Source organism: Rhinolophus ferrumequinum, chromosome 19 (assembly GCF_004115265.2).
Source record: "Rhinolophus ferrumequinum isolate MPI-CBG mRhiFer1 chromosome 19, mRhiFer1_v1.p, whole genome shotgun sequence".
NCBI lineage: Eukaryota > Metazoa > Chordata > Mammalia > Chiroptera > Rhinolophidae > Rhinolophus > Rhinolophus ferrumequinum.
Window position 1 is genome coordinate 13,016,620 of NC_046302.1, and position 1,109,927 is coordinate 14,126,546.

At 37.6% G+C, this 1,109,927-nt stretch overlaps 4 protein-coding genes and 4 pseudogenes across 14 annotated transcripts; 2 read left to right on the top strand and 6 right to left on the bottom strand.

Moving 5' to 3' along the window:
* The first annotated feature begins 30,758 nt into the window (after positions 1-30,758).
* Positions 30,759-884,327, top strand: DLGAP1 (DLG associated protein 1). Of its 10 annotated transcripts, none has more exons than XM_033087117.1 (14): positions 30,759-31,103; positions 159,948-160,108; positions 344,936-345,043; positions 586,494-587,522; positions 652,712-652,926; positions 722,092-722,269; positions 727,564-727,804; positions 787,124-787,153; positions 826,989-827,278; positions 832,242-832,333; positions 857,798-858,219; positions 873,083-873,174; positions 878,059-878,211; positions 880,963-884,320. In XM_033087117.1, exons 4-14 carry the CDS (start codon positions 586,566-586,568, stop codon positions 881,170-881,172), a joined length of 2,880 nt encoding a protein of 959 aa, XP_032943008.1. In that variant the 5' UTR covers positions 30,759-31,103; positions 159,948-160,108; positions 344,936-345,043; positions 586,494-586,565; the 3' UTR covers positions 881,173-884,320. The 10 variants fall into 10 exon arrangements, with proteins under 10 accessions (XP_032943008.1, XP_032943006.1, XP_032943007.1 ...); XM_033087115.1 differs by having other exon boundaries at positions 30,760-31,103; positions 826,905-827,278; XM_033087116.1 differs by lacking the exon at positions 787,124-787,153 and having other exon boundaries at positions 30,761-31,103; positions 826,905-827,278.
* On the bottom strand, positions 101,059-101,434 carry LOC117038695 (ubiquitin-like; annotated as a pseudogene).
* On the top strand, positions 569,084-569,356 carry LOC117011651 (40S ribosomal protein S27-like; annotated as a pseudogene).
* LOC117011650 (uncharacterized) lies at positions 798,789-819,134 on the bottom strand (annotated as a pseudogene).
* A 30,363-nt stretch (positions 884,328-914,690) lies between the features above and the next one.
* Positions 914,691-923,336, bottom strand: TGIF1 (TGFB induced factor homeobox 1). Its single transcript, XM_033087935.1, has 5 exons — positions 923,037-923,336; positions 922,609-922,817; positions 922,168-922,493; positions 916,513-916,739; positions 914,691-915,740 (listed from the first exon to the last, which is right to left on the bottom strand). Exons 3-5 carry the CDS (start codon positions 922,181-922,183, stop codon positions 915,165-915,167), a joined length of 819 nt encoding a protein of 272 aa, XP_032943826.1. The 5' UTR covers positions 922,184-922,493; positions 922,609-922,817; positions 923,037-923,336; the 3' UTR covers positions 914,691-915,164.
* Positions 923,337-946,457: 23,121 nt separating this feature from the next.
* On the bottom strand, positions 946,458-946,741 carry LOC117038696 (V-type proton ATPase subunit G 1-like; annotated as a pseudogene).
* A 116,510-nt stretch (positions 946,742-1,063,251) lies between these two features.
* Positions 1,063,252-1,077,769, bottom strand: LOC117011797 (myosin regulatory light chain 12B). Its single transcript, XM_033087490.1, has 4 exons — positions 1,077,617-1,077,769; positions 1,068,225-1,068,423; positions 1,065,212-1,065,373; positions 1,063,252-1,063,747 (listed from the first exon to the last, which is right to left on the bottom strand). Exons 2-4 carry the CDS (start codon positions 1,068,406-1,068,408, stop codon positions 1,063,575-1,063,577), a joined length of 519 nt encoding a protein of 172 aa, XP_032943381.1. The 5' UTR covers positions 1,068,409-1,068,423; positions 1,077,617-1,077,769; the 3' UTR covers positions 1,063,252-1,063,574.
* A 3,616-nt stretch (positions 1,077,770-1,081,385) lies between these two features.
* Positions 1,081,386-1,090,301, bottom strand: LOC117011867 (myosin regulatory light polypeptide 9). Of its 2 annotated transcripts, none has more exons than XM_033087605.1 (4): positions 1,090,146-1,090,301; positions 1,085,021-1,085,219; positions 1,084,377-1,084,538; positions 1,081,386-1,081,881 (listed from the first exon to the last, which is right to left on the bottom strand). In XM_033087605.1, exons 2-4 carry the CDS (start codon positions 1,085,202-1,085,204, stop codon positions 1,081,709-1,081,711), a joined length of 519 nt encoding a protein of 172 aa, XP_032943496.1. In that variant the 5' UTR covers positions 1,085,205-1,085,219; positions 1,090,146-1,090,301; the 3' UTR covers positions 1,081,386-1,081,708. The 2 variants fall into 2 exon arrangements, with proteins under 2 accessions (XP_032943496.1, XP_032943495.1); XM_033087604.1 differs by lacking the exon at positions 1,090,146-1,090,301 and adding an exon at positions 1,086,253-1,086,372.
* Positions 1,090,302-1,109,927: the final 19,626 nt, after the last annotated feature.

Consider the following 1,109,927-nt stretch of genomic DNA (forward strand, 5'->3'; position numbering starts at 1 on the left):
AACATTGAATTGAATTCAAAAGATTAAACAGTAGCATTGATGTGGTACCCCAAATCTGTTAAATTTTACTTGAGTTCCTATAATGGTGGAATATGTGCCAGAAAAGTAGGAAGCATGTGCCGAGACCTTAGAATAAAATATGAAGCTTCTCCGTATCTTTAGATATGCAATTAGAAGAAAGAGTTTGAAAGTGTTGAGGATCTGATGTCAGAGTAGGAACCTCATCAAATGCATTTACCAAATATTAGCTTGACATTCATGGAGATATATATATATATATATATATATATATATATATATATATATATATATATATATATATATATATATATAACTTGATAATAATAATTCCCATTATTTCATGTAATTTCAGTTGTGGAGTATTAGAAAACCCAAATAAACTACTAACTTGTCATTCACTCCTTTTAATAGATAGGGAACTCAGTTGTAAAGTACAGACCCAAGGTGAGCTACTGGAATACAAAGAGGTCTGATGGGGTGGGAACCACAATGGAGATACATATGACCTTCCTCGTGTGAAAAAAGAGACCTTCTAAAACAGGGAAGGGGTATGAGGACTCCTTTTGCAAAAGAAAGAACTAGGAGGTTGGATTCCAAGCCAGCTGCCTACGTGTTTAAAGACACAGAACTCAGGCAGACTTCGATCAATCACAGAGCAGATTCTCCAAAGACTAGAGATGCCATTAGGACCATCCCTGTAGTTAAGCCCACAGGAAAAACAAAAACAAAACCAACCAAACAAACAAAAAGCACAGGTTGCACTTTATATGAATTAAAGACAAGACTGCCCCTATTCTTACATCTTACTGAAGTTAAACTTACCGTTGTTTTTCTATCCTTTTTTCTCCCCATACCAATGAATTTCCCGTGGAAGCAGAAAACACATATAAACCTTAGCCCAGGGGGTAGAAGGGGTCTCTCTTACATTAGTGATTAGAGACTTCCAGTCTGTCTGAGAGATGGCCCTATTTTTCTTACTTACTCTCTGCTAAATAAACTTACTTTTACTTTAAACTCTATATGGCTCACATTTGAATTCTTTCCTACGTGAAGCCAAGAACGCTTTTATCCTGTAACACTAGGGAGACAATAAGAAAAAAGCAAGAGTGAAGGTCTCTAGATAGCGATCCAAGTAATAACCTAGCCTAGAGGAAAGAGAAAGTCATCTCCTATAGCACAACAAGGAATAGTACATAAGTGCTTAGAGTCAACTAGTGCTTTCAATGACAGGCTGGTATAGGAGGGTCAGGATTTGTAAACAGGGCCTGGGTCTGAGCATGTATGAGAAAGAATCTAAGCCGAAATGCATAAAAATAAACTTAGAAAATGAAACACATTGCAATTAAGTATTGAAAAGCAAGTCTGATTTGTACTTAAAATTTGTGTTTTTTGTTTTGTTTTGGCTGCTTGCTGTGATGGAGCATATTAAGCTATTTATAGATAATAGTATAAATTATAGCTATCTGTGCTTTTAAATTAATAAAGACACTTTTATTAAATCAAAAGCAACTAATAAAATTGTTTGCAATGCAAAATAAATCATGACTCAATCATAGGAGACAGCACTTCAATGGTTCCATCAATTACATGTGGTGATCTTAAGAGACAATTTGGCTATTCACGCTTAAATAAACTTAGATAAATACTCCCATGTAGGCACTGTTTGCCTCAGGAGATTACAAAACAAAGAGAACATAGAATATACAAATTAAGGAATTTAAGGATTTGGGATCATTTGAGTTTCTAAAATAATTATTAACAACAATATACTCAATGGCAATAACTGTTTCTAAGAAAAGCCTGTGCTGCCTGTAGTAAGAGCTCACATGTTCACTAAGGAGGAGAGGGAAGGTCAAGATACAATGACTCTATCAATTTCCCTGTTTTCTGTTATGAAGTAAAATTTATCACCTATTCTATTGAACAGTTGTTAATACAGTATTAAGGGAATACACTTTTTTTCTGTGCAATAGTTATTTAGTAGCATTTATGGAGTGCAAACTATGTGCCATGTACAATTCTATCATCTTATGCTACCGTGTTTCCCTGAAAATAAGACCTAGTCAGACCATCAGATCTAATGTGTCTTTTGGAGCAAAAATTAATATAAGACCTGGTCTTATTTTAATATAGCATAAGGCTAGGTCTTATGTAATATAATGTAATATAAGACCAGGTATAATATAATATAATATAATATAATATAATATAATATAATATAATATAATATAACATATACCGGATCAACTGCAGCAGTGGGGAATCGAGAGGAGAGCTTGCTTTGGTAAAAAATGGCTTAGTTCCTTATAAGTGTTTATTCACATGAACTGTGAGGAAAATTTGCCTGTAGAGCCTGACCTAGCCACAAAACCACAGACCTTATCAAAGTCTTTGAAAGGTACAGAATCACAGAGACTGTTTAATGTAAAGGAATGGGTAAAGATGAAGAAAATTGCTCATTTATATAGTAATGGCAAGCATTGTTCAGATTTCCTTGTTTACTCTGCACAGCAGCGCCACTGGGGACAATTTTCCGCAAGTCTGTGGTGGTAGTCTAAATAACATTAAAATACAGGATAGTCAAAAGTAAGCTTTTCTTACCCTTACCGTGCAGGTCTCTTCTCTCACATTTTCAGTCTTGGTCAATGACAACACCATCTACCTCACCACAGAACCCAGTAATTTTGAGGTTAACACAGATTGTCCTCAAACTTTAACTTCCCATTGTCATAAAACTGTCCATATGGTTGAGTAGAACTCTTGAACATCCCAATCATCCATCCCTTTGCTCAACCACCAATATGGACCAATTTGCTCCAACATCCCTTTGCTCAACCACCAATTATCTTCCCAGTCTGGACCATGGTTTCCTGACTAACCTTCCAACCTCTAGGTTTGATCTCCTTCAAAGTGTCTGAGTTTCAAAGATTACCAAAGTAATCTTATAAAATTATTAACCCTCTCATTACTGTCTTGCTTAAAATGCACCATAGTTCCTCAACACCTGTATAAGTGTTGAGTAACACCTGTGTAAGTAAAGTGTAAGTGTCTAAACCCCTTAGCAATCATTTCCGGACTTTCTTAATCAGACTCCTAATAGCTCCAGTTATATTTCTCACTTCTTCCTTATGCTCCAACAATATTAAATGACTTACCTTTTCCTGTACGTATTAGGTTGTACACTACTGGGACTCTTCTCTACCAGGACTTCTCTCACTCTTCATATTTGCTGTGCTATGTCTTATTCACCATACATTGTCGATTCAAATGTGTCCTTCTCTGTAGGCCCCTGTCTGCCTCAGGAGAAAAATATTCATTTTCTTTTTTGTCCTTCTTCTCTACCTTGTACATCCCTTTGTTATATCACATAACATACTATTTTATTTTTTTATGATTGCTTCTTTCTACTATAATACCGGGATTTAAAACACTCTTCTTCATGTATTAAGTTCCTAATATATGTTTATGGAATTAAACATTGCCTTGGAGATCGCAAGAGAATAAACGGGTATCACGTACAGATGAAATGCAGGAAATTATGAAAGAATGCAGTGTGTCCTGGGAAATGAGGTAAGTTTTGTATAAGCATATGATCATATGTAGTGGGAACTGGTAGTGTTTGATGGGGTAAGATTGTAAAAGAACTTATATGACAAATGTAAGAGGCTCTTAAAATAATTTATAAAATGAGAGCCTGACCTTAGCAGTGGCAGATTGAAGGTGATTTCATCAGCATTTCTGAGGACAAAAATAGTGCCCATATTAGATGTATGGATTAAAGGAGGGAGAATAGTAGAACATAACTGTGGTTACAGCTTGAGAAACTGGGTAGATAATGACATCATTGTTTGAGATAAATCATGAATGAATGATATACAGGAGGCTGACCAAAATTTAGTAGACATTGTTTCTCTGGAAAAGATTTCAGATATTGGAAGGATATAGAACATGGCTATTATTTGAAGACAGATGAAGTTTGAGTATGTTGAAACTTACCATCACTGAGATAATTTCAATTTAGGATTTGACAACTTCCACACAAAGATTGGGGTAAATTCTCTTTACACCAGAAGGAATTTTGAAGAGGAGTAGCATATGGCCACCTCTGCCCTAATATCACTCTGCTTCGCCTTGTTGAAAAACATCAAAATAAACAAAATGTGATCTCAAAGACAGCTAAAAAAAGAAAAGGAAAAAAAAAAACCAAAACATATTGCTTCTTTGTGTACATCTTCAGAGCACCTGGAAAACAGTGAGAACTTTACTGTTGGGCCAAGGCTTGTGTTTAATAAGAGAAATAATGAAAGTACCATGTTTTTGTGAATACATATAGGAAACACTTGGAACAGAGCCCTTGTTACTAGTGATTTAAAGGTTATAGCACCAAACAAGATCATGAAAATTCAAGTGCCAAGCAAGTGCCTTTATTTGTGTTAAAGTCCAATCTGATAAGTTAATTCTGAATAATATTATGCGGATAAGGGTACAACTGTGTCTTCATGTTGTCACTTGTCCAGAAAGTTTCCTCACTGAGATCGTTAAAAAACTATGTTTTTGACAAATTTTGGCTCACTTTCAAGCATTCTAAGACAAAAGCAATAATGTTTAAACTATCATAAAAGGATAGATCTCAATTCAAGACAAGGAGTAAATAACCATTAACATGTGACATAATTATATATTTAAAAAAAGACCTCTTTATCTTACAGGAATGTTGTAGTTCTTGGGTATAACTTTGTTTTATGCACAGTACAGTTAATCTTTCATAAGCATTTGCTGACAACTCTATTAGGCACTGAAAATACAACAGGAAGAAGTCTGTCTTCTGGACTAACTGCTCCTGTGCTTTCGACAACTCTTTCTTACATAATATGAATTCCAGTTCCTGTATCATTCTGCTTGTCCCGCTCTGGACATATTCCAGTTTCTTGCCAGTCAACTTCAAATATAATTAACAGATTGAATTTTAACTCTTCAGCCATCGGCTGAGGAATGCTGTAAACACTAGAAGGCTCAGTTTCCCAGATCAAAGAACAATTATGTCTGCTAATGAAACTGTATCTTATGTAAAATTTTTAGGTAGGCATGCCTACTTTTGATTCACACTGAGCTTTATTAAGCTTGTATTTTTTTTTGCATAAAATGGCATAAAATTTTCCACATCTACTTGATTATATGATCTTTTTGAAATGTATGGGGAAATGTTCTAGTAAGAGGCCATAACATCTATCCCTACTAAGTTTCATGTTGTTTTTGCTCATTACCTAAGCATGACAGGGTCGTTATAAGTAGCTATTTGCTCTTCTAGTGTCAGGCATTTCCTAGGAGTATTGTGGCATTGGCAGATTTAAGTAGCTTGGCCTCTTGATTCAATCCAGTGACAAAATTGTAAAAAGGACACAGGAGAGCCTTGTGCTATGCCACTATTAATTTTCTGATCGTCATCCTCAGTAACTGACAAATTGCATTAATTGACGTCTTGGAATAAAATTGTTCAAATAAATATGATTTCAACTAATTGGGCTATAATACGGTGTTCACTTTTCAGTCTTGTGCACAGGGCATGAAGGATGTATCACATGCATTTCCAAAAATCAAGATACAGTCCCAGTATTGACTCCCCGTCTAGTCAATAATTCTAACTTGTTACAAGTTAGCCTATGAAAATTTATTCCTTATGCAGGTATATTTGCTTATACTGAAGACCAGTTTCTTTGTTTAAGTACTTTTCATAGTACTTTGAAAAATTTTGCTGGGATTAGTATGAAATTTGGCAATATTTAATATCAACTTTTTCTTCATCTCCTTTTGAAAAATATTATGGTGACTTGGTACATCTAAAGTCATAAGTCACCTAATACTTTCTCTTTATCCACAATTTTAAAAAAGAAGATTATTAACAATATTTCTTCACTTGTACCTGCAATTTTGTTCAATATATTTTACTTTTATACATTTTAAGTACCTAAGGCTATCTTAGTATATCTCACCTTTATCGGGTTTCACATCTCACTTAATATAGTTTTAAAACTTTTCTATATTGCAGAACTTTCTCTTTTATTAAAAAAAATCAGTAATATTAAAAAGGACATTGAAAATAAGTTAAGTAGTTTGGTAGCATTATGCAATCTGCCTAAATGATTGTGCTTAGGCCCTTTGCTCGTATTTCAATTTGTTTTACACAGTTGTATGTTTTTTTCCTTAAATTAAAATCATAAGAATGGAGGCTAGACCATCTTTTCATAGACATTCTTGGTTCTATGCTTCTCTTTTCAACATTAGAAATTGTGATTTTCAAAATCTGAGTTCGACAGACATGCCTCCCCTTTGAAACTCATTTTGATTTTTTTAGAAGCTTTGCTTTTTCTGTCAATTCAGAATATTTTGTGATTGTATTAATTTTAGAATGTTTCATCCCTGTTGAATATTATACCATTTAAGAGTGTCTCACTATTAAAGCATATCTATTTTTCTATGTATTTTGGAAGTGAGGGAGTCCTGCTTGATTATACTCAATGTCTTTCTTATCATTATATTTCCATATGTAATTTTTAATTAATGCATTCGAATTTTTGTTTACTGTTTCCCTTTCTTATCAAAGTAACCTATGAAAACGGTAATAATTAATAGTATTAAGTAATTTATAATATTTCATTTCATTCCTCGTCATCTTCAATCCTGCTACTGGCAAACAAGCATATTTAGTAGTTCTTTATAGTGATTCTTCTGGTGGTTATACCTGTAACTCATAATAATATACAGATATTTCTTGATTTATCAAACAAAATTGTTATTGTCCTGTGAATCATTAAGAATTAGATCATTTCAAATATCCCCATGTATGGGGTGGCCAGTTAGCTCAGTTGGTTAGAGCGTGGTGCTGTTAATGACAGAGTTGCCGGTTAGATCCCTACATGGGCCACTGTGAGCTGCGCCCTCCACAACTAGATTGAAACAACTGCTTGACTTGGAGCTGATATGTTTCCTCGAAAAATACACTTTAAAAAGTAAATAAAAGTTTAAAAATAATCCCCATGTAGCCACCTCATAATGTTCTTATGCTCCTAATCATATTATTACTTTAGTTGTCATTACTTGATTTTGTGACTTTATTTTATTTTATTTTATTTTTTTTATTAGTTTCAGGTGTACAAAGCAATGTTACAGTTAGACATTTAAATCCCTCATAAAGTGATAACCCACCCCCCCAAGCTACTACCCTTCTGACAACTTAAATATAGCTGTTATAATACCATCAACTATCTTCCTTATGTTGTACTCCACATCCCGTGACTGTGTATATCTATATATTGACTTATAGTTGACATTCAATATTTTTCTATTTCAGCTTCAGGCGTATAGCGCATTGGTGAGGCACCTACAGTTTATGAAGTGATCCCCCTGATAAATCCCATGCCCATCTGGCACTTTACATGATCTTTACAACATTGTTGATTATATTTCCTATACTATATTAATTACCAATTTGTACTTCTTAATGCCTTCACCTTTTTCACCCTGCACCCAGCCCCATTCCCATCTATCACTCTAATTGATCTAGTACCCTATTTGGCACCATAACTAGTTATTACAATATTATTGACTATATTCCTTATGCTATACCCTACATCCCCATGACTACTTTATAACAAACAATTTGTACTTCTTAATCATTTCCCCTTTCACCCATCCTTAAATCCTTTTCCATCTTAAAGAAGTCACTCTACTAGTTTCGTGCTGATGAACTCCTTCAGCTTTTGTCTGAGAAGCTCCTTATCTGTCCTTCAATTCTAAATGATAGCTTTGCTGGGTAGAGTAATCTTGGTTGTATGTCATTGCTTTTCATCACTTGGAACATTTCCTGTCACTCCCTTCTTGCCTGCAAAGTTTCTGTTGAGAAATCAGCTGCCAACCTTATGGGGGCTCCCTTATAGGTAACTAACTGCTTTTCTCTAGCTGCTTTTAAGACTATTTCTTTGTCTTTAACTTTGGCGTTTTAATTATGATGTGTGTTGGTATTGGCCTCTTTGAGTTTACCTTGTTTCGGACTCTCTGTGCTTTCTGGGCTTATATGTCTATTTCCTTCACCAGGTTAGGGAAGTTTTCTGTCATTACTTTTTCAAATAGGTTTTCAATTCCTTACTTTCTCTCTTCTTCTGGTACCCCTATAATGTGAATGTTGATACGCTTGATATTGTCTCAGAGGCACCTTAAACTCTCCTCAATTTTTTTGGATTCTTTTTTTCTTTTTGCTATTCTGGTTGGGTGTTTTCTTCTACCTTATCTTCTACATCGCTGGTTGGATCCTCTGCTTCATCTAATCTACTGTTGATTCCCTGTACTATATTCTTCATTTCCATTTCTGACTGGTTTTTCTTCACGGTTTCCATCTCCATTTTTATGCTTCCTATCTCTCTATTGAAGTTCTCCCTGAGATCATTGAGCATTCTTATAACCAGTGTTTGGAACTCTGTGTCTGATAGATTGCTCATCTCAATTTTGCTTAGTTCTATTCTTTTATTTGGGACATGTTTCTTTGTTTCCCCATTTTGGCTCCCTTCCTGTGTTTGTTTATATGTATTAGGGAGGCTACTAAGTCTTCCAATCTTAGTAGAGTGGCCTTATATTGTAGGTGTTCTGTTGGGTTCAGTGGTACAGTCTTTCGGGTCACCTGAGCCACACACTCCAAGTGTGTCCCTTGTGTGGGTTGTGTGTATCCTCCTCTTGTAGTTGAGCCTCAGTTAATAATTGCACATCAATAGGAGGGACTGACCCTTGGTTGGGCTCACTGGTTGTGAGGACTGGCCTTGACTACAGTGGAAGAGTTGTGCAGGGGCTGATCCTACAGAGGAGGATCTGCCTCAGCAGGACTCTGGTGCCTGCCCAATCCTCCCCTTGGGTTGTCATACTTGGAGGCAGCTGGGTAATGCTCCAGCTTGTTTTGAAGCTGGCTACTGGGGGCACCAGCCCCAGGACCACCTTGGAGGTGATCTGCTGTAGGTCAAGTTCAACCACAACCCGGGGCCACCTGGGAGGAGCCACAAAGAAAGCTGCAGATGGCTGCCACCCATATTATGTGCTTGGTAGCACCTTGAGAGGCCAAGCCATGAACCAGGGCTGGCTGCTGCTAGTGCTTAGGGCTGCTCAGCCAGAGGTACAGGACACAGTCAAGCCAGATGCTACTTGTCTGGGTTCTGTGAACCTCTGAGCAACCCTAGGAAAGTCTGAAGCTTGAGCCAAAGCTCTCTGCACAAAAAAGCCCCTGGAAGAGGCCCGGGTGTGCCAGAAAATTGGATGGGGCAAGGTCTTGAATCACCAATGTGAGGGGAACTAACGGTGGAGATTCAGAAATGGTGGCCAACTGTGTTTGCACACCGGGAAGGGGGAGGGCTTAACAAAGAAACAATGGCCTCCACTAGCACCCCAGTCCAGTTGAAAGCTGCCTCTCCAGTCCCCGTCCCAAGCCAGACAACTCAGTTCCCCACCATATGTCCCCACCACCATTTCAGCTGCTGCACCAACACTGGAGCTCAGAGTGAGTGATTCTGTTGGTGGGTAAGTCTGCGCACAGTCCCTTTAAGAGGAGTGCATGGAAGTGCAGCTGCACTCAGTCTCACTCAGTCATGATCATCGCTGGTTTTCATAACCAGAAATTATGGGGACGTCTCTCCCTGGCACTGGAACCCTGGACTGCGGTAGGGCTGGGACCTCTCACTCCTCTGGGGGATGGGGAACTCCCACAGCCAAAATATCCCTTCCGATCTTTAATGGTCACACATGGGTGTGGGACCAGCTCATTCTGTGTCTCTGCCCCTCCTACCAGTCTGGAGATGGCATCTTCTGTGTGTCCTTAGTTGAAAGGCTTCGGCTTGATTTTAAGCAATTCTCAATAATGGTTATTTTGTAGATTAGTTGTAATTTTGATGTGCTTGTGACAGAAGGTAACCACAGCGTTTACCTACTGTGCCATCTTGGTTGTCTTTGTAACTTTAAATAGAATTATCTGTAGATATTGATATATCAACTTCAGACAGTCTCTGCTTCAGTTGAAGATATTAGCTCTCTAATTTTTCCTCCTCATCTTCACATTTCCCCTATAAATTCTGTCAGATATTGCTTTATCTTACAATTGCAATACTGATAACATTTTGTGTTCTTTTGTATAATAAAACATTGTATAAGCTGATTCTTGAAACTCTGTAAATCGCATTTACATGATTACAGCTGTATAACTAACTACTGCTCAAGGAAGAACATTCTCGCCTAGGACACCATTTTAATCTTTTCATGTCCAATGTTACATACCCTGGACCATTTGAGAAGAATTTTGCTTAAATCCCAATCAAACAAATTGCACTTTTTGTATACTTCTTCAATTGCCTGAAATCATGCCTTATTTTATTTTGTTTCATAAGTTAACCATGGCTTTGTAGTATGATTCTTTATTTTTCCTAGAATATCTCCTTTTTCCTACATTTTCCTGGCTGAGATAATAAATATGCATTCCTCAACATAAGAATCTCCAGCTCCCTATTTATTTCATCTATTAATTGGTATTTGTTCCATTCATTTTAAATACTACTTCCTAAAATCTACTTCTTAGATTTTATTGAATTTAAAATCTGATTTGAACCAGTTATTTGTAGTCTTACTATAAACACATTGTTCCACTATTTTTTTCATTGCATTCTTAACTCAGTTACACTGTTTCTCTTTCTTAACTTTTCCCTTGTTTTGCTGGAGTACAGCTGTAGTGCAGGGGATCCTGCCGACTTCGCCATGTGTCATGCGGGGCGGCCTGCAGGGTCTCAGCTCCCCACATAAGAACGCAGGACATGGTGAGGCCAAAAAGGAACACCCAGGGAGCCATAAGTAGGGGAGTCATACCACTATATTCTCACTGGCGGCTGGGTTGGAGACACAGGAAGCAGGAGCCACACAATTCTCAACCCTCACTGCTCCACTTGCTAGCTCAGCCACCAACTTCTTGCTAGCACCCATTTTTTTTGCTAGCGTAGCCATGGCAGTTATATTCATGGCTAATGGCTCACTGGTTACAGCTGATGGCCAACTAGCCACAGCTGATGGCCATTTGATCACAGTCGATGGCCATTTACTACCTGAGCCAGCACCTTTCCATGTGAGGCCGAGAGCCTGGAAACTGCTTTTTGGGGCTCTGTCCCCACAACAGCCTTAGAAATTTGTTGAGAAAAGTTACATCAAAAGTGAACAGTCTTCATTTCTACAAGAATTACATTGTGTTTTTTTGCACCCACATTTGAGTAACAGTTTGATCAGGTACAGACTTATAGGCTGTTTATAAATCTACTGTCAGTGGGATTTTACTTATTTTGTAGGTTTTATGTTCTCTCTCTTTAGGTTGTAGGATATGTATTTTTTCTTAGTGTTATGAGATTTCACAGGGATTTATATATGTGTGGATTTTTTAGGAACCCATCTTTCTATACATTCTATGGATCCTTCTTATTTTGTTTGTATTATTTTTAACCAAACCAAATAAAATAGTTTATGGTGTTTTTTATCTTTCTCTTCACTGTTTGTGGTGTTGTCCTTTTAATGTTAACACAATAGAATTTATTTTGGAGTAGGAGTTTTGACAAAAGTGTAAACAGGACAAACAAGATACAAAATTGTTCCATTGTCCCCAAACATTCCCTGTGCTGACTTTATGCTCTCATCTTCTCTCCCTATCCTCAACACTTGGCAAACCTCTGTGTTTTCAGAAGTTCTGCTTAACAGTATATATATATATATATATATATATATATATATATATATATATATATATATATATATACATACAGCATTTGTCAGCCTATTTTAAAATGTCAAGTGATACTTTGTTATACTTTTTGAAAGAGCATTTTTTTAAATGTTTAATTTCCCTACCTTCATCCCCAAAAAAGGGGATAAAAAGAAAAGAAAGATAGTCTGCCAAAATAACTTAAACTCATTGTTACAATGACCAAATACACTCAGGTTCATTGAACTAAGACCAGACATTCCAGAGGTGGAATGTTTTGTCAGAAATGGGTTTCCCTCGGATTTGTGTTTTGTTTCAGTCCTATCAGGATCATGTCAGGAGTGAAAACCTCTTCAAAAGTCTCTTTTCTTCATTGTACTCTTCTAATCCTCCATTTTTTATTTCTGTACATTTTCCTGTTACTGATGTAAAAAGCAAACGAATAGAATGTTTTGCTGGATTTTATGTGAAAGGAAACAAGCCCTAAAGGATGTTGCTTCTTAAAATTTTGATTTCTTGCTTCTTTTGTTACTACTTTCAATGGCATCTCATTTTTCTTTTTTTTTTACCATCCCTCATTCTTGACTAAAACACTTCAGTGCCACCCCATTGTGAGCTACATCGATGCTAAATGCATCTTGCTCAAGGAGGTTTTCCTTACACAGTGCTGAGTGCGTGTATGTGTGTAACAGAGACAGCACTTTCGCACCTCCATAACTTGACCCTCTTGTTTCCCAGAGGTTGTGAAAAGAGTTCGGCACTGCACTGCTAAGCAAAGCCAAAGGTGTTGCATTGTGAAATAAAACTTGAAGAGCTGAGTTTTGGGACATAAAATATTCGCACTTCTACCTGAAATCTTTTTCCAAATGCCTGTACATTATTGGAATGCTAACACAGAAGAATTAAATTTTCTAAGGTAGTTTTTGCCACCACCTTATTATTCTTAATTTGGATGTTATCAATCAGGAAAACAAAGAAGAAGAAAAGAATAGAAAAAAAAGGAATTGACTAAAATTTCAGGAGGGTTTATTTTAATTTAAGACTTGCAAAGAGCATAAATCTATGCTACTAGTTCCAGACTTGTTTGGAATAAATAGGTGGCTAAGATTCCAAAACTAAATAATTGAGGGGTAAGGAAAGCAGTCTGTAAGAGGTGGGATACTCTTTTAATGTGTGATGCACTTTAGTTCATTTGTCTTTTTAAGCAGAATCTTCTTCATGGGGAAAAATTCTTCCATTTATCACAGGACTAATTAAATGAAAATTATCAAATTTCTCGTAAATTAGCAGCATTTATGTAGAGCTTACTTCATACAGATTATCATCCCAGCACTCAGAACAAGGCATCACTATTAAATTTAATTACTCCTTCTTGCCAAAGCAATGCTTCTATAGGTTTTGCATATATGTTATGTCTTGTATTATATTAGCTGTTCCTACTTCTCATTCTCTTACTAGGTGCAAATTCCTTGTGGGCAAACATTAAGTCTAACATCTCTATGTTACCCCCTCAGCATCTATGACAATGCTTTCTACACACAGGATGCTCAAAGAATGCTTGCTAAAATGAAATGTTGGTGGACTAATAGTCTGGTCTCCCATGTGGGGTTCGGATGGGGATCATGACTACAGTTGAGAGACAAGTTTAGTAATTGACTAATTGGTCATTCTATAAATATTTATTTTGCACCTACTATGTGCCAGCACTCTTTAAGATACTAGGGATATACTTACAAAGAAGACATACATCACGTATCATAGATCAGTGCCCTCATGGAGTTTACACTTGACTGCAGGCCCAAGATTAGATTGCCCTACTTCTGGCACTGCATCTGGTGTGACACTGCCAGGGGTAGTTATGCTCCTCCCAATTACATCCTGGATTCCTGATTATTAAAACCGCGATAAGGATTCCAATTCATATTTGGTTGCTGACAGATGTGAAAATAAGAGTATCTGATAATATGATCTCTACTCCCTAATAAAACAAAGACCCAGAAATTTTCATAACTACCTCACTTTTTCTGGTGTCAGTTTTGTCCCAAGATTTGCTGATTTTGCTTATCCCACTAACATACACAACAGAGTTAGAAGCCATGTAGGAAGACCTGACCACTCAGTAGAGGCAGTACAGTCTAGAGGAAAAGACTTTAGAGCCTTTTGAAAGGGCCCTAGAGACTAGGAATCTGGGTTCAAGTCTTGGCCACAATAGATAATACTATACTGTATATGCGGCCTGATGCAAGTGACTTAGCTTTTCTGAGCTTTGCTTTTCTCAATTGTGCTTAGAAAACATAGAAGTTTACAAATAAAAATTAATTATGAACATTGTGGAATAATAATAGTCTAAATTTGAGCATTGAGGAATCATTATCCAAAAGCTTGGTACCAGCTCAAATCAGGCCATAAGAAAAGTCACCCATCTGACTGCACTGACGTATGGAGCAGTTTCTTGAGAAGCTAGTGGACTAGACTTGTATAAAAGATTAATTATTTCACTGACTAATTATTTCACTGGAAGGAGGCCCTTCCAACGCCCTATGGTTGTCATAACCATATTGCTGAAATACTGCCACTTAACTGAACAGCAAGAATAATGAATTAGCAATCTGTTTTAGCTTGGATTATCCAGTAAGCAGAGATAAAAACAAGAACTTCAGTGCTGGTAATTTGTTTGGGAGGTTGACACAATGTGCAGGAGTGATGAACTACAGAGATTAAGAAAGAGAAAGGAAAAAAATATACATATTTATGTTCATTATCAAGATGAACACGGTGTACAATAAAACCTTACTTCTGCCAGGACAAAGATTATCTCCCAGAATAATCCATTAAAGAACAGGAAGAAAGAGCTCCCATCATCATTGATCAAGGATTGCCTCAGGGTGTTAACTCCCCCTATGTTTCCAAGATTCTTATGATGGGATAAGTATGATGAACAAGTGTCCGTGGATATCTGGTAACTTTGGAGAACCATTGAGGCAGAATGCAAAGATGTGCATTCCATGCTTAATACAAGATGCTGCCAAGAAAAAGTCAATCATCCTGGATTCCTGATTGGATTCCTGGATTCCTACATGGAACTCTCCACCTCAGCTCCGGTTGGAATCAAAGTTATGACCAAGAGGGTGTAAGTTGGAGTACTGGATGCAACTCCTATAAGATTAGAACAGAACAAGAAGTTTCTGAGGAAAAAAAACCAACCAACCAACCAACAAACAAACAAACAGGACTGTGGGACAACCTGGCACATAAAAACATATATGTGCCTCCTTGGAGGTTTTAAGGCCTTATTTAAGATATAAAACACCAACTAAATTGGCTGCTTATATTAGTTCTTTGGGTTTAAATATTTCACTTCCTTGAAATTAAAAAATATAGATATTTAAAATTTGTATGTAAGCCTAGTTGACTTCATTGATAAATTTTACCATATACTTAACAGAAAAAATATCAATTCTACACAAAATTCCAGAAAATGGAAACTCAACTCAGGCTATGAGGCTGGCATTACTCTGATATCATAACCAGAAAAGACATCCAAGAAAAGAGTATTCAAAACCTATATGCCTCATAAATATAAATGAACAAAATTTTAGCAAATTGAATTCAGAAATATTGTAAAAAGATCATAAATCATGACCATATCAAGTTTATCACTGGAAATTAGGCTTGGTTTAACGTTACAAAATCAGTGTAATTCACCATTAACAGACTAAAGTGAGGGGAAAAAATGTGAACACTTCAATAGATTCAGAAAAAAATATCTGACAAAATACAACCATTACTGATAAAAGCTCTGAGCAAGATAGCAATTGAAGAAATCTTCCTCAACCTGCTAAAAGGCGGCTATGTAAACACTATACTTAACATCATAATCAATGACAAAAGAATGAATATTTTCCTGATAAATTCAGGAACACATAAAGGATTTCTGCTTTCACCACTTCTGTTCAATATTGTACTGGAGTTTCTAGCGAGGGACATGAGGCAAAAAATAAAATAATAAAATACAAATAAAAGTAAAATGCATCAAGATTGTAGAAGTAATAAAACATTATGTATTTACAGATGACAGCATTGTCTATTTAGAAAATTTTATGAAATGTACAAAAACTACTAAAACTAATAAATGAGTTTAGCGACTTTGCAGGATAGAAGATTAATTAATATACAAATATCAACTGTATTTCCATACACTTTCAGTGAACAATTAGAAGTTGAATTCAAGAGTTTAATTTATAAAAGCATCAAAATATGAAATTCTTCAGGTAAAACTTAAAATAGGTGTCAAAATTTATATGCTGAAAGCTACAAAACATTGCTGAGAGAAATGAAGACCTAAATAAGGAGAAATATGTGATGTCATTTCTCCCCATGTTGGTCTTTAGATTCAAAGTGATTTCAGTTGAAATCCCAAAAGTTCTCTGTTTTTTTTTTCTTTTTAGAAATTGGCACTCTGATCCTAAAATTCACACGGAAATGCAAAAACCAAGAATAGCAGATTATCTTTGAAAAAATGAACAGAGCTGTATTTACGCAACATGACTTTATGATTTATTATAGAGTCATGGCAACCTAGACAGTGTGGTATTGGAATAAAGATGGACACATAGATCAATGTAACCTAATACAGAGTCCAGAAAAATGCTCACACATATAGTCAATTAACTTTTGAAAAAGTTGCAAATGTAATTAGGTGGAGAGAGGAAGGATTATCTTTTCAACAAATGGTGCCAAAACAATTGCATATGTATATGAAAAAAGTAAACTTTGATTCTCCTCGGTATTTATCCTATAGAAATAAAAACTTATATGCATACAAAAACTAGCACATAAATGTTTATGAAAGCTAATTTTGTAATAGCCCAAAACTGGGGGGAAATCTATCTACATGTGAATGGATTAAAAAAGTTGTGATATATACATGCAATGGAAAACTACTCAGCAATAAAAAGGAATGAATTGTCAGTATCAATACACACAACAACATGCATGACTCTCGGATACTACGTTGAGTGAGATAAGCCACAGAGAAAAAAGTGAATGCTATATGATTTCATTTCTACAAAATTTTGTAAAATAATCTATGGTGACAGGAGACAGAATGGAGTTTGCAGCGAAAAAGCAGTTTGGCGAAGGGTGGGAGGGAGATAAAGAGACAGAGGAAAATTTTGGAGGGGATGCATGTGTTCATTATCTTGATTGTGGTGATTGCTTCATGGCTTCACATATATATGTAACACACACACACACACACACACACACACACTAGAATTAATCAAATTGTGCAATTTAACACATGCAGTTTATTGTATATCAATTATATTTCAACAAATCTAATACAACTGCATAGTTCTCTGCCATCTTAAACACTGTATATAAATAAAATTTCCTTTTTCCTTCCTGACTGAGTAATTATTGAGTATATTAACCACACTTTAGGCCATAGCATACAGGTAATGTCACTATCTCTAATTAGGCACATTTACGCACACAAATGGCCCTGAGTTTCTATAGTTTGTGAAATTTTATTTCAGCTTTTTATAGTTTATTGGTTGTCAGTTATTTAAAATATAAAATTTTTGTCTTGATTTATTATTTTGAATTTGTTATAGAAATGAACACTTATGATTTAGTTGTTAATAGTCAACCAAAGGTTATATGAATATGTGTTGTGAAAATACAGTCCTTGAGACCAATAAACTCAACTTCAAATTCTGACTGCCACTTACTGGCTGTGGATCCCAGGAGTTATTTAACTCAAGTATCAGTTTCCCCATCATGGAATGGGACTGTTTTTAGATAATTCACAGGTTTGGTTGGGAGAATAGATAAAATACTGTATATGCAATGTCTACCAGAGCTAGTGTTAACTCATCTAATACAGTGAAGAAAGGGGTAAAAAATTTGGGGAGTGTCTACTGTGTGGCAGCTTGAAAGGTGCCTGGGACATACAAGGAGGAACTAAGTTGTCAGCTTCAGGGTGAGGGCTGAAAAAGCAGCTTTCTCCAGGACAGAGGAGCTGGCAGCATCCATCATTTCTTTGTTGAGCCCTCCCCCTCCTGGTGTGTAGACACAGGCAGCCACTATATCTAAATCTCCATTAACCTGGCTAGCACCATTCATTCACCTGCCCTGGTGATTCTGAAACCATGCCCCACACAACTTTCAGGCACACCCAAGCTGCTTTCAGTGGCTTTTATGTACAAATGGCTAACCTTGGCTAATGCTCAAGACTTTCCTAAAATCTTTCAAAGATTCACAAAACCCAAACAAAAGCATCTGGCTTAGGAGTGCTCTGTACCTTTGGCTAAGCAGCCCTAACTGTCACTAGCAACAGCTTGCCTTGGTTTACCCCGACCTCTTGACATACTTCCAAGCACAGTGTGGGTAGTGGCCATCTGCGGTTTGATTGGTGGCTCATTTCAGGTTTTCCTGGGTAGAGCACAGGCAGCTGTTAAACTTGGCCAGGAGCCCCAGGGCTGGCGTGCCCAGTGGTCAGCTTTGAATTGAGATGGACCATCACTGGGCCACTCTAAGAATGACACACCCAAAGGGCAGACCACGCAGGCACTAGTGCCCTGCCAAAGTGAATCCTGCTCTGTAGGGTCAGCCCTGCACCACAATTCCTCCACTATAGTCATGGCCAGTCCTCACAACCAATGACCCTGAGGGTCAATCCCTCCCATTGATTTGCAAACAGCAGCCAAGGCTCAACTACATTAGGAGGGCACACACACCAAAAGAAGGGACATACCTGGAGCACACAGCTCTGATGACCAAGGAGACTGTGCCACTGAGCTGCACAGAACACCTACTACATAATGGCATTTTACTAAGATGGGGAGACATAGCTACCCTACCTAATACATAGAAACAACCCCAAGGAGGCAAAGTGGGGAGACAAAGAAACATGTCCTAAATAAAAGAACAGAACAAAGCTCCAGAAAAAGAGCTAAACAAAATGGAGACAAGTAATCTACCAGACTCAGAGTTCAAAACACTTTTATAAAGATGCTCAGTGATCTCCGGGAGAACTTCAACAGATAGACAGGAAACATAGAAATGGAGATAGAAAATATATTAAAAAAAAAATTCAGAAATTAGAAATACAAGAACTGAAATGAAGAATACATCACAGGGAATCAGTAATAGATTAAGTAAAGCAAAGGATTCAATCAGCAATTTAGAAAATAAGGTAGAAGGACACCCCCAATCAGAACAGCAAAAAGAAAAATGAATCAAAAAAACAAAAAAACAAAATGAGACAGTTTAAGGGGCCTTTAGGACAACTTGAAGAGTGCAAATATTCATGACATAGGGGTACCAGAACGAGAAGAGAGAGAGCAAGAAATTAAAAGCCTACTTGAAGAAATATTGACGAAAAACTTCCTTAACCTGGTGAAGGAAATGGATATTCAAGCCCATGAAGCACTAAGAGTCCCAAACAAGATGAACACAAAGAGGCCCACACCAAGACATATCATAATTAAAATGCCAAAAGTTAAACACAAAGAGAGAATCTTAAAAGCAGCAAGAGGAAAGCAGTTAATTACCTATAAAGGATCTCCCATAAGACTGTCAGATGATTTCTCAATAGAAACTTTGCAGGCCAGAAAGGATTGGCATAAAATATTCAAAGTGATGAAAAGCAAGGACCTACAACCAAGATTACTCTGACCAGCAAAGTCAACGTTTAGAATTGAAGGACAGATGAAGATCTTCCCATACAAAAAAAGAAAAAAAGAAAAAAAAATTTAAAGGAGCTCCTCACCACCAAACCAGTATTACAAAGAATCTTAGAGGGACTTCTTTAAGATGGGGGGGGAAATAAATAAATAAAAAAAAAACATGAATAATAAAATGGCAATAACTATATATCTGTCAATAATAACTTTAAATGTAAATGGATTAAATGCTCCAATTAAAATATAGGGTGGCTGAATGGATAAGAAAACAAGACCCTTACATATGCTGCCTACAAGAGACCCACTTCAGATTGAAAGATACACAGAGACTGATAGTAAAGGGATGGGAAAAGATATTTCATGAAAATTGAAACAAACAAACAAACAAAAATCTGGAGTAGCAATATTTACACCAGACAAAATGGACTTAAAACAGAAGGTATAAGAAAGACAAAGACATAGTCATGTTACTTCTGGTTATTTATCCAAAGAAACACAAAATGCTACATTGAGGGACATGTGCTTCCATATGTTCATTGCGGCATTATTTACAGTGGCCAAGATATGAAGGAAACCTGGATATCCATCAAAGGATGAATGGATAAAGAAGAGGTGGTGCATATATACATTTGAATATTACTTAGCCATAAAAAAAAAATAAATCTTCCCATCTGCAACCACATGGATGGACCTGGAGGATACTGTGCTGAGTGTAGTAAGTCAGACAGAGAAAGACAAATGTCATGTGATTTCAGTTATAGTAAGTGATTTCACTTATAATAAGTGAAATCTAAAAGGACAAAATAAACAAATAAAACAGAAAGAAACTCGTAGATACAGAGAACATTTTGATGATTGCCATATGGTAGCAGTTTTAGAGTGGGTGAAAAACGGGAAGGGATTAGGGTATCGCATAAGGAATATAGTCAATAATACTGTAGTGACTATGTATGGTGTCAAACTATGTATGGTACCACATTTCTTGTGGTGATAGATGGGAGGCAGCTTGAGAGGCAGGGTGAAAAAGGTGAAGGATTAAAAAAATACAAATTGATAGTTAGAAAATAGTCATGGGGATGTAAAGTAAAGCATAGGGAATATCGTCAATAATATGGTAATAACTGTAGTGCCAGGTATGTACCAGAATGGTCAGGGGGATCACTTCTTAAATTATATAAATGTCTAATCATTATGCATGTAACATCAGTTGCATAGGGAATATTGTCAATAATATTGTGATAGTGTTGTACAGTGTCAGATGGCTGCTGGACTTTTCGTGGTGATCACTTCTTTAGATACATACACTTCGAATAATTCTGTTTTATATCTGAAACTAACATAATATTGTATGTTAGCTATATTTTAATAAAAATATTTAAAAAATAAAATAAAATACTCATAGAACTCTTTTTTCAACTTTATTAAGGTATAACTGAAAAATGAAATTATAATGTATTTAAAGTGTACAACATGATAATTTTATATACTTATACATTGTGCAAGGATCCCATTATTGGTAAATTAACTCATCAATCACCTCACGTATTTATCTTTCCTTTCTTTTTCTTTTGGTGAGAACATTTTACTCCTTTAGCACATTTTAATAATACAGTACGATGTTGTCAACTACAGTCATCATGTTTTACATTAGATCCCCAGATATTATTCATTGTATAACTGAAAGTTTATACAGTTATACAGTTGGTAAGTATCCTCTTACCAACCTCTGTCTATTTCCCTCATTCCCCAACACCTGGCAACAACTTTTCTACTCTGTTTCTCTTTCTATGAGTTTGACTTTTTTTTTTTTTTCACATTCCACATATGAGTGATAATAAGCAGTATTTGCCCTTCTCGGTCTGGCTTGTTTTACTTAGCATAATTCCCTTCAGGTTTATCTGTGTTGTTGCAAATGGTAGGGTTTCCTTCTTTAAGGCTGAATAATATTCCATTGTGTGTGTGTGTGTGTGTGTGTGTGTGTGTGTGTGTGTGTGTGTGTGTGTATAATTTTCAGTCATGCAAAGGTGGACATTTAGGTTGTTTCTATACCTTGGCTATTGTGAAAAATGCTGCAATCAGCCTGGCCCAAGCTCCTTCTTTGTTCTTAGTGGCTCCCAGTGGTCAAAGATGTACGAAGACCTGTCAGCACCTGGATGCAGGCTAATTGGAAGCTGGACCCTTAGGCAGCAGATGGGAAAGTATGTAGTTACATTCCTGAGAGAGAGAAACTGGGAGATGGGCATATTTGCCTGTTCCCTCTGTACTGGGCCTGGGTGTATAGCCTGGTTGGGGGAGGGCTCCTGCACTTGTTAGCAAGTATTTCTTTGTGGACTTGTGAATGCAGGCCCCATTTTCTGTTAGGGTCAAGAGATCTGGGGCCCTTCACTGGGTGGCAGATGAAAAATCTAAGGCCACAGATATGTATACAAATTCCTTCCTGGGAGATACTTACGCCTTGATATTATTGGAGCCAACTGGAGGAAGGAGGTGAGAGAGTTGTTCTCCAGAATCCCTGGTCTCTGGGGAGATCACGGCCACTCCCTAGTATCTGCTAAATTAGAAGTCTGACCCTCAGGCAGCAGTTTTCAAAATATACAGGTGAACATCTTTCAGGGAAAGACACTGGGGAGAGGGGGTAGGGAGATACGCCAGGTGAGTGCTTATTCCCATTAAGAATTATTTCTTTGTTTGCTCGAGTCTTGTGTATCTCATGGACACTAGCCCCTTAGCTTTCAGAGCTATGTGTTTTGGGAGCCCTCCCTCCAGCATGTGTCTTAAAAGTTAGGGTGCTAGATGTGGGGTCTCAAGCTGTCTCTCCTCAGGGAGAAGCTTGAGTTGGGATTCCCTCCGGATTATCTGGCTCTGGGCTGCGGTGGGGTTTAATGCTAGAGGGTGTCTTAGCCTTTCCTAACCATTTTGATGTGAGCATTTTCTCATTCTTCCAGTGTGTAGGAATCACTCGACTTGTTTCTAGATCTCTTTCAGAGGGAATTGCTCCATGTGTACATTCAGAAGAAGGGGAATTGCTGTACATTCAGAAGAAGGGGAATCAGGAACCTCCCAAATCACCATCTAGGTTGACTCAATCTGTTATTGACTGCTTCAGGAGCCTCCATACTGTTTTCCATGGTGGTTGTACCAACCGTGTAAAAGGGATCCCTTTTCTCCACGTTCTCACCAACATTTGTTATCTTTTGTCTTTCTTGTAATATACTTCCTAGCAGGTTCTTTGACCATTTTTAAATTGGGTTATTTGTGTTTTTTGTGGGTTTTTTTTTTTTTTTTTTTTGCTATTGAGTTGTATATTTCTGATATTAACCCATTAACAAATGTGTGATTTGCAAATTTTTCTCCCATTCTATAGGTTGCCTTTTCATTTGTTGATGGTTTCTTTTGCGGTGTAGTAATTTTTTTATTTTGATGTAGTCTTACTTGTTTATTTTTGCTTTTGTTCTTTCGCTTTTGTTGTTAAATCCAAAACATAATTTCCAAGACCAATGTCAAAGAACTGGTCCACTATGTTTTCTTCCAAAAGTTTTTTAGTGTCATTTCTTACATTCATATCTTTAAACTATTTTGAGTTGATTTTTGTGTATGGTGTAAGATAGTGGTCCAGAATCATTGTTTTGCATGTGGCTGTCCAGTTTTCCCAACACCACTTATTGATGAGACTTTCCTTCCCCATTGACTATTCTTGGCTCCTTTGTTGTAAATTAATTGACCATGTATACATGAATTTATTTCTGGGCTCTCCATTTATTCCCATTGGTCTATGTGTCTGTTTTTATGCCAGTACCATACTTCTTGATTTTGTAATGTAGTGAGAAATCAGGAAGTGTGATGACTCTAGCTTTGTTCTTTCTCAACATTGTTTTGGCTTCAAGGTCTTTTGTGGTTCCACACAAAGTTTAGAATTGTTTTTTCCTATTTCTGGGGAAAATGCCATTGGAATTTTTATAGAGATTGCATTGAATATGTAGATTTTTGGGGTGTTGTATGGACATTTTTACAATACTAATTATTTTAACCCATGAGTACAGTTTTTCTTTTCATTTATTTGTGTCTTCTTCAATTTCTTTTATCAATGTCTTATAGTTCTCAGTATACAGATCTCTCACCTCCTTGGTTAAACTTATTCCTAAGTATTTTATTCTTTTTGATGCTATTGTATATGGAATTGTTTTAAAAGGAATTCTTAAATACAAAAGTTCTAGACAAAAATAATCTGGATTATATCTTTTCTCAAAATGTGTACAATAGTATACTAATTAAGTTTTTTTAGTTATCAAGATATTCTGATTCTTTCTCCGACTTTTACTATAATGCTGATGTATAGTTGGTCCAGGTGCCTGTACTATATCAGCCGTCCCTAGTACATGTGTGAACATATGTTCTTTTTTTACATTTATTGTTCTTGTATTTGTTCAAATTTATTTTAAACCATAAATTGTTCTTTCTAACATGTTAAAATTATTTTAGTAATTTTTTAAATCCAATATGTGAAAAGTTATGCCACTCAAATAAATTATTTTGATAATTTAATGAATACAGAATCAGATTGTGAAGGGCTTTGCATGTCATACCTAAGGTTTTGTTTTTATCTTGAAAACAAGGAGGTTGTACTGAAAAATGTAAAGCAGTAGAGTAAAATAGATAGCTTATTGTTTTAGGAATTTGATAAAGCTTGGTGACTAGATATAGTGGCTAGATATAAAACAGAAGGAAAAGTCTCAGAATGACATCTATATTCCTGTCTTTAGTATCTGAATATATGGTGGAATGGATCAGTAGTGGGAAGACTGTGTGGAAAAGTGCTAATGCTGGATGGAAGATGGCCCATTTGGTTTGTTTTAAATTTATTAAACCTGGTGAGTGATTGAGTTTGTGATATCTATACATTTCTTGCAGATGGAGATGTTACATGTATAGAAATGCTGGCTTGAAATTCAGCATTGAACAATCCTATCCCCTAAAATTTTCTCATTCTTTAGTTTCCATGGAACCGCTGTTTTCCTATCATTTCTTTCCTGAGTTTCCTCCCACTTCTAATGTTGGGCTCTCCCTCCTTCCCCAATAGGTATTGTATAGGCTCCCCTCGGTCCTGTCCGAGGCTCTTTTCTCATTATAATCACTGTCCTCAGCTACCATCTTGGGGGCATGATGATTGTAATTTAATAGAGGTAGTAGGAAAACTGGGGGCAGGTGACTAGAAGAAAAATTCAGAGACAGTAAAGTAATTGAAGTTTATAGTAGAAAATTTTAAAAATCAGTTAGTAATCCAAAGCATAAAATTCTAATTAGAGATCAAGGAAATAGAACTTCAAAGGATCTTTTTGTTGGGAAAATTAGACCACCTTTATCAGAACAAAGCCAGATTGCAATGCACAGGACTCATACCATATTGCCGTGGATGAAAAAGTAAATGGGGGTATGTTAAAGGTGACAAGAGGAGGAGACAGCATACATAGATTAATGTATAAACAAAATGACAGGGTATAAAAGAAGTGTTGAAACAGAAGCTAAATCAATTTTATTCCAGCATTTATATCTTTAATAAAAAATGTTAAATAAAACATAAAGCAAAAATTTTCCTGGAAAAAGCATTTGAGGATAACAAGACCATTTCATTTCACTGGATTGGCTATTAAAAAGAAAAACTAGACATGATGTCTTCTTTTGTCATATATATATATATATATATATATATATATATATATATATATATTTGTTTAGCATGAAAAATAATTTTTTTAAATTTATTAAACCTGGTGAATGATGGGTTGTAAATTTTGGCTACAGGTTATTTATATCACACATAGTCTTCTACTAAATTATATTAAGATATATACTGACATCACAAAATATTCTCTAAATAGTTCAGGTTAACTCAGTCCCACAAATGTGTATTGATTTTCTATTTAGAGTAATTACTATGCTCGTAGTACGGCCAAATTGGATAGCTACAGTCTCAAAAATACCCAGATAACCCCAAATTTTTAATATAACGTGGTAAGGACTAAGATAATTAGTAGTAGGTGTGATGAACACTGCAACACTTAATCCAACCTAATGATTCATGCATGAGAAATACTGAAGCAAGCCTTGAAGCAGAAATAAATATTAACCTGTATAAAAAAGCAGAGAGAGGGCATTCAAGACAGAGAGAATAGTATGAAAAACTTACAGATACATGTATTCCACAGCATGTTATATGAATGGCATTGTAAGCAGCAGTCTGATGTACTCAAGTGTAATGTGTAAATCATGAGAGCAAAGGCTGAAGAGAGAGATAAAAGCAAATTTATGAAAAGACTTGTAGGTCATGATAAGGAGCTAAACTTTATAACTTTATAAGGAGCTAAACTGTAGGGAAAACACTAGATTAACATGATCGGGGTTGAATTTTTAGACCATTCTTGCTGCTACGAAGAAGAGGCAAGATTGATGGAAAGGAAAGAAGTTAGGAGGATAGTAACCCAGAGGTGAGATGATGAAAAAGCTTGACGGGGATATATAATAGAAATGGAAATATAAGAAGGTTTTAAGATCAATTCAGATGATAAGAAAATCAACGGTGTTTGGTGATGGATTAGAGTGATTGGTGAATGCAGAAGTCTAGGATAACTCACAGGATTCCGGCATTGGTGACTTTGTAGATGATAGTGCCATGAATCCATACAGTAAAACAGGAAAAGGAGTACATTCAAATGGAGGGAAAGGGCAGAAAATGATGAGTTTAACTTGTAGCTATTAAGTTTGGGGTAGCAGTGAAAGTTCCAAGTGGATTTGTCCAAGTAAGTCTTTGGATTCACAAATAAGTAACCTAGCTGAGAGGTCAAGGCTGAAGATATAGGTATGGGATCACCATTTAAATGTTATGTAAAACCATAAGAAAGAATGAGAATGCTTTGTTAATGCAAAAGAAACGCATGTCTTTCACACTTACCATTAACTTTTTCCTTTCCGTTCTTTCTTCTTTCACAACTATACTTCATTTTAATGGGATTTTACTTGTTTAACGATGTTGTGGTTTCAGAGGAATGGTACCATTTTTATTTAACTAGAAAAATAAAAACTCACGAATAGGAATCCTATCTCCATGGTTTCCAATTTCCTGTTTTTACCAACATATTACTGACTTAGCCTCATTTGAGCTATCTTCTCCGGAAGTAGATATACAGTACTTTGCTGTGTATAATGTGCTCCCGTGTATAATGCACACCCACGTTTTTGGCCCAAACTTTCACAGAAAAAAAATCTTTCATTTTAATTTTTTAATTTAAATTTTTATTTGTTTACATTTAAGTATTGTTTTCTGTATTAGAAAGGAATTTTAGCATTTACTTTTCAACATATTATGGTACAATAAATTTTATGTAACAAATAATTACAAAACACAAAAACAGATACAATATACCAGAAATTTTATGTACCCGTAACAAATCTACAATATTTACGCATCATAGAATGCCAAGAACTCTTCATCGTTGCAACTTCGTTGTAAGTTCAACAAAGCCGATTATCGTATTCCAAGGTATTATTTTGCGTATGGATATCGTTATTGATTTCTAGAGTTACACTTTTAACTCATAAGCATAAATAAGAGAATTAAAAACATTTATATAAATACGGAATTAGTACTACTCAGGTATAATGTGCATCCTTATTTTTCCTTCACAAATTTGGGCAAAGTGTGCATTATATACTGCAAAATATGGTACCTGTTTTTGTTTCCTCTATACTCAGGGCTATCATGACACACACCTGCTACCAACAGTGTGTTCCCAAGAGTTAGCTAAGATGTCTGTTAGTTTCCTATAGCTGCTGTTGCTAATTACTAGAAACATGGTGGCTTAAAGCAACGTGAATTTATTATCTTACAGTCTGGAGATCAGAAGTTTGAAATCAGTTTAACTGAATTAAAATCAAGATGTTAACAGACTGGCATTCTTTCTGAAGACTCTAGGGGAGAATCTTTCTACCTTTCTGAGCTTCTAAAGACAATTTGTAGTCCTTTGTTCATGGCTGCATTCCTCCATCTTCAAAATGCAATACTGTACTGTACACCTGAAGCTGAAGTTGAACAATAATAAATGTCAACTATAATTTTATATATATAATATATATTTTATAATATATATATATATATATATATATATATATATATATTTTACAAGAAGCGAAGTACAGCATTAGGAATAGAGACAGTGGAGATGTAATGGCTGTGTGTGATGTCAGAGGGGTAGTGGATGGAAGAAGGGGGGTTGTCACTGTGTGAGGGATATAAATGATAAATGTCTAACTATTACATTCTTTTGTGCCCCTGAAACTAATTAAAAAAAATGCATCAGGCCAACCTTTGCTTCAATCATCCCGTTTTCCTTCTGCCTTTGACATCAGGAAGATGGGGTAACTCAGGATAACATGCCCATCCCAAGATCCTTAACTTAATCACACTTGCAAATTGTCCTGTAACGTAACATTCACTTGTTCAGGGATTAGGACATGGACATCTTTCCAGGTCTATTATTCAGCTATTACACACTGTCTCTGACTAGAAATGAACACAGCGGCTAGCCCTGGCTTATAGTAGTAGTTACAGTCACTATGCTTTGTATAAATAAGGTAACTGGCCACATATACTGAGGGTGCCAAAAAAATATATACACATTTTAAGAAAGGAAAAATCTGTATTAAAATTACACTGATGGTAACCACTTTGAGCACCTCTTATAATTGCAGAAGTCAATCATGATTTATATTCATCTTTTGTTATCAGTATATATTGAGTATTACAATTTTAATACAGTTTTTCCTTTCTTAAAATGTGTATACATTGTTTTGGCACTCTCAGTATATTTAAACAGCTTTCCTTAACTAAAAACAAGCACATGTATAATAACTACAAAAAAGTGCTATCAGTTTTACTTGCACAACATCACTGTTTATTTCCAAATAACTCTAATTATAATGTAAATTTCATAGCCAGTCAATGTAACAGACATTTATTCTTTTTTTTTTTTTTTTTTTTTTTAAAGCATCAAATTCTCCTTCCTCTCAGCTCCTTGAACTTGTTTTGAGAAATTACCTATCTTCAATCATGTGTACTTTTAGAAGGGTGATAAATCCAGATGCCTGCCTTCCATTCTGAAAGTTAAAAAACCAAATGTTTCCTCTCTCTATGCTGGTACAGTTTGAAGTTTGGCCAGTCAAATGCTCTACCCTATGACGAATCTTGACCTAGTAACATGAGGTTAGGAGTTAACAGTTGGCATTTTTTCATGTTGACTAAGGAGCACCAAACTAAACTATTTCTGTCTTGCGAGCTCCCTAGCCCTCTTGTATTACCTCAAATCCTGTTTCCAAGACTGCTTTCCAGCCTGCCTTTCAATTATGAATGCTTTCAATATCTCACCAATAAATTACTTCCTCTTAAGTTCACTAGATTTGTTTTCTGTCACAGTCAGAAAACCCTAATAATAATAGTGTTATGTAGACATTATTGATGCTGGGTTAAGTCTACCATAAGAATTTTGTATGAAAATTTACTTTTTGCTTCAAGTAATTTTATTTACCTAAGTCACATAATTTAAGACTTGACAATTATATTAGTCTTCTTATTTATGTGACCTCATTAAAAATTCTATGGATTAAACATTTACAAATCTAGAAAGGCAAGGTAGTTGCTTTTTCTAGATTATAAAACATTTTTCCTATATCAGTACTTTGTCTTTTCATAGAATGTTATTAGAAGCCTAAGTGCCCCTACATAGTCATTCTTGAATTAGCTGTACTGTACACCTGAAGCTGAAGTTGAACAATAATGAATGTCAACTATAATTTTATATATATATATGTGTATATATATATATATATATATATATATATATATATATATTAGAGTTTTGTTAAAGCACTGGTGATGGTGGTACTACAATGCTGAGGATTTACCTCCGTTTCTTTGAGTGTCTAGTGGTTTAAAGATTTTCTCTTCAATGGAAAATCACTCAGTGAAATTGCGGAAAAGTGATTATTTATGAGTCATATTTATATGGAAACTGTTTTTCACTTCCCTGCATTTTTAGAACTGTTTTCTTTAAAAAAGATATTCTATTAATATTTATAATTAGATATCACACAAAGCAGATGCTAAATCTTATGCTATAACTTTATGGGTACAATTATATAAAGAAGATTATATACTCCTTGGCATGATATTCTCTCTGGAAGCTGTAGCACAAAGGACATTCTCCATGAAGATGCCCATTCTTTTTTGAGTAGAAGGAAACAGGAAGATGGTGATTAACCATGATTATTACCATCCAGAACATTAGTACTTAAGTGGGTAGAGAAGGAGCTCAATGGATACTTGCTTTTTTCTCTTTGACCCATATCTCAGTTCACCTATCCATGTTATTTATCTCTGTTGTTACTTTGAAGCCATATGAATTCTTCCGATTTTAGGAGTACTTAGAGGTGAGGACCTCAGCCTATGTGAATGAGACTTGCTTCCAAATGCACGTGGAGTGGATTGTGGGGATTTTACTGAGGTCAGAGGACAGGAGAAAAAGGGGTTCGCTTTTCTGATTACCTTTCGGCTACACCAAGAGAAACCGCTGGAACATATACAGTGTAATCAAATCCACACAGACTTCCAAGACCTGTCGTTATATAGATGGGGAAACGGAGGCTCTGAGGAATAACTGAAAGTAATGGCACGGGGTTTGAATGTCGGTCCTTGTGAGTCTAGACTCTTTCCACTACCCTGTTTCCTCTGTAGCGTTTACTTCTTCAAACATTTTACTAGGGACCCTGATGATGGAGAGGAGAGAACAGCAAACCCTCCACCCGGCAACATCATCTCCTGTGATAGAAAGTGTTATGAGTTCCTAGTCCCCTCCCTTGAAAAGGCAAGGTTCGGAAGAGCTGCTGGCAAGAGGGTAGGGGAAGGTCTAATTCTCTTGAGACGCTGCGCAAGGGAAAGGATGTGGCACGCCCACTAACGGGTGGCCGCCTCTCGGTTCCTTACCAGGGATGTGGGGCTTTCCTCTCTGATCGGTGTGAGAGAACTTGCCACCACGAAGGCTGAGCGGGCAGAGCCCACAGGCCAGGAGCACGGTCGGGGAGACGCCGGCGCCTCCCGGCGGCCTCGGCGCACGTGCCTGAGCTGGGGCCAGGGGTAGTGGCCTCGCCGTAGTAGCTGGGGCGGGTGGGAGCCGTTGGCTCCGGGCCGCGGCCGCCGCCCACCCGCCGGCTCCCGTGGTTGGGCGGAGGAAGCGCGGGACTCCTCCTCCCCACCGTATTAACATGCACCCAGAGGCGGGTGACCAGCTCAGCTTCGCCGCCCCAGCCCGCCGCGTCCCGGCACTCAGCCTCGGCGCCAGAGGGGAGCGCAGCGCTCCGGGCGCCGCAATCCGGGGGACACGGCCTCTTCCACACCTCCGGCGAATCGGCAGCATCCGCGGCGGGAGCGGCCGCAACCACCTCGGCTCTTCTCCCGAGTCCTTGCCCTCACCGCGCTGAGAGCTTGTCCTGACCGCGAGAACACCCTTTCGTCCTCCCTCGGAGACTCGTGGGACCGACGGACCGACGCAGGGACCAAGGGCCGGACTGCGGGTAGCGGCAAGGTAACGCCGCGCTGCGCGGTGGGGTTGGGGCGTGCGCGCGTGGCATCGGCCACTGGAGTCCCGGCCGCTGCCACCGCCGCGGTCGCGGCGGGCTAGGTGTCTCTTGCCCGCCGCTTGGTCGCCGCTTCTCTAGTCAGCGGAGGGACTAGAGGCTGGGCTCTTGGCCGCGGGCCCGTGCAACCCCTTCTCCCTCGCCTTCCGCCGCCTGGGGCGCACTCCCGGGCGCGGCCCCCTGAGAACCCCGGGAACCCCGGGGCGGCGCGCCCCTCTTCGGGCGTGCGGTTCTTTCTTCTCTTCCTGGGGGCACAGGAAGGGATGGATTTCTAATTGTTACAGGGTCCTGGAAGGGAGAGAGGTTAACACCAGTCTGGATCATCTCCACTGACAAAATTCATTTCACCCCCGACCCCAACCCCTGACGCGCCTTGCAGGGTTAGAGGGGACTGACTGCTCACTGCAGGGGATTTCTCCACCAACTCCTGGGTCTTTTCCAAAGCAAGTTGCTGCACTTGCTTTTTAGGTGACATTTTGGCATTGGTTGCGGAGACCCTCCTCCGTGTGTGTGTGTGCGCGCGCGCGCTCCGTAAGAGAAAAAGGCAGAGAAACAGAGGCACAAAGAGAAACAGAGGCACAGTGAGAGATGGGAGATACAAGAAGAGAGACATACACACAGAGGACGGGGTCCAAGGGGGAGGTCACTGGAAAGTTGCCCCCGCCCGCAGCCGAGGCCAATTCCTGGCGAATCGCGTGGCTAGCGATGAGACCCGATATTCAAGGACTTGCATGAGCAGGACTGGAGCCTAGACCAAACAGGGATATCTCCTTGGGGCTGGGAAAGATAACAAATTGCACTTTCATTGAAGGGCATCTGCAGCTGCGGGAGGGACCTTCGCAGGGCCTCGCGGGGATGAAGACCCTGCATTCAGGACTCGGGCTGCTGCGCTCTTCTCGCAAGGCGAGCTGAGCTGTCCTTGCTTCGCTGGAAGGCTCCAGGGGGCCGTGGGAAAAGGCGGCCCGGCTCTCGGGTGCCCAAGACACGGAGTGCCTGTGCCTGAGCGCCGCTCCCGCCCCCAGCTCCCGGGCTCGCCTCTCTCCTGGCTTGTAACGCTGTGGAATTTTCTGTTTGAGAAGCGGAATGCGTGCGGAGGGAAAGGGCTGGAGGTGGCGAGACAGCCAGGACAGGGACGCCAGTGGGTGAGATGCTATTTCTTTTATGGACTCAGGCGAGACCTTACACTCCTGTCACAGTGAGCCTGGCTGCGGTTCGTGAGAAATCAATGCTCCCTGTCTTCCCTGGCACAACACGTGAAGTGATGGAATTACAAGATGAAAGACATATAATGAAAGTAACAAAGACAGATCTTTAGCTTTGAGAGTTCACGAATGGCTCTGTAAAGTGCTGATGGAGCAATATGAGTTGTAGTCAGATCCTGGGATGAGGAATGTTTAGAACTAGGAAAGCAATTTTCGGACCGAAAGCAAACATCTTGTAAATTATTTTTACCAGGAAGGAGCTAACAGCGTTTTGACTGTTATTTACAGCAGAGTTTCAGTTTGAGGAAACAACTTTCACTGACCTATCTAATTTTGCGTATATTGCAATAGTCTCCATTCCAACTTGAATGGAAATTACTTGAAGGCAAGATATAAGTACTTTAATTTATCCAGTGCCATAAAGGATAACGTTTTCTTTGCTTAAATTTGTAAAAAAGAAATTCAGAGCCATATTGAATATATCAATGCAAAATGTAGGAAATTTAAATGTTTAGGTTGTAAAAGTTACTCTTGCTTCAGAAAAATTCATATTCCGTCACAAAATAGGAAAGTTCATAGAAATCTGGTGTATTATTAGCCTTGTTATTAATTTCCTTAAGATGTATTAGTTCAGTTTAAAATTGCTGTAGGGAAGTCACTGCCTTGAAATATTTCTAGTTCCAGATCTAAAATTCTATGAGTATTAGAAAAAAGTCAACTCATTTAAGAGAAAGTATTAGTTACTTTGTATGAGAAAAACCTTGAATGTGTTTGCAAATACAGGATGTTTAAAAAATTTTACATCTATTTCTCTATATATTTCTATTGTAAGATTAGTTTCCAAATAAAATATTTTATCTCAAAAATTATAGGCAATATAAATATTGGCAAATGGATCAGGTTAACAGAGTCTTTAAAAACAATATGAAGTAATTTTCTGACAAAACTCTTCAAATCATACAAGAACAATTGTGCTTTTGGGGGGAATATTGAGTACATGAATTTTCCTTATGGGAAATTTTCATGGTTTAGCATCTTTAATTTCTCCTTCAATATAAACGTTGTCCTGCCAAGACAAAAACCTTGATAAAGTATATCAGTGATCATTGAAATCAAGACTTTTCTCTCAAAATATTATGGAGCTTATATAGAGAAATTGTCCAAATCTAAATGCTGTTCTACTTTCTAAATCCTTCTAAGCTTAAGTGTCTTATTGAATCATACTTGGAAATACAAATTGCATGTATTTTGATTGGACTTGATTATATGGAACCTTTGTTCCATATAGCCACCTAGATTGATTATTTTTTTAAATATAAAATTAAAACTGGGCAGAGGGGAACTGAAGTTTTGCTAACTACTCACTTAGAGATATGTAGCATAGTAGTAGTTTCAGCTACAACTTGAAACATGTGCCACATTCTTTGAATAGCAATTTCTGGAAACAAAGAATTAAGCGTTCTGATTTTGATTTTTATATTTAAAATACAGAAAAAATAGTAAAATGCTATCTAAATGTAATCTAATTTTTATAGTGACGTTTCTATGATAGACTCAAATTCATATTATGGTGTCTTCTTGGTCATTCCCATAAATTGTTCCACCGTTTATCAGTGCAACTCTGTTCTATGAAGAAGGATTTGTTTCCTTTTAAGAAGCATTCAATTGGAAGACTTTCATGAAGATTTAATCTCTATAGAAACCATGCTTGCCTCTTCTTGCTTAATTTAAGGAAATGATATATTTGTAAGTTCTTTTGTTTCTTTTTTCTTGTCATAAGTATTTTCCCTGGCTAAAGGAGCACCGTTAAAGCAGGAAGGCTGAAAGGACTTTTGAAAAATCTAAACACTTTTTTTCCAATCCTCACCTCCCACACTTACAATCTATTCCTTATGTCTGTGGTATGTTGCTCTCTTTGTACATTTTTATTTTAAAGAAGAAGAATCACAAGACCATTTTCTAGCATTCTCAAAATCTTTATGCTGATGAGACACTTGAAGGTTCAAAAGAACCCCAAGTCTTGGGTTGTCTCATTTATTTCCAGAAGATCTAAAGGGCTTGTAATTCGCCATTTAAAAAACAGAACAAAACAAAACAAACAAATAAAAAACAATAACTTCAGTGGCCCCCCAGTTTTATTTTATTTTTTATCCTGGGGAATTTGCAGACTGAGTCTTGTTATTGCCCTATTCTCCAGACGTGTAGTCTATCAGGAATTGTCAAAGATGTTGTTCCTAGAATGATCAAATATTTTTCTACAACAAAGGAGGATTTAGAACTAATCTTCAGTCATTCACTTTAATTTATTAAAACATTCACTGACGACTCATTGTATGAGATACCAGGTACCAGTTTCTTTTAACACATATCTATTTGGCTTATGCAAAATATACGTTTGAGATATATATCTATCTATATCTATATCTATATCTATATCTATATCTATATCTATATCTATATCTGTCTATCTATATATTTTTTTCCTCTCTCTGTACAAACACACACACACACACACACACACACACACACACACACACACACTACCTTTTTTGTAACCCTGAAACACTTAAACCTGCAGAGCAAAACATGTGGTTCAGAACAGGAAAAATGGGATGGAGCTATAAGAAGGTTAAAAAGGTGAATGACTTCCCTTTGAGGACTTTCTTCCTTACTCTGATTGCACAGAGGTTGGCATTGTATATGAGATGTGCTGAGCCATCAATTTTACATCCTTCACTCTATTAGATGGTAGGGACCAGACAACCGGTGGACAAGTTGAGGAACTAGAGATTTTCTCTGCCTTTATTGACTTAAGATTTCTCCTGGTTGGTGGTTATTTTCTCCTTTCTGTAGGAGTTGATGATTACTAGGTAACAAGTAACATCCCACTTCAGAAGACCAGCTCACACACAGAAAGCCCTCTGGATATATAGCCACAGATCTTTGGCCCAGATTCTTGGGTCTTTTCTTGGGTAGATAAGAACCAACATAGCTGGGCTATGATTGCCCCACTTGGGGTTGTTGTGAAGTATTAGGTTGGTGCAAAAGTAATTGCGGTTTTTGCATTTTAATTTTTTTTTTTAACCTTTTAAGCAACAATTACATTTGCACCAACCTAATAACTAGCTGTCAATGTTCTGGATCTGCTGGGAAGATGTAAACCCACTATACTCCTGGTAATTGTGCAAAACGAAACTGTTCATTTTCATATTCCCTTATCACAGTTTGCTCATCTGCTGTCATTGACAATTTTTATATCTCCTCTCAACACTTTCTTATCAGATTTGTAAGCAACATAACAAAAGTAAGCATGAAGAGTGATTTGGCAGTGTATTAACTGCCCAACCCTGCCAGGTTTTCTTAGTATTCAGCATAGGTCTTATTGAAGCTGTGGATAAGCAACTAGGAGAGGAGGATTTGTGCTGGGACTTGCTTATCTCCCTAGTTTGTGCATCCCAGCCTGCACCTCGAGGGCTCAAAGACATTTGAATGGCTCCCACAGGAGGCTTTTGGGAAGGTCTCTCTCTCTGGGCGCATATCCAGCACTGCTGCTTTTCTCCGTGACATGTTTTTGGCTAATTTGAAAACATCTGCTAGAGTAACTTCCCTTTTAATTCTAGTACTGGAGAATGGTTATGAGTATATGATAGGAGAACAGGCATTAATCCTCACTCTGACCTCATGATTATAACCTTTCCTAGGAGACCCTTTCTTTCTCGGTTTCAATTTCAGTGGAAATGCAGTGGAAGTCTATTTCTGGACTAGAAATTTCCCTGCTAGATATTACTGAGATTTCTTTACAAAAAACATGCTGCGGTTTCAGAGGAAAATGGTATTGTGATCTCAGACTTTGCAAACAACTATTCTTTGATATGATTCATCACACTATTCTAGCAAAAAGACAAGGCACGGTCACTGCCTTTGAAGCCTTTTTCCTAGACATTAACCCATAAGGCAAAGGAACCTTTTTCATTCTATCAAATAAGGATGAATTTTTCCATTTAGAGCTCAGAAGAGGCAGCAGGGAAACCTTGGAGTGGTAACATATTTAGAAGTTTATTCTCTGAGCCCTGGCCTAGGCAATTCAGATGAGACTCACTTGACTCTATAGCTTCTATGAAGCTGGATAAGCTGTTTTTCCTCTGCTCTCCTTGGAACACTGTTTCTTACATTATTTCCTCTTTCCTGAACCTCAGCTGAAAAGTCATTTCGTCAGTAAAGCCTGCCAGTTGAATGCAGTTTTAGTACTCTATACTTTTTTTAGTGATCCTTTTACAGTAAGTAATGAATTGACTTTTGTGATTATCCAATTGACTGCCTTCCCAACTGAACTGTTCATTCCATGAAATCAAGAACTAAGTATAACATGTTCACCAAATATCACCGATGCCTGGCACAGCACCTGGTACTTAATAAGTGGTCAGCAAACATTGGTTGAGAGAATGAATGAAAAAACAAATGAGTGAATGGCCTGACTGTAAGGACCATAACTCTGAGAGTAGTATGTGATTTTTGCATGCCCCCCTTGCAGTCTCACACTCTACATTCTTTGGTCTTAAGCATACTCTGATAATATCTGGTAGACACAGGGCTGAAATAAAATAAGGATAAAAAAATCAAAAAAAGACTTCCTTTTGTCCTTTCCTTTTTCTCCTCCTTCTTACTCAAAGTAAACATATTAATAGCTTAGCCACCCCACTTGCCTGTATGTATATTGAATTTATCCCCATCTTTCAGGGCTTAGCACAGCTCTTTTCCCACCCTTTACCCCATAGGATTTAGCATTCCTTCCTGTGCCTCCTTTGAATCTGATTCATATTTATATCTTGGTTTTGTATTTCATTTTGTGTTTATGTGCCTGTCTACTTCCATGAAACCATAACCTCAAGGGATAACAGAGATAGTGGCTAGAATAGGGTTTGCATATGGAAGCATTACAACTGTTCATTGAGGATTGAAAGATCACAGGGATAAGAGACAAATGTAGTGGGATACAGAGAAGTGGTTACAACCGACTTTCATGCTTGAGGCTGACTTCCATATAGGTACTTAGAATCTATGTGGGGTGGCTCTCATTCATAGGGCATATTGGAACCTATCATTTAAAATTATATGGAATCATAGCCTTCTAGGTATTTTCTTAAATTTTTTTATACAAGTTTCTGTCCAAGCATATAGCACATTCTATCCTATTCTGTGTTTCTGAGATGCTTAAATGATATGGTGAAGTCGGTCATTTTTGTAGATACGCTAACCTGCCACTTGCCATGCTGCTTTAGATGCCAGATCTACTGTTCGGCCTTAAATGACCTGTGAGGAAAGGTAAAACGCAACATGGATAGAGCCCATGTTTTTACAAACTATGATGAATACAAGTTTCTTTAGATCTGCCTTTCTTTAATTGACAATTTAACATATTCTGCTTTAAGTATGCTAAGGGATCTAGAAGATAGATGTTAGATATTTGGTATGTATGTAGCCTTTTCAAGTATCAGCAAACAAACAAAAATTATAATATCTCCAGTGTAGTCTGTAGTGTGGAGAGTACCGAAGTGCAAAATATTGTTCAAATCCTTGGTAGCTTAAAATCTAATACAAATGATACAATTAAGATGTAATCTTAAGAAGTAATTTGTAAAATGTGTTACAAAATAAAACTAAGTGCTCAAATACCTAGGACAAATCATACTTTTCTTGGGCTTTTATGGAGGGGCAGAGCTCAACAAAGAATGACATTATTGTGGAATGCTTTCTAAAGAGGAAGGTCTAGAGCTGGACTTGCATTATTGAGTATGAGTTAAATGGAAGAAGGGTTAGCTTTTAAGATAAGGCAAAACAATGTTTACAAAGATATGGAGATGCAAACCAACTTGGCATATTCTTGGTTCAGGGACATGGTTTTCTGCTGTAGCTCCTCCGGTGCATTATAATTAGATCTGGAGATGAATTTAATTGAGAAGGATGAAGATACACTCTGGAGGGTTTACTCACTATGCAATAATGTTTAGAGTGGATAGGAGCATTGAAGAGTTTTGAATAGATGGTGACATGAAGAAGTGGCCTCTTGGATTCATGGAAGTAGATCAGTCTACTACTAGATTGGGACAGAGAGAAGCATTAGGAGGCCGTTGCACTGATTGAGGCATAAATGATGAGAACAAGGCCTAGGGAAATAGGAATGGGAGAAAAGAAGACATGAAATATTTTGACAAATTTTCAAGTAATATTTGACTCTTGCCTTTCTCTTTTACTCTGTATTTATGTCACAAACTATTTTGCAATTTTTATTAATTAAAAATTATTGGGAAATAGTAATACCAAAAACTAAATAATATTATATAAAACCTATGTATCCACCCCAAAGATTATGAAATAAGTAATTGCCCATACTGTTAATTGCACATACAAGCATGGCTCCGCTCAGGAGTGCCTACTCTGTATACTGAATTTTGTGTGTATCATTCCCATGTATGTGTTTGTACCTAAGCAATATAGTCTCATTTTGCTTTTTACTGTTTTTAAGCTATATAAACAGTGACGTGCTCTTTGTAGTCTTCTTCACCTTATTTAATTGATTAGTATTTTCTTCATATATGTAGATTTAATTTATTCATTTTTACTGTGATATTGTAATCCATTGAATCATATATTATAATTAATGTCTCAATCTTCTGTTGATGGACATTTAGGATATTTCCTAGCAAGGCTGCTGTAAACATTCACGTGTACCTCTCCTTGTGCTAACAAAGAGGAGCCTTTCCTTAGGACATCTACTTAGGAGTGGAATTGTAGGAGGGAGGGATTTGTGTGTTAACATTTAGCAGATAATGCCAAATTACCAAAAAGGGTTGTGCCTATTGATACTCCTACCAGCAGTCAATAAGAGCGCCTTTTGTTCCATATTCTTGCCAACTCTTGGTGATAAAATTTTATTTTTTGCCAGTTGTATGGATATGAAGTGATATCCTTGTAGTTTTAATGTGTTGTTCCCTAAGTGCTAGTAACGTTGACCATTTTTTCCTTTCTTGATTAATATTCAGGTTTCTGTGGAATGCTTATTTATACATGTCCGCTCTCCTACTGCTTAAAAAAAAAAATCATTGATTTGTCAGAGCTATTTATATATTCTATATACTAGAGGTTTTCTCTAATATGCATTTTAAAAATGATCTTCTCCCAACTGGTGACTTGTCTTTTCATTTTTATGATGTCTTTTGGTGAAAAGGTTATTTTTAAAATTTAAAAATAGATGCATTAAATTTTTTTTTGTTATTGATGTATATGTGCAATTAGACATATATTGTAAAAGATGCATTTTTGATTCTTCTCTTTGTGGTACAGATAAGATAGCTTGCTTAAGAAATTATTTCCAGTTCTGAAGTGATCCTTTCATATTTCATAAACTATCAAAGTTTTATTTTCACATATAGTTCTTCAACACTTTTTTTTTAAATTAAAGTTTATTGGGGTGACAATGAAGACTTTCTTATTGATGGTTATTTTATAAAGCCTTTAATTACATTCCAAATATGAGCAAAACACATATTAATAATTTCTTTCGGTCTTGATTTCTTTCACATTCAGTTAGAATTTGTAGCAATTGTAGTCTGTGAATTCTGCTGTAGCCACTCCACCTCAAGTCTTCACCATTTTATGCCTGAAATACACAAAAGGCATTTAATGGAACTTTTTGCCTCCCTGGTCACCTTCTGATTAAACTTGCATCTACATTTACTTTTCTAAAACACTGTCAAAGTCATTTTGAGACTCCTCCAATGTTGTCCTTGAGGCCATGAGGGCAGCAATCACATCCATTTTTATTCCCCTGGATCCCCCAGATCCAAGCACATACCTGGACCTTGGTTGGCTTTCAGACACGTGTGTGATTGGGACATAAGCATGAAGGCACAGATGGCTCCTTTTGTTGTCCAGCTCCATTTTGTAATTAGTCCCTTACATCAAACCTCTCCTCCAAAACAGCCTCTGCTTGTTAGGACTGTGCTATTCTGGCCCTTCTTTTTTCTTCCTTTGTTTCTTTTCTCTTCATGTATTTAAATTCTATGTCTTTGAATTGCTAACAGCAGATTCTCAGGGGCTAGGACAAGAAGAGTCAGGGATTTCCCCTCCCCTTCATGTCCTTCCATACAGTTTGAGTGTTTTATCATGAGCAAGGATTTCTTTTAAAAAAAATTGTTTCAAAGCCTTCTCTATCTTTCAAGGCCCAGTCAAATCTCACCTCTCACTTGAAGATTTTATGACTACTCTAGCCCAGGGTAAACTCTCCTCTGAATTCCAGTTGCCTTTTTCTGGGTCATTTACTTTATGGTTCACATTTTAAACATTTTATGTGAGTAATCCTAGATTTTAAGCTCCTTTAACTGATGAATTGGCTTATGTGCTTTTGTATCTCTCCTAAGCCAAACCCCAGTAGCCAGCAGAGTGGTTTTTCAATGGGTGGCAGCTGCTTTCTTGATGATTGGTAATTAGTTATTGAAGATGGCGTAGACTGAATGGAGATTTGGAGTGTGAACACATTGGGAATTGTGACTTTAGTAGAACGTATAAGAGTTTGGGATAAGGAGCTAATTGGTAGCGAGAAAAATGGAGCTTTATTTTGGTTATGTTGATTTTTGAGATGATAGTGGACATGGCCCATCAGCAACTTGGGAAACAATAAACCTAAGTTTTATGAAATGATAAAATTTGAAGTTTGATTAGGACATTATCTGCTGTAAGGTGGTTTGTAGATTCATGATACTGTCAGCTGTTTGTTTCTGTGCTCCAGATAAGAATGTTATCCACCCACGCCACCCCCACCCCATCCTGATTCTGCTATCCTGAGTCACTTTGCTAGATTACTTTGGGCAAGTTAGTTAATTATTTGAGCCCAGTTTTCTCATCTGAAAAAGGAAGATAATTAAAATTACATATCAGAGTGTTTGAAAGGATTAAATGAGCCAAGCTATGAAAAATATCCAGTTCATTGGTGGTCTCAAGGTCGGCAATTAATAAATGCTATTATTCACAATATATTTTATCTGTAAGAACTAATCTGTGAACTATGTTTTACATCAATGTAGTATCAAGTAAAAAATGTAAAAACTACTTGTCTAGTCATGAAATATTTTTCTTCTCCTATTGAAAATTCCTTGATCTTATTTCATTTTTCTTTATTATATGGTAACAGTGACAGCAGTTCACCAAATAAGTTCAATATTAGTTAGTATTTATTGAGCACGTTGGTCTTTGGGCTTTTGCAAGATACAACTTTCATTATTGCCTGTAGGCTCCATGGTCTGCATTTAAAGGGAAAGAAGCCCACAGTTCCTACAGCCCAGTCCTGACTGACATGGTACCATATACTGTGAGGAGACTACAAAAGAAATCAAAGTCATGTCCTTCTCCTCAAGCAATATTTAATTGTGAAACAATTAATGCATCTAAAACAACATTAAAAATGTAAATTTTAATTTACTCTCATCGGAATGCATATTTATTAAGGCAGGATGGGATATGGAAAAAATCCAGTGGGTAACCAGGAAGAGGCAGTTATGCTTGATCCTAATGGAGGAACATCTAATGGTCATGGTGAGCCCAGAGTTAGTTGTAAGGTGGCAGGTGGAGCATGGGAGAGTTCTGACTGCTCCACCTTCTCTGCTCTGTGCGGCTTATCTTCTGCCTCCGAGTCATGTGTTTTCGGTTAGCTCACAGCTTGTTTCTTAGAAAGCATCGAGTAGCTACAAACCAATACAAAACAGAATGAGAACTTTATTGATTGATTAGGTGGGAAAATTCCATGAGAACTTTATTGATTGATTAGGTGGGAAAATTCCATCCGTTTTGCATTCAAGGAACAGTTTCTGGGCAGTTATATCCAGATTATTTGGGTTTTGTATCTGTAATAGTAACACAGCATTTCATATGTTGTGATTTAGGTTTAAAACCCAATAGAACCAAATAGAAAATAGTTTTTCTCATGTCTTTATTCTTTCAGGAATTCCTTTTGTGTAGAAATATTAGCACACATAAAATGGGTTGCGCTGCTTCAAAGAGAACGGATGAAACTCAGATTTCACTATTGGGAGTACTAGTTTACAGATAAATTGTATTCCAAAGATGTGCTTATAAATTGAATATTTTTGGACATCAAACAGAATTATTACATAGAGATTGTGTTATTCTATGGTGGCTGGCTTCTAAAGTTGAGTTTCTCAAGTCTTTTTGATCCATTTTCTACGAGTAAAATAGTACTACTCTAATGAAAACCTTATCAATCTAAAATTCAGGACCCTATACCTATGACAAAAAAGTAGTCGTGAATTGTGATTAGGAATATACCTCACCCCTTCTGCCACAGAATTAGCACCCCCCTGGTTCTGCCAGTGGTTGGGTGCTAGACAATACTTGGAGCAGCTGCCACCCCAAAGGTATGGTTTCCCTTGATCCAGGACCAGACCCTGATGAGGGGATGAGGGAGCTGAAAGATCCTACTTGAAGACTGATAATTGTTAAATATCTACATTTATATAAACTACTTCTCTTTATTTGAATTTGAAGGAAGGTAGGAAAGTCTAATATAGCTCAATTGTCCATATTGTGTCCTGCACTGAGAACCGGGATGTGTGTTTGTGTGTAAGTTAGATGTCAGTAAGTTAGGAATGACAGGTGCCACTATATTCCTTTATACTGACATCCGTTTTGCCACATATTTTTTTCTATGCATTTCAGGTCCTGAAGATGCCATTATTGGGCGATGGGAATTACCAATTCATTCATTCATTTATGTGTGCATTCATCAACCAACAACAATTTATTGACTAACAAGTGTATGCCAGACACTATTCTAGGTGCTTTGAAGTCAGTCCTGACCAAGGACAAAAGAGAAAAGGCATGCCCTTGTGGAGTTTACATTCAAATGGCAGAAAACAGATAATTAAAAATAAACACAATACTTCTTATTTTAGAATTTTAGAAAAGAATAACGGTTATGAAAAGCAAACAAACAGAAAAAAGAACCAGATGAGAGGGATTATTGAAGCATTGTTCTTAGATAAATTTCTGGCATAGAAGAAAAAAAGCTTATTTACTTTATTTTATTTTAATTGTATATTTTTTAATTCAGACCTTCACTTGGAATGTTCTAGCTTTAGGATTTGACAAAGTTCTAGGAGAGGTGTCGGATTACTTTCACTGCTGTGTTATTCTTTTATCCTTTCTGTTTTAACAGCAGTCTATATATTCCTTACATATAGTATCTACCATATTGCATTGTAGCTAGTTGTGTTTTTTTTTTTTAAATCTCCCACTAGATTATAAACTGTAACATAAGGCATGTTTCTTAACAAATTTATATCCTTGTAATAATAATTCTAGTAATAATCATAGTGATTATATATCAAATTGAATACTTTCTATGCACTAAACCCTATGTAGAAAATGATAATCATTCTTTACAGAATATATTCTCAGACCAGAGAACTGCATTGGGTGGAGCTGATGATTGAACAGAGAGGTCTGTTATCACTAGGTTCTGTACTCCCTTGGGACCTAACCCAGTGCCTGGCATTTGGTTGGCATCCAAGAAATGTAGAATGAAATGGAAATCAAGTAAACTGTGATATCGCAAAACTGATTACTCTTAGAAATGTGTCTCCAGTTGCCTGCAAGATATACCCTCTTGTTTTATTAAATTGTCTCACTTCACAGCTAACTGGCCCAGGAGGTGGTTATTTGGAAATTCTTGAAGTGACACGTCCTTTATTTTTCTTTAATTCCTTCCTCCTGTTTCCATATATCTCATAGGTGGAAAACACAATAGAAATAGAATTACTTCTGCTGAAATCACAGCCTTCTAGTTTGAAGGTGAAGTTGCTTTGTTCTGTAATGCCTGTTGTATTAAGGAATCTCCATAGTTTAGTTTTTTTTTTGTTTTTTTTTTAGTTTTACCTTGATTTTTACTAGTGCCTGCTTCAGTGGGTTCTTTCAGGATGCAGGCATTTTGATGGTAGTAAGAACCAAGCACAGAAATAGGTTTTGTTTGGCTTACCTTCTGCTTTCCACTTGCCTCTTCCATTTGTCAGAGAAGTTTTGTGTGACAGAGGTGAGTCTCTGTGGCAGCTTCTGGGGGTGTGGCCATCTGCTTGCTCTGAAGAAAATCAGTCCCTTCTTTCCAGGAAAGGATCCATAGGCTGCAAGAGAAACTTCAGCTCTCTGCTTCCCATTGAGCAATCTATCCGAAAGGAGAAATGAGCACATCCCTCAAAGACAAAGGAAGCACAAACACAGATGAGTCTGCAATAAGGATACAAGTTAGGGAACACAATTAGCAAACCAGGCACACCTTTTGCAAGGATCAGATAGGGACTTTAATGGCAAGGGGGAAAAGAAGATATTAGATCATCCTCCTAATTTATCCTTGAAAGAATGTGCTCATTGCCGCTTAGGATTCTTTGTAATTCAGCTTGCAGGAATTAAAAACTTCAATCTGTTCAATAAATGTTGATACATCAACATTGTTATATCCTTAAGAGAAAGATGATTCAACTGGCCTATAAAATGCTAGCATGCCACTACATATTTTTTTAACATTGATTTTTAAGAAAAAGGTAAATGACTCTATAAGCATCCCTGCCTCAGATAAGTAATATTGGCACAGGATGTTTGGTTCATGTAAATTAACATAAAGAAATGAAGGTGGATACATGTAAAACTGATAGAATAGTGAGTGTACTTTATAAAGTCCTTGCTGTCCTTGTTGTGTCACAGACAACAAATGCATTTTGTAAGTGAAATATCTTAAATCTTTCTTCCTGTGTTTCCATAAAGATTATCTCTAATGCTTTTGTTTTGTTGAATTGCTTTCCATTCCTGACCCAAAATAAATATAACTGTTTAATTGACATAATACATAAACTTAGTGAAAGTTCTAGACTGGTCCTTGTAAATTTGTGTACTAATAGTAATGTATTAATCTGTTAAAAAAAGGCAATATTATGGGCAAAGACTTGGCCATTTTCAATCTACAAGTCTCCTACATTGAAATTCAAATTAAATTTACTTATGTTATACATGGCCTTACAATTAATTTGTATAAACATGTATGGAATATATGTGAGTCAAAACGTTTTATTGGAAATTCTATAACTGAAATTGAGTAGTTCACATCACATAGTCATATATGGTTAGTTATAAAATGTAAGGATAACTAATATTTTCTAAGATATTTTGTTCGATCTGCCTGAGTTTTCCCCCCTCCTTACTCTCAACTCCTTTTCACATGACTGTTGATTTTTCTCATTAGTGCCACTCTGGACCACCATTTGTAAAGCAGTTTAACCTTTCCCCATTGTTCTCTTTCTCAGCACCCTGTTTAGCATAGAACTTCTTAAAAATATGTATCAAATACTGCTTCTTAATATTTGTCCAAATAATAAAAGTAAAGTAACAAAATACTCACTAATTTAAAATTCTGACTTGTAATAACAACAAGGCTTGTTTGAATATAAAGTTTAAATAATTCTTAGTTGAGGAAGTTCTGTTTAAAGCTTTCATTTTAAGTTTCAATTCTATGAATATTCCAGCTCCTAATAAGTGCTTGGAACCTTATCTGTGGAAATGGCATCATCCATCCCCATTTCAGTGAACTCACAGGCTAGTGAGAAAGAAGGACAGGATAAGATTCAACCTATTGGGGGTAGCAGGATTATGAGGTGTTACAGGGTGCTGTGGTAGGACTGAGCAGGGTGACACAACTCAGCAGGTGATTGTTGGAGGGTGTCTCAGAGGTGGGGATCAGTGATGTCAAAGGAATATCAAAGATGGGGAGGAAGTGTGCATCTTTGAGTCCATTCATATGAATCACCTCCTCTTTATGCTGCCAACAACAGTGCTCTGTGGCATATAATAAGCACCCCTCTCATGGTCGCTGTTTACCCATGTGTCAATTGACAGGGATGACAGTGTCGTTTTGAGGTTCCCTTAAATACGAATACTCTGTGAGCTGTAATTTCAGATGAGAGTGTGTTTCACGGAGGTTTCAGTGAAATATGAAATCCCCACTGAAGTTGAATGACTTTACAAACTGTAGGAGTATAATAATGAGCTAGGGAACAGCAATTAAATTTTGAAAAACTGGGAAGTCTGTGAAGAAAGATTGGGCATGCTTTCTGTAAACTAGGTAAATAGTAAGTGTAACAAAGGAAGATGGAGATAAACTGCGTTTCTTGGGGGGACTGTAGGATACACTCTTGGAGAAGATGACTGATGAAAGTAATGATGGAAAAAATGAAAGGAGAAAATGGAGGTAACGGGGTGGGATTAGGGATAAGTGATTGATCATTGGGAGAAAGCATGAGCGATTTTAGTTTCCTTGAGTAAGAAGCTTGGGAATAAAAAGTGTCTAAGAGGGATTTGTAGAAGTTTTCTATGCCATATATTAGGTAAAAATTCTATAGAAAATCTACATTATTTTTCAAAATTTTAAACATCATAACTTTTTAAATCTATCAGCAGACAGAGTCAGGCTTCAAGTCATCACAACTACCAGGGGTGCCAAAAAAACGTATACACATGACTTATATTCGTCTTTTGTTATCAGTATATGTTGAGTATTAAAATTTTAACTGTATTGTTTTTGCCTTTCTTAAAATGTATATATATTTTTGGCACCCTTCAAATATATATTTAAATATATATATGATAAATAAAGTTGATGAACACTTTTAAGGATGATGGGCTGAAACGTGATAGCCAAAATGATTTTCTAAGGACTTAAAATAATGTAGGACCTATTGGATGATAAAATCAGGCTGGTATTTCAAAAACATTTATTGATCCTTTCTTTGCCATGTACTATGTTTGATACTGGGGGACAAAGGTACCAGGTCATGGAGAGTCCAACATATAAGCAAAATTTGGCAATGTGTTGTAATAAGTGTGCATGAGATACTGCCAGTACCTGAAGGAGGTGGTATGTAAATCTTCCAAAGGAAGCCGTGGAAGCTCTTAAGTTGTTTTTCCAAAGGGGACAGCCCATTATTTTCATGACAAAAATTAGCCCTAGAAAAAAGAAATAAATATTTTTAACACATATTTACTAGACAAGAAAGAGAAATTGGTAAACAAAATCAAGATCATACTAGCATAATATATTACATTAGTTATTATTAATTGATCAATTATTTAGTAATTCTGAAAAATATGAAACAGGTCAAAAACATTATTCCTGCATTGAAGTGTCTCACTTGGCTAGTACGTTGCAAGGGACTTGATTATTTTCCCTGTCTCTAACGTTGCGTTAAAAATCACTGTCAATATTTCAGTCAGGTGGTAGTCTTCATAAAATTTCAGAAATGAGCCAGCCATTTGTTCTGTCATTCCTCAGTAACTTTATTGGATTTTCTTCTTGGCTACTTTATCGTTGTTTGGGAAAAATTGTTTTTTTCCCCCCTAAGTCCTGGCAGCATAAATGGAGAAAATCAAAGTCTTCCTTCCATTGTCAGAGATCTTTCCTTTGTTTCCTAAAGGTAAAGTGAGATTTCTATGATGGTTTATTAATTATTGATGTTGTTACCTAAATCCTTTATTGGCATAGGTGGGACTTGGATTGAGCAGGAACTGTAAGTAAAGTGCTTTAGTAAAACATAACCACTGTTAGACCCCGTGGGTTTAAAGACAGAAGCCAGCTCCCCTTCAGAAAGATACCTTACTGAATCCAAATAAAGAACTAATTTGTCATCATTTAACTTTACTATGTGTATCAGCAATTCTCAACCATGACTAGATATTGGAATCATCTAGGGAACTTAAAAGGTATATGATCTCACGTCTCTAGACCTCTGCAGTCTCCATCTCTAGAGCAGATTCAGGTCTGAGCATTTCTAAAACTTGTCACATGATTCTATGTCACATGATTCTAGGGCACATCTAGGGATAAGAACGGATGACCCATAGCAGTGCTTCTCAAAGTCTGGTCTCAGCATTGCATTATCTGGGAACTTGGCAGAAATGTAAATGCTTTGGCCCAATTCAGACTTAATTGAATTAGAAGCTCTGAAGGTGGGGCCCCGGAGTTATTGTTTTCATAGAACCATTGGCCATTAGGTTCCTACTTCCAGCCAGGTATTTATTGTCTCTGCCTGCAGTTCCCAGGTAATTGTGCTTGGAAATTGGCTTTTTTCATAAAGAAAAAACCTAAAAGATCAGTGCTTGAAACAAGGGATCATTACTAGCATGTTCCTCACATGGCCATGTTTGTCTACTTTCCAGATCACTTTTCTGGGAACTTTCCACCCTACCTACTTCCAGAAATGTTTCTTTGAGCATCTGACCTTCCCCTTGCTACCAAAATGCATATTTTGAGCTTTTTTGCTGATCGCTCTGACCACCCTTCTGTATTCTAGTGGCTTCTAACCACCTAACTCATCTAATTTGTATCTCTCTGTGTGGGTACTTGGTTTTCAGCCCCTGAACATTCGTAGCCTTTCCTCAACTTTCCTGGTCCCACCTCCTGTGTGACCTGCTGCTGCCGTGTTTTGGGTACTCTGCAGTTTAATCTTTTTGTGTGTTGGCAGAGGGAAACGAAAGAAAGAATTTAGAAATTAGGCAGCTTTCATCTCTCCAGAATTACACTTTTGTAGAATGATTTTATTACTGTGATTAAAGAGTTATGAGTTTGTAGAACATCTGGAGCAATTGCATTAAAATATACCAAAACTCTTTCCAAAGTTAAATTATAGATGCAGTTAAATCATGGTAATTTTACGTCAGCATCCTCTCTCTATTGGTGTGGGGATTGAGAGATGATTGAATGATGCTACCACTTCTGTTACCATTTTAATTTAGCCATTTCAGTTTCACCTTTCTTTTACCTTGTACATTGTTTTCTGGGATTGCAGAAGTTATCTTTCCTGTCTCCTATTCCATATCTTTTCATTTTACCATAATACATTTTCATTATTCAGAATTTATGCCGGTATTTTTATGTGACTGTATTTTCTGTTTCATGAACGTTTTGCTTCTACTGCTCAAACCGAAACCTGAGGCAATTTCTGAGGTAGCTTTCAAGTGAGTAGCCTTCACTTTTACTTTCTCACAGCCACTCATAAATTTTACTAACTGCCTACGTTTATTCTCCATATTCTCTAACTGCCTACACCTTATTCTCTCAAGTAAACTTCCCTTTCACAACCTAGGAACCTCCAGCCTACCTGATACCTTCACCATGTCTTTTTTTTCTGCTAATCCTCCTTTCCTGCTCATTTTATGTTCCCTTTCAGCCCCTCCAAACTATTCTCTGAAGTTATATTAAGTAAATAATTTTGAAATATATTCATTAGGCAAGTTTTCAAATTAAATCATTTGATTTCTAGCCCTCCATGACTTAGAAGATAAAGTTTCAACTTTGTTGTGTGGCATTTAGGGTCTCTTAGGACCAGATCAAGTGTTCATTTCCATCCTTAACTCTTAACACTTCTCTATATCATGTAGTTTTATGCTTCATGCCACCTTATTTGTCATTTCTACACAACACCATGTTTTATCATGTTTTTCTCTATGTCTTGCCTCTGTTGTTACTGTGCTTTGGGATGTCCTTGCTTCCTTTTTCTGCATGGCAGACCTCTCAACGATGTGGACAGCTCAAGGCTTCCCCAGTTTCTGCTGGAAGATTTATATGCCACTTCCTCTAGGTTCCAGCAGTATCTCATGGGCACTTATTACAACATATGTAAACCTTGGCCACCATGCTGGTCTCTCTGTGACCTGATTGAGAAGAGCTAGATTCTTGCAGGGCCAATAAAAAGCATTCATCCCCCAGAAAAGCTGAGAGTTGGGAATACTACAGGATACTGTTGGAACAAATGGGAAGTATATGGGACCTGAGGTGGGCAGAGGCCCAGCACTGTGAGGAAAGGAAAGATAGTGATGTGCAGATTATTTCTGTAATCTGGACAGATTCAAGGATAAAGAGGGTTTAGGGAAAATGTTAAAAAAAAAAAAAAAAGAGAGAGCTCAAAAAACAAAGCTAGAGAAAGGAAAAGTTAGTTTATCAGTTATCTTGTTTTGCTTAACCAATCAGTATAAAATTCAGTGATACAACACAACCATTTTATGATGCTTGCAGATTCCGTGGGCTAAGGATTCAGACATGGCAAAACATTTATGGTGAAGAGACCTATATAGATGAGTGTCTATGATATAAAGCAGCAGATGAAAATGCTATTGTATAGAAACATAATGCATTAGGAGTGATTAACAGGTTTTAATTCATAAAATAGACAATAAGATGGAAGAGACTTTCTGAAAGACATACCATTTGGGTTGGGCTTTGAAGAAGTTTCATAGCTGAGCTCTAATTCAAGTGCTGAGTGAGTAAGCAAAAGGGCTAAACATGTTTACATCACAGTGATTAATTTGTGATGGCTGGAACATAGGGTGTGTGGCAAGATGCAGATCACAGAGAAACTTTGGGTCATAAACTAAAGAGTTTGATTTTATTTATTATGCATCAAAGAATCATTGTTGTTTTTTTTTGTTTGTTTTTTAAAGCAGAATACTGTCTAGAAAGCATCCAGATTTTGATCCTGGCTTATTCTGGATATGACTGAAGAAGGAATAGATGAGAGTCAAGTAGATGTGTATAGGGGTTAATATCCCCAAATTTTTAACAGGTAAAATGCTTTTTTTGATGATATTATGAAATAAATGGTCAAAGTGATGAAGAGTATCATTGCTCTCCACCTTCAGTTATCGTTCAGAATAGGTGCTTACTTGATTGTGACAGGAAGTAAGTTCCTTAAGGGCTACCATATTTATAGTGGCTAGAACAGTGTCTAGTATATTCATAAATATTAGTTAACAAATGAATTAGGAATTTTTGTATGTTTCCATCAGTGTATGTATCCATTTCCATTTAATCTCTTCAAGCTATTCCTGGAAGAACCAGATGGTTTTTATGTTTGGTTTTGGTAACCGATTTCAACAAGCTATTTAAAACTTTATGTTAACAGTTGGTTATTAGGTAAAAAATAGCTCCCAAGAGCAAACTTAAATTGGTACAATTATACTATGCTGGAACAGAAATTATACTATGCTGGCTCCCAGAGAGCTTTCGTCCATTTCTGGCACCTTATTACAGATGAATATATTGACGCCTAGGAAAGTTAAATGACTTAGCCACAGTTATCCAACTAGTATATGCTGAAGCCATGATTAGGAGTAGTCTTCTAATATGCAGTGCAGTCTTATTTCCATTGTATAATGCTGCATGCCACTTTTATTTTAAAGTCAAATCTTAGCTTGAACTTTATGAGAAAACAAAAATTTCCATCTGGCTCTGCTAAATTCCCAGAGGGAGAAGCCACCTCCTGTGGCTGCTGAAAAATTTAAATCTTAGGGTGCCAGAACTTAGGAAAGGGGAGGAAATTAAATGTGTGGTATAGTTAAATAACTTGGTGTTTAAAAAGACAATTAGACACTTGTACCTTTGATTAACTTCTTGTGGGCTTATTTTCGAGAATTGAATTCAGGTAGACTGGACTTTGTCTAAGATAGAAGTTTCAGAGATTTATAGAATTATATTTTCTAGAAAAGACTTAAGAGATTGCAATCTAAGAACTGTATTTTCAGGTTGCAAAAAGAAGATCCCCAGAGAGATTAAGTAACATGTCCAAGGTCACGAAACTATTAATGACTGGATCAGAACTGGAAACCAGAACTCTTAATTTGGGAGAAGTGAATATTGCTTTTCAGGTATAAAAGGAACACCCTTAAAGAAAATATTTGGGTTTAAGGTGATACATTTTTTAAATATTTTAACTTTTTGGTGTCCATTTATGATATGAAACACAACAAATACTACAAATATGCCATCCATCTTCGGAGAGAGCTTCATCACCAGCCACAAAATGCTCCAAGCTCTCTCAACGTCCTAACTGCAGTCCCCTTTCATCCTCTGCAATGAACTATTTTCTGGATGTTTACTTTATTGTTATTCTTTCTGTGTTCTTTATTCTTTTACTATTACATGCATCATACTTAAGCATTACTATTTTCTTAAATTTTGCTTGCTTTTGAACTTTATCAAAATGGCAGCAAAATGTTTGTATTCTTCTACAACTAGCTTGTTTCATTTAACAATATTCTTTGAAGATCCACCCAGGCTGATGTACTCAGAGTATATACTTTCAGTGTGGCACAAATTCCAGTTTATGACTATTCCACACTCATTCCTCCAGCATTTTTGTATATTTGGTATGGTTGATGGTCGCTTTTGTGTGTTTTTGCTATTACCCGCCTAGCTGCCACAAACATTCTTACACGTCTCATGGTAAGTATGTGTAACAGACTAGGCTGTGCAATATGCCAGCTTTTCAAGACAATGCCCAGCTAACCGTTTTGCAAAGTGGCTGTGCCAATTTTGGCTCCCACAAGTGGTAAATAAGAGTCCTCAATGTTCTGAATCCTTGCCAACACTGTGTCACCAGTCTTCTTAATTTTTGCCAATCTGGTGAGTGGATATTAACATTCAAAGTTTCTTTTTATTGTGATCTTGGGTCTAATATTTTTCTGTAAGAAATACATGTACAATGTTACAAGAGAATGCAAAATTAAGACATTTTATAAATATTCACTTTAGACAAAATAATTAAGAAAAATACAACACATTTACATGAAGAAAGCCTATAATGTTTTTGTGAGAGGGGAGATGATATTTTTGCACCTTCAGAGTGATGGATCTTGATATATTCAGCAATAACACCTTCATGTTCGTTAATATTTAATGATAATCTTGAATTAATTAAATGAATTTCAATTTATTCATAGTTATTCACTTTATCATGCTGTTTTAACTCATCCTGAACTAGAATATAATAAGATGTGAACTACCATGTTTCCCCAAAATAAGACCTAGCTGGACAATCAACTCTAATGCGTCTTTTGGTACAAAAATTAATATAAGACCCGGTCTTATTTTACTATAAGACCGGGTCTTATATAATATAAGTCTTATATTAATTTAAGTCTTATATTAATTTAGGTTTTATATTAATTTTTGCTCCAAAAGATGCATTATAGTTGATTATCCGGCTAGGTCTTGTTTTTGGGGAAACAGGATATCTCTCTCTCTCTCTCTATCTATAACATGTATATGTATATACTATATATACATTACATATATGTACATATATGTAATGTATATATTACATATGTATGTAAATGACTGAGGATAAAATAATATATTGACCTAAATAGATTACGTTACAGATTTTATAGAAATAATAACTGTAACTCTTAGGGCTGTTTTGAGATTTTTCACAATTTAATCTTTTTAAAACTCTTTTCGATCCTTGGTTGAAAAGTGCTTATTGTATGATATTTAATGATTCTAATGATGAAACAGGCTTTTCTGGCTCATGTTGTAGGTTGTTTTCTGCCCCAGTGGGATCTGGTATGGTAACACCAACTTTCTATTTTAATGTGATGGTGAAATGGTGGAATCCATAGTACCCACTTCCAACCTCCACTGAATCAAATAAGCGCAGTTTTGCTATAATAGCTTGCTACCAAATAGATGAATAAACTCAGAGAAGTGAAACATCTTTTAGTAAAGATCCAGTAAGTGCCCAAAGTTAAATGAGATTTAATAAATATCTCCCTCTATGATCACAGATCTGCACAGGTTAGACAGAAAAGATCACCTTTGTATTATGAAGTTACTTGTAATGAGACACTGAACACTGATGTAACATGGTCGCTTCATGCATTGCAATTGCCATAAGGATTCTGGATGATCACGGTCACATTTCAATGATCAGAGGGACAGAGTGAGGTGACCATGTTTATTTTAGGATCTCGTAAGAGCTCAGCATTTCCTCTATAATGTACAATTCAAACCTGTGACCATCCCAGGGTTTCTAAAACAATGGATGACAGAAACAAATGGCTTTTCTATCTGGAGCTAGGCTGAACAGTCATAGGAACTCTTTATTCCCATCCACCCTTCCTACTCTCTTTAGGTGGGGTGGGTTCCACCCCTTGATGGTAACAAGGGACACAGTTTAAATTTCAAGCTGTGAAAATGCCAGAAGCCATGCCAATTTAACAAATATTTTCAAAAGAATAAGCTCTACTAATCCTAGGTTCCTTCATTGCATAATGAGGCCCAGTAAACACTGACTCAGTGTGGATTCCCAAACACCTATCTTACTTACCTTGGCAGATTTGCATAATTCAAGAAGATCTGGAGCTGACAAATTCAGGATAGTCAAGGGTGTCCCTTGAGATTCCATGCTTTGTTTATTGCATAACTCCCCTCCCAGCTCCACTTCCAACCTTCCCCGAAGGTTGGGTATCTAACCCATCTGCTTATTGTTCTGTCCCCATTTATTCTTCACTTCCTCTGCATGTGGCTTTGCTTGATATGATATCACTAGCATGGGAAAGCAGTCTCTCTGCTCCATTTGGTTAATTAATCTCCGACTGTGTCTGTGGCTCACCTTGTTCTTATGTTTACAAGATTATAAAATCTCTGAAACTTTCCATTCTTAATTTTCCTGCATCTTCATATATAGAACCAAGCAAACTATAATTTGCAAAATTCACTACATTAATGCATTCTATTTCTACCAATTCAAAATCTATCATCTCCAATATTAATCTCATCATCGTATCTTCCACAAATCTTAACCAACTGTCATGTACTTCTAACTTAACCTAATACATTTCCTCTTTCATTACAATGTATCTTCCCTGATTATTGCTGCTCAGTATACCCAATCACATTTTATTGATTTTACATGATTTCGGATCTTATTGAGATGATAATACATATATAAGAGGAAAATATAACAATTGAATAATATATAGAATTTCCTGATATTTTGTTTTGTCCTAGACAGATGATAGTTTGCTATGTGTGTTATGTGAATTATCATTTAATTCTTACAATAACTCTATGATGTAGTAATATTATTATCCCCATTTTACAAATATGGAAACTGAGGTACAGAATTGTCCATGGTCACACAGGAAACAACTTGTGGAACCAAATGAAGCAATCACAGGAAGTCTGGCTCTAATCCCAGCATTCTTCCTCACTAGTCTCTATTTTTTATTAATATTATACATGTTTCATCCTCCATAAATCCTTTCTGAACAAGACAGGTCTTTGAAATAAATAAATATGTTCCTTGGTCTAAGAGTAGACAGCAAGTAGTACAAGAATTCAAAAGCAGAAGCAATCACAGTATTTATATTTTAAAAGGGACTTTCTGGACTTTAACTCAAAGGCATGAATAGGACAGGACTTTCAAATGCCTTATCAAGACCACTTGGGTATAGATTTTTGTTTTTAAATAATTGGTTTATTTTTCAATTACAGTTGACATATAATATTATGTTAGTTTCAGGTATACAACATAGTGATTAGACATTTATATAACTCAGGAGGTGATCACTCCAATAAATCTAGTACTCATCTGACACCATACATAATTATTACAATATTATTGACTATATTCCTTGTGCTGTACTTTACATTTCCATGACTATTTTTTAACCACAAATTTTTACTTTGGCAACCCCTTCCTTTTTTTCACCCATCCTCCCAAGTCACCTCCCATCTGGCAACCCTCAAAATGCTCCCTGTATCTATGAGTTTGTTTCTGTCTTTTTTGTTTGTTTATTTTGTTTTACATATAAGTGAAATCATACAGAATTTGCCTTTCTCTGTCTAATTTACTCCACTCAGCATAATATTATACCTTCTAGGTCTATCCCTGTTGTTGTTGATGGCAAGATTTAATTTTTATGTCTGAGTTATATTCCATTGTGTGTGTATGTATTAATCTCTTCTTCACCCATTCATCCATTGATGGACTGCCAGGTTGCCTCCATGTCTTGGCTATTGTAAATAATGCTGCAGTGAACATAAATTCACATGTCTCTTCAAAGTAGTGATTTTGGTTTCTTCAGATAAATACCCAGTAGTGGGATTGCTGGGTCCTTCTTTGTCTCATTATATAGCCTTTGGTTTAAAATTCATTTTGCCTGGTGTAAGTATTGCTACTCCAGCTTTCTTTTTCCATTTCCATTTTCATGAAATATCTTTTTCCCATCCATTTACTTGCAGTTTGGGTGTGTCTCTTATAGCATATGTAGGGACCTTGTTTTCTTATCTATTCAGCTATCCTATGTCTTTTGATTGGAGCATTTAATCTATTTATATTTAAAGTAATTTTTGATAGGTATGTAATTATTGCCCTTTTATTATTCCTATTTTGATTTTTGTTTTTCATCTTAAAGAAGTCCTAAGATTCTTTGTAACAGTGACTTGGTGGTGATGAACTCTTAGTTTTGTTTTTTGTTTTTTTGCCCCCAAGGAGCTGTTTATCTGTCCTTGGATTCTAAATGATAACTTTCCTGGTAGAGTAATCTTGGTTGTAGGTTCATGCTTTTCATCACTGAATATTTCATGCCAGTTCCTTCTGTCCTGAAAAGTTTCTATTGAGAAATCAGCTGACAGTCTTATGACAGCTGTCTTGCAAGGTAATTAACTGCTTTTACCTTGCTGCTTTCCAGATTCTCTCTTTGTCTTTAACCTTTGGCATTTTAATTATGATGTGGTTTGCTGTGCTCCTCTTCAGATTTATCTTGTTTGAGACTCTGCACTTCCTGGGCTTGTACATCTATTTCATTCACCAGGTTAGGGAAGTTTTCTCTTATTATTTCTTCAAAAAGTTTTTCAATTCCTTGCTCTCTCTTTTCACCTTCTGCTGTCCCTATGGTGAGAATATTATTACCATCGATGTTGTCCTAGGGGTCGCTTAAGCTAGCCTCATTTAAAAAAAATTTTTTTTGGCTATTCTGATTTGGTGTTTCCTTTTATCTTATTTTCTAAATTGCTGATTTGATCCTTTGCTTCATCTAATATACTCTTGGTTCTCTCCAATGTATTCTTTATTTCAGTTATTGTATTCTTAATTTTTGACTAGTTATTTTTTATGTTTTCTATCTCCGTTTTTATGTTTCCTATGTCTTTGTAGAAGTTCTCCCTGAGATCACTGAGCATCCTTATAACTGGTGTGTTGAATTCTGTATCTGGTAGTTACCTTGTCTTCATTTTGCTTAGTTCTTTTTCTGGAATTTTGTTCTATTCTTTTATTTGGGACATGATTCTTTGTCTTCCCATCTTGACTGCCTCTCTGTGTTTATTTCTATGTATTAGGTAGAGCTGCTATGTCTCTTGGTCTTAGTAGAGTGGCCTTATGTAGTAAGTGTCTTGTGGGGCTCAGTGGATCAGTCTCCGTGGTCACCTGAGTGGTGCTGCAGGTATGTCCCTTTTGTGGGTTGTGTGTGCCCTCCTGTTGTAGTTGAGCCTTGGTTGCTATTTGCACATCAGTGGGATTGACCTTTGGGCTGATTGGTTGGGAGGACTGCTTGTGACAACCTGGAGGAACTGTTCTGTGAGGGCTGACCCTACAGAGAATGATTTGCTTTAGCAGGGCTCTGGTGCCTGCCCAGTCTGCCATTGGAGTGTGTCATCTGCAGAGGCAGTTCAGTGGTATGCCAATTCAGTCTGAAGCATGGTTGGCCTGGGGACTACTTGGAGGGGCCATGTTCTAGGCCAAGTTTAGCTGCTGCCTGTGCCCTGCCAGAGACTACCTAGACTAAGCTATAAAGCAATCCGTACATGGCCACTACCCACATTGGGCTTGGAGGTGCCTGGGAGAGGCTCTGCTAAGAATCAAGTCTGGCTGCTATAAGCACCAAGCTTGGGCTTACTTAGCAAGAGGTACGGGACATGCTGAGGCTAGATGCTGCTTGTTTAGTGTTTGTGGATCTTTGAGAGATTTAGGAAAGTCTGCAGCATGAGCCAAGATAGGCCATTTGTATGGAAAAGCTACTGGAAGAGTCTTGGGTGGGCCCACAAGTTGGGTGGGCAGGGTCTCAGGGAATCACCAGCATGGGATGGATGGTGTTAGCTAGACTGATGCAGATTCAGTTATGGTGTCCACCTAAGTCTGCATGCTGGGAAGAGAGAAGGCTCAACAAAGGAACAATGGCTTCCATCAGCATTGCTGTCTGGGAGAAAGCTGTCCCTCCAGCCCTCACCCTGGAGCCAGATAATTCAGTTCCTCCCTATATCTCCTTGGCACCTTTTGAGCTGCTGCCCCAGCACTGGGGTGAGCCTGCCAGTGAGTAAGTCTGTGCAGGGGTCCTTTAAGAAGAGTGCCTGGGACTCTAGCTGCTCTCATCTCACTAAGCCACAATGTTGCTCGTTTTCACAGCCAGTAGTTGTGGGGACTTCTTTTCCTGGCACTGGCATCCTAGGCTGGAGAGCCTGGTGTAGGGCTAGGACCCCTCCTTCCTCCAGGAACAGGGGACTTCCATAGCCAAGATATCTCTCCCGATTTTTACCTGCCACTCGCAAGTATGGGACCAGCCCATTCCTGTCTCTGCTCCTCCTACTAATCTCTAGTTGGCTTCTTCTATATGTCCTTAGTCATAGGATTTCTGTTCAGCTGCACTTCAGGTGATTCTCAATGATGGTTGTTCTGCAGTTTAGTTGTAATTTTGATGTGGTCATGAGAGGACACAAACACAACATTTACCTACTTTGTCATCTTGACCAGAAGTCTGGGGCGAGATTTTTTTAAGTAGAGGACATCTACTTTTACAATGACCTCAAATCAGGCTATATGGATTTTCTACTTGCATTGAGTGTGGATATGGGGGTTAGGGTAGTGGGAGGACCTGAAAGGATTGGCAGTTTTTGTACACATGGAAAGTCAGTTGTGTTGTAACATGACTAATACAACCATCACACAGGCACCCCAGTCTATTGAGAACTTTTATCTTATACTCGTAGATGATTCGTATATAAGTGTTCAGAGTGCTGTAACTTCGTTTTGCTATTGCTTTTATGTGGAAGTGAATATGATCTTACCCATTTTGCAGGAAAATACTGGGCCAGTGTAAACTACTAGGCAATTGGATATTAGAGGAGGTAATAAAATTTTTTTTTTATGATGTAGGGTTCCTGCCCTCCGGGAATTTACTATCACATTAGAGAGAAAAGACTGGGGCCACCAAATTCCTTAGAGAAAACAAAAACTTTATACCAGGTTTTTTGAAGTAACTATAAAAACATTATAATACGGTGGTGTTATGGTGTTTGACAATGGAGAGAGGTAAGGAGTAGGATTATCCACTTTCTTTTCAACCTCCCCAGTGTATCCTATTGTTTAGGTTCCATGAAGGTAGCGGTCCTGTCTATCTTCCTCACTGCAATATCCTCAGCATAATGCCTAGCCTGTAGCAGAAGTTCAGTAAATTTTGAATTAAAAAAGCACTCTGGGCTGAAAATGTAGGGCAAGAGTTTTTTGCATGCCCAAAAGTAATGTCCAGAAAATTGACTAAACTTTGTGTCTTTATCCTTGGTACAGGTTCAATTCTTTTTGCAGAGGTGTTTTTAGTGTGCCTTTTCACAGTGGCTGTGCCACTGAGCCAATTCCTGGAAAGTGGAGCTGATACCTTTCTTCACCTTAACATCAACAGTAGGAGCCTGAGCTTAAATCTGGCACAGAAAGCATGAGCGTGGTTAGTCACTGATGTCCAACTTCAGTACTGGTGGCCAAATATTCAGCAGTCAGTTTTACAATTGGATTTAAAAAATAATGTAGAGTATATTATTTTGCTCAAATATGAATTAACTCTTTTGTTAACTCTTGTAGTGATGATGTGTGGAACCATTTGTTTTTTTAACTTAATACTTTTGCTAGCTTTGAAGTATTTTCCTAGATGTTGAGGCTGAAGAAATAGCTACAAAAAAGTAAATAAAATGGAAATCAAATTTTAGCCCACCAAACAATATGTAGTTATGTTTCATTTCCCTTGATATATGCACAGTTTGGTATGTACTAGGTATTACATAGCTGTTGGAGTGAATGGGTAGATGATATAATTATACTGTAGATTTAAAAGGAGTTTCTTCTAGTAGAATAAACAATGGCAATAAATGTTAGATTCATGCTGCTAGGGAAATCTAGCAATAAATTGGTTTTGGAAAAGTAAGTGAAGAATAAGGTGCAAATTTAGTAGTCAATTGCATTACCTGTTGTAATTGCACTTTCCTTCCAAAAAAAAGAAAGGAAGGAAGGAAGGAAGGAAGGAAGGAAGGAAGGAAGGAAGGAAGGAAGGAAGGAAGGAAAGAAGGAAGGAAGGAAGGTAGGACAACAAAGCCTTTTAAGAAATAAATTCTTAAGCAAAAATACTGCCTTCTTTTTTTGCAGTTTGAGATTAATAACTTTGCACTTTCAGATATGCCATGAATTAAATCAGAATCCCACAGAGAACAGTATGTTCAATATTTGGTCACAGTTTGAAGACATTCCCACATGGTTTTAAAGAAAAATTAATTTTAAGCGAATGCAGTATAAATGACTAATTTTATTCTTGATGTTATTAAAGGTCCATTTATCTCAATGGCTGTGGTGACCTTGTATTATATTTATATCAAATGTACATGATCTTAAATTTATATTAAAAAATTGCATCATAATAAAAATGGAACCATGTCATAACAACCAGAAACAGGAGAGATGAATTCTGAAAAATGTTTGTTAAGCTTTCTCTGAAATGAAATGAGGAATTTAGGACCTGAGATATGGGACCCAGCATGTTATCAACTCTCTTACTTATCTGTTATCAACTCTCTTACTTATCTGGAGTCAAGTAAAATTAGAAAGGAGAAGTTTGATTAGGTACTCTTCCGATCCGCATAGATCCTAGTGCATCCTTTAAAGACTCTCTATCAACCTCCACCGAATGCCTAGTAAATTCATGTGGCTTTAAATTCTCTGGTCTCTTGTTCCCCATGCTGTGATAAGATCTTTTCTGGCCACCACCCATTTATCTATTGTCTTAGGTCTTCAGAATCCCAAGGGTATATCACCCTTCCTGGGACATCTATAAATGTTGTTCTGAAGTAGGCAACCTTTTAAGAATTTTCTCAACTGACAGAATTGAAACAGCTTTTTCATGATTAACTTCTGTATTAAAAGAGGCTCACTTAGCGAGCACTGAATTTTCTCAATGACAGAGATGTGAATGAGCATGTCTACCCTAGTTTTCTATCAGGCGTTAGAATAACCTAGCAAATTCTATTGATATAAAACGAATTTTGAAAAGTTTCTTTTTGATTATTTATGATATCAACAAAAATGAATCATTTACTATACTTTGTTGTAAAAAGTTGATAATTCCAACCTATAATAATAATTTAGGAAATCTGTTCCTGTAGCTTGATGTGAAAGGCCATGTACTTAGTAGGCAAAAAGATAGTCATAGTGAATTAAAAAAACAAACAAACAAAAAACAACCAAGTCACTGTCATGGTTGTTAAATATAAGTGAACTACTTCTCACCTTAATGTTAATGCAAATGTTCTGCTAGTGAATACTGCACAATTTGTATTATTCATTTTATGAAGAGCTACACAAAGTTTTCCATAAAGCTCTAAGAGGACATTTTTCGATTAATCCATTTTCCAGATGAGGAAGCAAACACTAGTGGAAATGAGTATTTATTGGTTTTGGGAGAATTAGTGGATCACATTTAATGATAGCAAGAGAGTATTTTCATGATATTTTTTAGGTTAACCTATAAAGTATACTCTGTACTAGTAGTATATAAAATGTCATTCTTTTACATGTTAAATATAAGTCAAAATAAATCTTGAAAGATGCATTTGTGGGCAACAATATCACTAATCATGATGCTTAATAAGATTAGAGCCTCTTCCAGAAACAATTAAATTTCATAATTCATGCGTATAATTTGTTTGTAGCTATAATTCATTCGCAGTCTAATTTACCAGGCAAACATATACATAAATGGCTTTTAAATGGCTCAGAGAGTATATTTACAGGTATAGGCTAACTTTTTCTTAAGTAGTGAATGTCTTTTACACCCAGGAATAGAAGTTTTATTCTCATTTATTATATAAATAGATACTAGATTAATATTTTTACTTAAGTGGTTCAAATTTCTTTTACACTGGGATTTTCTAATATTTAGAAAACATATTTGGTTTTTCTCCAAATTCACTTCTATATATTTCTATATAGTTTGCTTTTTTAAGCATTAAAATGTCTGAAATTTTAAGAAGGATTATAAACATATTGTGAAGAAGAGTTAATATGTCTGGCATATTAATTCACTCTTCATTTATTTAAAATTATAAGTAAGCTCACTGAATAAAAATTCAAAATTACAGCTAAAAATGAATTAATAAAATTCCAGTGACCCTAATCTTAATGTTTGTATAGTCAACTTATTCAGATTCTTTTAAATGTACCCTTTTTACTAAAATATGATTGTATTATTCATATTATATTTAACCTTTTCACTTGATGATATTGTGAATCCTTTTACATGTTATAAACATGGAATTATATTACTTATTTGATAGCTATACATGTCATGGTATGAATCATATATATGTATATATATGTACACACACTCACACATACACACACATACACACACACACACAATTTAATCCCATTTAACCCCATTTTAGTGTAGATCCAGGTTTTTTTTCCAAATATTACTTGCACATTCATAGGTGAATCAAATTTCTTTTTGGAAAGTTCTAATTTATTAAAGGGATTATGCATATTTTCAACACTTCTTTTTTTACTTTGCAAATTGTCTTCTGAAGAGATCATGCTAGTTTAACTTTTGTTAACAGTGTATGAATATCCTTTCCCTGTTATTTGCTAACAGTGGGTCTTATTATTTTAAATTTTTGACAGACTGCTTATAGTAGACTGAATGATGCCCCTGAAAAAATATGTCCACGTCCTTATGCCAGAATCTGTCAATAGCAGCTAATATGGCAAAAGAGTGAACATGACCTTATAATGCCATCATAGGATTAAGTTAATGATATTGAGAAGAGGAGTTTATCCTAAATTATTTATGTGGGCCCCAAATGCAATCACATGTATCCTTATAGGAAAGAGGCAGAGGGAGTTTTGAGATGGATATATAGGAGAAGGTAATGTGAAGACAGAGCAGAAAGATGTGGCCCACAGGCCACAGAATTCTAGCAGCCTTCAGAAACTGGAAAAAGGCAAGGAGTAAATGTTTTTGTAGAGCCTACAGAGAGAATGTGGCCCTTTTGACACCTTGATTTTAGACTTCTGGCCCACAGAACTTTTAGAGAATAATTTTCTGTTGTTTTAAGCCATCAAGTTTATGATAATTTGCTACGGCAGCCTCAGAAAATGAATACAGTGCTATCTAGAAATCACTATTTATGAAGAAATATATTTATAAGTTTGAAGGGAAGATTTCCAAATGAAATTTTCAAAATCATCAATACCTAGTCGAGTACTCACTTTATCTTTAATATCCATTTATAATTCTTTTTCTCTTATTGCCTCAGTTGTCTTCAGCGGGCCCCAGAGCCTTGGGTCCTCACCTTGTTGGCTCTGTCCTCACCTAAGTTCTCCCTCAGAAAGCCTCATCCATTCAGTTACTAATATGAATTCCATACCCGAGACTTAAGTCTAAACACAAAGTCTAACATCTCACTGTTGAGCTGAAGACACTAGACAGTTGCTTTCTAGATAGTTTATTAGCATCCCATAACTGTTGCTAAACTCCATATCTTGCTCCACCTTCTTATTATCTACCATGGTGATTCTTACCTCCCTCTACTTGGATGTTTAAGCCAGAATCATGCATCTTGTTTATCACCTCCACATGGCACTCTTGATGAGCAATCCTTAATATCTCTTCTCCACTCCATCTGGAATACAAATGAGGTACCATTAAGTATCATACTTGTAATAGTTGCTATCTTATTCCATGTACCCATCCCCTCTCCCCAACCATTTATTAAACATCCTAAATAGTGCAGCCAGAGGCAGCTTTCTAACTAAAACTGACTGTATCATCTTGTTACAAAATCAAACCTAAACTCTTAGGAATGACAAGAGAGGTCTTTGGATCCCTTGTTCCTGCCTACATGCCTACCTTCCATTCTGTCTTTGGAGAACTGTGTTCTCATAATTTGAACTAATTCTAGTTTCCCAATTTGCATGTACTCTTACAATGTCCTGCTTTGCTGAAACAATTCTCCCCATGGAATGGCTCCTTTAACTTATATAACTACTAGTTCTTTAAATCTTAATGAGAGGTCTACTATATCTGAGAAACTTGCTTAATTCTCCCTGTTATATAAGCAGCATTTCCCTGTGGGCCCAGTTTTATATAGAGTAGTAATTTTTATAAATCTGTTTGTCTCCAATTAGCCTGTGAAATTCTTGAGGATAAGGATTGTTTGCCATCTTTATCTCCCGTCCCTACCAAAATGTCTACCAATTATTAGAAATTAACAAATTAGCTGATATTTTTTAAGTACTGAATTTGTGCTAGGCATTGTGCTGTGGGTTCTACATAATCATGTTTAATTCTTTCAACACCCCAGGAAGTAAAAATTATTAGGCTGGTGCAAAAGTAATTGCGGTTTAAGAGGTTAAAAATAATTGCAAAACCGCAATTACTTTTGCACCAATCTAATACTTTTACCTTCATTTTTTAGGTGAGGAATTTGATCCACTGAGAAGTTAAATCAAAGTGCCTAAGGATGCACATTTAGTATAAAGTGGGTCCGTATTTGAATGCTGGCAGTCTGATTTCAGAGTCATTTCTCTAATATAATCCTTTTAGTACCACAAGTTTTCTTCTGAACATTGTTTTAGCTGTATCCCACAAATTTTGGTTTGTTGTATTTTCATTTTCTTTCAGTTCAAGATATTTTTAGTATTTACTTGATGTTTCCTATTTAGTTTACAGTTTATGCATATATTTTATATTACTTTTATTATTTTAAAATTTGATCAGTTTGTCATAAGCCAGAATATAGCTTTTGTTGGTGAATGTTTCTTGTGAAATTGAAAAGATTGTGTATTCTGCTGTTGTTAGGAGTGTTCTATAAATGTAAATGTAACTTACATCAAGTAGGTTGGTAGCACTGTTCAGGGATTCTATAATCTTACTGATTTACTGTGTACTTGTTCTGTCACTTAGAGAAAAGTGAAGTCTCCAGCTATAATTATGGACCTGTATAGTTTTCCCTTTAGTGCTATGAGCTTTTGCTTCATGTATTTTGAAGTTCTGTTGTAAAGTGCTTGTACATTTAGGATTATGTGTTTTTTGAGAATTGACCCATTTATCATGACATAAAGTTCATCTTTACCACTATTAATATTTCTTTTTCTGAAGTCTATTTTATATGCTATTAATATAGCTACTTCATTCTTTGTTTTGGTTAGTGTTTACATAGTTTGTCTTTTTGTATCCTTTTAATTTTAACTTATCTGTATCTTTGTATTTAAAGTGTGTTTCTTGTGGACAGCATAGATTTAGATCTTGATTTTTTTTCACCATCTATGTTAGCTGTTTTCTGTTTGTTCCACCTGTTTGTTCTTTTTTATTGTACTCTCATATAAGCAGAGCATTTGTTACAATTCCATTTTATCTCTTTGTTAACTTATTATGTATTCATTTGTGTTAATTTTTTAGTGTTTCTTTATGATTTGTAATATGCATCTTTAATTCATTAGAGCCTGCCTTCAAATATTACTATATATCACTTCTTGCATGTCACATAAGGTAATGTAAGGATCTTATAACATTGTATTCTCAATTCCGCCCTCTCATCTTTTGTGATATTGTTTTTTTATAAGTTTTACTTATACATATGCTATAAACACACAATATGTTGCTACTATTTTTGCTTTAGACAGTCAATTATATTTTAGATCAGTTAAAAATAAGGGGAAAAAATAATTTATTTTACAGTCACTGATTCCATTTTCAGCACTCTTCATTTCTTTGTGTAAATCCAAATTTCTGCTTGCTCTTATTTCCCTTCTACCTGAAGAACTTCATTTACCATTTTTTTTTTGTATGGTAGATTCACTGGCAATGAATTATTTCAGTTTTTCTCTGTCTGTAAAAGTCTTTACGTTTTCATTTTTGAAAAATATTTTCACTGGGTATAGAATTCTAGGTTGACCTTTTTTTTCTTTCAGCACTCCATTGTCTTCTAGCTACAATAAGTCCACTGTAATGGGTCTGTCTTTGGTTTTGGAAAATTCCTGGCTATTATTTCTTCAAATATTTTCTCTGCCCTGTTCCCCCTCTTCTCCTTTTTGTATTCCAGCTACATATACGCGATGTGATCAAAATATATGGTGAATGTTTAAATTAAAAAAAAAATACGGTAAAAGACACATCACCATTAATCCCTCTCAAAATACTTCCTCTCCCTTCAAACACATTTATCCCATTGTTCTTGCTACTTTCTGAAATAGTTCTGGAAGTCCTCTTTCATGAGTGTCTTTAGTTGCACTCTTGTGGCTACCTCGATGTCCTGAATCATGTTGACTTTGAGGAAGAGCCAGAAGTTGCACGGTGCCAGTCGCATGGTGAATAAGGTGGATAAGAACACACTATAATGTTTTTATTTGACAGAAATTGTCATATACCAGAAGCGATGTGTGATGCAGAGCATTGTCATGATGGAGGATGATTTATGGCACACTTTAAAACACACCTCTCAACCTTAGCTCACATCCAACTCACTGCACCAAACAAATTGAAACTTGTCACACACTGTTACTAAGGTTTGACATGACACTTCCCGTGTTGAAGATCCCTGCCTTTCTGTTGGATTGTACTCAGCAGCAGCATTCAATGTATTTTGTGATCACAACAGAAAGGCTCTGTGTCATACATTGCTTCTAGTATGGCAATTTCTGTCAAATAAAAACATTATAGTGTGTCCTCATTCACCTTATGCACTGGATCTGGCACTGTGATACTTCTGGCTCTTCTCCAAAGTCAAAATGACCATGAAATGACCATGAAAGATAAATGCTTTGATTCTATTCAGGACATCAAGGCAGCCATGATAGCACAACCAAAGACATTTACAAAAGAGGACTTCCAGAACTAATTCAGAAAGTGGCAAGAATGATGGGATAAGTGTGTTTGAAGTGAGGGGGATTAATGGCAATGTGTCTTTTACTGTAATATATATTTTTTAATTTAAACATTCACTGTATTTTTTGATCACACCTCGTATGTTAGACCATGTGATATTGTCCCATCACTTTTGGATATTCTTGTATTTTGCTTTTTAAACACATTTTTCTTTCTGTATTTCAGTGTGAGTAGTTTCTTTTGGTGTATTTTCAAGTTCTTGATTCTTTCTTTGTGCTGAGTCTCCTACTAAACCTGTTGAAAGCATTCTTTATCTATATTACTGTGGACTTTTAAAATTCTAACATTTTCATTTGGTTGTTTCTTATAGTTTTCATCTTTTCTGGTGAACTTTCTGATATGATCTTTCATGTTATTCTCCTTTTCCATTAAATCCTTTAATACATTAGTCATGATTTTATAAAATTCCCTATCAGAGAGTTTCACTGTTGTGTTATAGTTGATTTTAGCTCTGCTGATTGCTTTGTCCATTGGGAGCATGTTGTTTTTTTTCTTACCTTTTCATATGCCTTGTGATTTGTTGTTGTTGTTGAAAATTGAATACCTCGTGTAGTTCAATAGAGACTGAGGTAAACAGTTTTTATGTTTAGAAATGGGCAAGCCTTTCCTTTTTCCTAGCTCTTTAGTTCAAGGGTTTGGGTAAATCTAGTTAGGAGTGGGGTTAGACTTGAAGTTTGTTGTCACCTTTGTGAACCTCAATGATAGTAATAGGCTTCCAAGTCCTATAGTGACACGTTATGTTTAGTATTAGGGCTGGGTTATCAGAGGTGTTTTGTTTTCCCTCACTCTCTGCTTCTTTCAGATTTAGATTTTTGTCTTTCCATGGAACCTCACATTGGGTCTCCTCCACACTTTTGTTCCTTTTCTGAGCAGTGTTTTCTGTTTTGTTACTTGTTACTTGAGCTGGGGTAGCATGGCAGCAAGACATGGTGGTGGTATGTTTTCTGCTGTTGTCATTAGCCTCACTATGAGGCAGATACTGTCACCCTGGGTATTCAAGGTGATGGCTTTTTAGTTCTCCTGTTCCTTCTTCACCTGTAATTCTGAGCCCAGCATTTATCCTTTCCACTCCCTCAAGAATAGCTTATAAGTTGTTTTGTTTTTGTTTCCTTTCCATAGCTGCAATGGGTTCTCTCCAGTGCTCAATGGTGGTGGTGTTAGTTTCCCTTCTCCCAGTAGATTCAGGCTTTCATTCTGTAGGGGAGAGGGGGAGAGACTCCAGGTGGAGTTCTGTGCCCCTCCAGTGGCAGTTGTTATTCCCTTTCTCCAGCTATGCATCACAAGGGACACTTTACTTAAACATTTCCAAACTTTTCTATAATTACCTGGTGGAATCTGTAGAGATTCCAACCTGAAGATAGTGTGGACTCCTCAGATTTCTGTGACTTCTAGGGTCTTCTAAACATCTTACCACTTCACCCCTGGCCTCCACTAGTTTGTCACCACCTTAACTGAACTCTTTTTACTGGTGTCTGGTGGTGTCTATCCAAGTAAGCCAATGCTCACATTATCTCTTGCTGCAGTCAGCTGTCTCTCCTTAGATGTGGAGTTAATTGTTTGCCCCACAAACTCAACTCTCTGGTGGGGACAAAACAACTCATGAATTTTCGATTTGTTCAGCGTTTCATTATAAGTGTGGGAGCAATCTCTTCCTAGCTTTCCATATCCCTGAGTGGAAATTGGAAATCCTCAGAGGTCTGATTTTTAACTAAATCATACACTAAGGCAGCATTTACCAAACCTTTTAGTTTCAGGATCCCTTTACACAAAATCCATTGAATACCCCAAAGATCTTTTGTTTGTGCATGTTATATATATTGGCATTTACTATATTGAGATATTTTAAAATAATTTATTAATTCATTTAAAAATAATAATAAATGCATTACATATTAACATAACTTTTTGTTAAAAGTGTTTTATAGAATAAAATATATTTTGTGATAAATATTTTATTGATTGTTATAATTTTCCAAACCTATTTACTGTCAGGTTTAAGAGACAATGCAGCTATAGTCTTATATCTCCTTTCTGTATTCATTGAGTTGTAATGTCACATCATATAACCTCTGGAAAATTCCATTGTAAATTCATGAGAGAAAGAGAGTGAAAAGAGGAAATTATGCTTTGGTATTATTACAAAAACAGTTTTGATTTGCAGACCCTCCGAACAAGATGAGGTTTATCTCCTTCAGTGGGTATAGGACAACTTCAATAAGGAATAAATGAAACTGTACCCCTGACTTCAGGCATTACCGAACATGTTTAATACTTTTTAAAAGTTCACATTGTATGTTGTTCTATAAATATCTTATGGTAAAAGTCTTATTTGAACTAGAAAATGGTTGATATCTACATGTAATTATTTGTCATGAATGAAAGTATTTCAAAGTACAGAATTTATTATTATTAAAATGTGCTTATGTTGATATTCCCTTTTAATGTAGCATAACTCAAATTAGCAGCCTGTTGGCAGTCTGACCTTGCTATTGCTCATCTATGGAATTTGAAATTGTTATAAGTTATCCACAAAGGTCACAATTGCTAGAACAACTGAAAAATAATGACAGAATAGACAATATTACAGAATGAAGTGCGAACATTTGCTTTGTTCTTTCTTAAAGGCCACTGCGTCTTTGAAGAATTCATAATGTTAATATGTCACTACACATTTAAGTTCTGAAGCACATATATATTCTAGCCAGGATGCTTGCCAAGATACTATTGCCAGAATTGAAATACTGTAATGCGCTTATTAAACACCATGAACATAATGAATAGGGTTGCCGGTTTATAGTTTACTGTGAAACCTCAAAGCAATTAAAAGAGAAGGAGAGAGAGAACTGACAAGTTCTGTAAAAACTCAAATGAAATCAGTTCTCACCATTCACCAATATATTTCATAATGCAAAAATTCATGATATAAATAGGCTGCTTTTTTGAACTCCTAAGTGTGTTAGGCTCTTTCCTGACCTTATTTCTAGACTTCACAATTACCCTCTGAGGCAGGTGACACTCCCATTTTATAGATGAAAAAACTGAGGTTCAGAGAGGTCAGAAACTTAGCCTAAGACCCAAAGTTAGTCAGTGACTAACTTTGAGCCTGTATCAGCTAAAGTACAAAATCTCTACATATCAGTGGCATTCCTCCAAGCTTATTTTTGCAACAGTAGAGAAAAGGTAAACCAAATTTATAGTAAAATATTAATATTTATTCTTAGAAACTAGTTATTAATTCTTTGTTAAAAAGCATTGTGATCTAATGAACTTTTTAAATCTTTAAATTGATTCATTGCATACATGTTTTCTGACTTTAAAATTTTTAATTTTTGAATCTTATTTTACAATTCAAGTAATAAAATACATTTTAATATTATAAACAGTAATTTTTTGCAGCTTATATTTTATAAAACATTTTCATATTATTACATTTTTAAAGTCAATTCCATGACCTACATTGTGACAAACTAATAGGGAAATTTGTCTAGAACATAATACTGTGATCTAAATGATGGATTCCATTTCCATACAATTTTTATCTCATCCATCATAAACATTAATTGATAATATATCATTACAACTCTGTGCTAAGTACTAAGGTTTATAGGTACTTGATGAGACTATAAGACATAATACTTGATTTACAAGCTCTAGCAAAATTTTTCATAGACTAAAGATCGTTCCTCTAATATTAGCAGTCATTATCTAAGTATAGTGTCTTTGGCCATAAGCGGAAAAGGAATGGGAAATAAATATTTCAATTGACTCAACAGTCTAAGCACAATGCTCTTTTACATAGTATCACAGAAAATCCTGTAGAGTGAGCATCATCTTTAATTTGTAGATGAAGAACTATAGATTCAGAAGAGAAACAACTGGTGCAAATCGACACAGCCTTAATTGACAAAGTCAGAATTCACATATGAGAATATAAAAATGTATATCCCATGTTCATTTGACAATATGAAGATACCACTGACACTCACTTTGCTAAAAGACTGTATTGTCTTTACATTACTTATTACTATTCTTGTAACAGAGAAAACATATGTCATGTTAAAAATGATTATTTATATACTTAACATCATGTACATGTAACTCTTCTATGTACTACAAATCTAAACAATCAGGTAACTTATTTACTCTTTATGAGTAAAACAAAACAAACTATCTCATCTTTAGTTTGAAAAGCAATTTCCGGGAAAAGTCCTAAAAATAGTTTAAATTTACTTTAGTCTTTTCATGAAAAGGAACCGTAATAGTTAACATGTTATTGCATATTTTCTATATTCTATCTTAGCATTATCCTATGTTCTTTAAATGGATTATTTTATTTAATAATCACAATAATTAAATTTGGTACTATTTTTCAATAATATTAGAGATTGAAGAAATATGATTAACAGATTTGAAAACCTGACCTGCGTCACATGGTTCGTATACATAAGTCTAGCACTGAAGACAGAATGCCAGATTCAGAGCCTAAGGATGAAGGGCGACAATTCATATTCATATTGATGATCTTGTGTCACCTCAAAAGTGAAATCATTTCTGAATGGCCAGGAAAGATTCTGAAATGTGGATTTCTATAACATTTTTTTAAAGTACACAATATATAAATATAAGGTCTGACAATTGAGTTCCCGAACTCATCCTAGAAAAAGTGCTACATCCCTCATTGCTGAATATAACTACAGTCACCAAGAAGTACTCCTCTTGGGAAGCTATGCACCAACTCCAGCACCTAATCCACAATTTTGCAATTTTGGAACTCTTTTTCTGGAATGGCCATCAGAGTTGTCATTACCATTGATGTCCTGAATGTGATCAAAATGTCTTCCTTTCAAGATTTCCTTTATCTTCAGGTAAAGAAAGAAGTCATTGGGGCCAGATCAGGTGAGTAGGGAGAGTGTTACAATACAGTTATTTGTTTAGTGGCTAAAAACTCCCTCACATGCAGTGCTGTGTGAGCTGGTGCAATGTCGTGATGCAAGAGCCATGCATTGTTGGCAAAAAGTTCAAGTCACCTAACTTTTTCATGCAGCCTGTTCAGTACATCCAAATAATAAACTTGGTTAACTGTTTGTCTATTTGATATAAATTCGTAATGAGTAATTCCTCTGGTATCAAACAAGATTAGCAACATTGTTTTGACTCTTGATTTGGACTGACAGAACGTTTTTTGATCATGGAAAATTGGCTGACTTTCATTGTGCACTTTGATGCTTTGTTTCAGGGTCGTATTTGTACACCCATGTTTCATCACCAGTGATAACACGACCCAAAACATCGTCTTGCCTCTCCAAAAGGTCTTGGCAAACTTCAACTCTCCTTTGCTTTTGTTAATCGGTGAGCTGCTTCAGGACCATTTTTGCACATACCTTTCTTATGCCAAGATTTTCAGTTAAGATTTTCCTGACTGTTTCTCTATTGATGTTTACTTGGGCTGCTATGCTTCTCATAGTCAGCCAATGATTTTGATGCACAATTCAATGAATTTTTGCAATGATTTCGTCAGTTATGCTTGTTACTGGCCGCCCTGACCTCTTTTATTCAGTGACATGTTCTCTTCCCTCAGAAAAATGTTTAATCTATTTCTGCACTGCCGTTTTCTTCATGGCATTATCCTCATAAACTTGGACTAACATATCCCTGATTTCACTTCCACTCTTGCCAAGTTTAACAAGAAATTTATTGTTTGTTTATTGCTCTAATTCAAGCTCAGACATTCTTGCGATGGCACACAAAAACATGCAACAATAATGAATGCCACTCAACAAGACACCACTACATGTTGACACAAATACAGCTGTGAGACACTGATATACCAAGGTTATGAAATCTTACTGAGCTGTCTGTACAGTGCCGCCAATGTAAGCGCACGGTGGCAAGTTCATGAACTTAATTGTCAGGCATTGCATTGTCAACTTAAGCCAATTCCACAGGGAACTGGATGAATGGCCTAGATGGGCAGGGCGGTGGGGTAGGTCCTTCAGCCCCGGTCTTGATCATCTTAATCTTGGAGGGAGGATTGTTGAGGTTCACTTAGCATCTATATAGAGGTTCACTTGTTTCGTTTAGTCTCATGGGGAAAAGTTCCTCCAGGATTTTGGCTGGTCTGTTTTCCTGGAAAAACTTGCAAGAGAGGACTGAGTGGGATAAAATAAAACCTGTGCTTCAGTGGCTGGTCTCTAGGCCACAACTGATACTCATCATCTCCTTCCTCTCCTACTAATCCCAGGATTCCCTCACACTCTGAACCTCTGCTTGTCTAGACGGATTAGCAGATAGAGTGATCCAGATCGTCATCTCTAGAGGGTCTGAGTTCTTGAACACCATGCCTTCCTCAGGCTGCTGCACATGTGCATTTATCATCACAATTGGTTCGGAGGATATCAAAAGTGCCCCTGAGAATTACCTGAGTGCCAAACATGTCCTCACTGCCCTCTTGTGAAACATCAACCTTATCTCCTCCTGATGATCAGAATCAAATATTCCTGCTGGAATTGTGATTTCTTTCCATGCCTGCTGGTCTCTTGGTATAAGATGCTCAGAGTGACTGTGTGGCAGCTATAGCTTAAAGTTTAATTTCCCCCTTGATGTGTCCCCATTGGAAGTGTTTCCCCTCTCGGAACCAGATTTACACCTTCAGATCCTAGAGTGTTTAGTACAGGAAGCACAAATTTCCCAAATTGGTCATTGGGAGAAATGATAAGTGAACCACTCTTATATCCACCCCTAGGTTCCTAAACAATCATCATGATTTAGGATGTGTATTGCATCCTAGAAATATGGTGCCCCATGCTGGCAAAGTCTCATACTCAAGCTGGAATTTCAGTTGCAAATTCAAAAGGCCATTTTATCCTTTGTCAGGCTACCGGCTTTTGGGTGGTGACACTGTCCTGGCACCATTGTACTACCACTTTCGAGGTCAAGGAGGGTTGGCTGATCTCAGCTGACCATTTGTTTGCTGGTTGTGTCTGCCTCTTTTGTGATGGCTGTTCTCTGGTAGGCTCTAACATAGGATAACAAGCTCTTTAAGTTGTTCACACTTCATGCCCACGCCCATAGGTCTTTCCAGGTCGTTCTTCTCCAGACCTCCTTTTTCCTAAACTTCCAATCATTCTTCTTCTGGGCATCTGAACAACCGGGCAAGTCATGTACCATTGCCTATAATTTTGTTTAGTGTATCCAACAGTCCTTGACGAGTCTAAATATTCATTCCCCTGTCCCTAATTTTGGGTACCTGAGTAAATGGCTGTAGGCCCCTTTTGGGGAAGGACTGTGGGAATCATTAATATACATACTTGTCATGGATTTCTGGGTCTTTCTTTATGAGAACCCAGCTTTTCCTTTAGTTAATGGGCCTGGTGTCAAAATAAACTGGCTCAGGTCCAGAAATTAGGCAAGGGGTCATAAATTTTTATTGAGACAGCTCTTCTCAACTTTACAATCACCTACCTTTGAGTTGTTTTGATCATATGATTGAATAGTATACTTCTTGACTCCCTATCTTCCATAAAAAATGCTCAGTTTCATTAAATATCTCCATTACCTTGTATGTGTCAGCAATCCCTGATTGCTATTTTGACTGCCATTCTTGATCATTGTATTTACTATTGCTGTCAGGAACATTGGTCTGTAACAGCATCTTTTATGATCAGCCCTGGCCTAGGATGACGGCACCATTGGGTATGTCAGTATTCCTTGAGCCTATCTAACTAGCACATTTCTTAAAACTCTGGTTATCTGTGTGTCCTCCAGGACCTCCCATAGAATGTGGTCACCTGGTAGGTATTCTGGCCTTAGTAGATCCTGGCATATATACTCTATCATGCCCACTTCTCTGTACTTTTTGATCTTTTTTTCTTTTGTCTACCAGTGTGTGGACCATTGCTTCCACCAAATTTCCCAAGAGTTGTCTTAGCAGCATGTTAGCTCTGTCTTCTGGGGTCATTAGCAGGGAGTAACATCCTGTATCATAAGTGATTGTTCCCATATCAGTAAACTGTCCCTTATTAAACTTTATATTCCTCCCTACTCATTTCAAGACTCTCAGGATCCAACCTGAACCCATTCTCTCAGCTCTGGTTATGCACGTTGGTTAGGTCCCACAGCTCCTTCATTATATGGACTCCCTTAGTGGTCCCAGCATTTATCCAGCCAGGTTGTGTTGTGACTTGACCTAGTAATTTTTCTGGCAGCCTAAAGGGGAAATGGACCTTATCCCCAAGATGAAACTTGTTTTGCAAAGCAGAGACTTTGGCATGTCTTTATACAGATATTGGTGTCAGTCTTAGAGAAGTGAAGTGGACCCCTTTGTTAGAGGAGGTTCAGGGCAATCAGTGGTAAAACATTTTTAAGTGCATTGACTGAGATGTTCATATCTCAAGTCTCAGGGTCCCTCTCTTTCCCAAAAAGGGACCTGACATTGACACGGCAGATTCACTGGGCCTGACTGAGAAGTCAAATTCCCCCCTTATGTTTAATCCCAGAGACTCTTTATCAGCCTTTTCTGTTCTCTGACTGCAGGAACTGAGAGTCTGTCTATATTACCAAAAAGGCTGTGTAGTTAGTCTTGCAAGATGAGGATATTCTCCAATTCTCCCTGTATAAGCATGTCATTTCAAGACATGGAGCTTGTTTCTGCTCTCCTTGAATCTGGGATAGATTTGGGACTTGCTGTGACTAAGAATGTGGCACAAGTGATGGTTGTTTCTGGACTTCTTAGCCCACTAGAGAACTGGTAACTTTCTCTTTCTCCTCTTGGAAACTTGGGCTATGAGGAGCCAAAGATACATGGACAAGTCAGCTAAAGGGCAACCGAGGTTCCCCAGTCGAAATCCTAAGCTGATGTCCTAGGCAAGAACCTGAGTCCAATGCAAGCCATATGAGTGAACCGTATTTCATGTTGTTCCAGAACATCGGGCCTTCAGATGACGCCAGGTAACATCACCTGGAGAAGGAAAGCTGCCCTGCTAAGCCCAGTCCACCCACAGATCATAAGAGATAATAAATTGGTCTTTATTTTAAACCACTGAGTTTGAGGTAGTTTACTATGCAGCAATGGAGAACAGAAACAGTCTCCTGATCTTCACATTTTGCCATAAATTGGTGGCCTCAGTTGTTCATTGTCTGTCTTTAGTGTACCCTCAGCAAGGGCCATCTGATCCTATTGCCCTAAAGATTACTACTTCCCCCAAACCTTTCAGCCACAATATTGTACTCTCCAGTGTATTCTCTTCCACCATTAAAAGTTTTAATAATTGTACTATCATCATATCCCAGGGGCTATCATTTCTCTACTGATGATGGATCCTCATTGTTAGATCTCAGTTGGGTGTCGTTACACTATTTCTGGTACCAAACCTTCTAGCTTGAGTCCACCAGGAAATATTCTGAAACTCAGAGATTTGCATGAAGAAAGTTTATTGGGAAACCCTTTTGTGAATGGGCTCAATATTTATAAGGGAATGAGAGAAGCATGTTAGGCAGAGGAAAAGTTTGAACTACAATGCAGTGGCACCAAAGGCCTCAAACCCACGGGTGTTCTAGAGGAAGTACAGCCCTTTGTGTCCCATATTGAAGCAACACAATGGTGTCAGGCCCACATGAACCATTCATTGGATGAGGGTTGCTCCCTGTAGCAGAGGAACTTAGGCATGAGCATTTGTTCCCTTTCAGCATGTTAATTTTATGTCTCTTGATTCATTCAAAATGACATAAATCTATAGTTATTATATTTTCTACATTTGATATAATATTCTTTGATAGAGGTAGGAAGACCAAAAAGTTATTATTTTTCAATATGAGATGCATCTGTGATGTGCCTAACTTCATAGATTTCATACTGTGGTTAACTACCTTCCACACATGAAGTTTTTCTAAAGATTTTAACCTATTTGTTATGAGAAAACTATGGAGACTGAAAAGGAAGGACACAAATAAAAATTTAACCATAGTCTAAGGTGTCATAATTTTTTTAAGTGAATACTTTCAGCAACTGCCTTTTCTAACCTAACATTTTATTTTGGTTATTTTCCTTGTCATTAAAACAAACCCTACATCATCACTTGAGTTATTTTTTTTATATTCCATGGATGTATACATAATTTATTTAAGTAACTTACTGCTGGACATTTGGATTGTTTTCATTCTTTGGCTTTTATAAATAATGCTAAGTATATACAATAAATAGGGCTTTACATACTAGTTTGATTTGTTTACTAAGTTTAAATTCTAGTAGAAATTTCTAGGGTAGGTTAAAGAGTTTTGCTAGATATTGTCAAATTACCTCAAGAAATATTTGGTAATGCCTTACTTCTGTTGTTTAGTATACAATTTTCTTCCACTTTTGCTGATGTAGTATTAATGTTGAATCATCTTTGTCAATTTGATAAATGGATAATATATGTTATTGCTTTAATTTTTATTCCTTGTTGGGTAGTGAGATTAAATACTTTTACATACTTTAATTGGACATTTTATTATTTCTTTTGCACATTGTCTTTTCCCATTTTTAATTGGTGTGTTTATTTTATGTCAGTTACTACCAACTATAAACCTTTTGCTATTCTATATACCAATATGTCCCATATGCCATATTCTATATGTCAATGTCACATTTATATCTAACCATTACTTTTCAACTCTTATTATAATTTTGATAAATTATTTTTTTTGTTTATGGTTGGTGTTTGCCCTTATGCTTATAAAGACCTTTCAAACCCTCCATTTTCCCTCTGATTTAGACATCAAATTGGATGTATCAGCCATAGTGGACGGCTTACTGTTTTAGTTCTGTGCTATTCTGTGGTATTTGCTATGCCTGGCATAGCACTCCTCCCTCACACATACAAATACAAGAACCACTAAAACTACTACGAAGAATAGGCACCTGACAAACACCAGCCCTTTTGTCAAGACTTTGATCAAGGATAATCTTTTTTTGGACCCTTTCCTGAATCTCTTCCCTTCCTCCCCTCTGTAAAAGTGATTGTTCTTTTTCTCATCATTCCCTCTACCACCCCCTAAGTGGCCATTGTATCTTCTCCAAAACTTTAAGGCCACAACTTGATTACAGGTTTGTATGCTCTTACTGAACAGCAAGTGCTTTGGACAAAAAATTATATTATGTTCATCTCTATACCCCCAGCAGTGTAGGATAGTTACACAACAGATGTCTGTTGAGTACCTGTTGGGTATACTTTCAGATACACAGTTGAGTGAAATGGTTTGCCCAGGCTTGGAGAGTAACTAAGAAGCATAACCAAGCCTACTCCCAATGCTGTATTCTTTTGACTGCAGTGTGTTAAGCTCTTCTACTTGTGAGGGAACCAGGACCAATAAGGGATATCTTTTGTGCAGACAATCCAGAAAGTTCAGGTCCAAATTCCCTCTTTTTCTTACCTAGTTTTCATCCAGCTAGAACTTATTTCATTCACTTGTGTAAAGATGACATCTTTTTCTCCTCCAAGGGAAAAATTTGAGCAGTCAAATAATACTTTGGGGTGGTTTTATGGAAGACTTTTCCATTTTCTTTAGAATAAAAAGTCCTCCCACTCCCAGTTTTCTTATTTCTTACTGCAAATGTTACCTTTTTTTCCCCCTCTTAACTAAATTGTGTTTTGCTCATTATTTCTTGGTTGGTAAAATTTGTATTGCTAAAGTGGGATTCAACTTAACGGTTAGTGTTTTGTGGCTAGAATTGCATGGGATAAGCCACCTTCTTACATAAAGTAAATGGATTTCATGGTTCAGCAACTAATACAAAACTAATTTAATGTGACAGGAAAGCACAAGTTTGAAGTAAAGATCCAGATGATTGTAAAATTGTCAACTTCTTTTGAGTTGGAAGAGACCACAGAAATTGCTATTTTGTCATCAAATCATTCAAGTCTATGTTTATACATCTTTTGACTAACCTGTCTCCATTTGCATTTTCTCATAAGAGCATTAATTTTATAGTTCTAGTTATTATAAGATTCTTCCTATTTCAAGTTTTATTGTCTCCCTTATCTCTCCATATAATGTCTATGTGTTGGGCAGCTACTAACTCCTTTCTTACTTGGACTGTCACAGTACTCTTCTAACTTTCCTGCTTGTTCCCATTCTAATTCACCCTGTGCCATAACCACTCTCAATCCATATTCCACACTAATTGTAATATGCTTAGGGATGCAAAAGGACATCTGTTTACCACTGCCTCTCTTCCCACCTGGTGAGAAATACCTGCTACTTTCTGCTAAGGTGACCTTAGACATTTACTGAACCTCTGCTAGTGTCACTATTCTGAGTTATAAAAGATGATAGTACCTCTCCTACCTTACAGAGTGGTTTCACAGGTTGAAGGATATGTGCAAAAGGCACTACTACAATTACATAAGGTTTTATGCTAAATGGGACAAAGTCCCAGAGCTCTAAATCTCCTCTGTGGAACTATCACAAGAAATATCTAATCCTATCCAACATAGTCTCCTGAATTTTAAAGCCCCGTTTGTGTGTGTAAGTTCTCTCCCTATCAAGTCTCTCGCTTTAAACTAAACCTCTGCAGCCTGTTCACTGCCTCTATGCATGTGCTAGATATCAATACTCCTATTTTCTCTTGTTTCTGCTCCTTGAGAGCAGTGTATATCTGTTCAGTTTTCTATTTTCTCCAGGTCTTAGTACAGTGCCTTTCACAGGAAAAACCTCAGAAGGTGGTTGTTCTCATTTTCTCAACACTCTGGCACCTTCTTTTGAGGCCAGTTTATTCTTTAAAGCTAGTTTTGGTTCCTGGTGAGTGACACCGTTGGTCCTGGTGCTGGAAGTGAATTCACTGGACCCAGTCTGAGACAAAGTCTTGTAAACACACAAGATAAGCCAATTAGGTGAAAAAACGGTGGAAGCCACTTTGTATTAGATGTGAGAGTAAGAAAGGTCAATTGTGGCAAGAATGGGAAGCTATTATGTCCTCCTCCCGCCATCTATTTTTTTGTTATATTTTAAATTCTCAAATGGCAACTAATTTTCTGAGAAAGAGAGATTAGCACTTAGAAAAAATATTTATTTATTTATTTATTTATTTATTTATTTATTTATTTATTTATTTATTTTTGAATAGTACCTGACATGGTGTGGGACTTAAGGAACTAGGGGATTTTCTCCCTCTCTTCCCCTCACAGTTTATGGTGAGTTTCTATGTGGTGTCCAGATTACAAAAAGTATCAAAGAATAATGTGCTGCTAAAACAGTGCTGCTAAATCTATCATATGTGTTGTCTACCAGTGGGAAGGAGACTGGGATGCTGCCCTGTGATTTACATCCCGTCGAGGAATAGCTATGACATTAACAACCCTGCTTTGCTATAGCTCCATTCTTGGTACTGATGTACCAAGTTTCTTGGTACTGATGTAAATCCAGTTTCAAGTCGTAGTCAATAATCAAATGGAAACTCCCTTTTCTTTTTCAATCACTAATTGCACCAAGCACTGAAAGTCACTTATGAATATGAACATTTTTCCAACTGTGTGTAACTGAATATGCTTAATCTTAAGTAGATCTCTGATATTCTTGTTCCTTTTCTATACAGTGCAGGTACCATTCTCCATCATGGTTATTCTCCAGTTCAGCGATTTGCTAGGATATAGTTGCTAGGATAATAACTAGTAGGCCATAGTTGTTTCTATTTTTAGTTTTCATTTCAAGGTCATTGGGAGGCATAGGAAAAGTCTTCTTCTTCTTCTTCTTTTTTTTTTTTTTAGTTATACTGTAGATGCCCTATATAATTAGCCCCTGTAAACCATGGGGGGATGTTTCATTCTTCTAGTGAACCTTCTATGACTTTGCTATGTTGTTTGCCATTCTCTTCTGTGTTGTCCATATATTATTGCATCATCTGATTTAATAGGATTTGATATTTATATTGATATTTTCCTTTAAAAAATGTGAAAAAGAGAGATATTTGACAAAATAATGTAAAAAAAGAAAATATAGAGCCAATTCCAACTCACTAGATTTATTTTAACCTTAAAGTTTTTTCCCAGTAGTTTATGTGAAAGTAAATTGCTGTTCATCTATGTTATATTACACGTACTATAGTTCATAGTATTTATACTTAGATTATGTACCTTGAGTGTTACCTGTGACAGATACACATATATTTTTATTGCATAAGTTTTATTCTAACTTCATCCTCCTTGTCACATTTTCTTACTGTATCACAGAGCAGTGGGCATGGGCTCAATAAATGCAACTCATTTAAGTAATTGTTCGGAAGGAAGACTGGCTTCATAGGGAATAAAAGTCAAAATGTATTTCAAACTAAACTAGAACTGAATTTTGAGTTATTTAATACTAGTAAATAAGACTTCATTTGCTCACATTTCTTAATTCATATCATTAAGTGTCATCTATTCTTTCCAACTAAAGTGCTCATGTGTTTGTAGAAAGAAGGAACTGTTGGATGAAGAAGACTTTCATCACAACCTCCACACCTTTTCCTCTCTCTTCCCTCTAGAATCCTGACTTTGGTGTTTGTCATAAAGCCTCCCTTATCCAACATTGGCCATCTTTGGGATCTCTATAGGCCTTTACTCTGAGACCATTTAGCAGAGGAGGAGTTTTGGCTGGGCTTGGGACACAAAGGTTGATGACTGACTGGGTAGTGTGGGAAGGAGCAGCCAGGATTGAGCAAGTGGGAAAAATAGGCTGCATAAGGGAGTCAGAGAGAGAAAAGAGCAAGACACAAAAATTTCCCCTAGAATATAAAATCTATCCTGCAAATAATCCATGGACTCTCAACTAGAGTTTGGCAAGAAAAAAGAAGGAGAGAAAGAAAGGAGGGAGGGAGAGAGGGAAGGCTGGCTAGTTCCATTCCAAGAGACAGTCTCAGCCTTTTCAGTACATTTTCAAAAATTTGTATGAATATGAGAACAAGGTTCCTTATTTTTAAATGTAACAAAACATTGATTTGCATAATTGAAACATTTCTTAAATTAGAATTTGGCACAAATATCGACTTAATCAGGGGAAAGTTTATCATCAGAATTTTTATATCTTAAAGTATGCATGATGAAATATTACCTATCATTTAAAAAATTGTTTTCCTAAGGAGAATTTTCAGCCAAAGACATCGCTTTTTTGTTTTTTTTTCTTTGACAACATGGACAGCATTAAACATGTTGACTGTAAACAAAAAGTCTGGTATTTCTCAAAGATAAACAAGCAAACAAACAAAATGGTTTGGGGTGGGGGGAGATGAGTGAAATCCTAAATGTGCAACCATGGTGAGCCACATGCAAGTTTGTTAGAACAAAGGAGAGAAGATTATTTTATTGTGGGGAAGAGGAAGTTAGGAGGGCTGTTATAAACAAAGAGTTCTTCTTGTAGGTCCACGAGATTGATGTAGGGCATGAGAGCTCCTCCTACAGGCTTTCCCGATTCTTATCTTGGTTACGGTCTTTATTCATGTTTTTACCAACATCATTATAATACTGAGTTTGAAAGATGGAGATAATTTAATAATTAGAGTTATTATCTTGGTTAAATTATATTATATTCTCTGAATTTTAAAAATTCAGCCTGTATGTTCCAGGTATATTGTAGTTGATCATAGAGAAATGCCTGTTTTGACTGAACTTAAGTACTTCGTTTATAGGCCAAGTAAACATATGCTTTTAATCCACATTAGCGACTGACTACTCATGTATAATGGAGACTTTTAAACAGCAATAGGGTTTATAATTAAAAAGTAAGTTATGATGTATCAACTTAAAATCATGCTGACATTTCCAAATCAGGACTAAGAGTACCTAATGTTAATTTCTTTAGGAAATAAGCCTTTAGTTTGCAATATTATTAAGAAAAAAAAGAGAAAAACAAATAGTAAGGATTCCTTTAAATCTGATACTACCTAGGGCCAGGTTCTACCATAACTAATGTATTGAGCCATTACCTTTTGCAATATGATATTAAGTGAGGATTTCAAAGTATGTAGTTTTGTTGGAGATAAGATCATCTATACATCCACACAATCTGTAAGCTTTGATCTGTAAGCTTTCCAAATAATTACTTTGTGGTGAGGGGAGGATAGAGCAAGAAAGGGAGGGAGTGAGGAGGAGGAGAAGGATGGGGGGGGGAAGAGAGAGAGAGAGGAGGGAGAGAGAGAGAGAGAGAGAGAGAGAGAGAGAGAGAGAGAGAGAGAGATTGAATGAGAGAGAGATTTTAATGGGACTTGTGGTGAGAACAACACACCAGACCCCATTTGCTATTTGTTACAGACTTCATTAAGGGGTGCAGCAGTCCTTTTGACTTTCTTGTTTTTCCTTTCCCTAATATTGCTTGTGGAATTTTGCCTATGGAAAACCTACTTATAACAGAATTATTACATAGAAAATGTGAGTAGGAGTAAAGTGAAAAGTGAATATAAATTACAACATATGAAAGACATACCTGACAGGAATACACAGAAAAGGGCTTCAGGTATTTAAGGATAAACCTTCCTAGGCAAGTATAAATTGAAAATAATTATAATTACTGTTATTTGTTTTAGACAGATTAATCCTTTTACAGAGTAACTTTATCAGTTCAGTGCTTTTTAAATAATAACAAATCAATACTCTACGGTGGTAAAGTCTTAATGTCAGAAAACTTGGCTTCGAAATCTGATTCTGATATTCATGGGCCATGTGACCTTGGAAATGTCATTTTAATACAACTGAATCTTTGTCATTTGTAAAATAGAATGAACCATGCTTGCCCTTCTTGCCTCCTATAGTTTTCTTGGAAAGCAAATGTGATAAACATCATTTGTTATTTTGAAAATGACTATTTTAATGTATGGGGTTATTATGATTTTAGTTCCTAATATTAAAAATATAAATGGAAATACCTATTTCTGATTAACCTATGTGAAAATAATCAATGTAAAATCAATTTACTCAAATTTAGTGGATTTAATAAAACATTGTAATAATATAGCTGTGAGTTCAACTATGATCTCTCGTACATCTTCGTGTCCTAAAGGAATATTAAACTTTGTGTCTCTTATCATAGCTAGATAAAATGAAGTTATTGTCCCTCAGCTATTGCTACCGTGTGTCCCCGAAACTAAGACCTAGCTGAACAATCAGCTGTAATGCATCTTTTGCAGCAAAAATTAATGTAAGACCCAGTACTATATTATATTATATTATTATATTTGTCATGCAAGGTGTCAGGCTGGGTCTCAGCTCCCGCTCCCCACATAAGAATGCAGGACATGGTGAGACCAAAAAGGAACACCCACGGAGCCATAGATAGGGGAGTCATACCACGATAGTCTCGCTGGCGGCTAGGTTGGAGACACAGGAAGCAGGAGCCACACTATCTGCAACCTGCTGTCCACTTCTCTGCCACCTGCAACCCGCACTCCGCCGTGCTAACTGCAGTCCACGCTTGCCAACCACCATCTTCTTGCTAGTCCCCATTTTCTGCTAGCGTAGCCACAGCAATTATATTAGTGGCCAATGGTTCACTGGTTACAACTGACGGCCAATTAGCCACAGCTGATGGCCATCTAATCACAGTTGATGGCCATTTACTACCTGAGGCAGCACCTTTTCACGTGAGGCCGAGAGCTTGGAAACTGCACTCTGGGGCTCTGTCCCCACAATATTAAAGACCAGGTCTTATATTATAGTAAAACAAGACCGGGTCTTATATTAATTTTTGCTCCAAAAGATGCGTTAGAGCTGATGGTCTGGCTAGGTTTTATTTTTGGGGAAATACGGTACATGGGACAAAAAAACTGTTCTCTAAAAGCTTCATTCAATAGCTACTGCTATTAGGCTGTGTACGTCTATCGTTCCTTTCTTTCAAGGAGTCCTGGGTACGTTGTTCTCTCTTGTCTGCTCCTCAGAGTGAGGCTGAAAATCACCTGGGAGCTTATTAAAATACCAAATTCCTAGGCCCTTTCGTTGGTGTGGTTTTGGGATTTTGCTTTTTGAATATGACCTCCGGGTGCTACTGATGCACACTAATGATTATGTATCACGTTTCTCGGTCACTTACAGGCATACCTTATTTTATTGCACTTCACTTTATTGCACTCCACAGGTGTTAACGTTTTTACAAATTGAAGGCAAGACACTCCACCAGCAAAAAGATTTATCACTCCCTTTACAGCGATACTTTATTATGGTGGTCTAGAACTGAACTCGTGGTATCTCTGAGGTAAATACTGTGTCTGACAAATCAGTAAGTGTAATTCTTCTAAATTTTATAAAAGGAGAACTAAGGAGAAAAGAGACTATCACGGCTACTATAGTGATTAGGACTTTTTACCAGACGTTGTGACTTTTGTGCTTTATCCAGGATAAGAAGCATTATTTCTGCAAAAAATAACCAGGGCCTGTGAATGTTAACTGAGAAATTACATTAACCATTTTGGCAAAGGAGTTTTGTATTGCCAACTGTAATAGGCATTGGTTTTGCTCAACATACAGCTGATATAAATGATTGAAACTTTTCTTTTATTCCAACCATTGACCATTTGGGAATACTTCCACTGAAATCAGTAACAATATATAACTTAATTTCCTGCTTTTAACGTGATTTACTGAACCTGATATTATTCTAGATATCCTGATAATGTCTAGACTTCAAAATAACTGAGAAGATTTTGCCGTTTTAAATACCCACGATGAGTTAGCATGTGATACATGATAGAAGAGAGGACATCAAGGGCTTTCACAAATGGCAAACTTTGGGAGACAGACGTACAGTGAGGTGTGGGGGAAAAGGAAATCTTCAAAGCTTTGAAGTTCATTGTTCTAAAGCAATAGTTGTTACAATTGTTTTTCTCTCACCATAAGGATAAGGACACATTGGGACTTGTCAAAAATGCAAATTTTCAGGCTCCACCCCAGACTGATGGAATCAGAAACTCTGGGAGTGGGCCCAGCAATCTGTGCATTAGCAAACCATCCAGGCGCTTCTTATGTAGGCTTAAATTTAAGAACCACTGCTGTAAAGCAGAGTGTGTGAGCCTGGAGATTCAGTTCACCTGGGAGTCTTTCAGTATTCCTAACCTCAAACAGCTTCTGCTAGTCCTACATGAAGCAGCCCACATGAAAGTACGCATGGATGGAAGAACCAACCTGACTACTTACTTCTATTGATCTATTATAGACCAGAGCCTCTCTGGCCCAGCCTTCTCAAAAGCACTGCCGGTCATCATCCGCCACTAGCAGATGTCATAGCAGCAGGTTAGAAAGTGCTGCCTGTATTTTCTTTCTCTGTTCAGAACAACAGCAGGAGAATTGTCCTTTATGGAACACATAGGACAAAACTTGAATGTTTTTACAGAATAATCCAGGTCAGCTTTTCTCTAGCTAAAATCAACCTGCTCAGCCACTTATTAACATATATATTTTAAAACTTTTATTTATTTATTTTGACATTCAGTATTATTTTGTATTACTTTCAGGTGTACAGCACAGTGGTTAGACATTTATACAATTTAAGAAGTTATCCCCCTGACTAGTCTAGTATGCATCTGACACCATCAATAGCTATTACCATATTACTGACTATATTTTCTATGCTTTATTTTACATTCCCCATGACTATGTTGTAACTACCAATTTGTACTTCTTAATCCCTTCCCCCTTTTCACCCACCCCAACCCCTTCCTGTCTACCAACCCTCAAAATGTTCTCTGAATCTACGAGTCTGTTTCTGTTTCATTTGTTTGTTAATTTAAGTTCATGTAAGTGAACTCACATTGCATCTGTCTTTCTCTGTCTGATACACCACTCAGCACAATACCGTCCAGATCCATCCATGCCACCACAGATGGCAAGATCCCACTCCCTTTCATAGACAAGTGATATTCCACTCTATATATGTACCACCTACTCTTTATCCATTCATCTATCGACAGACACCCAGGCTGCTTTCACATCGTGGCCAATGTTTCAATGAACACATGGGTGTACACCTCCCCTTGAAGTAGCATTTTGGATTTCTTCAGATAAATACCCATAAGTGAGATTACTGGGTCCTTCTTTGTCTCTTGTTATATCCTTTGTTTTAAAGTCTATTTTGTCTGGCATAAGTATTGCTATGCCAGCTGTTTTTGTTGTTGTTTATTTCCATTTTCATGTAATATCTTTTTCCCATCCCTTTACTTTCAGAGTACGTGTGTCTTTAGATCTCAAGTGAATCTCTTGTAGGGATTTTGTTTTCTTATCCATTCAACAACCTTATCTTTGGATTGAAACATTTAATCCACTTACATTTAAAGTAATTGTCCATAGATATGTGGTTTTGCTATTTTATTCATATTTTTTATTGTTCTTTTGTTTTTATCTTAAGTCCCTCTAAGATTCCTGGTAATGCTGGTTTGGTGGTGATGAATTCCTTTAGGATTTTCTTGTCTGGGAAGCTCTTTATCTGTCCTTTGACTCTAAAAAAAATTGCTTTGCTGGGTAGAGTAATCTTGGTTGTGGGTCCTTGTTTTTTTTTTTTTTATCACTTTGAATATTTCATGCAAATAAATCCCCTCTGCCTGCAATGATTTTGTTGAGAAATTGGCTGACAGTGTTATGGGAGTTCCCTTGTAGGTAACTGCTTTTCTCTTGCTGCTTCTAAGATTCTCTCTTTGTCTTTAACCTTTGGCATTTTAATTATGATGTGTCTTGGTGTGGGCCTCTTTGGGTTCATTCTGTTTGGAACTCTCTGCATTTCCTGAGCTATTATATCTATTTTCTCCATCAGGATAGGGAAGTTTTCTGTCATTATTTATTCAAATATGTTTTCAGTTCCTTGCTCTCTCTCTTCTCCTACTGGAACCCCAATGATGTAAATGTTGGTATACTTGGTGTTGTCCCAGAGGCCCCTTAAACTGTCCTCATTTTTTTGGATTCCTTTTTCTTTTTGCTGTTCTGATTGGGTGTTTTCTGCTACCTTATCTTCTAAATCACTGATCTGAATTCAGCTTTATCGAATTTGTTGATTCCTTCTAATGTTTTTTTCATTTAAGTTGTTGTATTCTTTATTTCTGACTGGTTCTTTTTTATGTTTTCTAGCTTCATTTTTATGTTTCTTATCTCATTGTTGTAGTTTTCCCTGAGGTCATTGTGCATTCTTATAACCATTGTTTGGAACTCTGCATCTGGTTGATTGCTTGTCTTAATTTTGCTTATTTCTTTTTCTGGTGCTGTGTTCTGTTCTTTCATTTGGGACATATGTGTTTGTCTCCCCAGTTTGGCTGCCTCCGTGCTTTTGTTTCTGTGTGTTTTGTAGGGCCTGCTATACCTCCTGGGTTTAGTAGAGTGGCCTTGTGTATTTGTCCTGTGCTGCCCAGTGGCACAGTCTTTCTGGTCACCTCAGCTGGGTACTCTAGGTGTGTCCCTTTTGTGGGTTGTGTGTGCCCTCCTGTTGTAGTTGGGCCTTCGTTGCTGTTTACCCATCAGTTGGAGGGATTGACCCTCAGGCTTATTGGTTTTGAGGACTGGCCATGACTACAGTGGAAGAACTGTGGTGCAAGGGCTGGCCCTACAGAGCAGGATTTCTTTTACTAGGGCTCTGGGTCCTGCCCAGTCTGCTCTTTGGGTTGATTTTCCTTGGTGGCAGCCAAGTGATGCTCTGGCTTGATCCAAAGGTTGCCATCGGTGGCGTGCCAGCCCTGGGGCCTCCTGAGAAGGGACCCACTGCAGGCCAAGTTCAGCCTGCAAACTGTGTTCTGCCCAGGGCCACCTGGCATGAACCACAAAGCAACCTGAAGATGGCTGATGCCTGCCCTGGGCTTGGATGGCCTCAAAAACCCAGGCTGGCTGCCACTTGTACTGGGATTAGGGCTGCTCAGCTGAAGGTATAGAGGGACATGCTGAAGCCAGATGCTGCTTGTTTGGGTTTGGTGAACCTTTGAGAGATTTTAGGAAAGTTCACAGTGTGAGCCAACACAGGTTGTTTGTAAGGAATAGCCACTGGAAGTGGCTTAGGTAGGCCCTCATGTTATGTGGGGCAGGATCTCAGGGAATCATGAGGTCGGGGCAAATCATAGATGTTAGCCAGGTTAATGGAGACTCAGATATGGGTTACCTAAGTCTGCAAACTGGAAAGGGGGAGGACTCAACAAAGAAACAATGACTTTCACCTGCTCCTCCAGCCCTCTCCCTGAGACCAGACAACTCAGTTCCTCTCCATATATCCCTGACACTTTTCAAGTTGCTGTCCCAGCTCTGGAACTCAGAGTGAGTGAGACAGTCAGCTAGTAAGTCTGTGTGTGACCCTTTAAGAGGAGCGCCTCGGACTGCAGCTGCTCTTGTTTCACTCAGCCACCATCTCCACTGGTTTTCACAACCAGAAGTTATGGGACTTCTCTTCCTGGCACTGGAAACTTGGGCTGGGGAGTCTGGTGTGGGGCTGGAACTACTTGCTTCTCTGGCGGGGGACCTCTGCAGATGAGATATCCCTCACAATTTTTAATGGTTACACAAGGGTGTGGGACCAGCCCGTTCTGTGTCTCTGCCCCTCCTAGCAGTCTAAAGGTGGCTTCTTCTCTGTGTCCTTAGTTGTAGGGCTTTGGTTCAGCTAGACTTCAGGCAATTATCAATGATGGTTGTTCTGTAGTTTGGTTGTAATTTTGATGTCCACTTATTAACATCTTGTCAAAATCTTTGATGGTCTACTCTAGTCCCAAACCTCACACCTGCATCTTTCTTGGCTGCCTGTGTGTATGGGGCAGTTCCTCAATTTGTGGGCATCCCAGTGCCTTTACATAGTAATGGCTTTTGTAATGATGTAATGTTCTCAGGGCAATTCTGAGAATCCACATAGGTCTGTCAATTACCTTTGCGAACTCATCCTAGAAAAAATGCTACATACCTCATGGCTCAATATCACTATGGTCCCCTTCAAAGTACTCCCATTTGGGAGCTATGCACTAATGCCAGCACCTACTCCACCCTTCAAAGCAATTCTGGAACTCTTTTTCTGGAATAGCCATCAGAGCCAGTTGCTGTATTATCCTTGATGTTCTGAATGTCATCAAAATGTCTTCCTTTCAATATTCCCTTTACCTTCGGGTAAAGAAAGAAGTAATTGGGGTCCATATCAGGTGAGTAGGAAGGGTGTTCCAATACAGTTATTTGTTTGCTGGCTAAAAGCTCCCTCACAGACAGTACCATGGTGAGCTGGTGCGTTGTCGTGATACAAGAGCCATAAATTGTTGGCAAAAAGTTCATATCGTTTTCATCTAACTTTTTCATGCAGCCTTTTCAGCACATCCAAATAGTAAACTTAGTTAACTGTTTGTCCAGTTGGTACAAATTCATAATGAATAATCCCTCTGATATCAGAAAAGGTTAGCAACATGGTTTTAACTCTGGGTTTGGACTGACGAAACTTTTTTTGATCGTTGAGAATTGTCCGACTTTCATTGGGTACTTTGATTCTTTGTTTCAAGGTCATATTGGTACACCCATGTTTCATCACCAGTAATGGCCCAAAACATCATCTTGCCTCTCCAAAAGGTCTTGGCAAACTTCAACTCTCCTTTGCTTTTTTTCATCGGTGAGCTCCTTTGGGCCCATTTTTTGCACACATCTTTCTCATGCTAAGATTTTCAGTTAAGATTTTCCTAATTGTTTCTCTATCAGTGTTGGTCTGCTATGCTTCTGACAGTTAGCCAACAATTTTGACACACAATTTGATGAATTTTTGCGATGTTTTTGCCAGTTCATTACTGGCCATCCTGACCTCTTTTCATCAGTGACATGTTCTCTCCCATCAGAAAAACACTTAATCCATGTGTTCACTGTTATTTTCTTCATGGCATTATCCCCATAAACTTGTACTAACATATCCCTGATTTCACTTCCAGTCTTGCCAAATTTAACAAGACATTTATTGTTTGTTCATTGCTCTAATTCAAGCTCAGACATTCTCGCGATGGCACATAAAAACATGCAACAACAACAATGAATGCCACTCATTAAGACATCGCCACATGTCAACATGAACACAGATGTGGGACACTGATATACCAAAGTTATGAAACCTTACTGAGGTGTTTGTACAATGCTGCCAATGTAAGCCCCTGTGGCAAGTTTGCAAACATAATTGACAGACTTTGAATCTAGTTTTTTTCCCAAATCAAGTTGCTACTTAGTATACTTAGGCTGTATTTACACACAAAGTTATGCATGGGAGAATATAAGGTAAGTCTTGGGAGATACAGGGCACTTACAAAATAGGTACCTTACCTGCACACACTTGAAGGTTTCTTTCCTTTTTTTTATTTCCCCCACTTTTCAGTAGCTGGCTCTTTCTGTGCTGCTTCTCTACCTGCTTCTCTTAATAAAGCCTGTCTCTACACCTGTAATTTGAAAGAAAAAAAAATTAAGCATCACATACATTGGTATTAATTGTGCTTAGTCAGAGATCTGGTTTTACTCCCAACAGCTGCAACAAAGGATTTCCGAGAAAAGATAGGAGAAAACTTTTCTAAACATCATAGAATAGATGATGTTTCATCATAGAATAGAGGGGCGAGGGGGAAGCAAAACATTCCACATCAATTACTATGTTAATATTTTTGTTTCTCTACATATTCACTGTTTGGACAAATAGTTTTCTGAACCTCAGTTTCATCACCTGTAAAATGAGATAATAATACTCATTATTTTTTTTACAGGGTTTTGTGTGCTAGATATAATTAACATAAGGTGAATGCACACAATTAGATGCTTAAAAACTGGCAGCTATTATTTGTTACACCTGTTATTTTTAGGATTTCTTGTTGGTAGTAGAAGATTAGTTTTATTTGCAATGTAGAAAAGATAAGGTGTCTTTAAAAATAGAACTATATCCTTTATTTTTAAAAATTTGACACAGAAATGAGTTATTGAAAAGATGTTTTGAAATTACCTTCCGTAAAGGTCTTTAAAATGGGTCACATTTTATCTGGAATAGCCTGACTTGTCTTAGATGACTAAACTCTAAAAATTCTTCCCTATTTTGAAATTTTAGTGACTTATCTCTGTCCTACTGGACACACAGAAAATTGATTTTAATTCACAGAGATGAAAGCAAAGGGATAACAGTTGCTCTCCATTTATCAATTTCCAGTATCTGTGAAGTGCTTCCTATATTTATCTCTTAGTAACAGCAATAATGCTTTCAGCCTCCTTCCCCATAATCATCTTCCCTCGGTTTCAACACATTTTCTGTAATATCTATTAAGTTAATAGACATTTCAGGCCTGCTAGACTCAGAGTTGGTAAATAATTTGTCCAGGATAGAGAGGGGCCAATTCCAGGTTAGTATATCCACTAAACGTAAATGCAATTTCCCTTTTACTATATTTGATTTCAACTTCTAAAATTATTGGGAGAATTGAAAAGTAATAGTTCTAATAAAAATTGCTTTATTAAAGTCTTTTTCTGTATTACTGCAGAAAAAGAGAGGAGACCGTGATACAAGAGATATATATTTGGTCTTTATCCCCTTTATGGCATAGAGCTCCTAAAACTCTGGACATTTCCTCAGTGATGAGAGCATTAAGGTGTCTTTTGTTACATTAATGAGGTGACATTTGGAAAGCAACAAAGGATGGGGCTGGTTGCCAGTGGAACCAACCATGTGATTGGATGGTTGGAACTTTCAGTCCTACCTTCTGACCTCAACGAATTGGAGATCGAGTCAGTAACCAATGGCCAGTGATTTAATCAATCATGCCTATGACATGAAGCCTCCATAAAACCCCCAAAATGATGGCTTTGGAGAACTTCTGGGTTGGTGAACACATGGAGATTCTGGAAGAGTGGCATGCTCAGAGAGAGCATGGAAGCTCTGAGCACCTTCACCATACTTGCTCTATGCATCTCTTTTATCTGGCTGTTCCTGAGTTATATTCCTTGTAATGAATGGGTAATCTAGTAGGTAAAATATTTCTCTGAGTTCTGTGAGTAGCTCTAGCAAATTAATCTAAGCTGAGGAGGGGATGTAGTAACCTCTGATCGATCTATAGCTGATAAGTCAAAAGCACAGATGACAACCTGGACCTGTCATTGGCTTCTGAAGGGGTGGGGACAGCCTTGTAGGACTGAGCCCTTTACTTGTGGGATCTGAAGCTATCTTCAGGTAGATAGTGTCAGAATTAAGTTGAATTGTAGAATACCCATCTGGTGTTGGACAAATGCTTGGTGTGGGGGAAAACACACACACACACACACACACACACACACACACACACACTAGAATTGGGGAGTAGAATCTTAGGAACAAATCAAAATGTGCAGGAATTCACACTGGATGTTGCCTACTATTAAAAAATAAAATTCAACTGAGTGAATTTAAAGGATCTTATTAGCTTTATATTCAAGCATTCGTGAGTTGGGTAGCATCCAATCTAGCAGACAGAAAGGAGCTCCAAAGAGCTATGGAAAATTAAAGACTTTTATAGGCAAAAGGGAATGAGAAAAAGGAAGTTGTGCTGGGCAAAAAGGTGGGTAGGTTATTACAAGGTTACTTTCCTTTAGGGGATGACACGGGTCTATCAGACAGATTAACTAGTGCTGATCAGGTGATTCCTGATTGACTGGTTTAAAATTCCATTTTTGGGAGAGCCAGCAACTATAATTAAGTTGTCTTGGTTTGGTGATGTGGAACTTAGCATAAGCAACCTTATTTTGGGCCTATTGTCTTGTTTTCAGCACTGCTCGATAAATATGTTTAAAATGCTTAAGCATAGGCTGTTATTGTTTTTCATGCTTTCTTCACATGAGTATGCCTTGTCTCCCAATATGATTTTATATGCCCCGTGCTTCTGACTGCATGTAAGAATTTATAATATTTGTTGTTTAATTTAATATTAGCTGTATGTTGATATTTCTAATATATATATGTATGATGGCAGAAACAACATATCTGAATATATACGCCATAACTAATATGATGCCATATGCTCCATTGTCTTTTTAGAATTCCTTAAGAAGTCATTAAATCTTAAAAATAAAAGCACTCACTAAATTAGAATAAAATTGGTGAATGATCTGTAAAACAGCTTTATTCACTCATAAACGCTGCTTAATAGACAGGTGAATAGGTTCTAAAAAATAATAGAATTAAGAATATCTTTACTGCTGGCTGATTAAAATTTAAATACCACTGGCTCCTAGGATGTGGCAAGACTGAGCTACAAAATTACCAGTTTATTCTCATGTATCTTAAAATTTTATTAACTAGAAATGTGATTATGGATGAAATTTACTAATTTTTGCTCTAATGATTCCACATTTGTGAGTTTTACCCCACTGAAAACTGTAGGACTTATGACTGGGCTACTTATTTAAAAAAAAAGGACTTGCTACATCTTAAGTTTAATCAAGAACAGTTAACATGTTTGAGAAAAAAATAATTGGTGACTTTAACATATATCCTTACAACATACAAATGGATGTTGATAATTTCAAGTTAATGATATCTGTTCAAAGAAGGTGAACATAGAATCTGAAAAGTTCTTTGATATAAGTAAAATGTGACTCCTAAGTACATGGAAGTAATAAATCAAAATTTTAAAATGTTATGTAGACTTTAGTAATTTAAAATGGTCATTTTTAACCAATCAACAAAACGAAAAGACAACCTACTGAATGGTAGAAGATATTCTCAAATGATACATCTGATAAAGGGTTAACATCCAAAATGTATGAAGAACTCATCTAAATTAACACCCCCCAAAAATTAAACAATCCAATGAAAAAATGGACAGAGGACCTGAATAGATATTTTTTCCAAGAGGACATCCAGATGGCCAACAGGCACAGGAAAAGATGCTCAACATCACTAATCATCAGGGAAATGCAAATTAAAGCACAATGAGATACCACCTCACACATGTCAGAATGTCTATTAATAAACAACAAATAAGTGCTGGTGAGGATATGGAGAAAAGGGAACCCTTGTACATTGTTGGTGGGGCTGTAAATTAGTTCAGCTACTACATAAAACAGTATGGAGATTCCTCAAAAAATTAAAAATAGAGCTGCCATAGGATTCAGTAATTGCACTTCTGGGTATTTATCGAAAGAAAACAAAAACACTATTTTAATAGATATCTGCACCCCACTGTTCATTGGTGCATTACTAGTAATAGCCAAGATATGGAAACAACCTAGATGAATGGACCTAATAGATGAATGGACAAAGAAGATGTGGTGTATATATACGAAGACTGACAATTAAGTTCGTGAACTCATCCTAGAAAAAGTTTTACATACCTCATTGCTTAATATCATTATGGTCACCTTTAAAGTACACACTGGGGAAGCTACACACTGATGCCAGTGCCAAGTCCACCCTTCAAAGCAATTTTGGAACTCTTTTTCTGGAATGGCCATCAGAGCTGTCATTATATTACCTTTGATGTCCTGAATACCATCGAAATGTCTTCCTTTCAATATTTCCTGTTTCTTTGGATAAAGAAAAGAGTCATTGGGGGGCAGATCAGGTGAGTAGGAAGGCATTCCAATACAGTTATTTGTTTACTGGCTAAAAACTCCCTCACAGACAGTGCCATGTGAGCAGGTGCATTGTTGCGATGCAAGAGCCATGAATTGTCAAAAAGTACAGGTCGTTTTCATTTAACCTTTTCAGGCAGCCTTTTCAGCACTTCCAAATAGTAAACTTGGTTAACTGTTTGTCCAGTTGGTACAAATTCATAATGAATGACCCCTTTGATATCAAAAAAGGTTAGCAACATCGTTGTAAGAGGGTCACAAACTTAATTGTCATACCTCGTATGTGTATATACAATGGAATATTATGCTGTAATATAAAAGAATGAAATCTTGGCATTTGTTATAACATGGATGGACCTAGAGGGTATTATGCTGAGTGAAATAAGTCAGACAGAGAAAGACAAATACCATATGTTCTCACTTATATGTGGAATCTAAAAAAAATAAATAAATGTATGAACAAAACAAAACAGAAACAGACCCATAGATATAGAAAACAAGCTGATGGTTGCTAAAGGGGAGGGATGGGATGGGAATAAAAAGTAAAATGATCTTTCTTAGAATTAATACCCACTGTGACCCTTACATCAAATAATTTCAATGAACTAAAATCAGCCTTTTGAAATCAAACTAAGGAAATACAGTCTTCTAATGAAATGGTTACTGAGGAATGTACTACTAATAATGGTTACAACCACTTGTTATACTTATTATCCACTAGATACTATGCTAAAAGACTTTAAGTGATTTATTTCCTTCTCAAAATTACCCTATGGTGGAATACTTTACCATACACATTTGACACAGAGGCTGGGAGAATTAAATGACCTGACTTGGTCATACAGCTAGTAAGTAGCAATGAGATCCAAACTCAGCTGTGTCTGGCTCCAGAGCCCATGTTATTATCGTTCAGCTCTAACTTAAGTCCATGACAGCTTTCCCCCATTATTTTCAGTTATTTCCTCACTTTGAAACATTGCACTGATGATATTCTAGGTAGCTCAGGGAGAAAATCAGTGAAAATTATGCATTGTAGGTGTCAGAAACCATGAGCAAAATGTGGCTAGGACCCCTTAATTCAGTCAACCACAAACCCTGCCCTCCTGCCCATTAGCCGTCTTCACCTATCTAAGGAGATTTACTCCTCCTTCTGATTTACATGGCAGGAAAAATGTAGGGAGCTTTTCTTTGTTGCTCTTCCCATTGGACCTCTTTTGGCAACCCCAAGCCCCAGCATGAGTCCCTATCTTCCCAAGTGAACCAACCAGATTGTTCGGGAAAGGAGAAATACTTAGCTTTCTTTCAGAGACACCCAATATCAACGCTACTGTCCATATACTTTGCTATATGGAAAACCACCTTGTTCTTTCATTCCTGGTAAAGGCTTTTGCTTACTATTTCTTGGACCTGAGAGTAGCAGAAGAATATAGTTACTGAGAATAACTCAGTATCATTTAATTTTGCTATTTTGGAGAAATTCTGTCTCAATCATGAAGGACAGTTATTCTGCAGACTTCTTCTATCCCTGCCCTTAGAGTAGTGACGGAAATCCCTGGTGGGTTTCCTGGTGGTCTTCCTCTTTCACAAAGGGAGGATAATGGACCTTGAGCTGCATTGTGTGTATTTCTTTGTAGAGCAGACTTTGGATGTGGAAGCTTTATCAGTTTGCTCTCTTCTTTTCTTTACTCTTTTTCCTCATATTTGGAATCAAGTGTTAAATTATTATTTCCTCTTACCCAGCAATAGAGGCAAAAATCACCTAGAAGAGACTAACCCAGATTCTTTTACATGTATACAATCAATTACATATGGTCTCTTCTTACCTGAAACCTGTGGGGCGGGATTTCTGTTAGTATACCTAAGTTAAACTCAGGATAGCTCCTACCATATCTGTTTCAGGATGCATGTTTCTTGAGTAGAAAAAATAGATCCTGAGTCTCCTTCAGTCTCTCTCACTTTTCCAATGGTCTAGGGTCTGAGTGCAAGTGACCTTGAATTTATCTTTATCCTGGGATTTAGAAACATTATGTTAATTCCAGCTCATACTTTCAATGTTTGTTGGCGACATGCAGGGAGTCACGTGGGGTTGCATCTGGGGTCTCTAGTCCTTCTCCCTGTATAAGAACGCAGGCTTTGGCGAGGCCAAAAAGGATCACCCATGGAGCCATAGATAGGGGAGTCATTACCACTATAGTCTCACTGGCGGCTGGGTTGGAGACACAGGAAGCAAGAACCACATCATATGCAACTCGCCGTCCACTTCTCTGCCAACCAACCTTCCTTGCTAGCTGCAATCCGCTCTTGCTAGTTCAGCCATCATCGTCTTGCTAGCCCCCATATACTACTAGCGTATCCACGGCAGTTATATTAGTGGTCAGTGGCTCACGTGTTACAGCTGACGGCCAACTAGCCACAGATCATGGCCATACAATCACAGTTGATGGCCATTTACTACCTGAGCCAGCACCCTTTCTATGTGAGGCTGAGAGCCTGGAAACTGCTCTCTGGGGCTCTGTCCCCACAGTTGTGTTATTGACTACAAGTGCCATTATGTTCCTTTTTGGTGTTCAGGAGAGGCAATGGAGTGTCCTCTCTCTCCTACAAATTTGGAGTTTTTCTCAATGATTATTGACTTAAGCAGTTTCTGTTATAAACTCTTGTAGTACTAAAATATAATTAGGTGGTAAAAATGCCATGCAGCCATCAAAAAATGTATCTATCTACATTTATCAGAATAATTCACGTTTTCATCTTCCTTGTCTCCATCCCTACTCTTTAATTAATGGCAGATATTTATAGAGTAACCACTCTCTGCCCCGTAGATTTACTATGTTAAGAAATCATGAGCATCTGGTTGGAGATAATGCAGAGTTCTGTCACTTAGAAAAACATTAGAAACAATAATTTAAAAATTAAAACAAAATTTTAATTTTATTTTAACTTGGTACTCGATTTAAATAAGTTTATCTTGATTTCTTTTGATCCAGGAGACTAATACTTGCCTCCTTGTTACTGTTAGAGAGAATAACAGCAATATAAAAAGGAAAAAGATAAGATTAAATAAAAGTTAGTGCTCATTTGGAATTTTATTGTTTCCTCCTTTTTATTTTAAATGTCAATAGGGAAAATGTGAGCTTAGATAAGGGATTCTAGATGCATCATGGTATCTCTTTTACAACGTGTGTTTTTTGTTGGCACACTTCAAAGTTATACTTAAAACTCAAATGAAAATCAGAAACTGGAAAATTAACATTGGAATTTCTCTGTAAGTAAATAAGACTTTTTTTCTTTGACTCTATTTAATACTATTCTCTGACTATTCTGAGGAAGATTTTATTTCTACTGCTAACTCTTGGCATATTTAAGCATAGCTAAACCTAATGAAGATATTCCCCATGGGTAGCTCATGTTCACTTGCTCTAGCTGAACACTATTGTCAACAGATGAGAACTGAAGCCCACGTAAAGCAATTTATGAAATCCTTTAAGAGAAAAAAAATCTTATTTTTTTAAGAGAAAAGAAATCTTGAAATGTCACTATTGACATCAGAACCATATTAATTTCTCTGATCAACATCTTGGTTTCTAAAAACAGATTTTTTTCCCCACCTGCTTAAAATTATCTCATTTACTGGGAGAGGAATTTATATTACAAAGAAAGGGATATTTTAACAATAAAACTGAAGTTTTCATTTAGGAACCACATTTTCATGGATAATTAATTAAACTAATTATTTCAAAAACCATTTGAAGCCAGAGATTTGGGGGCTCTCCATTTTGGGGACTATTTTTCTTCAAATTCTTCTCCAAGAAAATCTTTCCATTTATAAGTGCATCTTTCTATGTTGTTGTTTTATTGTTTAGATCTTGTCATACTTACATTAAAGAAAGTTTTTTGTTTTTTTTTAAAAGTCAGTGAAATAGTGAATGGAGAAAAAGAAAAACTTTAAATTCTTATCATCTCAGGCGGTCAATAGCTCCTTGTTTCCTCCTGAGTAAAGAATAGTAGACATTTGGTAATTGATACTTACTAAAATTTCAACAATGTATTAGCAACAGCAACATCCACGTTGTAAATGGATGTTCCAGTAAATTGATACTTTTTGAGGGTTATGGGGCTCACAGTAGGCCTATTCTGTGGCTTTCTTCTTTCTATAATTTTTTTTTCATGTGCAGAAACTTTCTTGTCACATTACCATATTCAGCCATACAGGTACTTTTGTAATTATTTATTCAATAAATATTTATTGCATACCTTCTATGCACTGGTTGTACCAGGGGATAGAGATTCAAGGGTGAGTAAAACATTATGTTTACCCTTATAAAGTTCATAAGGAAGAGACAAACAAAAACAACAAAATACAGACAAAAATGTAATTGTAAATTGCATCAGTAAGTGAACAAACTGTGGACTGAGATAAAGAATAATGGGAAGGGTGTGCCAGTTTAAGTAGAAAGGTCAAGGAATGCCTCTTTAAGGAAATAGCATTTGAGATGGGATCTAAATGTTGATAAAGAATCAATTACATGAAAATTAGAGGTAGAGAACATTGCAGGTATGTGCCAATGTGTGAAAAGGCCCTTGAGTGGAAAGAGATTAGTACAGTGTTTCCCCGAAAATAAGACCGGATCTTAAATTAATTTTTGCTCCAAAAGACGCATTAGGGCATATTTTCAGTGGATGTCTTATTTTTTCATGTACAACAATCTACATTTATTCAGATACAGTCATGTCATCTTCTTCTGGAACTTCATCATAACGTACTAAATGCGTCTGTCTGGCTGACGATCTTAACTGGGGCTTATTTTTGGGGTAGGTCTTATTTTAGGGGAAACACGGTATGTTCATGAAATGGGGGGAAAACTGCTGTGGCATAAATGTAGTGAGAAAGGGTCATGAAGTAATATAGAAGAGTCCAGATCTACAAAGCAACAGGAGTCTAGGTATATAGTTTTCAAAGGTCACCATAAGAAGTTAGGATTTTAAGTGTAAAGGGCAATCAACAAAATTGTTTGTTTTTTACTGTTCCAGTCAATGAAAGGGAAACTTTATTAAGGCCCCAGGGCCAAGAGATTTGGGCAGGAAGCCACCCTGTGGGCCGAGGAGGTGGTGGAGGGGCCATATTTGACCTTCTACTTGGGGTGTAGTTTATTGGTGTGGCCACACTTCTTGCGGCAGTTGACAGCACGGGGATGCAGGCAAGTGTAACACTTGCGGCAGATCATCTTGTCGCAGTTGTACTTCTGAGTGAGCTGGTGGAGGGAAGGCTTGATGGTGCCGCCCCGCGTGCAGATGAAGCACCAAGTGCAGAGTGAACTCTTTCTGGATATTTTAGTCTGAGAGAGTGCGGCCATCGTCCAGCTGTTTGCTGGCAAAAGTCCGACGCTGCTGGTCAGGTGGGATGCCCTCCTTATCTTGGGTTTTAGCTTTGACATTCTCAATAGTATCACTGGGCTCCACCTCGAGTGTGATGGTCTTGCCTGTCAGGGTCTTCACAAAGATGTGCATCTCTGCGTCTGCTGGGGAGGCTGCTCCATTCTTGAAAAGAAAGAGCAACAAAAGTGTTTAAATATGCAAATGACAAATGTAATTTATGTCTTAAGATTGTTTCTATTACTTCAAGAAAACCTCAACTATGAAGTTTGACAATCACTTTGGGGTCTGATCTAAGTAGTAAAAGGTGATGCAAATCTGATTCAAGGTGGTAGCAGAGGGCTTATAGAAAAGTGAAAAGTTCCTTATGCATTTTGGGGATTGAGTAGACATGACTTGCTAATTGATTAGTTATGAGGAGAGAGGGAAGAAATGACAACATGTACGTTTCTGGTTGGTACAGTCGCTCGCTGGTGCCACATTCTGAGAGAAAGAAGCTTGGAGTCGGGAACAGATGGAGGTCAGGACTCTAGTGTTTTATTCTGGTCATTCTAAGATTAAAATATCCTTGAAACACCTAAGTTAAAATACCAAATAAGCAGTTTGAAATGTGAAGCGGGATCTCAGAAATGAGACCTGGCCTGGGGGTATATTAATAAATGTGGAAATCATAAAACATAAAGATGATATTTAAATCTATGGGCTTAAGTAAGATTATCTTATAGAGTTATTATAGAGAGATCAGTAGGTTATACACTTTCCTATCTTATATTGGCCTTTAAAATTTAAGCAGGCCTTTAAAATTTGATCAGCCAAGATAAGATATCTACCAGCATTCTCTTTTATTACTTGTCCTCAGGAAGGTATTTTGAAGTATATTACGACATGAGGGCTAATTCCTTTTCTACCTGGAACATCTGAAGCTTGGCTATAGTCTCAGAATAAATAAGACTCTAGTATACGGTCTATATTGAAGACCCCTAGTTTCTTGTTAACCTTTAGTGAGACAATTCTGATATATTTTCATGCTGTCTGATTTTAAGGATCCAATTAAGCAATAAGTGGAGGGATCATACAGCTTCCAAAGGGAATGTGTGTAAGTCTACTGGGGTGTGACCAGCTCTTTCAGCAACATACCATAATGCCTTTTGAAATAGGAGGTCTTTGTCAATGGATCTCAGGTTGTGCTACTTATCACTTGTCTGTAAATGGGTTTGGGACTGCCCATCTGGGTTGCTTATGGCAATTGCTGGCACCAGACGTCCTTTTGTATGACATGACTGAAGAGAGAACAGGCTCCATTTTCCTTGACCCGCAATTGCCAAACGAATAAATCCACTGATTAGTCTTTCCTGCTGAACCAGTAGTTCAGTTTCTCCCCTTAAGAGTTTCTAACACCAAACAAATACACAAACAACAAATTAGTAACAACGAATAAACCAACAATGTCAATCCCCTTTGCCATACAAAACTTTTTAAAATGTATTGTTAGTTTAGATAAAGAGGGACAGATATCTAAGCGACACGCAAATGTGGGATCAAGGCCAAACTGTTTCTCCATTTCAGTGAACTACTGTCTGGCAATATTGAGAAGCTCCTTTGGCCCCAGAGGGAAGTTCAGCTTGAGAACATCTGTTTCTGGGAGCATAGCCATGAGACAACATGAGAGCCAATATTTCTAATGAACAACTCTGAAGATAGCTACTCAGGGAAGGACCTGTTCATTTAGCTAGCAAGCCATAATTCAAAGGTGCTGCTGTAGGCCATTTGGGCGTTTATTCAGTTGCCTTCAAGCTAAGGGGCTCTTCATTAAATAGTGCCGTTGAAGTCATTGAAAATAGGTAACAGCCTGATATTGGTTGGGGCCAACATCACTTAGCATTCAAAGTTAAATAACCAATGACTCAACTCTAGAGATTGGTGTTAATTGGGTAATAAGACTTTTAATTGAGGAAGGGATTGAGACCCTAGTTGTGTAAGAAAGCCCACTCTGATTCAAATTAGCCAAAGGCACAATAATAATGAAGAAAGCATATCCTCAGCAACTGGACTCTGCCATTTTTCTTGAATGAAAGAAGAGTTGGGAAAGGAACTTAGTTAAATTTCCTGAGTTACAGAAGTCTCTTGCCCAGTGCTATTAAAAACAGGTGCCTGTATTTCAGAACGTGATCACAGGAGGAGCAATCTTCCCTAGGAAGTAACTTGTTTTGTGGCATAGACACATAAGCTATCGATTTATTGGGATAGGCTATATTTAGTTGCTGTAACAAATAATGTTGCTTATGATGAATGTCCATTTTGGAATAATTACAGTCCTGCATCCCAGCTTCTATCTTCCAGGATATGTGCAGACTTTTGGAGCTGACCCAGGGTATAGCACTTCCAGATACAGGTCAATGAAAAAAGAAAACATGGAGGAATCATGAGAGTGGTCTTAAAGATTTGTTGAAAAGGGGCATATACACCTGCACATCGCAGCTTTATTCTTTATTGGCGTAACTTGGAAACAACCAAGATGTCCTTCAGTAGGTGAGTGGATAAATAAATTGTGGTATATCCAGACAATTTAATAATATTCAGTGCTAAAAAGAAATGAGCTATCAAGTCATGAAAAGACATGGGAAATACTTAAATATTACTAAATGAAAGAAGCTATTCTGAAAAGGCTACATACTATATTAATCCAATTATATAACATCCTGTAGCTGCACGACTATGGAGACAGAAAAAAGATGAATGGTTGCCAGAGGTGAGAAGAAAGGGAGAGATGAATAAGTGGTGGATTGCAGGGGATTTTTAGGACAGTGAAACTATTCTATATGATATCATAATGGTGGATACATATCATTACATATCTGTCAAAACCCATAGAATGTACACCACCAAGTGTGAATCCTAATGTAAAGTATGGACTGGGTGATAATGATGTGTCAGTGTAGGTTCATCAGTTATAACCAATGGGCCACTGGTGGGCATGTTGATAATGGGGGTGCCTATATATGTGTATGGGGTGGAGGCATATGGGAAATCTTTGTACCTTCTCCTCAATTTTGCCATGAAATCAAAATTGCCCTAAAAATAAAGTTTATTAATTATATAAAAGGGTGGCATTCAACACTTTTCCTCATGATTCACTGGCCAACATGGTGTGGGGAAATATATTCCATCTATAAGGTATGGAATATACTTTAAAAAATATTTTAAAGAATAACACAACCCATTAGAACATTCCTCAAGGTCAGAAACTCCACCTGATTTAGCTGTACCACCATAGTAATGAATACAGTGCCTTATGTGTACATAGTATTCAAATAGTTTGGTAAAATTAATAATTTTGAAGAAGTATCTTACTAACATGAAGGGAACAGACTTCTAGATTTAATAATGAAGGCTACTAGTAGTATTTAAATTATCCACCATTAATTACAGGTTGTAGTAATTGATATATATCTTACTAGACATTCATTGTGTGCCACCAGCAGACTTATGACATATATAATATAATAATTAAGTTGATCTGAAGGCATATTAGAGATATGCATTCAAATTTCATATATTAGATGGTCTGGACTTGGTTATTTTAATAGCTTCCATTTTGATTATAAAAGATAGACATCCCAATGTGGTAATCTTGGATAATACATTAACATTAGAAAATAACAATCATTTAATTCAGCCAAGCGCAGGAAACCACTGTTAATCTGTTTTTGCTATCACCGTTCAGTTGATCTTTAAAAATTTGTAATCATGATAAATTACACATAACCATCTTAACCATTTTTAAGTGTACAGTTCAGAAGTGTTAAGTACATTCAATTGTGCAACCGATCTCCGGGAATTTTTCGTCTTGCAAAACTGATGCTCTATATACCCATTAAACAACAACTGCTCATTTTCCCCTCCCATGAGCCTCTGGTAACAACCATTCATTTTAAGTTTCTATGAATTAACTACTCCAGGTAACTCATATAAGTGGAATCACACAGTATTTATCCTTTTGTGACTGGCTTATTTCACTTAGCATAATGTCCTCAAGGGTTGTCCATCTTGTAGCATGTGTCAAAATTTCCTTCCTTTTTTAAGGCTAGATAATGTTACATTATATGCATATACCACATTTTGTTTATCCATTTATCTGTTGATGGACACTTGGGTTGCTTCCATCTTTTGGCTATTGTGAATAAAGCAGCTGTGAACATAGATGTACAAATATCTGAGACACTGCTTTGAATTCTTTGGATATATAACAAAAAGTGGAATTACTGAATCATATGGTAATTCTATTTTTAACTTTTTGAGGAACTGCCATACTGTTTCCCATAGTGGCTGCACCATTTTAGATTCCCACTACATTCTCGCCAATGCTTTTTTTTTTCTTTTCTTTTTATTGTAGCCATCCTGATAATTGGAAGTGATATCTCATTGTAGTTCAGTTGCTTTTTTGATATATTTTGAGATTTATTTTGATGAAGTAATTTAAAAATATTATGTTAAATATTGGTTAAGATGTCTTTGGCTACAAGGAATATATAACTTCCATTCAAATTCATTGAAACACAGAAGTTTGAGGTAAGTATTTTGGTGAAATCCCACATTATATTTTTGAGAATTTCTGCATTGGAAACCTTTCTTTAACTTATTTCACCCCAGATAATGAGAACAATCTATGGAGCTTGTAAAAGAGCGGAATGGATTGTAGAGTTTGGAACATCAGGATTCAAATCCCAGTTTTATCTCTTATAAACTGAATGGCCCACAGGTAAATTCATTGACTTTATTAAACCATAAAATATTACAATCTACTATTATCCAAAGATTTCACCAGCCAGTTATTTCTGGGATTAGTAAGTATTTTCATCCCTGTGTTCTGATTCAGGAGCCATTTCTGTGATATTTGCTAGCTGTCACTCTCCGCTATCTTCTCTGAAATAACCTGTTGTCTTCTTATAAGTTTTAATATTGTAATCATCACTATGTTTTTCCTGCTCCCAGGAATGAGTTGTCTTTGTCCTGTTTTCAAATCTGTCAACTCTCATGAAGAAAACATGATGTTTTGGGGGAACTCTAAGCTGTCTACCGTGTTTCCCCGAAAATAAGACCTAACAGGAAAATAAGCCCTAGCATGATTTTTCTGGATGACATCCCCTGAACATAAGCTCTAATATGTCTTTTGGAGCAAACCTTAATATAAGACCTGGTCTTATTTTCGGGGAAACACGGTAGTATGCTGTTATCATACAGAGATGAGAGTGAAGAAGAGATGAAGTAGGGGAGTGAAGTAAGAAAAGAACCAGGTGTCTCTTGTGCCAGTCTCATGAGATTTGATCTTTCCCTACAGGGATTGTGTGCCTAAGCGGGAAGTCTGGTGTAAACTTCATGGAGGATGTATTGGAGACCAGCTATAAACATCAGTAAAAGTTCAGAGATCTTTGCAATGTTCCAAGAGAAAAATGAGTTTCTGTAGTAGGGAAATAGCAATACTAAAGAGCGATAAAAATAATGGAATAGACAGGAAAAGGTAAAGTAAGATATGGAGAAGCAAATTCTAGAATGACTTTGAAGTTTCTGATTATGAGACAGTGAAGCTAATGACTGAGAAGGAGGAGAAGGTTCTGAGGGAAAGAAAATGGCTTCCATTTTGGACATGTATCCATGGAACATTCATTTGGAGATATATATTAGGTAGCTGGGTGTGCAGTTTTGGAGAGAAAGTTCTTGACCTGGAGATGTAGAACTCAGAGTTTTCAGTGAAAAGACAGTGCTTGGAAGTATGGGAAAGACTGAGCTTGCCTAAGTGATAGCATGTAATTCAGTAATAGAACCATCGTGTCAATAGCATTTCAGGGGTGAACAAAGGCAGAGAAGACAGTAAAGAAAAATAAGAAGGAGTAATGAGGTAATGAAACTATTGCAGGCAAGATGCCCAAATTTCTCTTAAGGAAGTCTTTATTAACTTCAGATATCACATTAGCAATGAAAAAGTTACTTTCCCCAACCTTCTTTAAATAATAACCCAAAACTTGTATGAATTTGACACTGTAATAAGAGGTATTTATGATCTAACTTAAATAATAAACTATCGCAAGGCAAGAAACAGACCTCACAAAAATTGACCCAGAAGAGTGACAGTGACAGATGGTAGAAAGAGCTTGAGAAAGTTGAAGACCTGAGTGCTAATTCAGATTTTTGCCACTGAATAGCTGTGTGATCTTGAATATCTAATTTAACCTATCAGGGACTCAGTTTTATCATCTGAAAATTATATATTCTGTATGTTTCCTTCTTGCTCTAAAATTTTATTACTTAAAGCAAAGTCATACATTTTGCTAATTCAGGGTTAGAGAAGCCTGCCCTAGAGCAAATGGTATTATGTTAAATTAATTTAAAATAAAGTACATTTATTTCTATTTATGAAATAAATTTCTATCACAATTACTTCCAATAACATTTTAAAATCATCATCTGGTCAATGATAATGACCTTGCTTTAATCATTATTAATAAAATTTTAAAAATATAGCTCTTGTGTTGTTTATTTTTATTCATGTATTTCTCTTATTTCCTGATTAGACTATTAAATTCTTTTTCACTCTCCAAAGAGTCTAATAAAATGCCTTGTAGACATGTTTGTAACAGAAGATCAATAAATGTCTTTTAACTGTATGATATCACCTATCTTTCCACTCAACCTTGCCCCATCATTTCTGTTCTACCCTTTTCATCCATTTCCATGTTTTGTTTTGTTTTAATTACTATTCCAGTGAGGATTTGAGGAGTTAGAACACTGCGGGTGTTCAATAAATTTTAAGAAAAACAGCATATTTCCCATTGTAACTTAAATCTTATTTTATTTACAAGACATTTAAATTAGGTAGTTTTACTCTTATTTATCTGTGAGTATTATAGAGGCAACACTTCTCTTTTACCACAAATACTCTTGCTCCACAGATTTTATATACTAATTACACCTATTATGCAGTTGTGATGCTTCACTATGTTTCTTTCTTTGCCTCATTTCCTTTGTTTTAAACTGGCATCTCATCTATTCTAAACATAGCCCTACTTTATGCTTATTTTCATTACTGCATTTCTAGGTCTTACAGTGTTGGTTTCCCAGATTGTCATCTTCTAAGGTCTCTGAAATAGTTACTGCCTGCTACTCCATTTCCTCACAAATGCTATGTGATCCTTCTTACTAATCCAAAGACCTCAAAAGACTCTTGCTCATATTTTCCCATTACCACCTGTTTTGACTCTTGACAGTTCTTTGACCTTGGGAAGGTCTATTGGCCTGTCCAGGCATGGCTAACTTAAAAATGTGTGATGACTGTAACTCTTGCTTCTACATATTGTAATGTAGCATTGACCATGATGAACTGTAGTTATATTTGGTAATTTTCATATCCATTGGGCTTTAAGCTCCTGATCATTTCCCAAAGGAGGTCGCAGCTATCATTATAACCACCCAGCAGCCCATCCCTGGTCACAAATGCACTTAAAATTTTTGAGTAAATGACCCTTAGCTTTAAGACACCTCATCAACCCACATCATTGCTTTTTATAAATCCTTGGGGCAGATTTTTAAAGTTGTGGTTAGTATCCTGTATATTTCTTTGTACTCTCCTATGCTTGGAAAGCTTTCATGGGATTTCCTCTAAAGAATTACAAAATTTCATATTCTCTACAGAAATTATTTGAACAACACTACAACATTATTGTCAATTTAGGGGCATGTTTATCCTAACTATTCTATAGTGCTTCACAATTAATATAGGATTATTCATAACTGGAGTGATAAAAGTAAAATGTGAAAATAAACCTACTTATCAGTTTATTATATATGTATATTTGTATATTTTTATTATATGTCTTGTTTTAGAAGTCTCGGGATGGCAAGAACCCTAAATATGTAGATTTCTTTTAGTGGAAGAGCTTGTCAATTGTATGATACCCTGTGGCTTTTTAAAGGTCCATATGCTAATTCCCACAGCACTTATTTTATTTATTTATATAATATGGTACATTATTCCTTGCAGCAACAGTCTGCCTCTCTCAGATGTGATCAGCAACAGAGGGGCTTTCTGATAATTTATGGACCAATGACAAAATTAATGTATTTCAATAATAATGTAACTGAAAAAGAATGAAAAATAAATATCTTCTTATACCATTTTGAGCCAGGTGTTTGGGAGTCTGAGGAAGTCATTTTAAGAGCTAAGTTATCCTGAATATGGTGGTTGTATACTACTTAATGACCTCAAATAATCAGAATAAGCTTCATTGTCTCAGCATTACTTTAACATTTTTTAAACTCAAAATGTGTGCTGCCTGATATCCTCTGGGAGTACGTATCAAAAAATGAAAGTGAAAAAAGAAAAGGGAAACCTAGTGGCCTAAAGGCTAGATCAAAGAAGTAATTGTTAGTGTCAGTAAGGCTGAGTTCTATTTCTGGCTCTTCGCTCCCTCCCTGGCTAGGGTACAAACTGCCTAAGCTTTCATTATTACTTATTTTATTGTATTGTATTGTTTTTTAAAGTGATTATTTCCATGGCAACGAGGTGCTGTTCCAGGCATCAGGGAGGCATGACAGTCACAGTGGAGTTGGGAATCAGCAAAGATAAAGGGAGAGGAGAGAAAAGCAATGGGGGTATGAAGAACTTTGAGGGCAAAGATGTGAGATGGACCTGACAAAGCACCAAAGATATTTTAATTTCAAATGTCAGTTAATGGAAATTTTTGGTTTGTTCTTCTTTACTAACTCAAGCAAATAGGGTAGGTGTTTAAGTTTTTCTAACAGTAAAAAACAAACAAACAAACAACAAAAAAACAATGACTGTTCTGAGATGCTACTGCTGGTACAATGATGTGGTCTAACCTCCAAACATCAGTAGGTAGTCTTTCTTGATTTGGCTATTATTATTATCTTTTTATGGATGTCCAAGTGATCAGTGGTGATAAGATATTTTTAGCTATCTCAGTATAAGTGGATATATAGAGAGTATTTGGTCTTGAGGCAGCCCTGATGTTAAAACAAACAAACAAACAAACAAACAAAAACCCCACTGTTGCTGTTAAGGTTCAACTTGTTTTCCAGAGATGAAGGAATAAAATTCTTTTGATGAACAAGACATGGTATATAAAAACTGATTAATCCCTGCCATTCCATTCTGTAATCAAGGTGGACTGCAGTAGTTCTATAGGAAAACAAAAATAGTTAACAGATCAGTCATAATAATAATAATAATCTCAATTTCTTGAGCACTTATTAAGCACTGCTCTAATCAATTTCAATACATTAACTTAGTAAGAGATTTTAAAAATAAATCATACTTAGTGTGTGCAATTGCCTTCACAAGGAAAATTTAGCTCTGAAAATATCCTCAGTGACTCCGTGAAACCTAGATAAAGCTGATATTATGTTGGTTAGATACTTTTCATTATTTGTCAAATACAATATTGAATCATGTATTTGATTCTGTCATTAGTAGTCACTTTAGAAGGAAGCCCCATTGCTATTGACCAAAGCTGTTTTGGGGGATGCAATTTGCTTTGTTGCTTGAGGAAATAATTTACCATTTTATGGCATTACCATACTGATTAGAAGCTGTTTTGACTTTTGCACATCTTATTAACAGAGTAAAAGGACATTTTACACTAATATTTTCCTGTTCACTAAGTTCCAGAGAACTGATCTAGAGTTACTTTATTTATTAGATGGAAGCCATTGAAAGGATCTCAGTTACTCTTATTCTCAAACTTGTGGATTAGATGTACAATAGTGGAGATTCAAATGGAACTGCAAGAATTTAGGGTCTTCCCTTCAGTATCATGATATATGGGTTTTATCCATTTGGTTACTGAAGAAGGCCACGTGGTCACATTACATGGCTTAAAAAAAGGAAGTATAATAATCAATTATATCTGAACACTTTGTATTCTACATAGCACAGTCCCAAAACAATTCCACTTGATCCTCATGAGTAAACATGCCTTTGAAGTATATATTTCTTTTGTTTTATGAATGGGGGGTGCTTAGTTTTATACAAATCCATACAAAGTTCATTTATTGACTAATCAGTGTAGAATTCAAGTCTCTTAACTCACGGTCTGGTGTTATTTGTAGCACAGCTTTCTCCCGTTGAACCAGAAAGAGATAGCTTACATCCTAATTTTATTAGGATTACATTTTCAAATTTAATTATATGAGGAAAAAGAAAATGAATGCTAATGAAAATCTCATTAATAAATTGAATCTTTTGAGTTCAAGCACATAATGTTTTACTTGGTAAAAATATACTTGCACAGTACTTGAATTTTAAAAGTCAAAACTCCAAAAGATGATCTTTCTTTTTTTAAAAGATTTTTATTAAAATATAGCTAACATACAATATTATATTAATTCCAAGTGTACATCATAGTTATTCCACAGTACCCACCTGGCACTATACAGAGTTATTACCATATTATTGATTATATTCCCTATACTAAAGAAGTGTTCACCATGCTAAGTCCAGCAACCATCTGACACCATACAATGCTATCACAACATTATTGGCTATATTTCCTATACAGTATATAACAGTCCGAAGACTTATTTGTTTGATACCTGGAAATTTGAACCTCTTATTCCCCTTTATCTTTTCCCCCTTTTAAAATTTTAAATTACAGTTGACATTCAATATTATTTTATATTAATTTCAGGTGGACAGCATAGTGGTTAGACATTTATATAATTTATGAAGTGATCTCCCTGACTATTACTCACTTGGCACTATATATAGTTATTACTATATTAGTGATTATATTCCCTATGCATTACTTTACATGCCCTTGACTAGGATGTAACAACAAATTTGTACTTCTTTATCCCTTCCTCTTTTTCACCCACTCCCGAATCCCCACCTCATCTGGCAACCATTAAAATATTCTCTGTATCTATGAGTTTGTTTCTGTTTCGTTTGGTTGTTTATTTTGTTTTTAAATTCCACTTATAAGTGAAATCATATGACATTTGTCTTTTGCTGTCTGACTTACTACATTCAGCATAGTACCCTCTAGGTCCATCCATGTTGTCACAGATTGTAAAATTTCATTCTTCTTTACGGCTGAGTAATATTCTATTGCATACGTATACCACTTCTTCTTTATTCATTCATTCATTCACTCATTCATTCATTCATTCAGGGACATCCAGATTGCCTTCATATCTTGGCTATTGTAAATAATGCAGGAATAAACATGTATGAGCATGTCCCCTCGAAGTACTGTTTTTGGTTTCTTTGGAAAAATATCCAGAAGTGGGATTACTAGGTCCTTCTTTGTCTCTTGTTATATAGTTTTTGTTTTAAAGTCCATTTTGTCTGGTATAAGTATTGCTACCCTAGCTTTTTGTTTGTTTGTTAGTTTGTTTATTTGTTTCCATTTCCATTAAATATTTTTTTCCATCCCTTTACTTTCAGTCTCTATGTCTTTCCATCATAAGTGAGTCTCTTTTATGCTGCATATGTAAGGTTCTTGTATTCTTATTCTTTCAGCCATGCCATCTTTTGACTGGGGCATTTAATCCATTTACATTGGAAGTAATTATTGATGGATATGTAGTTATTGCCATTTTATTATGCATATTTTTTTATTTCTTTTTCCTTTTTAAAGAAATCCCTTTAAGGTTCCTTGTAATACTGGTTTGGTGGTGATCAACTCCTTTAGCTTTTCCTTATCTGGGAAGCTCTCTATCTGTCCTTGGATTCCAAAGATTAGCTTTGCTGGGTAGAGTAATCTTGGTTGTAGGTCCTTGTTTTTCATCATTTTGAATATTTCCTGCCAATCCCTTCTGGCCTGCAAAGTTTCTGTTTCCTATCTCTTTGTTGAAGTTTTCCCTGAAATCACTGAGCACCCTTATAACCAGTGATTTGAACTTTGTGTCTGTTTCCATTTTGTTTAGTTCCTTTTCGGGAGCTTTGTCCTGTTCTTTTATTTGGGACATGTTTCTTTGTGGGCCAACTTCAGCTGTCTCCTGTTCCCAGCTTCCTGCCACTTGGCAGGAGCCATAAAACAATCCACAGATGGCCGCCACCTGCGCTGAGCTTTGAATGGGCTTGCAAGGCCAAGCTGCAAACCTAGGCTGGCTGCTGCTAATGCCGGGTTTAGGGCTTCTCAGCCAGAATTACCTGACCCTAGGAATGTCTGCAGCATGAGTCAAGGCAGAGGGTTTGTAGGAAAAAAAACACTGGACCTGGCTTGTCTGTGCCCCAAATTTGGAGGGGCAGGGTCTCAGAATCACCAGGGTGTGGTGAACAAATGGTGTTAGTCAGCTGGATAGAGAATCCAATATGGCAGCCACCAGCATGTGCACACTGGGTAGGGCTCAACCAAGGAACAATGGCTCCCACCAGCTCGTCTGTCTGGGAGAAAGATGTCCCTCCAGCCCTTGTCCTCAATCCAGGCAGCTCAGTTTCCCCCACATATCTGTGTCATCTCTCCAGCTGCTGCCCCAGCACCGAAGCTCAGGACCAGTGATTTCATCAGTGAGTAAGTCGTTCTGCAGTCCCTTTGAGAGGAGTGCCTGGGATTGCAGCCACTTTTGTCTCTCTCAATCACGATCTCTGCTGGTTTTCATAATCAGAAATTATGGGGACTTCTCTCCCTGGCACTGGAACCCTGGGCTGGGGAGCCTGGTGTGGCCCTGGGACCCCCTTGCTCCTTCATGGGGAATTTCCACAATGAAATATCCCTCCTAATTTTTAATGGTCACAGGAAAGTGTGGAACCAGTCCATTCCGCATCTCTGCCCCTTCTACCAATCTCAACGTGGCTTCTTCTGCCCGTCCTTAGTTGTAGGGCTTCAGTTCAGCATGATTTCAGGTGATTTTCAATGATGGTTGTTTTGTACTTTAGTTGTAATTTTGAAGTGGTCGTGAGAGAGGATAAGCCTAGCATTTACCTACTCCGCCATCTTGACCCCAAACCTCAAGATAATGACCTTTCAATTGGAACATTATTCCCCAGGTAATGTTTTGTTTGTACTTTTGTACTATCTGGATGGTGATGCTGTAATTCTTAGGACATTTAGCCTTTGTAAGAGTAAGTGAAGCTAATTAACCTCTGATTTCTTTGCTAAACTCTGTTAGTGGGCAGATCAATCATTTTATTTTATTAGGCAAAATAAAGACAGGAACCCTCTGTTAATTCTAAATACTGTTACTAAAATATAGCTAGGCCTTTGAATGTTATTTGGTTTCCAAGGTTTTTAGTTGCTCTAGCCTTGAAATAATTCAGTGTATTGCTGTCTAGTTTACATTGCTGAAATGTGTCAAATTTGTGTTTGATTTAAAGAACTTCAGAAGACCCCTTCAACAATCTTCATTAAATTTTGCTCTGTTTTAAGTACTCTGAAGTGAGAATTGTATACATGTGAGATAGCATAAACTATAAAACAATATAAAAAATGTTTCATATAGCCTTTTAAAAAATGAATTAGCATTCCTATTTTTGAGAGTTAGAAAGTAAATATATATATATATATATATATAAATTTATATATTATATATGTATGTTATTTATATGTTATCTATAATGAGGAGATATATATTGAAGTTTAGTGAGGTGGACTGGAAAATGCAATCCAGATGAATCTGACTGTAGAGCCTGGACTCAGTAATTACATTCCACTGTGTGAGATAGGAACAATTAGAAAGATATGTACAAGTCCCTGGAAATTTAGAGTAGGGAGAGACCAGCTTAATGTGAAGGAATCAAAAAAGATCTAATAACAATGGTGGTGCTTTAGTGGGACGTTAGAGAATAAATAGGATTTGAACATACAAATGCTAGTGTTAAAAATAACATCAGATCAATTAAAATTTTAATTAAGGTTTATTGTGCATAATGGAACAGTTCATGATTTGGGAGTCTTCAAACTGAAAGTGGAATGAAGCTGAAAACTGTAATGTTATAGGACAGCTTACAAAGCAAAAATGTGGAACTTATTTAACCTTTACAATGATTGGTGATAACAATGATGGCAGGGGATTGGTTAAAAGTGATTATCTTACACCATTTTAGGAAAATGAAGTTTTGTTCATGATTATTAGAGGCATTTACAAGAAATACCACTTCAGTTAAGTTTTGCTTGTGTTGCAGAACAAGCTAGATTAGATTTTGTTTACATGGCTTAATTGGTTTTGTATGTGTGAGGGATTCTCCAGCCAGGTCTCTTTTATTCTATTTTATTTTATTTTATTTTATTATTTTATTTTATTTATTTTGTATTAGTGAATGAAGAAGGTTAAATGCTAGAGAACTAGGAAATGGGAGACTCCTATCTAATTGGTTCTAACCTGTTGGAACATGAAATGAAAAGTAAGACAGAATGTTAGAAAGAATGTGAGAAACACATTATAGAAGACTTTAAGTATGAAATAATAAAAAGGCATAATAGTCCACTAATCTAGATACTTTCACTTTTCTCTATGAACTATTACTTTGGAATATTTGGAGAGAAAAATAAGATTCATCAAAAATGCCTGTGGACTATTTCAAGATATACTCCTTATAACTTCTAGCAATTGGATATCATTGTGATCATTTTTATGATATAATTGTATCTCTGAATATTTATCAGATTGGTCTTTCATTGTTTTATCTCTCTCTCTCTCTCTCTCTCTCTCTCTCTCTCTCTCTCTCTCTCTCTCTCTTTTCTATCACCTATCTATCTATCCATCTATATCTCTGAAAACAATTGTTGGTCCACTCTAATAGATGTAAGAACAGCCAAGGTCTCAAACTTCTAGGTCTTAGAGAACAGAAGCACATTGATTATTACATGGGAAAACTTTTCAGTAAACCATATATCAATCATTTTAAATAGTACCTGTAGAATGATAAAATGAATAGATTGTTGGTTAAAGCTACAAATGTTAAATTAGGGTGTCTCTCACACCTTACATCTATTTTAATTAGGTCAGTGGTGAGGGAAGTTGTATGTATGTAGCAGAGTAGAACTGAACTGGTAACTGCATCATTAAGTTGCCTTCTGGAATATAACTCAAGAGAGGCTGAGTCCTGATGCCAGAATAGTAGTGGATCAAAAACAAAAACATCTTATCAGTGTTGTGTCTGAACAGAAATGAGATTTGTAAGCTACTATACAAGCAATGAGTTGAGATCCTGGAAAATGTATTAATGGTCTGGCAAAGATTAAATGGGATAGAAAAATAGGAAGTCAGAGATTTGTAAAGATGAAGAGATAGTTCATGGGGGATATCTAGTAGGTTAGATTCTACTCTCAATGATTATCCTTTAACACTCAGCTTAGTGTGCCTACTGGGAGTGGGAGCAGGTCTGCAATATGATCAACCTGCACATGTATCTTTAGTAAATGAAAAGAGGGAGTGGTTTGGGCGAAGTAAGGGAAAGAAAGATGGAGAAGAAGATATGTTAATATATATCGGATTTTCTTTCTCCTGTGACTTTTTACCCTCCAATTTTATTCTATTGGTAGATTTATTTTCTCCAGTCAAGGGAAAATGCTTGTTTTCCTCTTGCATTTGTTGAATTGCCACCTTTTTAAAGGTTATTGTCATTTTGAAGGGGTAGTCATTTTATTATGTTTTAGTGGAAATTATAAGAATAATTTTCAAAATTTAACTATATTCCTTTTGTTTTCTAATGAATAATATTTGGGTAATTATCAAGGATTCTATATTTGTGATGCATTGTATTACCCATTAGATTACAACTTTTAATAGTCATGAATATAATTTTACTTAAGATTTTCATCTATCTCATTTATTCTATTCATGGAAGAATATTTGTGTATAAGTGATACAACACATCAACAATAATATTTTACTCACATTCTTTCTTTACATTGAGATTTCATCTGGGTTTTGAACATGACATTGGTGTTTGTCACATGTACTTAAACTAACTCTAGATGCTTAAGCAGTGTGTATAGGTTTATTCATATTTTCAAAATTGGCTCCCATTTTCTAGCATATAACATCTCTTTAGAGATACCTTCTTTCATTTAAATATTTTTTATTAGATTGCAGTGGTAGATTATATGCAATAATTACCTATTTCAGTTAAATTGACACTCAGTTATATTTTTGGAACATAGGCTTAACAACTTAGTCAACATATTTCTTGAATGCATACCGAGTTGATTTAAAGAATTTCAGGAGACCCCCTCAACAATCTTCATTAAATTCTGCTATGTAGAATCCCTCAACATAATGAAACTATTGAAGAAATAGAGCACTTTACCTCTGCCCTAAAGAAAGTCCCAAAGTCATTGCGTCACAGATGAAAGTTGCTCCCATTTAAGCTTAAATTGTGAGGCACAGACTGTGTGTACTATATTCACAGAAGGAATAATTGCTGTAAATTGAAATTCAAGAAAAAAGAAGAATAGCTGGGTCTTGAAAGATGAGTAGATTTGAAATTGATATAGGGACAGTCCAAGAAACATTTTTTATCAAGTATCTAAGATAAGACCCAGTCAAATTAACTTCACTAAAAAATGATTTTTATGGTTTGACCAACCATGCACATATGCATAAATCATATATTGTTTATATTTGTCTGTTTTTGTCTTTTTTAAAAAATTAAATTCATTGGGGTGACACTGGTTAATAAAATTATATAGGTTTCAAGTGTACAGTTCTATAATATATCATCTATATATTACAGTGTGTTCACCACCCAAAGTCAGTTCTCCTTCCATCACCATATATTTGACCCCCTTTACCCTCTTCTACCAACCCTCCCTCCTCTTACCCTCTGGTAACCACTAAACTGTTACCTGTGTCTATGAGTTTTTGTTTGTTTGTCTTGTTCATTTGTTGCTTTCAATTTTATATCCCACATATGAGTGAAGTCATATGGTTCTTGACTTTTTCTGTCTGATTTATTTCACTTAGCATGATAATCTCAAGATCCATGCATATTGTTGCAAATAGCAGTATTTTATCTTTTCTTATGACTGAGTAGTATTCCATTGTATATAAATACCACATCTTTTTTATCCATACATCTATAGAGAAAATATTTATTAAAAATTATGTTGGTATCCAGTAGGTCCAAAGAAAATGAAGAAATACTTGTTTTTCTCAGTGGAAGAACTAAAAAGCTCTTGGAAAGAAAACAGCTATGTCTGCCCCATCTCCTCCCCTTTTCTCCTTTTCACTCTTGTTCTCACTGACATTATTTCGTTCTTGTTCTCCTTCTGTCTAAGTGCCTGAAATCTTACTCTCTCTGTGTAATAATTAACACAAGTAGCCCCAATGGCTTCCATTGCTCTTGCATCTGTGTTGTTTTCCAGCTCCAAGAACAATTAATAATTGATTTAGTCTTGGAGCCTATGATGATCTTGATGAAATTCTTAAGAGAGAGGATCTGATTGATTAGATGATAAGTATGGGTGGACACTCAGTCCAATAAACTGTGGAGACACAGGAGAGGAGATTACATGCGGTGAATATGGAAGCAGAGACCCACTTTCTCTGGAGGAAAGTTATGGATGTGTAGTTGTCAAAGAATTCTCAGCAAGGGGGACGTTGGCTGAAGAGGCACCTCAAGTGCATCAAATTCAGAGATAAATAATAAGAATGGTATGGTATTTATGGAATTATGACACAACCAAGCTATTGAAAGGGAGGATTGGTGTTGGAGAAGAATAGGAAATAAATATGAAAAAGATGAGTTTAGATTAAGCTGCAAGTTAAAGTTCTTAAGTCTTACGTGCTTCCATATTGTGTAGGGTGCTGCCTCACCTCCTACTAAATTTATAAGCACATGGGGAGCTGGGTTTTGCTTTTTATTTAACTTTGGTTTTGTTTTTAATTATAATTCAGTCTGTAGATTCATAGAAAGTGACTTTGTCTTAAGGTATAAGACTAACTTACCAATACTATAGGATTACCTCTCCCTGCAATTTATAAAATATTCATTGTAAAATAATCAAATAATACAAAACTAAATGTGAAATATAAAATGAAAAATGTGAAAGTCTTACTACCTCTTTCCTGGCCTCCTGCTTGCACACTCTTCCCCATTCTCCTGTTTTTCCTATACATAACCATACTTACAAACTTTTTTTCAGATAGATAGATAGATAGATAGATTAATAGATAGATAGATAGATAGACTTAGTTTTTACATAAAGGAGATCATACTGGATGCATTGTTTTGTAACTTAGCCTTACATGTTTCATTTAACAATGCATCTCTAATATCTTTCTGAATCAGTATATGTGGCTTTATTTCACTATATTGACCTGCTACATATTAGTCCATATTGTGAATTTAATTTAGCTATCCTGTAAGTTCGTGCTCAATAAAAGTTAAGGAATTATACTTGATGCAATAATAAACATTCTCATGTACATTTTGTATATATGCAAATATACTTGCATATGATGGATTCCAGATTGTAGACTTTTTGAATCAAAGGATATGTGCTCTTTGAATTTTGATACAGCCAAGTTGCCTTCCACAAAGGCTGTACTAATTTACACTTCTACCAACAGTGTATTACCTGTTTTCTACTCCCTCGCTAGTTTTATTTTAAAAAAAATGTTTTCTTGGCATCCTTTCAAAATGAATCATGATTGTGTGTATATTACCTCAGTGGTATGGATTATATATTTTATTAGAAAGTAATAATGTATATGTCACAATATATGAGGTCTAGCAATAAAGTTCGTGAACTTGCCACTGTGCACTTAGCTTACATTGACAGCACTGTACAAACAGCTCAGTAAGGTTTCAGAACCTTCGTATATCAGTGTCTCACAGCTGTGTTCATGGCGACATATGGTGTCTTGCTGAGTGGTGTTCATTATTGTTGTTGCGTGATTTTGTGTGCCATCGCGAGACTGTCTGAGCTTGAATTAGAGCAACGAACAAACATTAAATTTCTTGTTAAACTTGGCAAGTGGAAGTGAAATCAGGGACATGTTAGTCCAAGTTTATGGGGATAATGCCATGAAGAAAACAGCAGTGTCCAAATGGATTAAACATTTTTCTGAGGGGAGAGAACATGTCACTGATGAAGAAAGGTCAGGATGGCCAGTAAAAAGCAGAACTGATGAAAACATTACAAAAATTTGTTGAATTGTGTCAAAATTGTCGGCTGATTGTGAGAAGCATAGCAGACCAAGTAAACATCGATAGAGAAACACTTAGAAAAATCTTAGCTAAAAATCTTGGTATGAGAAATGTGTGTGCAAAAATGGTCCTGAAGGAGTTCCTGCATCACAACAATGTACCAGCTCACACAGCACTGTTTCTGAGGGAGTTTTTAACCAGTAAACAAATAACTGTATTGGAACACCCTCCTACTCACCTAATCTGGCCCCCAATGACTTCTTATTTACCTGAAGTTAAAGGAAATATTGAAGGGAAGACATTTTGATGACATTCAGGACATCAGGGTAATACGAGACAACAGCTCTGAAAACCATTCCATAAAAAGAGTTCTGAAGTTTTTTGAAGGGTGTACTAGGCACTGGCATCAGTGCATAGCTTCCCAAAGGGAGTACTTCGAAGGTGACTGTAGTGATATTCAGCAATGAGCTAAGTAGCACTTTTTCTAGGACGAGTTCATGAACTTAATTGTCAGTCTTTGTAAGGACAATGTAGAAGAAGTTTTATGAGTGATTGAAGATGAAGTTAATTTTAAAATCCTAAGCAATGTAATCTCTTCTGTAGAACTGTTTATTCTGTTTATTCTTTAAGAGGATATGTTTATTACATCCAACTCATTGAAATAAAAATATACTCCATATTTTCTTCAAGAAGGAAAACATGGCCAACGACTAAAGGTTTTAGAGCTTTTATAAATACTTGACATTTTTCAAGCAATGTAATTGCATGAGAAGATTTAACTCAGAGTTTAGAAATAATTAATTTAGAGGAATATACCAGTTCTTTTCTATTCTGAACTCAATTATATTTTTGTAAAGATTAGAATGGTAGCAAATGCTATGCAGTTGCAAAAGAAAAAACACATTATTCACCTTATTCTCTTTGTTCGGATCTGGAGGGAGCACCATCCACAAATGCACCCACCTTGTCTGAACTCTGCCTGTGTGTGTCTGTGTGTATGCATGTAATAACTAAAAAATACCGGGAATAGCGCTCTGAACTCCTGAAAATGCATTGGTGCCATGACAATATCCAGACCTTTGAAGGGTCATTGTGTTGGGAAGGAAACATTGCCTCCCCTTGATTCACTTGACACAGTCAGAATTTAAGAAATCAGAAGGCTCTGAGCCCAAATAACCTAATGTATAAGTAAATCTAGAAAACCACTGTCAAGAAAATTATATTTTAAGTGTGCTCTGGATGGTTATGGATTAATCGTGTAGTGCCCTGATGCACAATGGCAAGTTCCAAAAACTTAAAATCCCCGGGCACTGTTTTGTGTCCAATAAGCACTTAATGAATCTATGAAATAAAATTTGTTGCACCTCTACCTAGTATTAAAGGAGAGAAATATAGCCAACTAAGAATTACTGATCAAGGGCTCAGAATCATTCTTCTAATAAGCCTGACTTTTTTTATAACACTGCCTTTTTAAGACTATAGACTATTTATTCTTCTGACTTACAAAGTTTCCCATTGATACTAATTATATCTTGGCTCAAACAAATATTTCCTAAATTGATTCCTTCATAAGAAATGGCCTAGAACACAGCCCTCACATCGGAACAGTAGAGATCCTGTCCAATGAAATTGTGGTAAAGATACACCACTTAGGTTTCCATTGAAATTCAAATAACCATTTATAACAGTGTAGGGCTGTATGACATAAAGCAGAAGGAGGAAGGACACAGAATTCAGCTATTTCTAACTGGATTTCAATAAGGGAATTGTGGTTTCGCATCATGGAAAATGTAATCAGATTGAAAACTCTCGAGATAGAAGAGAACAAGTTATGGAACTGGAGTATGTGCCAAAAGTAATCACTGGATATACCGAAAAATAATTTTAATAAGTTGTGTAGGAGAGCACAATAAAATTAACAGCTGGTTATTGCCTTGACACACATAAACTATTTGAAATAATGACATTATATATGCCAAGTGTTATTTATGCTTGTGATGGCTTCAGGTAGCTCTTTGAAATTTGCTATGATAAAATATGATTCAGTGTTTTCAATTGGTTTTCATACTCTTTTGAAAGGTTTTTTCTTATTTTAGAATCTACAGATTTTCCTTTTTATATTGATATATCAAATATAAATGTATTATACTTTAAAACCACCCATGTTTGCTAATTTTCCATTTATCAACATTTATTATGAGTTTAAACTGCTGAAAACAGTTTTTTATAGTTATAAACAGTTATATAGTTATATATTGGGCCTCATATATGGATAGTCTTAAATATTAACTGGAAGTAAAGACTTGCTGTTTAAAGAAAGCACTTAGTGTGGTAAATTCAATTCTCAGGTCATAGTTTAATCTAATCTAAAGAATTGTATCTGTTGCATCTTATTCCGCCTCGGCCTTTGCACAGGTACATATTGTGATTCCATTATGTACTAGTTGTGCTCAGCGCTAGGGGGAGATGATAAGTCAGGAGCCCCATCCTCATGGTGGATACAGACGAGTACGATGCCCAAGGCCTGTAGTAAAGAGAGTAGAATAACATTATCCCACTGCTTTTTTTTACTGTCATGTTGAATCAAATTGATCTTAGGGACTGTCATACGTAAAACAATAGTCTGAAAACCATTTGCTTTAGAAGAGCACAAGTTTGGTCTCAGGTTGGTTGGTCTCAGTTTTGAATGCCTAAATTTATTACAAATAAGACAAGCTTCATGAATTGTATATTATTGTGAAAGGGTGCTGAGCAAACAAAGAATATATGACTGATTTGGCTAATTAACGTCTGACTGAATTGCAGCTCAAAGTATCAACAAGTTTTAGATTTTTGGACTAATTTAATCCCCTTAATCCAAATGTTGCTGTATGACAATAGATCACCATTCTGTAACTTCTTTTGGTTTCTTATCAGCGTCTATTTACTAACATTTTTTTTTAAAAAAATGTGTTTGAAACTCTTGGATTAGTGGGAAGTGTTATGGTAAACTGATGGAATTATGCCTAGTAAAGCTGGGGCAAAGAAGAGCTCATAGCCACGGAGTGACCAAAGGCAATTTAATTTATGGATTTTCCCCCCAAAAATTATATCGATAAAATTTCTTTTTTGCAAGTTATGCATAAATTGTAGTTTGTTTGAAAAGAATTAACCCATATAAGTTACTAAAAGAGAAAAAATAGTGTGTTTATTTTTTCTGATCAATTTTTCTATTAACAATAGAATCTTATACGGCTTAACCAGGGGAATACATTCTGAAAATATCCCATTAGGTGATTTTGTCATTGTGTGAACATCATAAAGTGCACTTACACAAACCTAGACGCCCAGGCTACTACTCACCTAGCTTATGTGGCATAGCCTAATGGTCCTAGGCTACAAGCCTGTAGAGCATGTTACTGTATCAAAAAATACGAGATTAAATCAAGCACAAGGAAAAGGATGCAATCAAGAGACTTGGTAAACACGAGATGTATGAGGCTGCTGTTCATTTAACATGACATACTGTTATATAGCAAAATTTTTTGTAAGTAGAAAGAATACGCTATAAAATAACAATAAAGAACATTGTATAGTAAATACATAAACAGGTAACATTGTCCTTTATTATCATTATCAAGTATTATGTACCATACATATGAAGTGTGATCAAAAGATACTGTGAATGTTTAAATTAAAATAAAAACCAAAATATTACAGTAAAAGACACATTGCATTAATTCCCCTCAAAATGCTCCTCCTTGCTTCGAACACACTTATCATTCTGCCACTTTCTGAAGCAGTTCTGGAAGTCCTTTTTCGTGAGTTTTTACTTCATCTTCCATCATGACAATGCACCATGTCACACATTGTTTCTGGTAGAGCAATTTCTGTCAAATAAGAAGTGTGGTGTATCCTCATCCACCTTATTCACTGGATCTGACATGGTGCAACTTCTGCCTCTTCCCGAAAGTCAAAATGACCATGAACGGAAAACGTTTTGAATCAATTCAGGACATCAAGGCCGCCATGACAACACAACTAAAGACACTCACAAAAGAGGACTTGCGGAACTGCTTCAGAAAATGGCAAGAACGATGGGATAAGTGTGTGGGAAGGGGAATATTCTGGGGGGGGGGGCGTTAATGGCAATGTGTCTTTTACTGTAATAATTTTTTTAATTTAATCATTCACTGTATTTTTTTATCACACCTCGTAATTGTATGTGCTATACTTTTATATGACTGCAGTGCAGTAGTTTTGTTTAAACCAGCATCACCACGAACACGAGTAATGCATTGTGCTCTGATGTTATGATGGCTATTATGTCAGTAGGGTGATAGGAATTTTTCATCTACGTTTTAATCTTACATGCTCACCTCTGTTTATGTGGTCCATCATTGACTGAAATGTTGTTCTGCAGCATATGACTATATGTTGCGACCTGCACAACACAAGCAGTGGGAAGAAACGAGGGAGGCAGAGAGGGCTAGGTTAAGAAATAAAGACACAAACACTATATAGTAAGAAATCACAGAGGACCAAGGGACTCGCAGCCATAAGAGACTGGAGTCCTGAATTGGATCTCTCCTGAGTATTTATTGATTTTTTTCAAAAGGCATTACGTGACTCTGGGCAGGGTCTTTTACATCTCAAACACCGCTTAAGACAATCACCTTATCGCCAATACCCATTCATTGTGTCCCAAAGCAACCTAAGCAAACTGTCCCCAGGTGGTCGCTGGTGCTGTATGCTAAGCCTAGGGAGGAGCCGGTCTCTGTATTGCTTTCCCATGAGATAAACGAGGAGCCAGGAGGTTCCGCTCCACTATTGTTCCTTGCACATCAAGGTCTCTGCCGCATGAGCCATGAGTCAGCAACCTGTGATGGAACTTTAAGAGGAGAGCTTCCTCTAAGCCTTAGCAATATTCATGGGGGTCCCCGGGGTCCCCTCGGGCTTAAGTCATCCCTCCCTAGAGGAATCTTACTAGTCTTCGACAGCAGACCCTGCATACTGGGACCTAGATAAGAGACTTATTAACTCAACCCCCTAGGGCAAACAACCCTGCGACCCTCTTTCCTAAGGAAAGGCTAAAGGAGACAGACGACCAGGCTGCTATGTGACAACAACTATAGTTAAAAGTTGTCCATTTCCTTTTCTTTATTTCCAACCTAGTAGTTATATTTAAACTACAAATTTGCTTATCATCTATAATTATTTCTCATTAGACAGTATTTTTAACTCCCTAATATGATCAATGTTGAAATCGGTATATTTTCTATTCCTCATTTCTTAACTCTTTTTCCCACCACCTACTTATGCTTCTTAACATTTACATTTTTACTGGTAAATACGCATAAAGCTACCATTGTTTGATTTATCAGATTTAAATGATATATCCCCAAGCTCCAAAGGAAAGGAAATGAGAATCTTTAGACAACAACCCATTTTTTAACTCCTACTCTTTCCACTTTTGTGATAGTATTTGTATTATCTAATATAACCATAATCCTGCATTTGTTTTAGTCTCAATTCTACTGTTGAATAGATTCAATGCCCACTGCCAATCTTTGGCCATACTTTTCTCATTCATCTCTTGAATGGCTCTAGTAGTTTCAATAATAAGATCTCATGGAAAAAAAATATTACTATATATTTTTGCATATAAAACATGTTGGTATGTTACTTTTTACACACAAGCCATCTTGGCTAAGTATAAAATTCTGAACTGATATTTGTGTGTGTGTGTGTGTGTATGTGTGTGTGTGTGTGTGTGTGTGTTTAATGATTTTTGCAGGCATGTTCCATTTCTTCTAGATAGTGATCTCAAGTAGTCAGTGGCCAGCTTCATTGGGCTTTCCCTTATAAATAAGTCTTTTTGCCTGACTTCCCCAATACTCTTTTTAAAAGATTTTATTTGTATAGTCAAATCACTTTATTAGTTTATGTCTCAGGGTTGCCATTTCTGTGAGCAGTTTTTCTGAAAAATGGCATGCCCTTTGAATGTTTATTTTCCTTAAATTTTCCTTGAACTACAAACTGCATTGTTAAATATTTTCTGGCTCTTTTTATTATTATTTTTTAAGAACTCCAATTGTTGTCTACTTGTAATAATATATCTCAAACGGAATTATCCTTTTTTACAAACTTGCACCTTTTTACGTAAACTTATTCGATAATATAAATATGTTAAATCAAGTATTTACACTGACTTCTCTACTCCCCAGACTCGTAAGAAATGCAGATCTAGGGAGGATCGTTTGTTTGGATGGAGGGATGAAGGGAGACATATTGAAGGGGATAAAAAGCTAATAAATCATTCTACATAGGAAAAGAGTTAATAGAAAATTCTGAGTGTGTATGTTGGAGAGTTGAAAAGAAAAGGAAATTATACAAATGAGAAGAAGGGAGAGAGAGAAACCAATCACTCTGTGTGTATGTGCATGCATGTACACGTGTGTGTGTGTGTGTGTGTGTTGGTGCTGAGGCAGTGTTGGGCAAGGCTGGCCCTAGGGCTGGGTGATATGTGTAAGCAGGGAAGGCATGAGATGGCCTAGTTCCGTTTCACTCACACTTGGATTCCCTTTCTGACCAAAGGCAGAATCCTGGGCATCTCCTTGATTTTCCCCATTCCCTCACCGTGTTTTCTCACCTACATTGCCCCATGAACATGACCTCTGATTACCGTTGATTCTTCTTATCTGGCCTTTCCTGTTCATTACCACTGCTTATCTTCAGTGCCTGCCTTAGTCAGGCCTTCATCATTTCCCGTTAGATTATTACTACATTTTATTTCCTCTTCTCATATGATCAATTTTAACACTATTATTACAGTGATCTTGCCGAAATTCAAATGCACCTTTTTTCAGATTAAGTTTACTCAGTGGCTCCCTGCTATCTATACCAAAGAGAATAAAGCCCAAACTCCTTAGCATGGTATGTGACCGGACTCCGGGTTCTATTTTGACCATCTCCCACATATTCCCTATGCTTCAGCCATACACAATCACATGTGTTATTTTCATATTTCTTAAATTTGTTCTTTCCTTGATCAGTACTGTGGCCACGCAGCAGCCTACCCGTCTGTCTCCTTGTACCTGCCCCCAAAGAAAGGAGAGTCTGTGAGACAGATGCTTTGAGGGATTTTGCTTCACCTTTGTGTTTGCACCTTATGTCTCCCTGTTTGGCCCCCAAAAGATGGCTGGTCAGCCAATGACAAGTAAGATTCCCCACAGGGCGGTGGGGGGGGACACAACTCAAGCCAGGCGCAGTCGACTGGGGACCAACAGGAGAATCCACGGGGTTCATAGAGGTGGGCACAGCCCCCCACCTTCCCCAGGCTAAGTAGAGCCTCTGCCTCCGTGGCTGCATTCCTTCCCACAACCTGCAAGGGAAGAGATTCAATGATATGCTCTCCGTCTATTTATATGCATATAGGTTTTGTCCCTTGGGGAAGTACAAACATCCTGAGACTTCTGCTGCCTGCAGGCAAGGGTGATTGGCTTGAATCAGTTTCCTATTATGATGTGTGGGATTCACAGATCATGAGATTGACAAGCTTTATCTCCTTTACTTCCCCACCTAACTAATAAAAGCTAATGCATAGGCCAATAGTCCTTGAGGCTGCAGGTCCTTTGGCCCCTGCTTAACTCTATTCATGGCAACTGTCTTTTCTTAACCCTGCAACGCCCTCCTCGCTCCCCACAACCCTCGTCGCGCTGGACGTGACATGGACCTTTTCAAATGATGTTTCATTCTGCCTTTCCTTCACCATAGCCTCAATTCCTATTTCTTCAAGACTCAGCTTTAGCATGTTGGCACGCATACCCACCCCCCGCCCCCATCCACCACCAAGTACATCCAATCTGGGGTAGATGACAGTCTTCTAGTCCTATTTATGCCCTTCGTGTATCTCAGCATATGATATTTTGAACTCATTCCTTCAGCAAATTATCAGTACCATGGAATAATTCAACTGAACCATTTACAGGCTGGCTCTTCATGGCCAGCATCTTCCATAGTGCCAAGTAGTGACAGACAAATGGCAAATGCTTCTTGAATGAATGAAGTAGTGATTAATAAATGTTTGTATGTACTTATATGATATGTATGTTATGCCAATATTAATATTTATTAACTATTTCCTGTCTGATTGTGGATGCCTGTGACCTAGCAAGCCTAAGCTCTCCAAGAAATAAACCACATATTGTATTTCTGTTGACTATGTCCACCTCATCTCATAACATTTTCTGTTTATTTTTTAATTTTTTTTAGATTAAAGTTTATTGGGGTGATAATTGTTAGTAAAGTTACATAGATTTCAGGTGTACAATTCTGTATTACATCATCTATATATCATATTGTGTTTACCACCCAGAGTCAGTTCTCCTTCCATCACCATATATTTGATCCCCTTTACCCTCAGCTACCACGCCCTTTCCCCCTTCCCCTCTGGTAACCACTAAACTATTGTCTGTGTCTATGAGTTTTTTTCCTTCATTTGTTTGTCTTGTTCTTTTGTTATTTTCAGTTTTATATATCACATATCAGTGAAATCATATGGTTCTCAACTGTTTCTGTCCGAATATTTCACTTAGCATAATAATCTCAAGATCCATCCATGTTGTCACAACTGGTACTATTTCAACTGCATTCCTATATACTAACACTGAAATCTCAGAAAAATAAATTTAAAAAAATTCATTTTGCAGTTGCAACAAAGAATAAAATACCTAGGAATAAACTTAACCAAGGATGTGAAAGACCTATACACTAAAAACTGTAAGAAATTTTTAAAAGAAATTGGAAAAGACACAAAGAAATGGAAAGACATTCCATGTTCATGGATTAGAAGAATCAACATAGTTAAAATCGCCATATTTCCCAAAGCAATATACAGAATTAATGCAATCCCCATCAAAATCCTAATGGCATTTTTTAAAGAAATAGAACAAAAAAATCATCAGATTTATATGGAACCACAAAAGATCCCGAATAGCCAAAGCAATCCTAAGAAAAAAGAACAATGCTGAGGGTATCACATTCCCTGATTTCAGCTTGTACCAAAGGGCAACAATAATCAAAACAGTATGGTGTTGGCAGGAAAACAGACACACAGATCAATGGAATAAAATTGAGAACCCAGAATTAAACCCACATAAATACGGACAGATAATTTTTGACAAAGAAGCCAAAAACATACAATGGAGAAAAGATGGCCTCTTCAGTAAATGGTACTGGGAGAGCTGGAAAGCCACATACAAAAGAATGAAACTAGACTGCTATCTGTCACCATGTACCAAAGTTAACTCAAAATGGATCGAAGACCTAAACATAAGACTTGAAACAATAAACTGCATAGAAAAAAACATAGGTACTAAACTTATGGACCTTGGGTTCAAAGATCATTTTATGAATTTGACTCCAAACGCGACGGAAGTAAAAGCTAAAATAAATGAATGGCATATATCAAACTAAAAAGCTTCTGTACAGCAAAAGAAACCATTGACAAAATAAAGAGGCAACATTTTCTGTTTATTAAGTACCTTGAAATTGCATGACTGAGAACAGCAACCTGGTCGTCGTAATACATCTTTAGAGAGATGTATTATTTCAGGTTAAGAATTAACACTTGTTCCTGTGTTCTCCTTCATAATAAGAAATTAAAACAGCAGTGCCTTGACAAGAATTAGACCGTCAAGGTCATGGGGCAGTATGAAGTACAACACCGAGAGGGCTTGCTGAAAGGAGGACAGAAAAGGGATGATGTATTCAGAAAGCAGACTTTGCCTGCTTTGTCACTTTGCCTCAGGCTAATTCAAATACCAAAATATTTACTGTGTGAAAGCCTCATGCATTTGTCATCTTCCTGCTGTTTCTATTTCTAACTGACGTAGATGCCCGAAGCCCGATATTAATAGACAATGATTAAAGACTCAATAATTAAAACCAGAAGTTATATGGGTGATTTAAAAAAGCTTAGAGCAGTGATGAAATACAGTAGGAGAGCATAATGACATTTGAAGGCAGGTAGGGTTTGAGTCATCTCAGTCTCTGTGGGTTAAAGAGGGTTGTCTGTTTAAATCACAAATGCATGCCATGTGATCTGCCCTAAAATTATTATATGGATAAATGAAGAGAATGCAAGTTTTAAAGCCAAGGTGTTTAAATGCTGCATTTCTTAGTGTCATGCTTTTGTGCCGTAGAGGTAATGGAGTTTTCTTACACTTCTCTTTTCAACTGCCTCCTTCCCCCTACCCTGAATTTAGCCATATGCATTGTACTTAACAAAGCTTATTGCAGTTGCCTATTTACTTGTCTGTTTCCCATGCTAGATTATAAATTCCTTGAGAATATTGACAGTTTTTATCTACAGTTATATCTCTGCTACCTAGCAATGTACCTAATACAATACATTGGTTTTGAATTAATGAATGGAACAAATACTCTTTTCTACTGTTCATGCCAACTCTGAGGTTTCCTGAAACTTTGTTTCATTTTTGTGGAGTGTGTGCATGTGCACACTATATATTTTCTTATGCTGTTATTTATGGCCAAAAAAAGTATGCTAGGTTGACTATTGGGGAATAATGTGTTATTAAATAGAATTCGGTGATTACTTCAGATGGAAGATGGAAGGGGAGATGATTAGTGTTTCCATATATTTTTGTATTGTTTTATGTTTTATATATAAAACAATATATTGTTTTATATATTTTTGTATATGTTTTATGCTATCACAAACATGTCTTATTTTTGCAAAAGATAAAAAATACACATGCATGATAGACACACAACAGGAATTATGGAATAGAGACACAGAAAATGGGGATAAAAAATAAAAAGCTTGGACTTAGAGCCATCTTTTTTCCTGAATTCCATAGGATCACTAGCAACTCTACCATCCAGGTTCCTCTAGTGGAGATCAGAATCTGAGCTCAGGTTCATTTTTCTCTTGGAAGACATGAGACTGGAATTAGTTGTTGGTGCCATTACATCCTAAAGCAAGAATAGGTAGAGGAAAACTCAATGAGAAGTAACTCCATTTAAAAAATGGTGCTTTGCCATCTCATTCATTATTATAGTTTTAACTACTTGTGTACTGTTTTCAAATTTCTATTTTCATCCTGCCGTCTTTCATGAGCTCCAGGTCTCTATATGCAATAGATAAGTGAAGCTCTCCCCTTGAGTATTTTACAGAACTTTGTATTATTACGATGTTATTGTCTCCCTCCTACTTTTCCCTGTCCCCCAGATCTGTTTTTCTATTGAACCTTCTCTAACTCAGCTAAAATCTTTAGATCATTCTTCACTCTTCTTCTCCCTCCACATTCTAAATACTCAGTAGCTCCTGCTGATTTCACCTCCTAGTTTTTCAAACCTACCCCCTCCCTCTAGTCTTACCACCTTTGTTCTAAGACTTAAGTCCTTCCCTTCACCTTTTTCATCTGGACTAGTGTGCTGGTCTACTGATTCACTTTCTGGACTCCAATCATGCTTCCTGCATCCACTCCTGTAACAAAAATTGTTGCAACAATGCATTCATAACTATATCACTCCCTACTCAAGGCTGCTCCAGCTCGATCACCTGCCTGGTCCTTTGTGTGTCCATATCACTGAATGGCTTTAGTTTCATCGCCTAGAGCACTATTCTCCCTTTTTTCACTAAGGCAAGAGTTATACCAGACTTTATTTCCTCTAAGAATTCTTCCTTAATCCCATTTGCCAATCCCCCAATTCCATTCACACACCCCTATTCCCTTTCATTCTGAGCAAAATTCTAGTCCTCTTTATTCTTCAAAAGCCTGGGACTATCTATCTCTGTCAAACATTCACTGTGGAATCAAGGTGAGGCATTTTTTTTTCTGTTTCCTACATTGAAGCTGGTTGTTCAGTAGATATTTTAACATCATTGCAGAAAGAATAAAACAGTACCCTTAGATAGATATCATAATTCAGGGGTAGACAGACAATGTTAAATTATTTGAATTAGAAAAAAAAGAAATAAAAGTTATGGGTAACTAAGGAATTGGTTAATGATTCTAGTTCTTGATTGTAATTATAATCAGAAGATAAGACTGGGTACTCTTTGTCCACTAGAGATAAAGTAGAAGAACAAATTATTTGATTTTTCAGTGAAATACACACATGCATACAGGCCTGTATACATTTGTGTACACACATTATATATATAAAAATCAGGAAGAGTTATCCCAACTGAAGAGTACCTCTCAGATATAGGGAGAGGCAGTTCTATTTTTGGCTCTCCCATCAGATGATTTTGTGACCTTAGAGATCTGTCTTCCTTTATTTGAACCTGTTTCCTTCCCTTAGAAAAATAGCTATGTATCTCTGGTGCAGTGTAGGATGCTGGTCAGCTGTATTGCTTAAAACTGTAGTAGTGTTTAACCTACTTTAATCCACAGTCTCTACTTCATCAGTGTTTGCAATGGAGAAATAGAGGGAATATAGAGGGAATGGGGAAAATATCACTTGTTCCACCCTTCTCTCTCTCCCACTCCCTCTCTCTCTCCCTCTGCTTTTCCCTCTCTCTCCCCCATCTACAGAGAGAGAAGTATGAATTTTAATAATAATTAATGTTTTTTATTTCAAAAAACATTACATGGGGTAGTTACTAATAATTCCTCTATGAAAAACCTTTCAGAAAATTATACCACCTTTAAAGTTAAGAAAGCATTATAAGTCTTTGATTGTCAGGGGTCTCCAGAGAAACAGAACCAGTAGGATATAGAATAGATAGATAGATAGATAGATAGATAGATAGATAGATAGATAGATAGATAGATAGACAGATAGATATAGATAAATATATATATATATGTATATATGAATATAGATATAATCTACATCTAGCTATCCATAGATAGAATCCATATCTATCTATCTATCAAGTTGGTGCAAAAGTAATTACGGTTTAAAAGGTTAAAAAAATTGCAAAAACAGCAATTACTTTTGCATCAACCTAATATCTATCTATCTGATTTATTTTAATGATTTGCCTCATAATTATGGGGACTGGCAAGTCCAAAATCTGCTAGGCAGGACAGAATCTAGAGATGCAGGGAAGAGTTAAAGTTGCAGTTGAGTCGAAGACAGTATGTTGGCAGAATTCCCTCTTCCTGGGGGCAGAGATCAGTCTTTTTCTTGAGGCTTTCAACTGATTAGATGAGGCCCATCTACAGGATTGGAGGAGAATCTGTTTTTATGTTGATCTCATCTAAAAATACCTTGACAACAACATCCAGGCATATTTGTCCAAATATCTGGGTACTGTGGCCTAGCCAAGTTGATACATAAAATTATCCCTTACCATATCTAAACCATACAAATTAAATATCATTGGCCAAATTGGAATAGAAAATTGTAATGGGAAGGTGAGAAAGATTTATTAGAAAACTTTAAAATTTCAGAGCAAAAAATTTAACCAATGTGCTGCTTCTGATTAACTATCATTACAAGAGGCAGAGTACAGCATTGGGAGTGGAGACAGTGGAAATGGGATGGCTCGGTGCGATGTCGGAGAGATAGTCGATGGGGGGCAGGGGGTCCACAGTGTGAGGGATATAAATGATGAACGTCTAAGTATTACTTTGTCTTGTGCACCTGAAACTAATAATAAAAACAAACAAACAAACAAAAGAAAAACAAACAAAAAAAAACTATATCTTGGGTATAGTTTTAATGAGTATGTCTTAGGTATATCTTAAATTGTTTTTTGTTCTGAGAATTATGAATTTACTCCAGTGTAGTCATACCATATGTGTTTTGTTTTTTGTTTAAAAGATCACTAAAATGAGTACATTGCTTATGTCCTTTAAACAAATATATGTTGACAAAATAAGATTCATTATGTTTTTTAGCATTTTCAGTAAAATATGTAACCAATTAAATAATAAAGTAGTACCTTATTTAGTACATGTGCTGCCAAAGTGAGCACAAAAGTAGTCCCTTTTGTAAAAAAAACACAAGTTTCCTGGAGAAGCTAATTTACTTTTTTTGAGTGTTTCCTCCATCCCTATAAATCTTTTTTTGTTTTTTGTACAATATTTGGTAGAATTGCTAAATTTGTAAAGAAATAGGTGATTTAGCAGTACTTCTGAAAAAAGCAGATACATTTAATTAGGAAGTTTTGAAATTTTTATTGTAAAATATAGTTTACTTGGTAAAATGAAGTAAAAACAATTTAAAGAGGGCAAAATTAGGAATGTGATCATAATGGATATATTTTTTAATATAAGAATATTGAACCAAATCATTGACTGGTTTATTTTTTTTACATAGTTTTAAAAGCAGTATGTCAAGTAATTTTTCTGATATTATACTATGCCAGGTCCTCTAATGTATCTCCATTGCTATTTCTGAATAACTAACTATATTATGTGTTAGATGCAATTGGTGTTTAAAATTAGTTTGCCTGATGGTCTTGCAGCAATTCCTTGATTATTTAGGTCAGCAAAGAAAGTGCCAGTGTACTGGATCAGCACAGTTCTCATTGTTCTTGTTCAGCAGCTGCAGGCTAAGAACAGGACATAATTCTCCTCTCCCCCACTCACAGAGCAGTATACTCAATTATCACATAGAATTTACATATTATGAAAGTAAAGAGCAAAAAAATCAATTTTTTCCATGAGATTACTTGCTATCTGTCTATATGGTGTTTGATTTGTGTCATGAAAGATCAGAAACAATATTGACTTTGCGGATATAGCTTCTATAAATATGCATGGAAAGTATTTTGGTATTCTTAATATTATCTCATATTATGAGGTAGAAAGAGTTCACTTTTGTAAACCTAATCAATACGTTCTTACCTATCATGAGAATTTTAAAAAATAAGAGTGGCAGGGAAAGCCAAATAAATTATTTTGAAATATCTGTACAATTATCATCTACCCGAGTGTTTTCCAGCTTCTTTTCATCATTGCCCCTTTAACAGTCAATTTTTTTCCTATTTTTTCCTATTTTTTTCTATTTGCTGTGTTTTCCTATTCACATGAAACTTTAATACCTTGGATATACTGTACTGTATTTCTCTACTCTGGCCTTTGGAACATAAACCATAGTAATAACTAAGATTTTTCACTTCCTGCAAGAAACAATCCGCATGTAAGAATGCATGACTTCTTCTTTTCAGATCTTCTCCGTCAGATTTAAAAATAAATAGACGTATACTAAAGAGATTAAGATTTTTTTCCTCAGAAACCTAATTTTCCAAGAAAAATCCACTTCCCAGCCTCCTTAAACTGGTTTAATTTTTTCCCCTTTTTAATAGTTTGATTTAACATAGATTTATTTACAACTAAAAACATCTTAAAAGATTATTGATTATTTGGAACCCAGATAGACTTTTTGAAGGTTTCAGGATGATATAAATCCATTGTATATCAGAACTTTGGTCAATGGAATAAAGATCTAGAAGAGTTTTATTACTGAATGTGGCTCCTAGCTATATCAGATTAATATGTATGTAAATCATTTTGACAATATCTATATATATGCTTATAGGTCTTTGGCCAAAATTATCATGATTTGTTGAACTCTTAATAAAATTCCACTTGAAAAATCAGAGTATCATGCTAAAGAGGAGAGACAATATATACATATCTATACTGATATTATTAAAAATTCTATGACTAATTGCTAAGCTATCCACATATTTTACTGTTGGAATAGAGATGTACCTTTTTACTTAATATTACACATAAATTTTAATTTCAAAAACTAAGACAACAGCCAAATAGTTTATTTAAATATTTCATTTTTAATGGATAAAACTAGAAGAGGATGTTTTATTGACTATAAAATTATAAAGAGCAGAACTAAATAAATTTCTTTTTTATTTTTAAGTCTCTGCTCATACTCAGCACTGGATAGCTCAATTTAGTAACACGGAATTTCATTTATTTGTGGTAATTATACATATACATATGCATATTTTTCCACTGCCAATTAGGTTATTTGTATCTTGATAGCTTTATTAAGGCATAAATTACATACAATTAAGTTCATTCATTTTAGTTGTATAATTCAATGATTTTAAGTACATTTATATAGTACATCATTCCAATTCAGATTTGGGACATTTCCCATCACCTCAAAAAGGCCCTTTTAGGCTGTTTGCAGTCAATTCTTGTTCCCACTTCCAAGTCGCAGGCAACCACTAATCTGCTTTCTGTCTCTATAGATTTGCCTTTTCTGAGTTTTTCATAATAATGGAATCTCCTCTCTGGGTTTAGTGTGCTATTCTATTTCTTGATTTTTAAGGTGGAAGCTTAGGGTACATATTTGAGGTCCTTCTTTTCTAACACTGGTGAGCAAAGGTATAAATGTTCTTCTTAGCCTTGGTTTGCCTGCATCCTATAAATTTTGGTATGTTATACATTAGTTTTCATTCTGTTCAAAATATAGTCTAAGTTTCCTTTTTATTTCCTCTTTGACCCATAGGTTATTCAGAAGTGTTTTGTTTAACTTCCAAATACTTGGAAATTTCTTAGGTTTCTTTCTGTTGTGATCATAGAACACACTATATAATTGTTATCCTTTAAATGTATCAAGATTACTTTGTAATCTAGCATACAAGGTTTGACAATTACATTCGCAAACTTGCTACTGAGCACTTACATGGCAGCACTGTACAAACAGCTTGGTAAAGTTTCATAACCTTGGTATATCAGTGTCTCACAGCTGTGTTTGTGTCGTTGTGTGGCAGTGTCTTCCTGAGTGGTATTCATTATTGTTGTTGCGTGATTTTGTGGGCCACCGCGAGAATGTCTGACCTTGAATTAGAGCAACAAACAAACGTTAAATTTCTTGTTAAACTTGGCAAGACTGGAAGTGAAATCAGGAACATGTTAGTACAAGATTATGGGAATAATGCCATGAAGAAAACAACAGTGTACAAATAGATGAAACATTTTTCTGAGGGGAGAGAACATATCACTGATGAAGAGAGGTCGGGGTGGCCAGTAACCAGCAGAACTGATGAAAACATTGCAAAAATTTGTTGAATTTTGTGTCAAAATCTTTGGCTGACTGTCAGAAGCATAGCCAACCAAGTAAACATCAATAGAGAAACTGTTAGGAAAATCTTAACTGAAAATCTTAGCATGAGAAAGATATGTACAACAATGGTCCTGAAGCAGCTCACCGATGAACAAAAGCAAAGGAGAGTTGGAAGTTTGCCAAGATCTTTTGGTGAGGAAAGATGACGATTTAGGCTGTATTATCACAGTGATGAAACATGGGTGTACCAATGCGACCCTGAAACAAAGTATCAATGTGCAAATGAAAGTCAGCCAATTCTTAACGACCAAAAAATTCCGTCAGTCCAAATCAAGAGTCAAAACGATATTGCTAACCATTTTTTGTTATCAGAGGTATCATTCATTATGAATTTTTAACAATTGGACAAACTGTTAACAAAGTTTACTATTTGGGAGTGCTGAAAAGGCTGCATGAAAAAGTTAGATGAAAATGATCTGAACTTTTCACCAACAGTTTGTGGCTCTTGCATCATGACAATACACCAGCTCACACAGCACTGTCGGCAAGGGAATTTTTAGCCAGTAAACAAATAACTGTATTAGAACACCCTCCCTACTCACCTGATATGCCCCCCAATGACTTCTGACTTTACTCGAAGATAAAGGAAATACTGAAAGGAAGACAATTTGATGACATTCAGCACATCAAGGGTAATACAATGACAGTTCTGATGGCCATTCCAGAAAAAGAGTTCCAAAATTGCTTTGAAGGGTGGACTAGGTGCTGGAGTTGGTGCATACTGTGTTTCCCCAAAATAAGACCTACCCCAAAAATAAGCCCCAGTTAAGATCGTCAGACAGACGGACACATTTAGTACATTATGACGATGTTCCAGAAGAAGATTTCATGACTGTATTTGAATAAATGTAGATTTTTGTACATGAAAAAATAAGACATCTTCTGAAATATGACCTAATGCATCTTTTAGAGCAAAAATTAATGTAAGACCCGCTCTTATTTTCGGGAAAACACGGTAGGTTCCCAAGGGGAGTACTTCAAAGGTGATATTAGTGATATTCAGCAATGAGGTCTGTAGCACTTTTTTCTAGGAAGAATTCTCAAACTTAATTGGCAGACCTCGTGTAGTCTATTTTGGAACATATTCTATGTGAACTTGAAAATTACGTGTGTGTTGCAATTGTTAGGGGACGTATTCTATAAATGCCAGTTACTTCAAGTTCGTTGACATATTGTTCAAAGTCTTCTAAAGCTTGATTTTCTGTCTAGTTCTAGCAATCATTGAGAATGGGGTATTGAGGTTTCCAACTATTATCATCAAATTGTCTGTTTCTCATTTTGATTCTGTCAGTTTTTGGTTTGTGTACTTTGAAGCTCTGTCATTAGGTGTGTAAACATTTATAATTGTTATATACTCCTTTGTATTGACTCTTTCATCATTATGAAATGTTCCTCTTTGTCTCTAGTTAACAATTTTGTCTTAATATCTACTTGGTCTGATCTTAGTACAGCCACCCCAGCTCTTTAATGGTTACTATATGCATGTTATATGCATATCTATTGCCATCCTTTCACATTCATCCTCTTCATGCTTTGAATCTAAACTGTGTCTCTACTAGACAGCCTATAGTTCAATCTTGTTTGTGTTTTTTTTTTAATTCCAGCTGGACTCTATATATCTTTTGATCATAGTATTTAATTCAGTGGCATTTAATGTAATTATTCATATGGTTGAATTTATATCTTTTAATATTTCTTTTCTCTATGTCTCATGTATTTTATGTTCCTCTCTTCCTCTTATTCAATGCTACCTCTTGGGGTATTAAATAGATATTTTCTAGTGTGCCATATTAATTCCTTTGTTGGTTTCTTTACTACATTTTACTATTATTTTTCTCAGTGGTTGCTCTAGAAATTATAATATGCATCTTGATTTACCACAATCCACTTTAGGTTAATATTAATTTAATTCCAGTAACATTTAGAAATTATGCTGCAATGTACTTACAATAAAGAACTAAATACTGAAAGGCACAACAGCTTATATGAATCTTAAGAGTATTATGCTGAGTGAAAAAAGTTAATACCCAAACATTACATACTTTATGATTCCATTTATGTAACACTTGAAATAACAAAATTATACAGGTAGAGAACAGATTAGTGGTTACTAGGAGTTAGAGATAAGGGATGTGTGGCTCTCAAGGGGTAGCACAAAGGAGCCACATGGTTATGGGAAGTTCTGGATTTTGATTGTTCTGTTGGTTACACAAATCTACACATGTGCCTGTCAGTAACATATAATAAGTTATATATATATATATATATATATATATATATATATATATATATATATATTTACAGTGAATATTATTATATTACATTATACAATGACTGAATGTTATTCAATCTTAAAAAAGAAAGAAACCTTGTTATCTGTGACAACATGGATGACGCTGGAAGGCATTATGATAAGTGAAATAAGCTGGACACAGAAAGACAAATACTGTATGCTCTCACTTATACATGTAACCTAAAAAAAGTTGAACTCACAGAAGCAAAGAGTAGAAAAGTAGTTAACAAGGGCTAGGGGGTGGAAGAAGTGGGGAGATGTGGGTCAAAGGGTACAAACTTGCACTTGTAAGATGTATGTAAGTTCTGGGAATCTAGTGAATAGTATGGTGACCATAGTTGCTACTGTATTGTATACTTGGAAGTTGTGAAGAGAGTAGATCCTATGTGTTCTCATCACCACACACAAAAATGGGAACTATGTGAGATGATGAATGTGCTAACTAGCTTGAATGTGGTAATCATTTTATAATATATTCATATATCCAATCACCACATTGTACATCTTAAAAATACACAGTTGTCATTTGTCAATTATACCTCAGTAAAGCTGGCAAAACACCCAAACTTCTTACCTGAGGTCACTAGGATTGATCAGGTTCCTGCTTTTCCATCTTCATCTTCTGTAACTTTCCCTCCCATTCCCTATGCTGCAGACATACTGGCTTTATGACTTGTTTTCTCAAACATGTCACACTCGTCTCTGAAGGCCTTTTTTGCATCTTTTCCTTCTTTTAGAATAATTCTGCCTTCAGGACTTCCATGATGAGTTTGTTGTAATTTTTCATATTTGTGCTCAAATTGAATAATAACATGATCACCCAATTTAAAGGAAATTCTTCAGTCATTTGTCACCCTGTTGTCTTCACAGAACCAATTATTATCTGAAATTATATTGTTAACTTTTTTGTTGGCCTGTATTTTGTTTGTTTCCCTCCAACTCTAGAATATCAGCTTCATAGAAAAGGCATATTGCTTGTTTTATTTTTTTTGTATTTTATCCTGAGTATCTAGAAAATTGCCTGAATCTAGTAGGCCCTTTGTAAAAATTTGTTGAATGAACACATTATGCTTTCTGTTATTCTAGCTGATGCTTACAGAAGACAAATTTTTAATTAAAAACTCCAGTCCTGGGCCAGCACATATATAGATGATGTTTATAACATACCAACTCTCAAAGTATTGGCTAAATTTGAGTTCATGTTTCAGATGATATGGGATGAGAGAAAGCTAGAAGCATAGGTACATGCCTCCTACCATCTACATTTCTTAGTGCCCTGGGGTTATGGAATCCTGGACATAGAGAGCAGATGAGCCCTGCCCTCTGGAGCAGGGGCTCAGTTTCTTGTTCAGTGGAAGGTGCTGTGACTGTGATGTACTTGGCCATCTGACTGGCAGACATATGAGGTGATGTTTGCTGCTCTTGCAGACATTCAGTCATAGAGTAGAAGGGTTCTCTGTGGTTTTCTTAGAGTACATGCTACTCCAATACTCCAACTCTCATTTTACTTGGAAGTAGAGAATTACTTGCATAATTCTTGAGTAAATAATTCATTTGTACCACAGTTATGTATTGAGAGTCTTAACATGTTCCAGGCATGATTTAGACACTGGTAATTCAAAAGGAAATAATAAAAAAAAAAACAGACAAAAAACAAAAACTCTTATCCTATGAAGTTTGTTTTCTAGTGGGAATCCACACATAATAAAGAATAAATGGTATCTGTACCATTTATCCTATATATGATATATGTGTGTGTGTTTGTGTGTGTGTGTGTGTGTGTGTATCTCTCTCTCTCTCTCTCTCTCTCTCTCTCTATATATATATATATATATATATATATATATATATATATATGATATACCAGGGGTGCAAAAAATGTATACACATGACTTGTATTCGTGTTTTGTTATAGGTATATATTGAGTATTAAAATTTTAATAGTTTCTTCTTTTCTTAAAATGCATATACATTTTTTTGGCACTCTCTGTATATTATATATATATATATATATATATATATATATATATATATATATATGTATGTATAGCATATACGAAGTCTGACAATTAAGTTCGTGAACTTGCTGCAACAATGTTGCTAATCTTTTCTGATATTAGAGAGCTTATTTGTTATGAATTTTTAACAACTGGACAAACAGTTAATCAAGTTTACTATTTGGAAGTGCTGAAAAGGCTGCATGAAAAAGTTAAACGACCTGAACTTTTCACCAATAATTCATGGCTCTTGCATCACAACAATGCACCAGCTCACATGACACTGTCTGTGAGAGAGTTTTTAGCCAGTAAACAAATAACTATTGGAACACCCTCCTTACTCACCTGATCTGGCCCCAAAATGACTTCTTTCTTTTCCCAAAGATAAAGGAAATATTGAAAGAAAGACATTTTGATGACATTCAGGACATCAAGGGTAATACGATGACAGCTCTAATGGCCATTCCAGAAAAAGAGTTCCAAAATTGCTGTGAAGGGTGGGCTAGGTGCTGGCTTTGGTGCATAGCTTCCCAAGGGGGGTACATTGAAAGTGACCAAAGTGATATTCAGCAATGAGGTACATAGCACTTTTTCTAGGATAAGTTCATAAACTTAATTGTCAGATATATAGTCGTATATAGTATATCATTTATGATGGGGGTGGTGAATCCTATGCAGAATAGTAAGGTATAGAATAATTAGACTCTATCTTAGAAGGTGACATTTGAGTTCCTGAATTAGGAAGGGAGAGGGTTATCTTTGTAGGGGAACAAGAAATGGTGGCATGTACTTGGTATATTCTAGAAAGAGCAAGGAGGCCAGTGGACTAAACAGAACAAACAAATAGGATAATAGTAAGGTATGAGGTCCAGAAAATATAGGGTCTTTTGGGGCAGAGCAATATCATGATATAACTTAAGATTTAGAAATCACTTGGGTCTCTGCACTGGACCTATACTGTAGAGAGCAAGGCCAGAGTAGACAGGTAGAAAACTATTTCTAGAATCCATGCCAAGTATAATAATGGGCTAGATTAGGATGGTAATAGTGAAGGTGGTGTGAAGTGCTTAGATTCAGGATATATTTTGAAAGCAGAACCAACAGGATTTTCTGACTTGATAAATGAGAGAATGAGAGGAGAAAAATCATGACATCAATAGTTTGGCTTGTGTTACAAGAAATACAAAGTTGTCAGTTTAGGACATAGGAAAAGAATGGAATGGGCAGATTTGGTGGCTCATCAGGTGTTTAGTTTGGCACATGTAGAGTTTAAGTTGCCTCTTAGTTCTCTGCATTTGCAATGTAGCCATTTGCGTGGCTGTTGGATACAAACATGCCATTAAGGGAAGAGTTCTGGACTAGAGATATAAATTTGGGAGTTGTCAGTGGATAGACAGTTTTTAAACTGAGGAGACCGGGTAGGTTTACCAACAGAATGAGTAGACAGAGAAGAGAAGTCTCTGAGAAATAAAGAGGAAGCTCCAAATGAGACTGAGAAGGAGCCACTCATGAGAGAAAAGGAAAACTAGAAAAGTTGATGAAGTAAAGAGGGTACTAAGGACGAGTGTGATCACTTCTAGCAAAGGTGGTCATTGTGTCAGGAATGACAGATATGCAATGAAGATTAACAACAGACCTCTAGACTGAGGAACGTGGATGCCATTGGTGATCTTGACAAGAGCACTTTCAGTGGAGCTGGTGGAGGGATCAGAGCTGTGATTGGGGCCGATTTAAAACAGCTGTGTAGTAGGAGTGTTAGAGACAGCAAACATGTACAACCTTTGAGAAGATTTCTATAAAGGGACCAGAAGGGAAAACAGAGAGTAGTAGCTAGAAGAGTATGGAGGACTCAGAGAAGATTTCTCTTTCTTTTTGTAACTTTTTATTTTGAAACTATAGATTCACAGGAAATTGCAAAAATGTACAGGGAAGTCCTGTGTATCCTTAACCCAGTTTCCCTTCAGAGGTTATTAAGATTTTAGCAGTTATACATTCATTCATGTGTGTGTGTGTGTGTGTGTGTGTGTGTGTGTGTGTGTGTGTGTTTTATGCAATTTTATCACATGTGTAGATTTGTGTAATCACCAGAAGAAATCAAGATCCGTAAGTTTCCATAACGACGTGACTCCTACATGCTACCTCTTTACAGCCACGCATCCCTCATCCCTAACCCCTGGCAACAACTAAGCTGTTCTCTACCTGTATAATTTTGTTACTTTAAGAATGTTACATAAATGGAATCATAGAGTATATAGCCTTTGGGAACTGACTTTTTCACTCAACATAATTCTCTTAAGATTCATTCAAGCAGTATACCTGTCACTAGTTACCGTGTTTCCTTGAAAATAAGACCTAGCCATACCATCAGGTTTAATGCGTCTTTTGGAGCAAAAATTAATATAAAGTCTTATTTTACTATAACACCAGGTCTTATACTATAATAAATATAATATAATATAATATAATATAATATAATATAATATAATATAATATAATATAATACCTGGTCTTATTATACTATAAGACTGGGTCTAATATAATATAATACCAGGTCTTATATTAATTTTTGCTCCAAAAGATGCATTAGAGCTGATGGTCCGGCTAGGTCTTATTTTTGGGGTTCCTTTTTATTGCTGAATGGTATTCCATGGTATGCATATACCTAGTGAGGGATATCTGGACTGTTTCCAGTTTGGGGCTATTATGAAGAAAGTTGCTCTGAACAATTGTGTACAGGTTTTTATATGAACATAAGTTTTCATTTATCAGGGATAAATGCCCAAGAATGCAATTGCTGTATTGTATGTTATTTGCATGTTTAGTTGTATAAGATGCTACCAACATGTTTGCTAGAGTGGCTGTACAATTGCACATTCCCACCAGCAATGTATGAATGACCCAGGTTCTCCACATCCTGACCAGCATTTTGTGTTTTCACTCTTTTTTATTTTAGCCATTCTGATGTGTGCATAGGGAGAGATTTCTTTTTAAGACGGGATTAATTGCAGAAAAGTCGGAGCTTACCTGTACCCCCAGCTTGAGGATTGTTAAAACCCTGCCCATATTTTAAAATATTGAACAGCTGCTGTGACGTGTATATATAGATCTGATGTTTGTTTAAAAGAAGGTTGTGCTTAGTAGGTATGGAGATGTGGAGATCTTTTCAATCTGTGGTATGAAGGGCAGTGAGCTGTGCTTTTCACAGAGCCCTCCCGCCCCCCTACTGGTCGTCAGTAGGAGCAATAGCCAGTGCATATTTTTATTATGCCTCTGCTTGAAAGCTGATTCATCTGAGTCATACACACCTGGGTACTAAAACTACTCATCCCCTAGGGTGAAAATTGATGGCAGCAACCTAGGAATTATATCTTTGGGTTCTTGTATTGTTTTAATCTATAGATTTTATTTGTCAAAGGGACAGAGATTATTTAACTTCAAAGTGCCTACAAGTTGATACAAACTTAAAACTGACGAGCCCAATACTAAACTACAGGATTAAAAAAAAAAAAAAAAACCTTTGAAAAACAGAGTTTAGAAAAAAATATATAGTTCAATATATGTGCATTAATATATACAAAAGTAATATATATTATATATAAGTAATATATTGCGCATATTATTTTGTATATATTATATATTTAAATTTATGTTTAAAATATAGAGGTTCAGGTTTTCTGCATTTTTAGAGGTAAAATGCTTTTTATTCTTATTCTGCAAATAATGTTTCCTGTAATCTAAATTTGTTTACCATAAAAGACATTAACCGAAAGCAAAAGGCTGCAGAGAGTCTTTTATAATGAAGAGGAAACAATCTTGTGATGGAGAAAGCAAGATCTGAAAAGTGTCAATCCTGGCTGCAGCCTCGTGGGGACCGTGGGGACCGGAAGGAGGCTGTGCTGTGGTTGTTTTCCTCAGTGTGGGGCTCCCTCTTGAAGCTGCTTGTAATAACTTGACTGAACAGATGTTGCCATTTCAGGTCATTTGAATCATGTCAGCTGGGGAAGGGCGATCCACAATGTATCCTGACTTGCTGCCTCATGCGCAGCGGGATGCCGTTATTGAGTGTACCTATCCCCTGGGACCTACAGAGAAAGGAAGAACAAGATAAAACAAACAAAGCATGAGATAAGTAGCCCAGTATTCTGAAGGCAGAAAGTGAACAGTTCAATACCAGAAACTCCAGTGTGGTGATTTGTATTTTAAATGCTATAAACTCTTGACATAATAATTTAAAGCAGGCGAATTTTCTAAGAGCTAGACTGGTTACCCGAATGCTTGCTTTCTGGACACTGTACATGATGTATAGCTTTTCGACATTCGATTCTGCATGCCCAAAGACTCTTCAGAAGTTAATGAAGGAACATCTACAATATGATAATGATCATATCACAGAGGATGTTAGTGTTTAACCGCACCGAGGGCTCAAAAAGTCACAAGCAGTCCCTCTTCTCTAAGAATTTACAGCCACACATACAAAAGTAATGGAGAGTCACACACAGAGGATCACTGATAAACATTAAGTCAAATAAGAATAAAAGATTACACATTTCCATAAAAGACTGTTCATGACTGTTTTAAGGACAAAAGTCAAGAGTGTACAGAATTCTGGGTGGTGGTTATTGGAGGAGGGAAATGTTGGCTTTTCTTAATTCAAATGAAAAGTTCATGGAAAAGACAAGATGTATTAAGGTGTGTGGGGACAGAGCCCTCAAAAGCAGTTTCCAGGCTCTCGGCCTCACATGGAAAGGTGCTGGCTCAGGTAGTAAATGGCCATCAACTGTGATTGGATGGCCATCAGCTGTGGCTAGTTGGCCGTCAGCTGTAACCAGTGAGCCATTGGGCACTAATATAACTGCTGTGGCTACGCTAGCAGAAAATGGGGGCTAGCAAGAAGATGGGGGCTGAGCCTGTAAGCGGCACAGTGAGGGTTGAGAATTGTGTTGCTCCTGGTTTACTGTGTCTCCAACCCAGCCGCCAGTTTGAGTATAGTGGTGTGACTTCCCTACCCATGGCTCCGTGGGTGTTCCTTTTTGGCCTCACCATGTCCTGCGTTCTTGTGTGGGGAGTGGGAGCGGAGACCCCGCGGGACACCCCGCATGACAAGGTGTGTGGCTAAGTGGATAGGAGATTATGTGACTCCTAGGAGATGAAGGAAATTCCAGGCATCAGAGGCTACTTTATAAAACAAATAGGAATCACAGGACATTTATCTTTGTTTAGGTAAAGCCGCTAGTATCCTATGCATGTGTATCCCTCAGAGCAACTAGAACAGTGACTTACAATTAGCACATGCTAAGTAAATGACGTTAGCTTGATCAACAGGCCTTTCAAAAGGCTGAGGGGATGGCTTTTCAATCCATGGTACGAGAAAGCAGTAGTGATGAATGTACTAACTTTACATACATATGAGGAGTAATGTGTTGGGGGAAAGGAGAGTTTGGGGAGCATTTCGCTCTGAAGGCTGGGATTCTAGGCATGTATAATAAAATGTGTCTGTCATATTGCGATAGAATCTAGAAGCTGGATGCAATTCTTCCCTTTAGATTGCATGAGAGAACCATCAAAGTCAGGTAAGAAAGAAATCTGGCTAGAGATAGAGAGGTCTGGCCTTGTTTTGATGAAGTTGGCAAATACCGCTGAGAGATTAAATAAGGGGTTTGATGTTATTGCAAAAGTTGTGCAAACTTTTCTAGAAAAGCACTATGAATATTTTTCTTCAATGATGATCTTATTGTTGGCTACATTTTAGTACCTCACAGTTTTTTTTTTTAACAGATTTGTAAATTAAGTGTGAACACACAAATCTGTGAAATGTGATTCTTGTTATTGCTTATACCAGAAAGAAAAAAAATCACTTACATGTTTCAAATACTTGTATACCAAAATAAAGCCCTTACTAAAGAAGGGTACAAAGTTTTTAATCTTAACATAGTTCAAACAAAGCGTATAAAATAAAATAAATTTGAGCCTAGTATAGCCTAAACATGATTTAAATTAATAATTACATTTGTACATTGAATCTAGCTTATTCATGATGAAACTCTAATATTTTGATAAATGATTACTTATTCAGACCTATCTTTATTCAAAGGCATCAAAATAAACTGAAGCAGAAACACATGAATTTATGTATTGACTTTTTTCAGTTTATTTTCAAGAGCTATAGATTTAAAAATATCTTATTGTGCTGTGCATATATGTATATTTTAAAGTTAGAAAGAGAAGCCTATTAGGTAGCTTTTGAGTCAGAATGATATAAAATTTTAGCATGTGTAATTAAATTATTTATCTCAGAGCTCCTAAGAACTTACAAATGTGACTCTGGAATAAATAAGTATGGCTATTTTTGTAAATTCTTACAAACCAAAAAACTCCTCCCCAAATATGTCAGGCTTAATTTTCTGCTCTGTGGAGCACAGCTAGTAGAGTAGCAAAGCCCACTGACATTTTCCACAGTGTGAGTTGCCAGCCATTAGAAGCCTGTGGCAGCGCTTGAATCTACAGCAAACAAGCTAACAATTGGTTGAAGAAGGGATTATGTAATTCTTTAATATTCCTTTCTGTGGTGTTCACATCATTGTTGGAGAGAATCATAAAGGCAGAAGACTGTCTGCTAAGGTAGCATTTTCTTATAGCTTTGAGCTGATATAGTCTTTATGCTTTTCTGCAGGTTATTTTGGTTAATCTCTCCATCTTTTGCTAAATTTCTAAAGCAATGGACCATATTTGAGTATGCTCACTTCATTGTGTATTAGGGCCATGATTTTAGTGGTCATTGTTTTTGCAAAATGGCCTATATTAATTCCAAAGTCTCCTGGAGAGATTAATTAGTAAGATAATAACATGTCGCAATCTGGGTTCTAATAATAGTTAAGTAATTAGATCCAACTTACAAATGGAAACATTGGTAATGGCAGTAGGAAGAGTTAAATTCAGAGGAACTGAGAAACTATATTCTGTGACTTCAGTAGAACAAAAGTCAAAAGAGGACCTCTAAAGTATAATGGAAAAAATATTTGTATGTTAAGAAGCTCTATTTAAGTTCTAGGGGAAATATGATTATCCAAATGGTCCTATTACAGCTTCTCGTTTTTTCGTGGCTTTTTTTTTTTGCTGGATCTATAAATGTATATGCACAATAATGCTTCATTTACCTGATGAAAGTGTTGAACAGAAGGGTGATAAATAAGTAAATTTTCTAGGTAATTGGAACATATCCTAACTGCCAGATTTAACTTATTTTTTATTTTGCTTTTTAAAATTGAATGTATATGTATTTCCTGGCTTTTTCTTAAGAGACTGATCATAATTGAACTTTTTCTTTTTGTCTTTAAGGGTGTTACCCTATGGGATTTAGGAAAACAATATATTGATATCCAGCCATGTTCAAAACATTGTATTATAAGCCCTTTAGTTGGTATGATGGCTAAGAGAGATCCTGAAATCAAGCATTCTATTAGTAGAAATCAGTACTTGTGAGGGCTAGTACTCACATTTCACATGTTGACTATAGATTTAGTTATATTATAACTCCATGTGTCCCACAACAGAATGTGACATCCTTAAGGAAAGGGGTTGTTATACATGTACATATACATATACATATACATGCATCCTATTAGCAGATAACATTTTCTCCTATTTTTTGAGAAGAAAGAAACACTGAACAGATGGAATAATCAAGATTTATACTAAAAGCCAGAATATTATCTTTTCTTGTTCTACAAAGTAATAAACAGACAAGTAAAGCATCCATTTTCAGCAAAGGAGAATAAAAACAGTTCTTTTTCTTCTGTAATTTTATGGAAAAGTGTATTCTCAGATATTAATACTTGGTTTTAATTGCATCCTTTGGAAACTTGTCTGATAATGGAGCATGTTTAAACTATGAAACCGTGACAGAAGGGTTCATTCAAAAAATGTTTTTGCTTTTAATTTCCACTGAATTATGACCTACATACAGTAAAGTCCATAAATCTTAAGTGTAAAGATTGGTAAAATGATGGGTGAATACACCTGTATAACCCCCAATAATATAAAGATACAGAATATTATCACCAGCCCAAAGAACTCCTTTGTCATACCTCCTAATAACCCCTAACATAATCACTATAATGCACTTTTCTACTATAAATTATTGTTATCAGATTTTTAATCTGTATAAATGGAATGATATAATAACTATGCTCTCTTGATTTTTCTTTTTTACTCCCCTATTATCTCTGTGGGATTGATCCATGTTTTAGGCAACAATAGTTTGATCTTTATGTCTGTAGAACAATTTTATAAATACAGCATTATTTGTTCATCTCTTCTGTTACTGATGAGCATTTGCCTTCTTGCTGGGTTTCAGCTTTTATGAGTAAAACAACTATGAAGATTCTACTGCACATCTTTTGGTGCACATACATACTATTCCTTTGGTTATATACTTAGAAGTGGATTTATTGGTGAAAGGCTATCCATCTGTTCAGCTTTAGCCACACACTCTTCCAAAGTTATTGAACCAATTTACACTTGGGCCGGTCACATATGAATTCTGCTTTCACTAAATCTTTACCAACACTAGGAATTATTGGGTTTTGTGATTTTAGTTATTTTCCTAGAAGCTATCTTGTTCACCTTTCATGTTAGTCTATAATCCATCTGACATTATTTTAATATTTAATGTTTTGGATAGAGTGTGAGTAAGTAATCAAGATTTATTATTTTTTTTCACAAGTATTTTTCATTTATCAAGCATCCTTTGTTCAAAAGACCCAATTCATTGTTTCCCACTTTCATTGGGATGGCATCTTTGTTATAAATCAGGTGACAATATATGTGTGGATGTGCTTCTTGACTGTCTGTTTTACATGTTACTGTCATAAATTTTTTCTTAGACTTTTATTTACTGTAGAGATGCTCTCATTTTAATGTGGTAGTGCTAAATTTTATTTTTCTTGTTAATCAGTTTTATTAAGCATTTCTAGAAACAATTTTTGACATAGTTGGTTTTTTCCATTATATCTTCTTTCAACTCAGTTGGTTTTTGTACTCATTATTATTCATTCTTTTTGTCTATTATCTTTGAATTTAGTTTGCTCTTCTTTTTCTAGATGCTTTTAAAATGTTTTTAAACTTTCATTTTGAACTAAGTTGAATTACAAAACATTTATAAAAATATTACAGAGTTCCCGTAAACCCATCACCCATCTTCACTGAATGTCAGCATCTCACATAACTGTGGTACAGTTATAAAATCATGAAATTAATATTGAAAACGTCTATAAACCTTCTTTAAATTTTGCAAATTGTGTCACAAATGTTTTTCTTCTTCTTTTTTTTTCGTTTAGGATCAAATTCAGGATCATGTATTGCATTTAGTTTTGTTTTTCAGTTATTTCAAGCTATGTTTTATTTTTATTTTTCATTTTTTTAATATTTAAGTTTCAGGTGTACAAAACAACATAATGATTAGACACTTACACCCCTCACAAAGTGATAACCCCTCCCCCAACATGCTACCCTTCTGACATCATGTATAGCTGTTACAATACCATTGACTATATTCCCTATGCTGTGCTTTACATCGCATGCATTGCATTCAGTTTTCATGTCTCTTTATTTGCTTTCGATTTGGGGAACTTCCCTGGACTTTGTCCCTCTTCATGACCTTAATATTTGGAAAAGTGCTAGCCAGTTAATTTGCAGAATATCCCTCAATTTGAGTCTGTCTGATTTTTCTTCATGATATAATTCAGATTACTCATTTTTAGCAAGAATATCCTAGAAGTGAAGATGTGACCTCAGTGCATCATATTAGGAGGTTAGTGATGCCTCTCATTCCTGGTGATGTTAAGTTTGAACACTTGATAGAGGTGGAGTCTGAAACTGTTCCCCAGTATAATTTACATATTTCCTTTTGTAGTTAATAAATATCTTTCGGGGAGACAGTTTGAGACTGTGCAAATATCCTGTTTTCTCATAGACCTTTGCCTACTAATATTAGCCTCCATCAATGATTCTTGCTTCTGCAACAATTATTACTATGGTGTTCGTGAGATGGTGATTTTCTATTTGCATCATTCCCTCTGTATTTATTAATTGAATTCTACTGTAAGGAAGAACTTCATCCTTATTTATGCATTTAAATGCTGACTTGTAGTACAGAATCAAGGATATATATTTTATTCCATGAGATGAAATTAAATATTGTTATTTAGTTTGTTGTTCACTTTATCCTAGGTTTGGCCATTGGGCGCCCCTTCGGGCTAGCATCTCTGTCCTTTTGACATGCCATCACATTTTGAGCACTTGCTTACTTTCTGGCACAACAAGATCTTTGTGGGCTCATCTTGCTTCATTCCCTCATCATGCTTATCTCTGCCTCATTCCTGAAGTTGATGATTTCTACAAAGATTTTGGTTCATTTTATTGAAGAAGAGTATTTGGAAACCAATATCTGGATTTCAGGTGTGCTCATTGATCTTCTGCCATTGCTTTTAGGTCCTTTCTTACCTGACAGAACTAGGAGCTAGGACATATATGTATATATACAAACACACATACACAATCTACAACTGTTTTATATTTATTTGTGGATACACACACATACATAGACACAATCATGCATTCATATTGATATATCTGATTCCAGTCCAACATCACATTTCATTCCAGTCAAATCTCATTTATTACTAATAACTCCTCTTTTTAACATTGAGAAACCTCACTCTCATTATCATAAATATTTTTAATTATTTACTCAATCTGAAAATACATGTAAAGTAGTTTCACAACTGCAATTTCATACTTCTGTGGAAAACCATCTCTTTAACTAGAGTACTATATATGTGCAAAGTTCTTTTTGTCTTTAGCCTTCGAATACGCAATCAAAATACTGTTTCTGAAAGTTGCTTAGATCTATTCTTTCCCATTCCCTTCAGTGGTTATGTTATTTATTTGTAATGGAATGTATATGAAAACTATTAATTTCTGAATATTGGTTCATATTGTTTTGCCTTACTAAATTAGTTCATTATTTGAGGTAATATTTTTATCAATTCTTTAGCGTTTTCCAGATATCACGTCATCTATAAGTAGAAATTGTTTGACCTCTTCTTTACCAATTCTTATACCTTTAAGTGATTTATTTTGATACCCCTAATTGCATTTGGTAACACTTTCAGTACAACAGTGAACAATAATGGAGATACTGGGCATCCTCCCCCATTCCTTATCTGAGTAGAAATGCTTCTATTATTTTTCCATTAAGTAAGAAACTGGTTTTGAGATTGAGGAATATAAACATTTTCTTTTTTTTATGTTAAGAAAGTGTTTATCTCTCTTGTTTTCTTGAGTGTTTTTATAATGAATGAATGTTGAAATGTTGTTATAAATGGAGATTACTATATGGCATTTGATACTAACAGGTTTCCTAATACAAACCAACCTAGCATTTCTAGAATAAATCCCACTTGTTTGTATGCATTATTTTCTTAATATGATATTGTATTCTGTTTGAAGATAAATATATTATGGTACAATCATAGCATATAGCAGTAAGGAGAAACAAACAAACTGGACAAATGTTGCATACTCATACTGCTGAATGAAACAGGTGTCAAAAAATGCTTTGTTTTCTTTACTCACTAACTCTCAATACTTAACATTATATTAATACTACTATTCTGAGTACTTCAAGTATGTTGAGGTTTTCCCACAACAAGCAATTCTCAGATTCTCCAGATTCCAGCTGGGTGTCCTATAATTTTACTCAATTCTTATACTGTCTACCAGGAGATGGCATTAGCCCTTGGGTTAAGGGTTCAGTCCCACAAGACAGCCCTCCTCTCCTTCGGATGCCAATTACAAGTCTAGGTTTTTACCTGTGTTTCTGGCAAACAGTCTGTAAATTGAAGGTTCGCATGACCCCCTCTTTAGCTTTGATTAATTTGACAGGGTGGCTCAGAGAATTTAGCACAACAGGTTACTTACTAGATTATCACTTTATGACAAAGGATATTAAAAGATTTGAATGAATAGCCAGATGAGAGGTATGTAGGGCTAGATTCGGAAGGGTCCTGAGCCTAGAAGCTTCTGTCCACATGGAGGTTAGGGTATACCACCCTCCCAGCATGTGGATGGGTTCTTGTTTACCAGCCTGGACGCTCTCTGAACCCAGTCTTTTTGGGGTTTTATGGAGGCTTCATTACATAAGTGTTACTGATGAAATCATTGGCCATTGGTGATTGATTCAACTTCCAAGCCCTCTTCTCCCCCTGGGGGTCAGAGTATGGGGCTGAAAGTTCCAACTACTAATCAAGTGGATGGTACCCCTTGCAACCAGCCTCTATCCTTAGAGGCTTTCAGAAAGTCACCTCATTAACAAAAACTCAGATGTGATTGAAAGGGGCTTGTTATGAATAATAACACCTTCATCACTCTGGAGCTATATTTCACGTACTGGAGCTATTTAAGGATAAAAGAATAAATATTATAACAAAAGATTGTCTCATTGCTCTTATTGCTTAGGAAATTGGAAGAGTTTTAGGAACTCTGTGCCACGAACAAAAGGAAAACCAAATATATATTTCTTATTACTGTTAAAAAACAAAATTCAACTGAATAAATTTAAAAATCTAATTGGCTTTATTCATTCAGTGATTCATGAATCAGGCAGCATCCCATATGGTAAATAGAAAGGAGCTCCAAGGAGCTGTACAAAGTGGAATACTTTTATAGGCAGAAAGGAGGAGGGACTAAGAAAGCAAATTGTTTCAGGCAAGGTCATTTTCCTTAAGGGCAAGACGGGGTCTATCAGGCAGATTACTTCACTAGTGCTGACCAGGAAATTCCACACTGACTGATTAAGATTACATTCCTGGGAGAAACTGAAACTGTAATTAGGTTTGGTTTTAAGTCTCAGTGTGGTGACTTGGGCTTAGCACAAGTGACTCCATTTTGGACCTGATGTCTCTTTTTTAACATTATAAATCACAATATCACAGAGGACAGACCAAAAAATATTCAAACTGTATGATTCCATTTACATAAGTTTAATAAATAGGCAAAACTAGTATATGGCCTTATAAGTGAGGTTATTGTGACTCTATTGGATGCGGAGTAGACACTGGGAAGGGTAATGCTCTGTTTCTTAATCTGGGTACTGGTTTCCAGGGTGTGTTTAATTTAAAATATTCAGTATAGTGAATAATTATGATTTCTTATTTTCTGTATGTTATAGTACAATTAAATTTACTTAAAGGGAAATAGAGAGAGAGAAGAAGAGAAGGAGGGAGTAGGGAAAGAAGGAAGGAAGGGGGAAAAAGAAAAAAGAAGAAACTATAATGGAAAAATGAAATTTTATTCACAATAATTTTTATAATTCACTGGAATAATTTTCATGAGGAATATACATTACAAAGAAAGCTATAACATTTTAACTGAGAGATACGAAATAGACTTAAGACGTTGAATAGACATAATATGTTCTTAGATGGGAAAAGCAAATTTTATAAAGATGTATCTTCTTTCCAAATTCATGTTTGATAAACTTTCCAACTGAGCTTCTGTGGGATATTTTGGGAAATTGACAAAAATATTATAAAATTCATTCAGAAAAATAGATGTGTGAGTATAATGATGAAAATGTATTAAAAAACAGCAGGGATGGTTTATAGGTTAAGTGTCATATTGGATATTTAATGTAATTTAAGTCAGCAATAATTAAGAATGTTACATTAGCAAAAGTATAATATAATATTAGAACAAATTAATAACTTGAAATTTGAAATATAACAAATATATTCAAAAATGGATATATGATAAATATATTTAAGAATTTAATATATAACAAAAGATACTGTGTCACTGAGTACCATTTTGGAAGAAAAAATTCCTTATCCTTAGCTTCACACTGTATATGAATGTATTCTACATGGTTTAAATAGTTTTACATTGAAAAGCATTGTCTTAGTCTGACTGCTGTAACAAAATGCCGTGGGTGGCTTAAACAACAAGACATTTATGTGCCACAGTTCTGGAGGTTAGAAGTCTAAGATCAGGGTGCCAGCAGATTCAGGCCTTGGTGAGGGCCCTCCTCTTGGCTTGCAGATAGGTACCTTTCTGCTGTGTCCTCAGACATCTTGAGGGGAAGCTCTGGTTTCTCTTCTTATGAAGCACTAATTCTATCATGATCTTTCCAACTTTGTGACTTCATCTAAACCAGGGGTGTCCAAACTTTTTTCAACGTTTTCCACCAAGGGCCATATGCGGTAAAACACACAAACAGCTGGGCCACTCACTCGAGGTGAAGGACGTATTGCCTCACCTGGTTTATTTAAGTAAACTAAATATATTTTTGGAATTTGCTGCGGGCCAATTAACAATGGATTGTTAATGGATTGTTGGCGGGCGCAGTTTTCACACCCCTGATCTAAACCTAACTACAAGGCCCATCTCCAAATACCATCATATTGGGGATTAATGTTTTAACAAGAGTTTGGTAGGTGGGTGGGAGGGACACAATCCAGTCCCTAACAAACATGAATCACTAAAATTAGGGGGAAAAGAATACTAAACATTTATTAAATTTCCAGAAAAGGCATACTAATTACAAGTATTATCAGTCTTCAAAGAGTGATACATTTGACTTCAAAATATTTTAACAATTTGCATTGAAATTAATTCAATAAATATTTATAGCGTGCTCCCTCAGTGATAGGCAATGTGCCAGTATTGGGGACACAGCTGTGAATAAGGGAAACAGCACATGCCCCATGTTTTGCAGGAGAGAAAGTGGGGAGTAGGGTCACCTAGCATTCCTGAGGTGTCTGGGATAGCTTCCTGAAGTGACTTCTATGAGGTTTCCTGGAGAAAGAGCAGTTAGATAATCAGGTGTATATCAAAATTGCAGATGGACTGAAGAATTTCAGACAGAGAGAGCAGTGCCTTGCAAAGCTTTGAAGTAGGAAGTATAATAGGCTTTTAATGAGACTGTTCTCCTTGCCTTAACATTTTGCCTCCATACCTGAGAACAAGGGATAGTTAATGTTCCACGTATGAGTATATGTTAAAGACAAACATGCTTGCAGGACTGGCTGGAAGACAGTTGAATTGGTGTCATCTCCAGTTTAGATTGCTAGAAATTTGAAAGTTTTTTGAAGAGGATTTGTAGAAAGAGAAATTACTTTGGCTTTTCATTCTCTAAAGCTAAAACTTGGAGAAGTACTGAGAAAAGTGTCAGAGGTTGGGGATGTTGAATGAGTTATTCACGTAAGGAACAAAATTTATTCACTAAATGAACAATGAAGGATGCCCAGGATGGTGGTAGATGATAAGAATGGGTAAAATACAGAAGAGCTGAGAAGTATGAACTTCAGAGAGACTGGAGTTTCTGAAAGTTACCAATGTTGGAAATTATGGAATGTTTCTGACTCCTGAGAAGCTGCAATGAAAGAAGAGTCATCTCAGGAGAACATTTCAAGGGGTTCCAAATAATTCATTCCAACAGTTCCCAAGTGAATGGTGGGGGTAGGGGAAGAAAGGAGGGAAAGAGAACAGTGAAGGGAAGGAGCTAGGGTAGAAAAACAGGCCACTCCGGATTGATTGGGCTTTTAAAAGGGACTTCTTCCAGATGAACATGAACACAGAATTCCTAAGTCCCTCCCATAGGAGAGAAGTGGCAGCAGCCTGGGGCTGATGTTTGATAGTGACAAGCATGGAAGAGGCCAGGCAGGTTAGCATGATGAACAGGAATATTCCAATAGATTAAGTATAACTCTAACTAGGCAAAGGGTTCAAAAAGATAATTGAAGGAAGAGAAAACAAATATGATAACAAAAATAAGCAAACATGTTCATCATCATCACAAAAAGTAAGTTAAAATCAAAGCAAACTACAAAATTAATATTCTTTGTCTGTCAAATACCAAATATTTAAAAATATACAGAGGGTGCCACAAAAATGTATACACATTTTAAGAAAGGAAAAAACTGTATCAGTTGTAATACTGAACGTATACCAATAACAAAAAAATGAATACAAGTCACGTTTAACTTCTGCAATTACAAGAGGTGCTCAAAGGTGGTTACCATCAGCGTCTAGACACTTCTGATTACGATGAACTACTGCTTGAGCATAGATAACATCTCTTAAAATGTGTGTGTATATTTTTTGGCACCCCCAGTATTCCAACCAGTAACAGCAATGGTGTGAAACTGTTTGAAGTTCTCGGTCACTACTGGTACAAATACCACATACTAAGAAGACAGTCTATTGACAATATACATGCAGACTTTAAAAATGATATTAATATATTCTACTTCTGAGAGTGAAGCACATTTATTAAAAACTATGAGTTAAGAATGCAGATGCTGGAGTTAAATTGTCTGTATTCAAGTCATAGCTTTGTCACTTCTTACCTATGTGGACTTAAACAAGTCACTAAGGTTCCTTGTGCCTTGGTGTCCTTATCTGTAAAATGTGATTAATTATGGCACTTACCTTGTTAGGGTATTGGAAGGATTATTGTAAGTAGAGTAGTTAAAATAATATGTCTGTCAAACGGTAAGCACAATATAAGACTATGGTACTATTATTTTAGCTCCACAACTACTCATCTAAAATTTAAGGGTTTCAAAATTCAGACCTTTTTAGATTTAGGTAGTATGGGATATATAGGTTATATTATATATGCTTCCCGGTATGTTCTGGGGTAGGACCCTGTAATCAAACCCATTAATATTTCTAATGTGAATTTTAAGAGTTTTCATGTTGTGTCATAAATGATGATGATGAACGGCTTCGTATCAAGGCAGGTCAGATTCAGTCAGGTTTTCCTACCAGTTGAGACACAGGAATGTCCTCTCTTCAAGAGATTTTTTTGGAGTTTGGTATAGACAAAAGATATTAGAGATCTATATCCCATAAAAATAAAATATTAAAATTGAAAATTTTATTTTGAATGTATGTTACTGCATTATTTAATAAAGAAAATATTTACAAACTATTAAACCTTGAACTGTTTATGTTATATCTTAACATAAACAGGACACAGAATTGTGGTATATATCTAGAAAAAGTAACTAACCATACAAAAATAGTCTAAAGGAAAATATACCATAGTATTAGCAATGACTGATGATGTGGTGGAATTATGATTAAACATTTTTATTTTATACTTTTTGCAGATTTTTAATAAAGATAATTTTATAATGAAAAAACTATTTTTTTCATTAAATTGACTTTAGTACAGTCTTAATCTGTAAATTTGACTATAAGCAATTTGAAAAAGTTTTCTTTTTTGTAAGTTAACTTTTCATGGTGGTAAATGTCACTATAAATCAATCCTTCATGATAGAGAGGTAGACAGAGAAATTTATTTAAATATTGTTTTAATTTTTTTCATGTCCTGAACTTCACTGGCTAATTTCAGTCTCAGTCAATCCGTCTCCTAAAACTTGGTGTAAGTTATGTAGGTCAAGTTTATAAAAAATAGTATAGCGTTTTAACTTACATTAAGAGTAAATTTGATATATTTGCTATTATCCTATGGACTCCATCAAAATATGTCAAATCGCCCCTCAAATATGAAAGCGTTCAGAAGTAGCAAGGACTTTGAAAAGCAGATTGACATGGTTTAAGCCCCAACTCCCCTGCTTTCTTGTTGTCAACTTTGGTAAATTGCTAATCCCCTGAATCTCAATTTCCTTCCTTGTAAAACAGAAATAATAACATCTCATTTGAGGATTAAGTGAGATGATTTCCTTAAAGCACCAATCCAGTGCTTTATATTTATATATTGTTTACTCAATAAATGGACATTCTTTCTGTCTTCCTTCCTAGTTTTAACTGAGAACAGAAAAAAATGAGGGAAGAAATAAAATAACTAGTCTTCATTGAGCACTGCTAAAAGTACTTAACTTGTATTTAACCAATTACTTTTTTCAGTCCTCTGCAGAGGACCTACACAGCTTGTCCAAAAAGCAAGCTGTGTTCTGGCTGAGCAGTGATGTTAAGCTTGATCATCTGACCCAGAGCCCATCCTCTTGATGACTAGACTAGACTAGACTGCCTCTAAATTATGAGTTAAAAGATAAGAGTAAGGCTGCTATTCATGTAGTTTAACATGTATAAGTAATATTGAAAAAGTAACTATGAAGCTCTGTTAACAGACTTGCATTCCTTTTTTGTTCTGTATTTCAGCACATGGTGAAGGTGCTTTGGAGAGCCTTCCGTGATTACAACTCACATCTTTTCCTGGGACACTCTCTTGAAAGGATCAGCGGACATCCAATTTACTCAGATATAATCCCAGATTAATGGAGTTGTTGCAGAGAAGATTACGCTTATCTCACTAAGACTGGGTAAGAGTTTTAAAATACACTTACTGTTTTGTGAGTGATATTTTACATCATGACCTGTTCTGAATTATTTCTGCCTTGTTTTAAATCGGAAAGCTATATTAATTAAGTAGACACTTGGTGGAGGGCAGAAAAATAGATTACCACCAAATGGTGCATTGATTCATATGTTTGTTTGTTTTTTTTTATTAGCTAAGCATATGCTGATGTATTTGAAGATGTTTTTATTACTTAGGTAAAGTATAAGGAGTTAACATTTAGTGCAAGGGGAATTTAATGACAAGCATTCTTCTCTTAAAACATAACTGCAAGCAGTTTTATGAAACCTGTAATTGCTACCATCTATGTTGTTTCTACTGCTATAAAATCAATAACTGTAAAACAGAAAGGCTATCTCTTTGAAACTGATTATGATGAAAATATACCTATTATGATCATGTTTATGTCAATGTTTCCCTAACTGTGGGCTTCTCTTATCTGTATTTCTAGTGCATATAAGCTTACCTCTGCATCTTTTCCTCAACGCCAAAATTATCTGTTCCAATATACTAAATTGCCAGTCATTCCAGTTGAGGTTAATTAACAGAGTCTTGGAACTGGGTAAAGACAGTAACGTTGAATCAGATGGCAGAATAGGAGTAGTTACTGCAGGGAATAATACATAGATGGGGGAGATGAAGAAGATGAGCAAAGGTGATTCCGTCTCTTTGCAGTACACTCCAGTGACTGCCATGAGGACAGAAGCTAAAGAATGACAGTAGGTGTTTTTGCTATGACGTGAATTTGTCTTGGGTGGATAGATGTTGAGAAAAAAAGTCATCCAAGGTTTTTCTTCTCAAGCATACAAGTTATTCTGCATCTCAAATGCGTGAGTTTCAAGATGAGTTAGTACCTGTTAGACATAAATAGACATCAATAGGTATTCATGGCCTAGACCTCTTGGGATGCATATTCACCTACAATGTGTAACAACTTTTCAAGTATTTTATCACACTGCAGGGAAGGAATATCCCAAAAGTTTCTAGTGAGCAAAGCCTGATAAAGGGAAACAGGAAGGTTGAGGTTCTGTAAGTGCCCCTGATTACAGCACGGTGGTTGAGAACTTGCACTTGGGGAACAGATAGGTGTATCGGGTTTGATTCCTGACTCTGCCATTTTTTGGCCTGATTCCTGGGGCGGTAGTGAAAATTAAATGAGCTAGTTTATAAAGAGTGCTTGGTATTGAACCTGGCACAATAAATAAGTGTTCAATAAATGGGTGTTCTTATGTTAAACAATTGTGCAGACAATTATAAAGGCTTTTGTAGGTTCTCCAGTTCTTGATTTTAATTCTATTTTCTCCATGAAGACTTTAATATCTTACCTATAAACTGTCCTACTATGTTGAATTTTCCTTAATCTCACCTAGCCAATCATAGTTGGGAAGACACTATTATATTTTTCAAGATTAAATTTATTTTCAAATCTCATATGTATTATATTCCTGAAGGTCATTGATATTTTAAATTTCAATAATCTCATATCTGCCATTTTCTAGCATCTTAAAATTGTGTAAATTACCTAACTTTTTTCTAAATTTTCTCATCTTTGAACTGAGAACACAGAATAGGTATCTATGAGAATTTTTGTGAAGTATAAATAAGACACAGTATATAACACAGAAGTACACAATACATGTGAGCTATTACTAATATTACTACTGTTATTGTTGTAAATATTCTTCTTAAACAGATTCGTATCTCCTTCTGGTGTGATTGCTGATGTCAGTACACACACACAAACACACACACACACACACACACACACATATTTACTATACTATATACATTTTATTGTTTTATTTTATTTTCTTAATTTTATTAAATTGATTGGGGTGACATTGACTAATAAAATTATAAAGGTTTCAACTGTACAATCCTCAGTCTTTAATTTGTAGAACTTGAAGCAAAATGTTTAATATATTTCTTTGCTAAGAGACGTCTACTTAGGTGTATTGAAAATCTGACAGTATAATGAGATGTAGGGGTCATTGTCAGGCAAATAAAAATAAAGTGGGCACACAAATATCTTCCAAATTTTTATATTCAACCCAAAACTAAGTCTGTGTGAGAGAAAGATCACTGGACGGAAAGTCAGAAGACCATGTTGTAATTTAAGACCACTCAGTTTCTTGGCCTCTTGATATTTAATTTATTTTTCGTAAAAGCAAAAAAACAAAAACAGGAAAAAACACTTCACTGAGTTGTTGTGGGAATTCAATGAGATCATGTTTATGGAAATGTGCTTTTGAACTTTAAGGCTCTATGAAAATGATATATGTGAATGTTAGTATTACCAGTGGTGTAACATGGAAACTTTTATTATAAGTGTTTTAAGTGTTAAAGTTTTAACATCTTTTAATTATAGAATTCCAAAGTTAGGCATTTGCAGTGGACTTGACATCCCACTCACTACTATTTATTATGTCAAAGTATGTCTCCTTTCATTTAAAGGACAGTGATTTGTTTTTTTTTTTCATTGACATAACTTGTACATTCAAAGTAAATGGCAAACATGACTATAATTTTAGTGATTCTGATGAGGTCAAATTAAATTATGTATATTCTATAAAACAAATCGGAAACTAGAGTGAGCTCATAATTATGCACGATCAGGAAAGAGAATTTATAAGAGGCATCAGTTTGCTGTGTAAACTGTATTTCTTGACACCAACAGATAGTTTTCAGGTGTAGATGAAAACTTGATAAGATAAATGACTCGGTTAGTAATTTATAGAGGTAGCGTCAAAACCCAGTTTTCTCTGAGTCCAAAGTTAGGGCTATTTAAGATTTAACTATACCTTATAAAAGAAATCAGTAATCTGCAGTGTATCAAAACACTATTTTGTCCCCATCGGATGGGTTCCTGGTCTCAGTGCTGTTTAAACTACTTATTAAAGTACTGTATTAAAGTACTTATAATACATTGTCTTGAAGGAAATTTTTAATACATGAGCAAGAAAGATATTTTTGAGGCTCTGCTACCAATTTTAGGCTATTCACATGTAATAAATGACCCTTTTAATGTCCTGATCAGTACCTTGTTGGCCTATAAAAATGATTCATTGATGACGACATAGGGGAAATAGTCTACTTGCATAATCTGTATATTAAGATATAAGAAGTTCCCTGCTGTAAGTTTATTTAACATCTTATTAATTCAAATTTGACCTACTTATTATTTTGTGTTGTAAAGGATTACACTCATCAGTGTACCCTTTCATTGTGGGTGCCCGGAGAGAACCGTCTGTGATCTATTCATCTTGGTATCCTTGCTCCCAATCATAGTGTATGAAAAATAATAGGCACTCAATAAATATTTAGGAAATGAGTGATTGAAAGATAAAAATAATTAGTTACATGACCAGGGTCATGTAACAAGCCAGTGTTCTGGGAGATGTAAAAGTCTTATTTTTTTATTTCCCATCTACTGACACATTCTGTGACTCATTTATTTACTCAAGAAGTATTTTATTAGACATGTACTATGAGGTCAGCACTTCTCTGGATACTGGAGATATATTAATACGTGAAATTGACAAAAAAATTCCTACCTTTATGAACCTTACATTCTAGCTAATAAAGTGCACCTGGTCAGACTTTTAAATCCTTTATAAAATAACAACTTTTTTTCAGGAAACTACTTATGATCATAATTTAAAATAGATTGCCTTAACAATGGAAAATAAATTTAAAGTGTCACAAAATATTCAAAGGTCTATGAATTCAGACTGCTTGGAGTTTTTTAATGGATGCTAAAATAATATTAAGATTAAATCCATACTCAATATCTATTATCTTAAAAAAATCAACAGATAAAAACAGTGTTTTATTTCATAGTTTTCAATTGTTTTTAAATATGATGGTGTTTCAAATCCCACTAATGAATAAACACACACACAGAGAAGCAAGGGAAATGTTGAGACAATAGGAGAAAAAGAGGACCCATGGCAAAGGATTCTATGAAAGGAGCATTGTGACATACAGCATCTAAATAGATTTTCAGTTTAGTTATGAAAGGATAAATTAAAAAAATAATAATAGTAAGATGGCTCCAATATAAGAAAGAATAGCAGATTGACTGAAATATTCCAGTACTGTCAACAATGCTCTGTTATGTTTATGAGAAGATTATCACTTTACTTATGTATTTATTAATTTTTTGATTTGGAATGACTGATAACTCTCTTTATTAATCATAATTGACAATCAGATCCTGAAACACATCTCTCAGGTGTTAATATATAAATATCAATCATTGACCCAGCCGTTTAACATGACTCAGTCATTGACTCAGCCCCTTACTTGAGAAAAGAGAATATTAGATATCATAAGATCATATTGTTATAAGGAACAGAATCTCTGTCTAGGGAATTTACTGGGGTGGCAAATGAGGACGTATTATATGTAGGTATGCTGTAGGAATTCAGTCTGGCCTCCAGGTTGCCATTACTCTGTTTAGCTGATAGTATCTATGGGCCTCATGGCCTCTCCTCTTTTGTACTTTCTGTTCTTTTTACATCACCGCTATCTACCTTCAGACCTGCCCCTTCCATACTTGCTTGTGGCCAGTGCAGTGGCCCCAAAGAGAGTTTACATAGACTTGCCATATCAGCTCTCCAGAGCCAACAGAGTCCGTCTCTGTGGACCAGGTTGCATTTCTAGAGAGGATCTGATTGGTTCACCTTTATCAGTTATTCATTCAGAGTCCAATAAGCAGTAGATAGAAGAATGGGATTGTGTGGTACATATATAAGCTCCTTCTGTGCTAATGAGCACCAAAGGACCCAAGAATGAGGTGCGGGGACAGGAAGGCACCTTTGGCACCTGAATTGTAATAGGCATATCACAGTGTGCTAATAGTGATTATAGGCAGGTTGGAATTCATGGTATATTTTGGTGCTTCTTATGTAATAAATTGAAAGCTTACATTTTGATATATCAATTTGTGCACTAAGTAGCAATTGAAACCAACCTAGTCTTACATTTCCAAATTATAAAAATGTCAAACATGATTCATAGCATGTATTTAATATGCACACTTTAAAAGCCTGAATGTGATAGATTACTGATAGGATTTTAAATTTAAAAGTCCAGTGTAGTTCACACTTTTTCTAACACCATAGCATTTCAATTTTGTGACATCATTGATTGCCTCCTTTAAAATATATTTTCCACCAAAAATTTAGAATAGTTGGTTCCTGAAGACTTAAAACAGGATTTGGGGAATTTTACCTTTCTCTTCTTACATTCTCAGGTTTAGTGTGTCAACTTTGATGTCCAGGACTAGAATTAGCCACATTGCTCAGTAAAGGGACCTTATTTCCTTCTTATTTCCTTATGCGTCCTTCCTTTACCAGAGCCATATAAGACTCTAGGATTTCCCATTTCAGTCCCAATAGTCTGAATTTTCCAATTAACATATAAACCCAAGAATCCAAGCCCAGCTAAAACAAGTGGTATAGTGAAGTTTCTTTGTGTTTTGACTATTGAATTATATATTCAACAGTTTTTATTACTTTTATCATGCAAAGCATTGATTTCTTTGCTGGGGACTGAGCACCAATCTTGTTCTTTCTCTCCTGCAGTAGACAGTGTTGTGGGGGGTAGTGTGGAGTGAAAAAGAGCTTTCTTGTTCGATACACTTTTGTCATTTAGTAAAATATTTTTGCTCATTCTTTAGGATGAATTTAAAGCCAACCATGTAAGAATTGCTGCTTCTACTCTGGTTATTCTCACCCGTAAGAAATTTGTCCCTATTAGGGTAACTGTTTATCGCTCAGTTAACTGTTTCTTTTTTGATTTTGAAGAATTAACTATTCACTGTTTTATTGTATCTTCCTGTAGACATTTGGTATATAATGCATAAAGAGAGATTCTTTTCTTCCTTGAGGTATATAATATTGTATTAGTTTCAGGTGTACAACATAATGATTCAATATTAGTATGTATTGTGAAATGATCATCACAATAAGTCTAGTTAACATTTGTCACCATATATAGTTACTTTTTTTTCTTGTTATGAGAACTTTTAAGATCTACTCTCTTACCAACTTTTAAATATATAATACAGTATTATTAACTAGTCACCATGCTGATCATTACATCCCAGGATTTATTTGTCTTATGACTGGAAGTTTGTACTTTGGCACCCTTCACCCATTTCTCCCATCCCTCATCCCTCTCCTCTGGAACCACAAATCTGTTCAAGAGAGATTCTTGAACCAATTTGTTTGTAATAACATTAGAGTCTCAATACATCTATTGCATTGCCTAATATATAAATTCATGTTAATTTTTAATTATTGTTCAAAGTCAAATGTAAACAATACTGAACTTTTATAATTTATCATGTCTTCATTGTTCCTTTGATTTTTCCAAAAGACTTGGAGTACCAGTGGGATGTATCACAACTGCCATATTTCCTATAATTTGGATAAAGTCAAAACTCAAAAGAATATATTTTATTTAAAAGCATTTTTAGATAACATCCGAGCTCGGAGGGAGGTCGGTCTCCCTCTGAAACTGAGAAATAGCATTAGTGGTTGTAGCCTCTGTATTTCCAAATCTCTTTCCATCCTGCCCTAGGGTGATGGGAAACCTCTGCTTTCTCTTATATTATATTAGTTTAGAATTGATTCCTCTGTGGAATGCAATTTGAAGTTCACCTGAATGATTTAAGGCTGTGAAGACACATCTCTAAAATTTAGACTAAAACCTTTTTACAAACTTTTCTGCAAATTGAGGTCTAGGAGCTTCCAACCTTCATTAGAGCCAAAGGACTCATTTGCTCCAGATGGTAACAGAATGGTGCTTCTGCAGCAACAAAATCAGGTCCAGAAACCAATGGTATTTCACAGGTTTCATGTTACACAATCAAGAACTTGACTTATCATATTTATTTTGATCAGTGTGTATGCAAATAACATTAAAGTGCTAAAACAAAAAAATGATAATTTATATTTAAGTTGTCACAGAGACTAAGATATAAAATGAACTGAAGTGAGTCTTTTTTGTTTATCTGTTCAGTAATTTATTTATTTGGCTAGAAATTTATTTCGAGTGACTTTCATACATGGGAAGTAGCACTGGTATGAGGATTCAAAGGAAATGCTAATTGCTGTTGATTTTTTCAGTCTGAAATGTGGTCAGTTTTAAAAATGACCACAAACTCTTTCCCTTAGCACAGCTGAGAGGCCAGAAGGAACATGGGACTAGAATATAAAATCTTTGAATTTCAGTCAATTTGATGGAATGTATCAAATGATGTCATACCTCTACTGGATTACAAGTTCTATCTTCAACCCAGGCCATTTGAGGTGACAGCCCAGAAAAAAATATGAAATATTCTAATGTACCTGTCTCTTATAATGGTCCATTATACCAATAGTTTTAAGTCCAGATCAAAAGAAGAGTTGAATTGGGTTGATATATTTGTATGAGGCCTAGGAAATATAGTTTTGGAAATGCAAATATTTCTTGTTTTCACTAAATTAATATCTACTGTCATATAAATAAGTTTTTATTTTACTATGTTTACAAATTAGCAGTCAGAAGTTTATTTAAAAACTTGCTGTTACCTTTTTCTTAGCTCTTCTGTCTCACAATGTACAAAATATCATTCCTTTCTCCCTTTGAAATAATAAACCCATAATTTTGCTTTTCGATATAAGACGAGATTGTGCCAAATTGAGAGTTGTAACTAATTCTAATCATGGTGTATCCAATCAAAATTGTCATAATGTATCTTGTTAACAGTGTAAGAGCTAAAATTTCAATTAATACGCTTTTTATCTCTACTAAAGTCACAACATGCTATTTAACTCTTATTGTCCCTTCAGATCATGGTCAAAGACACCTTCCTCAAGAAAACTTATTTACAACTTCAGTCTATTTCATTACTGTGGGTTTTCATAGAGCTCTGCTCGCTTTATGGGACATTGTTCAATGAATATTTGCACTTTTATTGAATGACACGTCTTCTTCATTGAATTGTAAACTCCTTGAGAGCAAAGACTAAATATCTTCAGAATTACTGTTATATTTTCAGCATGGAGCTCAGTATCTGGAATCTAGTATGCATTAAACAAATATTTGTTGAAAGGATAAATTAATGAAAAGATAACGTTTTTGCATTCATAGATCTTAGCTTAAGTGCTAACAATGGAAAGTTCTGAGGTGAATTTATTCCAATTAGAGACAACAGCTGAAGTCCTAAGCAGAAAAGAGTTTCATACAATCAAGAAAAAGAACCACCAGGTAGAACAAAGCTTGTTTGTCCACAAGGAGTGATGGTTTAGAGAGAGAGTTAGGGCACAAATCATACAGGTCATTTTGAGATTTGGTCTAGGTGCCATGGGAGAGACCACATCATTGAAAGACGATGATAATACCATATATTGTAAGATCACTCTTGCTGCCATGCAGGAAATGAAGTGGAGGTAGGCAATAGTGGGAGCTTGGAGATAGGTCAGGAGCTCTAAAGTAGTGAAAATTTCAATTTCTGTTAAGTTCATGTTGTAGATATGGAGAAAAGTAGATGAATTTGTGATATTTTCTCAAGAATCATTAGGATGTGCTTGACAGATAAAAGAGGAATCCAGGTATTACCCAGGTTTCTGTCCTGAGCCAGCTGAATGCATGGTGTTCCATTCACTGACGCAGAGAAAGTCTATGGATGTGATGGGGGAATGCATTGGTGGAAGAGTGGAGAAAACACAATCCTGTGAAGCATTTAAGTGAGACATTAAAAGTGAAAAGATGGAAATCAGTCTACCAAGCAAACACTAATCAAAAGGAAGCTAGAATGCCTTTATTAATGTCAAAAAAGTAGATTTTAGAACAAGGAATAAATCCAGGGAAAATAGAGACATTTCATAATGATAAAGAGGTCAATTCATCAAGAAGATATAATGGTACTAAATATGTCTGCAGCTAATAACAGAGCCTCACATCACAAGAGGCAAAATTTGATAGAACTGAAAGGAGAAATACATAGGTCCACTCTCAATAACTGGTTAAACAGGTAGAGGAAATCAGTAATAGTGTAGAGGGCTTGAACAAAACTATCATTTTACATGACCTATTTGAGTATTTCACTCAACAACAGAGAATATACATCGAGAAAATTCATTAGGAGAGACCATATGCTGAACCATGAAACAAGTCTCAACAAATTAAAGAGGATTGAAATCATGCATAATATGGTCTCTGAACACAACGGAATTAAAGCAGAACTTAGTAAGAGAAGAGTATCTGGACATTTGGCAAATATTTGGAGATTAAATAAGACACCTATAAATAATCCATATGTCAAAGAAGAAACCACAAGGGAAATTAGAAAATATTTTGAACTGACTGAAAATGAAGTCACTACAGATCAAAAGTGATAACATGCAGCTAAGAAATAATTAGAGGGATTTTCTTGTATTAAAAAAATTAGAAAATCAGTATCAAATTGATGGTCTAAGCTACTACCTAAAGAAACTCTAACAAGATGAGAAAATTAAATGCAAAGCAAGCAGAAATTAAGGAAATAATAATCATAAATCAAGAACTCAATGAAACAGAAGTAGAAAAAAAAAGAAAACCGAAAGGCAGTTATTTGAAAAGATTAATAAAATTGACAAATTTTTAGCCAGCTTGATCAGAAAATGGAGAAGAAACAAATAAATAATATCAGGAAAAACAGATATTACTACAGATCTACAGACATGAAAGGATAGTAAGAGAATATTATGAGTACTTTAAGACAATATGACAGCTAAAATGAAATAGAAAATTTCCTTGAAAAGTAAACAAATTAAAGCTCTTTCAAGAAGAAATTGATAAATGAGGAAAAACCCAATATCTATTAAGGATTTGAATCCTTTGTTAAAATAATCTCCCTACAAGGAAATCTACTAACCCAGATGGCTTCACTGATAACTTCTATTAGACATTTAGGGAAGAAATATTTCCAATGCTATGGGAACTTTCAGAAAATAGGAAACAATGTAAAAATTCCAACCTTGTTTTATGAAGTCAGCTTTACCCTGCTATTAAAACCACACAAGGACATTACAAGAAAAGTACAGACTCTCAAAAATCCTTAATAGAATTTTAGTAATCATCCAGCGACATATAAAAAAGATAACACAGTATGACTAAGTGAGTTTCATTCCAAGGATGCAAGGTTTAATTCAACATTCAGAAGTCAGTGTAATTGGTCATATTAGCAGATTTAAAAATGTAGTATATGATTATCTCAGTAAATATGATGAAGTATTTAACAAAATTCGTAATAAAAACTCAGCAAATTGAAGGAAACTTGCTCAGGCTTGATAAAGGACATCTCCAGAAAGCTTGTAGTTAACATCAGATTTAACAATGAAAAATAATAAATATTTCTCCATAACATTAAAAACAAGGCATAGATGTCTACTCTCACTGCTTCTGTTCACCATTTTACTTGAAGTTCTTGACAATACAATAAAGCAAGAAAAAGAAAGTGCATACAGATTTAAAATGAAGAAGCCACGCAGTCTTAATCAGAGATGATGTGATAGGTCTGTGTAGAAAACATTTCAGAAAGTCCAAAAAAAATAAAAAACCTTTAGAACTAATATAAATGAGTTCAGCTAATTTGCATGATATACAAAAATCATTTGTATTTTTCTCTATGCTAATAATAATTGAAAAATGAAATGTAAAAAGCAACACAATATTTAATAGCACAAAAATATCACTTAGGAATTAATTTAACACAATATATTCAAGGTATGTAGGTTGAAAACTACAAAACATAACAGAGAAATTTTTAAAGAACTAAATAAAATGAGAGATATCCCCTGTTTATAGATTAGAAAACTAAGTATAAGGATTTTTTCATCTACAGTTTCAATGTAAATGAAAATCCCATAAAACATCTTACTAGACTTGCCATTTGATTCTATAATGCATATGAGATCTCACACACACACACACACACACACACACACACACACACACGGTGAGGAGTCAAAGCAATTTTAGAATAGAAGAAAAGTTGAAATTGCAGTACTTGATTTCAACTCTTATCATGAACCACATTAGTAGACGATATACTACATTAGCCAAGGCAGCGTGGTGTTCAAGTAAGAATATTTATAGAGATCAATGGAAAAAAATAAGAAGTCCATGAATACAGTGAATTGACTTTCAACAAATGAGCCAAAGTAATTTAATACAGAAAAGCTAGTTTTTTTCAACCAATGATGCTGGAACAATTGGATATCCACATGGAAAAAATATATAAAGAATCCTGTCATCTGCATAAAGTTACAGTTTAACTTTTTCATTCCCAAATTGGATGCCTTTTATTTATTTATTTTGCCTAATTGCTCTGGTTGGAGTTACAAAACTGTGTTGGATGATGGGGGTGAGAGAGGGTCTTTCTCCTGATCTTAGAGGAAAAGCTTTCAGTTTTTCACCATTACGTATGACATTAGCTGAGGGTTTATTGTGTATGGCCTTTATTATGTTGAGGTGCTTTCCTTCTATACCCGTTTTATTGAGTCTTTTAATTATAAAGCGATGATGTGTCTTGTCAGATGCTTTTGCTGCATCTATTGACAGAATCATATGATTTTTATCTTTTATTTTGTTTATGTGGTGTGTCACATTGATCCATTTGCATATGTGGAACCATCCTGGAGCTCCTGGAATGAACCCCACATGATTGTGATGTATAATCTTTTTAATGTAGTGTATTTAATTTACTACTTTGTTCAGAATTTTTGTATCTGTATTCATCAGAGGCATTGGCCTGTAGTGCGTGCGTGCGTGTGTGTGTGTGTGTGTGTGTGTGTGTTATTCTTTCCAGGTTTTGGTATCAGGGTAATACTGGCCTCATAAAATGAGTTAGGAAGTATTGCCTCTTCAATTTTTTGGAAGAGTTTGAGGAGGACAGGTAAATCATCTTTGAATGTTTGGTAGAATTCACTGGTGAAGCCATCTGGTACTAGATTGTTGCTTTTGGGGAGGTTTTGGATGATTGTTTCAATTTCCTTATTGTTGATTGGTCTATTTAGATTTCCTAGTTCTTCATGATTCAGTCTAGGAAGGCTATATATTTCTAAGAATGTGTCCATTTCTTCTAGGTTATATAGTCTAGGCATGTAGTCCTTCATAGTATTCTTGTGTGATCCTTTGTATTTCTGTTGTATCCATTGTAATTTCTCCTCTTTCATTTCTGATTTTGTTTATTTGTGTCTTTTTTCTTTTTTTCTTAGTGATTCTAGTCAGGGTTTTGCTAATTTCATTAATCTTTTCAAAGAATCAGATGCTTGTTGCATTAGTTTTTTCTGCTGTCTTTTTGTTCTCTATTTTATTCAATTCTACTCTAATTTTTTATTATTTCTTTCCTTCTGCTGACTTCAGGTTTTATTTGTTCTTTTTCTAGTTCTTTAAGATATAATGTTAGGTTGTATATTTTTCTTGTTTTTTTGAGATAGGCCTGTAATGATATAAATTTCCCTCTTAATACTGCTTTTGCTGCATCCCAATAATTTTGATATGATGTATTTTTATTCTCATTTATATCTATGTATCTGTTGATTTCTCTTTTTATATCTTCTTTGACCTAGTCAATTTTTAGTAACATGTTGTTTAATCTCCACCTATTTTTGGTTTTTCCCACTTTCTTTTTTCATTTTATCTCCAATTTCAAAGCATTGTGGTCAGCGAATATGCTTGGTATCATTTCAATCTTCTTAAATTTGCTGAAGCTAGTTTTATATCTGAACATTTACTCTATCCTTGGGAAAGTTCCATGCTAGAAAAGAATATATAGTCTGATGTTCTAGGATTGAAGGCCTCTGTGAATGTCAATTATGTCCATTTGGCCTAATGTGTCTTTTAAGGCTGATATTTCCTTATTGATTTTCTCTTTGGATGATCTATCCATAGTTGTCGATGGTATTTAGATCTCCTACTATAATTGTGTTTTTGTCAGTTTCTCCCTTTAGTAGTTGCTTTATATATTTTTGGTGCTCCCTGATTGGGAGAATATGTAAATGTTATGTCTTCTTCTTGTATTGTCCCCTTTATCATTACAAAATGTCCATCTTTGTCTCTTGTTACCTTTTTTCATGAAGTTTGTTTTGTCAGATATAACTATGGTTACACACACTTTTCCCTGGATACTATTTGCTTGGAGTATTGTTTTCCATCCTTTTACTTTGAGTCTGTACTCATATCTGTCCTTGTAGCTGAGATGTGTTCTTGGAGGCAGCATTTGGTTGGGTTTTGTTCTTTGATTCAGTCTGATACTCTGTGCCTTTTTATTGGTGAGTTCTGTCCATTTACATTTAGGGTGAATATTGATATATAAGGATTTTCTATAACCATTTTATCTTTAGTTTTCTGGTAGCTCAGTGTTTCCATTGTTTCTTTATCTTTGTAGTTCTGTCTGTTATTTTAGTTTGGTGGTATTGTATGACTTTTTTCCTCTGTTTTTCCTCTTTTTTTATGTTTTGCGTCTCAGTTCTCTTTTTTTTTTTTCCCCTCAGTGGTTACCATTAAGTTTGTGTAGAAGAAAGTTTGATACATATGTGGTATATAGTCCTTTTTCTTCAGCATATATCTTATCTTCATTCCCCTTTGCAAATTTAGACCTTTACTCCCTCCCCTTTTATGTTTTTGTTGTCACAAATTATCCCTCTTTGTATTGTAAGTTTATTTTTGAGTTGCACTGGCAAATTGTCCTCTTCTTCTCTTTTCCTTGTTTTATGTTATCTTCTTTACCCTTTATGTTATGTTTAAGTGTATTCTGTGTAGAGGTTGCCATTTCCTCCATCTGTCTTTGTGTTAGTAATCTTACTCATAGTTTTGTATCCTTTTGTCTTTTTGTTTCAGGTATTTCAGGTACTGAAAACCTCTTCAGTATTTCCTGTAATGCAAGCCTTGTGGTGAAAAATTCCCTCAGTTTCTGTACATCTGGAAAGGTCTTTATTCTTCCTTCATATTTAAAGCATAAATTTGCAGGATATATTATTCTTGGTTGGCCATTTCTCTCTTTTCAGTAGTTTGAATACTTGATTGTACTTCTTCCTACCTTGTAGAGTTTCTGCTGAAAAATCTGATGATAATATAACGGGATTTCCTTTTAGGTTACTGTCTTCCTTTCCATGGCTGTCTTGAGAATTCTTCCTTTATCATTAATTTTTGACACCTTCAGTAGTAGAATGTGCCTTGGAGAAGGAGGCCTGTTAAGATTGAGGTAATTAGGTATTCTGTTTGCTTCTTGGATTCGAGGATCTAGTTCTTTTCATTGGTTTGGGAAGTTCTTGTTGACTATTTGTTTGAATAGACTCTTTGTGCCCTTCTCCCTTTCTTATTCTGGTATGCCCATTATTCTTATATTGCTCTTTCTGATGGAGTCAGATAATTCTTTTAGAGTTCTTTCATTCCTTTTCGCTCTCAAGTTTCTCTTGTCTTTCTTCTGCTTCATTTCCAGATTTCTATCTTCGATGTCACTAATTCTTTCCCCGATCTGGTCAGCTCTATTTCATAAGCTCGCTATTTCATTCTTCATCTCTTTTATTGAGTTCTTCAGTTCCAGAATTTCTATTTGGTTATTTTTTTAAATTTCAATCTCTTTGGTAAAATATTCATTTTGTTAGTTGATTTTATTTCTTAGTTCATTTAACTGCCTGAGTTTTCTTGTATCTCATTGAGTTTTTTCAGAACTGCAATCTTGAGTTTCTGCACTTAAGTCATATATTTCCTTGTCTGTAAGATAATTTTCTGATTTTTTTTTTTTTTCTGAGCTGCCTTGTTACCTTGTTTATTCAATGCAATCAATGGATTATTTCTCCTCTGGGCATCTACTGGAGTGAGTTCTCCAGCAGATTGATATGAAGAGCTCTTTCTTTTTTCTTTTCTTTTTTCCTTCCAGTAGATAGCGCTCTGCAAAGGAACTGTCCCTCCAGTTCTCAGGGCTGTAAATATTCTGCTTTTTAATCTGACATTGCTACTTTTTTTTTTTTTTGCTGGGACTGGCTGCTATCACTGGGAGTGTGTGGGGGTGGTCAGCTCGGGGAGGGTACAGCTCAGGGAGGGTATGGGGAGGTGGCCAGGCTCTGTTGTTTTGTTTTCTGTCTGGCAGTGAGGGCTGGTAGAACACAGTTGTCACACTTCTGTGTTTGGTCTATGCCCCAGGTCTGCCCATCAATAGCTGGGTTCAGCTGTATTATATGCTGATTGCTCAGGCAGAATTGCTAGGACTACAGAGAATACATCTGCAATTTGATTCTTCTGCTCTCCCAGGACTGCGGTGAGCTCTGAGCACCATCCTACAGCCCCCATCTCTGCTCTTCTCCCTTCCTTCCTCCCGTTTGCTCCATTCACCCATCTTCAGATTTTTCAATGCGTGGATCTCTCAGGTGTGTTTGTATGTTGCACAGGGAATCCTTTGTTGAATTATAGCTGTTCAACTTGTTGAAACCTCAAGGGAAGAGTTCAAGGAGCACCCCTTACACCACCATATTGATGACCCACATGGGAAAAAACAAACCTGAACCATTACCCCACATCCTACACAAAAACTAACTCAATCTGACTTATAGACCTATAAAATACATATAGACCTATAATTTATAACATGTAGGAAAAAATGAAGGAAAATATCTTTGTGACTGGGTGAGGCAAAAAGTACTAGTCATACAGTGAAAAAAATTAATAATTGGATTTTTAAAATTTGAAAGATATTGCTTTTCACAGCACACTACTTATAAAATTTAAAGACAGTCCATAGACTGTGAGACTACATTTGTAAAATACGGATGATAAAAGAATTGTATCCGCTTTATATAAGAACTCTTATAACTTAATAATAAGACAAGCAACCTGATGTGTTTTTTGTTTTTGTTTGTTTGTTTGCTTTTTTAATGTGCAGGCTATTTGAATAGCTACTTCATCACGGAAAATACAAGAGTGGCAAATAAGCTCATGAGTGGAGCTCAGCAGCATTAGTAATTAGAGAAATTAAAATCACAGATGAAATCATTTCACACCCGCTGGGATGGCTAAAATGAAAAAAGACTGACAATAACAAATGCTGCTGTAATACAGAGCAACTGAAAAATATCTTAAATTACTGGTAGAAATATACAATGGTAGAACTGCTTTGGAAAACAGTTTCAAAGCTCAAGCAAAGCACTTTTTGTATGGTCCACCAACCTCATTGCTAGGTATCTCTCCAAGAGAAATGAACACACACATTTACACAAAGACTTGCCTTCAAATGTTCTTGGCACCTCAATTTATAATAGTGAAAAACTGAATATACCCCCAAGTGTCCATCAACTGGTGCATAGATAAACAAGTTGTAGAATATGGATACAATGGAATGCTATCAGCTTTTATAAAGGAACAGATCATTAATTCACACAACATGGATACATCTCAAAATCATTTTACAAAGTGAAGGAGGAAGCCAAACACAAAACAATGAATGATTCCTTTGATATGAAATTCTGGAAAAGGCAAAACTATAGTGACAGAAAAGAAACAGTGGTTTCCAGGAGCTGGAAGTGGGGTTAGAATATTGACTACCAAAAGGCACAAAGGAACTCTCTGGGATGCAAAAAATATTCTATATCCTGCTTGAAATGGTGTTTTTACAAGACCATATATTTCACAAATATTAATAAGTGGTATGTGTGCAATTGGTGAATTTTACTATATGTAGCTTATATTTCGATGAAGTACTTTATATATAAATTCTGTTGTTCTACAGAGACCATAAGCATGATCCATTATGTATACAATCTTGAGTAATTTCTAATTCTGTTACTGGTTCTCCAGATTGAATAAAAAATTCCAGAATTTAAAAACTCTGATTACTTAAAATTTGTGGAGAGAAAAATATTGGGCAAATAGAATTGTTTAAAACAACATTGGTCTGAATGCATAAAGAAAATATTCATAACAAATTGTTTCAAAATGTACGTTTAATTCCCTACCACCTCCTCATTTTGTTCTATGATATCCAGAGTCAAGGAATGTCTTCAGTGGTAAAATATAGAACTTACAACAGTTTCCAAATTTTCATTATTATTTTTAATTATTGAACTGAATCAGTTTAGTATTTTCCCCATATGACCTATTGGTCTGTTTTGGCTTTTCTTGGAGTGATCAAAACTATCTTTGGTGGCTGCATGGATACTATCCAGTTTGGAAATCATGAGTGTCCTTAGAGTTTGATTTTAAAGTGAAAATGGTCTGTGGGATGGGGGCTACTTTAAGTTGGAAGTTTTAGAGATAAACTCTCAAGTAGTATGAGAAATACCTTTGCTGTTTTTCCTTATAATAAAAGAGCAGTGCCAAACTGTCCCCAACCCCAGTCTTGGAGCTGCTAAGTAGTTTGCTGTAGTTTCTCTCCTTGTTAGTGACTGAATGCTTTCAACCATGAGCATGAAGCCCAGGTCACAGTGATACATTTTAATACTTATAATATGTAATTTTTCTTACAGCTAACACAGCTGGATCTTGTGAAAATTATTTCTACTAACTCATTTTATGTTACTATTAATCTCATATATTAATAAATTTGTAGTGAATATAAATGCTGACAATACTGAGGAATCCCAATTTTGCATGTTGAAAATCATGTTTTTGTTTTCTGTATCCAGTTGCATAATCCTCGAACTAAGAGATGAGACAAAGGCATTGATGACATTGCTTTTCAAAATATTTTTCTTTTATTAATGATGACATAGTTAATAACCATTTTGTTCAAGTGTATCTAGTGCTATTATTCAAAAATATCTATGTTTCCAATCTGAAATTCTGGAATTAAAATTGTTATAAAGCTTATTTTAATGTTAGTACCCAGAAATGTTTCATTAAATTTTATAATGCATAATATATACAAAGAGAGCAATAGTGTTTGGTGATTTTTCACTGTCTTTAATCAACATCTAAGAATAATGAGTTAGTCTTTTTCAAACATATTAGTTTTTTCATTGCGGTATTATTTATATGTATATAAAACTATAATTGGGAATTCTACCACAGATTTTTTTTTATAGCTTGTAAAGGGCAACTTTAATTCATATAAATAAGGGCAATAATGAATTAAAATTATAGTTTTTTATTGTGCTTATAGGATAGGGAATGGGGAGGAGGAGCTTGGCACATTGATCATGTAGTCCTGCATTTGACAGATCTCCTGTTGCCTTTATGTATTTGCCTCCTACTCAGTTTCCTAGTGCTTTGGCTAAGAAGAGAGTCAAAATGTACTGTGGGGGTGTGTTCAAGATGGTAAAGAGAATTATAACTCCTGACATTATAACAGAATATACCATTTATTGAGCTTTAATAAAAAATAAATATATTTAATTCAAACAGACCTTTAAAAAGTAGGTTTAATTAAGCACTTTGGCTTGAATGCATCTAGAAAGTAAGCAGAGTTCATCAAATAGACATCTTCTTCCATATTTGGAGTTGTTATGGTCAGTTTCCTTAGCTCCCAGCTAACTGACGCAGGCAGCTATAAAAGTGTGGGAGGAATAAACAGTAGAAATATGAGCAAGTTACAGTATCACACTCTGTCTTTCTGAGAACTGCCTACTTTCAAAGCATGCTGTGTTTAAAGGGAAAATCACCCCTTGCACCTTCCACTGTGCTCCCATAATATTTTTGAAAAGGATTCTTCAGGAATTTAATTGACACTTGATAATGAAATTCTTACAACAAAGTGTTAATGGCAAAGACAAAGCTGAAGGTAGAAGGGAGAGGAGACAAGTGATGGGTCAAGTTTTCTCTGAGAGTGTGAAAGCTGAGACCTGAGAGAAGGGGTAGACAGATTAGCCTCAGAATCAAAGAAAAGCCAAGACCTAAGTCAAGGAGTGGAAGGTGTTAAAAGTTCCTCCAAGTGCTGCTGGGTTCCATTTCTAAAGTTTAAATGTTATTTTCCTAATCAGATACTTTCAATGGTTACTTTCAATGGTCTAAAGTCTAAACCAGGTGGGGATTTAAGGACAGAAATGACCAATTAGTGTTATCTCTTACCAGCTTTTCCTTCTTCTCATTGTAATCCTGTCCCTTGAAATACTACATACGCAGTGCACCCAAGTAGATTTGAGACTTTTCGAGAGTATCTTTCCTAATCTTGTATTCCTATAAATGTCTGTCAAAATTTTCAGACCCAGTTGAAATGTTTCCACATTTTTATAATATTCTGTGGTAACTACCTATAAAAAGTAAAAATAATTTCTCCTTCTGGGACCTTCCTTCTGGTTTATTATTGCAGTTGCAGTAGAGCTTGTCTCATATACTAGTTTTATCTGTTTTGGTGCCCCAAGATGGACTGTGCACTACTTAGTCTTTTTAGTCCTCTCATTCTTAGCACCTGTTGTCATGTAGTATGATTAGATACCCATTAAAATGTTAAATTAATTGAATGTTTAATTTTGAATATGCAGAAGAAAATCATTTAAGACAATATGTCCATGTTTAGAAAAGCATTAAGGGCTATATAAAATACTATTGTTCTTTGCTGTTCCAGAGATGATTCATTTGTAACTTGTTAAATTTTTATGACAGAAGTAACTATTAGTAAGACAAGAAGATAATAGGAAGTTTGTAAAAAACAAGGAAAAAATACTCTTTGATATGCCTAGAGATGAAAAATTTTACATTATCTTAATCAAAAGCCCCACAGGATATTTTTATATTAATAATAAAACACAAGACACTTCATGACCTAAATATAAAAGATCACCTTCAGTGTAATGTACTTATTTAGGCAGGTAAATACACCGAGTATTTTTTTTTTTAAATTGAAATATGGTAGCTTAAAGTGGCCATTCTTAATGAACTTGCAAATTGGAAATGATATTTTTGAAAAATAATGACCTGGCTCTTGCCAGTTTACTTTGTCTCAAGGTGGAACTGCAACATCTTCTCCAGGAAAGCCTTTGTGAGTGTATTCTCCTGACACTCTCCCCAGACCAGTTCTCTCCTACATGAAAAGCAATTCCACATTGTGTAAGCGAAGACTTGCATTGCGAATTGGCTTAATGCATTGTTTTAGATTTCACCTGCTTTTGAATTGGGCTTTGATTTTAATATCATCTTACAACTTTCAGATTTCCTACTGTCTTTCACACAGTGCAGTTTTATGGTTCAACAGTTAATATTTTAATAATTCTTGTTCTCTATAAGGATTTGTAAAGTTTTCTGTGTCAAGCAGTAGAAATGCACTTAATTTTCCTTCAATTTAAGAATGGTAAAACCATAAGAGAAAAGTTGTTTTAATGATGTCTGGAATAAAAAGAATCCTGGGAAGTGTTGGAGTCATTTGCTATATCTGGATGCTATGATATGTCTATCTTTTTAACTAGGTCTTTCCTTTTTAGTGTCACCTTCTCATAAAAAGAGAAATATTCCTATTAAAAAGACAGCTTTAGTTCTTTTTGCCTATATTGGTCACTGTTCTATACATTCTGAACTGTAACAGCTGTTAAAATTTATGTTCAATCATTTTGTGGATCAAATTCTAATTATTCTTCAGCTCTCTGCCTTTCTTCTTTATCCCATATTTGTGCTTGAGAATCTGAAGGAAAACGAGAGATACTTTCATAGAAACAAAATCGTGGGTGAATAGGGAGTATGCAAGTCAATTTGGGGAGCTTGTTAACTTCTAGACGTTGTAATATCAGTGAATTCAGTGAAAGAATTATTCATGAAATAATGATTTTGAGTCCTGGAAAACATTTCCCTTCAATCCTTTACTCCCAACATCATGAGCGGAAAATAGAGCAAAAAATATACTCTCTTTATTGTCAGAATTTACAGGAAACTACATTGAGTAAATTGTCAAAAGTTGTTCCATGCCCTGATACCCTAAAATTTAAAATACTTTAACTTTTAAATTAAATTTAAATACTTTACTATATATCTGTTTTTTTCTATGTCATGTTATGATTGGTGATGGCTTGTCAAATGATATTAAAGCAGAGCAAACATGATAATAAGTCTAGCCCAGTGGGCACATCATATCATTTGCAAAAGATGGTAACAGATGAAGAATTGTATAAGCAGGTGAACATGTCAGTAATAGAGTTCCAATGAGTAATGAATAGGTGTCCCAACAGGTGTAGAGCAGAGCAGCAGCGAATCTAAGGTCACAGGTATGACTAGAACCGTGTGTATGAAGTAGGAAAGCATACAGATTTTATTTTTATCTCCCATACTTTTTCAAATTTTATATGGAAATAGTAAAACCTGGCTAGATTTCAAAATAGGCAAGTGACATCTCCACTTAGATTATCTCATGTCCAGGGTGTCTCTCAGTGTGGACTACACAGGAAGCCTGGGAGAAGGTCATGTGGTGAGATTGGCTGGGGTAAGAGAGGGTACCCTTCCCGGTAGAAAATGCAAAAAAAAAAAAAAAAAAAAAAAAAAAAACTTACTGAATTCCTAAAAGATGGGTGGCAATAACAGTCAAGGTCCCTGTCTGTAAATAAATTAGAGATCTCAGCATGGATATTGCATTGGTAAAAAAGTCAGGGATCTAGTGACTAAATTGTGGCACAGGGTAAACAACAGGTCTTAGATAAGGTTGATCCTTGTCTATGATTAAATAATCATAACTGGGGCGCAGACTAATGCCAGAACGCTATGCAAAGTGAAAGTGTTCAGCTCAAGTGCCATAAATCCTTCGTGACATAGCCAAGATGTGGCTGCAGCTGTGCAGACAGAGTATGTAGTAGCAGAGAACTGTAGCTGACACTCAGTCTTTGTTGTCTTCTGTGCTTGGAGACCCCTCTACTCATCCATGTTCCTCCAGAGCACAGTCTTGCAGGGGGAGAGAAGTGCGGTTTTCTGGGTTATCCTTGAATAAGACTGTGTCAGAATAGCAATTAAAGCTGGGTTGCTGCCCTGCCTGATTCCCATTTCCCCTTCTGCCTTGTAAAAGCACTTCACCTAGGAAGGGAGTAGAGACAAGAGTCACTTATTTGCTGTATTGTACACCTGTGCATAGTAAATAGAGCTTGTGGTATTTTCATATCTAATAGTCTAAATAGTATGTAGAAGGTATGACAATTAAGTTTGCAAACTTGCCACTGTGTGCTTACATTGGCAGTTATCAATTTCTTTATTTAGTCTTTCTGTAGCATGCTTTCTAGCCATTTTTAAGTGAAGTTCAATGTGATAACTATTTTTTTTCAATTTATTATAAGTAAATGCTGTCGTTTCAGGAGCCTGACTGCTTGTTGTCTTCTTGCTCTCACAGTTCCCAGGTGATTACCTGTCTTTGATCAGAGGAAAGCTTGTGAATTTCTATTTCGTATCTCAGACGTTCTTCTAAGCCAGAGTCCATTTGTATGAGAGAAACGACAAATATCTTGGGCTATTGAATTATCAGCCTAGTCCTTTACACTTCAGTATTCTCTAACACCACATTTAGGTGATTCTCCTTACAAGAGTAAGATTTTACAATTATGTTTAGGTAATAAAATTGGCACTTCCCTCATGTAGCTGCATGGCTGACTCCCTCTTTCTTCCAGTCTTTTTGCTAAGATAGCCCTTTCTCAATGATATCTACTTGAACCACCCTATGTAATGTTCCAACTTACCTGTCAACTCCCATTGCCCAGCACTTTCCATTAACGAACCCAGCTCAACTTTTTTATTTATTCTGTAGCACATGTCACCTTTTAACCTACGATAAAAGCTACTTATTGATTACATTGATTGTTTCTTATTTGTCTCATGATGCCAGAGCGTAAATTCCATGTGGCAGATGTTTTCTGTTTGTTTACTGATGTATGTATGCCAAGCACCATGGACACTGCAATCAACAAATATTTTCTGGATGATCGAATGTAACATATAGAAAACATCTCAAGCATTCAGTAGAAGAACATATGGGTCATTTTTAAATAGCATTTAGAAAGCTAGGAAGAAAGTGAAGTAAAGAACTGAAGTGAATATGGAAAAGCAAAGTTTAAATGAGTTTGTGGGTGCATGTACAGCATGCATGATTGTGCAGTTAATACCAAGATGTTACTATGGAGATTTAGTTAATAAATTGTTTTTATTTTCCCTATACAGATTTTCCAAAGGCATTATCATACTTTAAAAGCATTTGTATTTTAGCAAAGTTAGAAATGATAACAAAATTCTGTATGTTGGTATAGACTTTATTACATGAAATTATTAAGTATGAGATTAGTAATAAAAAGTGTTCAAATAAAACTGATAAATAAATCTAATACTAAAAATACTACAATTAAATTTAATAGTTTTTGTCAGGAATTTTATGATTCAACTCCATTTTTCAAAATTAAAATATCCTTACTTAGTGTAGTATAAACTTTGTGTAAGATGTGTAGGTTTAAACCAGGGGTGTCCAAAGTGCGGCCCGCGGGCAAACTGCTGCCCGTGATCCATTTTTTATTGGCCCGCAGCAAATTCCAAAAATATATTTAGTTTACTTAAATAAACCAGGTGAGGCAATACGTACTTCACCTCGAGTGAGTGGCCCGGCTGTTTGTGTGTTTTACCGCATATGGCCCTTGGTGAAAAACGTTGATAAAAGTTTGGACACCCCTGGTTTAAACAATGGACTCCAGAGTCAGTCTGTGCTCACATCCTGGATTTTCATCTTTTTAGTTGTGAGACACTGAACAAGTTTTAAAATACTTCTCAATTTTTTGGATGTAAATCACGTAAAACAGTTCCTTGAAAGTGTAAGTACTAAGAACTTTCTTATTAGTGAGCTATACCTTAGAAAAATTTTAATGAAATTATTGGCATTGGATCTAGAGGAAACCATATGTGTCATTCCACATGTAGAATTCAGCACCAGTAATGCACTGCTAAAAATGTTCAAGAAGAGAAAATTCTAAATGATACACTAATGGCCTATAATTTGTCATGTTGGAATCATAAAAATCTCAGGAAGAAAATAAACAGAACTTGACATTAATAAAACCCATAGACTATTCAAAAGGATTTGTTACAAAAATATATTAAAAGCCTCGTATTATTATTTCATAAATGTTGTATGTATATATTGTATTTAGTGTTAAAGATAGAAACTGCAAAGTCATCCCTGGCCTTTGGGCTTATTATCTAAATAAAGCAGACAGAAGTGAAACAGCTACTATTATTACCCAGTGGACACTCTAAAAAAGTGAGGCTGATGAGTAAATTAGGAGTTTATATGAATCAGAGGGTAAGAAGATTTTTCCTTTGTCAAAGTTTAGCTATAGGCAATAAAATGCTGAATAGTTCTGGTCAACTTACCACCCAGGAAAACTGATGCAGATTAATTTTGCCCAAAGGGAGAACACTTTCTTAACAAATAGGATGATGGGCCTAATACATTGGAATTGTACTTTGATTAATACCTAAGCTTTCTTTGTTTAATGCTGCAGAAAATTTTGAGTTGTTTTTCTCTTTGGACCTAGAATTAAAAGGGAGAATTGTTTCTATTCAAGCACAGAGTAAATGTGCATATATTGAGCTAAGTAAAGAACTTGAAAGAATTGAACTCGAGGGAATTACAGCAATGCACCGCATAATAACCTATCACTCAGTGAAGGGCTGCATATACGCTGGCCCCCTAAGATTATAATGGAGATGAAAAATTCCTATCACCTAGTGATGTCATAGCCATCATATCATAGCCCAATGCATTACTCATGTGTTTGTGGTGATGCTGGTGTACACAAACTGACTATGCTGCCAGTAATATAAAAGTATAGCACATGAAATTATGCACAGTACATATGATAATAATAATAATAAACAACTATGTTACTGGTTTATGCATTTGCTATACTGTATGTTTTATCGTTATTTTAGAGTATACTCTTTCTACTTATTAAAAAAAGTTTGTTATAAAACAGTATGCCCTGTTAGGTGGGCAGCAGCTTTATACAGCTCATGTTTACTGTGTCTCTTGAATGCTTCATTTTCTCTTGTGTTTGATTTAATCTCATGTTGTTTTGTACAGTAACATGCGGTATAGGCTTGTAGCCTAGGAGCAATGGGCTATACCATTTAGCTTAGGTGTGTAATAGGCTATACCATCTAGGTTTGCATAAGTATACCTAATGACGCATTTCTCAGAATTTATCCCCATCATTAAGCAGCACATAACTGTACTAAGATGGTCGGTAGGCACAGGATTGGGGGATTGCTTACATGAATAAAAAACTGGGACAGGGAGGTGCTATCTTATATTTGAGAGTGACTTGGGAAAGCATTGAAGTAAGAATGAATAAAACCTTTCCCTTTTGATATATGGAATATTATTTACTATTTAAATGATAAAGGAAAGGGTGACATTTTTGCTGCTTCTAGAAAAAGTTATCTTGTGTTTTTATCTGCCGAGTGTCTCATTACATGCCTGGCAACTAAACCAGGACACAAAGGGGAATCATATGGTTCCTGCCCTCAAAGAACTCACAGCCTAGGATAGGAAAGGATACTAAAAGAAAAGATATGCTATGGGAAACAAAATACTACAGATGTGCTCAAGGTATTAGGAAATCATATGAAAGGGACATGAAATCCAATTGGAGGAAAGGAGTTAAGTTAGGGAAAACATTGAAGAAGTAACAGGTGAACTAAAGAATTACATGGAAAACTTCCTTGGAAAGATGACAATCGAAACTTCATTGTTTATTTGTATTTTCAAAAACACCAATTTAACTACCCATACTTGCATTCGAACGTCTGACAATTAAGTTCACGATCTTGTTGCAATACTGTTACTATCCTTTTTTTCAATATCAAAGGGATTATTCATTATGAATTTGTACCAACTTGATTAACAGTTAACCAAGTTTACTACGTGGACGTGCTGAAAGGCTGCGTGGAAAAGTTAGATGACTTTAACTTTTCGCCAACAATTCATGGCTTTTTCATCACAACACACCAGCTCACACAGCACTGTCTGTGAGGGAGTTTTTAGCCAGTAAACAAATAACTGTATTGGAACACCCTCCCAACTCACCTGATCTGGCACCCAGTGACTTCTTTCTTTACCCAAAGATAAAGGAAATATTGAAAGGAAGACATTTTGATGACATTCAGGATATCAAGGGTAATAAGACGACACTCTGATGGCCATTCCAGAAAAAGTTCCAAAATTGCTTTGAAGGGTGGACTAGGCGCTGGCGTCGGTGCATAGCTTCCCAAGAGGAGTAGTGATATTCAGCAATGAGGTATGTAGCATTTTTTTCTAGGATGAGTTCACAAACTTAATTATCTGACCTCGTGTCCACACACACACACACACACACACACACACACACACACACACCCCACAAATACACACAATGGTGTTAAAAAGAGAATGAAACAAAAATGAAAATGTATAATTGAAAAAAAACAGCAGCCAAGGAAATTTGGACTATCTTCTGAATGATAACTATTATTTCCTACAGGAATAATTCTAAGCAAATCAAACCTTGTATAAGACTTCTTTTTAGTGAAGTGTCTCATAAGTGAGCAGAACCCAGCAATTCTAACAAGGATGGCAAAATACCTCAACTGAGGCTTTCTTATTTCTCCTGCCATTTAATTAAATTACAAAATATGGATAGATCACAAAATATTTAGGCCTAAGTGTAGCTTGGAGGAAAAAATAACCGACAAAACTTATTTCATGTCCAAGAAACCATTCAGACTATCTCAGAGAAAATACTCATGTCCTAGACTTTGAGAAGTGGTGTGAAGGGAAAGGAGCTAAACGTTATCATAGATTTTATTTTCAAAAAACCTATAAATAAATGAAGTCTTATTGCCCGCATCTTATAGATAAGAAAACTGATGTTTGGAAATGTTAAATAACTTGCCCTAGGTCACAATGTTACTGGGAAATGATGTTGAACCTTGGCTCTTCGTCTTCTTGAAGGAATAAATTCAATCAAGAGACAGAATTTTGTGCAGAACAAAACAGCAAGAAGTGGGTTGTTGAAGGGTGCTGACCCAAGAGAAGGAAGCAGCCTCACCTTACATTGCATGAAGGCTTTTATTTCCATGGGTAGAATTGCCTTCTCTTCTCCCTTCTATTATCTCTCTTCCCTGAGGTGCCTAGTCCTCTGGCATTTAGCAATGCATTTCTTTGATTTAGGGGCTTGGGTAAACACATTCCCTAGGTTTGCAGGCATGTGTAAACACATCCCCTTAGGAGTATGTGTAAGCCTGGAATCCTGCAGGGCAGCTTCAAGGAGAAGCTGCAGCAAGGGGCTTTCTAACGGGGGCTAAATTTCCCCTTTTTTCTCCTCATTTCTACCTATCTGCCTACCCTATCAACAACAGTAAGAAAGTTCTGGAATGAGAATTTTCCATTATTCCTAGGAAGCCAAAGATGTTGATTTTTCTGACACATCATGTTGCCCCCTTGGCTGTAATAATTACTTTCCCTTCCCCACTAATCTTGACATTGGGGTAAGGAAGAAAGAAGGGGCTAAACTGAAATTGTTTTATTTCTCTTTCTGTCTCAGTTCTATGATTAAAGTTTTGGAGAAGACTGTAGCTATCTTTTACCATGACGAGCTTAGTTCATTCAGACTCTTAACCTTTCAGATTTGACATACTCATCATGTGTACTCTTGTACCTTTTCAAATCTCATTAAAACTGCAAATCTCAGTGCAGATCCCCTTGTTCTCTCTTGCTTTTGAAATCTACCTCAGCATTTTAAAACTTTTCTGACCCACAAAAATCAGTACTGGCTTATATTCTTCCATATATTTAGTATTATTTCTGTGTGCACTACTTTAATTTCCCTGAGATTTAAAGGCCCAGTATACATGTATTATGCTGTAATTTTCTCCTTTAGATCCCAAAACACAAGGCTGAGCAAACTTGCATTGTCAATGAATACTGCTATCAAAAAGTGTACTGGTCACCGAGTCCTAAATGGAAAATGAAATCATATATGTTGTCATATCTTGGCTACTTACGTTGAAACTGGTCATTGTACAGATCTGTAGTTTATGGAATGTTTCCATATGCATTATTTTAGTTTACATTGCATTAAGCATACTTAAATGACAGTCTTTGTAATGATTGGAAGGCATTTACTTTTTAATTCACTTGCTAATCGATGAAGCATTTACAGTTGTTCTTCTGGCCTCTATATCGTTAACAGGGTTGGATTTCACATGTCTAACTGTTTAATAACTTACTTTAGCTTTGTTGGAGCTTATAAAAGGTGCAGTTCACTTTATTTGGTAGAGTGTGATAGCAGTTCCTTTGCCTGAGGCTTTGTGTTTTGTTAATTAGGTTGGCTGCCAGATTTTCACACAGAAATTGAAGTTGTCCCTTAGTATTTTCCTTCTTTTTTCTTTCCTTACTTGAGATTCAATAACAGATCTATTACAATTTGTACAAATTTAAACCTTTTAACTTATGAACAAACCTGATCTTATTTTTGTAATTCTTTTTCAGAAGGCTCAAGGGCAGGCCATGTATTAAGTTGGTGCAAAAGTAATTGCAATTTTTGCAATTGTTTTTGACCTTTTAAACCGCAGTGTCTTTTGCACCAATCTAATTTTTTATTGTTAATTTTTTGGAGAGGTTTTAAGATTTTCCTACACCTGAAAAAAAAAGAAAAAGATGTTTAAAGTTATACATATGGTACAAAAATAGATAGTTTACTCTTTATTTAGAGTTTTCTATTTTGATTTATCTTCCATACAATTGAAAACATCACGGGAGATAACTATTACAGCTTATAGTATGTGAATTACTATAAAAAGCAGCTGTTAGATACTGTACTTTTGATGATGATTTCATGTTTTTGGCATATTTACTTTTTATGTGTCTCCAAATAAATTTATATTTATTAAGAACTTAATAGAAATCAGCACACAGGTATAGAATACCTGTGTATACTACAGATGCTTAGTCAACACGCAATTTACATGTGGAACAAGGGCAACAGAGGTCAGCAAGGAGGAACTTGGGCTCAGGACAGGGCAGTCTGAGATCACATGTCCACTTGGCCACTTGTTAGGTGCATAATCTTCCTCAATTACTTAATGTCAGTAAACCTCAGTTTTCTCATGTATATACGTAAATAATAATAGCTCATTAATTTGTGCTAAGGTTCAAACAGGACGGCAGGGGTTTTAATATGTAATACAGGAACTGGCATAAAATAAACCCAGGAGTCTGCTATTCGTGTGCAGAGCAGCAACAGGCCAGAGTGCAGAGAGTATGAGCTCCGGAGCCTGGCTCTGCCATTCCTTATTTCTGTGGCGGGGCACATTACTTCTCTAAGTCTTAGTTTCCTTCTCTGTTAAAGAAGGTCATAATTTACTGAAGGATTGTAATATATAAATTTAAAAATTATGTAAAGTATCTAGAATACTGTGTGGTATTTAGTAGGATTTAAATGGTGGCTCTGTGAGTGCATATTGAATGAAGAAATATTTGCCAAATGAATGCATTGGTATATTTCAAAGTTAGAAATCAGAGACTGCATGTGAGAGGTTCTTGCAGAATGGAAAGTCTTTCCATTAAGTGACATGAAGGAGCAATTGGAGTTTGGATACCCCAGCAAAGGGGAAAAGAATCTTCTGGAATGTTTCAAACACTTGCATCTATTCATTCCACAACATGGAGACTCAAGTCTATTGGATTAATTTTGTCTTTAGGGATGCATTCTTTCCAGGACAACCTGAACACAGACAGTGCCGGTATTGTATAGCATGTTAACACATTCCGAAAGTATTTTGGTGCTCAAAGAAGGGCTCACTACATAAGAACTAAAATTTCCAACTTATTAATTTGGGTGGTTTTACTTATTAGCACCAAATAACTAATGGCTCTGTATTTGCATTTCTTGTGACTCAATTATGAAATCAGACTGTGTGCATTTTAAAGTTCAAGTTAATATGTTATTGCGAAGGCAAAACAAAAAACCTCAGTCATTCTGTAAAGAATTATATCATTTACCTATAACATAAGAACATAAATAATCTGCTTCTCTAGAGTAAAGAAGGTTAACAGACTTATAATTCTCATGAAACTTAGTACTTAGATAACTCACATCCTAGGTTTTAGAGTAACAAGTGTAATTTGAAACAAACGTTCCAAATCCCCAAAACTGCTGAGTGTGTTAGTTAACTAAATGAATAAAAGTATGTAGTTTAAAATTCCTAGCTTCTCTATCATTTCGGAAATTCATTACAAAAATACAATATTAAGCTATAATACCTTTTACATTTAATATTTAATTGTTTCAAAGCTATATAAAGAACTCATTTAAAGCCAAATAGTTTTACAAGGCTTCTGTTTGTCCCTCTTTCTCTCCCTTTTCCTTCCCCCTCTGTTGTTGTCATTGTCCTTTTTCTTTCTTGTCTTCTAACCCTTGAGTTACTGATTCAGTAGATTTGAGCCAAGGCCCAATAATTTGCTTCTTTACCAAGTTCCCAGGTGATGCTAATGCAGCTGGTCCAGGAACCCACTTTCAGGACCTCTGGTGTTAAATGTGACACTGGAAAAGCTCTCAGGTTACTGCGCTTGCAAGCTAACAAGTTAGCCTGTCAGTTGTATATACATACACTAATAGAAAAAATGAAACCCTAGGTTAGAGGCACAGATGATTTACTACTCACAGCAAAAGCAGCAGCCAGAGAACTATCTTTGCTCCAGCTGCTCACAAGGTAATGCTATAAAGCCAGATGTTTACCTGTACTTGCAGTAGCTTTGCATTGTAGGAAAGGAAAACCAACATTAAGAGACTCTAAGCTTTTATTGGCTGCTGGCACATCTGCGTACCCTCCACTAGGGTGAAGGGGGGAGGGGGAGAGGAGGCATGGGTGCTTTGTGTCCCAATCTCTCCAGTGCCCTCTATCCTAATGGAGACTCTACGTCTAACTTTTAAGGCCATACATTATACAAACATTCTTGCAGTACCCTTATTAGAAGACTCCTGATCATATGGAAATGTGAAAACAAACAAACAAAAGGGATAATAAAGGAACCAGAGATCATTGTTTCTCAACAATGGGGTAAAAAGTACATGTTAAAATGACAGCTATTTTGAATTTGTAATTAAATATCTTTTTCATTTTCTCTTCATGAATAAGTTTTAATAACAAGGATTCATTAATATTCCCATGCATATATTATACTTCAATATATTTTTTTTGGGGGGGGCATGGCATGCGGCTTCTTAGGCACTATTAAGCATAGATGCATTTCCTCCAGGTCACAAGGCTGCATAGGTAGAGAGAGGGGATCTTCACAATCAGATTCACCTGCATGGGAATCTCTCCTTTGTTACTTGTTAACATCTTTGATGCTAAACCTTACTTAATCCCTCTGAGCCCCAGTCTCCTCACTGGTGAAATTGGTATACTTTCCTTACTCTATTGTTAGGAGATAAAAATAATATTGATCTAATGCTTTGTATAGCACCAATTACATAAAAAATGTTCAAAAAATATAATTATAATTATTAGGTGTGCCACAGTCAGAGTCCCTTCCTAATTCAAACTAATGTACAGATTTACGTCATGCCCAATTTAGGTGAAGTACCATTGTCATTACCAGGAAAATAACTCCGTATGAGGTGCCATTTATGGAAAAGTGCTCCTAGGTGATTAATTAGAAGTTTAAATTATTCATTGTCTGAGCAGGAAAGAAGTAGTGCCAGGCTTAGGAGAGCTGCTTGGGCAGATACCACCTGTTCTACCAATTAGTTCACAGGTGATGGGAGAAGATAGAAAATATGGTTTCCAATGGTGATAGCCTGACATCACGAATGTGGTTCCAGGTGGTTATTTATTCTCTTGCAGCTGCAGTTGCCAACATCTAGAGGTAAAGAATTACTTGGGAGCGCAAAATGTTTCGTCCAACAGAGAATGTAGACATTACAGAGCTATTAATCAAGGCAGCCAAGCTGAAAGTGGTATTAAAGGCAGGATTTAGGAGAGAAGGAAACTGAAATTAAACTACACAATGATTCAAGATTGAAGAGAGATGAACTGACTGAATTATAGATTTTAGAAGTTCAACAAGTTGTACCAGAGAACATGTAACTCTGAGAATATGAGCATGAGTTTCATTTGCGTGTCTAGTTTTATTTGCTCATTGCTAGAATGTTTCTGAGGCTGGCCTTTCCTTTAATCTGCTCATTTGTCACCTCCTCTACATTTGTGTGTGCGTGTGTTTGTGTGTGTACTCCAGTTTTGAGCTGTGAGAGCTATAAAGGTGAGTGACACGATCTCTGTCCTCAGTGAATTTACAATTGAGTGGGAAGGTAATGCGTAAAATAATAATAAAACAAAGTCTAGTAAAACCAAGACAAGGAGAACTGGACCATAATGTGTGGCTACCTTCATAGAAGTTGGCTAGAGTGCTGCATATTTGCTAAGAGACTGGGTTATGAAGTGAGAATCTCAGTTTTCACTCTTTTTCTCTGATTAATCTTGGGCCTGTTATACTCCATTAAGCCTTTTTTCTCATTGCTAAAATTGTATAATACAATAAAGATGAAATGAGATGATGGATCGCTGGCCCATAGTAAGCACTCAATAAATACTGGCGCTTACTACTTTGATCATTAGTATCTTTAAACATAATTAATATGACCTTTTCTTAAGGAGTACAGGAGGAAGCCTCTCAGTAAACTGTATGATAGTAATAAGTAACATTTATTAAGCATAAACATGTGTTTCAGATACCTTGCTAAGCATGTTACACACCTTGATTTGATTTTTATGAACAGTCCTAAGAGCTAGGTACTTTTTCTACCTCCACTTTATAAATAATGAAGTAAAATATTACAGAGTTTATGTAATTTGCCTAAAGTCACATAGCTAGTAAGTGGTACAGCCATTCATCTATCCTTCCATTCATCCATCCATCCACCCATCCATCCATCCATCCATCCATCCTATTATTCTGTCCTCTCCCCTACACACTGCTAGGAAAATCAATATTCTATTTATCTTATTCATTCATTATCTCAACAATCATTTTCGAACTCTCCTACTAAGTGCATGATCTCTATCTGAAAACACAGTACAACACAACTTAACTAATCTTATTGAGACCCATCTAAGAATCAAGCACCAAGGCCACTATTATTCTACAGGGAACTCCAGACATATAAACACGTGACCAAAATGTGTATGGTGAGTGCTATCATCCAGGTGACCATGGATTCCTTTGGAACCACAGGGGCAGAAAAAGTAAAGAAACTGAAATGTTTTAATATCTGCACCATGCTGGATGCCACACATGCCTCATTTTGTCCATTCCTTACACCCCGCTCTGAAAAATCACAGAGGGCACGTGTGGTCTTCCCACTGAACCCGACTCTTTTCATGTGGAATCCGGAAGGCCATCAAGGAGGTTGGAATATTCAACTTGTGTCTAGAAGGATGAGTGGTAAACATCCAGGAAGGCATTTGAGCTGGGAATAAACCATATTTTGCCGTGTGTAATGGGCACTCATGTTTTTGGCCCAAACTTTCAGGGAAAAAACTTTTTAGTTTTAATTTTTTAATTCAAATTGTTATTTGTTTATATTTAAATGTTTGTTTTTTGTATTATAAAAAAATTTTAGAATTTATTTTTAACATATTATGGTACAAGAAATTTTATGTAACAAATAATTACGAAACACAAGAACAGATACAAGGTACAAGAAATTTTATATACTAGTAACAAATTTATGATATTTATGCATCATTGAAGGCCAAGAACTCTTCATGGCTACAAGTTTGTCATAAGTTCAACAAAAACGATTATCATATTCCAGGGTATTATTTTGCATACAGATATCGTTATTGATTTCGAAAGTTACACTTCTAACTCATAAGCATAAATAAAATAATTAAAAACATTTACATAAATATGGAATTAGTACTACCCATGTATAATGCATCTCCTTATTTTCCCCTCACAAATTTGGGCAAAAAAGTGCACATCATACATGGTAAAATATGGTAGCATAACAAATGTGGTCTGTCTGGGTGGAATCAGGTATTTTCAGAAGGATGTGCAGGAAGCGAGGTGGGGAAAGTTGTTTAGAGTCAACTGATAAATAGCTTTGAATATCATAACAAGGGGGGTTCTTAATTCACAAGTGAAAAACAAAGGCATGTCCCAAATGATGAAAATTTGGCTAAATTTAAACACTTGCAACTTACTCATTTATTTGCTTATAGTTTGGAATGGAAACAAACAGAATAGGGACAAAGAAATAGAAGATACCAAGTAAAGAAATAGACGACACCAAGACATATTTTTTTGGTGTACCCGAAAAATTGAATTATTCTGTAACTTGAGAGAGTGCTCCCATGCATCTGATTTATTTTGCATTTAGACAATTGATAGAACAAGGGTATAATTATATCATTTCTAAGTAATTGGTGACTTGCCCAAACAGTATTCCAAAAGTATATTAGGCCCTTTAATAACTTATATTTGACTGATCCTTGAAGATGGACTGTTAGTTTTATAGGTTCTCCCACTGTAATAAAAACACAAGTTTTCTGAAGTAAGTTTTCAGTCTGCTCTCTCCTAGGAATGTAAGACGTCTCCTAAATATGGATTAAATTAAGGAAATGAAGTAGAAACATATTATTTTAAAGTGCTCCATCGTAAAACCTTGAATTCTGTCTTTTGTAGCGTGTTGGGGTAGAGGTGAGCTGGGGAGGAAATAGGCTGCAGAAAACCGTTGAAAATGGTACATTCTGCATCATAGTTGTTAATGACTTTAAATACTATAAGTGTTTCTCTAAGCTAAAAGCTTTTTGTCATAAAGACATTGATTCTGTAGTCAAAAAAACCACACACAAACAACCTCCTTAACAAGTGCCAATGATCGTGTGTGTATGTGTGTGTGTATTATATATATGTCATATATATATGACATATATACATATTATATATGAATAATTATATATATGAATATGTGTGTATTATATATTATATATGAATAATTGTATATATGAATATGTGTGTGTATTATATATATATCATAGAATATATTATATATATATATATATGAATAAAAATAAGTCATAGTAATGACACATAGTCTAGAGAATTTGATATTCTGTGACCTAATTGTTTTGTCTTTGCGTATGGAAACCTCCAAGAGAACACTGCTTTTAAATGAGACTGTATTGTTTTGGAGTGTAGTGTAATCTGATTTTGCCAGAAGTTGTGTTCTTATTTTAATCTTTGTAACTGTGATCTCTATTAATGTCATTGAATGTGACATATAGACCAGATTTTACCTGTCCCTTCTCCTAGGAATTAGAAGAGCCTTTGGAGCCCAAGTTTACCATCCAATAACTGGCTCTATCACAGACATTTTCCAAAAGTATTTTAACAGGTAATGCTTTCTCTATTCCTGAATGACGTATCTGTAATAATATCGAGCTTCATTATTGGATCCAGTCCCTACATTTTTGTCCATTTGCTTCTATCATCTTTGTCTATGCAGAGAAGGAAGAAATTTCTGTGGTAGCTTCCAGACATTAGAATCATAATTACGTTTGTCCTTGACTCCGTCTCCTTTTTCCTGAGTTCCTTGGAATACTGTATGTATTGTAATCACAGCTTTATCTAATTAAGTAATAATATTAAAAATGTCAAAGATATCCCTTCCATAGGAACCCGTGAGTGGGCTGCAATGGATCTCTCTCCTACTATTGGTAATCCCTAGGAAAAAGAGGACAGAAATCAGCGGGTGCTAAAAGCACCGTGTACCTCTTTTACAAGGTTTTTGGTCCCATCTCACACCACTCCTCATCATCTTTCTAGCCTGTCTCTCCCTTCTGTGACTTCTATTTCCTAGTGGGTGAAAAAGATTGTCCTGGAAATTCTACCAGGTTAATTGGAAGAAAATGCAATATACAACTGTGAGTGTGTGTGTGTGTGTGTGTGTGTGTGTGTACTTAACCTTAAAGTCCATTCCTGGAAATATATTAATTTAAAAGACGTATAGAAAAATTATCCCAAAGACAAAATCAAAGAGCCATATTCAAAGTAGATATTTTTCTTCTAAATGTTTTCAATAATAAGAAATGGGTATTATATAGCATGGGTAAAAATAAATCATGGAAATATAATGTTATAAGACTATCTGACAACATGTGAAATGTTTATATGTTGCTACATAAAAAACTTGCTAGAATGCAGTCTAATGATCTGACTTAAATTATATATATTCAAACATTGAAAAGTTTCATGGCAGTGGCAATCACTGTACATTTTGATAATGGGTGATTATTTAGGTTTTTTGCTTTTATTTCTGTTTTCCAAAAACAACCATGCATTGTTTATATAATTACAATTTTAAATAAAAAATGAGAAAAATTAACAATTTTCATAAAATAGATGAGTTTCTCATTACTCTGGCACATTTTTATGGTTGCTAACTGCTTAATTAGGAGAATTCCATGTTACTTGTGATATTCAACTTTGAACATTGAGTTCATTAATGGCAGAAAATAGATGAAAATAACTATTTGTAATGTTTTCTATGAAAGCCATCTAACAGTGATTTCTATACCTTGCTGGGATTCTGGTAAAAATATTTATCAGTCACCTACTGAATCAGAATCTGTATGTGAGACTCTGAGAAATGTATTTTAAACAGTGCCTCAAGCAATTCTAATGTGCAGACTAAATATGGGAACTGCTAGCTTAGAGGCAGCTTTGATAAAATACTTTTCCTTTTTAATTTTATGTCATTACAATGTTTCTATTGTGTAATGCTCTTCCTTTAAGATCAATGCTTCATAATTTTCCTCGCATTTATAATTATCAATGTTCAGAAAATGTGTAAGTGCCTGTAGAGCTAGAACTTTATAAGCTTCATTTGCCAGGTGAAATTTTAATAAATTCAAACTTATTTACTATAATATAAGACCGGGTAATATAATATAATATAATATAATATAATATAATATAATATAATATAATATAATATAATATAAATGATATAATACCAGGTCTTATGTTAACTTTTGCTCCAAAAGACTCATTAGAGCTGATTGTCTGGCTCTTATTTTCGGGGAAACATGGTATATATATCTCACCTAATAACACCTGGAATTTGGAAAGCTACTTTTCAGTAGGTCATTGGGCTATTTGGTTGTGGAAAGTTCTACAATCAGTGTGCTTACATGACTATGCAATAGTCTCTCATAAAGACAATATCTACTGCATGACACCAAGCAGAAAAAGTCATAGCCTCCCAGGGTTACTCCTTCCTTGCACAAAACCAGAGAAATGCCAGCAGCTCTGTAGTTACTTGTACAAAGATCTTCCACTCCCTTTCTAATGAATCTTGGCAACCTCTCAGTCTGTGTTTCAGTTTCCATTTATGCTATCTGCCTGAACTGGACTGAGCAGAAAGTCCAGATGTCACCACCAATGCTATCAGGCATAATGTGAACAATCTAGCTTGATTCCTTGTATTTTCAAAGTCCAATGTCTTGGGCTAAGAGGAAATATTCATTTTAAAATGAAACCTAAATTCCTGTGTCTTCATATTCTACTACTTACTATGCCTTTGATTTTCAAAAAAAGATTAATAATTCACATCTGCATTTCAGTTTCTGTTGTCAAATGTTTATTTCTTATTAACAGAAATAAGAAATATCAAAACATTTTGACCACTTTGCAGGGCAATTTGTATTAAGGCTTTAAAAAGTACATCATAGATCAAAAGAGTTAATAGATAGACTACTAATGTGTGTTTTTTCCCTTTCCACTACTCATCATTTGATGTAAACACAATATTATAGGATAATAAACATTAACCATCAAAATCTGAGTGATCACTGATTGACAGCTCAAGTAGATGGCCTTCTGTTTGTTTTACTTTTCCTGAATTTTTTTGTTTCTTTTTATTGTTTTAATTTTCAGTTACAGTTGACATACAATATTCTATTAATTTCAAGTGTACAGCATAGTGATGAGATATTTATATACCTTATGAAGTGATCACCCTGATAAGTCTAGTACCCATCTGACAATATACATAGTCATTACCATGTTATTGACTATATTCCTTATGCTATGCTTTACATCGGTTTTCTTTCTTTCAAAAACTATTGAACAAAATATCTCCAACCCTACCACCACCCTTCTATCCCCATTGATAATCCCCATACTTGTAAAGCATGCTTTAACAGCTATGGAATCAACCTTGACCATCTGGGAATGCACATTGATGTTGGGCAGAATTAACAGTCATGGAATTTATGGAAAAATCTGTGATTTTCACAATATATTCAGCAGCAGTTTAATCACCTTTACTTTTTTGATTTCAAACAACTTGAGGCATTCTTTAGAAATTAGAAGACTGCCAAGCATACAATTTTGATATTGATCTTGGGCTATGCAAGCTTTTCCATTTTGTCACTTACTTTTCCTTACATGTTCTTGGTTATTGCTGCATACATAGGTAGAGAATTCTTCACATCTTTCTTTGCAGGATGTTGTAAGTTCATCACATTAAAAATGTCATCACACCCCTGCCACCACCACCACACAAACACACACAAGAGAGCAAATTCTTCAGTGTTCCTTATAGAGTGAGCAGCTTGCTCTCAGAGGCTCTGAAATAACAGGGCATTACTTTAATCATCTCCAAGAACACTTCGTACCTTAGGCTGAAAATTCATCTGTCGTTCTATGTCCCATCTCACATTATGCTCAGACAGTTCATGTACTTCTCATGTAAGATGTAAGAAATTTTACAGTAGCACCACATGAAAGCATGCACACCAAAAGTATCCATCAAGCTCAGAAAAAATTCCCCAAATTAAAAGATGAGCCTACCGCTCTTATTAATTTATCCCCCTCCCAAAAAAAACGGTAAGTTGAAAATGAAACTGGCTATGCAAATTAAATTCCAACAACACCAAAAGCTAACATTTCTTGTCTCCCAATTTTAGTCTGCTCAGTCTGAGGCAGATGGTAAATTGAGCAAAAAGTGGATCGATTTTAAGCCGTCTCCTAGTGCATTCTACATTTAAGAGATCTTAACACTAACACATTCACGTGTCTGTTTTTTTTCTTTTCCTCCAGAGCTATGGAACACATGAAATGATTCCAGTACCAGAGCCATCCACAAAATTTCAAAAACACAAGCAACTCCCCCAGACGTAGAGCAGTTATCCCAGGCAAATTCTTATAAACTGAAATAATACATAGTATTAGCTAGATCTGCCCTTCAGTTATCAATCATGAAGCAGAGTAGAGCTTGAGGGTTATTTGGAGGAAGGAACATTCCAGAAGCATGAAGGAAAAGCTAAAAGCTACTCTTGCTTCTGGCCTGTGCCGAGTACTCCTACTGTGCCAGTTCCTGGAGTCTATATCTTGTTAATTGAAACTTCTTTGTGAGAAATTTCCTATCAAAAGATTGAGATGCCAGCCCTCCCACATTCTTAGAGAAAATTCCCAATGCGTTGTGCTACTTGTTCTTACAGTGAAAATTTAACCTCCCCTGCCATATTGTAAAATTTAGGATTTCTCATGTTGTCACCCTTAGTCTCCTGACCTGACTCAATTTCCATCTTTGCCTTAATGTTTAGCTCATGCCTGTAAAATGTTTCCTCTGTTACTAGTACCCCAAGGTTACATCTGTATTGTGACAGCTTCCACTGCCTTCCTTAGCAGGATGGCCCTCTCTCTTAACATGGCCTTGAAACCTGTACTTCTCTCATATATGTTGGGATCAGATTCCCATATATCCATATGGCTCCTCGCTCAATTTTTATTAAAAACTTACCTCTTTTCCTTGCCAAATTATTTCAGCCCTTAACCCCAATACTTTATTTTTCTAACATTTTTTTATTAGTTTCAGATGCACAAAACAATGTAATAGACATTTATCATTTATATCCCTCACACCGTGACAAATCCCCTCCCCCCATCCACTATGCCTCTGACATCGCACACAACTGTTACATTTCCACTGTCTCTATTCCTGATGCTGTATTCCGCTTCTTGGAACCATATATACCATATATATATACATATATATATATATAGATAGATAGATAGATATAGATAGATATAGATATATATATAATTATACTTGGCATTCATTATTGTTCAGCTTCAGCTTCAGGTGTACAGCGCAGTGATCAGGCATCTACATCATCCCTGAGGTGGTCTCCCTAATGAGACAAGTGTCCATCAACACCAACTTTATATTGTCCTTTCCCACTTGTTTTCTTTAAAGATCCTCCCTAACAAAATTATTTCACTCATTTATCTTGCTTATTTTCTTACCCTTTCCCTAGAATGTAAGTCTAGTAAAGGTAGAGATTTCTGTCTGTGGGGACAGAATCAGGAGTGCAGTTTCCAGGCTCTCAGCCTCACATGGAAAGGTGCTGGCTCAGGTAGTAAATGGCCATCAACTGTGATTGGATGGCCATCAGCTGTGGCTAGTTGGCCGTCAGCTGTAACCAGTGAGCCATTGGCCACTAATATAACTGCTGTGGCTACACTAGCAGAAAATGGTGGCTAGCAAGAAGATGGTGGCTGAGCTAGCAAGAGCGGATTTCAGTTAGCAAGTGAGATTGGGTGGCAGAGAGAAGTGGACAGCAGGTTGCGGATAGTGTGGCTCCTGCTTCCTGTGTCTCCAACCCAGCCGCCAGCGAGAATATAGTGGTGTGACTCCCCTGTCTATGGCTCTGTGAGTGTTCCTTTTAGGCCTCACCATGCCCTGCGTTCTTATGTGGGGAGCGGGACCAGAGACCCCGCCTGACACCCTACCTGACAGTCAGTTTATTCCCTTCTGCACTATTACCATCATCAAGAGTGATGCTAACTTACCCTCTGTCGTGCGGGGCGGCCTGCGGGGTCTCTGGTCCCGCTCCCCACATAAGAACACAGGACATGGTGAGGCCAAAAAGGAACACCCACGGAGCCATAGGTAGGGGAGTCATACCACTACAGTCTCACTAGAGGCTGGATTCACACGACGTGTGACCTGTTGTCCACTTTTCTGCCAACCGACCAACTCCCACTCCTCAGTGTAGTCGCGGCACTTATATCAGTAGCCAATTGGCCAACCTGCCACAGCTGACGGCCATCTACTACCTGAGCCAGCACCTTTCCACATGAGGCCGAGAGCCTGGAAACTGCTCTCCGGGGCTTTGTCCCCACACTCCACCCCTACAGGGTCTCACCTCACAATCTACGTGACAAGCATCTTCCGCGAAGGTCCTTGTGCCATATTCGCCTACAGGCATCTATGGACGAAAAGAAACAGTAGTCTTAGGAACCAACAATGGCAAATCCCTTCCACCTGGGAGAATACATGCTAGCTTTTTGTCCTGGAAAGGAGGGTCGCTGCCACTGGCACCTTTCCTGGTTTGTGGTACCAGACCTTTATGGCAGTGCTTGGGGTCCCTTGCATAGTTTCAACATGTAACAGAACAGGGGACCCCATAATAGGCCATAGTGAGAGCACATAGGTTCCCCGCAAAATCATCGGGACCTCCGTATACTAGTCACTTGCGGTGGCCACTCAGCCACCCCCCCTGGCGTCACTTGCAAATCATGAGTCAAACCGGCTCCCCATGGGGCTATCAGGCCCAACCATCGACAGTGGGGGCTTTTGACCTGCCAGGGCCAAGTCCATTGCTGCCGTTCCCCTGCTTTCAAGCATGTGGGTGCTGGCAGCAAAATGTTTCCATTCCTGCCATAGTCTGGCTTTAACAGAGTCTCGCTGGTGGTAACTTGTAATTGAATGGGCGCGGCCGTTCGATGTAGCAGAGCTTCTACTGGTGCAGGCGCTCCCTTCGTGGTCTCTCATTCAGGATTCTCAGGACATCCCATAGATGCGAGGCCCAGTCACGTATCATGGGAGGGTGTTTTGATACTCGGAGACCTTGCTTCAAAAGGCCACTGTAGTGTTCAATCATGCCAGCTGCTTGTGGGTTATACGGGGTATTAACCAACCGTTGCACGTCCATCCTGGCAGCCCAGCGCTGCACTTCTTGCCCCGTAAAATGGGTACCCCTGTCACTTTCAATGATTTGGGGGTGCCCATAGAGGGCGCACAGCCATGTAAGAGCGACCACTGTATGCCGCTGATCTGCAGCGGGACAAGGCCAAGCAAACATCAACCCCATAGCAGTGTCCACTGCTGTAAGTGCGTATATCTCATTGCGGGCCTTAGGCAGGGGTCCAATGTAATCCACTTGCCAGCGAGTGAGGGGCACCCTCCCTCGCGTAATCTGCTGTGTCTCCCAGGGGAGCCTCCGCTTTTGGGGGTTGTCCTGGGCACAGACGGCACAATCATAGCAGGCATCTGCTATCTCCTGCCATTTCAAAGGCAGACCCCAGCGTCTGCTCACCTGCCACATGGTTCGGCTTCCAACGTGCTGCAATTTCCTATGCAGCCAATGGGCCACATCAGTGGCAGGAGCCCATTCTAGCCATTGGACCTGTGCTAGGGCATCTGCTTCATCATTACCTGGGGACACTAAGGCGGGAGTGGCCTCTGACATGCATTAGGGTCACCTCCTTTCTCTGCCCTAGGTCCCAGAGGTTCTGCCACAGGGCTTGAACCCATAGTGGACGGTGTCCTACCAACCAGTTTTGGTGTTTCCATGTAGGGAGCCACAACATTAGGCCCTGGAACACCACCCAGCTGTCAGTACAAATATCTAGGGGCCTGGGCTCGTGGCTGATTACCATCCACACAGCCCTGTAGCTCAGCCCACTGGCTACTCTGGCCCGTCCCAGTATCAAACCAAATGGTATCTGTTTTAGGCTGCACACCAATAGCTGTCCAAACAGCTGCAGCTCCTCAGCTAGAACCATCAGTACACCAGGCATCTTCAGGTACTGGGGGCTGTCTTTCTCTGTAGGGTGAGGGCTCCAAGTCCTCCCCTCTAGGCAGAGCGCTTGGCTCAGCCTGGGCTACAAGCTCCACAGGCCCCAGGACCTGCTGTAGCTCTGTGCTCAAAGGGCTTGAACTAAGGGTGCTACATTGCTCCAAGTAGGCACCCCACTTGGCGAGGGTGGTGGTCTGTGCCACCCCCGATTTGGTCCCTGGGTCCTGGGTCCATGTACGGACCCACTCCTGGACGGGATAGGTTGTTCGAACCAACACCCGTGCCGTTCCTGTGATGGCTTCTGTGGCCACTAGGGCTGCGTACACAGCAGCCAGCTATTTCTCTATTGGAGAGTAGCGGACTTCCGCTCCTTTCCATAATTGGGACCAAAATCCCACTGGCAACTGGAGACACTCCTGCCGCTGCCAGAAGCCCCAACCGTTCCCCTCTTGGGTTATGTGAACATCAAGTTCAAATGGGCAGCCGGGGTCCACTACTTGCAGAGCCTGTGCCTGCTGCACTGCCCGTTTTGTGGCAACGAAGCCTTGCTCTATAGCCTCTGTCCATTCCCATGAGGCCCCTTTTTTATCATGTTATACAAGGGCCTTGCCATTTGTGCTCAATGGGGTACAAACGCCCGCCAATATCCTAGCAGACCCAAATACGTCTGCAGTTGGGAGACCTTGGTTGGCTGGGGAAAGGCTTGTATTTTGTCAATAATCGCCTCAGGTATAACCTTTGTCTTACCTGACCACACAACACCCAAAAACTTGACGGATAAGCCAGGGCCTTGGAACTTTTCCTCCTCATTCACCGCCCAGCCACGTGACTTCAAGTGGCGGAGAAGAAAGGGAGCTGCTTGCTCTAAATCTGAAAGAGAATCTGATGTTAATAAAATATCATCGACATAATGAAACAAGGCCACAGAGGACGGGTGATACCACTGTGCCAAATCCTGGGCCACGAGCCCGTGGCAGATAGTGGGGCTGTGCAAGTATCGATGCGGAAGGACTTGAAAAGTCCACTGCCGCCCATCCCAAGTAAAAGCAAACTGCTTTTGACACTCGGGTGCAATGTTAATGGAGAAAAAAGCATTGGCTAAGCTACAAAATGATATGTTCCCAGGCAGACAGTCAGACAATCCATCAAATCGTGAATTGAAGGCACTGCAGCGTGCAAAGGTGGCATCACCTTATTTAACTCCCTATAGTCCACAGTCATTCGCCAGGTCCCATCTGGCTTCTTGACAGGCCATACTGGGGAGTTAAAGGGACTGTGCATTGGACTCACAATATGTGCCTTCTCCAATTCCAATATTATACGAGCAATCTTCTCCTGCCCGCCTGGCAAGCGGTACTGTCACACTGTAACACGCGCTGGAGCTGTGGCAACACTTGAGGAGGGTGGTGAGTATGCCCGCGTGTCACCGCTTTCACCACCCGGATCCGGAGACGGAACTCTCCTACCGACATCTGTAAGCTGAGGCCATGTAGCACGTCCACCCATAGAATATACACCGGAACGGGGGAGACATAAGCCTTGTAGGTACGAGGGGTAAGCCTTCCTATACCCAGTGGTAAGGAAACAGCTTTTATAGTCACAGTCTTTCCCCCGTAGCCATCAATGTAGATTGCTGGTCTGAGGACCAGTTCTGGGTTCCCATAAACAAGACTGCAGTCTGTGCCAGTGTCAACTAGGGCCAAAACCCTCTGCACATTAGAAGAAGACCAATGTATGGACAGTTCCACGTGGGGCCTCTGGTCCCCGCTCATCCCCTCTGATTGGGTACATTGGCCCCACCCCTAATCAAGCTGAAAGGAATCGGCTTCAAGCAGCTGCATGAAGTCCTGGAGGGACACGGGTCGAGCTTTCCCAGACTTCTCCTTTAGGCTTCTCCGGAATTGCTGTTCCGGACGCAACTGTTTCCAAAGTTCCAGCAGGAGTGCATGGGGTTGTCGGTCTATTTTCTCCTGATCGACCCCTGCTGCCACGAGATCATGCCACCTCTGTGCGCATTATTCTCTGAGGCCCGCGACCTCGCCCCTTTACTTTTGATTTGGGCTTCCAGGTCTCAACTGTGCAGACCTCCTGTCTTAACTTACTTCGCCTCCGGCTTTCAACATCTCCTAGGGTGGTCATGGCAGTTGTAACTTCGTGGATCCGTCACCCCACATAGGGTGTAAGAATGGCAACCAAGGATCCAAAAGTACTCACAGGTGCAGTATCCAAAACCAGATCTCTCGTGCTGGCTGTAAACAGCTTGTCATCTCATCCGGCCCCTGCATATTAGGGTTAAAATAGCATGTCTCATACCCATTTCATGGATGATTTAAGTTCCGTATATGACTGCCATTGACTCACAGTGTCTGGCAGTTCGCCAGCCTGTCCCCATACGGTGCGTACCACAGCAGTGAGCCACTCCATTAGAGAATGGTTGCCCTGGTTTTGGGCCAACCTATGGCAGTTCTGTAACCTTTGTCGCAGGGATGGATGCACTGTCACAAAGGCTAGCTTTTCCATCTCACCTGGGGAGTAGAGAATGTTGTCTGCCCCCTCATCCCATAAACATAATAGCCAAGCCGAGACTGGCTCTCCAGGGCGCTGTGGGTACCGCCTCCCCAGCTCCTGCAACTCAGAGGGAGTGTAAGGGGTGTAGGTTGTGAACTCAGTCACAGCTGGGTTGCCTGCAGCAACACCCCTGGGGCCCAAAGGTTGCTCACGTTTTACTCTTTGCTTCAAGATTGGCCGGCCTTGGGGTTGGGAGCTACATTGTCTCCACTCACTGCCTCTGTCTCAGAGTCTCCACTGTGGGGCCCCTCTTCTAACAGGCGGACAGGAGCTTCCAGTGCTTCCAACCAGGACACCTGGTCTGGCACCTGGGCCATTTCATTAAGCGCACTTTCCGTGTTGAGACTCAAGGCCGTGAAGAACATCCAGCCCACGCGGCCAGCTGTAGACTTCACCTCCTCTGGCAACCGCTCAGTCAGAGCCTGCAGGGCCCTCTCCACACTGGCCGGAGAGCGGTCCATGTCCTCCCATCCCTCCTTGGAGGTCCAACTCCTGAGAACAGTGGCCACCAGACACCACACACTGTGTGGGGGCCACACGTCCTCCTGCCCAGAGTCAAACTCCATTCCTACCTGGTCAGAATCCTGCTTGCCATGTCAGGTGTCTGAGTGAGTGGAGGCCTCCTTGTAAGATGTCCACAACCCTCGGAGCCTAGTTCCGCGGCACATCACCAACATGAAGGCAACGCCGTCCATGGCCAAGAGGGTGGTGTGCCAGCTGGAGGCTTGAGTCTCCCAGGCAGACCGCGCCTCCCGTTCTCGGTGTCACTCTTCATGGTCCTCCCGAAGCTGAGCTCTCACACGCACAAACTGCTCCACCATGCTTCCGTAGGTTTTGGCCAGCACCATACCCTGCTTATGAAACTGAACTTTTATATGTATAAACTGCTCCAGTACATTCCAGAGAGTTTCGGCCGACACCACACCCTGCTCGCTGCGCCATGTGTCGTGCGGGGTGGCCTGTGGGGTCTCTGCTCCCGCTCCCCACATAAGAACGCAGGATGTGGCTAGGCCAAAAAGGAACATCCACGGAGCCATAGGTAGGGGAGTCATACCAGTATGTTCTCACTGGAGGCTGGATTCACACGACGTGTGACCTGCTGTCCACTTTTCTGCCAACTGACCAACTCCCACTCCTCAGTGTAGTCGCGGCACTTATATCAGTAGCCAATTGGCCAACCGGCCGCAGCCGACAGCCATCTACTACCTGAGCCAGCACATTTCCACGTGAGGCCGAGAGCCTGGAAGCTGCTCTCTGGGGCTTTGGCCCCACACCCTCACTAAATATTTCTTGAATGAGTGACTGAGATGTAAATCCTCAATTCCTACTCTTTCTGTCTCTCCCCATCCCGGTAAGATCCGACAGCAGTTTTAGTTCGTGCCAAATGGAACTGAGCTCTTTTGCCTTGGAATTCTGGAAGTCCTGTCTCCAGGGTGGCTTTTTCCTAGGCCCCTTAGCTTTAGAGTCATCTCTGATGACTGAACTGAGTCATCCCCATTTGTGGGGATTGTTTTTCACGAATTGTGCCCTGAAGGACCTCAAACATTTTCATCCCTTAGCTTTGAACTGTCCAGGTTCTAAGTTCCTTTCGGCCATATTTCTACTTGTAGCAAGGGATCAGCCTCCTGTGTTCTCTTTCCTTTCAAACTGTCTCAGCTGGATTTGCTTCCTTGCTTTCAGGCTTATTTATTTGTTTGCTTTTATTACCAGCCACTTAATTTGGCCCGTCTCTCCTCTACCACACAACACAATTTTTCCTCGCAGTAATTTCTTTTTTCTGCCTTCTTGGCTTCTGGATCCTGAATGTTTTTTTGTCAACATTTTTGTCCAGATTCTATTTTTTGAAGTATCCCTTGGTAAAAGATATTTATGGTGTTTTGAGTTGGCCAAAGCATCATTTTGTTTTTCAAATCAATTTTGACCCCATTCCTCTTTCTGAATAGGGCGGTTTTACCATCAGTACTATTACCTGTAGGAAGAGCTGTCATTTATACTTCTGCTTCTAAGGGCAGAACCCTGCTTGGTTGGCCACATCTGATCTTTAATTGAAAATGACCTCCAGCCAAAGCATTTGAAACTGCCACCCATGTTCTCTTACTTGTTTTCTTTGGTGAGAGGCTCATCTTTATTTGTTCCCACATTTAGCCCTTAAACTTTATGTACTTAATACTGTTTGCCTATGAGGACTTTGTGTCCCAGCTTTCTAGGCTCAGACAAAGCCATATTTATTCTGCAGTTTTAATATGACTATATTCCGTTTTAAATTAAACTTATAAAACAGTTTGATTAGAAATAGTACTTTTTAGATTACGTGTCAATGTCATTGAATAAAATTTGTATAAGTTTGTGGATGACTTCCAGGCAAAGTCTGTTTACTAATTATGTCTTCATTATCACATTTAGTATATTTCAAAATATTATTTACCAAGCACTTCATCTTTTTACAACTTATTTTACAAACTCGACTGATGATGACACCTTTCATATTCTGCCATTTAAAGTTGCACACAAAGTTTCTTGAAAAAAAGGATGTATAGAGTGAAGCATCATGAAATTATTTTCCTCAGAGTTGGCAGTCCCTGTCAGTTATTGTTTTTATTTTTATATTTATTTTGCAGGGCCCTTTACCCATAGGTATCAACTAATATAGTTAGGCGGTAGTATTCATTCAGGAAGCCAAAATGAATCTAATCCTTCTGCTACATAATGTGTCTTAAAATATTTAAAGACACAAATATTTCCCTAAGTCTCCCATTTTACCTATTAAACATCCTCAGTTTCTTTGACTATCATTCATATTGAAAGATTTCAGGAGCATTCAATTTGGAAAGCATTTGAATACATCAACACTCCTTTTGAATAGTGACTCCCAGAGCTCAGCATTGTACATCAGATGGGGTCTGATTGGTACCTAGTCAAGTGAGGTGATCCCTTTTTTCATTCTGTTTACTTCAATTCTGCAACCTAATATTTTAGTAGTTTCTTTTGACAACCATGTATACAATACACCGATATTGAGCCCACAGTGCCACTTCCTTTTGCATATCCATTACTTTTGTAGTTTTCATATGACCCAATGTCAAAATAAGCTTTCCCCGTCTTATGGCTAAGGTTGACACTGTGAACAAATTCATTACTATTTTTGAAACTAAGTATTTTTAAATGATGTGACTGAGACGAAATAGTTAAGACATTTTATTATAGTGTACATCAATGTATGATATATTTTCTGAAATGCTGGCAATGCTGAACACACATCAGATATATTACTTTACTTGGGATGAAGATTGATAAGTTTGGTTAAAATGAATTTATGACTATGTATACACTATTTTCATTTTTATATGACTAATTTATGAGTATATGTTATCATCAGGTACCTTATGTATTCCAACACTATTCACAAAATCATTTTGTTTCACCATTAGAAAAATTCCATTATATTTACTCTTTTGTCAAAAACATCATAGATATTTATAGCAATTAGGAATGCTGTTCAAGTAGATTAATTAATAAAAGTTTTATGCATTTCTTATTGACACAAGTACTCATAACAAATAACAAAGTAGAATAACTTTTTAGAGTTTATTAAATAGACTACTTTTCTTATATTACAGGAGTTTTACTCAAAGAAAATCTCGGTGATATACAGAATCATAAAAATAGGAAGTATATATATATATATATATACACATACATATATACACATATATATACACACATATATATTTACATATATATTTACATTTATATTTATATTGTTTTTATTTGTATGTATATTGTAAATTTATTATTGTATATTGTATATTATTTGTATATTTATGTATATTATTTTAATTAATTAACTAATTAATATGTTGTGTATGTGTTTGTGTATATATTAAGAAGTGAGCTCAAACAAAAGTCAGTGTGCCATAATTGATAAAATCAATGAAAAAGCATATAAATGTCAGAAGAAAAATTAGCAATATTGCAACAAAATAATAACCTTAAAATGACAAATCAGTTTTATTCATTGTAATTGAATAGAAAATGGGCGAACTATGATATAATGACTTTTTTGTGGATAAATCAAATTTTTGGCTAAAAAACATTCACAAGTATACTTGATAATATTCATGATAGATGAAATAGGATCAATAAAATTTTCTGGCATGGTTAATGGAGCATATAAAATTAAATGAGAACCACAATACTGAGATAATATGCTTACATTTTATCAATCTTCAAATGGTCAAAAATTGTTTTTAATATTAGTAAATTTAATATGAAATAATAAGGTTTATCTGCTTTACAAGAAATATTTAGTTAAGAAAAAGGCAAATTTTTTACAGTTCTATTAATAATATTTAGAATGCAAAATATTTAAGTCATTTTTTAATTAAAGATATAGGCACTCAGGTGTTTGTTGAACTATAAGTAGACCAGATAATTTGTTTACCTACAGGTATGTTTGAATTTTACCCATCATGAACTTCACCACTAGGACCAAGGTTGAATCGATGTTTTAATTTTACGGCCAATAAAATCTATCCAATTAAAAAGGACCTTTGACTATTTACCTTAAATTTAATTTAAATAGTCACAACCTCTTCTGTCAACTAACCGTATTATGATAGACATTTGCAATATATACGTATATCAAATTATCACCTTTACACCTTAAACTTACATAACGTTATATGTCAAATAAATCTCAACAAAACTGGGAAATGATACATACATAAATACAGCTTCTTGTAATCACTGTAAAAAAAATACATTAATTGATGCATCTAAAAATGCTGAAGACAAAGGATGTTGATCAAATAAAAATTAGTGAATCCTAGTGCTACTTATGTTCTTAATCTAATGTTAAAACAAACAAACAAACAACAACAACCTTATGGATGTTCGAGGTATTCAATTTCATAATATATTTTCTTGAATATTACTAAGATTACTCTGTGAAGTGTTATTATTCCTATTTCACGGAAGAAGAAACAGAAAATTTACATGACCTCAGTATGGTTCTGAAAAGAACCATTAAGGACTTCAGTCTAGGTCTGCTGTTTCCTACTTCAGTGCTTGTCCTTCATATGACCACTGGCCCTTGTCTCCGTTACCCCATTACCATGGGCCACACCATCTTTGCCTTCACAAATGACTGCTTTCAAGTAGAATTCTAGCCTACTTGAGTCAGCAAACAGATAAAGTACACTAGTGTTTACAACTGCATCCAAGGTTAAGGACTACGGTTTTGTTTGTTTTGGGGAGGAGAGGCAATTAAATTTTTTCTTGCTGTCATTTGCTTCAGAGGACTATAGCACTCTTTCACATTATCATTGTGATTATAGAAGTACTGTATCAATGCAAACATAAGCATCTCATGTACATATGTAACCTATATAACATGCCATATTTTAAAAACTACAGATTTGCAATGAGATTGTTATTACCAAATCCTAAATAACAACAAAAGAATAATAAAGAATGAAAAGTAAAAACGGGGGCCTTTTTTTCCTACCCTAAGTCAATTAGAACATGTCCAAGAGTCCTAAAACTCAAAGCTTTCTCCCACTTGTGAGGTACCCTATGTTAAAGACTAATCAACAACAGGTTTGGAAGATAAAGAAGGTGGAGATTTTAAAGGAGTGGGCACAGAGTGAAGGCAGATGTTCTATTTCCAAAAACTGAAACTCCAAGAAGAATGTAATTTAATGCCAATATTATTGCTATTTGGGCAAATAAAAATTCAGACAACCAAAATACACAAAGCGAAAATGGAACATAGCTTTTTGCTACTCCTGCTGAGTATCTCTGGAGACTATCTGGGTTATATTTATATGTGATAATAATCCACAAAAAATAATTAACATTAAATAATCCAAAAAAGACAGTTATAGCAGTATAATTATAATTTTTTTTCATACAAAGCTAGTTCTGGAAAGAGTTCTCTTTAAGATGCAAAATATAGTCTGCGGTTCATATATTAATCTACTAGATTTCCGCATTCAAACACGCCTGGGTTCAAAGTAATCATGACATTCTAAAATTATCAGAATGAGGATTACAATTAAATAGTGCACAGTGGGTTACACACACACACACACACACACACACAAAATCACATCCACATAGACACACACATACATATTACCCATTTGTAGAATTAGGTTGTAAATAAAAATTTAAGAACTCTGTAAGGAAATTTTAAATTAAATAAAATTGTGTTATCCCATGTGTTTATTAAGATTCCTTCTGATAGAAGCTTCTGGCCTTACTGGATCATGAGGAGCTCCACTGCACACAATCCCCAGACATAGAGTGCCAATTTTTCACGTCCTCTATATAACCTGTATGTACAGGAAGATGATCACAAGACCATTATACTGGGAAGGGAAGGAAAAAACCTCCTACCATTCTGATGACAACATTTTATTTCAACTTTTTCTCTTTTTTTAAAATAAGCATGAACTAAAGTACTTAGAAATTTTATTTATGGGTTAGAAACTATTGGTCTAATTAGTCTCATTAGTCTCATTTAAGTCTAACAAAAAAATGAAATATAATGAGCCCGGAACCAATATTCACGCATATTTAACAAATAATTTAAGATGTGAGATGTGATAAAAAAAAATACAGTGACTGTTTAAATTTAAAAAAATATTACTACAGTAATTACTACACATTGCCATTAATCCCATACTAGAAGCAGTGTGTGACACAGACTCTTTCTGTTGTGATAAAAAAAATAATAATAATACGGTGAATGCTGCTGCCAAGTACAATCCAAAAGAAAAGCAGGGATCTTCAATATGGGAAGTGGTGCGTCGAACCTTAGTAACAGTGTGTGATAAGTTTCAACTTATTTGATGCAGTCAGTCGGGTGTGAACAATGGTTGAGAGAAGGTGTGTTTTAAAGTGTGCCATAAATCATCCTCCACCATGACAACACTTCATGTCATACATCACTTCTGGTATACGGCAATTTATGTCAAGTGAAAACATTACGATGTGTCCTCATCCACCTTATCACCGGATCTAGCACCATGCTACTTCTGGCTCTTCCCCAAAATCAAAATGATTCAGGACATTGAGGCAGCCACGACAGTACAACTAAAAACATGAGATAGGACTGCCAGGACTGCTTTAGAAAGTGGCAAGAACATGGGATAAGAGTGTTCAAAAGGAGGAGGAGTATTTTGAGGGGGAATAATGGCAATAAATTTTTTTACTTAAATATTCACCATATTGTTTGATCACACCTCATAGACATTACTGTAAATTTTACATACGTAATATATAATATATATAATACATATGCATATATAGTATATGTGTATATATAAAATTCCCCTGACCATCCATACAAAGGTCAGACAATTAAGTTCACGAACTCATCCTAGAAAAAGTGCTATATACCTCATTGCTGAATATCATACGGTCACCTTCAAAATACTCCCCTAGGGAAGCTATGCACTGACGCCAGTGCCTAGTCCACCCTTCAAAGCAATTTTGGAACTTTTTCTGGAATGGCCATCAGAGCTGTCATCTTATTATCTTTGATGTCCTGAATGTCATCAAAATGTCTTCCTTTCATTATTTCCTTTATCTTCGGGTAAAGAAAGAAGTCATTGGAGGCCAGAACAGATGAGTAGGGAGGGTGTTCCAATACAGTTATTTGTTTACTGGCTAAAACTCCCTTACAGACAGTGCCATGTGAGCTAGTGCATTGTTGTGATGCAAGTGCCATGACTTGTTGGCAAAAAGTTCAGGTCATTTTCCTCTAACTTTTTCACACAGCCTTTTCAGCACTTCCAAGTAGTAAACTTGGTTAAATGTTTGTCCAGTTGTTACAAATTCATAATGAATAATCCCTTCTATATCAAAACAGTTTAGTAACATCGTTGCAAGAAGTTCTCAAACTTAATTGTCAGAATATATATATATATATATATATATATATATATATATATATATATATATATATATATATAGTCAGATACAGAGAAACTCTATTTCTTATTTAAGCCTTTCTTATAGGACAAAGTTGTCACATAGAATTTAGAGTTCTAGATATTTATTACTTGAATTTCTCTGACCTTATAAAAATTAGAATTTGAAAATTACCTATTGATAGAATCACACTGTAAGACATATTGTATTTTTACCATGAAATACTCTGAACAATGGAAATATATAATTGTTTATTTTAGCTTGTCTATAGATAGAAACTCTGAAAAGATCCCAACTAATCAAAAGAGTTTGTAATTCCTTAGACTGTGGCCAAAATAATCTCACCATAACATAATTGTGATCATATCTCTCATGCCTCCCCACTTTCTACCTCCCTCCAAACAAAACCCCCCAAGTGTCAGTGGTTTTCCATTTATCTTGGATAATAGGTGAAGCTATCACACAGACCACAGGGTTTATCTGTTCATGTCTTCCTGCCCTCCTCCTACCCCACATACTTCTCTCATTTTGTTCCTGCTGCCTACAGGACATTTGCACAACACTCTTTCCTTGGAAAGTCTCTTTCCCTGGTTCTCTCCTACTTTTATTTCATATCTCAGTGCAAGAATATCTTTCTGATATTTGAGCAAAAGCTTTCCTAACCAATGAACTCTACCTCCAAATACTTTTGTTACTTTGTTATATATCCATAGGACTGTTTATTTCCTTCAGAAAACATATGTATCTCGATTTACAATTTATTATGGGTGAATGTTGGTTGATGTCCATTTTCCTCACTCAAAAATAAATTTCACAAGAATAGGGAACATATAAGTTTTTACACACAATGTAGTAATATGGTTAGCAAAATGGTTAATACATAGGAAGTGCTCAATAAGTATTTCTTTTGAGAATGAGCTAAGCTCTACTCTGGTCACTTAATGATATTCAAGAGAAAAGGAAAAAAAAAAACGGTTAAAATCCCTGCTTCTTTAGGATGCATGTTCCAGCAAGGGGAGGAGGACCAAAAATGCACATAATTAACAAGTAAATTATGCAATCTGTTATTAAATTACAACTACTATACAATATAGAAAATTTATATGAGTAAAGGGATCAAGAGTACCAGGGGCAAGGAGACATATGGTGGCAGGTTGAAATTTTAAATAGGATTTCTAATACATATATACCTCTTTGAGAAGGTGATATTTGAGCAAAAGCTTGGAGGAAGTGAGAAAATTCACTTCCTGTGTATATCTGAGCTTTCCTAGGTGAGGGAATACCCAGGGCACAAGCAGAAAAGCTCCTAGAACAGCAAAGTGTCCATTGTGACTGGAGTGGAGTGAGCAAGTGACCAGTAGTGGTTGAAGACATTAGAGAAATAAAGGGGACCAGATGCATTAATGGAAGTAACGAAAAGCATAAGATTTTGAAATGCATTTGGATATCATCTCATTATTATTAACCACAATTTATAATGCTGATTATAATTTGCTACCATATAGAGATAAGATTGTTACATATTTCTAGATTAACTCATGAAATGCCAAAGTTAGAAGTCAGCCCCATTTCTGGCAAATACTTGGGAAGAATTTTTTCTTAAATTTCAAAAGTACTGTTTATTTGCATCATACCAATGTGTACATCTTAAATGATCAATGGAGTCTAATTTATCTTGGAATATTCATGGTTAAGAACTGGTTTTATCTCATCGTTTTTATTTGTTATGTACTGAGAACTCTGTGTTTAAATACTCAATTGTAGTTGAGGTTTCCTCAGTCATAGCTGTTGGAATTATGATTTTATTGAATTGCAACAAAGTACCAGGTTCTATAATGAATTAAAAGAAAGAGTCTTGCATGGATGGATTGTCCATATCTACCTGAATCTTACAAAATTTCCTTTACATTTGAGTAAATATAGCCTAAGATTAATACAAAAGTCTGTAATGCAAATCATATTCCAGTGGAGAATCTGTTTTAAATTACGCATGTTTCAATTTATAAGACATTGAGTAAATTTTTGATTGTCCAAAGTGAAAGGGAAATGGGACATCTTCCAGGATAGACCATAAGCTAGGCCATAAAGCAAACCTCGATTATTATAAAAGGATAGAAATAATACAAAGTATGTTCTCTGATTCTAATGGAATAAAATTTGAAATCAAGAGCAATTAAAGATTTAGGAAACTCACAGATACATGGAAATTACTCAACACACTCCTAAATAACTAATATGCCAATGAAGAAATCAAAAGGGAAATCAGAAAATACTTTGAGATGAATGAAAATGCAGACATAACACACTAAAATTGATGTAGTGTGGATAAAGCATTGCTTAGATGGAAATTTATAGCTATAAATAGTAATTTAAGAAAGAATAAAGGGTTTAAATCAATAATCTAACTTTCCACTTTAAGACACTGGGAAAATAAAGAGCAAACTAAATCTAAAGCAATGAGAAGGAAGGAAATAAAGATTCAGGTAGAAATTGATAAATTAGAGAATGAAGAATCGATAGAGAAAAATCAATGAAAGGAAAAGCTGGTACTTTGAAAGATCAACAAAACTGACAAGACTATAACTAGACTGATCAAGAAAAATAGAGAGAAGACTCAGATTACTAAAATCAGAAATGAAAGTGAGATATTCTGCTGATTTTACAAAAATGAAAAGCATTATAAGAGAATACTATGAACAATTGTATGCCAACAAATTGGATGAGTTAGGATCCTTATTTTATATCATCTATATAATTAAAGTAGATTACAGTAAGAACTAAAACTATGAAACTTTTAGGAGAAAATCTTTATAACATTGGATTTGGCAAAGGATTCTTGGATATGACACCTAAAGCATGAAAAACCACCAAAAATAGGTAAATTAGATTTTATCAAAATTAAAAACCTTTGTGCTTCAATGGATACCATAAATTAAGTGAAAAGACAACTCAGAGAATGGGAAAATGTTTGCAATCATATACCTGATAAAAGACTCATATCTAGAATGTATGAAGAACTCTTACAACTCAGTAACAAAAAGACTACCCAACTGAAATTGGGCAAAAGATGTCTCCAAGGCAGGTAATACCTACAAATGGTCGATAAGCACATGAAAAGATGCTCAATATCATTAGTATCAGGGAAATGAAAATCAAAAGCACAGTGAGATGCTGCTAGGATGTCAGGTAAATAATAAGTCAGATAATAACAATTGTTAGCTAGGGTCAGGAGGAATCTAAACTCTCATAACTGCTGCTGGGAAAGTAAAATGGTGTATCTGCTCTGGAAACTAGTTTGACAGTTCCTCAAATGATTAAACATAGTGTTCCTATATGACCCAGCAATTCCACTCCGATTTATATTCTCAAAGGAAATGAAAACATATGTCCACAACCAAACTTGTGCACTTATGTTTATAGCAGCATTATTCCTAATAGACAAAAGATGAGAACAACTCAAATATCTGTCAGGTGACAAATGGATAAAGAAAAATGTATTACATTCATATAATGGGATATTATGTTTCCATAAAAAAGAATGAAGTGCCGCCACATGCTACAACACGGATGGACCTTGTAAACATTGTGCTAAATGAAATAAGCCAAACAAAAAAGACCACATATTGTATGATTCCATTCATATGAAATGTGCAGAATAAAGAAATCTATAGAGTCAGAAAATAGATTAATTGGTGTGAAGACTAGGGGCACAGACATGACAGGAGGATTGAGTGGGGAGGTGATGGCTAAAGGGTACAGGTATTCTTTTAGAAATGATAAAAGTTCTAAAATTGACTGGTGACAGTTGCACATACAATGCCAATGGATGGATTGAATAATATATGAATTATTTCATAAGCTGTTTTTTAAAATGGTGGGAAATAGGATTAGCATAGATAAATGGAATCAAATGAATAGCTACAAATCTTACTTTAAACAAACAACATATCTTCTCCTTTTTAATGTTATATTGGAGGCTACTAATACATTGATGTCTGAGTTTCATTCTTTATAAGAGAATCTAATAAACAGAATAAAAGAACAACACAAAGTCAGTAGATGGAGAAAGAAAGAGGAGGGGGTCTAAAAATCTCCATCAGTCCAGCGTAATTGTCAGTTATCTGTATACAGCTAGCATTGGCCTGGCTTCCTCTGACTATCCAGGGCCACGTGGTCTTGCAGAAGATATTCCCTGTAGTGACTCACCAAGAAAGATCACTGCTGCTGATCAGCTGAGTAATGCGAGGCCCATCGCAGTTCAACTGCATAAGTATGGGAGTGTTTGTTTTGGTAAGCTTCTTCTGCATTTTCACTTTTTTCTGATGGAATATATTTCTAGTAGTTGGTGGCATGAATTTGGGTGTAACCAAAAGGAAATATTCTATAGGAGATTTATTGTTTCAGAAGAAACTCCTCTTACAATCTGGGATCAGGCGCACCCTGAAGAAAAGTTTGTGTTCCATCCCACAATAGTGGACAATCTTTTCCTGCATAATGGTCAATCTATGGAAACTAAAATTGTTTATTGGCAGGACTTTTATTTATGCAGAGGGTGCCAAAACAATGTATAAACATTTTGAGAAAGGAAAAAAACTGTATTAAAATTGTGATACTCAATATATACCAATAACAAAAAATGAATACAAGTTGTGTATACATTTTTTTGGGCACCCCTGGTATTTTTTCAAAATTTCAAAGGGTAGAAATTGTGATCAGACTTACGTATAATTTTATTAAACACTAAAGGATTTATTTTTATGGGAAAAAAGATACCATAAATTATTACAACAGCATGCAAACATTGTAATGCTGTGCTTTTGAACATATGTCAGGTAATAACTGATGGTTCTGGGTGAAGTGTTGGAGGAATTTCTTGGTTCAGCCATTGGCCACTACTATAGCTGCTGTGGCTACACTGGCAGAAAAATGGCGCTAGCAAGAAGATGGTGGCTGAGCTAGCAAGCGACAGAGTGTGCGGATTGCAGAGAGGCGGATTGCAGCTAGCAAGTCAGGTTAGTTGGCAGAGAGAAGTGGACGGCAGGTTGCGGATAGTGTGGCTTCTGCTTCCTGAGTCTCCAACCCAGCCTCCAGCAAGACTATTGTGGTATGACTCCCCTACCTATGGCTCCATGGGTGTTCCTTTTTGGCCTCACCATGTCCTGCGTTCTTATGTGGGGAGCGGGACCAGAGACCCCGCCTGACACCCTGCATGACAGGGTTATAATTCAACCCACTACAAATGCTCTCTTTGGAGGAGAGTTAGTGTAAGCAAGAAATCCTTTTATATATATTGCATCTATGTCTCTTTGTCTCAAACCTGTCAGAGTCTAATCCTACCTTGGCCTGCTGACAGCAGAAGCATAGCCTTGAATTACTCAGCTTGGGGGCCTAGGGACTAAGTAGGATTGTTATTTGCCAGCTTTAACAATTTTAGGTGTTTTGTAGCTGAAATGACGTTGCAGGACATATAATGATACTTGATAGAAACATACAGCCTATGAGTGCTATGTTGCTCTGTATGTTTTACAGGGAGTTTGCCTCAAGGATGCTATTTTTTGAGGATATATATCTATCACATATTATAATATATTTTATACATAAAAATCTTTGCTGGCTTTAATCCAAGTAACACAAAAAAGTAGAATAAACTGAAATCACACCACACCTTATATTGTGACTTTTTGATGGATTCTTCTAAAGGGAAGAGGAAATCTTATATAAGTTTATAGGTAAGAAGAGTTTTTCAGAAGCAAGTTCAATGACAGAAGTAGGCAAAGATTTATGCAGTTCTAAGAAATGAGATAAATATATATTTATTATGCAATATTTTAATACTGTCAATATCATTTAATACTATTAATACTATTCACCTTAATATTATTCTACCTTCATAAACTTAGAATACACTCTGTGAAGATCATGAAAACATATTTAAAAAAACAAGAAACCATGAATTACATGTATTTTCAAGCGTTCATATATTTTTTGCTTTGCATAAAGCCATTTGATTTATCTTCTGGCACAGTTGTTGCTCATTCACCCAAATATTTGGGGGGTGGGTAGAGTTAGGTGCTAATGATAAATATTTTGTGCAATCCAATCTGCTTCCTCTGGGCTTTTCCAAATTATAAGTTAGGTGCTCTGATGTGGGGTGAAATCATAATTAGAAATTATAGCACGGGGAATGTCAGTATAATATGCTGAAGTACACATGGACTATGAATTTGGCAATTGCATCTAGTATTATTTTTCTCATTAATTCTGGAACCTCTACTTGGAAGAGTTGTTGAGTTACTATACTTGATGAAATGTCATCTCGGGATGTATTCTCTGTCTTTACATTTCTAGATGTTTTTCTTTTTCTTTCTTTTTATAAATTAAAGTTTATTGGGGTGATAATTGTTTGCAAAGTCACATAGGTTTCAGGTGTACAATTCTGTAATACATCATCCATATATCACATTGTGTGTTCACCACCCAGAGTCATTTCTCTTTCCATCACCATATGTCATGCAGGGTGTCAGGCAGGGTCTCTGGTCCCGCTCCCCACATAAGAATGCAGGACATAGTGAGGCCAAAAAGGAACTCCCACGGAGCCATAGGTAGGGGAGTCATACCACTATACTCTTGCTGGCGGCTGAGTTGGAGACACAGGAAACAGGAGCCACACAATTTTCAACCCTCACTGCGCCGCTTGCAGGCTCAGCCCCCATCTTCTTGCTAGCTCCCCCTTTGTGTCGTGTAGATTGTGAGGCGAGACCGTGTACGGGTGGAGTGTGGAGACAACCAGAAGTGCAGTTTCCAGGCTCTCAGCCTCATTTGGAAAAGTGCTGACTCAGGTAGTAAATGCCCATCAACTGTGATTGGATGGCCATCAGCTGTGGCTAGTTGGCCGTCAGCTGTAACCATTGAGCCATTGGCCACTAATATAACTGCCATGGGTATGCTAGCAGCAAATGGGGGCTGGCAAGAAGATGGTGGCTGAGCTAGCAAGCATGGATTGCAGTTAGCACGGCGGATTGCAGTTAGCAAGTGAGGTTGGTTGGCAGAGAGAAGTGGACGGCAGGTTGCGGATAGTGTGTCTGCTTCCTGTGTCTCCAACCCAGCCGCCAGTGAGAATATAGTGGTATGAATAACTATAGTGTATACCTGAAACTAATATATTATATATTAATATACAATATATTTTAGCTATATTTTATATTATATTAGCTATATTTTAATAAAAAGCTTCTAAAATAAAGAAAGAAAATTAAGGGCATTTAAAAAAATCTATAGCACAGAAAGGGAATCACTATTTTTCCTGTATAATAAAAGAAACATCTTTTATTTATAGCCTATCTATGGCTCCATGGATGTTCCTTTTTGGCTTCACCATATCCTGTGTTCTTATGTGGGAAGTGGGACCAGAGACCCCGCATGACATCCCTTCATGACAACCACATATCAGTGAAATCATATATGGTTCTCAACTTTTTCTGTCAGACTTATTTCTCTAGCTGTTTTTCTTATTTGGATCATTTGCAATGAACTGGATTGTATACTGGGCAGTCTCCTGGCCTGTTCATCAGGCAGAGCGATTCTTAGGGTTTGAGTGCATTCAGGGAGGATAGCAGTGCTTTAACTCATATTCAGGGACATCTTCTCACTATATGAAGCTTCTAGCCATCTTTCACTCATATCAATCTCTCTTTTTTTCTAAATAATCTAGATTTTGAATATGGGTATCTCATTTATCTAGAAGTCAAACTTCAACCAACGCATATTGTCATAAAAGGCAAAACATTGTTAAAGAATTGCAAGGGGAACATTGGTCACGGTGTTCACATGCTTTCCTTTGTAGGACATCCCAATGTTCTCACAACAGAGCCTACTGACCGTGAATTGTAAGCATCATCGAACGGACGTGATTTAACAAACATGATTACCTGATCTCTCAAGCTTTAAGGTGTTCTCAGTTTACATTAAGTCACTTCAGCATAATCAATGTTGGCATCATTAGATTAGAAACAGGAAGGGCAAAAGCAAAGGAAAATGGGTGGGTGATATTAGACAGTTAAAAATACTATAAAGTAATAATTGAGACCGAGGGATGATAAAAATCAGTACCCCAAAAACTTGCAAAACTCTGAGTTTATTTAGTGAAGGTGCCTAAATATGGAAAAGACAAGATAATGCAACCACAGACTTCTACAATGATAATATTGAACTGTCAAGAAAAGATTAAAGTATATTTACTATGTTTTCTTCAGGGCAAGGTATTATGTAATATTTATTAGAAAGACTTCCAGCAAAAGTTGTTAAATATTTATAATCATAGCATTGATAGACTAGATTACTATCATCTGGAGAATTATTGCATTTGTAATAATTGTTTCCAAAAGATAGCAAACAAATGATGTGTTTCTCTAAGATTGTCTTATTTCCTGTCAACTCATATATGTGAAATTGTGTCATATTATAAAAGGCATGATCACCATGGTAAAGTCTTTATAAGTGTTGTTCTAACTAGAGGTTTGTAACCATGTTTGCATATTAGAAATACCTGGAAATCTGGACAGTATTGGCCCCTGGGCCTCACCCCAGACCACTTAAATCAAATCTCTAGACCTTTATCTAGGTGTGAGGTCTTTGTAAAATATTCCCAAATGATTCTAATGTTCAGTCAGTTTGGAGAAACTCTGTTCCAAATGAACAAAAACATCCCTGTATCCCCAAAATGTTAGACACTTTTTAAATCAGGAATATCCCCAGTTTATAGATGGAGTTTTGAGTCAGTTGATCTTTGTACCTTCTGAAATGAGTCAGAAAGAGAGCTCACTCTGAAATCCTGGGACTGGGTTTTAGAAGATAATCCTTAGGGAAAGAAAAATTCCATTATGAAAACTGTTACTTCATAAATGTTAGAGTGATTGGATCAAACAATAAAAGGACATGGTAGATAAGGAATATTATTCACCATGAAAACTGTTTAAGGTGTAAGTCAACATCTGAGGACCACATCTGAGACATGCCCACACAAGATGCATTACTGTAGTTCTGCAGAAAATTGTTGGTGGAACATTAAGTTTACAAAGTAAGCTTATAAAAAAGCATGTGATTACTGAATAAAAAATCCAAATTTACTAAGCAATATTCATAGAACACTTGCCACAGGTTTTAGGAACTTAACTGGGGTCTGCAGTGAGGAGCAGAGAGAGTTAGGAGTTTCCATTTTCCAAATAAAATAAATAATCTAAAAGATGTTTCTTTTATTATACAGGAAAAATAGTGATTCCCTTTCTGTGCTATAGATTTTTTTAAATGCCCTTAATTTTCTTTCTTTATTTTAGAAGCTTTTTATTAAAATATAGCTAATATAATATAAAATATAGCTAAAATATATTGTATATTAATATATAATATATTAGTTTCAGGTATACACTATAGTTATTCAACATTTATATACCTAAAGAAGTGATCGCCATGATAAGTCCAGAAACCATTTGACATTGTACTGTGCTGTCACAATATTATTGACTATATTCCCTATTCTATACATTACATCTCCATGATTTATTTCTTTTATACCTGGAAATTTGAACCTCTTATTTCATTTCTCCTTTCCTCTAACTTTTTAAATTTTTCAATTACAATTGACATTCAGTATTATTTATATTAACTTCAGGTATACATCTTTTGGTTAGACATTTATGTAATTAAAGAAGTGATCCCCCTGACTAGTCTAGTACCCACCTGACACTATACATAGTTATTAACGTATTATTGAATAAATTGAATATATTCCTATGCTTTACATCTTCATGACTATTTTGGAACTACCAATTTGTACTTCTTAATCCCCTCATCTTTCCCACCTGCCCCCAGTTCCCCCGCCTTACCTATCACCATCTGGGAGAAAGCTGCCCTGCAAGCCTTTGCTCCAAACCCAGACAATTCAGTTCCTCCCCTTATGTCCCCAGTGACCCCTGAGCCTCTGCCCCAGTGCTGGAGCTCAGAGAGAGTGAGTCTGTCGGTGAGTAAGTCCATGTACAGACCCTTTAATAGGAGCGTGTGAGACTGCAACCACCCTTGCCTCACCCAGCCACAGTCTCTGCTAGTTTTTACAGCCAGAAGTTATGGGGACTTCTCTCCCTGGCACTGAAACCCTGGGCTGGGGAGCCTGGTGTGGGGCTGGGACCTCTCCTCCGGGAAGGATCTCCACATCTAGATATACTTCCCAATTTTTAATGGTCACATATGGGTAGACGACCAGCCTGTTCTGTGTCTCTGCCCCTTCTACCAGTCAGTCTCAAGGGGGCTTCTTCTGTGTCCTTAGTTGTATGATTTTGGTTCAGTTGAACTTCAGGCGATTTTCAAGTTGAAAGTTTTTCTGTAGTTTAGTTGCAATTTTGATTTGGTCCTGAGAGGAGGTAAGCATAGTGTTTACCTATTCTGCCTATCTTGACCGGAAATCCTAAATGCCCTTAATTTTAAATAAGAGCTCCTCTTAAGCAAAATATATATCAAATATTTAAAAATTATTAGTTTTATGTGATGAAACTATCAAAATACTACATTTTGGTATAATATTAATTTATCATGAAATTAATTTTATCATGAAAAATATTTCCTAAAGTTTTAAATTAATAGATCATTTGTTTTATATTAAATATTTTGTGTTGCTCCATTCTCAAAAGTGGTACCATTTGAGATATTGGGATATACATTGACACAAAGATCTGGAAGGAGTAAGCTTGCTGCCTGAGAACAGGATGTCTGTAGAACGCTAGCAGAATTTGCTTTGTATTTTACTTAAAACGGGATGCAGCTGTGAAGAGGAATAAAAATAAAATGAAGCCGTTGCAAAGTGGTTTACCTGAGAGGTGTCACATGTTAATGAATCTGTCGTGTATTTGTCATTCAGTAATATTTTGACCAGTGCACCTATGTGCCTCATCTGCAGAACTGATTTTCTCATTTAGTGAGATCTGGTTTCTCTAGTAAGAGAAATTTTGACTATTATGTCTGAAACTAAATTTTAACGCAGAGCTTCTGAGCAATTGAAATTATATTACTATAAAATGTGAAGGAACCTATCATGAATAGCATGAGTTTATATTTTAATCATTAGCTTGCTAAAGTGAGACAAACTGCAATAGGGAAGCCATTTCTAAAGAAGAACTACAACAATTTAAAATAGACAAAAGTTCAGGATAAAATTATTTCAGAAGTCAAGTTTTCCAACTAGTTCTCATCGTTAGATCTAACATTTTTTAGATAAATGTACATATTTGTAGAATGTCTATGATGTTCAATAAGACACTTTATCATTTGTCATTTTTCCTTCATAGTTGTAATAACAATTATAGACTATTGCAATGCTCCTTTCCAATGTTTTCCTTCCTTCCTTTCTTTCTTTCTTTCTTTCTTTCTTTCTTTCTTTCTTCTTTCTTTCTTTCTTTCTTTCTTTCTTTCTTTCTTTCTTTCTTCTTTCTTTCTTCTTTCTTCTTTCTCTCTCTCTCTCTCTCTCTCTCTCTCTCTCTCTCTCTCTCTCTCTCTCTCTCTTTCTTTCTTTTTTGTGCTTCTGGGTGAAAATAAAATAATATTCGAATATGAATGGCATTGTTATTTTATTTCTTAAAGGGAAATTATTTCTACTTTCAGAGTGAACATTATAGTCAATATTATGTGAAAAGTAAATAGACCTGTGGAAAGGTCAAGCTGGTATTTCTTGGTTAAAATTATTATATCTTACTGCAATCTGGCAGAAATTCAATTAATAGCAATAGATTTATTTTAAAAGATTTAATTTTATAACAGTTAATATTTGCTGCAGTTACTCTTATTTGCCAATTTCTAATAATTCATCAGTCTAATCTATGTGTTTTGGCATTACTGAAAACCTTGTTCAAATTATCTTCAAATAACTGCCAATCACAAAGAAGGAAAAAAGTTACATATAAAAAACAGCACTGAATGAAAGAACTCTTAAAAAAAACATTATTTATATCATTGACCTCATTCTTCACTGACCTCCTCTCTAATTGTGTATAATTTCTTAAAGTTAACATTGGAACAACCTAAAGTTTATTAAATACATTGATTTTAATCCATTAGTTTGCATATGTTTTCAGGGAAGAAGGAGACATGTGAAACCTACTATCTTTAAAATAAGAATGTGTATTTATGCAGTATTTCAAGTTTAATAGTTATTCCTTCTCAACATAATAGTTTTGATATTTAATATCTCAAACATTCTTATAGACACCTAACAATTCTGCCATATTTTGACACAAATGACCTAAATATAATTGTAATCACAGGACATTAGAACAGCTCTCACATACAACCCTTTCTTGTAAAACTGGAAAATAAAAGTCTAGTCTGTTATTATGAGGTCCGAAGGGAGGAGAGATGAACTGTGATCAATATGGCAAGAGTAGTAGGCTAAAACACCTCTTTCTGTCAAGTAAACATTTATAATTTTTGTCTGTCTATATTCTTAACTCCTTTTTTCCTTTATTCACCATTTGTCTTCCCTAGTATACTTTCTATTTAGGTACACTATAAATAAAATTATTTGAAAATGCTGTTGTTTATTCCTTCTTAAGTGTTCCAAAAATAACAATTAAATTGAAACTTTCATATTCCAATCATTCAAAAAAATTATAAGCTATCAAATGAATTATATTTTTTCTGGCTCTTCAGCTGTTATGAGTAAATTTTGTTCTGTCTCTGAAGAGCTCATCTACAGAAATGGAATGGACTGTCATCTGAGGTAGTAATCATCTTGTCAGAAGTGGAACAAGCATTTGTGATAGCCAGCCTCCAAGATGGCCTCCTTTGACCCTACCCCCTCCATCTCCTGTATTCACAACCTTGTGTGGTCCTGTCCCAAATTTTAGTAATTATGTGTGACCAATAGAATATGACAGAAATGTTAGTTTGTCACTTTCAAGATTAGACTATAAAAGACACCGCATCATTTATTTTGGGCACTCTCTCGTTCTGTTGTATCTCTCACTCTGGGGGAAGCCACCTGCCATATTTTGAGTAGCCCAGTGAAGAGACCTGCCTCTTGAGGAATTGATGCCTCCTGCCAACAGCCATATGAGTGAGTTTAGAAGTGGATCCTCATGCCCCAGTCTAGCCTTCAGATGACTGCATCCCCAGCTGACAGCTTAACTGAAATTTTATGAGAGATCCTGAGCTAAGCTGCTCTTAGATTTCTGAACCTCAGAAACTATATGACATAATGAATGTTTGTTATTTCATAGCTGCTAAGTTTCATAGTAATTTGTTATGCAGCTATTGATAAGTAGTAATACACCATCTGACAGTAATACTTCTTTTTTGATTACTAATATATTTTCCAACTCTAGTAGTTTGTTTAAAAAATGTAGGGGGGAGAAGTTTATAGTTAAACATTGTAAGCAGGCAATGTAACTGTAGAGTTTAGCTAAAGTAATTATATAGACAATGAAATATTTCCGAAGAGAAAGATAAATAACAAGTAATCTTTATAGTTTCCCAGTGATAGCCTATCCATTGCTGCTACAAATTAGAAGTTCCAAAGATTAGGAGAGCTAGTGTGCAGGTAACAAATAGTATTAGTCATAGTATTAAGACAACAGTTAACTGAAATAGCAGATTCATAAGATATATCTGTATATATTTACATTACAGTAATAGAAACAAATATTGATCTCCTAACTGTCTTACTAGGATAGATGAAAAGACATCGTAAAATGTTCCAAACCAATATATAAACATAAAAAGTCAAGCAAAAGTAAAAGATGAGGAGAATAGATGTAATAGGATAAACAAGTGGTGTTCAACTAATTCAGATATCAGGGAGTGAGCATATTAGTAAACTCATGCCTGAGATGAATGTATGGATATCAGACTTTCCCAGAATTCAAAGTTATATAAACATTACTATTGTTTGATTGTATTACCTAACAAGTTACTAAAGGTTATATGCTGGGGATGCAAAAAAAATATATACACATGACTTGTGTTCATCTTTTGTTATAGGTATATATTGAGTATTACAATTTTAGTATAGTTTTTTCCTTTCTTAAAATGTGTATACATTTTTTTTCGCATCCTCTGTATATATAGCTCACATGTTGATTTCAGAAGGCTTCATTTAAAACAATCACAAAGAGCTTATTTGCACAGAATATGGCTGATTCTTGATCACTGTTGTCATAAGACATGGATAGATGTGATCTCCTGAAATTCACCCAAATAATTCAGTTTTAACTTTCTCCCTACCAGGTTTACTGGAGGTGTGAAAAAAACAGCTGAAATAATCACATTTACTTTACTGTTCTCTTCTTAAAGCCTTCTAATGGAAATGCTCATGATCAGTAAAATAAAAAATAAAATAATCAGACAAATAAAGAAGCCAAGGACCTGTCTATAGTCAGCCTTAAAGAGTTATATGCTAACAGTTTAACAAGTTATACACACAGAAATTATTTAGCCCACTAGGTGTCCTCTAGTTCTCAGGATGAGCATTTGTACCCTAATTGCTGTTACATTGATTTTTCTATGCTCCCTAACTCCATATTCTCATTTTCTTTATCATCCAAGCAAGAAATTACATAGAATTCATTTATGCTTTATTTGTGGCAAATTCAAATTTACGTTCTGTCCCAAATTGAGGACTGTTTGTTGTATAGTTACTTACAGAGGTGAAGTGATGGAGGTTAGTGCTAATGGGGTAGTTGTATTCAATATAATTTATTTTGGAAAATCAGCTAAAAAAAAACTGGCTCCCTGGTCAAAATAATCTCTCATGTATTGTACAAATTTCAGATTCCATTAAATCATTGGAATTAATAATCCCATTTTAAAAAGCAAAATGTCACGGGAGAGTTCCACATACAGAGTAATTTAGTGTTAATTGTTTTAACAGATTGAGACCAGAAATCAGTCATTCTTTCAGAGTTTTAACTAAAGTGCGGAGAAGAGGAAGGGGATTCTGAGAGGTTCTAGGTTGGTATTTATTGCATAGCAAGAGGAACATTGGAAAGCAAGTGAAAAGCATGAAAGGAAGTTCCAGGTGAGATTGAAAGATTCCATAAATAAATTCTGCCTTCATGGTGGCAACTGGTGCACCTGAAAAAGCCCTGTTGTTTGCTGCCTTCCCACAGCTTCACGTTTGCCTCTGCTGGAGGTGAGCTTCCAGAACCAGTTGGAAAGACTAAGAACCACAGTTTCTATCAATTCTGCCCAAGATCCCCAAAGACTAACATTTTCATCCTGCATTTCCCTGTATGATTCTCGTCTTTCACTGCTAAACACTGAAGGAAAAAAGAGCAAGTGGAAGTAACAAATCATATCGGGATTTGGCTCAAGGCAGGGATTCTGAGAAGCTGGGTGGCAGACAGCCCGGGCAGACTGGGGAGAAGCAGGAACAAGGTTCAGGTAGGGTGCGGAGTTGATATGTAAATGCAGGTGGGGAATGAATCTTATGAACCAGTATTGCTACAATGGCAGTAATCTAGTTGCTAATAGGGAGACAAAGAAACTGGGCCCTCCTCCTCTCCCTGGATTGGATCTCCTTGTGGGAGCTGCACCTAGCACAGATATTTGATGGCTTAGAGGGAAATCTCAGTATGGAAATGAGGAAACAAACTATTGCCCTATTGGCCTGGAATGATTATAGCAAATGGAAATACTCCTCGCCTCTTCTTTTCCCTCTTTATTTTCAGTTCAATGTACAAGAATTTCCCTGGTTCCAGGAAACCTTAACGCTTTTTTTCCTTAAAAAGCAAGAACCTGCTGGGCAGACCTTGTGGATTTTTCATTTTATAATAGATTTTGCCTACTACGACCCTTGCCCCCTAGAATGTAATGTAACAAAGTACATATGACCCATTTTTATTTATAAGAAGCTGTGGGGAAATATCTTCGTGTGTTTTGCATAATGAAACACTCATTAGAAAATGACTATTTGCTTTCATTATGATATAATATGTCTTAGGCAGTTCTGCTATAACAGATTACCATAGACAGGAAGACTTATAAATAACACAAATTTATTTCTCACTGTTCTGGAGGCTGAGAAGTCTAAGATCAAGGAGCTGAGAGAATCGTCTGGTGAAAGCCTTCTTTCTGGTTCACAGTTGGTGGTCTTCTCGCTGTGTACTCAAGTGGTGGAAGGTGTAGGGAAGCTCTGTGGGATCTCCTTTATGAGAGCATTAACCCCTTTCATGATGGCTCCACTCTTATGACTTAATTACCTCCCAAAGGCCCCACTTCCCAAAATCATAACATTGAGGATTAGGTTTCAACACAGGAATTTTGGGGGGCACAAACCTTCAGCCTATAGTATAATAATTGATACAATAGTAACCAAACTTTTTAATGAATAGGGTGTTGTTCATTTTGAGGAAAAAATTTAATAAATCATGTATATTTCTTTATGTAATTTAATGTTTTATATTAATGACAGTCTAGTCAAAAGACAAAAAATTAAAAATATAAAATACAATGTACACCTTCCAAATTTGATAGCAACCCCCTTTTCATAGCATATGTTGAGATAAATCATAGTCAATCAAATGTGTATTCATTCATTCATTTGTTTTATAAATAAGTTCTGGACATCAGGTACCAAGATAAAATGAGCAAGACAGACATAGGGCCTGCCTTTATTGAGCTTAACTAGAAGTTAGATAGAATCTCTGCTTACCAGTTTACCTGATACCAAGGACAGAGTTATACGTGGATCACTTTAACTAAGGATATACTATAAAATATGCACAGGATGCTTCCGGATCATAGAGGAGGGACTTTGGATGGGATAGGAAAGTAGAAATTGAGAAGGGAGTCAATAAATGTTTTCTGCAGTGAATAAGTTCGATATGAGTTTTACAGATGAGGAGGCATTATCCCACACAAAGAAGGAAAGTAGAGGTGATGGCATTTTACAAAAAGGAATAGTAGTATCAAAGCATAGAGACCTCATGGTGTGTATCAGGACACTCTTAAGATGCTCCATAATTCAAGAATTAGAGTTAAAGTGGACGTAGATAACTGTGGCTGGAGAGGTGGGTGAAGTCAGATCACTGAAGGACATGAGGACTGTATGTGGTCACTTTATATGTGTGGGAGTCCAGGATCAAGGGAGACACAGAGTCATTCTTGGATAGCTATCTTGTTTTCCTGAATTTGGTTTCTTTTTGGGCTAAGCAGCTACTCCCTTTCTTCCTCACTCCCAATGACATGTTTTCAGTCCTGTTTCCATCATGCACATCCTCTGACTGCCTTCTAGATACCAATACCAATGGGGGTCCAAAAACTGAATTGAATATTTTAGTTATTTCCTGACAAAATCAAGGTATGAAGAGATTTGTGTTTTTCTTTGTACACTCTAATTCCATTAACACCATCTATTTGTGTTAATTCTTTGGTAAGCTATGTCATACTATTGATGCATTTAGTGTGAAGCCAATTAAAATGCTAGTCTTTTTTAGAAAGGCTACATTGGGCCAGCCTGGTGGCTCAGGGGGTTGGAGCACTGTGCTCCTAACCCCGAACGCCACTGGTTCGATTCCCACATGCCAGTGAGCTGCGCCCTCTACAGCTAAGACTGTGAACAACAGCTTTCCCTGGGGCTGCTGTGAGCAGCCGGAGGTTGGCGTGAGTTGCCATGTGCTGCCACCGGCTGCTGTGTGCTGCCGTGGGCTACTGTGTGCATTCCATGAGTGGCCAGTGACCGGAAGCCATTGTGAGTGCCCAGAAGCTGGTGAGAGCTGCCCTGAGCTGCTGTGAGTGGCCAGCCGACGACCAGCGACTGACCTCATCAGCCGGTGGGAGCACAAGACTCATAAAACCCCTATGGGCCAGGGAGCTGTGTCCCACCCATCTAGACTGAGAAACAAGGGCTTGAACTGGGGGGTGGGGAAGAAAAGAGGGGGAAGAAAGAATGGCTACATTGTAGCCAAGACTTTCCAATTCTTTTTAAATGTATTTTTATTTTATTTAACCTACGAGTATGTACAATTACATTTCTTTGCATTATTAAATTTCACCCAGTTCTTCATGCCTTATCATTACTTTTTAATGAGATAGTGGGAATGCAGATTTTTTTCTCTAGCGTAATCACAAATTTAACTTTTTGCCATTTACTTATCTGATAACCATGCTTTTGCATCCTAGGGCAAAGCAGCATAGATAATGTTTGTTTCTAAGAATTTAATGCTTTGTAAAAGGCATAAGAGTCTCACCTCTCCCCATATAAAGTATAGCTAATATTTATCTAGAAGTATGAGTATTAAATAACAAAAACAATTTAACTCTAGGAAATCTTCATTTATATTTAATATGTCTATGGATAACAAAATAAACGGAAACATGTCCCTAAAGAAGATAAGTTAATTTGTTTTCTGTTTCCGATAAAGGTAGAGGCACTATTAAATATTTAACCACAAAATAAATGTTTGTTTTCATCTTAAATGATCTTAAAATTGTATGTACTAGTTCTTTGAATTTCAAGATCACGTCCTCTTTATTATATAAAATTATTTTCATAAACTTGTTACATATAAAATATGTACCAATATTATAGACTGGCATCTGTAGAAAGTAACAGAGAATTTAACTCATAAAACAGAACAACAAAAGATAGCAGTAGACCTAATACAGAGAGATTCTTCTGATGGGCAGTAGATGTTTTGAATTTGGGAATGTCTATTTCACTAATCCCCTTGTGTTCTCTCTATAAGCGTGCAATAAACCCGTTGACAAAAGTTCACTCTTTAGATTATTTTTATTTTCATATTCTTATTTCTATCATTTATATTAACTATCAAGGCCCATTAACCTTGCTGCTAAATATTAGGTGTTACATTATATAATGATACATAGGTCATGTACCCAAACCAGTAAATCTCAAGGGGCTATTTAGATTTCTTTGGAATTTGGTTTATTTTTAGAGATTATTTTATTCCTCCTCCAGAGTGACACAGGCTCAGAAACTGAGCATCTTCCTGCCACAACTGAATATGTAATTTCAGTAAATTTTTCCAGATCAAAATCTCCTTTCCATCATTTATAGAGAGAATGTGGATAGACCTAATTAAAGAATAATTTGTTTCCTCTCACCCCAGAGTATCCAATTTGTGTATGATTTAGGCACAAGTCTGATTTACTGTCTTCTAAATGACTTTTATTTTAAATGAGGACTTTTAAGATCTACTCTCTTAAATGATTTTGGAACAGATATTGTAAGTGAAAACAGTAACTGATTATTTCTTTGGGTTTGTTCCATCTATATGCCCGAGTGTCCTCTCACCAATACCCCTGGTGCTTCCCTTCCTTCTCTCCCCTCTATTTCTCCTCTGCCTTTTCTAGTTCCAGTCTAATTCCTACCGCAGTGATTTGCTCCATACCCTCAGGAGAGTGAATGATTGCTGGGAGTGCAAGAATCCAGTTGTATCCAGGCATTCTCTGACACAAAAAATCATTGATGCCTGGCACATATGTATGAATAATATATTCACATGTATATAGTTGCTTTAGCAACTAATAAAATACAAAATTATGTAGTAGCATTGCTGAATTTGCTTGGCAGTATTTCTAACTTTGAAAGCTATTATAAGATCAATGTTTTATGAGATTAATACAATAAAAAAGGAGAGTAGAAGCAAGGTTAGAAGAAGTTTCTGTTTGGCTCCCATTGTTCCTAATACCACAAGATATCAAGATCACACAAGGTTTCAAAGACAAAGAAAAGCAAATGCCAAGGAAATCAATGTATCCTCCACACTTTTGTTTTGTTTGTTTTGTTTTTGTGTAATCATTTGTATTTTGGTACATGCACTAGAATAAAGGCAGGTGCTACTGTAATGAATTATCAGTTGGGAAAAAATTGAAATGAAATCAATTGCATTTTAATATTTTTTCCCTGGTCATTATCATGTTGGTTGCAATGTATTATACTTTAATATTATAGTATTTTCACTTTTCCCACTTAACTTTGCTGTTGTTTTTCTTCCCTTTGAATAGTAAAGGTAAAAATGATGTTTGATAAGTCTTACTGGATGTGGTGGAAATAGAATATAAATAAAATGTGCATTCAAATTAAATTATCTATCCTTCAAAATGGAAACTTTAGAAAGAGTATCAAGAAATGGTCTTGACTGTTGTTGCAACAGGGGCCTTTGTTTTGTGTCAATACATACGTGGCTCTTTTAGGAAACAATGTCAAGACTACTCTTACCCCTGAATTTGGGGTGATAACACAGATTGGGTGAGTGTCATGATTCTCCAAGCAAAACAACAACAACAACAGCAATAACAACAACAATAACAACAAAAGCCATGCTTTTGGCCGACAGATTTTGACATAGTTTGATTTTTATTTTTGAAAATTGATGTATAACTTCTGTCACATCCATACAGTGCTTAACAGGGAAATAGAAAAGAAATCGAAAATGAGTGGCCAATCCATAATTTGCTATCATTCCCTTTCATGTTGACGATGACATTCTTAAGGGTTACCAATTGCTTGTATTAGTTTATCTTTTGGAGGTAGAAAGCTAGCAGGTACCCCCAGTATGCAAAAATCCTGAAAGTAAATTAATCAGGGGAGAGTAACAGAACTTTGGTCTTAAACCAGAGTTTATAAAATTCTGGGAGACATTTATTGAGAGAAGTTAATGATTTATTAAATTTCTTTGATAAACATGGTTTTAAAACAAGTTCTTGTTAGCAAGTCTAAAATATAACAATTTCCATATTAAACAATAACTATTTAGCCAGATATTTCCAAGTAAGGTGTATATTATATACACATTAATGTATATTATAACAGCAAACTGTAGATTTAATAACCTAACAAGTTGGATTCAGGCTCTATTTTCCTAGCTAAAGAGGAATTCATCTGAGTTCCATCCTCCAGCCCCTAAATCAGATAATGGTCCATCTTGCCATGTTGATGCTTTAAGTATCCCTACATACCATTTTGACGTTTTGCTCAATATTTCTCTCATCTCATTTACAGATCACAACCCCTTTCTGCTTACCTTGACAGTTCAGTATGCTGCAGTTTCAAGGTTTTGAAAGTATAAACAACTAACCCCTTTCCTCTGCTTTCTGCAGACTTCTGTTCCCCTTTGAAGTGAGAATAAATGCATACATCATTAGAGTCCTTGACAGTATGTTATTTCTGCTCCTCTCAGCCAGAATCAATGCCAGCGTCACATTGTGGAAGCTCTGGCTCCTCTTCACATTTGCTCTGTACTGAGGAAAGGCCCGAGACATCACATTCCTACTCCCTTTTTAGTGGTCTCTATCCTTCCTCATGTCATGTCACATTTGTCTTTATAGCACATTCTGCTTTTCAAGGAGGATGCATTTTCAATGATTTCAATAGTTTCACAACTTAAGCTCTCTCAGGAGACTGAACGCTTAGTTATTAGTATAATCCAAAATATTTTTTCAAAGATTTTAGCATGAAAAACACTCTTACAATTATAAAATGAAAACTTTAGGTAATCATGATGCATGCATACACACACGCACACACGCACACACACATTTTTCCCCTAAGGATTTTAAGTTGAGTAAGTCTGAGTAAATTTTACAAAACACATTGGAGTAACATGAATTCTTTTTTTTTTTTTAACGTGAATTCTTAAGTAGCAGAACTTCTGTACAGAAGTATGATTTTTATTACTAGTGTTGTTTTTGACTAGATGTGCCGCAGAGCTGGCCAGAAAAACCATGCATCAAATGATTTCCTTGTAGTAATTCAGAAAGTCAGTGGTTCAACTTGGATTAACATCTCCATCCTTGTTTGTTGCCTTAAGTTGTCAGAGCAGACTGTGCTTTCTTCCAATCCTTGTTTTTACACATGAATATTAAATGATTGGGTGATGCACTCAAAATCTAATCTTTAATACTATGGCCAAAGAAACCAAGAATTATTGATACTGAATTTCTTAGGATTCATTGAAAATTTCTAGATTAAAAGGTCTATAGTATTTTACTGCAACTATGGTTGCCTTTGTATCTCTTTTTTCTTTTGCAAAAGTGAAAAAACATTAAGTTTATATTTAGTTTATTTATTAAGCTTATACGCTTATTTAGTTTATTATACTAAGCTTAATTTATATAAACTTCAATGAGGTTTTTTTATTTATTTTTTAATCAAAGTTTATTGACGTGACAATTGTTAGTAAAGTTTTATAAATTGTACACCTTGATTGATGTTTAAGTAGTAACACCTCGCAGCCCTTGCTTGAGACCCGATGCATGAGGAAATGATTTAAAGAAATAGCCCAGATTTCAGGATAGATCACTGCAGTAGAAAGATGCTGAGTTTCTTTGGTGGTGCTCCTTTTTTCCAGGCTTAAAATTGGCCCTTTGCTGAAAAGGGGAAAATAGTGCTCACTAATGAGTATAGTTTTTAAAAGAAAAAGAAAAAAAATGTTATGTGTGTAAGTAAGTAAAGGCAGTTTGAAAAAAAGGCAGTACAGAAGGTGAGAGAAAATATAATTTTTTTGGCAAGATAATGGAGAGGCAATATTTTGTTGAATAAAAGCATGAATTAAGGGCTCAGAATCTGCAGTTTAGGATGAATAAAAACATGTTTTCATGTTCCTTTGTCAACTCCCTTGTGTCCACCTTCACTTCCCACGTAGGTTCACGACATTGTGGCAAAAGGCAATCTAAAGAATAGATGAACTTAAATTTGTACTCTATTCCATAATGCATTGTCTAAATCCTTGTGCAGGGGTTTTAATCTGGCATGCCTGAAACTAATTCCTGCATTATTTCCCACTGCCCTAGTACCTCTTCTCTGCCTTGTCCAGATTGGTTTGATTTCTTCACTGGTCCACCATGCTAATTCTGTGCCTTGTTTATGATTTCTCCCTCTCCACCTTTTAGAGCTCTGCATGTCTTTCTAGATTCTGTTCAGAGAACTCTATTCTATTCCTCGCAGTTTAGCACCCAACTGCAGACTGTCTTGATCTATGCTTTTGTATGTTAATATTGTCTCTGCAAGTAAGCTGCTTCAGCTCATGTCTTACTCATTTGGTCATGGATTTCTACAGCTGTCAAAGAATCAAGTGCAAAGCATTCCTTGAATCAATGTGTTTCTGTGAGAATTAGGAAATAGAGTCAGAAAGGAAAAAAGTGTTTTCACTTCAAACCTTTCCCCAATTTTCATAAACTGAGACAGGTGAAGATGTGCATATTTATGTTAAATGTATGCTAAAATGTTTATGTTTTCTTTCTTATTGACCTCAGAAAGTGGTCTCATTGTTTCTGGAAAATAGAATAATGTGATAGAATTATTTTTGATTCTGGATGTGCTCCCAAATGCACAACAAGTTTACTAGAGTTAGAGTGATCTTGGATGAGGCAGAATTGAGTCTAACCAAACCTAGATACTAGACTGAGTCAGTTACCAACTGCTGGGTTTCTTAGTCTTAACATCTTGCTATCAATTTACTGCAACAAGCTGGGTGACCATGGGCATGATACTTAATTTTTCCGAGTATGAATGTCTTTAACTTCAAAGGAGTTTGGAGGAGTTGACCTAGCTCTAATCAATCTTTCAGCTTCAAAGTTTCAGTTTTCATTTAATTGTTGATAACTGGGATCATCAACAATAACACCTCTTTATACAAAACAGGGTACCTCTGGATCGTGGCACTTAGAACAATCATTTCTAGGAATTAGGATTCCAAATTCAAGGTCTAGAGAAGAAGGACCCTCTTGAAAAACATTTGCCCTGAACAGGACTTCTCTCTCTCCTATCAACAGTCCCTGCCTTATCTAGCACAGAGTGGGCATAATAAATGTGTTAATATTCTAAGTTATTATGCATCACAGGGTGTCTAGAGGTATGAGAAAGAGGAGCATGCAAGACAAAATATGAGATGTTATCTACCAAAGACTTATTTTTTACTTCTTGTAGCATAAAAATTTTAGAAAGGGAATGGAGGAAGGGAGAGGCTGGCACAGAGGTGGTAGACAGAGCTGAACCTGACAGCAAAGGGACGTAGAAACAACATGCAAAGTGCAAATACAAACTGTGGGAATTGTTGAAATTTAATTAAATTTCAAAGGAATTTAATCTTGTCTTTAGCAAAGTCTACCAGGATTTGGGTAGGTATTTTTGCTTATTCTAGTCCAAAGTTCTTAGTGTCTAAATTCTAAATTATGATTTCCTTAGAAATAACGATAATGTCTTGAGATAATAGCCCTAAGAAATAATTTCTATTTTGCTTGCAGTGTGTGACTGTTTCAGAATATCATTTTCCTTTTTCTCAACTGAAACTGTTGGGTAAATCACCATCCTGCTGCCTATCCTTTTGTAACTCTTCATAGCATCCTGGAAAAGGTTAGTTAGGGCTGGATGAATGGAGTTAACTTGCCACAAAATCCTAGTGCATAATGCGTTAACGTATTTCATAGGATTTTTCCTTTATGTGACTTTACTGAGTCAATGAATGGTCCTTTGTAACTTCCCAAGAAACAGAGCAAGTTCATGCTTATGCTGCCATATCACTGCATGTAGTTCATATTGCACAATTGCCTGCATTTACCTTCTCCCAGGGATTTCAAATGCTAGCCACCAGCACTCAGCTTGTTGATAATTGTTTTTTATCTTTAACCTATATGGTACTTTGAATCTGAAGATCAATCTCCAAATGTCTTGAAAGCATTCAGCTTTAAAAATTCTTGAAAGTAAGAAAAATGTGACTTTGTTTAAGAAGAAAAAGGTGGCTCGTGATTAGTGGCATGGCTGTTGTGATGTGTGAATTGGTTTCTGATGTTCAGCTCTGTGGCGATAAATAACAGAGACATCTGAGGCAATGTTCTCTTGTCTCATCATCAGCAAATGTTTTCTCTTCAATGGCTGCATCTGAAGTCTGCAAAAACCGTTATTCTTGGATTTCAAGGTAAATCTAACTGCATTGTTTTGTTCTGAATATTCAGCTTTCCCTTTCTTAGCTATTAGTTTAAAGGAAAAGCACAAATGTTTTAAAAGTCTATTGTTTCAAGATAGTTATAAGTGCTCTTTTGTGCAAAACAAGAGTCTAGAATACAGGGCTTCCTGAGAATATAGCCAATTTGTTTATTTCTTTTTTCTTTTCTGACTCTCTTCAATATAAGTGAGCACAAAATTTATTTTCAGTGGATACAATGAAGCTACTGCCAACCCCAACTTCAAATACTTTTCTTAGATCCATTCATCAATACTAACTAGGAGTTTTATTTAATTTCAGAAGAATATATACCCCTCCCCAAACTGATCTTGTGTCAGGTTCCTGTTTAGTTTAGAGTGGTCTAAATGAATAGTTATCATTTGCATATTCACAATCACAATCTCAGAATAACAAAAATGAGGGCAAAGCAGAATGAGAGCAACTGCAAGAATTCCACAGAATGCCTTCCTCTCTGTTCCCTGTGAGGGCATTGCCTCTCCAGTGACACAAATCGATGGGCAGACTCTCTGTAGGCCCCTCTGACTTGTGACAACTCAGTTAACTCCACGTGAGGACACACTCTTTTTGGTTCCGGTGCCTGGACGCTTATTAAACCGTTTCGTCCAGAACTCTATTGGCTCCTCTCCAGAGCTCAGGGAGAACCAGAGTGGTGCCTGGGACAGGGTAAATGGTCAGTCTTTGTGTGTTACCCAACCCTCTCAATACTACTAAAGTAAATGTCAGGGCTTGGAAAGAGGAACCATAGAAATGGTGAATGGTTTAGAAATAAATGGGTTCAAGTTATTTGTCCTAAAGACACATAAGCTATAAGTTATACCAATATTCTTTCTTCTACAACAGTAGCTTCCAATGTGTGTCCGGGATACTTCTAAAGTTCAAGATAGAGTGGGGTTCAAGGGAGCCCCACTTATATTTTCTTTTAGAGAGGCTCAGCTGCCATCAGTTTTAATATTGACTTCTGTGTCTGATTTTATTTGAACCAAAGGTTGTAAGGCTACCAAACACTTAGAAATTCTTTTTTGTTTCGTAAAGAAAAACGTGTGTGGCAAGAAAATATACTCTATTTTCACTATATTTTAAATGAAGCAAAGTATGCATGGGCATCTGCTTACTCATCTGTCAAGTGAGACATTGAATTCTTCGTTTCTTTCAACTCTAAGCAAATTCTGTAATTCTCCAAAGAAACTGTAGTATGGTGAATTGCCTCCTATTTTCATTACTGAAAAACATATTAGGGCAATGTTGGGAGCCCTGTTGTCCAACTTGACCACGACTTGCTGGACTCCCTCAGGACTCAGTTCTCCATGAGATCAAGATCTGGGACTCAGTGAAGTTAACAGAACTTCCAGCTATAAAAGTCATATAATTCCATGTCTGGAAAACTTTTTGAAAAGATAAGTAATTTATAAGATTTATATCTATGAGGATTTAAAGAGAAAGATAAACACCCATCTCTCTCCCTCTTTCAATGCATCAAGTGTATTTTCCTAGAGTCCCTGAGGGCCTTTTAGAGTCCCTTTTACTTTTGTTTCCAGCAAGTATTTAATGCTCTAACACTCCAGTTTAACTTGGTTTTCTGGGGCATTATAGATTTTTACTTGTGTAAATTCTACTTGGCATTTCTGTGATCTCCTCAATTAGAAATAAGATTTTTTTTTTGTGGTATTTTATTTGTGGTTTTGTGTGTTTTGGTGTTTTTTGTTTTTTCAGTGTTGAATATATTGGATACAGTAGCTGACTCAAACATACAGTCAAATGTTTTAAAACATTCTTGTTTAGAGTAGTTCAGCTCCACATGAACTGTCTACATGACAGAAGTGATGTATTTCTTACTGCACTTCATAGTGGAAAAGTTACATTGGACAGGTACAAAGACTCAGCTTTCCCCCGTATTTAAAGTAAAGCTTCACAATAAAAATCCTGCTTACGAATGACGGTGACAGGCATGGGAAGGTTCAATGCCACTAAATATGAACATTAAATTACAAGAACAAATGTTCCTGAGCTGAAAAACAAAAATTAGCCACTCAGTCATTTAATTAACAGGAAATATTAAACATTAGCAAAATACGCTTAAATGGTCATCTTCAAAACTGTTGGCATCAGGACTTTCTAGGTGTAGACAGTGTGATACCGCAGCGATGCATTTATTTTCTGTTAACGACTCAGGTAGGTGACAGCTATGATGAGTGTTGTGCCTAATAGCAGAAGTGAGCTCACCACACATTATAAATACCAAGGTAAATGTAATGATGACTTCTCCCATCCAAATACTTTGCCCTCTCAGATCACAGGGGCCTTCTGTTTCTTCTAAGGGATAATTTTTCTTTTGAAACATCTGTGGGCCAAAGGCAAAGAAGTACGTATATTGGAGTGGAAGGAAAAAGAGCATTTTCCCTTCAGACATCGGCCGTCTCTGCTCCTGCCACCAGTGAAATTTCAGAGGAACCTCTGCTAGGCTTGGAAGTACAAATTGCTTGGTGGAACCTCAAGCCTTTTCTCTATAAAGAAGCACAAAGAGGGGAAGTTACCTGCCCATGGACACATGGCTAAAGAATATGAGCTTAAAGTTGTAACTGTGGTCAGTGGACTAGAAGGATAGAGATAAGAAAAGTTTAAAAATGGCCTACAGATATGGGGAGACTGAGGTTGAGAAACAAATGTTGAAATCAGTCATTACTGAATGGCTACTGTTCTTACACAGAGTAAACGGGTTACGAGACTCCGTGTGCAAGCATATCTGGAACCAACATTCACTGTTATTTATTTTTGCCAGAACATCCAACCACATCCGGCCATTAACTTGATAGGCTCCTAAGTATTCCCAAGTAGGCAAGTGCACAGTTGGTCCTTTCACGTCTAGTCTCTTTTTCCTTATTTTACAAAATGAAATTCCATTCGTTATTCATTCGTTCCTTTATTCATTAATTCAAGAAGTATGCATTGAGCACTTACGATATGCCAGGCAGTGTTCTTTGCATTGGTAACAGAGTGCAAGCAAAATAGACGAAGACTTGTCCTCATGCAATGTATATAATAGAGAGTATGCGACAATGAACAAAGTAAGTTAATGCCAAGAGTGTGGGATACGGTGGTAGGTGCAATGGAGAGAAATAAAGCAGGGAGATGAGTGGAGTACCTGGGAACAAGATGCAGTTTTCAATAGAGGAGTGAAGGAAAAAAAACCTCACTGAGCAGGGTCAATTGGCATAAAGATGGGGAGTAGACATCTGGATGCTCCCGACAGAGACAGCACCTGGGGCTCTGAGGTAAGGGGTTGTCTGGCAAATTCGAGGAACTGCATGCAGACCAGTGAGCTGATGCAGCAGGGATGATGGACAAGGCTGAGACCAGATGAATAAAAACACTATGCAAAACTTGGAGTCCACTGTGATGACTTCGTCTTTCTCTGAAAGAGAAGGGATGCCACTTGATATGTTTTGAGAAAGGAGTAACATGATCTGACTTCTTTTTTTCTTTGAGGTATAATTGACATATAAGATTATATTCATTTCAGGTGTAATTGACTGGCTTTCTAAGAGGATCACTCTGGCTGTTGTTCTGAGAATACCCTGAAACGGAGAAATGAGGAGGTCATTTGCGAGGGTGAGAAGTATGATAGGCATGCAGGTAGAAATGACCAGGGACAGTGATGTAAGAGTCTGGAATGCAGGGGAGCTCTCCACTGATATTTCTAGCTCTCCTTGTTCTCCATTCATGGTAATGTGTCCAAGTGTCTCCCTTTTCCCCCTTTGAATAATTAAACATTCAGCAGCTTCTGTAAGAAAATGATATGAAAGACAGTTAATTAGAGAGCCATTCATGAGCCTGATATACTGGAAAATAATAGAGAAGAAAAGAAAGTTTACTTCAGGATAAAAAATAAATCCTTATGCAGTGAAATAGTCACAAATGTTGCTGACTCCAAGGAGTTAAGTGTCCTTATGGAAATGAAAATACGGTCTGAGCTCCTGCGTTACATTCTTAATTTCACTGTGAAGGCCATTGTTAATTGTTTCCTTTGAGTTTTAAAGTCAACCTTGATGTTCCTTTCTTCAGGTATTTTTTTCCCTACTAAACTGAGTAATGCAGTTACGTATATTGGAACCCAGGCCGTGCATGCGAGCCTGCAGCATGGGCCTGCGGCTGGGGCTCCTGAGTGCAGGGCCCGTGAGCCAGGAGTGCAGGTCTAACTCTGCCGTTCGATGGTGACTTTGATCAAAATCACTGCGGATTGTTCATCTCTCCATCTTCCAGTGCATGTTAATACCCAAGGAATTAAAGAGTTTTGCTATGTTTGTCCCTAGTATATTGAATTTTACATCTCAGTCTATTCCAAATCTTAGATAATCGGGATTTAAGTATATAGCAGAAACAAGACTGACAATTTAGGTTACACTCCCATTTCTATCATTTACTGACCTTTGAAAAGGCATTTAATACTCTCAACTGTAGTATCTTTATCTCTCAAACTTTTGCTGTGAAAGACATAGAGGATAATATTTCTAAGGATGCTTTTCACAGTAATGGGCATAGAAATGAGGTGGTATATCATAATCATTAAAACCACGAAAGCTGAGACTATGTGGGTTCAAATTTTGGTTCTGTTCCTTACTAGCAGATGAACTTGGCCAAGTTTCTTAACCTATGTGTGCTTCAGTTTGCCTCATCTGAAAATGGGACTGAGAGTATTATATCTCATTTAACAGGTGATTCTGAAGATTGACTTAATCCATAAAAAATGCTTATAATAGTGCCCAACACATGATTCACTCAGTAATGATTTATAATAAATATTACAACCATGACTTACCTGTAGTCCTCCATTGCTACTGCTATGTTTCTCTTCCTTTTCCTGCTTACACTACTCTGGGTGAAATTCTAAAAATCACAAAAGCTTCTTAGAGGCTACCAGAATCCCAAGACATTGTTTTGGACTAAGATACGCTGGGCTTCATAGCTTTGAAACAAGATACTATAATGAAAGAATTGCTCTCTCTCTCTATCCTCTCTATCTATCTCTCTCTCTCTCTCTCTATCTCTATCTCTCCCTTCCCTTCCCTCCATCTTCTCTCCCCTCTCTCCCTCCCAAGAAATAAAGGCAAATGCATTAACAATGTCACCAGGAATCAAAAAGAAACCTGACTAACTTGGAGCCCTTCGTTCCAAGTCAGTGAATAGCACATGGATGCTTATCGCCTATTGTGTAGGCTGCGATGATTCTTAGATAACCTTGGTTGTCTTTGTTACTTGTTTTTCATCCTGTGATAAACTAGAAGAATCTTGTTTCTGTACCCTTACGACTGAAGTCCTGACAGACAAGAAGTAGATGCGGTGCAGGCAAAGGGTGGGTAACAGTTGGCACTCACTGTGCTGGTAAGGATGGCTGACTCCTCACTGGAACGAGAGGTTGGTTGTAGCCTGTTTTGTTCTCTGCTGAATCCTCAACACCCCAGAAGTTTCTAGTACATAGTAGACATGCAATGAAGGAAAATGGGAGTTAAAGATATGGCAATGACCTAGATATTGCTTTAACATTTTATTGATGTCAACAGTTTCAAGCTCCCAGTGTTTAGGAAACATCTCCCACTTTAAAACTAGTTTTTGAAAAGCAAAACCACCCCCAAACAGAACACTGGTAATAGAGACATCTATGTCAGTGAGTAACATAGAAAGAGGGTAAAATAGTTTGAAATAATAGACATATAATTCTTATTTAAAATTAATTACATATTTTATAGAGTTACCTGTAGGTATACAAATGCTAACAATACAATCAGTTTATACTTCTTTGCCAAATCATCCAGTTTCATTGCATCCAAAACTGTTATATATCAATGCTTTGTCCTAGAAATTCTGAATAAAATTTGTTCGGCCTTCTAAATAATACCTGCCATGGCTTTTTTCTTTCCCTTTTTAATCATAGAAAGTGAAAAAAAAAAAAAACATTTAGAACATTTCCTTAGTATTGTTAAAAACAAAATTCAAATGAGTAAATTTTAAAGATCATATTGGCTTTATTCAATGATTCGTGGATCAGGCAGCCTCCAATTTTACAGATAAAAAGGAACCCTAGGAGTTACAAAATGAGAGTCTTTTATAGGCAGGAGGGAGCAGGAACAAGGAAGTTATAGCAGCAAAAAGTGAATTGGTTGTGGCAAAGTCACTTTCCTTTAGAAGATGGCAGGGGTCTATCAGGCAGATTAACCAGAGCTGATCACCTGATTCTTGATTGACTGGTTTAAGATTCCATTTCTGAGTGAGCAGAACTGTAATTAAGTCTCGGTTTGGTGATGTGGGGCTTAGAATAAGTGACTCCATTTTGGGCCTGTTGTCTTGTTTTATACAGTATCTATGTTCAGAACTCATAAAACCTAATTATGTTTATCACATTTTATAATTTTCTCATGCTTTACTCCTTCTGGGGAATATCAGATAAATATTCCCAAAATTCATTCTCTCTCTCTCTCTCTCTTTCCTCAATAACAAACTAATAAACTCTTTAGTAATAATTAAGACAACAATACATAGGAAGAGGGGGTTTTCTTTCTCATCAGCATGTGGTGCTAAAAATTGCAAGTTTTCAGTGTTAATGTTTTGTTAAAAACGTAAGTCCATCAAGTAAGTTTAAAGATCAAACTGGCTTTATCCAAGAATTAATGAATCAGGCAGCATCCATATAGCAGTTAGGAAGAATCTCTGAGGAGCTGTACAAAATGGAAGGTTTTTATAGCCAGAAGGGGGCAGGGAAAAGGAAGTTATACTAGCAAAAAGTGGATTGGTTCTGGGAATGTCACTTTAGGTGATGGTTGGGGGTCTGTGTGGCAGATTTCCTTATTCGTGCTGGCCAGGAAATTCCAGACGGACTGGTTAAGATTACATTCCTCAGAGAGGCTGAAACTGTAGTTAGCTTAGGTATTGCTGATGTGGAGCTTAGCACATGTGACTCCATTTTGGACTTGTTTCTTTTTCACAGTTTGACTATATATGTAAGGCATTAGATTTTTATGAAACATTCCCCTATTCCATGAGGATGGCTTAAGTGGATCCTTGCATATGAAAAACTAATGAATATGAGCCCTGTCCTCATTCTCTTTGCTTTCTTTTCAGCATGTGGGTGTGATCATGTTAAGTGAATAAAAGAGCATGTTCACATTTCATTAATAGAAATGCTCTCAAGCTCTCTAGAAATAGCAGCAAAATCAAATCTTACTTAAAAGGGAGGCCTAATACTCCCTGGCAAAGTGATACTGTCCATGCAGATTCTGGTGATGTGTCATTATTTCATGCTGTCAGGTCAATGAATTGCTCCGGGACTCTGTGTGTTATCTCTGGGCTGCTGTGATCTGGAGCTTGCTGCTTATTTAAAAATCTAGGCCTATCACTTATAAAGGAAAATAGCTTTGCTAGAATTAAGACTTTTAAGAGATTGGAATGTTTATTTTATTGCATTAAAGAAAAAAGCATAGCAATAAAACTGCTAAAACTGCAAGCTTTTTGTTGTTCTGAAATCCCTTACTTTACTCAAGAAATATGCTGGAAAATCTCTTTGTAACATCAGTTCCTAAAAGAGAACATATGTCTTTTGTGGGTTTTGGGTCACATTTGCAACTCATCAGAATGTATGTTTTTGTAATACTGATGGAAAAGAGGATATGCATAAAATCTTGGGGCATCAGTAGCAATTAATGTGGAAATATTTGAACTTTACAGAATTAATAGCCATAGCAATAGCTCTCATGAATGCTATATGTAAAGCATTGTCCTATAAGCTCATGTAGGAGCTTCTAAAATTTGAATATTGTGGTAATGTTCGGAATGATAGCAGTAGTCTTTAAAATAGTGGTAGACTGCAGCTTTCACTACTGCCACATTGAACAATATGCAATTGCTAATATTTGATCATTTTTAACCTATAAAGTGGTAATATTATATAATTTAACATTACTATACTTATAATAAGAATAAAGAACTGAATGTTTATTGAATTTTATAAACCATTCAGAAAATATATTACTGGACATTTGCTGCATTAGAAGAAAACTTCTATCAATATGGTATGCTATCACAGTGTACTTACTTGGCTAAGTCCCATTTGGTTACATGGGATTACAGTAGCTACCATTGAGATGCAGATATCTAGGATTTATGTTATGCCCTATCTCCTGTGAACTAAATGCAATTCTATCCTGTATTCTTTATCCTTTTAATATCCTTGTAATGGGGAGATTAAAACTTAGAAAGATTTTAAGTAACATGGTTTCTGAAGCAGTTTTTGAAATGTCCAAAACTGACTTTTAACTTTGACACGTGGGTCTGACTCCAGAACTCCCACTTAGCCACTACACCTCAGTGCACAAACCTCATAATGCATTGCCTAAGGGCAGCTTCATCGACAAAATTATCTCTGGGATTGGGCAGCTTGGAGGACAGGTGTGTTGGCACGTGTGCGTAAACTTTCCCCTTTCTCTGGTTTATTGACATAATGCCCGTGTGATCTGCAGCAGCTGAGCATCTCGCAGGCACATTGCATCACTGTATCTCTAGCCCCCATCGTGTGTACTTCATGCGTGATCACAGCAGCACCAGCTAAATAATTCACAGTGCTGCCACCTACCCTTCTCCCTTTGTTTGCCACCCTGGTATCCTAATGTCTCTGAGAAGAATTTTTGAATGAGCAGAATAACAAGAACTCTTTGTTTTGCCACTTCTTGAAGAATATCATGACTCTTGTCTGAAGTAGAAAGTTTATTTCTAAGTTTGTACTTCCAAGACCAGATCTACCCCAAACTCCCCTTTATGTCTGGGCACTTCTGTTCTCCTTTATTTCAGGTCTGTCTTGCAGAATGGTAGGTATACATGCTAGCCCATGTTGAAGCAATCATGTGCTGGAACAGGTAGTGTCCTTGTAAAGGTGATCCACAAGCAAAGTTAATTCTCATGGATTAAAAAAAAATAGAATACATAAACTATTTCAAGGTGAATCTTGATAAATTGTAATATCGAGAATACTCCTTTGGCTCCTAAAAACACTGGAGAGGAAGCTGTAATCTTCCTAAAACAATGAAATGGAGTGCATTTTATTGTTGTGAAAAGACTCATTCTACAAAAATATCAGAATCATGCAATAATAGGTAGAAGGCTGTAATAGATACATCTGACACCTGATGGTTTTCATGACAGAGGCAAGATAATGCATTAGTTGTCTAGAAATGCTAGATGACCATCCCAGAAAAATAACTGTCAAGGAGAAAATCCTAAGATAGTATCGCTGGCCACTCAATACACCAACAGAATCATTGCCTGGGCTTCTTTCCAAAATATTCAGGAGCCCACCAATGTGTAGCAATGCAGTGGCAGCCCATAATAACCATGGTGGTTTTTTTTGTTTGCTTGTTTGTTTTGCGTTTTTTGTTGTTGTTGTTGTTCTCTATGAATAGAATAAAGGGAGGAATGAGGCTCCATACATTTTTCATTAGATTCAGGTGTGCAGAACAATGTAACAGTTAGAGATTTACACCCCTCACAAAGTAATAACCCTCCCCCCAGTCTAATATCCCTCTGACATCGAATACAAGGTCTGACAATTAAGATCACAAACTCATCCTAGAAAAAGTGCTACATATCTCATTGCTGAATATCACTACGGTCACCTTTGAAGTACTACCCTTGGGAAGCTATGCACTGATGCCAACACCTAGTCCATTCTTCAAAGCAATTTTGGAACTCTTTTTCTGGAATGGCCATCAGAGCTGTTGTCATATTATGCCTGATGTCCTAAATATCATCAAAATGTCTTCCTTTCAGTATTTCCTTTATCTTGGGTAAAGAAAGAAGTCATTGGGGGCCAGATCAGGTGAGAAAGAAGGGTGTTCCAATACAATTATTTGTTGACTGGCTAAGAACTCCCTCACAGACAGTGCCATGTGAGCTAGGCATTGTCCTGATGCGAGAGCCATGATTTGTTGGCGAAAAGTTCAGGTCGTCTAATTTTTCACACAGCTTTTTCAGCACTTCCAAATAGTAAACTTGGCTAACTGTCCAGTTAGTGCAAATACATAATGAATAAACCCTCTGATGCCAAAAACAGTTAGCAACATTGGCACAACAAGTTCTCAAACTTAATTGTCAGACCTTGTATAGCTGTTACAATTCCATTGACTATAGTCCCTATGCTGTACTCCACATCCCATGACTCTCTCTCTCTCTCTCTTTCTCTCTCTCTCTCTCTCTCTCTCTCTCTCTCTCTCTCTCTCTATATATATATATATATATATATATATATATATATATATATATATATATATGCTTGACATTCCATATTATTCAGCTTCAGCTTCAGATATACAGCACACTGGTCAGGCGTCTACTCTGTGAAGTGGTCTCCCTAATAAGACAAGTGCCCATCTGACACCATATAAAATCTTTACATTATTGATTATATTTCCTAAACTGTCTTTCATCTCCTCATGGCAATATTGTTACTACTAATTTGTACTTTCTAACCCCTTTACCTTCTCCCCCATTCCTACTCCCCATCCATCTAGTAACCATCAATTTTTTTCCTTATATCTCTGAGTCTATTTCAGTTTTGTTTGTTCATTTATTCTGTTCTTTAGATTCCACATATAAGTGAGATCATATGGTATTTGTCTTTCTCTGTCTGACTTATTTCAATTAGCATAATATTCTCTAGGTATATCCATGTTGTTGCAAATGGTAAGACTTCATTCTTCTTTATGGCCAAGTAATACTCCATTGTATAAATGTACCACGGTTTCTTTATCCAGTTGTCTACCGATGGGCATTTTGGTTGTTTCCATGTCTTGGCTATTGTGATTTCAGCATAATAAATGCCATATATGATAAATCCACAGCTGACATCATACTCAAGGGGAAAAGCTAAAACCATTCCCCTTAAGGTAAGGAATAAGACAAGGTTGCCCACTTTCACCACTTTTGTTCAAGGTGGTTCTGGAAGTTCTAGTCACGACAATCAGACAATAAAAAGATATAAAAGGCATCCAAATTGGAATGGAGGAAGTAAAATGGTCATTATATGCACATGACATGATACTTCTGTAGAGAGACCCCAAAGACTCTCCCAAAATCTATTAAAACTGATAAGTGAATTTAGTAAAGTAGCAGGTTACAAAATTAATATTCAGAAATCAGTTGCATTGTATACACCAATAACATTATCAGAAGGAGAAATTAAGAAAATAATCCCATTTACAATTGCTTCAAAAACAATAAAATACTTAGGAATAAATTTAACTGAGGCCCATACTTTTTACTGGTAACATACCATACTTTACAGCCAGGGCTTTGGGATTTTGGATTTCTAGTGATTTCAGACTGGTGGAAAATTATTTCCTTTTCCTCATTTATCCATCAACAAAGATTTACCTTTTTGTAGGCACCATGTCTTTTCTATTGTATATTTCATAGGAAACTGTTCTTTTGAAGACTTGTGTTTTAAGTTGATGCAGTGTATTTTTGTCTAATTTTATCTATAGACTTTTGGTGAGATGTTATCATAATAACTTAATGGAAATGAAAGGCAGTATATGAAAATTTGTAGTCTGGTTCGTTTACCATTGCTGTAACCTAAGTGTGATTTCCAGGCAGTAGCATCAGGATCACCGGGGAACTTGTTAGAAATGAAAACTTGGGGGCCTAAACCCACTGAATTGGACGTCAGCAATCAGTATTTGAAGACCCACCATGTATCACAATCCTCTGGATGTTTACTCAGTCTCACAGGGCTGAGTCCCAGCCCCAGAAATCATGGCAGAAATAGCCAGTAACAGGGGAATTGGGGAATAGTGATGAAAGACATGATCTGGGGCCTGGTGACTTATTGCTTTGACTTTTTATAGACCAAAAATGAATTTCTCAAGGAAAGAGATGAAAAGTTCTTTTTTTTTTCATCTCTGGTTCTCAGCATCTCCATTAAAATGGGGAGCAAAGTGATAGTGAATGATGGACCCGTTAACAGTGAGATCAAAGGGCATGCACATCTTTCATTATATTTGGTATCCATCATCATTGAGCCAAAATGAATTTGTGTAAGTTCGCATGATTGCATGAAAACCATATGGGACTTATAGGAAGCCCATCAATTGCCAATCTTTTCAACAAGAACATAATGTGCCTTAAAATAGGTTGGAAAGTTTTGCCAATTTCTAATCAAATGCATTCTCTATTTCAGTGCTCTCAGCATCAGTTCACATCATAAAAGATAAAGTCATTTTTATGGATCATAACTGAAATTATCCAGAAGGCTCTGATTATGTGAATCATGTTAGAACACTAATGATTTTATTCTATTTGTTTCATTTTCATACTTATTCATATATAAAAAGAGAAAATTTATTACACAACTTAATCTTTTTCTTTAGGTTTTTCAATCTATTCTTATATAAGTTCTTTCATCAGAAAATCTGGTTATAGATTATTAGTGTGATACTGATTTTCTAGGAACATTGTATCACTTAAAGGGGTCATTTTCTGAGGATTCTACATCCTTTTCTTTTCAATTCTCATTGTTTTCCTAAGGCAATGCATTTATTTAAATTTTTCTCTGTATTAGTATATTTAAATTTAATAGTATTTATAGCAATTTTGAATACAGTAGTTTATTTGTAATAATATATAATAAAGTTATGGCACCATGGTGCTTAGTCTCACTGATAAAATATACCAAACTAGATTCTGATGCAGAAGTACATATGTATATATTGCCAGGGCTATAGTGGAAAAAATGGGTACCCATTTCTAACAATGTGAAAGCATTAAGCAGCAACCATTGCTAGCTAATTTGCTTTCAGTAGCCTGAAAAGGCAGTTACATATTTTGATTAGAATTAATCATGCTACTATAAATGGATAATCCCTCATTATCTTGTATCATCATGTTCTTTTTTACTGATTAAACCTTCTCAATAGTTACTGAATATGTTTTTTGAAGGAAGAATACCAAAAATGAAGAGTGAAAGAGGATATAATTACTCAAATTCTTACTGTATATTCACATAGTTGGAAAAAAAAAAAAAAAGCTTTGCCAATACTCAGAAGACTTTTCTGCTTCTATTTAATGAAAAGAAAACACAATTCATCTAAACATTGTCAGGAAGTTGTCAAATTGACTTAAATTAAAAAGTTAGATTTATTCTTTTATATGATCTCAATAACTTTAGATATCAGCCTCTTTTTTATACTTAGCAAGGGCATAATCCTGATCTTTGTCTATCAATTGAAAATAATTTGGTTTTGCTATTTAGACTTCAGTCATAATTTATGGAGGGTCTTCCAAGAACTTGCATAAATATCAATTCATTTAACTCATGATACTTTGAGGAAGATGGTATTCTCTTCTACATATGATGAAAAAGACTCAGAGAAAATCTACCTTCTACAAATAGAGGTGTGCCATAACTGAAATACTTTAAATGGTGTCATCTACAGATTGTTTTTGCAGGTAAGGAATCCTAATGAATTTTTCATTTTGCATATATAATAATATTATATCATAATATTTTTATTATAGCTTTACAACTCATAATAGCTCATTTGATGCTAGTCATAAAGTAATACAAAGTGATTTGTGTTAACATAAGTTAATTTAAGTGTAATAATTCATGGAACCATTTGTACATATTGAATTTCATCTACCCATAATTCAGACGATTGCTTCCTTTTTTTTTTTCCTCCACAAATGTTGTCAATTAGGGTCTCTTGCTGCAAACTGAAACTGACTCTATGTAACATAAGCATATCGGGAATTTATTAAAAGGATCTTGAGAAAATTAACAAGTTTGAAGGAAAGGCCACAGAGCCGGTCTCAATTAGAGCAGGAACTTGGACACTCCAGAGCTCTTAGTGGTAGGAGCAGTATGACTCCCCCAGAATCAAGGTATTAACTCGAACCATGCCTCAGTCTTTGGTTTCTCCACTCAAATCAAATCCCTAACAGAAAGAAGCTTGGTGGACCTCTCTAGCTTCTAGGACTTGTCATCCTCCCAAAATTATCCCCAGTGAAGAAGAGGAAATTACCAAAAGGAACTAAGTATGCTGTAGAGAAGGAGAATGGATATTAGCTGACAAACAATGGCAACAACAAGAGAGCAAATCTCTCTCAGTTTTGGGGAAACAGTAATAAATAACTTCCTTCTTACACTCCTGAGTTCAGTGGAGAGAGAGAGAGGAAAAAAAAGAAGGAGAGAGAGAGAGAGAGAGAGAGAGAGAGAGAGAGAGAGAGAGAGAGAGAGAAGAGACAGATCTCAGATGTGACACTGTCACTTCCTTAAGTCACAAAAAAGCTGACGGGAGAATGTGGTATTAGAATTACAGCCAATTGGGCTTGTCAGACTTCACCTCTTAGTGAAACAGACTCACACACACGGGCACTTGCATAACTGTGAACTCCAGGTCCCACAGGAGCTGCATGCTACATGGCAGCAGGCCAACCAGCATGGGCCTTTTCCCTGGCAGGCAAACCCAAAAGAAAGAAGTGACAGACACTGGTCTGAGCTTGCTCCTTTTTTCTCTCACATCACCCACTGAAATATCATCCCTTTTGATGTAGGGAGGAGTGAGTAAAAAGACCAGGGGTATTATTTGGAAGAAGTCTCTTCACAAAAACATGAGGTCAGAGAATTTGGGACCACCCACCAAAAAATGTCCATTACAGCTTTAATTTTTGTATCATAAAGGTAATTCTTGCACAGTGTAAATATCCCACCAATAAAGGTACAAATAACAAAATTAAACTTCCTCATGGTACTATCACTCCCCCAAAAAAACCACTGACATTTTGATTCTCATGCTTCTTTCATTCCAGACATTTATGTACATATGCACACCTACAAATCTTTAATATTTAACACACATACCTCTCACATACCCACACAAGAATTAATTCCTAACTATGCTTTTTGTATGGTTTTTTCAAGAGCATTTAGTAACAATATTTTACTATTATATTTTTTAAAGATGATGGTGTGAGTAGTTCTATATAGGAGAAGTCTACAGGGTTTCCAAGGATGATTACTGAGATGTTTTAAGAGGTGATACTTTTGTCGTTTAGAAGACTGAGAAAGGAACACTGCAAATGGGTGTAGCTACCAGTCACATTATGGCTATGCATTATGTTGACTCCATAACATCAGCATTTTCTATCTACTTACTTAGAACCGTTTCATCCAATTCCTCAACTTTACAGATGAAGAAACTAAAGATGAGGTTCAATGCATTCCATTCCATCATAATGTATAACTTTCAAAAAGTCAAGTAAAAAAAAACAAAACCTTGACATTGTAGAGGAAAGTTATAATCTAAAAGCATGTGTTATGAGCTAGATAATCCCCTTATATTACAACAATTCTTGTCACAATTATTATATCTATTGGATAACAATACTGAGGATTAGAGTTTCTCTACTCTGGTTCCAGGCTTTTTTTAAGCATTACATTGTATTGAAATTCACTACCACACAATACATTTCTGAATGTGAGAGAATAAAGGAGAGAAACATTGATTCCTGATTCCTCACTCATATCTGGAAGATGTACCTAGCTGCTTATAAGTCAAAAGTACTGATCATCACAATGCTTTATATTTATGGTATTATTTATCTTTATTGCAAATCAACAAAGCAAAGCATATAATCCTGTGAAGCTAAGAGATTAAGCAATTTCTTAGGGACCCACTACTAGAGAATGCAAGAGTTTGCTAGAGCCTATCCACTTTGCCAGCAGGTTACACTGGTAATGTGTTCAAGGGAGATGCTGGAACAAATTAATAATTATAGTATTAACTGAAAGAGTTCTCAGTATAGGAACTACAAATCTAGCCTATCCTACAGTTTACAAATGGGAGGAGAATGTTTCCCTTATTTGATAATTGATTGGTGAGCTCACGGTCAGCATTTCCTTCTTTCGTGCTTTGTCTATCCTACAACTGACTAAGCCACTCAGTAGCCACTGACTATGTCCTCTGGGACGTAGTGGATTTAGCATAGTTTTGACTTGTTCTATGCGGGGTAAATATGTCTGGGCCAGGAGGAGCAGTGGACATGATTTATTGAGTTTTCAAGTATAGAAAAACTGCTTATATGTTGGTCTCCCATGCTAACTTGTGCTACCAAAAACATTTCTTGGAATTCTCAATAAATGTTTGCTAAATAAAACTGAAAGGAAAAGAATAAAGGACTTATATGCAAATAATCACTTATTCAATATTCTAGCGATTGATAGGGACATAAGACATGTTTATAAATCAGCTAAAAAAAGATAATTGTGTAGATAGTATTATTTTTTTTATGTAATAGATGTCATCACCTGTCAAACAAATATCAATAGAAATACCTCAACATGGCAAAAAAGCAGCATTGCATTAAAATGTTAAGATAACTCATTTAAGGGGAAAAAACATATCACAATTTATTTGTAAAACTTAGAGGGTATGAGCTATAAAATGCAGTCTGGGAATCAGGAAATCATTTTTGAGTGGTCTTTGAAAACATTAGCTTAGGTGTAGTGCTGTGGCACATAAGCCAGCAAATTCCTGAGAATCATTTGGAAGAGATACAAAAAGACAAGTGAAAATATTATAACATTCTTATATCATTCCAAATTTCACCAACATATATACTCTGTGCAGTTTGCACACTATCCCTCCAAAACAGTTAATAAACTTGATGAAAATCCAGATAAGGGCTGTTTCAATGACTAACAGAATTATGGCACTTCTACTAAAAATAATTATAATAATTACATCCAACACTGCCTTAATGCTTACTGCATGCCAGTCCATGTGAGAGCTCCTTACATGTATTTACAGTTTGAATCCTTATAAAATCCTATGGGATACGTAATATCATTTTATCCCCATTTTACAGATAAGCTTACCAAATTTAGATGACTCGCCCAAGTTAGACAACTAGTAAGTGGCTGAGGCAAAATTTGAACCCAGGAAATCTGGCCCTAAAATTCATGTTCTTAACCATGACACTAAACAAGGAAATTGTGCATTCTGTTTTTGGAAGAGGAAGACAGAGAAAAAACATTATGGACATTTATAAAATGATAAATCACGCTGATAGACTTAAATTGGATTTGTCCTTCATTTATCAAAATACTGAAAATCGGCTGTATTTTCAGATGAATAAGAGAAAGCATTACTTTAGACAATGAAGGCAAAAACAAACAAACAAAAACTTTCATTTAACACATTATTCCAAATAATGCCAGAAATAAAAGATCAGCAGGCTCATAAAAGGCTTAGATAATTTCTGGATTCCATAACCAGAATAACTTCTATTTCACTGACAAACATTAACAATTTTCATGTGGTTGATGTGATATTGATCTCCTGTTAGTCTCATGATGTCACTCCTGCCCTCCTCTTCCTCACATTTGGGGGAGGGGAGAAATATACCAGACCTGGATGGTGTCAGTTACTTTCCCTTCACTCCCACCTCCTTTTATCACTTTTGTCATATTGATGCACCTTGAACCTTGCCAATACCTAAACAACTCCGTGTTTGAAAATTTTAATTGACAGTAAGCCATTCTTATATTAATCCTGTCCTTTATTCTTATTATTCCCCATCTTAAAACCTAATGGAGACTTCCTCCCATCACTCAAATTCTGTTCATTTTGCTGGTCTCTGTCTCTCCTGGATAATTTCATTTCCTACCTGATCAGTCAGTCATTTCATTAATATCTGCAGCTATGTCCTCAGTTCCTTTACCATATAGTCATTGAACTCTACGTGTCCTTAATCCAAACCTTAAATTCAAATAAATATTCCTTCTGCTTCTGCTTTAAAATAGCTAGAGAATGTCTAACAAATATAGTTCCTAATATTTGACAGGGAGATATTAACTACATGATAAACTATTCAATAAGTGCATGAGAAAACATCTTTTCTAATTGGCTGTCATGCATTTGTGATTTTTAACCTTGGATGATTCATTAATACCCATCAGCACACAGCACTCCGCTCACAGTTCTTTACAGTATCATGTGGGATTTGAGAAACTGATACTGGAGCCATATCCTTGGTCAACTTAACTTCTCTAAGCCTCAATTTCTGCATCTGTAAATGGGGGTAACAATAGTATCCATTGTACAGATCAATTTCATTTCTTCCTTACTGTGCTTCCTCAGTTTTCTTCATTGAATATATGCAATTTTGATTTTTAAAAGATGTTTGTAAAATGTATTTTTACATACATTTAATGGGAGTGTACTGTGTTTTGGACACCATGAGGACATCAGATGAATGTGTCAGGCTTCTGATTTCAAGGAAAGCTTCATCAAGTGGCAGAAGAAGATATGCTTCTAACAGGCTGGAAAATAGGCTTGAACAAGATAAGTGTTAGGACAAAAGTGTTTTGGGTGTACTCAGTAAAGGGAACAATACTGACCTGGGCAGAAGTCAGGACTGTTCACAAATGAGAATAGGCTCTAAAATTTTCTTTTTCATCCCCGCCCACACATACACAAAAAGAACAAGAAGAAGAAAAAAAGTGAAAATTAAGTTCTCTGGTCACCATGTGTTTCTGGTACTTCTTCAGTAAACATCTTAACTCTTCTTTTAGATTTATTTTTATGAATCAGTAAGAAAGGAGACAATGTCAATATCTATCCAAATTGTTATGAGTAGAAAGGGATGTGCTGAGAATAGAGACTGGAAATATTTCTCCCTCTTATATTATTACAAGTTATCAGAGCAGCACAAATTTTTTTCACCTACAATAATTCTTCTAAAAGAATATATATTTGCTAAATTATGATTTAAAGACATGCTATTGTTTTGATAATTTATAGAAGAAAAGGACTGGAAATATCAAATGTTTTCCAGTTGATATATTCTTTCAATCAATGTTAAAAACCAAAAGAAATATTTCAGAGGAAATTATTGTTCTCTGAAGGGAGGCTGGAAGACTTTATTATTTGGAAATTAAATTAGCTAGTGAATAACTAAGAACAAACTGAAAATTTGGAGCACTTAAACTAGGTGGCATTATCATTGTGTTGAATCACAAGTTTTGCTTCGTTATTGTCAAATGGAAATAGAAATTAAATTTAAGCAGAGCTTATTAAGAATTGTTAGTCTGAAGAGCACTTCATCAATTCTAAAGTATATATAAGTGTCAAGGCTAATTAAAATGGAACTTCAATGATGCTAATATAATTTGTGATCTTAAGAATCTAGGAATGTCTCCAGTATTTTGTAGAGATGTTTTGGTACCATTATTAGTACTCACTGGGGATCATCATAGTTGTGTCTAGTTGAACTTCCAACCAAGAAACTAAAAAACAGAGCAAAAGAAGACACTTTCCATATCTTGTGTAGGGAGAACACTTATTTTTTGGTGTAATTGTTTGTAGATATTTGGAATTCTTCTCTAATTAAATCAGGGGTGAAAACTGAGGTATTTAGGCATTGAAACCATGCTTTTACAATTTTTTTTGATATTGTATAGTTATGACAGGAGGAAGATATAATTTATGTGGATTCTGTCTACTCATATTAAAATAAATATAGGAATAAAGAAACAGTTACAGTTTACAATTAGTCAAGATAAAGTAGAAATACTTTAACAGATGCTCTATGGTTTTATCTATTTTCTATGGAAGCTTCTATATCCATTTGTGTATATACACAATGGACTACTATTCTGCCGTAAGAAAAGATGAAATAATGCCATTTGCAACAACATGGATGGATCTTGAGATTATTATGCTAAGTGAAATAGACAAAAAAAAGTAGAGAACCATATGATTTCACTGATATGTGGTATATAAAACTGAAAACAACATAGGAACAAGACAAATCAATAAAGAAACAAAAACTCATAGACACGGACAATAGTTTAGTGGTTACTAGAGGGTGCGGGGGCGGGTTGTAGATGCAGTAAAAGGGATCAAATATATGGTGATGGAAGGAAAACTGATTCTGGGTGGTGAACACACAATGTGATATATAGATGATGTATTACAGAACTGTACACCTGAAACCTATGTAAATTTACTAACAATTGTGACCCCAATAAATTTTAAATTTTTTAAAACATATCTTCTATCTGTAATAAAACGGGTTTTTAACCCTTGTAAATCTAAAATTATAGCAAGATAAAAATTTTTTAAATAACTAATTCATGAGAAGCTCTGTTTCTCATAATTTGTTACTCTGGTAGACAAACTCAAAGATGGTCCCGTATAATACTTACCATACTTGTGTAGGTTCCTTTCGTATTGAATCAGGACTGTCCTCTGTACTAGACAACTGAAAAAGGAATTAGTAATGTATAACTACATCAAATGCCATTCTAATCAAGCAGATAATACTACATATTATAGATAAGTATTGTACCTGTTTAATGTTACATAGAATGTTTTAGAACTTAAATCAGATCATCAACAATATAATTTGCTACAGAATTTGGAGTTTAATGCTTAATGAAATATATGCTGATGTTCAAGATAGTAAGAATTGGCCAGTGGAGGCCAATAAACTGAAGCATGATTAAATTAAAGTTTAAATATTAATATTTTTTATATTTGCTCCAACTTAAAACTACTACTATTTTCTTCCACAGTACTATGAATGAGATACATTGCTATTTTTTGAAGAATAAAACTTGGTTAAATTTAAGACTCTACATCTACTGGAGATCCAAACAAGGAAAACTAATAATAAATTCACACATCATCATTTAGTGGCTCTTTTTCTGTGTGACTGTTTTATATTTCTCAGCTTTTATTTTTTTCAGTGAACTATATCAGGAATTTATCCTTGACCTTTTCTTTGCGTTGAATTACTCTCTTAAAATCCAAAACCAGAAATTGCAAAATTTCTCACATTTGTTATATTGGAACTTTGTTTCCTATTGTAAATATCTGAATTTTAAAGTTGATAGTAAATTCCAGGCTCTTTAACTTATTTATTCAACAATGACCGTTATAACAACTTGTTTTATCAATTCTATTGCACTATTATCTTTATATCTGCAGTCTTAAAATGGAACCTGTATTAGGTAAACCAGCAGACTCCTTCAGGATGCTGATTTATTGCAGGAATATCATTATTGAGAAAACAAGACTAACCTTTAAAATTTCTCATTCTATATGTCCTTGACTATCAATTAGTATATTTATATCTCCTTTGTAATTATGAACACATTTAGCCACATTTAAAGTTGAAATGCTATCAGGTATGAAGATGTTTTCTAAGAAAGTTTAACCACATCTTAAGGAGTGAAAAATCAGATAATTTTGTGTGTGTGTGTGTAACGAATGTTGCATTCTTTTTTTTTCTTCATTTTTTAATTGGGAAGGGGAACAGGACTTTATTGGTGAATAGTGTGTATTTCCAGGACTTTTTCCAAGTCAAGTTGTTGTCCTTTCAATCTTAGTTGTGGAGGGCGCAGCTCAGCTCCAGGTCCAGTTGCCGTTGCTAGTTGCAGGGGGCGCAGCCCGCCATTCCTTGCGGAAGTCCAACCGGCAACCTTGTGGTTGAGAGTCCACTGGCCCACTTGTGGGAATCAAACCAGCAGCCTTCAGCGTTAGGAGCACGGAGCTCCAACGCCTGAGCCACTGGGCCGGCCCCGAATGTTGCATTCTTGATTAATGACATTGATGTACGTGTTGGGTGGCAGGAATTCTGGGAACAGTCTGGGTTTTATGCCCAATTTTTTTTCCCTTTGTGAAACTAATGTTTAAAATAATTAAGCCTAAGTATAACTAAAGGAATCCTTTATTTTAATAATACCTTATTCTAAAATTTTGAGCTAATTTCTTAATAAACTCCAAATATTTTGAAAAATATTTATAAATACCTACTATCAATAATGGGCACAATGGGTTAGATATTGTGAAAAAGTAGCCATATATTTGCATTTGCAGTGTTTATTGCCTATTCCCTGTTAAGTTGCATATTTTATGGGCATTTAATGTTCACTCCTTGTCTCCTAATATTCTCTTTCCAATTGGATATGGAGTCAACTCTTGAACCACATAGATTTGACCTGTGCAGGTCTACTCATACGTGTGGTTTTTTTCCAATAAATACGTATAATACTGAAAATGTATTTCCTTTATGATTTTCCTTAATAACATTTTCTCTAGCAATCACATTATTGCAAGAATACTGTATATAATAGACATCCATGCAAAATATGTGTTTATCTCCTGTTTACCTTATTGCTAAGGCTTCAGGAAAATGAACGTTATTAGTAGTTAAGTTTTAGAGTCAAAAGTTATACACAGATTTTTGACTGTGTAGAGGTTAGTGCCTCTAACTCCCATGTTGTCCAACGGTCACATCTATCAGGTATGGTTCAAAGACTTTCTGTGCTATTCATGATCCTGGCAGGAAATAACTTTGCACTCAAATGGTTTAGATGAAGAAATTTTTTTAAGAAAGAGTCCACTTGCAAAGCGGTTGGCAGGACTAAGGAAATAAATAAAGGATGTTGGAGGACCCAGAGAGTATCAACAGTAGGAACAAAATTATTTCCATTAAAAACTAAGAAGCAAGGGGATGAGCCCAGAGAAGTCTAGAGCACTAAAAGAGAGATCATCCAGTGAGAGCAATAGTCCTTAAAAGTTAAAATTGTTCCTGATAATTTTGCCAAAGCAGTAAAAACACAGGAGGAACTACCTCAATCACTCTTTGTCATCCTACCTGCTAATCTCCTGCAAAATCTAATCAGAAGCTAGCTAGTTTGACACTGTGTCCTTGAGATCATACACCTGGACCTCCAGAGCAGGGCAGAGAAATATGGAGAAGAGATCTTGGAGAAGGAATAATGGAGAAAAATTAGTATACCATCATTAGCGAATATATTACTGGTTAGAGGCATTCTAATTTCCTTAAGTCACACTTTAAAGGTACTCAAATATAAGGAAGGATTCATAGTAGTTTGAGATTTTCTTCAACTATTAATATAAACTGAAATATTTATAATGTTGCTGGTTATGATATTTGCTTCTTCTCAAAAGATAATATATCTGACAACAAATAAGCAATGCAAAGTACCTGATGGATAATCTTGAAATTAATTTTTATGTGTTGACCATATAATGAAAAAATCCCCAGTGGGTGGCTTCTTCAAGACTATGGACAGATTCCACACTGAACTTTTCAACAGCGTATTATGTTTTTTCCTATATCTCTAGCTAAAATTTCCCAAGTCGTCTTTGAATGATTGAAGCTATTATCTTACTGTTTACAGAAAGATGTTATGAGATTACAGCTAAAAATTTAGTTAAAATGATTAGGTTCTTTAGTGTAGACATTTTCCTTCATATGACAGATGATGATGCTCTTAAGACTAATTCTCTGTCCTTTGTATAATTTGGGAAGCGTGATGTTTTATGTTACAGAACCAGACGATGGAAAAAAGTGAGTCTTGTTACTACTACATCTTCAAGAAAATTTGCATTTCTGGCATGGAAATATACTAATTTGGAGTAGCTTTCAGAATTATAGTAATACCTTTACATACTAGTGACCTTCATTTGCTGTTACATAATCTTGAGATTTATTAAAATCGTTATAGGTAATGAAATTCCAGATGACCTCACTAATCACATTTTTCCGACTATGTCAACTAGATTATTTCCTTTAAAACAAAAACCACACCACTGAGGTTTTTTTTTGTTTGTTGTTTTTTTTTTGCACTTAGTACATTTTGTTCAGATGTCAGAAGGATCCACGAATACCTCAGAGAGCTACATAAAAGGCTAGAACTATTTTGGTGCAGAATTATAGACTAAGCCACTAAACTATAGGGTTTCAAAACATGGATCAGTTCTTAGAGTATTTCTACAATTTAGGAAATATGAGGAACAGTAAACTAGGCTAGTCTTACTCTCTAATGAATTATAAATTTTACTCCTCCATAAACATGTTTCATACTCTGTTGGACATAATAAAATGCATTATTGTATTTTTATCAAATATTTAAAAGAAAGCAATATTTATAAAACATCTGTAAGGTATAAAAAAAAAAATCCAATACTCTAAACATCTATGTAACCTACACACAATTTTAAAATCAAACAGTTTCCTGAATGTGTGTGCATCATTACCTTGATTTTCCTTTTGTTTATAGTCACTCCAATTTTGAACTGTCCTTTAATTATTTTTGTATATTTTAACTCCTCCAAATTAGGCCTTACGGTTTTATTCAGTAAATGTTTGTATGGATTTATTCACATATTTGCCACTTTCCTGTCCCTCATTATTCTTGCATCTCAGACTTCCATCTGGTGTCATTTTTCCTGCTGCCTAAAATATATCTTTTGGAATTCCCTATAGAAAGAAGCCACTGGCAATAGACAGTTTTCATTTTTTTAATTTATATGAAAAAGTCCTTACTTCTGTTTTGTTCTTGAACGGTATTTTCACTGATTTTACAATTCTAAGTTGATAGAGTTTTCTTGCAGCCCTAAGTATTAGGTTGGTGCAAAAGTGATTGCGGTTTTTGCAGTTGTTTTTAACTTTTTAAACCGCAATTACTTTCGCACCAACCTAATACTATATAATTCCACTAACTTCTGGCTTTCACTGTCAGTTTTGAGAAATCAGCTGTCTGACTATCATCAATCAAAATTACATCTTTATCTGCAGTTCCACATTGATATATGTAATTGTTAATTTTTTAAAATTTATCATGTTTGGAATTTTGGCACCTTTTCACAGGTACTTTAAAAGTCAAAAATAGGCATGGATTCTGTCTCATGAAGCTTATGAGGAAATGAGAGATAATGAAATAAACACCAGAAATAAACCTGAGGGCGAGGGTTATGCATTGTATTTGGGACATATTGGATATGAGGTGTCTTTAGGATATTTGGAGAAATAAAGTTGGCATTTTGATATATGCATGTCAGAAACTCAGAGAAGTTTTCACTGAAGATATAAGTTTGAACATCAGGTAAGTAAAGGAAGAAAATAAAATCATAGATTGAAAATTTTAGAAATGAGAAGAGATAAAATATTAGGATAGAGCCTTGAGAAGCTCCAGTATTTAATGGCCAAAGAAATGGGGAAGGAGGATTGAGAGGAAGCAATAAGATATTATGGGGAGATCTGGAATAGTCTGTATTAGCAGATTGCAATAAAATCTTTGAAAAGAGGATATTTCGAAATGGAGGGAACGACCAAATATTTGAAATGCTTTTTGGAGGGATCTTAGTTAAAATAGTACTGAAAAATAGCTACTTAACTTGCTGACACATAGAAATAAAGAGATAGCCCTGAAATCAGATTTAAGAGGGTTGAGCAGTAATGGGGAAGGAGAAAATGGAGGCATGAAGTCATATACAAGTTAATGTAGCTTAAAGTACAAGGCAGTAAAAAAATCACCTTAAGACTTCAATGGGCACACTATCACAAAGTTTGATTTTGTGCTCAAATTATGATCCATTGTCAGTTGACAAGCTCTGCTGATGTCCTGCATCATTCAAGACCAGGATGAAGTGCCAGCCATTATCTGAGATATTGTTGATCTTATAATGGAAGGAAAATGGAAAGTGGCAGGACCATGCAATTACTCTAATAGCTTCTTCTTTCACAAATATATCACTTTCACATATATTTCATTAGCTAAATAAATCCACATGGCAAACCTAATGTGAACAAGGAAAGGTTGGGGAGGGAATATTTTAATTAAATGTATAATCTATCATATATATAAGGAGCTGTTTTCATTTTCGTTGTAAATAAGGAGAAGGGGACATGAGAGAGAGGCCATATTAGTTGAGGCACTTTTTTAATGGAGATAATTGATAATGTTAATTATGATGGGAAAGAATCTAACTATAAGATAAATATTGAATATATTATAGTAAGGGTTGGTTGATATTTTGGAATTTCTAAGAAATAAGTTCCAAGTTATAAGGGGTGGCCCTGGCCCTAGATAGGAAGAACTTCTCCCTCACTAATGAAATAAGTTTTTTAAAAGGCGTCATCTAGATATATTTGTAGGTTTGTTAGAGGGTACTAGATAGAATTCTAATATAAATGATGGCTTCCCTTTGCTCTGTGAAGTAGAACACAAGAAATCTACTAAGACAATGGTGAACATTAAGGGACTTGTCCCAGGTCAAAGTAAGTAATTAAAGAAGATTTTGAAGCATTCCCTGTAGAAAATAGTAGAGAGAGTGGAACAAAAATATAGTCAAATTGCTACACAGTCCTGAGGACCAATTTGATTTTTCTGATTACAAATTTACAGTGTCACTATCTGCCCTGTTGTGATTTCTTCATCTGTATTTGCTCAGATGTAGGCAAAATAAAGCATGAGTTGTATTTTTCCACAATTGGGGTTTTGCCAGTTGGAAGTGAAGAAATAAAAAGTACAAAGATACTAAGTTCTTGATAAGAGTGTAGCTGAAATTTTGAACCTGAATTTTGAAGCTGAAAAAAGAATGAATTGAAGATAAGAAAGGTCTCATTTCCTGAGATGAAGATAGATCAATTTAGAGATTTTGATGAAGGAGAAGTGGAAGTCATTGACCACATAAGCTCAAATGAGAGGAATTACAGGTAGTGAATGGTTTTAGAATTAGGGATTTGGGGTTTGAGGAGCTTAGGCTGGTGACAATTGTTGGAATGTGAGTATGTAAGTGTAAGTGAGTGGATTAGGTGGCTTGGCAAACGTGATTGAAAGGTTGGATGGGGTATCTACTCGTGTGCTCAAGACGTTCATCGTCATAGAAAGCGAGACTATATGCTGGAGCCAACAGTTTTGATGAATAAACAGTGATCTGGTTATATGTATCTTCTGGTGTCAGGAAGAGAGAGATAGTAGCCTACCAAAATATCATGATTCTCAATGAATAGTTCTATTTCCCCAAGAGGCTAGAAGAAGTAATGGTAAATAGAAACAAAAAAAATAAGTCTAATCTTCAGAAAATGCATTTGACAAAATCCGACACCCATCCACGATAAAAACTATCAGCAAACTAGAAATATAAAGAACTTCAACATGATAAAGAACATCTATAAACACTCTACTGCTAATATTATATTTAATGGTGAGAAACTAGAAGCTTTCCCCCTAAGATCAGGAACAATCCAAGGATTTCCTATGTCACCACTCCTTTCCAGCATTGTGCTGGGAGTGCTGTTTAGTGCAATAAGACCAAATAGGAAATAAAGGGTATACAAATTGAGAAAGAGGAAATAATGCTCTCTCTTCACAGATGACATGATTGAACATATAGGAAATCAAAAAAGAATTGACAAAAACCCTAATAAGCAATTATAGCAAGGTTATAGGAAACAAAATTAATATAAAAAAGTCAGTTGGCATTTTTATATACCAGTAATGAACAACTGGAATCTGAAGCTAAAAATACAATAGCAGTACATTAGCACCAAAAAAATTAAAATACTTAGATATAAATCTAAAAAAAAATATGTATAGGCTCTGTATGATGAAAGCTATAAACTCTGATGAAAGATATGAAAGAGGATCTAAATACATTGATATGCCTTGTCTAGAGATAGGAAGAGTCAGTATTGTTAAGGTGTCAGTTCTTTCTAATTTGATCAATAGATTTGACACAATCCCAATAAAAACATCACAGAGTTTTTTTGTGGTTGTCAACAAACTGATTCTAAACTTTATACAGAAAGTCAAAAGACCCAGAATAGCAATACGATACTGACGAAGAATAAGGTCAAAGGACTGACAACTGATACTACTTTAAGACAATATAAAACCACAGTAATTATGACAACATGGTATTGCTGGAAGAATAGAAAAAAATAGATCAATGGAATAAAATGGAGAGCTCAGAAATAGACTTATACATTTATAATCAACTGATCTTTGCCAAAAGAGCAAAGGCAATTTGACGGAAAATGGATAGACTTCAATAAACGGTGCTAACACAATTAGGCATCCATATACAAAAATAATAATATTATACAGATCTTATACTTTTCACAAAAAATAAATCAAAAGGAATCATAGACCAAAATGTAAATCAAAACTATAAACCTTCTAGAAGATAACATAGGAGGAAAATCTAGGTGACCTTGGGTTGGATGATGAATTTTTAGATATAATACTCAAAGTGCCATCCATGAAAGAAAACATTAAGTTGGGCTTTATTAAAAACTTCTGCCCTGTGGAAGACACTGAGAGAATGAGAAAAAAAAGCCACATGTGGAGAGAAAATATTTGCAAAAGACATACTTGATAAAATACCCTTATCCAAAATATACAAACAACTTAAAACTCAGCAGTTAAAAAGCAAACAACCCAATTAAAGAATGAGCATAAGACTTGAACACATACATCATAGAAGAAGATATACAGATGGCAACTAATCATATGGAAATGTCATATATCCTTAGGGAAATGCAAATTTAAACAACAATAAGATACCACAACACTCCTATTAGAATGACCCAAATCCATAACACTGATAACAACAAATGCTGGTGAGGATGTGGAGCAACAGGAACAATCGTACATTGCTGGTGGGTACAGCCACTGTGAAGGACAGCTTGGCAGTTTTTTTACAAAACTAAACATATTCTTACTGATGATCCAGCAATTGTTTTCCTTGGTATTTACCCAAATGAGTAGAAAACCTGGACACAGATGTTTAGAGCAGCTTTATTTATAATTGCCAAACTTGAAGGCAACCAAGATGTCATTCAGTAGGTAAGTAGACAAATAAACTGTGATACATACAGACAGTAGATTACTATTCAGCTCTAAAATTAAATGAGTTATCAAGCCATGAAAAGACACGGATGAACCTTACGTGCATATTACTAAGTAAAAGAAGCCAATATAAAAAGTCTACAAACTGTGTAATTCCAATTATATGACATTCTGGAAAAGGCAAGACCATGGAAACAGTTAAAGGTCAGTGTTTGCCAGGGTTTCCTGCAGAGGGAGGGTTAATAAATGGAACACAGAGGATATTTAGGGTAGTGAAACAATTCTGTATAACAGTGTAATGGTGGGTGTATACCATTATACATTTGTTGGAACATGTAGAACTGAACAACACAAATAGTGAACCCTAATGTAAATTATGGACTTTATAACAATGTGCCAATATTGGTTCATTAATTATAACAAATGGACCAAATGCAGGATGTTAATAACAGGGGAAACTGGAGGGAGTGAGGAGGGGTCAGAAATTGCCATACACCAGAAGTGATCTATGACATGAAGCGTTCCCGTGATAGAGGATGATTTATGGCCTCTATCTTTAAACCACACCTTCTTTAAAACACACTTTCTCTCAATCATAGCTCACACCAAACTGACTGCACTGAACAAGTTGAAACTTGTATTAAAGTTTGACACGCCACTTCCTGTCTTTAAAATCTCTGCCTTTCTGTTGGATGGCACTTGGCCAGCAGCATTCACTGTATTTAATGATCACAACAGAAAAGCTCCATGTCACACATCATGTCTGGTATACAGCAATTTCTGTCAAATAAAAACATTACGGTGTGTCCTCATCCACCTTATTCATCGGATCTGGCACCGTGTGACTTTTGGCTTTTCCCCAAAGTAAAAATGATTCAGAACATTGAAGCAGCCACAACAGTGCAACTGAAGACATTCACGAAAGAGGACTTCCAGAACTGCTTCAGAAGGTGGCAGGAACAATGGGATAAATGTGTTTGAAGCAAGAAGGAGTATTTTGAGGGGAATTAATGGCAATGTGTCTTTTACTGTCATGAATTTTTTTAATTTAAACATTCACTGTATTTTTTTGATCACACCTCGTAAGGTACAACTTCTGGTGTTTGTTTGTATGTTTTGTTCTATTGGAGATCTTTCCCTAAATGAACCAGATAATTATTCATGTTCTCCAGAGTAGAAAATTGGCCTGATTAGACCAAGGTCAAAATGCAATTTACTGCCACTCTTAATTAATTCCAGTCCCCTCTCTAGATTAATAACTAATCAGCCATTTAGTGGTCAACATTTATGAGACTGTGGTTTGCAATTATATTAGAGAAGGTGCACTAATTTAATATTGGCTTTCGTGTCTAAAAAATAGAAAGGTATATAGGGCCTTTCTGTACTCATGGTAAACTGTAAATCAATGCTAAGATTATAACACGTTGCCTTCGGATTAGAAATGTATGTGTGTGCGCCCCTACCTCTGTTCCACCCCTAAAGCAGTGAGTTTCTTGTGGGCAGGAACTAGTTTGAGTTACCACTCTATCCTCTGTGTGCGTAGCAGTGTCTTGGACACAGACCTTCAATAAATTCTTGTTAAATGAATAGAAAAAAATGGGCCACCCTGTGAGTGAAATCAGAGCCACACATGGGGTTTTATACTGAACGTTTTCCCAAACAAAATAGTAAAAGAAAGTATAGGGAAACCCTGCCTCCTTGATCTGTATCTGTAGGTTCTAGTTTATAAGTAACTAGTGCTCATGTTCCTATCTCCATCTGCCTACTTATTGCTTTGTCAGTTTCTCTCACTTTCTTTTGAGTCTCTGCTATTTCTCTTTCTGTTGGTTCTTTAAATACTTTTTGTCTTCAAAAAAAAAAAAAAAGAAAAATCAAAGCACTCTTTTGACTCCTTATCCATCTTCATACTTTTTCATAGCCTTTATGACTGGGCTTCCAGTCTCCTCTTCATCTTCTGTGGCTACTATCCCTCATTCAGAGGCTCTCTGGCCTCCATGGAAACTTCTTTGGCCAAGGTCCCAGAAGACCCTTGAGTGCTAAATCAAGAGGTTTTCCTAGCTAGATTCCAAATCAACTGATGCCCTCTGCCATGTTCTTTGTCTTTACCTTTGGTTTCCGTGACACGTACACAACTCACTACTCTGATTCTCCTCATACTAATCATGGCTAATTTCTGATTTTCTTCTCAGAATTTTTATTACCTAAGTTCTTGGGAGACCAAGGCTTATTTTTGCCTTTGTCCTGTTACTCTCAGAAAGCATTCTCTGGGATGAGAAGATCCCCCATGGGTTTCTGTAGCTGTTAGACACTGTTGATGACTATTTCTATATAGCTCCCACTTAAAAATCTGCTCTGAGCTTCAAGAAGAGCCACTTCTATTGAAATTTCCCATGGACATGTCCAGTATAAAATGCCCCAAATGTATCTCATCATGTCCCTGAGATTAAACCTGCTGTTCTTCCCGTGTTTCACATCTCTTCAGAGGCACAAATTAAAATTGGGAATAATCATCCTCTCATTAACCCTCAAACTAGTGGATTTTACTCTCCTAATGTCTCCCCAGTGGATCTGCTTCTCTCCATTCTTCCCACTGATTCTGTGTTAGTTCAGGGGTGTGCCTGTCATCATTTCTTGCCTGAATTATTGCAGTGTCCTTCCAGGTGGTTCCCTCCAATGTAAATGCAAAGGTGATTGCATCACTTCGCCTCCTTCAAGCCCTTCAATAGTTTTCTAGTTGGCCTCAGTGTAAAGATGGAATCCTTCAGGATCGATGTTGTTGTCTTGGCCCCTTTTTACTCTGGAATCTGTTTCAAGGCAGGGCAGAGATTGTGCTTCATTAATCTTTATATCCTAAAAAATCTAATCTAGGGGCTTGTACTTAATTAATGCCCAAAACATATTTGCTCAATACATAAGCAAACAGATGAAAATATTAATAAGTGTTATCAGTATGCTTTAATACATAGGAGATAAAGTACCTTATAAGATAACAAATATAATTTATTTGCCACATTATTATCCATAGATTTCTTGTAACTTGGTTTCCCACACTTATGATAAATATGATGTGTTCATTTTAATAATGCTGAGTTACTGGGGGAAAGAATTTCCTAAAAAGATTTTTGAATGGTTAAAAATTAAATTATATTAAGTATGATTTCAGTGATAGGGTATTTTTATATTTATTAAATATTAATAATCAATAAAAATAATTTGTATATTATATGACTATTAACCAAAATATTTATATTGTTAATCATATTATTAAAAAACATATGACATACCCACTAAGTTATTTAATTTTCATAAAGGTACTATGATGTAGTATAATTACTATCCCTACTTTAAATAATTAAATCATCCAATTCCGTTCAATTACATTCCGGATTAATAGCAGAACAGGTCAGTTTGGCAGTTATTGACACAGATGATGTATTTTAAGGACTAAGTGGCTCTGACAGCATCCTGCAGTATAGCACGGCCATCTCAAAGTCATCCTGTTTGATGACATTTGGAGTTCAGTGCCCCTCGTCCTTCCTGTCAGAACCACTCATTAGGCACGAGCTGCCTGCCTTCTTGTCACAGAGTTAAGTGATTTCCAATTGGACCTGTGTATATTTTAATACGGCAGGGAAAATGTATTCCTATTGGGAATGTCTACTTTTGAAAAAGAAACAGTATATACAAAGTGTGGTAAATTAGTACATTTTAAAAAATGCATACAAAACACATATACGAGTATATGTATATTTTTAAATAGAGAACTGCTGAAAAATGAAAACATGCTTGTATTCTCTCCTTTACTCGGTGAATGAGCTTTGAAAGAATGATCAAAAAGGGAGAAAGGTAGGACATGAAGCTACAGTATAATCCAGACAGCCTCCTTAGTACAATGACTTATGTTGTCATCAAAATCTAGCGTCCCGTTACTCACCTGTAGGGATTCAGTCATTTTACATGATGACATATTGTTTTGTCCTTATCTCGAGAGAATGAAGGAAGATCTTGACCATGGTTTCTCTGTGCAAGCATATTGAGTAATTACTGATGTTTCTGGATAAAATGAAGGGAATTGAAATCACCAAACCTTTCAAATAGCGTGTGTGCCAACATATACCAGGGCTTTTGGGGACTGTCTAGGATATTCCACTGAGGAAACACTTAAAAGGCTAGAGGTCTTACTGACTTCTAACGAGACATCAACTCGTATCACCCTCTGCCATTTGCAATGAATAGGTCTAATGCCTCCCCGGTTTAAACTGAAGACCCACCAAAAAGGATGATTAAATAATCTCCTTTCATAACTCTGATGTTTAATAATGAAGAGTTAATGCATGCCTGGCTTGAGCCTATGATACTATAATGTTGGTCCATCTTTTTTCTTCTGTAGTTAGGAATTATAAAGAACAGATGTTTATTATTTTTTACAAGCAGCTTGTGATTAATGCTATTAATAATGTGCCCCTCGGTGTCAAACACCCTGCCATCTGTAGATCCACTGTCATCGCAGATGTAGAAAATCTGTGAGGTTTATTGTGCTTTTAGTTCACTAAACAAAGTGGCTGCATTGTACAGTGTGGTCCCATCTCACTTTTGTGCCTCACTGCTCAGGTGAAGTAGTGTCTACCTTTAATTTCAAAAGTGTGTTATTGTAAGTGAATTAAGATACATTATTCTTTTTGAATTTTATTCTCCCAAACTCTAGCCAACTCTTGTGCTTCTTTAGAATTGATGCCACGAACCCTGGTTTCAAGATCAAGAGACTGGAGCTGTAGTCCTAGTTCTGCCAGCAATGGCCTGTGCAGTGCTAACAAGTCTCTCCTGAGGTCAGTTTCCTTATGTGTAAATGAAAGAGTTGAGCTGGATGAGGCATTTTCTTTGCACAGCAGGATTGCCTGAAGAGCTTTTAATACATTCTTCAGCCACACCCAGACCCAGTGAATTCGAATCTTCTGGGCCTGGAATAGGAATCAGGAATATTCTAAATTTCCTCTGGTGCTCCTATGTAACTGTTCTATATCTAGGAGGCACTGATTTAGATAAACTTCATGCCCACTCTGGCTCTTCGATTTCATTTCTGTTCTCGAAGATGTTAGCACCTCTCTTTGTGTGCAAAGTTTTCCATTCCCCTGACCCATCTTCCTAAGTAGTATCATATGCATAGTAAATATTGAATCAGTCAAGGCAGTAAAAATCATGTTTAAAAGTTTCTTATACTTCAATCATTTTTTTCCCTTTCCTAGTCCAGCACATGTGAGGCATCAATGATAACTGTTGAGTCCAATATTTCAGTCAGTAGTGTCTACCTCAACAAAAAGATACTTAAGCCCCTCCATGAGCTGACTTCTGCTACATGTGCACCCTCATCTCCCCTCACACTCTGCTTTGAACTTGATGCTTCTAATTCTAATCACAGAGTCATTCTCCCACTCATTTACTCATTCCTTCCTCCATGAATACTTACCCAAGACATTTGAATTACCATATACTTGATAGGGAAATGAATTCAGTGGTGAACTCAACTGAAATGGTGCCAGCCCTCAGGGAGCTAACAGGCCCATAAAGGATACAGACAGATAATGAATTGACTTATATTTAGTTTTTTATAAATTTATTGGGGTGCCATTGTTTAATAAAGTTACGTAAGTTCCATCGAAGAGAGTAAAGGGGATCAAATATATGGAAGGAGATTTGACTTTGGGTAGCGATCACATAATGAATTGACTTTCAAATGTATGATGAGTGATAGAGGTCATGCCCTGGGAACACATGGGAGGAGTAATTAAACCAGTCTACATGGTTAGGATCAGTTTTCCAACGAAGTGAATTTTAAGCCCACACAGAACTGCTCAAGAGAATTTAATTAAGCTGAATGTAGTCACATTCAAGTCTGATGAAAAATCACCTATGAAGACTTAGGGAGAGAAGTTTTAATGGAGTAGAGCTGAAGTCAGATTGCAATAAATTACGGAAGATGTGGGAAGCCAGGAAGTATAGATATTGAATATTCTGTGTCCTTCCTTTTTCTTGAAATCTTCCCTTTCTGTTCCCTCCCCCAGGGAATTAATAAATCCTCTCATAACACCCAGAAATGCACAGGCTACATCATAGTGGCTGACTGCTATGTGTATATCTTCCCCCACTACTAAACTATGAGCTCTTTGAAGGCAAAGCCTATCTTACTCTTTGTATCTTCAACCTCTAATACAGTGCAGTACATATATTAAGCATGCAAATTGCTTTCCAGCTGAGCTGAACTCACATCTACCTCTGTCTACATCTTGGCATTCTCTTCCACCACTGCCCTTGTACAAACTACCATCTCACTTTTGATACGGCAGCATCTTCTTGTTCACCATCTTGACCCTAAACCTGTCCTCCTACACTCCATTCTTCACTTTTCACCCAAAATAAGTTCTTGAAGAGAAAAAACTAAATGAGTATACCATTTCTTGTGTAAACCCTTCAGAGGTTAAAGGACAGAAATGTCCAATGTGGCTTTTTTCCCTTCAAGATTTCCTTTCTGTACCTGGCTTCTGCATATTTTTTATATCATCATGTTTTCCATAGCAAGAAAAAGAATACCTACCCTCAAACTGCACTAAACAGTGAGAAAATGATTATTTCACAAGTAAAAGTGCAGAGGTACAATGGACTTTCAGCACAGTGCATCGCGGCTCCTGCTTCACTTCTTTCTCATGGTCTTGGCTCAGCTCTTCTCAATGTAATACTTCACTCGCAATCTGGTAGCAAAATGACTACAGCAATAGCTCCAACTGTTATTAGGTTTGTGCAAAAATAATTGCAGTTTTTGCAATTATTTTTAATCTTTTAAACTGCAATTACTTTTGCACCAACCTAATAAATTCCAACTTGATAATGTCCAGAAAGAAGAGAGACTTTAGTTCCTCTTGTGACTTCCTTAATAACATGGTGATTTTATCCCCAGGAACCCCTAGCAACTTAGTCTCATGCTCATCATCCAAGAATGAGAAAAGTGGAAGAGTTACCGTGATTGGCATGACTTAATTAGGATGTACCTGCTGGTCTGGGGCTGCAGTCATCTTCTTCTGAGCCACAAGGATGAGGGACAAATATGCAAATAGGGTTAGGGCTCTAATGACTACCAGATGTAGACAGTTGGTGTTTGGTTGGCAGCCAGTGGTGAGAATTGCCCTCAATGCTTTCCTGATCCTCCTCATACCACTCCCTCTCCCAGGAAAAAAACCCTCTCAGTAACCCAAATATCCCACTTCTGTCTGGACAATTCCTCCCTACTTCCTGCCCTCCTTCACTTGACTAACACCAGGCTCCTTGTGTCTACTTAGAAGTCACTTCTTACAGAACACTCTTTGGTCCTCTAAATTATACCATAACAACCTTAATAATTCCTATCATAGCACATCTCAAAATATATTGCAATCTCCTGTTCTCCTGTCTGTTCTGTTACATGTTTTATCTTCCAAGAGGAAGAGGACTATGTCTTTCCCTTCCACCATTTATGACACAGTAAGAAATCTCTAGCTATGAACCAGGAGACAGCCTTTACCAGAACATGACCGTGCTGGTTCCTTCATCTTATACTCCCCAGCCTACAGGACTTTCATCTTACAGTGGCTCAGGTGATCTGCAAATCCAACCTGTAATCATTTACCCTGATTCTGGATATATGGACCATGAATACTCAACAACAACTGGAACAATCTCCACATTAGTTCCATGATTCATGAAGCAACAGCCATTATTGACTTCATGGTAACTTATACTAATGATGTCATGCTGCAAAGACATATTGAGCTGGAAACAGCAAACTTCTTATACTGTGGGCTTGAAAATATGTGAACAATACATGAAAGTACTGGAAGGAAAAATAGATGAATCTATAATGATTTTAAGATTTCAACACTGTTCACTCAAAATTGATAGAAGTAGACAGGAAGGAAAGAAAAGACTTGAACAACATTAACAGCCAACTGTACCTGAGTTACATTTATGAAACACTTCACCAACTGAAGAATACATATTCTTTACAAAGGTGCATGTAACATTAAACAAAAGAAACCATTGCTAAACCATAAAACAAATCTCAATGAATATAAAATCATGCAGTGTTAAAGAAAGAGTGAAAAAAAATGACAAAAGAAAAGAAAAGCAGGTTTGGGAAATAAGGTTTAAAAAATGATGGACATTTGACATCAACTTGTATGAATACGTGTGATAAAAGTTTTATAAATAATCTGTTGTTCACTTCCACAAAAGCTACCATGATAAAAAACTAGGTTGAATTGCAAAAAAAGAGAATTTTTAAAACATAATTTAATTGCATTTGATGGGAAAGATGACTGACATAAACTTACAAACTTTATTTCCTTTTCTGACAACATTAGTGATGCCAAATTATAATATATTAAGTCATATTATAATATGCTGGGAAGCAGCTCACGCAATCACTTATAATCCTTGAATTGTATTATTTTAATTCACAGAAAATAGCTTTCCACAACTATAATATTTCCTTCAGTTATAAGTTTGTGATGGGTTAAGGCTGGGTTAGGGTGTAAGTAAAAGTCAGGTGGCAAAAATAATAATAATAATAATAATAATAATAATAATAATAATAAAAGATTGCTTCTAAAATGTCATCTTTGGCTAAGAATTCCACATCCATCATTAAGTTAACTACCCCATGGGGACCTCATCTCCCTCGTTTCTCGGAGGTACTTTTCATCCCAAATAGGAAATTCTTGAAATCATCAAATTCTCTGGGTATTTCTCCTTAGTTTCCATGAGAAAATATTAGACTAAGATTGTTGTGCAAGCTAATAATTTAAGAAGCAACTCTTAGGAGAATGGCTCAACTGACTGTGCCAAGAAATTTGCTGGAACACAGAATTAATATTGACAGTTTCATTTGCTTATCTATATATTTCAGTATTTCTGTTGACAGGAAAAAATAATTGGATGCCATTTGTTTATAAATTAAGGGACATGAAAATATTATTTTTTCTAGCTATATTCTATCTCTGCCAATATAATTAGTAGTATTGAGATTATAGTATATTACTTTAATAATGTTTATATTTAAAACATAGTATTTGATATGGTAATGGCCAGATATGTTGTTTCTACTTGACAAAGTATCTAGAGGTGGCCACTGAAGTTAGTCATCAATTGGATATTAATAATAATGGTTATTAAAATATAAATAACATTTTAAATGTACAAAACACAGGCTTGCGATCAAGATGGTAGAGTAGGTAAATTCTGTGCTTGCTTCCTCTCACAATCATATCAAAATTACAACTAAAATACATAACAACCATAATTGAGAATTGCCTGAAATCTAGCTGAACAGAAGTTCTAGAAGGATGTACAAAAGAAGCCACATCAAGAATGGTAGGAGATGCAGAAAAGGCTGGTCCCACACCTGTGTTTGGTAGTTAAAACTTGGGAGGTATATCTCAGCTTTGGATATCTTAGGAGTGAGGGGTCCTAGGCGCACACCAGGCTCTCCAGCCCAGAGGTCAGGTGCCAGGTAGAGAAGTCGCCATAACTTCTGGCTGTGAAAAGGAGCAGAGATTGTGGTTGAGTGAGACAGAGGATGGCTGGAGTTCCAGGAGTTCCACTTAAAGGGCCTGCACGTGGACTTACTCACTGAAGGACTCACTCGCTCTGAACTCCAGCACTGGAGCAATAGCTCCAAAGCTGTCAAGGACATACAGGGAGGAACTGAGTTGTCTGACTTCAAGATGAGGGCTGGAGAGGCAGCTTTCTCCCAGACACAACTGCTTACAGGTATCACTGTACCTTTGTTGAGACCTTGTCCCCATCCAGTGTGCAGACACACATGGGAACCATATCTATGTCTCCATAAACTTAGCTAACACTGTTCACCATGCCCTGGTGATTCTCTGATACTCCACACCCCCAGCCCCACAACTTGCAGGCCCATCCAAGCCACTTCCCATGGATTTTCCATACAAATGACCTGCCTTGGCTCATGCTGCAGACTTTCCTAAAATCTCTCAAAGTTCTCAAATCCCAAACAAGCAGCAGTTGGCCTTGGTGTGCCCCATACCTCTTGCTAAGCATTCCCAAGACTGACACTAGTGGCAGCCAGCCTCAGTACACATCTTAGCTTCTCCCAGGCCCCTCTCAGCCCAGCACAAGTGGCACCCATCTGAGATAATTTTGTAGCTCATACCAAGTGTCCCCAGGTAGGACACAGGCAGTAGCTGACCTTGGTCTGCAACAGAGCCACTCCCAAGAGGCCCCAAAACCAACAACCCAGTGGCCAGCTTCAGCCCATACCAGAGCACCACCCAATCACCTTCATAAATGATAAACCCAAAGGGCAGACTAGAGGGGCATCAGAGCCCTACTAAAGCAAATTCTGCTCTGTAGGGTAAGCCCCTGCACAACAGGTCCTCCACTGTAGTCATGGCCAGTCCTCACAAACAATCAGGCCCAAGGGTAAAACTTCCCGTTGATGTGAAAAGAGCAACCAAAGCTCAACAGGAGGAACCAAAGCTCAGTTGTCTGACAGGAGAGTACACATAACACACACAAGGGACACTCCCAGAGCAACTAGCTCAGGTGACCAAGGAGACTGCACCACTGGACCTGTGAGGACACCTACCACATAAGGCCACACTACTAAGACCAGGAGATATAGCAGCTCTACCTAATACATGGGCACAAATACAAGGAGAAAGTCAAAATGAGAAGACAAAGAAACATGTCCCAAATGAAAGAACTAAACAAAGCTCCAGAAAAAGTACTAAACAAAATGGAGACAAGCACCATACCAGGTACAGAGTTCTAAACACTGGTTATAAAAGGCTTGATGACCTTAGTGAGAACTTCAACAAAGAGATAGGAAACATAAAAATGGAGATATAAAACATAAAATGACCCAGTCAGAAGTGAAGAATACAATAACTGAAATAAAGAATACATTAGAGGAAATCAACAATAGATTAGGTGAGCAGAGGATCAAATCACTGATTTAGAAGATAAGATAGCAGAAAACACCCAAACAGAATAGCAAAAAGAAAAAAAGAATCCAAAAAAATAAGGATAGTTTAAGGGGCCTCTGGGAAAACATCAAGTGTACCAACATTCTCATCATAGGGATACCAGAAGGAGAAGAGAGAGAGCAAGGAATTAGAATCCTATTTGAAGAAATAATGATGGAAAACTTCCCTATCCTGGTGACGGAAATTGACATACAAGCCCAGGAAGCTCAGAGAGACCAAACAAGATGAATCCAATGAGGCCCACACCAAGACGCATTATAATTAAAATGCCAGAGGTTAAAGACAAAGAGAGAACCTTAAAAGCATCAAGAGAAAAGCAGTTAATTACCTACAAGGGGGCTCCCATAAGACTCTCAGCTGATTTCTCCATAGAAACTTTGCAGGCCAGAAAGGATTGGCACAAAAAAGTGATGGAAGCAAATACCTGCAATCAAGATTACTCTACCCAGCAAAGCTATGATTTAGAATCAAAGGACAGGTAATGTTCCAGACATGAAAAACATAAAGGAGTTCATCACCACCAAACTGTAATTACAAGGAACATTAGAGGGACTTCTTTAAAAAGAAGAAGAAAAAAAGAAAAGAAATGAATAATAAAATGGCAGTCATTACCTTTCTATCAGCAATTACTTTAAATGTAAATAGATTAAATGCTACAATCAAAAGACAGGGTGGCTGAATGGATAAGAAAACAGGTGCCTACAAGAACTTACTTCAGATGGAAAGACACACAGACTGAAATTAAAAGGATCGAGAAAGATATTTCATGAAAACAGAAATGAAAAAAAACAAAACAAAACAAAAATGCCAACTGGTGTTGCAATACTTATACCAGATAAAATAGATTCTAAAATGAAGCCTATAGCAAAAGTCAAAGAAGGACCCAGTAATCCCACTTCTGGGTATTTATCTGAAGAAACCCAAAACACTATTTTGAAAGAACCTGTGCATCCATATGTCAATTGCAGCATTATTTACAATAGCCAAGATATGGAGGTAACCTGGGTGTCCATCAATGGATGAATGGGTGAAGAAGAGGTGGTACATATATGCAATGGAATATTACTCAGCCAAAACTAATGAAATCTTGCCATCTGCAACATCATGGATGAACCTACAGAGTATTGTGCTGAGTGGAGTAAATCAAACAAAGACAAATGCCATATTATTTCACTTATATGTGTAATCTAAAGAACAATCTAAAGAAAACAGAAAAAAGTCATAGATACAGAGAACATTTTGATGGTTGCCAGATGGGAGGTATGTTGGGGGGATGGGTGAAAAGGGGATGGGATTAAGAAATACAAATTGATAGTTGCAAAGTAGTCATGGGATGTAAAGTATAGAATAAGGAACGTATTCAATAATATTGTAATAAGTATATATGGTGTCAGATGGGTACTAGATTTATTAGTGTGATCACTTTGAAAGTCATATAAATGTCTAATCACTATGTTATACACCTGAAACTAATGTAATATTACATGTCAACTGTAATTGAAAACTAAAAAACATTTTTAAAAATTTAGGTCACCAACCATTGCTTAAATATCAATACAAAATTATTTTAACAATTAAAAAAGTAATGTACAATGCACATTTATATTTGGCATCTCATGTGTATCAATTAAAATCTCTGGTTGCAGAGGTGGAAAAAAAAAGGAAAGGGACTATGTCTTTTTTATATATTATTATATTCACTCCACATAATATAGACCCTGGCACAAATTTGCACCGAATAAAATTTTGTATGATGAATTAACCTTTATAAATTATAGTTAAATTTCAAACAAATACGTGTTCAGTAATGTAGTATTCTGCTTTATAATGTATTTTTATACACAGTCTTTTTTCAAACAAAAAGATTTAAGTTTGATAAAATGTAGCCATCATATGTATATTTAAATATGAGGCATGCAATCTTTTTTAATGTCACTAAATTAAAACAGAGGAATTTTAATATCTGATGACTATATCAGTTTAAATTGCTCAAGTTGAAGATATATTTTTAAAAGGAGTACTTGGAAAAATTAATAAAGGGAGGTATGCATAGCGAATATTCAGGATTAAAATGGAAGTTTCTGACTTACACACACATGAGCAGGCTACTGTACTTTAAATGAAAATTATTTCCTTCTTGTCCTTTGGCAATAACTTTTGTTTGTTTTGGCTTTTTTGTATGGCTCCAGTTCTTTCTTTCTGGCAGCTCCTAAGTTGCCCTATAGTGATTCATCATTTCCATAACTCTGATCTCACCCTTTGGGCATCACAGCCAAAGGAGCCTCAGGTCTCCTGCCGTCTGCTGCTGATGGATGTGGGTGTACCACTATGCTTCTTAGGTGACCCCACCCTCAGCACCAGTCCATTGACTCTTACCCCTCCCTCTCTCCCCTTTCATGGAGGTAACAGCTTCTTTTGTGCCCCCTTGCAGCTTCCATTTTGGCTTCCATCTGAGTAGACAGCTGGATAGTTGGCTTGTTTTCACAGCTTTCTCTCCCTCTCTCTCTCTCTCTCTCTCTCTCTCTCTCTCTCTCTCTCTCTCTCTCTCTCTCTCTCTGTCTTTCTCTCTCTGTCTTTCTCCTTTCTCTTTCTCCTCATTGGTCCTGATGAAAGAGGGGAACATCTTGATTATGTTGGGTCTAAAGATTTTGGATATTAAAGTTTCTCCCCTCATTGTCCCATTCCTCCTAAATTTCAATAACATGCTATGTTATTGGCGGAATGGAATAGACCAATTCCACCTGTGGCTAAGACTCCAGCTTTAAATTTGTCAAGCTGAAGAAACACTTGGCTTCGCATTGGTTCAAAAAGTGTTTTAATGTGCGTAACAGGAAAACAAACTGCTGTTCCATATGCTATTTTCTATTATTTCATGCAAATTTATGGTATTTCAAGTACATCATGTCTCAAATTTGCTTTTATGAGTTGGCTTAAAACTTAGTTTGTAATGTTATTTTTTCCTATGGAAATTATATTCTATGTTCCAAACACGCAATGTTCAGGTGAAGTTCCAATCACATCCTGCAACTAAGGTGGAGACAGGAAATCATAATGGCAAAGATTTTAGGCCTTTTATCCTCTTTGATTATTGTATTGAGAATAAATAGAGCAGTTTTGATTTTTTTAATTTACTTGTGTAAAATTTTCTCTATGTAGCCGAACTTTCACTGAAAATTATGAAAATATTTTACAGATAAGGATCCTCAGAGTTAAGTAAAAGTCTGAAATGACTACGTGGTATCATCATTTAGAAAATGTAGCATGTTTATGCCTTCAAAACATAGTTATGATTTCTGGCAAATAAATAAATAAATAAATAAAATACCTCACAATTTGAGGTATCCATTCTATCTACAGATACCAATGATTTTTTTTTTTCAATTGAGAAAATAAGTAAAGTTTAAAAGACAGAACTAGGATTCAAACCGAGATAAATATATCCTTGGGTATATATAAACAAAAACAAAAATCTGGGATTTGCATCCAAAAAACAGGTAACATGATGGCAATTTGCCCTTTGGGGTTACCAGGACTAAAGTGTTCTGTATGGAGCCGTGTGGACCGAGAGTCAGGTTTGCTTTTCTTGGCCTTTCCCAAGGCTGGAGATGGTGCTCCCAAGCATTCCCAGATGCCATGACTTATATGGAGCCACACAAATAGCGAGCCAAGCTGCAGGTGGGCTCAGTGACTATCCCCAATGGATAATTCTTTTGAAACCTTTAGGACTTCGTTAAATGTTTTCTCCTCTAGTATCTGCATCCTTGCCTCCTTTTTTCTATGATTTCATAGCTTTCCTTCTGTGTGAGTCCTTCCTCCATTCCAGGGCACATCTACCACTTGTACTTCGATCCTATCAACTCTGGCCTTTTATGAGACCTCATCCTCTTCTGTATCTTCACCTTCTTGGTCTTTAATGTTTGTTTTATATGAACCTTTAAATATATAAAATTGACTCCACTACAAAGATATCCTATCTTACCTTCTCCATGTCTCACTCTATCATTAATCAGTTGTACTACATGCAGTCTGTGAATCTTGGTAAATCAACAAACAAATAAGAATGCCTTCCCGAGAAATAAGCAGGAAAATGATGGAGATGAATGAACGTGGCAGTAACCTGGGAGTTGGAATGTACTTATGTTTTCTTTGCAAAGTTGGAGGCTTACTCAATAGCTTAGAATAAAGAGGATGGGAAAGAGAACTGTGCGGGGATGGGTGTGGAGACATGGCATGAAGAAGTGAGCAGTAGAAATACTGAAACTTTCATTGCAGTACGAAAAAGACTTACCTGATAGTAGGCAAACCATCAAGTGCTGATGTGGACACTCTCCAACTTTGTGGATATTAAAGTCTGGAAGCCACAGTTTCTTCTGACCTAAGGGGTACCTCAGGTATGTAGGCATTCTTAGATCTTGGAATTAGAGTGGCACTGTAAAGCAGCCCCCACTTCCTAATATCTTCAGCCGTCATATATCCTTTGCACTGCTTATTTGCAGGTTTAGTAGTAAAATGAAGTGAAAAAAGCCTTAAACCTACTCTAAGTCATTATTTTTGCCAATTTGAACCTTGACTTTCTTGTTTAGCCTACTTTAAAAACTTTAGGAGTCCTGTGAAAGCTTAGAATGCTTGTTTCGGGTAATTGTGAAGGAGTTCATTGTAAAGGAAAAATGAAGGGAAATTTTTGAGGCCTGTTGACCCAAATCTCCTCTACGTCCCAGGCACCCAAAAAACAACAGGTCCAAAAAATAAACTAATCTCCACTCTCCAGACCACTATAATTTCCTGTAGTGTCTTCCAGTTACGACATCACCATCCTCCCAGTTATCTACCCTGGAAACTTAGCATCGTCCTCGCGGTCCTACCCCTTCAATTTTTTCTGAAATAGATAGCATCTCGCACTTTCCCCAGGTACACTTTTAGTTCAGCCGCTACACATTTTCCTTCTTCTTGGCCCTCTGCCTGCAGTCCCACCACCTCTAAGCTCATCCTTCACACTATATGAGTTACCTTTTTTAATCCAGCACAGTTTTAATCAGATCAGTCTCTTGCTTTTCATTAGCAATTTGATGTTGTCTCCTCATTTAAGGCAACACTGTCCAATAGTACTTTCAGTGATAAGAAAATATTCTGTACTTGTGCTGTCCAATATGGCAGCTGTTAGCCACATGTGGTTATTGAGCACTTGAAATGTGGTTAGGGCAACCGAGGAATTGAATTTTTAGTTGTATTTATTTTAAATTTAAATAGCCACTTGGGGCTATTGTATTGGACAGTGAGAGTCTAGAGGATAAAATCCCAAATCTTTGCCATGGTGTGTAAGATCCGTCACAAGCCAACCATAGCTTTCCCTTCTCCCTTCTCCTCTCTCATTCACAGGGTACTTATGCCATAGACTCAAACAGCTACTCTCCTCAGTACTCCAAAAGGATCTCACGTTCCAGCTTGTTATATGTGTGTGTTGGTTTGTGTGTGTTTTTGTCTGATACATCCTTTCTCTTCTTAGCCTCCTGTGAACACCTGTAAATCCTATAAGGCTATGCTCAAATGTGACTTCTGAAAAGAAGTCTTTTTCCTCCTCAGGCATCAGTCAGCTTCATTTTCAGGGCTCCCGTAACAACTTGCATGTTCTGCAGCAAAGTATTTAACATGCTGACTGGCAATTAGTGTCCTTATCTATTATCCTAAATCTCATTTTTCCCCTTAAGCAGTCAGTTAGAAAGCAAATTTCAAAATTATTACCTATGATAGATATCTAATATGTTCGGGAGAAAGAGTCAAGCTAAATTTCAAATGAATTTTGAAAGAGAATGATGAAAAATAAAGTGATAAGAGGATCACAGTTATCACCACTACATACTTCAATGCATCTAAGTCTTTTGAGGGAATTTAAGGGAAAGAGTTGACTTTGACCTTCATAGAACATCTAACATTATCCTTCACAATTCTAAACTGTATTCTTTTATATCTTACTTCATCTATATTTCAAATATGTTTCTGTTTGATCTCAAATTTCTAAACACTATTTAAGTGATAGATTTGCCATTGAGCACACCATATATATTTAAAGGTTAAGCAAGAGTAAAACACTTTGCCTGGATTTTCCGTTTTGAAATTGATGAGGGGAGGAAGAATATGTTTAAAGTGATGCACTGCAGTAGAAAAAAAAAAAAAAGAAATCCCGTCAGTTAAAACTGTTAGATACAGCCAGCTTTATAAATGTTTTATAATCATTGTAAAAATTCAAACTAAATTAATGATATTTTTGAAATTCCCAAGCAAAATGACTTCCTGCTCATTGAATTATCTTGGCAACATTTCCACCACTTGAGCTCACTGGAGTGTAAAGAGAAAAAGCATCCTTCTTGTCCTGATTTTATTGAAAGCAAAGCAATCTGCTATGATTTGAGGATGCTATTATTGCCATTTTTTAAAAAAATGGTTATTTAAAAGAGTCTGAGTCTTCGTACCTACTCAAACTATTCTAGTTTCATTGATACTATTATATACAGACAGTTGAAAGAATTACGATTATTAAGCAGAGTTGAATATTACAGAAAATGAATACATTAATGACTGGGTTTCTGTTACTTCCTAGTTTTACGGTTTTATAGTCAACTAGATTTAACATTATGGACTAAGAATGATTTGACAGTCAAATCTAGAAATAGTGATAATCCTAAGCATCTAGTTTTTGTGGGAATAGTATAAGAAAGAATTATGAGAAAGAGTTTACACATTAACCCAGCTACCTCCTCTTTTTTATGCCTTTCTGATCTTCTCAGACTGAGTGGGAAAATTCTCCTCCATTCTCCAAAGCACACTGTATAGACACACATTTATCACTGAATTTACTGGGTTTTATTGTAATTAGATGCCTGAATTTATGCATCTTCACTAGCCTGGACTTCTTAAAACCAAGTACCATGTCCTGTTAGTCATCGTCACATCCCCTGGAGCCCAACACATTGCCTTAAAATGAAGTAGGCGTTCAGTAAATGTTACTAGATGGGAGACGAGGAGGAAGAGAGGAAGGAGGGGATTATTTTCTGAGCAAAATGAAGGATGAGCATATTCTCATTAAATTTTATGAAACCTAAAAGCTTAAAAGCTCCTAAATTTTAGGAGACCTTGGAGTTTTACAGTGTCAAAGTAGAAGCTCAAATAAAAACTCATGGCAAAACAAAATTAATTTTCAAATTTTAAATGATAACTGCTTCTGTTATTAAAGATCTCAAAAATAGAACTACATTCTACCCGTTCCTCAAGTATATTCTCACAACAAATTGGGCCTTTGAAAATATTTAAGGATTATATCAAGGATGTATTTTTGCAACTAGGGAATATTTTATACCATATTTATGCTTTAAAGTAACACCTTTTTGTAAGAGTTTCATATTTTAATAGAGTGAGATAAAGACTAATTCAGGGAGAACATCTGCCTGTGTTCATTTGTGTCTCCTAGAATGCAACATGATTGAAATTATTGTTTCTATCCAATCATATTTTTTAACATACAGTGTTTATATTGGTATAATAGTTGCCATATGAAGTCAGGGGACAGACGTGGTTCTTCCCTGTTTGTATTGCTATGTCCTTCCATGTTTTACAGATATATGAACACTACATTCCAGGGCCTCCTCATCTAGGGGTTCATAATATATAATTCAATTATGTTCTCATCTGTTCAGTAATCTGACCCAGCATAACAGACTTGGCCACAATATCTTGACCCACCTCTGACTGACTGTACTGGTTATGTTTACTAGAAAATTTTGGTCTGATTTAGTGAATTTACATTTTGAGTTTGGAAATAGATACCCACAAAATTACCATTAATTGTTTAATTGCTAGTTTTAGAGATTAAAAGATATTTTTTAAAGGCTTTGCCTAATTTTGCATCTTGACAACTTTGTAGACAACTTTCTAAAGAAAACTAACCTTTCAGCTGTCATGTGTAACCTTTGTGCATTCAGGGACCGTGGGCCTGTCCGCCTGACCGGTGGTTACCCAGCCTCCACTGTGTTCTGCTCTTTCTTTTACCAGATTTCCCCCACTCCCCAAGCACTGTTCCAACAAGTTTCCTTTTTGTTGTATATCTCAAAGTCCAGTCGTCTTAAAAATCTAACTTCATTTTGCAAGTTCTAGCCAGATCAGGTGAGTAGGGAGGGTGTTCCAATACAGTTACCTGTTTACCAGCTAAAAACTCCCTCACAACAGTGCCATGTGAGCTCGTGCATTGTCATGATGCAAGAGCCATGAATTGTTGACAAAAAGTTCGTTTACATCTAACTTTCTCATGCAACCTTTTCAGCACATCCAAATGGTCAACTTGGTTAACTGTTTGTCCAGTTGGTGCAAATACATAATGAATAAACCCTCTGATACCAAAAAGGTTAGCAGCATTGGTGCAATAAGTTCGCGAACTTAATTGTCAGACCTCGTATCTTATAGCTCAAAAGGAATCAAGTGAAAGAATTTACAATTTAATAAAATGTTGGTAACTTGGCAAGGTAAAATATATTTAATAATTGTAATTTTGTGAGCATTATTCAGAAAATAAAATAGGAAAATATTTCATTTACAGTAGCAAATTAAATAAAATAGCTAGTAATCACTTTAATATGAATTACGTATCACCTATGTGAATAGGTGAAAAATCATAAGACAAGACATATTTCAAAAAAGAGAATGGCACATATTGTAGATATTTTAATTTCTACAATTTAACAGGTTTAATTGCAATCCTAATAAAAACTTCAAAACCATCTTTTTGCAAAACAACAAAATATTTCTAAATCTCTACTTTAAAATATTGCGAAGGAAATAAAACACATAAGAATGAGTAAGAGGGTCACAAGTGAGCATTGCAAGACATTTGTCTAACGATAATTAAAGTCATGTGTTGTTATCTTGAGAATAGACAGATGGATTAGTTGGCCCAGAAATAAACCCAAACATATCTAGAAATTTAATATATTACTAGAATGATCATAAATCTATGAGGAAGGAAAATTTATTCAACATACAGTATTAGAATAATTGATTAACAAAAATAGAGTGAACTCAGTGTAAACCCTCATCTCATACAATGCAGTAAAATAAATCCTTAAGAATTAAAAAGTTGTTTTTTTTTATAAGAGCATTTGAAGAAAACTCAATGTAATATTTATCAATTCTCTGAACGGTCAGAAAGAGAAACATCTATGCTTTAAAAAAATACAAGAAAAACAGATATATTTATACAACAGTTCTTCAACTTCTGATATCAAACATCTCCATATTAAAAATACATGTAACAGAATGTTGCATAATATATTTATTATGCAAAAAGATTATAACAATTGAGTGAAAAAACTAAAGTAACTCAATATACAAATGGACATAGGCATGGACAGTTAACTCACAAAACAGAAACCATGATGCTCAAACAAACATGTGGGAAATTATTCCACTTTATAATTAATCAAGGAAAGCAAGTTAGGTTTAATTCCTCATCTATTAAAACAATTTCCACAATAAAATATATGTTATCCTCACTAACTAGAGTACAGTGCAAATAGAATCTGTACATAGTACAGAAATAACTAAAACACTTATTCTACAAAAGCCATAATAAAATGTATACTCATTGATATCCTAAATCTGATTTCTTAAACTCTGTCTAAAGAAATATTTCAAAATACATGAATCTTATAGCTCTATATTGACAAATTTTGGAAACAGGGGAAATCACATTTAAAATGCAGTAATTCATTTAAGAAACTATTATGTAGCCATTAAAGATGGCAGTTAACAAAGGCAGGATACCACTCAAAAAATACTCAAAATCCAATTGTAACTAAACAGACACAAGTTACAAAATTGTATATGTGTACAATAACAGTGTAAAATATGGGTATAAAAAACTAGAAGGGTGATGAGAGTATTTTATAAAGTTGACAATTAAACATATATTGAAATAGAGGGCCTTGCAGAATGGAGTTACTTAGGTAATCAAACAATCACTAAGCTGCTGAATCTCCTATAAAGCTCGTGGACGAATGTTTTTCAACCACAATAAGACTTTTACATCCTCTTTACAACATTGAGGATGCTGACATTCTCAGGAGGCAGAATGTGGGGACAGAGCCCCAGAGAGCATTTTCCAGGCTCTCGGCCTCACATAGAAAGGTGCTGGCTCAGGTAGTAGATGGCCATCAGCTGTGACTATTTGGCCATCGGCTGTTACCGGTTAGCCATTAGCCACTGATATAACTGCCATGGCTAAGCTGGCAAAGGGTGGTGTAGTGGTGTGGCGTGGTGGTGTGGAGTCCTGGTGTGGCATGGCGTGCCGGAGTGTGGATTACGGATTGCAGAGAGGCAGATTGCAGCTAGCAAGTGAGGTTGGTTGGCAGAGACAAGTGGACGGTGGGTTGTGGATCGTGTGGCTCCTGCCTCCTGTGTCTCCAACCCAGCTGCCAGTGAGACTATAGTGGTATGACTCCCCTACCTATGGCTCCGTGGGTGTTCCTTTTTGGTCTCACCATATCCTGCGTTCCTATGTGGGGAGCGGGACCAGAGACCCCGCCTGTCACCCCGCATGACACAGAAATACCTCTGGGAATTAAACAAAATACCTTGCCTCCCCAGCTTTTCCACAGTCCTAAAGCTAATCTGTTAAGATTGTTTTCCCACACTTTTCCAAAAATGGCTTAATTCCTAAAAGAAAAACCAGAAATCAGAGACTCTCCATGCGTATGTGGTTTTAAGGCAATAGTTAAATGGAAGGTCATTTTCTCCTAATTCAGACATGCCAGATAATACATATTAGCAAAAATGACATATCCTGTTGGCATGATCAGGATTATTCATAATTCTCTTAATTCACCAAATGATACCAGTTTTAAAATATACCATATGTATGACTGCATCAGAAAATAATGTTTATAGTTAAAATATGACACGCCATTGATTGTAGGAAGCATCCTTATTTCATAAATATTAAAGTATTTTAAAAATGCAAATTAAAATTGATGAAAACAATGATGCTAACTTGCTTGCAATCACTCCTCCTTTACCCTAATCAGGAAAACATGTCTAAATACCAAAGAGAAGAGACAAGGATGCTTTCCTTCAGGGTGGGCAGAAGGCCGACCTCCCCAACGGCAGAAGATCTGGGCAGGATTATCAGTGCTTCTGTGCTGCTTCCCTGAGCAGCTTGCACACAGGCTCAGACTGCTTTTTCACTCTTTTCTGCTTTCACACTCACAAATGCCCTATCAGCATTCATTGCCGATGATAAGCAGCGTAGGCGTGGAGTGGGGCTCCCATCTAGAGCACCGCCCAAACGAGCTTCCGGCCATGCACCTGCTCCTGGGATGATGAGCACCTGAGGCAGAGTGTGCCTCTAGCTGATGTGCTGCCACTTAGCTACCTGTCTGTCCTCCCTCAGCAACACTTCTTTTCCACTTGAGCCACAAGATGCCGTGGTGTTTGCCCATCTCTCTAATGTAAGTGAGAATGGTATTGTTATAAGACTAATATTGAATGTATCTTCGTATTGAATTTATGTACATCATTGAAAAACTTCAGTAGGTAGCACATCATTAGATGTACAAGTACACCTATAAGGAGTTTGGGGAGAAAGCTGAATTGTAGCTTGAGGTTTATAAAATATTTCAGATACCATGAATATCATCCTATTTATGTTAAACTTCTGGCAAATTAGACCATGTGCAAGATGTAATTTTAAAACTCTACCAAATGGGAACCTTTTACTACATATAATATGGTAACTTGTGAGTCTAGCAATTTGCTGACATGCCTGGCCACTCTTTCATCCCATTAAATTTGATGGACTTCATTTTTGAGATTAGAGAGAGTTTATAATATTATCAATGACATTCCTGGTGTATTTTTAAAGGGTTAGTGAGGGTGACATCTGTCTGAGGCATTATTTAAATATGGATCATTCCAATATGTTCTCTAATGATATCTCCTCATTGTTATTAGAACAAGAAATATACATTGTCATGACAGTTGTGGGGACAGAAGCTTATTGCTTTCATTGATCAAACCCTTACTTGAGATCCTCTTGGGTTCTGGTTTCTTCCCTAGTGTAGGGTATATCTCAAAGAGGTCATGACCCTCTTTTAGGAATCTAAGAATTGGTTTCAGCACCTTTCTCTGCAAGGTTTTTCAGCTTCCCGTATATTGCGGCACTATGAAGGCTCTGGAAATTAGTGCTGGCTCCCTCCTCTTCGCAGCCAATATTTTCTCCCTACTTACTCTGCAATATTCAAAGGGTTTCAGCTGCCACCTGAATGGGAATGATTTCCAAATCTTTGCAACTTACCCTTTCTGAGAAGTTTCAGTCCTAGAAATTCTGCTGGAAGCTTGAACTCTGTGTGTCTAAAGTGGAACTCATCATTCTCCCTACACCTGTCCCTATTCTCTTTAGTATCTCATGTAAAACATTACTATCTTCTTGGTGATCCAGGCTAGAAACATTGGGAACTTCTTTAACTCCACCCCACCCCCACCCACCTCCACCCCCCCACCCCCCCAGACACACACACACACACACACACACACACACACACACACACTTAATTACAAATCCTATCTGTCTGGCCATGCTCTGCCACTTCACTATAGCCAGAATTATCTTGCTCAAATGCTGACTTGATCCTCACTGCCCTGGCACTGCCAGAGACTCACATCCAAACTAGAATTCTACCATTCTAGTCCATCTGTGTTTTGAAATCTACCTATTTCTGCAAAACTTCTGCCCTATCTCCTCCCAAAAACCTGTAATCCAATTTACTAACATGGCTGCCTTTTCTGACACGGCCTTTGCACTTGCCATCTCTGTGCCTTCTTCCGTGTTTGAATAGTTTTCCCAATTTGGAGAGCCTTGCTCTGGAAGGGCTGTTACATCTTCTGTTTCTTTTTTATCCCTAATTTTCCCTTAATATCTATTTGTGCCTCTTCTCTTTGTTAAAGGTCTTAAGATGTCTCACAAAAATGCAAGTATGTACAATACTATGAAATTATATAACATGGAAGTGATGAGAAAAATGAAATAAATGCATACACCTAGCACAAAACTAGAAATAAATTTAGTTTAAAAATAAAAGAATGACAGTAGATTTCATACACTTGCTAAGGCAGCTTCATCATTGGGATAGCCTTCACCTGTCCCTTGTGCTGCTTCTGGCTTTTAGTAGCTCCTCTATTATAGTCAATACATTTTACTGTGTCCGTAGTAATATGTCATTCTGTCTAGGCAGTCAATAAATGCATTGGAAGTAGAAGTTAAGTCATGTTTGTATTTGTGTTGACAGTGCTGCGTAGGCACTGCTCGCTCATGCAGGAAACATTGTGTTTTGATAAATGAGTTATACGTAAATAGTTCACAGATAAGATCCACATGGCAAGCAAGGTTTTGTGACATTTTTAATATTGGCGAGTAGTTAACATACAATAGCCTATGAGTTTCAGGTGTACAATAATTCAATATTTGTATACATTACAAAGTTATTCCCACAAAACCCTAATTATCATCTGTCACCATTCAGTTATTACAATATTATTGACTATATTGCCTATGCTATATATTACTCCCCATGATTTATTTAATTTATGCATATAACTGGAAGTTTGTTGTTTCTTTTCATTAAGTTGAGAGGAAAAACTTTCATTTTATTCCTTAAGCATAATATCCACAGAAGCTTTGCCTGAATCCAAATGAGGTGAATTTCCTTCCTTCTATTCTCTTTCAGACAATTATTCCATGGCCCTTTTCTAGTTTGTAGCAATTTATACACCGGCGTGAGTCCTTGATGTTTATCTCTTTTACTATAATGTCCATGAGAATGCACACCTGCCCATTCCTTTTCATGAAGATAACCCAGTGCCTCACTGGACACTTGATAGGCAGTGGTATTCAGTGATTAATAGTGAAGGACGCACTGAATAATGGCTCTGGTCCCAGGTTGATTTTTGATTCACCTCACCCCTCCTTGCTGCGCTAACACTAACACAAGTACCTGTGATCCACCCTGCCCACATGGCAGGAAATGAAAACGAACTCACCACCTATTATAGCAACAAAGATGCAAGCAGAGTGTGGGCTTTCTGTGTTCTGATTTTCTTCTTCCTAAGGTTTACCTTCTGTCTGCAAACTCCCTCATGTTTGACCATGTCATCTGCTATAGAGAATAGGATCATCTTTAAAAAAGCAGTCTTTTATGAAAAGCAATACAATCTGATATACTGATGATGACTTTAAAAAAGTTTTAATAGGTAGCACACAAATTTCACCTCTTGTCATTTTTAGAATATGCAAAGACAGTGAGGGCAACAAGCATAACACATTTGAAGCGTCCTCTACTTATGCTTATCAGTAGGTTTAGGAATGTGTAAAGATGCAGATTGTTTCTTCAAATGTCTTGTTTTTTCCTGGGGTTGTTTTTCATGAGGTAAAAAAGATTTTTACAGTCTCTTATGTTCAATGTCTCATGAATATTGCATACAATTGCTCAATTTAAGAGTCTTCAAGTGCACATGGACTACCTGTGATAAAACTTTGTACATCTCTATATGTACTATATTACTGTCTCTCTCAAAAAGTAATCATTAGTGATGGCAGTTGCAATTTTTTTTGGTATTTTTTCAATATTTTTCTTCAAATGATCTTTGTGAATTAAAATAAAATGCACCTATCGACTCTATTCAATAATAGGGCATATCCTAAATTGCAAAACTAGCCTGTAACTTTGAATTTTGTCAAATATAAAGACAGAGTTACTATTTAAAATAAATGTATGTAGAGTTTTTCCGTTGCTAGATTTTGACTCAAATATAATTCATAAATATAGAAAATATTAAATAAAATACTAGGACATGTTTTGAATGCATATATACAAAATATTAAAAGGAAGTTTTCCTTTATCGGTGTTCTAAATAATTTTAAGATTGCTTTGGCCTTGAATTTACTATTCCAATTTGATAAGGTTTTCCATGTGCAGCAAAACTAGTGGTTTAATGACTGAAGAATATATATCCTAATCCCATTATTACTGTATTTTTTACTAATATTAAGAGATATTTCAAAATGTCCATTTCCATCTTTGAATAACAGAGACTAAGAAAAATCTTTAAAACAACACCTGCTGAAAAATTGATATGCTCTACTTACATACTATTGTGTTAAATTTCCAGATTTTCATGCAAGCTTTTAGATCTGAATCACTGGAAATATTTTTTATTCCTGGAGGTGTTATTAACTTCACCTGGACTTTGAAAAGATATTTAAAACAAAAGTCAAGGAGCCAATGTAGAAGAGAATAAACAAAACACTGAATTTTAGCTTTGTTTCTCTTAATTTCCCTTCTGATGTTCATTCACTATTTCATTTATTTAACCAATATTTATAAAACGCTAACAAGAGTCATATGTTTCTCCAAATATCATCAAAACATCAATTTATAAAATCCTACAGGATATCATTGTTGTTATAATCATGTCTTTTTTTGAGCAAAAACCATAAAGCTGTTTCATTCTGTTTGTTGTTAAATTAATCTTTTCATAGATTTCAGGATTGAAATTGGTGTTAGTCCAGTGTTTGACCTTTTTTTCCAAGCTACTGTTTTTGGGCAGTTTCACAGAATCATAATGCTGGCTCCATTTTAATACGACTGAAATCTTCACTAAGTCTTTACATTTGAATGAGACAAATTGCAAAGGTGAATTATTAACTTGATTATTTTATTTTCGACCTAGTTTCAATAGTTTATGCATAATTTGGAAAATATAAAGAAAACATATTAAAAAATGAGATCAAAAATGAATTCTAGCCAGAGCTGGCTGTGTCCCAGTAGTGAAATCCAGGCCAGGCGTGCATCCAGCTTAGCCTCTTCTCTGCCACATGCTCTAGAGAAGCCACATTGTTACACCAGAGAGCAGGGAGACAGTTGAGTCCTGAGTACATTTCACAGGAGTATAACAATGTATTTGATAGCACTGTTTCTCAATTTGACTCAATGGCTGGCTCATCAGTAGAAGCCACAGCCTACACAAATGACACACATTAGAAATGGATAGTAGAACCTCAAAATGGTGGAGGTGAGCCTCTGGAAATCTCCCCTGGAATTTACAACAAATTGAACAACTATAACTCCATAAAGGACTCCCTGCACAGCAGACAGGTGGGATGAGAAGGCTGACTACTGAATTCACCTAAAGGTGGGCAAAGTGCGTGGGCAGGGGAAGAGGGAAGGGAGAAGTGCGGAAATGGGGCTGCATGGGCGCAGGACGCAGACCTAGTTCAGTGCTCCCAGCTCGCTGAATCCTGAAACTACTGCAGCTGCAGGAGAGGGAAGAACTTGGACTGGTAGGGCTCTGTTTATGACCCACAGGGCTGAGGAGATAGCATATGGCACGGAGGAGCCCAGTGCTCATTGCAGAGACCTCAGAGCAAAGACTGAGGGAAGAAGGCTGAAAACGGTGGTTTAAGCCCTCACTGCCCAGCAGAGAACTGAAGCCTTAGGTACTGAAACTAGCCACCCCCTCTCCACCCTCCCAGAGCTCGCCCTGCCCCCACCTGCCCAGTGCTAGAAGCGGAAGAGTAGCAGTGTCAGATCAAAAGAACAGAATATTTGTCTTCTGAGAACTATGGACCGCAAACACAGATTCGCAGCCCAACTAGTTCTGGCAAAGGGGATGGAGCTGTGGAAGCACGAGTGGCTGTGGTGATGGTCGCCACCATTGCTCTGGGCCACCTCTCAACCCACACTGCCCCTGTCCCCACCTATCTGGGTGGATCCCTGCAGGAGTAAACAGAACTGGTGAAACACACGGGCTCTGAATCTGGTGCAGGAAGAGCTTTAGAACTTCAAAAGCTCTCTGCATCCCCACACAGATGTGGCGCCCTATGACCCAGGCGAACTGTTAACAGAAGAGAAGCCCGCCTTCCAGGGAATTGCCCCCTTGTGTGAGAAGCTGGAATAGTGCAGAGAAAACATAACACTACAGTGTAAGAGAGGAAAAAAGGCTGCAATCAGAGTGAAAATAAAACATTCTACCAACAAGTACTGGGAAACAAAAGAAAGACTTCTTTCTATCAACCTGTTCCAGAACCCACTCCTATAGACGTCTAGGAAGAGAAATAATAAATCATTAATTGCCATGAATAACTAAGGCAACAAGACAGGTCAGAAAGAAAATGAAAACTCTCCAGAAAATGAACTTAAAGATATGGAAATATGTGATTTAAATGACAGAGAATTCAAGATTGCAGTTCTGAGAAAACTGAATGAGATGCAAGAAAACACAGAAAGGCAGTTTAATGAACTCAGAAACACAATCAAAGAACAACATGAACATTTTACCAAGAGATTTAAATTTTTAAAAAGAACCAAATAGAATTTGTGGAGATTAAGAACTCAACAGAAGAAATGAAGAATGAAATAGCCAGCTTAGGTAGTAGAGTTGACCAGATGGAGGAAAGAATCAGTGACATCGAAGATAGAAACCTGGAAATGACACGGATGGAAGAAGAAACAGACTTGAGACTTAAAAGAAATGAAAGAACTCTACAAGAACTTTCTGACTCCATCAGAAAGAGAAATATAAGAAAAATGGGCATACCAGAAGCAGAAGAAAGAGAGAAGGGAACAGAAAGTATATTCAAATAGTCAATGAGAACTTCCCAAACTTGTGGAAAGAACTACATCCTCAATTCCAAGAAGCAAATAGAATACCGAATTACCTCAACCCTAACAGGCCTTCTCCAAGGCACATTGTATTGAAGCTGTCTAAAATCAACTACAAAGAAAGAATCCTCAAGGCAGCCAGGGAAAAGAAGACAGTAACCTACAAAGGAAAGCCCATTAGATTAAAATCAGATTTTTCAGCAGAAACTCTACAAGCCAGGAGAGAGTGGAACCAAATATTCAAACTATTGAAAGAGAGAAATTATGAAACAAGAATAATATATCCAGCAAAGATATCCTTTACATATGAAGGAGGAATAAAGACCTTTCAGGAATACAGAAGTGGAGGGAATTTTCTAATACACTAATTGTACTAAAAGAAATACTAAAGGAGGCTATTTAACCACCATCAACAGGGACAATATGTGGCAACCAAAACATAAAAAGGGGGAGAGTAAGGCCTCAACCGGAATATGGGATGGAGAAAGTAAGCATGCTAAAGAAAATGGAATACTCTAAATATCAAACTTTTTTTTACATAAATTAATGGTAACCACTCAAAAAAAAAAAAAAAATCCAGAACTGAAATATTTAACACAATGAAAAAAGAAACAGAGGGAAAAATCATAGAATACCACCACACAGAAATAACAAACAACAACAAAAAGGCAAAGAAACAATGGAGACACAATCTTACCAGAAAACTAAAGATAGAATGATAGTAAATCCTCACATATCAATAATCACCCTAAATGTAAAAGGACTGAACTCACCAATAAAAAGGCACAGAGTAACAGATTGGATCAAAAAACTAAGCCCAACCATATGCTGTCTCCAAGAGATGCATCTCAGCTACAAGGACAAGCATAGACTCAAAGTGAAAGGGTGGAAATTGACACTCCAAGCAAATGGTATCCACAGAAAATCAGGTGTAGTCATACTGATATCAGATAAAACAGACTTCACGGTGAAAAAGACAACAAGAGACAAAAATGGACATTTCATGATGGTAAAGGGGAGTATACAACAAGAAGACATAACAGTCATCAAAATTTATGCCCCCAATCAGGGAGCACCAAAATATACCAAGGAACTACTAACAGAACGAAAGGGAGAAATTGACCAAAACGCAATTATACTAGGTACATCATTGACAGCTATGGATAGATCGTCCAAACAGAAAATAAATAATGAAATAGGAGCTCTAAATGACACATTAGATGAAATGGACATAATTGACATTTATAGAGCACTTCATCCTAAAACATCAGACTATATATTTTTTTCTAGTGTACATGGAACATTCTCAAGGATAGACCATATATTGGGACATAAAACATGGAACATTCCCAAGAATAGACCATATATTGGGACATAAAACTAGCCTCATAAAACTGAGAAGATTGAAATCACACCAAGTTTATTCTCTGATCACAAGGCTTTGAAGTTCGATATCAACTGCAAAAAGAAAGCAGGAAAAACCATAAATACATGGAGATTAAACAACATACTTTTAAAGAATGACCAGGTCAAAGAAGAAATTAGAGGAGCGATCAAAAGATACATAGAAACAAATGAGAATGAAAATACATCCTACCAAAATTTTGGGGATGCAGCGAAAGCAGTTTTAAGATGGAAATTTATATCATTACAGGCCTATCTCAAGAAACGAGAAAAATACCAAATAAATAACCTCACTTTACACCTTAAAGAACTAGAAAAAGAAGAACAAATGAAACCCAAGGTCAGCAGAAGAAAGGAAATAATAAAAATCAGAGCAGAACTAAATAAAATAGAGACCAAAAAGCTTATAAAAAAAATTAATGTGACAAAGAGCTGGTTCTTTGAAAAGATTAACAAAATTGACAAACCCTTGGCTAGACTCACTAAGATAAAAAGAGAGAAGACACTATTTAACAAAATCAGAAATGAAAAAGGGGAAGTTATGACGGACACCACAGAAATACAAAGGATCATCCAAGAATACTATGAAGGACTATATGCCACCAAATTCAATAACCTAGAAGAAATGGACAAGTTCTTAGAAACATATAGCCTTCCTAGGCTGACCATGAAGAACTGGAAAATCTAAACAGACCGATCACCAGTAACGAAATTGAAACAATCATCCAAAACCTTCCCCAAAACAAAAGTCCGGGACCAGATGGCTTCACTAGTGAATTCTACCAAAACTTCAAAGAGGATCTAATGCCAATACTACTCAAACTCTTCCAAAAAAATTGAAGGAGACAGTACTCCCTAACTCATTTTATGAGGCCAACGTTACCCTGATACCAAAACCTGGTGAGGACAACACAAATAAAGAAAACTACAGACCAATATCTCTGATGAATACAGATGCAAAAATCCTAAACCAAATTCTAGCAAATCGAATGCAACAATGCATTAAAAAGATTATTCATCAGGACCAAGTGGGGTTCATCCCAGGGACACAAATGGTTCAACATCCTCAAATCCATCAATGTGATACATCACATAAACAAAATAAAGGACAAAAATCATATGATTATATCAATTGATGCAGAAAAAGCATTTGACAAGATACAACATCCATTTATGATTAAAACACTTAATAAAATGGGTATAGAAGGGAAATACCTTAACATAATAAAGGCCATGTACGACAAACCCTCAGCTAATCTCATAATTAACGGTGAAAAACTGAAGCTCTTTGCTCTACGTTCAGGAACACAACAGGACTGTACTCTATCACCTCTGCTTTTCAACATAGTGTTGGAAGTCCTCTCCAGAGCAATCAGGCAAAAGAAAGAAATTAAAGACATCCAAATTGGGAATGAAGAAGTTAAACTGTCACTCTCTGCAGATGACATGACGCTATATATAGAAAACCCTAAAGACGCCACCAAGAAGCTATTAGAAACAATCAACAAATACAGTAAAGTTGCCGGCTACAAAATCAATGTACAAAAGTCCTTTGCATTCCTATATACTAACAATGAAATCTCAGAAAAAGAAATAAAACATTTCTTTTGCAATTGCAAAAAGAAATAAAAAATTCCTTTTGCAATTGCGGCAAAAATAATAAAATACCTAAGAATAAACTTAACCAAGGATGTGAAAGACTTATGTGCTGAAAACTACATGACATTTTTAAAAGAAGTTGAAGAAGACACAAAGAAATGGAAAGACATTTGTGCCCATGGATGGGAAAAATCAACATAGTTAAAATGGCTATATTACCCAAAGCAAAACACAGATTTAATGCAATACCCATTAAAATCCCAAAGCATTTTTTAGAGAAATACAACAAAAAATCATCAGATTTCTTTGGAACCACAAAAGATCCTGAATGGCCAAAGCAATCTTAAGAAAAAAGAACAATGCTGGAGATATCACACTCCCTGACTTCAGCTTGTACTACAGGTCTACAACACTCAAAACAGATGGTATCTGCAGAAAAACATATACATAGACCAATGGAATAGAATTGAAAACCCAGAAATAAAACCACATAAATAAAGACAGATAATTTTTGACAAAGAAACGAAAAACATACAATGGAGAAAAGACAGCCTCTTCAATAAATGGTGCTGGGAGAATTGGATAGCTACGTGCAAAAGAATGAAACTGGACTGCTATCTGTCACCATGTATCAAAATTAATTTAAAATAGATCAAAGACTTAAGCATAAAACTTGAAACAATAAACTGCGTAGAAGAAAACTTAGGTACTAAACTTATGGACCTTGGGTTCAAAGAGCATTTTATGAATTTGACTCCAAAGGCAAGGGAAGTAAAAGCTAAAATAAATGAATGGGACCATATCAAATTTAAAAGCTTCTGCACAGCAAAAGAAACCATCAACAAAATAAAGTGGCAACCAACTTAATGGGAGAAGATTTTTGCAAACAGTGCCTCCGATAAGGGGCTAATATCCAAAATATCAAGGAGATCATGCAACTGAACAACAAAAAAACAAACAACCCAATTGAAAAATGGGCAGAGGACCTGAGGAGACATTTCTCCAAAGAAGACATACAAATGGCAAATAGACATATGAAAGATGCTCAACATCACTAATCATCAGAGAAATGCAAATAAAAACCACAATAAGATATCACCTCACCCCAGTCAGAGTGGCTGTCATCAACAAGACAAATAGTAACAAATGTTGGAGAGGGTGTGGAGAAAAGGAACCTTCTTATACTGTTGGTGGGAATGCAGACTGGTGCAGCCGCTATGGATGGCAGTGTGGAGGTTCCTCAAAAAATTACGAATAGAATTACCACATGACCCAACAATCCCTCTCCTGGGTATCTACCCAAAAAATCTGAAAACAAGTATGCTCCAATGTTGCAGCTTTATTTACAGTGGCCAAGACACGGAAACAACCAAAATGTCCTTCGATAGATGAATGGATAAAGAAGTTGTGGTATATATACACAATGGAATACTATTCGGCGGTAAGAAAAAATGAAATAGGACCATTTGTGACAACATGGATGGATTTTGAGATTATAATGCTAAGCCAAATAAGTCAGACAGAAAAAGCAGAGAACCATATGATTTCACTGATATGTGGTATATGAACCAAAAACAACAAACGGACAAGACAAACAAATGAGAAACAAAAACTTATAGACACAGACAATAGTTTAGTGGTTATCAGAGGGAAAGGAGAGTAGGGAGTGGGAGTTGAGGGTAAGGGGGATCAAATATATGGTGATGGAAGGAGAACTGACTCTGGGTGGTGAACACACAATGTGATTTATAGATGATGTAATACAGATTTGTACACCTGAAATCTATGTAACTTTACTAACAATTGTCACTCCAATAAACTTTAATTAAAAAAAAAAGAAATGGATGGTGAACATCTATAAGGGGAGATATAAAAATCTACTAAAACATGTAGTTTTACATCACCCTTCAATGGTAAGCGATTAAACTGTCTTTTCTTGGAATTTCGATTATCAATCCCTGTCTTCAATGAGAAGTTGTTTACCATTTTCACCTCTTTTCTCACATGAAATCCATCAACTTCTGTCACCATTTTATCCAAACCATAGCCTGAATTCCACCCAAGCCTGTAAAACCCATGATTTGAGATCTGCCCACAGCTTTAACCTCATCTCTCAATCTGCAGCAGCCACACTGCCCTCAGGTGGATCCATTTTCCCACTTTAGGGAATACTCTCTTCATTTGCCTGGAATTGGTTTCTTCCACATTTTCACTTGGCAGCCTCCTCTTCGCTTCAATATTACTTCCTCTCTGAGGTACGTAACATTGTTATACAATCATAGAAATGGGAAAGAGGAATAGGTTCTACCTTTACAACGTTTGTTCCAGTTGTGTCTTTCTGACAGAATGCCTTAAGGATCAGTGTAGAGAGTAAAGTTCAGATTAGTTGGGGTTACGGGGTAAATATATTCCCATGATAGCTTTTGCTTTTAGGGATTAAATTACTTAAATCTATTCCTATACCACTTCTAAAAACTAACTGTTTGAGGGGAAGAACAAGTTGCAGTGGTTATCACATAAAATGCTTCTAATATTCCCATTCTTTCTTTGAAAAGTACACTGGTTTTCAAAGGACCACTCTGTTTTCTTATACTCAGTCAGTTGATTCATCAGGCACTTTAGAACAGAGTAGAATTTCAAACCAGAGTTTTTGGGTTTTACTTAACATTTTTCTCAGGATAATAGGAGACAGATTGTGAGAAATAGAATACCCCTCCCTCACATATAGGAAATGTTATAAATAATGGTGTTTTAATGGTCAGGGAAAAAAATGATGTCCCAAACTAAATGTATTATTGAAGTTTCTTTCCCCATTTAATTATGTTGTCTAAATTTGATTATCCCTTCCCCTCCTTCATTTATTTGCGTTGTACTGCTGTGTTGCTTTGTCTTTCTCTTGATGATGATTTGCAAGTATCACCAATACATGAAAGTTATTTATTGAGGAAATATGCACTGGATCCTGTACTAGGTGTGGGGGATACTTACAAAATTTTGTGCATCCATGGAGCTTACTTTCCATTGGAAGTAATACACAGCAAATGTGTAATTCTACAGATCACTGTATCATTGCACTTGGACAAATCCTCTGGGAGAAACACACAGCATAACTTATTAGACTATAATAGGTAACTGAATCTGCTCTGTGGAGCTTAGAATACACCTCCCTAAGGAATTTCCATGTTAGCCGAGTCCTAAAGAAGGAGAGACAGTTAACTACACTAGCAGGGGAAAAGCATCAACTTTGTGCTTGGAATTTTACAAAATGTTAAGCACAAATATGACACCATCAGAGTGCACTTAAGTGAAATCACTATGGCTACTCTGTGGAGAACAGATCAGAATGAAGGAGAATGGAAGGAGAGCTAGGAGGCTATTAAAGTTGCCCATGAAAGAGATAGTGGTAGCTTAGATAAGGTTAGAGTATTGAAGATGGAATGAGTAGATATATTTTTCAGTTATAATTAAGTTTTATGTAAGAACTACATAGAAATTGCAGAATTCTGATTAACAGTATATCTGTGATTTCACCATTTAGCATTCAGTTTATTTAAAGTAAAATTTATGTAAAGACTTCTCTGGTATGAATTGTTAGACTGAAAGAACATTTAGAAATATGCTTGGATTATTAGATCTCATAGAGTAATCCCAGGATTCATAATGAGATCATGAAATGTTTAGAAATAAATGTAAAACTAGGAAAAATGTCCTTTTCATCTGTCATCATGGCAAACATTTTCTTGTGCTAAATGTAACAAAACAATTGTTTAGAAGGGAAAAAAATACTGATTTCAGGTATGCATCCATGAAGAAAAAAGAAAAATTTGTAACTTTTGGTAAGAAGATATATATGAAATAGATTATTTCTAGATACCTCCTCTGTCTAAAATTAAGAGAATTAATAAAAAGATCCCTTTAAGCTCTTAGTTTCTTATTTAATATATTTCACATAAGATTAATATATTTCAAATGAAAACAAATATTCTCAAATAACTTTCTCTATTCCAAGTAATTGAATATTATTTCTGGAAAATAAATTTAAGACTCTAGTTGTATTTTAAAGAGAAGAAAAATTTGGTCCTTAGAAACTATGTGATAGCAGACTGACTTCTGTATATTTATTGATACTTAGAAATACCACATCGAACCATATCAGTGGGTCTATTTGTGAGAGTTATATATAATCCCAATATATTGAATAGATGTAGAATAATGACCCTATGTTTACACTGAGAGCTCTATCTTCTCTAAGTAAAGTAAGATTACAGTCTACCAAAACATAATGGGAGAAATAGTGGCTTTTGAAACAGTATATTTTAATGCAGTATTAACCAGTAAAGACCTAGGTATCTGGTCTCACAACATAATCATCTTCATCTCTATGTTAATGAATATAAATAATTATCCTGCCATTTAGTAATATTAGGATTGCTGTGGATTTTGTTCCCCCAGAGTATTGGTTCCAGTGCCTAATGTAGCTCTATAAACTGTGCAGAACCAAATTTGAGTCGTGATAAATATGAGCAATTAAAAAGTCTGTGTAAAGTGACTAAGCGTCTGAATTCATTTAATTATTTGAAATCCAATGTGGGAAAAGAAAAGGTTACTTTTCTCTTGAAGTTTATCCAGAATTATTTCAAACATTTGAGGATCTTTCTTCCTTCTGCAGTACAGATTTGCTTTGCGTAAATTAGTTCTATTAGCTTAAAAATAGACTCCTCGTAGAATATTATTAACTTCTCTGTGTGGGCATCAATGCACATTCTGTACCATCACTGTCTGAAACAAGATGAGAAAATACCCTCTGCTCTCTTTTATACTGTGAAAGCTTTCTGGAAAAATAAAATGAAAAGACTACTTATACCATATCTGATGTGAAGAAAAGCAATGTTTTCAGATCTTAGTAGGAGACTACGAGGCAGAATTAATTTATAGATATGAATAATACTTAGCATTATTGAAGAAATGATTCTGCATGAAACCCATGTCAAGATTATTCAATTGTCTTTCAAAGAAATCTACATGAAATTTACTTCCTCTTGGGTTCTAGAAGGAAGGTTGAAATCCATGAATCTTATCTTTCTGAAAGAAAGAGGACACGGACCACCCTCAAGTAGCCACATACTTTGAAAAGAATGATAATTTATAGAGATAAAGAAAGACAGTGAAAAGCTAAGAAAAGTGAAATAATAATGCAAAAGGTATTGGAGACTTCTGTTGATAATGTGGCTTTTACCTTGAAATTTTTTATTTCTCTAAACTGCCTACATTTAATAAACATATATGTGGAAATAATGTACAAGGGAATCTTCTCTTTGACCTGTCTATCCTCATATCATCTATGAAATCCTATATATCCCTGATATAGCTCTGATATATCCTTATATATCCCTCTTCTTTTTAAATATTTATTTCCTCAATTAGCCTTTCACATTAAATCAATTAAGAGTCATTAAATTTGGTGTTAGAATTAAGCTTGTCTATTTTTTAAAAAATTCAGTTGGGGAAAATCATTATGTGCAATAGGAACTGATGGCTTCCAGCACGATTTGTGTATTCAACTTTCGTGAATAATCAGGATGCCAAGAATTTGATTTAACGTACTTTTTAATATTTCTAAATAAATATTGTTTGTTCTTGTTTTCTTTTAGTCTACTTTGGCAGCTAATGTTTCTGTAACCAGCAGTCACTAGCCAGTGTGTGAAGTTGTAGAGATTTGTTTATAATTGATATTTCTAAGGAGCCCAACTGTGATCATCTTTATCTGAAAAGATCTTTCTTCCTTGTCCATAATCTTCTAAAATTGTTCTCTTGGAGGTGAATTCAGTGTTACCAACTATTGACAGGCAACTCCAAAGTAAGTTCAACAGTTTTTATTTCACTCAATTTAACCTGTCCATGGTCCAATATTTATAAAACCAGAATCATAATTGTAGGGACGGAGTCCCGGAGAGCAGTTTCCAGGCTCTCAACCTCACATGGAAAGGTACAGGCTTGGGTAGTAGATGGCCATCAACTGTAACTAGCTGGCCATCAGCTGTCACCAGTTAGCCATTAGCCACTAATATAACTGCCGTGGTTACTCTAGCAAGGGCGGATTGCGGCTAGCAAGTGCAGTTAGCAAGTGGATGGCGGATTGTGGATGGTATTGGTCCTGCTTCCTGTGTCTCGCCCGGCTGCTAGCGAGACTAGGGTGCAGGAAGACCCCTCATTGGGGTACTGGCGATGCTTGCTTTTGTATCTCAACCAGCCGCCATCTTGTATATAGTGGTATGACTCCCCTATCTATGGCTCCATTGTTGTTCTTTTTTGGCCTCACCATATCCTGCCTTCTTGTGTGGGGAGCGGGAGCTGAGTAACGGCATTAGTATAATCCAAAGATCTTTTATGGGCAGTGGTATGCTGGCAATGTTTAATAACCGGGTTTCAGAATAAAATTGTGCAACATTTGCCAGTTTTTGTGGTGTGTATACTTTCTCCATGGCCAACTTCAAGTTACCGGAAAGTGTTTGCAGTCCCCTTCTTTAGGAAGAAATGAGCAGTCTCCGCAGCCAATACTAACAGGCCCCAGCACAACCTCATGCATTTGCAAAGCAGGAGGCTTTGCAAATCCCTCCATCATATTCTCTTTCATTGGCTGCATTTAGCACTGTAGATGAGGATACACACTTTGCTACCAGTGTTTCTTCTAATGGAGGAAAACAACGCCTCTATTTTATAGTTCTAGGTACTGTTACTACTTTCTCAGTAAGAACTCCCCTAAGGTCTTTGCCTGGAGCAAACAGAACATTATCTACCCAAAGTATCAGCTATAAACATTTGTTTAGTAGAACAGCACATAAATTAGGCCCATGTGAGAAGTGAGAATGCCAAAACGCCAGACACTTAAAAAAGAAAGAAAAAATCCAAAGAGATTTTAGCCAGGGAGCAACACAATCAACTAAAGGTTGATTTTTGTCCAGATGTAGTAATAAAGAAAATGCAAAGTGGATCCCTGAAGTTCTATAAGAAGATCAAATAAAGGAGCTTTAGGTTTCTTTATATATATGAAAGTGTTTTCAACCAGGATGATAGTGCTTCTTCTCACTTACTGATGTATATTCTTGTAGCACAGGTAGCCATTGCTGAATTTCCTCCTTTATACTGTGATAGTATATTTTTCAACCAACTGTGAAATTAAAAAATTCTCCCTGTAGCAGTTGGATACAGTTTGTTAGTTTGTCTCTTATCAAAAACTGTTTAAATGGATCTCTGGTGGCATTTTAATGATAATTAAAAGCAGAATTCCAATGTTTTAGGAATGAAGACTATTTCTAGTTACTCCTTAACTCATCCTGTGTAACTCTGCCAAAAAACGAGTCCATCACATGAAATACACTGGAGTCCAATTCTTTCTATGGTCCTTAATTTTTCACTCCATTTATGAATAACCATGGTGAGAAAATGGATGTGATAAATGAGTCTCTACTTTAAAAAAAAAAAAAAAAGTAAAAACTCTTAGATATAAATCATCTTGTTAAGTCAGGTCAAATAGTCAAGAAAATGTGAGGCAATGTTATCTAACTTGGGCAGTAAGAGAATATTATTTCATTTTCACTCAAACACAACCCCTGTCCATCAACAGAGATTTTTGGTGATGGAACTGCTAAGCACCTGACTGATTAGTCTGTGTCTCCAGACTTTTCTTCTTTCCAGACCATACTAGACACTCTTGCGTGTGTCTTCCTAAAGCAGAACTTGGAACATTTAACTTCCCAGTAGTTCTTTGCTTCAGGCTAGTTCCTCCATTATTTCTTCCTGGTTAGAAGTGATTTCTCCTGCCTCTGAACACATCTAACTATGCTAAAAATTTCGTAGACCTTTACTGTCTACGAAAAAAATTATTATATATGACGGGGAGAGAGAGCGAGAGACGGAACATAAATGATAAAACAGAGATAAAATGTATTAATATTGATATTTTATCTATTGAATCTGGGTAAAAGGTATGTGAGTATGTTTTGTACTTTTCTTATTCTTGCAACTTTTTTTGTATTTAAATTTTATTTCCAAGTACATAGTTTTAAAAAAAAATTCAACATTTGATCTCAATCTATTGAACCTAATCATAATTCTCCTATAGGTGCCATCTGCTCCACTTAACACCAGATGATCCCGATAATTCATGTTATTGTGTTGGATTAAAAGATGGAAGTTGTGTACTTCCTGACAGAGCAACATAGGTGAAGAAGTCAAATATATGGAAATTTGGGAAACTGTAATGCCTCTGAGGTAGGGTGACCAATTCTCCCAGTTTCCTTAGTATAAAGGGATTTCACACACACAAAGCTTTCAGTGCTAAAAGTATGAAATCCCAGGCAAACTGGGATGAGTTGGTCACCCTACTTTGGGGTGGACCCTGAATCGATGAGTATAGCTGATGCCAAAACTGGTGTCTGGAGTGATGAGTCTTGAACAGAACCTTAAATTCCAAACAAAGGAATTTCAGCTTTATATTGAATACAATGAGAACTACAACAGAAGAGAGTTGTGTTATAGGAAATATTAGTTGTATTAAAGGGAGATTATCTTTGATATACACATGATTGTTCAGAGAGGGAGAGCAAGTCAAAGATCTGTGTTGCTCCATTTTTCAGATTCCCATTGCCTACTCAGTGAAGTACAAATACCTCAGCTAAGAATGAAAGCCTTATTTGTAAGAATTACTATGTCAAGGCTACATAATTGACTCTCCATCACGCCCAAACTTAACCTTGTGTTATTATGCCCAATTTACAGATATGGAAACTGAAGACTGGAGAGATTAAGTGCCTTCTCCAAGGGAGCTCAGCTGTGTGTGGCAGAATTAGAAATTACACCAATATCTTGTCTTTCTCTTCCAGGTTTATCAATTGCAACCTCAACATAGAAGGCTGTGTGCTAGTCACACAGCTTTTACCACTTCCTGGATGGCCACCAGCCTTTCCCCCTCACAGGCATGTCCTCCTCAGGCCCCACCTACCTAAACCCTACCCATCCTTTAATGATACTCTCTCCATGCAAATTTCCTGATAATAATCTATCTGGAAGTATTTCTCTTCTGAACACCTGGTATATATTTTTTGGTATCATTCATATAGCCATTTCCATTTGGACAGTTAATTGGAAAACAATATAATGGTTTAGAGAGTATGAATTGTGTTTTCAGACGAGTTCTAAATTCTGTATTTACTCCTGTGATAGGTGGTGTGTAATCTTGGTTTTTTATTACTTAGAAGCATATGATGATCATATTTTGTAATTTTTTTTCTATGGCATTTTTGGTCTTAAACATTAAAGAAACTGGAAGCTAGGTTTATGAGTGGGTTTCACATTTCCACAACAAAAATTATTCTACTATGCCATTTGAGCCTCAGTTTTCCCATATATAAAATAAATGGAATATTACATTATTTACAGGATTACTATAAAGATTAACGAAGTAAGTGTGTAAAAGATGACTTAACATAGTATCTGACCACCATCATCAATAAAATTTTAAAGGTATTAAAGGCAAAAAAGACATTTTGCATTTTTTTTCCTATTTTGGTTCTGAGTGCTATGTTTTAAAAATATAAGGCAATCAGTAAGTGTTTGCTTAATGAATAAAATAAGGGTTTTAAATAGAGTGGTGGCATTGGATTGGAAATGAAAGAATTTTCAGGAGGAATAAATGAAATTAATAAATAGTCAGATATGTGTTTTGTGCAGCTACTGGGAAAATAATTTTAAATGCCTAAAGTTTTCAGTCTAAGATTCATGTATGAAATGGAGGTGAGATAGAACTTTCATTAATTTTGATTCTATTATAGATAAAATTATGAAGCAAATGGAGCCACATAGGATAGGGTGAGGCTTCTAGAGGTGAGAACTTGGGCCTACATGTCAGTCTGGTCTGAAGTGCCAGTTATACCAGCCATGTGACTTTGAATAAATTACCCCATGCCTCCATTTCCTCTGTCATAGAATGATAACACTTCTGTAGTGATTGTGACAGTATCTGGTATGCAATAAAGTCAACAAGACCACCAATCACAAAAATAGTCAACTATTTTAATGCTAAAAGGAAATGATCTAGGAATTTTAACTTAAGCCACAACTATCTGTATATATCTGATCAAACAGGGAGAATTACAGCCTGGGAGCATCATCAGAGCCCATGCTAATGTGATGCAACGTCTGAGTATCAGGCCAGTCTACTCTTGGCTCTTCCAGATGTTGTGCCCCACCCTCAGATTTCCTAGATCCCTCAGAACATCTTCACCAAAACTAAAGGAAGAGCTGGTGTTCATGGGATTTGTTCCTTCCAAGATCTAGATCCTATTATGGATGGCTGCAGTGGCCTTTGATTCACAACAGGAACTCCTGCCTCAGACTCTCTTACATCTGGGAATGTCCAGTGATCAAATTTTTATGTGAAGGCAGATGGGTAGCTCAGTTGGTTAGAGTGCGAGCTCTGGGCAACAGGGCTGCCAGTTCGATTCCCACATGGGCCAGTGAGCTGCACCCTCTGCAACTAGAATGAAGTCAATGAGCTGCCACTGAGCTGCTGGGGGGCTCAGTTGGTTGGAGCATGGTCTCTCAACCACAAGGGTGCCAGTTCGACTCCCGCAAGGGATAGTGGGCTGCGCCCCCTGCAACTAACAATGGTGACTGGACCTGGAGCTGAACTGCATCCTCCACAACTAGGATTGAAAGGACAACAACTTGACTTGGGTAGAGCTGATGAGTCCTGGGAAAAACACACTACTATTCCCCAATAAAAAGTCCTGGAAATACACACTGTTCCCCAATAAAGTCCTGTTACCCTTCCCCAATAAGATCTTTTAAAAAAAAAAATTCTTATGTGAAATATGCCCAAATTATGTGCAAATGCTCAGCTCATAGCCTGACAGATCTAGTCCTGCAGATTTTAACTTGAATGAAATTTTAGAATATTTATTTTAATCAACATATTTCATGTTATATCCTCATAGTCTTCAAGTGCTGATGAAGTAAATTTGTATCTTCAGTAAACTTTTTTTTAAATGATTCTTTTAAAAAATAATGGAAAACTGTTTATTTTAGCAAAATAAAGAAAATATTGTTCTCTAACTTTTCAAGGAACATAACAGTTTGGCTGAGAATAACCTAGTAAGTTTTAGCTTCAAAGCACTTGACCTTGAGAGTTATCAAAGTGGCTTTCACACTGCACTGGAGAATTTACAGCTGTTAAGGAATAGTATTTATCGTGTTTCCCCGAAAATAAGACCTAGCCGGACCATCAACTCTAATGCGTCTTTTGGAGCAAATATTAATATAAGACCAGGTCTTATATTATACAAAACCCGGTCTTATAATAAAATAAGACCATGTCTTATGTTAATTTTTGCTCCAAAAGATGCATTAGAGCTGATGGTCCAGCTAGGTCTTATTTTCGGGGAAACACAGTAACACATACATTCACAGGTTTTTGTTTTTTTTTTGTTAAAGAAAATGTCATATTTGACTTTAACACGGATTACACTTTTTTCCAAGAATATTTCTTCTAATTTTTCTGTGGCAAAGCAGCTACCGTTGCTATGCCATCAGCTCTGTTGCTATGGGGGATGCCTGGAGTGTTTGCCAGACTAGGATTGGTTATTTCAGCACCCTTATGTTTAGCAATTGACATTTTTCTATGTTGAATCATCCTATTTTATCTTAATTCCATGAATAGGCTCAATACTGTTGATCAGCTTTGAAAGAACTAAAACTAGATAGAAAGGAATCCAACTATTTCTCTGCTTAGAAAACTGATTAAGAATTCAAGTGGTATGTGTAGGAGACATACATATACATGCACATGCAAGACTAAATGGTGATATATTTAGAAACTTGCCTGTGTACAAGACGTGTGATTCTTAAGTCATGAGACTCAGAGAAATAAAAAGGGACAAACTTTGGCATTGACGCAGTTATCCTGAACAAATTATTTCAAATTGAAGGTGACCACATCCTGTCAACTTCATTGACAACTGTCATAATTAAAATAATAACTGCTATTTGGGATTCATTCTCTGTAAATGCAGTTCTCTGCTTTTAAGAAGTTTGTGTCTTTGGTAAAGGTTCTCTACCATCGGATCAACTTTATAATGAACTGTCCTTACCTCTGTAATATGGTGACATTAATTGTGACATTATCACAATGATTTCCCCATTTCTTGAACTTCTTTATCTCAAGCGCCAAGAGAAATAACCTTTGAAAAACAAGGTCTAAGAGCTTCTGTACCCTGGTTGCTTAGTCACTAGTGTATTTAAAGAGGACAAGACTTGAATTTGTAATTTTTCCAAATATAAATTCACAAGTTGGTTTGTAAAAGGGATATAAGTAAGTTGGCTTAGTGCTGGGGAATCAAGCTTTTATTACTTAGAAGCATATAATGACCATATTTTGTGATTATTTTTTTCTATGACATTTTTGGTCTTAAACATTAAAGAACTTAGAAGCTAGGTTTATGAGTGGGTTTGACATTTCCACAACAAAAATTACTTTAGCAAATAACTGAATGATTTCCTGAAAGCATTTATTCTCAACTGTTAAGTGGATTTTTTATCTCAAATAATTCCCTTCCTCAAAATGCTTTCTGTATTTAACAATTAAAAAGTCTGCATGAATGTGGGTTGCAGAGAACACAATTTAACATTAATTTCAAGGAATTATTTGTATAGGTCTTCTCAGACTAATATCTATATATATCTATATATATATAGATATATAGGTACATAGATATATATTTAAATGTAAGTATAGTATTGTATTCCTGAATAAAAGGTAAGTTTTTTTTGCTTTCATTCTAGATAGAAAATGATAAGTGAAGAGTAGAGGACTTCAAAACATGAATAATTCCCACATACGATTCATGATGGTATAATATATATATAGTCGTATGCATATTTAAGTCTTACAGTTGTGGTGTATTTAGAAACAGAGCTCAGTGAAGGAATAAGAACAGAAGCATGCACTAATTGTTCTCACTCTGTGTCCTCATCTCCCCCTTCCACCCACCCCCACCCCCACCAAAAGTGAACAATGTAAAACCTGAATGAACACTAGTATTCTATTTCATGATTTGCAAAATACTTTGTTATTCTTTTTTGTGGACAATATTTGGGATGGCAGTAAGTAATGTTATTCTTATTTAACTCTTTAAATGCTTGTAGGTGGCTTGAAGAAATGAGATATGTAACATTGCAGAATAATACTTGCAAATTTTAAAAAAACAGGAGCAAGCAACTGGATTAATATCTTATTCCACAGGAATTTCAAACCTAACTATCTCACAGATGTGATCCCCATATCACTCATACAGACTCAGTCTTCGCACATACAAAACTCTCCTGACTGTCATCACTTTATTGTCTGTTTCTCAGTGCGCTTCTCAATGGTTAGGCCTGTACTTTATTTAAATTTGTATCTAAATGACTTCGATTAGTTATTGCTATATAGCTTAACGGATCTTTCCCCTCTGAGATTTGTTCCTTCTCCCATACTCTGTTCAACTGTTACCTAATGTCTCATGCCAGGCATTCTGGGGTGGGGGGGCATCCATGAGCCCTCCGTATCTTTTTTTATCTCATCTCCAACTGATCGTCTGTTCTGTTTTCAACTCCTTTAAATCCCTTCTTCATTTTTCGTGCCACTGCATTACTTTATGCCCTGACTCATTCTTGCTGAGACTATACAAGGAGCTTCCATGTAGACCCTATGTCCAGTCTCACTCTTCTCCAATAATTTTTATAAAACACAAATCAGACCTCGTATTCACCATGCTTATGTTCATGTCTAGTAGACATTTTAACTTAACATGTCCAAACCTAACACCTGAGCTTCCCTAACACCCAAAACTTTTTCAACCTCAGTCTTCTTCATCAAAGTAAATAGATCTCCATTATTCCCAATTCTAAGGCCCCAAACCTCGGAGTCTTTTTCAACTCATCTCTTTCATGCCCAACATTCAATCAAACAGCAAATCCCATTGGCTTTGCCTTAAAAACATATATAAAAACACATTTCCATTTCTTCCCACCTGCCCGCCCACCAGCCTACTCAAAGCCATCATCCCCTCACAGCCAAACCTCTGCACAGTCCCTGGCAGTCTGTCTTCACCTTTGCCTCCTGAGGTACCTTATTGGATTCTGACAGAGGAGATGTAAGGTGCAGTGAGTGGATTATTTTTCACATCTTACAGACAAGGACCTGATACACTAAGAGTTTGACTGTGAGTGATGGAGCAAAGACTTGCCCCAGGCTCTGATACCTCAGCCCCTGTTCTCCTTACCCAAGACAACCGAGTCTTGTAAAGGATTATGTGACTGGTTTACAATGACACATCTATAGAGGAAGAACAAGGACTAGAACTAGACTCAGTGCTCTGCCCATCCAAGTATTGCATCATTCATACAAGTAAAACATTAATGATGTATTTATTTTGACTAATAACATTTTAAAATAAAAATACACCTGGGAGTTCAGCAAATTGAGCTTTAGTTAATTCTATAGGGAAACATGAAATCTTCCATTGAGGGCTGAGATCAGATCATTGAGGGAACTGGAATATTTTTTAGACTATTCACAACAAATAGTACACGTTAATGATAACTGCAACAACAATAGATGCTTGTAATTTGCTGTATATATTTTGAGGTTATCTTCCTTGAGTATAGGTAATATATGGACATTTATAGCGTAAGATTCAAAGTAATTTATTTTTCTGATCACAAGGGTGGAACAGGTTGCGCTCTTTTCACGCTTAAATGAATGTGTCTTAAAAATTATTGTCCACATTAGGGAAATGCAAATCAAAACCACAGTGAGGTACCACTTAACACCCTTGAGTTGGCTGGTGTGTGTGTGTGAGTGTGTGTGAGTGTGCGTGTGTGTGTGTGTTGGTGAGGATGTGGAGAAATTGGAACTCTCGTGCATTGCTGGTGAGAATTTAAATTGTGCACTCACTATGGAAAGCAGTATGGAAGTTCCTCAAAAAGTTAAACATAGAATTACCATGTGATACACCAATTCCATCTCTGGTATAAACCCAAAAGAATTGAAAGCAGGGATTTAAACAGATATTTGTACACCCATGTTTACAGCAGCATACTCACAATAACCAAAAGGTGGAAGCAAACTTTTGATGAATGAATAAATTAAATGTGCTTATACAGCTTTATGAAATTCTGATACATGCTATAACATGGACTAACCTAGAAGACATGATAAATGAAAAGAAGCCAGACAAATATTATGTGTTTCCACTTGTATGAGTTATCTAAAATAGACAGATTCATAGAGACGGAAGTAAAATAGTGGTTACCAGGGTGGAGAAGAAGGACAAATATGAAGTTATGACTTAATAGGTATAGAATTTCTGTTTGGGATGATGAAAACATTCTGAAAATAAATAGTGGTGATGGTTGTACAACACTGTGAATGTACTCAATGCCAATGACATGCATACTTAAGAATTGTTGAAATGGTCATTTTGTTTTATATATTTTACCACAATAAAAGATATTATCCAAGAAAAAATTAAAATTTAAATCACAAACATAGAGTAAATTTATGATGAGTTTAGTACATACTATATTGGAAATATAAATTGTTCTATTGTTTTGTGTTATCATTCACGAATATTAGGATTTGCATTGGACCTTAAATTCAAACTAAGATTAATGGTTTTTTTAATTGAAAATGTTTTTGAGATAATTGTAGACTCACACGCAGTTTTAAGAATAATAGAGAGCATTTTCTCATGTCTATTGGCCATTTGTATGTCCTCTTTGGAGAAATGTCTCTTCAGGTCCTCTGCCCATTTTTTAATTGGATTGTTACATTTTTTGTTGTTGAGTTGTATGAGTTCCTTATATATTTTGGATATTAGCCCCTTATCGGACGCATTGTTTGCAAAAATCGTCTCCCATTCAGTTGGTTGCCTCTTTATTTTGTCAATGGTTTCTTTTGCTGTGCAGAAGCCTTTTAGATTGATATCATCCCATTGTTTTGTTTTAGCTTTTACTTTCCTTGCCTTTGGAGTAAAATTCATAAAATGATCTTTGTACCCAACGTTCATAGTTTAGTACCTATGTTTTTTTCTATGCAGTTTATTGTTTCAGGTCTTATGTTTAGGTCTTCGATCCAATTTTGAGTTAATTTTGGTACATGGTGACAGATAGCAGTCTAGTTTCATTCTTTTGCACATGGCTTTCCAATTCTCCCAGCACCATTTATTGAAGAGAATGTCTTTTCTCCATTGTATGTTTTATGCTTTTTTGTCAAAAATTATCTGTCCACATTTATGTGGGTTTATTTCTGGGTTCTAAATTCTATTCCATTGTTCTGCGTGTCTGTTTTTATGCCAATATCACACTGTTTTGATTATTGTTGCCCTGTGGTACAAGCTGAAGTTAGGGAGTGTGATACCTTCAGCATTGTTCTTTTTTCTTAGGATTGCTTTAGCTCTTCAGGGTCTTTTGTGGTTCTATACAAATCTGATGATTTTTTTGTTCTGTTTCTTTAAAAAATGCCGTTTGGATTTTGATGGGGATTGCATTAAATCTGTATATCACTTTGGGTAATATGGCCATTTTAACTATGCTGATTCTTCCAATCCATGTACATGGAATGTCTTTCTATTTCATTGTGTCGTCCTCAACTTCTTTTAAAAATGTCTAGACATGTGAAGAAATGCTCAACATCACTAATCATCAGAGAAATGCAAATAAAAACCACAATGAGATATCACCTCACCCCAGTCAGAATGGCTATCATCAACAAGACAAATAGTAACAAATGTTGGAGAGGCTGTGGAGAAAAAGGAACCCTCATACTCTGTTCATGAGAATGCAGATTGGTGCAGCCGTTGTGGAAAGCAGTGTGGAGGTTCCTCAAAACATTATGAATAGAATTACCATATGACCAGCAATCCCTCTCCTGGGTATCTACCCAAAAAAGCTGAAAACGTTTATCCATAAAGACGTGTGTGCTCCAATGTTCATTGCAGCTTTATTTACAGTGGCCAAGACATGGAAACAACCAAAGTGTCCTTCGATAGATGGATGGATAAAGAAGTTGTGGTATATATACACAATGGAATACTGCCATAAGAAAAAATGAAATAGGACAATTTGTGACAACATGGATGGATCTTGAGATTATAATGCTAACAAAATAAATCAGACAGAAAAAGTAGAGAAACATGTGATTTCACTGATATGTGGTATATAAAACTGAAAACAACAACAAAAAAATAAGACAAACAAATGAAGAAACAAAAACTCATAGACATAGACAATAGTTTAGTGGTTATCAGAGGGGAAGGGGGAAGTGGGGCTCTAGAAGAGGGTAAATGGGGTCAAATATATGGTGATGGAAGGAGAGCTGACTCTGGGTGGTAAACACATAATGTGAGATATAGATGATATATTACAGAATTGCACACCTGAAATCTATGTAACTTTACTAACAATTGTCACTCCAATAAACTTTAATAAAAAAAAAGAAAAGAAATAATAGAGAGATACTATGAATACTTTACCCAGTTTCCACCAATGGTAACATTTTGAAAAACTAGAGTATATCACAACCAGGATATTGACATTGATAAAATTCACCAATATTATTAAGATTTCGACGATTTTCCTTGTATTAATTTGTGGGTGTATATGTTTGTATACTTAGTTCTATATAATTTTATCACTTGTACTTAGGTTATGAATCTACCATCACAGTCAAGATACAGAACATTTCAGTCACCACAGGATCCCTCATGAGAACTTTTATAGACACACCCACTTCCCTCAGGTGCTATCTTCCACCCCACCCCCACCCCTACACTCTGGTAAGAACTAATCTGTTCTCTGTCTCAATTTTGACACTTTAAAAATGATATCATTTATAAATGATATGTAACTTTTTAAGATCTCCTTTTTCACTCATATAATGTCCTAGAGATTCATCCAAGCGGTTGCTTGTATTAATAGTTCACACTTTTTATTGCAGAGTACTATTCCATTGCATGTTTAGCTGTTCATCTCTTGAAAGACACCTGGTCTTTTTAAAGGTTTTGGCTATCATGAATAAAGCTGCTATAAATATACCCTGTTTCCCCTAAAATAAGACCTAACTGGGCAGTCAGCTCTAATGCGTCTTTTGGAGCAAAAATTAATGTAAGACCCATTCTTATATAAGACTCGGTTTAATATTATAGTAAAATAAGACCTGGTCTTACATTAATTTTTGCTCCAAAGATGCATTAGAGCTGATTGTCCAGCTACGTCTTATTTTCAGGGAAACACGGTATGTATGGGTTTTGTGTGAACATAAGTTTTCATTTTTCTATAATAAATGTGCAATTGCTGAGTCATATTGTAGTTTGCATATTTAGTATTATAAGAAACTGCTAGACTGTTTTCCAGAGTCTCTATGTCATTTTACCTTCCCACCAGCCAGAGGTGAATGATCCAATTTCTCTTCATCTTTATCAGCATTTGATGTTGTCACTATCACTTACGTTAACACTTCTCATTGTTGTATATTATTGTTATGATTGAATTTGCACTTCTCTGATGGCCAATGATATTCAAAATCTTTTTATGTATTTATTTGCCATCTGTATACTCTCTTTGGTGAAATATCTACTAAAGGCTTTTGCACAATTTCTATTTGATTTGAGTTTTTTATTGCTGTTGAATTTGAGAGTTCTTTATTCTAGATATAGTCCTCTGTTAGATAAGTGATATGCAAGGATTTTCTACTACTTTGTAGCTTTTCATCCTCTTCATATGAATGTTCACAGAGCAACAATTTTTAATTTTGATGAAGTAGGTTTATCAATTTTTTTCTATGAATGGTCTTCCATAGTGTGAATTCTAAAAACTGTTCAGTTGTATTTCCCAAAGATTTTTGGTTTTTTTCCTTAAAGTTTTATAGTTTTACATTTTATATTTGAATTCATAATCCATTCTGAGTTGTTTTGTATAAGGTGTGAGGTTTAGGTTGAGGTTGATTTTGTTTGCCTGTGGATATCTAATTGCTCAAACACTATTTGTTGACAGTTCATCCCTTCCTCCATTGAATTGTTTTCACACCTTTGTCAAAAACCTGTTGAGCATAATTGTGTGAGTCCATTTTGGGTTTCTCTATTCTATTCCATAGAATTATCTATACTTCTACCAGTAACAAACTGTCTTAACTGTAGCTATGTAGTAAGCCTTAATATGAGTAGATTGATTTCTCATTTTTATTCTTTGTCGTGGTGTTTTAAATTTTTTCCACACATTCATTGTTACTGTACAGAAATGTGATTGATTTCTGTATGTTGATGTTGTATCCTGCAGAATTGCTGAAATCTCTTATTAGTTCTAAAGATTTTGTTTTTATTTGTTTGGGGGGTTTTTGTTGTTGTTGTTTTTTTTTTTTAGATTCCTTGGGATCTCCTATATAGACAGTCATATGATCTTCAAATAGAGACATTTTATTTCTTCTTTTTCAATCTGTATGCTTTTTTGCTGCCTTAATGCAGTGGCTAAAACTTCTGGTATTATGTTGAATATAAATTGGTAAGAGCAGTCATCCTTGCCTTGTTTCTGATCTTAGGGAAAAGCAGATAGTATTCAAGCATGATATTTAAGTATGATGTTAGCTATAGTTTTTTTATACTGTTCTTTATCAAGCTGAGGTAATTTTTCTCTAGTCTTAATCTCCTGAGAGTTATTAACATAAATGTATGTTGAATTTCGTCAAATGGTCTTTTAGTGTAAATTGATATGATCATATGATATTTTCTTCTTTAGCTTTTTGGTAACTTGGATTGCATTGACTGATTTTAGTGTGTTGAACCAACATTGTGCCAGTTGGTCATGCTGTGTAATTCTGTTTATACATTGTTAAATTAAATTTACTACTACAATTGACCCTTGAACAACTAAGGGGTAAGGGGCCCCAACCCCCGCATAGTGGAAAATCCATGTATAACTTTTGATTCCCTAAAAATTTAAGTATCAATAGCCTACCGTTAGCGAGAAATCTTACCGATAATTTAGTCAATTAACACGTTTTGTATATGGGTTCTATACTGCATTCTTACAAAGTAAGCTAGACAAAAGAAAATCATAAGAAAAATTATGAATCATAAGAAAAATTAAGAAAATCATAAGGAAGAGAAAATACATACATATATTTTATACCTTCATGACTTTTTCTTTTTTTGATATTTTTTAGGCTACACAGTTCATCTGCCAGTTTTTTCAAATTGCCACAAATATGTAAAAATTTTCCAATATATTTATTGAAATAATTCATATATAAGTGGACCCATTCACTGATTTTTTTCTATTGCTGCCTTGGGTTTCTTTTGTTAATCCTTTTCTAGTTTCTTGTGGAACTTAAATTATTGATTTGAGACATTTTCTCATTTCTAGTGCAATAAATTTCTCTTTCAGCACTGCTTAAGCTGCACCCTACATATTTTGAGTTTCTTTTCCCTTCAGTCTATATTTTTTTAAATTTTTTCATTGAGACTTGCTCTTTGACAACTGGATTATTTAGAAGTCTATAGTTTAATATCTACTCATTTAGAAAAAAATTTGTTAGCTTTCTGTTACTCATTTCTAGTTTGAATCCATTATGGTTAGAGAACACATCATCTATAATTTCAATACTTGTAATTTTGTTGAGGTTTGTGTTATGGCCCAGGATCTGACCTATCTTGTTGAAGTTTCAGTGAGTGTTCAGTTAAAAAAATATACTCTGCTGTTTGGTGTAGTTCTGCATATGTCAATTAGATTCTGTTAGTTGATTGTGTTCAAATTTTCTCTATCTTTTCTGACTCTGTCTGGTGGTTCTATCAGTTTTTAAGTGGACAGTGTTGAAGTCCCAACTGTAATTGTGGATTTTTCTGTTTCTCCTTGCAGCTCTATCAGTTTCTGTTTTATGTATTTTGAGGTTCTGTTTGTTGCATACATATTTATGATTAGAATTATTATGTCTAACAGACTGATCCTTTTATCATTGATTGTATTTAGGCTATTTATACATAAGGTAATTATTGGAATGTTAGCATGTAAATTGCCCATTTCATTGTGTTTTTTGTTGTTATTTCCTCTGGTTTTGTTCTGTTTCTCTTTTCTTCCCTTTCTGTGCATTAGTTGAACAGTTTCTATGAGTCACTCTTGATTTCTTTATAATTTTTGTTGTAATAAAATATATATAACATAAAATTTACCACTTTAACCATTCTTAAGAGTGCATTGATGCACCACTTAACAACTATGGAGATATGTTCTGAGAAATGCATCATTAGGTGATGTTGTCTTTATATGAACATTATAGAGTGTACTTATACAAACCTAGGTGCTATAGCCTACCACACACACCTAGGCTATACGGTACAGCTTATTGCTACTGGAGTACAAGCCTGTACAGCATGTTACTGTGTAAAACAACATAAGATTGAATTAAGCACGAGAAAAAAATGATACAATCAAGAGACAGAATAAACGAGATGTACCAGGCTGCTACCACTGTAACATGGCATACTATTTTACAGCAAACATTTTTTTATAACTATAAAGAGTACACTCTAAAATAAAGATAAAAAGTATAGGATAGTAAATTCATAAACCAGTAAGGTAGTCATTTATTATCATTAACAAGTGCTATGTACTGTACATAATTGTATGTGCTATGCTTTTGTATGACTGGCAGCACGGTAGGTTTTTTCTCTTTTTTTTAAAGATATAGTTGACACACAGTAAGTTTGTTTACACCAGCATCACCATAAACCCGTGAGTAATGTATTGCACTACATCCTTACCTTGGCTACAATGTCACTAGGTGATACTAACTTTTCAGATCCATTATAGGTAATGTCATGGGACCACCATCATGTGTGCAGTCCATCATTGACCAAAACATTTTGCAGCGCATAATTGTATACTGTTCAGTAGCAGTAAATACATTTACATTGTTGTGCAACTGTCATCACTATCAGCTCCAGAACTTTTTCATCATCTCAAACTGAAACTCCATGTCCATTAAACACTAACTCCACAAACCCCTTTTCGCTCAGCCCCTAATAACCACTGTTCGGCTTTCTCTGTGATTTGCTTATACTAAGAACCTCATATAAGTGGAATCATGCAATATTTGTAATTTTGTGTCTGACTTATTTTACTTAACATAACATAATGTCTTCTAAGTTTACCGATGTTATAGCATGCATTAGAATTTTATAAGGCTGAATAATATTCAATTGTTTGCATAACACATTTTGTTTATTCATTGATCTATCAATGGACAGTTTGGTTGTTTCTACCTTTGGGCTATTCTGAGTAAGGCTGCTGTTAACATGAGTTTACAAATATCTGTTAGATATAGAGTATCTGCTTTTAATTCTTTTGGTTACATACCAGAAGTGGAATTGCTGTATTATATGGTAATTCTATGTTTAGTATTTCTAAGAACCACCATGCTGTTTTCCACAGCAGCTGCACCATTTTATTTTATTATTTTATTTTATTTTATTTTATTTTATTTTATTTTATTTCCAGCTTTGAGATAGTTGATATGTAATATTGCATAAATTTAAGGTATGCAATGTATTGATTTCACACAATATATAAATGTGTCACACAATATATAAGTGTGTCAAATCAATACATTGCATACTTTAAATTTATGCAATATTACATGTCAACTGGTGGCAAAATGATTACCACCATAGCCTTAGCTAACACCTCCAGCATGTTACAGTTACTGTGTGTGTGTGTGTGTGTGTGTGTGTGTGTGTGTGTGTGGTAAGAACATTTAAGATCTACTCTCTTGGCAACTTGAAAGTATATAACATACCAGGGGTGCCCAAAAAATGTAAACAAGTGGACATGTTGGTCAATGTTGCTCAAGCAGTAGTTCACCATAATCAGAAGTGTCTGAACACTGATGGTAACAACTTTGAGCTCCTCTTGTAATTGCAGAAGTCAAACATGACTTGTATTCATCTTTTGTCATCAGTACATATTGAGTATTATAATTTTTGTATAGTTTTCCTTTCTTAAAATGTGCATACATTTTTAACACCCTCTGTAGTATTAACTATAATAACCATGCTGTATGTTATATCCCCAGAACTAATTCATATTTCATTGATATTATTCAGCCATGAAAAAAAAGGAAATTCTGCCATTTGTGGCAATATGGATGGACCTTAAGGGTATTATGTGAAGTGAAATAAGTCAGACAGAGAAAGACAAATACTGTATAATGTCACTTATATGTGGAATCTAAAAAAAGCCGAACTCATAGATACAGAGAGTAGACCGGTTGTTACCAGGGGCTGGAGGTTGGAAAAAAAGGGAAGATGTTGGTCAAAGAGTAGAAACTTCCAGTTAGAAGATGAATAAGTTGTGAGGATCTAATGTACAGCATAGTGTATATATGTATACATATATAAATAACATGCCATTGGAAAAAATATATAACATCTTTATCCATTCATCCATTGATGGACACTTAGATTGTTTCCATATCTTGGGTATTATGAATAATACTGCAATGAACATGGGAGTGCATATATCTCTTCAAGATCCTTTCTGAATTTCCTTCGGATATATACCCAGGAGTAGAATTGCTGAGTCATAAGGTAGTTCTATTTTTAGTTTGGGGGGTACCTCATACTGTTTTCCATAGTGGCTGCACCAATTTACATTCCCATCAATGGTACACAAGGGTTTCCTCTTCCCCACATCCTCACCAACACTTATTTCTTGTCTTTTTGATGATTGACATTCTAAGAAGTGTGAGGCGATCACGTGGTTTTGATTTTCATTACCCTACTGATTAGTGATGTGAATCATTTTTTCATGCGCTAATTGACTGTATATATTCTGTGGATAACTGTCTATTCAAGTCCTTTGCCCATTTTTCAATTGAGTTATTTCTTCTTGTCATTGTTGAATTATAAGTGTTCTTTCTATGTTCTGGATATTAATCCCTTATCAGGTATATGATTTGAAATGTTTTCTCTACAGTGGTTTCGAGTGTATTTCATTTCATAGTTTTCATAGTGGTTACTCTGGGTATTCTAATATACATATGTGACTTATTACAGCCTATTGGTACCAACATTTTACCACCTGAATATATGGAAATTGTTTAGGTCCCTTACCTCCCACACATTTAGATGTCATTGTCTTCAATATCAGATTGCCTCTTTTTTCAATAATCAAATATTATTTATGGAGCTCATAATTAAATGGCTGTATTTCTGATTTTGTTTTTGTTTCTTTTTCCCTTATGCTCCAAGATTCTTTCTTTTATTATTTCCTTTCTGTTTAAAGAATTTTCTGTAGCCAGTCTTTAGAGTTAAGCTTGCCAGTGACAAATTCTTTTAATTTCCCTATGTATAAGAATGTCTTTATTTCCTCTTCATTTCTGAAGAATACTTTTGCTGAATATTGAATTTGCAGTTGGCAGTTTTCTCCTTTCGTCATTTGAAAACTATTTTGCCACTTTCTTCTGTATTCCACGGTTTCAAATGTGAAATCTGCTGTTACTCAAACTGGTGTTCTACAAAAATACTTGTTTCTCTTTGGCTACCTTCAAATATTTTCTTTATTTTTCACATCCAGACGTTTCATTATAATGTGTCTTGGTGTGTATTTCTTTGTTTTTTTTCTGTTTGGGATTTTCTCAGCTCCTTGAATCTGTAGATGTGTGTATTTTACCAGATTTGGGAAGTTTTCAGCCACTATTTCTTTGAATATTCTTTCAGGCCCACCCACTCTCTTTCTCCTCTCCTTTTGGGAATCCAGTGATATAAATGTAGGATATTTTGTTACTGACCTAAAGGCCCCTGAAATTTCTGTTTATTTTAAAAATATTATCTTTTCTCTGTTGTTCAAATTAAGTAAATTCAATTGATCTGTTCTCTGTCCTCTCTAGTCTTCTTTTGAGCCCATCCACCAAGTTTTCTTTTATTATTTCTGTATTGTTATATTTTTCAATTCTATAATTTCCATTTGGTTATTTTTTCATACCATATTTATTTGCTGAAATTTTCTATATTTCCATATGTTCCAAAAGAATACGTAATTGACTGTTGAAACAGTTATTTGATAGCTTTTTAAAATCTTTGTCAGGTAATTCAACCATCTGACTCATCTCATTCTTGGCATCAAGATTGTTCTTTCTCATGTAAATTGTGATGGGTTTTTTTTGTTTTTTTGGTGGGGTTTTTTTTGTATGACAGGTAGTTTTTTAATTGTATCCTGGACATTTTGTCTGTTAAGTTAGAAGACCTTTAGTCCTATTATATTGAAATATTTTATAAGTAGCTGTCAGTATAAATTTAATATGCAGGTCCTCTTCTACTTTTTTTGGGCCATGGTTCCAATGGCAGTTTATCTTTCAGTGCCTTTCCATTGTTATTTCCGTCTGGTTTTACTGAGGGTTTTTTTATTGGTCCCAGTTGGCACTACCTGAAGAAGCTGAATGAGCTTTTTCTGGCCATGCCACTGGATGCCTCTCCGTTAGGAAGGATTGTCTTAGATATGCAGGGATACAGAAGCTCTCTGGGCTGGGCCACTTTTTGTCAGGTATTAGAGTTTAATGAAGACAAACTTTAACAACAAAATTTGAAAAAAAAATATAAAAATGAGACAAATGTACTGAAAAAGGACACAGAAAAATGCTCATGACAAAATGAGTATCCATAGCATTTTCTAGAGATAGCCCTACACACTGAACCATCTATGATGGCAATAAAGAAAATAAAAAGAGGCTCCCTCCCTGTCTTTCAGTTCATTGTTTTTGCCTCAGGAGTAGACTGTACTATAAAAGTTAGCATTTTAACAGACAATTTATTGTGATGGCATTGACAATGGAAAAGTATGTGCACAATTTACTTCTATTGCCCAATGTAAACCATGAGGAAACCAAAGAAACTAAGTTACAACAAACTTCTTTTTTGGGGAACTCTACAATTTACAGTATGCTTTCACATAGATTGGCTAAACTTGTCATCTATAACATGTTTGCCTCACTGGGTCTTTTAAAGGCACAGTGAGGAATATATGAGATATGATCAAGAAATATGGTGAATGTTTAAATTAAAAAACAATTACTACAGTAAAAGACACATTGCCATTAATCCTCCTCAAAATACTCCCCCTCATTTTGAACACACTTATCTCATCGTTCTTGCAACTTTCTGAAACAGTTCTGGAAGTCCTGTTTTGTGAATGTCTTTAGTTGTGCTGCCTTGGCTGCCTCGATGTCCTGAATTGATTCAAAATGTTAACCTTTCATGGTCATTTTGACTTTGGGGAAGAGCCAGAAGTAGCACATTGCCAGATCCAGTAAACAAACTAGATGAGGACACACTGTAAAGTTTTTATTTGGCAGAAATTACCACATACCAGAAAGGATGTGTGACATAGGGCGTTGTCATGATCCATCATGATGATTTATGGCACACTTTAAAACACACCTTCCCTCAACCGTAGCTCACACCTGACTGACTGCACCAAACAAGTTGAAACTTGTCACACACTGTTACTAAGGTTCGACCTGCTGCCTCCCATACTGAAGATCCCTGCTTTTCTGTTGGATGGCACTCAGCAGCAGCATTCACCACATTTGTTGATCACCACAGAAAGGTTCTGTTTCACACATCACTTCTGATATAAGGCAATTTCTGTCAAATTAAAACATTACTCTGTGTTCTCATCTAACTTATTCACTGGGTTGCACTATGCAACTTGTGGCTGTTCCCCAAAATCAAAATGACCACGAAAGATAAATGTTTTGAATCGTTTCAGGACATCGAGGCAGCCATGACAGCGCAACTAAAGACACTCATGAAAGAGGACTTCCAGAACTGCTTCAAAAAGGGCAAGAATTATGGGATAAGTGTGTTTGAAGTGAGGGGGAGTACTTTGAAGGGGATTAATGGCAATATGTCTTTTACTGCAAAAAATTATTTTTAATTTAGACATTCACTGTATTTCTTGAGCAAGACTTGTAGGTATGAATAATAAAAGGTAGTTCAACTACAACTGCTAACTCACCCTTTAGATTTTTCTCCAATAGTTGTCATTCAGGATGTTTTTGTTTTTGTTGTTTTTAAATGTGAATTTTGGTGTATCTATCTCTCAAAAGTAGTGAATAAGAAATCCATAATAAATAAAAATATACGTTTGAATAGTGGGTATACATATATTAGAAGAGGTGTCTTCAATTTAGCATTTATGCAAGTTTGTGAGTGAAGATGGTTATGAATTTGTAACAATAAATTATATATTGGCTTATTATGTCTTCTCATGTGTTCCTGTTGATGGACTTTAGGTCAGGATGTTTCAGTGTTATCTTTCAATGGCAGAGTCTTCAGGAGACATGATATCAACCATATCTACTTGATGTACTTATTAGGTGGGTGAGTTAGACTGAAGCATTTACTGTCTTGGAAGATTCTAAAGCATAGTTTTCGATCACCTCAAACATAACTATATTTTTTTAAACTGTGGTTATTACAGATAATGGTGTGCATTGACATTGCAAAATATGGTAATTAAAGAATAGGCCTAGTATAGTTCTTTAAACACTGCTTTTGGTTTTCCATTATGAAATAGCTTTGGGGTGACTATTTCTATTCAGACTAAAAGCAAACGCAGCCAGCCTTTGTGACCAAGGGCTCAATTTCGTCACTTTATTATAATAATTATTGGCAAGTAGAAGAGATTGTATATTGACTTAGAGGCAAATTTACACTATATTATTGTTATTTCTCTGCTCCTGGTCAAATTGACATAAAATAAGGTATGCATAATTTTAAAAGACTTAAAATAGATCAATTTCAGAATATTTAACATGGGCTTTAAGATTTCAGTTTATTCAATTAAATATAGCACTAATTCTCAGCAGTTACAGAGAATGATTTTTAATTGTCGCAGAGTAAAAGGTAATTTTTTTTAAAATGAAAGTTTATTGGGGTGACAATTGTTAGTAAAGTTACATAGATTTCAGGTGTACAATTCTGTAATACATTATCCATATGTCCCATTGTGTGTTCGCCACCCAGAGTCAGTTCTCTTTCCATCACCATATATTAGACCCTGTTTACCCTCTTCTAGAGCCCTCCTACCCCTTACCCTCTGATAACCCCTAAACTGTTGTCTCTGTATAAGTTTTTGTTCCTTCATTTGTTTGTCTTTTGTTGTTTTCTGTTTTCTATACCACATATCAGTGAAATCATATGATTCTCTACTTTTTCTGTCTGACTTATTTGGCTTAGCATTATAATCTCAAGATCCATCCATATTGTCACAAATGGTACTATTTCATTTTTTCTTATGGCAGAATAGTATGATATTGTGTATATATACCACAATTTCTTTATCCATTCATCTATCGAAGAACATTTTGGTTGTTTCCATGTCTTGGCCACCAAAAATAAAGCTGCAATGTACATTGGAACACACGTGTCTTTATGGATAAATGTTTTCAGAATTTTGGGGTAGATACCCAGGAGAGGAATTGCTGGGTCATATGGTAATTCTATTCGTAATTTTTTGAGGAACCTCCACACTGCCTTCCATAGCTGCTGCACCAATCTGCATTCCCACCAACAGTGTATGAGGGTTCCTTTTTCTCCACAGCCTCTCCAACACTTGTCACTATTTGTCTTGTTGATGGTAGCCATTCTGACTGGGGTGAAGTGATATCTCATTGTGATTTTTATTTGCACTTCTCTGATGATTAGTGATGTTGAGCATTTTTTATATGTCTATTTGCCATTTATATGTCCTCTTTGAAGAAATGGCTCTTCAGATCCTCTGCCCATTTTTCAATTGGGTTGTTTGTTTTTTTGTTGTTGAGTTGTATGAATTCCTTATATATTTTGGATATTAGCCCCCTATCGGAGGTGCTGTTTGCAATAATCTTCTCCCATTCAGTTGCTTGTCTCTTTATTTTGTTGATGGTTTCTTTTGCTGTGCAAAAGCTTTTTATTTTGATGTAGTTCCATTCATTTATTTTAGCTTTTACTTCCCTTGCCTTTGGAGTCAAATTCATAAAATGCTCTTTGAACCCAAGGTCCATAAGTTTAGTACCTATGTTTTCTTCTATGCAGTTTATTGTTTCAAGTTTTATGCTTAAGTCTTTGATCCATTTTAAATTAATTTTGATACATGGTGACAGACAGCAGTCCAGTTTCATTCTTTTGCACGTGGCTTTCCAATTCTCCCAGCACCATTTATTGAAGAGGCTGTCTTTTCTCCATTGTATGTTTTATGCTTCTTTGTCAAAAATTATCTGTCCATATTTTTGTGGGCTTAATTCTGGGTTCTCAATTATATTCCATTGGTCTGTGTGTCTGTTTTTCTGCCAATACCATGTTGCTTTATTGTTGCCCTGTAGTACAAGCTAAAGTCAGGGAGTATGATACCTCCAGCATTGTTCTTTTATCTTAGGATTGCTTTGGCTATTCAGGGTCTTTTTTTGGTTCCATACAAATCTCATTATTTTTTGTTCTATTTCTTTAAATAAAAATTCCACTGGGATTTTGATGGGGATTGCATTAAAACTGTATATTGCTTTGAGTAATACAGCCATTTTAACTACGTTTATTCTTCCAAAACAGGAGCACGAAATGTCTTTCCATTTGTTTGTGTCTTCTTCAATTTCTTTTAAAAGTATCTTATAATTTTCAGCATATAGGTCTTTCACATCCCTGGTTAAGTTTACTCCTAAGTACTTTATTCTTTTTGCTGCAGTTACAAAAGGAATTGTTTTTTTGTTTTTTTCTTTTTCTGAGATTTCATTGTTAGTATGTAGGAATGCAAAGGATTTTTGTACATTGATTTTGTAGCTGGCAACTTTACTGTATTCATTTATTGTTTCTGGTAGCTTTTTGGTGGCGTCTTAAGGGTTTTCTATTATAGCATCATGTCATCTGCAAAGAGTGACAATTTAACTTCTTCATTCCCAATTTGGATGCCTTTCATTTCTTTCTCTTGCCTGATTGCTCTGGGGAGGACTTCTAACACTATGTTGAAAAGCTGAGGTGATGGGGGACAGCCCTGTCATGTTTCTGAACGTAGAGCAAAGGGGTTCAGTTTTTCACCATTAATTATGATATTAACTGAGGGTTTGTCATATATGGCCTTTACTATGTTAAGGTATTTTCCTTCTATACTTATTCTATTAAGTGCTTCAATCATAAAGGGATGTTGTATCTTGCCAAATGCATTTTCTGCATCAGTTGATACAATCATATGATTTTTGTCCTTTATTTTATTTATGTGATGTATCACATTGATGGATTTGCATATGTTGAACGATCCTTGTTACCCTGGGAGGATCCCCACCTAGTCGTGATGAATAATCTTTTTGGTGCATTGTTGCATTCGATTTGCTTGAATTTTTTTAGGATTTTTGCATCTGTATCCATTATACGTATTGGCCTGTAGTTTTCTTTTTTGTGCTATACTTACCAGGTTTTGGTATCAGGGTAATGTTGGCCTCATAAAATCAATTAGGGAGTACTGTCTCTTCTTCAAATTTTTGGAAGTGTTTGAGTAGGACAGGTATTAAATCCTCTTTGAAAGTTTGCTAGAATTCATTAGTGAAGCCTTCTGGTCCTGGACTTTTCCTTTTCGGAAGGTTTCAGATGACTGATTCAATTTCCTTACTGGTGATTGGTCTATTTAAGTTTTCCATTTCTTCGTGATTCAGCCTAGGAAGGCTATATATTTCTAAGAATTTGTCCATTTCTTCTAGGTTATTGAATTTGATGGCATATAGTCCTTCATAGTATTCTGGATAATCCTTTGTGTTTCTGTGGCATCCATGATAACTTCCCCTTTTCATTTCTGATTTTGTTTATTAGTGTCTTTTCTCTTTTGGTCTTAGTGAGTCTAGCCAAGGGTTTATCAATTTTATTAATCCTTTCAAAGAACCAGCTCTTTGTCACATTATTTTTTTCTATTGTCTTTTTGTTCTCTATTTCATTTAGTTCTGCTTTGATTTTTATTTCCTTTCTTCTGCTGACCTTGGGTTTCATTTGTTCTTCTTTTTCTAATTTTTTAAGGTGTAACATGAGGTTATTTATTTGGGATTTTTCTTGATTCTTGACATAGGCCTGCAATGATGTAAGTTTCCCTCTTAAAACTGCTTTCGCTGCATCCCAAAAATTTTGGTAGGATGTATTTTCATTCTCATTTGTTTCTATATATCTTTTGATCTCTCCTCTTATTTCTTCCTTGACCCAGTCATTCTTTAAAACTATGTTGTTTAATCTCCACATATTTGTGGTTTTTCCTGCTTTCTTTTTGCAGGTGATATCCAATTTCAAAGCCTTGTGATCAGAACATATGCTTGGTATGATTTCAATCTTCTTAAATTTGCTGAGGCTAGTTTTATGTCCCAATATATGGTCTATCCTTGAGAATGTTCCATGTACACTAGAAAAAAAAAAAATTTATAGTCTGATATTCTAGGATGAAGTGCTCTATAAATGTCAATTATGTCCATTTCATCTAATATGTCAATTATGGCTGCTATTTTTTTGTTTATTTTCTGCGATGATCTATTTACAGCTGTCAATGATGTATTTAGGTCCCCTACTATAATTGTGTTTTGGTCATTTTCTCCCTATAGTTCTGTTAGTAGTTGCATGGTATATTTTGATGCTCCCTGATTGGATAACAGCATAACATTGATGACTGTTATGTCTTCTTGTTGTATAGTCCCCTTTATCATCATGAAATGTCCAATCTTTGTCTCTTGTTACCTTTTTTATCCTGAAGTCTATTTAATGTAATATCATTATGGCTACACCTGATTTTCTCTAGATACCATTTGCTTGGAGTGTCAATTTCCATGCTTTCACTTTGAGTCTATGTTTGTCCTTGCAGCTGAGATGTGTCTCTTGGACGTAGGCTGTGGTTGGATTTAGTTTTTTGATCCAATCTGCTACTCTTTGTCTTTTTATTGGTGAGTTCAGTCCATTTACATTTAGGGTGATTATTGATATGTGAGGATTTCCTATCATTCTATCTTTGATTTTCTGGTAAGGCTGTGTCTCCATTGTTTCTTTGCCTTTTTGTTGTTCTCTGTTATTTCTGTGTGGTGGTATTCTATGATTTTTCCCTCTGTTTCTTTTTTCATTGTATTATATATTTCAGTTCTGGATTTTTTTTTTTTAGTGGTTAATATTAAGTTTACGTAAAAGAAATTTTCATATTTAGAATATTCTGTTTTCTTCAGCATACTTATTTTCTCCATTCCCGTATTCCAGTTCAGGCCTTTACTCTCTGCCCTTTTATGTTTTTTTGGTTGTCACAAATTACCCCTATTTATGCTGGTTGAACAGCCTCCTTCAGTATTTCTTATAGTGCAGGTCATGTATTCGAAAATTCCCTCAGCTTCTGTATGTCCGGAAAGGTCTGTATTCCTCCTTCATATCTAAAGGATATCTTTGCTGGATATACTATTCTTGGCTTATAATTTCTCTCTTTCATAAGTTTGAATATTTGATTCCACTCTCTCCTGGCTTGTAGAAGTTTGACTGAAAAATCTGATGATAATCTAATGGGCTTTCCTTTGTAGGTTACCATCTTCTTTTCCCTAGCTGCCTTGAGAATTCTTTCTTTGTCATTAATTTTTGATAGCTTCAATACAATGTGTCTTGTAGAAGGCCTGCTGGGATTGAGGTAATTAAGTGTTCTATTTGCTTCTTGGATTTGAGGATCCAGTTCTTTCCACAAGTTCAGGAAGTTCTCATCGACTATCTGTTTGAATATACTCTCTGTTCCCTTCTCTCTTTCTTCTCCTTCTGGTATGCCCATTGTTCTTATATTTCTCTTTCTGATGGAGTCAGAAAGTTCTTGTAGAGTTCTTTAATTTCTTTTAAGTCTCTTTCTTCTTCCATTCATGTCATTTCCAGATTTCTATCTTCAATGTCACTGATTCTCTCTGCCATCTGGTCAACTCTATGAACTAAGCTGGCTATTTCATTCTTCATTTCTTTTATTGAGTTCTTAATCTCCAGAAATTCTATTTGGTTCTTTTTAAAAATTTCAATCTCTGGTAAAATGTTCATGTTGTTCTTTGATTGTGTTTCTTGGCTCGTTAAACTGCCTGTCTGTTTTTTTGCATCTCTTTGACTTTTTTAAGAACTGCAATCTTGAATTCTCTGTCATTTAAGTCACATATTTCCATGTCTTTAAGTTCATTCTCTGGAGACTTTTCATCTTCTTTCTGAGCTGTCTTATAACCTTGGTTATTCATGGCAGTTAATGATTTATTATTTCTCTTCCTAGACATCTACATGAGTGGGTTCTAAAACAAGTTTATAGAAAGTGGTCTTTCTTTTATTTTCCAGTAGGTGTTTGTAGAATGTTTTATTTTCTCTCTGAATGCAGCCTTTTATCTCTCTTACACTGTAGTTTTATATTTTCTCTGCACTATTCCAGCTTCTCACACAATGGGGGGATTCCCTGGAAGGTGGGCTTCTCCTCTTTGAACAGGTCTCCTGGGTCACAGTGCACCACCACCGTGGAGGGATGTGGAGAGCTTCTGAAATTCCAAAGCTCTTCCTGCACCAGATTCAGAGCCCGTGTGTTACAGCAGCTCTGTTTACTCCTGCAGGGATCCACCCAGATAGGTGGAGACAGGGTCGGTGTGGGTTGTGAGAAGTGGCCCAGTGGCCCAGAGCAATGGCGGCGACCACCACCGTAGCCAGTCCTGCTTCCACGGTTCCCTCCCCTTTGCCGGAACTAGTTTGGGCTGCAAGTCCATGTCTGCAGACTACAGTTCTCAGAACTCCAAATATTCTGTTCTTTTGATCTGACACTACTACTGTTCCACTTCTAGCACTGGGCATGTGGGGGCGGGCGAGTTTGGGAGGGTAGGGAGGAGGAGATTACACTCAGTGCCTAAGGCTTCCATTCTCTACTCAGCAGTGAGGGCTTAAACCTCCGTTTTCAGCCTTCTTCCCTCAATCTTTGCTCCAAGGTCTCTGCCGTGAGCTTTAGGTTCAGTCGTGTTATATCCTGTCCCCTCAGCCCTGTGGGCCATAAGCAGAGCCCTAGCAGTCCAAGTTCTTCCCTCTCCCACAGCTTTGGTAGTTCCAGAATGCAGCGAACTCAGAGCATCAAGCTATGTCTGCATCCTGCACCCACAAAGCCCCGTCTCCGCACTTCCCCCTTCCCTCCTCCCTCGCTCGCACAATTTGCCCACATTTAGATGATTTCAGTAGTGCGCCTCTTAGTCTTGCCTGTCTGCTGCCCAGGGAGTCCTTTGTGGAGTTATAGTTGTTCAATCTGTTGTAAATTCCAGGGGAGATTTCAAGAGGCTCACCTCATGCCACCATTTTTTATGATCTCATCTAAAAGGTAAATTTAAAATGCTATGGAATTTGCTTAAAGAAGTTTAATTTGAGGGTAAAACACTCTTCTCTAATCTATGTGACTCATACATCATCCTTAAGATCCTTGAGCGCATGGACCTTCCTCCTCCATCTTTCCATTAGTACTACAAAATCCATACTACCCCTATTTATGTGTAATAAGTGGACTTTGATTATATGTACAAAATAGTAGGTATAATGATTAGCTTTTCTGTCTCTGAGACATTATATCTTTGGATCATCCGTATTTCAGGCCAGGGCTTCTTAAATACTTTTTTACCAGTGATCAAATTCAAAGTGATGAAATTCATATAACATTTTATCATTTAAAAGCTCAGCACATTCTATTAGTACAATGCCAGGTTGTAAAGCTCCACAAGGACAGAAATTTGTTTGTTTGTTTGTTTTCTTTATAACCCTAACCCTAGCACCTACAACAGTATCTGGCATATACCGTGTTTTCCTGAAAATAAGACCTAGCCAGACAATCAGTTCTAATGCTTCTTTTTTGAGCAAAAATTAATATGAGACCCAGTCTTATTTTACTATAAGATCTGGTCTTTATAATATAATATAATATAGTATAATACTGGGTCTTATATTAATTTTTGCTCCAAGAGATGAATTAGAGCTGATTGTCTGGCTAGGTCTTATTTTTGGGGAAACATGGTAGTAGCCACTCAATATCTGCTGAATGTATGAATACATTTTTTAAGACACTGTAGAAAAAGTAGACCATATAGGCTGCCTTTGTTGTATGGGATGCAGACCCCAGATTTCGTATAAAGAAATCTAATTAATATCCCAGCTCTGCTACTAATTTGCTGTGAGATCTCAGGTATGCCACCTAACCTCTCTGTGCCTTTCTTATCTATGAAACGAAGAAACTACTTTTGATGAATGATAAAGTCACGCCCATGTTTAAAAGTGTATAATTCACTGATTCGTGATTAGCAGCATGCATTTGGGAAGGAGCTAGCTGGAAACAAAGTCACAGTTTGTGGCCATGAAACCACTGTTGCCAACTGGCATGTTAAAGCTTGGAACTAAGACTTTGGTCTCTGGCTACTAAAAATCTGGCTCTAACAATTAAACTAATCACCAACTTAAAAGGGGAAACAGGTTTTAGTATACGTTGCATGGAAAATTGATTTTTAAGAATAAGGAAAGTTAAATCTGACACAGAAGAGTTAAGACGTAGCATAACAATAAAAATAACTAGATTTAAATCCTGGCTCCAAAATATTTTGAGACCTTGGGCCAAGTAATTTAATCTCTTTGTGCTTCAATTTTGGCACCTGTAAAATAGGTTAATGGTGATATCTAAATGAATAATTTATAAAGTTCCTGGGACATGGTAAACTTGAGCCTTATAGCCAGACTGATATAAAGAAATTTGATAGGTGCGTGAAAATGAATTCATAAAAATAAATCTGTGTATTTGGTTGGAGGCAAACACTGAAAAGTGTAATAGTGGGTGAGTGCATAGCTGAGACCAGACCGCCTAGATCTGTATTGTAGTACCTCCACTTACCAGCATTAATAATTTGGTCAGTTTGTTAACATTTCTGCGTCTCAGTCGTCTTATCTGTAAAATGGTGATAATAATAACAATCCATGTAATGTGCTTAGAACAATGCTTGTCATACAGTAAGCCCTCAATAAATGGAGCTGTTCTTATTATGTTTCATTAAGTACATTCAGAGGGGGAATAATTGAAAGTGATGTAGAAAGACTATTAGTCCAGTGAATGAGGAAAAAAACAATGGGAATTCAGTAGGACCAAATAGAATACAACAGTCTAGAGGTGATTGGTTTTTGTTTGTTTGTTTTTAAGAAAACTACTTGTAAATGTATTAAACTTTGAGATTTTAGGAAAGAAAGGCTGCGCCAATGCAAGACTTTGAGAGATCCCACTTAAGTCATTGACAATGAATATCACAGAGTCTCCAATTTAATAATCTTGGATGATGAACTTTCCTTTTAACCTAGAAAGCTGCCCCAGGGAAAACGCCTTTTAGTCTTCTGCCACATGGATTAAAAGATATTGCTAAACAGTGCTCTGAAAATTGTAAATAGATTGTCAGTCTTTTTTGTAACAGGGCAACAGCAGTAATAACACAATGAGTCATTACACACCTTCTGTTCACCAAGGAGTCCCAAACCATCTTGTCTATAGAGAAGTGAGTCAGTGTAGGCGACAGTACCTTATAATTTCAGCACAGAGAGTCTTTTAGTCAAATTCCTGAAGCTGCAAAATAGCCACAGACAGACTGAGATATAAGGACAGGATGGAAAGAACGCAGGTCATATAAACAAAGGCAATCAAATGGAGGCTAAGTTCCCAATTAGCACTACATATTTTGAAGCGCATTTTTTTTTCTTTTGGTGAGTTTTAAAGAAATATAAAATAAACCTATGTATTTCATTATTGTGAAGGCTTTTTCAGTTGATTAGAAACATTTTTTGGTTATGTCTGAGCACTCCTCATTTTCAAACAATCATGTGCAGCTCTTAAGAAATAGGCCACAACCCATTCTTTCAAGTGGATTGGGGTAGAAGGGCCTTCTTAGCAGAGAGTAATCCAAAGTTTCTTCCCTTAATATTATTGTTTCTTACATGTTAAGGTCATTTAGACTCAACAAGTGAGTTTTTAAAATATAAATCTCTCTCAAAAGTGTCAGGTATCTCCATTATTCACACTTTACAGTAAATTACTTTTATCACTGACTTTTCTCTCTTCTCCAACTGAGTATTTGACCTTGAAGGCAGTGGAGTCTGAAATGGAAGAGTAAAATTAAATTAAATTAAAAATCAAATTGAATAAAAAACAGAAGGACTTCGGAGGTGGGTTGGCTCAAATTAGGAACTTTGGTCAGATGTCCAAGGAGTTATTTGGGAAAGGAGAAGAAGACATTAGGACATGTGAGGAGAATAGAGACTAGATTATTTTAGTTTGCAATTATATTAGGATTTTCAGAAGTCGGTAGTCCATTTCTAAATTCCTATATACAGCACTTAAACTATAAGTTAATAATGCTTGAAGCACTTGCTAGAGTCTGTGCCAGTTCATTACCACAGGATGAAGGTTAATGAATACATCATTAGCAGGGCCCAGAGCACAATGAAAATGCAGACCACTTGTTCAAAAAGCAGAGCAAAAGTGTTGTTAAATATACTAAAGTATAAAACTGTTTTCTGTCTCCTGCCATATCTCTCTACTTATTAGTTGTGATTTTTAATTAAGGTACTTCTAAGCAAAGAAAAAAGCAAAAGTTTAAGTTATTAGCATGAATTTTACTATTCATCTTTATATTGTTCAATGTAAATATAAGTACATTTAAATTGTATGTATTGTCAAAATTATGAAATTTGTATTTAATAGATCATGCTTACGTATATCGTTTTTACCAGAACAGTGGAAACATGACACAAAATTTACTGCTTATATTTCACTTCTTGATACATGCGCATTCTACCAACACTCACTCCCTTTGGCTTACTGTTGAGTAAGGAAAGGTTGAATGAAAAGAACTATGGATTACCCTTTCTTTTTCTTTCAATGTCATCGTTTTCAGCATAACTGTGCTAATACAGGTGAAAAATTCAAGAAATAAAACATATGATAGGTGTAGAAACAGAAAAAAAAATTCCTTCTTCCCGCCTAGGTTCTTTGACTTGTCTAATAATTAAATTGACATAAGATGAATTAATGACAGAAATGCAAATTTAATTTCTTATGTATGGGAACTCTATAAAAATATGAGGCTCAAAGAAGTAACCAAAGCAGGAAGCTTTTATACCTTTTAAACAAGAAAACAATAAATTTGTGAAGAATTGGCAAAACAAAGGGATTTAGGTTTGGGGTAGTAAATTGGTGAAGAAGTAACAAGGCTTGTTTATACAGCCTTCTTAGCCTAAATTCCCTATCTTTGGTGATAAGGAAGGCTCTGCGCTCCTGGTACAGGGAGGATACCTTTCGTATGGTAGATTAATCTTCTTTCAGGGAGACTGTAGTGCAGGAGATCCTGCCAACTTCGCCATGTGTCATGCAGGGTGTCAGGCGGGGTCTGTGGGGTCTCTGCTCCCGCTCCCCACACAAGAACGCAGGACATGGTGAGGCCAAAAAGGCACACCCACGGAGTCATAGGTAGGGGAGTCACACCACTATACTCTCGCTGGCGGCTAGGTTGGAGACACAGGAACCAGGAGCAACACAATTCTCAGCCCTCACTGTGCCGCTTGCAGACTCAGCCACCATCTTCTTGCTAGCTCCCCCTTTTTCTTTTTTTAACTAGCCTAGCCATGGCAGTTATATTCATGGCTAATGGCTCACTGGTTACAGCTGACGGCCAACTAGCCACAGCTGCTGGCCATTTGATCACAGTCGATGGCCATTTACTACCTGAGCCAGCACCTTTCTATGTGAGGCCGAGAGCCTGAAAACTGCTTTTTGGGGCTCTGTCCCCACACTCCACCCTACAGGCTCTCGCCTCACAATCTACGTGACAAGCGTCTTCCGCGAGGGGCCCTGTGCGAGGAGCCTGGAGGTGAATGCTATTTCCTGGACACAGCCAAGCTCTCCGGTCACAGCCAGGGTTTCTCAGGGCACCACCAGTACTTCTGGGCACAGCCAGACTTCCTGGACTTCTTAGGGTACCACTAGTCTCCCTGGGCACACGAGGGCCTCTCAGGGCACTGCCACTCTCTCTGGACACAGCCAGACTTCCTGGACACAGCCAGGGCTCTCAGGGCACTGCCACTCTCTCTGGACACAGCCAGACTTCCTGGACACAGCCAGGGCTCTCAGGGCACTGCCACTCTCTCTGGGCCTCTCAGGGTACCGTGCTGGAACAACAGTGGCTCACAGTCAAGGTGCTTACATATTCTCGATGGCGGCCGGTCAAGACACAAAAGCAAACATCCGCCAGTTCCACTACATTGTGGTATGTTCCCAAACAAATAGTCAAGCTGTCCATTAAATTAGGGATGGAAGGCAATTCCCCATAGTCCATAGTCATTCGCCAGGGCTGTCCTGGGGGTGAGGGATGACCTTGACCTCACCCTCAGCTCCCACAGAGGACTCAGCAAGCCTTTCCTCCTGGGACTACAAGTCCTGCATCTGGGCTGCCTCAGCAAGCACTTCCCAGCCCACAGGGCCGCAAGGACCTTCGCTTTCTCCGGCCTCTGCTGGTTGGGGAACCATCCACGTCTTCTCACCCCTCCACGGGGTTCCAGCTCTCCGGCAGCTGCTCCTCCTGGTCTTCCTGCAACTGAGTGTTCATACGCACAAACTGCTCCACCGTCCTTTGGAGAGCTTTGGCCGACACCATACCCTGCTCGCTGCGCCATTTGTCGTGCAGGGAGGCCTGCGGGGTCTGTGGGGTCTCTGCTCTCGTTCCCCACACAAGAACGCAGGACATGGTGAGGCCAAAAAGGAACACCCACGGAGCCATAGGTAGGGGAGTCATACCATTATACTCTCACTGGCGGCTGGGTTGGAGACACAGGAACCAGGAGCAACACAATTCTCAGCCCTCACTGCTCCACTTGCAGACTCAGCCACCATCTTCTTGCTAGCTCCCCCTTTCTCTGCTAGTGTAGCCACGGCAGTTATATTCATGGCTAATGGCTCACTGGTTACAGCTGACGGCCAACTAGCCACAGCTGCTGGCCATTTGATCACAGTCGATGGCCATTTACTACCTGAGCCAGCACCTTTCTATGTGAGGCCGAGAGCCTGGAAAGTGCTTTTTGGGGCTCTGTCCCCACAGAGACTAAGGAGGGTCAGAGTGTCCTGCTTGTACCAGCTGTTTCTCAAGTCCTTTCAATTCAACATAATCAATATGGCAAAGTGGCATATTTTGGGGTGGCATATTCTGTTCCCCTTCATAGGGTCCCTTGGTCATCTGTGTTTCGTCGCACTATTACCTTGTGTTGCAAATTTCAAAACAAATTCTGGTTCCAATAGACAGCATGGCCTCTTGAGACTGTCAGCTTCCCCTCTTAGTCGTGGACATAAATACTTAACGTCACTCTCACATTGAGTCTCACGGAACTCCCAGGAATCATGGGACCACCAGAATTCACCATGGTGTGCACTCTATGCAGACGAGGCAGCAAGGGATATCTGCAGACATGCATGACGTATACCCACTGCTCCACTATCTCATTGCACTTCATCCACAAAGCACTGGGTCAAATGCAAAGTATTAAACAAAGCACAGGACCATTCTGAGCATGAGGCCTTGTGCAACTGCCCAACCCTGCCTTGAAGTTTCTTATACCCACATAAAGAGTTAATTAGTAAAGTAGTTTGCAAAGAAAGTGGAAACTGACTAGTTCTTTTGTTGTTGTTTTTGTTTTAATGTGATCTGATGCTGTCTCAGACATATGGAAAGTCATAGAATAAATGCAGACCTTGTTCTGAAATTCATTCTTACTCCAAGATCTGCAGGAGTGAGAAGACCAGGAAGCAGATAGATCGTTTAACTTTGTCTTCAAACAAAGGCAATGTCTTATGGACTATAAAATTTGAATAAGATTTTCAGATAAAACAAGAGATTTCAAAGAAATAATGCTTCTTATTAAGCAAAAGATGTAACTGAAAAAACTTAAGAGAAACTATTTGAGTGGGAAGACAATTATAGTGAGAGTTCGGAGGCGTAGGCTAGTCCTGGCTTTGCTGATTGGCTAATTGTGGCCTTAGACAAGCGACTTCATCACTCTAATCCTCATTAACCTCCTCTATAAAATAGATGGTTTCCAGTTTAAAATTTGTCGAAGAGGCTTTTATAACTCAAGAAACCCCTTTAAATGATATAATGGTAGGCTTTAAAGAATTCTTTAGAGAATTCACGGGGCTCCTCAGCGGTGCCTTCAAGCAAATATAGTTCCTCCACTGTACACTAGGAACTATGGTTTGAACAATCATCTTTCCCATTTTCTGCATCTTCTTTATCCTGAAGGACTATGAATCATTGCTGAAAATCCAGAGAGATTTGGGAAAAGTTGAATGACATTTTAGATCCATAAAATTCAGTTCTGTTTCATTTTTTCTTTAGATCATTTAGCTTGTGTGAAAACCAAAATTTACCTCACTACCTGAAAGTTCTATTTTATAATTTATTGAATGCTATTATTAATATTTTATCAGGGGATTATTTTTGCTATATTTTTAAAAGGACTGCCAAAATGTAAAGTATGACTTTTATTATTCTTGCAGAAAATTGATTTTTTTTAAACAGAAAGATAGACTCAATCTTATAATATAGTCAATAGAGAAATAAATATTTCAAGCAGGAAACAGAAGAGAATTAAAATTTGTTGCGTTCCTATTATGTATCAGGTACTCTGTTTACATATATCATTCTGTTTAACCCCTGCATAATCATCTGTGATAGGAGAAAATAAGAATATTACCAATTACCTATGCTAAGCCAGAAAGTCTCCTGGAAGCTTTTATTGCAAACTCCAGCCCAGACTTCTCTGCCACATTCTAGTATTGTATAATCCAACCACCTGCATGACAAGCCCACTTGGCACTATTAGCGCAAAATTAATATGGCCAAACTAAGCTCATCCTCTCTTCCCAAAAGCCTCCATTAGCCACAGCCTTTCTCATCTCAAGTGATGGCAGTGCACTCTTCCAGTTGCTTAGGCTAGAAAGCTTGGAGTCATCTTTGCCTCCTTCTTTTCTTGCCCTCTCCACCTAATCCATCAGACGATCCTTTTGAATCTTGCTTCAAAATAAGCCCAGCATGGATCTGCCCATTCATTCCTCACTAGCTCTACCTGAGTCTGAGCCAACATTGTCTGTCTCCAAGAAGATGAACTTTCTACCTGCCTCTATCCTGACCTCCTGTATGGTCTATTCCCAACCAGTAGCCAGGATGAGCCTGTTCATATATAAGCCATGTTAATTCTAAACTCAACCTCCTGTGATGGTCCCCATTTCACTCTTAGAGTAAAAGTTAAAAAGCTTTGAGCCACCCTTGATCCATCCTTCCCTTTACCTCCCACAACACCTTCCACTGCTCTCCAATTTTTTTCTTTTACTATTCTCCCCCTCCCTTACTTTACTCCATTCCCAACTTCCTGGCAATTCTAAGAGCAACTGGGCACACTCCCACCTTAAGGCATTAACCTTGGTGGTTCCCTCTGCCTGGAGCACCATTCTCTTGCATGTGACTAACCCCTCACATCTTTCAAGTTTGGGTCATACTTTTTCAGTCAGATCCCCTTAACACCCCGCATCCTCCAACCCATGCACTTCTGAGCCCTTTTAACTTGGTCTGTTTTTCTTAAAACTGTACTGTGTTTTACCTTCTAGAATACCCTATACTTTATTCCTTCACTGTGCTTATTGTTTACTTTCTGTTTATTCATCTTCACCAAAATGAAATTTTTACTGATTATTTCAAGTATCTACCATAATGCTAGGCATATGACAGTTGCTCAGTAAATCTTTGTGGGATGGTGAAATGAGTGAGTGAGTAAGTGAGTGAGTGAGTGAGTGAGTGAATGTTTCAATTTGTTCCTCATACTAACCTGACCAAGGCAAGCTTCCATTTCATAAATAAGAAAATTGAAACTCAAAGAGGCTAAGTTATTTTCACAAGTCAAAAGCCTTGTAAGTGGCAGAGTTGAGATTAAAAGACTTCTCTGATCAGAATGAACCTTTCCCACTTTATCACACTGCAAAACATGTCTCTATGAAAATATATATTCCATAAAGTGCAGTGCACTTATAGTTTCTATTTCCCTTTCCCCACACTCTCAGCCAATATTTTTAATGAACCTCTTAAAATACTGTAAAGGGACTGGCTTATAGAGAAACTCATATAAAATGAATGATGTGAGGTGTATTAGTTAGGACTCTGGTTCCAGAGTTATAGAAACAAACCAACTTGAGCTAGCTTAAGTCAAAAAATTAATTTAAAAATAAAGGATTTTAAAAAATTTTAAGTAGAACCTATCATAAGGATATATGAGCTCATGGAAACCACAGAAAAAAATAAAGAAGTGTGAGCAAGAATCACGTAAGTTTAGAGAGTTCTTGCTCTATCTTCCATATGTATCTCTTTCACTCTCTTTCCCCACAGTTTACCAGTGTTTGCTCCCTCTGCTTTTAAGGAACAAGATGACCAACCTCCAACTATAACTCTTTTACCCCAACAAGACTGCAATCTCCTAGTCCCAAATTATAAGCCCTCCTTAGGTGAAGTACCTCCGGATCCAATCAACAAAGGCCAGAAATGAGGATTCAATGACAAACAAACGATAGAGGACATCTTTGAATGTTGGAGGATTTGGAGTTCCGGTCAGATCCTAGAGAAAGGGGCTGAGCAGATACCACAAAAGTAGCTGACTTTTGAAGAACCCAGTGGAATGGTGGACAGCACACTATTGAATCAAACAGCTTAAGTTGAGATTTTTTATTTGGAGAGTGCTTTTCATTTGTTGATTGTTTTTGCCTTTCTTTTGTTTGTATTCTTTCTCAGATATAGGTGCTAAATATCAGTTACTTGGTGATAGAAAGGAGCAGGAGAAAAAGAAGGGACTCTTGGAGTAAGAAAAAGCAAAGCATTATTCCAGAGAATCAGGAATTCTGATTCTCATTTCAATTCTGTCACCAAAGGGCAAATGTCTTGGGCAAGTCAATTCCCTGGTCTCAGTTTCCTTATCTGTGTAATGAGATGATTAATCAAGAATCAGCAGGTTTCCAACCTGCTGAATCAGGAGAATGAACTGGGGAGAATTTTCAAGTGAAGATCACCCTGACTCTGCCCACAAATATTCTGATTTAATAGGTCTTGCATGAGATTCTATGACTCATATTTTTCAACAGCTTTCCAGACTATTGTGATGATCAACCATGTTTGGGAACCACTCGCTAGATGACATTTAAGACACCGCCCAGTATTTAAGATACTTTTTACATAATTATTTTCTAAGAAAGCACTCCAGTTGTAATAAAATTGATTTCTTATTGTATATCTGGGATTCTGTCTCAGAAATTGCATAATCTTTTTATTTTGTTTCTACATTCAGTTAAGAACACTGTCTAGCACAAAATAGATTCTTAAATATTTATGAAGGGATCAATGGACAGTTCTATATGTTTTAACAACTATCAGTTTTCTATTATCTCCTTGAGTAACCGATTCTTCTTCTATGTAGGGGAAAAATTACTCTTAGAGTTTGTCTGATTTAATGGAATATTGAGACTATTTAATGGAATAATCATATATAAAACCAGAGCTTATAATCATAATTATACCTAATAGCTTTTGATAATTGAATCTCATTTTTATCCTTTATAATATGGACAAATGACATATATGTGAAAATATTATAGTGCCAGCATGTTTCACGTGCTATGAGAATACTTGGTATTGTTCTTGCATTTTATCAACCACAGCATTCTGATACCTAGCCAGTCAGCTTTGCAGTCTCAAAATATTGCTCATACAAGTTCTTCATAGAATTGTATAAGCCCTGAACTTTTTGAATGTTCAGTCTTCTTTTGGGAAACAAATACACTGTTATAAGTTTCTAAAGGGACTGAACTTTGAGGCAGAGATTCTGGGATGTCGTTCTGCCCTTGTGTCTATTAGCTGAATAAAATTGGGCAAGCCATGTCACCTCTTCTGACCTGTAGCTCTTCTTCTGTAAGATTTCTACATTCATTCAGGCACTGTAATTCTTATAAATAATTAGAAGGTTAAAAAAATTACTCATACCAGTATTCTCAATTCTGAATACCATTGTATCTGTGCTTAATACTTAGATTTACTATTCTCATTCTCTTCTGACACTATTTTAAAATGTACTTAGGGCCACAGAAGTATTTTACTTAAAAGAAAAGAGAAGTAGAACTCTGTTAATTCCTAAACTTTCAACACTAGACTATTTTTGTGAACAACACAATTCCTTTTCTTTGTGACGTTTCAGAAAGGAAAGTCACATCTCAGCATAAAGCAAGTGATGTGATCAGAATTGGTAACCCTCTCATATGTCTGGGCCCAATTAGAAGCTCTATTTTATCACTTTTCTTGAGAAAGCATCATTGATAATAAAGGGGAATGGTTTGACTTAGGCAACAGCAAGTCCCTAGTAATGCACTTGGGAAGATTATGCCATGATTGGTGTCCTCCTTTGATGTCAGAACTACTCCAGAAAGAACAATATTTTTGACACCCTTTTTAGTCACAGCTGCTTAATTGTAGTATTGGTAAAAAACAAATAATGCACAAAAAGTAAATACAATAGTGTGTGTAATATATCTTACAAAAATCAAGTGATTGATACTTGCGTTTTATTGCTTTTTAAAGTGGATATAATTGCTAATCGTAGGAAAGTAGATTGTAGAATATCAAACCTATTTATTACAGTGACATTTCTTATCGTTGATTTTATTTTCTGAAAAGCATAAAAATACAAATTGTAACATCAGGCAAGAACATGGCCATGAAAATTTTCTAAGAAGCTTTATTCTTATGTCATTGAATTTAATGGCTGCCAGGTTAGTTTTTAGGAGATCTTAAGTATCTTTTTGTTCAGGCCAGTTATTACATCTAATCATTGCATTCTGTTGTTTCAGAACTGTTGAGCATCACGTGCCAAGAGTGATATCGAGTTTTAAAAAACTGCATAGTTTGTATCTTTTCCTGCCTTAGAAGCAAGAAAAATGGAGAATTGATAATCAAAGGTAAAACAGTCTCCTTTCCTATTATATAAGACATCCCCACAGCTTCCGCTTCAGCCATCTTCCATGATACAATTTCTTTCTCTCTGTCTCTCTCTCTCTCTTTTTTTGATAGCATAATATATTTGAATATTAATATCTCTGGCTTGTAATTCCAGATATTTAATAGGCGGTTGAGCTTAAAGACTGATTTTTAAATCCCTAGTTCCCTGTATGGAATCTGAATGAGACGTGTTTTATACATTTAACCTTCATTTTTGTTCATCTACAGTGGTAGATTAGGCAAATACCATTTTCATGACTGTGAATCGAACTGTTGTACTTCAGATTAAGCATGGAATTATGAAAGTAGATGGCATCCTGTCAGCTTATGTTTTTTTCTTAGCATGTTGTACAAATGTTACTTTATCAGCACAGACATGCGCAGCGTGATCCTTGTGTGCTAAGAAAGGCAATGGAAATACTTGAGGCGATGCTACGATCTCTGCTCCTTTCATTTCTTTATGTACTTTTGGGAAGTAAAAAAAGAAAGGTCTTAATGACGTACAAATCAGAAAAACTACATACATCGAGTCAGATCAGAAGGGGACTTATGTGGCTGCATCTTTGTTTGGTTTGCTTGCAGGAGAGTACAATGTGTGCGTGGTATAGTGAGGAGCTAATACCACAGATCAGTTAGAGCATGGAGAGTCAATTAAGGAAGAAGCAAAGACCAAAATAAGGGTGGGTGAATGGGTCCACCACTGTGGACCAGGGGAAATTTATTCCTTCGGGACCCCCCAAGTGGGAAGGGACACCTCCTAAAATTTCTGCCTGAAGGGTGTGCAGCAAGAGATTTATCAACTCCCCTTGGCTGTGAATTGCTCCCAGAGGCATTGACAGCCCCACATTCTGGGCTGTAGTGGTATCACATGAGGCAAAAAGCAGAAAGACACTGGAGGTGTGTGCTCTAAAGGCCAGAAGAACCAAGCTGGCACGAAATGGTCTGTCTATGCAGCTGTGGCTGAAATCAGAGGTGGGCAATGGGGGCGTGATACAGGGAGTCAGAGGCATGTTATTGTTTCTTTTATACTGTATTTTGAATCATAAAATAACTCACATTCTCTTCCTAAAGAACTATACCCAAGAAGATGTTTTGTGTTTTAAAGGAATTAAAGAGTGATACCCAATTGTCATAGAACTGGAGTGAACTGTTTTAAAACTAATTTCCTCATTAATAAATTGTCCATTTCAGACTGAGAAGTCTATCTGGGTCCACCCATACATTTGAGACACTATATAATAAAATTTGAAGTATGACTAAAATATTGGAATAGAGATAATATAATAACATTTTATGATAACTATACTTATCATTAACTGTATATTTTATATACAGTAAAGTGTGAATATACAAACATATGTATAATTATTTTCTTTCCTATTTGAAACTAACCCAGTTAGCAGTGTCATTATTTGTGTGAAATGTGTGACTTAAATTTGTCTGTTAGAGCATAACCTGGCATGAATGGTCAGCCAGCAAAATAGATTTAACACATTAAAGAGAATCAGGATTGAGTGTTTGTTTTTGACAAAAGGACTCTTAACAGATTAAAATAAAGTCAGGTAGAGGCTTCCGTTGTGTTGTGACCTAGAAGATCATATGTTCAGAGGAGGAATGTAATTGGTGAACTCTCTAAGGAGCAGCTGTTAAAACAAATAACATTTAAATATTAAAGAATGCACATTAGCATGCAAATCCCTACTGAAGGAAATGAAAGTGGAGGGGGAAAGGAGAAAGGGCAGCAGAAAAATGCAGGACAGGGAAACCAGGGAAGTGGCAGATGGCAAGGCGGGAATACCAAAGAGGACAGAATCAAACTATGAGGTGAAGAGAATCACTGACAGTGGAGAGTATCTCTTAGAGCAAACCACATGCCGAGCACAGAATGCAAACCAAGTGAGCAGTCCCAGTTAATTTGAGACGTGACAAATTCCTGAATTATCAAAGAAAGAGTCAATGACTATATCTTCTCACCTGAACAATGCAATTGCCTCTATGGGCTCATTTCGCTCTAAAGTCTTAATAAATAAAAATTCTGATTGTGTCTGCTCTTTGCTCAGACACTATTCTCTGATTTACCAATTCATCATTGTCCAAACTTCTTAATAGACATGTAAAACCTGTCACTCTAAGTTTTCAGATTTATTTCTTATTCCTTGACTTTACTCACCAGTGGTCTGGACTTGTCTAGTAATGCATATTCTGTGGTTTGTATCAAGTTCTCCAAGTGGTTTTGATGCATTTTGGTTTGCATACATAGATTGGCCTGGGATGAGGCCCAAGAATTTGCATTTCTAATAATTTCTTGGATAATACTGATGCTGCTGGTGCAGACATTACCTTGAGAAGCACTATGTAAAACAAATGACCCCGCTGGCAATAGGAGCTCTACATTGCACTTTGAGTCAAAGTAAATGGGCTGCAGTAAAAGGGCTCACTTGCCACCCTCACCATTGTGGGTGGTGTACTAGTTTAAGGACAGGGTCTGAGGCTTCTGGTCAACTACCAACTGAATATCATAAAGTCCCCAATAATAAAGCTTTTGATAAGTCTTATATGCCCTGCTGTGATATAAACTTTGTACATTCATAAATATTAGTTGGCTGGATGGATGGATGGATGGATGGATGGATGGATGGATGGATGGATGGGAGGGAAGACAGATGGACAGGTTTGGCAAACAAGGGTTGGTTTAAGAAAGAAACTTAACTCCTTACATAGAAACCACTCTGGCATATGCCATTAAAGAAAAACTAATTTCCTTAACATGAAAACTTCCTTATTTTACAAGACCATACTTAATATACAAGACATTTTATTAGGTAGAATAACTGTGATTCAGAGCCTCAGTGTCTGGTTATCAATAATATTGTGCTTTTTAATAAGCAGTCTTTCACGGAGGAATTTCTGCTATTTGATTGAGTACAACAGAGGGTAAATGCCATTTATATCAAGACAAATTGTACATTTCACTTTATAAAAGAGCCACTGGGTATATAAAATCAGGAAATCACAAGTATTTAATAAATTCCTTTGCAAATGTCTCTTCCTTGAGTTTAAATTTTGCAGCTGCAGCATAATTTGAATGTTTATTCACATTTAGGACAATTGTGCTTTCCGGTTTTTTGCTTTCTTGAATTCAAATGTGTTCACATATCAATGTTGCACATTTTCTCTCTGCATCTTTTGTCTGCATACAGCATCCCGTGATTGGCTTGGTAAATTTATCCTACTTTTCTTGCTAAAATAACTGTTCCTGCTGTCTGTTTTCTGCCTACTCTTTGATTTATTCCAGAAATTGGGCTCAGTGCCTACTTTTAGAACTCAGTGTGAAATTTGTTCTGTATGTTTTTAAACCAAGTTCTCACATATATTTTGTGTTATGTGTTCTATAGTGGCATGAAATTCAAAATGCACACTTGAAAAAGCTTATTATATTTATGTTTGGCATAAATAATTACAATGGACAATAACATGAATCCTGAAAATTTATTTTTTTAAATTTATTTCGTAATTCACTTTAACAGTAGAAAATTAAAATTTTCATGTCATATTATGGTATGCGTAATGTTAAGCTTAAAGAAAAAGTCCTAGTTCCAACTTTGTTATTACTTTCATGTATGTCCTTGGCTGAGTTCTTAAACCTCAGGCACCTCCATTATGAAAAGAAGGATTTAGGATAAATGTCTCTGGGGATTCATGCTAGTGGATTATCTTTCAATCTCAGGATGCATATTATATGAAATGCTACTTAAAATCAGGCATAGAAGTATGTGTGTCAATCAATTGACTTAATGGCATATACAAGTATTTGACAGTATAGTTCACAGAGCAGTGTTTTTAATACAGAAAGATCTGAATTCAAAACCTAACTCTCACTTACGAACGGTATAAGCTGGGAGAATTTACTGAACCACTCTACGTACCTTAGTATCTTCATCTGTAAAATGGGGTTTGAAGAGGGCCGTGTTATTGTTACCTGCAAGATTGCTTTAAAGACTAGAGATAATCCACAATATATCTAGCACTACATGCTCATATGCTGAACATATTTAGTTCTAAAGACCTGTATAAAACACGAAGCTGACCAGAACCCAAACCATGGTTTTAGAGGTTAATGGAGATTACATTTTTCTTTGCCAATATAATTCCATAAGGCTAAGAGATATTTATTTGAGACTCTAAAAGATGAACACAGTTTAGAAAATGTATCCATAATTTAGTCATCTGAGACTTACAAGATTAGTGGGAAAAAATCAACATATTTTTCATCTAGACAGGTTATTTGGTTCTATACATTGTCAGTGATTACACAGAGCAAGCAAGGCCCTTTTCTTCAAGAATGACTCCTTCAATGTCAAAGCGTAAAATTTGCAAAGTGCATTCTGTCTTCTGTCTTGTTATGTAGACACAGTTTGGGCAGAAATTAAAATGATTATTCTTCAAGACATAAGTTTAACCTGAATAAATATTCCTACACTCTTTATATCTAATTCCTATAAGTTCAAAGGTGTTTCTTTCTTTCTTGTCCTCTAAAAAATTACTTTTATAGTCAATTTGCCTGATGCAGCTTTATACCCAGAGGCAAAAGAAATCAAACGTTGGTCAATAGACGATTCATTTACTACAGGATTCCTGGAAATATTGAATTTTTTCCTGCTCTTTTATGTGTTTTTGAGGTTGAATTGTCACTTTGTTATTGGTTAACCCCAGTACATTCTCAGCAGAAATTCAGAGCTGCCTGCTTAACAGGGGGAGATCAATAACGTTTGGGGGTAATATTTCATTTTATTTTAATTTTAGCAGAGGATTTAACCCTGTTGGGTGTTATTTATTTCAATATTTTATAAATCCTCTGCAAGTTAATGTGTTTTGAGGAAAAACTTACTATTTTATTCCTCTGTACTTTTTATGTCAGAAATAATTTGGGAGCTATGAACTACTGGTAGTGTTTGAGTATCTTGATTATTTTATACATCTGTAAGATAACTAAAATCTACTTGTGGAATGTTTCATTTATTTGTCATGTTTCAGAGACAGATCACCGTGAAGCTGAAAATTATACTGATGAGGTTGTTTCAAGCCCTAGGAGATTCATTCTCTCTCGCTCTCTCTTCTGTTGTGGTGGTAGTGGTGATATTGTTTATTTAAACAACCCAGTCTTGCACAGTAGCACAGTTATTTCTACATAGGTCAATTATTACTGAAATTGGCATTTTTTATGAAGTGACCTGTTAAGTACGCTCTGCAAGAAACATAAATATTTTTGTTGTATGATAGAATAATTTCTTTATAAAACACAGTATAATAGAGTTTACTACAACTCACATTGTTTGAGCATTTGTTGACATTGTAAGAATACCTAAGGATATTTACTAGGTAGTAAAAGGATGCAGCTTGATAAGAATTATAAGTAAAAAAGAAAAGAACGAAAGGCTTGTTGGCCAGGTTTATTTTATTCTTGCTGTATTTTCATCATGTGCTAGAAATTTTCACCTAAAACGTCTTGTTTATATAAAAACTAAGTTTAGGGGAAAGATGATATCATTTTAAACAACCAGCATTAGTGCTGGGATTATTTACCATTCCAATATAATCTGAGAATTATAAATGAGGGTACAAATTTGACAAAGTAATTGCAATAAGAAAGTGCCTATCTCTGGCACTACAAATATTTGAGGTCTTTGTTGGTATTTATTCATTATTAAAAACATAATAGTAAGCATGTGTTAAATACTTAGGAATGTGTCACTGTAGGGGAGACACAATTTTATAGTTACCTTCTTAGGGTCTTTGGCTGGGCTTGAGAATTAAATTGACATAAAACAGATTAACAGGAGAAAAGCACACAAATTTATTTAATGTATATTTTCTTGTACCAGCTGTATTTCAAGTGCCCTTGGCTCAAAATAATCCTTACACCAAAGTGACATATTTAGGGACAGCGTATTCTGCCTCCCTTCACTAGGAATTGTTTTAAGCACTTTACCTAAATTACCTCACTTAATCCTTACTATAATCTATGAGAAAATTTTATACAATTACTAGGAGAAATTTTCAAATCTACCATCATAGTAACAGATTCCAAGATATTTTTCTGTCATAGAGGAAGCTCACATGCAAAAAGAAAATTCATTGGAGATGTAGAAAATATGAACAACATACTAACAAGCTTCATTTAGTGGTCATGTATAGACTTCTTCCACAATTGGAGAATACCATTTCTTCTCAAGTGCGTATGCCATATTTTTTAAATTATGTACTGAGCCATAAATTAATTCTGAAATATACTGTCCATGTCACAGATGAAGAAGCTGAGGTATGAAAAAGCTAAATAACTTTCCAAAGAACAGAGAGCTAGTATGTGGCAGAGTAGGGCACAATCCTGACAGTCTGCCATCAGAGCCAGTCAACTACTGCAGTATCTGTCCATATTGGTTGTCTTCCAGGTGGAAAGAAAAGAGCTGGTCTTTAAGAGATCATTTAAACTTATATACCAGGAAAAAGGGATAGAAATTAAATATAATTTATTAGATTATATTTTGACACAAGGATGTTGCCAATTTTAGATTGACCAATTGGAATGTTATGTGACCTATGATGCTACAATTAGAGTAAAATAATTTAAACCATAAATAAAAAGTAGATTTAAATAATTGCTAAGTGTTTCAATAACAAAAGCAAAGCAAAAATGACATAGTTTGAATTATTACCTTAAATTAATTCCCTTTAATAACTAAGACCTGAATTATTAATCATGTTTAGGACCTATGTATTAAATAGAAGGACATCCATTGGTGTTTCACAAGCACATCAAACTCATTATTTCCAAAACTAAACTCATAAATGCCCCCTCCCATCTGCTTCTGCCTCCTCTGCGGTTCTCTGTCCCCGTCGATGTCAACACTACCCACACATCCAGTTGCTTAAATTAGAAACCTGGGAATCATCTGTGAAATCTCTTTGCGCACCCCCCCTCAACTTTCGTAAATTTGAATGAATTTGTTGAATGAAGTTCCATACTGTGTTTCTCTGAAAATAAGACCTAGCCGGACAATCAGCTCTAATGAGTCTTTTGGGGCAAAAATTAATATAAGACCCCGTATTGTATTATATTGTATTGTATTGTATTATACTATACTATACTATACTATACTATACTATACTATACTATACTATACTATACTATACTATACTATATTATATTATATTATGCTATGTTATATCATATAAGACCTGGTCTTATATTATAGTAAAATAAGCCTGGATCTTATATTAATTTTTGCTCCAAAAGACGCATCAGAGCTGATTGTCCGGCTAAGTCTTATTTTCAGGGAAACACAGTATTACCCATCTAATATTTTAATGCCCAACTTGTTGGATGATTACAGTCAGTGAAAGTATGGAGATCAGACATTATGCTCTGCTGATGTTTTCCAATGTGTTTGGTTTCTGGCCACACTATTCAGTTCCCATGTATGCTTTTGTTGTTGTTTGCATTTTGTTGTTAGTGCTGGTGTTAGTGTTGAATGTAAATACATTCATGGAAGATCTATTGTAGAACAGCTGAGATGTTTTCTCTTCTCCGTGAAGATATTATATATGTTGACAAGTACTGTGTTTCGCCTTTGGCACACATACCCTCTCAGCAGTATTAGCCTCTTTAATTATGTCCCCTGGGAAAAAAAATTGGTTTCTGTGGAATGCGGCTTTCCTAATCAAAGACTTCCTGGGTCTCAAGCAATAAGAAACTCAAATGTTTGTAACTGAAACTTGCAGTGGAGCTTAATTGGGCATATATTTTAATTTCTTTTGAGGATCAAAAACTCTAAATGTTACACATAAGAAAATATTTCACGAGGGATACAAGGAAGCTTTCACACATTTGATCTATTTTTATTTATGAGAAATAACTGGTAAAGAACATATGCATTGTTATTAAAAACTTGAATAATTTGTCTCTTCTTAGACTTTTAAATTACTGCTTCTTTCCTGATATTTGCATTACGATTAACTCAAACCTATTTCTAGGTGTGGACAATTGTGCATAGTTAGAATATGGAGGAAGGTGCCTTGGGCAGGTAAACTGGGATCCTGTGTTCCAGTAGGATTTTAAGTTTTAGGTGAACCTTGCCCCCGATCTCCCACCCCAGGAAGACAATTATCAGAAGAATTACAGATTGAATTCCAAGGAAGGTCTTCATTTAGGGGGCAGGAGAAGAAAATGGAATTAGCTGGGAAGTGTAAAGAAAACCCGAGCTAGGCAATAGTTAAAACATTTAAAAATACATTTTATTCAGTGCTATTGCAATAGGTAAAAAGAGATCTCAGTATACAACTGGCTTCAATTCCAAATACATCATGGACAAATGGAGATTTATAGCCAAGGAACAGGGGTTCGTGGGTGGAAATTACTAAAAGGAAGCATCAAAAGTAAGAGGAGATTCTGGTTCAACAGACCTAACAGGATTCTTGCTGAAGGCAGATCAGGGTGATCAGATACCAAAGAGTGGGGGTTGAAGGATTTGATCAGATATCAAGAGTGACCAGTTATAAAAGGTGGGGGTTTTCTCTAAAGTGACTTAGTAAGATTCTCGCTACAACTGGGTGATGCAAGTTCAACAAAACAGAAACTGAGCCTAAGGTGGAGGCCTGTAGGGCCTAGAGAAGCCTGACTAAAAGTAATCAGGGAGAGTTTTTGTAAAAAGGTTGCAAAGAGAACCAGGAGAATGGAGATCTTTCTTGTCATGAAGGCTAAAAAGAAAGTTCCAGGGTTCAGACTCGCAAATTGAATTAACATGGTCATGTCATAATTCTAAATTTAGCGATTTCTTTCAAATATGGCACCTATTTTATAAGTTTATGAAAGTATAAGTCTTGAAATTATAAATTCAGTCATCCTATCTCACCTATCTGACACCTCCATTTAAAAAAAATAGACCACCATTATCTCAATGTCAAAATCTTGGGATCATCTTTTACTCTCCTGTCACTCCCTTCCTATCTATCCAGCCCCTCACTTGGTTTTGGTTGTTTTCCCCCGTGCTTTCAAATCCCACTCTTTCTAACATCTTCTCCACAATCATCCTAATTCAGGCCCTCACTGCCTCACACATGAGCTGCTGCAATAGCACCCTAACCTTGTTTGTACCCCAGGCTAACCTATTTTCAGAATTCCATTTTGTAAGCCATCGTTATATTAACCTCCCTAAAATACCATTTCTGATATGTTTTTAATAGTTAGTGTTTGTTGAGTTCTTATGTACTAGACACTACGCTAAGTGTGCTATTTTATTAAATTCCTATTTTATTAAATAATTTTAAGAAGTGCTGTTATTCCTACACTGCAAATGAAAAAAAATTCTGTAGAGAGTTTGAATAACATGCCCAAGGTCATCACAACGAAGTAGAAAAGTCTGTCTCCAAAACCTGAGCCTGAACTGTTGTTGCATAGTACCTTCTGTGGCCATGTATAAAAAAGACAATAGTGACCAGATGCTAGCAGCTAGAGCTGGGTAAACTATGGTCGGATAGGGAGAGATTCCATTGATCTCACCCAATGGGAAAACTTTTATTCAAAATTTTTAATCTAGGTACGGAAAGAAATGTATTCAAATGGTGAATGGACTTGAGGGATTAGAATGTGGGGAGATCTTTGCGTCTTGTGTCTCTTCCCCTTCATGAGCCCTGTCATGAGTCCTTGCCTTATAGTCATGCTGTCCTCTCTGCATGACATGGTCTGACTGAATTTCTCTGCCTCACCAATCTCCTTCTAGACACTCACTCTTCCAAAATCAACTTCTTGGAGAAGTGAGTCTTTCCTCCATACCCTGACAGCTTCTACTCAAAGCCCTTAGGGTGCTGAGAACCTGTCATGTTGCATATTGCATATTGATTCACATTTGATTCTCACAAAATCTTGTTGTGACAGAATTATATGGCTTGGCTCTCTAGATTTTATCTGGATCATCTTTGTGTTACAAATGCCTGGTACATAGTAAATGCTCAAAAAATGTGTAATGAGTATGTCAGTTATCTTTATCTGTTTATATATATATTTATTTTATTAAAAAGATTTAGAACAGGAATGATCTTTTTCATGTTTTTGTATCCCTCTTAATACATAGTAAAGTGTATTACACAAAGCAAATATAAGTACTTGATCTATTTATCTTAACACTTCTTCATTTTATGTTGTTTTCCTCATTTCGTTTTTTTAAAAGCAAGATACTTAGAGTAGAATTTTAAATGAGTAGAGTCTTGCCAGAAATTAGTATAACACCAAGCTCTCTTGGAAGGCTATTTCTGCCCTAGAATTACAAGATGTTTATATACTAGATAACTGTTGTACTTGGTTGAATGAAAATAGAGGAGGAAATAATATGATCAACTTTCATTGACTCTTGATTATGTAACAGGCAATATGCCATGCACTTTGCAGATAATATATAACTTTATCCTCGTAATATTCTATGGAGTATTGTTTTTTGCCCCCATTTTACCAATGAGCAAGGAAGGAACAGAAGGTTCAGTAATTTCCCAAGGTAGTAAGTGGCAGAGCTGGAATTTGAACCCAGGCACCATGGCTCAGAGTCTATGTTCATTCACTCAATTAATAAGTATTTTATACCATAGTATATATCAGGCATGATCTTAGGCTCTAATAGGTTGTCAGTGAATGTATACTTAATGATATTAATATATGAGGTCTAGTCAAGGGTATTCACTGATGTATTAAAAAGTATGATTATTATTTAGTGGTGATTGACTCATTTCAGTGAAAAAAAAATGATTTGTCTGAAGCATCCATTCTTAGTTTTCAAATGTTACATGCTGTACCAGTTCATCCTCAATTAAAAGAAAGCAAAGTGACTAAGAAATAGTCAATTATTGTTCAAGCTGCCAAGCTTCAGGAATTAGCATTCTACAATTTGCAAAAATGTTAAGCCAGGAAAAATAAGTCATAAAACACCATTTCAACTGCTTGTGAAATTCTGCCAGATATTAGTAATTGTATTATAATTTAAATTTTGGAATCATAAAATTATAGAGTTGGATGACAACTTCAGGATCATCTGTGCCAACTTTCTACTTAGTGCCAGTGTTCACACACATTTTAAAAATAAGAGCTTTGACAAATATTCCTCTAACATTTTCATAGAGACAATAGAAACAGTTAATGGAATTTTTTACACTATGACATAACTTTGTGCTTGTGGCTAGTAAAATAGTAGAATATCTCGCCAATCCAGTCCAGCAGGGTCTTTCCTATGTCTACATTTTAGGACTCTGCTTGACACTTAGGAGCTGTTCCTTTAGCTACTATTTTACACTGTGCCCTAATCCTCTAAAGCAAGGGTCAGCAAACTTGATCCCATGGCCAAATCTGGCCCATCTCTTGTTAGTATAAATAAAAGTTTACAAGAGCACAGCCATACCTGTTTTGTCATGTATTGTCTGTGTCTGCTTTTGTACCAGAAAGGCAGAGCTGGGTAGTTGGGACAAAAACTGCATGGCCTACAAAGCCTAAAATATTACTGTCTGGCCCTTTGAAAACACACTTGACAACCTCTGTTCTAAAGTATTGCAGACCTTTATATATTTTATTTTTAAATCTTATTATTTCTCATTTCGTTCATCATGTGGGATAAAATGATTGTGGTAGACTGAACATAAACATGAGGAGCCTGCATGTGATTGGACTTTCTTCTCATAATGGTTAGTAAGTTATTTCTCTCTCTCTCTCTCTCTCTCTCTCTCTCTCTCTCTCTCTCTCTCTCTCTCTTTCTCTCTCTCTCACACACTCACACACACACACACGCACACAAGTGATTTTTCCTGAAGCTGATAAACTGGGCACAATAATGGTCTTTGTTTCTTCTGTGCAAAGTCTGCATGTCTGCAGTTGCCCTGTACAAATGACATAGTTGCATAATATATTGCTGAAAAACAAAGGATACTGTGATGATCATTTAAAGACATAATATCACATATGTTTATGACTGATTTTTAATAGAATTAGATCCAAATAAGATTGGAATAAAGATTATTTTCAATAAATCTTTCTCCATGTGGCAGCTGCCATCTCACCCCCCTTCCCATGATCCCTCCATGGGCTACCTCCTCACCAAAGAAGGTGGACAGTTTTCTTACCGTTTTTTTTTTTCAAAAAGCCAACTTCTTGTTATAGTGTCCCCTTGCCTAGAGACGGTTTGGTCTTTTTCCTTCCTCCATGTTCTCCTTTAGAGAGAGGTTTTATCCTTCTGAGGGATTGCCTTTAAAAAGTTTCTGTGATATCTGTGTATCTGGGTTTCTATGATTTAAAAATAAAAACTCTTTCAGCACCACATGCAACCGCGGTCAGAGTACTGTGGTTGCTGCTGTGAGGTTGCCACACAGACTTGTGGCAGGTCAGGCAGAAGCCGTTTTATGGTTTTAAGCAGCTTATGTATCCTTTAAAGTATCTTTCGAGAAGAAAGGCATACCTGTTTTTTTAGAACCATAAATGCATCGCTAAAATATATAGATACTTATAAATATGCAATATATATTTATACTGTATGTGTATATATATGTATAAACAAATATATATATATATATATATATATATATACATACACACGTACATATATTGCATTTGAACAATTATATAATCAAAACAAATAGTTATGGAGATGTTTACAAATATGTTATGCAAATACCTTATGTATTTGTGCACAGACTTGAACAGGTTAGCCCTGAGCTGACATTTTTGTGAGCTTTGTTTTTTCAGAGATGTGCTCATAGAAGTTGTCCCTCTATAATTGTGAGCAAATGAGTTTGTGCACAGCTGAGGTTCCTATTGCAATGTCTGCATTTAAAGGCAGTACAAAGTCAGCTCTGAGACAAAGTGTTTAATAATGGTAGAGAGATCTGTGATCTCTATCTTTGCAATGGCTTTTATTTATTTTTTTAATGTGGCTCCCCACCCCCACACATAAGAGGATTCACTTACAAAAAATTACAGTTGTGTCCCTGCTCGGTGCGCTATCTTGGCCAGGTGCTTCTAATTGCAGCCTTCCGTCTAGAAGCCTGAGCCCAGCTGTGCTGGGATTGATTCCTGCCACACAGGAAACTGAGAGAAGTCTGAACTAGGTCAGAAAACTGCCTCACTCATCTAGTCTCACCGACTCTGGCTTGTGCCCTTGTTTCCTTCTTGGCTGCTGCCTTCTCCCTTAGTCTCTGTGGTTCTGTGGTCCTGTGGCTCCAGTCATTCTGGCCCCGTGGAGGTTGTAGCAACCATGTGTAGGCTCAGCTCCATGCTCTGACTTTGGGACAAGTGCTTGGCCCCAGACCAAGTCATAAACAGGAGTAAATCTCTGGCCAAGAAACAAGTCACTCTGTATCTAGTCTCACTGTCTTACCAACTTACATCTAATTTCTTCAGTGTCCCTCAGTTTTCCCTGTGATTAGAGCGTTCATTACCTTGGAATTTTATTTTGTTTTATTTTATTTATTTATTTTTTTGAGTCCACAGCTCAGCTTTCCTGGGGTTATCACTCTTCCATGTAGATCTGCCTCTTGAATCTCCATTATTCCAGCCTTATTTCTGCACAGCTAGATAGGGGGTCTGGGTCTTTTGCTAATAAAGTTTGGGTCTCTGTAATCCATTGCAACACAATTTGAGAGCAGCCTGTTGTCCCTAATGACTGGAATGCTCCTTTCTTTGGTCTGGCCAGTTGCTCACATCTGTTATGATTCAGCTCAGGTATTAATTCATGAAAACTTCTCTGGCCTCCACCCACTGCTAGATGCTCTTTCACTGTGTTCTCCTGATGGGTTGTGCATATTTCAAACATATGCGTTGATTTATATTATGATTATCCATTCATATATCTGTCACCTCCTCCCACACACATACTGGTCTGTGTGTCTCCTGGTGCATGGTACAAGTATGTGCTTTTTAAATGTACCTTGAGTAAATGAATGAATCTTCAGACTTGTGTTCCTATGTGCTAAGTCTACATAAAAAAAATAAAAATAAAAATAAAATAAAAACTGACCCTTTGCTTCACTCCAATACACATATACTGACCTCCAAGCTTCATCCAGCTACGTATCACTAGCCTTCACTGGCCATTATCAGTACTTAAGCTGTGACATTTGACCACCTACCTGTACTGCATACTGGCTTGGTGCCCTATGATCTGTTCCCCTTGTGCTTTGTCTTGCCCATTAATTCTGGCTAGTAGTGGATGGTCTCCAGCAAGGTCCACTGAAGTTTTTACTGCAGTTGACAATGGCTAAAAGCCTGGGGCAGATGCTATTTCTGTCTCGGGCTGGGAAATAATCAATATCAAGACAATGTGACTCTCATGAACTCTGTACCCTTGAAGAACATGCCAAACACTAGATTCCTCCTTAAAAATGAAAATAAAAAGTATTGAATGAATCACCTTTAATGGTGATTAACAAGCTAGCAAAATATTTTATAGTGAAGGTCTGAAAATTCAGGTCATCATTTCAAAGTGAGCAAATAGTGTCCACCAAGACCCAGGCTCTGCCTGGTGTCAAAAGCTCTTTTGAACCTTGTGAGCCAGAGTCCCTGCTCTGTCGTTGTTTGTAGATCTGGAGCCCAAAACACTAGTGATCTTTCTTTCCTCAACTACACCAAAGTTCAAAATTCTAAGCTATTTATAGTTGGTGAGAGATATAACTACTTTTAGAGACAGTATTCAAACATTTTTCCCCCAATAATAGTACATATTGATAATATTCTTTTGGGGAACAAAATCAGCCCACACATTGTCATCAGAAATCTGCCTTATGTATATAGCATTCTATTGGGATTTTGCCCAACATCTCTGTGAGAAGTTGTGCAAAAAGTACAACAGTAGATTAAAAAGCAGAAACAGCCTTTCTAAGTGCTCTGCCCACTGGGCACTTAGGATTATTTGAGGATATTAGGTAAGCAGTACTTAAGATTATCATTTTTGCTATGTTCCTACCAGAGCATTTTTTTCTCTCCCGAATTATGAGTATATTCTAATAAAATATAGCCATCTTTCCTTTCCTCCATTTCAAAGATTCTGCCCTTGCTGTTTCTTCTGCCTGGAATGTTCTCACAGTCAATTCCTTCTCATTCTCAAGCCTCTTCAAGAAAGCATTCCTTAGTGGCCCTAACTAAAGTGCTCCAGTCTCCACCCACCCCTGCTTTAGACACATTCTATCACATAAACCTGTTTACTTCTTTCATAAAACTTATCGTAACCTGAAATCATCCTGTGTCTTCACCCATTATCTGTCTATTTGCACCTTCTCCAGTCAATGCCATTATGTGGAATGTGAGTTTTGAGAATGGGGAGAATGTTTATCTTGTTCTCTGCTGTATCCCCCGTTTCTATCAAAGTTCCCAGCCTATTGTACGCATTCAATATATATTTATTGAATAAATAAATGAAAGAAAATTAAAGGGGGAATAAGGTAAGAGAAGGAGGGAAAGAGACAGACAGAGACGAAGAAAAGAGGGAAGGCAGGCAGAAAGGCAGGCATGAGGAGTGAGTACTTTGAATTTGGAAGAAACAAAACCTGTGAAAACGGTGGCCAATTTACTCTGCCATTTTTTTTATCTCTTTTATCAGGAGAAATCTTCAGACCTCCGTAGCTACTTTGAACATACATTTCATTCTTACCTGTCTATCATTGCTCAACTGACACTGCAGATTTTATAATTGCCAGTTATCTCTCAGTGATTCACTTCCAGATTAAGCTGTGGACAATGGTTATGAAAAGTGAAGAGAGATGTGAAATTCTCCTTTCATATTGGCTTTCTGTCATGACATGGATTACATACAGAGCCCGTATTGTCTAGATTGTTTCCTTTGCGATGTAGGATTTAACTTAGCCTTTATACCAGTCAGTGATGCAATCTGATGACCTGTAACAATTTAATTTGGCACTCTGATATATTTAGTAGCAGTTCACTGCTCTTTTTAACAGTGGCTAACATAGTATGAACAACTAGGGGCTTAACTTTAATGATGTTTTTCAAACAAGTGATGGTTTTTAAAGGCTCTTAAAAATAGCATTATAGTTAATCTTCATTAGTTTTCATTCAAGGTAAATATTCATTTTCAAGATAGTGATTGTATTGAAGAGAATCCTTCAGTTTAATATGAACTATAATTCAGCACATTCCTTTTTGTTAATTTAGCCAGCCCCCTCTGCTGTCAAAGGTTTTTGTTTTTTTTTTTTAATTTTCGATAGCTTTTTTTACCTTAAAATTAAGTCATTGTATCAAATAAAGAATAGGTGCATATGTCAAGTATATTCACCAGCAAGAATATTTATATATCCAAATGATGTCTCATTTCATAAGTAATTTTATCAAAAGCATGAGTTTCATCACATTGTTACTGAATTAAAATATGGAAAGAGAAAATTTCCAGTTTGAAAATGATCTAAATCTTTGTGGGTAGATAAGCTATTCATCCAGACATAAAATAAACAGATTTTTTTTTTAACAATACTTATTCGAATGAAAAGAGAGTTGGAAGTTGGGAACCCTAGATTCTTGTCTAGTTCTGCCACTAGTCACTTATATGCCCTTAAGCAATTACCCTCACAATATGTACTTATTGATAAGAATATTCCAGCCACTTTCCAATGAGTACAAAATGCTATTATAATTTCAATAGCATTGTGAAACAATAAAATGCTGTTCAGATATAAACCAATTTGAGAGTGTATGAGCTTTTCCCTGTCCTACAATGCATTACTTATTGGTGGCTTGATAATTTAAAATACTGAAATAAAGTTATTTGTATATAAAAATATATATGAAGGTAATAGAAGTTATCATCTTTGTCATGAAAAAGGAAAAAAAGGTTATTCAAAAGAAAGAGTCATCATTTGTAATGCAAAGGAGAAAGTGACTTCCGGAGTAGAATCACTGTAGATTCTCTTCCCAACAAGTAAGCCCTTAACTGGATACAACAATTGTTTCTTTAAACAATCATTTAAAGGGAATTGTCCTAAGGGCATAGAGCAAATAGAGAAATACTTATTCAAGAAAATGAGAAAATCTGGTCCGGTCCAGTGGCTCAGGCGGTTGGAGCTCCGAACTCCTAACACCGAAGCCTGCTGGTTCGATTCCCACATGGGCCAGTGGGCTCTCAAACACAAGGTTGCCGGTTTGACTCCTGCAAGGGATGGTGGGCTGCACCCCCTGCAACTAACAACGGCAACTGGACCTGAAGCTGAGCTGCACCCTCCACAACTAATATTGAAAGGATAACAACTTGACTTGGAAAAAGTTCTGGAAGTACACACTCTTCCCCAGTAAAGTCCTGTTCCCCTTCCCCAGTAAAAATCCTTTAAAAAAAAAGAAAAGAAAATGAGAAAATCTACTAAATCTCCTTTAAGGCAAGAGTCTGCAGCATTTGAACTATGACCCTATCTCTGACCGCATGTTCTGGGTACTCTAATTCAGCAGGTGCAACAAAGAAAATTGGTCTCCCTCTTCCCCCTAGCTCCCAGTTTGGGACAACAGTATCACCTGGGAAGGACAGGCTGCCAGTCTTCTCATTTCTTCCAGCCTTATTTTACAAAAGCTCAATTCCAAGCAGGTATGAATAGGAGGTCCAGGACCCCTTTCTTCCACTTAATGCCCATTTGTAGGACAGAAACTGTACTCCAGCAAACTGAGAATACTAGTGTCCTGATCATTCTTGCCCCAGCTCATGTATAAGGCCATGGTTCCACATGGTGAAAGGCAAGCCAAGAAAATGGAGGCCATCTTTGCTACCCCATCTGCTGGTGAGACAGGTGTCACTCTGGGGAAAGTGAGCCACTCTTTCCTGCCCCAGCTCTTCTGTCATGGTACAGAGGTTCTGCTAGGGGAAGAAGCAGGTCTCAAGGATGATGAACTCCACGGCTCTGCCTAAGAGAGCTGACTTTATTTGGAACAGAACATGGAGAATTCCATACCCAACAACATTGTCAAAAGCAATGAATGTCTTGGTAGAGAGCAATTAGGAAGGAATCATAGCTTTATTATATAAGCAGGAACAAGCATAATGGCAGAGCCTTCAGAAATTTAACAGAGAAGAACAGTGGAAAGAGATAGCCAAAAAGAACCGCCCTGCGATCACGGTAGTCAGGAAAGGTAGGTGCAAGTTCCAGGCTGCACTCATTCAGGAGCAATCAGAGCTGTATGGAGACAGACTTGAAATCATCTCCTAAACTACACACAGATCAATAAACAAAGGGCAGAAGTCTCACTGGCACTAGGAGTTTTACCAAAAAATGGCTGAACCAAAAGATACCTTGACCCAGATGCAACTACCAGGAAGAAAGACAAGAACAAAATCACACCTGTTCCTAACATTCTGAAAGACCGTGCATGCCTAAGACTGCACTTCTTCAGGAGTGCTGGCAGAGAAGAAATCCAAGCTAGTATTCCCTGATTAAATGTGGAGGCAACCACATAAACTACTTAAACTGTGATATCAGCCTACAAGCTACATACACATCACATGGTAAAGAGTGAAAAAAATAACTGGCTAACACAGCTTAAGGATAACCTTTGACCAATAAGTGGCTTATGCTGCTGTAGGAGAAATCCCTGGGTAGCCAGGCTGAAATGCAAAACAAGAAGCTGTGCATGGTGGGGGAAAGAGATTTCAAGTCACTAAATATATAAATAAATAACCAAGAAAACAACAGGAAAAACAGCAGGGAGGACAGATGCTACAAGCTGTTATTCAAAATGTCCAGTTTTTACCAAAAAATTAAAAGTCACGTAAAGAAACAGAAAAGTGTAACTCTGTATTAGTTTGCTAGGGCTACCATAACAAAGCATCACAGACTGGGTGGGTTAAACAACAGCAATTTATTTTTCTCAAAATTCTGGAGGTTAGAAATCCAAGATCAAGGTGTCAGTAGAGTTAGTTTCATATAAAACCTCTCTCCTTAAACTGTAGGTGGCCACCTCCCTTTCACTGTCTTCACGTGGTCTTCCCTCTATGTGTGTGCATCTGTTCTTATCTCTTCTTATAAAGGTAACAGTTGTATGGCCCAGGGCCCGCCCATATGACCTCATTTTACCTTAATTACCTCTTTAAGGGCCCTCTCTCCAAATACAGTTACATTCTGAGGTACTGGGGGTTAAGAATTCAACTCATAAATTTTCAGAGGGAAACAATTCAGCTCATAACAGACCCACAGACAGAAAAAAAAGGCAGGAAATAGAAATTGCTTTTGAAGGTGCCAAGAAAACTGACTCAGCAGACAATTACTACAAAGCAGTCATTATAAATATGTTTAATGAACTAAAGGAGATCATATCTAAAGAATGAAAGAAAAGGTATGATGACAATGTCTCAAAAAATATCAATAAAAAGAGAAATTATAAATAAATTCCAATGGAAATTCTGTACTTGAAAAGCACAATAAAATAAATGAAAAAATGACTGAAGAAGCTCAGTAGTATATTTGAGCTAGCACAAAAAGAATCACTGAAATTAAGATAGATCAATAGAAATTATGTCATCCGAGAGAGAAGGGGTAGGAGAGGAGAGAAAAGGAGGAAAAAAGGAAAGGAAAGGAAAGGAAAGGAAAGGAAAGGAAAGGAAAGGAAAGGAAAGGAAAGGAAAGGAAGAAGAGAGAGGAGAGGAGAGGAGAGGAGAGGAGAGGAGAGGAGAGGAGAGGAGAGGAGAGGAGAGGAATGGAGAAGAGAGGAGAGGAGAGGAGAATGAGGGAAAATGAACAGTACCTTGGATAAATGCGGACACCATTCAGCACATAATTTATGTATAAAAGGAATACTAGAACGAAAGGTGAAAGAGAAAGGCAGAAAAAATTTTCAAGGTAACAATATCTGAAAACTTTCTGATTTTGATGAAAAGCATTAATTTACATATCCAAGGAGATTAGTAAACTCCCAAGTAGGAGAAACACAGAGATCCATGCCTAGACAAATTATAGTCAAAATGTAGAAAGAAAAGAGAAAATCTTGACAACAAGAAAAAAAAATAATGCATCACATGCAAGGGAACCTGAGTAAGATTGACAGTTGACCTCTTATCAGAAATAATGGAGGCCATTAGGCAGTGGGATGACACATTCAAGGTGCTAAAAATAAAAAACAAAAAAAATGTCAACAAAGAATCTTTATCTTTGCAAAATTATCTGAAAAACAGAAATGAAGTCAAAATAAAGACATTCCCAGATAAACAAAAGCTGTTTGTTGAATTACTAAAGGTAGTTCTTCAGGCTGAAAGCACATCACACCAGAGAACAATCTGAATGCACATGAAAAAAGAAAGAGTGCTAATAAAGGTAATTAGGTAGGTAATTATAAAAGACAGTATAATTGAATATTCCCCTTTCTTCTCTAAACTGATTTAAGAACAATTGAATAAAACAATATGCATATCATGGTATTGTTGGATTTATATTAGGTTGGTGCAAAAGCAATTGCGGTTTTTGCAATAATTTATAACCTTTTAAACTGCAATTACTTTTGCACCAACCTAATAACATGTAGACATTTTTAATGCATTTGACAATAACAGCACAAAGGTAGATAGGAACAAAGCTGCAGTGGAGAAATGAAATGACACCAGTGATAGCTCAAATCCACAAGAAAAATAATGAAGTGAATAAGAAATGGTATAAAAAAAGGTTAATATAGTAAACTATATAAATATGTACTTGTCCTTTCCTCTCAGTTTCTATAAAAGGCAGAAGATTATATAAAATAATAATTATTGTGATATATTGTTTGGTTTATAACACAAAATAGCTCAAAATGTATAAAATAATAGCACCAAAGACAGAGGAAGGGCACAGAACTATATATACTGAAATTTCTTTATTTCAGTGCATTTAATTTTGTATAACTCTGAAGTAGATTTTGATAAGTTAAAGTGTACATTGTAAGCACTAGATCAATCAATGAGAAGCTATAGAAATATGTATAGAAATAAAAATTATTAAAATAAATATTATATTTGAAAATATCCACTTAATAACAAACAAAACTATAAAGAAGAACAGGCGCAAAGAAGATATGAGACAGAAAATGAAAGGAAATGGCAGATAAAAATCCAAATGTTGCAATAAAAATATTAAATATAAACAACATAGTCAAAAGCAGAAATTATCAGATTGAATAAAAGAAGAGACAAACTATATGCTGTGTACAAGAGATACACTTTAGGTTCAAAGATACAAATAGGTTGAAGACAAATGATGGAAAAAGATATGTGTAAACAATAACCTTAAGAGAGCTAGAAAGGTTATATTTATATAGCACAAAAATAAATAGACTTTCAAACAGAAAATGTTGCTCGAGATAATTATAGATAGTTTATTATGATAAAAGGGTCAGTCCACAAGGAAGATATAACAATTGTAAACACCTAACAACAGAGTCCCTAACAACAGAGTCCAAAAATTCTAACAAAAATTACAAAACAAAACTGACAGAATTGAAGGGAGAAATGGACAATTCAACAATAATAGGTGAAAACTTTAGTACTCTATTTTCAATAATGGATAGAATAAACAGTAGATAAACAAGAAAAAAAATAGCAGAAGGAAATTTGGGGAATTCACAAATATGTGGAAATTAAACAACACATCCTAAATAATTAATAGGTCAAAGAATAAAAAATATGTAAACTAGAAAGGAATGAAAATTAAAATATACCAAAGCTTACAGGACGCAGCTAAAGAAGTGCTCAAAGGGAAATTTATAACTGTAAAGGCCTATGTTAAAAAAAGAAGATCTCACAAACCTAACCTTCCACCTTAAAACACTGAAAAAGGAAGAGCAAACTAAACCCAAAACAAATAGGAAATAAATAAAAATTCTCAACTAAGCTGACCAAGAAAAAAAACTCAAATTGCCAAATCGAGAATGAAATAGTGAACATCACTACCGATTTTACAGAAATAGAAAGGATTATAGGGTAATATTATAAATAATGTATCCTAAAAAATTAGATAATTTAGATAAAATGGGAAAATACCCAGAAAAATACAAATTACCAAACTTACTAAAGAAAATATAGAAAATCCAAATAAAGCTATAACAGTTTGAATTAATAATTTTAAATTTTCCCTTAAAGAAAATCCCAGGCCCAGATGGCTTCACTAGTGAATTCCTTTTTTTTTTTTTTAACTTTTTTTTATTAGTTTCAGGTGTATAAAACAATGTAATAGTTAAACGTTATGAAGGACTAATACCAATCAGTTATTAATTCCTCTGATAGAAGAGGAGGGAACACTTTTTAACTCATCCATTAGGCCAGCATTAGATTGATACCAAATCAGGCAAAGATATCACAAGGAAAGAAAACTATGGTCCAATATCCTTTATGAATATAAATGCAAAAATCCTCAGCAAATCACTAGCAAACCAAATCCAGCAACAAATAAAAAGGATGATACACCTTGACCTAGTAAGATTTCTTCTAGGAATGCAAAGTTGGTTTGATATCCAAAAATTAACTGATATAATACATTATGTAATATACTAAAAAACAAAAATCACAAGATAATTTCAATAGACAAAGAAAAATATTTGACAAAACCCAACAGCTATTTATGGTAAAACACTAAACAAATTGTCAATAGAAAGAAAGAAACTTCCTCAACCTGATAAAGGGTATCTATGAAAAACCCACAGCTAACATCATAACATTTGGATGAAATAAATTTCATGAAGTGAACTGAGCTTTGTCTGCATTCTGAAAGAAAAACGATTTGTAGGCAGAGAACATTTTTGGAGAATGTGCCAGAATATTTTTGTAGAAAGCAGCAGGAGGATCCTGGGACCCTAGGGAGAGAGACTTCCTAAGGAATAGTAAAGAGATAAAAGTAAATTAAAGAAATGCACAAGTGTTTGAAGGATATCAAAAACAAACTTTATTTCAAAATATTCCCTCAAATGATTCAACTCAAAGGAAAAGAGGAGACAATATTCTTTTCCTTCTCTCTTTCCTCACATCCCCAGGACCCTAATCTCTAGTACTGTTGCTATTATAACTCAATTTTGTTGTGGTCTATAATCCTATAGGGGACCTGGAAATCTAACCAGCATTTCCCCCAAAATATAGTATCTCTGGGACTGGGCTCTAAACAACTAACTTAAAAGTGAACTTTGGGGAAGTCAAATAATTTGAAGAATACCTGTGCACATTATTTGTTACAGATGATTTGTTTTCCTAATTATGGTTTTTTAAACTTAATTTTACAGTCAGTTTCCGTTCCCTAAATACACACTGGGGGAATTAAATAGTTTGAGAGTAACCACCATAGCCATATATGTAAAAAACAAGCTAGGAATGGAAAAAATAATTAAAAGGTAAGGATTTAATTTTTGGAATGGTCTGAGTTAGGATTAATGGTAATTAGATTCATTAGAGTTAGACTTGGATCAGTTCTGAACTTGATATAGGCTGAGGTTGTAAAGCAAAAGATTTCAAGAGTGAATTTAGTAAGGAGAGAAATGGTTTCAGGAATAGTGGCTCTGGAGATTCTCTACTGGCTTGTACCTGGTGATTGTTTCATTAAGTTGAAAAGGGCCTTCCTCCGCTGTCAGAAGATGGAAAAACAATGTAGTTACCAAGCACTGAAGTAGGTCAGTTAGCATTTTTAGCCTCCTCTGAACATTAAGATAACCATGAAATGTTTTAACTCCACTCACCTGTGATCGGCAGAATTCTGAGAATGACCCCAGTGAATCTCTGTCTTTTATAATTTTGTCTCCTTTGAGTGTTGGTAGTATCTGTGATGATGAGGAGCACAATTCTTTCCACAGCATAATCCATGATACTGAGTGTAGGTCATGAAACCAGACTCCTTGATAGGAGTTCACTGTTTACTGCAGTAACTCGTTCTGCTTTGTACAGCTCCAAACATTGCGGAGCTGTAACATAGTCTCCCTATAACTTATACCTCTTGTACTATTGGTACAACAAGTATAATTTTATACTGTAAGAGCCATGTAAAAGGACTAGTTGATCTTCTACTTGACAGTCCTTCGGTTATTCAAAAGTAGGTATAGGTTTCTTCTGTTTTGTACTATTGGTACAAACAAGTACATTGGTACAACAAGTATAATTTTGTACTGTAAGAGCCATGTAAAAGGTCTAGTTGATCTTCTACTTGACAGTCCTTCGGTTATTCAAAGGTACGTATAGGTTTCTTCTGTTTTCCCTGGGCTCTTTATCTTTTCTCTGGAGGTGTTCCAGGCCACAGTGTTGCGTAAAGCAAAACACAAGTCCCAGATGTATCTAACCAGTACCAAGTAGAAGACCATTTCTTTCCTCAGTCTGAGTACTTTTATTTAATACATGCAACCTAAAATTGCTTTAAAATATTTTGATGCTCTATCACATGATGAGCTCATTTTCATGTGATAAAAGATGAACCCCAAACTCGTCTGGCATACAGACACATAATAAATGGCATTAGTTAATAAATAAAGTTTTAAAATAAGACAAATACAAGATGGTGGATTCTTTTTTTGATTTTTTGATAGTGTAATATATGTTTTCAATTCTTTGCAAGTAAGGAAACAAAAAAAAAGGCTAACTTTTAATCAGACCAGAGCACTAAAATAAAAATGTAGAAAGAATATCACACACACACACACACACACACACACACACACACACCACATAGAAGCATAAAAAAATGAAAAGCAAATGGAGTCCAACAGCCAAATGATGCTACTTTGACTCATTTAGTTGAAAAGAGAGTTTAACATTGCTATCTAAGTTCATTACTACCTTAACTAAAGAGAGAAATCCCCCTTTTTTAACAACGTTACTAAGAATTAATTCACATACCATACAGTTCAGCCATTAAAATGTACAATTCGATAGTTTTTAGTGTATTCATTCACAGTGTTGTGCAACCATCATCATAATCTGATGCAAAAACATTTCATTCCTCTGTAAAGAAAGCTCCAAGTCCTTTTATTCGTAACGGTGACATAGAAGGCAGTGTCATCCATTTGGATCATTGGGAACAAGTAAATTGGGAAAGGGGAGGGAAAAAAGGGAGCAAGAGATGGATAAAGGAATGTCTGTATTCTCTGTAGATCACACTGTACTCGTATGCTTCTACTAAAAGGTAGATATCTTCAAATCAGTTTCCCCTAGTAAATTTAGCTTACAGAAAATTCACTGTGTGATTCCATTCAAACCTAATGGGAGTGTCAAGGCTTATAAAAAGGCTAAATTGTGAATTATATTCCTTACCACTGGGTTCTCCCTTTCCTTTCAAAAGTGGTTCAGGCTGAAGGAGAATCTAAGCACAGTGTGTGTTTTGCTTCAGCAAAGAAGCAATTGTAATCAAGTGGTGCTGTGTTTTAGCTAGGCAATTTAAAAACAAAAACTTGCATTGGGTTGCTTTTAATAAGGCCTATGCGATTTTCTTTCATTTTCTTTAAGTTTCAGGGACCAGAGTGTTAAAGAAAATCTAGTGAAAACATTTTTTTTTTAATTATCAGAATGCGAATAGAATCTTCATTAAAAGAGAACAGCTGTACAAAATGCATGAATCTTTTCCTTTCTGAGAGTTACAGGCTCTGAATTAACTTAAAACTTGACTAAAATTTGAATAATAGCTGGCACCAGCTATTAATCCTGTTCTATTCCACCTCGTCTTGAAACATATTTTGATGTATTTGGAAGTCTTTAAATCAAAAACATCAAGTACTGAATTAGATATATTGGTATGATATTAAAAGCCCTTGTAAGTATCCTTCTTTAAAAATGCTGGCTTTCTATGCACTGTTTTTCTAAGGGAAACACAGTTTTGGGTTGGTTTGTTTGTTTTCTTTTTGGTCTGTGAAGATAAACAATACATTACTATGTCTGTGAACTTCTGTTCCTCTGTTCCCTCTACTGGCTAAAGAGAAGTACTACTGGCACTTCGTGGGTTTATTTGAGCAAGCGTGGGAGCACATTTTCTGGTCTTTGTGATTAAAGAAATAAAGGAAATACAATGTTAATATTACAATTTCCAAACACAAATGAACTTTCTCCTCCCCACAGGAAGGACTCTCTTCCTACACATTCAGAATGTAGAAAGGTGATACATGCAGGGTTTGGGGACCTGAGAGCTGATAGGACAGCCTTGTTTCAGACAATGAAATCTTCATGTAATGGCTGTAAAAAGAAGTGGATTCAAAGAAGGATGTTTTGTGTGTGTGGAGTTCTCAGGAAGAGTCCAGGATTCTGCATGACCTATAGCTATGTCCGTTATTTTACAGTATTTTAGGTATTGTGGCACTGAAAATGCTGCTCGCTGAGTTGAGATAAAGAATCTGTCTCTTCTACCTGCCATGTATTCTCTCTAAACTAGAAATAGTAAGCAACTGCTGCTTCTTAAAAAAAAAAAAAATCATTTAAGTTTGCTTTTTTTAAAGTTTAGCAGTGTTATTTTTTTAATTACTTCTTTTAAATCCTCCTTACCCTTGATATATGGATTGGGGTTAAAGAGGCAATGAACATTCTTAGAAATAGATTGTTCTTAAATTATCTTAAATAGCAATGCATTTTTGTCATCTACATGTTTCTTTGGGTTAACCTAAAATTTCAAAGCTAAATCAAAATTGCTAAGTTGAATTAAATACATTTCATTCACAAACTCGATGAATGAGTATAATATGCCTTTGAGTGATATGGCTAAAGTATTGGAAGTAATTTAAAACTTGAAACTTAATTTGCAGTTTAATTTAAAATGTCTTTCTGCCTCTGAAATCATATACTTTTATTTCATATTGTATATTCTTAAGTATTATTGGTTCTCCTTTCCCCCAATAAATGGTATCTAAAATTCATAAGCATATGTGACACTGGGGACTTTGCCACTAATTTGCAGAGTTTACCATTTACCCTGTCTCCCTTACTGTGTCACGTCAAAGATTGAGGAGAGACACACTAAACATGGTTATGAACCAAGGTCATATGTCTGACTGCCATTTCTGTGCCTGTTCTTTGCTTCATACACCCTCAGTAACTCGGAGTTAAGCATCCCTCTTTCCTGAGCATCCATCTCCAGACAGCTTGTCTTGCTTTTAGAACACTGAGTACACTCAGAGGATTACACCGCATGTGTGTCCTTCTCCCCATACCACTGGAGACTCCTTTTATGCAGGGTCAATGTTTTACTCTCTTCTGGGTCCCTTGCACCCAGCATAGGTCATGGCCCTCAGGGTGTGTGTGTGTGTGTGTGTTTCAATCATTTAATTCACTGAATGAGTAAATGTAGTCCAAGTGGGACACATTTTTATAGTCTGTTTTATTTCTTTTTGTTAGGAGTTAATACAGTGGCAGGGAAGAAGATCAGACAAACCAATAGAATTAGAGCAGTTGTAGATAATTGTAACAGCTGCAAAGACTTGCAACTTATGTTATTGTATTTGAAGTAGAGAAGGGAAATACAATGGTTGAGTCACCAAGACCAACCTCTTATTATATTCTTATTTTCTAGCATATGTTCTGAAATAACAGAGAGAGAGAAGATATGTATAACATATCTAATCTGCAATCTAAAAACAGAATGTATCAAAAAAAGAATGTGATCAGAAAATCAGTATATTTGAAGATTGTTAAATAATGAAGAATATATGAGACAGCAACTATCAACACAGAAAAACAAACAACAGTAGAATTGGAACAATGAACCAAGCCTGGTTTCTTGAAGTGAATAGTAAAATTAACAAATCCTTCCCTTGGATCAAGGGGAAAAAGGAAAACCCTAAAAATAAATGATGTTACAAATGGGAACAGAGATATAACTACAAAAAGAGGGGGAAGTTCAAGAAAGCATAAGAGATTACTTTGTACACATTTGAAAATTTAGATAAAATTACTAATTTTCTAAAATGTATACGTTATCAAAATTGGCTAAAGGAATACAAAATTTCAAGACGACAATAATATAGAAGAAATTAAAGTAGTCAAAAATCTATCTCTAAAATACGCATGAGAGTCAAAAAACTTAATTAGTTATTCCTACTAAACCAAAGAAATAGATAATTTTTATATTATAAAAAGAATACATTAATTATTTATTATTAATTATTAGTATAATATTGATAATATAGTATATGTTTATGTAATTATATTATAATTATATAATATAAAGAATAGATAATTTTATATTATAAATTATTTATATTATAAAACCATGTCCAGATAATAGAAAAAGACTGGAATTATCTTGATTAATTAGAAAAGGCTAGCAACACTCTGATACCAAACTAGATGAGAGAAGACACAGGCAAAAGGAAAAATGTAGTCCAATCACACTTGTAAATATGGACATAAAACTTCTAAAGAAACTTTTAGTAATTTAAATATAGCAAAGCATGTATATAATTAAACATGTTGATAAAGTGCAGTTTATATTAACCATGTAAAGGTAGTTTGATTTAGAATATCCATTAATGTTATTCTCTATGTCAACAAATGAAGAAAAAAATGTATGATTGGGTGCTGAAAAAAAAGTAAAATATAAAAACTGCTGACTTTCAAAGAAATAGCAAACAAGACTAGAGAAAACTTTAACTTGTTACTGCAAGTATCATAATCAATGATAAAACTTTATCTGCATATCAATGCAAAAAATTACAAATAGAATTACCATATGACCCAGCAATTCCTCTCCTGAGTATCTACCCAAAAAATCTGAAAACATTTATACATATACATTTATACATGTGCACCAATGTTCATTTCAGCTTTGTTTACAGTGGCCAAGACATGGAAAAAACCAAAATGTCCTTCGATAGTTGAATGGATAAAGAAGTTGTGGTATATATACACAATGGAATACTATTCAGCAGTAAGAAAAGATGAAATAGGACCATTTGTGACAACATGGATGGATCTTGAGAGTATAATGCTAAGCCAAATAAGTCAGACAGAAAAAGCAGAGAACAATATGATTTCACTGATATGTGGTATATGAACTAAAAACAACAAAAGAACAAGACAAACAAATGAGAAACAAAAACTTATAGACACAGACAATAGTTTAGTGGTTACCAGAGGGTAAAGGGTGAGGGGGATGGGAAATGAGGATAAAGGGGATGAAATATATGGTGATGGAAAGAGAACTGACTCTGGGTGGTGAACACACAATGTGATTTATAGATGATGTACTACAGAATTGTACACCTGAAATCTATGTAAGTTTACTAATAATTGTCACCCCAATAAACTTTAATTAAAAAATAAAAATTAAAAAAATAAAAATTAGGAATAACATATGGATACCTACAATCTGAGCTATTCAAGATTATAAATCTAGTAAATGCAATTAATCAGAAGAGTGTAATGGGATGAGAGGAGAACTTTTATTATTTAAGATAATATCATTGTCTGTGTGGAAATCAAAGATAAACAGCTAACTGATTATTATAACTAATAAAGATTTAATCAAGTTGACCAGAATAGAAATCAATAAGCAAATATAAATGGTTTTCCTACATACCCCTACTAAACAATTGGAAAAAAATTCTTAAATTTCTTTCACCATAGTAATCAGTATCATGAAATACCTAGGAACAGCTATACAAATAAACATGAAATTTACTGAAGAAAACTATTAAGCATTCGTGAAGTACATAGAATCCCTGAGTAAACAGAAAAATATGCCAAGATCCTAAATAAGAAAGCTCTTTTTTAGGAGACCAGATCTTCTAAAGTTATTATATAAGTTTAATATAATCCCAATCAAAGGCCCAGGGGAGTTTTTATCAGTTCTGAGAAGTTGATTTGAAAGTTTATCTAAAAGAGGAAATGTTCAAGAAGATCCAAGAAAATTTGAGAAACAAGTACTGAAAAAAAGAACAACAGACACTTTCTGTACCAGGTAGCAACACATACTGTTGAGAGTTTTAAATACCCATCCCCCCCCCCACACACACACACAATTATTTCTTGAATTATGAATAAGTTCATAACCTGGTTAAGAATTAAAATACAATATACGTCACTGATGATAAAGCCAGAGGGGAGAATGCAGTCTGGGCTTCCTCTTTCTTCCCTCAAATTTATCTTATCCACAAGGTCACAGGCAGAACAGTTAGGGAAAGTATAGGTGGCCCCTATAAAGCAGGAAAGCATTGCCAGGACACCAACTCCAGGAAGATAGCAGAGAGGGAATGCATACACTTGCAGGCCCTGCGCATCCCAGAGACCTGCACATCCCAGAGACAGAGGTAAAGTCTTTGTTTTCTCAATCTTGGGGAGAGGTGAGTTACTGTGGAGAAAACTGGGAGATCCGCATTAAGAAATATGGGACTGAATAATAGACTTTCCTAACACAAAGTATAAAGTAAAGAAATGAAAAGTTTAATGTCGGCACAAGAATGGATACACTGCTTATGAGAATAGAAATGAGTACCAAAACACATTCTGGTATATGTATATACTTATTATAATATAAGAAAATAGCTATGCCACTTGTGATTATTTCTGCTGCAAGTAACAGGAAATCTAATTTATGTTAGCTTTAAAATGAAAGGAAATTTGTTGGCTCATGTAAATGAAAAATGAGGAAAAATGAAAGATAGGCTTCAGGTGGAGCATAATCCAGGTGCTTTAAAAACATCTCCAGTCATACTATGTCATCCTTTGATCATCTGTTTTACATGATGTTGGTTTGATTTGAGAATTTGGTCCCCTCATAGGTCTGAGAGGGCTTTCTCTCACATTTAGCATAAAAAAATCATCTCTGTTTCAGCATTCCAAGCAAAGTTTCAAGTTTGCTATTTGGCTCAAATTACATTCCTAAACCCAATATGGCTATTATGATAAAGCAGCTAAAGTTTATGAATCCATCCCCAGTCCTGAGCTTGGGTTCAATTTACACAAATCATAAGGCCGATACTAGGTCAGAAGTGGTTTCTCAAAAGAAAATTTACAGTACCCTTTTCATAAGGTGAGGCAAGAAACACTTAATGATACTTCAGAACAATTGGGAAAGAGAGACGGAAAAAGAAAGTAGGTCAAACATCTGTTTAGGGAAAAAAGTTGAATTCTTACATCAGATTATTTTTAGGTGTATTGTTATATAAAATTGTTAAAAGATTATTTTGTTTATTAAAGGAGGATATACATATGCAAAAACTTACATACACTATATGTATTTTATATGTGCATTTATATATAATCACTTATACATATATAAGCAGTTACAAATATGTATTCGTATATAGTGTGTATATATATATGTATTTATTTATTTGAATTTTTATATATTTGTATTAGGAAACACTGGAAGAATAAATAAACTAAATGAAATGTTTAAATATAGTGGCACAGAGAGAAATCTGGAGTATAAAGTCAGAGCTGGCAGCAAGACTTTTCAGTACACATCTTTTTATATAACTTTGATTTCCTTCAGCATGTAACTATATAACCTAATTTTTTAAATGTAGAAAAACTAAATCCAAAAGAGGAATTAAAAAAAAAAGAATATATTTATAACTTTGGAGTAGGAAAGATTTTTCTAGAGAAAGAAAAGATACTAAATGCAAAAGGTATAAAGATAAAAAGCATATACATTGACGTCATCAACACTTTAAAAATTCACAACTATTTTATAACACATAAATACAGTTAAAAGACGAGGTAATGAGTGGCACAAATACATGCAAAATATTTCAAAGACATAGAGCTAATAGCACAAATATATGAAGAATCCTCATATGTAAATAAGAAATAAAATTTTGATAACAAACTTAAGCAAAGAATATAAACATTCAATTTCAAGAAGAAGAAATGTAATTAGCAAGGGAACCTTTCACTGTACTGTGTTTCGTTGTATTTTTTATACCAGAAACATAACTTGTTAAATTAAAACTCAATATTTTTGAGAGAGAGAGAGAAAGACAAATGAGAATGGATGGACAGAAGAGCACATGATACTCAACTCCAAGGCAAGTTTCACTAATGGGGAGCCCAGAGCAGCTCCAGATTCAGAAGCACCAAATGAAGAGCAGGTAGGAAGTGTAAGGCAGTTAGGTGGTAACTCATGAAGAAATTAATGAGCAGCTAGGAAAGTCTGCAGCTTTCTTCTCACACCCTTAAAAAAGCAGCTCTCTAGAGGGCACACAAAACCCACACAAGGGACACTCCTGGAGCACCTGGTACAGATGATCAGGGAGACTGTGCTGACGGCCAACTCGCCGCAGCTGATGGCCATCCAATCACAGTTGATGACCATTTACTACCTGAGCCAGTGCTTTTCCACATGAGTCTGAGAGCCTGGAAACTGCACTCTGGGGCTCTGTCCCCACACTCCACCCCTACAGGGTCTCGCCTCACAATCTATGCGACAAGCATCTTCCACGAGGGTCCCTGTGCAAGGAGCCTGGAGGTGAAAGTAATATCCTGGACACAGCCAGGATCTCTGGGCACAGCCAGGGCTTCTCAGGGCACCACCACTCCTTCTGGGCACGGCCAGACTTCCTGGGCTTCTTTGGGTACCATCATTCTCTCCAGGCATAGCCAGGGCCTCTCAGAGCACTGCCACTCTCTCTGGACACAGCCAGACTTCATGGACTCAGCCAGGGCTCTCAGGGCACTGCCACTCTCTCTGGGCACAGCCAGACTTCATGGGCACAGCCAGTCTTTCTCACATATTCTCCATGGCGGCTGGTCGAGACACAAAAGCAAACATCCACCAGTTCCACTACATGGTGGTATGTTCCCAAGCAAACAGTTAAGTGGTCCATTAAATTAGGAATAGAAGGCAATTTCCCATAGTCCACAGTCATTCGCCAGGGCTGTGTGTTAGCCTCACAATGTGTGCCCTCTCCGCAGGGCGAGGGCTCCAAGTCCTCCCCAATTTAGGGGTCAGGGCCTCAGCAAGCACTTCCCAGCCCACAGGGCTGCAACGACCTTGGCTTTCTCCAGCCTATGCTGGTTGGGGAACCGTCCAATCTTCCCACCCCTCCACGGGGTCCAACTCTCCAGCAGCTGCTCCTCCTGGTCTTCCTGAGACTGAGTGTTCATACGCACAAACTGCTCCACCGCCCTTCGGAGAGCTTTGGCCGGCACCATACACTGCTTACAAAACTGAGCTTTTATATGTATAAACTGCTCCATTACCTTCCAGAGAGTTTCAGCCGACACCACACCCTGCTCGCTGTGCCATTTGTCGTGCGGGGTATCAGGCGGGGGTCTTAGCTCCCGCTCCCCACACAAGAACACAGGATATGGTGAGGCCAAAAAGGAACACCCACAGAGCCATAGGTAGGGGAGTCATACCACTATAGTCTCACTGGAGGCTGGATTCACACGACGTGCGATCTGCTGTCCGCTTTTCTGCCAACCGACCAATTTCCCACTTGCTAGCTACAATCCGCCTCTCTGCAATCCGCAATCCACACTCCACCACTTGCTAGCTCAGCCCCCATCTTTTTGCTAGCCCCCATTTTTTGCTAGCATAGACACAGCAGTTATATCAGTGGCCAATGGCTCACTGGTTAAAGCTGACGGCCAACTAGCCACAGCTGATGGCCATCCAATCACAGTTGATGGCCATTTACTACCTGAGCCAGCACCTTTCCACGTGAGGCCAAGAGCCTGGAAACTGCACTCCTGGCTCTGTCCCCACATACGTGTATGTGCATGAGAGGAAAAAGTGTCAACATCTTTATAACATAAAAATCACAGCTTGTTAAGAAAACACCACTACCCCAGTAAACAAATGAGCAAAAAATCTGAATAGTATCCCATTAAGAAATTTGTTAAACCATGTAGCAAAAAAATCAATCTCTTCAATTTAAGAAAAACATATTAGAAAGTTTCATCTAGTATATTAGCAAAGAGTTTTGATTGAACTGATTCTCTCTCATTACTGATGGAGCATATGTCAGAAAATAATGCGATGATTGTTGACGTTACCTTTACTGAGTGATTCCTCTTCTGCAATCTGTCCAGATAAACTAATCCTAAATACCAAAAAACCCACCGTTTTACACACATTGTTTACTTAAATTTATTGGGGTAACATTGGTTAATAACATGTAACTTTCAGGTGTACAAGATTATAATTCGACATCTGTGTACTCTACTGCATGCTCACCACCTGAAGTCTAGTTTCCTTCCATTGCCATACCGCTTTACCCACTTCGCCCTCCCCCCACCCCTTTTTCCCTCTAGTAACCATCCTTCTTTTGTCTGTATATATGAGTTTCTTCTTGTTATGTTTATTCATTTGTTACTTTTTTATATTCCACATGTGAGTGAATTTGTATGGTTTTGGTCCTTTTCCATCAGACTTATGTCACTTAACATAAGCACATTTGTCACACCATTATTTCTAATTATGAAAAATTGAAAAGAACATAATTTTTTTTAAAAAAGTACATCTCTCTAAGCCACAGTAACTCTGCTTAGTGTGTTTTGACGCAGCCACTCAAAAACAGTGTTTGCAGAGCTTTAATAACTTGGGAAATGCTTATTTTCTCATGTGGAAAAATGCTTATTTTCTAATATTAAATACAAAATCAGAATTTAGCACTATAGTTTAGGTCAAAGCAATAAAAAAAAGTATTTTAAAAGATTGACTGCACATACACTGAAATGCCAATTGTTATTTCTGGATAATTTTATCTCCCTTACAGTCTTTGGTAGCTTCCAAATTTTCAATACTCCAACATGTTACTTTTAAAATGGAAAGAAATCATCTTAATTTTACGAAAGAAAATACATAAAAAAGCATAGGTGAAAGCATCTGACAGATCTAAGTTCAAAGCTTCCCATCTTATTATATAGAAATCTTGTGCAAATCACTCAATCATTCAGGCCTGTCTCACTGAGTGGCTGTGAAAATTAAATAATAATATTAAGTGCTCAATTCATAGTAGCAAGTCAGTGTTGGTTTTCTCCTTTCCTTGGCCTTCACCCCACCTGCTTCAACCCTCAAGGATTGCCCGTCTGCTCTCCTTTCCCATCCAGATTTTCTTGTTCGACTTTGTCTCTTCTCCCTGCTACCCTTCACTTCCTCCATCCCTCCCTCTCTACCCCCTCCTCCCTCTCTTTTACCCTCCTTCTGCCTCTCCTCCTCCTTCTGTCTTCCTCTCTGTCAAAGTTCCAGGCTCCCTGGGAAAGAACTGTGGTATAGAAGTAATAATATAATAGTTAACATCTTATAATAGTTAACATACAGTAACACCAATTACTGTAAATGTTTTAGGTCATTTAATTCTTACAACAAACCTACAAGATAAGTATGGATGGGAAATGAAGCTTAGAGAAGTTGAAGTAACTTACATAAAATTGCAGAGCTGGCAACTTAGAGAAGCAAAATGTAAATCCAAAACCAGTCTGATACTAAACCCAGTGCTTTTAAGGGGACTAGGAGCCTGAAACTTGGATCCATGTCCAGACTTCTCCACTGGGGATATTAAACAACTTAACCTATCTGAATTTAACAGGATGTCTACAGGTCTCAAACAAAATAGTGAATTTAAAAGTGCTTTATAAAGTTGTCATGCAAATATTTGCTGTCCTCTGGATATTTATACTCACACATTCTATATTTCCACAAACTCGGTTTGCCTAAAATTGCAATGTTACTGTTTCCTTCTCTTCTTTTTCTCAATCATCTCCAAGAATTCCTCCCCTATTTTCTGTATTTCTATTGGTACTTTTCTGAACTTCTAAGATTAAAATGTTGCAATATCTTCTCCCTCGCCCCCATTGTATCTCCATGTCCCATTTATTCTTTCTTTAAATCATCTTTTGCTTCTCCTTTCCCTTTTATTCACTTGCCACAACTGTCATCCAATCATAATTACTGCAGCCCTGGATGAGTGAAAGTGCCACCACTCCTATTTTACCAATTAGATTATCTCCTTAGGTATAACAAACCTTTCTTGTATTTTTGATACCACTCAGTAAACACAATAAATGTGTTGATTAATTTATGCTGTGAAGACATTTAACCCTTTTCCAATATTTTGTAAATTAAATACCCATGGCCTCCACAGTTGTTTTTCTAATGAACATTATTTGAATAACAGGCCTCTTATATTTTTGTTTACTTTTATTTTACTTATAAAATCTGCAACCATCAATTATATGTTGAGTGATTGAAATCATGCTAAATATCAATGTCCTCCCTCGTGGAAAAATATCCCACTATATTTGTTAATGTTCAATGATTTCTGATGTCTTGTGGGAAAGCATATCTACCTGAATGTTTTTGTTGAAATATCTAATTTTTTTGTTTTTTAACAAGTTAAGAAAGCTCTGTTGTATGATGGCAGTAAGAGTACAACCAAGAAAATTGTGTTGTACACTCAACTCCTTAACTAGGGTTTAACTGTATTGGTTCAATTCAGAACAGTAATCATTTATTGAGCTACCACCACATGAAAAGGACGTTGCTGGAACTTCAGGGAATAATACATAGGTAAATAAGCCTAAACTCCTGCCTGCAAGAAACCCATAGTTGATAGGGGAGTAAGAGTGGACTAGTGGCTACATCCACTATGCAAATCACTATAGTTCTTAGTACAGCATGATGAGAGTTTCTAACCAAGTACCATGAGCATTTAAAAGACCAGAGATCATATTTGATGGGGCAATTATGATTGGCATGGTGGAGAAGGCAGAATTTAAGATAAGGTATGATGGATATAAAAATAGAAAAGGGAGAGTATTCTGTGTATTATTGTGGTAGTTATTTCACAAAATATGCATATATCAAATCATGACATTGCACACCTTAAAATTACACAATGTTATATGTCAATTATATTTCAATAAAGCTCAAAAAAACTACTAAAGAACCCATAGGTCAAAGAAAACATTACAATGGAAATTTTAAAATCATTTTGAATGCAATGAAAATGAAAACACAGTGTGTCAGAACTTGTAAGGCACAATTAGTATGGTGCTTACAGGAAAATTTATAGCATGAAGTGCTTATATTAATGAATGATTGAGTTATTATTTAACTTTGTTAACTGAGATGATTAGTAATAATGCCATTTTTATTTAACACTTTATAGTTTAGAGAGCAGCTTTATTCATACTTGGCTATTTGGTCTTTTCTCTGAGGAGACTGAGACCAAGAGAGCAATTGAATTATTAAAGCCAAACTAAATATGAATGGAAAACTAAACGTATTTCAAAATCCAGTGCTTTTTGGCACGCTCACTCAGTCTTCTTTTCCTAGCTTGATCCAGCGGCTTCCTCAGGTCCTTCCCCAACACTACCCCGTCATACCCCATACAACTCCCACAGTGTTTCCCATTTCTTTCTTTTCTTTTTTTAAATTAAATATATTGTAGTGACGTTGGTTAATTATAACATTATGTAAGTTCCAGGTGCACATTTTTGTAATAGGACATCTGTATACTATATTGTGTACCTACCACCAAAAGTCTAGTCTCCCCTCACTATATATTGGACCCCTTTTACCCTCTTTATACTTCCCCAATCCCCCTGAACTTCTAATAACAACCATTCTGTTCTCTGTCTCTATGACTTTGTGTTTTGTTTGTTCATTTGTTGCTTTTTGTTTTATATCCCACATATGAGTAAAATTATATGGTTCTTGTCCTTTTCCATCTGACTTATTTCACTTAGCATTGTACTCTCATGTTGTCACAAATGGCAATATTTCATCTTTTTATGGCTGAATAGTATTCCATTGTATATATGTACCACCTCTACTTTATCCAATCATCTGTCAAAGGACACTCAAATTGTTTCCATATTTTGGCTATTATGGGTAAAACTGCAATGAACATAGGAGTACATACATCTTTAAAAATAAGTGTTGTCAAATTTTGGGGGTAGATAACTGAGAGGAAGAAATGCTGGATCATGTGGATGCTCTATTCTTAATTTCTTGAGGACTCTCCATACTGTTTTCCATGTGGCTCTACCAATTTACATTCCCACCAGCAGTGTTGAGAGGGTTCCCTTTTCTCCACAGCCTCTCCAACACTTGTTATTTCTTGTCTTACTGATAATAGCTATTCTAACAAGTGTGAGGTCGTATCTTATTGTGGTTTTAATTTACATTTCCTTAATAGCTAGTGATGTTGAGCATCTTTTTATATATCAGTGGGCCGTCTGTATGTCTCCCTTGGAAAAGTGTCTATTCAAGTCCTCTGCCCATTTTTCAATCAGACTGTTTGTTTGTTTTAGTTGTTGAGTTGTATGAGTTCTTTATACATTTGGGATATTAGTCCACTTCTGAGAGGTATCATTTGCACGTATAAGCAGCTAATTTTTGACCAAGTAGTTAAAAACATACAGCAGAGAAAAGAAAGTCTCTTTAATAAATGGTGTTGGGAAAACTGGAAAGCCACATACAAAAGAATGAGACTACATTCATACATAAATAAAAATTAACTCACAATAGATTAAAACTTTGAATTTAAGGGGCAGCCAGATGGCTCAGTTGGTTAGAGCAGGAGCTCTGAACAACAGGGTTGCCGTTCGATTCCCACATGGGCCAGTGAGCTACGCCTGCCACAACTACATTGAAGATAACGAGCTGCCACTGAACTTCTGGAGAGGTGGCCAGATGGCTCAGTTGGTTAGAGCACGAGCTCTCAACAACAAGGTTGCCAGTTCAATTCCCACATGGGATGGTGAGCTGTGCCCCCTGCAACTAAAGATTGAAAACAGCAACTGGACTTGGAGCTGAGCTATGCCCTCCACAACTAGATTGAAGGACAACAACTTGGAGCTGATGGGCCCTGGAGAAACACACTGTTTCCCAATATTCTCTAATAAAAAATTTAAAAAACTGAATTGAAGACCTGAAACAATACAATACACAGAAAAGAAAAAAAAATAGGCAGTAAATTTATGGACGTTGGTCTCAGAGGGGTTTTTGTAAACTTGACCCCATGGGCAAGGAAAATAAAAACAAAAATAACTGCATGGGACTACATCAATCTAAACACTTCTGCATAGCAAAAGAAACCGTGAACAAAACAAAAAGACAACCAACCAAATGAAAGATGGTATTTGCAAACGATGATATTTGCACATCTGTAAATGTTTCCCTTTTCTAAGCTTTATCATAGCTTAGATTGTCCCCACCAGTGAGAAGCAGAATTGAGCATTCCATAATCTCCACCTTTCAAATAAGTGAAAAGTAATAATTTGGCACAAACCACCTTCTTTTTCTGTTTCTGCCTAGTTTAAGTTTAATTTAAATTACCAAATTCTTCAATCAGACCACGTTGATGCCAAAGTCAATAATCACTTTTAAAAGAAGTTCCCACAGTAAACAAAATAGGAATTCAAGAGAGTGAAAATGGAGAGACCTCTGAAACATGGAAGGGAAAGGGAGTCAGGTCAGGGAAAATTGCAAAGTTTCAGATTGTTTGACTGGACCCAGTAATTATGTTCCAAGGTTATCCAAGGAAATCTCTTCTGTGTTTAAAGTGGAAAAATACATTATGTTTTCTTTTGAGACAGGGACTGAGATCCAGCAGGATGTCTGACAAGGAGAAGATAGCAAAGTAGCAAACTTCTGATTTAAGCTGGTTTTGCTGAATTAAACAAAGGAAACCAATTCTTCAATGAAGATAAAGCCCCTAATTAGCATGTAAGTGAATAGGAAGCTGATGCGTATAATCACTGCTGGGGGAAATAATCAAACCCCAAGACAGCCCACATTTTTTTCTGCCTTGTCTGTGCAGTAAATAATTAGCTTCTTGATTTTTAAAGAGGTTGACATTTGGAAAGATTCTGCAAATAGTATTTTCCCTCTCCTCTTTCATTTACCCATTTAATTCTACCATTCAGTTGTCTCAAGACTGCCTGGCCTATTTCAGTAATTTTCTTGTGGTATATATAGAATGATATAGAATGATCTGTTCTATACTTATGTCCTGTAAGTACAGAAAACCCTCCTGATTCATGCACTTGTAATAAGCAGTTTTGAGTATGCAATGTGTTCCCCATTAACCTTCCTGAATTCAGTTGATGTCAGTTCCTTGCTGTATGCTCTCCTTGATTAGAGTCAATGACAAAAAACAAGGTGTAAAAAGAAGCAAACAAATCTAAATTTTTAACAATGAAGAGATTGTAAGAGAATCATTTTTCCCTTAACGGAAATTCTTAGGATAAAATTAATGAAAACACAAAAACATGGGATTCAAATTCAAATCAGGAATTCTATGATTCCGTGTAGATAGATGGTAAATTCATCCATCCATCAATCGATAGACATCAGTAAATATAAAAATATATACTATGCCTATATAAATGCCTTAAAAATTACGTATACTGAAATATTTCTCCACATGTTCAATTATGGGTAATTTTTGTTTTCTTCATATTTTCCATAGGGAGCATTCATTACTTATGTAACCAAGAAAAAGACATGTTGTTTTATAGAAAGAGAAAGATGAGTATCTAGTTGAGGTGCTTGTCCTTAATGTAACCAGAAGAAATTAAAACAAAATATTAGGAAACATAATTAGCACGGTCATTTACTCAGAAACCTACATGGCAGATTTTATAAGGAAATCAAATCCCTATTAGGAATCTCAACAAACACTTAAGTGAACGATTCCAGATAGTCCTGAGCAGCATCATAGTCTGCCCCCCATTTATAGTGGGGATTACATGATATGTATCCTTTCTTAGTAGAACTTCATCAGAATTTCTAACTTTGAGTTTGAAATGTTTAGGAGACCCTAATCTGAAGCAAGCCATGGAAGTGAATTGAGCTACATAATTTGCAGGGCCCAGTTCAAAAAGAAAATCTGGAGTCCCTTATTCAAAAATTAAGAATGTTGAGGCAACGATAGCAGAGCATTACACCAAGTGTGAGGCCCTTCTAAGCATGGGGCCCTGTGTGACCATGCAAGTTGCACATACATGAAGCCAGCCCTGAAAAGAATATGTACTCTGCAACGATACAGGTCTCAGACTCTTGTTCTGACACCAGCTGCCCTGACTTTCACAAGTCACTTACCCTGTCAGAATCTCAATTCTCCTACCGCCAAAATGGTGGCACTCTGTAGGGGTCTCATACATAAAAGATCTGGTGTCAAACATAAACAAAACCAGACACTAATTAAAGTGGTAAGGACAAATTTTATTCAGTAATATACTATTGCAATACGGAAAAGAGTCCAGTGTGAACTGAACTCAATCAACTTCAATTTGTATGGAGGTGACTGTAAGTTTTAAAGAGAGAATGAGGGAATTGGGTCAGGGCTAGCTGGGGCTCTGTAGAGTCCGGGAAATGAAACATTACAAGGAGGGTTGTCCAAGGGACACTCATGTGGTTTGCTAACTGGTGATTATGAAGGTAGGCTCTGTCCTTCCTGAGAGGCTGCGAGACAGGGATCCTATCTTCAGGCGTTGGCTGAAACAGTCAACTCTTGTGGTCGCCTTGAGTTTTACTTTGAGGTAGGATTAGGGTCATCCTAGGGATGCAGACTTAAGCTGTAAGAAACCGTTAGTATTTGTTCAAGTCTTTATAGGCCAAGGTTGAGGCCTCATGGAGAAGAGGGCTCGGGGGAGCCTGGCAAGAGTTTGATCAAGGAGAAAACTTTTGTCATTGGCATACAGTAAACTATAGTCTCCCCTTCTTTAAGCGCATATTTCCTCAGTCATATAAAAAAACAGACAACAAGAAAAACAACCATCTTGAAAAGTCCCGCTCATTTCCTTAATGTATATTTTACTTTAAATGATTCCAGTTATCATTAATAAGACATTTCATGAAAAGCCACAGTACGGTAGAGTGAAATGAGATTTTAAATTATATCCTGGTTCCTCAAAAGCAAATTTTATAGAGGAAATCACTACAATATGTCTATTTTCAGGCTTAACGAACTTTGAATCTATTGTTCCTTAACTTCCGTTCTTGGTAAATAGACACATGGCTATTTGTCTAACTGGCATTTTTAATAAAACAAAATAAAACTTGAAATTTTCTTTAAAATTAGATATTACCTAGCAAAGGGAAAAGAAATAGCTCATAGATTAGTTTATGATTCATTTGTTGTGGCCTGTTTCCAAACATTCTTAATGAAGAAGAATTTGATGAACAAACACTTTTAATATCCTGATTAAACTGTGACAGAAATTTATTATGAGACGTACGTCTGCTTGTTGATAGTTGGTTTGGGCCACTGTCTCTCCAAGAGTGTGTAAAAATCACTTGAGGGAGGTTGTTTAAATTACACATTTCTGACTCTACTCTAGATTTACCGAATCAGAAACTCTGGTGATATGACCCAGAAATCTCATTGTTAACAATCTAGTGATTCTTACTTATATTAAAGTTGGACAACCGCACCCATATTATAACCTCTTATTCATGTAGAAATAGATGACAGATGAGTGATTTAGTAAGATCTGCAATGTGAAAAGATCAGAAGTACAGCTTTTTTTCTGCTTGTTTTCTTTCCCCTGGTCAGTCGACCTCTGCACTTTTGACTCTACTACCTACGCAGTTTGGGTTTTGGCTTTGGATTTTTTTGGGGGTAGCGGGGGAGAGTGGGACAGGGAGTGATTTTGTTTTTTTTCCCTAAATCAAACACCTGATCCTGGATCTAGAAAAAAATGAAACCTTAGAGTGACCACTTGTCTTATATCTACAGAAAGAATTCCAACACACCCCTCCCACCAATTCTCTCTCTCTCCTAGTTCAAGGGAGGCCACATGGTGAGCATATGCCTAATGGGGCAAACAGCTCAAGCCTGCCCATCACCTTCTCTTTGCCTTGAATTTATATGGAAAGTTGATGCTTCTGATCAGCTCCCAGCACTATGGGACCTTGGGTGTCTTCCAGCAATGACGATTGATGGTCTTCCGCTCATCAAACCACACTGTCAGCTTTATTAAAAAGAGAATATATTTGCAAACCAGTCAAAGTTCAGGAATATGATCTGTGGCCATATATTAGAGAACTGCTAACTAGTGCATGTGGGGATGGAATCTGTGCCTTTTTATCCATTACCACAGGGCTTGGAAAACGTGTTAACAATGCTCAGGTTTTAAGGAAACATGAATCTATTTATATACATCTATCCATAGGTCCACCTTGCTCCCTGGAGCCCTCCTTTCTTCCACCCAAGAATCACTGTTGAATACAGAGTTTCCAGATTATGTGAAGTTACTTCAGAGTAACATGGAAAGACTGTTGGGGTTTTGTAAACTTGTGGCTATGGCCCTACCATATGTATTTATATAACCTCTTTATGCAGCATTTTTTCATATAAAGAAATGGAGATTTTGAGGTTTTAACAGACCCAATGTATGAAATATATAGGATTTCACTTTTACTTTCAACTGGACTGGAGATTGTCAACCTTGGTTTCACATGAATCATCCTGGGAAGGTATTAAAAATACCAATTTATGGGCCCCTCCCCAGAAATTCTGAGTGTGTTTTATCGCTACTTGTCTTTAAACTGGGCCATTTATTCAATGATTTCTTTTAAATATAAATGAGTGTAACTTTGAAAATGTGTTCTACAGAGTTTTGTGAGTCAAATCAGTTGATCTAATAATGATGGTCCTGCTTGCCTCAGTTATTAATTGTAAGTTTTTTAATTGCTACGTATTTCAGTGTTAATTTATTAGTTACACAGAACAGTCTATCTAGAAAGATAGGTATGAGGATAGTAAAGATTAGATCCCACTGTAACTTTGTCAAATCTCTTAAGCTTTTTTTAAAATTTTTAAATTATTTTTAAATTACAGTTGACATTCAATATTATATTAGTTTCAGGTGTACTGCATAGTGGTTAGACATTTATGTAACTTACAAAGTGATCACCTGGTAAGTGTAGTACCCAGCTGACACCATACATTGTTATTACAATATCATTGACTATATTCCCTATGCCATCTAAACTTCACATCCCTGTGCTGTAACTGTAATTGTACTTCTTAATCCCTCACCTTTTAAGCTTTTGATAACTAACTTTCCTGCAAAGGGATCCAGTCTACCTTAAACTTTGAAAATTAAAATGGCACCTAGAGAAGTATCTATGTTTTCAATGCATAAGAAAACTTTTAATGTTGAAAACCACATGACACTTTACACAGCAGTCAGACCGTTACTCTCAATGTCTGGGGCTTTCAAAACCATGGGCCGTGCCATTCTGCCTGTTTACATGGCCTATTTAAATTCCTATCGGGTAAACTTGCCGCTTACTATGATTCACAGCTCTAGAGTATCAACTGCTTTCCTTTACAGAATGCCCTACAACGATAATCTGATCGCTAGTTTGAATTTACATAAGGCTTCGGCACCTGTATATTTCTAAACAGCTTACTTTTCCTACTATTATCTGTAAAATTTAGGAAGTTAACCATCAATGGGAATGATGGCTCTTCTCTACTTAGAATTAAATACCTTTTAAATTAGTCTCACACAGAAAAATATCACTGGATACTTAACAAATGTATTTAATCCATTCCCTTAACAAGTATGTATTATTTATGCATTTAGATGATAAAATACAGAAAGAACAAAACCTGATTCCTTAACCATGACCCTTTGGGTAACATAGGATGAATAGATTAATTAAATAGAAATCTATTGGGGACCTTCTCTGAGCAGAACCAGTTCCCAACCTTAGAGCCTCCTTCATTCTTGTGAAGGAAACAAACATCAATTAAACAAACACTGTATAATAATGTGGGGACAGAGCCCCAAAAAGCAGTTTCCAGGCTCTCGGCCTCACATAGAAAGGTGCTGGCTCAGGTAGTAAATGGCCGTCGGCTGTGATCAAATGGCCATCAGCTGTGGCTAGTTGGCCGTCAGCTGTAACCAGTGAGCCATTAGCCATGAATATAACTGCCGTGGCTATGCTAGGAGAAGAGGCTAGCAAAGAGAAAAAAGAAAAAAAGGGGGAGCTAGCAAGAAGATGGTGGCTGAGCCTGCAAGCGGCGCAGTGAGGGTTGAGAATTGTGTGGCTCCTGGTTCCTGTGTCTCCAACCCAGCCGCCAGCGAGAGTATAGTGGTGTGACTCCCCTACCTATGGCTCCGTGGGTGTTCCTTTTTAGCCTCACCATGTCCTGCGTTCTTGTGTGGGGAGCGGGATCAGAGACCCCGCAGGCCGCCCTGCACGACACATGGCGCAGCGAGCAGGGTCCCCTGCACGACAATAACAAATAGTGATAAATACTATGAAGAAAGAAAGAAAACAGTATGTAGAAGAGAAAAATGGGATGATGGTTTAATATACAGGCATACCTCATTTTATTGTGCTTTATTATGCTTCACAGATAGTGTTTTTTATAAATTGAAGATTTGTGTCAACCCTGCTATACAAGCAAGGCTTTGGTGCTATTTTTCCAACAGCATTGGCTCACTTTATGTCTGTCACATTTTGGCAATTCTCACAATATTTAAAACTTTTTCATTATTATTATATTTGTCATGGTGATCTGCGATCAGTGATCTTTGAATTGGTGCAATCTCATGATAAAACTTTTAGCAGTCAAGGAGTTGCTTCCTATGGATGAGCAAAGAAAGTGGTTTCTTGAGATAGAATCTACTCCTGGTGAAGATGCTCTGAAGATTGTTGAAATGACAACAAAGGATTATATGACATAAACTTAGTTGATAAAGCAGTAGCAGGTTTTGAGAAGATTGCCTCCAATTTTGGAAAAAGTTCTGTGAGTAAAATGCCATCAAATAGCACCATATGCTACAGAGAAATTGTTCGTGAAAGGAAGAGTCAATGCAGCAAAGTTCATTGTTATCTGATTTAAGAAATTGCCACAGCTACCCTGATCTTCAGCGTCCAGCACCCTGATCAGTCAGCAGCCACCAACCAAGAAAGACCCTCTACCAGCAAAAAGATTACGACTCACTGAAGGCTCAGATGGAGGGTTGGCATTTTTTAATTGAGGTATGTCTATTGTTTTTTAGACATATTGCTATTGCAAACTTAATAGACTACAGTATAGTGTAAACATCCCTTTTCTATGCACTGGAAATCCAAAAAATTTGTGTGACTCACTTTATAGCAACATTCACTTTATTGTGGGGATCTTTAACTGAACCCACAATATCTCTGAGGTACGCCTGTAAAAGGAGAGGGCAAAATATTCAAATCAAAGCACAAGGCTTTAGGAATGATGCCTCCAAATATATTGTATAAATCCTTCATTTTTAAAACCTTAGCTCTTTATTATTTTGTCTTTTGTTTTTCTCTACTTCTTTGTATAAATTCCTCATTTGGAGTCAATTCCACACATGAACATGTAGTTTTAGTACTTTCAGGGTATGGATTAGATTTTGAATACTTTAGTAGAGGAAGCTTTTATTGTACCTTTGTTAACTCTCAATTCTGGCAAGTTTATGCCATATCTAATCAAATATACCAACTACAGGGAGCTCTTTCCATTATACATACCTTTTTAAAAATAAAATATATGGTGTTCTAAAGAGACAAGAAAAGCAACATATTTGAGGAAAAGTACACTGAGCAGAGAACCAAAAAGTGAAAGCTCTCCTTTCTGAACTTCAGACTATGTGACTTCACTACAATGAGGTGTACACTCATTTCTGAGGAAATGTTGGAGGAAAGGAGGGAGTGAGGAGGTAAGGAGAGCTGGAGAGGAGTGAGACTCCAGAGAACAAAAGTCTTAGAAATGCCAATAGTATGGGGGTGAGGAGAGACGTGGGAAGGGAAAGGGGGAGGGAAGTGATACAGAGAGTTAACTGTGGAAAGAATCCTAATGCCATAGAGGGTTCAGGTCTAATAATAAGCTTCATTGTTAGATTACAGACGACAGATTCTGATTTTTAAGAATCTTTAGATTCTTTTATCTCTTGTAAGACATCATAAATTCATGTTGCATTTAAATACAACTGAACAAAAAACAACTCTGTGATGAGAAACATTGTTGACTTGTTGCTGTTGGAAAGAAGTATCAACTTGAATCTGTTATTGTCTCATTTAATGTTATTATTAATACTTATGTTCTAGATAATTGAATAGCATTCTATGTTTGCTGTTGTTTTCCAGATTCATGATGCCAGACAAAACCAGCTGTCTCTGGTTTTGTTCAATGAGATTCTTGTCATTTATTATTTACTGTCCATATTTTAAGAACAGTGTACCTGTGACTGAGATAATCAAACTAATTAGAGACCGAGTCACGTTTTTCCCATGTAAATGTTGCCATAAGGAAATATGGGTATCTTCAAATGGCGTAAAGTTGCTGAAATTTTCTCTAGTTAGAAATTCAGGTAATTTTTTATTCTAGTTGGTTGAGTATTGTTTATTTTCTTGTATTTGTTTAAAAAGGAAGATAAAAGGTATTTTTGTTTCCTAGTTATTTCTTATTACACAGTAAAAAAATAATATAATAATAATAATATTAATAACAATAATAATAATAATGTTGACCCAGTCACAGCTCAGAAGCCTAGAACTAGTAATCATGTGAAAGTGTTTGAAACTTTCTTGCTATTATTCACTAGCACCTTGTGGTATTGAAACAAGAAAGCTCTGGAGAAACTATTGCCACTGATTTTTTTTTTTTCCTAATGTAATGATGCTGAGAAAGCTGTCTCATGTCAAGTATCTGCCCCAATGAAGTAAACAAGAGGAAAATTCCCATTGGTAAATTGTGGTGATTCTGAAATCACAAAGGTTTAAGTCATTTTGCTGTCAAGAAAACTAATGGGACTAAAGATTTGACCTTCAAAAGGTTAGATTCATGGAAAAAGAAGAAAAATGTTCTGAGCAGGAAACAAAAGTTTCTTTAGCAAAATTTGGAACTTTTAATGCTCTGATTTGTCCTCTGTGAGTTAGGTGTGATGATTCATGCATTTAATCAGGAACCATTTCCTGAGTGCCACCAGTGTGCCAGTGTAAGATGTACTTGATGAAAACCTATGTTTACATTTACAGGACAAGAAAGGATAAGTCTAATAACACAAATGGTCTTTATCTAGGGTTTTCAGAAAACTGTAGTTGTGATTGTTCAATTAGGAGTTTATGAATTTGGTTAAGCTTGGTGAACATAGATTAGCTGTGATTTGATACTTTAAAAATGTTTTTAAAAATTCTTTGGGCCCTGAGGGAGAAGACATTTAGCATGATAATATAAGTGGCTGAACTGATTTTAAATCATATATTAACTTTTTTAAATTTTGGCAATTGATTTTCCTTCCAAAATTAAGACAAAGATTAAAATGAGTTTCTGGGAACCATGCTGAAATTATAGAAAATTGACAATGGTGAGACTTTAGAATAGACTTATTTTTATGATTACAAATTCTGTCCCTCCCTTTCTTCTAAATAGAAGCAAAAAGCCATTTTTATGAAAATTTAAGTGACAGAAACTTGCCGAACTCTTTCAAACCCTGAGATGCTATATACTTAAACAGTGTGTTTAGGTAGAGTACTGGAAATAGAAAGAACTTTAGAAATATATCTATTCAACAATCTGACCCCCCAGAAAAGTCACTGATGCACAAAGGGGTGAACTTTTATACTTACCCAAGTTTAGGCAGTTAATTGAACTAGATTTAGAATCCATATCTGTTGGTTCCTAGTTCAAAGCTGTTTATTTTGTAAGAAGCATTCTTTTCTTATCTATTACATGCATATTTATTGATGAGTAAATATTTCAAGCTTTGTAAAGTATTGATTGTGGGGAAAACATGAATTTCATTTATTTTCTTCAACATAATCTAGTCCCATAAATAAGGTTCTCTGCTCATAAATAAGTTATAAAGAATGTTCTCCAATAACTTCTCCATCACCCTCTGCCTTTTTGTTGGAAATATTGACTTGCTTCATTCCTTTTATCTCCAAAAAAATCTTCCTGGATTAGTCGTTTGTGGTATTTAAATTGTAAGAGTTTAACTTGTGAACTCAGAAAATCTTTGCTACAAATAGTTTGACATTCATTGATTCTTTTGACTAAGAAACTCCAAAAGAGAGTGATTGTTAGTATTTAAATTTTGTTCCCTCTAAGTGTCAACAGAGAATTTTTTTTCTATTTTTTATTAAGCAGATGATATTGAAAGAAATCATTCATAGGAAATTACTAGAACTTCTATCCACTTAGTTTGCTGTGTGTAAAGAACTCTTTGTCTATTTATTTTGTTTTTGGCTAACATTAAAATAAAGTTACTTTGATTTATGTATTAAAACGCTTGTGTCAGAATTTTTAGATTTGCTCCTATCTCGTTTTTCTACTTCATTGTCCTCAGATAGCACTGCCTGAAGGTGACTTTCCTGATTTGAAAGTGTAAAGTTGGAGGATTAAAATGAATTCATCTGTTTTCTGGGGAGAAATACATGTGCTATATTAGCGATGTTAGGAAATTGTAATATCTTAATTGTCTCCCCTTACCAAAGTATGAACTCTTAATTTCATTTTCCTCTTAGATAAACAGCTGTGTCTTCAAGGGTCTGTATAAATTTTTACCTTGAAGTCTGCTTTGCATCAGAAAGTGACATTTATCAAGCCCTGCTCTTTATTTTTTTGTTGTTTTTATATATGCTATACAGTTTGTCCAGTATTCCCTCTTTTCTATAGTTTATACTTAACTTTTTCTCATCCTATCTCAATCTCCATAAAGTATGTCCACTATCATGCACCACTTTTGTACATGAGGAAATGAAGTTTCAGGGAAGTTAAGAAACCTGTCTACAGTCACATTGTACTGGGGAGCCAGATTTTGAATACCAGCAGACTAGGAGCCCAAGTTCTGATTCCAACATTATTAACTCTGCAACTTACTGAAATCCACTGACCTTACTCTCCTCATCTATCAATTCATGGTATAATACCTACCTCACGGGGTTCAGAGAGTTAAGTGAGTTAACACATGTAAAAGCAACTATAAAGATACTAGTGTTGAAAAGTTTGATGAAAATGATGATAATGATGACAATGAAACTGAAGAACATTGATTTCTAATATAACTGCATGGACTAATTAGGACAGATCACATCTAAGAGAAGCCAATGTCAATCTATAAAGAAAAAAATATTTCACCTTTCCAGTGGAATCAGATTTTAACTAAAAATACAGTAAAAGCCTCTTGCTTTAAGGCTGCAAACGTCTGGGATCAAGAGAATTGTTCTAAAGAAAAAGTCTGCAGAAAAACATACACTCAGAGTCTTTGTTCCATGAGGCTAAATGTCTACTAGAGCAATGTTACCTTTTTAATATTCATTATTCGTTGTAATGGGACATGTAACACAGACAGGCATAGCATATGCCCTCAGTCTTTACAAGGTAGGTGCAGGAACCAAGAGATAATTAAAATTTAGATAGACATATATGAGCACGTTCCTTTTTAAAAAAAAGATTTTTATTAAAATATAGCTAACATACAATATTCATTTCAGGTGTACATCATAGTTATTCAACAGGACCCACCTGGCACTATACATAGTTATTACTATATTATTGATTATATTCCCTATACTAAAGAAGTGATCATCATGATAAATCCAGCAACCATCTGACACCATACCATGCTATCACAATATTACTGACTATATTTCCTATGCTGTATATGAGGTCTAGCACTTAAGTTCACAAACTCATCCTAGAAAAAGTGTTAACATACCTCATTGCTGAATATCACTACAGTCACCTTCGAAGTATTCCACTTGGGAAGCTATGCACTGATGCCAGCACCTAGTCCACCCTTCAATGCAATTTTGGAACTCTTTTTCTGGAATAGCCATCAGAGCCAGTTGCTGTATTATCCTTGATGTCCTGAATGTCATCAAAGTGTCTTCCTGTCAATACTTCCTTTATCTTTGGGTAAAGAAAGAAGTCATTGCGGGGCAGATCAGGTGAGTAGGAAGGGTGCTCCAATACAGTTATTTGTATACTGGCTAAAAACTCTCTCATAGACAGTGCCATGTGAACTGGTGCATTGTCGTGATGCAAGAGCCTTGAATTATTGGCGAAAAGTTCAGGTCGTTTTTGTCTAACTTTTTCATGCAGACTTTTCAGCACTTCCAAATAGTAAACATGGTTAACTGTCTGTTGAGTTAGTACAGATTCATCATGAAAAATACCTCTGATATCAAAAAATGTTAGCAACATTGTTTTGACTCTTGATTTGGACTGACGGAAATTTTTTGGTCATGGAGGATTGGCTGACTTTCATTGTGGATGTCAATGCTTTATTTCAGGGTCGTATTGGTACACCTATGTTTCATCACCAGTGATAACACGGCCCAAAACATCGTCTTGCCTCTCCAAAAGGTCTTGGCAAACTTCGACTCTCCTTTGTCTTTGTTCAGCAGTGAGCTCCTTCGGGACCATTTTTGCACACATCTTTTTTATGCCAAGATTTTCAGTTAACATTTTCCTAACTTTTTCTCTATCAATGTTTACTTGGTCTGCTATGCTCCTCACAGTCAGCCAATGACTTTGACACACAATTTGACTAACTCTTGCAATGTTTCCATCAGTTCTGCTTGTTACTGGCCACCCTGACTTCTCTTCATCAGAGACGCATTCTCTCCCCTCAGAAAAACATTTAATCCATTTGTACACTGCACCAGCTTTTGTTTTCCTCATGGCATTATCCCCATGAACTTGGATTAACATGTTACTGATTTCACTTGCACTATTGCCAAGTTTAACAGAAATTTAATTTTTTGTTAAATTAAATTTTTTGTTTGTTAAATTAATTTTTTGTTTGATTAATTTTTTGTTTGTTACTCTAATTCAAGCTCAGACATTCTTGTGACAGCACACAAAACCACGCAAAAACAATAATGAATGCCACTCAGGAAGACACCACCACACAACACACCAACACAAACACAACTGTGAGACACTGATATACTAAGGTTATAAAACCCTACTGAGCTGTTTTTGCAGTGCTGCCAATGTAAGCACATGGTAGCAAGTTTGTGAACTTAATTTTCATACCTTGTATTGTAATACATCCCCAAGACTCTTATTTGTTTTATACCTGAAACTTTGAACTTCTTATACACCTTTATCTTTTATTTCCTTTAAAAATAATTTCAATTAATGTTGACATTCAATATCAATTTATATAAATTTCAGGTGTACAGCATAGTGGTTAAATATTTATATGATTTAAGAAGTGATACTACGGTGGCTCAGGTGGTTGGAGCTCCATGCTCCTAAAGCCGAAGGCTGCTGGTTTGATTCCCACATGGGCCACTGGGCTTTCAACCACAAGGTTGCCAGTTCAACTCCCGGAAGGGATGGTGGGCTGTGCCCCCTGCAACTAACAAGGGCAATTGGAGCTGGAGCTGAGATGCGCCCTCCACAACTAAGATTGAAAGGACAACAACTTGACTTGGAAAAAAAATCCTGGAAGTACACACTTCCCCAGTAAAGTCCTGTTCCCCTTCCCCAACAAAATCTTTAAAAAAAAAAAAAAAAGAAGTGATACTCCTGATTAGTACCCACCTGGCACTGTACATAATTATTACCATATTACTGATTATATCCCCTATGTTTTACATTGCATCCCCATGATTATTTTATAACTACCAATTTATATTTCTTAATCCCTTCACCTTTTTACCTACCACCATCCACCTCCCATCTATCACCCTGATAGATCTAGTACCCATGTGACACCATGCATACCGTGTTTCCCCAAAAATTAAGCCCTAGCATGATTTTTCAGGATGACATCCCCTGAACATAAGCCCTAATGTGTCTTTTGGAGCAAACCTTAATATAAGACCCAGTCTTATTTTGGGGGAAACACGGTATTTATTACAACACTATTGATCCTTATGCTATACCCTACATCCCCATGACTACTGTGTAACAACCAGTTTGTACTTTTTAATCTCTTCCTCTTTTTCACCCACACCCAACCCTCGCCCCCAATCTGGCAACCATCAAAATGTTCTCTGTATCTGAGTTTGTTTCTCTTTTGTTTGTTTGTATTGTTGTTTAGATTCCACTTATAAGTGAAATCATATGACATTTGTCTTTCGCTGCTGACTTAACTACACTCAGCACAATATCCTCTAGGTCCATCTATGTTGCCACAGATGGCAAGATTTCATTCTTTTTTACAGCTGAGTAATATTTGATTTTATATATGTACCACCTCTTTATCCATTCCTCCATTCAAGGGCATCCAGGTTGCCTTCATATCTTGGCTGTTGTAAATAATGCAGCAATGAGAGTATGGATGAACATGTCCTCTCAAAGCAGCATTTTGGGTTTCTTCAGATAAATACCCAGAAGCAGAATTTAGGTCCTTCTTTGTTTCTTGTTGTAGTCTTTTTTCTAAAGTCTGTTTTGTCTCGTATAAGTATTGGCACCCCAGCATTTTGTTTGTTTGTTTTCATTTTCATGAAATATCTTTTCCATTTTTTTAACCTTCAGTCTATATTTGTCTTTCTATCTGAAGTAAGCCTCTTGCATGCAGCATATGTAAGGGTATTGTTTTCTTATCCATTTAGCCACCCTATCTTTTGATTGGAACATTTAATCCATTTACATTGAAAGTAGTTATTGATAGGTATGTAGTTATTGCTATTTTATTACTCATATTTTTTATTTTATTTTTTTCGTCTTAAAGAAGTCCCTCTAAGATTCTTTGTAACACTGGCTTGGTGGTAATGCACTCCTTTAGCTTTTCCTTGTCTGGGAAGCTCTTTATCTGTCCTTCGATTCTAAATGATAGTTTTGCTTGGTAAGTAATCTTATAGGTCCTTTCTTTTCATCACTATGAATATTTCCTTCCAGTCCCTTCTGGACTGCAAAGTTTCTTTTGAGAAATCAGCTGACATTCTTATGGGAGCTCCCTTATAGGTAACTAACTGCTTTTCTCTTGCTGCTTTTAAGATTTCTCTTTGTTTTTAACCTTTGGCATTTTAATTATGATGTACTTGGTGTTGGCCTCTTTGGGTTCATCTTGTTTGGGACTCTCTGTGCTTCTGGGCTTGTACATCTATTCCCTAGGAAAATCTGCAGGAAGAGCCGAGGCAGGCAGTTTGTACAAAAAAGCCACTGGAAGCGACTTGGGTGTGCCCTAAAGTTGAATAGGGCCAGGTCTCAGAATCACCAGGGCATGGTGAACGAATGGTGTCAGTCAGTTTGATAGAGACTCAGATATGGTGGCCACCTGCGTCTGCATGCCAGGAAGGCAGAGGGCTCAGCAAAGAAACAATGGCTTCTTCCAACTCCTCCATCCAGGAGAAAAGAGTCCCTCCAACCCTTGTCCTGAAGCCAGACAATTCAGGTCCCCCCTGTATGACCCTGTTGCCTCTCCAGCCAACACCCCACCAGTGGAGCTCAGACCCTATGATTCCGTCAGTGGGTAAGTCTGTGTGTGGTCCCTTTAAGAGGAGCACCTGGGACTCCAGTTGCCCTCCATCTCACTCAGCCACAATCTCCTCTAATTTTCACAACCAGAAATTATAGGGACTTCTCTCCTCAGTGCTGGAACCTTGAGCTGGGGAGGTGCTGAGACCCCTTGCTCCTTGGGGTGGGGGCGGACCTCCTCAGCTGAAATATCCCTCCCAATTTTTAATGGTCATACACATGTGTGGGACCATCCTGTTCCACATCTCTGCCCCTCCTACCAATCTCAAGGTGGCTTCTTATGTATGTCTTTAGTTGTAGGGCTTTGGTTCAGCAAGATTTCAGGCAATTCTCAAAGGTAGTTATTTTGTAGTTTAGTTGTACTTTTGATGTGGTCATGAGAGAAAGTAAGCATGGCATTTACCTACTCCGCCATCTTGACTAGAACCTCTGTGAGCACATTCTTTATCTTCTGTAAAAAGAAATATTTTTCAGTGGAGAAAAATATATGACCTTAGTCAAACTGAAACTCTTCTCTTGCAATACAGTTGTAGGGGCTGCAAAATCTTAGGAACAATGGAAATTTTGAATTACAAAGTAATATTCTTTCTGTAATGTGTCTGTAAATTAATTGATATTTAAATAGAGTTAGAGAAATCACAATGATAGTCTGCAAGTAAGCAAGCTCATTGGACCTATTACAATGTCAGAAAAACTTTTTGTAGTAAGGGACTTCAAAATAGTGTCATAATTTACATTATGAAATAGTGGTCACTGAAGACAATGGGACCATTATGACAAATGGTGTCAGCAGCTTGACGGAGACTCAGATATGGTGGCCACCTGCCACCATAAAAATATAGTGACAACCACATCATTTTCCTGAAATAATGCTGACATACATCTCTTGAGAGCTATGGAAATAAGCACTGCTCTGGGTAGTCTGAGATGTGGTTAGCTGTACTTCAAATCATTAAATTATAAAGCATTATAAATGGCAAATGGATAATTGACCAGGAAAATTTTAAACAATTATAAGATTTATCAGTTTACCTTGTTGATGTGCATATTATCTCTTTATAAGAAATTGTTCATGTTAATATTTAATTGTCCCAAGGAAAGATTCAAATAGTGACCAAGGGTTTCTCAATAATTTTGCTTTTCCAAGAAATATTTTCATCAGGTATTTGTGTGTGTGAGAGTGTGTGTGTGTGTGTGTGTGTGTGTGTGTGTGTGTGTACATATGCATTTGTATATATTAGATATAATAGTAAAATTTTATAATATCTAAATTAGATAAAAATAATAATTTAGTCTGTCTCCCACATTAGCTTGGATTATCTCTTGATTTTAAAAAATCACATTTCTTATAAATTATTAGGAGTCCCAAAGAAGCATATCTTGGTTGAATACAGATGAGAATAAAGATTATAGCCTTAAAATAACACCACATTTTTATGTAGGGCTAGTTTCTAATGATGTTTATGGTCACTAAAGTCTGAGAAACAGTGCTTTAATCCTCATTTTTTAAATTTTTTTAATCACTCAACAAGGAGATTTCTGAGAGGCATGTATTAAGACCTCTCAACCTGATTTTTGACTCCTTACACTTGTTATTTCTGCTTTATATATTTGAAAAGCTCTGTTGTTTTATAGTTTGTGATTATTATATCTTCTTTGTGGATTAAACCTTTTTATCTATATGGAAATATCTCTTTTAGTCCTGTTTAGTATTCTTTGCCATGAATTCTATTTTATCTCATATGAGTGTTTCATTGCTTCCTTTCTTCTTGTTATTGTTAGTCAGGTATATCTTTTTAAATATATTTATTATCAACCTTTATATCATTTTGTTTTAGATATGTCAATTGCAAGCAGGCATTTTGTTGTTTTGATTTTTCTTATTTCACATTAGTCAGGAATCTCTATCTTTTAAGCAGAGGATCTTATCCATTTGAATTTATTGTGAAAACTCATGTTTGGAATCAAAATTTTATTTATAATTCTTTTTTCTTTTATAGTTTTAATGTTTTTCTTCCTAATGTTGTTCAAGCATCTTATTTCTAGCCCTATAGGAGTTCCAATATCTTTAACATAATGATCAATGTATTGATTTGTCAGTATCTATATCCTTCCCCAATTAAGATAAGAATATTAACATGGTTTTAATTCCTTCCTACAATCTTCCTCACTCTTCATTCCTCCTTGATCCCACGCTGAAATCATCTAGGAATTCAGTTCAATATTGTTAGTTTTTTATATTGTAGATCAGCTATTCAGTTATGTATGTTTAACCTGTTGTTTTATTCATCACCATTTTTCATAGTCAGCTTTCTTTTCTTTTTTAGATACATGTCTGTTTTGCCAAAGTACAAATCCATGCCTCTTATCAGAAAAAAGCTACTTTAGCTAGGCATAAAATTTAAGATTCAAAAACAGTTTCCATTTGAATTTTATATATGTTGTTCCATTATATTCAGGGCTCTTTAAGAAAGAAATCCTATTGAATTGATTCCTTTCCTTTGTAAGTCTGTTCTGCCTAGAAGCCTCTAGCAGTTCATATTTATCCTTGCTTTCTGAAACATCAGCATAATGTATGATTTAAGTCTCTTTAGTCACTCTTCTTGACACTTAGAGGATACTTTCCATCCAGAGAAATGTAACTCCCAAGCTATGGGTATGTTTTTTAAATTATTTACTTTGCACCACTATCCTCTTTTATATAGTTCTATAAAAAAAAATGATGGAACTTGTAGAATTATTCCCAAATCTCTTACCTTTTTTCTTATACGTTTTATCTCATTGTTCATTAAGGTTATGTTTGGGAGATTTCTTTCCCTTTCATCTTCCAGCTCATTAATACACTACTTCTCTTAGATATAAGACATAAGATGTAATATTCAGCCAACCTATTAGTTTTTGATATTCGTGATTTAAATTTCTAAGATCTCTATTATTTGTCTAATCAATGTATTTTAGTGTATGTAATACTCTAATTTGTATAAAGATAATAATTATTCTCATTTATTATAATATAACTTTATGTTTGCTCTTTTATACATGTTTCCCAACGTATTCACCTTTAGATGAGTGTTGTCTTTCTTTCTTGATGTTATTGATTTTTAGGAATGTTTAATTATCGTTGGCTCTCTACTCATATTTGTGTTTGCAGATGTCTGTTTGCATCCCCAAAGATGTAGGTTCTGATTAGGGCTTCCAGGTGGGAATTCCTGCCCCTTCTCAGGAATTTTTTTTCACTTTCCCATTCCCGAATCCCGAGATATAAACTGTTTTCTGTTCTCTACAATGAATCCTTTCCACAAAGTGACAGCCGATCTGGTTTCCAGTGACCAACCATCTGGTTTCAAGGAGCTGATTTTTCCGATTTCCCGACCAACTTTTCTCAGGATTTGGGAACAGAAAAGTGAAGAAAATTACTGAGAACGGGCAGGAATTCCCACCCGGAAACCCTAGTAATAAGTAGGAAAAATTTCTAAGAGATACATTGTGAGTATACGTTTATTTCCCATTGTGGGTATTACTGGGTTTAAGAGTCAATTTTACTGATTTCCCGACCAACTTTTCTCAGGATTCAGGAACGGGAAAGCAAAAAAATTTCTGAGAACGGGCGGGAATTCCCACCTGGAAACCCTAGCTGATTATAAAATTTGGTTTAGGGGAAACAGACCCAACCTTTCTGCCAGTCATTATGTGAGGATCTTGCCTTCTAGGAAGCACTAGCTACCTGGGGCCTCTCCATTTCCAGCGCTGCATTCACTGCTTTATCCTGAGGCAAACGCACTTATGTTGAACTCCTCAGACAATGCCTAAGTAGTTCCCCAGTTGATCAGTATAAGAATTTCCTACCTGATTCCTTGTTGTTGCTGCCTCTATTAACTCTGCGAGCCTCAGTACCATTCTCATTTCTCCAGCAGTCAGATTTGGGGATGCGATTTACCCAGCCTGTTTATCTTTCAATCTGATTACTTCTGCTTTACATCTCTCAGAGATTTTTTAAATTAACTTTTTTCTGCAGGTGGTATTCTTTTCTCTCTTTTTTTGATGATTTTTGTAAGAGTGTTAAAAAATACATATATTGTTTCCATAATGTCCCAGGTTTTAGAGCAAAAGAGATGATAGGCAATGTGATAAGTTTACCATCAATAACCAATTTCCTACCCACTCTTGATATACCTTACCAAATTACTTTAAATGGCATAAATTCTAAATTTTAAAACAAAATAATTTCAATTTCTTTTCCAACCATTTATTATCCATCTTATGAACACACCTCTGTTTATTCTGTTCTTAGATACATCATCAAATTTAATTTTAGAATCCATGAGGAACATATAGAATAGGTTACAAGATAATATTATATAATTATACCTAAAGAAATCACATTAGGGAGTGACAAATATTTATTTAAGATGCTTAAAACTACTCTGGTACTATTCATTCACTGCCATCCTCCTTGATTTCTTACTATTATTGACACAATGTTTTAAAACCTAAAATGTTTTAAAACCTAAATTGTTAGTCACTGATAGTAACTCAGAGTTTAGTTTCTTAGCTTAGATGTCAGAAAATGAAAAACTGTTTTATATTCATCATACTTTGCAAAAAAATGTTATGCAAAATTATTTTTATATATATAAGTAACTTTCTTTTAAATTATTTGTACCAGCATCATATAATATACCAAGACTGATATTGTTTCAGAAATAAGATACATTATAAATATATGATTTCTGTAGAGGTGTTAAACAAGTCTAATATTTAGCTATTATGAAAGAAATCAGCATAGAAAATGTGGAATTAAGCATTAATCTGTACGTTGTATTTGAATAAGAAAGTAGTAAAGCATAAGTATTTTGAAATCTGAGAAGTAGAGATTATGATTTGCATAAAGCACACTCACACATTTACAGATTAGGATGCCTCATGAAAAGCAAATGAGGAAATAAATTGTTCACTATTATCTGTACTTTACAACACAGACTCATCAATCCCCAGTATATGATTTTCAGTGTAATTTGTAATGAGATGTGAGGGTCCTCTCTTGCATTCACTCAAGAAGTATTTATTAAGTACTTATTATGAACCAAGTGCTTCAGATACTTTATCTCACTGGGAATTTAAAGATAAAATGACTTTGCTATGGAAGAACTTACAACCAAGCAGGGTAAAAATAATTACTATTTCTTCACAGTGGCCCATGCAGGGATCAAACCCACAACCTTGGTGTTATTAGCACCATGCTCTAACCAAGTAAGCTAACCGGCCATCCCACTAGTTCTTAAACACAGTTGTGTGTGGCAGATTTATATATCTATATCTATATCTATGTATATATATATATATATATATATACACACACACACACATATATATGTGTGTGTATATATATATGTATTACAGAATTCTCACATAAATCATAAAATGTAAATATTAATCCTAAAGGACATTAAAATGCAGAAAGGCTATGTAACTTGTCAAAGGCCAGGCAGCCAGAATGCTAAATTAAGTCTGTCTAACTCTAGAACTGTGTTTTTGGCACTAAACAGCATTTTCTTCACAGTCTGCTCTGCTTATGACAAGACAGACAACAAACTTGCAAGTCACTTAATTTCTAGTGTCTCTGTTTTCTCACATGTACATATAGAAGTTGCATAGTTTCTAAAGTTCTTTCCAGCTCTCAGGTTTTAGACATTTTACCAACACACAGCAGATGGCAGTATAGAGCAAACACCAGCTAACCCAGTTCCTTCTCTTCAGGCCCCTATGACTGTAAATAATTATGTCTCTTAACTTCTGTCACTAGATATTATACAATCACTACAAGTGTAAAAAACTTTCTTATACTATAACGCATACTGTAAAGAATATTTTATCATGTGTTAAAAATACATAGCTGTGCATCATATTTATCAATCTCTACAAATAACCTAAACGTCTCACTTTGTTTGTGCTATTGATATTTAAAATGTCTGAAAATCAGAAGATTAAAGTTATGGCTTCAAGATGTACACACACATAGAAATACACAGCTATAATACTGTATATAAATATCACATACATTATATAAATAGAATATAGACATACATACAAACATAAACATACATAATAATATATATGATTTAAAATTCATACCAAAACACCAAGTGTTTAATTCCTTTATTCATTTAATGTTTATTGAATACCTGTTAAGTGAAGCATTATTACAAGCCTAGAGATTTGGTAGTAAACAAATAGACAACTAATCCTTCCCTCATCAAGGCTATGATACATTAAGGACGCAGCAGACAATTGAACAAAAAGAGATTATATTAATATATATAGTGTGTCAGATGGTAATAAATGGAAAGGAGAAAAAACTTAGTGAAGAGAAATATGTTTATGTGGAGGAGAAGGATGTGCTTATATCTTTATAAATAGGTATAAATACAAGCATATATGTAGTTTTATAATAAGAGCTGACTGGTGAGTGTAAAAGATATACAAGATGCTATCCTTTTAATTCAAATGGACATTACTGAGGAAACCAAGGTAGAACCCAAGTACTGGATTGTGTGGTATAGAAAATCTCTTTAGAATATCATTTCTATAGACTATCAGCTCAAGGGCAGCAACGCTTGGAATGTCGACGATTCGAGACCTACATAGACTGTGTAAGTTTCAGACTCAGAAGGGTGTTGCCAGATGATAAAATTGCATGAGAAAAGGCTTGGATTTGAAAATGAGTGGAAAATTCTACCTCTTATTCACCTTATGTATTCAGGTAAATAAGAGAGATTTCATGCTTTGCAACATTGCCTTAGCCAACAGACAAGTTTATTTGCAGACAGTCTTCCAATTCTTTGAGCTTCAGATATAAAGTCATTCCTGGACAACAAAGGCAAAACCAACCCCTCATAGATGGTAGCAAACTTCAGCATTGAATATTGGTAAGAGAGTACGTGCAATATTGCTCCAATGACTTCACTATTTTTTGGATGGTAGCCATGAATTTTCTCCCACTAGAGAAATATTACTCTTATTTCTACGTCCTAGAGACTTGTATATGGATACAACATCTATTCATAATGTATATAGACTCTGAGTCCCTAATTTTCTATTAGCTTTTTAGTTGATTTATTTGTTTAAACTTAGAAAAAGCATTAAGTATATCTAGGTAAATGTTTCCAAAGAAATATATATAGAATGCCAGATGGTAATAAATGCCAAAGAGAAAATAAGAAAGTTTCTATTCAACTTCTCCAGTCTGCTACCAAATATATTTTATAATTAGTCCAGTTCTCAAAATCTGGCTATGCCAGTGAATTAAGGAGGTGCTAAGGCATATTGGGCTAGCATAGTATGGAAAACCCTCCAAAATTAAGAGGGCTCCATAGATTCTTTGGAGGTCCTTACCTGGGGTTGCTCAGGATATTTGAATCTACGTCAGAAAATACCCATGGATTTTTTACCAAATATCTCAATTCTTAGGTGGCCCCTGGGGTGTCTCAGACTCTCTAGAATTCTCCAATTCTCTAGACTATACAAACCTCAGACTACAGTCCCAAGTGACAATACTTTGGTTTCAGTGATAAATTAACATTACTTAACCTCTAAAGTTCACTCATTAGTACACCAGCTGTTAGCTTCCTTTGGGTCGTACTATCCAAGTATGACCAATGCTAATATTGGAATTGATAAGTTCTAAGGACAAAGTGTGGTGGCCATAAAAATGCACCATTCACATCTCTTGTTGCAGGAGCCTAACTGTCTGAGGGCCTAGTTGCCTGCTTTGGATCTACCAGCACATTTTGCCAAGGCTGTGTTTCCATGTGCTGCTTCTGGGTAGTGACTAAGCCCATCAGGAGCAGGGTGACAGGCCCGTCCAGCAAACCAGGACCCCTCCAATGAGTGGCTTTGGTCTGTGGACTTCCCGTCATCCAGCCCAAACCCTTTTGAGAAACACCTTGCAGTCTGAGGGTCATCCCTCCTTCCATCTCTCCTTCCACAGATGTCAGGCCTACTTTGAAGTGTGACTGTTCTCCCCACCTCTTCCCACCCCCTCCTACATAATTCTCTGGCATGTCTAACTTCATCTTTGGTGTCTGTTTCACAACAAACCTGAATTAACACATCATGTGCCTGTGTATCTCTCTTTAATGTGAAGACAGTCAACCCTCTGGTTTTCCATCTTCCCTGTATTTGCATGCCCTTTATAAAAGTATAGACCTCCTCTCTGAAAGTCATGATGTCTGACTGCCACTGAGGGAACCAACGCCGGCAACAGTGGAATGAAGATGATGCATCCATCTGCACATCTCACCTTTCTTATTCATGACAATGTAATTCTAGGCCATCTGGGGCACACTGATGATTTTTCTTAAAATCTTATTATGGTCCATTTAACTGACATCTCTGATGGCATTACGGACACATGGGTGGCACACAGTCTCATCATTTTGTGTTAGCATTAGTGTTCATCAAATATTGCTAGTTCTCCCTCCAAGCACATGGCAGAATTATATGTCCCCTTTAAAGTTAGATATGACCATGGACTTGTTTTGGCCAATAAAATATGAGCAAAAGTACTTTATCACTGCTGAGAAGAAACTTTAGGAGCCAGTGTGCAGTCTCCAGTCTATTCCTACTGCCATGGTGAACTTGGAAACGTGTGGAGATAAAATCTTCGTTAGCCTTTTCCCTCACTGACTGTGGTAAACAGTGTTTCCCCGCCACATCACTGGTCATGTCGTGTGAGCAAGAAATAAACTTATGTTAAATCACTGGGATATTTGGAATTATTTGCTATCATAGCATACGCTGAAACGTACCTCTCTCCTCACTAAAAAGCTCTTGAAAACATCCTATCAATGTTCTGCTCCTAAAGTACATAAAATAACACTTCAGGATACTAAAAGATTGTTTAAATCATAAAATCTGATCCCAACCTGATTCAAGGTTTTGGTACATACCTTCAAAATATAAAAAGAGTATTTTCTTTTAGTTACTCTAGGAGTATGCATTTCCAAAGCCACTGCTCAAATAATGAAAATAATGTTCAGTTTCTTTGAGTAAAAATGTTATTTAAAATAGGATATTGTGAGGATTTGAAATTGTGGCTGAAAATTGAGCCAAAGTTTAAATGTTACTCAATATGAAAAATCCCAATTCAGATTAGCATCATTTGGCATTAACATCTTAGGTGCATTTGGGTGTTAAGTGTAATAGTTGAAAAAATAATTGAAAACAGTAGTTACAGAGAATTCTCTATTCATTACATTTATGCTAATACTTAGCTTGAGTTTGCGTCTCTTCCTGAGGAAATGACACATCCCTTTTGTCTGTGTACACTGTTGTATGGTTATGATTTATACTTGCTGATTTTCTGTAGTTATTTACCTGGAGCTATTATACGAACTGTGATCTGAGCGACACAGAATAGGGATTCTTTTCAACTTGGGAGAAATACGTACTCTTCAGACTGATGGCTTACTTTGCCATCCTGAGAAGAGTATTGATTAAAACCCTTGAGCAAAAGTTAATTTTAAAAGAGCCCACACTATGAGAGATTCGGGGGTTTTTTCCCCTCCCTATTACTGCAGTATCTGTCATAGGGCTTTCATGGTGACAAGTTCATAAAATCTTCAGAGAATAGGTATTTAAATCTAAAGGATCAGAGAATAAGTGACAACCATCAAGAGAAAGTTCTCCATTCTGCAAAACCAAGTGACAAAATCATCAGACGGCAAATGGCATGGCAGTAGTAGGGTGTCAGGCACATTTCCCATTGACCTCCCCCCAGTGGTTGTCAAGTTTTTCTCTGCTTAAGAGAATTAAAGTGTTATGAAATGACTTTTTTAGTTTCTGTAATACACTTACTTCAAAATATTCATGATGCCATAAAATCACCTTTAAAGTTTATCTGCATGTACAGATTCCACATAAAAATGAAAAATTCCATATTTTAGCCGTACTTGAATTATGTGACACTAAATGCCAGACCTTCCCATTATTCCAGAAATATGGTAAATAGCAAGATAGATAGATTGGCCAAGATGTGGTGGTGCGAGACACCTTTGATTTTTGTCTGGTAACTTGGCATCCTAAAAACTTACTGACTCTAGTGGATTGAAAGAAGCTGACCCTAAAAGTAAACTCTTAACTGCAGTTTCAAGGACACAGGCTATTTGGAGAAATGAAAGTCATATTGGTAAATGAAGGGGGCAAAATGAGAAGAAGAAACAAACAACTTACAACAACACATTCTGATGACACTAATTAAATAGGAAAACGGATGATAAAAGGATGAGTCTTCTCTACAAAAGGTGGTAAAAAGGAAAATGCCACTGTACAGCTTCAGTAATAAATCGGTCTCCAAATGTTCTTTGGAAAATATTTCAAACGCTACCTGCTGTCTTTGTCAGGTTTAGTAAATGATCTCACATCTCTTAAAGATAAGAGACAAGTGATTTCATCTTTTTACCTCCCACTTGGGCTCATAAATTAAAGTAATAAATGTTTAATGGAAGTTAAATCAACACTTTAGAGTTCTGTGCATTATCTTTGGTCAATTATCCAGAACTGGTGACATACAAGGCTATCCTGTGAGCATTAACCTGTTTAACAATGTAGATAATAATACCTAAAGGTGGCATTACTAAGATTTTAGAAACTGTACAAATTTCCATTGAATTATTAATAAAGTGGGTAGAATATCATATTATCAATAATAAGGTTTGCTTTTAGTTTCAGCTCCAAACTTTGCTAAAGCAATTTTAACTTCCATGAACATTAATTTCTTTTCAATAAAATGAGGAATAAAGTAATACCTACTTTGCCTACACCTCACAAATATGCTCTGAAGATAGAATAAGATCTGTAAATAAAAGAATTTGCATATTGTAAAACTACATGCAAATCTAAAGAGTTATTATATAACTATGCACATAATTTTAATGCTTACTCTTCTGATTTGAAATATTTTTTCCCTTAAAGTTCTCAATAAGAGAACTGAAAACATTAGCCTATTTGACTTCAGCAGGGTATAGCTGTGTGCTAAACTGTGTGCTCACAGAGAAACAGGGGAACTTGGAATTGAACCCACCTACTCAGGCAGATGTATGGAGAAGTAAATGCCTGATACATTTGACGATAGATGATATCGCACTTATTGCACATTATTATAATTGTTTATTTAACTATCGGTCTACCTGCAATAGCAGAGATAATTGTTTTAGGAACTATTGTATCTCTATCACTAAGCATAGGATCTGGCATTGAATAAGCCTTGAATAATTAAGAATGAATAGATGGATGCATGCATGCATGCATAGATGGGAGTACAGGTACCAGGGTAGATGGATAATCCCAGAGGCAATTATGGCTACAATTATTGCCCAGAGGCAATTGTGACTATAGTCAGGGGAAAAGTCAAAACTCAGTCTAAAAGTCAAAACCCGTGGTTATAATGGGGTATCCTAAAAGACACTACAGGGCTAGTACTCAGTAGTGTGGCCCAATAGGCATCCACATCTGGCGAGTCTGTCCTTGGGTAACATACTGGAGACAAAGACTGACAAAGCAATGCAAGGTCTCAGACAGATTGGAGGTTAGAAGAAGTCAAAAGCAGAAATGAGACTAAGGCAGGTGCCCCAGCTCCCAGAATGGATTGAAATGTTTAATCAGTTTACCAGGAAAGGAATTCCATAAGGGGACTGTGGCAAAATCCCAGATTTAGGAATTAGAGCCCAGAGGGAAATCAGGTTTGGGCCAACTAAGAGCATAATTTTAAGAACATGGAAATGATGGAAATCTGGACCAGTGGAATCATTTCAGGAGCACAGAGGCCCTAGATGTGACAACCAACATGAGTGGTGTGGCCAAAGGGAAGAAGATCTGAAGCTAGTCAACTGGGACTAACTCAGGAATTAGACAGGACTAAGTATCAGTAAAGTGTAGCTGCACAGGGCCAAATATAGCCCAGTCTGTGGCCGACGTTTGTATTATCATCTATCCTCAAATGTATCAGGTATTTAATTCTGAGAGGAGATTACATGTGGACTAATGGCTTACAAAGATTGGAAACATTTTTAAAAACTATGTATACAAGTAATTCCTGGATTATAGACTATGCCTTATACTAACAACGGTGTTATTATGCAGACAGTGACAAATGTCAACTCTTCTTTCTCAGTCCAAAGGCAGCCTTTAACTACTGCTTTTGCCTTGGCAACTCATATTCAGACTTCCCATAATTGTTGGTACTAACCGTCAAAATTATCTCCATGCCCTTCTCTGGTTCGGTGCAAGATTTACCTAGTGAAGACCACAAGTTCATCAGGTGGTCTCCCATCAACCTAATGGGAGAAGCCACTTTATAGATAATGAGCAGATGCCTGGACCATATAACAACTCAGCTCTTGATTTGGATGAATGTGGTTGACCAAGGTTTTTTCTCAGGGAAGAGTACGTCTTGAGACATCTGATAGGAAAGTCCTAAAAATAACAATAACTGCATCCACCTCTAGCTACTGATCCCTACGTCACATGGGCTTGGTTTCTACTCTGTCATCGTCTCTTATCATATATACCTTTGAAGTTATATTTGGTAGCTAAACTGTCTTCATTTAATACATAATATCTCTTTGTTGTATCCATTTTATTGCTATTGACTACTGTGCATAAGGCTTGATCACGATAACAAGCAAACACAATTTTGGGTTATAACTAAACAGTCTCAATATTTTCACTTCGGTAATATTTATAAAATCTTTCCGAATAAAAATGTTTGGATAATCTGCAACTCCTTGTCCCACTGTTATCCACATGTAGATTAATGATAATTATATATGTGTTATAATAAAGTAAGCTATTTTATTACTCTAAAAAATTGCTTAAGCATATTTTTAAAAATAGGAAGCTCTTGGAGGAGAACTTAGAAACAGTTACATGAGCAACATATAAATGTTTGTTCTTTGTTTCAGAGGAATGTTAACTAAGATTTGACTTTCATTTTCTTCTGCAAATCAAACATTGGAATAAGTTAGTAGAGTAGGCTGGAAAATATGCTTTCCTATAATTCTATAATAGAAATCCCTTGTTCCTGGATCAGGTACCCGAGGGTAAAGAATAAGGGTCGTTAGAATCTCAATCTGGTCTTACTCAATCTTACCTTTAAAGTTTTAGAATTGCTGGCCTGCTGGACCTGCTCAGTTTAGAGAGCAAAGGTGAAGCTACTGTTGTCCCAAATTTGAACTTCAGACCCATGTATCCACATATCTCCATCTGTATGTTCCACAGGTATTTCAAACACAACCTCTTCAAAGGGGTGGCCACTAGCGCAGTTGGTTAGAGCTGGTGCTGATAACACCAAGGTTGCCAGTTCGATCCCTACAGGGGCCACTGTGAGCTGCATCCTCCTTAAAAACAAACAAACAAACAAACCACAACCTCTTCAAAAAAGAACTTTCTATCAATACCTTAATCTGGGAGACTAGATAATCCTAGTTTACTCTTGATCACTATTGATGTCAAATCACTTAACCAGTAATTTATCTTTTTTTTTTTCAAGAAACATTTTTTGAGAACATGTTAGGCACTATGCTAAGTATCACCTAGAGATATTAATACAAGGAGATAATGCTCTGATACTCAGAATTAAGCATTTCCTTTACTTTGATCCCAGCATGGTACACAGACCTGTATTTTAACAATTTATAATTATTCATTGATATGCATGATTTCCTATGAGTCTATGAACCCCCAGCTATATTTTTAAATTTCATTTTTAAATATTCTAAGAATTATTCAATCAACATTTATTGAATGCTAAGATGATTTGGAAAGAGGTCGATTTTCCTCAGCTAGGAACAGCACTTCTGTTAATTCATTTATCACCATACTCACCCCAATGATCCAATTCATCTTTTGTCTATAATTAGGTAAATATTGTTATTGAGATTTGGGCAGTGGATCACATGCAAGTATTAGAAACTCTACCAGTAAGTCAACAATTATACAATGATAAGGAATATATTTTGCACACACACACATAAAATAAATATACATATATGTGTGTGTGTGTGTGTATATATATATATTCGTACATATGATTTTGTTCATCAGAATGAGAAAATAATGAGCTTTTAGGTCAATTCTATTCTGGTTATCACCTTTGTATAATGGGAAGAAAAGTGGCAGGAGAATTGCAGACAGCAGGTAAACTGAAGTTTCTTTTGGAACCTCATAGTTTCAGTGCTATAAGATAAATTTGGCTCCTATGAGGTCACTACTATTCTTACTGTTTAGCAAATAGTGTCTGGTTTACATATATAAAAAATAAACTTTAAAAGATTCTCAAAGAATATTTAAAAATTAACCTTTTTTAAACAAAGAATGCCAAATTATAAAATGTTATACATAGTATAATCAACAACAAAAAATTCCAGTTAACATTATATTAATCAGTTAAATGGTAGGAAGGATACAGATGCAGTAATAAGGTTGATAGCATTTTTTTTTAATGATGTAGTATTTGCTACAATCTGACCTCTATCTCCAGAAACTCAAAATTTGAATAACTCTAGAAATGGGAAGCCAATGACCAAGAATTGTTAAAAGATACCAAGGAATCGCCAGTTCCTTTTTTCCTTTATTTTGGGCACATATGACACTTTCTTTTGTTTTATTTTTCAAAAGGAGATGATTAGATGAAGGTTTGTTCCGTGGAGTGTGACCAAGAGGCTGAGACCCTCATTGTAAAGAGAGACAAAGGTACCTGAGTGAGCAGTAAGCGATGAGAGGGGCCAGCCTTGGGAAATTGTTCCTCACTAAAACAGACCCGTCTCTAGGAAGGGGAGAAAAGGTAATATGTACTTGAGGAATCAATTTGGGTTAAATATTATAGCTTGTCTTTAGTTATTCATTTTTTTATGGACATAGTTACTTCATTTGTTTTGGTGTTTGTTGCTGTTTGTTTTCTTTGTGAGGAGGGAAGACCTTAGCAAGCAGTATTTCAGAACCTGCCCAAAGGTAAGGTTCAATAGAGCTTTGTGCAAATGCAGATTACCGGAATTCTTTCCTGGTGATACTCTGCATTCTGCTTGTGGGCAAGTCTGGGGGTTTGCATTTTTAACAAGCGTTCCTGTTGTTTTTCAACATTGGACAATCTGGGGAAATGTGTACTTGCTCAATCGTGTGCTGATTGATTGCAATAGTCAACATAGGGGTATGTAGAGATGTTCTTATGGCTTTTTTACTACTGGAGATTACACCCATTTTATATGGGGCCCTAAACAGCATTTAAACAGGACCCATTCACTCTGGAGTGGCCCAAATATGAATATCCTCAAAACCAGGCATTAGATGAAGTGATTGACCTCTGTAGAAAAGAAAGTCAGACTTTAGTAAACTCTAAAAGAAATATTTGTCCTTTTCACTTTGTCCTTGTCTCTTGTAAGAAACTTGTTGTCCTTTGATCTTAAATTTTTTGAAAGAATTATGGGTAGCCAGAGATGAACTTTGCATTTCTTCTCATTTCTTGTTAACTATCTTTATTTTCTGCCCTTTCACTGATGATGCCCTGTAAATATCTTGTTAATTATTTTTGCAGTTTCTAATTCAATGCACAGTACAGAAGAAATATACTGTATTACTCAGGTTATTTTTAGTACTAATTTTAGATGAGTTTTAAACATACAGTTATGATATTTATCAGTCTTCATTATTTATGCTAAGACAGTGGTCAAAAGTGATATCAATTTCTCTCTACTGAGTTCTTATTTTCTAATACTTAAGGAAATGATAAATTAGTACCTCACCACCAAGCTTCTGGTTCGCCTTTTTTTCTCAATAAGTTTTCTCTGAGGTTTGCTAGTCCTGCTGCTCCTGTGTATACTTGAAAGCTACACACAAAGGGGAAAACAAATTACTTCTGTGGATATTATAAATCAGAGTAGTGGTCCATAAAAGCTTAGTGTATTTGTCTGCTCTAATTTATTAAATCAAGCTAGGGATGATGAAGTATAAAAGAGAAAAATGTGTCTGTATTTCCAAGATGATCTGCAAGAGATGAAAGGCAAAAAATAAGACGTAGATTATATCCAAACTGATAAAAAAGATGTAGGTTACATCTAAATTTTTTGAAATCTTCCACACAGAGAATATTCCTCACCGGGCAATTTTACATGGCTGAACTAAATATAAAATAATCTATTGGAGGGTTTTAGCATAAATAAATGCTAGTTTCATCAGAATACAGAAGGAGATCTGCCCAGGAACCATGGAATTAGATATTGTTATGACTCATACATTTATGCCTTGACAAATTTCTTTTTTAAAGTCAGACATTTGGTGATTAATTTCAGGTTTGTAATTTTCTATATTTACATACAGTCCAGTCAGAGTGACTATGCAAATTCTTTTCTTTAATTAAGTTTGATTGTATTGCCTATAGTGGTATAGAAATTATAGTAAATATTTCCAATATAAAATAAGTTTGTGCAAATATTACTACAGTAATGAAAATAATATGTGAAAGTGTATTCTTCCCTATGCTTCCAACAGAAAAGATGAAGAGAAAAGTTAAAGTCTAATTTTGGGGAGTGGATAGAGATACAAACACATTTTTTCGTGGTTAGAATATAAAATATATTTCATGTCAAATGATTCCAAATCTTTTAAATGAATCTTGTAGAAGAGAAAAATTATCCAATATTCTGATGTTAACTATTAATCAAATGTAAGCTTTGTATATTTTAGGATATTAGTTTTAGCCAACATAATGATCTTTGGGAGGAATTAGGATGCTTTAGTCTGAAAAAATAAAAATTAACAGAAGTTGTCTACATTGTTGCTTTGAACCATAATTTTGTGTGAATAAATTAACCAATAATCAAGAGGTATAAGAACTTATATTAGTTTTCTTTCATTGCGTAACAGATTACTACCAAATTAGTGGCTTAAAATGACATCATTGGTTATCTCAGAATTCTGTAGGTCAGAGGTTCAGGCAGGCTTGACTGTGATCTCTAGTTAGAATATCACATGGCCGACATCAAGATATCACCTGGCCTGGGCTCATACCTGGACACTCTTGGGGAGGATCTGCATCCAGCCTCATTCAGATCATTGAGATAGTTTAGTTCTATGCAGGTATAGGACTGAGGTCCCTGCCTTCTTGCTAGCTCTTGGAGGGGATTATTCAGCTTCTAGAGGACATTCACATTCCTCAGCTGTGTCTCCCTCCATCTTCATAGCTAGCTATGGCATATCTAATCCTTCTTGTGTTTGGGATCTCTCTGACTTCTCCTTGTGCCTTCCTCTTCTGCCTTTTAAAAGGGTCTTGTGATTAGATCAAGTCTAGATAATGTCTATAGCTTAAGGTAACCTTACTTCAGACTTTAATTACAACTGCCAGATTCCTTCACAGCAGCACCTAGATTGGTGTTTGATTGAGTAACCTGGGAACCTTGGACAATCTTTGGAATTTTGTCTACCACAAAACTCTTATAATTCAGCTATCAAAAGGCTATCTTCATATTGGTGACAAACTGCCTGTGAATTCTAGTCCTACAGATATAAACTTCAACAAGGTTTGGCATATATCATCAATACAGTATTGGAAAAGAATTTAGAAGAGTTTGAAGTAGTTTATTAAATCACAAATTTGAAGTAAGTTAGCTTTTGTGGAGAATGAAGACGAGAATATTACTTACATTAAGTAGAACTTTGGAGGCATTTGATTTTCACAAACTTTCCAAGTGACTCATGATTATAATAGTACACTATGAAATTCAAAATCCCAACATTATCCAATCTAGTATTATGGGATGAATGACAAATCTGTGAAAATACTGTGGCACATTAACTATAATATTATATATATATGTGTGTGTGTGTGTATATATATATGTATGTATACACTTACAAGAGGCGGAGTACAGCATTGGGAGTGGAGACAGTGGAAATGGGATGGCTTGGTGCGATGTCAGAGGGATAGTGGATGGGGGGAAGGGGGTTCACACAGTGTGAGGGATATAAATGATAAACGTCTAAGTATTACTTTGTCTTGTGCACCTGAAACTAATAATAAAAAATTTTAAAAAATTTTAAAAAAAATTTTATAAAGAATAGAGATTCTAATCTTCATAAATTGCTATTTATGTTACTAAACTTGTGGTTCTCTTGAACTGAAGTGATATTTTTATACCTTGCAATCAAAATGTATAAGCAAATTGAATGTCTGATATCTTCATTCAACTTATTCATAACAAGATTTTCATATACTGACATTGTAGAAAAAATATTGTGTTTCACAAAAAAAATATATATTGTGGCACATTAATTGTAGGAACATTTATTTCTTCTGTCGTTCTTCTTTAAAGGGACACATGATTGTTAGAAATGTGGGTCTCATCAAGACATTTATGAAACACAATGGAATGAAAAAAAGTATTTTCTATTTAAAAAAATCAGCTGAAGTTATTGTTCGTGCCATTTGACTACCCAAGGCCACAGTTAGATCAACCTGGGATTTCCAGTATTTTCTTTTAAAAGAGACTCACAAAATGAGATTTCAAAACTTTTATTGTTAATTAATCTCTTTGTACTGGCATGCCCTTTAATATGTTTAGAAATTATTGTTTAAATCCTTCACAGAGATGAGGAGCAATTGGTCACCATCCTTTGTATGAGGACCCTTGGGGGGGAAATATCTTTCCCATACAGCAATAGAACTAGTGGATTTTCCATTGCTAATGGTCCGTTTTCAGGATGGAACATTAAAGAAAAGAAAGTTGCATGATCAAAAGGTCAGGATAGCCCCATCATTACTCTTCAGTTATGTTTTGTCAAATTAGCTAGGCTAATTGGGAAATGTTTTTTTGGTTTGTTTTTTTGGGGGGGCTGGGGAGGAGTCAGTGAAAGTACAGAAGATCTTTTCAAAGTTAGAAATAGGATGATATAAGCAAACATTGCTCAGACTAAACATGGACCACTGGTAAAGAAGACACCATGGCCAGGGATTCCATAAGGACACCACATTTTGACGTTGAGACTATTTCTGAATCTTGTAACAATTTAGCTGTAATTGTAATATAAGGAGAAATATTTCCCACCTTCATTCTTCATCTATAAAAGATATTCTAAGGACTGATATGACAGTCCTACATGACTGCCCTTCATCCTTCAGATGGTAGAAAATTAGTAAACACGTTATGATGAGAATGAATATGGATAAGCATCTTAAAACCCAATGGATGTCTCCATTTCCTTTCCTAAAATGAGTCATTGAATCAATAGACTACAGGGAAATAGAACATATTTTATATTGGTATTTCCACATAATGCTTTTGGAAAGATTTCTATATAGGTGGAGGAAACCGTTGGGTGCTAAACGTTAGCCATCTGTTCTAGCTGCTGCTGTTTCTTCACCCTGCTGCTTCTGAGTACACACTAAGGGCCCTGGGAATGTGGACCATTTTCAGGCATTGCTTTATTTCCTTTAAATGGTCCTCTCTAGGCTACTATGCAGAGTATTAAATTGGGTTCAATCCAATAATCAAAGGTGTGGAGCTCTGAGGCTTATAGTTGTCACGCTGTTAATGCTTCGTCCCTTGGGAGTATAACTGTGTCAGGTCATTTACTGGTACTTTCAGCCACAGTAGGAAAGCTGCCCCTTGACACAAGGAGTGAAGCAGCACTTTACCTTGTTGAAATTTGCTTAAAAAGAATAAGTGTTGAAACCCCAAACCCATCTTGAGATTCCAGTCCTGTGCTCATAGAACATGGCCACATTCATATATTGGCTTCTGAAACAATAGACATTTTCTTCTTGAACTTCATCTCCCAAACAATTTGATGTTGAACACATCTTATTACTAATCTGTGATATCTTGGCTGAAATTAGTCAAGTCACTCAATTTTTTTATGGCATGTTAGGATGTGTGTGACAGGGACAAAAGAGAAAAGAAACTATACTCATAGCCTCACATAGTTTTTCACTCAGTTTGAAAATGGGATATATTTATTTTCTCTATCTTTACTTAAGTAAAGATAGAAATATCTCTGCACTTAAATGGATGCCTGACCTTGTTATGGATACAATGTTTTGAGAATTGTATAGAAAAAAAGCCAACCAATAAAATGAATAAAAAAGCCATCCATTAAACTGAATAAAAGCCAACCCATTAAACTGAAAATTAAACTGAATAAAACTGAATAAACTGAATTAAACTGAATAAAAAAATATAAATATTTTTTCAACAATAAAATCCGACTTTATTTTTTTAGTTTCACTATGATAAAGCACAGCATGAAATCTATCCTTTTAACAAATTTTAAATGTGCATTACATCATTGATGATGATAGGTACAACGTTGCACAACAGATTTCTAGAGCTTGTTTTACTGAATTGAAACCTTATGCTCTTCATTAATAACTCCTCATTTCTTCCTTCCTCAGCCCCTGGTCACCACCATTGCAGTCTTTGATTTTATGAATTTGACTATTTTCGATACATTTTGTAAGTGGAATCATGCAGTACTGAGTTATTTCACTTAGCGTAATAACCTCAAGGTCCATTTGTGTTGTCGCATACTACAGAATTTCCTTCTTTTTTAAGACTTATTATTCCAATGTGGGTATAACACATTTTGTTTTACATTCATATGTCAATAGACATTTAGGTTGTTTTGACATCTTGGCTATTGTGAATACTGCTGAAATGAATACGAGTGCTTATATCTCTTTAAAACACTGATTTCAATTCTTCAGGTACCCAGAAGTGGGATTGCTATATTATATGTTAGTTCCACTTTTTAATTTTTTGAGGGGCCTTCATATTGTTTTCCATAGTGGCTGCACCATTTTGCATTCCCACCAACAGTATGAACAGGTTCCAATTTCTCCACATCCTCACCAACACTTTTCTTTTGTTTTTTAATAATGGCCATCCGGACAGGTGTGAGATGATATCCCCTTGTGATTTTGATTTGCATTTCCAGGATAATTAGTGATGATGAGCATTTTTCATATACATGTTGGTCATTTATATATCTTTGGAGAAACGTCTATTCAAGTTCTTGTCCCATGTTTTGTCGGGTTATCAGTTTTTTTGTGATTGAGTTGTATGAGTTCCTTACATATTTTAGAGATTAATCCCTTATCAGCTATATGGTTTGCAGGTATTTTCTCCCATTCCATAGGTTGCCTTTTACTCTGTTGATTGTTTTTTTTGCTGTGCAGAAGCTTTTAAGTTTGATGCGGTCCTACTTGTTTTTGTTTTTGTTGCTTGTGCTTTTGCCAAAGACCAAAGCCATAAAGCGTTTCCACTACATTTTCTTCTAGGAGTTTTATAGTTTCAGGTCTTACATTTAAGTCTTTAATCCATTTTGAGTTGACTTTTGTGTATGGTGTAAGATACAGATCTAATTTCGTTCTATTACATGTGGATATTCAGTTTTCCCAACACCACTTGTTAAAGAGACTTTCTTTTCCCCACTGTGTATTCTTAGCACCTTTGTTGAAGATTAGTTGACCATATATATATATATATATATATATATATATATATATATATTCCAACTTTATTTTATAATGACTGCAATTATAAAAGCCAACATTTAGTGAGTGTTTACTGTTATATGATCTAAGCTCTTTACATATATTATCTTATTTAACCCTCACAACCACATATAAGATAATTTTATTACCTCCATTTGATAGATGAGGAAATTGAGACACACAGCCATTGAGGAATTTACCCAAGGTCACAGAGTTGGCTAGTGGTAGACTTACAGTTTGAAACCAGAGAGTCTGAACTCTTAACCACTATGATATAGCTGTTCTAAAATGTCTATAGGAAATAGGAATAGGTACTCATCTGCCTTAATTGGGAGTCCTTAAATACAAAGCTCTTCTCTAAATCGGTGGAAAGGAGCTAACATGAAAGAAGGCATTTTACCAAATTTTTATTATGTCCTCAACTTATAAATTTATGACGTTGACTCAAAAGTAGTTCATCTTAAATAATAATTACAACTGATATTTATAAATTATACAAGGTGCTCTTGCATACAATCCTCTTAATTCTGTGAGGTTTGCAATATTAAACGCATGCAAAATAGAATAGGGGTATTGGTTTCTTTGGTTTGTTTGCCATTTATTCTTTTGCATGTTATTATATTTAACCATCTCAACTAATAAGTAAATTAAATAATGTCATTTATCACTGTCACCATTTACCTTTGAAAGGTCACACTCTTAAGAACTTAAAAAGACTCAGCCATGCGTACGGTACCTCCAATGAGCCTCAACCATGGGAAGGCAAATGGAGGAGAAAAATAAATTACCAGGAGGAAAATACTGGTTATCCAATCAATTTTACTTATTACTGGTGGACAATCTGGACCCGTAACTACTCCTTTTTTTCTCTTTTCACACTCACTTTTTGTTGATTTATAGCTTATTAAAAAGAATGAGCAAGTGAAAAATTAAACCGACTTTATAAAATAGAAGATTGGAAATGGGGGGAGATAAAAATTAAAGCAGAACTATCTGCAATTGTTTTTACATTCTTGCTCTTTTCTTACTGCTCTTACAGGATTCTGCTATTGATTGAGAGCTATGGAATGAATTATTCATAAGCCCTGCAGACTGAAGGCCTATCCATTTGCCTTCAAGGGTGTGTATTTATGTGAGTGTATAGGAAACTAAGTTACTAAAGGTTACCAACACTGACTGAAAAAATGGTCCTAAACCAGTGCTTAATAAAAAGGAAAAAAACAACCCACAAGTATTTGAGTGTCCAGAAGTACAACTGACAAACAAGTACATATTTGGAGCCCAACTAGGATAACCTGATATTGAGCCAAAACCACACTGACCGCCAAAGGGAGTGGTGAGCCAGCAGGTGTTCAGGAACTCAGAGACTACTGGCAACCAGGTAAAAATAAGGTGGAGAAAGCCCTTGATAAGGACTTCAGATCCAAAAAGTATGCTACATGTTCCCAAACCTACATCATTATGTGTGAGATGTGTTCATTAATGCATGAGGTAACAAACAAGATCAAATGAAAGAATATGTATCATAAATTGGAGTTAATACATATTTAAATCATCAGTGAATGTTAGTTGAAATTTGTTATCAAGTCTCTTGCCCTGATCTAGGACTGATTCACTTCTTTGTATCTAGGATTAAGAAATCACTCTTTAGATCCATGGAGAGTTATGCTTGTGTTATAAGCATTATCAGAGTGAGCAAATTTGTCATTGAAGGACTATCAAAAGAAACCTTTTGATATAATAGCCTTGTCTGGTTAGATGCCAGTTAAAAGGTAAATTCAATCTCTGTTCTCGATGTGAAAAGCTCTAGCCAAAGTCTCAGAGATTTGTTAAGCCTTATCTCTGCTAAATAGTCCCCAAAAGAGAGAAGGCATGGTTCAACTCAGAACAAAAGGAAAAGCTGGGTAAGAAATGGGCTTCCATCTCTAATTATAACTCAAACCTAAAGCCATTTTCAGATTTGGTACACTGGTGCAATATGTGTCAACTAGTGTGGATTTAACCAAGTCTAAGAAGTTTTAAAGTCAAGTCTTCACATATAGCAGGCCCTCCACATCCACGAGTTCCACATCCATGGATTACACTTGGATCAAAAATACTTACGGAAAAAAAGTGATACGTTGTTGCTGACATGTATTATGTTAGGCCTATGGTGGTTGCATGTGTACTGAGCACATACAGACTTTTTTCTTGTCATTCTCTAAACAATACAATATGACAACTATTTACATAGCATTTACATTGTATTAGATATAAATAATCTAGAGATTATCTAAAGTATATTGGAGAATATGTGTATGTTTAGATCATATGCATATACTATGCCATTTTATATAAAGGACTTGAGCATCCACAGATTTTGGTATATACAGGGGATCCTGGAACTAATCCTGTAAGAGACTGTTAGCATGAGAACTGCTATCTTTAGGTCAGGGTTAACAGCCCCTAGCCTGAAACAACATAATTATAAAATTCCAGGATGTGGGCAGTTGCAGCATGGAGACTAGAAGTTCTGTAGCTTATCTTATACTCCTTACAGCTATGCAAGTTCTGTAGCTTATCTTATACCCCTGGTCTCCTTGTCCTGTAGTAAATCTTACACTCTTTGAAGCTATGTAAGTCCTGTAAGTCTATCTAGTACTCTCTGAAGCTATGGAAAGCCTTGAAAATGCTATATAAACCCTTGGCTTTAAGTGTTTGGGGTCCTTGTTAAAACCCACTGCGTCGGGCAGAGACTCGGACCCCAGCTGGCTGGAAATAAACCTCGCTGTGTGACTTGCATTATTGTGCGGGTTCTCTGTCCGTCTGAGGGGGACAATTCCGGACCTTAACATTCCCTTACAGACATCTAGGGATGACTGGAATACATATAAATCAGAGTCAAACTCACTGGCTATGTATGTTAATTGAAACAGTGGATAAAACCATCTCCTCCTTTTTTCACAATTCCCATTTCTCTTATCATAGACTCTTTATCCATATATCCATATTAATAATGTATATTATAAAATTTCGGTAGCCACAAGTGGAACAATATACTTTCAAATTGACCCTAAAATGGTATTTCATATCCCTCTGATATGTTAAATACTATATTTCAAAACTGATATCCTGTTGCTCTTTTTCTCAAACTCTTTCTCTTCCCTTCTGAAGTATGACTTTGCCTTCTAGTATGTTATAAGTTCTCACAATTCCATAAGCAAAGAGAGTTTGTGGCACTATGAAGTTTGGAATCCCTTAATAATGAACTGACAAAAATTGTGTTTACAATTTACAGAATTCTCAAAGGGATTCTATCATGCAAACAAAATTTCATGCCAATTTTCCTATGTTAACAAAATATTACTAGAGTTTGAAAGATAGAATATACTGAAGAGAAAATAAAGAGGGAAACATATACACACATGTTTATTTTGTTTTATTAAATATTTATGTTGAGCTTTATTTATTTTGGTACTAAATTTTATTCTGGATTTTTTTTCTTTCTCATTCTTGAGCATAAGAAATTTATGTAATTCCCCTTCACCTTCTAGGGAATTTTTAAATTTTAGCTGAATGAATGATACACAGCTGGGGCTTGAAATGTGTAATCTGTATTGAGAGAGCAAACAACTTAAATACACTGTTTGTGTCAATGTGACAATCTTTTCTCTTTTCTTTTTTTCTTTTTTTGGATGGCCTAAGTGCATTTTATTAGTTTTCTTTTCAATGTGACAATCTTAAATCTCTCTTGAAAAGGTATTAGGCTGGTGCAAAAGTAATTGTGGTTTTTGCAATGATTTTTAACCTTTTAAGCCCCAATTACTTTTGCACCAACCTAATATTTAGAGCAAAGATGTGGAGTGATACAAATAATCACGTTTCCTGGTAAAAAATCTATGAGATGACATCCCAGTACGTTCCAAGGGTTCTTGAGAAAAAAATACTGATGTGGAAATGAGAAATATTCTACTCGAATTAAATGAGCTGTAAAATTCAGGGGAAGGGCCACTATAGCAAATTTGCTGTCTCTGTGTAATCATGTTAGGACAGTTTCTTCATTTCAAAAGTGAGAAGTTGAGTTAAATGCTCTCCAGGATCCTTTCCAGTGGCTGCATTTCTAAATGCAGTGCTTTTCCACCAAGACCAATTTTCATGTTCTCCTCACACCTGCTGATGTAGAATATTTTCTTTGTGCTGGGCTCGTAGTCTCGTGAAGCCAAAGAATGGACACACAGACCAGGGAGAGAGAGGCACGAGTTGTAAGAAAGGATAGTTTATTAAAGCAAGAGAAAACACAGCTCCTGAGTGGAAGAGGGTACCTGAATCTGGGATGCCCGCTAGCTAAGGCAAAAGCTTGTGTTTATAGACCTTTATTTCTCCTTGGGAGGAGGAATGCTGAAATGCCGGCACTTACTGTTAAGGTGTTTATCAAATTTGCTCTGTTGCTTTGCCTGGGGGAGGCCTTTAGAAATGCCCTTCGAAATGGCTCTGTTGCCCTGGGGCATGATTGATGTCTCTGTTTTGTTAAGAGTGTGTTATTTTGAAACTTTGAAGAAATGGCCAGTGTTTTGTTTGTGGTCAAGTGTTTTGTTTTTGCTCAGTCTACCAGGGAATTCCAGACTGCCTGATGTCATACTAACTAACCTGTCTCACTGCTTTGGGTATTAACACATCTGCTTATAAAAGATGCTTAAATCGATGACCAGCTGTGTTCCTCTAACATTGCCTCATATCAAAGACTTGGTTTGTATGGTAGTATCTAATCAACTTAATAAAACATTTTTTACAAGTTGTCATAGAAAACTACTAACTTTAAAGGTATCTGGCCTATTTTTTCCATAACTGAAAAATAAATAAAATATAACCTTTCCCAAATGACATATGTATGAAATGTTTAGGTTTTCCAGGTAATATTTATCAAAGAAGTGGACAGGAATTGTAAATATTTTCAATATTAAATCAGTTTTCACCAAAATTTGTCTGATCTTGTACTTAAGAATTTTCAAAACAAAACAGAACTGAGTGCTGCATTTTAGAATTAGATTAGCCAGTGGACTGTGATCCTTTTGGGAAGAGGTGATCCCTTGGTGATTAACACAAAGAAAATCAAATCCTTAGCCAGGAACCATTAGCAAATGATACAGTGTCAAGTGAGTCAGTGGCTTTGTGGCAGCAGGAAAGCTTTTTTAAGTGTGTAAGTGGCAATTTCCTGTTGTTTTCAACTCAACAGATTTATTTCAGGAACATTCCTAAGACCCAGAACTTGGTGAGGTGAAGGTACATTATCCCCCCTCGCCTAAAATAAGATACTATTTTCTGAAGAGTAAGTGATCAGTTTCTGTGTCTTTCCATTCCTGAAGATTTTTCAAAAATTCCTTTTTTTAATCAATAGCCATGTAATATGAAACACCCCTAAAATACAGCATTTGACTTATATTCTTTCACTTAATGACATTTCAGTATCTTTAACACTGACTCAGATACCATATAACCTGTAATTTAGTAGGTATTCTTTCCTTTGTAGCTGTAGAGAAAGTAAAATTTAATCCCATGGAATAAGACAGCTAAGTGGAAACTTGTACAGATAAGAGAAATAGTCTCGTTCCAATTACATTTTGGTAATTATAGGTACATTGTTGAGGGTAAATATTTAGTTCTATGGAATAATTTAGAAAGAATACTCAAACTGAATGAGATAGGCACAGTATGAAGATAAATGGGAAATAATAGTGTAATATAAATACTGTTAATAAAAGTTGGACTTAAAAGCTGGTTTCTAAGAGCCAACATAATGCAAAATCTGAGAATAGAAAATATTAAATGTCCATATAGCTAGTTATTAAAAAATAATAGTTAGATTTTATGTTATTCAAGTCCATGTTTCTCTGATCATGCTGAAAATTCCTTGAGTGAGGCTAGAATTAATAGACTTCTAGAGACATGTAGTGTTCCTTCTTGTGGCTTTCACCTCAAATATATGAAGGCTATTTCTATCTGATAATTTATGCTTCTAAAGTTTCTTCAAGGCACTTTCCCTTATTTAAGTGCTAACTAAAACTTTTCAGAGTTTTACAGATTCCTATTAATAACTAATAAAAAATAACAAATTTATGCAAGTGGATGTAAAAGCATAGTTACCAATTGGTAAAGATTTCTTCAGCTCCCAGCCCATCTCCTTCCTCCTTCATTCTTACCACACACTCCGTTCCTTTATTTACCATACTTTTCACCTGCTTTGAAGCCATCATCCTGCTTTCAATGCTCAAGTTTTCCTTTAGCCTCTTAAGATAAAAAAAAAAAAAAAAAAAAAAAAAAAAATCCATGTTCAAAGTCTATCTTTGAAACCAGGAAGATCATTTAATTTAATTGCTCTGGACATCTGTGCCTTTTATGTAAAATGGAGAGTTTTAAAAAATGAATCACAGAAAACAGACTTCAAACCTTCTCTGCACAATAGCTCTAACTGTGCCACTTCATCACGGGGACTCTCCTTGACAACAATCTCGTGCGTTGTCTTTCATAAGTGTCTTTGTTGTGATGTCATTGCTGCCTTGATGTCCTTAATTGATTCAAAACGTTTACCTTTCACGGTCATTTTTACTTTGGGGAAGATCCAGAAGTTGCATGGTGCCAGATCCAGTGAATAAGATGGATGAGGACACACTGTAATGTTTTCATTTGACAGAAATTGCCACACCAGAAGTGATGTGTGAAATGGAGCCTTTCCGTTGTGATCACAGAATATGGTTAATGCTGCTGCCAAATGCCATCCAACAAAAAGGCAGGGATCTTCAATATGGGAAGCAGCACATCGAACCTTAGTAACAGTGTGTGACCAGTTTCAACTTGTTCAGTACAGTCAGTTGGCTATGAGCTACAGTTGAGAGAAGGTGTGTTTTAAAGTGAGCTGTAAATCATCTTTCGTCATGACAATGCTCCATGTTACACATCGCTTCTGGTATACAGCAATTTCTGTCAAATAAAAACATTACAGTGTGCCTCATCCATCTCATTCACCAGATCTGGCGCTGTGCGACTGACTTCTGGCTCTTCCCCAAAGTCAAAATGATTCAGGACATCGAGGTAGCTACAACAGCGCAACTAAAGACACTCACGAAAGAGGACTTCCAGAACTGCTTTAGAAAGTAGCTCAAACGATGGGATAAGTGTGTTCAAAGCAAGGGGGAGTATTTTGAGGAGGATTAATGGCAATCTGTCTTTCATTGTAATAAATTTTTAAAATTTAAACATTCACCAAATTGTTTGATCATACCTCGTAAATCCTTTGTTTCACTCAAGACACAAAAGTTCAGAAGAATATTCACAAAATTTGCCTCATTGTCACATGGATGTTTAGTATCAGAGCCCAGACCTGAATGCAATCTCCTGATTCTCAGTTTAGTCTTTTTCACATATGATTATGAAATTCAGGGTGAATTATTTTTAAGTGAAGGAGGCTGGAAAAATTTCAAGTTATGAGTATATTATTTGTTGAGCGCAAGTAAAATATAGTCCTCTAAAAATACTTGAAGTACTTAAAACAAATTTTCCTGAATCTGAAACTCTCATTTATTTTCACCAATTCAGTGAAAAATGAGTGACACATAGGAATTTTTTTCATACTTATATAATTGAAAAGTTACTTTCATAGAACAGAAACAAGAAAACAAACTACTTTAGAGTTTAAACATCAGTTGTCAATACAATGGGAATCTACATTCTCTTTGTCAATGATGTTTTTTATTTAAATAAAAGTAAACCCATTTCTTTAAAAAGAAAATCAGAATTGTTTTGACAAATATAGTTTGAAAATAATAATGAAGAACTATAAATTTCTCCTTTTTGTAATAATTTTCTTCCTTTAATAATCTCTGTTCTAAAAAGATTAGTTGAAAACTATCCAACATTACATTATCTGATTACTATCCAGGGTGTGTGTGTGTGTGTGTGTGTGTGTGTGTGTGTGTATAGTGTCTTAACTAATACCTTTACATCTCCATTTATTCTTTACCCAACCACTGTCTATAAAATTTTTATAAGCAGTTTTGATTATAAAAAAAAAGAGTTTTATGTGCCATAATCATCAGCTAAGTCAATAACTTTTTGCCTTTTAATCATAATAGTTTTCTCTACTGATAATCATTATTATACTACTTGACAGCACAAGAAGTCTATCTTTTTTTTTTCAAATGATTTTAGAATTAGAGTTTAGTGTGGGAGAAATAATGACTGGGTTGCTAAATCTATTACAATTGTAATACATTCTCAATGTACGCACGAAGGCACAAGGGCGACAGAAATGTAAATGTAATATCTGTCCACAGAAGGTAATGTGAGTGAGAGAAGATTCACTTACAAAGTGGAAGAGATGTTTTCTTGAAATAAGGACCATCTGTCCAGAAAGGTCAACGACTATGCTGTAAAGGTATTGAGCATTGCAACTTCCTACTGAGGAAAATGATAAAACCTGGAATGCTAGAAATCTTTTCAGGAGCCACATGAATAGACAATTGTATACTTATGAATAGTCTAAAGGTACAGTTTTGCTTACAGTAATTTGCAACAGGACTGGATAATTTATAGTGATTACATGGTTTTTGTTTTTTAATATAATTTAAAATATTAGCTAAAATTAATACAGTAGTTAATACTATGTGGAAACTTGCTAAATTTCCATAGTAATCTGGGAAGTAAAAATTAAAGATGATGCATTTTTTCACCCAAATTATTAGAAAAAGATTGATAATAAAAATATTTTGGCACAAGTACAAGAAATGCATATGTTCTACATTGCTGGTAGGAAGGTAAATTTGGCGAACCATTTTTTGGATAACAATTTGGCAGTATTTCAATTGTAAAATTTATGATCAAACAATTTTGTTTCTCAGTATCTAATTTAGGATACAAGAATGTTCATTGCTGCGTTTTTTATAATAGTAAATCTTAGTAATACCCTAAATGTCTGTCAATAGGGTAAATTAAATAACTTATAATATAACCAATTTACACAATCCTCAACAGTCACTGAAAAAATTTTAAATAATCCATATTTCCTAAAAATGGAAGACCCCAAAGGCAGTGATCTTGTGTGCCAAACTGAGTACAAGATTTCCAGCTTGATTGTTAATAGTCAGAGATGAGTTAGCTTTATCTGAAATGTTTGAACATTTTAGTGTGTCATACATTATAAAATTAGAAATAAACATAAATTTTAATCTATTGAACAGTGCAGAAATTAGGGAAAGGTTGAGAACTGTTATTCTAGTACTTTCTAATTAATGTAAACATAAAAAGTTGATTAAGGAATATTTTATTTACAGGCTACACTTATAAAGAATTTTGAGTTCATTGTTCAATATTCTGTAGAGCACAAGAACATTCATTCTTTCATTCAGTCAGTCTTTCTGTTATTAATTCAATGTGGACTTACTCAACATCAACTAAGTCTCAGCCACTGTGGATACAAAGGTGACCATAGTGGTCACTATCATCAAGAAGCTTCCAAGGGGAGGGAGAGAGGGAGAAATAAAGAGAAAGTGAGAGAGAAAAAGAGGTGGGATGGAGAGAAAAAAATGAGGAAGAGAGAGAAGGAGGGAAATAATCTATTGATAACAATCTTTAAGAAAATTAATAACACTCCAATAGTGATCACTACAGAGTAAGATGGAGCACCTGGGTTCTGGAACCTTCCTAGTAGCTCCTAACTTAGTTCTATAATCTCTAAGACTTTGGCTTCCAAATGGCTCATCTCCCAAAAGTGTGACAAGATCATCTGCCTCTGGCATTGATTCAGCCCTGCTGTCAAAGGTCTCTACGGACAGGTTTTTTGTTTGGCTACTTCTCTTTTCAGAGGGAAGTTTCCTCTTTGTCTCCTGACTCCAACAATTAGATATAAGGCCAGTCTTTGTCAGACCCCTTTCAAGAATAAAACGACCTGGACCCAAATACTCAACCTCTTTTTATTTTGTTTTGGTTTTTGCTTGATTTCTATATTTTTGTTTATGTTCACACTTCGCTGAAGAACAACCAAGGTAGGTAGTTATGTGCTTGATGTACAATTTCTTAATTGGTGCTCTTCAAAACAGAAGTCTGTCTCAGGATATCCATAGGTAGACTAGAAAAAAATTGCACTTGGTCAAATGATTTGGGGGCAGAATACAGTGTAATGAATAATTTATTTTACTACAGAAATATCCAGAGCCTTTAATTAATATTATAGTTGTATCATAAATCTCCAATAGGGGTAAAATCTTATTTAATCTTACATCCCTTTTGTGTGTAGATGATACAGCTATTATTATCCGAAAAATCCTGAGTTTGGGAAATCCCTTTTAAGTGTTAGTCCGAAAATATCAGTAACTGCCTTCCATATGAACCAACTTTTCCTTAGTTACCTTGATAAACTGCTATCATGCTCCATGATCAATACATTTATTATTATTTTATTAGTTATACTATGAAGTATCAAAGTTGGGAAAATAAAGAAAAATGATTTTATTACTCTTAATGTCACATTCAAGTTTATCCAAATGCATATTTTTTTATATAGCTGCTGTCAACACATGCTTCCAAAAGCATAAAGAATTTAATATTATTTCATAAGAGTTTTCTAAGTTGCTCTATGGTCTTTATAGTCATCATTTTGATTGAAGCACCATTTTCCAGTCAGGAATTTACTTAATTATCCCTTTATTGTTAAAAGAGTTAGGTTCCTTTCAATTATCCCCTACTGTAAAACCGCAGAGAACATCTTAACATTCATTAGATTTTTTATTATTTTCAAATAGCTTCCTCAACAACTCATTGTTCCTTGAAACTCACCATTGTAAAGCTCTTTTATAAACCTTACTGAAGATTATTCTTCAAAATATCCAGCAACCCCTATCGTTTTTACAAATGGTTCTTTGACAAACAATGTTATTGATTTCCCATCAGCTAGCTTTAAAATGGCCACATGAGCTCCCTATTGAACAAGAAGGACCACTTTGAGGCAGACTGATTGAAACGTTGATTGTGTACCTACTGGGCACACCTGTAGAGGATTTTTGTAAGTAGGTCATCATTTCAGTTCAAAATTTAGTTTCACTGATGTCATAGTCATCAATGCTTTCAATAGTATGGAGGAAACATATTTGTGAGTGTAACATATATTTTATTACATCATCTAAAATTAAATCAACTTTATGTTACAGATTGACCAGCTAAAACTCAACTTTACATTTTTTTAACCAGAGGACTTCACTTAACAAATAATTTGTTAACCTTCTCTACCAACAATAAGAGAAAATAACCCAGAAATCCCCATGTTATTGAACATTACAGCACCTGACTTATTCAGAAATCAAACCTCAGTTCAGTTTTAATCATTCAGACTAGTGATTTATTTAACAAATATTCACTGAGCATCTATTATTTCCCAGACACTGTTCTACCACTAGCAATATGGTCATGAACAAAATAGACAAAAATCTTTTCTCCATGGAATTTACATTCTAGTGGAAGAAAATAAATTAAATAGAATTGATTACATATATATAAGGTTAGAACGTAATGAATGCTATAGAAAAAAATAAGAGAAAAGTGAAAGTAATGCCAGGAGGGTTGAAAATTTAAACAGGGCCATTAGTGAGGACATTACTAAAAAACGTGACAACTGAGGAAATACCCTGAAATAGGTGAGAGAGTAAGGGATATGTGAATCTAATGGAAGAATGTGCCAGTCAAGGGAAAAGACTAGAGCCAAAAATCCAGTATAATTGAGAATTACTGTATAAGAAATTTCATTACCGAATAATGAAATTTAGAATAAGGAAACCTAGATTTTATGGTGATCTTCTATAATATGCACCTGTGTGACTATTAGCAAGTCACTTAGCATCTCTAAAGTTCAAGTACAAAATATGGATGGGCCTGAGGAATGGAATCATTTTTTAGTTTCTTACCTACTCTAAAATTTATTCATTAATAACTGAGTCATTAAGAAGAGGTTAGATGGCATTTAGCATATTTAATTCACAAGTCAGGGAAATACATGATGCATTTAAAACGCTTCATCACAATCGTTTACAGTAAAAGGGTTCAGTGCTTCAATGTTATACTTCAGTAATCTGGAAAACATAATTATGCCAAATACCTCATTCCCTGTAACTGATCAGTGGGGGTGACACTAGAAGTGATAAGGGTTAAGGGATGTAACAGTAATAGATCTCATTTTTCACATGTTAGTAGCGAAAGTTCCTATTTAGTTTGATACAACGGTGTATCATTTCAACCAGAGGTTTGGTGTTCTCTGTTCATGCAGTTTTTTTTTTTTTTTTCACAGACTGAATATTTATTTATTCCTCTTTCAATGCTATCCCGCCATGTGGAATGCTTCCCTCTCTCCATCTCCATCTGCACAATTCTTTTTTTTTTAATTTTATTTTTTAAATTTATTGGGGTGACAATTGTTAGTAAAATTACATAGATTTCAGGTGTGCAATTCTGTATCACATCATCCATAAATCACTCTGTGTGTTCACCACCCAGAGTCAGCTCCCCTTCCATCACCATACATTTGATCCCCCTCACCCTCATCCCCCACCTCCCAACCCCCTTACCCTCTGGTAACCACCAAATTATGTTTCCCAGATTAATTTTCAAACCCGTGGCCATCCTGTGGTCACCGACTGCCCTCCAATCCCCTCACCCGCCCCCCCACCCCCCACCCCTCCCGCCCATCTAGCAACCCTCAGTTTTTCATGCAGTTTTAAAAACTATGCAAGGTCTGATAGTAATTTACCTACTGCCAACTGAAGTACACAAGCAAGTTGGGAGTCTGGCATCCCATAGAACAGAATAAGGTAATGCTGCTCTCAACAGGCTGATTTTATTATCTGTCTTATGTTTTATATTTCCTAAAAAACATATTTTGCATAAAGCCACAAATAAAAGTAATAAATATCTATGTCAACACAGAGAGATGATTCCTATATATTTACTTGCTTTGAGTAATGTTTGATGATTAAGAATTCATAAGCCTGAGACAATCTTTTCACTAACAGCACCTCATCAGGGAAAGAAGGAGCTGAATTTTTAGCGTCTTCTCAGAAGCCTTGGGTTTATTTCTAAATTTTTCTATTTGGTTCCACTTTACAAATATTTCTAGAAAAACGCATACTTTATTCCACTCTATATTGATTTTTTTCATATTTATTGAAGTAGATGATACTGAAACTGATTGGCTTCTCAAAGGCCATTGAGGGAGGTATCACCATCACGTGATACTTAAGCAAAACCATGATGAACGCCCCACAAAGAATGCTTCTAAAGTTCAGCTCTAAGTGAAGTAAATCAGATTCAAGATCATTTATTACTCAAGTTCTGCCCAGCGCTGCTGAGATTGAAAGTAAATTACTTCATTAACCATAGACTAGGGTGTGTAAGGGAACTAACATTTTTCGAATACTTGCTATGCTCCAAATTCTGGACTGCATAGTTAAATATGCCATTTCATTTCACCTTAATACAGTATATTTTTATTCCTATTTTTGAATGCAGAAACTGAGACTCAGAAGAATCATACAGTCAGTATATAGCAGAAAATTCCAAAATCTTCATACTTTAAAAAGGAAAATTACATGCTGACTTCCATTATCTAGCCACTAATGCAATATTCACTTGACACTAAACCCAAGACCAGCACTGTTGCTGCGATAGAGTCAGCAGGCTGTCTGCTCCCCTGGGACACATTCTACTTCTGCACTGCTGGGGCCACCCGCTTATTCAGGCTGGGTCTCACTTGGGGCTGAGGCACGTCCCCTACACTTCATATCTTAATAATAATGACAGTATCTAAACCTTGGGAAATAACAAGACTCTCAAACTGACTCACAAGCCTGAGTGTCAAATAATACATTTATTTAGTGAGATATTCCAGTACTACAACCAAGGAAAATATTTTTGCATCCCGTTTCTGATACATAGTTTCACTGAATCTTCTTTATTGTAGCCTAGAAAGTCACTGTGTGATCAAAGAATCATAAATAGGGAATTAGGCACTACTAAATGAATAACTGTCTAGTTAAAAGAGTATATTCTGAGCTGCTGGTGTGTTTTCCAATCTAAAGAACCAGAAATGATTGTTTATAATCAAAGCTCCATTTTATAGGAGGTGTTATCAACTCAGAAAATTCTTATTCTCTCAACTATTCTCTTTTGCTATTTTCAACTGTCTGGTAACACTCAACTATAAAGTATATTTCCCAGTATATTCTGAGGTTTAAGTATTTTACCCCTATAAGTACAAAAACTATTCTAAAATACAGAAGATAGATTTGGCCTCATTATTTTTTTGATGCAGCCCTTTTTAATCATTTTACTTCCTGCTCAGAATGGCATGTGAGCATGTGGATACCTCAAATTGAAAGAGCTGAGACATCCTGTGACCCTTTTACTAAAAAAAGCCACTCACTGATTAACCCTTAGAGTGATTTTCAACAGTTTAGAAGTCTTTTCCTAGAACTTTTTAAATTAAATTCAACTTAACCTAACTATTTTGTGTGGTGTGAGTGTGCAGAGATGGCTGAGGTCAAGAGGAACCAATTTAAGAACCATCTTCACCTTTTATAAAGAGAAGTGTGACTGTAGCCACAGGAACCGGACAATGTATTTTGACATAACCTGTCAATGGTGGAAGTCTGGGAAAACAGGCACTGTTTTGACACTTAGACTCACTTCCCACAATGAGGAAGGAGATTCAGATTACTCACCTGCTGCTGTATGTATTTGACTATTTTAGCGACTGGAGTACTTACATCATAGCAAATCAAAGTATCCATTTTCTAAAAATACCTCTGATAGATTTGCTTGGCAACTTAAAACGTCAGTTTGAAGAATGCCTTTAGTAGTCATGTAAAGAATTCAAGAAGTGTCCTTCTTGGATTAATAGTCTATATATATTTTTTAAGTTATAAAGTTTTGCACTTAGGTTTTTATTTTCAAATCTTCAAAATAATCGTTATTCTACATTTTCAGTATTAAAAAATACAGAAGTCAAGTGCACCACAGTGTAGAGACAGACATACAATGCTGAACTTCCATAACAGTCAATGGTACAGTCAAACATCACATGTACAGAACACAAAATTTAGATGAACTGAAATTATAAGATAAAATGAAATGAAGCCCAGTTGCTGAAAACAAAAATCAAAATATTAAGGATCCTTGAAATATTCTCTTTTTGTTTGTCTTTGGTTGTTTTTTTAGCATTGTTAAACTTTTTTCTTTTAATTAAATTTATTGGGGTGACAATGTTTAATAAAATTATGTAGATTTCAAGTGTACAATTCTACAATACATCATCTATATATTGCGTTGTGTGTTCATCACCCAAAGTCAAATCTCCTTCCATCACCATATATTTGACCCCTTTTACCCTTTTCTATCTCCCTCTCCCCTTTACCCTCTGGTAACCACTAAACTGTTGTCTTTGTCTATGAGATTTTGCTTGTTTGTTTGTATTCGTTTGTGGCTTTCAGTTTTATATCCCACATATGAGTAAAGTAGTATGGTACTTGACTTTTTCTGTCTGACATGTTTCACCTAGCAGATAATCTCAAGATCCATCCATGTTGGCCGCATTTCATCTTTTCTTATGGCTGAGTAATATTCTATTGTATATCGTGTTTCTCCGAAAATAAGACTGGGTCTTACATTAATTTTTGCTCCAAAAGATGCAATAGAATATATTTTCAGGGGATGTCTTATTTTTTTCATGTACAGCAATCTACATTTATTCAAATACAGTCATGTCATCTTCTTCCGGAACATCAGCATAATGTACTAAATGCGTCCGTCTGGCTGATGATCTTAACTGGGGCTTATTTTAAGTGTAGGTCTTATTTTCTGGGAAACACAGTGTATGTATCACATCTTCTTTATCCAATCATCTGTTGAAGAACTGGTTGTTTCCATGTCTTGGCCACTATGAATAATGCTGTAATGAACATAAGGGTATATAGATCTTTATGGATAAACGCTTTCAGATTTTTTTAGGTAGATACCCAGAAGATGAAATTGGTGGGTCATATGTTAATTCTATTCTTAATTTTTTGAGGAACCTCCATACTGTTTTTCATAGCTGCTGTACCAATTTACATTCCCACCAACAGTATACAAGGGTTCCTTTTTCTCTACAGCCTCTCCAACACTTGTTATTACTTGTTTTAGACATTAATAATAGACATTCTAACAAGTGTGAAGTGGTTTTGATTTGAATTTCCTGAATATCTAGTGAAGTGGAACACCTATTCATATATCTGTTGGCTATTTCTATGTCTTTCTGGGAGAAATGTCTTCTCAGGTCCTCTGCCTATTTTTAATTGGAGTTTTTGTTCTTTCTGTTGTTGAGTTGTATAAGTTCCTTATATATTTTGGATATTAGCCCCTTAATGGAGGCAATTTTTGTAAATACCTTCTCCATTTGGTTGGTTGCCTTTATTTTGTTGATGGTTTCTTTTACTGTGCCGAAGCTTTTTAATTTAATATAATCCCATTCATTTAGTTTTAATTTTACTTCCCTTGTCTTTGAGGTCAAAATAATAAATCCTCTCTGAACCCAAGGTCCATAAATTTCTTACCTAAGCTTTCTTCAATGCAACTTATTGTTTCAGGTATTATGTTTAGGTCTTTGATCCATTTTGAGTGAATTTTGGTATATGGTGACAGATAGCAGTCTAGTTTCATTCTTTTGCTTGTGGCTTTCCAACTTTCCAACCATCATTTATTAAACAGGCTTTCTTTTCTCCATTGTATATTTCTGGCTCCTTTATTGAAAATTAATTGTCCGTATATATGTGGGTTTCTCTGGGTTCTCAATTCTGTTCCATTGGTCTGTATGTCTGTTTTTCTGACAATACCACGCTATTTTGATTTTTGTTGCTTTGTACTATAATTTGAAGTCAAGAAGTGTGATACCTCTGCCCTTGTTCTATTTTCTCAGAATTGCTTTGGCTATTCGAGGTCTTTTGTGATTCCATACAAATCTGATGTTTTGGGATTTTTTGGTTATATTTCTTTAAAAAAATGCCACTGGAATTTTTATGGGGATTGCATTAAATCTGTATATTGCTTTGATAATATGGCTATTTTAAATATGTTGATTCTTCCAATCTATGAACACAGAATATCTTTGCATTTCTTTGTGTCTTCTTCATTTTTTAATAACGTCTTGTAGTTTTCAGTGTGTAAGTCTTTCACATCCTTTGTTAAATTTATTCCTCGGTGTTTTATTCTTTTTGCTACGATTTCCAAAGTAATTGTTTTTTATTTCTTTTTCTGACATTTCTTTGTTAGTAAATAGGAACACAATGCATTTTTGTGCATTGATTTTATAGCCTGCAACTTTACAGTATTTGTCAATTATTTCTAATAGCTTTTTTGGTTGTGTCTTTAGGGTTTTCTATAAAGACTCATGTCATCTGCAAAAAGTGACTGTTTAAATTCTTCATTCCCAATTTGAATACCTTTTATTTCTTTCTCTTGCCTGATTGCTCTGGTTAGGACTTACTTCCAATATTATTTTGAATGACAGTGGTCAGTGAGGGCATGATTGTCCTGTTCCTGACCTTAGAGGAAAAGCTGTCAGTTTTTTTACCATCAAGTATGATATTAGCTGAGAGTTTGTTGTATATGGCCTTTATTTTGTTGAGGTACTTTCTTCCTATACCCATTTTATTAAGTGTTTTAATCATAAATGGATGCTGTATATTGTCAGATGCTGTTTCTGCATCTATTGATACGATCATAAGTTTTTTTATCTTTTATTTTCTTTATGTGGTGTGTCATATTAATTGATTTGCAAATGTTGAACTGTTCTTGTGCCCCTGGGCTGAACCCCACTTAATCATGATGTATAATTTTTTAATGTATGTTTACATTCAATATGCTAGTATTTTGTTTAGGATTTTTGCATCTATATTAATCAGAGATATTGGTCTCTAGTTTTCTTTTTCTGTGTTATCCTTTCCAAGTTTTGGTATCAGGGTAATGTTGGCTTCATAAAATGAGTTAGGAAGTATTGCCGCTTCTCATTCTTTTGTAAGAGTTTGAGGAGGACAGGTATTAAATCTTCTTTGAATGTTTGATAGAATTCATTAGTGAAGGCATCTGGTCCTGGACTTTCGCTTTTAGGGAGGTTTTGGATAATTATTTCGATTTCCTTACTGTTGTTCAGTCTATCTAGATTTTCCAGTTTTTTGTGATTCAGTGTAGTAAGGTTATATATTGCTAAAACTTGTCCATTTCTTCTAGATTATTGAATGTGGTGACATTTGGTCTTTCTTAGTACTGTTGTATGATCCTTTCTAGCTCTGTGGTACCCATGATAATATCTCCTCTTTCATTTCTGATTTTGTTTATTTGTGTCATTTCTCTTTTTTCATTAGTGAGTCTAGCCAGCAGTTTCTCAATTTTATTAATCTTTTCAAAGAGCCTCCTCTTTGTTGCATTAATTTTTTCTACTGTCTTTTTGTTCTCTATTTTATTTAATTCTGCTCTAACTTTTATTATTTCCTTCTGCTGACTTTCGATTTCATTTTCCTTTTTCTAGTTCTTTAATATGAAATGTTAGGTAGTTTATTTGTTTTTGTTTTTCCTTGTGAGGTGCCTGTAATGATATAAATTTCTCTCTTATTACCTCTTGTGCATCATCCCCAAAAGTTTTGATATGTTGTGTTTTCATTCTCATTTGTTTCCATGTACCTTTTGATCTCTCCTTTTATTTCTTTTTGACCCAGCTGTTCTTTAGTAGCAGGTTGTGTAATTTCTACATATCTATGGTCTTTCCCCACTTTCTTTTTGCAGTTAATCTGCAATTTCAAAGCATTGTGGTCAGAAACTATGCTTGGTATGATTTCAATCTTTTTAAATTTGTTGAGGCTAGTTTTGTGTCCCAACATCCTTGAGAATGTTCCATGTGCACAAAAGAAGGATATATAATCTGGTGTTCTAGGATGAAAGGTTTCGTAAATGTCAATTATGTCCATTTAATCTAATGTATCATTTAAGGCTAATTTTTCCCTATTGTTTTTCTGTTTGGGTGATCTATCCATAGCTGTCAATGGAGTATTTAGGTCCTATACTAAAACTGTGTTTTTTTCAGTTTCTCTTTTTAGTTCTATGAGTAGTTGCTTTATATATTTTGGTGCTCTCTGATTGAGGAACATGTAGTATGTTGATAAGTGTTATGTCTTCTTGATGTCTTGTCCCCTTTATCATTATGGAGTGTCCATCTTTGCCTTTTGTTACCTTTTTTTATTTTGAAGTCTATTTTGTCAGTATGACCACAGCCAACTTTTCTCTGGATGCCATTTGCTTGGAGTATGGGTTTCCACCTTTTCAATCCATATTTGTCCTTGCAGCTGAGATTTGTCTCTTGAAAGCAGCATGTTGTTGGGTTTTGATTTTGGATCCTATCTGCTATTCTGTGCCTTTTTATTGGTGAGTTTCATCTATTTACACTTAGAGTAATTATTGCTATCTAAGGATTTCCTATAGTCATTTTATCTTTTGTTTTATGATATCTCCATTTTTTCTTTACCCTTGTGTTTCTGTCTGTTATTTTAGTTTTGTGGTATTCTGTGGTGGTTTTCTTTGTATCCTCTTTATTTATGTTATGTATCTCAGTTGTGGTGTGTGTGTGTGTGTGTGTGTGTGTGTGTGTGTTTAACATTAAGTTTATGTAAAGGAAAGATTCATTTACAGCAGTACTTTTTCTTTGGCATGGCATCTTATCTCCATTCCCTTTTGCACATGCAGACTTTTACCCTACTCTTTTTATATTTTTGTTGTTGTTGTTGTCACAAATTATCCCTATTTATACTGTGAGTTCATTTCTGAGTTTCAGTTGCTATTGTCTTCTTCTCTTTTTCTTTTTAATGTTTTTATCTCCTTTAACCTTTATATTTAAGTATGCAGTGCCCTATTCTGAATAGGGGTTGCCATTTCCTGCTTCTGTCTGTTAGTAATCTTACTCATAGTTTGGTATCCTTTTACCTTTTTGTATCAGGTAGAATAAGCCCCTTCAGTATTTCCTGTAATGCAGACCTTGTGGTGGAAAATTTCCTCAGCTTATGTATGTCTGGAAAAGTCTTTGCTACTCCTTCATATCTAAAGGATAACTTTGCTGGATATATTATTCTTGGCTGGTAATTTCTTTCTTTCAATAGTTTGAATATTTGATTCTACTCTCTCCAAGCATGTAGCATTTCTGTTGAAATATCTGATGATAATTTAATGGGCTTTTCTTCATAGGTTACCATCTTCTTTTCTGTGGCTGCCTTGATAATTTGTTCTTTGTCATTAATTTCTGACAGCCTCAATACAATGTGCCTTGGAGAAGGCCTGTTGGGATTGAGGTAATTAGGTGTTCAATTTGTGTCTTGGATTCAAAGTTCCAGTTTGTTCCACACGTTTGGGAAGTTCTTGCCTACTATTTGTTTGAATATACTCTCTGTTCTCTTCTCCCTTTCTTCTCCTTCTGATATACTCATTATTCTCAGGTTGCTCTTTCTGATGTAGTCAGAAAGTTCTTGTAGAGTTCTTTCATTTCTTTTAAGTCTCAAGTCTCTCTCTTCTTTTATCTATGACATTTCCAGATTTCTATCTTTAATATCACTAATTCTTTCCTCCATCTGGTCAGCTCTATTAATTGAGCTGGCTATTTAATTCTTCATTTCTTTTATTGAGTTTTTCATCTCCAGAATTTCTATTTTTTAAAAAAAAAAAAAAATTTCAATCTCTAAGGTAAAATGTTCGTTTTGTTCTTTGATTGTGTTTCTAAGTTCATTAGATTTCCTATCCGAGTTTTCTTGCAATCTCATTGAGTTTTTTCAGAACTGCAATCTTAGTTCTCTGTCATTTAAGTCACTTATTTCCATGTCTTTAAGTTTATATTCTGGAGATTTTTAATTTCTTTCTGAGCTTCCTTGTACCTGTACTGTTTCATAGTATTTGATGGATTCTTTCTCTGCCTAGGCATATGGGAGTGAACTCTATAGCAGGCTGATAAGCAAAGTTGTCTTTTGTTTTCCAGTAGGTGGCTTTGGAGCATTTTATTTTCTCTTGCAGTGCTCTGGCTTCTTGGATCTCTGCTGTGCAATAAAAGTGACTTATATTCTCTAGGTAGGTTGGTATCTCTTCTGTGATCATATCACCTCAGTTTCAGGGCACCACCCCTGTGGGAGAATGTGGTTTGTGATGGGTTTTTGAGCCCCTGAAATCCCAGTGCTGCCCCTGCAGCCAGACACAGTGCTGTGCTACCTGAGGTGTCCCAGATATCCCTGCTGATATCAGCTATGAAGGGTGGTGGTAGGGTGGACTGGGAGAGGCCACTGTTGTATTTGTGGCTTTGTTCTCCTTCCAGTAATGGTGACTGCCAGACCTCACCACTGTATCTCCATACTTGTCACTGGGATTAGCCACTATATGTGTCTGCCATTCAGGAAATGTCTCTCCAATTCTCAGAGATGTAGACATTCTTCTTTGTAACCTGACACTCACTGCTAAAGTTTCTTCTGGGACCCTGCTGCCAGCTCTGGGAGGGTAAAGGGAGGCAGTTAGGCTCCCTGGCTTTGTTTTCTTCTTGGCGGTGGCTGTTGCTAAAACACAGCTGTCACACTCCTGTATTTGGTCTCTGTCCTGAGGTCTCTGCCAGGATCACTGGGATCAACCAAATTATATGATGATCATTCTGGCAGTAATGCTCAGAGCAACAGAGAGTGTACCTGCGGCCTAAATCCTCCCCTCTCCTGGGACCAGCAATGAGCTCTGGGCTGCATCTGCAGTACCTGACTCTGCTCTTCTCCTTTCCTTTCTCCCATTTGTGCTGATTCACCCACCTTCAGATGTTTCGATGCACAGATCTCTCAGATGTGTCACATAGGGAATCCTTTGTTGAATTATAGCTGTTAAACTTGTTGTAACTTCTGGGGGAGAGATCAAGGGAACCTCTCATGCCTCCATGCTTATTACATCATTCTAGTCTATATGTTTTTAAAAAATTTGTAACCACCAGCAGTAAATAGGACTCATGTCCAAAATGTCAACCTTAAAAAGCAAATATCTAAACTCAGGAAGATTTTAATGTGATATTTGTGTTCTGTTGAGAATGACAGTGTCAGAGTCCAAACGTAAAGTGAAAAGGGCGTTTATAGTCAGAGAACCAAGACTTGGATCAATTATGTGATTATGGCCAGTCACTTTACCACCCTGAAGATCCAATGTCACATTGGTAAACCTGTTATTGGTTATAACAACAATACTCACCTCATTGAGTTCTTGCATGTATCAAATGAGATGTGTGTATGAAATAGTCGTGTGTAGAGTGAATACATCTGACTTTTCATAGGTCAGCGCTGTTTCCCTGTATACCCTCCAGGGCTCAAGTATCATTTTTAATTGCCATTCTCCCTCCAATTATATTATTCCCTGCTAAATTCCCAAAACTAGAATCAGACTCACCACTTAGTCAGTGCACAAGAAGTATCTGGGGGAGGCAGGAGGGCAGGTAGGTTGGTTCATTTTCTTATCTGATTTGCCCAATATCTGTGTCTCCCTCTCTCTGCCTGGTCCCCTCGCATTGACGATTGATTAGCACCGTCTGGAAGGCTCTTGGTCTCTGTTTCACTCCTGGATTACTGTTTCATGGGCTAGGCATCTGGGTCTTAGACACTACAGTCCCCGCTCAAGCCTCATCACCCTCCCAGGTTAAGTCCACAGAAGGTGCCCCCTTCTCCATATCTGTATTGATTAGATGTGGCAATCCTCTGTAAGGATAAGGAGGTGTTATCTTTATACCCACCAAAAGTGAGGCTTTCAGAGTGTTGTAGTCAATGGTACTCTTCACCCAATATTTCTGGTCTCCCTCTTTCTGGTACCTATAGAGCTGCTCTCCCCTGATCCCTCATAGTTAGCTGTGGCCATGTGAGTTGTTTTGGCCAAGGACATGTGAACATGAGTGGATATGACACTTTTGACCACAAGCATCTGGAGCCAGAGAAGGATTTGATATGTCCCTCTTTCTTGTCCTGGTGAATGCAGAAGCAAATATTCACTAGAAAGCCTTAGTATGGACATTGCCATGGGTACGACTCACTTGATCCAGGTCAGAAATACTGGAATCCTTCCCAGCTGTGTTGCTTCCTGTCTGCTGAGGCGTCGTCAGGAAAGCTGGGATTTTACAAGGACGTGATGCTAGGGCTTCATTTGACTAAGTTTCCTGAAAGCTATGGCAAAAAAAATTCACTGTGATAGCTTTTAGGAAAGTATAAAGCTTTCCAAGTATTAAGGGATTTTAAAAATTCTCCACATAACACATTTTAAAAAGAAAAACGAAGAATAAATTCTGTAATAATCTTAGTAGGATTAGTTATTGTATTCCTACTCCTGAAAAAGAGAAAAAAAAAACAAATAAAAATGGGCAATGTCTCTGAATAGACAATTCACAGAAAGGAAACCCTACATTAGTAATAAGTATTAAGAGATGCTTAGCCTCTCTAGAAATCAGGAAAATACTGACTAAAACACTAATAAAATGCCAATCTATAATTATTACACTGGCAAAAACTAAGAAGTCATGCAATATCAAACGCTAGAGAAGATGTAGAAAAATGGAGAACCTAATGCCTTCCTGGTGGGAATATTATCTAAGGCAGCTATTTGGGAAAATAATTTCACTGAATTTACTGAAATTAAATATGTACACACCTGACAATTATGCACACACTAGCAGTTGTACACCTGGGTATATCTTTGATAAATCACTCAGGTGCTCAAGGAGAAAAGTGTGTTGATATTCATGCCTAAGCTATTACTATTAGTAGATTTACCAATGTGTGACTAAGATGGTGTGCTATGGAGTATAAAAAGCAATAACTTAGACTTATATGCAGCAACATGGGTACCCTTTAAAAACAATGTTGAATAGAAAAAGTTAGAAACAGGTATTTGTACCACAGTATCATTTATACAAATTAAATTTGTTCCATGCCAAAATTTGTCAAAGCATCTCTTCATGTATGTGTGTGCATGTGGGTGTATAAAAGGTAGCATAATAGAACATACTTTAAATATGTTACTATAGCTGCCTATGGTGTAAGGGTTTATGGGATTAGTTATAGAATAGAGAAAAAAATCCGAAGGAAATTAAATAAAAGAGGAGTACTCTGTGGATTGACAGTAGTAAATATAAATTCAAGGCTACAATCATCTTAAACATGCTTTTCTGAGGTTCACATTTTTAAAAAGTCTAAAACTGGGTGGCCGATGGCTCAGCTGGTTAGAGTGTGAGCTCTGAACAACAGGGTTGCTGGTTCAATTCCCACATGAGCCAGTGAGCTGCGCCCTCGACAACTATACTGAAGACAACAAGCTGCTGCTGAGCTTCCAAAGGGGCAACTGGATGGCTCAATTGGTTAGAGCACGAGCTCTTAACCACAAGGATGCCGATTCAATTCCTGCATGGGATGGTGGGCTGTGCCCCCTGCAACTAAAGATTGAAAATGGCAACTGGACTTGGAGCTGAGCTGTGCCCTCCACAACTAGATTGAAGGACTTGGAGATGATGGACACTGGAGAAACACACTGTTCCCCCCCCCAAAAAAAATTAAAGTCTAAAGCCTTAATAGTTAAGAAAAACAAAATTAAGAACATGTGGAAAACAACCATCAAAACACCAGCTCTGTGAGCTTTCATGAAAGTTGGGCTTGACAGTAGTTTAGAGGTTTAGTCATTCGCCCTTGAGGGATACAAAGGCAATAAAAACTTGCTGTTGCAGTCACAACCGTGGGAACTATGTGGAATTCATCTGAGGGTCCCCAGCACAGGACCTGGCACATACAGGTACTTATGTATGTAGAATGAATGAATTCTCGTTTTAATAACAACTGTTATTTGTGTAGCTAAGTCTTGGGGCAAATCTGAAAACATGTTATTTCCATTAAGTAAATAGTAATAGCTATATCAACTGTACTCAGTCCTGAGCATAAGATTTCAGATTCATCTTGATATTGTTCACTGTAACTAGAGACCAGTGCTGTTGTTTGTGCCCTGATTTATATTATGGGTCAAATCTTTCAGAATAAGAATCCAGTTTATTTTCTTCTATAGGCTGAAGCTGGATTAAGAGCAAGCAGTGACTTCATTTATGGCTGAAAAAAAGGAAATGGTTCTATTTTAAGACTTTAACATCCTCATACTTGAAAGAGTGCAGGTTACTGACAATAGTTAAAAAGGAAAAAAGTATCTACAAAATCACTAATGAAGTCACTGCTATGTTGACTGTTTTCTTATGCCTGGCTTTAAAAACAAAAGTATGTATTCCTTATTAGTGACTATCAGTAAATAATAATATTAAATTTTTCATTATTGTCTTTGAACTATTTTGAATTTCTTCTAGTACTGTCTCACACATCCGATATATATCTAGGCAAAATTTAGCATCTTCCTTCTAACACAGGAAATAGACATATTCTTGTGCCTCTGCCTCCCCCATCAACTTAATGACATCTATTTAGGAATGTTTTAACAGGGGACCATAGGAAGAGCTAATCTTCATACCAAAGATATTCATATAATCTGCTATTGGTGGAATTTTAGGTTTCGGGAAGATCCACATGCATGTGCAGTGGGTGTGCAGGTGTGTGCCTATGTGTCCTCTGTCCTAGATTACCTGTAAAGGCAGAAGCAGTGACCCTGGTTAATTGGTCACTCCTACATCATAGAATTATCTTGTTTAATTACCCTTATAATTATAGCAAAAATCTTAGACAAGATTTGATTATCCTTATTTTTATTAAAGTATGGTTGACATACAATATTATGTTAGTTTCATGTGTATAAAATAGTGATTTGACATTTATATATTTTACAATGTGATCACCAGGATAAGTTTAATACCCATCTATCACCATACAAAGTTATTACGATATTATTGACTATATTCTCTATGCTATATATTACATGACTGTGATTTATTTATAACTGGAAGCTTGTACCTTTTATTTCTCTTCACTTTTTTGCCCATCCCCCCTCAACCCTATCCCTCTGGCAATCACCAATTTGTTCATTGTACCTGTGACTCTGTTTCTGTTGGGTTTTGCTTGTTTTGTTTTGTTTTCTTTATTTAGATGCCACATATAAATGAAATCATATGGTATTTGTTTTTCTCTGACATAATTCACTTAGCATAATACCCTCTAGGTCCACCCATATTGCCACAGATGGCAAGATTTCCTTCTTTTTTAATTGCTGAATAATATTCCTGTGTGTGTGTGTGTGTGTGTGTGTGTGTGTAATCTTCTTTATCCATTCATTTATCAGTGGGCACCTAGATGGGTTCTATATTTTGGCTATTGTAAATAATGCTTCAGTGAACATCAGTGTGCATATATCTTTTCAAATTAATGTCTTTGTTTTCTTTGGATAAATATCCAGAAGTGGAATTGCTGGGTTTTATGATAGTTACATTTTAAATGTTTTGAGGAACCTCCATACTATTTTCCATAGTGGCTGACCCAACTTACAATCCTACCAACGGTGCATGAGGGTGCCCTTTTCTGCACATTCTCACCAAGAGTTGCTCTTTATTTACTTTTTGATAATATCCATTCTGACAGGTGTAAGGTGATAGATCACTGTGGTTTTCATTTGCATTAATATGATGATAGTGATGTTGAGCATCTTTTCATATGTCTGTTGATCATCTGTATGTCTTCTTTGGAGAAATATCTATTGATGCCCTCAGCCCATATTTATAGGGTTGTTTGTTTTTCTATGTAGAGTTGTATGAATTTTTTTATATATATTTTGGATATTAATCCCTTATCAGATATATCACTTCCAAATATTTTCTCCCATTCAGTAGATTGTCTTTACATTTTGTTTACGGTTTCCTTTGCTATGAAAAAGCCTTTTATTTTAATGTAGTCCCATTGTCAATATCAAAGAATTTACTGCCTATATGTTCTTTTAGCACTTTCATGGTTTCAGGTCTTACACTTAAGTCTTTAATCCATTTTGAGTTTATTTTGGTATGTGGTGTAAAAAAAGTGGTCCAGCTTCTTTTTTTTTTTGCATATAGCTGTCTAGTTTTACCAACCTCACTTATTGAAGAGAATGTAATTTCCTCATTGTATATTCTTGCCTTTTTGTTGTAGATTAATTGACTATATAAATGTGGCTTTATTTCTGGCTCTCTAATCTGTTCCATTGATATATGTGTCTGTTTTAGTGCCACAACTACACTGCTTTGATTACCATACCTTCGTAATGTAGTTTGAAATCAGGGAGTATGATACCTCCACCTTTGTTCATTCTCAAGATTTCTTTGGCTATGCAGGGTCATTTGCAGTTCCATATAAAGTTTAGGATTATTCTAGTTCAGCAATAAATGCCATTGGTATTTTGATAGGCATTGCATTGAATCAGTAGATTGCTTTGGGTAATATGGACATTTTAACAATATTAATTCTTCCAGTCCATAAGTATGGTATAAACTTCCATTTATTTGTGTCTTGTTCGATTTCTTTCAACAATGTCTTCTAGTTTTAAGAGTACAGGTCTTTTACCTCCTTGGTTAAATTTATTCCTATGTATTTTATTCTTTTTGATGCAATTGTAAATGGGATTGTTTCCTTAATTTCTCTTTCTGATAGTCTATTATTAGTGTATAGAAATGCAACAGATTTTTTAATATTAATTTTGTATCCTACAACTTTTCCAAATTCATTTATTGCTTCTAATAGTTTTTTGGTGGTGTCTTTGGGGTTTTCTATATACTTTCTTTGTCATTGGCAAATAGTGACAATTTTACTTCTTCCATTCTTATTTAGATTCATTTTATTTAATTTTCTTGTCTGATTGCTGTGGCCAGGATTTCAAGTACTATGTTAAATAAAAGTGGTGAGTGTGGGAATTCGTCTCTTGTTCCTAACATAGAGGAAAAGCTTTCAGCTGTTTACCATTAAGTATGATGTTAGCTGTTGGTTTAGCGTATATAGCCATTATTATGTTGAGGTATATTTCCTTTATACATACTTTAATGAGAGTTTTTAATCATACATGGATATGGAATTTTGTCAAATACTTTCTGCACCAATTGAGATGTGATTTTTTTTCTTTTTGGTTTTGCTAATAATGAAGTTTATTACTTTGATTGACTTTCAGATAACAAAGCATTTTTGCATCCCTAGAATAATTCCACATGATCATGGTGTATGATCCTTTTAATGTATTGTTGAATTTGTTTGCTAATATTTTGTTGAGAATTTTTGCACCTATTTTTATCACAGATACTGACCTGTAATTTTCTTTATTGTAACATTTTTGTCTGATTTTGGTATCAGGGTAAACCTGGCCTCATACAATGAGTTTGGAAGCCTTCATTTTCTTGAATTTTTTTTTTTTTTTTGAATTGTTTTAGAAGGATAGGTAGGGTTTCCAGGTGGGAAGTCCCGCCCGTCCTCAGGAATTTTTTTTGCTTTCCTGTTCCTGAATCCCAAGATATAAACTGTTTTCTGTTCTCCACGATGAATCATTTCCACAAAGTGGCGGCTGGTACTACCAACCACCTGGGTCCAAGGAGTCGATTTTCCCAATTTCCCGACCAACTTTTCTCGGGATTCGGGAATGGGAAAGCGAAAAAAATTCCTGAGAACGGAGAATTCCCGCCTGGAAACCCTAAGGATAGGTATTAGTTCATCTTTAAATGTTTGGTAGAATTCACCTGTGATGACATCTAATCCTGGACTTTGGTTCATTGGGAGTTTTTTTTATTACTGATTAAATTTTGTTACTAATAATCATTCTATTCAGATTTTCTGTTTATTTCTGTTTCAGTCTTGGAAGTTTGCATGTTTCTACAAATTTAGCTTTCTTCTAAGTTGTCCAATTTGTTGGCATATAACTGTTGTTAATATTCTTTTATTATTGTATTTCTGTGGTGTAGGTTGTAGTTTGTCTCTTTCATTCTGGTTTTATTTATTTGAGCCCTCTCTCTTTTGTTCTTGATGAGTCTGGCTAATGGTTTATCAATTTTGTTTATCTTTTCAAAATACCACCTCTTAGTTTCATTGACTTTCTATTTTTTTAGTTTTTATTTTTTTTCCATTCAGATCTTTATTATTTACTTCCTTCTACTCACTTTGGTTTTTCTTTGTTCTTCTTTTGCTAGTTTCTTTAGGTGTAAAGTTAAATTGTTCTTTTTGGAGGTGGAGGGAGATTTTTCTTGTTTCTTGAGGTTGACCTGCATTGCTATGAACTTCCTTCTTAGAACTGCTTTCGCTGCATCGCATAGATTTTTGGAAAGTTGTGTTTCAATTTTCAGTTGTCTCAAGTTATTTTTTTAATTTACTTTGTTTATTTCTTTGTGGACCCATTGGTTATTTAGTAGTATCTTGGTTAGTCTTCACGTGTTTGTGTATTTTCCAGTTTTCTTCTTGTAATTGATTTTTAGTTTCATACCATTGTAATTGGAAAAGATACTTTATATGATTTCATTCTTCCTGAATTTATTGAGACTTATTTTGTGGCCTAACATGAAGTCTATCCTGGAGAATGTTTCATTTGCACTTGAAAAAAGAGTCTATTCTGTAAGCTTTGGATAAAATGTTTTATATATATCTATTAAGTGTACATGATCTAATGTATTATTTAAGACCAGTGTGTCCTTGATGTTCTGTCTGGGTGATCTATTCATTGATGTAAGTGCAGTATTGAAGTCTCATGCTATTATTGAAAGACTGCCAATATCTCTCTTTGTGTCTGTTAATATTTGCTTTATATATTTAGGTCCTCCTATGTTGGGTGCATAAATAAATTGTCATGGATTATCTTTCTTCATACCTTCACTTTCACTGTGTGTATATTTTGATCTGAATTGAGTCTCTACTGGCAGCATGTAGATGGATCTTGTTTTTTTAATCCATTCAGCCACACTAAGTGTTCCTTATTGGAGCATTTAGTCTATTTACATTTAAAGTAATATTTGATAGATACTTACTTTCTACCATTTTGTTAATTGTTTTTGGTTGCTTTTGTAGTTCTCTGTTCCTTTCCTCTTTTCGTCTGTTTCCTTGCCATTTGCTCATTATCTTTAGTGTTATGCTTGGGTTTCTTTCTCTTTATTTTTGTGTATCTTTTGTAGGTTTTTAGTTTGTGGTTACATATATATATATATGTATATATATATATATATATATATATATATATATATATATATATGTGGTTACATACATATATATACACATATATATATACACACACACACGTAAATATTTGTAATATTTAAATATATATAATCAATATATATATTAATATAAGGTGATAGGCATTTAATTTCAAATGCTTTCTAAAAGTACCACGCTTTGTGTTTTTGATGTCATATTTTAGATCATGTGCTTTGTGTATCCCCATACTAATTATGTTTTTAGTTGATTTTGCTACTTTTGTCTTTTAGTCTTCAAGCTAGCTTTTTAAGTGGCTGATCCACTTCTTTTACTATGTATTTGCCTTTATCACGGAGATATTTCCTTTCATATATTTTCTAATTTCTGACTGTCCTTTGAGCTAAAATTCATGAGGTGGCCAAAAAGTTATGTTTGTGCTATGCAGAGAGAATATTCTTCCCCAAATACATTGAAATAAAGAATTATACAGAAATGTTTGGCAACTAAATATTTACATAATAAAAATTAAAAGCATTTTTCATTTTTATAAAAAACTTACTCTTTTGCATAAAAATCCATTCTCCTAAATATATTTAATATTTACTTTTAAGTTTCTTTTATAATTTAGTCAGTTTACTTTATATATCAGGTAGAAACAGCAAAGACATTTGGAATCTGTACAAAAAAGATCATTTAACCTTAACAGGAGCAGATTGGTGAGTCATACTTAAATTTATATTTAGCACATTGAATTTATGTATTTTATTGAAGTGTCATGATAGTTTAAAGATATTCAATAGATTATTTTTGTCTTTAATTGGGTAAATCTACAGGGACAAAAATGCTTATGGCCTAAGTGTCAGAATCTACTTTAGTTTGAAGAACACTGGGAAAAGAAAGGTGAAGCATCTTTGAAATTGCCATATAAGTCCCTAGATAAAAATGATTCATTGCAAGCATTTAATTTGTATAGTTTAGTAAAGTAAGGGGCATCATCTAATGCAGGAATACACAATGTTAAGAAATTGTCTTTATAATTAAATTGCTGGATGCAAGGGTGATCTAGTCTAAACGCTCGAGGAAGAGGTACTGGATCATTAGATTTAGTGGAATAGATTGTACTCAGAACTGACCTTCACAAAGAAATTTAGATGATGATTAAGTTAGTTGAAGAGCTCCAAGCAGGAGAGTCATTAATTTTGGAAAGATTCAATCAATGATGCTTTTTCACTTCCCTCTGCTGCTTCACACAAGACTAATTATTTCTTTTTTTAAAAAAATGTGAAATTTGCTATCAAACTCTTACATGGTGGAATAATCACTATTTTACAGTGAGTCAAGTAGTATCCTCACTCTTTGAAACTTGAGACCCCAAATCAAAGCTCCTTTTGGAACTTTTCCTTCTACTTTTCCCTCAAGGCTTAATACATTCTGAATCTGAATAATTTTAATAAATTAAATGACAGAGTCACAATACAGATATCTATACTGGAAGTTCCTCTCATTGTGAGTAGTTTATTGCAATCCTGTATTTTCTAGAACCCTCATTTAAATCCCTTCTGATGAATTTTAAATTCATTACATATTTTTCCTTCATAATAGCCACTTATTCATTGATTCATTGACAACTTTTTATCAAATGTCCTTTATATGCAAATATTGTCAGTTACTCTCTCCAATATATTGTTATTGAAATCTGCCAGTTTCAGTGGATGCTGTAATTGGCCAAGGTATTAGGACCAAGGTATTTATTCTACCCATTGCTGGGAGTGTTGGCAGCTGATGGCTCTCAGCCGTATTCCTCCTGCGGAATTGCCTTTGGTTAAAGGGGGCTGTCTCACTGAAGGTTGTGCTTCTTCCCCAGGGCAACCCATATCCATTAGCTAGTCAGTGAGGGGGATAAGATGGCCCAGCCCCCTTGCCTCAATTTGGAACAATTCTGAGCGTCCATCCCAGCTCCAGAGTTCAGCATTTTTCTCTACCCAATCTGCCTTCCCTTGCTATTTTAGCAGAGTACTCCCTCCCCCTCGCCCCCACCATTGAACCTCCTGTTCATATTTTCATTTGAGAGTCTGTCTCCAGGCAATCCAACCTAAGATACTATAAGCCATAGGGTATGACCTATCAGATTCTTCACAGTTCCCTCTATTCTTTCCATCATCTCTGTTAGCATCCAAGGCAGCGCTGTATTTTTGGTTACCAAAATATCCATTGCTTATCAGACACTGGCCATTAAAAAAATTTCCCTCAAAATTTTCAATCTAACAACTAGATTGAAAAACAATGACTTGACTTGGAGCTGAGCTGTGCCCCCCACAATTAGATTGAAAAACAACTACTTAATATCCTGGGAAAACACACTGTTCCCCAATATTCCCCAATAAAAAAAAGTCAATCTATCTGTAGCATGTGAGTGATTGTTTGGTGTTCAGATTCTGCTTAACGACAGTAAGATTGCTGCTAGTGCTAGTTTCTTTTGAAAAGCAAACTGAATAATTAACTGATCTAGCAGAATATTTTCAGCTGACTCCTCTAGTGACCCAATTTTCTCACATGGTACATTATACATCAAGTAGATTTAATTGTAGATTGTTTCACCAACAGAACAGCAAACATTGAGAACTAGCAAACCATTTCACCTGAGAATCTGTGTTTATAATGCAGATAAATTACTTTGTCTCATGCCTTAGCCTTTGTACCTTATACACGTTTCTCCTGCTATACAAAAGTAGAGTGTTTCTATGAAATTTTTTCTAAGCCAAAAAGTCATAAAGACAAAAAGCAATTACTATTTATATGGAAAAAAAAATTAGTGTTTTCAGACCCAAAGAAAAACCTACCAAATCAGACCAATCACACATAAAACCTAAGATAACACTAATATATAGTAAGAGCAGATATTATATGATAAATACACAGCCTGTGTAAAGTAGAAATAATATATGTACAGTATAGTTTCACTTGCCAGAATTGGGATGACAAAAAGCACACTGGAAGGCTGAGAAGTGGTGATCCTGGTGTGCGAGGCTGAGGTTGGGTGGTTGGAGGTACAGAAGCCTGGGGTGCAGGAAAGAGAGGAAGAGTGTTATCTATTGACATCTCCTCATCCTCTGAATCCATCAGGGAAGGAAGGCCACTAATGTCTACACCTTCTGTGTTTGCCTACCTCCATGTCAAAAGTTGAGATTTGTCATCTGCTGTGCCTGATGTGGAAGGCTCAGAACACGACAATATGCTTGACTGCTTAGCCTTACACTTGTCCTCTTATATAACTCCTTGTAGGCACTCAAAACATTCTGCAAACCTGCCCTAAACCTAGGTGCCCTTTCAAAATTAAAGCCATATTTTTCTGCAGTCATTGCAGCACTGTCAATCATAGCAAAGATCTCACACAAGTATTTTATGCTTGATTCATGGATGACTTCACTTTTGGGCCATTTGTGTTTGGCTTTGATTTCTGTCCTTTCCTCTTACAATTGCATCAGTCCTTCATCTGTCAGTTCTTGGTCACGAGATGCCAAAACCTCTGCAACATTATCTTCAAGATAAAGCAGAGTTGCTCACAGACACAGTTCAAAGCTGTGGGGCTTGAAGCTGAGATGCCGAGTTCAGTTCCTGGGGAAGGAGCTTGACAGTGCCACTCTTGCTGCGTGGGGTGCATGCTGCCTCGATAATAGCTCACTGTAAGACAAACGCTAAATGCTATTTTTGCTTATCACCTTTTCCCATAAAAGTGAAAATCCTCTTCAGATTTGTTTTGGTTAGCAAATAGAGATACTAATGTAGGTCTTTCATAAAAGTGAAGCGGCCTAAGGGGAACTTTCAAAAAGTGGAGGATACCTGTACTTAGGTTCAGGCGGGGTCAGGAGGGCCACTCTTTGCTTGATTTATAACCTATTATTACTGGGGTTCCAGAAGCAGTTTACTGATGTCTTTTGCATGTACTTGAAAAAAACGAATAAGATGAAGTACATTTTTTTGTGATGGAAAACTAAAGACTTTTTTCTAGTGTTTGTTAGAAATAAGTATTTTCATCCCTGAACTCCAGGGAGAACAAAGTATCAAGTCCCCGAATATTCCTGTTTGCTTTCTTAGAATTCAATTCCATTTATCAAATATGTATTAAGTACTTAATCCCTATGCGGATCCTGGCCTACACACTTGGGATACTTCAGTAAGCAAAACACACATAACTCCTGCCCTAATTTCCAACCTTTGTCTACTCTTTTTACCCTACCTATGGGAAAGAGGAAGAGAAGCTGGGAAAGTATGTAGTCATTATATGTAACATACTTCCAGATTTTTTTGCACACGCAGGCCTTCTTTTAATTATTCTGTTCTATGATCAGATCACATGGCTTACTCATTTGCTTAGATTATATAGTCACTTTTATTTTGACTACCAAAGTTACTTTTGGTATAAATAAGACTGAGAGTTCTCACCCTCTTCATCATCTGTAAATATGGATGGAGTGATGAGGGGCTGGGAAGGTGAAGAAAAGGAACAAATATTTATTGAGCATTTAGTACACTCCATGCACTTTACATAATATATAGCATTTAATTTTCACTGAGAGTTGGATACTATTTTGTCCCTATTTGATATATGAGAAAACTGAGACTTGGAGATTGGCTGATAGACTCTCTGGAGATCACAGAGGTAATGAGTGACTGAGCCAGGACTGAACCCATGTCCACTTGCCTTCTCCCTACTACGCTGATTCCACAGGTAGAAACATGACATGCTGGTCACCAAGCTTATCATCATAACCAGAGCTGGCAAACCAATTTCCCTAATTTAGTAAACATTTTTTCACATTTTGAAACCAGTGTGCTTTAAAATGAATTTGAGCCATAGAACCTCGTGGGCATAAGAAATTCAGAAGAAAGGTGTTACAAAGATCGGTGTACCATTTGTGGCTTCCTTCGTGATTTATCAGGGTGATAAATGGGAGGGGGCTCAGGGGGCAGGGTGGAAAAGGTCAAGGGATTAAGAAGTACAAATTGGTAGTTACAAAATAGTCATGGGAATGCAAATTAAAGCATAAGGAATATAGTCAATAATATTTTAATAGCATGTATAATGTTAGGTACTAGACTGGTCAGGTGTATCACTTCTTAAATTACATAAATGTCTAACCACTATGCTGTACACATGCAAGAGAAATTAATATAAAATAATATTGAATGTCAACTATAATTGAAAAATTAAAAAGGGGGAAAAGGATGAAAAGGAATAAAATGTTCACATTTCCAGATACAAAATAAATCGTAGGGTTGTAATGTGCAGTATAGAGAGCACAGTCAATAATATTGTGATAACATAGTACAGTGTCAGATGGTTGCTGGACTTACGGTGATCGCTTCTTTAGGTACATAAATGTGGAATAACTATGGTTACACCTGAAACCAATATAATGTGTTATATATATTTTAATAACAAGAACCTTCAATACTGCACTAGGAGTTTAAACTTTCCCTTAGGGCCATGGGGATCTACTTTAAGAGTTTGTTTTGTATACAGGGCGTATAATCAGCAAATGTGCATTTCCAAACATCCAGGCCTTTGGCTGTGTGGAGGTATTTAAGAGGGCAGGTGAAGTGGATTGGTAGTGAAAGCTCTGAACAGTCAGGAAACTTATATCCCAGGTGAAAAAGGATAAGGCTTGAATTGAGGCTATGTCAGTAGATAGAAGGAAGAAATAGACAACTAAAGAAAATTTGACATATAGAGTAAACAGTTTTGATGGATGCAGGGAGTTGAAAAGCCAGGGTAAGAAACAAAGGTGGATACAGATGTCATTATTTTTGAGGACATGCAATGGCTTTGAGGATGTTTATGCCTGATGGCCTCTATTTTCTCTGACAAATTAGAAGGTCATTATTAGCACTCTCTACACCATGACATCCTACAATCTACCTATCTCAAACTATTTTCTGGCTGTTTCATTTATCCCTGCCTTTCAGGGGCTTTTTCCTGTCTGGAAATTACACCTCTCCCCAGCTTAGAAAATCTAGAAAGTTCCTAAACTGTCTTTTACCCCACATCAAGCAACACCTCTTCTGTGAGGCTTCTCTCACTCCTCCAGACAAGCTTGGTTGATCCTCCTTTGTGCGTTCTCTCTTCCATATCCTCTCCTCTCTTGTATCACATGCGAAAATGTAGCCAACATGCTCATTTGACATCTGTGCAACTAGACGGAGAGCTTTTTTGTGTTTCTTTTTTTAAAGTATAGTTGATATATATTAGTGTCAGGTGTACAACATAGTTTATTTTACATTTATATTCAATATGATGTGATCACCAGGATAAGTTTAGTAACCATCTGTCATACAAATGTTATGACAATGTTATTGACAATAATCTCTGTGCTGTACATTATATACCCATGACTTATTTATTTATTACTGGTAGTTTGTACCTCTTATTCTCCTTCACATTTTTCACTCATCTCCCCACCTGCTCCCCTCTGGCAACTATCAGTTGTTCTCTGTTTCTGTGAGTCTGTTTCTGTTTTATTTTGTTCCTTCGACCATTTTGTTTCTTGAGATTCCACATATAGGAGTTTGTCTTTCTCTGTCTAACTTATTTCACTTAGCATAATATCCTCTAGGTCCATCCATTTGTTGCAAATATCAAGGTTTCATTCTTTTTTATTGTTGAATAATATTCCATTATGCATGTGTGTGTGTGTGTATACCACATCTCCTTTATCCATTCATCCATCAATGCACACCTAGATTGTTTCCATCTCTTGGCTATTATAAATAATGGTACAATAAAAGTAGGGATGCATATGTCTATTCAAATTATTGTTTTCATTTTCTTTGGATAAATACCCAGAAGTAGAATTGCTGGGTCGTATGTTAGTTCTATTTTTAATTTTTTGAGGAGCCTCCATACTGTTTTCCATAGTGGCTTCACCAACTTACAATCCCACCAAAAAGTGCACAAAAGTTTCTATTTCTTTATATCCTCATCAACACTCGTTATTTGTTGACTTGTTGATAATAGTAACCCTTCTGACAGGTGTGAGGTGATATCTCATTGTGGTTTTGATTCTGATTTTCCTGATGATTAGTGATGTTGAGCATCTTTTCATGTGTCTATTAGCCATCTGTATGTTTTTGCAGGAATGTCTATTCAGGTCCTTGGCCCATTTTTAATTGGATTTTTATTTTTGATGTAGGATAGTATGAGTTTTTCATATTTTTTGGACAATAACCCTTTATTGAATATATCATTTGTAAATATCTTCTCCCATTCAGGACATTGTCATTTTTTTTGTTTATAGTTTTTTGTTGTGTTTTTTTTTTTTTTTGCTGTGCAGCAGCTGTTTACTTTCATGTAGTCCCATTTGTTTGTTTTTGCTGTTGTTGCTATTGCCCAGAGAGATATATCCAAAAAAAAATATTGCTAAGATTGATGTAAGATTGATCTAAGATTGATGTCTATGTTTTCTTCTAGGAGTTTCATTGTTTCAGCTCTTATATTTAATATATTTTGAGTTTATTTGTGTATATGACACAAGAAAGTTATCCAGACTCATTTTGTGCAAGTATCTGTCCAGTTTTCCCAACACCACTTACTGAAGAGAATGTCATTTCCTCATTGTGTATTCTTGCCTTTTTGTTGTAGATTAATTGACCACATGAGTGTGGGTTTATTTCTGGGTTCTCTATTCTATTCCATTGATCTACGTTTGTTTTTGTGCCAGTTCTCATTACTATACCTTTATACTGTAGTTCTTCATCAGTGAGCATGATGCTGCTAATTTTGTTTTTAGGGATTTTTGTGGTTCTATATAAATTTTTGGATTATTTGTTCTAGTTCTGTGAAAAATGTCATTAGTATTTTGGTAGGGGTTACATTAAATCTACAGATTGCCTTGTGTAGTATGGACATTTTAGCAATATTAATCTTTCCAATCCATGAGCATGATATATCTTTCCACTTTTTTTCATTAATGTCTTAAGTTTTAAGAGTAAAATCTTCTACCTACATGGTTAATTTTATTCCTAAAAGTATTTTATTCTTTTTGATGCTGTTGTAAGTTGGATTGTTTTCTTAATTTCTCTTTCCCTTTTTAAATTGTTTTATACTTTATTTTGACATTCAATATTATTTTATATTAATTTCACGGGTACAGCATAGTGGTTACACATTTATACAATTTAAGAAGTGATCCCCCTGACTAGTCTAGTACCCACCTGGCACTATGCATAGTTATTACCATATTATTGACTATATTCTTATATTTGAAAAATGGTGATTGCAGGTGTGTTTCACCAACACAAGGTGAAGGCTTAGGTAAGTGACCAGTAAGAGACTAAGTTAGTCTTTTCAAACCTGGCAGCATATTGTAAACACCAAAGGAAACTTAACTGAATCACCTGCTTTATAGGTGGGTCCTGGACATCTTTGTTGAAAACAAACTGACCAAATGAAATTACCAATGGACCTTCATACTGAGCTAGGGTTCAGAACTTCTGGAACAGGTCAGATCTTGGAACCTGGATTACAGAGGCTTTAAGTTTCAGAAAAGCCATAGTTGATTGCTATGGACCAGGTATGATGAAGGGAGATGGCTGTCCAAGTAGTTAATTAGGGATAGAAAGGAAGAACCAAAACACAAAGACACACAGGTAATCAAGGGGCAATGGACAGGAGGGAGACAGGATGCAAACAGGAGCCCACTGAATCGTAAGCTCCTGAGGACCCTGTGATACTCACTGCCCATCCCAGAGTGCCCAGTATCTCAGCTCATGCAACATGAGAACTGGATCGATATTTGTTGAGTAAATATATGAAAAACAAAAATCTGCAAAATTGGGGACTGTGGAATGTGATATCACTAGAATACAATATGGCAATTCAGAAGGATAAATGTTTAAAGGAAAAATTGTGAATTCAGTTTTAGATTTACTAGGTTTAAGTAAATAGATATGGTAATGAAGGTTCAAACTTTGACAAGTCTATCTAGTATACAAAGGAAAGTCGTCGGGCTCCTAAGTTTCCACAACTTTCCATTACTCCCTCCTGTTTCATTTGTATTTGACCAGGTGACTGGAATATGCATTATGCTTCTAACAGACTAAATCTACTTTGGGATCCACTGAGTGCCACCAGGAGGTCTGGTATCTGCTCCAGAGAATTTCTTATTGAATGACAGAGACACTATGAACAGTAAGTCAGAGAGAGGGGCAATGTGGAAAGAATGAGGCTGTGAACCACACGGATACGCTAAATTAAAATAGTAAGGGTTAAGGTTACAGGGAATGTATATCTAAGTTTCAAAGCAAACTTCCAGCTTCCCACTATGCCTCCCCAGTCCAGCACATCCCACCCAACAACAACAACAGCAACAACACACACACACACACACAAACACACACACCGACAGGCAATTATGGGCTCACAGAGCCTGTTGAGTACACTCCTGACTGACTTTTTTTTGGAACCATAATATAGGAAGAAATGCCCAGAGAAAAGGTCCGTGAACAATCAGAAATCAATGCAATCTTCTATTTATCCAAACCCCACGTGGATATTATAACTTTAAAAACATGCCCCATTATTCATAGAATGATTTCTTAGTGATTTTATATAGGTTATTCTGATGAAAGCTGAAAATCTTTCACACCTTGTTTATTACATACTGTGTGGCCAAAATAAATAGACTAGAAACACCCTCTTTTTAGTGACTATTTTTCCTCTTGGAATTCATGGTTTTCCTTTTTTTCTCCCACAATACAGATCAGGGAATATTCTGATAGTCTAATTCATGTATAGTTCAGGGCTGAAAACAGAACACTAACATTGAGCGTAGGACCAGATAATGTTAACATCATCTTCTTTTGTGACGAACAGCGTAATTAATAAGGCAAGAAGAGAAAATGGGTTTACCCAGAAGGAGGAGAAATGTCCTCATATCTTTTCAGTACTTAACCCACCTGCTCTATCTGCCATATCCAAGAAATAAGAAAAAAAAGATTCAAAAAATATCAATACCACAGAGAGGAGAATTGAGTTTCATTTACCTCAAGTCCTGTGATTCTTCCTTAATTATGGAAGAAACAGCATCTGAAAAAGAGAAAACAAAAGTGGCTCGGAAATATAAAGCTATCCCTCTGAAGTCAATAATACAAGTCTCGCTTACAGAAGAAAAATCTATTTATTTACATATGAACCATATATATGAATTAGTTGTTTATTTATGACCTTAAATTATTAATATTCCTTGGAAACTGTAGCTTCTGTAGATTCCTCAGAATTTACCATGAATAAACTCTATACTATTAATATTTTAAATCAATCACTAGGACTCCAGTCAGGCTGTCAGTTCTTTGAGTCTTCTCTACCTTTGAGCTCCATTACCAAATACTTGATGGTTTTCCTTCCGAGAGCCTGAGGCAGCACAAGCCCTGGCATAGATATAGACAATTAATGCACCCACACAGCATCTTTATTTGTGCACAAATGAATAAAAACACATTTATAAATACGGCAGAGCTAACGACTACCTCCAATATCTGCTTGCTGCTCCCTACCTTCCTCTTTGGAAATTACTCCATATCTAGGGTATCCCTCTCCCCAACCTCTCTGCCTTCCTGTATTCTATCCCTCTATTAAAACAGCAATAGATTTGATAGCATCAGTTTGTCCTTGATAGAAATACTTTCACACAAAATGCCATTTCTTTCAAAATTTCTCATTTAATGCCTGTTTGAGTCAAATCTTTATCTGTAAAATGAAAGATTTTGTTTTCTGTTTAGAGAGTTTCTAAGCCAAACATGAAGCAGAGATAACTTTTAATGCCTTGAAGATAAATCCATGTCCTATGCTAAGCTTCCTGAAGAAAATGGGCACCCCAAAAATCACATCCTTGAGCCCCTGTCTTTCTTTTCTCCCATCTCTTAAGAGTCATTCTCTTCCCATTCCTCTGCCCATTATTGCCCAGGTTGTCTGGACTGAGTGCCAATTCTTATGGCTCACTCTCCCTCTCCGCCACCAAAAGCAGAGAATTCAAATACAACCCTGTGAAAGGTCTATTAGAATCCCTTGGGAAGCTTTGTATCAAACCACTGCTTCTTCCAGTACATCCTCCTTTTTCTATTTTCCTATTGGGATCATGTTTCCTATTGGGATCATCTACCACTCTGTAGAAGAATCCGTGCAAATACCCTTATTGGAGGAGGAAAGGAAGAGGAGATGCTTGTAACTCTCCTAGTAGCCCAGTGATCACGCAGGGGCTCTTCAGAAAGGAAATCATGTTCTATTGGCCTCAGTGTCAGCACCCAGTACACTCAGGACAATTTGTGGGAATGAGCTGTTCATAAATTCCTCTCAGGCTGGGAAGAAGGGAGGTATATAGAGTCTTGGCAGTGTTAACACATTAATAGATCCCTGAACTGGGGAGATATTCACTATTGAGGATTCAAGTATTAACATGCGTGGATGTCAATACGACCAGGATGATTAAACAATATAGTGCATAGGAAAACTCCTAACATAGACATAGGCATATAGATGCTTACTAACAAAGTAAAAGACTAAGAGTTTGGCTGTTTAAAAGTAATCTGGAAAATGGCAGCAAGATGGCATCATTTTTTGACCTCCCCAAATCACCCTACAGAAACAGAGCAACTAGGAGAGCAAAAGCAAAACCCACATACTACAGTAAAGCAGTGGGAAAATATATCTCTATGAACCCTTAAATATGTATGGGTTGGAATAAATTACTGGTGATATTAAGATCTACATGGTATTAGCAAAAAAGTGTTAGAGGAAACAAAAAGAAAGCAAAAGGGCTTCTGATGGCCCCAAGAGGCCGTAGAGTCTTGCTGGCTCCAATTTGTGGGTGCACTCAAGAAAACCTCAGTAAGGTCAAATTGTGCTGGGGCAGCCGGGAACCCATGGACCCCTAAAATAAACCCTTAACAGATTTAACTGATGCCCCATCCAAGACAAAGTCCCACACTGAGGAGAAACAACTGGGGATGGAATCCAAATTGAGCAGGAAAGAGACCATAGGGGCAAAGGAGACAGAAGAAAGAGAAGATCTAGATAAAAGTAGGGGAAGGGGAAAGAGCCAGCACAGAATCAAACATAATAAGGCCATAATTGTGAACACTTCCCAAAACAATAGATGTAGGAGCTCTAGATCTGTGATGCTTAGGGAGTTATTCTGACCTACCCTTCCCTTCTAAGAGTACAAGAAAACTCATGTCACTTAAACATTAGTAAAGAAAAAATTACGGTCAAAGCTATTGTAAGGAAAAATGGACAGAGAAATACAATGTCTCTACAGACACTAAGATACTCATGCCAGAAAGATACTCAAACAAAATAACAAAATTACAATCTAATATATTAAATCAAACTAAAAAAAATTGAAACAAATGATAGAAGCTTTGAAAGAACAGCATAACCTAAAATTAGAAAAACTAAAAATGAAGCTAATTGGAGAAAACACAGATTTGGAGTTTATAGAATTTAGGAAAATATTAGACAGGAAAGAAAATTTTATTTCAACATTTCAGACTAAGGACAAACAAAACATTGAATGAACACCACAGAAAATGACTTCATAAAAATAGAAAAGAATTAATACTTTAAAAATAAGATAAAAAATATGGTCGTTCCTCAGTATCCACAGGGGATTGGTTCCAAGACCCCCCTTTAATACCAAAATCTGAGGATGCTCAAGTCCCTTATATAAAATGGCATAGTATTTGCGCATAACCTATATACGCTGTATCCCTGAAAATAAGACATAGCTGGACAATCAGCTCTAATGCATCTTTTGGAGAAAAAATTAATATAAGACTCGGTATGATATGATTGATATGATATGATATGATATAAGACCCAGTCTTATAGTAAAATAGGTCTTATATTCATTTTTGCTCCAAAAGACACATTAGAGCTGATTGTCCAGCTATGTCTTATTTTCAGAGACACACGGTATATCCTCCCGTATACGATGAATCATCTCTTGATTACTTATAATACTTAATACAATGTAAGTGCTATGTAAATAATTGTTATACTGTATTGTTTAGAGACTAATGACAAGAAAAAAAGTCTGTACATATTCCATACACATGCAAAAATTGTAGGCCTAACTACATTGTACATGTCAGCAACAACATATTTTTTTAAATATTTCAACCTACGGTTGGTTGAATCTGCAGATATGGAACCCAAGGGTTCAGAACCTGCAGATGTGGAGGGCCAACTGCATACAGTGATGCATTGCTTTAACAATGGAGATACATTCTGAGAAATGCATCATTAGGTGATTTCCTCCTTGTGCAAACATCATAGAGTAATTTACACAACCTAGATGTTGTGTAACCGATAGTCTACTACACAGCTAGGCTATATGGTATAGCCTATTGTTCCTAGGCTACAAACATGTATAGCATGCTACTATACAAAATCACATGAAATTAAGCACAAGAGAAATGATGCAATCTACAGACATGGTAAGCATGAGCTCTATGAAGCTGCTGCTGGCGTAACACAACATACGGTTTTACTGCAAACTTATATTAGTAGAAAGAGTACACTCTAAAATAATGAGAAATAGTATAGTAAATACATCAGTAACATAGTTGTTTATTATCACTATCAAGCATTATTAGGTACTATACATAATTGTATGTGCTATACTTTTATATGACTGGCAGCATAGTAAGTTTGTTTATGCCAGCATCACCAGAAATATGTGAGTAAGGCATCACTTCTCTTGGTGATAGGACTTTTTCAACTCCATTATATTCTTATGGGACCACCATCATATATGTGGTCTGTCATTGACTGAAACATTTTTATGTGGTGCGTGACAATATATAAGAAAAAAAACATAGGCAGTAGGCAAAGGAGATCAAGGTACCTATACTAGAAGTACCTAAAAAAAAGTAATATAACGAAAGAGAGCAAATATTATCAATTATAATTCAAGAGTACTTTTCTGAAATAAAAGAAGACTTGTACTGCATATTAAAAGGACATACCTTGCAAAGCTTTCCCAGAATGGCTTATACCTAAACATAGTCTAGTAAAATTATTGATCTTTAAATAAAAATAAAAAGTCATTTTGGGCACCAAATTGAAAAAGGTCAATATCCCTTATAAAAGAACGATAATGAGATTTTCATCAGACTTTTCAATAGCGTGCTTTATGTCAAAAGACAATGGGGTAACATTTAAGAAATACAAGAAAAGCAAACGTAAGCTAAAGATTTTATATCCAGCTACACTGATCTTTAAATGTAATGGTCACAGTTTCTTATATACATCTAAGAACTCAGGGAGTATATAGTTCCTATGAAACTTTCCTGAGAAATTTACTAGAGAACAAGCTTCAGAAAACTGAAATGACTGAAGAGATATCAGTACTAGAACAGGTAGTAAATATTAAATGCATATTTATTTGTATAACTCATAGTACCTGTAGGTTATAAGAGAGAGGGTATAAAATATAATGGTCATTTGCTTTATATATACTTAATTAAATTGTCTAAAAATGAAGGAGAATAAATTTGAAAGAGAGCATGAGAAGTAGACTAAGCTCTCAGATTGCCTCAAAGATATCAATGGAGAGTAAAACTATGAAACTATGAAAATAGAATCTCGGGACTGGGGGACAGGGTAAAGAATGGGTCATTAACTAATTTCAATGTAATTCATAGTAGGAAATTAAGAGAAAGTAGTAAAAATGGTATTAAAGGTATCATACACAGATATTAATAAAATAATAAATCATATATAAGTTTATGTAAAGATATTAATAAAAAGACATCAGAAGGAGAAATACATACCTTTCTAAATTAAAAAAGAAATATGCAAAAGAGAAAGAACAAGCAAATAACATAGACCAGTGCTTTTCAAATTATCTGTAGTGAAGGACCAGTTGTTTTCTTTTCCCATCAATGGCAGGCTGATACTTTTGTAAAATACAAAATCACATCCTTGGACTTTGTCACAATGGAAAATTACCTAAACACCTCTAAATGTTTGTTTGTTTGTATTTTATTTTCTGTACATATATATGGAAATATATGTAATATAAATATGACAATATTGCCGTCCGTTAAATTAAACAAGGAGGCCATTAGACTGAGGTGACTAATGAACGGTGACCTATGTAAGCCAAACCAAAATCTAAGCCTGTAAATGCCCCAAGGATACTGAAACCTAGGAACAACCAATCATAAACAACGTATTAAACTTTAAGCTATAGCCAATAAATAATTTCTGTACTTTGCTCCCACATTTTCTCTGTAAAAGTTTCTCTCCAAACTCCTGTTGGTGAAGTGCTTCTAACCACTTCCAGTTTGGTGCTGTCCAATAGAATCAATTTTTGCTCTAATAAACTCTGAAAATTTTTAATATGCTGCAGTTTAACATATCAAATAATTAGATCCTATTAAATGTAAGAGGGCTTAATTCACCTATTTTTTAAAAAAGATTTGCAGATTACCTAACAAAGCAAAATTCAACACTCCAGGTTAATACACACACACATACACACACACGCACACACTCAATAATCCCCCTTATCCATGGTTTTACTTTCCATGGTTTCAGTGCCCCATTGTCAACCACAGACCAAAAATATTAAATAAAAATTTCCAGAAATGAGTAATTTATATTGCACACCTTTCTGAGTAGTGTAATGAAATCTCTTGCCTTCCCGCTCCATCTCACCCAGGACGTGAATCATCCCTTTGTCCAGCATCTCCATGCTATACATGCTCCCTGCCTATTAGTCACTTAGTAACCATTGCAGCTATCAGATCAACTGCTGCAGTATCGCAGTGCTTAGGGGCCACAAAGCCATACACATAACTTATTATAGTATATTATTATAATTGTTCTATTTCATTATAGTTATTTTTTGATATCTTACTGTGCCTAATTTATAAATTAAATTTATCATAGATATGTATGTATAGAAAAAAATAAAACATAGTGTATATATATATATATATATATATATATATATATAGACACTTTGGTCAACATTACTCAAGCAGTAGTTCACCGTAATCAGAAGTGTCTGGATGCTGATGGAAACCATTTTAAGTACCTCTTATAATTGCAGAAGTCAAACGTGACTTGTATTCATCTTTTGTTATCGGTATATATCGATATTATAATTTTTTATTATTAGTTTCACATTTCACATGTAATAGTTAGACATTTCACCCCTCACAAAGTGATAACCCCTCTCCCCCAATCTGTTGCCCCTCTGACATCGTATCTATCTACTACAATTCCATTAACTCTATTCCCTATGCTGTTATCCATATCCCATGACTATATATATATTAAATTATAGTTGACATACAGTATTATTCAGCTTCAGGTGTACAGTGCTGTGGTCAAGCATCCATACCGTCCATGGAGTGGTCTCCCTAATAAGACATGTGCCCATGTGACACCCTACAAAATCTGTACAACATTATTGATTATATTCCCCAAACTGTCTTTCAAATCCTCGTGGCAATATTGTACTTACCAATTTATGCTGTCTAATCCCTTCTCCTTTTCCCTCATCTCCACCCCCCTCCCATCTAGTGACCATCAGTTTTCCTTTCTTAAAATGTGTATACATTTTTTTTGGCATCTTCTGTATATTACCCACATGGATAAGGGAGACTACTGCTGTATTGTAATAATTAATTATTGTATATTATTTTACATATATACATTTTTCTCCACTTGGAGTAATATGTATATAATTATTTCAGGGGAGAAAAGTCTGCAAAATATGCTACCAATTATCCAATTAAGAGGAGGGGAATAAAAAATATATAATATGTATGTGTAAATTTTATGTATTTATATATATGTATTAACATATTAATGAAAGGATAAATCACAACATTTAAAAATAAAATAATTACCTAAAAATAGAGGAAGCAAATAGGACAGAAGGGATAGGGATAGAAACTAGATTTGTTTTGTAAATTTGCCTTTAGAGTCATATAAAACTTTACATAACTATAAAACAAAATTAAATATAAATAAAGCAATCCCTAAGCATCAAAAAGCAAAATGAGACAACTGAGCCTGTGTATCCAGTAGGTGGCATAACAATACTAAGAGGACTATTCCAAGTGACTCTAAAACACGGTGATTTGATTGTTTGTCCTAAGTGGAATGTTATCATAAGGATAAAAAAACTTCAAAGAAGCTTAATCTGTTTTTTTAATCATTTAGTTAGGGGGTAGTCTTAATATTTATTCTGAGACCGTTGTGTGTATATATGGATAAAGCAAATGATTATAATCATGTCATTAAAAGCCTGATTATTTGACATGGGAAACAGACATGGTAAAAGAAAAACAAAATCCTCCACTGTTGAATTTGAATAGGAAATATCATTATTTCATGATGCACATTACTTTATTAAACTAAATGATTCCTAGCCGTGTCCTCTGAAAGAACTTAGAAACAGTGCTGAGGTCATGGTCTCCACATACCATTTTCCACTAAAAGGAATCAAGGACTAGTTGAAGAAATCGCTGATTACAGGTCTGTGGCAGGAAATGCACAAGTTGATCCGAGAATTTTAAAGACTGCTTTGCTGATATCAAGTTAAAGAGGCTCCCAGTGGCCAAAGGTGAGAAAATTTGAACAACAATAAGTATGATAACTGCAATGAATTGAAGTTACAAATGTGTTAAAGTTCATGAATTCCTAAAGAGACTGGAGATAAAATAGTATTGATCATCCTTGAAGGAAACCAAAATGATTATTTTACAAACTAACAAATAAAGGGAAGAGATAAATATTTATTCTGCTTTCTCTATACAAAGTATTCCAAGAAAACAAGTAGAGGAGGAGATGTTTTTTCTTGTAAAAGTATTCCATCAAATAAAAGAAGAAATTTTAAAATTCCAATATCACCATTTTACAACCTGTAATGAATTATTAGATCTAAACAATGGAAATCGATGACTGCCAATATCATAAAAAAGCCACCAGATGTGTTTCTAGATCTAGACACAACACCGCCTGTGGCATATTTTGCCAAATACTGAACCTTAATCTGCTGGCATCCCTATGTCTTCGCTATTCAACACTGTTGAGCATTTGAAATGTGGCTAGGCCAAATGGAAATATGCTATAAGTATAATGTAAACACTGGATGGCAAAAAACGCCGTATGAAAAAAGGAAAGTAAACACCTAAATAGTTTTTAATATTGATTACATGTTAAAACAATGTTTGATATATTGGATTAAAATGTATATCATTAAAACTAATTTCAACTATTTCGTTTTCTTTTTTAAATGTCTTATAAAATTTTAAATTATATTTATGGCGAATATTAAATTTCTATTTGGACAACACTGCTCTAGATGTAATTATATCTTAGAGGAATTATCTTGGACAGTGGAACATGTTAAATGACACCAGAAGAATGGAAACAGCAAAATCCAGGCTTCCAGAAGCACTGAAATTCATATTTCTAATCCATTTTAATAAGAGTCAAAGTCAAAAAATATATGTGCCTGAACATTATAATTCATGTATAAGGTAGACCAAAATATTAATATCTATGAAATCATGGATTTTATATCTCAGGTATATTTTCACTGTTGCTCATAAAAACAAGTACATAATTAAAAACATATTTCTTTGCATTGACTAAAGTAATTTATTTTATTACCAGTGGTAGGTGAACTGTACTACGGAAAACACTGATACACAATTTATCCCTCCTGAAATTTTCAATTTTAAATAATCTGAAAACTTTATTATCTCAGTTTTATCAGATATATGCAATTATTATATCTACACTATTAAAAAGCCTTTCTTTAAAATTCACTATGCCCTAAAGCTCCAAATAGTATTTTTACATCTCATGAAAATGAACCTCCTTTAAAATAATTTTATTGATCAAAATATAGTTTAGTTAGACACTCAAAAATTTTTTAAATCCTCTCCATTCTCTCTCTATCTTTACTATTTTCCAAAACTAGAGATCAAATTGATAAATATATTTTAAAATGTCAGAAACTTAGGTTAGGTATTTTTCAGACTTCAATTTTAATATGACATTTCTTATATACCTAACATAATAGCACCTAAAAATATTAGGTAATTTGTCTCTCAAGTCATTAAATTATAAATTATGTAATGGTATGTAAACTTATGTCACTCATTTATGAAAAAAATTATGCAAGTTTAGCAAACTCTAATATTTTATCAGAACAGATAAATATGATAAAATGTCTAATCCACAGAAAGATACCTTACACACCCGTATATCAGTACACTGATAAATACAGTATATATATTGAAAGTAAATCTTGGAATTTTCTTTTCTTTTACTCACGATGCACCAAAGCGAGAGAACACTAGGGGGCAGTGCTGTTAGCACAAAGAACTCATGACTACTGGAAAGGACAGCTCAAATCAAAGTACCAATCGCTAATGCGATAAATAGAATGGAATAGTAACAAAGGATTTGTTTGTCTGACCTTCCTTTTCTGAAATTATATGGACCATATATGCATATTAATCACAACCTCCTGGAAGAGGCGCTTTGCAAGTCCTTTATCTTGATGACAATCTTTTGGTGACAACCTCAATTCAATTCAACTTAGTTGAATTTTAGGTCAACAAGAGTGTATTGAGTAATTAACCCTCTGGCTTCTCAACCTTTTGACTGAGATCAAGTGTAACTATTAACCCATAATACCATTCACTACAAAAAGAATAGGGGCAAAACTAAAAGGTCATAATTTCAAAAAATCAAAAGCTATGAAACCTTTTTATATTTTCTAAAATTATATTTTTGTCTATTTTAAGGGCAAAAAATTCTTGTGAGCAGTGACATTTTGCAGAATATTGGACATAGTCTACCGATGGTTAATATATGATAAGGTAAACATTTACATGTCAGACGCAGAACAAGCAGACTGCTAACTTCCAATACCTTTTAATATGAGGTGAATTTTCTAATATTCAAGCAACAAATCAATTTTTTTCTTATAGGATATTAGAATCTATAAGTTGTATGTGAGTCGTAAAATTGTGGGTTTGACCTACTTAAATTTTAATAAATCATTCTAAAGAGTTCACATAATTTAGTTTTGAACAATTCTTGAAAGTCTGTTTGGCATATATAATTTAGTAGCAGATGGTTCAGGTAATTATGAAAGTGCATGATTAATATAATTAATCCTAGTTGATTCTGATTCATTTTTCAGATCTTTTTGGTTTTTAAATTGTACCTGGAATTTCTATAGCCTATTTGTCTTGGAATTTTATAAACAATAAATGGTTTGTCCTCCTCTGAATAGTGGTAATCACCTAAGCTTTTTGCAACTAGAAATTACAGTTCACATAATTTCTCTCAGGTTTGAGGTATTTTTAGTCTCACTGTACCGGTCAAAATTCCATGGAAAAGAGACCTCACTTCAAAGGATTAAAATGAGAATTTAAGGAACGGGTTATTTACAGAGCAGTGGGCAGGATTAAGAGAAAGTAATAAGAGAGGCTGAGTTATGTAGAAATTAAAACAGTGAGAAAAAATCACCATCCTAGGCCTGAAGGGACAGACATGGGGAAGATACAGTGTTTCCTGGGTCTTCGGGAGCTACAGAAGCATGTGAGAACTGGAAGAGCTACCGTCCTAGAAGGACCACTGCTGAAACACCTATGCTGGGAGGACGCGGGCCAGACAGACCAGTCTGTCCTCCCACCCTTTAATCTTCAGCCAATGCCTCACTTGACCATCCAGAGCTAGGCAGGGAAGGGTGGACAACTGGGGGTTGAGGTGGGGGAGAGGGTGACTGCAGCAAATGGAGAACAATAGGCTCACTGAATGTACTGACTCCGTAAACATAGTCTTACTACTGCAGATTGTCTATCGGGTTCCATCCTTAGCTTTTTATTTCACTCACCACATTCTTACCAAACCAAAGGGAAAATGAAAATGATATTTTAAAGTAAACTCTTACTTACACTTGTCAGGCTTTTTAGATGGAATGTTTTACTCTCTACCTAATATATCTTGTTTTTTGTGTGATTCAAAAAGGAAGCATTTTCTGCGATATAAATGTCTAGAACTTTTTCTTTTTAACATCTCGACATGACAAGCTTTTGAATGGATTCAATGAAGTCTCCGCTCCTTGAGTTTGGAGAATTCAGTCAGTAATCAGGAGAGAAGGGAGACTGAATTCATTCTCTCCTGTATCTCTGAGGAGTTTTCAATAGAGCCCTGGCTAAACTATTCGTTCCCAGCCTAGACCATTGGAATCTCACCCTCTTGTTTGGCTAATTTACAGCTTTTCCTTTCTTTCTAATAATTTACTTGAAACTCCAACAGAAAAATAATTCAAATGCAAAGCATGTTGTCACTTTCATAAAATATTGCTCTCATTATGTCCCACCCTCACCCTTCCCCTTCTTGATTTTTACAGAAAGGATGAAAGAAAAGGAAATTTTGATGATTTCATTCTAATTACACTAACTTTAAATGACTGATGATTTTGTCACGTATGTGTGGACAGCAATTGATTAAAGAAAGCCATTGATTAAAGCCAATGACTTTCTTTCAAAAAGCACATTCTACCGTGAAATTTAATGTGAAGAAAAATTTGTCATTTTTCTTTTCTAAGAGTCTTCTGTATTATTCAAAGGAAGCCTTGTCTTATTTTGTTTCCAAACTCCTTTTCCTTTTTTTTTCCTTGCACTGTTGAATCCTATTTCTTTCCCACTTGTATCACTTGTGCAGTGTGGGTCCTGCATGTGTGGGCTTTGCACAAACTAGCTTTGGTTCTTAGTCTACTTACTTCTGAAGACGGTTGGCAGAAATATGAACAAATGGTATGGGTTTGTAGAACCCAGTCAGAAAACTAACTTGATTATGTTCTTAACCATTCTGAGCCAAATTAGACACTGGATTCTGTTACCTGCATTAAGGCAGATTTAATATTGCTGGATTCTCTTGTGAATTACCAGGGTACATTTTCTCACACCTTTCACAAATAGGCCTAAAGGTCTTTCAAGATTATTTACTATCAGCTCAATAATCTTGATAGTTATGACAAGGAAATTTTAATTTCTTTTATAAATGTTTGTGCATTTATCAATGTCAGTATTAATAGTTCAGTTTATTTTTCCACATTGTACAGGGTACTAACAATGAGACCTAACTAAAATAGGTAGCTTTTATGTGAATTTTTATTTTTGAAAAAATGAATAGAAAAGCTAATAGATCTGTGCATTTATATATATATATATATATATATATATATATATACATAATATATATTATATATATAATATATATAACTTATTTCAGAAGAATAAGCAGGGCCACCAGCCTTCCTACTTTTCAAAACCGTTGCCTGGCCAAGGATGTTCCAAACAAGAAAACTTTTCAATAAAATTATTTTACTCATTAAAATAGGGGAAAACAATCAAAGAAGATAAACCAATAAAGTATGAACCTTTTTAATGAACATTTTTAAGGCATATAGAAAAAAATTGCAAAAAGTGAAAGGACTTTACTGCAAGCACTGCCTTCTTAAGTTAGATTTATCCTGTTTAATGTGGAAATACATGATTGAATTAGGCATCGGAGATAGGAGTACTCTGTAATGTAGAAGCCCAGTCTCCAGAGATAAAATCTCTTCAGCTTGTCATTTTGAGAAATATCATAAAGAAATGCATTTTTCCCCGGTCTTCAATACAGAAAGTATGTGAAGGCAAACAAACAAAAACTTTAAAGTGGTTAGTTTAAGGTAATCAACAACTACACTGAAAGAGTTTACATACAATACATTTTTCTTTTTTGCAGGGAAAAGGGTAGGATAAGCTATTAGAGCCCGAATCTGGAGAGTAAGTGTGATATTAACATATTAAAGCAGGAATGTGCTGAAACATGCACTGTGTATTTTTAGCTGTCTCAGCCTAAATCAGGCATAGCCCTGGGAGCAGGGAGCATGGCAATGCCTGCCAGAAAGTATCTCCAGGCTGCTCGAGCTGTAAGCCTCCAAAAGAGACTCCAAAGGGCTCTGGGTCTCCCAGGCACACTAACTGTAGGAGTAGGCAGGTCAGCTGGCTGTCTCTATGGTGTGATTTCAAGGACTCTGACTCCCAGCTTGCCACGGCTCCCACTGGCCAATGCTAGAAATTGCCCTGACAGAGCTTCCTCCCTAGCTTAAGTCTTTGACTCCTGATATAAAGTAACAATGGTTCATCCCCCTTCTTTTCAACTCTACCACTCCCACCACCAAAAATAGAGAGGGAAATATACAAATACAAATGTATAAGAATCCAATGTAATTCTAATCACATAAATATTTATTGAGAAAGTCTGAGCAAGATATCATGTAAAAATCATAAATCTCAGAATGGATGGCACTTTAGAAATTTAGAAAATGAGCTTTTTATCCTAAAATCAGGACTACAATAAGTCAAAGTATACTTTTGGGATCAGAAGAAGAGAATAGTTGAAATCTGGGATGGACGATTAATGCTGCATAGAGCCCATTTGGTCATCCACACATCCTGTTGAATTCATTTATCATACCGAGCAAGTTATCCTACTGCCTCTGTGTAGACACCTCCAGTGGATAGTATGCCTTCCTTCTCTTCCACTGACATCCAGCTGCTCATGGACTCAATTCCTGCCCCAGCAGCTGCAGGAGTCAGTGTAGTCCCTCTCCTGTGTGCTCTGCCAATTTAAAACACAGGAGCCCCTGTAACTTCTTTCTCATTCTGTTCAGCTTTAGTTTCCATTTCCCACCTCTGCTGTTCTCAGAAAAGACAGTGCTGTCTGCCAGCATGGACCCAAGCCTCACTGATCAAGGGAACAACAACAGCCAGACCCCTCTGTCCCCACCAGAAGCATTTTGATGACAGAAACACAAGATACTGAGCACCCAAGGACCTAAAAAGCTCTACAGTGGAGGTTGGGTGGAGCAGACAGGGAGTCTGAGGTCTCTTCCATAAACCCACATGAAAAGGACAGCAATGAGGAATTTGATGCTTATATTTGTATCTAATGTTCATCCCAGTAAGTAGTCAGAATCAAGAACTGGCACTCAGAAAAGTCCCAAGCACATTTAGAGCTACCTGGACCCATGTCCTCGGACTGCTATCAACAACTGATTTCCAGGTCTTAGTTGAAAGTGAAGAAACAAAAAGTAAAAGCCATAGAGAAAACACATGCACAGTTGCTACTCTGTTGGTCTAGTGCAACCCAAGAGTTAAGGTCACAATGCTCTTAAAAATATGTCTAGAAATCTTTAATTATAGCACATAAGGCAATATCATGATGTATAATTAAATAGTAATTATAGGATTATTACCTCTGAATAAATTATGACCTCAACTATATCTAGTGAAATTATAAAAGTGAAAATAAATATATCTTGATCATCCTCTATTTAGACTTTAATAATTATTATACTAATTATAACACTAACTCATAGTGTTGTTCTATAGATTAAGTGAGTTGAAATGTGTAAAGCACTTGGAACAATGCCTGGAACAGAGCAAACACAATACTAAGTATTTGCTATTATTATATAGATGTCATTTTTTAATAATTATCTTCATAATTAAATTTTAGAATTTTAAAATGGGATAAAAGATTAGCACTCATTTAAGTCAGTGGTTTTCAACCTTTTTTAAAAAAACAAAATACATTTTTCAAAATCCTTCGCAAACTAAAGGGTAGGGTTGATCTTAGTGAGTAGGACAGATAAAGAGGAGCGTCTGCCCGTGAAGTGGGGCTCAGATTCGCATCAGCACCAGTCTCCTCTTGAGGAAACTACTCTGAAAACTAAGCCAAGGCACCCCACCATTTTACGGATGAGGAAAATACACCCTAGGGAGGTGAATGCCCTCCTTCTCAAAGCTGGTACATTTGGATTTCTTTCCAGAATATTACTAATATCTAACCTACCTGGAAACAAATGCTCTTTTCAGGGCGATACTCAAAACATTGAACTGGTAACCAATCAGAATGTCTCTGCTTAGCCAGAGCCTGGTGGTGTTGAGCTCTCTCATGTCAGGCATTAACTTGTTAGTTGCTAAATTATAGGGCATTTTTGTGGGAAGAAGGGTATCACAGTGGTAAGTCTGGGGACCCAGGGGACTCAGGACAATAGTATAAAAGTGATTTAACAACTGGTTATTTTCAACAATGTATGGTCATATTGAATGCACAACAACTCAGTGTTAGCTCTGGGTGTTTGAGAGGTCCTCTGCAGCCTGGAAAAAATCCACATCAGATTGGAACCCTGCTGAGAATAGCTATACTATAAACGGAAACTGGAGAACTGTATTTCTCCTCATTTGATCTTCCTAGAAGTTAAAGTTCTGTTCTCTGGCCTCTTCCAAAATATTTAGGCATTTATTTTCTTCCCAAAAAAGGAACTACTGATGATGTTCACCATTTTTAAAGAAGGTTAACAGTGTGAATTACCTTTCTGAGATGGAACAGAATAATGTGAACTAAATATTCATTGCTATAAATGAGTTTGTTTGTAATAAAAAGTATTGTTAAGTTGAAATAAAATTCATAAACCCAGGTCACTGCAGACAGTTGAACAGTAGTTGTCTGGGATAGAAATTGCAAATGATTATATTATATTATATTATATTATATTATATTATATTATAGACCCGGTCTTTATATTACAGTAAAATAAGACCAGGTCTTATATTAATTTTTGCTCCAAAAGATTCATTAGAGCTGATTGTCCAGCTTGGTCTTATTTTCGGGGAAACACGGTGATAGGCAGATGGTGAAAACAGGAGGGGAAAAAAAAAAGGAAAGACCTGCAAGGTGCCCTAAATGGGAGAACTGGCAGGCTGAATTTGAATGGGAAGTCGATGCTTTAGATGTATATGGAGAGAGGTGGGAATGAGAGATGAAGCACTGTGTGTGTGCTGGTGGGACAATAAAAGCATATAAAAACAGCTTATTAATGGGAGCTAGGATGGTTTCTCGTGACTTCATGAAGTTTAGATTCCCCATCTCAACGATAAACCTATAGCTCTATAATATTCCAGAAAAATATCTATCACTTTGTGGCTCCTGGATGAAGGAGAGAGGCAATGAAGAAAATTCATTTGAGTGTATGACTTAAAATGAAGAGCATTTGGCTAATGAGTAAGCAGCTGTTTGGTTAAGCAAATGACTCATACTGGGATATTTATGGAGCACAACAATTTTTCAAGTCTGCAAAAATGTAAAGGAAAAAAGTCTCCCTAAGAACCAAAAGCAGATGTTCCTGCATTTATAGAAAATGGACTACTAAACAGTAAGCTCTTCCTTCAGGTTTATCAATTTATCGATGGAAACATGTGAGTCTTCCTAAGAAGTCCTACATTTATTTTCATTGAAAAGAGAAGAATATTTACAGAGTGCTTATTTTATGCCAAGCATTGTTCTATGCCAAAAAAAAAAAAAAGAAAAAATTTAAGGCAAAGGTCTCGGGCTTGAGGAATAAAATCTAATAGGAAAGTTATATCTTACCCCCAAAATATAACTAATAATGGAAAGTGTTTTTTTAAATGACAACATTCGAGTGCCATGAACTATAAATGGCATAATGTTCTATTTGCTTATAATTAATTATATACATTATATAATCATTATACTTATCAATAATTATCATATTATATAATCATTATATTATATAACATATAATCATTATACTTATCAATAATTATCATATTATATAATATTAATATTGTGTGATATTAACAGTATATTGATATTATATATGATATTTTATTAATAGTTATGATTAATAGTTGATATTTATTAAGAGCTTGCCATGAGCCAGCCCTTATGCATTTAAGGCCTCTTGTTAAAAGCAAAGTATATATTCCAAAGACAGTTTAAAATGGAGCTAAAGGAAATATCATATATCACATTGAGAAGAAAAGGAGAGAGGTGTGATTATAGCCTGAGATAAGAGATGGCTATTGGTATGGAGCATTGCATTTGGCTCAAAGGTACTTGCTAATCAAGATAGAGAAACAGGATAGGATATAGAAGTTCAGGGAGGCAGATCATCTCACTGCTATCTTTGAATAAGGGTTCACACAGGAATTTGATCTGAAATTGCCTTTGAAGACTGGGTAAGAGTCAATAAATGGAAGGGATTTCTGAGAAAGGAAAATGGCTTGAGCAAAAGCAGTGAGGCAGAAACAGGAGATAATCACTACTCACTGACTGAACACAGGCATGCTCAGAGCAGTAAGTAAACGCATCTCATTAGAGTGAAGGGCACGCGTGGGGAATAATGAGCGGCAAGGATAGTCAGGAATCAAATGCTACAGGGCCTTCAGGGCAGGCTAAGTACTCTGGGCAGGAGAAAGTCTCAAAGATTGAAAAGAATCTGTAGACAGAAGATTATTTTGGCTGAGTGCAACATGCATGGCTACACATAAGACTAGAAGCGGGAGTCCAGTTAGGAGTTTACTGTAGACTGGCCTAGGAAAAAATGCACAACAGGACTTACCAAGGTCAAGGCAGACAGAACGCCAAAGAAAGCAAAAAAAAAGTAACAGCAATGAAAGGTGATAACGACTAATCTGTGAGAAGCATCAAGAGAAAAATTTTAAATGGCTTTAGAGTCTGAAGCCTAGGTGACTAGATAAAAGTGATATGATAAACCTTTCTCATCACACAAGTTATTTAGACATACTGAGTTGAGTGCTGGTTAAGCTCAAACAAGTGACAAACATGTGAAACAGCCCCGTAGGCAACTAAAATACAGTGGTGCCTCGGTTTTCGAACATCTCTGTTGATGAACATTTCGGTTTACGAATGCTGTAAATTGTATGCTTCTATGGTATCATTAGTTAGTAAAATTCATGCTAAATTTGCAGTTTTAGGGGTTTACTTTAAATGTCCGGAATGGATTAATCCACTTTGCATTACCTTCTATGGGAAACCATGCCTCAGTTTTCGAATGTTTCAGAACTTGAATGGTCTTCCGAAACGGATGATGTTTGAAAACCGAGTTACCACTGTACTGGGGGTGCCAAAAAAATGTACACAAGTGGACACTTTGGTCAACGTTGCCCAAGCAGTAGTTCGTCATAATCAGAAGTGTCTGGAAACTGATAGTAACCACTTTGAGCACCTCTTGTAATTGCAGAAGTTAAATGTGACTTGCATTCATCTTTTGTTATTGGTATGTATTGTGTATTACAATTTTAATAGATTTTTTCCTTTCTTAAAATGTGTTTTAAGAAAATACATTTTCTTAAATGTATTAAATACATTTTTTTGGCACCCTCTGTATATGGAACTGGAACTCAGTAGCTAAGTGGAGACTTTGGATATCTATTTGAATAATCTAGTACTGGTGACACCTGAGGCAATTGAAGTGATGAGACCTCTGAAAGAAATTGAGGAACAAGCACCCTTAGTTGAGGGGAAACTGTTGAGGAATACCTTCTCTTAGAAGGTATATGAATTTGCTAGGGCACTTGGTTTCTCCCATGGTCTCTCTCCTTGCCTTGCAGAGGGAAGTCTTTACATGGTCTTCTGTCTGTGTGCAAGCACGCACTAATCTTTTCTTTTTATAAGGAGACCAGTCATGTTGGATTAGGACCCTCCCACATGACCTTGTTTTCAAGTTAATTCCCTATTTAAAGGTCCTATCCCCAAATACAGTCATATTCTGAAGCATTCAGGGTTAGAATTTCAACATATGAATTTAGGAGGAACACAATTTAACTCATAACAGAAGGTAAGAAAACTCATAAATGGGGAAAAGAATGATCAGTAAAGCTTTAACAGAAGCAAAGAACTAGAGAATTACACACTCCTCTTTCTGTTTGTATGTTAAGTGATACCAGAACTGACGTTCTCTAATATCTTCCCCATATAAATATCTCCCATTATATAGTAACATTGCAAAGTTCATTTTTAACATCGCGTCTTTAATTCTGCATATCATGAAGCATATGTATGCCAAATTAGCTGAGAACATGACATCTAGATGGAGTTGATTTTTTTAGAGACATGTATATATATATATATATATATATATTCTCCACATCCCAAAAGCAAGATGAAAATCATGGTGAATAATCGTTTAGATACTTTATGCTTTGTCTTATGATTTTCTGATGTGTTTTCTTTCAAAAAAACTACAAACTGGGGAAGTATTCGAAGCCCTCTCATTCAATAAGGGTGTTTATTTTCTTTTGTCTATCCACAGGAGTCTCTTCTCTTCTTTGCATTATTTCTGACCAAATAGGGCTCTCCATGGCTTTCTTTCCATTCAGAACTTCAAATTACCTGCCTTTTCATCTCTACTTCAAGTTCCATGGTAGCATTACAGTAGTACCTGCTGTCACTATAGGGCCGTTAGCTGTAATCTAATAAAACTGCCCAGCTATAATCTTCCTACTGATTATGTTTTCTCTTCACAAAATACTATGGATTGTAGAGTGGGCTAATAATTTATTTCCCCATGCTGGTAAGTTTTACAATTGCTTGTTTTCACAGTGAAGTGTTTTTGTTTTTTTTTTAATTCAGATTTGTTTGTTCTTGGCAAGAGGGTGGGGAATGAGGAATTCCATAATCTTACATTGTGGTATTAATCATTCTTTGCTCAGTTTCTGTTCTTTTACATATTTAATCTGGTGTTCACTTTCAATAGAGGATCCAAATAATTTTTTTAACCTACATGTGTCTCAGGCAAACTCTCATCCCCCAGCGACAGCTCATTTTATATGTTACTTAGTGTAAAATACATCCTCACCTCCCAGCTAGTAGGAACTTGGCAAGTGACAAATCCTTTGTGACTCAACTGTCTCATCTGCTAATGGCAGAGACTGATACAATACTAAGTACATCAGGAAAATGAGTTTTATTTTGGAAATGTTGAGTTTAGGGTCCTGTGAGAACATATAAAAATATAAGATTTTTATTAAAATATAGCTAACATACAATATTCTATGAGTTTCAGGTGTATACAAGTTATTCAACCTTTATATACCTAAAGAAGTGATCACCATGATAAGTCCAGCAACCATCTGACACTGTACCATGCTATCACAATATTATTGACTATATTCCCTGTGCTGTACATTACATTCCCATGACTTATTTGTTTTATACCCAGAAATTTGAGCCTTTTATTCCTCTCCACCTTTCCCCTGTTTCAAAAATGTTCAATTGCAGTTTACATTCAATTTTTTTACATTAATTTCAGTGGTACACCATAGTGGTTAGAGATTTATACAATTTAAGAAGTGATCCCTCTAACTAGTCTAGTACCCACCTGGAACTACACAGTTATTGCCATATTATTGACTATACTCCCTATGCTTTGTTTTACATCCCTGTGACTATTTTGTAACTACCAATTTGTACTTCTTAATCCCTTCACCTTTTTTGCCCTGCCCCCCAAACCTCCTCTCATCTATCACCCTGAAATTTAGTACCCATCTGACACCACACACAGTTTTTGCAATATTATTGACTAATTCCCTATGCTTTATTTTACATCCCCATGACTATTTTGTAACTACTAATTTGCACTTCTTAATCCCTTCCCGTTTCACCCACCTCCTAATGCCCCTCCCATCTGGCAATCATCAAAATGTTCTCTGTATCTATGAGTATCTTTCTGTTTTGTTTGTTTATTTTGTACTTTAGATTCCACATATAAGTGAAATCACATTGTATATGTCTTTCTCCATCTGACATACTCCACTCAACACAATACCCTCCAGATCCATCCATGTCACTGCAGATGCCCAAAACCCATTTTCTTCCATGGCCAAGCAATATTCCATTGTATATATGTACCACCTACTCTTTATCCATTCACTCATCAATGGTCACTCAGGATGTTTCCACATCTAAACAATGCTGCAATAAACATATGAATGTCCACATCCACTCAAGGTAGCATTTTGGGTTTCTTTGGATAAATACATACCCAGAAGTGGGATTGCTGGGTCCTTCTTTGTCTGTTGTTATAGCTTTTGTTTTAAAGCCTATTTTATCTGGTATAAGTATTGATACCCCAGCTTTTCCTTTTTTTAAATTTCCATTTTCATGAAATATATTTTTCCCATCCTTTTACTTTCAGTTTGTGTGTGTCTTTTAATCTGAAGTGAGTCTCTTGTAGGCAACATATGTAAGGGTCTTATTGTCTTATCCATTCAGCCACCCTATCTTTTGATTGGAGAATTTAATCCATTTATATTGAAAGTAATTGTTGATAGATTTTTAGTTACTGCCATTTTATTATTCATATTATTTATCTTTATTTTTCATCTAAAAGAAGTCCCTGTAAGATTTCTTGTAATACCTGTTTGGTCGTTTCTTGTCTGGGAAACTCTTTATCTGTTTTTCTGTACTAAATGATGGCTTTTCTTGGTAAATTTATCTTGGTTCTAGGTCCTTGCTTTTCATCACTTTGAATATTTCCTGCCAATTCTTTCTGGCCTACAAAGTTTCCGTTGAGAAACCAATAGAGAATCTTCTGGGAGCTCCCTTATAGGTAACTAACTGCTTTTCTCTTGTTGTTTTTAAGATTCTTTCTTTGCCTTTAACATTTGGCATTTTAATTATGAAGTGTTTCATTGTGGAACTCTTTGGATTCATCTTGTTTGGTACACTCTGTGCTTCCTGGGCTTGTAGATCTATTTCCTTTGCCAAGTTAGGTAACTTTTCCACCATCATTTCTTCAAATAGGTTTTCAATTCCTTGCTCTCCCTCTTCACCTTCTGGTACCCCTGTGATGCACATATTGGTACACTTGATGTTGTCCCAGAGGCCCCTTAAACTGTCCTCACATTTTTATATTCTTTTTTCTTTTGACAGTTCTGTTTGGATGTTTTCTGCTACCTTATCTCTGCTTCATCTAATCTACTGTTGATTCCTCTTAATGTATTCTTCATTTCAATTATTGTATTCTTTATTTCTGATGTTTTTTTATGTTTTCTATCTCCATTTTTATGTTTCTGTTTTTTTGTTGAGGTTCTCCCTGAGAACATTGGACATCCTTATAACTAGTATCTTGAACTCTGCCTGGTCAATTGCTTATCGCAATTTTGTTTAGTTCTTTTTCTGGAGCTTTGCTTTTATCTTTCATTTGGGACATGTTTCTTTATCTCCCCATTTTAGCTGCTCCCCTATGTTTGTTTATATGTTTACATAGAGCTACTATGTCTCCCGGTCTTTGTAGAGTGGTCTTATGTAGTAGGTGTGCTGTGGGGCCCAGTGGCACAGTCTCCCTGGACACCAGAGTTGGGTGCTCCAGGTGTGTCTCTTGTATGGGTTGTGTGTGCACTCCTGTTATAGTTGAGCCTTGGTTGCTATTTGCATGACAATAGGAGGGATTGAATCTTAGGCTGATTGGTTGAGAGGACTCTTTGTGACTACTGTGGAGAGGAACTGTGGTGCAGGGGCTGACTCTACAGAACAGAATTTATTTTAGCAGGGCTCTGATGTATGCACAGTCTTCTGTTTGGGTGTGTCATCCTTGGAGGCCACCAGGTGATGCTCCAGCTCAGTCTGAAGCTGACTACCAGCTGTGCCAGCCCCTGGGCCTCCTGGGAGGGGACCCACTACAGGCCAAGTCCAGCCTCAGCCTGTGCCTTGTCCAGGACCACCTTGCATGAGCCACAAAGCAGTTCTCAGATGTTCACAACCCATGCTGGGCTTGGAGGTGCCTTGGGAGGCCAAGCCACTGATCAAGGCTGGCTGCCACTAGTGCTGGACTTGGGGTTGCTCATCCAGAGTTACAGGACATACCAAAGCCAATGCTGCTTGTTTGGGTTTTGTGAATCTTTGAGAGAGTTTAGGAAAGTCTGCATCATGAGGCAAGACAGGCTGTTTCTATGAAAAAGCCACTGGAAATGGCTTGGGTGGGCCTGAAAGTTGGGTGGGGAGGAGTCTCAGGGGATCACCAGGGCAGGGGGATCGAAGAATTAGCCAGGTCGATGGATACTCAGATATGAAGGCTGCCTGCGTCTGCATGCCAGGATGGGGGGAGGGCTCAACAAAGAAATAATGGCTTCTGACATTCTCCTCTGTCCAGGAGAATGCTGCCCCTCCAGTGCTCATCCTGAAGCCAGACATTCAATTCCTCCACGTATGTCCATAGTAAATTTCAAGCTGCTGACCCAGTGCTGGAGTTCAGAGCGAGTGAGTCTGTCAGTGAGTAAGTCCATGTGTGGGCCCTTTAAGAGAAGTTGCTGAGAGTGCAGCCACCCTCATCTCACTCAGCCACAATCTCCACTGGTTTTCACAACCAGAAGTTATGGAGACTTCTCTCCCCAGCACTGGAACCCTGGGCTGAGGAGTCTTATGTGGGGCTAGAACCCCTCACTCTTCAGGGGGACCTCCACAGCTGAGATATCCCTCTTGATTTTTAATAGTCACATGCAGGTATTGGGACGAGCCTATTTTGCATCTCTGTCTCTCCTATCAGTCTCAAGGTGGCTTCTGCTGTATGTCCTTAGTTGTAGAGCTTTGGTTCAGCTAGACTTCAGTCAATTCTCAAAGATGGTTGTTCTGTAATGTAGTTGTAATTTTGATGTGGTCTGGAAAGAATATAAACACAGCATTTACTCCACCATCTTGTCCAGAAATTTTATAGCATTGCTTTGAGATTAAATGAATACCTGGCATAAAGTTGATTCAACAAATGGTAGCTATTATTATTATTATTATTATTATTATTATTATTATTATTTCAAGGTTTCTTTTGCCTTTTCCTGTTACATATGCCCTAAACTATTGAAAATACTAGATTAATGATTAAAAAACACATGTGTCAATATCTTTGTCCTGAGGTCTCAAGTAAGGAAAGATAAATCTATAACACAAATGTTCTTTTGTATTCCTGTGATTCTTAAGAAGAAACCTCAATAAGAAACCTCTACTAAATATGTATTCTAATATTTTCTATAGGGAAATTTTATAGGAACTTATATTCCTGATATATGATTATAATTTTTTAGATACAAACAATAGTGATTCTATTTTACTCTTAAATCATCATATTAAAGTTTTAATTATTGTAGAAAAATATATTTAAGAACAAAATTTTAAAACAATCTTATAAAATATATAAGCAATTGGGGCTTCTTATTTTCATTTTTCATTATTCCATCATAATCTCAAACCAAGTCAATAAGTAACAATTAATCATCTAAAGTCTGTAAGGTGCTGCACTAGACTACTATAGAATATATCAAGAACTACAAAATAGGCTGCTTGCCAATTGAGTTTTCAGGCAATCTGGGAAGAAAAGGCATAATTATAAGAGGAAAGAGGGATATAAATAAAATGAAGGTCTCAAAGGGCCTACATTTTGTCAGGCACATAGATAATAAGAGCTTATCATAGGCTATCCCACTGAATCCTCACCACATCTCTGAAAGATGCCTGGCATCACCTCATTGATGTTCAGAGGAGGTAAATTACCAGTCCTAAATCACAGGTCTGTCTGTCCTCTAAAAGTGTAATAATTTCTATATTGTAATACCCATCATGAAAAGTTAAATAGTAGCCAACAGCAACATAATAATAAAAAACAATCAAGATAACTACAAACGAGTTGTCGTATGATAATAGCAATGAAAAATAATGTGTTTTAGGAGATCAGAGGAGAGAACAATCAGTGAATTAGGATGATCAAGGAAATTCCTACAAATATAACCCAACACTATATTATATGCATATGGTACAGTATCATATATATATAGTACAGTACACCATAAATTCTGTATTGTCCAATCTGGTCCATTCTGGGACACCCAGGCAATATTTGATCCATTCTTTATTTCAATTTCAAGCATTTTATTCAACCCAAACAGTGTCTGAACAGCATTAGCAATTTGGGTCACCTTTTCTCATCTTATCAACTCTCTAAGCTTTTTGTAGGCTCCTTCCTGCCCTTAGCTACAGGCCTTTGTGGAGCACCGTGGGCCACCCCTTTCCAATGGGCAGGGAACATTCCCCAGGAATTCTTCTTCCTTACCCCTATTGTTCCTAAATCCTTTTGTAACCTTTTAACTCCCTTACCCCAAAGCCTTGATTCCTCTTGTATATTACTCAAGTATGAGTTGTTATCTCATTCATCCAGAGTTATGCTGTTATGTCCACTTCCTAGCAAGTTTTGATTCATATCACAAAAGGTAACAGAGGAGAAAGAGGGGAGAAAAACCAAGCCTTATCCAATAATCACTATGATCCAATTTTTAAAAAGTGTTCTTATTTAATAAATAAAGTACATTGTTCCCACAATGGCAAATACCCGGCACTCTGCCTATCCAAAAACATGGCCTGTCATAGGCATGCATTTCTAATTTTTAATTTTCTTGTTTTTGAAGTTCCACTGTTTCCAATGTTTTTGTTATTAGAGCATCCTTTAAAAATAAGATTTATATAAGAATGAACTAAGATCTTGCCTTTAAAAAACAGCCTCACTGAATGGACAGCAGTGAGCATGTGTGTATATTATCTAGACCCTAGAGAAAGAACAATGCAATGAAAACTGTCGAGATTTTCTGTTTCAGAGAAGGATAAGAAAGATATGTGTCAATAACACCTGCATATCTAATGCAAAACTCAATTATTTTACTAGAAATTAGAAAAACATCCTTCCTTTTGCAAACATAATTTAAATCACATTGAACAAAATTACCATGGGCAAAGATGAAATCCCATCTCATTTTGGACAGAAATTATTATAATGCCAGAAGCACTCCTGCTTCACTCAATAGGCACTACTCCAAAATCTGATCTCTCTAATTTAGCAAAGTCTTTCTTATGTACGTGATGCTCCTCTTCAAAGCTGGGCAACTGCTCCCAGGTCCTGCTACCTCCAATTAACCAAGAGCCATTTGAGGCAGTGTGTGCCACCACCAGAATGGGCCATGACGCATCAGATCAGATGTTTTCAGCCACTCCCCTTCTTCCCTCTCACCATCTCTGTTTCTCATGATATCTTCATTCCTCATGCAACCATTTCACACAGACATGTGGATTACTCTTATGCTTTCCACATACTCTTTTTAAATTCAACTTCTAAAACTTTGCTATGTGCCCTCCTCTGCTGCTACCCATCAAAATTTGTCCTATACACACAATAAATTCCAAATGAAAGAGGAGTTGATTGCGCAAAATCAAACCACAAAAAAACCACAGGGAAAAGAATGAAATGGTCTTTAAAGTTTTAGAATGGGAAGAATTTTAAGCTTTGAAAAAGCAGAAGAAACCATAAAAGTTAAATTAACACAATTGAACACATAACATTTTAATACCTTAATGTGGCTCAAAAGTAAACAAAATGCAAAGCACTAGCAAAAAACTATATAAAATATCAACAGATTGTGTGTCAAGATCATTTTAAAGAGAAAATATAGCTAATAAAGAGTCACATAGAGACATATTAACAATTTAACATCACTAGCGACTTAAAGGAATGCAAGTTTAAATTATGAGATGCAATTTTTTTCATATTACATTACCATATATTTTAATATGTCATCAGAGATTAGTTCAAAATGATAATAGTACCTTGGTGATAGCATACAGATCTCTTGAAAAGCAATTTGGTTCATACTGTGTTTCCCTGAAAATAAGACCCGGGCTTATACCGTATTTCCCCAAAAATAAGACTGGGTCTTATATTAATTTTTGCTCCAAAGGATGCATTAGGGCATATTTTCAGGGGATGTCTTATTTCTTCATGTACAACAATCTACCTTTATTCAAATACAGTCATGTCATCTTCTTCTGGAACATTGTCATAATGTACTAAATGTGTCCGTCTGGCTGACAATCTTAACTGGGGCTTATTTTCGGGGTAGGTCTTATTTTCAGGGAAACATGGTATTAAATGCTAAAACTTGATCATGCGTTTGATTCCATTAAAAGAAAGTATCCTAAAAAAAAAATCAGTCTCTTCAGTAAACGATGTTTGGAAAACTGGATAGCCACTTGCAAAAGAAAGAAACTGGAAAAGAATGAATCTTACACCATGCACAAAAATTAACTAAAAATAGATAAGATTTGAACGTAAGACCAAAAACCATAAAATTCTTAGAAGAAAATCTAGGGGTAATCTCCTTAATATGGGTCTTGGCAATTATTTTTTTTAATTTTATTTTGGATTTGACACCAAAAGCAAAAATAAACAGGTGGCACTATATCAAGCTAAAAAGCTTCTGCACAGCAAAGGAAACCATCAACAAAATGAAAAGGCAACATGCAGAATGAGAAAAAAATTGTAAATCATATTTTATAAGCGGTTAATATCCAAAATATATAAAGAACTCATACAACTCAAAAGAAAAAAAATCCAATTAAAAAGTGGGCAGAGGATCTGAGAAGACATTTTTTTCCAAAGAAGACAAACGGCCAACATGTACGTAAAAAGGTACTCAACATCACTGTCATCAAGGGCATGCAAATCAAAACCACAATAATATATGACCTCACGTCTGTTAGAATGGTTGTTATCAAAAAAGACAAATAAGTGTTAGCAAGGATATAAAGAAGTGGGAACTTTGTGCATTGTTGGTGGGATTGTAAATTGGTGTAGACACTGTAGAAAATAGTATGGAGTTTCCTCAAAAAATTAAAAATATAAAATTACTATACGATCCAGCTATTCCACTTCTGGACATATATATCCAAAGGAAATTAAATCACTATCTCAAACAGATATTTGCTCTCCCATGTTTATTGCAGCATTATTTGCAATATCCAAGACATGGAAACAACCCTAGTGTCCACCGATGGATGAATGGATGAAGAAAATGTGGCATATATATTATGGAATATTATTCAGCCATAAAAAACAAGGAATCTTGTCATTTGCAAAAACACAGATGGACCTTGAGGGCACTATGTTAAGTGAAATAAGTCAGATATAGAAAGACTAATATAATGTATAATCTCATTTACATGTGGAATGCTGAGGAAAAAAACCAAACTCATAGATACAGAGAACAGATTGGTGGTTGCCATAAGCAGGAGGTAGGTGTTGGGAGAAATGGGTGAAAGTAGTCAAAAGGTATAAACTTCCAATTATAAGTCTAGGGGATGTAATGTGTAGCATGGTGACTATAGTTAGCAATGCTCAATTGTATGTTTAAAAGTTGCTTAGAGGGGCGCCTGGATGGCTCAGTTGGTTAGAGGGCAAGCTCTGAACAGTAGGGTTGCCAGATCAATTCCAACATGGGCCAGTGAGCTGCGCCCTCCACAACTAGATTGAGGACAACGAGCTGCCGCTGAGCTTCCGAAGGGGCAGCCAGATGGCTCAGTTGGTTAGAGCACGAGCCCTTAACAACAAGGTTGCCAGTTCAATTCCCACATGGGATGGTGCGTTGCGCCCCCTGCAACTAAAGATTGAAAATGGCAACTGGACTTGGAGCTGAGCTGTGCCCTCCACAACTAGATTGAAGGACAACTTCGAACTGATGGGCCCTGGAGAAACCTACTATTCTCCAGTATTCCCCAATAAAATTAAAAACAAAACAAAACAAAACACCAGCTTTACTTGTAAAACAAAAAGAAGTTGCTTAGAGAGTAGATCTTAAAAGTTCTTGATGTTAACTAAACTTATTGTGGTAATCATTTTACAATATACTTACATCAAATCAGTATGTTGTACACCCCAAACAAATACAATGTTATATGTCAATTATATCTTAATTTAAAAAGAACATTTGAAATAGAATATATATATATATCTATCTATATATATAGATATATATATATATATAATAAACAGTTATAAGCACAAAGACATTTAGCATCACATTATTTCCAAAATTAAATAGAAATGAAGAAAGCAGTTTTTGATACTAGCGGTATAGATTTTTAAAATTACAAAGACCTCACAATAACCTGAAGGAAATAAATATTATATAAAAATATACATGGTGAAGAAAACACCAGATGGAAAGCACAATAGTAGTGTGCTAGAGTGGTAAGAATCATGGGTGATGTTTATTTTATTTTCTACATTTTCTACAAATATTTTTCTTTAATGTGGTGTTTGAGCAGTTCTTCAGCAGCTCTTTTTCGCTAGTTTGTTTGTTTTAATTATATTGGGGAACAGTGTGTTTCTCCAGGGCCCATCAGCTCCAAGTCATTGTCCTTCAATTTAGCTGTGGAGGGCACAGCTCAGCTCCAAGTCCAGTTGGCTGTTTTCAATCTTTAGTTGCAGGGGGCACAGCCCACCATCCCATGCGGGAATTGAACTGGCATCCTTGTGGTTAAGAGCTCGCGCTCTAACCAACTGAGCCATCTGGCCGCCCCTATAAATATATTATATTGTGGTAAAACACACGTAATATAAACTTTACCATTTTAACCATTATTAAGTGTGCAGTTCAATGGCATTAAGTAACTTCACTTGTGCCACGTATCTCCAGAACTCTCTCATCTTGCAAAACTGAAACTCCGTACCTAGTAAACAATAATTCCCCATCCCTTGGCAACTACCATTCTACTTTATCTGTCTCTATGGCTTTGACTACTTGAGTGACCTCATATAAGTAGGATTATATAGTAGCTGTTATTTTGTGACCAGCTTATTTCACTTAGCATAATGTCCTCAAGGTTCATCCATGTTGTAGTACGGGACAGGATCTCCTTCCTTTTTAAGACTGAATTCCATTGTATGTATTCCTTTTATACTTTTTATTTACAAATTTAAAAATCCTCCCCAACAATATGAATCTCATACTGGCATGTTCTGTGTTTCATCCAAATAAGGCCCCTTTACTATACGAAGCCTTTTGACATTGACTTTACTATTCAGTGTCATGCTCTCATTTACCTGCTTAATAGTAAGTTCTTTATGTTTCTCTTTTAAACCAAAGCAGCAGTCCTACGCCAATTAACTGAATAAAGAAAAGCAGCATTAGTGGCCATGCTGGGAGAGAGACAAACCCCTGACGTACTCTTGGTGAGGCTGGGCTTTTTCTCTCCTCCTAAAGATCTTTTTGATTGAACGATATTGAAATCTGAAGCTTCCCTTAAAAAAAGTTGAAAAGTTCTTCAGAAAATGTTTTAAAATCCTGAACTGAAAGATTCTAACACATTATCATCTGTCTTCTCCTGTGGCCTCGCTGCTGCTCATCATGACTGCAGAGACCTGGGCCTTCCTGGGAACTTTCCAGCCTAGATTCAGTTTGTCAAGTGTCAGAAAGAATAAAATTATCAAAAATACAGAAAAAAATTCACAGGCAATTTGGCCCAAACTCACAGCTGGCTTGCAAACAACACTGGCAGAAGGAAATGCCATACATAGTGCTAGAAGCCCACCAGCATTTTCCCCAGGAGGGGTTGTGGGGACAGAGCCCCAAAAAGCAGTTTCCAGGCTCTCGGCCTCACATAGAAAGGTGCTGGCTCAGGTAGTAAATGGCCATCGACTGTGATCAAATGGCCATCAGCTGTGGCTAGTTGGCCGTCAGCTGTAACCAGTGAGCCATTGGGCACTAATATAACTGCCGTGGCTAGGCTAGCAGAAAGAAAAAAGGGGGAGCTAGCAAGAAGATGGTGGCTGAGTCTGCAAGCGGCACAGTGAGGGTTGAGAACTGTGTTGCTCCTGGTTCCTGTGTCTCCAACCCAGCTGCCAGTGAGAGTATAGTGGTGTGACTCCCCTACCTATGGCTCCGTGGGTGTTCCTTTTTGGCCTCACTATGTCCTGCGCTCTTGTGCGGGGAGTGGGACCAGAGACCCCGCCTGACATTCCTCACAACAGGGGTGTTTACTCAGAAGGCGACAAGCTAAGCAGAAAGCTCATACTCATAGCTCCTGATATCTGAACCAGGACCATATAAGCTCTGGCACCTCCACTTCTCCTCCCAAAAGAAGGATCAATTCCCAAACCAGACTGTTTGATCATCAGTAAAAGGGACACAAAGGCACAGATCATCCAAACTGAGAGGAATTGCAGCCTTCAGGAATGAAATAACTGGTAGCTTATAATTTGTCACTGGCTCCAGAAAAATCTTAAAGCCTAATTAAAAACAGATTTACTGACCTTTCTTTCAAAGGGCGATGTAATAGTTAATTTAATGTGTTAACTTTGTTAGTCCCTGGTACCTAGATATTTGGTCAAATCCTAGCCTAAATGATGCTGTGAAATTATTTTTAAAGTGAGATTAACATTTAAATCTGTAGACTTTGAGTAAAGCAGACTACCCTCCATTATGTGGATGGGCCTCATTCAATCAGGTAAAGGCCATAAGAGAAAAAAGGTGGAGGTCCCCAGAGGAAGAGGAAATTCTGCCACCAGACTCAGACTCCAGCTGCACTATTTCATGGGTCTCCAGTTTGCTAGCCTACCCTGCAGATTTGGGACTTATCAGCCTCTGTAATCACATGAGCCAGTTCCTTAAAATAAACCTCTCTCTGTAAGTGTGTACACACACACACACACACACACACACACACACACACACACACACACACAATTGGTTCAGTTTCTCTGGAGAACTCTGACTAATACAGGCAAGAAAAGCCAGGTCATTCTCTTTGTGCTGTGCCTATTCTCTTTACTGAGAATTGTTTTCCTAATTAAATATAAGCAGTTTAAAGGCAGGACCCAGAATTATTATTTTCTGTGTTCCTTATTGAATCTAAGTTCTTTGTACATAATAGGTATTCAAATAAATATTTTATTACTTAATTTTAATAAAGAGAACCAAATAATAGACTTAACACTGCCAAAATTAACTTTCCCTGGGCAGGAATTTGTTGAGACTTTTTAAATATTAACTGTTCGACATGACGAGCCTGCAGAAAAAGACTTTATTTACTTCAGTTCACGCTTCTTTGTTGTTAGTCTTTTGGTGCATCAAACACAATTAATGTAGAGACTCAGAGTCTGGTTCAAATTCTAAGTCAAGGCTAGTGATTCAAATCTGGATGGAGAAAGCACCTCAAGGTTATCTTCTAGGTACTGCAAGAAGGCGGGTAGGGGTAGCTGTTCTTTGGTGATAATAGTCTGGTATACATGTGGGGAGTTGGAGGGGATCAGATGTGGAATCAAAGGCTAATATAGCCATCTCCACTTAATTAGGCCTTAAGCCCATGTCCCAGCATTTCTGGCTTCAGGAAATAAATGTACAGCTAGACTAGAGACTAGAACAGAATCAAACCTCATAGGTCCCAGGGTATAAGGCTCCCATGGTTTCCTCTGAGCAAGGGAGCAGTTTTATAATCACTTCCTGAATCTCAGCTGATATTAAAGTGGATTTTAATTACATTAATGAAAAAAAAAACCTTTCTATTGCATATTTTAACTTTAATATTAACAAGATATCTCTGATATGATTTAAGAATAAAATATCCTTGGTTCTAGGATTAACTGATTGAAACAGAGTAAAAATAATTACTATGCTGTAGTCTGGTAACAAATCACGATGCCCTTTTGAGGTTTTCTAAAAGGTTCACTACTTGATTTGTTTTATTAATTAATTCAATGTTTCTTCCTCATCTCTCACATGCTTGCAATGCATATTTGCTATAATTTGAATTAATAGCAATGGCATTTTTGTAAAATAACATTTAGCAGTTGTACCTGAGTTAAAGTACAAAGTATGTTTATTACCAAGGCACTCTTTCTTTAAAGGATTTTTTATTGTTATCACTACAAATTGATTCTAATGGCTCCAGTAAGAATACTAGGATGAAGTCTTTCTTTTTTAGTTACCATATATTCCTGGAGCCCCAGTGTTTTAAAAAATACAAACAACTCATCTCATATATTCTCTGAGATTTAAAACTAAAGCTCTGATCATTTAGCCAAAATAAAATTCAATGAAATCATATTTTTATATGAAAGAAAGGATGGATAAATTGCATGAATACAATGATTATTCAACTCATCTTCAATTCTGCATTTTCATTTTTGTAATATGTTTGCTGCATCCTGCTCTGGAAAAATGTGTTCTGTTGCTCTGCCGAAAATGACAAACACGAATCAAACTTACCATTATTATTAAGCACTGATTAAACGCCCACATGCTTATACAACACATCTGCCAGCTTCTCTACGTGTGCCTTCCATCCTAACACACAGGCAAGACAGATTTAAGAGGGCCTTTTACCAGAGCTATTTAGTCCTAAAGTCTTCCTTTACATATTCTATACATGAAATGTACTTTACATGAAGCACATTAAAACATTAAATAAATATTGTCTTTTGGTAGAGACTCCATAGCTAAAAGCTGACAGACATAGAATAGTTGGCAGAAGGAAGCTAGCACTCTATTTAAAAGCAACAATTTTGATTATGCATAGATTTGTCAATATTCACATCTGAAATAAAAACCTGAAGAGCTACATCTGTGCTCATTTCTTTGGTAAAACCTTTTAAGACTAGACTGAAGTGTGAAACTTATGTACCTTGGGCCATGGTACATCTTTCTCTGTGAGTACGGCTATCTTTATTCTGGATCTCTCTTATAAATCAGATCCTGGGTCACTCTTCTTTCTATACATATCTCTTTTTGTTTGGAGAGCAAGCATTCTTCCCTCTTTAATATTCTTTCTTAAAGGTAGAATGTGTCAGTGGTGTAACGTTAAGTACTAATGAAGTAAAATGTACAGCAAGATATTTTGTAAGACCTATAATAGGAGACCTCATTGTGTTTCTCTGCCATTTTGTCTTCAAGAAGTGACTGTATTTTTTAGGTGAGAATTATTGGATGTGTTGATGGGCCAGCTGATAATTAGTGAGATTTTTAGCATAGTTCCATAATATTAGAATATTGTAAAATTTGGTGCATGTAAATGGAAATATTTTTACCTGAAGAGTTAAACTACCTTAATCTTCCATTTTTTTCCTCTAAACTCTTTCATAGTAACAAAATACATGTAATCATTGTTAGGGAAAATGGAATTTCTCTTTCAGAATATACTCACTATCTTCCCAATGCTGTTCATTCATTCATTAGTTGCCTCTTTTCCCTTTTTGTTTTGTTGGCCTGTTGTCACCTACAACATATGTATCTTAAAATAAAACTGGGGGAAGAATGCTCTTCCAAAAAATCAGTTGTTTTGTTTGTTACTCGTTTCTTCATTACTTCCCTTCTTGATGCAAAATGTCGTACGTTCTTCTATTAGCTCCATAAAGTTGGACAGGAGGAAGGAAAGGAAAGAAAACAAACTTACCTTACATGGTATTACTTATTCACTGTTACAATAAAGGTTTCATTGGGTATGATGATTTAAGCTTTTAAGGAAAAAAGGATTACCTTTGCTTTTTCTGGATAATATTTGCACAATTTAATACCAATTCTGAATCATCTTTCAAATATCGCTGTGCTCTCTCTAAAACTTCATGAAATTATTATTTGTCTTTTGATGACTGGAAATATCACTATAAAAATGTTTAACTATGTAAAACTTCCATGATGATTTCATTTAGATAAAGAGATGATACATGATATTTTTTTTGGTAACTTTTGGTATTTTCAAGTTTTTTTAAATGTGTACATTTAGCCATTGTGTTCAGTAAATACTAGTTGACTGCCTGCCATGAGCTAAATGACATGCTGGTTGATGGAAATATGAAGACAACCAAACAGACAAGTACAACGGTATTAGGTTGCTGCAAAAGTAATTGCAGTTTAAAAGATTAAAAATAATTGCAAAAACCGCAGTTACTTTTGCACAAACCTAATTGAAATTTTCCTATATAAATGATTGAGATCAATAGTTTGAAAATGATGTGAAATTGAGGCAAGAGTTAGCTGTTCTTTTTACGATGAAGGAGCCTGTTAGCGTGTGTAAATGCTGAAGTTAAGATACTTTTGGACAGTGAAAGGTTTAAGCTATAGGAGAAAGAGGAGGGGATGGGGACCTGGAGACCTGATATTAGAGCAGGTATATCTCCTTCATTTAAACATGATCGAAGGGGGAAAGATGAGATGGAGTTAGGTAAATTTCAAGGATTAGGGTCAGGAAGCTTTTCCAATAATGTGTTTTACTTGTGAAGGGTATTTTGGGGGGAAAATAAGCAAATAGTCGAATAGAAAGTTCAAATCAGCTGCTGGGAGCAAGTGAGAGAGTGCTGACCAGGAAAACATGGGCTCCCACTTGGCATCAAGTGTCCAGTGTAGTTGAGAGCCATGTATTTATACTGGGACCAATCTGCACAGTTGGGTAACTTCCTCAGAAGCTCTTTGTGGGGACAGAACCAGGAGTGCAGTTTCCAGGCTCTCGTCCTCACGTGGAAAGGTGCTGGCTCAGGTAGTAAATGGCCATCAACTGTGATTGGATGGCCATCAGCTGTGGGTAGTTGGCCGTCAGCTGTAACCAGTGAGCCATTGGCCACTAATATAACTGCCGTGGCTATGCTAGCAGCAAATGGGGGCTAGCAAGAAGTTGGTGGCTGAGCTAGCAAGCACGGATTGCAGTTAGTACAGCGGATTGCAGCTAGCAAGTGGGGTTGGTTGGCACAGAAGTGGACGGCAGGTTGCGGATCGTGTGGCTCCTGCTTCCTGTGTCTCCAACCCAGCCGCCAGCGAGAATATAGTGGTGTGACTCCCCTATCTATGGCTCTGTGGGTGTTCCCTTTTGGCCTCATCATGTCCTGCGTTCTTATGAGGGGAACGGGACCAGAGACCCTGCATAACACCCTGCATGACACTCTTAGTTTTACTTATACAATGGAAATAAATAAGCTTTTTAAATAGGTCAAAATTTTTAAATAGCTCCACATAGTCTGAATCCAAAACTAAATAAACACAATCGTTACCTCTACATGTAATATCTTCTTTTTTCATATGGTAATTTGCAGGTGGTAGCCTGCCTACCTCCCTACCAGTGGTTCTCAAACTTGAGCGTGCATCAAAATCACCTGGAGGACAGGTTAAAACACAGATTGCTGACTCAGTTTCTGATTCAGTGGGTTTGGGGTAGGACCCTAGAATTTGCGTTTGTAATAAGGTCCTGCTGAGAATCACATCATGAGAATCACTGCTCTAAATCAAACTCTGCAACACTAGGACAAATATCTGCAATGGTTAAAGTCCCTGAAACGCCTATGTTTAGGATCTCTTTCCCATTTACTGCTGATTCTCCCCATGCCTGGCACATAATTGGGACCCAATAACTGTTTTGAGGAAGGAAGGTAAACTGGCATTTCCTGAATGCCCTCTACAACTGTGGCAGACACATCCTCTCTGTGAACGCAGAAAGGTACTTCCACATACACAAAAGTATTAACTGGTTGATACATCTCTGTGCCAAGTTGTTGACATACCCTAAGATCCTAAACTAACAGTGTTTATTTCAGAATGTGAGCATAGTACTATAATAAAAGAGATAATAAAGGTCACAATTAACTACAAATAGAAATCTTTAAAAACTATAAAATGCCAAAAAGTATATAATTTGCTCCTGTAAGAAAGTCATTATATGCTTTAGGGAAAATCTAAGTAACTTGTACATACCTACTGGCAGAATTAGGGCCATAGTCTCTTAATCCTCACAAAGTCATGACTGACCTATGTCTTGCCAGGTTCTGTGGTCAGTTTTCTGTCTGCATCTTAGTCAGCAGTTTGAGCCAATTGACTAGTCATTTTTTAAACCACTATTTTCTCTAGGCTCAGTGACACCTTACCTCCTGGTTTCCCTTCCACTTCTTTAGAAACACTGGAATTCCCTAGGGAGTTCTTTTCCCGTCTGCCTTTTCCTCTAGCCCTGGATGATTTCATCTAGTCCTATAGTGCAGGTAACACCAATGGGCTGATGTCACCCAGGTCTGCATTTCCAGACCAGACTTCCCCTCTCAGCTCCATACTCATTTATCTACCTGCCAACTTGGCGTCTCCACTTGAATATCTAATAAGTGTCTCAAATGTAACAGGTCCAAAACAGAATCCTCATTTGTCTCAAATGTACTTCTCCCCAATCTTCTCCATTTCTATAGATATCGCCCCAATACATCTGTTGTTCAAGCCAAAATCTTAGGCATCATCTTGAATTTCTTTTATGTGCTAACTTTCCACAATCCCATTTGATCAGCTTTTGCTCTCAAGTGTTTCTGATCCAACTTCTTTGTACCATCTCACCTGCTGCAACCACAGGTGAAACCACCTTCTCTCTTCCCCTAATTCATGGCAATAGCTTCGTAACTCATCTCACAGTTCCCACTCTCACCTACATTGGTCTATGCTCCACCCAGCAACTGGAATGATTTTGTTTCAGGGTTAATCTGACTGTAACAATTCTCTGATTATAACCTGCCAACAGCTTCCCTCCACAAAAGGATAAAATTCAAGTCTCCTACCATGGTCTATAAGACATGACTTCTCGACCCTTGTTTCCTACCACTTCCCCACCCACCTAGCCCCATGGAATTTCAGACACCCTGGCCTTCTTTCTCCCTCTTGAACATGACAAGCTTCTCCTGACTCTGGGCTTTCCCCCTTTACAGCTGCCATTTCCCCTGCCTGCAGTGCCCACCCCTAACCCCAGGCCTTTTTTGACCACATTAGCCAAAATGATTCCTCATCATTCTCTATCCCAATTTTATATCCTTTAGAGCACTTATTTGAAATTATTTATGTAGTAATTTGTTTAAATATTTATCTGTATCAGGCAATTAGAATGTAAACTCCAAGCAAACAGGGATTTTGTCATCTTCACTGCAGAATCATTTAGAATACTATTTAGACTGTAGAACACCAAAGCGCATGTTGAATTGATGAACTTTAAATCTTTAAATTTACTCCTACAACACCATATTGGTGCCTCATTAGATATTATTTCATAATTTGATCAGAATCTACTCCAATATCTGGATGTGTTGTTCCAACCAGTGCTAAATTCCTACACTCAAATCTGTTCTTGAATCCCAAAAGCCGTAATTCCAAAGGCAGATGCTTGGGCTGCTTAACAGAAATCTCATGCCATTGTCTTTATGTTGTCCTTAACGTTTATTTTTAATCTAGACCATAGATTATATTTTGAACTCAACATAAATTCCATCTGGCTAGTATTTTTCAAAACATTACAAATAAGACCAAATTTTTCATTCAGGTCCTCCAGAATATTTTAGATAGACTTCAACTTGAGAATTAGTAGAAGTTCCCATATTGACCTGAAACTGTAGCTCAAATATATATTTGACAGTGATTATATGCTTTGTGGTGTTGGTCAGCATTTTGTGTTCTGAATTTAAGCCACAGAAAAGAAATAAAGAGAATCTGTGCCTCAGACTTTTTATAGAAAGTTGTTTTTCTCCCCATGTTTAAATTCTCTTACTGTAGCATTAAAAACAACAGGAATCTTCCTTTGACCAGGTACTTATGATTTGAAATGTGCTGTACTCTGCTTTAGATTTGGAGTTAACATCAATTTAGTTACATTTTCTACCATGGCTAGTTAATTTTCATAGTAGAATCTTTTATAAACATGAATGAGTAGAGTTAGATCCATTCATCCCAATCTAAACCAAGGTAAGACTCCTTTGTTTCCATGGCCAACTCCCTTTGTTCACAGGATTACACTTTCTCTTTCTCATATTTAAGTACCACCTCTTAAAAAAACCTTGACTGAGAAAAGTTTTCTCTGGTTAAAACATACCTCATGTTCCACTAACTCCTGAAACACTAAGTGTATTGAAAGCTATAGTTGGCACAAATGCCTACTTGAAGCCACCTTTGTGCTACTGCTATGTGAAGTCTTGGAGTATAAAGTGTATCAAAGTTCCTTTTGCTAATACTCTCTCTTCAAGTCTTTTCCTAATAGGCCCTCTCTTAAATGGTAGGTTTCCCAAAGCACCAGCATTGAGTGCATGCCCTCAGGTGGTTTCAGCCACAGCACTGATACACCCATCTGGTTTTCCCTAGTGCCATGTTCTTTTCCCAATATTGCTCATGTTGTCACCTATCTATTGGACATGTGGCTAGCCCAAGGATACATCAAATACCACAAATTCAAAACCAAACTCATATTTTCATACCTCCACTGGCATGTCTACGCTAACTCCTTTTTTCCTGAATGACATCACAATTCACACAATTAACAGGACTGTTATTGACCCATTGTCCCAAGCTTGAAACATTGAGATTTTTTCTGAGCATTCTACCTATAACAAATGGATCCCTAAAACACGTAGAGTCTGCCAAAGAATATACCTCTGGTCTGACCTCTCCTTTCCATCCACATTTCCACTTTCAGGAACATAGTTTGTCTTACTTTTTTGTGTTTTTGTGTTTTTGATAAGATTTGAGGATGAATGTGTAGTCTATCCACATATTCAACTCATTATCTTGACCCACTCCTCCCAATTTTATCTAAGGAATGAGTTCTGCAGCAGTGTGAGCAGTGCTATGCAATGGAAACGTGAGCCACATATGCAATTTTACATTTTCTAGTAGCCACATTATGAAAGCAAAAAGAAACAAGTGAAATTAATTTTAAGACTATTTTCTATTTAATCCAATACAGCTAAAATATTAAAATTTCAAAGTGTAATTAATATAAAAAATTTGAATATATATTTAGATTCCTTTTCCTTTGTACAAAGTCTTCAAAATCAGGTGTTCAATGGCCATACATGGCTAGTGGTGGCTCTCCTATTAGATAATATAGGTGTAGGGGGTTAACTGGAGTGGGGCTAATGTTCATATGAAAGGTTCTGCATCCACAGCTTCTGTAAGAGAGGCCATATATTGAGGTACCGGCAATGAAAACAGAGAACCGTTTATAACTACACTGAAAAATATTAAAGGACCAATCAATAGAGAACTTGTAAAGCAGAGGGAATCAAATTGAGGATAAAACCACAGCCCAAATTGGGGAGATGTTGGTCAAAGGTACAAACTTGCAACTAGAAGGTAAATAAGTCCTGGAAATCTGACACACAGCATAGTGATTATAGTCAATAATACTATATTATGTACCTCAAAATTGCTAGGAGACTAGATCTTAAATGTTCCCACCACAAAAAAAGGAAAGAAATTATAATTATGTAACATGGTAGAAGCGTTAGCTACTGCTATAGTGGTAATCTATAGCAGGTAGTCTATTACAGACTATACGTGTAGCAAATCAACACATTGTACACGATGTTATATGTCAATTATATCTGAATTATATATATATTATATTATATAGATCATATAATTATATTATATATGTTATATATAATATATGTTATATATATATATAATATATATATTATATATATATATATATATATATATATATATATATATATATATACACACACACACAAAACACCACAGCCCAAATTACACAGAAAAGAATGGAGCTTCAAGGGTAAAGTTAAAGAAAAAAAGGAAAGAAAGAAAAGAAATCCCACTAGAGAATTTAGAGGCAGGCTAGACCCAAGTGCTAGAAAGGGCCCTGGGGCAAGTGAGTCAGTAATTAAGAGATGGCCTTTGCAAGAGCAAGGTAAGTAGGGCACCTCATCCTTACGCACATAAGAGCCCAGACAGCTGTGGTACTTTCCTCCAGGCCAATGGCCCAAGAAATATTCTCTGAACGAAGTGAAAGATCTTCATCTGGTTTGTCTTTGAGAGGAGCAGTGTAAAACTTGGGGGGAATGAAATGAGACCGTTGAGGCTGGCTTTGGCCCCCAGGGTAGGTCACTGAGGGTGTATCCTGAAGTGGGAACTGTAACAAGAGAGGGCCCATGGCTTTGCTTCAGGTAACGAGAAATCCCCTTCTTCCCTACCCCCCATAGCAAGGCAGTCTCATGCATACTGTCCTCCTCACAATTCTAGAAGATAGGCTGCAGAGGTCAGAACCCACGTTAATAGAAAAGTTAATAGGGTTTTATATTTGAGCTGAGGAAATTCAGTCTTCGATCCTGTCCTTCCACAAAAATGTGAACAGAAAACCAAGAATCATCAAACTTTGAAAGTAACCAACACCTTCAAAGAGAAACATCAAATTCAACAAACTGAAGAACAAAGACCAAGGAAATAGTGTCAATAGAAAACAACTAAAACTGTTAAAATAAGTATGAAAATAAAAGGACTATCTTCCTCAAATAGTGAATAATATTTAATAAGAACAAGTCACTGTTTTTCAGATTCTCAGGAGTTAACCATATGATCAAAAAACAAACACACACTCTCAGTCTAAAGACTGGATAGCAGAATGAATACAGCTAAAAAGAATGAATGTTCTGGAAGGAGTCTCTAAAATATCATGTAAATAACAGGGATGGAAAGAATGGGAACGGTCAAGAATACATCCATCATCCAACATCCATCTGTCTAATAGGAGTTTTAGAAGAGCAAAAACTGGAGGAAAGAAAATAGCAAACTGAAAGAAAATTTGTCTGAAGGACACAGCATGGTTCACTCCCAGAATATTCAGATATAAATAAATTTATGAATGTATAAAATGTTCCAGGCTGGAGGGAGGTGTGTACATGGATTACTCACACAGAAGTGAGGAGCAGATAGGCTAGACATTTCACCAGTGATTCTATGTGTCATCAGTCACAGTATCAGTCTTCCAAAGTGCTGAGGAAAAATGAATACCTAATTTGTATCTAGTTTACACTCAAATATAATGTGGGAAAACAAAGAGTGTGTGGAATAAATTTTACCAGATGAGGTCCTTTCTGCAAAAATAACTAGGGAATTTATTACAGCAAATGAATCTAAGAAAGAAGAAATAATAAGAGTATTAGAAACGACAGTGAAAGAAAATCTTACCATTAGGATGTACCTAATGTATATAATACAATATTTTTTTTTAATTTCAAAATTTCCAAATTTTTTTTTTTATAAAATCAGTATGTTAGGGTATTATTTGTTCCAAAGAAGGGTAAAAGTATTAGAAATGACCTGTTACTATTCAGCAACAGAACCTTTAACTGAATGTGACTTTCAGTCCAAGAATCGACTCAGTCACAGGAGCATTCATTTCTGAGACATGAGCAACGAGGGCCAGTGCCCTGGGACCTTGCTTAGAAGCCCCTGTGGATTTTCTCTGGTGATGCTTTTCACAGTAACATGAGGAGTCTGTGGATCCCCAAGTCCATGCTTCCCCTTGTTCCACTTTTAGGCCACACCAGGTACCTGGGATGCTGGAATTCCCAGTCAAGTGGCCCTGAGCCCACTTCGAATGCCTGCACTGCATAGCTCTTCCCTGGGTCTGCCCTCCTGTGGCTGACTAGGTGCTAATGTGCTCACTCCTTGACGAAGGATGTATGGTTTTCAGAGAGCAGAGAATTATAAGCAAAGCTTGAACACACTGGCAGGTGCCTATGTGCCTGTCACTCATAGTGTGGGATGGATCCAGCTATGGGAAGAGAGATGGGTAAGGCCACCCGCCAGGTATGTTCCTGTCTTAAGCCTTGAAAATGTTAGGGACCGGTCTGCCCTCATTGTGGCAAAGCAAGAAAGACAGGGAGGGAAGACAAAATTCAGTAGAGAAAGAAGTAGGGTTAAAAGCTGACTTAAGAAAAACACCAACCAGACAGGCACTTGAAGAGGAAAGGATGGAAGCTCCCATCGGAAGTGTTGGGAGGTTTTCCACAGTGACAGAGAACCCAGTTAGAAGTGGCTTAAATATAATACATATACTTATTTTTGTTTATACCACAGGAGGGAGGCCTTAGCATGGTTTCTTTCGGCAGCTCAGTGAAATCCTCAATTATCTATCTCCTTTTATTCTTTCATCTCGGTTTCCATGGTCAGTGTGCAGCTCTGCCTCTTTGGCCATTCCCTTCAGGGGCCCAGGATGACAACCGTAGTTCTAAGGTATGTACCTGGGCAACAATGTTCAGTTACAGGAAAAGAGCAAGCCTGTCTTATGTCCCTTTGACAGAGTATGAAAAGCTCCTAGAAGCTTCATCCTCCACCTCCCAGATCTCGTTGGCCAAAACTGGTTACTGGCCAGAGAAAGTGCACTTACCATTGGCCAGGACTGACTCAGGCTAATACAAGGTCAGCCCTGACCCTGGTGAGGGCCAGCTGACCGTGAACCTAATTAGAGTTCTGTCGTCCAGAAGAGGGGCCATGGCTCTAGAGCAGGCACCTCCAGAGAGAAAGGCCAGAGTGCCAAAGATGGAAACTTAGAGCAGTGTTTCTCAAAGTGGAATCCCAGACCAGGAGCAGCATCATTTGGGAACGTACTAGGAATGCAAATTCTCTGGCTTCAGCCCAGATCTCTAGAGTCGGAAACTGGAAGTGGGGCCCAGCAGTAAGTGTTTTAATGAGTCCTGAGGCACTCTGAAGTTTGAGAACCACTGTCTCCCTCCCCCTCTTTTAGGATGAACACAAAAAGGAGAAGGAAAGGGAAACAGTTAGATAGCTATAAAACCAAACAAGGGCAGAGAAGGGTAGAGCTGTGGGCGATGACTAATTCAAAGAAGAGGTCCTTTTATTTGAACAGTTTGACAAGGGTAGAAAATTGAGAAATGGAATTTAAAGCAGTTACAATTCAAGCAAAGGGTGTTCTGTGAAGTCTCTGCAGTTTAAAGGCAGGAAAAAAGCATCCAATGGCACATTAAAGATCCTGGAAATTAGGAATATTCAGGGGAGAATTTTCCTGAGGACTGTGAATGGAGAGAAATTAGAACCATGTTCTCTAATACATTAACCATTTGCAATGTGTGTCTGTTGAGTGTTTAGAATGAGGCTCCTCAGAACTGAAATGTGCCGAAATGTAATACACACACTGGAGTCCAAGCCGTAGGATGAGAAGAGAGGATGGACAATACCACATTAATAATTTTATATTGATTACATGTTGAAATAATAATACTTTTTGATATACTGAGTTAAATAAAATATTAAAATTAATTTCACTTTGTTTTTAATGTGGCTACTAGAACATTTTCAATTACATTTGTGACTCATATCATGTTTCCGATGGAGAACTCTGGTCTTGAGCAAAGGAAGTCTAATAGATTTGGAGAAAAACTGGATGAGAGAATTTAGAAGTTTCAGGTCAACACCAGGACCTAAGGAAAACACGTGCAATTATTTCAAGATTTCTTCCCATGTTAAATTGGGTCTTAAAATATTGAGATAAAAGTGTTTCTGCCTCTTAAAAAGGAAAAAAAAAAGCTAAGGAGATTATAAAGATACAGAAGCTAGCCTGTCAAAGACTGGCTACTCATTTAAAGCTGACAAGGAAGGCTTGAGTTTATTGTGTGAGGATATAATTTGATGCTAAAATTTCTTCTCTGTTTGTTCAATCTGCAGTAGGTTGAACTAAACCATTGACAGGTGAAGGAAGAAAAAAAAACAAACATTATCCCTTGTTTTTTTGTTTTATACTTGAAAGGGTATAAGAATGAGTTGTCAAGGTATAAGAATGAGTTGTTCTGAAAGTCTCCTTCACGATGTGATCGGTTAGCCCATTTCAGAAAGGCCTGAAGGTCTTAACACAGGACTTGCTTGGGAAAAATCTGGTACCAATGGCTAAAGTAAATAGTAGAAGGGTGCCCAATGGAAGCTTTTAAAAAGAGGGTTGCATGTTACCTCCTGAGAAACTGTCACTCAAAATATGCTTCTCAATGCTTAGAGGCAACACAGGGGAGGGAAGTAATGCTGTGGAAAACACCCTATTTATAACGTGATAGCCTTAAATACCACAAAACGACACACAAAGGCTTTTTTTCTAAAGAGGATTATTAAGTTGTCTTGGGCCTTCTACTTCTCAAATTGTGAACTCTCTTAATAGCCTCTTCTCAGTCTTCATTTGTTTGGGTTTTTTTAAAAGATTTTTATTAAAAATATAGCTAACATACAATATTATATGAGTTTCAGGGATACACTATAATTATTCAACATTTATATACCTAAAGAAGTGATCACCATGATAAGTCCAGCAACCATCTGACACTGTACCACATTATCACAATATTATTGACTATATTCCCCGTGCTATACATTACATCCCCATGACTTATTTGTTTTATGCCTGGAAATTTGGACATCTTATTTCACTTTCCCTTCCCCCCCTTCCTAAATTTATCAATTACAGTAGACAGTCAACATTATTTTATATTAATTTCAGGTATACAGCACAGTGGTTAGATATTTATATAATTTAAGAAGTGATCCACCTGACTAGTACCCACCTGGCACTACACATAGTTATTACCGTATTATTGACTATATTCCCTATGCTTTACCATGACTGTTTTGAAACTACCAATTTGTACTTTTTAATCCCTTCACCTTTTTCACCCTGTCCCCTAACCCTCTCCCATCTATCACCCCAACAAATCTAGTACCCATCTAGTACCCCAATCTAGTACTTCTTAATCTCTTCCCCTTTTTTCACCCACACCCCCAACCCCGCCTCCTATCTGGCAGCCATTAAAATATTTTCTCTATCCATGGCCAAAAGTACCTCATCTCTTTAGCAATTTATAGACCCTTTGAGAAATTCCTAATCCTGTATTTATCATTGTCTCAAAAAGTTCCTTCACATATTTCTTATAGACAATTGAGATTTCTCATTTATTTGAACACAATGCTGTTGCACTAGAGAGATAAGTCAAATAAAATTTTGCTTTAAAATCATTAAGTGTGGAATAGTTTTATTATTTTACTTCTTAGTAAAAAGATTGTTTAACTTTCATTGAAGTACATTCACAGTTTGATCCTTCACTCATCCTATCATTCATCTTCAAATGTGTCAATTAAAATAAAATCTGTTCACACCATTTTACATCAAATTATGTTTTGGCAGTTTAATATCAGAGGCTTCTGAATAGAGACAGTACCCTACAGAGGCTTTTATTCCCATCCTTTGAGTGGCATCATATGAACATGGCTATAATTATAATGAGAGGAGGAAATATTTTTTAAGATATCTTTTCAGGAAGATAGCTTTATTTTAACATATATTTGGTCTTTTAGTCCTCTAAGTCTTTATCTTTTCCACATTTGGACATTTCCTTCCTTGAGATAAAATACCTCCGCATTTGCAAATGGTAAACAATTGCCTATAACTTTTATACATTGAGAAAAACAAGATAAATATCAATATTTACCTTATATTAAGGGGAAGAGATGAGGTAAATTTTCATAATAATAATGTTAAAAAAGAAATGTTTTCCCTTTTCAGTACAATGTAACAGTAGTGGAAATAAAAAGTTCCAAGCAAAAAGTTGGATGAGATAGTTTAATTCAAGCCAGGGAGTCCCCTCAGCCATTTTCTTCCACCTTACTAGAGACTAGTTTATGAGAATCTCAAAGGGATGACTAAAAAGTGTTCTGCATCCAATTCCAGTGTGGGGTGGCAGTTTCCCCACAGCACCAAGCAGTTCTTGGACTCCAACTGGGTGTCCTAGTCTAACTCAGTTCTGACACTATTTACCTGGCTGGACACAGCATCAGACCCCACAGCTTCAGGCCTCAGTCCTACAGGACAGCTCCCCTCCCTCCTCAACTTTAGATGCCAAGTTCAAGTCCAGGTTGTTACCAGTACTTCTGATGGACACACTAAATCAGAGTTTCCCACAACCCCCTCCTTGGGTGCCATTAATTTGCTGAAAGGGGTCGCAAAACACAGAAAACCAGTTTACTCACTAGATTACTGCTTTATTACAAAGGATATTAAAGGATACAAATCAACAGCCAGATGAAGTTTTATATAAAGCAAGGTATGGGAAAGGACACCAAGCTTCCATGCTCACCCGGAGCACACCACTCTCCCCAAATCTCCATGTGTTCACCGACCCAGAAGCTCTACAAATGCTGTCCTTTTGGGTTTTCATTACATAGACATGGTTGATTGATATCATTGACCATTAGGGATTAAACTTAACCTCCAGCCCTTTTCCCCTTTCTGGAGGTCAGGGGGGTAGGACTGAAAGTTCCAATCTTCTAATCACAGGGTGGTTCTCCTGGCAACCAGCCCTCACCCTCCTGTACAGTCCAAAGTCACCTCATTAACCTAACGAACGACTTTATAGCTCTTATCAAGTAGGAAATTCCAAGGGCTTTTAGAGCTCTGAGCCATAAACAGGAATGGAGACTAAGTACATAGTCTTTATTGTAAATCACAATAGCATAAAAGCTTAGTGTGTGTTTCATACTAAATGAAATATCAGACACCTTACTACGCTCATTTAAACAATATTTCAATGGTTAAAAATATTTCCATTTGAAAAATAAAAAGTAGAACACTGGGACATACCATTGCAGGAACTAAGGAAGTTTAAAGGATTGTTTACTCACAAACGTGAGATAAAGCAATTTTTTAAACAATTTTTTTAAAGACTTAGCTTATTTTCTATGCTGTTTATTTATTTTCAATTAACAGACTTGGAGATAACTATCAGTCTTCTAAGAAGTGAACATAGAGGCTAACCTTAGCAGGAACTCAGTAAAATAGTAGCTGAATCATTTCATGGTTAAGTAGGCAAATGGCCCAGGACATCAGGAGAGTGACATGTAGCAATCTGTCCTAAATGGTTTAAAGAGATTCCAAGTGCTTACTTATTGTGAACTCTCTCCTGCCTGTAATTCTGTTTCATTGCTTGTGATTCTGTGGCAACAAAGGCAAATTGCTGAGCATCCTCCAAAATCTTTTATATATTTAAAAGTGTGATTATTCATCCGGTAGTCATCTTTCTTTATGTAAGGCAATCTCATTGAAGTTTGACAAATGAGTATATGTGCAGTTAAATGACCAATATTAATGTATCTTCTTGTCTGAGAACATGTGCAATGGTTTTGTTTCTATTCTCAGTATGCTCTTTTGTGTCATATCTCACCTCAGTCAGTAGAAATGCAGGACTACTGGGTCTAGGGCTGCACATTTGGGACCAGGGTCAGCAGGTTCACTCAGGTGGTCTGTTATCTCCATCTGGGCACCTAGTTAATGTGTGTCAAAAGGGAGACCAGTCAGTGGTGTGGAGTTAGAACAGCCTTTGCCATCAATGGGAAAACCTGCTCCCTGAGTGTAGGCTTGGTCAAAAAGCCAGAGCACCATTATTTGATACATCGTGGTACAGAGCCAAGGAGTTGAAAGGAAACTTCCTTGATATCTTCCCTTCTGGCATCAAAAAAATAAAAGCAGTAAAAATCATCCCTGAGTAGGGGAAATATTTTTTTCCCCAAAAAAGGTATAATCTGAGTTCGTATCAGTTGACTTTGGTCAAATGCTCCACTCATGGCATTGAATCCATCTTAACAACCAACTAATCACTAACAGAATGTAATATGGCACTGGTAACTGTCTCCCTCCCAGATAGCAATTCCCTTATATTTTTCTAGTATCTTGCGTTTCTCGTAAACTATCTTAATCATTCTAATCTCCTAAATCTTCAAGAAAATCAACACTCAGTTAATAGGTCAACTTCTCTTCTTTGTATACCAAAGAGTTTTTGGAATTACAAAAGACTTTAGGTTTACATTTGAAATTAAATTTAGTTAGAGAGTTGGACCAAACAATAAAGAAAGAAAGAAAAAAAAATGAAGAACCAGTATACCAATTTCAAGATACTTTGACAAGTACTCTCCAAATGTTTTTTAATATATTTATCAAAAGACATATTTTACATTAAAATGTAAAACTCATCCATTTAAGGATTATGTAATACCAATGTAAAGTGTGTCAGATGTCAATTTCTGCTGTATTATAGTGATTTCCGGATCTGGAAATATTTTTTATGTTTGTATTTCTAATGTCTATAATTTGCTGCTTTTAATTTTTGTGCTAAAAATGTAGAACTACCACAAAACCACTGTCAATCACATTTTAATTCACTCATTTTGCTCCAACTAGAATGTTAATGCTTGAATAAGCTCTAGATAAATTGCATTATTTTTATAGCAGGGCACCCATGTAGGAACTAAATGACTTTTTTTTCCGTTGCTGTCTAGGGTCTGCTAACCCAAAAACACTTGATTTTTTTTTTCTTAATACGAAGGGCAGATGAGGTATTCAACCATTATTCACCTTCATATGGCACTGTTTAAGGAACAATTTCTCACTTTTTCTCCTGTTTGATTGCCCTCCAATCTTTCCATTCCTTGAAAATGGATAACTGTCATCTCATACAATTCATTCACATTGATATCTATGCTTTTTTTTTCAATTATTGACCATTCAAAATTTCCTTTCAGTTTTATTGTAACACTACAATTAGAAAATCCAGTGAACAAACAGTCCCTTTTCAGGGCTAGTAGGGGTAAAATATCTTTGTCAAGTGAATTTGCTTTGGGTTAAGACAAATGAAAGCTGAGATCAGAAGAGTTACCTGGAGCTTCAAGCAAAAGTTTGTGCCAGTTCCAGTGCTGTCACCACTTGCTAAGCTTGAGAAGTTTTATGCCTATTTATCATTCATTCATTCACTCATTCATTCAGATGGCTTTAACTAAGTATTTATTATGTGCTGTTCACTAGGAAAATAAACATAAACAACATTAGAAATAATGTCTGCCTATTTCTTCCAATAATTAAACAAATAAGTATAGACTGAAGCATGACATGTGCTACTGAGAGAAGGCGTGGTCTTTGTGATTTGACAGTAACAGAGGGGACTTGACTCCATGAAGAAGTGTCAATTGACCCCAGATTACAGTATGAAAGGAGTTGACCAGAGAGAACATCACGGAGATATTTAATTGATGGCACAAAAAAATCTCTGAGTAATGTGGAATTCACTTCCCACTCTGCCTTCAGATCTCAGATGATTTTATAAACCTGCATCTTTTCTAATGTTTTTCCTAGCATATGCCATCTGTGTTTTAGAATTTAAATAAATAAATTTATTTTCCTTAAAGAAACAAATGATCACGTGAACAACAAAATGTGTAGACAGGTGTTCTTCAACAAGATACATTTTTCTAGCATGATTACGCGACTATTTAGTCTAATTATTACTAACACCTCACCCATCTTATAAATGATCTTCTCAGAAAGATAGAAAATAACAGATTTCTGTTTTGAGAAGAAAGAATAAACTAATATTAATGCCAAATGTTTATCTATGTGACATTAAATACAAACAATTACATATGGGTCAATCACATACACCCAATTCAATCCTACATAATTCAAAGATAATGTTACCCTATGTAGAAAATGTGTTGATTAATAAATTCAGTAAAAAATGTCTGAAAAGGGAAATTACCCATCAAAAGACAATAGAGATATAACTGCCATAGTCCCGTGAGGAAGATAGGACCTATGCCACATAATTCAATAGAGGTAATTTACATAGGGAATTGTTTACAAGGATGATAGCAAGACTTGAAAAACAAAGTAGCAACAGGACACCTTTACCACCCTAAAGCTAGGATTGGAGACACAGGGAAAATGTGTGTCACCAGAACCCAAAGCCATAGCTGGGTCTTATGACCACTGAGGCCACTTGAAGAAAAGAGAGGGAGAAATACCCTGCCTTCTCCGTGACTCCCATCCTTCAGTTTCCGACCAACCCTCCCACCGAATTAACCTAACTCAAGCAAGTTGTAAGGGGGCTGGGAAATAGAGTTTGCAACCTGCCCCATGATGCAGGGCAGAACAGGGGAAGGGAAAGAATGAACCTGAGGATGGGCAGGCAGATGACTGCCACAGAGCCAGAAAATGATGCTGAATGGTATCATGCATAAGGACTCAGGGCCCTGGAACTACTGGTGCTTCTTCTTTTTTCTTTTTTTTGACCTTCAATATATTTTAATTTAATTTCAAGTGTACAGCATAGTGGTGAGACATTTATATAATTTATGAAGTGATTCCCCTGACTGTACCCACCTGGCACTACACATAGTTATTACTATATTACTGGTTATATTCCCTATGCCTTACTATATAATCCCATGACAATTTTATAACTACCAATTTGTATTTCTTAATCCCATCACCTTTTTCACCCTGATCCCAAACCCCCTCACATCTATCACTTTAATAGATCTAGTACTCATCTGACACCATACATAGTTATTACAATATTATTGACTATATTCCTTATGATTACTGTGTAAAAATCGATTTGTACTTCTAAATCCCTTCCCCTTTTTCACCCACCTCCACACCCCCTCCCATCTGGCAAACATCAAAATGTTCTCTGTGTCTATGAGTTTGTTTCTGTTTTGTTTGTTTGTTTGTTTTGTTCTTTAAATTCAACGTATAAGTTAAATCATATGGTATTTGCCTTTTGCTGTCTGACTTACTACACTCAGCACAATACCATTTAGGTCCATCCATGTTGTTGCAGTTGGCAAGATTTCATTCTTTATTACAACTGAGTAATATTCTATTGTATATGTGTATCACCTCTTCTTTATCCACTCATCCATTAAGGGATACTCGGGTTGCCTTCATATCTTGAGCACTGTAAATAATGCTGCAGTGAACATATGGATGAGCATGTCCCCACAAAGTAGCATTTTGGGTTTCTTCGGATAAACACTCAGAAGTGGGATTACTAGGACCTTCTTTGCCTCCTGTTATAATCTGGTATAAGTATTGCTACTTGTTATAATCTGGTATAAGCATTTTCGTGAAATATCTTTTCCCATCCCGTTACTTTAAGTCTGTGTGTATCTTTCAATCTGAAGTGACTCTCTTGTAGGTAGCATATGTAAGGGTCTTGTTTTTGTATCCATTCAGCACACCCTCTCCCCACCCCGACCCCCGTCTTTTGATTAGAACATTTACTCTATTTACATTGAAAATAATTGTTGATAGGTATGTAGTTACTGCTGTTTTATTATTCATAGTTTTCATTTTTTTCTTTTTCTTAAAGAAGTCTAAGATTTCTTGTAATACCTGTTTGGTGGTGATGAACTCTTTTAGCTTTTTGTTGTCTGGGAAGCTCTTTATCTGTCCTACAATTCTAAATGATAGCTTGTTGGGTAGAGTAATCTTGGTTGTAGGTCCTTCCATTTTATCATGTTGAATATTTCCTGCCAATCTCTTCTAGCCTGCAAAGTTTCTGTTGAGAAATCAACTGACAGTTGTATGGGAGCTCCCTTGTAGGTAACTAATTACCTTTCTCTTGTTACGTTTAAGATTCTTTTTTTGTCTTTAACCTTTGGCATTTTAATTATGATGTGTTTTGGTGTTGGCCTGTTTGGGTCCATCTTGTTTGGGACTCTCTGCACTTCCTGGGTTGTATATCTATTTCCTTCACCAGGATAAGGAAGTTTTCCATCATTACTTCTTCAAATAGGTTTTTAATTCCTTTCTCTCTTCTTCTTCTGGTATGATGTGAATGTTGGTATGCTTGATATTGCCCCAGTGGCCCCTTCAGCTGTCCTCATTTTTTTGGATTCTTTTTTCTTTTTGCCGTTCTGATTGGGTGTTTTCTGCTACCTTATCTTCTACATCGCTGATTCAATCCTCTTCTTTATCTAATCTACTTTTGATTCTCTGTAGTGTACTTTTCATTTCAGTTATTGTATTCTTTATTTCTGACTTTTTTTAATGTTTTCTATCTCCATTTTTATGTTTCTTATCTCTTTTCTGAAGTTCTCCCTGAGATCACTGAGCGTCCTTATAACCAGTGTTTGAACTCTGCATCTGGTAGAGTGCTTGTCTCCATTTTGTTTAGTTATTTTTCTGGCGTTTTGTTCTGTTCTTTTATTTGGGACATGCTTCTTTGTCTCCCCATTTTGGCTGTCCCCTGTGTTTGTTTCTATGTCTCCCAGTCTTTGTAGAGTGGCCTTAGGTAGAAGGTGTGCTGTGGGGCTCAGTGGCACACTCTTCCTGGTCACCTGAGCTCCATACTCCAGGTGTGTCCCTTATGTGGGTTGTGTATGCCCTCCTGTTGTAGTTGAGCTTTGGTTGCTGTTTGCAGGTCAATGGGAGGGATTGACCCTTGGGCTCACTGGTTGTGAGGACTGGCTGTGACTACAGTAGAGGAGTTGTGGTTCAGGGGCTGATCCTACTGAGCAGGATCTGTCTCAGCAGGGCTCTGGTACCTGCTCAATGAATTCCTTGGGTATGTCATCCTTGCAGGTGTCTGGGTGATGCTCCAGCTCGTTTTGAAGCTAGCCACTGGGAATGCCAGCCCCATGGTCTCCTGGGAGGGGACCCACTTCAGGCCAAGTTCAGCAATAACCCATGCACCACCCGGCAGGAGCCACAAAGCAATCCACAGATGGGCACTGCCTGTGCCATGCCTAGAAGTGCCCCCAAGAAGCCAGGCTGTTAATCAAGGCTGGCTGTCACTAGTGGTGAGCTTAGGGCTGCTCAGCCAGTGTACAGGGCATGCTCAAGCCAGATGCTGCTTGTCTGGGTTCCACAAACATCTGAGAGACACTGGGAAAGTCTGCAGCATGAGCCAAGGCAGGCTGTTTGTACAGAAGAGCCACTGGAAGTGGCTTGGGCATGCCCAAAAGTTGGGTAGGGAAGAGTCTCAGAATCACCAGGGTGTGGTGAATGAATAATGTCAGCCAGCTTGATGGGGACTCAGATATGGTGGCCCCTTGTGTCTGCACACCAGGAAGGGGGAGGGCTCAACAAAGAAACAATGGCTTCCACCAGCTCCTCCATCTGTGAAAAAGCTGTCCCTCAAGCCCTGAAGCCAGACAACTCAATACAATCCCTTCACCCCCACACATCCCCACCACGTCTCCAGCTGCCATCCCAGCACTGGAGCTCAGAGCCAAGGATTCTGTCTGTGAGTAAGTCCTTGTGTGGTCCCTTTAAGATGAGTACCTGGGACTTTAGCCACCCTCCATCTCAGCCACAATCTCCACTGGTTGTGAGGACTGACTGGCTGTGACTACAGTAGAGGAGTTATAAGGACGTCTTTCCCCAGAATTGTAACCCTGGACTGTGAAGCCTGGTGTGATGCTGGGAACCCTTGGTCCCTCAGGGGACTACACAACCGAGGTATCCCTTTCAATATTTAATGGACACATGCAGGTGTGGGACCAGCCATTCTATGTCTCTTCCCCTCCTGCCAGTCTCTGGTGGCTTCTTCTGTATGTTCTTAGTGAAGATCTTTGGTTCAGCAAGATTTCAGGCAATTCTCAATGATGGTTGTTTTGTAATTTTGTTGTAATTTTGATGTGGTCATGAGAGAAGGTGAGCACAGTATTTATTTTGCCATCTTGACCAGAACCCCTCAGTGCTTCTTTTTCTTAACCTTTTCTTCAAAATAATAGCTTTCCTCTGAGCCATTTTTAACTGTTCCCTACCAATTGTGTTATTTTTTCCATCTTTACTTTCACTAATGTAGACACTCAGGCTTGACTATTTCTCTGTAAAAGACAATAGACTAACTAGATTCACTATTATACAGTGCCTAAGAAGCCAAGGTGCAGGCAATATAAACAGCCATGTGCAGAGAGCAAAGGAAGAATTCTGTGAAACTCTAACAGCAGTGGGAAAAACAAACAAACAGACAGACAGACACCTTTTTTTAATTTCAACCCAATGTGTGTAGAATGGAGTGCAATTGTTGTGATAGGAAAAAATAGTGTGTTTGGGGAGTGAGGGAGAATGGAACATAGAGTCCTACCCTAGAGGCATCTCCTACCACATGCCTGACTTCTGTATTGTTGGAGATCCATCCAAAGAATAAAACAACTCATCCTGTGAGGTTGCCTGCCTCTCAACAATATCAAGAACATAGTGAAAAATCTTTTAAATATATCTTCAGATGAAAACATTAAGGTCTAAAAGCATCAAGTCAGAGTTTAAATGAAATGAGATGAATGTAATTTATTTGCTTTTGTTTTCAATCAAAATTCAGTGTTAATTTTAGAAGTGACTCAGATGTTTCTGGCATCCTTTATTAGCAACAAGTCAGAACCTTTCAGTATGAATAACTTTAGTCCGCAAAAAAATGATAGGACTTTTCCAAAAAGGTTTCATCAGTTAGAGACCAAATTATTTTAATACTTGATAGTTTTCTTAAACAGGAAATACTCTGCTTTTAAGATTACTTTTTGTTTTTTATGTTTGCTTGCTCTAGATTTGGTTAATTTCCCAGAAAAATCTAGGTAATAAAGCATATCTATACATATATGTGTGTGTGCGTGTGTGTGTGTGTGTGTATATATATATATGTATATAATTGTATATATATGTATAATTATATATATGTATAATATATATGTATAATTGATCAATTCTACATTGATTTGGTTTGGTAGATGACTTAATTTCTTAATGTTTGGCTTTACATGTAATATGTTGATTTCTTGATCCCCGTTACTTGTAGAAACCACATCTTGACACATTTAGTCAAGGCCCTGGATTGACCTGGTTCAATAATTATTATGAAGCATGGTGAGCAAATGAATCAAGCCAGAGTGTTCTTGCTTCATATCTACCCATTATATTGTCCCACTGGGCTATACATAGGTCAAAGGAAGTCCGTATAGTTGCCCTTCCATCACAGACAGCAATGGAGAATGGGAGATGCTCACTACTTCTCAATTTTTTAAAGCTATTTGTGCAACCAATAGATTCAAGGAAAAAAACAAGGGAATAAAATAACAAGCTATAAAATACCTAATCAGATGAAGGTTGATATTAAGTATACCTGCTGCAGCTTTCTACCACAATCCAAACCATTATGAGGCATCAATAAAAATCAAGTTTTAAGATTTGATTTCCTAGAAGATGAGGTTACCAATCACATCATCTTCAGTCTTGGCTTATCTAATAATTTTTATCAACAGAAATTCTAAATGTGTCGCCTAAAATTATCTACTCCTAGAACTATACATTATATTTAAAGGAAACCACATGGTTTGAAACTATTGCTTTACAGAATATATTAACTCTTGAATCCCATAAGATATTGTTTTTGATTTATATGAAAGGTAATAAGCAAATATGTTTAAGAACTCTTGGTGATGGTTTTGTTTTCTTTCTTCTTTCAAAATTTACCTTGGTATTCACTTTAACCTTTTTAAAAAATCTCTACATAAATGTTACACCCAACCATAGTGCTCAGTGATACTTCTAAGCCCTTCAGCCTACTCCAAACAAAACTATTTTAAAGTATTATTATTATATATTCCCAAAGCATGAGATATGAAGAGATCAGAGAGTGGTATATGTTTGTTGCTTCAAGTTTGCTTCAGTCTTATAAGCTGGCTCATACTTTGGCTGGTGACTCCTATTTTCTTCCTAAAGTACACAATTAAATACAAGAAGACATATTCAAATAGATAATATTAATGAACTCACATACCAGGCACTGTTCTAAGGAATTACATCAAACTGATGATGCAAATATTATTGTTATTCTCATTTTAGAGACAAGGAAACTGAAAGCACAGAGAGATTATTTGAGAACAGGTGGGATTCAGACCCACGCTATCTGGCTTTCATGGCTCTGCTGCCTCTGAGATTCTTACCCTAGATGTAAGGAATTCAAAGAGTTTTTAGAAAGAAAACAAAGTTAATATGATAAAAGACCACCCAACGGTTTATTCAAAAAGCAACCAAGCTCGGTTGTTAAAACAAGAACCTTGAGCATACCTTGTTCTCCAGGCATACCTTGGGCAGGTTCCAACTCCACTGCACCTGGGCAGAAAGCTTGGTGGGTCGCTCCATCAACACATGTATCCCTTCATCTACCCCAAAGACCCAAGGTAGAAGAACAGCAAGGAGACCCTCTCAACAAAAAGGTGATTCTCAACTTCTTGCTGCCTTCACTCATTCTGAGGGGAAATATACTTTCTTCAGCGACAGTGTTCATTATAGCAATGCTCATTAAACCAGGGATAAGCATCCTGCCTCAGGAGGTTCTGTCAGTCTTATGGGGCCTTGGCCCCACCTCATACCCTGAGCCGAAAGTTGGCTGAGGTGGCTAAGAGTCAGTGTTAGGGATGGGGTGGGAGGCTTCAGCTATTTCCAGAGTCGCCAAAACCCCTTGCATTTTTTTATACATTCATTTTGGTGTGGACTGAGCAGGAGGAAAGATGAAGGTATTTTCTTCCATCTTCCCCCATTACTGTGTGTGTGTGTGTGTGTGTGTGTGTGTGTGTGTGTGTGTAAAATGGATATAAAAGTCATAAAACATTTATGAGAGACTGCATTAGTTTGCTAAGGCTGACATGACAAAGTACCAGAGATTGGGTGGCTGGAAGTCTGAAATTAAGGTGCCAGCAAGGTTGGTTTCTTCTGGGGCTTCTCTCACTGGCTTGCAGGTATCCATCTTCTCTCTGTGTCTTCACATGGTCGTCTCCGTGTGTCTGTGTCTTAATCTCTCTTCTTATAAGCACACCAGTCATATTGAATTACAGTCCACCTTAATAGCCTCATTTTACCTTAATTACCTCTTTAAAGACTCTATCTCCAAAATACAGTCCCCTTCTGAAGTACTGAGGGTTAGGACCACAACATATGAATTTAGGAGGGACACAATTTGACTATAACAGAGACTTAATGATAACCGATTAATCTAAGAACTGTGATACTGAGGAGATATGAGATACACATATAAATTTGAAAAGCTTGTACTTTAATTGTTTTATTATATAAATAGATGGAATCATTTGGAATGAAGACATTTGGGGTGTGGGTTATGTTATTTGAACTTGGGCTTATTTGTAGTGCCATTTTTTCTTAGGTATGGTTTGCAGTCTCTCAGTTATCTCCCCTTTTCAATGGCTGATCAGCTCTGTTGATCTGCAAATTCACTAGAGTCATAATCCTACGTTAGGCCCAGACTATTTCCTGGCAGCCGTGTTCTTTTCCTTGCACCAGAAAAAAATAATCTCTATTACAGTAGATAATCCTCCATCTTTGTAGTTTAGCACTGCAAAACCTCGACGTGAATAAGCTCTTTGATGATTCCAAAATCAAAATAGTGTTTCATAATGAAGTCAGCGAAGCTTGGCAATCCTATGAAGCCAAACTTCCAAACATTCAAGTAAAGATTGTTATTCTCTTATTCTCTTCATTCTCTAAAATATATGTTTCTCAATTTAATCATTTTGATCCTTAGAAAATGAGGCGAGGAGATTCAGAAATGAAAGATGTTAGGACTCAGTGAAATTAAGACAGACACTGATCCCCAAAAACTGAATAACCAGAAAAGATATGTCAAATAGAAAACTGAATGGAGAGCAAAAAAGGAAATGATAACTGATTTTCTTTGAAAGTGTCTAGTAAAGAAAGCTGAAAATGAAACCACTTCTTATTTATTTTTAATAGCTGCATCAAGAGATGCCTTAGGTAGAAAAAGACTGAAAATGTTATTGGTCTTGATTCTCATTCGTAGGCTGAATCCGCCCTACCAGATACCTCATCTCCCAAATTCTACCCAAACCACTACTCCCATATCCAATCCTGAGAGGGTAGCTTATGTGTAGAAAAAAAATCATTTTCTTCATAGTTTGGGCAAAACAGAATTTTTCATAAGAATTTTGAAAATAAATTATTTTAATTCAAGAAACATTAATGATCTACTATGTGTTAGATATTGTTCAAAATGAATTTCTGCTCTCAAGGAAAAAAAAAAGCCCAGAACAGATAAAGTTTTTGGTCTTAACTAGCTACAGATTGGCTTGGCTCACCATGAAGGGGCACCTGCACCCCGTCATGTCGTATTCCCTCCATCCTGCTTGGAATGGATGAGAGACTAATAGTCTTTTCGTAAGGCAAATTTGGTTGTCACAAATTCTATCTAATGGATTTGCTCATCCTTCCGAATTCACTTCCAAGGCTAACTATGATTTTCCCAGATAATCTCTTCCGTCTTCAGGACCTGAATTACTTATTATATTCTGTAGCTTTCTCCTCCCAAAGAGGTCAGATAATGTAGAGATGGAGAACTCATGCTCTCAGTCAGATGCCTACCTTCAGAGACAAGCACTTTAGTTCTGAGGCCTCGGGCAAGTGATTTAGTCTCTTTCGGCCTCAGTTTCCTCATTCATAAATTGGAAAAATCACAACACTCCTAGGGCAGTCGGGAATGCCATGGGAATTGTGTGCACAGTGCCGGCACACAGTGAAGGCTTTCAACAAATACTACTTTTTGTTATTGTTAATATGATGAGGTGACCGCTGGTCACTGCTCTCTTGGAAAAAGAAAAGTGTTTCTCTTTCTCTCTCTCTCTGTCAATCTCAAGGTCTTCCAGTCTTCTGATCTTACAGCTTTCCCTTTGCACTTTCTGGAATTCCCTGTCTCCAGATTCTGGGAATCAACCTTCTATCTCAACCTAATTTCCTTTGGCCTGTTCTATTTATCATACTGTTGTTAAGACTCCTCCCAGCTTTGTTCAGCCTTGGCTCCTGTCCCCAACGCTCTTGCCAGCATCTCAGTTTAAGCCACTAACCTGGCCCCGTGGGAGGAGTGACACATCCCTGGAGCCTGAGCTCATTGCAGAAGCCAGGGCACATTTCTTTCCCTGCATCTGTGGGTTCCATTTCCATTTTGAGCCTGGTGTCCTACACCATGCTCTCTCCGACAAATGCAAATCATTGGCCAAACGTAGATCATTGGCCAATTCTTAATTCAGTCAAAGGTGAACATTGTTGCCCCAGGTTATAAGTTCCATTCACATCCTGGTTTTTTGATTTTCTAGAATTTAATCATTACAGTTTTGTCTTTACTGTGCATTTCAAATATCATGGCAAACTATCAGACATCGTTTTCAACAAAGGGAAAAAATGCTATTCCTGCTTCATATCCTATGTCTTTCTCCATGGTGACGGACTAAGGTGTTTATTTGGCTGGCCAAGTTCCTTAATAGACTAAAAGAATCTTTCATATACCATTCTCTCTTTTCTCTCTTTTAAGTCTTTACTAAAAGTCAGAAAATGAAAAATTATTTCACTCACTTAAACTCATATTTTTATTATATGCACTATGTGAGTCTGTCTTTAAAAGAAAGCTCATTAAAGGGAACAAACAGAAGAGATTTCAAAGCAAGATGATAATTCTTCAGAAGTCTGGATAATAAACTACAGGGAGCGTTAATGAAAACCATTTTATAACATGAGGACTCATTTGGCTATTTAAAATTGCGCTAAGCTTGACTACAGTGCCAACACTTAATTTACAAGGACCAATTTTACAGGACTTGATTTTACCTGACCAGGTGGTTACTTATTTTGACTTAAGTTATTGGTTTTAGCACCTTTAACCAACAGGTAAGGGAGGAGATGATGAGAAGCAATCAATGCCAAGCCAGACAATGCTTTACTCGTTAGCAACTCTTTGTAAGGCAGTCCAGAGGAAAAGAGTTCAACTAAGTATTGACTTAAATAGGGTCCATTGAATCTATGGTTACATAACAAATTACCCCAAATCTTAGCAACTTAAAACATAATGACCATTTATTATCCATACATTGTCTATGGGTCAGGGATTCTGGAAGTGGTTTATTTGCATGCTCTGGCTCAGAGTCTCTCATGAGGTTGCACTTAAGATGTTGGCAGGAGCATAAGTCATCCATAAACTTCACAAGGGCTGGAGGATTTGATTCCCAGACAGTTCACTCACATGGCTGGCAACTTCCTTCTGGGTGCTTGCCAGAGGCCTCAGTCCCTGGACATGTGGACGTCTCCCCCTAGAGCTGTTGTGTCCTTACAACATGGCAGCTGGCTTCCCCCAGAGCAAGTGATTTGAGAGAGCAAGGCACAAGCCAAAATGTCAGTGATGACATAGCCTTGGAAGTCACGTACTTCAGAGGAATTTCTGTAATATCCCATTGGTTCACAAGTCAACCCTATTTCATGTGAGAAAGGACTAAACAAAGGCATGAATGTCAGGAGGCAGTGATGGCTGGGGACCATCTTGGAGACTAGGGACCACCACATATACCACAAAGGTAATAAGATTTTATAACTTATAAGGCTTTATAGAAAGACTGGTCATTAGTGCCTGGAGGTTGAGGGTGTAATTTCTTTGTGTTTGAGCCTCAGGAGCCAAGACCGTTGACTGTCTTGATTTAAACACAAATTGAGCCAAGCATTAGGCATGTTTCTTTTCGTGGTACATTACAACCACCAGTTCTGGCACAGCCTCTTTTTAGTTTTATTTTTTTTATTCCATTTTTTCTCAATCCCTCTTTCCTTTCCTGCTCCAATAAGCATCAACTCAAAAGACCATGATGTGTGTCCTTGAATATACGTGTGTGTGTGTGTATACCTATAAGACACATGAGGTTTAATAGATATTTTTAAATTTACATAAATGGAATTGTTTCATGGGTATTTCTCTTTCTGAAATGTATACTTCATTCCACATTTAATGTTTACTATTGTCTCTGTTCATATAGGTATCTAGTTCATTGATGCACAATTTTCAATAATATACATCTGCCATATTTTACCTATCCTAGTTCCCCCCAGTGTCACACTCCCTCAAGTTATGCCGTGATGAACATAGTGTATACCCAAAACTTGGCCACTTACCACCTTTAACTTCACCATCACAGTTCAAGCCCCGTCACTTCCAGCCTGGATATCCTGCTACTTGGTTTCTGTTTCTACTCTTGTTTCTTACAGTGTATTCTCACCAGCAGCCAGCATCATGCTTATAAAATGTGAGTCAGATCATGGCATTCATTTGCTACAAGCCCCCAGCAGCCTTCCATCATTCTTAGAGTAACACCTAAGTGCTCACTATGGCCCGTAAGACGTCCTGTGATCTGGGCCCTGCTGTCTTGCTGACCTCTTCTACCACACTTTTGGCTTCCAATGCTCTAGCTACACTGACCTCCTGGCGTTAATTAATTCACCCAAAACATTAATTGAGTACATACTCTCTGCCTAACATTCTCCTGGGTACCTAGGGTATAGCAGTGAGAATAACAAAGAGCCCTGCCTCGTAGAACTTTCATTCTTAATGTCTGACACCACCAAGCGTACCAAGGCTCCCACCTGGCACCTGCTGTTCCTTCTGCCTGGAATGCTCTTCCCCAGATTTTCGTATGGGTCACTCCCATCATTTAGGTCTCGTCCCAAGCCCCTTCTCAAAGAGGCTTTCTCTGACATCCTCACCACTTTTTCTCCCGATGCTCTGCTTTAATTTCCCTCCAACCACCTATCATATCTGATATTATATGTTCATTTGTTAAATGTCCAGCTTCCTGATCTGATGGAAAGATCCAAAAGGATAGGGAATTTTTTTATTTTTTCAATTTATTGGACCAGTAGCCCCAAACTATTGATGTTTTTACATGTATGCTCGCATTCTGATGCCTGCGTTCCTGCCAAGCCCTCCGTTGCCTCAGCTCTCAACACCTCTTCCTTAGTAGCACCATCTTGCTGTGTCTATCCAGTCCAAGCTTAGAAACTAGATAACCACACTTTATAATTATAGCTAATGCCTGCTGAGTGCTTTCATACTCACAACAACGCAATCAGTTATGGTCTATTGTTATTTCCACTGTACAGTTAAGGAAACTGAGGCACAGAGGGTATAGATAGCTTGTTCATGGTGACTAGCTGAGTCACCATGAACTTCATCAGTGTCACAACAGATTAGAATGGATACAGTCTCCAAAGCCCTCACCCCTAACTACTGTAATACACGCCTATCTCTTTCTAGAAGTGTGTCTGACATAAACGTTAATTTGCTCTGTGTATCTTAAAGGACCTCCTGTGAGAAGAGGGCATCAAATGTGTGGGTTTTATGATACACCCATTTTTGTTACTTCTGATTTAGCTCTGTATCTCAGCAAGATGAAAGTGTTAAGTGGCTAAATTCTAGAGGTGCAAGTTGTCCTATTGTGTAAGCAGGAATTGCAATAAATACATGACAGTCACTTAAAAGCATATGTAAAGTAATGCAGTCTAGAGCATTTGTTTCTCTTCCTACACACATTATTTCAGAAGCTGGCCTCTCCAGAGCTCACTCTCTTTCTGCATCATAAGCTTTACATGTGCTCCCTCCATGAGTTCTCTGCAAACTAGTTTTTAATAAGAGCTGATGCAGGTAGTTTGTGTCAGAGCTGACTGACTTCAAACACCCACACAAAATGAGTGTATCTCTCTCCACCTAGTTGCATTGGCTTTCAGCATGCAGATTAGAACTTAGTGGTGGGTCATCATTCCTTGTTCTTTGTTCTTGGATAAGATGACAATTGCCATATTATCCCACATATGCCTCCAAATTGTGAATAGTTTTGTAGATATTGGAATGCTGCAACTTTTCTAGAATATGCTATTCAAGAGCATTTCATTCATTCATTCATTCACTCACTCATTTATTCATTTAAACATCATATTAAAACTCCTACCCTAGGCCAGAAATTCTGCAAACGAGATCAGACAGACAACAGAGCCTTTTCTCAAGGCATTCACAGTTTAATAGAGAGACAGAAATGTACCCAGATGATTTAATACAGTGTTGTAAAATTATGGAGGCCCTTGGAGGAGGGAGCCTCTATCCTGGAACAAAGAGCAAACTCTTCCTTTGCAAATGCTGGACCCAATAGGAAGAATTGCATAAGTGAAAACAACAAAGGGGTAGGAAAGGAAAAGGCTCAACATCAGCCAGAAATGGTATGATCTGTAGAGAAAACTAGAATTGATCTGTCACTGAGAAGACAACTGTAGAACAAGAACGAGAACAGAAGTGGAGCTGAGCGGGGCACAGGGGCATGTGAAGGCCTTGAGTGTGGGGAAGGCACAGAGAACCGAAGGCTTTCAGCAAATTCATGTCAGGATGAGATCATGGCTTAAACATAGTCCAACGTCTGTGTGGAGAGTAGATGTGCAAAGGGAGAGTGGTAAGAGGCACCTCGTGCATCTCTGAGGGGTTCAGGCTGTACCCCCATAACAGGTAGGACTCTGTCAGATGATGGCTTGACTTCTAGAGGATGACTCAATGGAGGCATCTGTGTATGATGGAGTGGTTAAGTCTCTTATTGGAAATAGTTACTGAAGCCAACATTGAGAGTTTAACTATGCAGGGTTTCTATGAATAAAATACTTTATTTTCCTTCGTGAAAGACAATCTCCCAAACCCTGGGAGAAAGGCAGAGTGGAAAAGGTTTGGATTTTTGGAATGAGAGCTGGGTTCAATGCTGCATTCTAGCGCTAGTGTGACCCTACACAAGTTACCCAACCGCTCTGATCACAACAGCCGTTATCTACAATGTTTTACCATATTGACACACTTCTGACACACTGCTGGTTCTCAGACTTGGAAGCTATTATGTCATTTGCATTACCGTTATCATCACTTCGCAAAGAAGAGGTAGGCAGGAGCAGCAGATGGACCACTGCGCCTGTCTTATTGGTGATGAGCAAATGGCGTCAAATGGCGTCAACTACACATTATTGGGTTTCTTAACCTGATACTCCTATAAGCAGCAATACCCAAAATATTTCCCTTTGAGGCGCCCTTGAATAAGTCCTTCTCAATCTAATTTGCCCACCACTGCCAGATTAACCTTCCTAAAATACTGCTATTCGTGAATGTTTGTTTTAGAATGTTCAGTGGTATACTCTTACCTATTGAATTAAAAGCCCAACACTTTACCTAAGCCTCAATTTTTTGTTTGAGCTAACAACAGAGTGCTGTTGCATTTCTCTAAATTTCCCTAAGGAGGGTGGTATAGTAGAAATCTCACAGGACCGATAAAATGAGAACATTTATACTTGCTTTATTCACCTCACAAGGTTGTGGTGAGAATCAAATGAGATATATCTGTAGGTATTTTGTATTAAAAAGCACTATATACAAGAGAAAAGGGAAATAGTGTTCACTGAGGACCTACAATAGGCCAGGCAAGCATGTATTCTTTCTTAGAATCATTATAGTGGTTCTATTTGTTCCATTTTCAAAGACTTAAAAACATCTGAGGCTCTGAGACATGAAGTCCCTTGGGCAAGATGCACAGCTCCCAAGAATGGAACATGGGTTTGAATTCAGAACTGTGGTTTTGATTCCTCACTGTACTGCCTCGTGCTTCTTTTAACAAGACTCCCTCACTTCAGCCAGGCTGATCTGCTCAGCGCTCCACGGACACATTTGCTCTTTGCTGTTTATCCCCATTTTATCCCCTCTTCAAGGCCCTGCCTTTCCTGGCTGAGCCTCCATCAATCTGACGTTTCCCTTTCCCCATACTTTTTATTTGGCGCTAAATTATAATGCAGACAGTATGAGGGGTCTTTTGTACTAACGTCTGGTATTATTCTTAATTCTGCAAATGTTATCTTACTCTGTGTCTATGTATAATCTTATGTCACCAATAGGTTTCAAAGATTTTTGAAGGCAGAGACTACCTCCTTCTCTATAAGGCCTAGCATTTTATCTTATAAATAGATTAATCCATCTACATATCGTAGCTTCCACGAGATACTTAAACATGTTTTTGAATGAATGGTTGAGTGAATGAGTCAATTATAATTATTCTCTTTGTAAGTTTGAATATTGTCATCTTTGTTAGTTTCCTCTGAAGGGCCTCCTCTTTCCAGGGAGCTCCCTGGCTTGTCTACTGCAATAAGCCTTGAAGACATTCTGTTCAGGCCCAGAAACTTTACAGAAATTCACACAACAGCAAAATACTTTTGCAGTGTCACAGGCACGGTGGCTAATTGAAATGAATAAAGAAACGGCAATGGAAATGCCTGTGCTTTGTTGCTACTTTTTTTTTTTTTAAAGCAGTTCGATTTTTAGTGACTAAGCAACGTCACTGAATAAAAGTAACACTTATCTAGCAGATCTACGTGGAGAAAATGTCCTTGCTGCACAGCTGCTCCCTGCCTGGGACAACACAAAGATCTGATCCAAAACTTCATGTTTAAGAGCCCATTTGACTGCTTCTAATGACCCAAGTGACACAAGACTCAACAGCCTGTTGTCTTCAGACTAAGTATCTGTGGGAGACTGTTTTTGTATGCACGAACATACTATCTCTTTTTAAAGGACTATCAATTTGATGAGTCTACCAGCTTTTCTGTACAACTGTGGCCCCTGGAAAGCATTGTACCAGACCCTGTCCTTTTATCCTTCTTCCCTCCCCCATCCTGTCTGAACAGCAGTTCGGGTCCCAAACCAATAAGGGTGTGAGAAAGGATATGTTCATACCATGTCTTTAGTTTCTCTCCCAGAGAGGACTGGACATAAGTGTGAGCAGACTATGATTCAATCCAGTGGCCAGTGACTGGAGGACCAGGCTTTCGGAAAGAAAACAGCCAGAAAGAGCAGTCCCCTGCGCATAGCTGGTCTGTTGTGTCGTCTTCTCTGCTCCTAGATGCAAATCTAGAGAGGAAGGATGGAGGGAATAACACTGGAGAATGATGGGGAGTTTAAACTTTGAATCAATCAACATGATTTCTAAATTGACTGTGAAATTACCACAAAGGTTATGAAAAAGTCTCCTTAGCAGAAATGGGTCTTGAGAACAAATGGAGTTCAGACATGGAGAAACAGAACATTCCATTTCTGCCACCTGAATCATGACTATAAATTCTGAACCTGCTGCCATATATGTAGTGATGATTTTATTCATGTCCATTTCCCTCACTGGACTATACGCTACAAGAAAGCAGAGGCCATCTGTATTTTCCTCTCATTTTATCCTCAGCTCCAAGTTCAATGAGTATTCTACAGAGTAATAAGAGGCATAGTTGTAAAGTAGAAAGAGCACAGTCTCTGAAATTAGAACACCCGAATCCTAGAACATTAGTTGCATACATGAATGAATTTCCAAGTGCATTGCATCACCCAGCAATCCACTGTCTTGAACCCACCCCAATTCCCACCGTCAAACGTTTTCCTGTTTATCATCTGTAAGTTGTGGAGCCCACTTGGACAGCAAGCTAAACCCCTAACCTCTGCCCCCCTACTCCCATCACTAGGCTGTCTTTCAAATGTTCCCCCAGTAGAAATCAGGCTAGCCTCAGCTTGCCCTGGTTTCCTCACTGCACCCCATATGCATGTCCACGACACTGAATCTTATTTTTTTTCTCATGACCTGTACAGCAATTGATTTAAGTGCTTTATATTTCTGGCCAGTTAGTGCCTAGCATCTAGTGGTCAAATGGATATGAATTGAGAGCTTAGGGATAAGGGAAGCCGATTCTAACATAATTTTTGTCTATTGGTTCTGTTCATGTTTCAGTAATGCTCTTGATTCCAATTTTATCTGTGACAGAGATGAGACCAGTCTCCTCCAAATGTGGCCCTGTCCTTACTGCTCTCATCACTTCCATACTTTGAGCTCATCATCAGCCACACACCCCTGAGCCCTCTAGAGATCCCAGTAGGTGCTGTCTACTGGTGAGTGAGACCTGAGCTCTTCCTGAGGGTGGTTCTACAGCATTCCATCTTAGAAACTGAGGCACGAACTTGGACGAAGGGATTGTTTCTATCTGCCACTGAGCTTCAGAAGATGCCTATGAGGCACTTTTTGTTGTTGTTACTGGCTAGATCTCCAGAGGGGAAAAATGCACAAGAGGACTTTTTGACCCTACACTCTGTGGGAGGTGGGATGTCATGAATTCTTTGATTTGGGCTGTCCCCATTCACTCACCTACCCACCTTAAGCTGCTGTGAGAGCATCCTTCTGCCCAATGGCTTTCATATGGCCCTTCCCAAATGGACATGCCAGATCTATTTAGATTCAACCATGTGGGCGAGTTGGAAAGGAGACTTATTAGGCTGTTTAAAGTACATTCTAGACACTCTGATGCAACCTTTCTACTTCTGTGACTGGGCCTGTGGGTGTTTAGTGTCTGCCACAGCAGCCCTCATTACAGGAGTGCAGGTTAGGAAGCAATTTGAGCAGCAGGATGGGAGGGAAAGCACAGAGACCCAGAGACAGAGGTTGTGCTCCCAAGGGCATGCAAGCTGGAGGATGCAAGTGAATCTGTCTTGACATTGCTGGAAGAGATGAGTCATAATAAAAGCCAACATGATGAAGAAGCAAAATGAGAATTCCCAAATGCCCTCCTGGATGCTGTAGTTATAGTCTGTACTTGCAAAAGGCCGTCTTCTGTAACTGGGATTTATTATTGCCATAATTACTTTGCATTTTGAAAAATATTCCTCTGTCCAGAAGTAACACTAAACTGCTGTTCAGATTTGTGGAAAGGGGGACATTGAAAGTAATACACCTTTAGATTGTTTTGACAAGGACAAGTGAATGTTCCAATTCTTCCTTAAGTCCTTGCTTTCAAAATGCCAGATGGGCTGTTAGAATTACCTTGGACATAATTAATAATTATTACAAAGAGACTTCCAAGCCCCACCTTGTTTTATTGAGTCAAAGGGGAACAGAGCCCAGGAATCCAGACTTTTAACAAGGGTTCTGATTCATTGTGAATCATTATCAATATTTGAAAACTATCTGGCCATTGTCCAGCCCTGCCCCTCACCTCCAGTCCCTGAGGAAGGCACATGCGCTGAGAGGAAGCAAATAACTCCTACTTCCCAGGTCCAGAACCGAGTGAACGGGGCAGGACTATGTGAAGTGCTCCTTCCCTGAGTACCATCAGCCTGATGGGTTGGAGCCAAAGTAAATTGAAAGACTGCTTTTGTCTATTTTAACCTCAACTCCTAAACCTAAAGCTTGCATCTTACCTCTCTGAAAGGAAAGGCAGTAAGTACCAGTTATATGTCATGGAGAAGTTGAAGAGAACGCAAGTGACAGCATATTTGCCACCAAGACAGGCCTTGTTGGAGTGAGCAAGTAGAGGCAGGCAGCAGTTCACAGGAATGACCCAGCATCTGCACCCAGAAGACACGCTGTGTCCTTAGGGCCTATTTCGGTGAGAAAAGGGTCAAGCAGTAGAGAAAATCGTGGAAATGGTACATAGGCTCCACTCAGAAGCTAACAGAGAGACCATCTTAGACCAGCTTTTACAGAACCGTAACCACAGGGTTGATAGTTTCCAGAATCACAAAAGAAAAGCATCTGTCTCATAATATTTTAAGGGTTGTTGCAAGTTTTCCTCAATCCTAATACTATGCGGTTTCCTACGGGAACTTGGGTAAATATCAAAGAACTCTCTAGACTGTTCTTACCCCACATTTTAGTGTCACTAGAAAGTGGTATCATTATCACCTCATCATGCCTACTGATGTACTTCTGTCCCTTGGAGATCCATGGAAAGACAGGCACAGAAGGATGCCTACAGAGTACCGGGGACCTAATTCTGAGGTCACCACCAAGCGTCACAGGCCGGAGTGTCCTTGGTAGTGACCACATGTGCACGCTGTCAGGCTGGGGCCTTCCTAATGAAGGATGGGATCGATGCTGTACAAACTCAGGGGTAGCCTACACAGGCTCTGTCCCTCAGTCCCCACGCAAGATGTTAAATGCTAAAAATGGACTAATGCAGAATTCTAAAACAGACTGCTCCAAAAACTGTCTCAAGAAATAGGAGTGATGATTTCATTAGGAGAGCATTTTAAAACACAAACCACCTGAGAAAATACATGCCATGTATTTCATAGCAATGGGTTCAGCACCATGCTAGGCACGCAGTAACTACTTGACAAGTGGTAGCTATTAATTGTTGTCATTAAAATAGAGCTTTCTACAAGTCAATACAAAATTAGGAAAAGGAAGTACTCATGGCAGACAGTTCACAAAAGATGAGACTCACATGGCCTAAAAGCATATAAATATTATCTTCATTTAAAATCAAATAAGCATAAATTAAAATAATAAAACATCTTTTCCCCACACATTGAAGTGGAAAAGTTTGCTTTTTGCTTATTTTTTAAGATAATACCTAGGCTTGTCAAGGGGGCAGCCTGACACAAGCTTTCCATAGAGTGGTCTGCCAGTTCATCTCACAAGATTGCAAATGTCACAAACATTCATATATACTTTGATGCACTAATTCCACTTGTAGGAAATTCATTCTAAGAAAAATATAGAACATGCACAAATACTTATCTGTAGAATGGTCCTTACACTGTTGTTTATAAAAGCAAAAAAAATAGCAATTATCTAAATATTCAACGATAGAGGTTTGACTAAAAACATTATTGTACAATGTAAAGATATTTGGACCCATTTGCAATGTTGCTGGCCATTTTCCTATTATCATGCAAAGATGACCAGGATAGCTATTACTGGAAAAGTGAACTTACAAAAGGTGTAGAAAAAGATAATGTGTGATAATGATTATTGTCTATGCATGGTGAAATTATAATTTTTTTATTGTTTTGTTCTACTTAAGGGCATTTTTTTAATTAAAGTTTATTAGGGTGACAATTGTTAATAAAGTTACATACGTTTCAGGTGTACAATTCTGTAATACATTATCTATATGTCCCATTGTGTGTTCACCACCCAGAGTCAGTTCTCTTTCCATCACCATATATTGGATCCCCTTTACCCTCATCTACCAGCCCCTTCCCCCCTTACCCCCTGGTAACATCTAAACTATTGTCTGTGTCTATGAGTTTTTGTTTCTTTATTTGTTTGTCTTGTTCTTTTGTTGTTTTCAGTTTTATATACCACATATCAGTGCAATTATATGGTTCTCTACTTTTCTGACTTATTTCGCTTAGCATTAAAATCTCAAGATCCATCCATGTTGTCGCAAATGGTATTGCATCTTTTCTTATGGCAGAATAGTACTCCATTGTGTATATATACCACAACTTCTTTATACAATCATCTATCGAAGGACACTTTGGTTGTTTCCATGTCTTGGCCACCATAAATAAAGCTGCAATGAATATTGGAGCACATGTGTCTCTATGGATAAACGTTTTCAGATTTTTTGGGTAGACACCCATATGGTAATTCTATTTTTAAATTCTTGAGGACCCTCAACACTGCCTTCCATAGCGGCTGCACCACTCTGCATTCCCACCAACAGTGTATGAGGGTTCCTTTTTCTCCACAGCCTCTCCAACACTTGTTACTATTTGTCTTGTTGATGATAGCCATTCTAACTGGGGTGAGGTGATATCTCATTGTGGTTTTTATTTGCATTTCTCTGATGATTAGTGATGTTGAGCATTTTTTCATATGTCTATTTGCCATTTGTATGTCCTCTTTGGAGAAATGTCTCTTCAGGTCCTCTGCCCATTTTTCAATTGGGTGTTTGTTTTTTTGTTGTTGAGTTGTATGAGTTCCTTATATATTTTGCATATTAGCCCCTTATTGAAGTATTTGCAAAAATCTTTTCCCATTCAGTTGGCTGCCTCTTTATTTTGACGATGGTTTCTTTTGCTGTGCAGAAGCTTTTTAGTTTGATATAGTCCCATTCATTTATTTTAGTTTTTACTTCCCTTGCCTTTGGAGTTAAATTCTTAAAATGCTCTTTGAACCCAAGGTCCAAAAGTTTACTACCTATGTTTTCTTCTATGCAGTTTATTGTTTTAGGTCTTATGTTTAGGTCTTTGATCCATTTTGAGTTAATTTTGGTACATGGTGACAGACAGCAGTCTAGTTTCATTCTTCTGCACGTGGCTTTCCAATTCTCTTGAGTTTACTCAAGAGGCTGTCTTTTTCTCCATTGTATGTTTTTGGCTTCTTTGTCAAAAATTATCTGTCCATATTTATGTGGATTTATTTCTGGGTTCTCGATTCTATTCTGTTGGTCTGTGTGTCTGTTTTTCTGCCAATACCATACTGTTTTGATTATTGTAGCCCTGTAGTACAAGCTGAAGTCAGGGAGTGTGATACCTCCAGCATTGTTCTTTTTCTTAGGAACAATGTCCTATAAAATGTCTTATAGTGTTCAGTCTATAGGTCTTTCACATTCTTGCGTAAGTTTCTTCCTAGGTATTTTATTCTTTTTATTGCAATTGCAGAAGGAATTGATTCTTTTATTTCTTTTTCAGATATTTGATTGATAGCATACAGGAATACAATGCACTTTTTTTCTTTTTTTTCCTTTTTTATTGGGGAATACTGTATCTTTCCAGGGCCCATCAGCTCCAAGTCATTGTTCTTTCAATCTACTTGCGGAGGGTGCAGCTCACCTCCAAGTCCAGTCGCCGTTTTCAGTCTTAGTTGCAGGCGGTGTAGCCCACCATCCTATGTGGGAATTGAACCAGCAACCTTTTTGTTAAGAGCTCGCACTCTAACCGACTCAGCCATCCAGCAATGGACTTTTGTACGTTGATTTTGTAGCTGGCAACTTTACTATATTCCTTTATTGTTTCTAATAGCTTTTTGGTGGAGTCTTTAGGGTTTTCTATATATATAGCATCATGTCATCTGCAAAAAGTGACAATTTAACTTCCTCATTCCCAATTTGGATGCCTTTTATTTCTTTTTCTTGCCTGATTGCTCTGGCTAAGACATCCAATACTATGTTGAAAAGCAGAGGTGATAGGGAACAGCCCTGTCGTGTTCCTGAACATAGAACAAAGGACTTCAGTGTTTCACTATTCATTATATTAGCTGAGGGTTTGTCATATATGGTATGGTATTTTCCTTCTATACCTGTTTTATTAAATGGTTTAATCATAAATGGATGTTCCATCTTGTGAAACTTTTTTTCTGCTTCCATTGATATAATCACATGATTTTTGTCCTTTATTTTGGTTATGTGGTGTATCACATTGATGGATTTGTGTATGTTGAACCATCCTTGTGCCCCTGGGGTGAACCCCACTTGGTCGTGATGAATAATCTTTTTAATGCATTGTTGCATTCGATTTGCTAGAATTTTATTTAGGATTTTTGCATCTGTATTCATCAGAGATATTGGTTTGTAGTTCTCTTTTTTTGTGTTGCCCTTACCTGGTTTTGGTATCAAGGTAATGTTGGCCTCATAAAATGAGTTAGGGAGTACTGTCTCTTCTTCAATTTCTTGGTAGAGATTGAGCAGGATTGGTATTAGATCCTCTTTGAAGGTTTGGTAGAATTCACTAGTGAAGCCATCAGGTCCCGGACTTTTGCTTTTGGGAAAGTTTTGGATGACTAATTCAATTCCGTTACTGGTGATCGGTCTGTTTAGATTTTCCAGTTCTTCATGGTTCAGCCTAGGAAGGCTATATGTTTCTAAAAACTTGTCCATTTCTTCTTGGTTATCGAATTTGGTGGCATATAGTCCTTCATAGTATTCTTGGATAATCCTTTGTATTTCTGTGGCATCCATGATAACTTCCTCTTTTTCATTTCTGATTTTGTTTATTAGTGCCTTCTCTCTTTTTATCTCAGTGAGCCTAGCCAAAGGTTTGTCAATTTTGTTAATCTTTTCAAAGAACCAGTTCTTTGTCACATTAATTTTTTCTATTGTCTTTTTGTTCTCTATTTCATTTAGTTCTGCTATGATTTTTATTATTTCCTTTCTTCTGCTGATCTTGGGTTTCATATGTTTTTCTTTTCCTTTACACTTACTTTAAGGTGTAACATGAGGTTATTTATTCGGGATTTTTCTTGTTTCTTGAGAGAGGCCTGTAATGATATAAATTTCCCTCTTAAAACTGCTTTCGCTGCATCCCAAAAATTTTGGTAGGATGTATTTTCATTGTCATTTGTTTCTATGTATCTTTTGATCTCTCCTCTTATTTCTTCTTTGACCCAGTTGTTCTTTAAAAGTATGTTGTTTAATCTCCATGTATTTGTGGTTTTTTCCTGCTTTCTTTCTGCAATTGATATCCAATTTCAAAGTCTTGTGATCAGAGAATATGCTTGGTATCATTTCAATCTTCTTAAATTTGCTGAAGTTAATTTTATGTCCCAATATATGGTCTATCCCTGAGAATGTTCCATGTACACTAGAAAAAAATGTATAGTCTGATGTTTTATGATGAAGTGCTCTATAAATGTCAGTTATGTCCATTTCATCTAATGTGTCATTTGGGCTGCTATTTCATTATTATATTTTCTGTTTGGATAGCTGTCAATGATGTATTTAGGTCCGCTACTATAGTTGTGTTATGGTCAATTTCTCCCTTCAGTTCTGTTAGTAGTTGCTTGGTGTATTTCAGTGCTCCCTGATTGGGGGCATACATATTAATGACCATTATGTCTTCTTGTTGTATAGTCCCCTTTATCATTGTGAAATGTCCATCTTTGTTTCTTGTTACCTTTTTTATCCTGAAGTCTGTTTCATCTGATATCAGTATGACTACACCTGATTTTCTCTGGATACCTTTTGCTTGGAGTGTCAATTTGCACCCCTTCACTTTAAGTCTATATTTGTACTTGTAGCTGAAATGTGTCTCTTGGAGGCAGTATATGGTTGGGTTTAGTTTTTTTATCCAATCTGATACTCTGTGCCTTTTTATTCATGAGTTCAGTCCATTTACATTTAGGGTAATTATTGATATATGAGGATTTCCTATCATTTTATCTTTGGTTTTCTGGTAGTACTGTGTCTCCATTGTTTGTCTCTTTGTTGTTGTCTATTATTTCAGTGTGATGGTATTCTTGTTTTTTCCGTGTTTCTTCTTTTATTATGTTATACATTTCAGTTCTGGATTTTTTTTTTGAGTGGCTACCATTAAGTTATGTAAAAGAGAGTCATATTTAGAGTATCCCATTTTCTTCAGCTTGCTTACTTTCTCCATTCCCTTTTTCCAGTTCACTCCTTTTCTCTCCCTCCGTTCTGTTTTGTTTTGTTTTGTTTGTCACAAATTATCCCTATTTATGCTGGTCAAATAGCCTCTTTCAGTATTTTTTGTACTGCAGGTCATGTGTTAGAAAATTCCCTCAACTTCTGTATGTCTGGAAAGGTATTTATTCCTCCTTCATATCTAAAGGACACCTTTGCTGGATATATTATTCTTGGCTCATAATTTCTCTCCTTCAAAAGTTTGAATATTTGAGTCCACTCCCTCCTGGCTTGTAGAGTTTCTGCTGAAAAATCTGATGATAACCTAATGGGCTTTTCTTCATAGGTTACCGTCTTCTTTTCCCTGGCTGCCTTGAGGAATCTTTCTTTCTCGTTAATTTTTGACAGCTTCAATGTAATATGCCTTGGAGAAGGCCTGTTGGGATTGAGGTAATTAGGTGTTCTATTTGCTTCTTGGATTCGAGGATCCAGTTCTTTCCACAAGTTTGGGAAGTTCTCGTTGACTATTTGTTTGAATAGACTCTGTTTCCTTCTCCCTTTCTTCTCCTTTGGTATGCCCATTGTTCTTATATTGCTTTTTCTGATGGAGTCAGAAAGTTCTTGTAGAGTTCTTTCATTTCTTTTAACTCTCAAGTCTCTCTCTTCTTCCATCTGTGTCATTTCCAGATTTCTAAAGATGTCATTGATCTTTCCTCCATCTGGTCAACTCTACCACCTAAGCTGGCTATTTCATTCTTCATTTTCTTTATTGAGTTCTTAATCTCTAGAAATTCTATTTGGTTCTTTTTTAAAATTTCTATCTCTTTGGTAAAATGTTCATTTTTTTCTTTGATTGTATTTCTGAGTTCATTAAACTGCCTGCCTGTGTTTTCTTGCATCTCATTGAGTCTTTTCACAACTGCAGTCTTGAATTCTCTGTCATTTAAGTCACATATTTTTATGTCTTTAAGTTCATTTTCTGGAGAATTTTCATTTTCTTTCTGAGCTGCCTTGTTATCTTGGTTATTCATGCAATCAGTGAATTATTCTTTCTCTTCCTAGGCATCTACAGGAGATTGTTCTGTAATAAGTTTGTAGGAAGATGTCTTTCCTTTTCTTTCCAATAGGTGTTGGTAGAAAGCTCTATTTTCTTTCCAACTACAGCATTTTATTTTCTCTCACGCTGCAATGTTATATTTTCTCTGCACTGTTCCAGCTTCTCACACAGTGGGATTCCCTGGTAGGTGGACTTCTCCTCTGTGAGCAGGTTGCATGGGCCTGAGGGCACCATCTCCATTGGGGGATGTGAAAAGTTTCTGAAATTCTGAAGCTCTTCCTGCACCAGATTCAGGACATGTGTGTTTCAGTGGTTCTATTTACCTCTACAGGGATCTGCCCAGACAGGTGGGGTGGGGCAGGGTGGGCTGTGAGAGGTGGCCCAGAGCAATGGGAGCAACCACCAGCACAGCCAATCCTGTACTGAAGGCTCCCTCCCCTTTGCCAGAACTGGCTGGGCTGCAAGTCCGTGGCTGTGGGCCACTGTTTTAGAATAGCAAACATTCTGTTATTTTTATCTGACACTACTACCATTCTGCTTCTAGCACTGGGCAGGTGGGGTGGGGCGAGCTCTTGGAGCATGGAAGGGGTTAGCTAGGCTCCATGTCTATGCCTTCTGTCCTCTGCTTAGCAGTGAAGGCTTAACGGGCCATTCTCATCCTTCTCTCGGTCTTTGCTCCAAAGTCTCTGCCGTGAGCATTGGGTTGAGCCCCGTTATATGTTGATCCCTCAAGCGGGACTGTGGGCCATAAGGGGAGCACTAGCAGTCCGAGTGCTTCCCTCTCCCACAACTGTGGTAGTTCCAGAATGCAGGGAGCTCGGAGCTCCAAGCTCCAGTCTGCGTCTGCACCTGCATGGCAGACATCTCCAGCCTTCCCACTTCCCTCCTTCCCATCCCCCCTCCCGCCCAATTTGCCCACCTTTAGATGATTTCAGTTGCATGCCTCTTAGTCTTGCCTGTCTGCTTTGCAGGGAGTCCTTTGTGGAATTATAGTTGTTCAATTTGGTGTAAATTCCAGGGGAGATTTCAAGAGGTTCATCCCATGTCGCCAGTTCTAATATATACATCATCCTCCGTTTTTTTCTGTAGTGCATATGCATTGCTTCTGTATTAACAAAAGCAATAAAAAAAATTGACTTTTAAGACTTAAGAATATAGTCACAGACTTAAATTCATGTTTGACTTGGGATTTTTCTTTTATCCTGCTAATATTTATAGAGTACTTATATACACCAGACTCTGTGCTGGTGCTGGAAATAAAAGTACACATGTTAGCTGTTAACTATTGGCTTGGTACTTGTTTTACAATATTATCAGTATTCGTACTAATATCAAGATCTGTATTAGTTTTATTAGGGTAGTGAGTGTAGATACAAAAGCAGGTCAATGCAGCATAGTAAGTTGAAGCACTGGAAGATAGATGTAGGAAGGTCACTAACCGAGACTTCAAGGGCCAGAGAAGGGAAGGCTTTCTGGAGGAATGGATGATTACAAGTTTCACTCAGGAATGGCTGCTAAGGAAAAGGGAAAGAGTAGTGTTGCTGGCAGAAGAAATAGCACATGCAGAGGATTCAGTAAGAGAGCTATGGTACAGCAAGAAACCAAATTAGTTCACCTTGGATGCTGCAGCATTAGGTGAGGAAGGAGCTGGAGTTGGGGCAAGAGGTAAAGGAGAAGAGGTCAACTGGAGTCAGAATCAGGGAGCTTTGTAAACTGTGCTGGGGACTCTGCACTTGACTCAGCACTTCTGGATAAAATTTGCTCTACGGAAATTGTTCCCAGCCATTGGATAAGAGCTTGAGGCCAGCAGGACTAAAGTCATAGAGCCTTTGATCTTCTCCTCCTCTCCCTTGATTTGGTTTGTCATGGTCTATATTCCTCAACCTCACATACTTGATCCTTGACGGATGTGAGTTTTTTCAGTTCAAGACACGTCAGCTATCCTTCCATTATACTTATGAGTTTCTGAAGAACCCAGTGTTTTAGCCGAATTCAGATAACACTGCCCCCATTCAGTGTTATTACTCTAAAACTCCTTCCCACCTTTCTGAGCAGAGATCGTGTTACTACTCAGCCTGTGGAAAATATTCCAACTCAAAAAGCTTCATGATTCATGTTCCTTCTGCACTTCTCTGTACCCTATGACCTTGGGCTCTCTAGTTTTTTTAGTTTGTAGTTTTAAAGCAACTTCACACCCCAGCCCTTCCCTAAACTTTCTTTACCAACAGCTGAATACCTGTCATTTGCAAAAAAACATTGATAAATACAAAAGGCAGTTTTGCTGTGGATAGACAACAAAAATCCACAGCATAAGATTTAAAGTTCAGCAGAGAGAAATAAATTTGATCTATATTACTGTTTCTTCTGCTAAAATACACATATCATAGGGATATAAACTGTTTATGTGGATTCATCTGCCCTGAGGGAAAAATCTATGGAGGGCTTTCTCAGCATGCATCCAGAAACTGGGCAGTCCTGAAAGATGGCCTTCAAGTGGCATGCACCGGTGTCTCTCAGCGTCTCCAAACATTATTATTGGATGAGAAGAGCTTGTGAGAGCACTTCCCAACATTGCCGTTAGTGTTTGCACTTAACAGAAAACCACAATGTAGCTTCAGCTTCAGTGGACCACACACCTGGGCCCCATGGGGACTCCTCTCTTCTGCCACAGATATAGTGACCCAAAGTCATTGCTGGAATGGTCAGGACTGTGGTATTTGCTCTGTGGACGTACTCATTTCAAATTCATTGGTAAGTCCCTGGGGATAATATGCTACGCCTTGATAACCTCAAACTTCAAGGTCTTAGCTTAGTGTTATTAGATTAGGTAAGCAACCTTACTTTACTCTTAAATTTCTTCCATCTAAAAGTGACAATCATCCAAATGGGCAAGGAAAGAAAATTGTGTATGAAAACCAACTGAAAGGCATAAGTTCAGCAGAGTGGATGAGGGCCCATACTGCAGACTCAAAAGTCTGCATTTAGCCCAGGCTCCATAACTTACCACCTTTTTTACTTTGCACTAGATCCTTAACCTCTCTTTAGCTCAATTTCTTCATCAGAAAGTGTGGGATTAATTGTAACTACCCTACAATATTGTTGTCAAAGTTAACTGAGTTAATGTACCTGAAGCACCTGGAACCATGCGCAGTAGTCTCTACACAAGCCAACTGTTCTTACCGTTACTAAGTTAGTAGCAGTAGTAGTAGTATCTCTTTTTTCTTCTCTCTTCATTTTTGCTGAAAATAACCAATCAATTAGAGCACTTAATCCCACCCCTTTTCCTGCCTCCTTCAGAATATTTTTAAGAAGCATAATGAATTTCAACATGATCACTAATGTGAGAAATGCATCTCTATATCAAAATGTTCCTCCAAGGAGAAATGCTTAAGTGCTAAATGCTTAACTGCTGAAGGGATTGTCAAATGGTCTTGTTCCAAAAACCTAATATGTAGCTCCCTAAAAGTGAAAAACTACAAGGGTGTCCTTAATAGTCAGATTTGTTCAACAAATACCTACAGCAGCAGATGCTGTGCTGGATACAAATACAGAGGACACTGTGGACACATGCCATGAAGAAAAGAAACAGTGATTTCGATAGGGGACTGGCTGAGAAGGGAGGCCTGAAAAGTTCACATGCAGGAATGTAAACTGCTAAACTGTGTAGTGCAGGGAAACTGCCCACAGTCAGGAAGACCATGGGAAAGGGGAAAATCCCTAAGCAGGTAAATCTCAGTCTTCTGCTTTACATAACTGGTTTGCAAGTCAAGTCATCTGAGCTTTGCGAAAACTATTATAATAGGGGGGAACCTTTTTTACTGGTGTACAAGTCAACAGAAATATAAATGATTCTAACATTACATTTTAAAGCCGTATTCATATTGCTTAATGATGCAATATTTAATATACATTTTACAATTTGCATTCCTTAATAACAATTTACATGCTGGTACCCCCATCACTTAAATATAGTGGACTTCATATTTAAAAGACTACAAGTATAAAGAAATAATTCAAATTTGCCTTCCTTATCCCATGAGTAGAAGTGGCTTTTTTCAGCATCAAAATGCTAAATCACATGCATAGGTGAAAGCCTGAAACTTTTCTGCTGATGTGATGAAAATTTATTTAGGCTAAGAAACTTGCAACTGGCTTCTTTTCTCATCTGCCACAATGGCAAATTTATGGTTCTTATATTAATCAACAGCCATATATCATATTTTAATGGAGATATGGAGCATTCATTAATTTAAAAAACATTTATTTTGCCAGGCATTGATGCGGATAAGTATAATTATACATGCTCATTTGAATCTGGAATGTACCATAATTTAGACTTCTTTTAATTTTTCAATAAAAGCATTTATACAAGAATTCAGTCATATGCTCCTCAATCAAGGCACTGGGTTTCCAAAATTTTTAAGATGTAAATATACTGTTACTCATCCACTTTTGCCCACTAGTTTTGGCATCCATTGGTTATTTTTGCCTGAAGCAACTATTACCAGCCTATGTGATCTTCTAATGATGCAATCATCCTAACTTCTACATCCATTAGTTCATTTTCTACTATAAAGAAGAGCTTTCTCTCATGTTTATTTTGTATGGACTGTGTATTATTTTATGCAATTATTTTTGCTGCCAAATTTTTTAAATCTGTAGCCCCAGATTTGGTACGGGGAGAACCTTTAAGCAAGCTCCTATGTCCATCATTTAATATGTCCATCATTTTATGAGCTTTTTCTTACTTTCTGGCATAACAAGATGTTCCAGGATCATCTTGTATTTTCTCAGCCCCACGCCTGGGTATAATAGAGAAGCCATGTCTCCAAGGAACCGTGGTCCCTTTTTTCATCAAGAATGGTAATTAGAACCCGAGACCTGGGTGCTAGATGGGTTCATCGCTACTACATTGTCATTTCTTTCAAGTCTTCTCAACAGAACTAGGAAATACATGTGTGTGCACACATATACATGTATGCACACATCTCTATCTATCTAAATCTATTAAAAACTATCAACTTAAAGCAGCTGTTCATCACTGGGGTGATTTTACCCCCAAAGGACATTTGACAATGTCTGGAAATATTTTGGTTGTCAGAACTAAGGGGTAGGGGATTCTACTCAAATCTAATGAGTAGAAGCCAGAGATACTGCTCAATATCTACAAAGCACAGGACAGCACGCCATAACAAAGAATTGTCTGACCCAAAATGTCAGTAGTGCTGAGGTTGAGAAACCCTCACTAACACTGTTACTTCCTGTCTCAATTCAGCACCACAGTGTTGCCTCTTGCGTTTCCTTGTCTGACAGTGAGAAACAGTCTCTTCTTTAGCCATAATATGCTTACTTATGTGACCAATCCTCAAATATACAGAGTATCTTTCTGAAATTGTTGTCCTATATCTCTGCAGAGAAATAAAACCTACTTACTGAAACTCAGTATTTTTTTAGATGGGATTTTTTTTAGTTTTTGTTTTTGTTTGTTTTTTTGTTTTGTTTTGGTTTTGCTTTTTTGGTCTTTAGCCTGAAGATAGTCAAAACTCATAGATATAGAAATCAAATTTGTAGTCACCAGACTGGATGATGGTTGGTGGGATGTGGAAAGGTTTAGGGATTAAGAAGTACAAATTGGCAGTTATAAAAATAGTCACAGGAAAGTAAAGTACAGCAGAGGAAATATAATTAATAATATTGTAAAAACTATGTATGGTGTCAGATGGGTACTAGACTTATTGGGGGGATCACTTCATAAATTGTATAAATGTCTAATCACTATGTTGTATACCTAAAACTAATATAATATTGTATGGCAACTATAACCGAAAAATTAAAAATAGTAATAATGAATCCTATATAATGTATAGGGTTACAAAATTAAAAGCTGGTTGTACAGAAATATAGTAATTATAATATTTTTTAAAACAAACAAAAAGATAGTCAAAATACAGTATTCAAAAACTACTTGGTTTCCTCACCTCCTGAATCTAATTAGTGAATGATAACAACTTGAAATTTATTGGTTTTTCTTCTTTGTACCTATAGCTTTGAAAGCAAAGTGTATTTTACTTAGGTCTACTAAGTCCTACTGTCCTGGAGTATGAAGGTCTCTAAATTGGCCTGTGTGATTTTTCTGGCTAAATTTCTTATACCAAAGGGGGTTATTTTCATAATATTGCTTTTACCTTACACTTCTGCATTGAAAGAGCAGGTTAAGATTCACAATTATGACCATTTCAGGGTAAGCCAGAGCTATAACAGGAGGGGCCAGGGCATCCTAAGACTGGGCCTGAAAATGACTGTGGTCACTTTCATGGCCAGCTTTCATGTCTAAGTTAGAGGTAAGTGGGAACATAGCATAGACACACTACTATTAGGGATGATGGTAGAGGTAGTGCAAAATAAAATTTCCACATTTGCAAATGGCATGTTCTTTGCAATCTTAAAATTCTTTTTTTTAATCTCATGAATCTGCTATTAAATAGAAATGCAACAAAAATGGGCTTATGTAAAATAATGTTAGTGGGCCATTTTACTCTGGGATTATGTGTTTTGAACTTCCATTCACAGCTCAAGAACAGATTTTAGATATCATCATAGAGTGTAACCAAAAGGCAGGCAAAACAAGCAAACAAACAAAATGAGATGTCTATTTCCAAATCTAGATCTCTCAACTGACCAGTCTTCTGAATTCCAGAACCTCATATCCAGCTGTATGTTGGATGCCTCCTCCTATGACACCACAAGCACCTACACTCATCAAATCCAAAGTGGATTTTATTATAGTTAACTGCAATTACTGATTGCAGGTGAGCTGCTTTGATGCTGAGCAGAGAAATGGAAACAGCTATTTCCATAGCAGGGCTCAGAGACTAGGTAAGCAGTTAGTTGACTCTACCTATTTAATTGACTAACACTATATGCTTATGTGCTATATTCCCTTACGACTCTTTAGAAATGCTTCCATGAGTTTTCCTATTTATTCTGGCATTTACGTATTACTTTAAAGTTTACAGTGTGGATTGACTAATATTTATTTGATTGTTTCTGCAATCCTCTCCATCTAACAACTCCTTGCCTTTTTTTTTCAAGAAAGTCATCATTTAATAACATTCTCAAATTCGTACATATAGAAATTGATAGAGCGACACCTCAAACTTCTATCTTCTGACTCTAAACTCCATGTTCTTTCCACCACGTCATGCTTTTATATCAAAGTAGGAATTACAGACACTATTTAAGTTTCTCCCGTGGTCATTGTACCACCCTGCACAGAGAATAAATGTTTGCGCAAGTACACACACACATACAAACATCCATTTATTTTTTTTCTCAAAGTCTTACAACACTTTGAAGTAATCTTCCCATTTTATAACTAGGGAAGCTAACCCAGAATACTGAATTATCCTGCCCAGTATTACCCAGAAAGGAAATGACAAAGCTAGAACAAGAAACCAGGTATTAGGGTTGCTAGTTTAATTTTCTTTATTTACATTTGTGGCCCATAAAAGAATGTTTCCCTGGCACATGCTTTCTACTTTTGTTGAGCTACAGAATCACCCCAACTTACATCAGTATGCTGGGGAATTAAATAATTCCTTTTGCCATGTAGTGACTATAATTGTAACAGAACTATAGTTTTATGAACATACAAGTTGAATTTTGTATGGTTAGGACTGTTGTTGAAAAGGCAAAAATTAATAATTGTTTCTAACAGTTATCATCACTGAGAGTTTCACGTCTGCCAGAGAAACATGGAAAATGGACATAAAATTGCTGTGTGGATCAGAATGGAGCACTCAACATTTAGTGCAATATTAAAAATAAGAAGCAATTGGCAGATGATCTCTTCCTTAGAACAAGATGTGACTATTGATTGCTATCGGGTCAACAAGACCTTTTACATCAATAGACACTGCTTCATGGATACCTTGACATGTACTCATATCCTTGGGTGGGGTGGAATGAGACGGGAGAGAAAGCAGCACTCTAACTTATAGCCCAATAGAATACAACACAACACAAAACATATTTGCATCATAGCCATAGGGGGAAATTAAAGGGTGAGATATGTGGCACTAGGCAGCAATAACAATACTCTGGAAAAGAAATGGGGCATAAACTGCACGTGCCAGGTGGCAGCAGAGGGAAGGCAGAAAAATTAGCCACGATCCACTACAATTTTAGTGAACTTAATGGTTGCCTGGCTTATAATGCATCAGAGAAATGGTGAGAGCAACTCACATGGCAGATCTATTCCATCCTACTAGTTCTGCCTCAAAGCATTTTTAATTCTTTCTTATAGTCAAGATGATTGATGTAAAAAAGAAGATATCTTTTCTCGGGCCTCTAACATCTGAGGAAAATCCATCTGGGAGATGACTCTCACCTCCCAGGCAGCTTTATCTAACTCTGGGGACTCTAGTTCTCAGTGCTTCTGGCACTAGCTTTTCCTTTTCAATATCATTTTCTTAGTTTACTGGTTAAGAGCACAGGTTTGAAGTCAGATATGTTTTTGTTCAGAGCTGGCTTTGTCACTTAACTAGCTGTGTGGCCTTAGGCAGGTACCCTAAATATTCTGAGCCTCTATATACTCTTGCCTAATATGCAAGTGATAACATTGTAGCCTTGCTGTAAGGATTAAGTGAGATAGATTAAGCACTTTATTTAGCACAATGCCTAGCATATCATAACATATTACAATCATATTACCTTATATCTAACACATTTCCATAGGTTCCTACTTGATAGTGACTCAAGAATCCTACTTCGACGGATCCATTTTTCCCCTGCTGCCATATTAACCTGCTAAAGTAATACTCTGACTACGGTACCCCTTGTGCAAAAATGATCAGTAGCTCCCCTTTATCAGTCTAGTAAATTCAAAATTTAAAGTAATTTGCAATCTAGCCTCAACCTAATTTCCAGCCTCTTCCCCCCACTTAAACACACCAGAAATCTCTATGATCTGCCCCTGATGTCTTGCGCTTCTGTAGTTAATTACCTTGCACATAAAAACTTGATAACATCAGTTGATGGTATCAAGTTTCCTTAACTGCCAAGGAAGCGATACAGATTTGCCAAGAGGAACCTTCAAATAAAGCTAAGGATGTTAGATGTGTGAATCTCAGGTCTTTCCCAAGTGCCTAGTGGGGAGACTAAAATTACTTAGGTTGCCTCCAAACTGAGTTCAAAGAAAGGTCAAGGCCTTCACCAATCTTTCTTGTTGTTCAATTTTGTCTGTGTTCAGAATTCTCTGATATGCCATGTATGCTACTTTGGCAAAACTCTCATTAGGCTCTTCATGTCACAAATTACCCAACCTTTTTCAGTCCATCCCTTTGCATATCTTGAGAACACTGGAGAACCTTGTACAGTGCGTGTACTTGTTGCCTCTCTCTACAGTGTGCAGGTTCCCAATATCCATTGCTAGTACTTGCAATTTCTTTCTTGATCTTTGCCTCCCTCAACTCAGCTTGACAGTGTTTCTGCCATCTGACCCTTCCTTTCCAGTCTTCCACCACCAGCCGCCCCAGTTCAAGGACCCACTACTAATACCTCTATTGCAATAGACAACCTCCTAGTTCCCCTCCTTCCACTTCTCTTACTTTCCTTGTCCCCCCCAGGAAATGTAGTCTCTGCTGAGAATGCTAGTCTCTGGAGCAACCTATAACACAGGTAGAAATCACTTTTTCTGCAGAGATATCTTGTGGAGAAAGGCTCAAAGAACTTTTTAATGGCCTTATGAGGGTGCACCTGTAGTTCCTGTATTGAAATTTCTGATAGTCCCCTGAATAGCGTTTTATCACATATCCCTCCTTAATGCCTGTGTTTTGTTGGTTGGTAGTTGGTTGTTAGTCTCTTCCCACCTAACTGTTGGAGGCTAAAGAGAACCTGGAAAATATCTAACAGAGTATCATTATTTCAAAGAATCTGAGGCTCAGAGAGGTGAAATGACTTACCTGGCATATATTTGTTCAAAACTAGAGGTATTCTGTGTTGATTTCTATTATAGTCAGCTTCTATATCTCAAATCTTAGTCTGGAGTGCTTCGTTTTCATAGCAACAGACACAATAGTAAAGGAACAACAAGGAAGCACGCAGCTTGTCCACGAGCCAGGTAATAACAGGTATGGTGTGTTTCACAGCTCAGCTTGAATAGAAATGATTGTGAAGGACCAGAGGAACGCAAATGTGCAAGCAGCATCTTCATTCTTCAGAATGTTAATATCCTAACACTTTCTTTTCTACCAAATCCTCTAGCTTATTGTCAGGCATGAGGAAACCTGTCAAGTTGTTTCCTTTCTTTTTAATACTGTTTAAGGAGGGGAGTGGGGAAAGCAAGCTCCTCGAAACTGGTTTACTTTACCTCCTTCCTACAATCCTTACTACCATCATTCCATAGCCTCAGTCTGTGAGAGAAAATGTGTTATTTGCTCATGCTGATATTTTTATCTGACATTTTTACTTTTCCCCAAGGTACTCACTTTCTCATATATACAATTTTCACAATATAAGCAAGTTTAGTATGATTATTATTGCTCTAGCAGAGTATTTAACACACATCCTTGCATACACATTGCTGCATTAAGAACCACCCAAAATACGCTTAACAGTGTTCAATGCCAAAGTCCCCTCTTATTTATGCTGCAATTTGTTTAGCAGCAAATGACAGCTGAATGGGGCAGACACTTCATATTGACCAGTTTTATGTCTAATGACTTGACAAACTTCCACATTTATGAACACTAGTGTAGCTTGTTACTCTATAATCTGATGTAAAATATATCATATTTTCAGTGACTCTTCCAGAAATGAGGACTTAAAGACAACACTGACTGCGAAATAGAGATAGTGGCTTCTTGGACTGCAGCCATCACTCTTAGACTGACCTCCAATTGCCTTCCTGTTCTTGTGCATTGGTGCAAGGGCAGGATGCTACTCGCCCTTGTCTACAGGTCCTTCAGCCCTAATGCAAACCTCTGCCTTCTCTAATGGATGTCATAGTCATTCCCTGGGAAATTTACTCATGTGAAATAGGGCACATCCCGATGTACCTCCTGTGCTAGTCCTTGCTACCCTTCCTACCCTTTCCTCCACCCACACCCCCTATTACAGTGACCAGCCAGTTCTCCATCCCCTGCCACAAGGATCGACTCCTAGATTACGTGGGAGGCAGGAAAGCCAAATGGTTACAGGCACAGACTGCAGCGCCAGCCTTCCTCTACTGGCATCCTGGCCCCCACTAATTACCATCTGTATTACTTAAAGTAAGTTACTTTATTTCTTTGTGCTATGCTTTCCTCATTTGTAAAAGGGGGAAATTAATAGTACCTACACTATAGAATTCTTAATAGGATTTGCTTAGTTAGAATATATAGAGAACTTAAATAGGGCATCTGAAACAGAAGTTTAGTCCTTCAGCATATCCTGCTCAATAAATAACCACTTTCAAGGACTAACTCCAGAGTTTCAAAGTACCTGTTGATTAGTTTGGACAAGATTGAAACAGAAACCAGCATGGTAACCTTGTATGGCCATCCGTTATCACCTTCTTACATAAGGTGGTCATGTTAACTGTATATTTTGCATTGTCTCATTTGGTCATTTATAGATGTTGGTCCAAGTTAGAAGAAAGGGTAAGATTTTTCAACGGGGGGATGATAGAAAAGTCAGAAATTTGTTTTTCCTAAGAAAAATTATTTCCACTGCCATTTTCATACCTTACTGGTTAGGAACACAAGTAGAAATAGATGAGAGTGATACCTTCATTGATGAGGATATTATACTGTGCAAGTTCTTAGCAGCTAAAGGGAAAAGTTAGTGGGCAACAGTTCTGTAAATATTATTTATAATAATAATGATATTTATATAGAATGCGATGAATGTTCAAGCTCAGTACAAACTAAGTAGTGAGTAAGGATTTTCTCCCCTCAAAGTCATATAGGTTAACCCATGAGAGCTTTGGGTAGATCTGAGAGGAGTGGAACAAACTTGTTTCTGTTGTGTGGCTTCTCATAGTCCCCACCTGAAAACTGTTCTTATCTGAAGCCAGCAGACCCTTCACTGTGGAAATCGTTATCTCCCGAGCATCAGTGCCAACTGGGATCACGTGCACAGTCCTGCCCACTCTTGACAGATGGCAAGGAGCCCAAACCTTCCATATGCTCCTGTTCTCTGGGAAGGCACGGGCATGCGAACAGATTTGGCTGATGCTACTGTGACCGTGGGTGTCTCTCAAGCAGCATCACGGTCCTTGGGCTATTTAGCACCAGACAAGGTTTCAGCAAGTTGAACATATTCTGTGGTGGAGAGCACAGAGAGCAAATCAAACTCTCAGATGTTTCGCTATAAGTTTATGGATATCTCGGGGAGGGGGAGGTTTAATACTCATCTGAGCAAGGGGGATATCTTTTAATGTAGCATTCATTTTTACAGGCTGTTGGGTACCTTGCTATAGTAAAGAGTAGGGAATTTTCTGTTTTCATTGACTTTTCTTCTCATCTAAGGTCTAAGACTTGTCTTTCCATAAAGGCAGCAAAATGTCTTCAGAATGACATTCTCCCAACAAGGAGAACTTGCAAACTTTGCATCTAAATGTAACTGATATTTCAGAAATAACCTGTTCTGAGCTGATATGCTATTGTCCTTGTTTTGTCTTTTCTTCCCCCTTGTGATCATTATTTTCAAAAATCGAAGACTTAGTTGATTTTGAAACTCTCCAAAATTACAAGAGAATTCCCAGGAACAGATCAATCATATCTTATGTTTTGGATATGGTTCTACCATGCCATTTTTAGTTGCAATTAGCAATTTCAATCTTTGTTCCATTTTTTTTCTTTCCAGCTTTGTCCCTTTTTAATCGTCATGATTACCTCCTTAGGTTGTAACTGGTTGACTCAGTTTTTCATCTATGGTGCAGTGAATTGCCATTTTATTCAGCAGGTCACCCCACTACTTTAAATCTCTATGAGGTTCACTTCAGAAGGACTCTGACTAAAGCTCAGTCAACATGCTTTCCTTAAGTATTCTCAGTTATTCTTGTACATAATTGTGATAGCTGAGCCTATTACACTCAGCTTATAATAAAACTATTAAAATTCTTTGTTAAAAGAAGCCACAGTGATCATGGGAAGGGCTTTTAATTAAGGCTAAGTTGGTAAATTGCTATGAAAGTAAAATGAAATAGTTTTCCAGTCCAAACTGGTTATAAGTTTACCATTGGTCATTTATTTGAGTACTATTCTCTTGGTTTTTGTTTGGAAAAACTTTTTTCATCCTTGTAATGTTTTTAAGCTAGCAAGAGATACGGTAGTAGATTAAGGAGAAAACATTTCGGCCACTATATATTTATAAATAGAAGACTAACTAAAGAGTGGAATTTAGTTTAAGGGTCAATAATAATGAAAACTTGAACTGTAAGAGATTTTTCTTCTTTCAGGTAAGATTCTGATCTATTTTGATCCAACTCCAAAAGACTCTATATTTCAATTCTGCCATAGAAAAATTGTCCTGTGTTCTTAAATCAGGAAAGTAGAAGAGGTAATTCTATGCCTCTTAAGGAAAATTCAGGAATTCCCTATTTTTCTATCTCTTCTTGAGTGATAAATAGACGCGGTGTTTAACAGAAATATTTACCATTTTTACCTTGTAGTCCCATAACAACTTCCTGCAAATAATTCAAAAGTATTTCTTCCTACTAATGAATCTTCCAAGAAAGTTCATGAAGCAATAGACTATAGAATCACAGAGCTTCAACAAACCTGAGATCATCAAGTTCAGAGATTATTTTTTGCTTCATCTATGAAAACTTTTTTTCAACAAAAACTTTCACGGGGACCCGATATATAAACAGAGAAACAAGATGCTATTCTGCTTGAAGCAGACGGCACAGAGTTGTCCCAGTTTGGCTTCTCCCAACTCCCAACCCCTCGAAGTTGGCAAGGGGCCTTTTCAAATCACAGTTCTAGCCCCACCTCAAACCATTTTAAAAGCATGAAAATAAAGTCACACAAAGGGAACTTGCTTTGGCATGACCAACCTCACCTGTCTAGCCACAGAGCTGAGGCCTTGGTCTGCTAAAGCTCTTGTAGACAGACTAGCCACCCACAACACCAGGGGTTTCTACTTAAGGTTCAATCCTTATCTCCCCATCTCACCCCACCCCCGGATTTCTTCTCTGGGGAGCTCATGATTTGCTGTATATTTATTTCATATATTTACATCTTTAAATACCCGCACTAGGTTGTGAGACCCCCGAAGGAAAGAACTAGTCTTACTCGTGTGCGTTTCCCCCACGGCCTCCCAAATACAGTGTTTTATGTGGAGTAAGCATTCAGGCAACAGTTATTGGTGTAAATTGACGTTGCCCCACCTAAAATGATAGGTTGCATTAGCTAATAGTCTAATATTCCTAATAACCTAGAGTTGTTAGGAATACAAGAAATTTGATTTTGGTTTGTTAAAGTTTAGCTATGCATATACAATAGATTAATATGAAATGTCATCTTTTATTTCCAAAATAAAAGTGGGCCCAAGAAGAATAACCCTTAGTAGTCAACTGGAGAATTAAATACCATAAATCAGGGGTTTCAAAACATTAGCAGATATCAGAATCACCTGAAGAACATGTTAAAACAATTTGATTCAAAAGGTCTAGAGTTGAAGAATTTTCATTCTAACAAATGCCCAGGTGATGCTGATGCTGTAGGCCCAGGGACCCACTTTGAGAACAAATTGCGTACCATTGATCTTGAACTATGATACCCTAATTTGACGTTAAGAATATTTCCAACCTCTGGCACATATTGAGCCTGTAGCTGCTAAGTACATGTTATCACTTAACCTCTTTGGTAGCCCAGCTGCAAAAGGAGAGAAAAAAGAAGTGCTATGATTCAGTAGAAGGAATCAGGACTTGTTTATTTCAATTCTTGCTTAAATTTCACAGAGGAGCTCTCAATCAGTTCATTAGGAAACAGACTTGGATTGCCATTCAACAGAATTGAAAATTTATCTAATTTCCTTGCTGGATGATTTTGTTAGCTATCATACACCTTATCACTATATAATTAAATTCTGACAATTAAGTTCACGAACTCATCACAAACATACCTCATTGCTGAATATCACTACGGTCACCTTCGAAGTACGCCCCTTGGGAAGTTATGCACCAATGCCAGCGCTTTGTCCACCCTTCAAAACAATTTTGGAAGTCTTTTCCTGCAATGGCCATCAGAGCTGTCGTCATTACCCTTGATGTCCTAAATGTCATCAAAATGTCTTTCCTTTATTCTTCGGGTAAAGAAAGAAGTCATTGGGGGCCAGATCAGGTGAGTAGGGAGGGTGTTCCAATACAGTTGTTTACTGGTTAAAAACTCCCTCACAGACAGTACCAGGTGAGCTGGTGCATTCTTGTGATGCAATAGCCATGAATTGTTGGCGAAAAGTTCAGATCATTTTCGTCTAACTTTTTCATGCAGCCTTTTCAGCACTTCCAAATAGTAAACTTGGTTAACTGTTTGTCCAGTTGGTACAAATTCATAACAAATAATCCCTCTGATATCAAAAAAATTTAGCAACATCATTGCAACAAGTTCATGAACTTAATTGTCAGACCTTGTAACCCACAATGAGCAATACCCTAGTCATTGAACAACTTGAAAGTGAACAACTTCCTAGTTATTTCAATGTTCTAATCCATCTGCTGACAAAGTCTAGGAATACATTTCTTCTGATAAACATATAAAATGAAGGGAAATTCATACATATTATGAGGGATAAAGAAAAAACTTGCTTTTAGTAAGGATCCAACCTTGACTTTCTTTGCATAATTACTACCTGTTATCTCCTTCACCCACTATTAGAAAAAGGGATTTTTCCCCCTTCATTTGTAAAAGATAATTTATGCAAAATCAATTCAGTTCAAATATTTATTGAGTACTGCTGATAAGCTAACCACTGTGCTAAGAATCAAATATGTATGAGATCCAGCCTTCATCCTAAAGGCTCGCACAGTACATATAAAGTTATGAATGTGTCCCAAATGTGACTCAAAGTAAGTGCCCAGTAAATTTTGTTGTCTTCAGAGAGAAAGCAAGTTTACCTGATTGGCATTTACCACCCCAAACTTTCTAATTGGAGTTATGTATTTCCTCCATTTGTAATCATCTAATTAAGCTAGGGCTTTCTCAACTCACAGTTGGAGAAATAAAACTCTGGAGGGTTTAAATGTCTTATCCTCAAGCAGTTCATGGGCCAAAACCAAGATTAGAACTATGACTCCTAATCTCTGGGAAGCAGTCATCTTTGCAGGTTTTGTAGATAATTTCTCCCTCCTCCGCCCAGCCTTCCTTGTTAGCATTCATGTTTTTTCAGACACTGTTGATGACATCAGAAAGAGTCCTATTCTAATTTTCATCAATATTTTCATATATTTCATTATGAAGTATCCCTTCTCAATCCTTTATTTCTATCCAGGAGAGGAGGTGAGTCACTCCATTGAAGCTTGCTCCAAATACAGCTCTATAATCAGCATCCCCTGCCAGGCATTAGCAGGCATTAGCAGATGGCAGTGATTCCTAGTCACCAATTTTGCCCTTATTCCAAGCAGTCACTTACACAGTTTCAATTGCTCTGGAGTCCACTAAGAAGCTAGGAAAACTTTACTCCACCTGAGGTCACTTACATAAATGTTGTGTTTTGTTCTAAGTGGTTATCCGAATTGAATTTGGCCTATAGGAAGTAGCAGGTTTTAATGGATGGACATTTTGGTCTGAACTAGATTGGAAAAAAAAAATCAAACCCCACTCTACATGCCTTATCTTAAATCAATAAATTTCTATCAATTTACTCTCATTCTGCAGTGGATAATACCAACACAGAAATTGCTAGCAAATGGATTACATTTTCACTTCTTTGAAAATGTGGGTGTAGGGGAGAAAGCTGTCCTGTGGATAATAAGGTAACCTATCCAAATTACTGCTTTTGTGACTCTTTAACATTTGAATAATGATATAATGCACATGCTCATCGCAAAGAAGATGTTTTAATTATTCCTTAACATTAGCTAGGAATACTAGAATAGCTGACAGCAGGCATTCATTTTTTATAGTGCTACTACAAACTTGTAAAAGTTTTTAACCATGAAAATAAGAAATGATTGCTTCCTGTTCCTATGCAACCAAAAGTGCTTTCCTAAGGACCTCTCATCAAACCCACCAAATATAATGCTAGACCAGGAAAGCTGCAGTTTATCTGAATAAGCCCTGACCTTAAGTTGGCTTAAAAATGAGAAGAAAAAGTACATTTCTTCTACAAAATTCAATAACGATTGAACACACCATAGTTAGATACGTAAGCAAGAGAAAAACATGTATGGAATACTACTTCTAATATGGAGCTTTTTAGCATTCTAGATAAATAGAATGGTGAAATTATACAGAAAGTGTCTTTTAAGGTAAACAGTCAATAACTGATCGCTCTGTGTGCTATACACTGGAGACACACAAAATATCGAGCATGTGTATGGTCCCTGCTGTTCAAGGAAGGAATTCACAGGCTATTAACAGTTTACTGGAAGAACCATGGGAAAGAGAAATCTATAAAATTTTACAGTCCACGTGTTTTCTTTTTATTCAACTGCTATCTCAGTGAAATAGAAGTAATTACATCACTAATTAATAAGAATCAAAAGCAAGAAAAGATCCATAGTCAATAATATCAACAAGCTAGTATCCAGGGTTTTTGCGTGTCATTACTAGACAGTCATTTTTAAAACTCAGCCTGAGAACATTACAAATTGCAATTAGTGGTGTGTCAAGGTGTCATGACATATGACATTAATTTGATACAAAAGTGCAGATTAACTTTATTGCTAGTCAAGGACTGAAACCTCAATTTGGTTTATATGATCTTGTGTCTTGAATAAGAGAACTTAAGTGCTAAAAACCTGTGTGTAGTGATTCTGACAAGTCTTTCTTGCCTATAGTCAAAAATCTCACTTAGGAGAGAGATCTTCAGCAATTGGTTTTAACTGTTTTAGGACATGAACTACTTTTACCACCCTTTTTCTTCTACAGCAAACGGCTGTGATGGCAATAAAATCCCAGGTGGTTTTTAAGTACAGAATCATCACTGTTACTTAGATTGTTCAATGTAGAGAAAAGTTCGTTTTTAACTTGTGTTCCTACATACCGCCACCATATTTTTAGATGGTGTGCTTTGTATCTTCTGATTACAGCAATTTAAGGAAGGATTTCCTAAAGAAACATACCTGCCACCAGAACTGTAAAGAACAAGATGAATGAAGATTCCTATTACTGTGGGTTAAGCATCTTAAAAACTGAAATATGCAAGTCTTTGCCTCATAATATTTATTTGAGATTTAGGAGTAGGCTCTCCCTAGCATGATGCTTCTCACACATTTTTGTAAACTTATTTCTTTTCATGTAGCTTATTAAAAGTGTGTTCTGAGACGTCATCAAAATGGTGGCGTGAGGTGAGCCTCTGTATATCTTCCCTAGAATTTACAACTAATCGAATGACTACAACTCCACAAAGGACTCCCTACACAGCAGACAGGCAAGACGAAGGGCCCACTACTGAATTCACCTAAAGGTGGGCGAATCACACCAGCGGGGGAAGAGGGAAGGAAGAAGTGCAGAGATGGAGCCGCGTGGGCACAGGACGTAGACGTAGCTCAGTGCTCCCATCTCTCTGCATCCCAGAACTACTGCAGCTGCAGGACGAAGAAGAATTCAGCCGGCTAGGGCTCCGCTTATGGCCCACAGGGCTAAGGGAACAGCGTTTACCACGGCTGAACTCAATGTTCACGGCAGAGACCTCGGAGAAAAGACTGAGGGAAGAAGGCTGAAAACGGTGGTTTAAGCCCTCACTGCTGAGCAGAGAACAGAAGCCTTGGGCACTAAGACTAGTCGCAACCCTCCCTACCCTCCCAAAGCTCGCCCCGCCCCCACCTGCCCAGTGCTAGAAGTGGAACAGTAGCAGTGTCAGATCAAAAGAACAGAATGTTTGCTGTTCTGAGAACTGTGGACCACAGACACAGATTCGCAGCCCAACTAGTTCTGGCAAAGGGGAGGGAGCTGTGGAAACAGGACCGGCTGTGGTGGTGGTCACAGCCGTTGCTCTCACAACTCACCCCGCCCCTGGCCCCACCTATCTGGGTGGATCCCTGCAGGAGTAAACAGAACTGCTGAAACATACGGGCTCTAAATCTGGTGCAGAAAGAGCTTTCGAATTTCAAAGGCTCTCCACGTACCCACACGGACACTGCACCCTGTGACCCAGGCGAACTATTAACAGAGGAGAAGTCCATCTCACAAGGAATCCCCTCATTGTGTGAGAAGCTGGAATAGTGCAGAAAAAACATAGCACTACCATGTGAGAGAGAAAAAAGGCTGCAGTCGGAGAGAAAATAAAACATTCTACCAACAAGTACTGGAAAACAAAAGAAAGACCTCTTCCTATCAACCTGTTGAAGAAGCCACTCCTGTAGATGTCTAGGAAGAGAAATAATAAATCAGAAATTGCCCTGAATAACCAAGGCAACAAGACAGGTCAGAAAGAAAGTAAAGTCTCCAGAAAAGGAACTTAGGGATATGGAAATATGTGACTTAAATGACAGAGAATTCAAGATTGCAGTTCTGAAAAAACTCAATGAGATGCAAGAAAACACAGAAAGGCAGTTTAATAAATTCAGAAATACAATCAAGGAACAACATGAGCATTTTACGAAAGAGATTGAAATTTTAAAAAAGAACCAAATAGAATTCCTGGGAAATTAAGAACTCAATAGAAGAAATGAAGAATGAAATAGCCAGCTTAGGTAGTAGAGTTGACCAGATGGAGGAAAGAATCAGTGACATCGAAGATAGAAACCTGGAAATGACACAGATGGAAGAAGAAAGAGACTTGAGACTTAAAAGAAATGAAAGACCTCTACAAGAACTTTCTGACTCCATCAGAAAGAGCAATATAAGAATAATGGGCATACCAGAAGGAGAAGAAAGAGAGAAGGGAACAGACAGCATATTCAAACAAATTGTCGATGAGTACTTCCCAAACTTGTGGACAGATCTGGATCCTCGAATCCAAGAAGCAAATAGAACACCTAATTACCTCAATCCCAACAGGCCTTCTCCAAGGCACATTGTATTGAAGCTGTCTAAAATCAACGACAAAAAAGAATCCTCAAGGCAGCCAGGGAAAAGAAGACGGTAACCTACAAAGGAAAGCCCATTAGGTTATCATCAGATTTTTCAGCAGAAACTCTACAAGCCAGGAGGCAGTGGAACCAAATATTTAAACTATTGAAAGAGAGAAATTATGAGCCAAGAATAATATGTCCAGCAAAGATATCCTTTAGATAAGAAGGAGGGTTAAAGACCTTTCCAGACATACAGAAGCAGAGGGAATTTTCTAATACACGACCTGCACTACAAGAAATACTAAAGGAGGCTATTCGACCACCATCAACAGGGACAATTTGTGGAAACCAAAACATAAAAAGAGGGAGAGTAATGGCCTGAACCAGAATATGGGATGGAGAAAGTAAGCATGATGAAGAAAATGGAATACTCTAAATATCAAACTTTCTTTTACATAAACTTAAGGGTAACCACTCAAAAAAAAAAAAAAAAAAAAAAAAAAAAAAAAAAAAAAAACCAGAACTGAAATATATACTGTAATAAAAGAAGAAACAGAGGGAAACATCATAGAATACCACCACACAGAAATAATAGACAACAACAAAAAGGCAAAGAAACAATGGAGACACAGCCTTACCAGAAAACTAAAGATAGAATGACAGGAAATCCTCACATATCAATAATCACCCTACATGTAAATGGACTGAACTAAACAATAAAAAGGCACAGAGTAGCAAATTGGATCAAAAAACTAATCCCAACCACATGCTATCTCCAAGAGACACATCTCAGCTACAAGGACAAGCATAGACTCAAAGTGAAAGGGTAGAAATTGGCACTCCAAGCAAATAGTATCCAGAGAAAATCAGGTGTAGCCATACTGATATCACATGAAACAGACTTCAGGATGAAAAAGCTAACAAGAGACAAAGATGGACATTTCATAATGGTACAGGGGACTATACAACAAGAAGACATAACAGTCATCAATATTTATGCCCCCAATCAGGGAGCACCGAAATATACCAACCAACTACTAACAGAACTAAAGGGAGAAATTGACCAAAACACAATTATACTAGGGGACTTAAATACATCATTGACAGCTATGAATAGATCATCCAAACAGAAAATAAATAATGAAATAGCAGCCCTAAATGACACATTAGATGAAATGGACATAATTGACATATATAGAGCACTTCATTCTAAAACATCAGACTATGCATTCTTTTTTAATGTACAAGGAACATTCTCAAGGATAGACCATACACTGGCACATAAAATCAGCCTCAGCAAATTTTTTTTTAATTTATTGGGGTGACATTTGTTAGTAAAATTACATAGATTTCAGGTGTACAATTCTGTATTACATCATCTATAAATTGCATTGTGTGTTCACCACCCAGGGTTAGTTCTCCTTCCATCACCATATATTTGATCCCATCCTCAGCAAATTTAAGAAGACTGAAATCATACCAAGCATATTCTCTGATCACAAGGCTTTGAAACTGGATATCAACTGTAAAAATAAAGCAGGAAATAACACAAATATATGGAGATTAAACAACATACTTTTAAAGAACGACCGGGTCAAAGAAGAAATTAGAGGAGAGATCAAAAGATACATAGAAACAAATGACAATGAAAATACATCCTACCAAAATTTTGGGGATGCAGCGAAAGCAGTTTTAAGAGGGAAATTTATATCATTACAGGCCTATCTCAAGGAACAAGAAAAATCCCAAATAAATAACCTCACATTACACCTTAAAGAACTAGCAAAAGAAAAACAAATGAAACCCAAGGTCAGCAGAAGAAAGGAAATAACAAAAATCAGAGCAGAACTAAATGAAATAGAGAACAAAAAGACAACAGAAAAAAATTAATGTGACAAAGAGCTGGTTCTTTGAACAAAATTGATAAACATTTGTCTAGACTCACTAAGATAAAAAGAGAGAAAACGCTAATTAACAAAATCGGAAATGAAAAAGAGGAAGTTTTCACGGACACCACAGAAATACAAAGGATCATCCAAGAATACTATGAAGGACTATATGCCACCAAATTCAATAACCTAGAAGAAATGCACAAGTTCTTAGAAACATATAGCCTTCCTAGGCTGAACCATGAAGAACTGGAAAATCTAAACAGACCGATCACCAGTAACGAAATTGAATCAGCCATTCAGAACCTTCCCAAAAGCAAAAGTCCTGGACCAGATGGCTTCACTGGTGAATTCTTCCAACCTTCAAAGAGGATCTAATACCTATCCTGCTCAAACTCTTCCAAAAAATTGAAGAAGAGACAGTACTCCCTAACTCATTTTATAAGACCAACATTACCCTGATACCAAAACCCGGTAAGGACAACACAAAAAAAGACAACTACAGACCAATATATCTGATGAATACAGATGCAAAAATCCTAAACAAAATTCTAGCAAATTGAATACAACAGTGCATTAAAAAGATTATTCATCACGACCAAGTGGGGTTCATCCCCGAGCACAAGGATGGTTCAACATCCGCAAATCCATCAATGTGATACATCACATAAACAAAATAAAGGACAAAAATCATATGATTATATCAATTGATGCAGAAAAAGCATTTGATAAGATACAACATCCATTTATGATTAAAACACTTAATAAAATAGGTATAGAAGGAAAATACCTTAACATAATAAAGGCCATATATGACAAACCCTCAGCTAATCTCATAATTAATAGTGAAAACTGAAGCCCTTTGCTCTATGTTCAGGAACATGACAGGGCTGTCCCCTATCACCTCTGCTTTTCAACATAGTGTTGGAAGGCCTTGCCAGAGCAATCAGGCAAGAGAAAGAAATAAAAGGCATCCAAATTGGGAATGCAAAAGTTAAATTGTCACTCTTTGCAGATGACATGATGCTATATATAGAAAACCCTAAAGACTCCACCAAAAAGCTAATAGAAACAATAAAGGAATATAGTAAAGTTGCCGGATACAAAATCAACGTACAAAAGTCCATTGCATTCCTATATACTAACAATGAAATCTCAGAAAAAGAAATACAGAAAACAATTCCTTTTGCAATTGCAGCAAAAAGAATAAAATACCTAGGAATAAACTTTAAAAAGGATGTGAAAGACCTATATGCTGAAAACTATAAGACATTTTTAAAAGAATTTGAAGAAGACACAAAAAAAATGGAAAGACATCCTGTGCTCATGGATTGGAAGAATCAACATAGTTAAAATGGCCATATTACCCAAAGCTATATACAGATTTAATGAAATCCCCATCAAAATCCCAATGGCATTTTTTAAAGAAATAGAACAAAAAATCATCAGATTTGTTTGCAACCACAAAAGACCCCGAATAGCCAAAGCAATCTTAAGAAAAAAGAACAATGCTGGAGGTATCACACTCCCTGACTTTAAATTGTACTACAAGGCTACAATAATCAAAACAGCATGGTATTGGCAGAAAAACAGACACAAAGACCAATGGAATAGAATTGAGAACTTAGAAATAAAACCACATAAATATGGACAGATAATTTTTGACAAAAAAGCAAAAAACATACAATGGAGAAAACACAGCCTCTTCAATAAATGGTGCTGGGAGAATTGGATAGCCACGTGCAAAAGAATGAAACTGGATTGTTATCTGTCAACATGTACCAAAATTAATTCAAAATGAATCAAAGACTTTAGCATAAGACCTGAAACAATAAACTGCATAGAAGAAAACATAGGTACTAAACTTATGGACCTTGGGTTCAAAGAGCATTTTATGAATTTGACTCCAAAGGCAAGGGAAGTAAAAGCTAAAATAAACGAATGGGACTATACAAAACTTAAAAGCTTCTGCACAGCAAAAGAAACAATTGACAAAATAAAGAGACAACCTACTGAATGGGAGAAGATTTTTGCAAACAGTGCCTCCGATAAGGGGCTAATATCCAAAATATACAAGGAACTCATGAAACTCAACAACAAAAAAACAAATAACCCAATTGAAAAATGGACGGATGACCTGAAGAGACATTTCTCCAAAGAGGACATACAAATGGCAAATAGACATATGAAAAAATGTTCAACATCACTAATCATCAGAGAAATGCAAATAAAAACCACAATGAGATATCACCTCACCCCAGTCAGAATGGCTATCATCAACAAGACAAATAGTAACAAGTGTTGGAGAGGCTGTGGAGAAAAAGGAACCCTCATACACTGTTGGTGGGAATGCAGACTGGTGCAGCCGTTATGGAAGGCAGTGTGGAGGTTTCCTCAAAAAATTACGAATAGAATTACCATATGACCCAGCAATCCCTCTCCTGGGTATCTACCCAAAAAATCTGAAAACATTTATCCATAAAGACACATGTGCTCCAATGTTCATTGCAGCTTTGTTTACGGTGGCCAAGACATGGAAACAACCAAAATGTCCTTCGATAGATGAATGGATAAAGAAGTTGTGGTATATATACACAATGGAATACTATTCGGCGGTAAGAAAAGATGACATAGGAACTTTTGTGACAACATGGATGGATCTTGAGAGTATAATGCTAAGCGAAATAAGTCAGACAGAAAAAGCAGAGAACCGTATGATTTCACTGATATGTGATATATAAACCAAAAACAACAAAAGAACAAGACAAACAAATGAGAAACAAAAACTCATAGACACAGACAATTGTTTAGTGGTTACCAGAGGGTAAGGGGGGTGTGGGTGGGAAATGAGGGTAAGGGGGATCAAATATATGGTGATGGAAGGAGAACTGACTCTGGGTGGTGAACACACAATGGGATTTATAGATGATGTAATACAGAATTGCACACCTGAAATCTACGTAATTTTACTAACAATTGTCACCCCAATTTAAAAAAAAGTGTGTTCTAATCAATGCAGAATTGGGTGTTACATGATAATATGTTTAAGGATGTTTTCTCACTGAGAAACCATATTTGTGAGATAGCCTAAATAATTTATTCCTCTCCTCTTAAGAATGCCACATAAAATAATCAGGCACAAATAGAGAATCTATTAAAAACACATATAACCTTCTATGTCAGTGGTTACCAATCGCAGCTGCATAGCAGATTCCCCATGGGTACATTCTGAACATACAGATGGCCAGGTCAAATCTCAGGGTTTCAGGATGGGGGGCAGAAGTATTCATTTTTCAAGAGTGCTGCTAATGATCCTGAATCACAGCCAACCAGAGTTAGGGAAGAATTCTACAGTTACACACTATTTTTGAGATGTTTATCAATGACTTATGAGTGCACAGTTTTTGTCCCACATAGCAATTACCTCTAAATAATGTCATGAGATTACTTATTTCTACTTCCTACATACGCCACTTTCATTATCAGGCATATCCCTTCCCCCATCACACTGTCTCTTTGTATACTGTGTTCTTCTCGTTTTGCCTGTGAGCCAAGTGAATAGGGAATTATGTCTGATTCAGTGTTCAGTACAGTGTCTAGAACATTGGCACTAATAAGTGTTAAAAATAACAGTAGGAACTCTATGCTGCCTTCGTACACCAAAAAGTCTTTCAATGCTAGTATATCAGGTTTAAAACCTACAGTGACTAATCATATGTGCAGGAAAATTGCTTTTCCTTATTTTCTACAAGTAAATTAAGCTTACTTTTTGAGCTTCCAATTCTGGTCAAGACCCAAAATTTGAAACACTGGTGCCTTGAAGGTAACAGTCACTCTGTGCAAGGTTCTCTCTTTTAGATAGTTATTCGATCAAACTAAATATTCTTGTCATGCTGCAAAGCTTACCCAGCATCCTGATCGGGGTTGGCTCCTCGGGTCCCACCGCCACTGGCCTCCAAGCTGCAGCTCATCCCTCCTTGTCATTTGTGTCTGCTGACAAGTGGCAACACCTGCCTGGCCCTCGGGCCCTCTGTGCTGCAAATTGCTACTGACACCTGTGGTCTCTACAGCAGCCTTTGGTCATGAGGTCGGTGCACCTCTGTCCTTCACATCCTACTCTCAGGCCTCTGATTCTTTCAGCACTTCTGCAACTGCTCAGAAACTATCATCTGATTCTTCCTCCCCCAGCCACGGAGTGAAGGGCTCTGTGAGATCACTTGTCCATGGACACCTGGACCCTCACCAATTACAGTGTGAATCAAGCCCAAATATGAGGCTTCTGTTGTAGGCTTGCCATTTTTCCAACTTGGAATTCAGGCAACAGATTTGGGATGCTCCCAGACCCATCTCACTTGAGTGTTTCTAGTGCCTGATCAGGTTTTGACCCTAGAAGTTGATAAGGAGAGAAATAAGCATTGGAGCTGCACCAATCATTATTTGTACAATGTTTTCTAAAGTGTGGGTCAAAAAATAATTTAGTGTTCATGGCTAGTATTTTTAAATGAAATAGAATAATATAGGATAGCATAGGATCAACTAGAATAGAACATATTGCTGTATTCCTTTTATTTTATACTGGATCAAGAAGTAAACTATATATTTCTTATAGTACTTTTAGTCGAAAAAGGATCAGAAACACCGGTCTCCCATTTTGTCCCCTTTAAAGTCTTCTGGTCTCCCAATAAGAGCTTTTATTTCTGATATCTTTGACTTTCCCCTGTAAGAAAACATTCCCATAGAATCATCTTTCGAGCTCTCCATTCTCTTGTTAATTTTGTAAACTACGTTCTGAGTGTCCATACTCCCCGGTGTCTGGCTTTGGTCTCTCCTGTGTCTGGTACTACAGGAGAGATGTTCAAGGAGAGCATCTAGCTGAGGACGTTTTCATCCATCTTTCTCCGCATCGCTTTGTGTCCTTCCTACCCTAGGGCTGTTAGCCTCCCCCCTCCAGTTTTAAAGGTAAAATGACCCAGGGAATCAAGGGAAGTAACTGCAATTCAAAATTTTAACCTGCCACACCGGAATGTGGCATTTTTCTAACACTTTAAATAGTATTTTTAAATATTTAGACACATAGTAACAATTATCCTAAACTGTTTGATTAATCTATACTGGTAGGTGGCTGTTTATAAAGGCTAGGTAAGGCAGAGTCATTTAAAAGGACTTTTCTCAAACATTTAGTTTTGACTTCAAACATATAAATGTACATTCATTCACCAACCTTTTCATGTAGGACCAAGGCTTTTTTCAAAAAATGAATCTATTGATTGGAGCTCCAAGTTGTCTTTTTTGCATGAACCACATTCATATTATATTATCTATAAATTCTAGTTTCAGTTTTCTCTAGATTTGGACCTGCAAAACAATCTGAATACAGAATCTTTCCAAATTTTCAGTATTTTTTTCCATTATGTATGCTTGTCTCACCCACAATGACTTTGGCAGCAATTTTTAACAACTCGTGTCTATTCAATATTTACAAAGGTTTTTAAATTGAAAGAGAAAGAACTCTTTTTAAAAGAGTTTTTAGAGAAATGACTCTTCTGCACTCATACCTCAACACTCTTTGTACACTCTTTGTAATATTTAATTAAATTATATAATTGTAATTCCAAGTTAGTAAAACATAAATAGCTTTGAGGAAAAGTCTAAAAAAGCTTCACTTAATAATAATGTGAGTGTTTGTGATGCCTTAGGCAGCCTGGCTGTGTTTTCAGAGAGAATTGAAAGTGTCCATTAAAGTGGGAAATAGATTAAGTAGAATTCTGTGGAAAAACCTTCTACTGTATAAGGGGAAAAAAAAAAGATTCGGGGCGGACGGGTGGCTCAGTTGGTTACATCGAGGGTTCTGGGCAACAGGGCTGCCGGTTTGATTCCCACATGGGCCAGCGAGCTGCGCCCTCTACGACTAGAATGAAGTCAATGAGCTGCTGCTGAGCTCCTGGATGGCTCAGTTGGTTGGAGTGCGGGCTCTCAACCACAAGGTTGCTGGTTCAACTCCCGCAAGGGATGGTGGGCTGCGCCCCCTGCAACTAACAATGGTGACTGGACCTGGAGCTGAGCTGCGCCCTCCACAACTAAGATTAAATGGACAACAACTTGGCTTGGATGTCGCTGATGAGAGTCCTGGGAAAAACACATCACTGTTCCCCAATAAAAAAAAAAAAGTCCTGGAAATACACACTGTTCCCCAGGAAAGTTCTGTTCCCCTTCCCCAATAAAATCTTAAAAAAAAAAAAAAAAAAAAGAAGAAGACTTGCCATAAGATAAAGCTAAAATGCAGACTATAATAATTTCTAGGAAGTGTCCTCATATAGCGGGAAGAGCTCTTTTATAATGGGAGTAGGAGAAAGCAGAAGTGATGACATTCTAAATTCTAGACACGAATACTGGTTAATTGGTGACTTTGAGTAACTCACTTAAACTTCCCAGAGATATCGTTTTCTTTTATAAAAGTAGACTAAGTTCTCTTCCGCTTCAAAAGCCTGTGATCCACACTTAACCAAGGTTCTTGTGGGTAAATATGGTTTAGGTGAAAGGGGAGTGAATCATGCTCAGTTTCATCACCTGTGAAATGAGGAACTTGGCATCCATCAGCAATTCCTCAGTTGTGTTCTACAGAGAGGTCATTCTGAGAAATGGCAAGAGGCAGCCTTCAAAAATTCAGTGACCAGACAGTTTTAAAAAACACTGGGGTAAAAATGTTAAAAAGTTTTCTTTGCAAAACTTCACAGCCTTTAATAGGCTAAAGAGTGTTGCAAATCTCTAAAGAAAGGCTATAATAGCCAGCTTCCCCCAAACATATTGTACCAAATGTCTTTTTTTATAGAATCTCTCTGAGGACTAGAGATCCACAGAACACACTTTGGGGAAATGCTGGCCCAGCTATTTTTATGGTCCTTTCTAGCTCCAATTTCACTGTTTTGCTGGAGCATGCGTGGTTGACTCATTGAGACTTTTAACAAACAATGTATTAGAAATGCCCAGAGAAGCAACGGGGATTATGTTTAAAAGACAAACCTTTCTTTTTACCAGAACCTTCTTTTGATGTTTTCTTTGGCACCAAGTAATGATTACCACTAAACTTGTAATTACAAAGAAATTTGTGTACAGTATTGGTATTGATAGAGGTGAATTCCAAATTATCTATTTTAGTTATTTGGTCCCTCCCTTTATGCATACACATTTCAATTGTCTTGATTATTTTTCTAATGTCAGAAAGGACTATATAGAGAAACCAGAGCTGTGATTAAAGATAATAATAATAATAATAATAATAATAATAATAATAATAATAAATAGAGTTGGGCTTTTCTATCAAAAAAAATTGTAAACTCATGCACATTCAGTAGTCCAGAAAATGCGTTTATTTCTACCAAATGGGTAAGGTGCATATTTCTATTTCTTTTATATTTTATGCACAAGGTGTAATTGAGAAAGAGCCAAAGTATATCTTGAAAGACTGAATGACCTCAAGACTTCTTAAAGAGTGAATAACGTTTTAGTGCATTATCAGCTAAGAACTGCACTCCCCTTTGCTTTAATTCTGTCTCTTCCTCAAATGCTGATCCATTAAGTGTTAAAGGGTAAAAGATAAGTGTGCTTTCCACTTGTTTGAATAGGTTCTTTAATCATCACTGAAAACCCACTGAATGGCTACGCCAAGAATGCTTATGATTGATGCCATTACAGTCTAACTCTATAGATTGAAGTTCAGAGGTGGGACCAGATGAAGTCCATGGACTCCTTTTTGCTGGTAGCATCCTCAGAGGACCAGCCTGCCCTTGGCTTAACTCCAAGCTTGAGGACCGCCCAAAAATAAATAAAATTCCTAAAATTCTATTTCCTTAAAGGTTTAGGTCATTCTTCTTTTTTTATTTTAATTTTTTTGGGGAGGGAATATTGGGGAACAGTGTGTTTCTCCAGGGCCCATCAGCTCCAAGTCATTGTCCTTTAATCTAGTTGTGGAAGGCACAGCTCAGCTCCAAGTCCAGTTGCCATTTTCAATCTTAGTTGCAGGGGGCACAGCCCACCATCCCATGCAGGAATTGAACCGGCATCCTTGTTGTTACAAGCTCGCGCTCTAACCAACCGAGCCATCCAGCCGCCCCTCTGGAAGCTCAGCTGCAGCTCGCTGTCTTCAATCTAATTGTGGAGGGCGCAGCTTACTGGCCCATGTAGTAACCGAACCGACAACCCTGTTGTTCAGAGTTCGCGCTCTAACCAACTGAGCCATCCGGCTGCTCCGATTTAGGTCATTCTTAATCCAAGCGAGCATTGCTGCAGGGTTTGTAGACTTAACCAGGCCTAGTGCCACCCACCATATAGTATGGCCACTGTTGACCACAGAATAACCCACACGTGTTCTAGACTATACCTTGTACTGCTGGGCTCAGTGGAGCAAGGTTGCATTCCCTGTTTAGCGTTTGTCTTGTTGGTACCCTGCAAAACGAGACTGATCTCACACGCATTCTTCACAGCCTTCAATTACTGAGAGTATTTGTTCACACTTAATGTAAATGCTGTGCCTGAGAGCGGATCACCCCAATTCCTTCGGTGGTGTAAGAAGAACAAAAGGGAATTCTCATCAGAGTATGGTCAGGAAGGAAAACACTTTCCTCCAGCCCAGAGTTGTAGGCTTGATTACTGGTGTTTCCTTATGAAAGTGATCCATCCCTCTGAGAGATCATGCAAATAAAGGTTCACTAAGGCCAATAGTTAGTCCCAGAATAATCTCTTATTTTTGTTGTGTGTGTGTGTGTGTGTGTGTGTGTGTGTTGCTGAATAGTTATAGACATACTAACCTACGCCTTTGTCATTTCAATATTGCTATTTTTCTAGTGAGGCATCTGGCAGGAAACAAAACAACAAATTAAAGGCTAGAGGCTACTATTGTAGAAAGATCTTCTTTGAAATGTCTTTCATGATAATATCACTTCACCTTGGAAGGAATGGTCACCCTAAGTAGCCCACAGATAGCTTTCTCCAATGTTTCTATAAACAGCTAACAATATTATACCCAGTGGAGTAGACTGCGTACTACAAATATGGCCGTTAATGTTTATGGTTGTATCTAAGGTTAAGGGAATTTTAAAGGGTGTGAGTCCTCTGAGGTTTGAAACATATGCTGCAAAGAACCTAGGGACTGTTTCGCCTGTGCATATTTGCAGTGTGCACACTGTACTAGAAATACATAAATTTATGTGTATCCAAACACTATATTTATAGTTTTATCTAAATTTTTCTTGCCCCTAATATGGAAGGATTTGGACTACAGCATAAATATCATTAATTTGAAAGATATTTTAAAATAGTAGATATCTTAAAAAAAAGTAGTTTTCCTCAAATTGGAAGAATTAACATATTCAAATTCCCAGTGAGCTTTCCCTTCTGCTGAGTTTGCTGTCCATTTCTTCTCTGAAATAGCATTTGTAAGAAGTGCACTGATTTTCTACATTTCCTTCCCTCAGTATATCCCCAAATATCTCCATTCATTTATTAATTCAGTCAGTAAGATATTTAGTCAACAAAAATGGGGTGGGGTAGAAAGAGGTATAAGAATTGGTTCTTGCCTACTAGAACTTGAAATCTAAAAGAGAAACTAGGGCATTTAGGAAAACCCTGAAAGAATACCTTAAATATAATGTATACATGATGAATGTTTCCCCTCAGGAAAAGTGCTGTCAGAGGTTAGAGGTAAGGCAGATCGCCCCCAGATGGAATGAACAACAACAACAAAAGGCTTCATTAGAGGGAGGATATTTGAAAAGACCTTAACAGATGAGTAGGGTTCTGAGGGCTTTCCAGTTCAAGTCTCAGGGTCAAGAAGACACCAAATATCACCTAGGAATCACAAACGTTCATGCAGTTTATGTAAAGGAACTTGGTCTGATGCATTTGGAAAGAGAGATTTGAGCCAACTTTTGGAGGAACTTGAATGTCTGAAGTCAGGACATTTATTGCTAAGCTAGAAGGAAGCATGGCACATTTATGAGAGGTTATACTCATGCATGAGGGAGCTGGGCAGAAGGTAGAGGCAGGAATATAGCTCAGGATATGAGATAATTGTAGTAATACAAACTGGAGGCAGTTGTGGAAGTTAGAGAAGTCAAAAGATGAGTAGATGCCAGCGACATTCATTTATCCCTTAAATGAACATTTAATGAGCACCTGCTGTATGTTGGCGTTTTCCAAACACCCATCATTTATATACCACCATCATGATTTTTGCTATCTCCACTTTTATTGGTATTATTTTTTTACTTAATACTTTTCTATAAATAAACTCATTTTTAATTTAAATATGTTTGTTTGTTTGTTTGTTTGTTTGTTTGTTTAAGAATCTTGATGTCATTTCCATTTGCCTTGCCTCCAAGAGAAATTAACTAAAAATAAGAACTAGGAAAACAATTTACTCAGGTAGATGCTGTGCCTGCTGAAGACTGCTTAAAAGGGAAGAAAGGCAAAAAGAGTTGTTGAGAACATATCATCAAGAAACAGGGCCTTTCCACTGGTGACGACCTCCCGACGAGAACATGCCTCTTGCTAAGAATCTCCTTCATCCATCTCCAGAAGAGGAGAAGAGGAAACACAAGAAGAAGCGCCTGGTGCAGGGCCCCACAATTCCTACTTCATGGACGTGAAATGCCCAGGATGCTATAAAATCACCACTGTCTTTAGCCATGCACAAACAGTAGTTTTGTGTGTTGGCTGCTCCACGGTCATCTGTCAGCCTACAGGAGGAAAAGCAAGGCTTACAGAAGGATGCTCCTTCAGAAAGAAACAGCACTAAAAGCACCCTGAGTCAAGATGAGTGAGAAACCATTCAATAAACACATTTTGGATTAATAAAAAAAGAAAGAAAGAAAAAAAGAAACAGGGATTTTTCTGCTTTGACTAAACTAAATGACTTGAAAGAATTGAAATAGAAATAACTTTCTCACTATGCAATTCACTGCCGCCATCCGAGGGTACTTTGCTCTAGACCAACTACTATGCTAGACACTGAGAATGCAAAGGTGAACTTCACCTTCTGTTCTCAGAGAGCTCAGCTGAGTAGAAAGATAGGAATTACACAAATGAACACTGCATAGTGCAAGAAGAAAAATCTAGTGTGCTGTGGACATCCTAGGATACTACTGGCCAGTTCTCACTCAGCTTATTATTACTTGAACATTAAATTCTAATTGTAGGGTTTAATTTAATTCCCACTCCATGTGTGGGTTGCTTCCTTCTAGTTGCTGAGAACAAGCATAATAACCTACCTGTATTTTCTGAGAAAACAAAATGAAGGGGGGAGATATCTTAAGCTGAGCAGAAATCTTAAAATATGGTGGGAAATACCCCATGTAGGCAGAAAAATGTTGCCACCAATGAGGATTCAGAAGGCTTTTGATCAGGTATCAGATCCTTCTCCACTGTCAGAGCTACAGCCTGTGATGAATCAACCTTTCAGAACAGCCCAAGTTCAGGTGTCTGAGAGTTGGGAGCATGGAGGCCACTGTCCCTTGGCAACCAACTCCTAAGTTCCTTCATGTGATTCAGCTTTTACAGGTTTAGATTATAAAGCTCATTATTGATGAAGAGTAGACTGGATGCAAAGCAGAAAGTGTACTGACCTGAGGTGTAACCGTGGCTGCCTCATATTGAGAGAAGAGAAAACTAGAAAGAAGGGAGATGAGTGTAGAAATCAGTGGCAGAGTTTCATTGCATATGACAAATGTGAAAGGTAAATAGGAGATAATGGAGCAGGGGAGCTGCTGAATTTTGAAGACTGAATAGGAATTATCTAGTCAGTAAAGGGCATTCCCCGAATGGAGGAAGTAAGCACTGTGCAAAATTCATAAACAACAGTGAAAGCAAGATGGGTAAGGAAGACTGCACATGGTCTAGGGTTTGAGGGAGCAGTGAGGAAGTAGAGGTGAGGCTGGAGGATGTTCACTGCAAGGCCATGAGGGGCTGCACACGCTGTGTAAGGGGCTGGATTTTATTTTGAAGGAAATGGAGGCAGTTTCATGTGCGGGGAAGACACATGATCAGATTAGATTAGGAATATCATTCTGAAGGAATGTGGAAGATGAAGCAGAGGGAGTAATGGAAGAGCCAGTGGCACGTGGACAAAAATCTTTTTTTATTGTTGTTTCTAAATATCTTTCTCTTTTGCCCGTTTTGCTGTTATCAGCACCCACAAACAAAATAAGGGATAACCGAGGCAGGATTCTGTTCCATCCAACTCCCACAAAGGAGAAAATAGCTTCCTGAAGTCAAATTCCTTTTCTCTTCTAACAACCCAATCTAATGGAACACAATCATGTGTGGTCCCTCCTGCACCCCAAAGGCATAATGTTCCTCTTTTACCGGTCTGGGAGGATCCACTCAGATTGTTTATGGGACACTTAAGTGAACTAGCAAGCTGATGGGGCTTTTTTCCCTACTTTTGTTTTATTCATTTGTTGAACACTGACTCTGTGCCTGGCATTGGGCTAGCTGCTGAGCAATCAGATCCCTTAAGGAGTTCACATTTGGATGGAAGGCAGAATAACGTGCAAATAACTACTCTCCAGTGAGGCAAATGCTTCAAAAGTGCTAAAATGCTGTTCTTTCCGAAGGGCTGTGAATATCCAGATACAGGAATCAGTAGTGGAGGGAGGAGAGATAGTGAGGTTTCCTGAGCAGAGGATCTGTGGGCCTGGATGAAAAATAAAAATGTCACGTGTTGGTATATACACAAGTGTTGTAAGTAACCTCAAACTTCCAGCACTTGCAGGAAAGAGAAACTATGTCACCCATAACGGATTCCCTCTTCGTCTCTGGTTCCAGTTCTCTCTTGGGAGGACAGAAGGAGATTTCCCCTGTGTAGTCCTCCATTACTCATGGATCCAGTTTTGCACTATGATTAGTTACCCTTGGATTCCAACACTTTTTGCAGAGTTCATAATCGTGCTTATAAACGCATCTCTACAGAATTTATTTTTTCATGTTTTTTCACATACATTCAGCGACCCAGAGCAATTCTCAGGGTCTAAAACTAAAAAATAAATCTATATCGAAAGCTTAAGTTAAATAATTCTACAGAGATTTCCTCATCTAAAAGACACAGAATGTTGACCATGTTTAAAACCCATGATATAGTTGTATGGCAAGGACCCTAACAAGAGAACTTTTGCAATTTATAGGGCTGGTGTCACTAAGAGAGCTTCCCCAAAGAGAGAGGGGGAAAAATGAAAGAGACAAAGAGAGTAACACATTTCTAAGTAGACATAGACAAAGACTGGGATAGTAAAAGAAGACGCCCTATTCCTAGTTAAAGATGTTAAGTGAAGTTAAAGATGCTAGAATGAAGATAGATTGAAGCAACAGTAAGGACATTTTCTGAAATCTGACCAAGCTCGGCATCTTGTGTAAAGAGAGTAAGAAGTAGGACCAAAGCATTCCGGTTTTGAATGTCATTTCTTAAGTAAGCATCTAAAAGGTTTCTTCAAGTCTAAAATGAACTACTAATATTTTCCTGCAAGCAGCATCCTTTTAACATTTCCATTCCCATTTGAAGCCACTTCTCATCTGACTTACACACTTAGTTCTTGCAATCACCACCAATTGCTCATGCTCAGATCTGGTCTGCTGGAATTTTAGGCCAACCGTTTACTTGGCTGGGAAATGAAATTTATACTCCTACTTAAATAGAATTTTGTCTTCACACAGATTCAGGCAGAGAAACAATACCCCTCAGTGGTCAGAAGAAAAGCTGTTATGGGCAGTAGTTACTAAAGAGAGAACTAGTGTAGGCTGGTCATCAGATGCCATGCCAATGAAGTATTTATTGTGCGTTCTCTCCCCCTGCTTTGTCTTTCACTTTATTATAGGCCTTTACTTACTTACCACTGTAAGGCAGGATGCCTCCCTGAACGATGTCAATTGCCACCCCACTCTCTCCACTCCATGCTAGCATTAGCAAATGATGAGGAAAAAGGGCCATGAGGAAATTGAAATTTTTCAGGTTAAGCTTAGAGATGTGCAGGAAAAAAGGAATTTTTTTTTTATGGAAAAGTTCATAAATTCTGAATTTCTAAAATTTTTCCTTTTAAATGGCCTACCTAAAAGTATATATAATGTATATATTAAGTCTGTGTCTATGCTCTGAAATACATATGTAATCTCCATGGTTTCAATTATTGTCTTGTTAGATAATAATAATAATACATAAATAATCCTATTTCTATTTGATGTTGGAATGCATGATTTTTCTCCAGTATCTTCTTGCCCCCTGCAGTTGTGCTGTACACAATTTATGCAGCCATATTCTGCAGCCTTGGTGGCATCCCATCACTATGTTGAGTGACAAAGAGACTTTGTCATTGATAGTGGTGCATAGTGCAAGACTAGAATCTGACTTCTTGGGTTAACTCTGTGCCTCATTCCCCTTCTGTGGAAAACGAAGATGATAAGTGTACCTACTTCCCAGGGAAGCTGTGACAATTAGATGGGATAATACATATAAAGTACATAGATCAGGATCTTGCACATAGACATATCTATTTGCCTAATGTTTCCTGAAATACACTAATGAACACAAACTTTATTAAACTGCCACTTTAATAAATGAGCCAAAGTTTTTGTAAAATTTTCAGTGCCACTGGGTCAGCAAAGGGTTTATAAAAGACTACTTATGGAAGGCATTTTATATGTTATCACCTGACAAGTTATATGATACAATTATCACTTTTTTGTACATTATATATTGATTTAGTGTCTGTCTCCCCACACAAGAATGTACTTTCCATTAAGGCATGGACTATTTGGGTTGTGCTCATTACTGGAGCCCTGGTCCTCTAGAACTATAACCTGTCACTTTGTAGCTGCTCAATAAATTTTTGTTGGGGAGAAAAAGGAATCTATGAATGTTAGCTCTTTTGTAGATAGCTGAAAAGTGATTGTCTACATTGGCCTACTTCTGTATCTAGGCTAAAAACATTATCCGCATAATGGTCCATGTGGTGGAGAGAAAGAGGCCTGAGTAGCTGTGGCCTTGGACTTAGCAGAATTCACAGGGCAACATCTTTAACTTGTACAAAGTTGCTGAGTTATGACAGGAATTCAGGGTCACCTACCTATTCGTGCCTGTAGATGCACATTCCCAGGGAGCAGTTTGCTAGTTGGCTTGTTGAATGTTTATTAAATGTTTAAGCTGGATGAGTCTTCTTGTGTCAAAAAGAGGCCGTATGATAAAGTATGATAGTACTATCCTTTTTTCTCTTTTTTTTTTCTTTTAGCAGCTAAACTTTTCTTCAAAGGAAAGTCCAAAAGCTGTGGAGATCCACTGATTGCAGGGTGGTCCCTGCCATGCTGCCTCCAAGAAACCCTCAAGTTTCTTGAAGCTATTGATGGGGCAGAAGGAACATGTGCTTTAAGTTTCACAGACCCAGGTTCAAGTCCCAGCTTAGCTGCTTACTAGTTATGCTCCTTGGGCAAGTTATTTAACTTCTGTAAACCTATTTCTTTATCTGTGGAAAGGAGAAAGAGAAATCATGCCAAGCTTCCCAGTGTTCAAAGGAATGCATATTGAGTTCCTAGCACATAATAGGCCTGTAATAAAGCAAAGCTTGTGTTTCACTGGATTCAGAAATACCAGTGAGAAAATTCCACAGCTTATTGAGGACCTTGTAGCGTACTACAGAAAACGTCTTCCCTCGTGACATCAATTTATTAGCAGCAAGGTTCTAACCAAAAAGGCCTCCTGTCTTCAGAGATGTGTATAGAGAGACTCCAACCTGGAGTTTTCTACAACAGTTCTTCAGTCATTGCCATTGTATCTCAAGAGCCCCTAATTGCTGAGAGGCCTGAGGGAGGATGAACGAGCCACAGGACACAGGTACTTCATTAGGCATTGCTCAAAAACTCACCAGTTAGCACACACGAGAGGCACATTATCCCCAGTACAAAGATAGTCATTTCGTTGACAAGTTATCACATTTTTACATGAAAATATGTTTCCCGAGCAGGAGATGTCCCATTCATGTATTGTTTTGGCTAACATTGGGTGTGTACTGTGTCAGGGACTTTCCCAGGAAATGGTGATGTGACAATGAGTGACACCCTCATGCCCACTAGAATCTCATAGTCTACTGAGAGAGAGATGAATATAAGGAAATAAATTACAGCAAACATAAGAATGTCCAGTGCCTGGTGGAGGTATGAATAATGTGCTGTGTGAGAATACACTAGACAGTTGGTCACTTTGTCTCTGGGATTCAACAAAGCCTTCACTAAAAAAAGTGACAGTGGAACTGGGGCTTTGAAGGAAAAATATGAGTTTGGCCTAGTGGAGGAAAGGAAGATGTGCATTCCAGGAAGAATCACGGATGTAAGAAATAGAGAGTCTAGTTCAGAAGTTTTCAAACTGTGTTTGCTGGACCAGCATCAACATGGCCAGGGAATTTGTTGGAAATGCAGATTCTTAAGAAACAACCCTGAAGCTGAGGACCAGGTCCAGCAACCTGTGTCTTAACCAACACTCCAGTGGATTCTATGTACTCTCAGGCTTGAGAAACATTGTTAAAGTCGTTTGACAGTATCAAGTGAAATAAAAAATATATTAACAAAATATTTATATTTACATAATACAGAGATATGTGGATAGACATAGATTTGTCATCCCCACTCCAACTTTTTTCACAATTAGTTTACAAGATTATATAGATCATGAAAAGGGATAAAATATACATTCAATGGAAAGATAATGAAAGTAGAATAAAAGTAGAAAACTAATAAAACCATACTGTTTTGTCATAAATTTCCTAATAAATTTCATGGTATTCAAAGCACGAATGGAAACATATTCACCTTACAAGAGTTACAGTACCTGCAAGATTAAATGACAGTTGTAGAACACACAGCCTTGCTAATACTAAGACCTGAGATGGATTTCCTCCATGGTGCCTCACTCAAAAGACACTCTTTGTGAAGATAGATGCCATCCAATAGGAAAAAGCATGCAAGCATAAATACCTGTTTCTTACAACTTTCTTCCATAGGTCAGTGACTTAATATCAAAGAGAAGTTGTGTGAAAGGAACCTTAATGAAATCAGGTTTGCAGCTCTCAGATGATCTGACTCCCATCTTCCCATCTGGATAGCATCATCAAAGATGAAAGCAAATGTAAAAAAGCCAAAGGAGAGATGAAATGTTTAGACTTGAACAAAATCTAGAACAAAATCTACACATCGTCCTAAGAACCTCATCTCTGAAGAATATGCTGCTCTAGACTCTCAAAGCCTTCTAAATTGAGATTCCTTATATTCCTTTACTTTTGCACCTTGTAGATTTGTTGTTTTCAAAAGCTTTTTCTTGGTACATTACATATACAACATATACCACACAATTTGGTACTTGATTAGATTCTGACTTATTCTCTGATTATTTCACTTTTATGTGGTTTATTTTCTCAACTAGTTCGTAAATTACGTAAAACCTCTCACTTCCATATTTCCTTTAGCACAGGGAATATTTTAAGAGGAAGCTATATTTGTACATCCTCCTGAGGGAGGAATAAGAATTTGCTCAGTGAATGGAAGTCAGTATTTGAGAGATCAGAAACTACAAGGACATTGGAAAGCATGGCATATGAGGAAGAACAAAGAGTCCAGTATTGCTGGTATAAAGGGTGGAGTGATGGGAGATAAGGCTGTCTTGTAGATGGGGGCCAAATCGTGAAGGTCTCTGCTTTGGGTCATATTGAAAGGTTTAGATTTTAACATACAATGTGTAGGGAATCTGGGAAGAATTTAAAGCTAAAATAAATGGCATGCTCAGATAACAAAAACCACATTACAAATCATACTGTAGTCATTGTGGAAAATACTGCAATGTGTGTGTGTCTGTGTGTGTGTATGTGTGTGCGCTCATGTGTGTGGGTGTTAGAGGTGGTAAGGACAAACTCATTAAGGCAGAGTGGTTAAGAGCATCATGCTGGATTCAAAATTTACTAGCTATATGATCTCAGACAAGTTATTTCATCTTTAATAGTCTGTTTTCTTATCCAGAGAATAGTCCCTACCGTGTGTTGTTTGAGGACGAAATGAGATAATGCATTTAAAGTGGTCAACATGTGCCTGGTATATAGACACTCAAAAATGTTTGCAATTATTATGATTACTAGAGACAGAGGGACCACTCCTTTTTTATTCAGTTAATATTCATTAATTACTGTCTTTGTTTTTCCTACCAAGTCCAGATTAGAAATAATGAGTGGAGCCGAGGGCTTGCAATAGTCTAAACAGAAGCAGGAGACTTGTGATGCTATCCTAATCAGCTTTGGAGCTGAGACTGAACACTAGGAATTTGTCATGGCACCAGTCCCATCCCCAGTGATACTCAGCAGCCCCCATGTGAAAGGTCAGAAGGATGATAACCTTTAGCCTTGGTTTTACGTTATCCAGAATAGATGAAACCAAAGGATCACAGAGTAGGGAGCTGAGGATGATAACAAAGAATGTTTGACATGATGTGTTTCCTAGGCTAGCAAGGGTAGGAAGTGAGACCTGAGGGGGCTGATGGAATTGGAGAAGAGGCAGGAGTTGAGGAAACAGAGAATAGTATAAAGTAGCATGAGAGCTATCCGAGAACAGCAGAAGTAGGAATAAGGAAACAAAAAAACTTGAGAGAGAGGAAGTTGAGCATGGGACATTAAGAATCCTTAATTCTCTTTACAATACCCAGTGCATGTAAACAATAGCTATTCAATAAATAAATGTTGAATTAAACTCATATGTATCGATTTGACTTCATGTCCAGTACATTTAAAGAATATATTGACTACTCTCTTACAGGCAAATACCCTTACTTCTCAAAACTAAGTGACTTTAATTCAGGGACAATGAATGTCATCATGTTTTCTTCTCTACCACGGCATAAGTGTTTTTAAAAAGTTTAGTGGAGAAGGATTTACTTGTTTATAATTTAAGATTGGGTGTAGAAATCTAGAGCGCAATAGAAGACTGGTTCCCAAATGGGGAAAGAAAAAAAGAAAAGCTATAAAGGAGTCTAATTGCTAGATAGGTGAACAGTAACAACAGGGCACTTTAAAGCTTATGTGAAGATGGAAGCAGAAGAAAGGAGTGGTGTTTGAAGAATTGCAAATCTAATTCCCATCAACAGAGCCATTGCTGGGGCCAGGTAAGGCCGAACTCAGCTGTAGAAAAACACTCCACAGAGCATTGAAAATGGCTAACTGCAGAGACTGCCCTTTGCCTCACTCTCTGTGTGCTATCTGACCACCTCTTTCATACATGTAAGCACCAATGATAGTTTTAAAAGAGTAAATGTAAAATCTGAATGAGTGTGCATAGTTTGTTGGAGCAAATAAAATACTTAAACTGGTAAAAGCTATACAAAGACTCCTTAGCCAGTTACGATGGGGCTGCTTCTGAGACTGACTCACATTTGGCCCTTCTGGGACAAAGAGCACTTAGGTGGTCATTCTATTATCCTTGCAATTGCCCCCGCTGGGCAGGAGGGTCCCTTTACTTGGATGGGTATGTTTTTGTGGGCCTACCGTAGTTCTGCCACAGACATCTACAGGGTCTCAGCTGCTATGGGAACGGAATTGGGCCTGACCAAACCTAAAAGATTATTGGGCAGCTTCTCTCTGTTTCTTTCCATAGAGTTACATGAAGTGTGGACCTGCTTCTCTCTGCATGTTTGCTTCTCTCTCTCTTCACACATACTTATCTGCAGAGTCCTCGTTTCTGCTGCCCCACAGTTTCAAATAGCTCTGGCTTTGTACAGTGCCAACACTTGCTAGGACCTTGCAGATAAGTACACCAGGGTTCAGTGACTCTAGGAACTTTCCCATTTACATTTCCTGTATCCAGTATCTAATTAACTCAGCTAAGTCTCTGCATGGATGCCCCTGAGTTGGGTCTTCAGATACAGTTCAATCAACTCAGAGGATGTGGTGATCACCTTCAATGTTCCTATGGGTAGGGAAAAAATTCCCCAAAGCATGTGTCAGCTGAACAGCTACCACAAAAGGAGCTCACTATGGGCACTTAGTAGAGTTGTATAGCAAATTTAGTAAGGAAAACAACAGCATTTAAAAGAAGACAATTTATGAGAGGAAACTTTTGATTCAGGTAAAAAAAAAAAAAATCTATATATAGTCTGGCTGTGAAGCAAGTTGTCCAGAAAGTGCCAGAACATGTTCACAAGACTATTCAGCTAGTTATGGGAGATGTAGATAAAAATAACTCAGCTTTCATCAGAGACTGTTTTAACTGTTTATTTTCAAGTTGCATTGTTGTGTTGTCTTGATTGTCATCATGTTTGCCTTTTTCCATCTTCCATCATGGCTTTCTTTATATCCCACTAAACAGTTCCATTCTATCTTCATTCCCATTTTTCCTGTTCTCCTAGATTATTCAATGGCTTGCATGTTTTCCTCAACTTTCTTTCTCTGTCTCTGTCTCTGTCTCTGTCTCTGTCTCTCTCTCTCTCTCTCTCTCTCTCTCTCTGTCTCTCTCTCTCTCTCTCTCTATCGTAGACATTGATGATTTTGCTCTTCTCTGTGAAAATTCTGCAGACATCTGTTTTAGCCCCATAAGCAAGGGTGTCCCCCTGCCCAAACTGCCCCTGAAGGTATTAGGCTAGTCAAGGTGACCACATTCTTTTAGCAACTGCCCTCCATCTGTAGGCATAACTGAGATAATCAGACCCTCTCCTAGAAATCCGAATGGGCACAATTCCTTGGGGAGCACATGTCCAAGGTCACATAGAGTCAGGACAGTCACCTTTCCACCTGTGTCAATCCAAAATAGTATCATGAGGTTTTAAAATGTACTACCTCAATTATATACCACACAAAAATGCCCTCTTAAGTCCTATGACATTTTACTCAACAAGCAATAGGTATATACTAATATTAATGATGACTTACTAACCATTTCTCCAGGAACATCGTCCAACATCTTTTCATGCTCAGAAACAGAAATGAAACCACGTTTTTTAAAGCTTTGTATGAAGACAAAGGCAATTTTAATTGTGCTACCTACTGTGACCAAATTGGAGGAGGTTTGGGTTGTTGTTGCTTTGTTTTGTTTTTTGTACAATACCGTATCTTTCAAAAGGGAAATGCTTCAAAGGCACTTATTTATAGAAGCAGACTGATTGAAGAAGATATTCACAAACAAAATCTAACTCTAAGTGATTAGGATAGCAATAATTGTTAGTGAAAAGCTAGAATATATTCCGTATATATAAAAAGGCTTAGCATTGCATCTTGAGTAATATAACCAGTATATTTCAGACTGTGTTTATTCAAAGGTGCTCTAATAGTATTTGCATGATTTTAAGTATATAACACATGAAAATCTTCAAGTAGGGAAGCTTGAAAAGGTGAAAGAAAATGGCATTTCTGCAGCTCCAAAGTCAGGTCAGAAAATATCTGCTTTTTGTCAATGTTAATTCACACTCTCACCCTTGTTAAGTTTTCTGTTAACTTTTACCCTAAAGTGGCATGGCTTTGTTTTTCAGTAATATATTAATGAGAACCTTTCCCTTATTTTTAAAAAAATTAATTTTAAATCATAAGCCTGTGCAGTCGCATAGTTTTTCATTCTCAATTTTCGTAGAATTGGGATTTATTATTAATAGAGGAAAAATTGCTGATAAAAATCTACATCCATATTACATAGAATTTTATTCTATCTAGAAAAAGTTCCCTGTGTGATTAAACTACAGTAGAAACACACATGTGAGGCTTGAAATGAGGGCACGGCCCCAGCTGTCCAGGACATTCTCACCCTTTTATAGGTGCCCTCCTCCCTCTCTCTTGTTCTTCTCTCATGAACTACACAAGAAAGAAATAATTGCTTCTTTTAGATCTTCTTGCCTCTCCTCACCCCTAAAGCTAGTCTCTCTACAGCAGAGAAACATTTAGTATAGGTATGGCCGTGTCACTGCCTGGTTTAAATCACTCTCATAGAGCACCACCACCTGCAAAGTAAGTCCCATTTACTATAATGTTGTAAAGACTATGTAGAGTGTCAGATCCATACTAAACTTACCGGGAGGATCACTTCATGGATTATATAAACGCCTAACCGCGGTGCTGTACATCTGAAACTGATATAAAGTAATATTGAATGTCAACTATAATTATATATATACATTTATATAATTATATATATATATATATATATGTACAAGTATATACATAGGGTGCCAAAAATTTCCTTTTAAGAAAGGAAAAAAACTGTATTGAAATTGTAATACTCAATATATACTGATAACAAAAGATGAATATAAGTCACGTTTGACTTCTGCAATTAAAAGAGATCCTCAAATTGGTTACCATCAGCGTAATTTTAATACAGTTTTTTTCTTTCTTAAAATATGGATACATTTTTTGGCACCCTCTGTCTATATTCATAACCAGGGGATGTGAAGTGCAGCATAGGGAATATAGTCAATGGTACTGTAATAGCTATGTACAATGTCAGAGGGGTAGTAGACTTGGTGGGGTTATCACTTTGTGAGGGGTATAAATATCTTATCATTGTATTGTTTTGTACACCTGAAACTAAAAATAATGAAAATTAAATTAAAAAAAAAATCTTTCCAGGATTTGGCCCTGATTACCTACCTATCTCACTTAGGAATAAGTTCAGGTGACGTGTCAGAAAACAAAATAACAGAGGCATTGACAAAGGTAAAGGCCTCCCCCCCCACCCCCACCCCCACCCCCCACATAACCAAGATGCAAAGGTACACATCCAGGGAGGAAATGGTCCTTTCCATTTGTGGCCAGGTCCTTTCTCTTGTGCTGCTCTCATCCTGCAACTGTAATCCCACCTCATGTACAAGATCACTGCTTAGCCAGCTCTTAGGTCTGCAGTTCAGCCAGGGAAAGGATAAAAAAGGGTATGCCCTTCACTTCAGAGACATTTTCCAGAAATTGCCTATGCCATTTTTAATTACATTCCATTACCCAGAATTAGTCCCCTGTCCGCATCTAGGAAGACTTGGAAACGTGGTCATTATTCTGGGACTACATTATATTCTTCAATAAGGGAATCCTTTCCTTCTCTTAAGTTGACTATTATAACCTTGCATGGCAGGTTGCATGGAGGGAAGCCAAAAAGGACGTTTGACCCTGAAAAGATTTCTTCTTCCTGAGGTCTCCCCAAACCAGAGCACAGTGCTCCCTGTTCTCCTGGGCAGGGTCCCCCTATGTTGTTCTTTCTAAAGCAAGTCATGATTTCCTGGCTGTCAGTCCTCACTGAATAAGATAGTGGAGCCCTTCACATGGCTCTTCTGTTTGCATGTAAAGAAAAACCAAGAACAGCAGCTCTAAATAAAGACATGCACAGAAATCAAAATGAAATAAAGGTTTGCCAGCTTTGCAAGATTATGTTCCCCCTTGTCAGCATCTTCCAATATGTGGTTTGTTTGGTTTTTCCTTGGATCTGATAAATTACCTACCTTTAGAATTTCCTTTCCAGTGCTGGATCATTCTTGCTTTGGTCATCATCTGTACAGCAATGCTCCTGCTCCGGCTGAGGGAACTCTGTAAAATCCAGGTGCATCCCACACTCAAAGCTCATCTCATGGTAGCTGATATAGTCAACAAATTTTCCACGCCCAAAATCAGGACATGTTGTCTGACAGTCAAATCGAAATTAGGAATTCACCAAAACATAATTTTGAAGTCACGGTGAGGAAGAAAAAATGAGAGCTGATCACCATAGTTATAGAAACCCTGAAGAAGGCACGTTGACCCACACCCCCACCCTTGCTCAAAGAAGAAGGCATGAAAGGCAATTTCCCTTACTAGTTTCAGAAATCTTTTATGGCCACTTAAAATCTAATTCAGGCGGGCTAGCAGCTTCCTTATCAAAGAATACCGAAGACAACAAGAATTGTTATTTATCTTTTTTCATGATTAGGTTATGTCTCTCTGAGCACATTGCAAGCCCTTTCGCCCTTAGAGATTTGCAATCTGCATGTGGTCGTCTGCAGCAGCAACACCTGGCCCTGTCCAGGAGGGATACCCAGTCACAGTACAGACTGGAACAAGTGAGGTACATGGATGCCACTTATAAACATTAATTAAGAGAAGGGAAAACAGTGTGCTGGAAAGGGAGTTTAAGAGCAAGGAAAGAGGAAAATGAAGAATGAGAGAAGGAAGAACAGGATGTCCACGGTAGATGGACAATTGTTTAGCAATTGTTTAGCCACTGAGGGATTTAAATCATCTACCCCTGCTCACAAGAAGTCACAGAATGTGTCGCTTTATTTGATGATCACAAATTAATCTATTTCCCTTTTTTAAAATGACAAGATTGTAGAAGAAAGGGTAATTTTTTTTTTATAGAAAGGGACAAGGAGTCATTTATTTGGCCTTAACCAGAAAGACTGAGCATTTAGAAATGTTTCTGACTGTGTATTGTCATTTCCTCATGACCTTATGTGTCCAAATCATAGAGAAAAAGGATCAAGGTCTCAACATCCTTTTACAAATATGAAGTAAAGAAGGAGGAAAGTTAACTTATTTATCCTTGATACAATTTATTACCCTCTAAGAAAATATAAGTGTTTATCACTCTGCTGAAGATAGCCCACTGAAATTTGAGTAAAAATTACACTATGTATGTTTCATTTACAAAATTCATCATTGGTTACAGCATTTAACTAATTCATCATTAATGGCTTTAAAAAGGCTCTTTGTTTGCTAGCTTATCCTCAGGTAACATCATTTTACATGAAATACTGTTCACACATTAAAGGTAACTACATATTGAATAGACGGTTCAAATAATCTTGTACATTTTGGAGTAAATATGTATAATTCATGTTTTCAGCTCTTGCCAGTGTCACATTATATTTAGCAGAGAATGTCTACCCAAGACCCAGCTGCTTCAGAAGAAGAAAAGTTTGAAGCATTATTTCATATATTGAGATTCTTTCATGTGTAATCATAAGGCTTACAAGTATTATGTGACTATTATCCCATTGGATTGTTTTTTTTTTTTTATTTTTAAATCTATATTTAAACGGTAAAAATGTCTTCGACAAGACCTGTTTTATAGAGAGAGTCTCCCTTATGCAGCGGATTTTTCCATATACTCATGAATTAGTTTGTGCCATGGTTTTGCTGGTCAAAAACATGTATTTAACCCTTTTATGATGGTCCTTGCCACAGCCTCTTCTTGGGATCATAACTTCATACAAAGCAGTTCCAATGTAATTTATGCTAAAATTTCCTTTTCATTAGTCTTGCCTCAGTTGGCAAGATTTGATTTTTAGGTTACTCCTGATCCACAGGTATCATGAGTCCTGCTTTCCCTTTTGTCTCTTCAGGTGTCAATTTCTTGCTTTCCTTCAAACAGATTATCCTCTGTCTGTTTGACGACCATATAGTCAGCAGGCCAGGCACTCTTCAGACTTTAACTTCCAGGCAGGTAGAGCTTTGAAAGGTGGGACATTTTTGAGTGGGTTGTGGAGAGTCAGAAGTCAAAGACTGATGGTTGGCTGAAGGAGTATTCACCAGTATTCTTCTGCCTCGCTCTGAAAACTACTGGTCCCTGGAATGCCTGTGAGATGGACATCTTCCTTTCTTCTGTGGCTCTGGCCCTTCCCTTGTTACAGTCATATTGCCACTCAATAGATATGACTTGAATCACAGTACAGACTACTTTGGGGGATTTTGCATTAATGTATTAGTTTATTGAATAAATATTTTACTGAGATCCCCCCACCAGCAAAGCACTTTTCTGGGCATGGAATGGGTAAAACATAGTCCCTACCTCAAGCAGCTCATAATTTAGTAAACTAAGCAATTTTGAAAGAGTCTGGTAATTAAAACCTCCCATCAGTTTTCCTGGGAGGTTAATCCAGAAACTGAGAGACTAGAAGGAAGAAGGGAACTTTTTAAACATGGGTAGAGATTTTCAACATTATCAGAACTCCCACATATAGTACATCCCATGGAATAGACAAGACCTGACCTCTCAAAAGTCTATGTTTCTCTTCATTAGGCCATGTTTGTGTTGTATTTTGTTGCTGTTGTTGTTCTTTTCAATTAAACCATTTATCTCTCCCTCTCTGAATATGTGAAATGATATCTGTGATAATTTAGAAAGTCACACTGGCTTTTCAGGACAACTCTTTTTTTTTTTTTGAGATATAATTGACATATTCCATAATATTAGTTTCAACTGTATGACACACTAATTCAATATTTGTTTATACGGTTGATCCTTAAACAATGCATGGGGCATCAGGAGTGCCAACTCCATGTAATTGAAAATACATGTATAACTTTTAACTCCCTCAAAACTTAAACACAGTCGGCCCTTCACATCCACAGATTTAACCAACAGTGGCTTTAAAACAGTATTTTTAATTCACTGTTGGGCATCCAAGATTGGGAAACTGCAGGTGGGAATGCGAAAATACTATTTTTGATCCACGATTGGTTGACTCCATGATGCAAAACCCACAAACGCAAAACCCATGGATGCAAAGGGCCAACTGTATTTATTGAAAAATATTGGTGTATAAGAGTACCTATGCAGTTAAACCCATGTTATTAAAGGGTCAACTGTATTATGAAATGATCACCATTATAATTCTAGTTAACATCCATCACCACACAGTTATAAATTTATTTTTCTTGTGATAAAACTTTTACAATCCACTCTCAGGAAAACTCTTCACATGGCAATTTTTGTATTGCAGAAAGCTTTAAAAATTATTAGGCTGTCAATAGGAACTTGGTCAGCTACTGAGAACACACTGTTGGAGTAGGAAAATACTCTGCCCAGTGGAGCCGCGTCCTCTGTTACTAAAGCCCAGGGAAGACCTGTGCTCAGTATGAACAGAGTTCCCACAGGTGGATGGATCTGCAAGAGTCACTTCTCTCCCAGGCTGAGCTGACCCTCAGACCCAGGTGTTTCATGTCCTCAGGAACATTTCAAAGGCCTTTCCTTTGGCCATCTTGCTATTGCTTGTGAACATTTAACCAGAAACCTTTAAACCAGGAAGAGCAGATGCCATGATATTCAAACTAGCCAACTCAAGCTTACTTGTTCTACAATTGCTCTGTTTGTTAACCCTCTGATGACAGAAATACGGGGACAGATTTTCTCTACAACTCTGATTTATTTGCCACATTGTTATTTTTTTTCAACTATAATTACTACGGAGGAATTGCTTATGTGCTATAATTGTTACCACAATTAAAAAATTCTAATTTTCCCATTAGAATTCTAATGGGAAAGCCTGTGATAGAAGATAGGAAGATACATCCTCAAGTTACAAGGTGCCAGTAGCCTTTTTTATTTATGTTTTTTTTTCCACTCACATCTATAGAGTGCTTATTATGTGTCTATGTGGCTGGCCTGGTTTTAGGGATGGGGGTGTAATTGACTAAAAGGCTGGCTTGCCAGGAACTGAAGCTACCCTGGAATGTCCAGAGCTTAGAGCATAGATGCTGCGGAAGCAGAGAGGGCAACTAGATTTCTTTGCAAAGGAGTATCAGCAAAGCCATCCCAAAGAAACTGAGCCCTTCTAGTGTGCTAACTTTACTATTAACATACAGTTAAGAATAAAACCAGAGAAGCAAAGGAAAGATAAAGACAGTTGTTGGAATCATGGATGGAGGGGTGGGTCTCTTTCAAATAATATATAAACACTTCAACATTTTTATAGTTTATTTTTCCGGGTTTGCTGGCTATCACCCCTACCGTCTCCCCACATCTGATTGGAGTGGGCTTTTCCACCCTACAGAGGTGATAGGGTTTTTCCAGCAATGCATGAAAGCTGCTTTTAGAAACAGTGATGAGTTCTGCCAGAAAACAAACACAGTAGCAGACAGCACAGCAAGAGAGCACTATGTGTTTACTGAGGGACATGTTAACCATTTTCCCCCTCTTCTTCATTCCCCCCAGGTCTTTGCAGGAGACAGGTCTGGAGCCTAACCACGGGGTGTCAATGACCCCCGAGGTTGCACCCCCTCAGCAATGAAAGGGTTATCAGGCACCCGCAGCCATCACCACGGAGTCACCTGTGATTCCACCTGTGACTCGCTGTCGCACCACTCGGACCGCAAGCCATACCTGCTGAGCCCGGTGGAGCATCACCCGGCCGACCACCCTTATTACACTCAGCGCAACTCCTTCCAGGCCGAGTGCGTGGGCCCCTTCAGCGACCCGCTGGCCAGCAGTACCTTCCCTCGCAGGCACTACAATTCTCAGCAGGAGCTGAAGGACGAGTGTGCCCTGGTGCCCCGCACCCTGGCCACCAAGGCCAATCGCCTCCCCCCCAACCTCTTGGACCAGTTTGAGAGGCAGCTGCCACTCAACCGGGATGGCTACCACACACTGCAGTACAAGCGGACAGCTGTGGAGCACCGCAGCGACAGTCCTGGCCGCATCCGCCATCTGGTCCACTCGGTCCAGAAGCTCTTCACCAAGTCGCACTCTCTGGAGGGGCCGTCCAAGGGCAGCATCAACGGGGGCAAAGCCAGCCCAGATGAGACGCAGACCGTGAGGTATGGCAAGCGCAGCAAGAGCAAGGAGCGGCGTGCTGAGCCCAAGGCCCGGCCCAACACCTCCCCCGGCTGGTGGAGCTCTGACGACAACCTGGACGGTGACGTGTGCATCTACCACACCCCCTCGGGCGTGATGACCATGGGCAGGTGCCCCGACCGCTCGGCCTCGCAGTACTTCATGGAGACCTACAACACCATCAGCGAGCAGGCGGTCAAGGCCTCCCGGAGTAACAACGACGTCAAGTGCTCCACCTGTACCAACCTGCCGGTCAATCTGGACGCGCCGCTCCTGAAGAAAAGCGCCTGGTCCTCCACTCTGACGGTGAGCCGAGCCCGGGAGGTTTACCAGAAAGCCTCGGTTAACATGGACCAGGCCGTGGTGAAGTCGGAGTCGTGTCAACAAGAACGATCCTGCCAGTACCTTCAGGTACCATTTCTGTCTGGTGATGGATGTTTAAAAATTGTACCTGCTAATTGTGTGGTGTCTTCTTCTGTTTCTAGTCGTGGCTTTACTGTGAATTGTCTACATGATGCTGAGCAAATTTTTTAACATTTCTGTGGCTAAGTGCTCTTATGAGGAAACAAACTTCATCTAGTCATCATGAGATACTAGATTTGAAAGTGCTTTGAAAAGCATGCCTATGGAAAGGCAAGGCGTTATCCTTTTTGTCTAAGCGATCATGGGATTGAGGGGAAAGGAAAAGGGAGTCTACACAGAATTTTAAAATAACCCCACCTTTTTACAAAAATCAACAATGACCTTTGGAATTTTGGAAAGCCTTTAATTAGATCTATCCAGAGTTGTTTTTGTTTTCAGTTGTAAAATTCTGCCTGAAGTTAGTTTGGGAAAATTGAGCTACATCTTTACCATTGCAAGTGCCACACCAACATTAACCACACTCCCACCGGAGCCCCCAACTCTCCAGGGCACAGGAAATCAGGATAATGTCCTTAGCCCTGAGATGGTAGAGATCAAGCCAGTTTGGCGACCTGACAAGCACAGCTGCAGAGACCCAGTACAATAGAGAGGAGGAAGAAAAGAATGGGGAAGCTTCCACAGAATAAAATGCAATGTGTCAGTGTATAAATCCCACACACATACAGACCCAAGGAAAGCTGCTCCTTTCCTACTGCAGCCTCCTCACGTTCTTCCTACTCCTGTCTAATTCACTTAAACTAGATTTCATCTGAATAAAAATATCAGGGTCTTCCCTACCTCCTTCCTTTAGTATTTTCATTTTTACCAAGATACAATCCTTCATAAGAATGACCCTCATACGTATACTTCTTTTCCACAGTATCTTTTTTCCTGTTTTTTTCCCTGGTATTCAAATCTTTTTTAAAAAGTTTTTACTGTACTATAAAAGCATGACATAATCATTTTTCACTCTCATCTTAAGAAGAAATGCTAGGGGGAAAAAAATCTTCCCCTGAAAAGTTTATCTTTTTGCTGTCTTTGAATTCCTCCTGACAAACCTCGCTCTTTGGAAATGCCTCCACCAAGCCTTAAGAATATTCTAGGCTGGCAGTCAATGGCCATGGACAGGGCCAAAGCTGATCTTCAAGAGTTCAGAAGAAGCCACCAATGTGTGAATAGTTTCCACAAACAACACACAGTACATGGTCAGTATTTCCCACTGAAAGTAGTATTGCCCAATTTACTAAAGGTTGCTACATGCATTCATTAAGCCATCAAGAACTAGTAACAGAATTCTGGAGCTAAAGGGATCATCTAATCCAAACTCTTCATCTAGTATATAAAAAATTACACTCAAAGAAAGGTAAAGACTTAGTGGGTTACACTGTTAGTACGTGGCAGAGGTAGGACTAGAACCCAAGTCTCTTAATTTATAGAAATGACCATTATAAGGGATACAACTGAAAATTTTAGAAAATCCTTAAGTGCATAAATCTCATCCACCACTGAGAATAAAGTTTTTTAATAAGAATATCTGTCATGAAGAAAGAAAGGGAGATGAGCCAGAGGCCCTAGAATAGGATATTTTGTCAATAAAGATTCTGTGACTATTGGCAATAATAGAACAAATTAAAAAAAAAAAAGCCTGGACTTCAATAAGTAGTGATGAGATTAGATAAGAAATATCAGATTAAAGAAGAATATGTTATGTGGATCTGGGACCAACCTTTGTTGGTAACAAAATGCTTTCATTATGCTTTCATAAATGCCTACATTCTTCCTATCTTAAATTCATTTCTATTTCCTTTGTATACCTTTCTAAAATAAAAAGCTCAAGTAGTGATGAAAAGTGGAAAGATAAGGAAAGAAAGAAGGAAACTGATATTAACTGAAAATCCACGATGTACCGGATACTGTAGCGAACATTTTCACATTTGTTTTTTCAGTTAATCCTCATAACCATCCTGAGAGTGAGATATAACAATACTCTATTTTTACAAAAAAGGAAACCGAAGCTTAGAAATATTAAGTGATTTAAAGCCATGTGGCCAGTAAATTGTAGAATTGAGATTTAGACTTAGATCTATTTGATGCAAAATAGCTCTTTCCCATACGCCCCAGCACAACCCTTGAATCAAGGGCATGAAAATGCTTAGCAAGGAGAAAAAAGAAATCTTTCCAGTAAACTTATTATTATTAAAGTTCTTCAGTAATATGAAAATGAAAGCTGAGGATTTAAGCATGGGATTTAGTATAGTAGCATTATTAGATCTTATAAAGATTTGGAAATTCTATTTTCAAATTATTTATCTTATTTTAAGCCGGTCTTTTAAATGAAGTATTTGAGACTTACAAAAAGGTATAAGGGAAAAAAAGTTATACATCACACAACGAGAGAAATGAAACATGAATTACAATGGGTCTGACACGTACCTTCCTGAGTCCCATTCCCTTCCCTTCCTCCTCAGAGTAATGGCTAATCTGACTTTAATACCCAAAGCACCTTTGTCTGTAATACTAAAATTATGAAAGATTTAAAAAATTTAATACTTTCTATCCTACATTGGGCAATAATTAACCCGAAACCTAGCTAATTCAAACCTTTAAATATAAACTAAGCTCAAAGTTATTCCTTCTTTAACAAATGTTGATATTTTTTGAGCTCCTATTTTGTGCAATCCTTTCAAGCTGAAAAGCTATTCTATGTTTCAATGAGAAGAGATAGTATGTTTAGTGAATAAACTAAATATAAAACAGTGTGTTCTTCCCAACCAGTGTGCTGAGGTTAAAGAGTTCTTTTAAAGAAAGGGGAGAAGGAGCTGGACATTCACAAAGGGTGGCAGAAGAGTGGGAGACTCCTGGGAACTGAAAGTTTTCTCCAGCTCTGTTCTTGCCTTATAGGAAAGGGAGAATCTGCCGTCTTGTGGAAGCGCCTCTCAGAAAGATAGGTGTAGCCAGCCCCTGCCAGCTCCCATGGAATTATTTTCTTTTATAAGCTCATTCTTAGAAGCAAATTTGGAGAAATCGAGAGAGAGGGGTTTGTTTTGCAGTTGTATTGCTTTAATTACTGACTAATATTGAAATTGGATTTACATATGTGTTTAACTTCAACATCTCAGGGTTTAGCAGACAAAGCATTAAACTTTAAATAAGAGAGTGTGTATTTTAGTCTCTATTTGCCTCTAACTAGTTAGTGACACTTCACTAGTGCTATGACTTGGAACCTTGTTTAAGCTCTCTGGGTCTCCTTCTTCTATAAAGTAAGACACTTGATCTAAAGGCCTCTGATCTCAGTCCACATTATTAAAGTCCAAGTTACATATGCAGAATACTAATTAAAGCAATTCTCAAGAGCCTGTTACTCTCACTTAATAAACGCCTACCAAAAGTGAATGTTCTTCCAATGTTATCTAATTTGTTCTTTAAAATTCTAGGAGGTATTTTATAGTTGAAGAAACTGAAATTTAGTAAATTAGGTTAAGTAACTTGCCCAAGTTAGTACATGGCCACAGTTAGTACATGGCTACATGTTGGATCAAAACTGATTTGTCTGCCTGCACAGCCTGGATTCTTGCCATTTACTATGCCCAGTCCCTACCCCTCCCAAATACAGAACAGAGGGAGGAAGCGGCATATAGCAAATACCTATTATGTGCCAGAAACCATACGGTGTCTCATTTAGTATTCAAAATGACTTTGTAAAGTATTACTATTTACTCCAGCTTACAGATGACAAAACCGAAGCTCAAAAGATTAAACTGTTTGCCCTGGAATGCATAAGTAGAAAGTGGAAAAGCTCAGACTCGATCCCAGATTGGTCTGGGTACCCAGTGTGCTTCAGAAATAGAAATAAATGTGTGGATTTTTGTTTTCATTTTATTACTTGTTTTATTCTGTAGCAAATGTGTGTGTTTATTTGACCTCATATACAGAGGGTGCCAAAAAAATGTATACACATTTTAAAAAAGCAAAACTGTATTAAAATTGTAATACTCAATATATACCGATAACAAAAGATGAATAAAAGTCACATTTGACTTCTGCAATTACAAGAGGTGCTCAAAGTGCTTACCATTGACCAAAGTGTCCACTTCTATGCATTTTTTGGCACCCCTGGTACATGCATACAGTTAAGAATACGCGTATATGAAATGTGACCCGTCTTAGACAAGCAATGGAATGATAGGTTCCTGACTTAATTCAGGACTGAACAAAGGATAAATTAGTAGTCATCAACAATATAATCTAAATACTAGCAAAGTTCTGATTCTCCCTTTGTAGAATTATCACTTGGCATTAATTGAATGTAGGCCATTGCCATAATTATATAGAAAATGAGAGGTCTGTAGGTATTTGGCCTCTGTCTGACATTGATTTAGAAATAAAATACTGTAGCTTGAAATCATTGCAAGTTTCAGTTAACACAGTCAATTAGTGATATGTGCTCACTCACAAGCTGTTTGTAGTTAATAAAAAAAAAGACTCCTCTTTTCCCCCCAATATTGTTATTTTTAAATGTCAAGAATCAGATGTCTGCTGTGTAGAACTATTGTACTGCTGCCAGTGACGGTCTGTATCAGGCTTTGGAGCAAGGACATGGATTTGAAGACATTAAAGCTGTTTAATTCTCAGCTGAGATGTGGTTGGCTTTTATACATTTGGAATAAAGCATTTATGGCACATCTCAGGGTAAGTGTTCATAGTTAAGTACATAAAATAGGAATGGGATCAAAGAAGTAAAAGGAGTTTTTGTTGTGGTTTTGTTTTTGCTTTAAAAAGCCAGGTTTTTGTTTCTGTATATGCCTCTTTATGTAAACGTTATGTGTCGAGTGACTGGCATATAAAGCTATTCAGAAGAGCAAGATTTTAGACTTCCAACTGTTAACCTAAAAAACAAAATCCCTTCAAATCATGTATTTTGCATTCATTCAGCAGCAGAAACAGGGAAAGGGAAACAAAACGCTCTCCGGTAGAATTAGAGAGAGAGAGCAAGAGACAGAGAGCAATACAGACCTGAGAAAGAAAGCACTCAGAGATGAAATTTTAGGAGAGCAAAATGATCGACCTGTTCAAAGCTGAGTGGGTTTCTTCAGTTTGTGTGCAAGTTTCAAGAAATGGAAGGACTGACCAGGTTTGGGTACAACTCTTTTCTTACTTTGTGTTTGATGATAGTGTGTTGTTGGGTTGGGTGGTTTTTTTCGGTGGAGGGAAGATGGATTTGTTATTTTATTCTCTAAATAAAGGCTAGTCAAACTGAAAGAGCTAACAAACGAATGTGGATACAGATGGTAAGAAAACAGGTTGAGACATCGGATACCTACAAATCTGTTTCCCCACAAGGGCTTCATAATAGCTTTAATTGACACTGCTGATCTAAGGTGCTAGGTGCTATCAGAGGACATTATGTGGCTAGTGATTGAAATATGATCAGTTGTTTTCCATGACAAGAAAGCTGAATGTTTATGTTCCTTTGCAAAATTAAAATTTCTGGATGGTTGGTGGGTTTGTTTTGGACTGTTGGTTAAATGAGACTCCACAAAAGACCACAGAAGAATCATGCATAATAAGCATAAACCCAGGAATTTTTTTCAATGCAGATACAACTATTTTTTAAAATTTTGCTCAAGATTATTTCAGTCTTTGCCCAGTGGGGGTTTTCTTTCCCTGACTGAGGCTTTCCTTCCTCTTGTTGGACAATTTAAATTATACTAAATCGGTTAAACTACTTTATGGGAAATGTGTGACAGTGCCGAGCAATTCTTATACTGACTTTGGTTACTGCAATCTTTCCTTGCTGCCTTTTTAAAAAACCCCATCAACCACATTAATTTATTATTTTCTTTATTTTTAACTTGAATTGCCTTAGTAATCCAGCAAGGAGTGTCAATATTCTTGACTGTATTTCCTGGTTGGCTTACGCAATCTTCTCTCTATTTTTCACTGAGCTTAGTAGAGATGTCCCTCTTCATTCATAGGAAAATGAGGTTACTCCAGCTTGATGCTAACTTTGAATGTAGAATCAGTGATCAGAAGCAGAATCCTAGTAATTGTCTCCCAGGTTCATTCTCACTATTGCCTATATCCAAGTAATGGGGGTGGTAGAGGAGACAATTGGCAAAACACTATGAGAAAGCAGGGATCGGGAAAGACTCTGGTAGTAAAAAGAAGATCAAAAAGAGATAGGAGGGGAAAAAAGAAATAGGAAATCCTTCTTCTTGGGAGTTGTTAAAGAAATTTTATTATTCTTGGTCCTCAATTTCATTATTCTAAAGACTATTTCAGCAACATCAAAAGTGCTTGGTTAGCCATAAAGATTTCATAACACATGCTTTCAGATCCCACAGAGTCCAATCTACTACTAATGGAAGGTATAGCTAGCACTGGTTAGCACAGAGTAAAAGAGAAAAACTAGCCATGGATATCTCAGTGGCTAGTACACTTTATTTGCTCTTTCCCAATTCTCCTGAGAGGACAATTTGCTTGTTGAAAATTATATAGTAATTTAAGGTAATCATTTACCATTCTGTAGAGAAAGAGTCATCCATAATCTCTGATCCATTTGAAAACGTGGCTTTGCATGACTACACAAACAGTGATTTGTGAATGGTAGAAATCTGGTCTTTTGTTTGAGGTTTTATAGGAGCCACTAAAAAAAATATGTGCAGTATTGCAGAGCTGGCTTTGATTCAGTGATTAGATTAGGTTTTTCACCATTTTGATTGTAGGTTCAACAGTAACAACCTCTCTTAGATTTTTGTGCTCATTGATTTGGAGTTGAATCGTGGGGAAATTCCATCTTTATAGATCTAAACAGTTAAAATTAGAAACGTCATATAGTTCAAACTATAGTAACTCTTAACAGTCAGATTATTTTCTGTCCTTTGCCAATTTGTTAAAAAAAAAAAAAAAAAAAAAATAAGAAGAAGAAGAAGAAGAAGAAGAAACAAAATTGGCCCGTTCAGGTAAATCCAGGTTACTATCAATGAGATCTATGAAGTGTTATATGATCTCACTATTATTTGTATTTCTCATCTGAAATTTTGAACCATAAATTTTCTCGTTGGATAAAAATAACATGCATGTGTGACTTCACATGTAGGGCTCATTTATTTGCTTCTTAAGACCACCTTGCCTCATTCTCCACAAGTAGGCTTCTGTCTCTGGTAACTGCCAGTTGAATCACATCATGGCATAGGGAAAATTTTTTCACTTTATTTTTATAAATGTATATTTAAGTGTTTTTATAAATTCTTAGATTGAAACCACAGTTGGAGGGGGGTACTTTATTTTTTTAATTTTCTTAAATAAATGAATCATTTATTCACCTTCAATCCAGTCCTCTCTGTTTGTAGCTAAAAGGTAAAGATATAAAGAATGAATGGTAAAAAGTGTAACAGATTCTCACTCCATGAACCTGATTTTTTAATTCTATTATGAAAAAATTTTAAATCTCCAACTTGCTGTTTCCAAAAAGAAGCTGCAATATCATACATCATCAGTTAGCAATATTAGCGTAAAAAGATTTTAAAAAATGAATGGATTACTGTCACACAATTAACAGAGTTGAAGAAGAGAATATAGTGTAAGGAGAGGCATATTGTCTAGCTCCTTCTGTTACTTTTGACCAGTTTCTTATTTCTTTTTTTTTTTTTCCCCCAATTCTTTTACTTCTTGGAGAACATCCAACAAAGAACAATGACCAAGAGAAGACTTCTTCTGATTCTCTGGTCTTTTAAGTGTAATAATATGTAGGACTATCTTTTAAAACTAGGATTTATTTCCTCATTTGCTAATGTTTAACAATATGCCCTGACTTTTTTTCATTTCTAAAAGAAGTTTCGAAATACATTTGCAAAATGAGTTTTCTAGATACGAAGATCTTTTCTTTCACTATTAGGTCACTATTCTCTACCAGTTGGAGTTTCTACTCATTATTTTCACAGAATTAGGAAACTTCCTACAAAATTTAGGTTTGTGATATCACAGAACTGTCTATGAAGCAGAATGATGTGGGGTGTAGAGTTACTGTATTGTATGCATGTGTACAGGTCCATATATTCACATTATATCTGTATGGGCATTCCTGCACCATACTTGTAAATATGCAAAAAGAGAAAAGAAGTGATCTGAAAGTTAGATTTGAAGCATATCTGTGGCTTAAAAGGTTCACAAGAGGTGAAGACAGTTGTTCACTAAATAAATACCTGCAATCTGTAATTCTGTTATTACAAATAGCCGTGTAGTATTTTTAACCGCTAAAAGAAAAAAAAGAGTGTGTTTCCCATATTATGCTTGTCAGCCCGTCCTGTATCCCAATGGTTTCATTATGAGTGATCCACGTACTAAAGGAGAACAAATGGAGATGCGATCTTTAAGTACATGTTTGGTTATGTGGTCTTTAGGCATAGCAGCAGAGCCCTGACACTGGATTTTGAAAACAACTTCTCTCTGGCATCTTCCACTCTTTTGGTAGCCAGTTCGCCTCACCTCTCACTTCACTTTCCTAGGATAAAAATTGTTAATATAGCTATAGCCGTATTGTCCAAATGTGACACGTGGGAGAGAATATATTAGACAATAGGACCAAATATATTAAATCAGGGCAACTCTAGAAAATCTGAAAGGAATAGTGCATAGGAGATGACAAAGGCTACAGGCTGATCTCTTGGTCATCGCTTTCAAAAATAAATGGAAAGAAGATCTAGCTCTAAAATTGGAAATGCTATATGAAGCATTACATTTAGTGGCATCCATATGGGTAAAAATTATCATAATAATACCACATTTGTCTGCATTTATAGAATGATATATGTGTGTGCTGTCTTGCTCTATCACTGAATATTAGGGCAATGGTTCTTTAACTTTGTGAGCGTTAGAATTAGCTTTAGAGTGTCTATAAAATGAGCATTTCTGGCTTCGACGCAAGAGATTCTGAGTCTAGATCTAGGGTTATTCCGATACTGAGATCAATCCAAAAACCATACTTGAACCCAACTCCCCGGAACTGTTAGACTAAATTTATCAATTAACTGAAGGGGGCAGTAAAGTCTAACAGATGAAAGCCGGTTTTAGGAGATCTGTGAGCTTTAATATTGCTGCTAACTCCCCACATGACTTTGAGCTCCCTCTACTTAGAACTTCCATTTCTATATGGGCCTAATAATATGACCCTTCTGTTTGTTCCAGTCTTAGGAAAAAACAACTGATTTCAAATTTGGAAAATAGGTGAAAAATATAGCATGAAATGTTTTGAGTTTACAAATCCTTACAAATCCTTAGAGGTTGACATGCTTCACTGCTTCTTGTGTTTCATGTACCATACCACTTTTTCTTTTATGTTTTGCTTGATACAATTTTTATTAAACCACAATTAGGATGAACATATCTGATTTCGTGGTAAAGGAAAGCCCTCTCCCACTGTCAGATGACAATAGATCTTCATCAGAGTGTAATTTTAAGGCTTCTTTGTCCTATGTGCCAACTAAACACATAAAGCTTTTATTAATATCTGAAGGTGAAACAATCACAAAAGATCGATTTGTTTGTTTGTTTAACTAGAAGAGTGTTGTTTTTTACTTAAACATATTGGGGTGACAACGGTTAGTAAAATTACATAGGTTTCAAGTGTACAATTCTATAATATATCATCTATATATCACATTGTGTGCTCACCACCCAGAGTCAGTTCTCCTTCCATCACCATATAGTTGAGGGTCAGTCTTTTGATAGCTCAGCATCAGTGGGTCAGGTTTTCCCATGCCTCGATATTTACCGATGGAACACAATTCTTCTGGCCTCCTTAAGCGTTATTATGCTCAACAGCAACAGTTATAGGGCTTGTCTACAAGGGGACTATCTATTCTTAATTGCTTCCTTTATTGGCTTATCCAGGTTCTCGGAGGAGTGTTTCCACCATGGCAACTTCCATAGGTAAGAGTTCTTCCGCCATTGCTAGCACATGACAATAGGCCCTTGTCCATTACTTTTCTTCACTCTTGCCCAGTCTCTAGTCAATCCTTTCCATTTTCTGAAGCCAGGTACATTGTACTTATAAGGCTATGGAAATTCAAACAAAGCCAGTGAACATTGAAGCCAGTTCTCTCTCAGGACCTCTTTCTCCATAAAACCACAGGTAGGTCAGACTTTTTCCTTTCGGTAGTCTAAAGACTCCCTACCTCACCTGCTTCCCCATTGCCACCAAAACAATAAAAACAAAACCCATCAGAATTCATGGAAAGAATGGACTACAATTTAATAAAATTATGGTTCTTAATTATGGAAACTTGAGCAAATGGTATACCATTTTTAGTTATAAAAGTGGAAATGAGTGAAGATAGATCCTCCTGTGAGGACAGGAGGACTTCTTTTAGGTCACCCAGGGCCTGCAGCCCACACTTATCATAGAAGGCCCCCTGCTCGCCCAGGTAGTGCTATAGGCATCAGTCTGACTGGTGGCCCTTCCAGCAGTAAACAGGTACAGAGAGAGGTGCTCCCATAAGACTTTTCCTTTAAAGTCCCTTAAAGGATCCTAACTACTTGTAACCCTCAGAGAATTTACCTTTTTTTTTTTTTCTTAACTAGTAGAAGTTTAGCTGGCTTTTCTGTAACTCAGAGGGTGTCAGTGAAAGTACTGTCATTTGTTTGCAAATGAACACTGAACTTTCTGAAAATGACTCCCATGTAAAAATCTTTCTTCCATAACACTCCTCCAGCCTTCTAGTTGATTTTAGATAGCTTCCTGCTCTCCCACCTCTTGGAAGTATTCCATGGCACGCTGAGCAGACACTTTTAGTCAAGAACGCCTATAAATAGCTGCTTTTCCTGCTTGCTGCTTTTGCTCTAAGTCTTTCACAAAAGAGGTGAAACAAATCCACCAGAAACAAGAACTCTCCATGAGGGGTGTATGGTGAGGCTTCTGAAAAATCAGATCCATAGGCCGAAAATTGTCGTTTAGGTCGCTTTGCTATGTTTGACTTGTGCAATCATGGCACAAAAAAAGAAGCATTTTATTTCATGCCCGATGATCCCATGAATGGAACAGTCAATCAAAAATGTCTCACATGAGCTTTATACCTCTTTAAAAATACATATTTTGACTTTCATGATGCTTTAAAAAATAAAAAATTCCAAAGGCAACTGTTATCTAGATGACTAATTCCTATAGCTATTCCATAATAGGAAATTTGAAACTTTTTTTCCTCGAAACTGTCTGCTTCCAGAGAGTTTTTATTGTCCAGCCTGCCTTTTCTTTGTTTCCTATGCCTCACCCATCATCACCACCACCAAATCCTCCAGATTGGTGTTAGGGAACTCCCTGGAAGACTGTACACATGTTAAGCAAGACCTGAATATCACCGTTCACTGATCTTATGGAAATAAACCTTAGAAATCAGACATGTCTTTTCCTTCAGACGTAGAGTAGACATTTAACAAAACATAGAGGTGGCTGCCTATATCTAATGCATAAAAATAGTGCTGTGAGGGACAATAAGTAGAGTTTACATTAAATTTCTATAATAAATACCCATACAGAATGGTCAGATTTTTGAAATCCATCAGGATAAAAGGTGCTATATCAGTTTTGAACTTGGAAGTCAATGTACTCTTTATTATCCGGCTTCTCAGCTTATTTTGCATATTTCCTGATGTATATGTATCTCATTGCAGGTAATTCCGTGTTCTAGCAAGCCCTTATTAAATTCCCTCCCATCTTAGTTTAAGCCCGGATGAAGTTAATGTAAAGTAATGGATACAGTCTTAACATGTTCCACAGCCTTCACTTTCTCTTGGTTCAATATTTTATAAAACTCTCCCTTGTATAACAATGAAATGTTAATTATTCACTTAACAGGGACTTAATAAATGACCAAGAAACAAAAAAATTCACTAAAGTTAAACCATGCCAATTTAAGCTCATTTATGTTTTATTAGATTAATGAATGAATAGAGTGTAACAAGGTATTTCTTAGCTTCAACCAGTGAGTAATGCATCCAACTATCCCTTTGCATCCTCTAGACCATGAGTGTAGAATAAAAAATTTTGTTAGATGGTTTAACAGAACTGCCATTCTCAACGAGTCTTTCATTCAACCAAGATCTATTTAGCACCTGTTTGATTCAGACTGAACTCCAGTAGAGGTGACTAGGTAAGAGTGAGAAAAGGCTGATGGAACAGAACAGATGGGGTAGCCGACAACCCAACTGATGAGAATAAGTAAATGAAGGACAGGATTGAGTCTCTAGTTGGTAAGATGATATGGACTACTTTTTTCCTAAACTATTTAGGTTTCCCAAAGATGGAGGATATGGTCTAGCCTGGAGGGCAAGCCCAAGCAATAACTTTCTTGGCAGCATTTTTAAGAATAAGCAACAGTGTGCGAATGAGAAAGAGCAGGGACAGACTCCCCAGAGGACATAGAAGTCATCAGACTCCTGAGCCCAACAACAAGGCTGCTGGCCCTGGAGGCAGTGAGGATGCCCAGGCCCTAGAGAAAAACTCTGGACAGACAACAGAGCACTATTGGTGAGGGAAAGCATCCTTGCATTCACGCAGCATTGTGTGCCCTGCCTCAGCACCAGGCCAGCAAGATGGGACCACCTGGATTCTGTGGATGGTGGCAACAACACTGCACCCAGAGAATGGAGATGCAGCTGGGGTTGCCCTTGGAAACCTGAAAGTTCAGAGGCATAAAAAGAGCAGAAAGGGCAAGTCCCGTGATTACTCCCAGGAATAACGAGTAGGTTCATTATTATTCCAAAACCTAACTGCATCCCCAGATCATATACCTGAGAATGGAGCTATTACACCATGAAGGTTTTTCTAACAAAGGCGTCAGATCCCAAGTAAGGTGAAGAGCTTCTTGTTATTAAAAATGTGTAATGAAAGGCTGGATAACAGGTCAGGGACAGAGTGAAGGAAATGTCTGTATTTGGTGAAATTTGGTGGATGGCCCTTGAGTTCCTTTTAAATAAAATAGACTAGTTCTGCACTGTCCAGTGTGGCAGCCACTAGCCACATGTGGCTATTAAAATTTACATTAACTGAAGCTCAATAAAGGTAAATATTCAGTTCTTCAGTCACAGTAGCCACATTTCTAGTGCTCACTAGTCAGTTATGGCTGGTATTTACCATATTGGACAACACAGACATAAAACATTTCCATGGTCATAGAAAGTTCTATAGGATAGCATTCTTCATTTTGTTTTGTTGTGTTGGGGGAGTGAGGGGGTGCCTATTTTAATATATTGATTTCTACTAGATTTGGGTTTTGCCCTGAGAAGGTAACATCCTGTTGTGATGTCCCCGTGCTCAGAGGTGTCAGAGCTAGCCAGTACTTCTCTATGGGCACAGGGAGGCACAGTGAGAGTGAGGGCTGCCCGGTGTGGATGCCTGTTCCTCCACTTACTCGCAAGGTAGCATTAAATGAACCATTCCAACACTCTTCTGTTTCGTCATTTCCAAAAATACTTACCTCAGGGAGTTATTTTGAGAAGTAAATTCTATCAAGTACGTAGTTTTTAATAAGGACAACCAACTTTTCACTAGTAACATGAGGATTGGCCTGGGATTGTGCCAAGATTCTCACTCAGCATTTATCAGTCACCTGTTATGCCTAGGGCATTGTGCTGGACATGCGTCATTGTTTCCTTTGATCTGCCCATCAGCCCCGGCGCTGTCCCCTCCAGGAGACCTGCTCTGCTCCTATTCTGTATTTTGTACCTGACTCACCGTTACCTGATCAGGAGGTAACCTAGAATAAAATTTCCACACACTCTGAGCTTTGCACTAAAGCTCTGTCTTGAACACTAATCCTCATCTGTGGTTCTCTACCTCATTTATGAAAGAAGGCTGCAAAACTTTCTCCTATTCACATTTATTTGTAAATTACAATGTTTTGGCACCTCTAGGTGCTGAATCTGATTGCAGATGGACTCAGAAGTTGGCAATGCATAGTGATTTTTGCTACAGCCAGTCTCTCAGCTGATGCCAATCAAACATGCCCCCTCCCCCACCAACAGGTATGGTTTGCACCTTACCTGAGACACTCCTGCCCACCTCACATTCTCCTGCCCTTGACCAGAGGGCAAGGGCTTTCTAGAGAGGCCCTTGGAATATTCACTATGGGTTGTCTAGGGCAGTGTTTACTTTAAACCTATTCACGAGATAAGTCTCACAAGTTGCACACTAAAAATTTAATGTACCTATTTGTGAGGGTCAATGTGAAACCCAAACACACCATTCTGAATTATAGATATAATTGCTTACTTAGATAATAGACAATAGTCTCATGGAATAATAATTGGGATATACTTTTAAGACTAGTCTTCTGTTTTAGGGGAACAAGTATAACCAAAAATGTGCTATCTCACCTCATTTGTTTACTTACCAAGCTTCAAAAGCCATATTTCCTTATATTGCTCTCTGAATCCAAGTATTCTTTGGCCATCTTTGAGGCCTGGAAAAAGAGAAATTGCTTTAGCCCAGGAAGCCAGAAAAATGCCTGGGCTAGGCATTCCAAAGGGTCGTAGGCCAATTGGAAACCTTACTTTCCAGAAAAGGACTTTCTAGAAAAGCGTACTAAGGCATGATGCCCTAATGTAGACCCTCAGAGGGTTTCCAGACCTAGAGCATTTGGGGGAAGGTTGCTTACAGGGCTGAGGCAGCCTGGAAGTACTATTGAGGAGCAGCTTAGCTGTCTTCTTAAGTAATCCTACCTTGAGAAGGCCATTTGGTGGGATGGAGGACAGGGAGTAAATTGAGGTGAACTCAAGTGCAGAAAGGCAGGGCATACCCTTCACTTAATTCAAGCATTCTTAGTCTGGGGCAGTGGAAATTTAGGGTGGGCAAGAATGGACTCCAGGGTGTCGGTAAAGTCCTGAGAGTACATTAGAAATTTGAGACGAGAGAGTTTGTATTCATTTTGTTGGAAGAAGAGTCCTTAGCTTTTACTATTATCCCCAAAAGAGATAAAGAGTCATTAATCATGATATTGTTAAAATTAGACAGTTTTTTCCCTAAAAACGTGATGACTTTCCTTCTTATAACAATTCATTAGAAAAACCTTTTTGCTTATAACCTAAGAATAATTTGAGGAATGAGCAGTTTTTAAAGAGTTATTACTGTGGGTGCATATTACCTGAAATAGGTCCATCCTCTGTTGGAACTTGAATAGCCTATTATAAAGGAAAGCTTGTAATAGGATTTATTATAAAGGAGCTTTTCCTGAGTAATCAATTCAAGTAGTAAAACATGAAGATCTGCTGTGTACAAGGGTTGAAGCTGAGAGGAGAGGGGAATTCAAAGATTTGTAAAATATTCCCTACTCTCAGAGAGTTTATAGTCTAGTGGGATACTAAATAGTTAAATAAATAAGATACAAAGCAAAGTAAGAAGAAACATAAAGATACCTGAACAAAGAAATGGAGGTTTATAGGAACAAGAATTCTAACCTGAGGTTTAGGAAAGGAAGGGTAGGGGAGAAGATAGGTTTTCCTATTTGAAAAGCTGTATCTCTGTAGCTTTGCTATCATTTCTATGGAAGCCTATTGAGAGCAATTTCTCTTAGCATTTTCCCACTGATTATTCATCTCTCAGTAATTCAGCCCTGCATTCCCCATGCCTAATTTAGTGCCTATCAAGCACCATTTATGTGTGAATGACTGGCTGTGTGAATGGATGGCTGGCTGGATGGGTGGGTGGGTGGTCATAGGCAGGAGAGGGTGAAGGCCCAAGGGAGAGAAAGAAGAAGAAGAAATAAGAGTGCACAAGTTTACATAGTCATCATTTCTGTAGCCAGCTTAGTTCAGTCTTGTGGGAAAACAGAGGTTTAAAAAGTGGATGTTTCCATTGGGTCAGAAGTTCAGGCATAGCCTATCCTAGCTGAGTGCACTTAAGGCCTCCCAATGCTGAAATAACGGTATCACCTGGCCTGACCTCTTATCTGCAGGCACTGGGGAAGACTCTGCTTCCAGATGTGTTCATGTAGACGGCAGAATTCAGTTCCTTGTATAACCAAGGTCCCTTCATCTGTCAGTTACCAAATGGTACATCGAGACTTTTAATGCTTCAAATCTCTGATTTCTACTGTCACATCTCTCTGACTTCCTCTTTCTGCTCTCAGCCAAAAGAAAGCTTTTTTTCTTTTTAATTTTATTTTATTAAGGTGAAATATACATATCATAAAGCACTTCTTTTAAGGGCTCATGTGATCATATTGGGTCCACCCAGATTAATCCAGGATAATCTACCTATTTTAAGATCACTGATTAGTAACCTTACTGACATCTGCAAAGTCCCTTTGGCCATGAAACAAAACATATTCACAGGTGTGACACCAGGGGGTAGAGATCATGGGAGCCAAAATTCTGTCAACCACAGTAGTCATCAACAGAATGAGTCAATATAAATAGCAAATTGGTGAGGGCAGCACCTTCACTGACAGCCATGCAATCGAAAGGCCATGAAGTTAGTTCTAGGAAGAGCAAGTACAGTTTAAAAGCCAGACAGCCTTGTTCAAACCCTGTGTCTTACTGATTATTCAACTTTGAGTGTGTTTTTAGCCTCTCTCTGCCTCAGTCTCCTCCTCTGTAACATGAGATAATAACAATATATATCACACAGGGTTGTTGAAAGAATGAAATGAGTGAATTTAATGTAAAAGGCATAGAACAATACTTGGAAAAGGCACATTATATAATGCCTCAATAAGTGCTATTGTATTTATTAAGGCTGAAAATATGGTGATAGTAACCTGAAATGAAACAAGAGAACAGATTTAAGAAGCACTGCAGAAGTGACTATTAGAGATCACAATTTCATTTAGTCAGAATTTGATGAAATGAAATCTTATAGCGTCCTATATTTGTTTCCTACTGCTACTGTAACAAGTTACCATAAGCCTAGTGGCTTAAAATAGCACAAATTTATTATTTTACAGTTCTGGAGGTCAGAAATCTGACATGGGTCTCACTGAGCTAAAATCATAATATCAGCAGAGCTGTGTTCTTTCTGGAAGTTCTAGGGGAGAATCCATTTTCTTGCCTTTTCCAGCTTCTAGAAGCCATCTGTATTCTTTGCCTCCTGGCCACTTTTTAAAGCTTCAAAGTCAGCAATTGCCTCTCTCTGATCTCTGCTTCTGTGGTCACATCCCCTTTTCTGACTCTCCCACTTCTCTTTTACTTATAAAGACTCTTGTAATTACATCAGGCCCACCTGGATAATCAAGGCTAACCTCCCCATCTCATGATCATTAATCATACCTGCAAGGTCCCTTTTGCCATGTAAGGCAACATATTCACAGGTCCCATGAATTAATTAAGACATGGGCATCTTTGCAGAACCATTATTCTGTCTACTACAAAATCTACCACCTGATACGTGATATATTTTGTAAACCAAATACCATTTTTTAAATTGTGTATGAAAGATGTGTGAAGTCATCATCAACTGAGTGAGATCACTGTATATGCAGTGGCTGCTAGATATTTCGTTCAGTTGGAGATGGAATGAAAGGCCACCAATTTCTGTGTTTGTTACACTATTTTAAACTATTAGACTATTTTAGTGTTTTAAACTATTTAAATTATGTTAGTCTATTTTAAGCCCTTTTAGACTAAGACTGACACCTCAAGTGTATAGTCCTCAAGGAGCTCTCACTATAACGGAAGAGGGGAGGCATCATGATGGTGAGAATTTTTAAAAAGGAGAAGACATGTTTAAAATATAGAATTGCCTGGACTTGGAGATCAGATGACTGAGCTCTCAGAAAGAGAGGAGTAGAAATGATAAAGCAATTTATGGTTTGAAAATTGGGTGCACGTCAAGTACCTCTAATTTTGACAGATAAGATGGAAGAAGGACTAAGTTTGAATGGAGAAGATTTAGTCCTAGACATTTTGAATCTGATGTGCCTGTTGAAGGTGTCCCATAGGCAAGCATTCATTTATTCAAATGCTATTTGGGAAGTTATCACAGTAATCTAGACAAGAGATGACTGTGCTTCAGACAAGGGTAACAGCAATAAAGACGGAGAGAAGTAAGGATATTTCTACCATATCTTAAAGGTGGCAAGTTGGTCAAAAATTCTCAGGTGAGGATGATAGAGAAGATAGGCAGCTGAATTTATGATTCTGGCATTCAAGAAAATGGCAGGAATGGAGAAAGACTATTAGGGAGTTATCACATAGAAAGTAGAGAAAAGTTTGAGTGCATGAGGTCACACTGGGGCATGTAAATTAGAAGATGCAACAGCACAGGGCAATTTCCGGGGCTATGCAGACTTTAAAGCACAAACAGGAAACTAAAGGAGAGCGATAAAAAAGAACGATAGAAAGGGAACCAAAACTTCATGGAAGCAAACGGAGAAGAGAATTTCAAGAAACAAGGAAAGTTCAACAAGGTCAACTATCCAAGAATGGTCGAGTTAGACAAGGAATGAAAAGTCTCTCAATGAATCTGACAATTAGGAAATAGTTAATACCTATTGGATTTGCCAATAGTTTCCTAAAATGATAGGGTGAAAATCATTTTGTATACATTGTATGCATATATATGTTGTTCGTTTTAATAAATGCTTATTGTTTTTAATCATAGTGTAATTTTAATGAAAATGTGTATAACTATTAAATTATACTAATGCACCATGGTTAGACGATTCATTTTTTTAATTATTTGGCATTTGCATATTTTTACAACTTTCAACACTATGAATAATTCTATAAATGTTTATTTCAGCAAATGCAAAAATGTTTTTTTCTGGTTAATATTCCCAAATATTACGCACCATTCAAAAAAAAAAGAAGTGCAAGTAAATGTTAGTATCTTAAAAATAATTTAAGTATACTAATTTTGAATAGTTATTTTGCAGAGACTTTTTTTGCTCTTTCCATTATTTTCAGATGGAGACAATCACAAATATCTGGACTGTTGTCTCAACTGGAGTGCATACTTTTAAAGCAAGGGTTTCCTTAGCATACCATATCCTGAAGCCCTCTATTAATGCAGTAGTATAGTATGTAATAATCTGTACACCAATCCATTTCCTTTCTCGACATTATAAACAATTTGACACCCATTAGTAGTAGGTTTCTTTACTTTCAAATGACTAATTTCCCAACCATTAGCTATTTTTGTTGACCTCACTTCACTAGAGATCCTTAATCTAAGTTTTATTTTAGCAATCACAATTCTCTCATCTAATTAACAAAAAAATTGGGCCATTGCCTCAGTGGCCTTCATTCAACCTTATTTTGACTGGCAATTTTCTAATAATATCTCACTCTCTTTTCCACCCCTGTATTTATAATAGTAGTTGCTGTACCATTGAGTTCATTCTTTTCCCCAGTTCTCTTTGCCCCCATTCTGGGTTTTATTCCCACATTTCTTTTTCTTTTCCCCCTATTTACTTAGTAACATATTCAATTTTTTCACAGTTACAAGTGATTCAAGAAGTATCCAATTATTTATTCAGTAGAAATTCCTAGAAGTGGACGTGCCAGGCCAATCGGTATGCAAAATGTTAAGGATTTTTGCACATATTACCAAATGATCTCTCCGAAGTTTGTCTGATTTTTCATCCCAAGACCAGTTTCTATTCTTGATGATTCTTCTCTGTTGTAAATACAAATCCACGTCCCTTTAACTTGAATGTAGAACTACGTGAAAGAAATCTAAATACTTTTCCAGATGGCAGGCCTTGAAATGTTTAGTGAAAACTATTATTTGCCCCTAAGTCTTCATTGTCCCATCTTCAAAAGACCTAGTTCCTTCATCAATTCTCTAAGAACAGGAGTTCATGCACTATCAGTATCCCAATTGACAAATTGTGTCTTGTTCCAAGAAAGCAACGTGTCTCTGACCTTGTAGTATATTTGTGTGAACAATATTACAGTTAAATTCAGATTTCACAGCATCAATTGAAAATCTTTGGATATGAACAACCTATTCCATCAATGTACTAACTTGTCTGGCAGCCATGCCAATTTGTCTCACACTTAGATAAAATTTTTGAGCCATTTTTTTCACATGAAATCATGTTGACATGTTTCTCCCACCATGTACTGTGCACTTCGGTGGTTTAACATAAGGAAGAATATTATATTTATTTTTACTAAATATCATCTTATAAATATAACTATGTCTTTCTAGCCCAGGGCCACTCCTTACTGTTTTGCAGGTTGTGCCCTGTCTAACTCTAGGGACCACTATTTATATTAATAGTCATTTTACTGTTATTTATTTATTACTGTCATTTTCCAGCAAATGGCAATAGAAACTTGAGGAAGAGACAACTTGTTTCTAATTCACCCACCTAAAAGTGCCATTTGGATTACCAAAAAGAATGTTTCTGCTGTCAAATTGGAGAATACTAAATCTGAACTCCAGTATTTTAAATACTTTCCCAAGATATGTTATATTGTAAATGTCATCATGGCGTCTAATACATCACCATCAAAGCTGATGACAAAAAATGTTCAGAATAATGCCAAAAGAAAGTCTTATGCATACCAGTAGAGACCATTCCATAGTTGTTCATGAAATAACTTATATACCATGTAGGGAAAAATCAATCAACCAGTTATGAATCTCCTATCCAGTCCACATGTCTTTTACTTTGTTTAAAAGTATATCATTTTATTACAGGTATTATTGAGAAGGTTCATAAAGTTAATATGCATTTATTGGAGAAATTTTGTAAAATACATAAGAAAATAAAGATAATAGAAATTGCCCAGAGATAACCACTGTAAACATTTGTGTTGTTGCGGTTCTTTGAAAATACTGATAATATTGATGAACCTCTGAATAAACTCACCAAGAAGGAAAAAGAAAACATAATATAAATACTATCAGGAATGAAGAAAGGAACATGGATAACTCTACAGTAGATATCAAATCTATCATATGAATAGAACAGATATACACTTCATACCAATAAATTGAAAACTTAAGTAGATAATTTCTTTGAAAAATAAATTCAAAATTCAATAAAAACAGAAACTTTGAATATACCCATAACAATTTAAGAAATTGACACATTAGTTTAAAATTAACTCAGAAAAACAAACACTAGACTCAAATAGTTTTATGAAAGCTCCAAAGAAAATGTAATCTCTGTCATAAAAAAATTCTTCTAGAGATCTGAACAAAAGAGATGCCCAATTAATTTTAAGATTTAATATATTCTTAAACAGACAAGGGCAGTTTGAAAAAGGAAAATTTTAATGCAATTTCTATCATGAACTTGATTCAAAAATTATTTTTAAATATTTTAATAAAATTAAGTAATGTAAAATAACATGACCAGACAGGATTTGTTTGGTAATGAAAGGGAGGCTTAACATTAAAGAATATATTTGCATAATTCACAGCATAGGAGATTAGAGGAGAAAACACATATGACTATTTCAAAATATGCATGAAAGGCATTTCATAATATTCAACAGCCATTAATGATTTAACAAAAAAAAGTAAAACAAATTAGGAATAGAAAAAAAATCTTTTTTTTGTTTAAGTTTAGGTCATCTAACTTTTTTTAAGGTATTATGTGCATACACTTTATTTATCTATCTATCTATCTATTTATTTGTTTATTTATTTATTTTTAAGGAGGGCACAGCTCACAGTGTCCCATGCGGGATCGAACTGGCAACCTTTGTGTTATTAGCACCATGCTCTAACCAACTGAGCTAACCAGCCACCCCAAAAAAAATTCTTGAAGTATATCTACATATACAGATGGTGCTAAAAATATATATATACACATTTTAAGAAAGGAAGAAACTGTGTTAAAATTGTAATAATATATACTTATAACAAAAGATGAATACAAGTCAGTTTGACTTCTGCAATTACAAGAGGTGCTCAAAGTGGTTACCATCGGCGTAATTTTAATAATGTTTTACTTTCTTAAAATGTGTATACTTTTTTTGGCAACCTCTGTATATAGCTGACAGGAACTTCATGCAAGGTTGCATCTTAAAAGTGTTTCTTTTAAATCCATGAAGAAGATTATAAACCTTTTCTAAAATGTGTTGAACTAGATTTTGGCTGCTGGTTCTTTTTTTTATTGAAGTATAATTGACATATAATATTATATTAGTTACAGGTGTACAACATAATGATTTGATATTTGTATAAATTGCAAAATGATCACCACAATAAGTCTCGCTAGCATCCATCATCATACATAATTTAAAAAATTATTTTTCTTGTAATGATAACATTTAACATTCTTGTAGTGATAACTCTATTAACAACAGAGTTATTAACTATAATCACCATGCTGTGACATCTCCAGGATTGATTAATATTTTATAACTGGAAGGTTGTATCTTTTGACCCTCTTCACCCATTTTATCCATCTCCACCCTCTACCTCTGGCAACCAGCAATCTGTTTAAATGCATGAGCTCAGGGTAGGGTACGGGGGAGGTTATCTTTGTTTTGTTTTTAGATACTACATGTAAGTGAGATCATGTAGTATTTATCATTCTCTATCTGACTTATTTCACTTTGATAATACTCTCAAGGTCCATCTGTGTTGTCACAAATGACAAGATTTCATTCTTTTTATGGTTGAATAACATTCCATAGTATGTATACCACAATTTTTTTATCCATTCATCCATCGATGGACACAGGTTGTTTCCATATTTTGGCTATTGTAAACAATGATTCAATAAACATGGGAGTGTTGGCCACTAGCTCTTTGCTGGCATTTTTTTGTTGAAGTCATTCTGTCTACAACTTGTCCTCTAGTGTTTTCCCCGGGAAAGACTCATTTGAGCAATAGTACCCAAATTCTAGCATTTTTACAGCTGTCTTTTTACTAAGTCTATACTTGAAGGAGAGCTTGACTAGATAGAAAATCCTTGGCTCCTAGTTTCTTGCCTTGATATCTTAAATAGATGTTATTCCATTGTGTGCTGAAATTAAAATTTCTGTGGGTAAGTCTGATGTCAACCTCATTTTCTCTTCCTTAACCTGATTTGATCTTTTTCCCTGACTGCCTAAAGGATTCTTTCCAAAAGTTTTTCTAAGATATGTCTTTATATTGACCATTCTGGATGACTTTTCAGTGATAAAATAGATACCTTTTCATTAAGTAGATTTAAGTCTTTTTTATTTCAGAAAACCTTTCCTAAATTATATTTTAGGATAATTTTCTCTTCCATTTCTTTGACTTTCTGCTCTGGAATGACAGTGATGTATATGTTAAATATATTTCCTTGTTTCTCTAATCCTCTATATCTTTTTATCTCTGTACAATTACTTTGCTTTTTTCATTTTCATCTATTATGTCTCTTCATTTACCTTCCTTTCCTTTAATTCTGTCAGTTCCTATTTTACATCCTCCAGCTGTGTGCCAGCAAACTTTTGTTGTCTTCTCACTTCTTCCCTAAGTTCTTATAACTCTGCTTTATGCTGTGTGCATCCTTTAAATTTGTATTTTCTCCATTAATTATTGTCTTGAATTTGCGTTATGCTCTTAATCTTCTTTGACAACATATTTTTTCCAGTGCATTTTCATTATTTATAAGAAATTTGTGACTGCTCTCTTTCCTTTTCTTTATAGTACCTACATGTGTATTTCTTTTATGTAGTTCCTATTTGAATAAGTTGCATTTTCCTAAGGAATCAAAAGAAGTTTCCTTTGGAGAGACTGGTTGGGCAGTAGTTTTTCAAGCATTCATGAATTAAGGGCTTTTTTTGCTGTTATTACAGTTATAAATGGTTTCTTTATGATATGATGCATCTATGTAGTCACACGTCCTCTGACTCTCAGACCAAAACTAGTTCTTTTCTCCCACAATTACTTTATGGATGAACTCACAGGCTGCCTGTCACACGAGGACACAAATGATACAGTGATTTTTAGAATAAATTTTTCTGGCCCTTAGTGACATTGGCCCATTCACTCTCCACCACCTACATTAGTCCTGGCCTCTTCCATAGTACGCTTCTCTGAAAATAAGTTTCTTATTTTGGAGGAGTATATATTTGACAGAATTTTCTAGGCTCTGCTACATCTAAGTCCCCTGCATACCTCCCATTTACCTATCACATTATTATGACTTCTCTCTTTGGCTTTCTGCCTGACTCCAACTTTGGAGTTTGAGGATTTTCTACTGTTTTTGCTGAAAATGTGATTTAGGGGTACTTCTCTTCATTTGGTTGTATTGTTGTTTTATTATTTGGAATGGATTCCAGGAGAAGTGAGAAAACTCAGTTCCTGTGAAAACCAGTCTTGTTAACATTTAGAAATATTTTGCTACTGTTTTCTTTCTATAAAGATGCTTTTGCCTAAGGAAGTTCAGGGTATGTGTTTACCTATCGACCAAGTTAACCTTCACAAAAATAAAGCACAGTCGGTTTAACACACTACTTCTTCATATACCCAGGCTGCTTCTCTTAGTGCTCAGAGACTTTTAATAGCCTGTTGTAGAATGATATTGTGTTGTAAATTCAAGCACATCAATCTATTATCTTTTGGAGGATTCCAAAGATTTCACCTTTCACAGCCACATTTCCCTTAATAATCACCCACCTTGATTCTGGGGTCCTACTGAAATCTCTTTGAGTAAACATAAAGATATAATTTGCCTAGGCACAAAAACTTAAGCTTAATGTTTTGAGGTGTGCCCTCTTTTTAAAAAGAAAAATCTCTTCATTGGGAAAATTTAATTATTAATCTAATAAATCATTTGATATTTTAAATTAACATCCCGCATATTAATTTTCTAAGCAAAATTTGTGTGTTTGACTAATAGTGGATCTTCATGTAGTAGTGACATCGTAGCCATGTTGACCAGGGAATATATAGAATGGTCAGACTTTATAAACAAGAAGAGTAGTCCTTACACCTGACATAGAACAGATGGTTTAAATTATTTTGCTATTATGCTATCATTACCCTCTCACCACAGCCTGTCAATTTAAGAGCTCTTCCACTTACTCATTCAAAAAATATTTACTAAATGCCTACTATTGCCAGGCTCTAAGTGGATGCAAAATACAATGATAATAAGAACAGACATGATTCCTACTCTCATGCTTCTTATTATCAATGGGGAGATAAACATTCTTCAAATCAATCACAAATAAATTTAAATTTACTACTATGGTAAGGGCTACTGTTGAATTATGGTGTGGGATTTTCTATGTTTTCAATCAAGGCTGTCCCTTTCTTCACTGGGAGGAACTGTAGCTGAATTCAATTTCCTACAAGACTAGGACCCCTTTCTCAGCATTACCCTAAACATCTTGCACCTAAGATTAGAGTGCTGGGTCCCTGAACCCAAAATGTTTATTCCCTGCCTTCTCTCCATGCAGTGTATGCCTTATACTTGCCCTGTTAGGAGAGTGACCAATGGCAATGCAGGGTTTCTCCAGAGTGAATTTAACTAAGAGACTCAACCCAAGTGAGTCTCTTCAAAGTTGCCACGAGTGTAGTGGCTCATGCACCTTCTGTTCATTAGTACAAGTCTATCCCACGTGGCCATTTTTCTCAATACCTACAAAGGAGATTATGATACTGTAATAGCACATTGACTAAAGGAGCTCAGGAAAGCATGCCCTAGGAAGTAATGGTTGGCATTAGATTTCACGGAAGAGCTAGAGTAAGTCAGAAAATGAGCCAAGGGAATCATGCAACGGAAGGAAGAAACAAAAGGGTCACACAGAAATCTGTTATGGCTAAATCACCAAGATGGTGCAAAATGAGTCTGGGAACATTTTCAGAGTTATATCATTCAGGGCCTTGGATATTGTGTTTAAATTTTGAATCTTTACATGCTTGATTGTGTGTGTAAGAGGGTGGAAGTAGGGAAGTCTAGCATCCACTTTGACTTCTGAAAATATCCCTTTAGATGAAGTGAAAAGATAACTAAAATGGAAGGAGAACCAGTTACAGGTGTAGTATTCCAGGTGAAAGAAAATGGATTAGGGTGGTGACATTGATATTGAAGCAAGTGGATAGTTTCCAGTTATTACAAATCTACAGGACTTGGTGATGTGAAGGGAAAGGGAAGTGTCCAGATGGTACCTATGTTTTTGACTTGGTTAAAAGATGGTGTTTCTATTCACTGAAGTAGCGCTACAGTGAGGAAGTAGGGCAAGAAAATTAGTTTGATTTGAAGGTGTTGTGTATGAAGGACTTTGAAATATCTAAGTCAAGTTGTCAAGTACCTGAAGTTTATGTGGAAGATCTGGAATGAAAATATAAATTTATGAGTCATCTGCATAAAAGAGATTTTCCTGGGAATTCAAATTTCTCTTCACCATGCTTCTTCTTCTATGCTTTCCAATTTGAAGATCGTTTTCTTTTATCGAGAAAATTGTAAAGTTTGATGTTTTTTCCTCCTCCTCTCTCCTCCCCACTGCTCCTCCTCCTGCTGCTCGTCCTACTCTTCCTCCTCTTTAATCATCATCTGTTCACATTATACCATCTGGACCAACCCTTGAGATTGTCCTTGTTCTTCTATTTGTTCTAATTTATATCATTCAAAGGGGCCTTTTTTTTTATAACTGTCCTTGGCTTTTATTGATTCCTTTTAACTTTTTTAATTCACAAACTTCATTTTATTCTCAGCTTCAGACCTCTTGGTACAATTCTTCTAGATACTCTTTGCTTACCTATAATCCTTGATTGTGAACCTCTCTCTCATATTTGAAACAAATTGCTTTAATTTGAACACTTCAAAATCTTCCTTGTACAATTGTTTTGGTTTCTTTAGAGGTATTCTTCTTTTATTCTCATCTGAATGATTTGATATTATACGTTCAGAATTAAGGTTTGCGATCCTTTCATTACTTTTCCTCTTGAATCATGTGCGCTTTCACGTTATTTAGTCAAAAATAAGTCTCCCCCTATTCTCCTTTTTTCCTTTCATCTTTCTTCCCTTTTTCCTCCTTTTCCTCTTTATTCTCTTCTTCTTCTTGCTCTCAGTCTGTCTGATTTGGGGTGTTTTGCCGTGTTTGAAATTAGCCATGATAAAACAGCAGCATAAATGGTTCTTTAGGTAGGTATACAGCTCATGAGTCCTCAAGGGTTTCCTACATTTTGGGTTATGCTTACTCTTTCCCACCTCTCCCTGTCTACCAGAATTTATTACATATAAATACTTTTTGTAATTATAAACATGATATGACAGTGTTCCTGTGACAAATTAATGATTTTATTAACATCTTTATTGAGATATAATTTGCAAACCATAAAATTTCCTTATTTAAAGTATACAATTCAATGGTTTTAGTATACTCGCAGTGTTGTGCAGACATCACCACAGTCTAATATAAGAATATTTCTATCACTCCAATAAGAAACCCTGTACTCACTAGCATTCACTTCCCAGAACTCCCACCCCAAGCCTAGGGCACCAACTAGTCTACTTCCTGTCTCCATATATTCTTCCTATTCTGGACATTTTATATAAATGGGCTCATATAATACGTGGCTTTTTTTTGTCACTCACTTCTTTAAATCAGCATACTGTTTACAAGATTCATTTATGTTATAGCACGTATCGATACTGTGTTTATTTTTAATTCCGAACAACATTGCATTGTATGGATATACCACATTTTTTATCCATTCATTTGTTGATAGAAATTAGGATTGTTTCCACTTTTTGGCTGTTGTGAATAATGATGCTATGAACATTGTGTACAAATTTTTCTGTGAATAAATATTTTCATTTCTTTAGGATATATACCTAAGAGTGGAACTGCTGAGTCATATGATAATTCTATGTTTAACATTTTAAGGCAAATAAATGAATTATTGCTTTGTCTTTATCATTTCTTATTAGAGGCAGCCATATTCTTATTAACTCAGGAGAGGAGAGTTTTAGGGTCTGGCTTTGCAATTTGACAAAGACGAGCAAGATTTAAAAGTATTTAAGCTAAAATTGTTTTACTCAGTCACATTGTCCTTATCTGTTGATAATCTAATACTGGTCTTGCTGTGGTGGTTGCACATTTTGCTTGGTAAAGCTGGATTTTAATAAATGCTGCCTGCTCAAGTTCTATGAAGTAAAACCTGAAGGAAGAGGAAGATGAAACAGTTCCTTTGCCCACCTGAAAATGAGACACACTTTAACTATTAATTTTTCTGGGATGTTTTCTATGGAAGGCATTATTTAAGAAAGAAAAAGTGTTTGCCCAAAGATTTCTAAAACATATTTAATTCATTTGAGGAAAATTAATGAATTATTAAAGAATATGACTTTTTTTTCCTAAAACAGAATTTGATGTCCAGAGGACAGATATCTATTGCTATTTTACTCCTGGAGCCCTAAAGTCTCTATCTGAATGTTGTATCCAATTTTTGTGTGCCTGCACATTTATCTTCGAAATTATAATACATCTGTCTTTCCATCACTAGTCAGACAATCAGTATTCTCTTTTTAGAAAATTGCAGAGATCACTCCCCCATGTGGATTTCTCCTTAACAATATACATTATCCTAAATATGCTGCAAAGTGAATCAATAGCCAAAGAATCCACCAAAATAATGAAAGATAGCAATGAAATTTTGCAGGGATAGTGAGTTTCCAGGACACTATACCTGCAATTGCTATGCAAAATTGCATGGGCTTAAAAATCTGCACTAAGTATTCACTTAAGTATTATTCTTCAGTGATAAGGTTTGATTTCATTAAGTATCTTCATATGAATGAAATGTAAAGTTGCAAGTCTAGAGTTGTGAGGGATGGCCAACCACTCCCCACCTCCCAAGTTCTGTGTTTACTGCCTTACTCACCCACTTTGCATCGGCAAATCATAGAGAGAAGCTAAATGCTCTCAGCTGCACTATACCAAATCAAAGCTGAGATGAATAATGAACTTAATTTTCCATAAAGACATTCTATTTGGCATTTCAGCTAATAAGGTAAGCTAATGGCAATTCTGGGCTATGGAAAAGAAAATAAATACTCTCTTTGTGTTTGATTTCTGTGCTGATCCATAAATTTTCTTTTAACATGCTGGATTTAATTTCATGTTTCACGATGTCTGTGAATTTGGGAAGAACAGTTTCATAAAGAGTACCCCCAATGTACCCTTTACCTTTGATTAGGTTGCTTATGGTACTAGAGGGGCTGAGGGAGAAATTCAGCTTTTGAGTAAGAATGGCATCTGTATAGTAATTTTTTATCATCTTCGGTGCAAAGTGAATTTAGCTAAACAGCAGAATATTTAGATGCAGCAAAGACAGACAAAATTATTTAAGCATGCCTTATGGAATATATTTAGCATGATATATTATAAATTAATGTTGAATACACCCTAAAGAAAGCAGAATACATACATCATGTTGGTTTCTGAGTCATTTCATTTCTAAGTACATGTTATGCTAAAGAAGGTATTATTTTCAGTTGCTAAAATTATTCCACAGTTTCAGGTTAGGTGGGTTTTATTTTGTAAGATAACATTTTTAAAATAGCAGCATACCAGTAATATGAATTTTGCTATTACTTTCTTATTTACCATAGCTGCAATGATTTCAGTTCATGTGGAAAATGTACTTGTTTATCTACTGAAGTTCATGGAATTAAAAACCATCTCCGAAACATTCATTGCTACTTTGGTTATGCTTTTTGTGATACAGCTTCTCAATCTTTAACATGGGGATTTTTATTTCAGTCAGATCGGAGCACAAATCCCTGAAACTAGCAAAAGCTTAGCAAGATGCGGAGGGAATTATATTTTTTTTCTTTTCTACAAGAATGACAAAAATGAAAAATATGATTAAGATTTATGTTTTCTGGGCTCGCTGCCATGTCACCTGAAAATTAGAGACTCTATTCTCTCAAAGTAGGTGACCTCAAAAGATATTTCAGAAGGTCTATTCAAAAACAGCCAAAGTATGTGGGAAATTTTGGAGAACTGGAAAGGAAACGTTTCTCCTATTCCTACTGTCTAATCTTCCCATTCTGTTTTCATGTGTGGAAAATAGACTGTGGACACCAGATTTCCGTGTGTGTGTGTGTGTGTATGTGTGTGTAAATCTTTAAAAATCACAATCAGACATTTATGGAAAAGAAAGAACTTTTACTACCCCTCCCCTTTAAATTGTTCACAGTGTCTGTTTTTCCTAGAAGTATAAACAGGATGTTTGAGCACAAGTATTTAGCTACCGTTAATGACTTAGTCCCACTTAAATATCATCCATGTTTCACCTACAAAATTTAGGCATTTCTCTTGAAATGCCTCTAATTTAGTAAACCTATGAGAAGTAGAAATGTCTCATTTTAGTACATCACAGTTCATTTTTAAGAACACTAAGACAGACATATGTTACCTATTCATACTTCAAGGTTTTAGAATATGTTCAATTTTACAGCTATTCTCTGTTTGTAGAATTCTGATGCAAGCTCAGATGTGGTAGCTTGTTTTGGACTGTAATGTGTTCATTCCTATTCCTCTTTCCCCACTTTCCTTCTCTCACCTCTTTGCTCCAGACCATCCTTGGCCGCGCTGTGACTCTTTTATTCCTTTAATTCTGATATTTTCCCCATTTTCCTTCTCCCCAGTATCATTTGTCCAGAACCTATGGATTGCACTGCATCCATTTTAAAGATGGAAGAAACTAACTAGAAAACAAATTTTTATAACCACCAAGTTGTTATCTTCTAATTTCTGTCATTTGTACAGTACGAAATCTTTTATAACATCATGATTTTTTATCCATTATAGCTAGCTAAAACCAACCTGACAATGAAAACATGCAAAGCTATCTGACCAGCATCTTTTTCGTGCTTCTTTTTTCTACACTGGTCAACCCACTCATGCTTCAAGATGAGATGTAAAATTGCCAAATGCGAGGCATGTGTTATTTACAGGCTCACGTGTTAACTCTCAGTGTTAATTAATGCAGAAAATCTAGAGAAAGCAGCACCACCACCTTACACACACACACACACACACACACACCAAAGACCACAGAGCAGTTATCAACTGAGGACAGTGTTAACCGAGGCAGCAGCGTTGTTACAGATGCCGCACCGTCATAAGATGTTTTTAGCACCATGGCAAGGAGGCCTGAGCAGAAGGCCGCAAGCAGATTTGTTCTCAAATACACGTGAAGGCCCTTTCTTGGGGACAGTCAGAATTTAGTGGCAGAGGAGCAAAGATGAGCGATGACTAAAATATCACTACACTTGGTTATTATTGTTAATGTTGCCTCATTTATGCTCACAGGCTGGAGGACACAGGATATCTGCGTTATAAAAATAAAGGCATTACTCAAAATCTGTTATCTCGAAAACCGGGCTCCATATCTTCCCCACAAACCTCCTTAACCTGTTTCATATCCTTGAAATTGGCACCACTACCTACCCATTTTTTCAACCCAGAAATACAGGCAAACCCTTAATTTTTTTCCCTCTACGTCATTCTCACATCTCTAAAGTAAACTCAAAAAAATTGGTTGGATGAATGAATAAATGAGTGGAAAAATCACCAAGTGTTATAAATTGTATTTCTATTCACTTCTCCCCATTTCCTCTGCCACTATCCTAGTCAAATCTCTATGGTTTCTCACCTAGATTATTTTAAATACCTCCGAGTAGTCTTTCTGTCTCTAGTTTTCCCCAACTCCAGTCCATTCCGTATATCGTAGCCCAAATGATCTCTCTAAAATACAGATAGAACCACTAAATCTTCTGCTTATAAATCCTTCAATGGTTGCTCCTTACCCTCAGCGTAAAGCCCCAACTCTTTAACATGATTTACAGGGTATGACATAAGTAGGGGCCTTTTTCCTTCACAGCTTCGCTTCTTAACACTCCCATCCAATCTGAATTTCAACCATACTGATCTACTTTTCACTTTCTCACAGGTGCTGTGTTTTGCATAAGTTGCTTTCTCTTTTTGCCTCTTCTATCTACCCATCCTAAACTCTTCTCAACCTTCTTACCCCTTTTCAACCTTCTAGTCTCGTCGGAGATGTCACTTCCTCCAGGAAGCCCTTTCTGAGTGGCCAAGTTTGAGTTCAATTCTCTCTACCAGTAATTCTCATATCATCCGTTATTTCCTTATCAGGCTTCTTTCACTTTATATAAGATGACCTACTTCACTAACCTATCAGTTTCATAGAGGTAGATACGCAGTCTCTTATTCACAGTTGTGGCCTTGATCAAGCACAAAGTAAAGTCTATCTGAATGCATGAATGACTACTTGAACTCCCTAACAAGCTTTATTACCTTTGATTTTGATGATACTGTAGAAACTGAATGCAACGATTCTTCATATTTCTCATTCCGACAAAGTACTGTGCTAAGGCAGTGCATATAAATTCTTTAATCTTGTTCTTATTCCCATTTTGTAAAGGAGACAACTGAGGCTCAAGTTGCCTTAAGTGACACTGCTATTGAGGAATGTGCCCCTCAGCCTATTTGATTCCAGGGGCCATCTCTTTCTATTCTCCTCACAGCCCACTGCCTTCTTAGAATGAGAGAGAAAAATTAATCTTAAAAGTGGATTGCAGAAAAATCCTTGATTTTTCACTGCCTACCTGTTCATTTGCTTTCTCACCTCCAGTGGTCTGCCCTGAGTGTATTTTTTGCTTATTGTTCATCTCAAAGTACCTTTCTTTGTACTGTATTCTTTATTCTTAAGCTTTCTTCTACTGCCGCTATGCCTCCAGGAGTTTCCTGCCTTTCTTGCTCTCTCCCCAGTCAAAGTAGCTGGGCCTCGAATTTCTGTTTCCATTGTCCTTTTCAACAGAGATATTTTTTATGGTCCTGCTCTATGATTACTTTTTCCACAGTGCTTTTGCCTGAGCTCAGTGAGCCCCCTAATTTTCATCAGCTGTAGCCTGATGTCAGACTACTTAGGGGGCTTCCACTGTTCTTTCACGGGGGAAGCAAATTGCTACTTGTTACCACCCAACTGCTTAATTAGCAGTGCTCTGTGGAAGAAATATCTGGAAGTACAGCTAGAGAAGGCACATGTATAGTTTCTGGGAAATGTTTCATTCTGTGTTGACCGTGATAGTATTTAGGGTCCTTATAATCCAAACTAACACACATTGAACCGTCTCAAAATGTGAGAGACAGTATAGCACTCTGTGAGGAGCAAAGGTTCTTGAGCTGATGGATCTTGGTTTGAATCCTTTTTCTACCATTTATCTATGTGACCTTGAGCAAGTCAATTAACTTTTCTGTGCCTCAATTTCTTCATCTGTAAAACAGAAATAATAATGGTGCCTACTTCATAAAATGATACCTGGCACAGAGCAGGTACTTTATTAACCGTAATGGTAGTATTGGTGGTAGTAGTATATAGAAAAATGGCTCTGCACATGGCCACGTCCTAATCCCAGGAAACACTCAATGTTACTTTATATGGCAAATGTGGCTTTGCAGAAATGATTAAGTTAATCGTCTTGGGATAGGGATATTATCCTGGATTATCTGACTAGGCACTGAATAGAATCACAAGTGTCCTTATAAGAGGAAACAGAGGGAGACTTGGTCACAGAAGAAGGCCCTGTGACCATGGGAGAAGAAAAAGATTTGAAGAGGCTATGCTATTTGTTTTGAAGATGCAGTAAAGGGCCTGGAGGCTGGAAGGCAAGGAATGCAGCTCTAGGCAGTGGAAAAGGCAAGGAAATGAATTTTCCCCTACAGCTTCCAGAAAGAGCTCAACCCTGCCAATACCTTGGTTTCAGCTCAGAGAACTAATTTTGGACTTCTGTCCTCCCCAATTGTGAGAGGGTAAATGTAAGTTGTTTTAAGCCACTACATTTGTTATCATTTGATACAGTAGCCATAGGAAACTAATACAGTGGTGATATTTTGGGATATAAAAGATGACTCCACATGAGCTGATAATATAAGAAAGAGGTTATAACAAAGGCTGACATGTGGGGTGGAGAAGCCCTGTAAGTACTAAATATGTACCTGAATGCATGGTTGGGGGTATCACAGTGCTGTGTGTTAGAGAAAGTATAGGAGAAGATCGGAGGACGAAGCTATGTGTGGGGATTTTAGACATAAACAGAAGTGAGGTCTTGTGGAGAAGGGAGGTGATCAATGGTGGTTGAGTGGGGGACATGACAGTGCAGGGTAGCTGAATAGACGGTGGAATGCCCTGTTTAGGAAAGAGTGATCAGTTCAGAAGAAAGGCTGGTTTGGGGAATTTCCCTGGGCAACGAGGCATACTGAGGAAGGGAGGAACTGTCTATTTAGAAAAGATAACTACAAACAAAAAAAGGCATTTTCTATTACTTTCAGTGCCATATTACCGACAGAAAAAGACAATCCAAGAAATGGAATTTTGAAAAAGTCCTGTTGTGCTTTAAACCAAGTAAAGAAGATGGAGAATCTTAAAACCATTGGCAAGAGACTGACTGCCTTTGATTTAATCTATTTCTAGCAGTACCCAGAGAGGCTTCTGTCTGAAGTGAAGTTTGTTTAATTTGAACGCTCCATGTATTGTATGTAATTTGGTATTTCCTGCAGAAAGCCCTGTGCCTTTTCATATGGCCATGCCTCCACGTGTGCCATTTGCTCTCCTGTAATATCCCCCTCTTCTCCCTGGGCCCCACCGGCAAAGTCTTGCCCATCATTCAAGTCTCAGGTCGAGTATGACCTCCTTGAACAAACTTCCATGCTAACTGCACTGTCTAGCATGTGTTTTTTAGCACTTTCCACAGTTGATTATAACCACACTTCAATGCTTGTTGCTCCCTCTCCACTAATCTCACCTCTCCCTCCAATAAACAAATACTAGCCTAGGGAAAATACTAGTCTATTGATACTTGTGTCCTCCACTCCCACAGTGCTTGGCACATAGGAAGCACTTGATCAATGTGAATGGACAGATGGATGAATTGATTCATTGATTGCTTCCTGTGGGCAGAATTTTCATGGGATAAAGAAAATAAACTTCATGAATCCCAGGTCAATGTCTAAAGAAAATAAGTACTTCTATCTTATTCTTTCAAAAGCAAGAAATTACAAAAGGAGGAACTGCTTCGTGCATGGCACAAGGATTAATTCTTTTATCATTTATTGCTCGGTTCATACTATAACTCAATATCAGAGCTAGAATTTAAGAACAAGTTTTCTTCTTCCCCAGATCTAATTTGCCATCTCTTTTATGACACAATTTTTTATTACCAAGGCAGGCTGCAAAAGGAGAATAACAAAATACTATGTTAAATGCACACTAATTTATTTTCAAGTATAATAAAACCACAGGTTGGTTTTTACCTATTGTATTGCACGTTTGAGGGAAAATTGTCTAATAACCATCACTTTTTAAAAAAAGATACACTTGTCATGTTCAGTGCAATATATATAAATGGATGTTACTATTAATATTTTATTACAAAAATAAATAGTAAAAGCAGTAGTGGAACACATCACATTCACATGTGAAATAAAATTATCTTATATGAATTAAATATATCACTAATAAATTACCAAGTGATTAAGTATCTATGTACAGCATCTACCCACAGCAAGAAAGCAACTCAAAGGCCTACTTAGGATATCCAAGTCCCAGGAACAAGTTATAAACTGTTTTATCTTTATTCCACATCCATTAGAAGTATTTAGAAAATTTAGAGTTACATAGTTAACAATCTGGCTCTAAGAGTTCATGCATTACTGTGAATAGAAAAGGTGACTGCTCACTACCAAATAGGGGAATTCTGGGGGAAAGTGAAATCCTACACTTCCCTCATGCAGCAAACATGTACAATTTGAGCACTTTCTATGCGTGCAAGGCACACTGCCAGGTATTGCTGGCCATACAAATATGTGTACCAAGAATGCCCAGTTACTGTGCTTTACAACTACTGAGAACTTCTAGTCACACTTGCTTATAAACAACGGGGAATATTTCTTAACAACTGAAAGACCCTGATTAGTGTGATTAAAATTGATAAATTGCTTTCATAAAAATGCCTTGAAAAAAAGTACAACTAGCATTTTAATATTTCCTTATCTCAAGTAGACTAGTTATATTTTACCAGCTTTTATTACTCTGTGTTCAAGTTCTATGCTGGTAATTGGAGAATAATTTTGTTGGGCTGAAACACAAAAACTCAGTTCTTTTATGGACTCACTGAAGCTGTCTTACCACAGATAGCTGGCTATATTATTCTAACACAGTTTCTGCTTTTTTGCTGTCTCCTCCCTATTGTTTTAATTCTGTGGCTCTATCCCAATTCATATTATTTTAAAATCACTAAGAAATTAGATGTCATCAATGTACCGGTTAAAAATTTTGTCTGTTTCCCAAACTACTGTGGAATTTAGAGAGAGAAAAAATGTTTATTGCATTCATCATTGCACATGACTTTGATAATCTGGGCTATTTTGCCTTCTCAATTGTAAACTATGTCTAATATTTTAAAATTTGAGGTATTTTTGAAAGTTTGTTTATAAAGACAGTACATTTGCATGCAATACAAGATTAATAATGTCCATTTTTACAAAATTAGCGTATTCATACCTGAGTTGAAAATCACATACAAACAGAGCTGAAAGGAGTCATGAGAGGAAATATACTTAAATGTCACCTTATGTCTAAATGTTTCATTTTTATAGAAAGGAAATAAGTACTCTATGGTATTGAGGACGGACAGCTGATTCGTGCTAGTGAAAGTTTAAACATGAAAGGAAGAGAAAGAAAATAACATATGTTTGGATTTCAAATACTGTTACATCATGACACCACAACTGAAAAGAAGATGGAAAACACATCTTGAAAGCCTAGTCCACACATGTGGGCCCCCCAACAAAATCCCTGTGCCATTTTAATAGCACAGTTTTTCACATGTAGCAGTTGGATCTAATGAGAGGCTAAATCTTGCTTTTGTGTTAGAAATTGACTTACTTTGTCCCTTATTCTGAGTTCTCTTGTAGCCAGCCCCAGGGCCCCGAGAGCCTGCTCCATTGTTCATCATTGGTATTCATCACTTTTACAGAATGCTACCGGGTACTCAGAACTGTATGGTGCTAGTCAAAATGAAACACAAACTCCCTGTTCTAGGATGCAGACCATTGAAAGCATTTAGAGAACCTAAGAAAAGGAAACTACAATAGTGATAAAACAATGTGTCCAGTGGGAGGGCCACTTAGGCCACCTCTGAGAGGTAGATTCTGAAGGGAGCTGGAAGAATGGGTGGTTGAGAACACTTTCTCCCTCTTAACATGACCACCTACTGCCACGGCTTCAGGTCAGCAGACTACCTTGGAGCAGGAGCAGGTGGCAAGCCCAAAATGGAGCAAGTCAGGTATTCAAGTCACATAACGGGAGGGGCAAAGAAACACAATTCCTCAGTGGGCAAATACCATTCACCTGCAGTCCATGTAACGGCATTCAGGGTCAGGAGAATGCCTGACGAAGGAAGAAAGAGAATCGAATCCCATTACCTTTTATGAGTACTCAGAGAAAACTTCTAAAAGAACTGAACATAAAACTGTTGCATAGTGATGACATACACCTTTGCCTTTACAAAGACCTGATTTCCTCTTTCATATTAGCCAATAAATGTAATTTCCTCCTAACATATTTTTTTTAATAAAATAAAATCAGTAGGATTCTAAGATAGGTGTATTTTTCTGGGTGGAAAAGTAATGCATTTGGTTTGGTTTCATTTCCTCCTAGTGTCATAATCCTTTGCCATCAGCAGTACTCCCAAGATTGGAACACTGATTTTAACATTTCATACTTTAAATGACTGTAGTTCTCTTGTATATCTCCTCGGTTTGAAATTTGGGGTGACAATATATTTTCAGCTCAACCTATTTTAATCCTTATCCTAGACTCAGGGAAATCGTATGGTTTAAGGCTAATATTACCCACTTATTTTTGGTAGGTTGGCATAAACATTGTTAACTAAGTCTATAAAGTCAAGTAAAATATACTCAGAATCATCTTTCTATTTATTGTTGTAACCACAGTGCCTGCCAGAGAGGAGGCACTCAATAAATAGTTGACAAAAGAATGATGGGGAAAGTACATAATTAGAAGGGTGAAAGAAGAAAAACTCCTCATATGCAATTATCAGAAACTCTTTTTAATCATGTTTAGTTTTCCTTTAAGTTAATTGCAATCACCAAAAAGTAAAACTCAGGTAGAATGTCTTTATGCATCCAATGATTGTGACTGTTTCCAAATGAGCTATAGGTTATACGTTAGAAAGGAGAATAATTTATATGAAGTCCTCATAACATAAAACTTGCCTTTCTTACATAATATAAATGGCAAATGTGGCATTAGAATTATGCTTCATATTCCAAAGGTTTTTTTTTTTTTTTAAAGCACCCACAAATGTCATCCCATCTATTTTTAAGCAGAGTGCTGCTGGATAAACAGCTGAATCGTCTAAACCCAATGGGAAAATTCAAAGTTTAAATAAGGTATTTTATCACATTGAAAATAAATGGTGCTGACTGACACAGAACATATGGGTTTTGCATTCAGTTACACGTATATTTTCTTAACTTTGAATGTAAAATTCTAGCCCAAGCTGAAAAAATAGAAAAACAAAATGTATACTTTAATAATAATTTGTAATTCTCCTACCCAACATTCATTAATTTCCATTTATAAATTCTTCCTTAGGTTTTCTCTGCAAGTGATGGAGTAGTCTCTGTAGATTGAGATCATGTAAAAACAACATAAATTTTACACACAAATTCAACACAGACAGACCTATGCTGGTTGTAGGTTTGCAGTCTCTCCACAGATTTCATATTTTTAATTAAAAATGCATTTGTGAGGCGGCCGGATGGCTCAGTTGGTTAGAGTGCGAGCTCTGAACAACAGGGTTGCTGGTTTGATTCCCACATGGGCCAGTGAGCTGCGTCCTCCACCACTAGATTGAAGGCAACGAGCTGCCTCTGAGCTTCTGGAGGGGCAGCTGGATGGCTCAGTTGGTTAGAGTGCGAGGTTTCAACAAGGTTGCCAGTACAATTCGACTGGACTTGGAGCTTAGCTTCGCCCTCCGCGACTAGATTGAAGGACAACGACTTGGAACTGATGGTCTCTGGAGAAATACACTGTTGCCTAATATTCCCCAATAAAATTTTTAAAAAATACTTTTGGTGCTTCTCCACAGAAGTTATTTTTTAATACAAGATATATATCTTAATTCTGAAAAAAAAACATACAAGTAGTACACAACGGTATAGAGATAATAGAAAAAACTCCCTGCCTCCTAGTCTCCCCATTGCTACTGTCTAAAGATAACCATCACTGTTATCTTTTTAACATTTTCCTTCTGGTGCACATTTTCATACACAAAATATATATGTATATATGTGTGTGCATATATGTATATACACATATATAAGCACATTTTCTTTTGTAACAAACTGGTATCGTACTGTAAATACTGGTCAGCACTTGGCCCTTTTAGTTGATAGTATATATTGGTCATCTTTCCATGTTAGTACATATAGACCCACCACATTCTTTTTTTTTTAATTAAAGTTTATTGGGATGACAATTGTTGGTAGAGTTACATAGATTTCAGGTGTACAATTCTGTATTACATCATCTATATCTCACATTGTGTGTTCACCACCCAGAGTCAGTTCTCCTTCCATCACCATATATTTGATCCCCTTTACCCTCATTCTCTCCCCTTCTCTCCCTCCTCCCACCTTAACAAGTAACCACTAAACTATTGTCTATGTCTATGAGTTTTGTTTCTTCATTTGTTTGTCTTGTTCTTTTGTTGTTTTCAGTTTTATATACCACATGTCAGTGAAATCATATGGTTCTCTACATTTTTTGTCAGACTTATTTCGCTTAGCATTATAATATCAAGATCCATCCATGTTGTCGCAAATGGTACTATTTCGTCTTTTCTTATGGCAGAATAGCATTCCATTGAGTATATACACCACACCTTCTTTATCCATTCATCTATCGAAGGACACTTTGGTTGTTTCCATATTTTGGCCACTGTGAATAAAGCTGCAATGAACATTGGAGCACATATGTCTTTATGGATAAATGTTTTCAGATTTTTTGGATAGATACCCAGGAGAGGGATTGCTGGGTCATATGGTAATTCTATTCGTAATTTTTTAAGGAACCTCCACACTGCCCTCCACAGCGGCTGCATCAGGCTGCATTCCCACCAACAGTGTATGAGGGTTCCTTTTTCTCCACAGCTTCTCCAACACTTGTTACTATTTGTCTTGTTGATGATAACCATTCTTACTGGGGTGAGGAGATATCTCATGTAGTTTTTATTTGCATTTCTCTGATGATTAGTGATGTTGAGCGTTTTTTCATATGTCTATTGGCCATTTGTATGTCCTCTTTGGAGAAATGTCTCTTCAGGTCCTCTGTCCATTGGATTGTTTGTTTTTTCATTGTTGAGTTGTATGAGTTCCTTATATATTTTGGATATTAGCCCATTATCGGAGGCGATGTTTGCAAAAACCTTCCATTCGGTGGGTTGCCTCTTGATTTTGTTGATGGTTTCTTTTGCTGTGCAGAAGCTTTTTAGTTTGATATAGTCTTGTTCATTTATTTTAGCTTCTACTTCCCTTGCCTTTGGAGTCAAATTCATAAAATACTCTTTGAACCCAAGGTCCATAAGTTTAGTACCTATGTTTTCTTCTATGCAGTTTATTGTTTCGGTCTTATGCTTAGGTCTTTGATGCATTTTAAGTTAATTTTGGTACATGGTGACATATAGCAGTCTAGTTTCATTCTTTTGCACATGGCTTTCCAATTTTGCCAGCACCATTTATTGAAGAGGCTGTGTTTTCTCCATTGTATGTTTTTTGCTTTTTTGTCAAAAATTATCTGTCCATATTTATGTGGGTTTATTTCTGGGTTCTTGATTGTATTCCATTGGTCTGTGTGTCTGTTTTTCTGCCAATACCATACTGTTTTGATTATTGTTGCCCTGTAGTACAAGCTGAAGTCAGGGAGTGTGATACCTCCAGCATTGTTCTGTTTTCTTAAGATTGCTTTGGCTTCAGGGTCTTTCGTGGCTCCATACAAATCCGATGATTTTTTGTTCTATTTCTTTAAAAAGTGCCATTGGGGTTTTGATGGGGATTGCATTAAATCTGTATATTGCTTTGGGTAATATGGCCATTTTAACTATGCTGATTCTTCCAATCCATGAACATGGAATTCCTTTCCGTTTCTTTGTGTCGTCTTCAATTTCTTTTTAAAATGTCATAGTTTTCAGTATATAGGTCTTTCACGTCCTTGGTTAAGTTTGTTCCTAGGTGTTTTATTCTTTTTGTTGCAATTGGAAAAGGAATTGTGGGGGTTTTTTAATATCTTTTTCTGAGATTTCATTGTTAGTATATAGGAATGCAATGGACTTTTATATGTTGATTTTGTAGCTGGCAACTTGACTATATTCGTTTGTTTCTAATAGCTTTTCAGTGGATTCTTTAGGGTTTTCTATATATAACATCATGTCATCTGCAAAAAACTTCTTCATTCCCAATTTGGATGCCTTTTATTTCTTTCTCTTGCCTGATTGCTCTAGCTAGGACTTCCAATACTATGTTGAAAAGCACAGGTGATAGCGGACAGCCCTGTCATGTTCTTGAACGTAGAGCAAAGGGCTTCAGTTTTTCACCATTAATTATGGTATTAGCTGAGGGGTAGTCATATATGGCCTTTATTATGTTAATGTATTTTCCTTCTATACCTATTTTATTAAGTGGTTTAATCATAAATGAATGTTGTATCTTGTGAAACATTGTTTCTGCTTCAATTGATATAATCATATGATTTTTGTTGTTTATTTTGTTTATGTGGTGTATCACATTGACGGATTTGCATATATTGAACCATTCTTGTGCCCCTGGGATGAATCTCACTTGGTCGTGTTGTATAATCTTTTTAATGTATTGTTGCATTCGATTTGCTAGAATTTTGTTTAGGATTTTTGCATCTGTATTCATCAGAGATATTGGTCTGTAATTTTCTTTTTTTGTGATATCATTCCCAGGTTTTGGTATCAAGGTAATATTGGACTCATAAAATGAATTAGGGAGTATTGTCACTTCTTCAATTTTTTGGGAGAGTTTGACTAGGACAGGTATTAGATCCTCTTCGAATGTTTGGTAGAATTCAATAGTGAAGACATTTAGTCCTGGACTTTTGCTTTGGGGACAGTTTCAGATGACTGACTCAATTTCTTTACTGGTGATCAATCTATTTAGATTTTCCAATTCTTCGTGATTCAACCTAGGAAGGCTGTATGTTTCTAAGAACATGTCCATTTCTTCTAGGTTATTGAATTTGGTGGCATACAGTCCTTCATAGTATTCTTGGATGATCCTTTGTATTTCTGTGGCATCCATGATAACTTCCATTCTTTCATTTCTGATTTTGTTTGTGTCTTTTTTTATCTTAGTGAGTCTAGCGAAGGGTTTATCACTTGTATTAATCTTTGCAAAGAACAGCTCTTTGTCACATTAACTTTTTCTATTGTCTTTTTGTTCTCTATTTCATTTAGTTCTGCTCTGAATTTTATTATTTCTTTCCTTCTGCTGACTTTGGGTTTCACTTGTTCTTCTTTTTCTAGTTCTTTAAGGTGTAATGTGAGGTTATTTAACTGGGATTTTTCTTCTTTCTTGTGATAGGCCTGTAATGATATAGATTTCCCTTTTAAAACTGCTTTTGCTACATCCCCAAAATTTTGGTAGGATGTATTTTCATTGTCATTTGTTTCTATGTATCTTTTAATCTCTCCTCTTATGTCTTCTTTGACCCAGTCATTCTTTAAAAGTATGTTGTTTAATTTCCACATATTTGTGGTTTTTCCTGCTTTGTTTTTGCAGTTGATATCCAATTTCAAAGACTTGTGATCAAAGAATATGCTTAGTATGATTTCAACTTCTTAAATTTGCTGAGGCTAGTTTTATGTCCCAATATATAGTCTATCCTTGAGAATGTTCCATGTACAAAAAAGAATGTATAGTCTAATGTTCTAGGATGAAGTGTTGTATAAATGTCAGTTATGTCCATTTCATTTAATGTGTCATTGAGAGCTGATATTTCTTTGTTTATTTTCTATTTGGATAATCTATCCATAGCTGTCAATGATGTATTTAAATCTCCTACAATAATTGTGTTTTGGTCTATGTCTCCCTTTAGTTCTGTTAATAGTTGCTTGGTATATTTCGGTGCTCCCTGATTGGGGGCATAAATATTGATGACTGTTATATCTTCTTGTTTTATACTCCTCTTTATTATAATGAAATGTCCATCTTTGTCTCTTGTTGCCTTTTTCATCCTGAAGTCTGTTTCATCTGATATCGGTATGACTACACCTGCTTTTCTATGGATACCTTTTGCTTGTAGCGTCAATTTCCACCCTTTCACTTTGAGTCTATATTTGTCCTTGTAGCTGAGATGTGCCTCTTGGAGGCAGCGTATAGTTGGGTTTAGTTTTTTGATCCAATCTGCTACTCTGTGCGTTTTTATTGGTGACTTCAGTCCATTTACATTTCGGGTGATTATTGATATGTGCGGATTTCCTATCATTCTATCTTTGGTTTTCTGGTAAGACTGTGGTCTCCATTGTTTCTTTACCTCTTTGTTGCTGTCTATTATTTCAATGTAGTGGTATTCTATGATTTTTTCCTGTAATTCTTCTTTTATTATGTTATATATTTCATTTCTGGATTTTTTTTGAGTGGTTACCATTAAGTTTATGTAAAAGAAAGTTCCGTATTTAAAGTACAGGCAACCCCCGTATAACAGGGTTGTTAGGTTCCTTAAAACCTGCTGAGTTATGAGAACCCATGTTCTATAAAACAAAGAACTAGTACAAAAAAGGGAGATGGTTCCAAAAACTTAAAAAATATACTATTATATTTTTATAATTAAGAGAAATATCTTTATTACAGCAATGTTCACCAAAAGTATAATATATTAATATGTATTAAATAATGTTTTCTTCTTCATCACTACAAAGCACCATTAACCGACAGCATTTTCTTTTTGACAAGATATCTTCATCTTCTGAACCCTATACTCCATGAACTAAATGGATTTAAAATTCTAATAAATTTTAAAATTCTGCAGTCAAATCTGATACGACATTCTCCTCGAATGAAAAATTTCAAATGTGATATCTTTTGCTTTTAAAAGCTTTTATTATGTTCCATGTTATTCGGGGATTTCCCTAATTTCAGATGAGATATCTTTTGCTCTTAAAAGCTTGTATTACTTTCCGTGTTATTCAAGGATTTCCCTCATTTCAAATAAGATAATTTTTGCTCTTAAAAGCTCTTATTAAACTCTGTGTTGTTCGGGGATTTCTCCAATTCTCAAACTATGTCAGAGTGAAACCATGTTCTAGGGTGCTGTGTTGTATGAGGTTTATCCCTAATTCTTGAACTGTGGTAGAGTAAAACCGTGTTATACAAGTGCCGTCTTATACGAGGGTTACATGTATATGGGGGTACCTCCATTTTTTTCAGCATTCTTACTTTTTCTACTCACGTATTCCAGTTCAGGCCTTTACTCTCCCCCTTTTTATGCTTTTGTTGTCACAAATTATCCCTATTTATGCTGGTCGAATAGCCTCCTTCAGTATTTCTCATACTGCAGGGCGTGTGTTAGAAAATTCCCTCTGCTTCTGTATGTCTGGATAGGTCTTTATTCCTCCTTCATAGTTAAAGGATATCTTTGCTGGATATATTATTTTTGGCTCATAATTTTTCTCTTTCAATAGTTTGAATATTTGAGTCCACTCCCTCAGGCTTGTAGAGTTTCTGATGAAGATACTGATGATAATCTAATGGGTTTTCTTTTGTAGGTTACTGTCTTCTTTTCCCTGACTGTCTTGAGGATTCTTTCTTTGTCGTTAATTTTTGACAGCTTCAATACAATGTGCTTTGGAGAAGGCCTGTTGGCATTGAAGTAATTAAGTATTCTATTTGCTTTTTGGATTAGAGTATCCAGTTCTTTCCACAAGTTCAGGAAGTTTTCGTCGACTATCTCTTTGAATATACTCACTGTTCCCTTCTCTCTTTCTTCTCCTTCTGGTATGCCTGTTATTCTTACAGTTCTCTTTCTGATGGAGTCAGAAGTTCTTGTCGAGTTCTTTCATTTCTTGTAATTCTCAGGTCTCTCTGTTCTTCCGTCTGTGTCATTTCCAGATTTCTATCTTCGATGTCACTGATTCTTTCCTCCATCTGGTCAACTCTACTACCTAAGCTGGCTATTTCATTCTTCATTTCTTGTACTGAGTTCTTAATCTCCAGAAATTCTATTTGTTTCTTTTTTAAAATTTCAATCTCTTTGGTAAAACGTTCATTTTGTTCTTTGATTGTTTTTCTGAGTTCATTAAACTGCCTGTCTGTGTTTTCTTGAAACTTGTTGAGTTTTTTAAGAACTGCAATCTTAAGTTCTCTGTCATTTAAGTCACATATTTCCATGTATTTAAGTTCATTTTCTGGAAACTTTTCATTTTCTTTCTGAGCTGTCTCTTTACTTTGGTTATCCATGGCAATTAATGAATTATTATTTCTCTTCCTAGACATCTACAGGAGTGGATTCTGCAACAGGTTGATAGAAAGAGGTCTTTCTTTGTTTTTTTGGAGGTGTTGGTAGAATGTTTTATTTTCTCTCTGATGGCAGCATTTTATTCTCTCTTACACTGTAGTGTTATATTTTCCCTGCACTGTTCCAGCTCTCACACAATGTGGGGAGTCCCTGGAAGGTGGTCTTCTCCTCTGTGAACAGTTCACCTGGGCCACAGGGCACCGCCTCCATTGGGGGATGTGAAGAGCTTCTGAAGTTCCAAAGCTCTTCCTGCACCAGATTTAGAGCCTGTGTGTTTCAGCATCTCTGTTTACTCCTGCAGGGATCCACCCAGATAGTTGGGGACAGGGTGTTCATAGGTTGTGAGAAGTGGCCCAGAGCAATGGTGGCAACCACCAGCACCGTCCTGCACCCAAGGCTCCCTTCCCTTTGCCTGAATTAGTAGGGCTGAAAGTCCATGGCTGTGGACTGGAGTTCACAGCACTGTAATGTTCTGTTCTTTTGATCTGACACTGCTACCGTTCTGCTTCTAGCACTGGGTAGATGGTGGTGGAGCGAGCTCTGGGAGTGTGGGGGAGGTCAGCTAGGCTCAGTGCCTAAGCCTTCTGTTCTCTGCTTGGCAGTGAGGACTTAAACCTCCATTTTCACCCTTCTTCCCTCAGTCTTTGCTCTGAAGTCTGCGTTGATCATTGGGTTCAACTGTGTCACATGTTGATCCCTCAGGCGGGACTGTGGGCCACAAGGGGAGCGTTAGCAGTCTGAGTTCTTCCCTCTCCCGCAACTGTGGTAGCTCCAGAATTCAGGAAGCTCAGAGCTCCAAGCTCCGGTCTGTGTCCATCCTGCACTTTCCCCTTCCCTCCTCCCCCTCTCGCCCAATTTGCCCATCTTTAGATGATTTCAGCTGCGTGCCTCTTAGTCTTGCCTGTCTGCTACACAGGGAGTCCTTTGTGGAATTATACAGTAGTTGTTCAATTTGTTGTAAATTCTAAGGGAGATTTGAAGAGGTTCACTTCACACCGCCATTTTTATGACATAATCCTCCACATTCTTTTTAATAGCTATGAAATGCTTCATTATATGGGAGTGTTCATTTCGTTAGCAAATATTTAACGCTCAGCTACCATGTGCCATTTCCAGACACTGAAAATGCAGAATTGTATAAAACAAAATCCCTACCCTTATGAAGACCACATTATACTACCATGTTTTAGCATCACATAAGGAGGAACTAGCATATTAACAATACACACTGAGGAACATTTTTCAGTATCACATTTTTAGCCTTTACAAATAATTCTGTAATGAATCACCTAGTAAATAAATCTTTGTGCCTATTTATCAGTTGAGTAAATTGCAGATATTTATATATTTAGCCTTTCAGTCAGTGTTTTCTTTATATCATCAACCTCTTCAGAAATAAGCTGTGAATTTTTCATTGTTAATTGAATTAATGAAATAACAGAATTTGTACTTTGAGAAGTTCTCTAGTAAAGATATTAAAATTTTATCTGAATTGGATCTTCCTGAACTAGCCTATGATAATGCTCCAAAGGTTATCAGGTCAGATGCCACAGTTTCCCTCTACTTTTATTGATCACATGTGCTAGAAAGTTTTTAAATATTTCATGATACCAAAATGCCTCCCAGACACAATTTTCATATCTCCTTTTGGTTTCTGCATAACATAAAAACAAAAGGAAAGACATTTTATAAACTAAAACAAAACAAATAAATGTATTGCTCCATTCATAGGAAATTCAAGAAAATTATGTCTTCTATAAAACTGGGCAGAAAAATCAATTGTTACTTAAGTGATTCTCATTCAGAAAGCCATCTCCCAAAAAAATTCAGATACGGAAAATTGCTTATGTGTTTCTCTTGCCTCTATGCCCAATATACGTATTACAACTGAAGTGAGGTCAAATTTTACATGTAGTAGCACCTTGGATGGAAGAGAAGAAATCCTAGTTGCCAGACAAGGGAGAAAGTTAGTCTCACCCTCTCTACCTTGGCAGTTGGGGGGGGGGGTGTCTAAGATGCACCCCACTTTCAACCTACTCCTATGCCCACAATGGGCTATGAACATATGTGCTATGTTCCAGACTTCTTCCAATGTTATTGGGGACATTTGACTACTTTGGGTAGAAACTAGGAAGCCACTTACAGTTTTTTTTTTCTGATTTAAGACTATGTCCCCCTAAAAAAATTTCCCTCTGGATATTCTCACACAAAACAGTGTTTTGTTTTGTTTTGTTTTGTTTTGTTTTGTTTTGTTTTGTTTTGTTCTGGATGTTGTCCAAATCTGTCTCAGGGAAAAAGAAAATAATTCCTTTTTGTCAAATAGGATATCATAAAGGGAGCTTAATTTAATGCTTTTCTATTAATTCCGAATTCTTTACCCTGCACAAGCAATTGCAAACTTGAGTGGGAGGTTAAGTGCCCACTCATCCAGCTGTAGTGAGGTATATATGAATTGCAGAAAGCAAGCCTTGTTACTAGGAAGTATGAATATTTGAAGAACCCAAATCAGGTCAATTTGACTCATTACCAAAGGGGAAAGAAAAGGGAAAAAAAGACCAAAAAAAAAAAAAGTCTTTCTCAACTCAAATATAATTGCATAGTTACTGTCTGTGTGTAGTTCACAATGTCTGAAATAGGAAACCATCATCACTGCATATGAAGTGTGCATATATGTTCATGTGTGTGAGAGAGAGAGAATGAAGAACTCCAGTCAATATTTGGTGATAGGAGGAATAATGAAGTGCATGTCATTAGCAAAGTTTCTTCAACATCCAAAGATAATCACTTATTATCTTAAATAAAACATTCTTACTTCATTACAGGATTTACTGGAAAAGGTTGGCGTGGTATAGGTTCATGATATAAAATGTAAGACATGTGACACATACCTACTTTTACAAGCCAATGCCACTTTCATTTCTCCATTGCTGTTTCATTTGCACAGATTCTTTGAGTGAGACAAACAATGCCTGCCATAGGCTCGACACAAGGTGTAAGTTCCCAAAGACTGGGTTTTGTTATGGTTCATCCTTTCTACACCTAGAGGCCACCTTCCATTTTTGTCCTCTACATCTGCAATCAGAGAAAGCAAAACAATTTTACAAATTGTTGAAAAGTATTCATATAGATTAATAATTGTTTCATTGGATATTGTATGATGTAGCTGAAAGCACACAAATCCAAGAGAGAAGAGATTTAAATTTTAGCCCAATCCTGCCCCCTTATTAGCCATATAAACTGTAATTTACATTCTGGGTATCAATTTCTTTCTTCCTTTGTAAATGAGGGATGGACATTTACCTAAGCATGAATAGATGTTCATGTGAAGAAAAGGAATTGAATCTGATAAACTCAGGGATATACTCAGCTTTCCTTACTGGCTGACATATTAGCATTCATATTAGACACTAATAGGAATGGCAACTCTCTAAGGAAGCAGTGTAATACAGAGCATTTCCCAACATCTTCTACCTTGGAACCCTCTTCCACAGAGCATTTCTAGGATGAATGACCCATAAAATATGCAGGGAATCCACTGGGTGAGACGATAATTTTAGGATTCTACTTGACTGGTCCTGCACAGTCTGGTGTTGGGGCTTTCTGGGCCTGGTGGAGTTCCATTGACCCTGCTGAGGGATGTGGTTGTGATTCCCTAAAGATATCCACAGAAACATCCCACTGCAGATCCCTGGATGCTGGTTATGCGTCCAGCCCCCAAACCTACCACCATGATTCTACATCCTCCACCAGCTCCTCCATGCACCAGGACCCCTCCTGACGTGTTCTGCTCAGTTCCCTCCTACTTGCCCACATAAGATGCCATGTTTGTTCCCTACCATTGGTAAAGGATAATTCAAGACTAAAAGTTCCAATGCTTATTTCTGAATTGATAAGTAAATCAGTTATAATTCAGGCGATATAATAAAAGATTTGGCAAGCAGTTTTATTTTATTTTATTTTATTCATTTGATTTGATATTCTCCTTGGAACTGGGAATATAGGCATGAATAAGACACAGTCTCTGCCAGATGAATGACATCATCGCTCCTCTCAAGTGGCTTACAGATTGGTGGGGAAGACACGTTTGTAAACAATTAGTTTTTAAATAATATGATCAGTGTTACATTAGTAGTATGTGTCGGTTGTTAGAGTAAATTATTTTTCTGGTTAGCTCTATATTTGTTTTATTAGGACAGGTCATTATGGAATCCTTCGTCTTTCAGAATGTAGACAAATGATCATTTTCTGAAATTCCTATTTATTTTATGTGCTGTGATGTTTCAAATGACTGCAGATTTTGCTGTTAATTTGTCAACAAGAATCAAATATGTCTTGATGGATCCCTTGCTCTTAAAACCATGTCCATTGACTTGATGTGCCAAGTACTCTGTTAGGCACTGTGTGCAAAGTCAGCACAGCAGAGGCTCACTCTGCTTGGCGGGACTTTGTGAGCCTCCTGAACCACTGGTTAGGGAGTTGGAATTTACACTTAGGTCTGTGACCCAAACTAACTCCTTAGAAGAATGAATGGAACACATACAGCTCGCAACTGAAGAGAACCTTTATATGAATAAGCACTGCAGTGTCCCTGTCTGGCCCTGGAGACTTACACCCACGACCCCAGAAGCTGACACTTGAGATCCTGTCTTCTATGGTTAGTTCTCTGTGACCACCTGGCTAGGCTAGAGTACCCAGTTATGTAATCAAACACTAATCTAGGTGTCACTGTAAAGGAATTTTGCACACACGGTCAGTACCTACAATTAGTTGATTCTAAATAAAGATTACCCTCAATAATGTGGGTAGGCCTCATCCAATCAGTTGAAAGCCCTAAGAGGAAAGTTGAGGCTTCCCTGGGCAGAATAAATTCCACCTCAAGAATTTCTTCAGCTCTATTTCCTCCCTGAGTTTCTGACATACCAGCCTGCTCTACAGATTACACACTTGCCAACCCCCACAATTCTGTGAGCTGATTCTTTAAAACAAATCTCTGTTTTTTCTGTTCTGCTCTGAAACATTTACTGATCCACCATCCCTTACATGCAGACCTCTGGAGTTTCCACTAAGTGTCCTGATCTTTCCCACCCCAAACCCCTCCCACCCCCAGGCTGAAAGAGTCTTGGAAATATTGCATAGTACATCATGGTTCAGCTCTATTATAAATTTAACAACCTGTAGGGTTTGCCCCATATAGAAATTAAACCATCACTTATGACATGATTTCTACACAAAAATATCATCTGAATTCCAAAAAACAAGTTTTTTGTAATACACGTCTTTTTATATATCATCTTTATCCTTATAGTAAGACCCTGAAGGATGTATTACTGTCCTCATATGATGTTTCATAACACTAAAGTTAAAAAATATTAAGGTAATTGGGCCAAAATCACATCTGGTAAGTGATAGATTCAGATTTGGACCCAGATAACCTGATTCCAAAAATCTATGCTATATTCATTGCACCACGCTCTTTCCATATAAGTGAAAACCTGCAGGGGTAAGAATTACATGATGAAAAAATATTCCACCTTCTTGTGTCACTTTTGTAGGTGTGCTGTATGGAGAAGGATTTAAACATTACCTGACATTTATTGAGGACTTACTACATGCCAAGCTCTTATTTTAATGAATTCTTTTTTTTTTCAATTACAGCTGACTGTATTCAGTATTCTTTTATATTAGTATTCTTTTATATTAGTTTTCAGTATTCTTTTATATTAGTTTCAGGTGTACAACATAGTATTCTTTTCAGTATTCTTTTATATTAGTTTCAGGTGTACAACATAGTGCTTAGATATTTATATAATTTACAAAGCAATCTCTCTGGCAAGTCTAGTACCCACATGGCACCATCACACATAGTTATTACAATAGTATTGACTATATTCCCAATGCTATAAAGATTTCTTAGATGAAATGTCTAGGTTTAATTATATATCATTTCTATAGTTGAACATTTTAAAATTCTTACTTTCTTTAATAACAAGTTATTACTAGCAATTTTTATCCCAGGTCCATCTATTTTGGTTGTGGATATTTAATGTCAGAAGTTTCATATTGATATCTACTACCTTATGAATTAAAAGAAAAAGTCATAATTGTTCTAAGATGAATGAAAGTCTTTTTTAAAATTAATTTATTTAGTGAGTTAGTTTAGTTTTTTAAAATGTTTTGAACCCAGACAACCCTGACCCCTGATATATAAGAACAGGCAAACACATTCAACATCAGTTGAAGCCAATTAGTGGATCACTCCATCTGGTTGGAATCTCCAGTTCTGGCCAGAATGTTCTCTGAGTGTTGGCTACAGGGCCCCTTTCAAAAGACACTCCTGTCTGTCCTCATCCTGAAGATAGAGAGCTTTTAAGGAATATTCTTCTACACAAATACAATCAGTGAAAATAAAGGTAACTCAATTGAAGAAGTATTACTTTAGGGTCTCAAACTATTCATTGAACAAGCACGTATTAAGCATTTGCTTTACAGAAGGTACTTTAAAAAAATGAAAATGAATAATGTGATCTCCGATCAATAATGAATGTGGTGGGGCTCTGTACTGGATGTTCTAAAAGCAGTGCTTTTCAAACCAATGATCACAACCAATTAGTGGGTAGTGAAATTAACTCAGTGGGTCATGAATAATATTATTTTTAATTAAATAGACCACAGTAGAAGAAAATAGAAAAGAAGATAGAGTGCGTGGCATGCAAAGAGGTTAAGTTTTTCTTTTTCTTTCTTTTTTTCTTTCTTTCAGTTACATATGTGCATAGACAGGTTTTCATAGTAAGATATATTTCTTACTGTGAAACATAGTCAAAAACTATTTAAAAGCTATCACTCTAGAGAAAGAGCAGAAGAAGAAAACAAAAGCCTTGCTCTCAAGAAACTTGCATCTTGCTGGGCAGATAAAGCTAACTGATGAACAGCAGAACCCTTTGTATAAAGCAGCTAATAACTAAGAGTTAAAATCGAAGTTGCTGATTTAGTGTCCCAGTGGGATTAAGGCCTGGGAAAAATCACTGTGAATCATTACTCCTGCCTCCTTGAAAAACTTCCTTCACGCAGCTTCCAGGGCAACATACTTCGTTGATCCTTCTCCGAGACCGGTAGCTTATTCCTTCTTAGCTACCCATCTCCTGTGGTTGGATCAGTGCCGAATGGGCACAACTCTTGGGCCACTTCTCTCTTCTACCAACACTCATTTCTTAGATCATCTCATTCATTCTTAGAGCTTTAAATGCCATGTGAATGCCCACATTTCTTTTTGCAGCCCAGATTGCCTGAACTCTCAGACTTGTATATTCAGATCCTTTTCACCCTCTCTACTTAGAGGTCTCAGGGGCATCTCAAACCTACTATGTCCCAAACTGAACTCCTAATCTTTGTCCCCCAGTCCGTGCCTTCTTTGGCCTCCTCATCTCAGCTAATGGGAATTCAATCCTTCCCGTTGATCAGGCCAAAAAGCTTGAAGTTATCCTTGACTCCTTTCTTTCTCTCAATCCCCACATTCAAATCATTGCTAAGAAACTTATTGGCTCTATCCTCTCCCAACCCCCAATGCTACCACCACACCTCACCTATAACTCCAGTCTTGATTATTGCACGAGCCTCTTAACTCTCCCGATTCCACCCTCACTCCTCTCTCGTCATTCTTAATTCACCAACCAAAGTAATTCTCTTAAACCAGATGTGTAGCATCGCTCATCAAACCTCCATTCTGTTCCCATTTCACCCTGAGTAAAAGCCACAGTCCTTACAGTGGCCTGAAAAGCCCATGTGATCTGGACCCCACACCTGCCCATCGTCACTCTGTGCTCACCTTCTGCCTCCTGTCACTCCACTTCAGCCACCTGGACTCTGATTGTCATTATTGTAGTCATGTCTCTCCTCAGGACCTTCTCACCCACTCTTTCTACCTCAAGTGCTCTCCCTGCAGATCCCAGGGCTAACTCCCTCCCGCATTCGATCTTTACTCAGTGAGACCATCTATGACAGTGCTCTCTAACCTCCCATATCCCACACCCTCTCTCCTCCGTTTGCACACCCTGTTCCCCCTCCCCTTTCTGTTACTCCATGGCACATATCACCATCTAACGTACATTTTACTTATTTTATTAATGTCTATCTTCCCCAGGAAGGCAGATTTTTTGTGTGCTTATACATTGCTATATCTTTAGTATCTAAAGCAGCACCCACTTCACAATAATATGCTCATTAAATAAGTGAATGAATGCTTTTAGAGTGTTTTGGAAAAGTCACAAAACAAATGGTATTTAACTCCAGCTTAACCACTAAGTGAAGGAAGAGAATACCTTGATAAAGTCTGGTCTAAGAAACCTTACCTCAAATGCTGTAATGAATGCTCCAGTTGGAACATTTCCTTTTCATGAAGCTTAAACTAGTTTGAAAATACTGGTTCAATAGATAGCTATTGAGTGTATCATATTGCTCTGCACACATGCTTTGTGTGACAATCGTTAGTTCTAGATATCATGCTGCCTAGAGGAAGTGGGTTGGAATTTAGGCTTGAAGTACAAATCCTCAAGAGGCAACTTCCCCACATGGCAATTATTAGGGTAGAATTTTGTATTACACATGTACATAAGAACACCTGAAATATTATTCAGTTCTTCCTAGATATCAAGAAATAGATTCATATAATTTGAAAACCAATGGTTTCATTGAATTTAGTATGAACAGGATTCACGAAGGAAAAATTCTATTTTGGCCCATTTAAAAGTAGTATAATTTTACGTATTGTGAATGTCACTTGGAGTAAAAGGCCCAAACAGCATTGAAATAAAGCAGTAATCAGACAACACTGATGAAAAGCAGGAAATTTTTAGTTGTATCTCTCCTTAAATATACTGATTTATTGATTTTTTTCTTTATAGATGCCGAATAGCAAAGTTAATGATTCACTTAATTTGTAGGAATAATTTATTGCCTCAGTTGAGAAACTTAGTATCCGAAAATCGATGACAGAGAAACTAAAGGAAAATATTTGCTGAAATTTATTTCAGTGTCCATAATTTTTGAATTAAGTATTAATACTGGAGATGACTGACTTCATATTTAATAGACTCCAAAGGAGCTGTACCATTCACTCATAATAAGATCAGACTTTAAGTTCTAAGGGAAAAGATCCATATTCATAAGCATTTGACAAGTAGTGGGGTCTCAGATGTGCTGAGAGATTTATGAGATTTTAGCCAACACTGAAATTTAGTTTTATGAATGATATTTCTATATCTGGGCTTCTATTGACCCCAGGAGGAAGATCACTAACCTTCTACCCACATATCTGCTCCTCAACACCAGACACAGAATTCTAGTTTGCCTCAGAGAACTCAATTTTTGGAAGTAGAGGTGCAAATCACAGGGGATGTGGTGGACAGATACCACCACCCTAGTGACTCCAATAATAATGGGAAAATATGATGGCTCAGCTAGCCATTGTATGCCACCAGATAGCCTCCAATATACCAGAAAGACATGATAAAAATGAACAGTTGCATTAAAAACTAAGAAAGCATTCTAAATTAGCTTATTTATTATGTAGCCGGCAGAAATAAATATAAGATATTTACCATAGACCTAACCTCTGTTGTTTTTATCTTGAAGTCTTTTAAGATGTTTGTGTTCTTCCTTACATTTCACAAGAACTTGTAGCCAACTATAACTGCTGGGTGATGGGTGTTCTGTGAACATTACTTTTTTAGTCTTGATTCTTCCAAGCATCTAACGCTCATTAATTGTTACATCCTTCAAAACATTATAGCATTCTTTCTCCCAGCATCTTAACTCTTGAGTCTTACGTTTAATGGAAAATTGTTACTAAGATTTAAAACTTATAGACAGCAACGTGGTATTATGAAAAGAGCATAGAAATTTGAGCAAGACAATTCTGCCTTTCAATTCTGACTATGATTTACTAGTTGTAAAATTTAGTGTAAGTTATTTATTGAGAACTGTCTCAATGTTCTCATCTTTGCAATGGGGTTAATAACATAACATTTCTGTATTATGTGAAATAATGTTTGTGTATTAAAGATTATAAAATGGCTATCAGCAAATCCTAAGGCTAATAATTGCTTCTCTATTGATGTACTGAATGATCGGAAATATCTTTGTCCCAGCATTCCAAGGTCCAAAGGCACTTACTGATTAGATCAAATGTTCAGCCCTAAGCCCAGCAGTGGAACTGGGGAATATGATTTGCTGATTGGCTGAGCCCAACTCCTGTGTTACCCCTAAAACACATGACCCTCAAGTGAGGGGAGGAAAGTTTCCCCAAAGCAAAAACACAGGGATATGACTACAACAACTGAAAGTGGAAGCAGGGTGGCAAAACTCACAGATGTCCACTACAGTCAAAACACAAGGGGAACGAGGAATAAAGTTCATTTTCCTTCCCTGTCGCCATAGTGGAGTGTGTTATCTTCGTTATTATTTCTTGATGTGGGATCACCAGGGCGTCTTCCCGACAGATAGTGCCCCCTTTGATGTAGCCATCACCTCAGTAACATTTCCTACCAGCCCCCAAAGGCCCACGGATGCCTCCCCTTCTTTAAGGATCACAGATCTTGCCCCTTTGCATTTCTCCTGCAGTGCCATTTCTCAATGGCATCCATGCACTTCATACTCCTATGGAACATTCAATTCCTAAGGAACAGTTTTATCACCTTCGAAGACTACTTTTAAGAACAAACTGCAAACCCAGTAGGTAATTTGGGGATACTGAAATTTAATACTCAACTCAGCTTGACTTGTTTTAAAACTGTTTTTACTCTTTTTCTTCATCCATTCCCCCAGATTTGCCTGATCCACTTAAAACTTGTAAACCCTTTTGAGACCAAAGACTTTGTTTCATAAAATACTTTTGGTGTATTTACCTGGCACCTGGTGTGGTGCTGGGTGCCCTGTAGATACCTACAAATGTCCGTGGGTGAGAATAATTCCATAGGGTCATACTGGACAGATCACCATTGCATAGCACGGTTTACAAAGTTCTATTCAAGAGCATTTTAAAATGTTACTTGGAGAGAGATGTGGCAAAGGGCATATGCCCTATTTTGAAAAAGGTGGGTATTTCTCCTTGTCTCTAAAAGGTAATTTTTAAGCAATCTGAAGCAAATTTTTACACCAGCTTCAGTCTTCAAGGGGAGTTAGAAAGGGCGGTTGCCAGGGAAATCTGATTGGAAAACACCAATCAGGCCTTGAGATCTGCACATCGCGTAATTGTAATTTTCCTATTCTTGCTCTTTTTTTCTGCTTTTGCTATGAGAAGAGCAAGCTAAAAAGGCTACAGGGACACTTATGCCAAGTCGCATTTGTCAAGTTGAAAGCTGTGTGGAGCAGAAAAGCAGTTCTCCCAGCTGCAAAGAAGATGCAAAGGAACCGAGTGAGTAGGGAATCTGAGAGCTCACTAAAAGTGCTTAGAAGGCCAAGACATTAAAGCCATTTCTGTGAAACATGGCAGACAGGAACCAGAAATCCAGGGTGAAGCTTTCTTACAAATGCTGAAAAACCCCTGGGGTTCTTGGAGGGCCCCAAAGCCATCCTTGAAAAGTGTGGCTGTCCTATAAGTTTCCGATTCCCCATAAAGTGTCCATTTGTGTTTAAGCAGGAACTGATACTGACAGTCAGTAAGGGTGCCACAAAATGGTGAGACAGCAAACACTGTTTTACTTCATAATTATTTATTTCAAACCCTCTTTATCTTTGGTAGCAAATTAGTCACAAACTAATATTTATGCTTATTTTAGTAGTTACATTTTATTTTTAAAAAACCATAGTTGAGTGGTGCACTCAATTTTTTTTTTTTAGTTTGTTCATTCGCTCAGTCAACATACATTCATCAGAGGTAGGGCAATATTAAAAGTTTTGGTGTCAGAAAAATGCAGACTCCTACTTATTGTTATGACTTCGGGCAAGTAACTTCAGCTTTTCAAGTCTGAGTTTTGCGGGAGTAAAATGGATGTAGTAGTGCCTATTTCATAAGACTGCTGGAAGAATTAAAATAAAGTAAGATAAGTCTCACCTCTAGGCCTTTGAGGATATTCTATAAATGTCAGTTTATTCCATAAATATCAGGTCCCTAGCTCTCCTTTCATAAATATAATTTTTCCTCATAATTACCTTTCCTCCTCAAGTTCAGGAAAGGCCAGATATGTTGACTCCCCTGAGACAGAGCCAAGCACCTTCATTTACCTGTTTGCTTTCATTGACATATTCTGTGCTTAGGAAGAAATCAACAGCTGCTAAGGGATAGCCTTGCAAATATAAACCTATAATTGATTTCCACCACTTTAAACACTGCTTTTCCTCGTTATATTGTCTTTACTTCTATCTAATCAGTCAAATGCCGAGGTTGTTTCTCCCAGCCTTTTTGGTTCCTTATGATAGAGAACTGTGTTTTAAATCCCACCTCAGTCTTAGGTTCATCAGTTTTCCTCCCAAATCTCTGCAATACAGGACTGCCCACAGAATTGCACTGGCCTGCCCTGGTATCTGTCAGGATATACGCTCCATTTCAGCTGTCCCGGCGTTCTAAGTGTCTGCATTCCTTTTGTGGCTCTCAGATTTCCCAAAATCTCACGCATTTTCATTACTCCAAATCTCACCATCCAACTCCCCATCCTGAGATTACTCGCTAAGAGTCACTCACCCATGGCTTCATCTCCCAGCCATTGTCTCTCAGACCATCATTGACGCAGAATGACTGACTGTCTACATTAGTTACACTTTATGACTGCAGCCCAGCCAAAGTGAGGACTCAAACCATGTGTACTTTGGAAGAGCCTTTTAAAAGTAAGCCATCCCATGTCTGAAATAGTATTTCTTACAACTTTTATTTCAAGGCATGTAATCTTTATTTTATTAAGTTTTTTCCTCCAGACAGAACTTAAAACCCTAAAAAGTTGTTTTCTTATCTGAAATATGTGTTCTTTAGATGATCATAAAATAATAATTGTTAGTCACAAGACAGCTAAGATCTGAATATGGTGGGGGGGCGGGGAATCTCTGGACTGTGTACAGTAGACCCCAGCTTGGGCATGGTCTCACTCTGGACTACTAACCACCCTGACCCCAGTTTCTTTACCGGAAAAGCTGAAATTATAATACTTACTCTTCTTATCCTTCAAAGTAGTTGTAAGGATCATGACATATTATGTGTATTTATGTTTTTTGCAAAAGCATGACATAGATGAATGCTAATCATTACTATTAATTTTGTTACTAAGAAATATGAACTTTAAGTTTTATGATTACTATACCAGAACACATCCATTTCTTGTTCTCATTTTTGCACATATTCTTTAAAAGGGTGTTTAATTGATTCAAAGACCATATTTTTACATTTTAGTATCTTTGATATTGGAATGTGTCATATAATGTATGGCATGTCAGAATTTAATTGGTTACATTTATTTCTTTCTTAATTATACAAAAACTATTGAGGGGTTTTCACTGGTATCTCAGATTCAGTAAAATGTGGTATTTGGATCTTAGAAGAAAGCTAAAGAAGGGTAAAAGTAAGCATACCTTGTCTATTTAAAATGGAAATTGTATTAACCAAGTTGGAATAGGATCCCTTCCCCCTAAAAAAGAAATCAGCAAAGGGTTTGAAAAATTCAGACAGAAGGTATTATCGTGAATCATATCATCTTTAATGGTTCCCTATGGTGAAGATTTTTAAAGGACCTCTAGCTTATTATAACTTTAGCTCACAGATCTTCCAGGACTACTGTGTCCTCTTTCAACTGAGTTTGAGAAGCCTAAAGGGAAAAAAACAAAATAAACAAATTTTTTTAAAATGGCAGCACCACAGAGTGTCCACTTCCAAAGGTTTTGAAGAGAGCTAAATATATTTTGTGCCTGTGAGCCAAGTTAGGAAAGCCAACTTTTACTATAGAAGATAGATATATAGATGACATTTTTATATTTATAATTTTCATATACTTTTCTATAGAATTATATATATATATTCCATTTGCACTTGTATTCACACACATTATTTGTCTTTATTGTAAATCTATTATTATCCGTATTTTACAAATGGAAAAACTGTATCAGAGATGAAATGACTTATCCAAGTTCACACACAGTGAGTGAAAGCAAAGCTGGTGTTAGAATTCATTGATTCATTGATGTCATATTTACCCAGAAACCTATTCTGTTTCTGGCACTGTACTAAGCCCTAGAAGTAGCAAAATAAACAGTAAGAAGCTTGCCTTCCTCACCTTTCTTGAACTTTCTAACTCTAACTCCCCCACCCCTTTGACAAAGAGTTGCACAGAGCAGAAGCTTCATACAGCCCAGAGCCTCCCTGACCCCCAGCTGTTGGCCTTGACAGTCATCATGCATCTGGAATGCATAGGTCTAGGCTCAAAGTTTCTAAAAAAAAAATCTTCTCTGGATACAAAAATGGTTCCCATGGAGGTTTCTTCCCTAAGATGTCTGCTTTGTGAACCAAAAGGAGGCATTTGAGGTTTGATCATTGGGAAGCCAGGCAAGCTAAGAGGCCCAAGGAAGCAGGATAGAGATAAGTCCCCAGGACAGAGGGCTATGCAGTACTTCCTGATGGGGAGCTCTCCCTTAAAAATGATGAGAGTAGACAATATATTAGGAATTTAAGTTTTTGCTTGCCATATTTCAATTATTTCTGCCCCTTCATTACTACAGAAAATTGAAAGTGGCATCAGTCTTTTTGGAAATCCAAAGTCATCCATCGTTAGGGAGCATCTGTGTGCTCGGTACCACCTGCTTGCTGTGGGTAGTGCAGAATTCCCATAACACAGACCTTTACTGAGCACTTCCTGCGTGCTTGTGGGCATTGCCTCATGTAATCCACAAATAACTCTGTGGGGTAGGAAACGGAAAAAGAAATTGAGGCACAGAAAAGTTCGTTAACCTGCCCATGAAAGTTCTTAGTTACTGTACCAATAGGATTTCAAACCTGGGAAGTCTAACTGCAGATCCCAGGCCTCTGACCCTTCAACAATACTGCTTCCCAGATTTCAGCGAGTTTACTGAGTATTTGGAGAGATGACACAAAGACACATCAACAAGTAGTGTATACAAACGCCATTGTATGGTTATGCAAATTAAGTACTCAAAGGGAATATGTGGGTCAGATTTGGGGGTCACATAATCTCCATCACAACTATACAACTCTGTCCGTGTACCTGGAAAACAGCCATGCTCAGTATGTAATGAATAGGCATGGCTGTGTGCCAATAAAACTTTATTTACAAATACAAGTAGTAAGCTGGATTTAGTCTGTGAGCTATAGTTTGCTGACCCCATATGTAAATGATACATGCTATAGATATCATAAAGGAGATCAATTTATGCTGGAGCAGTTGGAGGAAGCTGTGAGATTGCTGAAATCAGCCGCTAAGGAATAGTTGAGATGGGCACAAGACTCTAGGAGACTTGGCCCCTCCCCCTAGCGTCTTTTCACTTCCCTGTACTGCTGGCATGTTCCTGCCTAGGCTTTGATTACACCAAGCTTATACTCATCTAGAGACTTCACATTGGCAGATCCTCCTGCCTGGAAGTTCTCCCCCAAGCTCTCCTCAAGGCTGGCTCTTTTGGTCATCAGATCTACTCGCAGATTTTACCTCTTCAGGGCGGCTTCTCTGAGGAACAAGTTAAAGCAGTTCTCCCCCAGCCACTTTGTCACATCACCCCATCTTATTTTCCTAATGGCATTTATGATTTCTGAAACTACCTTGTTCTTTTATTGGTATATTTGTCTGTTATCTACTTCTTCCTGCTCTCCTAGAATGTAAACTCAATAGCTTGGACCAACATTTGTACTGTTCACTGCTATATATTCCCGGCACTCAGACCATGGCTGGAAGATAAACAAGCAAAAAATACTTGCGTAAGTAAAAGAAGAAGAGAGAGAGGCAAAGAGAGAGGAAGGGGAGGGAGACACAAAATGTAAGCATGCCTCATTAAGTGGTGTTTAATTTTCTCTTGTTCTGTGACCTAATCGACTATAGCAGTCATTAGAATGGCTCATCATTTTGTGCCCATGATATTATTTAATTAAGAAAACATTTTCATCCTGTAATTAAGGCACTTAGTTTGGGTTGTTCCTTGGTCAGAGGTAGGCCTTCTGTACTTCTGAATGACGACATGTAGTTTAAGTTACAGACTGGCTACACATAAAACTAAAAAATACACACTAATCCTCATTTCATTGTATCAAAAATAAAGCTGTTTAGTGGAGCTTAATGCTTAAACATACGCTTTTAAAAGCAAATGATCCTATTTTTCTCTAATCCATAACTATTTTAAATCTTACTTTTATTAGATTGATTTTATATATTACTGGGTTTTTACCATTTGTTGGGTCCAACCATCTCCTAAGCTGGTGCAGATAAGCAAGACAGTCGGTTAGCCTGTCGTCAACAAGTGACCAGGCTGCTTTTCTATCTGCTCCAGCTTTCTTCTCTCAGCAAGACTTCCCTTAAACTGCTAGGACCAGTAATAATAAAGGCTTCCTCAGACAGCTGCAAGGTTAGTTGTTTCTTTGTATTTCCCTAAATCCTTCTTCTCTGTGCAATTGAAGCAGAAAGATATGGCAGCCTTTGACTAGATCACAATAGTAGCTGCAGCCACAGGAGTCTCCTTTCTTTCCAAATAAAGGGGAACGACATTTCACACCCTAGGCGCCTTACAAACTGGTGTGCTTTCTTTAAAAGCTATGTACCTGACCACACTCTCTTCTTTTGCTTTAGAGTTTAAGAGACTTGGAATAAAAACTGTGGCTCAATTATAGCAATTTTGCCGGCCCTTAATGTTCAGCAACAGTATTTTTCTTCTCCAAGGTCCTGACTTTCTATTTCTTTACATTTTTCCTAGAACTGATTTCTGCATTATTTTATGTGTAATCTTGTTCTAGACTACCTGTCAGTATAAATGATGCATACATTTTTAAATTGCATTCCAATGTAAGTCATTTTCAAACAACTTCTTAGCTACTGTCATTTGACAACTATGTTTAATTAAAAGGTATACAGATTAAATACCTCCCAGCTGGTTCTCTTCACAATAATCACAGCCTTTTTCCGGTACAAGTCCAAGTTTCTACCATAAACTAACATTGAAAAAAAACACCTCACCAGAAATTTGCCACGTTTTATTTCATAAGTGAGGTGAGCTAGCACATTTGTCCGGAGAGTAATGCGTAGGAGCTGTGCATCGGTGCTGAAGACTGGTAATGTGTGTATCATCTATGATCCTTCGCTGTACTAGCTTAATTTATCAAATGTAACATCTAAACCAATAATGAGGTTCTGAACGTGATCAGATCTTTGCAGTGAGTCATCTGCCAATTGAAAGAAAACAAGACTGTTCTCAACATTTATAATTTCCCTCAGAAATCTCTCTTGTTGTTATAGTGATATTGATGCTTTTTAGCTAACAAAGTAAAAACTTTGCATTATCCCTACCATAATTAATAAATGGCAAATGCATCAGATGTAATGGATTCCAAAGGTGTCATTGGACTATAGTTGTTCAGTTCTCCAGGTGCCACTGATCATAACCTAGAGAGACAGCATCAAATAGTGGTCAACAGCAAGGCCCCGCTGGCTTGGAGACCTGCCCTTTACTGGGACTTATGTAACTATATAGCTGGCACTTATGTAACTATAAGTCACATAACCTCAGTTTCCTCAATTGTAAAACGGGGATAATAACAATGCTACCCCTCAACTGTATGGACTTAGCATTTATAAAGCATTTAGAACAATGCCAGCACCTAGGGATCACAATCTAAGAATTCGTTTAATAAAATAAACAAGCCACGCAGTGAAGCTTAATCACACTTTATCAGTATTAGAAGCTATTAACTACTGTGTTCAGGTCCAAGAGTAGTAGCATCTCTACAGTATGATTTTTCTAGATACAGCTCTAAAGTTGTATAGATAAATTTATAATTTAAGGGGAAAAAATAGTGTTTTTTTGTTTTTGGGGTTTTTTTTAGTAAAACATCTATTCTCACTTCCTAGAACCTATAATATTTAAAAATCTATCTAATATGTGTATGTGACATTCTGGTCTATTTTCTTAACACTTACGTTTTTAGATTCATGTGTTATTAATCATAAAGTTGGGATTAAGTAAATTCTAATCTTTGATGTTAAACCAAAATGTTTGGAGTCCTGGTGCTGCCATTTACCAGCTATGTGTTCTTTGGCAAATTTCTTAAGCTTTCTGAGCTCCTGCTTCTCATCTAAGAAATAGAGAAAAAATGCAGAATTGTTGTGTTGATGGAATAAGGTCCCATAAGCAAATTGCTTAGCATAGTTAAATGTTAATAATGCAGCACTGTATTATCTAATAGATAATCAGTAAATAGTTAGCATCAAAATATTATCTACCTTTTTATCTTCTCATTGCAAACTTAACCAATTCCAGGAACCCTTCCTGGAAACTCCTCCATCACCATTATTGGTAACTCCTGTTTCTAGTGTCTTTTTGTGCATATTCGATTTATAACACTATATCTTAAACTTGCTAACACGTTCCCAAATTTGGAACCGTTCCCAAATTTATTTATGCTTTGTCTTCTCATCTTTGTTATAAACATGTTGAGGGCAAGAACCAGTCTCCCATCTTTTTAAATTAAGTCCTGTGCACTGCAGGCTGTTTGTTACTTTCGAATGAGTATAGAGTGATAATTATACATTTATTTTACCAAGTGGAAGAGGAATGAGATCCTAGGTTGAGTCTGTGTAAGTGGAAAATCTAAGAGGGATTGCAGAGAAAGTCATAAATAAGTCCTCTATAACATAGTGTAGTGCTCTGTTGAACTCAACAGAAATAATTGTAGAAAGGAAAAAGAGCAGTGTACTGAGAACTTTATCTTCTATAGTACCCACAATTAGGGACTTAGAGTAGGATCCAGCAAAGCAAGATAAAAAGAATGGTTCCAATAATGGTACAGTAGTAGCTATACCAGGTAAGTAGAGAAACTCTTAAGAGATTGTGTGTGTGTGTGTGTGTGTGTGTGTGTGAAGGCAAAAAAATATTTGAATTAAGAAAATGTCCTTAGCTTTCATGAAGATATCACTTTCATTAAGAAAGCACTTTAAAGAGTGCTTTAAGCAGATCTATGGATGCTGAATCAAATTAAGAGGGGTTCAGAAAGAATAGGTGATTGGGAAATCAATGCTGCTGGTATCAAACACTGATTTAGGAAGAAGAGAGATTGGATATGAGATGGTAGAGACAAGTTTCAGGAAATATGGGGATGAAACTGAAACATTCTTAAATTTTAAATGACAATTGAAAACAAATGATTGAAAAGCTCAAACAAAACCAGGCTCCTTTCCAAGGGCATTCTTATGCCTAACTCAGTTATTATCAGCATGAGAAAACTGAGAAGTATATGTAAATCAGAGCCAATGATTTTGATTTTCCCTAATACACAGATCGTTTGTAAAGACTGACACATGGATTTGCATGTATTCAAAAAATTTTCAAGCCAATTATTGTAAAATACCGTTATTGAAAAGTTAATGTCTAAAGTTTTAGATACTTACCTGTGTTACCCATATTCAGTCACATCAAAAAAAAGGGAAAAAAAGAAAAATGTAGGATTTTATTTAAAAAATGAATAATCTGTTTTATATCTGAATAGGTTCCTCAAGATGAATGGACAGGGTACACCCCTCGAGGTAAAGATGATGAAATTCCCTGCCGAAGGATGCGGAGTGGCAGCTATATCAAGGCCATGGGAGATGAAGACAGTGGCGACTCAGACACAAGTCCCAAGCCTTCTCCCAAAGTTGCTGCACGAAGAGAAAGCTATCTCAAGGCTACTCAGCCATCGCTTACAGAACTCACCACACTCAAGTAAGTGATTCTAAAACTACACTTCTGGTAGTCCAGCAACTTGCATTATCACCTCGAATCAGATCGCGTGACTCCTAGAGCAAGGGGGCAGAAAACATTCTATAGATGGGGCAGTATTGATTTTGACATTAGGTCTGACTGGTATACCCCAATGCTTTCAAAAACGTGGGCACCCAGGTGTACTCTGCATTGATCATAAGCTGAACTCTCAACCTCCGAGGAGAATTTGAAATAATCCAGAATGACTTCTGAAATGAATTAAGATTTCTGGTCAATGAGATGATACATGTAGTTCAACTCTTGGACATTTGTTCACCCGCTAAATCTATGAGGTAACTCTTCCTTAAAAGACCCTTGAATTTTTCAGATAATTGAGCAACGTAATAGAGCAGATTATTATTTTTATTTTGCTAGTTCAAAATACTTTAATATGCCACTTAACACATATGTATATACACTTCTTTTTTTTTTTTTTTTTTATTAGTTTCCGGTGCACAAAACAATGTAATAGTTAGACATTTATCATTTATATCCCTCACACTGTGTCAACCCTCCTCCCCCCATGCACTATCCCTCTGACATCGCACACAGCCATGACATTTCCACTGTCTCTATTCCTAATGCTGTACTCCATAGAGCAGATTATTTTGAAGAAGCTTATGGAATGTGGCCATGCTTGAAAGTTGGGTGGTATGTGAAGGTTCTTGATACACATTTTTAAACTTAGGCACTCAATGCATATTGTATTTTGTGAGACCTTAAAAATGTTCTTTTGTTTTGAAAAATATAAGTAGTCCTTGCCTCTATTTGTGCTATTTGTAAACAGAGAATAACTTTAAAAAAGAAACTACTAAAATTGATTATTTTAAGCAAAGCTATATTTAATTTTTTAATATTACTTATGGAGAGTAAATCAGAGCGTTGGAATATAGCATCATGTGGATCGTCATCTGGACCTGAAAAAAATATATTATGGATAATTAGTGTTTGTTAAGTACCTTTGATTACATATATTCAGGAAACATATATTATTATTCATGCAATTATGTTACACTACAAAATAAAATATTAAAATACAGGGTAAATAAAACAGAAAAAGACCAAAGCCATGAGATTAAGGAAAACAAACTAGATTATTAGCCTAGAACACTGAAAAGCAGAGGACTATTCAATGATGGACATTTATTTAGATAGCAAATTACATTATATTTTAAGGAAGTGGACAGGGAGAGTTACCCTCATCAACTTTTTTTCAAGTGATCATGTGAAACCACTTTGGATCATTTCAATAAAAATAACTAATGCCAGTGCCATTAGTAAACCAACCCAAGAAAAGAAGCTCTTCTTCCTTTCCTTTGGTTTCCAGTTGCCCTCCTCTTTGCCTTTATTTCTGCATGTATTTGTTTCCTAGGGCTGCCATAACAAAGTACTACAAACTGAGTGACTTGAAACAATAGAAATTTATTTTCTCATGGTTCTGGAAGCTAGAAGCTGAAATCGAGGTCTTGGCAGGGCCATGCTCCTTCTGAAATCTGCAGAGGACAATCCTTCCTTGCCTCTTCTTAGCTTCTCTTTGTGACCTGCCATCCTTGGCATTGCTTGGCTTGCAGCTGTAAGTAACACTTTCATCTCTGCCTCTGTCTTCATGTGACTGTCTTCTTATGATACCTGTCACATTGGATTAAGACCCTCCCTAGTGACCTCGTGTTAACTTGATTAAACCTGCTACACCCTATTTCCAAGTAAGGACAAATTCACAGGTGCTATGAGTTAAGACATATATATATATATATATATATATATATATATATATATATATGGAACACAATTCAACTCATAACACTGCCTTGCAAGGTAAAAGTGGTCATGGAAATGACAAATTAAAATAGGTCTTCACTGCATTTGGGCACACCTCACAGAAGCTCAGAAAATTAAATATACCCAGTTTGAAAAGAACTGGTTATGTAATAAAGGCAGTGGGGCAAAGGAATGAAATGAGGGTGGCCGCAGACCCTTCTGGGAAATATTTTCTATGGACTTTAAAGTATCTCTCTACTAGAGACAATAATAGGTAGTCATGGCCATGGCATCAATTGATATCTTCCAGAAGATTCAAAAGATGGAATTCTTTGGGCAAGAAAGTCTCTTGGACCTTTAGAATCTCAGTTTTCCCATAGCAGTGGGACTCTACAACCTCCAAAGTCCTTTCCAACTTCTTAGTATCCTGTTAGTTTAATGGGATGCAGTTGTCACATCAGCTGAATGACACTTTGGATCTTGCATGATGAGGTACAGTGACTGCTGCTATTCACAATAGTACCCAGGTACGAGGACAACAAGCCCTAAGGAAGGTGAGGAGAGTGCGGTAAGGAGGCTGAGCACAGGGGTAAGTGCAGCAATCAAGTTCACAATTGTGCCTTGGAGCTACACTCCTCAGAGCTTCACGGCTGTGGGGTATCTGCTCTGAAGTCATTGGAACTCCATCTTTTTCATTTGGCCTTCTTTTAATGCCCTGCATCGCATTTTTACAACCATCATATATTTCTTCTACTGCTCAGAAGTTTTAAGAGCAGAAAGAGGCCAACACTGATAGCGGCTAAGCTGATGGTAGAGGGTCAGCACTTCAGGCAGAGAAATTACTCATTGAGCAGAGTATAAGAGTGACTGCTATTTTCTTCCTCTAAACTTATGGCAATTCGAAATGATAACCCATTTACTGTGGGACACCTCACAAACTGAAAATCTTCTTGACTTAAGATAGGATTTCACCAAACCACCTCTGTTGTCCCCTTGTTTAGCAGGCAAGAAAACATCTGCCTGCTGAAAACATCTGACCATTCAAACATGTCTTTCTTCTCTGTGCTACCATCCCATTCCCCAGACCTGCTCCTCATAATTCTGTTTGTCTCTATTCATTTCTCCCTTACCTGCTTTAGAAGTTCTATTTCTCATTACAGTCCATCATCTTCAACTACATATTAGTGATTTCTAGTTTAATGGAATTTAAGGAGATACACAAGGAGAAAAGGAAAATACACCATGGAGGCAAAAATTCAGATATGACATCATTCATAATCAATGCTGTCTTTTATTCTTTGATGATGTTTTGACTAGAGATCGTTATTTTTCTAGAAGTTTGAAGCATTCAGTCTCTCATGAAAAAATGATCCCCATATCCTAGAATTCTAGTTCCCCAAAAAAGAAACTATATTTTTGTTCCTACTTCTTTGACATTTAAGTCAATTTTTTTTTCCTCCTTCCTCCTCAGCAATTCACAGCTTTAGGGATGAATCATAGCCATGAACCAAGATAACTAAAATTAGCCAAGCGAGATTGGGGAAACATTTTGTTTGAGGTTTTCAACTCCTATCTTCTCTCAGAAATGTTGGAGAGAAGGGACTCATACACTTTCATGCATTGTTTTTCTTTTCCTACCCCTTTTCTGTTTTCCAAAAGTATCTAGAGGGTTTACTTATGAAGGTGGTTTTCATTAGCTACTTAATATAAGATATTGTGTCTTCAGACATAGAAGGCCTAAGGTCAGTTGAACATTCTAGAGTCAGAGGTAGTCTTGAGACATGAACTCCATCTTTGGTCTGTAAATCTCCTGTAGCTACTCTCTAAGGATCATTATTTCTTTCACTCCCTTCTCTTCTTCCACAGCTAGTAATAAATCCCTTCATCTCACCATAGCCTTTCCTGACTGATTTATTGGCTAACAATAAACTTAAATGGCATGTTACCTAAGAATATTATTATTTTCAAAAATAACTTCTGTATGTTTAATAGTAAATCGTCAGGCAAGTAGGGGAGAGATTTAGGGGCCAAAGTTTCCTCAAAGTATGTCACCATAGCTCTGATAAAGAATTTAATTATTTTACTTGGATTTGCTGTAATATGCTATTTATTCTGGAACTGCTACCATGATTAGTTAAAACCATGTCCAGACCTCACCTTGGACTTTTTCTTTTCAAGATACTGTAGAAAGGAAGAACTTTTTAAAAAATAACATTACATGAGCTGTCATTTAAAAGACTCCAAAGTTAAATGTCCATTAATCCTAGGCAAATAGCACTTTAAAATCTCTTCGTACTTCTCTATCCCTTCATCCTAGCACGAAGAAATATTTTCTCCTGGAAGAAATAGTCAGTCTCAAAAAAAAAAACAAAAAAAAAAAGTAAAAAAAAAAAGCACAAAAGTCATGGGGATTTAATCTACAGCATAGGGAATATAATCAATAATATTGTGATAGCGTGGACAGTGTCAGATGTTTGCTAGACTTACGGTGATGACTTCTTTAGGTCTATAAATGTTGAATAACTATGGTGTACACCTGAAACTAATATAATATTGTATCTTAGTTATATTTTAATAAAAATCTTTGGGGGAAAAAAAGAAATAGTCAGTCTCTAACATTATAGACTTGTGAACTCCTCTATAATTGATGAGAAGGCCCCAGACTTCTGTGCATATTTGGCTCTGGGGAGGACTAGTCAGATCTCCTAAAAGTTTTGATAAAGTGTCTAACAAAAGGCTTCAAGAAGGTTTATTTTCAATCTAAATGCCTTGAAGGCAGAAAGGATGGTTAATTCTCTTAACTTTCATTCTTTCCCTGATCCTGAACCATTTTTTAAAATAAATTGGTAAGATATTAAATAGCTCTGTGGCTTTGGGCCACTGGATTAATGTCTCTGAGCCCTCCTAAACCCGGTTAAATGAGAGGCTTGGGCTGTTAGCATGGATAGCTCCCATCACAACTCTCCTTGCCCAGGCTCATGGCAGACATTAGCTGATCCCAGCATTAATGGATCCCAGCATCCTTCCCACTAAGCAGCATCCATAGTTTCTGAGGAAACTTTCAGCACTAATGTGTTTAATTGTAAAGATAAAGTACAGAAGAACTGGCAGTTCACTATTTAAAGACAAAAGGAAGTCGCATTGGTAAAGAACATAATTTGAGAAGAGATAGATAGGGTGTTCTCCTTCACCTTTGATTCCGGAGATTTGAAATTAGGCAGTTCTACATACATCAGGAACTCCAAACTGTAGCCTCTTTCTGGAGTCTCTTTTTTTCGTTATCTTTGTATAAGTTTATTTCTCCTTTTTTTCTATCTAAACACACTGTGTCATCTACTGGTTCCTCACATTCCACATGCCCCTCCTACTCACCTGCGGTTCCACATGTTCCTTTTCTTCCAGAAAAAGGAGAGGGGGGTGGATCCAAAGATGGGAGCATGGGAATTGTTTTTTCCTGAGGAAGTGAACCATATTTAAGAAAATGGCAATATGTATCAGCCCATGTTTCTCCTAAGTGCCTGAAATGTTTCTGTTTTTCTTTGTTGTCTGCTTTCCCAAATGTTGTGCCATTCCTGTCTACCTATCCCTCAGTGTGAATGTAACATATAATAGCAAATATTGCTTACAGTGGGAAGGTGAACAAAATAACACAACTCTACACCACAAAATTTTGTATTTATATCCTCAGAGATATAAACTCAGGATAGTTTCCCATCCTTCCCTGTTCATAATACTTTCTTACGCTATCCTCTATCTTCTCAGCTTTCCCCACTACTTTTCAAAATAAAACATAAAACAAAATTTAAAATAGGTAAACTCACTTACTTTCTCCTAGACAAGTTATCTACCTTTGAACCTCCTCCTAGAAATAAACCAGGTTAAAAAACAAAGCAAACACAAACTGGTGTAAGAAATTGCCTATTACTTTCAGCCCCTAATAGCCATGCCCAGTTTTTTAAAAATCGGTCCCTCTTTGGGGTCTGAATACTCCGCTCCAACGAGATGGGCCTGTGTGGGTACGTGGAATCTGCACTCTATTCTGGTCTCTTGCTATGTAAACGCCTGTTTAGGAAGGAAACCTGTGTAGATTGAACTGCACCTACAATGCCCATGACGTCAGAGAGGAAAACCCTGCTTGTATGTCTTTGAAGTAGGTGAAAAAAATGAAAGAAAATTCAGATATTTTTAGAGAGAAGGAATGGAGAGTTTAAAACATAGGAGAGAGCTTTAAGTTTGAGTGAGGTTCTGAGTGCCTGACTGTGCTAATGGCTTTACATTCCTTCCCCCCACACTCCCCCATTTAATCACAACTTTATATTAGAGATTTCCCCCACTTTACAAATAAGGTATCTATACCTTAGAGAGACTAAATAACTTGGCAAAGGTTACATGAAACTAAATGTCAGAGCCATGATTTGAGCTTAAGTGCTGAAAGCAAAAAAGTTAAAAAGCTGAATGGAATGATAATTTAGCATAACCACAGAGATGAGCTATGTAAAAGGGGTTTAAAAACGAAGAGAAAGTAAGATCGACTGGGTATAAACAACTGAGAAGTGGTGCCCAGAAAAAACAGGCATTCAAAACAGATTCTGAGAAAGCAGAGTAGATTTGAGGGGAGTGTCAGGAGCTGCAGTGAAGTAAATTCTGACCCTGAAGTGCAATCGGGCAGACATGCAGCTAAAACAGGAAGGACCTTGAGAACATCTTGGCCCAGTCTTGGCCTGGGGTAAACGAAGGAAGGACCAAATGACCAAGGTTCAGAGATAAATGAGATGTCAGCTGATGGAAGTCACAGGGAGAAGTGATGGCTTCTTAGAGCCTGGGTTCAACTTGGTGGGGACTATTGAAATAACAAATGCGGTACCTTATCTGTTCTATGGCTGTACAGTGTATAAGCTGAGTCTTCTTCACATGACCTGGCTATGAGTGGCCGTGTAAACAAGGCCTTAAAGACAATGGAGAGATGTGAGCCAGGAAAGATTGTAGAAGAGGGTTCTACTAAGTTTCTTCACCCCCCTTAGGTGGTTCCGATCAGAAATACTACCCATTGTCCTGCCAGGAAAACTTCTGTTTGCAAAAAGCCTTAAAATTCTTACTTTGTCTGTCTGCTAGCTACCATTCCTTCCATTTAATAGCTATGTTCCCTGTTAAAGTGCAGACAACCAGGTAAAAGAGAATACCCTAATTAAAAAGAGAATATGCCAAATACGGTCAGAAATCGTATTCATGTAATCAATCACTCATTCATTTATTCAGGTAGCAAACATTTAGTACCTTTAATACTGAGTTACTGTGTGAGACATTTATACCTTGCTTTCAACAAATATATTAAATACTTTATTATAATCTGGTTTTCCAGGGTCAAGTGGAAAATACATGTACATATATATACATATATATATATATATATATATATATGGTTTTTAAAGAGTACAGCAGGTCCTCAAATAATGTAATTTTATTCAATATCACTTCATTATAACAATGAGATGCTATAGAAAGTTAACTCTTGTTTATATCAATTGGCCTATGGTAAAATTGGTTTTGTTATAGGTTTTTTTGCTTAAAGTCACAGAACCTATCAATGACATGAGGACTTACTGTATATAGATGTATTCTACAATCTAAAAATAGCAAAAGCAGGCACTATAGAGAGGAAAGAAACTTAAAATCCAGAGGCGGATTATATTAAAGTTGATCATTTTGTTCAGAATTATTTTCTGGTCAGAAAAATCTACTTTACCTGGTATGGGTAGAGCTTTCTTTCTTTCTTTTTTTTTTTTTTTTCCTTTTCTTAATTTCAGGTTCCTATTTTGTCGGCATAGTTCAAGTTACTGGCTTGACTTTTGTTTTATATCAGTAGAGGAATCCACCGTATGCACCTCACATGGCAACACACTATGCAGGCATGAGAAAAACCACTTTAAAAGGAAGCCTAGGCAGACATATTAGGAGCTGCCTCTAATCCTTTTTGGAAGCAGGCTGGGTGTAAGTCCTAAATAGATGTATCTTTATGGAAGATGCATATAGAATAGCAAAACCATCAACATTCTTATACATGAAACAAGAAGAAATGAGATCAAAACAGCAGCCCAAGGAATTTAGGTTAGCTGTAATGAAGAACTTCTAACAGCAAAGTTATTAATTATTGAATAAATTAATTTGTGGATTTTGAGAGAAACTTTTCTAGGCATCTTTTAAAACAACCTGAACTGTATTTCTCTGAGAGTTTTGCTAATTCTGTTCAAAGAATTTGGTGTAAATACAAAATATCTGAATGAATCTTTCCAGCCCATGGAGTCTAAGACTTCAGCATAAGACCAGCACTGTATTCTTACCATGTACATTAATCCTATATTTTTAATCTAAGCATGCAGGAAGATGAGATTTCAAGGCACCCGAATAATTCACTACTCCTGAAGTACATCGCTTCTTTCCCTGACTTTCATTTCTGTCAACCGAATTACCACTTTCCTAAATTCAGTATTGAAACATTACAGCTTACCTCTCACTTCTTCAAGCTTTAGGGCTTCACTCTTTGTCACTTGAATGGTTGCAATAGACCTATTTGTCTTGCTGCCACCAGTCTCTCTCTGCAACAACTCCTTGAATTTACTACCAGGTTACTGAGAAATCATCTCTGAAACCATTTTGTCTGTGCACATAGCCCTGAACAGCATTCAGAGTTTCACAGTTAAAACTCCATTCTCCTTTACAATCTTCTTTTTTGCTGTCCTCTTACAAGGATTCTATGCTTCAATCAACCGTTGTGCTTAGGACCTATTTTGCTGGCTTTGGGTCTGTGCTAATCAGAATAGGCTAGATTATGCTGGGAGTAAAAAACAAATCCAAACCACAGAGGCTACTAAAACCATTTATTTCTCGCTCATGCTGCATCGTGGGTCAGGAGGGACCTCTTCTTGCCGTGGTCACCCAGGACCAGAGTGTGGATGCACCACATCAACAAAGTCACCAACGCAGGGCAAGAGCACAGGGTCTTTATGTTTCCACTCACAGGTAGTCCAGGTCACCTCCATTCCCATTTTATAGACAAAAGCTAGTGGCACAGCAATGTCTATCTTCAAGAAGGGCAGAGAAGGCAATCTTACTATCTGCTTAGTACATGAACACACAAAATTATTTGGCAAGCAGCAATAATGACTACCAAAGTTTATCTTCTGGACACCAAATATCTGGCTCACTCTCTCTCCTGCAAGCAAAATATATTCATGCCCTACCACCACCATCAAAAGGAGAAAACCTAAATGCCCTGTCCTGGTCCTATCTTAGACCCATCAACCTCAAAGTTTGTGGTATGTGTGAGTGATGTGTGATGGTCTGTATGGCAGGGAATGATACACTATAATAACTATGCCTAGTCCAGATTTGCCTCCTCTGCATCTGAAGACCTGCAACTCAAAAAGTTAAAGTATCTCACTCCCACACATCCAATATATAATGGCAAAATGTCCACAATGAACACCCCCACTCAATAAGAAGAAGACGGGAGGTAACAGTAGTCACTGGTTCAAGCAATTTTGCAATCCCACTGGGTAAGATGTTCAGACTCTCTACTCTGGGAAGGGGATGTTTCTTGATTAGGCTGTAATTCTTCTCCCTGGGAAGATCTTCCTTGTTTGTTGTTCTCCATGTCTCCTAGCTCCCAGCTCTGGGAGAGTCTTCCATTTCTATTATCCTCCCTGACCATATCCAAAGCACACATCAGAGAAAGTGTGCTTTTTGGAGCCCAAGAGACATTTTAGGACTACTTTTATTACCATGTCTTTTAATTTAGTTGAGGAGTTCTTTTGGCAGTACAGCTCTCAGAAGACTGTAGTCAGCTTATCTATTGATTCCAGTGAGTTCCATGTAGCAATCATCAAGCTCTCAGAACGTTCTAGATACAATGATCATTTCTGCTCTATTTGTTTGCCTTCCCACCTCCATGCTTCTCTGTTTCTCAGATACTTTCAGCTTATCAACTTATTAGCTGCTTTCCTCTGACTCATTTTATCTAATCAAAAGGATTTACTTAATTACAATTTCATTCTTATGGTGAAACTGAATACTTTTGAGGATTATGTGCATAGGCAAAATGGATTCAGGGATGATTTCTCAGGTTTGAACAATGGGGTGAGGTGGCCGTGTCCTTAATTTGGACCTTGCCATCATGTCTTCATCACTCAAAGGCCTTCTCAGGTTATCTTTTACAAATTGGGTTGAAATCAGTTGCTTTTCCAATCCTGCAAATCCACAAATGTCCAGCCTCTCCTTATTCCCTTTCATTTCTACTTGCGATCTAACCAATTCTTTATTGAATTTATTTCAAACTGTGAATCACCTTGTTGAAGGCTACCAATAGCAACCAACACATGCTATTAACACTGTGTTTTGCAACTACTTTTGCTGGATTAGAACATCCTTTATTATATCATTGACCTTCCAAGTTGTTGTAAACAAGAACGATTCACCTTCTGCATAACATGGATCAATATGTTTCAAGCCTTTGATAACAATTACCTTGTTGCCTGCCAAATCCTGAAACCACAGCCACATATTTTAGGGTATTTTACTGTTGTTACATGAGTACCCCATTTGTGGTATCAATTATGTACTAGCTAGAATAGGCTAGGTTACACTGTTAATAAACAACCCCCAAATCTCAAGTTTCTTTCTTGCTTAAATATGTGTCCATCATGAATTGGTAGGAGGCTCTGCTCATTGTAATTACTCCCATGCCCAGAACAGAGGAAATAGGTACCTCCATGGTCACTGAAGCAGAGAACAGGAATGTAGTGAACTGGCCCAATCTCCTGGAAGTGATGATACACATCACATTCACTCACACTAAAGCCACACTAATTTCAAAAAGACGGAAAAGTGCAATAGTACCATATGTCCCCAAAATGGAGGGCTGGCTATATTTGGTGAACAGCAGTAATAGTACCTCATGGCCCTTGTGTATGCTGTCCCCACCTTAAACCCCTGGAATGCCATCTCATATTCATTTATTCATTCAATAGGCTCTGAGGTGAGATTATCTGGGTCCAAAGCCATAGCTCTGTCACTTCTAGCTGTGTCACTGTGGGAAAATCATTTAACCAGTCAGTGTCTCAATTTCCTCATCCGTTATGCAGGGTTGATAATATTTGCTACCTCGAGAGCAATTGTGAAGATTCAATAAGATAACATATGTGAAACACTTAGAACAGTACCTAGCACGTGGTAAGTGCTCTGTACATGTTAGCTATTATCATCAAAGATTTTTTGGGGGGCCACTTACTATGTAAGCATCAGGATACATTAGCAGTCTGCATTCCTAGCATAATAGAACTTAAAATCTAATACAGGAGAAAAGTAGGGGAAAAAATCTTTATTCTTATCAATCTTCCTCTCAAATTTGACTTCACTCTGTTGGCTGTTGTTATTCCTTCCTCCTAAGAACTCTAAGGCACTGTGTTGAAACATTTCTCAAGGTAGTTAGAGCCTTCTCCCACATTTGTCTATTTTCTCTGACTCCCATGTCGAAGGGGGTTCAAACACTATCTGAACTAATGTTTGTGAAGCGCTTGGCACAGCCCTGAGGAGATGCTGAATGAATGCTAACCCACCATTACACAGTCCCTACATCCCTAAGGTGCGTGAACAGTAGCTTCTCAGAGTAGCTTAATCTGTAGTTTTTGAGTTGAATTGTCATCATACATCTGCCTGGTACCCTTTGGCTGTATCTGTACTCACTCAGACTTTACCCTCCCTCTGCTTCAGAATCTGTGATTCTCTGAAAGCCTCCCTGTTCCTTCTCAACCACACTTAGCATTGCCAGCCCACCTGGAGACTCAGAGCTCAGTCTGGCAGGTACACATTAGTGTGTTAAAAATATCTATGCAGCCATCCCTAGTATTGTCATCTACTCTGAACATTAGCATATTTTCCTCAGTTCACCTGGGGAATCCTTGTTCTTTCGAGTTCTATGAGAAGAAAGGGAGTGGCTACAAGAAGCCAGCATTAACTATTCCTTTTAGAATTGGAGAAGCATCCTCTTCAATGATCATATTAACTACTTATCATTCTTTCAAATTTATTTGTGAACCCAAATAAACCAATGAGGAGGAAATATATTTAATCATTTATCTTGATAACCAGTAATATTTTAATTTTCTTCCAAACCTATATTTCAAGATAAATAATTATAAATAACAGTTTATCAAGTGTTTTCAATATATCTCATTTTATCCTCCCAATGGTCTCAGAAAGAATTTAGAATTGAAATTTACTGACAATTTACAGATAAAGCAAGGGTTTTTGCATGGTTATGAGTGTCGTGAGGTACAGCTAGGCTCTGGACTGGATCTTAAGCTCCAGCTTTCTGCTTTCCATTCCAACTTTTTTCCTCCCACTGCCTCATGGAACTCTGGGGACTTTTCCCTGAACAAGACTGTCTTTACCATCTGGACATCATTTCTGACTTCCAGCTCAGAAACATCTTTTAGTTCTTTGGACCACTTCTCTTTGTAGAAAAAGCGAGAAATCTAGGCATAGATCCAGGTTACCAACTGCATATGAAATTGCCACCACCTCGGTAGCATCATCCCTGTGCCAGATTTCAAGAGAGAAGGACAGTCTGCTGTGGGTACAGGCACCTGAGAAGATGGGGCTAACCTGAGAGCTCATATCTGGAGAGCCTGAAATTAAAAAGCCAAGGCAGAAACACTTTCTCTTGTTTCTCTTGCTCCCTTCCACTCAGTGAACAAAGCTGGGGTTGGAGTTTTAGAGAGAAGCTAAGGGTTTAAAGCCGGCCATGTTCATCAAGCCTGAGACTGTGCTCTTCTTCACTGAATGGAACCACGCAGCAGCATTGACTAGGTCCAATCAGCCAACAAGAGCCAATGGTGTGGATCTTTTTCCAACTCCACACTTGGTTTTGTCACCCTGATAGCTTGATATTGGCCATGATGGGAATATTTACACCAAGGAAATCAACAAACCCTACAAGTCAGACATTTTTCCTCCCAAAGAGTTAGTTTTTAAACATTTATCTGTATGCCATTGAACATTATCTTCATGTAGCCTTTCTTTAGATATAAGATGTAAGAAAAATCTCAGAAACAAAACTGGAAGGAACCTTAGAGATGATTCCAACCCTGTGATATTACAAATGAGGAGGTGGAAGCCCAGAGAAGAGCAGTGACTTGCTTAAACTATTCAGCAAGTTTTAGGACCCAGGTCTTCTCACTCACAACCAAGAATTCTTTCCAGAAAAATCAAAGTTTTCATGCTGCTACATTCCCTGAGGGAAACAATAGAAATATAAGGATTTATCTCTACTACAACATATATGATTAAGCGCCACCAAGAGTGATGAAAACAATTTTGTACAATTATTTGTTTCAAAATAACATTGTGTATTTCTAAATGAAAATTTAGTCTGAGTTACCTCAGACTAAAAGTGCTGTAATTTTTCAAAAAATAGAAAAGTTATTATGAAGTAGAAATAGCAAGGGATGGCTTCATAAAAGAAAAAGGATACAACCTGGACTTTGAACTCAGAGGCAAAAGACTGGGGAGGAGGAATGTATTGAATATGAAGAAACCAAACTGACTGATACATGAGAAGGAGTATGTAAAAATGGGAAGTATCCTTGGAAAGATTGTGAAGACATTTATAAGCAAGAGCCTTAAATATCCAGAAAATTAGTTTTGTTTTAATCTAGTTAATGATAGGGCATCTTTGGTTAATGACAGACAAGGAAAATAAAGTGGTGTAATGTTTTAAAAAGAAGGCCTGCGTGGTGTGGAGTGAAAAAGCCAACTACAGGAGAGCTTCTCTCATTTAGATGAAAGTATATCCTATACTATTTACATGGGTATCTATGGCTTGATAGATGTTTCCTGACATCTCAGTAGTCATCTCTCTGTGGGAAGGCTTTATGGGTGATTTTTGCTCTCTTTCTTGTGCCTCTCTCTCTCTCTCTCCATATATATATATATATATATATATATATATATATATATATATACACACACATATATATATGTACGTGTATATATATATATATATATAGTTTCTCTTTTATTTGTTTTATTTTGTAAGCGTTATCTAATTTTAACCAAAAAAAAAATCTTAAAGAATAATAATGACTAACACCTAGAAGCACTCCTGATGTACCAGCACATATAATAATTCTAATGGTACATATTAACAGGAATTATTATTATCCTGAATTATACAATAAGAAAATTGGGACACAGGAAGTTAATTGACTTGCCAAAAGTCATAAAGCTAGAAGTGCCACAGGCAGGATTTGAATCCAAAACCCATACCATTAACCACTATACTCTGCTGCCCCTGGATGTGATACAAACAAATTGGAAACAAAGAGTTGAAATCAAGTAAATGACTTGAGAGAAAGTTATAATGATCCAGACATGAATGAGAGCAGCATAGACTAGAGTGATACCAGAAAGGGCTGGTGTGCAGAGTCACAGATAAAGATACCAAAAATCAAAAGCCAACCACGAACGGGTCATACCCTTTGCCGTTGTTGTTTTCTCTTTGTTATGGTGATACCCTACACCACAGCAAACACCATATTGACACACACATCTCTTTTCTGTTTAGGCACAATGGGAAGGCTTCCTTTTTTATTGTTATAAAAATAATGCTCAGAGTTCAACAGCACCAAATAGTATTTTAATAATATGTACAAGTCTTCCTCCCCTTTCCAATCCCTTTTCCCCCTCTTTAAAGATAAGAATTTTAACCACTTCTTGGGTATCCTTTCAGAAATATTCTATGCATATATTACATGCATGATATATATTCACATATCGATACTTTCTTTACACAATCTGTTTTACAATTTGCTCTTTTCACTTAAAATTATATCTTTAAACATTGATTTATATAAGTGCATGTAGATTAACTTTTTAAAAAATTATTTTCAACAATTTTGAAGTATTCCATTGTGTGTGCATACAATAATTTGTATAACCACTTCCCTCTTTGAATGGGGGATATTCTTCTTGCAAATCAATAGAAGGCAAAAAGACTTAGTTATAAGGGAATGGAGATATTTACAACATATCAAAATTGTCATTGGATTATAACTCTTGGGCAATAGCACAGAAATGAGCTAAAAATTTTAAAGGAATTTCAATAAACATATAGGTTTAGAACTTCAAAGCTCTAGATCACTTGAAGAGAATGAAATGAAGCAAAACCATGATATAAAGTGAAATATATTTCCAGTCACAAAAATCAAAAGTTACAGTCATAAAGCTGCCACTTCAATTCCTTGTAAGCAGGATTCAGTTCTAAGACTCTTGTCTCTCAGGGGTTGAATACAGCCCTCTACCATTGGGAAAACAATCCAGGGGCCATCATAAAAATAAGTGGATTTTTCGTTTTTCTTAATTTACAGTAATAGTGATATTAGATCACAGCTAGAAATGTCCACCTTATTTTTCTTTTGAGTATTGTGAGGTTGGCTGAACTATTTAGAAGGTAAGATCTTCCTTGCTATTCCTTTCTCACTGGCTATCTTGAAAAAAAAATTGTCTTAGGCAGAGGAAATTCCTACTATTAGCAGGAGACAGAAGTGATCCTTGGGAGAAAAAAATCTTAGTTTAGTTCAGTTTTACTTTCCCCAAATATGGTAAATCCATTAAATGACAGTACTACTCAAACCCCTGGACCTTCACTGAGTTTATTTAAGTAGTTGCCCATAGAAACCACCTACACTTTAAGTAGCTGAGCTGAGTGTTGTGGAAAACCGCTTGGTGAGCCTCTGTCTGATTTCCTGTGCCCTGGAGATAACTACATGAAATCTAAATGAAATTTTAAATATATTAATAATGTTTTTTGTGCTCCTTTTTAAAAAAGACTCTACTTTTTAAATAAAATGATAAAATACTGAAAATGTAGCAGTTGTCATTTGAGTCAGCTGGCCACCCTTGATACTGTGAGAAATGGAATAATTTCAGGATTCAGAAGAATGCTGTGAAGAAAAGGGACAGCCCAACTGGCCATCCCCTCCCTCTTCTTTTCTCTTCCATCACCACAATGCCCACTTCTCCAAGGCCCACCAGTGATAATTATATCATGGTTCTGCTGATGTAGATGCCACCCAAACTACCAGGAAAAGACAGACCTGAGTGCAGATCTGCACTTTACCACTTTGCAACCTCAGACAAGTTACTCAACTCCTCTGAGTGTTTTTTGTTTTGTTTTGTTTTAAATGGGTCTAATTATCTGTAATTAAAAAATATTGTGAGAATTAAATGAGCTAACAAATGTTAAGCCCATAATCTGGAATGTTTTACTCAGTAAGCATGTATTTAGTGTTTCCAGTGTGCAAGATAGAAATTTTACATTAAAATAAACAAGCAAACAAACAAACCTAGAAGATAAAAAAAAAAAAATTGGAAACCCATAGAAATAGATCTGTTTATAGAGAAAGAGTGAGTACTCAACTACTCACAATGTGCCAATTAGGTGGAACCCAGCCTGGCCTTGCCGGATTCTCCCTCACAGAACTAGAATCCATTTCTCCTCCCTAAGTCAGTCCCCTAGGACTGGGACTGGACCATCTTTTTCTTCTGTTATGTAGCTGCCGTTGGCATTTGATTCCTGTAGCTTATCCCCGGTTTCTATCCCTGAAAGAAAGGTACTTCCCTAACTGAATTGAAAAGCTCTATGCTGGAGGAGCCATCTGCTTCTACTAAGCTCTCCCCATTTGGAACCACCTGTCTAAGGACCTGTGTAGCTCCCCTGGAAGTTTTGTCTCTGTCTTTTATCCTTTCCTCACTAATTCATCTCCTCTGTCAGAGGTTTGTGAGATTGATCTGTGGTTTGGTGAAGCTGAGTGTCTTACTTATTGTTCTAAATGAGTATCTTTGCCTGTATTTCCAAGAAATAAATGGTTGAGAAGTGGGGGTTACAGTGAACCAGATCCTTTTGCTCATAATACACTGATTCCTTGAGGCCCTTGACCAATTTTGGTGAAACAGACCCCTTTGATAGTATACAGGGTGATCTACTTGAGTAAAAAATGTTAAGACTACCCTGTTTCTTTGCTCACTAGCTTTTAATAGTAGAAAACTTTCTTTCTTCTCTTATTGTTTATATTCTTCATCCTTTGCTCTATACTTGGCATTTATTTTCTGTTTCCGAGTGCAGTAACTCAAGAAATGGTGGTGAAATTTCCAGTCAAGATGGCAGAGTAGGTAAACACAGTGCTCATGGGAGAAGTCCTGTTGTGCGGGGCGGCCTGCATGGTAACTGGTCCCGCTCCCCACATAAGAACGCAGGACATGGTGAGGCCAAAAAGGAACACCCACGGAGCCATAGGTAGGGGAGTCACACCACTATAGTCTCGCTGGTGGCTGGGTTGGAGAAACAGGAGACAGGAGCCACACTGTCCCGTAACCCGCCATCCTAACTGCAATCTGCGCTTGCCAGCCACCATCTTCTTGCTAGCCCCCATTTTCTGCTAGCGTAGCCACGGCAGTTATATTAGTGGCCAATGGCTCACTGGTTACAGCTGACGGCCAACTAGCCACAGCTGATGGCCATCCAATCACAATTGATGGCCATTTATCACCTGAGCCAGCACCTTTCCACGTGAGGCCAAGAGCCTAGAAACTGCACTCCTGGCACTGTCCTCACAAGTCCCATCACCACATCAGGGAACCATCTGAAGACTAGCCAAACAGAAATTCTATAACTAAGGATATAAAGAAGTTCTATAAATAAGGACACATCGAGACTGGTAGAAGGGGCAGAGATGCAAAAGGAGCTAGCCTCACACCTATCTGTGGTGGTTGAGAATTGGGAGGGATAGCTCAGCTGCTGCAGGTCCCCTCTGATGAGCAAAGGGTCCTAGCCCCACACCGGGGTCCCCAGCCTGGAGCACCAGTGTCAGGAAGAGGAGACCCTACAATATATGGCTGTGAAAAACAGTCGGGATTCCAATCTTCCAGGTGAGATGGAAGTCTGCTGGAAACCTAGGCATCCTTTTAAAGAGCCAGTGCATAGACTCACTTGCTCATACACACTCACCCTGGGTTCCAGTGAAGGGACAGCAGCTCAGGGGGCACCAGAGACATAGAAGAAAAAATTGGCTTGTGTGCTTCATGGTGAGGGTTGAAGGGACAGGTACTATTGTCCGTGTGTTCAACCCTCCTCCCACACAGCCAGTGGGCAGGCGCCATCTTTCCTATGTTGAGCCCTCCCCCCATACAGTCAAACCTGATCTGCATTAGCCTGGGAAACACCACTCACTCCACCTTTATGACTACCTGAGACCCCACTCCACCCAACACACACACTGCCTGAGGCTCTTTCAGTGACAGGAATCCAGACTCAGGCTGTGCAGCTCCAGAGGCTGTTTCAGCAGTGGGTCACTAGCTTTGGCACATGCGGCAATCTTTCATAAAACTCAAAAGTCCAGAGGCCCCAGGCAGACAGCAGCTGGTCTCAGTGTGCCATGTCCCTCTTACTGTATGGCCCCAGGCTGGGCACTGGTGCCAAATCTGAATCTGCATTAATTAGATGGACACCACTTGCCCCACCTTGATGAATCCCTGAGACACCACCTCATCTAACTCACTTACCACCTCAGGCTGTTTCACAAATTGAGCCTTGTGGACAGCCAGACAGCCAGCAAGTGGCGGCAGGCCTTGGGGTTCCCCATGTCTTTGACTAAGTGGGTTTAGGCCCAGTATTGGTGGTAGATGGCTCAGTTTGTAGCATGGCCTCTCTCGCATGCCTCCAAACCAAGCACAGGAAGCTACCAACTATATATAACTTTGTAGCTTCCACCAGGTAGTCCTAGGCCAGTCATAGGCAGCGGCTGACCTTGGCCTGCACCAGAGCACCTCCCAAGAGGTCCCAGAACCAACATACCTGGGAATCAACTTCACACCATAACAGAGCATCACCCAATTAACTACATGAGTGGCACAACCAAAGGGTGGTCAGCAGGCACCAGAGCCCACTGGGGCAAATTCTGTTCCATGGGATCAGCCCCTGCATAGCAGCTCATTCACTGTGGTCATGGCCAATTCTCACAGCCAGTGAGCCTGAGGGTCAAATCCCACCTACTGACATGCCAACAGCAGTCAAGGCTCAACTACAATAGGGTATGTATAACACATGCAAGGGACACTCCTGGGGCACCTGGCTCAGGCAATCAGGAAGTCTGTGCCATTGGCCCCACAGGACACCTACTACATAAGACCACCCTGTCAAGACTGGGAAATACAGCAAACCTATCTAATACATAGAAACAAGCACAGAGAAGCACCCAAAATGATGAAAAAAACAAACAAACAAAAAACATGTCCCAAATGAAAGAACAGGAGAAAACTCTAGAAAAAGGTGAAATGGGGTCAAGAAATCTGCCAGATACAGAATTCAAAACACTGGTTGTGATGATGTTCAAGGAACTCAGTGAGAACTTCAAAAAAGAGATAGTAAGTTTTAAAAAAGCCATAGAGCCCATAAAAAAGAAACAATCAGAATGAAGAATACTATAACTAAAAGTATGCACTAGAAGGAATCAACAGCAGATTACATGAAGTAGAAGATCAAATCATTGATTTCGAAGACAAGGTAGCAGAAAACATGCAATTAGAACAGCAAGAAGAAAAAAGAATTTTAAAAAATGAAGATAATTTAAGGGACTGTTGGGACAGCATCAAGCATAACAATATTCAAATCATAGGGGATCCAGAAGGAGAAGAGAAAGAGCAAGAGATTGAGAACCTATTTGAAGAAATAATGACTGAAACCATGACTGGACTTGGAGTTGAGCTGCACCCTCCACAACTAGACTGAAGGACAATGACTTGGAGCTGATGGGCCCTGGAGAAACACACTGTTCCCCAATATTCCCCAATAAATTTTTTTTAAAAAAAAAGAAATAATGACTGAAAACTTCTAAAACCCACTGAAGGAAATAGACATATAAGTCCAAGAAGTGCAGAGAGTCCCAAACAAGATGAACCCAGAGAGGTCCACACTAAGACACATCATAATTAAATGGCAAAGTTTAAAGACAAAGAAAATCTTCAAAATAGCAAGGGAAAAGCAGTTAGTGACCTCCAAGGGAGCTCCCATAAGAGTGTCAGCTGATTCTCAACAGAAATTTTGCAGGCCATAGAAATTGGCATGAAATAATAATGTGATGAAAAGCAAAGGCCTACAACCAAGATTACTCTATCCATCAAGGCTATCATTTAAACTTGAAGGACAGACAAAGAGTTTCCCAAACAAGAAAAAGCAAAAGAAGTTAATCACCACCAAACCAGCATTATAAAGAAACTTAGAGGGACTTCTTTAAGACAGAAAGAAAAAAAGAAAAACAAGATGTAAACTATGAATAATAAAATGGCAATAATTACATATCTATCAACATTACTTTAAATGTAAATGGATTGAATGCTTCAATCAAAAGATAGGATGACTTGAATGATAACAAAACAAAACCCTAACATATGCTGCCTACAAGAGACTCACTTCAGATCAAAAGGCACACACAGACTGAAAGTAAAGGGATGGGGAAAAGATATTTCATGAAAATGGAAACAAAAAAAGCTGAGCTAGCAATATTTATATCAGACAAAATAGACTTTAAAACAAAGGTTATATAACAGAAGACAAAGAAGGACCCAGTAATCCCACTTCTGGGTATTATACGAAGAAACCTAAAGTGCTGCTTCATGGGGATGAATGCATCCATATGTTCATTGCAGCATTGTTTACAATGGATAAGATGTGGAGGCAGCCTGGGTGTCCATCCATAGATGAATGGATAAAGAGGGTGTGGTACATATATACAATGGAATATTTCTCAGCCATGGATGAGAATGGGTTCTTGCCATCTGTGGCAACATGGATGAACTTTGAGGGTATTGTGCTGAGTGGAGTATGTGAGGCAGAGAAAGACAGATGTAATGTAATTTTGCTTATATTTGGAATCTAAAGAACAAAATTAACAAACAAAACAGAAAAATAACTACTCAATACAGAGAACATTTTGATGGTTGCCAGATAGAAGGGGGTTTGGGATGAGTGAAAAAGGGGCAGGGATTAAGGAGTACAAATTAGTTGTTACACAGTAGTCATGGGGATGTAGGGTATAGCATAAGGAATATAGTCAATAATAAGGTAATAACTATATCTGGTTTCAGATGGGTACTAGATTTATCAAGGTGATAGATGGGAGGGGAGATTGGGGTCAGGATGCAAAAGGTGAAGGGATTAAGAAGTATGTACAATGGAATATTACTCAACCATAAAAATGAATGAAATCTTACCATTTGTGACAACAAATGGATGGACCCAAAGGGTATTATGATAAATGAAATAAGTCAGACACAGAAAGGCAAATACTATATGATTTCACTTATATGTGGAATCTAAAGAACAAAATAAACAAACAAACAAAACAAACAGACTTGTAGATACAGAGAACAAACTGATTGTTGCCAGATGGGGGGAGGTCTGGTGAATGAAAAAGATGAAGGGATTGAGAAGTATAAATTGGTAATTAAAAAATGATCACAGGGATATAAAGTACAGCATAGGAAATATAGTGAATAATATTGTAATACTGTGTAGTACCAGGTGGGCACTAGACTTATCAGGGGGATCACTTTGTAAATTATGTAAATGTCTAACCACTATGTTGTACACCTGAAACTAATATAAAATAATATTGAATATAATTGAAAAGTAAAAATTAACTTAAAAATAGAAATGGTGGTGATGCACCGCAGGGAGAAGAAACTACTGAGAAAAGTTTGTGTAATTACTAAAAATGAATTATAGAAATTGTTTTTACCAACAAAGCACCTGCTGCTGGAATTTGCTTGGACTGCATGATGAGGACCCAACAGCTCCCATCTCCTGCATGACTTTAGCTCTTAGCCTAATGACTGAGCTTTTGTGACTCACAGGTCTATAGTATGTTCATGGATCAAGCCCAGGTTACACATTTCACCTTCCTCTCAAGATCTTTTGGATGGCTTGTCACTCAGCCTGTGTTCCCTGTATTCCAGGCTCCTCAAGAGAACACATTAGTTGAATCTCTCCGTAGAGGTGATATGGCTATTAGAAACTTTTCATATGCAGTAGATATGAAAGTATTTCATTTTTATGTAGTTTACACAGCTGTAAAGTGTATCATTTATATTTAATTTGACCATTACACAGACCCCTTCTATTTAGGAGAGTCCATTCCACCAATTACAGGTCAGGAGCAGACTGGGGCTTAGTTCAGATCGTCTTATTCTGCAGCCAGAATGTTCTCCAAAATACTAAATGCTGGTGAGAAATGAGTAAAGGACATAATTATTAAGAAAATAAAACAAGAGTTGTTTCCTCCAAATCTTAACTATGGAAAATTTATCAGGACAACCGTAGGTCTAGAGTGCTGAATGTTTGCCTATCTTAACCACAAGTTAATTTCTCTATGTTTACATTAGAACTCAAGATAGATGCAAAGAAATGACAACCTCAGTGATAATGTTGCCTGAGGTTGTTGGGGAAACCTGACTGCTACCTGGCAATAACCCAGTGGGCGGTGTTGATCTTTACCTCCTTAATCATGTTAACCCTTTTGTCATCAGATGACATCTCTCTATGGTTGACCAAGCCCTGTAGCTCTGCACATTCCGCTTATCCATCCTCTTAGCATTGCCAAATGCCTAAAGAGATCATACATTTTGTTGTGGAATTTGCTTGGTATATATAAGGAAAACATTTGTGTTTCATTTGGATAATTTTTACTCAACAAGCCATGCAACCCTGAGAAAACAGGTAAGGGTAATGGAGGGGAAAAAAATTTAATGAATATCTAGCTTAGCCACCAGAATAAGATTTAGGAACTTATTCTTGGCTTCTTATGACATCTAACAACCATGTTGCTTAGGACACTCTGTAAGTGGCTCCCTGATCCTGGCAGGTTACATAAATCCCTTGACTATTAGATTCATGCCAATTTGGAAATGAGTTGTGGCCAACTTACAAGGAAAATTGGCTGAAGTTACTTTCTCCCTTAACAAGAAGGATTATTCTACAATAGCTAAGATATTCTTTCTTCTTTATGATACTAATTCCATCACGTGGGAATTAATGCACAAGGCCTCACAATGGGAGACAAGGAGACAGACAGCTTTACAGAAGTCAGTCGTGGTGGGAAAGGAAACTAGTGACGCAATTTCTCTCCACCATGTTATCAAATTAGCCAGATCTTGTGTGCTGAGAATTGGCAGAGCTTCCTCTGCTGCTGGATACCTTGGATAGTAGCTCATAGACACACAGCTACCTTGATAATTAGGTGGAGTCTCTGCCAACTTTTGCAATCTTCCCTCGAAGAGCCAGCTGGCCAATCCATGCCTTTGTGACTATGTATGATCCCATGTGGGTGATTCAACCCCATTGTTTTGTGTCAGCCTTTCCTGTCCCAAATAAAATCCCCAAGTACGCAAACTCTCTTTACACATAGAGAAACCTTCTACTCAGCATAATGTAAGTGCCAAATGGGGAATATCCTGGGTTGGTTATTTCTGGGCCCCACCCCCCCACCTCAGGCATCACTTTCCATTGCCATAATCATGTTCAACAACGTGTTAGAAGCAAGATATTTAACACAGAGTGTTCTGAATTCAGGGAAAAAAATGAATTGGTGCCTGTAATTGAAATGAGCTTCTAACATGTACCACAATAATGCATGTTGTCAATTACACAGTCTCCTATTTATATATTATGACTTAGCTGACAAGTTTTTTGTTTTATTGCTGGCCCCTGAGCTGTCATCTTTCTTGCTGTCATGGTTAGAGAAGGATCAAAGAAGGAAGTACAACCTCTTTTAGGGGAGTATGAGGGCAGGCAGTATTCACAGACCACCTGGGACCTAGCCAGGGACGTCTTGCCCTTCAAAGGAGAAAGGAGGACATGTATAGTTAGAAACCGAAGGTTTAAATGCATGTGGCATCCTTGTTTGTTCACTTATTCATCGATGCAACAAGTATTTAAATACCTGTTATATATCGGACACTATGCTAGGCATTGGGGAGACCACAGTGAACAAAACTGATAGAGACCCCCCACCCTCGTGGGGATTGCATTCTGTCTGAGCAGACAAAACTAAGCAAGATAGATAAGTACAGAGTAGGTCAGATGGGAATAAGTGCAGGGAAGGAAAAATTAAGCAGGAGGAGGTACCGTTCACATAAAATGACCATGAAAGGCCACACCGAGAAGAGGATATTTGGGTGAAGAACTGGTGGAGGTGAGGAAGTGAGGCCTGCAGCTTTCTAAGGGAAGAGGATTCAGGCAGGGAGCCATTAGTGCAAAGTCCGTGAGGTGTACCTGGTGTGTTTGAGGAACAGAACAAGGGCCCAAGGGGCCAGAGCAGAGTGGGCGAAGGGAGAGCTATGGCGAAAGGTCCCTACGGAAATGGGGCCAGATTGACCTCCAGCCTGGAAATCATGTGAGCACTTTGGATTTTACTGAGTGAGATGGGAAGATATTAGAAGGCTTTAGGTGAAGGAGTGGCATTTTAAGGAAATTACTCTAGCTGCTTTTTGAGAAGAAACTAAAGGGAAGCAAGGACAAAGCTATGGCAGTATTCCTAGTGAGCGGCAATGAGGACTTCCGTGGATGGCAACACTGGGAGCAGTAACTGGGGACACTGGGCAGACACTTAGTCTGTTCTGAAGGCAGAGCCAATGGGGTGTGTGAATGGACCAGATGTGGGCTATGAAAGGAAGAGTGAAAGGATTTTGGTCGGGGATGAAGGAGATTGTGAGAGGAACAGATTTGGGAAGAAAGGACAGATGATTGTTTTGGGGTATTTAAGTGTAAAAAGCCAAACAGAAATCTAAACGGAAGTTTACTGGATATCAAAGGACCCTGCCCCTTTGCCCTGACTTGGTCAAGGGTAGGAGGTGAATATAACAATTGCCTTCTATCAAGAGATCCGAATGTCCAGGTTAATTTCTTTTATATCAAGTAAATTTAAAAGATTTCTTTGATTAGGCCAAGGATTGGCTAATAAGGATAAAGCTATGTATGTATGTATTTATTTAGGTTACGAGCTGATGAAAGCTATGAATGCCCTCCCGAAACAGTACCCATGTGCACATTCCATCTTGCACAGTGTCAGGAAATTCACTGACCCATGCTCCTTGAACTTACATGCAACATGTAGAGGCAAACACATTCCCACTGTTAGCAAAGAATGGGGGTAGTTCCCAAGGAATGTTTTAATGGGGTTACATGTGTGCTTTTATTTCTCAAAATTGCCCTTGTAGAAAAATACAGCAACTTTAAAAATATGAACTGACAATTATTTAAGAAAAAATAAAACCTGTAAATATTTTTTCACAAAATTTGTCCTCATGCAAAATCAAGCCTGCGTATCACTGCGTGTTACTATCTTTCCAAGCTTGGTCATGAGCGCAAGGTTGAGCTCCTCTATGAGAATGCCACTAGCTCACCACTCCTAAAAGAACCTATTCTATTTTTGGCAGCTAAAAATTAGAAATATTAAACCAAATCCTCTTCTCCGTGGCCCATGCCCCAAAACACACAGCCATGCAGAACTATTATCAAAATATCCAAGAAGCCAACCATTTTTACCATAACCAATTTGACCATATGTGTGAGACTGCCAATATGCATGAACCAGAGAAATTATGAATGAGTAAAGTCAAATCTAGGTAGACCAGCGTATTAATGGACCCTCCTTCTGCAAGGACACCCAGCTGTCCAGATCACACTGTCTCTCTTCATCCAGTTCCTCAGAAATGGAACCTGAGGTAGAGCTTCCATGCTTGTCCTCAAAGGAGAAGAAGGAATGACAAAGAGGGTGATGTGAAGCTGGGAAGAAAGCAAAGTGTCTACACGGGGGACAATATCAGGCTGGCCTGAGCCTAGTAGGAAAACATAGCTGGTTACTTCATTATATGGGACATCTTTGAGGAGGCCATATGGAACCACGGAATGCCAGAACAGTCCATCAGAGAGAGGAAGGGCAAGCACTTTATCTGCTAGCTCCTTCCATTTTCCTGTCTCTCATGGCTCAAAACTTGCCCCACAAGATTTTTTTGGGGCCACACTTCCAAATTGCAATATTTGGCACCTCCAGTCACCCAGGAAGGAAGCCTGAACCTCCATAGGCCCAGCAGCTTATTGGACGGGTTGGTGATGGGTGAGGCCAAGGAGTCAGTCAGGACCCAAAGGACCTGAGAGGCGCATAAGCTGGATCCTAGAAGTTCAGCCAACTCAGGCTCAATCTGAGCTGACATCAGTGTTCAGGGAATCCACTCTGCATGGTGAAATGTGGCAAGAGCAGCTACAGATGGTGGTGACACATGTCAAGTCACTGGAATCACCTGGTTCCTTCTGGTCTGCAGTGGATCCTAAGACAACAAATGAAGTGCAGAGCTACAGGTCCCACTGCCAGGGTGGAAGGGGTTGAGCACAGGGAACTGAGAGATCAGGGTCTCCACTAAAGAGATCAGCATGACACCAAGGCAGAATGTCCCATCATAATGTCCTAAGTACCCACAGCTTGGCTTTGAGAAGAAGGCTGCTGCTCTGCAGGCCTGAGAGTATCCAGGGCCAACCATGCATCCGGGCTTGGGCTCCTGAGATACCACTACCAGGTTGGATATGGAATCGGTTAGGGCTCTAGCCAGTAGGGGGGAGGGTCCCCTGTGCAGAGATGGCAGCAGACGGGGATTGACACAGTACTTTGCCATTAAAAATGATAAATTGCCTATTTGTCTATTTTAATTGCATTTCCTTTCAGTTGCTCACCCTGAGCAACAGGTTTTAAAATTGTTTAAATTGTTATACTTTCTAGGAAAATGTTTTTTAATTCATATAAAATACCTGGCTATCTATGTATAATATATTACACAATGATTATCATTAACACCTAAGTAAATATTCTATGTGTTTTTATCTCAATAAGGTATCTATCAGTCTCTCTCCTTTTCTCTTTAACACACACACACACACACACACACACACACACACACACACACCACCTCACTTCAATAAATGGCATCATGCAACACAGACTAAACTTTGACAGCTCTGGATTCCAGCCAGTTTTATGAATACATAGCCTATTTTTCTTCTGAGCCACTTTGAATTTTCTGACCCCATTGTAGTAACAAATGTGCATGAAATTAATGAGAAAAAAAGTACTGTTTTTCACAGCTTTCCCATCTCTGCTGATTTCTGGTGAGTACTGCTATGCTATATTGAGCCAATTTTGATTGTAATTATCATCACGCTTTGCAAAGTTGCTAGAAGACAAGGTGCTCGTCAAGTGTATTATTACAATGCCTGTACCTACTTTTCCAAGGGATCATTTTTCATATCCTGATGAGCTGCCACATATCGTCTCCACTGTTCTCCATAAACATCATCATAGTTGACAGGTTTTTATTGCCTCAGCCCAAAAGCCATGCCCATGGCAAACCACTGAGTGAACCTGCACTAATTGATTCTGTCATTTCTAAGAAGAAGAAACCACATCTGCGGGAGCCTGGTTGGTTCTTTTGTTTTAATGAAGCAAAAGTCGCCTCCATGTTTGTCTGTGCCTGTCTGCAAAGTGACAGTGATTTATCTCTTGCTGAAAGCAAGTTCAGGGACCTCCTTGAGAAGCACATAAATCTACAAACCCCCTTGTGACAGATGCTGAAGCCCTGCCGAATACCTTCACAATGACTCCTTCAGAAGAAGCCTTCCCACTTCCCAATGCCAAAAACTTAGTGTTCAGTTCCCTAAGTGCCACAAGACCGTCCCTTCTCCCTAAATACTGTCATGGACACATCGTATTTAAAAGAAACGCAAGCAAATACTCTTCCTTCAGTTAAATCTAATGTCTATTTCCTGCTTTTCTTGAATAAACTAGATAATGAAAATCACAATCTAATCCAACTTCGTCACTGTAGAAATTAAAGAAATAAAGATCAGGGAGACTTTGAACCTGTTTATACAAAGAAGTGGCACCAATCATCTGGACATCTGCTTGTTTTACAACTAAACAACGAAAAGGAAACTTATTCTAAATCTTTTTGAAGACTTAGAATTTTAAAATTGTCCACTTATTCTGACATACAACCGGAGGCCAATAGGCATTTCCCCAAACTAAAAATCAGCCTTATTTAGTTGATATTTGAAAGCCAAGAAGAACTTACCAACATTTGCCCACATTTGGGCTAAAAGAATCTCCTTTGGAGCCAAAAGCATACAATGGAAAGAAGACAGCCTCTTCAATAAATGGTGCTGGGAAAATTGGAAAGCCACATGCAAAAGAATGAAGCTAGACTGCTGCTATCTGTCACCATATACCAAAATTAACTCAAAATGGATCAAAGACCTCAATATAAGACCTGAAACAATAAATTGCATAAAAGAAAACATAGGTACCAAACTTATGGACCTTGGGCGTTAGAGAGGATTTTATGAATTTGACCTCAAAGGCGAGGGAAGTAAAAGCAAAAATAAATGAATGTGAGTATATCAAACTGAAAAGCTGTTGCACAGGAAAAGAAACCATCAACAAAACAAAGTGGCAACTGGGGGCAGCTAGATGGCTCAGTTGGTTAGAGCACAAGCCCTTAACAACAGGTTTGACAGTTCGATTCCCACAGGGGCGAAGACATCGAGCTGTCACTGAACTGCTGGTGGGGTGGCTGGATGGCTCAGTTGGTTGGAGCGCAAGCTCTTAACAACAAGGATGCCAGTTCAATTCCTGCATGGGATGGTGGGCTGTGCCCCCTGCAACTAAGATTGAAAACGGCAACTGGACTTGGAGCTGAGCTGCACCCTCCACAACTAGAGTGAACGACAATGACTTGACTTGGAGTTGATGGGCCCTGGAAAAACACACTGTTCCCCAATATTTCCCAATAAAAAAATAAATAAATAAACAAAATGGCAACCAACTGAATGGAAGAAGATATTTTCAAGCAACACCTCCAATAAGGGGTCAATACCCAAAATATATAAAGAACTCATGCAACTCAACAACAAACAATCCAATTTTAAAAAATGGGCAGAGGACCTGAACTTCTCCCAAGAAGACGTGCAATTGGCCAACAGATATGAAAAGATGCACAACTTCACTACCTATTAGAGAAATGCAAATCAAAACCACAATGAGATACCACCTCACACCTGTTAGAATGGCTATGATGAACAAGATAAGTAATAACAAGTGTTGGAGAGTCTGTGGAGAAAAAGGAACCCTTATACACTGCTGGTGGGAATGTAAACTGGTACAGCCATGATGGAAACCAGTATGAAGGTTCCTCAAAAAATTAAGAATAGAATTACCATATGACCCAGCAATCCATCTTCTGGGTATCTACCCAGAAAATCTGAAAACATTTATCCATAAAGATACATGTACCCCTATGTTCACTGCAGCATTATTCACAGATATATAAATAACCAAAGCGTCCTTCGATAGATGTTTGAATGGAGAAGATGTCGTACATACTCATATGTACAATGGAATATTAATCAGCCATAAAAAATATGAAATACTGCCATTTATGACAACATAGACAGATCTTGAGATTATCATTCTAAGTGAAATAAGTCAGACAGAAAAAGTCAAGAACCGTATGATTTCACTCACATATGGGATATAAAACTGAAAGCAACAGACAAACAAGACAAATAAATAAGCAAAAATACATAGACACAGACAATTTAGTGGTTACCAAAGGGTAAGGGGGGCGGAGGGGAAGACGAGGAGAGTAAAGGGGGTCAAATACATGGTGATGGAAGAAGATTTGACTTTGAGTGGTGAACACACAATACAATATATAGATGAGGTATTATAGAATTGTACGCTTGAAACCTATATAATTTTATTAATCAATGTCACCCCAATACATTCAATTTAAAAGTAAATAATCTTTAAAAAAAAAGAATCTCCTTTCACCCTGAAATAATTTATGTACTAGATCTAGTGCTTATGAAAGTTTCCAAAATATAGCTTCTAACAATTAAAAATATTATTTCTTGTTCCCTTGTTCTGTTTCCTTTTTATTGTTTTTTTATTCTTTCAAACCTACATTTTTTAATGTAACACTATTAGTCACCTCTTTGGTAGTTCCCATTAATTATTTGATCCTTATCTTTCAAGATCGCTCATGTCCTCCCAAGTGCAATAGCCGAGGGATATTTCTGAGTTCTCATCTTTATTGACATATCTATGATATTTTACACTGTTGACCCCATCTTCCTGAATCTCTTCTATTGGCTTAAGTGATACCTCTCTCTCTCTTCTCTCCCAAACATCAGACCATACCCTCTCCGTATCTTTTAGGGGTCCCCTGCCTGCACCATCCTTTACACACTGACACACCTTATGTTCCTACCTTCATCTCTGTCTCTTCTCATTCAGTGCTGTCTCTTTAGACAATCTCATCTACATTTGCAGATTCATTTATTATGTTTGGTTTTTAACTCCCAAAACTACCTCTTTAGCCCAGGCATTTCACCTGAGTTCTATATCTTCCAGAAGTATCCAGCTACCTCTAAATGAGCCACAGGCACCTCAACATTGAAAGTTTTCACAATTGAGCTTTTCACTCTCACAGACCAGTTCCTTCTTCTCTCTTTCCCACCTCAATGAATAACATCTCCATACAAACCCTGCCTGAGTTGAACACTTGGATTTCTCTTTGTCACCTCCCTTTCCCTCAGCCTCTATTTCAGTAGCCTATTAAAGTCTGTTAATTATGTCTCCTAAATATTTCTCTAATAAATTCACTTCTTCATCAGATTCTTCATTAAGGCCCTTGCCACAGGATTTATCTCACTGTGTTGTGACTCTGCCTACATGTTACTCTACCTACTAGACGAGGAGCTCAGAGCAGATTGAGAAGTAGAACTCACATATCCATCTGTGTTTCTTCAATGACTAGCACTGTCGGTACTAGCACGTAGTAGATACTAAATTAATTGTTGTGTAAATGAAGGAAACAATAAATCTATATTATTAAAAGAATTTTTTTAAATGGGAAAAATTGCTGTAATATCATCAAGTTATAAGAGTGGTTTTGTTGTGATTGTTCTCAGCAGGTCTCTTCAATGCGTTTGTCCATAGGCACACATTTTTTGGTAGTTATCATAATAACAGACATAAAATTTTGTGTTTTGCTTTTTTTCACTTAAGCATTGATTCATAGCTATTTCTCCATGTGTTTATATGGGCTTTATAGTTATCTTTTGTAATGGCTACACTATATGGCAAAAGTAGTTCTAGAATGATAGTGATAGGATTGGCAAGCCAAGCATGGAAGGATTACATCTGAAACACACAGCTGAGTGCCAGAGGAGCCTGCCAAAATATAATGACTTTGAAAAACTACTTAACTCAAAGCTCACATTTTCCCATTTGCCCAATAAACCTAATCATTGTTGTTTGCAATCTTCAGACAACAGGTGTTGCAAAAGTAGAAGTTATTTTAAGTATCTTATAGATTTGAAGTATGTTTGTAGAGTAGAAATAACTCACTTTCCATTGTCTCTCCCTTTGAAGGCAGAGCAAGTTAATGATAACTTACCTTTCCAGAGCAGCAAGGGTTGAAAGGATTAAGTGGGGAAGGCCAGGCAGAAACATAACTTCCTTTGTTGTTTTGGCATTGTGTATTTTCATCTTTTAAAACTTTCCTCCCTGCCTTTCTCCTACAATATCTTTGCCTGAAATGATCAAATTTTCGTACTAGAAGGAACCCCAAGGAATTCTCTCTCTAGTTCAACTCTCAGGTTTCAGATGAAGAGAGTTCTGAAAAAGCTAAGCAATTTAAAAGTCCACACATCTTTCCATCAATTTTTTTTTTTTTTTTTTTTTATAATACATCACTATTATTATTTATTCAAGTGTTCATATTTTCCCTTTGAGCTGTCTTCTGTGTCCATTTGACATGTCCCCAATATTCTTTTTTTTTTTTTTTTTTTTTTTTTTTTTTTTTTTTTTTTATTTTTTTTTTTTTTTTTTTTTTTTTTATTTTTTTAATTTATTGGGGTGACAATTGTTAGTAGAATTACATAGATTTCAGTTGTGCAATTCTGAATCACATCATCCATAAATCACACTGTGTGTTCACCACCCAGAGACAGCTCCCCTTCCATCACCGTACATTTGATCCCCCTCACCCTCATCCCCCACCCCCCAACCCCCTTACGCTCTGGTAACCACCAAATTACGTTCCCCAGATTAATTTTCAAACCCCGTGGCCATCCTGTGGTCACCGACTGCCCTCCAATCCCCTCACCCTCCCCCCCACCCCCCACTCCCCCCGCCCATCTAGCAACCCTCAGTTTTTCCTCATTGTCTCCCAGTTTCTGATTAGTTCATTCACTTATTCTTTTCTTTAGAAGAAATAAAGATGAGCAAAAATGAAAAAACTTCCCAGAAGATAAAGAAGCCTTCTTTGTCCTCTTGATACTACTATATTCTTATGACTCAACTGTTAAATGATACTAACCACAGTGAAATCATGAGGAAGTCCACTCTATAAATATAAGCTCATTTCCTCTTGTTTACTTTAGTGTGACAATATATCTATGCTCAAAAAAGACAAAGCCATTTTGTGATGTTCCTATTTTGGTTATCATTAACGTTTTTCCTAAGTTTTGTTTCAGAAGCACAAATTGTCTTAACAATGCTATTCTCTGCTTGTTGCATAAATAAACATTGCTCATTTTTGTCTCATTTTCTCAACATTGCTCAAAAATTCTCACATTTTTGTCTCAAAAATGCACCATTTGATAATGGCCATTTTTCATTTATGACAATGTTAAAATGTAAACTATACACCCCATGAAATTACTTTACTCGTGTTTTCTATTAACTTAGCTTTTACACTTATAAGGCTTGGTCTTTGCTCAATGAGGGCCCCATGTTCTCACTTGTGACAGCAGATGATTGCCCAAATGCTGAAACTTCTTTCCCCATTAGAATCAAGGACTATTACAGTCTGAGGGTTCCCTGTTAGCACACAGCACATTTGCTCTAAACATTTGCTTACATTTCTCCAGTTTGAGGGTATACATACCACTGATAGCCTTTCCCACTTCTGACACCTCTCTTCATCAGAAATAGATTTATTCACTGAACTCACATCTACCTCTTTGTAATATTTAATTATTTATACTCATTACGTATTTTAACATAGCCACACACCATTTTTAAACGTCTAAAAAATGAGTAACTTCCATGCTCTACTTTTCTATAAATTCAAGTTTTAGGTAATATATTAGACTTCAGTAATACAGGCTCTCACTCTTCTAATAAAACCTATCAGACAAATATAAACCAATTTTTCTGTAGCTTGGAATCAGCACTGAAGTAGTTCTTGACATTTCTTCTGGGTTTGTTTTGTTTTGTTTTGTTTTTCTGTTTTCTGTAGCTACTTTTCCTTTTCCAGTACTAAATATTTTGTGACAATCTGGTCATCATCATAAAAGTCAAATGGAAACATTTGGCCCCCCAAAATGCATTCGAACCATTTTAGCCTTTAGCTTTTGTGGAAAGTGGAATAATGGCCCCCAAAGATGTCTATGTTCTAATCCTCAGAACCTGTGAATACCTTCCATGACAAAAGGGACTTTGCAAATGTGATTAAGTTAAGGCCCTTGAAATGGAAATGTAATCACAAGATGTAAAAGGCAGGAGGATCAGAGTCAGAGAAGGAGATGACAACAGAAGCAGAGGTCAGAGAAAGAAAGTGAGATTGGGTGATGCTATATCACTGTCTTTGAAAGTGAGGAAGGGGCCACAAGCCAAGGAATACAGGCTGCCTCTAAAAGTGGAAAAGGCAAGGCAGATTCTCCCCTAGAACTTCCACTGGCAACTCAGCCCTGCTGATAACTTAATTGGGGCCCGTAAGACCCATTCTGAACTTCCCACCTCCAGAATTGTAAGATAATGAATTTGGGGGTAGGGAGAGTTAAAATCATTTACATTTACTGGAATTATTGATAACTGGACATAAGTTTATGTTGTCGTTATGATTTTCTATTTGTCTCCATGATTTTTGTTCCTCTCTATCCTCTTTGTTGCTTCTTTTTAATTATTTGAATACCCCCAGTATCCCACTTTGTCTATTGGCTCTGTGACTCTATCAGTTTGTATAGATGTTTTAATGGGGATTTTTAGCATTACAAACTACAAACCTAGCTTTCACATCCTACTTAGAATTAATATACCCCCCAACTTATAAGACCCTTTATTCTCTCCTTTTTCTTATAATCATCATTTCTATTACATAGTCATGTACTGAATATCCCTTTAAATGATGTTCTGCATTTGCTTTAAACAACAAACATATTTTTAAAAACTTAAGGGGTGAACAATAGCCTCTTTAGCCAGATATTTACCATTTCAATTGTTCTTCTAAATTCTTCATGTTCCAATTTTCCCTCTGGCATCCTTATCCTTTTATCTGAAAACCTTTTCTTTGCTTTTTTTTCTTAAAGCAGATCAACTGGGAATGAACTCTAAATTTGTGTTTTTTAAGCCACTAAGTTTGTACTAATTTGTTACAATAGCAATAGGAAACAAGTACACTTATCATTCAGAACCACTTACATCAATAAGAGAATATTTATAGACATAGATAAAATAAACAAATGCTGCACAGATTGTTAAAACACATGAAAAGGAAACCGGTCATTTTCTCAGTCCATAATGTGAGGTGGATATTGCTTTTTAAGGGTCTTGGGTTTCATTTTATGAATCTTGACAAAGTCTTGAGGCAGTTGTATAGTTGTTATATACAAGGAAGAGCAAGAAAGCCAGTGAGTGGCAGAGAATCGGCAAGGGCCAGTGGTAGAAGACAACGCCTCGGTAGGTCATGTGCAGGTTCTACTGAGAACTTTGAACTTTAGAACACTTCTAGAGCTCATTTTTGTTCACTTAATTTTGATTTAGCAAGATGAGATTTCCAGAATACCCCTTCCCCTCAGCTCTGGCACAGCGCGCTGGCCCCAGAGCTGGCACCAAGCCCTGCACATTTTCTTTGCCAGCAGCAGCTCCATGTGGGTGCCAGTGAAGAGCAGCAAGGGGGTGAGGAGGGACAGAGCTAGGCAAGAATGGGACCCATCATTAAGAAGCCTAATAACAGAACATACTGCCACTGTGGGTGGGTTGCTGTTGATTGAGAGATAATATCTTCATCCTTTGGACAACTGAACAGATGAGTAAAAATAGAATCCCCAGGATTAAAAAAATAAATAAAACATGCACACACACACACACACAGAACAGACTGAAATCTCTCCTAAGACAATAACAGCTTGAGCTTAAAAAGAAAGAAGAAAATGGATAACGAACTTTGATTGAAAAGAAAATTAATTGGAGGGCAGTCGGTGACCACAGGATGGCCACGGGTTTGAAAATTAATCTGGGGAACGTAATTTGGTGGTTACCAGAAGGTAAAGGGGTTGGGGGGTGGGGGATGAGGGTGAGGGGGATCAAATGTATGGTGATGGAAGGGGCGCTGACTCTGGGTGGTGAACACACAGTGTGATTTATGGATGATATGATGCAGAATTGCACACCTGAAATCTATGTAATTTTACTAACAATTGTCACCCCAATAAATTAAAAAAAGAAAAAAAAAAAGAAAATTAGGGAAGAGGATAGTGAGTAATTCCATGTACCCAGCTTATTGCTACACAGAAACCCAACACATGGGGCTCAAGGACGAACCAGCCCAAGTTAGGCACCTCGTTCTGGTGCCTAAAACTGGGACCACCTCCACGAATCCTGGGGCCGCCGCCTAGAGACACACTACAATTTGAAGGGCTGGTACTACTCCCTTAATCTGCCCTCTTACAAATGTGTGTGCAGACATACAAACACAGTTTGTTTCTTTCCACTCTAGTCTTCTAAATGACTCCTGTTGTAAATAGAAGATCAGATACTCAATTTTTGGAGGTTTTCATTGGACACTCAAAATCTGCATACAGAAAGAAATGAGCCCATTAGGCAGAAGCCAGGGCAGGAACAAGCTTACCTCAGTGTTTAACCAATAGATTTTACATGTGGGAACACAGAGGACTTCCACCTCCACCATCATCACCACCCTTTCCAGAAACTACTTTGGGATCCACAGGAAGTTAATAGCCTTATATTCATAAGTAAGCAACTTTAAAAGTAAGCAACTATATTCAATAAATGGTGCTGGGAAACCTGGACAGACACATGCAAAAAAATGAAGTTGGACCACCTCCTTACACCATATACAAAAATAAATTCAAAATGGCTTAAAGACTTAAATGTAAAATCTGAAACCATAAAATACCTAGAAGAAAATATAGGAAGAAACTTCTCAGACATTACCCGGAGTAAGATTTTTACTGATATATACCCTCGCTCGAGGGAACTAAGAGAAAAAATAAACATATGGGATTATATCAAACTAAAAAGTTTTTTCACAGCAAAGGAAACCATCAATAAAACAAGAAGGGATCCTACTGAATGGGAAAAGATATTTGCCAATGATATATCTGATAAGGGATTAATATCACAAATCTATGGAAAACTCACTCAACTCAACTCCAAAAAAACAAACGATCCAATTAAAAAATGGGCAGAGGACTTGAAGAGACATTTTTCTAAAAAGGACATACAGATGGCAAACAGACATATGAAGAAATGCTCAACCTCACTAACCATCAGAGAAATGCAAATAAAAACCACAATGAGATACCACCTCACCCCAGTCAAAATGGCTATCATCAATAAATCAACAAACAACAAGTGATGGCGCGGATGTGGAGAAAAGGGAACGCTTGTGCACTGTTGGTGGGATTGCAGATTGGTGCAGCCGCTATGGAAAACAGTATGGAGGTATCTCAAAAATCTGAAAATGGAACTACCTTATGATCCAGTAATTCCACTCCTAGGTATCTATCCGGAGAAATCCAAAACTTCAATTCAAAAATCTTTATGCACTCCTATGTTTATTGCAGCACTATACACAATAGCTAAGACATGGAAACAACCAAAATGCCCATCGGTAGATGACTGGATCAAGAAACTGTGGTACATTTATACAATGGAGTATTACGCAGCCATAAAGAAGAAAGAAATCTTACCATTTGCAACAACATGGATGGATCTAGAGAACATTATGTTAAGTGAAATAAGTCAGACAGAGAAAGATAAGTACCATATGATCTCACTTATTTGCGGATTCTAAAGAAAATAATAAGTGAATGAACTAATCAAAAACAGTTTGGGAGACAATGAGGAAAAACTGAGGGTTGCTAGATGGGCGGGAGGGGTGGGGGGTGGGGGGGAGGGTGAGGGGATTGGAGGGCAATCGGTGACCACAGGATGGCCACGGGGTTTGAAAATTAATCTGGGGAACGTAATTTGGTGGTTACCAGAAAGTAAAGGGGTTGGGGGGTGGGGGATGAGGGTGAGGGGGATCAAATGTATGGTGATGGAAGGGGAGCTGACTCTGGGTGGTGAACACACAGTGTGATTTATGGATGATGTGATACAGAATTGCACACCTGAAATCTATGTAATTTTACTAACAATTGTCACCCCAATAAATTAAAAATAAAAAAAAATAAGCAATTATTAAAATTTTTTAATACCAGCTTAATGAGATAAAATACCATACAACTCACGCATTTAAAATGTACACTACAGTGGTTTTTGGTGGATTCACAGCTGTGCAACCACCACCACAATCAATATTAGAACATTTTCATCACTCCCCAAATCCCATACTTATTAGTAGAGATGATTTGCTTCCCTCAACCTCTCCTCCAGCCCTAAACAACCCCCAATCTACTTTCTGCCTCTGTAGAATTGCCTATTCTGGACACTGTAACTGTGGTCCTTCGTGACTGGCTTCTTTCACTTAGCATGTTTTCAAGGTTAGTCTATGTTGTAGCATGTATTAGTGTTTCTTTTTTTTGACTCAGTTTTATTCTATTGTATGAATATACTATATTTATCCACTCATCAGTTGATGGACATTTGGATTGTTTCCACATTTTAGCCATTATGAATAATGCTGCTATAAACATTTGTGTACAAGTTTTTATGTGGGCATGTTTTTATTTCTCCTAGTGTATGCCTAGGAATGGAACTTTATGTACCTAGGAATGATAACTTTATGTTTAACCCTTTGAGTAAATGCCAGACTGTTGTCTAAAATAGTTGCAGCATTTTACATTCCCACTGAATGTGTATGAGGGTTCCAATTTCTCCACATCCTGGCCAACACTTGTTATTATCTATATTATTGATTATAGCCATCCTAGTGTGTATGAGGTGGTATTTCATGTGGTTTTGACTTGCATTGCCTTGATAGTTAATGATGTCAACCATCTTTTAATGTGCTTATTGATCAATTGTATATCTTCTTTGGAGAAATGTCTATTCAGAACTTTTCTGCATTTTTAATTGGGTTATTTGTCTTATAATTGAGCTGTAGGAGTTCTTGATATATTCTAGATACAAGTCCCTTATCAAAGATATGATGTACAAAAATTTTCATACCATTATGTGGGTTGTCTTTTCACATGCTTGATGGTGTCCTTAGAATAGCAAACATTTTTCATTTGATGATGTCCAATTTGTTTTCTTTGCTGTTTTCATTACTATAGTTGTGTAGTAAGTTTGACATTGGGAAGTGTGAGTTTTCCAACTTTGCTCTTCTTCAAGACTGTTTTGGCTCTTCTAGGTCCCTTGAATTTCCATAGGAATTTTAGGACCAGCTTGTCAGTTTCTACAAAGAAATTATCTTGGATTTTGATAGAGATTGCAGTGAATTTATAAATCAATTGGGAAGTATTGCTATCTGAACAATATTAAGTCTACCAACCCATGAACACGGAGTATCTTTCCATTTATTTAGGTCTTCTTTAATTTCTTTTAACAATTTTGTAGTTTTGTGGTTTTTAGAGTATAAGTTTTACACCTCTTTTATTAAATATAGTCCTAAGTATTTTACTCTTTTTAATCTTATTGTAACTAGAATTGTTTTCTTAAGTTAATTTTTGGTTTGTTCATTGTTACTATACAGAAGTCTAATTGATTTTTTATATATTAATCTTGTATACTGCAGCCTTCCTGAACAAAAGGATACCACTTTTTAAAAAGATATCACTTTTAACATAAAGTTCTCTTGGTTTTGAAGAGACTCATCTAATTGTCACCTCAATACTCATACATAACACAAGCTAATTTTCCAGACTTGTTTATCATCCTAGGCATGAGGCCACCTTTCAGCAATATACTCACTGCACAACTATTTTAAGGAGCAGAAGAGTGGCAAGACTTGATGGACCTTAGTGAGCCATTGGCAATGCTTTCTTCTTTCTCAAAAGCAACTTGGGTCATTCTAAAGGGATTCTGGATCTTTATCCACATTCTCCCCAAGCAAGTCTGATGTATGTGCTATAAACACTAGCAAAGTCCCTCCTTGCATGACTAGTCTGCTATAATTGATCTGTATCTAAAGTTTCATACTGAAATCTCACAGCAAAAGTGAACTTTAATGACCATTAAGACATCTTTTGTATTTATAGACCAAGATGGTTATTGGGGACAGCTAGGGATGCATAGATTCTATCCAGATATCTCCTATATATTTTTCAAACAAGTAAGCAAGGAATAGTAACAATGACAAGGATAGCATGTTTTCATCAAATCAAGGTACACAGATGTGTATGTTGCATGTTCATGAGTAGTAGTTGAATCAATCAGTCAAAAAAAGAAAAGATGTGAATTTGTTGAATTTATAAGAATTTGAACAGTAAAAACCTTATGTTTTAAAATTTCTACTTTATTTAATGTTATGTACTAGGCAAATATAGTTTAAATTCTTTAAATTCTCTTTGCAAAAAATACGTGCATCCTTTGCTCTCAGCAGGTCCACGTATGGAAATGTATGCTGTAGACAGCCTTATCTAAGAGCACAAACATATACATTCAAGAAGGGCAAAAAAAATTGAAAGCTGCTGGAATGTCCATGAGTGAGAAAATGTTTAAACTATGAAACATTTATTCTATGGGATACTGTGCACCCATTAAGAATAGTGAGAGCCTCTAAGTGGACTGACAAAAAAAAGTGTACATGACAAACTATTTATTGAAAAAAAAATAAAATGTATAGTATCACATATATATGGTATCTATCTATCTGACTTTTAAAATACATATCAAAAAATAAGTATCGCTCCATATCAATATTGATATATGAATATAAAATAAGAAAAATACATGGAATGATCCAGATTTAAGCAGACAATAGCCCTGTTTAGATCTGTAGGGTTATCTATAGAAGAATAGACAGACAACTAAAATAAAGTATGCACTAACTACTATAAATAATATGCCATTAAGGATGTTGAGAAGGAAAGGATAGCTTCCTTCTGTTTGTATCAGAGCAAGTTTCCGGGAAGAGGTGGGATTTAAACTGGATCTTAAATAGATGGAATACTGACAAGCAAAGATTGAGGAGATGTAAATGAAGAGGCAGTGTGAACAAAGCAATGAAGCAGGCATGTTGGAAGACCATCAGATGTAATTTGCACGGTATACAGCAGGGCAATAGGACTCGTAACCTGCAAGAGTGTTTGGGCCTGATTTCAGAAACTTGGATGGGTTACTGTGGGTGTGGGCTTGAATTGGTAGACAATGGAAACCAATGGAGTTTTGGAGTTGCAGAAAAAACTGATGGTTTTGTTTTTTAAGATTAATCCTTCAGGGCAGAGCGATAAAGGGAGACTGAACAGAAGAACCCCACCAGGGTTGAGGCCCTGAAATAAGAACAGGAGAGAGGTCAATGCAGACAGAAATTTGGGAGATACTGTGGAAGCCAGTTCTAGAAGGCTAATCTAGAAAGAGTTGTTTGCAAATATCTTCTCCCATTCGGTTGGTTGCCTCTTTGTTTTGTTGATGTTTTCTTTTATTGTGCAGAAGTTCTTTAGTCTGATATTGTCTCATTCATTTATTTTTGCTTTTACTTCCCTTGCTTTTGAGGCCAAATTCATAAAATTCTCTCTGAACCCAAGGTCCATAAGTTCAGTACCTATACTTTTTTCTGTGCAGTTTATTGTTTCAGGTCTTATACTGAGGTCTTAGATCCATTTTATGTTAATTTTGGCATATGGTAACAGATAGCAGTCTAATTTTATTCTGTTGCGCATGGCTTTCCAATTTTCCCAGCACCATTTATTGAAGGTTTTTTTCTCCATTTTAAGCTATTGGCTCCTTTGTCAAAAATTGTTTGCCCATATATATGTGGGTTCATTTCTGGGTTCTCAATTCTGTTCCATTGGTCTGCATGTCTGCTTTTCTGCCAATACCATGCTGTTTTGATTATTGTCACTTTATAATGCAATTTGAAATCAGGGAGGATGAAACCTCCGGCCTTGTTCTTTTTTCTCAGGGTTGCTTTGGCTATTTGGGGGCTTTTGTGATTCCATACAAATCTGATGATTTTTTGTTCTATTCCTTTAAAAATGCCATTGGAATTTTCATGGAGATTCCCTTCAGTCTGTATATTGCTTTGGGTAATATGGCTATTTTAACTATGTTGATTTTTCCAATCCATGAACGTTAAATATCTTTCCATTTCTTTGTGTCTTCAATTTCTTTTAATAATGTCTTGTAGTTTTCAGTATATCTGTCTTTTCATGTCTTTTAGTTTTCTTAGTTATTTAATTCTTTTGTTGAAATTACAAAAAAAGGGGGGAGTCCATTTCTTTTTCTGAAATTTTATTGTTAATATGTAGGCACTCAATGGATCTTTGTACAGTGATTTTGTATCCTGCAACTTTATTGTATTTATTTATTGTTTCTGATAGTTTTTTTGTGGAATCTTTAGGATTTTCTATATAAAAGATCATGTCATCTGCAAAAAGTTACAATTTGACTTCTTCATTCCCAATTTATATGCCTTTTATTTCTTTCTCTTCTCTGATTGCTCTGGCTAGGACATCCACTACTATGTTGAATAACAGTTTTTCACCATTAAGTATGATATTAGCTAAGGGTTTGTCATATATAGCCTTTCTTATGTTGAGGTACTGTCCTCCTATATCTATTTCACTAAGTGTTTTAATCATGAATGGACACTGTATCTTGTCAATTCCTTTTTCTGCATCAATTGACATGATCATTTGATTTTTATTCTTTATTTTGTTTATGTGGTGTACCACATTGATCAATTTGCATATATTGATCCCATCCTTGCACCCCTGGAATGAACCCCACTTCATCATGATGTACAATCTTTTTAATGTTTTGTTGTATTCAATTTGTTAGTATTCTGTTTAAGATTTTTGCATCTGTATCCATCAGAGATATTCGCCTATAGCTTTTTGGTTTGTTTATTTTGTGTGTGTGTGTGTGTGTGTGTGTGTGTGTGTTATCCTTACCAAGTTTTGGTATCAGGGTAATGTTGGCTTCATAAAATGAATTAGGAAGTATTGCCTCTTCTTCAATTTTTTGGAAGAGTTTGAGGAGGACAAGTATTAAATCATCACTGAATGTTTGGTAGAATTCTCTAATGACGCACCTGGTCCTGAACTTTGGCTTTTTGGGAGACTTTTGATGATTGTTTCAATTTCCTTGCTGTTGATCAGTTTATTTAGGTTTTCCAGTTCTTTGTGATTCAGTCTAAGAAGGTTATATATTGCTAAGAAGTTGTCCATTTCTTCTAGGCTATGGAATGTGATGGCATACACTCTTTCATAGTATTCCTGTATGACCCTTTGTATTTTTGTGGTATGTGTTGTAACATTTCCTCTTTCATTTCTGATTGTGTTTATATGTGTCTGTTCTCTTTTTCCTTAGTGAGTCTAGCCAATGATTTGTCAACTTTATTAATCTTTTCAAAGAACGAGCTCTTTGTTGCATTAAGTTCTTCTGTTGTCTTTTGTTCTCTGTCTCACTTAATTCTACTCTAATTTTTATTATTTCCTTCTTCTACTGACTTAGGGTTTCATTTGTTCTTCTTTGTTTATTTCTTTAAGATGTAATGCTAGGAGTTTATTTGGGATTTTTCTTGTTTCTTGAGATAGGTCTGTAATTATATAAACTTCTCTCTTATTACCACTTTTGCAGCATCCCCAAAGTTTTGATATTTTGTATTTCATACTCATTTGTTTCTATGTATCTTTTGACCTCTCCTTTTATTTCTTCTTTGACCCAGTTCATTCTTTAGTAGCATGTTGTTTAACCTCCACATATTTGTGGTTTTTCCCACTTGCTTTTTGAAGTTGACCTCCAATTTCAAAGTATTGTGGTGAGAGAATATGCTTGGTATGATTTCTATCTTCTTCAGTTTGTTGAGGCTGGTTTTGTGTTTCAACATATGGTCTACCCTTGAGAATGTTCCATGTGCACTAGAGAAGAATGTATAATCTGGTGCTCTGGGATGAAAAGCTCTGTAAATATCAATTATGTCCATTTGGTTTAATGTGCATTTAAGGCCAATATTTCCTTACTGGTTTTCTGTTTGGATGATCTATCCATAGATAGATCATAGATAGATCATAGTTGTCAATGAGGTATTTATCCATAGATAGATCATAGACAGATCATAGTTGTCAATGAGGTATTTAGGTCCCCTACTATAAATGTATTTTTGTCAGTTTCTAACTTTAGTTCTGTGACTTGTTGCTTTATATATTTTGGTGCTTCCTGATTGGGTGCATATGAGGTATGACAATTAAGTTTGAAAACTCATCCTAGAAAAAGGGCTACATACCTCATTGCTGAATATCATTACAGTCACCTTTGAAGTACTCCCCTTAGGAAGTTATGCACTGATGCCAACTCCTAGTCCACCCTTCAAAGCAATTTTGGAACTCTCTTTCTGGAATGGCCATCAGAGCTGTCGTCTTATTACTCTTGATGTCCTGAATGTCATCAAAATGTCTTCCTTTCAATATTCTCTTATCTTCAGGTAAAGAAAGAAGTCATTGGAGGCCAGATCAGGTAAGTACGAGGGTGTTCCAATACAGCTATTTGTTTACTGGCTAAAAACTCCTTCACGGACAGTGCCATGTGAGGTGGTACATTGTCTTGATGCTAGCCATAAATTTTTGGTGAAAAGTTCAGGTCATCTAACTTTGTCACGCAGCCTTTTCAGCTGCTTCCAAATAGTAAAGTTGGTTAACTATTTGTCCAGTTGGTACAAATTCACAATGAATAATCCCTCTGATATCAAAAAAGGTTAGCAACATCATTGCAACAAAGTCATGAACTTAATAGTCAGACCTAGTATATACTGGTAAGTGTTATGTGACCTTGATGTACTATCCCCTTTATCATTATGAAATGTCCATGTTTGCCTCTACCTTTTTAATATTGAAATCTATTTTTATCACATATAAGTATGATTACACCCACTTTTCTCTGGATCATTTGTTTAGAGTATTGTTTTCTACCCTTTCACTTTGAGTCTATATTTGTCCTTGCAGCTGAGATGTGTCTCTTGGAGGCAGCATGTGATTGGGTTTTGGTTTTTTGATCCAATCTACTACTTTCTGCCTCTTTACTAGTCAGTTCAGTCCATTTATATTTAGGGTGATTATTGATACATGAGGATTTCCTATAGTCATTTTTTTCTTTTGTTTTCTGGTAGCTTGGTGTCTCCATTATTTCTTTGCCCTTGTGTTTCTGTTATTTTAATTTGGTGGTATTCTATGATTTTTTTTCCCTTCTGTTTCCTCTCTTATGTGTCTCAGTTATGGGTTGTGTTTGTGTGTGTGTGTGGATATCATTAAGTTTACATAAAAGAAAGTTTCACTTACAGTAGTCCTTTTTCTTCTGCATGCATCTTATCTTCATTCTCTTTTATTCAGACATTTACCTCCTCCCCTTTTATGTTTTCTGTTGTCACAAATTATCTCTATGCTGTGAGTTCATTTCTGAGTTGCAGTAGCTATTGTCTTCTTCTCTTTTTCTTTTTTATGTTTTTACCTCCTTTAACCTTTATGTTATATTTAAGTGTATAGTGCCCTATTCTGAATAGGGGTTTAAATTTCCTGCTTCTGTCTGTTTGTTTGTCATCTTCCTCATAATTTTGTAAGTTTTGCTTTTTTGTTTCAGGTAAAATAACCCCCTTCAGTATTTCCTGTAATGCAGACTGCATGGTGGAAAATTCCGTCAGTTTCTGTATATCTGGAAAGTTCTTTATTACTCCTTCATATCTAAAGAATAACTTTGCTAGACATATTACTCTTGGCTGGTAATTTCCCTATTTCAATAGTTCGAATATTTGATTCCACTCCCTCCTTCTGCTGAAAATCTGATGATAGTCTACCAGGCTTTCCTTAATAGGTTACTGTCTTCATTTCCCTGATTGCCTTCAGAATTCTTTCTTTGTCATTAATTTTTGACAATTTTAATATAATGTGCCTTGGAGAAGGCCTTCTTGGATTAAGACAATCTGGTGTTCTGTTTGCTTCTTGGATTTGAGGATCCATTTCTTTCCATAGGTTTGGGAAGTTCTCATAATTTGTTTGAATAGGCTCTCTGTTCCCTTCTCCCTCTTTTTTCCTTTCTGGTATATCCATTATTCTTATATTGCTCTTTCTGATGGAATCAGATAGTTCTTGCAGAGTTCTTTAATTTCTCTTAACTTTCAAGTCTCTCTCTTCTTCCATCTGCATCATATCCAGATTTCTACCTTCGATATCACTAATTTTTTCCTCCCTCTGGTCAGCTCTATTTCCTAAGCTCACTATTTCATTCTTAATCTCTTTTATTGAGTTTTTCAGCTCCAGAATTCTTATTTGGTTCTTTTTTAAACTTTCAATCTCGTTGGTAAAGTATACATTTTGTTTGTTGATTTTATGTCTGAGTTCATTAAACTTCCTATCTGAGTTTTCTTGCATCTTGTTGAGTTTTTTCAGAGCTGTAGTCTTGAATTCTCTGTCATTTAAGTCACATATTTCCATGTCTTTAAGTTTGTTTCCTGGAGATTTTTCATTTTCTTTCTGAGCTTTCTTGTTACCTTGGTTGTTCATGGGATCCCTTGTTACCTTACTTGTTCATTATAATAATGGATTCTTTCTGTGCCTAGGCATATGGGAGAGAACTCTGCAGCAGGTTGATAAAGGGAGGTCTTTCTTTGGTTTTCCACTAGGTGGCACTGGAGCATTTTATTGCTCCAGTTTTGTGGATCTCTGCTGGGCAGTGAAAAAGGCCTTGTATTCCTTGGGGTGATGGGTGTCTCCTCTGTGACAAGGTCAGCTCAGTTTCAGGGCACCAAATCCATGGGAGAATGTAGTGGGAGATGGGGTTCTGAGCCACGGAAATCTCAGTGTTGTCCCTGCAGCCAGATGCAGTGCTGTGTTACCTGAGGTGTCCCAAGTGCCCCTACTGGGATCAGCCCTGAAAGGTGGGAGCAGGGTGGGCTGGGAGAGGGCACTGGTGTGTTTGTGGCTTTGTTCTTTTCCCAGTAATGGCAACTGCCAAACCTCAGCTGCTTCAGCTCTCTATCTCCACACTTGTTACTGGGATTACCCACAGTGTGTATCTGCCACTCAGCAACTGTCTTTCCAGTTCTCAGAACTATAGACATTCTGCTCTATATCCCAACACTCACTACTATAGTTGCTTCTGGGGCCCACTAGCTCTAGCAAGGTGGTGGGGAGACAGCCAGGCTCTGTGGCTTTCTTTTCTGCCTGGTAGTGGCAGCTGCAAGAACAAAGCAATTGCACTTCTGTATTTGGTCTCTGCCCTGATCACTGGGTTCAGCCGTATTATATGCTGATCACTCAGGCAAGAATACTTGGGGCCACAGAGAGAAAACTTGCAGCCTGAATCCTCCCCTCTCCCAGGATCAGCAGTCAACTCTGGGCTGCATCCATGGCACAGGTCTTTGCTCTTCTCCCTTTCTTCCTCCCCTATTTGCCCCAATTCACCCACCTTGAGAAGTTTCAATACATGGATCTCTCAGAAGTGTTTGTGTGTTGCAGAGGGAATCCTTTGTTGAATTATAGCTGTTCAACTTGTTGTAACTTCAAGGGGAAAGGTCAAGGGGACCCCTCACACCACCATGTTTTTGACGTCACCAAGAAACCTCTTCTTATTGCTCACCTAGATCCTTCTACCAGAAAGGTCTTTTCTTCCCTACATCTGCTATAACACGAGGTATGACTTTCTTTTTATGTGTATCTAAAAGGTAATTAGTTCAGGACTCTGGTATGCACAATTAAATTTTTGTCTTACAGAGTCACTCTCTTTAATCAGAAAATCTTTTTGAGTAAGTCTCATTGACAATAGTGCAAATTGAGGGACTGATAAAAAGCAAAAATAAAATAATGAATGTGGCAGACTGCTTGCTTTGGGGGAATTCATTCCATATGAGTTCTTCAGACACAAACACACCAACAGGTCCACCTGATCTCAGAAGAGGGTCCCCTAGCCTAAGACTCTTACGTTAGATATAAAGAACTTGTTTCTGTTGGTCTTTTCCTCTTAATATCCAGGGGCCAAGGGACCAATCATTGTTGGGTTAATTGTTTTATCATTCTAAAAGAAGCAGTGTTTAATCTCAGTATTTAATATCAAAATGTAAGATGTGTTTTTGACCAGGTCTTGCTGATCCACTCCAACTTATCACTGATTTGGAAACCTTTCAGAATCAAAACATGTTTACTCTGCACACCAGATACTCTTGGAATGACATTTACATCTCCTCTTACTTTTACTATAGAAGATGACCTTAACAATATGGTCTGAAAAATTCCAAGTAAATTGTCTTGGAATTGCTTTCTTTTGTTTATTTTCAATATTAAATAATAACCAACAAGACTCTATGAAATTTATTTTGGGATATAAAGTTGTATAACCCCTGCTAGCTGCTCTCCCCAGCCACATATGCATATTCCTTCACCACCTCCACTTTAATGAAGTTATCTACATTTTTTTTCCTTCAACATATTCTCTTCAGTTTATTCTCTGAAATGCTCATTTTGGATCACATGGGCTGATACTGAAATGGCCCCTCCCTAGTGAGGATACATTTCATCATGGAGCTCCTGGTCACTGAAGAATATTTCTGAATGTCCCTCTGAACATCCACATAAACCCCTTTCCCCACTCTCTACCAAAATATTCCAGGCACACTTATGAATGTGTATTTAAACAGAAACAAAACTATCATTGAAATACACATTTTTAAAATGTATAGAACCTTGAAGCTGATTTTATAAACACATATATAAAATAATTTTCCCAATGATCTCTTTGAGTTGGTTTCTTGAAGTGGCAACTGTGCAAATGTTACATAATTTTCCCCCTTATCATATTCAGACTTAGAGAAATAGTGTGGTGTCCCCAAAGAAACATGCTGGCACTGGGAAGAGGTGGCAAGTGTGAGTCGGAAAAGCATTTTCACTTTTAGGTTATGATGGAGAGATGTAGAATCAGCATAGCTTCAAAAGTGGCCAAGGTCCCTAAGCAAAGAAGCTAAGAACTGGGTCAATGTAAAAAGTTAAGTGTGCATTTGTTCCTCCCAGAGGCCAGTCTCTTGGATCTAGGTTGAAACTACTTTAGCATGGTAAGATGGAAAAACATGAGACTGCTGATTTTCTGAGAATTCATTTTACTTGAGTTCTCAAACACAAATACAACCCTCCTGACCTTCTAGAACTACTCTCCCTGGAAACAGAGAACTCTAGATGATGATTAGAAGACTGGTAACCTTTAAAAGCCAAAATTAAGTTTTCCTTTAAAATTAGACACACCTACTCTTCTAGACTTCTGAGGATTTATACTCCCCTTCTGAATGCAATTTTATATTCATTGCACAACGTGTTATTAGGAGGCTGATGATCTAGTACAAGAATTACAGAAACTTTTCACTCTTCTCCCTCTTTTCTCTCTGCCTGATCGTTGGTCACTTCACTGCTCATTCAATTATGTGCCAGATGGGGAACTCAAACAAGCTGTCAGTTGTTGTTGAGAGTTGAGGTGTCGGCAAAATGTAAAGTGAAGTGAGCACCAATTCTGGATTCTGAGGACATGGATTCAAGGTGTGACTATACCACTTACCAGATTAGACAATACATGCTACCTAGGGTTTGAGTTTGGAGGTCAGTCTCACCCTGGATTGAAACCTCAGCTCTACCTTTTACTGTTTGTGTGGCTATGGGCAGGTGAATTAACTTTAATGCATGTCAATTTTTTGAGCTTTTCCTTGGGAATGACAATAATAACTATCTCATACTATTATAATGAGATAATTCATATGTGAAGCACTAGGGACTATTGTTATATATAATAATAACCATTGTTATCAATTATCATAGTTGTATAAAATCAAATGTGTCCCTTAACCTTCTATCTTCAGTGTTCTTATCTGTAAAATAATGTCTGCCTCACAATGTTGTAAGAATTATCCTATTTGGTAATATGAAAGTACCATGTACATAATGGGCAATCAAATATTATCATAGCAAATTCTAAAATGTTTAAGTCAGAAGAGCAATAAGAAATATCCTATACTACTTGGGGAAAGTGTTAACTGTTACCTACTACAGCTGACTAAGCACTGTCAGGGAAGAACCCCAGCCTCATGGAGGAGATTAACAAGTAATAAGACCCCAAAGGAGATACCTGAGTAGACAAGCAGGGTGGCTTGCCACAACTCCACAGTTGCCAAAAATAGACTCTAAGATGTAAAAATTCAGAGCAAGACAGTTTATGACTCACGGCACAGCAAATGGCAGGAACATCAGAGGAGTGTGCTACTTCCCCTGCCTCCACAGGACAGGCCCAGATGGAAGCCACTCACACAACAGGTTTGCAATATCAGAGGAACACAGGGCTCAGGATTCAGCACCTTTTGTAGCAAGCAGAAAACAAGTTAGTCCCCCTGCTTCCCCTGAGGAGCAAGCAGCCACTGTGGTGGATGTGACCTATTTCTGCTACAGGAACTACTCACTATCAGGGATGAATGTGGCTTGAAGTTTGGCATACTCAGAAAGGACATGCAGGGATGCCTAGGGCACATGTTGGACAGTCACTCCCCCCAAATATATAGCGTATAAGCCAGTAATTCCATTCCTAGGAATATACACAACTGAAATGCATGTACAGTGTGCCAAAAGACATACAGAATATTCATAGCAGTGTTATTTTTAACAGCCCAAAACTGGAGATGACTAAACTGTCCATCAGCGATAGAATGGATAAACAAATAACCGTATATGCATACAATAGAATACTTGTGCCAGTAATTAAACAACAGCTACACCAAATAACTGGGATGACTCTCATAAAAGCCACGTTGAATGAAAGGAGCCAGAACAAAAGAATATAAACTTTATGATTCCACTTATCTGAAATTAAAAAGCAAGCCAAACAAATCTACAGTGATAGAAGCCAGGATAGTGGTTATCCTTTAGGAGGGGGAGGAGGTAGTGATCGGCAGGGAGCCTCTGAAATACTTGTAATGTGCTATTTCTTGATTAAGAGTTGTCTCCATGGGCAGGAGGGGTAGAGATGCTGAATGAGCTGGTCCCACACCCATGTGGCAGTTAAAAATCAAGAGGGATATCTTGGCTGTGGAGGTTCCCCCATGGAGGAACAAAGAGTCCCAGCCCCACACCAGGCTCCCCAGCCCAGGGTTCCAGTGCCAGGAGAAGAAGTCCTCACAATTTCTGACTGTGAAAATCAGAAGAGATTATGGCTGCATGAGATGGAGAACTGCTGAAGTCCCAGGTGTTCCTCTTAAGGGCCCATGCACAGACTCACACGCTCTGAGCTACAGCTCTGGGGCAGCAACTTGAAAGGTGACAAGAACATGTGGAGAAGAACTGAATTATCTAGCTTCAGGCAAAGGGCTGGAGGGTCAACTTCCTCCCAGACAGAAGTGCTGGTAAAATTCATTGTTTCTTTGTTGAGCCCTGCCCCCTCCCAGTGAGCAGACACAGGTAGCCACCACATCTGATGCTCCATCAATCTAGTTAACACTTGTTGCCACCACTCCCTGTTGTGATTCCCTGAGACTCCATCCCACCCAACTTTCAGGCCCACCCAAGCCATTTCCAATGGCTTTTCCATATAAACAGCCTGTCTTGGCTCATGCTGAAAACTTTCCTAAAATCTCTCAAAGGTTCACAAACTCCAAGCAAGCAGCATCTGGTTTAGGTGTGTCCATACCTCTTGCTGAGCAGTCCGAAGCCTGGCACTAGTGGCAGCCAGCCACAGTTTGTGGCTTGGTCTCTCCCAGGCATCTCCAAGCCCAGAGCAGGTGGTAGCTCTCTGTGGATTGTTTTGTGATTCATGCCAGGTGGCTCTGGGCAGGGCATAGGCTGTGGCTGAACTTTGCCTGCAGCAGGGTCCCTCTCCAGAGGCCCCAGAGCTGGCATGCCTGGTATCAGCTTTGGACTGAGCTGGAGCACCACACAACTGCCTCTATGGATGACACATCCAAAGGCAGACAGGGCAGGCACCAGAGCCCTGCTAAAGCAAGTCCTGCACTATAGAGTCAGCCCCTACACAACAGCTCCTCCACTGTAGTCACAGCCAGTCCTCACAACAAATCAGCCTGAGAGTCAGTCCCTTCCATTGATGTGCCAATAGCAATTAAGGCTCACCTACAACAGGAGGGCACACACAACCCACACAAGCACACACCTGGAGCGTCCAACTCAGGTGACCAGGGAGACTGCACCACTGGGCCCCACAGGAGACCTACTATATAAGGCTACTCTATTATGACCAAGAAACATAGCAGCTCTACCCAATACATAGAGACAAACACAGGGTGGCAGTCAAAATGGAGAAACAAAGAAACATGTCGCAAATGAAAGAACAGAACAAAGCTCCAGAAAAAGACTAAATAAAATGGAAACAATCTATCAGACTCAGAGTTCAAAATTCTGGTTATAAGGATGCTCAATGATCTAAGTGAGAACTTCAACAAAGAGATAGGAAACATAAAAGTGCAGATAGAAAACATAAAAAAGAACTTCAGAAATGAAGAATACAATAACTGAAATGAAGAATGTATCAGAAAAAATCAATGGCAGATCATTAGGGAAGAGCTTTAAATCAGCAATTTAGAAGATAAGGTAGCAGAAAACACCCAAACAGAACAGCAAAAAGAATCCAAAAAAATGAGGATAGTTTAAGTGGCCTCTGGGACATCAAACATACCAAAATTTACATCATTGGGGTACCAATAGGAGAAGAGAGAGCGCAAGGAATTAAAAACCAATTCAAATAAATAATAAAACTTCCCTAACCTGGTGAAGGTAAATAGATATACAAGGCTGTAAAGTGCAGAGTCCCAAACAAGATAAACCCAAAGAAGCCCACACCAAGACACATTATAATTAAAATGCCAAAGGTTAAAGACAGAAAATCTTAAACACAGCAAGAGAAAAGCAGCTAGTTAACTATAACAGAGCTTCCATCAGACTGTCAGCAGAATTCTCAACAGAAACTTTGCAGGCTAGAAGGGATTGCCATGAAATATTCAAAGTGATGAAAAGTAAGGACCTACAACCAAGATTACTCTACCTAGCAAAGCTATCCTTTAAAATCTAAGGACCAGTAAAGACAAGGAAAAGCTAAAGAAGCTCATCAATACTAAACCAGTATTACAAGAAATGTTAGAGGGACTTCTTTAAGAAGAAGAAATCAAATATATGAATAATAAAACGGCAATAATATATATCTATCAACAATTACTTTAAATGTAAATGAATTAAATGCTCCAATCAAAAGATAGGGAGGCTGAATAGATAAGGAAACAAGACCCTTACATATGCTGCCTACAAGAGGCTCACTTCAGATTGAAAGACACACACAGACTGAAAGTAAAGGGATGGAAAAAGATATTTCCAGAAAATGGAAAGAAAAAAAAAAATCTGGGGTAGCAATAGTTATATTAGCCAAAATAGATTTAAAAAGGGAGAGGGGGCGGTTGGCTCAGTTGGTGAAAGGGCACTGCTCATAACACCAAGGTCACCAGTTCGATTCCCACATGGGCCAGTGAGTTGTGCCCTCCACAACTAGGTTAAAAATGACTTGACTTGGAGCTGATGGGTCCTGGAAAAACACACTGTTCCCTACTATTCCCAATTAAAAAAAAAAAAAAAAAAAAAAAAGCTATAACAAGAGACAAAAAAGGATCTAGTAATCCCACTTCTGGGTATTTATCCAAAGAAACTCAAAATGCTACATTGAGGGGACATGTGCACCCATATGTTCATTGCAGTATTATTTATAATAGCCAAGGTATGAAGGCAACCTGGGTGTCCCTGATTGGATGAATGGATAAAGAAGAGATGCTACACATATACAATGGAATATTACTCAGCCACATAAAAGAACAAAATCTTGCCTTCTGCAACCGGGATAGACCTAGAGGGCATTGTGCTGAGTGGAGTAAGTGAGACAGAGAAAGACAAATGCCATATAATTTCATTTGTAAATGAAATCTAAAGAACAAAATAAACAAACAAAACAGAAACAAACTCACAGATACAGAGAACATTTTGATGGTTGCCAGATGGGAGGGGTTTTGGAGGGGTGAAAAAGAGGAAGGGATTAAGAAGTACAAATTGGTACCCTGTTTCCCCGAAAATAAGACCTAGCCAGACAATCAGCTCTAACGCATCTTTTGGAGCAAAAATTAATACAAGACCTGGTATTATATTATATTATTATATTATATTATATTATATTATATTATATTATATTATATTATATTATATTACATTATATTATACCCAGACTTATATTATAGCAAAATAAGACTGGGTCTTATATTAATTTTTGCTCCAAAAGACGCATTAGAGCTGATTGTCTGGTTAGGTCTTATTTTCAGGGAAACATGGTAGTTACAAAATAGTCATTGGTATGTAAAGTATAGCATAAGGTATATAGTCAATAACATTGTAATAACTATGGATGGTATTGGATGGGTACTAGATTTACTTGGGTGATCATTCCATAGGTTATATAAATGTCTAATCACTATGTTGTACACCTGAAACTAATATAATATTGTATGTCAATTGTAATTGAAAAAAATATGTTTTAAAAGAGTTGGGTCCATGGTATATTCATTTTGTGACAATTCACCGTGCTAAATTTATAACTTGTGCACTATTTTGCTTATAAGTTATGTTTCAGTAAAACAGTTTTTCTAAAGAAATGGGGCTAAGTAGGAAGAACGGAATGATTGAGCACACTACCACCATCCCGTTCAATGATGAGCACCTCCTGCAAGCACCAAAAAAGGAAGGCAGCAGTTAGCAAGTCAGCCCTTCTAGCAAGACGAGTCTGCCTCCTTTCCAGTACATGGCCCCAGCCATCTGAAATGGAAGCCCCTCAAACATCACAGACAGAGACTCTCCTAAATGAGCATTAAAAAGGACATCACAGGCCGGCCCGGTGGCTCAGGAGGTTGTTGAACCGTGCTCTTAACTCCTAAGGCTGCCGGTTCAATTCCCACATGGGCCAATGGGCTCTCAACCACAAGATTGACGGTTCAACTCCTCGAGTCCCACAAGGGATGCCGCCCCCTGCAACTAAGATTGAACACGGCAACTTGAACTGAGCTGCCGCTAAGCTCACAGATGACTCAGTTGGTTGGAGCGTGTCCTCTCAACCACAAGGTTGCCGGTTAGACTCCTGCAAGGGATGGTGGGCTGTGCCCCCTGCAACTAGCAACAGCAACTGGACCTGGAGCTGAGCTGCGCCCTCCACAACTAAGACTGAAAGGACAACAACTTGAAGCTGAACGGCACCCTGCACTTGAAGCTTTCAATCAACTAAGATTGAAAGGACAACAACTTGACTTGGAAAAAAATCCTAGAAGTACACACTGTTCCCCTTCCCCAATAAAAAAATCTTTAAAAAAAAGGACATCACCAACATTCCCTGACATAATAATCGTACCATAAATGACCTCAGAAATCTTGCTTCTAAGAATTCCCAACTGCTGCCCTAAGAATCCCCAATTACCACCAGTCCTCCTATTACTGACCATTACAGATTCTTCCTGATTAATTACCTTGTTACTATGAGGCTTTCGGTGCCTGTCAGACCTGAGCAATTTTGACCAGGTTTTTACTGAGGCTTAAACAGTAGATGTGAGCTTCTTTTGTCCTAGTGTTCACCAAGAGGAAAATTCTGGCACTGTGTTTTTTGAACAGATTATGGATTCTGCCAAAATCTGTAAGTTGTCAGTTGCTGTCGAACTTTCCTCAGACAGCTGCTAAAAATTATTTCTAATAAGTAGGAGGACGGGGGTGACGTGCCAGCTTCTGGGAGACAGTAAGGGAAGTAAGAAGCCTAATCTGGGGTAGAAAACTAGGCAAAAAAGTCTTATTTCTCAGCTTGTATTCCCAGTAACAGAGAAATAGATTTTGGTTCTCTCTGTTACTTATTAACAAAACAATGTATAATTTCTAACATCTGTCAGGCTACACAGAAATATTAGCAGAGTCTGAATCTATTTCCCTAATAGGCTTGAGTTAATGTAACAACAGTCTGGTGCTCCCAGAACAGAATAGATTTACTAATATATAGCACATAAAGTCAGTTAAAGTAAATAACATTTAGCAATCAGTTAACATGAATTTGGCTAGATTATTGTCAGCAGGGCAAGAAATTATTCAAGAGAGCTGTAGTTAGTTACAGCAGAACTTGGTCTACCAAGTGGGTGCAGCTTAGAAATAAAGGAGGGATAGGGCAGTCAGATGGCTCAGTTGGTTAGAGCATGAGTTCTGAACAACAGGGTTGCTGGTTCGATTCCCATTTGGGCCAGTGAGCTGAGCCCTCCACAACTAGATTGAAGACAATGAGCTTCTACTGAGCTTCTACTGAGCTTCTACTGAGCTTCTACTGAGCTTCTACTGAGCTTCTACTGAGCTTCTGGAGTGGCAGCCAGATGGCTCAGTTAGTTAGGAGCCTGAGCTTTCAACAAGGTTGTCGGTTCAATTCCTGCATGGGATGGTGGGCTGCGCCCCGTGCAACCAAAGATTGAAAATGGCGACTGGACTTGGAGCTGAGCTGCGCCCTGGAAAAACGTACTGTTCCCCAATATTCCCCAATAAAAAAATTTAAAAAAAGAAACTAGAGGGATGAAAATAATAATGAAATTCACAAAATAAATAATCACATGAATGTGTACTTCACCAGGAAAAACAAAAAAACAAAAACAGAAAATCTCTTTGTCTCCTTGTTCCTAAATATAAAACTATTTTTAAATAAAGTTATTAATTTTTTAAACCTAGGCTCATTAACTGTTTTTACCATCAGAACCTATGGTTGTTATAAAATAGATATTGCAATATATTCATAATTCTATCTTATTTCAAATGTGTGCTTCTTTCCCCCTAATGAGCTTCACCACTTTCAGCTTAAATTCCAGAAATGCTAACTCGAAAGGGAGGACTGTTCTTTTAGCATTAGATATTTATCTTGTAAATAATAGCAGGCAGGGGCCACCTGGAGTTTTTTAAAAAGCAGGGGCAGGCTATTAGTAGACCTCAGTTGTGCCACTAACTAGCTAGTTGGACCGCAGTTTCTCTGAGCCTCAGTTACTTACTCCCTTATCTGTAAAATGAGAGCCTTAGAAAAGATGACCACGTCAATCCAGGCCCCTGACACCTTTGACGCTTTAAGTCGCCAATGGCAAACATTTAACAAATTGATCTGAGCGAATTACCCTGAATTTCCTAGAAGGCACCTTTCTTGGAGATTGGCATCATGTATGTCTCACTAAAGGTGCAGAACGTCCTGTACAGCCAGAGCCTTCTGTTCATTCCTTGGCGTCCACCGCCCCCTGCAGGCGCTTCTGGGACTGACGTGCCTTGTGGTCAGGGCATGTCTCCGTGGAAACACTCACAAACCACTCTGTTTCACATAAACCACTGGGCACAGGAAAGAGTAGGACAGAGCATAGGTGCCTTTTTCAGTAAAGCAGAGAAAAAGGCCAGTTAATCAAGACCCAGAGAAGAGTAAGTGCCCTCAGGGGTTAGAAGAGAAAAGGAAAAGAGGTGGGTCTCAGCTCTCCAGATAGCAGTATATGAAAGAGTAGCTTTATTTATTTTGTCTAATCCCCTAGCTCCCTAGCTGGAGTTTCATACACAGTACTCATCAGAAACTTGGAATTTTTCACAGCAGAATATGTATAATCTATTATACCGTGTTTCCCTGAAAATAAGACCTACCTGGAAAATAAGCACTAGCATGATTTTTCAGGATGACATCCCCTGAACATAAGCCCTAATGCATCTTTTGGAGCAAAACTTAATGTAAGACTTGGTCTTATTTTCAGGAAAACACGGTACTGCTGTACTGCTACCATAATAGAGGACATTTTGACCAAAAGCTTGTATCCCTTTTTATGTGTTAGTAAATGATTGTTCAGTTCTTCTCTATGGATAAGGGGTGAATATTATCTTTCCATTCTTTCTCACTCAAGGCATTAAAAAATCACTTTTGTTTACCATAATACAATGGTAATAAAAGTGGGTAGAAGTCATCTTTTCAGTATCTGAGCACAATTCTGGAAAATGTTTGACTGAAACAGTCCTAATTATTAGTGTTTTTGTACCTAATTGACTTCGTCAGAGAACATATGGTCATTTGAATACTATTTGATTCTGGTGATAACGGATTGGTGGAGTATGTTTCCATTTTGCTCACAAATGGCTTAAAATGTTTCTGCTTTATATCGTGGGCAGTTATACTTTCCCTTCAGAGTCTATGAAGTTAATGATTCTTCACATTTTTGAAAAACCTTTTTTATTCCTTTTTATTCCTTTTTGGATGAATAAGTATTTCTTTCCTCTAAATATAAGTTTCAGAACTGCTGCATTTCTAGAGCTAAAGCTGATGTAAAACATAGCCAATGAATGTACATTCAGGTGTGTTTCATCGCACATCAAAATTCCATTTTAAATGACTTTTTCTATGGTCACCTCTTGTCTTTTCATGACTTAATTAAAGGTGGTGGCTATAAAGAATTATGGTAGCCAATGACGTGCTGGAAAGGCAGGAGGCGATATTCAGGAGAGGAGTCTGGTCATTAGAAACTACCTGCATTACCCAGAGAATCAGACAATAAGAATGCTGCAAATCAGAGAAAAACAAGAGGAAAGTCCCACCAACTCCCTTGGCTCGTGCTTTCTTCCTTTCCAGTGACAACAGCACTGGCCCATCAGGCAGAGAAATGCAATATGCAGGAGCCTCATACACAATGGTGCCTACCAGGTCCTCCAGCATACACCCACGAATACATTCTCAAAGCTTGCATTGCTCACTGCACACACACATAGACCCTGGTTCATCATGGCAGAAGTTTACAAATTTGGAGATTAACTTAGTTCTGCTTATTCTTAAGGCATGAACTGAGTTCTAGCATCCAGTTTTGGAGTGGGTAAAGGACCATATTATTAGTTTATTTCTACAGATGATTCGACTTACAATTTTTTATTTCTATGGTTGTGTGGAAGCCACTAGCATTCAGTAGAAACCATACGTTGAATTTTGAATTTTTATCCTTTTCCAGCTAGCAATATGTAGTACAATACTCTCATGATTCTGGGCAGTGGCAGTGAGTCGCAGCTCATAGGCACATGGTTACGAGGGTAAACAACGGATACTCTACAATGTACATATTGCCAGCATTATTTGGATATTATGTTCTGAGCATGTAGGCTAGGCTAAGCTATGATGTTTGGTGGATTAGGTGTATTAAATGAATTCTGATTTACAATACTTTCAACTTAAGGTAAGTTTATAAGGACATAACCCCATCATAATTCAAGGACCATCTGTACATTCTAACTCATTCATTTCCTGAGGGTAAAATTATTATTTTTTATTAAATTTTTATTTTGATATAATAGTACATTTACATGTAGTTACAAAAATAATACAGAGAGTGCCCATATAGCTTTTGTCCTCCCGATGGTCACATCTTACATAGTTGTATAGTACAATATTACAAGCAGTATATTGAGTCAGTCAAGATATTAAACATCTCCATCACCACAAATATACAGAGTTGCTGCTGAGCCCATCCACTAAGATTTATATTTTGGTTATTATATTTTTCAATTCTCAAATTTCTATTTTGTTCTTTATATCTTCTATTTCTTTACTGAGACTATTTATTTGCTGAGACTTTTTTTTTACTAGTTTCAAGTGTGTTCGTAATTACTCTTTGAAGCATGTTTTTCAAAAAGTGCTTTTCAGATAATTCTAAAGTTTTTTCAGATAATTCTAACATCTCTGTCATCTCACTGTTGACATCTATTGATTGTTTTTTTTTTTCATTTAATTTTAAATCTTTCTGGTTCTTAGTATGACAATTGAAACCTGGACTTTTTTTTATTACGTTATGAGACTATTGATGTTATTTAAACCTTCTGTTCTAGCTGAAAATTCTTTTAACACCACTCCAGCAGGGGAATAAGGGGCACTACTTTTTACTACCAGTAGATGTACAAGTCCAAGTTCTCCATTCAAACTCTGTTAATACCTAAAGTGGGGGTTCCTCATTATTGCTGATGGTCATGGGAGTTCTGGCTCCTGATACGATCTCCACTGATGCCACATTGGTGGTGGCCTGGTTACCATTGGTTAATGATGAAAGACCTAACTTCCCACTCTTCTGAAACCACCCCTGCAAAGAAGCTGGGTAGGAGTGGAAGTCCAGGCTTCCCCTGTGGTCTCCACTAACACCATGAAGGTAGGGGAATCCTCATGGGGAAGAAACTCCCAGCTCCCTACTAGGCCCTTTCTGATATCACCTTGGAGGAAGTGTTGGGATACCTCGTTACAGCCTCATGAGGGTAGAAGTCTAAGTTCTCCACTCAGCTTCTGCTGGAATGGGTGTAGGTGGCACCACAGTTTTTTTCTGTAATGTTTGGCTGGAGTAAAGCAGACATTTTCTAAAAGTGTTTTGTCTCATGTGAGATTGAGCCAAAGTATGGAGATGTGTGCAAGTGTGTGTCTGTGTGTGTGTGTGTGTGTGTGTGTGTGTGTGTGTAGCCAGGCCATGTTAGGCAGGGATCTGCCATCAGTTATTCAGGTTACACCATAAATAATAATATAAACATTTTTTTTGGAGGGAAAAAGGGCACTTTTTTCTAATCTGTACATAAGTAATACTACATAGGCCAGCAGCAGCCATAAATGTCTAGGAGCCATATTTACTTTAGGTTGCAAGGTAATTCCCCAACATGTAATAGCCTCAGGAGTTAAAACTTAATTGAACTGGGCATATATAAAGAATATGTATGCCCAGTTCACATACTTGTAAGCCCAACTTATATCCAAAACTGAGTAACTGCCACAAATAAGAAGAAAAAACATAAAGCCATGAAAATTTAGTTTTCATCTGAAGGAACTCAAATGTGATTGTAAAATCACTGTTGGTAATATTTTAGGAACTGTGGAAAAAGTACCAGGAAAAAATTAAATAAGTAAATATTATCTCTGTTTGCCAAAGAGAGGATTCTAAAAATTGCAAATAGTTAATCTAATATGAATCCCTGGAAAATTCCAGAATGATTTTTTTTTAATTTTTTTATTGGGATTATTGGGGAACAGTAATAATCCTCCAAAAAAGGACACATCAGCCCTTCTAGGACCCATCAGCCCCAAGTTAAATCATTATTTTCAATCTAGTTGTGGAGGGCACAGCTCCATGGCCCATGTGGGAATCGAACCCACCCCAGTATTATGAGCACCGCGCTTCAACCAACTGAGCCAACCAGCCACCCACCGGCAGTTCAGCTCCAAATCCAGCCATGGTTTTTCACTCTAGTTGTGGAGGGCACAGCTCGCTGGCCCATGTGGGAATCAAACCAGTGATGTTGGTGTTATGAGCACTGTGCTCTAACCAACTGAGCCAACCGGATGCCCCCAGAATGAATTTTTAAACAGATGGTTTGTGATTGTTTAGAGAATAGAGAGCCAGCATAGATTTATTAACAAAACATATATAGAACTATCTATGTTTTCCTTTTTAAAATGGTTAAGACAGACATATCAGAGGAATGTAATTTAGGATAGCATTTAAAACAGTGTCTCACAATAGGAATGCAGGAAAAAATTAAAATCAGAGAGACATGGATTGGGTGATAGGGGCATATGTGAAGCCGCCTTAAAGCAAAGACTGTATTATTAATAGACTGAGCCAATTCAGATGATCACTGATTTTTCTCATCCTACTCAATAATTTTACAAATAAATGGTAAGAAAATAGATGGCATGCTTATGGTGTGGGTACAAGGTGCTTAAGACTGCAAATATTAGATAGACTTAGCTTTCAATTCTGAGTTTACAAACTTGCCAGCCTCAGTTTCCTTATCTGTAAAATGGAGATAATAATGCTTTGTAATTGTTATAATAATCCATAATGTTGGTGTGATACTTAAATAGGACATTGTAGATAAAGCACTTAAATGCAGAGGACCTTGTAATACTCACAATTTGGGGTTTTGTCATTTCGCTTCTCTTATTACATTTGCTGGTGACATATACTGGCAAGAATAGCTGATATATTGCATATTGCATGGGGATGATAAGATTAGCCTTTGGTTTCAAGTTAACAGAAACAAAAGGGCCAAAAATTGGAATGAATTAGCACAATTTGGTACGAAGAAGATTTAAAAGTTGTCTAAAGGGGTCTTACCTGATACTAACAATGTGATCACAGGACAAACAATACAAAACTTTCTCAGGCCACATCCCAGGAGGATTTTCTGTAGAACAGACAATTATGGCCATTCTGTATTCTGTACTTGTCAGCCCACATTTGAAAATCTGAGTTTGGTTTTGAATGTTCTATTGTCAAAGAGAAAATAACAAATTGCACTGTCTTTAGAGATGAGTCATCAAGGTAATGAACAGCCTGGAAATCTTGTAATATAATAAAAGGATTAGATAAAGGGAGCATGTCACCTAGAGAAGAAAAGGCTTAGCTTGGACATAATACTTGTGTTCACAGTTGTAGACTATTGCATGGAAGAGATGTCTTTTTGTGACCTTTTGGCATGCTAGTAGTGACTATAGACACAGAGCATTTGATATTAGGGATTAGAAGAAAACCAACATTAAAAGAATTAAGAGTCTGTCTTTAGTTGCTTTTTTTCTTCCTACAGTAAGAATATGAAGCACTTCGTGAAAAATTTATCAAAATCCTTTTACACAGCCTTTAAATGCTGCAATTTGTCAATGTCAACTTACATCTGTGTAAGTACATCTGCTGTGCCCTGACACTTTTTAAATTGAAAGAAACACTCTGTTTCAGCTCAAAGCAACATGTAGGTCACTATTTCCACCCGCTCCTAAGAATTATCATTGTTGGCTCTTTACTAACTAGCCCATTTAAATTGTCATCACATCTTTCTTAGTGATAACATTATTTCTTTTCTTACTGGCTCATAAACTGACACTACTGTCATCAGTCTTTCTGCAGTCTCTGCTTCTGGAATTATTTTCCTGGATGTCTTAATCATGGCAACAAAATTTATTCTCAATGATACTGTGTCGAGTTTTAATTATTACATATTACTGTTTTGCAATTACTAGAGTAGGAAAATTATACTTGGATTTATTACTGTACTTTCCACCAAACAGAAGTATCATTTTTGTTTTCAGCCATAGCTTGAAATAGTCCTATATTATTTAGTGTCCCTATTATATTATTTAGTGTCCCTAAAACTTACCATAAGTGATATACAGTTGACCCTTGAACAACACAAGTTTGAACTACACAGGTCCACTTATACACAGACATTTTTCAATAAATACAGCTTGCCCTTCATATCCATGGGTTTCTCCTCAGCAGATTCAACCAACTGCGGCTCGAAAACAGTGTTTTTGCATTCCCAACTGCAGATTCCCAACCTTGGATTCCCAGCTGCAGTTTAGATTGAATGTGAAGGGTTGAATGTGGTTAATTTTTTGGTGAGTCAAAAGGCATATGCACATTTTTAGCTGCACAGTGGTTGGTGCCTCTAACCCTGTGTTGTTCAAGGATCAACCGTATAGGGTTTTTCTGGGGGGGGGGAGGGAAGTGACGGTTTATTTTAATTATGTTGATCCCCAAATTTGTTAGTAGCTTAATTGCTAAGAAATGAAATGGGAAATCTTAAGTACTTCTGTTAAATAGAGATTCCTACTTCTAGGTACATACTGAAAAGAATTGAAAGCAGGGCCTCAAGGGGTGGCTGGTTAGCTTAGTTGGTTAGAGCGTGGTGCTGGTAGCACCAAGGTTGCCAGTTCGATCCCCACATGGGCCACTGTGAGGTACGCCCTCCTTAAAAAAAGAGGTGGAAGCAGTCAAGTGTCCATTAATGGATGACTGGATAAACAAAATGTGGTATATGGATAAAATGGAATATTATTTAGTCTTAAAAGAAGGAAATTCTGACACATACTGCAGCATGGATGAAACTTGGAGACATTATGCTAACTGAAACAAACCAGATAAATACTATAGAATTCCACTTATATGAGGTAACTAAAGTTTTCAAATTCAGACAGACAGAAAGTAGAATGATGGTTGCCAGGATCTGGGGAGAGGACAAAATAGAGAGTTAATGTTTAATGTGTACAGAGTTTCAATTTGAGATCATGAAAAAGTTCTGTGAATGGATGATGGTGATGGTTACACAAACGTGGATGTGTTTAGCCATTGAAAAACTGTACGCTTAGAAATGATTGGAATGGTGGATTTTATGTATGCATATTTTGCCACAGTGAGAGAAAGAGCAATGCTTATTATGGAATAAACTCTCATAGCTCTATAAGGTGGGTATTGTTATCTCTACTGTAAGGAAGAGGAAGAGGTGACTCCAGTACCAGGGAGACAGCTGCAACTCAAAGTCAGGTTCACTGGATGCAGAGCCAAGATCAGCAGAGCAAGCTCCCCACTGTGAAACTACTTGTGTTAAAATCAATCACCTCCCACAGCAAATCACATTTCTCTCTGAATTATTTTAATTGATTTAGTGATTAATTTGGTCCTAAGCAAACTAAAATGAAGATAATTGTAGGAATCATTTTGAGGTAATACGTAAGAATTGTTTTTATAAAACTGGTAACCATGGAGCAGAAGAAAGAGAGAGGAGGAGCCCCACCACTGTGTTCAGTTCAGTTCTGTGTGGTAATTTGCCTAAGTGTATAGGCACCATGTACTCGCACGGACCTCCTGGGATGACAAAAGCAGGCCATAGCCCAAAAATTCCTGCTGGGTTCTTTGGAAACAATTCTTGAAGTAGTAAGTGCTGTATCCTCAGACAGCCAGCAATAAAACTCCGCTGGGCACATTTAAGTATTAAGAAAGTTTATTTCCTTATTGCTCCCAAACAGAGAAACATATTCTCCTAGGCATGACACAATCAGAATATCATCACCACCCTGCTTTCTGTCACGCAGGAACGAAACCCAGCGGGTCATTCCTCATGACCTCCTGAGCCACTGCCCGGTCTCAGTCTGCCCTACACCACCCCCACTTCTTTGCCTTCCATGGTGCCGATTCTCTTCAGATCCTCATGAAGGTCTTACTGGGCCTCTTGTCACAATGTGTTAGGGAACTTCAGACTCCACCTCTCTTCCCCTGTCACATTTATTCAGCAAATATTTAAGGAGGCCTAACATATGCCAGCCACTGTGCTGAGCTTTGGGAATACAGTGATGGATTCCATATACTCCCATGATCCCAGAGGTGGTCACTGCCCTCAGAAACCCACAGTATTATGCAGGAAACTGAACAGCAGGCCATTACAACACACTTCCATAGGCCTCTGATGAGAGGCGGTTTGGCCCTGTACACCCCAGCATCCTGGATATCTGCCATCCTGGACCCTGCCCTGTACCTCTAAGCTTCTATTCTCATAAGCCCCTGTTTTATATTGTTTTAAATCTAATGTTGCATGGTCTAGAGAATCTGTGCAAAGAATATTTGAATTTCAAATATCAGAAGAGTCTAAATACGATGGATAAACATATTTGGCACACTGCAAGAACTGAATTTTATGTTGATAATATTATGCCTGATGAAGAGCTGCACCTTCATTTTGGACAAGGCACACTTTATAACTAACAATGTATTATCCCAGCTTCTAGCATATGGCTTTGCACATTGTGGGCCCCGTGGCTCTTTGATAGTCTCCCCAACTGAATAGTCAGCAATCCCCACCCAAATCAGTCTTTTTCTACAGAGCAAAGTTGATGGAACAAATAAAAAGGTGCAGCATCAAATGAATCCCCAAGATTTCCCCCTCAATTCCGTTCTACCCCACCTTGAATCCTATTTATTATTTTCAGTCTGATAGCTACTATATTTTTCTTTCTGCTTGCAGTACATTTAGTATTCTTTTTATCATTGTTAAAGTGAAAGCTTAGGTTATTGACTAGCGATCATTTCTTTTTTTCTAACATTGTCATTTATACCTATTGATTTCCTTCTAACCACTGCTTTAGCTGCATTCCATACATTTTGATATATTGGATTTTTATCTTCATTTATGTCAAAATACTTTCTAATTTCCCTTGTGACTTCTTCTTTGACACATGGGATTTTAGAAATCTGTTGTGTTTAATTTCCAAATAGTTTTGGCCTTTTAAATTTTCCTTTAGTTATTGTTTTCTAATTTAGTTCTATTGTGATTAGAGAACATACTTTGTATAATTTCAGTGCTTTTTAATTTATTCAGACTTGTTCTGTGGCCTAGCATGTGCTCTATCATAGAGAATGTTCCACATGCACTTGAAAACAATGTGTATTCTGATTTTGCTCAGTAGAATGTCCTATAGACGTTAGGCCTGGTTGGTGGATAGTGTTGTTCGAGTCTTTTATGTACTTGGTGATTTTCTGTATAATTGTGTTATTCATTATTGAAAGTGGAATATGAAAGATTAACTTAGCATAAGTTATTTAGGGAGAAAAGTGGGAAAAGATGAATACCATTTGAATAGGCCAACATCAAAAACCATCTTACATAGGAGCTAACGTTTCTGAATATGTACACTCCCTTTCCTCTAAGCAAGTCAACTTCCTTTTCAGGTGAACATAATCAATGCACGATTTTTGGTGTTTTTTTAATGAGTGTTTCCACATCAGGAGCCCATATGCATACTGTACCCTTTATATTGATAGCTGTGGGCTCTGCTCTCTAAGTGGACAAGATAAAAGAGTTCATTTCTTTATATTTAGTATATTAGTAAAGTATGTGTTGTTTTATCAGGAATGATTAACCAAAATAAAACTATTTGATCCTTTCCAAATGACTTTTCACTTTGAAATTTTGGAATGATGCTTTATTTCATAAGGTATTCTGCCTTATTTCACAAGTGCCCGGGGTGAATATTTGTGGCAATGATGCTTCATTTCCCCATCTCAGCCAACAGACACTCATTTTTCAAAGCACTGGACTTTCACTTCCTCTTTTGAATATACACCATTTATTAAATAGCCACCCCCATTGCTGCCCTGATACCCATTTGGAACAGCTCATCGTTTATGATGGCAATATCACTGCTCGGGGTCAGGTTGCAAAATAGCCCAAGAAACACATTTGTCATCTACCTCTCAAGTTCCAAAGGGAAGTGAACTTTAGGTAATAAAGCTTCTAGCTAGGGCTCTCTTTTCCTAAAGGAGACCATAAAGGGAAAATGAATTCTTCAGTTTATTTGGTTTTTTGATTGGGATTTTGGCATGGACATTTACAATGACCCATTGTGAATCACCATAATAGCACATAACACATGGAATATATTTGCTTGACCTGGCAGAGTTATTTTCATGTTTGGAAGCTATTTGAAGGTACCATAGGAAACATTTCTAGAACGATTAGTTTCTCTTTTGTAATAGTAAAATACATAACAGGTTTATTTTTTTATGTTAAATTCTAGATCTGTTTTGATTTGGTCCCTCCTCCAAGGTAATTGCAAAAAGTGGCTGCTAAACCAAATGTCAGGGTTTAGTATTACTGAGTCTTTTTTGACTTTTATATTTAAGTAATTCCTTACAAGCCTCAAGAGTGGGTACAATCTTCTACATTGATCAGAGGACATTTGGAATGTGGAGAGTATCTTTACCATCTGAGGAGATGGACATGGGTGTGCATGAATCTGACGTGCAAATGGTATCTTATTTTTTTAATCAACATTTCTCTAATTACTAGTGAGACTGAACATCTTTTCATATGTATGGTGGCATATAAATTTATGTTGCTGTGAATTTATGTGTCTGTCTTCCTTAGCCCATTTTTATTGCCTTGGTTGCATTTTCTTCTACTCAGTTTTAAGCCCATTTTGAATAGTATGGATGTGAACCCTTTTTGTTATGTTGTACAGTGTTGCAAATATGTTGCCTACTTCATGACTACTTTTCTTAACTTTGTTTACAGTGTCTTTTGTTGAATAACATTTTTTAATTTTTATGCAACTCTACTTGTCAAACTTTTTTTCAAATGGCTTTTAGATTCATTTCTTTCCCACTTATTTTCCTTTGCATTTTTCAGTCCCTTTTTATTGCCTTTTAGTCCCTTTTTATTGCCTTCAATAAGGTTTAATAGTTGCTTTTTTTGTTTTTTCATAAAATTCCAGTAAATTTCTGTTTTAATTTTTAGGTATAGCAATTAAGATTTAAAAATATATTCTTCTATATCATATTAGACATCTTTACATTTGTAATTTTTTTTATTTTTAATCTATATGAAAAGTAAAAATCCATTTTCCCCCAAATTGATGAACCTCATCTAACACCATTATTAAATAATCACTTCTTTGCTTTTTTGAACTGCCATCTTTGCAATATACTAAATTCAAATACATACCCAGTTCTATTTCTGGAGACCTTATTTTATTTCACTGATTTGTCTATTCCCTCATTAACACCACACAGTTTTCATCATTATAGCTATAAAGCATATTTGAGACCTGACAGGGCATTTCTCTTTGTTTTTTTATTTAATGTTCTGGCTGTTCTTAGAGCCTCTCCTCTTACTCATCTTCTATATTTAAGTTTCATGCAGAATCTCAAATCTCTCTCTCTAAGTTCCACTGATACTTATCACTTGTTGTTGAAATTATTGCAATATTGAGACTACCGTGGCTGGTTTTCCTTCTCTAGTTTCGCACACTATAATCTACTCTCTAAACTCCCTTCATAAAGAAATCTGATTATTTTGAGGCCTCATATAATTTTATAGCAGCATTATTGAGATGTAATGAACATACCATACAATTTATTCATTTAAAATATTCATTCAATTGTTTTTAGTATATTTACAGAGTTGTGCAGTCATCACCGCATCAATTTTACACATTTTTATTACCCCAAAGAGAAACTCCATACATTTTAGATATCACCACCCAATCCTGACATCTTCCTGCTGTTTTAATGCCCTGCCCCAGCTCTAGGCAACCACTAATCTACTTTCTGTTTTTATAGATTTTCATATTCTGGAATCCTATAACTTATGGTCTTTTGTGAATGCCTTCTTTCACTTAGTATGATGTGTTCAAAGGTCATCCACATTGTAACATGTATCAATACTTCATTTTTTTTATGACCAAATAATACATTTTACTTATCTATGTATCCATTGATATACATTTGGGTTGTTTCCACCTTTTGGCTTTTATGAATAATGGTGCTACAAACCTCATATAAACTTTTTGAGTTTGTTACATTCCAATAAAAAATTCTGTGGGAATTTTTATTACAATTGCATTGAATGTATAGATTAATGTAGGGGAAATTTAAGTTTTATTTCAATATTGAGTATTTCTATCCAGGAAAATTGTTTTCTTCTATAATTATTTAGGCCTTGTTTATTGCCTGCCATAAAGTTTTAGTTTTCTTCATAAAATTCTGGTGCATTCTTTTTTGGGATTTCTACTTATTTTATAATGTTTTACCATTTTGAATGAGATTTTTAAATTAAAATTTATATTTGGTGATGGCACAGAAAAGAAATGGGCACAAAGGAAAAACTTACAAATTATACAGGACAGAATTCTAGGGCAGGGCAGCCACAGTTATTATCTTCCTTCCCAAGATGCCTAGGAAAATGTGAATGAGAAAATTATTTCATGGTCTAAGAGAATTTTAATTGCTCTCTAATCTCAGCTGGACTTGATGATTTCCTGTCGAAAGTTTTCTTCTGAGACACCATGGGAGAGTTTAGCAATCATCGGAAGCTATTTATTTATATTATTTGCCACAGAATTTAGGGTGCCACATCAATAATAGTGCTGCCACATCTGATTTCTACCTACATTTTAGAATGTGACTAAATGCACCTCTTCCTTTGTTCTCTTCCAGGATTTCCAATGAACACTCCCCCAAACTCCAGATCCGGAGTCATAGTTACCTGAGGGCCGTAAGTGAGGTCTCCATCAACAGAAGCCTGGACAGCCTTGACCCTGCAGGCCTGCTCACGTCACCAAAGTTCCGCTCCAGGAATGAGAGCTACATGCGAGCCATGAGCACCATCAGCCAGGTGAGCATTGTGGCTGCAAGTTATGAATCGCACAAGGGGTAGTGGACACTGACAGGGCATGAAGTGAAAAGACCATCACACCACACAGACCACTGCTGAATCAGGTGGGAAGTCCAGTCTAAATGCTACTTGTGTTCAGCCCCAGCAAGCGTCTGACATCAACCATCTACCAGCAGGGGAGGGGCCTGAAGATGAATAAAGCACCTTAGGGGAGTCCATGGAAATTCATGAGCAACCAATCAGCACCAGCAAGTTTGTCAATAAGAAGTTAATGGATGAGGCTTTAGTTGTAAAAATGCTTGAAGGATAGAAGGGCAGGGTAGACGTCACTGGCAAAATCGAAGTAGTGTCTAATCATAAAAGAATAAGTATTAAGCAGGTCATCGAGTCAGGGACCCAGGCATAGGAAACGAGATATGATCTACTTACCTCAACTGGTTCCTAGGTAAAGATTGTTTCTTAGTTATGAGACAGAAGCCCTCTTCTAAGAACTGGTACACAGGACTGGGGATTAAGACTCAATAAAGGTGACTTATTCAGCTAAAGTTTTCCCAGTCTCTCCCATCAAAGTCGCAGAGAGTGTGGGAGAGGGGTGTGCTGCGTACACTCAGAGTCAGAGAGAACCTGGGACTCTGGGAGGACCTGACCCTGCAGCTTTCAGAGGCCAGCAGAGAAGCAGAAGGTGTCTCAGAGGCTTCCTCTGGGGGAACAAAAAGAAGGTATTTTTTAATGATGTTTAGGAACTCTATACAACAATTTTAAAAATAAGTACTATACTATTAATTCAGCTAATATTTATTGAGCAAAACACTGGGCCAGATTATGCAAGTTATTCAATGATGAATAATACAGAACCCCTGCCACCCGCCCAAAAGTTTACAGTCTAATGAAGAGCATACAAAAAAACCACAAAAGTGCTATCACGAACATTATTTATTTGAACACCACAAAAACACTCTGAGGTAGGTGGGGCAAGAATTAATCATAAAATCCACCTTGACTGGGTCAGATACTGTGGCAACTGTTTTATATTTTTCAAATATTAGTCCTTATAAATACTCTGTAAGATATGTAAGGAACCAGATATTAAATGAGAAATTGTGGTCATGAGATTGTCAACAAGATCCTGAAGTGAAGAAGAAAAAGATATTAAGAACCCAGATTCTAAAGACAGAGCTTCTAGGCATGGGGTCTAGGGATATGCATCTTAACAAATATTCCAAGTGATTCTAATAAAGTAGTACTTGAGTTCAACTTTGGAAAATACTAGCCTAAAACATATACAAGGACTAGCGGATGCTATACTTGGGTTGGCACTTAGAATGCTTATAGCGGCAGCAATGGTAAATCTATTTTGAATTTTGTTCCAGGGACATTTTTATACAAATGGTCTTGCATACCAGGCCCAGTGGACTGGACTTTATTCATTAGGAATGGGATTGATTAAAGATTAATTAAAACTTCAGCTTTTAAGCAGGCAAGACATGTGATCAGAACTTTGATATAAACTAATTAATCTGGCAGAAAAATGAGGAAAGATTGGAGATGATGAGAGGCTAGAGGCAAAGAAGCTAGTTTTGAAGACACTGTGATCATCAAGGTGAGTTAATGCTACCGGTGGTGCTGTAGCTGCTGGTGGTGATGGTGGTGGTGGTGGTGGTGGTGGTGGTGGTGGTGGTGGTGGTGGTGATGGTGGTATAATGTGGTGATAGTATAATGTGGTGGTATTATAGATGAAACAAATAATGCATTTGAGAAAAAAATGATGAAATTGTAGGCTAAGCACTGGAACATCTCTGATTTGTGAGACTGAAACCCTAAAATAGGACCGTTGCTCTCATTTTTTCCCTAACATCAAAATAGAACGCCCTGCTCTACATGGATTCTTGAAGAGCAAAGTCAGGGACCACAGTGAGGTTCCAGGAACAGGGCAGGGTGGGAGTCAGGGAAAACTGGCAAATGGAATTTCAACAATTTTGCTCACTGTACACTTCCTTACTTTAAAGATATTTTCAAAAGCATGCATACCTCTTTCTGCTAGCTAATGCTGTCCAGTGATACTCACAAACCAACTCTTAGGGAAATAGTTGGTGCCTCATTTGGTGAATGAAATTTGGACTTGTTTTATCCCTACTTTTTTCACAATAAACAACATAATATTTAAAAAAATTTTTAAGATTACCTTTATTTTGGACAACCTCATGGTCAAGTATCTTCTGGAATTGTAAAATCATCTCTAAGTCCCACTGTCATACAAGCAGAATACATCAGGGGGGTTAAAAATTTTTGTTGGAAAAATATTTACACGCATTCACTGCTTTTATAACTTTACATGTTTAAAACAAGAGAACATGTCCCTTCCCCCACCAACACATTGTGCCCATGCAGCTGCCTGCTTTTAGTCCTTGTGTCATAGATATGACCTTAGTTGAAACACAATATATCACTTCCTAATAATATCACTTCCTAGTGACAGCTTACTAAGATATCAACAAATCATTGAAGAAGCACATGTGGGCCTTGATATTATGGTGGGTCAAGCTCTGCAATTCAATGGAGTAATTATTTTGCCTTAAGTAAAATATAGGAAGAATAACTATCCTAAACAGATTCCTGATAATACAGCATTTTTCTTCTTCCATATTCAGTTTTCAGGTAACTCAGTATCTTTAAGGATAATTTCAAACTTTCAGTAGCAGACCCAACATTGTCATTTTTTGAAGGAGAATAGTTTCTTCTTCAAAGCAATACTACTATATACTCAAGACTTTTCAAAAACTGGTTGGTCTTTACGATGTTGGTAATATTCTCTTATAGATAGATATTAGTAGCAGCTTTAATAGTAGAGAATTTAAGTGCATTATATCCTACTCCCTTTTAAAAACTGACATGTATATCATTTATCAAAGTCTCATAGAAAGATCAAAGTAAAATATTGTAAGCTAAGAAATTGGTCTGGAATAACTAAATTGTTTGTTTGTTTCTGTCATTCATACCTCACAGAAATAAAATATCCCTAAAAACAGATTGTGCTTTGATGATAAAGAAAAATTGAACATCTTTCTTTATGGCTATTCCTTTTCTATGTTTTTACTACATATATATCTAATAAAAATGGGGGCTATTTAAACTAAGGCTTGAGAAGAAAAAAATTTTAGAAAGTCACATATTTTTCAAAATATTTGGTGAAATAACTATCATTTCCAAATTATCTTATTTATGTCTTAATTTATTTTAAGTTCAAATCTTAAATATCTTCATCTGGAATGATAAACTAGAATCCCACAGACATAGTTTGTCTGATAACATGTTGAATGTTGACATTATTTTAAAACTAAATGTATTTAGACAGTTATTGTGCTTAGTAGTAATACCTCAGTTTAGCTGTGCCTTTAGACCTAGACCATTCCTTTATTTTATGATTCAAACTTACAAAAGAGTTGCATGTAAAATACAAAGAACTCCTGTACATCTTTGACCTAGACTCATAGTCATTGATTATTAAGACTTTGGTTCATTTGCTCCCTCCCACCCCAACAATTAGTTGCAAATATCGTGTCCCTTTATCTCTAAAAACATCTCCAAGTAATGTCTAAAAAACAAGCATATTGATAATATATGTAATTGTTGATATGGATATATGTAATTATTAGCCTTGAAAATATGCAGGGATTATATCAGAGTAGATTAAAGTATGTGAAAATTCTATTTTAAACTACAAAGAATGGCTATTGAGAAATCCATGTCTCTTTTCCACTTGCTATGCCTTAAAGAAATTAGTCACTTTTATCTGAAGTTTAAAGAGCTGAGCCATTATCAGAGTGTATCTTCAGAAAACACAAAATGAGGAGACAGTCAAAAATTGTAACAGTTTTCAGTATGTGTTCTGAGCTTAATTGTAGTTTGATCTGTTAAAGTCTCAATTTTTTTTTTTTAGAACAGTTTCTTTTCTTTTCTTTTTTTTTTTCCCCTGCCTCCCCCCCCCCCGCCCCGCCCAATCCAGTTCAAGCCGTTGTTTTTCAGTCTAGTTATGTAGGACACAGCTCCCTGGCCCATGCTGGTATTAGTAGGTCGCCAGTCACTGTTGGCCGTTCACAGCAGCTCTCGCAGGCTGCTGGCTACACACGCTGGCCACCAGCCGCTCCTGGCAGCACACGGTAGCCCACAGCAGCACACAGCCCCCCCACAGTAGCTCACACCAAGCTCCGTCTGCTCAGGGCAGCGGAGCTCCAAGGGAGAGCCCCTGTTCACAATCTTAGCTGTAGAGGGCACAGCTCACTGGCCCATGTGGGAATCGAACCTGAGACCTTGGGGTTAGGAGCATGGCACGCCAACCACCTGAGCCACCGGGCTGGCCCCTGTTAAATTCTCAATTACTCAAATTTAATATTAGGGAAATTAGACATATGAAGTTCTGAAAGTAACCGAAAATTGAAGAATGTTCCCACATCTCTACAAAGTGAGAAACTGGAGCACCTGGTCTAGCTTGCTTATCTATCTATCTATCTATCTATCTATCATTTATTTTTCTATTTATCTGGTGCTCAAACCCAATGTAAGTTATATAGAGGGAGATATAAATAAATACTAACTGGTTCCTCAAAAAAGAGAAGTCCTCATTTGGAAGATTTTAAAAAATGCATTTATTAACAATTTGTGGACCATGCCAGCTTTTTTAAAAGAAGAGTGAAACCTTTAGCTAGTATGTAGATAGTTTGAAAATCTTGACAGGACTTTTCAGGATTTTGAGATATCCAGGTTTGGTCTACTTTTGTGTAAAAAATGAGTATCTTCCCAGAAAATATATGGCCTGTTTTTATACTCTGCACTAAATTAAACTTCAGTCGACACTAAAATTATTTGACAAACTAGTCCCTTCCAAAGGCACAATAAAAATACTAGCTTCTAAAATGTTTGTGCTAAAAAACGGTTCCATTGAAATACACGAACTCTGACCATGGTCCTATAAAATTGTTCCCTAGGTTTGTGTTTATAAACAAGGAGAATTAGCACCTGGGCATGCACTGAAGTAAGACTTCCCAACCCCACACTTCTTGCGTACTAAAAACAAAGCTCTTTTTCTTTAGAATTCAATCGACTGTTTGGGAAGTATAAACTAGACGTCATTCAATTACAGTCTGTAATGTAGAGGGAAAAAAATGCCTTGGAGTTTAATGTCATCTAGTGCTGCTTCCTTCTGGGGGATTGAGGTTTGGAGATGCTTGAAAGGAGAGGTCGCTTCTCCACCAGGCGGAGGAGCGCGCGGTGTGACGGCGTCCTGCCTCTGTCCGCAGGTGAGCGAGATGGAAGTGAACGGGCAGTTCGAGTCTGTGTGCGAATCGGTGTTCAGCGAGCTGGAGTCGCAGGCGGTGGAAGCCCTGGACTTGCCCATGCCCGGCTGCTTCCGCATGCGGAGCCACAGCTACGTGCGGGCCATAGAGAAGGGCTGCTCCCAGGACGACGAGTGCGTGTCCCTGAGGTCCTCCTCCCCGCCGCGCACCACCACCACCGTGAGGACCATTCAGAGCAGCACGGGTGAGTAGAGCGGCTGTCCCCCGGGTCCCGGGTGATGCCGCGCCACCAGAAGCCTGGCCTCTTCGCGAGGGCTGCAGCACGACTGTCCCGTAAGACTGCACATTGTGCCCTTGCTATAATCACACATAGGCACCAGTAACAAAATAGCACCGACGCCCTACAAAGCAATGGCTTTGCCTCCCTGCCTGCCTGTTTCCCCAGCGTCTGGCCACATTGATGCGCTTCCTTTTCTCTCCATTACCATCTCTGGTTTCAACAGAGGAAATTACAACTACAGGACCAAGAGGGACAGCACAGGAGACAGGTCTTCCCAAGATCCCCACACAGCATCCTAGGAGTCAGCAAAGCCATGCCAACCAACTCATACTCTCCACAATCAGGCTCTGACCTTTAGGGATGTGAACCCCTAAATGAATCACACACTGATTGTTGGGCATCACACAGGTGGAATGCTTTTGTAATTCCAACATATCCACAAAATGACTATCCCAAAAGACCTGAAATATCACTGTGAGAAAATAAGAAGGAAGAAATGGATGATCCAGTAAATTGAACATTTTATGAGTTTTCTTTCCTTATAACAGAAAGCATATTTACTTATTCTATAAGCCTTCTGTCGTATGTATGGAGCACCTCCTTTTCCCTCTAAACTGAATTTAGGTTTATGGCATTCAACTGTATTTTCATCAGTAGATTTTAGGCAGAAAAGCATAGAAGAGCTTAACTGGTCTCCGTGGCACTGGAACTGGAACTGGCATATAGGAATGTAACCATGAGTTATGTACAACATTGTGTGTGTGTGTGTGTGTGTGTGTGTGTGTGTGTGTGTGTGTGTGTGTGTGTGTGTATATATAAAACATTTGGGTCCAAGAAGAAAATCCCCTCCATCTTAACAAGGCTTAACTTTATGATTGAATTTCACACAACTCCAATACAGAGGAGTTCTACAGGAGCATCAAACCTGGAGTCAAGATAAATAATGATGAATAAATTAGAAGGAAAATCCTGTGCCAGAATATTGTTTTATTCGATTTTTGTTCTAGGTGCATCAAATGTCAGTAATTATTCAGCCTAGAACTTTTGCAGACTTGAGAATTAATAGGTCTTCAAACCTGAGTTAAAATCCCACTAACTAGAGATACGGGGTTGAAGTAGTAACTTGTGAAAAAACATTAGAAATTAAACATCAGGAGTTCATTCTTGACCAATGCAAATAGAGATGTCAGGATTAGGGAAAGAGATGCTTCTAGATATTGCACTATCTCTGCAGGGAGCTCAGCAACTCTGCCCTGGCTGGCTATCTCAAAGCACAGATAGTGGATGTGCATTCTTGCTCACTAGGATATTCTATAAGAGACACAAATGGGATTAATAAATTAAATAAGTCTGATATAGGAAATGAAAAAATATTTTTTAAAAACGTCATTCATGTGCATATTTATGTGTGTGTTTACATTCGTGCAGTAAGTGTAGTTTGAAGGTCTGCCCTGTGCCTATAGCATATCACTGTGTCTTTAGGTCTTTTCCCATTTTCATCACCCCCACCCCACACACAACCCTTTCCCAGTGTCCATTCCTCACTGTAACAATCTCATCGCCTGCCAGCTGCTCTTCTGTACTGAAGCCACCCCTTAAATACACAAAATGCAGATCCTTGCCCAGAAGTACCAAGGGACACAAAAGGCACTGACTTACTCCTTCTGCCTCAGGGAACAGTGTTTTGGATAAAGTGACAAGAAACTCCAGAATGGCTTTTTTTTTTCCTCATCTCTCAGAGGATTTTGTACTTTTGTTATTTGAGAGACAATTTACTTATGCTTCCGGTAACAATTCTTGACCTCTGGTCTTCACCCCAAACATCTGCATGTCTGACCTACCTAAGACCCTTCCAGATATTCTAGAGGTTCCCAAGTTCAAATAACACTGTTGCCAGATAAAATCCAGGTTGCCATTTAAACTTGAATTTCTGATCAGTAGTTAATAATATTGTAGTGTAAATATATTCCAAATATTGCATGGGACATACTTATACTACAAAATAATTTGTAGTATTTGCTAAACCTGACAAGACTGTCCAAGGAGATGACGGGCCTGGGAGGGTGAACTGTGTTCTTCCATTTAGAATCTAAATTAAATCAAAGCGCCTTTAGCCGGAGGCCCTCTGTAGGCGAATACTCAAAAACAGGGACAAGTAAATGAAAACACCATGGAAGTGATTGTATCTGCTCTTCTTAGGCTCTGTGTGTCTCATCCTAAATACTGGTCCACATCCACCTGCTGCTTTCTGAGGGGGAAGGTGGAGGCTTGGCTGCAGCTGCAGGGGCGTGAGGGGCAGGAATATGTGACCTGCTCTGGGAGTGGTGAAGCCAAAAATATCAGATTTATGCAGAGTGCTTACCTTTATATCAAACTAAATATTAAGATATGTCATCTTCACATTCATGGAAAAATAAACAATTTAAGGAGCTATAAACCATTATAATAGATTCTAAATAAGTCCATCAGATATTTAGAAGTACAACCGTAAGAATTCTAACATCACCTTTCACAGTGTTTCTATGCCATAGATTTGTTCTTTTTAAAAAAGCCATTATTTTATGATATATAAGGACGGTGTTCTTCATTCTACTCTCCCATTACTCCTGCCCTTTCTCTGTCTCTCTGTCTCTCTCTCTCTCTCTCTCTCTGTCTCTCTCCCCCCCCACACACACATACACACACACACACACACACACTCTCTCTCTCTCACATTTTCATTTTTTCTCACATGATCTCAGTACTATTATATTAATTTTCTTCTGCTACTCATTTCCTCCTTCCATTAAATCAAATACACGTTCCTGTAGAAAACACAGAAAATCTACTTTCTTACAGGACCTACTAATTTTTGAAAGAATACACTCATCTGTGGAAATCAGAAAATTCTTTTGCTGTAATTTTAACCATTTCCCCCACGAACACAGGTCAAATTCACATCTACATTTGTACGACATGACATGGATTTTTTCCATTTGCTTCTCTTCCTTTACTCATTATTCTTGGATATTCACAACACAATCCATTTTCCTAAATTTCCCTTTGCCTGAAAAAAACTTCATTTTTTCCAATGCAATTATTAGCTCTTCCCCAACCCCCAAACAATCCACATTCTGAATCTTTGCTTTTTGTGTCAGCTTATCTTATTTGTTCAAATTTTCCACAGAATATATACTAGTAAGCTTTTCTCTTCCAGCCTTGTCCATTCTTCATATTAGCAAAGTGAAACCACAAGCAAAAGTCCTCAAAAAGTATCTGATGCCATGGGGAGAGTCACGAAGTTCTAAATGGCCCTAAGGATCCCCTTGCGAGCGACATGAGTGAGGATTAACAGAGGCTTGTCCCAACAAATCAGGGCAAATTGGAAACTGAGTTAGAGAGTGACTTATAGTTATGCTTCCTTTGATTTATTAACTTTTGGTTTATGTAACTATGATAGAAGCTGATATTCCCTCAGCCTATAATCTGCTTCAAGCACCCAGATATCTCTCCATCTAATAGACTGAACAATGTTTATACAAAGCACTGCACTTGCAACTACTAGGTTAGGATTAGAGCGACTGCAGGGAAGTAAAATGCAAAAGTGGGCAATTATCTTCACGACTGTGGGACAGCAGGCATCTTTACTCAGTTGTCTGAATATTTTAGGTAAAAGTAGAACTTGGTACCAGAAATATACACAAACCTTCACTTCAGAGTATTGGATTAAACCTGCCTCATATGGGATATATAAATGCATGTGTATGTGATTAAGGATGAGTTTTCCTTCTACTTCCCATTTTGAACATTTTCTAGGATCTATCAAAAGCATTACCACATTGCAGCTGCACAGACTTGTATCTGCTCATGAGAGTAGCCTGAATAACTAAAAACATTGTATAATAATCATCCGTGGATCCACTCATACAGATACACAGGTGGTGAGAAAAAACACAAAGTAAACTTTTACGGTGGCTACCCAGGAAGTAATTGGTGGGAGGGTCAGGTGGTATGGAGAGGGAGATTTTTCAAATAAGCGTTTACCGGGTTTTGTGACTTTAAAAGTCAATATATTAATAATATTTGAAAAAAAATAATACTCTGATAGAAATAGACAAAGTATCATGATATATGATTCTCTGGTATTTTTTTTTTAAGTTTTCACTTTGAAATTACATGCTTTTCAAAGAAACTTTGTGTAGCAATATCATTTTTATAAAGACTCAGTAGGTTTACTCACCACACTATTGCTCTTGAAGTTTGTGCTATGTTATTTTCTTTCTAGGGGAAGCTCTGAAACGTTGACCAGGTTGAACTGGTCTCCTGTCCTTTACAGAGCCCCCAGCAAGAGCAGTGAGGGCCCAAGATAGGTGTCCCTCTGGGCAAGCAGCCAGTGTCCTCCAGTCAAGGAGCCAATATAGTTTGCCCTCTTGGGCTTGACTTGGGGCCAATGTGACCGCGGTATTTAAAGTTTGTTTTTTCTAAGAGGAGAGATCATATATTTCCCTACATTAAGACATATTTCTTCCATGATTCTACTTCACACACCCTCCCATTGCTGTCAGCCCTGTCACATTCACTGAAGTCTTGCTCAGTACAGCAAAAGCGGTGACCCTGTGGATCATCTGAGGCCAGGGCTAACATTCCAGTTCTCCCACATGTTTGGGTCTTCGCCCCCAATCAGCCATCTTACCCAGGAGATCACATCAAACCCACCTTCTTGTACCCTACACTCCAATCCCATATACCTGGCTCCCCATCCCACCACCAAAAAACGAACAAAAGGGCCGACCCGGTGGCTCAGGCAGTTAGAGCTCCATGCTCCTAACTCCGAAGGCTGCCGGTTCGATTCCCTCATGGGCCAGTGGGCTTTCAACCACAAGGTTGCCAGTTGATTCCTCGAGTCCCGCAAGGGATGGTGGGCTGCGCCCCCTGCAACTAGCAACACCAACTGGACCTGGAGCTGAGCTGCTCCCTCCACAACTAAGACTGAAAGGACAACAACTTGAAGCTGAACGGCACCCTCCACAACTAAGATTGAAGGGACAACAACTTGACTTGGAAAAAAGTCCTGGAAGTACACACTGTTTCCCAATAAAGTCCTGTTCTCCTTCCCCAATAAAAAAAAAAGAAAGAAAGAAAGAAAAGAAACCCCTAAAAATGTAAGATCTTGAGTAGCATAAACATTAAGGTAATAATTTATATTTGCAATACACATAGTAGGAATTCAATGATGGAGGAAGAAAAGAGAGTAAAAACCGAAAAACGCTTTTTTCATTGTGATATAATTGACATATAACCATGTGTAAGTTTAAGGCATACACTGTGTTTATTTGATATATTTACATACTGTAATATAACTACCACCATAGTGTTAGCTAACACATCCATCACATCACATAATTATCACTTCTCTTTTGTGGTAACATTTAAGATCCAGTCTTTTAGCAACTTTGAAATATATGATACAATGTTATTGACTATAATCACTATGCTGTACATTAGAACTCCAGAGTGTATGTGTCTTCTAACTGCAGGTTTGTACACTTTGACAAGCACCACACCCCTCAGCCCTCAGTAAGCACCAGTTCCCACACCCCTCAGCCCTCAGTAAGCACCATTCTATTCTCTGTTTCTACGAGTTTGGTTTTTTCAGATTCCACATATAAGTATTTCTCTTTCTTTGTCTGACTTATCTCACGTAGCACAATGCCCTCAAGATCCATCCTTGTTGTGGAAACTAGCAGAATTTCCTTCTTTGTCTGGCTAAATAGTATTTCATTGTATACATGTATATACCACCTCTTCTTTATCCATTCATCCACTGATGGACACTTGTTTCCATATCTTGGCTATTATAAATAAACAATAAACAATAGAAATAAACAATAGAAAAATACTTAAGTACTTCGCAAACTGCATAAGTGACAGATGATTGAAAAATCAAGTGACTTTCCCAGGGAAATGGCATTGCTATTAAAACAAGTTGAATTGCAAAATATTACCAGTAGAGGAAACTTCTATATTGTCTACTATAGAGGTTTGCAAACTACTGCCTTTGGGCCAAATCCAACCTGATGCCTATTTTTGTAAACAAAGTTTCACTAGTACAAAGTCACACCCATTTGTTCACATATGGTCTGTGGCTGCTTTCACTCTATAACAGCAAATTTGAGTAGTTGCTGCAGAGACCATATGGCCTGGAAAGCCAAAAATGTTTACTCTCTGGCCCTTTACTGAAAAAGGTTACCACCTGTGATCTAAGCCACTAAAATCATTTAGGGTAAGCAAACTAAAGCCAAAGTGGTGGGCCTCTAGCTGGAGACAAAGTCAGAATGAAACCTCAGGCCTCCCAGTCACAGCCCTTTGCTTGTCTGAGCCCCAGCTCCACAAATGATGTACTGCGTGATGATGAAGTTAATCTGAACTTCATTTTCTTCATGTGTCAAATAAAATCATAATGCTGCTTCTCTTATCAGCATTAATGACCATTTTTGGAGAATCCTTAGAGTTCAGAGAAAGCTCAATTTTTTCTGCCATGCACTAAGTTAATTAATAAGTTGTTTTTATAAAGCAATGAGGGAAAGGTTCAGAAGTCCAAGGCACGGACATTTGAACAAAGAGCCTTTCTTTTCTATTCAAGATAAGATCAAGTAGTAAGTAGATGAACATTCCGTGCTCAAAACATCATTCTGGAATCAGAGGGAGCAAGAAAAAAGAGGAAAAGGACTCTGTAGCACTCCTAGCCAGGAATCAGTCTGATCGACTGATGAGAAGACACATAAAAGTGTCCTTGCACAGCCTGAGGGCATTCATTTCTGGATCCTCAGTCCGTAATAGAAGTGCCAGTCACATAGCAGTTGCTCAATAAATTTTTTTCTAATAAAAATAAATTTTAAAAGATAAGATCCATTGCTAAATATTCAGATATTGCCTGGACTGGTTCCTTGTCCCTCTGCTAATGAGGTTCCCTTCCCTGAATTTCTCCAAACATCAAAAAGAACTGGAGGCACCCACTTAACTTCCGTCTAAGGAGGCTCTCAGTCAAAAAAAAAAAAAAAAAAATCAAGATTTGTGGCACAGCCTATGCCTCTTGTGAAGTAATTTGGTTTTTATATCTAAGAAAACTGATAGTGATAACTTGTGGAAGAATTTTGATTATAACTTTACTTTTTTTATTTGGGACACTTGACGTGACATTCCTCTGTACTCTAATAGAAATATTATAAAGTCATGAAATGCAAAAGTCCTAGCACACATAGAAGAAAATATAAAGGCTGAAGGACAGCTTAGGCTCTCACTTCTTCCAGTTGTTTTGCCGTATATAAATCATCACTTGGGAATGGAGCCAAGCCTCAACATGTTGTGCTCTGTAGACAGCCTACAAGTCCACCTTTGTCCATCTCAGGGGTTGCCACATGGCCAAAGTGAAGAGTCCCAAGACTCTTCTAGCCTGTAGGGTTGTCGTCACACTCAAATGGGATCGTTAATAAAGAAGCACTATGTAAATTACAAATTAGAATGCCTCTACCCTGGCTTTGATTTTTAATCTCTGTCTAGCTTAGTTTATTAATAATGATAATGGCTACCGCTTGGGCATTTACTATTTGACAAGCATTTTGAACCAGCTGTATAGATTATCTCATGTAACCCTAATACTCGATAATGTGGCCTATGTAGTTCCTGACTAGGAATGATGTACAGGGGGAGGAAATTAAGGCTTACAGAGTTGATATAGGGGCGGCCAGATGGCTCAGTTGGTTAGAGCGTGAGCTCTCAACAACATTGCCGGTTCAATTGCCACATGAGATGGTGGGCTGTGCCCCCTACAACTAAAGACTGAAAACAGCAACTGGACTTAGAGCTGAGCTGTGCCCTCCACAACTAGACTGAAGGACGACTTGAAGTTGATAGGCCGCGGAGAAACACACTCTTCCCCAATACTCCCCAATAAAAATTTGTAAAAGAAAAAGAGTTGATACAACTTGACCAAGGTACTACAGCTAGCAAGTGACAGAGCAGGCTCTTAAATTCTCTTTACCCATCAATAAATACTTAGTGAAGTATGATATACCCTGAAATAATTTAATCTGAATCTGCCTACTGAATGAAAAGCCTAGGAGCTCTTTTCTTTCATTCTTTCTTCCCACAAATGCTCATTTAGCTCCTGCCATGTTTGAAACCTGTGTTTTCCATAAAAATTTCTGAAAATCTCTTTTTTAAAAAGAAACTGTTTTGTTCACATATTATTGACATGGCTTTTCATGTTGGTTTGTTTAACTGTGGAATATCTGTTTAAAGTGAAATTAGAGGTGAAAAAATAGAGAAAAAACTTATAGAATGAAAATACTCTTTGGGTTTAAAGTTTCATATTACACTTTGTCATTTTGACATCATAACAGATTTAAAAGATCAAATGTCTAATCCCTTGATCTAATTATAATGTTATTAGACAGCACCAAATGGAAAAATGAATGTTTACCAACTCGTATATAAACTAAGCAGGTGGTAAATTCTGTTTTGTGGCTGATAAAATGATCAGAGGTCTCTGCCTTGGATTAAGTAAGAAAATACTAAAATAATTTAATCCTGATCCGACTGGTCTCTTGATTAAGTTGTAAAGCAAAGATGTGAGGATTCATAGCCCAGTTACAAAGTCAATCAGAAAACACAAATTAGGAAATCAGACTCCTTTAATGTGAATATTTATTATATGAAAATTTTCTCAAAAAAATTAGTGACATGGTAACATAGAACTTAAAAATTCACTGTTTTATCTTTATGATACCTCCAATGAGTACTGTTTTATCTTAAAGAAACTGCCACTTTTAGAAGCTTTCCTAGTCCAGATATGTTGGATCCAATTCATGTTGAACTTTAATAAATATAGCAAAGTAATAGTAATTGAAAATCATACATGGAATTAATGCTGGCAGTTGGACAACCCTACACAAACACTTGGAAGCAGCGCTATGTAGCTCCAGGTGACCAACCCAAGACCCAAGTCTTTGTATTTCTCCCTATACTTTTGCCATTGACTTTCTGTCAAGCGTTCAGGACAACCCTTTACTGATGCCAAGTGTCCTCATTTAAAAACAGAGAAGACCAAAATGAATAACCACGATTTTACTATAGTGGCAAATAAGAAACAGTCTTCTATGTAAGTGATGAATCAATGATCATATAACTATTAACACTCTGAAAGTTTTCTTTGCCATCTGCTGGTGTCCTACTGATAAGCATATTCCAACATACAAGATAATTAGTAGGAAAGGGTAAGAAAGAGAAAGAAAAATTATCAGTCTAAATTATCTCTAAAAATATGACAAACTGTCAAAATTTAATTAGTTTTTGATCCCTAAAATATTTTATGATTTTGTGGTTCCAAAGGGATACATATTATTAACTTTGCTTAGCCAATTTCATACTTTAAAGGTATCCCCGATGAAGGATCTGATCAAGACAGAACTCGTCCTGAATTTCTGAGTAGGATTGCCATCCTATCTCTCTTAAAGCCCAACCTTGAATTTCTTTTCCATCTGATAGTCTTATTCCATCACATATTTTCCCCCACAATTAACTTTTTAAACTTAAGAAAATCATTGAGTCCATATCATCCACTGCTTTTCTTCTGAAAAACTTTTCTCTCTTCCAAAATGTTGCTTATGGCCAGAGAATCATAATGAGACATTGTTTGCTGTTATCATTTTCAAGGAACTTTTCTTCATCATCTTTTATTTTAACTTTTCCTTTAGAAATAATTGTGGATTTACTGGCAGTTATGAAAATAGTACAAAGAAGTCTCTTGCACTTTCTCACCCAGTTTCCCTCAATGTTTACATCTTGGATAACCTTAATACAATATCAAAACCAGGAAACTGACCTTGGTATAATGTGTATGAATAGTTCACATTTTATCACGTGTAAATTCTTGCATCACCACTGCAATCTAGATGCAGAACTATTCCATCACCACAAAGATCTACTGTTGTACACAATTTGCCAGTTTGAATGAAATATGGAAACCTCACCTCCCTTCAATTCCATTTGCCCTCTCCTATTTATAATATAATTATCTTAAATATTTTCTCCACATTCATTGAGGAGGACACATGTTATACTTTTTGCTTCAAATGTCAAACTTAATTTGGAAACTTTCAACGGAGAAAGAATGCCTATTGTATTTACCCATGTTTTTCCCCAAATTTGGGTCATTTTCACACATTATCTCTATGACTGGATTTTCATCCCCCTCTTTTTCTCCTGTCCTCTGGGACTCCAGTGACACAACAGCCACAACTCCTTCAATGGAGGGTTTGAGCAGAGTGGTTTCCTTAGAAGAGGACATAGGTGGGCAGGCACTGTTTCATCTCTATCACATGACATCTTCTGCCTGTTAAACACAAAAATAATTCTTGCCACACGTAGAGATTCCCTACCTAACACTATCCAACTTTCACAAATGGGAAACCACTAAAGTTACATTTAGCGACTGCATCCTATATACAATACCTTTCATCACTATCAGAGTCCATTATCTTCCTTCCTTATCCTGTCCAAGTATTATTTCTCACCATTCTGCAATCTATGGGATAAATTATATACTCTTTAAAAATATCCAACTGCTCAAAATAAAAACTCAACAATCTTGACTTAGAAAAAGGTGACGATGAAGAATTCTCAAGGACAGCAGTATCCGTTGTTCTTCAAATAATCTAGGATGAATTTAGTGACATACTTGTATCAAGTCACAGTTGAACTTTAATAGAACACAACTTGTCTTTAAAGCACAATACTAAGACCAGCCATGCTCTGTTTATATAGCTTATGGAATTGCCTTGTACTTGTTAAATTCAGATGGCAGCTACATCAATATCTTGTCTAGTTTATTGACAGCACATGTACCACATCCCATTAAATAAAAAGATTGATGTAAATCCAGGTAAAACTGACACAAATTACAGTAACTTTCTTTTCATTTAAAAATTAGTTACCTGAAACATGAATAGCTGTCTATCAGAAAAAGAGAGAAAAAGAAACCCATACTCCAAAGCCCTTAACACTTTCTAAATTGCTTAAATCAAGAGAACTTGGTCTATAGTAGTCTTGAAGTCTCTACCACTCTTATATAAGGTCTCTGTTAGTACCTTGGGATCCAAACAATGTGGAGTTTAAATACCACTCAACTTACAGCTTTATGGTGATTCAGCAATTACCTTTGAAAAACAAACCTACAGTTCTACAGCGTAAGATTTGCCCCATGAATACCTGTTGATAGTTGATTGGTAGGTGAAAATGTAGGATTTCCTCAGGAAATTTTCTGCCTCAGTGAATACTGAAAGTTTCTAGAATGACTCCAATATCTACACAGAAGCTGAAAGCACTTTACTTTTTTCTCATGCACTTGAAAATAAACCACTTTATTTTAGAGAGAGTGGGATGCTTGCATGTCTCCCCCACACCATCTTGAAGACCAAAGTTTCAATAATTTCTTATTTGGGGAAAGTACTTCTAGAAATAGTGATAATAAGAATCAAGGAGACTGGCAAATGTTAACTTCTGCAAATAAATGCTTCCGTTTTATTCTCAGGCTGTTAATTCCACTTTATGTTCTTTCTGCTCACTTCTCCTAGCCAAAGCCCCATGGAGGTTACATCCCTACCTTTTCTCCCTCTTATCTGTAAACACGGAAGTTGTACTAACAGTACGCTCAGTCCTGACTTAGTCTCAGATCTGTTTAACCTGTGAATCTCTGAATAAGAAGACGTCATGGCTGATCACATCTCTGGAATAAATATTAAAATATGAGAAAAAGCTATAAAGAATTCGTACCGACATATATCCTTTCTGTTTTATGCCAGCTTTCTCTTGAAATGTATTATATTCTTCATCCCTAGAAGTATTAGAGTGCTGTAAAAGGCCAGAAGAAACACTGATAAACTCTAAAGCTGCTGGGAGCACAGGGGCTCGTTCCTATTTTGTATTTTCATTAAAAACAAAACAAAACAAAAAACAGCAAAACTCCCACTCCTTGCACTCATCCAAGCCATAAGATACAAACCAAGCCATGTGTTAAAATCTCTAATAATTTTTTTTTTTTTTTTTTTAAGATTTTATTAGGGAAGGAGAACAGGGCTTTACTGCGGAACTCTGTACTTCCAGGACTTTTTTTCCAAGTCAAGTTGTTGTCCTTTCAATCTTAGTTGTGGAGGGTGCAGCTCAGCTCCAGGTCCAGTTGCTGTTGCTAGTTGCAGGGGGCACAGCCCACCATCTCTTGTGGGAGTTGAACCAGCAACCTTGTGGTTGAGAGGATGCGCTCCAACCAATTGAGCCATCTGGGAGCTAGAGGCAGCTCAGCTCAAGGTGCCGTGTTCAATCTTATTTGCAGGGGGCGCAGCCCACCATCCTTTGCGGGACTCGAGGAGTTGAACCGGCAACCTTGTGGTTGAAAGCCCGCTGGCCCATGTGGGAATCAAACTGGCAGCCTTTGGAGTTAGGAGCATGGAGCTCCAACCGCCTGAGCCACCCGGCCGGCCCCCTCTAATAACTTTTAAATGTTCATTATTTTTACCTTTATGTCCCTTCTGTGAATCTGTTCTCCAGAAATAATCTGAAACAAAGAAAAATGTATAAACAAAGATATTCACCACAACATTATTTACCATGGCGAAAGATTTGAAAAATCTTTGTTGGTGGTGAATATTTGTAAAGGAAAGTTTAGGTAAATTATGGAACACCCACTTCAATGGGCTATTAAACCAACTCTTTCTTTGTTTAGAAAGAGTTTATAATAATATAGAGGGAAAAGAGCTTCTGGTATTATATCAAACTAGAAATCTACAGTACATTGAAGCACTTTCCAAAATTGTGTGTTTCTGTATGAGTGTGTATGTACACATACTCATACACACCTAGTTCAGAATTGCGTCAAGAAATTATGCTCAGAAAAATAAAATTGGGAAGAAATGCACTAGAACATATTAAAGAATGGTATTTTTGGTATTGGAACCAAAGATAGTTTCGGGTTTTTTTTTTATACTGATTTTTCCAATTTTCTGTAGTAGGTATGCTTGACTTTCATAATAAAAAAAAACTAGTTTTCAAAAAGAAATAGCAAGCATTTCGTGGCTACGGTCCTATTCGGAAGCAATAATGTATCTCACGTCAGCATATCCTTCAAGTTTCACCTTTTTTCTTTTAGGGTTTTTTTTTATTTTATTTACTTATTTATTTATTTATTAAATGAAATCTCCTGGGCTCAATGGTTAGCCTGGATAATGGAAGATGGTTTCTAGAAAGATGCGGCTTTGTGATTGTTATTTATCTAAGTATATATCTCCTTCTAGGAAGGAATTCTTAAAAACTAAAATAAAAAGGGTTTAAAGGATCTTTGCCTTTGTGTTCCCTGACTCTCATGGTGGTAGCAGGTGAGGTTTTTGTAGATTTTGTTGTGTGTGTGTTTTTTTGTGGTTTTTTTTTTTTTTTTTTCCCCTTTAGATGTCAGAGGCAGTTAATTTGCAAACGACAGTTGCAGGTGGTTTTCGAGGAGAAGGGAGTTCAGGACAAAGGAATAAAGCCACGTAAAACCAGCTTACAGTATCTTTAAAAACATAAATCCATGCTTTTGTAGTTCTCACTCCAACAAAGCTCAACTCTCAGAAGCACGCTTTCAGCTTTTACCAGCCAGAAAAGCTCCACAAGCAATTACGGTAAGAGAAAAGGTTTCTGCCACAGCCACAAGCTAATATAATAGTGTAAGCCACTTGTGTTTTTAGAAAGGCAAGAACTCTTTAAAAAGTAGAAAAAGTGAAATGCTGAATGGAATTGTGGAGAGTTGTGGAAAATATTCATCATCGTTATTCATTAAGAAACAAAGTGATGTTGACAAATTTACACTAAAAAAATGTTGGGAACTCTTGCTTCACGAGAAATATCAAAGGAAAAAAACAGAGTGGTTTTTCAGATACCTGTGAACCTTGGCGCAGCACTCAGCCAGCCCTGGTAGAAATGGATGTTGCTGGGTTAATTGTGGACATTCTTCACAGCATCTGTCTTTTCCCTTCTCAAACCTCTTCTCTGGTTTTCTGTTTCAAACCTTGCTTCTGCTTTTTCTTATTCTTTTTCAGAGAGAACTCAGAGGTCCTTGGTGTTTCTCACCAATTACAACAGCTCTGGGGGAAACTTGAGGAAAGGTGAAAATGGCCATGCTAACCCATGATCTTTTATCACAGATGTTCCTCTGAATCTCTCCGTTTGAGGGAACATGCCATAAATGAGACCCTAGAAACAAGCAGTTGAGTTCCCATCACTCACAGGGTCCCACTGAACTCGACAAAACTACCATAGGCTGGTGTACCCCAACCGATATCCTTTAGGACACATTACTTCAGAAGCATTGTGAAACCTTCATCTAAGGACTGTAAGGGAAAGCACGCCTGCTGTGTTGTCTGCTGAATTTTAAAAGCCACATACATCAGTTCATACTTTTAAACCTGTTAGTAGATCTATGGCATTCAAGCTGAATGTGGGTAACAGGAGGAACCAGAAGATGATTAGCAAACCAAAGCTTATTTCCTGCCTTGTGCTCTAGGGGTTTGCCATTAACCTTCATGAAAAGAGCTTTCATTCAGAGCCTTCTTTCTGGGGTTTACCTCCATCCCCTCATACACAACCTTTGGCTCTGTTGGAAAACATTTGACAGTTTGAACCCGTATGTAGTTTGTAATGATCCTTTCTAAATATAACTCTCCTTGATTTCAACTGCATAATGGGGAAACCGTAAACCATCTTAGAAAATCATGCACGGTTTTGTTTTGCTTCCAAAGAAAGACTTAATAGGATTATATTACTAAACAGGACACCCAAACTTCTCTCCTCCCCTCAAACTGGTTCTGAATAAAAATGATGTGCTTTTTCTTTATAAAGGGGATTGAGGAACTTGTGGTCCTCAGATAAATGGCTTTCTTAGTTAAGGAGCTATTTCTGATATTAACACCACACCTCCAGAAGCATTTGGGCATTTCAGAATAGGGCAGAATGTTGGTAGTGTCCCCACTTGTTTGCCTATGTTTTCCTGTATAACTCAAAATCATCCTCAAACCCTTCTATTTTTGGATTTCCCATATGTTAGCTCTCGCTTCTTCCACATAAGCTGAAGAAGAGGCACCAGCAAATAGCTGAAGCATTAATGAATAGGCTTATTGATCAACGCTGGTTACTGGGAACTTCCTCTGAATGTGCTCTGAGCAAACGTGGGTGCTCTGCACATCGGTGTCACTGTGCACACCTACTGCACATCGGCAGCACTCTAGGCTTTCCTGTTGCTCTGTTTCACAAGCAGTGTGTTTCTATATTACACACGTGTCATACCACATATCAGAGGAAGGACCACCAAATAATTATGACATACTAAAGGTTATGATCAAGTGGAAGACTTAAAGCAAAATCTGAATTGGGGGAACAGAAATATAAGCAAAAGCATAATTCACCAATTTGTTGCTTGCTTCTTCCTCCACAAGGCATGTTTCTATCCCATCCCATATGACTTAATTTTATCCCAAAAGACAATTTTCTCATACTCATACTTTTAACTACTAACAAGCTACTGGAAAATTTACTCATCTCTTTCCGATTAAAGCCTTCCCAGCTTGACAAATCTTTCCAATTACTGCGTAAACCTTGACTATCTAAGTTATGTGTCCACATGCTTCCAACTGCATCTATCTTAGATTTACCCCATCCTCATCCTTATCATTCTTTGCTCCTAATCTTTTCACTTGCCTGGTTAATATCAGCTTGTGTAGGTTTGGAGACGTATTAAATGTTCTGGAAAAGGTGAGCGGGAGTTCAATCAAAGGTGAGCAGGAGTTGCAGCTGTGCAAAGTCTAGCTCACCTGATAAATCTGTGAATGGTGAGAGAGAAACAGGAAGAGGAGGAATTGATAGAATCGCCTTGATTCAAAATTAACCCTGATTGTAGTTGATAGTGGTTCAGGTTCTGCCTTGTGTATATAGAGCTCCCAATAGCCAGTGTCTGATTGGGCACGAAGGCACTGTTTTATGAGGATTAATTGAAGATAATAACAGTTGTAAATGCCAATAATGAATCTTTTGCAAATATTCCCTATGTCCTCCCCCTACCCTTCTCTCTATCCACCCTTCCCCCATCCATCTGAGCACATCTAAAGGATAATCCTGTAAGACAAAAGAGTATCGATAAACTACTCTGTGATCTTGTGAGTTTGGCTTTCCAACTAGTGAATTGATTAAAAGATAACTGGTCCAGTTTAGACAGAACTGCTTCTGTCTTTGGTGTTGACTTGCTTAAACTTATACCATGTTTCCCCGAAAATAAGACCTACCCAGAAAATAAGCCCTAGCATGATTTTTCAGGATGACATCCCCTGAACATAAGCCCCAATGCATCTTTTGGAGCAAAAATTAATATAAGACCCTGGTCTTATTTTCAGGGAAACACAGTGTCGTGTGGGAGACCCTGCTTGCTGCGCCATTTGTCGTGCAAGGCGGCCTGCGGGGTCTCTGCTCCCGCTCCCCACATAAGAACGCAGGATATGGCTAGGCCAAAAAGGAACACCCACGGAGCCATAGGTAGGGGAGTCATACCACTATAGTCTCACTGGAGGCTGGATCCACACGACATGCAACCTGCCGTCTGCTTCTCTGCCTGCCAACCAACCGACCGACCAACCAACGAAGCCGCAGCAGTTATATCAGTGGCTAATTGGCTAACTGGTTACAGCTGACAGCCAACCAGCCACAGCTGACAGCCATCTACTACCCAAGGCAGCATCTTTCCATGTGAGGCCAAGAGCCTGGAAACTGCTCTCTGGGACTCTGTCACCACACACGGTAGTTCTGTAAGCTGCAAAAAGTGGAAAGTGGTAACAAAAGCATTTTACTAAAACTTGTTATCGTCTCCTTTGCCTTCCCATTTTCTCTGCTGGAGACCCCTAAAATTCAAGTTGCGGTAGGCAAAGGAATAATTATAGGGGCAGTTCTCTGACTTGACAAGCCTTTGCTTGTCAATAATTAGCTCCTCATCCACCTGCCATTGGACACTCCACTTTAGTTTCCTTTAACGGGCCTGTTCAAAATCAGAGCCTATTAGTTACTTGGAGAAAATAACACCTCTGGCAGTTTTCAGCTCTTAATAACTGAGATTAAATAAGGTGGTTGTCTAACAGTTGTCTAACAAGAGCCTCATGGAAGTGAACAGACACAAATGAGAAGCATGAGCCCCAGGTAAGACTTCCCAATGGGGAACCCTGGATATCCAGCAGACTGAGGGCCTCTTCTTTGTGAAACAGAGACCCAAGAAAGGGGAGCTGCCAAGCACAAGCCCCACACTTAACAGTGTCCATGCCCCCAAGGTCCAGCCTGCTTGCTACCCAGAGACGACCACGCTGAGCCTTGCTACAGTTTACGCTCTCACCCACTAGTCCTAGAACAGTCAAGAGATGAAGGTGGGGGTGCATTTCTCAGGAGGGGCTGAGAGGGCGATAAGTGTGGTGAGATTCCCCATTTAGGAAATGTTCATTTTGGGTTACAACCTCAACTTTTAGGACAGAGAAGAATGAAAACCAAAACTTCTAACCATTAACCCATCATCTTTTTTTACCCCTGGACCCAGTGTGAACTTATCAAAAAGGCTTCTAACCAGGACCAACCATAGTGTCTTAGAATCCGTGCAGTGGTGTAGTACCCTCTCAGCCATGGGGATACATTCCAAGACCCCCAGTGGATGCCTGAAACCACAGATCGCACCAAACCCTATAAGTACTGTGTTTTTTCCTACATATACACATATTTTTCCATGTAAAGGAAGCATTTATGGCTTCTCTTCGGCATATCCAAATTGCCAGCATTACTACTCTCGAACTTTGGAGCCATTATTAGATTTAAAAAGGGTTAATTGACCACAAACACTGTGATACTGGGACAGTCACCTGATAACTACAAAGTGACTAATGGGCAGGAAGCATACACTGTGGATACGCTGGACAAAGGGAGGATTCACCTCCCGGGTTGGAGGGAGCAGGACGGTGTGAGATTTTATCACGATACTCAGAGTGGTGCACAATTTAAAACTTATGAGTTTTTTATTTCAGGAATTTTCTATTTAATGTTTTTGGGCCATGGTTGACTGTGGGCAACTGAAACTGTGGAAAGCGAAACCACGGATAAGAGGAGAGTACTGTACACATGACTATATGCCTCCCTTCCCACAGCCCATCCTCACTGCGTATGCACAAACCAGATAATCACAGTCTGATGTACTCATGTCTTATTCCTAACTACAGTCAACACAGCTGATTGCACAGGGATACTTAAACCACTTTTCAGGTGGTTGGTCTATAATGTCTCACCTGTGTAGCTATTTGTATTCTTTTGTTTTATATTTCATTTTGTTCCGACAAACCAATTAGACATAAACATTTTATAAACAGGCCTATTCACGTGGCTATTTTTTAACTTGATTTTTATAATTCATAGCGATATGATCTGATTCACTTATAATAAAAGAATCAATCACTGGAGTCATTATGTGAGGCATCAGGCTGTTGCTTTTATCATGTCTAGTTATCAGGTTCTTATCACATTTCAGTGCCTGGAACAATAGGTGATATACTCATTGCTTTTTTACTCTTTCATGTTGCCTTCTTATACTCAGGGGCTGAAATCATCTCGTATATCCCAAGCCTTGCACGGTATGGCCGCTGCTGCCGCTCAGACCGCTTCTGTTATTTTTCTGGATTCTTCTGTTCCAGGCATATGTCCTTCCTGTTGACCCTCACCCACAGTGCTTGCCAGCTTTATTCCATCACAGCTTCCCAGGTTCTGCCCTCCCACCTGAGTGTACCACCTTCTCAGGACCATTAGCTGCTTACCAGGGCACTTCACCAACGGGATGGGGAGCCCTGACCTTCTGAAGCACGCGTATTTCTGCCTTAGGCTCTGGTGCTGCTGCCACCTGTCACCGGAATCCTCTCCACTCCCCCACATACCCAATGGTCTTCATTCCTCCCAGTACTGTCAAAGCCACCCAGCACCACCCCATGTCACTCTCCTGTCCCTTGCTATGCTTTCTTTTTCTTCATGAGACTTTTTGCTCTAGCTCTTAGAATAGCAACATCTATAATAGATGCCTTAAAATACCTGTGGAATGAATATGTGAAAGAAAGCTGTTGCTTTTCTCCCAACAGTCAATAACACTGACACTCATGGGAGCTTTTCTGGGAACAATGTAAAGACCATCAGACCAGAGCCTTCAACCTGTTTAACCCATCCCTCCTTTCGATAAAGAAAAACCAAAAAAAAAAAAAAAAAACAACCTCAAATCCCTCTGCAGTATCTGGAGTTGGGGGTGGAGTGGAATAGGGTGGGAGTGAAAGATAGGCGCATGTGAGAGTGTTCAGTTCATCAAAAGGAAGCAAGAGCCACAGACTCTTAAAATCATCTTCCCTAAGTGGGGATTTGGTAAGAATAGGTAAGATACAGCTGGAGAAGTTCTTGGTTTATGGTAGTTCATCTCTCCTAGTATAAACTGAGGGACCTTCGGGTATTTATGGAGAGAGCCCACTGCACAGAGAAGCTCAGGTCCATACATGTCCCAAGCTGTCTGTCCTAAACTTAGCCACACAAGAAGAATCAGTTTCTCTACTACAGAAAATTTCAATTTGCGATTTAAAATGTTATCTGTGCTGCCTTTCATTGGCTGAAGAGTGTTAACCTAAAAATGAAACGCCAAAGTGAAAGGCAACAAGCATTTACCTGAGATCCAAAGAATAGCTATTTGAGAAGCACTGATTCAGGCAGAAACCCAAATACATGTTTCCCTGAAAATAAAACCTAACCGGAAAATAAGCCCTAGCATGATTTTTCAGGATGACATCTCCTGAACATAAGCCCTAATGCGTCTTTTGGAGCAAAAATTAATATAAGACCTGGTCTTATTTTCGGGGAAACACAGTAGTGTTTGGATTAGGAGGTGAAAGCAAAGGGTATTTTTGAGAAAGTGAAGTGGAATGATTACATGGACAGAAGTAAAGGCATTTCCATAGGTCCAGATTAAGTTAACGTAGTGATGCTAATTTTAAACAAGGTTTTTAATGTTTAGTCCAGCTGTTATCAGGTAGTCATAATTTCTGCTTTCTTGTTATCTTTGCAAACAGTTGTTTGAGAGACAACGTTGTTTTAGGTCCTTCCCAAGGATTATTTTGCCGTTTTTTAACATTTCCAAGGTTTGAGGACTAAGAAATGCAAGGCAGTTCCTCTGAGATGGCAGCTCTGACTTCATTTTATGTATTTACTTTTGTTGTTGTTGTTGTTCTCCAACTCTATGTTAAAGTAGTTCCATTTATATTACTTTTTTTTACCAAGGATAGCCATGATTTACCATCAGTAGACCTGCTCTTTAATTTGTGTATTGATCTATAAAGGGAAGCAGACTTGGACCTAACCTAGAAAGGTCCCCTTGAATCCCAGAGGCAGAAAACATACCCCCTATTCCCACTGTCACGCAGGGCAGCCTGCGGGGTCTCTGGTCCCGCTCCCCACACAAGAACACAGGATATGGTGAGGCCAAAAAGGAACACCCACGGAGCCATAGGTAGGGCAGTCACACCACTATAGTCTCACTGGAGGCTGAATTCACACGACGTGCAACCTGCTGTCCGCTTTTCTGCCAACCCACTCGACTCTCCTCCATTTGCAGGCTCAGCCACCATCTTCTTGCTAGCCCCCCATTTTCTGCTAGCGTAACCACGGCAGTTATATTAGTGGCCAATGGCTCACTGGTTACAGCTGACGGCCTACTAGCCATAGCTGAGGGCCATCCAGTCACAATTGATCGCCATTTACTAGCCGAGTGAGCACCTTTCCACGTGAGGGCGAGAGCCTGGAAACTGCACTCCTGGCTCTGTCCCTACACCCACACTGTCTACTTGTGATTTCTGTATTAAGGGAGCGTGGCAGTGGTAGGAATGAGGAGAAAAGAGGAATGTCAAATATTATCTAATCCTTCAGTCCAGCCAGCACTGAACATGTCTGTGTGCCAAACCCAAGTTCGGGGCTAGGAACACCAACATGATAAGAAATAATTCCTGCCCAGAGGAGTTCAATCTAGCACAAAAATCAACACTTTTAATTTCAACATCATTTGCTAATTCTCAATTTTCACACTGCTTTTCCAGTGGCAGAACTATCTAGGACCCAGTGCAAATGTACATGTTCTCTGAAGGCTGAAAAGAGGCTGAAAACCCTGGTATAATCTGTCTCCCTAAATTACTACAGGATTTTATACAGTTGACATGTGCAATTACTTTCAACTCTACTGATGTCTTGTTGGGAACTCAATTTCCGGCTCAAAAGTGCTAACAGTTCAGCTTACACTCAAATGGAGTTTATCAGATCAAAGGAGCTGGCTCAATACTGCTGTTGATTTGTGTACAGGGAAGGATTCTTAAAATACTCCCTTCAGACTCTTAGGAGGACTTCACTAGGGCTATCTTTTGGTGAATAGATGGAAGCTGAGTGGACCAGCACAGGATGAAGGGGTTCAGGAAGTTGTTGTGGATATTAGGCAGCACTACAGTTTTCTAATTTTATTTAGGCTGGTCTTGGATTTGAATTTGCTTATATGTTGTTTTCTTTCATAACAATGTCTATAAATACATACTTCTATGAGCACCTTGAGAGAAGATGCTGTTTGTTTTCTCATCATGGTATACCCAATGCTGACATTTAATAAGTGCTTAATAGATGTTTGTTAAATAAATGAACTAAACAAATATATTTTGTCGAGTTTCTGTGTCCCATTCTCTTCAGAGAGTGGATCCAACCAGATTATAGCAGATTTAAGGCATCTCAAAGACAGGCATCCCTTTACTATACTTAAAGAAACCTGATTCCTCTCTCCTGTCTTCCTCCCACCTGATGAAAATCAGAGAGAGAAGCTCAAAAATGCTGTATCTGAGTTACCGATGAGGAGTCTGGGGTAACTCTCCTTTCCAAGCACAGTCAGGTATGCGCTTGAGATTTTTTTCCTCCAAAGGAAAACTCATTCAAGTCCTTTTGTATCCTTTTGTTTCATCACCATTTGCAAGCTTTAGATCACTTGTGTTTGCATATAGTAAAACTTTTATTTACATTCTTGTTGGAGAGCAGGCAGCAAAATTAAAAGCCATTTATGTCCAGATGCTCATCACAAACAGGTCCTCTTGCCCTCTGCCCTTCCTGAAGATGCCCTTGGAGAAGGGGGCCTGAGCAGGGAGGGACCCTCCCGGTGCCCATTGCAGGGCCTTGACAGTGAGGTGGAGTCCTAGGCACCGGGATGACAAGCCATGACTAACCCGCCCTCAATACTGCTCGGGCAAAATGGGTAAAAATCACCCACATAATCTTCAAATTGGTGAATCAGCAACTCTGACAATAACGGCATTGCTTTACATTGTCACATATGTGTTCTCTCTCACATAGTTCTATACGGTGTTTCTGCCATGTTCTCACAGATGGAACTGGTCATTCAGAATTTCAAAGATGTTGCCACCCTGGAGTTTCATTCCATGAGGGTCCTCTACCGTAAGCACCACGTCATGCAGCGGCCTCAGCATCAGTTCTTTCGAAGGACTGTGCCTCTTAAATATGACCAAAGGGCTCTAAGAGGCCCCTTTCAATCAGACAAATACAGCTCTTGCCCTCACAGAAAATATGATTCCGACCTTCCAGAAACGCAGCAACCAATGCAGGAGAACAGACAAATATGTCAGTGATTACAGTGCATCGCTGTAAGAAAACAAGGTAATCTAGATTCATTTTCTTTTTTCATTTCCATCAGGAGCAAATGAGGAAGTACTCTTCCAAAGACCGAGACCTGCATACCAGTCTTTCCACTTTCCTTTTCTCTGACTGACACACAGTTACAGTGAGAGAACGTGCATAGTCATGAAATATTAAGATATAAACCGTATTCAAATAGGTAAGTTCACATGGATAAATAAGAGACAAGCAGACAAATGCTAGATCTTGGCTTACTAGTTAATTAGGCTTTTAGCAACCTGTTTCTCCATTTTATTCCCACAGAGCTAGCCCACAATTTCATCTGTAGTACACGGTGACACTCGGTTCTCCCTTCCTGATCTCAAGTCTTCTCTTAAATTTCATACGAAAATTTCTTTTATCCCCCATTCCCAAACTCAGTGGTACCAACATCCTCTAGATCCTTATGAATACCTCTCTCATATTCTCATTGGGGGGACTATTTTCTGCTAGGAAACATTAGTGCTTCATCCTTCCCTGACATTTCTTGTTTACTTATCCCTAGTAAGGTAACATCCTCCTCTGTCGGGAGCCCCAGCTCTATGATCTGTATCAAATCATTCCATCATCTCCTCAGTTTCTCTCTGCAGCGATACGAAAATATCTTTCGACAAATCACTGATGCCACATGTACAAGCCTTCAGCTTTATCTTCAACGTTCAGAATCAACATTTACATTTCCAAAGCCCAGTTATGTTCTCATACCTACAAGCACTTTGGGCAAGAGAATTCTTATCATGTTTTCCATCATCTTCTGTCTTTGCCAGGGAACTGTTGTGTGAATTTTCCAGGGAGGATGAAGGGAAGGGATGCACACGCCATGGAGTGTGAAGATGAAATGCCCTGTCTCTGCTCATAATCCTGTGTTCGCAGGGACTGGTATTAAATGTAAGGTGGCCGTTTATTTTGTCATCCAAACTGGCTCATTTTTGAAAGTGGAAAAGTCACTGTTAATAATTCCACTAAGATATGTGGTCACCATATTGAAATGGCATTTTGAGTCTGGAATTGTGTTGAAGTCCAGGGCCCTATGTTAAGCTGGATCCTATTGCTCCTTTGCTGATGGTTCAGGCAGAGCAGCAATACTTGCTGACCAGGAGGTGTACAGAGCAAAACAAAACTGCATTTCCCACATCTCCTTAAGTTTCCAGAGAAGGAGTCTAAAAAGTTTTAAATGTTTCTTTCCAAAAAGTAAACTGAAATAACCCCTTCATTTATTTTAGATTCCTTTCAGATAGCCTTGCAGATGGTTTGCTGAAGTCATCATGACAACAAAATCTGTTTGGCTCAAAAAATTAAAATAACCCTACCAATTCATCTGCATTTCTCTGTAATAAAAAACTCAATTTCTTATTTCTGTCTATTAAATTTATTCCCACTCTGCATTTTGTGAACTGAACTACAGAAATAAATCCTTGAAGAGTCACACATGTGTTCATTATTACCTAATTTTGGCACCCTAAAATATAATGTTATAAATGCTGACTTTTCCCCCATTTGCTTCCCCAAGCAGTCATGTCTTTTTACACGAGTCTCCTATCAAAAATATCCAAAAGACAGTAAATACTAATATTAATACTTGTAAATCCTAGAGGTGTTATTTCTTCCTCTAATTGCAAGCATTCCAGCTAGTCTCCATGACATCAGCTCAGTAACAAACAGATAAAGCTCAAATTAAAAGTACTTTCTCTCCAAGCAAGATACCTATGACATCTTGGTATCTAATGGCCACTGGGTTTGATAGCTGGGAAGTAGAGGGTCATGATTCACTGTGTTCTCACGGAGGTTTAAATTCAAAGTTGTTTTGAAAAGATTTGAAATAAAATCTAGCAATGGACCCTAAACGAGACCATTTCTCACTTAGTCATGAAATTTATTTTTTTCTTTAGTCTGGGAAACAGAATTCTTCCCCGGCAACAAAGGGAGCCTGGTCTCTGTGCAAAGCCCATCTTGCCAACCTCTGGAGTTCCCCATATATGCAACACACAGCCTTTCCCGAGGGCTCTCCAGAGCTTCCTCCTCACCAATACGAGGTAGAGAAATGTAGCAAGGTGACTCAGCTTCCATAATCCTAACTGCTGTCACTGCAGTCTTGTTTTTACACTTTTTAAAGCATCTGTTCTGGGGTGCTTATGGTTTTACAAAGCAGTCTTAATGTTCCCAATGGTATAATTGCCCAGATATAGCTATGCCTGCTGCTCTGGGAACTGTCAAGATTAGAGGCTCAGTGTGTGAAGGCAAATTTGGGAGGAATTTGTGTAATGTAGAGCACATTTATCCCCAAGGGAATTCTCTCTGCTAAAAGCTGGTGGGTGAAGTCTCCCTCTGGTGGCTGCCGAAGTATGTTCACAGGGGACAGAATGAAAACCAGCTGAAATGCATTCCATGAAGTTGTTGCAACTAAAACATGTCAAGAAAACAAGGAATTTATTCATATCTAGTGAACTTTGGAACATCCCTCCATCTTCTAAAAGGAAACATATGAAAACCAGCCACTCACTCTTTGAACACATACCCACCTCACATTTCCATTCCTTCATCAGAAATCAGGAACGTTGTCTCACACTTAAAGCAGTTCTGGCGATTTCTCTCCTGTTTTCTCTCTCTGTCTATTTCACTTCTAGTCCCATTTATTTGTCTTTTATAATATTTCTCATGTTTTCTGCCTTTCTTGTCAATTTCCCCAACCTATAAACATACAGCTGCCCAATAGCATTTGAAATACATGTGATAAAACTCCAAGCACATGAGTAGGTCTCTCGCTGACAGGAAGTTCTGATTCCTTCTCAGGATAGCTCCAAACTTCCATCCCAGGGACTAGATATTTCTGATGATCCTGAACCATGGCCTTTACACCATTTCAAAGATTCTGTAATCTGGAATACGGGATTTCTGTAATATGTCTGGATCCCCATCCTCCTTCCTACTCTTTCTTTTCCCTGATGGACTTGTCACCATCAGGCTCCATACCTTCATGAGCTCTGGGGTTTATCCTGCCTTCATGGAATTTAGGACACCCAAATGACCCCTTCCCTTTGTTCTAGCGAGTCCGTTTCCTGCCTATTTCTAAGACCAAATTCCCATCCTGTACTCTTTTCTAGGACTTGTAATCTCTACTCTCTGTCTTACTCTATTCCTTACTGTTGCCTGGGTGAGCTGCCTGGTACCTGAGTGGCTGCAGGAGGGAGAGCCTACCTTTCTCTGACCTGCCCTTCCCCTCATCCCCAGTGGTAGGAACCCGCTGACAGCCTTCTCGGACTTTCTACTTATTTCCTGTTCCGAATCTAGTAGGTGTGCCCTTCCAGGTCTGAGCTTTCTGACTGTCCATGGAGCTTTACTTAAATTGTTTCCAGCTACCTGATTTGCTCAGACACCAGCAACCTTGCTGAGACTAGTTACCTCTAGTATGGTGCATATAGGACCCTCTACAGCCTGCCTCATCCCACTGGTTCTCAAATCCAGAAAAGGTTCAGGGGGAAGGCCCAGTGTATCTGGAGCACCTCTGCACAGAAGATCCATTCTCCTGCCAGGCTCTACCTTAGGGGTCTACTGTGCCTCACGGGAATTTTTCTGTTTTCATCCCACAGGAAATGTAAAGAGGGCGACAGCATGTGCACCTCTGGTTTTGACTTCCAGGGTAATCTTTCCCAGCCCTTTCCATGCCAGTTAAGTTCTCACAATGGCACACCCCTGCTATTTTATGATTTAAGGTAGTCTCAGGATACTCATCTATAGAGAATAACATAAATGTCTGCATCTCAACACTGCCCTGGCATCTTGACACACATTTACAATCTTAAACAGTCACTTGCAGGATCTCTGTGTCTCTCTGTCTCTCACACACAACCCACCACACAAGTCGTCTATGATTCTTGAAATCATACTGCATTATCTCTATGTCCCCCTGTCAGGTTCTAGCTGAAACATCGTTTATCCTAGAGAACTGATCCCTCTTTGCTCTGGGCCCAAAACATCGACATCAGACAATTAAGTTTGCAAACTTACCAACACAGCTTCAGATGGAATCTTTTCTTCATTACTCAAAGTCCAAACTGTCCCTTGGAGGCAGTCCTCAGAGCTTCTCTGTACCAGCCTCTTCCCTACTCTGGGCCTAAGTGGCCAGCCACAGTGCTCCACTACTCAGTGTCCCCAGCTCAGCCAGCTGGCACAGAGTTCATCAAATAGTATGTTTAGAAGCCTCTTTCTGCGTTAGCCTGCTATTTTATTTGACTTTGTAGCATTGTCATTCTCCTCATCCCATATTATGATATGAACATTCTTCAGAAACCAGAGTCCTTACTGATTTATGACAAGGGTGTTATTGCTTCAGGAGGCCCCAATAGAGGGCCCCTGCCCTACCTCTCACCATTAACTAAAGCCCCGCCCCCTGACATTACAGAATGAAGAATGCCTTCACCCTGGAGATCCATGAGGCCAAGTTGGTTTTCTCTGTCCTTCATGTGGTTTTTTGTTCCACTGATAAGATCAGTTTGTACACCTAAAAAGCCATCATCAGCTTACCTCAGCAGTTGACGCAAGCAGTGCCAACATGGACTGCTGAGCAGTAGAGATGCAAAGATGAAATGTGCCCTCTAGCAGCCTCCTTGCTCAACGTGTATTCCCTTTTGTCCATTTCAAATAAACTAATTTTCAGTGGAGAGAAATACTTCCATTTGAAATGGATTGGGACACTGACTTCGGCTGTGAAATCACAGAGGATTCATGGCCCTGAGTTTAATCATATATCAAGTTGGGCTGAGTCAATTGACTTTCCAATTTTCTGACTTTCCCTTTTCTCTTTTAATCATATTCAATAAGAAACTACACCACTAATCTGACAGTGATTGCCTTCATATTAAAACAGGTTTTCTGACAAGTTTCTGCCTGTGCACAGTATAATTAAATATTTTGTATTTCTTCAACATGCAGATTAGTATATGTAGGAAAGAGAAAAATCAAGTGTTAGAAAATATAGTTTGCCTCATGTCTGCGCCTTGAGATTAGTGATGCAAAGAAATATAATGGCTTTTAGATTGAGAAACCCAGAATGCCTTAAGCAGAGAATTGAAGACCTTTGATAGTGATGTGGGGTGCTGGCTTCATGACGGCCATCTTGCCTGGCTCGCATGAACATAATGAATTCCAGACTTAGTAACCTGGATCCTAGCTCCACATCACCAGCAGCCCTGCTCATTCACTAGTTCTGGAACCCTAGAGAATCTCGTTGAATTTCCAGGGACACAGCTTCTTGATTTCCTAATGGAGGAGAAAAGTTAATAAAGAAGGTTGGTTGCTGACAGTAATTCAGAGCTAATGTTCATGGCCCCACAAGTGTAACAGGAGAGGCTTTGAAGCTTTAAGTGCTGAGTAGTTAGCAAACAGCTGCCATATGCAGATCTCAGCCCACCTTGATCCTCTGGCCCTCACTTGTAGAAACCAGCTTGCCTTCCCAGCACCTGAACCACCGCCAATATAAACAAATGGGGAAAGGTACTGAGCGACCTTGGAGAACTGATGCCTCTGTGGTCCGCTGTAAACTGGGAGTGAGAGTGGACCACAGTGTTCATTGTTACAAGATATTCTGGTGCCTGGTAAAGGAATAAACTGCTAATCAAAATGATAAAATTGCATTTGAACTCTGGAGACCACAAGAACTTTATAATTGACTCTTATAATGTGCTTTGGATGTCCATACACAACTATTAATTTGGGGGGAGTGAGTGATTCATTTCATTTTGTATTAGCAATACAAACTCTGAAAAATACACATAATGAAAATGACTGCTTCTCTCCTCTGGTAAGAGGCACTTAACCTTTGATCTTGAGCTAAATTACATTGCCAGAGGCAGCCTATAAGCAACCAGGAATTTGTTTTTCCCCTTGATAGTGTTTTGATGATATGTTAAATTATTGGTAAATTTCTCAGAGTTCTCCTAAGGATAACTCCTTATATATTAAGATGAACTGAAAAACAAAAATTGACTTGAGTAAATATAGAGAAAAATATGAGCCACCGTGATGTCATTTTCAAGGTTTTCTCCTTATCTTTCCTTATGTGAAATATTAAATCAATTCCTCAACCCTTTTCAAAAATATTATTATGTGATAGAAATATGGTATTATTTAGGCCATTGTTTGTCATTATATTGTTACAATAGTAAATGTAAATGCAGGCCATTGCATTTAAAGATTTTAAAGTTTATTTGCTCAAAGCCATACGCGTGTTAATTTAACCTTTCTGAGTACTCTGTTGTTCATCTGACTCATGTTTTCTCAAATTAGCCTATTAACTATGGAAATCATCTGGCCCAAATATAATAGGAAGCTTCCTTTTTAGGAATGGTCTTTATGTGGAGCTTTTGTGGTTTCCTATTAAACCAGACCCTCTTATGTGCTTTTGATCTGTACAAATCCTGTTTTGTGTAGCATGCCGATACTGTCTTATTTTCCTAAGTTATATTTGCTTCTTCCTTACATTATTAGAAGCCAGGCACCCTGAGTAATCTGAACCATATGTCTTAGTTTCAGTGAATAGTGGCATGAGATGTAGAGCCTAATTCTGTTGTTGGTGATGAAAAAAAATCTAATAAATCAGGAATTTTGAAGGGAAAAATAGGAAGGAAAAAAAAGGAGAGATATTATAAGGAAATTCTCATAGAAAGAAATACTTGAGGAATAATGAAGAAACCAAAAAATCAATCACTTCCTTTCCTCATTTCTTGTTAAAACTTTCTTCTTCTCTTCTAATGCGCTTCTATGAGATGCACTTTCTCTGAATACTTCAATCACTTCATCCTATAATACACCATCAAAGATCCTGAGAATAGCAGGCCATTCTTGGATGTTCCAAGACCATGGTGCTTCAGAATCAAAGGGCCCAAAAGTTTTTCCAAGAGCTAAAACAAGGCCAAGTAAATATCTCCTTCCTTGGTATTACCCACTCAAATCCTGACCCAGCCCTCAGGAGACCACTAATAATCCAAGAGTTTAAAAATTCTTAACATGGCTTAGGATTTCACCCAAAAACGGGGAGTGAGGTCGGGGGAGGCTTGTCAGCATTTCTCAAACTGTATTTTGGGATTTCATGAGGTGTTCTAGAGAAAAATTTTAAAACAAAAATATATATCTCACCTATTGAGATATATTTGAGTATATCCCACATGTTGTAAACCTCTAAAAAAGTCACAGCTTTGTTAACATGTATTAAAGACTCCATGAAATCCTACAATAAAGCAACCTCTTTAATTCTAATGGATCCAGGATTTTCTAAATTGCTTTAGCCACAAAATCTTTTTTTTTCCTCAGAACATATTTTTATATCTCTCAGGACTGGTCTTCCAAGGCTTACGATTTGAGAAAATTTGAACGACTATACCACATTGACCTGGGAGTATTTGTGTGGGTCCAAATCCTAGACAGAGGAAAATGTACCTTTATATCCATCACACATGTTTTGGTTTGCTGAGGTGGGTAGCAATTCTCAACATGTATCAGCTTCCCATTGAAATGGTTAATTACCTTCTCTTCTTTGTGATGATGTTTAGAGGAGGAAAATGATAGGTCCGCTAAAAAAGGATACATGATACATGTTGTCTAATATATACAAGGACAGAGATTATTTTTCAGGCATTCAGAGTATCACCAAAATGAGGGCAACCTGACCCTGGCTGATGGGAAATCTAAAATTACATTTCTGAAATCCATTAAAGGTCAAATGGAGAATAGAGCTTATCTGGCAGCTGGGTTTCTAACTTTGTTGATCTAGCTGATGAAAAGGTTTGTCGTTTGAGGGTATCAATTATAGTCTGAGGTTTGGGAGCAGTTTGGAGCATTTAATATGAGCAAGAAAATAAATTAAATTCTGCCAGAAACCACTGATCCTGCTTTGCAAATAATAAAATAATAATACAAAGAATCTTCTTCAAGTATTCTTTTTTAATTTAGTAAGCATTTGTTCAGAGTTACAGTCTGCAAAAACATGTACAAAGAGCAGACAGAACACAGGATTAGGACCTTAAAAATCTTTCTACAGAGACAGATACATATATATATATATCAGGAAATGCATGAAATCTGGGGCAAAGTGGGGGCCTGCTAAAGGTATCCTGGGTATAAATGAGCTAAACTCAGGGTTCTAAATTGCAGCATTTCCATTATCAAATCTGTTTCTCATAAATCCTTCCCTGAAGTAGAGTCAATAGTCAAGGGCCTTGGAAGGTTCTGGAGTCCAGAAAGGAGGCTGGATGAAAGAGGCCACAGTCTCACATATTGATGAGATTTGTGCAAACATGTAAAGAATCCATGGGGGAGGGAGTTGGGAGTGCAGACACTGCCAGATGTTTCCAAACCGTTCCAGTCTACCCCTTAACCCATTCCTTAGCCTCTTAGCCTGTTTGTCATCTTTAAGTAGGACAAATTTTTGTTTCTTATTTTAGTTTTGTTTTGTCTTTTTGGTTTTTTTTACATACCTAAAATATAATACCTTAAACTAATGGGCCAAAAGCAAGTATTATCAACTGTAACATTCTAAAGTTTGTTTTAAGATGTTGTAGTAGCCTTACATGAACAAGTATTTCACATTTTTCTTTTTGTTTAGGACTTTTCAGAATTACATTCATCTTTCCCTCAGGTCACCAAGACGTCCCAAGGGTTGCATCTATTCCATTTCTGAGGACAGCCTCTCTTTATTTCCCTTTACAGTGTTGGATTTCTACTTTACCTCTCATATCTCTGTCTGATTTTAAGCCACACAGATTCTTTCATATGAACCAAAAAATTTAGAGTTGATAACCGTTAACCACATACATTTTGGATGGAAAATAATTTTATCTTACATTGTGACTAAATTTTAAATCAGTCTTTGAGGTTTGGATAATTATTCTCACTAATAGAGAGCTGCTATTCATTCACTTTCAGAATTTCTCTTTGAATAGTATAAGTTGGTTATTTGTTTTCTTTGGTCATTTTCATAATTGCCATACATACTTCACTCCCTAGTGTAACATTTGTTGTGTGTATATTTTTGGTATGGAGTCCCCAGTTTTTTCTATGTAAATACTTTCTACAAGTCATTTTTTCATTCCTTGCAACTACCTCCAACATTTTTAGTATTTCTAGAAGCACTTTTCTATTGCGGTGACTTTATATAATTAGTTAATATTCTCAAAGCTTAATCTATTTAGAGCATGGTTCATAATTTTTAAGAGTAAACGTTCTTTATAATTCTTGATAATTCTAAATTTGGGGGCCAATTTCTTATCAAATCATGTTTACACTATAAACTGATTAATGAAGGGCTAAAACAAAGCAGGTCAACTTTCATGTTGTTTGCTTATGCTCACATTATTAGTATTATCCTTTATTTTATTTTTTTTGAAGATTTTTTATTGGGGAAGAGGAACAGGACTTTATTGGGGGAACAGTGTGTACTTTTTTTCCAAGTCAAGTTGTTGTCCTTTCAATCTTAGTTGTGGAGGGTGCAGCTCAGCTCCAGGTCCAGTTGCTGTTGCTAGTTGCAGGGGGCGCTGCCCACCATCCCTTGCGGGAGTCGAACCGGCAACCTTGTGGTTGGGAGGATGCGCCCCAACCAACTGAGCCATCCCGGAGCTCAGCGGCAGCTCAGCTCAAGGTGCCGTGTTCAATTTTAGTTGCAGGGGGCACTGCCCACCATCCCTTGCGGGACTCGAGGAATTGAACTGGCAACCTTGTGGTTGAGAGCCCACTGGCCCATGTGGGAATCGAACCGGCAGCTTTCGGAGTTAGGAGCATGGAGCTCTAACCACCTGAGCCACGGGGCCAGCCCCTATCCTTAATTTTTTAAACCATCTTTCCGTTTTATGAAAGTCAATTCAGTGGAAACCAGAAAATATAATCAGAAAATCCTCCTAATTGGGCACTTATCAGCTGAAGCACATGAAAGTGTACTGCACACAAAGATTTGAGGGAGAGTGACTGTATCAGTTTCCCATAATAAATTGTCACAAACTTGGTGACTTAAAATAACACAAATGTATTATCTTAGAGTTCTGGTAGGTTAGAATTATGAAATGGATCCCACTGGGCTAAAAATGATGTTGGCAGGACTATTACATTCCTTCTAGAGGCTCTAAGGAAGAATCCATTTCCTTGCCTTTTTCAGCTCTTAGAGGCTGCCCACGTTCGTTGGCTAATGGGCCCTTCCTCCATTATCAAAGCCAGCAATGGCTAGTCAAGTCTTTCTCACTCTGCATCACTCTGATTGATCCTCCTGCCTCCCTTTTTCTCCTGTAAGGACCCTTAAGATCACCTTGAGCCCACGCAGGTAATCCAGAATTATCTCCCCATGGCAAGATTCTTAATCACTTCTGCAGTCCCTTTTGCCAGATAAGCTAATATTTATAGGTTCCAGGGGTAAGGACTTGGACATTTTGGGGGAAGCCATTATTCTGCCTACCACAATGCCTCTGACATCTGTTCCATGGGGAGGACCCTATGCTCCTACTCAACTCTTGTAGAGAGGGTGGTGGGCACCCTACTTTATAGATTTTAAAAGGTTTCTTAGAACTTGACCAATGATTTCTTTGGTCTAGGCTGGAATTCTTCTCTTCCTGAGGCCTTGAAGTCTGTTTCCATGGTGAAGACCCCAATAAGGCAAAAGGAAAAGAAATACCTGTGTGTAAAGCCTCCGTTGCTATCCATGGCATTACTATAAGGGAACATTGCATTTGCCCCATGTTATGTTAGACTGAATACAAATATGCAATAGTTACCACTATCACAAACAATACAGTCTTTAAATAAAGCTACTAATACTGTGAGTAATGTGCTTTGCTATAGTTCTCAAAACAACAGTTGTGTAAACAATCTTCCTCCATGCTTCCTAACTGTTGTTAGGGATTCTACTCACACTTGACCACAAAGGTCAGGTTTGCAAGAACACCTTCACACAGCATTGCCTTGTTAAGCCTTGCTACTACACCATTCCATAATGGCAGGGCCTTAAATAGCAATTATTTTGTATGATATAAAGACCCTCCTAGGTTTCTTAATTTGTGGTTTACTTATAATGAGGATCTAAAGGATGACACCTTTGGATTTGCACTAGGAGACACTGAATGCTAGAGAAAATACATCTTGTTCTTTTTCATATTCCTCTCCTGGTTGCTAATATGTCGTGCTCAAATCCACTTCTTCACAAAAGAACCTTTTTGTAAAGTTAAAACTACATCAAGGAGTGACAAAGATTTAGCTATCATTTACCAGGTTATGCAGACTTCTTGGCAATGCTCAGATTTGTATTTCCAATGTTTAGAAAAAAATAGTGCTGTTTAAGTAAAGCCAAATGTTAAACTATGGCAACCAAGAGAAAAACCTAATACAGGAATACTCTGTGCTTACAGCTTTCTCATTTAAATAATCCTTAGACACTTTTCACTGTATGCAAATCCTTGCTTGAATTTATCAGATAAGTTGGCAGACTATGTTGCCTTCTCTTATAGTTTTGGTTGTAGTGTTGCCAGCTAATGATGACCTTGTACATATTAGTGCAGTTTAAGTGATCAGTTGTATCAGAAATTGTGGCTTTTTTAGAACAATTTTCTCTGATTTTTTTTTTTCCACTTCCATTAGAATCTCAGCAATTTTTCCCCTGAAGAGGAAGACTCTCTCCCCAGGCTACACCTAGTATCTCTTAGAGAAGGCCTCCAACTGCCCTGAAGTGGGTGTCCCACTCTCCTATTGTCTTTCCTTCTTCAACTTCTCATAAATGATTCATTACTCTAGTACAGGGGTGTCAAAACTTTTTTCAACGGTTTTCACCAAGGGCCATATGCGGTAAAATACACACACAGCCGGGCCACTCACTCGAGGTGAAGTACGTATTGCCTCACCTGGTTTATTTAAGTAAACTAAATATATTTTTGGAATTTGCTGCGGGCCAATTACAAATGGATTGCGGACTGCAGTTGGCCCGTGGGTCGCAGTTTTGACACCCTCATAAAGGATATCATTGAATCTTGTGTGAACTAGTTTTCCCGATATGCATGCGAAAGAGAAACTGATTCATGCAATGAAAGTGGAGGATTTCCAACTTTCAAAAAAATTATAGCTTAACTAAAAACATCTTAATCAAGTTGTTTATATATGATGTTTCAACGAGCTGTCACTTCTCTTGAAGAATATATTTCATATCAGTGATAGAATACAGTGATTTGACCAGCTGGATCAAACATCCTTTTGTTTCTACTTTTAAATAATAATAGGCACCAATTATTGCCCTCTTTTATGTTTCAGAAACATCCTTATGTGCTTTACATTTGTGACCTTATTTAATCCTTGTGTCACACCAGGGAGGGAAATATTACTTGCCCCATTTTACAGAGGAAAAATTAAGAATCTTGGAGAATACATATGAATACTTTGCCAAAAAACATGCACCTATAAAAGACCACAGTACTCCACTCCCTCCCAAATACTAATTTTATTTCATTCATTATTTCTCAACAATATGGCTAATAGTGCTTGCCTTTTACAGTCTTATAAGTATTCTCTGAGATGATTTAATATTCCTTAATTATTTGCTTGATGCCTCATTTCCTCTCTGTGATGATAATCCTTTGTCTGATCCTCATTATTGGGGAAATTCCTCATGTGGGGAAAGCTGCAGCTATGTTTATCTCGAGCCACTTACGCACTTATTATTTCATCATTGGTTTTTAGTTGGGCCTCTGGAACTGAAATGCATCCTTTATCTTCCCAAATAAGATGAAGAAAAGAAATGTTTCTCTCTTAACAGATTTGGAGGCTTTCCTATCTAGTATTTTCTCCATAAAACCTCAGGCTAAGTTTCAATAAAGCTACTGGTTTTTATAGAGTTACATCAGAACAGTTCTTGCTTATATATTGTTGATATTTTTAGTTTGGATTGTTTATTATAAAAAGAAACTACATTGACATCTTGATGTTTTTATATATTTGGCCTTTTCTCACCTGATTTCAGCTGACATCAGCATCTTCTCCATATTTTATCCGTTAGAATACTCAGTAAGAAACATAAACTAACGTATTTTTGTAAAGTTTTGGACACTAGTCTTCAATCAAACAATACTCATGAGTAATGGAGAAAGCACCTAGGAGTTCCGTATAAGAGGGCTTTTCCTAGAACCCAGTAAGAAATCTACACATCACACCAGTCCTCAGTTAGAATCAGGATTCTACAGCTGAAAGAGACTTTGAATTCATCTAGAGTAGCTGCCTCATTACAGATTAGGCAACAAAGATTAAAATAATGTAACAGCAGTCAAACACCATGTTAGAGAAGAATCAGAACTCAAGTCTAGGCCCTCTGACTTATAAATTAAGAGCATCTTTAGAAAAAATAGAAACTTAGAGAGAATTGGGTCCAACTTCTATCTCTCATGTCTCTTCTTTACTCCATATGTAAAAATTGGTCACGTAGCCTTGGACTTTATCTAGAGCTTTTTCCAAAATACCATAGTTTCCTAGTAATGACATACTGGCATTTCAAGGAAGAAAGGAAGTAAATATGTACCCAAGCATAAGGAATCTGCAATTTATCCAGCAGCATCAATTTATTTAAATACTTTATATACCATTGTCATGCAGGGGACCCTGCTCGCTGCGCCATTTGTCGTGCAGGGGATGTCCTGCGGGGTCTCTGGTCCCACTCCCCACACAAGAACGCAGGACATGGTGAGGCCAAAGAGGAACACCCACGTAGCCACAGGTAGGGGAGTCACACCACTATACTCTCACTGGCAGCTGGGTTGGAGACACAGGAACCAGGAGCAACACAATTCTCAACCCTCACTGTGCCGCTTGCAGACTCAGCCACCATCTTCTTGCTAGCTCCCCCTTTTTTTGCGAGCGTAGCCACAGCAGTTATATTAGTGCCCAATGGCTCACTGGTTACAGCTGACGGCCAACTAGCCACAGCTGATGGCCACTTGATCACAGTTGATGGCCATTTACTACCTGAGCCAGCACCTTTCTATGTGAGGCCGAGAGCCTGGAAACTGCTTTTTGGGGCTCTGTCCCCACACTCCACCCCTACAGGGTCTCGCCTCACAATCTACGCGACAAGTGTCTTCCGTGAGGGGCCCTGTGTGAGGAGCCTGGAGGTGAATGCTATTTCCTGGACACAGCCAAGCTCTCTGGTCACAGCCAGGGTTTCTCAGGGCACCACCAGTACTTCTGGGCACAGCCAGACTTCCTGGACTTCTTAGGGTACCACTAGTCTCCCCGGGCACAGCCAGGGTTTCTCAGGGCACCACCAGTACTTCTGGGCACAGCCAGACTTCCTGGACTTCTTAGGGTACCACTAGTCTACCCGGGCACACGAGGGCCTCTCAGGGCACTGCCACTCTCTCTGGACACAGCCAGACTTCCTGGACTCAGCCAGGGCTCTCAGGGCACTGCCACTCTCTCTGGACACAGCCAGACTTCCTGGACACAGCCAGGGCTCTCAGGGCACTGCCACTCTCTCTGGATACAGCCAGACTTCCTGGACACAGCCAGGGCTCTCAGGGCACTGCCACTCTCTCTGGACACAGCCAGACTTCCTGGACACAGCCAGGGCTCTCAGGGCACTGCCACTCTCTCTGGCCTCAGCCAGACTTCCTGGGCTCAGCCAGGGTTCTCAGGGCACTGCCACTCTTTCTGGGCCTCTCAGGGTACCGTGCTGGAACAACAGCGGCTCACAGTCAAGGTGCTTACATATTCTCAATGGTGGCCGGTCCAGACACAAAAGCAAACATCCCCCAGTTCCACTACATGGTGGTATGTTCCCAAACAGTCAAGCTGTCCATTAAATTAGGGATGGAAGGCAATTCCCCATAGTCCATAGTCATTCGCCAGGGCTGTCCTGGGGGTGAGGGATGACCTTGACCTCACCCTCAGCTCCCACGGAGGACTCAGCAAGTGTTTCCTCCTGGGACTACAAGTCCTGCATCTGGGCTGCCTCAGCAAGCACTTCCCAGCCCACAGGGCCACAAGGACCTTCGCTTTCTCTGGCCTCTGCTGGTTGGGGAACCGTCCACATCTTCCCACCCCTCCACGGGGTTCCAGCTCTCAGGCAGCTGCTCCTCCTGGTCTTCCTGCAACTGAGTGTTCATATGCACAAACTGCTCCACCACCCTTCGGAAGGCTTTGGCCGACACCGTACCCTGCTCGCTGCGCCATTTGTCATGCAGGGGACCTTGCTCAGTGCGCCATGTGTAGCGCAGGAGATCCTGCCGACTTCGCCATGTGTCGTGCGGGGTGTCATGCGGGGTCTCTGCTCCCGCTCCCCACAGAAGAACGCAGGACATGGTGAGGCCAAAGAAGAACACCCACGGAGCCATAGGTAGGGGAGTCATACCACAATACTCTCGCTGGCGGCTGGGTTGGAGACACAGGAACCAGGAGCAACACAATTCTCAACCCTCACTGCGCCGCTTGCAGGCTCAGCCACCATCTTCTTGCTAGCTCCCCCTTTTTTTGCTAGCGTAGCCACAGCAGTTATATTAGTGCCCAATGGCTCACTGGTTACAGCTGACGGCCAACTAGCCACAGCTGATGGCCATTTGATCACAGTTGATGGCCATTTACTACCTGAGCCAGCACCTTTCTATGTGAGGCCGAGAGCCTGGAAACTGCTTTTTGGGGCTCTGTCCCCACAACCATTTTTAGGAGACAAATAAGCATTTCATTTAGTAAATATCATCTATTATATAAAGTAACTGGAAATCAGAGTTCTTTGAAGAAGACGGTTATAAAGAAAATACTCTTGAATTTTTAAAATACTCCACATTTCTATTAGCATCACACAGTGCATGTGTGTCAGTCTGTGGAACTGGAAGTATAATTTTCTCCCTGAAGATTCTAGCAAGAGAAATTTTTTTCTATAGATATTGCTGGTCACAAGTCAGTATGATAAACATCTTTTGATTAATTCCTCCAAGACATCATCTCTGACACTAAGAAACCAACTGAAAAAAATAGTAGATAGTGTTGTTTTCAAGTCCATTTAAACCTCTTGAAATTTCTCTAGAATAATGCCAATTCATAGCCCCAATTTTGGTGTTGGAAACAGTGGTTGAATTGAATGGTGGTCAGCCTCCATTTTATGTTGAAGATGGTTGTGCCTGTCAACTGAGTTGAAATCAACCTCTCTGCTTTCACCAAGATAGCCAATCCCACACTTTTTCAAGTCTCACCAGATCAGCTGTGATTCCACACTTGGTCTCATCCCTTTGGGACTAGGCCTTCTTAGCTTGCTCTGCTCATCTTTCAGTACGATTATGGAAACCAGAACTGGTAGCATAGACCCAAGTGTGTGAATGATAGCATTTGTTTGTGGAGACACTACCATGGGTAAAACAATATTTTCCCCCTAAATTTTCAATGACTAAGCTTTAAGGATGAAAGAACAGAACACATTGGACAACATAATAGAATGTTTACAATCAGGACTTTCTCAGAAAATTTAGGCTGTGATCTCTGTACCACTTTTTTCTACCCTCAAGCCGGTGGATGTCACTGCCATTCTCTCTAGTTCCTTATCCATTTTTAGATCCTGGATAGGCCCTGAGGCAGAGTTCACAGCTGATCATATTGTCACTTCCTTCATTTAACCCTAAGCAATTTGGAGTGAGATTTTGGTTTGGTTTTGCTCCTGTTCTGCTTTCACAGTTGTACAGAGATAACAAATCAGTATCTCCAGGCAGTCTGACCCATCATACCACCAGCCTGACTACCAAAGAACATGAATATTCACCATCAACTAGAGATATGAAAGCCTCAAAGATTCTGCAACTCAACCAAGACCTCTTGTGAGGAATTGCTGAGCTATTCCTTTGGGAAATAATTCACATTTTGTACTCTTCTTTTGGAAAATAGTTCCACAACCTACTAGAAGTTAGAAACCCATAGTGGCACCTTATGTCCCTGTAGACCTTCCTAAGGAGGCAAAGCAGCAGAGCGTTCCTTGGTCCTATCTAGTTTCTCACAAACTCTATCATGTCTGCTGCACACGTGTCATGTAGTGATCAACAAGGGACTAAGCACAGGGTGACTGAGCTGTGGGGAATGATTAAAAACTGTAGATAGTAATAACATGCTCTTTCCTGGTGGTTTGTACGTAGTTCCCCATGAGACTCTAGGTGGCAAGTGCCTCAATCCAGAGCTGTGTTTTTCTGGAAATAAAAGCTGATATTAATTCTTACAGCAAAAAGAATAATAATGTCAACACAAATACTTTTATAATTATAGAGACCTCACTATTTTTTATGTTGGGAAGACCAACTAGTATAGAATTAAGTAATATTGATAGTTATAAGAGAATGGAGGTCAACAAGAGCTTCTGTGAAAAAGTGAAAATCCCCTGGGGGAAAATGAGAAAATGACCTGTGTAGCAAAGACATGGGGCTTGATGATCAAGAACATAGTAGTCAGGCAGCCGGTTAGCTCGGTCACTTAGAGCTCTTATAAAAGGTTGTCGGTTCAATCCCCACATGGGCCACTGTGAGCTGCACCCTCCATAACTAGATTGAAACAACTACTTGACTTGGAGCTTATGGGTCCTGGAAAAATACACTTAAAAATAAATTAAAAGTTTATAACCACCAGTGAGAGCCACAACTGTTTTTGTTCACTGACCATCCTCTGTGAACTGAGTTGCCTTCAACATTATAGAAATGCAGAATACATCCCACATGCATTTACCATACAAATATTGTACACATTGTGATGATATATAGCAGAAATAAGTGCTCACACTTTTCTTTGCTGGTATTTTGTTCTATATTTAAGTAGAGAAAGCAGTTTCTAAGACAATTGGAGAAGGAAAAAATCCTATTTTAAGTCTTTTATGATATATAAGAATGATGTGAAATGGTATAGTAACCTATCAGAACATTATGGCATTGATTCTGCCCTACTTTAATTTGATATTCTTGTCAATTCTTATTAAGAAAATAATTAAAATGTATTCTTCCAAATTTATAAAGCAAGTATTTGGTGTTGTATGGACTACACGGATAAATGCAAGAGTCCTTAAGAAGTTTAGTTTATTAGGAAGCTAAGACACAAAAATGACTATAATATTAAACACGATGCTCTTTGTTTTGTAAAAGAAGTTCGCACAAGAACTTAGAGTTTATGGGAGAAAAGGGGAAAAAGAAAGAAGGCTTGGTGAAGGAGATATTGTTTGAGGTGGGCCTTAAAGAATCTCTGATACTTTAATAAACAGAGATGCAGAGATAAACACATCAGCAGATTAAGCAAAAGGAAGAATCAAGCAAATGGCTTGGACATGGGAAAGCCCAGAATATGTTAAAATAAGAGCAAGTAGCTAAGTTTGGCTGAAGCATTGGATCCATGAAGTGGATGGTTACAGATACAGTAGAAACATGGACCTCCCCAGATCATGTTTGCTGTTTAACTGAGAATTCTGGATTGAAATCCTGGGAAGCCACTGGAGGTTTTTAAGCACAGAAATGTTGTGGTAACTGCCCCAGGAATATATAGGTGATGAGTAATATTAGAATAGATATAAGTGGTAGTTGGGCAAGAGGACAGAGAATTCTCTTTTTGAACTAGGATCCAGGTTAAGTAGGACAAGACATGAAACCCAGAGAAAGCTGACTTATTGGGGGGAAAATAGAGACATGTTAAAGTTCACCTATGGCCCTAGGGGAAAGTCCGTCCACAGAAGAGGTGATTAAGGTGTAAGTAAAGGGATTGTGGTCAGAGGAGTACTTTCACTCTTCAAGCACTTAGAGGTGTTGTTTTGAGAAATGCTGATAACCAAGGTATGACTGGTCTGGTGGTTGAAGAACTGAAGTAGAGATAAAGATCGCTAAAGTTTAGGAAATTCTGTGAAGCCATAAACATGAATGTTGAAATATTAGAGGATGAGATGGGAAGGTCAATGAAAGAGGGGCTACAGTTACTACAGAAGATGAGGAATACCCCTGAAGTTAGTAGATGTAGGCAGAGAAAATGATATAAGTGGACATGGGTAGGAAAGAGACCTTTTCACTGGCTACCCCACTGAATTTTGAAGTTTAAACCATGAAAATGTGGCACCTTTTCTAATTAATTAGTTAATGTATGTTTCTATCTATGCTGACCTGTGAGGAGAAGTGGCCTCAAATTTGGCAAGGGCTTGAGGGCAGTGGAATTATCAAGGAAAAGTCAGTTTCCTTAGGCCGCAGTATGGAAGGAGGGAGTTGCTCCCAATAGAAAGGGTTCCCGTGGGACCTGTGGTACACTGGAGCAAGCTCATACTGGCTCGTGATTGTGAAACTTTCAAGAATTTTTTTCAGCTGGTTGATGTCAAGTTGGTAGCTTCCAAACAGCCATGTGGCAGAATTTACACCATAGAAATTGGCAAATGTTACAAATCAGAAGTCCCCTGTCCCTTCATTCAAAGAGCCTATTGTTAAACATTTACCAGCACACCACTGCATCGTGCATAATAGGAAGCAGTGTTAGAGGATAAATGGCGGCATGGGTCTCAGGGAAGCAGAAATGGGCAGCATGGATGAGGCAACTGGAGGGAACGGAAGTGAGCAAAGATGATAGGAATAAAAGAAACAAGAAATCGTGAGGTAAACGGCAATACTCGTTATCTTATTAGTAACAGGGAAGATCTTATTTATGAGCCCAAGTTGCCATTGAAATGCTAGTATTCTGACCAAGCCTCTGCAAACTTCCCTTCCTCGTGTCAAATTTTGTCTGTTCATGGTTTGTAGCTTAGAGAATCAAAGACAAGTGATGTTACTCTTTGCAACAGATTTTCTCACTAGTGTTCTAAATTAAGCAAAAGCACATAAGACTCCTTTTGTACAAATTTGTCCAATTTACGTAACATATGCAGGACTCATTATTTTCCCTTCAACTCCTTCCTTTCTTTTGATCTTCCCTTCATCGTCTTTTTAAATCATACTTCTAGACATAAACATACCCTTTCCTTTGCTTTACTATCTAAAAGCGAAAATAAAATATCTTGGATTTAATATGAAGAGCAAGATAGATTAAAAATCAGGTTGTTGTTTTTTGAAATGGAGACTTTTTGAGGACTATTAAAACCAATTATTCATACTATGATGTGCCTTTTTAATTAAAACACATACTCAGTAAGCAAGCTGAATGTGAGTTAGGCCACCGAGTTTTGCATCCAGTATTGAATTTCAACATTTACTGTATTTTCACCATGTGAAAGACACTGAAAGAAGACCAGCAAAAAGAAGTAAAATGCATGGCCTGCGTACCCGAGAAATTTGGAAGGGAAGAGACATTTTGCCTGGAAATGAAGAACTCAGCCTCTGAGGTCAGAGAGCCCCACGTTATAATCGAACTCTTCCATGTGGAGCTATATAATCACAGGATGTTACTTAATCTCTCTTGTTTTAGTTTATCCAGCTTGCTGTAACAAAATATCGCAGACTGGCCTATGAACAACAGATTCTGTCTCACAGTTCTTCTGGAGGCTGAAGGTCAGAGATCAGAGTGCCCACTTGCTAAGGTTCTGTGTCTGGTGAGGCCCTGCTTCCTAGTTTATAAATGGCCTCATATGTAACTTCACATGGCAGAAGGACCAAGGGAGCTTTCTGGGGCCTCTTTTATAAGGGCACTAATCCTGTTCCTCAAGCCTCCAACTTCATAAACAAATCACCTCCTAAAGGCCCCACCTCCTAAGACTATCTCTTTGAACATTAGGATTCCAAGAAGTGAGTTTTAGGGGGACACAAATATTCACACCATAGTATTCTGCTTTATTCAGATTGTGGAGATGAAATGAGATCATGCATATAAAAGTTAACCTTGTGTCTGGTACTTGGCAGTGCTCAATAAATACTAATGGGTGGAGATGATAATAGTAGTGGACTTGGTGGAAATGATAGAAGTGATGGAAGTAGCGGAGGTAGGAAAGGTGGAGGTAGTGGAGGTCATGATGGTGGGGTGGTAGAGGTGTTGGAGGTGATTGTGGTAAAAATGGTGGTGGAGATGGTGATGGTAGAGGTAGTGATGGTGGAAGTGATAGTGGAAGTGGTGATAGTGGACAGAGATGGAGATAGTGGAGGTATTGATAATGGAGATGGTGAAGGTGGTAATGGGGAACATCATGATGGAGAAGGTGGTGATGGTGGAGGTGAGGATGATGGCGGTGGTGAAGATGGTAGTGATAGTGGTGATGGCAGCATCTTAATTGTAGTAATCATTCTCTTCTTCATCAAAGCAACAATTTTGTACTAACAATTGTTGATATAATAGCTTTTTACTAGAATTTCTCTCTGTTTATGATTATGCTACCAACAGCGATTTTCTATCAATTAATACTTCTAAAAAGCAATACTGTAAGATAACCAACGGGAGTAATGCTCTAGTGGAATGCACAGGTCACTAAACGCAGCAGAAATATAAATAATTCACATTTTGTGTAATAAGGGCCATACGGACATATGCAGAGTGTTAAAGAATGCAATAGGAGGATAGATATGTGCCTAAAGGGGATTGGGAAGGCTTCACTGTAAAAGGCAGTAAATTAAGCCCAGAAAGTGAAAAGAAACTGTTCACATGAAAAATTGGGAAAGGATTTCCAGGCTGAGAGGGTAGCACATGCAGAAGAGTGAAGGCACAGAAGTATATGATGTGTGAAGGACAGAGTGAAGCCAAAGAATAGGGAGCATGGAGGAAGTGATGGAAGAGGCTGGATCTAGACAGAGATGGGCCTTGAACTTTCATTTGGCAGTAAAGCGCTATTAACTGTTTTTAGGTAAGAAAACCACTCTTATGGAGAATGAACTAGAGAGGAAAAAGACAGAACACATAAAGACCAGTTGGAATATAACTGAAAGCACCCAGACAAGAGGATATAAGGGCTTGCCCAAGCATAGCATTAGAGACAGTGAGAACTCACCTGGAAGATGGTGAGGAAGTAGGAACTACAAGAAAATGAGTGGGTTTAAAGTTCTTCCAGCTTCTCCGTATTTACCCTGCCCTGATGTGGGAGATGAGCTTGTCACACTATTGATAAGCTACTTGAAATTGAGTTAAAACAGGAGAACACAATGACTTCAAAAGAAATGCAGAATAAGAACTAGTTCTTAGTAGTGTGTGTACTTAGTATTCTTAATACTCCCTATAATACTAATAATAATACTCCCTATAATACTAATACTAGTATTCTTTTTTTTTTTAAAAGGTTTTGCATACTTTGTTTATTATTTCAATCTAAGCCTGAAAGCAATACTAGTATTCTTAATACTCCCTGGTATTATCTAGTTCTCAGTAACTTTTAAGGAGCAGAAATGTAGAAGTCAAATTCTTTTCTAGTGTGTGTGTGTTTCTAATCAGCAATTGAGTGAGTAAATAATGGTGACCATGCTTTCCCATTAAAAAAAGAAAAAAATCTTCCAGAAAAATCAGAATCTTTGTAATTGATTTTTAATGTAAAAGAAACAGAATATTAACTTTCCAAAGCTCCTTTCAGAATGTCACTGTTGTCTTTTTAATAATGCTTTTGTTTTTCCTGAACAAAAATATGCTGCATTATAGAAAATTCTGAAGAAAAAAATTACATGAAATTCATAAATAACATGAATTATGCATAACTTTGCTGGCAATTGGAAGAATTTGGCTTCTACTTTAAGTGAAATAGGAGACATTTCAGGTTATTAGCAAATGGGTTACATGATCTCGGTTTTTAAAGAATTATTCTTGTTGTTCTGCTAGGAATAGACTGTATGGGGACAAGGGTAAAAGCATCTATGATTATTTCTTTAAAATAGATTCTAAAAAAAATTAAAAAATGGAATTACTTTATCGAGACTATATCTGTTTAGGTTCTCTTACAGATTACATTCCCATTATGCATAACTATGTGTGGGAGAAAATACTAGTTTAGAAAGTTAGCTCCTGGAGAATTCAAGTTCAAAATCTATTTTCTCCCTTAATGAAAATAACTGGCTCCATCTCAGACTTAAATAATTGACTTTCATGACATAATTATCCTTTCTGCTCAAGTACAGCCAAGAATCAGGAAAGCATGAATTGCCAATTTAAGAGTAGGTAGAATTAAGAATCCCTTCCCTTAGTTATTATGCCTTTATTTAGCACCTATTGTGTCCTCAGGAGTCTGAGGACACAACAATAACACAGACCCAGGCTCTGCCATGACTTCAAGAAGAAGATATTCTGAGAATCTGAGACTTTTTCTTTTTTTAATCTTTTTTTTTTTTTTTTTCAATTGGGGAACAGTGTGTTTCTCCAGGGCCCATCAGCTCCAGGTCCAATCTAGTTATGGAGGGCGCAGCTCAGCTCCAAGTCCAGTCGCCATTTTCAATCTTTAGTTGCAGGAGGCTCAGCCCACCATCCCATGTGGGAATTGAACCAGCAACCTTGTTCTTGAGAGCTCGTGCTCTAACCAACTGAGCCAACCGGCCGCCCCCTCAGACTTTTTTTTTTTTTTAATGCTTATGCATATAATTGTTTACAGTGGTTACAAGTGCTTCATAAAGAGAAATAAGAGTGTTAGGACTGTAGGGCAACCATGAAGTGTGTGGTCAGGGAAAACTCATTGCCCCTTCCTCAAGGAAATCTTCCTTGAGTTCCAGGTGAGGTAACAGTAAAGGACAATGGCCAGAGGCAGGAATGAGAAGAAAAAGTTAACTAAAAGAAGTCCAGTGTAGCTAGAACATAGAGATTGGTGGTGGGGAGCGGGGAGAGGGTACAGGAGTGGTCTAAGATAAAACAAGAAATAATAAGGGTCCAGGTAACGTAGTATGTTGTATGTCATCTGAAGAATTCTGAAAATTTTGCAATGGGAGGCTATTAAATGGTTTCAACCAAGGGTCAAGCAGCTTAATCTTTTCAAATGTACTTTTTTTTTTTTTTTTAAGATATAATTAACATTAGCATTATGTGAGTTTCAGGTACAACGTGAAAATTAGATATTTTTATATATTACAAAATGATCACCACTGTAAGTCTAGTTAACATCCATCATCATACATACATAAATGTCCTTAATAAAGTAAACTAAAATTAATTAACTTGTATCTCAAAGTGCTTAGCTATGGAAAAGTTAATGTTAGATGATTTAATCAACCAAATATCAACCATTTTGCTTCCCTGACAGTTGTCAAATATTAATTTCAGAATATGGTTAATACAAGCATGGATAATCAGAATTATTTACATTTAGAGACATTGAAATGCAAATTACTTAGAAATTTCTCATAAACATAACACAATGTTATGCTTGATTACACTTGTAGAAAACATTCCCTTGCATTTTTGCTTCAGGCTTAAAGAATGACAGTCAACATTTGTGCAAATTATTTGCCAATGAAAATGAAATCCTCTAAGATGAATTTGCTTCTGTGGCGTAGATATTGGAGTCACATAAAGATTTAGCTGACAACTAACAAATAAGAATTGGGGGGCTAAATGGGAGACACAGATGTCCAGGAAGTTAGTGGTTTCCAGCTTTGCTTCAAATGGTTTCACTTCAAATGGTAGAAATTAGTTAAAATGATCTCGCTTTGATCATCTTATTCCAACAGTAAAAAGATTAATTTTCTTAATAGTATTCATTTTTTACATCATCATATATGCAAGATTATGAAGATGCACTGTCAAATAAGAAAAATATCTAGAAGGCTTGGAACCCTAAAATTAATCTGCATTGCTTTGACCTAAAGAGTGGGATTATACACTATAGTAAACATTTATTTTTATTTTAAAAAACACTTACCTAGCCCTTGTATTTGTCTGACATTTTTCAAAGATGCTCTACAAATATTAACACACCAAATATTATGGGGCATTTTATTTCTGATTTATGGTGGGCTTAAGTTTTCCACAGTGTCTTAAACTGAGAATATCCTGGTACATGGTGTCAAGCTAGTTCAGAGGACCTGAGTAGAGATTTAGCATAGTAGAGTTCAATATTTGGCCAAAGCCGTACAGGAACATGTTGGGGATGAAAAATTTTTCCTCTACCCTCTTACGTTCTTTCACTGGGGTCTATGAATTAAACTGACAAGAGATAGATTAGCAAGAGAAAAGACAGATTATTATTTATGTACACATAGGAGTTCACAGAAAAATATGACTTGAGGGATCGATTAGAATTTGAAGCTTGTGTACCATATAAATAGGGGGAAAGAAGGAAGACAAAGGCATTTACGAAAGACTTTTAGGAAAGATAAAACGGGCCCCTTGGAGAATAGGTGAGAGATGTAATAGTTTTGTGACAATGTCTGTTTAAATGGTGACATTTCTCCTTTCTGGTGATAAGAGTCAATCTTCTGTGGTTGAAGAAATTCCTGAGGAGTAGATTTATGACAACTGAGTTCTTTGGAGAGGCTCTGCTTTTAGGCAGATGAGGGAATTCAGAAAAAAAAGCCGATTCTCAAATGCGAACAGCTCAAAACAATTTTATGCCACAGTGGTGTCTTCTGGACCCTTTCAAAAGGAAGCAGGGTCAAAGAACACTGCCCTTGACCCTCACTCCCAGTGACCTTTCAAGCTCTGGGCTAGCTCTGAGAGCGGCACTCTGCACTGGAACGGGACAAGGATGGACCTTCTCAGGCCCCAACATACTCTCAGTCTGGATGTGTCAGTGATGTGCTTAATTCCAGGTTTGCATTGTGGCCAGGCTCAGGGGAAAGACCAGCACTAAAGAAGCCCTGCTACCTAGAACATTCCTTTTATTTGGGAGCTTTAATAATGTCTCCAAGAATGGCCGTGGCCTGGAGCCTGGCTCTTTCAACAGTAGAGAATTTTTTTTTAATCTCCCCTAGTTAACCATATGGAAAACTCACATGGTTCACATCAACAAACACTTACTGAGCATTTACTAGGTACCAAACAGTATATGCTATTAGTGGCATCCTCATTTTGATCATTGAGGACACTGAGACACAGAAAATTTTAGTGACTTTTTCAAGGTTGAATGGCTGGTCAGTGGCATAGTCAAGGTTTGTACCTATTAACTTTGACTCCAAAATTCAAGCTCTTAACAGCTATGAATTGTGCCTCTACTATGCTGGCTTTCTTCCTTGAAATTTTTATTTATTTATTTATTTGGGAACAGTGTGTATATTTCCAGGACCGGAACAGTTGTGTTTTTCCCAGGACTCTCATCAGCTCCATCCAAGTCAAGTTGTTGTCCTTTCAATCTTAGTTGTGGAGGGTGCAGCTCAGCTCCAGGTCCAGTTGCAGTTGTCAGTTGCAGGGGGCGCAGCCCACCATCTCTTGAGGGAGTGAAACCAGCAACCTTGTGGTTGAGAGCACACGCTCCAACCAACTGAGCCATCTGGCCACCGGGAGCTCAGCTGCAGCTCATTGACTTGATTCTAGTTGTGGAGTGTGCAGCTCACTGGCCCATGTAGGAATCAAACCGGCAGCCCTATTGCCCAGAGCCCACGCTCTAACCAACTGAGCCACCCGTCCGCCCCAAATTTTTTTATTTTAATTAAAAGCATAACAAGTAGCTTCAAGAAGCTTTTATTGATAGTATTAATGTGACAATATTTATTATAACCTAAACGCAGTTTTGCTGATAATATCAACCTCTTGACCCATCCTAATGCAATTGATCCTTCAAATCTGGTCATTTCTTCTGCCCTAAGAGAATATCCAAAGCAAAATAACACTGTATCCATTGTAAATAGGTGAATCTGACCCTTGACTCCTAGTTCTGGTGCCTTTATATTCTGCCCTTCAAAACACATAACCTGTCCAGACCCCAACGTCTCATGCTTATGGTCACTCAGCTCAAGACTGATGGCCTCAGTCAACATGTCACATTGTCTTCAAGATCATTCAGAAGATTTACACTTACTCTTAAAAATATCTGCCCCAAAGCAATTTGCAATTAAATTGGTGATAATGAATATACTCACGATCTCTCTAGAATGGAGGTTCACTTGGGAAAGAAATGGAAGTTAAAGTTTAAATAGTTTTCTAGATCCCTAGATTGTTAGAGCTGGATATATTCTAGCTTTAGATTATTCTAACCTTTCTCCCCCATAATTGGACATAGTGTCTGACAGTTTCAGGGGGCTTAAGGACCCCCTAAGTCCCATCCAAGGACCCCTTCCCCTGCCTCCAATTTGGTTACTATATTGACTTTCAGCAGCTGTTGATCAAGAAGTGTATTTGATCCTATTGTGAACAGCATTTTTATACGCAACCAACAAACAACACATTTTGTTAGATACATAGCATCTGCCAGGGACCATTATCGTCACAGTGGCTACGAAGATAAATCAGGTATAATCCCCACATTCAAGTTTCCATCAGAGAGAGAAGCATGAAGGCAGAGAAAGCCATGACCGTTCAGGTGTGTACCAAATGCTGAGGCGAAGTCAGGAGAGGTTTTACTGCACAAGAGATATCTAAACTGGTTCTGGAAACTGGGTAGGTGTGTGGCAGCCACTCACATGACCACTTGTATGTTAAAAATTGGCAGATTAGAATCTGATCCATTTCTTTTAAGAGTTACTTGAAAATCTCAGGAGATTCCGCTGATGATAGAGAAGGAAAAAGTCTTAATTTCAAATTTTCATTCCAGGTCTTATTAAACCATGTCTAGATTTGAGGTTTCAAACTATAGTCTCTGATCCGAGATTGGTCTGTCTGCATCCTTACCCAGCTTGACTGGCATTCTTTAGGTTATGTGATGGTGTAACAACAGCATTCAGACGCCAGGGGGCAATGCAGTTTCACCGAAAATCATAGGAAACGCTCCAGTCTCATTTTGACTAAGAACATTTACAACATCCAAGTGCAAAGAAATCCTTACTAAAAAGAAAGTTCCACTAAGAGGGGGAAAATGTTACTAAATCCTTTCTTTGAAAGCTTCCTGAATTGCCATCAAAATTGCCTTACAGCATTTGTGCACAGCTGAACAGTTTGCAATATTACTTGCCAAAGAATTACGTTTCATTTTTTTCTTAGTACAGTTGCCTGATCTTTCCAGTCCTCGCCTAACAAACGGTCATTCTTACCAAGCCCCAGCTAGCCGGAATCATAGTGTTGGGACTCTCTGTTGTGGCCTCTGCCCACCTGTGGGCTCTCCTCCCTCCGTGCCCATTCAGCCAATCCAGTTGTACCTCTGGCTGGAGCTGTGGTTCCCTTTAAGGTAATTCCAGTCCAGGCTGTGTTTTGTTTCCAGCTCAGCAACCGCCAGGTGTCTGCCCTCTCTTAACCCCCAAGGATGAGAGATCAAAGGTGTGCCTACATCTGCCTCCTGCCCAGCTCTCTTTAATCTGGTACATGTTCAAAAGGGACAAGTATAGTATTGTGCATTTAGGGAGGGAGAATAAATCAGAGAAGTAGAAATGGACAAAGTCCCAGAGTGTGTGCATTCACTAAAATGACATGGAAAATGCCTGTCTACATAGTAGCCCTGCCTTCGGGATTGTTTTCTTTTAAAAAGAGTGGGAATATTAGGAGTAAATGAAGGTCTTCCTTTCTCTGACTGGAGCTCTACGGAACCTGTTTAATGAAATATTGTACATGGACCCATTTGGAGACTAGTGTTAAGTAGAAATATAATGAGGCAAATACTTTTTAAATTATAAAATCGAAGTTAGGAGAACATTTATAGATACGTGGGCTTATTTCACTTAACAGCAAACATGACTGGCTAAAAACTTATAGAAATAGAACAGAAAAATGTTAAGAAACACTATTTCTCATGGATCATCTATTTTCCACATCCACAGGACCAAATAAGTGGGGAAGTGCATTTGGGAAAACAGTAGGATACAAATCAGATATAAAGAACAACTCTGGGGGCAGTGGTTATGGAGGGTACAGAGTCTTTTTACCTAGACAACAGCACTCAGGCATACAACATAGCAGTTCCTTCCTCCACAGTTTTGGATGAAGGGATACGATAGAAAAGAGCTCATAATCTAGTAAGAAATTATTTCTAAACTTAAACTTAGAAATAATTTCAACAACTTGAGCACCTGCGACTTTCTTTAGATTCTCAGGAATATTCCTTGATTTTCACCAAAGTCATAAACGTGAGCAGGCACTGACTGTTTTCTGTCTCTGCACTCCTGTGCCCACACACGCCCAGAGGCAGCCTGTCGCTTCCTAATCTCTGTACCGGGAGGAGGAGTTGCTTACAAAAAGGAACTTCATCAACGTCATTTGTGCTGAGCTGCGTTCGCAGACAGCAGCAAGGCAGGAGCATCGGCCTAATATTAAGTCACACTGTCCTTCCCCAATTACAAGATTTTGGATCCAAATGTTCACAGTATGTGAGAGAAGAATAGTGGCACAATTATTAAAAGGCTATGGTAAGGAGGGAGTCCTTATCAGCTGCATCAAATATTTCATTCATCTACTTAACAAATATTTACTCAGCGCTTACTTTGTCCAGACACACTGCTGGACTCGGGGAATTCAGTGATGATCAAAGAGTCCTGTTCTCTTTTCATGGAGTGTACAGTCTGGAGGTGGAGGTTGGCATTAACGAAATAATCAGAGGTAACTTCTCTGAAAGAAAGGACTACAGTTCTTGTGGGAGAATCTATTGTAATATAAAAAACTAATCTAGAGGGTCGGGGAGAATGTCCCTGACAAAATACTCATAAACTAAGAGTTGAAAAATCAACAAGGGTGAGGGAGAGCACATGTTAGTATTCAGAGAATTCAAAGGGTGGGATGGCTGTAGTACAGAAAGCTAAGAGATGAGATTCAAGGTGAGGTCAGAGAATTTAGACATAGGTAACTTTTAGGTGTTTTAGTTATCTGTTGCTACATAACATTATAGTATTACCCCAAAGTGTAGCATAGCAGCTTAAAAACAACCACTTTATTATACCCTATGATCTTATAAGTCAAGAATGTAGGCAGGGTTCAGCTGGGTGATCCTCTGTTCCACATTTCGAGAGGTTGGGCGAGTCTGGGGGGTCCAGGACGGCATTCGTTATTCACATACCTGGCACCTTGGTTTCAATGTCTGGGAGTGTGGGCTCCTCTGAGACTGTTGAACAGAGCACCTGTAAGTGGCAACTCTAGCATTGCAGCTTCAAGACTTCTTACATGACAGCGCAAGGCTCTCAGGGATAGTGTATCCAAAAGACAGGAAGTCTTAAGGTGTGGGCCCAGATACTAACATTAGCATGACTCCACCGTATTGGTCAAAGCAGTCACAGAGCCCTCCCACATCAAGGAGAATGACAGAGATGCCACCTCTGAATTGGAACAGTTTCAATTAATTTGTGGCCATCTTTAGTCAGCCATGGTTTACCCTGTGGACACATATTATTTGGATTCTTCTGTAAGGCAAAATATATTCACTGCTTCTAAAGCCCTCTGAAAAATCTTCTCTCTTTTATGGCATGAAGTTCAAGGTTGAGGTCCAGGTTCCTACCATTTAAATAAGATTCAGGTGCTAATGACATTCCTTTGATACAGTTCTCTAATACAGTTTCTCTCAATATGAAGATTTGTGAACTAGAATGGATAGGTATCCGCTCTATACACATCCAGGACACACTGGTGATACAGAGTTTAGATAAATGCAATGAGCACTCGCATTCAAAGACTGGAGGAACGAGGGACATGTAGCAATCTCTGCTCCATAGCAATTCTGAAATTTGAATAATACCAGTCCCTTGACTGGGAGGCCCAGTCCTGCTCCCTGGGTATTATTCTCTGTAGTTCTTGTGTCTACCTCCAAACTCTTGGTTGGTTGCACCTTCTGAATTATACTGTTTCCATAATGTCTTAGCTCAGGCTGCCACAACAAAATACCACAGACTGGCTGCCTTAAACAACAGATATTTCTCCCAGTTCTGAAGACTGGAAGTCTGAGAGCAGGGTGCCAGCATGGTTAGGTTCTGGTGAGGACTGTCTTCCTGTCTTGCAGATGGCTGCCTTCTTGCTGTGTGCTCATGTGGCTTTTCTTCAGTGCATACATGTGGAGAGAGAGAACTATATCTTCTTCTCATAAGGGCACTAGTCCCATCATGGGGGTCCTACTTTCATTACCTTATCAAGCTTAATTACATCCCAAAGGCCCCACATTGGGGATTAGATAGGACCTCAATATATGAATTGGTTGGGGTGGGGGGATTGGAGCAGAGGACACAGTTCAGTCCATAGTACATAAGAAATGGCATTTACAGCTGAATAATCTTCTCAGCCTATTTCCTGACCATAGAAGTTTGGGGGCTTTAAAATTTTTTTTCACTTTGAACTACTTCTGCCTATTTTTGTCCAAGTTGATAATGTATCCACTAATGCACTTCTCTAAAATCTTTGTGGGCTTCCTATGACTCTTATTAGACTTCACTCCATTAGACAAAACACAGGTTCACAATTCTCAAGACAGGCCCTTCTTCGGCCTGGGCTCAGAGTCAGGGTGCTATGGAACAATCCCCTTAGGATTCTTAGAAGTCCTTTTGTCTCTTTATAAACTTAGAGGCACAAACTTAAATCTTTCTAAAATCATTTGTATAAGCGTCTTACAGACACACCCTTCTGATGATTTCCCCCCTCAGTCAATTTCCTACTTTGAGGCCTTTTGCTTTAAAAAGGCTCGGGATGTGAAGCCCTTCTACCTTTTTCTAAACTGACAAGTACTAGCTCTATATTTTTTCTAAATTTTGCTTGAAAACTGAACAGTTCCTTTTTAAACTCATCTATATCTATATTTTATCATATGCAACTATTTAATAAAACGAATTGGTACTTTAAACATTCTGCCTGAAAATCTTACTAAAATCTAAGAATTGATTAAGTGTATTTTCTATTTTTCATGTTACTACATAATGTTGCCAAACTTTCTGCCACCATATCAGAAAAGTTGCCTTTTCTTCCAGTCTCCATAGACAATTCTTTTTGCTGTCCTCCCAGCTTTCACCAACAGTTTCCTCCTGGTCTTCTAACTTCTTCCCTCGGCTGATATTGTTTATCAGAATGTCTATACATGGCCTTTCCATCATAGTAGTCTCAGAACTTCTGACCTGGTGTCTCGGGGTTCCGAGAGGAAATTATCCAAGAGACAGGAGGAAGAAGCTGTCTGTTTCATAAGGCCTGGGCACAAACACTGGGAGAGCATCATTTCCACTATATTGTAATGGTCAAAGCAGTCACAGAGCTTGCCCAGATTCCAGAAGTCACATAATCCCCACCTCTTTATGGGAGGTATATGGAGGAATTTGTAGCCATTTTTATTCTGCCATGGGTGACATCATGAAAAGCTTTGCAAGTCACATTAAGGCTTTTAATTTTTAGCTTAAGAATAATGAAGCACCATTTAAGACTTTTAAAGGGGTGAAGGATATCATATAATGGACTTGCCTTTTAAAAAGATCACTCCAGCTTCAGTATAAGAATGCATTGGATGGAGAATATTAAAAACTGAATGGCTCTTTTTTAGTTCCTCTTTCTCTACGCGTATCTTATGTGAACACAGATTCATGTGAACACAGATTCGTGTGAACATTGCTATGATAATTTAGCCTAAGGTGATGACAGTAGAGACGAGAACTGCAGACTCTAGAAATACTTGGATATAAACTCAATTAACTAATATTCCTTGAAGTTCATTTAGGGTATCATCTTGTCTCTAACTAGTTGATAAACTTCCTTCTTGGGAACCTTTTTAGCATTATAATCCTGAAACCTAAATATTTACTGCAACTTACATATATTCACTACACATGTCAATGTTCACTAACGTCCATGAAAACCAGCCTCTGGGGACTCTGTTCAAAAATATCCACAGTTAAGATAATATATTAGAATTTCATTTGCTGGGATTGATAAAATATTCTTTTAGGACACCGGAAATACTTGAGAACGGTCACTTATTCACTCAATAACATTTACTGAGTATTTGCTCTATGCCAGGCACTCTTCTACTCAGTTACAGCAGCAAGCAAGGCAGATCAGGTGCATGACTGCATTCTGCTTCATTCTGTTGAGGAAGATAGATAAAAACAAGGAACCAAATGATAAATTGATGAAATAATGCCAAGTAGTGATTTTTTTATTTAAAAAAAAAAACACACAATAAAAAAGAAAGATGGTCTAGAGAGTTATTACTGGGGCTGCTCTAAATACAGTTATCAAGGAAGAACTCTCCGTGGAAGTGACATTTGAAGTAAAATCTGAATGAAGAAAAAGAGCTAGCTTTAGGAACATATCTGGTAGGTTAGGGGAGAGCATTCAAGCCAGAGGAAGCAGCAAGTGCACTAGCCAGGGGCAGAAAGGAATTAGCATTGCAAAGCACAGGGAGAATACCGAAGTAACTAAAGCGTCTTGAATAAGGGAAAAAGTCAAGTGAGATGAAGTGGGAAAAAATAGGGAAATAAACAGGGATATATCACGCAGCGCCTTGCTGGCCAGGGCTAAACATTTGATTGATAGTTCAATAAAAATGAGATGTCATTGGAGGGTTTTAGTGAGCCCTAGTTATTTACACTTTAGCTTGAATTATTTTAACCTAACCCTTCCTTCTAAGAATCATTTTAGATCAGTCGAAATTAATCATTAAGTGAAAGTGGTGGAAAAGAGGGTGGAATTATTTTGGAGTTGGACAACTGCTGCAGGAAGCATATCTGGTTAGTGATTGGCTCTGACTTGCAGGAAGACAATGGATTTAGTCCGCGTGAATCACCCACAAGATTAGGAATTTTGCTACACTAAAGGAAGTAAGTTGAGGACAGAACAGTTGGTTTTCTTTTCCTTTTCTCTCTTTTTCTTCTTCTATTTTATTTTTCAAATATTTCTGCAGACTATGAAGAATTAAATGTGGGGTGGTGGAGGGTAGGACCCGTTGTGTATATAAATATACTCTTATATGTATGTGTTATGGCTTACCCTGAATTCCAGGCAATGTCAATGTCAGCCAGTCACCAGATAATGTCTATTGTGTGTCCTGAAAGTCAACAGTGCTGTGTGTAGCTTTTCAGCATCAACATCAATCATTTTGTAAATATTCAAATTTTTTAAATATTTGTATTTTAAGATAAAAGATATATTTCCCCTCCTATAATTTTTCTTAATATTAGCTATCTAATTAGATTTAGCTAATTCTAGTTTTTCACTATAACATAGTTACTTTGCAATATAAAATCCTATCCCTACTATAGGGAAAAGCTTGATCTGGGGTTTATAAAAAGAAGAGCAGTCCATATGGAACTAATGAATCACTAATGCTTTTACTAAACGTATCTGTATAGTTAAAGTCCTAAAGTCAGACTTGCATTTGTTTCTTAACTTACCTTTTCCCCTTACTCAATAAATGTATTACTGGGCTCTGGTCCACCACAACCCCCTCCCCCCCATATCTTTCATAAGAATTTGTTGAGATTTTCTCACTTTACTTTTTACTTGCATAGAGCCCCTTTCTACACACTGATTAGAGCACATTGTTGTCCTTTCATTTGAATAACTGTTGCTGACACCATGGTTATATACAAAAATAAAAATGGCTGAAAAAAATTAATATTTTGACCTGGTTTTCTGTATAGAGACTGTTTTAAAAAAAACAGGATCATTGACTCATACCTGTTGGCATAGTTGACTGACCAAAAGAATGCCAAATCCGTTTAGGTTGTGTTCTTAGTTGATTGTCAATAACTATTATTTCCAGGGTGATCTGTGTATAGAATATTTTTGTGCATAATAAGCGTAAAGGGTTTTGAAATTACTGGCAAAATAACACTAAATGCTAACCTTATTCACATTCGGCTTGTTCTGTTAAATTATAACCCTTTTTGTGAATATCTCTGAAAGTATTCTGAAGATAAAGATTTTCTTCTCTGGGCCAGAGTGGAAAGAAACATCCTTTATGACAATGCCACGCCAGACCTGGTTCATACTTTGCAAAAGCCAGTTATTAACATTTTCAGTAATTTTGTCAGCCCATTTTTAAACACAGCCATTTTTACAAATTAAATTATTTAAACTTGCAATTAAATAAATTATATTTAAAAACAAATACCTAAAACTCTTTCCTTCCTAATCATTTGACTACATTTTACTCTCCATACTCTTAAGGTTGTTTATATCTACTGTACTTGTATAATGAAACACTACGTAATGGTGTTGCTACTGCCCATCTATGTTCAGTGACATCAAGTTGGTAGCTTGAAATAGGCCATGGTGAGAGCATTTACATAGTTGAAGTTGAAAGAGTTTTAATATAATGAAAATAATTTATATGAAAGTGAAAAATAGTTTCACAGTAGATAACATAAAAAAAGTAATGATAATAAATTTACTGGGAAAAGAACAAATTCGGATGCAATTCGATGCATGATTTTGTCAAATGATGATTGATCTGCTGGCTATGGATACAAATGTTTGGCCAAAATCAACCAAAGCATTCTGTGAGAATCAACTGGCTATATGGAACTTGGAATAAAGAATACTATATATTATATTGTTCTTTGTAGATTGTGTACTACAAATCATTAATATCAGAAAATTTTATAATAGACACACATACATATATAATAAACATACATATATATATGCACACTTTTTCACCTGAAGAGCCCGTGGTTAAACATTAACCAGTTTCCTACGGGTTCTGCAGGAAACATGAAATTCAACAGATAACTTAAAAATAGCTTTTTGGGAAAGTTATAATGGAGAACAAGTTTGTCTCTTTGTGAATATAATCTGTTAAAATCAGAGTGTGTTCATGCTGATACCAATTTGGTTTGCCAGTTTTGTTTCCATTTTCAATTTGAAACTCCTCCAGCTTGAAAGAGAACCAGAATGTCAACCAAATGAAACTGTAGACGTTTTTGCTCAGCTTAAAGTATCATGGCTACAACATAAAGTTTGGGGAATATGATTTATTTAAAACTATGACTTACAAGAAAGTACTTTTTTCATCAAATCTTTGGACCAGGTCTAATTTATCTTAGTTTAGTATTTTCACCTTTAAATTCACCAAAAATGCATGTGAATATCCAGCGAAGGGTAATATCCACTTACTTCATGAACAATTTGTCATGCTCAAATAGCCTGTTCACTGTATGACCTGTAGGGAGCAGGAACACTGAACACATCAGACCAGAAAATAGTCTGCAGCCCACCCTCTCCAGAGGAGGAAATTGCCAGATCACACCATGTTTTTTAACCACCTGTTATGTGTTTCAACAGAAACCCTGTTTCCAACATATAGCAAATGATCTCTATACACAGTAATAAACAGGAAGAAGTACTAGACAATGGTGTCCTGTTGTGCGAAGTTTTATCAATCCAATCATTATCCAGCATGATTTATATACAGAAATTGTCATTCAGACAGACTCATCCTTTGTTTTACCCAAAAACATATCAAATCTCTTATTTAGTGAAAATCTCTCCCAAATGATTTTCATGGAGAATAAAAACACCCATCAAGTCTAAGCATGTGTTTGTTATGAGAAGACTGAAAAAGGTAATTCGGGTACATTATATAACCGCCACTTTTTGTTTTTATTCAAGGTGTCATAAAACTGAGTTCTGCGGTTGAAGGTACGTTTTATAACCACAAAATCAGTAATGTTTTGCTTAAAGGTTGCATAACGTGGCTTTGTAACTAGAAAGCTTCTGTGGCAGTGGTGTTGGACGCCATGTTCTAATTGCCAGCTTTTGCCATTCCATCTGTGTTTTTCCTCATTCTGGTCATTTTATGCCACAAATCTCTCAGCCCTTCCTAAGTGGCATTAACGCTGACCCAAGAGGGCAGCGCTGATGAGTGAACATATCTTTTTCTATTTTATAATGTGATTGCCTCAGATCCAGTGCTCTTTAGAAATCCCCTTGCTCTCCAACAGCCTTATTTGAGGCTGGACATTCAGTTTTGTCAGGAACCTTGCCCCCCATTCTTTCAGCAGGGTCTTCTCTAGAGTTTTCAGTCCCTTATCCCAACATAGCAGACATGTTTGCCCAGGAAATATGTAGGCATACAGTCATTAAGTCTTCCTTGACAAGAAAATTAAGTGGCTAAGGCACATATCAGTCTCAAACACAGGTTGTTCCTTGGCAGTGTGACCCAAGACCCAGGAGGTATTCTAAAGACCAGCTTCCTTTAGTGTTTTCCACATCACCCGTGTAGGGCAAGTGGCAATCCATTTTCATTGTGCATTCAAGAAGCTGAGAAGAAAAGGGAGAGGGATTTAAAGAAAGAATCAGTGGGGGAGAAAAAACAGCAGCATTTTGCTGAGCATTTTGATTCCCAACAATATTAAAAATACCTCATTGTTTGAAATGATTAATTGGTTATTGGTACAAAGTTAATCTCATAGGAGCATACAATCCAAAAGTAGAGAATGTGTAATTTTCTCTTTTTGTGAGTTTCTGTGTTTGTTTTGGGGGGTGTGTGTTCTCATCTATTGGGAGTTTGTCAGTCATGCTTCGGAGGTTTCTTCACCCCTACTTAATCAGGGGAGGCTCCTTGGAAGAGGTGGTGGGGTTTAAGGTGAGTCTTCACATTTAAAGAGAGATGTGTCTTGATGAATGGGCAATGCATGGAGGTGGGGAGTGGAAAAATGCAAGGGGGATTGGAGTGGAGAGACCATCTGCTTGACTCAAGCAAAGGGATTGGAAGGGCTGGAGTTTGAAGGCTGGGAGATGAGAGAGGAGCTCAGTAATGTACCCACAGGACCAGCAAATCCAAAGAGGGGGACTCTGTGCCTTATGTAGATTTAGTACCATCACATTTTACAAAACAGAGTTGAGAAGACAATATTTCTGACATTCAGGGAGATAGTATGCTGCTCCTCTAAAGCAGGGAAAGGATCAGGAGAAGGCGCACGCAGTGGTGTTTCCAGAGTGAGAGATGCAAAACGATGTTGTCTAAAGAAACCAGCAAGGACACTGTGCATGTGTCAGGCCTCTGCGAGGCTAAGCAGAAATTCACGTTCCCGATGATCGGTAACGTTCAATTTTACTGAGATGATTTTAAACCTCTCCCTGCCTAACAAAACACAGGAGAAACAGCAACAAAAGCAAGCAGGACAATGAGAAAGACCTTGCCTGCAGAAACTCCCATGGCAAGTGGGCACTGAGTTTCAGTTAATTATCTGTAGAATTTTTACCCTCGGATGTTTTATGTTTTATCAAGAAGTGGCTTTGAAGTCAGAGTTTTACATTGCCTGCTTGGCTTAAGCACAGTATTCCATTGGCAACAAAAGGATAGAAAAACAAAATAATTTTGTTTTAAGCCAGAAAGCCAAGAGAACAGTAGATAATGTAAAAACTATTGTTCTGCTAGAACTATTGTCCTGCTCATCAGGACAGTAGTAACTATTGTTTTGCTAGTAACTATTGTTACTACCGGGTAGCATGGCCTATCTGAACACCCCCCACCCCACCCCCAAAAAGGTTTATGTTCTCCAGGGAAAGATGAGAGTGAGGAATAATGATGGCAGAAAGCAGACAGACTGCCTGGGGCTTTTTTTGGCAACCTCCTCATCACCTCCTCTGAGTCCCTGGGGCTCACAGGAAGTTCTCTGGAGTGGCCATGGGTACCAGAGGTCAGGCCCACTTCAACTGCTGCTTGAGCATCGTTTTTGCCAGCTGGTTGGCTGAGGGCTGTAGAAGAAGCTTGAAGGCTTGGGAGCATGCTCTGTTGTAATTGTGTTGGAACACGTGTGTGCAGGGGCCACCTGGGGTGCAGTTGTTGGACGAGATGTGTGTGTGCTCAATGCATGCATTCTTCGTGCATCTGGAATGTGAGATTTTTGACAAGCATGCTCAGTGGAACGTGTTTTGGACACTATCTCTTGATTCAAAATCAAACCTCAGATGGTAGTCCTTGTGAACGCTTAGCTAATTCCTGTACTTGCTATTTTCCATCTGTGGAATGAACACAAGGCAGCTTCATACTGCTTATCCTGTCAAGGAATATGCAAATCAGTGGAGGGGATCCACTACGAGAGAAATTAAATATATTTCCTTTTTTTTGAAAAATGACTCTGTTCTGCATTATCCTAGAACTCTGAAAATAGCATTAATATTTTATGGAGGTTATCTTTTCTGTTCTTTTTAAGGAAAAACAATGGCAAAGTCATAAAAGAAAATCAACGAAGATTCCTTTTGCTACTTTCTACCAAGTCTTTTTGTCAAATGCAGTTTTGTCCCTTCTCTTTTTCTGAAGCAGGGTGCCCCCTTCAGCATTTTGCAGCTTCATGTAAGCTTTTAAAATCAACAGAAAGAAAAAACCTATATCACAGTAATGGTAAGGTTAAAATAAATTGTCCTTTCACATTTTAAAGATTTAAGATTGTACTTAAACAGAAACACACATCAATCAATGCTTTAATTATTTTACGATCAAGTAATATTTGAACAGCCAAACACTTGAGTTTAAAAGAAATAATTGCAAAGTTTTATTGCTAACACTGATGAATTCTGGATTCTAATTTTAGATTGATAATCCCATACTCTGAGAAAATTAGGGTGAGAGAGAAACATCCAGACAGCAAATTGGGGTAAACGGAGATAGTTGGGGCAATGGCAAGAAGAGAAAGACCATTTACGGCAAGAATTCCATGATAAAATCTTCTAAATATCCTTCTTAAAAGGGATTTTCCCTCTTGAAATTGGAGAGGGCAGGGGGTGGGGGTGTGGGGAGCAGACACATATTTCTGCAGGTAGGACCAGCACACCGAACTAATCAAGGAAAAATGAGAACAGAGGTCACGGAAGAGCTGAGTCATGCCTGATTAGAATTGCTCTGATGTTCCGTAGGCAGCTGTTTCTTGCCAGGGAGCCCCAGCCTGAAGCTCTTTATCCAGCAGACAAGGTGTGTTCAGACATGTGGGGAGTGGGGAGCATTGGGGCTGGGAGGCGGCTAGTCCGGAGGGACAGGGTGAGGCGGGGAGACTGATGACAGGCTCTTCCAACTGATAACCAGGGTGTGTTCTGTGATGAGATTTGCCTCAAAGGCAATTTGCTTATACCTTGTAGGTAGGTGAGATTCCAAAATACCAAAATGACATGAAATTCTTTTCAGAGCCTATATGAAAGAATGAAGTTTGGCTTCTTTAGAAAAGTTGCATGCCTTTTAAAATGGAAACAGGTGAGCCTCTATGAAAAAATCAGACAAGATGATTCTCCAAGCCGTCGCCCACTTTTGATGGCCTTTTGGTGGGAACACTGGGTGGATTCAGTTAGCACTAATGGTGAGACTGGTAAAAATGTTAATGGTAAAACCTCACATGTCTCTCTGAACAGCTCCGATTGCATAAACAAAAGCTCCCCTTGGCATGTAGAGCTTATGTTTTCCTTTTTAATTTTTATCACTTCATGTTTTCCTTTTTAATTTTTATCACTTCATTTTATTTAGATTTTTTAAAGTGTCTTATTTGTCCACAGTCCCCATCAAAGCGGGGAACTTAGGACTGTTGTCACATCCAAAGTGGTGTTTTCTACAGACTCATGGACTCTGACCCAATAAATACAATGACTCAAGTACAGGAAAAAATAAGTAAAACTTGACACAATCTTTGTTGCCATTTTCAAACATCACAATACCCACAGCTTCATGTCTGTATTGCAAACCTGTAAAAATAGAAGCTCTGATCTGACCTTACGTGTGTGTTAAGGACTAAGATACTCATTTATTTTGCTTAAGAAACCCTATTTTCCATATTATGACATGGAATGTATCCCAAAATACTCCTGTCTTAGTCTGTTTGAGCTGCTATAACAAATTACCATAGACTGGATGCCTTAAATAACAGAGATTTATTTCTCCCAATTGTGGAGGCTGGAAGTCCAAGATCTAGTCACTGACAGATTTAATGCCTGGTGAAGGCCCTCTTCTGGGTTGCAGACTGCTGACTTGCTGTGTCCTCACATGGTGAAAAGTGTTAAGGGGACTACTAACCCCATTCGTGAAGGCTCCACCCTCATGACCTATTCACCTCCCAAAAGTCCACCTCCAATGACTTCACCTTGGAGGTTAAGATTTCAACATATGAATTTTGGGAAACACAAATATTCAGCCCATAGCAACCCTGAATAAACTTAACATTTAAAATATATTACAAATGTATTGATGTCATTTCCTCTCTAGGTGAACTTGTTCTTGTCATTGTGTCTTTCTACTTTTTGAGTAAAGCCATACATTCAGTTGTCAAGTTAGACTGTGGTAAATCCAACAAATAGACAGTTGATGGACCTATTTCTTAATAAATGTAGAATGAAATTTCTACATTTTTACTACTGGAAATCAAAACAAAACGTCCTCACGGGCCTTCAAGTCAGATTGCTACAGAGATAGGAAACGGCTTCCTCTGGGGAAGAAATTCATGCCTGTTCCACCAAAGGGAAAGGTGGCAGTGTGTCAGGAATCTAAAAATGGAATATTGTAGAAACTGAAAGCAAGACTCAGGAAAGTTGTTTCTGAGGGAAAAAGAAAAAAGAAAAAAAGAACTCCTGCATACAAGACTAAACCGGGATCACTGAGCAAATAAACGTATTCTCTTCTCAAATGTATTTTGCAGAGACTTGTCGTTACACTTTTGGTGAAATTTTCCTATTACATAGCAATGTCTCTGGGAGGGATTAGCATTAAGTTGAGAATTTACCAGATAGCTTCCCAAAAGAAGGACCCTCCTAAAGTAGCAAAGATAGAGCCATGTGACCCAGCAACTAGAAGAAGATGAGTTAAGGAATGCCTAATGTGTGATCTTGCTTAGGATTACCTCAGATAGAATTAACCTTGAATAACTATTGGCAGCATTTCAGAGCTCTCGCACATTCTTTTTCGTTTGTTTTTCTTTGTCCCTTTCCTCCCTTCCCTCTCCCTCCTCCTCTATTCCAGCTGCTGCCTCTGTTTCTGCACAGTGGCATAGAAGGCATGGAGCTGGGGTGGGAGGTTCTTTAGGCAACAGAAAGCTAACCACTAACTGGATGGGTTTGGCAAGTACCCGCTATTGGCCCTGGTGTCCTCCCCAATAAAATGGGGATCTCTACTTCTTAAGGCAGCTGTAAGACTAAACAAGCTGATTTAACACAGTGAATGGAATACAGTAGGCGCTCCATAAGCTCTTGTTCTCTTCTTTACCTTTTCCTGTTCCTCTGCTGACTTCCCAAGCCTCCCTGCAGCCCTCCGTCTTTCCAGTGTCCAAAGAGCAAGCAAACATGATCATTCCAGTAGGATTACATCATAGCACGCCAATGAAAGTCAGTTTCATTTGGGGCAAAGCCGTAGACAAACAACCGGCGTAAACCCTTGTTTCTCCACTTTGAGGGAAGCAGCTCCTCATATAGGAATAGAGTTCCTGATCACCTCGCTGGGAGCCAAGACCCCTGGGAATCAGCAGCAGCTGCCTAAGTGAACAGTGTCAGGGGTCAATCACAGCCCCAACTGGGGGCGTGCCCATCAGATGAAATCGTCCTCTTACCATGTTTCCCCAAAAATAAGACCTAACCAGAAAATAACCCCTAGAATGATTTTTCAGGATGCTCATAATATAAAATAAACCTCATATAAAATGTGTCTTTTGGAGAAAAAATTCATATAAGACCTGGTCTTATTTTCAGGGAAATATGAACATTATTTTATATTATGAACATCCTGAAAAATCATTCTAGGGCTTATTTTCCAGTTAGGGCTTATTTTCCAGTTAGGTCTTATTTTCGGGAAAACATGGTACCTGCTCTTCCAGCGCTGGTGGTGGGAGAAGAAAGGTTTTCAGGCTGATCCAATGCAGTGTTAGAAAAGATGGATTTTATCAACATTACTAATTTTTTTTATGAAGTAGTTTATAAGTTCACAGTGTTCCTGAGCATGCCATTTGTCAACACTGATCAAGAGTATGGAAGTTTTGAATAAGGAGAACTAAAGTGACAGCAACTACAACTACCCAGAGAGCAGTTTTCTATAAATCTTTGAACTTTGGTAGCCAAAAGCTACTAGTTTGTGCTGGATAAGCAGCTTAAACATCTAGCAACAAACTAGCATAACCCAGACCACAATTTGCCCCCAAAGCACAATAACTTGCCTTTCACTACCCTCCCTGAGGCAAGAAATAGAAATTTATAAATCAAAGGCAAGCTATAAAGGAAAATCTGCCAGTTTTAGTCACAGATTTATTTTCTTTTTGCTCGTTCCTTTTGTAGTTGTTTTTTAAGAGTGTAAGTTTCAATGTCCATGTGTTTGTTTTTATTATCTTTAGCAATCTACTGGAAGTTTTCATTTTAAACAAAGCTCTTACTTTAAAAGAATAACCAACCTGTTAAGCTGCCTAAGAAGGCAGCTTTTAAGGACAGTGGTCTAATTAGCAGCCTTTGAGGCCAATTCAATAGTGATATCAAAGCCACTTCTAGTATTTCAATCCCCAATTGAGAAAAATAGCCTTTACATTTTCAGACTAAAATTAAGTTCAGTCTAACCTTACTGTTAATTTTGAAACACACCATAATTTAGACAACTGCTGAAATCACTTAATGCTATGGTTTGGAGTATGAACCTGGAAATCACATTCTCTTAAATTATCCATCACACCCATTAAAATTACTGTAAAGTCAACTTGATGTTGATCCTGTGTGTATTTGGTATTCAACTAAGATGCTTACATATCTAAATATTGCCACAGCTGTATATACAACAGTTTTATCGACGACATTAATGTGTTAATTCGGAAGACCATACATTATAACTTTTGTTTGGTTTTACTGAAAAACAAAAGCCAAAGCATTTTTGCAATACTATATCAGTGAAATGCAAAATCAGATGTCAGTCCAAAAACTTTGTGGATCTGAAATGTTTTGGAGATATGTGTGGATTTTCAGGTATCTGAAAAATTCAGTTTTAACCAACATATATGCTTGGGTGAAAACAGATAGCTACTGTATACAGCTCTGTTGAGTATAATGTTTGTTGAACATAGGCCTGTTAGGAGATACAGAGGCAAGTTAAATTTCATTTTAAGTCTTCTGTATCTCATTGCGGATTTTATAGATGGCCTCCTCAAATGTAACTCCTAATACTGAGTTTGAAACAAACTCTACTGAAAGAAAGTTTGGAATAGTAGAAAGAGCACAAAGTAGGTTCAAAATAGTAGGTTCAAAAGAGCACAAAATAGTAGAAAGAGTACAAAGTAGGTTCAAACTTTGTAGCGGTAACTCCTTGGCTGTGTTGTAATATGAAGCAAGTTACTGCCTCTAAAACACATTATCCTCATCTGTAAAATGGAGTCAAAGCTACTTCGCACTTCAGATAATTAAGAAGCTTAAATAAAATGAGACCTAGTAAAGTGTTTGGCACATGGGCAATGAATATATTTTAGATGTTTGTTTACATTGTTTCGTTGTTTTTATTTTTATTATATTGGCTCAAAAACTGAATTATCAAAATTGATGTTACCACTTTTGTTTGATGTTATGTCTTAAGTTTTTAAGAGTAATGATCATGTGCCTAAATAATAGGAATTTGGTTTTTACTAAATTGAATATAATTTTATTACATATAATGGAAATCTAACCAATGAGACTGATATTATACAATCAAAATCACATGTTACTTGAGAAAAATGATCAGCATGTCTCCAAATAGCCTTTACTCAACCATTTCTCTTTTTTTAATCTGGTCATTGATTTAGTTTAATTTTGGAGTGCTTTTGTTTTCCTTTCTTTCCTTTTTTTTTTTTTTTAATGTTGCTTAGGAGTAGCGTTACTCTAGCAAGTGTCCATCAAATTAAAAATAAAACATTTTAAAACTACCTCCACAGAATGATTTAGAACATACTAGCCTTTTTAATGTCATAACACACATGGAACATTATGTTTGTAAAGCACACTGAGGGAAAAATTTCAGGCTGCTTGAGGACTCTGGCAGCAGTCATAGAAAGACTTCATTTTTAAACGTGACATTTTATTACTTCATTGTTATTCAAATATAAGTATTTAAGACAAAAATCAATGAATAAAGTTATTAAATGCCTACACTATGTCGTGCCCTATACTGAATCATAGGGGTAAAAAGATGAACCAGACCTAGTTCTGCTATCTAGAAAATACAACATTTATGTAAACAGATAATTATAATTTCACATAATAAAAATGCAACAGGAGGTTATATAAAAAGAGTTATGTGAACATGAAAGTCAGCCTAGGAACTCTGCCTTGGTGGATCAGAAAGATGCCTAGTTCCAGTGAAGATGGCTAGGTCTTGAAAGACCTACAGAAGGAAAGAGGAAGGGAGGTGCCGGCACACAGAGGGAAGGATGCAAACCACCTGGACCTCTGGGAATGAGATGAGGCTGAAGTATTGTGTGCAAACGGAAAATGGCCAGGCATGAATTTGGAAATGCAGGTACATTTTCAAGGTTTCTATAGGCAATAAATAGCCAGCAAGTGATTTTATTTTATTTTTAGTATTTATTTCATTTGTTGAATAAGGAAAAATATTCACATAGCTCAAAAATCAAAACAGGAGTAAAAAGGCATTGACTCAATGCCCAGTTCCTATTCCCCTTAACCCACCATTATCAATTTTCTTTTTTTGTATGGATATATATTTGTGGCATATTTAAGCATTATGAATATGTGTTTCCCCCTTTTTTACACAAAGGATAGTGCACTATATATGGTACTATTGTACAACTTGGGTTTTTTGCTTCACAATGTCTTGGTAATATTTCCACATTTGCACAGAGAATTTTCTAGTTATGTTTTACAACTACATAGTATTGCACTATATGGATATATCACAAATCATCTAACCAATATCCTCTTTGCCACGCATTTAGATTGTTCTCAATATTTTGATATTCCAAACAAAGCTTTACTAAATAATTTTGTGTACATCTCATTTTGTCTAGTACGTCTTCAGGATTAATCTCTAAAATGGAGTTGCTGGGTCAAACTTTCCATTAATTAAGTTAGGATTTGTTACAATAACAAATGACTCTTAAATCTCAGTGGCTAAACGTAACAAAAGTATTCCAGCTCATACTATATATGTTCCATGAAGGCTGGCAGGAGGTCTCTGCTCCACAGTTTCTCATAGACCCAGGCTGCCACATACTCGTATTGCCATATGCCCCTCTACAGTGGCTGTGACTTTTGTATTCCTACCAGTCTATCTCTTGGGCATACTTTTTAAGTCCTGGACAAACAACTATACTATTGACAAGCTATGAAGACTAGTAATAATACAAAGAGTTAACTTTTTATGTTTTGGAGCACTTTATAAAATGTTTGTAACTATAGCAAGAAAAGGGAGTACATACATTATCTCATGAAAACCTCAAAGCAAATCAGTCGCTATTCTTATTATCACCTGATTTACAAACGAGGAAACCAAAGTATGGAGAAGTTACTAGCTCAAGGTCATAGAATTCGAAACTTAGGACTCAGTGATAATTGAACTCACGAAGTCATCCACCACCCTACCCCTCCCTTTTAGTATACCTGTGTTTCTGGATAGGGCTTGTCATGCGGGGCGCCCGGCAGGGTCTCTGGTCCCGCTCCCCACATAAGAACGCAGGACATGGTAAGGCCAAAAAGGAACACCCACGGAGACATAGGTAGGGGAGTCATACCACTATACTCTCACTGGCAGCTGGGTTGGAGACACAGGAACCAGTGGCAACACAATTCTCAACCCTCACTGTGCCGCTTGCAGACTCAGCCACCATCTTCTTGTTAGCTCCCCCTTTTTTCGCTAGCCTAGTCACGGCAGTTATATTAGTGGCCAATGGCTCACTGGTTACAGCTGACGGCCAACTAGCCACAGCTGATGGCCATTTGATCGCAGTCGATGGCCATTTACTACCTGAGCCAGCACCTTTCTATGTGAGGCCGAGAGCCTGGAAACTGCTTTTTGGGGCTCTGTCTCCACAGGGCTAAAAGCGGCTTTATTTCAGTTTGTGATAAACTGTCTAAGGGAGATGGCACACAACAAAATCTCCATGTTTACATATGTTACCAAATGCTTTCAGGCATAATCTTACACGATTGGATGAGGGAGTGGCTGGAGAGTTTTTGTGGATAATTATATTGACTAGAGCACAAATAAGTGAACATAATCCAGAATGTGTATTTATGGTGAGTGGCACTGGTCTATGTCGTCCTATTAAAGAAAGGGATGTAGGTGCTACTGGAGACAGCTAGCTCCCTGAGGACACTGAACAGAAAGAAGCAGCCCAGTGCCGTGGAGGTGAGGTTTTGAATTTCACCTCTGTACTTATTGGCTTGCCTTGGGCAAATCATTTCCTCTGTGTTTGGCATCCTCATCCTGCAATGGGGTAATCAGGTGATTTAGGAACTTCATAGGCCTCAGGCCCAGCTTCCTGTAGAAAATCCACTCTATATCATTTCAAACATATTACAGTGATCCACATCCCAATTAACTGAATTTGGTTTCTGTAAACATTTGAAAGAATTTTTATCTTTTGGTCAACAATTAAAAATACATATGTAAAACTCATTTCGTTTATGATTAGCTATGATTCCTTGGTAATCGTACTTGTTTAAGAATTTCTCTTAAAATGAAAAACAAAATCTAATCCACAAAGTATTTTCAAATGTAATGGAATTTTGCTAACAATAAATTTAACAATTATGAGGCTAACATGTTAGTTTATAACAGCATCTAACTAAATTTTTATTAGTTTTGATTTTTTGCGGGTTTTTTTATTCATGGTTTAGTGACAGTAACTTTTTTCAAGAATCAAATATCTTATATACTTCTGAGTCTCATAAGCCAAGGCCTGGCACCTGCAGTACATAGGACACAATCAATAATACCTATTCTATGCCCTAATGGGATCGCAGTGGGGTTAAGTATGGAATTGCTGTGTGGTAAGGAGAAGGAAGACCATGTCCGTCCTTCCAAGCAGGCAGTGGAAATCACTGCCATGTACCCTGCAGAGGTGGAGGGAGAGGCTCCGTGAGGCAGGCACTGGGCAGATTCAAGGGCTCATCACTTTGGTTCTTCCCTTTTGCACACTGAGTATGAGGTGGCTGGACTTTGCTTCTATGAGCGTCTGAGGAAAACCATTGTTTTGTCGTTTAAGACAGGGAGGAGGCGCATTTAGTGAAAGCTGCCTGGGTCTTTGTGGTCTATTTCTTGGAGTTTAGATTATTTTGCTCCTGAGGTATTGCCTAGTCTGCTTGGGTTGCTATAACAAAATACCACAGGCTGGGTGGCTTAAACAACAGACATTTATTTTCTCACAATTCTGGAGGCTGGGAAGTCCAAGATCACGTCAGCAGGTTAGATGTCTGGTGAGAGCGTTTGTCTTTGTCTTGGGTTGCAGATGGCTGCCTTCTCTCTGTGTCCTCACAGAGCCTTTCTACATAGAGAAAGACAGAGACAGAAACAGAGAGAATATATGAGAGAGAGACAGAGAGAGAGAGACACTGGTGTCTATTCTTATAAGGGCACTGATCCCATCATGGGAACCCCACCCTGATGACTTCATCTAATCACCTCCCCAAGGCCCCATCTCCAAACACCACCACATCAGCAGCTGGGGCTTCGGAGGACTTAAAAAAAAAAAAAATAGCACTTTTTCTCCTAAATTCTTCTAGCTAGGCTAATAATCAAATTAACAGAGACAGGTTAATGGGAGAACATGAAAGTTTTAATACATGTGCATGAAAATCCCAAAGACAGTGAAGCACCATTGGGTATACAAGACATTTTTGGACAAAGGAGAAATGCGGGAAGAGGTATTAGATTTTAAAAGTAAGAATGGCCGATTTACAGGTGTTGAGGAAGAGCAGAACACATACGGCAGGAAAATTCTTGCCTGGCAACTCAGAAATAATGGGGTGCGGGGTATCCAGCTAGCAGGCGCCTGCCTGAAGTCCTCTTATTTACCATACGTAATTCAAATTAGGCGAAAGCAGCATTCTAAGATTTCCTTCCTGAAGCTGGTTTCTCTGTCTGAATCTCTTGGGCAAGAAAGGGGGGAGGGTCAAAGAGTCTTGTTTCTTAATAAACAGTTTAAAATCAACATCCCAAACAGGAGCTTCAGGGTAGGAAAATTTTGGTTCCCTTCAGCTTCAACATATGGATTTTGTGGGGACACAAACATTCAGTTCATAACAGGTTCCCTTGGGTACATATGGCCTAAATCAGATGTAATATGACCAATCCCTCCTGTTAGTTAAACAGAATAAATTTAAATTAAAAGAAGACGGGGTTTTCTTCATCTGTTAGTTTCCCCTGTTCTTGTAAAGAGTCTTTATCATGACCTTCGGGGACATCTTGAATCTTAAAAAAAATTAAACCGTTTCTGTGGAGGAAAAAAAAAAAATAGGTTCTCCCTTCTAAGAAAGATAAACCTTAAAGTTTGTGGGATTCTATGGTACGTGAGCATGCCACAAAGTGGCATACAGCTGAAAGAAAATGACATGGCAGGAAAGAGTCAGCAGCCCTACCAAGCTGTTTCCTTTGAAATTCCAGAGGCTCGCCCAGCCCTTCTGGTTTCCTGGAATGCTTTCACTCAGTCGTCATGTGGTAGCTGAGGAAAAACCCTGCAGCATCCATGGGTGAACTGGAATAATACCTCATCTGCTATTAGGGGCCAAGTGATGAACACAGCGCCCTGCACATGCTCGGTGGCACAGCCAAGGACAAAGTAGCCAGCTGCATGCAGGTTCACTCAGCGGCAGGGTGTTTCAGACCCATTCTCCCAAAGAGACAGTTCACACCCAGGTCACCAGCCCACACTGTCTCACAAAGAGGCTGACACGACCGGATTGCACAGACTAAGATCAGTTAGGCTCATTTTATGTGTCACGGGAAAGGTAGAGCAGAGGTGACTGGGGGAAAGTCTGTTTTTCCCTAAGCACTGGCATTTTATTAATCTCATCTCAAATGCTGTCACTCACCCGGAAAGGTCCTAAATGTGCCTTACTTCCGCTTCTGAAGCAACGGGATGTGGCGGCAGCTGTCTGGGTGACATGGAGGCTGAGGGAGGAGGAGGGAGGAAAAATACCAGATCTGACCAGACAGGTCAGAGGAATGCAGTTCAGTGAGGGGGAAATGGGAACATCCACATCCTCGGGCTGGAGAGCCAGGCTGCTGCAAAAAGTTCCACCAGCTAGGAAGTGATGAGAAATGCCTGTATTTTATAGGGGACTTTCCCTTTTCACAGAGCCATGAAGAACCTCAAGGAGAGATATTATTAGCAGAACTTAAGATGGACCGAATCCCAAATATAGGTGTACTTGTTAATTGGACCCCTTATATATGTGAAGCCTGGAAACAGGAGGAGATAAATCTTAGGGCTGGTATAAATAATAGCTGTTGATTACAATTAGTAATGTTAACTACAATTAATAACAATAACACTAAGCATTTACTTTGTTCTCCGTCCTGTTCTAGGACTTCTACATATATTACTTCAGTTAACCTCTCAACAACTCTATCACAGAAGTACTTTTAGCATGCCTATTTTGCAGAAAGGGCACTGAGACTCAGACTGATTACACACACAAGATCACCCAACTAATTCAAAACCAGGACACTGCTGGTTAGGAGACCACCTTTGAAAACCACTATTTTAAGGGATAAAAGAAGCTTTAGCTTTGTTTGTTATTTTATTTCTGGGCATTTATCACTGCCTATTTAAATGTGATAGGAGCTGTTCTGTAGGACTTTTATTTTTACTACCTGTATTGGTTTCCTAGTGCTGCTGTAACAAATTACCACAAAATTTAGTGGCTTAAAACAATAGCAATCTCCTTACAGTTTTGGAGGTCAGAAGTCTACAAAGGGTGGGCAGAGCTGCACTCTGTCATGGAAGCTCCCGGGAAGATTCCACTTCCATGCCTTTCCAGCTTCTAGAGACTGCCTGCGTTCCTTAACTTGTGGCTCCTTCCTCCATCTTCAAAATCAGCAGCAGTATAGTACCTTCAGACCTCTCTGTCACCTCTGCTTCCACCATCACATCTTCTCTGACTCTGACCCTCCTGCCTCCCTCGTGTAAGGACCCTTATGGTTACATTGGAGCCACCTAGATAATCTAGGATAATCTTTTCATTTTAAGATCCTTAATCACACAGCAAAGTCCCCTCTGCCACATAAAGTGACATACTCACAGATTTCAAAGATTTGAAATATAGGGGCCATTGTTCTTTCTACCAGCCCACCCATCCTACCACCTGCTTAAAGAGCAGGTATCCCTCCTATCCCATAGCACCCTTCCCACAAAAGAAAAACCAAAACTATTATCAGGATTTGCATGATGCCATCCCTTCTTCTGACTTATCTGGTAATGAAGCAGTCTTGCAGAAGCAGTGGGTGGGAAAAGCCCGAGAGTGGAAGAGGAGAGGGAGAAAGGCCTGTAGTGCCCAGAAGAGGGAAAGAATTACGTGCTCAAGATAAGTCTTTGAGACCATGCCCCAAACACCTAGTAAGTCTTCCCACACTTGCTAGACTTTCTAGAATCTAGAGCCACAGTCCCTCCCCTTCTGAGCCAGGAGACTTCAGAGACCCCACTGGGCTTGCTGACAGTGAGACCTCACCCCAGGCTCTGCCAGCAGCACCACCTTCTGAACCTGCCAGCAGGCTGCTTGTGAAAGATGCAGAAAGAGGAGCTGTATTAAAAGGCCTTCTTGCCTTTTGAGTTTCTGATCGTTACCTTCAGAACTTTTTTGGGCTGACACCTCAAGGCTGTGAATTTTCTGTTGGTGACTGTTTTAGTTTGCTATGGCTGCCATAACAAAAAGTACCATAGACTCGATGGCTTAGATAACAGAAACTTATTTTCTCACAGTTGTGGAGTCTGGAAGTCCAATGTCAAGGTATGGGCAGGTTGTTTCTTCTGAGGCCTCTATCCTTGACTTGCAGATGGCCATCTTCTCCCTGTGTCCTCACATGGTCCTTCTTTTTTGAGCACATGCCTTTGGTGTCTCTCTCTCTTCTTAAAAGGACTCGATCATATTGGATTCGGGCTTACTGATCTCATTTTAACTTAATAATCTCTTTAAAGACCCTATCTCCAAATACACTTATTCTGAGGTACTGAGTTATGACTTCAACATATAAATTTTGAGGAGCACACAATGCAGCCCATAACAGTGGGTTAGGACCCGAGGAGATTCAAAAAGATCACTTCCATTTGCTGTTAACAGGTAGGCGAGGCAATCAGGGTGAGTGTGGAGAGAGGAATTGAGTGTGGGGAGAGGAATCCAAGCCGTTGACCTTAAAAGTGTGTATCTCAGCTCAGAACTGCCTTTTGGTCTTAGGTTAGGGCTGGGGGAAGGCAGAGAAGGTCGAAGAGGTCTCCAAAGACTTGGTCTTAGTCTGTGTAAGCAAGTAGCAGCATTTAAGCCAATTTCCTGCAGGTTTTTTGCTTGATGCATAATTCACAGCTAGTCACAGAAATTCCATCCAGTCAGTACATACCCTGGACACAGAGGAAATAAAGAAGCAGACAGTGAGTGTTTGTGTTTGATGCTCTCTGAAAGAGCTGTGTGAGAGAAAATGATTTCATTCTCAAGGCATGGCCCTGAGAGGGAAGTCAAACAGTCCACAAGTTGAAACAAACCAAACAGCCTTATCTTATTCTTGATTCATGGGTTCCTCTTTCTTCAAAGCCCTTCAGAGGCAGGACACTGTGAATTGTCATTGTTAGCGTAAGTGCTATTGCAAGGTCCTTCCTGGGACATGCTGCATCTGTGACTTACAGGACCTGGGATCTCTGGCATTTTTCCTTGACAACCTTTGCTACTCACTGGTCAGACTAACCAACCAACATAGGCTTTGAATATATAAATATGCCCATACTCTTACACTAAGTGAAATAAGCCAGTCACAAAAAAGACAAATACAGTATTATTCCACTTATACAAGGGACCTAGAGTAGTCAAATTCATAGAGACAGAAAGCAGAACAGTGGAAGGGAGAATGAAGAGATGTTTAATGGGTAGAGTTTCAGTTTTGCAAGATGAAAAGAATTCCGGAGATTGGTTGCACAACAATGTGAACTGTAAATTTAAAAATGGTTAACATGATAAATTTTATATTATGTATATTTTAGCACAATTTAAAAAAAAAAAAAAAAAGGCTGCTGGAAGCAATCATATAATAGAACGAATACCTGGTTGAGGTCAGGCAGACATAGGTTTGAATCCCGTATCTGCCACTCACGAGTTTCAGGACAATGTTCTATATATGTCTGTAACAAACCACCCCAAAACTTAGTGCCTTAAAACAAAAACAATCATCTTATTATTCCTCAGCTTCCATGGGGCAGGAGTTTGGGAGGAGCTTCAGCTGGGTCTTTCTGGCTCAAGGTCTCCCCAGAGCTTCCAGTCAGGCAAAGAGCTAGAACAACTGGGGGTTGGCTGAGCAGCTCCCCCTCTTACAGCCTCAAGACGTCTCTGTGTGGTCTTTCCACATGGCTAACATGGGCTTCCTCACAGCGTGGTAGTCCCAGGACAATTGGACTGCTTTTGTGATGGCTCAGGGCTCCAAGTAGGCAGTTGTCCCAGGGAGTCAGGTGGAAATTGCATCACCTTTTCTGATCTAACCTCAGAGGTCATGCAGTGTCACTTCATTCACAATCTCTTGGTCACAAGCAAATCACACACCTCCCAAGGTTCAAGGAGAGAGAAATTAGACTCTCCATTTTGACGGGAAATGGTTAATTTCTAGAGCAGGGTTGGCAAACTATGCTCTCACATGAAATGTGGCTCACTTTTCCAAGACAGCCGTGCTCAATTCCTTTACATATTGTCTCTGTCTTTGCCACAATGGCAGAACTGAGTGGTTGGGACAGAGATGGCATGGCCCACAAAGCCTAAAATATTTTATTGGATGGCTCTTTATAGAAAAGTTTGCTGACTCCTGTTCTAGAAGAACGTGTTGTATAGAAGATATTGTTGCAGACACGTTTGGAAAATGCCGTCAGCCACAGGCAGGTTACCAGCCTCTCTGAATTTGACCTCCAGCTCCAAATCTGTAAAATGAAAAGAAGATCATAAGTAAAAAATACTTAGCACAATTTCATGCCTGTAACACGGGAAAGTATAAAATTCCATTCTTCCCTTTCCGATTTGAGAGTCATGGAAAGGTGTTTGCTGCCATTATAGATCTACTAGCGGTGTTGGAAATTCCCAAGTTTAGACACCTCTTGGAATTAAGGCAGACTTTACAGAGACTCCCTTTTAAAATTCATATTGATTACTCTGGAGGAAAGAAATGTTTACAAGAATTCTTTTTAAAAATTCAATCCCACTCTTCACCCCCCAATGCATTCCTTTATCAGACTAGCTAGATATTTTACCTTTCAAAGAGCAAGTACCTAAGGGAATGAAAGAGATCTGGAAAATTTGGAATTGAGTGAGTGGGGAAGGACAGGGTGGCAGCAGATCTCCGATTGCTGATGGAGAGACTCAAGAAATTTTATCTGCTTCACAACTGTGCTCATGGCTGCCTCTGCCTCAAACAAAGCAATGAAAAATGTTTTCTTGGCCTCTCCTTACACTTTGCCTCCCTTTCCTATTGCCCAGACTTGCTATCTCTACTCCAACCTCCTCCCACTTGCCAAGATGCCCCTGGAATTCTTTCCTCTCCTCATCTGGAATTTCCAGGGCCAGTCCTCCAGCACATCCAAGAGATTATCTGCTTATGACCTGGCTTTCCTCCCTGCTCTGTTCAAAAAAGGGCATAATGGAGCCTATTTATTAAGCACCTCTAAACTCTTTCTCTTTAGAAGGAAGTTTCTGTTCAAGAAAATAGAGACCTTCCAATCCCAACTTTTCTACCCATTTCCTCAAAACCCACCAAAATTCTCAACTCCATTTATACATCATTTAAAGAATTATTTTCCGTCCACTCTCCAAGTTATGTTTTGACTCCAATCACTTTTGCAATCTACTTAGCTTCCCCTAAGCTATGTTGGAAGAATTTTTTTTCCAAAAAAAAGGGATTTTTGAAGTCCCTTTTAACGCAGTTATCCGTCAGTTATTTTTACATCAAATACTATGAGTGTCTTGGGGGTGACTAGAAGGGGGAGCACACAATCTGATGATTAGAGGGCATTCCCTTTAGCCCTATTAATTTTTAGAGCATTTCCTCCTCCTATTTAGCCTAAATTTGCTATCTTATGCAAATTTTAATATGTTTTATAGTATCCCCAGAGCCCCAACTCAGTATCAGCCAAAGGCCAATTCAATTTATGTGGCTCCAGAAGGAATTGTGGTTTAGAAAAATTAGTCAGCTGACTCCCAAAAATGTAACTATTACCATTACTGCTGCTGCTCCTACTGACATCTGCATAGCACTTTTCACTTTACAAGGGGCTTTCCCACGTACTGTTCCCTGTAACAACCATCTTCTAGTTACTGTCCCAATCTGCAGATTGTTATAAAATGAAACAAAATAGTCAAGTGCATTGCTGAAAGGTCCTAAATTTACTAATTTATAGACCTGGAATTCCAGGGACTTTTGACTCATCCAGGCATTCCGTTCATTAATTACACTGGGCCCTTTCAAGCAACCTTGTTTCCTTTATTCCTTTCTCCAAAATGCCAATCCTTTTTTCTGAGAAAGGTTTAATTTTATATCCAATACCACTTAAAAAATAGTGTTGTCCACATTTCACTTAAGCTCTATCTTGTTTATGTTAACGATAGAAAAATGGACTGAATGACAGACTTTGAGATACTCTTAGTGAAAAAGCTTTAGCTATTTTGCTTATTTTTATCTCAGGTAAACATCTGGGGAATAACTAAAAATAAAAATGTGTCTGAGATGGTCAATGTTTCAGGACTTTTATGATTGAAGGTATAAATTTAAAGATCATATGAAATCAGAATTTTGAATGTGTCTATAACAGGAACACTGCTACTGAACCGACTGAACAACAGAGTTTTAGCGTGAGATTGTTTGTCTCATGCTGACACCTACCTGGCTAGATAATTGAGACATCTGATTGCCATGGAGATGGGCTGGTGTAATCTGATCACCTTTGTATAGAACCTAGCTTCAGAGTTTTGAAGGCCTTTCACACAGGACCACAAGTACACCTGGCTTAGTAGCTGCTAAGACAAAACAAAAGGATTTGCCTATGATAATTGTTGATATCATTATTGTTACTGTAGGTGTACCATTTATTGAGCACTTACTATGTGTCAGGTAATATGCTGAGCATTTCTAATATGTTACTTCATTTCAACCTCCCAACGACCTTACAATCCTCATTTTACATAGCAGAAAAACTGATGTTTTAAAAAAAAAGCGAACTTCCATAGGTAATACACTTTTAAAGCAAGGTCTACCTCCAAAACTTACAGTCTGAAACATCACACAGTATTGCTTCTCAGGCATGGAAAGCAAAGCATGTTTGTTTGGTAGATTTCTAGCAATTTAAGTGGATAACTTAAGGACTGGTATCTTACCTTATAACTATAGTAAACAGCAAATCTGGATGACAGTCCTTAGGCAGAGTTTAGAGAGGGTCTACAACTTTAAATTCTCAAGAACTTGAACTTAATCAGAGTGAGCAGGTCCCACTCACATCCTTCCCTCCAACCCTCTGTAGCTGGAATTCATTACTGTTGACCAAGAAGGCAAAGGGAAGCATAGTAGTACTTGCAAGTGTTTTCCTTTTTGTTTTGTTTTTGTCTTTTCTGAACTGAAGGGTGATATAGAGAGTATGAAAAAAGTTTTAAACCACTGATAGGGATCCATCCTGCAAGACATCAGAAATTTGTGGCAATTTCTGCATTTTCCAATGTTAGAGATAGCAGAGGATGGAGCCATTCACGCTGTGTGATTTAAGCAGCGGGGGTGGGGGTGGGGGTGGGGGGTTGTGCAGGCCATCTGGAGACAGCAGCAGTTGGAGGCCTTGGAGGGCTGGGATGGGGTACAACAGCACAAAACTGGTAAGGACTCGGCTGAAGAGTGGAATGGGCAAGCCCCAACTCCCCCCTTTGGAAGTGCTTTTAGATGCTACACCTTATAGTCCATTTGATTTCTTTTGTGCGCCTCCTCCTATCAGTAGGTGGCTAGAAGGCTGGGATGAGAGACTGTAGGACTGCTCGGCACTGGGTGGTCACGGAAGCCCTCTCTAAAAGTTATGAGTTGAGATCAGAGTGACAAGATGAAGTTTTAATATTAAACACCAGCAAGAGGCATCTCAAAATGTAACATTTATTCCGGGCTCTTCACGCTGTAGAAACCCAATCATCTGAAAAGTGGAGAATTTCCAACCTCAGGTAAAATCCCCTCAGGGAGTTTTCAAGATTTTTTTGGTAATATTTGAATTTTATTTTATTAAATAACGCAGGAAGGGGAGGCAAAAGCCTACTTTTTGTGTGTCAGATATAAGTGCCACAGTGTGTCACCTTACACGATACAACTTCTTCATTCATCTCATTACACTGTGAGAGCAATGGTGCAGTTATCAATAGATGAGGAATTGGGTCAGGGCCGGGGGTGAAAGAGGTGAATTATCTGCGGTCACATCGCCTGTCATTGGCAGGTTAGAATTTGTGCCAGTTCTGACTGACTTCAAGGAGCTTCCTTTTCCAGTCACCACGTTACCACTGAAGGAAGCTGGGGCAACAAGGCGGAGAATCTTTTTGAAATAGAGAAAATTTGGTCTGGTGATATCGTGCATAATAGAATTTGTCATATAAAATCATTTAAGTCAACAAGTACACAGAGTAGTGAACAAAGATCTACCTGATCACTGATTTTCCTGTTTTCATCCAAGAGCACTAGAATAGGACCAGAACAAGCAAAGTGTGATGCGTTCTGCAATAAAGATATGTGTGTGTGGGGGGGGGGAAAGATATGTAGGAAGTGCTGATGGAAGTCAAATGAAGTGAATCCTGATGAATGAATAATTTCCCAAGCAAGAAAGGACACTTAGGATACATCAACTCATTGTGTAAGTGCCAAGCCAAACAAATAAATAAGCAAATAGACAAAATTTTAAAAATAAAATCAAAGTGACTTACCTGGTAAAGGAATTTATTTTTTCAAATAAGAGCAAGTCTAGAGGGAGGGCAGCCAATGAATGTGTGAAACACAGCTTCTTGCCATCTCTCCACCTGTCATCCTCAGTGTGGGTTTGTCTTCTCAGGCAGATGCTCCTTATGGTCCCCAGATGGCAGCCACGGTTCAGGGTACCTGTGGCTGATGACAGTGTCCAGAGGAAGAAAAGAGATGTTCCTGACTTGGGTGACTTTAAATAGGCAGGAAAACGGTCCCAGAAGCATTCCCCCCAGATTTCCCTCCTCATGTTTTGTCCTATATACAGGCCAATGAAGATTCAGCCTCCAGACTTAGGCAGGGGCTCACCTCCCCCAAAAGTTGAGACTGCATGGAAAAGCTGACAGCACTGGGGTCTTGTTGGCAAGGAGGATGGTTATGAGACAGCAAAGAACAATGTGTGCCACAGGCACAAAGCCATGTAAAAGATGGCATTCTGGAAATGATAAGTGTTTAGGTGTGAAAACATCAAAGGAGGCAAATAAAATATGCTGCAACCACATGGTAAAGGAGTTATACACCAGTGTCTGGCTGTGCTTTTGGGGTCAGCGTTCCTTAAGCTTTTACAGACAGTGAAATAGCAAACAATGTTAAGAATTTTTCATCACTCCTTTCTAAAACGTGGCAATCATATGAAATTTTCTTCAAAAACAAATGGTTAAAAAAATAAAAAATACAACATATATGGTAAAAATAAAATAATTTAGTCAGGTATCAAAGCAGTGAAGACATACCAGGGTATCTAATTTTTATTCTAACATTTATACTTTTTTTTTTATGATCACAGTACTAATGCATGTTCATTTTCTTAAATTGGAAAACTCACAGAAGCCCAAAGAATAAAATAAATATTATCCACAAGCCCGTCTCTGGACTATAACTCTTTGATGTCAAAGTTGGGTCCTCATGTGCATAATACTTTCATACAGAGTTACAGTAGTAAGTGACTTTCTTTTTTCTTTGTAAGAATGTACTTTGAAGTCAATTTCTTCTTACCGTAACTTTTTTGTCAAACAAAGGTGAACTACTGCTGGTTGGTGGGGGAAAGCAACAAATAGAGCAAATGCACACACTGGCTTAAGTTATAGAGTGCAACATATTACATGAGGAAAAACACCGTGTTTCCCCGAAAATAAGACTTAGCTGGACAATCAGCTCGAATGCGTCTTTTGGAGCAAAAATTAATATAAGACCCGGTCTTATTTTACTATTTACTTATTTAGTATAGCTGATCGTCCGGCTAGGTCTTATTTTCGGGGAAACAGGGTAAAAGTGATATCACTGTTGTTTTTGGATTTTTTTCTCCCCAAAGGAGTAGTTCTGTTGACTTTCTACTTTATATGGCAGGTTATCTAAACCCAAACTCTGTAACGTAAGTAAATAAGGAAAGCAGGCAAAAGCAGGAACTTCTTCAGAAGGTTCTGGCAGGGGAAGGATGGGGGAGGGGTTAAAAGAACTGACTGAGACCAATGCTCTTCCTGGTGAGGTACAGCTTTGGTCTTGAAAGTGGTTACAGATCAGGGCACCAGGGCGTCAGCACTAAGAAAGGCATTCGGACACATGTTGGCACTTTCAGGAAAGTTGTATATGTCCATTGTGCCTTCCCACTATGAGGGGTCAGGATGTACAAAATTCTTTAATGTTTCACTTCCAATTTTAAAAAGGAATTCTGAACATATCTCCAGGTAATAGCAAACAACAGCAACACTGTTTTAAAAAATGTTAGGACGTGCCTAGGCATGAATCCATTATGGATGTTGGCTTTGGGGTGTTTTTTTTTTTTTTTTTAAGTCCCCTTTTCTTTAATTTTATGATTATCTTTCCCACAAACTTAGTGGCACTATCAGTTCCCAGGTAAAGTTTTGTTTTTTGTTTGCCACTTGCTGTTAAAAATCTATAGAAAGGCTAACAATATCCTGCCACTAAAAAACTGTTTGACCTTGAGAAAATCACTTAGCCTTTCTGGTCCTTAAAAGGAGAAAGTTCAAACCAGAGATACAGAGTGGTAGACTGGAACAAAGTTTAGAGATCACTGAGTTCTGCCCCTTCTTTTGCAGGTGAAGGATCTGAGATTCAGAGAGGGTGAGTGACCAGCCAGAAGTCCAACAGCTTTCTCCAAATCTCATTCTGATATTTAAGAATTTGAAAATTAGTTAGGCTGCATTTGAAAAAGCAAATGAACAGGAAATACTGAAGTATAATAAAAGAATGAAAATGTAAGATCTGAGAAATAGAGTTGAAATACTTTATAATGATTCAAATTTATGTGTAGGAAGGATATGTGAATTGTGTGAAATGCGAAACATTCAATGCACAATATTTACCCAACAAATATTTACTGAATGCTCACTTGGAGCTTAAAGTCTAGTAGGAAATTGAGAAGATAATTATAATGTAATAAGTGATCTGTCAAAACATGCAGTATTCTAATGAGAACTAGGCGAAGTATTTAGACGGACATTCCAGAAGTCTTCCTGGAAGAGGTGACACCTAAGCCAACACCTGAAGGAGAAAGAAGAGGAAAGAATTTCCTACAGAGGGAATTCTTTTTGCAAAGGCCAGGGAACTTGATGGCTTTAACAACTAAAAGAAAAAGTGGTCAGGAGGATGAAGAGTTCTGAGACATGAAAAGTAAGCAGGAAAGCAAGTTATTTGGAATCGGGAAAGCCCTAGATTCAAGATTTTACCCTGAGGGTAGACCTGTCAGCTGGAGAGTGACAGGATCTCTTCAGTATCTTCAAATTTCCTCTAAGTGTGTACAATAAATGAGCAGGGACAAGGCAGATCCAGGGAGACCAATTAGAAAAGCATTTCTCAAAATATTTTGACAAAATACATTTTACCTGTTGCCCAGAATATACACACATCTGGATACACAGACACAAACTGAAACAAGTTTCATGAAACAACGTTTCCTTTGTTTGATGTACTCTAACATTTTCTAATCTATTTCATTTTTTTTTTAAATGGTGAAACTGCATAACTTACCCCAACTGATTTCATGACCCATTAAGTCACGACTGGCAGTTGGAGAAACCTGGAGTTAGGAAGCTGCTGTGATGCTGAGAGAATAGGATCCAGGGAACGGGAGAGGTGGATAGAAGGATGTGGGATGATTCCAGAGGAATTTAAGAGATAGGAGAGAAGGACCCAAAGGAATGAGAGACAACACAAGAGTTTTGGCTTGAACTGTGGGTAGATAAAGGGGTCACTTGCCGAGCTGGGAAACGTTAACTGGAGTATCTATTCAGAGGTTAAAGATACAGAGTATTTGAGAAATACCCTTTTTTTTTGTAAACACAAATGTATCCCTTAATTTGAGCCATATCTGAAGAAAAACCATCTAAAGGCTACATTATATAACTCCAGAAAGCGTTCAAGCTTAACTAAATGAGGAACCCTGCAAAATGGTGGAGATGGAAGGAGGAAATCATTAATGGAGAGGTGTCGGCTCTAGTGCTGAGCCTGAAAATTCTCCTCGGAAAGAACGACAGTCAAGCTATAAATCCCAAGGAAACAGCTCAGATCAAAGACTCACCTGGGGCTTTGCTATGGCTGTTATCAGGGCTTTTGTGAGGCTGAGAATGGGTAAGTATAGCTTTTGGCATTTCGTTTAGCGAACGTGTTGGCAGGAGTTAGCTTCTTAACACACAGGGTTGGCATCAAATTTAGAATTCCCAGTCACTAATTCAGGAACGTAAAAGGCATTTCTTATGCGCTTCTTATAAAAATGGAAATCCATTAACTTTATCCTTCATGCACGCCCTCTGACAGCATTGGGTCAAAGGGACTTTTTTCCCTTTCTCTTTTCATAGCTTCCACAGTCCAATCCCTCTCCTCCTAAATCTTTTTTTTACAAAACAATAGGGAGTGATGGTAGCCTGTTGCTAGTTGAAGATTTGGAACAATAGGTGTTTCTGAGCAGGGTTTATTGAAATGGTCTTGTCTGTGTCCTGGGGCAGATTGTAAATGAGATGTCAACAGGAGCTCTTTTGTGTGGATGGCATTCAGCCTGAAAGAGAGGAATTTCCTTACTGTGCTAGTATTTAAAGTAGATTTGTTGCTGCTTTTGCTAAAACTTTTTATCCAACTGCCTGAACTAACAGCCCTGAATGAGTCACTCAGTGTGACTGTGACTTCCTTCCCTCCTTAGCAAAGCACTCACTGACTCAGTCATTTACATTTAGAAAGGAAGGTTCCTAAGAAGCTTTCTTGGATTTTCATCAGCGTAAACCTCTTTTCTAGACCATCACGTGGAGGTGAGCTGACAGCAATCCTGCTACCCCGGGAGAGGGCAGTCTAGCCAGGCTGTTTTTCTTACTCCCAGAAAAACTTTCGGCTGTTTTGCTCATTTTCTTTTTAAAATCCAAAGAAAGGGACAAACAATTTCCTGCTTCAAGCCGTTTTCCTCTCTCCCTCCCTTCCCACCGTTTGGTAAATGACAGGCAATTTCAGTTTACTCTAATTACCATGCGCTGAGGTTGGACTAATTCCATCCTTAGAAGATAAGACAACTGTTTTATTACCTCTCAGCCAGGTGCTGGAGGGTGACAAGACTTGTCTGTATCTGGAGACCTGACAAGGTTATCAGCAGCTGCAAACAGGCTGGACCTTTGAGCAGTGGCCATCAAAATGCTTCCCTACCCTGTGATCCATTTCCCCACCCTTTATTAGTAGTTATTTTTGATTCAAAGACTAGTGCTGGTTTCCTCTAGTTTGTCCGCATTCCTGCATCTTAGCAGTTAAGCAAACCACAATCACAATTATGAACAGTGTAAGTTGCAAGCATGGCCCAATCCTCTAACATAAGCATGAAATTCCAGCCTCGGCCCTAAACATACAACACACAGAATATTTTAACACTCTCTGACTTGGTAGATTTTCAGTGAGTATAGTTGTTTCTTCAAAGAGTTGATCCTTAATAAAATCTTTCACCTCTGACAGTAGAAATCCTGACAGTAGAAAATAATGACATTGTATTGCCTTTAGTTTCTATGGTTCCTTTTGAAAAGCAGAATGTTAGCCACACCAGGAGACAATGTAGTGCTTGTTTTAGATAAGAAACATTTCTAGTGCTTGATCTATTTATAGCTGCAGTTCACTAACATGTGTATCCACACATCAGTGTATTCTTCAAGCTATGTTACGTGGATTATTTCAGTTAACTCTTAGGTTGATATTGTGGTATAAAAATGTGTTTTGAAAATGATTTTCAAACTGTATGTACTAAGTAATGCTTTAATGAATAAAGAGTGCCCTTGCAGATAAACTGTTAGGTGAGTATCCTGAGCTATATCAAATTAGTGCTGCACCCAGCCTGGACCTAGCACAGGGCCACCCTCTTGTCACTACAGATTAGGGTGCCCCAAGGAAAAGAATGTTGGTTTTCTGTATTTTGCTATGAGGTCAGACTATAGCTTGAGGGTAGAGGATGAGAATGAGGAAGAGAATCATGGAAAGGATGAGTTCACACACACACACACACACACACACACAAACACGCACACCCTTGCAAATATGAAGTATTTATAAGAATGCACCATACCACCCCATTCTGTAAATTGTACAGACATCATTCCACATTGTGGGAAGAAGCTAGTTAAAAGCCCCTACTATACCCCTACTACCATTAAAACACAACCCAAAAATGAATGTTTCTGAGTACAGTGTGTGAAACACACATAATGATAAACCAATGAACACCCAGAACTCCAACGTGGCTAAGGAAAAAGAGGCTATGTCAGAAGGATTACCAGATCTGATCTTGGATTCCTCTTTTCCTTAAAGATATAGACACTTGCCCACCCACAACGCCAAGTCCACCACTACCCGGCCACCCTCCAGGTGGATTTGGGTTGGGACAGAGCTCTATCCAGGGCCTGCATCACCTCCGGGAGACACTGCTTACTGCTCCAAGGCATCCAAAGCAGTGGGTGGACATCATTTCCTTTATCTGCAGTTCTGAAAGCCATTGCCCAAGACCTGACCTGGAACTACTTCCAGTGTGATTGTTCTACAGCTTCTTGCAGACAGACAAGTTAGAGTACGGTGTTAGGGATGCTGCCCCAGACCCTCTGGGTGTGGCAAGTATATTAGCTTTCTAAAGTCCAAAAAGTTCTGAATTCCAAGCACATTTGACCAAAAGAGATTCAAGAAAGGCTTTCAGATGCAGGCATTGTTCCACAAAGGTTCAAAGGTGAATCTTAAGGACAGAAGTATAATGCAACTCTTTCAAAAATCAGTAAGGAGGCTTAGATGGAGAGAACCCAGGTGCCAACCAGACTCAGCCCTGGAGAATGTGGGCAAACCCCAATTCTCCAACCTCCTTGTCACTTGGGGAATTGGGATTTGTAGGTAGTAACACTTGGCTTATCAAACTCAGTGAATGAGGATGATGGTGAGAGGTAGGTAGAATAAATTGATACAGATTTTAGTGCTGGTCACACCCGTTTCCTAAGTTATTTTTATTTAATTATGGCAAATGACAAAAATCCAAATGTGAAGTGGATTTTAAATGCAATCTTAAAGTGGCCCTTTACACTATAACTGTAAAGGCTGATCCAAGGCCTGGACTCATGCTTGTCCCGTGAAGCAGACAGAATGAGCCCTGCGGGACACCTGGACAGGTTCTCCTCTGGATCTGTGTCCTCATCTGTCAGGGACACGGTTGGATAATGAGGTGTCATTTTAAACTGCTGATTCTGTTTTTTGAGAGTTAGTAAAAGGCTGGGGGCCTTGTGGTCTTTCTGGACCGTGTGGGCTCATAGAAATAGTATTTCACAGGTTAACCGAGATAGTTTTTCCTGTTTTTACTTTGAAAAGGCAGGGTTCAGGGAGGAAAGAGGAAAGGAGTAGAATGAATAATTAACTGCCTAACTACACAGACCAGGGCCTCCTGTGGCCTCCCACATGCCCTGCTATCCAGACCCAGGTAATTATTCCTCATCATGCTGAAACCCACAGGAAGGAATGGTGGATGCATTTTCTTTCTTCTTTACTTCCCCACACATCCTGTTTTCCCAGGTTTGGGGGTTTGAGTTTGTCTTGTGCAGAAACTTCTGCTCCAGGTTGAGCCCTCTCTCCAAGCCCTCTGTCCACAGGGCAGTGGCACTAGGTTGCTTTGATAGATCGGCCTTCTTTCCAAAGCCTGGAGACCTTGCCAGTGAGCAGAGGTTACTGATAAATCCAGCCTGAAGTTTTACTCAGGACTTAACCTGACTGGGCTTTCATTAGACATGACCTACCTTAGTTTGCACACAGCTCACTCCGCACAGCTATTTCACCTTCTCCAGGAAGACAAGTTGGCAATGTGTGCCCAGTACCCTGCTCTCATCTAGAACCAACCAGTTACCCATACAGCCTCGGAGTCAGGTACACATGAGTTCTATGCTGTTTACGAGACACACAGTTACATGGTAGGAGAGTCCTATTTTGGTTGTGTGATTCCATTCTAGATTTTTCTTTGTATTCTAGGCTACAGGTCCAATTGTGCAGGTAGTACAGTACTAATTCTCATGAAATGAAACCAAGAGGTAAAGAAAGTTCCTTGGCTCTCAGATCTCCATCTTGTGCAAGCAGACAGAGCACAGAATAATAAGAAGTCAAAGAATAATAGGGAGTGAAGGGAACTAAGGAGAAAAAAGGTAGCTGCACAGAATAAGGGCAGTTAGCATCATGGGCCCTTCACATCTGCTCAGTGCCTACGGGTAAAGTCAAGCAGAGAGAATGCAGGAAATTAGGTGGATAGCCCACAAGACCAACTGGTTTCCACCGATATTAGGTTGGACTTTCACATACTAGCTTCATGTCAAAAGTTGGCCAGCCACAATTGCACTTGGCTGGTGCCAAACAGAAGTGGGCACTGGTAACAGGAGATTATATTGCAACATCCAAGATCACTGAGAAGGGCTTTGTGAGTATTCGTTTTACTTAAGCCCTGGTGACCTCATTTTACTGGTTATTAGTCCCTTTTTCTTTTTTCCAGGAAGTCTCTTCTCATTGCCTGTTCATTCCTTCATGCAAAATATTTACCGTGCACGGTACTACTATGTGCCACTCATATTCTAAGTACTGTGAATAAAACAGACAACAATGCCTGACCCAGTGATTCATACATCCATAATTCCTTTCTCTCAGTGGAGTCAGGAAAAAGAAAAAATTCACCTAACAGAGAATACAGGCCAGTATTGCTGAGAAGTGACAGATGAGAAGAAATGAAAGCTAGCTGATGAGAAGTTAAATGAAATAATTTATTCCTTGCTCTAGCATTGTCCCTACCCCAGGTTTCCGAGGCATGCTGTCTTTCAACAAGACGTGGTCAGCCCTAACCTGAGGAGCTGGTAAAGCAGCTGCCCAAACAGGAAACCTTATATAATTCAGCAACCCTGACCTTGGGCCCTGAATCTTCCCCTCCTGTAAACAGTCCATTCAACCCAGGAAGACCTACAGACCTGGCCGGGACAAATTTTGAAAAACACGCACAACGTTACAAACATTGAAAAAAAAATCCCTAAGTCCTAGAGGAAGTGATGTATCTGATTCACTGGTAGAAATCACTTCTTAAAATAATGGAACAAATGGAAATTTAATCCTAACAAATGAAACTGCCAGGGCAGTCACTTGTGTACATGACTCAATAGCACCTGTTGGAAAGGCTGGGAAAATGAGCCATGAAATCCTGATAGCATTCCCTACTGGAAGCCACAGCCCTGCCTTGCAAATTAGTAAGCCTGATGTTTTCAACATCCTGACTTCAACATGTGTGCCTCGTTCTAAAAGGCTATGACTCACCTTAGCTACTGGTCAAGTGATTTTTCACTCAGAGCCCTGGATTTTTTTTAATATTCAGTATTAAATGGTCTAGGCAAATTCTAGCCAAACGTCTGTCTACTTTCAAGATGTTCCTTTGAAATGACTGATTTCAGGCAACAACTGGTTTTACATATGGTAACCCTCAATTTCTAATAGTATTTAAACTTGTTGCCAAGCTTCATTAAAAGTCCACATTAGAAGTTTTAGACCTCAGCCCTGGGCCTTCTAAAATGACTTTCTTCCAAACATCATTTAACTTCCTTTAATTTAGTTAATTAATGGAACTTTCTGAAGAGAGCAGTTCCTTTGATCCGAGTCTCTTAGTTTCCAGTTAACATTTCCAGAGAGGGAGAAAGAAGGAATACTCTCACAACTGTAGTCATTCCTCCAAAGCAGAGACAGAGCAGAGGAAGGAGCACCTGAGAGGAAGAAGACTGGTTAAAAATACATTTTTGTGGGTGTTTGCCCCACACAGAGATAAAAGATCTAAGTTGGGGCTGCAAGGCCTGCTCTCTGGGAGGCTGGGCCTGCAGCCTGGAAATCCTAAGTAATCCTTGCAAATAGGCAAACTGGAAGCCAGCAATGCGAATTAGAAATGCTTCTGCCTGAGAGAAAGGTTTTTGCATGCAACATACAAATTCAGATAAAAATAGAAAATGCAAGTCCCACCCAGCAGGAATCCTCAGTTTCTAGGCTATTAATCCTCACTGCCATCCGCCTAACTAAATGGCTACAGCAGTTCTTGCTTTTCAACTTGCCATCTTAACAAAAAAATGTTCAACACTGGCTGCTGCTTAAAAAAAAATAATCTGCAACCTCAACCCAGAGATCCTACCCTGGGTTTACCCAGGGTTTACCCTGGGTAAAATTTTTGTTAAGGCGATAAATTAAAAAGCAAGATATTCTGAGTCTTGATTTCCACCCTTTATGTTGTTTTGGAAGAGAAGTCCAGCAAAGATGTCCACCCCTTTCCACAGCGTTGACTTACTTACCTTGGAGCTGAGCAGCGGATTTCAAGGTACATCGGTGATGTTCCAAGCTTGGCCACCAGGAGACACTCGAGAGTAGGGTTGCCAGCCCCACAGAACTTTGTTTTCTCAGACTTTTGGTTGGGGAGGGAGGGGTTTGGGGTGGGGGGTGGGGTGCGGGAGATACAGCTGGCTTAAAAAAAAAAATCCATTTGTTCCTTTAAATTATGCCTCTTGCAATTTTATAAAGCAAAGGTTGCCACGTTACCTGTTGCCAGGTTCCTGAGAGTGCTTGGGGAAAATGTGGGCGAGAAAGGTACAGCACAAAGTCCTTCGGCTTGGTGGCTTTCAAGCTCTGTTGACCGGGCTGGTGCTGACATTTGGAGAGCAGCTGCCGTGGATCGCCTGAGCATTGTTTGATTGTAGTTCTAACAGAGGAGTGGCTGCGCCTTACATCATTTCCAGGCATGAAGTGCCTGGGGCTTTTTTTCTTTTTCTTTTTTTAATGACTAACTTTCTGATCCCTCCCTCTCTGGATTTTGGTACAGTACAGGCACTGTGAGCAACAGGCTCACCTCAGGAAGCCCAAGTTTTGTAGCAACTTGTTAAAACAACTTGAGTGCCTCTTTAAAAAAAAGTTATGACTCTGAAACAAACCTTTCCATTCTTCCTTCTGAGAACAATGTTGTGTTTGATTAGCCTCAGAGCACTGCTCCCTGAAAGGTCTGCTCTCCCCACAAGAAACGGCTGCTATCAGTTGAATAGATCTCTGAGCCAGACATGCTGAGGCTTGGGGCATTTGTCTGGCATTAGGAAGTGTCTGGAATACTAGTAACTACCAACTGGGAAGTCTTATGACTACAAGAGTTATTACACCACCCCTCCCTCTCTGTCCACATTCCCTTTCCTCACCCTACATGCTCACACAAGCGTGCTTTTTTCTATTTCCATGGGGAGAAGGTTAGCTAGTCTTTGTGGTTTCTGTGGAGGATGGCTTTAGTGGAAATCATTCTCATAGCCATGTCCCTTGAGCCAAAACGAACCTGGAGAGAAGGCCAAGGGGAAGCCCTGTGCCTCTCCTAGTAGAAGCCGGAGCCCCACCCCAAATGCCCTCTGCCTTCTCACCATGACGACAGCAGGGCATGGACCACTGACCACCACACTTTGGGTGGCCTGTAAAGGTTAAGCTGTAAATGTTTTGAAACACGGGAGTGATTTTTCCATGTGTATTTTGTTTTGTGGAGTTTCTCCTTTTTTGCAGTATTTTTAATGTTGCAGCTGTGCACTCCTTGTTGACCATTTCAGATTCTTGCATTCTCCAAACTTTGACAAGTTCCTGCAGGGCACAAAGGACTGTGCTAGGGGCAGTATCCTGGCAGTTTCTGATGGAAAGCATTAGGCTTAACCGGACAAGGTGTTGAAATGGAAGGTTTAATGAAGGGGATGAATACAGGTGGTTTGAGTGAGGGAAAAGAAATGGATTTAGAGCCTTGAGTATGCTAACTTTACCACTTTGTAGCTGTATGACTTAGAGAAGTCAGTTACCTGCTCTGAGCCTCCATCTTACCATCAAACAAATGGAATAATGAGGTCTTCCTTTGTCATAAGACCATGTCTATTAAGTTCTTAGTACAGTGTGTGTTAGAGTAAGGATTCATTCTGGTGATTAAGTTGATCTAATGGCATTCCAAGGGTATGAACAAATTCTCCAACTCATCAGCTTTGTTTTCACCTGGATCAGTGCTTTCAGCCTGTGAAGGACTCAAGCCAGACCCCTGATTGGCACTGGGTGGGGAAGTCCAGCCTGGGGAGCACGACCTCCACAGTTCACCCTTCACAGTTCACTGTAAGGTGAGCCCTTCTGGGCCTACTGACTGGAAGCAGCAGCGAGCTTCTCCGTTTGCCATTTTATCTTCATCTCTGCCAAAGTGGGTACCCAGGATGTCAAAACATGTGCTACTGCTGCAAACAGCCCTGGTGGTAACTCTCCCTGGCCTCCTCTCTGGCTTCCTTCTTTAGCTCTTCAGCATCACTGTCATGGGTCTCTTCTCACATTCTTTTCTAGATTTCATTCATGTTCATCAAGTCACAGGAGCTCCAGTTTGAAAGAAATCTTGCAAGGTCCCCTCAAGATGGTGATACACTTTCAATAACTTGCCCACTAAACTATGAGTTTGTCTATGCTTGAGCACTTGCAGGGACTGAGAGTGCTCACTACCCAGCAAGGTTCCTATACTCCATCTTTCAGCAAGTGACTACTGGGGAATTATTCCTTATGCCTCTCTAAGCTTTCACTTTTGTGGTTTCCCTTGGGGTCTTACAGTTAACAAGTCCATGCCATCCTCCACACGGTAGACTTTGAAATAATTAAAACCCCCTCTGTCTTCCTTCTCTTGCAAACTAAACAACCCCTTTCCTTAAACCAGGGGTGTCCAAACTTTTTTCAACGTTTTTCACCAAGGGCCATTTGCGGTAAAATACACAAACAGCCGGGCCACGCACTTGAGGTTAAGTACGTATTGCCTCACCTGGTTTATTTAAGTAAGCTAAATATATTTTTGGAATTTGCTGCAGGCCAATTAAAAATGGATTGCGGGCCGCAGTTGGCCTGCGGGCCGCAGTTTGGACACCCTTGCCTTAAACCATTCCTCAAAAGATATGGTTTTCCTCTCCTTGGCGCACCCTGCAATTCCCCTTAAAGAGAGGGGCCCACAATGAAATGCAGCACAAGGATCCTTCCATTTTTCCAGATATCACACTTCTACTCATACACACCTTCTTAGAAATAAGCAACTTACCTGACACATTAAAACTACAAATACAATCTTCCCACCCTATTTTGTGTGTTAACCTCTTTATGTTCCAAGTTTAGGTCTTTCCACATTTTTTTTTCTTTTGTCCTCTTCACATCATTTTGCTTTCTAAAGTAGATTGCAGTTTCAAATTACCTCTCTAATACGTTCTTAATCTCACATGAACAACCTCTACCCTGTCCACTGGATTTGCATGTGTTTCGTATCTGTTTGTCAAACTATCTTCTGGGATGGACCAATTTGTTTGTTCATTTGATGTCCAACCTGTTGCAGATCAATACTTTGCTAAAATGTAACAAAAATGAATTACTAGAAAAAAGAAATTAAACAAAGGAACTCAAAAAACAAACAGTTTTCATGAGATTCAACTGTGGGGACAGAGTCCCAGAGAGCAGTTTCCAGGCTCTCGGCCTCACGTGGCCTTAGCTACTGATATAACTGCCATGACTGTGTTGGTTGGTTAGTTGGTTGGCAGGCAGAGAAGTGGACGGCAGATTGTGGATCGTGTGGATCCTACTTCCTGTGTGTCTCGCCCGGCCACCAGCGAGACGGGGGTGCAGGAAGACTCCTTGTTGGGGTACTGGCGGATGTTTGCTCCCTGTGTCTCCAACCCAGCCACCAGTCAGAATATAGTGGTATGACTCCCCTATCTATGGCTCCCTTGGTGTTCCTTTTTGGCTTCACCATATCCTGCGTTCTTATGTGGGGAGCAGGAGCTGAGACCCTGCATGACACCCTGCATAACAACCAACAAACTACTCTGTAGAATTGCTATAATAGTTTCTAAAAGCTTACTCTCAATTTTCATGGTGTATCTTACCATGCACTCACCTAACAGTTTGTGAATCAACACATGTCTGTGGACCAGCGCAGAGGTATGCTGGAAATGCTTAACAACCAGCGCTCGGTGGAGACACCTGCTGATTTACAGCATCTGCCAATTTCCATGGTGTAAACACTCACACAAGGTCAGTTTCAAGCTATCAGTGAAATGTCACTGAACACAGACTTGAGATGTGCACAAGCAACTTGAGCAAGGTGATAGGAGCCGGTTCCAACACCTTTTTAGTAAAGCACTTCCTTTTGAGGCCTTGTTAAATTACTGTTCAGTTGGACCAAATCACCCAACTCAGGACACCTTTGCCCTCAACAGAAACTAGGCTGTAGATTGAGGCCGCCCTTCTCTCTGTGGTGGTCTTCAGCTTAGTAAAAGCACACCATCTGTTACAAAGCCCAGATTGCTTTGACCATGACTTCTGTGCAGAAGCCTGACACTACCGAAGGCAGATCAAATCACAGCTTGCTTTGTGGTTAACGACAACTTAGGATAGCTTGTTGACATTAAAAGGTGTTGTTTGACTACTGTACAACTCTATCTATATGTATATTTTGGAATTCCTTTGTTGTTGTTTCATGTTTTTATTTGTAGGTCCTCGTGGGCTTGTTCTCATATTCAAAAGACTTTCTAAAATTCAGTAACCAGAAACTGCTAAATAATTCCTCACACCGCTTTATAGACTGTGACCATTAGCTTAGCTAGTGAGAACCTATTAATAAGAAGATAGAGAAAGTGGGTTTGATCGTACATTTATTTTATGGCCACTTGACATATGTGTGCTCTTGATTGCATAGGATAACTAGAGTGGTAAGAGAGTCTACATATTTTTTCCAGAAAACCATCACCGCTACAGAAAAACTAATTCCTGACACAGGCCTTCCTGCGGCTTACAACACTAACATTAACTTTCTGTGCAAATAGAGGTAATATTGACTAGTCAGCTAGAAGCTGAAATAGGAAGGCATTTGTTCTCATTTGTTTTTTCTGTGACTTTTTACAACAACTTCCTAACTCAAATGTAAAAACCAACTGTGTGTCTCTCTACTCTGCAGTATCATCTGAAAGAAAGTGGTGTTGGGCAGCCGGTTAGCTCAGTTGGTTAGAATACGGTGCTCTTTACAACAAGGTTGCCGGTTGGATCCCCACATGGGCCACTGTGAGCTGCACCCTCCACAACTAGATTGAAACAACTACTTGACTTGGAGCTGATGGGTCCTGGAAAACACACTTAAAATAAATAAAAGTTAAAAAAAAAAAAAAGTGGTGTCATTGAAATCTGGAACCCCGCTGGTTCTTCTTATAAATAGGTAGAGTCCCTTTCAGCCAACTTTGAGCTGGGGTCATCAGGAGCCAGAGAAGGGAAATATTTCATTTTATTTGAAATGAACAAATAAATATATCAGGGCAAAACAAAGCAATAATAGTGATTAACTACGTAATCATTTCTTTTACAAGTTCCATTTGAATAAAAGGAGCACTTGCTTTGGAAATCAACATTTTTGAGAATGTTACTCTTAAAAAAAATGAAGTGTTTCGCTTACTGTCTATAAGCCACTCATTTCTCTTTGGGTCTTGACTGGATAAGACTTATAAACTTGGGCTTCACCGTCCTCTACCATACACTTCCTGGCACTCAGACCTCAGTGGATTCTAAGTCACTCATGGTGCTTAAAAATGAAAGAAGAATTTAAAACAAACAGAAACCCTTAGGAGAGAAGATAGGTTGAGAGCTTAGCCTGAAAATCTAGGAAAGAGTCATGCTGGGGAAAACTGGGCGATTTAGTTGTATGAGTTTCTAGAGTAGCCTTGAATGCAAAAGATTTAGGGCATGAGAAGGAAAGGTACTGTGAGAAGCGTGAGCTGTGTGTTGGATCTTCTTTCTTCTGCTTCAAAAGGCAATCTTAAAGATTTGAATTCCTTTTAAATTCCTACTTGATCGCTGACAGGTGGTCCTTCTTTGAGTGTAACTCATTCAGCAGAACTGTGCCAAGCTCCACATTGCAGGGAAACCTCATAAGAAGCCCTGGGATATAACACCAGGGTGGTGGTTCCCATCCTCTAGTCAGCTGCCTTATTCGAAGTGGGGCAATCTTAAATTCTTACCTCTTTTGTGCATTGGGGCCGGCCAGCCTGTTAGGGAAGCCATGTCCCCAGGGTTCTCCCTGTCCGATTTAACCCTAGTGTATTTCTAGCATTGCTGCTACCGGCTGGCAGTCTCCGTTGATCAAAGTACCCAGAGTTATCCCTATGGATAACGAAGAGGAGCTGACAACAGCCATCAGATGGCATCAAACAGCCGTTGGCCCCAGGGAGTGTCCCCAAGCCCAGTCATTACACTGGAAATAATGTGCCCTTCTTCCCCCATATCACACTTATCACATTGTGGCAGAATTTTTACTGTAAATCATAGCAAATGAAATGACAACGTATTTGGCAGCATTGTCTAATTTTGACAACTCCACACTGAAAGAGGAAACTGAAGGTAGCTAACCACAAGCAGTAAATAATCCAAAAGATCAGACATTTGATTTTGGAATGTGGTATTTAGTTTCTTAGGAATATGAGTGAGCTGAATGTCCTGAGAATCCATTTTGAACAAAATAGTGGGTTCATATTATAAAGACTTATCTTGGGAAAAGTAATAAAATGGTCTAGTCTCATTCAATTTGAACAGACAGATTCAATCCTAAGTATGGTCACTCTCCCTCCCACCCACTCTGGTCTTCAAATGAATAACTGAGACTTAGCATTATCCTGAACAGGGCTATTCTGTTCAGACCTCCCTAGGAAGCAGAAGGTAGCTCCACGGTGTTTACAGTGCCCGAAAGTGTGACTATCAACAATGCACATGCTTGCATTACTGGCCAGAAGCTTCAGTGTGGCCTGTGGGAGAACCTGAGACCATACTGGTTCTGCTCCTGGCTCTGTACCTTGAGGGTGCTGTGAGCCTCCACTGGTCACATTACCTCTCAGCACTGCTTATTGCTGAGTTCTGTTTAAATGTGAAGATGTATGTTTCATGCAATAATCTTAGATGGAAGGTTTTCCTGGGGTGAGCCTCTGCCAGTTATCCATCCCGGGTAACCGAGAGGTGACTATATATATATTATTCACATTACGCTATTACCCACTTCCCCAAGAGCACATGTGATATTGTAATGCGACATCTATGTGTTGTTTTTCCTTCAACTCTCAGCCAAACATTTCTGTCCCTATCTCTTTTACGGTTAAGGAAATTATTCTGAATCAAAAAGCAGTGGAACAGCAGCACAGCATAATAGGATCTTTTTGGGTTTTTCTTCATTATGGGATGCGTGTTTTGAGTGGCCTCAGGAAATAGCCTAAATGTTGAAGCAAGTATTTCATTCTGCAAGATGGCCCGAGTGGCATCTAGTGACATGGCTAATGAGTTGGGACTGTGTGGTCAGGACTAGTCGATTTGGTACAATAACAGTGATGCCGGCTGAATGGAAAAGGCAAGAATAGGGTGGGGGTGGCAGTAGGAGCAGGGAGAAAGTGATGACGACACAATACTTTGACTCATGTTTTAAAGGGACTAAACGAATGTCTTCAGAAAGCTGGTTGAGGTATTGTTCTTTATTGGCAGGGAGTTCCCACTTGGAAACTTAATAATTCATTTTGATCTGTATTTTCCTATATCGTGCTCCACAAATGGAAAGTTGAAAACGAGTGTGTAATGCTTCTTCAAGACACTCAGGGTTATAATCAGAAGGTAGGAGAGAGGGCCTAGAGGCTACTTCAGCTGAAGCCTCAAGGAGGATCTTAACTAAATGGCGCAGGTCTGCAATGGACACCTCATTGCACAGATTCAGGCCCTCGAGGTGATCAAGTTACCCTGAAAGACAGCACATTAGGGAGTAGGCTCAAACAGACCACATTCAGAGACTGATTTATAAACTAGTGTGTACATTCATTTTACAATAGGAGACTTTGGTACAGTGTATTCCCTCTCAGTAGTTAATTCTGCTCAGAAACCACAACCAAAAAATTTGCAACAAAAGTTTATATAATGAGTGGAGAGAGAGAGAGAGAGATTGAGAGAGAGAGACGGAGAATGGAAGGAGGGAGGAAAGGAAGGAAGGAAGGAAGTAAGGAAGGAAGGAAGGAAGGAAGGAAGGAAGGAAGGAAGGAAAGAAGGGAAAAAGAAGGGAAGGGAAAGAGGAGGGAAGGGAAGAGAAGGGAAAGGAAGAGAAGGGAAAGGAAGGGAAGGGAAAAGAAGGGAAGGAAGGAAGAAAGAAGAAAGAAAGAAACAGGAAGGGAAGGAGGGAGAAAGAGAAATTGGTGTTGATAGCAGTGAATTGCGGGAAGCTATGACAGCATGCTGCGTACCCCACCCCAACCCAGGCACCTCATACTGTTAATAGGATTGTACATGCTCACCACCTCTTTGCTTTCCTTCTTCTTTTTTCAATGTTTACTATCAACAACCAGAATCTTCTCTAATGAGTTACTTTGTTTAATATTAGCTATATTTAATATTTTCCTGAGAAGGCAGAGATTATCCTGGCTTTATCCATGTGTATATATTATCTCTCAGGGTGCTCCGTTGCCTGGGAAGATTTCTACAGATGGCTAATCATGTCTATTTTATGTTGATTCATATTAATTTCCATTTCAGAGACTCACATCTCAGAGGTTGGTGTTTTCCAGTCTTTTCCCTTAATTTTGTGGGGATATCACCTCACAGAGGCCCCTAAAGGCCTAAGCAGTCCACTTAGTCTGTCAATGGACTTGTGTTCATGTTAAATGTTTTAGTATGTTTCATGTGCCCTAATTTCCAATGGATGTCAGTTACAATATCAGAAATTAAAACTCATGCAGAAATCACAGTGTCTTTGTTTTCACTGTCTTCCAGTGTCATCTTGCATTACAACATATAAGAAGACACCACCTCCAGTCCCACCCAGAACTACCACGAAACCTTTCATTTCTATCACAGCCCAGAGTAGCACAGAGTCTGCCCAGGATGCCTACATGGATGGACAGGGCCAGCGAGGAGATATTATTAGCCAGTCTGGACTGAGCAACTCCACGGAGAGCCTGGACAGTATGAAGGCTCTGACAGCCGCCATCGAAGCTGCAAATGCCCAGATCCACGGCCCTGCAAGTCAACACATGGGCAACAACCCTGCCACCGTGACCACCACGACCACCATAGCCACTATCACTACAGAGGACAGGAAGAAGGATCACTTTAAGAAAAATCGATGTCTATCTATTGGGATACAGGTAACAGCCTGTCTTTCTGTCTTTTGAATGGGAACCCCAAACTGAAAAATGTAACGTGATTTTTTCCCCAGAAGATTGGCTGTCTTGCCATTTTGGATGATACAGCTATGTCTAGGACCAGGTTTTCAATTATTGGCTCTGGACTCCCTACATTGTTAAATATGATGAAAAATTATGAAGGCATTTTATCTATTGATATTGTTAGCAGCTATTATTTTTGTTCTCAAAGTTGAATGTGTGACTCAAAGTGTAGGATGATTAAACAGTCAAACACAAAGTGCCCTCAATTCCTAATGCACATTTTGATTCTCAACAAAAGAGTGTGCATGCAAGAATAACCTGGGTTATTGGGTTGTGTTACAGTACGTTTAACACTCTTGAGTAACCATATGAGAACAAAAATGTGAATCACTCCTCATACATGTGGGAGGGAAGGAGGGAGAGTAAGACCAAAGAGCCTGATGGTGTGGAAAGCAGTAACTCACAGCATTGCATCATGAGGATAGAATGCACAGCAGTTTCAGCATAATTGTTGGTTATTTAATCATGCATCTCTTAAAAATGGTAGATAATTCAGAAGTCTTCTCAGTTCAGTTCACTGTTTTCTCCTCCTCAAAGATAAGATCAAACTGATTCTTGTTTTTCACATCTGTTCAGCTTGGCTTACCGTGCTTGGCTTACCAAATTTCCCTCTGTCAATGGAGAAGAATCATTCTTTTCCCTCATTTTTGTTGTGCAGTATCATTCTGCAGGTGCCCTTTGAATGATAATTTCCTGACGTGGTGTCCAATAAATCTATCCACACTGAACCAACACTAAGGCATATCTAAAAGCCAGGCATGGGGTACATTTTCAAAACAATGATGTATTTTCAGTCCATTCAGCAGAGTCCACTTTTAATGGGTAATAAAACTTTCTCTGGTAGTAATGAGTCAAATGCTTTTTATAACTTGCAGGTTACCATAACACAAGTTGTCAGGTTTCCTAAAAGAAATTGTAGCCCTGGTACTTGGGACTAGATGACACAGCGGGAGGCCTGGGCCCGGAGCCAGCGTCCACCCCCCTATCCTCCACTTCTCCCTAGAAGCTAATTCCACTTCCACAGCCCAAAGGATTTGGAGTAGTGGGGAAAAGCAGAGGTCAGTTGGTCCTCTGTGTTGTCCTAGGCAAAATACTTAATCTTCCTAAGCCTGTTTCCTCCTCTGTCCCTCACAGGATTGTTTTGAGGATTGAGTTTACTCACTCCAGCTTCCTATGGGGATACAGAGTTTTTATTTGGGATGATGAAAAACTTCTGGAGATGGATGATGGTGATAGCAACACAACAATGTGAATGACTTAATGCCACTGAACTGTACATTTTTAAATGGTTAAAATGGAAACTTTTGTTTTAGCACAATAAAAAAAATCTATCTTAAAATACAAAGAAAAAAAACCTCAAAATGTAAGTTAATAAATGGTAAATAATTGTGTGTGAAGCATCACATTTTGTCAACTTCATTAACTGTTCAATCTAGCATTCATAAAAATTTCCTTATATTGGAAAACAATTTGTAGATTTACATAGTAGTTAAGAGCATGGACTGTGAAGCCAAATTGCCTTTGTTGAAATTCTGGCTCTTCCATTTACTCTGTGACCTCCAGCAAGTTATTCAACCTCTCTGAGCTTCAGTTTCCTCATCCTCTATAATATCATATATATAATGGGGATAATGATACCACTAACCTCATAGACTGTTGAAAAGATTAAATGAGCAAAACACTTAGAACAGTGGTTGGCACATTTTAAGAACTAGATGTGTACTAAAATATCTATTTTATTTTTCCAGAGGAAGAGCAAAATTGCTTTTATTTGTAGATAATATGCATGTTCATAGACAAAATTTAATGGAAACCACTGAAAAACTATTAGAATTCAGTAAAGTAAAAGAATATAATATAAATACATAGAAATCAATAACTTTTTAATATATTATAAATAAACAGAAAAGAGAGCCCATTAACAACAGCAACAAAAACTACAAAACAACAGGACTAAGCTTCGCAAAAAATATATAGCACCTATCTAAAAACAAGTTTATATAGAAGAAGTTAATACCGTGTTTCCCCAAAAATAAGACCTACCCGGACAATCAGCTCTACTGCATATTTTGAAGCAAAAATTAATATAAGACTTATTATTATATTATATTATATAATAGTATTAGATTAGATTAGATTAGATTAGATTAGATTGGTTTTATATTACATAAGACCCGGCCTTATAGTAAAATAAGACCTGGTATTATATTATATTATATTATATTATATTATATTATATTATATTACATTATATTATATCCAGTCTTATATTATATTACATATGACCCGGTCTTTGTAGTAAAATAAGACCGGGTCTTATATTAATTTTTGCTCCAAAAGACACATTAGAGCTGATTGTCCGGCTAGGTCTCATTTTCAGGGAAACACAGAAAATAACCTAGAGACTTTTGGAGTTTTTTAAATTAGATTTTTTTAAAAAAAGAATTACAGGAGGAGACTTGCCATAGAAAATATCAAGGTTTATTATGAAATTATATTAAGAAAAGAGAAGCAATAAGACCAGTAGATCAATAAACCAAAAACAGGCCTATATACATGAGGGAAGGTGTGACAATTAAGTTCACGAACTCTTCCTAGAAAAAGTGCTACATACCTCATTGCTGAATATCACTATGGTCACTTTCGAAGTACTCCCCTTGGGAAACTATGCACTGACGCCAGTGCCTAGTCTACCCTTCAAAGCAATTTTGGAACTCTTTTTCTGGAAAGGCCATCAGAGCTGTTGTCATATTACGCTTGATGTTCTAAATGTCATCAAAATATCTTCCTTTATCTTTGGGTAAAGAAAGAAGTCATTGGGGGCCAGATCCCGTGCTTAGGGAGGGTGTTCCAATACAATTATTTGTTTACAAGCTAAAAACTCCCTCACAGACAGTGCCGTGTGTGCTCTTGCATTGTCGTGATGCAAGAGCCATGAATTGTTGGCGAAAAGTTCAGGTCTTCTAACTTTTTCATGCAGTCTTTCAGCACTTCCAAATAGTAAACTTGGTAAACTGTTTGTCCAATTGGTACAAATTCGTAATGAATAATCCCTCAGATATTAAAAAAAATTAGCAACATTGTTGCAACAAATTCGCGAACTTAATTGTCAGACCTCGTATATGGGAATGGTACAAAATTAAGTTGGCATTCCAATTGAAAAAAATTAATCACTTAATTAAAGGAGCCAGATCAATTGGTAATCCCCGTGGGTAAAAAAAATGTTAGTGCTCTATTTTATATCTTACACAAAAACATTTCAGGATAGTAGATTTAAGAATTAAACATTTAAAAAAGATAGATAAAAGTAAATACAAGAGAACTTTAAAAAATATACTCGGGGTAAAGAAATCCTTTGTAAACCATAAAAGCTAGATTTGACTACACAGTAATTTAAGATTCTCTACAATGAAGGACAAAAATTTAAAAGACAAATAATAAACTGGGTGAAAATATTTACTGTATATATAACCAAGAAAGGATTATTAACGAGTCATAAGATATAAAGAGATCCCATAAATTAGAAAATAAAACACAACTTAATAGGTAAAAACACAAAAAACTAGCAAAGGATATGAATAAGCAGTTTACAGATAGAAGTACAGGAGGCCAATAAATATTTTTCACCTATGATATTAGCAAAAATTTAAAAGTTTGCCAATATTTAGCATTGATGAGGGTGCCGGGAAATGGGCACTCCCATACACACCAATTATGGCAGGATAATGCTTCGAAGAACAATTTGGCAATATCTCTTACAGCTGAACATGCTCAGTACCTTCCATCTAGCATTTCTACTTCTGAGAATTTTTCCCAATCAACATTTGCATAATTGTTCTAAAGATACACGAAATATTAATTGTAATATTACATATAGTAGCAATAAAGAGAAAATTACCCTAATGCCTATGTTGCTTATATAGTCATTAAAAGAAATATTTAGGTACCCAAAAAATGAATTGAGTTAGAGCTATATTTACTAGCATGGTAAAATGTAGAAAAGATAGAGATGTTAATGAATAAGGCAAATTGCAGAAAAAATATATAATATTATATAGTCTTATCTGTATAAATTTAGTACTAATAACCATTTTTATATGTAATATATTATATATATATTAAAAGATAGTCAAATATGCATCAAAGGATTGACAGTGATTCTTGGGGTACTTTACCTTTCTACATTATATATTCCTATATTTTAATTTTATGTAACTTATATTGAATTGCTTTTAATTTAGAAAAACAATTTATTAAATACATGGGAAGAAAAGGGAATAATCCTATTTGCTCTGAATAGTCATAAAATTTATTTCAAATTTTGTTTAGGCCTAATTTATCACATAGACTCTCAGTTAATATGCACATACTTTCTATATGAGCTGTAATGTATACATAACTATTTAGAAACTATGGAGTAATATTCAAAGCCAATTCCTTAGTTTAAGGGGGAAAAAAATGAAGATACACTGTGATTTAACTTAAGGTAAATACCTAAATCTCCCAATATCAATAATTCAAACTACAATAAATTAATTTTCTTACTTCTTTTGTATTTTATTATCTGCAAATTCAAACCTTCCAAGAACATATTTCCATGTAGTGCTCCCTTCTAATATAGTGCTCACAGGTAAGTACATACTCACAGATCTGTGGAGGAATCATAGACACTTTTTAACCAAATCTACATTTACTAAGATCAGCAGAGTCAAAGTGCGTGTATAGGGATGGGTCTCCGCAAATACACAAATATTGAAGAAACAGGTTACAAATTACAAAATATTCCAGTAGTAGTACAGGTGTTTCTAATGACACGTGATATTTGTTTTTTAAGTGAAATGACTAAAATGGAGCCCCTCTATTTATTCAATTATGTCTTTAGGTGGATGATGCTGAAGAAGCTGACAAAACAGGGGAAAATAAAGCACCCAGTAAGTTCCAGTCCGTAGGAGTGCAAGTAGAAGAGGAGAAGTGGTAAGTCCAATGCATTTGTCCTCTTTCGTCTTGATGTTGGCAAGTATGGTGCAAGTATTTTTCCCCATGATAAACCAACAAAATTCAATGATATTTTCCTTTAACTTTTGGGAACATTTACTGGGTAAGCTTGAAACAACATTAGCTGATTCCCTCCTCTACTTTAATAATAGAGACCACCCCATTTAAGTTTTATCTAGAATAAATAATAGAATAAGCATATCACATTTACATACACATAAACATTGGGTGTAGTACTGTTGTGTTGCAAAACTATTCTTCTTCAAAAAACCTTCCTATTTTGCACTCTAGACTTTTTAAGAGAAGAGGACTCACCGTATTCTTATTTGTTTTTCTAGCACTTAATGGTGTCTGGTGTTTAATATGCATTCAATGAATGATGAAAAATGAATGAATGAATGAATGAATAGAAGGAAAAGGAGAAGTTTTCCTATCATTATCCTGAATCACCAGTTCCTTTAGATTGTTCTTTACAATAAACTTACTCTAGAGTCATAGTATCTAGAAGTAGGGAATTTAGAGGTCCCGAAGATCACAGAATCCAGGAGCTGGAAGGGATTTCTGAGATCAGAACATTTATTTTATAAATGACTACTTGATTCAGAGAGGTATGTGAGTTTCTCAGTCAAACTGTGAGGTCCATGATATGTGGAACTATGTTTTATTGATCCTACTACCCCCAGTGTCCAGAACTGTGCTTTGTACATACTAAGTATATAGTAAATGTTGGTGAATGAAGTAAAAACTACAGTTATGGTAGGAGAAAGAGCTCTGTGTTACATACCAGGACATCATCTCAACTCAGCCACTAACTTTCTGTGTGTTAATTAGGAGAAATCAGCTAGATGTCATCTATCCATCCATCCGTCCATCCATCCATACATCCATCCATCTATCTATCCATCCAATAAATATTTATGGAATGTCTCCTATCTGCAAGTTTACCTGTAATGTAAACTGAAAATCTGAAAAGAAGCCAACCATCAGTTCATGAAAGAGGCCTATTTAGAGCCTCCTAGTATTGACACTGCACACACACACATACATATACATATACATACATATATGTGTGTGTGTGTGTGTGTGTGTGTGTGTGTGTGTGTGTATATATATATATATATATATATATATATATATATATATATATATTTAATTATACAAAGCTGGAAACCCAGAAAATTAGTACAATCCTCCTGGAAACTATGATAAAAGTTAACAAGAGTTATACATCTATCCATACCATTGACCCAGTAATCACATTTATGGGGCTATCCTGAATGAAATCACTCAATGGAAGGGCAACAATGTGGAACATTATCTATTATTGTAAAAGAAAAGTATTAATTATCAAATGTCAAACAATAAAGGAATGCTTTTGTAAATTATAGCACATCCATCACCAAGCTAGGATATTATACAACTATTAAATGTAATTTGTAAAGAAGATATGGAAACATGAAGAAATTCCTGTGATATGATGTTAAGCAAAAAAGTTGAACACATAATAACCATGTGTTATTCATGAAGATGGACAAAGACTGAAATGTAATCTGTAAAAATGATAGGTTTAGGAGTGTTGTTTTTTTTTCTTTTACTCTAAAATGTTTACTTACTGTATTTACTTCAAGATTTAGTAATCATTATTTTCAAGCCAACCCTTCTGGCACATGTTCTTTTAATTGTTTTAGAAAATTTTTTGAAAATGTAAACTTAGGAGACATGAAAGATCTCATATTAAGAAAACATTCCTTCTTTCCCCACTAGATTGACTTGGTGTTTTATTAAATGGTGTAGTGATTAAGAGCACAGACTCTTGAACCAGAGCACCTAGATTCAAATCCTGGCTCTGCCACACAGTAACTGGGGGGCCTTGATCCAATTACTAAATTTCTTTGTGCCTTGGTGTCCTTATATGTAAAAAGGAGATAATAGGCAATTTCTGGTCCAGCATTTAAAAAGCTTCGATGTCACCACTCTGTCCCTAACAAGAAGTAAAAAGCCAAACAGACTGGAAAAATCAATAGCTTTTCTTAAATCAGTCAGAGAAATGAGGTCACAGGGCAAACCACTGGCCCCCAAATTGGGAGACAGATACAGAGAATCACAGCTTACTGGAGTAGGAACCCACAAGCAGAACCTTCTGTGGGAACCGGTACCAGGGCAGGAAAACCTAAACTATAATTGACAAATTTCTGGAGTCTCAGTGTGGATAAGTCTGAGAGTCAAAAACTTCCTAGTTCTAGGGGTGGGCTCCACACTTTTGTGAGCTTTACCTCCAGGCGCTCTACCAGTTCCTCACAGTGAATATCAGAGAAAAATACCCTTGTGTCTCCAGGAGAAAGAGGAGAAAAGGAACTATTTAAAAACATACCAGAGCATTTTGTTCTCAACAGGTCCGCTCTCAGGCGAAACTGTTTGACCAGAGCCTAACCTGCTAAGGTTTTATCCTACCTGGGGGAAAAGGAAAACCCAAGCCCAGCCCCTTCTAGACATTCTGAACATGAGGAGAGGAGAAACTGGGGAGCACTGTTGAAGTTCACAGTCCTGGAGCACAGTCTCAACAAAAGACTGAGACCTAATCAGAGCGCTTCCCACCCCTCGCACCTCACCACCACATCACCAAAGGCCTATTCACCAGTTCCTTTCACCCAGGACATCATGTCTACTTTTCAACAATAATTTACAAGGCCTACGAAAAGGTAAACAACACAGTTGGAAGTGACTGAAAAAGCATCAATCATGTACGACACGAATTACTGGAATTATGAGACCAGGAATTTTTTTTACTTATGGTAAATATGCTAAGGGCTTTAATAGAAAAAGCATACAGCATGCAAGAACAGATGGATGATGTAAGCAAAGAGATGGAAATTCTAAGACAAATGACACACAGATCAAAGAAGAAATCCCAATTGAAATTTTAAAATATTTTGAACTAAAATAAATTAATTAATTAAATAAAAGATTTTGAACTAAATGAAAATGAAAATCCACAACTTATCAAAATGTGTGGGATGCAGTAGAAATAGTACTTAGCAAAAAATTTCTAGCATTGAATGAGGCATACTTAATGGTGTAAAACTTGAAGCTTTCCTGCTAAGATCAGGAACAAAGCAAGGATGTTTCCTCTCAGTATTGCTTTTCAATATTGTACTGGAAGTCCTAGTTAATGTAATAAGTCAGGAAAAGGAAATAATAGGCATACAGACTGGAAGGGAAGAAATAAAACTCTTTGTTCTCAAATAACATGATCATCTACGAGATAATCTGAAAGAATCAACAAAAGCACTTTTGTAACTAATAAGTAATTATAGCAAGATTGCATGATACAAGGTTAATATACAAAAGTTAATCACTTTCCTATATATCAGTGAGTAGAATAAGAAAGTGGAATTTGGAATTAAAAATGCATTACTATTTACATTGTTAGTACCCCTTAAATGAAATACTTAGTTATAAATTTACCAAAATATGTGTAGTAGCTGTAGAAGAAAAAAACCAGAAAATTCTGATGAAAGATATCAAAGAAAAACTAACTAAATGGAAAGATATTTCATTTTTATGAATGGGAATGCTCAACGTTATCAAGATGTCGGGTCTTCTCAATTTGAGCTATAAATTCAATTCAAGCCCATTCAAAATCCTGGCAAGTTATTCCGTGGGTATTAACAGACTGATTCTAAGATTTACATGGAAAGGCAAAAGACAATAAAGTTAACATAATAATGAAGGAGAAGAAAAAGTCAGACACAACTTCAACACGTAACCATAAAGCTTTAGTAATCAAGATTGTGTGGTATTGGTAAAAGAATAGACAAATACAGGGGCCAGCCCGGTGGCTCAGGTGGTTGGAGCTCTGTTCTAACTCCGAAGGTTGCCGGTTCGATTCCCACGTGGGCCAGTGGTCTCTCCACCACAAGGTTGCCGGTTACGGCAACTGGACCTGGAGCTGAGCTGCACTCTCCACAACTAAGACTGAAAGGACAACAACTTGAAGCTGAACCCTCCACAACTAAGATTGAAAGAACAACAACTTGACTTGGAAAAAAGGCCTGGAACTACACACTGTTCCCCAATAAAGTCGTGTTCCCCTTCCCCAATAAAATCTTTAAAAAAAAAAAAAGAAAGAAAAAAGGAATAGACAAAATACAAGATCAATGGAGACAAACAGATCAATGGAGCAGGACAGAGAACCCAGAAATAGACCCCATAAATATAGTCAACTAATCTTTGACAGAAAAGCAAAGGTAATACAATGGAGAAAAGATAGTTTTTTCAACAAATGGTACTGGAAAAACTGGACATCTACATGAAAAAAAAAAAGACTCCTTACCCAGAGCTTACACTCTTCACAAAAATTAACTAAAAATGGATTACAGATCTAAATGTAAAACACAAAACTATAAAACTTTTAGAAGAAAACATAGGAGTGCATCTTGATAACCTTGGGTACTGGGATGATGTTCCATACAATGCCAAAGTCATGATCCTTGAAAGAAATAATGGATAAGTTGGAGTTTATTAAAATTAAAAATGTCCCTGCCAAAGACAGTGTCAAGAGAATAAGAATACAAACCACACATTCGGAGAAAATATTTGCAAAAGACACATCTAATAAAGGACTGTTACAAAGAAACAATAAGAAAATGAACAACCTGATTAAAAATTAGGCAAAAACTTTAATAGACACCTCACCAAAGATGATCTACAGATGGCAGCATATGAAATGATGCTTCACATCGTATGTCATTAGGGAATTGCAAATTGAAGCAACAATGGGATACCATTAGCCACCTATTAGATAGAATGTCCAAAGTCCGAAACACTGACAACACAAAATGCTGGTGAGGATGTGGGGCAACATTGACTCTCATTCAGTGCTGGTAGAAATGCAAAATGGTACAGCCATTTTCAAAGACAGTTTTGTGGTTTCTTTCAAAACTAAAAATACTCTTACCATATGACCCAGCAATTGCATTCTTTGGTATTTACCCAAAGTAACTGAAAACTTAATATGTCCAAAAAAAAACCTGCACACAGATGGTCATAGCAGCTTTAGTCATAATTGCCGAAACTCAGAAGCAACCGAGATGTCCCTCAGTAGGTGAATGGACAAATAAACTGTGGAACATCCAGACAATGGAATATTATTCAGCATTACAAAAGAAAAACACCTATCAAAATCCACAGAAGGTACACACCAGGAGTGAAATCTGATGTAAACTATGAACTTTGGATGGTAATAGTTTCACTAATCGTAACAAATGTACCACTCTGGTGGTGACGTTGCTAGTGGGGGAGTAGAGTGTATATGGGAAATGGCTGTACTTTCTGCTCAATTTTCTTGTGAACCTAAAACTGCTCTAAAAAATAAAGTTATTAATTTAAAAAAGCAGGAGGTTAGATAATAATGTTAACCTCATAATTCTGTCCTGGAGGTGTGTGGGTTGTTTTATACATGTAGAGCTGTAGAAAACCTGACACATTCGAAGCATTGTATAAGCGTTTCCTATCCTATTGTGTACCCAAATAGAATTTCTCTAAAGATTGAAGTCTCAAGAAAGCAATTATACCATCTTTGTTTTAAAAATAAGAGAAAATCACCTCAGTTTCTAATTTTACTTCAAACATTTTCCCTGCAGTCAACTATTCTATCTTACCAAATCGATGCCTGACACTTGCTCAGCAACAGGAATATGAAATATTGCATTATTTGGCCATACCTAATAGCAACCCCAAAACTGCAAATGAGCCACTTTTATCTTGTTATTAAAATGTTGGGGGGGACCGGCCTGGTGGCTCAGGTGGTTCAAGCTCCATGCTCCTAACTCTGAAGGCTGCCAGTTCGATTGCCACATGAGCCAGTGGGCTCTCAACCACAAGGTTGCCAGTTCAATTCCTCTAGTCCCGCAAGGGATCGTGGGCTGCGCCCCTTGCAAATAAGATTGAACACAACACCTTGAGCTGAGCTGCCGCTGAGCTCCCGAATGGCTCAGTTGGTTGGAGCGCATCCTCTCAACCACAAGGTTGCCAGTTCGATTCCCACAAGGGATGGTGGGCTGCGCCCCCTGCAACTAGCAACGGCAACTGGACCTGGAGCTGAGCTGTGCCCTCCACAACTAAGATTGAAAGGACAACAACTTGACTTGGAAAAAAGGCCTGGAACTACACACTGTTCCCCAATAAAGTCCTGTTCCCCTTCCCCAATAAAATCTTTAAAATAAATAAATAAAAGTTGGACATTTAATAAATTATTGAAGTTTGTAGGATGGTCAGATCCTGAGTAAACTGAGTAATTTATTTAAAATTCATCCTCAGAAGGGCTGACAGACCCTGTTTGGGTGCTTAATTTCCAAAACATACCCTTCCTCAAAGGTCACTTTATAGTTAACCTCTGTAAAGTAAATAAGCATTTAAATTGGTGTTAATGATTATTTCAACCTCTCTAAAAGAAATCCTTTCTCAAACAGGCAGGGATTTCTTGTATCTTCTATCTCAAATTATAATTCTTTTTATAATTTTGCCGGTAGTTAGTATTCATTTAGATAGGATCTTAAAAAGCAAAATTGGGCAGATGAAATTTCCTAATGACAGCTGGGGGATTCTTTTTTAATTATCTAGTGATAAAGCCGAGACTGTTGTTTTCACATTGAATGGCCAATACAATCCATCTCTTCCTTCCCCAAATAAACAGACTGATCCTCAACAGTAACCTAACAAAAAGTGAGAGAAAGAAAGAAAATAGAGCCAGACAAAGAAAGAGTACAAAAGAGGAAGATTAAAAGACTTCGTAAGAAGCCCAGAGACTCATTATCACCTTTTGAATTCATTACAATTTAGGAACCAAAACTAACATAGCAAAGTCCACCAGGCTGAGTTGTATATTGAAGGGTAGACTTGTAAATATAGGGTGGTCTTCAGTGTTCCAAATCAAAACAAAAGTTAATAACTCATGAGTCAAAAGTAAAATGCACTAGGTAACCAATCTGCTTCAAGAAGGGGAAATGAGTATTACAAATCCTGGAATACACGCAGGCAGCCATGCCATCCTCAAAATGCCATTGATAGCCGATGCGCCATGTCCATCTCCAGGTCTGCCTCCTGGTGGGGACCGTGCGCAGAGGAATGCTGTCTAAAGGTCACTAGTTTAAATGCCATGGCAGCTCCAAGCCGGGACAATAAATGCATGTGCATTTGAAACAAGACTGCTTATCTTAAGCCCATGAAAAAACTCATCTCCATCGAACATTAGCTATCTTCCCTCAATTCTTGTTTCACAGGTCAGTTAGTGGCACTGTTTAGCAGGATCCACAGGACGTATATTTGCTGATATGCAGGACGGATCCCTAAGCAAAGCAGGCAAATCTTGCCAACCTCTCCCCCAGGAATGCTCACCTCCACCGCTGTTCTCTATCCCAGAGTCTCCAAACGTCCAGTCTCCATTTTCTCTCGTCCTTTTGACTGCTCCCCAGGAATTTGCAAGAGGTCTTCTTGTCTTTCAAGCTGATAATTAGCAAATCTAGTAAACCAATCCTTTCTATTTACTAAGGTGAGAAAGCTAAGAGCCTCCCAGGGATCTCCCCTTTCCTTCTAAGTAACAATTGTATTTCAACAATGGTTCAAACTAGACTTTCTTACTTTAGCCCATTAGTGTCACAAAGATTCTAACAGTGAACACAAAGAGGAACAATATTATTATTTTCATTCTAAAAATAGTATGCAAATTTATTTGGAGGAAGACACAGCAGCATATTAACAGTTTATAACTCTGATGGGCTTTGGAGGAATTGAAAAAAACTGATTATATGTGTGTATGTATATATCTTATTAAGTATTGTCTATATTCTACAATAATTGTGTATTATTGAATAATCTAATAAGAAAAGTAAGATAGTATTTATGTATTATGAAAATGTATAAGCTACAGAAATAAAACAAAATACCCTGTAATCCCATCCATTAACTGTGAAGTAATATAGGGATATATTTACCCATCCTTTTTCTCCGCCCCCTCACCCCCCAACTCCGGTTCAAGCTGTTGTTTCTCAGTCTAGTTGTGTAGGATGCAGCTCCCTGGCCCACGCTGGTGATATGAGCCTTGTGCTCCTTCCCACCCCACTCCCAGATAGTCAGTCATCTGCCAAGGATGAAGAGAACAGGAAAGGAGAAAAAAACAAAAACAAAACACATAAGCATACAGCAAATTTTGAAAGGTGGAAGGCAAATAGACAAGTGATAACGAACTTAGCTGGCCAGAGAAAGCTGAATCTAAAGCCAGTGATGCAGAAATCCAAGATGTAATTCTATTTAAATTTCAGAACCCACAAAAGGTATAGTAATTGATCATATTGGGTGCTCTGAAAGTAGAATGAAGGTGGAGCTAAAAACTCCTTGAATTTGCAGAGCCAATAATAGTCCTTCCTCCCTCTGACAGAAGACTGGAGGTTTCTCATCTTCAGAGGCTAAAACCAAAGGATCTCTGGTGTGAAGGACAGCAGCACGGTGAGGGCAGGGTTACTGTACTGAAAATAAGAGGATAAGTGAAAATTTACAAGCAGAATGCTGAGGCACCTGACCTAAGCCTTGCTCACTTATCTCCCAGAATCCCAGCAGCCAGGAATATTCCCTCTAGGCCGTAGTATGGGAGTGTCTGTTGTGGGGAACCGACCAGCCTGAGCCCAAAGACCCAAAGGTACCAATATCAGGGATTTTGCAAGGTACAATCCTGGCCAGATCACTCTACAGTGAGGATTCGAGTGGATGAGCCCCTCCCCAAAGCACAGACTTTTGACTGATTTTTAGTCCTGATCATAATAAAGTAGCATAAAAATCAATGTGTGTCTGTGTGAGTGAGGGGGAGCAGCAGCAGGAGTGAAAACATGGGGAGGAGAGGTGATGATGAGGTAGGAGAAATCTAAATCTTCATCTTTTCTAAGGATAAAAACTAAAATACCAAAAAATAGCGACTTTTGCTATTTCAAAATAGTGTTTAAAAGTAGCTCTCTGTGGAGCAGAAAATTGTTACAAAAATGATGCGGGAATTTTTATTTTCCATAGGCAGTTTTGTAGAAACATTTGATATTTTAAAATTATGTGTGCATACGAGTATACTAGTATAACGTCGATAAAATTAATAAGTGGACTGATCAAAATAATAATGTATAATGTGATAAATACCTTTGTACAATAAGTATTTTCACTATTTCAGATTGTTTCATTTCCTGAAATGTAATTACTGGGTCTAAGAACTCATAAATATTTTTAATGTTCTTGATATCTGTTTGTAAATAGCTCCTGAAAAAATTTGTACCAGTTTACACTCAGAGGGAGGCACTTGAGGGCACAGATACCAGATACCTACCTTCCTCAAATCCCGTCATATACCTTCTTTGTTTTCACAACTTTATTGAAGTTAATTGACAAACAGTAAACTGTACATATGTAAAGTTATAATTTGATAAGTTTTGACATGTATTTGTCAAATATGTATGTATGAGAAATTAAACTATCGCCACCATCAAAATAGAGAATAAACCCATCAACACCTAAGGTTCCTCCTGCACCTTTATAGACAGTGCATCCTTCCCACCCACCTTTTCCTTCCCTACGCATTCCCCCACTTGCTTTCTGTCTCTTGTGTGCATTTTCTTTCTAGAATTTTATTCAAATAGAATCATGTAGTATGTACAGATGGTCCCCGATTTACAATGGTTCCACTTAAAATTTTTCAACTTTACAATGGCACAACAGCGATACACTTTCAATAGAAACCATAATTCAAATTTTGAATCTTGATCTTTTCCTGACTAACAATATGCAGTACAATAGATACTCTCTCGTGATGCTGGGCATGGCAGTGAGCCTGCTCCCAGTCAACCACTCAGTTATGAGGGTAAACAACTAATACTCTGCAGTGTGCTGTGTTGTCGGTGATTTTTGGATGTTGTGTTTTGTGTTTTCACATCCTATCATGTCTACAAAATGCCCATCCTTATCTCCTGCTTCTGGTGAAGGAGGAAGACAATTACTCTTGAGATGAAACTCAAGATAATTGTCCAACTATAGACAATGTGAGCGTTCTGAGCACATTTACGGTAGGCTAGGCTTAGCTATGATATTCAGTAGGTTTGGTGTACTAAATGCAGTTTTGATTTACATTTTTAATTGATAATGGGTTTATCAAGACATAACCCCATCATAAATTGAAGAGCAACTATAATTCTTTTTTGGCTGGTTTCACTCAATCAGCACAACTACTTTGAGGTTCATCCATGTTTTGCATGTATCAGTATTACCTTTTATTGTAGATTAGTATTCCAGAGTATGGATATACCAAATTTGTTTATTCATTGACCTGTTGATAAACAATTAGGTCATTTCTAATTTGGAGTTACTACAAATAAAGTTGCTATGAACATTCGTGTACAAGTCTAACATATGCCTTTGTTTCTCTTAGGTAAAAACTTAGGAGTGAAATCGTTGGGTCTTATGGGATAGGGATTTTCAATGTTTTAGGAAACAGCCGAAGAGTTTTCCAAAGTGGTTGTGCATTTTACATTCCTACTGTGTGAAAGTTCTAATTGTTCCATATTATTCCTACTGTGTGAGAGTTCCAGTTGCTCCATATTATTTTCAATATTTGGTATTGAATATTGAATGTAATTCAATATTTATTCTTTTTAATGTTAGAAATGCTGAGATATGTGGTATTATCTCAGTGTGGTTTTAATTTGCATTTCCCTAATACGTAATGAAACTGAACATCTTGTCGTGAGTTTATTTGCTATCCCCATATCTTCTTTAGTGAAGTATCTATTCAAATCCTTTTAAATTGAGCAGTTTTTACATTACTATTGAGTTGCGATTATTCTTTATATTTTGAATATAAGTCCTTTATCAAATATGTGATTTGCGCATATTTTCTCTCTGTGTCTTGTCTTTTCAATCTTTAGAATTAAAGAGCAGAAATTCATAATTTTGATGAAGTGCCATATTTCTTTTATGGGTTGTGCTTTTAGTATCATATTTAAGAAATCTTAGGCTAATTCAACGTCACAAAGATTTTCTGTTTTCTAGCATTTTTATAGATTTAGATTTTATGATCTATGATCCATTTCAAGTTAATTTTTATGTATGGTACAAGGTATGGATCAAAGTTTATTTTTTGCACATGAAGACACTGCACGTTTTTTCAAATATATACATTTTATATATGGATCTATTTTTACATTCTCTGTGCTGTTTCATTGATCTAATTGTCTATTTTCATTGCAGTACCATACTGTCTTGACTATTGTAGCTTTATAATAAGTTTGAAATTAGGTAGTGTAAGTCCTTCAACTTCCTTATTTTTCAAAACTTATCTTTTTTAAGCTATTCTAGGTTCTTTGCCTTTCCATATGAATTTTAGAAAAATTTTGTTAATTTCTATTAAAGACCTAATGGATTTTGATTGAGTTTCATTGAATCTATACACAATGTCAAAAGATTTGATATTTTAACAATATCTCTCCATTTATTTAGATCTTCCTTAAATTCTTTCAGCAATATTATATAATTTACAGTGTAAAGGTCTTGCACATATTTTGTAGCTTTATTCATAGGTATTTCATATTTTTCTCATATTGTAAATGGTATTTATTTTTATTTCAATTTTCAATTGTCCATTGTTAGGTCATTGAAATACCATTAATTTTTGTATGTTGACCTTCTATCCTGTAATGTTGCTAAACTCATTTATTAATTTTAGTAGCTTTTTTTGTAGATTCTATAGGATTTTCTATAGACTGTTTTGCTGTCTACCAACAAAGACCGATTTATTTCTTCTTTCTGTCTGGAAGTATTCTTCTTATTATTTTATTACACTGGCTAAAACTTCCAGTACAATGCTGCATAGAAGTCATGTTATTGACATTCTAGCCTTGTTCCCAACTGAGTGAAAATATTCAGTTTTTCACCATAAGTACCAGGTGATCTATAGGATTTTGTAGATGCCCTCTGTCTAGTTAAGGAAATTTCTGTCTTTTCCTAGTTTGTTGAAAATTATGATCAGGAATTGATGTTGGATTTTGTCAAAGCCTTTTTTTTTTCATTTATTGAGAAGTCGCAAGGTTTTCATTTTAGACTGTTGATATAATGGTAAACTGCATATAACACAAACTTACCATTTTAACCATTTTAGGAATGCAATTCAGTAGCATTAAGTACATTCACAATATTGTGCAACCATCATCACTATCTAGTTTCAAAATATTTTCATCACTCTAAACAGAAACCTCATATACATTATGCAGTCACTCCCCATTCACCCTTACTCCTAGCCCTTAGAAACCACTAATCTGTTATCTCTCTTTATGGAATTGCTTTTCTGCATATTTCTTATAAATTGAATCATACAACATGTAGCTTTTTGTGTCTGACTTCTTTCACATTACATAATGTTTTTGAGTTTCATCTATGTTGTAGCATGTATCATTATTTGTATGTAGTGTGAGGTAAGAATCCAACTTCATTCTTCTGCATGTGGATGTCTAATTGTCTTGCATTGACTGACAATAGCTAAAGATCCCAATTAACCAAATATTTGGTTAATATTATTTTTTGTAACTATATTTATGAAAGATATTGTTCTGTAGTTTCCTTGTAATGTCTTTGAAATTAGAGTAATGCTATCTTCATAGAAAGAATTAGAAGATATTTTTTCCTCTTCAATTTTCTAGAAGAATTTGTATAGAGTTGGTATAGTTTTTCATTAAATATTTAATTGAATTAACCAGCAAAACCGGATTTGGAGTTTACTTTGTGGGAAAGTTTTTAACTACAAATTCAATTTCTTTAGTAGATATACAACTATTCAGGTCATTGACTTCTAATTGCTTGAGTCTTGGTAGTTTGTGTCTTTCAAGGAATTTGTCTATTTCATCTAAGTTATCCAATTTATTAGTATAAAGTTGTTCATAATATTCCTTTAATATAATCTTGATACCTATAGAATTTCTAGTTATGTCACTTCTCTCATTTCTGATATTGGTAATCTGTGTCTTCTTTTTTATTCCTCATCATTCTGACTAGAGGATTATTAATTTTATCAATCATTTAAAAGCTTTGATTTGATTGATATTTCTCTATTGCTTTTCTGTTTTCTATTTCATTATATTTTCATTTCCTTTATTCTTTTTACTGTAAATTGCATTTGCTCTTCTATTTTTAATGTCTTAAGGTGGCAGGTAAGCATTAATTTGAGAGCTTTATTTGTACTACTGGTGTTTAGTACTATAAATATCCCTCTAAGTACTGCTTTAACTACACCCCACAAATTCTGATTATTATGTTTTCATTTGCATTCTGTTCAAAATACTTTCTAATTTCTCTTTTGATTTCTTCTTTAATCCATAGGTTATCTGGATCCCAAATATTTTGGGATTTGTTAAATATCTTTTAACTGTTTATTTGTATTTAATTCCATTGTGGTTAGACAACATACTTTATGTCTTGAATCCTGTGAAATTCATTAATATTTGTTTTATGGCCCAAAATATTGTCTATTTTGCTAAATATTCTGTGTACACTTAAAAAAATATGTATTCTGCTATATTTGAGTGGAGTATTCTATAAATGCCAATTAGGTTAGGTTAGTTCTTCAGTTCTCTTATATTTTTTCCAATTTTCTGTCTACATAGTCTATTAATTATTGAGAGAGTGATGTTGAAATCTCTGACTATACTCTCTGACAAACTGAATTTGTCTGTTTCTCCTTATAGTCCTATCAGTTTTGCTTCTTCAAGTATTGTGAAGCTCTTTTATTAGGTGCATAAATGTTTAAGATTGTTTTGTCCTCTTGATTAACCCCTTTAACATTATGAAACATCCCTCTTCCTCCCTGGTAATATTTTTTGTTCTGAAATCTATCTTGTCTGATATTAAGATAGCCAATCAAGCTTTTTTTCTTTAGTGTGAGTATGATGTGTCCTTTCTCATTCTTTTAGTTTTAAATTATGTATGTCATTATATTTAAAATGAGTTTTTTATAGGCAGCGTCTAGTTGGGTCTTGCTTTTTAAGCTAATTTTTCAAAATCTTTTTTAAAATTGGGGTGCTTAGACCATTTGTATTTAACATAACTATTGTTATGCTTGGGTTAAATCTACCAGCTTGTATTTATTTGGTGGTTGTTGTTTTTTTGTATTTCTGCTGTGTCTTATTTTTCATTCTTTTCTGCCTTCTTTTGAATTATTGTTTTATGATTTCATTTTTATTCCATTTGTTGGTTTATTAGCTGTAACTCTTCATTGTATTTTTTTAGTGGTTGCTATAGGAGTTAAAATATGTATCTTTAATTATAATCTACCTTCGAGTGAAATTATATCACTTCATATATAAGAACCTTATAATAGTATGCTTCCATTCCTCCACTTCCCAGGTTTGTGTTTTATCAAACATTTTACTTCTACATATATTAAAGCTCCATAATATATTATTATTGTTTTACTTTAACCAGTCAATTATCATCAAAGAGATTTAAGTAATAAGAATAAAAGTATTATATTTATCCACAAAGTTACAATTTCCAGTGTTCTCCATTCTTTTGTGTAGATCCAAATTTCCATCTAACATCATTTTCCTCCTTTTCGCTTTTCTTCTTTTTGTTTTGTTTTGTTTTGTTTCATGTCTGTAACACTGCTCTTAGCTGTTCCTATACACTGGTATCACTGGTTTCTCCCTTTCCATAAATGTGAGGGTTTTTTTTAAATTTTAATTTTATTGGGAATATTGGGGAACGGTGTGTTTCTCCAGGGCCCGTCAGCTCCAAGTCATTGTCCTTCAGTCTAGTTGTAGAGAGCACAGCTCAGCTCCAAGTTGAGTTGCCGTTTTCAATCTTAGTTGCAGGGGTGCAGCCCACCATCCCATGTGGTAATTGAACCAGCAACTTTGTTGCTGAGAGCTCACGCTCTAACCAATTGAGCCATGCAGCCACGCCTTTCCTTCTTTTCTTATATTGCATATCTACTTGTGATAAATTCTTTCAGCCTTTGTATATTGAAAAAGTTATTATTTTATGATCATTTTTAAAAGATATTTTTGTTGCATATAGCACTGTAGCTTGACAGCTTCTTCTTTCAAAGAGGAATAAAGATACCAGAACAGTGGATAGGTTTCTTACCCCATGCACAGAACATAGTAGATGAATACTCTATTGGAGCCTTGTGCAGGTCTTTGGGTTTTCTTCATGCAGTTCTCTCTTCTGCTACACTTTGCCTTGCAAACTCTAGCCATACTGCTCTCCTTGGACTCCCAGTGATGTTTCATCAAGTCAGAGAGACTGCTCATTCTGCAAGGAAACCACTCCCTATGCTATGGCCTGGAAACTTTCACTGGTCAGTAATCAGGGGCAATCATAGACCTCATTTGTTTCCCATATCTAAATGATCGCTGTCCTTCATTGTCTGATGTCAAGTGTCTTCAAAACAGTTGTTTACAATATTTTGCCAGTTTTTTGGTTATTTCAGATAGACGAGTAAATTCAATCATTCTTATTCCACTTTGGCCAGAAGCAGAAGTCATCCACATAGATTTTTTTTTTTTTTTTTTTTTTTTTTTTTTTTTTTTTTGCCTGTGATTGGGGTAAGCCCTGTTATTTGCATTACTCTCTGGCTAGGTAGGTCATGAAGTGAAGTGGAACCATGAGGGATAAAAGAGTATTCCAATTAAGAAATCAAAATTGAAAGTAACTGTAGCTTTCTATCTCTAAAATTTGGGAATTTGATACAATTAGCATTAATAAACTTTTTTCAGTGTTAAGTTCTCTGATTCAACATTCTAGCAGTGTTTCTTCAACCTTAGAGTAGGATTATGTGCAATGGAGACTCCTAGTTGAGATCTAGGCCCAGTCTTCTGGGTCTTGCATTTCTGCTTGTGGCCATATTCCCCATGTTGTTGGATTGCTGCCATAATCTCTCGTTCAGAAGCAAGAGATAAGTGTGGACAAGTGTGTATTATAGCCCCTGTCACAACTCAGGGGCTACCTTTCATAAGGTTAGATATTTTTGATATATTTTAGAACAACTTATAAAGCTATCATCTTTGGTTTTTACAACTAAAAGTGTTAAGGGGTGGTAGAAGCTTTGAAATTATATACTTTTTGGTTATTTATTAACATTGTCAAGTTGACAAACTGACATCTGTGTTTAGTGGTTGTATAGAGAGAAGCCACTGGTCTCATGGCAATTTTCCGAAAAGAATACTCCAGAATGTTATTGTTCTGGTGTATGTTGGTTTAATATTTCCATCTTTGTAAAGGACTTCTTAACTGCCTGGGATCTTTATCTAGAGATCACCCAAGTGAGACTCAGTGTTACTGCAAGAACTATTTGCCTTCAGCATCCAGGGCATTAGAGGAGAAAACCAACTGAAATAAATGGGTAGTAAATCACTTTGTGGTCTCTTTTCCTCCTCCCTCATCAACTCCTCCACACCCACCATTCTTTTGTGAAATAGATGAAGTTAGATAACAGTGAATGTCTTGAGCAGGATTTGTGTGTTGGAGGTATGTGTGTACAAGGGAAAGCCAAGATCCTTTCCATTTATGTTGGTGGTATGGGAATGGGAGCAGATGGATATTTTGGTGATTTGCATAAAATCCTCTGGTCTTTCTTATCTCCAGTTGGTGAAGCCATCTCCTTGTCTCCTAGTATACCTTTTAGACATTACAAAATAGCACTTAGATTTCCAGGAGATAATTACTGTATTTCCCCGAAGATAAAACTGGGTCTTATAATGTTTGCTCCAAAAGACATATTAGGGCTTATTTTTAGAGGATGTCTTATTTTTTCATGTACAACAATCTACATTCATTCATGTCCGACAATCTACATTTATTCATTTATTCATGTACAAAAATCTACATTTATTCAAATACAGTCATACCATCTTCTTCTGGAACATCATCATAACTCGCCAAACCCCAAATTCCAGCTTGAATTTCTTGCAACTCCATTTCCTGTAGAACCATTGGCCCCAATCTCTCATATCCAGCAATAGAGCTCTTCTTCAATGAGCACTTCTTGTCCATGTAGCCTGCTCGTAGTGCATTGGCAACACAGCTGTCAGTGATTTTATCCCATGAATTTTTCACCCAAGTCACGACCTCTTGCAGGCTAGGCTTCACAAAGTTTCCTCGCTGATTTCTCTCCATTCTATTTTCAATGTAGTCATTGATTTCCATGCGCAAATGGTCCTTGAATGGCTTGTTTATTGCAATATCAAGAGGCTGGAGATGGGCAGTCATTCCTGTGGGAATCATTATTTGATCTATTCTTCTCTCTGCATAGAAGTTCTTCATGTCTTCAGACATGAAGTGCTGGCTGAATCCCAGACTAGCAGACCTCTTTGGCCACCTCGCAAAACAAGTGGCAGCATTAAATCGACCCACTTCCTTATAACTGCTTGTGTGCACCAGGCTTTTTTGGTTTCAAGAGCATAAATGCCTGAAACATGTTCAACTTTATATTTTTTTCCCTTAGTAACGATTAGAGGTGGGCTTTCTTTCCATCCAGACGAATTGCCAAAATACAGGTAACACTGCACTTTCGTAACCAGTGGAGGGAATGTAGATTGACAAGGCACCCCTCTGATCAATTGTCATTTGAGATCCTTGACCCATAAACACTGCAGTTTCATCCATAGCAATCATGTTGGAGAGTTGGTATTTAGAAAAGTCGATGCCATTAACAAAGGACTTGAATGCAAGTGCACGTTTAATAACTTCAGTATCTTCCAGATTGAACAGTGTCGTCGATCTTTAAGACACTTCATATTGCTGAAGGAAGCCATCCAGCCAGTGTTGTGATGCTTTGAATTCTCCTGGGGATATTTCTAACTGTGGTGCCATTGCAAGGGCAAATTGTTGAATACCAGCCCTGCACACAACCAAAGCCTTTGCTCTCCTGTCAGCAATCCACTCACAGATGATGTCTTCCAGTTCAGGAAATAATGGTTGCTGACCTGATCCACACTTGTGCTTCTTAGCATTTCCCTCGTCCACCTGTTGACTGAGGTTATCCTACTCTGCTCGCCATTTTCAGACCATTCAGAGATCCAACTTCTTCTCTTTGCAGAAAGCCGTGATAGTCTTGCCCTGGGAGTCCTCCACAATCCTTTCTTGTATTCGATGGAATAGCTCTTTCTTTTTGCACTCGTCTTGTCTGGGGGTCGAAATATTATTCCCTTTAAATCTACCATTAAATCAAGTACTTATGAGACAGGAGTGGCAACAAAAATTATGACAATTAAGAATGATGGTCCACACAAAAGCGACGAGAAATTGCAGGCACCAAATTCAGAAAACGTTTCACACGAGTGCATTAAGAACGTCCATTACAACACACGACATATTGAATTATGAAGATTCATATTAAATATAACCATGTCCATTCATTGCGTCTGTACTCCTATTGGTCAGTCAGCAATAAGACTCGAGTTCATCTGTTTACATAGGTGTTTACCTCTCGTCCAAAGGCGCCCACTTGGGTATTTACAAATACTTAATTATAATTTATATTATCATGTAAGTATTAATGTCAATAATATTATTTATTTATATTTAATTATGTATTAATATTATTATTTTATAATTCAATATGTCCATCGTGTGTTGCAACGGATGTACTAAATGCATCCGTCTGGCTGATGATCTTAACTGGGGCTGATTTTTGGGGCAGGGCTTATATTACGAGCATCCTGAAAAATCATGCTAGGGCTTATTTTCCAATGAGGTTTTATTTTTGAGGAAATACGGTAATGCTAAGTGGGGAAAATACTGTCATCAAAATACGCTTGTGAATGATACCTGCCATTTCAGCAGGTCTATGAATGCACAGATTGAGGCATAGTTGTTGAAGGAAAATACTGGCTATTTATTGTGAGAGCTGCTCTCCATTTCTAGAAGCAAAATGCCTCAGTGAATAAGATTATTATACTTTTGTTTACCACCAAAATACTTCTATTTCTATAAAGTTCTGAGTTTTTAAAATCCTCCTTGCTTCACACATTAAAGTTCATGGCCTCATAACTCAGTGGACCAAGCACTTGGAGAGGTAACATTGTCCTCTCTTTTAGCACAATGTCAACTATTATAAATGATCTCTTTTGATTGCAAATGACTTAAATATGTAAACATTTGGGCTTATAGTGATTTGTGTCTTTTCAACTAAGCAGGATATTAAAACAAAAAGCCAAAATCCAGATAGTATCTTCTGACAGCCAGTTCAGGGACCACAGACTTGGAAAGACCTCTGGTAGTCAAAAACATCCCTCCTTTGCCAACTCAGAAGCTTTGGATCAATCCGCATTCCTCACAGTTTACTTGGAGTACTGCATAGCCTAGTACCCATTATTGATCTTATATTTGGCAAACAACCTCTTTTCTTTGCCAAGTTAATAGTACCACGACCTAGCCAAATAGTTCCTTACAGTACACCTGAGTTTTAAAGGTGTGCTTTCATGCGTTTCAAATTTCAAAAGCCTGAAACTTGGCATAATTCCTGATGTTATGCCTCATACATTCACTTCTCTCTCTCTCTGTCTCTCTCTGTCTCTCTCTCTCTCCTTCCTCCTTTTGCCTGTCTTTATGTCCTCCTTCCCGCCCTCCTTCTTCTTGTTTATGTGTCTGTCAAGATAATTTAGTTTACAAAAAGAAAAATGAGCATCTAACTCATGAGCCTATGGCCCCCATTTGACCCAACAACAAGACATGATAAAAAAGAATTGTGAGTGAGACCTCTCAGGCTTTTGCTAGTTAGCTGAGGGCAGTGCCAAGGAGTGACCTAATGCTTCGGTTGCTGGGGCATAGCCAGTTCAAGTTTGTTGAGACTTCTAACCAAGATTCCTATAGTGACAGCCTATCACTATACCAGCACCAGCCCAGCTGATACTAAAAGGAAGCTGGCAACATGCTGGGTTGTCTCTGAAGCTATCTGAAGATAACAAGCCCTCTGTCATTATTTTTCATTTCCTCCCTTTCTGTTATTTGACAAATATATTATAATTATTTGAAATAGAGAGAGTCTTTATGTTGAAAACCTATTCTATTTTCCTTTGCTTAAAGAGATTTTTAAGCAAAAGAATGATGAACATGGAGGATTTTAAATAACCAATGGACGCTTGTGCTGGGGTAGTTTTAAAATCTATTGATAGGACAGTGCTAACCTCATACAAAGGGGAGCAGAGAGATCCTTCTCAATGAATTTGTGAACAAGGGTTACATTTAGCCTGGGTTCTCCCATGTACTTCTAACGGGGAAGCCGGTCTGACAAGAAACTGTGAACCGCTTCTTTAGGAAGTTTTAATTCTTCAGCTCAATCCCCTCACCCACACACCTTTCTTTTCACCTACCTTTTATTTTACATAATGAGATGTCTTGGTTTTTTACATCAGTTAAAGGGTGCCAGTTCACAAAAACCAAGATGGTTGCACTTTTGAAGAGTAGCTTTTTAAATCCCACATATATTCAGCCTTGACCGAAAGCTTAGTGAAAAATGTCTAAAGGCCACTACAAAGAAAGAAAGAAGAGCATAGGACTAGTGTTTCTCCCTTTGAAACTAGATTTAGCCCTGAAAAGCAACCATTATGTGAATGAGAGGGATAAAGAAGATAACCAGAGGCCAGAGGATTCTGTAACGGAATGACTCAGTTGGTCTCCTATGATAATTTTATGACTTGAGTCTCGCATAGGAGAATGCCTTGCAGGTCCAAAGCATGTGTGATCTAAAGATAATGACTGTGCTTAGTTTTTGTTCATGACTTTTGTTTAACAACAGCCCCAGCAGACAGGGGGGACAAGTATGGGCCTCTGCAATTTACCATCTACGTGTTGATTTGTAATCTGCTGTACAGAAAAGTTGTGGGCGGGAGGGGACAGAAAAATCCTCTAATTGAAATATAAACTTCTTTCATAAAAGGAGCACAAAGCAACAGCAGAATACTAACAAGTGACTTTCCTCTTGCTATTCAGAACAGACGAGGTATTGTGTCCCATCTGGTTGATCCAGTCTTTAGTTTCATGGTTTTCTGCTCCTTAGGCCAGAATATTGGCCAGCCCTTTTCAGAAGTTGTAATTATTATACATTGTGCCTTCGGGGCATGAAGGACCGAAGGAGCTTCAGGATTGGTAATTGTGGGTTCGAAAATAGGAAGAACTGGGTTCCACTTTTAGATTTTTCACCAGCAGCCAGCAACTAATCTGTTCTTTTCAAAAATACAGAAATGAATCCAGTGAATCTGTTTGTGTTTTTATCAAAAATTTAAAACAACAATAACAATTTGATTACACCTTTCACAGAGAAGGAACTTTGTACATGAAAGACTTAAAATGTTTTGTAGAGCAGAACATTCTTTGAAAGCTCTGGGTGGAAGAAAGCACTTGCTTGAGGAACTTAATTGATAGAAACAGCGCAGCCTGGACAGGGCTGCCTGAGTTCAAAGGAACCGCTTTTAATCCCAAACCATTTTAATTTTACTTAACTTTTATTTCTTTCTGGGTGACTAAACTGCAAACTTCTACTAATCTACTGCCAAGTAATTTTTTTAAAAGAAGGTGGATACTTTACAAGATTCATAGCCAGGAGCCTTCTATCAGGAATGCTGGTGGTACAGTTTTGTGTAGATAAAAAACAGAGGCACAGGAAAATAGGTCATTCTGTTTTGTATGTGGAACAGACTGTGTCTCTGGAAAGTTTGCTCCAATTGAAAATAATAAGACATTAGTCCTTCTTTAAGTCTGGAAATGTAATGCCTCTGGCAATACATGATATTGGAGAGTGGAGCCTAGTGTTTTCATGGTTGGGATATTGTGTTAGATCAGCCAGAATATCAACTGTTGCAAGGAGAGTCATCCAAGTTACACACATGCAGCTGGAGAGAAAGCTCAGCTTCAGGAGATGACATTTCACATTTGAGAGATGAACAAGAAAACAGAAATGGCCTACAACAGCCAAGGAATAAGTGGCTATTGGAAGAACCATTTTGCTAAAAGCTTCTTCCTTTTATTCCTAGTACCAGAGATCTCTAACATTGCTTTCAGACTTTCACACTGTGTGATTTTTTTTTTTTTAGTGGTATATTAGAGAGTTAAAAAACTTATAAAATGGCCAGGTATAATACCTTCAACAGAAGTAATTTCTTGAGAACAGCAAACAGTGAGATGGGCCAGTTTTAGCTGGTCTATCTTCATAGAATGAGTTATAACATATTTGATCATTTTGACCACCCCAATAACTAACACAGATCAATAGTGCAGCCATTTTTTCCTAGACATTTATTGTCTAGGGGAAAAAATTGAATTATTGATATGATTGAACTCTTATTTTTATGACTTTCAGTCTTTGTATAGTCTTGCAAATGACTATGTAACTGTTTTATTCTAGTCATTCTTTATTTTTGATGGACCAGAGTGTTAGTATTAATTGGCTTTCATAGTGTTTCAGGAGAGTTAAAAAATAAAAGAACCTGGTTTATTAAATGTCGTATGGACATTATTTAGTGCACTATCCCTTAATGTTGGCCCTATTAAATATAGAACAGTAATTGAAAATCAAGTCACAAACAAGCCATCTTAAAATGGCATAATCATGAACTAGTCAAGAAAATGTATCACCTCCCACCCATTAGGATGGCTACTGAAAAAAAAAATAATGTGTTGGCAAGGATGTAGAAAAATTGGATCCCTTGTGCACTGTTACGAGAATATAAAATGGTGCAACTGCTGGGGCGGCTGGATGACTCAGTTGGTTAGAGCGTGGGCTGTCAACAAGATTGCCGGTGCAGTTCCCACATGGGATGGTGGGCTGTGCCCGCTGCAACTAAAGATTAAAAACGGCGACTGGACTTGGAGCACAATTAAAAATACACTGTTCCCCGATATTCCCCAATAAAAAAATAAAAAAAAATAAATAAAATAAATAAATAAATAAATAAATAAATAAATAAAATGGTGTAACTGCTATGGAGAACAGTATGACCATTCCTCAAAAAATTAAAAACAGAATTACCATATAATTCAGCAATTCTACTTCTGGGTATATAACTAAAAGAATTGAAAGCAGGATTTCTAAGAGATGTATGTACACCCATGTTCATAGAAGAATTATTCACAATAGCCAGAAAGTCAAAACAATCCAAGTGTCCATCAACAGATGAATATAAACAAAATATGTGTATAAGCAAAATATGGTACATACAGAGAGTGCCAAAAAAAATACACATTTTAAAAAAGGAAAAAACTGTATTAAAATTGTAATACTCAATATATACCAATAACAAAAGATGACTACAAGTCACGTTTGACTTCTGCAATTACAAGAGGTGCTCAAAGTGGTTACCATCAGTGTAATTTTAATACAGTTTTTTCCTTTCTTAAAATGTGTATACATTTTTTTGGCACCCTCTGTATATACAGTAGTCTCCCCTTATCCACCGTTTTGCTTTCTGGGTTTTCAGTTACCCACAGTTAGCCATGGTCTGAAAATATTAAATGAAAAATTCCAGAAATAAACCACTTATAAGTTTTAAATTGTGCAGTTCTGAGTAGCATGATGAAATCTCACACTGCCCAGCAACGTGAATCATCCCTTTGTCTAGCGTATCTGCACTGTGCATACTCCCCATCAGGTAGTCAGTAGTGGACTCGGTTATCAGATTTCCTATCACAGTGCTTGTGTTCAAGTGACTCTTATTTTACTTAATAATGGCCCAAATGCAAGAGTAGTGCTGTTGGCAATTCGGGATATGCTAAAGAGAAGCTGTAAAGTGCTTCCTTTAAGTGAAAAGGTGCGTATAGTACCTAAGATACTTTGAGAGAGATCACATTCACATAACTTTTATTACAATTGTTTCATTTTTATTATTAGTTGTTATTACTCTCTTACTATGCCCAATTTATAAATTAAATTTTAGCACAGGTATGTATGTATAGGAAGAAACATAGTATATGTAGCGTTCGGTACTATCTGCAGTTTCAGGCATCCACTGGGAGTCTTGCAACGTATCCCCATAGATAAGAGGGGACTACTGTACGATGGGATATAATTCAGCCTTTAAAAGGACAGAAATTCTGATACACACTACAACATGGATGAATTTTGAAGACATTGTGCTAAGTGAAATAAGCCAGTCACAGAAGGACAAATACTGTATTATTCCATTTATATGAGCGAACCTAGAGTAGTCAGATTCATAGACAGAGAGAATGGTGGTTGCCAGAGACTGGAGGGGAAGGGGAAAATGGATAGTGGTTGTTTAATGGGTATAAAGTTTCAATTATGGAGAATGAAAAAGTTTTGGAGATGGATAATGGTGGTGTTTGCACAACAATGTGAATAATGTACTTAATGCCACTGAACTGTACACTTAAAAATGGTTAAAATGGTAAATTTTGTTATATGTATTTTTTCACAATAAAAAAATAAAATATTAGATCAGGAAGTTACCTTTAAAAAAAAAATACAAAGTGGGGTAAAGGACACATGCCTTCAGTGGACTTACATTCTCCATCACTGTTTCCTGATGCTCCAGGAGCCAGTGAAGAACCTTTTGGTGTGTTTTAAATTACTTCATGCCCACACCTTCCCTTGCCCCTTGTCTGAGAAAGAATTCATGGCTCCTCTGTTCTTCTCCCACTCCTCTTACCTTCCACATGTCTTCATTGTGGGGGTCAACCAGAGATGTATAAAGCCATTTCGTTGGGAAAGGCTGATCGCATGGATGTCCATATAAAATGCTGAGACTGAATCTGTTATCACCTTGGTAGAAGGACCGTGGGAAGGGAAATTAAAAGCACAAAGGACAGGACAGGAGAACTCTAGAATTGTGAGCCAATGTTTGCCCCAAAGGCTGTGTACCAAATTACAATGAACCTATATGATCAAGAGACAGTGAATCCTTATCAGAGAAAGGAGTCTTAATTTTAAGAGGAACCTAGCAATTCTTTAGTTTGCTTTCAGGAAGTCTTACTTGGTAAGAGCTGCCACTGGAAAAAAACAATGTGATTTTGCAGGATTCACGATAGTCTTGGCTCTCCCCCCATTTCTAACCAAATTATGCACAATAAAATATGATCGAATTGCTCTCTTACCCCTCACCAACGTGAATTTCGGGATTCAAGCTGCCCGGATTTGGGGAGGATGTTGGACATTGAGATTATACTGGCTTTGAGAGGGGCACACATTGCTCCACTTCTAAAATTTCTCTAGATATGCTTTACTATTAAACAAAGATGAGAAATTTGTATCCTTTATATTAGAGCCATGGCAATTTATATGCTTGAATCAAGAGCCTACCTCTGCAGACTGAGAAGTTCAGACCCCCCTATAGCCACACCCATGAAAAAGAGTAGACTATGGTGTTGCTTCAAGAAATATCCTTGAACTAAATCTCCCTTCTCTATTCCCCCAAGCTTCCGCAGGTTCACTCGATCCAACAGTGTGACGACAGCAGTGCAGGCCGACCTGGACTTCCACGACAATCTGGAAAACTCTCTGGAGTCTATAGAGGACAATTCGTGCCCCAGCCCAATGGCCAGACAGTTCTCCCGCGACGCCAGCACCTCCACTGTCAGCATTCAGGGCTCAGGAAACCATTACCACGCCTGCGCAGCCGACGATGACTTCGATGCGGATTTTGACCCTTCGATTCTGCCTCCCCCGGATCCCTGGATTGACTCGATCACTGAAGACCCTATGGAGGCCGTTCAAAGGTCAGTGTGCCACCGGGACGGCCACTGGTTTCTGAAGCTTCTCCAGGCAGAGCGAGACCGCATGGAAGGCTGGTGTCAGCAGATGGAAAGAGAAGAGCGGGAAAACAACCTGCCGGAAGACAGTAAGTAACGCAGCTGCTCACCTCTGTACACCCGGCACTGGGGTCTGGGCTTACTTGGTGTCTTTAGACTGGTGGTTTCTTCCCTGCCAGTTGCACTGGTCCATCCCTGCAGTCGAGCCTTAGCCCAAACAGAACAGATGAAAGAGCCGGGCGATTCCAGCCGAGAGTCCACACGCCCCTGCGCTGCCCAATAAAAAGAGAACTGCTGGGCAGATGTAACACCTCCGCTAACTCTAGGTCTGTGACTTCTAGCTCTAGAACTTTTCCTCTCTGAAAAAATACCAACCTCGGCATGGTGGTGGCCTCCTTCCTGTTCCTAACGTGGTGCCTCTTACCCAAGATATTACTTGAAGGGGTGCTGATTCTCAGGATATTAACAGTAATTCTAACAAGTTTCAAGGTCCACTTACACATGTGCATTGGGCATTTACAAGGTTTCAGTTTTATTACTTTCATTAACACACAATATTAAAACAAGCTTAATAATGTATAGGCCAGTAGAGGCCTACCCTTACTTACATTCTTAAACCTATTTCCCCCCAGCACTTTCTGTCTTACGTTTTAGGGAGGGAAACCTTCAACCCCTAAATTAGTTAACAAAAATTCCAATTTAATGGGTTAAAGTAAATGATAAAACAAATTTGATGAATAAATAAAGTAGATAATGAAATCCTCGCACACCATTATTTTCAAACTTGGCCTTTTAACAACGATTCCTACAAATTGACCAAGAAAAATTACCAGAGTACCTCAATTCTGAGGCAGATTTTCAACAATTCTGAAATTGGATATGTTAATAGTTTATCATCAATGTGTATTTTAATGTTGTGTGTTTATTTTCCTCTGAAAAACGATCATTAAATGAATGGTGGATCTAACTGATGATATTTTTTAATCAAAGACATTTGGTGGTAGGCATTAAAGTCTGCCTTCATTTTTGTGTGAGAACCACCTAGAAGAGTATTGTCCTGATACGGTTTTTTAGACCTAGTTTTAAAATCAGAATTAACTTTTTATTACAAAAATTTTAAAACATGCACAAAAGTAGAAAGTTTAATACAATAAACCCTATATGCCATCACTCAGTTCAACAATTGGCAAGTCTTATCTTATCTCCGCCCACTTATTGTGGTTTTTGCCAAAGTATCTTAAAGAAAATCTGAGGCATCAAGGAACTTCACTGTGTATCTAACACTAATAAGGACTTTTTTTTTTTTTCACATAACCATCATTCATAGTCATCCTTAACAAAAATAATAATAATAATTTCTGTCACTCCAATAAACTTTAATTTAAAGTAAAAATAATAATAATAATAATAATTTCTTAATAATCAGACCTATAGCCTATTGTAAATCAGATTAAAAAGACTTACTAAGTAAACCAAACTCATTGTGTTAAGGTGTATTGAGTTTTCCATAAGGGAAGTATTTTTCAATGAAAACTAAGTCTGTAAAAGAACAGTTAGCAGGCTGTGGGATTTCCTCGCTGTGTTCGCACTCTTGGTCACATCTCTTCTCTGTGCTCCTTCCTCCTGCCTGGATCCTACTAACTGGCTGACTGGCTTATTTGTTGCCTTTCTGAGCGGGTTAGAAAATCCATAAATGGGTTTCTGTAACATTCCTTTTGTTCTTTCATACTATAAATGCAAACAAATTAGCAGTGGAAAAGTAAATCTCCTTGACACTTGCCCCTAACCGTTGGTGCCACTGCAGGTTCACCTGAGTGTTGATCCACAGCAAAATCAGCTTTTGCCCTTGTAACAGGTGAATGAGGAACCACCCAGAAGCAGTGGGTGGGGATAGATTTCAGTAAGAGAGTCTTAGCAGTTGCATCTTATTCTCCTTTACCCCTTGTGGGCATACCCAAATTTTACTAAATTTTCCTAGGAAAAATCAGTGTCACAGGAGCTGCTCAACAGGAAAAGCTGTCGTTCAAATTTCAATCCATTAGTTTGGGACTCTTTCTAGCTTCCCAGTTGCCTTCCAATAGGACCCAAGAATGCTGCTCATCTGATGTTTACTTTTAATCTGATGTTTTCTTCTGATCTGAGACTTCTCTCAACCCAGCTTTATAATGATGCCTGAGGATGGTCATTGTATAAAGATTTAGGACAATCTTTCTTAAGACTTAAGACGCTGTGAAAACAAATCAATATATTTTGATTAAAAAAAATATTTGAAAGGTGAAAATCTTGTCAGAAAACCAGGTTCTCCTCCTGTGTTTGGGATGAAGAGAAGCATGTTTATGTTTTGAAATGTACACGACTGTCAAAGTCCCAAAATAATGAACATGAAGGAATTGTCCAGTTGTTCCAGGTTCCAGAATCTTACTTCAGATGTTACTTAAAATACTGATTTATAAATGGAACTTTTAAACCTATTTAATATGAACAGATTATGTTATAACAAGATTTGGTCTAAAGAATAATAATTTGCTGTCTTTGTATGTGAAATGGCTACTATCCCACCATTAATAACTCATGTTTTCTTCAGAGTAGTGATGAATTTTCTCAGATCTACTTCTTTATTTTACGAGGTTGCTGCCCGAGGTGTGGAGGTGGGGTGGGGATGGTGGTGCTTGGGTCATGGTTGCAGAATGAACAAAGATAACTCAGGGTAGGAGTATTTTTGGTGCTTTGCTTTAAAGTACCCAACTGAGTAAATTAGCCTTAGGTGGCAAGTACACAATGAAACCTGCTTCACTGGGGAGTTGGTCTCCCTTTGTAGTTTGAAACTTTAATATTTTAATATTAGAGCTCCTTTATCTAATTAAAAAAAAATTTATACACACCAGTAAATGTAACAGGAGGAGCAGTGAAGCTGTTCTGGTGAGGGCCTGGAGACCTGTTTGCTTAGTTTCTACCACCCCCCGATGAAGGTCTCTAACAACCTTCACCTACCCTCCGAAAAAAAATCCTAGGATTCCTAGAATACAGTTTGAAAGCCAATGGTCTATAGTGAAAAGTCCAAATTATTACTTTTTAAAAATATAACTTCATAGTTTTAGATCAAACTACTAACCCAAAGTTTAGAAGTAAATGCCCTTTACATGTGTTTTTTCAAATGTGCAAAACTGATTCAAATTAGTAACATCTATTCATGTAAGCCCAACTAGTTTACAAAATATGGCTCATTTAAGTCTCAGCTTGGGCCTCACCTTCTGAAAGTCTTTGAGGAATGCCTCCCCTCAGGCTGAATTGGGTGTGTCTCTGTAATAGTAGCCTGTACATTTGTCTATCAGGTATTTCCAACATTACTTTATGATAATCTGTGTATCTCTCTCCTCCACTAAAAAGTGAGCTCTCCGAGGACAGAAACTTTTATGTCATTCATCTTCACTTTTGCTGGCACATAGCAAGGGATCAGTGGCTATGTATTTGAGTCCTCGAAATATTTTGGAAATTCTATTTTTCAAAAGTATTTTACCTAACAAAACATTTCTTCCTAAGTAGCTAACAAATACTTAATAAATAACTAGCAGTTATTGTTGCCAAAAGATGGCAGGGGCAGTCCCTTGTGAGGTGATGAGCCTTCTCCTCAGAGCAAAGATTTGGCAGAGAGAGAGGGAGCACCTGCTACAGAAATGGTAGAAAGGACTGCTGTGTTGGTTAGTTAGCTAGATGGTCTCCTTGAGCCCTGTGTGTCCCTTCCAGCTCTTAGGATGCAATTCTATTTCTCCAGCACTTTAAGTCTTTTTCTTTCATGTTCTGGGAAGTACAAAATAGGAGCTCCAATCTACTAGCGTTCCAGAATTCTAAACAGTGCAAAGATAAACTCATATGCCCAGGTCAAAGAGTCGCCAGTTTCGAATGAGGCAGATCCGGGGGAGGATCTGACCAGAAAACGGGAGCAACCCTCCACTGCAAGAAGGGAAAATATAAGCACATGAAAGAATATTCATCTTGTCCTTACAATACCCCTGGCAGTCAGCTAGAGACTTTGACAGGTGTTGCTTTATTTGCCCTCAAAACAGCTGTCTTGCAGTATCTTGTCCAAGGTCACAAAACGCAGAAGTGTCTGATGGAACAGATACAACATGAATAGCATTTGACAAGATAATGATACTTTGTGTGTTGCTTGGTGCCTTCCTCTAAAGCTCTCCCTACATATCTCTCCCTGGCTCCTTGGCAACCACAATTCTGTTCTGATAACTGGGCCTGGAGTTGCACAGGGCCTTTGTTTTACTAATTCTCTAAATTAACCTTTTCTTTTTTCATAAGAAGTGTGGTGGTAAGGAAGAGAGGCCAATCCTGTTTGACAGGCATAGCCAGTTTCTGAGTAACCAGCTTTAAAAAAAAAAAAAAAATCTGTGGACACCCAGAAAAAAAGTTTTGATGAATCGGTTAGGCACAGATGTATCTATCTCTTGGCCAAGCCCCTATGTGTTCCTTGGGTCTTATACAAAGAGGGATCTCTTCCATGTACACGACAAAATTCGCGCCTTGACAGATCCCTCCCATGAGAGCTAGTCTTCAAAGTCATGAAAACATAAGGAGAATAGAGGGAGAGAAAGGAAGATTCTTACCATACTTGCTTAATTTATTTTGTGGGGGTGGGCACCAGCATTATCCCAATTTTAAAATCGTTTGAAATGTTTGGTGAGTTTACTTAATGAGTCTCTGAATTGTACACTTAAAAAATGGTTTAAATAGATCTTATGTATATTTTACCACAATAATAAAGTCTGCAACAGCTGAAGGTAGGTAGAACAAGCCTGCTATCATCATGCTCGTAGTTATTCATTACGCTTATAAGAATATAAGGTATTTTGTTAAATGTCTTCTTGCATTCATAATACAGTTGGCCCTCAAGCAATATGGGCTTGAACTCCATGGGTCCACTTATATGAGGATTTTTTTTTTCAATAAGTACCTGTACTATTTTCATTCTGTGGTTGGGAGTTTGAGGATGCGGAGGGCTGATTTTATGCATTGATCTATACCATTTTATACAGGGGACTTGAGCATCTGTGTATTTTGGTATCTGCAGGGGGTCCTGGAACAAATCCCCCACATATACTGAGAGGACACCTTGAGTGTCAGAAGAGTCAGTAGAATATGCAGATTTTCTACTGTGGGGGTTGGTGGCCCTAATCCTCAAATGTTCAAGGGTCGGGAAGGAGGGGCAGGTGGAGGAAGAGGAGGAGAAGGAGAAGGAGAAGAAAGAAATAGAACCTATCTGCTTACTGGGAATTTAAAGTACAGATTTGGGCTTGGGTGGTTGCAGTCATCTTTCTCTGTTAGCTAGATGACGAAGAAAGGGGCCATTCAATTTTAAATAATTATTCAGTTATTAATTATTTTATGATGCTGTTATCCTCATTCTGACAGCTGCTTCCTAGGGATACTGTTTTTGGCATTCTCAGGCTGGAAAACACTTTGCCGGTTTACCTGAAACTGGATAAATGTGCACAATGCAGGACAAAATGAAAACAAGCACTTGTAGTCACCTAGTAACCTCAAGCTATCTTTTGAAAAGTATAACTATAAATTCTTCGGGTGTGTGGAGCTATTATTTTCCCTGATAAAATAAAAGCAGAGCAAGGACCTTAGTTCTTGTTTTAAACCCTTATCCTTAACAGTCGATAGTAGGTTTTTGGCTCGATAACAAAATAATGAAAATCTGCATTGAGTGAGTTTTCCTCCAAACCGTGGCAGCTGACAGAATGCTTGTTCCCGCAGCACTTGAAGTAAAATGATACAAGCTTTTCTCAGACAATGAAGCCCTTGTGTGAAACAGCTGTCTTGGGGAGATGGCTCAGTGCTTTTGACAGTGGCTTGTATGTTACATAGATACGTCTGGTATTATCTGACCAGGAATGAAACGACCAGATGGAACTGAATGCTTCTAACTAGGAATGCCGTCTACCAATGCGGGTGAAAAACATGGGTTCGGGTTTCAATGGCCCTCGGATGAAATACTGGTTAATTGTACTTGGAAATCTATCTTTGCCTCCTGAATTGCGAACAACTTCTGTGTGGAATTTTCAGGCTCTATCTGAAACTAACTGATAAACCTAGAGCGTGTGCAGGAGGCGGATTAATTCCACTTTAATTTTGCCAGGTAATAGCATCCAAGTTAGTGAAACTTGGCCTTGAGTCCCCCAGAAGGCTTGTGAGCCTTGGCAGCGAATGTGAGGCTGGTAATGAAACCTGAAATGGCGTTTGCCTGGTTTCAGGTTGAGTTACGGAAGCTGTGCACAGTCATCATTGTGACCGTCTATCGGTGCGATCGCCAGGCTTACTCTGCCCAGTGTCGGTGGTGGTGTCTCTGCAGCCTTTGAAACAGTGAGGGGCAGGCAAAGCAGCACTCATGATTTCTACAGTTCATCTGCCTCAAGCCCTGTGTATTTCTAAGTGGGGAGAAGTGGGTGCATCCCAGCTACTTTCTGTTTTAGTCTCATCTTACTTTTGAAGTGGCCTTCAAAAGGTCCCTCTCCGTCTCCCCCCCCACCCCCAACCCCAACACCCACCCCACACACATACACACACACACACACACACACACACACAGGCTACATAGTCTTTTATTTTAAGGTCTGACCAACCAGAAATTAGTGACCGCAGAGGAAGTAGCAGTAATGAAAAGGAAATCATATATAATGTACCTTATGTTTAACCTTCTAGAATGCTCAGTTCATTTTGCTTTGCTTAGCGCTGGACACAAAGAGGAAGTTGTTGGTGCCAGAGGACATTTATAGAGCTTGCTTTTGTGGGTATGTGTTACTGGATGGAGGTGGTCTTGAAGCTGAGGAGAGCACTGAGGCATTGAGAGGTGAAGTTGAAGACAGAACCAGCCCTGGAAACAGATCTCCTGTTCCCTAGGCCAGTGGTGTTCCCATTATTCAGACTGGATAAGTTCCCATTGTTCCTGCACTGCAGAGAGGCAGAGATTACAGAGTGAGGGACTGACTCATGGAGTAAGATCTCTGATTGTTTTCTCTAACAATAACTGTTTCTGTGGAATATAATTACAGTGAACTTCAAACACAGCCTTTAGTTCTTTTCTTCTATATTACTGAGGGAAATATTGACTAATTTTATTTCCTTCAGCTTTCAAAAGATCAAAAATTGTATTTATCTAGGTGATGCATATGGTGTTATTATTTCAATGCTAATGTAAATTGAAATATGGGTTGAAGCATAACCAACTTTTATGAGTAAGACTCCTGGAGTAAGGACTGGGGGGAAAAAGTTAAATTAGCTGAGTTTTTGAAAACTTGCTCTTTACAAACAAAACAGTAATGTTTATTCCCCCTCCCCCCACATCACCCCCTACATGTTTTAACCCTGTGGAAGCCTTGGTTTTAGTCTATGGGAAAATTTGTACTTGAAAATTTTATTGTTTGTTCTAGCCACCACCAAGTTTCAATGAATAAATAAATAAAATAAAATAAAAGCACTCTTGTTAAATGCAGAACAGCCACTGCTGGCTATCGAAATGAAACAGATCCATGTTTTCTATGGAGACCTTTTGTTGACAACAGCTCTGAATCACAACAGTGTTTGAGAAGCAGCTGGGCAGTTTGTTGGAGAAATTCTTTTCCACGAGGACACACTTGTAAATAAGAATGTCTCCACATGGATAATTCCAACTTGAAATCACACAGATTCAGTCTAACAAATCCATGTGACTTTAAAGTCAGTGAGTGGACCCACTTTTTTTTTTTTTTTGAACTTTTATTTATTTAAGTGTGTTTTTCCAGGACCCATCAGCTCTAAGTCAAGTAGTTGTTTCAATCTAGTTGCGGGGGGCACAGCTCACATTGGCCCATATGGGGATCCAACCAGCAATCTTGTTGTTAAGAGCATCGCGCTCTAATCAACTGAACTAACCGGCCGTCCTGGACCCATTTTTTAAAAATTCCTTTTTCCTCCTTTACCCACGAAGTCTACCAACATTGAAAAAAAAAAAGCCAGGTGAGTACCAAGAAGTCAAGACTTCAGGATAAGGAGGTTTAATTCACATACAAGCACATTCAACTTATCCCGAATGGCGTGGCTCTTCCAGCCTAAGTCAGCACAGGTAATATTATAAACAGAAAACCAAGAGGCATAATAGTCCAGCAAATACTATATTAGCTAATTAATTAATCAAGACTATAACTTAAAATGTGGTGCTAGACATGTTAAAACTTTAAAGAAACAGAATGCTTAAAGCCTGGAATGCTGCAGTTAATTTATTTTTCTGGTTCACATAAAGTTTGTAGATGAGTAAATTAATTTTGAAACTTATTCCTTCAACAGGGTTCCATGGGCACAGCTTAGGTTATCGAAGGGCTCGTGGTCTGGGTAGAAAGTCAGACATATAAATAGATCCTGCTGGGAAGCATGTGGGAAGGGAAGGGACAGAGCTATGTCTGGGAATTTGAGAAACGATGCAGAGGGAAAGGTGAAAGGACCAGGTACTGAGCACCAGGGCAGGAGGTATCTCCAGCTCAGTGTTTAGCCTGAGCAAACACTGAGGAAAGAGACAACTTTGGATTTGGGGGCCCAGAACACAGAGGGAATGGACAGAGGGAAGGCTGGACATGTGGGCCTTACCTGCAAGCCATTTAAAGGAGTTTCCCCTTATCCGACAGATGGTAGGGAACCATGGAAAAGTTTGAAGCATGGGGATTACATGAGATAAGAAAACCTTCTAGTTCCCTTAATAAAACCAAACTTCTAAGGTTGGCAACGGAGAGAGAATAGTCATACTGTGGAGGAAGTGATGGAGCCTTGTAGCCCGAGTTGTAATCAACTAGAGAATCCTGCGGGGAACATGGGGAGACAAGAGGTGTCAAGCAAGGGCTCAGATATGCTACTCTGAGGCTGGAGGGGTGGGAAGCGCTGCAGTTACAAATTTGAGAAACATAAACGTATTTTACAAAATAGCTGAAACCAGAAGAATGGGTTAAGTTACTCAACAAAAATAAGGGAAGTGGGCTAGGATTGAATTTGTGTTCAACATTTATGAGGTGGAGTGAGAGAAGAAATCCATAAAAAACGAGGAAGGCAGCGTCAGAGCCAGAGTGTGTTGTGAGAGCCAAGAGAGCTGAGTTTCCTTTGTGCCAAATGCAGAGAGATCCAGGAAGGTAAGGAGGGTGAGGAGAGAGCCAGCCTACAGGGCCTGGAGGGACATGTGGAGTTGAGGATGCAGAGAAAGCAAAGGCAGTCTACCCTTTGGAGAATCAAGCATTTAAGGGAATGTATTAGATTGCTAGGGCTGCCGTAACCAAGTTCCATGGACTGGGTGGCTTAAGCAACAGAAATTTATTTTCTCACAGTTTTGGAGACTAGAAGTATGAGATCAAGGTGTTGTTTTTTTTCGGAGGCATCTTCCCTTGGCTTACAACTGGTCTTCCCTCTGTGTGTGTCTGTGTCCTGATTTCCTCTTCCTATAAGGACCAGTCATATTAGATTAGGTTCCCCCCATATGACCTCATTTTAACTTTTTGAAGGCCCAACCTCCAAATACAGTCACATTCTGAAGTACTGGGGGTTAGGACTTCGGCATGTGAGTTTTGGTAGGATACAATTCAGTCCATAACAGGGAAGAATATGAATTTCATATTAGCAAAACGGGATCATGGAATTGGGGAGTATTTTTTCCCCCTTAGAATGAGAGAGACTTGAGGGTGCTTCTAGGCATCGTGAGTACTGCTCTAGCAAAGAGGCAGATTGCTGACAGAGGCAGGGACTCATGGAGCAGTGCTTAAAGCAGCTGGGAGGGACACTGGTAGATGGGAAGAGTGGACGTAGAAAAGTCTTTAGGGTGGGGGCAGTTAATGGTCGTGGACAGATTACATTAGGAATGAATGTAAATAACTCTCTCCCGGCACCTGACATCTCTGCTGTTGTCAACAGAACCTGAAGAGTCTGCTGCTTGCCCATCATATAGAATCTCTGCACTCTTTAGAGGTTTAGGGGACGGTGTGGGGGGCAGGTATCAGGAGAAGCAGAACATTGAGAATATTCATGCGTGAGCCCCTCTGTTTTCTTCATCTCATAGGACGCAAGGTTATTGTTGAATATGAGGGGACAGGGGTTGAGTTGCGAGTTAATAAGAGTCAGGAAAGAAGGGTCAGAGAAAGAGGTAACAAAGAGCATCTCAAAGGACTAATGAACAACAGTGAAAGGTCCACTGAGTTTGGAGACCATGGTTTGTAGTGACACTAAACCACGTAGCAAAGCATTATTTGGAACATAGCACGGAATATAGCTCTCCAGGCTTGCAGGATTACCTGGCAAATTCTGCACCCAAAGATGGACCTTGTTTTACAGTAGCAGCTGCTGCTCATGAGGAGGGTTCTGACTCCTCATTTGGCAGTGAGTTGTTTTCTGCACAAGGCTCCAGCGGGGTGGTCTAAGTGTCCAGCATTGGTTGAGGTCCTGTCTCCTCTCTGTATCTTTGTCACCCAGCAGCCAGTTGGTCACTGTTTTGGCTCTGATAGGTGGAGGGAACTGTTCCAGACTATACAGAGAGAAAATCTGGGCCCCTGAATAATTGTTATGGATTTTGGAAATAGAGAGAGACCAAAAAACTTATTCACCCACTCCTGGACACTTGTGGAAATCTGCCTTAAAGAGAACCACCCAAACAGAGGACAATCAGTCCACACTGCTGGGGAGAAAGGTCGGGGTGTGAGGATTACCAGGAGAAATAATTCCCTGTTTTGGATCATTCCACCTTTTAGTTTCCAGGTAAATGCCTAAGAGCTAAAGAATGTTGACAGGATATAGGAGTTATCATTCCTGTTACATTCTAACAATTTTCATGTACTATTTTATTAAAGAATTTTCAATCCTATGAAGATAGTATTTTGGTCATTTGACAGATAAAGAAAACAGAGTCTGAAAGAGTGATAAACTCTCCCAAGATCAGCAGCTGGTAAGAGGTAAAGCTGATCATTCCTGACTCAGATGCCTATGCTCTTTTGGTGTATTTCATCAAATTACCGTTGATGTGGTAGGACCTGGGGAGCGTTTCACCCGCATGTCCACCATAGAAACCTTCACCACTGGTGGGAGAGCCAGACATATTCCTTCATATTCATATGTAGTGTCCAGGTTTCAGGGAAGCTATGTTGAGGGTATAAGAATTATGTCTGTTTTTCTCTGTTCCTGAGGCCTAACATGAAGGCCTGATGATGGCGGAGTTGGACATAGTCAGTAAGAATTGGAAACAGTCAAAGAAAGGTGCTTCCGCCTCTTCAGTTCAAGAGACCTAACTCTTCTTGAAACATGAAAGAATACACATGTTAATTATGCCCTAGGAGTTGAAATACTGATTTTCAGTTAGTAAAAAGTGAGGCATTTCCCCAAAGGAAATAGTCTATTTTCACTCTGCTACCACAACATAATGAAACTCCATGCCGCTTTGTCATGGATTCACTTACAGGGTTAAAAGAAATTGTTCATTCTCTTCACTCGTGCCTTTTATACCACTTCTTTGTTCCCAAAATAAAAGTCATACCCCCCCACCCCCCCAGGGACAGTGGAAGGGAGCAGGTATGCTCTTTGCTAAATGTCTGGGGTTTTAACTGAATGTAGCCAGGAGATTTTAAATCATAGTTTTCATAAAAGACCGCCACACCCAAAAAAGTCTTTCTCTGCTTTTCATTACAATGTATAATCTTTAAAAGAAAAACTAAAACTTGAACCTCACATCTAACCTCTCTTTCAAGTGATCCTCCCCGGTTCCTCCATTCTTTTTACAACTGAAATTTTTTTGTGCCACAATGACTTGGCATAGATGTGTTTTGTTTTCCTGACAGAGATCTGCTTGTCCCACGCCCTCCTGTTTCAGGGTTTCACTCCTGGCCCCAATCGTTATCTCCCTACCCTGGGCCTACGAAAGACCATCACTTGGACATTGGAAATGCAAATAATCCTGGCACTAGTAGGGAATTTCCACTCAAAGAACATGATGGCAAAAACCTGGGAGGCCAAAGGGCCACAACTCCACCCCAGATATTTTTGCTTCAAACCCAGGGTTCTTGCCAGACCATGCTGAATGAAGAAAGATGCCACTTGTTTCCCTTTAAGAAAACATCCGAGTTTGCCTCTACCTTCATGATTGGTGTTGCCCAAATGATTGGAGTACTGCTTTCTCATTTGATTTGATTTTTTTTTTTTTTTAAGGAGGGCGCAGCTCACAGTGGCCCATATGGGGATCGAACCAGCAACCTTGGTGTTATTAGCACCACGCTCTAAACAACTGAACAAACTGGCCACCCCTACTTTCTCCTCATTTGAGAATCACTGTCTTACTCACCTACTCTTATTACGGCAGTCTCTTATATATATACTCAGGTATTTGTCTATGACTGAGAACATTAGCTCAAAGTTTTGAGGTATATCTGACTAGGTTGAGTTTCTATGACAGTTCCCAGGAGCTATGCAATCCCAGCCAGAAAATTGGAGCCTGAGGAGCTAGTTCTAATCTCCCAAGATTCATTCTCAGATTTGTTGATGTCACAATCCCACCCTTCAGAGAAGTTTCCAGCAACCTTAGAGTATACCTAGAGTCATGCATTCACTTAGGAAGTACCTTCTCAAACCTGTCTCAGATCTGGGATAGGTAATCCAAAGCACATATCCATCCCAAGCAACCAAAGATATGTGGTCACATTTAAATAATCTAGACTTTGGTTTTTTTCCTCTTCTTTTCTGGGCAGCGCAAATGTGGTGCTCACAACTGGCACACCCATAGGGGAAGTATAGTGTCCTGATTGTAGATGATAACATACATTTTATTGAGTGTTTGCTATATATATCAGACACTGTCCTAAGCAATTCACATACATTACCACTTTTAACCTTAACCCCACAAATAGGTACCATTAGCCCTGTTAGGTCTCTAAATGTTAAGTCCCAGAGACCTTGACTTAATGTTAGGTCTCTGAATGTTAGGTTTCAGAGACCTTGACTTAGAGATAGAGCCATGTCTGCAAGAAAACAACAAAATGTCATGTCGCTAGTTTGCACCTGCAGACAGAGCCAAACTTGCGATAACAGAAAACGCCCCAAAATAGCTATTGGCTTGCAGGCAGTCAACGTTTTTCTGTTCAAACAATGCTACCCTGTCAGCACCACCCCGATATAACCCTCCTCACACCCTCCCTCAGGGGCTGTAGTGGTCTTTGCACAGCCCCATAGACTCCTCTCTCGTAATAAACTTCCTTAACTTTCCCAAGCGTGTGCGTTCCTTTATTGGCCACCTCTCGAGCCCCATTTTATATAGGAGAAAACAGATTAAATGACCTGTCCAGGGCAGTGGTGAGTCTAAGTGTTGGAGCCAGGACACTCGGCCCAGTCAGGGCCTGAACCCTTAGCTATTCAAGTGCCCTGTGTCTCTTTGTGCTGTCCTTTCTGCTTCAGGAGTGTTGAGAAAGAGAGAGGAGGGATTGAACAACTGATTGATGAGTTAAAAGGAATAGGAGAACCATCTTAAAAGATTTTAAAAGCAGATTGAAAAGAAGTAAAAACTCTGGCCTGAGGAATTGCTGCCAGATGGCTGTCAAGCGGGACCCCTTGCTATCACTGAGAAGGCAAATGTCCACTCTTTAGCTGTTTAGTAGGACTGGTGACATATTAGAGAGTTCATAATTGCCCTGAATTACAGGTGTGGGAATGCTGAAATATTTGAGGAGTGACCAGGTATAGTGTGCATCATAGACCATCAGCTAGCCTGGATGTTTTAAATAAACAGAGAAGCAAATTACTAGAACACCCTGGGCCAAAATGAAGTTTCTTTTTCTTCTGTTTTCTCCTCAGACTTTGTGGGACTGAGATCGTGAAAGGGAGACCTGATTCCACTCTGAGCCTCAGTCTCTGTAAATTCTGAACAAAACAACAACAGTAAAAACATTGCTTCAGTCCTATAATTTCCCTCCCTATGAAGATTTAAAAGTGGGGCAAGTGCACTTTGAGAAATGTCCCCCTCTAGTTTTCAATGTGGGCCTTGAAAGGGCTAGCAGGGTGCCTTCTCCCCTTCCTTCCCAGCAGGGAGGGTGTGTTGAGAAGTGCCTGGTGGCAGGGCTCCAGCAAGCAGCTGTGCCCCGGTCCCCACTTGGTGGAGGGACAGCCTATGGGACAATGCTCTGTGCAGAGGACAGCTCTGTGCAGAGCGTTCCACCCCATCTCAGCACACCCATCTGTTGAAAGGTTCTCGCCTTAGACTGCACAGAAGGCAAGAAGTAGCTTGCAGCAGGAAAGATTTTCAGCACAGTGTATAGGGAATTAAACCTATATGAGCAAAAACATTGGTCTGTGAAGTGGAAAAGTTGGGACAGTGCTGGCGTTCCCTAGGCAACAGGCTGAAAATGTTCACTCTTTAGAAAGTCTTTCAACTGGCCGTGGCTCTTTCCTGACTGTACCAGTGGCTGAGCTCCGGAAAAATAATGAAGGCTATGGATGGGATATGGTGAGTGCCAAGAGGTCCCCCCCTTCAAGTCAGGACGGCTTTTCTTGTGTTTGGATTTGGGTTAGAAAAACAAGCTAGCAGACCATGATTGCTGACACAAATAAATCCGTAACTATACAGGTAAACACTTGAAATTCATCCCTGCAGTAAAAGGAAAAAATAAAACTTTCTCTTTTAGTAATGTCCAGTGCTGTGGTGGAAAACTCCGTTATCCCTAAGAAATGTGCATGATGAACTAGTGGTTTTTTCCAAGTTGATTCTATATTTTAACTTAGGAGCCTCTGTTACATAGAACAGCAGAGTAACAACCGCAATTGGGCTGTATGCATGTGTGCACGTAAAATGTGCTGTTTTCCAGAATTATTACAGCATAACTTCCTCTTTGTTTTACCAGACTAAATTGCAACAATGAGACATAATATATAAACTTCTTGTATGTTTGCTCTTTTCAGTTCTAGGGAAAATCCGAACTGCAGTGGGCAGTGCCCAACTTCTGATGGCCCAGAAATTCTACCAGTTCAGAGAACTGTGTGAAGAAAACCTGGTAGGTAACTAACATCCCGATTACTACAATTTCTGTGCTAGTATCATAAGAAGAATGTGTCGTCAAGACTGGCCAAAAGAAAGTAAAACTGACTTTGAACCAAGTCAAGGTCTATTGGACTCTCCCAACTGGGATAGAAAGTTTTCTGATGAATCTTATTTCCTGCTTTTCTTAAAATTAAAAATATTTATTTCATACTTAAATAATCTTAGAAGACAAAATCCAATCAAGTTAAAGCTCCATTTCCTGCTTTTTTCGTAGCTGAAAATTTTCCATTTTCCTGGCTTTTACAAGGCCTCTCTGATTTAGTTATTCTTACAAAAATAGGGAGCAGCCTGATATTTCAGAAATAATATTACAGAAAATCATTTTGGATAATGATTTTCTTTCTGAAATAGCCATCAGATCCTATTTCCTAATCAGAATTTTAATTCAAGGGCCAGAGATGGAGGGCATCATAAAGTGTAGATTTGATCTCCCTGAGACAATTGAATAAGTCATCCTTCTTGGACATGCAAAACAAAATAAAGCAAAACAGAGACAAAACCCCCACTACCAACATTTTAAAAATTGACTGCAAAATATAGGGGCAAGCGCTTCTTCGCTCACATATGACTTTAAAAAAACAAACTACTGTCTTCAAGTGTCATTCCCTGAGAATAGCCTTTATTGGCCAAGTGTTGGTCAAGCTGTATCTAAAACAAAGAAACTAAAAAGCAACTTGTTTATCTTGTGGAAATAAAAACATACTTATATGCAATCTAATTGGCCAAAACTGTGATTTCAGAGTTTTAACCACATCCTCTTGTTAACAAGGACAAATACAGACTAAAAGGGATTTATCTAGACAGGGTTCGGCCAAGAAAAAATAGAAAGCGTGCAAAATTAGTACTTTCCATGCCTCTTCACCAGGCTTTACTTGGATTGGCATTATGAGCTCATGAAAGGAGTCACTTTTTATTTTATTTTATTTCTTATTTATTTATTTATTTATTTATTTATTTATTTATTTATTTATTTATTTTTTAAGGAGGGCGCAGCTCATGATGGCCCATGATCGAACTGGCAACCTTGGTGTTATGAACACCACACTCTAACCAACTGAGCTAACCAGCCACTCCTACCAGGCTTTTCTTTTTGAAATCTCCGTTTGGGACTATCCTTTCCTTTCTACCAAACCCCCCCACACACCATCACACCACCAATCTATAATTTGTTTTCCCCTCCCTTAGCAAAAATTGCCTGACCCTAATTCTGTTCTGGATTGTGAGATAATATATATTAACGTATTGGTAAGTGAATTAAACAAATATTTTATTAAGCTTTACCTCAGTCCAGGTACAGAATTCTTGCTAATTTGTAAACTTGGTAATGTGTCAAGATCTTAATTAACATGAATCTTTGTTCTTTAAATGTAAGAAAGCTCATATTAAGCCACACTGCTCAAACTGGCCAGTAGATACGCATGGAGGCCAATGTGTACATGCTTCAGGACACACAGCACACCTTTTAAAAGAATTATATAATGGGCAGATATATTATAAAGTAGAATGCAAACATTATGCAGATTTTGAAGATGAAATTACAGACAAAATGTTCTGAAAATTTTGCAGATGTAGGAAAGGTTAACCTTGTTAAAGCCAGCTTTTGATGTTTCCTAGTCCCCGATGGGCTCACATTTAAAGGAACTTAGGTGGCAAAATATGAGAAGCATGTTAAAGGTAGATGGAAGCGGAACTACACTGCAGGCAGAGGGCCATTGATGGCTGGTCAAACCACGCCCCAGAAGAGAAGGTCAGGAGCCCACTATGTGCCGGATGCATGCTAAGAGCATTTAGATATATGAACTGGTTAAATCCTCAAAGGGACCCTATGATGCAGAGACCCTATGATGCAGGGACCCTATGAACATTTTTATGATGCTTTATAGTTGAAGAAAATGAGCATTGGAAAGGTTAAATAGCTTGGCCAGGGCCTCATGGTAAGAGGCCGAGCCAAGATTCAAAACCCAGTCTGTTTGACCTCACTCCCTATAAATCCCTCCACCCCGGAATTTGAGTTCCACTCTTCACCCTATCGAAGGAACCTGGGGCTGATCAGTCAGCTTCACCTCCTCTGCAGCACAAAGCACAGTAGCCTTGTGGGGGCATTGCTTACGTCTACAAAGCTGCATATAAATGTGGCACTAAGATTGATCACAACCAGACCTCCCAGTTCTCCTTTCTTGAGTTCTTACTCTGAGGAGAACACTTGAAAACACTTGCATATTATCTCAGACAAGACTCTCAGGCATAGAATGAATGGGTAAGAGTTACTTTTTCCAAAAGAAACTAAACCAAGGAACCTAGCTCTCATTCTTCCATATCCTTCGCCACATCTGACCTCCAAGTGGTCTGGTTCAGACCCAGGCGAGTGCTGCAACTTTTTTCATATGGGATGTCACATGATTCACTGATTCAGAGATTGGCTGAGTGCCTAAGCTCTCTCTCTGCTTCTCCATCCATTCCCTTGATGATGTGGGGGCAAGCTGATTTCTAGGGAAAAGGGAACAAATTGTCCATGATACAGAATTAAACAAACTCTGCCTACTGAACTAGCTATCATTTCATACATTGCACTGAAGCAATTTAGCCAATAAAGCTTAAGACCTAAAAGACTTTAGTGAACTCCAAACTACAAACAATTTACTTTTTGGTTATCAATAAGATAAGAAAATATATTGTGAGATCATAAAACTCCATTTGAGAGATACTTTGTCAAAGCTACTATCTGTCTTTTCTGAACGTAGATATTAAGAAACTTCTTTTGGGTTACTAAGTCAAAATGCTGCAGAGCAACTCTTGTTAATTCAGGTGTGATTTGAATAGATTTTAATACTTAACCAAACACTTACAAACTTTAGAATTTATTTCTTCCAATGAATTTCAGAACTATGGGTAGTTTTAGAACTATTAAATTTATAAAAACATCTCTATTTTGAGGCCAGAGCAATAATGCTAGTCCACTCAAAGAGCTAAAAAGTTTTTTCCAACCTATTAATTTTGATGGTCATTGACCTTACACTTTCTGAAATTCTGATGATATCATTTTTTTATGCGGGTTGGTTTTGTGTGTGTGTGTGTGTGTGTGTGTAATTGGGGAATATTAGGGAACAGTGTGTTTCTCCAGGGCCCATCAGCTCCAAGTCGTTGTCCTTCAATCTAGTTGTTAAGGGCACGTCAGCTCCAAGTCCAGTTTAGTAGCAGGGGGCATAACCCACCATCCCATGTGGGAATGGAACTGGCAACCGCGTTGTTGAGAGCCCACACTCTAACCAACTGAGCCATCCGGCCACCCCTCTGGAAGCTCAGCAGCAGCTTGTTGTCTTCAATCTGGTTGTCGAGGGCGCAGCTCACTGGCCTATGTGGGAATCGAACTGGCAACCCTGTTGTTCAGAGCTCGTGCTCTAACCAACTGAGCCATCCGGCCGCCTATAGGGGTTGGTTTTAAAAGTATAAACTGGCCTCACGTTATTGTATGGCATGAGGTTTCATAGTGTATCCAACTGCCCAGAGGTAACCAAAACTGAATCCAGCGGTAAACATCTAACATGGAAGCTCCCACCCATGTAGCCCTCAATGCTTTAGCTATTATTGCAGGTAGTGATTAACAATGAGCATGCGATCTTCAATCTCTTAGTTATGTTTTGTCTGTCGTAGATCATATAAATTTGTGATTTGTAATTTCTAGTACTTGTCAGGGATATGTGGACGGAGGCAAAAAATGTCAATCCTTACACACCAAAGAATGTTTAGTATTTCTAGCAAATGGGTTGTTACAGACATCTATGTGTATGTATAGATATGTGTTTTCACATTTGCTATATTGTGTTATGGTCAATTTAAAACTAATTCATTTCTAAATTCTGACAGTATGTTATTTCTATGAAATAACATACTGTCAAAGTCCTTATATGATAAAATGACTTCCAATATTAGGAACATCTTAATTATTAAATGTATAGTACTTTAAAATTCAATTAGCTTATTACTCACCATCTGTTTACCCTACCTAGTACTTCATTCAAAATGAGTATTAAAATAAATGTTATTTTAATTTCATATCTGTTCTCTGAATAAGTTGGTTAGCAGGGAGTCAAATACTGACTCTAATAATAACATACTGTATTTTTTTCAACAATGGTATTTTCATTTAAATATGATGTTTTTAAATGTATCTTGTTGTAGATCATACATTCTGAGATTTTCACATGTTTAGACTCTCCCCCATACATATTGATGAATGTTGTATTACAAAAGAAGAGTTTCACAACCTTTACCATTTGTAGTAGAATCTAAAAAAAAGTTAAGCTCGTAGAAACAGAGGTGAAAAGTGGTTGCTGGGGCTGAGGGCTGGAAGAAATAGGGAGAGGTTGGTAAAAGGGTACAAACTTTCAGTTTTAAGATGAATAAGACCTGAGGATCTAATGTATAACATGGTGACTATAGTTGATTACACTGTATTGTATTTGCTAAGAGAGTAGAGTTTAATGTTCTCACCAAAAAAAATATAAAAACGATAAATTTGTGAGGTAATGGATGTATTAACTTAATGTAGGGAAATCTTTCACAATGTATATCAAATTATCGTATTGTACACCTTAAATATCTTACAATTTTTATTTATCAATTATAACTCAGTAAAACCGAAATATACATATATGTACATGTATAAATTTTTAAAATACGATTACCATTTGTAGCCTCACTTTTATCTCCTGTCTGGAAACGAAAAGAAACTCATCCTTCTTGTGTTATTTGAAATATTTGCAAATGCCACTTTGGCCCTGTGCTTGTTATCGTGGCTCGCCTCTAAAGCATGAATATTTTTCTTTCTCTTGTACAGAACCCTAATGCTCATCCAAGGCCCACCTCCCAGGATTTGGCGGGGTTCTGGGACATGCTGCAGTTGTCCATAGAAAATATTAGTATGAAATTTGATGAACTTCATCAGTTAAAGGCCAATAATTGGAAACAGATGGATCCTCTTGACAAGAAGGTAGAACAATGTAGATTTTGTATGGTTCATTTAAAAACCTGCACAAACACTGGACAGTCTAAATAGGCTTCTGCATTCAGTCTTGCTGTTTACAATGTGAAATGGAGCTGATATCATATTAATTTCATTGTAATGACAATGTTTACATAGTAATCATTTGGGATATTATCTGTAATATGTTTCAGGCATATTTTTAAAAAATCTGTCTTTGTGAATTGGAAAATGGGAATGTGGCTTTTTTTTTTGTTAATTAAACTTTAAGTTAAACCATTTTAGTCATTGGAAGGAACTGCCTCCATTTTGCTTTTTAAACTAAAATAAATGACATCTTCAGTGAATATTTATGTAGAGCAAGAGTTCAACTTCCTTACACGGCTAGGATGCGTTTCTGAGAAAAATAGAAAGCCCTGAAAACTAATCGACTTTCATAATTATTTCATAAATATAGTAATAAAGAGATCACTGTTGTTCAAGTCTAAAAATATACACACCATGAAGTTTCACAGTAATCAAAAATGTTGGGATTTTTTTCTTTTTAAAAGAGTTTTACTTTGGGTTGATTTGCCTTGGGGAATATTGCTCACTGGGTCCCTCATGCAACAGTTTAGAAATAAAGACTCAAATTATTTTACTTTAATAAACTGCGATTTTCACATTTGATTATGTTGGTTCCACTAGGCTCACACAGGTATCCAGTGTCCAGCTCCCTAGGCTGGTCTGTCATGCACGACTTTTTTAACCCTTTGCTTTCCTGTAGCCTGAGGTCAAATAGATCTAAGAGATTCAACAACAAAAATTAGACATGGCCATTCCCCTGAAGCACTGGTGGCCCTGCTCTTTTCAGGTCTCCTCACCTATCAGAGAGCTAACAGCAATCCAATCCATTCTATTGCTGCCCATCATAATAGCAGGGCTCTTGCGGTCAGTGGGCTCTTAGAAGAAATCCAGTCCCAAGGGACAGTGCATAGTAGACACGAGGGAAACACTATCATTATTGTCCCTCATCTCCAATTCTGTCACCACCAACCTTAGGGTTTTAGTGTTAAGTATCAAAGTACCATTGATGTCTGTGTGGCCTCTCACTTGGGAAGCCCAACATTTGTACTCAATCTAGTGTTCTTTAATCTGTATTTAAAACTGTCTGCTAAATAAGCTTTTAAATTGGTCTTATTTTAAGAAACGCTACAGATGTACACACATCCTGGTAATTTAGTTCCTAGAAATGATCCATTTAATTTCCCATTTCTTCATTGATTTTTTAAAAATTATTATTTAAAAATAAAATGTACAAGGAAAGGAAAATATGACTAAAAAGTTTTTCAATGTCCATACTTTTAAAAGTACCCACCAAGTCACCCAACCATAAGATTTAAAATGTCCAAAAGGAGTGATGCTTAGAATTGATATGTGTAACCTATTGACATTTACACAGCAAATCATTAGTTAACTTGATTTCTAAATCGTTATTTACTTTGTCTATGATCAGAGCTTCTCATCACCCTATGAACTTTAGGGGAAAAAAATGAACAAGCACAATCAGAGTGGGCAGAATACTGTTTGCACACTGTGCTTCCTTTTTCTGCACAAGACTATCCCTTAAACAGCCTGAGGGCAACTCCAATGTAACAAGTTTAACTGGGCACTTCACCCACGCCAACAAGGGGGAACTGCTGTGATGAGCATAAGTATTAAGGCACAAAGAGTGTCCTTTGGAGCATCATAGAATCCATATTTTAAGATACTCTTCTTATTTATGAGACATTGCACGTTTCACATTTATTTATGACAATTATTAAAAATGAAAATATCAGATTTATGTGGACCTTTTCACAGCCCGACAGCTTATCATCCTTTTCCTAAGAATCCTTTGTAGTCTAGATTCCCTTGTTTTTCACAGCACTTTTTTTGCTGCCTCAGTAATGAATGGCTTTTGTGTTTGCAGTGGTATTGCTGCCAAGGCATATGAACTCTTTCAGTCCTGTGTTAAGTTTTCATGGCACAGTGCCTGTCCCTGTGATTGGAATTGCCTTCTGGGCCAGAGTCATCCTGAGGCCCCTAAGGAGTGACGTCCCCGCAGGATGTTTTGGGAGCCATTTTGGAACTGAGTCCACTCCCGAGTATAGGAATGATCAGTGTCATCCCTCCAGGGTGACCGTGGAGAGAATATTGCTGTGCGTTTGTGTGTGATGTGCAAACGGGTATAACTCACTGTGGCATCAACAAAGCTAAAGAACACAGTCTTATCATCTCTTCTTCTTCATTTGGCTATTTAGGTTTGGGTGGGACCGGAGAGAGGGTGGTGATGGTTTTAAACTCTGAACCCAGCTCACACCCCCTGCCTGGCCTCCTTAGAGCGGATGCAGAGTTCTAAGATGCTACCGCTGGCGCTGCAATCCTTTCCCATCTCTGGCACCCGGAAGAGTCTGGAGCCTCCAGAGAGAACCACACTAAGTGTGCTGGGAGCGCAGGCTTTCAGCAGGGGGCATTTTAAACCCACAACCTTCCCTTGGAGAGACCTAGTTCTGCAATCCAGCCTTACCTTTGGCCTTAAGCTTTCCGGTATTTTTTTTTCCTGCATCTTTTGAATACCCAAACCAGAATAATGAAGAAAATATATATATATACAGTGTGCAGAACTAACCACCCTTAGGTTTAAAAAACAGAAAGTGTTCTAACTACTGACCTATCCCAGTTTCCCCCAAGCTTGTCCTGAGAAGCTGTGTAATGTCCTGAACCTTCTGCTTTGATCAGGAGAGAAGGGCCCCTCCTCCAGTGCCAAAGAAGCCGGCGAAGGGCGCTGCGCCGCTGATCCGGGAGCGCTCGCTGGAGAGCTCGCAGCGCCAGGAGGCCCGCAAGCGCCTGATGGCCGCCAAGCGCGCCGCGTCTGTCCGCCAGAACTCGGCCACCGAGAGCGCCGACAGCATCGAGATCTACATCCCCGAGGCGCAGACCCGGCTCTGAGGCGCCGGGGCCAACCGCGCGGCCTCACCCAAACTCTCCGTCCTCCCTGCTCCTCTTCGCGTCCCCTCCGCCCTCCGCGCCCTCTGTCTCTAAGCCCAGTGACTTCCACTGTCGCGGTGTAGTTGTCCATCTTCAGAGCCGTCCCGGTACCCCTCTGCCCAGACCCGTCTGCCCACGTTCTTCACCGAGCTTTGCCACCTGTACTGGTGCGTCACCTGCCTCATCCGGATAGCCAACCCTTTCTTTTCTCGGCAAACCCGAACCCACCTGTGTAGAAATGGCCCCTTTAGGTCACCCACCATCCTCAGTTCTCTCAAGCTAGTCTGTCCCTAGAGCTCAGCAATATAAAACCATAGGGTATTTCAGAAATCCAGTATCACAGGGCGATCTTTTGGGACTTAACCGTCTTCCACGTGAAAGAAACTAGGGCTCCGATTCTCTTTATTTCCCCTAAACGGTTATTATTTTGTAAAGCAGATGGAGCACTTTATTTCCAACCTCAGAAATCACACCATCTCACCGGAATCAATGAATGACAAACCAAGAGGGGACGAAGTTTGGCTGGGGGTGGGGGGCCCGGATGTGTAGTGGGAAAGGGAGAAGCAAAATCTGCAGGTGCTGGCGGCGGTACCGGCACCACTCACAGCTGCACAAACTGCCTCACTGTTACTTCATCAATCACTGCTTCAAATGTTTCAATCAGCAGAAGATTGTAAATTCGATCTTTCAGGGAAATTAATCTATTCTGAAAGGCAATAAAATGAAGCAAGGCAAGGCAAAGGAAGCACTGGGAGTTTAAGATACTACATAAGGGATTTTTTTTCTTTGTCCTATTATTAAGAAAATTTAGACCTGAAATGTTTTATCAACTTTTATTGTACTATGTATGTTATATTGTTGTGGTGGTGGGTCTTAAAAAGGCAAAGTATTGGTTCTGTTAATTTGTTAGTGTCTATCCTGGGGGGCCTACCTAATTGCACATGTATAAGTACACATCTGCTTATGAAGTGCTGTATAGGGCAGCCAGGCTGTTTTCAGAGAAAAGTTTGGATTTTCCTATCATCCCTTTGAACGCTACACAGCTATCTCTTTTAACCCAGTAGTTTATATTGCAGACATATTCTCTCCTTTAATCTATTCTCACTACCACCCAGAGTCCTATCATACTCCAGCTTAAGGATTTTGTCCTATGTCAAACAGATAAATTGTCTACCCCAACAGACACGCTGCCCTATTCCAAAGGGCTGCCACTCATCTTACGGTCCTAGGTAGTGAGAGAAGACATTTGACCTGCAAGTTTCAGTAACCATGAGGAGAGGGGAAAAGTCATGACTTATAAACACTGAAAGAAACCCAAGCTTTTGGCAGAGAATGTTGATTTATGTTTTTAGTCATGATGGAAGGGCAGTATGCATTTTGCATCTAGCTGAAGTTATCTTTAAATGACCTTACTCGTAACAGTTTTAAACATTTAGAATGTGGTGATCTTAAAGTATCACTGGCATTTTATGTCCAGCTCCCACCGTAAAGCATTATAAATTACCATTGAAAATGAAAGACTTTTAAAAACATACATCAAATATGCTTGCACCAGAGAAGCTTTAAAAACAAAAAAACAAAAAACACTCTCATAGCGAGGTGCTAATTTAATTTTATTTATGAAATTAAGAGAGGCGAAGGGTTCTGGCAACAACTATTTTCATGGACGTATTCTAAAACCACTAGAGAATTCGCTACCTCTCAGAGCCATTGATGCTTTGAGCTATCTTTATAAACAGGGCACAAATGTTCACTGCTATGGTTTACAAGAAAAGGGCTATTAACTTATTTAAAAACAAACTTTTAACTAAGGTGAACAAAGTACCTTGAGTGCTTTGTAAAATTGGAGCATACAGAGATTTTGAACTTCAAGTATTTGCTGGTTTTAAACAGAATACACCTTTTCTTTACTTTGTAGCAGCAATGGAAGGTCACACAAAATTTGCATTAAGTAAGGCCAACTGCCACCTTGGGTAGCCTATGGTCACCTTCAATCCTGCAAATGACTTGGAACTCACAGATTAATGTGAAGGAAGCGGCATCCATTTGAAGACCCATGTCCCAAATACAGCTCTGTGCCCTGAGGTAGAGATAAGATTTGGATTACGAAATAGATTTCTAATAAGATTCAAGATCATCCTACAGTATTTTCTTTGGAAACTGGTTTAGCCCAGGATATTTTAAAGAGAGACAAGAGAAGGTCTATTTATCTTGTCTACGTGAATGGTATTTGTATATTCATAACCTATTTTTGGTAAAAATTTTAAATCTTTTAGCTAAATATCTACAAGCATCATGATATTTGCCTTCCTTAAAAACACAAATTATACAAACACTTTATAAAAAGGTAATTATTGATGTAAAAACATGACCCCACATAAAGCTGCTTGTTAACCACTTGCCCCCTTTAACTGACATCCATGAGCGTAATCTTTGTTCCGTTGTTCTTTTTGATGTAATTTGTAGAAATGTTTTTTAGTTCATAATGGAAAATGTATGTACCCTGAAAAATTACTTATTTTGTTTAACTTTGGTATAAAGATGTTTGGGCATTTTCTTGGGGGGGATTACAAAAGAAGTTTGTCTCCCACATCAAAAAACGTTCAAAGAAATTAAGTATTTATTATATTTTTTGCAGATGTTTCCATACAATTCACATAACCTTTTTGTAAAGAGAGATGAAGAAATGGATTAAAGATTTTTAATATTTGAAATGGTAAATAGAACTAATTTATTTGTAATATATTTCTGTTATTTATAGATGTTTCCTTAATGTTTTACTGTGCATTACCACTTTAATTTAAGCCTTATCCTTGTGAATTTACCATTTCTTTTTTAAAACATGTCTAGATGCATATTTTAAATAACTGGAATATAAATCACTAGCATATCTGAATTCCCAAATGTAATTTTTAAAATTATTTTGGTTTGGAAAAAAATAAGATTCATTTGAAAGCCTTCAGATGGAGGGGTGGGGAACATTTTTATGGCTTTATGAACTGGAATTTCATAGACTTATTTACCTAGATTGTGTGTGGACAAAAAAAAATTGTAAATAGATGAATGTTTCCCATAATGTAAAAAGAAGAAATTAATAAAATAATTAATGCACTGCTTTCAGGTCTGGGTGTTTTTACTACAGAGTCCTGCTTCTTCCAAAATATAAGTAATTGTGTTTTGGGGGAATAACTAAGCAATTAAGAACCTATCAATCTAACTTTCATTGTAGCAACACATATCCTAGTCACTATTGAGCAGGTGGGCAGGCCTTGTATCCTACATGAGGGATTTAAATGCTGAAAACTAAAAGTAATTTTAGTTTTACTATGATGATTGCACACATCTGAAACTTTCGGGTCAGGAGCTATATATTTTATGAAAGAAGTTGTTAGCCTTTCAAACTTGTATAAATCTGTATACATTTTATCCACTTGAATTTCTTTGCAACCATTTCATCAATTTCATTTCTTACATCATTCTTCAGGGTAGGGAAAACCAGAATGATACTTTGTGGTTTTCATTTCATCCTTGCGGTAATGAAAGACTGTGCTCACTGAGGTTTAGTGACTTGCCGGGTGAGACACAATTATTAAGTGACGGATTTGAGTCCCAAATTCAAGCCTTCATTCAGCTTCATCTTCAGTGGGATCTCTATCATTCTTCCTACATTTAAAATTGGTAACTATTTGCCACTGTTGATTTTGTCTGGGTGTCATGTAGGACATGTCTACAAACCTTACTTCACATAAACAAAAATACAGACTTAACACACAGAAAAAGTAAATTAGAATGTCTTTTATGATGTGAACTTCCAATTATCTGAAAATGCTGCAACTCTGAAGAAACCTATATCCACAGTGCTTCCTCCCCACAAAGCTCTTAGGCAAACCTCTATATCTATTTGCAGCAAAGTTGGAAATTAGTCAGCAGATAAGCCACTTTTTCTGATTTTCATACCTAAGCATGTCCCGCACCAGTCACCAGAATAACACAATGTACTTTGGAAACTCTTCAGAAGAGGAACGATCAAGTGACTGGATCCCTGTGAGGTTGCAAAGATCTCATTACTTTGGTTCATGCGCTGACTATTCCCAGAGTCTGAACTGTGATTATACTTCTTCCCTTTTAACAAATTAATTCTTATATTTCACTGGGGCTCCTTAAACATTTCAGCCAAACCCCAAACAAAATGAGTTAGTTTTTGCATGTAGAAATTTGATTTTCAGTGAAGCAGTTTCTCATGTTACAGGGACCACTCCCCCCAAAATGTCATTTCATTTTTGATAGAAATTGAACAAAATTGTTTGCTTTAAACATGAATTTCTTTTATATATTTGAAATTCTTCCCCTTGAAAAGTTAAACTTGTTTGGGTTTAAATAAATGACATTTAAAAATCATAGTGTTTGAATATGTTCATTCTTGAATGCCACCGGTAGATATTAAAGGGTACCAAATTTTATCTGGGGTTTTCTCAATAGGCTATTTGACTTTCAGCTGCTAAACCAAGATCAGATCAACTCCTTTTGCAAACAGAAACTAGTGGCCCTGTCTGAAAACCATCTGAAGGTCCTATCTCACTTACTAGTATAAGTTTTACAGAATGGTCTTAAATTCCTCTGTAAATCACCCATTATCTCCCCTGAAGCAGAGAGAGGAAATGGCCTGGTGGTGTGCTTCCTAGTCAGCATGCTTTCCTCGGGGCTTATTACTGCTGGCCCAGGGAGCCATCGTCAGATAATCACAGGAATGTGAAGCCCCGGTGCGGTTCCTGTCTCCTGGGTCTCTGTTTAGCCGGCCAATTTATTATTTCAATGTCTTCAGTGTAAACGAGCACAAGCCTGAATTTATAGAAAATGGCTGAAAGCAAGAAAGCATTTTAATAAACACCAAAAAGTCAAGCTCTGCTGTGTAGCTGACTGAACTGTTGCTATTCATTGCACCCCATGTTTTCACTAGTACAGATGAAGATTGCATTTCATCCTCTTCACACTTTTAGTCTGCCTTCTGGAAGAAGTACATGCTAAATTTCTTCTTTCCAGATTACTTGATAGGTAAATCAGTGTCACAAGGGAGTTTCTGTTGAGATCGCAATAAAAAGATTCTTCCATTAAAAACAACAACAACAACAACTCTGCCTTTCACTTTGGAAAGGGGGAAGGGGAAAGCAAACAGAGCCTCAGTTTTCTGTTACAAAGGGGAAAATGCATTCTTCCTTTTGACTCTACGGGAGGTTAGGAACAACAGTTACAGGTTTTGTAGCCTTAGATCTTAATGCTTTCACTGCTTCTGAAGGCCAATGCTCTACAAATAAAAAATATTCCTGCATGGCTAGCCTTCTGAGATTTGCACACATAATCATCAGTTGATGATTCCTTCCTTCTTTCTGGAGCTTTCAGGTCCAATGCCTACCATCAGTTTCAATTATGAAAAGTGAGGAGAAACATGCAAGGAGTTAGCTAATACTTTCAATGGCCCATAAAGTGTATCCAAGGAAACATCTCTCCAGATTCAAATATAAAAATATTCTACTAACTGAAAGAAGGTCCATTTTAAAGGATTTTTGGTCTTAGAAAATAACCTCTTGCTATAGAAAATCTTTACTTCTGTCAGTGTCACTTTTTAAAATCCCAGTTGTCACATCATTTCCTTTCTAGATAAGATCGAATGTACTTTGCAACTTCAGCCAATACAATGGCTGTCTATGATTCCCACGCATGAGAAGAAGCAGCTCACAAAGGCAGAACTTGAACAAAGGTGAAAAGGAGGTAGCTTTAAAAATTTACTCTTAGATTCCTTTCCAGTCTGAGTTAATTTAATACATTCATTAACACACCCCTCCCCACCCCCCCAGCTTGCTCAGGGAAGAGAGCATGGCTGCCTTTACTGTGTTTGCAGGCGGGAGTTAACCTTTTGTCTTCTCTGCAGCCTGGCCCCTGGCAGGAGCAGTACCTATGAGCCTGGCATTGCCAAGGTTGAACTTGACAAACGTGAAAGAACAACTCAAGGGCTACTGACTTGTTTCTTACATTAGTCAAGCAAAATAATGAGTCTGGGATGATTGAAGGGGGACCTTTTCCAAGATGCTGGTGATTTGGGTCCAGTTTTGAGTTGGTACACTAAGGATCCCTTGACCATCAGGTTGATCAAAATTAAATCACACAGAGAGAGTGAAAAATTGGAACAGTGGAGAGATGTTCACAAGGGCAAATGGGGACTACCAAAGTGAACGCATGTGAGTGTTAAGTGCTTTGTAACTAGTGGTGAAGTGAGGAATAATTATTCAGACAAATCGGAGTAGTGCTGAAGACAAAGAACTTAAGCACTAATGTGAATCTAAGATGTTTTGGCATTAGACTATTCAGGATCTGTCAGTGGCTGATTCAGCATGTAATTGCTCTCAAGGGCACTTTAATTTAAGATAGGTTATGAGGAGGCCAAGGAGCAGCCATTCTTCTAACAAAAGCAACACATTAGAATTGGGTTAAATATTCAACTGAAAGAACCAGGTTAAATATTAAGGAAATGCTTACCTAGAGAAAATACAGGGTCTTAACTGCCCTGAGAAACTTGGTACACCGTACTGAGAGAAGTCGTTCTGACAGAACTGTGTCACCTGAGTGATTCTCATGAAAGAGGGAAAGTCCTCTATGGCTTTTAGTATTTAAATTTGTTTATTAGATACTGACAAGACAGGACACACACACACACACACACACACACACACACACACACACACACTTATTATCCCTGTTGGCTTCAGCCCAAAGTGAAGTAATGATTTCCTAGCAGGGTTTTTGTCAGTGACTCCAGATCCATAAGCAGAGAGGATCCAGCTGGGAGAAAACAAAGGCTGAGGGAAAAGTGCCCCACACCCTTCAGCTTAAACCCTCCTGTGTCATTTTGATTGTAATATTCTCAGTTGGGGTTGGCTAAGAAAGCATTGCCATACGCTTAAAAAAACATTTGCAGATATTCCCAACATTTATCTTAGAAACTGGACTGACCCTCATCAGCCTCAAAATTGTGCCATGAGTGGGTCTGTCTGCCCGGCTGGGACAGGGCCATTCTGTAAGTAGAGAAGAGCTCAGGTTATGGTGGCAGACTGCCTGTGTTTGAATCCTAGCTCTGCCACTTACTATCTGTGTCTTTTTGGGTAAGTTACTTAATCATTCTGTGCCTCAGTTTTCCTATCTATACAATTAGGATGAAAGTAATATTTATCTCATAAGGTTGTTCTAAGGATTAAAGGAATATTAGTATATATAAAGCTCTTAAAACAGTGCCTGGCACATGGTAAACACTCAAATGTTCAATATCATCAGCATCGTCATTACATATTTACATTTACTGAGAAAGTGTCTTGTGCCCTGGTTGTACTATTTTATATGAGTTCTGTACCTTAATCCTCACAGTCACCCTACAAGATAGTCATTACAAGTAAATTACAGAGATTAAGTAGCATCCCAGGATCACTGGTAAGTGACAGAGCTACCGTGTTTCCCCAAAAATAAGATCTAGCTGGACAATCAGCTCTACTGTGTCTTTTAGAGCAAAAATTAACATAAGACCCGGTATTGTATTATATTATATTATATTATATTATATTATATTATATTATATTATATTATATTATATTATATTAATTATAAAGACCCGGTCTTATAGTATAGTAAAATAAGACTGGGTCTTATATTAATTCTTGCTTCAAAAGACGCATTCGAGCTGATTGTCTGGCTTGGTGTTATTTTCGGGGAAACACGGTAGTATTTGAATCCAATCTAACTCTAGATCCTTTGCTCATATGTGTATGATTTGCATAAGACAAAGCAATTTATCCATCTTTTTTTCCCTACTTATTAATGTTTTGGTTTATTTCAGAACATTATGATCTACCTACTCTCTTCAGTGGCTCCACAGCATTCCATTTTATGGATGAACCATTGTACATTATTTAGTCCCCCTATTGATTGGATAATTAGGCTGTTTCAACCATTTGTCATGACAAACATGTGAAAATCATTTTACAATGTATCTTCAGTATATGTGGGACGGTATGTATAGGTTATATTCCTAGCAAATGTACATGCACTTTTGTTTATAAATATTGCCAATTGACTTTCCAAAAAGGTTGCCTTGATTTTCACCTCACCAAACATGTATGAGTTTTAGCACCTTCCTTTGCAAACCAGGAAATAAGCCATTCGTAAATTCAGAGCCATGCTTAAAAATACAACAATGATGGGGGAGGAGGGTTATCACTTTGTGGGGGGTGTAAATGTCTATTACATTGTTTTGTACACCTGAAACTAATAATAAAAAAAGCACACACACAAAAAAACAAAACAAGCAAAAAAATACAACAACGAAAAGAAACCTAGCCATCTTCTAGCTGGCTTTCCACAAGGAAGGAAGGGAAAAAACATCTCTAGAAGTGTGGAGGTGGTTTTAATGAAGTCTTTTATGTAAGTCCCAGAATTTAATGCAGGAACTGAAGGAAGGAGAAAGCACATGATAGCCGTAGGGTGTGAACTCATCTGGAATTGGGTCTATGTCATACACCTTAGAGGACAGCCTAAGAAGCAGCTCCTGGGAGTTTAGACTCACCATGGAGTCCAAGCCAAGACTGGGAGCAGAGTGTAACCACTTTGATGATTAATAGATTTATACCACAGGACACCAACTCCTGTGCACGGTAGTTCTTTTTTTCCTTCTTACTGTTTTTAAAGTGAAACTCCACTTCTACTTCTGAAAAGCCTTTAAGATGATTTACAGAATTAAAACATAAATCACTGAACAATTTTATAAATGAAAGAAGAAAATTGGTGGATATATAACTTCACCAAGCACCCCCAGGGGCCTGAGTTGTAGCAAATTAATACTAAATTTCTTTCTAGACTCCCTGATAGCCAGGGCAAAGAAGTCTGCATTTTTATAAATTTGTCTTCATGCAGTTTTGGAGACGCACCAAAACTCTAAAAGCTCCTTCTGTGCTCAAAGAATTAACAACATGATTTTGCATAAGTTGCAAACCTAATGTGTGAGCTCACAGGACACGACTGACTTGCTAATCACAGCCCTGACAAATGACACATAGCATGAAGTACAACTACTGTATCTTTAAAATCAACTCCACTTTATTTAACTGGTCTGAGTGGTTTTTGGTTCTTGGCAAGCAAATGGCCCCAGAATAAGACAGAGTTAGTCTAACGTGCCTGTTGAGTCCAACATCCTTTGGAGTTCAATCCAAGAATGCGTACTTCCTTCTAGGAAGTAAGTAATATTTCAGTGGTTATGTTTTGTGTGTGTGTGTTTTTTCATTTCTTTTCTTTTCAAGCAGCCCTTTGACAAAGAAGACGTCCTCGTTTTCCTGTTCAGATGGACCCATATTAGAACCTGTGACTTTTCGGACTTATTTGTGTGTAAGCAGGAACTCTTCATTTCCCAAACGCATCCCCCTTTGTCACGCTAAAGGTTACAACTCTTTCCACCCAGTCTCAGCTGCTCCTGTGCTGTCTGGAAGACTGAAGACGCTGCTGTCAGCACCTAACACCCGGTGTTTGTGCTGCGACCCACAGGGCGGTTTCAGTTGCACTGCCCTGTGCCTTTTGACACACATTAGGACAGAAGAGTCTTCCTTCGTGTGGGAAAAAACACAGGACTTGACACAGCAGCTTCGGTTCTAAGGTCTGCTTAATACTTCATCCCCAGACCTGGAAAGACTAGGTTTTGACATTGAATTTAAACCACCATTTTTAAAAATTAAATATAAAACACTCGGCTGAGCTGTCCCCACCCTTGAGTAATCACAGTCTACTGTTTGGAAGGTGGGGAAAAGGGAAGAGAACAAATACTGCAAATGCCAAAAAAGCAAACCAAATGGAAACTTGAGAATTGGCCAAAGCATTCAGTCTTTTACACACATGTAAAGTGATTAATTGGAGAGAGGAAGGCAACGATTTACGGAAGGTGCGGTTTGATCTGCAGGCTTTTAACAGCCCTGAAAATAATGGTTCTCAACTTTTAGTATTTCGAAGAATCACTTAGAAATCACTTAGCCACCCCACCCCCCCCAGCCAGCAGATCCTGACTCAGTGGATCTTCTCTGAGAGCCAACCTGCATTTCTAACAAATTCATCCCGGTGAGAATTGTCATGCAGGAGACCCTGCTCTCTGCACCATGTGTCATGCGTGCGGGTCTCAGCTCCCGCTCCCCACATAAGAACTCAGGACATGGTGAAGGCGAAAAAGGAACACCCACGGAGCCATAGATAGGGGAGTCACACCATTATACTCTCGCTGGCGGCTGGGTTGGAGACACAGGAAGCAGGAGCCACACAATTCTCAACCCTCACTGTGCCGCTTGCAGGCTCAGCCACCATCTTCTTGCTAGCCCCCTTTTTCTGCTAGCCTAGCCACGGCAGTTATATTCGTGGCCAATGGCTCACTGGTTACAGCTGACGGCCAACTAGCCACAGCTGATGGCCATTTGATCACAGTCGATGGCCATTTACTACCTGAGCCAGCACCTTTCTATGTGAGGCCGAGAGCCTGGAAACTGCTTTTTGGGGCTCTGTCCCCACAGTCTAATGCCAGAGTTCACAGGCCACCCTCTGAGAACTGCTGCCCAGCAGTGGTCTTCACTGTGGGAAGTTTTAAGAAATATGCACAGACAATCAGTGACATCAGAACGTTAGGGTGTAGCTGAGGTTAAGAACCCCAGGTATTTTAAGGAAAAGGAATGGGTTGAGAAAAGGCATGGAGGGGAGTCAGAGCAATAAATATCTGAAGAATTAATCACAGGTAAATAGGTATAACTAGAATGGCAGGTGCAGAGTGGGGGTTGTATTTGAACTCAATATGCCAGGGCAAGGACAGACAAAAACCAGTGTACTATGTACAAGAAAAGAAAAGAAAAAAAATCTATCCTTACCTAAAGTATTACTAGGAATTGTATCACTGGTTTTCTAGTGAAACACGAAAAATGTCTCCATTTGTTTCTAAGAGGAGTTTGTTTGAAAGTGAGTATGTCAGTCAAGTGAGGTTTCCCATTGATGTTAAACATCTGTCAGTCTGACTCTTTAGTCTTCAGTCTGAGAATGAGAACACAGAAGGCAGAAAGTTCAACATTGTACAGCGTATTCCTGCGAAGTGACTAGTTTGCATCAGTTTATTTTCCAAAATATGCTTTGCAATAAAATGTGAGTCACTTACTACACACCTGAGACTTTCTGCATAGTCACCTGGCAGAGAAAATCAGTATGTTATATAGAATCACCTAACATGACAGTTTTCTCCTTGATCACTGTCTTAATCCATTTAGGCTACTATAACACAATATGGATAGCATAAAAAAATCGAACATGTATTTCTCGCTGTTCTGGAGGATGGGAAGTTCAAGATCAAGACACCATAGATTCAGTGTCTGGTGAGGGTCTGCTTCCTAGTTCATAGAGGAGCCGTCTTCTCACTGAGTCCTCACATGGAGAAAGGGCAAGGCAGCTTTCTGAGGTTTCTTTCATAAGGGCACTAATTCCATTTGTGAGGGAGGGCGCTAATGTTGTGATCTAATCGCCCTCCAAAGGCCCCACTTCCAAATAAAGGCACATTGGAGATTAGGTTTCAATATAAGAATTTAGTTTCAAACATTCATTTACTTTTTTCAGTTATAGTTGATATTCAATATTATTTTATATTAGTTTCAGGATGAGAGACACAAACATTCAGTCTATAGCAACCACTTTCCTGCTTTTGTATAATAACCCCAGAATCAAGAGAACATTGGCCATGTGAACTCAGTTATTTATATAACAGTCGGTGCTATCCTCCCATAGAGGCTTAATGTCTGAGAGGTCAAATCCTATACAACAAAAAGACAGGGACAGTTTGTGTCACAAGATCCTCAAGCTCTGCTCTGTGAATGGATTCCTTATTTCAATCAGTCTTCACTGCAGTGAATTTCCTGTACAGTAAAATTTGAGATTTGTCTCTGGGTATTTTTGTATAAGAATGAAATTTATATAAGAATGAAACTGTAAGAATGGAAACCAGAGATCCAGAGCTTTCCAGGACAATTTAGGTGTTATAGATTTTGTCTATATATGTTGACATTGATGCATACACAAATCAGAAAATTCCTTTGTCAGAACAAGTGGCCTAATATTTGGTTCAGAAACGTACTGTTCTCCTCTTCATTAAATCACTGCTGCTCCTTCCTCCCTCACCCAGAGATCCATGCAGATTTTTCTACATATTATAATTTGGAAATCTAAGTGGCTTCCAGAGTCATCCTCCCTGCACCTCCCTTTTAAAATAGTTCTGAGTGAGGCCTGCTGATCATATTTATATATGTTCATGTGAACGTCTATGTGTACAAATACCCGAGATTACATGGGATTTCCAGGGCCCTGGAAATTAAATTACTTTGAGCTATCATTCTTACCCCAAGTCCTTACCCCAAGTCCCTACCTGTGAAAATCCAAAGTAATCGCCCAAGATTTTTATTAATTCTCAGGTGGGGTCTTAAAGCCTGTGGTCTGTTTAGGTGTTTGTGTTCCTGCTTACATAATTCTTATATTCTGTATCATGCTGAATTGTCCTCAAACTTGATCCCTTCTTCCACTTCTACACACACACACACACACACACACACACACACATCCTCACCCGTCCACAATCCAAGTCTTCATAAATTCGGAATGTGGGTACAAAGAGATAGAGTGAATGTCAAAAGAACAAAAAAGCACGCAGCATAAAATGGTTCTTAAAGTATTGCAGGTTTCTTAAATTATCCTTCAGCCATCCCACCTCTATGGAGAACCGATGGACTAACTTCACTGCACCGACTTGCAGCCACTCTCCACCTTGCTCATCGTTCTCCCCTTTCTCTCCCTTCACTCATGTTAAATATTCTCCCACTTCCCTTCCCTTTCTAAAAGGAAAGGAAGCTTTTCTATTTCAAGGAGAATAATCTTGCTCTCCTCTGAAAGTCTCATATTTAAACCCATGAGCCCCTTACGGTGTCAACCCTGCAAAGAGATTTTCCAGGATTAATTCTAGTGCGAATGTTGAGATTTTTAAAAAGAAAGAAAGAAATTAACTTTACTACACATTACAATTTTGTATATGGGGAGGAGGGGTGGAGAGGGAGAGAGAAAGGGGAAGACAGGAGGATAGAGAGAGACCGAGCGAGGAGGCAAGGAGAAGTTCCACATACTAACAAAACGGAAGCAAGATGCTGGGGATAACGGTCTACAGTGGAGCTCCCAGTGCTGCCTTTGGATGAAGGCAACTTTTTGGAATATGACAGATCTTAGTTTGACTCCCAGTCTTGCCACTAGCTACACAACTAGCTACACAACCGTGGGCAAATCACTTACTGTCTTAGTCCATTTGGGCTGCCATACCAAAACAATCATAGACTGGGTGGCTTAAACAACACTTATTTCTCAGAGTCCTGGAGGCTAGGAAGTCCAAGATCAAGGCACCAGCAGATCCAGTGTCTGGTGAGGACCTCTTGCTGGTTGTAGTCAGCCATCTTCTCTTTGTATCCTCATATGGCCTAGAGAGAAAGCTCTGGTCCCTTCCTCTTCTTACCAGAACACTAATCCCATCGTGAGGGCTATACCCTAATGATCTCATCTACAGTTGATTATTTGCTATAGGCCCCCACCTTCAAATATCATCTCATTGAGGACTGGGACTTCAACATGTGAATTTCGGGAGTTGGGGGCAGTGTGCACAAACAGTCCATAGTCTGTGACCCATCACATAACAGAGTTAATGGTAGCTATTATTAATATAGTGCTTAAAAGAAGCAATTTAAAAAGAGATTTAAATAATTTTTTAAGTGGATATGTTGGCTTTGCCTCCTTTCTGGAATAAGGAGGTTTATACACTCCACATTTTGTGTGTGTGTGTGTGTGTGTGTGTGTGTGTGTGTGTGTGTGTGTGTCTTATCCCAAGATCTCACTGCCTCCTTCCAGGAACAAAAATCCTGTTTTCATTAAAAGTGTACATGGAAGTCCCTGATATGAGAAATTCTGATTTGGGGAAATAGTTCTTTTTTACTTACGAAGTTTTCAATACAACTTTCAAAAACTTATTAGCTAAAGCACTGAGCTTTCCAAACTGTAATGTGTAGGCTCTGAATATCTCACTGAAAGGGAGTAAGACTTCTAGGACAAAAAGCAGATTTCCAGGGCTGGGGCGGTAATGTATAATATAAGCCTATGTGATCTTCTTATACCGGATAGCAAGAAAGCTGTAGATGACTATGTCATTTCAAAGAAACTAGGAGCCAACTTGAAGAGGCTCTCACAGACCAAAAATGGACAATTAGAGCATCAATAAGAAAATAACTGCAATGGATTAAAAGACATCAAATATGTAAAATCCATGAGTTCATAATAATACTCTACACTTTATATTCTATATCCAGTACTAACAGAACTTTCTGTAATGACAGAAGTAGCTATGTCTGGGCTGGAGCATTTTCCCCACAGATATCTACAGATCTTTCTTCCTCAGTTCTCTCAGGTCTTCAGTTGAAATCCTCCTTCTAAACGTGTCCTTTCCTGTCATCCTATTTAAAATTGCACCACATGACTCAAGGCATTTCCTCTCTCTTCCCTTATTGTTTTTGTTCTCCATACCTCTTATCACTATCTAACCTACAATAGACAATAAACAAAATACCAGGCCTGACAATTAAGTTCCCGAACTTGCTGCCTGGCTTACATAGGCAGCATTGTACAAACAGCTCAGTTAGGTTTCAGAACCTTGGTGTATCAGTGTCTCACAGCTGTGTTCATGTCGACATGTGGCGGTGTCTTGCTGAGTGGCATTCATTATTGTTGTTGCGTATTTTTGTGTGCCATCGTGAGAATGTCTGAGCTTGAATTTGAGCAACGAACAAACATTAATTTCTTGTTAAACTTTGCAACAGTGGAAGTCAAATCAGGGATATGTTAGTCCAAGTTTATGGGGATAATGCCATGAAGAAAACGACAGTGTACAAATGGATTAAACGTTTTTCTGAGGGGAAAGAACATGTCACCGATGAAGAGAAGTCAGGGAGGGAGTAATGAGCAGAACTGATGAAAATATTGCAAAAATTCGATGAATTGTGCGTCAAAATCATCGGCTGACCGTGAGAAGCATAGCAGACCAAGTAAACATCAATAGAGAAACAGTTAGGAAAATCTTAACTGAAAATCTTGGCATGAGAAAGGTATCTGTAAAAATGGTCCCGAATTAGCTATTGCATCACGACAATGCACCAACACACACGGCACTGTCTGTGAGGGAGATTTTAGCCAGTAAACAAATAACTGTATTGGAACACCCTCCCTACTCACCAGATCTGGTCCCCAATGACTTCTTTCTTTACCCAGAGATAAAGGAAATATTGAAAGGAAGACATTTTGGTGACATTATGGACATCAAGGGTAATACAACAACAGCTCTGATGGCCATTCCAGAAAACAGAGTTCCAAAATTGCTTTGAAGGGTGGACTAGGCACTGGCATCAGTGCACAGCTTCCCAAGGGGAGCATTTCAACGGGACCATAGTGATATTCATCAATGAGGTATGTAGCACTTTTTCTAGGATGAGTTTGTAATGTGATTGTAAGACCTCGTACGTAAATAAAATATGTCTTCTTCCGTTCTCCCAAATTAGAATGTAAACCCCAGGAAGGGAGGGATTTATTTTGCGTCTGTTGTATTCACTTCTATATTTTCTGAAACAGAACAATGTCTGGCATGTAGAAGGCACTCAAAAAATATTAATCGATGACATTGAAGTTATTTCTTGCTCATTCTCTAATAAACTCCCATTATTCTCATTTCTTTTGTAAAAAGTTGTTGCAGTTTCTGGTGTTCTCCTGTTAGTTTAGATATAGAGGAATTAAAAGGACATGGGGTGACTCAGGATAGAGAGTGGACATTAACTGTAGGAAGTGAGGTGGCAATTAGGTAAAATCAGTATTCAGAGTGGAAGGTGGCAATGAGACTGGAAGCCCCTAGCTCCCTCCCCTGAAAATATCAAAACTGTTGGTGGCAGAGGATGGAGGGATACTAAACTCCTTCATCAGATGAGATGGGGGCTAAAGTACTTTAGAAAGATTTTGAAAGAAAGGATGACTGAGCACAGGGAGAAGAAAGACTTAGAACTTGAAGTTACTCAAAAAGGGGGACACACCCTCAGTAACTCAGAGCTGACATGCTGAAATTCATAGGATAATAGAAATATCACAAGCCAGAGACAAACTTTTCCACATATCTGTAATGTTGCTGTGCTCTATAGACCAATTTGCCTCAAGTTGAATTTGCATGCAAGTTTCATAATCTAGGAAATGCCTATATTAAGTTATATTGCCAATACTTCAGAAATGGTAAGCATTTCCCTGTGTTGATCTTATTTGATTATCCCAATAACTCTATAAGGTATATTACAAGCGTTGGTTTTACCACTGTTGAGTCCTCCTCTAGTTCAGGAGCTGGGGAATTTGCTTCTACACCACCAATGACCTGTTTCAGGGTGTAGGAGTTGGGATTGGGGGGTTTCCACACAGAGCATAGTTTTGTTTGGGGGCTTTATATGCAGGGTAAGCATGGGCAGTATTGCCATGTCAGCAGCTGGAAGAACAGCCATCTTGATGCCTCAATTGTATAGGAAGGTGAGTCGTTCTAAAATGAGCCCGCTGGTCAGGTGTATATGGCTTCTAGTATGGGCTGACTTTGGAAAACTTCCATCTGCCTGAGCCTTTCTCTTCTCTGCTCCCTGCCGCAATCCACCACCTCCAAAGCAAGGATGCCCTTGTCTTCCTTCCCCTCCCCCTGCAGCCCTGTGACCATCACCCTATCCCCTCATCTTACTTCACCTCTCCCTTGCTGGCTAGTCTGGCAATTCCTCTATTCAACCTACGTATTGTTATGGCATGAACACTATGCTTGCTGTTCTTTTCCCTCTTTTGAGTCTCAAAAGTGTACTTTGAGAATAAAACCAGTGAACAAATGACTGTTTTTCTCTTTACATGCTGCCATTACTTCCTCATGGGCCTGACAGCCTGTGGGATTTCTCAGGCTGAACGCAGAAGAGGCTGGCACAAAGAAGTGTGAAGAAGGAAAGCACAAAAAGTCCTATTCTTTCTCCACACAGGTAAGTCTTGTTTGCCTCCATTTGTATGTGAAGACACTGAGATGCAGAATCATAAGTGACTTGTCAAGATCACAGCCTATACAGAGCTAACCTGGGAACAGGCCTCCAACCCAAGCGCATGGGCGGTGAGCTTTTACTCCATCAGGTGTCTGTTCACAGGCCTTCAAAGGGGGGTAATATACTGTCTATGTATAACTCTACTTTCCTGCGAACTTTGTGATAAAATGTCAGTAAGATGGAGGCAGCAGGCAGAGCAGAATAAAATACTGGTAAGAGCTGTGTGGGATGATCATTCAGCCCAGATTTCAAACTCCATGACCTTGGACAAATTCATTTATTTGACCCACTGAAACTCAGCTTCCTTGTCTATCAAAGACAGATAACTATATCTATTTTACCTACTTCATAGATTGTCATGAGGATGCAGTTAGATGATATATTTTCATAGGAAATATTCAGAAAGGTCCTGGCACATAGAGATAACTCAATAATCGGTACCTTCAAATTTTACAATAGGCAGAAGTTTGGGACTTTGTTTCTTAAACAAAGGCCGAAATCTTTAGTTATACCTTAGGTTAGATATTAAATCTTAACAGCTTTTTAACCAGTGAACAGGTTACTTCATGTTCATTTTTTTCGCATTAGTCATGAAGACTGGATGCCAAATCACTCATTTTTTTCCCCAACATATTTCTTTCTTAATTTTTTTTTTAAAACTTTTATTGTTAAGTGTGTTTTTTCCAGGAGCCATCAGCTTCCAAGTCAAGTAGTTGTTTTAATCTAGTTGTGGAGGGTGCAGCTCACAGTGGCCCATGGGGGAACTGAACCGGCAACCTTGGTGTTATCAGCACCACACTCTAACTAACTGAGCTAACCAGCTACCTCAAGATTTAATTTTTTTAGAACAGTTTTTAGATTTACAAAAAAATTGAAAGTACAGAGATTTCCCATATACCTCTTGTCCCCACTCATCTAAATCCTTTTCCATTATCAACATCACTCACCAGAATGGCACATTTTTCACCGAGGATGAACACATCATGATTACCCAAAGTCCGTAATTTACCTTAGGGTTCACTCTTGGTGTTGTACATTCTGTAAGTTTAGGAAAACATGTGATGATATGTATCCATCACTATAACATCACACAGAATATTTTCACTACCTTAAAAATCCTCTGTGCTCTGCTTATTCATCCCCTACCATTCCTACCCCTGGCGACCACTAATCGTTTTACTGTCTCCTTAGTTTTGCCTTTTCCAGAATGTCATATTGTTGGAATCATATAGTATGTAGCCTTTTCAGACTGGCTTCTTTCACATAGTAATATGCATTTATAGTTCCTCCATGTCTTTTTATGGCTTGATAGCTCATTTCCTTTTAGTGCTGAATAATAGTTTATTGTCTGGATGTACTAGAGTTTATTTATTCATTCACCTACTGAAACACATTATGGGTGCTTTCAACTTTGGACAATTATGAATAAAGCTGATATAAACACCCACTTGCAGGTTTTGTGTGGACATATGTTTTCAACTCCTTTGGTTCAATACTAGGTAGCATCATTGATGAATCATATGGTAAGAGCATATTTAGTTTTGTAAGAAACCGCCAAACTATCTATCAAAGAGGCCATCCATTTTGCAATCCTACTGGCCACGACTGAACACTCCCGTTGTTTCACATCTTTGCCAACACTTGGTGTTAGTGTTCCAGATTTTGCCCATTCTAATAGGTGTGCAATGGTATCTCATATTTGTTTTAATTTGTATCATTTGTTGTTTTGAAGACCATCTTGGGTACTCCTAGATAATGCTAAGGACTGAACTGTGTCTCCCCCGAACGTTTATGTTGAAGCCTTATCCCCAGTGTGATGGTATTTGGAGATGGAGCCTTTGGGAGGTTATTGGGATTAGATGAAGTCGTAAGGGTTGGGCCCTCCTGATAGAATTCGTGTCCTTATAAGAAGACACACCAGAGACCACGGTATCTATCTCTATCTATCTATCTATCTATCTATCTATCTATCTATCTATCTATCTATCTATCTATCGATCTATCTATCTATCTATCTCCCATGTGAGGACATAACAAAAAGGGTCCCATCTGCTGCTCAGAAAAAGAGCTCTCACCAGAACCCGACCTTGCTAGCACTGTGATTTTGGACTTCCCAGCCTCCAGAACTGCAAGAAATGAATTTTTATTTAAACTACTCACTCTATGCTATTTTGTTATGGCAACCTGAGCTGACTAAGACAGATGTATTATAAATATACTGAAACTACAGGCTCACTTTATCGTAGATTATAAATTACTGCCTTGCAGAAAAGACCTCAGTTCTTTGTGGAAAATGAGTTAAATACAAATTACAAATAAAAAATGTCATGGTAGGAAAAATATTTGCAAATCATATATCTGATAAGAGGTTAATATTCAGAATTTATAAAGGAGTTCTAAAACTTCACAATGATAAAAAAACTGATTTAAAAATGAGCAAAGGTCTTAAATAGACATTTCTTCAAACAAATATACAAATGACCACTAAGCATATGAAAAGATGCTCAACAATCAACTAGTTATAAGAGAAATGCAAGTCAAAACACAATGAGATACCACCTAACATCCATTAGAATGGTTACTATAAAAAAAAAAAAAAACAAAAACAAAAAAACCCAAAAAACAGACACTAACAAGCGTTGGCAAGGATGTGGAGAAATTGGAACACTGCGGCATTGCAGATGGGAATGTAAAATGGTACAGCCACTATAGAAAACACTATTATGGTACATCCTGAAAAAATTGAAAATAGCATTACCATATGATCCAGTAAGTTTTCTTCTGGGTTTATATACAATAGAATGAAAACAATAGAATGTCACGCAGGGTGACAGGGGGAGTCTCTGGTCCTGCTCCTCACATAAGAACGCAGGACACGGTGAGGCCAAAAAGGAACACCCACGGAGCCATAGATAGGGAAGTCATACCACTATATTCTTGCTGGCGGCATCCACCTCTCTGCAATCCACAATCTGCCCTTACTAGACCCCATTTGCTGCTAGCTTACCCACAGCAGTTATATTAGTAGCCAATGACTCACTGGTTACAGCTGACAGCCAACTAGCCACAGCTGATGGCCATCCAATCACAGTTGATGGCCATTTACTACCTGAGCCAGCACCTTTCCACGTGAGGCCGAGAGCCTGGAAACTGCACTCCTGGGTCTGTCCCCACACAAGGTCTTAAAGAGATATTTGTACACCTATGTCTATAAATGCATTATTCAAAATAGCCAAAAGGTGGAAGCAATCCAAGTTTTCATGGACAGATAAACGAATTTTTAAAATGTGGTATATACCTATAATGGAAGACTATTCAGCCTTAAAAAGGGAGGAAATTCTGACACATGCTACAACAGGGATGAACCTTGAAGACATTATGCGAAATGAAATAAACCAGTCACAAAAGGACAAATATTGTATGATTTCCCTTATGTGAGAGACCTAACATAGTCAAATTCATAGAGACAGAAAGTAGAATGGTGGTTGCCAGGGGCTTGGGGGAAGGAAGTTACTGCTTACTGAATAAAGCATCAGTTGTGCATGATGAGGTCTGAAGATGAATGGTGATGATATTTGCACAGCAATACGAATGTGCCTTTTTTGTGTGTGTGTGTGCTCTATAAGTGATACCCATTATCACTAGGAAATTGAATCATTTAAATAGTGTGGGGGTTCTGTCTGTGAACAAGGGATATTCCTCACTCTCTAACACAGTGTTTCATGACCCTTTTGCCCATTGTAATCCCATGGAGAGAGAAAAGCTAACTTTATTTTTTTTTTCTAACAAGATGGACTAAATCTTCTCTGCTCTTCCAAAATGTTAGAATACCTAAATGTACTAAGGGAGTAGAATATGGCACACCTTAAATCCCCTGCATAAAGTTTTATTGTTTAGAAAATGTCATTGTTTTTTTGAAATAGATATGAAAACTGATGGGCACTGACCAGTGCTCCATGAACGGAGATCACAACACCAGAGTAGACTATGACGGAAGACCAAGCTTCCATTTCCAACAGTTATCCCACCCTTGATGCTATTATCGTAACCATTCAGTCACTATTTAGAATATTCTCATCATTGAAGCCCATTTGTAAAACAAATCTTAGGGAAATTTCCAGCAGTGATATCTTTATTAATAATGTTTGTTTGTCAGTTGAATTACTTGTTTTCACTTGCAAATGGGAATATTGATGAGAAGAGGTAGATGTTCTCTGTTTCTAGTAGTTACAGACAAATTAAAGAAGAATAGTTAAAACTGTGTGAGGTATTCTCTTGTGAAGAAATGGCAAGCGGTGCAAATGATAAAAAACAATGACACTAATCTGAGTAGATAAAGGAACAAGATCATCTCAGAGTGATAAACCCTGTGAAGCAATCAAACAGGTGGGATTAAGTTTGACCTGTTTAAAGAAAAGGAAACCGATCAGGCACTGTAATAGGTATAGGACAAATGGGATATAATTTTAACAGAGTGATGGTGAAAGGCCTCGTGAGAAAGTGATGTTTGAGGAAGTGAATATCTGAACGGTGTGAGGAGGTTATTGAAGGCAAAAGAACATCAAATAGGTCAGAATAGTTGGAATGTAGAAATGAACTGAAGTAGAGATAAATCGTAGCCTAGATTGTGTGTATGACATAGTAGGCCATTGTAAGAACTAGCTTACAGTCATTATAAGGATTTATTTTACAATATGCCTGAGATGAGAAGTCTTTGGGGGATTTTGACAGAGGAGTAACATGTTCTGTCTTCCATTTTAAAAAGATCATTTTGTTTGGTGTGTTAAGAGTAGTAACTAAGACAACAGAGTAAAGCCAGATAGACGAATTAGGAAGCTATGAGAATAACAAGTGAAAAGCGATGGTGTATCAAAGGGGTTAATAACAGTGGAAGTGTTAAGAAATGTTTGAATTCTTCAAACAATTTGAAAATACTGCCAAAAGGATTTAATAATGCATTGATATGTGACAGAAAAAAAGTTTGACTTTAATGTTCTTTTGACCTGAGCCAACAAGAAGGATTTTGGAGTTTCCATTTACTAAATTGAGATAATTTATGAATGATCCTTACTTATTTCATGTAGAAAATCAGAAATTTAAATTTGAAATATTCTTATACATCCAAATGTCAAGTAGGCAGTTAGATATATACTAATTTGGAATTGAGGAAATCCAGGGTGGAGATGTGAGTTTTAACATACAGGCCATGTAAAGCCTTAAGACTAGGGGCCATCATCAGAGAAGTAAGTGCAGACAGAGAAAAAGTACAAGTTCTGAGACTGGAAACACTCCACTGAGAAGAGGTCAGAGGTAGTTGCAGCCATCTGAATGTACTTAATGCCATTGAACTGTACACTTAAAAATAGTTAAGATGGTAAATTTTATGTTATATATATTTTACCACAATTAAAAAGGTAAAATAATTGTGAGGTAGTTGACACTCACCTGGTGAACGCCTATCAGGTCTTTAAAAATTCTCTACCAATAATCCACTATGTTTGTTCAATGTTTATGGTTTATGAAGCACATCAGCATCCATTACCTCATTTATCCTTACAAAATCTCTGTGAGGCAGATAAGGTATATGTTATTTCCATTTTCTAGAGGAAGAAATTAGGCTCAAAGTCATGAAGCAAGGAAATTGCAGAGTTAGCAATTAGAGACTGGTCTTCCATCTCTAAACGTAGAGTCATTCCACTTTTAGAAGCACCTGGATGCTTCTGGAATACTTAATGGTAAGCCACCTATCCATCTCCTAGGGCTATGGTATGTCATGGCACAGCACTTTTAACTCAGTTGGTTCATGAGCCTCACCAACTGGCCAGTGTCCCAGGTTGGTTTCTCGTACGGCCCGGTTTGTTTTACTGCACCTCTTGGTTAGAGACAGTAGGTCTAACTCTGGCCAAACATCTTTCAAATGATGTTCTTAACAATTCTGTATGAATGAAAAATTGGGGTAGATGTTTCCATACCGCTGTAAGTACTCGCTGTAAATGCATTAGTATTAGATGAGTATGAGAACCGGTGCCTGTTAGCATGCAGCCAGTTACAATTAAGAGGAAAGATAACTAGATCTGGTTGAAACAATAAAATAATTGTATTAGTTTCTATCAGTTCCAAGTTTAAAAACCATGTAACTCTCAGGTCTGGCATTATCTAGAGGTTTCTGATAGAATCAGGGCTCCTGAATTCCTTTCATTTGCCCCGCCCTCTTCTAAACATTGGCACCTCCAGCTTGGCTTCTGTCCTGGTGGCTCCGGGGACACAGCAGTGGACTCATGCCCACACACACAGTGTCCAGAGGAGGAGGGATCAGTATTCTAGGCATGAGAATCACTCTGCGTGGACAGGCAGAGTGCCGTACCAGAACTAGTCATCAAGGCCAGGGCAATGGATGCACCGATTGGCTGAGCCAAAGTCCTGCGCTTCCCTCTGTGAGCCAGGAGTAGTATCGCTTTTCCCTAAATTATTCGGTTCCCCAAATGAAAAATATATAGTGTTGGAAAGGAAAAAAGGGGAAATGACCATCGTGGAGGAACCAAGGGTCTGCCCTTGCAGAGCTTCCCATGCAATGTGCCTGGGCCGGTGGAGTGACGGGGTTAATGTATACTGAGAACTCAGCAGTCCTTGGAGTTCCAGGCTAGGTGGGACAACTGGAATTCCCAGGCAGGCTCTCGAGCCTTCAGCTGTCATTTGTGCTGTACATATGTGACCGCTTTCTACGTCTGCCAGGATAAGAAAGTATTGGGAAATACTGCACTAACAAGGCATTTTGATAGTTCTTGCTCCATTAAAGCAAATTATCAACCATGTTAACAGACTCAGGAGATCTTCTCCTGACAGTAATAGTTTTATAAACTACTCTCTTATCTTAAATCTCCATTTCCAGAAAAGGTTGTGGAAAAACTAGTTTGGATACCACTTAATCTAGGTTTGGGTCTGAATATAGGGTAAAGTACATAGTAACTTTGATTACAGGAATAATAGATTGAGTGTTCATCACCAGCCTTCCCTGTATATGAGGCTTAGGACTCATCCAGCTAGATTTTATTGTAAATGATAATGGACTACTAGCCCCCCTAGACCAGGGTTTCCTATTTGGGGTCTGATAGGTCTGGCTTTTGTCATGGTCCTTTGGCTTCCAAGGACTGAAGGAAAAAATCAGGTTGGGAGGAATGATATATTCGGAGCCACACTTGTTGGTCCCAACTCTCAGAATTGCAAAATGTTAACTGCTGTTCAGAGTATCTCTAGTGCTGGCCTGCAGCTTAGTCATGGTGAATGCTTCAACTTACTCTGACGATGATGACATAGAAGGAAAGGGAAAGAAAGGGCTGGCTGCCCAGAGTTCCTTTTCCTTTCAACCTCTTCACCCAGATCTTTAGCAACACTGATGGGGCCTGGATTTCCTTACTTGCCCCTAACTTTGCCTTCATTTCAGGGGCCCTCCATATAGATCTGGATAGAGTAGTAGTTAGAAGTCAACTCTGGGCTGGAAAATACTGAAGTGGAGCCAGGATTGTTCGTAGACATGCGACATGCAGTTGCACAGGGCTTCATGCTCAGAGGGACCTGCGCTTGGTTTAACACTCTGCTATCACTATCTTAAAATTCTTAATAAGTGTATTTTTGAATTTATGTTTTGTAAATGAAGTCCAACAGGACATTAGTGGATATGCATGAGCTGAGGCCATACACATCACATGTGTCTGTAGCTATTCCTTGCTGCCTCATTTTCATACAGCAGTCTCCATGCCCCACGAACACAAGATCCCACTGGAGATAGGGAAAACTCAGCGAGACTCAAAAGTAGATTCCAGGTAAAGTGCTAGATCTACAAGTAAGTAAGTGGAGATGTTGACAGCCTCAAGAAGCCATGTTTTCCATTAGAACCAGAAAGAAAGCAATGACATTCTAACAAACATGAACAGACAGGGAACTCTATCATATTCTTTCTTGCTCTTGTTACTTTCACTTATGCTAAAAATGATGACATAAAAGGAAAAGGAAAGAAGAGGTAACCCACAGTTCCTTCTTTCAGTCTTTCTTTACTCAGTAAGCTGAAAGTAGAGAACGTTGATAGGATGTGAACATATTAAGAAGTGAAAAAAACAAATAAGCAACAGTTTAGTTGCTTTTATGTAATCTTTCCACTGTTCTAGTTATAACAAAAATTATATATATGCATGTATAAGCTCTGAAATAGAAATTGTGTAATTTGGATGATTCCACATATGAGTTAAATGCTCTTACATTTCATTTAAAACTGGCATTGCACAATATAAAGATGAAAAGTAAAAATTCATTTCATGCTAATAATTTAAAATTGTAGTTTTTCTTTACTTAAAACTACATTAAATAGCAAATAGAAAACACCATGACAACTCAACAAGAAGAAAAAAGTTTTACATTTTAGTATCTTTAATGGTACTTTTTCCCTGTTTCTCAAAGGGACCCCATATATATATTTTGCACTGGGCCCTGGGTGGAGCCTACACACCTGTATTTGAAAGCTTCCCGTCAGGAGATTCTGGTACACAGCCAGAGGATAGGACCTGGGTTCTATTCAAAGGCTTCCCAGGGCTCTATTCCTTTCTTCTTGCTCCACCACCTCCCACTGCCCATTCTGCCCTCTCCCCCTTTGCCTAATGGGACACAAAGTAAATGTTCGCCATGCACAAAAGTTGTCTGCTTTGCATAACTGCAGCTATCTCTTTTAAGTAAGACACTATTCTTCAAATAGCCTTAATTTTAAAGCATACGGTTGCCCAGCTTCTCTGAAGGTACAGCTGAGTTTTAAAAGCACTGCATACTACATCCTGACTTTAGAGGCTACTTGTGTGTGTGTGTGTGTGTGTGTGTGTGTGTGGATATGTGTGTGTCTACATGTGTGTTTATTTAATTTATTGGGGTTACACTAGTAAGGCTATACATTTTTATTCTTTAGAGTCATAAGTTTCTTTCCTATCTGGTTCCCAAATGCCCCTCTGACTTCTCCTTAAGTTTACTATTAGTCATTTTCTTAATCAACTACAGTTTTCTCTGGAGCTCTGTGTGTCCTCAAAATATTCTCAAGGTCCTTGAGATCCTCCCATTTACTGTCTCCACTTAAGAACATTACACCTGGTCTTGGCAGGCTGGCCTGGCACTCTCCAGCCACCAGCCCATGGTGCACTGCTTCTTCTGGCACCTCCTCAATGGCACCACCCCATTCTATGCCCCTGCCCTCATATTCTGCTCTCTGCAGCTGCTTCGTCTTCAAAATTCCGATGACTTAGACTCTCCAACTTAATATTAACATGGACTATTCTCTTCCCTGGACAGAAGAGTCATCCCTACAGTTTACAATCACCCTTTTAACAGTTTTGCCCAAAGAAAGGAGTCATTTCATCATTTTGAGAAAGCTGAATTTCATCATTTGGAGAATACTGATGATCAGTATTTATGAAATGTTATTTATGAAACACTTTTTAAAGTTTTTTTGGGGGGGTGGGGAATATTGGGGAACAGTGTGTTTCTCCAGGGTCCATCAACTCCAAGTCAAGTCATTGTCCTTCATTTTAGTTGTGGAAGGCACAGCTCAGCTCCAAGTCCACTCGCCGTTTTCAACCTTAGTTACAGGGGGCACAGCCCACCATCCTATGCGGGAATTGAACTGGCAATCTTGTACAGAGCTCGCGCTCTAACCAACTGAGCCATCTGGCCGCCCTATGAAACTTTTATTGATTTCAAGTAACCTACACTGTTGTTAGATCTATATGTATTATTTTCTATGTACTTAGAAAGTTAAAGCTTTCAGAGGCTGAAGAGATCATCTAATCCAACCTTTTGCTATACTGGTAAGAAAACCAGTTTAGGGAAGTTTGTGTTATGCTGGCCTAGTATATACTTAGTTCCTCTGAAGCTAGGCTCAGTGCTCTTCCTTCATCAGGTGGCAGCTTCAGCTGTATATCAGTATCCCAAAAGGCAAGAAGCTTCCAGCTTGGTGAATGCATCCACATGCAGGGAGGGTGGCACACACCACTTCCACGGGGACAGAAGCTCCTGCACTCAAGACCTTCCTGGATCTCACTCTGTTACCTCTTCATCTGGCTGTTTATCTGTATCCTTTATAATAACACCCTTTATAATAAATTGGTGAATGAATTAAAAAGGGGCTAAAGAAAGAAAAAAGGAGAGCAAAGAGTGAAGAAGAGAGTTGAAGGAATGAATTTTTCCTTGACTAATTAGGGAATGAGGCAAAAACTCCAATAATACACAAATGAGATTCTAGTAAACCAGTCATTATTCCTAGTAAAAGACTGACTGTGATATATTATAAATATTCCCTGGAGTATAAAACAAAGAGATGAGGAAACTGAGGCTTGGAGAGATCAAGTAACTTGAAAAGGTTAAAAGATGAACTCAGTTTTCTCATCTGATCAAAGTGATCCTGAAAAGTCCTACCTCCAAGAAAAATTGAACAAATATACCTCTGTTTCTATTCCAGTCATAATGAATTTAGCATCTTTTACAAGAACGGCGGGGGCGGGGGGGGGGGCGGGCAGAATCACAAAAGGCAAAAGGAGATCTCTTCATAGTATTCCACTGAAGTGAGTCCAGAGAGAGGAGGAGAAAGCAAATCAGAGATTTACTCAGCCCTTCAGTAACTAAGAACTGGTGTTATTGTGAACTTAGCAGGAATGATGCCAATAGTAAAAATTCAAACAGCTTAGTTTGAGAGAGGTGATGGCATAAGGGCCACCACTCTCCCCAGCCTACCACCACTTTCTTGTATAACATCCTAGAAAAGAAGGAAGCAGAGATAGCATTAAGGATGGGGGAAGGGAATTGTAAGAAACTGGAGAAAGGCCAGCTGGAGGTGGGAAGAACAGGCAGGGCTAGGGCCTGGCAGGACAAGATCAAAGGCTGAAACTGGATTAGGAACATTCACCTGCCAGGTGGATGCAGAACTCTGAACCTGGCCCAGGTAATGCTAGGTAGATAGAGGTAGGACCTTCTGTCTAAGATGCAACAACACACATTTGCTTTGCTCTAAACTTTTTAAAGAGTTATCTCATTAAATCCTCTCAACAACCTTGTTTTTACCAAATTTAGAGATGAAGAAACCCAAGCTTACAGATACCAAATAACTTGCTTGAGGGTGCACAAATCCAGTTCTCTTTCACCTATGCCCCAGTTGTTCTAAAATACCTCCCAAGGCATTGTAAAAAATAAGGCATTTTTAGAAATCCAAATACAAAGGCATAAAATCCTGGAGGCCAAAACTGTATGGGCCTTGAAGGGGAAATAAAGCCCAAGGACAAGTATTGACTTGTAATTGAGTGTAAAAAGGATGAAAGACAAATTTTTAAAAGACTGGGTGTTATCTGACTGACAACCCTTGCATATAAATGTGTCTTGGTAAGGAACATTTGCCTATGTTTATAACTCAGAATTCCCAATCATTGCCAGAGTTCCAATGAACATTGCCAACAGGCTGAGTGACATCGTCATGGGCAGGATATGTTGCACTTAGTAGCTGCTTTACTGATAAAAGTTCCCCTAAACTGAACTACTTATTGCAATTACTTCCAGCATCAGGCTAGCAGGTATTAATTTACATACCCACACAAATGTCACTGCAAATGAGCCTAAGAGCTCAGATTCTCCATTTGTAGAGATTTGAGTTACAAAGAGGAACAACCCCTCCCCCACAAATGGATGCAGGTTTAACATTGTGACACCCAGTACAATTGTGGAGAATGCCTTTCAAGGAAAACATGCTTCTGTGTGAACCCAGTGGGCAGACATAGAAAAAGGAAGGCAGAGATTAGAGTCTACTTTACAGTTCTTTTGATGTTTTCCGAGCCAAGTAGGGAAACCTGGGCGGCTCGGAGACTGATCAAAGGTACCTCTGCAGATTCAAATTAACAAGAGTTGGCAAATCAGAGCAGCACCTGCCAGCGACAAGAAACCCATTTCACCAAGTAAAGTTAATCTTTTAGTCAAGTTGGAGGTAGCAGGTTTTATAAAACTTACACAGGGTGAATTTATACCTGCTGTATCTTAGGTCTCTGAAGGGAAAATAATGCTCTGCTTTATTTTCCTCACATGGAGGTGTTTATTTTAAAGCTGATCTTCACCCCATGGTGCATATCGTTTAAGATCTTTGGATCTAATCAACATACATTGCCTTATTTCAGAAAAGGTGGATGTTTGGGGTTGGAAGAAGAGTGGGAAACCACTGTCATACATCTTCACTTTCCTTTTAAAACTGAGTGTTGTTCAAAGAAGCCATATCTTTGTTCCAGAGCAGTCCCTCATCTCTATTTGGGGAAATATAGCTTAAAAGACATAATTTTTGTACCGGGAAAATTGAAAGGAGCAACACAGGGTAACTGTAGACACTAGGATAAATCTAAAGATTCTCACAGTCAAAATAAAAAACAGAAATGTACTAAAAATGGTAGTAGTCCAAGGTCGCAGGCTCAGAAAGCTAATAATTAGGGACATGAAATGCACTGAATAATAAATTAAGTGTTAAGACTTAACATAAAGAAACTAAAAAACAGATTTCTTGGCATTGGAGATTTCATTATTTCAGGCCCTGGCCAGTCGTAAGATTTAGGAAACCAGGAGGTTGTGTCAGATCCTGCAAGTCTCCCTGAGAAGCAGAAGTAGCCAAAGAAAAATGGAATGGTGTGGGGTGGGGGTTGATAGAGAGCAGAACAGTAAGTTGAGACTCTTGGAAGATAAAACTTGTATTATATGATTATCTGCCAAAGCAACCACCAAATTTTTACTGACCAGTGTGATTAAAATGGGGTGTTTCCAAGCCACTTCATTTTAGGCACAGTGAGAGAGTGTGAACTTGCAGAATCACCCAGTGGATGTGGGCTGTATTACAGCTGGTAACCACAAACAGGCTGAACTTTGATGAGTCTCAGTTTCCTTAGCTACACAATGGGAATACCATCTCTCATCAGGGTTGTGAGGCTTAAATGAGATGTGCACATAAAATGTTCAATCAATATAGTGGTGTAATAATATAAAATAGTCAACAAATATCTTTCCCTTTCCAAATTAATCTAACATTTTTCATTTCAATACTGGATTTACCAATAATCCCAGATAACATTACAATTGAAAGAATCAGATCATTTAAAATAAGTGATGTTCCAGATTGTGGAGATTTACAGTACACGTAGGCTAGAAAATGAAATGTTAACTAAAGTAATACATATTGGCTATTCACAGAATCATTTGAGCAAATTTCAAAACAAAAATCATTGGAAAGAACTTAAAAGCAACAGAATTATAACATCCTCCTTTTAATTATTTAATGAGAACTAAAACTTGATCTCTGAACATTTACTCTCTAGCCAGTTTCCAGAGATAAACTTTATATTTTGATTTGATATAAATGCATGTTTAGTTTCCTGCTATTTGTTAGAGGCTTGGCTTTACACATTGTATGGACTATATGTATACTACAGTATGAGCGCAGTGCCAAATTTCAAATTTGTTAAACTCTAATTGGATAAATTGACTTGGCTTATTTAATGAATTATTTAGGGCAGTGGTTCCCAAACTTTAGCATCACCAGGGAGCTTTTAAAAATTCTTAAAAGTGAAGCTACAGTTTGCTTTTTTTAAGGTTTCCAGGTGATTACAATGTGCAGATATGTAAATTAATACAAATTATCCAATCTGAATAGAGAAACAAGATTGAAGAAAAACAGCCTTGGAGACATGTATTACAATCTGAGGTGATCTAATCTAAATCTACTGGAGTTCTAGAAAGCAGAAAAAAATTAAAGACATGGCCAAAATTTCCCAAATTTGGTAAAAAACAAAACATAAACTTACTGATCCAAGCACAACAAACCCCAAGCAGGATAAAAACAAAGAAAAACATACCTAGGTACATCATAGTCAAACTGCTGAAATTCAAAGATAAAAGAGCCAGAGAAAAAGACATTAGATACAAGAGATGATACAAATGACAAATGATGTCTCATTGGAAACAGTAAAAGCCAGAAGATAATAGTCTTTAAAATGATGAAAAAACAAAGACTATCAACCCAGAATTCTATCTTTAGTGAAACTATCCTTCAAAGATGCAAGCAAAATAAGTCATTTCCAATTAACAAAAACAGATGATGTGTCACCAATGCTGGCACAATTCTCAAGAAATTTCTTTAAACTGAAAAGAAATGACAACATGTCATTCAGACTCACAAGGAATGAAGAGTCTCAGAAATGGTAAATATTTAACAAACATGAAAGACTATATATACATTCCTTCTGCTCTTAATTTTTTGTTAAAACATATACCTGTTTAAAACAAAATTACAACATTGTCCTGTTGGATTTATCATATAGCTATAATATATATGAAACACAAGAAAGAAAGGAGAGAATGAATGAAAGTATACTGCAAGGTTTTGTATTTTGTATTAAGTAGTATAGCAACCCTAACTAGATCATGATCAATTAAAGGTGTATATTGTAATCACAGAGCAACCATCAAAAATAAAATGTCAAGTGTATTTGAAAAATAAAAAAAACAAGTTTATAAGCCAATAGAAAAATAAAAACAAAATACTAAACATTCATATCACCCAAAAGACAGGAAAAGAGGAATAGAGAAAAAAACCCTAAATGGTAAACAAATCCAAACATATCAATAGTTACATTAAATGTAAATCAACCAAACACACCAAGTAAAAGGCAGAGATTGTTAAGTGATACAACTATATGTTATCTAAAAGGAATGAACTTTAAATACAAATAGGTTAAAAATAAGGAATTGAAAAGGTATACCATGCAAATACTAAGCAAATCATTTATATTTGGTTTAGATTTGACGTTTTCTTACATTTACCTTTTCAGCTACATTTATTAAACACAAATTGTCAACTGGATCTAGATCAATTTTCAAGAAGGGAAAAAAAGTTAAAACAATTTGGGGTGATTCATTTTCTTAAACCTTTGGGTTTCATTTGATCCTTGACATTTCCTTTTAATCACTCGTATGGCTCCTTTTCTCCTTTCTAGTATGATTCATAAAACATCTTAACAAGGGAAGTTTTTTATGATTTGCTGGTCTCCCTTATCTGTACTGGAATATTTTCAGCCTTTGATCTAACTATTAGAGCAAGCAATGATTCTTAATCACCTTCATCTCATTTTTATTTGTTTATTTTGTTCCTTTTATATACTTTATTTCATTTTTGGTTTTATCTATTTCTTTGACCTTGAAATGGGTCCAGCCCACTTCTGGCTTATGTGCCCCTTCAAAGCTGTGCTCCTCACAGAATACAGTACCACACTTTTTCCTCATTTTTCTTACACGTCCTGGTTGTCCTTTTCAGTTTTTCTCTCTCGTCTTTGAGTTTAGCTCTTTCTACAGTAGGGACTTTTAAATAGGGTTTCAAAATTAGACAAACTTAAATTTGTTAGAATTTTTCTACATGTTTAAACAAAACTGAAGCTATGATGCTCCCTCAAACTTCATAGTTGGGTCACGGCTGGAAATATGACTGTTATAACAAAGAAACCTCATACTAAGCACTACTACAAAGAATGGCTTTGTGGCATGTGACAAATCTGCTCAACCACATAAGCGAAAGAAACATCAATTCCTTTCTGGCCATCCTGGCTTAAGTAATTGTGTATCCCAACAAACTCCACTTGTTTATGACACCATATTTTTTCAGAAACTGTGACCTTAGAATATAAACCTAATAAATTAACAATCCCACAGAAGACAGAACTCCACTGTTTTAATCACTTTAGAAAATGTTTTAAAAGGTGATTTTGATACTGCTGTATTGAATAATGCTGTATTTGAATGTAGTCCTTACCTATTTTTAAAAGGTAACATGAAAGAAGGGCAAATACTAAGTGACTGTTAGGCTGTTTACTTCTGAAAGTTTAAGCCATAATCAGGTGCTTCAAGACTTTTCAACACTGGCCATGTCTTAAAATATGCAGGACAGATCACCAAGGGATTTAGTGGTTAGCTAAACACTAATGGAATGATTCATTTCAATTTGCCATGTAGTTTTAAGTAAAGCTATGCCTCCTATCAAGAGTAAATATCACACATCCTGTTTATACATACTGGCTTGTTGTCCACAGTTCTTCAAAAAGCTGGTGACACCCCCCCCAACTCACACTCCACCCTACCCCCAACTTCCTGCTTATTGGGGTGCTATATTCCTACTCATTTTTAAGAAGCACCTCCCTCAACAAAATACTCTGTTACAGTAAATTTTAAAGAAAATACTTTATTATGTCATGAAAAAAAGGTATCAATCAACTAGATTCATACTTATTTGAAAAAAAATGAAAATTTATTAAACAGTATGTGGGCATCCTGTTCCACATGGGAATGAGAAGATGCTATAGGTTTTCTAAGTATTGCACAGTCTGAAAAAACACCAACAAAAATAAGGGAAGGGGAGGAAAAAAAAAAAAATCACATGATCTTGGGAACCATCTCACATTATGAATAATCTACCAAGAAACATTAAAAAAAAAAAACACCTTTGTTTCTACAGTAGCTTTGAGTTTATAGTTCTTGGAATGACTGTATTCCATTGAAGACATCTCAGTAACAGGAAGCTTCATTTTAGCAATCCCATGTGCAAATATTAATAAAAAAATATATAAAATAATGCAATTCATCTCTTGCCATCACCCCGGCAATCATAACATTTGTGAGAACTGTTTTGCTTGAAAAGGGTTAAGCTGTGAGTTTTGCTTGAAGCTCCATCTCTGCAGCCCGTTTGAGTGCAACATCCACTAGAAGCTGAAATCCACTAAAATCCTGGTTGAGGTCCGGTGGAGTAGGGGGAGGAGTGTTGAAAAGACCACTTTGTGTATTTGTACTTGGTCCCGATTTACATGTGTCCTCTGGATATATGAGGGAGGTGTCTGTAAAGTTGCTGGCTGCTATCTGCTGTATATCTGTGTTTTGTCCTATACCAACTGGCTGGCAGAGAGAGAAAGGCACATCTTTCAATGCAGTCACAGTGGTATGACAGATCACTGATGGACGAGCCAAAACCGATCCTGGAGAAGACGACTTAGGGGACAGTGGCCTCCCTCGGGCTGGGTTTGGTCCAGCTGTACAGGAGTGAAATCGGCTTTCCTCTAGAGCTGGCATGAAGTTTTTGATGCCCATTGCTGACTCCACAGAGCTAGCATCAGAAATCTTGGCCCCACGGCGCGAAATTGTGAACTGATTTGGATCTTTGCCATCCTTTCTCAGCATGTCAGGGAGGAGCCTGCGGCGGGCGTTGATGAACCAGTTACAGACCTGAAATCACATGGGTATACTTTAACACTCAGCACACAGGTCCTGAGGAACCTTTCACAAATGCCTAATTGATCTCTCTCTCTGCATTAAAGAAGGCATGAAAGGGTTTATCGGAATTTACAAAGTTATTTCAAGGTATTTGAGCCCAGCCAAGAAAAAGAGCTGCTCCCGGTCATAAACCTCCTCTTCTAATACAAATTCCCTTTTATTGTCTCATCATCCTTCAAACTTTTCAAGAGGAAGAAAAAAGTATAAATTCTCAAAAATGATTTTAGAGCAGGAGGTTTACCTTTTGACTCTCCCCCACATTAACCGATTAACTATAGCCCCAGCATTTAAGTTAATCAACTACAGGAGAACCTCTCCTGTATGAAAAGGGGCCACTCTTCCCAGTGACTGATTTTTCCCAGTTCAAACGACTGTGTCAACAGACATAACATGAATTACCTCACTGAAGTCTCTCCTTGTTTAAATATCAAACCAGTTTCCTGGGTAATACAGTAAGATTTAACCTCCTTTTTATGTTTGTTGCATAAAGGAAGGCTCTTTTAGGCATTAAAAGAAATGTTATTTGACAGATGACTGTCAAGTGTTTCTGTTTCTCTAAATAGCCAGTTATCACCTTCAGCATTATAACGTTTACAAGAAAAAGATATTTCTACTTTTTTTTGAGTGGGGAGGCATTTAATAACTTGACATACAGGAATGCTATAAAATGACTTTGGATAAAAAAGAAATCTGTGTGCATACACCTAATGTTCTTTTTTCTTACCTGTAGTGTAGATAGGTGTGTTTGTTGGGACAGTAATGCTTTTTCTTGCTCTGAGGGATAGGCATTGTATCGGTGCTCATATAGCCAATCACGGAGAATCTGAACAGATTCCTTGGGCAGGTTGCCCCTTCGCCTTCTCTTGCCTGAGCCAGCAGAAGAGGAAAGGTCCAAGGGGATGTCCATGCTGTCGTCATCCTCAGTCTCACTGCCGGATGCTGCAACAACACCTAGAAAAGGACAAAGGCCAGCAGTCAACCACTTTTATCAGCAGAGCACCTCCTGCAAAGCTCATCTCTTTGGACCATTCAGTGTAAACATGTTTCTCAACTACTGAGAGCAAGGCAGAGGACCGGTGTTTTCTGTCCTGAAATACCAGAGCACGTGTAAAGTCTCAAGAGTAATTTTACTAGCAGCACATTCTAGATTCTCAACCAACTATCAGATGCCCTTTCATACCCACTTTCCTATAGGATTTAACTTCTCACATTCCTTTGGAATGATGCTCAGAGAAGTCCTTCATCTAATCCAGCAGAGGAGACAAAGCTGCACCCAAAGTGAATATAGCTCACCACATGTGAATCCAGAAAGGTGCTACAGCAGACGGAATGTGTCTAAATGTGTCTAACAACCTTCTCTTTGAGGCCATTGCTATCTAGGATAAAATGAGTATCCTAATGTGCAATTTAAATGCTATTCTTCCTTCTTCCACTGAAAGTTTGAAATAAAAGGGAAGATTCATACAAATTTTTCACAGACATAAGAAGGGAAAATTAAACATTTAACACAATATTCTAAAGGTAAAATGTCAAAATTTTCTGCCAATCCCGTGGTCATTTCTTTTTCATGGTTACTTACATTTATTCAAAACTAGACACCTGCTTTTAATGGCTAGTACTAGTCTCTTTACTAAACACAAACCATTGAAGTGTTCAGTGTCATTACACAAAAACATTTTTTCTATTAGTACTTTAGATGCCTAATACTGAGTAAAATTTTAAATTTCCATAAACCTCAACTGCCAGATTAATCTGAATCTAGAAGACTAAATATCAATAAGCAGAGTTCAGCGTTAAATTATTACATGACAAAGAAAACTGAATACGCAACTTTCAAAGGTTTGTAAGTACTTTAATCCTATGAGAAATTTTAAGACTTCACAAGCCATAGAGAAATTTAAATTACACATAGACTGGGTTCAACAAAAATTCAGACCTGATCCTTTTAGACATAATTTTGAACGTTAAAATATTTAAATAACAAATGCTTAGCTGTTAAGTATACCCCCTTTCAAAACTACAATGGGCAACTCTTAGTGACTAAAGAAATGCATTCTCTTTTTTGAAGACAATCTAACATTTTTTAAAAAAGTAAATGAATTATAAACTATAGCATGCTTGAAAATACTAGCATTGCTATATAAAGGAAATTAATTAAAATAACATGAAATTTAAAGGTATGCATTCTTAACTTTTTTGTCACAACCTTAATTGAGTGGTTTACCTTGATAGCAAATAAAAACAGAATATTCCTCATAGTGCTAAACCATTCCATGTACTTTTGAGGATTTAAAAACAAGCCATCCTTTTAAAGCCTTTTAACACAACGAAACTCAAAAAGCTACTCATTCAAAGATTTTCCGATGAGCTATCTCCCAGTTGAGTCAGACTTTACTTGGAGACACATTTTTAGTTTTGAACTGCAGGGGGCAGAATGTACTGGAAGGAGTGTTCACAGACAAGGCAGAACTTTCAGAAGACAAAGTAAAGCAAGATCTAACAAAAGAGTAGGATGATCTTGCAAATTCACATTAGCTCAAGGCTCAATAAACAGCCGTCAACAAGCCATACAAGAATCCTAAATTTTAACCCCCACGTATCTGATGCTTCCCTTCCCAGAAGCTTTCATTGAACTGCTTTAAAAAAATAATAATATACTTAAAACTGAAAGTGCTTTCACTATTGAGAAAAATTTTAAACCTACATTGAAATTTGGGTAAGAAGCTATTCATTTAAAAAAAAAAACACCTTAATTGAGTTCTTGTTTTACATTTGATTTGATAAAAAGAAATCTAACTTTTTAATGATTGAATGATTAAAGCCATTTGTTTAAAACTCCTCAGTCTGAAAAGCCAGACATTCAAAGCTGTTATTCCCCCTCCCTTTTTCAATCTAAAAAAGTGTGAAAAGTTGTGCATTGAACAGTGAATTCTCAACTGTAAGTTGATAAGAGTTTGAAACAAACAAAACACCCTGAAGCCTGCACTTTGATCTGCTTACTTAGTTTGACAAGAAGCCTGATCTTTCAGAATAGGTTAGTGACACACAAAAGCAGGTTTCAGTTAAGCAACACCAAAGTGCAGTGCGACTTTACTGTTCTCAGTTCATTTAAATAAATGAATGCCAGGCCTCTGGACCTCTTAACAAATATTTCCAATATGTGCACAAAAGCTGAAGTAACAGGAAGTTAAGATTACAGTTCCTTGGCTACACCAGCTGATATTTCACTGCAGCAAACCACGTTTGCTGCTGTCAGGACTGTTTTCATTAAAACTCTCCCTCTGGATTGTGGCTCAACTTGGAAAAACAAAAAGACTTTTCCACGTTACTCATTTCCTATTGTAACAGAGCTTTTGAAAAGTTTCCCGGTTATGACTTGTTTCCAAACGTCCTGCTCTCTTGCTTACACTTTAAAAAATGTGGTTGGGGGGAGGGGTGTGAGGCTCACAAGTCGTTTTTACTCCATCCACATACAAGGAAATGTTGTTTAGAAAGCCACAAGATGGCCTATGGATCCCACAGCTCTAAAAAGCAATCTTTTCTGAATAGGAACTGGGGGCAAGGAGTAGGGCCACAGATAGTGGTTGTAAAGTTGGCCTTAAAAAAAATCCAGAAGAGGCTAGAAAGTGATCTAGAAATAATAATCGAAAAGAAAATTTAAGTATAGAGTCAAGAAAAAGTGAAACTAACCTAACAAATTTCTGATCAGAACATTTCAAAATGACAGGATTCGTACTAAACCCCAAGGGGCGCTTGGCTTGGACGAAGCCCCAGACGAATTCGAAAGCAAGAATTCCACAATGTCGGAAGCGAGGAGCAAAAAGACTTAAGGATTTTCCTCAACGAACCTTCTTTCTGATTAGTTTCAAGCCATGTGGGGAGATTTTTTTGGCATCCTCGGCTTTCTAAGAGACACTATTATCACATACCAGTCTTACAAAATCCCCCGCTCTGCGATTGAGTGTAAGGTACTTTTGTTTTCAAGAAAAATTTCAAAGATGTTCAGAGACTTTTACAAAAGACACACAATAGTCCAACCCCACGCCAGGCGAGACAGAGTTCTTTTAGAGTTCTCGCCGAGACTCGGAAAGCCGGCCCCCACCAAGGTAGTCGCGGGGTGGGGTGTGGGAGGGAGGCAGGACAGAGGAGGCCGCGAGGGAAGGGAGGAGCCGGGGAGGGAGGACCGCCAGCAAGCTTTTGTTCTTGCGAGTTCCTCAGCCTCCGCTGAAATCGGCCCCTCCAACTGTACGAGTTAGCACAACAGGGACTTAAGGAGTTTCATATTACAAGAAACCAGACACGATGCCGTGAATCTCTACATTTTGAGGGGCCTGCCCACCCCCGTAGGATTTGCCAGGAAAACCTAAAAAGGGAAAGAAACCCGGGCAACCTCGGCCGTCTCCGCTCCCCCGCACCGGCTCGGCACCACTTGCAAAGTTTCCCCTCCACCACGTCACCTTTCATTGTTTCCATGTGTCGGGGCTCAGCAGCAGGACTTTGCATGCCCCGGAGGATTCCTACCCCGCAGCTGGCGGGTCCCAGCCTCGTTCCTCTGATGGGAAGACGGCGCTGGGGAGGGCTACAGGAGGGTGAGGGCAACCCGAATGCCCAGGGGATGGGGACGCCACCAAGGGCAGGGGTCGAATACCTGAAATTGCGGCTGGGGAGGCAGGGACCCTAGGGTTCCGGGGGAGCGGTGAGGGGCGCCAGAAGGGTACCTGAGAGTGCTGGGGGCACCTGGGAGGGCCCGGGGAAGGCATGGGGTGCTGGGGGGGGGGAAGGTACCCAAGGTCCAAGTAGGGGTGGAGGGGCAGTGAGGACTGGAAGTGCTAAGGGGGTAAGTGGGAGGACCCAGGTTGATCAACGCCTCCCCCATCAGAGCCCGAACAATGGGGGGGCGCCCGCCCCCGGAGGAAACCCAGCTTAGTTTTCGGCTCACAAGAACCACTCTTCAAAAACATACCCTCCCCCAAAACTCATCCCAGTCAATTCTAGACCCGACAGTCCTTCACCAGTAGACACGGCCTGCCAGGGGCTACCGTGGGCACTCCCCGCGCGACTTCTACCCTAGCCCAGTTACTTGTCCAAACCTCTACGCCCTCATCTTCTCATTCTGTCCCTTGGGGAGCGGTCCGCAGGGAATACTATACCAACTACTATGAAAGCCCCGGGTTTTGACGTTTCATTTTACTCTCGCTAGGAACGCCTGAGGAGAGGCGTGTTTCAAAGCCACCAGCCCAGAATTAAACGAGTGAAAAAGGAGCTGGGGAAACCGTCTTGGGCTTGAGGCTGCCTTACTCTAACTTTATTCGCTGGAAGACTCTGAAAAAAATGTGGAGTTACAAAAACTCTGGGGCGCTCCCGCGCGTGCGCAGCAGCGCCCCCCACCCCCGCCCGCTGGCGTCCCTGAGTGATTAACTTCTGTTTTGAACCACTTCACATAAATCACAACAGAAAAGCCAACTGCGGCCCACGACGGAACATTCGGGGTACCTCCCCGTCAGGGACTCAAAAGTTCACTTCAAAAGGGAGTTATTTTTTGACCTTTCGCGGTGTTTTTTTCCCCCGTGTATTTTTTTTTAAAAACCAGATTGACGGCAAGTTTTAGTTGTAAGACTTCCAGAAACGCTTGGTGGAAACAATGACAGGCTCACTCTTTACACTTACAACCAAGCCTGCCTGTCATACTTGGACTAGTTCTGACTGCACGCCGCTTTTAGCTGCTTGCCCTGAGTCTTAGTTCTTCACCTCGACCCAAATTCTTCGTGGGAAAACTATTAGAGGCCGGGAATTTTCGCAAGTCTAACTTTCCAAAGTTTCCGAGCCCCGAGGGCGATTAGGGGGCCAGAGTCGCATTCTTTAGTTTGTGAAAACACCCCATACCCAAAGAAGACAGAGCCCGGGCCCATGTGGGAGGGAGTGGGGGGCCCCGGAGACCAACTTTCAGACAAAGGCGCTCCCCGCCGCCCCAGGATCCCGACCGGGAAAAGCGGGGCGGGGGACCCCCTTACCCGGGCCCCACACACCCCGCCCGCGAGGAAAGAGCGAGAAGCCACGCGGCGGCTCAGTGGAGCGTGGGGTGTCGGCTGAGACAATGAAACTTGGAAGCGCACAAACAAGGCGGTGAGCTTGTTTCTTGACAACGTGCCAGCAGCATGGAGAGGCCCGTCTCCCCACAACAGCCCCTCATGTTGTGTCTAGAAGGAAAACAAGCAACTGCCATTTCAGACGCAGCCTCAACAAAGAGAACGGCCGCGGTTTCAGCCGAAGCCCCAGGGCTGGGAATCCACCAAGTCACTTTCACCCCAAGCTCGGCGCGGCCCGGCAGGCACTTTTCCTCGGGACTAGCTTCCACCCGGCGACAGCCCGGGAGCCTTACCTTTCTTGCTTTTCATTCTGGAGCTCCCCTTCCAGAGCGAGGCAATATTGGGGTCTTGGGGGCCTGAAGCAGGGGCGCAGGGGAGCAAGTGATTGTTCTCCTTTCCGGCGGACTCTCCCGTAACTTGTAGGACGCACTCCAGCAGTTTATTGCTCAAACAAGCGCTCAGATCCCAGGCGCCCGCTTCTTGGGTGGAATTCAAGTGACACTTGGGCTTCCTCCTGCCGGGATCTTCTGGCAGCCGTCCGGGGGCTCCCCTTCGCCCAATTCGCTCCCCTCCCCACGCCGCTCCTTTGTTCCCGGCTCCTGCTCGGCGCACCTCGGCGCTGTCAGAGTGAGAGAGGCAAGGAGGGAAGGTACAGGAGGTCCTGCCTCCGCCCCCAGCCGCCCGCCCCGTCCCCCGCCCGCCCTGCCGCTCCTCTGCCCCTCCCCCGCACCTACCAGCCGGGGAGGACAGCACAGAGGGCCACAGCCACGCCGCCTCACTCCACACCCGTCTGGCCACTGTCACCGGTCACTCGTGGGGGCGGCGGAACCCAGAAACCCGAGCCTTCCTCCCTGCCGCGCGCACGCTGCCCGCATCCCTCGCTCCGCCGCGGCGACCCCAGCCAAGCACCCCAGGTTTCTCCTTTGGGCCTTTCTTCCTGGGACTGGCGATGGTGTGTTTGGTTAGGAAATTAGAACAGATGGAAAAAAGGCCGTTCTTCCTTCCCCTCCTCTTCCCCAGAGAAAAAAAGCCCCCTCCCCCCCTTTCGTTTTTGACAGCTGCCCCACACTCCACTATCCCGGTTCCAGCAGCGGGAGAAAACAGCCGCTTCGGATTCAAGGGGCGGGGCACCGTAGGAAAAGTATTCGGGACAAGAACCAACTTCTTCCAGAATGAGCGGCTGCTATTGACACGCGGGCGCGGCGCGTCGCACCCTTCTCCCGGGGCTCTTCCTCCAACAGCGACAGTGCGCGGGAGGGGCGAGGATGAGACACAGACACCCGAGGCGAATGACTGTTCCCCCGGGCTAAAGCTGAGAGTTCCGGACTGGATTGCAAGGCAGTTTCGAAATCTAACACGTTGCGACGGACACTTGTCATGCTCACATGCTCTTTAAAAGTCTCTGGCTGGGGACAAGCGCGCGCGCGCCCCGCTGCCACTCGGCCTGACACTCTCGGACCCCGGCAGCTGCTGCCTTTATGGAAAGGGGGCGATCATATGGGGGCTGCTCATCTATTTCGGTAAACAGAGTCTACTTTTAAGACTTAAACCCTGCAAAAGGACCCCTTCTCTCCAAGGGTATTTCAAACAAATTAGCCATTGAGTAAACACATGTTCCTGTTGGTTTATTTTGGTTGAGAGGAAGATTCCAACCGGAGTTCCTTGATGAAATTACCCTTTTAAAAGACCAGATGCTGTTCGGCTGTTTTTTAAAAAAGCATGCCTCCTCCCCGCCGTCTCCTCTGGGTCTAGTTTTTGCATGCGTGTGTCCTGTTGCTTTGAAGTAAACTGTCACATGCCACAGTAAGACTTTCCCCATCACTTAAAAAAAAAAAAAACAACCGTAAATAACCCTAGTAGAGACGTCAGCGCCTGAATCTGCCTCCAGTTTCGGCTCTGTGCTGGTTTTGTTTTGTAACCTCGATGGAGAATCCGGCAGGAGTAGCTCCGTGGAAATAAAGTTAAACCCGAGAAGGACTAAGGCAGCCAAACGATGACTAACTAGACTGTGGAGCCTCTGTTTTAGGATTACGCTGAAAACTAAAGCCAGCCTCCCACCCACTCACCCTCCCAAAAAAGGCGCCCCCGCCCGGAGAGTGAATTAAAGCCAGAGTTTACAAAGCTTGGGTGGTTTTTCCAATTACATGACTTAAAATGAGTAAACAAGGGAAAAAACGTCATTCTAAGAAGGCACACATCTTACGATTTTTTCCTTCTTTGGTTTGCCGACTGCTCGGCACCTAAGAGAACACACACCTAAAACGACAAAGCAGGGAACATGGTCCTGGGGGAAACCGCCAGCCTGGAAGCTACCCTGTAACTTGCTGGAGCTCAGTTCCTTCCCCAGGCCTAGATGAATCAGCTGCTGCGCCCGAGTGCGAGACAGATGTGGGGCGGGGAGAGTGTGGGGGCCGCACGTTAGAGGGCCGCTGGGTTCTTGCATTTGAAGGGTTGTTTGTTGCTGGGATTGGTGGCTCATATCCGTTGGGGAACCGGAGAGTAGGGAGGGGAGACGCAGCGGGGAGGAGCCGGGGGCCGGCCGACGCTGCGACTCCGCGGTCTGAGTGGCAGGAGCCTTGTCTGGAACCCGGCGGTTACTGGGGAGACGCTTTGTTTGCTAACTTCGAAAGCGGCTAAGGCTGCCTAGACAGCTTTCGAAGCCACTCAACAAAACGCCTTCGGTCGGCTAACTCCTCCCCCTGGCCGCTTTCAGGAGCTTGCGACAAAAATGTTTCCTTCTTCCGCGTGGTTATCCTTGGCCACGCGGTGGCTCTCATTCTGTACACAAAGGTATCTTTCTCTTGGTCTAAGTGCACTTGGCTAGTTACTGCGAGTCTCAGGCAACCGACATGGAAACCGAGAGTTGAAGCGAGTTTATAGCTAGAAAACAAACTTTAGAGGGAAAGGAGGAGGGGCGACCAGAATTAAAAGCCCCTTTCAAATTGCGAGGAGGAAACAGTCGAACTTTAAATTCTCTTGCTGGAGGTCCGGCTTGATCCGGCCAATGCTCAGCTTTTACTCGAGCGAATCGTATCGAAGCAGTTATTAAAGCTGGCCAGATGCTCCAAACAGGGCCCACACCACTCTGTGTGACGGCCTTCCTGGTAGATGTGCCCCATCCACAACCCAAACTTGTTTGGAGGCTTATCCCAAACTTGTTTGGAGTTTTGTATTGTTCGTGTATTCTGGGAAGAAAGTATCTGGAGTCTGCATAACATAGGCAGGTAAAATAATCAAAAGTGTGAGCTCGAAAAACCAGCAATTTAGGATATTTTTTGTTTATTTGCTGTTCCCATGGTGGAAAAACAAGTTTCAGTTCTTGCTCTGTCAGTCCCTTAATGTCCCAGGTAGGGCTGCTCTATAAAACTGATCCAATGACTTAAGATTCTTTAGAGTGCTAAAAAGAAAATTACATTGATACACATTTGCTACACACTGTTTGCTGAATTCATATAAATGTTAATTAAACTGGGAAATTGTGTGATCAATTAGTGAGACGCTGCTTGGTGCTTGAAAAGGTTACTGATAAACGTTTTCACCAATATTTTTTCCCTCCAGGGACACATTAGGTGTCTTATCTTCTGAAACTGCCTCAAGGCCAAGAAAAGAAAGAGTTGTTTAAGTTACTTTCTACAGTACACAAACTCTTCAAAGGCAAAAATTCAAAAAGAAACTTAGGGAAACTTGCCAGAAAAGTTCATGGATATGCAGTCATTATTATTTTGATGCCAGGTCTATCAAGTGATTGGGGAATGTGTTTCATTCATCTATTCAACAACCACTATTAAACATGAATTCCATCAGGCACTCTCCTAGGTGGAGGAATGATGACTCAGTTATTGGATCCCTTTTACTTCTAGTCTCTGGGGGACAGATATATGTATTTTTTAAATATGCAGACTGCTGGGCTCCCAACACTGCACAAGGGTTCTATAATCACCTCTTCACATCTCAGGTCAGGGGGTTGGGGCTGCTTAAGGAGAAGCTGTCTTTCCAAGGGCCTGGGGCTCGGCTACCACCATCTTCTGATTTTATCGACTCCAGCAGGATTATCTCCTCCTCTTAGTTACATGAATAATGTAACTCAGGTTACTACTTTAGTTTGTAATCACTTTTCTCTTACCCTATACTTCCCTTTCCAGTCCTTCTTTTTCCTCGGTAGCCCAGTCCTCATTTTTATTTGCCTAGAGGCAAGGGGACATAGTAGAAAGATAATTTGTTGAGCTCAGCCTTTACCCTCCATTTGCCACATCATGCATCTGTATTGTTCTTTACAGTTTATGAAACATGTATTTAAATTACCTCATTTAATAATAAAGTAGTTTATTTTTTTCCTAAAGTCAAGGTAACTTAAATAACACATCCAAATATAACAAAAAGTAACTATAAGTATAACTAAAAGTATAAAAACAAGTATTGGACATAAATTATCTGGCATTAAATAAAGTGTTCTCTGTCATTCTTTGGTGAATGGACATGGAAGGCAGTGTAGGACAGAGACTAACCACAGATTGACACCAGGGCCTCCTGAACACGTGGGGGTTGCTCAGAAATCTCTTATCTGAAATCTACCTGTAGTTTTACAAAAGGCTCTCTTCCAACCTGCCTGCTCTCTGTGCTTTTTTTCTTTTTTTAAGTTACCAAAAAAAAAGAAAGAAAAAGGCTGCCTCTCAAAAATTCAAGGAAGAAAGAAGATACAAAGTGAAATATGGAAGACCTCTTAATTCATTTCTTCACTCTGTGCGTATGTACACTGCACTCACATGTAAGGGATTTTTCATTGTTATTTGTTGTTTGCAAGTCCCCTTGGCCTAGGATGATCCTACACTTCCTGCATGTCCGGCTATTTCTCACCAGTCAAAATTTGGCCTAAATGTCACCTTCTCAGAGGAGTTTTCATGACACCCTGACCTAAATTTAGGTAACCCCAGTATCACCATCTAGCTCAAGGTTTCTCAACCACAGCTCTATTAACCTCTGAGGCAAGATCTTTCTTTGTTGTGGGGGCTGTCCTGTGCATTGTAGGATATTTAGCAGCATCTCTGGCCACTAACCAATACTTGCCAGTAATATTCTCCCCCTAAAGTTTTGACTAACAATAAAAGCCTCCAGACATTGTCAGATGTCATCCAGGGGGATGGTAATGGGCCAGGGCAGAGATTGGGGCAGGTGAAGAGAGGATCACCTCTGATTGAGTACGCTTCGTGTTTTTTTCCATAACACCACAAATTTTAACTATTTTGTTTATTTGACTATTAACTTGTTTATTAAAATAAGACCTTCAGAACGCCACACCAGTTTTTAACTTACTCCCTTTCTCCTACTTCCATGAAAGTAGTTATTTCATTCCAATGTTTCCATCTATCTTCCCAAAGCTATAGAGGATCCATTTATAATAGCAATAAAACAATGAAATATTTAGGAATAAAATTAACAAGAAATATGTGCAAGTTTTATAAAGAAAACTTTAAAATTCTACTGAGGGACATAAAGGAAAACTTAAGTAAAATAAAAGATATAACATTTTTTCTAGCAATAAGATTCAATAGTGAAAATAGAAAGATGTTTATTTTCCCCAAATCAGTCTTTAAATTCACAGCAATTCCCATTAAAATACCAATAGGTTTTTTGGGGTTTTTTTCCCCCACAGTTCATCAAAATTAAAGATCTTACAATAGCCAGGGAACTTCTAAAGGAGAAGAGGACAGGGCAAGCATCTCCAAATATTAAAGTATATTTTGAAGTTGATATTAAAATGTAGAAATTTTGCACTGATAATAAAGAGAAAACAGAAGAATGAGATATTAGACTACATACAGAGATTTAGATTTTGGCAAAGGTTGCTTTTCATATCAGGGTTAAATTGAATTGGGACAATTAACTACTTTTAGTTAAAAATAAAGCTGTATCTCTCATCCCTTTAACAAAACTAAAATTCATGGAGTCAAAGATTGAAATGTTAAAGTAATTTAAAATGCAGCTATATATTTTCTAGAACAGTGATTCTCCAGGCAGGATGTGTGTGGCAAGTTTGCCTCCCAGGGATATTTGACAATGTCTGGAAACACTTTTGGTCATCACAACTGGAGAGAAGGAAATGCTATCGGCATCTAGTGGATAGAGACTAAAGATGCTGCTAAACATTCTACCACACACAGGACAGAGACCTCCACAATAAAAATTACCCTGTCCAAAGTGTTAATACTGTGAAGGTTGAGACAACCTCTTAGGGAAGAAGGCATGAATTTGATCTTAGAGTGGGGAAGGCCTTATTAATCGGGACACAGAAATGGAGAAACAATAAGATGTAAATGTTTACAAGCATTTTGTTTTTAAAAAATACTTATGCTTGAGGAAAAAATCCATGAAATTCTCAAAATCAGACCTATTTACCTAATTTATGAAGAGCTCACACAAAACGTAGGAATGAACAATCCTGTTTTTAAACTGTTGGACAAAGTATACAGATAGGCAGTTCACCAAAAAAAAAAAAAGGAATCGAAATAAAAATATTTTTTTTTAAAAAATGAAAGTAACATTATAAAAATAAAACAAATCAGATTGAGCTGATATGGAAAGATTAATAATAAATGTTGATACGATTTGTTATTTTTTAAAGCAAGATACAGAATACTATACAGTATTAACCCTTTTGTGTAAAACGTTTTATGCCTATGTTTTTCAGAATGGTACTCAAGGAAATATTAACAACAGCTACCTTTGGAGGAAGGGAAGGGGAAAAGGAGTGGGATGCATGATGAGGCTTTTTTTTCTATCTTATACAAGCCTGAGATGGTAGAGAGACGGGGGTTGGTTGAGAGGGTTGGGAAGCGGGGCGCAGGAGACACTTGTGGTGGAGTTGGAGAAGGCACGTGCCCAATTAGAGACTGGGGCAGAGGGCCTACATCATCATTTTATTTCACTTATTTATTCTTCCATGCTCTTTATGCAGATCTCAGTTTCTAACCTATCTTATTTTCCTTCTCTCCAAAAAACTTACTTTAACATTTCTTGCAAGGCAGGTCTACCATCATCATTTTTAATAACTAAATAACAGTCCGTTGTACCTATGGATATAATTTATGTACCAATCCCCAAGTATTGCACATTTAGGTTTTGTTCTGGTTTGAGTTTGAGGGGATTTTAACAAATCCTACATAGGCCCCCTTCCCCAGCAGGGAGCTAAAATAGATGCAGTTGTGTTGGGGAGACTTTAAATCTGGCTCTGCAGTTCAGGAGCCATGGGTGGTTAACCATTAGCAAGTGTGAATAACCCCCAATGACACCCTTGGAGCTCATTATTCATTCATTGCCTTTTACAAGAAATAATAACAAAGGCTGTCAAAGCATTTACATTGTTGAATTGGATGACCAAATTTGCAAAATTGGAAAGGTTAATCCTAATGGTAATTTTTATAGGAAATGTGGCCAAGCATTACAACAAGTAAAAATAGGGTAAAATGCTTTTCCCCAAAATGAATTAATAAATGTTATCAATGTATCGATGGAGTCAGCATATCCCCTGAAAGGCATGGAAGATTTAAATAAAGGCTTTCTCTTCTACTGGCATATTTGCAAAAAGGAACAATCTGTTATCTGCCAGTGTTTTCATCAGGCCTCCACAGGATGTTATGCAAAAGCCAAAACAATTCTTCCATATTACCTTAAAAGGGAGGAAAATATATTTACTTCCAAGCTTCTTGGATATACTTTATTTTTAAAACTTAAATTTATTTAATTTTAATTTTATTTTATTATTTTTCCAACCCATTTTGGAAGCTCTTCTCAGTAAAACACAGAGTAGATTAGCAGGGCTCCTCTTCAAGGGTGAAATAAATTCTAAATCAGTCCATATTTTTTTCTCCCCTTTTGTTTGTCCTTGGCAACAATTCACACACATTTTATTTTTAAAAAACCTAAAAAATAGCCAGGTGACCTCAGAAACAAGGGCTTTGTCCTGCCCAGAATATCTTTGTTTTGCTTTTACACTTTTTATTATGGAATAATTTAAATATGTCTAACAACGGACATCCTCGTATACTCAATCCCCACAATCTCATCACCCAGTTCTAACAATTACCAACCCATGGACACTCTTGCTTCATCTATACCCTCACACACTTACTTCTGTCTTGTATTATTTTGAAGAAATCCTGGCCGTCGTATCATTTCTGGATAAACCCTTATAGTTTATGTTTTCACTTGCCTAGTCAGTAGCTCCTTACTTCTAGTCTAAATGTTTTGTTTACTAATGGGGCTAAGAAGTCCCCTAACTGTGCCCTATTGATTTCCTTTCTAGCTATTTCTGTTCCTATGGTAAAACATTTTCTTCTTACCTGAGAGAACAATTACATTTTATCTTTAGATGGTATTTTAATGTTTTTAGTTCTACTAGACTCTTTTAGACGCTGAGGTAGATAACTGAGGTAAATTTTCTCTTTTGGACAGCCTACCCTTAAATAATTATTTCCATTTCTCCTGTTTGAACTTATCGGAGTACTTGCCTGGTTGTTTTCATTCAGGAAACATACTCACCAAATCAGTATCTCACTTTGAGGTCTCTAGAAATACTGTTTTACTTTACTAACTATAAAGACAAAAATGCTTTAAAATTTTAATGGCTGCAAATGACTATAAGGCCAATTATTTTCTTTTTTAAAACAAATTTTATTGGGGAATATTGTGTGTCTCCAGAGCCCATCAGCTCCAAGTCATTGTCCTTCAATCTAATTGTGGAGGGCGCAGCTCAGCAACAAGTCCAGTCACCATTTTCAATCTTTAGTTGCAGGGGGTGCAGCCCACCATCCCATGGGGGAATTGAACGAGCAACCTTGTTGCGAGCTCTCGCTCTAACCAACTGAGCCATTCGGCTGCCCCTCCGGAAGCTCAGAGGCAGCTCGTTGTCTTCAATTTAATTGTGGAAGGCACAGCTCACTGGCCCTTGTGAGAATCGAACTGGCAACCCTGTTGTTCAAAGCTTGCACTTTAACCAACTGAGCCATCCGGCCGCCCCACGGCCAATTATTTTCTTTTCATATGTGTGAAACAGGAATGGAGAGATGGAAGAGTAAAGTCTAGAAAGATTTGATACATCCGGTATGGAGTTGTTTTCAATCAGAACTTCCAGAAGTTAACATAAAAACACAAACAGGCCTTATTCCAAAGTGTTAAAACATAATATTCTGGTGATTAAGTTTGAAAAAGTAAAATTGTCAGCATATCTGAATGCTTTCCCTTCCTTCCCCCTTCCTTTCCTGTCCCTTCCTTTCCTGTCCCTTCCTTTTCTTTCCCTTCCCTTCTCTTCTTTTCGCTTCGCTTCCCTTCCCTTCCCTTCCCTTCCCTTCCCTTCCCTTCCCTTCCCTTCCCTTCCCTTCCTTTCCCACCCCTTCCCTTCTCTTCTCTTCCTTTCTCCTCCCCTCCTCCCCTTCCCCTTCCCCTTCCCTTCCTTCCCTTCTCTCTCAACTCTTAGATGCATCATCCTTCACTGGAAGTCACAAATGTGGGATTTGTCCTAAATATTTTCTACTTCACAAGAATCCCATTTAGTTTAAAAAAACTAAACAAAACTGTTTGAAAATGGGATCTAGATTTCTTGAGTTAGGTTCTCTTTGCTTTCATTTAGTAAAATGATATGTTCTTTCTACCAGCTTCTTTATGGGAAAGCCTACACAAACTTCTACTTGATTCGTCACTTGTCACTTATTTGTCTGATCGAAAAGTGCATTTTCCAAAAGGATTAGTGATTCTGTAACCACAATGCTTTGTCTTCTGTCATCATTTTGTTGAGCCTCAAAGAATTCTTGAGAGCCCCCTCCAGTCTGCGATACAAGCCCTTCCATGTAGCTTTGAAATCCAATTCACAAACTAACCTGCCAATTTTTCATACTAAGATGTTGTTTTGGAAAAGGTTCCTCTCTAATGTAACTTAAACATACAATTGCTCTTCCCAGTTCTCCCACACCCAGCCCCCAAAATACACCTCTTATGATTTTGCAAATCGTAATCAAACCATTGCTGTATAAAAAAATGCAAAATAAATTTTAGTGCAGGAAAAAATTAAATTTTGTTTGTTAGACTTCAAGCTGTGTAAAGAAGTTTTAACTAAGTTACTGTTAAGGAATCCTTATCTAACAGATAGTCTAAGCTAGAAAAGAAAAAAAAACCCTCAAAACACAGGAGTAGGAAATTTACATTCATTCCTCATTGATTAGCTGTGGGATTAGAATGTCTTACCTCTACTCTCAGCACCTCAACTCACACAGAACAGTCAGTCCCAGTTGTTGATTGTACTTGAGAAACAAAGCAAGAAATTTTGGAGACGTGCAAAAAGAGGTTAATGAAATTGAAGGTGTATTTTCTTTTACCTGGGGGCCTCTAGATCTATGCTATAACCTACATTCACTTCAAACATTATTTGAATGTCGATAGGAAATAAATAAATAAATAAATAAATAAATAAATAAATAAATAAATAAATAAACAAAATCATGTACTTTTAGGATTCAACTTCATCTGTAGCATAAAGATTGCCAATTTGTAGACCTAAATGTAAATAAGGCCTATGCCCGAATTGGGGGGATTTTGGCTCCTCATTCTCTTGCGAGTTTTGTGCAGTGAACTCGGATTCTCTAACTTTATCACCATAAAAAGCAATAGGTATTATTTTTTTTAAGTTAAAAAATAAGCTGCCTGGGCTTGTCACCAGGTTATAGGTATAATTACAGGTTCTACATGTGAACTAAAATAGTGATATTATTCACTTGACAAATATTGACAAATATTCTTGAGTGGGCATGGTTTGCAGTTTTAAGCTGGTTTGTATGAAAATAAAATAAGTAAGTAAATGTTCCAGGAGTTCAAAGGAGAAGAAAAGATGAGTCAATCAGTGAATTTCAAAAACTGAAGGAAGTATAGTTGACAAAGATTTGGGGGAAAGGACACCTTATGTTCAAAGTTGGTGAGAACAACTCAACAATGTATATTTAAAGTCTTGAAAATGGGTGCACTCTTTGGTTCCCAAGTACACTTTTGGGGATTTATTCTAATGTTTGGTGATCTAATTTGACAGATACAGAAGGAGGGAATCATAGAAGGTAAATCTCAAAAGGTATATTGAGGTCAAATTACTAGACTGATGTGGGGTGGGGGCCCTTTTTCTATAGGAAATGATGATACCTTGGCAATACTTTAGGAAGATGAAGTTTGCAGTTTTCTCCAGAATTAATTAGAGGCAAAGAGTCTGGTTAATAGGGTTTTAAAAAATTGAAGTCCTGAAATTTTATTGTTCCTATGAAAATGGAAATGATTTTTTCACTTGGTACTTTGAGTTTCTTAAAATAAGACAAGATTTACTGTGCCTTGATATTTGACACTGCAGGCAATTACTACAAACAAAGTATAGAAAACACTTTACCATTGTTTAGACTATAAAAAAATAATGAGTAACCTAGATGAGAATATGCACCCACTTCAGGCCAAGGTGGTGCCAGAATTTAGACTGCATATATCAGCTATTTTACTTCACTTTATTTTTCCTGTTCATACTGCAGAGGTCACAGAGTGCAAAAAAGAAAGGCTTGCAAAATGCTTGATTTCTCAGTGTCACCAGCATCCTTGGGAAGCGTTACCCTGTAAACAAACTGTTGGCTAATTACTACAGTGGTTAAAATTACCTCCTGAGCCACCTCGTAACTATTATTTAAATAGGCTGTTTCTCACTTTGATTGGCAAGATGTTACACGATCTGTGGTGGGAAGGAAGTTGTTCCTTAAATGTTTTTATAAAATGAAACCAGTTTGTAATCACTTCTGGGGAAGGAGTGCTGATAATATGGGGTCATAATACAAATCTGGGGTTGTCAACCCTCATTTTACTTTTCTGTTTGTGTTGTAAAATAATGTAAAGATTGCCATTTTTATCGTTTTTAAGTCTACAATTCAGTGGCATTAAGTACTTTTGCATTGTTATGCAACCATCACCAACTATCACCAGCTCCATAAGTTTTTCATCTCCCTAAACTTCCCCCATTCCTCTCTCCCACTAGCCCCTGGCAACCACCATTCTATTTTCTGTCTGTATGAATTTGACCACTCTATGTCCCTCATATAAATTTAATCATACACTGTTTGTCCTTTACAATCTGGCTTATTTCACTTAGCATGTCTCCAAGGTTGATCCATGTTATTGCATGTGTCAGACTTTCATTATTTTTTCATTTACTTTTGTTTTGTAATTTTTTATTTCAATGTAATTTCAGCCTTATAAAAAAAGTGGTAAAGTGGTACGAATAATACAAAGAACTCCCACATACTCTTTACCACTTAGATTCCCCAGATTTGGTTCATTATTTTACACACACACACACACACACACACACACACACACACACTCGTTTCCCACATATATGTCTTTTTCCCCCCTGAAGCATTTGAGAACAAATTGCAGACATGTTGCCTCTTGAGCTCTAAATACTACAGCATGTATTTCCTAAGAATAGGACATCCTTTAACATAATACATTTATCAAAATTAGGAAACAAACACTGATATAATGCTATTATTCAATACGTGGAACAGATTCATATTTTGCTAGTTGTGAGATAATCTACCTCATAAAAAAGCAAAAACTTCTAGACTAAGATCAAACCTAGGATCACACATTGTATTTACTTAGCATATCGCTTTAGTCTCCTTTAATCTGTGACAGTCTGTCTTTGTCATTCATGACCTTGGCATTTTTGAAGAGTAAAGGACTGTTATTTTATGGAATGACCCTCACTTTGGTATTGTCTCATGTTTCCTCATAGTTGGATGGAGGCTGTGCATTTTTTGACAGCTATATCACAAAAGTTACGTTATGCCCTTCTCAGTGCATATTAGGAAGAAGATAATTTCAATGTTGACTTTTTCCTTTACTGGTAATGTTAACTTTATTTATTAAAATGGTGTCTAACCCATTATGATTCTAGCTTGAATCAAATACTACTATCATATTTATCAACTGGTGATTTCTAACACTATCATTTCTTTTATATTTATTTGTTGTCATTCTACTATTCAGAAGAGCTTCTTCTTCCCCATTTGTTTGTTTGCTTATTTATTTATATCTCTGCAGATTTATGGAGTCCTTTTCTTTAGTAGGTTATAACCAATTACTATTATTATTTATTTTGGTGCTCGGATTGTCTCATATTTGGTCAGTGAAAGCTCCTCAAACTGATCCCCTTATCTTTTTGACTTGACTCCATTATTCTTTGGGGACTTCCTTATTTTCTGGTATGACAAAATGTTCCAGGCTTATATTGATTTTCCCTGCACCAGCCCTGGAACCAATCATTTCTCCAAAAAGCCCTAGTTATTTTCAGTAGACAATGGTATTTAGAAACTAAGATATGGGTCCTGCATGTGCTTATTACTACTGGAGTGTCATTATTTTTAGGTCCTTTCAGTAGACAAAGGTAGAATGAACAGACACACACACACACACAAAACTACATTGAAAACCAAGAATTCATATTGATACATTTCAGTCCAACACCACAGGCTTTATTTCAATCTTCCCACTTTTCACAGTTGTAGTTCTCTTTTCTGACAGTGAGAAGAAACCTGTTTCCCATTACTCTCAAGATAATTATTACTTGTTCAATCTTAGAATATACCAGACATGGCTGTGCAAAAACCAAGTTTACTATTATAATTCAATATTCATTTAATTTTTTTCTTTAGTCTGAGGGTATAAGGTCAAAATATTATGGTCAAAATTTACTTGAGTTAGTTTCTTCTACCCTCTCTAATGTGACTGTTATTCTTTTGAAATACATTTAGATTTATTTTTTTAATTTATATTCCATTTTATAGTTTCCCTACATTCTTTTGATTTTATGATTCTTTTTTAGTATTTAAAATATTAGTGTGTTTCCAAAATCAATACTAATTGGAAGGTTTACCTAGAGAAGTGTCAGCCTGCAGATTACTCTCACCATGTGAGTAACCAAGATCATTGGTTTCTAGTGTTTCCTTCCTGTGTTTCTTTTTTGCAAAAAACATAAGCAGCTATATGTATATTTCTTTATTATACAATACGTAGTATACTATAAATCTACAATTCTCAAACTTTTAAGTCTCAGGGCCTCTTCAGACTATTAAATATTATTGAAGAGCTTTTGGTTATGTGGGCTATATCTATTATATGTTCTGCATTAGAAATTGAGAAATTGTAAAAATATTTATTTGCTCAATTAAAATTAATAATAACAAGCTCCTGAAATGTAAACATAACATATTTTTATTAAAAAATAACTTCATTTTCTCAAACAAAAAAAAAAAAAAAAGAGAGAGAGAGAAAGAAAGAAGGATGACATTATTTTACATTTTAAAAAAATCTCTTTTGGGCAGCCGGATGGCTCAGTTTGTTAGCGTGTGAGCTCTGAACAACAGTGTTGCCAGTTCAATTCTTGTAGGGGATGGTGGGCTGTGCCCCCTGCAACTAAAGATTGAAAAAAACAAAAATCTCTTTAATGTCTAGTTTAATAGAATACAGCTGCATTCTCTATCTGCTTTGTCAAGTATATTATTTTGCAGTATATTATTTTGGTAGAAGTATATAAAGAAAAGGTGACCTCTAACAAATATGTAGTTGGAAAAGGGAAGAGTATTTTAACAGTTTTTTCAGGGCTGGCCCAGTGGCTCAGACAGTTGGATCTCTGTGCTCCTAATGCCGCAGGCTGCCTGTTGGATTCTCACATGGGCCAGTACCAGATGGCTCAGTTGGTTGGAGCGCGCGCTGTCAACCACAATGTTGCTGGTTCGACTCCTCAACTCGCGCAAGGGATGGTGGGCTGTGCCCCCTGCAACTAACAATGGCAACTGGATCTGGAGCTGAGCTGCACCCTCCACAACTAAGATTGAAAGGACAACAACTTGACTTGGAAAACTCCCGGAAGTGCACACTGTTCCCCAATAAAGTCCTGTTCCCCTTCCTCAATAAAATCTTTTAAAAACAAACAAAACAAAAAACCCAGTCTTTTCAAATAATTGTTATTTGATACTACCCTAAAACACAATAGCATTAGTTTCTTAAATATCAGTTGCAGTGTGGAATCTGAAACCATATCAATGAACTTTTATAAATTTTGTTACATTAAAATCCATTGATCTGTTTTATACTTTGTATCTTTTAACCATGCATGATTTGTTAATATCATGCTTTGATCATTTAGAAAATAAGGGCTCATTGAAGTTGGTAGATATTTCAAATGTTGACACATTTCATTGTACAGTATCAAAAATTACTTGATTTGAAATCATATCTGACCCCATCAAAGAAACTTTAAGTATCAAGAAGCTGAAAAACCCATGGTAGTGGATGGAACTTTTCCAAAGTTCTAATTTTGACTTGAAAGTTTGAATTTTACTGTTAGCAACATATATTATCAGTTGTTTTGCTTGAATCGATAGGCTCAATTCACCCATATTTAAGAAAAAAACTGTCATATACCTATATCTGAGTAACAATAGTTTGTCTATCAGTTGTTCTTTCAAGTAAAAGTGTTGTCCCATGAGAAAGTGGTTAGTTCAGCTTGTAACTCAAATAATAGCAGAAATACTTTTTCTTTATCTAACCATCATATCTGCGTGTATCAGGAGTGCTTCCTGGGGCGATTGGATGGCTCAGTTGGTTAGAGCATGAGCTCTGAATGACAGAGTTGCTGGTTCAATTCCCACATGGGCCAGTGAACTGTGCCCTTCACAACTAGATTGAAGACAATGAGCTGCCACTGAGCTTCCAGAGGGATGGCCAGATGGCTCAGTTGGTTAGAGCATGAGCTCTCAACAACAACATTGCCAATTCCATTCCCACATGGAATGGCAGGCTGTGTCCCCTGCAACTAAGATTGAAAACGGAGACTGGACTTGGAGCTGAGCTGCACCCTCCACAACTAGATTGAAGGACAACAACTTGGAGCTGATGGGCCCTGGAGAGACACACTGTTCCCCAATATTCCCCCCCAAAATTTTAAAAATGAAGTGCTTCATGTATACTTCCCATTTAGTCATACAGAATATTAAAAAGATGTACTCAGGGTCAAGTTTTGATAAAATTACTAATTTTTACTGCTTTATGAAGGAAATTCTTAAGTGAAAATTTTTTTTTGTTTCCCATGTGACAGTGAAGAGTATTTGCCTCACCCTTAATTTGCAACAGCCCTATAGCTTTTACCCCCATTGCTTTTGCACCATTAGTGCAATGAAAAAAGGCAAATAATGGTTTTGTGTTATTAGGAAAATAATTTTGACATCATGGACCACCTGAAAGGGTTTCAGGTACCCCCCCAGGTGTGTGTGTACCATATTTTGAGAACTGCTGCCATAGATACTTTTTTGTTCTTTTCTTTTTTCATTTAAGATATATTCTGAGAATCACTCCATATCAGTTTATAGAGATCATTATTTTTAAAAATAATTTTATAGTACTCTATTGTATAAATGTACCATACTTCAATTACTTGTTATATTTGGATATTTAGATTGCAATTACAAACAATGTTGCAATGAACAATCTTGTGCATATGTATTTTCATATTTATTGAAGGTGTATCCCAGGGACAACTTCCTAGAAGTGAAATTGCTGTGTCAATAATAAACATGTGTGGTTTTGTTAGATATTGCCAAATTCCACTTCACAATGGTTGTACCAATTTACATTTCCACCAGCAATGAATGGGAGTTCCTGTTTCCCCACAGCCTTAGCAACAAAGCGTAATACAGAAGACAGACATGTAAATCAATCATATATTAGACCCACAGGTTATCTACAAAACTGACACCAGCCTTTTCTGAGAACTTTGTTCTCCAATATCAGTCTATAGATTGATTGAATCAGTGAACCCCAGCCAAAGCTGGGCCAGATTCTCTACCCTGGTAACTCTGAAATTAGAACTGAGGTCCCAGTCTGTCTCTTAGGAAATGATGTAAAGTTGGAGCCAGTTCAATCATATTTGGTCGTATACTAGTTTGCAGAGGCAGAGATGAGAGTAACCTCAATTACTGATGGCTTCTCTATTTCCTCTTTTAGACCCTACAAGGCTTGGCTGAATTTCCAGCCTTTGGATTTTAGTACAGAATTGTAACATGTTATTATTTGCTGATACTATTATTATTAATAATTAGCTACTTATAATAAAAAGAATAGTAACTAAGAAAAATAGTTACAATACAATGAGATTAGGCTATAAGCTTGAGTTGCTCTAACAAACATTCAAATCAACATGAAAGAATTTTCTCTTTTAGTCACAGTCTGAACGTAAGCACTCTAGGGCTGATATGGTAGGTATGAGGTGTCGGGGACGCAGACTCTTCTATTTTGTTCCTCCCCCGTGGCTGCTCTCTTGTAATCTAAGGTGGCTGCTTTAGGTCTTGCTACCTATCAAGTCTCGGCCACTGGGAAGAAATGTCCAAGGAGAGACATGCCTATTTCTTTTAATAGCTCAAGACTATATCGTCTATATGATTTTTTTCTCACATCCTACTAACTAGAATCAAGGCACGTGGTCAAACCCAGGTGCAAAGGAGTCTGAGAAATATAGCCTTGGTTGAATGACCATGTGTTGATCTAAAATTCAGGTAATTCTATTGTTGAAGGAAGAGGGGAGGGTGCATACAGAGGGGCAACTGACAGTCTCAGCTACAGTCCACCCCAGATCACCCAAATATCCATGTTCACTCTTCCTCCGACACATAAAACACATTTTTCCCCTGTTCAGATGAAACAACACAAAGTTCCATTTGGCCTTTCCATTCAGTTCAAAATCTAGGACCTCTGAGTGATATGCATTCCCCTCGTCAGGACTACTTACGATTTTTTCATGCAAGCATCTTCTGAAACACAAGTTCTCTATCCTTCCCACCTCCACCAACCAAACAGATAGTGGTGAATTAAGAACAAGATCATAAAAATCCTCTTTCAGAAAAAGAAAAGGAGGGAAACAGCAATCATTGGATTGCTACAGTGATGTAATAATGCCCACTGAGATGAAAGTCTCCCTGCCCCGGCAATAAAGTGTATTTCTCTGTTAGACCCTGACTCTGCCAAGGAATCTCCTTGTTCATCATCCTCTGTGGCCTTTGGCTTTGCTCCTGGAAGATTCTTCCATCAATTATCCTCCACAGCCACACCTGAAGTGTTATTGAAGAGTATGCTTTCAGTTGTGGGAACCCTGAGGATTTCTTTAGGGGTTGAAGAATTGCAGGTTCTTGAAGGTCTATCTTGTGAATTCTTTTTTTTTCTTTCTTTCTTTTCTTTTTTTTTTTTTTAAAGATTTTATTGGGGAAGGGGAACAGGACTTTATTGGGGAACAGTGTGTACTTCCAGGACTTTTTTCCAAGTCAAGTGGTTGTCCTTTCAATCTTAGTTGTGGAGAGTGCCGTTTAGCTTCAAGTTGTTGTCCTTTCAGTCTTAGTTGTGGAGGGTGCAGCTCAGATCCAGGTCCAGTTGCCGTTGCTAGTTGCAGGGGGCGCAGCCCACCATCCCTTGCGGGAGTCGAGGAATCGAACTGGCAACCTTGTGGTTGAGAGCCCACTGGCCCATGTGGCAATCGAACCGGCAGCCTTCGGAGTTAGGAGCATGGAGCTCTAACTGCCTGAGCCACTGGGCTGGCCCCCTTCATTTTTTTAAATTAAAATTTATTGGGATGACAATGGTTAGTAAAATTACATAGGTTTCAGGTGTACAATTCTGTAATCCATCATTTATATGTTGCATTGTATGTTCACCACTCAGAATCAGTTCTTCCATCACCACATATTTGATCTGCTTTACCCTTACCTTGTCTTGTAGATTCTTAATACATTTCTGGTGTGTGTCCTTCCATTCAGTTCCTTGGTGAAGTAATCATACCTCTTGCCTGAAAAATGTTCTTAAACCTGAAGAGTCTCCTCTTTTACTCAGTGACTGGTACATGGCACAAACTCACATGTGAAATATTAAGATGGATACCCTTAGGGCATGTGAAAAAATAGGCTTCAGTTGGAAAGCAACCAAACTTTAATCTGGCTGGCTCCCATTGTCTGGTAAAGGACACATGAGAAAGGCTTTACAAAATCTCCCTGGTGAAAATGTATTCCATCCCACTTTGCTTTCAACTTAGCTAACGTTTGCCTGGATTCATCTCTCTCATAAAACGTAAAGGCATAAAGAATAGTCAACACACATAAACATTCTGATTTTTCTCAAACACTTCTACTAGAACTGTGGGCCTGATTGGCTTGAGCAGTAATTTTTAAGATATTGCAGGAGATAATTTGCCTGAAATTAATATAGTTACAGCAGCTTTCTTTTCGTCAGTGATAGCATAGTATAAAGGTCGGACAATTACATTTACGAACTTTCCACTGTGTAAAGTTCATGAACATAATTGTCCGACCTACGTATATCTTTCTTTATTCCTTTATTTTTCTTTAAATTGGTCTTCTTGTAGACAACATAGAGTTGGGTCTTGTTATTTTATCCACCCTAATAGTCTCTGTCTTTCAATTGGTGTATTTAGACCATTCACATTTAAAGTGGTTATTGATATGTTGGATTAATAGCTACTGTATTTATAACTGCTTTTTATGAACTAGCTGGTTCTTTATTTCTTTTTTTTTGTCATTTTTTTTTTTTTTTTGGTCCTTCTTTTTCTGCCTTTTCTGGTTTTAATTGAGACTTTTATACGATTCAATTTCCTTTCGTAGTACAGTGGTACCTCGGTTTTCAACCTAATCCATTCCAGAATACCTTTCGAGTTCTGAAACGTTCGAAAATAGCCGACAGGTAGGCCTCAGGATCTTGCACTCAGTGGAAGCCATGTGACATGTGCGACTTCCGAGGCGTGTTCAGAAACTGAAGCATTTACTTCCGAGTTTATGGCGTTCGTAAACTGAAATGTTCATCAACAGAGACATTTGAAAACCGAGGTACTACTGTGTATTAATTATACTTTCAATTTTTTTTAGTCATTGCCCTAGAGTTTACAATATACATGTACAACTAATCTAAGAGCACTTTCAAATAACAGTATACAGTAGTACCTTGGTTTTTGAATGTCTCCGTTGACAAACATTTCGGTTTACAAAAACTGTAAACCCAGAAGCAAATTTTTCGGTTTTCGAACACGCCTTGGAAGTCGAACATGTCATGTGGCCTTCCTTTGAGTGCAAGATCCTGAGGCTTAGATGTCAGTTGTTTTCGAACATTTCAGAACTTGAATGGTTTTCCGGAGTAGATTACGTTCAAAAACCGAGGTACCACTGTACCACTTTACAGGTAGTGCAGGTGCCATATAACAATTGCCCCCGCCCATCCCTTATAACACTGCTGTCATACACTTCACTTATCCATAAGCTATAATCATCCACTATATTGTTGTTGTTATTTTGAAATAATTGTTATCTGTTAGATCAGTTAAGAATAAGAAAAATAAAAGATTTTATTTTACCTTCATTTCTCAATGCTTTAAATTCTCTTTATGTAGATCACAATTTCTGACCTATATTATTTTCCTTCTCTCTGATGAACTTCTGATGAACTTTTAATATTTCTTCAAGACAGGTCTACTAAAGAAAAATTTCCTCACTTTTTCTTGTCTGAGAAAGTTTTTATTTCTCCTTCACTGTTGAAGGATAATTTTGCTGGATATAGAATTCTAGGTTCCTGGTGTTTTCTTCAAATGCCTTAAATAGTTTACACCATTCTCTTCTTGCTTGCATGGTTTTTGAAGAAAAGGGCAACGCAATTTGTATTTTTGTTACTCTATATATAAAGTGGATTTTCCCCCCATCTCTGGCTTCTTTCAAGATTTTCTCCTCATCTCTGATTCTTTGCAGTTTGAATATGATTTGCACACACACACACACACACAAATATATATACACACATATATGTGTGTGTGTGTGTGTGTGTGTGTGTGTGTGTGTGTGTGTGTATCTCCTCTGTGGCATTCTCTGAACTTCCTAGATCTGTGGTTTGGTATCTCATTAATTTTGGAAAATTCTCAGCCATTATTATTTCAAATATTTCTTCTGTTTCTTTCTTTTTTTCCTCCTTTTCCCCCTTTAATCACTCATGTTACACCTTTTGTAATTGTCCCACAGTATTTGGATATTCTGTTCCGTCTTTTTCCTTTCATTCTTTTCTTCTCTTTGTTTTTCAGTTTGGAAAGTTTCTATTTACATATCTTCAAGCTCAATGATTCTGTTTTTGTCATGTCTAGTCTACTGATGAACCCATCAAAGGCATTCTTTATTTCTGCCACAGTGGTATTGATTTCTAGCATTTCTTTTTGATTCATTTTTAGCGTTTCCATCTCTCTATCTGTGTTCTTGCATGTTGTCCTACTTGTTCTTGCATGTTGTCCACTTTCTACATTAGGTCTTTTAGCATGCTTTTCATAGTTATTTTAAGTTCCTTGTCTGATAACTCCAAAATCTCTGCCAAATCTAGTAACACCATTTAAAAAAGTAAAAGTAAAAAGAAACAGTTGAAATTAATTTTAATAATATATTTTACTCAACCTAATATATCCAAAATATTATCATTCAACATTTAATCAATATAAAAATTTTAGATATTTAAAATTTTTTGCTTTAGGTCTTTGAATCCCAGTGTGTATTTTTAAATTATAGTATATCTCAATTAAGACTAGTCACATTTCAAGTGCTCTGTGGCCACATGTGGCTAGCGGTTACCATGTTGGAGAGCTCAGGTATAAGAAATCCTTATCTCTGATTCTTGAAAACTGAAAGCAAAAACATTGTGATGCAAACTTTTTAAAAATTGTGGTAAAAAACATAAAACAAAAATATGTATCATCTTAATCATTTTAAGGGTACAGGTCAGCAGTGTTAAGTATATTATGCAAGCAATTTTCAGATCTTTTTTCATCTTGCAAAACTGGAATTCTATATCCATTAAATAACAACTCCATATTTCCTTCTCCTTATAGCCCTGTTAACCATCATTCTACTCCCTATTTCTATGAATATGACTATTTTTAGATTCCTCATATAAGTGGAATATTACAGTATTTGTCTCAGAAGTGGGATTGCTGGATCATATGGTAATTCTATTTTTATTAATTTTTTTGAGGAACCACTATAATGTTTCTCATAACAGCTGCAGTCCCACTAACAGTGCACAAAAGTTCCAATTTCTCCACATCCTAGCCAATACTTTTATTTTTGTTTTGTTTTAATAGTAGCCATCCTACTATCCATAGGTAGGACATATGAGGTAATATCTCATTGTGATTTTGATTTGCATTTTTCTAATTATTAGTGATGTTGAGCATCTTTTCATATACCTGTTGGCCATTTGTATGCCATCTTTAAGAAATGTCTATACAAGTCATTTTTCCATTTTCTAATCAAGTTATTTCTTTGTTGTTGAGTTGGAGACTAATTTTTATAAACACCAAATACAATCAGATACACACATATCCTGTTGGGAATTACAAGTTATACATCGATTACTAGTTTTATGTATTATATTTAGCAACACATAAAATCAACATAAAAAAGACCACTTCATAAGAAAGGATACAAAAGCCAACAAACAAAAAACAAAATACAAAGCACTCTCTGACCTAATACAAACATAGCCTTCTACATTTGATATATGATTTGCAGTTCTGGTTGCTAAAGGTCAATGAAGAGATAACTGAGATCAATAAGGTCCAGAGAACTGTGGAATGGGGAACCAATTAAAGCAGAAGTTATAGTTTGGTCACCAGTTTTATTGATAATTCCTTTAAGTCTGTAAGATATCTGGAATGCATTTTGTTTTATAATCTAACTTTGTTTTTCCCAAATGGTTATTCAGTTCTCAACATTATTGACTGAATAATTCATTCGCTCACTCATCCTAATTTGAAAAGTTGCTTTTATCTATATGCTTAAATCTTACATGAATTTGAGGCTGTTTCTGGTTTTCCTAGTCTACTCCATTTTTTTATTTATTCTTTTTTTCATTATTAGTTTCATGTGTACAAAACAACAGTGATTAGACATTTATATACCTCACAAAGTGATAACCCCAATAAGTCTATTACCCATCTGACACTGTAGAGTTACTACAGTATTATTGATTATATTCCCTATGTTGTGCTGTTTTATTTATTCTTGTACCGGTATCACAGTATTTCAACTACTCTAGTTTATAATATCTAGGGAAAGAGTCTCTTAATTGATCCCCACTACTTATTCTTCCTTCTCCTTTTTAATAATAATCCCTTCACCCTAAATTTTAGCTGAACTTTTATATATGGCTGATGGCTGGGAATTATAGATCACAACCTGCCCTGCAGACTGGTGTTGTCATGAAGCCCATGGTGAATGAAGATGAAGTGTGCAAGTTCCAAGTCATCCCCTTAAAGACAAATCTACTTGGCCTGGATCACCCTGTGGGCTAGAATGAGGTTGTGGATCTTAGCCAGCATCTACTATGTGGAAAGGACTCCAACCTAGATAATAGCAGCACAAGATAAAGAAATCTGGATTCCTGAATAACTTTGTGGAATACAGCTTCACTATAACACTGGACCGTTCACCTCTAGACAGTTTGGGGAGATTTTTTTCTGCATGACAAAGATTCTTTATTATTAAATGATTATCAGTGCACCAAGTAATAACATGCAACAAGGTCTTGAATTCTATCATCTAGTACTTTTGATTAAGAGATACTAAAATCAGCCCCAACAATTATACTACTTTTCATTGTTCTAATCCTTAGCCAGAAAGGACCATTTTAAGGTTGGCTGCTGTTTTACATAGGTTACAAATAACTATTTACTACTTTTTCATAGATAAAGCCCGGGACCTTTAAGAAAACTTTAGGGGAAAAAACCCCCCAAAACATTTAATCTCTTTCTTTTTTAAAAAAAAAAAATATTTTTTTACTTCATCTAAGAGAAAGATATAGATACCGTAGATAGATAGATAGAGATATAGATATATTTCTCTATATAACTTTATATCTATATCATCTATCTATATCTACATCCTCTCTCTCTCTCTCTTTATATATATATATGTGTGTGTGTGTGTGTGTGTGTGTGTGTGTATATATATATATATATATATATATATATATATATATATATACAGAAGTTGCCAAAACAAGTATACACATTTAAAAAAAGGAAAAAACTATATGAAAATTACACTGATGGTAACCACTTTGAGCACCTCTTGTAATTGCAGAAGTCAAACGTGAATTGTATTCGTCTTTTGTTATTGGTGTATATTGAGTATTATAATTTTAACACAGTTTTTTCTTTTCTTAAAATGTGTATACATGTTTCTGGCACCTTGAGTTAAAAGGTATAGGAAAACAGATAGCATTGACCCTTAAATTTCTAAGAAATAGGAGGTAAAAAGATGAAATTGTTGGATAAGTTCTAAGTTTGTACAAAGAAGCTAGATTTGCTATTCTCCCAAAAGTAAAAGGACCTACTATGCAATATTCAGAAATAACTTAATGCCTTTCACAAGACTATAACTCAAGCTTTGCAAAAAGCTTTGTCTTCCATGGAGGCATCTAAAACGCCAATTTATGGTAGAGGCACTGCCTTCTTCTTTTCCCATCCATTTATGCGGTAGTTTTCATGGATTTGTGGCTGGGTGTTACAGACAAAGGCAAGAGGTTATCCAGGACTTCATTCCTGTTCTGCTAGAAGTAGGTCTTGAGGATGGTCCTCTTCTTTTGGATATCCGTCTTTCCTTCAGTGCTTCAACTGCTGTGGGATCCCAGAGCAGTTGCCGGCTTGGATACCTTCTCCACAGCCTGCTTCTCGGCCTGCAGCAGCTGCTGGATACCCTGTGATTGACTGACCATGGCAGTGATCACAGTTTGCAGAGATTTAAACTTCTATCTTATTGAGCTCTGTATTTTGCATCTCTTTGCCTATAACCCAATTAACAAAGCTGTTAACTTTTTTCCGATTCAAAATGTAATATCTGTCAATTGTAGAAAATTCAGAAAACGGTGAGCAGAAAGAAGAAATATGCCATATTTTTTCATAATTACACCATCAAGAGATGAACATTTGGGGGATATATATTTCTGTTTTCTGTGGTGATTTCTAAAGTAATTAGACCGATAAATAGATAGATAGATTTATAGTCACATAGTTATATAGAAATGGATGTATCTATATGTAACAAAAATAGGATTACGTTCTACCTGTTAAGTTGTGATATACTTTTTTTACCTGTGTGTGATTTTTTTCCATGTTGTAGAATATTCCTCTGGATGTATTATAATTTATTTAACAAACCAACCATTGTTGGACATCTAGATTGCTACAAATTTTAAACCATCATAAATAATGTTGAAATAAATACCTTTGTTTGTAAAAATATGTTTTGTGTTCACGCATGATGACTTACTTTGGATAAATTCAAACAAGTGAGATTTCTGGATTAAAAAACATGCAAAATTCTGTTTTTATACATGCATTGTCAAATTGCCCTTTAGAAAGGATATAGAAGTGTAGTATAGAAGAGTATCACTTTGTCCTTAGCCTTATGACATTAGGTATTGTGGGTTTTTTGTTTTTTTTGATAGATTTTTCAAAGTTTTTTTTCCCTCTCCATATATGGTGTCTTCCTTCCAAGTTTCTTCTTTTTTTAAAAAAAAATTTTTTTATTGGGGAATATTGGGGAACAATGTATTTCTTCAGGGCCTATCAGCTCCAAGTTGTTGTCCTTCAATCTGGTTGTGGAGGGCGCAGCTCCGTTCCAAGTCCAGTCACTGTTTTCAATCTTTAGTTTCAGAAGGCGCAGACCACCATCCCTTGCAGGAATTGAACCAGCAACCTTGTTGTTGAGAGCTTGTGCTCTAACCAACTGAGCCACCTGGCCGCCCCTGTGGGTTTTTATTTAACAAAAACTCTTGCCAATTCCTCATTTTCTTTGTTTTCAAAGATGTTTTAAGGGAAGTTGGGGTGTTTTAAAGGGAAGACTTTAATAGAGTATGTTGGTAAAATGAAACTGGGCTCTAAATGGTTGGAGGTCCTGAGGCCTAAAGAGGACATGGAGATGGGCCATCTCTTTAATTTCATTGGTAGATCCAAGAGGCCACTATTAGAAGCAGTGTCACAAAGAAATACCAGATAAGACACAGGGTAAACAGGATCACCAATCTAATTGGCGTTAGACTTAGAGAGGAAGCCTGGTTACAAAACCAGGAAACGGAGGGGAGGTAGTGAATGAGAAAGTTTGAAGCATGTGGATTATGCTACAGTGGCATGGAACAGGCTAAAACAGGCTAGAGTAATTCCTGAATTAGTAATGTGGTTGAGAGCATGGATTCTAGACTCAGACGGTTTAGGCACACAATTAAGTGTTAGTGATTACTGTTATGATTAGTACAGCTGACTACAGCATTATATATTCATGTCTACTGAGGCTATGAGAGTACAGAAACATTTAAAAGAGACTAATTGTTATTTAACAGTTTATATAATTATGACTAGCTCAGAGCAGCCTGGAACAAAAATAGGAGGCATAACCCTTGGAAAGGAGTACACAAAATTATCACTTTATATAAATGATACATATCATTGTGCATCTAGAAAGCCTAAGATAATTAATAAGTGCTCACTAATGTGCGAACTTGGGCAAGTTAATCTCGCTGAACTTCATTTTTTTCATCTATAAATTAGGACAATAATGATAATTAACTTATAGAGTTACTGAGAGGATTCAATGGGAAAATACATGTAAATACACAGCATAGTGCCTGCCATTTGGCAAGTGCCAATACTACCATAATTTTATTATTTATTAGTGCTATTTTTATTGTGGCAGCTATAGGACAAATTTTTTAAAATCGTTAACTTTCCTGTTATCTATGAACAGCTGTTGTCATCTATAAACAGCTAAGATATGATGGAGGAAAAAAGTTTCATTTATAGTAGGAAAAATAACCTCATAAAATTCTTAAAAATAATCTTGGTAAAATTTTTAAAAATCATTTGGTAAAAAGATCTAGACTTTATAAGGAAAACTCCAAAATGTACTCAGAGAAAAATAATAACTTGAATAAGCAAATGAAACTACCATCTTCCTGAAGGGAAAGTCTCAGTATTATAAAAGATGCTGGATTTAACAAAATTCCAGTCAAATCTCAATTCAATTTGGGAGGAAGAAGTTTACCTAATGATTCTAAACTAATCCCTTGTAAGAATAAGTAACAAACAAGATAACCTTTGGTCAGTAATTAGCAAACTTTATTGCATAAAAGCCAAGTCAAGAAAAATAAAAATGTTCACTTGTCACATTTTTCCCTTTCAGCATGAAAATAGTTTTATTGTTTCCATGAAAAAAAAATTATCTTATTTTTTTCTGCTCCATTAAAGAATACCATGAGAAAATTAACATTCCTTTTTAGTTACAACACTATTAATACCTGTGTGTGCTGAAGAATAAGGAATCTTTTATCCCCTCCATTTCTGAATTCGCCAAGGAATATTCAATACATTATCTTTTTCATACTTGAAAAAAACCTGTGAGGTGGCTTTTATTTATTATCAGCCCTACTTCATAGACAGGAGAAACTGAGACATAGGCAAGGAACATCGACGAGGTCAAAAAGTAAGTCAGTGGCAAAGGCTAGAAGTAGCAGATGCCACTCAATATAACATTCCCTGAGAAACTAGTGAGCCAGACCTTGTGTCTGATGACAAGATACAAAGGCAATAGGACAAGGCCACGCCTCTCTCTTACCTGGGTCTTTCCAGACTTGGTGCCCCTGCCTCTGCCTCAAGGGCAGGGTGAGCCCTGTGCGGTAATCTGAGCACCTAGCTCCTTCTGTGAAGGCGAGTCTCTTCCACCAGGCCCTGGCCTTTCCCAGCTGAGGCAAATTATTGTTCTCCTAGAGACTTCTTTCCCATCTTATAACAGATAAAATGTTTTTGAAAGATTTCTGGTTGTGTTCATTATGTTTAAGCTGGTTTGTTTCCTAAACCCTTCCACCCTGGGGCAAGGGCAGAAGTCCCCTCCGGAAGAAAAAGGATATAATGAAGGGGAATGTTCTTTCGCACAGAAAGAGGAAGAGCAAAGCCTGCCCTTCTTCCTAAAGTCTTTGTGGAGGAAGATGAGCTGGAGGTTAGGGCGTGGATGGTTAGACGAGTTCTGATTTTCTTTTTTTGGGCTGAGCGGAGGTCACTCACTGTGGTTGGGGCAGAGGAGAATGGAATATGGTTTCCCAAGCTGCTCTTGGTTCCCACAAAGTATCACTAGACCCAGAAACTCCTACAGGCGGGTCTCATGATTGGGGAAAACACGGGGGTGGTTGACTTGAGAACCAGGGGGTTTGTCGTGTCCCAATGGGTGAGAGGACCTAACAGCAGAGGCTTGGGGAGACCCACTGGGCAAGGGGCTAGGTGAGGGTGTGTGACATAAGCTTAGAGAGGATAACTGTAGGAGAGTGAGTCCATGGCACTGACACAGCCATAAATTACTCCAGAAACAAACTTCACCAAGCAGACATGGGCATTGCCTCTGAGGCCAGAGGAGGCCTGAACATTGCACCATCCAAGTCTGTTTTATCTCACAGGCATCAAGAGGATATATAAGTTTCCCCCATTCTTCCAGATCAAGGAAGAGGACCAGATGAAATTTAAGGGAGGATTTTATCTAAAGACATTTATTCAACCTGTTAAAGGTTTTAATCAGCTCTAATGGGAAGTTGAACTATGAATGGACCAAATGTTTACACTGAAACAAACCTATGTAAATGGGAAGAAATAGAAATACTGTAAAGGAACTAAATGGGACTTTCCTGCGGACACCTGAGAAATGAAGAAGGACGGGTGAGGCAGAGGGAGGTGTGCTTGCATATGAGCAATCGTAGGGAAAATGAACCCCAAATTCTTTCGCACATCCGAGTTTAATTTTACAAACTTGCTGCATCCTGTTTCCTCTGTGTTGTAGAAAACTGAAAGGCTGCATTTAAAATTAAGTGAGTCATTGGGAGCTGGGGGCACACACAGCCCTTTGGATTTCAGGATCCTTGTCATTGTCTTTAGAGAAATTAATTGAAAAAAAAAAAGCAGTTACCACAGGTTCCTTCTTTTCTTCCTTCCTTCCTTCCTTCCTTCCTTCCTTCCTTCCTTCCTTCCTTCCTTCCTTCCTTCTTTCCTTCCTTCCTTCCGGCATGGGCTGATTAGTCACTAACCCATAGAGATGTCTTATTTAAGGGGAAAGAATAGGTGATTTTAGGTGAGATGGCCCTTCCTTCCTTCCTTCCTTTTTTAAGGAGGGCACAGCTCATAGTGGCCCATGTGGGGATGGAACCGGCAACCTTGGTATTAATCAGCACCATGTTCCAACCAGCTGAGCTAACCAGCCGTCCTATAGGTTTCTTTTGTATATGTGTAATTTAATACAAATCGGGAGAAAAGAGTATTAAAAGGGAAGGAAAAAGCTATTCCAATACGATTGTCCATAGCTTTTCTAAATAATCTATAAAAATATGTGTTATCCTCTATCAATACTTAACCAAATTAAATGAACTCTTTTGAGATTGTGATCTTTTGTATTCTAGGTAAGAATCCTGTGTGTGTGTGTGTGTGTGTGTGTGTGTGTGTGTGTGTGTGTGTTTAAGTAATAATCTAGAATTTATCTTTTCAATGTGATTTGAAAAGTTAATCTTGTGATGTAGGGGAACAAGATAGCATTATCTCCATTTTATAAGTGAGGAATATGATTATTCATATTGTAATATGATTGTTCATGGTTGTAGAGCTATCAAGTAGATGAGAAAAATAATGAGCAAACCCAGGCCTTCTGAGTGCTAGCCCAGTGTTTATTTTACAGCACTGGTGGTTTTTTGAGGGAGTTATTTCTGGAATCTTCTTCCCTCCAAAATATAAGGCAGACTAGACTCACTACTCTGATTCAAGTGGGAGTGAAGTGGGATCCAGAGTGCTGGCCACTCCCTCCGCTCCCTGAAGCACCCCAGGGCTCCACCAAAAACAATCTGAAAACCACTGCCCTATGCACACTACTCCCAAACCACTTCAACCTCCCCCATTTCCAGCGATAATTACTTGGTGTTGAAAACAGAAAGCCTGACATCAACTTGTGGGACAAGTAATTTTGGGCACAGAGTAAATCACAAAAATGACAGTATGGTAGGAGGAAATACGCCAGCTAAATTTAAAGACATGGATGCGGTTTAATTTATCCTCTTAAAATATATTATCATTACTGTCTGGACAAGTGCTCTGGGGCCAATTGATTGTTGAAATATTATGACTTTCCATGTGCAAACATTTAGCTGTCCAGTCAGAACTAAGAGGCTAATGGGATGATTCTCCTGGGGAAAACATCCCTTACCCATTAAAGCTGTGTGTGCCACATCTAAATGAGAGAGCTGGAGTGGTCAAGCGGGAATTCTACAAAAGGTGACAGCAGCAAGACTGTGAACAGACTACTCTGAGCTGGTTCCCATTCCCTATGGCCACATGTGCCTCCTTACAACTGTCCAGAGGATGATCCCAATGAGGACAGGGCCTTTTGTCAGAAACCCTGTCCCAATCCCAACATTTTTAAAGCTGCCTCACAAGACAGGTCTGTCTAAGGCTCTGCACACATTCTGGTGACTCCTCTCCTGGACAAAGCAGTTTACAAAGAATCTCTTTGTAGGAGGACTGTCCCACTTTGTGTGTGCCCCGTCTGAAAACATAATTTTAAAACATTTTATTACAGGAATGCATTCCCTAACTTAAAAAAAAAAAAAAAAAAAAAAAAGAATTAGAGAGAATGGATAATAATGAAAAGCAGTCCCTACTCCAAGAGGGAAAATCCTTTTTAACTATTTTAGTCATTTCTGTTTTTATTCTTATGGTGATTGCCTCATGTTTTTAAATAATATGCTAACATTGCTATTTCTTGATGTAGTATTTTCTGAGATTATCTGTGGACTTCCTACTATGAAAGATGAAAATTTAGCTTACCTCTACCTTTTCCCAGCCTCTTTTCCCAGTACAGTTATGTTCTCATTTTGAGTTCCTCTCTTGATTACATTTATAATTTTAAATTAGCACCTTCATTTCTTATTATGTCAGTTATTGACATTATCTCTTTTCTCTCCATTTTCTTTCACCTCTCCTCTTGATTTTCACTACAGGCACACTTTATTTTATTGTGTTTCACTTTACCATACTTTGCAGATAATGTGTTTTTTACAGGGCCCTCCACCAGTAAAAAGATTATGAGTCACTGAAGGCTCAGACGATGGTTAGCATTTTTTAGCAATAAAATTTTTTCATTTAATTAAGTTATATACAGTTTATTTAGACATACTGGTATTATTGCACACTTAATAGACTACAGTATAGTGTAAACATAACTTTTACATGCACTGGGAAACCCAAAATTTTGTGTGACTCACTTTATTTTGATATTTGCTTCATTGCTGTAATTTGGAATTAAAACCACTATATATTCAAGATATGTCTGCACTTAGTCTGTCACCTGTACTTTCATATTGTCAATGGCCATGACCTTTACATTCTGCTCTGAAACTATAAGTAAATCTTTAGGTTAATTCTAGAGTTGAAAATCAGTTAACTGTGTTTATCACAGTATGACAATGGCAGTTGCTGTTGGTTGCCTACCTAGCATCCATTCCCAACCACACCTACAGAACCTAACTGGACCCTGATGTTTTCAGGTGTCTGCCGTCCTCCACATGGCCATAAAATTCCTGGGGGAGGCCATCTCCATCTTCAGCCAAAGAGAGTGGATCCAGCATGGGCTAGTCAGTGTCCCTCAACTTGGGTATGCATCAGAATAATCTGAAAAGCTTGTCAAAGCACAGATTGTTGGGTAACATTCACAGATATTCTGACTCAGGAGGTCTGGGATGAGGCACAAGTGTCTGCATTTCCAACAAGCTTCTAGATTCTGCCAGTTTGCGGATCATACTTTGAGAACCACTGGTCTAAGTGAAGCATATCCCTTGCAGCAATTAGGATATTGCTCTGGCTACTTTAACAGTGATTAAAATAAATGGACGGAGGTTTATATTTCTGTCTCATAAAATTTATAATTAGTATCAGTATAAAAGGGTAGGGTGCCTCAGCTTCATGAGAATGTATTGCATCCCAGGTTCCTTCTACCTGTTGCTCTGTCATCCCCTTAGGAATTGCCCTCATCTTCATATTTGAAGTTGACTCACTACCACTAAACCTTAATGTTAGCAGAAGGAGGCAGTAAAGGGCATGCAATTTCTTTAAAAGGAATAATCCAGAAATTTCCCACATCATCTCCAGATTGGCCATAACTTAGTCATATGGCTACACTTAGGTGCAAGGGAGGCTGGGAAAGGTGGTGTGGGGACGGAGCCGGGAGTGCAGTTTCCAGGCTCTCTGCCTCACGTGGAAAGGTGCTGGCTCAGGTAGTAGATGACCATAAACTGTGATTGGATGGCCGTCAGCTGTGGCTAGTTGGCCGTCAGCTGTAACCAGTGAGCCATTGGCCACTAATATAACTGCCACGGCTTTGCTAGCAGAAAATGGAGGCTAGCAAGAAGATGGTGGCTGGGCCGATAGGCGCGGATTGCAGTTAGGACAGCGGGTTGCGGACAGTGTGGCTCTTGCTTCCTGTTTCTCCAACCCAGCCGCCAGCAAGAATATAGTGACTCCCCTATCTATGGCTCAGTGGGTGTTCCTTTTTGGCCTCACCATATCCTGTGTTCTTATGTGGGGAGCCGGAGCTGAGACCCCGCATGACACCCTGCATGACAGGTGGCTTCTAGCGTGGTAATTATATATCCAGATAAAATTCAGGGGAGTTCTATTACAGAAAGGAAGAAAGATGAGAATGGATATTGAGGGGCAATTAGCAATCTCTCCTGCAGTGGTTCCATTCCCCTTTTTAGCAATTGTTTAGAGGTGTATATGACACAATTTTAGCCAATGAGACAGGAGAGAATGTCTGCTGAGGGCTTCTGGGAAGGTTTTCCTCTTTCCAAGAGAGACATATTATCTTCTTCAGAGTTCTGTCATGTTGAATGTGAACCCTGAAAGAGCAATGGGCATCTTGCTACCGTGAGGGGAGCCAGTCTTTGGACAAAGCATACAAAGTAAAGATGGCAGAGAGAAAGGTGGAAAGAACCTATATGCTTGATGAAGACCAAGAACCACTGAATGAACCAGTCAATCTCAAAGCTTCCCTTCTTATAGAGTCCTTGTTATAACAGACAATAAATGTCTTAATTCTTTAAGCCATATTGAATCCGTTTTCCTGTTGTTTGCAGGATACTCGCCTCGTTTGAAAACACTATTTCCTGGATGGCACTGTCTTTTCCTTGGTTTATTCCTTTGTATTGTTGAGGTATTCCTTGGTTTATGCCTTTGTATTGCCAAGTAACTTCCTAAGAAAAGATGTATGGGAAGTGAATTTTCTGAGTCCTTGCATATTGGGGACTGCAGGCAGACTGGCTTCCTTATCAGGTATGACCTCTCCATGCATCCTTCAGGCTGGAATTGCCTCCGCTGTGTTTCTCTAGTTACCACTTCATTCTCTGTCTTCCAGAAATTTATTGAAAGAATTAGATCACAGATGACCCCTTCCTCATCTCTTGATTGCTCCTTGAATATACCTTTTTATTTCTTTACAATCATTTTAATGAAATCTCAGGAAAAAGATCATATACATATGTTATTCTTCCATCTTGAACCAGAAGTTTTATCCCCTTTTAGTAAGACTAATAAATAATTCAGATTGTAAAACTGCATCATTAGGTTGGATAATTCACATTTCAGTACTCGCTGAAATAACACCATCTGACTGCTTGTTAAAAAATTTTTTTGTTGTTGCACACCCAAGACATAATTACATGTATAAACTATGTATTTGCCTTGGAATTTTCACCCTCCACATCTTCCATGTGTGGTACTCCCTTTCCTGAATGTTCTTCAAAATGCAATTAGGGAACTAGAGTTTCTATGACTGAACAAAACTAGAGTATATAATAGAAATTGTTTTCCATTAATTATGAAAAATTCGTTTTTTAAATCATTACTGTCAAAAGTGTGACTGAACATCCAGGTAATTAGAAATTTACAGTTCTAAAGTGGTTTTTTTTATTTTAAATATTGAAAAGAAAGAAAAGAACTCTTAATTTCCATAAACATATGAAATAAACATAAGAAAAAGCCCATGTCAACAAGTACAATGGAAAGAACATGTAAACAACAGCATCAACATGACTAATTATTAATGGGAACCACTTAAATGTGCTCATACATGGTCTGACAATTAAGTTTGCAAACTTGCCACCATGCACTTACATTGGCAGCACTGTACAAACAGCTCGGTAAGTAAGTTCATAACCGTGGCATATCAGTGTCTCACAGCTGTGCTCGTGTCAATGTGTGGCAGTGTCTTGCTGACTGACGTTCATTATTGCTGTGTGTTTTTGTGTGCCGTCGAGTGAATGCTTGAGCTTGAATTAGAGCAATGAACAAATATTAAATTTCTTGTTAAACTTGGCCAGAGTTGAAGTGAAATCAGGGACATGTTAGTCCAAATTTATGGGGATAATGTCATCAAGAAAAACGGCAGTGTACAAATGGATTAAACGTTTTTCTGAGGGGGAGAATGTGTCACTGATGAAGAGAGGTCAGGGCAGCCAGTAATGAACAGAACTGACAAAAACATTGCAAAAATTAATCGAATTGTGCATCAAAATCATCAGTTGACTGTGAGAAGCATAGCAGACCAAGTAAACATCAATCGAGAAACCATTAGGAAAATCTTAACTGAGAATCTTAGCATGAGAAAAGTGTGTGTAAAAATGGTCCCGAAGGAGCTCACCGATGAACAAAAGCAAAGGAGAGTCAAAGTTTGCCAAGACCTTTTGGAGAGGCAACATAATGTTTTGAACTCTGTTATCACTGGTGATGAAACATGGGTGTACCAATATGACCCTGAAGCAAAGCATCAAAGTGCATGGTGGAAGTCAGCCAATTCTCCACTACCAAAAGAGTTCCATCAGGCCAAATCAAGAGTCAAACGATGTCGCTAACCTTTTTTGATATCACAGGGATTATTCATTATGAATTTGTACCAACTGGACAAACAGTTAACCAAGTTTACTATTTGGAAGTGCTGAAAAGGCTGCATGAAAAAGACAAAAATGACCTGAACTTTTCACCAACAATGCATGCCTCTTGCCTCACGACAATGCACCAGTTCACACGGCACTGACTGTGAGGGAGTTTTTAGCCAGTAAATCAAATAACTGTATTGGAACACCCTCCCTACTCACTGGATCTGTCCTCCAATGTCTTCTTTACTTACCCAAAGATAAAGGAAATATTCAAAGGAAGACATTTTGATGACATTCAGGACATTGAGGGTAATACAAGGACAGCTCTGATGGCCATTCCAGAAAAAGAGTTCCAAAATTGCTTTGAAGGGTGGACTAGGTGCTGGCATTAGTGCATAGCTTCCCAACGGGCGTACTTCGAAGGTGACTGTAGTGATATTCAGAAATGAAGTAGCACTTTTTCTAGGATGAGTTCACGAACTTAATTGTCACACCTTGGACGTAAGGGACCACAAATTAGTCTTTCTTGAAAGTCTACTATGTGACTCATAACTTTCATATATTTAATAATTAATGCCCTCAACAATCTTATGAAGATCATATTTCTATCATATTGCTAAAGAAATAGACTAAAGTAATTGCCTTGCGTAAAGTCACACAGAAAAGAATTGGCTGGGTTGGGGGTTAATTTCCACTTCTGCGGAACCCCAAAGCCCATGCCCTTTGCACTGCATCATCCATTGCCATCTGTATTCATTTCCTAGGGCTGCTGTAACAAAGTACCACATCTGGGTGGCTTAAGACAACAGAAATGCATTGTCTAATAGTTCTAGAGGCTAGAAGTCTGAAGTATAAGGTCTTGGCAGGGCCATGCTCTCTCAAAGGCTCCAGTAGAGAATTTGTTCCACGCCTTTCACTTAGCTTGTGATGTCATTAGGCCATCCTTCGGGCTCCTTGGCTTGCAGCTGCATCACTCCAATCTCTGCTTTTGCAGTCACATGGCATTCTCCCTGTGGGTATTTTCTTCACATGGTCTTCTTATAAGGATATCAGTCATAATGGGTTAAGGGCCTCTCGGCTATAGTTATATTAACTAGTTATATTTTTAATGACCTGATTTCCCAGTAAGGTCATATTCTGAGGTCCTAGGAGTTAAAACTTCAACATATCTTTTTGGGGTGACACAATTCAACCCATACAACATCTTAATTGGGTTTTCTTCTCTACAAGCGTTCTATTTCAACCACTTCATGATGAATAAAGGTATTGTTAGCTAAAAATTCTCAAAATTAGCTTATACAAATACCTACTCAATATCCTAAAAAGATGGTAAAATTCTTTTTGAAGGAAACCTGATTTTTGAATCTTGAATCTGTATTAGAATCATATTATTGAAATATTTCACTTCAATGAATGATTTTTATTTGAGTTAATTTTTTTAACCATTAAAATACACCCAGGAGTTATTGTTATCACATTAGAGGTAATAGACCTACATTCATTCCTCAAAAACAGTCTTACTGACAGTAGTTTGCAGTAGTTTCCAGCAGACTCTGCCCAGCCAACTCTCCTCTTACTTTAATAAATCTTCTATATTTCTAAAAACAAACAAACAAACAAAAAACAGTCTTACCAAAAGTTATTTCAGGATATTAAATAATACATTGTGATAAAAGCTAGGTTTTTTAGAATGCGAAGATTACCTTCAGAGCACTGCCCTTTTTGTAAACCATGAAGCATGACAATGACTAAAATAAGTGCAGAGCCCATCTCAATGTCAAGTCTAATTATTGTTACTTAAATATCTACAGTATTATTATTTTTTTGCTTATAGTTATTCCAGAAACATCTTGCTGCTGATTAATACTAGTTTAACTACTGTGTACTAATGTCTTATTTCTTTTAATAGACAGTAGATTATATCAAAAATATAAACAGGATTATTTCGCAAATGCAAATAAAGGTTTTTGTGGTTTTTTTTTTTTTTTTTAGATTTTATTGGGGAAGGAGAACAGGACTTTATTGGGGAACAGTGTGTAGTTCCAAGCCTTTTTTCCAAGTCAAGTTGTTGTCCTTTCAATCTTAGTTATGGAGGGCGCAGCTCAGTTCCAGGTCCAGTTGCCGTTCCTAGTTGCAGGGAGCACAGCCCACCATCCCTTGCAGGACTCGAGGAATCGAACTGGCAACCTTGTGGTTGAGACCCTGTGCTCCAGCCAACTGAGCCATCTGGGAGCTCAGTCACAGCTCAGCTCAAGGTGCTGTGTTCAATCTTAGTTGCAGGGGGCGCTGCCCACCATCCCTTGCGGGACTGGAGGAATTGAACTGGCAGCCTTGTGGTTGAGAGCCCACTGGCCCATGTGGGAATCGAACCGGCAGCCTTCGGAGTTAGGAGCACGAAGCTCCAACCGCCTGAACCACCGGGCTGGCCCCTAAAGGTTGTTTTGTGTGACTAAGGTACAAATGCTATATTCTTTATAAAAATGAATGCCTACAGAATTTGAATTTCCCTTGCTGGAACAATGGTTTACCTAGCCTATATAGCACAGGACCCCTTTCAGGTGTCTAAAGTCAAGAGAGACAAAGTTGTATTTGCAGAAAAGTACACATTTACCTGTGGCTTGTATAAACCATTTTTCTCATAGGTGCAGTTCTGTTACTTCTGTGGCTTTATTTCCCTTAATTTACTATTGATCACCAACCTCCATCTTCCACAGAGACAGTTTTAGTGTGAGGCAATATTATTTTCTGGTTATACATATTAGTCTTCTAAGATTCAGGACACATGGAAGTTTATTCATTTTACAAAAGTATCTCAACTCCTCCCCAGGTCCTCCAGCTTTTCAATGTGCTTATGCGTAGACTTAGGAGTGTGTGTGACTGCGAGGGAACACTTCTATTGAAAACCTATACAAAGAGCTGGAAGCTCCTATTCTGCTTTTCTGCAAGTCCCATTTCCTCCCCAACAATTTCTGAGTTATCTTCAGTTGGGTGAGGGTTGTTTATCTTTCCCCACTTCCATCCTGCTTGTCACTTCTCATCTCTCTCCCATTATGTCTCTAGGCTTCTTTGTCATTTACTTTTGGCTGTTTCATAACCATTTTTTCCCTCTCCCTAATCTCATCCCCTTTTACGCTATACACAGAGTTTTTTCTCATATTTCCCAAAGGATGTAAGGCAAGGCTACCATGTGTAACAGACTTTACCAAGAGTTTAAGCTAACACAAGGGAACCATTTTGCAGAAAAGGGAAACTTAAGACTGGATTACCTATTTTCACTGTTAGTGCCATCCATTAACCATACCCCTTCTTGTTGGGATCCTCTTGGGCCATCTGTTCTCTACCCTCAGCCTACCACCATGTTGTTGGGGCTCACTTCCTCACCTTCACCACCTTCGGGTAAAGGAGGCAGGAATCCCCTAACAACAACAACAACAAACATTTCTGCTTCAAATGAAGACTCTCCCCCTTTTACATTACTGAAAGACACATTAATAACAGCATTACATTATTAAACAACACCTAACATCCCATCCCAGTCTGAAACATATCCATTCAGATTACTCATCTGCTAGCCTTCCCTGAGAACAATGGACAGAAAGGACTCAGAAATTATCTCTCCTAGAATAAAATAAAGGTTTCTTTGAAGCTTCTATGCAGAATGCAGTTACTGCTTTAGTTTCATACGAGCACTTTAAAATTCTTCCTGCTACGAAAATCTTTTAACACTATCTATTCAGGATCTATTATGGGTTATATATTACCATACGAGTGATATGAGAGATCTCAAAGAAATTTCTCAAAGATCCCAAAGACTTTACCTGGCTTCCAGGGTTTTCATCATGTGGGGGACCATTCCTTGAATGTGATTCTAGTTCTGGTTCTCTTACATGTTAGCTATGTGTCCTTGGGCAAGTCACTTGAACTCTCAGGACTTCAGTTATCTTTACCTTTAGAATGGGGAGAATAATACTAGTCTTGACCTGCTTTCAAGATTTTACAAGAAGAACACCTGTAAGAAAGTAAGTACTTATAAAGTTGTATGCAAATGCACGTTATTTAATTACTAGAATTTAGTCCATTCTAAGAGATTCTTGTGATGAGCAGACATATTGATTGTGGAAAGTACTTTTTACGGATTCGAGGGTCTTTGTGGATTCTAGCTAGTTGGAAGCTGGAAGGAAACAAGGGACACATTGAATGCAGAGTCATTTATAATACCCAAAATTATTATTCCGGGCTCCTGAGAAGATCAAGGTATAATAAACTCAAAGAGGAAGGCCAAGGAGTGAGCTCTACAGGTGAGTGCACGGTCAAAACATTGAAGCTCCAGGCTCCTGGCTAGTAGTCAGGTTTCCTGGATTCAAAAACACTTCCACTGACAGTGGCAGCAAGAGCTTGATGGAGATACTAAACCTTTCTGCGTCTTCCGTTCCTCTTTTGTAGAATGAAGATATAACAGCTCCCATTTCATAGTGTTTCTATGAGAATTAAGTAAGCGAATCCATGTAAGCTTCTTAGAGGTTGCATGGGAAGTGGCATCGTACAACAAATATCAACCACTATTACACTGTCACATCTGGGTAGACTTATGATAGCTCACCCAGGTTGGAGGAGACATTTCTACTTAAGTTCCGAATGCTTAATGAAACCTTTTGAGTTTGATTGCATTTTATGCTGCTAGCGAACGGTGTGAACTAACCCCTGTAACTGTTCCCTTCTCACTCTACCTTCCTATTTCCTTCAGTATAAGCACTTGTACAGTTATTAATTACTATTGCACTTCTATAAAACATCTTCATTTTTATTCACTCTCAGCGTTTGTTTTCCAGATTGCATGCTGTCATGGTAATCCTATTTGCAACAATATTCCCCTTGTGTTTTCAGTGGAGGTAGACAGAGAAAAGTAGAATTGTCTTACAAACAATGCTTTCATTGAACATTCTAAAATGCTGTGTGTATATGTGTGTGTGTGTGTATGTGTCTTTTCTGTTGCTCTGTTGACTCACATCCAGCTTGTGGTCTGCTTTCTTTCCCAGACTTTCTTGCCTCATTCCATCTAACCAGTAGTTTCCCAGTTTGTGTTTATGGTATTTATTCCTTCCTTATCCACAAAAATCTGCCTCTATAACCTCAAAATGTATGTGGGTGTGCCTGTCAGGGACAAACAGTAGAGACGTTGTGTCTTGAAGCCAACCTATGTACGAGATCCTAGGACATGAGCATTTACTTTGGGCCAAATGTCATTTACAAATACAAAAAGCTAGTCCCTTAGTTGAATGACCTCAGAATTCTCTGGGGTGAGTAAATGGGAAAGGTTGGTAGGCAGTTTCAGGTTGAACCTGTTTGGTTTCTTTTTGCTGTGGCAAGGTGACCACAGTTTAGCGTTTTTCTTTCTCCGCTCTGAAGTTTCAGAGCTTCCCTGGTGAACTTCGAGGTGAATGAGGTAACTGTCTCGCTTTATCTAAACAGGGGCTGCTTTGTCACCCAGACAGCCAGCCTAGTATTCTCGAAGACAGCGGCATGTTCTCAAAAAGACAGATATACTTGCGAGAGCATTACCTTCCCTGTGCCAAAGTACCTGGTAAGCTTCAGAATCATAAATCAGCTTAGTTGAATGTCGACAAAGGGAGCTAACTCTGTGACCCAATATTTTTACCAGAATACAAGAACCGATAATGTGTTTGCTCTGGAATCATCTGTCTCCTGGCCTGGATCCATGTTCCCCAACACTGTTGCAGAGAAGCATATATTTTCCTGCCTTTCTTTCCTGTTTCGAGAACTCCTTTGATTGACACTTTCCAGGAAAACATACCTCTTCTTTTCTTCCTCTCTTTAGTTTTAAATTCATAGTTCCTTCTAATCATTTATAAATTCACATTATGTTCATTTCATATGTGATGTATTTAGAAATGTTATCCTGTTTTTGTTTATCTATTACATTTTGGGCATTTCCCCATGTCATTAGATTTTTTAAAAAATATAACTCTTAATGTTTACATAATATGATAACTTATGTACTATGATTGCTTAACCATTTCTTTTTTTTGACATTTGGATTGTCACTTTTCAATATTCCATCTAATTTAGATGTTGGCTAGCCCTCTCATCTGTATGGGATGACTCTGGGCAAGTCTCCTGTCAACTATGACTCAGAATTCAATAAAATCATATTAGCATGTTAATAAAAAGCATTCCATTCAGCTGTGTCTGCTATAAAGGAGGAAAAAAATCTTTTTCCTCTATCCATCTTAGGTTCATTGTCTGGGGCCCTGCAGATTAGACCAACAAGACAGATTAACAAGAGAAAAATGGAGGTGTATTAATGCGTGCACCGTACATAGATGGGCGTACTCGGTGATGAATAGTAACTCAAAGAGGTTGGTTAGAACTTGGGCTTAATAGCATCTTAACAAAAGAATAATAATTTTGTTGAAAAGTGACAAGACAGGAAAATGACTTTGAGCTTCTAAGGGTAGCAAATTATGGGACAGCCAGTATATGGGGAAGCTAAGGAAGATAAGGGATAGTTAGTAGTTTGTTATGCAGATTCCTCTGGTCCCATCTCCAGGCTGATAATGGTCTAGAATTGTCTCCAGTTATTAACTTCTGCTCTTTCTGGGAGAAAGGGCAAAGTTAGGGGGAGGGACACCTTTATAAATTTGTACCCTGCTTTTTGGCAAATAGTGGGAGGGCAGAAATCTTTTCTTGTACTTGCTTCTGCTCAGTTGTCTTCAGCTCAAAATAATCTTTATCCAAAGTGAAACATTTTATGCGGCATGTACTGCTACTCTTCACTGCGTTTAAGGCCAGTCATCTTCACTTTTCTAAGAGGACTTCTGCCTCTGATGGCCATTGCGATAGAGACTAACTTAGGTGGCCTTATTTGAACCCACAACTGATTGAACCAGGAGTGGACACCAACCCAAGGGCAGGCCAGAGACTATGGTGTGAGCCAATGGGAAAGGATGGATTGAGTCAAACTGAGAAAGTGTGAGAGCAGGAGGCAATTACCCGAGTGAGGCAAAGATGAGAAGATGCAGAGAGAAAACTTGAGGGAGCAGAGACAGGAGATTTGAGTTCCAAACCTGGCTCTGCCAGTTGATCTTGAGGAATTTACTTAACCCCTTTAAACTTCATTGTTTTCAGTTGTAAATTGAAGATAATCGGACTTACCTCACAGGGTTTTGGGGGAGGATTAGAGATAGTGCATATAAAGTATACATAACATAATAGGACCTCACTAAATGGTAGCTATTGTTACACATAAAAGTATTTTTTAAAAAAGGAAATAAGTACGGTAGAATCTTCTAATATCATCACTTATAATAAAGAATAAAGTATATGGAGGAAGAAAAGGATTTATATAACACAATAGCTAGATTTTAAGTTCTTAAGACAGTCTGTATTAGTCATCTATGTTTCTTCTCAGAACTTAGCACAGTGCCTGACAAATCTTAAGTGCTCAATAAATGTATATTGCTTTCAGTAAACAGCTTCAAGGCAAGATTTTTCCTTTCTCTCTGGTACCCCTCAGATACCTAGTTGATTGAGCATTTTTACCAATGGAATTGCCTTGCTGTGACTTGCCTCAGTGTAACTCACTGAGCCCTCTGTATGTGGAACCACGGCAGCAACTATAATTTCACTTTGAAAGGCTGGGATTTATGAGGCTTTTTTTCCTTTAGTCTTTTCCCCTATTATTAATTCTCATTTGGTCTTCAGTTTCCACCATATTTCACATGCAAACAAAACAAAAACAAGTAAAAGACCTTGCGTAAAAGTAACTTTCCACTGTAACTCTTCTCCCTGCAATTTACTGGGAGGAACAATTACAAAAGAGGTGAAAATGCAAGCTGATGCTAGTTCCCCAAATCTTTAATAGGATACAAATATTGATATTGTTAAAGAGAAAGCACAGGCCCAAAATGGTATCACTGTGCTAGTGATGATACCAAACCTAGATTTAATTCCTGAGCTAATTGCTGTTTCAGCCTTTCCTAGAAATATAATCTTAACCAACCAATCTGGAATTTTCTGGTCAACACCAATGAGGTAATCTGTCGTATGGGTTCTCTCCATCTCTCATAGAAAGAAGAGGCAACCTGCATGATAAAAATGCTTGCAATTCTCCTCCACACCCAAAAAAGAAAATGTCATAGTCTAAAAATAATTCTTTATTTTCTTTTGTTAATAGCTCCTTCGCCCTACCTTTCTTCTTATAAAATCTTTCCATTGGAATAAAACCCCTTGGAGCTCCCTTCTAGTTGCTAGAAGGGATGCTACCTGATTTATGAATTGCTTAATGAAGCCAATTAGATCTTCAAATTTACTTGGTTGAATTTTGTTTTTTTCAATGATATCTTAGTGAAAGTGTTCTGAAAGGCCCTGGAAATAACACTTAACTAAAGGCAGGATGAGCCATGGGAGAGAAAGAGGACACAGCTAGGGCACATTTCCATACCAAAGAGTATGAGGTGTAGTAGACATCTGTTGCTTTTGTCTTCTCAACACAACAGTTCTCTTTACACTGGGGAATTGGTCTTCACAGAGCCCAAAGGATTCCCATGGGACTGGCTATGGAGGTGGGTACACTATCCACTCCATCCAATCATGATGACACCCCAGCCATGTTTACATAATGCAATTGGGCATTGACCCAAACAAGTCCAATCATATTTCTTCCGAAAGATTTGATATATGAAATATTGGAAAAGAGAGGGAGTGTCTCATTTTTGTACCATAAATTATAAGGTTATATATAAGATTGGGGCTACCAATAGCCATATTTCCTGCCATGAGTAATGAGCATATTTATATCAGAAGATAATTAGGCCACATTAAAAAAAAAAAAGACAAACATAACCTGAGAGGAAGAGTGGGAAATATAATCTTGATGACATCATTTAAACACCTGAATGCACCTGTGACTAAAGCCTTTGTTTGGTTGAGCAGATTGTAAGAGTAGAAAATGAGTTCTAATGTCCCCACCCCCATCACACTTCCAGCTCCAGGTTTGGCAAGTTGGTAAGAAGGCTTTAAAGGCAGAGGAAAATTACTCTGCAAAAATACAGGGGACAAATTTGGAATTGGGCTGTCATCCAGGATGGAAGGGCTGAGGAGCAGAAGTGGCAAGAGAAATAGAGACAGGGCGAGGGAGATGACAGGCCACAGCCCTCTTCTATAATCCCTCCTTATCTCTCTCTAAATCTTAAGTAAATTCAACTAAAAATCACTATATATTGATATCAGTTAAATTCTTGAGAATTAAAATAAATATTTTTTAAAAGTATATAGTTTGTATGCTGATAGTTTTGTATTTATGAGCATATGGAGAGAAATAGGATTTAATTGATATTGTGAAGTCTTTGGTCCTTCATATGTTCTGGAATTGGTTGGGGACTAAATCACTTAATTAGATCTTCCATGGGCCAAGAGACTTTGCTAACATTTGAGTTATAGATGTGAAAAGAAACAGGAAAGATTCAACACACACATAATAGGTGTTCTTAGAGAAGAGAACCAAAAGAAGAAGACGAAGAAAAAAAGTAACAGAAAATTATTCAGAAATTCAAAAAGGAGATTCTCCTGAAAGAAAAGATCTAAATCTTCAGGTTAAAACCACATCAAGAAAAAAGTGATTAGTTTCACTAAGATCAAGCTCAAGACATATACTGATTAAGCAAATAAATTTCAAGAATGAAAAACATGTTACAAGCATTCAGGCAGAAGAGACATGTCACTTTTAAAGGAAAATAATATATATCAGGCAAGTCTTAGCTAACTGTCCACAGGTACACTAGGTAAACAAGATAATGGAGCAATGTTGAGAAAAAATTAGATGACAGAATTCTCAGCCTAGCCAGAATATCTTTCAAAGGTAAAGGCATGAGAAATACATTCTTTAATATGTAAGAACTTTGTAATTTTAGCATTAATAAAATCTTCCTGAAAAATCCGCTTGAAAGAATAACATTGCTATCTAAAAGAAAAATCAAATTCATAATTTCTAAGTGAAGTTGTAACAGGTTAGTAATAAATATTGTATTTTGCTAAACAGAATTAAATCAATTTAACTGTGGTACCTAGTATTTCTGAATAATGAGATTATTATGCCTTCTGAAAGCAATGTAATTTTATTGTTTTACACTATGAAAATATTATAAAAATAATTCTCAAAAATAGACTGAGATTTGAAAAATCACAGAACATACCAACAAAAAGCAAAAGATTTGGAGCTGGTTCAGATATGCCCCTTGCTCTCCAGGTTCCATTGAGAAAATTGAAAAGCAGCCAAAAGACAATAAGATGGCAAGAGAGCTGGAAGGCAAAGATAGAGTACAGACCATAAAGTTTGAAGTAATCATGGAAGATAGTAGAAGAGTTTATGGGATAAAAAAGAGGGGTGATGCCACAGCCCAAAATATCAGGTATAAGAACAATTTTTCACAGGGCAGCATCTGGGAAAGCTCTAAGCTCAGAGTCAACAAACCTAACACACATGTCAGTTCCAGGTCTACCCTTGTAGAGGACTGGCAGCTTTCATTTCCTTCCTCTTGGAGCTCTTAGAACCCAACTACCTCTCAGAACCCAGCAACCACCCTGTGAAAAGCACAAGCCACATGGAAAGGGCATGTGAAGGTGCTCCAGCCAATAGGCCCAGCTGAATTTCTAGCCTACAGGCAGCATTAACTGCAGCCATGATTGAACCATCTGACTAATGCAGCCCTAGGGAAAGCCCGGATGAATATAACTCAGCCCACATCACATGGAGCAGAAAACCGACCCAGCAGAGCCCAGTCAACCCACAGAATCACCATAGATTATAGAATAGTATGTAAATGTTTAAAATGCTGATAATGACAACAAATATTATAATTAACAAATATTGAATGCTGAAAAGCAAAGGGGATGAAAAAGGTAAAGGATATAAAGCCCTCATATTTAATGGAAGGAATCAAGACATAGCAATATAATTTACAGTGTTAATTGTAACCACCAGGAAAACAAAACAGAAAATCTTTATTTCTGGAAACTGGAACTAAGGATAGTAATAATTCAGTAGGCAACTTATATTCTTTATGTTTTCATTTTTATTTTTTTGCCACGGAGAACTACCTTACTATATTTTTTAAAACCTAGTTAAAAGATTATGTTTAATGTATGAAAAATAAAGGAAAGAAGTATAACAAAACATTATCACTTCCCTCTGAGTAGTGGAAATGTAAGGTTTTCCTCTTTCTATTTTATCAATTTCTCTTTCTCTCTCTCATATATATACAAGGTCACACAATTAAGTTCCCCAATTCATCCTAGAAAAAGTGCTACATACCTCATTGCTGAATATCACTACAATCACCTTTGAAGTACTTCCCTTGGGAAGCTATGCACCGAAGTCAGCACCTAGTCCACCCTTCAAAGCAATTTTGGAACTCTTTGTTTTAGAATGGCCATCAGAGCTGTCATCGTATTACCCTTGATGTTCTGAATGTCATTAAAATGTTTTCCTTTCAATATTTCCTTTATCTTCAGGTAAAGAAAGAAGTCATTGGGGGTCAGATCAAGTGAGTAGGGAGGGTGTTCCAATACAGTTATTTGTTTACTGGCTAAAAACTCCCTCACAGGCAGTGTTTTGTGAGCTGATGCATTGTCGTGATGCAAAAGCCATGAATTTGTTAGCGAAAAGTTCAGGTCGTCTAACTTTTTCATGCAGCCTTTTCAACACTTCTACGTAGTAAACTTGGTTAACTGTTTGTCTAGTTGGTACAAATTCATAATGAATAATCCCTCTGATATCAAAAAAGGTTAGCAACATCATTAAAACAAACTCGCAAACCTAATTGTCAGACCTCATATATATATACATATGCATATATATATGATTCTCCTGAAAGAAAACATATAAATCATACATATATATATATATATATATATATATACACACACACACACACATATATATATATATATATATATATATCCATTCTGATTAGTTGAAAATATAAAACCCAATCACATATACAAGAGGTACACTGAAGATAAAAGACGTAAGAAAGAAAAAAACCAAAAGGATGAAGAAAATTGTAGCCAGAAAATTCAATAAGAGGAAAGTAATGCTAAAATGTTTAATTTAGGGCAAAAAGAAATAAATAGGACAAAGAGGTACACTTAGCAATAATTAAAGGTATTTATACACAATTAATATATAAATGTCATGAAATTTTATACATTAAATAGAACATCAAAATAAATAAAGAATAAACTTCAAGAAATAGAACAAGAAGCATAACAATATAAGAACTTGATGGACCGGCCAGGACGCTCAGGCGGTTGGAGCTCCATGCTCCTAACTCCAAAGGCTGTCAGTTCGATTCCCACATGGGCCACTGGGCTCTCAACCACAAGGTTGCTGGTTCAACTCCTCGACTCCTGCACAGGATGGTGGGCAGTGCCCCCTGCAAATAAGATTGAACACGGCACCTTGAACTGAGCAGCCGCTGGGCTCCCAGATGGCTCAGTTGGTTGGAGCAAGTCCTCTCAACCACAAGGTTGCCAGTTCAATTCCCTGACTCCCGCAAGGGATGGTGGGCTGCCCCCCACCACCACTAACAACGGCAACTAGACTTGGAGCTGAGCTGCGCCCTCCACAACTAAGACTGAAAGGACAACAACTTGACTTGGAGAAAAGTCCTGGAAGTACACACTGTTCCCCAATAAAGTCCTGTTCCCCTTCCCCAATAAAATCTTTAAAAAAAAAAAAGAACTTGAAAATAATATGCTTTCCCCATGTAGTATTAATAAAAACTAAGAAACAAGGATAAAATAACAATTTAAAAGGTTAAATATGTGTGTGTTAAAGATTATGTATGAAAAATGAAAGGATCCTTTTCTTGCTCTTAACAAGAGTTTAGGAAAAGGGAGTGAAGAGATGATTGACTTTGCATTTATGTATCTTTATTGTATTGTCATAGTTAACATAGCAAGTATTGTCATAATTAGTATTATAATATGAAATACATCAAATAGAGAAAATTTCTAACAGTTTATAAACCTGAATATTATTTTAAATCTGTACCCCAAACACATCTTCTTTGCAAACACTAAAGAATAATTACTGCTATTTACTGTAAATATTCACCACAAAGAATACCTCAAAAATATCCCCAAAGAAGAGAATATAACCTACTTTTCCAGACAACAAATGCAATTAAATGTAATCAAAGAGAAAACCAGCAATAAAAGTGAGGGGGCAAACAAAACAACTTGGAAATTTTATGGTGGTTAGTAGAAAAGAATAAAACAACAACAATATTAATAATAGAATACTAATACAGACCAACATTTTCTCATGAAAGAAACTTAGGGTAATACCAAGAGAAAGATTCATGACCTCTAATGTCATCATTCTTTATCAAGGTAAAAGGATTATTCAATAAGCAAGTAAAAAAAAATATTTAGAAGAATAACAATAACCAAAGAAAGAAGAAAGAAAAAATAGTAAAAAATAATTCAAATTACTGAATTAGAAGACTTGTTAAATATCTCTAACCAGTTCTTGGAACACAAAAACTACAACAAAACTTATCCTATAAAATGGAACAAATGGTCATGGGAAAAACTGGAAAAAGCATAAATATATAAAGAACAATGAAAAAGAAACACCTAGCCTGGTCCCACCATTTTACCTCATTAGTCTGTGATTCATGGTAAGGACTCCATTTCTTGAGGTGTTTCATTTGTGAAAGTTACAACCCAGGAGACTCTGGAATTAACCTTGACAGATGAAAACTCTGAGAAATGAATGGAGACTAAAACAAGAATCATATTAATATGATGTTCTCAGGGCAGGATGTTTTTGTGGTGCAGTTTAAGATGCAGAGATCATATACAACTAATGAAAGATGACTTCAAGCAATAGGTTTTGTCATGGAGAGCAAATCCTCATTTGATTGACGGTCAATCAAACAACCTGCACCATTTGAAGCAGAGGATGAAGCTACAATTGATGTGATTAGCCATAAACAAGAAGTAGCTGCTCAAAATCAAACAGAAACCCCTGCTACTTCTTTATTCCAGAGTATGATGTCATAATAATATTCTTGTGTTGGGACAATAGGACTTAATTCAGCCACATCTTTGTAGGTTTTCCTGTTCATTGATTCTCCCATCACTTCTATTTCTTTATAGTTGTTAAATTATTTGGTGTATGTACATAAGCAAAGTGCTTTCTATTTGATTTCTTTTCTTTTTCTTTTGTTACTTTCAATCGTCATGATGGTAAAGATAAGCAAAAAACAAATCCATTCTAGGAAAATGCCACTTTCTTCCATGAGTAGCATACTCATTCAACTGTTATCTTTATAATTTCATTACAGTTAACAAGAATAAAATTTATATGCCTCTCTTCATAGGATAAAAATAATTTTTTGTATTATTATAAAACTAATGTTCAATTCATAATTTGTGCTTGTTTAGGTCTATCTATGAGAAAAAACACTTGAAGGAAATTGATTCTACAATCTGAATAGTTTTTATTATATATAATGTATCTACATGTTTAAATACATTTATATTTAAAATTTTAAGTACTTTGGTTATTTAGAATTTAAAATTTTATTACTAAATTTTTGTATTAGAGCATTGTATTCAGAGAATGTTCTCTATATAATTTCTACTCTTAAGTTTATCAATATTTCCTTTGTTGCTTAATAATAAATTCCATTGACATTGGAAAAAAAGTATATTCACCATGTGAAAAGTATGATATTTGATATTACCTATTAAGGTAACTTGTTACTTTTATTATTATAGCTTCCATAATTTAGCTTATTTGTTCCTATGTGATTTGCGAAAGACCCCCCACCCCTCCCGCCCATCTAGCAACCCTCAGTTTTTCCTCTTTGTCTCCAAAACTGTTTCTGATTAGTTCATTCACTTATTCTTTTCTTTAGAATCCGCAAATAAGTGAGATCATATGGTACTTATCTTTCTCTGTCTGACTTATTTCACTTAACCTAATGTTCTCTAGGTCCATCCATGTTGTTGCAAATGGTAAGATTTCTTTCTTCTTTATGGCTGCATAAATTTCCATTGTATAAATGTACCACAGTTTCTTAATCCAGTCATCTACCGATGGGCATTTTGGTTGTTTCCATGTCTTAGCTATTGTGTATAGTGCTGCAATAAACATAGGAGTGCATAAAGATTTTTGAATTGAAGTTTTGGATTTCTCCGGATAGATACCTAGGAGTGGAATTACTGGATCATAGGGTAGTTCCATTTTCAGATTTTTGAGATACCTCCATACTGTTTTCCATAGTGGCTGCACCAATCTACAATCCCACCAACAGTGCACAAGCGTTCCCTTTTCTCCACATCCGCGCCAGCACTTGTTGTTTGTTGATTTATTGATGATAGCCATTCTGACTGGGGTGAGGTGGTATCTCATTGTGGTTTTTATTTGCATTTCTCTGATGGTTAGTGAGGTTGAGCATTTCTTCATATGTCTGTTTGCCATCTGTATGTCCTTTTTAGAAAAATGTCTCTTCAAGTCCTCTGCCCATTTTTTAATTGGATCGTTTGTTTTTTTGGAGTTGAGTTGAGTGAGTTTTTCATAGATTTGTGATATTAATCCCTTATCAGATATATCATTGGCAAATATCTTTTCCCATTCAGTAGGATCCCTTCTTGTTTTATTGATGGTTTCCTTTGCTGTAAAAAAACTTTTTAGTTTGATATAATCCCACATGTTTATTTTTTCTCTTACTTCCCTCGCACAAGGGGATATATCAGTAAAAATCTTACTCCGGGTAATGTCTGAAAAGTTTCTTCCTATATTTTCTTCTAGGTATTTTATGGTTTCAGATCTTACATTTAAGTCTTTAAGCCATTTTGAATTTATTTTTGTATATGGTGTAAGGAGGTGGTCCAACTTCATTTTTTTGCATGTGTCTGTCCAGGTTTCCCAGCACCATTTATTGAATAGACTGTCATTACTCCATCGTACATTCTTGCTTCCATTGTCGTAGATTAAATGGCTATATAGGTGTGGATTTATTTCTGGACTCTCCATTCTGTTCCATTGATCTATGTGTCTGTTTTTATGCCAGTACCATGCTGTTTTGATTACTGTAGCCTTGTAGTATAATTTGAAGTCAGGTATTGTTATACCTCCCACTTTGTTCTTATTTCTCAAGATTGCCTTTGCTATTCGGGGTCTTTTATGGTCCCATATAAATTTTAGGATTATATGTTCTATTTCTGTGAAAAATGACGTTGGCAGTTTGATAGGAATTGCATTGAATATGTATATTGCCTTAGGCAATATGGACATTTTAACTATATTAATTCTTTCTATCCATGAACATGATATGTGTTTCCATCTATTTATATCTTCCTTCATTCCTTTCTTCAGTGTTTTATAATTTTCTGAGTATAGATCTTTTACTTCTTTGGTTAAATTTATTCCCAGGTATTTTATAGTCTTTGGAGCGATTGTAAATGGGATTGTTTTTTTAATTTCTCCTTCTGATGTTTTATTATTGGTATATACAAATGCAACTGATTTCTGAATATTAATTTTGTGTCCTGCTACTTTACTAAATTCATCTATCAGCTCTAATAGCTTCTTGGTGGAGTCTTTAGGGTTCTCTATATATAGTATCATATCATCTGCATACAATGATAACTTTACTTCCTCCTTACCAATTTGGATGCCTTTTATTTCTTTTTCTTGTCTGATTGCTGTGGCAAGAACTTCCAGAACTATGTTGAATAGAAGCGGAGATAGTGGGCAACCTTGCCTTGTTCCTGATCTTAGGGGGAATGGTTTTAGCTTTTCCCCATTGAGTATGATGTTAGCTGTGGGTTTGTCATATATGGCCTTTATTATGTTGAGATATGATCCCTCTATTCCCACTTTCTTAAGGGTTTTTATCATAAATGGCTGTTGGATTTTATGAAATGCTTTTTCTGCATCTATTGATATGATCATGTGATTTTTATTTTTCATTTTGTTAATGTGGTGTATCACATTAATTGATTTGTGGATGTTGAACCACCCTTGCATACCAGAGATGAATCCCACTTGATCATGGTGAATGATTGTTTCTAATTTTAATAGATAAAGAAATAAGCAAAATAAAAACAGTCATTTGTATCTCACTGTAGGGACAGAGCCTGGAGTGCCATTTCCAGGCTCTCAGCCTCACGTGGAAAGGAGCTAGCTCAGGTAGTAAATGGCCATCAACTGTGATTGGATGGCCATCAGATGTGGCTAGTTGGCCGTCAGCTGTAACCAGTGAGACATTGGCCACTAATATAACTGCTGTGGCTACACTAGCAGAAAATGGGGGCTAGCAAGAAGATGGTGGCTGAGCTAGCAAGAGCGGATTGCAGAGAGGCGGATGCCGTCAGCGAGAATATAGTGGTATGACTCCCCTATCTGTGGCTCCGTGGGTGTTCCTTTTTGGCCTCACCATATCCTGCGTTCTTATATGGGGACCGTTCTTATATGCGTTCTTTTGGGGACTGGAGACCCCAGAAGAGACCCCACATGACACCCTGCATGACACTCACTTAGTGCTTTTTGCCTTGATCTCTTCTTTGTATAATATTATTATTATTATTATTCTTGCTTTATGTATTTTTGTTTGTTTAAGATTGCCTGATAAATATTTGGCTGTTTTTTCTTTTAGTGTTTATATCAGAAACAATAGGCTAATTCAACATTAGAAAATCTATTACTATAGACGTAGGTATGTCACCAAAATGGCGGCGTGAGGTGAGCCACTGAAAATCGCCCCTAGAATTTACAACAAATTGAACAACTATAACTCCACAAAGGACTCCTGCACAGCAGACAGGCAAGACGAAGAGTCTCACTACTGAATTCACCTAAACATGGGCAAATCCTGCGAGGAGGGGAGGAGGGAACAGAGAAGTGTTGAGTCGGAGCTGCGCGGGCGCAGGACGCAAACGTAGCTCGGTGCTCCGAGCTCACTGCATCCCGGAACTACCACAGCTACGGGAGAGGGAAGAACTTGGACGGCTAGGGCTCCGTTTATGGCCCACAGGGCTGTGGGGACAGCATATAACACAGCTGAACCCAACACTCACGGCAGAGACCTCAGGAAAAAAACTGAGGGAAGAAGGCTGAAAATGGTGGTTTAAGCCCTCACTGCTGAGCAGAGAACGGAAGCCTTAGGCACTGAAACTAGCCACCCCCTCCCTACCCTCCCAGAGCTCGCCCCGCCCCCACATGCCCGGTGCTAGAAGCAGAAGAGTAGCAATGTCAGATCGAAAGAACAGAATATTTGCTGTTCTGAGAACTGTGGTCCACAGACACAGATTCGCAGCCCAACTAGTTCTGGCGAAGGGGAGGGAGCTATGGAAACAGAACTGGCTGTGGTGGAGGTTGCCGCCATTGCTCTGGGCCACCTCTCACAACCCACCCTGCCCCTGTCCCCACCTATCTGGGTGGATCCCTGCAGGAGTAAACAGAGATGCTGAAACACAGGGGTTCTGAATCTGGTGCAGGAAGAGCTTTGGAACTTCAAAAGCTCTCTTCATCCCCACATGGACACGGATCCTATCATGCAGGCGAACTGTTAACAGAGAAGAAGCCTGCATTCCAGGGAATCCCCCAATTGTGTGAGAAGCTGGAATAGTGCAAAGAAAACATAACACTACAGTGTGAGAGAGAAAAAAAGGCTGCAGTCGGAGAGAAAATAAAACATTCCACCAATACGTACTGGAAAACAAAAGAAAGACCTTTTCCTATCATCCTGTTAAAAACCCCACTCCACTCCTGTAGATGTCTAGCAAGAGAAATAATAAATCATTAATTGCCATGAATAACCAAGGCAACAAGACAGCTCAGAAAGAAAGTGAAAGGTCTCCTGAAAATGAACTTAAAGATATGGAAATATGTGACTTAAATGACAGAGAATTTAAGATTGCTGTTCTGACAAAACTCAATGAGATGCTAGAAAACACAGAAAGGCAGTTTAATGAACTCAGAAACACAATCAAAGAACAAAATGAACATTGTACCAAAGAGATTCAAATTTTAAAAAAGAACGAAACAGAATTTCTGGAGATTAAGAACTCAATACAAGAAATGAAGAATGAAATAGCCAGCTTAGGTAGTAGAATTGAACAATGAAGGAAAGAATCAATGACATCTAAGATAGAAACCTGGAAATGACACAGAGGGAAGAAGAAAGAGACTTGAGACTTAAAAGAAATGAAAGAACTCTATAAGAACTTTCTGACTCCATCAGCAAGAGCATTATAAGAATAATGGGCAAACCAGAAGGAGAAGAAAGAGAGAAGGGAACAGAGAGTATATTCAAACAAATAGTCAATGAGAACTTCCCAATTTGTGGAAAGAACTGGATCCTCGAATCCAAGAAGCAAATAAAACACCTAATTACCAACCCCAACAGGCCTTCTCCAAGGCACAGTGTATTGAAGCTGTCAAAAATCAACGACAAAGAAAGAATCCTCAAGGCAGCCAGGGAAAAGAAGACGGTAACCTACAAAGGAAAGCCCATTAGATTATCATCAGATTTCTCAGCAGAAACTCTACAAGCCAGGAGGGAGTGGAACCAAATATTCAAACTATTGAAAGAGATAAATTATGAGCCAAGAATAATATATCCAGCATAGATATCCTTTAGATATGAAGGAGGAATAAAGACCTTTCCAGACATGCAGAAGCTGAGGGAATTTTCTACTACACGACCTGCACTACAAGAAATACTAAAGGAGGCTATTCGACCACCATCAACAGGGACAATTTGAGGCAACCAAAACATAGAAAGGGGGAGCGTAAAGGCCTGAACTGGCATATGAGATTGGAGAAAGTAACCATGCTGAAGAAAATGGAATACTCTAAATATCAAACTGTATTTTGCATAAACTTATTGGTGACCACTCAAAAAAAAAAAAATCCAGAACTGAAATATATACTGTAATAAAGAAGAAACAAAGGGAAAAATCACAGAATACCACCATGCAGAAATAATAGACAACAACAAAAAGGCAAAGAAACAATGGAGACACAGTCTTATAAGAAAACTAAAGATAGAATGATAGGAAATCCTCACATATCAATAATCATCCTAAATGTAAATGGACTGAACTCACCAATAAAAAGGCACAGACTAGCAGACTGGATCAAACAAATGAACCCTACCATATGCAGTCTCCAAGAGACATAGCTCAGCTACAAGGACAAACATAGACTCAAAGTGAAAGGGTGGAAATTGACACTCCAAGCAAATGGTATCCAGAGAAAATCAGGTGTAGGCATACTGATATCAGATGAAACAGACTTCAGGGTGAAAAAGGTAACAAGAGACAAAGATGGACATTTCATAATGGTAAAGGGGACTACACAACAAGAAGACATAACAGTCATCAATATTTATGCCCCCAATCAGGGAGCACCGAAATATACCAAGCAACTACTAACAGGACTAAAGGGAGAAATTGACCACAACACAATTATACTAGGAGACCTAAATACATCATTGACAGCTATGGATAGATCATCCAAACAGAAAATAAATAATGAAATAGCAGCCCTAAATAACACATTAGATGAAATGGACATAACTGACATATATAGAACACTTCATCCTAAAACATCAAACTATACATTTTTTTCCTAGTGTACATGGAACATTCTCAAGGATATATTACATATTGGGACATAAAACCAGCCTCAGCAAATTTAAGAAGATTGAAATCATACCAAGCATATTCTCTGATCACAAGGTTTTGAAATTGGATATCAACTGCAAAAAGAAAGCAGGAAAAACCACAAATACATGGAGATTAAACAACATGCTCTTAAAGAACGACTGGGTCAAAGAAGAAATTAGAGGAGAGATCAAAAGATACATAGAAACAAATGTGAATGAAAATACATCCTACCAAAATTTGGGGGATGCAGCAAAAGCAATTTTAAGAGGGAAATTTATATCATTACAGGCCTAGCTCAACAAACAAGAAAAATCCCAAATAAATAACCTCATGTTAAACCTTAAAGAACTAGAAAAAGAAGAACAAATGAAACCCTAGGTCAGCAGAAGAAAGGAAATAATAAAAATCAGAGCAGAGCTAAATGAAATAGAGAACAAAAAGACAATAGAAAAATTTAATGTGACAAAGAGCTGGTTCTTTGAAAAGATTAACAAAATTGACAAACTCTTGGCTAGATAAAAATAGAGAAGACACTAATAAACAAAATCAGAAATGAAAACGGGGAATTATCACGGATGCCACAGAAATACAAATGATCATCCAAGAATACTATGAAGGACTATATGCCACCAAATTCAATAACCTAGAAGAAGTGGACAAGTTCTTAGAAACATATAGCCTTCCTAGGCTGAACCATGAAGAACTGGAAAATCTAAACAAACTGATCACCAGTAAGGAAATTGAATCAATCATCCAAAACCTTCCCAAATGCAAAAGCCCGGGACCAGATGGCTACACTAGTGAATTCTACCAAACCTTCAAAGAGGATTTAATACTAATACTGCTCAATCTCTTCCAAAAAATTGAAGAAGAGACAGTACTCCCTAACTCATTTTATGAGGCCAACATCACCCTGATAGCAAAACCTGGTAAGGACAACACAAAAAAAGAAAACTACAGACCAATATCTCTTATGAATACAGATGCAAAAATCCTGAACAAAATTCTAGCAAATCGAATGCAACAATGCATTAAAGAGATTATTCATCACGACAAAGTGGGGTTCATCCCAGGGTTACAAGGATGGTTTAACATACGCAAATCCATCAATGTGATACATCACATAAACAAAATAAAGGACAAAAATCATATGATTATATCAATTGATGCAGAAAAAGCATTTGCCAAGATACAACATCCATTTATGATTAAAACACTTAATAAAATGGGTATAGAAGGAAAATTCCTTAACATAATAAAGGCCATATATGACAAATCCTCAGCTAATGTCATAATTAACGGTGAAAAACTTAAGCCCTTTGCTCTACATTCAGAAACACAACAGGGCTGTCCCATATCACCTCTGCTTTTCCACATAGTGTTGGAAGTCCTCGCCAGAGCAATCAGGCAAGAGAAAGAAATAAAAGGCATCCAAATTGAAAATGAAGAAGTTAAACTGTCATTCTTTGCAGATGACATGATGCTATATATATATATATAGAAAACCCAAAAGACTCCACCAAAAACTATTAGCAACAATCAACGAATAAACAAATACAGTAAAGTTGCCGGCTAAAAAATCAATGTACAAAAGTTCATTGCATTCCTATATACTAACAATGAACTCTCAGAAGTAGAAATAAGAAAACAAGGTATATCCTTTTGCAATTGCAGCAAAAAGAATAAAATACCTAGGATAAACTTAACCAAGATGTGAAAGACCTAGATGCTGAAAACTATAAGACTTTTTAAAAAGAAATTGAAGAAGACACAAAGAAATGGAAAGACATTCCGTGCTCATGGATTGGAAGAATCAACATAGTTAAAATGGTCATATTACCCAAAACAAAATACAGATTTAATATGATCCCCATCAAAATCCCAATGGCAGTTTTTAAAGAAATAGAACCAAAAATCATCAGATTTATTTGGAACCACAAAAGACCCCGAATAGCCAAAGCAATCTTAAGAAAAAAGAACAATGCTGGAGGTATCACACTTCCTGACTTTAGCTTGTACTACAGGGCAACAATAATCCAAACATCATGGTATTGGCAGAAAAACAGACACATAGACCAGTGGAATAGAATTGAGAACCCAGCAATAAAACCACATAAATATGGACAGATAATTTTTGACAAAGAAGCAAAAAACATACAATGAAGAAAAGACAGCCTCTACAATACATGGTGCTGGCAGAATTGGAAAGCCACATGCAAAAGAATGCAACTGGACTGCTATCTGTCACCATGTACCAAAATTAATTCAAAATGGATCAAAGCCTTAAGCATACGACCTGAAACAATAAACTGCACAGAAGAAAACATAGGTACTAAACTTATGGACCTTGGGTTCAAACAGCATTTTATAAATTTGACTCCAAAAGCAGGGGAAGTAAAAGCTAAAATAAATGAATGGGATTATATCAAACTTAAAAGCTTCTGCACAGCAAAAGAATCCATCAACAAAATAAAGAGACAACCAACTGAATGCGGGAAGAGTTTTGCAAACAGTGCCTCCAATAAGGGGCTAACATCCAAAATATACAAGGAACTCATGCAACTCAACAACAAAAAAACAAACAAACAATTGAAAAATGGGCAGAGGACCTGAAGAGAATGTCTCCAAAGAGGACATACAAATGGCAAATAGACATATGAAAAAATGCTCAACATCATTAATCATCAGAGAAATGCAAACAAAAACCACAATGAGATATCACCTCACCCCAGTTAGAATGGCTATCATCAATAAGACAAATAGTAACAAATGTTGGAGAGGCTGTGGAGTAAAAGGAACCCTCATACACTGTTGGTGGGAATGCAGACTGGTGCAGCCGCTATGTAAGGCAGTGTGGAGGTTCCTCAAAAAATTATGAGTGGAATTGCCGTGTGGCCCAGCAATCCCTCTCCTGGGTATCTACCTGAAAGATGTGAGAACATTTATACATAAAGACGGGTGTGCTCCAATGTTCATTGCGGCTTTGTTTGCGGTGGCCAAGACATAGAGGCAGCCAGGGTGTCCTTCAATGGGTGAATGGATGGAGAGGTTGTAGTTTATATACACAATGGAATATTCAGTGGTAAGAAAGGATGAAATGGGACTGTTTGTGACAGCATGGCTGGATCTTGAGATTGTAATGGTGAGCGAAATAGGTGAGATGGGAGAGTGGAGAACTATATGATTTCACTGATATGTGTTATATAAACCAAAAACAACAAAAGAACAAGACAAACAAAGAAACAAAAACTCATAAACACAGACAACAGTTTAGTGGTTACCAGAGGGTAAGGGGGATGGGGATGGAAGATGAGGGTAAAGGGGATCAAATGTATGGTTATGGAAGGAGAACTGACTCTGGGTGGTGAACACACAATGGGATTTACAGATAATGTAATATAGAATTGTACACCTGAAATCTATGTAAATTTACTAACAATTGTCATCCCAATAATCTTTAATAAGGAAAAAAATATATTACTATAGATGTTATATTGTTAAATTAGTTGTTAAACAAGTAGACTAGACAGCTATGGTGACCTATGTAAGCAAACCAAAATCTAAGCCTGTAAATACCTTAAGGTTACAAAATTGAAACTTAAGGACAATCTATTACAAGCAGCTAGCTAGGCTTTAAGCTATAGCCATTCAATAATTTATGGTTTTTACTTCCGTACTTACTCTATATAAATCTTGCCTCTGGCTCCTGTTGGTGGAGAACTCCTAACAATTTCTTGTTTGGTGCTGCCCAACTGAAATCAATTTTTGCTCAAATAAACTCTTAATATTTTTAATATACTTCAATTTATGTTTTAACAAATTAATAAGTATAATACGTCTTTTAAAAAGCAGTATATGCCGGAAGACAGTCAATAAATTCAACAGCTGTACGCATAGTGTCAGAAAATAGGAAAAGAAATCATTTTGCTTTATTCTTTTCTGTGACTTATTTTTTTTGGGTGTCCCTAGAAACTCCATAGAGTTGAAGGTGGATGCTGTTTACTGTTGAGTCTGAGGATCTTTGTCTTTTCATTGGAAGTTTAATCTATTTTTTCTAATGATTATTAATGTTCTAATCATTGCTATAATGGATACAGTGATCTTTCCTGTGTTATTTTGTTTCATAACTTATTTTTAAATTCTACCAGTGATTACCTACAAACAAATGACAAAGCCACAACTGAACTGGAGCTCTCCTCAACTCCCCACCCCCATTCAGATAAGATGCAAAGTAGACCAATGCATTTCTTAAACCAAGTATTCCTTGTTCTTTGTTATTATAACAAATCCAGATTATTGTTACTTAAATATTTTTACATGATATGTCTTCCTTCAATATCTTTATGAACACAGTTACCAAAATCCTTCATAAAATATTATCAAATAGAATCCAACAATAAACAAAATGGATAATATATTATCACCAAGATATGCAAGATTGGCCTAGCATTCAAAAGACAAATCAGTGTTATTCACCATATTAACAACAGCAACACAAAAAGAAGAAATGCCATATGAACATTTCAAAAGATGCAAAAAAGAAAGGCACATGTTTGATCTTTTGTTACAGTCCCACTGACACCTGAGGCTCTTTTCTTTCTTTCTTTCTTTCTTTCTTTTTTTTTTTTTTTTTTTTGTTTTGAGTCTATTTCCTGTCTGTTGTTCAGGTTGGTGATTTCTTTTGTTCTGTCTTCAAGTTCACTGAATCTTCACTGTCATCTCCGTTCTGCTATTGAGCCCATTTGTTGGTGTTTTTATTTTGGTAATTGTGTATTTCAGTGGTCCCCAGCTAAAATAACAATACGGGAGTGAAAACGTTGAAAAGGTTGCAACTAGCAAGGGCCAAGGAAATGGGAGAGGAGCCACTGACAGACAAGAATTATACAGGAATATTTATAATGTGGGGAACTTTTGAAGGAATTTTCACCACTTTAGCGGAGAAGATGTCTGCTCCTAACCATAGCAGAGAGCACGTCAATGTGAAGTAAGATGATTCTCTCTCTAGAAACTGAGAGGATCAGGACTTGCAGGTGCCAGGTAAGGTCCTGTAGAATGTGGGTCTATTCAAGCAGAAGCCGAGAAATGTGTTTGTATGCAGACCATTTTGGGAAGTGATCTTAATAGTGGGAGGTACTGAAAAAAGTGAAATTGGCTGATAGTTGCATTTTCAAACTGTTCACTGCTCTGGGAAACTGAAGTTTAATCCTGCTGTAAAGTCTCTAAGGAACCATGTATAAATTCACCTCAGAATTGTCTACTGGAAGGATAGAAGAGGAGAATATTTATCAAGGAGCTCCCAAACCCCAGAGATCAAAGGTTGTCCTATGGTACGCTACCTGTCTGTATCTCCAGGTTGCACGTGTATCCAAATGGTCACAAAACTTCCTGCAATCCACTCACTCACTGGTTGCTGTAGATATTGAGCCACTTAAGAGCAAAAACCATGTTGTATTCATAATACTTAAGATCTCTCCCAGCCTTAAAATTCCATGACTCCAATTTCATCTTCCCATTCATCATGCAACCACACAAGTTGATGTCTCAGGGTGGAATGTTTGCTCTTTCTAGGTAGGCAATTTCCTTGTAAAACCTAATACATGGAACTCATGATGATTCCTCTTCCCATGTATTTTGCCAAAAGAATAATCTTCAGGCAGGGATAATCTAACTGTATTAATTGTCTATTTCATGTGGTCCAAAATAACTCATGTTTGAAGTACTAGAAAATAAATTATAAGTCTGAATATGAAATTTTAAAAGACTAGGTAATGACAAAGACAATGGTAAGAAAAACCATGAACAAATGAAATGAATGGTAAGGATCCTGTTGGGGAAGAAAATTTTTCCTCTGCCTTTATAGGTTCTTCCGGCTGATCTAATAATCAAATTGACATGAAAGAGATTAGCAAGAGAAAAACAAATTAAAGTTTAATATACCTCCTGTATACGTGGGAGAGACCCAGGAACACTGAGTAACTTGCCAAAATGGAAGAAGCCATCATCTTAAATACCACCTTCTGCTAAAGTCAAAAGAAGCTATTCGGGGTAGGGAATCAGTTAGGGGAGGTTACCAGGAATATCAGAGTAAATGAGGCTAAGATTGCTATGCAGATTTAAGTCCATGCCTTCTCCATTGATAACAATTTCTAGAGATTTAAATATCCTCCTCTTCATGGTACAGTGAGGGAAAAACCCTTATAAATGGAGATTTCCTTTATAAATGTAAATGTCCTTTACAAAGGGTAACTTCTACTTGGTTTTCAAAGCTTTTCCCATGTCTGCTGTTTCTTAAAAATATCTAGCCCAAAATAATCAATATCCCCAAAGAGGCATATTTTGGAGTGACAAACTCTGCTCTTCTTCATAAACAAGGAGGCCCTTAGACTTCGGTGGCTTTAATGCCTTAGTAGCCTATATAAGTAAATCAAGGTTTACTTAGTTAAGGTAAGACATCAAAACCTGAAGACAACTGATCACAAAGAACCAAGTAGGCTTTCCCAAATAAGGCAACCCTAAGCTCTAGCCAATCAAATATTTTCCTTGTTTTGCTTTCATATCTTCTTTATAAAAGTCTTTCCACTGGCTCCTGTTGGTGGAACACTCCTAATCACTTTCAGTTTGGTGCTGCCTGATTCTTATTGATTTTTGATCAAATAAATTCTTAAAACTTTTAAAATTCTTCAGTTTATCTTTCAACAGCCACATATTGTCCTTAAAGTAGTCTGTATAACTTTTATAAAGTATTGGTTCATAGGTTTAAAATAGATTGTTCAAAATGATGAGATACAGAGGAAGTGTTTAAAAATAATTTGTGTTCCAAATGAATAACCTTAGTTTATGATCTTAAAGTTTTCTTCTAAATCACTATTATATGATTTTGCAATGAACAGCAGTGACCCCTACTGGGATGGGTCATGTAATTATTTACTTAATTGAGTGATTCATTGACTATGACAGGATACAATTATTTCTGATGCTTTATGATATTGTCTATATAATGTAGTGACTGAGCTGTATGCACTACACAAGAAATCGTTAAGTACTGCGTCATGAGGGCAATTATATGAAGTCTTTTAGTAATTTTAATATGTCTAAGTATTTAAATATTTAATAATAATATTTTAGAAAATTTCCCGTTTAGCCATTTTACTGTTGTGTTATTACGAGGCAAGTAGTCAGGGAGGAGCAGACTCCCAGAGGGAAGGGGGATTTTGGGCAAATCCAAACCACAGGTGTCCATTTAAGATCAAACTGAGCGTGGTGTTTTGTGATCTTTTTTTTCTTTACCCCCAGTGACTAGTATTACATAAACACATCTTGGAAAGGGATTTATTTTTAATTTATTATTATTTTTTTTTATTGAGCTTGTTGGGAAGGAAAAACATTTCCTCTGCCCTTTTATGTTCAGTAACCAGGGATCTGTAAATTAAACCACCTAAAAAACAGGTTAAAAGGAGAAAAGGCCAACAATTTAAATTAATATTCACATGCACAGTTGTTTGCAGAAAAACAGTGAAACTCATAGAAGTGATTAGACTGGGACTTATATACCCTGTTAAGAGAGAAAAGAGGGTTGGGCTTCAAAGGATGATAAATTACGGGGAAATGACTAGCAAATGTATGTGGGAAATAATGGAATACAAGGCCTGACAATTAAATTCACGAGCTTGTTACTAATGGTGTTGCTAATCTTTTTTGTATCAGAGGGATTATTCATTATGAATTTGTACCAACTGAACAAACAGTTAACCAAGTTAACTATTCGAAAAGAATGCATTCAAACAGTTAGATGACCTGAACTTTTTGCCAATAATTCATGGCTTTTGCATCACAACAATGTACCAGCTCACATGGCACTGTCTGTGAGGGACTTTTTAGCCAGTAAACAAATAACTGAATCAGAACACCCTCCCTACTCACCTGATCTGGCCCCCAATGATTTCTTTCTTTACCTGAAGATAAAGGAAATATTGAAAGGAAGATATTTTGATGACATTCAGGACATCAAGGGTAATATACTGACAGCACTGACAGCCTTTCCAGAAAAAGAGTTCCAAAATTGCTTCGAAGGCTGGACTAGGTTCTGGCACTGGTGCATAGCTTCCCAAGGGGAGTACTTCGAAGGTGACCATAGTGATATTCAGCAATGAGATATACAGCACTTTTTGTAGGATTAGTTTGCAAACTTCATTGTTAGATCTTGTATAAAGATTATTTTCAGTAATGTGTGTTTTTGCAAACTTATCTCAGTGTCAATTCCTTAATTACAATGATTTCTGGTGGAGGGGAGGGGTGACACCTTCACAAAGGGGATATTATGTTCTCTTTTTAGGCAGATAAGAAGGGCACAAGAACTCTTCTTGGATCTGTTAATTCTCAATTTCCTTTAATTAAAAATAATCTTTATGCCAAAGTGGCATATTTTGGGGTGGCATATTCTGAGCTCCTTCAAGATATAATTTACAGATGGTAAAATTCACCATATTTGATATTTAGTTCTATGAGTTTTCACAAATGCATACAGTGGTAACCATTGTAACCACAATCAAGATATAGAAAGTTTCACATACACACCCGTAAATTCTACATGCCCTGTGGTAAACAATTCTGGCCCCATCTCTCAGGAGGATTTTGAACAGACTATTTTCAATTGGAAACAAAACAGATCCTGTTTTCTAAATCACCATAAATATTCTTAGAAATAGTCACTAAAATTTAAATGAGAAGTATGAACATTGAGCAGGTACTAGAAACAAACAAAATCCTAACTGATCTGTCTATGACAAATTCAGTTTTGGTCTAATGGAATCAGTAGATTCAGCCTCATGGCCACGTTTGCAATCACCATTATTGATGGGTGAGGTACACTGACTAGAGCACCTTGCCACTCGTAGGATTACCTGGGGAGCAGCTGGGTGCTGGGACCAATGCACTCCCGGAATGATCACACTGAGTAAAGAGAGATGGTTCCTTCAAAAGCAGGAATACTGGGCAGAGGAAAGCTGCAGTTTCCATGACAGTGTCCAAGGAAATAGATTTAACAAGGTATGATAATAAAATATGGTGAAAACTGCTGCTGAGGGCCATCAAACAGAAGGCAGGGATCTTCAATACGGGAAGTGGCATCGAATTTTAATAACAGCATGTTACAAGTTTCTACTTGTTCCATGCTGTCAGTCAGGTGTGAGCGCCGGTTGAGAGAAGGTGTGTTTTAAAGTATGCCATAAATCATGGGTCATAAACAACGCATTAACATGGAATTTTGTTTCAAACTGCAAAAAAGTACTAGAGAAACACACAAAAGGTCAAAATTAGTTTATGGTGATGTCGCAGTGACCATGGAGACAGTTTAAAAGTGGTTTGAGTGATTTTGTAATGGTTGTGAATCTATTGAAGACGAGGAATGATTGGGATGTCCTTCAACATCAAAAACCCAAGATAATATGGAAAGATGTGATTAGACTTTTTAAATGATTTAATCAAACAGGAGATTGACTAATAGGAAAATTGCTGAGGATATGAACAGCTCTTATGGTTCTGTTCAAAGCATTTTAACAACAGATTTGAACATGAAGTAAGTGAGTGCGAAATTTGTTCCACGAGTTTTGACTGTTGAACAAAAGCAACAGCGTTTGTCAATTTCATTGGAGTTGCATGATCATGTCACTTCAGATTCCAGCTTTTTTTAAGAAATGTCATCACGGGAGATGCAACTTGGGTCTATGGTTATGATCCTGAGACCAAGTTTCAGAATTCTCTATGGAAAGCACCCAGTTCTCCCCGCATGAAAAAAGCGCATCAGTCAAGATCTGTTGAGGTCATCAACGTGATGTTAATTGTGTTCTTTGATCTTCATGGAATTGTGCGAGCTGAGTTTGCACCCGGGAACACTATGGTGAACTCTGAATATTATAAGGGCATATTAGAGCATCTAAGAAATGATGTGCATAGAAAACAGCCTGAGAAATGGGCAAACGGTTTCATCCTCCATCATGACAACGCTTTGTGTAACACATTGCTTCTGGTACGGCAATTGCTATCAAATAAAAACATTATGGTGTGTCCTCATTCACCTTTTTCACTGGATCTGGCACCTTGTGACTTCTGGTTCTTCCCCAAAGTCAAAAGGACCATAAAAGGTAAATGTTTTGAATTGATTCAGGACATCGAGGCAGCCATGACAGCACAACTAAAGACACTCACGAAAGAGGACTTTCAGAACTGCTTCAGAATGTGGCAAGAACAATGGGATAAGTGTGTCCAAAACACGGGAATATTTTGAGGTAGATTAATAGCAATGTGTTTTTTACTATATTAAATTTTTAAAATTTAAACATTCACCATATTTTTTCAATCATACCTTGTAAACTCTTGTGAACTTGAACAGGGCCCTTTGGACCTCTGGGCCAAATTTTCTCATTGGCAATAGAATGATCATAAGCCTACACTTTAAGTAACATGTATCTAATATGTATAAATCTTAAATCTGACAGATTTGTGAACTCAGACTCAGAGAAACCTTGATTCCTATGTGTCTTATTTTTTAAAAATGGCCCCTCTTCTCATTGAGGGATAAATAATTTAATGTTAATCATCTGGGGGTCTCCTGATGTAATAAGGAGGTGTCCTAAAAGGTGAATTTTCTGATAAATGTATGGCGCCTGACACAGCCCCCTGCTGAGGATGCTTAGCTTGGGAAAGGATCATCATGTGAACCCTACAGCAGACTAGGTGAAGGAGAGAGTGTAACCTGTCAGCTAGAGGAGAAGTGCCTCAGGCTCAAGACCACCACACACATAGCACCTCCCCAATCTATAATGGCCCTATGCCCAGCCTGCATTCCCCAGCTCCAGAAGACTAAGGTGATTCAGACTTCCCACCCTCATTCAGCTGCCTGAGGGTTGGAGCAGGTAGGGGCAGCAAGAGGCCAGAGTGCAGAGCAAGGGTTCAGGCAGCTATAAGAAAGCTCCATAAAAGAGTTCAATTGCTTTGGCCCCAAGGAGGGCTTTGAAGCACAAAGAAAGTGCCTGGACATGAACAGCAAGGCAGTTCTTTGCTTTTAGGCCGGCTGAGCCCTGGGCAGCATGCTGATGGCAGGGTGTCAGTTATGTAGATTAAAACCCCAGTTCAATGTAGCACAATGTAGCACTTCCTGGAATTTGGATATTTAAAGGTGAGTCCAACTTCAGACAAATCTGGTCATCAGGACTTTGACAATGTCATTAGGGTGCTTTTATGTTTCCAATGCCTCTTGTTTGGGACTTCTTTCTGCATATTCTCCTCATATAGCTAGGAAGATAACCACCAATATCCTCAGATTCATTTTATCTCAGTTTGGTGACCAGTGCAGCATATAAACTCAGTCCCAACTAGCTTAAGTCTGTTAATGCAGATGTGCTCAACACATAAACTAGAAGGTGGTTGTCAAAACCAATAATAATTAAAGGAATCTAAAACAATTAAAATCACTATTCACAATTATTGAAATAATTTTAAATAATACTAACAATTATTGAAATCATTATTTCAATAGTTATAATATATTGAGTCCTTAGCAGTACTGTACTTTACAAAGACTCTCTTATTTAATCTTCACAGCCCATTATGTAGATACTACTCCCATTTTACAGATGACAAAACTGTTCCACTCTAGGTTTTCTATCTCTAAAAATGCTGTCAGATGCAGTGGCTTTCTCACTTGTGTGAGTTCTTACTCTCCAATCCCATTTTTATCAATCATATGTTTATTTTATAATGAATCCTATTTATTACCCTTAGATTCAGAAGACAATCATCAATAGCTTTTTCCCAGTGACTTCCATTCACACCAAACTTATGAGTTGACTTATGAATTTTTGTTTCAGAGGCTGAACTTTTAACACACTTGTCTTCAAACTCTGTGAATATAAAGAGGATGGTGTTAACGGTAAGTAAGCCTGAGCCTGCTCCACAGAAGTGAGAGAGGGACATCTCAACAAGTGGCTGTCCTGCAATAGCAGTGTGCCACTTAGGAGGGAAAGACATCATTCTATAGAGAAAATCAGGAAAGAAAACTTCATGAGGGAAGAGATTTGATCTACTTGTTCATTGTGGTTTTCCCAGATCCTTGAACGCTGCCTAGCACATGGGCGAGATCTGCCTAAAACATGAACAAAGCAAGGATATACCTTGACTCTTATTTCATGAGGACTGTTTCAGGTAACATCAGCATTTGCAAAGGCACCACAGTATTGAGACTTTTGAAACTTGGTGTTTGTGAGATGTCTGGTTTGGTTTCTCCACTCTTAGTTCCCTACACAAACATGTGCTGGCAGATAATGCTGTGTTTAAAATGTTATCTCTGGGAGTTATATGGACTACAGAAATTAGTTCTTCAGAAAGTTAGTAAATGATTATTAGATAAACTGTTCTGACATACCCTCTGATTTAGTCTTTCTCAACGTTCATCAAATATTTCTTGCTTTTTATCTTTTGGATGTGTGGTAAGATTGCAATTCTTCATTACTGCTGAAGTTTAGGTGTGGCTATGTAACTTATTTTGTACCATAAAATGTAAAAGGACAATAGAAACTTTAAGAATCTTCACTCTGCTCAATATTGTGCAGTGTAGGCAAAAATAAGCCTTGTGTTATAAACCACTACACATCTTCACACCCCATTATTTCAGTGAATTCTCACAGAAGCCCTATGAGGGAGGTACTATTCCAATTTTCCCAATAAGAATATAGGGCTTGTTTATAACCAACATACCTCTGGGACTGTCTCCTCCACCATGACTGCCACCAGCCATAAGTGGCTCTTGAGCACTTGAAATGTGACTGGCCCAAACTGAGATGTGCTGTAAGCATAAAACACACATCAGATTCAAAAATGATATAAAAACAATGAAAAATATTTCATTAATAGTTTATATAAATTATATGATGAAATGATATTTTAGACACATTTGGTTAAATAAAATATATTATTAAAGTTAATTTTACTTGTTTATTTTCACTTTTAAAAATAGAGCTACTAAAAAAATTTAAAATTACATAGACAGCTTGTGTTAGTAACTTCACTATATTTCTATTGGATCATGCTCATTTACATATTACAAGTTAAAGAAGCAGAGACTAATTCTGCTAACTCTAAATTCAATGCTTTTTTGTTTTTTCCAGTCAAGATGGCAGAGTAGGTAAACACTGTGCTTGCCTCTTGTCATGACGACATCAAAATTACAACCAAACAACAGAACAACTATCACTGAGAATTGCTTGAAATTTAGCTGAACCTAAGGACATACAGAAGAAGACACCTTGAGACTCGTAGGAGGGGCAGAGATGTCGAACGTGCTGGTCCCACAGCCACATGTGACCATTAAAAATCAGGAGGGATATCTTGTCTGCAGAGGTTCCACTTGGAGGAGTAAGGGCTCCCAGCCAGACATCAGGTTCCCCAGCTCAGGGTTCTAGTGCCACGGAGAAAAGTGCCAATAGTTTCTGGCTGTGAAAACCAGCTGAAATTGTGGCTGAGGGAGAAAGACGGTAGCTAGACTTCCAGGTGATTCCCCTTAAAGGGCCCACACATGGATCTACTTGCTGATGGACTCACTCTCTCTCTGGTCTCCAGTGCTGGGTCAGTGGCTCAAAGGGTACTAGGGATGTATGGGGAGGAGCTGTGTTGTCTGGCTGCAGGGTAAGAGCTGGAGGGGCAGCTTTCTCCCAGATAGAAGTGCTAGCAGAATCCATTGTTTCTGTGTTGAGCCCTGCCTCCAACCCAGTATGCAGATGCAGGAAGCAGCCATATCAGAGCCTCCATCACCTGGCTAACACTCTTTGCCTCGCCCTGGTGATTCTCTGAGACTACGACTTACCAAAATTTCAGGCATAGCCAAGCCACTTTGAGTGGCTTTTCCAAACAGCCTGTCTTGCCTCATGCTATGGACATTCCTAAAATCTCTCAAACTATCACAAAACCCAAATAAATAGCATCTGGTTTCAGCATGCCCTGTACCTCTTGTTGAGCAGCCCCAAGTCTGGCACTAGGGGCAACTAGCTTCGGTTTGCAACTTGGCCTATTGAAGCATGTCCAAGCCCAGTTTGGGTGGCTGCCCTCTATGTATTGCTTTGTGGCTCATGTCAGATGGCCCCACACAGAGCATATATTGTGGTTGAAATAGTCCTGCAGTAGGGCTCCTCCCAAGATGCCCTGGGGCTGGCATGATGGATGGCCAGGTTTGGACTGAGCCAGAGCACCACCCGTTTGTCTCCAAGGACAACACACCCAAAGTGCATACTAAGCAGACACCAAAATCCTGCTAAAGCAAATCCTGTTGATAGGATCAGCCCCTGCACAACAGCTCCTCCACTGTAGTCACAGCCTGTCCTCACACTCAATCAGCCTGAGTGTCAATTCCTCCCACTGACATGCAAACAGCCACCAAGGCTCAACTACAAGAGGAGGACACAAACATCTCACACAAGGACACACCTGAATTACCCAGCTCAGGTGACCAGGGAAACTGCGGCACTGGAACCCACAAGACACCTACTACATGAGGCCACTCTACTAAGACTGGGAGGTATAGCAGCCCTACCTAATACATATTGACAAACACAGGAAGGCAACTAAAATGGGGAGACAAAGAAACATGTTCCAAATGAAAGAATAAAACAAAGCTCCAGAAAAATAACTAAACAAAATGGAAATAAACAATCTACCAGAGGCAGAATTCAAAACATGATAAGGATGCTCAAGAGCTCAGTGAGAACTTCAACATAGAGATAGGAAACATAAAAAATGGTGATAGAAAACATAAGAAAGAACCAGTCAGAAATGAAGAATACCATAATTGAAATAAAGAATACATTAGAGGGAATCAACAGTAGAATAGATGAAGCAGAGGATTGAATCAACAATTTAGAAGATAGGTAGCAGAAAACACCCAATCAGAACAGCAAAAAGAGAAAAGAATCCAAAATATTAAGGGACCTCTGGAACAATATCAAGCGTACCAACATTTGCATCATATGGGTACCAGCAGGAGGAGAAAGAGAAAAATGAATTGAAAATTTATTTGAAGAAATAACGACAGAAAACTTCTCCAACCTGGCAAAGGAAATAGACATACAAGTCCAGAATGTGCAGAGAGTCCCAAACAAGGTGAACTCAAGAGGCTTATACCAAGACACATCAAATTAAAACACCAAAGGTTAAAGATAAAGAATCTTAAAAGCAGCAAGAGAAAAGCACTTAGTTACATACAAGGGAGCTCCCATAAGACTGTCAGTTGATTTATCAACAGAATCTTTGTAGGCCAGAGGGATTGGTAAGAAATATTCAAAGTGATGAAAATAAAGGATCTATAACCAAGATTACTCTACACAGCGAGGTTATCATTTAGAATTGAAGGAGAGATAAACAGCTTCCCAGACAAGAAAAACCTAAGGAGTTCGTCACCACCAAATCAGTATTACAAGGAATGTTAGAGGACATCTTTAAGACAAAAAAAAAGAAAAAAGAAAACAATAAAATGGCAATAACTACATATCTATCAACAATTACTTTAAATGTAAATAGATTATGTGCTCCAGTCAAAAGATAGGAGGGGGCGGGCGATTGACTCCGTTGGTTAGAGCGCAGTACTCATAACACCAAGGTCACCGGTTCGATTCCCATATGGGCCAGTGAGCTGCGCCCTCCACAACTAGATTGAAAACAATGACTTGACTTAGGGCTGAGCTGCGCCCTCCACAACTAGATTGAAAAAACAAAAACAAAAAACAACGACGACTTGGAGCTGATGGGTCCTGGAAAAACACACTGTTCCCCATTATTCTCCAATTAAAAAAAAAAAGATAGGAGGGCTGAATGGATGAGAATACAAGACTCTTACATATGCTGCCTATGAGAGACTCATTTCAGATTGAAAGACACAAACACTCTGAAGATAAAGGGATGGGAAAACCATATTTCACAAAAATGAAAAAAAAAAAAACAGAAAAAAAAACTGGGGCAGCAATACTTAGACAAATAGACTTTACAACAAAGCCTATAACAAAGACAAAGAAGGACCCAGTAATCCCACTTCTGGGTATTTATCTGAAGAAATGCAAAACACTACTTCGAGGGGATGTATGCATCCATATGTTCATTGCAGCATTATTTGCAATGGCCAACATGTGGAGGCAGCCTGGGTGTTCACGGATGGATAAATAGATAAAGAATAGGTGGTACATATGTAAAATGGAATACTGCTCGGCCATGGAAGGGAATGGGTTCTTGCTGTCTGCTGTGGCATGGATTGTTCTGGATCGTATTTTGTGGAGTGGGTACGTCAGACAGCGAAAGACAGATGCAATGTGATTTCATTTATATGTGGAATCTAAACAACAAAATAAACAAATGAACAGAAACAACCTCATAGATACAGAGACTATTTTGATGGTTGGCAGATGGGAGGGGGGTTGAAGGGGGTGGTGAAAACAGAGAAGGGATTAAGAAGTACAAGATAATCACGGGGGTGTAAAGTATAGCATAGGGAATATAGTCCATAATATTATAATAACTATGTATTATAGTCCCGGTGGGTACTGGACTAGTCAGGGGATCATTTCTTAAAATATATAAATGTCTAACCACTATGCTGTTTGAAATTAATGTAAAATAATGTTGAATGACAAAAAATTTTTAAAAAACTCAACCTCCTGGAAAAAAATTTAAAAAAACAAATTCTATGATCTTGCTAGTATGGATTCCTTCCCCTTCAGAGTTGTTTTATTTAGTGAAGGTGGTTTGACTGATGGCTCATTTATATTTACTTATTCATGGATTCATACAACAAATATTTGTTGAACAGTTGCTGTATGCAAAGCATGTGGGAGAGTGGTATGATTTTACTCTTCCCCGTACTCACAGTCCTGCTGAGGACAAAAGTCTTCTGCTTGAAAAATTGATAAATTGCCAAGTTGGAAGGTAAATGAGATGCTAAGAGGAATTCTGTTCAGAAAGGGAAGAATGAACTGTGTTGGAGAAATTTTAAAAAACAAACAAAAAAAAACACACCTGTTTGAAGATGGCCCAGCTATAAAATGTAACTTGCCCCTTCAACTGTCCTAAATAATCATGACCCATGTAAACTAAGCAAGTCTGTATGTTAACCCATTTCTACTCTTCTTGTTGATACTTAAAAAGAAGTCAGTCTTTAAAATTTAGATGCAAGTATTTACAATTGGCCAAGAAACACTAAGGAATTCTGCTTTATTTTGTCCCAATTAGGCTGATTGAAATAATATCGATGCCATATCTCATAAGTGAAAATAACTTGAGAATTCTAAATTTTCATTTTTAAATGATTAATTATTGAACAGACTGTTAAGTCTAAAATGTGAGCTGATGAATCATGATCACATTTTCACTTCTTGATTCAATGCTCATGTCAGCCCTTTGATTTTCATATAATCTTTTAATGAAATCTTGTGTATAATAAACCTTTTCCTTATATTTTATAAGCAAGTGCCCTCTGTCAGTGATTTTCATAGTATAAGCTACAGTCAATATTGTCAATTGTCAATAATGGAGAACACTGCTGCAGCCCAGAACATTCATAAGAGTCCAGATCTATGGACTCAGAATTTCAGTGTGTGTGGCCTGAGAATCTGTATTTTCCCAGGTGATTCCAATGCACATTAAAGTTGGAGAAGCACTGCAGCTATTCTAGGATATAAACAACTTGATATCTTGCATTCTCCCTGACAAGATCAAAGGGCAGGAGGGGTGAGGGCTAGGAAACATTTTGAAAGGCCTCCAGCAGTCACAGGGAATGGAAAGGATTATTCATAACCCTTTGGTGCCAAGAAACCTGGAACTTCTAAAGCTAAGGGCTAATACATCTTGCATTAGTGACTTAGCATGCAGGAAATCCCTCCATCCACAGTGCCAGTGGCACAAGGAGTCTTGGCATCTCTTAAATAAAACAAAGTTGGAATTTTTTCCCCTGTTACCTAGGGACTTCTGATTTCCTACTTAGTTATCTGAAAGTAAAACAAAACAATTATACTCTCTTCCTTCTTCAGGGTGGGTGAGTGTACCTGGTAATTTTTCTTAATGGCAGAAATAAAATAGTGGTTTGAAGGGAGATACTGAGCAAATGGTTCAGGAAAATGGATCTGGTGAAATCTCATTCCTTCTTGGCAAGAAAAAACAGTCTGTAAGGATGTTGATACAGCCTTTCCTTGCTATAGCACTATCCAGTGTTCTTATAGGGTTCACATCGCTTTTGCATTCCAGATGTAGTTTGGTTCCCTTTAATTTGGGGCATTAATTGGGTCTGAATACTCTTATTTTTAAATTTTTTTAAAAAATTAATTTTAGACTCACAAGAAGTTGAAAAAAAAAAACAAGTTTCATGTGTATCTTTCACCCAGATTCCCCAGTGATATCTTACATAACCATAGTGTATCATCAAAACCAGAAAATTGAAATTTGTACAATATTATTAACTATGCAACACACTTGGCCATTTTTGTGTGATTACCCAGGCAAGATGGCTCAGGACCCATCTTGGGAAGCATCTTATGATACACAATGGATATACACCCACTGCCTGCCGCAAACACTAGATTGACTTCTAACTCCATGAACATTCATAACAGCAGCCTGAGTGCCCTGTGGGAGGTAGCAACATTTTCTTTTCCATAAGGATTAGCCATGATATCTCTTCATGGCAGTGATTTTTTTCAGTTCAAGTTTTCTGAGGGCCACAAACAAATATCAAAGAGCCAGTTATTTGTTGGTATTAAACTAGTTTTCTTATGCTACATTTTGCTTCATGCACTTAATAAATTACAATTGCGTACATTTGTATGGTGTTTTAAATTTACAAAACCTTTACATATACCAAATTTATTCTTTGCAATCAATCTGAGTGTCAGAGAGATTAAAACACTTGGACACAGCCCTCCATTCTGGTGATCACCTCATTATAGTGTCTCTTTGCTGTTTTTTTAATTTTTTATTATGCATATCATCTTAATGAATCAAATGACTATTTTGAGGTGATCAGTCTGCCACTTTATTATGCTCTGGAGTGGGAGAAAGGGCTGTTGGTCATTGGGAGTTGGATGGGACTTCCAGATAAAATACAAGGCACAGTTAAATTTTAATTTCAGATAAACAACTCATCATTCTTTAGTATAAGTATGTCCTGTGAAATAGGTGAGACATACTTATACTAAAATTTATTTTGTTGTTTACTTGAAATTCAAAATTAATTGGTTTTCATGGTTTTTTTGTTGTTGTTTTGCCAAAGCTGGCAACCTTAAGTGAGGAGTGGATGTGAATAGCCTCCAGAAATACTTACTATTACAAACCATCTTGAAATCTTTGTGAAAACAAAATCTTATAAGGAAACTAAATACATAAAAAAGCAATTAATCTGCTCAAGTTGAAGCAGGGATAAGGGGGGCCCTCTCCTCACCCCACCTTTCGTATAATGGCTTGAGGCATCACAGCCAAATGTGAAAATTTACTGAAGAGCATGCAGCAACTTCTTCCCTCTGGAAGGAGGTGGGTTTCCTGGGTTATTTCTGCAGACCCCTGAATAAGGTCCTGCCATGCCTTTCAGTGGAAATATTAGAGCAAGTGTTGACCAATTTTGGAGGTAGCAGAAGCCTCTCCTGCTGGAGCCCACGGTGGCATCAGGAACAGGTAAAAGGACTATATCCCCCGAGGAACTGGGGCGCAGGTGGGCAGTGCAGGTTTTCAGTTAGCTCAATCTTGCAGCGGCCCAATGTGTTTAGTTTTGCAAACCTTCTCTGGTGTGTAGGGGATCTGATAGATGAGCCACTGAATAGGGTCTAGGTAATACCAGCATGCAAACATGTTCACTATACAAGAAACATGGAAGGAAAGAAGTATGAACCTTTCTGAGCTAGCATCATTTAATGGGAAACAGCATGGCATGATTTAGTACATGATATTCAATACTTCTGGTACTTACACTTTTAGACATATTGTTTGTAATATATGACAAAGACTCAAGATTAGCTCCAGACTTGGAGGAGTAGGGGAAAATAGAACTATATTTAGAATTTCTGAATATATTTATAATAATACAAATTATTGTATCATATCAATGGATCTTACAGTCAAACAGGTAATCATTGGATAGTATATCTTGAATTTAGCTGATATCTACTTAATGAGATTTTGCAGTATAAAGGACATTTGTGACAGTGAATAAAATTTTGGACTTACAAAACCAGGAGACAAAAAGAAAGATGATCAATGTAAATGCAAAATGTGCAATGTATATGATAAAACAGCACAAATGATAAAGCTTTAATTTAGTCCTCTCTCAAGCAGAATGATCTTCAACCCAAGACAGATGCAAAGAGAGCCTCTAGCTACCTAAAACGAGAGCAAATCTGTTGGTTTAGATAAATGACACCCCAGAGTCCTAAAAGAACTTGCAGATGTGATCACATCTATCTGAATGGCAGGAATCAGGGAAAGGAGAGACGGAGAGGCTGCAAAAGACCAGAGATGGGCAAATGAGTTCCAGATTTTCCAACACAACAGGAAAGGCGACTTATGGATCTGTGCACTAGTAAAGTTTAATGTTGAGCTTCAGCAAAACACCAGAATGGATGATTAAAGGGGGTTTGTGTGTATTTATTAAAGAAAGTGATGACTGCTAGTTACTCTCCTGAGTTCCTTGAGATTTGGGCTCACCTGAATCAACCTTGTTTCCATTTTATATCACTTGCCAGGAAGAGCAGGAAAATAATGTAGTCAGAAATGATTTATTTTAGCAAGACATTTACCAGAAGTCTCTAGTGCTATCCTTGTGGACAGAGAAATGTGGCTGGTGAAACCAGAGTCCTCTTCGTTCTAGTATCACTACATGAAACCTCAGTTACAAGGGTAAAAGGGAAATAAAATGATCACAACAGAAATACTTACTGGGTTGATCAAAATGGCAGCGTGAGGTGAGCCTCTGGAAATCTCCCCTGGAATTTACAACAAGTCGAACAGATTTAAATCCACAAAGGACTCCATGCACAGCGACAGGGAAGAAGAAGAGGCTCACTACTGAATTCACCTAAAGGTGGGCAAATTGTGTGAGCAGGGGAGGCAGGAAGGGAGAAGTGCAGAGACGGAGTCACGCAGGTGAAAGACGAAGGACGCAGACCTAGCTCAATGCTCCAAGCTCACTGCATCCTGGGACTACCGCAGCTGCGGGAGAGGGAAGAACTCGGACTATTAGGGCTCCGCTTATGGCCCACAGGGCTGAGGTGACAGCATATAACTGAATCCAACGCTCACGGCAGAGACCTCGGAGCAAAGACTGAGGGAAGAAGGCTGAAAATGGTGGCTTAAGCCCTCACTGCCACAGAGAACGGAAGACTTAGGCACTGAGACTGCTGCCCCTTCCCTACCCTTCCAAAGCTCGCCTGCCCCCACCTGCCCAGTGCTAGAAGCGGAACAGTAGCAGTGTCAGATCAAAAGAACAGAATATTTGTAGTTCTGAGAACTGTGGTCTGCAGACACAGATTCGCAGTGCAACTAGTTCCAGCACAGGGGAGGGAGCTGTGGAAGCAGAACCAGAAGTGGTGGTGGTTTCCACAATTGCTCTGGGCCACCTCTCACAACCTACGCCGACCCTGTCCCCAACTATCTGGGTGGATCCCTGCAGGAATAAACAGAACTGCTGAAACACACAGGCTCTGAATCTGGTGCAGGAAGAGCTTGGGAACTTCAAAAGCTCTCTTCATCCCCACATGGACACAGCGCCCTATGACCCAGGTAAACTGTTCACAGAGGAGAAGCCTGCCTTCCAGGGAATCCCCCCGCTGTATGAGAAGCTGGAATAGTGCAGAGAAAACATAACACTACAGTGTGAGAGAGAAAAAAAGGCTGTAGTCAGAGAGAAAATAAAACATTCTACCAACACGTACTGGAAAAAAAAAAAAGACCTCTTCTTATCACCTGTTGCAAAACCCACTCCTGTAGATGTCTAGGAAGAGAAATAATAAATCATTAATTGCCATGAATAACCAAGGAAACAAGACAGCTCAGAAAGTAAGTGAAAAGTCTCCAGAAAATTAACTTAAAGATATGGAAATATGTGACTTAAATGACAGAGAATTCAAGATTGCAGTTCTGAAAAAACTCAATGAGATGCTAGAAAACACAGAAAGGCAGTTTAATGACCTCAGAAACACAATCAAAGAACAACATGAACATTTTACCAAAGAGATTGAAATTTTAAAAAAGGACCAAATGGAATTTTTGGAGATTAAGAACTCAATAGATGAAATGAAGACTGAAATAGTCAGCTTAGGTAGTAGAGTTGACCAGATGCAGGAAAGAATCAGTGACATCTAAGATAGAAACCTGGAAATGACACAGAGGGAAGAAGAAAGAGACTTGAGACTTAAAAGAAATGAAAGAACTCTACAAGAACTTTCTCACTCCATCAGAAAGAGCATTATAAGAATAATGGGCATACCAGACGGAGAAGAAAGAGAGAAGGGAACAGAGAGTATATTCAAACAAATAGTCGATGAGAACTTCCCAAACTTGTGGAAAGAACTGGATCCTCGAAACCAAGCAACAAATAGAACACCTAATTACCTCAACCCCAACAGGCCTTCTCCAAAGCACATTGTATTGAAGCTGTCAAAAATCAACAGCAAAGAAAGAATCCTCAAGGCAGCCAGGGAAAAGAAGACGGTAACCTACAAAGGAAAGCCCATTAGATTATCATCAGATTTCTCAGCAGAAACTCTACAAGCCAGGAGGTAGTGGAACCAAACATTCAAACTATTGAAAGAGAGAAATTATGAGCCAAGAATAATATATCCAACATAGATATCCTTTAGATATGAAGGAGGAATAAAGACCTTTCCAGACATACAGAGTTGAGGGAATTTTCTAATACACGACCTACACTGCAAGAAATACTAAAGGAGGCTATTCGACCACCATCAACAAGAACAATTTGTGGCAACCAAAACATGAAAAGGGGGAGAGTAAAGGCCTGAACCAAAATATGGGAATGGGGAAAGTAGGCATGCTGAAGAAAATGGAATACTCTAAATATCAAACTTTCTTTTACACAAACTTAATGGTAACCGCTCAAAAAAAATCCAGAACTGAAATAAATACTGTAATTAAAAAAGAAACAGAGGAAAAAATCATAGATTACTGTCATGTCCAGCACAACATGGGCAGTGAGAGAACGAGAGGGGCGGCCAAGGGTTAAGAAAGAAACAGAAATCAAGAAAGTTTTGAAAGAGGGGCCAAGGGTCTCACAGCCTCAAAGGACTGAGAGCCCTGAATCAGGCCATTTATGGCTTTTATTGATGCACATACAAGGAAGTAGTATTGTTTTGTACTATGGTCTGTGAGTCTCATACACCATACCAGAAAACTGGTTCAAACCAATCACCCTTGCCTGTCGAAAGTCCCATGATGTATAAATAATTATTGTTTGTACCTCCCAGGGGACTAAACCTTTATGTTCAAAACTTACTGAGATGTAGAACTGATGCTATCACATCAAGAATCACTTCCCAAGCAGGTTGTGGGAAGGAATACAGCCACAGAGGAAGAGCTCTCCATAGATGGGGGAATGTGAGAGGCTGTGCCCACCTCTATCAACCCTGTGAATTCTCCTGGTGGTCCCCACATGAATGTGCCTGTCTTAGGTCGTTCCTTTCTTGAGGAATCTTACCCGTCATTGGCTAGCCAGCCATCATTTGGAGCCAAACAAGGAGATGGCATAAAGGTGAAGCAATGTCCCGGAAAGGAATAGTCTCACAGACTCTTGTTTCTTTTTAGGGGTAGGTACGAGAGGACAGACGGGCAGGCAGCTGCATGACAACAGAATACCACCATACAGAAATAATAGACAACAACAAAAAGGCAAAAACACAATGGAGACACAGTCTTACAAGAAAACTAAAGATAGAATGGTAGGAAATCCTCACATATCAATAATCACCCTAAATGTAAATGGACTGAACTCACCAATAAAAAGGCACAGACTAGCAGACTGGATCAAACAAATGAACCCCAACCATATGCAGTCTCCAAGAGACACATCTCAGCTACAGGACAAGCATAGACTCAAAGTGAAAGGGTGGATATTGACACTCCAAGCAAATGGTATCCAGAGAAAATCAGGTGTAGGCATACTGATATCAGATGAAACAGACTTCAGGGTGAAAAAGGTAACAAGAGACAAAGATGGACATTTCATAATGGTAAAGAGGACTATACAACAAGAAGATATAACAGTCATCAATATTTATGCCCCCAATCAGGGAGCACCGAAATATACCAAGCAACTACTAACAAGACTAAAGGGAGAAATTGACCACAACACAATTATACTAGGGGACCTAAATACATCATTGACATCTATGGATAGATCATCCAAACAGAAAATAAATAATGAAATAGTAGCCCTAAATGACACATTAGATGAAATGGACATAATTGACATTTATAGAGCACTTCATCCTAAAACATCAGACTATACATTTTTCTTCTAGTGTACATGGAACATTCTCAAGGATATATCACATATTGGGACATAAAACCAGCCTCAGCAAATTTAAGAAGATTGAAATCATACCAAGCATATTCTCTGATCACAAGGTTTTGAAATTGGTATCAACTACAAAAAGAAAACAGGAAAAACGACAAACACATGGAGATTAAACAACATACTCCTAAAGAACAACCGGGTCAAAGAAGAAATTAGAGGAGAGATCAAAAGATACATAGAAACAAATGAGAATGAAAATACATCCTACCAAAATTTTGGGGATGCAGCAAAAGCAGTTTTAGGAGGGAAATTTATATCATTACAAGCCTATCTCAAGAAACAAGAAAAATCCCAAATAAATAACCTCACGTTACACCTCAAAGAACTAGAAAAAGAAGAACAAATGAAACCCTAGGTCAGCAGAAGAAAGGAAATAATAAAAATCAGAGCAGAGCTAAATGAAATAGAGAACAAAAGGACAATAGAAAAATTTAATGTGACAAAGAGCTGGTTCTTTGAAAAGATTAACAAAATTGACAAACCCTTGGCTAGACTCCCTAAGATAAAAATAAGGACAATAATAAACAAAATCAGAAATGAAAAAGGGGAAGTTGTAACGGATGCCACAGAAATACAAAGGATCATCCAAGAATATTATGAAGGACTATATGCCACCAAATTCAATAACCTAGAAGAAGTGAACAAGTTCTTAGAAACATATAGCCTTCCTAGGCTGAACCATGAAGAACTGGAAAATCTAAACAGACTGATCACCAGTAAGGAAATTGAATCAGTCATCCAAAACCTTCCCAAAAGCAAAAGTCCGGGACCACATGGCTACACTAGTGAATTCTACCAAACCTTCAAAGAGGATTTAATACCAGTCCTGCTCAAACTCTTCCAAAAAAATTGAACGAGAGACAGAACTCCCTAACTCATTTTATGAGGCCAACATCACCCTGATAGCAAAACCTGGTAAGGACAACACAAAAAAAGAAAACTACAGACCAATATCTCTGATGAATACAGATGCAAAAATCCTAAACAAAATTCTAGCAAATCGAATGCAACAATGCATTAAAAAGATTATTCATCACAACCAAGTGGGGTTCATCCCCGGGGCACAAGGATGGTTAAACATCCGCAAATCCATCAATGTGATACATCACATAAACAAAATAAAGGACAAAAATCATATGATTATATCAATAGATGCAGAAAAAGCATTTGACAAGATACAACATCCATTTATGATTAAAACACTTAATGAAATAGGTATAGAAGGGAAATACCTCAACATAATAAAGGCCATATATGATTAACCCTCAGCTAATGTCATAATTAATGGTGAAAAATTGAAGCCCTTTGCTCTGCATTCAGAAACACAACAGGGCTGTCCCATATCACCTCTGCTTTTCAACATAGTGTTGGAAGTCCTCGCCAGAGCAATCAGGCAAGAGAAAGAAATAAAAGGCATCCAAATTGGAAATGAAGAAGTTAAATTGTCATTCTTTGCGGATGACATGATGGTATACATAGAAAACCCAAAAGACTCCACCTAAAAGCTATTAGAAACAATCAACGAATACAGTAAAGTTGCCGGCTAAAAAAATCAACGTACAAAAGTCCATTGCATTTTATATACTAACAATGAAATCTCAGAAAAAGAAATAAAAAAAAAATTCCCTTTGCAATTGCAGCAAAAAGAATAAAATACGTAGGAATAAACTTAACCAAGGATGTGAAAGACCTATATGTTGAAAACTATAAGACATTTTAAAAAGAAATAGAAGAAGACACAAAGAAATGGAAAGACATTCCGTGCTCATGGATTGAAACAATCAAGATAGTTAAAATGGTCATATTGCCAAAAGCAATATACAGATTTAATGCAATCCCATCAAAATCCCAATGGCAGTTTTTAAAGAAATAGAACAAAAAATCATCAGATTTGTTTGGAACCACAAAAGACCCGAATACCGAAAGCAATTTTAAGAAAAAAGAACAATACTGGAGGTATCACACTCCCTGACTTTAGCTTATACTACAGGGCTACAATAATCAAAACAGCATGGTATTGGCAGAAAAACAGACACATAGACCAATGGAATAGAATTGAGAACCCAGCAATAAAACCACATAAATATGGACAGATAATTTTTGACAAGGAAGCTAAAAACATACAGTGGAGGAAAGACAGCCTCTTCAATAAATGGTGCTGGCAGAATTGGAAAGCCACATGCAAAAGAATGCAACTGGACTGCTATCTGTCACCATGTACCAAAATTAATTCAAAATGGATCAAAGACTTAAGCATAAGACCTGACACAATAAACTGCATAGAAGAAAACATAGGTACTAAACTTACGGACCTTGGGTTCAAAGAGCGTTTTATGAATTTGAGTCCAAAGGCAATGGAAGTAAAAGCTAAAATAAACGAATGGGACTATATGAAACTTAAAAGCTTCTACACAGCAAAAGAAACCATCGATAAAATAAAGAGGCAACCAAGTGAATGGGAGAAGATTTTTGCAAACAGTGCCTCCGATAAGGGGCTAATATCCAAAATATACAAGGAACCCATGCAACTCAACAACAAAAAAACAAACAACCCAACTGAAAAATGGGCAGAGGACCTGAAAAGACATGTCTCCAAAGAGGACATACAAATGGCAAATAGACATATGAAAAAATGCTCATCACTAATCATCAGAGAAATGCAAATAAAAACCACAATGAGATATCACCTCATTCCAGTCAGAATGGCTATCATCAACAAGACAAATAGTAACAAGTGTTGGAGAGGCTGTGGAGAAAAAGGAACCCTCATACACTGTTGGTGGGAATGCAGCCTGATGCAGCCGTTATGGAAGGCAGTGTGGAGGTTCCTCAAAAAATTACGAATAGAATTACCATACGACCCAGCAATCCCTCTCCTGGGTATCTACCCCAAAAATCTGAAAACATTTATACATAAAGACAAGTGTGCTCCAATGTTCATTGCAGCTTTATTTACGGTGGCCAAGACACGGAAACAACCAAAGTGTCCTTCGGTAGATGAATGGATAAAGAAGTTGTGGTATATATACACAATGGAATACTATTCGGCGGTAAGAAAAGATGAAATAGGAACATTTGTGACCACATGGATGGATCTTGAGATTATAATGCTAAGCGAAATAAGTCAGACAGAAAAAGCAGAGAACCATATGATTTCACTGATATGTGGTATATAAACCAAAATACACAAAAGATCAAGATAAACAAAGAACAAAAACTCATAGACACACAATAGTTTAGTGGTTACCAGAGGGTAAGCGGGTTGGGGGGTGGGAGATGAGGGTAAAGGGGATCAAATATATGGTGATGGAAGGAGAACTGACTCTGGGTGGTGAACACACAATGTGATTTATAGATGATGTAATACAGAATTGTACACCTGAAATCTATGTAAATTTACTAACAATTGTCACCCCAATAAACTTTAATTAAAAAAAAGAAAACTTAAAAAAAAAGAGAAATACTTAGTAATGAACTTTTTTTTAAAAAGTAACGACTTTTTAAAGTAAGATAGTCACACTCAAATATCCCTCCTCATTTTTATACATTTACAAGGGCTGTCATAACAGAATACCAAGGGCTTACACAACAGAAATTTATTTTCTCGCAGTTCTAGAGGCTGGGAAGTCCAAGATCAAGGTGACAACAAGGTTAATTTCTTTTGAGGCCTCTCTCCTTGGATTGTAGATGTTCATCTTCTCCCTGTGTCTTCACATGGTCTTTTCTCTATGTGTGTCTATGTTCTAATTTCTTCTTCTTATAAGAACACCAGTCATTTTGGATCAGGACCCCCTCAATGACCTCTTTTTAATATACAGGAAGCATCATCTCTTTAAAGATCCTATCTTCAAATACAGTCACAATCTGAGATACTGGGGGTTAGGATTTCAACATAAGAATTCTTGTATAATACAATAATAAAAATGGGCATTATATTATTGAATGCATACTATACGCCATGCCCTGTTTTATGTGCTTTACCCATATAAACTCATTTAATACTTGTTAAAACTCTATAAGGTAAATATTATTATTAACCCTTTTTACAAATGAGGCCCTAGGTCAAGTGAGTGACAGAGTATTAGTTCAACCTGGATGAACTGGATCCAGAACCCACTTTAATAGCTACCTTGTTTGCAGGAATTCAAATCTATTGCAAATGAAATCATAAATCTTGCAAAAGATGTAGCATTTCAAGAAGGCTTTTGGAGAATTGATTCAATGAGACCCAAAATAAAAAAAACAAAAAAGAGTCTAGAAGAGTCAGACTTGGTAACTGAGGAAGAAAAAAATTGATGAAGATGTCAAAAGACCACAGAAATGAATTATTTTAATAAAAAAAAGAAAAGTAAGAACCTTAGGAAAATTAATAAAGCCTTCTAATATTTTTGCAGAAATGACTGTCTTTATGATTGTTATCTGAAGTCAAAGGAGGACTATCGTATCATGTTATCATACAGCTTTGTCAGGAAAATTCCCCCCTCCTAAAGAAAAATGGAATTTGATCCATTCTCTTTTTATTCTCATAATTGATGTATGATTGCACTCATAACTAAAATTATAACTTTAAGATAAAATGAATTCTTTTGCAAAATTTTTGGTTTTATTTTATAAGATTAATTCCCAAACATTATTTTCGATATTTAATACATTTTTGCTGTGTTAAATAGTTTTGTTTTAAGTGGGTTTTATTTTTCAGTATTAATTATGCTCAGCTAATGACCCTCTATATTATTTCAGCTGTTTGAACAGTAACACCCAAAGAATATTAGTTGATTAGTGTCAAACTGGAGATTAGTTTCCTATGATGTATCTTGGGGATCTTGTTATATATTGTAATGTCTTATATTTTAAGGTTTATTTTGGGAAGAGCTATCAGATATACTTATTTAATAAATTGGTGTCAAAAACCTGGGAGGTATAGCTTTTTTGATCGATCATAGAGCAAGATTCACAAAGATTTCAGGGACTAGACCATGAATTAAAACCATAAGATGAATTGAACTAGAAAAATTATATTTAGGTTAAAAAATATTTCTTTTCATACATACGGAAGAAAGAAAGAACTGGCCTGATTGCAGACTCAAAAGCATGAGTTAGATATTTGATCACATTCCTAGATTAAGCTAAGTGATCCTAGTTCACCATGTCTTAGCTAGGCTTATCTGGGGTCTTGTGTTTATTTGTAGATACTATTTTAAGAAAAGAAAAGAAAGAAAAGAAACTGGTATAAACTGAAGGGTTACAAGGATATAAAAATATTTCAAAATAATGTTCTATAAGAAATAGTTAAAGAAACTCCTTAGGAAATAATACAAAAAGAATATATAAGAACCATTTTCAGATATTTGTCAGCCACTCTTAGATAATTGGAATGTGGAGAAGGGAACAGCTTGTCATAGATTGCTCCAAGGAACCCAAGGGTAAAAGTAATAAAGAGGTATATTTTGATTTAACATATTAAAAGAGCTCTGTAACAATTAGAAGAGGTCAGTGAATGCCCAGGCAACAGTGACATTTCTGTCCCTAGAAGTATTTAATCAACTCGTTCAAGCACTACCTGTCATAGAAATTCTAAGAGGAATTTCTGTATTATTTGGGAAATTGGTTCCTTCTTATCTAAGAAACTAAGATGGACTTAACCACCATATGTGTATATATATATTTAAGACACAACTTAACCACCATATGTGTATATATATATATTTAAGACACATCTTAAGTTGTGTCTTAAATATATATATATGCACATATGGTGGTTAAGTCCATCTTATATATATATATATATATATATATATATATATATATATATATATTTAAGTTGTATCTTCTAGAGTGTTTTTAGTGTGCAAATAGAATACTCAACTATCAACAATTTTAATTAAAGGCTTTCAGTTATTTTTATATAACGGAAGTTGGAGGTAAGAAGTTCCAGGGTTGGTTCAACAACTAAGTGATGCCACTGGGCACCCAGTCTCTTTCCATCATCATGAATCATGAAAAAATCACTGGTTGGCTTTTATCCCCAGCGTAGAGGAAGCCTCATGGTCTCAAGATGCCTGCTGAAGTGCCAGGTCTCCTGGCCTCACAGGACCAAGTTCAAAGGCAGAATGCACAGCAAAACCAGAGTTGTGAGGGAGTCTTTTTTATGATTCTCTTTTTACACTGGAAAAAAAAAAATCTTACTCAGAAGAGACTCTACTCCTGGAAGAATTGTTCTAATGTCTCCTTGGTCACAGCTTGATCCTATGCGCAGTGGAAGCTAAGAATGCTATCTCAACAATTTAAGCCTTTCTGTGGGAGTCAGGCTGTGCATGTGGGCAGCTAACAGTGTCTGTAAAGATACTTAACTTCTACTCTGTTAGAAGCAGCATCTTGAGTTTTTAATTTAGACATTTTAAAGATAAATTTTTCACAGTAAAATATTGGAGAGATTTACCTGTAAAGTTTTATTGTGAAAAATTTCAAAACTAGAGAAAATTAGAAAGACTTGTGCAATGAACACCCATATACCCACCACTTGGAATTCTACAAATGACATTTTACTATATTTGCTTTGTCGTCACATGTCTATCTATTCATCCATCTAACAGTCCATTTTATGTTTTAATTCACTTCAGAGTAAGTTGCAAGCATTGGCAACTTTATGTCTAAACATTTCAACATGTATATCATTAAGTAGAGTTCAAAATGTTTTTTTGGTTCTTTTGCTAAGGTAAACTTTCAATGAATCCTTTAAAATTGTAAATAAGATAAAGATGCCACTTTTGTCACTTGCATGACAAAAGCCTTAACCAGAGCAATTAGATAAGAAAAAGAAATAAAAAGCATCCAAATTGGAAAAGAAGAAGTAAAATTATCTTTGCTTATATGTGACATACTCTTATGCATAGAATCACAAAGTTTCCATAAAAATACAGTTAGAAGTAATAAATAAATTCAGCAAAGTTACAGGATATAAAATGAATACACAAAAATAATCAACTGCATTTCTATACACTAATAATAGGCCATGCGAAAAAGAAATTAAAAAACAATTTCTTTCACAATAGCATCAAAAAGAATGAAATACTTAGGAATAAACCTAACCAAGGAGGCAAAAAACTTGTACACTGAAAACTAAAAAACGTTTTTGAAAGAAATTAAAGAAGAAACAGGTAAGTGAAAAAACATCCCATGTTCATAGATTGGAAGATTTAATATTGTTAGGATGACAATACTACCCAAAGCAATCTACAGATTCAGTATCAAAATCTCAATGATGTTTTTGCAGAGAAATAGAAAAATCCATTCTGAAATCATATGGAATCACAAGGGACTCTGAATAGTCAAAACAAACCTGAAAAAAACACACCAACAAAACAAAGTTAGAGGACTCACAATTTCTGATTCCAAAACTTACTCCAAAGCTACACTAATAAAAACAGTATGATACTGGAATAAAGATAGACACATAGACCAATGATGTAAAATTGAGAGCCCAACATAAACCTTTAAATATATGTGCAATGATTTTCAAAAAGAGTTCCAACACCATTCGTCAGGGAAAAGATGATCTTTCAACAAATGGTGCTGAGCAGACTGGCTATCAACATGCAAAAGAATGAAGTTGGACCATCATCTGACACCATTACAAAAAGCTATCTCAAAATTGGTTAAAGATCTAAATTTATTTATTTATTTATTTATTTATTTATTTATTTATTTATTTACTTACTTACTTATTTATTTATAAGCTGGGGGATATTGGGGAACAGTGTGTTTTTCCAGGGCCCATCAACTCCAAGTCAAGTCATTGTCCTTCAATTTAGTTGTGGAGGGCGCAGCTCAGCTCCAAGTCCAGTCACTGTTTTTCAATCTTAGTTGCAGAGGGCACAGCCCACCATGTTGAAAGCTCATACTCTAACTGACTGAGCCATCCAGCTGCCCCTTAAAAATCTAAATTTAAGAGCTAAAACTCTTAGAAGAAAACCTAGAGGGAAAGCTTCATGACATTGGATTTGGCAATGATTTTTTGGCACAAAAAGTTCAGGCAATAAAAGAAAAAATAGAAACATTGGACTTCTTCAAAATTGAAAACTTCTATGCATTTAGGACACTATCAAGAGAGTGAAAAGCAACTCATATAACAGGAGAATATATATTGCAAATTATATGTCTGATAAAGGATTAACATCCATAATGTATATAGAATTTCTACAATTCAACAACAACAGAAAACCCAAAAAATCCAATTAAACACTGAGCAAAGGACATGAATAGACATTTCTCCTAAAAAGATATACAAATGGCCAGAAGCTCATGGAAAGATGCTAAACATCACTAATCATTAGGGAAACACAAGTCGAAACTACAGTGAGATACCATTTCATATCCATTGGAATGACTATTATAAAAATAAAACAAAACAAATAACAAGTGTTGGCAATGTGGAGAAATTGTGTTGCCTGTGGGAATTAAAATGGTATAGCTGATATGAAAAATAACATGGCAATTCCTCAAAAACTTAAACATAGGTTTACCATATGATCCAGCAATTCCACTTCTAGATACATACCCAAAAATTGAAAGAAGGAACTTGAGGAAGGAGAACTGACTCTGGGTGGTGAACACACAATGAGATTTATAGATGATGTAATACAGAATTGTACACCTGAAAAAAAAAAAAAAAAGAAAGAAGGAACTTGAACAGATATTTACACATCAGTCTTCATAGCAGCATCATTCACAATAGCTAAAAGGTGGAAACAACCAAAATGTCTACCAATGGATGAACAGATATACAAAATGCGGTATTTACATAAAATGAAATAGTATTCAGCCTTAAAAAGAAATGAAATTCTTATACATGCTATATACGGATGAACCTTGAAAACATGTTAAATAAAATAAACCAGACTCAAAAGGACAAATATTGTATGAGTCCACTTATATGAAATACCTAGAACAGTCAAATTCATAGAGAGAGAAAATAGAATAGTGGTTACGAGAGGCTGTGGGGAAAGGGTTATGGGAAGTTATGATTAATGGGTATAGAATTTCAATTTGGGATGATGAAAAACTCTGGAGATGGATAGTGGTGATGGTTGAATAAAACGTAAATTTATTTAATGCCACTAAATCATACATATAAGATGGTTAAAATAGTAAATTTTATGTTGTGTACATTTTACCACAATAAAAAAATTTCAGTGAAGTGCACAGATTTTGAAATTTGAAGTGCATCTTGATGAGTTTTTTTTTTTTAAATAAATACAGGGAAACTTTAAGTTTTTTATTTTATTTTTTTTAATTGAGGAATATTGGGGAACAGTGTGTTTCTCCAGGGCCCATCAGTTCCAAGTCGTTGTCCTTCAATCTAGTTGTGGAGGGCACAGCTCAGCTCCAAGTCCTGTTGCTGTTTTCAGTCTTAGTTGCAGGGGGCACACCCCACCATCCCTTGTGGGAATTGAACAGGCAACCTTGTTGTTGAGAGCTCGTGCTCTAACCAATTGAGCCATCTGGCCACCCCTCATTCAATGAGTTTTGACAACTGTGTATACCTGTGTTAACCAAACCCCTCTCTATATATAGAATACACACACACACACACACACACACATATATGTCCTGCCCCCTCCAAATCAATTCTTATCCCCAACCCTCACAGACATTCACTGTTCTAATTTTTTTCAACAATACATTAGTTTTGTCTGTTCAGAATTTCATATAAATGGAATCATACAGCGTGAACTCTTGTGTAAGTCTTTCTTCACTCCACATTGTTTTGAGTTACATCCATATCATTGAGTATATAATTTATTGTTTTTTATTGCCCAGTAGAATATTGCCTGGTATAATTTCATTGAATGAATATACCACACATTGATTAGCCAGTCCTACGTTGATGGACACCTGGGCTCTTTTCAGCTTAGGACTATTATAAATAAAGCTGCTGCAAACATTCTTGTACAAGGCTTTGTATGGACATATGTTTTTCAGTTCACTTGGGCAAATACCCTGAAGTAGAATTTCTGGGCCATAAAGTGTGTGTATGATTAGTTTATAAAGAAGCTGCCAGGCCTTTTCTGAAAGTGACTGAGCTAAATGTGTTTTTATTTTATTTTTCTAAATATTTTTTTAATTTTTCAATTACAGTTGACATACAATATTGCATTAGTTTCAGGTGCACAATATAGTGATTAGGCATTTATTTAACTTACGAAGTGATCACCTTGGCAAGTCTAGTACTCATCTGACTCCATACATAGTTATTACGATACTATTAACTATATTTCTCATTCTGTATTTTACATCCCCACAACTGTTTTTATAGCTGGCAATTTGCACATCTTAATCCCTTCCCTTTTTTCACCCATTCCTTCAACACCACTCCCATCTGGCAACCGTCAAATTGTTCTCAGTATCTATGAGTTTGTTTCTGTTTTATTTGTTCATTTATTTTGTTTTTTAGATTCCACATATAAGTGGAATCATATGGTATTTATTTTTCTCTGCCTGACTTATTTCACTCAACATAATACTTTCTAGTTCTACCCATGTAGTTGTAGATGGCAAGATTTCATTCTTTTTTTATGGCTGAGTAATATTCCATTGTATATCTGTACATCTTCTTTATCCATTTGTCTATCAATGGACACTTAGGTTGCTCCCATATCTTGGCTAGTGCAAATAATTACGCAATGAACAGAGAGATGCATATGTCTTTTCAAATTAGTGTTCTGGGTTTCTTCAGCTAAATACCCAGAAGTGGCATTGCTGGGTTCTTTCTCTCATTACAGCCTTTGTTTTAAAGTCTATTTTATCTGGTATAAGTATTGCTACCCCAGCTTTTAAAAAAATGTTTTGTTATTTCCATTTTCATGAAATATCTTTTTCCATCCCTTTATTTTCGGTCTGTGTGTCTTTCAATCTGAAATCAGTCTCTTGTGGGAAGCATATGTAATGGTCTCTTGTTTTCATATCCATTCAGCTTTCCTATATCTTTTGATTGGAGCATTTTATCTATTTATATTTAAAGTGATTATTGATAGGTACATACAGTATTGGGTTGGTGCAAAAGTAATTGCAGTTTTTGCAATTATTTTTAACCTTATAAGCCACAGTTACTTTTGCACCAACCTAATAGATATTGCCATTTTATTATTTATATTTATATTCTTCTTTTCCCCCTTATTCTTCTTAAAGGAGTCCCTTTAACATTTCTTATAATACTGGTTTGGTGGTGATTAACTCCTTTAGCTTTTTCTTGTCTGGGAAGCTCTTTATCTGTCCTTTGATTCTAAATGATAGTCTTGCGGAGTAGAGTAATCTTGACTGTAGGTCCTTGCTTTTCATCACCTTGAATATTTCCTGCCAATCCCTTCTGGCCTGCAAAGTTTCTATTGATAAATCAACTGACAGTCTTATGGGAGCTCCATTGTAGTTAACTAACTGCTTTTCTTTTGGTGCTTTTAAGATTTTTATCTTTAACCTTTGTCATTTTAATTTGAGGTGTCTTGGTATGGGCCTCTTTGAGTTCATCTTATTTGGGACTCTCCGTGCTTTCTGGACTTGTATTTCTATTTCCTTTGCCAGATTGGAGAAGTTTTCTGTCATTATTTCTTCAAATGAGTTTTCAATTCCTTTTTCTCTCTCTCCTCTTGGTACCCTTATGATTTGTTTGTTGGTACACTTGATATTGTCCTAGAGGCCCCATTGTTTGGATTCCTTTTTCTTTTTGCTGTTCTGATTGGGTGTTTTATGCTACCTTGCTTTCTAAGTCATTGGTTTGATCCTCTGTTCCATCTAATCTACTCTTGATTCCCTCTAATGTAATCTTTATTTCAGTTATTGTATTCTTCATTTCTACTAGTTCTTTTTTATGTTTTCAATTTCCATTTTTATGTTTCCTACCTCTTTGTTAAAATTCTCACTGAGTTCATCTTCTCTTCCCCAAGTTCATTGATCATCCTTATAACCAGTGTTTTGAACTCTCTGTTGATAGATTGCTTGTCTCCATTTTGTTTAGTTTTTATTCTGTTCTTTCATTTGGGACTTGTTTCTTTGTCTCCTCATTTTTGCTGCCTACCTGTATTTGTTTCTATGAATTAGGTAGAGCTGCTTTGTCTCACCATCTTGGTAGAGTTGACTTTATGTAGAAGGTGTACTGTGGGGTCCAGTGGTGCAGTCTCCATGGACAATGAGCCAGGTGCTCCAGGTGTGTCCCTTATGTGGGTTGTGTGTGTTCTTCTGTTATAGTTGAGCCTTGATTGTTGTTGGCAGATCAGTGGGTGGGATTGACCTTCAGATTAATTTTCTGTGAGGATTGGCCATTAGTATAGCAAAGGGACTTACTGCACAGTGCATGACTTGTTTTAGTGCCTGCTGAGCCCACCCTTTGTGTGTGTCATTTGTGGAGGTGGTTGTGTGGTTCTCTGGGTGTGTTGGTTCTGGGGCCTCTCAGCAGGGTCTCTGGTATAGGCTAAGGTCAGCTGCTGCCTGTGCCATGCTTGAGGCCACTAGTATGAGCTACAAAGCATCTGCAGATTGTTGCTGCTTGTGCTGGGCTTGGAGGTGCCTGGGAGAGGCTAAGCTATAATCTGAAACCAACTGCCACTAGTGCCAGGCTTGGGGCTGCTTAGCAATGGGTACAGAACATGCCAAGACCAGATGCTGCTTGTTTGGAATTTGTGAACCTTTGAGAGATTTGAGGAAATTCCACAGCATGAATTGAGACAAGCCATTTGTATGGAAAAGCCTCTAGAAGCGGCTTAGGTGGGTCCACAAGTTGGGCGTGGTGTGGTCTCAGGGAATCACCAGGGTGGGGCAAACAGTGTTAGTCAAAGGAATAGAGACTTAGACTTTGCACCTGCCTGTGCCTGCAGGCTGGGTGGAGGTGGGGGGTTGCTCATCAAAGGAACAATGGCATCTGCCAGCACTCCCATCTTGGGTAAAGCTGCCCCTCCAGCCCTTGCCCTGAGGCCAAACAATTCAATTCCTCCCTTTATGTCCCTGGCATTTTGGGGGCTGCTGCCTGGGTGCTGGAGCTTAGAGCTAGTGAATCAATCAGTGAGGGAGGCCATGTATGGGCCCTTTAAGAGGAGCATCTTGGACTCCTGCAGCCCTCAGTCAGACTCAGCCACAATCCCCATGATTTTCACAGCCAGAAGTTTTGGGGACTTCTCTTCCCAGTACTGGAACCATAAGCTGGGGAGCATGTTGTGGGATTGGGATCCCTCACTCCTCAGGGGGAACTTCCAAAGCTGAGGTATTTCTCCCATTTCTTAAGTGCCACACAGAGGGGGGTAGGGCATACCCATTCCATGTCTCTGCTCTTCCTACCAATCTCAAGGTGGCTTCTTCTATATATCCTTAATTATAAGACTTTCTTCAGCTAGACTTCATGTGGTTCCCAATGATGGTTGTTCTGTAAGTTTAGTTATCATTTTGATGTGGCTGTGGGAGGTTTGTTTCTCTCTCATTGAGGCTGGTAACCAGCTATATAGAGCTCCCTTCTCAGGGTTATTCAGTGAGTCAAATGGGTCTTTGTGTATGTAGACATCTAGACATCTCTGGAGGACAGACTATAAGATAAGACACTAGGGAGGACATTGCCACAAAATAGTTTCCAGGATTTCTTGCTATTTACCATGACTGATTTTATTGTAGACAAAAACCATTTTATGGAAATGCATGAGTTAAGATTGGGCTCAGAAAAAGCTCAAAATTTCAATAGCTCAAATAAAGCAGAAGTTTATTTCTCTCTCACATAAGTGTCCAGAGGCCAGCAGCCCAGGGATGTGAGAGTTCCATGATAGCATTCTGAGGTTCATTCCAACAAATGTAAGAAGGCCAAGAACGTTCTTCTCTCTCCTAGAGCTCGAGAGTGAAGAACTGAGTTCACTTGCACTTTTTAAAGTTTTTTTGTTTGTTTGTTTTTTGTTTTTTCCCTGAGCCAGATGTTAAACATGGGTAGAGTTAACAGAAACACATGATTTTACTCCATAAGGAGACATCTTGGTGTTACTTGATACTGTCACTTACATATCATTGGCCTGAACTTAGTTACGTGGCCATGCTGAATAACAGGGAAGGCTTAGAAATACAACCTAAAAGTTGGGATTCTATTATTAAACTAAAAGTGGAAAATGAATATTGGGAGGTAATTATCAATCTCTGCCACAGCAGAACTGGGGTGGACAAATTAGTCTCCACATATGCACTGTCCAATATGGCAGCCACAAACCACTTGGGCTATTGGGCAGTTAAAATATGGCAGGTCCCAAATGAGATGTACTATAAATGTAAAATATACATAGGATTTCAAAAACTTAGTATGGAAAAAAGGATGTAAAATATTTCAATTTTTATATTGATTACATATTAAAGTGGTACCATTTTGGATATATTAGATTAAATAAAATATGTTTTATTAAAACTAATTTAACCTGTTTCTTTTTAATTTTTAAAAATGTGGCTACTAGGATGTTTAAAATTATACGTGTGCTTTGCATTATATTTCTATTAGATGGTGCTGCTATAGAAAACCAGGTAAGGCCTGGGAAGTAAGACTGATGTGGGAAGTATAACAAGGGTAGAAAGAGAGAAAGAGAAACAAAAAAGTTCAGAAAGGAAAGCAAGGCAAGTAAGTAGGAGAGAGGAAAGGTTAGGGAAAGGGAAAGTGGAAGGGAGGAAGTGGGGAGAGAGAAAGAAGCTAAGGATTAAGTCATGGAAGAGTTCTAAACTGCAATGTTGATCTCCCTGAGGGTGAGCCAAGGAAGAACTTGGGGAGACCCAGGATTCAGGAGAGGTGTTGAAAGGTGGCTGCATTGAGTGAACCAAAAGGACAATCATTTTCATTATTTTTCTGACCTGGGAGGCAAAGGGCTGAACTCCGCATTTCACAGAGAAATTCCAGGACCAAAACTTGGTGCTCTAAAGTACTTTTTGGAGTGCTCTCAGTAACTCTTCTCTGTACCCATATGTCTATTGCCCCATTCCCACTAACCTTAGGCAGTGGTTGTGGAAGACTGGCTGCAGACATAGCAGGGAGCTCTGTGCAGCCGTCTGGCACTTCTGCTTGAAGGTGCACGTCAGCACACTCAGAGGCCCTCCTCAGCACAGTGGTAGTGGTAGGACTTCTGCAGTGGTCATAGGACCCCTGAGGATGGTAAGACATAAGTCTGGCCCCACAGGTGAAAGAAGGTAAAGAATGTTCTCTCTCCCAGAAATCCAGAGGAGAGACTTGAGCTTACTCTCTCTTTCTAACAAGGTTTTTTATGCCAAGCCAGGTGTTAAGAACAGGTAGAGTTGAAAAAGAATATGGGAGGGTTGGTAATTATCTACTGAATTGAAACTGGATAGAGAGCAACCCTAGATCTGCTTTGGGACTAATTTATCTTGGTTAGTTATCTATATTGATTGAAAAAGAAAACAGAGAAAAAGGTTCTTCCCCTTCGTTTTGAGCACTAATAGAGAGCTAGAGTAATTCAATAGTCACTTCGTTCTTTTATAATAATTTTCACCATCCATAACTCTTATCGTCATGAAGACAAGCAGAGCACAACATATTGTTGAGTACTTCAAATTATTAGAGGAAAGGGGTGTTTTAAGGTCAAACATCTTTATAATAATAAAAGTAATAACTTTCATTATTATTAGTCATGTTAAAGTCAATCCAGTTTTTCTAACTTGAAGTCTTTCATTTGTAGTTCAATAACTTTTTAAAATGCTATTAAAAATACATTTTTCTAGTTTTGGAATTTTGAGACAAACGTTTTAAGTTTGAATTCACTAGAACTTTGTGTATACAATTCAACTGTATTTGGCTATGCCTGGCCACATTTAAATAGCCATTAAGTTTTTCTTAAATAGAGTACAAAATAAACAGGAGTTTTGGGATTTCTACCACTTTCAGCCATCTACTAATGAATATTGTTGATATTTAGAGTTAAATTATGAAGGTACAAAATATAAATGTGGGTAAGAGAAGAATTACTACTTGCCCAGTCGACACTCATGGGTTGGAGATCCAAGTACTTCTTTGATGAAAACTTGGGGAACATTGTGAATACTTACAGTAAGCAAGTAAACACAGTGATTGCATGGAAGTCTTTTTGGACCTGGGAAATGGCCCCAAAAGAAATAATTTCAGAACTCTCTGAACCTGCTTAGACAGTTAGGGATGGGAAATTTGTGATTATAGTTTCTTTCTCCTTTCCCACTTACAGTATGAATATTCTTGTGTCATGACTCAGAGAGGTTAATTTTCTTTTAAAAGGAGGCTGGTGAGCAAGGGCCTGGAGACAACTGCCTTTGAACAACTGCTCCTTTGGCAAGTTTAGCTAGAGCAGAAGAATGAATGCCACTATTATTTAATGTGACTTTTTTTTTGGTCTAAGGTTCAGGTCTTTTCATTTTATGGTCATTATTCAGTAGTAAAGCTGGAGCAATTCTGTCCCTTAGCTAAGTAATGATATTAATTCCCTATTCTGACTTATGAAATTCCTGCAGCCTACAAAAGCCCATTAAGGAATTGTCCCATCAGAGTTCTAGAACAGGAGGAGAGCTTAAAGCTCTTCATCCCAGCTCTGCAGTGTCACATGTGAAGAATCTGGTGCTCAGAAAAAAATCATCCAGTACTTAGACCTAACTACTGTATGGCAGAGCTGGGCTGACAGTCATTTATCTTCAGCTCTCTCTTCAGGGACAGTAATGTTTAATTTTTATTTTTAACTGAAACAGGCAAAAAATATTATGAATATAATCACTAAAATATCTACTTATATTAAGCCACTGTGCACCTTTAAATATTAAACTATAGTTTGTTCCCAATCTACAGGTTGCACAAACATACATGAGGTGTGATCAAACAATATGGTGAATGTTTAAATAAAAAAAAGTATTACAGTAAAAGACACACATTAATCTCCCTCAAAATACTCCCCCTCACTTCAAACACACTTATCCCATCGTTCTTGCCACTTTCCTGAGGCAGTTCTGGAAGTCCTCTTTCGTGAGTGTCTCTAGTTGCGCTGTCATGGCTGCCTCGATGTCCTGAATCATTTTGACTTTGGGGAAGAGCCAGAAGTCGCACTGTGCCAGACCTGATGAATAAGGTGGATGAGGACACACCTTAATGTTTTTATTTGACAGAAATTGCCATATACCAGAAGTGATGTGTGATACAGAGCCTTGTCATGATGGAAGATGATTTAGGGCACATTTTAAAACATACCTTCTCTCAACTGTAGCTCACATCCAACTGACTGAACCGATCAAGTTGAAACTTGTCACACACTGTTACTAAGGTTCGACATGCCGCTTTCAGTATTGAAGGTCCCTGCCTTTCCATTGGATGGCACTCGGCAGCAGCATTCATCATGTTTTGTGATCACAACAGAAAGCCTCCGTGTCACACATTGCTTCTGGTGCAGCAATTTCTGTCAAATGAAAACATTACAGTGTGTCATCATCCACCTTATTCACTAGATCTGGCACAGTGTGACTTCTGACTCTTCCCCAAAGTCAAAATGATTCAGGACATCAAGGCAGCCACAACAGCGCAACTAAAGACACTCATGAAAGAGGACTTCCAGAACTCTTCAGGAAGTGGCAAGAATGATGGGATAAGTCTGTTTGAAGTGAGGGAGAGTATTTTGAGGAGGATTAATGGTAATATGTTTTTACTGTAATAATTTTTTTTTTTAATTTAAGCATTCACCTTTAGGTTTTGATCACACCTCATACAAATCTTCCCGTCTCTATCCCTCTTCCTCCAACCTTCACCACTAAGTGGGCACCCACTGCCAAGTGGAAAAAACAGTGCTTCCCTGAATCGAGTGGGGGTCAGGAGGTTGGGAGGGGAAAGTTGCTATGGAAGTGGGAGGGAGCTAACTGGAAGGTTGGACCAGGCAGAGAAGTAGAACTCCTTTCTCTTCATTCTCAACCCAGTAGTTTTACACTTTTAATAGTGTTTCAGTTGGGAAGAAAAACACCAGTAATCCACTTTACACCCCTAGTACCCTGATTTGGTATATACCAGACATGTTTAAATTCCCTACATCATTTCACATACAGTTTTTCTGTTTAGTGAAGGAATTTCAGCTCTCTGGATATATATATTGAGGCAGGGAGACTAATGAATGTAGGGGAAACTACACTATGGATGCTTTTATTATTATTTTTAGTGTTGGGAGTAGGGTTGCCAGATAAAATACAGGACTCACAGTTAAATTTGAATTGATAAACAACAGGGACATACTTATAAAAAACATTATTCATTGTTTATCTGAAATGCAAATTTCACTGGACATCCTGCATTTCTATTGGCTCACTCTGGCAGTCCCTTCAGGAGGTGCCCTCTCCCGGGAATTCCTCTCAGCTTCTGGCAGTGAGTTGTTTGCTAGATTTGCTTTGGGAGTTGGTTTGAAGTTATTTGGATTTCATGACCTTCTCTCTTTCTCCTTTGTACAGGAATCCACTTACCAAGAAAACTAGAGGAAGTGGTCACCAGATACTGCTTTCTAGAAATCCTGTTAAATAAGTAGTCACAATCTCCTTTTCTCCACCTTGCTTCAGTCTTGGGGACAGAATCATTGGGATAAAGTCATTCTACCCCCTTATTTGAAAATTCTGTTTTGCATACCCTTTACTGGAGTATCATTCTTTAGAGTGATGCTCAGTCAAAAGCCACAATTTGGTATGTTAAACACTTACTGACTGATGTTTTCCTTGTGGGACAGATGAGCTGGAGGTGAGGGGCAGTCTCTCTTGTAGCAGCTGGGATTCATGGCATTTCTGCAGATGGAGGCGGGGCATTTCCAGCTGCCTCCCTGGTATTCCCGGATGGGCACATTGCCTGGGCATCCAGTGAGGCTGGACAGTAACAACCCAGTGGTAACACTGGGCAATAAGAAGTGCATGGCTCCAGCATCTGCCACCTGCTCCCTGTCCATCCAAACACAGTGACTTAACCTCTCCGGGCCACATTTTCATATCTATAAAATGAGGATAATGTTGTTATTGTGAGGATCACAGGAGTTAAGAAAGGCAAAGCTCCCAGAGCCACACTCAGTGTATACCTGTTAAATCAGTAGATCACACCTTTCAGTTCCCTCTTCTCTTTAGAAGCCTTCTGATATGTAGTTATTACTGTGTCACCTAACCTGCAAGATTTCTAAAGGAATGAGTTAATAACTCAAGGAAAGTAGGTTCTTTAAGAATTTAGCTATTCTGTATGGGGAAAATATAAACTGTTATCCTTAGAGATGCATAATTTTTAAAAATCTGGGAATTCTTCTAAATCACAAAGAAGGATATGCGGGAGGCAGACATACCCTTCATATTCGTGGGTAACAACAGGAAAATAGGCGAATTGAAAGTATTGAGACCCTGAGGTATTCTGAGCGAGGTCCACCATGGCTACACGCAGGCAGGGTCTTGGAATTTATCCTGCTTCTCCTGCAGAATTGATTACCTAGTTTTGCCTTTTCTCACCTCCATGATATTCTCACCAAACTGGCAAAGACGGGATTTGATAACAATTACATTTGAAAACTCGACAACCATAGCACTAATATAAATGACTATTGTTTTGTTAAGTGTCAGCAGGTATGAAGAGACAGAGGGAGCAAGTTTCTTTATCAGGATAAAGGAAACGTAGATAATGGCGACAAGTTCAAAGACACTAAAGCACTAAATTAAGAAAGGAACTTTGCACTAATATTTGGTGTGAATGCCTGCTTTGAGCAGTAGGAGTCATCACTTCTCAGGTCCTTCCAGCAGTGGTGGTTGTCCAGCGGGAATGGAGTCCGGGCATGGATAGTTTCAAAAATCTATTAAGAGTCAGTAATTTGGTATGTTCTAAATCTCCACTTACAAGTACATAATTTTATTTAATCCTGGTAAAAACCCTACATGGTAGTTAATATCTCTTTCTTAACTATAAGAAACTCAGAACCAAAGAGGCAGAGTAGCTTGCTCAAGGTCACATAGTTAGTGAGGACGAGACCTCACTGGGAGTACCGGTCACTGCAACTCCAAAGACGAGGGTTTTTCTGTGATACTAAGTTATCTCCATTCCCCAAGGCTTCTAGATGCTCAAAGAGAAGTTTTAAGATCTCTGCTTTGCCTTGGGGTATGGTCTTTTAAAAATCTTTTTTTTAATTGTTGTAAAATATGCATATAAAATCTTCCCATTTTAATCACACTTAAGTATACAATTCAACGGCATTAAGGACATTCACGGTGTTGTGCAACCATCAGCACTATCCATTTCAGAATTTTTTTTTTTTTTTAATCATCCTAAACAGAAGATTCTTCCTCCTTAGAAATTTTCTGGTCACAAATAATGAATTGTGTGGTCTGATGCGGGAGGTTGGTTTTTTTTTTTTTTTTTTTTTAATTTATAAAAGTCCAACGAAGAAATAAAGCAAAACACAAATAAATTATACTTTAGTGATATTTTTAGAATTGTAGGGTTAGATAGAAGTTAGAATTATTAGATAGTAAAAAAAGAAAAGTGAGATAATTTACAGTGATCAGTTTGATTTCAGCTTTGCAAAGTTCTCAATCTTATAATTTTTAATTCTGGACATTATCTTTCAGCATTTCCTCAGGCTGTTTAACTTGAATGTGGCAGGACTTCTCCCACACAGAGCACAGCCTCACTTCCCCAAAATGTACTTCTGCTTGTGAGCCCCAACGAACCAAGCAAAATGTAAATTATCACATATAATTCCCACCAATTGAGTCCTGCCTAAAGAGATTCCTTGTGCGATCATGACATGAAATTCATAGTGTTCCTGCTCTCTAACCCACTTTTGGTCTAGACAGGGGATGAAAGAAGATTGGGGTGTCATGTAGTTGAGGTTCAGGGCCAAAGAGTAAACAGACCTCTCTTTCTACTTCAGCAAGAAGGGTCCCAATAGTGAGTGCAGAGGAAAGGTTCAGGCACTCAGGACTGGATGCTAAGAAAGCCCTTTACAGCTTGGGCCCTGTATAGACAATCCTCCCCACACGGAGAAGACTATAGAAACCCCTACCTAGCATACTTTGGGGTGGAGCTCAGAGCTGGCTGGAAGAGCTCAGAGAGATGCCAAGAGCCCAGAGCAGGAAACAGAGACTAACCAGTTCCCGGGCAGGTAGTAAGGAAGGCAGGTAGTCAGCAAAATCTTCACCACAGTAATTTATGAAGCCTCCATCATAAAATCTACACTTTTGAGCAGTAATACACAGAGACAGAGAATTGTTGACATAAGGAAGCAATTTTTTAAGAGGGACAACAGGACACTGTGAAATAATAGACAAAATATATTAGCCTCTGCCCCTAGTTCCTGGCGCAGAGCTGCTAAACCCTTGTAATTCCCTAAATGATACAGAGCACTGGGAACATCTTTTGTCCTAATGTTTGGTCTTTGACCTGGTTCCTGACACAGAGCTCCTAAATCCCTTGGAGTTTCCTGGGTGACAGAAGTGTCTTTTGTTCTAATGCAGCGACTCTGGCTGGGCTGTGGGAAAGTTTTGGGATGTGGCTGGACACCAGAAAGACCAAGCCATGATTAGAAGCTTGGAACTTTCAGCCCCACTCCCCATCCTGCAGGAAGTGGATGGGAGCCGGAGACTGAGTTAACGATAGATTGTGCTGATGTGATGAAGCCTCCATAAAAATCCCAAAAGTATGGGATTCAGAGAGATTCCAGGTTGGCCAACACATCTCTGTGCCTAGAGGATGACAACCTAACTCCAAGAGGATAGAAGTTCCTGTGCTCAAGAACCCTTCCAGATCTCTGCCTATGTATCTCTTTATATGGGTGTTCATTTCTATCCTTTAAAGTATCCTTATAATAAATCAGCCACTGTAAGTAAACTGTTTTCCTGGGTTCTGTGAGCCACTCTAGCAAATTATTGAACCCAAGGAGGGGGTAATAGGAACCTCTGATTTGGAGCCAAGTCGGACAGTAGTTGTGGGTAACCTGGAGACCTACTATTTGCAAGTGGGACGGCAGTCTTGTGGGACTGAGCACGTAACCTGTAGGGTCTGTGCTAACTCCAGTTAGTGTCAGAATTGAATTGAATTGTAGGATACCCAGCCGGTGTCAGAGAATTGGCTGGTGTAGGGAAAAACCCATATATCTAGTGTCAGAGTATTGCTTGTGAGAGTAAAGGAAAACACAGTGCATTTCTCCTAGAAGGAAGATCAATAGAACCTTGACTACAGAAGAAAAATAGATAAGAATAAAGGACACTTGAACTGTAGTAGAATATGCCTCCTAAATTAGTTTTAGTGAAAACAAATTGGAAGTTGACAAAAGAAACTCACTCTATACTACTTATAATGTGTTGTGTGCTTATATTAACTACAAGGTGAGCTGTAGATCATGCTAATTTTTGATTAACTCATTTTGTTGCTTTATAAAGTCTGATTTAAATGTCCTTCCAGATAATTTGATCAGGTAACTCTTTGAATCAGATGGCTCTCTCTAACTATGAGAGCCAAGAGGATAGTTTCAAGAGTGAAGGGTGTGAGCAAGTTGCTCTTACATCCTGTTAGCCAGATTTCTTTCTTTCCATGTAAACCATATGAGGTGTATGGTTGGATGGATAGGTAGCCTTAGGTGCATGCTGGCAGAATGTTAGGACAAGGTCACAAGCATGCCAAAAGCTGGGAACCCTGGGGAAGAGGATCATCACATTCAAGCGTTTATGTGAAACCATAAAAAGAGAGCTGACTTGCCCATTGGAAGGTTGGAATTTAAAGCCTCATTCTTTCACTTATTGAGTAGGTGATCTTAGGTGGATTAACACCCACCTTCCCAACTTCCTCAAGGACCAAGTGAGCTTTGCACACGTTTGGAAACCATAAAGCTCTATTTAAATGCAATACATGATTGAATAAGCATATGTGTATACGAGTATATTGTTTAGGTTTAACTTGCCCTGAAGGTTGCATTTACATGATGCTTTTGTGTGCTAGGTATGAATTAGCTGAAAGCGATTCTGTAATTGTTACCCTCAAAGGACAAGTACTACAAGTAAATTTTATAGAACAAACTTTAAGCCTATCATCTCTATAACACACTCTGATTTGGGTAGACAAAGAGAGGTTTACAAAGGATTTCACAATAAAGTCATTGCCAGCATCCAAAAAGATCTTTGTCGTCTTTACAAACTGCTGTAAGAATTAGATGCTCCCCAAAGGAGTGTTAGTTCCCCTTACAACGTCACAGAATTGTCCTCCATCTGTCAAGTCTGGGATCCATTCTTTGTAGAATTACGACGTTGTCAAGGGACCCAGAGGTGAACAGTTTCTCATATTCTGACTCTAATCAAATTCACAAGAGATAGGTGTATAAAATAGAGTATTAAATAGTATCAATTGATTTATTAAAATAGAATATCAATTAATTGATAGAAATATAGGGGAGGCAGATACTCATGTTTGCTGATTGGCACATTAATTCCCTGAAGGTAAATCCATGAAGAAACCTCATTGAAGTACTAGGTTTCCCTGCAGAGTAGGGAATCAGCATGGAGGAGGGTAGGAAGTAACTAGTGTCACTGAACTCTGCCAGTGTGGGACATCCATTTCCAGCTCAGGGTGACCCCATCACACCTACAAGTGGGGTCCCCTTCTCTTCCTTCCTCCCTTTGTGTGAGGCTGCTAAATGAGTATAGTAGGTCAGAGTCAGAATGGTTTTTTTAAAGGAAGTAGAAGATAAAAATACCAGAACACATTGTATCTAGCAAGAGTAAGGTTTGTTTCATGTATGTAAGTTTTGTTTTAGAAGATAGCTAGATAAATGATGATAGGAAGGAAGGAAGGAAGGAAGGAAGGAAGGAAGGAAGGAAGGAAGGAAGGAGGGAAGGAAGGAAGGGGAAAGAAAGAAACTGGGTTCTATATGAAAAAATAATGTAGTTCTTACAGTGATTATATTCTCAAAAAAATGTATAAATGTTGCTTCTATTGAGACCCTGACATCTTTTATTTATTTAGCAAATATTTATCGGGTGCCTACTCTGTACCAGCAATTATTCACATGGACATTACAGTGGAGAAAATGATTCTGGGAGAAATAAAGGTAGGCAACAAATACGTAACAATACCCATTTGATCTCTCCTTTTCCTAGTCTCAACACCTCTGATGATATAATCACTTTTCATACAGATGCATCTTTAGATGGGCTTATCTAGTTCCACTGACCTGGGATCATGCCTGACCTTGGAATTGGAATGCTCTCCTGGAACTGACAAGTCATCTCTTAGATGGATTCTTTGTACAGAGAGCTGCTTTCAGCCACCACCTGCCCAGTTTTCTTTTGTTTTTCAACTCCTCATGGTTTTGTTTTTCAGCTCCTCATGGTTTTGTTTTTCAACTCCTCATGGTTTTCAACCCACTGTCTCCAAATAGTCCTGTGGGGTTTTTTTTATTCTCTAGTAAGATATCTATAGATAAACAGGCAAAGTATCATATAAGTATACAGTTCAAGGGCCTGAATGAAGAAAACAACAAAATGTAGTAGCTGGGAGGGCTCCTGGAAAATACCTTTTTCAACTCCCTTATTTTCAGGTGAAGAAACCATGGTCCAAGAAAGCTGTGATTTGTTCAAGGTCAAAGTCATTCAATAACAGATCTGGCACTGACACCTGGGCCTTCAGCTGCTCCTGTCCAGTGCTCTGTCACTCTGCCATGCAGCCTGCCTGTTATGGACTAAAGGCTTGTGTCCCTCTCAAATTCATATGTTGAAGCCCTACCCCTAATGCAATAGTATTTGGAGGTGGGGCCTTTGGCAGGTAATTAGAGTTAGATGAGATCATGAGGGTGGGGCCCTCATGATGGAATGAGTGGCTTTATAAGAAGAAAAAGAGATTTCCCTCTTTATCTCTCTCTCGCTCACATGCCACATGCATGCACTGAGGAAAGGCCATGTGAGAACACATAAAGATGACCATCTGCAAGCCAGGAAGAGCTCTCACCAGAAACTGAATAAGCTACCACCCTAATCTTGGACTTCCGGCCTCCAAAATTTTAGAAATAATGTTTTGTTGTTTAAGATACCTAGTCTAAGATATTTTGTTATGGCAGCTCAAGCTGACTAAGACACTGTCTAACAGCAAATCTGACTGAAGAGAACACAGAGAACACTTTTTTTCCAAGTTGTTAGATGCATCACCATTCTGTTATTTTATGGTTCCATAACATAACAGGCATGGGAAGACTAATTAAAACATTTCATGATGAATGGTTGAAAGAGCTCTATTATTCATTGGAATGAAAATTTTAAAGCACCATTTTATGCATAATATTAATAAAGTCTTCAATCTAGTAACTGATTTCATTCATTCATTCATTCATTCAACATTTATTGAACTCTATTATGAAGAGGCAGTGTTCTAAGTGTGGGTGATACATCAGCGATTATTAGAGAATGAGTCCCTGCTGTCATGAAGCTTCTTTATAATGCAGGTGTGGGGGTTGGTGGCAGACACAAAATTGCCCCCCTCAGATCGCCCTTCAAGGTAGAGCTTGCTGCCCAGCTATGGGGAGTGGTGTCAGCCTCAGACTTTGGCTGTCATCTCCACCAGAGTCAGTCTCAGCTGCAGACTGCTGTTTTGGCCAAGGTCATGCCCTTCCCAGGACAACCATATCCAATGGCTGAGCATAGCAGGGGTGCAGACGTCTGACCATTTCGGCCCAATGCAGGACAATTCTGATATGCTCTAGAGTTCCCTGCCAAATTGGCCAGTTTTTTCAGGCCTGAATCACAATTCAACTTCTCCCTCTGCCCAATCCTACTTCTCCCAGATCTTCCTTTCATAAGAGCTGACCTCTAATAAACATCCTACACTTCAAACTCTGTCTCAGTGTCTGCTTCCAGAGATCCAACTTGCCATGGTGACTATTTTATATAAGTGTGACTACTTTATGTTTATCAGGAAAGCTTTTTTTTTTTTTTTAGTACAGAGACATTTGGGCATCTGAATAAAGATCTGGAGAATGTCAGGGATTGAGTCCTGCAGAGATTTAAAAGAAGAGAGTTCCAGGCAAAGGAAATAGCTAGTGCAAACACCCTGAGGCAGGAGCATGTTTGGCAGGTTTGAGAAACTGTCAAAGAGCCAAAGGGTTGAGTCAAAACGGAGGTGAAAAGAGGCAGGTTAAGTTGGGGTGGGAGATGATACAGTCCCATCTTGTTTCATGAACAAGGAGCTGGGTTGATTGCCATGGAGAGAAGACTCTGGTGAGAATTCGTGAAGTAAGAGATATACAAAGGAAAAGAAGAACATAGATTATATGAATACAAAGAAGAGAACAAATGGAAACACATTGCCTCATATGTAACACATATTTTGTTGAATCAGTCTTGAGCATTTAACATTCTTTCTATGGAAACAGAAAGAAAAATAAAAGTTAATTGTTGGAGCAGACTATAAACCCAAGTTTTCAGTTCAGAGTGCAGCCAGTCAAGAAGATTTCTAGATCTTGTGCTCAAAGTATCTTTAGATAGATGGTGGAGTGAGGATGTCAGTGACAATCCAACAGACCTCCTGGTTTACAGTTTGGATTTGTTTTGGTGATGGTACAGACATTAGAGTCTTAGTCATGATTATTTCCCACAACAGAACATAGAAGACACAGTCCAAACTGTTGTGGCAATGAGTCTTGTGAAGTTTATATCAAGTCATCCAGCTTCCGCTTGCAGAGCTTCGGAGAAAGGGCAGGTACAAGTCAACCTAGAGTTGCCTGTAAGGGGTTTTATAAATAAATTTCGCAATACCAAACACAGGTAAGAAAAGATCACCTACATATAACATAATACATATATAAACATGCAGACAGATGCAAATAGAGATGCTTTGGTTTTTATTCTAAAATTTTAGCGATGAGTCAGACATAAACATAGTAATACAAAATCTATTAGTTTACATAAGAGTTGGTTCTTGTCTTTGCTCTACTTTATATCTTTACCCACATATGTTTCTGGCAGATGGAACAAGTTGAGTTACCTGATCAATATGAGAATTAAAACTTCCCACAAATATTTATGTGGGAGAATTTTAAGATTTCTTTTACCCTGATATGTAATCTTATGGAGGCTGTGGACTAAACTTTAAGCAAGGGATGGAAAAATATATCAAGCAAACATCTGGATATTTCTGAAGCTCACCTAAGTAGATAAAATATACAGTCTGTTTCCAATTAGCATTTTTAGCTTCACATCACTGATTTTGGGGGTTCCTGATCCCCTCATCTTGAGTGACTGTAGGGAGATGAGGGACTGGAGTAGGAAGGGAAAGGTCTGGCAGTGGTGAGCAGAGGAATGGAGGAATAAGAGTTTGAAGGAAGACATTAAAGAGCTGAAAGGACGGTTGAAGGTGGAAAAAGGAGGAAGGGAGGCAGAAATATTAAAGAGGGAAAACTCACAGAGCCAATTTGGGAAGATCTTAAGTTTCTCAAAGGGGCCATTGAAGTTCCAAATTATCCCTAGTAAATCATACCAATATGGAAGGAAGAAGACAGCACTGTAGTGGCAGAGCATGAAGTCAGCAGGACTTGGAGAAGCAGGAGGGTTTCAGTTGACAGAGGATATCCCATGAAAGACAAGTAAAGAGAAAAGAGAGGTCTTTAAAAAAAGAAGTCTGGAAGAACTTCCAGCCCAAAAAGTACATTTCAAACAAAGAAGCCTCGGACTCTAACTCAACTTCAGAAAGTATACTTATTCCAAATGTCACTTAAACCAATTAGCTTTTTGTGGCTTAAACATAGACAAAAGAAGTGTCCCTAAAGAGGACACAGAAGATGCAGTCCCCATATCCAAAGATAGCTAAGGAGAAAGAAAGCAGGGACCCTCATTGCCACAAGCAGTAAGAAAGGCATTTAGGTATTTGTGTCTCTTATCTCCTACAAAGATGAGACACTTCCAATCATAGACCCACTCATCCATCATACTGAGATGGGAATTCTCCGTACTACAAACGCAATGAGGAAAGAGACAACAAGGGTCCTTATAGGCTGAGATGTTGTAGGATTTAGATTTAGATGTACCTCCTGAAAGTGTTGCTTGTGTACTTCATGTCTCACTGCCCAACCTGATGGTTGGCGACCTCTGAGCACAGCCTTAAAAAATCCATGCCACCCAGCAGGCAGAAAAGTAGAGAGAACTCTCTTTGGATCCAAGCCAAGCTCACAGGACATAACATCGAGTTGGAAGGAGAACCTCATCCAGTTTTATCAGTGACTCAGAGCAAAGCTTGTCTAAGCAGACGCCAGTCTGATGAAAACTGTAAACTAAGTGGTCTGTGAGGCCAGCTCAAACAACAAGACTTACAGTACCTATGCCTGTGTTCTACCCTATGATTCTCCTCATGACAAAAAAACAACACCACAAAAGTCAGAGACAGACTGACAGGACACAATGACTAGCTATAACAAGAGTCACAATAGCCAAAGATCTAGTTCTAACCTAAAGGTTTTCTCCTATAAATTTAAAGTTCGGAAAATCCCTTTCAGAAAAGACAAGGAGAGTCTCTTACCACCCTCACTCAACTGGACTCTGAATAGAGATATGGGAGTTTGACTAGTAAAACATTGGTCTTTGCTGTCTTGGTCAGAGGTCCTGGGATCTCAGCTACTATCTCTGGAGCAAACAAGAAGTCCCAACCATTCCATCCTCTTCACCAAAACTGTTGGAAAGAAAACGTTTACCACCAGTGAAAGTTTCTAACTTAAACTACCAGTTAAGTTCAAATGGTTATGGGCCTGAGAAATACTTGACAATAGACAGATTAACAGACAAGAAAAGACAAGGTTCATTTACATGTACACATGAGAGTATTTATGAGTCTTCTAAAGGAAGACTGCCCTATAGAGTTGAGAGCCAAACCTCCTAATTTCTAGGCAACTTGTCTAGCATAAAGCATGTCCGACATATTACCTTGGAAGGTGTAAACCAATAGACAAACAGAATTCAAAAGGTATCATTTTAATACTCCACAAGAGTTATGAAATCCTGAGAATGAGAAAGAATGTAGCAATCAAGCAAATTCAAATTCTTTAGAGAGTCCAGGAAAACACAATTACATATCTTATTAACTCTAAGATGAGGATATTATTAATATCTAGCAAATATGGCGGTTATGAGGATGAAATTAAAAGCTTCTTGAAATTGATCTGGGCAATGATTTTTTGGATATGACCCCAAAAGCACAGGTAACAAAAGCAAAAATAGACAAGTGGAATTGCATAAAACTAAAAACTTCTACACAGCAAACAATCAACGGAATCAAGAGACAACTCCAGAGTGGGAGAAAATATTCGCAAACCATACATCTCCTAAGGGGCTGATATCCAAAATACACAAGTAACTCAAACAATTCAAAAGCAACAAATAATCTGATTTTAAAATGGTCAGATGATCTAAAAAGATATTTTTCAAATGAAGACATATACATTGCCAACAGGTATATGAAAAAATGCTCAACATCACTAATCATCAGGGAAATGCAAATCAAAACCACAATGAGAAATCATCTTACACCTGTGAGAATGGCTATTATTAAAAAGACAAAAGATAAGCGTGGGCAAGGATCTGGAGAAAAGGAAACCCTTGTTCACTGATGATGGGAATGTAATCTGGTACAGCCATTATGAAAAATAGTGTGGAGTTTCCTCAGAAAATTAATAATATAGAACTACAATATGATCCAGCAGTCCTATTCCTGGCTATGTATCCAAAGTAAATGAAATCAGGATCTCAAAGAGACATCTGTACTCCCATGTTTGCTGCAGCATTAGTCACAATAGCCAAGATGTGGAGACAACCCGTGTCCATCAATGGATGAATGGATAAAAAAATGTGATATACACATACAATGAAATATTATCCAGCCTTAAACAAGGAGAAAATCCTGTCATTTGTGACAACATAGATGAACCTGGAGGGCATTCTGCTGAATGAAATATCAGACACAGAAACACAAATACTGCATGATCTCACTTACATGTAGAATCTAAAAAAGTCAAAATCATAGAAGCAGAAAATACAATGGTGGTTGCCAGGGTCTGTGTGGGGACAGAGCCAGGAGTAGTTTCCAGGCTCTTGGCCTCACGTGGAAAGGTGCTGGCTCGGGTAGTAGATGGCCATCAGCTGTGGCCAGTTGGATGTCAGCTGTTACTAGTTAGCTAATTATCCCCTGACATAACTGCCGTGGCTGCGTTTGTTGTTCAGTCGGTTGGTTGGTAGGCAGAGAAGCGACGGCAGGTTGCAGGTCGTGTGGATCCAGCCTCCAGTGAGACTATAGTGGTATGACTCCCCTACCTATGGCTCCGTGGGTGTTCCTTTTTGGCCTAGCCATGTCCTGCATTCTTATGTGGGAAGCGGGACTAGAGGTTCCGCAGGCTGCCCTGCGGGACAAATGGTGCAGGGAGCAGGGTATGGCGCCGGCCAAAGCCCTCTGAGGGATGGTAGAGCAGTTAGTGCATGTGAAAACGCAGTCTCGGGAAGCCCATGAGGAGCAGTGCCAGAGATGGGGAGCGCAGTCTGCCTGGGAGAGACGTGACCCCTCCGTGAATTGGTGGTCCTCTCAAGCATCTGGATGTCATGCCGCCCTTTGGCCATAGCAGGCATCACCGGCTTTTTGGTAGACTGCTGTTGTAGGCTCCGAGGGGTGCGGACATCTTACACCGAGGCATCCACCCAATCGGACACCTGGTGAGGCGAACAAGATTCCTGCCAGGTAGGAATGGCGTCTGACTCTGGGCAGGAGGACAGGTGGCCCCCACACAGTGTGTGGGGCCCAGTGGCCACTGTTCTCAGGAGTTGGATCCCCAAGGAGAGGTGGGAGGACATGGATGGCTCTCCGGCCAGTGTGGAGAGGGCCCTGAGGGGTCTGGCTGAGTGACTGCCAGAGGAGGTGAAGACTACAGCCGGCCTCGTGGGCTGGATGTTCCTCACCACCTTCAGTCTCAACACAGAAAATGTGCTTAGTAAAATGGCTCAGGTGCCGGACCAGGTGTCCAGGTTGGAGGCGCTGGAAGCTAGGGTCCGCCTGTTAGAAGAGGGGCCCCACAGTGGAGACTCTGGGGCAGAGGCGGAGGAAGCGAGTGGGGCGTTGCTGTCGGCAACCCAGCTGTGACTGAGTTCACAACCTACACCCCTTACACTCCCACAGAGTTGCAGGAGCTGGGGAGGCGGTGCCGACAGCGCCTTGGAGAGCCAGTCTCAGCTTGGCTATTACGTTTATGGGATGAGGGAGCAGACAACATTCTCTGCTCCCCAGGCGAGATGGAAAAGCTAGCCTTCACGACGGTGCATCCGTCCCTGCGACAAATGTTACAGAACTGCCATAGGTTGGCCTAAGACCAGGGCAACCACACTCTAATGGAGTGGCTCACTGCTGCGGTACGCACAGTATGGGGACAGGCTGGCGAGCTGCCAGACACTGTGAGTCAATGGCAGTCATATAGGGAACTTACTCAAATCATCTGGGAACTGGGTATGAGATATGCTATTTTCAACTCTAATATGCAGGAGCCGGATGACGAGCTTTTCACAGCCAGCATGAGAGATCTGGTTTTGGATACTGCACCTGCGAGTGCTTTTGGATCCTGGGTTGCCATTCATACGCCCTATGTGGGGCGGCGGATCCATGAAGTTACAACTTCCATGGCCACGCTAGGGGATGTTGAAAGCCAGAGGCGAAGGAAGCTAAGACAGGAGGTCCATGCAGTTGAGACCTGGAAGCCCAAATCAAAAGTAAAGGGGCGAGGTCGCAGGGCCTCAGAGAGTAACACGCGCACAGATGTGGCGTGATCTTGTGGCAGCAGGGGTCGATTGGGAAAAAATAGACCGATAACCCAATGCTCTCTTGTTGGAAATTTGGAAACAGTTGTGACCAGAACAGCAATTCTGGAGAAGCCTAAAGGAGAAGTCTGGGAAAGTGCGACCCGTGTCCCTCCAGGACTTCATGCGGCAGCTTGAGGCCGATTCCTTTCAGCTTGATTAGGGGTGGGGCCAAGGTACCTGGTCAGAGGGGAAGAGTGGGGACCAGAGGCCCCACGTGGAACTGTCCATACATTGGTCCCCTTCTAATGTGCAGAGGGTTTTGGCCCTAGTTGACACTGGTGCAGACTGCAGTCTTGTTTATGGGAACCCAGAACTGCTCCCTGGACCAGCAATCTGCATTGATGGCTACGGGGGAAAGACTGTGACTGTGAAAGCTGTCTCCTTACCACTGGGTATAGGAAGGCTTCCCCCTCGTACCTACAAGGTTTATGTCTCCCCCGTTCCGGTGTATATTCTAGGGGTGGACGTGCTACATGGCCTCAGCTTACAGATGTCGGTAGGAGAGTTCCGTCTCCGGATCCGGGTGGTGAAAGCGGTGACACGCGGGCATGCTCACCACCCTCCTCAAGTGTTGCCACAGCCCTGGCATGTGGTTACGGTGCGACAGTACCGCCTGCCAGGAGGGCAGGAGGAGATTGGTCGTACAATATTGGAATTGGAGAAGGCACATATTGTGAGGCCAACGCACAGTCCCTTTAACTTCCCAGTATGGCCTGTCAAGAAGCCAGATGGGACCTGGTGAATGACTGTGGATTATAGGGAGTTAAATAAGGTGACACCACCTTTGCACGCCGCAGTGTGTTCAGTACACGATTTGATGGATCGTCTGACTGAGCCTGGGAACGTATCACTATGTAGTGGACTTGGCAAACGCTTTTTTCTCCATTGACATTGCACCCGAGTGTCAAGAGCAGTTTGCTTTTACTTGGGACGGGTGGCAGTGGACTTTTCAAGTCCTTCCACAAGGATACTTGCACAGCCCCACTATCTGCCACGGGCTCGTGGCCCAGGATTTGGCACAGTGGGATCACCCGTCCTCTGTGGCCTTGTTTCTTTATGTTGATGATATTTTATTAACATCTGATTCTCTTTCAGATTTAGAGCAAGCAGCTCCCTCTCTTCTCTGCCACTTGACGTCACGTGGCTGTGCAGTGAACAAGGAAAAGGTCCAAGGCCCTGGCTTATCCGTCAAGTTTTTGGGTGTGGTGTGATTGTGTAAGACAAATGTCATACCTGAGGTGATTATTAACAAAATACAAGCCTTTCCCCGGATGACCAAGGTCTCCCAACTGCAGATGTATTTGGGTCTGCTGGGGTATTGGTGGGTGTTTGTCCCCATTTAGCGCAAATGGCAAGGCCCCTGTATAACATGATAAAAAAGGGGGCCTCATGGGATTGGACAGAGTCTATAGAGCAAGGCTTTGTTGCCACAAAACGGGCAGTGCAGCAGGCACAGGCTCTGCAAGTAGTAGACCCATAGTAGACCCTGGTCGCCCATTTGAACTTGATGTTCACGTAATCCAAGAGGGGTACGGTTGGGGCCTCTGGCAATGGCAGGAGCATCTCCGGTCGCCAGTGGGATTTTGGTCCCAATTGTGGAAAGGAGCGGAAGTCCGCTACTCTCTAATATACAAACAGCTGGCTGCTGTGTACGCAGCCCTAGTGCCCACAGAAGCCATCACAGGAACGGCACGGGTGTTGGTTTGAACAACCTATCCCGTCTAGCGGTGGGTCCGTACATGGACTCAAGGACCCAAATCGGGGGTGGCACAGACCACCACCCTTGCCAAGTGGGGTGCCTACTTGGAGCAACGTAGCACCCTTAGTTCAAGCCCTTTGAGCACAGAGCTACAACAGGTCCTGGGGCCTGTGGAGCTTGTAGCCCAGGCTGAGCCAAGCGCTCTGCCTAGGGGGGAGGACTTGGAGCCCTCACCCTACAAAGAAGGACAACCCCGAGTACCTGAGGATGCCTGGTTTACTGATGGCTCCAGCCGAGGAGCTGTAGCCGTTTGGATGGCTATTTGTGTGCAGCCCAAAACAGACACCATTTGGTTTGATACTGGGACGGGCCAGAGCAGCCAGTGGGCTGCGCTGCGGGCTGTGTGGATGGTAATCAGCCACGAGCCCGGGGCCCCTAGTTATTTGTGCTGACAGCTGGGTGGTGTTCTGGGACCTAACGCTGTGGCTCTCTACATGGAAACACCAAAACTGGTTGCTAGGACACAGTCCACTGTGGGGTCAAGCCATGTGGCAGGACCTCTGGGACCCAGGGCAGAGAAAGGAGGTAACCCTAATGCATGTCACAGGTCACTCCCCCTTAGTGTCCCCAGGTAATGATGAAGCAGATGCCCTAGCATGGGTACGATGGTTAGAACGGGCCGCTGCCACTGATGTGGCCCATTGGCTGCATAGGGAATTGCAGCACGCCGGAAGCCGAACCATGTGGCAGGTGAGCAGACGCTGGGGTCTGCCTTTGAAACGGCAGGAGATAGCAGATGCCTGTTATGACTGTGCCGTCTGTGCCCAGGATAGCCCCCAAAGGCGGAGGGTCCTCTGAGAGACACAGCAGACTACGCGAAGGAGGGTGCCCCTCACTCGCTGGCAAGTGGATTACATTGGAGCCCTGCCTAAGGCCCGCAATGCGATATACGCGTTCACAGCAGTGGACACTGCTATGGGGTTGATGTTTGCTTGGCCGTGTCTGGCTGCTGATCAGCAGCATACAGTGGTCACTCTTACACGGCTGTGCGCTCTCTATGGGTGCCCCCAAGTCATTGAAAGTGACAGGGGTACCCATTTTATGGGGCAAGAAGTGCAGCGCTGGGCTGCCAGGATGGACGTACAATGGTTGTTTCATACTCCGTACAATCCACAAGCAGCTGGCATGATTGAACGCTACAATGGCTTTTTGAAGCAAGGCCTCCGGGTGTCAAAACGTCCTCCCACAATGTGTGACTGGGCCTTGCGTCTGTGGGACATCTTGAGAATCCTGAATGACAGACCACGGAAGGGAGGACCCGCATCAGTAGAAGCTCTGCTACATCGAACGGCCGCCCCCATTCAGTTACAGGTTACCACAAGTGAGACTCTGTTAAAGCCAGACTATGGCAGAAATGGAAACATTTTGCTGCCAGCACCCACATGCTTGAAAGCAGGGGAACGGCAGCAATGGACTTGGCCCTGGTGGGTCAAAAGCCGCTCCCTGTTGGTGGTTGGGCCTGATAGCCCCATGGGGGGTGGTTTGACTCATGATTTGCAAGTGACACCAGGGGTGGTAGCTGAGTGGCCACTACAAGTGACTGTGGTATTGGAGGTCCCAATGCCAGGACGATTTTGCGGGGAACCTATGTGCTCTCGCTATGGCCTATTATGGGGTCCCCTGTTCTGTTACATGTTGTAACTACACAAGGGACCACAAGCGTAAAGGTCTGGTACCACAAAGCAGGAAAGGTGACAGTGGCAGCGACCCTCCTTTCCCAGGACAAAAAACTAGCATGTATGCTCCCAGATGGAAGGGATTTGCCATTGTTGGTTCCTAAGACTGCTATTTCTTTCCGCCCATAGGTGCCTATAGGCTAATACGGCACAGGGCCCTTTGCAGAAGATGCTTGTCATGTAAATTCTGAGGCAAGACACTGTAGGGGTGGAGTGTGGGGACAGAGCCAGGAGTGCAGTTTCCAAGGCTCTTGTGGAAGGCTCATGTGGAAAGGTGCTGGCTCAGGTAGCAAATGACCATCAATTTGTGATTGGATGGTCGTTGGCTGTGACTGGTTGACTGTCGGCTGTAACTGGTTGGCCAATTGGCCACTGATATAACTGCTGTGACTGTGTTGGTTGGTTGGTTAGTTGGTCGGTTGGCAGGCAGAAAAAGCAGACAGCGGCTTGTGGATCGTGTGGATCCTACTTCGTGTGTCTCGCACAGCTGCCATCGAAAATATAATGGTATGACTCCCCTATCTATGGCTCCGTGGGTGTTTCTTTTTGGCCTCATCATATCCTGCGTTCTTATGTGGGGAGTGGGAGCTGAGACCCCTCATGACACCCTGCATGACAGGCTGTTTTGTAGATTAGTTGTAATTTTTGATGTGTTTGTGAGAGAAGGTAAACATAGCATTTACCTATTGCGCTGTCTTACTTGTTTTTCTTAATCTTTCTTCAGTGTATGTACAACTCCCATTTAGTTCAGTGTTTAATATTAGAAGGGCTTTGAGTCCTTATTTTGAAGTTTTGTGATGTTTTTGTGAACAGAACTAGGCCATAGAAACTTAACTGTTGTTTAAATCAATTAGCGTATGGTAAAATTGGTTTTGTTATACATCGTTTTGGTTAAGGTTGCAGTTTCTAAGAACCTATGAACAAAATTAAGTGAGGACTTACTATATTTAAAATCTGATTTCCTCACTGCACTACATCCTTTAAACTAATCTTTATAAATTTTTTTTTATGTATTTAACAAGTACAAACTATCCAGAGGTGGTAAAAGAAAACCAGAATGCTTGTGATTAGATATAGAATGTTAGGTTGACACAAAATAAACTTTTGCTCTAGAAAAACAAAAATTAGGAAGTGAGAAGCTAACATGAGTTCCCTTCTAGTTTCTGCTCGCCCAGAGGTGTGATGTCTCCCCAGATCAAGGTTTGTCCATCGCAGGGTTTGTGTTAAATTAAGCACTGCTTTTCTTCATAGATCTCTAATTTTATCCAATTTTCTATAAATTGGGATTTCTGAGCTTGGGACAAAACAAAGACTACAACTCATCTCTCATGACTTTGACAGACATTTAAATGAAAAACAGAATCACCAATACCCTGGAATGTACATTTTTCTGGAAAAAGAAAAAAAAGAAAAGAAAAATCTTTACTTATCTCTACACATCCAAAAGATGGCTATAAAGTGAATTCCCTTTGTCCCCAAAATCAAAGTTACTGAATAATGTTAATGACAAATCAAATTGCTACGGTCACCAACAATATTAGTGCATCTGAGTAACTCAAAGTGGTAGTGGAGGGAATAGAAACAGAGGTACAAAACAGGGAAGCTGCAATTTTGTCTTCCTCTCTGGAACATGGGCAAGAAAGTGAGTGAGCAGTATGTGACAGCTTTCCAGACAATGAGGCCAGTATTGTAATTTGGGGGAAGGGGGAATGTTTACAACATAAATATTGCATTAAAATGAGGACAAAGGAAAAAAATTTTCACATTACAGTTGAAGAGTCTAATTTTAAATAAATATTTCTACTTCTGTGTAGCACTAAGCTGTGCTTAAGCAAGAATATTATTGGTTAAGGCTCAATATTTGTTAGTAATAACTGTGATATTTATCATTATTATTCACTCTAATCAGGCCTTTCAACTGAGCCAGACTCACTACAGGCCAGTCTGATGTTTTAGGAGACAGCTGTCTAAGAAGGAAAATACAAAAGATGAATATCATGCAATAAAATCCATCAGTAAGATAGTTTTTGAAGCTTCCCTGAAGCTCTATTTTAAAATGTCATAAGATGTCTTCATTTATCAAGTAAAAATACTTTCAGGTTACCATAACCAACAAAGTTAGGTGATGGAAAAAGACTAATAGTAGAGGAGAGAAGAGTATTATTACTTCTAGGTAAAATTTTAATTTTGTAAACGATCTGATAGTTAGCTTCCTAAGAAAGATATAATTATATATCTTTGGACAAGTAAGAGCCATTGCACATCAGCCTGAATTACCAGAGCTTCCATTAGTGGGACATGAGAGCCATTAAAGAGATAGGTTTTCTTATTCTGATAAATTTATCCACTCAACATACAATTACATATTTTGTCTCTATCTAGGGATGCTTGAAGAGGACTTCAGGTAAGATGAGAAACTTGTGAATCTAAATCACAGAATCAGGGAACGTAATTTGGTGGTTACCAGAGGGTAAGGGGGTTGGGGGGTGGGGGATGAGGGTGAGGGGGATTAAATATATGGTGATGGAGGGGGAGCTGACTCTGGGTGGTGAACACACAGTGTGATTTATGGATGATGTGATACAGAATTGCACACCTGAAATCTATGTAATTTTACTAACAATTGTCACCCCAATAAATTAAAAAAAATAAAAATAAAAAATAAATAAATAAATAAAAAATCACAGAATCTCATCTAAAATTAACTGAAGTGAACAAAAAAGAAGAAATTCACAGGAAGTTATATTTGAAGACCCTCCTTCCTGATTACAGATTATCAAAACCCACGTGCTTCATTTATCTTTTTGTTTCTCCATCAATAGGAGAGTGGCAAGGCTGCCAGGGAGAGGCATTGGCAGGTGAAACAGAGGTAAACAGGAAGAAGTAAATGCCTACATTTTTCCTTGACCAGAAACAAAGGCTTCATGTTTCAACTCTTAACTGGAGAGCAGCTAGAATCTAAAAGTAAATATACTCTGCCAATAAAGTGTAATAAATTTTGGTACAGGAGTTTTAACCCAAGGATAGTAAAAGAGCAATGACTAGGTCTACCAATCATGAGAGCCCAGGGCCCCATGCGAAGATTCTCCTCTTTCCCACCATCCCCTCTTCCTTGCATACACTCACTGTCTGTAATTCCCCTGTTCTTTAGTTAAAAAAAAAAAAAAAATCCTTACATTTTTACTGGGCACAAGGCCACCCAGAAAAAAATATTTCCAAGCCATCCTTGTAGCTTAGTGCAACAACGTAGGGTTTAAGTTCTGGGCAATGGGATATAAGTTATGTGTACAACTTGTGGAAGGGTAGTTAAATAGAGTGAGCATTCTCACTTCCTCTTTCTTTCTGATTATAAAGCAGATGTGATGGCTGGACCTAGAGTGACCTCTTGGGACCACATGGTGAAACTCTAACACTACAGAGGAGCATCATATCAACAGTGATGGCCAGTGCAGGCTTTTAAGTGAGAGAGAAACAAACTTCTTTCTGATTTAAGCCCAGTTACTTTGAGCTTTCTCTCTATAGTCAAGTCTAATTTTAACTAATAGATGCTCCCTTCAACTTGTCTTCAGGCAATGGAGAGAAGAGGGAACACAAAAGTCTCTCCTCAACTGAATTTCTAAGAGGAAGACAAACAAGTCCCAGATCAAAAGATAGTAAATAAGAAAAAGATAGTAAATAAGAATTCATACACAACATAGTGTGAAAATAGGAAATCTGGACAGAGTCCCACATAATAAATAGTAAGATAGAGAGGAGCATTGCATGAAAACGATGCAAAAACACTACGACAGAAAAAGAAAAGGAACAAAGAATTAAAAATATATCTGGGGAAAAAAATGTATCTTAGCAATCTAAAGAAAAATTCCTACAAAAAAGGCTTTTATTCTATGAAAATAATTAACAAGTATATAAATTCAATGAAACAAGAAATCAAAGGTGAGCTAAGGCAACAGAAGGCTAAGATAGCAATGTGTGATGGTAAATTTTATTTGTGAAAATGACTGGGCTATAAGACACCCAAAATGTTTGGTCAAACATTATTCTGGATGTGTCTGTCAGGTTTGTGAATGAGGTTAACATTTGAATCGGTAGACTGAGTAAATGCCCTCCCCAGTGTGGGTGGGACTTATCCAATCAGTTGAATAGAACAAAAAGGCTGAGTAAGTGGGTACTCCACCTGCCTGACTGAACAGAGACATTGCTCCTTTCTGGCCTTTGGACTCAAACTAAAACATTGCCTTTCTTGGGTTACAAGCCTGACAGTTTTCAGACTGCAACTTATGCCTTCGGCCTTCCTAGTTCTCAAGTACTTGGACTGGAACTACACATAGGATCTCCTAGGTCTCCAACATGCAGGCTGCAGATTTTGGGATTTCTCAGCCTTTATAATTGCATGAGCTAATTCCTTCAATAAATTTATCTCTCTAGATGTAGATGTAGATATGGTAGATGATAGACAGATGATAGATAGATAGATAGCAGATAGACTGATATCTATTGGTTCTTTCTCTCTGGAGAGCTCTAATACACAATGCTAAGCAAAACAAATTAAACATCATAATGTATTATTTAAAAATGCACTATTAGGGGCCGGCCCGGTTGATCAGGTGGTTGGAGCTCTGTGCTCCTAACTCTGAAGGCTGCCGGTTCGATTCCCACATGGGCCAGTGGCTCTCAACCACAAGGTTGCCGGTTTGACTCCTTGAGTCCTGCACGGGATGGTGAGCTGCGCCCCCTGCAACTAACAACAGCGGCTGGACCTGGAGCTGAGCTGTGCACTCCACAACTGGGATTGAAGGGCCAACAGCTTGACTTGGAAAGCGTCCTGGAAGTGCACACTATTCCCCAATAAAGTCCTGTTTCCCTCCCCCAATTAAAAAAAGCACTATTAGAAAGAGCAAAGAGTGGAACAGACGGCTGAAAACTAAATTATCAAATAAAGGAATAGCCTGCAATAATCACAAAGAATGCAATGAAAAAAGACAAAGATATTTTAACAATTTTAGGAAACAAATTAGATATAGAGTATACAATAATAGTTTGACATCAGGATGGTTTGTATCCAGAATCAGAAACCACAATAAATGGAATAGAAATTATGTTCAAAGATGTAATGGAAGAAAAAATTTTGAAACAATGAAAGAAATACACTTGCATATTGAAGGGGTACTGTGTTCCAGGACCAATTGCTTAAGAATGATCAACACTAAACCATATCCTAGTTAAGTTACTAAATTCCCCCCCTTCTTCTGCCTCCCCCTCCACTCTGGTTCAAACCATTGTTTCTCAGTCTAGTTGTGTAGGACACAGCTCCCTGGCCCATGCTGGTATTATGAGCCTTGCGCTCTCCCCACCCCCCACCCCCCAGGCTGAGGCAGTCGGCCGTTGGCCGCTCACGGTAGCCCACGGCAGTGCTCAGCAGCCACAGCAGCTCACGACAACTTACACCAACCTCCGGCTGCTCACGGCAGCCCAGCTCCGGGGAGAGCCGTTGTTCACAATCTTAACTGTGGAGGGCACAGCTCACTGGCCTACATGGGAATTGAACTGGCAAGCTCAGCGTTAGGAGCATGGTGCTTCAACCACCTGAGCCACCGGGCCAGCCCAAGTTACTAAATTTTAAAACAAAGAATTCTTCAAGCTTCCAGACCAAATAGAGGAAGAAGGAGAAGAGGAAGGAGGAGGAGGAGGAGAAGGAGGAGGAGGAGAAGAAGAAGAAGAAGAAGAAGAAGAAGAAGAAGAAGAAGAAGAAGAAGAAGAAGAAGAAGAAGAAGAAGAAAAACAAGAAAGAGAAGAACTCACTTACAAAAGTCAAGTTTTTCCGTATCAGTAGAAGCCTACAAAATTCTAAGAGTGAAGAGTTTCACTCAAGAATGACAGACTGAATCATGTTGTCTTTAAGTATAAAGCAACAGATAAATATTTTGCACATATAAGAACCCAAGGAATTTAAAAGTCATAAGCAATTGATCAAAAACAAAAATTAAAAAACACCTCTTTAATGATTAAATAAAGCTAACCCAGAAATGAATCAAAATACAGAAGCATAGATAGAGCAGTGGTTCTCAGAAGGTGGTCCCTAGGCCAGCAGCAGCGGCATCACCTGGGAACTTGTTAGAAACACAAACTTGGAGCCATGACCCCAGAACTAGTGAATCAGTCTATGTTTTAAAAAGCCAGCTGTCCAGGTGATTCTGAGGCACACCGGTTTGAGAACCCCTACATTAGAGAATCTGTGGTTATAGAAGAGTTCATGGACACTGACTCCATTTAAATAGAGGGAAGTCTAAACAACTGGGGAAAATTAAAGAGGATAGAAAAGTTGTAAAAATTACACACACACACACACACATACACGCATGGTGCCAAAAAAATGTATACACGTTTTAAGAAAGGAAAAAACTGTATTAAAATGTAATACTTAGGGTTTCCAGGCGGGAATTCCCACCCATTCTCAGGAATTTTTTCGCTTTCTCATTCCCGAATCCCGAGATATAAATTCTTTTCTGTTCTCCACGATGAATTGTTTCCACAAAGTGACTACCAACCACCGAGGTTAAAGGAGCCAATTTTCCCGATTTTCCGACCAACTTCTCTTGGGATTCGGGAATGGGAAAGTGAAAAAAATTCCTGAGAACGGGTGGGAATTCCTGCCTGGTAACCCTAGTAATACTCAATATATACCAATAACAAAAGATGAATACAAATTATGCTTGACTTCTGAAATTACAGAAGTAATTCCTTCATGTGTGTCTTTAGTTGCGCTGTCATGGCTTCCTTGATGACCTGAATCGATTCAAAATGTGTACCTTTCATGGTCATTTTGACTTTGGGGAAGAGCCAGAAGTCACATGGTGCCAGATCTAGTGAATAAGGTGAATGAGGACACACCGTAATGTTTTTATTTGACAGAAATTGTTGTACTTGAAACAATGTGTGACACCTTTCCGTTGTGATCACAAAATATGGTGAATGCTGCTGCTGAGTGCCATCCAATGGAAAGGCAGGGACCGTCAATACGGGAAGTGGTGCATTGAACCTTGGTAACAGTCTATGACAAGTTTCAACTTGTTTGGTGCAATTAGTTGGACGTGAGCTAAAGGTATGTTTTAAAGTGTGCCCTAAATCATCCTCTATCATGACAACGCTCCGTGTCACACATCACTTCTGGTATATGAAAATTTCTGTCAAATAAAAACATTACAGTGTGTCCTCATCTACCTTATGTACCAGATCTAATGCTGTGTGACTTCTGGCTCTCCTCCAAAGTCAAAATGATTCAGAATGTCAGGCCAGCCAGGACAATGCAACTAACAACACTCACTAAAGAGGACTTCCAGAACTGCTTCAGAAAGTGGCAAGAATGATGGGATAATTGTGTTTGAAGCGAGGGGGAGTATTTTGAGGGGGATTAATGGCAATATGTCTTTACTGTATTAAATTTTTTAAAATTTAAACATTGGTCGTATTTTTTGATCACACTGTATATGGAGCTTCTGTGAACATTGGTATATAAGTCTGGTATGGACATTGCTTTTATTTCTCTTGGATAAATACCTACAAGTGGTATAGCCTAATATGGAAGGATAGCCAAGATATATTACTCATTAAAAGTTAAATATAGTATGTATACTTTGGTCTCATTCATGTACATATAAAAAATACATACAATTGTATACGTGCTTCAACAACAACTTCACAGTTTGGCTGAATTCCAAATGATTGGCTGTTAAAGTCAATATTCAGTTAAAACTCAGACTGAAACAGATTATGCCATCATAGAATGAACTTCTGATTTCAAAGAATAAGTCTGAAATTTTATTTAAAATTCAAATATTAGTTAAACATTTAGTCACATCTTTAGAGATTGCCATCATGGTGCAGGAGCAGTCATTGTACAGCAGGGTCAGACACCAGCTCCTATGGTCATGGTATTGCATATTTGCAACAAGTAACTAGGCATTCTCTTTCAACTGGCACGTTTACTAAGATCTTTTCTCTTTTTCTTTTTGTTTTTAGCACAGTACAATTTAGGAAGTAGTTTTTCAGAAGGAACTTTGTATCTAAGATTTATAGATTGATCAATTCTTCAGAATTTGCTTAGTTCAATTATTGAAAATGGTTGACAATCAACAGGGGTAATTTCAATAAGCTTCTGCTTAAATTTTTGAGTTTGATAGACTCAAAGCTATAAAGAATTCTCTTAAAGTATTTGTTAAGACAGGGGGATTGTAATGGTAGCACTAAACCTTCTATTTGGAGATTTGGATCTCCTGTATAATTTGAATTAACAAGTGTAATTTAGCTTGCGACTTTTTGAAAGCTTTCTTTTCTTTATTCTGCTGCCTATACATTTACTATGCATACCAGTTTCAATGTTTCTATTTACTGGCCCTGTGACTTGGGAGAGGTTTTGCATCTATATGGGATCCACTCCTGACTCTAATTTTAATCTACATAACATATGCAAAGGTTTCGATAACCAGTTTAACCGCTTCCCCAGTCCCAATGGACAGAGCTGAACTCAACAGAAAATTCCACTACAGGCCAAAGCAATTTACATCCTGGTTAGAAAATATAAAACTTCAGACAAACAACGACTGGGCACAGTAGTTTGATGCAGTACTTTCCAGCAGATTCTGCCCAGCCAATCTTCCTCTTACTTTAATAAATCTTCCTTCTGTATTTCTACCTGACTCATGAATTCTTCCACGACCCTAGAGTGAGCAGCCACAACAGTATTTTCATAGAATCTTCTTTTAAAAATTTTGGTAAAATACACATAACATAAAATTTACTGTCTTAACCATTTTTAAGTGTACAGTTCACTGGCAATAAGTACATTTATATTGTGCAACCATCTTCACCGTCCATCTCCAGAACTTTTTATCATCTTGCAAAACTGAAATTCTATACCCATTAAACAATAATTACCCCTTTCTCTTTCCCCACAGCTTCTAGCAATTATCATTCTATTTTCTATCTCTATAATTTTGACTACTGTAGGTACCTCATATAAATAGATTCCTACAGTATTTGTATTTTGTGACTGGCTTATTTAACTTAGTATAATGTCCTTAAATTTCTTCCATGGAGTCTACTCTTTCAAAGTAAGTAGGGTGAGAAAAAAAATGTGTTTGACTTATCTCCTTTTCTGCATACTTCCATATAATCTTTATTATGTCTAAATATATCATAGTTATTGTTACATGTGATTTTGCAGTTTTCATTCTTTGAAAAATCTGAAGTGAATAACAAAGCTGATATTCTGCACTTAATTCACCTTTGGGAGATGTGAGGAATTCCCAAATAGAATTATCTTTTTTGAAATAATCATGATCTAATTGGAATTAATAACAAATAAAATTTTTAAGGGGTATTTGGTTCACCCACTTCATCAAACAAGTCTAAAGACAATATAATTTTTTTTAAAAGGAAAAAAATTTATTTGGAAATTGGAGATTATAGCCCTTTTATTATAACATTTTCCTCCTGTTAAATGCAAATAAACTGATATATAGCACGACTTATAAAAAAATTAGATGCAGGTGTACAAAGCAACATAATAGTTAGACATTTACACTGCTCACAAAGTGATACCCCCTCCCTCAAGCTACTACTCCTCTGACATCTTATATAACTGTTACAATACCATTGCCTATCTTCCTTATGTTATACTCTACCTCCTATGAATATATATATATATATATATATATATATATATATAAAATTATAGTTGATTATATATATTTAATTATAGTTGATATACAACATCTACTTCAGCTTCAACTGTACAGCACATTGGTCAGGCATCTACACAATTTATGAAGCAATCCCCTTGATAAGTCCAGTGCCCATCTGGCACCTTATACAATCTTTACAATATTGTTCATTATATTCCCCATACTGTATTTCATATCCCCATGACTATATTATGTCTATTAATTTGCACTTTCTAATCCCTTCACCTTCTCCCATCTAGCAACCATCAGTTTTTTTCTCTATATCTCGGAGTCTATTTCTGTTTTGTTTGCTCATTTATCCTATTCTTTAGATTCCACGTATAAGTGAGATCATATGGTATTTGTCTTTTTCAGTCTGATTTATTTCACTTAGCATAATATTCTCAAGATCCCTCCATGTTGTTGCAAATGGTAAGATTTCATTCTTTTTTATGGCCAAATAATACTTCATTGTATAAATACCATAGTTTCTTTATCCAATTTAAAGACAATATAATTTTGATATGCTCTATTCTCTGTCATTACCTTTGAAGTAATACTTCATTTTCTATAAACATTTGTAGACTCAGAAAAGACTTTATTCTTGCCTAAAGTTATTCAACTGTCTTAATATTTGTATTAACTGTTGATCTATTTATTGCCTTGTTTAAAAATTTGAAAATTCTTAGTAATTATTTTTGTTCATAAATTTAACAGCTTTTACATTAATTATTTCAACACTTTTCTTTTGCAATGATAAGTATAAACTTATACGTTAAGTGAAAGAATTTCAATATAAAACACTTGGAAAGATGTTTCTATCCAAATTATATCTAGAATTTCTACTATGTTTATAAGTGATTGTTCTGATATTAGCAATCAATGACTTGTCTTGTTTGGATCATGGATGCTTTTATGTTGATTAGCTATGGTGATAACCAATCAGAGATGGCAAACTTTTCCTATAAAAGGCCAGACAGGAAATATTTTAAGGTTTTCAGGCCAGTCTCTATTGAAACTACTCAACCCTGCCACCTCGTGTGAAAGCAGCCATAGTCAATTCTCTAAACAAATGGATCTGCTGGGTTGCAATAAAACTTTACTTGCAAAAACAGAAGAAAAGCCAGATTTGGCTTGAAGGTGGTAAATTGCAGATGATAGTTGATCATGCACAAAACTGAGAATGCCAGGATTGACGGTAAAGTGGCATTTGACTATTAAATCTTTCACAGGCCAAAGATGATGCCAAATAGCAGAATTTGGCAAAACACTGAGGTAAAGATGAACTATAGAGTTTCCAGAATATATACTACGTATATGAATTACAAGACTTTTGGAAAAATAAACAAATAATTTGCAGTCTTTGTTCCCTCTGGGGAGTGGAGCAAAGGCTCGGGTAAGAAGACTTGTTATTTTCCTTTTACATCCTTGTTTATTCAGAATTTTTTACCATGTGCATTTTATTACTTTAAAACAAAGTTAAAGAAAATTTTCTCACTAAATGACTTGGGATACATACACTCAAAAAATTTGTTTTATATCAAACAAATACTTGTTTTGGCATTTTCTTTTTAAGTTGAAGATTAAAATTAGCAGACCTACAGAAATTCTTTTGTGATGATAACAATATGTGACAACTCTTATGTCAGGATAATATGACTTAGTCTGTTTTTTGTCTCACAACAACCATTGCAAAGTCAATCTATAATGTCAGTCCATGTGTTCAAAAGGCTATGTCATAAATAAGGAACATATTGGACTAAATAATATCAAAAGTCAGGAAAGGTTAATTCAGTGTATTGATTATGTTTAGTCTTCTTACCACAGTGATCATATTCTTGACAACAAATTTTTACCAAAAACGACTTCATAATTAATGACAATACTGTGCTAAAAAGCAGAATATTTATCAACAAACCTTGGAGAAATATGTATTAATGACTAAAGTGTCCTGAGTACTTAAAATGAGCCAGACACTATGTTAAGTGCTTAGCATGGATTACAGTAATCAGTGCTTACAACATCCTTCTGAAACTGGGTACTAATATTATCTCCATTTTACTAATGATAAAAATGAGTCTGAAAGAAGTTTACAGTTTTGTCCAAAATGCTACAGCTAATAACTTCTGACATTCAAACCTAAGTAGTCTGATTTAAATTTTTCCCTTTACTCTTGACATTTGACCCAATGAGGAGATAGATGATGGAGTGGATAATTCAGGAAGCATTTCAAATTGGCAATGGAAGGCACTATAGGACTTTCCAATGTACAGGTGGCACCAGTCACCTCCCTAAATTTTATTGGCTTAGAATATTGAATAAAGTTAGCTTTCCATTTCTGACAAAATGTCATTTGGTCTCAAGAGGAAAACAGTACTTCAGAGCATTTATAAAACTTGTTCAGGTTTTTAACTTTATTGGTGTTACTGGACATGCTAACTGAAAGAGTAATTGTAATGAAAAAAATCAACATCATCAATTCAACTCCTCCTGTAATCTAAATGTTCTAATGTAGTGAAAACATTACAGGCATTCTCAGAATGCTTAGAAATGCCAATAAACACACTCTCAAAAGCAGACTGAATTTGAGTGAGGGCCAGTTATGACAAAAAAAAAAGAAGCAACAGGCAGAATCAGAAGGAAGTGATGAGTGTTGGAGCCAAGGGAAGAGGAGCTGGAATTTAATCTGCAGAGTAGGAAGCAATGTGTGCAGTTGGCATATGCGGCTAATAAAGAGGAAATAATGTAAACATTTTAAGAAGGTGGTTCCCTTAAATCCTTGAAAGCCTGTGTTTGCCCTCTGAATGACCAAAGCCCATAGAAAGATAATATTCACAGCCAAGCCAGCTGTAAACTAGGGCTGTGTGAGACAATCAGGCCAAGGAGATAGGAAGGTCAACAGCCCATGGATCAAGGTGGCTCAAGAAAGTGTCGCAATTGTGTGTAAATGTCCCTCTGTCTTCACTGTTTTCTTTTTTGGGTGAAGTCTGGTTTCATGACTGAAAACAGTACTGAAACTTGTAAATCATTCACAAGTTTTATTTCCATTTTTATTGTCCAAGTTCCAATTCCTTCAGAGCCTGGCAACTCTATGGTCATCTAGTTCATCTGAAAATCCAACACAATTGGTATGTGAATGGGGCCATGTGTAAAAGTGTAAACACCACACGCATCCCCCAGAGGTTAACTTTGTTGGAATGCTTAACCACTGTGCTTTAATGTCTCAGCCATTAAATAAAATAACATACATCCAGACTACCAAGTGACTACTACCAAGAATGAAAGTACACTGTAAACCGTAGGCGCTATGGAAGTGTAAGGCATCACATGTAGTTCAGTGGTTTCTAAACTCACTCTACATCAGAATCTCCAGGGGGTACCTGTCAAATACATTCCAGGGTTCTTTCTCCAGAAATTCTGATATGATGGGTCAGAACAGGAAACTATTTTTCACAAGCCCCCCCATATGCTTCTGGGATTTTGGACTGGCTTTTGAGAATCACTGTATGCAGTTGTTTTCCACACGCTCTGCCCCCACTTATATCACCCAACCCTCATCTTGCCTCATTCCTCTGTGCAAGGGCCCTTCCTTTTACTCAAGTAAATCTTATAGTTGCTTCTATTCTTGTCCTCTGCCCAATCTAGGCCTTCTTTCATGTCATATTGGCATATCCTCCAACTTCACAACTACCAAATATATTCCCTCCTTTCCCTAAAATGTATTTTTACTTAGTGCAATTAGTATAAATTGGGTATAAATTTTAAATTGGAGGGAATATAGAAAAGAGTTCGGAGGACTATAAAGAGACCAGTGAAAAACTTTCAGATTGCTTAATGATGTATTTTGGAAGGAGGATTAAAAGTTACACAAAAGAAGGTTGCTTTACACACAAAGGGCTTACACTTAATCCAGAAGATCTAACCACCAGTTGAAATAGGACAGAGAAACATGGAAATGACATCACAGGGATGTAATCATCAAAATTCTGAATGTAGGAAGCTATGGAGTTTGCTAGTCTGAGTGGACTAGCAGCCCCAACCTCACCTGGCAAGGCTTGCTAGAAATGCAGAATCTTGGGTCCCACTCCAGATCTTCTTTCTAACGCAGAATCTACTTTTTAACAAGATCCCCAGTTGAGGTATCTTTAAGTATCTTTAAGGAAACTTTAAGTTTCCAAAATATTACTCTACTGGAGAAGACACTCAATATCTTTAACAAATAAAATGCAAGCGTGAAAAAGGAGAAGGAAACATACAGATTAAAATAGATTAAGCAATCTATCGACAAGATGCAATATGGGGACTTGTTTGGATCCTGCGTTGTACAAACCAGCTATAAAAAAATGTTTGAGACAATAGGGGAAATTTGAATGCTGATTGAATATTATTCTGTAATTAAGGAATCACTGTCAATTTCTAAAGATAAATTAATGATATTGTAGCTATTAAAAAGATGGAGGGGGCTTATTTTTTAGAACTATCACTTTGATACTTATGGATGAAATGATGTCATATCAGTAATTTGCTTCAAAGTAAGCTAGTGGTGGGGGTTATGGATGAAACAAGATTGACCATGAGATGATTACTGTTGAAGCGAGGTGATGCCCACATGGGGGTTTATTATATAATTTTTTTTTTTTTTTTTTTTTTTGGTAATGCAATCCTAATACTAAGTATCTGAAGTTAGGTCAAATTTCACTGTGTAAGGGCACAGTCCATCACAAGACTCCCCTCACATTAGACACCACCCACAAGCTCCAGGGTCCCCAGGTTACCGTAGCTTCTGACCAACTGGTTACACGTTCAGGGGATTCCACTACCCTTCAGGTTTAGTAATTTGCTAGAATGATTTACAGAACTCAGGAAAATACTATAGCTACGATTATAGTTTTGTTATATAGGATACAACTCAGGACCAGCCAAACAAAGAGACACATAGAACAAGGTCTGGGAGGGTCCCGAATACAAAGCTTCCATGTCCTCAGGATGCATCATCCTCCTGGCATATAAATATATGATTACCAACCAAGAAGTTCACCTAAGCTTCCATCTCCAAAATTTTTATTGAGATTTCATTATATAGGCATGACTGATTGAATCATTGGCCACACAATTAAATTCAATTTGCAGGCCTTCCCAGAGGTCAGAGGTAGGGTTGATATCATGTGGTTCAAAACCTCAACCTTCTAATCATCTGGCTGGTTTTTCTGACAGGAACAGCCGTTGTCCTAAGTCATATCATTAGCATAAACATAAGTGTGGTCTGAGGAGATTATATTACAGGGATTTGGCCTTATACATTTGTTGGAACTGGTTAAGCAGTCTCTGTAAGACTGTAATCTTCTCACCTGACACTGGAGCTGGGAATCCAGATGGTGACAATTAGGAAGGGAAGATGGATGTAAAGTGATGAATATCAAGAACAAGCTGGAACCACAGCACGAGCTAGAACTCAGAGGGACAGACTGAAACCTGTGTCAGTTCATGTTGCCTCTGGTGTTGGTGGTTGGGGCCCTTCCTCATGCAACTAAACATATACACCAGAGCTCTAGGAGTCAGAGAAGCTGAGAGAGGATCCAGGGGAAGGTAGAGCAGGTCCAGCTTCTGCTTCATGCCAATGAGATGAGTCAGCAGATCAGCAATAATGTGTGTGAGCTACAAAACGGCTGCTCTTCCCATCAAATCTCACAATAATCTCCCTTGTGGCCCACTAGAACCAGAAACATATAAGAAATGAAATTCTGGGAAAAGTAGTTCAGCATAGCCAAACTGATACATTACAAAACCACCATACCTAAAAGTAACAGTAAACATTTGTAAATCAATCAATCAGTGCCTGGAAGTAATTGTTTAAGGGTCAAGCTACTTCACAAAGAAAACTGAGACAAATATGGTAAACCCCATCCACCGCTGGAAACATATTTGCCTTGTCATACATTATTCCTTCTCCCCTCTAGTAGAAGAAGATGAGACCTCCATCCAATTCTCCCCCTGGTGTGGATTTCATCCTTTTACACTCTCCCAAGAATCATGCTCCACTAATTAACTTCTTCATGTCTCTGGTTTAAAAATCTTCTATTCTGACTCTATATCTTCAGTTTACTGAAAAAAAAAATTTTTTTCTCATGATTCTATAAATCCCTCTAGCAAATACTCTTTCGTCTTCCATTACAATCAAGTTTTGAGAATGAAAAGTATACTGGTGCTCTTGTCACTTTCTGTAATATGATTTTGCTATATTATTTGAAAATATTCAACTCGCCTATAAATAACAAGTGGAACTAAAATATAGAACAACAGGTGAAACTCACTAAACATGTTAAGAAGTGATAACAAATGTGTCAAGTTAGAAACCTATTAAGCATAAATAGCATAAACAAAGCATATGTTTGATAAACACAATGAAAAGAATGGAACAAACAAGAGGATACTTATAAATAGAAAGGGATAGAAAGATCAAGTAAATCTAAAATATGAATAAAGCACAGATCATGTATCACCCAGAATGACAGCGATGTCATCCTTAAACCAGTGACAGCTATACTTACTTACCCCTTGTGACTGACCTCTGTCCAAAACACACAGATAAATCCATAGCTACTCAGCAGGTTATTGGTAAGTTTTAGTTGTGCCCAGGCTTCTTGTCCTTCCACCTCTTTAAAAAAGCAAGCATGTGTTGGCTCCAGGAACCTTCAGTCAGCTGAGTCCCCTTGCTCACCTTCAATCCTGGACCTTAGAAACACATTATCAGCAAGGAGAGAGAGAGAGAGAGAGAGAGAGAGAGAGAGAGAGAGAGAGAGAGAGAGAGAGAGAGAGAGAGAGAGAGAGAGATGGCTCTTCCATCCGAGCTGTACCCTACGCTTGGTGTGATACCTACTTCATCTCCTTCCCTTTGCTTCTTGCTGTTTTAAATGTATTCAATAAACCTTGTGATTCAGGCATATTAATTTGATCTCAGCCTATGCACTTGTATTTTGTGACCTCTAGAATAGCCTGCCTGGCAGTGAGCTCAGAAACAGGGTGACCAACCTATTGTGGTTTGCCCATGCCTTTTCCAGTTTTAGCACCCAAAGTCCAGCATACTGGGAAACCCCTCAGTCCTGAGCAAACAGGGACAGTTGGTCATCCTACTTGGAGGTAACCATGACAGCAAGTTCATTTCTTACCAGGACAATCTCTTTACCTTACTTCTTTAATGATTGCAATCTGGTTTCTACTATTAGGTTGGTGCAAAAGTAATTACGGTTTAAAAGGTTAAAAATAATGGCAAAAACTGCAATTACTTCTGCACCAAGCTAACAACACTACCAAAAACATTCTCACTAAGATCACCAATTACTTCCATATTGTCAAATCAAATGGACACCTATTCATTTCGCTGAAGCAATAGACATTTTTATCATTTTTTCTTAAGACTCTTTTTTCTTAGCTTCCACCACACCTCTTGCGTTATCCAGCTGCTTTCTGGACTCAATGTGGATCAGGTGGCCATCAAGCACCTAAAAGTCAAAGAAGCTCAACATTGAGCACATCGTCTTCTCCCCCAAATCTTACTTCCTGAACTCTCTACCTCTCTCCACTGTACCTCCACCCACCCAGCTACTCAAAGCAGAAAATGAATGATCCCGGACTCCTCCCCACCCCCATATATATGTTCCATGTTGGTTTCTTTAGCGTTCCTGGAACACTCACCAGCAGCTGCAAGTATCCCACAAAAATCAGGCTACAGTGGCATCTGCTTGCACTGTCTCCCTTCACTCTCCATCCCACCTAGCCTTATCCCTTAGTTCCTTCCCCTTGGTGAAATTTAGATTGGCTTTGGACTACTTACCCAGGCCTTGGTCTGACATATGCTGTCTTGTCATGTCTCCTAAGCTCCTTTCAGGTAGACCTGCAATGACATCCTAATCCTGTTTTGTCAGGGGAAGAAAATCATAGTCACCCCTACTGTTGGTTTGACCGCCATTCTTCTCTTTGCCTGCAAGTGCTGCCTCACTTCACCATCTCATCCCTCCTTGGCTGAAACGCTGCCAGGGCCACTTACCTGGTCTCCTACTGCTAATATTTCCCACCCTCACGTGAGGCTTTGTCTCCGCTGACTTCAATTATCTTTGTAAAACACAAATCTTACCAAATAATGTCATTCGCCTGCTTAAGGGCCCTTTCAGACTTCTTAACTTGGCATTTAAAGCCCTTCGTCTTCCCTTTATACTTCCTATCCTGTCTCAGACTTTATGTTTCATCCACGCTGGCAATTAACAGCTTCTGACATGCCCTGCAGTCTTCTCAACACCCACTCATCTGCCACCAGCCAGCAAACTTAGGTTAAGTTACCCTGAGCTTAGGTTACGTTAGCACATGTCAGACTCTCACAATCATATTTTTTTAAAAAACAATCATATTCCCCACTAGACTGTGAACTTCTTGAGGTCTTGCGTCTCCAGAGCCTACCACAGCTTTAGGTTATAGCAGGTTTTTCATGTATATTCATTAAATGAGTAAATAAATAAGCAACCTGAGAAGGTAAACTATATGAGAGACATACCATTTGTATTCTGTCCTCTCACCTGTCTATTTGTTCTGGGCCATGTGCAAAGATGGAGAAGGAATCCTGCTGGAGAATCTGGGAGGAATTGGAGAAAGGCCTAGATTCATATCCCAGGAAACCAGATGAGTGCCCATCTAGTGGTGGCAGCAAGGAATGAATCAAGATGGCATAGCCAAAGGGTTTTATTCATCTGGATGTTCCACCTCCCTGACTGCCTGAGGAGGGAGAGACAAGGTTTCCACAATCTGCTTCTTCAGTATTTTCTTCTAATTTATTTGTTTTCTCAATTCCCACTTCAGGTCCTTCCAAGAACACAGGCTTCCCAGCAACAGAGGTAGGAAAGTGGTGTCCAGGCCCGACTGACACAAACAGTCTTTTCCATAAGAGCTGCCGAGCCCATGGTATTGAAGAGCCATTTGCTTACATGGGAACATGTCTTTGGCACTTAAATATCTCTGCAGTAGAACTCTAGTGTATATACGTGCCACATTAATCTCCCTTCAAACTCAGGTGACAAGTAGGATTTTCTTCCTCTTATGCAAAGGCAGAAATGGCTTGAGGGAACTACTTTTAGATTTGCCCAGTCTTGTAGAATATATTCTTTTGTCATGATTGCCAAATGTTTTAATTTTTAATGGGGATGCAAGGAAAATTCCAACATTTTAAAAAGAAAGTGTTTACAGTGAAATTAAATCTTCCTTTCACCCCTGGGCCATGGCTACCAAACTGCCACCTCTGCAGCAACCAGGTTCTTGCATGTCTTTCCAGGGATGTTTGATGTATGTATGTATGTCTGCATGAATACACATGTGTACTCACATATGTAGAACACACACATTATCTACAAATAGATTTCTCAGTAGACTATGGATTTCTATTTTAAACTGAGGCCTCATATTTCCATATCCTTTTGTCATTCCTGGCCTCATTGACACAATGAAGTATAAAGGTTGGGGAAACGCACTTGGCCCTGGCTCCCCACTTCCCCATAGCCCTACAACCCTTAGTCTGTTGATCACTAGTTAGGAGGTAACCCATTTTGTTGCCTACTTCCAATTTAGCCCAGATGCAAAGAAAGTAGGGCAATGTTTTCGTATTTTCTAAATCAAACACATCTTTTCAAATAAAAGAAAAATGTGTTGCGGGAGAGTTTCAAAATTGAGGTCTGTTTTGAAATATTCAAGCAAAGTAGCAAAGTGGGGAAGGTAGCAGACATCTGGAACACAGGTGGTAAAAAAAATCACAACAATAACCACATGCCTACAAAGACGAATATCCACCACCCAAAAAAGATAAGCAAGAATATTAGCATTTTCAATTCCTATGATTGTGGGGTAGAACTGCTTATTTTTCATCTCTTTAAAATGACCTTGTCTGTTTCCTCTTTGTAATAATTTGATTGCATCCATTTATTTTCCATTTCACATTATTCACTCAGCTCTCGGCCAATTCTGCCAGCTTGAAGGGCCAGCATGGATTCGCACATCTTTCCATGTGATCATCTTAGACTGGCAAGGGGTTTGCCTTCATCCCTTCCCTGAGGAGTATGTGATGGATTTGCTTCAGGTCAGCCAATTACTCTTCATGGATTGCCCACTTTGCAATGGCAAGCCCGGTAGATAAAGGGAGGTTCCTGCTCTAGTTAGGTTGATGTTATGTGAAGAGGTTGGGGCGATAGACGCTTTTTGTCTTTTAACAGAGAAAGAAATAGTCAGACTCACAAACAAGGAAACAAGGTCGAAAAAAATGTTATATGAATGTGATATTGTTCGAGGAGCGTGCTGAAAGCCGATCCCCTCCCCCATTCTCTTAGAGCTGGGAACTAAGACCTGAAATGAGGGGAGGGAGAGAGACAGACACATCTCTTTTGCTTGGGAAGTTTCTCAGAACCACTGATTAAAATTTGCCATTAGATTGTTTTGAGATTGCTGTTGATTCGCGTGAGTGTAGGAATTGTTCCCTATTTGCTTCTCTGTTTAAAGATTCTTGTCTCTTTGTAATTACATTCAAGGTTTGGGCCCCAAAGTTGTAAAAACACTGTGTGGGGAAAAGGGAGAGGACAGGTGTTGAACTCAAGGGCAATTTAAAAATAAAGGGAAAAGCTCTTGAGTTGGGTAGAGAGAGCCCATCCTACTGTCTAATAAGCGGGGTGAGGAGCAGAAGCTAGAAAGAGCGTGGAGTAGGAGGCTAGTTCTGCCACACCTGGCTGTGACAGCTCAAGAGAGACTTGAGAGATTAAGGGCCTTAGGCTTCTAATCTGAGAAGTGGGAATTTCTCTCTGAAGATGCCTTTCAACAAGCGGACACTCCTCTCAACTGTTTATAATCTGGTCGGGACCTAATGTGCATAATATACTGAATTTCTTTCACTGTCTCTAAAACAAGCAGGAAATTTTATTTGAATATTCAATATTTTCAAATGTAATTTTTAAATAAATGAGTTCCGTGCTTTTTAAAATGTGTTTAGTTGAGTTCCTAGCTATGTAATTGGCTGGTTTGAAGGCAAAAAGTGGTAATGCTGAGAAAACAAGCACCATTGTCAGAAAAGCATTTTTAAAAAACCATCTTTAACCTCTTCAGTGAGCTGTTAAGACGTCAGCCACAGCCCAGCTAAACTACACAGCTCTGTTTAGGATCCTGGTAAAGGGAGAGAACTAACTAGCACCCAAAGTGTTAGGCAGTATAACACTTCTAAAGAGTAGGATCAGAATCTTTCCATCAATCGCAATATTCAGACACAACATCCACTTTAACAAGTAAGAACTGAATAACGAGATCACACATAAAAAGATAACTTGAGAAAAGTACAATGAGTACAACCTTCTAAATGAACCATTGTCAATGTATACTCGGGTTATTACAAAACATGAATAAAGTATTCAGATTTATTTTTGCTGTGCTAGTTAGTAAGGTCCATAAGGAAATATGCGTTGTCGTCACGTTCATTCAGAATGAGTGTCTGGAAGGAAGTATTGTGGGCTGGGAGCAAAATCAACTGCAATAGAAGCAGGACTGGTAAAAGATTAGGTTGGCTTCCGTCAAGATACATTGAAACAATTTTTTATACTTAAATATACCCACTAATATACATCCCTAGACATACTTCTAGTATCCTTCTGCCAAAACACTTCAGATCTACCTATTTCATTTTTGATCTGACAGTATTCCCAAGAGATGGGTGGAAGCAGGGAACAGCTGCATTAAGAACCTGTCTCAAGGTCATTTGTGTTGGGGATGATCTTAATAAGCGCAGATTGTGTGGCTTAATAGAATATATTATATAAAACTACTAATAGAAACAGTTCTCAACATTCTTGAGGGAGCAATAATATTCCTAGAGAGAGCATTTTACAAAGCATTTTTATACACATCCACTGGCTCTCTGCTATAGTCTTCTTATCTCTAAAATAGCAGTGATAACAATAATGACTAGCACAAAATGACCCAGTCGGTAAGTAGAGGAATCAGTCTTACAAGAACAAAGCCCACAATCTTACTTTTAACAAATGTCATTACTTCAGTGAAATAAACAGTATCACTGAGATCATGGTACTTTCCAGACAATAAATATTTATAAGTGAATGAATGATTGAATGAATAAATGAATACAGTATTGTAAAAGGGAGCCCTAGAGATTGCTCCCTGCATTTTTGGGTTCATGCAATAGTATGAATTTCACTGAATAGATTTCCTTATCAATGACAAAGTTACAGCATTACTGGGAGTGGTGTTCTTTACATATTCATATTCATGCTTTATCATTGTCAAATTCATTAAGGAATAGGTTACTACAGTTCCAAGAATAATAGTGCCATCTAGTGACACTTCTAGTTATTGTCTCTAAAATTGCATATGACAACATCTGCTGTTACAAAAGATTCACCTGAGAGATTAAGTAGTGTGATGTGTGCAACCTGTGATCCTCACCATTTTTCTGTCCAAGAAACCTCTTCTCAAAATGTCAGTATGTAATAAACTTTCACAACCTCATTCTTATTTCCCAGGTGACAGTTACAGAACTTATTCACACCAGATTTTTCAGTAGTTTGTATGTTTTTATTTCACAGACTGTTTCTTATCTTTAAGACCTATCAATTTTGAGATGCAACATTGGTACAATTATTTTTCAGGATAAACAATATTCGATATATACATCGATTGTAAAACATTCTGTTTTCAAAAACATTAAAATGTAAAATACACCCAAATTTACAATCAAGAAAATTCATTATTCAAATATTTATTCATATATGTATATTGCTGAATTTAAATTTTAATTTTTGTGCAATTATTTTTACCAAGAAAGATAATTCATTAAATGTGTAATTAAATATAATTTCATTTTTGCAAATATCAGTGGCTTTCATATATGATATATACTATACATAAATTTATAAGAGAAAAATTTTGGGGGCAGGCTACAGGTATTATTTAATTAGGAAATTACAAATCTAATGAGAAACACTGTGTTTCACTCAAAAAGTTTAGAAGCTGGTCCTGGCTCAGACATTGTCTAGGTATATAAATTTGAACAAGTTGGGTAACTTCTGTTTTAACTCAGTATTCTCACCTGTAATATGGGATACCAGTGCCTACCTTATCTACTTCCTAGAGTTTTGAGGATCAAATGCAATAGCAAATGCTTTTTAAAATTCTACAATGGTGAGAAACTAGTGCTGTTATTTCCAATAATCATTTTTCTTGTAGGGCAAGGGCTGGAGCTAGACTACCGTAACAAACTATGGACACATGGCTTACCGGTTACATAACCTTGGAAAGTTACTTCTCTACTCCTCAGTGCATCATTTGTAGAACAGGGATAATAAAACTACCTATCGTGTTTCCCTGACAATAAGACCTAGCCAGACAATCAGCTCTAATGCGTCTTTTGGAGCAAAAATTAGTATGAAACCAGGTTTTATTTTACTATAATACCTGGTATAATATAATAATATAATATAATATAATATAATATAATATAATATAATATTAATATAATATATAATTTAATATAATAATATAATAAATACGTGTTATATTTTTTGCTCCAAAAGACGCATTAGAGCTGCTTGTCTGGCTAGATCTTATTTTCGGGGAAACATGGTACCTCAAAGGGCAGTAGTGTAACACGCTTAGTACGTAGTCAAGATTCAGTACAGTTTTAACTATGTGATCACACACATTCCCACTGCGATAGCCAAGGGATCAATTGTCAACTTAGTTCATCGCAATGTAGAGAAATGTTAAATAAAGCATTTTCATCATCATCAGTATTTATTGACCACCAGAGAGGTGTCCCAGCCTAGGTGCCTTACAGTACTGGATTCCACAACTCTCTTGGTAGAAACTAGATGAAACAGATGGGTATGGTAGGTAACACAAAGCATCTAGGGAGAAAACTTAAGTTTTGTTTCTAATCTTGAAAACTTGTCCCCTCCCCATCTTTCAAATCTGACTTTAAGCAGAATAGAATAAATGCAGTTAAAATGATGCCAGAGATGGTAACAAGGCAGGGTTGGAGTGGACAAAATAGGCAGACAAGGATAGGCATTAAAGGCACCTCCACTACGGTTCTCTGAGTCCAAGTTGCCCTCGTTGTCTTGCCTGCATGATAGCAACAGCCTCCTAACTGGAAGGCTTCCTGCTTCTACTCTTGTCCCTCCATTTTACACACATTTTAAAAAGTAAGGTTTTTAAAAACGTAACTCGTTTCTTCCCTGCCCAAAGCCCTGATTTCATACTTAGACCACACAGCAAATGCCATCCGTGTGTCCTTGTGTTCTAAGGCTACTAGCACACCTACTTTGAAAGGAGCTGTCTCCTTTGCATGGACAGCCCCACCCAGTTCATCACCTGGGGCCCTGCTTGTCACTGAAATCTCAGCTTATCATCAGATCTCAGAGGCCCTATGTCCCAGTTGCTCAGTTCACCTCACAGTACTTAGAGGGTATGACTTAGTGAGCCTGTCTCTCATCTCTCGTTAGAGAACATGAGCCCCAGGAGGGCGTGTCTGTCCATTCTGCCCCCACTCCTGCCATTATTCCTAACACTTAAAACCATGTCTGGCAAATAATAGGCAATAAATATTGGTTTAATGATGATCAAGATTATCCCAGTATCTTTTCCCTTTTCCTTAAACATACAGTGATTCCCCACCTGGTTTTGACAATGCATGGTGACTTTTAAGCTTGGAAGTACAAAGGGAGCCAGAGGTGGATTCTTGTACTTGTGGGACCTTGGACAGGTGCTTGGGCTTTTCTAAACTTCAGGTCTCATTAAAAAAAAAAAAAAAAAAAAAAAAAAAAATAGGCAGGAATAATACCTGCCCTACTTGTGGGCCATTGAGGGTTAGATAATAAATGTAAAAGCTCTTATGAACTGCGAAACACTATACTAGAGTAGAACTGCTCTCATTTTAATGATGAAAACAAAGCCTAGAAAAATTAAGTGATAGCAACAATTGACCAGGATTGGCCTACCACACCAAACTCTAAAGCACAAATATTAAACAATATGTAATTTTAAGCAGACAAAAAGCCAATACAACATTTTTAAGTGAGGGAATAGGTGTTAAATAACATTTTAAACTTTTTCTAATGGATTTTTTTCCTTTTTCAGTTTTTTGTCTACTTCTAATACTACTTGGCCTTGAGAATTTTAAACGAGCTCACAGAAGCCATCTTTTTCAGTCCTTCCCTAGTCTACATCACATGAAATGCCTTCAAACATCATATTGCTCATAATCTTTTGTCTTCTATTTTTGATCTAGATAGAATTTTCTGAAATTCTGTTCAAATAATCAATTTCCAAAAAACATTTTAAATTTAATGACTACAAAATTATGTTAGAATGTATGGAAATGTCTTGACTTTTTAGGCATTGGGGGCTTTTCATTGAGAGAACAGTGGCTGCAGTACTCTAAGCTCTGAAGTTAGGCGCCCTGGGATGGAATTCCAACCCTCACTAACAGTGACTGATCAATCACTCAACTACTTGGAGCTCAGCTCCCTCACTTGAAATACGAGGCTAATAGAAATCTATCTCATGAGGTGGTTGGGAAGATTCGGTTAAAATCATCTATGTGCAATGTTTTATCCACGTAAATGTTCAATGATAAGTACAGAGTTTTGCCTCATCTTCTTAGCCTCTTAGATCAATAAAATGTTGAGCGTTTTCTGAGATATGTATTTCATATTCATATTTATAATTTAGTAGTTTAGTATCTTACTAGAAGCATGAAAACCACAAAGGCTAACTAGTTTTTATTGCATGTTAATTTGTGCGTAAAAGTTCTGAAGAACATTGTCCTGTATATGGGAAAAATCAGTTCAACCATGAAATCTGAATTATATAAAGTCGAAAATCTGAAAATCGGACTACCCCCACCTACCACTTATTTGTTGAACTTTCCATTATATTCCATTTGAGTCAGCATAATCTTGATTTCAAAATAGCATTTTTATTATATAAAAATGTAAAAATCCAGCAAAACCAGAAATACCGAATATATTTTCCTGGGCTTTCACATTTGTTGATTTTTATTCGCAATCTCTTTTTCAACACAATTTACAACCTCATCCCCATTTATAGTCTGATTATACAAGTGCTAAGTGGCAGAAAGGTCTAGAATAAATACATCAAAAACAGGAGGCAAAGCTGTGAAACTAAGTCGCATGCAATAGGTCTATGAGGGTGGGGAAAGCATTGGGGAAATAATACAGAGTAAGACCAAGTAGTCGGAAGGTTTTAGCTAAAGTTCTTTTCAGTCATCTTTGTCTTTTGCTCCATGTTTAAGGATGCGCGTGAACTCAATGTAATTGAAGTTTCCCTTTTTGTCAATAGGTGCTTCTCTGTACAGCTCATCCACTTCCTCGTCTGTAAACCGATCTCCCATTGTTGTCAGCAGCTCTCTCAGGTAATCTTCCTGAATGGTGCCTGCAAGGCAGTAGAAAGAAGGGAGTCATGAGTACTTCTTGGCATTTCAATGGTTCGTTTCTAAACTAGGTCAGGATTACAAAGTATTTCAGAATGTCCGTATTTACACAAAATAAATTAGTGAACTAAGACAATATGTAACTATATCATTATGTTTTCCTATTACTTTTTGAGTTCTTTATAATATTGGATTAAATCATTTTAAAAGCTCAGTTAACAGATTATATGCTTACAAAATTGATTTGAAGCAAGTGTTTTCTAGAGGAGAAAAAAAAAATCGTGATTCAGAGCTATGAAAAAAAGAGCAGCTACCCAGAAAAAAGGGCAGTGCTGCCAAGACCAAGTGTGCATGAAGGATGGTGCAGTTTTGACAGGTAGAGATGGGGAAGCAGGAAGGAGGGTGCAAGGTATATCTGAGGAAGTGATGCGGGTGGCTGAGTAGAGGGTTAACGTAAAGAAAAGGGGAAAATGAGTAAGAAAAGTGAACAGCTAGGTTTTACACACTTTAAAATAAGAAAAAAAAGAGAAAACCCTAATATTTTAATTGGTCAAGCTTGTTAACTACAGTCAGGTGCCGCTTTTGTTTGTGATTTCATTGTGCAAACATCATAGAGTGACTTACACAACCTAGATGGTATGGTCTACTATACATCTAAGCTGTATGGGAGAGCCTATTGCTCCTAGGCTACAAACCTGTACAGCTTGTTACTGTACAAAACAACGAGATTAAATCAAGCACAAGAGAAAATGATGCGATCGAGAGACTGGTAAACACAAGACGTATGAGGCTGCTGCTGGCGTAGCATGGCATACTGTTAAATAGCAAACTTCAAACTTTTTTTTGTATGAACAAAGAGTACACTCTAAAATTAAAAAAGTATAGGATCGTACATACACAAACTAGTAACACAGTCTTTCATTATCAGTATGATGCACTGTACATATTGTATGTGCTATACTTTTATACAACTGACAGTGCAGTGGATTTGTTTACACCAGTATGAGCACTGACAAGTGAGTAATATGTTGCATTATGATGTTACGATGCCTATGACATCACTATGGCGACAGGAATTTTTCAGCTCCATTATAATCCTGTGGGGCCACCACGGTACATGCTGTCTATACTTGAACAAAACAGCATTATGTAGCGCATGAGTGTATACTTTTCAGTGCAATTTGTAGTCTCTTGAAGAAGTAGCTTTCATTGTTTAACTATTTAACAGACAATTCTCGCTTTGGCTTTCAGGAAGCTCACAACCAGATTCAAAGATGAACACCACGAACTGTGTAGTTTTACGACTTACATACCTGTCCTAGCCATTCTCAGTCGTACTGCCCATTGTATATGATACTTTTCCCTTTATTCATTTTTTAAAAGTTTATTTTACTAATCTTTTTCATTTCCTAAAAAATGTTTCATATAGTCTGGAATAAGGCTGGGCATCAACAAAGAGCACTCACCAGTTGCTTCTTCATCAAAGCAAGCAAAAGCATTTCTGATGACATCTTCTGGATCTGTACCATTTAACTTCTCACCAAACATCGTGAGGAACATGGTGAAATTGATGGGCCCCGGAGCCTCATTCATCATGGCATCGAGGTATGCATCCGTTGGATTCTTTCCTATAAGAGTTCACATTTTAATATTTAAAGACAAGAACTAATTTCAATAAATAATTGTTTTGTAATTGTTATGCTCCCCAACATATTTTTAAAAGACATATCTCCAAATGCTGTTGACGCGTCACTGGATTGCAGTCTTGTTTCGTATTGTTCAAACTGGGAATCTCAATCTCAGTTCCAAGTGAGAACACTAGAAAAGGGAGCTCTTAGAGCAGTGGTAAGGTTAACAGCCCTGACGCTCCTTCCCTCGAAATTGGGAGAAATTCCTCTGGAATGGCCAGACATGCTAGGAGTAACAGTGGGCTCCTCTTTGTCCAGCATTTGTGAGGCCCCTACGGTGTAAAAAAATAAAGACTGAGGGGTCTGGAATAGTGAGTTTCAATCCCAGTTCTGCCACTGGTTGGGTGTGACCAGTGAGGTGGCAGCTGTCTAGGGTTTATCAGTGTTTACTTTTTTAATCTGTAAAATGGACTGGTTAAATTTAGCATCTGAAAGATCCCTTCCAACATTAAGTTTGTATGATTCTCCACGAAAAGAACATCTGTAAGTTAGATATTCATACCTAAGGAAGCATCTCAATATTACACCCAACTAAGTGCTAATGATAGTCCAATCTAGGATTATGGTTCATACGTAAAGTTTTAACCTTGGGAATTTGGGTGAAATTTAAATGCCGAGTTGGCATCTCTCTTACTGCATTACATTCTTCACTCATTATACCTACTCACCATATCAATATAAAAAAAAAAATTAGCCCAAAATTAATCTCAAGGTTCACTGAATAAGTAAAAGTAACTAAAAAAAGATCTATTTTTCAACTACCCTCAGATTTAACTCAACTCTCTTGTAGCAATTCTTCTGGGGAAAAAGTGACCCAAAGGTGTCATGAGAACATGGGTACAAAAAAGACACAAGGATGAAAAATGAATTGGTTTAGGCTAAGCACCTATGGATCCATTCATGGAATCCAATATAATTTGTTGATTTGAAAGGTAAATACGAGGTCTGACAATTAAGTCCGTGAACTTGTTGCAACAACGTTGCTAATCTTTTTTGATATCAGAGGGATAATTCATTATGAATTTGTGCCAACTGGACAAACAGTTAACCAAGTTTACTATTTGGAAGTGCTAAAAAGGCTGCATGAAAAAGTTAGATGACCTGAACTTTTCACCAATTCATGGCTCTTTCATCACGACAATGCACCAGTTCACACGGCACTGTCGGTGAGGGAGTTTTTAGCCAGTAAACAAATAACTGTATTGAAACAATCTGGCCCCCCAATGACTTCTTTCTTTACCCAGAGATAAAGGAAATATTGAAAGGAAGACATTTTGATGACATTCAGGACATCAAGGGTAATATGATGACAGCTCTGACGGCCATTCCAGAAAAATAGTTCCAAAATTGCTGTGAAGGGTGGACTAGGCGCTGGCATCAGTGCATAGCTTCCCAAGGGGGGTACTTCGAAAGTGACCATAGTGATATTCAGCAATGAGGTATGTATCACTTTTTCTAGGATGAATTTGTGAACTTAGTTGTCAGACCTCGTACATGTCTTTAAAGGCACAGAAATCTCCAAAATAGAAGGCCCTAAAGCCAGCCTCTTACTACTGTACTGTCACTCAGTCATCCAATAAAAATTAATTGAACATCTACTACAATCATGGTACTGGCTTGACTGGTCAATCTTTGCAATACAACTAAGTCCCTCAATTTTCTTCACTGGTCTTCTTCAGTAGTGACCTGCCCAGAAAAGTACACTTAGCTATGTGGTTTTCCCAGTGGAAGAACACTGGGATCGAACCTCCCTGCAAGTCAACAAACTAGATCAGTATCTTGATTCTACTTTCACTCTGAATAAAGAAAATGTAACAAAATGTCAGTAAGTGGTGAATCTAGGTAAAGGACGTACACATGTTCGTTATTCCGTAAACTTTTTGTAGGCTTAAAAATTCTCAAAATAATACATTAGGAGAAAAAAAAAAAGGCAGAGGAACAAAATCGTGTTGTGGTTGCTAAAAGGAAAAAAATAACGACCTCTCTCTCTTTGCCTTCTGGCCCTTTCACTGCCCTCTGGCTAATAATCAAGCACAAGAACACTCCAGAGTGTAGAGCCTAACTGGACGCCACCCCTGAACTGTGCCCCCTTCCCTGTTAGTCACTCTGGTCTATGGAGAACTCCTAGGCTTGCCATTCCTTTCTTCCCAACTATAAAATCAGTACTCAGAGCAGAACATCAATCCCTTCTTTTTAAAATCAAAACAAACAACAACAAAATCATATAAGGAATAATAAAATAACACCCACGTGACCAAAATAACATAGGACAGTTTACACTTTAAATCTTTTATCTTTACATTTTTTATCTATACATTTTTTTATCTATACATTTACAATTATAAATAAAATTGTGCAAGTCCCCATCCCTGTGCTCCCTTTTCCAATAGCACTGCCCTTCTTATCGAGACAATCATTATCATTTATTACTGTCACCTCCTATCTGTAACCCGTCCTCAATCATTATTACTAACTATGCCATACTATTAGTTACACATTTTATTTAAAGTTCTGATATTTTTGCCACCCTGGCTTTTCAGCTAACAGGACCTATTGTATTTAGCTGACAGGAACCGAGGCCTGCCTGGCCAAGTTCCTGCCAGGTCCCCACCCCTGCAGGCTCATCTTGTTATGACTGGCCAAGCCCCAACACAGCACGTCCCACCCAGACATCTCTCAACAGGCCTTTGAGGCAAGGACAGGAATATTTGTACATCACACAGAAAACAATTCATAAAACACTGAATTATGATTTTTTGGAAGCAGGCATATCAAGAATATGAAAGTCTACCTAGAGAAGCAAGCATATCATGCAAATCTTCCTTGTCAATGAAACCATCTCTGTTCTGATCAATCATGTTAAAGGCCTCTTTGAACTCCTGAATCTGTGACTGGTCAAACATGGCGAACACATTGGATGTTGCGCGCTGGGGGCGCTTCTTGGTGGTCTTGGTCTTTGCCTTTTTGCTCGACATGATGGCTGTTTAATTCTAGAGTTAAAAAGAAAAGAAAAGAACATAAAGCAAAAAAAGAATGCAAAAAAAGAACTTATAAAACCTGAAGTTAGTGAGTAAAAATGTCTTAATGTAGATTACTTCATTTGAGTAGGAATAAATACATATTTAAATTTTATCTCCAATGTGACAATTAAACGGTTAGAAAAAAAGCAGTTTTGGAAAAAAAATAACAGAAATTACTGATGTAGCTTCCCCCCCCATTTCATTAAACACATATTATGTGGGAATTAATTTTAAAATGTGTAACAATACCTAGCATTTATTGAGTGATTACTATGCGCCAAGCACTGTTATGAAGGCCTGGGGCTCCCCTAAAGAGAAAGCTCTAAAATTGGCATCTTACTTTTATAAGGACTGTCCCATCTAACTGTATGCAGTAGGTACTCTTTTTATTTCCATTTTACTACCAATCTTGCATAACCTCTCTGAGCCTCAATTGTTTTCAAAACACGGTTTGAAAACCAGGAAAGCTCACTTGATCCTCAGTTTTATAGCAAAACACAGTATCTACTTCAATGCAAGTAAAATCAAAACGAGATAACATGCAAAGAGACTAGTCTAGTCACTGTATGGTATATATTCAAAAGGCTCTCATCTTTAAAAAAAAAGTCATCAAAACCTATTCTTTAATCTTGCATCCCTTCTAGCTACATTTTCATTTTCCCTTTTCCTTGACAAAACTTTTAGAATATCAGTCTAATTAATATTCAACTGCCTTCATTTTCTCATCTTTCCATCACTCAATTCTCTGTAAGATGGTTTTGGGGTTAGCCTCCAATACTCTACTGAAAGCCACCAATAATTTAAATGTCAAATAGGATGGACATTTTTAATTCCATTTTTTTATTTGCAGTTTTTTTTTTTTTTTTTTTAAGATTTTATTGGGGAGGGGGAACAGGACTTTATTGAGGAACAGTGTGTACTTCCAGGACTTTTTTCCAACTCAAGTTGTCCCTTCAATCTTAGTTGTGGAGGATGCCATTCAGCTTCAAGTTGTTGTCCTTTCAGTCTTAGCTGTGGAGGGCGCAGCTCAGCTCCAGGTCCAGTTGTCGTTGCTAGTTGCAGGGGGCGCAGCCCACCATCCCTTGCGGGAGTTGAACCAGCAACCTTGTGGTTGAGAGGATGCGCTCCAACCGAGCTATCTAGGAGATCAGTGGCAGCTCAACTCAAGGTGCCGTGTTCAAATCTTAGATGTAGTGGGCGCTGCTCACCATCCCTTGTGGAACTTGAAAAATAGAACTGGCAACCTTGTGGTTAAGAGCCCACTGGCCCATGTGGGAATTGAACCGGCAGCCTTCGGCGTTAGGAGCATGGAGCTCCAAACACCTGAGCCACTGGGCCGGCCCCTTTATTTGCAGTTTTAAATAATGTTAAGTAAATACAACACAAAAATATTATCAGCTTTCACGTTAGAAAGTCCTGAGTTTGACTCTTAGCTCACCATTACTAGCTACATATAATCTCGGAAAACCCAAGGACGCCAGAGTAATTTTTTGATCTAATGTCTTATTCAATCTTCACAACTTCCCTACGAAATAGGTACTCCCTAGGTTAAGTAAACAAACAAACAAAAAAACCAGTGGCCCTTGTGTAGTAAAGAATTTAATTTTGCCCAAAGAGAGGTCTGGCTTTCGTTCTTGTCTCCTGGAAAGTAATCTCTAAATCCTTGGGATCTCATGCCTAGTATCTAGGGTCTTGGGTCACACCAGATTTCTAACAATGTGATTTATCATGGGGGCTTTGTGTCACGTGTTGTCAGCTGACCTCTAGTGGGGCCAGAGACTGAGGTCAATAGTATCTATGTGACGAAGCTCTAATAAAAACTGTGGATATCAAAGATCAAGGGAGCTTCCCTGGTTGGCAATGTCATGCCTATTGTCACACCTACTGTCAGGGGGAGTCTACACTGTCCATGAGAGAGGATGAGCAGAAGCTCTGCACTTAGAACCATCCTGGGCTCTGCACATGTCTCTTTCCTTGGCTGATTTTAATCTGAATCCTTTCACTGTACTAACAACCCACAACCATGGGTAGGTGTAACAGCTTTCAGTGAGTTCCGTGAGCTGAAGCAAATTATTGAACCTGAGGGTCATCTTGGAAACCCAAACCTGCAACTGGTGTTAGAAATGAGGATGGTTTTGGGGACTGGTCTCTAACTCTGCAGCTCCATAATGTGAAAGTAGGTGACAAGCTGGGGCAGGCGCTGAGTAAGGGACTTTTGGACCTGGGTCTCTAGGGCTTCTAGTCTTGGACTTTTAATCTACATTGTTTCCTTCTCTTTCTTCAATCGAAAAAATACCTCACTGTGTGTTCTGACACTGGACTTAATGGTGTAGTTTTGCATAGAGCTGATACAGGCTCAATGTAATAATACTATAATTTCTTTAAAAAAAAAGTTTATTTTTGTTCTCTGTACTCCATTTAAAAACAGTCCATATTTATATATGTATATGGTTCCTATGAAAATTACACACATAGACACATAAAATAAAAAAAGTGAGGCAAAGTTGCTGCAAAACAATCTGAAGAGAACTCTGGCCCCCAAACAAACTACCATCCTTGGTCTCCTTATCTTCAGTAAGCTAAGTATCTTCGCCTTCTGCACTTTCTCACTTCCCACTCACTTTCAACCCACCACAATCTGGCTTTCTTTTCCCTACCGTTGCTGCTTTCAAATTGTCAAGTCTGGTCTGAATCTCCTTAGACCACTCTGCTATATTTGACCCCATTTTAGACCTTTTTCTCTTCAGAACCCCAACAACTCCTGGCCTTGAACAATCACAGTAGAAACAAACTGTCCCAAATGGAAAGAGAACGCAGTGTTTCTAACCTTGAATACCTTACACTCTAATCAGGGAGACATCTAAATTATATTGGAAAGACCGATTTATGTAAAATACTGACTTTTTTATGTAAAAACTTCGTGACACCAACTTTCTCTCAGTTCTCCTATTTCTATGACTGGTCCTCCTCCATTTTCTGGGTAGGCTTTTATCTCCTCTACTCACTTAAATATTCATGTTTCCCAGTATTCTAGAAGTCCATGACTTTCAAAAGTTCTTTTCACTCTGCTTCCCTTGGACGATCTCATTGACTCTTACTGTTCTGACATCGCCTGCGTCTCCTAAGTCTGTTATCCCCAGGCCTGACCTTTCCCTTGAGTTGCAGATCAAAGTGCACTTGCTTGTGAAAGGCATCCATTTGGATATCCCACAGACACTCATAATCAATGTGTTAAAAACTGAATTAATTATCTTCCCCTGCCTAAACTTTCTCATCCTCCTGTTTTCTCTCAGTTAATGACACCATCATTTACCTGCTCACCAATCTAGAAATCTAGGAGTCATCCTGACTCATCCCTACCCCTGATGAGTCAAGCCCTGTCTCTTAAATATTTCTCAGATTTGCTCATCTTCCTCATTCCTCTGCCAACACCAGAAACTGGGCCCTCATCAACTCTTTGTATAGAATATTTCTATGGCCAACTAACGAATTTCCTTGCTTCTTCGTCCCCTCTAAACTACCTTTTATATTCCAGCCAGAGATGTCTAAAACATAATTATGACATTATCATTCCCCTTTTAAAAATCTTCTTTGGCTCTCTATGGCCTCTACGACAAAGTACAAGTTCTTAAGCATGGCACAACAAGGTGCTCCCTTTGCCATCTCTACAATGACCTTTCCAGCCTCATCTCTAGCTAGTCTCTGCTTTGTACTTTTCCTTCAGCAACACCAAACTGCTTGTTATGTGCCGAAGGCAACATGCAGTTTCTTACCTTGTGTACTTCTGTTCTTGTTGTTTTTTTAGCCCCAAATGCTTTAGGGTTAGAGAGAGAATAAAGGGTCTACTCAACTTATGGCTACTACCATTTAATGAGTGACTCATGTGCTAGGCACATTACGTACATTAAATTTAACACGCCTACTTTACAAATCAAGAAACTGATGATCAAAGATATTAAATAACTTGCCAGAGGTCACCTAGTGGCAGAGCCAGTATTCAGACCCCATTTGTTATAGGTTATTTCGACCTACATATTTCCTACTTTGTAATAAATGTTCTTCTAATTATTTTGAGTTTACCAATTTTTACAAAAACTTTCAATACTATTCAATATAATCTACCATTGGTTTCTGAACAGCTACTTTTCTCTAAACTCAAATCCTAGACAAACTGTTTTCAAATAAATTCAAACTATACTTGGGAAACGAAGTACAGAACAGAACTCCACAGTGGAATGGGAAGAGAATAAAACATGAATGGCAGTCCCTGGAATTGTGCAATGTAGCAGCCTGCTTTGGGTTTAATCAAGTGTGGCAGTACTTCCTATCAGTCAGGGCCTTGGTTTAACATGCTGGGTAAAGGCCTGAAATCTTTACCTAGGACTGTCAAATTAATGTTTAATGTACAAATAAAGAAAAAATAACCAAACCCTATCCTTAAACTATAGTTACTGAAAATATCCATATAGAACATAGTCCATAATGTAATGAATAACCCTCAATAACAGTAAAAACTTTTCACTTCCTCTTCAAAATTTTTATTCTTATTTTTGTAAATTTCTAATATAGTGTGAACTAAAGGTTACATATAGTATTCATAGAGGTTACAAGAAGGGCAGGAATATAGGAATCCTGGTATTATAAGTGGCTGGTGTCAATATATTTAGATAATAATCTAAGTATTTGCAAAATCACCTGCAATACTGACATCAGATCAAACATGGCATCACAACCATTAATAAGCAGATTCTGCTTGGAACTTCATCCAGCCTACATGGCTTTATTGGAAGCCTGAGCAAGATGCTCATGGAGCACATTCTGTCAGCTACCCACGACTTCCTCGACATTCCTCTGAGGCTTCTTCCTTAAGTATCTTAAGTCAGCTACTGCTGTCACCATATGGCAAATAAATATGGCTCTCACAGCAGTTAACCTGGTTTCAACCTTTGCTGCACATCAGAATCTCCTTGGAAGGTTAAAAAAAAAAAAAACACAACAAAAACCTGATGCCTAGGTCCTAGTCTAGTCAAACTAAAACTGAATATCTCTGGGTGTGGCCCAGGAATCTTTATTTTAAAAAATGCACCAGGTGATTCCAATGTACAGTAAAGGCTGAGAACCACTGAGTTAACCATTTACAAGGCTCTGGACAAAAATAAGTAAGTAAGGAAATAAAGGAAGGAAGGAAGGGAAGGAGGGAGGGAAGGAGGAAGAAAAAAGACAGGCATTGGCTGTTTATGCATTTAGTTCCCTTTAGTTTTTAAAAATTTGGTCATTATGGTTTAACAGAAATGTTGGAGACCTGGATTCTCATTCCAGTTCTGTCATTCACAAGTTGTATGACCTTTGGTCATTTTAGCTTTCCTAGGCGACATTTTCTACATCCATAAAACAAGAGAGTTAGGTAGATCAGAAGTCACAAACTGGCAGCTAGCAAACTACTATATGCAGTCTGCAGTAAGGTTTGTTTAGTCTCCCCAAGGATGACCTTCTAAATGCCTTTTTTAATAATTGGATTAGTTTCCCAACATTTTTAAAACCTGAATATTTCATAAAAACAAATATCAGACATCTTGCAAAACTACAGACAAGGACCAGCACTCCCAAATTCCTGTAGATAATGAGTATTCAGTGAGAAATATCCACTACTTCCTTTACCTTCCTGTCACAGCTGTATTTATGTTACTGCCCAGCCCGAAAGCAGTTGAACTTGTTCCTTGCAGATGGTGATAACCAGGCTCCAAGAAGGCCCTCAACAGTTCTCATGTCCTTGCATAGTCCCCTCCAACAGTAAAAAATAGCATGGGGGCAGGGGTGAAATAAATTTTCCTTTTACTTTTCTGAGTTCTTGGCTGACATCATTATACTAACACAGATTAACAAGAGAAAAACAGAAGTTTATTAATATGTATACCTCATATATAGAAGGGATACCCAGGAAAAAGCCAATTCTCTCTCAGAGAAGGCTGAGAACTTAGGCTTAAATATCATTTTCAGCTGACGGCAAAAGAAAGGTGTGTGAGAGGGAAAAGCTAGTTGTGAAAGATTACCAGGAAAAGTGCATAAACAAGGGTTAAGACTTATCATGTGGACTTAAGTCAGGGCCTTCTTTCTTAGTAAGAGCCTAAAGTTATCTCCAGAGAGTAACCTTTGTTGTTCCCAGTAGAAAGGGGAGGAAGGACACCTTTGTAAATTTATATCCTGCTCTTATGCATATAGGGAAAACTTTTTTGTGTCTGCTAATTCTTAATTGCCTTCAGCTCAAAATAATACTTATGCCAAAGTGGCATATTTTGGGGTGGCATATTCTGCTACTCTTCATAACCAAAGAGATAATACAAAAATAATAGTGTGGCTTTGCAGCTTCTGCCTTGCTGTCTCTTGGATCACTCAATCTGGGGGAAGCCAGCACCAGGTCCTGAGGGCAATATATAGTCCAAAGGAAAGGTCCATGTGACAGGGACCTGAGGCCTCCTGTCAATAGTTAGCACCAACTCACCAGCCATGCGAATCAGCCATCTCGAATCAGCCATCTCGGAGATTGATCTTCCTTCAAATGGCTGCAAACCTGACTGACATCTGAACTGCAACCTCATGAGCCCCTGAGCCGGAACCACCCAGCTAAGTTGCCCTGGAATTCCTGACCTTCTGAAACTGTTTACTGTTTTTTTAAGCTGCTAAGTTTTGGGTGATTTCTTAGATAGCAACAGGAAACAAAGCTGCTGTGTTTCCTTGGTCTCTTTAATATTAAAACGAAGCAATGCCTTTATTTCAGAATTATAACCACAGAATTTTAAAAAGCTCAAAGGGGCCACAGTGAAGTTTGCACTGGATAAAGAATTTTCTATTTCTGATTGCCATGCCACTTACATATACATTTTTATGGCATTTAGCCTTTCTACCTTGGAATGCAGGGCCTAACAGAGTGCCTTATACATGGCAGATGCTCAAAAAATACTAATTAAGCAAAAGCATGTGTATGCTTCCTTCCTGTCACAAAAAAACAGAATTACACAGACAGATGCTGATTGTAAGGTCCTGGATCTGACTCCCAAAACAAGGCTTTTCTCTATGGTCTATCCATGGTTTACCATAAACTCCACTGAACACTTCCTCAAAAGACTCTTAACAAAATTACGAGCCACCCCTTGTTGCATACCTGGAAGAAACAGAACTAATAGCCAATAATTGAGGGCTAAATATGTGCAAGGCACTGATCTAAGCATTTCACATGTATTAATATATTTAATACTCACAACAACTTGTGAGTACTGTTACTATCCCCATTTCTTAAATGTGAAAATCAGGGCAAAGAGAATAAACAGGTAGAGCTTAGATTTAGGATCTGCAATGAGGAAGTCTAGTTCCAGAGTTTGTACTACTAGTCCTTAATATCTTGTATAGATGGCTAAATGAAATTCTCTACCATGAAAATGTGGACAGCCAGTTGCAAGTAACAAGCAAAGCCACTACACAGCTAGAGAGTAAAACAAGGAAGGAAGATCCTAATCAGAGTTGCTGGCAATGAAAATCATCCCCAGATATCTGGTGTGTTTGAATCTTGGGAGCGAGGAACAACCAGCCTCATTTAGAGGCTTCGTATTTTTCCTAACCTCAGCAATCCTGACCTGGGGATCTGTCCTTCAAAAGCTGCAGTTCGCCTACTCTAAACTCAGTCTCATTAAAAGAGTATCTACTCGACTGTCATAAAAGTTGTCATTCAACAGAGCCTGAACCAAAAAAAGCCATGCACTTTGTTATGAGGTCCAGGAGGGTCCACCTAATGCTTACGGAGAAAATGGGTGGCACCATGTGAATCCAAGTGACCTTAAGCAAATTATCTCACCTTTCCAGGTTTCAGTTTCCTGAATTATAAAGTGAAAGATAATCTATAAGGTTCTTTTGAATTCTAAAATGCTATGATGCTTTTTTTACCAAAGGTCCAACGCAATTCCATCTTAAACAAAGGCTGCCAAACTAATCTTTAAACACCCCTTTCTCCATATTTCTTCCTTGGTGATGAATCCAAAATGACTCCCTAATGCCTATTAAATATTCTTTTATTTCTCAAGTTTTCAAAACATCCAAACAGAGGCCCCATTTATCTACATACTCACCCTTATTTCTAACTGTTATTCATTAGAGTTCTGTTCTATTCAGGGTTGGTCTCCCCACAGTCTCCTTTTCACACAACACAAATGCCCACCTTTTGCGTTTTTGGTCTTATTACCTCCTACCACAGATGCAGCCAGAAATACTAAGTTATCTCTTCTAGGGCTGAATCCAAGGCTTTCAATGAGGTCACGATTCATTTTTCAGGAAAGCTTACTTGATTTTTATTCATCCTTTTCTTCAGTTAACAAGAACTTACTAAATCTTTACAAGATGCACGATACAGAAAGACTTACAACTCCTATGGAAAGCATTACATTTTAGCCTATACTAACCACGCACGCCGGAGCCGTTTCTCTAATGGTTTCCTTGGACACTTTATCTAAGGCAACAATCACGCACCAGTAGACTCCCATATCCCGCAAAGCATCAAGCACTGTGTGCTGCACAGAGCAGGTGCTCAATATACTAATCCAGGGGTGTCAAAACTGCGCAGGCAGGCCAACCGCAGCCCCCAATCCATTGTTAATTGGCCCACAGCAAATTCCAAAAATATATTTAGCTTACTTAAATAAACCAGGTGAGGCCATAGGTACTTCACCTCCAGTGAGTGGCCCGGCTGTTTCTGTATTTTACCGCATATGGCCCTTGGTAAAAAACGTTGAAAAAAGTTTAGGCACCCCTGCTAATCGATGGATTGTGCCCGCGAGGGCAGGGGCTGGCAGCCAGGCCGCGGGGCGATCCCAGCACCAGGTGTGAAGTCACCCGGGTTACAGAGGCCCGGGATCCGGCCACCTCTCCAGCCGGGCATTTCCCCAGGTCGGCTTCATCAGCCCCATAGCTTCCTCCCGTTCAGGCCAAGGCTGGGCGACTGCCACGGCCTCCTCACTGACTCTCCTCGCCCACCTTGACCACTGACGCAGCCCCCGCCGGCCCTACGCTCCGCGGCCGCCTGGGGCGGGGTCTGGCCGGGGGTGCGTGGCGGGAGGAGAGGGGAAGGGGCACGGGTGCGGCCCCAGGGGTGTCGCGCGCGGGGTCAGTCGCCACTCACCGCCGCCAGACACCAGAACCCGGGATGCCCTGCACAAGACGACGAGCCACTGCGACCAGAGCTCGGGCTGTGGCACGACAGAGGCGGTGCCCGCACTTCCTGCCTCGGAAGGTGGACCGGAAAACGCACCGGAAGGCGCGGCGGGATCCAACTGTGGACGGGGGAGGGATGCGGCCGGCGTTCTCGCTCAGCTGGAGGAAAGCTCGCCGTGTCCGCTGGGGAGCCGGCCTGGGGTCGACGAATACGGTCGGGGTTTTAGTTGGCGTCCTTAGCCTGGCTGATCTGTCGCGGAAGGCGGTGCGGCTGTAGTCCCGCGCTCCGCCCTCTACCCCGCGTTCCGTGGCGGATTCCCGCGGCCCTTCCGCATTCCGGGGCCGCCAGGCGCCCGGCCAGGCCAGGAATTTGACCCGGGTGGGGCGGGATCCCTCTTTGGGGGGTTCCCGGGCGCCGGAAGCCTCCCACCCAGGCCTGCCAGAGTTAGCAAATAAAAGTACAAACGGTCTAGTTAAATTTGATAGAACAATTTTAGGTGCGTCCCGCGAAATACTGGGGAAGGTAAGAGGGCGGCGGCCGCCTGCCTGCCGGAAAACCCTTTCTTTTAGAACTGCACTCCAACCCCAGTCGTATTTACTCCTTTCCTATTCTCCAATTATAAGGTTTACGGCCTTAGCAGGCCAAGGCCAGCCTATGACTGTTTCATTCCCCTTTCAACCACAACAAAGTCTTATTTAAATTATTTGCTTTCCTTTAGGGTTGTTAAAGAGATGACAGAATTAAACACACACACAATCGCTCACATTACATAATGCTCTTGGTCAAAAGAAAGGAAACCACAGGCGTACATTACTCAAGTTTTGCTCTAGATATAGTTTGTGGCTATAATCTTCAGTTCCCTCACCTTGGAATATGGATGAAGAGCACTGTTTCTGGATAATGCAGGAGAGTCAATAGCAAATCTTTATTGAGCACTTGTGGCCTGTACGCGTGCGGGATGCTGGGGAGATAACTCATTTATATTCTGAAATGTTTATATTCTAGAAATGTTAGAAATTACCACATGGTAGAAACTATGTGTTCAGCACTGTAGCAGTTTTTAAACAGTATCACATAAAAGAAAAATCTGGAGGGCTTGGTAGAAGATTCTTGAGCCCCAACTACTGAACCCCAGATATTCAGTAAGTCTAGAATGGGGCAGAAATTTGTATTTCTAATAAGCACCCAGGTGGTGCCGATGCGATGGTTTTCATCCCAGCCCAAAGTCCCATACATAACTGCATTTTCTCAATATCGTTTAAAAAGTAATTGCTGACAAGTCACACCTGTTTCTAAAATAATTATTCTTTCCCTTAGCTAAAGTCTGCCCTTCGGTCCAATAGTTTTTTTTTCCCCTCACTCATCGTAAGATTTTGGCTTCTTAGGTCTTTGTCCTACAGCTTTTCTAAGTATGGTCTATTACCATCCCCATAAACCCTCACCATGGCCACCTTAATTAAGATCATAACTGAGACACCCTGACTGTACTTTGACTTTGATCTCCGTATTTGTTTCTAGAACTGTTTTCCAATAGTCACTAATTACATGTGGCTATTTAAATTAAAAATTCAGTTCCTCAGTTATATTAGACACTTTTTAAGTGCTTGATCGTCACATGTGGCTAGTGTCCTTTCAGACAGCACAGAGAGCATTTCCATTATCACAAAGTTCTACTGGATAGCACTGTTCTAAGGAAAAGTAAGTCTAAGGCGTATTTTTTCTCTCTAGATTCAAAAGAAAAAAATGTATGAATGAATAGCTGATTACCTAAATATCTAGCACTTGGGAACTGGTTAATTATGGCATATCTTTGTCCAGTGTATCTAATATAACGGACTGAATGTTTATGGCTTCCATACTGTTGTTGTAGCTCTATTTACCTCTCCAAGCCCTTTTACTGGCTTCTGATTCTTCTTACAAATTGCCTGCACATCCCTGAGTCTAGGTGTTACATTTCTTGCTGTCTTTTCTCTCCTACTTTGTAGAAAATCATTGCCTTTTTTCTTCAGAATTTGCTTTCATTTGTCTCATAGTCTGGTTTTCCTCTTTTCCCCAGTAGCTCTTATTGAAACACATGCTCCTTGATCAAATAAAATTTGGGCCCTGGAGTGCAAATGACAAGATAATCATAAATAGGTGGATAAGAATGTTATTGTCCACGAGGCTGGTTTCATCAGAACTTCTGAAATGGTTTGTTTCTAGTACGACTTTCATCATGGAGACTGGTTTTAAGACACTGGTTTTTCAGTCAAATCCACTTTTGGAGTCGAAGCTTTAGCTTTTATTAGCAATCTTCTTTGCTTAAGCAAAGCCTGCTTACTATATAGAGACTGCTATTACTAAATCAGAACTTATTTCATTCAGGGGAGACCGTGCACTGTTCCTAATGGCAGCTGTTTCTTTGAGCAGTTATCTGAAATGGAAATGGGGATACCGCACAGGTATCATTTTAGTATATGAGACCCCTTTTTTCTGAGTGAAAACAATATTAATTGTTCCTCGTTAGAAATCTGTTAACAAAACAGAGTGATCATACTTTTTCAGTTGAAATGGAAATTCAATTCAGTAAACAAGATTTTAGCATCATGGCTATAGTCTGGAAAAAAAGTACTTTGCTTAAACCACCGAATGAAATTCAGGAACACATAAAAGGCAAACAGTTAAGACAGGTGCTAAGATTCTAAACTTGAAGGGGGCAAGAGCAGTCTTGATACTGGTCTTTCTCCTTTTCTATAAAGCTGGCTTCTCAAGTTAAAGGATCTAGCTCATGCATCCATTTGAGTACAAAGGTCTGCCACCGTGAACGCATTCAGTTATTTGTTTATTGAACGAGGTAATATTTTGACCAGGGATAGTCTTGCTGATAGCATAAAACGTAGTTATTAGTGTAATTGTCAATTGCTCATCTTTATAGGCTGTCAAATATTTCCGACCAACTTTCCCCCCAATGTTTCAACTTTTAAACTCATGAATCTTTGAGAGTCAGATTTTTGAAGCCCAAAGCAAATGAACATGTCAACCACTTCCTGATTAACTGACAGTCCTGCATTTCTGGAAATAGCAGAAGTTATTTTTAGGATTGAAATAATGATCTCACTTTCCCAGGCATGTAGCTTCAGCTGTTTTGATTGTGGGCAAGTCAGGAATGTCCAAAATTCACACATGGATTCATGGTGAATCTCTGCATAAACAAACACGGTATTTCAATAAGGATTGTTGTGTTAAAGAAAAGCTTTATATAAAAACTACTGTATTGTATTTCCAACACTGAAATACAATACAAAAAAAATCTGTCTTTTTGGTAGAAGTATTCCACAGAATCTTTGGGTCTAAAATAGTTTTAAAAATGAGGACAAATTAAAATAGTGGCCTGGTCTAATTTTAAAGGACATGAAGTAATGTGCAAAAGCTCAGAACAAGTAAAGAGGGATGTTGGCAGATATGTTAAACTTAAGGATTTAAAGCTACCAAAGCTATCATATATATGCAAATTCTACAGGAAATTATTTTTAAAATTGGTAGACAAAGTGCAGGAAACCCAACTACGGCAGTTAAAACTGGATTTCTCTGGGAGGGGAAGGAATGAATAGAGGAGGTACGATTGTTAGGAAAACTGGAAGGAGTAAGGGAAAGGTCTAATAACCATACCATTATCTAGGATTTGCCTCATCTACCTGTATTTGGAAGATGCAACTAATAAAAGCCAATTTTGGTAAATAAAGAAGTTTTAAACAAGTAAGTTTTTATCATCAAGTTTAATTATGGTTCAGAAAAAATTTAGTGAATAACTTTCTCTGAAAAAATATACTGACTCTGTGTAGACTGCAGTTATTTTGGGGGAGGTTGGTTAAGTTAAATTACCCCATTTTCTATTCTGAAAATGACAAAAAGTCCCATTTCCAGTCTGATTATAGAGATGCATGTGCCCAAAATGGCTGAGAATAAATACAAGAAAGGCAAAAGCTGTAAAGCTAGGGGCATGCTATGGGCCCTAAGAGAAAGTCTCAGAAATACCCAAAGTGGCGACAAGGAACGTTTGGCTGGAATTTGGAGTTCTTTTCAGTCATCTTTGTCTTTTGCTCCATGTTTAAGGATGCGCGTGAACTCAATGTAATTGAAGTTTCCCTTTTTGTCAATAGGTGCTTCTCTGTACAGCTCATCCACTTCCTCGTCTGTAAACCGATCTCCCATTGTTGTCAGCAGCTCTCTCAGGTAATCTTCCTGAATGGAGCCTAAAGAATAAAGAACAGGGGTTCAGAATACATAACTACTCTGAGGATAAATTACAAGGAGGATCTGCACTTGACTAAGCATGCTCTGTAAGAACTATAAATATGCAAATACATGAAATGTGGGGTCTTCACACCCTTAAGCCAGCCTCAGCAGTTGCCTAGAAACTGCCGAGTTGCTTAGTGGCATTAACCTGCTCTGCTCTATCAACCTCCCTCCACATCCATCTCCTGATCTCTTCCTCATAGGGGCTAACCCTATGCCTAAACAAAAGCAGTCAAGTATGTTTAAGGAACTTAAGCCTCATAGTTCCTCAAAACAGCATGAATGTTCACTATTCTATAAGCAAATAACACTAAATCAATACCACATCATAAACATGAATAAAGTACTTCAGTGAAAAGAATACCAGAGTCTTGAGGTCCAGTTTTAACAAGCTATGTTATTTCAGGCATTTCACTTTACCTCTGACTTTTTTTAATATGTGAAATGAATTTTTTTTTTTTTTTACAAATCTAGTTTAGATTTAATAACAAATATGGCTAGGTTCAGGATGTGCAAAAACACTGAACAAATATTTGAGCATTAACTATGTAATAGCCACTGGATTAGACACTGGGGATGTGGAGTTGTGAGCCGGAAAGTGTGCTTTCTGCTCCGGAATTGTGAAAGTAGGGTTTTCTCATAAAATCTGACTGCGTGTCAAGAATCAGAATCATCCAGGGAGCTTAAAAAAAAAATCCAGATACTACCTTTACTATCTGGCATTGATATTTTTGAAAGGCTCCCCTAGTAATTCACATGTGTAATCATGATTGAGAACCACTAATGCTCTAAAAACCAATGGTGATAAATGATAATTCAAGCACAGGGATTTTAAAATTCATAACGTAAAAAAGGAAAAATACGACAAGTTCCTTGCATGTAAAATTAAGCTAAAACATTGATATTTCCTATAAAATGAGTTTAAAGTATAAGGTCAGTTCACATAAGAAACTCTAGTTTTATGGGTTTTTTCCCCTAAATCAATCCTAGATTTTAAAAAAGTTCCCCAAATCTTAGACTTTTAGTTTATAGAAAGAAATCAGCATCTACAGCCAAGTCATTCAACGATCACATAAACTAATCATCGTCTATGGGCAAGAGACTGTGGTAAGTGCTAGAGGCGGTTACAAAGATGGGAACGTGATGCTGTTGAAGACACACAGCTAAGACCCTGGAAGAAAGGAGAGACTGTGATGATTGGGAATAAGTACACAACTAAAATAGAAGGTCAGAGCATGTGCCAGGAGAGAGAGAAATAAAATTGTTTGGAAGTCGAATGAAGGAAGAGGCTCTAAGTTTTCCTCAGGGCAGAAGAAAACAGTAAGGCTCTATAAAGAATATGACCCTTGAGAGGAGTTTGAAGAATGGATAAGATATTTCCTTTTTATGGTTTTATTCTCCTCCATTAAAGGTAACAACTGCTTAGAGTAAAAAAAAAAAAAAAATCAGTCAATATACAAGTGTCTTTAGGAGGAAAAAAAGCAAGTCTCTACTGCCTGCCCTATTAAGAATTTTGATTTCAAGAGGAGGGAGACAGTGGTATGATGAGGAAGGCACAGAGGCAGAAATGGTAGAGGTAAGTTAGGATAACAATGCAGAGAGGAGCTTGGAAGGAGATCAGAAAGATGATATAAGAATCGAGGGTGGTATACGTGAATAGGCCAAAGAAGGCCATATTGTGGGGAGCCTTGAAAGCCAAAGTGGGGAGACTATTGTTTCCATCACCAGACCATGCTTGGACTATTTAAACTACTCCAAATAATGCATAGCCAAAGGGTGTGCCTTTTTTCTCAAAAAACTCGCCACGTTGAGTTGCCCCCTTATCTTTTATACATACTCTGCCAAAGGATCAGGCATTTATGTAGTTAACTTTTTGGGGTTTTTGAGTTAACCTATGCCAAGCAGTATGCTATTATCTCATTTCCTCATTTAATCCTCACAACAACCCTATGAGGTAGGTAATATTATTGCCCATTTTACAAATAAGAAGACAGAGGCTTAGATAAGTTAAGTAACTTGCCCAAAGTCACAAAGCTATTATGCAGAATAGGAATATGAAACCAGGGAGTCTGATTTCAGGGCAAAAGGTTACATACCAGATTTAAATAATCTCAGAACTGAGAGGTATCTGATAAATAGGACTATACTGATGTCACAGCCTATAGCAATTTATGCTTTATCCAAGATTACTCTTATAAAAGTTATTCATTCAACATGTATTTACTGAGAGCCTAACCTTTGTGAAGTTCTCGTAAAGGAGTAACGTAAGTTTCCTACACCTACTAAATTGTAAATCAATATTTAGGGGTAGAAGCAATGAAGTGAGTTGATACCGTAAGAGAAAAAAACAACAAACAGGTATGGTATAAATTTGAGGGTACTATGCCATCACAGTTCAAGTCATTATATATTTTAGTTACCATAAATAAATATTAAATCATTTGGTAATTACCAGTTGCTTCTTCATCAAAGCAAGCAAAAGCATTTCTGATGACATCTTCTGGATCTGTACCATTTAACTTCTCACCAAACATAGTGAGGAACATGGTGAAATTGATGGGACCCGGAGCCTCATTCATCATAGCGTCTAGATATTCATCAGTTGGATTTTTCCCTAAACAAAAAAAGAGAGTCATAGTTTTAATTACAACACAAAATGCATCAACTATTCATCATAGTAAACATTTTGACAAGAAAGATTACCATTTAAACAGTTAGCTGTTGGCATTCATGATAGCAAAAGTATTTGGAAAACAGTCTTCTCAATGAACAGGACCTGTATGATGAGTCTGGAGATTGCATGCTATTCTATTTGAATATCACAAGGAATAATACCGCTCTCATAAATCAAGATTGGGGTTTGCAACACACGTGTGCACGGCTGGCCCCTAACCTAATCCTGACACCTGGCCAGAAATCTGCAGGTGGTCCAAGGATCACACTTTGGGAGACACTACTCTAGATTTTGAGTGTTACTTAGTAAATTACAACATCATTAGATTGGCTTCACAGAGCTTTAAGACTTAAGAAATAAACATTAACTGTGTAATAAAAATTCTATCTAATACATGTATTAATATTAAAACTGATCGTTACCCAGAGAAGCAAGCATATCATGCAAATCTTCCTTGTCAATGAAACCATCTCTGTTCTGATCAATCATGTTAAAGGCCTCTTTGAACTCCTGAATCTGTGACTGGTCAAACATGGCGAACACATTGGATGTTGCGCGCTGGGGGCGCTTCTTGGTGGTCTTGGTCTTTGCCCTTTTGCTCGACATGGTGGTGTTTAGATCCTAATTAGGAAGGGACATACAAAAAGACAAAGATTAACAAAAGGTAAAATAAATCAACCTTCCTCACTTGTTTGAGTTACAGAAATATGTGTCTAAAAATTATCAGGAAGATATATCACTTGGCAAAAGTCTCTCTCAACTAACTGGTATCATAGAACCAAACTACAACTGATACCATTACTCATAGAACCAAACTACAAAGAGAAAAACCAGAATCATGCTTTGAGTTCACTCCTCCTTAGTTAACAACATTCAATCAACAGTCCACCAGTAACTTTAAATTCCAAACTACAACCAACATTAATTCAAAGCTCAGAGTATATCAACTAGATTCCATGGCCCCAGTACTGCTGTATAGCCTAATATGGACGGATAACCAATTTTACTGGTTTAGTAGCAATATAGAAACAAGAAACAAAATAACATAGGTACTCTGGCAGAAACAGTGCCAGTTCTATACTTCAGTGCTGTGGAAGTTCCATTCTTAAGTGGACAGAAAGTAGGAAGGAGGACTAACAGATGGAACAGGTCTTCCTTTCCTAATCCTTATTGCCAAACATCGTTATTCCACTTGTAACTAACATTTCTTATTGTACCCTCACTTCTGGAATCAAAGCAGTTCAAGAAAGATATTTGTTGAAAGGCTAACTGAAAATATAGAAAACTGTGAAGTTAGTTAATCTGTAAGTGAATTTTAATGACATTTCTACTCTGTCCAAACCAATTTCTTGCAGAGCCAAGCTAAATCACTTGTGACTAAGTCAGAGCACAATAGTTTTTAAAGCTAACTTAGTTTTTTAGAAAGTTTTAGAAAACATTTTAAGAGATATGGAAACCATCTTTGCTCTTTAATAATCTATTTTTTTCCTAATAATCTAAATTTATCTCTGCAAAATTTAAGTTAAAAATCAAAAGAGTATCTACCTAAAATGGTAAGGCAATTTTCCTTTCAGCACTCAATCTTTAAAAGACTACAAAATTTTGTTTGGAGTTAAAAATCCCATAGTCATTAGATAATAAAGTTTTACCGTACCATCCTTCAAAGTTGAGGTGGCGAAGGTAGCCTGCAAGACCTGTAACCAGCAAGACTAAGACACTGTATTGAGTTATATTCTTCCAAGCAGGTCTAAAATAGGCACTACTGATTTCACTCTGACCAGGATAACAATTTTAAAGCTTACGTTGTGAAAACAACATTTAGCTATGATGTAGCAAAACACTATGCCCTTGCTCTAAAAATAAATCTGTGGACTGCAAAGAATGAAGCGGTATCTAGATCTCAACACTGTGATCTTACAATGCTTTGTGTGAGTTTAAAAAGTGATTTCTTACATTCTTTCCTTGATTATACCACATCACACAGACTAAATTCAATTATGGAAATAATTAGAAAAGCTCTGCCTTAGTTTTTTTTATTTTTTTACGCTAAATCTGTTCTTAGATTTTAGCAGGAAATTCCACAGAGTCACAAATTTGTCAATTCAATACAGCAGTCCTTGGCGATATACTGGTATGTGCTATTGGTAAGGTATACCTTACATAATATAGAAGTTAAGGTATATCCTGCTCCTTAATTTCCAAGTTTCCCTTAGTCACGCTTTAGGAAGCTGCCTTTCATAATTTACCTAAACCATTCACGAATGCCTATTTTCATTTTGTAGCACCTTTTAGGGGCAGTAAATCCCATTATTATCTAAACTACATAATGCTCTAAAGATGTAATTCCTCCCTCCCCCATTCTAAATGTAGTTTTAAAAACTATAAGAAATTATGGAGTGTATCATTCCCCCATCTCTTAAATGTACTGAAGGATTTGTGGTGAGTGGCCGAGACCACAAGAGTGACACATATTTGCCAGTCCGTATCTCTTCATTATTTTTGGCATATCATGTCATAGCAAACCAAAGCATGTCTTTAAAAATAGTCTGTTTTGTTTGACAACATTGTCTTCTCCTAAGAACAAAGACACAGATGAGACTTATAAATCAAATGGTTGACAACTGATTTTTTAAATCTACAAAACCTTGTATTAACTACATTTGGTGGGAGCCCCCTTTAAAAACGCTTACTTTGGGTTATAAAATACCATATATGTGTGTATATGTTTATATGTATACCCATATATATAAAAAAACAAATATACACACATTTTTTTAATTCTGACGTATTTCCTATGTTTTTCTTTTAATCAGGCATTCTTTAAATTTGTAAATATAAAAGTTTTTTTAAGTTATAAAGGATTTTTTGGGGGTCAGCACTGACAACGGTCTCACACAGAACTTTTCTTTAGCTCTTTCAGTACTTAATCTTTAACATGATCAGTTAATCATATTAATGTGCATTAAATGTCACTAGTGTTGAATACTATTTAAGAATTAAGAAATGTAAGGCAATTGTCCTAGCTTCAAGCTGAAAATATAGTTGGGGAGGCAACTATAAAGAAATGAGATGATTGGTTCAACTGATGAAATGAGTCACATAGTTTTCATTCCAGAAGTATGACTCTCAAGTTAAAACAATGTGTGACAATAATGAAAAGTAACTCAAAGGTGGTATATGATTATCAAACACTGTGAGTTCAGAAAAGATTTTTATTTCTAAAAGATTCAGGGGGGTGGGTTGGGGAAAGACCTTGAAAAACCCTGTTATAAGCTACTAGACATTCTTAGAATTAAGAGATTCAGATGTTAGTCTTAATGCTAACAAATTAAGGTAGTTAATTCTAACAAAAACTGGTAGTGTAACGTTGGACAAGTACTACCTGGGCCTTTACCTTTTCAAAGAGGTTATATTCCACTCTATGTGTTTATCTCCCACCAGAAACCTGGAGTCTTTCAGGGATATGGAGTTCAGCTTCACAATCAGTTGTTCCAAAATAAGGAAAAGTGTAATAGTTTATTTTTTCCTACCAAATTAAAAGTATGGGTGGAATAAACAATGGTGGAGAGGGAGCCAAATCAGGAACATGATGTCACTTATGATACTGTCGTACTCCTTGCTATAACTCTAGTTTTCTTTCCATTTTACTTTCCCCAAACAATTAAGACTGTAAGTGTCTTCATGTAACAAGACCTCAGCAAATGCACAAGTTGCATAGAAATTTGGAAAGTTAGGGTAAAATAAAATTGAAAATATTTCATATGTCAACGTTAAGTATTCTTTATTTAGGATGGGAAGATTGCTATGTAGACACCTGAGTATTTCCAAGCTATGAGGATCCTCACTCATTCTAAGTTAGAGTCTAGAGTCTATTTTTCAAGCATTTAATGAAAGATCTTAGGTGTGAAGGGATATGTGTTGTATGAAACTTAAAAGAAGGGAGACTTGTAGAGCAGGCTTCTATGAAATATATAATTTCAGATGCATGAGAAAATGAATGAAATGGTTAATAGTGGTAAAGGAGATTCAGTTCAGTTTACCAATCTAAAGGAGTGTAATTTTGTTTTAAATTGAGAAGGGAGTCTTGGGACAATGAATTAATGGGTTTTTTTGTTTTGTTTTGTTTCTTTTTAGCTTGATTAAATAGGAAGAGAATCATTTAGGAGTTATGACAAAAGGAGATACGCATTTAAGGAAGATGCTGGACTAGATTGTTACGAAAAAAGCCTCAAGATTTCCTCACACACCAACGGCAACAGTAAGATTTTTCAGAATCTCTAGAAACTATGGTTTCATTTATGAAATCGGATTAATCTGTACTAATATTACATTAGATTACTCTGGTCAGAATCAGAGTCCAGTAGTTATAAAGTGTTAATAAATGTAAAATAATTTAGAGACTTTTACTACAGAACAATTTGACAGTATTCTAGGAAATATGATACATTCTTTAAGGGAAAATTCCCATCTTAGAAAACACTTCCTAGTATTTGGTCAGCTTCCCAAATCCAGACCAAATCTGTCTCATTTAATCAACGCATTTTTTTCAATTAAGTATACGTAATTTTTGGTGCCAACCAGTTTTTTAAAGTACATTTTCAGGTTGGTTTCCGTTCCAACTAAACCAAGTTTTCAATTCCTGTGCAAACTTCCGGTTGAAGGTAGGACCAGTTCTCTTAAGACCGCCACACCCAAAAAGTTCTTAGCACTTGAATTAGTTGTCAGGGTTCACTTGCCAAAAGCTTCATTTTTGACAATAAAAAGCTTTTCTGGTCAAGTTTTATCAAAAGCCTTCCAGAACACGAAACAAATAGTAGTAATTTTAAGGAATTATTTATCTTTGGATATAATTTTTTTTTGTACTTACAAGTCTCAGCTGAACGCATATTTCTGTTCCAAAGTTCTGTAAAGAACTGCTATGTATTTTCATAGGCCTTCTCAACTACTTTAAAAGTTAACACTGGCAAACTGACTTAACCCAAAGTCTCCATCAAAAAGGAACATGGTGGTGTATTCTGGAGTTTTTCTCAAGCCGCAAACTAAACCCCAAACCCCAAATACAACTTTTAACAAAATCTAATTACAAAAGTGAATACTGAAATGAGGAAGTTGCTAATCTGAGTTGGTTATTCCTACTGAATGTAGCCACACAGATCAACAACAGCTACAGCAGTCGGGGGCGGACACCGTGCTACGGTTTTTACGCACTCTCTCTAGATTCGGGCAAGTTTACGTTAGAAACTAAACATATCCCCGGAGTCAGCGCTGCGGGGCTCGGGTTTCGCGAGCCCGGCTATCGCCCAACTTCCCAAACTCCAAGTGGGGCAAAGGAGCTAAGTTCGCGTCTGGGCCACTTCCGGCCGCGGCCTTCGCTCCCGGAGCTGGCCCTCAGGCTCCAAACGGGGGAACCGGCTGGAGGTACACCTGCCCAGGAGCGCTCCGAGCTCCGGAGGCTCGCGGCTGAGTGCCGCTGCCTTCCCAGCCGCAGCCTCGCGGAGACGGGACCGCGGGATGACCCTCGCGCGCCGGACCGCGAGCACCACTCACCCTGCACAGCCGCGAGAATCCGAGTACTTCAGTGACCTCTCTGCGCTTGCTGCAGCTATCACAACCCCACTACACCCAGAGCCGCTCAAAACCAACACTTCCGCCCTCCGCTTAGCAAACCGGAAGGAAGTCACCATTCTCGGCCAACAGAGTGGGCCTGGCGAAATGGAAAGGTGACGGGGGGTGCAGTTGCCAATGTGCTCAAAGGGCGCAGTTTTGACAGAGTGCACGGGAAGGAATATGAAGCGGCGATTTAGAGAATATGCTAATGTGTAGTGATTCGTTGGGTCTGATGTCTGAGTTTCCGTGGTTTTTGTCCCCACTCTATAATGTATGCATTTCTTCCCCTCTTTCCTATGAGCAGATGGTTAAATCTGTCCTGTGGGTTAGCATCCCCGCACATTCCAGGGCACGGCCAGGGGCGGGGCTCGTCGGTCCAAGTCCTTGTAAGGGAAATCGCGGAGAGGGCTGTACGGACCACGTGACTTGACTTCACCCCGCCTCTGAGCGCCGGGTCCTGGCGTTGGGCAGTCATACGCCTGCGCGTGGGGCTCTCTTCAGAGACACGCTACCCCTGTGGGTCCCACAGCAGTGCGTGTAACGCGGTAGGAAGCCTTTGTGCGATCGAGTTGATGTCTTTGTACAGTGTTATTTTATGAAGAGTGCCACCTGTAACACGGGAGCAAATATTATGAAGTTCCGAGGGTCTTCAGCCATACGGCCACTATCTTTTTGGCCCAGATTTCATAAGGTCACAAGTGGCTGAAGACTTCCTTCCTTTTCAAAAGCATTTGCTGTTGTTTTTCCCACTGGAAGAGCCACTTTGATCCCGATTAACAAGGAGAGCCTGACTGAATCCGACCAGGAAGACAGGCAACCAGCAACAAGAGTTTACTAAATCTCTGCATCTCACTATGATGCAGACGTGTGGCTTGTTGAAAATAGGAATAAAAAATCGGGCCTATTTTTTCTCAGCTCTTCTTACCTAGGACAACTAATAATGCGTCTTGTTAAAGGAAAAGAGAATGCTCTCCCAGATTCTATCTTTTTCCATCCACAGTCTGATGAGGAAGACTATGGTGCTGATCACCTCATCTATGAAAGAAGTGAATGAGTTCTGATAATACTCAGATCATCATCCTAGCACTAATGTTCAGTGCCTAGTTTGGCTCTGTGCCAGAACAGTCCTGAAATTTGGGGTTGTCCTATGGGTCTTCCCTTAAAAGCTGCTCTTTTAAAACAATACTGGAATCACTCTGCTGAAAAGAAAGGTAAAACCTTCAGAGAAATACACTAAATATCAAGCTACACCTTCAAGGACCTCAGGAGGATTTTATCTATTAACCAATATATTTTTAAGTTAACTTAGCGGTAAAGTCACAAAAATAAACGCCCCAATTCTATAGAGTGACTGAAACATGATTAATTTCCTAAACTGCCTTGATAATAAGAATCACTTGAAATACTAGTTAAAAATACAAATTATTCAACCCACTGAATCAGAATCTTCCAGGGCAGGTCTGAGGAAGCCATCAATTTAACAGGGGTCCTAAGTGACATCGTCAAAGTTGGGGACAGAGGAAGATAACTTAGGGCCTAAGGCTTAGGCAAGTGACAGCTCAAATTCCAAATGGTGGGTGGGAAACTACAGTTCGTTCTTGAAGTTTGGCTTGGGAAGCAGTGGAGCACCTTGCAGTGCACTTACACCTCCACCAAGTGGTGGCCTGCCACCACGGAGAGCTCAATCCTACTACTGTCCTTTCCTTCAGAAAGAAAACATTAATCCATAATAATGAAATGGGTAGTTTAGTTTTCCCCTCAGCAGGAAAGGGAGCAGCAACATTTTTTTGCTTCTGTGGTGTCAGACAATTGCCTTGTTTGTCTTCCTTTCCTTCCACTTAACTAACAGGTAAGCAGCGCCTGCATTGCCAAGCACTGTGGTAGGTGCTGTGGTTTACGCTTTTTGAAATAGAACATCGTTGCTACCTCTGGGTTGGGAGGAAGTAGAAAGGATCGCAAAGGCACAGGGACTGTCAGGAAGTAACTGTGGAACACATCATTACAGAACAATTAGGTAAGACCTATAGAAGGAGCACAGAGGAGGAAATAAACCTGTCTGGAGACTTGTGGAAGATGTCCCCCAAAGGACTATTGCAGAGCTGATTCTAGAAGTGGGGAAAGAGAGATTCCAGGCAAAGGGAGCAGCATGCTTGATTGTCTGGAGGTGATCAGGAGGCAAATAATATTTTTAAATACTCCCAAATAAAATTAATACCTAAAACAAAAATTATGGTTTAGGCTTATGTGGGGACAGAGCCCCAAAAAGCAGTTTCCAGGCTCTCGGCCTCACATAGAAAGGTGCTGGCTCAGGTAGTAAATGGCCATCGACTGCGATCAAATGGCCATCAGCTGTGGCTAGTTGGCCGTCAGCTGTAACCAGTGAGCCATTGGGCACTAATATAACTGCCGTGGCTAGGCTAGCAGAAAATGGGGGCTAGCAAGAAGATGGTGGCTCAGCTAGCAAGTGGAGCAGTGAGGGTTGCCCACAGGGTGGCTCCTGCTTCCTGTTTCTCCAACACAGCCGCTAGCGAGAGTATAGAGATATGACTCCCCTACTTATGGCTCCGTGGGTGTTCCTTTTTGGCCTAGCCATATCCTGCGTTTTTGTGTGGGGAGCGGTTGCAGAGACCCCGCCTGACACCCCGCAGGCCTCCCTGCATGACAAATGGCGCAGCGATCAGGGTGTGGTGTCGGCCAAAGCTCCCCGAAGGGCAGTGGAGCAGTTTGTGCATATGAACACTCAGTTGCAGGAAGACCAGGAGGAGCAGCTGCCTAAGAGCTGGACCGCCGTGGAGGGGTGGGAAGACATGGACGGTTCCCCAACCAGCAGAGGCCGGAGAAAGCAAAGGTCATTGTGGCCCTGTGAGCTGGGAAGTGCTTGCTGAGACAGCCCGGATGCAGGACTTGTAGTCCCAGGAGGAAATGCTTGCTGAGTCCTCCATGGGAGATGCGGGTGAGGTCAAGGTCATCCCTCACCCCCAGGACAGCCCTGGCAAATGACTGTGGACTGTGGGGAATTGCCTTCCATCCCTAATTTAATTGACCACTTGACTGTTTGGGACCATACCACCATGTAATGGAACTGGCGGATATTTGCTTTTGTGTCTTGACCGGCCGCCATCCAGAATATGTAAGCACATTGACTGTGAGCCGCTGTTGTTCCAGCACGGTACCCTGAGAGCCCTGGCTGAGCCCAGGAAGTCTGGCTGTGCCCAGAGAGAGTGGCAAGTGCCCTGAGAGCCCTGGCTGAGTCCAGGAAGTCTGGCTGAGCCCAGAGAGAGTGGCAGTGCCCTGAGAGCCCTGGCTGTGTCCAGGAAGTCTGGCTGTGCCCAGAGAGAGTGGCAGTGCCCTGAGAGCCCTGGCTGAGTCCAGGAAGTCTGGCTGAGCTCAGAGAGAGTGGCAGTGCCCTGAGAGGCCCTCGTGTGCCCGGGGAGACTAGTGGTACCCTAAGAAGTCCAGGAAGTCTGGCTGTGCCCAGAAGTACTGGTGGTGCCCTGAGAAACCCTGGCTGTGCCCGGGGAGACTAGTGGTACCCTAAGAAGTCCAGGAAGTCTGGCTGTGCCCAGAAGTACTGGTGGTGCCCTGAGAAACCCTGGCTGTGACCAGAGAGCTTGGCTGTGTCCAGGAAATAGCATTCACCTCCAGGCTCCTCGCACAGGGCCCCTCGCGGAAGACGCTTGTCGCGTAGATTGTGAGGCGAGACCCTGTAGGGGTGGAGTGTGGGGACAGAGCCCCAAAAAGCAGTTTCCAGGCTCTCGGCCTCACATAGAAAGGTGCTGGCTCAGGTAGTAAATGGCCATCGACTGCGATCAAATGGCCATCAGCTATGGCTAGTTGGCCGTCAGCTGTAACCAGTGAGCCATTGGGCACTAATATAACTGCTGTGGCTAGGCTAGCAAAAAAAGGGGGGGAGCTAGCAAGAAGATGGTGGCTGAGCCTGCAAGCGGCACAGTGAGGGTTGAGAATTGTGTTGCTCCTGGTTCCTGTGTCTCCAACCCAGCCGCCAGCGAGAGTATAGTGGTGTGACTCCCCTACCTATGGCTCCGTGGGTGTGCCTTTTTGGCCTAGCCATATCCTGCGTTTTTGTGTGGGGAGTGGGACCAGAGACCCCGCAGGACACCCTGCATGACAGCTTACTTCAACAAATTCTTTAGTTTACTCATCTGAAAAAGGGCATAATAATAATACCTACTTTATTCAACCGTTGTGAGGATTAAGTGAGATAATCTATGTAAATTTCTTAGTGTGAAATCATCTTTGGTTGTGTTAAGGCACTGAAATTTGGAGTATGTAGAGCAATCAGCCTATCCTAACTAACATAGCAATGCTTTGCCTACTCTACTGGAGGAAACGAGCTGAATGGTCACGCTTTACATTAATGACCTCAAGTGGGCCTTTAATGCTCATGACATTTCCCTAGTCCTTTCATGTTCCTTCTCTCTTAGATGTCAGTTTTATAATTCCTGTCTTCTCACACTTTCAACACCCCCATCCTTGCTTTCAGTCTATGACCTTTCTTCTAAGTCTGAGGAAAAAATGGCTCCCACAACATCTACCCACCAGTCAGTGTCTATCCCTATATGTTGTCTTTTTCTTTCTCTCCTGTTAAATAGAGAGAAACCCTCCTTACTCCTATGAAAAGCCATTTCCTCCATTTTCTCACTCATGTCACTCCAATGATTCAGCCCACTTCTTCCTCTTCAAGTTTTCTCTCTCTCTCTCTCTCTCTCTCTCTCTCTCTCTCTCTCTCTCTCTCTCTCTCTCTCTCTCTCTCTCTCTCTCTCTCTCTCTCTCTCTCTCTTATTCCCATCAACCAGTATGCTGTAATATGTCCCATATGTGGCAAGCAGAATCATGACTCCCCAGACATGTCCATGTCCTAATTTCAAAAATCTGTGAATATTTTAGGTTTCATTTCAAAGGGGAATTAAGCTTGTTAATGAGTTGATCTTAAAATAGGGAGATTATCCTGTATTATCCCAGTGGGTCCAATCCCAAGGGGCCTTAAAAGCAAAAGAGGGAGGCAGGATAAGACAGAGGGAGATATGACTGGAAGAATAGTCAGAGTGATTGTTGTGCGGGAGACCCTGCTCACTGCGCCATTTGTCGTGTAGGGCGGCATGCGGGGTCTCAGCTCCCGCTCCCCACATAAGAATACAGGATGTGGCTAGGCCGAAACGGAACACCCACGGAGCCATAGGTAGGGGAGTCATACCACTATAGTCTTGCTGGAGGCTGGATTGGAGACACAGGAAGTGGAGCCACAGAATCCGCAATCCACACTCTGCTACACTCCACGCTTGCAGGCTCAGCCACCATCTTCTTGCTAGCCCCCATTTTCTGCTAGCGTAGCCACGGCAGTTATATTAGTGGCCAATGGCTCACTGGCTACAGCTGACGGCCAACTAGCCACAGCTGATGGCCATCCAATCACAGTTGATGGCCATTTACTACCTGAGCCAGCACCTTTCCACGTGAGGGCGAGAGCCTGGAAACTGCACTCCTGGCTCTGTCCCCACAGTGACGCAAAGCTGATGGCTTTAAAGATGGAGGAAAGGATTAACAGCTACAGTGTATACAATATCAGAGGAGTAGTAGATTGGGGGAAGGGTATTATCACTTTGTGAGGAGTGTAAATGTCTAACTAGTACATGGTTCTGTACACCTGAAACTAATTAAAAAAAAAAAGATGGAGGAAGGGGGCCATGACCCAAGAAATGGCTGACCTCTAGAAGCTGGAAAAGGCAAGAAAAATGGATTATCCCCTAGAGCCTGTGGGGACACAGCCAGGAGAGCAGTTTCCAGGCTCTCGGCCTCACGTGGAGAGGTGCTGGCTCGGGTACTAGATGGCCATCAGCTGTGACTAGTTGACCATCAGCTGTTACTGGTTAGCCATTAGCCATTAATATAACTGCCATGGCTACGCGGGTAGGTTGGTTGATTGGTTGGCAGAGAAGCGGACGGTGGATTGCGCATCATGGGGAGCCTGCTTCCTGTATCTCCAACCCAGCCGCCAGCGAGAATATAGTAGTATGAACCCCTTATCCTTGGCTCTGTTGGAGTTCCTTTTTGGCCTCGCCATATCTTACGTTCTTATGCAGGGAGCGGGACCAGAGACCCCACATGACAAGCCTCTAAAAAGGAACACAGTCTTGCTGCCGACACCTTGATTTTTCTTTTTTTTTTTTTTTGCCCAGTGAGACCCATGTTGGACTTTTAACCTGCCAAATTGTAAGATAATTATGTTATTTTAAGCCACTAAATTTGTGATAATTTGTTATAGCAGCAATAGAAAACTAATAAAGACAAAACAGCAACCAAAAAACCCTCTTCCTGATGCACTTTCTTCCTCCAGCTACTGTTCTATTTCTTTGTTCCCCTTAAAACTCCTCAAAACAGTCACTAATACTCACTGGCTCTAATTCTCTCTTAAACCCTCTATAATAAGGCTTTTCCCCCACCACCTCAATAAATGTTGGCTTATGAAAGTCACCAGTGTCATTCATGTCATCAAGGCCAATTCTCAGTTCTCAAACAGGTGTAACGAGGTAAATTCTCACTTTTGAAACACTTTCTTCTTCGAGGAGGCTGCATTCTCCTGGTTCCCCCCCTTCCTTATGGCTACTTTTCAGTCTCCTTTGTCAGTTCCTCCTAATTTCTCCAGTTCCTCAGCGTAACCAAGGGCTCAGTGCTTGGCTCTCTTTTTTGTCAACACTCCTTCCCTAGCTGATCTCATCCACTCTCATGGCTTTAAATACTATTTATATTTTGGACAGTGATTGCTCCCAACTAGGTATTTCTGGCCAAGACCTCTGCCTGTATTCCAGACTCATTTATCTAAACATTCACTTGACATCTTCATGAGGAGGCCTACTAAGCATCTCAGACTCTAAAACAGATCTGCTAATCTTACCTCCAAAACCTTCTCTTCCTGCTATCTTCTCCACCTAGGTTAATGGCAATTGCATACTTTAAGTTGCTCAGGCCAAAAACCTTTGACTCATCTTTGCTTCCTCTTTTCTTTTCATGACCCGCATCCAACCTTTCAAAGTAGTTCCAGGGTCTAGAACAGTAATTAGCACAAACCTATTCATTAAGTTCTTCAAAATGTATCAGAATATGACTATGTCTCACCACCTCTACTGATACCACCCTAGTGCGAGTTATCCAAACGCAAGACTTCTAACTGGTCTTCTTACTTCCCCTATGTTGTGCTTCTATACAGCCACAGAGTGATCCCTTCAAATCATAAATTAGATCTTGTCATTGTTTTGCTTGACACTCTTCAATGGTGTCTGACCTCATTCAGAGTGAAAGCCAAACACTTTTCAATGGCAATGAGGCCCGAAAAGATCAGACTCTGGGAACTTCTCCGACTTCATCTTCTACTGCCTACCCTCCCCATATTGATCTTGCTGTTTCTCGAAGAAGACAGGTATGTTTTCCATTTCAACACCTTTGCATTTGATATTCCTCCTGATTTTAATGATCTAATATTTTCATTTCTTTCTACTTCAACTCTTTCAAGTCTTCTCTCACATATCGCTATCTCAATAACACCTTCTATAGTCATTCTATTTGAACTTTCATGATTCATCTTCCACCTCCAGCATTCTCTTCCCTTGCTTTATTTTTTCCATTGCATTTATTAACTCTGACATACTATGTACTTTACTTATTTATTTTGTTTACTGACTATATCCCCCACTAAGTTCCATAAACAGGGTTTTTTTGGCCTGCTTTGTTTACTAACTATCCCCAAGGCCTAGAGTAGTAATTACCACATTACAGGTACTCAATAAATAAAAATACATATTGAATGACTGAAAAGCTGGAAGGTAGAGTATGAGGGGAAAATGGTAGAAATATGGGGCCAAGGGGGTAAGCAGAGACCATATCCTGAATGGTCTTGAAGTCATGTTTCTGAAGGTCAAAGGGATACCACTGATCTGTCTTGAGTATAGAATGAATATGGCCAAAATAGTATTATCTTCAGATCACTCGGATAGTATAGAGGCTTAGCAGAGAGTAAACCTGGGAGAACAATCAGGATATCTGACAGATGGTAATGCCGATCACTGAAATAAGGAACGTGGGAAGAAATAGTTTGGAGTATGGGCTATGGTAATGATAGGAAATGACAGTTACAGTTTTGGACATTTTGAGGTTTAGTGGATTAGAAGACAGTACTGAGGCATTCACCAACACATAACACAAAGAGACAAAAAGATAACAGAAAAGAACTGTCAAAAGTTATGGAGGATGTATTGAAATAATCCATTGTGTATTTCATAGGAAATCCAGAACAAGATACAAATGAGAATGGAAAACAATATTAAGAGGTAATGACGGAGAGTTTTCCAGAATTGAAAGAGAGTCAAAGAATCTTTATTCAGATTGAAAGTGCACTCTGAATATGAAGCAGGAAAAATAAAAGTAAATATATACCAAGTCACATCATAGTGAAATTTTAGAACATATAGAGTAAAAGGAAAATAGTAAAAACTTCCAGAGAGAAAAGACAGATTGCCTATAATGGAACAATATTTAGACCAGCAGTATGCTTTGCTCCAGCAACAACAATACATGCTGAATGTGGGGCGGTTATATCTTCAAAGTGCTATGAGAAACATTACCCACTCTTCACACGATGTGTGTGCCACTGATGCACAAAACCCTGAAAACTCTCTCCAAAGAATTCTGGATGCTGGTCTCTCAGGTGTGGAGATTGAGCTTCTTGCATCTTATAATTCCTGAGAAAGATCATTAACAAGAGGTCACAAAATTGATTTCACACATCTTGAATTGATTTAGTACGTCCTGAATAGATGTTCTCACAACTAATGCTCTCAGCCTTTGGGATATCTGCCAAAATTCTGAAATAACATCAACCTCATGTTTAACATCCCATTGCACTGAAAAATCAGTTTTGATTGTTCTCTACTTTTTAATGTATGTTTGACTTGCTTTCCAACTAGTTTGTAAACATCCTATATTAGTTTTACACTGGATAAGTAGAAGTTTTCCAGTGTGTACTTTTAACAATAATAATAATAAAGTAATGAATTATTATTATTTATGGATCTAGCCACTCTGCTACGTGTTTTATAAGTATTACCTCTCAATCATTGCCCTGCAATGATTAGTTACTGTCACCTGCATTTTACAGTTGAGGAACTTAAAGATTAGAGAAGTTAATAACCTGCTCAAGGTCATATTTTAGGGAAGAGAAAGGCACGATTCTGACCCAGGTCTGTATGACTTCAAAGCCTCTATACTATATTGGTTGATGAAGCATGCTAATTTTTAATAAGGATGTGTTAATAATTTGGAGTGGGAATATTTACCCAAAATATTGACATATGTTTTTGTTCTTCCCAAGAAAAGAGTTTCTATGGTCTCTTGTGTACTTTCCAGTAAGACTTGATTCCACTGAAATTAGTGCTTTGGGAAAATATTTGCTTTGCTAACTACCTGTAAGTGTATTATAAATTTTGATTCTGAGTTCTTGTTGTTCTTTCTCCTGGAGAAATAATGGTAAATGAAAGTAATTAATATGGGCAGTTTCCATTTCATGTAACTTGTCAACATTTCACACAGAAACCTTTTGCCCTGCTCCATTGAGAGCTGATTCAGTAAAGCATTAAGGCAATGGTCTGGCAGCACTACCCAGTAATCCCTGAAAGGTCAAAGAGCCAGAGGTTACGTTTGAAGGGACTTGACCAAGGTCAGTATTCTCCAGTGTCTTAATGTGTGCTACACAATTCAGGAAGAATAAAGAACCATGATAATGAAGGCAGACATATTTCCCAAGTATGCCTTCTTCTGTTTGTAGTCCCCATACCTGGCACAGAGCCCGACATGTCATGTGCGTTTAATAAAACCTAAGTTAAAACTATAAACCTTCTTTACGAACTTTGGGGCAAAGGTAGTAGAAAAAAGCAAGAGAGATTTAGGAAGTAGATAAATGAGGAAAGTAGTCCTGTGTTGAAACTCAACCAGATGAATGTTACCAAACTTCTGTCTGCATGGCCTGCTCGGTGCAGAATGAAAATTCTCTTGGTACATATGTAGCTGAGATGACCAGATTAGCCATAGACAGGTTAAATCTTGTTTGGAAATATAAGCCCAATAAAAATTATTGTCTAAGGCAGGGGAGAACAATAAATAAAATCTTTTATATTACTATATTATAGTAATTTTTTCTATTTAAAGTTTTCATGTAAAATGCCTCAGGTATTAATTAAAAATATATATAATAGTTACATGCAATTTATGCAAGAAGAGTGTATGTATAACGTATTATTAGCATCCTTGACTAATATAAAGTCCTTTACATGACTTTAAAACATTACAAATATTACAAAGGAACAAAATTTCAAACCTCCAAACCAGACAGTATTAGTTTTAAAAACAGAAAATTGGCCAAAGAATGAAAAATATCAGCATAAATAGATTCAAAACTATAGGGCTCAACACATGACTTTCCAGGTGTAGTAAACAATAGTAAAAGAAATAATTATTTATGAAATGCAGTTGAAAAATAGAATATTAAAACTGAAAAAAATAAACTAAGCTCTCACAGCATATATCACAATAAATTACAGGTGAATTGTGTAGGTAAGCATAAAACATAAAGCATAATAAGTTGAATGAAATAGAATTGTGTAAATATGAACTTTGGGCAATTAAGTTCATGAACTTTCCACCATGTAAGTGTGAATGGTGGAAAGTTCATGAACTTAATTGTCTGACCTCTAGTATCTTAGCTGGGGAAAATAATATGCTTAATTTAAAAAATGGTTTTAACTAAGTTATCATTGGCATACCGTAAACTCTGCATATTTAAAACATACAATGCAGCAAGTTTTGACACATGTATACACTTGTAAAACCATCACCACAATTGAGATACTGAACATACCCATGACCCCCAAGGTTTCCTCATGCCCATTTATAATCTATCCCTCCCAACCCCCACTCTCCCCTCCCTTGTCCCCAGAAAAACCACTAACCTGCATTCTATCACTATAGTTTGCACAAATATAAATTTTTGACTGGTGAAAGTGTTACTGATTATAAGATTGATGACTCCACTTTTATAAAAGTCAAAATGTAATGAAAAACAAGGAAAGTATTGAAATGGAAGCATTTTATAATAAATATGATAGACAAAAGCTTAATATCTAGAATGCTTTTAAAATTTAATAAAAAGATTGTTTCATTTTGGCTTGTTTGATAGCAAGGAACAGACACAGTCAAGTTAGCTCAAGAAGAAGGACACAGTTTAGGGATATATATGGTGAGGATCTAAACAGGAGAGTTGCTGAAAACAGAAGTAGCTTGAGGAATTGACTCTGGTTTTTCTCTCATGAGCCACATGGTTGTTCTCTAAGTGCACCTCTGCTTCTTTAAGCACATCTACTTTGTTTTCTCTTGACCAACTATCTTTCTCGGCTAGCCTTAGTTTCTGGTCCCTCATAATTTTAACTGGCTATGGCTCCTCTGACTCCATATATTCTCATTGCATCTCTCGGTTCAGCTTTTTTGACTTTTGTTCTTTCTATTAAGTGTATTGTCACTCAATATTTCCAAATTTAAATTCTCAAGAGAGGCATGTGATTGGCTTGGCTCACCTTTTTGGCCCAGGCCATACATCAAAGGTTGCTGACAAGGATATGTGTCAGTTATTTTGGGATCTGACATGACCCATCACCTGTGGTCAGAAAGCAGGAATCAAATGACATAAAACATCAGCAGGTGCTGTGAGCAGGGCAGGCATCAAGTGCTTACCTGTCCAGGAAAAAAAATGGAGCTTTACAGCGAAATCAAATCCCAGTTCTACTCTTTACTAGCTATGTGACTTTGGGTAACTTGCCTAATGTTACTCTCTGAACCTTAGTTTTCTCATTTGTAACTTGGGGATAATAACTGCTTTGTAGCATTTTTGTAAAAAATAAGTAAAATGATATGTGTAAAGCATGATACAGTATCTAGCACACAGTAGGTCTTAATTAATGGTAGCTATTTTATTTTATTATTATATTAAACAGATTAGTAATGATCTCAGGAAAAATAATCAATCTCCATGGCAAAAGTCAACAGATAGCTCACTCAAGAGGAAAACCAAGTAGTTAGCTAACATTGAAGGAAACGTCCATCCTCACAAAGAATTTTAAAAATGCATTTTAAAATAGATTTAGTGTGGTGATCACATCATAAGGTATATTAATGTTGAATTACTCTGTTGTACACCTGAAATTAATATTATATGCCAACTATACTTAAAAATAACAAAATAAAATGAGACAAAAATAGCTATGAGATATAGCTCACATTTGTTAAACTTGCTAAAATAAATGAAATTATACATTCCAATATTGGTAGGGCAATGAAGAAAGAGCACATTCATATTTGGTCAATGGCATTATAGATTAGCATATTATTCCAAATAGCAAGTTCACAAAACATACCCTTTGATTCATAGTCCCTTGCTGGGGAAATACTTCCCAACGAAGTAATTGAAAAGGAAAAGTTCTACTTGTACAAAATATTTAGCTGTCTTTTTAATTCAGAGGCTTTCATCCTTTTAGAACTGAAAGAGACCTAAGAGATTATTTTCCTCTTGGGCTGCACATTTGAATCATTTAGGAGCTTTTAAAAACACTCATGTCCCATGCCCAGAGATTCTGAGTTAATTGTTCTGAACTATAGCCTGAGTCTCCTCAGGTGATTCTAATGTGTATCCAGGAGGAGAACCACTTTTCCACTCCCACTCCATTAGAGGAAGGAGAGAGGTTACAAGGCTTCTGAAGGGAACACACACATAGACGCGGTAAAAGAAATGGGTTGAAAATGAAGATGTTTCTAATTTCTAGTTCTAACTTACAGTCTTGGTGACTAATGGAAATATCCATGCACTCGATATTTAGAAACTAGGTAACAAAATTATGGTGGAATAATACAATGCATTCATTAACTGTTAGTGAAAGGGTGTCTATAGACAAAGCAGAACAAAATGTGTACATACTGATGAGAACCAAGTGTCATAGTGGTTGTCCATTGCTGCCCTCATGGAAAGATTCCCAACTGGGACTGCTGAGTTACCCCTTGGTGCGGGTATGGTCCTCCCTTCATGCTCTCCTCTCCTCACCGGTGACCGAGTCTCTCATCTCTTGTAGGGGGTGGGGTTATTAATGTCCAGGACTGCTGAATGGTGAGCTGTGCATGCTGAACAGTGATGAAGAGTTCATTTTTTAAAATTGTGGTGAAATATACATAGTATAAAATTTACCATCATAATAATTTTTAAGTGCACTGTTCAGTAGTATTAAGTACATTCACATTGTTGTACAACCATCACCACCATCCATCCTCAGAACTTTCTCATCATCCCCAACTGAAACTTTCTACCCATTAAACAATAACTCCCTATTTCCCCACTCTACCAACTCAGTCTCTGGCAACTATTATTCTACCTTATGTCTCTATGAATTTGAGCTCAGTACCTCATAAATGGAATCATACTACATGTGTCCTTTGTGACTAGCTTATTTCAATTAGCTTAACGGCTTCAAAGTTAAGAGTACATTTTTAAGGATAAATTATTCCCTGTCTTTCTATTCCTTTGCCCTTTCCACCAAACCTCCATTTCATTCTGGTTTGAGGATCACTTCATCCCTTCTGCTCGTCCTGGCTTTCCCAGTGGCTACCCTGCCTTCTCCCTCTTCTTTTCCTTAGGTTCAATTTTATCCAGTGAGTAGGACATGGAAAGCTGGTTCTGTAAGCTTGTATCTGAAACTACTAAGTCTGAAGGTTTGTTTTGTTTTTGCATCTTTGTTTCTGCTTCAGTGTGGACTGGGGGAGGAAAGGAGACTCAGGGTATGAAAGACAGAGAAGGAAACAGAACATAATCAAATTAATACTTGGAGACATATGCTTGCCTCAAATATAAAAATGGTATCTATAATATTTTAAAAATTGAGGAAGTTATAGAATTTTATCAGAAGTTTTTTGGTCTAATTATGAGGGAGTATTGTGTACTGTTAACCATATGAAGTCTAGATCTGGGTTATCTGAATTTGAATCCTAGCTCTAACACTGCTTAGTTGTGTGTCCTGGAGCAAGTTACTGAATTTCTCTGTACTCAATTTTCTCATCAATGAAAAGGATATAATAATAATAATAATGATACCTACTTTATAGATTGTTATGAGGAATAAAGAAGCTAATACATATAAAGCATTTATAATACTACCTGTCAAATAGTAAATACTATGTAAGTGTTAGATATTGGTACTTTTTGGTCAGTGTTTTGATGCTTCTGTTATCTGCCACACAAAATTTGGTTAACTATATTAGGAAAAATAGGTTTAAAAATTCAAGATATCATTATTCATTAATAGCCCAAGACCAGACACAATGCAAAGCCCATTAATTGATGAGTGGATAAGTAAAACATGGTGTATCTTTTAATGAAATACTTCTCAGCACTAAAATGCCAACAAGCTGCTGAATCATGCATGCAACAACATAGATGAATCTCAGAAACACCTTGCTAAATGAAAAAATCCAGACACAAAGACTACATATTATATGATTCCATTTGTATGAAATTTTAGTAAGTGCCAAACTATAGAGGCAGAAAGTAGGTAAGTGGTTGCCTAGGTTGTGGAAGGGACCAAGGATTAACTGCAAAGTGACATGAGAAAATTATTTTTTGGTGATGAAAGTTTTAAAACTGGATTTTGGTGATGGTTGTATAACTATAAATTTGCTAAAACTCATTGAACTTTACTCTTAAAATGGATGAATTTTGTGGTATGTAAATTATACTTCTACAAAGCTATTAACAAGAAATTAAAAATAAATTGAAACTGGAGATTCACATCTGTTGCTCTTTAGTCTAATTCTCACTTTTAAAAAAGGTAGAAAAAAAACTTTATTGTTTTTGTAAAGATAACATGTGTTGATTGTTGAGAGACAATTTTCCATGAGTCTGTCATGTTTCTGCACATCTTGCAAGCAGGTTCTAGCGTCCCTTTGTTCCAGACTATCTTTTCAGGGATGTTTGAGGATAGAGAAAGCATCTCCCTCCAGGTCAAAAAGCAGGCATGCTTACTATCCAGTATAATAAAGCGAATGTCTGCCTCGAGAACAAAGGGCAGGCATGCTTAATGTTATTATAAAATATTTGGGTTTCCTAAGCTCAAAGTTTCTCTCTTGTAATGCAAGCCAGTGTGTGTGCAGGGATCACCTGGCCCTCTTTGTGTTGCCCGGTGGGAAGTGGGGATCAGCAAACCAATGAAAAATATACTGATGCTCTGATATGTGAGTAATAAAGTCCTTTTACTCTGACCCAAGAGTCTCGTGTCTTGTCCGCGTCCATAAAACTATAGCAGGTTAACTTGTTAGCTTGCAAAGTAGGTTAAAATCTCTGATCCTTCTTAGTTTTTTCTGTTAAAATCTACACAACATAAAACTTACCATTTTAACCATTTTTAAGTATGTAGTTCAGTGACATTAAGTACCTTTCTACTGTTGTGCAGCCATCACCACTATTCATCTCCAGAACTTTTTCATCATCCCATATTAAAACCCTACCCGTTTAGCACCAACTTCTCACTCCCCCTCCCCAAAGCCCCTGGTTACCACTATTCTACTTTCTGTCTCTAAGATTTGATTATGCTAGGTACCTCTTATAAGTGGAATCATACAATATTTGTCCTTTTGTGTGTGACTTACTTCACTTAGCATGATGTCTTCACGGTTTATCCATGTTGTAACATGTATAAGGATTTCATTCCTTTTTAAGGCTGAATAATGTTCCATTGTATACCTTCACAGTTCTTCACACTAATTATAAAAAAAAAGAAAGAAAAAATACAGAGAAAGAGAGTTTCAATAAGCAAAATGAAGGCTCTTGTGATGGGGAGGGATTGAAGAGAAGAGAGAGAGAGAGAGAGTAACTGGCAAAGAATAGAATTAATTCCATTTCTATAGCCATGAGTGCAGCATTCCACAGGAAACCAAGACCACTGTGGGATTATGCTTGTGCTTCCTGGTGGCTCGAGGTCTAGTCTGGGGGACAGAGCGGCAGACGGGAATCTGAGCAGGGGTTGGGGCCCAAGCCCACCAGCCTCCCTGCCATCACAGGGCTGTTCTTTTCCAGGACAAGGCTGTTGGCCCCAGCAATTGTCCTTGGTCCCTAGCCCAGGCGGGAGCACATGTGGGCCCCTCACAGCCTGTAAGTCATGATGCAAGACATTGACTGTGTTGGCTTAATTTCTCCATTGCCCAGATACAGGTAAAATTAGAACTAGTCCTAATTATAGATCCAGATCTAATTCATCTTGTTAGATCAGTTCATTTAATAGCCAGATGAAATTTGACTTGTGATAAGCATTGTAGGCCCCCTTTTCTAGTGCTTTCCAACCATTACCTCTCCCTTCTGGCCCCTCCCCGCTGTTCTACTCATAACACATCTGAAACTCTGGCCCATAAGAAAGACTTAAAGAACTGATAACATGCTGAAACATTTTTTATGTATTATTTTTCAGTGTAATTGGGATTAAAGTCATAAAATGACATCTCAAAAGAGAACATTTCAGACATGAACTAGAAGGTAGAAGCAGACTTTTTGCTTCTAGGGTTTATTTATTCCCCTGCAAATTGCTCCACATAGAATATTGCTAATCAGTTCATGAGCCAGGCAAGAAAAAACCCAGCCATTTTTTTGGATTGATAGCACGGTTATTAGAGCTAGAAAACACCTTAGAGATCCTCTGGTTCAAACCCTTCATTTTATAGATGAGAAAATAGAGCTTCAAAGAGGGCAAATGATTTGTCAAAGTCACTCAATTAACAACAGGACTAGATGCCAAATGCTCTCTCTCTCTCTGCAGATAGATAGATAGATAGATAGATAGATAGATAGATAGATAGATAGATAGATAGATAAGCTATATCTATTTTTTAATTAAACAACTCTGAGATAGGGAGATGACAACTAATTTAAAACTTAGACGAGCTCACTGAATATTCTAGTTAAGCTTTTTCTTCTGTTAAAAGGATCAGCATTAGAGAAATATTGCTTAGAATTTGGAAATTCTTGACCCTGTGACCTGTATCAGTCATTTTTGCTCCCCTGTACCTAGCAGAGTGCTTTGCATAATAGATGGGCAATGAGTGATGTGTTAGATTTACTCTTTTAATTCCTATGATTTCAAGGAGAAAGATTCTTTTTGATTTTGCTTTGTATAGATATAACAACTAACCGCATCTACCTTCTATACTATGTTCATCATCTCATCTGTCAACTTACCATCGTTATTCCTAAGTAATCGCTGTCCACGCAACTATATGGTGGCTGCATCGAGGACAGGAGTTACTCGCATCTGGACCCTAGGGCATAGCACAGTGATTGACACTGTAGGTGTTCAATAAATGCTTTATGAATTGAGTAAATACAGGTCTTCCTTTTTCCATATTGTTGATATGTGGGTTCTATTTGTTAACTAAAACACCCAGCAACTTAAAAAAAAAATTTCCTAGATTTCAGTTGGAATTTAGTTTTTGTTTGTTTTATTTACATTTAATATCTAAAGAATGTTTCTTTGTTTATTTCCTCATGCATAGAATAGTGATTTGTTACTAACTACTTCCTTTTCTACTGTAAAATGAAAATTGCTAGGTGGCTAAATATAATTTATACATTTATTTTGGCTTTTAGGATACACTACTGTTAGTTAAGTCCATCACTTCACACTTATAAAAATATTTTTTAATACTTTTACAGTTAGTTTAAAGAGAGAATATATCTACTTTAAAACTACATTCTTAAAAAACTAATTATCAAAGAAATATTTTCTGAAATTTCCATGCATTTATAGGTACACACTTTAAAGAGTATTTTGTGTTATGGTTTTCTGGAAAATTTGAAATTAGCAGTTGATTAGCATTCCATTAAGTTTTCAGAATAATTACACATCTATAAGGGCAGTATGTTTAAATCAGAGTAATCAATGGAATGATTGTACATCTATAAAGGAATTGTGATTAAATCACAATAGTTAATTTGTATGAGCTCAACTAAATTTTAGTTTTATTATGCAGTACACCACAGTATGTAGTTTATTATCTGGATAGTTATATTTTTGGATAAATATATTGTTAGAAAAGCTGAATTCAATAATGCTACAACAGAAAGATCACTTAGGAGACTTGGTCAGGTCTAGCTCATACTTCTTTTGTCAAACTTATTGCATGTTTGTTTGAAATAAACTCTGTCTTTCACTGGGATCCTGAATGTCAATGAATAAATCATATATTAGTTTTTCTACAAGTGTGTGTGGACTTCTTTCATTTTGCATTCTTAACAGGGATCAAAGTTCAGTAAATATTTTAATGTATTGATATTGATAGTCAGTACATCTTTATCTAATAAATAGTAGCTGTCTGTTACATAGGCAATATAATGAAAACTCTTCTTTAGCAGTAGTTCTTCCTCTTAATGGACATTGGCACATGATTCACTCACTCTACCTACCTATCTATCTATCTATCTATCTATCTATCTATCTATCTATCTATCTATCATCTACACGCACACATACACACACAGCTAAATGGTTGAAAGGTAATATAGTATGATATGTAGGAGGGTGGGATCTGTGTAGAATAGATCTAGGTTTGAATCCTCTGTCACATTCTAATTGTGTGACTTTAAGAATATTAATCTATAAATCTCATTTTCATAATTCATAAAATGTTTTTATATGTGTGATGATCAAATAAGATACTGTAAAGCACTTAGCATTAATACTTGGCATATAGCATATGTCATTAAATATTAGCTAGGATTATGAAATATTATTTATATTTCTTATTTTTGTTTATTTTTCCTCTTTCCTGTTTCAAGAAGATTTGAAGCAACTTAGTATGTTCTCTAGAGAAATGACTCATGGGAACCATTCCTGCGGCTAGTGGATAAAACTAGGAAGAACCACTGCCTTTCTGCATTAGATGTATTTGTTCTGTATTAGAGAACAAATGGATACTTGGGGAACATAAAGCTTGGAAAATTCTCCTGTGGTTTCCAGGTAGCTAAAGTGTTCATATGCACACTAACAGGAAGTTTATTTAGATGAAGAATGCTGGGCTGAAGTTGATTAGGACTCAGTAGAATTACATTCTTTAATATACTTTAGGTGGCTCAGAAGCTGACCCTCAGTTTGAGTGGAGACCAACATTGCACTTGAAAGACTTTCAGAATAGTTTCTTATAAACAAAGTGTCGCTGAAGGGAGGATACAGCAATGCATGACAAAAACTGCATGGATTTTGGAATCTAAATATCTCTGAATTGCATTTATGTCATTTACTAGCTGTGTGTTCTTTGGCAAATGACTTTGCCTCTTGAAGCCTCAGTTTCATCAGCTAATGATGAAGGAATGATACCTACCTATCTAGTTATTATGAGAATTAAATGAGATCATGCATATACACTGTGTCTGACACGTGATACGTCCTCAACAGGGTTAACTGTAGTTATCATCAGGAAAGTACTTATAGACTACAATATTGGGTCTGTTCAATATTTTGATAGACACAAGTGATCTTTTTCAGTTGATATAATTATCACTCAGAACATAACCTGCTCAATACATATAATCTAAACAATGAGCTTTTAAATTGTTGCTAACGTGTTTCCCTGAAAATAAGA

Excerpts from the sequence above, each read along its gene's own strand:
- DLGAP1 (XM_033087115.1), top strand. The coding sequence starts at position 586,566 with ATGAAAGGGTTATCAGGCACCCGCAGCCATCACCACGGAGTCACCTGT. Across the intron at positions 858,220-873,082 it reads AAACAACCTGCCGGAAGACA|TTCTAGGGAAAATCCGAACT; the intron begins GTAAGTAACGCA and ends TGCTCTTTTCAG. Across the intron at positions 873,175-878,058 it reads AACTGTGTGAAGAAAACCTG|AACCCTAATGCTCATCCAAG; the intron begins GTAGGTAACTAA and ends TCTCTTGTACAG.
- TGIF1 (XM_033087935.1), bottom strand. Across the intron at positions 915,741-916,512 it reads CACACCTATCTACACTACAG|GTCTGTAACTGGTTCATCAA; the intron begins GTAAGAAAAAAG and ends ATGTGATTTCAG.
- LOC117011797 (XM_033087490.1), bottom strand. The coding sequence starts at position 1,068,408 with ATGTCGAGCAAAAAGGCAAAGACCAAGACCACCAAGAAGCGCCCCCAG. Across the intron at positions 1,065,374-1,068,224 it reads TGATATGCTTGCTTCTCTAG|GAAAGAATCCAACGGATGCA; the intron begins GTAGACTTTCAT and ends GAACTCTTATAG. Across the intron at positions 1,063,748-1,065,211 it reads CTTTGATGAAGAAGCAACTG|GCACCATTCAGGAAGATTAC; the intron begins GTGAGTGCTCTT and ends ACTGCCTTGCAG.
- LOC117011867 (XM_033087604.1), bottom strand. Across the intron at positions 1,084,539-1,085,020 it reads TGATATGCTTGCTTCTCTGG|GGAAAAATCCAACTGATGAA; the intron begins GTAACGATCAGT and ends TTTTTTGTTTAG. Across the intron at positions 1,081,882-1,084,376 it reads CTTTGATGAAGAAGCAACTG|GCTCCATTCAGGAAGATTAC; the intron begins GTAATTACCAAA and ends TTTATTCTTTAG.